Source organism: Schistocerca gregaria, chromosome 2, assembly GCF_023897955.1.
Source record: "Schistocerca gregaria isolate iqSchGreg1 chromosome 2, iqSchGreg1.2, whole genome shotgun sequence".
NCBI lineage: Eukaryota > Metazoa > Arthropoda > Insecta > Orthoptera > Acrididae > Schistocerca > Schistocerca gregaria.
The window spans coordinates 387,457,208-388,610,640 of NC_064921.1; the positions used below are offsets into that span (position 1 = coordinate 387,457,208).

General features: G+C 40.6%; 2 protein-coding genes and 1 non-coding gene across 5 annotated transcripts; 1 reads left to right on the forward strand and 2 right to left on the reverse strand.

Moving 5' to 3' along the window:
- The first annotated feature begins 38,367 nt into the window (after nucleotides 1–38,367).
- On the forward strand, nucleotides 38,368–94,062 carry LOC126320997 (transcription termination factor 3, mitochondrial). Of its 2 annotated transcripts, XM_049994138.1 has the most exons (6): nucleotides 38,374–38,901; nucleotides 39,078–39,132; nucleotides 60,510–60,692; nucleotides 60,791–60,914; nucleotides 89,423–89,513; nucleotides 93,715–94,062. In XM_049994138.1, the coding sequence occupies exons 1-6, from the start codon at nucleotides 38,436–38,438 to the stop codon at nucleotides 93,993–93,995; spliced, it is 1,200 nt and encodes a 399-aa protein (XP_049850095.1). In that variant the 5' UTR covers nucleotides 38,374–38,435; the 3' UTR covers nucleotides 93,996–94,062. The 2 variants fall into 2 exon arrangements, with proteins under 2 accessions (XP_049850096.1, XP_049850095.1); XM_049994139.1 differs by lacking the exon at nucleotides 39,078–39,132 and having other exon boundaries at nucleotides 38,368–38,914.
- A 27,067-nt stretch (nucleotides 94,063–121,129) lies between these two features.
- On the reverse strand, nucleotides 121,130–911,588 carry LOC126321023 (obscurin). Of its 2 annotated transcripts, XM_049994140.1 has the most exons (70): nucleotides 905,032–911,588; nucleotides 898,316–898,431; nucleotides 802,826–802,987; nucleotides 754,259–754,387; nucleotides 745,411–745,581; nucleotides 725,321–725,390; nucleotides 706,967–707,062; nucleotides 557,473–557,565; nucleotides 511,965–512,129; nucleotides 510,255–510,392; nucleotides 501,365–501,527; nucleotides 487,089–487,712; nucleotides 485,621–486,865; nucleotides 480,186–480,386; nucleotides 475,687–475,932; nucleotides 473,846–473,987; nucleotides 473,406–473,590; nucleotides 465,846–465,973; nucleotides 461,612–461,735; nucleotides 458,702–458,837; nucleotides 454,500–454,675; nucleotides 447,891–447,996; nucleotides 447,468–447,752; nucleotides 447,060–447,344; nucleotides 440,782–440,957; nucleotides 436,268–436,373; nucleotides 432,581–432,762; nucleotides 427,578–427,772; nucleotides 425,080–425,235; nucleotides 412,954–414,009; nucleotides 401,316–401,424; nucleotides 400,405–400,577; nucleotides 385,446–385,566; nucleotides 376,709–376,889; nucleotides 361,381–361,502; nucleotides 351,603–351,781; nucleotides 326,599–326,707; nucleotides 319,763–319,880; nucleotides 307,110–307,285; nucleotides 290,545–290,720; nucleotides 290,084–290,198; nucleotides 289,637–289,927; nucleotides 288,898–289,076; nucleotides 281,532–281,725; nucleotides 276,508–276,666; nucleotides 274,606–274,850; nucleotides 270,644–270,945; nucleotides 265,831–266,064; nucleotides 259,506–259,626; nucleotides 257,340–257,480; nucleotides 234,974–235,159; nucleotides 234,581–234,818; nucleotides 223,371–223,653; nucleotides 223,129–223,285; nucleotides 193,320–193,458; nucleotides 193,104–193,209; nucleotides 184,701–185,067; nucleotides 177,204–177,431; nucleotides 161,968–162,112; nucleotides 161,683–161,877; nucleotides 160,364–160,476; nucleotides 160,102–160,257; nucleotides 148,860–149,005; nucleotides 144,010–144,174; nucleotides 139,579–139,762; nucleotides 137,072–137,360; nucleotides 133,443–133,623; nucleotides 125,563–125,788; nucleotides 122,266–122,371; nucleotides 121,130–122,170 (listed from the first exon to the last, which is right to left on the reverse strand). In XM_049994140.1, exons 1-70 carry the CDS (start codon nucleotides 909,799–909,801, stop codon nucleotides 122,030–122,032), a joined length of 19,023 nt encoding a protein of 6,340 aa, XP_049850097.1. In that variant the 5' UTR covers nucleotides 909,802–911,588; the 3' UTR covers nucleotides 121,130–122,029. The 2 variants fall into 2 exon arrangements, with proteins under 2 accessions (XP_049850097.1, XP_049850098.1); XM_049994141.1 differs by lacking the exons at nucleotides 412,954–414,009; nucleotides 425,080–425,235; nucleotides 427,578–427,772.
- On the reverse strand, nucleotides 152,377–152,451 carry Trnat-ugu (transfer RNA threonine (anticodon UGU)). The gene has a single exon. It is a non-coding gene; the product is annotated as a tRNA-Thr (tRNA).
- Nucleotides 911,589–1,153,433: the final 241,845 nt, after the last annotated feature.

Sequence of the window (1,153,433 nt, forward strand, 5' to 3'; positions counted from 1 at the left end):
CAGCCCAGTTCAAAAGTAATAGCAGTGTGCATAGCTATAAGACCAGGAGAAAGGATGATCTTCACTATGCGGGGTTAAATCTGACTTTGGCACAGAAGGGGGTAAATTATGCTGCCACAAAAGTCTTTGGTCACCTACCAAACAGCATCAAAAGCCTGACAGATAGTCAACCAACATTTAAAAATAAATTAAAAGAATTTCTAGATGACAACTCCTTCTACTCATTGGCTGAATTTTTAGATATAAATTAAGGGAGGGAAAAAAACTAACTTAAGCATTAGTGTCATGCAATATTTTGTGTAATGTAATATCTTGTACAGACATCTTTCATTAACCTGACACATTCCACATCATTACGAAGTGTCGTATTCATGATCTATGGAAGTATTAATCTAATCTAATCTAATCTATGAAAAGCAGTAATATAGGGAGGCCAATGACACAATCAACAACACCCACTCGAGGATGAAGTTACACAGTCAACACCTAACCCGCACAATCGTGCTAGTACAAATTTAACGCACAATTACTGTGCAAAGATATGAAGTTACTAATAATTATCAATATCACAACGTTGTAAAAACTATTACAAATAACCAGATCCAGCAAATCGCCAAAACAATTCAATTTAACTTAATTATGAGCTACTAACCAGGCGCCGGCATAATGCTCACTTCTCGATCAACTTAAACAACATGTTAGTGGTGGGCAGAAAATCGCGTATCTGTTAGAAATCACAGTGATTGAGAAGTCACTGATATCACAATAACAACTTTACAAACTCTAACTGCGATTTCAGTCACAGTTAGCAGTCGCAAGTAGCATATCACATTCAACGCTGTGAGCCATCTGTTGGCCGAATTCTGTACTGCTTTCTGCGATTTCAGTGACAAGTCGCAACTAAGAGTCGCAAGTAGCAACTAAAAAGCGCAGTTAGCAGTGCCATCTGTTTAGCAAAGTTCATACTACGCTATTCGGTACCGAGTCAAACTGCGATTTCTGTGACAAATCGCAACTAAGAGTCGCAAGTAGCAACTGAAAAGCGCACTTAACATTCTTTTCCTAGTGCTATCTGTTGACTGACGTACGTACTTCGTTATGAGAGCCTTGTGCCTCACGAGATCGGTGTGCTGTGTGTGCTTATGAAGGGTACAATAGTGGTACAAGTCCATTTTTGATCATTTTGAGATACATAGTTGTAAAGCAAATGAGCGCTGAAAAATCTGCAGTTGAGATACCAGAAATATTCAGGCATTGGCTTCTTGCTAGAGATGAACCTTTATTTATGTTTGTTTGGATCATTAATTTCAGAAGCATTATAGACAGAAAAGTGGAGGTAATGGAGTTGTACCACTATTGAACCAAGCCCTTCGTATTATATGACAACATGAACATTCAGCATCACTTATGGTTGGTCAAACACAGCTGCGACTCTGAATGTATTATACTAATAAAAAGCAACATTGCCTCTTTCTCCTGAAAATATCAAGTAACGTAACAAATGTGTTTGAATCTGCTTCCAATATGACAGTTTTGCTTAACACTCCACATGCCTACAGGACTTTGCAATTTTAACACAGCAGAACTCAGACATCTGTATAAGTGTAGTGAAATGAAAACAGTATTATTGAGTCATACGAATGTCTCACTTTTGTTCCAACACATTTCAAGACTCAGGAGAAAAGCTTTACACCTGGTGTTCTACAGGGCAACTTCACACACAAGAACTTTTTGCCGACACAACTACCACTTACATAAGTAACCTTTTCCTGTGTTACTTTCAAGTAATGCACTTAAGCTATTCCTGATTTAACTGGAAGATCTGTACTTCCCACTTTCATATCAACAGCCTCAAAATGCATAATCTAGACTTCGAGATATGTTACAGGTCAGTCTCACACCAAGATTGTGGAGAAAAGGGGGGTGGCATGTCACTCTCCAACAAGTGTTTTCCAATAAATAAGTGGCGGAAAATTACGCGTATAGGATGGCTTAACATGTGGAAAATGAGATTTTCATTATTGACTCACTGTATTTAACATTTATTATTCCTATAAAATCGCACAACAACTTCAATAAAACACAGTTTAATTACTCATCTGCACACTTATTTCACAATTATGTCACTTTTCAACTTCAAATCCTCTAAGAGCTGTCTTGAATCTTCACGAGTCTCTCTCAACAGCCTTGATGTGGATAGATACGTACAGCAACCAGTATTCAGAGTCATAACTGTGTCTGCAAAATCAAAAGGATTATTAAACAATTTTTGCTGTCACTAATTACAAGCAATATAATTGACAGAGTACGTTGCTAATATTTGCTGTAATGAAAGCCACTCAATGGGGTATATTTCACATTTGCAAAAACGATCTCAATGAAGTTATTAACTCCATCGAAACACTTAGAAACTAACCTCTCGTCCGACGAAAACAGTCTAAAGAGCAGTGGCAATTTCTGCAGATCTGTTGACAATGATATTTTGAGTTATTACTTTACTGAGTGACTGAAATATAGTTCGGGTACCTGTTAACATAACAATATGTTAGAATTCATTTTCTAGACACGAACTATTACGGTACTGTATGGCTACTTACATATTAATTACACTATTAATATTTTCAGAGTTGTTTCTTTAATACATAATTAAAGCCAACGGAAGAACAAACGTAAAACATACTTACTAATGACAGGTTTGTTGAGATGCACTTTTCTGTGTGGACAGATGTAACTTTTTCATACGGTGATTAGTCATAGAAATCGCAGGAGTTACAGAAATCGCAGAAGTAGCAGAAATCGCAGAAGTCGCAGAACTAGCAGAAATCACGGAAGTAGCAGAAGTCGCAGAAATCGCGGAAGTAGCAGCAATCACTGAAGTAGCAGAAGTTGCAGAAATCGCGGAAGTAACAGAAATAACAGAAATAGCAGTGGCGGAGGGATACACGACCTAGGTTCTACATCTACATCTACATCTACATTTATACTCCGCAAGCCACCCTACGGTGTGTGGCGGAGGGCACTTTACGTGCCACTGTCATTACCTCTCTTTCTTGTTCCAGTCTCGTATGGTTCGCGGAGAGAACGACTGTCTGAAAGCCTCCGTGCGCGCTCTAATCTCTCTAATTTTACATTCGTGATCTCCTCGGGAGGTATAAGTAGGAGGAAGCAATATATTCGATACCTCATCCAGAAACGCACCCTCTCGAAACCTGGCGAGCAAGCAACACCGCGATGCAGAGCGCCTCTCTTGCAGAGTTTGCCACTTGAGTTTGTTAAACATCTCCGTAACGCTATCACGGTTACCAAATAACCCTGTGACGAAACGCGCCGCTCTTCTTTGGATCTTCTCTATCTCCTCTGTCAACTCGATCTGGTACGGATCCCATACTGATGAGCAATACTCAAGTATAGGTCTAACGAGTGTTTTGTAAGCCACCTCCTTTGTTGATGGACTACATTTTCTAAGGACTCTCCCAATGAAACTCAACCTGGTATCCGCCTTACCAACAATTAATTTTATATGATCATTCCACTTCAAATCGTTCCGCACGCATACTCCCAGATATTTTACAGAAGTAACTGCTACCAGTGTTTGTTCCGCTATCATATAATCATACAATAAAGGATCCTTCTTTCTATGTATTCGCAATACATTACATTTGTCTATGGTAAGGGTCAGTTGGCACTCCCTGTACCAAGTGCCTATCCGCTGCAGATCTTCCTGCATTTCGCTACAATTTTCTAATGCTGCAACTTCTCTGTATACTACAGCATCATCCGCGAAAAGCCGCATGGAACTTCCGACACTATCTACTAGGTTATTTATATATATTGTGAAAAGCAATGGTCCCATAACACTCCCCTGTGGCACACCAGAGGTTACTTTAACGTCTGTAGACGTCTCTCCATTGATAACAACATGTTGTGTTCTGTTTGCTAAAAACTCTTCAATCCAGCCACACAGCTGGTCTGATATTCCGTAGGCTCTTACTTTGTTTATCAGGCGACAGTGCGGAACTGTATCGAACGCCTTCCGGAAGTCAAGAAAAATAGCATCTACCTGGGAGCCTGTATCTAATATTTTCTGGGTCTCATGAACAAATAAGTCGAGTTGGGTCTTACACGATCGCTGTTTCCGGAATCCATGTTGATTCCTACAGAGTAGATTCTGGGTTTCCAAAAACGACATGATACTCGAGCAAAAAACATGTTCTAAAATTCTTCCTTAACTGCGACTCTTAACTGCGACAAATCACTGATATCGGGAAATCGCAGCTAAGCCCATCACTACAACATGTGCTGCAATTTGTAGGCGCCGAATGGCAACATAAAGATGAGAAAAGCGTAGCGCACAACCGGCACGATCGTTGCAGGTCGGTTGGAAGCATGGCAAGATATTCAGTTTGTCGTAAAAAAATAAAAACCGAAGTCGCACGATCGTGTGGGTTCGGGTGGAAACGGTTAAATGTATTATTTTATGGTATGATACATTCGTTTGTTTACGGGTATGATCCGTTCCATTCATAGATTGTCTATTGCAGGATGTTTGCCTCATTGGTCAAAGCCGACGGGTGGTATCGCACACTAGAATTTATTCGATGTGATATACACGTACAGACAAGCAAATGGTTACAATTTCAGAACAATTTGATGATTTATTCGAGAGGAAGAGCAATGGTAGACTTTGGCAAGCACAAAGACGAACAGTAGAATCTCTCACCGTGTGCAGACCAGTATTATATTGCTGAAATGCAAGCCCAGGATGGCTTGCCACAAGGGCAACGAAACAGGGCGTATAATAATGTCGACGTACCGCTGTGCTGTCAACCAAATGGGTCCTGCTATGAAAAAAAAAGGGCACTCCAGATCAGCAGCCCTGGTTGTCGGGCAGCACGGTGGGCGACAGTCAGTCGGCGTCCCACCGCTGTCCGAGGCGTCTTCAGACTCGTCTGCGCTGCTCATTGGAGCTCAGTTCGAGGGGAACGTTGAAGGCAATTCTGCTCCAGTCAATGAGACTTCAGGCCGAATGCGCTCGACACCACTGCAAACGGGCTTGTTGGTGCACGGTAGTGGGCGCAAGAGGCGCCGTGAGGTCAGCCCTCTCTCTGTGAGCCGCCTGTCGCTGGCCCTTGTGGTCACTGAAGCACCACTAGCACGTTATGTAACGTAGCACGTTGTTACGAGTTGTTGTAAGTAGGCTGTTTAGGTTTTTATTTTGGTAACGCCACGTAGCGCTCTGTATGAAAATCACTGGCTGTGCTGTGTGCAGTATGTGACTGGTTTGCATTGTTGGAATTTGCTATTGTGGTGTTGGGCAGTTGGCTGTTGACAGCGCGTAGCGTTGCGCAGTTGGAGGTGAGCCGTCAGCAGTTGTGGATGAGGGGAGAGAAATGGCGGAGTTTTGGAGCGGATGAGCTGGACGTGTGTCCATCAGAGACAGTAAATTTGTAAGACTGGATGTTAAGAACTGATATATACATATATACTATGACTTTTGAACACTATTAAGGTAAATACATTGTTTGTTCTTTATCAAAATCTTTTATTTGCTAACTATGCCTATCAGTAGTTAGTGACTTCAGTGGTTAGAATCTTTTATTTAGCTGGCAGTATTGGTGCCCGCTGTATTGCAGTTGTTCGAGTAATGAAGATTTTTGTGAGCTAAGTGATTCGTGAAAGGTATAGGTTATTGTTAGTCAGGGCCATATTTTTTTGTAGGGATTATTAAAAGTCAGATTGCGTTGCGCTAAAAATATTGTGTGTCAGTGTAGTGATCACCAGAATAAGTAAAGAGAGAAATGTATGAGTACGTTCAGTTGTGCTCAGCTGTTTGAAAATCAAAGAACGTAAGGGGTTTACCAGCACAGTAACTCATAAATTTTTCTAAGGGGACGTTTCACTGTCACCTGGCGTTCAAAACGTTGCTTGCCGTGGAGCCGGGACTACAGATGTTGGTTCTCACGTTCGCACTGCTGGCGCTGGCTACTGGCCCGAGCGACCTGTGTGCTTGACGAACGCTGCGTGCAATACGTTACACATACTCTCTGTGAATCTGAAGAAATACTATTAAATACTAATCGAACTTTTTCATATTTTGTATACCAAATTCTATGGATAACACAATAATGCTATTAAAATTTCTAATAAATAATTTCTATAGTTTTGGAGATATAAATTTTTATCCAAAACACATAATAACCGGGCTGGCATTGTAAAACCGAGTTAGGAATTGTAATGTATTCATCTACAGTGTCAATTGAAACTACTGCCAAGAGGATAGGTTCTTTCATGTAATCTAATTTTCTGGAATTTTCTTTAGTTTCACATCTATATATTCCTGACATACTTAACAGTACATTGGAAAATTATTATTTCATTGCGTTTTGGTTGTGTGTGTGTTTCGATGAGACTGATAGAGTGAATCGAGGACATACGTAGAGTGAGAATATGAGATTTTATTAAAACTATGTAAATGTAAGCACGAGAAAGTTGTTGTGTAACAGAGGAATTTGTGACGTATGACCTAGTGTGTTCGATTTTGTAAAAGGCAACCAGAAGGGCTTTGCTTATTAAATTTATTAATAATTTATTTTGTGGAAAGGAATCGAATTTTGTTTTCATTAAATTTTGTATAGTCTAATTGATTGCTCGACGTCAGAAATACCACGAGTACAGATGTGCTCGAGATGACCTGATTGGCTGCTTAACATACTAGCCAATAGGAAGTCAGAGACTGAGTACGGCTTTGTGCCTCAGCTCTATGAGTCGAGGTAGTCGCCCGGGAGCCATCTCCTGGTAGACACTTTTGTTAAATCGCGTTGATCAGATTTGTACCAAAAGGAAGAAATTCGCGCATTTGATCGGTTACTGTGTGGTTGATGAAAAGTGACTACAGTTTTGAATGTTTTGAGAAAGTTTGAAGTTGGTGAGTAGTTTATTTTAGGAGATTTCGCGTGTGAACATTTCAGATCGCAGATAAACTACACGTACTATGTTTCGTGCAAATTACGAGACTTTAGGGCGAGCACTTCTTCACAAGAAGGCTACTTAATGTGTTAACTCGCAAGTACTTGTGGATGAGTGACTGTTTAGGACGTTTAAAATATCGGGTCGGACTAAATATCTTCTGGCTGCTTTTGGGTGTGATCTTCAGAGACAGTCAGTAACATTGCGTAATTAGTATCGGAATATTAAATAAGAACTTGATAGCCATTTTCTGTGGTTTAAACACAATAAAGGAGCTTACAGGAAATTTTAGACACTTTTCAAACGAGTCATGCAAGAATCCCGAACGCCCGATAGTTTAACTAACTTTCAGATGCTGTTCAAGGAATGGTGTTATGTGGCCTTTGCGTGGTAGGTATTTAGTAGAATTTTTGTCAACGCCGCTTTTGTCGTCTAAACCAGTATCTACCATCGCAGAGTGAAGGTGGAGACCAACCTGAAGCCTATCCAAGTAGGTGGACAGATGGTTTAAAGGATAGTGAGAGAGAGACCCGACCCTCGCAGCCGGACCAATGATAATGATGAATCCGAGGCTGTGGGAATCACCCTGACGACTCACGTTCTGTCATCCTCTGGGTCGACCTCTTCCTTGTTGACGCTTTGTTCGGCCGTCCTTCATCCACTCCTTCCAATATCGTCGAATAGTGGCATCGCTCCTATTGAAATGCCGAATGATTCATCGATTTGTCCAACCGACTTCTTTGGGTCTAACTACACGTCCTGTCTCAAATGCTGACATCTGGATATATTGTTCACGCTTCTAGCTGCGAGGCATAGTTACTGTCCAACTAAGTACGCGAAATAAAATTTGCAAAGACTTTATGTCATGGTATCAACGTGTTCCCGTTTACCATCATTGCCAGCTGCGTGGTGAAATCGCGCTGCAGCGTCACACATTCATCCATGGGTCGTCAAAGTTTACAGTTTTGGCAATTCCAGTGGCAGACGAAGCTCCGAGTGCGTATAGTACTCGAATAATCAGTGAATATATTTCTTCCTCCGACGAATGTGTCGTGGAAAGATCATCAAGATACAGTAAGAGAGATTGGAGTCCAAGCGGAGGCATACCAGTAACTTTTCTTTTCGCGAACCATATGGACTGCATCAGGAAAAGGGAGGAAGTGACAGTGGTACCATAACGTGCACTTCACCACACACCGTCAGATGGATTCTGGACTGTAGATGTAGATGTAGATGTGGGTGTAAACTGGCACCGTCTCCAATGCACCAGTGTGCCGGCCGGAGTGGCCGAGCGGTTCTGGACGCTACAGTCTGGAACCGAGCGACCGCTACGGTCGCGGGTTCGAATCCTGCCTCGGGCATGGATGTGTGTGATGTCCTTAGGTTAGTTACGTTTAAGTAGTTCTAAGTTCTAGGGGGCTGATGACCTCAGTAGTCCCATAGTGCTCAGAGCCATTTGAACCAATACACCAGTGAGAGGACGGCATTGTCGGCTGCCACTGCGTGTCTGGTTCCGCTGTGCAGATTATTGCGTTGCCAGTTCTCAAGCAGGAAGCTTTACCGCAATCGAAAACTTTTCCCATTTCAAGAACAAAATAACTCCGGTCCTAATTAAGAGCAGTTTTTTTCATGATTATTTTCGTTACAGAGGTGTAGAGGGGAGAGAGTTATATCCGTGCAGCTGGAAAGGATAGTAAACAGGAGAAATGACAACGCCAGGGCACAAAGTGTTTCCGAATTTCATTTCGTTCACTCAGTTGGACAGTAACTACGCCTCGCAGACAGGCGCGTGAACAATATACGCATGTGTCAGCTTTTGAAAGAGGACGTGTAGGTGGGCTCAAGGAAGCCGGTTGAGGTAATCGGCGAATCGCTCGACTTTTGAATAGGAGCGATGCTACTATTTGACGACGTTGGCAGGAAAGTGTGAACCTTGGGTGAGCAGAGCTTCAAGAAGGCAGCGGTCGACCTATGGAGACAACAGAACATGTGGTTCGAGCAGTCAAGAACAACGAATTTACCATTATCATCGATCGAACATGCAGTGACTACGAGGTCCATAATATGCTTCTCACAGGAAGGAGGCTGAGCTCACGGCGTCCTTTGTGACGACTCCGATTGACTTCTGTCCATCATTTGCAGTGGTGTGTAGCACATTCGACCTGGAGTAGAATTGCTTCGGTGATGAGTACCACATAGACAGGGTCCCGACGACCAGCGAAAACGTGTCTGAAAACGCCTCAGACAATGGTGGGATCACAACCAGACTGTAGCCCGCCATACGGCCTGACAGCCAGGAATGATGGTCTGGGCCGCCATTTCATTTCATAGCAGGTCCCTTTCGTCGTCATTCGTGGCGTCCTTACAGCACATCCGTACGTACGTTTCAGCAAGATAATGCCCATCCGCACGCAATTACAGTTTCTACTGTCCGTCTTCATGCTTTCCAAAACCTACTATGACCAGCAAGGTCGCAAGATCTCTCCCCAACTGAGAGCGTTTGGAGCATTATGGGAAGGGCCCTGCATCCAGCTCGAGATTTCGACGATCGAACGCACCAGTTGGACAGAATTTGACACGATATCCCTCAGGAGGACCTCCAACAAATGTAGCAATTATTGCCGAGCCGAACAGCTGCATGCATAAGAGCCAGAGGTGGACCAAGGCGTCAATGACTTCCTCTGTATTTTGATAAATTATCCAATTTTTCTGAAATTTTAATCATTTGTACACGTAGAGCACATCTATCGATTTACGTCCATTTCGGGTAAGTCCTTCGTGATTCGTCGTTTTTTTATTTTTTATTACAGTGTAATTTCTTACTATACTGTTAAATGGTGATATTCAGTTTTCATGAGCTGCAGTCTTTTCCTGAACTTACAAAAATTACACCGGAGAATTAAAGCTTTTGCAAATGTGAAATGTTCCAAGGTAGACATGGTCCTGATGGTTATGTACCTGGAAACAAATATTCGATAGTAATTTTAAAGCGCTGCGATTGAGAAAATCTTCTCGATACTGTAGTTAAGTCTGTTTCTTACATTATTACTCTTCTACACACCAATAATCAGGAAGTAAAATCAATTTTTTTAAAAAAATTCGAAAACCACTTGAAAGTTAAATGCATTTTGAAACAGAACCTATTGAAGACTAACACATATCTCCATTTTCAAGACAGGCGAAATTGTTAGGACGTTGAAGAAACTCAGTTCATTTGCAAGCATCACGTCTTCCATGTTAAACCATTTTTTTGATTCAAGATAAGAGATGGTGCACAATCGATGAGCTACATGTCACACAAGCAGTTCTAAAATTATCTAGCATTATATATATATATATATATATATATATATATATATATATATATAAGCTGTATAGTATATTAAAGCTATTTAGAATATATTGTTAGTTCCACAGGTCCAGAATTTTATGGTGGATAAAATTATTATTTTATTTATTTTCGTATGAACATGTCAAGAGCTGTGAAGTTCCTTGATCATGACAGTTTTGAGCCAAACAAATTTATGTGGACTTCTATGAAGATGAACCAGATTATCACCAAAGAAGAATCATCAACAAGAATTCCTTGGGAGGAGTTTTCAATGATGATTCAAGCACTGATTCAAAATCTTTATCATGTGATGAAGACAATAATTCTTTAAGCATCACTCCTGCTCAACAGTTTGTGCCAGGTGTAGACTGATCAGATGTTTCAATTCATGATGTTAACGTCATTTCAAATGCAATAGAGGCCAATTCATTTGTGAACCATATCATCAAGAGTGATTTGAGGCTATATATGATGAAAACAGATCGATGGTGAAAAATGATACCTGACACATTGTAAACAGGTCAAGAAATGAAGGGGTAATTAACTGTATGACTGTTTTGAGGAATAAGTGCAGAATTGATGGTCTTGGTGAGCAGAAAAGCAAGAATAATTGCACGAACATTGACCTAACGACCTCGGCTTGCCTTTGTGGAAACATTCTCTCCAGTTGCAAATCATCCACATTACTCTTGGCTTTGTCAGTAAAATTTGACTTGCTTATCTCCCAACTGAAGATCACAAATGCATTGCTCAATGGTGAAATTGACACGGAACTACTCATGAAACAGTGGAAGAGCGAATTCTAATAAAAGACGAAAGGTGTGGGGAAAGTTAATTATATAGTCAAGAAAGATAGTGACATGCCCCAGACACTGAAATCCGGTGATAAATTGTTTAAACTTCGAAAAGTCAATTGTGGGATACGCCAATGTGTTCTACAGTGGTGCGCCAAGTTGAATACAATTCTAACATTAATTGGATTGCAATACACAAATCAGATGCATGTGTTTTTTTTAGACAGTGTAGGAAAACGCCCAGTCTTCCTACTCGTTTATGTAGATGACATTATAGTCGCTTCAGCAGACCAAGAAAGGACAAAACAAAACAAGATGATTATCTGCCAGATTTGATGTCGAGTATCTTTCTTGATGCCTTAAGCTTTTATCTGGGCATTGAGGTAAATCAGTCTGTTGACAAAATTAAATTATGTCAAACTGGTTATGCCAGAGTAATTTTACTTCGATTCAGAATAGATCACTGTAAATCAGCAAGGATCCCATTGGCATGAGTGGCAAGTTATATGCAACAGCTACGAATACCAGAAAATGGAACTCATTATCCAGTAAGAGATCTGAAGGAGCACTGATGTACATCACCATAGGTACTCAACCCGAGTGTGCTATGCAGTCATGAAACTAAATGGTTCAAATGGCTCTGAGCACTATGGGACTCAACTGCTGTGGTCATTAGTCCCCTAGAACTTAGAACTACTTAAACCTAACTAACCTAAGGACATCACACACATCCATGCCCGAGGCAGGATTCGAACCTGCGACCGTAGCAGTCGCATGGTTCCGGACTGCGCGCCTAGAACCGCGAGACCACCGCGGCCGGCATAAAACTAAGCCAGTACAATAACAGTCATAATTTGGTTCACTGGGAAGCTGCTAAACGAATCCTTAGCTATCTAAAAGGTGCCATAGACAAGAAACTGACCTACATCAAGGATAAGAGAGGAATCTTCAGTTCTGCCGATGCTTGATAGAAAAGTTTCGATGCTAATATTTATCTACAGGCTACAACTTCAGTTTATCCAAATCAGCAATTTCATGATGTTCACTCACATGAAGAGTCGTTGTTCTTTCATCAATTGAAAGAGCTTCACTGATGCAGTTGAGAACGTGATCCACCTGTCAACATTGATGTAGGAGCTGGATTTAGGAGAGCTGTCATATTTCACCTTATTTAGTGACAGTAATTCAGCTTGCAAAGGAAGCATATAACCATGTTTTTGACTCCAATGCTCCGAATATTCATATAAAATATCGCTTCATACATCAGACTCTACAAAAGTGTCTGCTGAAACTGGAATAATTGCCAGTAGAAGATATTATAACAGATGTTTTGACGAAGGCGCTCCCTGAACCAAAGCACGAGGAAAGTATTGAAGGTTGTGGACTTCAGTCCTAGAGCCAATACACGTTTTTTTTAATCTTTGCTGTCGATAGATAGCAGTATGCACATACAATTCGAGTCTATTGTTGTTAGCTTTGTCTCATTCTCCGCCAAGTGAGTTACAAATAAAGTTGTGCAGTAATTCCAAGTCGTGCCTGTATTTTCAAACCACATCTCAACAGTGTTAATAGATCCACTCAACATTTTGTTCAATGGAGATTCTTGGATAGTGAAAAAGTAAACATATTGCATTATTACATGCAAAATACAGCTTTCATGTTATCAGTATTATTATGGAAGCCAGTTTTTTCAGTTAATCATCTGAAAACTCATCCTCACACGATTAAATGTAGTACATCAAATGAGTTAGAAAATGAAGATAGAAAATACTCACAAAAATATGTTACCATACACTAACAATGTTACTTGTCCAAAAAATTATAAATTTCTATCACAGAAAAAACTGAATGGCTAAAAAATCTTGTTTTATATCGGTAAAAACAACCAGAAAAGCGTTCCATTGATTAATACTGCTTAAAGTATAAATCTCTTCCTCAATTTTGATGTGTTTAATATTGTGCTAGTTTACAAAGTTTCGCATTTGACTGTGTAACGGATGAACCCTTTATTTTCACATCTTCTATTTTTTTAAATACTGTCTGGGAGAAAGGATAGACCTATATTAAACATGGCACTAGGTAGGGAGCAGACGGTGGAAAATTTCTAGCACCTGGGAAGTATAACACAGTTTTGAAATAGTTCGCATCTGCTAGAAATCGCAGTGGCAGCAAGTAAGTGGCTTAGTTTCCAGTGAACAGTCTGGCATCCAAACAAACACAAGTTATATAAGTGATCGCTGCAACCACAATATTTATCGTCGCACTTCACTCTAAAGCAATAACCGCGGACCTGAAAGATTTCATAAACTGATTTCAGGCGAGTCTTGCATCTTGCGACAAACTATTTACATTGACAAGACATAAAAAAGAGATGCCAAATACGTCTGTGAAAAAGCAAATCGCATTCGACGAGGAGTTAGATGTATCTGTGAGATTTCTGGCGACAGGCAGGTCATACGAATGCTTGACATTTGCTACTGTAATATCAGCAAACACAATTAGCAGATTTGTTATTGGGACCTGTTGAAGTAATTATTTTTTCCTGCAAAGTTATATATGCAGACAATTAACTTTTTTTCCTTTTGTGATAATGCGGTGAGTCTGAAATGTATTTTTCACGCACGAAGTATGCTACAGGAAGTGTCACCAGCTCCCAACACTTCCCGCGCCAACGCCGAGCTGTCCACACGATGAATGCAGCGATTTAATATTACTTTGATGTTAAGTTTACGTTCAAGTTATTTCATTATTAAACTTAACAGCTTGCCGAAATGCTGACAGATAGGCGCAGGACCCATGAAAAGTCGGTTTTGTGTGTGCCTAGCATACAGCACTGAATGCTCCCGCGATGATGGAGAGCTTCATGGCAACATTACTTAACACCAACCTGATGGTTTCATGACCTGAGCGTGGAGCATACACTTCATGGAGCCCTTTAAATTATAGTGAATGAGTTAAGATCGAACTTCATTTTGTGAACTACAAGCAAGCCATTGCGGCGTCTCGTATGTGGCCGGTAGGGATTGAAATCCCCAAGTGCGTTAGATCAGCTTCACCTACAATATCTCAAGTTCTTTTATTTTTATTTTATATTTGCTGTAGCCACCATGCTAGATTAGCTTCACCTATGGTACCTCAAGTACGTTTCTTTGTATTTTATATTTATTTCAGTCATTGTACTAGTTTAGCTGCACTTACAATACCTCAAGTTTGTATATTTGTATATTGTATTTTGCTGTGATTACTGTGTTCGTTTATTTGTAATTGTATTTTGCTTTGGTCACTGTGTTAGATTAGATACACTCAGAGCACCTCCAAGTTCATTTATATTTATTTGCGTATTTTCTTGATCACTGTGGTAGATTAGCCTCATTTACCATACGACAAAGACATTAACGATGTTTCTCATGCTGTCTTAAAAAAGCTGTGTAAACTGATTCTCCACAAACAAACGATGGCCACCCCTAGAGTGTACTTGCAATGCCTTCATGAGAGCTGGGATTACCAGGCTGACTCGACTGAGAGTTTTTGTTCATTGACATTTTTATAGCAACTTGCCTTTGCGAATGCTTTATGCATTTAATTGTGCCTGTTAATGTTCCAATAAAGGAACTGTTTTGTATTTAGACATCTTTTTTGTACACCGTTTCCATGCTTTATCCATTCCTTTTACCCTCCAACTACGTTATCCACCTAATGCGTTCAGTGAGGAACACAGTACCCACAACTGCATATATACGATGTGCTTTTCGAAGTACAAGCCCTTTTCTACACTGTTTTGTAGTGCAAGAATCTAATAGGCCTCCTATGTTTTAAAATTAATAACGAACTCAGTGCCATAGTGAGTCCTCCTTTGGACACCCTAAAGTAGTAAACTCAACGACTACCCCCATATAGACCAATTAAAACTCTCTAACATTGAAAGATTACTTAGAAAATTGAATCAGAAGAATGATGAGCACAAAGAGGAATTGAAAACTAAACAGTGCATGCTGACACTGTGGTATCCCTGTCACGAAGATTACATTAGATTAATACTAGTTCCATGGATCATGAATATGATATTTCGTAATGATGTGGAATGAGTCAAATTTTCCAATACATGACATAATTAAGTTAATTTAACAACATACTTAAGTTAATATAACAACTTTTTTATTTTTTGTGTTTTATTTTATTTTTCTATAATTTTTTTCTTAATTTATATCTAAAAATTCCTCTATGGAGTAGGAGGAGTTGTCATTCAGAAATTCTTTTAATTTCTTCTTAAATACTTGTTGGTTATCTGCCACACTTTTGATACTATTTGGTAAGTGACCAAAGATTTTAGTGGCAGTATAATTCACCCCTTACTGTGGCAAAGTTAGATTTAATCTTGAATAGTGAAGATCATCCTTTCTCCTAGTATTGTAGTTATGCACACTGCTATTACTTTTGAATTAAGTTTGGTTGTTAATAACAAATTTCATAAGAGAGTATATATACTGAGAAGCTACTGTGAATATCCCTAGATCCTTAAATAAATGTCTTGAGGATGATCTTGGGTGGACTCCAGCTATTATTCTGATTACACGCTTTTGTGCAATAAACACTTTATTCCTCAGTGATGAATTACCCCAAAATATGATGCCATATGAAAGCAATGAGTGAAAATAGGCGTAGTAAGCTAATTTACTGAGATGTTTATCACCAAAATTTGCAATGACCCTTATTGCATAAGTAGCTGAACTCAAACGTTTCAGCAGATCATCAATGTGTTTCTTCCAATTTAATGTCTCATCAATGGACACACCTAAAAATTTGGAATATTCTACCTTAGCTATATGCTTCTGATTAGGTCTATATTTATTAATGGCGTCATACCATTCACTGTACAGAGCTGTATGTACTGTGTCTTATCAAAATTCAGTGAGAGTCCATTTACAAGGAACCACTTAGTAATCTTCTGAAAGACAGTATTGACAATTTCATCAGTTAATTCTTGTCAGGTGTGATTACTATACTTGTATCATCAGCAAAGAGAACTAACTTTGCCTCTTCATGAATATAGAATGGCAAGTCATTAATATATATTAAGAACAACAAAGGACCCAAGACTGACCCTTGTGGAACCCCATTCTTGACAGTTCCCCAGTTTGAGGAAAGTGCTGCTCTTTGCATATTATGAGAGCTGCTTATTTCAACTTTCTGGACTCGTCCAGTTAGGTACGAATTGAACCATTTGTGCACTGTACCACTCATGCCACAATATTTGAGCTTGTCTAGCAGAATTTCATGATTTACACAATCAAAAGCCTTTGAGAGATTACAAAAAATCCCAATGGGTGGTGTTCAGTTATTCAGATAATTCAAAATTTGATTGGTGAAAGCATATACGGCATTTTCTGTTGAAAAAACTTTCTGAAAACCAAACTGACGTTTTGTTGGTACTTCATTTTTACAGATATGTGAAGCTACTCTTGAATACATTACTTTCTCAAAATTTTTGGATAAAGCTGTAAGAAGGGAGATTGGACAGTAATTTTTGACATTAGATCTATCCCCCTTTTTATGCAAAGGCATAACAATAGCATATTTCAGTCCATCAGGGAAAATGCCCTGCTCCAGAGAGCTATTACACAGGTGGCTGAGAATCTTACTTATCTGTTGAGAACAAGCTTTTAGTATTTTGCTGGAAATGCCATCAATTCCATGTGAGTTTCTGCTTTTAAGTAAGTTCATTATTTTCCTAATTTCAGAGGGAGAAGTGGGTGAGATTTCAATTGTATCAAATTGCATAGGTACGGCCTCTTCCATTAACAGCCTAGCACCTTCTAATGGATCCTACTATATCCACAACATTTAGAAAATGATTATTAAAAATATTTTCAACTTCTGACTTTTTGTTCGTAAAGTTTTCATGCAATTTGATGGTAATACTGTCTTCCTGTGCACTTCGTTGACCTGTTTCTGTTTTAGTAATATTCCAAATTGTTTTAATTTTATTATCAGAGTTGCTGATTTCAGACATGATACACATACTTCTGGAATTTTTAATAACTTTTCTTAATATAACACAGTAGTTTTTATAATGTTTGATAGTTTCTGGGTCAGTGCTCTTTCTTGCTGTCAGATACATTTCCCTTTTCTGGTTACAAGATATTTTTATGCCCTTAGTAAGCCATGGTTTGTTACAAGGTTTCTTATGAGTATATTCAACTATTTTCTTGGGGAAGCAGTTTTCAAATACATTTACAAAAAGTCATGAAATAAACTATATTTTAAATTGGCATCAGTTCACGGTACACCTCATCCCCGTCTAACTGCTGTAGGCTTTCCCTGAAATTTGCAATTGTTAAATCGTTGACTAAACGTACTACTTTGGACGACTGTTTAGTTTTGCTGAATGGAGCTATGTCATATATTGTAACTAGCTGTGCACCATGATCAGAAAGACCATTCTCAACAGGCTGAGCATTTATCTGGTTAAACTTATCTTTGTCTATAAAGAAGTTATCTATCAGTGAGATGCTATCCTTTACCACCCAAGTAGGAAAATCAGTAACAAGTGTCAAATTGAAAAAACCGAGTAATACTTCAAGGTCATTTTTCCTATTACCCTCTTTCAGAGAATCTACATTGAAGCCCCCACAAATAATAATTTGCTTCCCCCTGTCTGACAGATAGCACAACAAGGAGTCCAAATTTTTCAGAAATAGATGAAAATTTCCTGATGGGGACCTATATTATTTACTTTAAGCTCACAGGCACATGCTTCTATATGTTTCTCTACACAAAACTTTTTTGTTTCTATACTTTTTGCACAATGATAACTTTTGCCATATATGGCAACCCCTCCTTTCTCCATATTTTCTCTCATTATATGTGCAGAGAGCTTATATCCACTTACATTTACCTTATCCTTATCAATAACAATGTGATGCTCAGACAGGCATAGTACACCTATTTCAACCTCAGCTTCTAAATCTTCTAACAAACCAGAAGCTCATCTACTTTATTCTTTAAACTCCCAATATTTTAATGAAATATACTTACATTATTTTTAATTATACTTTTTTGATAACCTTTTTTTATTCTAACATTTGCAGTACTCTCCTGTCTGAGTTTCTCATTGTGCTATACCAGTGGTCACATGGTGTTCAGAGAGGCAGATTATGTCAACTGGGTTGGGTGACTTTAATTCATCAATGCAATTACCTAGGACTGAGATACAGCTTGGTGGAGATAAAATTTCTGGTGATTGGTGAAAATTTATAATTGACAGCTGTGATTGGTGATCCAATGTGCTAGAATTGTGCTGTTTAATTTCTTTCCTAAACCGAAGATTTGTTTCAATCCTAACCCCTCGTAGAACTTGACATCTTTCTGTCTTACCCTAAAAAAGGTGCTGCTCCAACGCCTGTAACCACTGGTATTTTACCATTCATGGCAGTGCCTCCCCCCGTTAAATTTCCTGCTATTACCCCAGCCAGTTTCCCCTTCCCTTTCCTGTTGAGATGTAGGCCGTGCCTGGTATAGTCCCACCTACTGAGAGAATCAACAGGAACCACACCAATATGAGCCCCCGCACCTGACCCAAGCAGCCGTTCCAACTCCAAATCAACTCTCCCAACAGAAGAGTTCAAATGAGGCTGGTCATAGCGTCTCAGGACAGATACAAATTCAACATTGGTGTGTCTCGATGCTGACGCAATCTTTCCCAGGTCACACTCTATACCGCACCCAGGATCTCTGTCGATGCTGTTCCCTGTCCCTCCCACAATAACCACGGTGTCTTCTCTGGTGAATCTTTTACAGAGTGAACCTAAATCCTCTGTCACCTGATCCAGATTAGCACTTGGTTTGAAAAAAATTGTGACCTGGTTTTCTGGTCCTAATTCCTCCTGCAGAAGTTGGCCTACACCTCTGGCATGAGAACTGCCTAACAACGAAACTTTCTTCCTTTTTGATGACTTTCATACATTATTTTTCAATTTCCTATTGAAAGTTTGTTGTGCCCTTTCTACACCTACGTCTGCTTGAGGCTCATCAGTTTCTAACTGAAGCAACAGGTCAAACTTATTTTTGACATTGACCACAAAACTGTTAGACTTAGTTCTAGGCATGTTCCTTTTGTTACCTGTTGCCACTTCCCACCTCTCTTTGCCCTTCTTCCTCCTTAACCTGTCCAGATCTTCCCTAGCCTGATCTAGCTCAGCCTGAAGGGCAGCAATTTTCCCCTCCTGTTCCACTATCTTCCTATCTCTGCTGCAAATCCTACATAACCACTGATGAGCCTGATCCACTTCCCCAACACCCACACCACTGCAGTCCCCCCAGTGAAAAAAATACTGCATCCATCACACCAAATCCCGGAACTAACAATTCTACGGCAAGTCAGGCACTTCTCACTCATGGAAAAAATAATACTTTAGCTAGAATAAATCAGTTAAATTACCGAAAATCAAAAAAGACGTTACAAGAATTAAGCCTATTTACAAATGTATATAAGCAAGTTTCTGATTTAAAATTCCGCTGTTTTTCTGAGATCTGTATTAAAACAATGAAGGTATACGCTATTTATTATATATTTCACTCGATGGAATGAAAAAAGGACAAGTAAAGGAGATACTTTAAGTTTGATTCTCCAAAAACGTTACGAGAATTAGGCCTACAAACAAATGTATATAAGCAAGTTTCTGATATAAAGTTACGCTGTTTTTCTGAAATCTGTTTTAAAACAGTGAAGTTATACGCTATTTACGGTAGTTTACTTATTTGTTACCGAGAAACTAGTTAAATTACCGTGAAACAAGAAACAAACACCTTTACAAAATTTAAGCCTAAGCGCGACTTCGCGAAGTTACGATCTTTTCGTGTTTTCCGAAAAAAATACGCAAAGAAAATTCAAACTTTCAACGGCAAGACTAAACGACACACTAATGCACTTATTTAATTTGTTATCGGCTTTAAACTAAATTATATGTCTGTCTAAATCACTTAACTTTCTGGAAATAGTTTCTGGCGTCACTTACTCGGCAGCCATCTCTGTTGAGATCTGAATGGTCAGTGTTGTCAAACTGCAAATGCTCAGTACGTATTGACAAAATTGAGAATATTTTTAGGGCCAGTAACATTGCTAGTCAATATTTCTAGTACTGACACAACATCAATATGTGCCAACATATGGCCAATATATTGAAGGTTTGACAGTATTATTCAAAATGTGAGGACGTCTTATCACTTCTTCTTTTGACATAGTTAGATTTCAATTGACCACTGCTCTTACTAATAAATAATGCTTACACAGCTTTCTCTTCTTTCAAGACTAATTTTGAAATAAGTTTCCAGAGAAACTGGACTGGGACCATTCATGTAGGACCACTAAACATAATACCAGCATTACATCTGGCATTAAGATTTCCTGTAGGACTCTAAACAGTCTCAGTTCTCAAATAAAAAGTTCCGAAGATCTCCAGTTCATAGAATATGTAAAGACTTACAGGGGAGCGACATAAAGAGCAGGAAATTACACTTATAAGTGCTGATAACACTAATATTGGCAAAAAAGACCTGCCTTATTAAATAAATGATTCCCAAACACAAAATTTAAATCTCACCAATCAGGCTAAACTGAACTATCGTGCACTGCCATACAGCATGAGATTAGCTCCTATTAGTGAACATGGAGTACAAGGATAATCCCAAAAGTAAGGTCTTCTATTTTTTTATAAGTGCAGAACTTTGTTTGTGTGGCCGTTGGTCACACTGTTAAGGCCGGTTCGCACTAGGGCTACCGCGCGTCAAAACAGCGTGTCAGCGGCGTGGTTGCCATGGAAACGGCGTCAGCGGCACGGCGCGGCGGGCTATGCGTCGCGGTTTGACCATGTCGAACCGTTTCCGCTGCCGCGTGCATCGCTCCGGGTGCGCGCCGCCAATCACAGAACGCACTGAGCGTGACGTCAGGTATTGAACCCCGGGCCACACGAACTTTCGCCGAACCGCTGGCGCGGACGCGGCGGCAGAGCTATGAAATACTTATCATCCGATTCCAAGGAAACTATTTGGTAGAAAAATTTGTTTCTTGGGCATGTTACAGCCTGATCTCTTCTCTCGATAAAGGACCGAATTTATTTTCGTTATTCGTCGTGGTTACTTGCTGTATCGCATTTACGTAAACCTTTACACGAAATTTTAATGAGTGTGCAGAGGTAAAAACGCGTTGAGTGGACTTTGCGTACAGTTCATTTTAGGTAATACATTATTGCGTATGAAATTTAGTCAACATATCGAAATTGTTTTTAAAGCTGAGAGCAGATCGATAGCTATCACCGTTCTCGAGATATTGTATGATATATCGGCGGACGGGCTGTGCCGTGACCGCGCGCGGGTTGCTCGCGACGCGACCGATACTTTGTCCTGCTCGTCGTAAACAATATGGTTGTATCAACCGCAAATTTCGTAAACGGTTCAAGAAATCGAAACGTGTCTTTTGTAAACGATAACTTGTAAAAGTCATGTATTTCGTCGCATGATAAATATATAAAATGTGTTATCTACCGAGATATGAAAGAAACTACAGTTTTTGGAAGGGATAGATGAATTTTTTTAAACAGCATTTAATGGCATGTGGAATGAGAAGTTAAACTGAAACTAATCTGCTGGTATGTCATAAGATGTAATTTGGTAAGTATCTACAACTATTGATTATTTCATTTGGTAAGTAACAAACGTTTCTTTCTTTATCTAGTGTACTTTAGTGGTTCAAGACGCGTTTCGCCTTTTACTTTAAGGCATCTTCGGTGGAATCTAGAATGATTCAGTTTCGTTTTGATATGTGATACTTGCAGATTACAAAACCACATCTTTTTTTACGTGAATAACTGATTACTTACGGTTAATCGTGTTTTTGGCGGACATCTGCGTTTCCCCTCACCTGGTCACATGCTGGAGATTGAACTAAAACTTAGATTATGGAACATAAGCACATTTTCATGTTCGCTCTTTTTTCTTCTGTTACTAGCTGTAGACGATATACCGAAAAAACTGATTTGAAGTTGTAACTACAGTGTGTTCAACTCATGTCCCTTCCTAAAGAATTATATGCTGAAAACTAACGTTTGTTTATTTCTGTTCTCTTTATATCTGTATATGTGTGGGGGTAGCCAGTGATAGTTATAGAAAGTTGAAAGTGAATGCAGTAGTTGTCAGACAGTGGTTGAAAGGTATGATGTTCAGCTGATTTCAGATGTGGTTTAAATGTTTTATGGAGGAGTGCATGGAAGAGTAAATTCACTGCTTACATTAATAGACACAATAGTAGAATAGCATTTCAGCAGATGATTATTATCAGAAAATATCACCCAACCCCTTTGTCCTCACTCTTTGACACCTCATAATATGTCCAATCAACAAACCCCTCTTGTAGTCAAAGTTGTGCCGTAATTTCCTCTTCCTCCTACTATTAATTCCGTACCTCTTCTTTAGTTACATGATCTTCGTATCTAATCTTCAGCATTCTTATTGATCACCACGTTTTGAAAGTGTCCATTGTCTTCTTTACAGAACTGTTCATCATCCACATTTCACTTGCATACGAGGCTGCACTCCACACAAATATCTTCGTAAGATAGTACCCAACCATTAGAATTTATATTTGATGTGAAAAAATTTTCTTTTTCAGAACGCTTTTCTTGCAATTGACAGCCTTCATTTTATATCCTCTCTATTTCTGCCTTTTCAATTACTGCTTCCATTTCAAGTAATTAAAGTCTTAGAAATGCAGTTTAGTTTTTGTACAAGTTGTAGATAATCTTGTGTCCCTGTGTTTTATCGATGACATCTCCAGAGCTTCAAGGAATGTTTTAATTAAGATTGTCAAAACCTTTCTCTAAACATACAAATGCTATAAACACAGTTTCGCAGTTCTTCAGTCTGTCTACTTAGCTAAGTGGTAGGATCAGTATTGCCTTGTGTGTTCAGACATTTGGCAGGAATCTAACATTGTGCTTATGTTAGTTTGTAGAACCCCTCCCGTTCTCCTCTCTACATATTCCTTCCACTTTCCCTCTCTTATTTGCTTAGTTCTGGCTTGCCAAATGAGTTCTTGACAGTTGCTTCTCCTTTGAGCAAAGTTTCCTTTCTTCTTTCTCATTGCGATTTTGGACTTTCTGTCAACGTCATGTTTAGACATTTCTATCGCCCATGGCCTACTTTATTTGCTGCATTTTTATATTTTTCTCTCTTCTAAAATTTAATATAGCATGTTTTATCTAACGATTTCTACTGTACCTTTTTTCCATTTACATACTCTGCTCCATTCACCACTTCATATCAAAAAAAGATATCCATTCGTTTTCTAGCGGATTCCATCCTCTGTTTCAGTCAGTCGTTGCATTATGCTAACTTTAAGTTTATCAAAAAACTGTGGGTCTAGACTTATTCGAGTTCTATCTCCTTAATTTGCAACCATTTACTGTCTCTCTAGTTGTAAACTACAGCTCATAACCAATAAATTATTGTAGGTTTGTGTCTGCACCAGGAAATGTCTTATAATTTAAAATCTGATTTCGAAAACTCTGTTCCAAATATATATTATTCTTTCGTGATTCTTAAGCAAGGTGCTACCGATGATTACATTATGCTCTGTGGGAAATTCTATCAAGTGGACTCCACTTTCATCCCTTCCCCCTAGCCTTTGTGTTCTTACTGTTATCGTGTACCTGCTACTGTACCATATTTTAAATTTTTGTCTCGCTTAACTATCTGAATAATCTCTTTTATCGTACACTGTTTCAGTGTGTTAGGAGATAGTGAAAATCATGAATGATAGTCATGAAATCTGTTTATGGTGAAATGAGAAAACATGAATAATGAAATATGTGAAAGAGCAGATGTACAGAAAATGAAAAATTGGTATGTCTTCACCCAACTTTGTCTTTCCTTCATGTAGGTGTAAGATATAGTTAATCAAACGCACCGGCGTTTCAGTGGGTCGCACCCCGCACCTCAGTGGCTATCCGTCATTGGCTACCTGGCTACCGCTACTGCTAGCGTCTGCCGCTTCCAGGTGGGAACGCCAATTCCGCGAGCCGCCGCGTCAAAACGGAAAACGCTTGCTGCTGCCGTTGCCGCGCTCTAGTGGGAACCGACCTTTATGAAGAGTGCTTCACGCGTTGTGTGTAAACATGCGCACGCCGCCCCGAGGCGCTCAATCTTTGCTTGGTAGCCGTTGAGAATGGAGCTGCCGTTGGATGTTACCACCAAGTGCGAATTGCGCGCAGTTATTCGGTTTCTGAACGCAAAAGGGCACTGCGCCGATTGAAATCTATCTCCAATTGACGGAAGTGTGTGGTGAGTCATGCATGAATGTCAAAAATGCTCGTGAGTGGTGAGAGAGTTTGCACCTGGTCGGACCGAAATTCACGACGAGCAAAGGAGCGGGAGACGGTCAATTTCTGAGGAGACAGTGTTGAAGGTTGAGCAAAGCATGCGTGAAGATCGGCGGATCACCCTGGATGATATCTGCACGTCGGTTCCTGAGGTTTCCCCAAGCACCGTTCACAGCATTTTAACGGAAACATTGAACTACCGGAAGGTGTGCGCAAGATGGGTGCCATGCATGCTGGCTGAAGTCACATGCGACAACGAGTTGATGCTTCTCGCGCATTTCTTCACCGTCTTGCAGCCTAACAGGACAACTTTCTGGACTCAATTGTCACAGGTGACGAAAACTGGGCATACCACTTTACACCTGAGACCGAGCAACAAGTACGCCAGTGGCAGTATCCTTCTTCGCCAAAGCCATGGAAATTCAAACAAAAACGGTCTGCCGGTAAAGTCATGACAACCGTTTTTTGGGATCGGAAAGGGGTATTGTTGGTCGACTTTATGCCCACTCGGACCACTATTAACGCTGACAGACACTGTGAGACTCCGAAAAAAAAATTCAAACGGGCAATTCAGAATCAGAGAAGAAGAATGTTGAGCAAGGGCTTACACATTCTCCATGACAACGCTCGCCCACACATCGCTCGGCAAACCGTTGCTCTCCTGCAACAGTTTCAATAGAACATAATCACACACACACACCATAGTCCTGAGTTGGCGCCCAGTGACTATCACCTGTTCCCCAGGTTAAAAAAAAACATTTGGCCGGAAAGCGATTCAGCTCTGATGACGAGGTGAAAGAAGAGGTTCATAACTTTCTGAACAGCATGGCGGCAAGCTCGTATGACATGGGCACACAAAAACTGCCACATCATCTACAAAAATACATCGACAGAAATGGTGATTATGTCGAAAAATAGCTAAATGTACAAGTTGTAAACTGGTGTAAACCATTGTAGAAATAAACAGGGCTATGTACTTATAAAAAAAATAGGAGACCTTACTTTTGGGATTACCCTCGTAGTAAAGACGATAAAAGGCGTCAAATTCAAAATGTCGCCAGTTGTAGATGAAGTACCAGTGTCAATTATAATCTGTACTGTTACACAAATTGTAAAGCCCTTGGCACACACTGTCACTTTATCGTTAACTGATGGAGTGTTCTGTAACTGATTAAATATTTCAAAAGAGATATCTTTATTCAATAGTGGTAATAGGCATAAAATTGAATACTATCCACCCATATAACTTCTCTCAATACCCTTCAAAGAATCTTAGAGATTAATGATACAACAAATCACCAAGTATTTAAACAACCATGAGTTGCTGTATAGTAGTCATCTTTGTTTTCGAACAGGTAGAGTACAAAAACATTGATAATGGATTACACAGATGACAGATTTATAAATCTAGATAGCAGCAATAGCCCTGTAAGAGTTAATTTAAGTCTCCCTAAGGCTTTTGATTCTGTTAGCCATCAAGTTCTGTCAGTTAAGTTGTAAACAGTGGGGAGAAATGGGTTGTAAACAAGTAGTTTAAATCATATTTGCAAAATAGCTCATACGATGTGGAGCTTAGTTCAGCTCATTTTAATCACAACTCAGATTAGTATATGATGCAAAGAAAGTCGAAATAGGTATAATCCAGGGTAGGATGTTAAGTCACTTCTACTCCTTACTTATGTAAATGACACAAAGAACTCAGAAAATTCATCTCAGATCATATTGTTTGTAGACAGTACTAGTACAATAGTGTGTGACATTAAAGAACATCTGTGTGCAGCAACTAATCCAATCCTTGTCTATGGTTCACTGCCTGAATGCTGACTGTAATATGAAGAAAATAAATTAGATTCGATTTGGAAAAATGAATCAAAACCAAGATCTCCAACTGGTATTGAGTGGAAATGACTTAGAAAGGCGGAACGAACAAACATTTTAGGAATGTATGTTGGCCAAGACTTAAACTTGATGATCATATAACAAAATTGTCCCAGAGACACTATTCTACACGTTTTGCTCTGAGAATCATTTCTAAAGTTTTGTTCCTCAGAGGGTGCTAGAATGGTTACTTTCGTTACTACTTGTCCCTTGTAGCTTATAGAATAGTTTTCTTGGGTAAAACTAATAGCCATTTAAATGAAATTGTTACATTACAGAAAAGGGCTATTTGAATATTGTCACATAGCTTTTTAATGACTCACTGCAAGTTCATATTTAACAAGTTGTGTGTCATTAACTCATTACAGTATCGTCCTATACATATACAAATGAGTATTTATGACAAGAGATACCCTGGGGACCTGCAAACTAATAGTGGTTACTATAGCTATAATACATGCAGTTGTGGATCCCTCCATGTAGAGTGAGCAAAAACAACTCACTCCCAAGGACATGTGAAACACTTTGGTGTTTTTTGTATTGTGCATTGTCAATATACATAAAAAGGTAGGAGAAGGAAGCAGATTTTAGAGCAGAGTTAAAATGGTTTCTTGTTGAAGTGTTTTTACAGAAACACTAAGTTCCTGTGTATTTGAGTACTTTTTAATCTGTGTACAGATGTACTATCTCAGCTGTGTTTGTCTTTACACAAGAAAGCTTCCGCTCTTTGCTTGCTGTTTTCTCCTTTTCAAGTCTGATGTAATATGTCTCTTCAGGGAAGATTAGTTGTGATGGAAATGATGTTGGCAGATGTTCATGTGTTACACTTTTCAGCAGTGCTATGTAATGTGTTCATGTGTTTCCATTATTCAGAAGTGTATTATATCTGAGTTCATGTTATAGTTATAACAATGATTTGATATCTTGTGCATGTGGTAACTTTCCCATTCACTATGTATGAGGGGGGTTTGAAAAGTCCATGCAAAAATAAAAACTACTTACTTGTGTTGAGGTAAACCTTTTTTATTTTTCTACATAGTCTCGTTTTAGGCTTATACACTTCGTCCAATGCTGTTCTAATTTGTTGCTCCCTTCCGAATAATTGGAATTGTCCAAGTCTGCAAAATAGCTATTAGTTGCTGCAATCACTCTTCAAATTGAGGAACAAATGGTAGTCCAAGGGAACCAAGTCTGGAGAATAGGGGGGATGTGAAACGAGTTGGAATCCTATTTCCATTTATTTCGCGACCACAACTGCTGAGGTGTGTGCTGGTGCACTGTTGTGATGGCAAAAAACTTTTTTGTGGTCCAATCGCCGGCGTTTTTTCTTGCAGCTCGGTTTCCAAATGATCCGGTCACTATGAATAATAAGCGCCTGTAATAGTTTTACCTTTTCCAGTTAGTCGATGAGCATTATCCCTCATGAATCCCAAAAGACAGTCGCCATAGCCTTTACGGCCAAAGGGATGATCTTCACATTTTTGGTGCAGATTCTCCCTTGGTAACCCATTGTTTAGATTGTCTCAGGAGTATAGTAATGTATCCATGTTTCATCCACAGTGACAAAACGACGCTTAAAGTCTTGCGGACTCTTCCTGAACAGTTGCAAGCCATCTTTGCAACACTTCACACGATTCCGTTTTTGGTCAAGTGTGAGCAATCACGGAACCCACCTTTTGGATTGGTTTCTCATGTCCAAATGTTTATGCAAAATATTATGTACCAGTTCATTCGAGATGCATGTAGCACTAACAATATCACGCGCCTTAACTCTTCTGTCATCCAAACCATATTACGGATTTTATCAGTGATTTCTGGAGTCGTAATCTCCACAGGGCGTCCAGAATATTCAGCATCACTTGTGCCTATATGGCCATTCCAAAAATTTTGAAACCACTTATAAACTGCTCTAATTGAAGGTGCAGAGTCACTGTAATGTTTATCAAGCTTCTCTTTGGTCTCCTGAGGAGTTCTGCCTTTCATGAAGTAATGTTTAATCACCACACAAAATTCTTGTTCGTCCATTGTCTGACTCGACTTCCTTGATTCACACGAATGCCAAACGCAAAGAAATAGACCAATATCGCTGAAACTTGGTGTGCGTTCTTTACAAAGAAGCTACTAACTAAACATGACCTCGATCCACACTGGTGGTGCCATCTTTTGGACTTTAACGGACTTTTCAAACGCCCATCGTATTTCTGGTCTTCCTTCATATCGTGTACCAAGAGAGGAGGTTAAGCCAATGTTAGGGAACCGGACCTGCATTTGGGAGAATGAGGGTTTGTACATTGTCCAGACTTCCTATCCTACTTTTCATTCATTTACATATATACATACTATTTCTGTAATTTCTCTGACATTTTCTATATTGTTGTGCCAAATAGTCTAAGGGCGAACAAGTAACTAAAAATGATAAAATAAATGAACGTATAAAAACATAGTTGGTAAGTGTAACATTAAAGTTTCCATATTAGCGTAAAATGTAAGCAAACCATGTTTAATGAAGTAACATTACAATTCTGACTTCTGGTTTGATGTTGGTCCAAGGAGAGTTTGGCCTCCTTGTGTTGATCACATGCATAGCACAGAGCACTGGCAGTGTGCTTAACTTATTGTGTAGATCAGTAGAGATCCTTGGATAACGAAAAAAATGGAATTGTGTGCGAAAATTAGAAGATAGAAAAGAGAAGAGAAAATTACTTTTATCTTGATCTTTAAAGGACTGTAGTGGTTACTCTGTTAAGGATAGTGGCGACTACCCGAAAATCGTAAAACATTATCGACTGTTGGCAACATTGCACAAAAGGAGGTTAGAATAAAAGGAGATGGGGTGCACTTTCCTCACAACAGCTGAACATTTTAATTTTTATCGAATTATTAGCTGTAATAGTCAACAGTATACGGCACAAGATTATTCTGATAATTTCACTATCAGAATGTACAATTTTCGTAGTTTAAGCACTGACACAACGTTTATTAATCAGGGGAACATTACAATATTGTACAAAAATTATTGACTGAACTTAGGTTCAATTAAGCATTGCCACTAAAATTAAAAGCTTACACTTAATGTCAGGTAAAAATTATCTTTGCCTATTTCAGAAATTTTTCCTCCCTTCCAAGAATGTTTAGGTCATTCTACACACTGTCAGATTCGTTTGATATTTTTAAGCAATTGGGAAAATATATTTCAGTCATGGTTTTAACTTACTGTTGCAATCATTAGTGCACATATATTCTGTTATGACGTCTGTAAAAAGAAGTTTTACGACAAATGGGCTATGCTCATAGAAGAGCAATTTTTATTCAACAGAACAAAGGTTATTTTTTTATTCTACAAAACAATACTGCAGTGCTTGGTGAAATTACTTTTTTTCACTTTCACAGATAAAACAAACTTGCAGCTCATTAACCAGCGAATTTTATCAAAAATCTAGTTTACTGTCCTCCAAACGTAATTAGATTACTTTATTTGCATTCACTTTTATTTATGTAAAAATAAGACTTTCAGAATTCTCATTGTATGAGTCATATTAGAGGGTAATATCAAGTAAACATTGATGTCTCACATGAGCACTAAGTTCATAAATAAAGTGATGATATGATTCTGAAATCAACTTATAATGTAGACAATTCGGAGGAATCAATAATCAGCAAACTAACCTTGACCCATTAACATTAATTTTAATGAAGTTAGCAGACAATGAAGAATTAGAAAAACACAAATCCAAGGAAAGGGAAGAATGGAGGAAACCTAGAGAATGAGAGAAGGAAGAGGAGAGGACACAGAAAGATAAGAAAAGGGCGGAAGGAGATCAGAAAATCTTTGACAATCTATCATATGTAAACCAAAAGTTAGATAACATCAATAAAAAATATGAAAATCTGCCTAATCTAGTAAGTCATCCAACTATGTCAGTAGAAGAGATAACAATGAAACAATCTAGTCTAAGTAAGACTGTAGAGTCATTGACTGAAAGAATCGGTGACATAGGGTTTACTGATCAGAACCAGATTGAGGAACACATAACGAAACAAGCTCAAAAGTGGGAAGAAGAGGTTTCTGATTGGTTGGAGGCAAAGAGTGGCGCAATAAATGAAAGATTAGAATCTATAATTTCAAAATCAGTGAATGAAGTGTCCAGCGCTAAACCATCAGACAATGTCAATACATTTAAAGAGGAATTTTGTAAGATTAAAGACAAAGTAATTTCACAACTACCAAAGTGGCAGGAGGAAATTAATCAAAAATTAGACTCATTGGCAGACGAAACATCCATTAGAAGTGAAAGAGGCATTAGCTTTAAGAATAGAGAGAACAACATTAATGATTCAGTGGGGTCTTGTGAATCAGCTGAAGGGAAAAGTAATAGACATTATGTAGAAGAAAATGATTTGGTACATAGTTGTCCAGCATTATCTGTTCTAAAAATAGAACAAAGTGTTATTAAGAACCAACAGTTTCAAATGTTCTCTTCAGAAAAAAGATTTACCATACCCAGTAGTCTTTATTAAAAGCCTTATGAATATATTTACAAGAACATGGAACGAAAGTCACAAAATTCAGATTGTGATTTCTCATATTGTAGGAAAGATAGCTTTGTGGGCAAATGACACTGCTGTTTTCTGTATTTCTTGTCAGGAGTTTGAGTATAAATTCATTAATAAATTTAGGTCGTTTTACAAACAAGAGAAATTATGTAAAGAAGTTTGTAATCCAGAGCATTATGATTCTAAAAAGACTACTTTAAGGAAATGCTTTGGGAAATATGTTAATAAAACTAGATGTTGGGATGAATCCATTGCATCTAGAGAGTTCATTCGTATTTTAAAACCTAAATTACCTACTTGGTATCAGAGATAAGTTAATGTATATACCAGAGAGTGATTTGGAATACTTTCTGTCTGTAATAGATTCTATTGATCTTATACACGAAGATATAAATCAGTTTAGTTAAAAAAGGGAACGGGAATGATTCGAAATGGAATCAGTATGGAAATGGGTGTTATATTAATGGGAATGCCTATCATTGATTTAACGGTAACAACGCGAAAAGAATTGGAAATGGGAACGTTTATGGTACTGGGAATGGGAATGATAGTTATACCAACAAGCCAAATAATCCTGAAAACTTTGTTAATAGCATGAGAAACGATAATGGTCAATATCAACCTAATTATGTATCATATAACAATAATAGTAGTCATAAAAGAAAATATAATAATAACCATATGGATCTAATAATAATTCTCAAACTAATTGGCAATCCCAAAGTAACAAAAGAAATAACACAAATAATAGGCAGAATAATAACCAGGGTGCTTGACAGCCTTCTGCTGCAGTTATTAATAATGAACAGTATCCTCAGATGTCCAATCCCATTAATACTCAGTGTGATTCAATCAGGTATGACCAACCTATCATATCAAAGGCGTGGTCAGAACAAAATAATTCTATTAGGATAATAGATGTTACCAATGAACCACCTAATGGGACTAACAAATCAGAAAACTTAAAACGACCAAGCTTAGCCTTCTGACGCTGGATGCACAGCAGGAGAGAGACAATTCACAAAACATGTTGCTATGCTAAGATATAATGACAGCAAAAAGATTTAAGACGAATTAGGTAAAGATAATGTTGAGGATAAATCTGATAATAACATAATCCAAGCTGTAGTTAAAGCTCATATATATGATATAACTGTTCACATTACTGTTGATACTGGTGCTACTATATCATTGCTAGATTATGAACTATATAAGCAATCGAGTACGCTAAGAAAGATTCCAAAATTGCCTGATCAGAAATGTAATGTTACAGGTGCATTTCGAGAGCAGATTCAATTTACTAAGTTCCAGATGATGCTCTGCAATAAAGTCTAGAAGTATGACACACAGTGCAACTTCCTGGTCATGAATAAATTATCAGTACAATGTATGTGAAGATGGGAACTTTTATCTAAAAATGAAAGCTATTATAGACTTAGGTGTGGGTACTATTACATTAGCTAATTGTGGTAATGTGATTACATTAAATCTGGTGAGAAATGTGGATTGTCTTTTAAAGTATGCTAATGGTATAAATATAGGATATATTGTACCTAATATTGTAAATTGGTACAATGAAATGCATACTCAGTCCATAAGTACAATGGACATAGAGATTAGTGAATTTATGAAATGCATACTCAGTCCATAAATACAATGGACATAGAGATAAGTAAACTTATTAATGAAAAAATAGCTGAGTATACTTATCTTACGGACATCAACAGATCGAGTTAAAGCATTCATTACAGTGGTATATCAAGATTTTTGATAGTAAACCAGGCACAATAAGATGCTGTGTCTGTTATCTGGAAATATATCCTCATAAAACTTTTTATAGGTCATTATATTCGATACCTTGGTCTAAGAAAAGAGCCATATCTAAAAAAACTTCCTAAAGTATTGGAATGGAATATTATGGAACCTTCAAATCCCTAACTATAGCAGTCCTTTGTTAGCTGTTAGCAAACCAGACGGCACCATTAGACTCGTATTGGATGCTTGAGATATAAATAAAATTATTGTGCCTGTTACAGCCCAACCAGAGAACTCAGAAGAGTTGTTAAAAATTTTTTTTGATATAAAACATTTAACTTCCATAGACTTAGGACGTGGTTCTGGCAAATTAATTTTGATAAGGAATCCAGAAAATATAGAGCTTTTATATTTTCTAGAAGAAGCTACCAGTTTCTGGTAATGCCTTTTGGGCTAAATATAACTGGTGGAGTTTTTGTAGCAGCCTTGGGTACAATGCTAGGACCTGAGTTACTAGACAGAGTTATGTTATATGTAGATGATATTTTAGTCACTACAGAAACACGGGAAGAATATATCGAAATCATAGAAAAGGTATATAAGACGTTCAATGATTATAGTGTTACAGCAAATTTAAGATTAGATTAGATTAGAGATTAGATTAGATTAATACTTGTTCCATAGATCATGAATACGACACTTCGTAATGATGTGGAACGTGTCAGGTTAATAAAAGATGTCTGTACAAGAAATTACATTACACAAAATATTGCATGACACTAATGATTAAGTTTTTTTTTTTTTTTTTTACTTACTTTATATCTAAAAATTCAGCCAATGAGTAGAAGGAGTTGTCATCTAGAAATTCTTTTAATTTATTTTTAAATGTTAGTTGGCTATCTGTCAGGCTTTTGATGCTGTTTGATAGGTGCCCAAAGACTTTTGTGGCAGCATAATTTACCCCTTTCTGTGCCAAAGTCAGATTTAACCCTGCATAGTGAAGATCATCCTTTCTCCTGGTGTTATAGGTATGCACACTGCTATTACTTTTGAATTGGGTTGGATTATTATCAACAAATTTCATAAGGGAATATATATACTGTAAGGTTACTGTGAGGATCCCTAGATCCTTAAATAGATGTCTGCAGGATGACCGTGGGTGGGCTCCAGCAATTATTCTGATTACACGTTTTTGTGCAATGAATACTTTTCTACTCAACGATGAATTACCCCAGAATATGATGCCATACGAAAGCAGTGAATGAAAGTAGGCATAGTAAGCTAATTTACTGAGATTCTTATCACCAAAATTTGCAATAACCCTAATAGCATACGTAGCTGAACTCAGACGTTTCAGCAGACCATCAATGTGTTGCTTCCAGTTTAACCTCTCATCAATGGACACACCTAAAAATTTTGAAAATTCTACCTTAGCTACAGACTTCTGTTCAAATTCTATATTTATTACTGGAGTTTTGCCATTTACTGTACGGAACTGTATATACTGTGTTTTATCAAAATTTAAAGAGAGTCCGTTTGCTGAGAACCACTTAAAAAGTCTGAATTTGGCAAGAATCAAATTAAATGTTTAGGTCACATTATGTCAACTATGGGAATCATACCAGATGTGAATAAACTTGACACATTGAGAAATATGCCATATCCGACAAACAAATAGCAATTAAAATAGTTTCTAGGTTTTGCCTCAGTTTTTAGAAAATTCGTACCCAATCATCTATTAGATAACGATCATTTGTTAAATTTGATACGGAAAAATACTCCTTGGTAATGTCATTTATATGAATAATTTCACTGACTATGTTGCAGCCACCTCTCTGGCTTTCAGTGAGTAATCTGACCAGAAAACGTAATAATGACGAATACAAAGACTTGTGAATAAACAATTTACGACGATGTCAATCTGCATTACATCCGGTATTACAGTTTCAAGACATTTTAATGAAGTTTGTGATTCATCCCACCAGTTTTAAATAAAAATAAATGGAACACGAGCCTGGAAAGCGAAGACATCGTCACTCGCCAACTTAAGGAACTAAAATTTAGCACCCACGAAAGACTGCAAGAAGGAGGAGGATCCACACCACGTAACTTTGACGTTTTGCTTCACAGTCACAATGTCATATGCTCCACTTACATCAAGTAAGGCCACTGTTAGATATCCTTGTACTAAAAATGTGTGTTTGATGTCCAGTGTTACAACATGAGATTTTCCATGATTCATCTTCATTTCCATAAACCCTATCATGTCTGTAGTAAGTGGGCATATTTTTCTAGCCACCATTCCAAGAGAATGTTGATAATCCATTGAAATGTCTTCCAAGAGAGTGTTGATAATCCATTGAAATGTCTTACAGATACAAAATAACAAGGAAATCGATTGATGGAAAGAAACCATGTATGGATCCTTCCACAGTTTCAGGACAGGAATAACTAAAAGTGTGCTCCACCCCATAGGAAACGTAGCGGTACTCCACAATGCATTACAGATTTCGATAAGCAGTTTTTTAGCAGGTCTAAGGATCACTGAATATGTCAGGTGATCGATCCCTGGTGAGGTATTATTCCTTTGCTTAAATGTTTGTTTGACCTCTGCTGTAGTGAATGATGTTTCCAATATTTGTGCTGGTTGTCTGTGGGTATTAAATAACTGAAATGTAGGCATCCTATAGTCGGTCTTGTGAGTGCAAGTCCATCAATGAATTCCTCTCTACAATAGGTTAACAACGATGCTTATTTGATTTCTACTTCTTTGTTTGACTATAGACTGGATGTCAGACAAAGGAGTGTCTTTATTGATCTTCTCTGTGTAATCATGCCAACTACTTCTCTTTAGCTGCTAAAATGTGTGTTTCGCTTTAGTATGTCCTTGTTTATACCTCATGAAATATTCCCAAGTCAAAGTTGGTTAGAATATTTTAACAGCTACTTCCCATTTTCTAGGGACAAAGTGTCAGTCTTTATTCCACCTGGGTGCTGATGTTCCTCTTTGTACATGGGGTAGATTAATTGTAGGAACTGATGTAATCAATGCATCACTGATAATACTAAACAATTTATAATAACCTTCCACCAGTGAGGACAATGTTATTAGCATCTTAATTTGGTTCTCTATTAATTCTTGATATTTCACCCATTCTACTTTGTTAACCTTCCACATTTTTGAAGGACTATTGGGAGCTGACTGATACTCTTGAGGTGTGTGTGTTTCTGTAGCATACTTTTCTGGTCCCAAAGGATAGCTGATGATATAGCACTGGTAAAATGGAAATGAGCGTTTGGCGTCATTGGCCGAGAGGCCCCTTATGGGGCAGGTCCGGCTGCCTTGGTGCAGGTCTTATTACGTTCAATTCCACATTGGTTGACCTGTGAGCCGGATGGGGATGAAATGATGATGAAGGCAGCACAACACCCAGTCCCTGAGAGGAGAAAATCCCCGATCCAGCTGGGACTCGAACCCTGGCTCGTAGGACAGCAATCCGTCACACAGACTGCTCAGCTATTGGGGTAGACATATACCACTGGTGATCTGTAACGATATTTGAAGAGCACAGACCTGTGTCAATTGAAGACAGTCGTTTATCCAGTTTAAAAGTGAATGTTGGTGATCCACCATAATGACTAAACACTGCAACATAAAGACTAAACTCGTCTAAAATTACAGGTAAAGCTGCTCTGTAGTGGCATTCAAGGCTGGGGCATTGAATTGGCGGTTGTATCTGGCTCAATAGATTGAGACATTTCCTTTCTGAAACAACAGATCTCACTGTTAATACAATGATACCACTGATATTTTTTGTCGATTATTCTGGCCCTAACAGCAACCACCTGCAGACTATTAAGGCCATCACACCATCATTTCACAACATGTCAAAACTTTCTACAGTGGATTTCAAATGGCGCTATTCACACTGGCCATAATGTTCGATCACAGCACTGTCAAAGTTTCTCGCGAACAAAGTTTTTATGGGTGAATCATGGTCCATTGTTGATAATGTAATTCTCAAACACATTTCCACCCGATACACAACCAAGCTCTATCCTCCATACTTCAATGTTGCATTTATATTTCTTGGTTCATCCTTGCATAATCCTGACGCCATGTAATGTGGTAGCTATGTGACTTACGCTGGTTTTTAGAGTTGCTGACACTCTCACTCGCATCATTTGCCGGTTTCTACACTGTTGTTGCTCTGAGTGTTGTAGACTGTGCTGTATTTGCTGCTGCTCTTGCCATTGTTGTTGTGTTATTGGCTGGATTACGTGGCCAATAGATCTTGAGCTACTAGACTGCCATGCCAGTGATTTTAGTGATGGGAATTTCGTGTAACTGTTAAATGCAAACGGCTTATTTAAGATTTCAGCTTATGGGGTCTGGTTTAATGGATTTCTCACTACCTCTGCGATCTTAGCCTGGGCCACTTTGTGTTTTATGTCTTATTGGTGTTTGCAAGCTTGGAATCATTTGTTGGTGGTGTGATGTGGGATGCAGCAATATAAACGACACTGAGATTCTTCCATACAAAAATCCATTCAATATACCACATTTATTGTGCCTGACATGGAATCTCCACTGCTAGGTCGATGGTTATATTTTAACCAATTTCTGCATGGTATTACTGGAGTAATTTATGGTTCTACAGAGCATCTTGCGCCCAAGAATATTATGTGATGCGGTAATATTTGCGATCTACATGCGGTGTTGCCTACCAGTGTTGGGACACCCCTTTCTGGGTTTGTAACAACTTTTCGTGTGTATTGTTTGATACTAATATCTGGGTTTCATTCTGTATTTCTGTGTAGATTTCTTTATCTGTCAAAACTGTATCAACATCATCTATGATCCCGTATGTATGTAACGATAAATTGGTGCTGTACACATCTAGCTTTTTTTCTTTAAATATAGTTAATTCCAGTACACTGTCACTATGATTACTAACTTCAGTTTCTATTTTCACTCTCTTCCTGTCTAACTGACTTTTATTTATATCCTTTTTAAGGTGGACACTGTACAAATACATGAATTACCTGTAATAATGGGGTGTAACTTTCCGCTAGTTTTGTCTAGAGTTTTCAGAAAAACAAGGAAAGGACCCAGATCTGTCCTGCTATATCGGATACTACTTTTGCATTAATACATATTTTACACTGGGGAAGGTCGCCGATCCCTCACCCGGTTAGTGACTTCTTGAGTGGGTTCAGCGGAATGTGTATCAGTTATCTCCACTTGCCGTTTTTCTCCAGGTATTTTATTTGATATCCTTTTGTCGATTTAAAGTTTTATTTCAAAGTTTTCTATCATCTACTGTAAGTTTATAACACCTGTTTAATTCATTGGATTGGAAGAAGTCTTCTCGCGCTGTGATGGCCGATACTGTGTGCTTATCTGGTACAAGCTTTTTCGTCTATCTTTATGTTCCTTCATGTTAAAGGATACTGAGTTTCCATATTGAGGTTACCCTTGCAGAATCTGTACTACATTAGAAACAGTTGCTAATGTTTCAAGATTTTGTGATAAGTCACGTTGGTTTCCCTCACCGTAGACACCGCTATCCATAGTGAAGTGTCCGCTATAGACCATTAGAAGGCAAAACATAAGTAATTTCATCTTTTCTAGCTACTAAATTGCACCCACACTTCGATTTATCGGTTGCTAATCAAAGATGATACCTACCCTATGTTTGGTACTGTGTATTGTATTGTGTAGTGTTGAATATCTCTACGGTGCAAGGCACGTAGCAATCTGTGATGTAAATATTATTATGATACATGTTGAAAATGAAAGGCGTAACTAGTTTGTATAGGAAAGTATATAAATGTATAGTGGAACAAAGTCGGTGTTCAGTTTGCTGTTCACAAACTAATGACCAATGTTTACAAGTTACTAAGTACACTCTCCCATTTTTATCAAGGAAGTGCTTTTCTTCAGCCAAAGTCGAACAACATACAACTTACGATGTTTTGAATGTGTGTGATAGAAGAAATGGGGACACTGGCGCTGAAGATTCTCCATCGGAAGTAAATGGAGAAACTAGGTACCCACTTTCGAATTCGTGTACAGAAGATCTCTCAACCTACGCACCATATTTCAAGCCAGCGTTTAACTTCGCTGCTTATGTCAACAAATCGCCGACTTTGCAGCAGTTAGTCAAACTCGGTGTCGATTTACATCGTATTGAGAAAAGCAGAAACAGCCCGGAGTACATACTGCAACTGGATTTTGAGAGAGATATGAGTAAGCATATAAGGTACAATGTTGAAATTTTAGTATGCCTTCTCCCGTCAGTAAAAGTTACTTCTGTGGGTCTGTGTCCAAGATATTTCCTATGTTTTGATTCTGAGTAAATTGTCAGTGAATTTCGAGATCCGAGTGGCTATTTTTTATGAATGTATTTTCCTTAACAATACTAGGTGGGGTTATGGTGCTGAATCAGAAGCCTAACTATTGTCCTGGACAGCTGAAAATGTAAGATAACTCTGTAGGATCAGTTCTCCTGCATTTATTTAAGTGACCTGTATCATTTTCCAGCTAAGCAACAATTTGCTCCCTGAAGCTTCTGTAGTGAACTGAGATTTAGCTGCTGATCTGCCTCATTGTAATTATCTCATCAGTGTCTCAGTTCTATTGGCACTGACATTTACCGTAATGGAATGTGTGCTGTATGCGTGGATTGTTCGTTTAAGGGACAAATTTTCCAAATAGCATGTGACTCAAAGTATTGTTGGTTTAGTGTGATTAGGGTTTGTTGATTTTAAGCTGATTATTTCCCGGCACATGGGCAGAATGTTAGTCAATTTCATTAAGTAGTGTTAATTGAGATGTGTACAGCTCAGTTTTGACATGTTGAATTAGCGTAAAGGAAACGTCCGATTCCACCCGTCTGCTTTGACCAATGACGTCACCAATATGTCGGAAACGACCATTCACAACTACTCCATGTCGCGACTATGACGTCATAACGTAAACAGGGCAACAAACACAAAAATAGATCGAAAAACCAAGTACATATTCCTCCAAAAATATAATGAAACCAACGGGACAAACGAGTGAAATTGAGGGTAAAAATAAACACACACACCAGTAAACCAAACGAGAAAAACGATAAAATAAAACTACTACGACCTTCCTAGAATCAACTAAAAGCAATATCCACTGGAATCGAACACTTCCCTTGACCTATATAAGTCAACAGCGACTACTGATTCCACACTACCAGTCTCAAAACTTTCACGGCCACCACACTTAATCCTACCAAAAAAAAAAAAAAACAGCATAGAAAATCAAAATTAGAATTGAACACTTCCCTTGACCTGTTATCCTTACGTCATCTCCACACATTGCCGTCCCTGATCCGAGACGCCAGAACTTTAGTAAACCTCATTTCTTAATGACAAGCTGAACACTTCACAACTTCAGCCAACAGGCCGAATAGCTGAAGAAATTTTATTAGAGACAACAAACTGTCCCCCAACATCAGTGACAACTGAAAACTGTTGACCTTGTCAAGTCATATCCACACCTACCATAGACTTAAACAAAGAAATTTATCAAAATTCACACACAATGAACAGAAAAAAATAAACTAGAATAACAAAACCAAAATCGTTAACTCACTGAAAAATATTCCGCTCAAAGCACAGTAACAACCAATACCACACACATGCAATGCTACAACGCAAATGAACCCCATACACCACATAACATGCTAACCATAAACACACCACCAGAGAGAACCAGTGACCACAACAGTACACCACTTATAAACAAGCCACACACGCAAACTAAACCAACAACATCACCTAACACATAAACACACCACCAGAGAGCACCGCCAATCATATCAAAATGACAACCACAAACACGTCACTCTCGCACACTAAGCTCCGCACCATCGTGATGTCACACACCACAACAGTTTTATGTCATGGGACAAAACCGATAGTTGGAATCGGACCCAATTGCGTGGATGGGTCAAAGGAAATGTTCAAAACAAGTCGTCAGCTACACTGGCCTCACATTTTGATTCATATATTCCCAGCCTTGTAGTTAGATGGCTGTTGTTGTTATGGTCTTCAGTCCAGAGACTGGTTTGATGCAGCTCTCCATGGTACTCTATCCTGTGCAAACTACTTCTTCTCCCAGTACCTACTGCAACCTACATTGTTCTGAATCTGCTTGGTGTATTCATCTCTTGGTCTCTATACAATTTTTACCCTCCATGCTGCCCTCCAATATTAAATTGATGATCCCTTGATGCCTCAGAACATGTCCTACCAACCGATCCCTTCTTCTTGTCAAGTTGTGCCACAAACACCTCTTCTCCCCAATTCTATTCAATACCTCCTTATTAGTTATGTGATCTACCCATGTAATCTTCAGCATTTTTCTGTAGCACCACATTTCGAAAGCTTCTATTCTCTTCTTGTCCAAACTATTTATCGTCCATGTTTCACTTCCATACATGGCTACACTCCATACAAATACTTTCAGAAATGACTTCCTGACACTTAAATTTCTTTCCTTCAGAAATGCTTTCCTTTGTCATTGCCAGTCTACATTTTATGTCCTCTCTACTTCAACCATCATCAGTTATTTTGCTCCCCAAAAAGCAAAACTCGTTTACTACTTTAAGTCTCTCATTTCTTAATCTAATTCCCTGAGCATCACCCGACCTAATTCGACTACATTCCATTATCCTCGTTTTGCTTTTGTTGATGTTCATCTTACGTCCTCCTTTCAAGACACTGTCCATTCCATTCAGCACTCTTCCAGGTCCTTTGCTGTCTCTGACAGAATTACAAACCTCAGAGTTTTTATTTCTTCTCCTTGGATTTTAATTCCTTCTCTGAATTTTTCTTTTGTTTCCTTTTACTGCTTGCTCAATATACAGATTGAATAACATTGGGGAGAGGCTATAACCCTGCCTCACCCCATTCCCAACCACTGGTTCCCTTTCATTGAAATTATTATATTCTTCTTGAAGTCTGAGGGTATTTCGCCTGCCTCATACATCTTGCTCAACAGATGGTAGATTTTTGTCAGGACTGGCTCTTCCAAGGCCGTCAGTAGTTCTAATGGAATGTTGTCTACTCCTAGGGCCTTGTTTTGGCTTAGGTCTTTCAGTGCTCTGTCAAACTCTTCACCCAGTATCATATCTCCCATTTCATCTTCATCTACATCCTCTTCCATTTCCATAATATTGTCCTCAAGAACATCGCCCTTGTACAGACCCTCTATATACTCCTTCCACCTTTCTGCTTTCCCTTCTTTGCTTAGAACTGGGTTTCCATCTGAGCTCTTGATATTCATACAAGTGGTTCTCTTTTCTCCAAAGGTCTCTTTAATTTTCCTGTTGGCAGTATTATCTTATCCCTAGTGAGATTAGCTTCAACATCCTTACATTTGTCCTCTAGCCATCCCTGCTTAGCCATTTTGCACTTCCTGTCAATCTCATTTTTGAGACGTTTGTATTCCTTTTTGCCTGCTTCATTTACTGCATTTTTATATTTTCTCCTTTCATCAATTAAATTCAATATTTCTTCTGTTACCCAAGGATTTCTATTAGCCCTCGTCTTTTTACCTACTTGATCCTCTGCTGCCTTCACTACTTAATCCCTCAGATGTACCCATTCTTCTTCTACTGCATTTCTTTCCTCCATTCCTGTCAATTGTTCCCTCATGCTCTCCCTGAAACTCTGTACAACCTCTGGTTTAGTCAGTTTATCCAGGTCCCATCTCCTTAAATTCCCACCTTTTTGCAGTTTCTTCAGCTTTAATATACGGTTCATAACCAATAGATTGTGGTCAGAGTCCACATCTGCCCCTGGAAATGTCTTACAATTTATTACCTGGTTTCTAAATCTCTTTCTTTCCATTATATAATCTATCTGAAATCTGTCAGTATCTCCAGAATTCTTCCATGTATACAACCTTCTTTTATGATTCTTGAACTAAGTGTTAGCTATGATTAAGTTGTGCTCTGTGCAAAATTCTACCAGACGGCTTTCTCTTTCATTTCTTATCCCCAATCCATATTCACCTACTATGTTTCCTTCTCTCCCTTTTCCTACTCTCAAATTCCAGTCGCCTACGAGTATTAAATTTTCATCTCCCTACACTACCTGAATAATTTCTTTTATCTCAGCATACATTTCATCAATTAATTTATCATCTGCAGAGCTAGTTGGCATATAAACTTGTACTACTGTAGTAGGCGTGGGCTTTATGTCTATCTTGGTCACAATAATTCGTTCACTATGCTGTTTATAGTAGCTTACCCGCACTCCTATTTTTGTTATTCATTATTAAGCCTACTCCTGCATTACCCCTATTTGATTTTGTATTTATAACCCTGTATTCACCAGACCAAAAGTCTTGTTCCTCCTGCCACCGAACTTCACTAATTCCCACTATATCTAACTTTAATTTATCCATTTCCCTTTTTAAATTTTCTAACCTACGTGCCTGATTAAGGGATCTGACATTCCATGCTCCGATCTGTAGAACACCAGTTTTCTATCTTCTGATAACGACGTCCCCTTGTGTAGTCCCCGCCCGGAGATCTAAATCGGAGACTATTTTACCTCCGAAATATGGAAATACGGAAGTGTCCGATCCCACCTGTCTGCTTTGACCCATGACGTCACAAATATGGCGGAAACGACCATAAACGACAATTCCAATATGGCGGATATAAAATCGTTGCATACGTATCAGGAAGACGAAAATACATCGAAAAACACACATTTCACAAAAAGCCTAATGACTTTAATGGGACAAGCGTGGGAAATTGGGGGTTTTTGGGTGGGGAGAAACTAAATCCAAACAAATTTAGCCACCCACCCCCATACAAAACCACATAAAACAACAAAAAAATCGACATCACAAAACTCACCAAATACCACAAAACAATATTATCTGGAATCGAACACTTCCCTTGACCTATATGGATCTACAGCAGCTCCCGATCCCATCTCCCAATACAAAAATCAAAATGCACCGCCAAACATTACGAACAAAGACTTCCCTTGACCTACACAGATCTACAGCAGCTCCCGATCCCATAAATTAGGATCGACCACTACCCTTGACCTATGTAACTCAAAAACATCTCCCAATACCAATACCAACCTCCACAGCCACAAATTTCAATGAAACACTTCCCTATACCCCAATACACAACACATACACCAAAAACAAAAACAAAAATGAGAACTTACCACAAGAAAGTTCCAGCCCCACAAACTAGATTGGCCACCACAATCACACACACACACACACACACACACACACACACACACACACACACACACACACACACACACACACACGTGCAAACACGCAAACCAATGAAACAATACTAAACCAAAAGAAAAACTCAACCCACCCACACCTCAACCCCCTGCCCAACCCCTCTTCCTGACCCCAAAATAAGAAACTAAAACTAAAACCCAATGCAACATAAAAAAATCTCAGTCACACACTACAACTCAACAAAAACTTCAACAAAATAGATCCTCCACAACTAAAACAAAAAACAAACACACTCCCCCCCCCCCCCCCCCCACCTTAACGAATACTATACAACAAAATAAACCACCCACCCCACCTTGAGCCACAGCCCCCCACCCACCTACCCAGACCACCCTAACAAACAACTTTCGGCCTATACATTTTACCCACAGCCCTTAAGAAAACCCGAACAATACAATAGCCCTCTGGGACACACTTCTGCCAACAGTACTCATCTAAATGAGACTGAAGGTTGGAATAGCACCTCTTCCCCTTCCCAAGAACTGACTTAACTGCCCCCCACATCCCCTCTATTGTATTAGTACAAGCCCCTGTCTCAAAATTCTTAAACTCTAAACTATGGTTCATTATTAAATGATTAAATCCCCTCTCACCCAACCCCCTATAAGAAGAAAAAGCATCAGAAACTATTGTGAACCGCGGCTCTATATATTCCTCAATTAACCCCACTAATTCAGCCTTGGACCTCCCTTCCACAACCCTAAAAACACATTCGTAATCCCCACCCCCCGGAACAACAGCCCCCCACACCCAAAGACCAGCCACAGACTTCCCCCTCCCATACTTCCTCTTCCCAAACTGTGACTCGACCACCTCCACAACAACCCCATGCCCCCCCAACTTACCCCTGTACTTAATAAATTCCGAACACACTTCACGACAAAAGGAATACCAATCTAAAACGCTCCTCTCACTCACACTAGCCTCATGCGCGCAAAAACTCTGTGGGGATCTATAACAAAAATAATATGTAACAAGCACAATCTCGCGCATGCCCAACCTAGACTTCTCGAACCAAATACCGCGCCGTATAGAACGCCACATGTCGTCTTTGCGACAGCACCACATATAACCGTCCCTGGTCCGAGAGGCCGGAACTTTAACCAATTTCATTGGTTCATGGCACACACCGCACTTCACCACCCCGGCAATTAAGCCAAAAAGCTGTAGGAACTTAATCAGCTCTAAAGCTGTGTCCCCCATCATAGCACTCAACCGAGAACTATTGATTTTGTCTTTCATATCCATTTCTGAACAAAAAACCACAACCGATTAAACTTAATAACAAAACCACCCGATGTACAGCAATCATCACCACATTAACTTTCACACAAAACCATTAACTCACTGATGCAAATACCGCTTCAAAAATACGCAAGCAGCACTCGCCACAGAGCAACATCAAACTGAGCCCAATATACCAAACGAACGATAACCCTGAATGTACCACCAGAGGGCACAACAAACCACATCGCGACGACATCTACAAACACACCACACTCGCAAACCAAACTCCGCGCCGTCATGACGTCACACACCACAACACCCTTACGTCACGGGTCAAAGCCGACGCGTGAGATCGGACGCTTCTGTCGACCCCGAAATATTTTACCCAAGAGGATGCCATCAACATTTAGCCATACAGTAAAGCTACTTTCAGCCGTTCACAGTACCAGCACAGCAAGGCCGTTTTGGTTATTGTTACAAGACCAGATCAGTCAGTCATCCAGACTGTTGCCCCTGCAACTACTGAAAAGGCTTTGTTGCCTCACTTCAGGAACCACACATTTGTCTGGCCTCTCAACAGATACCCCTCCGTTGTGGTTGCATTTACGGTATGGCTGTATTGCTGAGGCACGCAAGCCTCCCCACCATCAGCAAAGTTCATGGTCAGATGGCTAAGGCATTGAATGTGGGGAAAAAAAACTGGTCATGGTCACAGACTGATCGGTAGGTTAGCCTGTGGTTTAGCTTGTTTGGAAGATGACAGTTTCTGTGGGGGTTGGCAAGGCCAACGAATGTGAATGTAAGAAAGTGTGGTTGTTATGACTGTGTGATTTGTAGCTTTGTCCATTTGAAAACATTGACGCTGACATCAGGTTATAGTAGCCATGTTGTTTATGGTTTGCCATGTTGTTTATGCTGCTTCTCACATTTCCTGTATTTATGTAGAATATTCCTCTGTAGCCGAGTGTTGTTGATGATGTAGTGTGAAGATGTAGTGTAGGTAATAATTCCTGAGTTCCCTTTAACCAGGATAGACATAGGGCCCATTTTGCAGTTGACTTAACTATGTGCATACAGGTACTGAGTGAGTTCATATATTGTGATCAAGATTTACTGACACAAGCTGCTGTTGATAGGAGGCAGCTCTGCAGGCATATAAGTTTCTCTCAGGATGAGGAAGTTTTGATGGAGGACCCTGAGTTGTGATTTGATAAGATGAATTTTGGATGCAGGATCAAAGAGATTGGGTGATGAGTGTTTGTAGTCATGAAGAAAGTGAGGTATAAATACTTTTATTAGGTAGTGTCTAATTGGGCAAAAGCTGTTCAGTATTATCCACCAACACAACAGTAATTTTAAAATATTGTGCAAGTGTCACTCCAATGTAGGTTTCTTTTATGGGTGAGAACAATAAAATTACATTTGAAGATGCTGTCGCAGGTGCTATCATGGACACCATAGAGAGCACTTGAACAGTCACTAAAAGATCACTACACTGCACATAACAGTCTGAATGCTTTTGGGAGAACATATTTCCAAAATGAAACAGATGTATCCATGTATTTTGTGAAGGCTGCTGCCACTGTTTGTAATCATACTGAATAAAATTGCTTTCACCGTCATCATTTCTTCCCTCATATATTGTAAACTGGTATTTCTAACAAAGATAGCTCACTGACATTTCTTTGCAGCCCAAGTTGTGTTGATTTTGTGACACGATTGTTCAACTTAACTTGCTACTGCCATGTTTTCATGATATTTATACTGTGGTCCTTTTACCGAATGAATATTGATTGAATACCCAGCCAGATTACAGCCATTGTTGCTATCAGTCATGGAATGTATGTGTGAAAAATTTGAGTAACGTAGGGCATTCAGTACCACCTGTTGGCTTTGATAAGTGACATTACCCAAAGCCTCAGACACAACATGAACATGATTTCATAAATGTAACCCTGATGCGAAAATATAAACATAAAACTACAGAATCATACAAATTCTTAGTAATAAATATTGGAGTTAATGGGACTATCTCTGGAAAGTGGGGTTTTGGATGGAGACAAACTAAAATATAGCTTAACAGCTCCAAAACCACTTTAACAAAACAATAGTTTTAAAAAACACAGTAAGGCAAATCAAAAACGTCTGTTGACCTATGTACCTCAACTTGAAATACTGATGCCACTACAGAAATATTAAAACAGATTGCACTACAAAAAACAAGATGTTGCGCATAACAAAAAATCTTGACAACTATGAAAGACAGATCAGCAAGATAAATTCACCTATATAGCTTAACATGAAAGACCGATGCTAATAGAAATATCGTACAATCTGTAACAGTACATAAAGCACATAGGCGAGACCAGCACACATAGCTGAAATTAAGAAAAAGGCAGCATTGAGATAGTTAACTTACCCACAGTACTACAAAACCTTACCATTGTAGGTAAAACGAGCTCCACAATACCTGCCAATCACAATTCTACATAATTACTAACAACACAAAGCAAAAATTCATAAATAAATTTCATTAACACCAGTTTTGATATATAAGAAAGGCTCAATTGTGCACATAAACCTGTAGGTTATGTACTACAGCAAAACAACATAATCATAAAAAAAACATGCTAACCAAACAAAGTTGGTGACACATAAATCTAGCAATCACAAGAATATGATGTCATCAATGCAATCTCGTGAATAACAAACCAGGAACTGGTCCAAACAGAATGCCATTTGTTGTCATGCCACCATCCTCTGGCTGGTCTGAGATGCAGCACCTTTGCTTAGTCTCGTATCTTCTACACAAATGCAACACTCACATTCTCAGCAATAAAAACAAATAACTGTTGGACTTTAATTGTGCTCAACGTGTTGTCACCTACAGCAGCATGCAGGTACCTGGGTGTAAACTTTTATGTCACATACATAACTAACAAAAAATGAAAGAAAGTTAAATATCTGACCATAAACAACACATCTCACTAATAATATCAAACCCAAAAACTAATCTCATTTCAAATACAACATACAACCATTATGTCTGACATCACACAACACAGTTATGTCATGGGTCATTGTGGCGTGTGATATCAAACACTGGACTTAACCTCAAAGTTCTGCATGCTTTAAATCCCTAAAAAACACAAATTTAATCATGTATTCTTTCTATTATACTGTGTAAGTACAATGACTAAAATTTCATTGCTATCATTGGTGCTGTTGCAGTTTTAACGACCGTTAGTGTATTAAAGAAAGCCCCAGCAAATTGACCTAGGTCATTCTCTGCTGCTCAGAGATTCTTTTTTTATGTCTGTTGTGAACTTTGCAGCAGATTGAGCAGTTTGTAATCCAGAAATAAGAACTAGAAAATGAAGTAAACATTGTGGCTCCCAGGGACTTGCACTACTTTGTAGAGGTCAGTTAATCAGGAGCACAGAGAGATTAATTGTCAGAATAGAGACCTCCAAACATTCTCTGTTATAGAAAGAATACACAATAAATACGTATATGATTTGAGGGTATATGGGGGTGAGCAATTTAGTACACAGGCCTGCCACCTCTTTTGTCATTCCGGTATCCAGTATTGTTGTTGGGTGCACCACTACAGCCATGTCAGTGGAAGCCCAACTATAGTTGCCATGCTAATGGTCTGTGATGCCCTAGACATTGTCCATGTGTATACTTGTCTTGCTGCGAACTAGTCAGTTTCCTGACTCGAGTTACATGACATCACTGTTCAATCCTCCACAGCTGAGTGAACAATGTCTATCCTCTCATGTGTTACTTATGCTGAGCTGATGAAATTGAGTGTGACCATGCTGAAACTATTGATTCCTTACTCCCATCACAGTTGTAAGATCCTGAACAGTGCTAGTAGTCATACTGAGAGGCCATGATCCTGCCGCATTTGAATCCAGACTGGTGCTGGTGAATGTTTCCCCTTCTTACATGAGGCATAACACAATCTTCTCTCACTATGCAATCTGTCTGTAAATATCAAAATGTGTGATACTGTGTGTCAGCTTTGATCTGTGAATACCACCATTACACACTTATACAGTATGGGGACCATAACAACACATTTTACAGATGCGAAGAAACAAAAATTCTACAAAATATAATCAAAATAATGTGAAAAAGAGCATGAATCTAATGGGGAAACCACAGTAATTAGTAGGTTCTGAGCAGAGACAAACAATGATGTTAAAAATACACCAAAACAAAAACTTATTAAAGAATCTAGCAAAGGAAATCCAAAAAACCACAATAAACATATATAAACGAAATGAATTTACAATACTAACAAAATAAACGTGCAAAGAACTGAGATCAGAAATTTCACTTGACTTGTACAGCTCAAATAATGTTCACAAACCACACATCATTCCAAAAGCTGGTATCAGAAATTTCAAATGAAGTCTACAATGCCAAGAAACCAAAACTCCTCATCCAGCTATCATTAAAAACCTAATCTGATTGAAATAGCTAGAACAAACTCCACAGTATCCTCCAGTCACAACAGTTGGTAGTAACTTCAACTAACAATACAACCCAAAGATTCATAAGGAATTACATTAACATCAGTTTTGAAATATAAGTAAAACACGATTATGCACATAAAAACACACACTATACAAAAAAGAACAAATAAAAACATACTCACCAAACAAACTCAGCCAATACACAAATCTGAGATGATTCAGAGAAAAACGCACAACAATCACCTCCAATACCTGTCCCCAACATAATATCCAAATAAATAGATAATTAACAAAAATAATTCGTTTCTTTGGGAGAGGGAGGAGCGGAAGCTATCCAAACAAAATAAACTAGTGCAATCCCCCTCCAAACCTTATCCACTCCCCACAGAAACAACATCTACATGACACCCCGAAAATTAAGCCTAAAAAAATAATGTGAACCGAATTAAACACTCTACTCTCCACACACAAATTCAGCTCACAACCTTTGGTCCATACGTGTTCCCAGTAATTTCTTTTTCTTCTTCTTCTTCTTCTTCTTCTTCTTGCATTACAGCTTCTGTAGGACCACGGGTAGCCCCTTCATGGACTGCATTTTCCTCTTCTTCTCCCAGAATCTCTTCATTCTTTCTCTTCTTCTCTCTCGCTTTTCTTCTGAGATCTTCTGTTTCTCCTGTCGGCTCCACTGGTGACACTCTAATCTTTTCCTGTATTCTTCTGTCATTGATCTCCGGCATATTGGTTGGTGTATATTTGTTCCTCCAATTTTCCTTTCCTTCGACCTTGATCCCCAATTCCAACCAGTCCTTCCGAAGTTCAACAACCCACTTGGTTCCTGTTTTTCCCCTTGTCCTCCCTGTTGTTTCTCACACTCTCTTCATCATTCTACCCATACTCGTCCTAACTACATGTCCAGCAAACCTTACCCTTTTGAGTCTGATTTCCCTGGGTATTGTTCTCATGTTCCGACACAATTCTTCCCTAGGTCTTCGCATCACCTCTCTCCACCTCTTTTTGGACTTAGTATTTTTCTCTCTTCTTTCTCCAGTTGTTCTGTCCCATTTCTTCCTAGTGTCGTCGTCTCAGCAGCATATAATACTGCATTACTCACCGTTGCCTTTTAGTGGCTTATCTTTGCCTCTGTGGATATATTCTTTTTATTGTGTATCTTTCTCATGACGCAGGAGGCTGACCTCATCTTCTTTATCCTCTCTGTTATTCCCTCCTTGCTCTTGTTCCTTCCTGTAATAAATTCTCCCAGGTATTTAAATTTGTCCACCGTTTGCACAGTGCCTTCCGGTGTTTCCCAGTCTGTAGTGGTATTTAATGTCTTTGTCTTGTTATAGGCGAACCTCAGTCCCACCTTTCTGGCTACCTTACTTAAGTTGTCGAGGTGTGTCTTTGCGCGTTCTCACTCACTATCACTATGTCATCTGCAGAGGCTAGGCAGTCCACTTGAGCCCTGTTGTCCTTTTTGTCCCCCACATGGGTCTTTGGTATTCCCATTTCCTCGTTTATTGCTCTCCACTGCCTGATCACTTCGTCCAGTGCTATATTGAACAACAATGGTGACAATCCATCTCCCTGTTTAACACCAGTCCATGAAGGTTATTACTGTCTTTTTGTTTTTAAGACCCTATGTTCTATCAGTTGCTTCAGGATAAATATCTGTTCTATACAACCTCTTCCCTTCCTGAATCCTGCTTGGTAGTCGCCAACTGTACTTTCTACCTGTTCTTCTAATCTCTTGAGCAATAGTTTTGACAACGCCTTGTATCCGACCTCTAGTAGCGATATTCCTCTGTAGTTGTTTGTATCTCCCTTCTTATGTATTGATACTACAATTGCTTTCTTCCATCCTTCTGGCAACTTCTTTGTTCTCCAGATCTGGTGAATTATGTTGGTCATGTTGTCTGTTGCCTTGTTGCCTCCCCACTTTATCATCTCGGCTTCTATACCATCTTCTCCAGTTGCCTTATAATTCTATAGATCGCTTATGACATGTGCAACTTCATCCATGGTTGGAGGGCGTGGCTCTCTCTCTTCTATGTCAATCCCCAGTTCCAGCTCTCCTTCAGGTGGTTCACAGTTCAGCAGGTTGTGAAAGTACTCTGCAAAAATCCGACAGTTCTCCTTCGCACTGACAGCCACCTCCCCTTTCTTATCTCTTGTAAATACATTCCTGGAAATGGAAAAAAGAACACATTGACACCGGTGTGTCAGACCCACCATACTTGCTCCGGACACTGCGAGAGGGCTGTACAAGCAATGATCACACGCACGGCGCAGCGGACACACCAGGAACCGCGGTGTTGGCCGTCGAATGGCGCTAGCTGCGCAGCATTTGTGCACCGCCGCCGTCAGTGTCAGCCAGTTTGTCATGGCATACGGAGCTCCATCGCAGTCTTTAAAACTGGTAGCATGCCGCGACAGCGTGGACGTGAACTGTATGTGCAGTTGACGGACTTTGAGCGAGGGCGTATAGTGGGCATACGGGAGGCCAGGTGGACGTACCGCCGAATTGCTCAACACGTGGGGCGTGAGGTCTCCACAGTACATCGATGTTGTCGCCATTGGTCGGCGGAAGGTGCACGTGCCCGTCGACCTGGGACCGGACCGCAGCGACGCACGGATGCACGCCAAGACGGTAGGATCCTACGCAGTGCCGTAGGGGACCGCACCGCCACTTCCCAGCAAATTAGGGACACTGTTGCTCCTGGGGTATCGGCGAGGACCATTCGCAACCGTCTCCATGAAGCTGGGCTACTGTCCCGCACACCGTTAGGTCGTCTTCCGCTCATGCCCCAACATCGTGCAGCCCGCCTCCAGTGGTGTCGCGACAGGCGTGAATGGAGGGACGAATGGAGACGTGTCGTCTTCAGCGATGAGAGTCGCTTCTGCCTTGGTGCCAATGATGGTCGTATGCGTGTTTGGCGCCGTGCAGGTGAGCGCCACAATCAGGACTGCATACGACCGAGGCTCACAGGGCCAACACCCGGCATCATGGTGTGGGGAGCGATCTCCTACACTGGCCGTACACCTCTGGTGATCGTCGAGGGGACACTGAATAGTGCACGGTACATCCAAACCGTCATCGAACCCATCGTTCTACCATTCCTAGACCGGCAAGGGAACTTGCTGTTCCAACAGGACAATGCACTTCCGCATGTATCCCGTGCCACCCACACTCAAATGCATAACTCTATGCAATGAACAGTTTAGGAGACACTATATGTGTTTAACATTAGCTTATAACAGGGAAAGCTCTGTAACTATGTGCACATTACAATACAGGTAGAGCATAACATGAAAAGTCAAAGAATAAACTGCCAGTGCTTGTGCTGCATACATCATCACTGATTGGTGCATAATTAAATCTGACAGCCACAACAACATACGTAGCATGTGATCTGACACTAAATCAGCCTCCTTGGTGAAACAGAATGTTGTTGAGAAAACACGCAAGGAAATTCATGTGATGTCTGTATCGAGTCATTGGGCAGTGGTTGCAGTTGTGTCTGTGGTGCTGATAGTGAGAGACGAGGACGCCGGTAGTGCATCCTGGAAGATGTACATTGGCTTGACGTGATTGAAATAAATGGTTGTGCTCTTGCCATTTGCTGCAGTGTCCGGCATCCATGCATCTCGTCTTAAAACATGGTATGGACCAGTATATGGAGGTTGTAATGAAGATTTCACATCATCCATGTGTAGCATTATGCAAGACAGTTGCCCAAATTGTGATGCACAAAACTGGGTGGTGTGCCACATCTGGAAGCCTTGCAAGGATAAATATGATCAATATTGTCCCCTAGATGAGGTATGAAGTATGGTTGCTCATGTAGAGAACTGGCATCAATAAAATCTCCTGGGAGATGTAATGCTTCATCATAAGCAAGTTCCACTGATAAGGAATCTGTCTCGCTTGTTCGTGTTCTGCAGACTAATTAGCGATCATCCAGTTGTATGTCATGACACATGAGTACAGCTTTAAGGGAATGGTGCCATCACTTGATCATGCCATTGCTCACCGGATGATGGCTGTTAGTCTTATGGTGCACATATCCATAGAACTTGGGGAGCTGGCAAAATCAAAGTCAAAGTCAGATTAGCAGCTGCAGTTGGTAGTAATGTGCAGTGGGCAATCAAAGCCAGATAACCATGCCAACACAAAAGTGAAGGCTATCTTCGACACCAGGCAAAGCATTGGATGGGGCCCAGTGTGCCACGAGTTATGTAGGGTATTGGAGGCTTGTCTATGAAATGCAGCTGGTATGAAAGGATGAGATGTTCCCTGAGAGACATTGGTGTACAGCTTGACATCTTCACCACAAATGTTGAAGAGCCTCAAGGTAATGCAGATGTAGTATCTTTAGGAAACTATGGAGCTCCTGGTTATCTTGTTGTGCCATGCGAGTTCTGTGAAAGGACTCGATACATTGTTTATGCATGAGAGCGATTTAGCAGTTACATTGTCAGTTCTGGAAATGTGCTTGATGTTGGTGCTAAATTGAGCTATAAGTTCTAGGTGATTATACTGACAAGGTGAGCAGTTGATGCTGTTCTACTTGATTTGTGTAGATGATAAATTCCTTTGCTTCTACCTGTGGCCAAAAGTTCTCAGCTGCTACGTACACAGTAAGAAGTTCACAGTCATAGATACTCCACTTCTGCTGTGACAGTAACAGTATGTGAGAAAAGTAAACAAGTGGTTACCATGAGACATCTGAAGATTGGTGTAACACGGCACCAATAGCAGTCTGACTTACACACAACACTAATGCTAAGGATGCGTCAAGCTTATGGTATGTGAGAAGTGCAGCATTCACCGTACTCTCTTTTGTGGCACCAAAAGCAGAGGACATCACAATAGTCCACTGTATTGGAGTATTGCCTCTAACCTTCAAGCCAGTAAGTGCTGCAGTGCTGTAGAGTTTAGCTGCAACATTTTTATTGATTTATTGCTCTAGTACCAGTTTCTCTTGAAAACAATTTATTTCAGAATTCTTGAGTGTAGCTCTTTAAGTTTGATATAAAAAGGCAGTTGAAATGCACAAAATACAGCTGACAAAAATTGTATATTTCTCAAGTCACACGACATCAGTGTGTTATTCCAACAGAAGATAGATGAAAGTTTAATACACATCTTGGCATAACTATTGCTATATGAAAGTGATTGATGCTATATTTTTTCAAGTAATCTGATCCATAGTCACACAGCTCAACCACCATTGACATGGACAAATATATTATTTATACACCAGTGGAAATGTGTTGGCATGAACTTAATAGGATCTACTGCCTTTGCCTCGGGATATTCCATGTACAGCATTGGATTAGACTGAGCAGTCCTGGTTTTTTTAGTTCTATCCAGGAGCTGAACACTGTTCGCGAACAGCTGAACGTGTTGATGGCCACAGTCAGCCGTCTTCAGGCTGCCTCGGAGTGTAGTGACAGTAGAGTCTGGTGCGTCGCATGGTACACCCCAGGTGTTACATGCTTCACCAACTGCCCCTGCTGTCGAGACATCTTCGCGGTTACCGGGCTCGGTTGGGCCACCCTCTCCCCAAGGGGAGTGGCGGGTTCAGTGGCGTTTGCGGCGCACGAGGCGGAGGGTCAATGTGGATGCTGGCCGTGTGTCATCGCCCGCTCTGCCTGTGAGTGGACATGTGCCCGTTCCTTCAGCAAGGTCCGAGCAGGCACACGGGGGGAGGGGTTTATTAGTTATTGGGAGCTCCAATGCTAGGCAGGTGATGGGGCCCTTTAGGGAAATAGCGGAAAGGTCAGGGAAAAAGGCCGGTGTTCACTCTGTCTGCTTGCTGGGGGGGGGGGGGTCTCATCCGAGATGTGGAGGAGGCCCTGCCGGCGGCGATAGATAGCACTGAGTGCACCCAACTACAAATTGTTGCTCATGTCAGCACCAATGACTCCTGCCGTCTGGGTTCAGAGGTCATCCTCAGTTTGTACAGGCAGTTGGCGGAATTGGTGAAGGCGGAAAGCCTCGCTCGTGGGGTGGAATCTGAGCTAACTATTTGTTGTATCATTCCCAGAACCGATCGCGGTCCTCTGGTTTGGAGCCAAGTAGAAGGCTTAAACCAGAGGCTCAGACGATTCTGCGGAGATCTGGGGTGCAAATTTCTCGACCTCCGCTGTCGGGTGGAGAAATGTAGGGTCCCCCTGAATAGGTCAGGCGTGCACTACACGCCAGAAGCGGCTACAAGGGTAGCGTAGTACGTGTGGAGTGCACATGTGGGTTTTTTAGGTTAGAGAATTCCCTCCCTAGGCCCAACAAGACGCCTCCTGAGACGCGGCAAGGTAGGAGTAGGCAAAATGCAACAGGAAATAACAATATTAACGTGCTAATAGTAAACTGCAGGAGCGTCTATAGAAAGGTCCCAGAACTGCTCTCATTAATGAACGGTCACAATGCCTATATAGTACTAGGGACAGAAAGTTGGCTGAAATCAGACGTAAACAGTAATGAAATTCTAAACTCAGATTGGAATGTATACCGCAGAGACAGGCTGGACAGTAAAGGGGGAGGCGTGTTTATAGCGATAAGAAGTGCAATAGTATCAAAGGAAATTGACGGAGATCCGAAATGTGAAATAATTTGGGTGAAGGTCACGGTTAAAGCAGGCTCAGACATGGTAATTGGATGTCCCTGTAGGCCCCCTGGCTCAGCAGCTGTTGTGGCTGAGCACCTGAAGGATAATTTGGAAAATATTTCGAGTAGATTTCCCCACCATGTTATAGTTCTGGGTGGAGATTTTAATTTGCCGGATATAGACTGGGAAACTCAAACGTTCATAACGGGTGGCAGGGACAAAGAATCCAGTGAAATTTTTTTAAGTGCTTTATCTGAAAACTACCTTGAGCAGTTAAACAGAGAACCGACTCGTGGCGATAGCATGTTAGACCTTCTGGTGACAAACAGACCCGAACTATTTGAAACAGTTAACGCAGAACAGGGAATCAGCAATCATAAAGTGGTTACTGCATTGATGATTTCAGCTGTAAATAGACATATTAAAAAAGGTAGGAAGATTTTTTCTGTTTAGCAAAAGTGACAAAAAGCAGATTACAGAGTACCTGACGCCTCAATGCAAAAGTTTTGTCTCAAGTACAGATAGTGTTGAGGATCAGTGGACAAAGTTCAGAACCATCGTACAATATGCGTTAGATGAGTGTGTGCCAAGCTAAATCGTAAGAGATGGAAAGAGCCACTGTGGTTCAACAACTGAGTTAGAAAACTGCTGCGGAAGCAAAGGGTACTTCAGAGCAAACATAAACATAGCCAAAGCCTTGAAGACAAACAAAAATTACGCAAAGTGAAATGTAGTGTGAAGAGGGCTATGCGAGAGGCGTTCAACGAATTCGAAAGTAAAGTTCTACGTACTGACTTGGCAGAAAATCCTAAGAAATTTTTGTCATATGTCGAAGCGTTAGGTGGATCAAAACAAAATGTCCAGACACTCTGTGACCAAAATGGGACTGAAACAGAGGATGACAGACTAAAGGCCAAAATACTAAACGTCTTTTTCCAAAGCTGTTTCACAGATGAAGACTGCACTGTAGTTCCTTCTTTAGATTGTCGCACAGATGACAAAATGGTAGATATCGAAATAGACAACAGAGGGATAGAGAAACAAGTAAAATCGCTCGAAAGAGGAAAGGCCGCTGGACCTGATGGGATACCAGTTCGATTTTACACAGAGTACGGGGAAGAACTTACCCCCTTCTTGCAGCGGTGTACCCTTAGTCTCTAGAAGAGCGTAGCATTCCAAAGGATTGGAAAAGGGCACAGGTCATCCCCGTTTTCAAGAAGGGACGTCGAACAGATGTGCAGAACTATAGACCTATATCTCTAACGTCGATCAGTTGTAGAATTTTGGAACACGTATTATGTTCGAGTATAATGACTTTTCTGGAGACTAGAAATCTACTCTGTAGGAATCAGCATGGGTTTCGAAAAAGACGGTCGTGTGAAACCCAGCTCGCTCTATTCGTCCACGAGACTCAGAGGGCCATAGACATGGGTTCACAGGTAGATGCCGTGTTTCTTAGCTTCCGCAACACATTCGACACAGTTCCTCACAGTCGTTTAATGAACAAAGTAAGAGCATATGGACAATAAGACCAATTGTGTGATTGGATTGAAGAGTTCCTAGATAACAAAATGCAGCATGCCATTCTCAATGGAGAGAAGTCTTCCGAAATAAGAGTAATTTCAGGAGTGCCGCTGGGGAGTGTCGTAGGACCGTTGCTATTCACAGTATACATAAATGACCTTGTGGATGACATAGGAAGTTCACTGAGGCTTTTTGCGGATGATGCTGAGGTATATCGAGAGGTTGTAACAATGGAAAATTGTACTGAAATGCAGGAGGAACTGCAGCGAATGGACACATGGTGCAGGGAATGGCAATTGAATCTCAATGTAGACAAGTGTAATGTGCTGTGAATACATAGAAAGATAGATCCCCTATCATTTAGTTACAAAATAGGTGGTCAGCAGCTGGAAACAGTTAATTCCATAATGTATCTGGGAGTATGCATTAGGAGTGATTTAAAATGGAATGATCATATAAAATTGATCGTTGGTAAAGCAGATGCCAGACTGAGATTCATTGGAAGAATCCTAAGGAAATGCAATCCAAAAACAAAGGAAGTAGGTTACAGTATGCTTGTTCGCCCACTGCTTGAATACTGCTCAGCAGTGTGGGATCTGTACCAGATAGGGTTGATAGAAGAGATAGAGAAGATCCAACGGAGATCAGTGCGCTTCGTTACAGGATCATTTAGTAATCGCGAAAGCGTTACGGAGATGATAGATAAACTCCAGTGGAAGAGTCTGCAGGAGAGATGCTCAGTATCTCGGTACAGGCTTTTGTTTAAGTTTCGAGAACATACCTTCACCGAAGAGTCAAGCAGTATATTGCTCCCTCCTATGTATATCTCGCGAAGAGACCATGAGGATAAAATCAGAGAGATTATAGCCCACACAGAAGCTTACCGACAATCCTTCTTTCCACAAACAATACGAGACTGGAATAGAAGGGAGAACCGATAGATTACTCAAGGTACCCTCCGCCACACACCGTCAGGTGGATTGTGGAGTATGGATGTAGATGTAGATGTAATGTCTGGAGTTGCAAAAATGTACAAGGTTTAAGAATTTTATGACTGGTGAGGATTTTTTAAAATTTCTGACTTGTATATTCAACTTCATGCTTTTAAACATTCTCTTTTGGCTGTGCCTGTCTCGGTTGACCTTGGAGCAAGTGACGATGTCAATGAGGAGGTATAGCTGCAGGTTTAATCATAACTTTCTACTTAGTCAGTTCACAACACAACAAGTGCATTTTGTTTACATTGTGTTTGTGTGTGAAGTAACTCATCTACATGTTTTTCATCATTTTATCTCTATTTCTTTCCTGTCTCACCATTCTGCAGTTGGCAAAAGAAAGTGTTTATGTGTATAAAATGTTAACTGGGAACAGGAATATAACTTTCTTGTTGTGAATTGTATGATGTAATTAAAGGAAACAAAGCATTTCTGAAGAGTGTCACGTCTAGTGAAAAGTACATCTCTTTAAATAAAGTTAATGTTTGAATAAACTGTTAAGACTTTTAAGTAATATCAAAAATATGCCCTGGGTTGGACCCAAACAAATATGGTAATATGTTCTGTGTTGTACGCAAAAAAAAAAAAAAAAAAAAAAAAAGTAAGCCTATCCATGTATAGGTTCTTGTAACTGGCGGTAACAGCCTGTTCATTACTTCTCCACTGATTTTTCATAAAATGTTCCATTAAACAGAAAATAAGCTTGTTTCGGACATTGTGTGAAGAGTTCAGTAAATATTTGTCTAATTTCCATCTTAGCTTAGAACTCAAAAAGTGGGACTCCCGACCATGTCAGAGCTGACCATAATATCCGCGCCATAGAAGCACAATTAATTGAAGCGGTGTACAAAGTCAGTGGAGTAGTGCATATCATGTTCCAACTTTCCCCACTTGTTGGCTCTGAGAATGCTCTTAATGTGACGCCAATTGTAAATACTGAAATTTACTATGAAGTGAAGCAATGCTGCATGTGAAAATTCCTAACTGTTCATAAGTGCTGTACCAACATTCTATTCTATTCTGCACTCAGTGTTAATGAAATTAAGAACTTGTCTCTTTTTATTCCTGTTTTACTTCTCTTTTTTATTTCACTTGCTTAGGTTTCATGCATTCTTTGATAGCAGCAGATAATCCTAAGCAATTCTAGCTCACTCTTGTTGCACTCATAAGGTAATCACCACAGGACTCAAAAGTTTGTAAGGGTTTTTCTAGTTGCAGTGTGCATTGATCACAGTCCTTTAGCTCCAGTGATTTCATTTGAATTTTGTTGTTGTAAAGGCCGTTTACTGTGCTATCTAACGGTAATATGTTAATGTTAATGTTCACATGATTGGAAACCTTTCCAAAACTGAAAACCAACAATAAATTAAATTTCTGAAGTGTGCTTGTGTAATGTGTAACTTGAGTGTCAGATGTTATCAGAGCAGCAGTGATTCTTTGGATGCAGTCCATCATAAAAATATCCATCTTTTCAACAAAGCCTGATGGTATGTTATTTTCTTTAGTAACAGGTTTTGCCTACAGAAATTAGTGCTGTCAATTACAGTTTGAAAACATGCATTATAGGTAGTACCACAAATAAAACAATAATTACTTTCCATAAGAACAGTGAAATTAATTTTTCTGAATTGCTATTAAGAATTCTTTTTTGTTTGTTATATCTTAGATAAAGCAGTTTCTTTCCACAGGTTTCTGCATGATGTGGGTGTGCCACCAGATGCACTTGGTGCATTCATAACAAAGAATCCATATATATTTAAAGAAAATCTTGATGATTTGTCAACAAGACTAAATTATCTGCAGTATAAAAAATTTACTGCTGATGGCATAGCCAGAATAGTAACTACAAATCCATATTGGCTTATTTTTAGGTAATTTATGAAGATAATTTACCTTCTTGACACACATTGTTCTGTATAAGTGTAACATTCCTACTGAAGCTGTTTGTAACATTGTTTTCTTTCCAAAGCACCAAAAGAATTGATCGTCGACTTGGCCACTTCCAGAAGACGTATAATTTGAGTGGACCAGAACTACGCATGCTTGCTCAGAAACAGCCAAAATTAATCACGTACAACTTGCACAAAGTGAAGGTAATATTTATGTTGTTTTCCCTGCATTTCAAGACTTTGTACATAATTATGTTAGTTTGAGTTGAACCTGGTATGTCTAATGGGTTCATTATTCAAATTTTTTACCAGTGTACTTCAGTATCGTGTCAGTAAACCAGCTGGCTGTCCTAAAATGTGACAGAAATCCACAGATATGAGTGATATAGGTGTTCCCCTGAGACAAGAGATGAGACTTGCACCAGTAACAGTGCATAGTTCACAGTGACAGCGATGTATGGAACTGCGTTGTTGATGCTAGGAGGCAACAAAGGACTGTGCACAGTACATCACATTGTGTAGAAGACATTAATGGTATGGGCATTATATCCTCACTGATACTCATTTAGTCTCGGGTCACAGGGGCAGCATTACATCATTTACATTTGTGGATTGATGTGGTGTATTAAGTGGCAAAAACAAATGGTAATATTGCCAGGAGCTTGGATTTTTATAACAATTTGATATGACAAGCTTGTCAAGAACATTCAGGACAAAAAATTCATTGTTATAGTTTCAAAAATAGGCACCTGATTTCATTGTGTTGAAAGGTATCATCTGAGTGCTATCTTGCCATGCTATTTTTGATGTAGAACATGTGTCTTATTCATATATACCTACTCCTCTGTTAACTTTATACTTACATGCAATGCATCGATGATATTTGGACGGGGCATCATGAATGAGTGAACCATACAGAAAACACATTACCTGTCATTTTGACTCTTCAAAGAGAAGTGAATATATTTGTGTCAGACCATTGCTAAGCTGTGGCACTAGCAGTAAGCAGGACTTGTGGGCTTACTATAAGCTCTCTACACAATAATGGCACTTCACTTATAAATTTCTCTTTTCCAGCTTTTCCAAAACAGGTACAGTCCAATTTTCACAGGGTAGTGGGAAAAAAATCATGGTATACAGTAATTCCTGACACATAGAAAGAAAATATCAGCATTTTTGATATTGTTCTGTTCATATTTGCTCTTGCAACCAAGTGAACAACAAGAAACACAGCACCAATCTTTTTTTTCTGACTGGTTTGATGCGGCCCACCACGGATTTGTCTCCTGTGCCAACCTCTTCATCTCAGAGTATTCCTTGCAACCTACATCCTCTCAAGTAGTCGCTGGATGTTTTCTAATCTCTCCTCTACAGTTTGTACCCTTTGCAGCACAGTATAATACCATGGAAGTCCTGTCCCTAATTCTTGTCAGTGTTTTCCATATACTCCTTTCCTCACCAATTCTCCAGAAAACCATCCCATTCATTACTTTCTCTGTCCACCTAATTTTCAACATTCTTCTGTAGTGCCAGTTTGCCCATAGTCCTTGTTTTACAACCATACAATGCTGTGCTTCAAACATACATTGTCCGAAATTTCTTTCTCAAATTCAGGCCTATGTTTGATACTAACAGACTTCTCTTGGCCAGGAATGCCCTTTTTGACAGTGCCAGACTGCTTTTTATGTTCTCCTTGCTCTGACAGTCATGAGTTATTTTGATGCCTGGGTAACAGAATTCCTTAGCTTCATGTACTTTGTGATCGCCAATCCTGATGCTAAGTTTCTTGCTGTTTTCATTTCTACTACTTCTCATTACTTTTGTTTTTCTTCAGTTTACAAGTCAGTCCATATTCTGTACTCATGAGACTATTCATTCCAATCAGTGAATGCTGTAATTCTTATTCACTTTCACTGAGGATAGCAATGTCGTCAGTGAATCTTATCATTGATATCCTTTCACTCTGAATTTTAATCCCCCTCCTGAACCTTTCTTTTATTTCTGTTATTGCTTCTTCAGTGTCTTGATTGATCAGAATGGCTGAAAGACAACATCACTGTCTTACAACCTTTTTTAATCCGAGTACTTCATTCTTGGTCTTTTAGTCTTCACGTACGTACCATATATTACACATCTTTCCCTATAACTTACCCCTATTACTCTCAAAATTTTGAATATCTTGCACCATTGTACATTGCTGAACACTTTCCAGGTTGATAAATCCTGTGAACATTTCTTGATTTTTCTGTGGTCTTGCTTCAATTATCAACCACAATGTCAGCACTTCCTTTCTGGTGCCTTTATCTTTCCTAAAACCAAACTGCTTGTCATCTAACACAGCCTCAATTTTATTTTCCATTCTTCTGTATATTATTCTTGTCAGCAACTTGGATGCATGAAGTGTTAAGCTGATTGTGCAATAATTCCTACACTTGTTGGCTCTTGCAATCTTCGAATGGTGTGGATGATGTTTTTCCAAAAGTCTGATGGTGTATCACCAGACTCATATTTTCTACATATCAGCTTGAATAGCCATTTTATTGCTAATTCCCCCAGTGATTTTAAAAATTCTGATGGAATGTTACTTAACCCTTCTTCATTATTCAGTTTTAAGTGTTCCAAAGCTTCTTTAAATTCTGATTCTAATACTGGATCCCCTATCTGTTCTCTATTGATTCCTGTTTCTTCTTCTGTCTCATCATCAGACAAGTCTTCCCCCTCATAGAGGCCTTCAGTGTACTCCTTCCATCTATCCACTCTCTCCTCTGCATGTAACAGTGAAGTTCTTGTTGCGCATTTAAGAGTTATCACTCTTGCTTTTAATATCACTGAAGGTCATTTTGACTTTTCTACATGCTGAATCAGTCCTTCCAACAGTCATTTCTTTTTTGATTTCTTCACATTTGTGCCAACAAGTACACCTTAGCTTCCCTGCACTTCCTATTTGTTTTGTTCTTAAGCGACTTGTATTTCTGTATTCCTGAATTTCCCTGGGCATTTTCCTACTTTCTTCTTTCATCATTCAACTGAAGTATTTCTTCTGTTATCTTTTTCTTACCTATGTTTTTGTTTCCAACTTCTGTGACTGCCGTTTTTTTGCAGATGTCCATTCCCATTCAATGGAACTGCCTACTGAACTGTTCCTTATCACACCATCTATAGCCTCAGAGAACTTAAAGCATATCTCTTCATTCCTCAGCACTTTTGTATCCCACTTCCCTGTGCATTGATTCTTTGTGACTAGTCTCTTAAATCTGAGCGTACTCTTTATCACCACTAAAATTGATCTGAGTCTATATCTGTTCTTGAGTACACTTTATAATCCAGTGTGTGATTTTGGAATCTCTGCCTGACCATGATGTAATCTACCTGGAATTTTTCTGTATCTTCCAGGCTTTTCCAAATATACCTCCTCCTCTTGAGTCTTGGACTGAATATTCACTATTACTAACTAAAATTTATTACAGAACTCAATTAGTCTTTCTTCTCCCTCATTCTTAGTACCAAGCCCATATCCTGATGTAAATCTTTCTCTTGCTCCTTTCCCTAAAGCTGAATTCCTGTCCCCCATGGCTGTTAGACTTTTGTCTCCCCTTATGTACTGAATTACCTGTTCAGTATTCTCATATCCTTTCTCTCTCCATTTGCAGCTTGCAACATCGCCATGTTTACCTGAACTATCATTGTTGGTGTTGGTTTTCTGTCAAACTTGATGAGAACAACCCTATCACTGAACTGTTCACAGCAATACGCTCTCTCTCCCCTACTTTATTATTCATAACAAATTCTACTATTGTTATACCATTTTCTGCTGCTGTTGATATATAATCTATACTCATCTGACCAGAAATCCTTTACTTTCAATTTCACTTCACTGACCCCCACTGTATCTAGATTGAGCCTTAGCATTTCCATTTCCAGAGTTTCTAACTTCCTTACCATGTTGAGATTTCTGACTTTCCATGCATTCAGCTGCCATTACTGATAATTTTTATTCAAAATTTAAGTAGTGACGGGATTTGAACTAGAGACCGAGCACATTTTCATTCTTAATCAAAATGCTACACCTGAACCATGGGTACAACAATTTTATATGAGTTATATGAAACTGGTTGACCAACAGCTGAAGAGTTTAAGTGCTTCTTGTCAACACATTGCAACTTATGGAATGAACAGCAATACTGGATTTATAGTCGTGCTTCTGCAGAGAGACTTTCCTGCAACTGCTGTCCCCTCAGATGCTGTCACAAACCAAAGCAGTTTACTATGTATGAAGTTCAGCAATTGAGGTGAACAGATACCTACAAAAAGGTAACTCATTAATAAATTTATGTGCTTCTGCAGAGAGACTTTCCTGTAACTGCTGTCCCCTCAGATGCTGTCACAAACCAAAGCAGTTTACTATGTATGAAGTTCAGCAATTGAGGTGAACAGATACCTACAAAAAGGTAACTCATTAATAAATTTATGTACAATACATACACTTTAAGACTGGGCTATATACAGTTTGATTTGCTGTGAGTTCTTCAGCAGTGTTGAGTTATATACAAGGAGAGCAATATTCTTGATGGAATCAAATAGTCTTGAATGCCGATAGAATCTAAGAAATAATTGACAAGTAATAATGCTTAGTAGTGTCATGCTACATTGATGTACTTTTTTACTGCATTCTTTACATTAAGGTAGATACAGGTCTGAAGATACATTGACTCTTCTGGCAAAACTCTGAGTGTGGCCGCTTAAAAAGACGTGCCAGCCAGTCAGAGCAGCGAGATAATTTGAATTCAGCAATGTGTATGCACATCGCTCCCATCAGAGATAGAATGAGGGAAGAGGGAACTCGCTGGCGGCATGTTGTTGGGAGGTTTAAATGTCTCATCTCCTACGTAGCTGTGTGCGGAGCATTGGGTGCAGTTGATATCCTGACTTTTTCTTGCAAACTGCTGGGAAAGTATCGTCAGGATGCAGAAAGCTGTATGACTGATGCATTCTCAATGTCCATTACTTCAGTTGTTGATGACAGTGGATATGCAGGCAGGCAGGTTTGAGCTCCCCAGCAGAGGAATTGGAAGACCCATGCACCAGGATATTAAGTGCCAGCAAGGGCTGCTGAGGGACAGCATGTTGGGTTGCAGGCAATGTGTCTGGAAGCAAAGTTGCTTATGATGCCGTCAATGGGTGCCTGACACACTACAATTGGTGTAACGAGCAAGACCAGATGTCTTGAATGACTACACCAGATTACCAGCTATCAGGCTTGTTGTAGACACAACCTCACCCCTCACGTGGAACTTTGTTGCAAAGTTAGCATCCGAAATAGAGTGGCAAAGGTGAAAGAGATGCAGCAAGTGCAATGTTGATGACCATGTAAGAGTTCTGCTGGTAAAATTGCATGTGCAGGCATTGTACGGAACATGCTCAGAAACTACAACGAAGCATTTCCCTTGCATGCAAAGCACTAAGTTTGGACATCTGAGCCGTAAAAGTGCGAATGGTACCATACGGATACATTGAATTCTGTTTTGTTGGCAAAATTGCTAAAACCCCAACAAAGAAAACTGAGGATCATTGTCCAAAACAATTGTTTATGGTAAAACTTCAAAGCAAACAACAAAAGCAAGTACTTTGGTAGTGGTAGCACTAGCAGTCAAATGCACTGAAATAACAAAAATATATTTGCTGCATGCACTGACAATAATGGGCCATCATGTTTCCAGGAAGGACCAGTCAAATCAGTATCAATATGTTACCAAGGACATCAGGTCGAGGCCATTTGCGAATTTCTTGGTCTGGTTATCTGCACAGGTCTGGCAGCAGATAGCCATTTCTTCTGTCTGTTTATCAAGCCCAAGCTACAAACAATGTTGGTGTACTAGCTGTTTAGTTTGAACGATTCCCCATTGTTCTCTTTGAAATAGTTTCAACACATGTTGTTGCAAAGATGTGGGAATCAGGACTCACACTTGTTCATTAGGGACATGCAATAAAATTATTCTCTTCTGAAGAGAAAGGCTGTCGCATTGTGCATGGTATTTAGGAACTGCTGCATTCGAGATTGATTTTGGATTATGAGGCCAACCCAAATGATTGTAGTACTTGAGCAATTATACTGATTGATCATGTGTTATCCACCAAAAATCAGTGGAAAAAGCTTGTAGTGTGTGCAAAGCAGAACGATCAGTTTGGAGGCAAGAAACTTCTGATGTGTCAAAATCCAGATCATTTCCCATAGGTAAGTGAGACAGAGTGTCTGATTTGCATGCTGTGTCATAGGATGATAAAGAGCTTAATTTTGATAATTGGAAAGAAGTAGTGATCAAAGTTGCTGCTTCTGTGCTGTATGATCAGGTATCTCTACTGTTGGATGAAAAAGAGCAGCCAGCAGCTCATTATCAGTCAAGGTGCGTGTTTTTGTTAGTTTCTTTCTTTTTCTTCCCCTCCCCCCCCCCCCTCCCGCGCACACACACACACACACACACACACACACACACACACACACACACACACACAGATATTCATGAAACCTGGCGACAGTATAAATTATGGCTTTTCCAGCTGACTGTAGTTGACATGGGCCTTGTTCAACGTTGCCAACCTTGTGAGATAAAACTGCCTCTGTTCCATGTGTGATGATGCACCAGCTGCAAGCAGTACCACTTTTTGTGGACGAAAATTGGTAAAATATGGGCGGCTAAATAGCTAAACAGTGTTTATTTTAATTTCTGAAAAGATTGTTTGCATTCTCTAGTCCATTTGGAAGGAACAGTTTTACTCCAGAAGCAATGTGAAGGAGCAGTTATTTGTGCTGCATTTGGAATAAATATTATGTAGTATGTCAGTTTCCTAAGAACAACTTGGAGTTCTCATACATTTGTAGGAGAACATAATCTCCGTATGGCCTCTTAATGCTTAGCCAAGGGATGAGCACAGTGGGCATCAATGACACTTCCTAAATATTCAATTTCAGTATTGAAAAACAAACAGTTCTCTAAACTACACTTGACCCTTGCATCAGGTGAATCTTGAAAAAGAGACTCCAAAGTTTTGTGGAGCTGTTGTAGTGTTTGTCCAGATACAGTGACATCATCTGAAATCATTTGAACAGGGCAGAACATCAGATATCACATGTTCAAGAAAGTGTTGAAATAATGCAGAAGCAGAGACACTTCCAAAGGGAAGGTGCTGGTGTTCATACAAGTTGATTTGCGTGTTAAACACCAAACATGTTTTTAGTTGCTCATCCAGGGAAAGCTGGTGATATACATTAACCAAATCAATTTTTGTAAAGAATCATTCACCTGCTAGGCAATCCATAAGTTTGTCAGTACTTGGAATCGGGAAAGAATCAGTCGCTGTTTGAGCATTAACTGTAGCACAAAGCCTGATCTTCCTGTTTGCTTTTCCTGTGATCATAAGGGGAGATGCCTATCGACTTGCAGAAACAGGCTGTAAAACTCCAATTTCTTCTAACCTGTTGAATGAAGAGGCTACTTCATTGTGATTGGTCTGGTGTACTGGATGGGTGTTGTTAAGCTTAGGTTTTGTTTGTTCTTGAGTAACATATGCGTGAAAATTTGCTGCTTGTCCCAGTGTGCTGCTCAACAAGTGTCCACATTTTTCACATGGCTGATGAATAGTGGAATGGAAAAGTTGCATATCAATGGCATGCACAGTGCTCTGAATATCTAAATCAAATAAATCAAAAGCATACATGCTAAAAACAATGGGACTACAACATGACTGACCTACTGTTAAAGGCACTCATGTAGTCGAATTTCTTTATTTTGCTTGCAGAGTGCATGTTCCAAGAACAGAGATATTTTCACTGTTGTAGGTTGTGAGGTGCAGGCATCATCTTTGTAGTTGAGGATGTTCCAATTGCTCATAAGTATTTTGCTTAATCAGTGCGACTGAAGCACCATTATCTGACTGAAAAGGTACATATTGATTGAAAATCTGCTGAGGGATGAACAGTTTGCTGTTCATCCTCAGAATGTATTGATTTGTTCTGACTTGTGATTGACAAAGTGTTTAGCTGTACATCTATTAGAGGAGAGCTGGTGAGGAGAAGGTAAGTTTTGGACTGGGTGATGTGTTGTGCGATTCTGTTGCTTTTGCTGGTGATTCCAGGGTGGATTGCCAGGGTGTATCTGAAATGAATCTAGAAAATGAGAGGGCTGGTAGAGTGGGTCATAACAAGCATATTTCATGTAGCAGCCAATGTCCGCATCCCTTAGCATATGGTGCTATGTGTCACTGAACAGTGTCACCTACCGCCAAGAGGGTAGACATACAAGACGCCATCTGAGCCATCATGGTAGCAGGTCTGCAGGGCAATGATTTCAATGTATTTGTGACATAAGGTAAAAAGAAACATAGGGTTGATGTTTTATGACCTTTATTTGCAAGTGCTGCTGTCAACAAAGTTGCAGATATTCCAGATGGAACAACACTTTGGGTTTTCTCCCTCTTACTGGGATATAAATGTATTGCTTTTGGCTGTGCAAATGCCTGTGTCATAGGTGTTGCATAGAGGGCAGCACCTGTCCACACTGCGGAGTCTAGTTTGCCCTTGTCAGTTTGTCTGCAAAAGGGAACACTATTGTGTTTGTGCGGATAGAAAATATACTGCTGTTCTTGGGGGGAGATGGGATACATGCACTGTAGAAGGCAGATGGAAATGCTGATGCTGCACAAAGTTTGTTCTTTCAGTGGTTTCCGAATCATTGAGTGCCAGTTCCATGCACATGTTAGGCGCGTAATGGGGCCCCTTAGGGATAGGGCGGCTAAGGAGGGGAAGAAATCCAGTGTGCACTCCGTGTGCATTCCGGGAGGAGTCATTCCTGATGTGGAAAGGGTCCTTCCGGATGCCATGAAGAGCACAGGGTGCAGCCAGCTGCAGGTGGTGGCACATGTCGGCACTAATGACGTGTGTCGCTTTGGATCTGAGGAAATTCTCTCTGGATTCCAGCGGCTATCTGATTTGGTGAAGGCTGCCGGTCTTGCTTACGAGATGAAGGCAGAGCTCACCATCTGCAGTATCGTTGACAGAACCGACTGCGGACCTTTGGTGCAGAGCCGGGTGGAGGGTCTGAATCAGAGGCTCAGACGGTTTTGCGACCGTATTGGCTGCAGATTCCTTGACTTGCGCCATAGGGTGGTGGGGTTTCGGGTTCCGCTGAATAGGTCAGGAGTTCACTACACTCAGCTGGCGGCTACACGGGTAGCGGAGGCTGTGTGGCGTGGACTGGGCGGTTTTTTAGGTTAGAAGGCCTCGGGAAAGTGCGGGATGGGCTGCAATGTCAAAGGGTGCTTGGCAATTACAGGACGTGCTTGGATCAAGGAACAGTCGGAATTATAGTTGTAAACTGTTGTAGTTGCGCTGGAAAAGTCCCTGAGCTTCAAGCGCTAATAGAAAGCACAGAAGCTGATATCGTTATAGGTACAGAAAGCTGGCTAAAGCCTGAAATAAGTTCTGCAGAAATTTTTACGAAGTCTCAGACGGTGTTCAGGAAAGATAGATTAGGCAGAATTGGTGGTGGAGTGTTGGTGTCTGTCAGTAGTGGTTTATCTTGTAGTGAAGTCGAAGTAGATACTCGTGCGAATTGGTGTGGGTGGAGGTTATACTTAACAGCCGAATTAAGTTAATAATTGGCTCCTTCTACCGACCCCCAGACTCCGATGATACAGTTGCGGAACAGTTCAGAGAAAGTTTGAGTCTCGTAACAAATAAATACCCCACTCATACGGTTATAGTTGGTGGGGACTTCAACCTACCCTCGGTATGTTGGCAAAAATACTCGTTCAAAACCGGTGGTAGGCACAAAACGTCTTCCGAGATTGTCCTAAATGCATTCTCCGAAAATTATTTAGAGCAGTTAGTCCACGAACCCACGCGAATTGTAAATGGTTGCGAAAACACACTTGACCTCTTGGCCACAAACAATCCAGAGCTGATAGAGAGCATCATGACTGATACAGGGATTAGTGATCACAAGGTCATTGTAGCTAGGCTCAATACCATTTCTTCCAAATCCATCAGAAACAAATGCAAAATAATTTTATTTAAAAAAGCGGATAAAGTGCCACTAGAAGCCTTCCTAAAAGACAATTTCCATTCCTTCCGAACTGACTATGCGAATGTAGACGAGATGTGGCTCAAATTCAAAGATATAGTAGCAACAGCAATTGAGATATTCATACCTCATAAATTGGTAAGAGATGGAACGGATCCCCCGTGGTACACAAAAAAGGTCCGAACGCTGTTGCAGAGGCAACGGAAAAAGCATGCGAAGTTCAGAAGAACGCGAAATCCTGAAGATGGGCTAAAATTTACAGACGCGCGAAATTTGGCACGTACTTCGATGCGAGATGCCTTTAATAGGTTCCACAACGAAACATTGTCTCGAAATTTGGTAGAAAATCCGAAGAAATTCTGGTCGTATGTAAAGTACACAAGCGGCAAGACGCAGTCAATACCTTCGCTGCGCAGTGCCGATGGTACTGTTATCGACGACTGCGCCGCTAAAGCGGAGTTATTGAACGCAGTTTTCCGAAATTCCTTCACCAGGGAAGACGAATGGAATATTCCAGAATTTGAAACACGAACATCTGCTAGCATGAGTTTCTTAGAAGTAGATACCTTAGGGGTTGCGAAGCAACTCAAATCGCTTGATATGGGCAAGTCTTCAGGTCCAGATTGTATACCGATTAGGTTCCTTTCAGATTGCGCTGATACTATAGCTCCCTACTTAGCACTCATATACAACCGCTCGCTCACCGATAGATCTGTACCTACAGATTGGAAAATTGCGCAGGTCGCACCAGTGTTCAAGAAGGGTAGTAGGAGTAATCCATTTAACTACAGACCTATATCATTGACGTTGGTTTGCAGTAGGGTTTTGGAGCATATACTGTATTCAAACATTATGAATCACCTCGAGGGGAACGATCTATTGACACGTAATCAGCATGGCTTCAGAAAACATCGCTCTTGTGCAACGCAGCTAGCTCTTTATTCGCACGAAGTAATGGCCGCTATCGACAGGGGATCTCAAGTTGATTCCGTATTTCTAGATTTCCGGAAAGCTTTTGACACCGTTCCTCACAAGCGACTTCTAATCAAGCTGCGGAGCTATGGGGTATCGTCTCAGTTGTGCGACTGGATTCGTGATTTCCTGTCAGGAAGGTCGCAGTTCGTAGTAATAGACGGCAAATCAGCGAGTAAAACTGAAGTGATATCAGGTGTTCCCCAGGGAAGCGTCCTGGGACCTCTACTGTTCCTGATCTATATAAATGACCTGGGTGACAATCTGAACAGTTCTCTTAGGTTGTTCGCAGATGATGCTGTAATTTACCGTCTAGTAAGGTCATCTGAAGACCAGTATCAGCTGCAAAGCGATTTAGAAAAGATTGCTGTATGGTGTGTCAGGTGGCAGTTGACGCTAAATAACGAAAAGTGTGAGATAATCCACATGAGTTCCAAAAGAAATCCGTTGGAATTCGATTACTCGATAAATAGTACAATTCTCAAGGCTGTCAATTCAACTAAGTACCTGGGTGTTAAAATTACAAACAACTTCAGTTGGAAGGACCACATAGATAATATTGTCGGGAAGGCGAGCCAAACTTTACGTTTCATTGGCAGGACACTTAGAAGATGCAACAAGTCCACTAAAGAGACAGCTTACACTACACTCGTTCGTCCTCTGTTAGAATATTGCTGCGCGGTGTGGGATCCTTACCAGGTGGGATTGACGGAGGACATCGAGAGGGTGCAAAGAAGGGCAGCTCGTTTTGTATTATCGCGTTATAGGGGAGAGAGTGTGGCAGATATGATACACGAGTTGGGATGGAAGTCATTACAGCATAGACGTTTTTCGTCGCGGCGAGACCTTTTTACGAAATTTCAGTCACCAACTTTCTCTTCCGAATGCGAAAATATTTTGTTGAGCCCAACCTACATAGGTAGGAATGATCATCAAAATAAAATAAGAGAAATCAGAGCTCGAACAGAAAGGTTTAGGTGTTCGTTTTTCCCGCTCGCTGTTCGGGAGTGGAATAGTAGAGAGATAGTATGATAATGGTTCGATGAACCCTCTGCCAAGCACTTAAATGTGAATTGCAGAGTAGTCATGTAGATGTAGATGTAGATTTACTACCATCCACAGGTCCCTATGAGGGACAGGTTCACTTGAGGTACATTTTCCACTGCAAATCTCTTGTAATGGAACATGAGCATTTGAGGCCTGGTGTATGCGTTTTGTGTTGCATGGAAGATAGATGTAAATTATTCCTCAATTTGGTGTGTGTGTGTGTGTGGGGGGGGGGGGGGGGGGGCAGGAAGGTGATTTGCATCCCTACCACCTTCAGAAGGTTCACGCCCTTAACCCAGATGATTTTCCACATCAAATTGGGTTCTGCCACTAGTTTTGGAAAAGGTGTGCCATTTTTACGGATGGGGCATCCTTTACATGAGAGGGTATGTTCAACAGTCACAATCAGTTCATATGGGCATTGGAAAATCTGCACGCTGCCTTTGTTCATGATCACCAAGATCGCTTCTCTGTCAACTTTTGGTCTGGCTTGGTAGGTGATAACCTGGTTGGTCCATACATGTTTCCACAGTGACTGAACACAAACCAGTACTTAATCTTTTTATGAGAAACTGTGCCAGAGTTGTTGGAACATGTTCCACTCAGTGTCTTTCGATGGTGAATGTGGCACCAACTCGATGGTGCACTTTGCACTTTGCACATGCAGTACATGAAGCCTTTGGTGGGAACTGACTAGGGCGCAGTGGGCCAGGTGGGGCCATATGAAATCTGTTGTCTATGAAGCACCCATTGAGAATGATAATGAGCTGATAGCGTGCATTATGGCAGCCTCCGCTGCAATTTCCAATTTGCCAGGAGCATTTGAAAGAATGCAACAGTCACTCCAACATCATTGCGCGGCATGCATACAAGTTGGAGGGTATAATTTTAAGCACTTTTTGTATCTGTTTTCAAATAAAGGTTACAAAACTTCATCCCACTTCCCATTTACTTTGATGCACAAATACATTGAAATGTTGCCATGCAGACTTGCTACCATGATGGCTCGGATGGCATGTTGTGCACCTGCCCTCCTGATGGCGAGTGACGCTATTCAATGACATTTAGTGCTTTATGCTAAGGGATGCAGACATGGTTTTAATGACATCTAGCCCGTATACTAAGGGATGCGGTGCGGACATGGGTTGCTACGTGAAATATGCTTGTTATGGCCCATTCTATCAGCCTCTCATTTTGTACATTCATTTCAGATACATATGATATCCATATGCATTTCTTTTGCATGCACACTTAATGTGTTTGTCCTGATTTATGGGGATATCGGCATTGCACATGGTGGAGAAAGCAGTTTTTGTAGTCAAGTGCTACATAACATTTCATACAAGACTTCATAAAGTTTGAACTAGCTGAGGAAGTGGGTGGAAGTGTTACGCTGTGTTTGTGCTGTTGCCTGTGGTTGCAGTTGTCTCAGGCCACATGAATCAGGGGCTACTCTCAGCTATTCATGGCCATTGTTGCAACAACAGCCATATTAAAATTAAGTTCAGTGAATACTTACTCTTCCTGAATTTCAGTCGCTTTAAGCATATCCTTGAGACCAGGTTTGTGATGCTTTAAAATGTTATCCCATATTCTGTTATCAGCAGGTGTGTGAATAACGGGATCACCAAACATTTCATCTTGAAATGAGGCTGCACAAGAGTAGTTAAATTTACAGTTTGTAGTCATGACATTGAGTTAAGCAATCTATTCCTTGTAAGACTGATTACTACGATGACTCATACAGAAAAATTGAAACAAGCAGCAGCTCTATGGATCTGAGCTTTGAAGAAATAACCCAATTTGCTAACAACATCTTCATATGACTGACACTCCTTCCTAAGAAATAAAGAAAGAGCATCATAAATCACCTGATATGTTGTATGCTGCTCAAGCTTGAGGTGGTAATCTGTCCATTCCTCTTGTTTTGTATCAAAACAATGGAAGGGAGGAGGTGGGACCTGGGTGCTGGCATTCTGTGCTTCTGTGATTCGTGTTTGCTGGATTTGTTGTGCGACCCTCAATCTCCAGTAGCTGTTATCAAGGAGTTAAATTGTAGGCTCTGAAACTAAACAACTGTAGTGAGTGAGTGCTCTTCAGAAATTACCATTGCATACACAAATTAAGAAGAAGTAAAATATATTCCACATAAAAATTATGAAAATTTAACATGTTTCCAAGTGCCACACTCAAAAAAGCACCAGATGTATCACCAATGTCTGATGTGTCAGTAATTGAGGTGCCCAAGAAAGGCAATCGGACATCTGCAAAGAAGTAACACATTAATAAGTTTATTTACAATAACTACAGTTAATAATTGAGATATACAAAACTTTGACTTGGTGAGTGTTTTTCGGTGGTGCTGAGGTATATAGGCTGTTTCGGAAGTGATAGTCAGTGTTCAGGGATATGACAGGAATCATCATTCGAAACAAAGTCAAGTGAACATCTGCTCTAAAATGCATATCTTACGAGCTGCGAGTACTTGTCCATTAGAAGAGTTGTGTTTCAAAGTAGCAAGTGCTTCAAAGTAGCAAAGGTGAACAAGCGCTCATAGCTCTTAAGGGAAGCATTTTAGAGCACATGTTTACCGGACCTTTTTTTTTTTCTTCGTTTGGTCCATACTGCCACTTCCCAAAATTTGGAAAGCAAAGAGCTTGCAGTAGAAGAGATTTGTTTCATAGTATAAAAGATCAAAAATTGCTAATAGCTCTTAAGGTATGCATTTTAGAGCCCATGTTTAGTTGACTTTTTTGTTTCGAGTGGTCATTCCTGTCCTATCCCTGAATACTGACCATCACTTCTGAAATACCCTGTACACAACGAGACTAACATTCTTGATAGAAACACGTAGTCTTGAATCATGATACAATTCAACAAGTCACCAGCAAGTAGTCATGCTTCTTTGAAGTATTTTCTCACTCCATCCTTCCAGGCTAATGTTGATACAAGTTTTGCAGGCAAAGCTCTGAACATGCCTGCTTAAAAAGATACGCTGACCAATTAGAGTCGCAGGCAGTGAGGTCATGTGAATTCAGCATCCTCTGTCTGGTGGTGTGTGTATATGAAGCCTCGCCTCGAACACCCCCCCCCCCCCCCCCCCTCCTGCCCCCCTGCACGAGAGATGTTCAAAAATCATTGAGGTTTGAGGTTTGTTCAATACATAAAGTCATACACACACAAAAGTTGTACCCATTTGTTGTATACGTCATTTTAATAAAACTCCCACTCATATAGGCCTCACAATTGAAATGCCATCATCACCACAAACATGGAAAATCCACTTTCAGAGGTAGGATATGATGATTCTGATGTGTGGTCTTGAAAGCCCCAGTACGCAGAGTTTGTAGAGGAGGCTCTCATGGCACACTAAGTCAAAGGCGTAGGTGACGTCAAGGAGTACTGCTCCAGCATACTCCTTATTCTCCAAGGCTCCCATTTGCATCCTCAACAACATGCAGTAGCTGGTGTTGTGTGCTGTGGTTGCACTGGGAACCGAATTGCTCTGGTGGTAGTAGACCCTCTCTGTCCCCATGCTCCACGACGATGCTCCTCCACGAGCGTGTGTGTGTGTGTGTGTGTGTGTGTGTGTGTGTGTGTGTGTGTGTGTGTGTGTGTGAGTGTGCGCGCGCGCGCGTTTGTGTGTAAGTCTTGCATCTTTTCCTTCTTCCAGGATATGTTTTCATGCGGAGGGGTAATTGCCAGTCCTCAAGACATGTCTAAAAATGTCTATAATGGGCAGTACTGCATCAGGTGGGAGTTGCTTCAGCATAAGAGCCTCCACCTGGTCGCAACCACTGGCCTTCCTGGCATTGAGAGAGCGAAGTTGGAGTCAACTTTTTCTTCTGTGATTGGTGTGATAACAGCTCCTGCATCATCCACAAAGAGGATGGACAACTTTTGTTGTACGGACAACTTTTGTTGTACCGTTTGCATGTGTTGTTCATCATTGTGATCTTCTGTCAGCATAAAGTTGGCTTCAAAACTGTCAGCCAGGTTCACTGATAGTCACTCCGCTGACTTGCAGAGGAGGGAAATTGTTGCCCTTTCCTCAGTAGACTTCTTGTGAGTTTCCGTGTGGAGCCATCTTCAACATGAAGCATGGTTTCCTTGCCTGCCTAGTCCTGATTCCGGTGGTTTTCCACTGCCACCTTTATTTCAAGGTGTAGCCGGTTTAGATGGCACTTGGTGGTAGGATGTCACATAATTTCCCACTCACGGAAAGTCCTATTTTTCTCAATGATGGCCTGTAAAATCTTCCTGTAGGCCTTTGTGCTCCCCTAGGAGTGGCAGCATCTACAGCTCATAGTGTTTCTGCTGTGAGCTGCCACAACGATTCATCTGTGCCGATGGCATTGGGAACTGGAGTAACAGCAAGAGTGTCTCGTAGACCGTCTCTTAACTGTTCCCAGTTCACCTCTCCTAACTGTCAACATCTTTTAGGTGGCTCCGCACCTTCAAAATCCATGTCAAAAAGACCAGTAGATTGTCAGATGAAATAGCCTCTCTACTCATTGCAGCAGTAGTGACTTGTATTCACTCCCATAATTACTATGATATTGAGCACATCAGGACAGCAGTGGACACATTAGGGTAATTTGTGAGGTCACACGGCCTCAGTAGGAACAGCTGAAACTCTCCGACTTAGGGGCATATGGTGTATACATTCCATGTGCATACTGTTAATCTGTGGGTTGCATTAGAAATGGCACATTGGTGTTGCCTTTTGGTAATTGGCCACACTGGCTGATGCAGTGCTGTCCCAAGCACATGCAGAAGATTTTGGAGCAATTCTCCGATGATTTCAGTAGAGGGCAGAGCTCATCTGTGAAATCATCTGCATTTGCACCAATTATTCGTTTACAGAGATGTTTGCAAGACAAGAGCGTTCTGTTGTTGGTCCGCTCCTGTGAATGTCTACTGCAGCTGGCTGGGCAGCAGGGCACTCTGTATTTAGCCGATACCCGATAATGACTTCCTGATTGACGGAGCATACTGGCCAATGTTGTTTATGTCAGCATGCGACCCGTGACTGCTAGCACACTTTTCCATGTACAGCTGTACCAGGTTAGTATGGGGGGCGGACACAGCAGCCCTTCCTCTCGCTACATTACTAAATCCAGACCAGGTGTTACAATTATGGCCAGAGTATTATTGGTATGCTGTTTAGTGTCAGCCTTTCAGAATACTTCACACCCATGATAGCTGGCAAAGTGTTTTTGCGTGCAGTTGCAGCATTTGGGCATATCTTCTTGTTTTGTGCTGTAAGTATGACTTCCATGCAGCCCTGCACATTTCATGCATTTGAGTGGCATGGTGCAAAATCTCATGAAATGGTTTAAGCCTAAGGTGTTACATGGACAGACCCATGTAATTTCATGTAAACTTTACGTCACAAAAACCACAGAAAGCACGAAAATGCGCACTCGTCTATTTATTTACTGTAAATAAATTTAGACCTGAATAACTTATGTAAATTAATTTTGTAGAATGTAATTATTATTTCCTAGATAATATTTAAAATATAGTGACAGTCAGCCTGTGACTGATTGCAATCCATTGTAATATGTTTTTTCTTTTTGGTTTTAGAAAGGAAGTGAAGAACATTCCTGGTCGGATCTCTCTCTCTCTCTTGTTGTTAGCCTCTATTGATAGGATGCACTATAGCTTCACTCCTTTCGTGTCATTAATTACTCTTTCTTTCGTGTAGACAAATGTGATGTAAGTGTCATGTATTAGTTTTAGAACCATTTGCAATTAAAGTAATTTACATTAATTAAAAATCTCGTCAGTTCTGATTTTAATAGTTCTCCTGGTAGGTATGTGATACATAAAATGTTTTAATGCTTTATTGTTATGACCATTGACTATTACAAGCTTAACGGATCATGACGTGGAGACACAATGGCCAAATACAATTAGTATTCTGCCATTCATTCATTCGCAACTTCCTACTGCACTCCTGAGATTAATTGCCAATCATCACAAATCATTTTGCAAGCTTCAATGCAACCGTAGGACCTTAAATGATCTGGCCACAGTCTCCTAGCTATGATTCCATTTCACCCATAAATAACAGATACTGGCCTTGCAAAACTGATGGCAGTATTTCTAAATCTTGTGGTATTATTCTGGAAGTCAATTTGGTTGCTAACAAAGGTACGTCCATCATGAACATTGGCCATCTGCTCCAGTTAATCTTAACAGTTTTCTTTCCAGCGATTAATTTACATTTAAAGTCAAATTACCACACATTTTTATAATCTTGTGTCAGCAGATGCATCAGGCCCTGGCACCAGAAACATTGTGCCTGTTGGCCCTTACTGCGAAACTTTTGTACTTGAATACTGGTAAAACTGACAATGCCTTTCAGCTGGATTATTTTCCTATTCTCCACATTATCCACTAGTATCACCATAAATAGTGGAGTTTGCTTGTTTTTGGGGCTTCTGCATATGAGAGAGTGCCATGAAGCCAAATCCCAGGCCCTCAAACTCTTTTTTGAAGTGACCTGGGTCCACTTGGAATGGTAGTTTTTCAGAGGACTGCCTTGAGTAATTTTAGTGGCTCAGATGAGTGTGTGTTGTATGGCAGACCGTGGTCACGTGCCACACCCATTGCTGCAACATATTCCTCTTTCAATTTTACTGCAGTCTCATAGGTGTCTTATCCAACTGTTTTAATTGAAACAGAAGACTTTGACTGTACCATACTATTTAAGAGTTTCTGGAAACTCTTTTAAAATCAGTTGACCAGTGCATGACAGTGAAAGTAGGTGTGGCCATCTCTAGTCTACTTAACTGTATTTTAGAGTAATGACGATGTAAATAAAACAGAAAGAAACTTCCACATGGGAAAAATATATTAAAAATAAAGATTCCAAGACTTACCAAGCGGGAAAGCGCCGGCAGACAGGCACATGAACAAAACACACAAACACACACACAGAATTACAAGCTTTCGCAACTGGCAGTTGCTTCGTCAGGAAGGAAGGAAGGAGAGGGAAAAATGAAAGGGTGTGGGTTTTAAGGGAGAGGGTAAGGAGTCATTCCAATCCCGGGAGCGGAAAGACTTCCCTTAGGGGAAAAAAAGGACAGGTGTACACTCGCACACACACACATACACATATCCATCCGCACATACACAGACACAAGCAGACATATTTCGCTTGTGTCTGTGTATGTGCGGATGGATATGTGTGTGTGTGTGTGTGCGAGTGTACACCTGTCCTTTTTTTCCCCTAAGGGAAGTCTTTCCGCTCCCGGGATTGGAATGACTCCTTACCCTCTCCCTTAAAACCCACACCCTTTCATTTTTCCCTCTCCTTCCTTCCTTCCTGACGAAGCAACTGCCAGTTGCGAAAGCTTGTAATTCTGTGTGTGTGTTTGTGTGTTTTGTTCATGTGCCTGTCTGCCGGCACTTTCCCGCTTGGTAAGTCTTGGAATCTTTATTTTTAATATAACTGTATTTTACTGTCATCTGGCAGCAAATCTGTGATGCTGATGAAGCTGTTGGCTGTCGGTTGCGACTAAGCCTGAGCAAGCGCAGTTGCCCTGATAGTGTGCTTCTTGTTAGGCACTAGGAAGCCATTCCCACTGGGCAGCTCACACACAAAGGCCTTCGTCTATGTGCACACCCTCAGTGCCTTGCCTGTTGAGGCAGCTGGTTTCTTGGTGGAAACCTCACTGTAAGACACCGCTGGATGCTTCCTAGAAGATGTATCCATGTCAGTTTGACCCCTCGCAGTCGCGCCTCTATTTCTGTCTGGTTCCCAGCCAGGATTAACCTCTTCAGGAAAACTGGACTTTCCTGACCACAACTGTGATCGTAGCTTCCTCAGAAACACCAGTGCAGCTAGTAACTGCGCCTTTCGCATGCAAAATAGGTGTTTTGCTGTGACGCAGCTTTTGCTCGCACTGGCGGCACAGGTGGCAGGTACCACTGGAAAACTGCAGGGTATGTCAGTGGCCTCCCCCCTACATCAAAAGCGCATGCTACAGTGTTTGGGAGCAAGCCCACGCCCACCACTCTCACTGAGTTAACGGTTCGTCATCGGATGTGCACAACTGAAGCTGTCATCCATAACTCACACTGTGTGTGTGTGTGTGTGTGTGTGTGTGTGTGTGTGTGTGTGTGTAGGTGGGGTGATATGCTTGTGAGAGACTCTTCTAACATGTACTTATATCCATTATTTACTATTCAATGGGGAATAACACGAAGAAACTGACAGTGTAGTTAAGGCGACCCTTTGTCATCCTCTACTCATGGAGCACACTGAGACAAGCTCCAAAATTGTTGGCATTGAAACCAGCTTTTCGCTACAAATAAAAAGGGTGAAAAGTGAGTCATCTAGTTTTAAATGTTCTCACCTTTTTCACCCTTCTTTTTTGCTCTTTTAAGAAGAAAATAAGTTATTTACTTTTGTTTCCAAGTTTCTTATTCATGAATTTTGCTCTAGGAACAAAACTGCAGCTGTGATATTCTGTTCTGTTTCAAAAATAAACTTTTTGAGATGGAAAAATGCAAATTCCGAAATGACTGGCGTGAAAAGAGAGTGAGTTTGAAAGGTAAAGTTTCTGCAAATGAGTGAAAGTGAACTATTTTGAAGTGTTTGTTCTTGCTCTGTTAGTTTTGAGACTAAAGGTTGTAGTTAATCAGTCACTTTCAACAAAATATCAGTACAATTTTGAAATTAAATGTGTGCCACATACGTTACAGTTAGAACTGTCAAATAAGACAAAACCTTCAAGCTTGGTGCCAGCAGTAAGAATGTTAATTACCAAAGATGGTTCAATAGTTCAATCACCACTGAATTGCCTGATTTTAGGGCCACAAGAAAGAATAAGGAGCAGAAGCTACAGTGACATATTAAAGATTTGCAAAAATTATGTTTTTTGATGTCTGGCAAGATCACTTATTAGACGAGTGGGAGGTTCTACAGTTTGAAAAAGATGATCCAGCTTTAGGTAACAAAGGTATTGACAATTACTGGCAACAGCACATCACAGAAAGAGACTCATCAGTTATATAACTGATGCACCCAAATGTTTCAAAACTTGTTAAAGCTTCCTGTACATTTCCTCGATGGAAATATGAAAATAGAGAGAAAGTATTCATTCCATTTTGAAGCACACATTAGGAGAAGACAAGGCAGCAATGACAAAAAGATTTTTAAACAGTGTTTTGACTGTGAGAGATGCTTTGGGAAAATACTCCCATTTTCTTTCTGTATCCATTGACTCACAGTGCTTAAGGTATGGACAGCAAACACATAAAATTTATACTGCTTATACAGAAGAATGTAAAAGGAAAAGAAAACTTGAATTAGAAGAAAAACAAACACATGAAACAAATGAAAGGCATCTTGAAGAGGAGATTAAAAGATGAATAACACAAAAAAAAATCAATTTACTATGAGACAACTGCTGTGAAAGAAAAGAAAAAGGAACAACCACCATCTAAGAAGGCACGAGGTGTTCTCTCTGCAGCTTCAACTAAAATTAGAGAAGCACTCAAAAATGATTTAAAGGCAGCAAATGTGGCCCGGGCATGCTTGAGGGTGCACAGATCATGAAAGAGTAAAAGAAAGGTAGGTGCAAGCCATTCAGAAAAATCTGTGTAAAGAAAATCCAGAAATGTAGTATGATTACTTTGTGTTTTGCTGAGACTCATAAGCAACAGTAATCCAAAACTATTTTGTGATCTTTTCCCAATATTGAAATTTAGAATGTCATTAGCTGCAAAAATGTGGATTATGATTACCAATACCGAATTATTGTTAGTGATGTTGGTTGAGTGGGGCCGCTGTGGTGTAGAGATGTGTGGAGTGGCGCATTGTGGAAGTGGTGGTGCTGGCCAGAGGTGGCTAGGAAAGCCCCGCTGCAAGACACAGTATATTTTATTTAATCTCGAGGTTCAATTTTGAAGTGCTGCGGTGGCCCTGCATACATGCCTACAGGCACATAGTCCACTGGCAAGGCCAATGATGTCAGAAGATCGCAGCGGCAGAATGGCTGTTTGATGTTCACGTCCTGCTTGGCTGACACTGTTTGCCCCACTCAGCAGCTTGTGCCTCAATTAGAAAAATTTAACCCTGAGGGAGCAGTGCCAACAATGTGTATGTCCACTGAATTCTTGTAGGCATCTCTTTCTACTATGTTAGAAACTTGCCCTGGTGTGGAAGGATGGTGGAGTACTATCCTGGCTGCAATTGAATGCCATCCAAGGCAGAAGTTTGGTGCTGCCATGGAGCCTGGGGAACAGCTCATCCATTGTGTCGTTTATTCTTAGTCCTTAGGTGTGGACTTAGAACAGTGAGCTGTTCTGGTGGAGCTTGCTACTCAGACCATTGTTGGCTGCTGGCTGGCCCGAAGCACGATGGAGACTCATCTTGACACACTGTCACAGAGGGTGCTGCCAGAGTACGTATAATTGTGGTAGAATCAGAGGTTATTTATAGTGCTTAATAGCGCACTTGTGTCGACACATTGCTTACAGACATGTTCGAATCAGCTCCCCTGTGTCTCCATGTTGTGGAAATACCCTGCAGATTGGCTCGTAGTTGCACAGCATTTCTGCAGTGTCACCACGATTGTGTGGCTTGGCTCATCTGCCTTGCAGTGTAAAACTAGACTTGTGTGTGAAATTTTATGTCTGTGCCTGCCTACTTGTCTTCACACATGGCTGCAATGCAGCTGCTTTTACGAGGGTTGCCCAGAAAGTAATGCACTGTATTTGTTTTCTTCAACAATTCTTTATTGAATATAATGGGAATTACACACGCAAAAGAACAGTGTTTTATCTATACACCTTGTTTTTCCACGTAATCTCCATCCCGTTCAGTGGCCTTTCTCCAGTGCGAAACGAGGGTCTGTGTGCCTGCCGGTACCAGTGCTTGTCGTGATGGTGCAGCCAGTGCTTCACTGTGTGAACTTCCTTTTGTGATTGACAGTTGCAGCACCAACAGCTCAGTTATCTGTCCTCACGAATGACAACAGCACCTTGCTGCAACACGTCAAGTGTGACAGCCGTGGGTGGTCTCCCCGACCACTGCAAATTGTGGAGCTCCGCTGAACCACCTTCTGATGTCCTCACTCTCCGTGCCCAGTGACTAACTGTACTTCTGTCAACAGCAGATGCTCCATAGACTTTGCACAAGTGTTTGTGAATATTCCCCACAGTTTCTCTCTCTGCAGTGAGAAATTCAATGACGGCACATTGCTTATAATGTACATTACCTACAGACGCCGGTTTGAATTGTCCTGCAGCTATGCTACCTGTCAGGAGTGACAGAAACTTGGTGCACTCACTCAGGAGACTTCAAATAATACATATGTAACGTTTCACATTCGTAGCATTGTTTTCGGCTGAGAAAAAAAATGCAGTGCCTTACTTTTTGGGCAACCCTTGTAATTAAGTAACACCCAAAATTTAGCAGTGGACCTACATAGCTGTCCTCTGAACACGTGATCAGTTTGCAGCAGATGATGTCACATACAGAGCTACGGAATAGATTATTCACAATTTTCCTTCAAAGTTAACCAAACATGGGGCACATACCCTCTACAATTCTCATTTGAGCGACCTCTTAACATTAACCCCTCAAAAACACTAGACAGCTGTTTGTATAAATATCCCTTCCTCGTGCCCTTACGGTGTCTCGTAGTGTCAGCAACAGTGCTCGTTTCAACACCGCTCGAGGTTCTTTCACATCACAATTAATTATATACTACGATACACTCTCTTATTACTATATCGAGTGTCTTGAACGCTTCGTACCTTCTCATGTATCAGATGTACTGGAGAATCACATTGATGAGTGGCCCTCCACTTAAGATAGACGAAGGCTGCGCAAAATGGAGTCAACACTGGCCTGGTGCTTATGATCTTAATCATGTGCTGCCTCTCCTCCCGGAATTTCTGTACATATGAAAGCATTTGCTCTACTAAAACATGTCCCTCTTGCATGTCTGTTAGCAGGTTTAAAGACAGGACTACATTAGGATCCAATGCTTCATTCAGGTAGGTCAGATTTCTCACTGGAAGGATTGATAGTGACTTCTCTGGCCAGTCCAACAGCGGTTGCAAAGTGTTCACTTATAGGAGAGGCTTATAGGTGAAAGGTCTGACCTGTTATGTCACAGTCTGCCACGTTAATAAATATTCCATTATCATGGAGTTCCAAACGTTTTGCTCCCGTGAGCTTCCTTGCTTGTAGCAGTTCACTACTGTACTATTAATAGAACAAACCCCTTACATCCATACTTTCTGAAAATATGATCACAGCTGCAGGACATTATGTGGTCAATCCTGGCCTGCTTTACCTAAATATAATTGCATTCGCATGGGCCAATACCTGTATGTTGTCCAGTATCCCTTGTTCTACACTGGTTAACTGTGTAGTGTGCCGTTCCATGATGTCTTTTTCCTCCTTGAACATCACTCCACTTGCTCTATCATACCATTCTGTTCCCAGATGTCACCAGCATATGCAGTCCCAAAAACTGTTTTTAGTAACCTACCCTCCTACATCCAACCAACCTCACGTCAATGACCATTCATGGCACTACTTCCACATTTGTCCTTGCAGTTGCTCGTATGATGGATTTGAACCCGTAAATGGGTAAAAGTTGGAACAATGCATGCTGTATCTCCTTCTGCTGCCAAGCTCTACATGGCGTGCCTTATGGGAGCAACTAGGTGCGTTCAAGTAAAGATATCATGACTAATCAAAACCATTTCCAAACTCTCTGTACTGTACATATGCAGTTTTGTGATCATTGTGACATCTGTGTCAAACCATATTTAGTGTATTTTGTTGTTTGGCCACTAGTAGAACTAGTGACACCTTCACTCACTTTGCACCACTCAAATGTTTTAGCTTTAAATACAGTGCAAATTACGTGGTTTTTTCATGCTGAGCAAAATGTATTTCAAGTATTTAGTCTCGTTCTGAAGAGCAGTATTTACATATGCACATTTGTACATTTTGTAATGTTTACAAACAATGTGCACAATAGTTTGTGTGTGTGTGTGAGGGAGGGGGGGGGGGAGGAGAAGGTTGGCCTGATGACCTCAAGAAGATGACTGCAGTGCAAGAAATGCAGAACTACACATATGCAAACACCACACAAAATACTTCTGTAAATATTTGCACTCGATAATGTGCAAAATTCTCTAAGCACGTTGTGCTAAACATGGAAAAATACGCAACTGGTGCAATGCATCATTACTTAAATAATGAATGAGAGCTGCAGGCTTTTGAAAAATATTAATTATGATGTATGAAATTGAGTCAAACGTTTCTATTTCCCAGACAGTTCCAGTTACATCAGCTGTTTTTATTAGATAATAACACTTCATTAGATAATAAACAATATATGAATTGTGAAAATGCATATGTAACTTTTACAGCTTAAAATGTTATTTCCCACATTGTACACCACTTTTTGAAGTCCCTTGAAAATTGTAAAAGTGAGGTTTCACCGTACGTAGCTTCTTGCAATGCAAAGTGACATTTTTCGATGCTTAGTGTTAAATTTGCTGCTTGTAATGTTCTGAAAGCATCTCATATGGTCTGTCACATTAAAAAATAATAATAAAAACTTGTTGTATCTAAATATACCATGCACAGGTGAAGTTTCAGTCTCCTCAACATTCCATCCAGTAAATGTTGAAATATTGCCATAGCATTCCAAACAGCAACCTGTAATACTGGAAATGGTCCCAGGTGACCAAGAAACCTGTTTTCAGATGGTCTTCCATGTATACCTTTATCCGCTGGTACCCTCTTCTCAGGTCTAAGGTAGAGAAATACTTACACTACTCCACATTGCCTTTGGTTTCAGTGATGTTTGGGATTGGATATGCATTGGTTATGGTTTTGTTGTTAAGATGCCTGTAGTCACAACAGAATCTACAGTGCTTTCCTCTGTTACCCCATCCCCCATCCACTAGCTGTTGATGAATGAGCTCTTCTAATACTGGTTGCAAATATTGTGGTATACAGTAAGGTCTAGAATATACCAGTGACATAGTTCCTGAAGGGATACAATACTGTATTATAGGTGTTGCTCGTAAAGGCCTTCATGTATAAAACTAAGTCTCAAACTCAAACAACAATTTCTCCATCCCCAATGTATCCGTACCTCTAAAATGCTCCAACTTCCTAGCTTTTTATCTAGCTCAGCAATCCATACTTCTGCCGAGTTCTCTTAGGCGGCTACTGCTACATGGCTAGAAGTTTGACCTGGTGTGGAAGAATGGTGACAGTATCGCTCTGGCTGTGAAATGCTGCCCTCCAAAGCAGAAGTTTGGTGCTGCCACAAAGCCTGGGCGATGGCTCATCCGTTGTGTCATTCTAAGTCCATGGGTGTGAGGCTGCTGGTAGACTGTGCATAACTGTGCTAGAATAGGAGGTTATTTATTGTAGTTAGTAACACATTAGTGCCAATACATTGCTGCCAGTCATGTTCAAATCAACTTTCCTGTGTTTCCATTTTGAGAAATATTCCACAGACCGACTTGTAGTTGCACAGCTTTTTTGCTGTGTCATTATGATTGTGCGGCTTGGCTCAGCCACCTTGCAGTGTACAAACAGGATTGCTTGTGAAATTAGATATCGGCACCTCTGTGCTTGCTACACACATGGTTGCAGTGGAGCTGCTTTTAATTTATTATCACCCAAAATTTATTGCCAATGTTACATACCATACCCCATCCAGGATCATAATAGAGAAATTTCTTTGGTCTTAACTGGCCATTTTGGTAGAGTATTATCAAAAATTAAAACAATTCATATTTTGATAGCTGTTTATTGAAATAATTTGTAGCATTTTAAAATACACCTTTTCAGAACACTTTATCACCTTTTTCGAATATTTTGTGACCTTTCTCACAATTTTAATTTTCCACCATGGCTCCTCAGCGTGCAAAGTGAAATGGAACCACATAAATTTTTTGGATCATCATTACTCTATACATTCTAAATCAGGTTCACTATGGAGTATGGTAAAGACAGTCAACTACCATTTCTGGACATTCTGGTCATACACTGATCCGGCAACGAAAAACCATGTACGTAGCATACATCATGCTCGTGCTCAGGACATATGTATGTCGTGACAAAAAAAAGTCTCTATCCAACATGAGTTGCAACATCTCAAAACTGTGTTCGAGAAAAACTGGTGTAGCAATCGCCAGATAAGAGGAACAGTCCTTTCTGGATCATGGTGCCAAAATAATGAGTCGCCACAGAATGAACCCATCACACCACATCCTTGCTACCATATGTCAGCCCTACATCACAAGAATATCAAATGTGTGGGTGCCCTCTGCTTCCTTTCAGACAATACTAATAGTAGCCTCAACCTTTTGAAAACGTGTCAGTTGTTAATAATTAAATACTCTCTGAAAAAAAGTGCACAAATATTCAGTCCTATTTTGATAAAATTTGAAACTTGTGCAGAGATTGGCAACCTGCTTTAAATATTCATAAATGCAAAATTTTGCATTGCTCTTAGCAGAAAAATTTTAGTATGATGTGACTACAATACGAATGAGCCACAATTGGAAACAGTAAATTTATTCAAATACATAGGTGTAACAATTTGTAGTGCTGTGGAATCTGTTGTGGGTAAAGCAGGTGAGAGACTTTGGTTCATGGGAAGAATACTATGTAAATGCAGTCAGTGTACAAAGTAGATTGCAGACAAAACACTCATGCAATACATCATAGAATATTGCTCAAGTGTGCAGGACCTATGTTAAATAGCACCATCAGGGGACGTTTTGTATGCTGAGAAGGGGAGTTAAAATGTTTACAGATTTGTTTAACCCATAGGAAAGTTTTATGGAGACACTGAAGAAATGAACTGGCAAATGCTTGAAGACAGAACATAAACTGTTCAGTGAAAACCTATTTCCAAAGTTTCAAGAACCAAATTTAAATGATAAACCTAATAATTTACTACAGCCTTCAACATATCAATCCCACATTGATTGCAAAGACAAAGCTTAGACTAATTACAGTGCACACAGGGATGTTTAGGCAGTCATTTCTCCCACACGCCATATGTGAATGAAACAGGAACAACGCTTGTAGACTGGTACAATGGGAATTATGCCCTGCCATGCATTTCACAGTAGTTTTCCATATTATGGATGTAGATCCAGGTGTGCTCCTTGCCACAGTTAAAGGTAATCTAAAACTCCTTGCAGACAGACAATAAGAATAGTGTAAGAGAGACTGGATGAAAACATGCGCCACAACGGGCTGCCCCTGTCCAATGGATGAGCTGTTTCCAAACACATACTCCCATTAAACACACCTTACAGTCCAATGATGAAAATTCAAGGTACGTGTGTTCTGCTATTATGTCAATGTCCTCAGGGAGGCTGTGGAATTTTGCCTTTCACAAAAACTAATGACCCTGGCCAATGGTGATCACTAGTAGCAATTTAACACTATTGTTGTCAACTTATAAACCCATACACTCCTGGTCCCCCCCCCCCCCCCCTCCTTTCCCAAAGCCATATGACAACACGTAAAGCATGTAGTCACATTGTTTTTATAATGCCTCTCATTTGTGGTACTTTCACTAACAATTTGTTTTCCAGGAGAGTACATTTGCGATTAAGGAAGAAATGGGGTTCAGTGATGAAGAAATAAAGAAAATGTTGCTTTCAACACCCAGGCTCTGGATTATAAGTAAGTTACTTGGCGTTCTCTTAACCCAGTTGTGTAATTATTAATATGCCTATTCAAGAAGTTATACAATTTTAATTTTAATGTAATTCTTCTTGTGTAATATTAAACACAAGAAATAGTTTTCCTCAGAGGTGTGCCAATAAGAAAAGGGTAGGTTCTCTGCAGAATCAGTGAAGAAAGGAACATACAGAAAACAGTGATAAGGAGGGGGGACAGGATGATAGGGCTTCTGTTAAGGCACCCGGGGATAACTTCCATGGTAGTGGAGGGCACTGCAGAGGGTAAAAACTGTAGGGAAAAGCAAAGATTGGAATATATCCAGCAAATAACTGAGGATGTAGGTTGCAAGTGCTACTCTGGGATAAAAAGGTTGGTACAAGAGAAGAGTTCATGGTGGGCCACATTCAGATCAGTCAGAAGGCTGATGATTAAAAAATAAGGAGGGGGGAGGAGTAGGAGGAGGAGGAGGAGGAGGAGAAGAAGTTGAAGAAGAAGAAATTGACCTCCAAGGAAGTTTCTAGAAAGATAAATATAATGTTTTACTTACAACGGGGCCACAGATTTGGGCACAAACGTCAGCTTTCATAATGGAATTAGTTACTCTGCAAACAAAAGGTAGGTTTGGAAGCAATTTAACTATTAGGGGATTAAATACTATGATCACATTTAACTCTGGCTCAAAAGTGGCAATGCAGGACAGAGTGAGAGAGAAGTCATCAGTCAAATGCTATTGTGGAAAACATGTTATTTGATAAAATGAGATGCTGAAAGTGACATTGAAGCCAGTTCACAAGTCAGAGAGATATAAAAAAGATTGAAAATAGAAGAATTAGTTAAAGAGATGGGGAACAGCGATGATAAAGGTAGAACAAAGTGAATGGTGTAAAAGCAGCAGCTGTGAAAAGAAAAGACAATGCAGCCTGTGTGTGTGTGTGTGTGTGTGTGTGTGTGTGTGTGTGTGTGTGTGTGTGTGTGTGTTTGTACTGCAAGTTTCAACTGATAGGGAGTTAAGTCAATATCTGTCTGCCTAAGGGCAACTTGGTTGCAGCTATTAAGTTGCAAAGTGTGAAACTTTTTCCATTTCATTCCAGAGTTGGTGCAGCAACCAGTATGTATGATATGAGGAAACAAGCAGTCTTGGTTGCAGTGTTGAATTTTTTTTATTTATTTACTAATTGGGATATAATAAATTTAACACTGCAACCAGTATTACTTGTTTCTTCACATTGCTGCAAAATGTGCTCTATGACAGGGTACTGTATGCTACTAGAAGAGCTGCCTCTCTGTTTCTGTTCATTGTCACTGATAGCCTTCGTTGAAAGTAGGTATTTGACATGAGTTGTGTTCCAGTCTCACCATGTGAAAAGTTTGTCCCATCTTAATTGGAGCAGTATGTTGTTGAAGGGTGAATAAAATAAATTTACTACTAGTGGATACCAATGGATTTTGCTGTTTTAGATGGTAGCTACCTTGAGAGTTTTTCAGTGTTGCATTTAGTTAATATTGTTGCGATTTTGCTCAACTGCACTTGTGTCATGTGACAAGATGGATTTATTGCAGCATGTGTAGTTGAAGGTATGGCTCAGTGGCAGACTACGGATACGTGTCTCAGGTTTGATTCTCGGCCCATTCTAGGATTTTTATTCACTGCTTATCACTTCTTTCCCCTCCGCCAGTATTAGCTAATATGAAAAATGCCGAGCCGTATCTTGGTTTAGATTCCAAGATAAACTGTAAGTCACCCTCTAGCTAACTGGGTAAGTCAATTCGAAGGAAGGCACGGGTGAACCACCACCAATTATAGCGATGTGTTGTTCAAACAGTTTTACCTTTTTACCTTATATGGCTGAGAGTAATTGTCAGAACTTTGGCTTGTGCAGCTTTAAATCCAAGATTACAAACCCATGTTAGTTCAGTATAAGAATACTTAAGTTTTCCTTCAAATGATGACAGAAGATCAATTACTAAATGAAGTAGTACAGTTAACATTGTGGGACTAGTAGAAAGATTTTGCAGTTCCTAATGCAACTGTTGCCTCTAGTGACAGTTCGAATGCATCTGAATAGTTAGTAATTTAAAATCCAACTGTTATCTGATGTAGTTTACAAGTTGATATGCCATTCTCAGTGATTCCAGTGTTGAGTGATGGTGACTAATGAAGTTGCTGACAAGGTAGATGTTCAGTAATGACTGAGGTGAGCTGCAGAATAGAGTGCTTTTTGATAGGTGGTAGGCAACTGGAACAGAATCTCATAATTGATGTTGAATGTATTATTTGGTTATGCTGTGTTGCACCTCTAGGATTTGCTGCACAGTGACACTAAATACATTTGGTTTGTGCAGCATAGCAGTGTGAGTCCAGAAAATATTAGTTGTGTTCTCTGTGTGAATGTTGCATTTCTCATCAGCAAGTCCCAAGTTGAATGGTTCAGGGACCTCTCTATTGTCGATATACAGCCTTCATCAATTCCACAATCACTGAAATTTCATGTAATTGCTTGCCTCTCAGTGGGGCAAATAGTCTTGAACTGAATGTGAACAACAAGGCCAAGCAGGACTTGCCAGAACATAATGTGGACAGTAATGGAACATTGAGCTGACCAACATCCTAGTCAGAAAGAAGTCTCATTGTCTTAATAGATTTATAGATACACTTGTACTGCATACAGTTTTTAAACACGTGTTTTATAGAAGTTTATATTGTTGGATCTAAACATGAATACATTGCTGCTCTGTTTTACTTCTTGAAAGTTATTTCAAGACACACTTACCTAGAGAACTTACAGTTTTTACACCAAATGACGAGATCTTTAGAAAAATGTAGTAGGTGAGATGCATATACCACACGACAACTCTCTCCACCGGTAGAGGCATGAAAAGGATGTGTCATTATGTTGGATACCATGACTTCTGAAAATCACCTCACTGTCCAGGCAGAGGCACATACATGTATGGAAAAGACATTGGCAGAGGTTGATTAACAAAAGCAGGCTAGGTGAAGCAAATGATTCCTCTATAGTGTTCATCTTACTGGCATCTGAGGTGACATAGTAATTCTTATTTGCCTGTGGACATACCACAGTTCTACAAGACATGTTCCTGCTGCTGCACCCATAGATTTTATTAGCATACAGTATATTTGTGATGTACAGTTATCTTTATACATTTTATATAATGACAAGTGCAGCAAGTAGATTACCAGCTGCTTTAACCTCTATTTTTGGTGATAAAAATATGGTATGGATTTTAGCATTTTGTTTTTGGTTTGGCTTTCTACCCAACTTATTAGGTAAAAGAGTGTAATGTGTTTTCTAAATTATTGCCTCATCCTTTTTTTTACCCAATGATCAGCTAACTAGCACGACTGCATGTTAGAGTTTTATGGAAGGGGATCAGACATCAAATAGGGATTTTATATCTTACTCTTGAGTATAAATTATCATATTATCATAACCATATTCATCTCAAAATATTTTAGTAAGGGTGCTTATATGCTATCGGCTTTAATTGTCTTAATCATAACATCATTGTACCTCTGCTGCCACATATTTGTGCTATACAAAACTAATGTGTGCCTGGTCAAGGCAAATATGGCATAGTATGGAAACACATCCAGTCTGCCTGAGAATCCAATGTATTATTTGAACAGTGGAATACCCAGGATGGAATAATAACAACATTATGAAAAGGGTAGACTGCTAAGCAGGTAAGCTTTTGGCCAAAAGGCCTCCTTCTTGCCCCCCTCCCACCTCCCCCCATCAAACACACATATACCCAGGCCAGAGTCTGGCCTCAGTATCCAGAGTCAATGTTTTACTTCAGAAGACAGAATAAGGCCTTTTGGCCAAAAGCTTACTTGTTTAGCAGTCTTTTTGTTGTGCCTGTCTGGGACTCAACATCTCAGCTATATGATAAATAGCAGTCTAATCTTTTCATTATAATGACAATGTATTATTTGGTTTAAATGAATTATCCACTGAGGACTATCACAGTAAAGTGGCCAGTAGTATTTATAGGATTCCATGGATTTGGGGAGGAGGGGTACATCTTTGCACTTATGGAATAACTCTTATTACAGGCTAATAAATATTTTATGTATAACACTTCAATAATATTCTGAAACAAGACAGTAATCAAACTAATATTTGTTGTAAATGTGAAACATCTGCTTGTGTAAACAGTAGCTTTTGTTTCATTTCAGGTCAAAAATCTTTACTTTCAAGATTCCATTTTGTACATAACGTGATGAAGGTTCCACATGAACAGATTGCTGCCTCTTCAAAAATACTGACATGTCGTGAATTTAGAGTACGGCAGAGGCACCTATTTTTAGTGGCTCTAAATCGGGCCCAATACAACCCTAAAAAAGAAAGTTACATTTCTTTGGAGAATCTAGTCTCAGGCACTGATACTGAATTCTGCGATACTATAGCAAAGGCATCTGTACAAACATATAATGAATTTTTGAAAACATTGTGTTAGCAGAATGTTTTGTAAGACACTTTTACTGTCTTTGTGAATAAAGTACATATCTTTGTTTTGTTGCAAATGTTATTTTACTTTTTAATGTGTGTAATACTGTTACTTATTTTGCATATAAAGCATGTTTAGATATTTTACAACGTAGAGGCAACTAGCCTTTAAAACATGTTTCATTTTTTAAAATTCAAAGCATAGAAAACTGGTACATAATTTTTGGCACTATCCGGGAAAAATGGTTTGGTACACAGAGATGAACCATGTCAATTTAATGTGCCAGAAGAAAATAAAAAAAATAACTTGTCTTCTTTGCCTTCAAAAAGTGAACTAAGATATTATAGGGACTGACTTCCATGTCACTCTTAATGTGCACCTATTTTACATTTGGGGGTAATGCTAACTGCATCCACAGTGTTCATGAAGTTACACAAGTCTCTTGGATCATAGAAAACTGGGAGCTCTTCAGGAAGTTCTGTCATTTTTGGCTGCATACTGGTTTGGTTCAGTGAGAACATGAGGAATTAATATTTGTAATTGTATGTGCCTGCAGAATGTTTGCCATGGTGATGCTGGCGTAATAGCATTATCATCCTTGGTATTTAACAAAAAAAGAAAGTTGTTACTCTTTTGTTGTAATTCAGTTTTCATTGTGTATGAGATAAATTATAAACAATTGAGAAGGTGCACATTAAATTGAGCCTTTAATGAACTTAGTGTTTAACAAATTGATGACCCATGATGTGACTGGCAAGACAACAACATTTGCAACGTAATTTGTGGTGAAATTTTAAACATAATTTTTATTTGATTTGAATGTTTCATGTACAGTGTTAAAAATACAAAGAGTGTCAACATAAAATGAACTGGAAGGGAATAATGAAAGGTTTAAACTGGAAATTGGTAAGGTAAGTGTTAATCTTCCATCATTTTGGATTGAAAAGTGAGACATATGATTTTGTCAAGCGAAAGTTCAGTTTACAGACACAGAGTTGACTACATTTAACTGTTTGCTTGCCCAGCTGGAGCCAAAATTTGTTGAGAATGTATGGAATTTAGTGATGAGAACAATAAATATTATTTTGCGTAAGGCCGTTTTTTTTAACTGTATTTAAAGAAAGTGAAGAGTGTCAAAAACATTTTAGTGGTTGAGAACTCGGTGATGTGAAACCTATCCAGTTAAAATGGCTTGACAAATTTCCTAGCAATATTCAAAGTATTTTAGTTCTATCTGATGAAACAGTGGACAAGATAGCTCAAATGGCAATGGTATAGTCGAAATGAACTCTGTTAAGGAGGTTCAAATTGCGTCGGTTCAGTCCATTCCATCAATATCATTGTCACTGTCAGTCTAAGATCTCCTAAGAATTGTAAAATGAGATTAAGATGCTTTGAAAACCAAGTAGGTGAAAGTAGAAGTAGAAGCAGAACAAAATTCGATAAAAATGGTAAATATTGCTATTATCATTTAAATTTTCTCACATGATGTAAGCCTGAAAAATGTGTTTAGCCTTGCTAATGGCAAAATAAAGAAATTTTCTCACATGATGTAAGCCTGAAAAATGTGTTTAGCCTTGCTAATGGCAAAATAAAGAAAAGTTGAAATGCCAGACAAATACAATTCTGAATGGCCAGTCATTGTAGTAGATGTATCAAAAGGCATATTGCAGGCTGATTACCTTCACCATTATGGTTTACTCATTGATCTCAAAAATATAAAGTTGTTAGACAACATCACCAAATTAAAAATGGCTTCAAATGGCTCTGAGCACTATGCGACTTAACTTCTGAGGTCATCAGTCACCTAGAACTTAGGACTAATTAAACCTAACTAACCTAAGGACATCACACATATCCATGCCCGAAGCAGGATTCGAACCTGCGACCTTAGCGGTCGCTCGACTCCAGACTGCAGCGCCTAGAACCGCACGGCCACTCCGGCCGGCAAATTAAAATTTTCAGCGGAAATAACCACTGTGAATGCCAAAGAGTCAGTCAGTGTGCTCTATGCAACAGGCCAGTTTTCCAGTCTCTTGGAGAATTCCTGAACTGACAAAACCATCCATGGTACCAAAAGTGTTGAAGCATAAAGTGCAGCATTGTATCACTATGTCTAGTGGTCCACCAATATATAGTAAGGCTCATAGAGTGGACCCAAAAAGTTTCTGGTAAATAATGTTATTATATGTCCATCACAATTGCAAGTTTGTGGAGATTATCACTGTCTGAATGACAGGAATCTCCCAGACTGGTATCCAGTTCCACAAGGTGATCTAAATTTCATGCTTCAAAATAAAAATATATCCTCAAAGACCTATCACCAAATTCCATTAGGCAAAGAAGGTAAACAAAAATCAGCTATTATTACATCTTTTGGACTTTATGAATTTAATTTATGCCCTTCAAGACTTCCCAGTGCACCTAGCACATTTCAGAGGTTTATAAAGAGAACTAGATTTATGTTCCCCATATTTAGATGGTATTTTAATAGCATTTGGATCTCCAGAGTAGCTTGTTGAGCATCTGAATTTACTCTTTGAACTGTTGAATAAGTATGGACTTATATTAAATGTTATAAAATCAGTATTTGGTCTACAACAGCTAACAGCCATAGGACATTTAATTAGACTTACAGGAACAAAGCTGCCAGATCCAGGAAGGGTTGCAGCAATAATGAATTACTAATGACCCAAAACAGTTTGTGAACTTGGAGCATTCTAAGGAATAGTCAGTTTTTATCATTGGCATTTGGAACATGCTTCTGAAATCCAAGCTTTGCTGATGATTGTTTAAAAGACACACTAAACATGACTGAAGACATACTAACAGGACAGAAGAAACAATCAATCAGTTCCAAAAATGCAAAAAAGGTATTGAAAATACCACGATTTTGACATTTCCTGGTTTGTACAGCCAGCTCACATTATTTCCGCTTGCACATTATTTTGCTGCAGATGCTGCATTGCAACAGCGGCAAGGTAAACAATGAAGACTGACTGACTGTATACTTTTTTCCAAAAAAAGTTCGCATTAGCACAGTGGTCGTATCCCATATAGGATAGAGAGATCTTAATTTATACATGGCTGTCAAATATTTCAGGTATCTGTTAGAAGGAAGAGACTTCATTATTTATACCATACATTCCCCCTCTAAAATACGCATTTAAGCACAAGATGAGAAAGCAAATTTGCAAGAAGAGCTCACGTACCTCAAGAGCATTTTTAAATTGAATGGATTTTCTCCGTAACAAATTCGTAGAGCGTTCAATGCAAAACCTAAAATGCAGGTATGTGATGGGGAAGAAGATAGTAATTTCTTCAGATCTAGTGTGCTTTTGCCCTATGTGGGTGCTCTTTCCTCGAATATAGGCCGTATTCTTGAGAAACTCTGTGTTAAGGTGATCTTCCCACCCCCCGCGAAGATTGCAGCTTTACTCGGCTCTGTGAAGGACGATTTACAGATTCATAAAGCGGGTGTGTATCAGATTCCTTGCGGAAATTGTGAGAAGTCATAGATAGGTCAAACAACATGCACCGCTTATGAGAGGTGTGTGGACCATCAAAGGTACACATTCTTATTACAAGCAGACAAGTCAGCTGTGGCTAAACATTGTATTGATGCAGGGCATTCCATGAATTACAGTGATGTGAAGATTTTAACATCCACGTCTTCTGTCTTCAAGGAAGTTATAGAGATTATGTTAGCTAATAATTTAATAAATAGAGATAATGGTTTTAATTTGGACAAAGCATGTAATCCGGCTCTTGGAGTAATTAAACTGCAGAGAAGTCATCATGGTGTCACTGCCACACCGATCATACATAGATAAGCGAATCGAATGTCTGTACGCCTTTGCCACAGGTGGCGCATGTGTAAACATATTTCTCTGCTGCCGACCAGCATCCGTAGCCCGCATGCGCAGTACCACCACGGTGGAGCATATAAGGCCGCACTCGGCACCTTGTCATCAGTCTTGTGACTCCCTCTGAGGATGGCCAGATGATACGTCGCCGAAATGTCATTGGAGGAAATTTTATTTGCTCAGCAGCATGCCTGAAATTTAATGGACTGTCCAGTCCTTTTTCTTCACCTCTCTTCCTTCCCTTTTAGCTCTTCTTCCAGAAGAAGGAGCCACTTGTGATGAAGCAAACTGGGATATATTTACTTCCCCTCTTGTTTTGCCATCTAACTCCTTAAAATTCATTTTTTCATGACTGATTAATTACCATTAATATACGTGAGGATAATCTGCATTTTCATAAAAGAGAAAGATTGGCCCTCAGTTTTAAAGAATATAGCACCAGACCTAATTTTATGCTTAGTTTTGTGTGTTTCAGCAATTTCCTAATTTATTTTGACTATTCCTAGTTAATACTTTTGTTAGAGGGTGAAATCCATAATCGTTTCGTAACAAATATAAGTTCTGTACTAATTATAAACATTTTGAAGAACAACTAATAGGATTCTTAAAGTATTTATTTGGCTCTATTTGAAAACATATTAGCAAAGACAGCTCTTCATTAATTCCAAATTAATTACCAGTTTTGTCAAAAGTATTTTTTGCATAACTATATCGGTTAATTTCATCATTTAAACAAATAATTGGACCTAACTCATGTAGTAGAAAAAACTGTTAAAAAGGCGCAATTTTTTTATGTATTCAGTTAATTTAATGAGTGAAATTTTAATTGTAGTTTCTGTAAATTAAACATCAAACAATGTGTAGTTTCAATGCCTATTATTGTGATGATATATAAGGGCCTCATTTTTGGTCCTGAGACAGTCAGTCCATGGCCGAGCTTCAGACAAGAAACCTGTGTTGGTTAGAACAACAACAATGCATCATCTTAACCATGAAATTAATGTAACAAAAATAGGCCGTATGTTAAAACAGTGACAGTGACTGTTAAATTTTTTTGAAAGACTGTGAACTGTGTGGTTTGGTTTTACTGCTCATAGATGTTCAACAGTAAACTATTGTAGTAGTATGTTGATGTCTGCTTGCAACCTATTAATGAGACTATTGAAAGTTAAACAATAGTGCACTGCTCATATAACTGTGTATTACTGGGGGGCTGTGAAGAGTGAAAGTAAAGAACTGTGAAACACAACTGTGTACTTGACGGCTGCATCATTTAATGTAGTCAGTGTTGAACTTCTATCCCCCCTATTTTTCAGCCAGTGTAGCAATGCAGTACATAGGCACTGAGGACAATCACTGAGGAAATAAAACAGCTGGATATCACAAGCTCACCCTTTTCTCACATGATACACTGCAAATTATGGATGAAGGGCAACAGGTACATTCCTAAGTTCTATATTTCTGAAATGCATTTCAGATGCCTGCTGCAGCCTTTTAACAAAGGTACAAGCATACATAATAGGTTCCCAGATATGTCAGCCTCTCGAAGCCTTCTTAAGTAATAAGACCTGGTACGTTCTCCTCAATGGCGTCTGTTCATCAGACTTTAATTTTACTTTTCCATGTCCAGAAACCAGGTCACAATCTTTCAGTCCAGTATAGGGCCACGTCTAAGGCTTGTTTCTTGTCCAGCCATAAATCATTGGGGTTGCACCTATAAGGACTGTTTGGGCAGGCGAGCAGATGCTCCATATCCTGCACAGTGCCACAGTCTCACTTATCATCCATGGCTCCAAGCCCCCACCTAATCATATTTGGCTCAGTGTCTTTCTCCATGCCTTCCAGTTTGTGCTGAATCCGCTGGGCACTTCCTGTACAGGTGAGCAATCACCTGGTGGTTCTTCTATTACCGTGGCTAAGAAACTTTTAAGGGATTTCAGTCACCTGGGTTACACTCACTGCCAAAGGGCGATGCCGATCATCAATAGTTTGGCTGAGCCTGTCTGTGAAGTCATGTGATGTTCTCTGAGAGTTGGGATTTGCAAATCTGGCAGCTCTGTATAGTTTTGATAGGGAAGTAGGTTTCCTGCATCCCATTGTTAATTGACATGTTTCATTAACACTTACGCCAACCTTCTTTGCAATGGTTGATCTGAAGCATACTGGGCAGGCATATTCGGCTGTAGAGAAGCATAAAGCTTGTGCGGTGGTTCTTAATATGGAATGCTTAGCACCCCATTTGCTGTTAGCTAGTTTCCACAGAATATTATTTCTGGCAGATACCTTTTGTTGCATCTTTTCGCAATGGTACCTGTATGTTAGAGATCTATTGAGCACCATACCCAGGTAAGTTGGTTTGTCAGTATGCTCCAGTATGGTATAATTCCAAGAGACATTAAGTTTATGGTTAGCTTGCCAGGATCGAAGGTGGAAGGCGCTGAGTTGTGTTTTGGACGGGTTTGGCTTAAGGAAGTTGTTTTTATAGTACTCTGACTTTTCCCTAAGAGCTTTCTCCAGCTTCTGTTCTACATCCTCAAAGGTCCTCCTCTGTGTTGTAATTGCCAGGGCATCTGCATACAGAAAATGTTTTGTATGCTTAGGCATCGGTTGGTCATTGGTGTACAGATTAAATAAGGGGGGCACCAAAATGCTTCCTTGAGCCAGACCACTTTTATGGTTTGTCCACCTGTTCTTTTTCCCAATGAGGACAACATAAAATTATCTATTTTGTAATAGGGACTTGATTATCAATAGTCTCTTAGTTCATTATACAGCTTCTGGAGCAGCAGCCTGTGGTTAATTTTATCACATGCAGAGCTAAGGTCAACCAGGGTTAGCCCTGTTATCTTTTTATTTTCGTATCCTTCCTCCTTGTGTTCTGTTAAGCACAGAATTTGGTTAGTACATGATTTTCCAGGTCTAAAACCAGCTTATTGAGGATTAAGTTTCATCTCAATAGATTCTGTCATACGATTTAAAGTTTGTCTCTTATACAGTTTGTAAAGATAACACAGAAGAGATATTGGGTGATAGTTCTTTGGCGAATCAGGTGCCTTCCCAGGTTTCAAGAGTGCCACTATCCTTGCCTTCCTCCACAACTTGGGGATGTTTCATGACATTGATTGAAAAGTTGCAGGATCCAGTTCTTTGTGCCTGGTCCTAAGCATTTGTTCTGCTCCCTGCACAGCATCCCCCCCCCCCAGCTGCTTTGCCGCTTTTTGTATTGCTGAGACACTTGTTGAATTCCTTCATTGTAAAGGGTGTTAAAAACCTATTAGTTTCTGACTCTAAAATTGTGTTGATTTTTACTTTCTGTTGTTTTGTATTAGTCTCTCCATTCAGGAGCAGTTGACGAGCCACTTGATTAGGTGTTACCTCAGCACACTGTTCATCAGAGACAAAGGTAACTATCAGGTGTGCCCCAGGGAAGATAGGACCACTATTATTTTCTATTTACATCAATGATCTGACAGACGGGATGGTCAGCAATCTGGGGTTGTTTGCTGATGATGCTGTGGCGTACAGGAGGGTGTCATTATTGAATGACTCTAGGAAGATGCAAGATGATTTAAATTTCTAGTTCATGTGATACATGGCAGCTAGCTCTAAATGTACAAAAAATTAATGTGGATGAATAGGAAAACAATCTTGTAGAGCATTAGGAATGTGCTGCTTGGTTGGGTATTGATTAAATATCTAAGCGTATCATTGCAAAGCAATACAAAATGGAGTGAGCACATCATGTTGGGAAGCTGAATGCATGTGTTTATTCTATTTGGAGAATTTTGGGAAAGTGTAGCTCACCTGTAAAGAACGTGGCATATAGACTGCTAGTGCGACCTATTCTTGTGTAGTGCTCAAGTGTTTGGAACCCTCACCATGTCGGATTGAAGGAAGACATTAAAGAACTTCAGAGGCTTGATGTTATATTTGTCACCAGTTGATTTGATCAGCATGCAAGTACCATGGAAATGCTTAATGAACTCAAATGGGAATGCCTAAAGGGAAGATGACGCTCTTTTTGTGAGGCACTATTGCAGAATTGTATCAAACCAGCATTTGAAAATGACTGCAGATGAATTCTACTGCCACCAATGTACATTTCACTTAATGACCAAAAAGATAAGATGAGAAAAATTAGGGCTCATATGGATGCACTGAAAATCAATGAAAGGAGACATTCTATGAGTTGGGGTGTGGAATTTCAGAAGTTTGAACTAGATATGAAATATAGAAAATATGAAAAGGGAAATGCAGAGGCTCAATCTAGATACAGTGAAGTTTGGACTAGATATGAAATATAGAAAATTTGAAAAGGGAAATGCAGAGACTCAATCTAGATATAGTGAAGTGAAATGGAAAGTTGGTTGGTTGGTTTGGGGGACGGGACGAAACAATGAGGTCATCAGTCCCATCAGATTAGGGAAGGATGGGTAAGGAAGTCGGCCATGCCCTTTCGAAGGAACCACTTCAGTGTTTGCCCGAAGTGATTTAGGGAAATCATAGAAGACCTAAATCAGGATGGCCAAATGCGGGTTTGAACCATTTTACTCCCATATGTGAGTCCTGTGTACTAACCACTGTGCCACCTTGCTTGGTGAAATGGAAAGAAGACAAGGATTTCTGGTCAGATGAGTACAGAGTAATGTCAACAGCAGCAGAAAATGGTGTAACAAGAGTAGGTTTCATTATGAATAGGAAGGTAGGTGCGGTACTACAGAAGAATTTTGAAAATTAGGTGGGCTGATAAGGTAAAGAATAAAGAGTTTCTCTGGAGAATTGGAAAGGAAAGGAACATGCGGAAAACACTACCAAGAAGAAGAGACAGGATGTTAGGACATCACAGAATAACTTCTATGGTACTAGAGGAGCTATAGAGGGTAAAAGCAGTACAGGAAAACAGAGATTGGAATACATCCAATAAATAACTGAGGACATAGGTTGCAAGTGGTACTCTGAGATGAAGAGGCTGACACAGGAGAGGGATTCATTAAAAAAGAAAAAAATAGTGAACTTTACCTCTCTCTATTTGCAAGTGGAACAAGGAAAGGAAACGACTAGCACTGCTACCCTATGCCATGCACATTACAGTGCTTGCAGGATAGGTAAATAAATAAAGATAATTACAGTTCTTACATGATATATCCAATTTAAATATCACGCTGCTAAAACACTGTAAGAATTTAGAATGTATTTTAACTGATGTTGATTCTGTTGACATAAATGAGGTATGATTAGTCAGGGAAATTTCAGCACTATCTACACTTTTTGCCCAAGTAGTGTATTGAGCTTAATTACAAAGTTATATTTTGCCCCAAATCTTACTACTGATTTAAGAATATTGCATATGATAATGTTAGCAAGTGGTAAAAGGAGTTTGTCAAAGTTAAAATTAATTAAGAACCTTTTGCATTCAACTACTAAACAAAATTGTTTAATGGTTGGCCATTTTTACAATTGAGCACCACATTGCTCACCAAGAACATTTAAAAGATGTAATAAAGAGTTTGCAAAACTGAAAGTAGGAAAAAAAGTATTTTATAGCAATGAAAACAACCAATTATTGACAAAATTATTTAACTGGATACATAAAAAATCTACTCACCAAGCAACAGCAGAACACACACATAAAAGACTGTTGTGATAGGTAAGCTTTCAGAGCCAGTGGCTCCTTCAGACAGAAGGGTTGAAGGGGAAGGATGAAGGAAAAGGACTAGAGAGGTCTAGGAAAAGGGGTAGATTTTGAGAAAGTCACTCAGAACCGCAGGTCAGGGGAGACTTACCGTATGGGATGAGAAGGAAAGACTGATTGTTGGGGAGTGCACTGCATGAGATTTGAAAACCTAAGAGCTTAAAGGTGGAAGACAGAGTAGTATGCAAGACAGAGATTTCTACTAAAATATGGTGCACGAGATAACAAATGTGAGAAGCAAAGTGCATTGTACGTAACAAGAGGTGGTAGGGGGCAGTGAAAAATAAATGAGAAAAACAGTGAAAGGTGTAGAAAACTAAAACAGAGTGAGGCAAAGAGTAGTAACAGTGAAGAAAAGCTGAGATGGAAGAAATTAACGTAAATTAAGGCCAGGTGGGTGGTGAGAATCAAGGACATGTTGTGCTAGTTCCCGCCTGCAGAGTTCTGAGAAACTTGTTTTGGGGAAGAATCCATATGGTGCATGTGGTGAAACAGGCGCTGAGGTCTCGAATGTCATGTTGTAAAGCATGCTCTACAACTTGATATTGCGAGTTGCCAGTATATACCCTCTGCCTGTGCCCATTCATCCTATTTATAATTTGGTGGTAGTCGTGTCGATATAGGAGGCTGAAAAGTGTTTACATAATAGCTGGTATATGATGTTTTGTTTCACAGGTGGCTCTCCCTTTGATAGCATATGTTTTGCCAGTTACAGGGCTGTTATAAGTGGTGGAGGGGGGGGGGGGGGGAGGTGCATAGGGCAAGTCTTACAGCGGCGATGGTCACAGGGATAGGAGTCATAGGGTAGTGAGATCGGTACAGGAGCAGCATAGGGTCTGACAAGAATATTGCAGAGATTGGGAGGGTGATGGAAAGCTATTATAGGTGTGGTGGGCAAAATTTCAGATAGAATGGATCTCCTTTTAGGGCATGATTTTAGGAAGTCATGGCCCTGATGGAGTAGCTGATTAACACATTCCAGACTAGGATAATACTGAGTCACCAAGTGTGTGCTCTGAAGCTGTTTCGTGGAGGGAACAGCAGTACCAGGATTGGATGGGATGGCCCGGGAAATCTGCTTTTTAACTAGGCTGGTAATTACGTACAGTGAAGTCTGATGTGATAATGTTGGTGTATTGCTGTAAAGAGTCTGCATCACAACAAATATATTTGCCTTGGATGCCAAGGCTGTATGGGAGGGAACGTTTGCCATGGAAAGGATGGCAACTGTTGTTTGTCTGTAGGTTTAATGTGGACAGAAGTGTGTAGCTGGCCTTTGGTGAGGATGAGATCAACATCAAGGAAAGTGGCATAGGATTCGGAATAGGACCATGTGAAATTTAACTGGGAGAAGGTATTCATAGATTCCAGAAACTTTAGCAGGCCAGCCTCACCATGAGTTCATATGGTAAAGATGTCATCAATGTATCTAAACCAAACCAGGGGCTGAAGACTTATGGATACCAGGAAAGTTCTTTCCAAGCGATCCATGAACAGGTTGGCATAGGAAGGAGCCATCCTCGTTCCCATGGCTGCACCCCTGATCTGTTTGTATATGTGCCCCTCAAAGGTGAAGTAGTTGTTGGTAAGTACGAAGTTGATTAAGATGTGTAGGAAGGATGTCATAGGTTTGGGTGGGGTGAGAAGTTCCATGGATTGAGGTGTTAGTCCTTGTGCGGCACCTGAGGTTTTAAGGAGGGACTGCAGGTCAGTTTGAATCACAGGGATGGGATCTTGATGACAGATGCTGTATGTAGAGGTGTCAGACAGCTGGCGTAGACCTTCACTAACATACTCCTTTCAGTCAAGTACTACAGTGGTAGATCCTGTGTCTGCTGGGAGGATAATGATGGAGTCATCAACTTTTAGGGAACATAGAACCTGGAGTTATCCAGAGGACAGGTTAGGATCATGTTGTAGGGACCTGAAAAAGGGTTGTGAGGCAATGCTGGATGTGAAGAATTCCTGGAAGGCTTGTAAGGGATGATTTTGAGGTAGTGGTGGTGGATCAAGTTGGGATCATGGTCGGAACTGTTTAAGGCAAGGTTCAATGTCAGGTTTGCTATTGGAAAGGTTTTGGGGTTGGGTTGCAAAATGATATTTACAATGGATATTATGTGCGAAGGAAAGAAGGCCCTTTACCAAAGCAGCATGATCAAATGCAGGTTTAGGACTGAAAGTGAGGCCCTTAGATAATATAGATAATGCCAGAGGGGAGAGTGCTTTAGATGAGAGGTTAAGGACACTGTGCTGTTGTGACTGGTTCATGGGATTATGGGTTGTTCTTGGTCTGGGAGGCAGTGGTGAAGGCTATGGGATGTTGACGAGAGTTGCCATGCTGAGTTTGTAGGAGAAGAGTGGTGGTTGATGGTGTGGCTGTTTGGGGAGCCGCAGAGGGGCAGGAAAGGAAATACCACTGTTAAGGTAGTTTAGGAGAAGGTGGGGTAGCTTTTTGAGGTGAAGTCTGGCATGTTGTTGCAGTTTGAGGTTGGCTTGGTGGACGATACCATTCAACGAACTGTAGGGTTTTGGGAAAGACGTTTGGTAGAGCGTAAATTTGCTGATGAGGCATATAGGTCATAGATTAGTCAGGTAAGAGCAAGAGATTGCTGTATTTGAAACTGTAAACGAGCCTGTTGTAGGATAGGTTTGAATCCAGAAATGGGGACTTTCAATGTTCAGCCTTTTGGAGTAACTCCAAGGGGCAAGCATGTTTCAATAAACAGAATGTGGGACCTTAGTTTTGATAGTGAAAAGTTTTTCGAAAGGAATGGATGTAATATGAGATGAGATTCATCATGGCAAGAGAGGACAATTCGGAGAGTTAAAAATCATGAGAGTGGCAAATAAATAAACATGCAGAGGGTGGAAAAGATAGAAAAACGGAAGAAAACGGAAAAAGTTGGAAAAATTAGAAAAATTCATACTGAATCATTAATAAGACGTAATGAATGGGCGATATATCCTGATACAAAAAAAAAAAAAAAAAAAAAAAAAAAAAAAAAAAAAAAAAAAAAAAAAAAGGAAAAAAGGATAAAATTGATCGGGAGAGTCATGAAAACAGACGAAATTTCAGAAAATGGGGTAAACGAAAAGCAAAGGTCATACTACTTAGCTTGGCAATTAAAGTGACGTAAGAGAATGCAAAAAAGTGGATCAGAGCGATTTGCCGAAAGGCAAAAGCACAAAACTTGAAAGAATTACGTATAAACAAGATCAGTGGATGGTGGAAAATAAAACAGCTGTCAAATCTGCGAATAAATCAGCGAAAGCTGATCGGAAGAAGGCCATACTGTGTAATGAACCGTAAATTGTTGTACGCAAATTCGTAAATAACAATGGAATTGTTGTATGCAAATAAAAATGAAAATGAACCTGTCTACTACGAGGGTAATCGCAAAGGTAAGGTCTCCTATCTTTTTTATGTGTACAGAACTCAGTTTGTGTGGCAATTGGTCAAACTGTTGTGAAGAGTGCTCCACGCGCTCTGTGTAAACATGCGCACGTCGCGCTGAAGCACTCAGACATGGCTTAGGAGCCGTTGAGAAAGGAGCCGCCATTGGATGTTAACCGACAAGTGCGAATTGTGCACAGTTATTCAGTTTCTGAACGCAAAGGGCACTGCACCAATTGAAATCCATCGCCAATTGACGGAAGTGTATGGTGAGTCATACACGGATGTCAAAAATGTTTGTAAGTGGTGTAGAGTGTTTGCAGCTGGTCAGACTGAAATTCACGACAAACAAAGGAACGGGAGACCATTAATTTCTGAGGAGACAGTGTTGAAGGTTGAGCAAAGCATGCGTGAAGATCGGTGGATTACGGTGGATGATTTCTGCACATTGGTTCCTGAGGTTTCCCGAAGAGCCGCTCACAGAATTTTAACGGAAACAGTGAACTACCAGAAGATTTGCGCAAGATGGGTGCCACACATGCTGAATGAGGAGCACATGCGGCAACTAGTTGATGCTTCTCGCGCATTTCTTCACCGCCTTGCAGCCGAACAGGAAAACTTTCTGGACTCAATTGTCACGGGTGACGAAACCTGGGAATACCGCTTTACACCTGAGTCTAAGCAACAGTCATACCAGTGGTGGCATCCTTCTTCGCCAAACCTGCGGAAATTCAAACAAACACAGTCTGCCGGTAAAGTCATGACAACCGTTTATTGGGATCGGAAAGGGGTATTGTTGGTCGACTTTATGCCAACTGGGACCACAATTAATGCTGACAAGTACTGTGAGACTCTGAAAAAACTCAAACGGACAATTCAGAACCAGAAAAGAGGAATGTTGAGCAAGGGCATACACATTCTCCGTGACAACGCTTGCCCACACATCGCTCAGCAAACTGTTGCTCTCCTGCAACAGTTTCCGTGGAACATAATCATCCACCCATCCTATTGTCCTGACTTGGCACCCAGTGACTATCATCTGTTCCCTAGGTTAAAAGAACATTTGGCTGGAAAGCGATTCAGCTCTGACAACGAGGTGAAGGAAGAGGCTCATAAGTTTCTGAACAGCATGGTGGCGAGCTGGTATGACATGGACATACAAAAACTGCCACAGCATCTACAAAAATGTATTGACAGAAATGGTGATTATGTCAAAAAATAGCTAAATGTTCAAGCTGTAAACTGATGTAAACCATTGTAGAAATAAACAGGTCTATGTACTTATAAAAAAGTAGGAGACCTTACTTTTGGGATTACCCTCATAGCATGGAAGTCGGTATTAGAAAGTATGTAGGGGTAAAGTGCTGATTAATCTTTGCGATATTGATAAATAAACGAATGGATTTGCACAGAAGGTAGAAAATAGATGACAATTTGAACAAGACAGGCGACTACAAAGACTGACAAGAGGGTTAATTAAGAAGGAATGATGACCTCATGGGCTAATATAACAACAAAAACAATCAGTTATTGATAGTGTCTGTGCATGTGCGGACGGATATGTGTGTGTGTGTGTGTGTGTGTGTGTGTGTGTGTGTGTGTGTGTGTGTGTGTGTGTGTGTGCGCGCGAGTGTACACCTGTCCTTTTTTCCCCCTAAGGTAAGTCTTTCCACTCCCGGGATTGGAATTACTCCTTACCCTCTCCCTTAAAACCCACATCCTTTTGTCTTTGCCTTTCCTTCCCTCTTTCCTGAAGAAGCAACTGTTGATTGCGAAAGCTTGAATTTTGTGTGTATGTTTGTGTTTGTTTGTGTGTCTATCAACCTGCCAGCGCTTTTTTTTTTGGTAAGTCACATCATCTTTGTTTTTAGATATAAATTACTTACTTGGATAGATAAAAAAGCTACTCACCAACTGGTGGCAGAACACACACATAAAAAAAAGACTGTTGTGATAGGCAAGCTTTCAGAGCCAGTGGCTCCTTCTTCAGGCAGAAGGGTTGAAGGAGATGGAAGAAAGGTGAAGCAAAATGACTGGAGAGGTCTAGGAAAATGGGTAGATTTTGGGAAAGTCTTTGTGATATTAGTTTAATTGATTTTAAGTTGTTTTCTTTTGAAAATAATGCCATTTAAAAATGTGAAAAATTATATAGTTAAAAATTTGTGGTTAATTATAGATATTTTTATTTAATTTCTACTATTTTGTGTTGCTTGATCATCAGTTTTATCTTATGTTTTATGTTTCTTTCTAAATATATGATTTTATTAAAGTTTAAATAAAATTATTTTAAATATTATTGAAAATAAAAAATATATATCCATGTATGTATGTGTTGTCTTGTTGGAAGATAACATCATAGACATCTTGAGAATAGGGCACAATCTCTTGTCTTACCAAGCCAGAAACATAACAGCTGCTGTCAAAATTACTGGCTATGTGAACCAGAGGTGAACGTATTGTGTACTCAATGGCACCACACACCATCACACTAGGCAGTCTCACAATTTTTGTTCTTCTTGGAGCCTCCACATATAATATGTCATAACCTGACATTAATCACGACATACATTAGAAGCTCACTCCCACATCAGAGGTGACATGGGATTTTGAGATCATTCATTCTTTAGTATAAAAACAGCTGTGTACAGAAGTGAATTGGGCATGGGGTCAGCTAGAGATTTTTCATGTCTCTGTGGTTGGAGACTGTACTAAAAGAATTGTACGTCAGGCTACAGGGGGTAGATATGGTGTCGATAATGGAATGTGACACTGGGTTGACTTACTGGTCTGCTTTTAATGCTTCTTTATGTGTTAGCAATCAACACGCAAAAGAGCACAGACATTGGTTTATGAAAAAACAGGCTTACTAGATTCTCCAAGCCCTTACCAGAACAAATGGCCACCCTGCCCAATAATTTTGTTAAGATTCTGGTATACACAATAATGTATGGTAATACAGACCATAAACCATGAAAGTGTCTCATTCTATTGTTCCTTAGACACAAGTACCCATCATAATGAAAGTGACACAAAGACCAGGTACAGGAAGACAAATATATGATGGAAACCAATAACCCCAGTCCAGAGGTATGTACAGGCAAGTTCTTTGCAAGTCTTTCCTAGTGCACAAAGTTGATTGATTATACTGCTTACTCACAGAGCAATGGCTATAGGCTCATTCATCTGAGGCTACTGTCGGATCTCTTCTGTTCACTGACCTCTGCTTGCTTAGCATACCAGGCCTCTATATATGGCATTTGATGCTGTTTGCTTATAGATGATACATAACTGGAATCACTTTTCACCTCCAATTTGCAGTCAGTGAGCATTATATCAGTGGTCTCTCAATGTTGGAGAGGGGGGGGGGTGACAAGGGGGGAGGCTACAGCCCCCCCCCCCCCCATGGAGTATCATATTACACTGGATAAAATGACTTCATAAATCAGCAAATATATTACTCCATCAGATTCAATCATTTTTTATAATTATGTAACAATACAGGTTGCAATGTATTTCAAACACATTTTAACAAAAGAATAAGAGCGGCAAATAGCTTACTACCTAAACCAATAAATATCATTTAACTTGAAATAGGTGTCTTATTATTTATTAATACACATCTTTTACCCTGAACTCCAAAACAGTTACCAAAAACTGCTGTAAGCAACACCAAATTTTACCAATTTGTTGGTAGAGGACCCCAACTCTCCTATTGTTAAGTGATATTCCATTCCCCCCCCCCCCCCCCCCTCCCCATTAGCACCCCCCCTCCCCTTGACCGACTTCTAGAATTGCCCCTATATGAAACTTGTTTTCCACACACACATTTTCATCTATCCTCAGTATTAATATCACGACTTTACTTGTCTCTATTACTTCATTAATGATCGTTTTAAGTTCTATTGTTTTGTTGCAGTTATTGCCCATCATAATCTTCAATGCTTATTCCTTTATTACATTCACTTGGGTGGCACTGTCTACAATGAAACTCATGATTCCCACACTTCCCTGCATGCATCTTATGTTTATAAAATTATTCCAGCTCTCACAGTCTACTGAATACAAATTTGCGATATGTGTCAACAACATAATCATGCCATTTCTTCAGTAACCAGTTTCTGAGTCTCCATATTTACTACTCTAACAACGGCATTACATTTTTGGGCTAAGTCTTCTGGTTCCTTACAAACGTAACATATCACAGATCTCACTTGGTCACATGACTTTGGATGCCATTGAAGATGTAATCCAAAGTCCATTTTGATTTATAGTTCTCCGGTAAAATTCCTTTCACATATGCCCAAGTGGTGAAATTGTGTACATGTAGTTTACTTTGAGCTGTACCCACAATCCTAGTTTTAACAAATTTTAATTGCACACAGTTGTGTATGAATTCTCTAAGATAATCTTTATTTCCATCAAAAGCTCTCAGGATTAACTGAAATTCATCAGATGAGACTATATTCTGAGAGGGGACCTCATTATCTTCCCGATTCATATTAGGTAATTATTTTCGTCCTTTTTCACAGCTGTAGACTTCGTTTCCATACTATGTTGTGATACCTGCCTCTGAGGCTAAGGTTGCTAATTCATTCTAGTGTGGTGGTGCTTGACCCAGGGGTAAGCAGGTTCAAATCCTGCTGGTGGAAAAAATCTGCACTGCCAGTATTTGGCCAGCAAGGGGAGGAGAGATGGTAGCGTAAAGTTCTTGATCACCAGACTCTTAAGCCAATGTCCTGGTTTAAATACCAACCAACACACACACACACACACACACACACACACACACACACACACACACACATTCAGCATGCTGTAAATAGATAAACAAAAACAGACTGTTGTAACCCATTTACCTCATTTCTCAATCAAGTAGTGGTGCTGTGTTGACATCTCATGTAGGTGTAAGGTTGTGCTGTCAGCACACACATAGGCTGATCAATGTGGTCTTGTAATTCTTTGACATGAGACAGGATTTGCTTCTTCTTTCTTGCTTCTCTCTACTGACCACTAAAGAGGACTGGTCTGCCTGTGCACCACACCTGATCTACCTTGAAAGATCAAGTGGGTCCATCCTAAGATGAGGCTTACAAGTTTTCCTAAGAGAAAATTCTATCTTCCGTACTCTAAGACACATTACCTCTTAATAAAGATACTCAGCCAGGAATTAAAGCCCGGACCTCACATCTGTCACCAGTTTTATAGGCTGTAACCTGATGATGATCGCAACATACTCACTTTAAAAGCTCACTTTCAGATTAGAGACGGCATTGGATTTTGAGGTCATTCATATCTTGCTGGATTAATAGCTGTGTGCATGAGTGAAATGGCAATGGGGTCAAACTGAGATTTTTCAGGTCTCTGCAGTTGGAGACAGTACAGAAAGACTTGGATATCAGTGCTAAAGGAAGTGGATATGGTGATGATAATGAAATGAGACTTAGGATTGTCTTACTGATCAGCTTTTTAATGCTTCTTCATGTGTTAGCAATGAACATGCAGAAGAGTGCAAACACTGATTTATAAAAACATAGTTCCTATGCTCTTCAGTCATTTTCCAGAGCATATGGCCTATAATTTTGTTAAGATTTGGATATACACAGTAATGTATGGTACTACAGATCATGAATTTTGGAAGTGACAGATTCTATTGCTCCAATCGAGTCCTTAGGCTCAAGTACTCACCACAATAAAAGTGAGACAGAGACACAGATCATGAAGACAAATATACGATGGAAAACAGTAACCGTAGTCCAGAGATATCTACAGGCAAGTTTTTTGCAGATCTCTCTTAGTGTTATTGTTGTTGTTGTCTTCAGTCCTGAGACTGGTTTGATGCAGCTCTCCATGCTACTCTATCCTGTGCAAGCTGCTTCATCTCCCAGTACCTACTGCAACCTACATCCTTCTGAATCTGCTTAGTGTACTCATCTCTCGGTCTCCCTCTATGATTTTTACCCTCCACACTGCCCTCCAATGCTAAATTTGTGATCCCTTGATGCCTCAAAACATGTCCTACCAACCGATCCCTTCTTCTAGTCAAGTTGTGCCACAAACTTCTCTTCTCCCCAATCCTATTCAATACCTCCTCATTAGTTACGTGATCTATCCACCTTATCTTCAGTATTCTTCTGTAGCACCACATTTCGAAAGCTTCTATTCTCTTCTTGTCCAAACTAGTTATCGTCCATGTTTCACTTCCATACATGGCTACACTCCAAACAAATATTTTCAGAAATGACTTCCTGACACTTAAATCTATATTCGATGTTAACAAATTTCTCTTCTTCAGAAACGCTTTCCTTGCCATTGCCAGTCTACATTTTATATCCTCTCTACTTCGACCATCATCAGTTATTTTACTTCCTAAATAGCAAAACTCTTTTACTACTTTAAGTGTCTCATTTCCTAATCTAATTCCCTCAGCATCACCCGATTTAATTTGACTACATTCCATTATCCTCGTTTTGCTTTTGTTGATGTTCATCTTATATCCTCCTTTCAAGACACTGTCCATTCTGTTCAACTGCTCTTCCAAGTCCTTTGCCGTCTCTGACAGAATTACAATGTCATCGGCGAACCTCAATGTTTTTACTTCTTCTCCATGAATTTTAATACCTACTCCGAATTTTTCTTTTGTTTCCTTTACAGCTTGCTCAATATACAGATTGAATAACATCGGGGAGAGGCTACAACCCTGTCTCACTCCTTTCCCAACCACTGCTTCCCTTTCATGCCCCTCGATTCTTATGACTGCCATCTGGTTTCTGTATAAATTGTAAATAGTCTTTCTCTCCCTGTATTTTACCCCTGCCACCTTTAGAATCTGAAAAAGAATATTCCAGTCAACATTGTCAAAAGCTTTCTCTAAGTCTACAAATGCTAGAAATGTAGGTTTGCCTTTTCTTAATCTTTCTTCTAAGATTAGTCGTAAGGTCAGTATTGCCTCACGTGTTCCAACATTTCTATGAAATCCAAACTGATCCTCCCCAAGGTCCGCATCTACCAGTTTTTCCATTCGTCTGTAAAGAATTCACGTTAGTATTTTGCAGTTGTGACTTATTAAACTGATAGTTCGGTAATTTTCACATCTGTGAGCACCTGCTTTCTTTGGGATTGGAATTACTATATTCTTCTTGAAGTCTGAGGGTATTTCGCCTGTCTCATACATCTTGCTCACCAGCTGGTAGAGTTTTGTCATGACTGGCTCTCCCAAGGCCGTCAGTAGTTCTAATGCAATGTTGTCTACTCCGGGGGCCTTGTTTCGACTCAGGTCTTTCAGTGCTCTGTCAAACTCTTCACGCAGTATCGTATCTCCCATTTCGTCTTCATCTACATCTACATCTACATCTACAGCCTCTTCCATTTCCATAATATTGTCCTCAAGTTAGAGTTGCTTGTAGATGATAATGACTACATCACTTTTACCTCCAATTTGCAGTCAGTGAGCATGAAATTAACTGTTTCTCAATGCGTATGACCTGTTAATGGGCTGACAAAAGTGGCGTACATTGCATGTCTATGTTACATGGCTTACAGCTAATATTCATACTTAGATGATTTTTCTCTTTTTTCTGTCAATATTTCATGATTTTGTCATTACAGAAATATAAAATGTGATGCTGTTTGCAGGAAAAGGCTTCTTTTAGAAAGATGCAATGGTACCACTCTTGTCTCCAGTGTTGTTGTTGCATGCACTACTGTTTGTGAGCCTTCCCCTATTGCTACATTATGGGAAGACACAAGAATGATTTTTGTGTCGATGCCCTGATGCTCCAGTGTTGCACTATCCGTGTGATACTTCTCTTGCTGCAAACAAGCCCATTTCCTGACTCAAGGTACATGACAGTACGTGTACACCATTGCATGGCCGAGCGAACAACAGGTCTGTCCTCTTGGGAGCTAGTCAGTTGGGGCCTTTGAGGTCTTGCACAATTTTGGGTAAGGCCCTCCTGAACCATATCAACATGAGTGTCATGGGATCCAAAATAAAGCAAGTAGTAATATCAAAGAACTATGACGGGTGGTCTCAATAGGTCATGATCCTGCTGCTGTAGAATTCCAACACATGCTTCCTACAGTGTGCATAATGAGATCTCAGAACCATCAATGCTCAAATGCAATTTCTGAATGAAATATCCATTAAGTAATCTTTCCTTACGTACAAAATGTAGATTGTGCTACTCCTACCTGCACTGTATGGTTAAGCTGCTATGCTAACCATTTGCATATTGAATCATGTAGTACACTTTATACCAATTTAACATTTCTTACATGCCACCACCTACATGGTGTCACAATTTTAATGACCAGCATGGCCTTAGGTCTAAATGAGTAAAGTGAATCGACATAGGAACTTCCTTGAACGCTACATAATTCAAGCAAAGTATCTGAATGAAAAACTTAATGAATTCTTGACTTATCCATAAACTACTAATGGAGTGCCCCTTGCCTATTATCCTCATTACTCGTGGCCTTTCGCCGATTCTCGTAAGAGTTCAAGTCTGATGGCCACCCGCACTGAAGAGGTTATTGGGTGTCCTTGCCTGAATTATGTATACGTGGTGTCTGTTCTTTTGGACATATCAAAGAGAACTCCTTTGTGTCTTAATTCATAGTGGCTGCTGGATAAAAATGGTGTCTGTTCTTTCGGACATGTTTGAAAGAACAAATACCACATATATCTAATTCAGGCCTGTACGGCCAGTGAACTTCTCAGTGCAGATGCACACTGGGCTCAAACTCTTACAGAAATTGGCAAAATTCCATGATAATGGGCAAGGGGCACTACGTTAGCAGTGTGTGTATAAGTTGAGAATTTGGGTCTGACAGGAGAAGGTCCAGGGTAGAACATGCAGTTGTGTCGACCACTGTGTCTGGATGGCTTAGTGGTCAGATCTTCTGCCTAGTATGCAGGAGATCCAAGTCTGAATCCCAATATGGCACAAATTATCAACTTTTCTGTCTGAAAGAGGAGGTGCCAGATATATATAATTCAGGTGAGGGCAGCCAATGATCTCTTCAGTACGGACATACACCAGGCTCGAACTCTTATGGCAATCGGTGAAATGCTGTGAATGGTGAGGATAATGGGCAAAATCAACTACATTGGTAGTATGTCGATAAACAGAGAACTTGGGTTTGATGACAGGCATGCTAGGGCAGTCCATGCAGGTGTGATGACCACTGAAACAGGACGAAAGATGTTGTACCTTAGTGTAATGGGTGGTAGCAGTTGTTCACCACAACAAAGTAGATTTCACTGCCTAGTTGAAAGTACAGCTAATAAATAAGTTATCTTTACCGAGGCAAAGTGCAAAGAAAAACATATATGAAATTCTGTGTTTGTGCAATATAAGGAGAACATTGACTAAGAAATAAGCATTTGGAAGAGGGAAGCAATGTTAGTCACATTGATTAGAATTTCTGGGAGAGATTAATGGACTGAAAGCGGATGATAACGGCTTACAAGGAAGTACGAGGTCGCAAATTCAGTCTTTAGCAAGGCTCATTTGAAAATTTTGTGTTACCAATTATTAAAGGAAAAATATAAGCTACTAATGACTCATCATGTGCATTAGGAAAGGGCAGAAGGTACAGAGATCAATCTCCTATGGGATACATGTATTACACTTCACAAAATGGACATTGTCAACATTCAAGAAATGTTCAAAACAAACCACTAACTTGCACCATGAACACTGAACACAAACTGTCACACCACAGTGATCAAAAGGTGCATACTATTAAGATTGAAAGTGAGCTCCTTGTAAGCTACAAACTGTGAAGGACTTCGGCTCGGTATCCACTCTTAAGGAATTCATATAGAATTATATTGGTGTAACAAGGTGATGAGAAATGATGTAATGTGATGACATGCACCCAAATGTGAAACAGCCTGTCATGGAGCTTATCATGAAACTGGCTATTTTTAAGGCATAGCTGCAAATAGTTGGATAGTATGTTTTATAGGCATGGGAAAAACTAAAACGCAGAGGCTGAATTTGTCCAGTGGTTCCAAGTGGTATGAAATGCAATGTCACACTTTTGAGGAGGGATATTTGATCTAAAGGAGTATGATTTTTATGCACAGTTTAGGAATCAAGCAGAAGCAAGTTATTTTGAACATACATTGGCTAAAAGCAGTACTTCTATCATAGTTGTAGTTCTCTTATGCCCATTTTCTCACTCTTGCTTGCTGCGACGTGAATATTCCCTGCTGTACATGCACACATGAGAAAGAACCACATGAGGTTGAGTTCCTCCAACTTCTCACAGCACAATGAATAATTTGCCAGCCAATTTACCATCAAGATTAGAGTTGGCATAATTGTATACAAATTTGTTGAGGCACTAATGTTAGTTGATTTTGATACAAATCTCTTGGAACCTCTAATTTCCAGGCATTCCTTCATATGCATTTCCTGTTCAAATCCTTGTTGGTCTGAGTTGAAAACAAATTCCTTACTGGATGACAAGATAAGTTTATACATATCATCTACAAATTTTTGAGCTGATTTCACAGTATTTTCAAGTTGACGCTTTGTTTGAAATTTTGTTATCTTAAGTCTTCCCATTCTGTAGCACTGTTTGAAGTTATGCATCCATCCACTGTTTCCCTTGAAATAACTGTAATCTGTGTCATGAAATTTAATGTGCATCACATAGTAGGTAGCTATTACGCAAATCCTGTAAACTGTACCAAGCATCCTTGAAATACATACACACCAGTTGTTGTAACAAGTGCGCCTTATCCCTCCTTGAATATCCATAGTTTTTCTTGTGCACTACATGATCATATTGCTGCAGACTTATTCGAAATCTGTTCATAAGTGTTTTTTTTTTTTTTTTTTTTTTTTTTTTTTTTTTTACTAAGTTGTGGTTGATCTTCCATGCACGTAATTATGTTTCAACCTGCTCATTGGACAATGATTGTCTTTCCCTACATTTCACTGGAGACAGGGTTTGTGGCTCCCTGTGTGACAAGGATGATGTACTACATGGCTTGACACCTGTTTCAATAGCACTTTCACTTGTTAAGCACGTATTGCCATCACAGTACTCTTCATGTACATTATCCACATAGCTGAGCTTATATGACACCACCCATTCTGCTGACTTATCTTGCAGAAATGCTTACATTTCACTTGCCAAGGGGTAGATGCTTGAAGTTTGAAATTGTGATGCCCTTTTGTAAGCCAATCATAGATCATGTCATGTGATCTCGCTAGCCTATGACAGCAGACATTCAGAACATAGGACAAGTGATGTAGTCATCCAATACCAACATCACTGTTAGCTAGCCGTGCAGGGTAGTCGTGCAGTCTGAGGCGTCTTGTCACAGTTCACACGGCTCCCCCCGTCGGAGGTTCGAGTCCACCTTCAGGCATGGGTGTGTGTTGTCCTTTGCATAAGTTAGTTTAAGTTAGATTAAGTAGTGCGTAAGCTTAGGGACTGATGACTTCTACAGTTTGGTCCCACAGTCCTTACCACAAATTTCCATTGTTAGGTAGTGCAAACACACGAACAGGCAAAGTTAATGGTTTAAATTAATACACACAGTGCAGCTACAAGAAAAGCTCAGCTTTCACAGATAATATTGACCTCAAAGATTAATAAGCTACAAGAGAAACTAAGGTTTCACATGTAATATTGGTTTTTTTATGTGTGTTACACTTTAAGATACATCACACAAATGTGCCAATTTAAAATAATGGCATAAATGTCTGGTCTTCTGGGCTCGAAATTAGTTTAAGCTCCTGGTTGTTGAGGTGTTAAGTTTTAAATGAGAGTGTGATTTAAGAAATTTGTCACACATTATCACATGTAACATAATTCATCTTGCTTAACAGGAAATTTACTTTGATAGTAATGCTTTTCAAACCACCATTCGCAATATTTTCCTGAGACCTGTTAGAAATAGGTTGGTTTCAACAGTTGCCAGACCACACCAGGAAACAGGTGTTAATAGTCATATACAATTGTGTAGGAAGCCCATATAAAGCAGCAAGAGATCGCATTTCATATGAGAAACATCAGAGGATAATCCAAGAGCACCGGAATTTCATAAACCATACTAAAATGCATAATTCAGCTTGAAGTACACATTCGTATGTTCAGATTCACAATGAAGTAGGCCCCTATCTGATATTAACCTTTTCAATGTGGTTTTCGGGGTGTAAATTTTCTTAGAGTACCAGTACTGTATTGTCTCAAGTTTGGTTCTTTATTAAGGCATAGTGCATACATGCCTGAATATGAAAACATGCACTTGAAATTCAATGAACAGTTGTGGAATGAAATGCTTTATTTCAAATAAACTGACTGCCCCAGCAGAAAAGATTAATAAATGCAAAATTTCTTTAGCAAACCGACAAAAACGACTTCAGTGTTCTGCAAGGCTATTAATACCTGACTGCCAAAAACGTGGAAATAAAATAAAAACAGTTAACTGGAACTAAAAATATATTTGAGCCTTCTGTAATTATGTGACTATTGTAATACACCTTATAGCTTCCGGCCACAGAAACTCGTTTTGTTTCTATTTGACGTAGGAGCTGTAAACGAAGAGGAAACAGCAAAATCACTAAACGTAAACACAGGTCATGTGGAGACTATCCCCCTACCCAGAATATAGCAGCTTGGGTGTACCAGAAAAAAATTTCTGGCTTCAGCTAGCCAGAAAGGGGAGAAGGTACTGCTCATATGCAACTGAACTGCACATGTGCATGAGCCTGCTGCTGGCAACTGCTCAAATGACATGAGGCTCATCAGAAGCAGTTTGTTGTTAGGAAGTATTGCATAGTCTACTCCCAAGGCCTTTGACCCATCTTGCTGTTGGCAGATGTATGTGTTAGCACAATGTTTTGTTGTTGTACAAGGCGCACTCAGTATCCCTTCAAAATGAAAAAGGGGCATCTAGAATAGAGTGAGAATGAGCAGACATGGTGGTACTTTCTTAGTGGTAGATGTAAGTAAAATCTTCTTGTCTTTCTAAATAAAATTCTCACATTTTTTTATTTGTAGAGGCCGCTGACAAATGCTCAAGAATTTTACCTGAAATGACACAGCTAGAAAACTGATAATATTTTATTCACAAACAAGTGCTATTCTTATCTGAAACGTAAACAGGATTGATGAAGTAAACAAAGAATGTGCACAGTCATTAACAAGCTAATAGGGCTGTTGCCCCAGTGTTAGGTGGAAGTAATGGGGCTTCCTTTTTCTTTCACAATTTTCACAGATGACTCGCTTCTACGTGATGATGACATACAGGCAATCTCTCATTTAGTTTCATCTCTAAGTGCTAGTGGGATTAAGAATTTGAATAAAATTATTGAGATGATTTGGATATATCTATGTTGACATGGATCAGCAATTAAAGTTTACCTACCAGTTTCTGTTCATTCACAATGTTATCTTCCTCACTTGCCACTGTCAAAAAGTCACAATAATTAATGTAAAATTCTGTTTTATGACTTAGTGCACAAATTCTCTAAAATATCCATACTCTCATCATCAGGAAGTTTATGCTGCTAATAGACTTACACATTTGAGTCATTCTGACACAAAAGAAAACACCGTAACACTCAGACATGCAGTGTAACTAATCACAACTATGTTGAATGAACAGTTTAATTTTCCATAATGAGCTTGATGTCTAAGACCAGTCTCAAAAGATGGCTTTGATTTCTCATGCAAATTTTATATCATTATTTAAAATGGAGCAGATTGTTTGGCACCATATTCAGTTGTGAGATGGATTTCTCCTTGTTATATTTCTATAGAGCTGTGGAATTCTCAAGCTATGATGGATTCTGTAATGAACTATATGGCCCTTGTAAAACCACAGTAAATGACTTTTGTCTGTGTATGGTTCCTAATTGCTGCCACTTCACTACAGGATTATCCAATGCAATTAACATTTTAGTTACTTACCATAAGATAATATTTTTTTGTGATTGTATTCAGAGAAGTGTCGACTGACACATTCTGCCATTACAAATTGCCACAGGTCATTGTAAGAAAGTCGAAGAATAAAGAAAATCCCTGTAAATCATTATATATAACTAAAGTGCTATAGCCATTACTGACAAAAAAATGTATTGTAGGATTCAGTATGATGTCTTCTGATGTTCTAGTATTGAGGTGGCACAAAATATTTTTGCGGAGAAAAATGAGAAAAAGAGACTGTTTTATTACACAAATATTTTATTTAAATAACTTTATACATGATTATGAAGCATTAGCGAATGCATTATCACAGTCATTTACCTAATTGCATCAGTAAACTATGAATATTGATTTACACTTTACATGTATAAAATTGTTCCTTCTATACAAATTTCTTTAGCTGTTACTTTTAATGTTCCCCTTGAAATACATATTTATGACAATATGTAGATAAGTAATAGATTTATTTGCCCTTTTCCACTCATCAGCATGGAGTGTAATGAACAAATCTTTGTGAATTGCTAGCATCATTTGATGTGTTTTATTATGTGATGGATTCTGTGAATGATCCAAGGAACGCACAATACAAATTGAACCAAAAATTCCCTACTGATGAGAGCAGTAGGAAACTTTGGCACTATGTCCTTATGTGCATGGTTAAACAAAAGGAAAATTTTGTGCACTTAAAACTAAGAGGGATGAAAATTAAATATTCAGTTTTCCCAGTACATGCTATCACAGACTTGCACTTATCAAGGATGTGCTGAGATAACCAGCACTAGTATCGAGGGTCACATTCCTGAATGGCACATTTGGCAAATGAATATGAATTAGTACATCCCAGCAAGTCAGATTTGATGATGTGGAATGTACAGATAAAACAGTAATGCACACGAGTCTCACACTGCCACTTCAGCTCACAGTGACTACTGATGAAGGCTGCTTCATGAAGCCTCTATTTGTGTCTTACAAATGATTTTCATTATAAAAATATGACTATATTTCCCACAAAATGTCAAATACAATTTGCACATTCTGTTTAATTATTGTATATCAAAGGCAGAATAAGGGATGGTCACTCAAGTGTCTATCCCACTTCTCCAGAAATATGTCCAAAAAACTGTAGCACTCAATGTATTTAAAAGGTGGTATACAATTCTTCTTGGATGCTGCTTGAACGAGTTAGGGCAGCTTTCCCACTGCCTCCAAATGCTCCTGTCAGGGAGTCTGACTTTATGGAGTCCTGAGTTTTCTTTGAATGATAAGCTTCCGAAAATTCCTGTGAAAAGTGCCAACGAAAATAATTATGGAAGTTTTTAAAAATGGATAAACAGACACATAACAAATAATAATTAAGCAAACATGGGAGATTACCTTCAATCTGTTTCCAAGAAACACAGCTCTCTCTCGCTTCTTGATTGTTATTTCGGAAGGTAAAAGCCAACGATGCTCATGACATTCCTCTGCTGTTGGTCGTTTGCTGCAGAGAGACAAGAGATTTTTTTTAAAATTTGAGTGATTACATTATTTGACTCCAAAGTATAAGGAAGAACCATGGACTAAAATTCTTTACATTGCATAAAATGAGAAATGCCTTTTTTTAAAAACAAGTGAATAATGTATGAGGACTACACTCCTGCAACCAGTGCTCAATAAATAAGGTCTACTGTATACCTTGGGAAGTACAGAGATGAAAAAAGTCTGAATGGATGCATAGAACCAGAAATTTACAAAGATGACCTACCTGTTGCATATTACCGATAGTATATAAGCTGTTACTAACCACTTCTAGTATAAAACCAATACTGTTGCCTTATATGGGGAATGTACCAAATGGTTTGAGCATAACAAAAAATAGTGTAAACATTGTGATGCTGCTTGCCTATCAGTCAGATGTAACTGTTACTGGATAGAGAATGGCTGTAGGGAACATTACAACAAATTCAAAGAGACTGCTGTAAGGTACAAGGCAAAAATCACAAAAAGTTCTGAGGAGAATCATGAGAAAATTAGAACTCACTTGAAATTGAAAGTGAACAAGATGATAACTGAGAGTACATACAAGAAAATTCAACAATGAAGTTAAAAGCAAGATTTAGGTATATAAAAATACATCACTCACTCACACAAGGATCAAGCTCTCGCATCCAGCGCTAGAAACTAATGTAATGTATGAAGAAAGTGGACATGGTATATGCAAGTAAAAGCACTCAGATATCTAACTTAATATATTATTTTGTGGAATGTCAACAACATACTATGATTCAGTTCTCACAACTCCAGTTACAAATAGGAAAAAAAGAGAAAATATCCTATCAATGTAAAACATTAATGGTCAAGAATTTGTTAACAGAAAAGTTCAGATAATTACAGTGGTTTCTGTGTTTTCAGGTTCAAGGATTTTGATTCATCAGATCATCAGGGAGGGGAGTACATGTAGGAAGATTTAGTGACATAAGAAATCTGTATTAAAGGGGATAAGTCATGAAACAGTAAACAAACGCAAGCAATGTAATGTAACAGACAACATTATAGATACACAATATTAATGCTAAACTGTAAATAAGATTTTTTACCACAAAATAAATACCAGTCATATAAATTGGGTATTCAGGTAAATATAAAGAAAATGATGTATAAAATAACTGAAGTCAAACTGACCAGAAAATGTGTATTGCTGGAAGAAAATAAATAAAATAAATAAAAGATAGGTAAGATATATGCTTTGGAGCTGGTGATGGCAGAAACTCTTGTGTACTGATCTCCAATGATATAAGCAGCAGTAATTTATCTGCTGTTGCGTTGATTGCCAGATTAGCAAGAGCATATTGAGTATGAATATCAAATATTATTTGTTTGTATCCATTCACTCTCAGAATTCTGTGATGGTTACCTGTAATAACAATGCTTGCCCTGGCACTGACTTGAAGATAAGGAATATTATTCCTACCATTATACAGGAAATTAGCAATCTGGCAGAAAGCTGGTACATAAACTTTACCACAGGATATTGGTGGATCTTGAAGAGAGTCTTCTTCTGACTTTTAGGTTATGATCTGTTCCAGTGATGTAGTGTCAAGATTATGCAAGAAATATAACCTCATCAGACAAAATATCAATCACCCATTAAAATAACATACATGTCACTTTGGAGCACTATAGATGGTGTGGAACTGGTACCAGGCATTCATATGACCATTCACCACTGACAAAAGGCAGGGCTGTGAAGTGGAGTAAACTGTATGTGCCAATTGGTTGTATGGAATCAGTGCAGTAATTTAGGTTGACATGAAAGTGTGACAGAATAGCAAAAATGAGGTGTTTTCTTTGAATGTACTCATGACCAGGGCATGAATGAAGTTGCCTGGCTTGCTGCCTACAAAGAATGGTGTACTACTTGCCACATAATACAGCCTAAAAACAATGCTTGTAAAAAGATCTTAACTGACAGGAACTGGAGGTGAGTGTCATCACACCTTTTCAACAACAATTGGTTTCAAATCTGATAAGAATTACTGCTCTCAGTGAATGCAGCTCAATCACAACCAGCTTCTGAGTGCACATTGAAAATGAAACTGAATACAATGGACATTTGCAGCACCTTGCAAAAGACCATTGATCACAGCGACACATAAAGCTGCTTGTGTTTTACTGGACCAAATGACACAGAAACATGACAGTAGCTGACTGGAGATGTGTATTATGGTCCTACAAGTCACAATTTTGCTTCTTTTCAAATAATGCAAGGCACTGAGTGCACTGATGTCTCAATGAGGCATTTAACTCACATTCTGTGGAGAGTATAGTTAACGCCAGAGGTGGTTGGATGATGGGTTTTTTGTACTATGACTTAAGCCTGTTCATACAGTTACCATGAACCTGAGTGAAGATGTTTATTTCCACATTCTCAGTCACAAGTGTTGCCTTTCTTCTACATTGCTACATTGTCATTACATGGACTCTCCCACCTTCCAAGGAGATTATGGCCACTTTCATTAGTGTGATGTCTCCTGAAGGTGACTATGTCTGGAATGCTCATGCACAGTACATTAATAATTACTAGAGAGTGAGTGCCATATCAACTGCAAGTGATTGCATAGCACATGCCAGAGGTACCGCAAGTCAACATTAGACATTACCTCTCCTATGCTATTCACACATGGAGCAAGATAAACATGACTGTGTGTGCCCTAACGTTGTTGCCATCTGAAGTAGTGCACAGTGTTTGTTTTACAAAAGCACTGATACTGACAAAGAATTGGGGCAAAGGTATTTACCTGGCAATGACAAAATAAACATTAAAGTTTCTGAGGTTGCTAATTTCTGCTAGCAAATAAGATATTTATGACCACCTTAAAATACTATTTGTCTGGGGCATTAAAGGTGTAAGTGCTGCAATAACTGGCAAAAACTACCACAAGACTATATAAATTAAAATAAGTAGATGTCTGAAATGCTACACAATGCATGATAGAAGCTAGATATTAATAACAATAGTACAAATGATAATAATAAACATTCCATACAAGATTTTGACAATGAAAAACTGAACAAATTATTTATTGTTTCCAGAAGATCACTAGAAATAATTTATGATGTGTAAAGTTGTTTCCTCTTATTAGGGGAGAAGGTAGTTAGTAACTATGTATGCTATACACTTTCAATTGTTACCTTGGTGTCCGTTTGAAGATAAGCATAAGAAACCTTGTGGCCTCTTGAGTAATTTCCTTATATAAGTGTTCAAATCGATATCGTACAAATGTGACATTTTGACGAGTCTCTTCAGCATCTTTGCCCACAAATGGTGACACTCCAGATAAAAGAATGTAAGTAATTACACCCACACTCCAGATGTCTGACTGTGGATATGCTGGTTCATCATTGAGTATTTCAGGAGCTAAAATGACAAAAAGAATCATTACAGGTACATTTCAGGTACCAATATCAATGTGCAAGGAAATACAGTAGAAATTAATAGTAGAGAAATTTGACATCACAGTTATGAATGAAATGCCTAAGATGTAAATGACAGCTGTTAATATTCATAGTTATACTTATATTTTCATTTGCATGTGCGCCTATGTTTTGCGTCCACTGTCTTGTACTGCTGAGATGCAACTGAGACATTCCTTAATTAATACCAAACAGCTTGATGTATTATCATAATACAGTTCATCAACCATAGTCTTGTGGAAATAGTCTTTACATGTGTATCAGATTTTGTACTTACTCTTTAGAGATGTCCATATAAAAATACAAAACAACATACACAAATATGAAAGCTTCAATGGCACACATGCTAACCAGGAAAGGGGCATCTTCAGGGCAGCGATGTACCTCATACTATGGTAGATTACCTATTGTACAAAAACCAGTCTGCACCTAGCTCATGACCTGGTCAGGCAGTAGTTCCAACCACTATTCTCTATATAAATTAAACTATCTACTGCCAAATATTATCCTAAACCTATTTGTACCCAAAGAGTGGTGACCTCAGTGTGAGAACAGAGACAAGACAGTAAACATGAAAGTACCAAAAATCTGCAAGACATGAGTACTGAAAACCCGCAATACACGAATACCAACAAGCTGTAAATCCACACGTTAAAAATACGAACACTCTACAAGATGTTAACATTGAGAACCCATGATACATGAAAGTAAATAGCCTGCCATCATCAAACACAAATTTGGAGCAGCTGAGGGCACAGTCACAACAGTTACATCAGTGCCAGAGCTACAAGTGCAGAAACAGCTACTGTACTAACAGCAAGAATTCTTCTGGGATAAAGTGCGTTTACGCTAACCAGAGGCTGCTGACTTATATATAAGAAATACCACAAATGGCAACAGATGTCACTATGACACAGTAAAATTTTTACAGTCCAGTAAACCTAGTTGCATCTAAGGAAACAATGCATTGTGATAATTGCAAGACTAGTCGATATAACAATTGTCCACTTGATTAAGCTGCTGCTTGCCTGCAACAGTAATGCCAGTCAACTTTTTGGGGCATACAGGTGCAGGAGTTTGCTGTGTAGTTTTCAAAGCATCACAGCTGTAAGATAACTGCCAAATAATTTCATTGCTGCTGAATAACATTTCTTTACATTAATACTTGTTGCATAGACCAAGAATACAACATTTCGTAGTTATGTGGTACATGTAATTTTAATATAAGGTAAGAAACAATAGGTATAATCACTCTGTGGGACTTTCAAGGCAGCTGAAACACCCTCAATGTGAGCGATGTGGTCCTGAAACCCATAGTGGCAGACTTATATGAATGTCTGAAAGAAGAGATCATTGGCAACTATCACTCAAACACAAGCAACAACCGCAGCAGCTGCTGTACCAGGAGGACCTGGGAGACAGAAAACCATCTCAATTCCTATGCTACCTTCACCTATTGATGAGTTACAACTTGCTGATGAATTTCTTAATTTCATATTGATGTTACACTAAATGGAAATACACCACACATTATTGAAAATGGCACAAAAACTGGAGCTGAACAAGATTTTAGAGAACACAGACACAAATTCAGAGGTTTTGTACCAACATTTGTTTACCAAGCACAGTGATTTCCCTGGCAAGTATGGGGTAGAGGGGGTTCTGATTGTTAAGTCCTGGTGCTGCCTGTCTATTCAATCTGCTGCCTCCATCACTTCCACATTAAAGTGTTCCTGATGAATTTTTGCCAGTGCCACATCCCAAGCAAAACTCAGTTGGAATCCACTGTCCCAGTTGACGAGATTGTCATACACTCTTATTTCCACTACCTCTTTGATGACTGAATCCCAGGACCCATTGTTGGAGTGCAGCACCTTCGTCTGTTCAAATGCGGAAGCAGAAACCAAGCACTTGAAATTTCTTCCTACATAGGACTGCCCACAGCCAATATTGCACAGATAATGGACAAATGCAACACAAAACCCTCTTCCATTCAATGATTAAAATAAAGCATATGGTTGGATCTGAGCATTCACCTCAGCCCAACTTACAAGTCTGCAGTGTCAGAGCATAGTATCAATGAAGGAGACATGCTTGTTTTTTTAATAGATAAGGTGCTATGACACACCAATAGGTTCTGGTATTTGATCATCAAAGAGGCTGTAGAAATAAGATTATATGACGATCTTGTGAACTAGGACAATGGTTTCAAACTGAGCTCTGCATGGGATGTGGTATTACCAAAAATGCATTAGGAAGACTGTGACATGAAAGCAGCAGAGGCAGTAGGTGGCATAGACAGAGAGCAACAGGACTCGAAACCTGGACTCCCCTCAAATGCGCTGGGTGGGGTGGGGTGGGGTGGGAAGGCATCACTGGCTCCAACATTTCTTCCAGAGGCATGTAACTGGCCTACCTGGTGGGCATTTAAGTACAGAAGTTTGTGGTCCAGTGGCTATATAGCAATGAAATGCTTATGAACCTAACACTTTGTCTGCAGATGATGAACAGGAAACTCATGGAAACATTGCCACAACATGATGCCATGGTTCAGCTGATAACCCTAGAAGATCTCATTAATATACAAAACATTTATCACTATGCAGTTTGACCTATTTGAAACCCACTAAATGTTGTATGAGCTGCACAACACTGAACACACTGTCCAAAGACTTATTGATGATGTGCTAAGTGGCCTAGACTTCTGATTCACCTACATTAATGATGTGCTGGTGGCATCTTCACAAGAAAAACATGAACGTCACCCACAAGAAGTTTTTCACCACTTTGCTGACTACAGATTACTACTGAAACATGGCAATTGTGTTATCAGCACAATGGAAGTAATATACATCAGATTCAAGATATCAGTGGCCAATGTCCACCTGCACAGAGAAGCTTGCCACCCTGAGAGAGTATCCAGTGCTGATAACAGTGCAAGAAATGTTTCGATAACTAGGCATGATAAACTTCTATTGCTGTTTTACACCTTCTGCTGAGGTCCAAGTGCCACTTCATGTATTCCTAGCTGGCCACACAGTGTGTGGTTCCACATTTCCCACACAGACTAATGACCTAAAGGAGGTGAGCCTCTTGCTTGTTGCACTGCTTGCACATCCTGTTGCTGAAGCCACTTCAATAATATTTTCAGATGGCTAAGTCCTAATCTGTGGGTGTGATTTTACACAACATGTCAATGGAGCCTGGGAAGCTTGGGATTGTTCTCCACAAATCTGACAGAAAAAACAATGCTCTTGGCCCCCAATCTATACAGAGCTTCTTGCTGCCTATACTTCAGATTTATGGTCAAAGGCCATGTCTTCAGCATATATACCAAGCAATGCTGCCAGTTGCTCACATTTTCACTTCTCTGGGGCAACTATATGCCACTTCACCTAAACCATCTGAAATTCACTGCCTAGTTCATGACTGACATATGGCACATCACTGGTGTCAAAACTGTCCAGAGTTGCAGCATATCACAAACAACAGATTTCAATGAGTTGGCAACAGATCAAAATAATGACAGACCTAAAGGACCACCTGCAAGGAACATCCACCCTCCAATTGTAGTGTTGTACGAGGGTGGTCCCATAAGTATTAGACCCCTCACCCTCTGCTACCCCAAAAAAAGTATTTATTTATCATCATAATCTTCTTTCAGATCTGTACACTTTTCCCAGCGATGTTCAATAAGTTCAATATCCTTTTTATAATAAGAACTGTCAAACTCCTCAAAATGGCCATTAACTGTCGACATCACGTCTCCATTTGTTGAAAATGTTTGACCACTGAGTCATTTTTTTCAAGTTTGGGAACAGAAAATAATCCGAGGGGATTAAGTCTGGTGAATAGGATGCATGAGGTAGCAATGGAAACTTTAATTCATTAAAATGCATTGTCCTGAAGAAACAACACATTCTTCTTGGCCAAATTTGGGAGTTTTTGCTTGATTTCTCCACCCAAACATTGCAATAGGTTCACATAATACTTGCCGTAGATAGTTTTTTCTTTTTCAAGGTACTCAATGAAAATTATCCCACGTGCATCCCACAAAATCAACACCATGACATTATTTGCAGATGAAACGATCTTCACCTTATTTGGAGTCGTTTCTATAATTTGTTTCCATTGTTTTGATTGTTCTTTTGTCTCAGGAGTGAAGTGGTGGACCCATGTTTCATCCTTGGTTATGAAATGGCACAAACAATCAGCTTTGTTGCTGCAAAACTTCGCTAAACTCTCAATTGAAACACCTTCATGACACTGGTTTTGCTTGAATGTGAGGAAACACAGCACAAACCTTGCACACAGTTTTCCCATGTCCAAATTTTCAGATAATATACAATGTACCACACTTTTTGAAATGGGTACTATGTCTTCTGGCGCTCTTTCAGTCGACTATTATACAGTACCGCTTTGTGGATTTTCTTCACCATTTCTGGAGGTATCACCTCATTTGGTTGACCACTGCGATGCTCGTCTTGGCAGCTTGTACAGCCTCATTTAAACTCAGCTACCCAATATTTTACTGTTGTCAATGAAGGACCATTTGCACAAGTTCACTACTGATGGCTGCCAAACAAAAACTAAACAATGTGTCGCCTTCAAACTTGAAACATATGATTCAGAGGTAATATACTTTCTAATCCAGTGATATATTTCAACAACAACTGCCACCTCTCTGTCAGGTCGGGTACTTGTGGGACCACCTTCATAAGGGTACAATGTTTCCCTTACATATGTTGATTTTATATCCATGTTGTGCAGCTTCAAATAAATGAACAAGCAGAACGAGTTGAGAGTTAGAATATTTCTTGCTAAGGAGATAACTATCTTTACTTTATTTTTTGAATTGTTTCATTTTTGTAGTCTGTGGTTGTTGTATTCTTGTCTGAAGTATTCCTTTTGAGCTACATGTAGCACCAAGAACAGTCGGGATGCCCGTGATGTCATCATTATTAGCAGCAAAGAGACCTCAGGCTGTGTGCAGCTCCCAAGGAATACTGAAGACCAGAATGTAGAGCTGACAAGAAAGTCAATGAAAAATTCAATTGTTTCTGGTTTGAGAACAAGACTGGTCAGTCTTGCTTGTCTGTATTTATCCACATTTGTGAAGAAATAATAAATTGTTATTCTGTATTTGAGGAATGGTGAAGTAATGTTATACAAAATAAAAAAGGATTTTGTCAAGAGTTAGGCAACATTGATCCACTAAAGATGCAAGACAGTTGAAGACCCTTGACTATGGCAATCATGACACGACTTTGTACCAGATGCCGTATCAAGATTACATATTGGCTCACAATCAAACCAGGATGTAAAGGACAGAGGAACATTTGCTGTATATTTCTTGACAATTAATAAATACGAAAAGATCCTGAAATGCTCTGTCATTAAATACACAGGTTTGAAGTATACAATAAAACAACTCAGATGAGGTTGAAAACTGGAAGATACATAAAGCAATTTTGTTTCATGAGAACAACAAAACAGGTAAATGGTTACTATGCATTCCTAAAAGACAGCACATAATTACTTATGCGGTATGTACACTTAGATCATGCACACTTTGGACCAAAGAAATTTATCATGCATATGAAACAGTACTACCACTTTAAAAACATGAATTGACAGCTAAAGAAAATATTATGCTCCTGTGAGATATGCCAAAAAGTAAAAATAAATACTTCAGGAGTAGATACTTGACTGTATCCAATTATTCCAGGAGAAATTTGGGAGTTAGTGGCATCGGATTTCTTTAGCTCAATGCCTAAAGCCCAGGGAGGAACTGGATACATCTTGGTCATTTTAGAATGTTAGTCAAAGTTGGTAAAGTTGTACCCTCTAAGAAAAGCTACAACCAATAGCATAGTAAATAAATTATGAGATCAATATTATGAAAAGGAAAGTTGCTGCTCACCATATAGCAGAGATGTTGAGTCACAGATAGGCACAACAAAAAGACTGTCACAAATAAGCTTTTGGATGCACTGAGTGTGGCTTCAGTTGCCAGTGACTGCCCATTTTTGACAAAGCCATATTGGCCAAAAGCTTATTTGTGACAGTCTCTTTGTTGTGTGACCCAGCATTTCTGCTATATGGCAAGTAACAACTTTCCTTTTCATAATATTGTTACATTCCATCCAGGGTTTTCTATTGTTTGAAATTATAAGGTCACTGTTTTAAACAGGTTGGTAAACCTAAGAACCAGTTAATGGATAGAGAGAGCCAATTTATATAACTTCGGAGTTTTTGGCATAACAGAATGTAAACTACACTTTAATTTTGTGGGTTAAGTGGCCAGAAGAAAATTCTGCCCTCCAGCCAACATCAACAAGGAATATTAAAGAAGAGATGACTAGGGAATCAGAAAAACAGAAAAAAAGATTTGGAAAAAGGCACCCCTATATTATACAGAGTGGGAGATGTAGTCTTGTTCAAAAGTCACAAGAGAAGTGACAAGTGTGGAAAGACAACAAGCAAGTTGTACCCACTGTATGAGAGGCCATTCATGATAACCAGGATTCCACATGCAAAGGCAATAATACTAACTGAGCCAACAACTGGCAAAGAAACGGGCATGTATAATACCCAGGATTCATTATCATCCATAGAAATTAAAGAGCGATTAAGTAACAGTCTTTTTTTCCAAAATTGTTGAGTGTAAGAAGCTTATTAGGCAGTTACTAACAAATTAAATAATTCAGAAACAGTTTGCAGTTAGTGCTCAGCATGACTGATGTAATGATGGTAACCCACCGTTTATAATATTGGGGGTATTCTAATAAAAATTCAGACTGACATTGGCTATGTATTTTTTAAGCAACAATGTACAAATTTTGTGTTAAAACTGATCGGGAAAAAGAAAATGCTGCGCCGTAAAAATGTGCTGTTTTTTTTCCCCCTTGCAATTGGGTTTCACAGGAAACATGAATGTTCTATTTATGGCTTCTCAGCATATGATTAGAATACAAGTACAGAATCTGAATTGACTGAAACTTTGTAATTCTACCTGTTCACAGATTAAAACTATATGAAATACTGTCACTAAGCTACTACCCTCACAGATCCAGCTGCAGGGGAGTTCTCTCACACCCTGCATACAAATGATCCCAACTGATTTACCTATTCATTTTAAGCTGCTTCAATTCCCAACTGAGGTTTTGTTGGCAATAACAAGGCTCAATCAAGATCAAAGTGATGAGTTGTGACAAATAGGCAGGGGGTGGGGACAAATGGACATACAGATGAGATAGATAGAGAGAGGGGGAAGAGGAGGTTGTGTGTGTGTGTGTGAGAGAGAGAGAGAGAGAGAGAGAGGAGGGAGGAGGATATGAACAAAGAGAGGGAGGGAGGAGGTGATGGACAGAGAGAGAGGGGAGGAGGAGATGGACAGCGAGAAGGGGGAGAAAGCGAGTAGAATGTATATCCAGTTCCTACACATATTTAACAACTGCAAACCATTGCCTGGTGCACTAGAACAATTAATAAATTTAATTCATATATTCCTTTTAACTGTAAAGTTAAGAACAGTTGGAAACAGATAATAGTACAAACAACTTTGTTAATACGTGGCACTGAATTTAAACATTTACCTGTGTATTCTGTCTCACCAACTCTTTGAATAACAGTTCCCAATTTACTGACTCTCTGAGCTGATCCAAGGTCAACCAGCTTCACCTGTACACTTCTTACAGAAGCCATGACTATATTGTCAGGCTGGAGGTCAAGATGACAGTATCCTCTCCAATGGAGATACTGAAGTCCATCCAACACCTGGTCACAAAAAAATTCAGCAGTGTTAAGACACTGGACAAATTACATAAAAATCATTATAATCAGTTTGCAAGTCCATGGAAGATCAGTCCTCTACCACGCGTAAAGTTAAAAACGTACAGTGTATACATAAATGACAGTACACACAAAAGTAGTATATTGGGTTCTACTCAAATACTGTCATTCAGACACTGCTGGTCTACCTTCCACATTTGAATGTGAGATGACCCTAATGAAATTATGTCTCATACATTACGTAAGAAGCAGTGCTGAACAGTTGTATAAATAATACTTTAATAAATATCATAATTAATAACATGGAAATTTAAATTTTTATGGCAAAGAAGTGACTATGAATGTCATTAAGGTAGTAATCAGATTAACTAATTTGTAAAGTGATCACAAGTTTGAAGCTGTTTCAAGGATTTGGGGGGTTTACTGGCACACAACTAACAGAACTATCTTGGGTTATTTGCTGTGAATGCTAAAGTATTTTGTATGGATGGGGATTTGAGTGGTATATTATAGAGCTCACTCATCTGCAATAAGATCCAGTGACAAATTCACTGATACTGAGTGAGGTGACACACTGGTTAGCACACTGGATTTGCATTTGAGAGGATGATGGTTCAAATCCCTGACTGGCCATCCAGATGTATGTTTTTCTTGATTTCCCTGAATTGTTCCAGGCAAATTCCAGGATGGTTCCTTTGACAAGGGCACAGCTAATTCCTTCCCCATCCTTTATCAATCTAGAGCCTGTGCTTCCTCTTTAATCACCACCCTGTCGATGAAAGATTACAATCCTGTCTCCCTTCAGTTTTAAATTGCTTAGAAGAAATAAATTTGCAAGTGAATCCCGAGAAGATGCTTAAGTTGATATAAAGATCAAAACATTATTACATACATCAGTTAAACATTATTTAAGGAACCTTGTCCTATATGTTGAGAAAGTTATCCGTAATTAAATGCAGAAATGCAGAATACATACCTGATGGCATTTATGGATATACTGTATAATACTTGAAAACACAAATTATTATTTACTTCAGTTGTTGTGTATTAAATGGTGATAACTATATAGTTTCATAATGAAACTAACTCATGTGGGTACTGAGGAAGTCAACATTTGGTATATGCAAATGTAAGTTTAGTTGAGATATCAATGGAAAAATTTTTTTCCTGTATCTTTCTACATCAGTTCATACTGTAACCATGATATTTTGGAAGGTGTATACTCTGATCCCACTTTCAGCTGAAGTACCAAAAGTCCATGGAAATTTTTAATATTTAGTGTGTTCTGGTTATGGGATATCCCATAAGAAGCACTACTGCTGCTGCAACACATTTTAAGGCAAATTATGAAAATAAATGATCATGAATGAAGTCAGTTCAGCCATGAATAAGAAAGTTCACGGTAAAATTATTAATTTTTAAGACTGAGAGGAAAGAAAGCATCCCTTTATTTTAACCTGTGAAACAGTGTTTCATGAAGATAACAACATTAATTGCTCAAGACATTACTCTGCATGAGGTGAAACATAATGTAACAATAGCGCCAAATAATGTACCGATTGGTGTCAGGTAAATAACAGCAAACAGAGGAGATTATATTTATTTTAAATACTGTCAAACATGACAGTAAATCAGTGAATCTCCTTAGGTACTATGTTGACCACTGACTTACACGGAATATTTATACAGATCAATGATGCACTAGATAATCTCTCATGTGATTGATTTATCCTACAAACTGAGGGCTCATTTTGAGGGAAATATTCATCCTGAATGGATAGTTTTCTTTCTTCAATTCCTTAATATATTGTGTAATTCTACTGCAGGGGAAGCTCCACTTGATCAAAAATTGTGTTTCAATGCACGAAAAGATAAAATAAAATAAAATAAAAAAGCTAAATGAAAGTAAGAGGATGGTAGGGGAAATGAAAGCATACCAGACTCACACCATGAGTGTGTTATATGCAAAACTCTAAGGAAATGAATATGGCAACAGTCTTTAGCTTTCAGGTTTATAATTGTCAATGCATTAAAGAAAATCTTAATAACTTTGAACTTGGGATGTACTACACCAGCAAAACACAAGAAATGGACATTCAATAAAAAACTGTATGCAAGGCCAGCAATGATGCACAGTAATTATAAATATCTTAGTTCCATGTATTATGGCAAACATCTAGCTTTGCATAACAAAATATTATTTATTAATATCATATTTTGACATTTGTTTTATAATGCATATACACATTGGTTGTCCTTACAATGAGCTATCAGGTCATTTTCTCTCATGTTTCAGCAGATATTTGTAATTTCAATTTTGCAATGCACAACTGCATTTAGCTCGAACAAATACTGCTCATCACATCTTTCATGTTTCCAGAATGAGATTTTCACTCTGCAGCGGAGTGCGCGCTGATATGAAACTTCCTGGCAGATTAAAACTGTGTGCCGGACCAGGACTCGAACTCGGGACCTTTGCCTTTCGCGGGCAATGAGCACTGAATTACGGTATTTCAAAACTAGATTATTGGCAAGGAGAATGCTGCCCCAAGAAATTTGTGATTAAAGCATATTACAGTGGTTTGGTGTAATGCTGAAGGTATTATTTAACAGAACAAGTATTTTAAGTACAGTAACACTGCAAGATGGAAGTAATCTCACAAATGTTACATTTTATTTAGAGTGAGAGTAAAGAGCAATTGGATATTTTGCATGCTGTTAGGACTGAATGCCTTTTTCATTTTATTTCACCTACAGTAAAAGAATAACAACAAATTGTGAACAAGGTAAAAACATGCAAATATTTTGTGGAAAAGAGAAATGTGTTGACAGCTTATATAATTTAATGTTAGGATTTTTTAAATGAAGATATCTGTTTCAAAAGTAGCCGTGTAAGTAAGTGAAATGTGGGTGATAAACAATACAAATGAGAACCGTTTGAAGTATGGTGCAATAGAAGAAAACTGAAGATTAGGTAGGGCAACTGATGAAGAGGCACTGCAATGAATGAGAGGAAAAATAAATTATGGCAGAAAGTGACTACAAGAAAGTATGGGTTGACAGGATGCATTCTGAGGGACCATGAATATTTAAGTAAATGTGGGAAGGAGATAAAAATTGTACACAAAGACCAAAGCTTGATAACAGAATGCACAATCAAATGGATGTGGGTTGCAATAGATAGGTAGCAATGAACTTCATCAGGATAGACTAACGTGGAGAGCTGCAAACAGGATGTTCATTTATGAGCTCCAGTACAGTACAAATCCAATAACTTTTATTCTCCTGGAGGTGCACATGTTCAATGTTTTACAAAATAGCACACTTCACAAGAAAGGTAATAAGTGACAAAAGTAATAACATTAGTATGTAATGCTACTATTAGTTTGATATCTAATCTATAACTGCAATTTCATGTCACTCTGAAACTTACTTGTGTTATTATTGTAGCAACTTGCTGCTCAGTATATTCATGTTTACTTGAGAGATATGTCAACACATCTGCTCCCTGAAGCTTTTCTTCAACAAGTGCAGCCACACCAGATCCTGAGATCTTGTATGCTGCTTCCAAACAAGCAATGCGTTCATGCCTCAATGATCTCAAAGCTTCAAATTCCCTGTTCACCTGCTCTTCTGTCTCAGGCTTTAATTCTAAAAGTTTTGCAACAACTACCCTGTCCGAACTTTTCTCAATTCCCTTGACAACAATGGAGAAGCGCCCCCTGTCAAATTTTAGAACACAAAAAATAGAAATTGTCCAACATTCTCTCTGTAATAAATCTTCAGATTCTAATCTGACTATAAATAAAATATCCATTAGTTAAAAACTCAAATTAGGTTTCAAGAAATGAAAGAAAGAACTTACCAGTCATAATACACAGTGTTGTCAAAAACAGCTTGAAAAGCTTTAAGGGTGCTACAAGATAAGTTGCGCTGAGAAATAATAGTTAAGAAAAAATTTCAATACACTGTGCCATTTCAAAGTTAATTAACACTGAAGTTAACAACCGGGCCACTGAGTACATAAATTCAAGGGGTCCAACACAGATGGTGTCACCAGATGTATTCTTCATTTGGCTTCCTCAAACTGAAGGAACAAACCCAAGCAAAAGGGTGAGCAGTGTTGTGTGGTAACATCTATGCTGTGAAAACCACTGACACTAAGCGTATTTGACAGGCTGTTTGAATTTGCGCATGCAACAGCCTGACTGACTAGCTACAGTGCTAATTAACTTGGAAATGGTGCAACTTACGGAATTTTTTTCTTAACATTTCTCAGAATAACCTTTCTTGCAACATCCTTATAAGCTTTTCAGGCTGTTTCTGATCACTGTGTATATCTACTCCACCATTATAAAAAAACTCAGCCATATGTATATTCTCATTAAAAAATTTACTTCACTACGAATAAAGTAGTACAGAATGAAACACTGTGATTCATTAACTTCTGCCCACATTAAATTTTTAGAATCATACACACTGCAGAGACAAGAAAATAACAAGACATATGACAAAGCATAGGCTGCAAATAAAGCAGCGAATTCTGAATGTAATAATAACAATGTTATGTATCACATGAGCTTCAAATTCTATGACACACTGGATACTCTTTCTTCTTACTCTTAAATACTTTAAAGGAAGCTCAAGTTTTAAAGCTCATGATTTGTTAACTTTGTCCTCTCTGTGATGTTTCATAATGCGAAATTCACCACATACCTGTCTTTATAAGTTAATTTAAATGCCTACTGTCAAGGGTATTTTATTTTTAAACAACAGAAAGTACAGGCTGGAACATCAAGAATGTTATGACAAGGATAGACAGCTAAAGTTGACATGGTGACTTGTAGACAGGCATGATGATGCTAAGAAGGCTGTTACAAATAAGCTTGCAGCCAAAGACATCTTTAGAAAAGAAAAATGCATACCCAATGACACAAACAAGCATGCCTCACACACAAAGGACTGATATCTCTGGCTGTTTCGGCTGTTGTTGTGTGTGAGATGTGCTTGCATGAATGCGTGTGCATTTTCCTTTTTTGAGAAGGATTTGGCCATAAGCTCAGTGTGTAATAGTCTTTTCATCATTCCTGTGCGCAACTCAGTGTGTTATTTTTATGCTGGGTAGCAATTTATCCTTTTCATAATATTAAGCAATGGATAACCCAGGATGGAACAATGACAATATTATGAAAAGGACAGATTGCTACTCACCGTGTAGTAGAGACTGAGTCACTGACAGGCACAACAAAAAGGCTGCTAAACAAGAAATAGAGAAAATACACACACACACACACACACACACACACACAAACACACACACACACACACACACACACACACACACACACACACACACACACACACACGCTCTGTGGTCATGTGTGTGTGTGTGTGTGTGTGTGTGTGTTTTAGAAGAAGGCCTTTCGGCTGAAAGCTTACTTGTTTAGCAGTCTTTTTGTTGTGCCTTTCTGCGACTCAATATCTCCACTATGTGGTGAGTAGCAATCTATCCTTTTCATAATATTGTTGATTTAATTATTTTTATTAATATGATATATATCTGGTTGGTAGAAGTAGCTTGAAAGTAAGCAAGAAAACAAAATATTTTTTGTTGACTGTGCTCCCTAGCTTTTATAATTTGTAGAAATGACATTATGTAGCACCTTAAGCCAGTTTTCAATTTATTCTTTATTGAGCTACTTAAAGAATAACAGAAGCTTATGGTGCTACATAATGTGATTTCTACAATAAGCAAAATAAGACTGTGTTTCATGTCATGACACATTGTGTGTACATAATACATTGCTCAAACTATAGAGAATGAAAACATGCCAGTACTCATCAAATCATTTAACAACCATCAATTTTCTTTCAGTTGTAATTTCATGCTCTGTTCACCACAGATGGGGGGGAAAAAAAGGCATGCCCTTGCTTTCTTACCGGGCAAGTTCTGAGACAAAACTGTATTTCTCAGTCAGTGATCCCTCAGTGGTCCATTCGACAGGAGTCTTTTCTATTGAGTAGTCAAGTTTTGGCTTAGAATCTTCAATTGTGATGGCCTGTCCTGATTCTGTGATTTGCTGAAGGTGCTTCATTGCACGTGTGACTTGAACCTTTGGTGACCCTGCAATGGATTAGGAAATTAACACTTGTTGTCAATATAAGTATTTATCACATTAGTAGTCACAGTAACATCCTTTTTTATTTCAAAATCCACATCATACCAACTTGATAAACTGGGAGATTGAGAGATACTAAGCTAATGGTTGAAGAATATAGAAATTTCTTTAATGTTTGGCTAGTGACAATAACTATCATTATTACAGAGCTCTTTTTTGATAAAGTCTGACAATTAATAGGTAAAATTAACTGATGCCTGGACAGATTATTAAAGCAGAAAGTTCAAATATACAGCTTTGCAATAACTATGTTACAGTGGCTCCCACATGGAAGCTTTGACAGTGCAGGTGTCGATCAACTTAACACCTCTGCACCTTTGAAATATATACATATGAAATTAGAATAATGTTCACACGCAACAGATCACTTTTATTGCCTCAAGTGTAGCATTAGTGTTTTCTTGCCCACTTTTTTCTCTGTGGCGAACATGAAGAAGCAAATGAGCTGCCTAGAAACCTACTGAATTACGTTACAATTTAACAAATACTAACTTAAATATTGTCATTTTGTATAAACATACCAAACAAAAATTTAGTCATCTGCAGGAGACATAACACTAATACCATGAGGCACCACCTCTGGCCTTTATACTGGCCGCAGTTTGGTGAGGAAAAAGAGTCCACAACTGTTTTTTACTTATGCCAAATCCAGCTGCACCCACCCATCAATGACTACTTCCAGCAGTGCTAAGTAGGGGATGTTTATGGCTAAATTTCACCTGATGGTCCAAATAGTTCCATGTATTTTCTATGGGATTAAATTCAGGTAAATTAGTGTGTCAGTCAAGTTGGAATATGTTGCCTGTGTGTTCATCAAATCAGGAATGTATGCATGCTGCCCTGTGGATATGACTGTTGTCATCTTAGAAGATGGGAGTTCCCACAGTATACCCCAAAAGAAGATTCAGAATAAAGGACAAAATCTGATTGCCAAAAATAGTTAAATATACTTCCTGGTTCATGTTCACGATAACATGAATGAATGGGCCTATGTCATGTTACAAAACTCATCTCCAAAACATACACAACTGATTCTAGCCAGAACTGCACTCTCCAAGTGCTGCAGTTTAAATACCCCACAGGGCCATCAGTTCACTGGATGCCTTGCTGTGTCATTTTAAAGGAAGATGTAACTGCACACTACATGCCTACAGTCAACTACTGCCCAGATCGTGTTGTTTGATGCACTGAAGATCTGCCACTTTATATGCCACTGTGAGTAAAGGCCTTTTGCAATGTTCCCAGATCCAAAAGTCTATTATAAGCAGTTCTCATCCACATGTTAGCTCGGAAGCTGGATGAGATGGGCCATCATTCACTGTCTGCAGCAATTCTTGTGTGGTTTGAAACTGACTGTTATTGGCACTCTATGACACTTGTCTCTGGTCCCTGTTGGTTAGGACCTTTACGCAAACATTGTTCTCCTGCCATGTTACATGGCTGCAAAAAGCACACCATTCCTTGTAGACCTGCTGTACAGTCAACACTGATACAGCAGCAAATTGTGACACTTCATTCAGATGAGTGTATTAGCTTATTATAAAAGTCAGATATGATTAACACTAAATGATGTCTAATTGTCTACCTCAATTCTGTTTTTGATGCCTAATTTCACACAAAACATATAGTAGCAAACAACATTTTTATCTTTGGTGCCTGAATTTTGCATGTCACATTGTTATTTGTTTCTCACTGTTGGGATTTACTACACTGCCAACACATAATTTTCCATTCCATACATATGCTGTTTTGTTTTGTCTTAGAATAATGTGTGTTTGTATTTTATTTATTTGAAACAAATTAATGCACGACACTATATAAACTGCAATATGCCTCAAATATCAATGTGATGAAGAGTACCTTTAACATTTCATTATGACCCAGTTGTAATTTAGAAATAATGAAGTTAAAAAACCTTTTCCATTATTAAGGTTTGTTGTCATAATGAATGGTGTCAGATATCAAGCAAAGTCAAGGCATGAGAAGTCTTGGACCAATAAATAAATGTGAAATACAGATTGCAATTTTGAAGATCATTGTGTGTCATAAGAAATAAGGGATTTCACGGCACAGGAAAGTCAAAACAAAAAATATTTTCAACTGACAGCTTTTCGATAAAAAAGTATCATCTATAACTATATTTAATAGAATACTTTAGTATTGAGCTGTGGCTTTGTTTCTCCTTTTTAACACACTCTTAAGCAACAGTACATATAGAACACTAATGATCATTTGTTCTAAGATCATCCTACACATCTTGCAAATACTAATGATTTTTAGATATTTAAACCATATTCTTTGTTCACACCTGTAATATATTTTAGTAAAAGTGATTTATGTTCCTCTTTCTTACACAGTATTACCTCTGTTTCTTATTTACATATTGTGCCAGAAGCAAACAACAACATGGATACAAAACACTGGTCAGCCCCACATTCACAATCTCTAGACAGAAATGCCTTCTCTGGAAATTAGTTCTGTTCCAGTGGCTCCAAAATTGAGTTGTTTGACTGACTTCCAAGCAATCCATTTTTCTTAAGATATAATTCATGTTTTCAGGTGTTGTGTTTCAGCATTCTACATTTGTAATCTCATTTCCTATGGTGATGCTACGAGTTTCCTCAGTTGTCTTGAGGAAACTGTTGCTCAGCTTCAGTTGTGAATGTGCTTGCTAGCAGCTAAACAGAAGATGAGCTTCTGAAATTGCTTATTCTTCTTTTACTGGCTACTATTTCTCTTCAAATATCAGAAAGTATGGGTCTAGAGTAACAATGAAGCTTTCCTGTAGGAGTGGACTGCAGACAACCTTTACTGTTGCAACATACCTGATTATTAGTCACTCCTACAATTTTGGTATGGTGGGATCTGTACCATACAGGGCATTTGTATTCACTTGTAGAGTAGAATAAAATTAGTGAAGAAGTCCTTACAGTTTCTGTTTGTGCTCTCCAGCTTGTTTCGATTGACTTGCACTCAACATTATTTTTAGCAGATACTTTAAAATTTGTATCTGGACAATGCTGCTTAAAACACAAGGCACAGTCCAGTGTAAACCCCAGGTATTTTGGAATTGCACAGTGTTCCTGTGTTATCTTCTAAGTAGATTTTTAAACTATTTTATGCCCTCCCAGGTCCTCAAATGAACACATTAGCTCGCACTTTAGTGGGTTCAGTTTGAATTGATTCTCGTCACAATACGTGTAGCAGGTGTAAAAGGTTCTACTGTTTCGAATTTCCTGCCTTGTGCAGTGACAAATTAGTATGGGTGCTAAACAAAAATGGTGCTAGCACACTTCCTTCATCTGCTTCTCTGGCCCTTGAATTCCATGTGGAAGATTCTATTCTTGGGGAGATTTGAGATAGTTCAGGTTCATAAATAAACTTTTGTGATGATGTAAACATTTACCAATAAAAACAATGGTTCACATGATTGTAAACTATTGTAAGCTTCTGTAGCAAATACAAATACACTACAATATTAAAGACACTCCCTGGCAGATTAAAACTGTTTGCCGGACCAAGACTCGAACTCAGGAACTTTTGCCTTTTGCCAGCAGGTGCTCTACCATCTGAGCTACCCAAACATGACTCACAACCAATCCTCACAACTTTACATCCACCAGTACCGCGTCTCCTACCTTTCAAACTTCAAAGAAGCTCTCCTGCAAAACCTGCAGAACTAGCACTCCTGGAAGAAAGAATATTATGGAGACATAGCTTTGCTGCAGCTTGGGGGATGTTTCTAGACTGAAATTGTGTGGAGTGTGCACAGATATGAAACTTCCTGGCAGATTAAAACTGTGCGCCAGACCGAGATGGTAGGGCACTTGCCTGTGAAAGACAAAAGGTCAATGTGACAAGATTAATTTTGGTGCACTATTATCTGCACAGTTTATTAGAGAGAGAGAGAGAGAGAGAGAGAGAGAGAGAGAGAGAGAGAGAGAGAGAACAAAAACCCTTTTATGTAAAGGCCACACCCAGTATAATATTCTGAACATCGCTGACATTTATTAACTACTGCAATAACATGTGCAGAAAGAATACATTCTCTTCTTTTTTAGGATAAACATTGCAGTTGTATTTATTAACCACGTGGCCTCTAAAAGAGAATTGTATTTTAACCACGCAGTGTCACATGTTTGTACGGCATTTGTTGCCTTAATTTTTCTAATACTGTTTACACTGCATTTACCTGATTCCTTTGTTTTAATTAGCTCTGTAGGAATGCCCTTTTCACTCCAACCAATGCGATTTCGAGCAGAGAGCCTAAATTGATAATTTGTTGTTGGTTTTAAGTCATGCACAAGGAAAAATTCATGATCAATGTTGTTTGCAACATCCAGCCACTCAACATTATCTGTAAAAGAATACACTTATGAAAACATATAAAACATCTTGTGTATAGAAGATAAAAAAAATGACAAAACATTTTCCATAAAATTCTTCTGATAGGTTGTCTGTGTCATATTGTAAAATTATGAACAGCTTTGGCCACTATTGTAAGTATACTACTGAGGCAAGTAACTCTCATATACTGTTGCCACTCTTGCCCATTTAAAAGAAGCACAAATAAAATTCATTTTTTGATTGAAAGATATAGGAAGTGATTGAGATAGTTAAGTGACCCTCAAACATGAACTGCAAAGATGGTTACAAGCTTTCTTCATCTTTGCTGCCAGTGGTAGCCACTATACCTTTAGCCACCATAAGGGCAGACTATATTCGTGAGAGTGCCCCAACAAATGTGGCTGTAAACACTTCTATGGAAGGCACACAACACATTGACACATCCTAATTGTAATCAAACTCCATGGCATCATCTACACATCATGAAAGCAATTGCTCTTGATGGGCCAATAAAAATCTTTCTCATCTTAGACACAATAAAACAATCAGCTTCCTTCATCTCCACTTGTGACATTCATTTATGTGATTACTCTTATCCACATTTCTTTTAAGAAATTAGATAGGGTTACAGGTGAAGATAGTACATTAGAGCTGAAAGTTTCATTTCTTTAGTAGTATTATATATCGTGATGAAGGCTAGTTGCAATAGTGGTAGAAAGATAGAGTCTCATTTTACATAATGTCACAGAATACAACCTACAAGAATTTTATGGAAACTGATTTCAGCCATGAAAAGCTATGAACATACATGAGAGAGCTTACAAGGAATAAAATGCTTTTGGGAACAAGGTAAGAATTGAATATACTATGTGAAGCAACACATGCCATAAACTTTTTGATATGAAACTATTTCCCATAAGCAACAGCATAAAAAATATTTTTAAAAAAATCTACTGTATGAAACATGTCAAACAGTCATGTCTCAATAACATACTGTGTGACCCAAAAGTTTGTTAACATTTGAAAATTTGATGCTTCATGGTATAATGTAAGCAGAGCGATAAAAATTGATATGGGGTTTTGTTGAAAGAAAAAAAAAAGTTAAAAAATGATCAACAGATGGCACTTCATATGATACAAAAGCTATAATTAGCCTAACAACTGATTTTTAGCAAAGATGATGTGGGACAGTGTTGTGAACAGCTCTGTGTAGCATATCAGTAGGTATGGTGAGAAATTGTCTTCTTATGTTGCCTTTTATCATACCTAATGATGTCAAATGATCATCGTATACTTGTGACTTCAGGGTAAGTCCACAATCAAATGGAGTGTGATCTGTGGATGTGGGAGGCCAAGCATGATGGAAGTGGCAGCTCAGCACATGATCCTCACCAAACATGTGCACAAGAGATCTTTCATATGTGTAGCAATATGGGGTGGAGTGCCATCCTGCATAAAATTTGTACCTTCCAGGAGATGCTCATCAGCCAGGTTAGGAATGATGCAATTCTGTATCTTGCCATGTATTTTGCTTCTGTCACACTGATATTTTGAAAAGGAGCACCCTACATTTCCTTAGAGAAAAAGTGTCCAATAATGAATGATGTGTTAAGTCCACACCACACCATGACTTTCTTGTCATGCAATGGTGGTTTCCATGAAGGTTCTAGGATTCTTGGTAGCCAAAATTCAGCAGTTGTGGCTGTTGACAGATCATAGGCATGTGAAATGGTCTTTATTGGTCCACATTATGTTAGTCAACCAATTGTTATTTTCCCCCATTTTTTGAAGTGCCCACACCCCAAATGTTGTGTATCATAAAATTGGTGACTACCAGTTACCTTATACTCTCCAAATGGTAGTGCCTGGAATGCTGGTGCAATGGGCATCTTCACTATATGGAGATGAACCTGATTATGTCTCCATTTCTATCCAAGCAGCAGGAGCACTTGTGTCTGATTACCCACTATGAGGCCAATTACGTTATCAAACCTTAACTTCAAATTTCATCATCATTTTCTTCACAGTGACACTTGTCACAGGACCTTTAGCCGTTAAAGTACCTTTCTTATGGTGATGGGATCCTAAAGCTGCACTAGTGGATTCTCTATTCTTATAGTAAAGCTTCACTGATAATGACTTTTGTGGTAAAGTCAACTTGTGATGATTTTGCTCGCACATTTGACTCTCACTACAGCTCATTTTATGCATAATTCTTATGTGGCATCACCAATGTGTTACTGTCCAGCACCATCTGTTGGCCAGTTTTTGCAGTCATTTTGATTTCAATAAAACTTCATGTCATTTCAGGCTTGTGTGTCAATTTTCACCTCTCTACTTACATTATTCCATGAATTAGTGCATTTTCAAATGTTAATAGTCTTTTGGGTCATCTTGTCTTCTTAAATATTTTATGAACTAAATGGACTCTTCTTATTTTTAGTCTACAATATTACATACAACTAACAAAAACAAACAAAACTGTTATTAAAAGGAAGCAATGTTATATTACTATTTCAGGAAATAACTAAAAATGCTTACACATGAACATTCACACTTCTGGGCCAATCTAGTGATGGCTTTTAAAACTGCAGTAAAGAGGTAGTTCAAAATTAAACAGAAAATTATATACTGTGAATGGTGAGCATCTCAGAGAATTTTTGTAGGTGTGGGATTTGAGTAGTGTATACTGGAATGTTCCCAGAATGATCTTTCAGTTAAAAACTGCAAGCACTATCTATTACACTCAAATGTGCTATACATTATTCCTTTCTAAGTGATTGTCATTTTCTCTGGTGTCTATTCTTCAATCTGTTTCTTGTTGTTGCCACACCTATCACTGTCAGAGAATGGAACAGTGTGTAGGTACTATGTTTTGCTCTAATATGGGAGAAGTGTTTTGGAAATGTTTGAAATGATGAAGAGGAAAATAGTGATGACTGTTTGTTGTGGTGTAAAAATAATTTTGTGAGGGACCACAGCTGTTCATATTGGCCTAAGGAGTGGTCATCAACCCACAAAGAACAAGAACACTTCTGAAATGTGCAGGATCTTACTTGGCAGGACTAAAATGTGGCATTTCACATAATAGGAAATCAGTACAACATTAAGAAAACCCTTGTTAACGCCATTTTTCTTGACGTCCTAGGGAAGCAAAGTATATATGTGAAAAATGTGAACAACATTTCCTCACCAATGAACAGAGACAGTTATGGATGAAGGTGTGTGCAAATTTTATTGAAATGTAAATATGATGAATCCACAAAATGTCAAACGAATAGCAAAGTTGAATGAATAAAAGTTTTTGAAGACTTACATCTGCATTTTATTCACCTATTCTAGAAAATTCCTGATCAGACTGTGTATGAACATGAAGATTGCTTTAATCATTTTTACTTCAGACTTTATGTTTTACTTCAGACTTTTGATCCAAAAGTGTGCTTGAAAAGACTTGGTAAGGAAGTGGGCTTTGCATTTGGGCAAAGGAGTTCACTTGCACTCTCTGAATGATTTATGAAAACAAAAGGAAATACATGAAAGCACAACATCAGATCCTCTCTGTGTGGCATATACTTTTATCATAGCAGAGCAAGATGGCAGTGTTTGAGGAAAGACAGAATATCTCAGTTCTAGAAATACTCACAGAAATTGCACGAAGGAAAGCAAAAATAAATTAGATTGCCCATGTCACACATAAAATAATATATATTTGGTTTTGTAAATCAATTTACAGAAGTCTTTTCAGTTCTGGGTTGTGTAAGATCCCTTTACTTGTCATTCTGACACAAATCTCTTTTCCCTCAATTGCTTATCAACTTATGGATAGAAATTTGATTAGTATAAAGATGAATCAAATATAAATGGGATCTTATTAAAAACGTATTGTAGAACAAAAGGCAGTTACAATTTATTTTTTGATGTAGTGCCTCATTTTAAAAACACATTTTCTCTATGAGAAGGAAGGTTTTCTATCACAGCATCATAGAATGAAGCTGGTTGCACCAAGAGCCAGCTGTGCAAGAATTCCTCAATGCCCTCATCATCTTCAAATCAGTGCCCTCCTAGAGCTTCTCTAAGTGAACCAAACAAATGGAAATCGCAGTGAGATAGGTCCAGGGTGTAAGGAGGATGATCAAGTTGAATCCATCTGGAACACATTTTAGGGAACTGCAGTTCATTTGTGATAATCACATGACAGCTTCCATAACTTGCACTGACATGTTCTGCAATGTCTGATCTTCTCACCCATTGATCACCTTCAAGAATATCTCGAACCACACCAATGTTTTTGTCTGTAATGCTAGTCTCAGTACGGTGATCGTACTGCTGATTTTCCACACATTCTCAGCCTTGACAATGTATGGTCACCGAACTGTGTAGGAAATCTCTGGAAAATTTCCATGGCTTCAACTCCTTCATGAGCAGGACATTTTATAATTATGCATTGCATAGTGGAGAGGTGCACCTGTTGCTCCAACATTGTGAGGGTTTCTGATGAAGCTGATGGACGTATGTAACAGCTGGTTCTCCCCACTTCTAACAGGCCCACCCAACAATACTAGAAGCAAATGTCGAGCCCTACCAACTGTTGATGCTCAGGAACAAAAATCCCATTTATATTTGTTTCACATTCGTATTTGATGATTTCCATCTTTTATACTTTTGTGATGAATTTGTGGAGTATGGTCCTCTCACCTGCTTCTTTGTACTGTAGGCTGTAACATAAAACAGCAGAATTTCCATCATCTTTTGGCTGTTTCCACCTCAGCAATACCTCTGTGTCAGATACTTCTGATGCTTCTGGAGAATCTGGAGAGGATGGTACGCTCGCCAGAACAATTCTGCAATAATAAATTAACAGTTTATATGAAAAATGTCATCATGATTGTATACATTGTTGGCTTTAGTAACATGTGCACTTAATTATACTATCTACTGCATTAAGTTGTATTTCTTTGTCTTTTACTCTTACATGCCTGCAATGCATGTGTGTTCCAGGTGAATCAAGCGTCTATGCTGGACAACGTGTCCAGCATTGCAATAATAAATTACATGCACAACCCTTCCTTGTGAATTTACATATTAGTGAAAAACGTATCAGAATCCCTACAGTAGTTTCTGAGGTTAGCCTGAATGTACAGACAAAAAAATGCCATGGGGAACTTTGTGGCACGATGGCCTGCAGCAAGTCTTTCAATGGAATGCCACATCAGCAACCTGCCCCAGTTATCCAACCAGGGAAGGGGGACCTACAGTTTAACAAGGAATAGGAACCATGTACTGCTTCTGGCAATCTTCACATCATTGAAAGATGAATGCAAGTTAAAAGACAGACTAAAAACCATGGTCCTAAAACTTTCAATTTCCAGGCATGTGCTTTTCTGATAGACCACCAGGCCTGACACATACTCATCAAGCTTCACTGCTCTCTGAATTTATGACAACTGTTTACTATTTTTCCTGACAGATACCATTTGTAGCTGACCAGCTCATAGCTCTCATCATTACCACAAGATGTCACTACAAGTGCCAATTACATATGGAAAATGTAACAATACCAATATTATATCCTCATCATTACTTAGCAATAAAAATTACACACACAAACTTTCATCGTGAATCAGTCTACCAACTAGAAAAAACTACATGAAAATCCCCACAGTAGTTCCTGAAATTAGCCTGAACATACAGACTGAAACTGTGGTAGATGGCTTTAATTTATGATACATAAAGATGCTTGTTTTCTTTACCACTGGGTTTCTGAGATGCGCTGTCTGTTACTAATTGTGGTGGACATGGGATGCAAGGAAATAGTTGTAGAGTAAAACAAAGAAGGATAGGAAGTAGCTGGTCATATGAAACAAATAAAAGAATTTTAGTTGAGGACAGAGCAATTTAATACAGTGTACTGTAAGTTCTTTACAGTAGGAAAGATGTGATAGAATGTAAATACTTTAAGAGTAAAGTAGACCACTTACCAAAAAGCACAAGTGCTGAATCACTGACAAGCAAACACAAAAAAGAAAGAAAACCTGCTAGTTGTTGGGATGAACCTTTTCTTGAGATAGAGTACAAATGTGGACTAGGGTAGGTTGGGATAAGGTGGATTTTATGGGGTGAGGTGTGTAGAGGTAGTGACAGGCAGGAGGAAAGAAGAGAGGTTGGGGGTGGGAAGCTAGCAGTTCAGAGAGAGATAGCTGATTTGCTGGATGCAAATGTAGAAGGGAGAGGTGGCAGGCGCACAGGCTAGGCATGTGATACATGGATGTCTGAGACAGTCAGGAGCAGAACATGATGAATGTAACATGGAGACATGAATTGGGAGGGGGTGCCAGGACAGAGGAAGGTGAAACTGTTATGTGGAGAGTGTGGCACAGTTGGTTAATGGAGACTGAGACCAGGAGGGTTGTGGGAGCAAAGAATGTGTTGCAGGGATAATTCCCATCTGTGTAGTTCAGAAAATATGGTGGTGAAGGGAAGGCACCAGATGGCCTAGGTTGTGAAAGAGACACTGAAATCAAGCATATTTGTGCTCAGCTGCATGTTATGCCACCAGGTGGTCTACTTATTCTTGTCCATAGTTTGGTGGTGACCTCTCATTCTGGTAGGCAGCATGTCAGTTATTATGCTGACATACAAAGCTGTGTAGTGATTGCAGCAGAGGGGATATATGACATGACTGCTTTCATAGGTGGCCCTGCCTCTCATGGAGTAGGATAAGCCTGTGACGGGACTGGAGTATGGAAGTGCTGTGTGGGTCGATTTGGCAGGCCTTGCACCTGAGTCTTTGACAAGGATATGTCTCCTGTGGCAATGGGTTGGGAGTAGGTGTGATTCAGGGATGGACTAGGATGTCGGGTAGTAAGTCCCTCATATCAGGGCATGATGATAGATAACCAAATCCCCAGCAAAGAATATGGTTCACTCATTTCAGTCCAGGATGATGAGGGGTTGCTCCTTTGTGGCTCACTCTTGGGGGTTGCATGAGGAATTGTGGGGTTATGCCTGTCTGTGAAGGCCCTCATAAAACCTTCAGCATACTGGGCAAGGGAATTTCTGTCACTGCAAATACGTCATCCAGAGGTGGCTAATCTGAATGGGGGGGATTTTTTTTTCAGCACTGAAGAGATTACAGTTTCATGATACAGGTACTGTTGTTAGTTAGTGGATTTAAATGTGGATAGATGTATGGATGGAACCATCAGAGAGCTGGAGGTCAATGTCCAGGAAGGTGACACATTGGGTTGAGGAAGACCATGTGAAGCGAATGAGAGAGAAGGTGTTGGGTTGTGAAGCAGTGCAGACAGATTGTCCATGAGTCAACATCATGAAGTTATCATTAATGAACCTCAACCAGACAAGGGGTTTTGGGTTTTGGTAGGCTAGGAAGGTTTTCTCTAAATGACCCCATTAAAAAGTTGGCATAGGAGGGTGCTATGTGGGTGCCCATGACTGCTCTGCAGATTCGCTTTAACAAGCGATGCTGATGCATCCAGTCTGCTTGATCCTAAGGGGAGAAGCCCAGAAAGTTGTGGCACTGGCTGTAGGGTGTGCCCACAATTCAAAACAAATCTTGTATTTGTATATGGAGTGCAAACAAATTTCTTACTGTTGCTTAATGCTTATGGTAATCTTATTGTTATACCAGATGGTCCCATTTTTTATTTTTCCTTACTGATTCATGTTTTCTTGTGTTATTAAAGAATCAGTTTGAATAATCAAAGGACTGGTTTTTTGTTCTAGTGGTTACATAATTCTTATATATATGCAACAGTTGTCACATTTTTTCAGCACCTCTGTTTAAATTGGAGTGTTGGTGCCAGTCTCTCATTAATCTATATTGAATTCATTTTAATAGTTTTCCAATGAGTTAATTGTTTGTATCAGATAGTTACCTTATATAAATGTGTATCTAAACCTGTGTGTCAATTTACATTCACGTGTCACTACAAGTACATATCACCAAGCATTTTCTGCATTTACTCAAGTATCCTTTTATATTACTCCTGTATCATGGACAGGTTTGCTTATGAAAATAAATGGATAACTGAAGTAAAAAGATGCTTAAAATAGTTTATTTTTCCGGCAGGTTCCTTTGATGACTTTCCAATCGCCGAAGTGAGATGATACTTTTTTCGAAAATAGAATTATATTAATACCATCAGCTGCGCATGGGCATTGATATAGATCAACAAGGACAGGTGAAAATGTGTGCCCTGACCGGGACTCGAACCCGGGATCTCCTGCTTACATGGCAGACGCTCTATCCATCTAAGCCACCGAGGGCACAGAGGATAGTGCGACTGCAGGAACTATCTCGCGCACACCTCCCGCGAGACTCACGTTCTCACCTTGTATGTCCACACACTACATTTTTAGTGTCACACCCCAACACACTCATTACTCATGGAAGACATTCTTCGAAGTCCTGTAAGAGTTTGGGGAATTTGTGTGCATCCGCACAGAAGAAGGTCATGGCCGGTATTGCCACAACTATATACTTATGTGATGACCTGCAGCCGTCTAGAACAAAATTAGAATTATATTAATACCATCAGCTGCGCACAAGCTTTGATATAGAACAACAGGACAGGTGAAAATGAGTGCCCCGACCGGGACTCGAACCCGGGATCTCCTGCTTAAATGGCAGATGCCCTATTCATCTGAGCCACGGAGGCACAGATCATAGTGCAACTGCAGGGACTATCTCATGCACGACTCCTGCGAGACTCACATTCTCACCTTGTATGTCCACACACTCATTACTCGTGGAAGACATTCTTCCAAGTCCCGTAAGAGTTCGGGGAATATGTGTGCATCCGCACAGAAGAAGAAGGTCATGCCCGGTATCACCAGAACTATATACTTATGTGGATATGGTGTCTGTTCTTCCTGACATGTCCGAAGGAACAGACACCATATCCACGAAAGCTACTTTTTTCATCTATTCCAGAAACAGAATTTGTCAAATTCTGCAAATACTCTCTGTTCTAGTGTCAGTTCCTTCTCCTATGAAGTAAATTTCTTTCCAGCAAGCATGACATACAGAATAACTGTGTATTATGAGAAGAAGGTGAATGATAGATCAAACTAAATTTCAGTGGATACGCTGTTACAATTATCAATGATGATGTGTTGTTTAGGATATCTTCTTCATGAAAGAAAGCTTTTCTTGTACTACTACTTGACATTTTGCACCCTACTTCCAAATAAAACTATTAATTATGGCCAGCAACACAGACCAGTTATCATTTTGTCCAAGTAATCTTTGAGGTTTATACCCAGAGTATCTGGCAAAACAGTGACCATGAGTTTCCAACAAATGAAACTGTTCTTTGGTGAACTCTCAAATCATCTTTGCCCATGATTTTGATTACTGTTTGTGTTTGAACTTTCGCGTGACATGATGGCACCCATCAAAATGGAAAACTAAATATGTGTGATGCAAATGATGTTTTACATAATAATAAGTGTAGGAATTGCAAAAAAAGATGATGAAAAGATTGAAGTGTTCACAGTGCAGCGTTTGGCTGCATGAAAAATGTGCAGGAGTCAACCTTAAATACCTGGAAGAAACAACAACCTGGCTATGTGCTTTGTGCACCATGGAAGTCACAATTGTGCAAACTAGACTTAGAATGGAGAAGTGAAATAATTAAAGACATTCAAATGCAGTTGCACCTTGAAAAACAAACACTTGATCAAACCAACGAGCACTTATTGAGTATTGGCATGAGTGATGATCTGCTGGTGTCATCAGATTTGAATGAAATGAATTCTCAAAATGACAAGTCTGATTTTGTGTTTCCTAAAAAAAAAAAAAAAAAAAAAAAAAAAAAAAAAAAAAAAAAAAAAAAAATATGGCAGAGTAAAATCCCAGGAACATCACAATATCTTACTTTCAAATAAATTTGAGGTGCTAGTCTTTGCTGAAAATGGCAAAAACAGCAAAAGTCTGTTCCAGGAAATGTGAGTTGTGGATAACAGACATACAAGTATACAATCTAAAAGTGGTAAGAATTGTGAACACAGGACTAGATGAGTGCAATGGCAGATGGTCATGGTTGTGGATTTACTCATCTTCTCAGTGAACAACCCACAGTAAATGCAAGTGCCTTCATAAAGCCTGGTGCATCTATGTCCGAAATATGTAAACACACATGGTTCACTGATGTAGTAAGTTCTTCCTCACAGGTTTATGTTGTGCTCTGTGGTGGATCAAATGATGTAAACAAAAACACAATGCAAAAAGCAAAACTGGAATTAAAAAAGTGCTTAGCACAGCTGACGCACACAAATGTTTCATGCTGAACATCGCACACCAATACAACTTACTAGCGTGGTCATGGTTAAACAAGGAAATTAATGCTGTCATGAACAAATATCAGCATTATGAAAATATTTCAAAAATGTAAAAATCCTGGATGTTAGCAACATCAGCTGCAGATTCCACACCGCACATGGGATACACCTTAATAGCCAAGGGAAAAAACTAATCATTAAAAATATAAATGATAATATCAACAACAGGAATCAAGTAAGCAAAAGCACAATTCTCTTAAGCTGGCACCCTCACAGCACAGCTGAGACAACACCAACATGTCCATTTTTACTACGAAGAAACCTCAGAATTTTTATGGTGAATCACACAAAGGATGTGCAGCATAAATCATCTGATGCATTTTACCGGGGCAGCTAGATGGCAGTAGTCAAGAATTGTGTGTCCAACCAGCCAGACATCAAAACAAAAAGTGTGTTTTTCTTGCATATTAAAATAGAGTCAATGAAAAATAAACTTGAAGAAATTGAATACTGGTTGGAAGAACTAAATTGTGATTTTTTGCTAGTAAATGAACACTGGGTAATTCATAGTGAACTTTAATTAAGTGTACCTTATTGATACCAATTAGCAACATATTACTGTAGAACAAATCTGAAGCATGGTGGTGTTTCAATCTTTATCCGAGAAACAAATAATTTGGAATCTGAAGTGATACATATAATTTTTCTATGTGTAGAATCAGTTTTTGAAATTTCATCAATACTGACAGCAAGTCAAGAACTAATAGCTGTATCAGTGTACCACTCCCCAAGTAATAATGAAGAATTATTCGTAGAAAATATTGAAAAACTGATAATAATGCTCTTAAAATATAATAATTGCAGAGTTCTGATATTTGGTGATATAAAATAGACATTAGGTAAAAGACCACAAGTATCTATTACACACATTAAGATCACTTAACTTCTGTTGTCTAAACGATACACCCATCAGGCTCAATGTACGCTTAGATAATATAATCTGCAACGTTCAGCTACATAAAACTGAATTTGGTACTATAAACTTCATATATCAGATCACACAGAACTGTGGCTTAGGCAGCCTCTAAGCAACAAACCAGACAGTTCTTCAGCTGAACTAGGAAGAGTAATAAGGCCACTCAATTAACATAAACTGAATCAGTTAAAAACAAATCTTAATCACATAAACTGGGATACAGTACCCAATTATGATGTGTCTGCTAATGAATCAATGAAGAAATTTCTAGAGTTGCTAGTAGAAAACCTTGACCCAGATTGTCCCAAATATAAAAAAATACATAAGGCAGCACCAGAGTAATAAACCTCAGAGTGCAACAAATCAAGCTGAGAAGAAGACTTACACAGCAGTGAGGAGATAGTATTGATCTGAAATTAGAGCAGCCAAGAGGTAACCCAATGACAGTTACATAACAAACTCGACAAAGAAGTGTAAAGCAGCACAGAAAGTTATCAAAGCAGAGATAAGCTTTGAAAATATGTACAACACCATTCCAATTCAACCAAACATCTTGAGTGCACACTTTACCAGTTCTGACTCAAATTACAAACTCACTGAAGATGCAAATAAAACTGAATTTTTGCTTCCAGCTCTAGATAGTAAGCAACATGACAACTTCTGCTGCTCTCATGTAACCTACAGACAAGTTAGTGAAGCAACTGCTAAACTTAGCAACCCAAAAGCAGAAGACTTCTATGAACTTTCAAGTTATGTAATAAAAAAATTTAAAGAAAGACATTATAGTGCCACTAACTAAAAACATCAACCAAATGCTACATGAAGAAATCTTCCCAAATTGCCTAAAATTACTATTGTAAAATCTATCCATAAGAAAGAAGATGAAACATCTCCTGATAACCACATCCCAGTTCACTCATACCAATCATATAAAAAATAATAGAATATTGTATGCACAAACAGATTAACCAGCTCTTTGAGAAAAATAATCTACGTAGCTCCTCACAATATGGTTTCAGACCTCATCTTTCCATTGTCAAAGCAGTTGAGACTCTCATCACAAAAGTATATGATTCTTTTGTGGCTAAGAAAACAACCTGTACAAATTTTCTAGATTTGAGGAAAGCTTTTGATATTGTCTCCCATAGTGTACTTATCAAAAAGCTGCAGTACTACGGAGTTGGAAAAAATCCCGTCACCTTATTGCATCATACCTAACCAACAGAAAGCAGATGGTATCTATATACAACCAAAGATCAGACTTCTTACCCATTACAAAGGCATTGCATAGGCTCAGTAGGAGATCCATTCCCATTAATTGTACCTATAAATGTCTTACCCTTGCCATGTCAGGTAGTATTATATGCAGATGAAACAACTCTAATCACACAAGTTGATGATCTAGAGGAGCTGCAACGTAATGTAAATGTAATAATGAACCAGTTCACTAACTGGTTCCAGGCAAATTATTTACAAACTAATAACAATAAAACTGAACACACTATTTTTGATTTAAGTGTTTCCAATGAAGATAAATTCCAAGATTCTCTTGGAGTAAGTGCTGCTGTACACTGATTAGCCAGAACATTATGACCACTGTCCTGCTATCAGTGTAAACCCATTCAGGTGATGGCAGCGTTATCTGGCAAGGAATGACTGCTAGTCAGACACAAACACGGTGCATGTAGTATCAATGAGTTTGATGTCCGTGTGTAGAATGGGAAAGGCATGTGATGTATGTGAGTCTGATCAAGGGTGAGACTTGGCATTTAGTGTTTCAGAAACTGCACAGCTTGTCAGGTGTTCCAGGAGTGCTGTGGTGAGTATCTTCGGCACGTGACAAAACCAAGATGGAACCACATCCAGACATTGTGGGGTCGGGTGCCCACCCATCATTACAGATGTTGGACATTGTAGGCTGGGCAGACTGGTTAAAGAGGACAGGCTGTGAACTGTGGCAGAATTAACAATAGACTTTAATGCTGGGTAATGATGGGCCTCCACAGCCAATGAGCCATGTGTGTGCCAATATTAACACTATGACATCAGCAACTATGACTGAAATGGGCACCTGACCATTGGCACTGGGCGTTGGTGCAGTGGTAGAGTGTTGCATTGTCTGATGAATAATCCTGATACCTTCTTCATCATGTCGATGGGAGGATGCGAATCCATCATCTTGCATGGGAACAGCTTCTTGACAACTGTGCTGTGGGATGGAGACAAGCTGGCAGCTGTTCCATTGTGCTATGGGGAACATTCTGATGGGTATCTATGGATACAGTGGAGCTCATGTAGTGTACCATGATGGCCAAGGAGGATACACTTGCTCCTACGAAGGCTTCTTTGCTTCTATGCCATGACATGTCACCACTGTTATCCATGCCAAAGGTGTACATACTGACTATTACGTAGGGGTCATAATGTTCTGGCTGATTAGTGTACATCTGATAGCCATTTTTTTGCCATTTCAATACAATGTTTGAGTTCCACAGGTAAGGTGGGAGTCAAAAAATGCAAAATGTGCATATACTAATAGGGCTTTGCTTACATTATTCCTAGGTTTGTACAGCAAATAAATCACTAAAGACAGTTTTGAGCACAAATCTTCTGTGTGACCCATCCAGCCCATTACACCAATAACATTTAAAACATTTGAATACGAATAAATTGCATTCTATTCTACTTTATTCTACTCAGGTTTCATTCACATTGACAAACTGCACAAAAAATCCTACAGACTCCACCTAAATATCTGTTTGTGAAAAGCCTGTAATTTCATTTCTCAGCATATACAAGTTTTTTTCATGTGCAATTTCTTCTTCTTCAAAAACAATCACATGATCAAACCAATGAGCACTTATCGAGTATTGGCATGAGTGATGATCTGCTGGAGACATCAGATTTGAATGAAATGAATTCTCAAAATGACAAGTCTGATTTTGTGTTTCCTAAAAAAAAATATGGCAGAGTCAAATCCCAGGAACATAGCAATATCTTACTTTCAAATAAATTTGTTTAAATGAAGTGAACTCATTCCACTGTGATGTCTACAATATCAGCACACTGCGTACATTCATCTTATGATCTTCTATTAGCACATCATGTTGATCTCTTAATGGTGTCATTAATAGCAGAACAGAGATTACATGAACTTGTGAGATAGTGCACCCATGTTTAAGATCATTAACTCAGAAGTACATATTTTGCAGTATCAGAGCAATGTTTGTATGAAATTGATTTAATTTGGTTTTGATTTGCACAGCTACTAAATTCTTCAAATGAAAATGTTTAATTACTACATGACACTCAATTTTCTCTGTTTTGTGTGTTATCAGTCACACTAAAAACTTCAGGTTCTTACCTCTTTAAACTTTCAATACAAGCATTACAAGAGATGACGTTACTAACTCTGAGATGCAGTTTAAGAAAATTTCCACATTTGCTTAGTAATTTACTTCATTTATCTATTTGTACTTGTACGCGAGTAAAAATGCTTACATGTTATAGTATACATGGTGATTATGAGCGAAAGTATAAGCAAATAAAATTGTTATGCAATTATAACATATAAACAGTAAAATAAACTTCAAGGGTTTGGACCAGAAAATCCCAATGAGATATTTCAGTGCAATGGGCTCCCCAAAATTAAAACCCTGTATGTAATATTCTGATGAAAAGTTAACTATTTGTTACTCTTCACTGAAGAAACAGTGAGCAGAATGATTCATTTAGGTATGTTACAATTGTGATTCCTAGCCCAAGCTGAACCAGAGAATATCATTTGTAACAAGATGGTGCATCTTCTTAATGACATAATTCTGTACATCACTCAGTACACGAAATGTTTTCCTGTTACTAGGTTGGCCATAATGAACAGAATGACAGGCTAATCTGTTGGCTCACAAAGATATAGTTGACTAAAACACGCGCAGTTATAGATAACCATTTGTATATGGAGCTACAATGCAAACGCTCATACCAAGGTACACTTTGTTATTGTGGGTAACTGTCTGTTTGTGATTAACTGGTTTCATCCAGCATGCAACATGTGAAATGCTCTTAGAGCTTCATCTGTTGTTAATAAAGGAGTCGGCACTTCTGTCTATCAAACACAAGATACATCTTGAGAATGACTGAGCACCCCATTTTGGACACCTCTTATTCCACAATTCTCTCCCAGTAGTTACAACGATATCTGCACCAAATACAGGACTCCCAGATTTCCTTCCACAGTGTGAGAATACTAGATGTAGTTGATATCTCCGATCAATGTCCATAAGTCCCTAGACTTCTACCACTTTCCTGGAAACTTTGTTCATCATTATCCCTTACACATTGCCTTCTTCTGTTTTGCAGGCACATGTTTCTACTGACGCCGATTCAGTTTTTTCACATGGTTATGAGTTTGTATCTCCTCATTCACTATCATTTTGGCCTTTTACCTGACTTCTTGTATGATGCCTTGATATTTATACATTCTGATTTTTATTTTTAGTATTTCTTAGTATGTTGGATACCAACACTCAAGCTATGAATATTTAAAACTGTGTAACATACAAGATTTTTTGACATTTTTTTAAAAGCCTGCAACAAGTACAGGAAGCAGTATTACGAACGTGTGCCAACAGCAGAGAAATATTATGATCTAATACCAACCGTGTCCTGCTGATAGCTTGTCCTACTCTGTTACGAGCAACAACTTTGTAGATTCCCACGTCAATATGTAATGCTGGTTCTAATCGCAAAAATGAACGCCCTTCTTCATCTTCTCTCACCTTAACACGGTTGCTCTCTAATACCACCTGATCATTCCTGGTAACAAAACATAAAAATCAAATTGTACAATGATTCTACAACTACTACTAAAATTTTTATAATATTTTCAATGAAAATAATTAATAACCAGCAGGTGACATACTTGAACCACTGAACAACTGGTTTTGGATCGCCAACTACAAGGCATGATAATTCAGCTGGCTGATCCTCAAGAATTGGCACAGGAGTCTGTGGTTTTTCTCGGAAGAATGGAGGCTGCAAGACATACCAAAATTACCATTACTTTAAAATACCTACTTAAGTTAGTAAGCGTTATACAGTAAAATTGTTCTGTGGCTATCGTAAATCTCTCACCAAATCCAGTAAAATATACATATGGCAATGGAAAGTCCTAGGTGGAACACAAATAATAGGAATGAAAATCACAACTTTCTGTATAGCTGAGGTGTTGAATGTTCGGTAGGTACACAAATAAGACTGAAATTCAGTTTTGTGCATGTGCTTATCAACCACTCAATGTCTCAGTTACATGGTACATTGTTACTTTTATTTCTTGCATTCGTTATATTTCACCACTACAATCTACTTCATTTTAAATAACCAGAGAATTATTTTTCTTACTCCTATGACTTCATAAAGACATTATCAATTGGTGAAATCAAACAATAGAAAGTGTAGGATCAAATATCAACAATATTAACAGGATAGATTGCTACTCACAAGAGATGTTGAGTTGCAGACAGGTACTACGAAAAGACTGTCTACTTGTCACGCTTGTCTGCAACTAAATGTGTCATCTTTATGGTAATAGTAATCTATCCTTTCAATAATGTTATTTACTGGTGAATTATTTCCAGGTGAAAATAAGGATATCATGAGGACTACTGGGCAAAAGTAGTAAGTAATGTTGGTATTTCAGTTGCTGTAACTTAGGGAAACTTGGGAGTCAGAAAAAGATGGAAAAACTTGAAGCGACATAAATGTTTCCTTAGTTACTTGGCATAATGAGAATGTTGTAAGAAAAATATATGAAGCTGAAAGATTCTACCTACAGCTCTAACTTGCACAAAGCAGTTAGTCGGTTAGGAGAAGGAATCAGGATGGAGGTAAAATGATCAAGAAAATTTTGCTAAATATAAACCTCGAGAACATACAAGCAAATCTTCTGTAGAAAAAGTATTTATTTATTTTTCAGGAAAGCAGTTCTTCAGAAAAGATAGGTAAAAAGTTCCTTTCACTTTCAAAATGAATCTGAAGCATTTGCCACCTGATGAAATGGTAAAAAAGGATTTTTATACAATTATGTGGAGTTTTAGAGAACAGACCACTTAGTGCAAGAGATAATGGCAAATATGTACACAATGAACAAGGAATATTTTTCTATCCCTTTTAAGCTAACAGTCACTAACATCTCTAATTATTAAGCAAAAACATGCTAAAGGTAGTACTTGTTTTAGCTACCTGTCCTTCTCTCTTGTATTCAATTATGGCCTCTGCTTCTGCATGCCCATCCAACCTAGTTCCAAGCTCATGTCTTAAACGCCGAAGTGAATACACTTCCCCTGAGCCATATTTATTTATGCGTTCTTTTCTTTCATCATCTATTTCTTCATCCATAACATCAGTGAAACGACGCCGTTCTCGTATTACAGGTGTCTGTGAACAAAGTTTATTTTTTTATTGTTAATAAATAATAATATAAAGGGACTCTTTTTCTTACACACCTATAAGGTTATAGACACTGACCCTCCAGTCATATGGAGCAGTTTCAGTCAAGTGTGCTGAATAACCAGGAGCCCTGTTTGCTGCAACTTTCATGTATTCTCGCAATCGCACGGGAAAGTCGACATCACGCAACTGAAGCAGATATGTATCAGGACCATACTGGTAGCTGTAACAGACAATGTACATAATCAGGAATGCAGAAAACCATGCAATTTATGTATGAGTATGAAAGTGAAGCAAAATGAAGGTACACATGACCCAGTAATATTCATATGTAGGTGTTCTTGGTGAGTTGTAACTTTAGATTTATTGACACATTACTTTTTGTACAAGAATGCACAAAAGCAATTCTTATTTGGAAATCTAATACAGAAACGAAACACTAAGCCATTTGCAAAATGTCCCGGTAGTCTGACTCTTTGCATTGCCATCTCAATCAGTAAACACCATGGAATATCAAAATTTACAATGACATGCTTAAAATGCCACAGGTATTGACGGTCAACATGAAGTGTGAGGCCTAAAGGATGTGGTTACTTTTTTTCAATGATGCTGCATATGGAGAGAATTCAAGCTTTTAAATGTGCACAAAATTCCATTCTCTTTGGTGTTAGTCACCCCCATGCGTATGTGCATTTGTCGTGCTTTACATTTCACATTGTTTTTGTGAGATACATTGAAGTTGCAGGGTTCAATTTTAGCATGGTAGTGCAATGAGAGATACAAAATTAGCTACATTGCAAAACCCGCACATTTATCACATTTATACTTATGTATATAAGGTGACTCCCAGCATTTCCTTTCTCATTGAGTAAAATCAAGTGCATCACATAAATTCATTTTGAAAACTTAGGTACAAAAACTTCACACAAAACTTAAACATGTTTTTCATGTTATGTGATAGATTGTATGGTATTGAATGGTCAGTTGTCAACATAGCCTGTGCTTTTCAGGAATGTGATAACTATATTGTGTACTGTAGTATTATGTCACAAATTGTAAACTTAACTGTGCTTTTCAGAAACTACAGCTGTAGTATTCTCATTTACAGCTAGCAGTTCCCAAATTTTGTAATATGTTTATCTGAGAAAGGTATATTTTTTAGAAGTTTCAGACACTTGCAAAAATGTTGGTAAGTTGTGTGTGTTTTGAATAACTCTTTTGTAGTAAATTTGTGTTTGTGATTTACAGTTACTGAAAATAAGTAACATCTCATGTCACACCAGTTCTCTTTTTTAATAGGAGAGTATATTGTCAGCATTTGATGTAAATTAATGCTACTGTTGAATTTTGTTAGTGAACATACTCTGAAAATCATTTCTGAGAAACAGTAAAATTTGTACTCATCTGGACCCACTGAGTTTATATCTCATATCAAAATACTATACCAAACTTTTTACCTTCCAGAGATAACCTGAAGATGGCAATCACACTGAAAGAGGTCTATTGTAATAAACAATATAATCAAACACATTAGTGTCTTGACCTCATAGCGTAATGGTAAAATTTGTACTAAGATATCTGTTGTCATAATTGATATCTTGGTTCTTGCCATGAATCAAAAAGCTACTGGTAATACTTGTAGCATATCAGACTCATAGATTAAGAGAGAGTCAGCAAATTTAGTATAAAGTGATTTGTTTACTATTCTATAAAATACTTGTTAACCGCCCTGTAAAATATTACACCAGGCATAATGCAGTCCCATTGTGTTTGCTGTTCTTGGGAAGGGGAGGAGTTGGTTTCTATTGGTAAGCAGCTGGAAATCACCCTGCCTACTGTCACACAATTAGAAGCAGCTGCAAATGGGTGTTTTGGGAGAGCTACCAGGAGCTGTGAACCAGAGATACCAAAAGTACCGCAATTACTATCCTCTATGTGGACACTGTATCTCCTGCAGAAAACACAAAACCCATCATTACTTGTCCTCTTGCCTATGAGCAGTGTGTCAATGGTGGGTCTAGGCCTCCTCTATAGTGGAGACAGAGATCAGGAAGAACTCAGGATCTTGCACCCACCCAACTAACCAATAGGTTCACAGTGCTGTCTTCCACTGAAACTGAAACTGGGCCAGCGAGACTCGCTGCACCTGTTAGGAACACTTGCTGTGTTCTGTGTCAAGGGGCAGTGAACATAAAGGAGTTTGGGTCTACTAATAGTTGGCAGTTAAAACGTTTGTTAAAAAATTGTACATCTTAGGGAAATGATAGCAAGGGATGGGAAAGAACACTGGCTGCACTTAGTGAGTGTGCCTGGGGGCCCCAGTCAGCATTTTGAAGAGGATATTTCAGCAGTCATTGAAAGAACAGGGTGCAACCAACTGCAGACTGTGTTGCATCTTGGAAAAAAAGATACCTGCTGTCTGGGCTCTGAGGTCACACTTAGATCATTCCAGCAACTAGCAGAGAAGGTTGAGAATACCAGTCTTCCTCATGGAGTTTCAATAAAGTTCACATTCTGTGGTATTGTCCCCAAAACAGACTGTGGCCCCTTGGTTCTGAGTGGAGGGGAATGCTTTAACCACGAACACCAAAAGTTCTGTGTCAAGCTAGGCTGTGACGTCTTAGACTTGTGCAACAAGGTTAAGAGTTGGAGAGCCCCCCTAACTAGTTCAGGCATGCAACACTCATCAGAGGCAACTACCTGGAGGGAGGAGGGGGGGTGCATACAAGACTTTTTTTTTTTAGATTAAGAGACTCTTCATCAAATCCAGATAAAAACAACTATAGGAAAACTTAGAAGTATTAGGGTAAGACCAAATGAAATGCCTCCCACAGATCGGAGTATCAAAATCGTAGTGCTTAACTGCCAAAGCATTTACGATGAAGTTGCAGAGTTTGAACTACTCATAAAAAGCATTGAAACTCATATAATACCAGGCACAGAAAGGTTCTTAAAACCTAAAGTTGACAGTAGTGAGATCTTTGAGGAAAATTTAAGCATACACTGAAGGAATGGGGAGATGGAGGTTATATTTGCTATAGTAAACAAGATATTGAAATACATGTTGTTGTTGTTGTTGTTATTGTCTTCAGTCCTGAGACTGGTTTGATGCAGCTCTCCATGCTACTCTGTCCTGTGCAAGCTTCTTCATCTCCCAGTACCTACTGCAACCTACATCCTTCTGAATCTGCTTAGTGTATTCATCTCTTGGTCTCCCTCTACGATTTTTACCCTCCACGCTGCCCTCCAACGCTAAATTTGTGATCCCTTGATGCCTCAGGACATGTCCTACCAACCGATCCCTTCTTCTAGTCAAGTTGTGCCACAAGCTTCTCTTCTCCCCAATCCTATTCAATACCTCCACATTAGTTACGTTATCTATTCACCTTATCTTCAGCATTCTTCTGTAGCACCACATTTCAAAAGCTTTTATTCTCTTCTTGTCCAAACTAGTTATTGTCCATATTTCCCTTCCATACATGGCTACTCTCCATACAAATACTTTCAGAAACGACTTCCTGATACATAAATCTATATTCGATGTTAACAAATTTCTCTTCTTCAGAAACACTTTCCTTGCCATTGCCAGTCTACATTTTATCTCCTCTCTACTTCAACCATCATCAGTTATTTTACTTCCTAAATAGCAAAGCTCCTTTACTACTTTAAGTGTCTCATTTCCTAATCTAATTCCCTCAGCATCACCCGATTTAATTTGACTACATTTCATTATCCTCGTTTTGCTTTTGTTGATGTTCATCTTATATCCTCCTTTCAAGACACTTTCTATTCCATTCAACTGCTCTTCCAGGTCCTTTGCTGTCTCTGACAGAATTACAATGTCATCGGCGAACCTCAAAGTTTTTACTTCTTCTCCATGAATTTTAATACCTACTCTGAATTTTTCTTTTGTTTCCTTTACTGCTTGCTCAATATACAGATCGAATAACATTGGGGAGAGGCTACAACCCTGTCTCACTCCTCTCCCAACCACTACTTCCCTTTCATGTCCCTCGACTCTTATGACTGCCATCTGGTTTCTGTACAAATTGTAAATAGTCTTTCGCTCCCTGTATTTTACCCCTGCCACCTTCAGAATTTGAAAGAGAGTATTCCAGTCAACATTGTCAAAAGCATTGTCTACAAATGCTAGAAATGTAGGTTTGCCTTTTCTTAATCTTTCTTCTAAGATAAGTCGTAAGGTCAGTATTGCCTCACGTGTTCCAACATTTCTACGGAATCCAAACTGATCCTCCCCAAGGTCCGCATCTACCAGTTTTTCCATTCGTCTGTAAAGAATACGCATTAGTATTTTGCAGCTGTGACTTATTAAACTGATAGTTCGGTAATTTTCACACCTGTCAGCACCTGCTTTCTTTGGGATTGGAATTATTATATTCTTCTTGAAGTCTGAGGGTATTTCGCCTGTCTCATACATCTTGCATCTTGCTCACCAGCCGGTAGAGTTTTGTCATGATTGGCTCTCCCAAGGTGGTCAGTAGTTCTAATGGAATGTTGTCTACTCCCGGGGCCTTGTTTCCACTCAGGTCTTTCAGTGCTCTGTCAAACTCTTCACGCAGTATCATATCTCCCATTTTGTCTTCATCTACATCCTCTTCCATTTCCGTAATATTGTGCTCAAGTACATCGCCCTTGTATAAACCCTCTATATACTCCTTCCACCTTTCTGCCTTCCCTTCTTTGCTTAGAACTGGGTTGCCATCTGAGCTCTTGATATTCATACAAGTGGTTCTCTTCTCTCCAAAGGTCTCTTTAATTTTCCTGTAGACAGTATCTATCTTACCCCTAGTGAGATAAGCTTCTACATCCTTACATTTGTCCTCTAGCCATCCCTGCTTAGCCATTTTGCACTTCCTGTCGATCTCATTTTTGAGACGTTTGTATTTCTTTTTGTCTACTTCATTTACTGCATTTTTATATTTTCTCCTTTCATCAATTAAATTCAATATTTCTTCTGTTACCCAAGGATTTCTAGCAGCCCTTGTCGTTTTACCTACTTTATCCTCTGCTGCCTTCACTACTTCATCCCTGAGAGCTACCCATTCTTCTTCTACTGTGTTTCTTTCCCCCATTCCTGTCAATTATTCCCTTATGCTCTCCTTGAAACTCTGTACAACCTCTGGTTCTTTCAGCTTATCCAGATCCCATGTTCTTAAATTCCCACCTTTTTGCAGTTTCTTCAGTTTTAATCTACAGATCATAACCAATAGATTGTGGTCAGAGTCCACATCTGCCCCTGGAAATGTCCTACAATTTAAAACCTGATTCCTAAATCTCTGTCTTACCATTATATAATCTATCTGATACATTTTAGTATCTCCAGGATTCTTCCATGTATACAACCTTGTTTTATGATTCTTGGACCAAGTGTTAGCTATGATTAAGTTATGCTCTGTGCAAAATTCTACCAGACAGCTTCCTCTTTCATTTCTTAGCCCCAATCCATATTCACCCACTATGTTTCCTTCTCTCCCTTTTCCTACTGACGAATTCCAGTCACCCATGATTGCATGTGACACGGTTGGGGCAAGCCTCGGCATCAAGAATGGACATACAATAATAACAGGATCCTTCTATTGACCACCAGACTCACCTCCTGATGTAAGCAAGAACTTCAGAAAAACCTCATTTTGTTTGAACATAAATTCCCTAATCATACTGTAATCTCTGGAAGGGACTTTAATCATCCAGTGATCAATTGGGATAATTATAGTTATGTTAAAAGTGGGTGTGACAAGACATCCTGCCATGCTCACCACATGTCACACCTGTCTACAAGAAGGTTACTAGAAGTGGTCCACAAAACCACCCTCTATTATCCTTGACATCCATTTCTTGTAGAATCTTAGACCATATTCTGAGCTCAAAAGTAATGAGGTTTCTTGAATAGAACAACCTCCTCCCTCGCAATCAGCATGGATCTTGAAAACACAGATCATGTGAAACCCAGCTCGCACTTTTCTCATGACATTCTGTACCCAAGGATCACAGCAGTCAGGTACATGTAGTATTTCTTGATTTCAGGGAAAAATTTGGCTCAGTACCATATATACACTTATTGTGTAAAGTACAATTGCATAGGGCATCAGGTGAAACTTGTGTCTGGATTGAAGATTTCTTGGTAGAGAGGACACAGAGCATTATCTTGGATGGAGAGTTATCGACAGATGTAGAAGTGACTTTGGGTGAACCCCCTGAAGGAAGTGCATTGGGTCCCTTGGTATTCATGTTGCATATTAATGACTTGCAGACAATAGTAACCTCAGCCTTTTTGCAGATGATGCAGTTATCCACAATGAAATACTATCTGAACGAAGCTGCACAAATATTCAGTTAGACTTTGATAAGATTTCAAATGGTGCAGTGTTTGGCAACTTGCTTTAATTGTTCAGAAATGTAAAATTCAGCAGTTCACAGAATGAAAAAAACATGGTATCCCATGAATACAAAATAAGTGAGTCACAGTTGGAGCCATTAAACTCTCCAAAGAGCTGGGTGTAACATTTGGTAGGAATGTGAAATGGAATGATCACATAGTCTCCACCATGGCTAAAGCAGGTAGCACACTTCGGTTGATCAGAAGAATATTTGGGAAATGAAATCAGCCTACAAAGGGGATTGCTTACACATCATTTGTGTGACCCATTCTATAATAATGATTAACTGTTTGGAGCGTGTTATCAGATAAAAGTGATGGGGGATACTGAACATATATAGGTAAGGGGAGCACAAATGGTAACAGGTTAAAATGTGATGTACTAAGAGTGCTTGTTGCACTACATGTAATATTTTCTCACAGGTCCCCTTTTTAGAATAGATATGTGTCTGTCAATGGACTGTCTGATACTTTTTTTTGCCACATCCTCTCCCAATGCTTAAGATTAGGGGGGCAGTGGAATAACATTTCAACATTTCAGGAAGGCCAGGAGAGATTGTGGGTAGGATTTTCCTCATTTCCATGCATGATGAAAAATGGGCAAAGCTCTGGCAAGGTATGAAACCAACTGTTCCACTCCTAGACTGGTAAAATTTAATCATGTTCTTGTGAGTCTTCTATTTATCATTGTACCCAGAAATGAGGAACATCCTACCCACAATTATTCCACCCTTCTTCAACTGGTATTCCATTGCTCAACTAATTTACACAATATCCTGGTCCCTTATTATGCCATACTCCATGCCAATCCCTTTCCACATGGATAATTTCCCTGTGGAAGAGCCCTGTCCAATTCACCCACCCAGCACACCCTACTCCATTCTCATTACAGGCTTATCCTATCCACTGTACTGTGCCATGCATTTTATGGTGGTTTGCACAGTACAGATGTAGATAGGTGAATTTGCATTACAGGGAATGAGAGATTACCAGTGCTGGCAAACTGGGAAAGCAGTCATGTCACGTATCAGCTATGCTACAATTTCTGCACTGCATTTTATGTAGTTTTGACCACCAAATAGCTGTTCACTTGAATGAAGGGTCACTGTCAAACTGTGGCCAAGAACACAGCTGCCCACCCAGTGATGGAACACTCTGATGGGTAGAATATGCTTGATTTCAATGGCTGCTTCACAAACCACGCCATCGGGATGCTTTCCAGAACACCTGGATCCTTTCCAGAACACCTGGTTATTTGAATTATGTAAATATGAGTTGCCCTTGCAACACATCCTTCGTTCCTATAACCCTTACAACGTCAATCTCCGCTGGCCCCCTCCTCACATTCAACTTTACCTTGCCCAAGGAAGCTAATTTCAATCATCCTGCACCCACATACATCTGTGTTTCCATACCAATTCACTCAGCCACATCATCATCATATTGTGTGCACTCGAAGGTGCTGGTGCTGGTATAGTAGTCCTATCCTGAAAACCTGCACCCTCTTCCTCCTGCATTCTTATCCTCTGAACCTGCTGCCCCCCTCCCAGGCATTAAACCCACCAGCTGTGCTTCTCCAGCCTTCCTTCCCACTCCCTGTCCCCTTTCTGGTCTCAACCATTCCACCCGACACAACGCCACACTCCAGTCACGCTACAGAATTGCAGTCACAAGACGAGTTCTGTAACACAGCAACAAATTATGGTGCAAGTCAGTGTACTGAGAGATAGCGTCTTCCTTAATTGGGAGCTGTGCAGCTGGTGCTATTCTGACCACATTACCATGTCTGTAATTTCAGCATAGACAGCAAGTTAGAACAAAAAATGAATGAGACATTTCATGTGAAACTGGGGAATCCCTCCATAGTGACACTTGATGTGATTCAACAAGTGTACAGAAATGGTGCAATTAGTTGTGTGAAGTGTTTTGAGAGGCATGCAAGCTTAAGAACAGAAGAACATCACTGAAAGAAATGAGAGGTCAGGATGAACTTCTCCAAGCAAAACAATTGAAAATGATGAAATCATTCAGCAACTTGTACATGAGGATCGTTTGAGGACAATCCACAACAGTGTTGTATTAACAGTTTCAAGCAATCCTCATGTGTGATTTCAACATGCAGCATGTTGCTGCCAAGTCCGTGCCCAGGCTGCTGACACAGGAACAGAAGTCTTCCACAGACTCTGTCAGCTTGCTTCAGATGACCTGTCTTTCATATCAAGGATCATTATGACTGATGAAATGTGGATGTACAGCTATGACACTGAGACAAAGTAACAGCTTCCACAGTCAAAGAGTTCATCATCTCCATGACCAAAAATAATGAGGCAAGACCACAATGCAACTAAGTGCACACTTATCATCCTTTCCAATATTTGTGGCATTCTGAATCACAAATTTGCCCCTATGGTTCAGATCACCAATAGCGAGTTCTACTCCAAGATTTTAAGGTGTATGAGGAAAACCATACAGTGAAAGCGGTCAGATTTGTGGTGCACGAAAAACTCACTACTCTGTGTCAACAACGTAGCCTGTCACAACATTTTATTCACATATGAATGTCACTCCAAAAACAAAATAATTGTACTTCAGCACCCAACTTATTTGCCAGAATTTGCTCCTCTGGGCTTTGCCAACTTCCTGAAGATGGAGATCCAGCTCAGAGATTGCCTTTTTGCCAACACTGCAGAGATCATGAGTGAATCATATAAGGTGCCCGACATTCTTCAAAAAGAAGACTTCCAGGGTGCATATCAACAGTGGAAGATATGCTGAAAGCACTGATTGCCTTACAAGGTGACTTCTTTGCATGTGATAAAATGTAAATGTAGGTGAGTAAATTCAGAACTTTCTTGTAAACACAGCTAGCCTCAACACTTTTTGATGCCTCCTTGTAGCTCAAAAAGGGTTTCATGCAATCCCAAGCCAAATTTTCAGTCTTGTTTATATGCCTGTTGGTGACTCTGTTCCCTTACTATTTAGTGACTTGTTACCTTTAGTCCTGCATTATTTACATTGATTACTTTAAATGCTTTCAGGAGTAAAAATAACAACTCACAAAACAGTTGTAGTCTGTGTTGTCATGCGGCAAATAAATAAGCCTGAAAGTTTTTCTAGCTTTTGGACAAATCCTTATTCAGAGCAAGGGGTATTTTCCACACCTCCATTAACAATTTTAATGCAACCAGCAGCTTTGGTTGGAGAAATAGATATTGTCTAGGCTTCTGATTTCTTGTAATGCCTCAAGAGATTGTAAGGTGACACAAGAATTAAATTACGTGAATGAAGAAAGTGAGTGTGAGACATGTTCAGTATAATTAAGTGGTCTGAATACTCTGTGCATATAAATCTACAGAATTCCTGTAAATACTGTAACAAAACTGTGCTTATGTAAGTTCCAATGTCTCATAGAAAATTCACATAGTTGGTAAGAAAATAAAATGATGTGATGGATCATACTTTGACTTGAATGTGTTAGCTGAAAGAAATGGATCTAAAAAGTCATGATTTAATTTGTAAATTGACTTTCATGCTAATTTTTCTGAATGTTCTAAAGAAAACAGCAGATTGGTGATCTGTGTTGGTAACATTATTAGAGACATCAAATGCAAATATCTATCTATGGCTTACACCACAGTATTTCTGCTGACTCAGCTTCCAAAAGTAGACAAACTCTCAAGAAAAGTACATAAAAAGAACTTTCAGAGAGAGTAAGTTGGACTTTTTCCACAGTTAACACTATAAGCTGGTCTCTAGACTACTACAGCTCAAGCAGCAGAAACTATAACTTATTAAATTGCTTTTCAGATACATTTAATGAATATTTTCCACCCAAAACTTGACAAAGAAAGTAAACAGTGAACTGAAATGAATTATACAAGCAATAAAAAATCTCTTGAGCTAGAAGACATGTTTCCTTAATGAGCTAAAATCTAACAAGAGCTCTGATATTATTATTTATGTATATAACATAGGGGAAAGTTACGTTGGTAGCTAAAAAATTTGGTAAATACAGTTGAACTCTAATTGCCTGGAACATTAGGGACCAGATATGACCCAGATAATCAAAACTCTGGACCATTTCAATGAAATCAACTGTGGGTCCTTGGTAGAACATTGTAAATTATCGAAACAAACACAGTTTTTTGCTTTGTTTCACAAATTTTATTACGATCACTGCACATCCTAGGTTTCTGGCTATAAACCCATTTTCAAGTATGTTACAGACTCCAAAGGTGATAAAGCAAAGATAGACATGATGATAAGGCTAAGATAAACATCTCAACTTCTTAATGTATTAATCCTTGACTTAATGTAAAATTACTTCAGTGACCGTTTTCTGACATGTTACATATGGAATTACACCATTCTTCAATTACACTAACGTAACTAACATACCAAGGAATAAAGTTTTTTTTTTAAATTTCTAGAATTTCTAACAGGCTGAGTTTTCCTAATCATCCTCTGTGTATAAGATTTCTACTCTTTAATGTATTTGTAGTTTTTGTTAAGGCAGTGTTCCACAAAGGGTGAATCAGGTTTCTTCAACCTCCAGCTACTACAATATTCTTTAAGCCTGGTGCAGATTGACCTCGCAATCTGTCCAATGTAGCAAGATAGATACTCTCGGCATATCATCCTATAAACTCTACTTTTTGTAAGGGCTGATAGTTTGTCTTTTGTATTGAACAGGCAACTACCTATTGTCTGAGGGACATAGAAAAGCACGGAGAATCCTTTGCCTTCAGAATGTTGCATATTCTGTTTGATATTTTCCCTATAAAAGGTAATCTGCACCATTTCTTTTCCAGTTTTTCTGTGTTGTTCATTGGGGACAGTAGAGACCTGGCTTGCTTCTCTGGCTTGTTACTTACAGTTTTGTCAATGATGTTGGGGTCAAATTCATTATTTGTGGCCATTCAAAGTCTTCGTGGGACACAGGGATAGAAACCAGATGGTTGATCATGTGGTGGAATGCTGCATGTTTATAGGCTATTGGCAAGAAGCTGGGACGAATGCGTCAGTGAAGTGTCTTTTTGATAAACTTTAAATTTATGGTCATTGTCTTCTATTTTTAAGGTAATGTCCAGGAAATTTATGATTGGTACCCCTAACTCCATGATGACCTCTATGTTAGTGTGCCACTGATTCATATTTAGGAGGTTTAAATGCATTTCAGTTTATTCCAAGCGTTTTTTTTTTTTTTTTTAATGAGCCTATCTTCACAAAATTTCATGCTTCTGCCAATCTGTAAGAGCAGTCTTTTAAATTTAACTTTTAATGAAGAGCCACAAATGCCCTTTTCATTTCCATCTTCTACCAAAAGCTTCCTCAACAATTGCCTTCTGTAATGTCACTTCATAGTGTCGATAAATGATTAGTCCATTGGCTGCAGGAAGAGTGTTTTGAAGTGTCCATTTTCTCCACAAAGAAGGATTTCTATGGAGTGTGTGAGTGTGTTGTCCAGAATTGACAAAACTTTACTGCTTTCTTCTCCTATGGCTTTATGGCACTTTTAATTTCAGGTATGAAACATGAATCATGCCATTTGAAAAGAGAAAAAGAAGAAGAAGAAGAAGAAAGAAAGTAGCTGTCACTAAGAACTTTGAGCCTATAAAAGATGGGAAGTTTTGTAATAGTTTTGAAAGCCTGAGGTTTTTTTGGTTTTCCTACCAACATAAGAGGGTTCCCTGTAGAGTTAGCACATTTAAGTAAGGTAACATGGTCTTTCCTAACCTTATGGGCAGAAGCACTAGTTTCCATTTCAGAAGCTAAAGTTGTTTCAGGTAAAAACTTCCAAAGAAAGCCTGTCTCTTTTGTGTTGGATAAAAATTCAGGTTCATAAGGCGATGCTTCAATTTTGAAATTCTCAATAAATTTTCTTCTGCTTTTGGGTGTGCTGACAGTTTCTTACCACTTAACTCCAGCTAAAGAATACTATGGCCTGGCTTGAAATTGTGTAGCTGGAGACTGCTTGGTTTAAATGAAGACAAACTTTCGATTTTCTTGGCTAAGTAATTTGCTTTTTCACAATAAATCAGTCCTGAAAGAGGGTTTCCCAATGCTTGCTGCTGCAAAAACCTCTTGAGTATGAGCTCTGCAAGCTCTTTGTTTCTTTTTTTTTTTGCCTGAAATTGTTGACATTCCCATTCCCATTCTAAACATCTAAACTAACTGCTTACACTCACTATAGCTATTGAACAAAACCAACATTTTTTGACATACAGTACAAATACCTTTTTTCTCCAAGCAATCCAGATAATTGCTGGTCCGGATAGTTGGAGTTTAGTTAACTGGAGTTCTACTTTTATACATTGTTCTCTTGTACAGTAAATGATTTGAAAGTTGTATTTTGCCTCATCATGAATGCCAATAAAATATAAGTACAATACCAGGATGTGACTCATTAAAATACACATAAACAACATTTTTCTGTATAGAACTTTATGCTGCTTAGGTGGTAGCTGATACATGTGAAACAACTGGCTATATGAATTAGAGTAGCATCTATGAATAAAAATTTCACTGGCACTGATCTGGAAGAGCAATAGGCCTAATATGAAAAATAGCTACACTTTGCACACAGTAGAAAATAAAAGAAGTGTAATTCAGCAGGAGAGGCACTATTAGTGTTGTGAGAAATGGCCTGGCATGTGCCAAACCACAAGACTTGCATTGAGTATCCTACTTCAGTAAAGAAAAACACAGCTTAATGGGTGTGTTCTGATTGTTATGACACTATATGGCTGTAACCAGTGGTATGTCATCTCACTGCTAGGCAACTGTTCCAATGCTCCACATATTCCAAATTTGGGGTCTGTATCAGTAACAGTCCACGAAGAGTTCTCCTTTAATTCTGTGAGTGTATCTGTGCTAGGAAGATGAGAACATATGCTGAGTTCAACACCGATTTCATTCATATTGTGGAGAAATACATCTGTATTTATGATAACAAGAATGCTGAATACAGCAATAGAAATGCTTCACGCAAAGAAGATGAGTGACTGCTGGTGCAATACCTGAGACAGATAATTTAATTTATTTGCACAAGAGAAAGAAAGATTAGAAATAAATGGAAATATTACACTGGAAGCTACAGAAAACAGACCCCACCTTCACGCAGCATCATTTGGAAATTACACACGATTATATAGTAGGCGCACAAATACAGAAATCTTGCTACAATGGGCAGAAACTGTCACCATTTGAAATACTGGATTTCATTAGGTGCTATAAAAACCATCCTGAAGAGATACTGAATGTACAAACAGACTATAGTTACTCTTCACTTACTGACACTGCTCTATCTAACTAATTACCAATTCAAATTTTCTTAAATTGTGCCCCTGTTTACCAATTATTTATTTATTTTAGCGTCCCGTAATTATGAAAGTATTATTTTGTATACATGGTATTAAAAATTAACTTCTTTTATTATTGCAAATTCCTTGCTGTTGATGTTTGTGCCGTTATGTGCAACAACATCTTTGTCAGCAGCACTAGACAATGGGCTAATAACCTAAAAACTTGATTTATTTTAAAGGGAAAGAAGGAAACAACAAGGTGGCAAAAAGTGTGGTTTTCCATATAATAGTGTTTCAAGAAGTACACGGAGTGAAATCAACAGAAATTATAATTAATGCTAGCCAGGAAACTCTCATTGTGTTATATAAAATAAAAATCTATTTTTTCTGTTAAACACTGTTGAAAAAAATGTTTACAGATTTCTGCGATATAATGCAATTTCAGATCATTTCAGTATGTAATTATACATTCAGTTAAGGTGGTTCTTCACTTCAACTCTGAAAAGAATTATATACCTGACTCCTTAACTTCACTGTCTCAGTTGGTTTCTTGGATTTTGATGTGAGTTCATAATAGGGTGCTTTACATGGGTCTACATCACTTGCATTCCAGGGATGTGCAAGAGAAAAGCAGAGTGAGAAACACAACAGAAATTATTGTCTCTCTATCTCATGTGTTTTTCACTTGTGTTTTGAGTAGGGCGCTGTAATCTTTAGAAGAAATATCACAGCTGGGACAGTAGCATACTGCATGTATTCACTAACATCTCAAATACCACAAGTGATAACATTAAGTAATAATTTATTACTTACACTTCTAAATGAAGTTCAAATGAAATTCATATTCTACACATTAGGGGGGCATATGAGTAGGGTTTCAAATGCCAATTATGAATATATTTACTATTTTAATTATGAAAATACAGAAAACACTGTAAGCTAACTTTTTCCCATGGTTCAAATAGCATCAAACTAAGGAGAATGCAGCACATATAATAAATAAATTAAGTCTCTTTTCCATTTACATGCTTTAATGTGACTAGAAGGGTACATAAATGGCTGTGATTGTATTTGATATGGATGGTGTATGTTTGGTGAGCATCACCAGTCACTTCTGTGACTGCCAACGAAGGTGCAGTGCTCTGCTGCAACTAGATACTTCGGGTCAGCTGCCACTGCCCAAAATGCAATGCCCCATAAAGATGACCCAGTAAGCTTACTTCAGCCAGGTGCTATCCGAATGCCACTAGTATACCATTCTTACTGTGACTATTGCCATGGAAGTGTTTACAAACTGGACATTGATTCTGGCTGGACATGCTCATTGAATCTGTTGATGACCTGGCTATTCTATGGATATTAGTGTTGGTATACTTTAACCAAAACCTTCAAATGAATTTTTTCTTGTGTTCAACAAATTGTGTTACACTGGCACCACTACAGCATAATTAACTGTTTTAAGAGAATGGATGGTGAACATAATTTGCCATATATCATCAAGGCAACTCATCATTTTGTGATACCAGGCCATTTAGATACTACAAAGCTCCACAAAGAGCATTAAAATCAATTCTGAAGAACAGACATAAAAATATTGTCGCCCTCATACTTACTGACTCTCTGACTTAGGCATTCCAATCTCATAATCAATTGGCTCTCTTGATGGTACATGGTCTTCCCACGTTCGGCGTTCCTTGGATTCTCTACGCTGTGGTTCTGGGGTTGGTTCTGGTGTGTATATGTGTCCTGGAGGATACACCATACGTGAAGGATGCGAGAAAGCACCAGCCAAAGGTTTGCGCCGGTACCAAGTACGGCAAGAAGCATTGTTGTACCAATCCCTGAAACACCAACCGTATTTTATAATACAATTGGACTGATAAAAAATCTACTCACCAAGTGGCAGTGGCAGAAAACACATACAAAAGTTAAGAAAACATGCAAGATTTCAGAGCTGGTGGCTCATTTTGTGACATAAGAATTGAAGGGGAAAGAAGAGGCATGAGGGGAAAGTACTGGTCAGGTTTAGGAAATGGAAAGGATCACGGAAAAAGTCAACCACAACTTCACATCAGGGGAGACTTACCAGGCAGGGTGAGAAGGAAAGTTTTGAAAATCCTAGAGACTTTGTCCACACACCTTGCAATAGAATTACAGAAAAAATTACTTTACATATAGACAATTTACTTAAAAATACAAACATTGCACTGATGAGTATAAGGGCAGTTTCTCTTTTACGAATACTGTGTCATTTATCATTATGAATTATCACAGAAGCAGAATTTTAGTGGGATAGAAAATAAAAATGAATGACAGATATACACAACAGAGGAGAAAACTGCATAAAAGCAATTCCTGGAATTATAACAAAGGTAAGTAGGCTAACAGAGATGAAAAGCAAAAATCAGGCAAGTGTGAGTAGGACTTGCGCTTTGTGTGCTCCCTAAAAACTTAAGTACATACACAGAAAATAATAATAATTTTATGTGGCCCAACCTACTCCAATTATCCAACTGGGGAAAATGGACCTAAAGTTTAGCATGGAATCTGAACCATGTGTTGTTTATGGCAGCTCCTCACATTGTTCAGAGGCGAAGGCAAGGTTACAACAAAGACTGAAAAATCCCCGTCCAACTGATGTTTGATCCTACAAGCTCTATGTTTCCAGGCATGTGCTTTATTGCTGGACCAAATGGGCCAACAGGTATAGAAGTACTTAATCTTGAGAAAAGGGAAGTTGCTACTCACCACATAGCGGAGTTGCTGAATCGCAGATAGACACAACAAAAAGACTGTCACAAATACAGCTTTCGGCCAGGATGGCCTTTGTGAAAATAAGCTGCCTGAGACTGCAACTATTTTTAAGCAAATGAACTATGTATAATGATGATATCAACAGACTGAACTTAATGTGAACACACATACCATGTTTTGAGAATGACAGCTTTTCTTATGATAGCTTTGCTGCTGACTTCCAACTACTCTTTTGATGCCACATACCCAGTTGGAGCCACAAAAGTTAAACAAACAAAAAATTTAAACATAAGCATCTGGATAAATAATGGGGTCACAGTATCACGGGAAAAATTAAAACTACACCTTATTACAGTGTTAATTAATAGAGAAAACTTCAAGCTAAAGAAGGCCTTCAAAATTTAGACTACTATCAAGATTTATTAATACAGATCAGGAGCAACTATGTTGCAAAAAGCTTCAGGCTTCACACAATGTTACAGCTGGTGTATGGGGAGTGATAAACAGTTTTAGAACAGGCAGAGACAAATTGTGTATGGACATTACTACTGGCATAGTGGGATGGTTGTAAAAGACCAACTTGTAGTTTCAAATATTTTCAATTAATATTTTTCCTCAGTAGGGGAAGCTATCAATGACAAACACAATAACATACATTATAATTTTAAAGGCAATCCATCTGGGCATAGCATGTATCCAGCCCAGACAAACTGCAAAGAAATAATAAACATCATTAGCTCTTTAAACTCTTCCAGTTCTGCAGGGCATGATGGCCTCAGTACTAAAGTTTTAAAGTGTGTAGACAAAATGTCCATGCACCTTTACCTGTAACAGTAAATAATATAATAGACTCAGGCACCTTTCCAGGTGGACTAAAAATAGCTCAGGTAATGTTGATCTTTAAAAGAGGTGACAAATACAAAATTAAAAACTACAGATCAAGCACTATAAATCCTGTCTTTTTCAAAATACTTGAAAAAGTCGTGTATAATAGAATTATAACATTTCTCAATAAGCACAATGTAATGTTTGAAAATCAAAATAGATTCATAAAATGTAACTCAACTAGCATAGCAGCTGCTCAGTTAATCGAAGAGATAATAAGTGGCATCAAGAACAAGCAACCTTGACCTCAAGAAAGCTTTTGACTGTGCAATTATATAAGCTATGACACATTGGCATAAGGAGCGCTGATCATGACCAAGTCTTACATGAGTAACCAAAGACAGGTTGCACTGCTTAAAACTGAAAATGGTTTTCACAAATCCAAAATAACTTATATAAAATACGGAGTACCCCAGGGCTTGGTATTGGGTGCTCTTTTCTCTTTGATTTCTGTAAATGATACAAAATGTTGCACTCAAAAGCTCCAAATTAGTTCTGTATGCAGATGTTACGTCCATTGTGTGTAAAATGGAATCATTTAATGAACTTGAGACCCAGTGTAATAATGTAACAAATGAAACTGTTCAATACTTTAATGGAAGCCAGTTAAATGTAAGCATCAGTAGAATATGTCTTATGGAGTTTAACAATAGTAGTTTTAATGATGAAGGTAAACTATACATTAGTAATGAATAAGCAAAAACAGAGTTTAGAGTAAAATTCCTAGGTTTAACAATTCAAAGCAATCTCAAATGAGACACACATGTTGACACTCTAGCACGTAGGAAAGTGATGAGAAAGGAAGACAACACTTTTAATTGCATGGAACTATGTAAGATAGAGCAACAAAGCAGAAAGGAGAGAGACCAAGTGGTAGAAGCATCACACTCAGCTTCCTCTACACAATTATGCAACGAATCAGCAACCTCAGTGGAATAAATAAAAGAGTCCGTTAATTTTTTTGTTACTTCATGTGATATGGGCAATGACTTGCCATGAAAGGAATGCAGTGATGCAGTATTCAGAACTGCTGAGAAGGAAATGCAAAAATAGGATACAGGAAACTAAGATGCCAAACGGTGGAAAGTACAGAATGGAATAATAACAATATGGAAATGAGAGACTGCTGCTCATCACTTAGAGGAAGCGTTCAGTCACATACAGGCATAATGAAAAATAATGACAGCATTCTTCTTCACTGGCTTGCCTGCGACTAAACGCCTCCTCTGTATGGCAAGTTGAAATTTATGCATTCTGTTCTTGTCATTTTTTTTTAAAAAAGCAGAGGTTTCATACTGTGTATTTCCTGTGCTTTCAGCAAAACTTTGAAAGAACTTTAAAGAGAACACAAACATAGTATATTGTAATTTTCAAAAGTTTGAAGTTATGTAAATGGTATATTGTAATAGTTTTTGTGTTGGAAATCAGAAAAACCTAAAACAAAGTATGGAAACATCTGTATATAGAATCATAGTTCAAAGAGATGATGTAATCCTTATAGATCAAACAGTGGAAAATCTAGTAAAGGCTTTGTTGGGTGGAAACTCACTTTCTGACAGTCTTTCGTTGTACCTACCTGCAACTCAGCATCTCCGCTATATGGTTGGTAGCAACTATCCTTTTCATAATAATCACTATAGATAATGTCTTCAGTATATGATAAATTACAAAATACTGTAATTTAATTCAATTGGTTAGATAAAAAGTCTACTCATCACTTAGCCACTTTTCTTATCTATCCACTTAAATTACTTTCTCAAAAATTGTTTACTTTTGTTCTTCTAAAATACTGTAATGGGGACGTATATGTGCGTGCATGATCCAAATGCCATGATTACTTGGGTGACAGTTTATTTTGACTGTCACAGGGGATTCTTTGCGATTTTTCTTAAAAATTTTCAGGAGTTGGGGATTTTTTCAAGGTTCTGTATAAGCAGGTATTGAGTGTGATGAGCCACTATCAGCAAATTTCAAAGTGGGTAAGTTGGCACATGACATGAGTTTGCATTCTACAGCTGTCTGAACTGGGGAAGATTATCTTAAGATTGTGAATCAAAAATTTCGACATTAAAACATAAAATGTGAATGAATAGTTTGGTTGAGATTGTTCAAGTTGCAAAAGGCAAAAACAAAATGTTCAATAAAAACTTAATTTCACCAGTTTTCCATTATGGTACTGTGTAAGAATGTTAGCCTAAACATGGTCTACCCAGAAGTGGAACTATCTTTTTGAAAATGTTTAATGTGTCCTTGGTTTTTGGTGTCACCATTACGGAATAAATTTTTATCAGCTGCTGTGCCATGGGGCTACACACATTCACTCCACTTGGGTTATTCCAGCCCTGTTACACAGCAATGCAGGTATGTGGAACTTGCAATTCACAGAAGAGGGACCACATGAACATCTTTTAATTGGTATCTTGGACCAAGACCAGCAGTAGTTAAATGGATGCCATATGGCAGTTAAACACAAGTTTCAATTCAACTGACATTGCCAGTTATGGACGGAACTATTAGTTATGTAAATTTATTTATGAATGTCTAATGTGAAGCAAAATCTACATACAACCTGAAAAATTCAGTAAATGAATGGTGGAACAATGGCTTGTGATTTTTGAAAGGAATGTTGGAACAGTGGAATATTCTTATCTGATTTTGAGAAAACCCTACTTTCATTTTTGAAAGGCAAGACATAACTCTTCTATTATTTTTGTTGAGGTACATTGCTTTTTGAGTAACTCACTGAGTTTATTAGAGCAGGCTTCTCATATTTAAAACTGAAAACAAAAGCCGTTTGATGTAATGCAAACACAGGTCAAATTAAGGAACTGAAGGCTTAAGTGAGCAAAGTTTTAAATATTCAAATGGATGAGTGCTTCAATCAAGTAAGTGGCTGGGTGGATAGGAACTGTTAACAGTTGCTTGAAAGGGGTTTTAGGCAAGTAGAACAACCAAATGACTGAATATATGTTACGGCAACAAGGTTCTTTAAGAGATACAGATGTTGCACAGGAATATGGAAACACGAACACAAATACATGCTCAAACATAAATGCAGATGCTAACCACGCCTGCAGGTGGCACTGTTGTATTTCCAACTCCGCCTTACTATTTGCTCCACCCAACCCCCCTCCCTGCCTCACTTCCCATACCTCCTCCTTACCAAAACCACCAAACTACTGCTCCTATTAGGCACAGTTATAGCTCAGGTGCTGTGATCAGAGACAGTAACTAAGTATGTGCATGTTGTGCATGTGTGAATGTGTGTGCATTTTCTACTTCAGAAGAAAGTGATAATATGTGTAGCATCTGTTCATTATAATTGTGTGCAGCTCAGTGTCTCTCTATACAATGAGTAGTAATCTATCCTTTTCTAATGCTGTTGATGTATTACTTTAACATTCTACAACAGGAAAATACAACTTCTTTTCAATTATTGTAATTTTCAAAATATTTGTTAATTTTAGGTAAGGTTCAGTCCCACATGAAGTTTGAGCAAAAGGGGCTGGAATTATGAGATATATCCAACTGTGATCTACAGAGGATAAGAGGGAAGAGGATGCAGTTGTTTGTGAGAAAATGTGGTGGTATTGTAGAGAAGGTTGATTTATGTGATGTAATAGGGAAGATGTATCTGCGAGAGCAAAAATCTGTTTTTTTATTATAAATGCTGTTTAGCTCTCAGAGAGTAATGTTATTAGTGGTGCAGAGCGAGAACAATTATTGAAATGACCCCAAAAAAAAAACTTGATGTTGAAAGTTAGCAGTATAATAAACTATGGACATATTTATAGAGAAGTAACTTTGAGTTAAGATTTGGCCACAGCATTGTAGGAGGGGTCAAGAGGGTGTGTGAAAACATGCTGTGCAAGGGGAATTTCCCAAATGCTACTCATGAGCACAGTGCATAAAATCCTATGAAACATCCTGCAATGCCATCCATACAAAATCACCAATGTCCAGGAGTTGTTCCTATTTATCTGCCAAGACAAACATTTTTTCTGGAATTTCTTGCTAGCATGGATGTGGACACTAATGTCCAAGGAACATTCTGTGGATACACGAAGCCCATTTCAGCCTCCACAGACATGTCAATATGCAGATTGCAGAATGTGATATACCAACTGGTACCACTTCATTCTTCAAACGTGACCATATGGTTTGAAATGATGGCATTATTTATCATAGAGCCATTTTTTTGAGGAGGTGAGCCCTGTTACCTGTAAATGCTATGAGAGTCTTTTATGCACCAATGTCATTCAAGTCCTTCAACAGTGTGGATGTGTGTGCAAGATCAGTTTAATGCTTCTCCACACATTACACAACCAGTGAAGCAGCTACTGCAGTGGCATTTTGGAAATGCCAGACTGATTAGCTGTCATGTCCCTGCAGCCTGGCTGTCCAGATCACCTGATCTTAATCCGTGTGGCTTCTGGATGTGGCATTATTGAGAGATGTTGTGTTTAGTGAATTGAACCAACACATTCTGAACGTGATCGCGAGGCACTCCAGTGTGTCATTGAACATGCTGTTTCTCAATTTCAACTTGCGCTAGAAAATGATGGACAGCACATTGAACATGTCTTGTACTAGAACCACGAAACTTATCTCATTTTACTTTTTATGTGGATTTTGGCCCCAGGACAATAAAAAACCAATTTCATTTTTTATGCAGTTTTTGGTTTCAGGACACTTGCTTTTTATGTTGTTTCCATCCTCAGGACAATTAAAAAATGATTTTTCCCATCAAGTGCCAAAATTGTTGACTTCCAAAATTGTGCAGTTATGCACATTGAATGGTACAGATGGTGTAATGTGCAACTCAAATCATAGTCACAGTATCGCAATTCAGCTGTCATTTGTGCCAAGCCCATTCATGTTACAACGCCATCTATTGGTAATTTTTTGTTTTACATGACATTTCCCACTGAGTCAATAACATGCTGTTCGATTCTGACATCATTCTGAGCAATGGTTCTCTTTCTACAGTGTTTTGTTACTGGATTTTAATTCTGAACACCCTATAAGAATCAGTCTTTATCATATGTGCAAATGGAGGGAGGTGGAAGGAGGACGAGGAGAAGGAGAGAGGTGGGGCAAGGTCTTAATCTATTATTATTTTGTCATTTCTTTGCAAGCATCCACCAAAATGCTGTTTTCAAATGTCTTTCTGATTCATATCCAGTCACTTTTTTGTTTTTTACTATCTGAAATTCATTATTATTACTGTGTTATGGGGAATTTGTATGTTACTTCAGTCCTAGTATATATAGGTTTTGTGTTCCTGACTGACTTTAATTCTTTTCACCAGTTATCCCCTTTATCTTTATGTTTTCCTCTCCTTCTATTTTGCATTTTGCTGTCTTTCCTTTTGTGTTTCTGCCCTACTCCAGATACTTCAGTTTTAACACTGATAGTTAGATTAGTAATTAGTTATCATTAAAAATTACAAAGTAGGTTATAGAGTCTACCTGTAGCTGTCATAATATATTTTGAGACGGTCTGTTGTTATCTGATATTCATCTGCTGGCATTTTATCAGCACGCAGAAGCCATGGATGCTTGAGAGCAGCTTTGACGTCCATTCTCCCATCAGCTTGATAAACTAGCAGCTTGCTGATGAAATCCCTAGCTTCCATGGACAACTTGGAAAACCACTCTTCAATAAATTCCCATTTTCCTTCTTTTATACGTGTCAGAGTCTCCCGATCATTAACACCTCTGAATGGAGATATTCCAGAGAGCAGAATGTATGTGATAATACCAACGGACCACATGTCAGCACTAGTACTGACACCATCACCATTCACAACCTCTGGTGCAACAAATTCTGGCATTCCTGGAATTGAAAGATACAGCTATTGCAGAAAAAAGAAACAAAACGTAGACCTTATATTTATTAGCTTTTCATATACTGGTGACATACACTGCGTAACATTTTGTATAATATTAAATTACTACAGCAGTATAACAGAATACTTATGTAACATAACTATAATAACCAGCTGTGTGAATCCCTGTTCAGCTTGCAAATGTCACAATAAACAGGGGCAATAGAACTTTTATATTTTGGTTCAAAAATAAATTGTGTGTGAATATTCAGCAATAATTACCAGTAATTATTTTATTATGATGTAACTGAAATTATAAAAATATTATCTCCAAAAGTTGGATGCTGCTCTCACAAATTATCAGACACACATAACTCAAGAAGTTAGAGATCATAAGAACAAAAGACAGTTTTCCACAAGTAAGGCCTTCGGCCTATAAGGCCTTTGTCAAAAAAAAGATGACACACACACACACATCACACATACATGACTGCAGACTCAGGCAACTGTAGCCACACTGTGAGCAGCAGCACCAGTGGATGATGGGAGAGGTGACTGGGAGGGGTTAAAGAGAGGCTGGGGCAGGGAACTGGAGGATAGTAGGGTAGGGGTGGTGGGCAGTGCAGTGCTGCTAGGGAGTGCACAGGGATGAGGTGGAGAGAGGGTAGGACAGCTATGTGCAGTTGGGAGGATAGACAGAGTGCAGGGGACAGATCTTATTTTTTTCTTTTTTTTTTTTTTTTTTGAGGGGTGGGGTTCAGAAAAGAAGAATAAAAACATTAGGTGCGATCGTAGAATGAGGACTGTATAGTGCTGGAATGGGAACAGGGAGGCTGGATGGGTGAGGGCAATGACTAATGAAGGTTGAGGCCAGGATGGTTATCGGAATGTGGGATATATTGCAGGGAAAGTTCCCGCCTTCACAGTTCGGAAAACCTGGTGCTGGCGGGAAGCATCCATATGGCATAGGCTATGAAGCAGTCATTGAAATGAAGGATGCCATATTTGGCAGTGTGCTCAGCAACCAGGTGGTCCACTTGATTCATGGCCACTGTTTTTTGGTGACCATTCATGCGGACAGACAGCTTGTTGATTGTCATCCCCACATAGAATGCAGCACAGTGGTTGCAGATTAGCTTGTAGATCACATGACTCATTTCAAAGGTAGCCTGCCTCTGTTGGGATAGGTAATTTTTGCAATTGGACTGGAGTAGGTGGTGGTGGAAGGATGTATGGGACAGTTCTTGCATCTACGTCTGTTGTGGGAGTATGAGCCATGAGGTAAGGGGATGGGAGCAGGGTATGTGTAGGGATGAATGAGTATATTGTGTAGGTTCAATGGACAGTGGAATACCACTGTGGGAGGGGTGGGAAGGATAGTGCGCAGGACACTTCTCTTGTTGTTGTGCCAATCTGCGACTCAGCATCTCTGCTACATGGTGAGTGGTAACTTTCCTTTTCATAATATTGTTACATTCCATCATGGATTTTTCATTGTTTGATTTCAAAAGACAGTTCTGAGAGATCCGTGAAGTATATCTCAGTGCAACATTAGTAGAGTTTCCTAGCTGAAGAGAGCATGTCCAATGAGCTGGGAAACATGTCAGCAACATGAGATAACCCTTCATCAGCAGGATATTACTGACTAGGATTGCAGAATTATTGTGAAGGAGAGCACTGCCGCCACAATTTGAAACAGATGCAACACGTGAAAATCATGGAGCTGTAATGGAATCACCCACAAGTAGTGAATGCCAATGGCGACAGATCATAAAATTTTCACATCGTCTATTGAATCTGATTACCAACCAATGATCAAGATTCTTTTAGTGCACTGCAAAGCATTTCTGCTGGAAGTTGGTTCTCCTTACCCTTGCAACCTGGAATCTGATTGATCTTTCCCTCATTTCAAACCTTCTCCAACCAATCCCTCTTTCATCTCTACAGAAGAAACATGTAAGTTCTGAAAGCAGTGTTTTTTCATTGTCAGTTCTTGGAATTTTGCCTCCTGAAGGCAAGAAATGGACAGCCACTCTATTTCCCTACAATTTATGGTATAGATTTCTCAACTGTATTTTATTTTCGTTACAAACTATTCTGCATGTGTGCTTACCCCTTAAGAAAATATTGTCAGTGAAGACAAACTATTGCAGGTAATGGAAATATTAATTTTTTTAGTGACCACAAAGAATCAAGAAATATGGCAAACAGTAAAACACAATATTCTACCAGCTTATTTCAGTCTCTGCTTTCCACATAAATCTGTGTAATAAATTATGCTTTTTGTTTCACTAGTGCATTTTCTTCAACTTATTCTGAATAATTCCTCAGTTCCACACGGCTCTGACTGTGGAACTCTTACTAATTTTTCTTTTATAGCTGTTCATGTCTGAAATCTTGTTCAATAGCAAACCAATTAGTTATTTATGTTTAATTCTTCCCACTATTACCCATCTCCTGTCACTTCTAAGAATAGTTCTCTAAATACCAGTCTACAAAAATGTGTTGGTATCCAAGACTATAAAGACAAAAGATGCACAAGTAACACAATGGTCATCAGATTACCCTCCTGTGACTGTAAATAATCCAGATAAACAACAAAATAAATGTAATAGTCATGATTTTCAATTTATGTAGCTATGTTACAGAAATATTCAGTGAGATGAAAGAGCAGATGATAAATGGTGATCAATACCTTGTAAAAAGCTGCTTACAAAATATTTAAATATTCAGTTGCTGATGAGGAAGCAATATTACATCAGTCTCAGTAATTATGATGAGAATGATGATTATAGAAAATTGTGAGGACAGAAACATGTTGTTTATAGTGCCTGTGCTATAACTGAAATAGGAAGCTTAGTATTCACTCAATAAGAACTATTTAATTCTGTGGTGCCCACAGTGAATTATGCAGCAGCAGTGCAGACAGATTCAGATATAAATATCAAACAGAATCATCTTTCTTTAAAGAAATCATCTCTGCAGGTAAATAAGTCATTAACTCAAAACACAAGAAAAAATAATTTCTTTCTGGCAATCACAATGGTGACAGCAACATATCAGAAGACAACACAAGTGTTTATGTCGTGTGAGCCAGATTTTGCATACAGATACATAACCCTAATTATGAGTGATATGGATAGTTCATCAGTGTATGTAGTCTTCATCATGTGTTTGTCAATGACTGCCTTGTTGAAGGAGCTTTTACCCCCTAAGTTATGTACCCATCAATGTGTGCTTAACTTTGCTGTTATCGTAATTTTTTGTAACGCTGAACCAGTCAAAAAATAAAGGCAAAGAAAATCTGATAAACTGTTAGAAGATGAACAACGTTACCAATCATGGTTTGTTTCAGTATTTTGTGTAAGTTTGGGTTATTGTGAGGCATGGGGACACAACTTCTATTAAAGTAATGGATCCTAAGGATAAGGTAATAGAGGAGTTTGAGTACCTCATCAGCATGTGATTGTTTTTGCCACTTATCAGTGTGCAACGAACTATATCAATCAGTGAAAAACACTGCTAAACACCACCAAAAATAACTGATTCATTGAAATAAAAATGAAGGTGATGCATACTAATCAGAAGTGCCAATTATGTCCAACTAATAGTTTGTATATTAAAAACAAAGATTCCAAACTTACCAAGTGGGAAAGAACCGGTAGACAGGCACAATAAAATAACACACAAACACACACACAAAATTATGAGCTTTCGCAACCGGTGGTTGCTTTGTCAGGAAAGAGGAAAGGAGAAGGAAAGATGAAAGGATGTGGGTTTTAAGGGAGAGGGTAAGGAGCCATTCCAATCCCGGAAGCAGAAAGACTTACCTCGGGGGGGAAAAAAGGAAAGGTGTATACTCACACACACACACACACACACACACACACACACACACACACACACACACACATCCATCCATACACATACAGACACAAGCAGACATATTTAAAGGCAAAGAGTTTGGGCAGAGATGTCAGTCGAGGCGGAAGTGCAGAGCCAAAGATGATGTTGAATGACAGGTGAGGTATGAGTGGCGGCAACTTGAAATTAGTGGAGATTGAGGTCTGGTGGATTACAAGAAGAGAGGATATATTGAAGGGCAAGTTCCCATCTCCAGAGTTCGGATAAGTTGGTGTTGGTGGGAAGTATCCAGATAACCCGCACGGTGTAACACTGTGCCAAGATGTGCTGCCCGTGCACCAAGGCATGTTTAGCCACAGGGTGATCCTCATTACCAACAAACACTGTCTGCCTGTGTCCATTCATGCGAATGGACAGTTTGTTGCTGGTAATTCCCACATAGAAAGCGTCACACTGTGTGGTTCATGGTGTGGGTTCCTGTAGTCATGTCCTAGTTCATGAACCATGGGCAACGTATGAGTGGACAAGTAAGTGGTCTCAACACTCGGGATACCAGTTACTTTGGAATAAGGCAGGGCATCTCGGACATATTCTGAGTCGTGGTCACCTTTGTGCTCATACGGCAAAGACTACCAAATCCACCGGTTAGTCCCTCAACCATTAGGGGTAATGCCCAATGGGACTCAGGGCAAGTAAGGCTAGCAACCTGCTTCATGGGACTTTAAATATGATGCTGGCAACAATCGGAGCAAAATGCCTTGGACCTTTGGAGGTGACGGAGTCCAACCTCTAACTGACATACCAGGGACTCCTAAGATACGACTTGGCAAACAAATGGTAATGAGATGGGGAGCTATTAATATCAACTGGGGATACTCTGGGAAGAAGGTAGAGCTGGCAGAGGCTGCAAGTAAGATGGGGCTGGACGTTTTAGTTGTTACTGACATTCGGGTAAGGGGTGAGAAAGAAGAGGAAGTGGGAGAATACAAGATCTAGCTGTCAGGAGTCAAAGCAGGGATAGCACAATGGGGTGTAGGGCTTTACATCAGGAAAGAAATGGAACCCAGCGTAGTTGCAGTAAGGTATGTAAACGAACGACTGATGTGGATAGATCTGACAGTGTCTAGCAAGAAAATAAGGATTGTGTCAGTATATTCACATTGTGAAGGGACAGATCAAGATAAGATGGATAGTTTTTATGAGGCACTCAGTGATGTAGTTATTAGAGTAAAGGACAAGGACAGTGTTCTGCTCATGGGTGATTTTAACGCCAGGATTGGAAATCGAACAGATGGGTATGAAAAAGTTATGGGTAAATTTGGAGAGGATATGGAGGCCAACAGGAACGAGAAACAACTCTTGGTTTTCTGTGCCAGTATCAGCTTAGTAATCACAAACTCCTTTTTTAAACATAAGAACATTCACCGGTATACTTGGGAAGGCAGGGGAACCAGATCTGTCATTGACTATATAATAACAGATCAGGAATTCAGGAAGGCTGTGAGGGACACACGTGTATTCAGGGGATTCTTTGATGACGCTGATCATTATTTAATCTGCTGTGAAATTGGGATTGTGAGGCCGAAAGTGCAGGTGGTCAGGTCCATATGTAGGAGGATAAGAGTGGAGAAACTTCAGGATAAGGAAATCAGGCACAAGTACATAACAGCGATCTCAGAAAGGTACCAGGTAGTTGAATGTAGTGAATTACAGTCATTGGAAAAGGAATGGACAAGGTACAGGGACACAGTACTAGAAGTGGCTAAAGAATGTCTTGGAACAGTAGTGAGTAAAAGCAGGAAGAAGCAAACAGCTTGGTGGAATGACACGGTCGAGGCAGCTTGTAAAAGAAAAAAGAAGGCGTATCAAAAATGGCTACATACTAGAACTCAGGTAGACAGAGAAAGTTATGTTGAAGAAAGAAACAAAGCCAAACAGATAATTGCAGCAGTCAAGAAGAAATCTTGGGAAGACTTTGGAAACAGGTTGGAGACTATGGGTCAAGCTGCTGGAAAACCATTCTGGAGTGTAATTAGCAGTCTTCAAAAGGGAGGTAAGAAGGAAATGACAAGTATTTTGGACAGATCAGGAAAACTGCTGGTGAATCCTGTGGATGCCTTGGGCAGGTGGAGGGAATATTTTGAAGAGTTGCTCAATGTAGGTGAAAATATGATCAGTAATGTTTCAGATTTCCAGGTAGAATGGGATAGGAATGATGACGAAAATAGGATCACATTTGAGGAAGTGGAGAAAATGGTCAATAGATTGCAGTGCAATAAAGCAGCTGGGGTGGATGAAATTAAGTCGGAACTCATCAAATACAGTGGAATGTCAGGTCTTAAATGGCTACACAGGATAATTGAAATGGCCTGGGAGTCGGGACAGGTTCCATCAGACTGTGCAAAAGCAGTAATCACACCAATCTTTAAACATGGCAACAGAAAAGATTGTAACAACTACAGAGGTATCTCTTTAATCAGTGTTGTGGGTAAAATCTTCTCAGGTATGGTTGAAAGGAAAGTGCGAGTATTAGTTGAGGACCAATTGGATGAAAATGACTGTGGGTTTAGGCCTCTTAGAGGTTGTCAGGACCGGATCTTTAGCTTACGGCAAATAATGGAGAAGTGTTATGAGTGGAACAGGGAATTATATCTATGCTTTATAGATCTAGAAAAGGCATATGACCAGGTTCCTAGGAGGAAGTTATTGTCTGTTCTACGAGATTATGGAATAGGAGGCAAACTTTTGCAAGCAATTAAAGGTCTTTACATGGATAGTCAGCAGCAGTTAGTGACGGTAAATTGAGTACATGGTTCATAGTAGTTTCAGGGGTAAGACAAAGCTGCAACCTGTCGTCACTGTTGTTCATATTATTTATGGATCATATGTTGAAAACAATAGACTGGCTGGGTGAGATCAAACTATGTGAACACAAAATAAGCAGTTTGCATATGCGGATGACTTAGTTGTGATGGCAGATTTGATTGAAAGTTTGCAAAGTAATATTTCAGAGCTACATCAGAAATGTAAGGAGTATGGTATGAAGATTAGCATCTCCAAAACGAAAGTAATGTCAGTGGGAAAGAAATATAAACGAATTGAGTGCCAAATAGGAGGAACAAAGTTAGAACAAGTGGACAGTTTCAAGTACTTAGGATGCATATTCTCACTGGATGGCAACATAGTAAAAGAACAGGAAGCGAGGTGTAGCAAAGCTAATGCAGTGAGTGCTCAGATACGATCTACTCTCTGCTGCAAGAAGGGAGTCAGTACCAAGACTAAGTTATCTGTGCACCGTTCAATCTTTCAACCAATTTTGTTGTATGGGAGCGAAAGCTGGGTGGATTCAGGTTACCTTATCAACAAGGTTGAGGTTACCGATATGAAATTAGCTAGGATGATTGTAGGTACTAGTAGATGGAAACAATGGCGGGAGGGTGTCCACAATGAGGAAATCAAAGAGAAACTGGGAATGAACTCTATAGATGTAGCAATCAGGGTGAACAGGTTTAGATGGTGGGGTCATGTTACACGCATGGGAGAAGCAAGGTTACCCAAGAGACTCATGGGTTCAGCAGTAGAGGGTAGGAGGAGTCGGGGCAGACCAAGGAGAAGGTACCTGGATTCGGTTAAGAATGATTTTGAAGTAATAGGTTTAACATCAGAAGAGGCACCAATGTTAGCACTGAATAGGGGATCATGGAGGAATTTTATAAGGGGGCTATGCTCCAGACTGAACACTGAAAGGCATAATCAGTCTTAAATGATGATGATAATGATGATGATAATAGTTTGAATACATAGGAGAAATAAACAAATAAAATTAATGTATATGATTGTGATGTTACACAGTAAGATAGAGATACAGTATCTTGGAATCATACCAAAGAGGTTGTAAATTTTCCCAAGTACATCAACAGTTGAAAATTAACATTGGTAGACGGTGATGTCACATAGGTGCCCAAATTTATCATATTCTATTTAATTCAGTTTTAAAAATCATTTGCATCATTCATAATAAGAATTAACAAAAGCATAGGCTGCTGCTCAATGCTATCTTTGTAACAAACGCAATTCTATTTCACACAATAGTAATTATTAGTGCAAGAAAAAAAGGAAATCTAGTACAAGTATTTAATATAATAAATATGGTGATTGATGTACCAACATTTCATCTTACCATAATCAAGAGATGCTAGTTTTCCAAAGTTTATTCTCCTGCTCAAACCAAAATCACAGATTTTTAAATCATCTCCACCTTGATGTGATATAAGGAGATCACCCACCTGAAAAATCAGAAATTTTCTACGTGATAAAATACATTGTAAAATTGTACATAAAGATATAAAAGAAGAATTTGAATTTTAAGATGTAGAAAGTACTATCCTGTGCTTACAGTTAGCCCAAGATGTGCAATGTTTTGGTCGTGCATATGTTCAAGCCCCCATAGCAACTGTCGAATGTAGCCAGCTATGTCTGATTCTGTTATATATCTTTCCTTTGTTAAGTTTGTCAGTAGTTCTCCTCCTCCTGCTCTGTGTATTTAGTTAAGGGAAGTACAAGAGGCATTTAATATTTACATTATATTATCAGCCACTTAAATAAAAGGTAAGACATTCAAAATTAATAATAATGTTGCTCAAAAGTACAGAAGTTGTTGACAGCACTGAGCTTGTTGTATTGAGTTTTTTTTAGTGGTTTCATTTTCAGTTTTCGTGGTGTGAGTGTGCCAGATATTTATGTTCATTCTGTGTGTGGCCATGTTCCATGACATTACAAAATTATATCTTTGTTTTCTGTTTTGTTGTTACAGTTATGGTGTAACTTTTGGTATTTTGCTCTGTGATTTTCTGCAGTTTCTCAGTTTATTGGACAATGCAAAAGCATAAATACGGTATCCGTTTCTGTTTTGTAAAATCATTGCTTTTGATCAGAGTTTTATTTATGTGAACCATGAGCTCAAGTTCTGGAACCATCACATTTTACTGGTCTATTGTGGAAAACCTTTGTTTTTGTTTTGAACTGAGTATTGTTAAGTCTGACTTACATTCAGCCTACACAAAGATGGATAAACTGAAAATGTATATTATCCACAAATTTGATGGTAAAAATTTCCAACTGTGGAAATATCAGTTGCAAATTATTTTTTTGCTGAAAATGTGCTCCATATAGTTGAGGGGAAACCAAGGCCAAATGAAGCTGGTGAGACTCAAACTGCTTGGAATGACTTAAATGCGAAGGCAATGCTCATTCTATCTACTGTGATGGAATTTAACAAACTGCAATTTGTTATGATGTGCACAAATGTTGCGGAAATGTGGGCCAGACTGAAGACTATTCATGAACAGTGATCTGTAGTTAATAAAATGGCCTTGAAGCAGAAATTTTTTGATCGCAGAATGTTGCTAACAGACACAATTGCACAGCACATCAGTCAAGTTGAGTCCTGGGTACAATCATTAGCTGATATTGGGGAACCTGTTGCAGAACTTGACAAAAGGGCTAAAATTTTGGGAAGTCTGCCAGCAAAGTTTGCAATTTTTTCAACTGCCTGGGACTCATGTCCTGAAGATCAAGAAACATTTGTTAATTTGACTTAAGGTTATTGAAAGAAGAACAAAAACTCTTACAATGTTATGAAAACTCAACAGCCTTCACAGCAATTAATGTAGATAAAACATGCAAGCTCAGTTCAAATACTGGTAAGAACAGTGCATCTAACATGATCAGTATAAAAGACATTGAATGTTATCACTGTCACAAAAAGGGACTTTTCAATCTGAGTGCAAGGAAACTTTTAGCAAAAATTAATACAAAAACTGATACATCTGAGCACCAAGCTTTGAGAGTGAAACATGCTTACGTTTTTGCTCCAGGTTGTGAAAACATTTGGTTAGTTGGCACTGCTGTGTCAAAACATGTGATGAACCACATAGAGTGATTTAACACATTTAAGCCAATTCAGTCGGATGACACATTTCTTCAAATTGGAGACAATTTGATCATCAAAGCAGAAGACATTGGATCAACTGAAGTACTGTCATAAGTTGAGGGCAAATGGCAACCTCAAACTTTGGAAAACATATTACATATTCCTAAGTTAAAGAAAAATTTATTTTGAGTGGGAGAAGTCACAAAAAGAGGAATGAAAGTTATTTTTAATGACAAGAGAATGGAAGTTCACAGTTCAGGTCTAATTGCAGCGCAAATTAAGATGGGCAATCAGTGTTATCAAATGTTTTTTAAATGTCCAGATGGACTAAAAGGCAAATCTTGCTTCCTTGAATTGCACCATGATCTGGCATGAGAGATTTTGGCATATTCATTTCAGTGGTTTCAAGAATATGGCTGATCTGAACTTAATACCTTGTTTCAATATGAAGAAAGTTGAAAATCTTCATTATGAACCATGTCAGTATGGAAAGATGAAAAGAAAAGCTTTTAATTCAAATTTGAAGATCAAAAATTCCTGGCAAATTTATACATGTAGATTTGAGTGGATGGATGAGAAAACCATCTCTTGAGGTGCACATTTGTACATAGTTTTCAAGGATGATTTCACCTCATACAGGTTCATGTCTTTTCCTAAAAGTAAGCATGATACTTTCTCCTTGTTTTTGGAATTTCAGGGACTGATTGAAAGACAGACTGGAAACAACATCAGAGTTCTGAGAAGTGATTATGGAACCGAATTCATAAATAAGCCATTTGAAGATGATTTCAAGCAAAGTGGTATAATAATGAGAAAACAAGTCCCTATACACCATAGCAGAATGGCTGAATTGAACAAGAAAATAGGTCAATAGCTGAGTGTGAATGCACTATGTTATTAAGTACTGACTTGTATCTCAAATTGTTGGCAGAGGCAGTAAATTGTGCTGCATATATCTTAAATCGCTGACCACATAAAGCAAATGACAATGTTATGCCACATGAAAAATGGTTTGGAAAACCTCCTTCTTCAGGACACATGAGGAAGTTTGGATCAGCAGAATATGTATTCCTGATAAGTTTAGATGAAAATAGGATAGTAAATCAAAGAAGTTGATATGGTTGGCTATGATGGGTATAGCACCAATTATTGCCTCTACAGTCCTGTCATCAAAGAAAATTACAATCTCCTGCAATGTCTGTTTCAATGAAGAACAAATCCATAGCTTAAACATAGAACAAAGATATACTGAATTTTACCTGGGAGACCATGCTGCAGAAGATGTTCAAGAGGAATCTGAAGAGGATAATACTGGTTAACAAATGAAATAAAATCAAAAACATGTTTGAGAGGAATCTCTAGAGGATGATACTGGTGAACAACAAATGAGAGAAAATAAAAGGATGAATCTGAGAGATAGGTCAAATCTGTGAGCACCTGCTCGTTTTTGGGACCAAGATATAGCTTTCTCTGCCATTATCTTTGAACCACAAACTTTTGAAGAAGCAATGGCATCGAGAGAGTCGTCAAAGTGGAAACAAGCAATGGAAGAGGAAATGACACCCTTGAAGAAGAACAAAACTTGGGATCTAATACCATTACCACATAACCATAAGTCAATTGGATGTAAGTGGGTGTATCATGTGAGGCAGAATTCTGAGGGAAAAATTGACCACTTTAAAACTAGATTTTGTGCAAAAGGTTATTCACAACAAGAAGGTGTTGATTTTGAAGAGACCTTCTCTCCTGTGGTCCAATATGATTCAATCAGAGTCTTAACAGCCATAGCAGCTTGCAGAGATATAGAAATTAGGCAGTTTGATGTTAAGACTGCATTTTGAAAGAAGAAGTTTATGTGGAGCAACCAAAAGGTTTTGTTGTAGAAGGCTCAAATAATGTTTGCAAACTGAAGAAGAGTCTCCATGGAGTCAAACAATCACCATGTTGTTGGAACCAAAAATTTGTTCAGTTTCTGACAATGTCTGGCTTCATGCAAATGGATGAAGAAAAATGTGTTTCCCATGCTTTAACAGATGACACTGATGTTTACCTGTCACTTTATGTGGATGATGGCTTGCTTATTTGTAAGTCTCCAAAAATACTGGAAAATGTTTTGACAACACTGGGATCAATGTTTGAAATTACTGTGGGCAATGGAAAATACTTCTGTGGATTGGAAATTGAACAAAGTCCTTCTACATTTGTTGTTGTTGTTGTGGTCTTCAGTCCTGAGACTGGTTTGATGCAGCTCTCCATGCTACTCTATCCTGTGCAAGCTGCTTCATCTCCCAGTATCTACTGCAGCCTACACCCTTCTGAATCTACATAGTGTATTCACCTCTTGGTCTCCCTCTATGATTTTTACCCTCCACACTGCCCTCCAGTACTAAATTGGTGATCCCTTGATGTCTCAGAACATGTCCTACCAACCGATCCCTTCTTCTGGTCAAATTGTGCCACATACTCGTCTTCTCCCCAATACTATTCAATATCTCCTCATTAGTTATGTTATCTACCCATCTAATCTTCAGCATTCTTCTGTAGCACCACATTTCGAAAGTTTCTATTCTCTTCTTGTCTAAACTATTTATCATCCATGTGTCACTTCCATACATAGCTACACTCCATACAAATACTTTCAGAAACGACTTCCTGACACTTAAATCTATACTCGATGTTAACAAATTTCTCTTCTTCAGAAACGCTTTCTTTGCCATTGCCAGTCTACATTTCTATCCTCTCTACTTCGACCATCATCAGTTATTTTGCTCCCCAAATAGCAAAACTCCTTTACTACTTTAAGTGTCTCATTTCCGAATCTAGTTTCCTCAGCATCACCTGACTTAATTCGACTACATTCCATTATCCCTACATTCCCTTCTACAAAATAATCTATATAGGCCAGTAAAGATACATCAGTTGTTTACTTCAGAAATTGAACATGGATGATTCAAAACTGAACTTCACTCCTATTAATGTTGGAACCATGTTGCACAGCAGGCAGTCTCCTGCAAACCAACATGAGGCAAAGGAGATGGAAAGCAAACTTTATTGGCAGGCAGTCAGCAGCTTAATGTTAGCAGCAATGGTCTCACAGCCAGACGTCATGTTCACTGTGAGCATGGTGAGTAGGTTTTTACAGAATCTGGGTCTTGATCCTGGCATTCTGTTAAAAGGATTATGAAGTATCGACAAGGGACCAGGGTCCTGACCATAACGTACAAAGCTGACTCTACTGGACTGGTGGTCTCCTCAGATGCCAACTTTGCTGGTGACTGTGACACTCTTCGGTCAACAACAGGCTATATGAGCTTGTTAGCAGGTGGGTCTGTGACATGGTGTTCACATCGGCAGTTAATTTGTAATCAGATCAACATTGGAGGCCAAATACATAGCAGCTTCAGATGCTGCTACTGAAGTTGTTTGGTAGTGTGGTTTCCTCAGTGAACTTGGTTTTCAGTTAGACAAACCAACAACACTCCATTTTGACAATCAAAGTGCTATTTGCCTGATTAAAAACAGAACATCACAAACACAAGCACATTGACATTAAATATCACTATATACATGAACATATTGAAAATAATGAGATAGAAATTTATTATGTTTATTCTGATAAACAGTTGGCACATTTATTCACAAAACCTTTAAGTAGAGACAAATTCATATCAAACAGGAAAGCTGTGTCAATGATCTAAAAGCTGAAGTATTGTTCTATGTATGTTAGCCATATCTGTAACTTTTCCTTTAGGAGTGGTTGGTTTCCTGACTGATTAAAGTACTCGGTGGTGAAGCCACTTTATAAAAAGGGAGACAGAGATAATGTTGACAATTATAGAACTATTTCTATGCCATCGGTGTGTGCTAAAGTTATCGAGAGGGTTGTATATACAATGTTACTGGAGCATTTAAATTCACATAATTTGCTGTCAAATGTACAGTTTGGTTTTAGAAATGGCTTAACAACTGAATATGCTATATTCTCTTTTCTCTGTGAGGTTTTGGATGGATTAAATAATAGGTTGTAAATGTTACGTGTTTTCTTTGATTTAACGAAGGCTTTTGACTGTGCTGACCACAAAATATTACTGCAGAAGTTGGACCATATGGAGTAAGGGGAGTAGCTTACAATTGGTTCGCCACTTACTTTAAGAACAGAAAGCAGAAGGCAATTCTCTGCAACATTGGGAGTGGTAGTGATGTTCAGTCCCAATGGGGCACTGTTAAGTGGGGCGTTCCCCAAGGGTCGGTGCTGGGGCCACTGCTGTTTCTAATTTATATAAATGATATGCATTCTAGTATTACAGGTGATTCAAAAATATTTCTGTTTGCTGATGACACCAGCTTAGTAGTGAAGGATCTTGTGTGTAATATTGAAACATTATCAAATAATGTAGTTCATGAAATAAGTTTGTGGCTTGTGCAAAATAATTTGATGCTAAATCACAGTAAGACTCAGTTTTACAGTTTCTAACTCACAATTCAACAAGAACTGATATTTTGATCAGACAGAATGGGCATATTATAAGGGAGACGGAACAGTTCAAGTTCCTAGGCGTTCGGATAGATAGTATGCTGTTATGGAAAGCCCATGTTCAGGATCTTGTTCAGAAACTAAATGCTGCTTTATTTACCATTAGAACAGTATTTGAAATAAGTGACATTTCAACACGAAAAGTAGTCTACTTCGCATATTTTCATACGCTTATGTCATATAGTATTATTTTTCGGGGTAATTGATCTGATTCAAAAAGGGTATTTTTGGCTCAAAAACAGGCGCTGTTCATGCTATGTGTGGTGTAAGTTCGAAAACCTCTTGTCGACACCTATTCTATAGTCTGGGATTTTGACATTGCCCTCACAGTATATATTTTCTTTAATGTCGTTTGTTGTTAGCAATATTAGCTTATTCCCAAGAGTTAGCAGCTTTCACTTAGTTCATACTAGGCAGAAATCAAATCTGCATGTGGAATGCACTTCCTTGACTCTTGTGCAGAAAGGAGTGCAGTATTCTGCTGCATCCATTTTCAATAAGCTACCACAAGAACTCAAAAATCTTAGCAGTAGCCCAAGCACTTTTAAGTCTAAACTGAAGAGTTTCCCCATGGCTCACTCCTTCTATTCTGCCGAGGAGCTCCTGGAAGAGCTAAAAAATAAAGCAAATTCCAGTGTTACATTGTTGATTTTCTTTATTTAAACTTACAACTTGTCACCTGAATATGTCTCTTATATTTCATTTTATCTGTTTCTACAATCGTGTTATAATTTCATGTATTGACTCGTTCCATGACCACGGAGACTTCTCCTTAATGTGGTCCCACAGAACAATAAATGAATAAATAAATAAAATAAACAAACTCAATAAAACAAGAGTGGAAGTGTTGACAGCAGTGAGCTTATTGTATTGAGTTTTTTTTAGTGTTTTCATTTTCAGTTTTCATGGTGTGAGTGTGCCGGACATTTATGTTCATTCTGTGTGTGGTTGTGTTCCATGACATTACAAAATTATATCTTTTTTTTTGATTTGTTGTTATGGCTATGGTGTAACTTTTGGTTGCAATAAAGAAAGGAGCAATAAGTTATTTTTAGTCAAATTTAGCATATTTCACTATCTGATTTTCTGCCAAACATAATTAAAGACATCAGAAGTACACCATGAATATGATGTTCTCAGAACTCAATGTTCAACTAGAAACAATGCCAGTTAATTACTACAAACTTTCAAACTCTAGGGTTAGAAAGCATTGTGGAAGGAAGGAAAGGAAGGAGACAGGCTCAAAGAGATGTTCATGTTTCAAATGACATCTTGCATTGCACATATCTAGAGTTGTCAATCACATTAAGAGCATGAAAATAAAAGTACATCTGTTACTAAAGTATTTTGATGGACATTTATCATATTAGCAGCAAATGACCATGACTGTTAAACAATTTATCTTGTCTAATGTATACAAGTCTGAACATTGAAATGAAACTGGGGGTTAATGCAATGACAATTTCAGAAGATGCAAAACACAATGACAAAGTATGGTTGAAATATTTAGTCCTAGGTTGATTAACCTTCAAGTTATCAGCTGACTCATTCTCAGATGATGACTTTTTTGGTAGTTAAAATGCGAATAATGTGCACTTTAATATAGAAGTTTAGTTGTTCCACAGATGTTCTATGCCATCATTACAATGATAATGATATTCTGCACATTGTTTACATTGTAATTTATGAAAGTCAGTATTTGCTGATGAGCCTGCTGAGGCTTAACAGCTAACAGGGGAACAAACATTTCAAGCAAAAATGTTAAATTCATTTAGTTCAATGGAAGACCAGGCAGTTAGCATTTTGATACAGAAATCTACCAAAAATGTAGATGTCACACAGAAAACAGAGAAAAATCTCATCTGCAAAATATATCCCTCTCATTGCCTTTGTATACTAGCTTTTTAGAAAAAGCAGATATCACTTATTCTTGTATTTCCTAATTAATCGGAAATTGTTTTTAATGACTTGACTTTTTCAACAATATCTGTATATAATACTGATATGATTGTAGTTGGTCCAGTGTTGGTCAACCTGTGATCTAAAAGCAGACTCACAATAATTCTTACAGGACATGAGAAGATAAAATGGTCAATGATTACTGACTACCGATTCATAAACTATGGTCCAGTATTACAATCCAAACATACCTACAAGGTCTTGCAAAGTAACTAAATGCAATATTATTAATGTTTTATCAACACACACACACACACACACACACACACACAGATATATATATATATATATATATATATATATATATATATATATATATATATATGACGATGTAAATAAAACAGAAAGAAACTTCCACATGGGAAAAATATATTAAAAATAAAGATTCCAAGACTTACCAAGCGGGAAAGCGCTGGCAGACAGGCACATGAACAAAACACACAAACACACACACAGAATTACAAGCTTTCGCAACTGGCAGTTGCTTCGTCAGGAAGGAAGGAAGGAGAGGGAAAAATGAAAGGGTGTGGGTTTTAAGGGAGAGGGTAAGGAGTCATTCCAATCCCGGGAGCGGAAAGACTTCCCTTAGGGGAAAAAAAGGACAGGTGTACACTCGCACACACACACACACATATCCATCCGCACATACACAGACACAAGCAGACATATTTAAAGGCAAAACATATATATATATATATATATATATATATATATATATATATATATATATATATATATATATATATATATATATAGTCAGCCACTGACTATTGTCTCCTGGTGCTGTGACTCGACTGCAACTATGTCTGAGGTGGCCAGTGATCTTTGCTGGGATGGCTAGTGGGGTACAGAAATGGCATGGGAGGGGGAGAGAGAGCAGTGTAGGGGTGGGGGAAGAACTAGCGCTGCCTGTGGGAGTATGCAAGATCAGTAGAAAAGCTGTTGCCGGTTTCCAGTGAGAAGAATCCAAATGGCACAGGTTGTGAGACAGTCATTGAAATGCAAGTGCATTGCACTGGGCAGCATGGTCAGCAAATGAGTGGTCCAACTGCCTCTTGGCAGTGGCCATTCATGTGGACAGACAGATTGTTAGTGGTCATATCTGCATAGCTATACTGAAAAACAGCCAACAATGGAGTGGAGTGGATAGTAAAATGTCCACATAGAATGTGGTACAGTGTCTGCAGCAAAGTTTGTTTATCATGTGGTCGTTTTCACAGGTCACCTCCGATTTGATGAGATAGGAGATACTAGTGACAAGACTGGAATAGGTGGTAAGGAGAGGACATATTGTTTCCTCTGTCTGGTACTGCTAAGTGAAGAACAAGTATTTAGTGAAAAGGCTTTACACTCTCCATTTTCACTAATTGCTTCATTTATATAGATTAAGCAGATTAAATGGTAGAAGTGGTTGACATGTGACAAGGCAGTATAGCCCCACTTGCTATAATCTGACCCCTTACATAATTAATTTTTTTGTTTTCTATTTTCTATTTATTACATAAAATGCACACTTAAAATATATGAAAGCTCTCAGTTCTCACATAAGCTGTATTTTTCAAAAATTTTATTATTCGGTATGTAGTTTAAAGTTTGCTGATAACAATAGCATAGATACTTCTGGTACAAACATTTTACTAAAATATATATTCTAAATTTCTGATTCACTAAAACCATGTGAAAGTCAAAATTTGTCCTTGTTTTGTGACTGATATGTCTTTCAAACATAAACTTTACTTTTCACAAAAACTTAATATTTCTAAACTTATTTCTATTCAAAATTATCATATTCTAGAATATTCAAATCTTCTAATATATACTTTCAAAAATTCATTGTTACTGGTACTGTTTTGTAGCCCTATTTGATTCCAAAGTTGTACAATTTTACTAAAACAACATTTTAGATAATGAAATATTTAAATCACAATTAATTAAACTCCCAGAAAATTCTTGTTGTGTTTTTGTAGATCCAAGAACATGCCAAAACTTATAGAACAATTATTTGTGTCAATTTAAATATATCTATACAATAGTTAAACTGAACAGTGTCTCTGCCTCACATGTTTAGGTAATATTTACTTTTTCTTGTCTTTTACACCAAAATCAGAAATGTAATAATGTTATATTTTAACATTTTGTAATACTGTTTTATTTATCTCTTTAAATAGATGTTGTGCGCAAAACCAGAAAGTCAGCAGCTAATACCGAAAGATGCAGTTACTATTTTAGTAATTTTGTTCATTGTTGGTCATGGTTGAGGGATCAAGAGGTATTTTCACTATGTTAGTCATTCCACGTAATTAACTTTTGTCTCCATTGCGTTATGACCTTATTCTCTTGCTCATGAGTCAGTCATCTGTGTAATTTTGAATGGCAATTTGTAAACATTTGCTGGACTACTAATAAACCTAAATAATTCATTGGAAGCAAACTAATCATCAAGATTGTTTAACAACAATAAATATGAATGAAGTAAAAACTAAAATCAACTGTGTAGGAAAATTATGGTAGAAAGAAAATAATTTAGGAGTAAAGGAGATCACCCAGCAAATAGTGAATGAGTTTGCCAAAAGGTGCATACAGACAAAGGGGTGAAGAGGTGGAGCTTTACATTGTACTGGTTGGGGAAATAACGGTGGGATTGGAATTCAGCAGGTACACTAGGATTAGGATGGAGTGTGGGCTGTGTCAGGTGGGGGGAGTAGAGGGAGAAATGTGGGAAGCAGGAAGAGGTGTTGAGGTTGGGTAGCTAGCAGCTTAAAGGGAGGCAGCAGGCTTGCTGGCTAAGAATGGAGGGGGGGCGGGGGGGGGGGCATTGGTGCACAGTCTAGGTATGTGATGTATGGATACCAGAGCCAATGGGATGCAGCATATGAGGAAAGTAATGTAGAGATGTGGATTGGGACAGGGTGGCAGGACAGCATGGGGGACATGGAAATTGTTGTTTGGAGGGTCAGACATGGATTTGTACTGTCATCCTTGCAAATGTGAGTCCAGTGTGCTAATCACTGTGGCACCCCGCTCAGTGGTCTTCCACAGGGATATGATTGTTGTGTCATATGGTTGGGGGTGAGAGTGGCATAGAGGTGGACTAGGATGCTGTGTAGGTTGGGTGGGCTGTGGAAAACCACTTTAGGAGGAGAGGAAGGATCTCGGGCAGGTTTTACCATTACACCCAACAGTCAGCTATGAGGGTGTGCCCCAATATCACCTTCCACTGGAACAGCTGAATCATTTTGTTTTGCAGGGATTTGATTAACTATCAGCATGACTGGAAACTAGGGACATTCTACCTAATATCCTCCCCACTGCTCCTAAAGTGGTATTCCATTGCCTACCAATCCTACACTACACCCTAGTCTACCAGACATATCATACATATATCATTTCTGCTGCAACCACTGCACAGCTTTTGACAACCGACCAGCTCTCCAACAGAATGAATGGCCACTGCAAAACTGTGGATAAAAGGCCACTGCAAAACTGTGGATAAAAGCAATGTAGATCATTCAATGGCACAACACTGGCAGATAGGAGTTATCCTTGCGTCCCATCCTTGACCCCTGCAATCCTCCTGACTTCAATCTCTTAAACCATAGTTCACCCTTCCTCTGTCCTGTTGCCTCCTCCCACTCCATATCGCCTCCACTTTGTGGCATATCCTACTGGCTCCAGTACCTCTTCATCAAAGTGCCTAGCCTGTGCACCTGTGACCCTCCCTCCCACATTCCTAGCCAGCAAACCTGCTGCTAAACTCAAAGCACCTAGATACCTACCCTCATCCCCTTTTCCTGTCTCCCACACTCCTAGCCAGCAAACCTGTTGCTTTCCTTGGAACTAGCTTCCTACCTCCAACCCCTCTTCCCGCCTCCCTCTCCTTCTACTCATCTCATTCAACACAACCCTCACTCAATGCTAGTCTACCAGCCAAAATGCAATCTCAGCACTGTGTGTCTAGCTGGCAAAATGTAGAAGCACAGGTGTGTCTATTTGTACTCTAGCACAAGGAAGGATTGATTCCGAAAGTTAGCAAGTTTTTTGTGTGAGCCTGCCAACAACTCTTAGCTTCTGCTATTCCATGAGTGGTCTCCTTTACTTCTAAATTATTTAAATTCAACTGTGTCAGATATAATTACTAGTGAAACCAGCAATTCCTCGCAATCACTAAATAATGAGGATAATTGATTATATGTCTTAATCTCCTTATGCTGATTCCCTCTGTCCATCTCCTAATTCTCCCTTTCTCTGCCTATCACCCCTTTCCCCCCCCCTCTTTTGATGCCCTCCTCCCCTACCCTCTGACAAGCTCATCCTTCCCCCTCTCTATATTTATCCCCCTCCCCTCCCCCCCCTCCCGCCCCCGACTACCTCCTCTTCCACCCTCCCTCTGATTTTGACCCTTGTTAATTATTATTGCAAATGAAATCTTGACTAGGAGTTGAAGTCACCTATAATGTGGTTGGTACCATTTGTATATGGTGTATGAGGGACCTCTCCAGCTCCTGGATCCGTGAAGGTAGTAGCTTCAATGACAGTATTTCACATAGTTTTAATCTGCAAATGACTAGGGCTGCAATCTGCAATACTGTGGATGATTCCAATTCTGTAGTAGTACAGTGATCATAAGCCAATAAGCCATAAGCACTACCTTCCTACTTTCTGTTAGAACTGACTGTGTGTAATAGAACAAAACAGTGCATTTCTATGTACACAATTTTTGTTTAAAATTATAAATACAGAGAGAAATAATTTGTCTAATAATTTAAATGCTCTGCTATCACAGTTAAAACAGATGGGGAAAGTTGACAAACTCACAGACTTTCACAGCACAGAACAACAAAACACTGCATTTTTTTCTTGCATTTAGTTTTAACAGAAAACCAGCACACTGTTGTTTAAAACATACATAGCCCATGTCTCTCTGAGTTTTTATTAGAGTATTTTGCATTTTTGATGAAAAGAATTGCCCTTTACAAGGCATGCGCATGCGTGCGTGCGTTCATATGTGTGTGTGTGTGTGTGTGTGTGTGTGTGTGTGTGTGTGTGTGTGTGTGTGTGTGTGTGCGCGCAAACAAACAAAGATATGTAGCCTACAGCCACCCTAATGTTTATTAGACTATTGTATATAAATTAGAAGTAAACTGGTCCAGAAATTTTCGAGATTTTTGTTAACAATATAAATAACGACTTGTATTTATAATGTAGTATAGATAGAGATTTAAAAATTATCTAAAGCAATGAATAACCATCAGAAGAAAATCTATAATACTTATGATGTGTAAAGCAGGTTGGTAGGCTTAAGTATGGTAAGCAGTTAGGCTGTCTGTGATAAAGAGTCCTAAACATTTAGTTTGCTTGCATGCTACATATTCATCATTTGAATTTGCAGCTCCTTGTGTTTACAGTTTTTGCAGTTAAAATTGTAAGATGTGAGGTCTGCCAGCTATGCAAAACACCATTTCTTCCAAGTACCCAAACATCTTTCAGCACCACTGTGCCATCAGTGGGTTTCTGATTTATTTAAACTGTAATGTGGACATTTTTACTAAATGATTACAAAAATTATGTGGATATTTAGTTCAAACAATAGTTTTTTTTGTTAATGCCTTTACATTTGGTGTGCATGATTTTTCAGGACCACTTGTGTATTATTTATTACAGGTAGCTTGTCATCTGCAACCACCTCCCAATGGCAACTCCCACCAAAATTTCTCATCAACATCATTTGGTTGCAGATGACAAGCTACCTGTAATAAATAATACACAAGTGGTCCTGAAAAATCATGCACTCCAAGTGTTAAGGTATTAACAAAAAGAAACAAACTACTGTTTGAACTAGATATCCAAATAATTTTGTAATAATTTAGTAAAAATGTTCACATTACAGATTAAATAAAATGTGAACCCACTGACGATGGCAGAGTGGTGCTGAAACATGTTTGGGTACTTGGAAAAAATAGTGTTTTGCATAACTGGCGGACCTCACATCCTACAATTTCGCATGCAACATTTTGGAGGATTAGTGAGTTGGCAGTGCAATGGATTTTGCACAAAGATCTTCATTATTAGATGTAAAAAATGCCTCCAGGCACAAGGATGAGCATACAAAAAATACAAAATTCAGGTACATCAATAACTTAGTCAAGGTTAATAGGAACAGTGTCATGTCTTTTGTGAAATCAAGCCTCAAACCGTGACCAATTATGAAAACATGGTCTTCTCATGAGTGCTGAATCCCATTTTTTTTAAATGGGTTCATTAACAAGTAAAACTATAGATACTGGCTCAATTAACATCCTCAGATGCTAAAAGAATCTCCTCAACACAGCGCAAAAGTAACTGTATGTTGAGAAAGGCATTACCAGCCTGTAATTTATTTTTTTTGGAAAACAACATTACTGTGACAGTTAATTCAGGGTGCTACATTACAATGCTCCAAATCATCTTCTTCCCAAAACTTTGATGTCACAGATAAACACTGAGGGGAGTATGGTTTCAATAAGATGGCACAACTGCACATGCACCTCATAATTCAATGTCTATCTTAGAGGATCAGTTTCCACATCACCTTATCTCTAGATATGGCAATCTTCATTGGTCTCCTCACTCCCCAGAACTACAATTATGTAACTTCGTTTCATGGGAATACCTCAAGTCCAGTGTGTATGTTAATAAATTAAACTGCCTTGAATATCTGACTAGAACAATATAGAAGGAAATCATTTGTTTTCACAACAGAAGTTAATTAACACTATTCATGATTTTTTGGGACCTGGTACAATCATGCATAAATATATAGAGCCAACATTCGAGAAATGTGACATTCAAAACATAAATGAAACAATGAACTTCCCAACATACACAATGTACCATCTTAAATAAGAATATTTTTTATACGGAAGTAATTAAATACACCTTATTTAAAAACCCATGACACCTGGGATGGGGCATGTACATGTGTATTCCATAACACCAGTGAAAAAGACTTATGGCCTTAAGATTACTGAGTGGCACTGAACTATATTGAAACAATTGCAGAAAAGGGTGGCAGCATATTAGACAGTAGTACTTCAACTATTTGTGGTGTTTATTAGTGAAGTAGCAAAAAATATGGTATTTGGAAGCAAAGTAGCCCACAAATAGGAAGTGTATCAAAACCAGCGCCAAGGTTAAAGCCAGCCAATGAGAAAGGATGACATGTCAACAGACATGTCTGAAGGGAAACAACCAATGAGCAGCCTCCAATAATCTGACAGCAGGTGAAAATCATGGAACAGAACATCAAACACTAGTTTCAATATGGACTCAGAATACACTGGAAAGGAACTATTTAATGTAAATATTAACAATGATTTGTTACTAAAAATATTTGGTGAAATGAGTAATGAAATCAGTTGCAACATTAGTAAAAAAAAGGTAAAAAAATTGTAATGACATAAATTAGGAAACTAATAAAAAAATTACAGTTCAGAAAAGATGATTAGTTCGATGAAAAGTTGTCTAGAGAATGAAGTGAAAAATGTAAACATGGGATTCTAATGATGATAAAAGTAATGAACTGATTTCTGAAACAGAGCTAACAGATACTGATGATGTAAGGAATGTAGAATTAGAGACCAAGGAATTCATTAATGAGAAAATTTGTGATATTATGACAGAAAGCCAGACAGAAAAGAAATGTATAATTTTGAATCATCAATAAGATGAATGAAGTGCAGTTAACTGAAAATAATATGAATACAGTTGATGCAAAGTGTACAAAGCCAAGTCACCAAAAATTTGATACAATGAATGCAACTGTGACAGCACCCCAATATTAAATGTAGTTAAATCATTTAATCCCATGTGGAGTTTGCTGGTCTCCCATCGGGCACCTCCCCAGGTGGCGGATATGGGAATACTCACCAGATATGGTGGGTACCAGGGAAATAAAATACCTGGGATGGACGAAAACTAGCAACTGCTACCTTGTAGTATGATATTGGCTTATCAAAGGCTAAAGGAAGAAAACCTTGAGTAAAAATTACCTGGTCCTCTGGGTTGGGGGTTGTGCAGTGGGCCAGCTCCTCACTCACATAAAAACATAAAAATGCTAAAAAAACCTAATAATATGCCTCGGAAAAATTGGAACTTTGGACAACGAACTGGCGATGAGAAACGGAAAATCAAGTTTGAATGCTGGAGTGTGCAAGGTATTTCCACTAAAATAAATTTACTACCAGCAGAACTTGACACGTTCAACATGGATGTGGTCGTACTCTCTGAAACAAAGAAGAAAGGACAAGGAGAAGAAGATCTGGATAATTATGTACATATCTGGAGTGGGGTATCAAAAGCAGTAAGAGCCAAAGCAGGAGTCTCCATTATGATAAAGAAATCATGGAAAGAAAGAATCACAAATTGGACATTCATCAACCAACATATTATAACTGTTGAAATGACATTATTTGCTAGGGAAGTTGTGATTATTGGCGTATATGCACCCACGAACGACACAAATTATAAGGAGAAGGATACATTTTGGGATACCCTCAGGGAGACTATTGAAAAAATCCCAAGAAGAAAGGAACTGATTATCATGGGAGATCTGAATGGAAGGGTAGGAATTAGAGAATCTTGTAGAATAGTAGGAAAACATGGAGAGGACGAATATAATGACAATGGGGAATGATTGATTACAATTTTGATCTAAAAATTACCAACACATTTTTCAAACATAAGGACATTCATAAATATACTTGGCAAAAGAACACCAAAGAACTTCGTTCTATAATAGATTATATTATCATTAGGCAAACAAGTAGTTTCAAAGCAGTAGACGTCAGATCTTATAGAGGAGCCCAGTGTGGATCAGACCACTATCTAGTTAAAATGAAGTCTTTCTGGCCATGGAAGAATGCAAGGAGTGGTACAAGTAACATAAATAAAACGAAACAGACTGAGAAAGATGAAAATTTGCCTTTTAATATTGACAGCCTACAAGATGAAAGTATCAGAACACTCTTTGTGGCTAGGATGGAAAGGAAACTGGTTGAATCATTTGAAGGAAGTACAGAGGAAATATATGACTATATAAAAGCTAATGTGAAAATCATAGCACTAAAGGTGTTGGATAAAAAAGATAGCAACCACGACCGTGCAGCAGAGTGGTGGTCATAGGAACTACAGGTCCTCGTTAGAGAAAAACAAAATGCGTTCCTTCAGTGGTCGGATGATAAATCAGAAGAAACAAGATCAACATACAAGGAAAAGAAGAATGAAGTGATGAAAAAATTAAGGATGGCAAAAAATGAAGCATGGGAAAGAACATGTGCCAAGGTGAATAGAAAATTAGGATTTGGGAGAGCAAAAGAAGCATGGTCAGTACTGAAAGGGCTTCGACAGGATACAAAAAGCAAAACTAATCTCCAACTGATAACACAAAAGGAATGGGAAGAGTATTTCCGAAAATTATTAAATGAGGACAGAGAAGAATATCTAGAAGAAGGGACAGGGGAAGATAAAGGACATGAAGATGATGAATCCAGATTTTAGAAAGTGAAGTACTTCAGGCGTTGAGAACAGGAAAGAATGGTGAATCACCGGGACCAGGCAATATCAGTCTGGAGTGTCTGAAATATGGTGGTAACAAAATTGTGAAACTGATAACACAGCTCTTCAACAAAGTGATACATGGAGAGTCAATACCCAACGATATGAAGCTAAGTTACATTAATACTATATTTAAGAAAGGGGATCGCAAAATTTGTTCAAACTATAAAGGAATTTGTGTTACAAACACATTAATGAGCATTTTTGCAAAAGTAATTAAAAACAAACTGGAAAAAAAATTTAGAAGCCAAGAAGAACAATGTGGATTCATGGCTGGGAGATCATGTGTAGACCATATTTTCAAATTACGACAGATTTTGGAGAAACATAGGGAAAAATCAAAAAATATAGGATTAATTTTCATAGATCTAGAAAAAGCGTATGATACTGTTCCAAGAAAATTACTTTGGAGAGCACTACATATGGCAAACATAAATCCTTCCTTGATTAAAATAATACAACAGATGTATAAAGATAACATTTTCCAAGTGAAAGTTGGTAATAAACTTTCACAGAAATTTAGAACAAGCAAAGGCCTTTTACAGGGCTGTCCCATGTAACCATCATTATTTAAAATCTATATAGATATTAGCCTTAGAACATGGTCTAAACTGTGTGTGGGTGGCAGTAACTAAAACAAAGGCAGTTTTCTTTATGGTGAGATCTATTTACAAAATTTCAATCACCAACTTTCTCTTCCGAATGCGAAAATATTTTGTTGACACCCGCCTATGTAGGGTGAAATGATCATCATAATAAAATAAGAGAAATCAGTATTCAAAGGAGAGGTGTTTCTTTTTCCCAAGTGCCATTCGAGAGTAAAATGGCAGAGAAGAGTATGAAAATGGTTCAATGAACCCTCTGCCAGGCACTTAAGTGTGAATTGCAGAGTTACCATATCGATGTAGGTGTAGATGTAGTTGCCAGTGATGCATGCTTTGTTCACTCCATGCATGTGCAGTGAATGTAAGATTTAAGTCTTTACTCTTTGACTGTAAGTTAAGTTTAATTTTCTTTTCCAAGTTTGAAAAATAAAGTGTTCTGAGCAAACCTGTATTTAATTTGTTACCTACATATTAATTAACTGCATTCATAAAATTATAACTAAAGTAATCAAAAAAAGTAAAGAGACAATGTCTTTGGCATAACAGATATAGTAAATGTCAAGATACTGTTGTGTCATTTGACACAACATTTGGTTTATTTATGTAAAAGACGACAGTCAACTTAAAATACCGTTCCGCTATTTTTCAAAGATGTAATGAATTTGTGAGTAACCTAAGAAAATCATTACAGGTAGAGTGTGAAATAATGCAGGTGTGTCAGTCAATAGAGCGATAATGAACTATGAAAATGTTTGTGGGGGTAATCAAACTGATTGGACAGAAAAATGAAAAGAAACTTGACACACATTAAAACAGATTTCAATAACTTTAAAGTATTAGGATTTTGAAAATTAATTAATTGCTCTGCTTTTGATGTTATCTGTGTGAGAATTGATAATCTATGTCTCACTAATGTAAATACCTTTTGCATTTCTACAAAAGCTTTATGTCTTTATTCCATGTACTGGACTATACAAGAGTCCTTGTAACAGTTTTTAACTTGTTAATACCATTCCAATGAGCTACCACCAGCAAATTAAGTCTGCTAACAGGTTACCAGGCCTAGGCAATATAATTTAGTGTAACATTCTAAAAAATACAAAAACAGTGCCTAATAGAAATTAGCAGCAGCACACACCAATTTGGGATGATGTAATAGCCAATATAATAGTTTCTTTAAATACCAATTCGGTGTTTCCAACTGAAACACTAATGAGATGAGAAAAGTATAGTCTGTGGCAGTTAATTATGCAAACATATCTAGAACATGAACAATTCTGGGATTGCATCAGTGGCTTATGGAGTTTGTGGCCCCTTCTGATGAATAGGTTTACTGAAGACATTACTGGCAACCAGACTATAAAACTGTTCATTAGTAGAAGAATACACACCAAATATAATTTTTGCTTTTAAGTTAAAGAAGAATGGATTGTGTGTATTTTACTTGCACAACAGCCAGATGAATATAAACCTATGGTATGAGTTAAGAAAATTCAAACTTGCCAGTCACAGGAGATGCAATAAAAAATAAATTATTGTAAGAAATAAATGACAATGCCTGTAGTAAACCATTGAGCAATGCCATTGCTCTGCAAAATGACAAGAAAAAGAATGAAATTACATTAAAAAGTGGTCTTAGCTGCTATAACTTCAACAAGTTTGAGTATCTGGCTAAAAACTCTTGCAGGAAGAGGAAAAACAACGGAAAAACTTTGGCAAAGACAGCAAGCAATCAGACGTTCTTTTCAAACACTTCTACAGATAATGATATGCGGACAGAATGATATGTAGACTCAAGCATGTTAATGCATGTATCTAAAAACCCACATGTTGAAAATAATGTTAAAACAGTGATAGGCTCCCAATTTGTAATGGAAAATAATGACAACCAATCTGTGAAAGCAATAGGATCTTCATTTGCAGTCATTATCATGGGTAACAAGAAAGGTAAAATTAAAGTTGAATGCCTCAACTAAGCACAAATCCACTACCTGTTAGCAAAATTGTAGATAATGGCCATTTGATTTTATTTCACAGGCAAGGCTGTTGTAATTATGAGACAACCAAAAATGTTGTTGCTGGTATGTCATTAGTAAATGGAATATACCGCACAGACTATAAACCAACAACATGATTGAAATTTTTAAGCAAAGTCAATATTACACTCAAATAGCACAGACTTGTGGCATAAAAGACTACATTATCTGCATTCTGAAGATAAACATGCACTTTGCAAAGGGCTGGCTTGTGGAATTTCATATGTAGGAGCAGTTAATACTGCATGTGCATTTTGCTCAGAAGCAAGCAAACAACACTTCATTTTTCAAGATATAGCTCAGTCACAGAAATTCTTCAGCAAGTTCAGTCAGATTTGTGTGAACCGATGCAAACTACGTCAACTGGAGGAGCCGAATACATTCCTACTTTACTTGATGATTAGAGGTAGGATTTTTTGAAACTTTCATCATACTGGACATAAATGTATATGTGCATATTTAGCTAATTTGTGAATGTTTATGTACATACATTATTCTTTCAGCAATGATTCTTGAAATTCAAAATTTCTCTAAAGTAGTTTAAGAAGAAGAGAAAGACCTGAGCAAATTTCTCTTTCATTGCTCTGTTTTTGTAGAATGGGTGTTATATACCACGTTTCTCAATCCATAAAAAAGCAAAAAATTGAAACATAGCCATAAACAATGAGCAGTTCCTGATACAATAGAAAAATATGCTCCTCAACAGCTTAATATAAACTAAATGGTGTTCAATAAAACTTGATATGTTTTGTTTTATGTTACAACAGAAGCTGTCTGCCACAATGATAATATTTCCAAGAATTAAAAAGTGCCATTTTCTGTTAACTTCGAAATTTTTAACTAGCTTGCTGTTTAGTTTGAGTAAAATGAGAGAGGATATTACAATACTGAAGGAGAAGAGCAGTAAAGTTTATTTGCTTCAGCAGTGGACTGATGGAAATCCTACTCTAACAACAGATGGAAATATAATACAAAGGTACTGTGCAAAGTGTGTGAAAAACATGTAAGTTTTATTTCTGTATTATTAGAACATATTAAAAATCAATGCAATTTTTGAGTTACTTATTGTTGCTTTCATTTAACTAAAATAAACTCACATTATTTTTATACCACTGTTAAAGGTGGCCTGCAACAAAAAATTCCATATTACACAACATTTATGGACAGCTACTCACAGAAATGTTGTTAACAAGAATGGCTCCACCAGCAGCATTTTCTGTGAGCAGACATGGAAATGATGGCAGCAATAATTGTTTGTAAGATATCTGCACAGCACTAGTATCAGACAGTGTCCTTTGATTGTACTAAATAACATAGAATTTCGAAATTTCCTGGGAAAATATTCCAAAAGAAAAGTTCCTGATGAAACAACAATGGGAAAAACTACCTTGGCAAAGTTTATGAAGAGGTAAATTCATCTACTTAATTAGTTTTGTGTCAACTAACCGCTAATATTTTGAATTTTATAAAACTTGTCATTTAATTAAAACTTTAAAACATATTATACAAAAATATGTTAAAATGAGAACACAAAATCATGTATGACCTGCAGAGCCACGACGTTTGATTTAGATCAAGAAACATGTTTTACATAAATTTTTTGAACTTGTTCCTCACTTAAGTGAGGCCTCAAAACAATTACACCACTGATCTTTACTAATTTTCAATAAAATAAATATTTTCAAGTAAACCAAGAAATAAGAGAAGACATCAGTGACTCAAACTTGTGGTTATTTGTGGTTCAAAAAACTGACCTGGGAGATTTATTGACAATGCCATCGTAGGAAAACTGATGGAATCCGAACAGGAAACACCCCATCTTTGTCTCCAGGGTACTAGAAAAAACTAACCATTCAATGATTGTTAGGATTGTTCCCGATGCATTATGTGTTTTGTGGCCTGCTAAACAAAAATGAGGAAAAACTCTTGGTGGTAGTTTACAGGTGCAACAACATAGATGATTAAGGGTGTTAAAGCTTTGCAGGTATTTTATCCTAATGCTGTTCAAATTAATTATTTAGAAAGTGGTCTTCACTGATTGGAGGAAATTTGAGTGAATTTTCCATAAGTGGGAGCCTTAATTTCCTCTGCAAAAAAAGTGTTTGCAAAGGCACCATCAAGAGTGAAATTACTTACTGATATGATGCAATATACTCGCCCCCCCCCCTCCAAGCTAATCTTCATGACGTAGCAAACACTGAAGAGATTCTATGTTACAGTAATCATATAGAAGATGTGAAAAAGGAACGAGAAGCATCTCCGGAGAAAATTAGCATTTATTAAGACTTATTTTTGTGAACTCTCAGGTGCAATCACACATTTGGTAGGAAAAGGGATACTTCTATTTTCTGTCCTGCAAGTATATGACACACCTGTTGCTGAAGACATTACAGGAAAAACAGGGAAGTATCTTCATCACAAAATTGAGAAAATAGAAGCAAGGAATACAGGTATAATGTTTCTTCAGGATATGAAAAGGTGCTACAAGGACACACTGAAAAACAACTTAATGATTACTCTGTAAGTCACACAGCCTCTTTTCAGTACTGTCCTGTGACTTTGTGTGATGTAGATCTCTCCCTTTTCTTAAAAAAAAGAAAGAAAGAAAAAATTTAAGTGGCAAAAGGAAATTGTTTCTTCCAGAAAGCTATGAAAAATATTTAACTGTTTGCTGCAATAAAAACAATGAATGATAAAACAGAGGGGGGTGGGGGGGGGGGAGGAGAGAGAGAGAGAGAGAGAGAGAGAGAGAGAGAGAGAGAGAGAGAGAGAGAGAGAGAGAGAGAGAGAGAGAGAGTAATGAATACTAATTTTGTTGATGACTTAATTAAAAATAAATTTACAATTAGCTTACTCCAACAAAATTAATAAATGTGAGAATGTTAAAACAATACATTTCATTTTTATGCATATCTGAAAGTTTTTAGAGCATATTTATCACATTATTTTATAGCATATTTTATGCATATTTTATAGTGTATATAAATTGAGCTCTACTGATGACTACTCCAGTAAAGTATTTATATGTTGTTGTTGTTGTTATCTTCAATCCAAACACTGGTTTGATGCAGCTCTCTATGCTACTCTATCCTGTGCAAGAATCTTCACCTGTGAATAGCTGCTGCAACTTACATTCTTCTGGACTTGCTTACTGTATTCATCTCTTGGTCTCTCTCTACAATTTTTACCCCCCCCCCCCTCCTCCCACCCCCCACCACACACACACACACACTTTCCTCCAATACTAAACTGACGAACCCTTGATGTCTCAGAATGAATCCCATTAACTGACCCCTTCATCTAGTCAGGTTGTGCTACGAATTTCTTTTCTTCCCAGTTCTGTTCCGTACCTCCTCGTCATTTAAATGGTTTACCCATCTAATCTTCAGCTTTCTTCTGTAGCACAACATTTCAAAAGCTACTACTCTCTTCTTGTCTCGTCTGTTATCCATTATTCACTTCCACAAATGGCCCCACTCCATACAAATAATTTCATAAAAGACTTCGCAACACTTAAATCTATATTTGATGTTAACAAATTTTATTTCTTAAACAATTTTCTTGCCATTGACTGACTACATTTTATATCCTCTCTACATTGGGCATCATCAGTTATTCTGTTGCTCAAATAACGAAACTCATCTACTACTGTAAGAGTCTCATCTCTTAATATAATTCCCTCTCAGAGATCATCTGATTTAATCTGACTACATTACATTAACTTTGTTTTGCTTTTGTTGATGTTCATCTTATATCCTTCTTTCAAGACACTGCCAATTCTCTTCAACTGCTCTTCCAAGTCCTTTCTTGTCTCTGACAAAATTGCATCACTGACAAACCTTGAAGTTTTTATTTCTTCTCTCTGAACTTTAGCATCTACTGCAAATTTTTCTTTTTTTTTCCTTTACTGCTTCCTCAATGTACAGATTGAATAACATTGGTGATAAGCTACAGGCCTGTCTCACTGCCTTCTCAATCACTGCTTCCCTTTCATGCCCCTTGACTCTTATAACTCAATATTGCCTCTCATGTTCCTACAACTCTCCAGAACCCAAACTGACCTTTCCCGAGGTCAGTTTCTACCAGTTATTCCATTCTTCTATACACAATTGGTGTCAGTGTTTTGCAACCATGACTTATTAAACTGACAGTTCGATTATATTCACACCTGTTAGCACCTACTTTCTTTGGAACTGGAATTATTACATTCTTTTTGAAGACTTATGGTATTTTGCCTGTCTCCTACATCTTGCACATGAGATGGAAGAGTTTTATCATAGCTGGCTCTCTCAAGGCTGTCAATGGTTCTGACAGAATGTCATCTACTCCTGGAGCCTTGCTTGGACTTCAGTGTTCTGTCAAATTCTTCTCGCAGTATCATATCTCCGATTTCATCTTCATTTATGTCCTCTTCCCTTCCTATAATATTACTTTCAGGTTCATCTCCCTTGTATGGACCCTCTATATACTTCACTTTCCAGCTTTTTCTTCTTTGCTTAGGGCTGGTTTTCATTTGAGCTCTTGATATTGATACAACTGCTTCTCTTTTCTGCAAAGGCCTCTTTAATTTGTGTATGCTCTCAAAAATAAAAAAAATCAAGTACTACAGCTGATTCAAGAATTTAAAAATCTAGGTGAAAGGATTGGAAAAAGGGTCTACACTCTAAGAACAGACAATGACACATAATATGTGAACGTATTCTAATAAGTTTTTTAGACAAGAAGGGATATGAAACACACTACAGTGCCTTATACACAAGAACAAAATGGAATAGCTGAGTGTTTTAACTGTACAATAGTAGAAAAAGCAAGATGCCTATTCTTCAAAGCAAATAAATCCTGGGGAGAAGCAATCTACTTCATCAAAAGCTCTCTAACTACAGCACTTAAAAGCAAGACTCCAGAAGCAGCTTGGACAAACGAGAAGCCAGATCTTCGACATCTTATAGTCAAGTGACTCTGAGACTTTGTCACTGGAATAGGCAATGATGTATGATAGTGCTGAAAACTGGTTGAAAGCAATACAAGAAGAGTTACACTCTCACAGAGAAGTTACACTCTCACACAGAAACATACAACCACACATGGGAGTCTACTGCTTTACCTTCAGTTGCGAAGGCAATAAATGTGAAATGGGAGTTTAAAATGAAGAAAGATTTGAAATGCTACACTGTACACTATAAAGCGTAGTTAGTAATGAAAGGTTGTGTTCAGAATCAAGGTCTGAATTCTGATTATTTATTGCCATGTCTGCAAAATGTGATCTTGACACTGTTCATCTAAATGTTGCCACAGCTTTATTACAAAGTCACTTACATGAAGCGATTGGTGTGAAAGTTCCAGAAGTAGAACCAGTGGCAAAGTTTAAAACAGGTATTAAAAGATGGAAACAGACAGTATATGGACTGAAGCAAGGTGGTTGCTGCTGGAACTTGAAATTAGACACTACACTGTTGAATCTAAATTTTAAATGGTCACCAGCTGACACAAATACAGGTACAGACAATTTAATGGTCGCTGTTTATCTGGATGATACATTAATTTTCAGTAAAATTTTATGAGAGAGAGATATTTTCACAAACAGACCAAGAGAAAAATTCAGTCCGAAAGATCTTGGTGAATCTACAAACTGTTTAGGTATCCATATTACTAGGAATTTCAAAGAAGGTTATTTGTGGGTGGACCAGACATACCATGTGAAACAAATTCTCTACAATTTAATATGAAAGAATGTACCCTTATATCTTTGCCACTGGACAATAACCAAGTGTGTACTTATGATATGAGTCCAAAAACAGAATAAGAGCGAAGAAGGTATGAAGAATATACCATGTTATGAAGCAAGACGAAGTTTAACGTATGTTTTAGAAAAAAGCTGGACTTAGCTAATCTGATAGGTATAGTCAGATGTTTTTGTAATTATCTGGGCATCCACCTCTGGCAAGCAGTCAAAAGGATCTTTAGATGTTTAAAAGGTACCAAGGACATGACGCTTCGTTTAGGCTTGAAAGCAGTATATATCTGCTCAGCTGCTGACTTGCTAGGCCTAACATAGGTGTGGATTTTCTTTCAGGATTTACTCCATTGACTTTTGAAGATCTCTCTTCTCCATAAGACAGTGGCTTTATCTTCTATTTATCCCAAGGGAGAACTGGTTGCCTCATTTGCCATTTTGAAGGTCTACTCTGCTGAAGATGCTGTTAAGGTCTTCACCCGTAACCCTGGGTATGGGTTACGCATTATCCCCAGTGAAGGAGCCTTCACCACTCTGTTCAAAAGGGGCAATTGATGAAAATTTGGAAATTATAAGAGTCATCATTCTGCTGTCACACACACTGAAGCTGTTAGCAAAGCTCATAGAAATGAGACTTAGAATGACAGTAGAACCTTTGCTTGAGGAAGAACAACATGAATTCAGGAAAGGCTGACATACTGTGGTTCTTATTTTTGCACTAAGAATGCGGACAGAAAAGTATTTGGAATATGGAATAAATCCTGTGATTGTATTTGTGGGCATTGAAAAAGCATATGACAGAGTTCCTCAAAACAAGATATTGGAATGTTTGGAAGACCTAAAGGTGCCAAGGTACTTAAATGATAAAGTCAAGATGCTATACCAAAAGTATTACAGCTGTGTCCAAATAGGCAATGCATGATCAGAATGGTTTAAAACCAAGAGGGGTGTCCAACAAACAAGAAAGTGCCCTTTCACCACTCCTGTTTGTGATAGTAATGGACAAGATCAGAAAATCTATCAATAACATAGACTGCAAACCAAATGTCCTGGTTTTTGCTGATGATTTGATACTATGGGGAAAGACAGGTTGTAGCCACATGACTAACGACATAAGGAGGTTTGGGTTTGGCCATGGGTAGTGCTCAGATAGCCTGATGGTAAGGCGACCACTTGTGATAAGTGGAAGATCTGGGTTTGAGTCCTGGTCTGGCACAAATTTTCATCATCATCAGTCCATTATACAGTTAATGGTTGTCCATATTTACAACTGTGAATACATTTCATGCATGTCCAGAGGAACATTGTATTGTAATTGGGAATCACAAGGGCACTGCAATACCATATTTACACATTGACACCGTACAAGTGACTTTCAAGTAAAATGTCTTGCCTGTATTGGAATATACATAATGGATGTATGAGTACAGGACGACATATGGAAGTATGGGACTGGCCATGAATCATGCTCAGATAGCCTAATGCTAAGGCGACTGCGCAATAAGTGGGAAATCTGGGTTATAGTGCCCCCTGTACAAATATTCACTCCATTATACAGTTGATGGTTGTCCATATTTGCAATTGAATATACATTTCATGTACTCAAAAATGGTTTGCACTACTGTTCTACAGGTATATGCACTCCCCTTTACAGATGAAACATACTTTCCTAAAATTCATCCAGTAAACAAAGTCGACCATTCGCCTTCCCCACTACAATCCTTATATGCTTGTTCTATTTCATATTGTTTTGCATCGTTACATCTAGAAATGTAATTGATGTCACTGTGTCAAGTAGCACATTACTAATGCTTTATTCAAACATTATGGGTTTGTTTTCCATACTGATCTGCATAACTTACATTTTTCTACATTTACAACTAGCTGTCATTCATCAGCCCAACCAGAAATTTTATAGCATATTTTGTGCATATTTTATAGTGTATATAAATCTGAGCTCTACTGATGACTTCTCCAGTAAAGTATATACATTTAACACTCAATGATGACACTTTCCAGTAAACCACAGTATCATCAGCAAACAATTGCAAGTTGCTGCCTACCCTGTCCATCAGATCATTTATGTATATAGGGAATAAGAGTCAGCCTATAACACTCCCCCGAGGCATTCCTGATGATACTCACGTCTCTGATGAACACTTGCCATCCAGGATAACATACTGGGTTCTATTACTTTGTAAGTCCTTGAGCCACTCAAGTATTGGCAAACCTATTCTGAATGCTCTCACCTCTTCTAACAGCCTTTAATGGGGTCTTTTAGGAAACCTACAAATATGGAATCTGCTTGTTGTCCTTCAGCCATGGTTTGCAGGATATTATGTGAAAAAAGGGAAAACTCAGTGTTGCACGAGCAGTGCTTTCTAAAACCATGTAGATTTGAGGACAGAAGATTTTCTGTCCCAAGGAAATTTACTATATTCAAATTGAGAATATGTTCAAGAATTCTGTTTAAATTTTAAGGAGCAGTGATATCCTGGCAGAGTGAGAAACACCGACAGTATCCTTATCCACAACTGAGGCAGAATTTATGGTCCTGTCCTCATGAGGCTCCATGGTTTCAAAGGTTTGGAAGTGAAATATCTCCAAACCCCAAGAAAGATTCTATCAGACTATTATGTGACTACGAAGCAGCAGTTGAATTGTCTAAGACTAGTGGTTACAAGAGTCAAACCAACCACATAGGCATAGACGTCATTTTGTAAGAGAAAAAATAGAGTCAGCCTAAGTTACTTCGGAGCATGTCCCTTCAGATCAAATGCTGACAGACATGAAGACAGACCTCAGGCAAAGTGTCTCCATCATCTGATACTACAAGTTATCGGACTGAAAATGTAGTTTTTTTGTGTATGTTTGTTTTTACATGTATAATTTAATGAGAGTGATGGAATTTAGAATCTATACTTTGCTTGTGTAAATAGCTTTTGCGTTGCCATGGTTGCTATATTTCTTTATTGTGAGCACTGAATTGTACAAGTGTTCATGTAACAGTTTTAACTTGTAAATCTGTATACTAAATCTTATTGTTCTAATCAGATACTGCCAGCAAATTACTGTGCTAACAATTGCTGTCTACAGCATAGTTTCCATTGGCTTAAATCAAATTTCATGGTTCAAATGGCTCTGAGTACTATGGCACTTAACATCTGAGGTCATCAGTCCCCTAGAACTTAGAACTACTTAATCCTAACTAACCTAAGGACAGCACACACATCCATGCCCGAGGCAGGATTCAAACCTGCGACCATAGCAGTCACATGGTTCCAGACTGAAGTGCCTAGAACCGCTCAGCCACAGCGGCCGGCCAAAATTCATGATTCTGAATTGTAAAATATACTGTAGACATTCATTACATATTGTTAGGTACACTCTTAATTAATGTACTTTCATCCTTTCATGAAAATATGCACGACTGTAATGTGAAAGTACCTGAGTAGCATTATAGTTGAAGTATGAGTATAGTTCGTACTGTAGATTTTTCTATTATATTTTCCTTGTGTGACAGAGAAAATAAACACTTGCATATGTTAATTCTGTTAAATATTTGCATAGCAAGTGCAAGAAACTAACAGAATATCAGTTCATTTTGTAAACCTTTGTCATCAACCATCTAAAAAACATTCAGTAAAACCGTAATCATTATAAGTGTTAAATATATCTATGAGTATGTGAGGTGGTTGAATTATGTTAACTAAAAACATACTTGGCTACAAGGCAACTTTCTAAACTGATTTTTCTTGATAAATAAAAAGATGAACTACAATAGCAAAAACAGCTTGTCTTAATGAAAGGATACAACTCTGTCACCAGAGTCAAGGAATTCCTTGTTTCATAAGCATCATGCAACCGAATTATCTTTGGATGATTTAACACATTCAGTATATCAAGCTCATTGTTCATAAATGGACGAAGGTCAGACTTTCCGTGCATTATTTTGGCAGCGTAATTTCGACCTGTGAAGTATATTCAAAAGATGCATTAGAACCACCAAAAGTAAGAGCTGTTATTAGAGTGCTGAATTAAGTAACTGATTATTACCTGTCAATCGCTCAACTGCATGATATGTAACACCTTGAGTGCCTCTTCCAAGCTCATTTCCAATGTCATACAGATCCTCAAATGGTTTTGCCTTTGGCTTGATGTTCCTACCTTTGCTATATGTGAGGTAACCATATTCTTGTTCACTTTCCTCTATGCGTATCATGGCAGAGCTTGACACACTTCCTGCTACATTACGAGCACTGATTGAATACAGCCCCTCATCTTTGTTGATGGCATCATTAATAACAAGTATGCATGTATCTGGCTCACGGAACTGTATCTGTTAGAATCAACAACATAAATTATAAGGTACATGAGATTGATGTCAATAAACAAATTTTCTATATATGCTTAACATGCTATATTACAGAGAAAAAAATACAACCATAAATTTAAGTTATTTAGTGTGAGCTCCTAACAGGAACATATTCAGTTGTAAACACTTGAAATGCATTCCATGTGAATTGCATTTTTATTTCTAGCCTTCAGTTTTAACTTTTTTGCAACAACCATCGAGTAGCAAATAAAAACTAATTTTTAATCATATACAACACCTGCATTTTCGGAATTACCTATTTTTAATACAAAAAATATGAGTTTTTGCATATCCTCAAAAAGAAACATTTCAGAATGCATGTTATTTGTCTTGGGTAGTTAGAATTGAATGCAAAGTATGCTGATAACCAAATATTTTTATCTAAAATATTTGGTTGATGGTTGTCAATAATTCTTTAATTATTTCAAAATGGCACAGGAAAGAACAACAGCAAACCTAGAATGAGTACCAATATCTAAAATTCCTTTTCTTTGGTATGTCAAAACATGCTCAATTTGCAGGTTGACTGTACAGAGACAGAATTCATCTGAAGACTGTGTAATTCAGGATGTAAATCTGGTTATGTAATGATACGCAGTACTTGAATGTCAAAACTAAGTTGATTTTTTTATATCTACATTGAACAGAATATTTTCATAACACTATATATTTTTTCTATAGCATAATATTGTAAGTTAGGCTCCTCATCTCTATGTAACATTACTGATCAACCAGAGCTCTCAACACAAACAACAAAAATTTCTTGTTAACCCAAAACTTTTATATTTAATATTTTTGCTTAATACTACTATATTTAATGTATTCTTTCACTGGAAGCAACAGTTGCTAATACACAGGAAATGTATCCATACATGGGAAACAAATTTGGCAAACTGTAACTACATTTTTAACACTTAAAAATAAATGCTGAAACCAGAAATGAATCTTATTCTTTATACACAATCACAAATCATGCAAAATTCTTTAGTTGGAGTATTATATGAAAAACATGTGAATATGACTGAAACACAAGGTGTCCATAAAGTGGTTCAAATTTCAAAAATGCTTTAGAAAGACACCATGAACAGAGTGATACAAAAGTTTAACAGCAGGGAGACACATCATGGAACAAAAAGCATTTAATGAAAATCTGACATAGAGATAGCACTGTAAGCATCAGAATATGCACACCAACAGATGTGCAGCATATAGCTGTTCCACAGTTTGCGTGTGAGATTGTCAACATGGCTGTCTCCATGAGGAATTGCCCCCTTCTGGTACAGTTTTTTTACAAAAATGGTGACAGTGTGCCAGTAGCCCTGCAGAAGTTCCATAAACTCAAGGATATGAAAGAAGGCACTGGTCTAATGTTTGCTATGGGTCTGGAGAAAATGATTACAAAATTTGAAGTGCAATATGGCAAAGGGAGGAAGCAATTGATCCAACATCTGTTGAAGATATGGCCATAACATTGCAGGAGAGGTAGAGTGGTGGTTTGCACACATGCAGTGCATGAGGAATTGCCTGAACGTTGGATGAGCCTGTGAACACAGTGTGTAAAATTCTACAAAACTTCCTGCATTGCTGTCTATACAAAATCACCCAAGTTCAGGACTTGCTTCCTTCTAACCTGCCAGCAAGACAAACATTTGCTCTATAATAGCTTTCTTGAATGGAAGTGGACAATGAATGGCCATGGAACATTCTGTTGACAGACAAAGCCCATTTCCATCTCCAAAGACATTCAATACACAGAACTGCAGAATACGAGCAATGGAAAATCCACACGCACATCAACTGGTACCACTTCATTCTGCAAAGGTGACTGTGGTGCAGATTATGGCATCGTTTATCATAGGGCCATATTTTTTTGAGGAGATGAGTCTTGCAGGTTCTGTTACCTGTATTGTCATTGGTAAATGCCCTGAGAGTCTTTTGCACACCAATGTCAATCCACCCCTTCAACATAGTGGATGAGAAGGTAGGATCATTTTTATGCAAGATGGCACTCCTCTGCACAGCCAGTGAAGTGTCTGCTTTAGCAGTATATTTGAAATGCTAACATTATCAGCCATCATTTCCCAACCGCCTGGAGGTTCACATCATCTGATTTTAAACTGTGAGGCTTCTGGATATGGGGTTATCTGAAAAATTCTGTGTTCAATGTTCCAACTATGAAACGAACTGAACTGAAGGCACACATTGTACAATGCTTTCTGAACATGATGCCTGAGACACTCTGGTCTGTTGTGAAACACACTATATCTCAATTTCAACTTCTGGCAGAAAATGGTGGACAATGTAAGGTAACAGGGGATAATATGGAACTCTTTCAAGTAATTTAAAATTTATAGCACAGCAGCAGAGATAATATGCTGGGCAAAATAGACCGGAAAATACTTGTTTTGTGTTTTGATGGGCGTTGTAGTTCCATTGCATAGTGTTTTGGTTTTCTTTTAATTACAACGAATTATATAAGTGTGGTGATAATTTGTAAAATTATATAATGTATTTAGAGAAGAGACAATTTTGATCAGATGAGAATAGGAATGCCAGATGCAAATGGACAGGGTAGGAAATCAAAAAACTAATTGATGCCTCACTTAAGGTCCGCAGGGGGGCTGGTAATTATGTGAACAGAGCCAGACAAGGACTTGATGGGATGAGTAATAAAGTCAGCAAGGAAAATAGGGAAATTGGGATATGTCATATGGATGCTGTCTTAGGAAATGAAAATCTATGGGGAGGGGGTTAACAATTACAGAAATACAGATAAAAGGTATAAGAGGAAAAAAGGGAACAAGGCTAATATCAGCAATGAACAGTGTGAGTTTTACATTGATGACATGTTTAAAAGGGAAGATAAATTACAGGCAGAGGAGGACAATATTGCTTTGTGTGCAGCAAAATTCATTGAAAGATTAGAGACAGAGGTAGTTTCATCAAAAAGGGGGAACAGAAGTGGATATGGAATTAAGGGGCAATGTTCACAGTAATAATGTGAGATGAATGGATAGAGATGTCTATTGGAAAGAGTATGGAGAATTGTGGAAAAGGAGAGGAGAGGGTTATTAGTGTGATGTAAAGGCTAATATGAGTGGTGTATTTGACAATGTGGAAAATGCTGGTAAATTACCTACTGATAATGTTACTGTGCTTGTGGGTGCAGGTGTTAACTGTGGTAGTGATAATGACTTCAATGTGGATATGGAAATTTGTAATGATATGGAGAATGTTGCTGCAGGTTGGCCAGAAGATAAAATTGAAACCTATGTTTTCTTAACTGATGATGCAAGCCTGAAAGATGTTAATTGTCGATGGTTAGGAAAGGAGGAGGCTGATTATGATTTGAGTGATTGGGTGTCCTATGCAAAATTATGTAAAGCTTTGATGCCTGAAGAATGGGGTTAAAATAAAATTTAACATTGCCAGAAAATTGGAAGAATTAAGTGAAGAGAATGTTGAGTTTGCTATTCAGGATCTGTTTGAGGGGGATACTGATATATGTTTTGGAGAAAGTCCTAAAGATGTTTGCATTATGCAAGAGTAATGCAGGAGTGAAGTAGAAAGAGATTTATTACAGGAATCAGGGCTGAACAGAGTAGACATAGAGGTGATACAGCCAATAATTGATATCAATGTGGGAGGAGTTACAGATATAGCATTATTAGACTCTGGCTCAAGTTTATCTGCCATCTCTGAATCTTTCTGGAAGCAAATTAAAGGTTTAGGATTAATAGAATTACCAGTTACAGAAGTCAAAATTAAGACAGCAACTGGGACATGTAGAAGCCCATCAGCAGAGAAGTATTACTGGACTTTAATAGTAATGAGTATTGTTTTGGTATTAGTTGCTTTGTAGTGAAGGGTTTGGCATTGAATGTAATTTTGGGTATGGACGTTTTGTACAAGTATGACTGTAGCATTATTTTGTAAAGGACAGAGTGGTGGAATTTGATGCTGGTGGAAACAGACGAAGAATAAAATTTAAAGGGGAATGAAAAGGAGGTGAGACAATGACTCATTTACAAAGGATAGATGAGGTAGGTGATGAAATGTGCACTGAACAGCAGATATATGACAAAGTAAATGGGACATTTAAATGAGGAACAAAAGGTGCAGCTTACATATATATTGTGTAAACATAAGCATGTGTTCTCTGACAAACCTGGAAAAGTCGTAGATTTCAATTATGTTTTGAGGGTATTGCCACATGAAGTGATAAGGGGCAAACCTTATCCTATAGCAATAGCTAATAGAGAGGCTGTAAGGGCAAGGATACAGATGATGTTGAAGTGGGGCATTCTGGAAATGGGGAGGAGTGAGTATTGTAAACCAATAGGAGTGGTGAAGAAGGGGTATGGTTCTATAAGAATAGTATTGGATGTAAGAAAGCTAAGTAAAATAATGGCCAAAGAAAATGATCAGCCAGAGAACATTGATGAGCTGTTGCAAAAATTTTATAATGTTAAAATTCTGTCAAGTGTTGATTTGACTTCAGGGTTCCGGCAGGTGCAATTGGCTGAAGAGAGCAGAAAGTACACTGCTTTCTTGTTTGAGGGCAGGACTTATATGTTTACAGTTGTGCCATTTGGTTTATCAATATCTTAACAGTTTTTGTAAGGGCTTTAAGTCATGTATGGGGTGATGAACTAATGAGAAAATTGACAGTGTATGTGGATGACATTTTGATTACGAGTAGCAATTGGCAAGAGCACTGTCAGCTGTTGGAGGATGTATTCAAGGCTATATCTAAAGGGGGGATGACCCTTAAGTTAAGTAAGTGTGAATTTTTTTCAAGCAACATTACTATTTCTCGGTCATCAGTTAACTACTGATGGCATTCTGCCCAATAAAGAGAAAATCAAGGCTATTGTTGACTGCAAGGTGCCAATGAACAGGAAACAATTGAAATCATTTATAGGACTATGTTCATTCTACAGGAAGTACATAGGTCATTATAGCCCGAATTCGCCTAACTTATGGAGGCTATTAAAGAAAAGAATAACCTGGTGCTGGACATCTGAGTGTGACAGGGAATTTAAAGCCATGAAGAATAGCTTAAAAAATAGCAAAATTTTGTTCTATCCAGATTTGTCTTTGCCTTCCGTATTGGGACAGACAGATCAGATTATGGGATAGAGGCAGTGCTGTTTCAGGAGAGGGTAGTAGATGGGAAGACCGAGCACAGGGCAATCGTTTTTGCAAGCAGAATGCTGTCCAAACATGAATTAATGTATGGTATCTCGGAGAAGGAACTTTTAGCCATAGTATTTGGATTTCAGAAGTTCGGGATATATGTGGAAGGTAGGAAAGTGATTGTTTACACAGACCATAAGGCTCTGAGCTATTTGCAAGAATGTAAGCTGTTAAATAATAGACTCATGAGATGGGCCATGTTTCTGCAGCAGTTTAACTATGAGATAAGATATGTTAAAGGCACAGACAACAATGTGGCTGAGCCTTATCAAGGTTACCTTTCATTGGAGAAGAACATGAAGGGAATGGAGACGAGAAAGAACTACAGATATTGTATATGAAAGGAGTGGGTGGAGAGAAGGAAATCAGATCCATCTGTAAGGACATGAGGAGACTTCAGAATGGGGACCAAACCTTGAAGTTTATCAAAACAAACTTTGAAAGTAAAGAACATGAAAAAATAGCTAAATATTGTAGAATTTATAAGCGTCTTTTGTTTAGACGAAGAAATTTGGACAAAGAGGAGTGGAAGGTATGTTTTCCAGATGAGCAAGTGGAAAAATTAATCAATTACATCCACCTAAGCCATGGGCATTATGAGGCTCAGAAATGTTTGGAAATATTGCAGGACTATGTTAGTTTTAACAACATGGCCAGGAGAGTAAAGAGACAGTTGGCTTCTTGTGGCAAATGTCAAAAAGTGAAGTATAATACTATTGAGTACAAGGAGAGATGCAGAATATTGTTCCTAAAAGAAATGGTGAACTGGTGGCTATTGATTTATTTGGGAGGCTGCCAACAGGTCGAGGGGGTGTAAAGTTCTTTTAGCTCTTGATGTATTCTCAAAGTTTGTAAGGCTGTATCCACTGAAAAAGGCCACTAGCCAGAATATAATTAACAAACTAGAGAAAGATTACTTTGTGAATGTTATAAAACCAGAGTGTGTTGTGTCTGATAATGGAGCACAATTTGTATCTAGTGTGTGGGGGAAGTTTATGCAGAGATCTGGAATAAAGCATATAAGGATTTCAGCGTATCACCCTGTGGGAAACCCGGCTGAGAGGTATATGAGGGAGCTGGGTATGCTATGTAGGACATATTGCAGTAAAAAGCATAGTACTTGGGCAGAATATATAAGTGTGTTTGAGGATCTCATGAACACAGTGAAGAGTTGTGCGACAGGATTCTCACCCTATGAGCTCATGAAAGATATCAAGCCAGACAATCTAATAGCAGAACACATAGATTTTCCTCCATCTCAAGGCTTGACAAGTCAAGAGAAGATGCAGATGGCCAGACAGCAAATGTTAAAGAAAGGACATAAGAGACAGAGGAGGCATGGAGAAAGGTATAAGATAACAAAGTTCAAGGAGGGAGATAAGGTGCTAGTGAGGATCAAGAAACAATCCAGTGACATTGATGGTGAAATCAAAAAATTATTTGAATTATACCATGGACCCTTTGAGATAATGGGTTGTCCACACCCTAATGCATATAGGTTGGTATATCCAGTGTCCAAAAAGCCATTTGGACTGAGAAATGTAACGGAGTTGAAAAAATATGTGGTAAAAGAATAAAGGTTTATGAAGTGAGAGTCCCATGTACACTATTGTTGAGTTAAAAAAAAATTATCGGGGGCTATGTATACGTCTATTTATAATTGGAGTATTATTTGTGTTACTGTGTATGTTATGATGCCATTGTTGGTGGTTAACAAACTTCATTACACTGTTTGTATTTGCAATAAGGGACTCTGTTGTCCAATGGATTTGCACAACTGGTGTGGGTGTGATAGAAGCTTTTTTGAAAGTCATATGGGAACTGAAACCTACTGTACATATGGTCTATTTCTGTATAAATGTGTGGAGAATGTAGGAAAGAGGAAATCTGCAAATAGTTTGTTAAAAAAAAGTTGATATTTTATTAAAATTTCTAATGTATCTGTGGCACCTGGAGTTGATACTGGTGCGTGGGGGTAGGATTGTTGCTGGGACAGTCATGTAGGGCAATCACTAAATATGCAAATTGTAGAGGCATATGGGAAATAATTAACTTGCTTATTATAAGATGTTCATGAGGAAAGTGAGGGAAAGAACACTAATGGCTAAGTGGATGATTGTAAAAGTTTATGACCTTGGTGAGTTTGTTTTCCATTTATGATTGAATCTAGATAGCCACGGAAATGTCATAAAAGAATGGGTTTCAAGATATTGGCAAATATTATGTGAAAAATTATATAGGAATTCATAAAAAATTGTGTGTATTTATGTACAGTGATATAGCTGTATGGATGCTTAAAAAAAATAAGAATCTGCATCTGGGAATAAATTATCTTGGTGCGGGGGGTAGAAATGTCGGAGCTCCTGATCTGGGAACATTTGAAGGGTGAAATAGAATATATTTAACTATGACATATTTGTGTTTGATTTGTGTGCATGTTTGTCATTTGTACAAACCTCAATAAGAACTGATCAGTGAAAACAGGATGTTCCAGGGAGGATTTGGATAGCCTGATTCCTGGGAAATGTGGGTCTGCATTTCTAGGCAAGATTTATGAGGATTTGATTCAATTTTGATAGGATGGCTTGGCTAATGAGAGGAAGCACAGTGCTACTGGCTGACAAGTTTGGAAAGACTGTATTCCAACGCATAAAACTGTGAACACAAGGATCTGGTTACTACAACGTCATGCAACTTACAGAAACAACTGTGTAAAAAGTGGAAGTGTTAATGTGCAGTGAATGTGCAACCTACATATAGACTAACATGGGCATTTATTTTGCCTGCCCAATCAGACTCAATAGGAGACTATCTAATTGTATATTTGAGTTGTATACATTGTTGGATTATGTATGTATGTTTTCTGATGATAGTACTTACACTGATTAACTCACCACTATAACACTGTTCTACATGTTTTTGTGCCATTATAGTTCTAACTAGAATGTTTAATATATAAAGTAATATGGGTTCACTCCATTTGGTGCTACTTCATGTTGCCATTACTAAGGTAATGTCTCCATGAAGTGGGAGTATGTAAGGTAACAGGGGATAATATGGAATTCTTTCAAGTAATTTAAAATTTAAAGCACAGCGGCAGAGATAATATGCTGGGCAAAATAGATCGGAAAATATTGTTTTGTGTTTTGTTGGGCGTTGTCATTCCATTGCATAGTGTTTTGGTTTTCTTTTAATTGCAACGAATTATATAAGTGTGGTGATAATTTGTAAAATTATATAAGGTATTCAGATTTAAGTATTTAAATATTATAAAATATTGTAAATGATTGTGGCCATGTTTAGCGATTATTTTGACTACTGTGGTGTCATGTGACCCGACTCAGTACTGTGGATATGAGCAGGAAAATGGGTGTCTTTTGTCGTTGGCCGTTGTGGTGGCGAGTTGGGAGCGGCAAAGTGCTGCGAGTGCAAGCATGGACTCGAGTGTATGCGAAGGAACAAAGTGAAAGTGTGTGGGTGTGAGACAAACAGTGTACGAATTGCACCGATTATTATTTGTGAACTTAAAAATGCATGTCCACAACATTAAATTGTTTCTTTTGAATAAATAAGTTTCAATCTGAACGTGTATATTTCGGTTCACTGCTGTTCAAAAGCCAGCCAATATCTGACTCAATAATAGGGGTGCAAATTCAACCGTTTACTACCAACCCCTTTGCAGATGAGCCATGAAAAAAAAAAAAAAAAAAAAAAAAAAAAAAAAAAAAAAAAAAAAAAAAAAAAAAAGAAGGGTAGTAAACGAGCACGAGTTCAGTTGCAACAGCACATTGAACATACCTTGTGCCAGTTTCACAACAATAACAAACCAATGTTAGTTCGCTTTTCATGTGATTTTTGGTCCCAGGACAATTAAAAATCAATTTAATTTTGTTTTGCTTGTGGCTTTTGGCCCCAGAACAATTAAAAACTACTGTCATATTGCTTTTTGTGTGCTTTTTGGCCTCAGGACAATTAAAACAAATTTTTTCCATCCAATGTGGTGTGATCTTGTCATTGTGGATGGGAATACACCTAACTGTTGACTACTGAACTTCTGCAATCAAGCACATTGAACATTAGAGATGGTATAATGTGTAACTCAAATCATAGAAGCAGTTCATCTGTTACTTGTAGCCAACCCATTTAGGTTAAGATGTATATGGCACTATCTACTTGTAATTTTTTAAACTATTAATTTTTTTTGTTCCATGATGTTTACCACTGCACCAATAAAAGCTCTTCAAATTTGACATAATTCTGAGCAGTAGTTCTCCTTCTACAGTGTTTTGAAACTGGAACTTTAACTATGGGCACCCTGTATTATGATATGGAAACTCCAGAGTGAAAACAATAACTTAATGTGAGGATAGTCCACCAATTACTTGGCAAAGAATCAAAGACAGAGAGAGAGAAGGGGGGAGAGAGATACAGGATGGTATTTTTTTTTTAAAGAAAGAAACCATAGTAACTGTCAAAACAAGGAAAAAATGTAATAAACATGGGCTCTAACATACATACTATAAGAGCTATGAGCACCTATTCATCTTTGATACTGTTGAGAAGAAGAAGAAGTGCAGTACACACTGGCTCTAAATTGCATACTTATTCAATAGAAAGGTGATGTTCCAAAACAGAAAAGCTGAACAAGTGCTCACAGCTCTTAAGGTACACAAAGCACGTGTTTACTGAACATTTTCCCCTGTTTTGGTCCATACTACCTCCTCCCAAAACATGGAAAGCAAAGAGCTTACAGTAGAATAGATGTGTTTCACAGTAATGAAGATGAACAAGTGCTCATAGCTCTTGGGTATACATTTTAGAGCCCATGTTTATTGATCTTTTTTTCTTGTTAGGTTCTTGCTAACACCAAAACTCAAAATATTTGCCACTTTTTAAAACATCCTGTATGTATACATTTCTGTAAAATAATGACTGTTTTTCTTTCATGCAGTTCCTATGTACTAAATGTAATTATTTAAGGATAACCACTTTGCACAGCCACTTAAAACAAGAAATGAAGATAAGGTTATGCTCTCATCATTTAAGTTATATACTCACATCCCCAAATAAATATCAATTAAAATCTATAACAAATTAAAATGTAAGAAAGAATATTCAAAGCTAGGTGCTTAGAAAAATGCTACATAACATCGCGCTTTAAAGATGCTACTACTCAATAAGAATTCGAGCATGATCTAGTTCATCATTATTTTCTGTTGCCGAGGTAACAAAAAAGTCACACTTATTAAAATACTGCTGCCTAACATTAGCTATAATTTTATACTAATGAACTTTGTTACACATTTAATGCATCTCCTGTACCCTGATCATATGATCAGTAAATTTACATTATGTGACAAATAAACAAATAATAAAATATCACTGCCTTGCCCCTTACCACTCATCTGTATTCACTTATTCACTATTGAGACATTTTGCTAATGTTGGTATCTAAATGATGTATCACCATCTTCATTCTTATCATATATTTGTGACACAATTTCAAAAAATTATGACTACATACCACAGTTATTTTTCATTCATAGCAATGAACATTTTTCTAGTAGTCTATGATACAGCTCTGTAAGTTTCACTGAGCAGAACTTCCATATGATGAACGAATATGCCTGGCATTCAAATATCTGTTTGGTATCAAACACAGAGACTTGTCACTTTTCTATCATCATTTTACCTTAATTCTGCTGGAAGCTGTGAGAGGTTGCCAATCTTTGTACCACTTTATTTCAGGATATGGTACTCCAGTGACCCTTGCTTCCAATCGACCACTTTTCCTTAACATAACAATTGTTTCCTCTGGACGTTTTATGAATGTAGGATATTCTGCAATATCAAGCCGAACTCGCTGTCTTGCTTCACCATGTTCATTTGTGGCTACAGCTTCATACATCCCTACATCACGATCTAACATCCTTCAATCAAAGAAATAAAATAATAATTGATGTTAAAAAATTTCAAGTGCAATCACTTGTAATTGTATTAATCTCATTACAATATTAACTGACATAATAACCTTTAATATGTAACAAAATTTGAGAGGAATAATTAAAAATACACTCTAACTTACCGATTAATGAAAAGTGTAGCTTGTCCATTCCGTGTGTAGCTGCTGTCGTACCGTCCCCCCATCTCTATTATTTCATCATTGAAGTAGTATGTCATTTTGGGCTTAGGATAACCATATACAAACCAAAATAAATTGCAGTTATGATTTTTGATACCATATTGGGTATCATGCTCCTGTCGAAGGAATCTGTAATTTTGAACAATAATCGTTAATTAATTTTCTATTTAAAATAAAATGAATGACTGCAATATTTGAACTATAATTGATTTCATGCTATCTGTAAATTGTAATTACATCACAATGAGAATTTTCAAGCACTACTAACAAAGTCATTGCTTAAAAGTAAAATAAATGTTGTCTTTTCTTTGGTACAGAAGATTGTATCTTTTGGTTAACATGAAAGGTGTGGTGCGTGGGATAAAGTAGATCAGAATTCAACAATCAAGATTTAATCACCAGAGTTAGGAAAGTCTTTCCAGAGAATAAATTCAGAAATTTCAGTGACATTTGTGAGCCAGAATAGTTAAGCCAAAAAACTGACAAAAATATTGCAGTACTGCGAAGACTATATTAACTCACTTGGACCAGTAATAATAAAAACATGTCTATCTCAGAAGGCTAAACAACGACAAAATTACTTGAATATATTGAAATTAATTAATACATCTGAAACTAGACAGCTGATAGTAGATATTAAATCAAAAACATCAAAAAACAAGAAAGAATAATTCTGGAAAATGAATTTCATTGGAGAAGAAATAAAAGCAAATCTATCAAGTTGTAGAAAATATCACAGTTACAATAATGAAGCAACAATTCCAGTTTTATGGTTTATGTAGAAAATATCACAGATACCATAATAAAGCAATGATTAAAATTTTATGATTGCTTAAATAGAAGGACTATACGAAGAGACTCACAAAGAAATTTAATTATAAAAAAAATCAGACTTATAAAAACATAAAAGTTATAAATTTAACAAATTTGTTGGAACCCCATCGACAAGCTAATGGTGAAAAAAAAATGGAGGATACGCGGTTAATGGATCAAGAAGTAGTGAGAGAGAGAGAGAGAGAGAGAGAGAGAGAGAGAGAGAGAGAGAGAGAGAGAGAGAGAGAGAGACAGAGAGTGAGTGTGTGTGTGTGTGTGTGTGTGTGTGTGTGCGTGTGTGTGTGTGTGAGAGAGAGAGAGAGAGAGAGAGAGAGAGAGAGAGAGAGAGAGAGAGAGTGAGTTCAAATGTGCTCCTGGGTTGGGCACAATGAATAAAAAAACAAAACAAAAAAAATCGCAAGGTGGACTGATGCAGATGCCAAAAATTGTACAAAACTGTCTTGGGCAGGTACATTTTCTAAATGTACTTACCTGGGCAACATAAATCAAAATAACAGTAAAACCTTTAGCGAATGGAGGGTTGGCGGAAAACTCAAGGTGAAATAATTAGGTCAAGGTCACTGACTGAATCTTACAATCCTCTGTTCACAAAGCCAGTATCAGTTATTAGCAAATAATGATGACAATGTTGTTTGTATAAGAATCCATGGCCACATAAGTAGGTCAAGGTCACTGACTGAATCTTTGGCATTTCCCAAATGGTCAGATATATACTGAGGAACAGTCCAAATATCTGGAGGCATGTAATGAAGATGTCATTATTGACATAAATAGCATGTTTATGTCAATAATTTGTTTGATATGATAGGAATTTATTTTTGAAGTGCTTCTGAACCTAGTGTCTTTCAAAGAAACTTTGTGAAAATCATTTTTCAGCTCAGAGGCAGTAATGATATCAACACATTAGATGAGTAGATTGTTGGCTTCCTAAATGATCATACCACACCAATAGAATGTTTAAGTTATATGCAGACAATTTTCAGTAATACATTTATGATATGTATGAATGCTGTAATGCTCATGCAAATATACAAACACGATTTTTCTCAAGCATATCTATCATCTAGATATGCTACCAAGTGAGAGGGAAAATTGCTCCAGCCTTAAACAAGGACGTGATGTGTCTTCGTCAAATTTGAGCAATTTTTCTACTGTCCTTGGCTACTCTGAAATCTGGAAATTAAATCCAGATAAAATTATTTAGCATGGGAAGACAGTTCCCTAAATCATCAAGAAGAATTATAATGAACTGAAATATGAATATATCTCAAAATCTGTATTCATAAGACTTTATAAATCAGTAACTGGTGGCTCTGATCACAATAACATTCAGTCAAACAATAAGATAATTATTTTTTCACAGAGTATTGGACCCAAATGAAAGACTCTGTTCTTTGTTGAATGCTCTCCCTAAGATGGGTTAGGCAGAGAGCTTTGTTCATTAAACCACAAACTTCTGCTGATTCCAGGAATGAATTTGTAACTTTTGCTGATTCCAAGGGTTATGATATAAATATCATACTGGTACACATAAGGAATACACTGCAAATGATCCAGTATTGCAAAAAGTTGGATGTTCTGGTATTCTTTGTAGTCTTATATTGAGAACATTGCCCCATTGCTTTTAAGTCTCAAAGATTCCGCAATTATCAGTCAGGAGGTTAGTTTGAGCAAGAGCGGTGCTCCTTAAAATTCTTTGCTCATGAACATTAACATGAGTACAGAACAGAAACTGATTTTATAGCTCAATTTTCTTAAATAGCTAGGGAAAAGATGTGAAATGGATATTTACAAAATTTTATTTATGAGGAAACTTAGGGACAGTTTTTGATTCATGGGAAAAAACTATGAACTAATTGTGGTTTATCTACAGGTGTCATCTCACTTTAGTACCATATCTTTTATATAACTGACTGAATGAGTGTAAGGTAGGAGAGCACCTTTCCTTAGATAACTCTCACTGACAGATTTTTCTATAATTTTATTCCATAACTATAAACATACATCCAAGAAAAGATTTAACTGAATCAGAAGTTTTGCCATGTCTGAATTTCATAAGTCACTATATGAATTTAGATGAGGTAACATGATTAAGTCTGGATGCAAAATCAGGCAACATTTGAAAATCAATGCTTAATCACAAATGATGTGATACGATCTGAAGTAGATTAAACAGTGCTTTAGGCTAAAGGTATGTCACATGCTCAGTTATGGGGCCACAGGATTCCATGATTGTGTGTTGACACTAGCAGCTAGTAGGCAAGAACATCTGTGAAGTTGACAAGTATTTGCTTTGTGAGTAAGAGCATATACATTACTTTCCCCACCAACTATCTCTGAATCCTGACAGTTAGTTGATTGGTTGATCTAAGCACTGTGGATGATGTAGTGAGTAACTGCTACATCAGGATATAAAATGCTGTAATAAATATACAGTTATCACAGGTCATCATCTTTAGTGGCCCTGTCCCTACATTGAACAAAGGATGCATCAGTGTCAATGCAAAAAGTCAGGTGTAGCCACTTAAGTATCTTCTGTGAATGTTAACTAAGACCTGCATGAAAGTATACATTTTGTTTCTGGTCTAATATGTATGCTATGTTAAATAAACTAAAATGTAATTGTGTCATGGATTAACAAATCCTGGAGGAGCATGTATTATGAAGATTAGAGACACCCTACAATATATGAGAACTTCAACACTTTAGCAGAAAAATGTAAATGACACGAGCCATACAAGAAGAAATTAACATCATGTATCACTACAAGTGTTTAATATCTTAAGAGAGCTGATACCAAATATCAATACTGAATTGCATCTATTGCCCATGTGATCAGGTCTGAACAAGAATTAATAATCATACTTCACGAATCAAACAGTGGAAACTCCAGGTTGGAATATCAACAAATATTAGCAAAAGTATAGGTTGCTACTCACCATAAAGATTGAGTTACAGACAGGCACAATGAATAGACTGTTACACATTATAACTCTCAGCCACAGTCTCCTTGAGCAAAGAAAACACACACATTTTCACACAAGTAAGCACACCTCACATGAACACATGGCCACTACAACCAGCAGTTAAATCAGAATCTGTTTGGAGGTTTCGGTGGTGGCAGCCATGTATGTGTGAGGTGTGCTTGGTTGTGTGACTGTGTGTGTGTTTTTATTAGGGAATTTTGGTTGCTGTGAAGCACAAGTATTCTCAACAATCACATTTCATGATGCAGTTGTAGAAACTAAATCAGTATGCTTTCTTCATGCTTGCATTCATGCTCTAACTGGATGGTGCTAATCTACATTTTGCAAGGGACACAATGTGCTGTTTGATTTTATGTGTTGATGTGTAGAGAGTGTATTTATCAGACAGTAGGAGAAAAGTGGTTGTATCCTGTTACAGTTGTCATGATTGCAAAGAAATAAGTAATGTCCAAGTATAATCAGATAACAGCATCACTTGTCTGTTGTGCTAGATGACATTTTCAGAAGAGATGAAGAGTTTCCATGCACATTCCGTGAAGAAGATTTATCACCATGCACTAACTCTGACAAAGCTCCGCACTTTTGTGTAGAATGGTGGATTTAATTCTTGAACAATGTTTGCAATTAAAAATAGATATTAATGTAGGATACTGTATAAAATCTGCACTTTTATCAAAATGTTAAAATATTTTCTATAGGAACTCCAGAGTCAAGTCTAATTTTCTGAATGGTGTTCTGTACCCTAGACAATCTTTTAAAACAGCTGTTTGCCATTAGATAAATATAAGAAAGGAAACTTGGTATGTTTGACATTGGAATGATAATATCCTATTAGAGCTTCCTTCTACCATTTGAATGTGTGAAATGCGTTTAATGAGTGTCCATAAGCAAGAACATTCATCCTTCGCTTCCTTTTGCTTCCTTACATATCAATGTGTGAAATACACTGATGAGCCAAAACATTAGGACTACTGCCCATTGTGAGACTGAATACCACCTGTTGGGATCACTGGCAGGTGATGCAGTAAGAAAAGTATAAGTGGAACTGAGGGAAGTGGGAAATCATTCTAGCAATGATATGGTTCACAAATGGGGAAATTCACTGTCATAATGGAGTTTGACAAAGGCCACTCCTGCTGTGCCCTGGAGTCTGTGAAAAACCATTTCAGAAATGGTGAAGCTGGCGAGATGCTTGCGTGCTACTCTCATGAGCATCTATGGAAAGTGGTTAAAGGACAATGAAACACAAGTAGGTGATGGGGTGTTGAACGTTCAAACCTTATCACAGAATGTGGATATCAGAGGCTTGCTTGCTCTGAAAAGCAGGCTACACAGGAATTTGGGTCAAATTTGATGGCAGAGTACAATGCTGATGCAGGTAAAAGGGTTTTGGAATGCGCTGTTGAACATGAGGCTCTGCAACAGACAACCCCTATGTTGACCCAATGACATTATCAATTATTACTGCAGTGGGCATGGGATCATTGATATTGGACCACAAATCAATGAAAACGTGTCAATTAGTCAAGCGAATCATGTTTCCTGTTACACCAAATCGATAGTTGTGTCCACATATCACACCATCCAGGTGAATGGTTGCTCAAAAATTCTCAACCAATGTACAACGAAAAACAAGTTCTGAATACATCAAAGTATAAGCTAAAGAATGCTAAAAAGTAAAACACACTAAGTTTTATTTCTGTTAAATACTGGATAATACACTAACAGTGTTGATTAAACTAAGTATCACTCATTTCAGTCAATTCTATACCTTTTATATGCTCTTTTATCCTGACCTTCCTCTCCCTATCTACTCCATCAAATAAATCTGGATTTTTTTTTGTGATTTCTGTTTTACTAGCTTTAGGCAGAAAAATTATGTAGTACTTACATTTTTTATTGTCTTACAGTAGGCTTGGTTATTTCAGTAAAAAATGGTACGTTCTCCAACAATAGCTTCCCGTTTACAATTACAATGCTGAATGAATAGTTCATGGGTGTACTGCTAGTTGAACACATAGAACCAACAGTACACCTGCAGAATGTTCAATCAACTAATAAATCGAGATAAAATGAAGAGCCGCAATTATCATTTTTATTTATATGGTTAAAACATGATTTTTTTTTACACTTGGTGTCACATTATATTTTGTTAATTTTTTCATGTGAATAATCCTAATTACTTTTCCTTGACCAATGAGTACAATTTACTTAATGTATAACAGCTATTCTGGAATCGCATCTGTGTACAATATTAGATTTATATGCTCCATTTGTAGTCTACAAAGGCTTTTTTCACATCATTTTGACTAAAATTGTGCAAGTAATCTATGGAACATGGGGTTAGCTGGTTTACTATAATATTCTGGCATGTCTTTGGATGTAATAAGTCCTTGGCTGACACTTCCACTCTGCCAGAGTGGTCTAGTGCACATCCAGTATACCAAAAATATGTTGGATTAGTGTCAAGTTCTAGATCCTTTATATTCTGTGAATGAAAGTTAAAGACAATACATCACACCAAGGGAATGAGAAAGTGCCTCTGCAAATATTGTGTCCAGACCAAAAGTGTTTAAATGGGGCAATTATTATCGCTCTTAACATTCATTAAATAGGCATTGAATCAAACCTGTATCTTCATGTTGAAGAGTAACATGAAAAACTGGCATAAATAAGTGTAACTTTGTAACAGACTCCTTGTGTAGCCATCGTAACTTCTCGAAGTTCCTGTTCATTCCTCACTATTGTGACAGAAGACACAGCATTTTTAGCATTATTGTCAATTTCTTTATTTGGGAGGAATTAATCAAGTACTGTTTCATGTTTTGTTGGGAATGTTTTTACTGCTAGTAGTAACAGTATTTTGCAATTATCTTAGCTCTCTGTTGACTGATAGCAACCACTCAGATCTAGTAAGGCAGTACCATGATAAGGCAAAGAACTTAAACTCAGGAGAACAGCAGATCAAATCCCTATCGAACCATCCAGATTTACGTTTTGCATGATTTGCCTAAACTGGTCAAACAAATAGTGGGATGGTTGTTATGAAAGACTTTTGCTGATTTCCTTCCTAATCCTTCCCTAATGCGAGTTTGTGATGGGTCTCTAATGGTGTCACCATCAACGGGATGTTAAACCCCAAATGTCCAATGTTAAGTCCCAATCTTCCTTTCTATTTACATATGATATTTTCAATCCTGAAAGTAAAGTCAGTTGAAATCTATACAGGAGCACCTACTTACCAACTGCTGAAACAGAAACAAGTGGTGAAGCAAGCCAGTCTTCAGGGTAACCTTCCCCATACTCCAGTACCAGTACATAGTTTATTCATTTTTACATTGTTTTTATTCAATTCTTAGATGAAGAAACTTCTTAAAAAGTTTTAAAACCTTGAGAGAGAGAGAAAAAAAAACAGTTTCTTCATGTGTGTAATCCCTAGCTATTGTCCGTCCAGTTGTTCTTGTTTTGGCATTGGATAAGTAGATGCTCTGTCCTAGTTCCATATAGAAAGTTAAATATCTAAAAATGTATGAGAAGCAAATTGATATGAATGTTAGTTACATCTACATAAAATTGCAGGTAAATATAATAAGTACAGCAACAGCCCAGTACTGTTGAGTTGCTGAAATCTGGCACTGGGCATCAGCAGTAGATTGACTGTCAAACAGTTTGTTTAAAATTAATTTGCAGTCAAAGAGAAACTCAGTTTTCCAGCATAAATCTGAACACTTGCACTGGAAATGCATGAGTGATAACCTTATCTGTGTGGTTCCATAAAGGGTGACTATCAAGATAAATTTGTTATGTGAGGGCTCTACTAGTTTAGTTCAGTCATTACCATTGTTAAGTATCTCAAACCCCCTGGGCAAACCTGATAATTTTCACTATAGTTAAGAATGCACCATTACAATGCAATTCAAGGTTTATATAAACTTTCAGACACCTCCATTGTTTAGTCTGCTCCTATTTCCATGAGAAAGTCTTATAGGAACAAATAACACCAAATACTTTAATGTTGATGAAGTCATATGTGTGTGTTTGGCGCTTATGGGCACTCAACGGTGAAGTTATCAGTATCCTCACACTCATTAAAACAAACAAATGTGGCTAAAATACTGAAAATAGTTCCACACTCATGCACTCAAATCGGCCACACAAGTACTCTATCTCTTATGCTCCAAAACAATGGAGAAAGAGTAAAAGTACCTGTGCATGAGATTAAAACACAAGTAAAACAACAAAGGAGGTAAAAGAAAAACACAGGCAAATGTCACTGGCTGACTACTTACAAAAAAAATATGAGCGAGCCAGTCACCCTGTTAACACATAAAAACCATCTCCCTGAAATCTTGGGAAAAATGTTGGACAATTCACAAAACTTTAAAACTCTAACAACATTCATTTGAAAGTTACTTATAATAGAGGACAGATCCACTGCTAAATTTGCCAGAACCCACTGGTCAGAAAATAAAACACAGTCGAATAAAATGTGATAAGCAGTGGTCTGAACACCACAAGCACAACACACTGGATGGTGCTCTTGATGGAGCAAGAAACATGCTTCCTAGGGCTGTGGTCTGTGGGAAGACAAGTAAGGAGGGCCTTGTCCCTTTAATGTGGCTGGAAAGAGGTACACAATGGCCATGCTGTGGGCTTTACTATATGGAGCTTACAGTCTTTTACTTCCAGCCATTCATACTCCCATCGATGCATGACTTTGGAGCCCAAAAGCGAGACTATAGCATGCAGTGGGATGACACACTGAAATATCGGCAGAGCACAACATGCCTCACTGGCTGCTAGATCTGCCCTTTTATCCCCTGCAATACCCATGTGTCCTGGTACACAGCAGAAAGACATCTCATTCCCCAGTCATTGTAGTTGGAGAAAGACATCCTGGGTATTTTGGACTACTTTATCTGCTGGGTACAATGGTTGTAGAGAGTGAAGGACACCCAGAGAATTGGAACAGACAAGAGATTTAGCACAGGGAAAATGCCTAGTCTGCTCCAGAGCATACAAGATTGCTTATAATTCTGCATCAAAGACAGTAAAGTCTTGAGGCAGTCGAACTTTAAGGACACAATCCGGGAAAACAAAAGAGCAGCCAACAGAGTCCCCTTATTCTATTCTTCTATTCTATTCTTCTATCACAAGATTTTTTTAAATTTATTCTGAGAGGCGCCTATTTGAAACTCCAGTAAATAGCTCCACTGAACATGACATCTACCATGTCGACCACTATAGATTAAATGTATAACAAAATTATCAGGAAGAAACAATGTGTAAAGAAGTAGGATACAGAAATATTGAGGGGTGGTGAAGTGCTTTTAAAACTCTCTGAGGCTGAAGACACTTTCATGATGAATACTACAGTAGGCAGTGCACCTGAAGGGAATGGACATTCTTAAAAAGGGTAATAGCTGAAGTTGGCCTGAGAAATACAAGTAAAAGTAAGCAGCTGCAAAGTAACATTGGGTAACAAAATAAATACTTCAATTGATAAAAAAGAATAAAACATAATTAAATGTTCAATAAAAGAAAGAAATACAGCAATATAAATATTTGAGAATGAAATAAATAGGAAGAGCAAAGATTATAAATTGAAATTACACATGCAAAATGTGCAGCAATCCAAAAGAAAGTGGTTATTGGTATGACAGCTGCAACTTAAAGAAAAGTCCAAATGATTTTTGATGGAACTAGAAGAAAAAACATCAACACTGAAAAAGGAACAGAGAGATAAAAAGAACATTAAAAGCTATTGCAAGGAGGAGAAACTGTCTGATGATGTGAGAAGAAATGACTGGCAGTTTTAGAGTAAAAGTTTGGCATAGGTTTGGAAGACTTCTAATGAAAAAAAGTAGAAGGAATAGATAACACTTCTTCAGAACTTCTAAAATTATTGGGGGAAGAGGTAAACAAATAATTATTCAAGTTAGTTTGTAGAATATTTGACACTGGAGACACAACATCGGACTTTTGGAAGCATGTGATCCACACAATCCTAAAAATAACAAACACAGATATACAGTAACTATCACAAAATCAACTAAAAGTTCTTACATCTCAGGTTCTGTCAAGAGTAATATGACAAATAGTGGAAAGGTAAAATGTGGATCAGTTTGGCTTGAATAAGGGTAAAGGTACCAGAGGCAGTGCGGCTGTTGTGCTTGATAACAGAGGCAAGATTCAGAGAAAATCAAGACACTTTCATAGAAACTGACAATGTGTAAAGGTGCAAGTTGTTCAAAATTCCCAGAAAAATAGGTGTGAATTATAAGAAATGATGGGTAGTATACAAAATTTTCAAGAACCAGGAGGGAATAATAATAAAAAAAGGCCAAAAGAGAAGATCTTGGATTATACTAGAAATTAGGTGGGACTCCAGTCTTTCTCCCACATTGTTAAACTTGCACATCAAAAGAAGCAATAGTGAAAATAAAGGAAGATTTAGGAACAGAATTAAAAATCAGGGTGAAAGGATACTGATGATAAGATTCACTTATGGCATTGGTACCCTCAGTGACAGTGAGGAGGAATTACAGGGCATGTTGAAGGGAATGGCACATTCCGAGCACAGAATATGATTCACAATAAACCAACAAAGGTTAAAGTAATGAAGAGTAGCAGAAATGATAATGACAATAAAGTTAACATCAAAACTGGAAACCTTGTGGTAGAAAAAATGAATGAATTATGCTACTTTGGAAGCAAAATAATGCATGATGGATGAAGCAAGGAGGATATAAGAAGCAGAATAGTGCAGGAAAAAAAGAGATTTCCTTAGTAAAAGACGTCTTCTAACATCAAACAAAGGCCCTTAACTCGAGGAAAGAATGTTAAAAATTAAATGGTCTGATACGTTACAACAAATCCATATAAGAGCAAGTAGGACTAATGCATCAAGAGTTCTGTAGACATTTAATTAAGTGTACAGATAGTGCATCCATCCTTAGAATTGAGTCTCAATGATTGTTGCCTATTATCGATATTTATACTGATCAGATATCAGTCTCAGGTATTCCAATACTTTAGAGAATGTTTTAATTTTTAAGTTTAAATTTTTTGTGTGATTTTGCATTTGCTATTGTAATTTTTCATAAGCTTTATTTATTTTGGAGTTGTGCAATCCTTCATCAGTTACCGGTATTATTCTGATTTGAAACATTACAAATGATGTATGTGCAGTAGATATAGACTGTCACAGTGGTAGTTGGGCTGCCTTTTGCATAACACAGCTAGATGGAAAAGGTATGGTTTTCACAGCAGTTGGGGATTTTGCTATATGATTTTACATACCAATGAAAACAAGATCACAATCCTTACAGTAGTGCCTGAGAATTTTGACAAGTTATGACTGCAATGTAAATTTTGAATAGCAAAAAAATATTTTTTATGTGATATAATTACAAATTAACTATTTTTTGTGTGAAAATGTAATCACACTCAGTTCTAGTATAATATATTTGTCCAATGAATACCCGTTTATCATCTGCATTTCTTCTTGGTGTAGCAATTTTAATGGTCAGTAGTGTATGCTCCTTATAATAGTATCGATTTCAAGTGGCTCAGTGGTATGGTGCATGTCCTACAACTGGATGCCACTTCAGCAGCTTGCTTGCCCCTAACATACCACAGTCGTCCCACTGAGAAAAGGGGACCTACAGTTTAACACTGATCTCAACCAGGTGTCGTTTCTGGTGAATCCACTCATCATCATTGCCAGCCGAAGTGGCCGTGTGGTTCTGGGCGCTGCAGTCTGGAACCGTGAGACCGCTACTGTCGCAGGTACGAATCCTGCCTCGGGCATGGATGTGTCTGATGTCCTTAGGTTAGTTAGGTTTAACTAGTTCTAAGTTCTAGGGGACTAATGACCTCATAAGTTGAGTCCCATAGTGCTCAGAGCCATTTGAAGCATCTGAGGTGAGTGCTAGGTTAAAAGCAAACTGAAAAATCCTTGGTATGACCAGAATTCCTTCCTGCAACCCTTCAGTTTCCAGGCATGTGCTTTACCACTAGATTACCATGCCCAACTATTAATGAACTTTGTCAATTTTTATTTAAACTATAATAAATTTTGCCCATTTTTATTCACACCATTTTAAATATTACATACCTATAATGCTGAGCATGTAGCAGAAGAGGAACAGATTTGTTTCATGGAATGCATAAACCAAATGGGCAGACTTACTGTACAGGGTTACTTAACATGACCTTTGACACAAGTTCCTAATGTCTGTCATCATCAACACCACCTCTGTCTGTGAGCTCTAACATGTTGTGCAAGATCTCATAAAGTGAAGCAATGGTATTTTTGTTGATGACTGTATTTTGAAGTTTTGCAGGATCTCAAAAAATGCAAATGGAAATCTCAAAAAGATATAGACACACACAGAGAGAGTGCTGTAATTTTAGCTTTGATATAGTCTTTACAAATGCCCATGCTTTTCATAGTGAATGGACAAAAGATGTAGAGAATGAAAACCGTCATGACATTAAGCTACTGACTGAGAGTGAAGGCAATAACAATGAATCACAATTCTATGTTCAAACCAGAAAGTACCCCATCACGTTATGTAGGTGGGGAAAGAAATTTGAAAACTAATAAATCTGTTGTCATGAGAAGATATAGATAAATACAAGTACATCTTCCAGTACACAGTCACTGCTAAGATATTGTAGATTACCAAGCCTGATCACAGAGCAGGAATTGGAAACCAGGAGTAGAACTTTCTAGGCTTACAATGATGATAAGAAGTGAGAATGTATAATTCTAAAAGGACAATGATGCCATGAATTATTCACACAAATGACAAAGACAAGACAGACTCACCAAGCAATGTTACTTGGAAGGTTTTCAAACACATCCAGCAAGTGAAATGTTGTCGAAAAGGGTTTAAAAATAGAGTCCTAAACTGGTTTCATAATATCTTAAATTCAATTACAAGTGATCATTTTTGTGTTGTGCACTATATTAAGAAAACCAATATATCCCATTTCATGATTTATTGCAACACTATGATTGCTAATATAGAAATTTCTGATACATGTAATATGTTGCAGCATGTAAAAGTAAGTACTAAAAAAATTGTGTAAGCAGAATTTTGCAGTGCCAAAACGAATTTTCACTCTGCAGTTGAGTGTGTGCCAATTTGATACTTCCTGACACACTAAAGCTCTGTGCAAGACTGAGATACCCAGACTGGGAATTAGAATTTAATACTTTCTTCAGCTATCCAGCAAAAGTCATACTTTATAATTGAATTCTGAAAAAAGCCTTTGACAAAGAGGAATTTATCACCACTCATTCTTCTTCAGTATGGCTCCTTTGCCAAATCACACAAATAAAATAACTAAACTTCTAGGTTTTGATTTAAGTTGATAAGATTATGTAATAAAAGCTCTTCACAGAGATTTTTTTTATTAGTGAGTTATTTGTAATAGTGAAAACTGGATTCTATGTTTCTCTCTGTTTGGGGAAGTTCTCTTTTTCAGTCAAATTTTTGTCTGAAAAGGCAAAAATATGTTTTTTAATTGCTTCTAAATTTTTTAGAATAACTGCTTTTCATTTTTTTCATGTTATTCCCCAAATGAAAAGCCCCAGCTTTCATGCTGAGAACCAGTTGCTTATATTTCTGTGATGCCTAATCATATAGTAGTGGCTTGATATTACAGAACAGTTTTTTGTATGAGGTTTAGTACACCCAAGCTCAAAATTATGGAAATTGCAAAAATTTGTAAAGTTAGCTGCAGCAAGAATGTGATGACAGTAGCAATTAATAAAAAATATGAGCAGAAGATAACTGAGGATTTAGAACAGTAACACTGAAGCAGGTAATTTGTATAACAACAACACACAGTCACAAAATAAGAATACAAAGAAAAAAATCATTAAATAGTAATTATTATTACTATTATTATTCCGAGGGCCAGTTTTAAAGTAAGATCCAATTTGTAATGGAGTAAGAGAAACTTTATATATGAACATAAGTTGTATCACAAACTACAATATGCAGATTTTTTCACTTTTCAACATAGTTGCCATGAATACTTAAACATTTATCAAGTCATGGTACCAGCTTTTGGATCCCAGCATCAAAGAAATCTACTGCCTGACCATCAAACCTGTTAGTAACAGTTTCTTTCAGCATGTCATCATTTTACAAGCACTTTCCACAAAGCAATTCCTTCAGTTTTGGAAACAGATGAAAGTCTAATGGATGAAGTCAGGGTTCTATGGTGGATGATCCAGTCACTCCCAATGAAACTTGCCCAGTTGCATCTTTTTTCTTGCCACAATGTGAGGCAGAGCATTATCATGAAGTACAATGATGCAGTTAGACAGCAGTTCTGTCAGCGATTTTGAATAGCACACCTAAGCTTTAATAATGTTTCACAGTACCTCTCAGTATTTGTTGTCATTCCACTTGGCAAAAATTCTAATAGAAGAATGCCTTTCTGATCCCAATAAAACATGGCTATGATTTTCCGTGCCGAAGGTTCTCGTTTGAATTTTTGTGGTTTTGTTTTGGGATTTTGAATTATGCTACTCACTGATTGATGTTTATTCTCTGGAGTGTACTGTGTAATCCATGTTTCATCATCAGTCACAATGCTACTCAAGAACTCATCACATCCTTGTGATAATGCTCCAAAAAGAATGTGCCATTCGCTTCGTTCATTGTTTGCCTGTCAACGTATGCAGCACCCATCTCACACACAATCATTTTGCTGTTGTTATTGTGAAGTTTGTGAGAAACAATGTGTAAAACCACTGATCTTGAAATTTTTGGAAATTACTCATTGAGCTCGTCAATAGTGAAGCGCCTGTTTTGGCGAATTGCGTCATCAACTTTTTGTGTAAAGTCTTCATTCATGATAGTAGGCTGCCTGGATAATTCTTCATAGTGAACATTTACCCTTCTTTTGTTAACAGCCTCTACCATTTATGCATATTTCCATCATTCATTACACCCGTACCATAAACTTCAACTGGCTGCCATTGAATTCAGCAGGACAAAATTGTTTTGCATTTAAGAATCGAGTAACCAAGTGGGCTTCACAATCAAAATGATTACTGATTAACATGGTGATAAACAAAGCAGTATAACCATAGAACCAACACTGGCAGAAGCATCAAACATAATGATGGTGAAGTGAGAGACTGACCAAGAGTGGGCGACCATGAATGGACGTCACGTGACAGGATGCACAGAAATGATGCGCTATCGATTCTTACTTTAAAAATGACCCTCATTTGTAAGTAAGGGATATTGCAAGCCTGAGGTACATTCACAGGTCAGATAGAAAATTATGTTAATAGCAGGCAGAACGTCTCAAAACATATTAATAGATAGAAAAAATCAGAGAGAGAATATACGCAACAGAATAAATACATGTAATAACATAATAGTAATAATTGAGGGAATATCTGTAATAAGTTGGTTGCACACTAGAAAGACTAAAGTGTTCAACAAAATGAAGGAGAATGTTTGAAGTTGGCCCTGAAATGAAAATAAGACAATTATCCTGAAAAGATTAAAAACCTAGAATTTTTGTAAGATTTAGTTGTTTGTTGTATAGAAGACTATAAAAATAAAAACAACACTGTCAAGAAATTTGAAAGGGTGGGATTGTGCAAAAAAGGTGAATTTTTTAAAATTAAGAAACCAAAACAAAGGTTGCAAATATTATAGAAAAAATTTTTCATTAATTCTGCATAACAACAGTATGGAAAGGACAGATTGCTACGCACCACATAGAGGATGCAATGAGTTGCTGATAAGCACCACGAAAAAAATGCTAGAAATATTCAGATTTTGGACAAAGTCCTTCTTCAGAAGTTCAAAATTCTCACACATTCACACAAGCACAGCTCATACACTCATGGCCACTGTCACCTCCGGTTACTAAGGCTTGACTGCAACAGCATCTGAGATGAACAGCAATCTAGTGAGGTGGGCAGTGAGGGAATGGTACAGGTATGGCACAGGGAAGGAAAGGGATAGCAGGTAGTGGTGGGGGAAGATGATGATGATGATGATGACGATGTTTGATTTGTGGGGCACTCAACTGTGTGGTTATCAGTGCCCATACAAATTCCCAATCTTTGCTCAGCCCAGTCTGTCTGCTTTCGTGAATGATGATGAAATGATAAGGACAACACAAACACCCAGTCATCTCGAGGCAGGTCAAAATCTCTGACCCCACTGAGAATCGAACGCAGGACCCTGTGTTCAGGAAGCGAGAACGTGACCACGAGCTGCAGATGTGGGGGAAGAGTTAATACTGCCTGTGGGAGTGTGCAAGCACATGGTGGGACATAATAGGGCTGCTAATAGGTGCAGCATCAATAGCAGTGATAGAGGGGGGGAGGGGGGGGGGGAGGAAAGAGGTAGAAAGGAAAGAGTAGACCAGTAGAGATAGGGGGGGGGGGGGGGGGATTAAGTAGATGCGTTGGCAAAATAGAAGGTTATGTGTAGTTCTGGAGTGGAAGCAGGGAAGTGTAGGCAGGTGGAGGTCAGGAGCTATCGAAGGCTGAAGCCAGGGGCATTAGGGAAACAAAGGATATGTTGCATGGAGATTTACCACCTGTATAATCCAGCACATAAAAATTGATCAGACCTTATAATCCTACCTGACAATAGAGGCTCCACTATTGTGCTAATGAACTATCCCAACCACTTGCCTCATGGCTCCCATCTCTTCAATAAACCTAGATGAAAGACCTGTCCCATACCATATACTCCTAGCACATTAAAGACAGCACCACCTGTGATACATCCCATGTGATCTACCAACTTAACTGCTACCACTATGCAGCATTTAACGTGGCCATGACAACTGACAAGTTGTCTATCTGCATGAATGGCCACTGCCTTTCCCACCAATTTTTCTGAAGTGCACAGGTGAGAGCTCTCCCTGCAACATATCCTTAATTTCCGTAACTCCATGGCCTTAAACTTCAACAGCTTCTGTCCTCCACCTGCCTACCACTTCCCTGCTCCAACTCCAGTACTACACATGCCTTCTATCCCACCAATGCATTTATACTTTCGCCTTCTCTACTTTTGTCCTCTCTTCTTTTCCCCAAAACCTTCCTCCTCCCTCCAGCACAGCGTCCAAATGCTGCACCTAGCAGCCCTATTGTGTCTTCAACATGCCGTTGCATGCTTCTACACGTAGCAGTAATTCTTCCCCCCACTTCCCTCCCCCCCCCCCCCCCCTACCTTGGTATCATTTACCTTCTCCACCCCAGGCCTTTTCTGTACTCAACCTACCCGTAACAGCAAGATTGTTAAAGAAGTTGTCTTGTGTGTGTGTGTAAATTGTGCTTGTGTGAATGTTTGTGTGTTTTCTACTTCAGATGAAGGACTTTGTGCAGAAGCTGAATATTTGTTACATCTTCTTCATCATGCCTGTCTGCCACTAATCTATCCTTTCCATATTGTTGTTACTCCAGCATGGACTACATTATGAAACAAGTGAATCAAATTAATTTTAGAAATAATGACTGGAAGAGGAGTACGTTAGAAACTGAAAATGGTATACGAGGGTCATCCAAAAAGTAAGTTCCACTTCTATTACTATCCATGGCAGTGCTACGATTGCAGTTCTGAGCATGTACAGCAGTTACTCTGACTGAAGAAGAAGATATGTATGCTATTTTCAGATCACTGCTTCAACGTTTGCTTTGTAGTGCTTCTTTATAATGTCAGCTGTAATTCAAAATGCCACCGTGTGTGAAATCAGATCTGTGATTCATTTCCTAAATGCAAAGAAAGTTAAACCAAAGGAAACTCATCAACAAATCTGCAAGGTTTATGGAAATAATGCTGAGTGATTCAATGGTTAGAAGATGGGTCACACTGTTCAATGAAGGACGTGATCAAGTGCATGATTAAGAACAAAGTGGACGCCCGTCTGTGGTTACTGATGAACTGGTTCACACAATTGAAGAGAAGATTAAACACAACCACATTTAGTGCCATTGATATGGAAGTTCTGCAACTCTCACGGTCACTAAGTCATGAAATTGTTACTGAAAAACTGAAATTTCAAAAGCTTTGCTCATGTTGGGTACCCAAAATTCTTACTGAACAATACAAAAAACAACGGATGGATGGTGCACTTCAGTTTTCGACATGCTGCAATGAATAAGGTGATGGTTTTCTTTCTCAGATAGTCACAGGGATGAAACCTGGGTATCCTATGACACCCCTGAAACAAAATGGCGATTGATGGAATGGAGGCACACTTTATCACCAACAAAGGTCAAGACTAAGCAAATCTTGACACCTTAAAAAGTCATGTGCACCATTTTTTGGGACAGAAAAGGCATTTTGCTGATTGATTTCTTACTGCGAGGCCAAACAACCAGTGCCCACAGTTACTGTGAGACCATTAAGAAATTGCCTCATGCAATACAGAACAAGCACCGAGGATTACTGTCAAAAGATGTTGTTTTTTTCCACGATAATGCGAGACCTGACACGGCGAATGTGACCAAACAACTCTTACAGGAATTTCAGTGGGACACATTTTATCATCCTCCGTACAGCCCGGACCTCTCTCCTAGTGACTTTCATCTCTTCTTACACCTAAAATCTGTCCTTGGTGGTCAACACTTCACCGATGATGACGAGCTGAAAGAACATTTTATTGCATGGTTGAATACACAGGCGGCAACCTTCTATGAAGAAGGCATACAAAAACATGTGCCACACTATGACAAACGCCTACAAAATTTTGGAAGCTATGTAGAAAAGTAGTTTAAAAGTTGTAGATTTTTGTACAATAAATATTTTTTCTGTAGCTGTACATGTTTGTTTTATATAACCAAATGGAACTTACTTTGTGGGCATACCTCATATATTACAAGAGGTTATGTAAAGAAAGACTGGAATTTTATACAACCATAGCCTTCAAAAAATTATCTAAATACTCTATATTTTTTCATAGGACTTAGCTTTTGCCAAGAATAATAAGTAATAGTTATCCTAACAATATTATAATGACCATAAACAAAGTGCATGGATACAAGTATCACAACTAACACCGGCAAGAGTTTTGAAAATAGGGGACAAAAGGACCAGTCTTTGGGGCTAGATTCAGTCTAAAATATGCAGATTTATATAACTTGTTTTCAGATCATTTATAATTACCCATCTACTTGGATTACTAACCAATAGAAATAATGAACCAGAGACTAAACTTTTCTGCTGTGGCATACATGTGGTATCACTATATAATAGAGAATGCATCAGACTAGATGCTAGAATAAAGTTCTATAGAACAATTATTCTCTTAACATACTTAACTCGATATACAGGGTATCCTACTTATCTTGACCAACCTAAATAACTGTTTCTCCAGATGCAAACTACAAAATGTTTCAAGCAAATGTTCTTTAGCTCTCAGGGGGACATCAATCGGCATGATTGCCTTCATTGTAGCTTTTACAAAGATATGAACAGCGGTATGACTTTTTTAAATGGCACCCTGTATTTTTCATTCAGTAATTCATTTTCTGTCCTAAATACCTATTCAAAAATGTATCACAGTGTACCATTCACTAAAAGTTATTCATTATATAACACAACTTTGATGTTGACATTCCCATGGCTTAGTGCATGTACTCGGGGTTATGGAACACATCCATGTGCTGGCGTTGACAGATGACAAATATAAACGTAAGTAGAATACACCCATCATTTTGTCAGCTATCGTCAGTTGAAGAGTTGCGTGAGTAGAATGTACACCAACGAAGAAAAGGTAAATGGAGAGTTAATGTCTGGTGTGCGAAGCTTGGCACTACAACTATTGGTCCTTATTTCATCAATGGTAGTCTAAATGGTACAGCGTATGCCAACATCTTTAGATAAATTCTTCCTCCTCTGTTGAATGAAGTGCTGCTAAGAACCAGAATGCTTATGTGGTATCAACATGGTGGATGTCCAGCACATAATGCCTTGTGTGCACGTCGTGTTCTGAACCAAAGCTATCCTGCCAGAGGAACTGGTCAAGCAGGAACAGTTACTTGGTCTGCTAGGTCTCCTGATTTAAATCCTCTGGACTTTTTTCTTTAGGGATGCATTAAAGATGTTGTCTATCACAATATTCCAACAACACCAGAGGACATCAGGAACGTATCATGCTTGCTTGTAATTCCCTTCAGCAGGCAACACTGGAAGCAGTAAATAATTCTTTCATTCAATGAGTGCACCCATGTATCAGTAACCAGGGTCCCCACTTTGAGCACCTTTAAATTTTCTATCCAGATGCAAATTTTGTAATTTTCATCCGAACAAACAGTTATTTATGGTGGTCAAGATAAATGGGGCACCCTATATAAGCTAGGAGGCAACAAGAGTGCTTTATGGTGAATACAGAGTGCAGATATTGATTATCTGAAAAGAAATAAGAATTATCTTACAATGTATCAAATGTGAAACACAAAAATGTGAAAAACTGGAAGATGAAGCTACTGAAATTACAATGGTTTGTATCATAAGCACTGCTATGAAAATACACAAAGGAGAAAATGTAGGCAATTTGAACCCTGTATCTCAACAGCAGAAACAGGATTTCAACTCTGAGATTTCAAATTGTTTCAACAAATATCAAGTGAAAAGTTAAGATTTGGTAGCCTAGCATAGCACACACATTTTAACCATTTTGTTTGTGAAGTTAAAGCAATATGAATATGGTACAACACTGTCACTGAATAAAGTTGAAGAATTAATGTATTAAAAGCAGTCTTTGTAAGAGGAAAAACTGCTACACTATAATGATAATTCATGAAATAAAAAGTTAATTCAAGCATCCAAGTTATCATTACATACATGCAAAGCTGGATTATGTAGGAACATGCTTTTGAGATTTCTGTGATTTAAAACACAATATTTGGAATGAAGTCTTTATGTTGTTATAAGAATGTGAGAACCAAGCACATATTATATTTTTACAATTCCCCTGGCCTAAACTTTTACAAATTGCAATTGTCACGTCCCCCTTTCCACACTCTTTCTACTCCATTATTCTGTCACTTCCACATTGCAAGGCCTTTTCCCTTGTATCTCTTTCTTTCATACTCAAGCTGCAAATCAGCAGATTTGTTATTGTTAATATAATTAATCCTAATTTTGCCACTGTCAATGACAGCCACTAGTACAACCATCTCCTGTCTCGCAGTATTTTCTATAATCCTTTCCTCTTCCATGTCACACACCCATCAGTCAGGGAAAAGAGTTATTGCCTTTTCTAATTTTGTTCAATGAAAATGTATATTAAATCAGACATAATTATTTTGCTGCAAGCAACAGAGTTAAAACTATTTTCCAAAACAATCACAGAGAAAATTAGTGTGAATGATTATTAAGAAAATTGGAATGGAGAATTTACAGACAGACTGATCACTAGTTCTCTTCAATGATGATGATCAAGCTGAATGTAGATACTCTAATAGCTCATCTGAGCATGTTTAGCTGATTTTTTTTACATCTAGTTACAAAAATGTTAATGTATGACAATAAAAAATGGACAAAAGAACTATAATCAAGGTAATACCATATGATTTGGTTCAGCATAGTAACACCGTATGTCCAATAGAAGGATAGGGAATTTTAAATATCAGACCAAGATTTCTGAAATAAAGGACTGCTGTTTACAATATTTTTTTAAAAAAATTAAATGCTGTGGAGTACTACAGACATTGGTCCAACTCTTTCATATCATGTCTGTCATATTAAATACATACGTGGGGAGATATTAAAGTTTATCTACAGCAGTATGTTACACTTCTTCAAAAAATCCTAGCTCTATATAAGTAGAGTGATATCATATATTTACTCCTGAAATAACCAGGGTATGTTATTGCATACAGCTGTTGATAAAGGCTGAAAGTGAACAAAAACACAAAACCAAAAGACAAAAATAAAAAAAGTAAATTCAAAATATGCACAAAAATCAAAATGATTGATAAATGCAAAAAATTTATGCATATTTACAACTACAAAAATCAAACATTAAGGAACAAATAATTAATTTTTTAGTCCCAACAATCAAGAGCACTATTAAATCTTTTCTGTGTTGCTGGAGCTCTCTAATAGAATAAATTTATTTATTGACTTATATGAGTCTGCAGATATCACATTCAATTTAATTTTCTTCATGTGGAAGAGTATAACCAAATAATAATACTGTTAAATCATTAGTGTTATATCAGAGCACGAAGAGACAAATCTACAATACTGAAATCTTTGCGAAATATTTCATATGTATGTTCTAGAGCTGTGTATATTTTCTTGATAGGACTTTTACCATGCAAGAGAACATTTAATAATTATTTGTTCCTCTTATTGCAATAATGTGTCTTGTGTGAGATCTTTTATATGAGATATGAGTGAAGAGCTATTGATTCTTTTACAAATGGTCACATTACGTGTCTACAGAAATGTGCTCTTTATTACAGGTTTTTTTCGCACCTTGGGGCTTGAGCATATCCATCATGCGGTGGCTTCTCAATGTCAAAGTCCTTTGGAAAGTAGGGGGACGTCTCAGGACGGAAGTCGATTCCCGGCTCCAAGTATGGGAAGAACTTCGGGGGTTCCGGTTCAAGACGTGCTCTGGGAAAAACAATCAGCAGTAAAAGTTTTCAAGTTTATTAGCTAATAAGTTTACATTCACCTGAACTTCAATTACATGTTGTAACACACCATACAGCTGCTTTGAGGCTATCTAACTTACAGTTTATGACTCTCCTTGGGATACATTTTTTAATCTACTTAAGAAACAATTTTATATATGTTGGCACATACAGATTACTAAAGGATTTTATAAACATGATAACTCCGTTTATAAAGCTATGTATAATCCTTTCCTTCACATGTAACACATTTGACAGCCACAAATACAACACAGTGACAGACAAAAACCATGACAGGTAACACATAACATCTTGAAACAAGACTTTTGGGGGAAAATACAGCAGTTGCCATGTGTGTTTCTGTACATAGAGCATTACTTATCTGTATGAATAATTTTCAACACATCATATTTGAAGACGTCATCTGACCATTCAGTCAGTTTTGTAATGTAGTAGAGATGACATACAAGTGTAAACTGAGGTCAAATTTACATTTTCGACAAATGATTTTCACTTTTCTTAACACAGAAGAGTTTACATAAGTTTTAGTTTCTCCCAAAACTCTCTCAAAATGATAGATGAAGTACAATATTTATCAATGACTATTGCCCCACAGTATATCTTAAATTTTGTCTTTCAAGGGAGCTTCTATGGAATGCTAGTCTTCATACACTTTAATTTATTTCACATACGGTATTTAAAAATACCACTTGGTTACTAAAAGAATCAATGATAACTTTGCAGTTACAGTGTTTCTTTCTGTAATTATGACATATTTAAAAAAACATAATAACAACTAAAAAATAAATACAACAGCATGAATTGCTTTCTCAATGACTGCTACAAGCAGCTTTTATCTACATACTAGCTGACAAAGCCAAAATGGTAGTTTGCAGTATTAATCTAGTTTTATCCATCTGCATACAGATCATTTTTTGTTGAAATGTACATTATGTATAATAACGTTAAATTTTTTTCACAAATGAAAGACATCACATAGAGTATACAGCAACTAGATAATTAACAGTTAAAGAAAGAAGCAATGTTACTGAGAAAAGAGCTAAATGCAGTGTCACACAGTAGATCTTTGAGTATCTTGAAGCAGTTACAACTCACGAATTAGCAGTATCTACAGATATAATAATATTCCATTAGGAATTTCCTGTGTTACAACAGATATACATAACAGAAATAATGCAAGAATACAACTCACAACAATATACAGCAAGTATATGTCTTTTGTGCTTCTACCATTGCTAACAATATATTGTTAAACTCTACTCCAAGCACACTACAGCAGAAATTTTTAAAAAAGATTACAACAGCAAAAAGTGCATGCTCCTTTGTAATTCTCAAATGTTCTATGTTTTGTGATTATTATTGCTAATAATTACATCTACAGCAGAAAATTACTGTACTTTAATTATATGTTTTCAATTTCATTTAGAAATTTTACACTGTGACATTTATATTTTGTTTCACACTCTTACACAAAAGTCTAAAAGTTGCTTGAATGATAACAAATCTACTATGCATCATTCTCCTTTAATAATTAAATCAATTAATAAAATGACACAACTAGGAAGAATATGCATGTAATGTATCCTATTAGTTATTCAGGATTTTGGTAGGCATGGAAACAGGCAAAGGAAATGAGAAAGCAAACATAAGCTATAGCCAAGGTTGGAGCAGCAGTGCTTTAAGTGTAACTTACCTCCTTTCATCGTTACACTCAAAAATAATTTAATATGAATATTGTGATCAAAACTGATACTATTTTTTTTTTTTATACTGTAAGCACATCTTTCAAATTTTAAGCATGTATCTTGATGTACACTACAATAAAAGAAACTTCAAGGTCATACGTGAATAACAATAACATTTATGTTTTTATTTGTAATAACTAAATGTAAAACATTAAAAACTTTAAAAATTCGCTTAGATGACCACTGAATTTTCTGTAGAGATTTTCAGCTTCTGTCACCTGCACAACTACTCATCATACCTGTAAGTTACAGCATATGGTGAAGGATCACTGATGCCATATCTGTTCTCCACCCGAATTCTGAATTTATAGTCTTGGAATGGTTGCAAATTGTGAATGTCACAAGCACACCCAAGAATACCTATAACAGATTGACAAACAAGTTTTAGTCTGCCATGTATGTTACCTGACAAATAAAATTTTTGAAATTATGCAACTCTATATTTACTGGTATATTGAAAACAAATACAGAAATTGTGTTCCAACAGCTAGTCATTCCAAGAAGTATGCATCTATTTAAGAGTCAACTGATAGTAATAATATCAGCAAGTACTGACTCTGTCAGTCATGCATTTTAAACTATATTGTATTTACTTGATCATCAGTTTCATTACTTCAGGACTTACAATATTTGTCTAACTGAAATATTCATACAATCTGAAGGCAGACGCTGTTGTAAACTGGCAACACAAACGAAACAACAGCTCAGATAACAGTATGGACCATGACTATTGAGAAACGAATTTTTGTATGTATCACAATTTACTTTGGTTCAGCTAAATCTCTTCATTTTGATGGCAAGGAATGTTACAGTAAAACACAGCTGTTTCAAAATATCATGATTCAGTATTACTCTAGTGTTTAACACATAATGATACTGGTTTAGATTGCACTGTGGTTTTGCCTTTTTTTCTTTACTCTGGAAATTTTTACCTTCACAGATAAAACATTTATTTAGGAAGCTGATGATAACCAGAAACTGAATTCTAGTCATCTTGTGATCATTCCAAAAATAAGACTTTAAGTGTATATTCTTTCAGGGGAAGTTAAGAGTCTTATACCCCTGTTAAAATATTATGATAGCAGAACATTTACAATTGTGACCATAAACAAAGATCACTCTGTAGCTCCCCTTTTAATTGGCACATGAATGACAAAATGACAGATATCAAAATAAGTGGCCAAGAAATAGAAAAGCAACTGAAATTGCCCAACAGAGGAAAGGCCACTGGATCTGATGGGATACCAGTTCAATACTACATCAGGTATGCAAAACAACTGTCTCTCTTCTAGTAGCAGATTACTGTAGACCTCTGGAGGAGTGAAGAATTCCAAATGATTGGAAAAAAGTATGGGTTATTCACATTTTCAAAAACAGTCATCAATCAGATGCATATACTATAGGCCTATACCTCTGACTTCGGTCTGTTGTAGAATTTTGGAACAAGTTTTATGCTAGCATACTATGACATGTTTGGAAGCCAAAAATCTTGTCTGAAAGCAACAAGTACTTGAAACTTAGCTTGCTCTCTTTGTTCATGAAAGCAGTAGATACAGGCACCCACGGAGATGTCATGCCCCTTGACTTCAAAAATGCATTCGATGCAGTTACGTACAGAGGATTTACTCTTGGTGCAGGGAGAGACAATTGAGGTCAACACAAACAAATGTAACATATTCACATTAGGAATACTCAGACCACACAACCCTTTATCGTATGGTTATATGATTGCAGAACGATCACTGGAGGCTGTTACTTCCATGAATTATCTAGGAGAATGTGTACAGAGCAATCTGGAGTCAAATGACCACATAGTCTAGGGTAAGGCAAGTGTGAGGCTGGTGTCACTGGAACAACCCACAGGAAATGTAGTCCATCAAAAATGGAAATAGATTACAAAACACTAATTCAACCAATACTTGAATATTGCTCATCACTCTGGGATCCATAGCAGAAGATCCAAAGAAGAGCAACACATTGCATTGCAACTTCATTTAGTGACCACAAAAGCTTCAAGGAGATGCTCAGCAGATTTAAGAGGCAGATGCTGCAAGAGAGGCATTCTGCATCATGCTGTAGTCTACTGTTAAAGTTCCGAGAGCATATGTTCCTAGAAGAGTCAACCAAATGTAACACTTCCTCCTCATGAAAAGACCCTGAAGATAAAATTAGAGAGATGCAAGCCCACACAGAGGCTTATGGGCAATTGTTCTTTCCCTGAACCATTTGTGACTTGAACAGGAAAACGGGGGAGTAACACTGGCATATGAAGTAGCCTCCTCCACATGCCGTAAGATGGCTTGCAGAGAATAGATGTACACGTAGGTGAAATTAAGAAAGGCTATGACTTCCACACAGCTGACTTATGAACACTGTACAGACACACCTAACACATCAGAATTTTCAGCTTTAGGAAAATTGCTGGCTATTCTCTTTTTTTGTCTGTCTACTGTTCAAAGTGATTTTAAAAGGTGGTAATGAAATTAAATTGTGTACACACATTCTTCTCTATAGATCTGACCACTCTTGGGACATTTGAACTATCCACGAGTGTTACACAGTTTTCACACATCAGTCAAGAGAATTAAAATATATTTCAGTCCCAAATCATTATGATGTAACACTGACAAAATTCAAATTACAATTCCCCCTCCCCATGTAAAAGATGTGTTCTTATAATTTTCTAAATTTTGTTTACTATGTATTAATTAAATTCTGACTGTAGTAATGTTTCAGTTCATTGTTCTTTATGCAGCTGCATGGTTCAAAGTAACTTCTTCTTATTTGTATCCTTACTGCTGTGCTAATAATAACAGTGTTTTTTTCCTTCCTTTCAACTGAATTTTAAATGACAAAAAGTGGCCTCTTACAAATTTCTGCTTTCTGGAAATGCTAAAAATTCAGGTATCCCTTTGCTGGCAGCAATCTTTAATTTTTGCTGACAGTATTTTTCATTCTTCAGATTCAAACTATTTAAATCTATTTATCATCTAATCTAGTAATTGCAATCAACTTGCTTCATTGTAAGTTTCTCCCTTGAAAGTATCTGCATTACATAAGTGGACAAATGCAATAAATCAAATTTATTTTTCTAGTTTAGTTCCTTCAATGTGGTCAATTACTACAAAAACTTTCATTGCACGAAATCAGTTTTTAACTTTTTGTATAGATGTGAATGTTTCTTTTCCTAATTGAGGAGCTTTTTTGAGCTTTTTTTTCAAAACTCAATGAAAGCAATAAACACAGTTTTTAATAAAATGAGTTTTTCTATTGTCACGTAGATAGATATGTTTCAGCATTTGAATTTTTACATGATTACTACACCTCACTGACATTAGTAAAGCATTTTACAGAAATGTATTAAAATTTAATTTTTGTAACAGTATATTAAGGTCTGATTACTTCAGACTTTTTCAGAAGTTGATAAATGCTTATATTTATTGCTGGTATCAGTTACCCTGGCTTCTTTAATTCTGTGTATTTTTTCCACAACTAATTTTCTTATGTGCTGTAGTGTTTATTACATGTCTCCATTGTTGCAAAATACACATATTTTTGCTTATATTATTATTCTACAGCATTTTTTAAATGGATCATTTTTGACTTTATTGAGAATAAAAAATAAAAATACAGTGACATAATATAATGATGATGATTTATGGAGGAGGGCACTTAACATTAAGGTCATCAGCACCCTATAATATAACAATAGCAATGATAGTATTATGAAAAGTATAGTTGCTACTTAAGATATAGTGGAGAGACTGAGTCGCAGATAGAGACAACAAGAGGACTGTCAAACGTAGCTTTCAACCAAAGAGGTTTTCATAAGAATAAACAATGGATTTTCCATTATTTGAATAGCAATGAGCTAACTATTTTAACACAATCATCGAACTTGTACTGTTATCAATACCAGGTGAAGTATGAAATGAATAATTCAAAAAGTATTGCAAGTTACAATCACACTGTTATTATCAAAGTTTTCCACTTACATTTATACATTATTTTTCTAGGACATCTTTGTAAAACTCCTTTGCGTCATCTGGAATTTCAAAATGCTTTAGCAAGGCAGACACATCTTTTTTTTTTTCTTTGATTGCCATATTTTGTTTTGCTAAAGGGGTGGCATAGTTTCTTTTGTCTAAGGATGTCAACTTGTACTCGATCTCCAGAGAATATATCATTTACTAACACACTAATAATTTTCTTTGCTTTGTTGTGATTGCTGGCTGTTCATTTTGAATGGTAGCTTGGATTTTAATACTTTCTGTGCACTATATTTTAGATTTTTAACAGTCCAGCCTGTGTTCAAAACTTTGAAAGTACCATGCTCTTCTAAAATATGATAATATTCTTTATGAGACAAGATGCTTTCTTTTTCTCTGTAAGACATCTCAATTCTACCACTTGGACTGGAGGCTTATAGCTATGGCCACGAACAGGGAAGAAGTGATGAATGTTATTGAATTTTGTACTCTTTTACAAGATCACTTTAAGCATAGCCATATTTTGGCTGCTGCAATAATCTGACAAGAGCTGTACAGTATTGTTGCAGTCATTTGGTTGTTTTTTTATGTGAGTCAGAAAGAAAGTCCTGCAAAGCTGTCTCCAACCAGGTGTAGAAAATGATGTTTTACTTTTTTTGCTCCTTAGCATGGATTATTATGCATGGACTGTATATCAATATTTGTCTAGCACAGAAAACCTTACTTATAGGCTTGGAATAAGCTGGTTCTGCTGCATGTCGAAGCAAATCTTAATGACAGTTGGATTACCTTCCTTCATTATATCAGTATGAGGTATCCCAGATGATAGATAGAATTGTTTCTAAAATATGTGCTTGTATCTTGATAAGGAGCATTGTTTCAGTCCTAAAAATTTTCTTTCTTCACAGAATCTCTTGAACATTTTAGTGACTGTGAGATCTGAAAGCTCTCATAGCTTGCCCCCTTCCATGGTGGCTTCCTCTCTGCATTTATATTTTTATATCATTCTTAATGAGAATAGTTACCTCCTTATGTTCCTTTCCTGTTCTGTTGCCTTCTCTCCTTTCCTTTGGCAAAGTTCCTTACTCATGGAGCCTGCTTGCTAAATAGAGTAACTTATCCTCTGACATGCCAGATACTCCTTGGAAACTGGCAGCGCAAACAGGCACTACTTCACTGTTCATTTTTCTGATAGTGTACTTCACTGTCACTGTTTTCTTCCTTTTTGCATTCTGAGTATCTAGTACTCTGCACTGGAGTGAAGAAATATTAGGAAATTAACAGAAACTTATCTCGATCCATTTTATTTGATAATGTCTCATGACGATGAAAGTGGGAAATATCTTTGTAGCACAGTTCAGCAGCTTTGAATTGTTTCACTCCTTTAGCTTCTGAAGCTGAAACCTCATATCCGTAATTACATTTAATGACAGGTTCCCTTTAACACTTTTTTGCTTTGCATTTCAGGTCAATGTAATGTCTTCTTGAATGAGGATTGTCTCCCACTGGAACATTCCTTGACCTGTATGCCATTGTCAGAATCACAAGAATCATCACCCATTCTGCTTCTGCTTGCAGCACTTCTTTGTAGATGCGAATGAGAGCATCACAAATAAATATTTGTCTAATAGTAAACTGCAAATATTTTGACAACAATGAAATCTGGTAGTAGTACTATTTCCACTACTAAGCATTATTACAACAATGATTAGCATCACTTAAAGCAACAGGTATACTCCTTTATTGTCAACTGCTTGCTGCAGAAAGAGAGCAGAGACACTAGAGGGTAATTATATTTCATTTGTCAACTTTTGCTGTAACTGTAAGAATGCATGTATCATGCTTTGCTGCAACATTGTGACATGGAGTATTCATACACACAGCAGCAGTTGACTTTTGCTAAAACTTGTTTCAGAAATTGTTGCAAAATGTCACCATTATCCATTTCTATTTCTGACTCAATTTTGAAATATTCTGCATATATCTAGTTTTGAAAAAAATGCTACTAAATTACTCTACTGATACTGTGTTAATTTCACTCTGTAGATCTTTTGTCTGTGAACTTTCATTTCATTTATTTTTTAAATACTAGTTGCATGGAGCTGTAGATGAGTTCTGATATATTCTTGTCAGTCTCTATACAAATAGATTTTGTTACACTGTTGACAATAGTTATCAGTAAAAACTGAGAAAAATATACTACATAGTACAGTAATGTGTTTTGAAAATAAGTCTTCCTACTACAACTCCTTTTCCTTCCCAAAATAAAAAATCTTTTTATTCTGAAAACGGCCTTCTCAAACCATTGTCACTATTATCCTTGATAAATGACAATAAATTAAAAGAAATAGGTTCAGATCTTCCAAAATACTCAGTATAATGTATTCTGAAGATGTTTGCTTTCAAAGATGCTTGTTAGTAAGAGAATTTTCTCTTTGATCTGCTTTGTTTTTATTGTAAATGCTATCTGCTTATTTTTCTGAATTTATTGGGATTTGAAGACTAGTTCACTTGTCTGAATAATCCCATTAATCTATAATATTAACAAAAGTATATGACATTAAATTTCACAGACCTGTTCTGGCAGTAAACCATTCTCCATCAGGATGTTCACTCATTTCAACACGATATGTGACTGGCAATGTCGGACCTATGGGTATCGATGGTCGCCATGACAGTGTCAGTCTCCTGTCACTCATTCTACAAATAATGGGTTTATCTGGCAATGGAAGAGGTGCTGCAGAACTTTGATATTTATCAAAGTCTGTGTACAAGTAGCCCAGTGGACGCTTTGGATGTGTATCCAGTGCTGGAACAATTGTACAGTTTATAACAAACGAAATAATTTAAATTTCGCTATACATTTAAAAATCTACAGTGTGTTACATAGAAAGGTTATGCTCAGAAGCCTTCAGTAGGAATGACCCCAGATGGACTTGAGTAACTACTGCAGATGTCACACTTCATTACATTATCAGAGATCTGAGAGGCCACTAATAGTTGAGTCACTATTATCAGCTATCCTAATAGCAGTCATCTGGAATTTTGCAAATGGGAATAATTCATTAAAAGGTATTCTAATTTCAGTGAGTCCTATTTCCATACTTACAGATTTTTCTTCCTTGATGCACACCTTCATTATCATTTACCTTCTTTTCATTAATTCACTTCCAAATACTTTCCACTGTGCTATAGCTGTTTTTCACCTTAGTGTTTCCCAAGTCTGACACCTTTCTACACCCTGTTATGTGCAGTTTTTATATTGGTTTCTAACAGTGAAATGGATAATAATAGCCATTCACAAGCTATTATGGCTCTTGATTATGGATAGGCATATTACAAGGACTGGAATATAGTAACAAATCTTAAAAATATTTGTTCTTTTCCTAAAACCCACTAATTACACACAATAAAGTAAGTTGTTTTGTTCTTAAGCTCAAACTGAGATGAGAACTTTTAGTGAGTGGAGGGAGTAAATAGAATAAGAAGTATTAGGAAAGAGAGAAGGAGGAGCAAGGGCTAAGAGAAGGAGGGGACAGTCAGGGAAAGGGCTAATAATACAGAATTAAAGGAAGCTCAGACTGGTGCAAATAGGGGCAGTAGAGTGAGGCACATAATAGTATAAGTGATAGGGCTGACAGACAAGTGGAAGACGATAGTGGAGGAGATTGGAAGGGTGTAAAGAACGATATTATTCATTTCAGGTGCAGATGAAAGGACTGTGAAGCCCATAGAGGATGTGATTCGGCTGTTTTCTTGAAGAATGATATTGTATCGTAAGGGGAGCACGGAGCAGGTCTTTGCGGTTGAGCAGTGTGTGGGTGGAGTATTAACAGTATGGTGGTTGATATACTTGTGAACAAAATTTTGGCATTACAGCCCACCTGTGAAAGTCTGTTCATTCAATTTTAATTCTTCATGCCTGGATTAATCATGAATTTGTAATTTAATGTCAAACTAGAGACTGGTCAGATTTGTCATGCTGAAACACATTTTGATTTTTTTACCTGTGCTAGTTATTTGTGAAAAAGGTCTGCACACAAACTTGTAGCTGCCGACATGCACTAAAAGTCACCTACATAAAATCACAAAAACGGCTGTTTTTCTTGCTTGATTCTTGCAGTGAAGGGTGACCACCCAAGGAAATCATGAATCACAAGCTATTGGTATGGTGAGCATTTCGTGCATGTTAGGGAAGTGGAGCCATCTTAGTGCAGCATTTGCTAAAGAGGAACATCATTGCAAGGTTTTGGTGAAAAAGGGAAGCTAATATTTATTTCTTTGGGATGCACGTTCTTTTAATTTCTGGTACATACTTAAAAAATTATCATCCTGACGCTAATTTGAGTTGTGAAAGATATTCTGCACATTTACATCTATACTCCAGAAGACACTTTTTGCTGAACATTCAGTCTGCCCTCACATATGATAGCAAACTCTGTAAACATTTTGCTGCTTGCTGTGGAGATATACAACAGATGCCAAATGAAGCTATAAACAAAAAACATGTGTAAAGACTATATGAAGTGTGAAATGATAGTTAAGCTTCTGGACAAGCATGTAAATAGTGCAGACATGTGGCTAGAAATTACTGAAACATTTTATATTTGCATGTTGCAAATCCACAGACAATGAAGAAATTGAAGAAAGTTGTATCTGTGAAGGCTCTTCAAGTGATACTGCCAACGTATAATTACCAATTATCTCTAAAATCAACACCAGGAACTGAAATTACCCTATCAGCCAAAGAAAAAGCAGTGATGTATTGGCTCAATGAAAGTGGTAAGAAATGCCTATGTGTCAACACTGCTCGAAATAAATATCACTTTCTCTGTTCTGAATGTGAATTGTATAGATGGAAAAAGGAAGTTGCTGGATGACACAAGAGATGACTGGATTTTGAGTTAAATGCTTGTTTAATGAGCTATTTATCAAAGCCTGACAAAAATCATTTAATGTCAGTGATATAACTTTATGTGACTGGCCATTAGATATTGCCATCACAATAGGTGCTGAAGAATTTACAACTTCTCAAAGTTTGATCAGTCACTTTATAAGCTCACATAAAATTGTGGCACAAAAAATAACAAAATTTGTATTGAGAAACAGATAAGTAAATGAAGTGATTCAAACAGATCAGTAAATGAAGTGATTCGAACAGATCTGTAAATGAAATGATTCAAACAAACATCATAGAAGCTTTTACTAAGAATGTGAAGCATAAGATCACTAGTTTTAGTGAATCTTACATTTACAGTGCATATCTGTATAGTTTTCAAAAAGAAATGTGTGCTAAGAGAAGACTGTAATTCAAAGGGGAAAAACATACAGAAGTGACTGCGCAGTCCACGACTGCACCCGCACACTCATATCAAAAAGAAATGTGTTCTAAGAGAAAACTGTCATTCAAAGGGGAGAAACATACAGAGGCGACTGCGCAGTCCATGACTGCACCAGCACGCTCATACACTAATGCCTGTAATTAGTCTGGATGGTTCACTGCTGCTTGAACTGTATATGTTTTCAAGGATCAATTGAACATTTTGGACCACTTGTCAAAAGAACAATGTTCTACACAGACAATCTTCTGGTAGATGCATCGAGCGCAGGAAAAATAGGAAATGAAAACATTATGGTTTCATGCATCGTACTTTCTTCTGATCTGTGGCAACAAGTCTCTTCTCCTTATATATTCATGGTCAGTTAACAAAAGTTCTGATTCATTGAAAGCTGTATTTTGAGCTCTCCCTGACAAAGAAGTAGAGATGCTTCAGATTACACCTGGCATAATGACTGTAATTGTACTGTTAGACAGAGAATTTTTATGTCAATGGAAAGGATTTTACAGAAAACTTAACAGAGAAAATTATTGTCTGCAGATCACTGCAGTTTCTGGTCTGCCACTGTGACAACATTCTCACACTGCAATAAGTAATATATTATCAGTTTTCCTGTACATGGTTTAAAAATTTGATTAAATATGTGTGACGATCCTTGAAATATACTTATAGTAGGCCTCACCCTGTTTTACCTTACGGTGTCTAATAATGTCTGTAGCTCGCAGGACTGTCATACGTTGTCATTACCTGTATGTTCTTGGTGCACAAAAATGTATGTTTATTGTTTCAATATTTTGCATTTTTGCATTGGTTACAACATATAAAATCAATTGTGACATGTTCTAAACCATGTATTTAATTGTGTCTATTTCATAGCAATTCAGAAAGAATTCTGTAGATAACATATCATTTGTACTTCTCAGTGATTTTAATTACCCTACAATTGCTGTGACTGGGTGAATCAGCTCTCTCATTATTGTGTCAAGCGAGCAGCACATAGATAACATCACCTTGTTCCAAGATGGCACTGGAATATCGTAACAAAAAAGAGGCCAAGGCTGTGCAATAGGCAGTTACAAGCACTGAAACCATGTGACAAATTTCTTACTTCATGAAGTTTTTGTAAAGACTTTCAGGTTATTCTCACAGCTATGATATTGTGTAAGGACTTTTTTTCAATATTAACTCACAGTGGTAGAAAAAGCAACACAGATTTCGACATGATAAATGTGATGATTCCTTTGTAAGCAAAAATTATGTTGGACTACTTGATGTATATATTTGAATTTTTATGCTAGGGACCTCAAGTTATTTCTCAACATGTGTAGAAGTTATGTGCCCTAGCATTATGTATATATTTATATCTTGATGTCTACAATTGCATAATAATTTTAACTCATATTGAAAGATGGGAGAGAACATGCATAAAATGTAATTATTTGTTTTCTCTAATATTATACATGGACCAATAAAATGCTAGCTAAACTTCACTGAAGACCAGCACTGCAAGAAGTAAGGTTCATATTTCTGACAGAACAGCCACTTACTACACTTTTCTACTATACATATACTCCAAGATTACATGTTTTATGTTACTGATTATGATCATTGATGATGTACATAAGCAAACTGATTCACTCTTTTCCATTTATACAGTTAATTCTGCAGGTCTAGTTTCAAAGGGTCAAGATTTCAAATTAGTATAGCATACATCGGCACAGCATTTTAATGAGACTTAATTTTCAGCTCAATTTTGTTAACACCTTCATTGTGCTATTACATAATACAATGTGTCTTCTACAACATCATCCCACTTAAGGCTTCTTATAGTATAAATATTCTTGGAGATGTTTAGAAAGATTACACTGACAATTTTAATAACAAATGGCTTTAAAAATTTAAACTGCATATCTTGCAAATAGAAAAATATTGTCTAGCTTTTTGAACTGACTGTAAATATTCTAAAATAAACTTCTGATAGAAAGCTACACCAAAACTCTTTCTGTTCCTTATAGATTGTCTTCATAATGACAGAAAAATACCACTTACAATCAAATGCAAGTTCCGCTTCACAGCTTGCTTCTCCATGGGGGTTGAAAATTTTAAGACGGTAGCGTCCTATGTCAACAGGATCAACAGAGTCTATAATAAGTCTCAGGAGTCCAGAACCTTCTCGCTCCATTCTAATGCGATCACTTGGAAATAGACGCTCATTGTTGCGATACCATTCAAAATCAGGTTCTGGAATGCCAGCAGCACATGCAGTAAACTTTGCTGTCATGCCTTTGTATACTTCAGTGTCACCTATTTTCTTCATGAAAGAAGGTGGTTCTGTTCTCTGTGTTTCTCCACTAGAATATAAAGTATTTTACAAAGTTAGTGATACACATATCATCATAGGTGAAGCAGTACCTGAAAATATCAACACAATCATCATGTACAAGATCACCTTAGGAGTGCAACTACTTAACTACCATAAAGGGAATTATCAGAAGAGGAGATGCTGAGCTGCACAACAAAAAAAGAATGTTAGCAAGTAAGCTTTTGGGCAAAAAGGCCTTCATTGGAAGTAGACATACACTCAGCAGTCAGAGACGGTGGTCTCGTGTGTGTGTGTGTGTGTGTGTGTGTGTGTGTGTGTGTGTGCGCGCGCGCACGCGCGTGTGTGTGCGCGCGTGTGCATGCGTGCATGTGTGTGTGCATTATTCCATCCAGGATTTTCCATTGTTTAAATATCAGAAGAGGAAAAACAGGTGGAAAAATAGTGAGGGAAACACTAACATTGGAAACCAACAAAATTATTGAGACTGTCATGGCCACTTGTTGACATATTGCCTGCTGACTTCTGTCTCAGGTTCTTCTGTTGGCATCTGTTTTGACAATTTTTCTGATGTTTTGCCAATATGATTTTCTGGCATTGTCAAAGGTTCACCCTTTACTGTTGGTAGCAGACTCTAGCCCATGCCAAATTTCTGAGGGCTTTTCCCCAGTCATTTCCACTGACTCGGAACGGTCATTTACCACAGTATGAGAAACCAATCCATTCAGCTTGTGGCTTTCCTTCTTCCTATTTAAGCTGTTGTCATGTTTGAGGATTTATGTGGCTTACTCAAATAAGCAATGGTGGTAGCTCTTCTCCACAGCATATCAGCAAATTTTATTTTGGCGATGTTATAATGCAACGCATGTTCCAATGTTCTGCCATGGGCAATTTGCCTGCCACAATCTGCAATGTCATTTATGTTCAATGACCCTGGTGTTAAAATGGATAATCCAGTCATTCCCAAATAGAATTTTCCACTTACACTAAGTATTCGGTATATTCCTGAATTGTAACTGGGTCCTTTTTGTCCTATGCTGATGTTTGACACTCTTTAATCTTCTTGGTTGGTCTGAAAATTGTCTTTACCCCAAGTATGTGCAATCACAACATAAACATGATTTACAAGTAAAATGGTACTGCAATGTGGGGCAGGTGGTGAAATCAGCCATGGAAGAGCACACAGTGTTTGTGACTGACCACACAGAAAATTTCCCCACACAGTATTTCTAGCTGTGGATAAGAACTACCACACCGACTTATTCAAGGAAGTCATAAAAAACTACAAACATAACAACAGCTTCAATAAGAAAGAAGAAAGTCTCAATGTGAATGGATCTCGGATTCTCATACTGCAGCAAAATACTGAAAAGGAAGTGAAATGTGAGCTGAAAAGTCTCTAGAGCACGCAATTTTCCCCTTACATAGCTTCAACACATAAAATGGATTTTATTCACCTATTTAAGCCTTCATTTCCTAACCTTATGCAGCAGTTATCCATCAGTATTGTCAGCTTGTATATGATCTTTCACAGTTATATATGATATTGCTCGTACCGATACTGCAGATATAAAGCTTTAACATAAGAGCATTTCAGCATTTCATACAGCATTTATCTGAGCATTCTGTTTATTACTGATGAAATTTTATTGCTATGTATTGTTGTAATTACTACTGCACAATTCTCAGGTAAATTTAGAGTAAAATGTAAGTTCATTTCTTTTATCAAGTATGATGATAATCATTACAAAAATTGTACAGATTACTAAAGATGATGCACTGACAAACGTGACCTATCATTATTAATGCAATACATATTACAATACACTGCATCAAAATGATGTGGACAAACTCTTCTCTACATTTCATTCCTGATTACTTAGCAGTAGTTTCCATACTGGTTAACTGAACTACTGAAACAAAACAAGTGTTGTCAACACTTATTTTGTTATCGTTCAGTTAACTCTAATTCACCATGGGATGATACTGTTTCCATGACATTTTAGTAGCACTGCAAAAACAAGTGTTGAAAATCACAAATGCAGATCTCCATAAGTTTAACATTGTTAACAACATTCACATAGGAGAGTTTTAAAACAAAGGTTTTTGAATGAGTACTAGTCCAAAAATTCAGCTCCTAGGTCTGTCATCTTGTATACATTCTCTACTGCTCAATGACTTGTTTATTCAGTGAGCAGTGGTTTATTTTCATGTAAATATTTATTTTTCATCCAGTTTTCCACTGTTTTTATATATATAGTGTTTCATTATAATCAGAGAGTAGATTATTGCATGTGGGGATATATGCAATGTGTCAAGCAAATGAAAGTCCAGGATAGAATAAATAACAACAATATGAAGAGGCTAGATTGCTATGCTAGAATAAATAACAATAATATCATGAAGAGGATAGATTGCCATGCACCACACAGGGAGGTGCTAAGTCACATACAGGCACACATGGCCGCTGTCTCCATTTCAGACCACACCAGCCAGACACAGTCGCCATTTTTGTGTGAATTGTGCTTATGTGAATGTGTGTTTATGTTTTCTACTTCTGGAGAAGGCTTTTTGTCTAGAAGCTTAAATGTTTAGCAGTCTTTTCATTGTGCCTGTCTGTGAATTAACACATCTTCTAAGTAGTCAGTAGCAATCCAACCTTTTCATAAAACCGTTGGGTGCAATATTTTAAAATCTATACTTTCAAGGGCTAATCATTTCTTATCAATGCACAAATTGCATATTTTACCAAATTTCTATCATTTTCATAGAGAACATGGAAACAGGCATTGTGTATGAAAGGAAACTGGCTACAAAATGCCCTTGATGTGGACGCAAGAGTGAACTACTGCCATCTTCAGTTATATGAAAAGAACCTGTTCAAAACTGGAAAAAGTTTTGGCAAATGGAAGGAAGTCATTTATTCCACAGAATTTGGACACATATTTAGAAGTATGTAGACACAGGCACAAATAATGACAGTCAGCAACAATAACTGTTGATGTTAGAAATTTCTAACTGTCTAGCTCTGTAAGGAGTTCCTATTTTGCCTTGGTTTGTTCCTTTTAGGTGTAAAACTGATGTAATTTTAGTGCATATTTCTGTAACTTCTAGTTCATAAATGCATGCACATTTTGATTGTTTTTAGTGCATATCAATCTAGCACATACTGATAGCCTACAATTTAAACACTTCCAGAGAACAATGTTACATTAACAAACAAATAACAAATAAAATAGTCATGAGCATTGTTATCTTACGAATCCACAAATAAATTTTTTCAGCTGAAAATTCAATTAAAAAAACTATTAAAACTACAAGCAGACAGAAAGATTCACCACTATTGATCTCCAGGAGATAATATTTCTGAAGTTAAATGCCTTTGTTTACTGTCACTCACAATAAATAGATCTCTCTCAACCCTTTTACAATTTTCCCCAATCAGTCCCTTCATCCTAGCTAATATATATATATATAAAAGGGGGGCAAATGTAGGCTCTGAAATTTAGACTTACTACATTCCAGCTCTGAAAACTAGAAAAAGTTTTTTCTATTTTAAATGATCCTATTATTTGTAGTAGGGATTTCACTTTGCGAAAGTAAGTATAGGGTTACCACTCTGCCACCTCTTAATGTTAATAGACTCTCCTATCAGGTAATTCATAAATTATAAATGTTGTTAAATGCTTACATCTTCTCGACTACATCCAAATTTGCTTCACATGAGTCTTCACCATCTCTGTTTATTGCCTTGCATTTGTATCGGCCAGAGTCAGTAGGCTGACAATCTTTCACAAACAGACAACACGTTTCACCATCCCTTTTAATTTTGTATTTATCTGATTCTTGGATTGGTTTATCATTAAAATACCATGTAATATCTGGTTTAGGAATACCTGTAACCCGTGCAGGAAATCTCGCATCAAACGTTGGTCTCTGTAATGTAAAAGTAAAACAATTTTAATTTTCAAAGGAATAGCATGCAAAAACATTATCAAGGTAATAAGTTCACGAATGGAAATTATGAACAGCCTCCCAGAACATCACTTACGATGAAATCACAGAAATACAATGCAGAAATGATCTATTTCTTACAACAGGACTTGTAAATTAAGAATCTAAATAATGAAATTTATCTGGGAGTGGAAACTGATATCAATAGTATAGTTAGTTCACTTTCTTTAAAGAAATATTCATGGTATACTGTGTATGCAAGTCACATGAATGTGAAATTTTCATTGAGCTAAATGATGTTTGTTTCAAAATTGGTTGTGTGTTTGATGCTGTGGTTTTCAGTCTGAAGACTGGTTTGATGCAACTCTCCATGCTACTCTATCCTGTGCTAGGCTCTTTATCTCTGAATAACTACTGAAACCCACATCCATTTTCCCATTTACTATATTCATCTCCTGGTCTCCCTCTACAATTTTCACTCCCTAAACTTCCCTCCAACAATAAACTGATGATTCCTTTATTTCTGAGAATGTGTTGTATCAACTGATCCCCTTTTCAATCAAGTAATGCCACAAAATTTATTTCTTCCCCAACTGCAGTCAGTGCTTTCTCATAAGTTACACATTCTATCCATTTAATCTTCAGCCCCTTTTTGCACCCCATTTCGAAGGCTTCCTGCTGCTTCCTTCTCAAAAATTTTCTATGGTTTTCTTTACTGCTTGCTCAGTGTACACACTGAATAACTTCAGAGATAAGCTAAAACACTGTCTCATTCCCTTCTCAACCACTACTTTTCATGCTCTTTGAGTGTTAAGACTGCCATCTGACTTCTGTACAGATTGTATATAACCTTTCATTCCTTGTGTTTTACCCCCACTACCTTCAGATTTCAAAGAGTATACTCCAGTCAACATTGTCAAAAGTCCACAGATGCTATAAATGTTAGTTTTACTCTCTGGGACCTATCTTTTAATGTAAGTTGTAGGGACAGTATTGCCTTGCATGTTCCTAAATTTCTCCAGAACCAAAACTGATCTTTCCCAACATAAGCTTCTACACTTCTTTGTAAGTTAAAAAAATAAAAATGGCACAATGCTTTTTAACCAATGCTAAAACAGTGGCATCATTATAAGGTCTTTCTTCTATGAAAACAGTGCTACTTTAAAATCTCCTCTTTTCTTGGTAGATGATATGACCTGTTGTCTTCTAATATCATATAAAAAACCTGTCTCTTTACATTTCAAGCAGAATTTTAAATTCTGGTTATCTTCTTGTGGTGTACTCTCAAAATAATGCAGCATCTGCTGTCGTGATATGAAATAATGGGACAAAATAACCAAACAAAATTTCCATGCAAGTTAATGAGTCAAATTTCACTATTTCTGCATCGCAGAAATGCCATCACTTACATTTCAGTGAAAACTGGTCAGTGGGCTGCTACATAACCAATGCAACTTTCTGAGATACACTCAAAGCTGCTTTGTTTCAAGTGCCAGGAGTAAATTAAAGTTCTTAAAATATAAGTAAAACTGTATAGTAGACTTTGAAACAATTTGACAGCTGCATTTTGTTGAACTGCATGAAGTATAACAGGTTATTAATAGTAATTACAACAATAAAAAATATATCTGATAATTACCTGTTGGAGATCTGTGAATCGCTGAGTGAAATTTGGCTTTTTATAGATTTTTCTAACGGTTGCAGTGCCTGTAGTTTCATCTTCACCCAAAGGATTTACTAGTTTGCAGGTATATTTACCACTATCATCAAGGGACGCTGGATTTATTTCCAAACCAACCTATGCAGATCAAAGAATGCACAAAATATGTGTATGTATTAGTCATCATCTATATTATAAAGGCTAATCAAAAAGTTTCCATTTGAGGGCATTGCTGCAGCACATATACAATGTGCCGCAATTCCAATACAGGTATATAAGCAATGACACTTAGCCAAGGGATAAGTGTGACGTCCGTGTCTTCCTGATGAGCATACACTTAATGCGGATATGTGAACAATGGCGACATTATAACCAAATTGGGTGAAACAGGACCTACAGGCTGTTCTCTTCACTTGGCTGAAGAAAGACAAATACTCTAAAACATCCATCAGAGAATGAAGAATGGGTATGGGGCAGAATGCTCAATCCAGTTTTGCCTAATTGGTATACAGATTCTGGACTGTATGGCCTTCAAATGAAAACTTCTTGAATGCACCTTATAAATGTACCACATAACAGTACATGAACAGTTATATTCTTGCTAAGGTGTCAGTTCTTTACATGCTCGTCACTCAAATGACCTTTTGTTAATTTTTATGAAGATAGCATATCAATATAAGATCTCTGCACTTAGAAAACTGGATTTACACATGAATATTATTAAATAATTATTTCTATATAATAGAGGGAAACATTCCATGTGGGAAATATAAATAATTATTTCGTATAACATAATGCTTCTGGTCGCTTACCTTACTACTAATGACAGCCACAACTTTGAGCAGCAACATATAATGTCTGAAGATTTATACAGATACTTTACATTACTTTGAAACTTAGGGCCCTATAATATCTAAAGTTTAATAGTGGTTTTTAATTACAGGTATTAATACTTGACACTAAAAATCAGTGGCAGCCAATAATTATCCCATTAGTATTATACAGTCCTACCTTTATTACAAAGTGTTCAGCACTCTATGTCACCATTAGTAGTCTCTCAATATATCAAAAGCAATTTATTCTGGGTGCATCGCTCCTGCAGTCTTCTGATTTCATATTTTGTCAGATTCATTTCATTTTATCTTATGTTGTAGCATCAGATTTCAAATGCACCTAACGTGACTTTTTTGAGTTCAATTTTCTCCATATTTCATTTCATACATTTTTCTTCCAGTTGCAGGGATTCACAACCTTGCTAACACTGTCTCCCTCCCACCCTGCCATCACAAACCCAGAACACTGTCTATCCTATGAAGCATCACTGCAGTCTACGGTGCCAGCGAACTTAAATTGAAAGTGATTTGTATTATCAGTAACAGTCCAATATTTTTGTTACTAGGTAGTTTTATAATGGAAAAAAATAAAAGGTATTTACATGACATGGGCTATAAATTGAAGGTAACAGCATATACAGAAGAACATGGAAAGAGAACAGCTGAGTGGTATTTCGGACCTCCACCAACAGAAAAAGCCATTAGCAATTGGTGGGTTAATAAAGAAGAATTGAAAAAAATGAGGATGACTAAATACGAAAATAGAGGACTGAATGCAAAATGGCCAAAACTAGAAGATGTACTGAAATGGATTCAAGGACACTGTCAAAATGGCTTTGAAATTAATACAAAAATGATTCAAATACATGCTCGTAAGCTAGTGCTACAGTGGAATTTAACAGACTAAGGTTGGAGTTGGTTGGTGCTACAGGTTTATGAAGCGTCACAGATTTAGTATGCCAACCAAAACCAAAATATATCAGAAAATGCCACAATAGTACGAAGAGAAAATATTATCTTTCCAGCAATTTAGTATTCAATACAGAAAGAAAACCAGTTTGGAACTAAGCCAAGTAGAGAATACGGACAAAAGTCCTCTGACATTTGATGGGCCGAGTAATAGAACTATTGCCATGAAAGGTGCTATAACTGAAAATATATATATAAAAAAAAAGTGGACATGAGAAAATGCACTACACAGCTGTCCTTTCATGTTGGGCCAGTTATCATTTTCAAGCACAAAAAAAACACCAAATCCTTCAGAAATACTGCCAGGTGATGTTGTTCATGTACATGATAAGGGTTGGATGGATGAGGCTGGAATGAAATTATGGATTAACAGAGTGTAGGGGAGAAGTAGAGGTGCTTTATTGAAGAAGAGTTCTCTAGTTGTGCTAGCTCAGTTTAATAGTTATATCAAAAATTCTGTGAAAGAGAAACTGAGACAGGGAAACATAGAGCTTGCTGTTAAAACTGAGACAGGGAAACATAAAGCTTGCTGTTATTCTGGGATGACTTACTACACACTTGCAAACTCTTGATGTCATGATAAATAAACCATTTAAAGTGTCTATGAGAGAGGAATGGAACAAATGGATGATGGGTGAAACCCGACATGAATTCACACTGAAGGGATCTTTAAAATGATCTGCCATCAAACAAGTGTGTCAGTGGATAACACAGTCATGATCTAGAGTGAGAAAAGAGATTATTGTTAAATCTTTCAGGAAGTGAGGCATAAGTATTGCTCTCAATGACCATTTTATAGATGAAGAGGAAAACAATGATGACAAAGAAGAAGAAGAAGAAAGTTCAGGGATTCCAAAGGTCAGTTCCGTTTTACATTAAAAAATAAATAAATAAATAAAAATAAAAATAAAATATGCGAGGATTTACAATCTAATAATAAAAACAGTAAAAATGTTATTTAAAAATGCTTAAAAATTAAGTTGCATCTTCAGAGTTGCTACTAGTTTCCCCAAATGAAATTTCTTGATATTTCTCTGATTTGCAGACAAGTTTTAGCACTTTTCCCTGACATGTTTGAGGTCTCAAGGGTGAATAAAGACTTTTGTAAACAAAAAATAGAGGGACTTTTGTATAAATGAAAGATGTAGAAAACTAAAATGGAGTGAAGAGGGGGATAACTACTGTGAAGAAATGCTGAGCTCAAAGAAATCAATGTAAATTAAGCCCAGATGGGTGCCGAGAAGCAAGGACATGCTGTAGCGCGAGTTCTGAGAAACTGGTGTCTGGTGGAAGAATCCTGATGGCATGTGTGGTGCAACAGGGACCAAGGTCATGACTGTCATGCTGTAGCACATCCTCTGCAACAGGATATTGTGTTGCCAGTTGCCCTCTGCCTACATCCGTTCATCCCAACTGATAATTTGGTGGTAATCATGCCGATGGCCATCAAATTTTCCCTTCACTAGTAAATCATAAGATTCTTTTCCTTCATCTTCCACATTAGAAAGCTGCTGTCACTATACTGCAACAGGGCATAAAATTTCCATGAAGATATTAGCAATAGTGCTACATTGCTCCTGCCCACACCTGTTTCTCTAATCAGCCAATTGCACATTTCTTCATTAGCATATTACAATATGCATAATTAATGCTTAACACAAAATTTATTGTTTATTGTTCAAATTGTTCCTTCTCATAAGATCAATTCAAGCCACACTTTGACTCAGTAAAATCCTGTATGCCCCAACATACAATGAATTTGAAACTTCCTGGTACATTAAAACTGTGAGCCGGACTGGGATTTAAATCTTTTATCTTTCACATGTAAAAGCTCTACCAACTGAGCTACCCAAGTGCGATTCATGACCCAAACTCACAGCTTCACTTCCATCAGTACCTTATCTCCTACCTCCCAAAATTCACAGAACTTCTCCTGCATGTCTTACACGACTAGCCCTCTTGTAAGAAAGGGTATTGTGAAGACATGGCTGATCCACAGCCTGGAGTATAGTTTACAGAGCGAATTCTCATTTTGCAGTGGAGTATGTGCCAATTTTTGAAACTTACTAGCAGATTAAAATTTTGTGCTGGGCCAGTAATTGAACGTGGGATCCTTGCTTTTCATGGGCAAATGCTCTGTAGATTGAATTACACAAGCATGACTCATGACAGATCCTCACAGCTTCACTTCTGCCAGTACCTCCATTCCTTGCTAGGTATTCTGGATACCTTCTGTTAAGTTTGGGAGGTATGAAATGAGGTACTGTCAAAGGAGAAGCTGTTAGGGTGAGTTGTGAGTCATTCTGGGGCACCTCAGTCGGTAGAGCACTTTCTGTGAAAGGCTAAGGTCCTACATTCAAGTCCAGGTCCAGCACACAGTTTTAATCTGCCAGAAAGATTTAAATCAGCACACACTTTGCTGCAGTATGAAAATTCATTCTGGGTATAATGAATTTCTTCACACTGAAACTTCAGGTATCTTATAAACATGGCACAAATGATTAAACATACCATAATCTCAAGACGGGTGCAATTTCATCCCTATTATATTTTCTTATCATCCGATCTGGTAAGTCTCCCCTGACTAGGGGTTCTGGATGACTTCTCCAAACTCTACCCCTTTTCCTTAACCTATCCAGTCATTTTCCTTCACCCCTCTCCCTTCCCCTTCAACTCTTCTGCTGGGAGAAGGAGCCACTGGCTCTGAAAACTTTATATGTGTCCTCCTGCTGCAACTTGGTGAGTAGATTTTTTATCTATCTGCTTATATCCTATTTTATTGAAACACATACATCACAGAATCTGCATCTCAGAGCACTGTTGACCAAATGGGTGTGTTAGCTTAACTAGCTGTTGGTGCATAACTATTAATACCCAGTATGGAGCCAAACTAAAAAAAAATACTAAATACAGTAAATAATATGATGTGTGAAAATACAGATCCTCACAAAGCCATGGTCTAATAAACCACATCTTACCTGGATTTAAAAGAATAATAAAAAATAAAAATACAAAATAAATAAATAAATAAATCTTGATTCTGCATCTTACAGCAATCGTTTCACATTAACACAATGATCATAAGTGAGAGAAGATGAAAATGTATGTTGTTTTCATGAACTGAGTTTAATGTACAGCATTTTATAATACACAGTTTTTCCCAGTGTGGGATGATATAGTTGGATCAAAAGTTCTAATTACCTTCCTTCCATCACATGTTAACAGAATGCGATCGGACGGTGAAAGAGACGTTCCATCTTTGCTCCACGCCACATCTGGTATTGGATTTCCAATAAATGGAGCAGTCAAAGTGAGACTGTCACCTTCCTCCACTGTAACATCTCTCAGACCATGTAGGAATGCTGGTTTTTCTTCAGGTGCATCTCTTGCTCTTGCTACAAATAATAAAGCCCAAAATTGGTTAATTCTTTGCATGACATGACTTCCAAAATGAAAAAGAGGATAAATATATATTCAATTGAATGTTAGATCATATTTGACTTTATCTATAGGTTTTTGAGGAACTGAATCTTCAAATTATTTTGTAATGAAGGTACATACATTATACTCACATCTATATTCTATTTTAAAGTGCTGAAAAAAGCATATGGATGTGCACACACACTGATGGAACATATGGCATTAATATTTCTGAGAGGTACCACATGCCTAGTAAGCTGCACATAAATACTTAATTTCTGCACCCGTTTTGATAAAGATATCTGAACTTGTTTGTAACTGCTTAGCTTCCTGAGTGTGGCATTTTTGTCAAATGACTAACCTATTACAGCATCATATTTTGTGAAACACAGTAAACAATTGTATTACAATATCAATAAACTGGATTACATACAAAATTGAAATTAATAATATCAATAAAGAAAACTGTATCCCTACTGACTGTGATACATCCAATGAATAATTTATAAATATTGCCAGGACTACCACTCCACTCAATAATTCTGCATTATAGGCTCAAGCCCTGTTAACTTATGCAAAACAAACAAGTGAGAAATTTACATAGACCCCAATCACTTTAAATGACATTCATAAATCGACGCATAAATTAAGCAATTCCAAAACAGAAGATTATTTTGGACGCAGTAATTTCATCATAAAGTGTATAGCAAAGGAAAACAAAATGCCACTTCTTTCACTGTCTAACGGAGTACTAGATGAAGGAATTTTCCCAGAATGTCTTAAGCTCACAGTTGTATTATCTGTAAATAAAAACGCTGATAAAAACTTCCCAAATAACTGTGGACCCATTTCAATAGTACCAATCACATTCAAGATACTAAAAAATTATATGCATAAATATCTATCAACCATAAAAGCAGTCAAAGCTTTGGTAAATAATATTTATGAAGTGTATGAAAAAAAAGCTATCTATATTTTGAGCACTTATTGATTTAAGCAAAACATTTGACTCAGTGTCACATGTCATAATCATCAGAACGTCTGAATATTATGGAACAGAAGGTAAATCATTCAATTTATTCTAATCTTATTTAGCTAATAGATTATAGATTGTATATGCAAGTAAGCAGAGGTCAGAAATACTCCCAATAAAAAGAGGAATACCCCAAGCCTCTGTTCTTGGGCCTTTCCTGTTTGTTGCCTACATTAATGACTTTTCAAATTATATACCATGTAAAAATGTACTATGTGCTGATGACATGACATTAATATTAAAAGGAAAGACTTCACTAAGTGTACTAGCTGAGAACACGAAACTGATGCAAATGACTAATCTCCGGTGCCATGCCAATCAGCTGCAGAAAAAAAAACCCCTCCCTCTCAGGCACACACACACAGAAGAAATAATTTTTAATTTAAACGTAACTGAAAATGAAAATAAAACAGTAAAACTACTAGGGCTGTTCGTGGACCAAAAATTCTCTTGGAAAGAACACACAGACTATCTGTGCAGCTAACTAGCTCATGTACTTTTTGATTCTCCATGAGCTAAATGCATTTTTAGATGGCAGAAGAACATAATCAGACATTTCATAGGATTACCACCCAGACAATCCTGCACAAACCATTTCAAATGTCTCAGCATAACGTCATTACCCTCCCACCACCACCTACTGCAGTCCTGTAACCCAGAAGGTGTACACGATCAAAGGCAGAGCCACATGTGAAAGCACCCACGTGATTTACCAACTGACCTGCCTACACTGTGAAGCTTTCTATGTGGGAATGACCAGCAACAAACTGTCCATTCACATGAATGGACACAGGCAGACAGTGTTTGTTGGTAATGAGGATCACCCTGTGGCTAAACATGCCTTGGTGCACGGCCAGCACATCTTGGCACAGTGTTACACCGTCCGGGTTATCTAGATACTTCCCACTAACACCAACCTGTCAGAATTCCGGAGATGGGAACTTGCCCTTCAGTATATCCTCTCTTCTCGTTATCCGCCAGGCCTCAACCTACGCTAATTTCAAGTTGCCGCTGCTCATACCTCACCTGTATTTGAACAACATCTTTACCTCTGTACTTCCGCCTCAACTGACATCTCTGCCCAAACTCTTTGCGTTTACAAATGTCTGCTCATGACTGTGTATGTGTGGATGGATATGTCTGTGTGTGCGAGTGTATACCTGTCTTTTTTTCCCCCTAAGGTAAGTCTCTCCGCTCTCGGGATTGGAATGACTCCTTACACTCTCCCATAAAACCCACATCCTTTTGTCTTTTCCTCTCCTTCCCTCTTTCCTGATGAAGCAACCGTTGGTTGTAAAAACTTGAATTTTGTGTGTATGTTTGTGTTTGTTTGTCTGTCTATCAAACTGCCAGCGCTTTCGTTTGGTAAGTCACATCATCTTTGTTTTTAGATATAACCCTACCACACACTCAGACATATCAATCCAGTATCAGTTTGAAGAAAGGCAGAACATGTAATGGATACTAATTAATGGCAAGTATATCCAGAGTCATTTGTCATGAAATCTCAAAACTGTTTCGTCTTTCAACATGAAACTAATGTGAGTGCCCCCCCCTCCCCCTTTCCCCTCCCCTACCTCTAGCTCATCTGGGGTATGCTCTTATTGTTAGGTATAGTACTTTTGATTTTAATCTTCATTTTTACTCTCACCCAGCATTACGCAATTAGATCAACAAAGGGAATTGTGAGCAAGCAAAAATGAAAGGGTCTCAAAAAGAATTGATCACCACACAATTTGTTGCCAAAGCTGTATGAGTTTGCCAATCTCCTGTCTACATTTGCACACCATAAGCTACCTTACAGGGTGTTATGAAGAGTACTTTGGATACCACTGACATTTCTCCTTTATTCTTCCATTGAATGAGTATTTCCAATTTCCATTGTATGATATTGAATTTTTCTGTTTTCCTGACATACTCAATTTGCTTGATGCATATAGCAAGACATAATACAACCACTCAAATGATACTGCTTAGTAGCAGATGCTAACTGTTGGGTTCCACAGCACAGTTGTGGAGAACTAGCAGTTAATGTAAGTGTAGGTACAGAAGAAGGCAGACATATATTGTTAATTAATGCTAGTTGCAGCAGTTGAATTTTGCTACAGTGCTCAAAAACTTTGGTTAGTTTTTGCTGTTTCACATTTCTCTTTGTGGAATGAGAGAACAGAGAGTAGAACAGTGTAATAAATTCAACATTACAACATGAACTTTCACTACAAATTGGAATTAATTTGTTTAACGTAACATTGCTTCTAAGACTGTTACATCCCAAGATGTATATTTTAATGCTGTAGGCTATTATGATTCAGGTCATAGGATAGAACTGAATATGTGCTGTTGTAAATGAAACATGCAGCAATAAGTCTTCTACAAGTACAAAGTGTGAATAAGGGTAAACTTCTTTGTACAAGGGTGAAGCAGAGGAAACGCATGTTTTTTGAACCGATAGTATGCAGCAATGAGAGGGGGTATTGACCTAGAATTAATGTTGGCAGACTACCCATACAATGAAGTTCAGTCACTGTGGAGCGTTGGAGCATAGAGTATCATGTGTTTGTTGTCGAGCAGTACTTTAGAAAGTAATGATTCCGTAGTCACAGTGCAACGTAGTTTCCGTCAAAATTTTAGAGTTGGATGTTGAAGTGTAGTGCTTGATCAAAATACTGTACTCTGATGGGTTGCACCATTTAGAACTACTGGATCTGTCATGAAAATAAACTACCTGGTCTTCCCCATTCAGTTCGTAGACCGAGTGAGAATGGCAGTTTTTGCTAGTCTTAAACGATCGGCTAGACGACAGGCTGTAGCGCTGAGTATGTCACGTCGTTCGCTTCACTGCATCTTATATGATGATCTTAAGTTTAACCCATACAAGATGACGATCATTCAGCAGCTTAGTGAAGGGGTTTTGTGCAGCGCATAGAGTTTTGTTGCGTAATGGACAAAATTTTTATGGAAGATGCAGATACTACAGTCTTCATGAGTGATGAAGCACATTTTTATGTAGACAGTTAGGTCAATGTTCAAAATTGTCGGTACTGGGTGCTGGAGAACCCACATGAATTACACCAAAGATCTCTCCACCATTTAAATATAACAATGTGGTGCTGCATTTCAAAGATGGGGATTGCTGGACCCTATTTTTTTGAAGAGGAAGGAACTGCAGTTACTGTGACATCAGCACACTATGTTAAAATGTTAAATAACTTTCTTTGTCCAGAACTTGAGAGGCGTCAAGTGAACATGAGAGAAATATGGTTTCAGCAGGATGGTGCCACAGCGCACATGGTGAGAGCATTTATGGAAGTGCTTCAACAAATGTTCCCAGGACATGTTATTTCGAGATATGGTGATGTTTACTGACCCCCTCACTCACCCGATTTGTCGATATGTGACTTCTTTTTGTGGGGATGTTTAAAATCAAAAGTCTACATGAACAAACCCCACACAATCAATGACCTGAAGAATTCCATTCGTTGGGAAAGTGAAGCCGTGGCAAATGAAACCAAGATATTATTTTACGAACCTAATTGAAGTATGTATGCTTCAAAACTGCATTAAAAATCTACCACTTAATGATTGTTTTTATTATTTTTATCAAATCAAGTCCCAGTCATTCAACAGTGAAAAACATGTGTTTCCTCTAGTCTACCCTGTACATAAAGACTAATGAGGCCTAATTTCCTTTGGATACAGGATGTGAGTAAAAGGGATGGCATAATGATTTTTTTAAAAAAAAATCTGGTATATGGACAATATTTGTGCCTTTGCTGAAGTTATTATATTGAAATATCACATAAGAAAATTCTGTAAAGCTACTAAAATGCCACACATATCAAACAGCACAGTTCATGAAATCATTCCATGTCCAAATATGTAAAAACCAACCTATATGATAATCATGAAACTCAGGATCACAGACTGCCATGAAAATCCCTTTCAAAGGACTCACCTTCAGTCCCTCACTCAAATTCTATCATGCTGTACTACTCAAGAATATACTCTCTCCCACATGTTCCCTACAGTGATAACACCACCTATCTCATTTCACATTTAGTATACTACCAGTATACCAAAGAATTGCTTTTATCTACCAGGGCCCAAAATATTGTTGAAGCATGTAACCTGTTTAAAATAAGTCAAAGTAACTATTTCTACAGAAATAGAACAGCATAATGTTTCCTTTTAAAGATTCACTATAAAACATGTACAGATAAAACAGAAATGTACACCTGAAAGACAACATAGAAAATATTGTGGGAAAAGTGAAACAAAGACTGCACTTAATTGGCAGAACTGTCAGAAGATGCAAAAAATCTACTAAAGAGACTGCCTACATTACACTTGTCCATCCTCCTACAGATTACTGCTGTGTGGTGTGAGATCCTTGGCAAACTGTATCAATAGGGACACTGAAAAAGAGCAAAGAAGAGCGACTTGTTCTGTGCTACCACAAAATAAGGAAGAGAGTGTCGCAGATATGACACACAAGTTGAGGTGGAAATCATGAAAACAAAGGCATTTCTCAAAATCTTGTACCTGGCTGCACGTTCAGAGACTGTGAATAGTTACAATTGAAAGAAAATCAGCCCTCGGTCACTATTTTGAACAAATTAACCTGGTTTCGACACTGCTAGTAGTGTCTTCCTCAGAATTTAAAACAAGGACTTGTCTATATTCTATACCATGGTCACAGAATCATGACTAAAAATGAATGATATGCCGAAAGGGCACTAATCACAAAGATATTTAAGATAAAGAAAACTGTGATGGTGAGCCACTAAGGGCTGCTCATTACTTGCGTGGTGCAGGTTACGAAATACTCTCATAGAGAATGAAATTTTCACTCTACAGCGGAGTGTGTGCTGATATGAAACTTCCTGGCATATTAAAACTGTGTGCCGGACCGAGACTCGAACTCGGGACCTTTGTTTTAATCGGTTAGGAAGTTTCAGATCAGCACATACTCCGCGGTAGAGTGAAAATTTCACTCTAGAAACATCCCCCAGGCTGTGGCTAAGCCATGCCTCTGCAATATCCTTTCTTCCAGGAGTGCTAGTTCTGCATGGTTTGCAGGAGAACTTCTTTGAAGTTTGGAAGGTAGGAAATGAGGTACTGGCAGAATTAAAGCTGTGAGGATGGGGCATGTGTCGTGATTGGGTAGCTCAGTCGGTAGAGCACTTGCCTGCGAAAGGCATAGGTCCCGAGTTCGAGTCTCGGTCCGGCACACAGTTTTAACCTGCCACGAAGTTTCATATCAGCACCCACTCCACTGTAGAGTGAAACTTTCATTCTAGAAACATCCCCCAGGCTGTGGCTAAGCCATGTCTCCGCAATATCCTTTCTTCCAGGAGTGCTGGTTCGCAGGAGAGCTTCTGTGAAGTTTGGAATGTAGGAGACGAGGTACTGGCAGAATTAAAGCTGTGAGGATGGGGCGTGGTTGGGTAGCTCAGTCAGAAGAGCACTTGCATGCAAAAGGCAAAGGTCCCGGTGGACTCTTAGAGCCCGTTTCACAACCTGCACCACGCAAGTAACGAGCAGCCCTTAGTGGCTTGCCATCACAGTTTTCTTTATTTTAAATATCTTTATGACTAATACATATTTATTATTTTATAAATGACGTACTCGTGTAAGTACTGCCAGTCTTTCAAAACAATTCCGTACTTATACTCTACCATACATTTTTAGTCATAATTCTGTGACCATGTTATAGAATATAGACCAGTCTTTGTTTTAAATTCTAAGGAGGACATTCCTAGCATTGTTGAAACCAGGTTAATTTGTTAAAAATAGTGACCGAGGGCTGATTTTCTTTCAATTGAAAGGCATTTCTTGTTGCGACAAGATCTTCCCACAAAGTTTTAGTCACCATGAAAATACTTTGTTGAGTCCCACTCACTTACAGAGAAAAGGCTATCATAATACAAAGTAAAAGAAAAGAAAACAAAGCTTGTATGGAGTGATTTAACCGTTTGTTTTTTCCACAAACCATTCAAGAATGGAATGAAGGGAAACAGTCTCCAAGCAGTAGAATGAACCCTCTGGCAAGTACGTATGTGTGAATTGCAGAGTAGTCATGTAGATGTAATACACACATGCTTCAGTACATACCAGTAACATCTAACTGAGCTTTTGATGGGACAGATCCTTTCTCATTCGTTGCTATTACTTCATATTCTCCAGCATCTTCTGGTTTAGCTTTGTCAATAATTAGAGCACTTGTTCCATCAGGCAGCTGCATTATTTTTGCATGTTGTCCATCAGGTACAAATTCCTTCCCATTGTGAGTCCTATAAAACATGCAAAAACAGTATTAAACTGTACCTCTTAAATAATACCTAATACACAGCTGAAGGTTATATGACAGACTAAGACCAAAATTTTGTGGAAAAAAAGATGTGCCCATCATGTTCCCATACAATGACTGACTATAATGCAATGATCAGAAAACCTGTCTAATATTTATAAAGCTTAGTACTAAATGGTCCAACCTTTTCTGAATTCAACATATGAATTATTGAAAGTGAATGCTGCCTCAGTTCTAAGGATGGTGAAAGAGTACAATAATTATAGTACACCAATGCCTGCAACAATATATATGAGCATTTGTGTAATGTATATCGTGTGTGTAGATCTCTAGTGTCACAAAACTGTCTGTTAGGAATCTAAATTTAGAGTCATTCCCAGAAATATGTATTAATAATTTTATACATTGATGAATAATGTGTTGTATTTAACAGTTGCTGTGTTTTAGAATTATATTCAACAGTTCCTAAATTAGTTGTTACTGTGTGAGTGTGAAATATAAATATATGGTGATATTCAAAGACGTTCACACTTCATTCCTTACCATTTCAATGTAGCAGGTGGATGTCCAACCACTTTAACTTCAAATCTAGCAGGAAAACCTTCAACAACAGTTGCTGGCAGCAGAGGTACTTGGAATGTTGGCTTTTTCTCACGCGGTTCAACTTCAACCTTTGCAGAGCCAGTTATATCACCAAGCCTATTACTTACACTGACAGTGTAAACACCAGCATCTTCAGGTTTTACAGAATCTATATGTAATCCAATTATACCACCAGGTTGGTTCACGAAATTAACTGCCTGAGATGGACGAACTGGCTGACCATCTTTGAACCTAAAAATTAAATATTTTCACATAAGACAGTCCCACTGCTTCTCATCCTGAATGTATCATTTCTGTGGTTCTAATCCACTATAAGTCTTACAAATGGAAACATATAAAAATTAATATCATATATGCAATTAATGAAGAAGTAAAATCCAGACTTACCATTTAACTTCAGGAGCTGGAAATGCTGCTACTTGAGCTTCCAGCTTCAGTGGCTCACCAACTACACATTTAGCACCTTCAAGTGGCTTTGAGAAACTAGGCTTGCGGTTATTTGCTGGAAAAAATAAACAAAGGGGTACTGCTAAGCCTCAAAACTTTCAGCTGAAAGAAATTAACATCTGAAATAAAGCATTGAAATATAATCCCAATCAAGATCTACGAGATGAGTAGTGCTGTTTGCACCCTACTGGATGTAATGTTCCACAAGAAAACATTAATTAATTTCATCTGTTGCATATCTGCCTTACTTTTTATTTATTTTAATATCAAAGAAGGGAAATGAAGCAAACTAAATAACCAAATAATAAATCAGATTTAAATTGTAGTAGTACATCTCACGAACTAAAAATGAATTTAGTGTTCATAGTGTCATTACATACAGAGGTGGGAGGGAGACTTACGTTTAACAGCAACAGCACATAATGCAGCATGTTCTCCATTCTTATTTTTGGCTACAAGTTTGTAAGCACCACAGTCAGTAGGCTTTACACCTTCAATGAGTAACCGCACAGTCCCATCAGGAAGAGCTGTCAATTTCACATGATCATCTGCATGTAGAGGCTGACCATCTTTGAACCTAGGTAAAGACAGAGTATGTTTTTATAGATTTATTGATGGAATAATGAAACATACATCAATAATAAGTGGAAGACTCTCATGGCAAATTCTCTTATGAAAATACAATATATGTAGCCAGAATATACAATAATTCAATTAGGCAACTATTTACATTCTACCTGCCTGAGGGCATTTTGGGTAAGACATTATAACACACAATAAATACACACATGAAGTATTTTTCAGCTGGTTGAGTATGTATCTTGGTACTTTGTGCAGATTACATACATTATTACTGCTGATTGAATACATGTAACAGAGCAAACAAACTTGGCAACAAACAGTAATGTGAAGTAAGTCAAAATTTGGAGAAATTTACTCCATAACAATGAAAAAGAAATCCTGACATTGTTGAACACCATGAGCCTTGCCCAAGTAAAGATTGCTGATGAAGACCACGGCAAGTTAGCTGGCTGGCTGGATGGTTGGTTTCCGTCATCTTCAGTAATCTTTTAAAGTTTGATTCCTCTTTATCTATTTTGTCTCAAATAAAATGTGATACATCTTATATTTAATCCATTAACTTAGATTAATTTTGTCAAGTTAATGTTCATACAACCAGTAAATAAGTAGGACAATGAGCCAACGATCACTTAAAATCGTGAAATTTGAGCTGAGAGAGGTTGGCTTGAACATTGGTGGTGGAATACTTTTCATCAATGGCAAAGGTCACAGAAGAGAAGGTGTTATTTGGCACAGTCCCCAAATATTATATTATCTACAAAATCTTTCAGTCACCCATGAAATCTTTTTGCAGTAGCAGGCAATGAGGGCATGAGAACTACTGTTTTCCAGTGAGAGGTGGTGTTAAGCCTAGTGATCCTCTGGCATTTCTGAACTGCCGTGACTATCCTTCTCTTCCCTCTTGTTTCTATATTCACAGACACTATACTAATTTCATATGTGCTTATGGCAGCCATCAAAACAGTCAACAACATAATATACGCAATCATTATGGCCGTCAAAAGACTGAAGTTATTACTTTTTTGCAATCAGGTTAGAGGAAGGTACTGACAAATCATTAAACTACCACTATGCCATGATAGTAGTATGCTACAATCAATAATGATCTTGCACAAATTAAGTAAATAATATAATACTGGTACTGCATAATTGTAATGGTAAGAGAAATATTTTCTAAAATCTACTGGACTGTGCAACAGATAATAAAAACAGGCAGAATAGAAAAAAAATCAGATTATTCAAATGTATAATTTTTGAAGAGTGAAAAGCTACTTTTTCAATTATGGCTCTCATTCTGGGAAAGTTATTTTCTCACACATATTTAGGACAGATATAAAGAAAAATTAAAATGTAGAAAATTTGATGCCAAGCCCACCTGGGTGGATGGAGGGAGGAAGTATTTTCCATATGCTTTTCATAAAGCTGTTAAATAGATTACTTTTCCTATCCTAGTGAGTCTGATGTAAAAACGTTAGTGCTCCACTTAATTGTGGTATGGAGTTCCCCAGCTCCACCTTGGCTACGAAATACTTTTAAAAATTGAATCACTAGTGTATTTTCTCCTCAATGCCATTTGTGTGTCACAAACCAAGTTATCTTTACCAGTTTAAGGGACTCTTTCTCAAAACAGCTGAAGCAATGAACATAATTTATATCAGAGTTCAGTAAAATATGACTAATGTTACAGGTGAGGAAAATTGCAGAAGTTTAAATGAATCAGCTAGTTGTGTGCACACATTGCATTCTGTAGCTGTGCACTAACAATTTGATGAGAACACCACTACTGCTGCCACCACCAACAACAATAGTAAGATTAATAATAATAAGTGTAAGTTGTTATCCAACATCAACAATGGCCATTTCAAAAGTTTTGCACACTGTAACATATAACTGAAGAAAATAATTTATTTTACGAAATACTTTACAGGCCTTCAATTTAATCTCAATTCTTGCTTGTGACAGCTTACCAATGCTTTGATAACTTCCGTATTCTAGACAACGTAACTCCATTGCTGAGTTGCCTGATTACTCACATCACCTCACTGGAAACTTCAACAATTGTATCAAAATGTTTTCCTTGGGGTTGTTCCTTTAATTTGGGAAATGAATCAAAGTCTGATGGTCTCATATCAGTACTGTATGCTGGGTGGAGAAGTATTTCCCATCCATATTTGTTGAGTGTTTCTCTCACTGGTAGGACAGTATGCATTCTTGCATTATCATGCAAAATGAGATCACTAGCTGTAAGCATGTCAAGCCATCTCTGATTAAATTTCAGGTACAAAACATTCTGCAGAAACAGCTTGTAATATGCACATGTTACGAATGTCCTCTGGGGCACTGTATTTGCAGCTATGACTCCATTTATGTCATACCAAAGACCATCATCAGTTTTACCTGTGATTGTTGGTGGTGGAATTTTTTCAGGCACAAAGAGTTGGAACTTTTAAATTGTGATGACTGAGACTTCAGTTCTGGTTCAAAATCTTGTATTGAGGTTTCCTCAAGTACAACAATCTTTTTCAGAAAATGTTTCCCTTCTGTTTGATAATATAGTGAAGAGCCAAAGAAACTGGTACACCTGCCTAATATTATGTAGGGCCCCTGTGAGCATGCAGAAGTGCCGCAACATGGTGTAGCATGGACTCAACTAATGTCTGAAGTAGTGCTGAAGGGAACTGACACCATGAATCCTGGAGGGCTGTCCATAAATCTGTAAGAATGTGAAGGGATGGAGATATCTTCTGAACCACACAATGAAAAGCATCCTAGATATGCTCAATAATGTCTGGGAAGTTTGGTGGCCAGCAGAACAGTTTAAAATCAGGAGAGGACTCCTGGAGTCACTCTGTAGCAATTCTGGATGTATGGAGTGTCGCATTGTTCTGCTGGAATTGCCAAGTCCATCAGAATGTGCAATGGACATGAATGGATGAAGGTGATCAGACAGGATGCCAACGTATGTGTCACCTGTCGGAGTTGTATCCAGACATATCAGGGGTCCTATACCACCTATACCACTCCAACAGCACACACCCTACACTATTGCAGAGCCTCCACCACCTCGAACAGTCATCTGCTGACATCCAGGGTCCATAGATTCATGAGGTTGCTTCCATACCCGTACATGTCCATCCACTCAATACAATTTGAAACAAGACTTGTCTGACCAGGCAACATGTTTCCAGTCATCAACAGTCCAATGTCGGTGTTGACGAGCCCGGCAAGGCATAAAGCTTTGTGTCATGCAATCATCAAGGGTACACGAGTGGACCTTCGGCTCCAAAAGCCCATATAAATTATGTTTTGTTGAATGGTTTGCACATTGAGACCAGCATTGAAATCCACAGCAATTTGCAGAAGGGTTGCACTTCTATCACACTGAACAATTTTCTTCAGCCATCGCTGGCTCTGTTCTTACAGTATCTTTCTCTGGCCACAGCGATGTCAGAGATTTGATGGTTTACTGAATTCCTGACATTCACAGTACACTCATGAAATGGTTGTATGGGGAAATGCCCATTTCATCACTACCTCGGAAATGCTGTGTCTCATTGCTTGTGCACAGACTATAACAACACATTTAAACTAATTTAAATCTTGATAACCTGCCACTGTAGCAGCAGTACCTGACCTAACAACTGTGCCAGACACTTGTTGTCTTATATAGGCACTGCTGAAATTTATTGTCAAGAACAGAGACATCTTGCAGACACAATTCAGGAATGAAGACCAGGAACACTTTGTGAAGTGACGCTACCTGATGATAATGTTTGCCGACAACCTGCTAGACTTACAGAAAACACTATACAGCAGTTGTGTTGGGATGTTATTCTGTACCCAGTTTATTCATCTGCTTTTGTACACTCAGATTTTCACACTTTCCAGTCTTTTTCAAACAACTTTCAAGGAACTTCGTTTCTGGATGAAAACTCACTCCAAAAAATAGGTCAACAAGTTCTTTCCCTCAAAACCACATTATTTCTATGGTTGTAAAATTGAAAGGTTACCCCAGCACTGGCAAACTGTTGTAGATACTGAAGGAGAATATATTATTGTTGACTACAGTTTCTGTTATGTGTATCTCTTGCATCCATTAAATCTATGGAAAAATGCTATGTACTTATGCACCAACCTAATTCATGGGGTTTCAATTCACTATAGAATCGGGTGTGAGTAAGTTACTGGTAATAATATAAGTGATGAAAACTCCTGTCTTATTGTACACATGTAATACGTAAACAGAGTTGACATGGGAGTAGTATCCTCTTAAAAGGATTGATGCATTGAATACATTAAAATGCACTGATACCCTCATTGGTAAACTTCTACAGCCATTTGAGTTAAATAAAGATTTCCAATAAATGGTATGATCATACATTCAGAGCAGCGTTAACAGTTGGACAATGCACTGTATTGTACAGCCAGCACATATGTACTGATCAAACCATTCTGGCACCAGACGAGTGTTACACACTGAACAGTTAAAAAGTTGTGTCCCATAATTGGCATGTACCTCCTAGCTGACAGCAACAACATCAGTAAAGAAGAGATCAGAAACTGAAATATAGTGAACTGAGTGCTGAGGTTATCTGAGGTCATCCTTGTCATAACTTTGACCTTGGGAACAGAATCCCATAACCACAAGTATTATCTGCCACAGCAACACTAGGAGAATAGTAGTATCTGGAACAGCTCAGAGTTACTAAAAAGAATTAATGAAATCGTCTCATGCACAGGACAAAAGCTGCAGTAGAACACAACTGAATTCAACAAATCAGAGTAATAATAATAATAATAATAATAATAATAATAATAATAATAATAAGGATGAATTAATATTAACAACAATAATCTGCATAGGTATCAAGAAAGATAAAAGCTCCAGTCAAGATAAGAAGTTATGGAACCAAGGATAAATGATGATAAGGTGTTTTACAGGGAAATTCGACAGCAAAATCATCATCTGTAGCTGCAACATTCATAAACCCATGAGACTCTGCATATTTAAACATGTTGAACTACTCGTAATTTTCATTGAGTCATCAATAGACACACACAAAAGGAGAACCTGCTAGCTTTAGGACATATCCTTTGACAAACTGGAGCACGTGTTCACACATGCGCCCCCTCCCCTCCCCCAAACGCGCAAGTGCACGTGCACACACACACATAGATGTGCCTATACCGCTACATTGTGCCTTTAAAACAACAATGATAACTGAAAGGTGCACAGTAGTATAGTGGTGCCAACACATGAGTGACAATTATCTTGTAGGTAAATAACATGTCCATATACACTCCTGGAAATTGAAATAAGAACACCGTGAATTCATTGTCCCAGGAAGGGGAACCTTATTGACACATTCCTGGGGTCAGATACATCACATGATCACACTGACAGAACCACAGGCACATAGACACAAGCAACAGAGCATGCACAATGTCGGCACTAGTACAGTGTATATCCACCTTTCGCAGCAATGCAGGCTGCTATTCTCCCATGGAGACGATCGTAGAGATGCTGGATGTAGTCCTGTGGAACGGCTTGCCATGCCATTTCCACCTGGCGCCTCAGTTGGACCAGCGTTCGTGCTGGACGTGCAGACTGCGTGAGACAACGCTTCATCCAGTGCCAAACATGCTCAATGGGGGACAGATCCGGAGATCTTGCTGGCCAGGGTAGTTGACTTACACCTTCTAGAGCACGTTGGGTGGCACGGGATACATGCGGACGTGCATTGTCCTGTTGGAACAGCAAGTTCCCTTGCTGGTCTAGGAATGGTAGAACGATGGGTTCGATGACGGTTTGGATGTACCGTGCACTATTCAGTGTCCCCTCGACGATCACCAGAGGTGTACAGCCAGTGTAGGAGATCGCTCCCCACACCATGATGCCAGGTGTTGGCCCTGTGTGCCTCGGTCATATGCAGTCCTGATTGTGGCGCTCACCTGCACGGCACCAAACACGCATACGACCATCATTGGCACCAAGGCAGAAGTGACTCTCATCGCTGAAGATGACACGTCTCCATTCGTCCCTCCATTCACGCCTGTCGCGACACCACTGGAGGCGGGCTGCACGATGTTGGGGCGTGAGCGGAAGACGGCCTAACGGTGTGCGGGACAGTAGCCCAGCTTCATGGAGACGGTTGCGAATGGTCCTCGCCGATACCCCAGGAGCAACAGTGTCCCTAATTTGCTGGGAAGTGGCGGTGCGGTCCCCTACGGCACTGCGTAGGATCCTACGGTCTCGGCGCGCATCCGTGCGTCGCTGCGGTCCGGTCCCAGGTCGACGGGCACGTGCACCTTCCGCCGACCACTGGCGACAACATCGATGTACTGTGGAGACCTCACGCCCCGCGTGTTGAGCAATTCGGCGGTACGTCCACCCGGCCTCCCGCATGCCCACTATACGCCCTCGCTCAAAGTCCGTCAACTGCACATACGGTTCACGTCCACGCTGTTGCGGCATGCTACCAGTGTTAAAGACTGCGATGGAGCTCCGTATGCCACGGCAAACTGGCTGACACTGACGGCGGCGGTGCACAAATGCTACGCAGCTAGCGCCATTCGACGGCCAACACCGCGGTTCCTGGTGTGTCCGCTGTGCCGTGCGTGTGATCATTGCTTGTACAGCCCTCTCGCAGTGTCCGGAGCAAGTATGGTGGGTCTGACACACCGGTGTCAATGTGTTCTTTTTTCCATTTCCAGGAGTGTATGATAGTTACTCAGACATGTCAACAAAGCCTAATTTTCTGAAATAAGTTTTACATGAGAACACCTATGTTGTATAAAGCACTCTGCATTTATTGTAGATCTGTGACTGAACTGGAAACAGTCTTACAAACAATATTTGAATGAGGACAAACATATGTTTGTCTAGTGCTAGGAGATGAATCCTGTTGATCGTACACAGTCTTACAAAGATCTAAAAATATGCCTGTGACACACCCACCTTTGTGAGGAGAATCAAGTACAGCTTTTGTTAATTCTACTGAACTAACTGAACTGACTAAATATTTCTACCACCTTGGAAACCATGCTGTGATCAGCTAAAAATTTGTTTTTATTCAAGTAATTCATTAATCTGTCTTTCATGGCCAATTCATTTAGTTTTGAGAATGGTTACAGCAGAGAAAATGACGTAATTTTCTGTCTTCTATATTACCTTGCTTTAGAAGGGGTACAACTCTTACCTGTTTCAAATACTCTGGAAATTTCTCTGACTTGAAGGATTCATTTTATTATGTTTGTTAAAGAAGCTTGTATACTATCTATGCATTGCTTCAGTATACACACTGGTACTTTATCTAAGCATTGTGACGTTTCATTTTTTTTTAATTTTCGTACAGTTTCACTGACTTTATGCTCTGTGGTTGATAGTAACACTGTTGTATTTAGTGCATAATAATTTACAGGTGTTGTATTTGTTTTTGGGAACTTTTGTTGTTGTAACTTATCTGCAGTACTTGAAACTGCTCACTCACAAAATTTGCTAGGTGGTGTGGATGATTTACTACTTTATCCCCCTTCCCATATGAGTATGTTATTATGCCTTTGTTTCTCTCCGCCCATTTTTATTTTTATGACATCTCTGACTGCTTTACTTTTATTCTCTGCATTGTTTATTAAATTTTCACTAAATGATTTTTTACAGCAATTAGGACCTTCCTATAAATCTTTTTGTACCTATGACAGAAATTAAGAACTCTGGCTCAATATGACTCTCTTTTATGGAACTGCAGTACTTGAAGGTACAGGAGGAATTCTTAATACCTTCTGTCATCCACTTGTGTTGGCGAGACATTGCTTCTGATATGAATACTTTTGGAAAAGTCTTTCAAAAGTTCAGTTTAAAGAATGTTAAGAATCTGAGATACTTAATGGTTCAGAAGGACTTATTGTCTGCTGTTATCCACATCTTTTGTGTGACATTGATACTGATGTGGTACTTACGGAAACATATTTTCAAAGCTCAATATTAACAAGGCAGAGAATTTAGAAAATTTCAAATTTACATCCACACACTTCATCCCAGCTGTGGTTTGGTAGCTCTTTTGAAAATTCTTCCATTTTGATTTCTGATAAATGTCTTTTATAGTCCTGCAGATTAGGGAAGTTTTCCATATGCAATTTTACTGTTATTATTTTCCAGAAATGATCTGACAGTCCAAGATCTTTCACAGTTACATCACACTTTTCGCTGTCTACAGATGTGGTCACATGGTCAATTACTGATGCAATAATTGTAGTAACACTTGTTGCACTATTGAGTATGCCAAACCTCTGAAGGATACTTACGAGTGTGCTATTATTTCATTTGTGATATTTATGTTTATGTCCATGTCTCCACACAAAATTATGTTGGTTTTTGTACTTGACACCTTATCTAGAACTTCTGTTAATTTATTGAAAAATGTGTCAACATTACCACTGGGAGACTGATACACACACAAACAGATTAATTTCTTAGTGATATCATGCCCTGTTAACTCAACAGTTAGTATTTCATAGCGTTTGTCTTCAGTTACTGAACTAAGGTCATGTCCTGATTTGAACTGCATTCCTTTTTCCTTTTCTGATATAAATGCATTTTCTCCCATCCTTTGAAGTAGTATGACAGTAAGAGTGTGCTGTTTCATATAGTGATAATACTACATGTTGTATTTCTATGTCTATACCCCAATGCTCAGTGACACAAACTACTGAGCAGTTCAAAGATTAGAGCTCAACTTTAAGTTGCTGTATTTTATTTTTTATTGATTGCATATTTTGATGACAGATTGCTAAGTCTTTCAAATGTCTCATGACACTTTTCTGATGGTTTCTTTTTCTATATGACATGTAGTGTATGTGTAACTTGGTATGTTAGAATTTATCTTATGGGTGATTGTTTCAGAAATTTTTAAACATCTGAAGATATCCTTTAGACAGGGGATCCCATTGTCTGGGTTTGTTCTATAAAAACCTACTTCTCCCACCCATGCCAACAGGTACTTGAACATGCCTGGCCCTAGATCCATCCCTGATACTTTCATGAATCAACTGTACCAATCCTCCTTTTCAGTCCTGTTTAGGTTTAAGCCTTGCCTAGAGAGACTCCACCTACTGACAGTCCCAACAGGTGGCACAGCAACATGTGCAAAGCCAGTTGCCATTAGTTCCATCTCTAACCCCATATCAGTCCACCTCACAATTCTATTAAGATGTGGCTGATCATGACTCTGAAACAGCTCATGAAAGTGCACAATGGTGCCATGAGTCAGGGAAGCTATCTTGTCCAGGTCACCTCCTATGTCATATGTCCCACCCCAATTCAAGCTGTCTCCTGCCCCACCCACTATATTACATGGTCCTGTTTTGAAAAATACACTACCGTAAGTCCTCTAACACTTGACTTAGTCCGGCATTTAACTTGAAAATACTGTTGACCTGGTACGCTGTACTTAAGCTTTCCTGTAATGGGAACCTACACCTCGCTCATGGCTACTACCTAGGAGAAGCACCTTCTTCTTCCAAATACTCTGCACATTCCTTGGCTTCCTGATCTCACTTGAAATGTGCTCCTCATTTCCTGTTCCTAGTCCTATGTGAGGCTTTTCTCCACTTAACCACTTAACTCTGGCAGTGGTATATACTTACTTTTAGTGTTGATAATAAAAATATCAGATCATGTTCTCTTTCTCCTTATCTTCCTATCAACTCCCAGGTTCCAACTTCCTCCTCCCTCTATCTCACTTGATCCTGATTAACTCCTTACTTGTTTCCTCCAGCTGCCCTGAATGACACCCCCCTTCCCCTGCCACCTCTCCCCCAGTGAAAATATTTCCTGCAAGACTGGCAACAAATCCCACTACACACTATCCTATAACAGCTCTCACATATCTCAATCATAGCTTTGAACTGAATAATAAGTTTAACATTACAGAATGTATCAAGTTTGTCAGAAATACAAGATTAGCCTAAGGTAAAAAAAATGACATAAAAGTGTTCTGTGCTGTTGCTGTTGTTTTGGTGCTGAATCAGAGTTACAGTGACAGAATAATGGATTGGTAGTCATTTTGTTTTCGGCAAATTTGTGTTACCAATATTGTCTGTTTACGTTTCTAACCATTTATAACTTGGAAAATTTAGACCTAGATCACAGCTATCTGACTAGTAAGCAATAAGAATCAGCTGCCTTCTTTCAATGAAATTTATGCTATTAAGGAAACTTAAACAAATTTTCAATGTTCATATCATGCAAAATTTCAAGCAAGAGTTTTATTTTGAGAAAAATCACAATACGAATGTTACACATTCAGTTGTGTAACAAGAACAGACACTACAGCAAGTATACAAAACAAAATAAACTTAAATTTAGCGCTATTTACTCTTAAATAAGTACTTTGTATGGAAGAAATATACCTGTGTACCTCACTTGGTGGCTATTTTGTATTGTGGAAAAGTTTTTGAGTCAGGAGTGGTATCAAAGCTAATTTCATGTTGCAATCTACTCACAGGATGACAGCTGCCTACCACCTACAGAAGGATGGCCTCACACAATGCTTTAATAAGACACTGGCAGCTATTCTCTCAATGTACACACATATCGAACAGAGAGACTGGGATGTAATACTGCCTGTTGTGACATTTTCATCCAACAGAGGGATGCAAGACTTATATACTTCACTCTCTTCTTCCAGTTCCATGGTCAAGGGGTTGAAATGAAAATGAATACACTACTGGTTTTTCAGACAGATGATACTCAGGATGACTTTGAAACACGTAATTACCAGAATCAAAGTAGCAAGACACCTGGCTCATATATGGATCCTGGAGCCCAAGAGCAAGACTGAGAGCACTATAGCACCAAGTGCCAGCCAGTGAGATACATTATGGGAGACTTGGTATGGATTTTTGCACCTGTGCAAAAACTGGGACTAATGGAAAAGTTACTAAAGTGCTCTGTGGGCCATATTGTACCCTTCAACATTTGTTGGACATCACTTAAGAAGTTAAGCATTCATCCATGTTCTTCCTATGAAGCCCTATTACAGATCTGAGGTGCAGATCGAAGATGTGGGCTGCTCAATTAACAAAACCGAAGACCAGTTCAATGACTGTGAATCTTTGATAAGAGAGGTCATCTTCACTGCAAACAATAGTGAAGAGGATGTGACAATATGATCAGACTGCGAAGATCCACTAGCACTGTCGTACAAATGACCACTGACAAGATCTAGATCCAGGATGCTGCAAGCAACTCCAATGAGAACTTATGAAAGAGCAGATCACTGTTTTCCAGAAGAAGGAGCAATTCCATGAGCTGTGGTGCATGCAGTATGGCAAACGGGTTAGTATCACTGGCTGGTGTGCTGTGTTTTGACAGTTCAGACCTGACCACCATCAATAATTTGTTAATTAGTATTTATAATTTCTGGAAGTTTCTTGAAATTTCTTATGTTTGAGATATTTTTGTACTCTAGAATACTTGATGTATGTATAAATAGCAGTACTCTCCATCCAGGAATCCAGTTCTGTTCTGGCTGTATGTTAGTCTTGGTAATAAACTTGCTTTCAGTGTTAAGTGTTTTTAAATTTATTTAAATGTGACTACAGCATTGTAAGAAGACAGAATAGTTAAGATATTTACATTATATCTCGGAAACTATGTTCACATTTCCATTATTATAACATATCTTTTGTTTCTTGGTGGTTTATCCAGATGTTCTTGTAAAACAGAAGAATTCATCTCTGTCATTATTTGGGGATATACTCAATGTTGAAAATATAATTCCTGTATAAGTACTTTTAAGTCTGCTTGTTGTGGCAAACTGTTCCATGCAACGTAAACATCATTTCAGCAGAAATACCATGACAACTTCCCCTTTCACACATTACATCAATTTTTATCCGATTACGTAATTTCTTATTTTGTATGTTTATTTTATGGTTATTTTCAACATTGCGATATTTTACATTGATTCTCTTATTTTAAAATGTTAAGAATATACAATACATTTTATAATCCTGTTTCCTGACACAGAGGTTGAAACAATAAATAAACAGATAAATGTGTCCCCTGGGAAAAATGCCAATGAAAGCCATGAACCTGTGTTCAATTTCTGGTTTGGTACAGATTTAATCAAATCTTTGGAGTGGAAAGTAAAAGGAAGATAGGGTTTAATGACAATGAGTTCATTATCATAAGCTCAGATTTTTGCAAGGATGGGGAAGGAAATTGGCCATGTTGTTTCAAAGGACTCTTCCTGCATTTGCCTGGAAAAATATGAAAAACCGAAACCAGTATGATTGGATGTGAATATGAATATAAATTCAGAGTGTTCAGCATTGATGTTTGCAGTGCTGACAACAATGATCAAAGGTTCTAAGCACAGTATACGGAGTATGTGACCGACATCCAACATCAAACAGAAACATGCATGTGATGCTGGTATGACACTGTTATAACATTTTGCACTATGACACGAACATTAATATTCCACATATTTACTCTGTTTTCACATATGTGCTTATTAGTAACAGCAATTGAGCTGAATTGTTGCTACTACTGATGCAATTTGAAATTTGTCAAATGAGGATAAGTTATTTATCATAAGTTAATATTGTGCCAAAAAGTTCTCAGTCCAGTTATCATACTAATATGAGCAACTTTATGTGCTGATTTATATTGAGACATGGTGTAATAAAGAGCTAAAACCATAAGGCTAACTTATGTGACCACATGGCCACAGATTTAAGAGACAAAAGGTAGACCAATTCTGCAGTGTGGGATTGTGTACCCGGCAATCTGTTGAACATATACACATTTTCAATAATTTTTACTGCAGGTAAAAATAACACGAGTCTGAACCTCCAGGTTATAGTGGTATCCAAACCCCTGTGCTTCTTTTAAAGCAGTCAGAATAGGGAAATGTAGTACTGGTGCCTATGGCACCGAGAAGGAATATATACCATTAACATTTTAGTTTCCCTATGACTGAAGGAAGACTAAAGATGTGAAAACACATAGAGAGTAAAAAAGGAGTAATTTGCTGAACACTGTAACTCCAAAGTTGATGTTTTCAGGACAAATAAAGATGGTGTTTAAAAATGCTGCTGCAGCATAACTGATAAAAACAGATGCACACTAATATGATAAAGTGTAGTGCAAACCTAAGAGTAACTGGCTCTCCCTTCCTTTCTTATGACAAAAAATAGTGACACATGTAAACTCTGACCTGGGACACTTGTCACAAGCAAGCAAAATGTTCTTGCATTTATCTCTTAAATGCAAAACACTTAGTCCATTACAAATATCAAATGTGAATTATTAAGATACCATTGACCCATAGGTACAAAATAGAAGATACTTCTGAGCAGGATCTGTCTGTACTAGTGATATACACTGATCAGCCAGAACATTATAATCACCTACCAATACCTGGTATGTCCACCTTCAGCATGGTTAACAGTGGCGATGCGTCATGGCATGGAAGCAGTGAGGCCTTGTTAGTTTGCTAGAGGAAGTTGCCACAACATCTGCACACACAGGACACCTTAATTCCCATAAATGCCAGGGAGTAGGGCAATGAGCTCTGATGCCACATTCAACCGCATCTCAGATGTGTTCGATCGGGTTCAGACCTCTGATTTGGGGGGGGGGGGGGGGGGGGGGGGGGGCAGCACATCAATCGTTGGAACTCACCAACGTGTTCCTCCTCAAACCACTCCATCACACTCCTGAGCTTGTGACATGGCAGATTATCTTGCTGAAAAATATCACTGCTGTTGGGAAACATGATCCTCACGAAGGGGTGTACATGGTCTGCAACCAATGTATGATACTCCTTAGCTGTCATGGTGCCATGGAAGCCCACGTAAATGGTCCCCACAGCATAATGGAGCTGCTGCTGGCCTGTCACTGTACTTCAGTGCCATCCATGAGTTTCTCCACAAGTGCAGTAGACCATTTTAATGAAAATTTATTATCCTTTATTTTTGACAATACTTGATTTTAACAGCCAAGTAACTACATACTTTGTGAATGTTGGATGTATGGAAAGCAGATGTAAGTCTTAAGTCTGTAAATAGTGGAAGTTTAATTTTAAATCTTGTTCATAATCTGACTGTTCTTAACTGAGGATCACTGAAATGAATAATTTACTTTAATTTTTGTCAATACTTGGTTGTAATAGTCAAGAAACTAGCAAATATCTGAATGATGGACTTAATGAAAGCAGATGTAAGTACCAAACCTGTAAATATTAGAAGTTTAAATTTAATTCATGTACATAATTTTACTGTTTATTGACTGAGGATCATTAAAATTAATGAAACTCAAGTTTTGCTAATTACATTTTTGTAATGTGTTTATCTGATATGTTCCACACCCAGGAGGATTCCCTCTTTTATGGGTCTATGGAATGAATAATTAATCTAATCTAATGGTCACAGGCCCATTTCAGTCATAGTTGCTGTTGTTGTGGTGTTAACATTGGTACATGCATGGGTCATCAGCTATGGAGGCCACCATTATGAGTGTTTAATGCACTGTGTGTTCAGACAAGTACTCTGCCAAACATTAAAGACTGACGTTAGTTCCACCACAGTTTCCCACCTGTCTTGTTTTACCAATCTGCCCAGCTTATGACATCTGACATCTGTAATGACGGATAGCCAGCCCACGATGTCTGGATATGGTTTCACTTTGGTTTCACCAAGTGTTGAAGATACTCCTCAAACACCTGACAAGTCATGCAGTTTCCAAAATGCTCATGCCAGGCCTTGGGGCCATCACAATCTGCCCTCAGTCACACTCAGATCGATACCTTCCCCATTCTACATATGGAAAGTATGCTCACTGATACCACATGCACCATGTGTGTATCTCATTAGGAATTATTCCTCACCAAGTGACACTGCTATCACCTGCACACATTTATATTGATAGCAGGTCAGTGGTCATAATGTTCTGACTAAGCAGTGAATTCACATTCAGAAACTGAAGAGCACTTACAGGCAATGCTTATGCCACACCCTGACCACATGAGTGTTGAGGTCAATGCACGTTAGTGAAAACAGTTCTTTTCCTGCAGAGCGGAATGCTCACTCCACATATATCCTTATGTATGGTACTAATTATTGTGTTTAAGTAATTCACTATGTAAATACTGAATGAGTAATAGTTGCAAATGAAACAAATAAGTGTTAGTATGATGTTTTGTCAAGAAGTTGTACTAGAGAAGTGTTGAGAGACAAGATAAGAGCAGAGTATTTAAAGGATTGTAACTACAACTGATTATTAAGCAGAGAGGTGCATTAGTACTTAAATATTTATTTTCTGAAGTATTACTATTAAGTGATAGAAGATATTAAATACATGGTCTTTTAGTAAAGCATCTTTGGCTGAATAGTAAACTGATTTCCTTCTCAGACTTAATCCTACAAGACAGTTCCGTGAACAGTGCTCAGTACTGAACCATGTGTTACAACTAACCACATTTGTTTAATGGAGCTAGACAAATCAGTGAAACACCTATATTTTAAAATAGTATTGCAAATCAACTACATAATGTAAATAAAATAGAAAGAAACTTCCACATGGGAAAAATATATTAAAAACAAAGATTCCAAGACTTACCAAGCGGGAAAGCGCCGGTAGATAGGCACAATAATAAAACACACAAACACACACACCACAGAATTTCAAGCTTTCGCAACCTGCGGCTGCTTGTGCCTATCTACCAGCACTTTCCCGCTTGGTACATAATGTAAATAGTTACTCCCATTATTAAAAATGTTGTTGTGACATATTTCAACAGTGGGTGAGAGCAGTAACTATTTTTTCATGTTGCAAGGAAGCTGTAACCTAGCTTCTCTTATTTTATCTGCTAAATTATCATAATTAAATGAACTATATCATATGGAAGAAAATAAGATCACAGACACAAGCTAAGTTTAAGATAATACATAGGACAGATAAATTTATAATGCATATGTCCTATAACAGTCCCTCTATTCCTTGTTCTTACTGATTAATTGCTAAATTCAATTTAGGGAAAGTAAGTATTATTGTACTGGACATATGTAGTCGCCAGCCACTGTGGCTGAGCAGTTCTAGGCACTTCAGTCCAGAACTGCGCTGCTGCTATGGTCGCAGGTTAGAATCCTGCCTTGGGCTTTGATGTGTGTGATGTCCTTAGGTTCGTTAGGTTTAAGTAAATCTACATCTATGGGACTGATGACCTCAGATGTTAAGTCCCATAGTGCTTAGAGCTATTTGAACCAATATGTAGTAATTACTAAATCAAAGTGTGTAAAGAGTTATTTAAATTCAAAATTCACATAGTTACTTTATACAGCAACCATTCTGTGTATAATTTATAATGATACTCACCACTGGACGGTTGGAATTGGACTACCATCAAGTTTGCACTTCAAGTCTAGAATGTCTCCCTCATCCACTTCAGCAGCTCTATCAAGAGGACGAGCAAATGATGGTGGTAGCTGAGTCATTGAAAGTTTGGAGCTGCTTTCTGCTTCTCCAACAAGGTTTGCAGCTTTTACTTTGTACTGAAAAATTAAGTATATGCTTTATATACAGAACAACATAACAGAAAACAATGTTTGAAACTGAACAGTTCTTTACATAACAATGAAATGTTTTAAAATTAGTGAGATGCACAGGCATGTGCATTTGGGAGTCTGTGCGGTTGTGTGTGTATATGTCAACTAAAGAAAGAACAAGAGCTCAAAAGCCAGTATAAATAGTGTTCTGTTGCATGTTTCTAATGCCACAGTCAGCTAGCAATTAGCGGTTACCGTTCCATTACTTCACATACTATTCCATCCAAGAATTCCACTGTTGTTAAACCATAGAGTAAGATACTCAAAAATAAACATTTCTTGTTAAAATTGGCGTAAGTATGTATTTGATTACATACTAAATCAATACTAAACAAATAAGACTACTCAAATTACTAAATATCTTTTTATTATGGTAGTGTAGCAACAAAGATATCAGTTACTGTCGGCAGCTGTGTTTATGCGAACTGTCAAAGAGATCATGCTCTGGCTGCCAGAGGTGCTGGATTTTGGTTTGTTCACTGTGAGTAGTATGAAGTTTCAAGAATGTTACAGAGGACAATAATTTTTTGGTGATTATAGACTGATTTTTCAAGCTCTTCTCTAGCACTAACCAGTCTCAAGTATTAGCAAGTATCTTTTCTGTGTTTATTAGCTGATAAATGTTATTTGTTCCTGGTACACTGGAGTTCATATTTCATACAATTGGCTCCTCCCCCAATTAACCATGGACGTTGCCGTTGGTGGGGAGGCTTGCGTGCCTCAGCGATACAGATAGCCGTTCCGTAGGTGCAACCACAACGGAGGGGTATCTGTTGAGAGTCCAGAAAAACGTGTGGTTCCTGAAGAGGGGCAGCAGCCTTTTCAGTAGTTGCAAGGGCAACAGTCTGGATGATTGACTGACCTGGCCTTCTAACAATAACCAAAACGGCCTTGCTGTGCTGGTACTGCGAAAGGCTGAAAGCAAGAGAAAACTACGACCGTAATTTTTGCCGAGGGCATGCAGCTTTACTGTATGATTAAATGATGATGGTGTCGTCTTGGGTAAAATATTCTGGAGGTAAAATAGTCCCCCATTCGGATCTCTGGGCAGGGACTACTCAAGAGGATGTCGTTATCAGGAGAAAGAAAACTGGCGTTCTATGGATCGGAGCATGGAATGTCAGATCACTCAATCGGGTAGGTAGGTTAGAAAATTTAAAAAGGGAAATGGATAGGTTAAAGTTAGATATAGTGGGAATTAGTGAAGTTCGGTGGCAGGAGGAACAAGAATTCTGGTCAGGTGACTACAAGGTTATAAACACAAAATCAAATACGGGAAACGCAGGAGTAGGTTTAATAATGAATAGGAAAATAGGAATGCGGGTAAGCTACTACAAACAGCATAGTGAACACATTATTGTGGCCAAGATAGATACGAAGCCCACACCTACTACAGTAATACAAGTTTATATGCCAACTAGCTCTGCAGATGACGAAGAAATTGAAGAAATGTATGATGAAATATAAGAAATTATTCAGATAGTGAAGGGTGACGAAAATTTAATAGTCATGGGTGACTGGAATTCGGTTGTAGGAAAAGGGAGAGAAGGAAACATAGTAGGTGAATATGGGTTGGGGGAGAGAAATGAAGGAGGAAGCCGCCTGGTACAATTTTGCACAGAGCACAACTTAATCATAGCTAACACTTGGTTTAAGAATCATGAAAGAAGGTTGTATACATGGAAGAACCCTGGAGATACTAAAAGGTATCAGATAGATTATATAATGGTAGACAGAGATTTAGGAACCAGGTTTTAAATAGTAAGACATTTCCAGGGGCAGATGTGGACTCTGACCACAATCTATTGGTTATGACCTGTAGATTAAAACTGAAGAAACTGCAAAAAGGTGGGAATTTAAGAAGATGGGACCTGGATAAACTGAAAGAACCAGAGGTTGTACAGTGTTTCAGGGAGAGCATAAGGGAACAATTGACAGGAATGGGGGAAATAAATACAGTAGAAGAAGAATGGGTAGCTTTGAGGAATGAAGTAGTGAAGGCAGCGGAGGATAAGGTAGGTAAAAAGATGAGGGCTAGTAGAAATCAGTGGGTAACAGAAGAAATATTAAATTTAATTGATGAAAGGAGAAAATATAAAAATGCAGTAAATGAAGCAGGCAAAAAGGAATACAAACGTCTCAAAAACGAGATCGACAGGAAGTGCAAAATGGCTAAGCAGGGATGGCTAGAGGACAAATGTAAGGATGTAGAGGCTTATCTCACTAGGGGTAAGATAGATACTGCCTACAGGAAAATTAAAGAGAGCTTTGGAGAAAAGAGAACCACTTGTATGAACATCAAGAGCTCAGATGGAAACCCAGTTCTAAGCAAAGAAGGGAAAGCAGAAAGGTGGAAGGAGTATATAGAGGGTCTATACAAGAGCGATGTACTTGAGGACAATACTATGGAAATAGAGGAGGATGTGGATGAGGATGACATGGGAGATGCGATACTGCGTGAAGAGTTTGATAGGGCATTGAAAGACCTGAGTCGAAACAAGGCCCCTGGAGTAGACAACATTCCATTGGAACTACTGACGGCCTTGGGAGAGCCAGTCCTGACAAAATTCTACCGTCTGGTGAGCAAGGTGTATGAAACAGGCTAAATACCCTCGGACTTCAAGAAGAACATCATAATTCTAATCCCAAAGAAAGCAAGTGTTGACAAATGTGAAAATTACCGAACAATCAGTCTAATAAGCCACAGCTGCAAAATACTAACACGAATTCTTTACAGACGAATGGAAAAACAAGTAGAAGCCAACCTCGGGGAAGATCAGTTTGGATTCTGTAGAAATACTGGAACATGTGAGGCAATACTGACCCTACGACTTATCTTAGAAGAAAGATTAAGGAAAGGCAAACCTACGTTTCTAGCATTTGTAGACTTAGAGAAAGCTTTTGACAATGTTGATTGGAATACTCTCTTTCAAATTCTAAAGGTGGCAGGGGTAAAATACAGGGAGCAAAAGGCTATTTATAATTTGTAAAGAAACCAGATGGCAGTTATAAGAGTCGTGGGACATGAAAGGGAAGCAGTTGTTGGGAAGGGAGTAAGACATGGTTGTAGCCTCTCCCCGATGTTATTCAATCTGTATATTGAGCTAGCAGTAATGGAAACAAAAGAAAAATTCAGAGTAGATATTAAAATCCAGGGAGAAGAAATAAAAACTTTGAGGTTTGCCGATGATATTGTAATTCTGTCAGAGACAGCAAAGGATTTGGAAGAGCAGTTGAACGGAATGGATAGTGTCTTGAAAGGACGGTATACGATGAACATCAACAGAAGCAAAACGAGGATAATGGAATGTAGTCAAATTAAGTTGGGTGATGCTGAGCGAAGTAGATTAGGAAATGAGACACTTAAAGTAGTAAAGGAGTTTTGCTATTTAGGAAGTAAAATAACTGATGATGGTCGAAGTAGAGAGGATATAAAATGTAGACTGGCAATGGCAAGGAAAGCGTTTCTGAAGAAGTGAAATTTGTTAACATCACATATAGATTTATGTATCAGGAAGTCATTTCTGAAAGTATTTGTATGGAGTGTAGCCATGTATGGAAGTGAAACATGGACAATAAATAGTTTGGACAAGAAGAGAATAGAAGCTTTCGAAATGTGGTGCTACAGAAGAATGCTGAAGATTAGATGGGTAGATCACATAACTAACGAGGAGGTATTGAATAGGATTGGGGAGAAGAGAAGTTGGTGGCACAACTTGACGAGAAGAAGGGATCGGTTGGTAGGACATGTTCTGAGGCATCAAGAGATCGCCAATTTAGTACTGGAGGGCAGTGTGGAGGGTAAAAATCGTAGAGGGAGACCAAGAGATGAATACACTAAGCAGATTCAGAAGGATGTAGGTTGCAGTAGGTACTGGGAGATGAAGATGCTTGCACAGGATAGAGTGGCATGGAGAGCTGCATCAAACCAGTCTCAGGACTGAAGACCACAACAACAACAACAACAATTGGCTCAGAATATCAAATGCACAGTTACAGTTGTTTGAGTTGCTAACACCTAATTGTGCTGACATTGGTGACCCAAACATGGTCTTAGCCTATGTGATCAGTCTACATAATCAGAAGAAGCAAGCCTAACTTTCAAGACTGAATTTGTAAGGGCTACTCTTTGCCTTTAAATATGTCTGCTTGTGTCTGTGTATGTGCGGATGGATATGTGTGTGTGTGTGCGAGTGTACACCTGTCCTTTTTTTCCCCTAAGGGAAGTCTTTCCGCTCCCGGGATTGGAATGACTCCTTACCCTCTCCCTTAAAACCCACATCCTTTCATTTTTCCCTCTCCTTCCCTCTTTCCTGACGAAGCAACTGCCAGTTGCGAAAGCTCGTAATTCTGTGTGTGTGTTTGTGTGTTTTGTTCATGTGCCTGTCTGCCGGCGCTTTCCCGCTTGGTAAGTCTTGGAATCTTTGTTTTTAATATATTTTTCCCATGTGGAAGTTTCTTTCTGATATATATATATATATATATATATATATATATATATATATATATATATATATATATATATATATACTTTAACCACATATTACCCTTTCCACCTTCTAATACCATGTCAACCTCACAACATCTCTACAACGACCCCATTAAATTTTATTTACATTCCCTCCGCAAACATGCCTTCACCCTAGCAAGTGTCTGTGTATGTGCGGATGGATATGTGTGTGTGTGTGTGCGAGTGTACACCTGTCCTTTTTTCCCCCTAAGGGAAGTCTTTCCGCTCCCGGGATTGGAATGACTCCTTACCCTCTCCCTTAAAACCCACATCCTTTCATTTTTCCCTCTCCTTCCCTCTTTCCTGACGAAGCAACTGTCAGTTGCGAAAGCTCGTAATTCTGTGTGTGTGTTTGTGTGTTTTGTTCATGTGCCTGTCTGCCGGCGCTTTCCCGCTTGGTAAGTCTTGGAATCTTTGTTTTTAATATATATATATATATATATAGCTGTACTTTCTCTTTTCGTTTGTACAAGAAGTTCCACTTTGTATTCATCTTCCATTTTTCCGTAATCTACCATACATTTTATCCTGCCTAATTATACTCAATAATACGTAATTTACTTCCAAACCATAACCTAAAATTTTCAACGCTTTCAACATAACCGCTGCTATAAAATCCATTGTTCCAAGTTTACAAACATTTCGTGTAAACTCGTGAATACTATTTCACAGCTTCAGTTCCTTTCACCCATTACACAACCATCTCAGTTTTTTTTCCAACAACTTTCGTTTTATTTCCATTCCCGTTTTTTCCCACAAAACCGATCATTTTCTAGCAGCTTCCCACAGGTTTACACGTTATTATTTCTTCATCAAACAATTGTTAGCCTCATTATCATAACCTGCCAGTACATAACCAGTCCTTTGAATACATTTACACACATATTCTTCGAGATTTTATTCAAAAATTTTTTTCGAATTTTACTTTTTCGCAAATTATTTTTTCGAAACTTTTTTCGAAAAAATTTTTTGTCGAAATTTTCTTGAATTTCTCGAAATTTTCTTGAATTTCCCCACCCTTTAACGTGATCTGGAGACAACATAACTACCCAACCTTTGCACCCATTGTTGTTCACCAACCTAAGTTCAGCACATGATCAACATAGCTCATCTCAAACCAACACTTTTTCGACTTTTTTCACACCTTTATCTCTCCCTATATAAATCTCTCTTTACTTTCACTTTAACCTCATATTACCCTTTCCACCTACCAATACCATGTCAACCTCACAACATCCCTACAACGACCCCATTAAATTTTATTTACATTCCCTCCGCAAACATGCCTTCACCCTAGCCCGATTACGCTCCCATATTTTATTTACTCAGGCTTGTCTGACATTTGGCATTACTCCCAAAGGCCTCACACTTAAAGTTCCCATCTCTGGCTGCAATCCTTCTTTCCATCAGTCCTTATACCAGTTCCAAACAGCACAATCCATAGCCCTCACCCGCCTAATCCTTCACCTATACATCGACTCGGCCAATGAACACACCATCTCTGGCTGCAATCCTTCTTTCCATCAGTCCTTATACCAGTTCCAAACAGCACAATCCATAGCCCTCACCCGCCTAATCCTTCACCTATACATCGACTCGGCCAATGAACACACCCGTCAACTCCTATCCCAAATCAAAGTCCTCAATCTTTCCTCTCCCGCATCCACACCGGCTGTACATAGCATCCTCCTACAGGCTAACCGCAAATTAGAACAACATGCCACCCTCCACCTCAAAAAACTATCCAATCTCCTGGTTTCCCACCTCCAGAAAGGCAACTCACTCACCCTCCACAACCTTTCCAACAAACCTCAACCTCCTCTCATTGCACACAGACCCAGTCTCTCCCATCTACTCAATCTCCCACTTCCAGCTCCACTCCCCCCAACACCTCAAAATTCTAGTCAACACAATCTGGAACCACAACACCCCAATTCAGTAGTTAACCTTTCCTCCAAACCCCTCTCCCAATCCGAAACCTCTGTCCTATCCAAAGGCCTCACCTTCAGCCCCACTCCCAGGTTCAACCAAACTGCCCTTGTCAAGGATTTACTGTCCTACACTCGTAGTCTCTGCTGGAAATATCACTTTGCCACGAAGAAAAACAATCCTGATCCCACTCCTAATGATCCAACTCCCCAAGACACTATCCAAATTGAACCCTGCCTGCAACAGTTCCGTCCTCCATCACAGCGGGACCCACCTCCTCTTCCTCAAAATCACCCTCTCCAAACCTTCCAGGAATTTCTCACTTCCAGCCTTGCCTCTCAATCTTTCTTGAAAAACCTTAATCCTACTCCCAACATCACCACAGCTGAATCCCAGGCTATCCGTGATCTGAAAGCTGACCGATCCATCATCATTCTTCCGGCTGACAAGGGTTCCACGACTGTGGTACTTGATCGTCGGGAGTATGTGGCTGAGGGACTGCGTCAGCTTTCAGACAACTCTACGTACAAAGTTTGCCGAAGTAATCCCATTCCTGATGTCCAGGCGGAGCTTCAAGGAATCCTCAGAACCTTAGGCCCCCTACAAAACCTTTCACCTGACTCCATCAAACTCCTCACCCCACCGTCACCTCGCACTCCTACCTTCTACCTACTTCCTAAAATTCACAAACCCAAACATCCTGGCCGCCCCATTGTAGCTGGTTACCAAGCCCCCACAGAACGTATCTCTGCCTACGTAGATCAACACCTTCAACCCATTACATGCAGTCTCCCATCCTTCATCAAAGACACCAACCACTTTCTCGAACGCCTGGAATCCGTACCCAGTCTGTTACCCCCAGAAACCATCCTGGTAACCATTGATGCCACTTCCCTATACACAAATATCCCGCACGTCCAGGGCCTCGCTGCAATGGAGCACTTCCTTTCACGCCGATCACCTGCCACCCTACCTAAAACCTCTTTCCTCGTCACCTTAGCCAGCTTCATCCTGACCCACAACTTCTTCACTTTTGAAGGCCAGACATACCAACAATTAAAGGGAACAGCCATGGGTACCAGGATGGCCCCCTCGTATGCCAACCTATTTATGGGTCGCTTAGAGGAAGCCTTCTTGGTTACCCAAGCCTGCCAACCCAAAGTTTGGTACAGATTTATTGATGACATCTTCATGATCTGGACTCACAGTGAAGAACAACTCCAGAATTTCCTCTCCAACCTCAACTCCTTTGGTTCCATCAGATTCACCTGGTCCTACTCCAAATCCCATGCCACTTTCCTAGATGTTGACCTCCATCTGTCCAATGGCCAGCTGCACACATCCGTCCACATCAAACCCACCAACAAGCAACAGTACCTCCATTATGACAGCTGCCACCCATTCCATATCAAACGGTCCCTTCCCTACAGCCTAGGCCTTCGTGGCAAACGAATCTGCTCCAGTCCTGAATCCCTCGACCATTACACCAACAACCTGAAAACAGCTTTCGCATCCCGCAACTACCCTCCCAACCTGGTACAGAAGCAGATAACCAGAGCCACTTCCTCATCCCCTCAAACCCAGAACCTCTCACAGAAGAACCCCAAAAGTGCCCCACTTGTAACAGAATACTTCCCGGGACTGGATCAGACCTTGAATGTGGCTCTCCAGCAGGGATACGACTTCCTAAAATCCTGCCCCGAAATGAGATCCATCCTTCATGAAATCCTCCCCACTCCACCAAGAGTGTCTTTCCGCCGTCCACCTAACCTTCGTAACCTCTTGGTTCATCCCTATGAAATCCCCAAACCACCTCCCCTACCCTCTGGCTCCTACCCTTGCAACCGCCCCCGGTGTAAAACCTGTCCTATGCACCCTCCCACCACCACCTACTCCAGTCCTGTAACCCGGAAGGTGTACACAATCAAAGGGAGAGCCACATGTGAAAGCACCCACGTGATTTACCAACTGACCTGCCTGCACTGTGATGCTTTCTATGTGGGAATGACCAGCAACAAACTGTCCATTCGCATGAATGGACACAGGCAGACAGTGTTTGTTGGTAATGAGGATCACCCTGTGGCTAAACATGCCTTGATGCACGGCCAGCACATCTTAGCACAGTGTTACACCGTCCGAGTTATCTGGATACTTCCCACCAACACCAACCTATCCGAACTCCGGAGATGGGAACTCGCCCTTCAGTATATCCTCTCTTCTCGATATCCGCCAGGCCTCAACCTCCGCTAATTTCAAGTTGCCGCCGCCCATACCTCACCTGTCTTTCAACAACTTCTTTGCCTCTGTACTTCCGCCTCGACTGACATCTCTGCCCTTAACTCTTTGCCTTTAAATATGTCTGCTTGTGTCTGTGTATGTGCGGATGGATATGTGTGTGTGTGTGCGAGTGTACACCTGTCCTTTTTTTTCCCCTAAGGGAAGTCTTTCCGCTCCCGGGATTGGAATGACTCCTTACCCTCTCCCTTAAAACCCACACCCTTTCATTTTTCCCTCTCCTTCCTTCCTTCCTGACGAAGCAACTGCCAGTTGCGAAAGCTCGTAATTTTGTGTGTGTGTTTGTGTGTTTTGTTCATGTGCCTGTCTGCCGGCGCTTTCCCGCTTGGTAAGTCTTGGAATCTTTATTATATATATATATATATATATATATATATATATATATATATATATATATATATATATATTCTTAAGTGTTCATTTACGTATGAGAGCTTTCTGCACATTACAATGCAGCCAAGTCCTATGTGTGACTATGTGACAGTATTTTGCAGAATGAATCAGTACCAAATGGCCAAGTTTTCTGCATGAAGGGATGTGATGTGATCATAAGTAACGAAAGATCAAAACATTATAAAAGATAAATACAACATGGAAATTTAAGTCAGATTTTGTGTGTATGTTATGAACTACAGAAATTTATGTACTTATAGTGCTTCTTTTTCTTCATGTACACTGTACTGACTGAATAATGTGAAAGACATTTTAAGTATGAATTTGTGAATATAAATTGTGATTTAAAGGCAAGAATGCTCTATTTGAGTGCTGCACTGTGTGTGCAAAAACAGACAAAAACTGTGTAATCACAGAAATCAAGTGACTGATTCAATTATCAGTGATTTCAATTATTCAGTTAAGTATTTAGTTGAGTAATGCTTCACCTCACATGCATGTATCCTTAGAATTGTTCATTATGAAAAAGCTACAGGCACTGTGTCACGTGAGTGGAAATGAAATGTGTTTACCCACGCGGCAGACAGTATCAGATAAAAATAATGCACCTGAATGCTGCAATGCCAGGTGCACTAACCATGAAAACTAAAAGCACTGCAACCCGACAAGCCTGTGACGAATACTCATCACAATGCCTACAGACGATGTGGGATGTTAGAAATGCTGTGCCACAATAAAAAATTGATGCTTTGTGTAGGTTCTTGAAAACAATGAGTGCCTACAACCAAAATATGTTCAAAAACTGGACTGACGTATAGCTTCATATTACGTACAAGAAAATTCACATACAAGGATGAATGTGGAATGAATGCAAACTAACAAAACTTCTTTACAGCTAAACTGCCATTACTGTAACATATTGATCCTGTATTTTGTGCTATTTCATGTACTCGTGGTAATCATCATGGTAACAAAGTGAGCATGCACAACCGGACCAGCTGACCGCCTGCAGGGCAGAGCCAGATGCAACAGCTGGTTGCCGAGGGAGGCGTGTACCTGACCTTGAGCCAACGCACTGCACCGACCAACCACATGTTGAACCATGGACTTCTGTTGCAGTGTACCACACCTACATTGCCACCACCAATGCAACTAATGAAGAATTAATTATGTATTCACAAACTAAGACTGTGAGAACTTTGTACTTCTGCAAACATTATCAGCATGAACTGTTTATCAAACCTCTTTTTGGCAAAGACTTTTGAATTAATTCATGTTTCCCATATACAAAAACAATCTTTCAAACGAATGTCGTAATGTCCTTTATGTAACAAATGTCAAAATTATTTAATTGGATGGATAAAACCTTCACCCCTCTTCCTTCCCCTCCAACCCTTCTGCCTGAACAAGGAGCCACTGGTCCCAAAAGGTTGACAATAACAACTGTCTTTTATGTGTGTGTTCTGCCGCCGCTTGGTGAACAGATTGTTTATCTATCCAATTAAATAAATACATTTTTGTGAATTTCATAATCATAACACAATAATTTTGATTTTTAACTACATTCTTCGTAAGTGGAGTAATGTAATCCGTAAAGGACTTGATAACAGTCTTAAGACTCTCGGCTTGGTTTTTAGGAGTATCTGGTTTTTCCCATTGCCTTTAACTGGAATGGAGGAGTTAGTCAATATCTTTCCAGGGAATGTAAATTTGCCAGACTGTTTTCAGTAATTGTAATGTACAAGTTGGCCAAAAGTCAAGAATATAGTGTCCATAATGTCATCTGATACCTAAAAACTTTTAACACTCGATTAATGTAATCATTCTTAATCAATCATGAGCGTTCTGAGAAGGAGCTGATACATATTGTAATCATGAACTCAAACTAACATAAAGTGTCTCTTTCACAAGTGTGAACAAGGTGGTCAATTGTGACAGTGCAGACCCAGTAATAGTGTAATTACTGTCCACAAAAACGATGTGCATTTGTGGGCCAATGATCCCTGGAGGCCATTGGACTGTTTGCCCTGGGGAGAACAATATATATTCATATACAATTATGAACAGAGCAATGAATTAAATCTTTTATGATTCTTGAAAGACATTGTAAAAATGTATAGGAAAAATATTTAAAATTCAACTTAACTGTATTTACAAAGGATATTGCTTTATTATGTATATTATTCTTTGTTGTATGTTAAAAATATTAATAACTGTGAAACAGTCAAATGATTTTATGCATTTACTTATTCTGGTCTTGATCTTGGATGAGGATAGACATGAGAGACATTGTAAATGTACTTATATTACACTTTGCTTAAATACATGTGTTTATTTGCTCTTAAAATGTTTATTCATGTATATTTAGCATCCCTCTATGTTACGAAACTAATGACTTATTTTTCCAGAGTATCAGAACATGCAATACTACATGAGGTTATAATTTATTGTTGTCAGTCATTTGCATGACCACAATATTTTATTTGAATATTGCCAATATTAAAGGGCACAGAGCTGCGAAAATAATTTACAAAGTTTGCATTTTAAATAGATTTACTAACTTCATCATCAGTTTAATTTATATGCAATGATGAGAAGCAGTTTCCATTAAATTCTTGTGGTTGCCGCATAGCAGCTCTTTTGTCTCAGTTACATGACTTCACAGAAATTAACTTAGCCTGAAATGATCAGTGATAAATGTACCACACAATAATATTTCTCTACGTGAACCCACATATTAGTTTCTATGAAACTGCAATGCAAAAAGAACCTGAGATATTTTGTTAACATATGTCTTATTATGGTGCTTCACACTGCTCTTTATGTGTTTCATATTACGAGCATCAAACCTTCGAATAATATTTCCATTAAAAAAAAAAAAAAAAAAAAAAAAAAAAAAAAACATCTGTATAGTATTGAGAGTGACATGAGAAAGACGTCCTCAGTAACAAGCAATACAAATGTTGAGCTTGTCCTCTCCTCAGGCATTATGATTGGCCCAAGTCTCCACTTTAAGTGAAGACAATGTCTGTTATGGAAGTTCCCCTGTAATGATTTAGTGTGAGGGCAGCAACTGTTTAGACAAACTTAGATTCCTTGTTACACATCATGTAATTCATTTTCCAGTTGTAGTAACAATATGCACTGTATAAAAATAATGTAACAGACATGCTCCAAATCAGTTTTCCAGAAACATTTTAAGTGTCGTAAGTTTCTGGAGTCACATGAAACATATGTAGAAATATGAAAAAAATGACCTGGTTCTAATGAAAAGATGCTGAAGCATATTAACTTACCACACCAACATCAGATTCCTGAAAATGCTGAATACTGAGACTGCTTACTACCAAAGCCTCTGAATCTGTTTCTATCACAATATGTTCACCACTTTGCAGTTCCTTTCCATCTTTGTACCTGGAACACAAGTAACTTATACATGAAAACACAGCTGTAAGAGAGAAGATTATGTATATAAAGTTTAACTTACAAGTGTAGGGCAATTATTGTTGTAACATGTGTAGCCAAAAAATCAGTATTTAGCATTTTTTTAAATCTTCAAAAGTTCTAACACAATCTAAAAGTAGACAAATTACTTTTAAATTCTGAAGGTTTAAAACCTTTTGTTTAAGTGTCTTTTTGGTTGCTCTGGTGTAACTATGAGCACTCGGTGTTTTTTTACTCTATGTTATAATTTGAAATAGAATTTTCATGTAATAGTTTTATCTTGTTAACATCTGAGCAATAAATGTCTGTTCCAATCAGATACCATCTGTAAAATTCTCTGCTAACAGATTATGGGCCCAGACTGTGCACTTCAGTATAATATTCCAAAATCCTATTAGCCACTGGAGGAAATTAGTGGCAGGATGTGGCACTTTGATGTAATGTAATTCCTAATAGAATGGTTTCTCTGAATACCAGTTCATTGCTTCCTCAGCAGAAGAACTATAGTACATGCCAGTTTGCTGTGGAATTGTGCCAATGGCAAAATAATGGATGTAACTAAAGTATGCACAGGAAGAGCCAGAAGTGTGATCTCCATGCATCTGTTGATATGTGCTTTATTTGCAAGATATCTCTATGGGACAATACACTGTGAATCATCAACTGATTAAAAATATTGCTATCTCAAGAAGTTTGAAAATATGCATCATAAAGAGATATGTTGCACAGGACTATTATAAGTGGCAATTTGAGTGTGGATTGATGGAATACTATTTTGAATTTGTTGGAGAATAAATGCCAGACATGTTGAAAGGGATATGTGGTTTCATTTTACAGAAAAAATTAGACAATGGATTTTAGAAGATTAGTTAGCGATAGTATAACAACTGAAAAAGCTGAAACTTGCTTTTTTATGACTGTTCGAGAGTACTTGCACAGAAAGGAGGGAATCTCTTGTTATGTTAGCATTTAACAAGAGTTGTCACATGCAAAAGAACAATATCTGAATAGGAGAAAGGGCTAACTATTTATTGCCTTTTTAAGAACTTTCCTATCATTCAAATGAAGCAGGTTCTGCAAATGATACAAAGTCTTAGCAGCATGTTCAACAAATCCAGAACGTGAATCGTTTAATATTGGTTTCGAACAACAAACAGGAATGCTCAATTATTAGTATTTTATAGCTTTCATTACAAAAATAGTTATTGGAAATATGCTGAGAGTCTCACAACTGCAACACTATACAGATAAATTACATGTATTCTGAAATATACATGAGAGGCCATCTGTTTTCTTAATTATGCTGAAAAGAAATACAACAAAATTTATGGAAGGTATTGCAAATCTCTTGTCCACCCAAAAGAAAACACTTTAATTCTTAGTTTAACACAGTAGCTGTTTCATTAAATAAAAAAATAATGAAGTCCCGAAGAAAGAAGTACGAAGGCTATGCATCAAAGTGTTAGGTAATGAGGATAATTAATTAGAAACAAAGACTGGCACAAGTTAGCTACCAGTGATCAAAAGTATGAAAATTATTAAGAGCATATTTTCATTGCAGAGGGAAAAGTAAATATATGTACAATAGTCTCACATAAACTCTTCTTTCTCATGAAGAGGTGAATATTTCAACTTGTATAATCTGTATCACTTCAGGCAGAGGGGTTGCCTTCATAGTCTTGGATCTTATTGAATTTAGCATATGTTAAAATTCGGGGGTAAGTAAGAAACACATATTTTTTGTTTTCTCTAAAAAAATTCCTGCCCCGAGATACAGGCCTCCAAAGATGACACAGCGAACACCATTTTGAAGATGTGAATTAAATGCTGTATCTCTGTAACAGTTCTATATATTTTGTTAGAGTTTTTTTTTATTTGAAAGATAACTGCTTTATCATTACAATAGTAGCCTCCACTTGGACATATCTTTCAAAGTTCTTTTACTGTCACCTTTTTTATTATTATTTACAGATTTTTTTTTCAAGAATGCCAATCCAGAAAAGTTAGATTATTATCTGTTAATTAATACCATGTAGTACTATATTCTCTGTAAAGAAGAGCTTCCAATTTTATGTTTTTTTCCCATTTTAAATTTTTTTTTTAACTTTCAGTGGTAACGTATGTTTTCAGTGAAGTTGTTTCTTACTCATTTCTTTGTTATAATGTTTATTTATATTGTCTTTGCTGCTATTATTTCTTATCACTTCCTTTGTTACAGTTATTTCTTTTCACTTTCACTGTTGCAGATATTTCTTACACTTTGTTGTAGTTTCTTGTCAGTTTCTTTGTCGTGGTTGTTCATCACAGGTTTTAATTTGTTTACTGAAGAGGCTTCTAAGAAATCTGAGAACACCGAGTGAGTTCTGTGTTCTTGTGAGGAATTTACCAGTTGACACAGTTGTAGTGTGTTATGTGAAAAGGACTGTTTGGAATGTCTTCTGACTGGGGCCACAGGAGAGTGAAGTGTGCTGACTATTTGCATGGCCATAAAAGAGTGATATATAAGACAAACAAAGAAAAACAGACTTTGTTCAGGTTGGGAATGACTGTTTTCATTTGAAGATGCTGTTTCAAAGTGAAAATGTTTCCAGTGATGAAATTTTGTGTTCTATATGTTTTGAGAGATTAACAACAATGATAGTACCTGAACAAGGTGAAGCCTTCCATGGAGCAGATGATGCAGATTTTGCGTCAATAGAGGAAGAATTAAATACCTTGAATCAGTCAACTACAGAGGTAGTCAGTAACCACAGTCAGTGAAGTTCAGCCATAAGCCCTATGCATCAAGAAAGTGCAGAGAAATTACTAAAGCTATGGATGAATAAACTACAGAAAAACTGACCACACTTTCAAAGGAGAAATTGCATCTTCAGAGGAAAATGAACCAAAGCATTCTCATACCTCTTGCCAGGAATTTATCACAAATATTAACTCAGCTGTTGAATACTGTGCAGTGAAAAGGTGCAAGATTTAACTATTATTCAAGAGAAATTTTCAAAGAAAACAATTTTGAACCATGCTCATCACTATAAAAGTACATAGTAGACAAATCAAGAAATGCGAGGTCTGTTAAAGAAGTCTTTGGAAGACCAGATCCCTATTATGGCAATCCTGTAGAAGCAGCTCAATTTCAAATATCACAGTCATTTCATCTGGAAGATAAATGGGACTGTTCTCACCAGAGTGTCAACAAAAAAGACACTATAACTGTAACAGCTGAAGGTGAAAAAGTTGTGAAACTGAAGAGGTACATGACTCGCAGCATTAAAGAAACTTTTGCAATTTGTAAGAGCAACTACGGTATACAAGTTCACATATTGGAAGATCAAAATTTTATGCACTACTACCTAAGTGGACAGTTCCACACCCACCTAGCGATGTCTCTTTATGTGTCTACTGCATGAATTTTGAACTTTGCATGGTAACTTTCAAGAACATACTGTAGCATGCAACATATGAAACCTCCACTGGTCGTGTGAAGTCATTAGTAGTCTGTGACAAAGCGAGAGACTTGTTTGTTTCAAGAATATGGTGACTGCCCTGGAAAGGGAGAACTGTCTTTGCAGACATTTGGCCTGGAAGATGAAGCAGATAACTCTGCAGAAATTACATACACGACATGGGAGGAAAATAAACTAATTATGAAAACTGTGAGCTTTGACAGTTTCATTGATGAACTTGGTAAATGGTCAGTGAAGGCAATAACACCAACAAATGAATAAATTGCAACAACAACACATTGCACAAGTGACAGGGTGTGTACAGACCGAAGAACTATGTTTAGTGCTTCACTGTGATTTTCTGAGAACTGGTCTGTAATTGTCCCACAAGAAGTACAAGGGCATCATTGGAGTAATGACTAGGTTTCAAATTTTACAAGAGTGACATAGTTTCAAAACAAGATCACAAGTGATGACACAGGACATGACTCAGCACATGCTTTGCTAGCAATGTGCAAAATTCTTCAACTGCAAACAGGGGCAGAGAAGATCGTCATTATTTCTGATGGTGCTCCTAGTCATTTTAAAAATTGTTACCAGATGTTTGAATTGAGTAAGACACTAGTGCCAACTGACTGGGTATACAGTGCTACTGGTCACGGGAAGGAGCCTTGTGATGGTGTAGGAGGCCTGCTGAAGCACCGTGCTACAAAACATAATCTTTCCAGACCAAATACAGCTGCGATTCAGAATGCTGGGGATTTTATGAGAGTCATGAAACTTACACATCCACAGCCCTCATTCTTTTGTCCAAAGAGAAAATAGAAGAATTCAGTGAGCAGAAAAGAGAAGAATGGTTCAAACAACTACTCTTGTGAGGGAATTCAGAAGACACATTTTTGGACTCAAAGTGATGGGCAAACTCATATTACATGCACTTTAAAGAGCAAGAAAGAAGAAATTTTGTTCGTTTGGCCAACACCTCAGAAACAGCAGGATAATATTCAGATTCACAACTTGAGAAGTGGGATGTTCATGGCATGCGTGTATGACTGACTAGTGGATTGCAGAGATTAAAGACACCAGTTACGAGTTAAATGAAATTGTAGTGAACTTTATGCTACCACAGGGACCAGGTGCTGGATATAGGTTTCCAGCTGAAGGACAGCAACAAAGCCATCAGTGGTCACTTCCTGTTCACAATGTTTTGAAGACTGTAAGTGCTCCAGTTCCTGTTGGTCAGCAGGAAGGCATCACTCTATATCAAAGGAAGATACTGAGGCAGTGGAACACATTTTCACTTCACTGAATGGTTAATTTCAGTACAAAACAGAATGCACAGAAATTGTGTAAATTGAAACCTCTAAGTCTTTGGACCTTTCACATACTTTTGGAACCATTTAAAATGCTTGAAAAATGGGTCTCTTACTCATCTTTCAAAACTAAAATGATTTTAAATAGGCTAGGTTTTGATTTTTACATGCCTGTTATGTGATAATGTGGTAATAAAACAGATTTTATATATGGCAAAAATTTCAATTGTTTATAAAACCTGTTAAACCTAAAAGTGAAAGCTTTCCTTTTCAGGGAATGTAGAACTATATGATATTAATCAACAGAAAAAAATCAAAATTTTATGGATTGGCATTTAAAAAAAAAATTTCCATAAATTATAAAAAAGTTAAGTGTGCTATAGTAAAAGAACTTTGACAGATAAGTCCAAATGGAGAATTTCTTTGTAATCATAAAGCAATTATCTTTTAAATAAAAAACAAAAAATATCTAGAACTGTTCTAAAGGTACGGGTATTTTAAATTTTTTTCCAAAATTCGCATCTTCAAAATGGTATGTACAGTGCAATCTTTGGAGGGCTGTATCTTGGAGTAGAATTTTTTTTGAGAAAACAAAAAAAGTACTTGTTCCTTACTTGGTCCTTCATTTTAACATATGCTAGATACAATATCATCCAAGCCTATGAAGGTAAGATTGTTTCCTAGCCTGTCTGAATTGATATGGACTGTGCCGACACAAGATGTCATTAAGGCATTAGTAACAACAAGAATACTGTAAGTACAAGTGTAGGTACACAACTAAGTGTACCACCAACTGGACACACAGTGACCACATTGCAACAAAATTCTTTTATTATATTTCTGAGCCTCAGATTACTCAAACTGTTCCATTATTGGTTTCACTTTGGTACCATGTCACCACTAGGTGAGCTATTTAAAAAGAAAGAAAAATCAGGATAGTAAATTACTAGGATATGATTTGTGTGAACCCAGACAATAAAAGAATTTATCCAGAACAAATAATGATACACAGAGAATCATTTTCTGTGTTTAAAACTCACAAGTTTTAATGTAACAGAAGATACAGAAAAGTTAATGCTAAAGGAATGAGTTGACTTACTGCAATAAAATTTTCTGTTCTATAACACCCTTTGATGTGTTTTACATAAATTATTTTTAAAAAATCAATATTATAGAAAAGAGTTTTAGAACATCCTTCATTTTCACTTTGAATACCCTAAAGTCTGTTAAACATAAAAATACCTAAATGTTTTCGAAATAGTGAGAAAAACCAAACCATCAGAATGTTAAATGGCTGCTTCCTAAGGACTGTTTGACATTATAACACAATATCATCATTATCAGCTCATTACATTTTGTCCAAGTAACTGTTAAGTTCTCAGCATATCCTTTTAACCATACAACTAACATTACTGAAATTAATGTCACACAGATAGTCAACATTAAATATATGGACAATACCATTATCTTTTGGGAAGAAGCTAAGTAACCTCACTGTTCTTATAGTAGAAAGATAAGTAACTTTACCATCAATAGAAAGTAATAAAACATGAGTGAATGTAAGTGAAAAGTTGGAATCATCAAAATGCATAGTTTAACAAATGTGTTGAATCTTCATCAGTCAGACTGAAGTTTACTTCTTCAGTAGCTACAGAGAAAACCAGGAAGTCATATCCCATGTCAAAAAGCACAATATGTAGAAAGCGAAACTACATTTATTTTCAACTGAAAGCAAAGAAGCTACAATCATTTTTAAGCAAATGCGAACAAAAATAGGAAAGCCAATTATGGTGGAGAACGTATTGCACACCTTTGTAACCTATCTTAGTAGTAAGATCAGTGCAACATTAATATTAATTTTTAGTACAAAACTTCTTATTACATAGTCCATCATTATTTTCTTAAGACTATAAACTTGATGTTGCAGATACTTACCATGTTATCTTTGGCTTTGGTACACCATTGACTCTGACTCTATATTCAACTTCTTCATAGTCTTTAACTGAACGATCTTCAAGATTTTTAACAAGGGATGGAGGCTCCGCTGCAGGAGAAACAAGACAAATGCAATCATGAAGAAATTGTAAAAAATGAAGAAATCATGGAATGCACTATAAATGGTGCTTTATACTGATGGTAATAGGTTTGTGTAATGTAATTCAGTTTTTTCATGTTCAAAGTTACTTTAACTCTATTTTAACCTACTCTAATGTTTTTGGAAATCCTCCAAAATGGTAGAAAACCAAACCATGATAGAACCATGGCTCCAATTTGCAATGTAATGCATGATACTAATATTTTTCTATCTTTCTGTACAATTTATTAAGACAGTTGACACACTTATCTGTCATTTGCTAGAGGGCCATCCTTTCGCAGTATTGCCTGCTCCCATCATAGACTAATACAGTTAAAATACTGAATTACGAGCAAGTTAAACAGAAGTGCCCTATGATGGTGACAGGTAACAGTGCTGCAACACACACACACACACACACACACACACACACACACACACACACACACACACACACACACACACACACACACACACATGCAGGTGCGCACGAACATGTGTGCATGTGCACTTCGGTAATACTGTGCAAATGACACACACTACCAACTGATTTGATACATTAACAACCTTGATTTTAATAGATCTGAAGAAGCTCTCCCAAAAGGTGCCATGAAATGATAAATAAATTTATTTTGGTAATCAAGAGAAGTGTATTACCATTTACCAGCTTCTTAACAGTTTTTGTCTAAAGTTGCAACAACCATGTTTCATTTAGGATGTTATTAAAATTTTACTGAATTTTGTTTTCATGACAAATGATTGTGCAAGGTGGTAATACATAAGCCAATCTTTGTTGTGGCTTTGGTGGGATGTCCAAGTGGTAGAATGCTTCACAGAGCCCACTTTTGGTGGAGGCAGTGAGTAGGGCAACTGGAAATTTGAATATTAAGCTTACAGGGAATAGAAAAAGGATTTGGAAGAATTGAACTAAAAAGTAAATTAAAAAGAGACTGTTAAATTATACAAATTATATGTGTAACATATGCCAAGTTTATTTAGATAGCATAGAACAACGTCTACTGAAAAGAAAGTTAGAAGCATGCCAGAGTCAGTGAAAGGAACAGCCAACAGCTGAAGGGCCTTGTGGCATGGCAGACAGCAGTTGAGACAAGGGATCTTGGGAGATGGTGATGGACCGCAATGAGTGTCAGAGGTGTTGCCTCACAAGGTAATGAAACAGCATCATGGCATAAACTTAATTAATTTTTCTGCCAATCAACGTGAGACTTGACACAAGTGTTGTAATTCACAAACATGATCACAACAAACTTTTGTAAACACTAGGAAAATAGCGAACAGCGGAAAATGTTCAACTAACGGTAAGTCGGGAATCTATGCACTGAAGTGGTGTGGCAAATGTTAGAAGAGTGACTAAATTCAGTAGCTTGTGACCGGGGATGTGAGTAATGAAATGTTACACTTTCGAAAGTGCAGAAGATTAATATTGACTTTGTGTATCAATGAAATAAGCTTAACAAGGATGGGTTTGAGTGGTATTACAATAGTCATGAATTTCCAGAATGAATTTTTCACCATACAGTGGGGCACAAACTGGTATGAAATGTCTGGGCAAATCAAAACTGGGATCTATGCCTTTTGCAGGCAAGCATTCTGCCAACTGAGCTACCTAAGAATGAATGACAATCCTCCTCACAGTTTTAATCCTATCACAACCTCTGCAAGAATAGGTTGTGAGTCATGCTTGGGTAGCTCAGTTGGCAGAACACTTATCCAGCAAAGGGAAAGTTCTCATTTTGAGCTGTGGTCTAATGTACAGTTTTCATTTATCAGGATGTTTCAATCATGAACTGTATCACAGCTGTAGTATGTGGCACACAACTGCATGAAGGCATTCAATGAAAACAATATGTAGCTTGCTTCATCTCACTGATCAATGAGATGATTCTGTATAAATGGTGAACTGTACAAGTGAAGCAATATGTTCAATTCAAGAACTGATTTTATTCTTTGCTTGCCACAAACATTGCTCTTTAGTCATCTGAGAACATACACTGTTTTTCTGTTTCCAAACTAGCTCAAAGCATCTTTTAGTAAGTAGGGGATGTGGAAGTCAAAAAGTAAGGATTAAAAAGTACACCACCCACTGTAGATGCTCACATTGAAAAGATGTCACATGTGAGATTATTTAGAAGTGATTAATCTACAAATAACAATCCAAAACCCAGTAAGCTCATACATAGTGCATCACATAATCAGGCAGGCATTTCAATAAAACTAATCAAATTTCTGTTCTAAAACACAAACTTTAACAGAATAATATTCCAAAAACAGAAAGTCAAATTCTATTCTAAACTATACCCTCAGCTTTTACTGTTGTTTTTGGAGCCTCACGACCACTGCAACAGTTTGTAATTTATTTTAGCATTGTAGCTATTGTAGTGTTGCGGAATAGTAAAGAGTTGGAAACGTGGAATCTTGTCAAAGTTTAGTTGCCTATGCCGAGAGCCAGAGGCAGTAAGTTAGCCAAGAGGTTAGAGGATTGCACATATACCGGAATGTGTCATCACACAGGGGCAATGGCCTGGTTACACACAACAGGCGAGAGAGAATTGCTTAGTACACGGGTTTGTGTTAGACGGACACTTTCGTAAAGTGCAAGACAGAGGTATAGCGTCAGCTGTACTGCATTTCACAACTTCACGTAAGCCTGCCGTAACAACAAGTAAGGCTGTCGCAAGAACACCTTAGGGGCGAGTACGACAGATGAATTAGCAGTATAAGTGGAACGAATGTGTTCATTACAAACGAGCATGATGTCAGGACATCACTTGTGCTTAGTTTAAATATGCCAGCTTTGATGGGAACAAGGCACTCGCACTCGCACACGCAGTTAGACTTGCAGTTAGATGTGTACTGGGTTGCTGTGTAGCGCTCAGCTCGGTGATCAACATGTTAATCTTTATTAAGGAGATGTCGCAGTAATGGCGGCCCATTCAGCAGCAGACAAGAGGGGACAGTACCAGCTCTGGTCCTCTCTGCTGCCGCTGTCAATCATGAACCCAGGATTAGCAGACATCCCGGCAGACTCACTCGCCGCCAATGCAGAACACATCAGTGAGCCGTCGTCGAGACCGTGCGGGGCCTAGGCCCTGTGCATCCGCTATCACACCTGGGTGAGTCGACGATGCTGGGGGACTGCAGCCCGTTCTGCCAGTCCACTGCGGATGAGCCACCAGGAGGAGCAGGGAAGAAGACAGGGTGGGATAAAGTACACTCCGCACTGTGAGGACGCCTCTCGTGCTGACAGCGTCGGGACTCCAACCCAGAGCCTCCACACGCAGCCGCTTGCTCTCCACAGTCGAGCCGGCGAGCCAGCCAGCCAGGCGCCGACAGACACGCGTGGCCGAAATAAGGGCATTCCTCCGCTATGTCACAGCACGCGGCGCTTCGCTAGCAAGTCGTGCAGCCCAGATCTGATGTCATCGCTACGAGTCAGCGAGGACTCGGGGAAGGTCGTTGATATCACCAAGCCACATTGTACTCGGCAGGAATAAAGATTTGAATTAATAATATTTCTTTGGCATTTCTGACGCTTCCATAGACATTTCCTAGCATCCTGACAACTGGAGAGGTCACCGTTCGGCCATCCAGTCCACCATAGGCGACCGGGACCATCGGGACTGCCTACACTATAGTACAAATGCATATATATGGGTCCACACTCTCCAAATTTGGAGTATATCTTTCAGTGCTGTTACCCCACAGGAGAACACAAGTCACCGTAAGAGCATGGTGACAGTACTACTCCACCTACACACATCAAAACAAGTTTTGCATCACCCCAGTTCCCAGAACAACTGAAGATAGATGTTGACTGTGGATATTGTCTCACAGACCCAATCCCTTTGACTGTTCAGAGATGTCACTAAATCCGACCAAAGATGTAGCCAACCAAGCATGAGCAGCACGTATTAGACGGAGGGGGCTCAATGGCCAATCAGTTCCAGTCATTCCACCAGGAAGGAGGTACACGGCTTGTGTTGTCTGTAGTTCAACCATGCCTAGATGGTCAATACTGTGGTTCAATCGTGTCTGCATTGTTACTTTGTGCCAGGTAGGGCTCTCAACAAGGGAAGTGTCCAGGCACCTCGGAGTGAACCAAAGTGATGTTGTTCGGACATGGAGGAGATACAGAGAGACAGGAAGTGTCAATGACATGGCTCGCTTAGGCTGCCCAGGGGCTACTACTGCAGTGAATGGCTGCTACCTACAGATTATGCCTCAGAGGAGCCCTGACAGCAACGCCACCATGTTGAATAATGTTTTTTGTGCAGCCACAGGCCTTCATGTTATGACTCACACTGTGCGCAATAGGCTGCATGATGTGGAACTTCACTCCTGGCGTCCATGGTGAGTTCCATCTTTGCAACCACAACACCATGCAGTTCAGAACAGATGGGGTCAACAACATGCCATATGGACCGTCAGGATTGGCATCACGTTCTCTTCACTGATGAGTGTCACATACACATTCACCCAGACAATCGTCAGAGACGTGTTTGGAGGTAACCCAGTCAGGCTGAATGTCTTAGACACACTGTCCAGCGAGTGCAGCAAGGTGGAAGTTCCCTGCTGTTTTGGGGTGGCATTATGTGGGATTGATGTACACCACTGGTGGTCATGGAAGGCACTATAATGGCTGTACGATACATGAATGCCATCCTCCGATCGATAGTGCAACGTTAGAGGCAGTACATTGGCGAGGCATTCATCTCCATGGATGACAATTCGTGCTCAGATCATGCACTTCTTGCGAATGACTTTCTTCAGAATCACAACATCACTCGACTAGAGTGGTCAGCATGTTATCCAGACATGAACTCTATCGAACATGCCTGGGATAGATTGAAAAGAGCTGTTTATGGATGATGTGACCCACCAACCACTCTGAAGGATCTACGCTGAATTTCCATTGAGGAGTGGGACAATCTGGACGAATAGTGCCTTGATGAACTTGTGGATAGTATGCCATGATGAATACAGGCATGCATCAATGCAAGAGGATGTGCTACTGGGTATTAGAGGTACCGGTGTTTACAGCAATCTGGACCACCACCTCTGAAGGTCTCGCTGAATGGTGGAACAATGTGCAATGTGTGTTTTTCATGAACAATAAAATGGGTGAAAATGATGTTTATGTTGATCTCTACTCCAATTTTCTGTACAGGTTCCAGAAATCTCGGAAGCAAGGTGATGCATAACTTTTTTTTGATGTGTGTAGTATGGGAGAGTATTAACTCTCAATAGTTAAATGCCTAAAGAGATAGCCATGCCTGCAGATCACATGGAGGTCACATTGCATGGATGAAAACATATGACGCAGACCAGTGGCAGTGGGATTATGCAGTAGCCCAGAGCAACAAAAGTAAAATGGCCAGTCATAAGCCACAACAGGGCCACATGCTGGCAAACAGAATAGCAAGGGGCTGGTCAGAAGCAACTGAACTGTTGGTTCACGAGGAGGCATATAATTATTCAAAAGAGAATTAACTAGTAAGTTAATCGATTACTTAACTAATATTGTTCACAATGTTTGCCACAGAGCAGCAGCAGCACTTGTGTGTTAAACTGTAATGTATGTGTGTATTTTACTGTGTAGACTTGAGGGTAGAATATTGATTGTAGTTTTTGTTGTTGCATTAGTCTTCTGAATATCCTTGTGTGGGGCAGCTTCCTAGTGCAAATTTTCCGTGTAGAGAAATTTATTTCTGTGTAATAGCTTGTGGTCTCAGAGTACAGTGAGAAATCTTCACACCAACTTTTAGTATTACTTTATTATCCTTTGATATATTTTCAAACTCAGTAGTGCCATTTGAGACATTATATCTATTTTATACACAGTATAATATGGCTACTAGGGACTGTGCTTGTTGGGAGCAGACACAAGGAGAGTTGGCTGCTGTCCGTAAACAGCTGGAAGCTGTGTTGGCTACTGTTGACAAGCTTCTAGCTAATGCTCAAAGTTGTGGTGACGTCAGGGCGCCAGTGCAAGCCCTGCAATAACACTGGTGCCACTGGAATTCCCTGGTGATCCGGACATCACTGCAGCTTCAGATATGCAACATCTGACCGGTCCGTCCTCACTCCAGAGTGGGTGGCAGACAGTGGTGGGTTCACGTGTCACTGGGCAGAAGGGAAAAGAGGCAGCAGGCCGTGTGGCTGGTTCCCTACATCTTAGCAACGGGTAGGAGGTGCTTCCCATTGTTGATGATAACTATGAGCCAGCATGGGATGCCTCTCCTGTTGGGCCAGCAGTCAATTTTCCTGCCCAGTCCACAAAAAAAAGAGTGCTAGTCACTGGGAGTTCCAATGTTAGGTGGGTGATGGCGCCCCTCAGGGAGACAGCAGGCAAGTCAGGAAACAATTCCAGGGTGCATTCAGTATGTTTGCTGGGAGGTCTCATCCATGATGTGGAGGAGGCCCTGCCAGTGGCTGTCGAGTGCACTGGGTTCAACCTGTTGCATGTAGTGGCACATGTTGGCATGAATGATGCCTGCTGCTTGGGTTCTGAGACAATCTTTGTCTCCTTCCAGTGGCTGGCTGATTTGGTGAAGGCAACTAGCAACTCACGTAGGGTGCAGGCTAAGCTGTCTATTTGTAGCATCGTACCCAGGATTGATCACGGTCCTCTGGTTTGAAGCATAGTCAAAGATCTAAACCAGAGGCTCAGACAGCTCTGTGAGAGTGTCACATGCAAATTTCTCTACCTCCACTATCGGGTGCAGAATTGTAGGTTTCTGTTTAACAGGTCAGGCATGCACTACATGCAGGATGCGGCTACTAGGGTAATGGAGCACTTGTGGTGTGCAGATGGGTCTTTCTTAGGTTAGAGGACCTCTCCCTTGGGAGCAAAGATGATTTGCCTGATCAATAAGCCACAGTGACCTCAGATGATCTTGGTCCTCACAGATTAGAGACAGAAAAGATTAATACGATTTAAGTAAACTGCAGGAGGATCCAAGGAAAGGTCCCAGATTATTATCACTTACTGCAGGTTATAATGCATAGATAGTATTGGGAATAGAAAGCTGGTTGAAGCCAGATATGAGTGACAACGAAACTGGAATGTCTGTAGTATGGATAGGTTAGTCACCAATGGTGGCAGCATGTTAATTGCAGTAAAAAATTCGATAAAATCTAGTGAGGTCATCACAGATTCTGAATGTGAATTAATCTGGGTGAATTTGAGTATCAAAGAGTGGTCAAAAATGGTGATCTCATGGTTTTATAGACCACCTGGGTCAGGATCTGTAGTTGTAGAGCACTTCAGACAGAACTTGCAGAATATTATTAGTAATTTTCCTGACAACACCGTTGTAATAGGGGGTGACACCAACTTGCCAGGTATAGATTGGGTGAGTTATACCATAAAAACTGTGGCATTGTTCTGGATGTCTTGTCCAAAAATTACCTTGAGCAGATAGAGAACCAACTTGTGAGGGTAAAGTCTTAGACTTCTTGGCAACAAACAGACCTGAACTTATCAACTCAGTTAATGTAGAAGAAGGTATCAGTGATCATGAGACTGTGACATCATTTATGATGATGGGTACTACAAGTAATGTTAAGAAAGGTTGGGAGATATATTTGCTCGGCAAGAGTGACAGGATACAAATTTCAGAATATCTCAGCAGTCAGCATCAAACATTTAGTGATAAGATGAAGATGAGGAGAACAAATGGAAAAAATTCAAAGGCATTGTTCAATATGCCCTACACAATTATGTTCCGAGTAAGGTTTTAAGGGATGGGAAAGATCCACCATGATTTAATAGTTGGGTTACAAAAGCACTAAGTAAACAAAGAGCACTTGATATCAGATTCAAGAGAAGTAAAAACCTAGCTGACAAACTAAAGATGAACGAAGCCAAAATGAGTATAAGAAGAGCAATGAGAGAAGCGTTCAATGACTTAGAAAGTAAGACGTTGTCAACCAACCTGAGTAAAATGGCAGATATTGACATAACCTATCATGGAATTGAAAAGCAGCTACAACTGCTTAGTAGTGGAAAGGCTTCAGGACAAAATGAGATACCTATAAGATTATGTTAAAGAACTTGCTGCCCTTCTAGCAACGAAAGGTACCTAACAACTGGAAAAAAAGTGCAGGTCATTCCCGTTTTTACGAAAGGCCATAAGACATATCCACACAATTAGAGACCTATATTGTTGACGTCAATGTGTTGTAGAATTATGGAACATGCTTTATGCTCAAGAATTATGACGTTCTTGGAAAATGAACATCTCCCCTATAAAAATCAACATTGATTCCGCAAACAGAGATCCCGCGAAAATTAGCTCACTCTGTTCCTCCATGATATACACAGCTCAATGGACAATGATATACAGGTTAATGCCATGTTCCATGATTTCAGTAAGGCATTTGACACTGTTCCACATTGCCATAAAAAAAAAATAGCTTATGGAGTATCAGAGCATACCTGCAATTGGATTCAAAACTTTCTTGCAGACAGGACACAACACGTTGCTCTTAACAGAACTAAATCGACAGATGTAAAGGTAATATCTGGAGTACCACAGTGAAGTGTGATAGGAACGTTGCTGTTTACAATATATATAAAAGATCTTGGAGCAAGCATGAGATGCTCTCTAAGACTATTCATAGATGATGCAGTTGTTTATACCAAAGTAGCAACGCCGGAAGGCAGTAAGAATTTGCAGAACAGCTTGCAGAGAATGTTGAATAGGACAGACTCTGGCAGCTGTCCCTGAAGGTAAATAAATGTAACATATTGCGCATACATAGATAAAGAAATCCACTACTTTACAGCTACACTATTGATGACAAACAGCAGGAAACAGTTGTTGTCATAAAATATCTAGGCGTAACTATCCAGAGCGACCTTAAGTGGAATGACCATATAAAACAGATAGTGGGACAAGCAGACACCAGACTCAGATTCATCAGAAGAATCTTAAGAAAATGTAGCTCATCCATGAAAGAAGTGGCTTATAAGGTGCTTGTTTGCCTGATTCTTGCGTATTGTTCATCTATCTGGGATCCCTATCAGGTAGGACTGATGGAGGAGATAGAGAAAATCCCCAATGAAGATCAGTGCATTTCATCACAGGATTGTTCAGCTGGTGAGAGAGCATTACAGAGATGCTAAACAACTGGCAGACGCCACAAGAGAGGCTTTGTGCATCATGTAGAGATTTACTATTGAAATTTCGGGACAGCACTCTTCAGGAGGAGTCAGACAACATATTACTTCCCCCCACATACATCATGTGTATTGACCATGAGGAGAAAATTCGAGAAATTAGAGCCAGTACAGAGGGTTAGCGACAATAATTCTTCCCACACACTTTTCGTGAGTGGAACAGGATTGGAGGGATCAGACTGTGCTACCGAAAGTACCCTCTGCCACACACCATTAGGTGGCTTGTGGAGTATGATGTAGGAGTTGATGTTTGTCAGATAATTTGCAATGTGACAGATTATGCTATATAAATGGAAAAATTGCTGGTCTCTTGGCTGATAATACTTTACCATAAATGAGATCTGACTAGCTAAAATAAATATGGATGGACTGAGGGGACCCCACAGACTGATGAGGTATTAAAACAATGTCAAAAAGTAACATGTCTCCAACTGAGTTGTAGAGAATTTCAGATGATATCCTATAAAATAAATGTCTATGACAGGACATAAATGGCTATAAAAATTAAACTCCACGAACGCATCAGAAATGTCTAATTGTCTTACTTTTTTCTGCAATTCTGAAGACTGATAAGCAATTACATAAGAATTTTTCCAACTGAAATTGCTTGTTGCTTTCATTATTATGTATAAATTGTGTAACCACCTTGAACACCTTGCGTACTTCACTACTGCTCCGAACACCTTGTCTCATGGCTCAGATCCCTGCAACAGACATAGATGCAATATATGTCCCCTACATCCTCCCGGCACCACCTTCTCCAGACTGGTCACATGCATTTCCTACCCCATAAAAAGCAGAGCTACCTATGAAAGCAGCCATGTAATCTACAAACAAAGCTGCAAACATTGTGCTGGAATCTGATATGTGCATATCAACTGGACCCTTCTGACAGCCATGTAGTTGTATTGATGTGTCTTAAGTCAGAGTCACACTTGTTCCGAGCATAGAAAAAGCCCTCTGTCCATGCCCTTGAACAGTGAGCTGTGAGCTGTCAACAGGAGACGTTCCTTGTGACAAAGTTTGACGGAATCGCATGAGGTTGACGTGACCGCACCTTGGCAGTCAGTATTTGGCAGCTGTTTTGATGTACTGGAGAGCAGTGGAAGGGGACAATGACATGTCTATGTCTGACTATGAGCACACCACAAGTGCTTGAGCTATTACTGTGTTCTACTTTGATCCATCACATTATATGCATGTCAAAAATTTTGTTTGCTCATGCTTTGAGAAGTGTGGTGGATGTTGTCTTTCATGCTCCAGTGTGGATTAACATTCCTTTCTGTTATCTCTTGCACAACTGGGAGCTTTACATGTAATCAACAAAATGTCCTGAATGTGATACTTGCTTAACATTATCAGCTGATGGCTTGTGCTTACCAACGGCTGGTTTTTATGCTGACAGCAAAACGGACTGTAAACTGACTGCAATGGAATGGGTAATATAATTTTGATTCCCTAGTGCTGAAAAGGTGACCATTGGCTCAAGGTATAGTAAATGATCATGTTTTCTTGTTTCATCATTTCCTAGAGTAAAGTTGTTGATTATTCTTTGGATGGCAAGTACATAAAGCTCAAACTTACATGGTTAAAATTTAAAAGGAAGAAACCGTTGTCAGTTGCTTCATTGTGTTGTTGAGCTCAAACTGTAAGATCATTCTCTTTAATCACAAATACTGAAATCACCAATTTAAGTGTTAAATTTTAAGGGAACCGACAATTGTCATGTTGCTCAATTGTGTTGATGATTTCAAACTTAAAGTATCTTTACTCTTGTTACATATGTAATAGCACTTAAGGAAAATTGGTCTATTAACCTGTAGCTCAAACTGGCCAGTGCCAGAGTTTGAATAACCACATTGTGCCATAGATCTGGGCTACTTTGGGTAAAATTTCAAAAAGGGCTAGAGCCTGAGGTTTAAGTCATTTACAGTTTGCATCTAAAACTGTGTGTTGTAATTTGTCCTGGTTCAGTATGGGTCATGTATCTTGTAATTTTAAAAGGGTTGGATCCCAAGTCATTTTGGAAAAACTTGCTAAATTTGAGATTTAAATTTTAGGTTGTTAATTTCCAAGGACTAGTGCCAATGTTCATGTAATTTTGGTGTACAAATTTTATTTGCCATAAGCAAATTGTCTCTTTGCTTTCTATGCTTTGTTGAAGGGGCTAGTGCCCTTGTTGTGTAGTCTACAGATTTTGCACAGTTAAATAATAAGTTTTAAAGGGGGTTAGTGTTTGGCATTGTGCAACCATTGTAACACATAATTATTATCTAGTTGCATGCACTCATGACTGTTGGTTTTGTCTTAAATTGAAGATAATACAGTGGGTGCCCACTTCATAAATCTAACTCTGTACCATTTGGCTTTAGTTCAAGATGCCATTGTATGTTGTTATTACCTCACTTATTTTACTTTTTTAAAAATATGTGTGATTAATGTCTCAAAGTAATTAAAGAAATCTTTCTAGTCTTGCTAAGAACCTCCTATGTGGCTTCGTACCACCTATCAGCAATGTTAACTGTTTTTTCCTTTCTTTTTTTGTTGAGTAAAACAAGTTATGATTTGGAATCACGATACAAGTAATCCTGTTGGATACTCTAATTTCCAATGTATGTTCAGTAAATGAAGTTAATAAATTTTATAAATCTATCATTAAGTGGCTTTACACTCAAGGATTACTGTATCCAAGCCATCCCACCTAAAGCTAATGATCGTTAGTTGTAGAGTAATTCCGTCGACCTTCACCAGTCTCAAACCACTCCTTTCCTACCAATCATAGGAGTTAGTATGGTTTTTGTTGAATGGCTGCATACCTTGGTACTGGCATTCAAAATCTGATTTTAATTAAATATTTATGCTACTGAAGTACTTGTATATTTTATGTATTATATACTGGTGTACAGTATGAGCTACACATACGCAGAGAGGTGGAGGGGGGCAGCAGGGCACTGTCATGACTCAACCTGTGGGAGAGGTGACTACCACTTTCACTGCAGGTACTGTGCTGCTTGGTGTAGAGACAGAGGGTGTTGAATTATTAGAAGGTACTTAGCCATCTCAGGCTCAGTTACTGCATCTGCACACAATGATGGACCATGTTGCCAGGGCGAAGTCATTTCTGTGCAAAGGCAATTAGCAGCCTTGAAGTGGCAGGAAGGAAGTGAAGGTGACGGAGAGGTAATACCTACAGAGCAAATATCACAAGCAGAGTAGATAATTAGTCAAGTCAGTTTAATATCCAAACCCTCTACTGGCTGTAATTCTAGGTATTAGTGTTATGTCAGTTAAAGACACTGTACATACTAAAGAAATGTTGTGGCTCGCCATTAGATTGTGAGAACCAGCCCATGTGTTGGAAGTATCATATGAGCTGACAGGCAATTGAGAAGGTTAATTATCGAAGTAATAGAGGGAGAAATGGCCTATTTTTTTTCTAAGAGACTGTATTTTAAGTGAATGTTTGGGTTAACTGAGGCAGAGATATTTAGTTGAGGAAGGCTTTTATAGGATGCAGAATGAACATGAAGTATTAGCCGATTATGTTGAGCAAGTAAGGATGGCTATGCTAGCTTTATGCATGGATATTTCTGAAAGGGGGAGGAGGGGGGGGGGGGGGGCAGTGGTTATCATGCTTGAAGGAATGCGCCTGCAAAACCAATCATGGGTCATGTTTATGGATAAGCCAAAGTCAATTGCTGATCTTTACCATTTGACAGTTAGTGTAGAAAACATTATGCAATGAAATGAATTAAGACACAGGGTTTGCTTGTGCACAAAGCTTAATCACAGCATGGTGACTAACCAGGCTGATCATTGTGGGAAGTGATGAGGCACCTGCTTTTGGTGTGGGAGTGAGCACTATTTTGTTACAAATTGTAAGGGAGCATTTGCAAATGGTACAGATAGCTGATGGCCAGGCCACTCGCAGGAACACAGGGCTCACTTGTCATCTCATGGCTGCTGAAATGTATGTGCAGTAAACACAGATCCACTGCAATTTGTATGCGCTGCCATAGGAACAGAACTGTGTGTGGATTGGTTGATTCTGGCAGTAGTGTGTCATTACTTGACTATGACTGGTATCATAAGCATAAGGGTATTGCCAGCCTGCTGCCGCTGCAAAATGTTAAAGAGGAGTGTCATTCTGTCACAGGTGATATGTTGGAGGCCAAAGGTCAGTCCAGGGCAAATTAAGGGTTGGAGAATACATTTGGCCATGGAAATTTTGGGTCGGTAAGAACCTCATGCTGTAATTGTTGCTGGGGTGTGATATTTTGGTTCACAGTCACTGTGTTTTACATTACTCTAAAGGATAACTGTGTTTTAAGTTTTCTCCTTGGGTCAAGGTAATAATCTGTTGCCACCTGGTTTTTCCCAGTGTTGGTCATGCTGAGAATTGTGATTGAGATTTGATGTTAAGCAGTTGTCAGTGGATAAGGCTAAGCCAATAATGAATTTGTTGCAACAATTTCCTGAGGTTCTGACTGAAAAGTGTGTAATGGACATCTCAGGGAGGTTTTGACTCAGCTAATCAAAGCAGGTCTCACTGTCAAGCATAGCAAGGTAACATTAACCAGGCAGGAAACATCCTTTTTAGGGCACTTAGTGTTTGAGCATGGAATAATAATCGACCAATCAAGGACTAGTGGTTTACCTAACTTTCCTGTATCTTGTAAGAAAAAGGCTCTGGCTCATTTTTTCAGTATGGCAATTTCTTTTTAGAAATTTATTTTTAGAAAATTTGTGCTGGATTAGCCTTGTCCCTTAACCAGCTGAGCTATAAAGGAGTGAAGTTCAAGTGGGGTGAGAGCCAACAGGCAACTTTTGACTTAATTAAAGAGACTTTTTGTAAGGCACCAGTGCTGGGAATTCACGATTTTAAGTCTCCCTTTGTTGTCCAGACTGATGTGTCAAACTTGGGCACAAGAACAACATAGGGAATGTAGATCTTTGGCCTATGTTTATAGGGCAATAGCAAGTCCTGAATTGAGGTAGTCTGTGTATGAAATGGAGGCATTGGCTGCGCTATTTTTATTAGAAAGGTTCAAATCCTATCTGGAACATTGACAGCTTTTGTTAGAAACTGATAATCAGGCACTTAGTTGGGTACTGAGGCCTTGTATAACTGGTAGAACAGCTTATTGGGTGGTATGTATATCAGCCTTTCAGTCTGACTTAAAATAGACTGGGGGTACATAGAACCAGGTGGCACATGAGTTAAACCGTATGTCCAAGTAAGGAGCAGAACAACCATCTCATGTCAATCTGGAGGCACTGGGAGCTATTGAGAAGGAGGAAGTTCTCCCTAGTTACGTGGCAGTGGCTGTCTTAGGCAAAATACCAGCATTATTTTCAGTCATTAAATAAGATCAGGAAAAGGATCATGATCTCTGGGACATCCTGAAGGAGTTGAAAGAAGAGTGACAGGTAAAGGTATATTTTATCAAAATAGGGGTACTGTGCTATCGAACCAGGTATGACGAAAGATTAAAATCTGTTTGCCTCACAGTATGGTGCTGGCAGATTTAAATATTTCCATCAATCACTGTGCAGAGATCTCCTGAGGGTGAAAAACAAATTGGCATGGAAGGGAATGGTTATGGAAATCAGGCAATGGTGGGCGAATGCCAGGAGTGTAAGTAGTATAAGCCCAACACAACCATGAAAAAGGAACTGTTGCATTCCATCGGGGAGTTTGGCCATTAAATAAGCTGTTCATTGATTTTATTGGCCTCCAACTGTGCATTAGAGAAGGCAGCTGATTTTATCTGGTGGGGGTGGTGGACACTTTCATGCATTTTAATTGGTTGATTATGTGTAAAGGAATAACTGCTGAAATAAGCAAATTGTTGTACTCATCAATATTCATGAGTTTTGGTCCCTCTCAGGAAATGAAATGTGATAACGGTCCAGGATTTACTTTCCGAGAAATTCTGCAGATTTTGTTTTAATTAGGGCATAAAACATGCGACCACTTCACCATACCATACAAAGCCGTCATTTGCTGAATGCGTTATTCATTATCTGAAGTTGGCTCTCATTAAATATCACTCCAGGGATCAGAGGAGGTGGGATCAATCCCACAGCGGAATGTCTTTAGCATTTAATATGGCCTTACATGAGGCTCATAAGGCAATGCCAGCTAAGTTCATGCTAGATTACCAAATTAATACCCCATCAAGCAATGCATGGTCCATGAATGATCTTTTGCCTGAGGGCTTAAATGTGGATGATCTCAAGTACAAGTGGAGGGCTGCACAAAAAATATCATCCATGCACCCATCAACGGGAAGCTCAGAGGTACTATGAAGAGAGATAGTTGGTGATATGGTGTATGTCCAGAATGTTTGGGGCCAGAGCAAGAAGTAACAAGGGGATGACAGAAAAATTACTGCCACGGTATGTAGGTCCATATGCTGTTGTCAGAGTTCTCTCCCGTGTCAACTTCTTGGTTTAGGACTTACAGTTGTAGCGGTGGATTAGACCTCATTTAAACCAGATTAAGCTTAATGGAAATGAAAAGGTGGGGGGCAGCAGGCGAGTAATGCCAGCGGTGATTCTTATACCTTCCCCGCCCCTTTCCAGGGCTTTGTTATTTAGGGTTGGGGGGGGGGGGGGGGGAAGAGGGGGGGGGCATATTGATACGTGCATATCAAATGGATCTGTCATTCATCATTCAGCCATGTAGTTGTACCAATCTGGCTAAAGTCAGAGGTCATACTTGTTCTGAGAATAGAAAAAGCCCTCTGCCCATGCGCTTGAACAGTGAACTGTATGCCATCAATATGAGATGTTCCTTGTAAGAAAGTCTGATGGAATCATGTGCAGTGGATGCAGCCACACATTGCCTGCTAGTTTTCAGCAGTTGCTTCAATGTATTGGAAGTGGAGGAAGTGATCTAATGAAGTGCCGGCATTAGATTGGGAGTGCACCAGAAGTGTTTGAGGTATTACTGTGCTCTACTTTGATCCACCACATTGACTGAAAGTTGAAAGTTTTGAATGCTCATGCTTTGGGAAGTGAGGCAGGTTCTATCTTTTATGCTCCAGGGTGGATTAATGTTTCTACCTGTTATCTGTTGTAGAAGCAAGAAGGTTTATATGTTGTTGTTGTTGTGGTCTTCAGTCCTGAGACTGGTTTGATGCAGCTCTCCATGCTACTCTATCCTGTGCAAGATTCTTCATCTCCCAGTACCTACTGCAGCCTACATCATTCTGAATCTGCTTAGTGTATTCATCTCTTGGTCTCCCTCTATGATTTTTACCCTCCACCCTGCCCTCCAGTACTAAATTGGTGCTCCCTTGATGCCTCAAAACATGTCCTACCAACCGATCCCTTCTTCTGGTCAAGTTGTGCCACAAACTCCTCTTCTCCCCAATTCCATTCAGTACCTACACATTAGTTATGTGATCTACCCATCTAATCTTCAGCATTCTTCTGTAGCACCACATTTCAAAAGCTTCTATTCTCTTCTTGTCTAAACTATTTATTGTCCATGTTTCACTTACATACATGGCTACACTCCATACAAATTCTTTCGAAACAATTTCCTGACACTTAAATCTATACTCGATGTTAACAAATTTCTCTTCTTCAGAAACACTTTCCTTGCCATTGCCAGTCTATATTTTATACTCTCTCTACTTCGACTATCATCAGTTATTTTGCTCCCCAAATAGCAAAACTCCTTTACTACTTTAAGTGTCTCATTTCCTAATCTACTTCGCTCAGAATCACCCAACTTAATTCGACTACATTCCATTATCCTAGTTTTGCTTTTGTTGATGTTCATCTTATATCCTCCTTTCAAGACACTGTCCATTCCATTCAACTGCTCTTCCAAGTCCATGGCTGTATCTGAAAGAATTACAATGTCATTGGCGAACCTCAAAGTTTTTATTTCTTCTACATAATTTTAATATCAAACTTTTCTTTTGTTTCTTTTACTGCTTGCTCAATATACAGATTGATTAGCATTGGGGAGAGGCTACAACCGAGTCTCACTCCCTTCCCACCCACTGCTTCCCTTTCATGCCCCTCGACTCTTATAACTGCCATCTGCTTTCTGCACAAATTGTAAATAGCCTTTCGCTCCCTGTATTTTACCCCTGTCACCTTCAGAATTTGAAAGAGAGTATTCCAGTCAACATTGTCAAAAGCTTTCTCTCAATCTACAAATGCTAGAAATGTAGGTTTGCCTTTCCTTAATCTTTCTTCTAAGATAAGTCATAGGGTCAGTGTTGCCTCATGTGTTCCAACATTTCTACAGAATCCAAACTTCTCTTCCCAAAGGTCGGCTTCTACCAGTTTTTCCATTCATTTGTAAAGAATTCGCGTTAGTATTTTGCAGCTGTGACTTATTAAACTGATAGTTTGGTAATTTTCACATGTGTCAGCACCTGCTTTCTTTGGGGTTGGAAATATTATATTCTTCTTGAAGTCTGAGGGAATTTCGCCTGTCTCATACATCTTGTCAGGACTGGCTCTCCCAAGGCTGTCAGTAGTTTTAATGGAATGGTGTCTACTCCCGGGGCCTTGTTTCGACTTAGGTCTTTCAGTGATCTGTCAAGCTCTTCACGCAGTATCATATCTCCCATTTCATCTTCATCTACATCCTCTTCCATTTCCATAATATTGTCCTCAAGAACATCACCCCTATATAGCCCATATATATACTTCTTCCACCTTTCTGCTTCCCCTTCTTTGCTTAGAACTGGTTTTCCATCTGAGCTCTTGATATTCATGCACGTGGTTCTCTTTTCTCCAGAGGTCTCTCTAATTTTCCTGTAGGTAGTATCTATCTTACCCCTCATGAGATAAGCCTCTACATCCTTACATTTGTCCTCTAGCCATCCCTGCTTAGCCATTTTGCACTTCCTGTCGATCTCATTTTTGAGATGTTTGTATTGCTTTTTGCCTGCTTCACTTACTGCATTTTTGTATTTCCTCCTTTCATCAGTTAAATTCTACAAGCCCTCATCTTTTTACCTACTTGATCCTCTGCTGCCTTCATTATTTCATTCCTCAAAGCTACCCATTCTTCTTCTACTGTATTTATTTTCCCCATTCCTGTCAATTGTTCCCTTATGCTCTCCCTGAAACTCTGTACCACCTCTGGGTTAGTGAGTTTATCCAGGTCCCATCTCCTTAAATTCCCATCTTTTTGCTGTTTCTTCAGTTTTAATCTACAGTTCATAACCAATAGATTGTGGTCAGAGTCCACATCTGCCCCTGGAAATGTCTTACAATTTAAAACCTGGTTCCTAAATCTCTGTCTTACCATTATATAATCTATCTGAAACCTTCTAGTATCTCCAGGGTTCTTCCATGTATACAACCTTCTTTCATGATTCTCGAACCAAGTGTTAGCTATGATTAAGTTATGCTCTGGGCAAAATTCTACCAGGCGGCTTCCTCTTGCATTTCTTAGCCCCAATCCATATTCACCTACTACGTTAACTTCTCTTCCTTTTTGTACTGTCGAATTCCAGTCACCCATGACTATTAAATTTTCATCTCCCTTCACTGCCTGAATAATTTCTTTTATCTCATCATACATTTCATCAATTTCTTCATCATCTGCAGAGCTAGTTGGCATATAAACTTGTACTACTGTAGTAGGCATGGGCTTCATGTCTATCTTGGCCACAATAATACATTCACTATGCTGTTTGTAGTAGCTTACCTGTACTCCTATTCTTTTTATTCATTATTAAACCTACTCCTTCATTACCCCTATTTGATTTTGTATTTATAACCCTGTATTCACCTGGCCAAAAGTCTTGTTCCTCCTGCCACCGAACTTAACTAGTTCCCACTATGTCTAACTTTAACCTATCCATTTCCCTTTTTAAATTTTCTAACCTACCTGCCCGATTAAGGGATCTGACATTCCATGCTCCGATCCGTAGAATGCCAGTTTTCTTTCTCCTGATAACGATGTCCTCCTGAGAAGTCCCAGCCCGGAGATCCGAATGGGGGACTATTTTACCTCCGGAATATTTTACCCAAGAGGACGCCATCATCATTTAACCATACAGTAAAGATGCATGCCCTCGGGAAAAATTATGGCCGTAGTTTCCCCTTGCTTTCAGTCGTTCACAGTACCAGCACAGCAAGGCTGATTTGGTTAGTGTTACAAGGCCAGATCAGTCAATCATCCAGACTGTTGCCCCTGCAACTACTGAAAAGGACGTTGTCCCTCTTCAGGAACCACTCGTTTGTCTTGCCTCTCAACAGATACACCCCCCCCCCCCCTCCCCCGTTGTGGTTGCACCTACGGTACGGCTATCTGTATCGTTGAGACATGCAAGCCTCCCCACCAACGGCAAGGTCTGTGGTTCATGTAAGCAACGAAATGTGCTAAGTGTGGTGCTTGCTTAACGTTATCAGCTGATGGCTTGTGTTTACCAACTCTCTAAGCGGTCTAGTGCCACCAATCAATAGCGTTAATTGTTCTTTTTTATTTGCGTAAAACATGTCATGATTTGAAATCACGATATAAATAATCTTGTTGAATGCTCAAAGTACCAATGTATGATCCTTAAAAGATTTGTAAATTTATCATCCAGTGGCTTCCCACACAAGGATCACTGTATTCAAGCTATCTGACTGTACAGGTTTTAAAAGGGGCGTTAGCTTCAAAGTAATTCCATCTACTTTCACCTATCCCCCAATCCCCGTCCTACTACTTTCTACAGGGACATGGTAGCTTACAGGTTATCTGTTCGCATGAATGGCCACTGACAAACTTTGGCCAAACGGTGCTTGAACTAGCCAGTTACTGAACATATTGCACAACTTGATGTACTTCACATCAGTATCTGCTTCACAGCCTGTGCTGCTTCACAGCCTGTGCCATCTTCCTACAATACAAGCATTTCTGAATTGCACAAGTGGGAACATTCCCTCCAATACAACTTATGTTCCCATAACCTTACTCGCCTCAACCTTTGCTAGTCCCTGTCCTCCACCTATTTATCCCCATCCCTGCTCCCATTCCAACACTATACAGTCTCCAATTCCACTAGTGAACTCACTAGTTTTTTCTCCCCTTCTCTACTTCTCTCTATTCCCACACCCCTACCCTGCTTCCCTTCCCCACCCAACCAAACCTCCTGACTGCACTTAGCAGCCCTATACTGACCACACAACTTGCCTGCACATTCCCACAAGAGCACCACATTTTCCTCCACCTCCTGACTGCACTTAGCAGCCCTATACTGACCACACAACTTGCCTGCACATTCCCACAAGAGCACCACATTTTCCTCCACCCTACACTGCTATCGCTTCCTCTTTTCTCTTTAAACCTCCTCCTTACCCCCAACACCCACAGCTGCAGTCCACAGGTCAATCAGAGCCAGTGATTATGCGTGAGTTATGCTTGTGTGAATGTGTGTATGTTTTCTATTTCAGAAGAAGGACTTTTGGCTGAAAGCTTAAATGTATAGCAGTCTTTCCTCTGTGCCCATCTGTGACTCAGTGTCTCATCTGTATGGTGAATGGCAATCTACCCTTTTCATAATATTACTGGAATTTCATCCTGGACTTATTGTCAACTTTGACTGATTTCTCACATGATGTGAATGTTCCTTGATTTTCTTAATAACTTTTCTTTGCAGTTTTGAGGAGTTTTTGCAGTGTGCAACTACTGTAGGATCTTTATTTGATTTTGTCAACAGATATATTTCCCTTTTCCTTTCACAAGATAGTTTTATCCTTCTTATGATCCATAGTTTTTTTACATGGGTGTTTAATTTCCTTTCTGATTAGTAAATCTGGTACACTCTACTTAAATGAAGATTTGAATTTATCATGGAATATATTAAATTTCACTTCAGCATTTGGTTCATTACAAGTTTCATCACAGGTCAACAGCCTTGCTGCTATTGAACACTTCTTTACCAATGCTTGACAGATTCCAGATCTACAACCTCTTTCCTGGTCACGATGAGAAACATTATACTCGCCCACAATTACTTCCCGTTTGGAGGCATCGCCTATAAACAAATCTGGGGTACGGCAATGGGCACTCACATGGTGCTGTCTTACGATATGCTTCTCATAGGTCACCAACAGGAATCCTTCCTAACTATCCAGAGTCTCATACCCCTCACCTGGTTCATATTCATTGGTGACATCTTCATGATCTGTATCGAGGGTGGTGACACCCTATCCACATTCCTCCAAAACCTCAACATCTTTTCCTCCATTCTCTTCACCTGGTCCTCCTCAACCCTACAAGATATCTTCCTTGATGTTGACCTCCACCTCGAAGATGGCTATCTCAGTACCTCCATCCATATCAAACTTAGCAACCACCAGCAATACCTCCACTTTGACAGCTGTGACCCATTTCAAACCAAAATGTCCCTTCTATGCAGCCTAGCCACCCATGGCTGTTGCTCTCTGTAGTGATGAATAGTCCCCCTCAGAATATATGAAGGGTCTCATTGAGGCCTTCACAGAGCGAAAGTAACCTCCCAACTTTGTAGAGAAACAGATCTTTCATGCCCTATCTTCCAGTCACCCAGCACCTACCGAAGTCCCATCGTCCAGCCACAGAGGGGTACTCCTCTCATTGCACCAGTCTGGAGCAACTGTCCACCAAGTTTTTTTGACTACCAGTTGTCATGTCCTGAAATGATGAATGTCCTACCCATTATCCTCCCCACCCTTTCTACAGTGGTACTCTGCCACCCACCGAACATGCACAATATTCTTGTCCATCCCTACTCAACTCCTGTCTCCACCCCCTTGCCTGACGGCTCATATCACTATAATACACCTACATGCAAGACCTGTCCCATGTATCCTCCCACCACTACTTACTCCAGTCTGGTAACAAGTATCACTGGTCCCATAATAGGCAAGGCTACCTATAAAAGCAGTCATGTGGTCTAGAAGCTAAGCTGCAACCACTGTGCAGAATTCTACATGGGCATGACAGGGGCAAGGCAACCAACACCCCAGATTGCTTCTCTCATCAAGCGCTTTTGCTCGCAGTAGCCAGGGTCAGTGGTCATGTGTGTGTGAGATGTGTTTGCATAAATGTGTGTGTTATGTTGTCTAATTCAGAAACAGGCCTTTCAGCTGAAAGTTTACTTGATTAGCTGTCTTTTTGTTGTGCTTATCTGCAACTCAACATCGCCACTATATGGCAAGTAGCATTCTCATAATATTGCCATTATTCCATCCCGGGTTTTCTGTTGTATGATTGTGTAATCTTAAAAATATTTGTCTTGAAGCTTCATTGAAGAAAACCTTGGTTAGGATCCTACTGTGTTTTTATATATAGGTGGGTTGGAGAGAGAGAGAGAGACTGACGGCAAAAAAAAAAAAAAAAAAAAAAAAAAAAAAAAAAAAAAAAAAAAAAATCAACAGAAGAATAAAAATGACATGGATTTCTTTCTTGTAAACTATATAAAGTTTTCAAAATGAAGCATCCAATGTGCCTGAAAAGGAAAATTTACAGTCAATGTGTATTACAAGCTTTTGACTTAGGGTAGTGACATAGGGACTGTTAATGCAAAAATCATTCAATGAGCAACAGTGAGATGTATGTTGGGAATTACTAAGACAGACACAAAAAGTCCATGAAAATGGGCAGTAAATGGCCTAAATGTGTTCTTTATTGGGTTCCAAGTGATAAGAAAAGATCCAGATGATGACCTAATGGGAGGCGGGTAGATGACATTTTGGGAACAAGTAAGAGCTACATCGATACACAGGATACACCTGAATACCAAATTTTCTGAAACGTTCTGCAGGACACCTTTGTCCAGCACTGGATGTCAAATTGCTGATGAACCCCACAAAATTACTTCTCCCAAAATGTGGACTGGAAACTACAGAAAATAATTTTACATGTAACTTCAAGTAAATGGGAACATATTGAAACACATTACCATATACACTCCTGGAAATGGAAAAAAGAACACATTGACACCGGTGTGTCAGACCCACCATACTTGCTCCAGACACTGCGAGAGGGCTGTACAAGCAATGATCACACGCACGGCACAGCGGACACACCAGGAACCGCGGTGTTGGCCGTCGAATGGCGCTAGCTGCGCAGCATTTGTGCACCGCCGCCGTCAGTGTCAGCCAGTTTGCTGTGGCATACGGAGCTCCATCGCAGTCTTTAACACTGGTAGCATGCCGCGACAGCGTGGACGTGAACCGTATGTGCAGTTGACGGACTTTGAGCGAGGGCGTATAGTGGGCATGCGGGAGGCCGGGTGGACGTACCGCCGAATTGCTCAACACGTGGGGCGTGAGGTCTCCACAGTACATTGATGTTGTCGCCAGTGGTCGGCGGAAGGTGCACGTGCCCGTCGACCTGGGACCGGACCGCAGTGACGCACGGATGCACGCCAAGACCGTAGGATCCTACGCAGTGCCGTAGCGGACCGCACCGCCACTTCCCAGCAAATTAGGGACACTGTTGCTCCTGGTGTATCGGCGAGGACCATTCGCAACCGTCTCCATGAAGCTGGGCTACGGTCCCGCACACTGTTAGGCCGTCTTCCGCTCACGCCCCAACATCGTGCAGCCCGCTTCCAGTCGTGTCGCGACAGGCGTGAATGGAGGGACGAATGGAGACGTGTCATCTTCAGCGATGAGAGTCGCTTCTGCCTTGGTGCCAATGATGGTCGTATGCATGTTTGGCGCCGTGCAGGTGAGCGCCACAATCAGGACTGCATACGACCGAGGCACACAGGGCCAACACCCGGCATCATGGTGTGGGGAGCGATCTCCTACACTGGCCATACACCTCTGGTGATCGTCGAGGGGACACTGAATAGTGCACGGTACATCCAAACCGTCATCGAACCCATCGTTCTACCATTCCTAGACCGGCAAGGGAACTTGCTGTTCTAACAGGACAATGCACGTCCGCATGTATCCCGTGCCACCCAAGGTGCTCTAGAAAGTGTAAGTCAACTACCCCAGCAAGATCTCCGGATCTGTCCCCCATTGAGCATGTTTGGGACTGGATGAAGCGTCGTCTCACGCGGTCTGCACGTCCAGCACGAACGCTGGTCCAACTGAGGCTCCAGGTGGAAATGGCATGGCAAGCCGTTCCACAGGACTACATCCAGCATCTCTACGATCGTCTCCATGGGAGAATAGCAGCCTGCATTGCTGCGAAAGGTGGATATACACTGTACTAGTGCCGACATTGTGCATGCTCTGTTGCCTGTGTCTATGTGCCTGTGGTTCTGTCAGTGTGATCATGTGATGTATCTGACCCCAGGAATGTGTCAATAAGGTTCCCCTTCCTGGGACAATGAATTCATGGTGTTCTTATTTCAATTTCCAGGAGTGTACATTATAATGTGACTGAAAGAAAATGATGAAGTTTCAGATGTGAATGGAGACATTTTTTTTACTGAGGACAAAACAGTGTATTTACAATTTCTATATAATTTCTTGTTTTTTTTATTTTTTATTTTTATTATTTATGTCTCTTTATATGCTGTACATTTAATGGGGGAGCAGAGTCTTTCATGCTGTAACTAAATGAACTTGTGTAGTCTACCAACTTGTACAACAAGATTTATCAATAACTCTATTAAGTTTCCATGAACATTCAAAATTATAAAAACTTCATAGAGTTTAATTATTTTATTTTATATAGCACATACTTACTGTGCACTGTCAGTTTTGCCTGCTGACTTCGTTCACCTTGGCTGTTACTTGCAGTAACCACATACACACCATCATCACCAAGGCCAATATTCTTGATTTCTAGTTTATAAACTTCTTTTTCCACATTCTCTGAAATAGTTGTGTGATCTGAACTGGATAGCTTTTCACCATTTCTTGTCCTAAAGAAAATACAAAATTTTAGATACACAGGTCTTAGCATAACCTGTTATAAATACCATACCAAACAATATCTTTGTTTTACTAGGCTAAAGGGCCTGGATGCTGATGTCTTACGTCATTATTGTGCAGTTCAAAACATGAAAACATGCAGAATAGTAAGACTACAATGCTCATGAGGTACAGCTGGAATCAGTCACCGTTTACAAATACCTGGCTTCAGCAGTGGGCAATTATTTGAAATGGAATGGTCACAAAGGCTCATTCAAAGGTAAAACATGTGGCAGACTTTGGTTCATTGGCAGAGTACTAGGGAAATGCCATCAGTCTACAAAGGAGATTGCTTATGAAACATTCATGCAACCCATCCTGGAATATTGTTCAAATGTATGAGAACAATACCAAACAGCACTAAGAGATCATACTGAATGTCTGCAAAGGAGGAGAGCATGAATGGCCACAGATTTGTTTCGCTATGGGAAAGGATAATTGAGCTGATGAAGAAATGAAATTGCTAGGCAGTTGAAGATAGATACAAACTATCCTGAGAAAGCTTACTTATATAGTTTCAAGAATCACCTTTAAGTGATGATTCTAGGCATATATTACAACCCTTATGATCAGTGCCATAAGCATCACAAGGACAAGATTAGACTAATTGCAGTGCACATATATACATTGAAGCAATAATCCTTTCCCCGATTCATGAAAAGAAAAGAGAAGAAGTACAAATAAGTGGTACAATGGATAATACCCTCCCCTACACATTTCACAGTGTTTGCATATTTGGATATACATGTACACATAGTCAACAATTATTGGATATAAAGCTTTTCATGTTAATCCATTTGTCATCTTTTGCCTTCCAAATATAATTATCAAGAAAAGTAAATCAGAAGAAATATTCAATACATCCAAATTACGTTTTTCTTTCTTATTTCAATCAGTCAGCATAATTTATCAGTTGCATGAAGGAAAGTACTGGGTGGTTATAATTAAACTTTCTCTATTTAACTCTTTATAATACAGAAACTAATTATTGTACAAGTACCAAATTTGGTAGCATTAATGTCTAGACTATAGCGTGCATGATTTGCATGCATCAAAGTGCCACCGTCCAGTTCCAACTAGGGCCACAGGTGCCATGGTCAGTCAATGTGATTGATAGAGTCATACACCTGACCAGTCACAGTGCACTTGTTGATGTGTCAAAATGAGCATGGACAAAAGGAGGACAGCATTACTGGTGAATCTCTATTATCAAAACAACACTAATGCTGCAATTGCAGTTCGAGAATATTGCTGACTGAAAGGATTATGGAAGAGTTCTCTTTCTCCACCTGCTGTGCCGAGCATGAACAAGTAGTTCGAGTCAACAGGAGAACTGGGTGTCACTCTGGGAAGAGGTCAATGACCAGTTACACCACCGGTGGTTGATGAAATGGCTGTTGCTATGGCAGACAATGCTGCACACAATTCCCGATCATCAGGTAGTGTGAGTACTATGTCCCGACAGTTGAACATCCCATGGCCATTGTATGGAAGATGATTCAAACAATTCTCATGTGATATCCATACAGAACGATGTGCTGACTTCGCTCTCCACTTTCTCGCAAGGACTGAAGTTGACGAAGGCAGTCCCTAAACCATCCTATGAAGCTCGGTTTACTGGACAAGTGAGGTGAACATACAGAACTGCCAAGTGTGGGGATCTTCGCCTCCAGTCACTGTGCATTAAGTTCCTCTGTATGCTGAATGTGATTCCGTATGGTGTGGCTTCACAGCTATGCTAATAATTGGCCCATTCTTTTTTGAAGAGGTCAGCACTCAATGCCCACAATGCCCAAAGATGTGCAACGTGACTGGTCAGTATTACTGTGATATGCTTTGCCAGCATGCCATACCCACACAACAGGAGAGAGATGCATTGAACTCAACAGTTTTAATGCAAGATGGGGCCCAACTGTACAACGCTCATGAAGTTCACCTGCTTCTCGGAAACACAATTGGAAATGATCTAATAATCAGCTGATCATTTCAAAATGCTTGGCTGGCATGATCACCTGACCTCACTCCCTGTGATTTCTGGTTGTGGGAGTACCTGAAGCACAGGGTGTATGAGGGGAACTTTCAGACATGTGAAGAGCGGTAGCCAGCATACCTACAGATATGATTCATTCTGCTGTGCAGAATGCAATCCAGCACGTTCAGACTCATCTGGACACTGGTCAATTCTCTACTGAGCCCCTTTTCTAGCAGTAATGGTACTGATAGGTAATTGTATGATGTGCTGTAGCAACTGAATCAATTCTGCATTATTTCTCTTCCCCATGTTCTTGACATTAATGCTACCAAGTTCGGTAATTAGTTTCCATGTTATAATGTGTTAAATAGGGAAAGTTCAATTATAACCACCTGGTATTTCTTCTGCAACAGTCACCATCCATTTTCTTGTCATCTTGTCTTAGGTTCAAATGATGTTTAGTCTCACAAATCTCTCTCTCTCTCTCTCTCTCTCTCTCTCTCTCTCTCTCTCTCTCTCTCTCATACACACACACACACACACACACACACACACACACACACACACACACACACACACCAATGGCAAAGGGAGGTCAGGCCTCCTAACTTTTCAGTAGTAGTGGTGGTGGTGGTGACAGTAATTATATTAGTAGTAGTAGTAGTAGTAATAATAATAATTATTTTTTAAATAAACCTTTATGCACCTTTGTCAGTGATCATGAAGGACATTAGCTTGTGTTACTTCCTCTAAACCTCCAGCAGTAGACAGTGGCAGGAAACATATGATGAGGAAGCCACCCACATACCTGACCACTTGTAAATATTCTGTTGCTGAGGTAACCATGACATCACTACTAGGAACAGAAATGGGGGTACAGGCTGTTGTAGCCATGTTTCCATGCACTTCCATGGCAAGGGAGACCAGTAGTTGTGGTGCCATCTCTCTAGGCTTCCTGACATTATTTGCCCAATGTGCAATGGATAAGGATGAAGCCCAGCCTTCTACCGATATTGATGAAACAATTTTGACTGAGGACATCATTACTCCCTTGCAGAAACTTTCATTTTCATAGAGATGTGAAACTGAACAACATTACATCTTGAAGAAAGGACATTAACTCCAGCACTACACTATGCATTCCTAAGTTTGTTGTATGAGCAGCACAGGTGTTCATGGGCTTATTCTGCAAAACGAGAATTTTTCTGCTGGACATGTTTGCTCTTAAGCACAAGATAATTTGTATAATCTGCTAACACTTTCAACAGTCTCAAGAATCTGTTAGAGGTGTAGCACAGCGTGCTTCTACTACAGATAATCTAAGTAGTTTTATTTTGTATAAAGAACTATTCAAATAATTGTTTAGTATTTCAGAGCTACTCAATGAACATTACAAACTGATGAAAATCAGAGACAATAATGAAGTGAAGCCTATCAAAGACATAATTAAAAATTTAAATGAGATCACAAATCTTTTATGCAAGCAGGAGGTCAAGATGAGACAGAATCCTGGAAATTTTAGAACCATTTTCAAACGTGTGCTGAACAAAGATGAAGATCTGAAAGTACGCTGGAAGAAAATGTGCTATTTTCAAGGATTCTCAAAAACTACACAGAATGAACTGATTGAATATATCAGTTAGGAGATTTGTGAATATATACCTTCAAATGTGGATAGAATCTCATTTTATGCCTGTAGTGTGGACAAAGCAACAGATATTTCAGACAATCACAATACACTAATGCTGTGAGACTAGTGGACTCCAGTGGCAACATTCAAGCATATTTTCTTGGTTTACATGATGTTGCTGCTATATTCACTGGGTTGGGTGGTGTGCTTTGAAATTATGATGTGAACAACAAACTAGTCGCCCAAAGCCTGTTCTGGCAGGAAAATTAAATGCCCTGCAGGGAAAGGTTCATGAAATTCTCTCCTCCTAAGTTTCTTTTACTCACTGTTTTGTTCATTGTTTGAATTTAATTTTGCAGCTGAGAAGTTCTTGCATAAAACTGTTACGGATTTTTTTTCCTCCACCCTTCAGGGCATTTCTATTTTCTTCCACGAATCTTCCAAATATGCAGCAGTTATTGACAGTATTTAGGGCTAACTGATGTTTTAAATGAAACAACTGACAGTGCAGACTCTAGTGCAACAACCAAAAGAAAGGCCTATGGTTTCAAATATACCCCCCTAGACTCTGACTTTGTTTTTCTCTCTCAATTTTCAATGCATACTTTTAAAGACTGAACTGCTTTTCAATGTTCTTCAGAAAAAAACCAATGATGTGCAGTTTTGCAACAATGTGTCTTAGAATGTATAGCTTCCATGAAAAACTTAAGAAATGAAGATAAAGTGATCGACTTTTTACGTTCTATGAAATGCTTGACTAACTTTTAAGCTCAAGCTTCCATGAATAGAGCTGAAATTATGGATGAATACATTGGCAATCCACTGATGGTAAAATACAAGCAGATGTAATTTGAGATACTGGATAATATTGTAAAACAACTGGAAACAATATTTTCACGTGGTGATAAACTGTTCTTCCTTAAATTAGGCAATACTACACAATCTGTGAATAAGGAAGTGGAGCAGACCAACAAGGAGTACAAAGCTATCTGTAAGCACTTTAAGAACATTTCCTTAATTAACACCGGTAGTTGTAGCAGAGAATGGGATAGCAAGCAGGGTCAGCATTTCAGTAATCTAGGTAAATGTGTTTTAAGTGATACAATTCTTGGAATAGTATTGGATAAGCTAGAGAAGGAAAAAAGAGCAGTAATGTGTTTGGATTATGTTTCAACTGAGATGACAAAAAACTTGTATGTATAGACCAGGGTGTTCTAGTAACATAAGGACACAATCTGCTCAACTTTCCTGTAGTAACATTAGGTCATGTCAACTAAGAGAATATGCAAATAAAGAAATGCCTAAAGTATGAGTTTAAAATATGCTACCTCAATATTCAGGGTATGGCAGATAAAAATTTAATAGTCAACGAATTTTCAAATGAAAACATCATAGATGTTCTATGTTTAAGCAAACATTGGTGTAAAGAGGATGAGGTTGGGTACAAAGTATTGGATGATTACACACTACTTGGTTGCTATTGCAGAAAACAGCACTTACATAGTGGGGTAGCAATATATGCAAAAACACCTCTTGCACCAAACTGTGGCAGGATGGATCTCAATACCCTCTGTGATGAAATGCATTTTGAAATATCAGGTCTAGTAATTGAGAACCTTAAGCTAATGATAGTAGTAGTGTACAGGATACCTAGTGGTGACCCCCATATCTTTCTGGAGAAACTTGAGGAACTCTTAATGTACATATGTACACTGAAATGGAAAAAAATACAATATTGTCATTGGCGGGGATATTAATTCAAGTTTTGAGTCCTAAAGGACAGAAAAACTGTGACAGAGCTCAAAAATGTGCTTCGACAATTTAACATGTACAATGTTAACTGCAAACCTACCAGAGGCTCATCCTGTCTAGACAATATATTTACAAATATTGAGAGAACTTGTATGTCCACTGATGTAATTAGTTTCCTTTACTCAGACCATGATGCAGTATATCTTAGTGTTAATAATGTAACTTCAGACTGTGCCAAACCAGAATCTAAAATTGTGATTACTAGACCTGTGAGCAGAGAGAGGATGGATAGTTTTAGACATGCCCTCACTTATTTCAGTTGGGACACACATTTTATTAGGCTTTGACACTGTTCACCAAGTTTTTCTCCATACTTTTAAATACATTTAAAAATAACATCCCCCTGAAAGAATGTACACTGAATATTAGTAGTAATTACAAGAAAAGGAAAACGAAGGAATGGTATACTCCATAGTTAGGGCAACTGAAAAATACTGTTATGCTGTATTCTAGTCTGTACAAAACCAGAAAATCAGAGCTGTATAAAGAACTGTATGCTCAAGCCAAATACAAGTATAGGAAGAAAATAAATGAAGCAAAGAAACTGCATAACATAGTAAACATTGAAAAATCTAACAATAAATGCAAAAAGGCCTGTAGTGTAATAAACTCCATTGTTCACACTAAACACAAACAGTAAATCGCCATTACCCCAGAAGAATTTAATAAATATTGCATAAGTCCATTGAAGAAATCAGTAGCTCAATACACAAACCCCCTGAAAATGCACTCAGTATTATCGACAGCTGCTTTGAAAAGTTTCCCCCAAGCATCTTCGTTTTCACAGAAGTGAGCCCAAATAATATCGTAAAAAAGTGAAAAATTTCAAACTTTCAGTTTGTGTTGATTATTATGATATATCGTGTAATTTGTTGAAAGATGTTATTGATTGGGTGATTTATCCCTTAACTTTTTGTATTAACAAATGCCTAGTTGAAAGTAAGTTCCCCGACATATTAAAAATTTCTAGGGTTGTGACCATACATAAAAAATGGGAAAAGAACTGTCCCATTAGTTACAGACCTATTTCCATAACCCAGTTTTTTCAAAAATTGTAGAAACAATTATCTATGAGCAAGTTAGTGTCTACTTGGGTAACCTAAATATAATTAGTGATAAACATTTTGGATTTAGGAAAGGTAAATCCACAACAGATGCAATGGACTCCCTCCTAAAATTAGTATTAGATGTGTTCAAGGCTAGGGACTACACCCAGGCTACATTTTGTGATCTTAGCAGAGCCTTTGACTGTGTAGGGCATGAAACTGTGCTGAATAAGCTAATGTACTATGGTTTTGATGATATAAATATGTTCAAGTATTTTATAGAGAACCATGAACAAGTTGTGTGCATTGGTAGGGAGAAATCAAATTTGGTTAATGTTAGGTATGGAGTGCCTCAAGGGTCAGTGCTTGGACCTTTGGTGTTTATACTAATGATTAATGACCTGCCCTTGTTCATAAATTCTCACACAACATTGTATGCTGATGACACAACTTTTATACATAAGAACTCTGATCGAGGTACACTGAAAACACTGACCAAAAATACCCTTGCTCAGACCTCATTATAGTTCAAAGCTAATAGCTTCTTACTAAATGAAAACAAACACCAGACACCTTACTTGAGCCTCAAAGAGATTCCTAATGACCAAAAACTAGAAACTGTCAATTTTTTAGGTGTTACTATTTAAAATAAATTGACATGGGAACCACACATTAAAAATATATTGGCTAGGCTTTCAAGAGTTATTTATCTAATTAGAAATTTAAAAAGACATGCTCCCAATGACTATGTGAGATCAGCATATTTTGCCTTTTTCCAAAGCATCATTTCTTATTGAATCTTAGTGTGGGGTAGTAGCTGTCATGTAAATGACATTTTACTTTTACAGGAGAAAGTAATAAGAATAATAACAGATTCTGATAAAATAGTACATTGTAAACCTCTGTTTATTAAACTGCAGTGTCTTACAGTAGTAAACTTATTCATCTACAATGTTTTATTGTACATTAGAAACAATGTCTCTAATTTTGTGTTGCGAAGTGATATTTATAGCCACAATACTAGAAGCAGAACATCTGTAGACGTGCCATATCATAGATTATCAAAATCGCAGAACTCCTACCTAGTTCTTGGACTAAGGATGTTTAATAGACAAAGTGCTGACTTTAAAGAACTGTCTGTAAATATGTTTAAAGCTAAATTATACAAGCTACTAGTGAACAATCCGTTTTACACCACTGATGATTTTTTTTAAGATGAAAATACTGCATTCTAATGTGTACCTATTTTATGTAAACCAATTTACATAAATATTGTAGTTTATGTAGAAATATATGCTCTTACTTTGTCTATTACTGTAATCAGCTGAATGACAATAAAATTTTATTATTATTATTAATACACCAATTATGGTCAGTATTTCCTTTAAGACAGTGTGCATCCTTCAGCCACTTGCACTTGGTTATAGAACTGGAGACCATATTTCCTCCCCAGCATAAAGAGACATTTCACTCTGTCAGTTTGAGTCATGTTATCAAAGAATGATTCAGAATGGAACAAACCAATTTCCTCCACAAGCTTTCAGACTATTTTGTCTAATTTTTACCATTCCTGCAACAAGGGCTTCATTTGAAAGGAGTTTTTCTTGTCTTAAATGCATTTTAGAAAAAGTATGCATGGATTGCTTTTCAGCTATTGCTTGCACCTCAACTGAGACACCAGTATGTAAACATTTGAAAGCCGAGGCACATGATGCCATCAAGAGATTGACGAAGAAGAAGGATCATTGAGTTAAACTTGTTTTACAAGTAACGACACTGAAATGACTATCTTCTAATTCGTTTGTAAATCAAAGTAAGTGTCTTTAATATTATGATTACTACCATTATTATTATTATTATTATTATTATTATTATTATTATTATTATTAGTAGTAGTAGTAGTAGTAGTAGTAGTAGTCTCCATCGTCGTTGTTAACATCATGTGAGTTGAAGGATTAGTGATGGTCATTAGGAACACTAGATATGTGTACATTAAAAGGGATTTTCCAATATGTTTCCTGGCATCTGCAGAATTTAGGCCCATGATCCACCACTGACATATGCACACATTGTGCATATGTCACTTGAAAATGGGTAAGCCTAAAATTGGCAAAGAGTCAAAAATGAAAGCAATGCATATACTGTGGGGACATGGAGATATCATTTTATTACTGACGACTGACTTAAATCAATGTCCCATATACTGTTAATGTTGCTGTTTCCAACATTGTGGTAACATTATGTAAGGCTGTGGATAAGACAATATTAGCAAAACAGAAAAATATAATAAAAAATAAATGCTACTCTAAAAACAAATATTTACTTGCAAAACTAAGGATAAAAATTTTCTGAAGATGTCTTACAAAACATGTTGATAACTTTTATATTTTTATTTCCTTGGATCATGCACATGTCACAGTAGAAATCAATTAGCAATATAATATAATGCAACTTAATCTTGAATAACACATCTAAAAATGCACTGCTGTTCCCCATACTTACTTTGCATAAGAAACTCAAGTGAATGCTAAATATGGAAGTTGTTTAGAAGAAGGTAAATGAAATATTTCTTAAAAACTGTCAATAAACAAAATGGGAAGAATACATGATCAAATGGACTTTAAACAAGGATTTTCAATACTTACATCAGATTAGGGAAGGATGGGGAAGGAAGTCGGCTGTGTCCTTTCAAAGGAACCATCCCAGAAATTGCCTGGAGCGATTTAGGGAAATCACGAAAAACCTAAATCAGGATGGCCAGACACAGTATTGAACCATCGTCTTCTCAAATGTGAGTCCAGTGTGCTAACCACTGCGCCACCACGCTCGGTTTTCCTAACTGACTCTGGCTGCAAAAGCCTACACTGTTATTTCATGTTTAACTTTTTTTTTTTTTTGAGCAGACATTCTAACACAATGGTAAATCTCACATAAATTATGACCTCTTACTTTCAAAAATATGGCCACTCTTACAGGAAACAGCCACTGACGCATATTATCTTCTAGGGAATGTGAATGCATTATGCGAAAAGTATACATTGATATTTGAGTGTGTTATTTCTTGATTTATATGGTACCAAAGTGGCTTACCAAGTTACTTTTGGCTTTGGATTTGCCAGTATTTGAACTTCAAAGACAGTGTCTTCATATGGAATCTTGGTAATATCACTCAAAGCATCAATCTCAGGAATCAGCAGAATATCCAAGCGAGCCTGAAAACAAATGAGTTGTGTGAATTAAATCACTAGTATAAGAAGGCATAAATTAGGAACTCAGTCAAAATCACATTCATTCTTTTATTTTATTTTTTTAAAAAAAAGGTAATCAATTGGGAACTCTGTTAAAATTACATTCACTGTTTTCCACATTTACTTCGAGTCACATGTACAATCATACTATCAGTCTGACTGTAAACATAGTCTCTTTTGCAAAAGCTGTTAAAGACCCAGGTAGGACAACAAAGACAAGGCTAAAACAAGAAAGATAAATGTATTTCAACAGAGGGCAATTCAATCTGGAATCTAATTTCTGCAATTTTCATCAAATATAAAGTACAGTCAATTTGTGTCCTGAGCTCTAGTAAAAGAACATATACTTAAAAGATGGGAGTTTTTACCATAATTTAAAATACTGAAAATTTTTGAAAAGAATATTCTTTGTAGTCTAAAGTGGAGGTAATAATTAGTTCTTTAATTAATACAAAATTTAATAAAGTGATTTATTATAACTGTGTTCTAGGTATGAGGGAAAAATTGGTCAAGGATTTATGTAATACTTCTGAATTTAATTTTATTTTTACAGGGAGAATTATCCAGTAATGAAGTGCACAGTAATCGTTTTGGAGAGCTTTGCCACACAATTTTCTGCTTTGTGTGATACATTTGAAGCACTTTAATTTTCACATTGCTACTGTGTTCACTGTATTGCTTGCTCATGTCTTTCTGCCACGCTTCTATAAACTCCTTATTGCCTCTATAAAAGAACACAATATATTTTTTTGTTTCTCTTTCAGCCCTGTTACTATCTCAGCAGCTTTCAGGTGAGATGGTTTCCAATCAATAACCTGAAGAGTTCAAATACAACAGTGATGGTTTGTGATATTTGATTTCTGCAAGATCTCCACAGATATTGCCACTAACTGAAAAGTATCTGGATATTTAACTGTTACCTTATTATAAAGTATGCTCTAGTATAGCAGTACTGGATAATTATTTGGAAAACCATCTTCCACCACTTCATAGTTTGCTGCTTCAGTGCACTGTAGGAAAGCTGCTCATCATGCAAAGCCAACACCCAGCTTTCATATACAAGGTCTCTCCCTACATAGTCTATATACCAGCCTCAATTGCCAGGAACGTTCACATTCACTGTGAGGATCTTGCTTCAATTTTACTAGTATCAATGCAGATGAAAGAGAATTCATACAATATAATGTTTTCTGTTTCTAGAAACATACTGCCACGTGTATATTCCTTCCTCAGTCAAAGACCAAAACTTTGTGAAGTCCTTAATATTCACATAATATAGTCACAAGTCACATTAAATTTGGTTTAATACAACTGGTTTTCATCATGTATGAGCATCATCAAATAATCATTACTCTGGTGACAATGTTCAGCCCATTAACAGTATTACCAAGTACCAGTGTCAAATAAAATACCATGAAACTGTACCTCGTCCATCCTGAAGACAGAGACAGCAACTGAGGGTCAAAGTTCATGCTCCAAAAGTGGATTTCTCCTTGCACTTTGCCAATGCATCTGCCACTAGCCTCTAAATGCCCAGTGTGAGGGCACAGATATATAATTATAAATACAACAGTTTTCTGCATAAATCACTTATTTATTTTGTCAGTATTCATTTTCATGTATCACACCATCATCTTCACATGGAGAATTGTTCAGTTACATAGTTGGTGTCAGTGAATACCACAGATGCCTTTCCACAAAAGCAGACCAAATGCACAACACATTATGCATCTTTTGAAAGAAAGTAGAGTAAAAAACTGGATGCATGCTGCTACTTGTTGCATGTGCTCTCCAATGTACATTATGTTTACATAAACATTACGTTATGTTTACCTAAACATCAATGTCAGGCTGGTTGTATTAAAAGTTTCATCTACATCTATATTCTGTACATCAATGTGAAGTGCATGACATAGGGCACTTCCCAGTGTACCATTGAGTCTCTATCTTTTCTATTCACATATAGAACACAAGTACAAGGGAAGGATGATTACTTAAAAGCTTCTCTACGTACTATAATTAGTCTAATGTTGTCTTTGTGTGCCCTACAAGAGATATACATAGGAGTTGTAGTCTATTCTTAGATTTATCACTTAATACTGGCTATTAATGGATGGCTGGTAACTCTCTTCAAGTAACTGCCAGTTCAGGTATGACAGCATCTCCTAGATGCTCACATATAAGTTAAACACACCTGTGACCATAAAAGCTGTCTTTCCTTGTATGGGTTCAATATTCCCTGTTGGTCGTAATTGGTATGGGTCCCAGTCAACTGAGGATTATTCTAGGATGAATAGTATGTTGTAAGCAATCACCTTTGCAGACTAACTGATAAACTATGAAAGTCTGCCACCTGTTTTATCTATGACTAAGACTATGTGATCGCTGCATTTTATGTTATATACCCACAAACTATAACACTCAAATACTTGTATGAGTTAACTGATTTCAAAAATGTCTCACTAATATTGTAGCCATAGGATACTAATTTTTTTCATTTTGTTAAGTGCACAGCTTTACATTTCTGAACATTTAAAGCAAGTTGCCAATCTTTTCACCACGTCTGAATATTTGTGTAGATTTTTACAAACATTACTTCATTAAAGATAACTGCATCATCTACAAAAATCTGAAGTTACTATCAATATTGTCTACCAGGTCATTAATATACAACATGAATGGTAAGGATCCCAACACACCTCCCCGGGAACATCTGACTTAATTTCTACTTCTACTAATTACTAACCACTTAAGATAACATGCTCTGTCTTCCCTAAAAAAATTCCTCGTCCTATCACAAATTTATTTTGATTTCCATATGCTCATAACTTCAGAAATATGTACTGATATGATACTGAATTAAAGGGCTTTTACAAATGAAGAAATTATGTATCTAATTGTCTTGATACATGGCTTTCAGCAAGTCACGTGACAAAAATTTAAGCTGGGATTTGCATAACCATTGTTTTCAGAATCCAAGGTGGTTGGTGTGCAGGAGGTCATTATGTTCATGATACTTCCTTACACTTCAGCTCAAGATATATTCCAGGATTCTATAACAAATGGTTGTCAAGGAAATCGGTTGGTAGTTTTCTGGATCACCTCCACTACCTTTCTTGTAGATAGGTGTAACATATGCTTTCTTCCATCTATTGGGCACTGTAATAGTACAAATACCTTCCCCCACGGCAGTAGGAATTAATTTGTTATAATTTTATTATTATTATTGGGAGAGTTAGTTTCATTCCGTGTATCATCTGTTTAATTTTAAAATCCCTGGCTTTCTCTGATGAAACAAATGATAGAATATCTGATTGCACATTTCTTCTTTATCTGTTGTTATGTGATGTAGAAGTGTCTTGTCATGTAAAAAAAAAAAAAAAAAAAAAAAAAAAAAAAAAAAAAAAAAAAAAAAAAAAAAAATGGGAAGCAATAATGATAAACCAATATTTATTAAAGAAAACTAATAATAAAAAAAGGATGTGTTCAAAAATGCTGTCTCGACAAAATTATGCGTCTATTTTATGTTTAAGCCACCACCCACCTAGTATTGGTAATGTAACACAATAGTAGGAGGAAGCTGTGATCCTATTAAAAAAAAAGAGTCATAGTTGTTTAAACCAGAAAGGAATAGAACAGCAATCCTGGAATGTGAAGTTATGTGCAAGTTATTTATACATATATACAATACTTGTAAGCATACTCTGATGGGGATGGAAAAAAACTGTGGAAGGCCACAAGGTAAAAGGAAGTAACCAAAAAACCAAATGCACTATAGAGAGTGGCACCACCAAAAAACACACAAGTGAAGATAACTTTAATTTCATAATATAGGCTTTCACAGGGCAGTACTTACAGGGTGTTTCAAAAATGACCGGTATATTTGAAACGGCAATACAAACTAAACGAGCAGCGATAGAAATACACCGTTTGTTGCAATATGCTTGGGACAACAGTACATTTTCAGGTGGACAAACTTTTGAAATTACAGTAGTTACAATTTTCAACAGCAGATGGCGCTGCAAGTGATGTGAAAGATATAGAAGACAACACAGTCTGTGGGTGCGCCATTCTGTATGTCGTTTTTCTTCTGTAAGCGTGTGGTGTTCACAACGCGCAAGTGTGCTGTGGACAACATGGTTTATTCCTTAGAACAGAGGATTTTTCTGGTGTTGGAATTCCACCGCCTAGAACACAGTGTTGTTGCAACAAGATGAAGTTTTCAACGGAGGTTTAATGTAACCAAAGGACCAAAAAGCGATACAATAAAGGATCTGTTTGAAAAATTTCAACGGACTGGGAACGTGACGGATGAACTTGCTGGAAAGGTAGGGCGACCACGTACGGCAACCACAGAGGGCAACGCGCAGCTAGTGCAGCAAGTGATCCAACAGCGGCTTCGGGTTTCCATTCGCCGTGTTGCAGCTGCGGTCCAAATGACGCCAACGTCCATGTATCGTCTCATGTGCCAGAGTTTACACCTCTATCCATACAAAATTCAAATGCGGCAACCCTTCATCGCCACTACCATTGCTGCACGAGAGACATTCGCTAACAGTATAGTGCACAGGATTGATAACAGCGATATGCATGTGGGCAGCATTTGGTTTACTGACGAAGCTTATTTTTACCTGGATGGCTTCGTCAATAAACAGAACTGAAGCATATGGGGAACCGAAAAGCCCCATGTTGCAGTCCCATCGTCCCTGCATCCTCAAAAAGTACTGGTCTGGGCCGCCATTTCTTCCAAAGGAATCATTGGCCCATTTTTCAGATCCGAAACGATTACTGCATCACGCTATCTGGACATTCTTCGTGAATTTCTGGTGGTACAAACTGCCTTAGACGACACTGCGAACACCTCGTGGTTTATGCAAGATGGTGCTCGGCCACATCGCACGGCCGACGTCTTTAATTTCCTGAATGAATATTTCGATGATCATGTGATTGCTTTGGGCTATCCGAAACATACAGGAGGCAGCGTGGATTGGCCTCCCTATTCGCCAGACATGAACCCCTGTGACTTCTTTCTGTGGGGACACTTGAAAGACCAGGTGTACTGCCAGAATCCAGAAACAATTGAACAGCTGAAGCAGTACATCTCATCTGCATGTGAAGCCATTCCGCCAGACACGTTGTCAAAGGTTTCGGGTAATTTCAATCAGAGACTACGCCATATTATTGCTACGCATGGTGGATATGTGGAAAATATCGTACTATAGAGTTTCCCAGACCGCAGCGCCATCTGTTGTTGACAATTGTAAGTACTGTAATTTCGAAAGTTTGTCTGCCTGAAAATGTACTGTTGTCCCAAGCATATTGCAACAAACGGTGTATTTCTATCGCTGCTCGTTTAGTTTGTATTGCCGTTTCAAATATACCGGTCATTTTTGAAACACCCTGTATTTGGTATTTTATTAGTAGTTTAGTTTTTTTCTTTTGATTTATCTCTGGAGTATGATTAATGCCTGGAAAGCACAACTTTATTTATTTATTTAAGTTTATGAAAATGCATATTGATGTACCTGTTATACTAGCAAGCATGTGTAGGAGAGCACTATTGGATTGTCTGTCATAGTATAGCATCGGACTGGTCAAGTGAGCACTTATGTGCAGTTGGTTGCTGCTAGACTAGCCAGTGTAGTATTGTTTCTATGCCCACAATTTGTTAACCAGGTAGTGTATATTTGGTTTATTAAGTATTATAGGTTTTTTTATATTGTAAACTTTTGGTGTGTCTGTAATAACGGTCCATAGCGGTTACCGAACACAATCTAACTAACTGGCCATCAAACCAAGCTGAAAAATAAAATCATAAATTTAAAGAACAAGGAGATAAGCTTTTGTTGATGAAAGATTAATTGTCAAGTTCTCAAACCTGGAGTTAATGAATGTTAATGTAATTAAAGTTGTAGCCGGTGAAGTATCTAAGGTTCAGTGCCAAGCACAAAGTGTGCTGCACACTACGCAAATTGACATTAACAAAATGAAATTACAATATGAAGATGTTGGAGGAGATAATACCCCCTTTGTCGGATCTGTAGTGAGAAATCTGCATACAGAATTCACTGATGTTTGTGCTCAAGGTGAATGAGCAAATTCCATGCATGCCAATATCATCACACCACTACAAATAAATAAGGGGTGGAGTTAGCTGGAGAGGTCCTTGTAGAAGATAGCGTCTTATGCCATCAGCAATTCCCTTTCTTCATGCCTAGGGGGAGGATAACCACCCAGCAGTTTTTGTCAAATCATTCCATTGTGTTCTGTCTACCCACTGAAGTGACGAGCAATGAATTCAGTCTCTGGAGGTCCATTCCAAAGCAACAACCCTCTGTGGGTGGCAGATGCTGCACAAAGAGTGGAAGATGCTGCACAAAGATACCAAGATTTTGCAACCTTTCAACAAGAATTATCAGCTAAATATTGGTTGGCAGGAATGGAGATGTGTCTCTGCAATCGAGTATTACATATAAAGAAATATAATAGTTGGATTGGTAGTTTTTGAAGGTACTTTGAGCAATATCTGAATAAAACGAAGTGCTGGGACCACGAGACATTTTTCAGAAAGTATGAAGCAAATTACCAATCGAATTTTGTAAGACATTGCTCACAGTACCAAACAATGACATTGAGAAATTTCTGGCTGTAGCAAACAAACTCAATTTGTTATTAGAGAACTGATAATTGGTGCAAAACATGCACCCACCTGACAAAAACAGTGACAACTGATGTAACTGAGGGTGTAGGACGCCTGTTCATGAATACAACAGAAATACCACAGAGGTGAATGACACTTTGCACTTTGGGTGCAATAACTGATGTAATGAGCAGTGGTGTAACAATTGATTTGATGTGACCCATCATGGCAAGAGGTGCGATGGACACTGCAGTAACTCTGATTGATTGAGAGCAAGAACTGAAAGTGCAGCTGACACAGATGGAGCACCAGCTAATCAAACAAATGAGATCCAGTCAAACTGACACAACAATTGGCCAGTGGTGAGAGAAGGGGTGGCTCCAAACAGATTTGATTCATGCAATACCAGCACAGGACTAATCTAAGTGAACAGCTAATTCATGAGACTGAATGAATAAATAATCTATCACCATACATATTGAAGGAATATCAATGGAAGCAGTAACTGACATGGGCACAGACCTTATGTTAAGTGTTATGTTGCCAGAATTGTGCAGTAAAGTAAAGGAGAGCCAAAAGATTTTAATGCTTTTCATAAGTGGTTTGAAGGTGTTAGGCACACTGGGTGTGCACAGCTAACTTGTGAAGGAACTGGTTCACCTAGAAATGGTTGTAGGCATAGCTAATGTGATGCATACTTTATTGTGGTCCCAGGGTTTGATAGCATATTCTGCTGTGTCCAGCTACTAGTGCCTGTGAATATGAATGCATCGAGTGTAATGTTGCCATACACGTGTACCGAAATCAACTGCTAATTGTATCAGCATGGGCCAGCCACTAGAGGCCACCTGTAGGAAGCGGGCACATGGCACAGTCTCTGCTGCATTGTACTCATGCCTATACATGTACAGAGCAATGCAGACTCACTCTTGCTATGTTTTTTACCTTGTACCACTCACATCAATTGTACTGCGTATTGTTTATGTTGTGCCTGCTGTACGATTCTTTGGTCTTGCTAAGTGCGGAGTCATGAGAGGCTTATTTCAGTTATTGTTCAGAGGTTTATGACGAAAGTCAAATTTGTGTTGTTTGGATCAGTTTCATGTATTACTTGGTTAGTACATGATTGGTGACAAGTTTGGACTGGTTTCAATGTGTCTTCTTTAAGTGTGGTTTTATCAGGTTTAGTCATTATGGATGCTGTGCTACCAGCCCTGATTGAACAGCTTACTTTGGCACTGACCACTTTGTCGGCTACCGTTAACAGAGAGGGTACTGTTCCACTGGTCTATCCATCCACTTTCTCCCATATAATGATTCAGCTGGAGATTGGGAAGCTCATGAAAAAAGACTCAGACAGAATTTTTTGGCTTTTGGTGTGACTGCATCGAATTTGTGCAAAGCCTTATTCTTCTCATGGATTTCACATAAGGTGTATCAACTACTGTGTCATTATACAAGAACTGGCAGCTCTTACTTTTGATCATATGTGCAGTTTATTATCCACCTCCCATTCCAAAGGAATGCATGTCTTGGAGGCACAAGTGGAATTTACTGATGCCGCAAGAAACCAAACCAATCATACAGGGCCTAGGCACCCGAATTTCATGGCTGTAGCCATAAGTGTCAGTTCATTACCAATGCTCATAATGACTCCTGGAGCATGACACAATTATCTTTTAAGCTCCGGACAAGAAGTGCACCAATAAGATTTACTCTGTGAAAACATCCCATTGGCAGAAGTTTTGCAAATAGCACAATATTCTGAAGTTTCTCTGTCAGCAGATGATAAAATTGCAACATGGAGAAATGTGGCAATAGTGTTACAAGATGTGCCCTCTAGGGCAACAGATAGCTTGCATGAGGAAGGGGCAGTGTTGGTGGAAAACAAGCAGTCCCAGAACCGAGGAGACCAAGGCTGGCCCTAGCAGTCATGACTGCTTCAGCACTAGTGTCAGCATTCTCTGTTTCTGCCTCGACTTTTTTTTTCCCCTCCGCTATTTGTAATGCTTGCCAGAAGAAAGACCACATCATCTCCATCTGTCATTCACCAAGGGTTGCTTAGGGTATGGTCATGGACACAAACTGTGTCATTCCAACATTTGTGACTTCTCCCAAGTTGTTTATTGAGTTAAATGTTCTTTGCCAAGAACTCCAGCTACAGTCAACACAGGTACTGCAGTCACATTCTCAAATCTATGTGAGTTTAGTCTCACAACCACTGCCACTGGTCATGCGGAAGCTGGTTAGTTGTAACAAACTGAACATTGTGCTGTTGGGACAATTTACAAGTCAGTGGTTCATTCCATTACATTACTGTTGGTTGCTGATGTTAGTGTTGAGAACTTGTTCTGGATAGATACATTTCAGGCATCTGGATTTTCTATCACCGACACAGTTCACCTTGTGTTTGAAATCCATGGCTTGGCCTTGTTTTTGTCCTGCACACCCTATTCCTGGCAACCTGACAGATCAAGTGAAAGCAGGATTGGACAGACTTCAATTTCTACATGGGATAATACCTGTTAGGCTAGTGAGTGGTCATTTCTGCTGGCTGTAGTTGGGAAGCCATTGGGTAAATTTTGCCTCTGTGGCACCTTCGGTACTACTGTCAATGAACAATCAATCTTGGTTAATTATCTCCTCCCATGCCAGGAGAAACCGTTGGCAAAAATATCTAAAACTGATTGTCTCAAGCATATCTGCAGGTTCCTGCAGATGAAGAGTCTCAGTGTGTTCTGGTTTAGAATACTCCCTCTGGTCTCTATCAATATTTGTGCCTTCCTTTTGGTGTGTCTAGTGCCGCTGCTATTTTCCAGCAATTTTTAAAGCTCCTGGCTATGCCTGTCCTGGGTTGCATTAATTATTTGGATGGTATTGCTCTCATGGGCTCCTCCACAGCTGATCACTTGAAAAATTTGTGCACTTTGTTTTTTGTTTCACAGTCCACAAGCTAACGGTGTAACATCACAAAATCTCAATTTTTTCAACCTTCTGTTGCTTATTTGGGATTTGAGGTCTTCCAGGACAAGGTTTACCCACTGCCAGACCACACCTCTGCTGTCACATCTGTGCCTGACTCCTCATCCACAAAGGAGCTTCAGGCATTTTAAGGGAAGATAACCAGTTATCAAAAATTCCTGCCAGGGTTGCCGCATTGGTCAGCCTGTCACTTGCCTGGTATACAAGAATGTACCTCTTTGCTGGAGCTCAGATTGCAAACGTGCTTTTGAAATAAAATCCAAACTACTCTTGGTCACTTGTTTAGTTACATTCTCTTCAGACCAGCACAGAGTTTTGGCAACTGACACCTCACAGTATGGCCTTGGTGCAGTCCTAGTCCACCGATATCCTGACAACTCTGAATGACCTGTTTCTTTCACCTCTCGGTCTCACAGTCTGGCCCAGCAGTGTTACTCTTAGGTAGCCTCATTGTCCATCAGGTGGTTCAGTTTGTTCAACAGGGATGGCCACATAAACCACTAGAGGCTCTTGCCACAGTCTATGCTCTCCAGAAATTTCATGTTTCTTTGTATGGCTCAAATTTTCACCTTATTGACCATAAACCCTGGGTCTCCTTGGTGAACCATCACACTTCCTTGCATGACAAAGCAGCACGCTGCCTCCAATGCTGACCACTGTTCTTGTCTTGATAGAACTACAAAATCCATTTTTGACATATGTCCAAATGTGCCAATGTGAACACCTTGTTCCACCTTCATGTGTGTCCTGATCTCAACTTTGATTGCCTTGCTTCCATCTTCATACTGAAACACAGGCCACAATTGAGGGTTTCACAATTATGAGCTCACACTTAGCGGCTGCCGTTACCACCAACCTGGTTCCCTGCCAGGTGGTTCAGTTTGTTAACAGGGCTGGCCAGATAAATCACTAGCTAAACTTTGGACTCCCTGTGCAAATATTTTTCCTTATGTATTGCCTCTCTATTTTTTGCAATATTTGTTACTGTCCATGGAAGACCTCTTCCCCAGAGTAGACATTCATCCAGCATTACAGCACGAGAGTCTATGCCTACTCCACCAGGGCCATTGGGGAGTTTCACGAACTCAACTGTTAGCTACGAACAGACTGAAGACTCATGAGCAGTATGGCCAACAACAGGCAGCTTCGCAGAGCATTTCTGTCCCCTTGGCCCATTCCACATCAATCATGAGAATGCATTCATGTTGCCTTGTACCTTAGTTTCCGATAATGGGACCAGTTCATTTCTGATATTTTTCAATTATTCTCTTCCCGTCATGGCGTTCATCATGTTATGGCTATCCCATTCCATCTTCAATCAAATGGCAGGGCAGAGTCACTAGTCCAAATGTTCCAGTCCCAAATGAAAAAGTTTGTTGTGGTTCTTTGCTGGATAATGGGTCTCTATTTTGTGAGTATCTATCACTTCACGCCAACAAGGAAGCAGAGCCTGACTGAATTGCTTCACAACCAGCAGGCACACATACACCTCCACCTTCTTCAACCTGTGTTGCACCTGCTGTGATCGGGTTCATCTGGCCATTTAACAATGGGGTTGTTGGTGTGGGCACAAGGATTTGGTTGCTGTCCCAAATGGATTATGACCACTTTTGTCTGCCACTGGGGTTGCCATCTTTGTGACATCCATACAGGCGACACGTTGGTGGCGCACCACTTTGATCAGTTGCACTCACCTTGCCGGCACAACGCTGCAACTGCAGCCCACCCTGCCCCCCTCCACATTGAGCCCATCATCGCCTGCTATGGCTGTCTCCTCCATTTGCAGCATCCTGGCGTTCCAGCACTCTGGTGCTGGTACTGAATCATCTCTGGTCCGTTGCTGCAACCTCCTGTTCCGGTTGAGCTGCCTCCACCAGTTCCCTCGCTATAATCACCTCAGCCATCATCACAGATGGGTCCAGTCCATCTCCTCCACCGTCGGACCAGTCTGCTGATGACGATGCAGAAATGGCGATAGCACCCTCCTCTTTGGTGTTGTCGTCGGGCACCACATCCAGCCCTATGCTGCAGTGCCACCCTAACACATCGTACCCCCTCTGTGGTCGGCACTGGCTGCCGCAGCTCTGGATCCAATGGATGTGTCTCTTGTTGGGCCACTGATGTCTCCTCCATTGCCTGAGCACCGTCTTTGTATGAGGGAGAAGTGTGCTATATCCTGAGACTAGAATGTGTTGTGAGAGTGAGTGCACTGAGTATAGTGTCACCACTTGTGTGTACTTACATTAATCACCAACTTTATTGGTGAAGGCCAGCCACTAGAGGTCACCTGTAGAAAGCATGCACATGGCACAGTCTCTGCTGCATTGTCCACCGGCAACTTGTGCCTATATACATATGTTCTTTTAGTTTGTATTGCTCACATCAGATGTTCTGTGTATCACTTATGTTGCACCTTCTGTATAATTCTTTGGTTTTGTTACATGTGAAGTCATGCAAGACTTATTTCTGTTGTTGTTCAGAGCTTTACGAATAAAGCTATATTTGTGTTACTTGGATCAGTTTCATGTATTACTTACTTATTGCAGATTGTATCTTTGATACTGATTTTGTGTGGGAGGTGGATGGAATAACCGACTTCCCCAGGTGTAGATTTTTGACGCAGGTAGAGGGCTATGAGGTCACAACAAAATTAATTAAGTCACCATTTAGGTACTATAAATTTTATTGACAATTAGAAGAATGTATGGAAGGTACCAAGTATGGGCTACCACAAGAGATAGGCAGCACATGTTCCATAAATTTGACGCAAGCAATTGTCAAAAAGATAGAGTAATATAGTAGCCCTCAGAACCACACAGAGTTGAGATTCTTATTGCTGCAGTATACTGATGTATTTGAAGAAAACTTGGAATCACGAAAAATTTTGTTTGCAAGTTGCAAGTGAAGTTTCATTGACCATTTTGTTTAAACCATAAAGCTTAGCACTGGATAAAAGCCCAGCAGTCGACAAGAAATAAAACAAAACCTCGACTCAGGTGTCAGTGAGCTGTCCACCATTGGTGAAAGACATTATGCAATACATATATACTTATTTTGGTAGATATAGGTATTTGTTTGACTGTTGGTCATATGTTTGAATTGTTGTAAAGGGAATTACGTTAACAAACAATCAGTAAAATGGGTAGTGTTTCAATAGTATGTAAAGTGCTAACTATTTGCGTAAATCACATTCACCATAAGCATGTTAAAAGAACAACAAACACATACAAGCACAAAGATGGAAAATATTAATATGGTAATGTCCTAGAAATTTACATTTTTTATCTGTAAAAATGGATAATTATTTCTGTTCAAGAATTCCTCTTTGGTACAAAAGAAGTTGTTAATGAGAAACATCTGTTTCTTAGATAAGTACGAAACTAGGTATGAGATGCACTATACATTCTATAAAAAATTACCTTCTCTAATAGAATATTATGACTGAAAAAATAAAATTTCTTTAATAACTCACACAGGCTCCCAACTGCTGATATCATTTAAAGATTTTATTACGTGCTCAGTAAATGTATAAATAAATAACTCAGTAGTGTGGCCATTCTGGAACCAAAATTGTGATTGGCTAACTATTTAATTACTAAGTGCGTGTATTATGATCTGGAGTACACTAACTTTTCAAAAAATTTTCAAAATTGTGTAAGGAGTGACGCTGGATGGTAGTTATTGACATCCGAAGAGTCATCCTTCTTATAGAGGAGCCTAACAACGCCCTACAAAAGTGATTAAGAACATGACATGTGACAGGGTCACAACTTTTTAGTATCACGTTAGCGATAGTGTCCACGTCCACCCAACTCTGTCACCCCACATGAATTTTTACTGTTTAGAGTAGCGGTAGTGAACCAGTTCCATAGTAATGGTGATTTATAATGTAGGGAAGTAAATTTACTTTATAAAATTTATACAGCAGGGTTAAAGCATGTAATAATATATCCTTACCAAATACTTCACATCAAAATTTTATGAAAACACAATGAAAATGTTTCAAAACACTTACCACCTATGGGCAGAAGGGACCATGTTGATTAACTCTGGTTGAGAATAATGAAAATCTCCCTTATTTCAAGTGGGGATGGGAGACTACTTGTTATTACACTGAATGTCCTCCATATGGCTTCTTCAGTGAATTGTTTTATTGTATTTTCTGAATTATATGCACAAAATTTTATCTACTTTTTAAAGTAGTAATTAGAAATATCTGCTACAGCATTTACAATGCTTCTATTTGGCTCGGAAGAAAGAATATCATTTTCTATAGCTTCTTTAACTGCCTCTCTTTTGACAATATTCCATATTGATTTTATTTTACTATCTGATATGTCAATTTCAGATGATTATGAGCAAACTTCTGTATTTTTTTTTTAACTTTTCTTAATATTTTACAGTATATACAGTTTATAATATAGAAGTATGTCTGGATTATTACTTGTTGTGGCTCTTTTGTACAAGTCCTTTTCTCATTGTGAAGGGATTCTAATAACTGTAGTGTTCACAAGTGTCTTTAATGACTTCCCATTAAGACAGATAATTATATTTTCAGGACAGTTACTTTCAAAAATGGATAGAAACTCTTCATAACACAGAGGGGATTTTAATTTATAATGTATATGGATGATTCCAACAAGGAGTTGCGTGTTTCACCACTAGATGACAATGGCATCATTTTCACAGCAGTGGGGGGACTTGAATTCATCATATTTCAGACAATTTGCACAAAATATTTTTATGTTATGCACAGAAACCTTTCTTGTGAATCAATCATTTCTATTTGTGGAAACCATATCACAATCCCTGCAGTGGTTCCTGAGATTAGCCAAATACACTGAGGTGACAAAAGTCAGGGCAAACCTCCTAATATCATTTCTAACTTCCTTTTGCCTGTTGTATGCAGCAACTCGATGTCGCACAGACTCAACAAGTCACTAGAAGCTCCTGCAGAAATAATGCGCCATGTTGTGTCTACAGTTGTCCATAATTGCAAAAGTACTGCTGGTTCAGGTTTCTGTGCACAAACTGACCTTGCTGTTGTGTCTCATAAATGTGCATTGGGATTCACGTCAGGCAATCTGACCAGGCCATGGTCATCTAGGGTCCAAACAATATGGGCACAAGCCTAGGAGAGGCACTGCAGGTGATGCTGTGCTGTTACCAAAGGCATTCATGCCAGTTGTCTGCTGTCATAGGCCATTACTACCAAATTTTACCACACTGTCCTAATTGATATTCACTGTATGCCCCACATTAATTCCTGTGGCAATATCAGGGAGTGTTGCTTGTCTGTTAGCACTGACAACTCTACAAAAACATGCTGCTCTAAGTTGTTAAGTGAGGGCCATCAGCCACTGTGTTATCCAAGGTGAGAGGTAATGCCTGAAATTTTGTATTCTTGACACCCTCTTGTCACTGTGGAGCTTGAAATATTGAATTCCCTAACAATATCCGAAATGTAATGTACATGCATCTAGCTCCAATGCCCATTCCCCAGTCAAAGTGCAGTGTATCTACATATTAACAAAACATTAATACTTACACTGCTTTCATCTTCTCCAAATTTGTTTGTAGCCTTGATTTTATATTGGCCTGTGTCACCATGTTGGCCAGATGGAATTTTAAGGGTAAATGTAGTCTCTTTTAATCCATCTCCAATGTCTTTTGTTGCAGCAGTAAATACGTGCCTCTCATCTTCTGTTACTTTTTCTCCATTATGGAACCTACAATAATGGAAAATTCAATTTAGAAAACCACTGTAACTTGAGTTTCCCAAGTCCCTACAATGATGTGTAACAAAGTATTTTTACTACCTCCATTTTATGTCCAGTGACTAATTTTTAAAACTTAAATTTTAATAATATTAACATTCCCATTATTAAACTGTAATGGAGACGCTGAGGTTCATCATGTGCTCATTCGATTGATATTTCTGTCAGTAGCTATTCCTTACAACTTAAACCTTATGTAATAAAGAAAAGGAGTTTTTTTTTAAATTGATATTATGGGTTATGACAAGGTACCTCATTCATAAATGGGAAAATAGAGAAAAATTATTACGTTGCACAGTGTACCGGTATCTGCCATATGCCACACTGCAGCTTGCAGAGTACAGACTTAGAGAGAGAGAGAGAGAGAGAGAGAGAGAGAGAGAGAGAGAGAGAGGATGTGATCATTTAAATATGTTCAGTGTATTAAGTAAATTCAGTTTTAGTTTAGCTGCACTGTTTTCATGTAGAGGTGAATACAGCCTGAAGCACAGAGAATCAATAATTTGTAAAGATTTAATAAACTATATTATCTCACTTTTCTGTGAAGGCACCTTATGTTTACATTGTGCACTACATTTACAGTAGTTACTTATTTTCTGCCTCAAGATAGATATATTTGGAAAGTATGTTCATAAAAAGATGAGTATTAATTTATCTGAAATAATAAAAACACTGAATATTCTTTTCCAGCTAAAAATTTGAAAAGGTTGTGTTGAATAGTAGGTTATACTGCCCAATATTATATGCATTCAATCTCTGATAATATGTGGTTTTATTTGGATAACCATGAATGGCCTGAAACTATTTTGTCGGCGACATCAAACTCCTGTTCTCCTTTGAACTAACTTGACGAGAAGGAGAAATTTACTTTTATTGTGTTAACTGGTTTTTGCGTTAAAGGCCATCTTCAGACATTGGTTAAGTAAAAAGGGGGAATTTATTTTCAACATAAACTCAGTTTTATAAAAATTATTTTATTCTATTTTTCCGTCTTTGGTCACACACATTATGTCATAGCTGGAGTTGACATCTTAACAAAACCATCATTAGATTGTCTCTTTCAAAATAATGAATTGTACAATATTAAGAAATTTACTTAATAATGCAAACTAACATCTGTATACACCTAATTGTAACTGAAACATGTAACTGAGTGTAGACATTAGTCTAGGCTGTATGCCTATGCCAGATACATTGAATGGCCTAAAGAGAGCACCGTGACTGTCTTGTGGGTAAAAGTCTTGTGTGTGTGTGTGTGAGTGTGTGTGTGTGTGTGTGAGTCAAATTAAATATGTTCAGTATATTAAGTAAACTCAGTTTTAGTTTAGTTACACTATTTTCATGTAGATATTGTGCTAAAGAATTGAATACAACTTGAAGCACAGAGAAAATATAAAAATGAATGAACATGGCAATTACTGAATCATTCACAAATGTTTACTACCTATTAACAATATCTTAATAAATACTCTCACTGAATTATTCTGTGAAATGCTATTAGTGAAACTGATATATATGTTTTAAAATCTCTACACTGTCGCACAGACACCAGTTTCTTCAAATGTACGGAAACTAAAATCTATGATCTTCAGTATGAAAATTTACTTAAATAATTCAACTTCAGGGATATTTAATTTTTCTTATCACAATTTTCCAAAGTTTACATCTTTTTTTTTCCAGTAGCACACACAACTGTAGCTTGTAGCAAGCTTGTAATATTCTGACCTATAATTAAACATAAAACACACTGGCCTGCAACTAGAATTATTCTATCAATTGATTTGGTGAATAATCAAATGTTGGTGGTGTTTCTCATTAATATAATAAATGTTTTACTAGTGTCTTCATTCTTCAAGGGTCTCCAAGTATTTAACTGTTTGGAAAGGTAAGAATCAAATGATTTTTGACAACATACTGTGCCACAATGATCAATGTGATAACACTCATTGACATACAATATGTGTCCACATATTTCCATAATGTGTATCAACCACAATGGTCATAAACCCATTATCAAGACCTGTTACTCAATTTCATTCTTCTATATTGCTAATTTTCAAGTCACGGGATGTGTTTACTGACTACATTACAAGCCTTCCAATACACATCTTGAGTAAATGATGACTGTCATTCACGATACACTGTTGGTAGCCCCTTGGTTCATCTGGGCCAATGGTTCACAATAGGTGGTCCGTGGACCTCCAGGGGTCTGCAAGCTATGCCAGAGGGGATCCGCAAGATGCTATTAGAATAAAAAATATATTTCATATGATAACATATTTTTTGTTTTGGCCGCTTTCTGCATGAGCAGAGATTTAGCGAATGCTAACTTCTGTGTCTAGCCTCTTCCTAGAGCCAACTGACACTAGCACACTCTAGTGGAAAACTAGAATTAGATACAGGCAAATAGTCCTGCTGTATGCTGTTAGACTACGCTTGCTGCCTCTTTGCAGCTGATTTTTCAATAATGAATATGTCAATGTTTCTTCTAAGTACCAGAAATAGAAAACGTATAAAAAGACTCTTTTTAGGACCTTGATTCTGTGATATGACCAGGTACCAATCATGTTCGATGAGGGGGTCCTCAAGAAAATTTTGTTGGGAACCCCTGATCTGGGAAGTCTGTTGTTCAACAGTTGCATGTACATTTGCCCGGATACAGCTTCGCAGCCATTGTTCACCCCTATCATCTACGGACCAACGTGCACCATACTCATCCCAGGACTAGCTTTGGATAGCACTATTTTGCCATGCACAATATACTTTAACTATGGCAGCACGCAAACAGTTTATGAACATGCCATTTTGGAAATGCTTCCACCCTTGACCCATAAGCCAACAATCATACCCTTTTGGATGTCAGATAAACTGATCTCTCTCTGCATTATGACAATTACTGCACTGTTTTCCATGTCCCCCAAACAAACTTCACTACCATCTGTGAGTGGTTATTGTGTGTTAAAGTCAAACACAGGTGGTGGTCACATTAATGAAACTGGACTGCACATCTCAGCTAGCATAGTCACTCATGTGTCTAGTGAGACTAACTTTATGTATTGTGTTCTTTTTCAGTTTTTTGTCAAATTATTTATTGTCTTGCATATGAGGAACACAAACTTCAAATGCCACTAATTCAAAAGTGATATTTCTCATATTACTTTATGTTTGTTGTTTTGTTCCCTCCATCAAGCATGCTTTTTAACCTGTTATTAAACTGTTCTATGATATCTTCTTTAATGTAAAGCTTTTTAAACTTATTTGAGTCAATAACTAGACTGAATGTAACTTAACACTGTGCATAAAGGACTGCCATTGCAACAGTTGGCACTTAAGTAATAAAATAAAGTAACAGATTATGTACTATACTGCCAATCACCAACAAATACAATGAAATTGATCTAATTATTAAAGCTATGTGAAACAATAAAAAAAGGAAATGAAATGATCATGTGGCATTATCAGCTGGGAGGTCCCACCCAGTGAAGTTTGGCCGCTGGGCTGCAAGTCTTATTTCAGGTGATGCCACATTGGGCAACTTGCATGTCAGTGATGATATGAAATTAAATGATCGTATGGCATTGTTGGCCTGGAGGCCCAATTTGGGGAAGTTTGGCTGCCATATTGCAAGTTGTTTTTAGTTGACACCATTTCGGCGAGTTGTGAGTCAATGATAATGCAAATGATGATGAAGGACACATAACACCCAGTCCCCTGCTGAGAATCGAACCCGGGCCCCCTGCGTTGTAGGTGGTAACGCTACTGCTACACTACGGTGGCGGACATTGGTGATGAAGAAATGAGGATAACACAACACCCAGCCCACAAGTGGAGAAAATCTCCAACCTGACTAGGAATTGAACCCAGGCCTGCTGCATGGCAGACAAACACTTTACCAATCAGTGAAGCAGGCAGACTTATGAAACAATAGTTTATTAAAATTAAGACCATTAAACTGGAAGATCTCCAAAATGGGTAATGATGAAATTAAACAGTTATCAAGACAACAAGGGGAGCAGCAAATACGTATTTGCAAATAATTAAAATTCTGGATTTTAAAATGGAGCTTGCTTCCTTCAGTCTCTTTCATACTTCTTTGGCATAGTTCACCAAGACTGAGTTAATAGGTCTTCCTCACCATCACACATCAGAAATTCTGTATGTTTTTAGATGAGATGGGTTACAAAAATTACAGAAATTCTAAGACATTCTGCAAAGACTCTGGTATACATGAGAGACAATACCACAATAAATATGTGTAAAGACGCAATGTACCTGGAGGGCTAGTGTCCAAAACACTACAAATTTTCCAAAAATTATACACAAACTTCATTTTATTTGACCATAAAATGAGAAAAAGACTGACTTCACGAAAGAAAAGCAGAAAATATGAACTTTGTAAGTGGGAAATCTATTGGCAACATAAGTTTGAAGGGTCACACCTATTCTCTATGAGCGTTGTAGGGTGAAAGGAAGAAAAAAATCCTGGATTTTTCGGGGATATCTTGGCTAAAAAATACACTTTTAAGTGACAGTAGATTTTCCCTTGGAACTGTAAAACATATCAATCCATTGAATGTTAACATTTCTCCACACTTCCACTTTAGGAAATGGGAGAAAAATGACAATCCAGAAAGACCTTTGATGTGCAGCAACATATACGCTGCATATTTTCGTATTACGAAAGTCAAAATTAGAATTCATCCAAACACAGCATGTTAGTTTCTGGAGTATTGAAATCAAGATTGCCCTTTTGTGAGCCAATCATACATCATGTCACATGATCTCCCCAGCCAGTGACAGCAGATATTCAGAGGATAGGACATGTGATGTAGTCAGCCAATAGCAAGATCACTGTTAAGTAGTGTGAATAAGCAAAGAGGAAAAGTTAAAGGTTTACATTGTTATGCACAGTGTAGCTACAGAAATCTAAGCTTTTACATATAGTATTGGTCTTGAAGGTTAGTAAGCTAAAAGGGAACCTAAGCTTTCACATGCAATATTGATCCTTTTCTTTTTGCATGTGTTGCACTTTAAGATACATCCCACAAATGTGCCAGTAAACTTTAAAATAATGACATAAATGTCTGGTCTTTGGGCTCGAAAGTCTTCTGAGCGGCTGGTCCTCACAGTGTGAAGTTCTAAACAAGAGTCAAATGCTCTGTGATTTAAGAAATTCATCCCACATTCTCACACGTAACATAATTCATCTCACATAAAATGAAATTTACTTTGAAAGTCACTCTTCTCGAACCACCATTCACAATATTTTCCTGAGACCTGTTAGAAATAGGACCATTTCAGCAGTTGCCAGAGAGCACCAGAAAACAGGCGTTATTGTGAATGCACAGCTGCAATGATGTAGGAAGCCTATATGTTCATATATATGTTACCGTGAATGACCGAAATTGGAGAATGTCGACTTTCACCGGTGAATGTCAACAGATATCAAATACGACGGTGAAAGAACGAATATTTCATTACATTGTTGTACATTTGGACCCTCTCCGGTGTGTGTCGACAATCACAGATATGCTCTGGTGGAGGTCCACAACAGAAGAGTCAAAAAACAAGCGACTGGCTCTCTCCTGCCAAATCCTTTGTTGTGCTTGAAGTCAATCAGCTTTGTCAGTCTTATGTAAGCTTTGATAAAGTGAGCAATGTTTTCTTAATTTTTTTTTCCGTTACCCTAATTTATACTAAATGGATACTGCAGTAAAGCGTGATCTTTTTCATGAAAAGTTAAATGCATTAATTGTGGGTAAACGAGGAGACAATTGTTTTTATTTTTCTCAAGAAAAGTATTCTAAAATACTTTCTGAAGAGGTTTCTGCTAAAATTAAATGCAACACATTGGATTACAGATGATTAAAACATTTTGATGTTTTAAAAATTAATGATGAAAAGAAGTTAATTGTACCATTAAAACCAGGGGAAACGAACATACAATATTATGTGCCCTTGAAGAATTGTACAGTATACTATATGAAACTCACATCAGAATAGGCCATGGAGGAAGAACACATATGCTTAAAGAGTAGCAAGTTAAACACAAAAATATTACATATTAAGTTGTAATGTTGTATTTCAATTTATGCAAAGAGTGTCAAATGAAACACAGTGCACCTAAGAAAGGTACTGTTGTGAAGCCAATGGTTAGTTCTGAATTAAACTTAAGATGTCAAGTTGATCTGATAGATCTGCAGTCAAACAGAGATGGCAAATATAAGTTCATAATGGTGTATCAAGATCATTTAACTAATTTTCTCCAGCTATGACCTTTGAAAACTAAAAGAGCTGAAGAAGTAGCACATCACATTCTTTTATGCACCAGCAATATTGCAGTCAGATAATGGTAGATAATAATATCCGAAATATGCGCTATGTGGAAAGATGTTAAAATAGTTCACGGAAAGCCTCATCACAGTCAAACACAAGTTTCAGTTGAAAGGGCCAATCAGGATATACAGAATATGCTAACTGCATGGATGAACGATATCGATGCAAATAAATGGTTAGATGGTTTATCCTTTGTTCAATTTGCCAAGAACACTACATACCACGGAGGAATATGCCAAAGTCCTTATGAAAACATGTTTGGCGTTAAAGCAAAAAGAGGCATAGCATCATCTTTTTTGCCTGGTGTACAAATTCCAAATATTGAAACTGAAGAACAACTCGAAGAAATTGCCAATACTTCTGAAACTGAAGAACAGCTTGAAGAAACTGTTAATGCTCATAAAAAAATTAGAGCAGTGGTCATACCAAAAACCATTTTCCAAAGAAAAACATTGAAGAGGACCTACAACCTACAATGCCTTCATGTCAAATTCTGTCTGAAAAACACGAGTTGATTTCTACAAAAAGAGTGGCCACAAAAGAAAATTTTCTACTGCAAGCAACAAAGATGTTACAAACCTCACAAAAACAACTTCCTTCTGCTCAAATTGGTGATAATGTAGGAATACAAGTCCCTCATGTCGAGCTTAGTCGTACAGATAGCCGAAATGTGTTAGTGGTTGTTGTTGAAATAGAAGACTATGACTTCTATAAACTGGCAAATAAAAATGGTACCTTCAAGCAGCTTTACACACCTAATTAATAAAAGCCAAATTCCTTTATCAAAGTGACAAAAATAATTTCATTGTTCTGCACGGTGATTAATGCCTAACTGCCAAAACTGTGGACATAAAATCACAAAACTGAAACTAATAATATATTTTTGCCTTCTGTAATTATGTGAATGTATTTTAATGCACTTGATAGCTCCCAGCCACAGAAATATGTTTTATTTTCATTTGATGTGGGAGCCATAAATGAAGAGGAAACAGCAAAATCACTAAACATAGACATGGGTCTATCCCTCTCCCCACTGCAACTCGAAAAACTCTGTCATGCAAGCATGAATCTGGCAGCTAGGGCATGCCAAAAAAGTTTTGCTCTTTAGCATCTGGCTGCTTGCTGCTACTACCGATACACCTAAGAGCCACACTTCAATTAGTTGGGAATAGGAGAAGATGCTGCTCATACACAAACCAACTGTGCATGTGCCTCAGCGCGCTGGCAACTGCTCAAATGAACCAAATGTAAACAGTTCTGATGTAACCATCATAGAAACCAGTTTATTGCTGCAAAGAAACCAGTTTATTGCTGCAAAGGATTGCGTAGTCTTCGTCCTAAGGCCTTTGACACATTTTGCTGTTGGCAGACTATAGTGGGTGCACCGTGTTTTGTTGTTGTAAATGGTGCATTGCCTTTACAACTGAAGTTTTATTTTGTGTTTTTTTTCTCTAGTTTATGTTTTATTGCTGCAGTAATATTCTGCAGTAGTGGGATACAGTAATATCCCTTGTTAGAGTATTAGTTTTTGCCAGTGAAAATTACAAAAATTTAACTGAAACCTACAATAATTAAAAATTAAATTTCCATTTCCTTTTTTTCTTTGCTTTCACCCGGATGAAAAAAATTTCCACGTTTTTCCCAGCTGTTCTGGGGCACATAAACCCTGTTGCAAACAGAAATTGAATATATGAAGTTACTAGCAGTGGGAAATTCTACACTGCCTTAAAGGGGAGATCGGAACAAAAATATATCAGGTATGCCAGAAAAGCTGGTTGCATCCGACAGAGGGTTAAGTGACTTTTAAATTGAATTGTAAATAATATAATATTGATTCTTCTGGTGCACCACTGGACCACATTTTGATCCATATTAAGAGTGTCTCATCCTAGTCTCTAGAAGCTATTCAAGTGTAATAAAGATTATTATATTTTTAATAGCTCAATCTTTTTATGCCTTGTAAGCAAATCACTCACTGAATGACAAACAAATGCTACCACTTAGTGGGTAACTCCTTTTAGAGAAATGATGGTCTGAAAAACTGAATTTCAGTTTAAATGAAAATGTTATCCATAGCAACTCTGCTTAACACTATTCCTTTCATCATTAAATACTGTACTTTGAAAAAAAAAATAGTTTCATACTTTTTCTAAGTGTAAAAATGTAAATTACCAAGTCACTGTTGGTACAGGATCACCTATAAATACACATGTTAGTTCAGAGTCTTCATTCTTGCACACTGCTACATCTTTGAGTGGAATCTTAATCTTTGGCTTTCGGAATTCATTCACAGCTGAAAAAATTAAGACACAGACAGTTTTAATTTATGTGACTACAAGTTTTATAAACCACATAAAAATAACCTCACTGAAAAATGAAAGGAATTAAAAGCATATTGACCTGTAATCTATTACACAAAGAAGTTTACAGGTATATCATAAAGTACTCAAATATCGAATAAAATGCTTTCTTAAAATCAAATAATGGTATGAATTTTAAAATGGGTAACATTCTATAAGCAATATCGTTTAACCAGATCATTGTTGTCTGATAAAGAAAAGATTTAGTTCATCTCATAACGGAAATATTCCAAAACTCAATACTTAAGATATAGAATAAACAAAGCCAGAAAGTGGTCGTGACATTATTAATGTATTAAGTAATGTATGGGTAAAGGAAACAACTTGTTGAGTAGCAGAAGCGAGAGGCATACACAAAACTTGCTAGTTTTTGGAATAAATTCCTTGCCATATATATAAAACCATGAACCTACATTGCGCTGGTTGGACACACAATGCTGATTTGCTTATTTGCTTTTCTGCTTTTCTAGGCTGGTGTGGGGCTTGTGTCATTTGGGGTTTGTAGAGGGATGATGACATAGACTGAGAATGTGTGACAGGACAGAGGCAACGACTTAGTAGAGGCAAACAGATTTCCACTGCAGTATCCTCTAACAAGCAATATTACCCCTAATGCTTGTACCACCTCCAAGAACCAACTACAAAGGAGCAGCATCACTCTCCTCCTTCATCATCTAATATCATATTGCACTGAAACAACTGATCTCTATTCTTTGCTAGGGCTTTGAATATCCATCATCATGGTCAGACATAAGGGACATCCTACCCAAGATCCTCCTCATCCCTTTTTAACTGTTATTCTGTTGTTCACCCAACCTGCACAACATCCTGATCCCACCACGATAAAATAAGGGAAATCAGAGCTTGTACAGAAATATATAGGTGTTCATTCCTTCCACGCACTATAAGAGATTGGAATAATAGATAATAATAGAGGTGGTTCAATGAAACCTCTGCCAGGCACTTACATGTAATTTGCAGAGTTTCCATTAGATGTAGATGTAGATGTAGAACCCCTTGGCACAGTGATCACATCCCTGTGGAAGATCCAGGTGCAATATCTGCCCAACCCACCCACACAACACATCCTACTCTAGTCTTGCCACAGGCTTGTACTCACCTGTCAGAAGCAGGGCCACCTGTAAAAGTAGCCATATCATATACCAACTCTGCTGCAATCACTGCACAGCTTTTTATGTCAGTATGTCTTCCAACCAGGTATCCACTAGAATGAATTAGCATCACCAAACTGTGACTAAGAACAAAGCTGACCACCCAGTGTCACAACATGCACAAGTGATTACAACATATTTGAGTTCAAGAGCTGCTCCACAACCCAGGCCACCTCGATCCTTCTCTCCAGAACCAGGTTTTGTGAACTACGCAGATGGGAGTTATCCTTACAACATACCCTTTGCTCCCGTAATCCTCCTGGGCTCAATATTCATCAACCCACCTTCCTCATGCCCTCTACACAACAGTTTTCCCTTCCTCTGTTCTGTCACCCTCTTCCAATCCATGCCACCATGTGACCTTGATTGTGCGCTGTACCTCATCAGCTGCGGTACCTGTGTATCATATGCCTAGCCCATGCAACTGCCAGCCCTCCCTCCTGCATTCCTAGGCAGCAAACCTGCTACCTCCCTCCAAGCCACTAACTGTTCATCTCAGCCACTCTTCCTGTCTCCTGCCTCTGCTCCCTCCCTTTCCAACACAACTTCTGCCCTGATCTAGTGCACCTGCGCCAAATGCATTCTGACACTGTATGTCCAGCTGGCACAGTGTAGAGACGTGTGTGTGTGTGTGTGTGTGTGTGTGTGTGTGTGTGTGTGTGTGTGTGTGTGTGTCTATTTTTGTACTAGTATGTATGTTTTGTACTCTAGCTTGACAAAGAATTTATTCTGAAAGCTAGCAAATTTTCTTTCTCTATAGTGTTTGCCTGTCAACAGCACAATACTTCTGCTATTTGGTGAGTGGTCTCCTCTATTATATCCTTATATATTACCTAATGAAGACATTTAAGGATGAATTGCACAAAACTTTGTTCCATGTACCAGGATTATGCAGGTGACTACACATCACCATCATCTTGAAGAGTTTCCAGCCCCAGCCTGCATCTGTTTGGAACGTAAGTCTTACCACCTAGTCCTTTTTCCCACACCATCTTTCTGTCTTCACTCTGGTACAGTTCTTGCCTCTTTTTTCTACACAATCCTCCAAACTTCTCAGCCATCTACCCCCTGGTCTTCCTCTTGGTTGTTTCCTTTGCATCTCCATTTTGTGTATCTTCTTGGGAATCCACTTGTTTTCTGTACTCTTTAAGTACCCATACCATCTTAGCCTTGATGTTTCTACTCTGCTCTGCCAGTGTTACTCTTTCAGTATTTCCTTTTATCTTTCATCGCTCATCCTATGTTTTCTTGTTACTCCAACCTGCTTCTGTGGAACTACATTTCACATGTCTGTAATTTTCTTACATATCTTTTCTTTATTAACCATGTTTTGGGTGCATAGGTGAATACTGGAATGTATAACTTCAATATATTACTTATTTGCTTAAATTCAGATGCCTCTGTTCCAAACCTAGCTTCTAACATTTCACAGGAGTGCTCCTGCCTGCCTGCCACATTCACTGATCTCTTTCTCATTTCTTCCATTTCCCTCTGCCACGGTTCTCAAGCACTTGATACTGTCCATCTTCTTCAACAGTTCACCTCCAATCCTTATTCCACTAGTTGGTCTATCTTTCTTCATAGGTACACTGGATGATTTCACATTTGTTGACATTTAAATTTCATTCCGTACTGTCTCACAGTTCCTTCCAAAGCATCCACCTGTTCCTGAATCTCGTCCTCCCTATTTTCCAAGATCATCAAGGAGGAGGAGAAGATTATTGTTTAACTTCCCACTGACAATGAGGTCATTAGAGATGGAGCACAAGCTCGGACTGGGGAAGGAAACTGGCAGTACCCTTTTAAAGTAACCATCGCAGCATTTACGTGAAGTGATTTAGGGAAATCATGGAAAAATTAAATCACAGTGGCTGGACACAGGTTTGAACTGTCATCCTCCTGAATGCAATTCCAGTGTGCTAACTATTGTGCCTCCTACCTCAGTCCAGATTGTCACCAAGTCATCCTCGAATGCTTTGCTTTTGTCTTATCTTCCTCAGTTTTTTCTGCGGCATTAGTCATCTGCCACCCAAGGCCATAATGAAAAAGAGAGGTGATAATGCACTGCCCAGTTGGAAACCACTTGTGTTTTGGCTTGAACCAACCCATCCTTTCATTTCCCACTTTCACACAGGTCATACTTGCACAGTATATCTCCTCCGGTCTGTTTATTGTCTCTTTTTCCACTCCCTTCTTTTCTAGGGCTTTTCAGACCTTTCTTCTACAGACACTATTAAATGCCTTCTCTGTATTGAGAATGGCCATCATAAGGTCTTCCACAAATCTGTAGTAGTACTGCAAATATGAGGTCAACAGTTAACCTCCTATGTCTGAAGCCACACAGTTAGTCTCTCAATTTGTTCTTGACCCTTGTCTGGATTCTGCTCATCAGGATCTTTTCATAAACTTTGGCACAGTATGGTATCAGTGTGACTCCCCTGTAGTTTCTACAATCCTACCTACTCCCTTTCTTGAATGTAGGGACAATATGTACCCTTGCAATCTTCTGGAGTCTTCTTCTCATTCCACACCACCCTCGTCACAGGATACAGCCACTGTTTCCCACGTCCCCTGCTGGCTTTGCCATTTCAACACTTACTTCATCCATACCTGGAACCTTTCCTCCTTTCATCTTGTCTAGCGCCATTTCCATTTCTTTCCATGTCCGGTGCTACCCCCACCCTCCTGAGATTACTTCTATTTCCTGTAGTCTGTTATCCACATCTCCAAGTCCATTTAGATTTAGCAAATGCTCAAAGTACTCCTTCCACATATCTTCAGGATCTCTTTGTTATTAACCTCATTACCGTTTCTATCCATCATGTTTGCTCTCACAAACCCCTCCTCTTACTTCTGACCATTCCACGTAGCACTTTCTTACTTCCTCTGCTATTTTCCTCCATCAAACTCTCTAATTCCACGATGGTATCTTCTTCCACTGTTTTTTGCCCCTTGTTCTTCCATATACAGCTACTGCAGCTTCTACCATAGCATTTTCAAATTGTCCACACTCTTCTTCTCCTTTCTTTGGTTCATCCTTTGTTAACCTTTCCCTTGTGATCTCCTAGTATTCTTCTTTGATTTCCTATTCCTTGAGTTTCCATATTCTAATTTTCTTCTACTGGTTTTCTGTTTTCTCCCATTTCTTTGTGGTTCTTGTACTCATCACCAGAGATTTCTGCACCAGATTCCTGCTAAGCCATCTTACTTTGTGGCTCTCTTTCTTTGAGTAACCTATCACTAAACCATTTTTCTTGAAGAATTACTAGCAGTCTCTTTCCTTCTTCATTTCTACTTCCCCATCCTCCATCTCCCAGTACATTTTCATACCACTGTCCTTCACTCACCACTTCTGCATTCAAGGCTACCACGTTTATTATCCTTCATTCATTTAATTGCTTTTGTAGTTCTTCCTCAAAGTCCTCCATCTCTTGAAATGTACAGCCCAATTTAGGAGCATACACCAGAACCACCTCTATATTTCTTCACATTGTCATTATTCTGACTTTCATCAGCCATCGCTTATCCTCTGTAACTCTTCTTTTAGACAATCCCACACAAATTATGGAATTGTTGAATAAATGAAGATGTGATTGGAGGAGTTGGTGGGTAAGGTGTGGGTGAGGGGGAGGGGTAGGAGGGGAAGAGAAAAAGAAAGAGACAGAGAGAGATGGAAAAGTAAGAGAAAATGGTGTCAATGATGAGTGTCATTAACTTTATTTACTTCAGTTGCACTCATAGCTGTGGCCTGTTATATAGCATGCATATTGCAGTGAGAACAAAGTGCAGTTATCACCTTGGATATCTTCAAATAAAAATCAATAGTACCAGAATGTACACAAGACAAAATATACCAATCCATCAAGATAATAAAATGAAAATTATAATCACCAACTAAAATTAACAAAAGGAATAATGACTATGTAAAAAAGAATGCTGACATTATAGCATTTTTATTTACACTGCAGTCTAGTATAATGAATTTCACAATTGTTTATATTTCCTGAGGCTATCAGAAATTAATATGACACTATGAACATATTTCACTCACCTAGGTCTCACATTATGTTCGACAAGCTAATACGTAAGGAATGGCAACAGACTACTTCATTTTTGTGGATGATGATGTGCGACTGTAACAAACAGAGCATGTGCAGGACCTCTTGGAATAAGAGGATATTCGGCAAATGGACTGGCCTGCTAGTTCTCTGAATTAAATCCCATCAAGTATGTGTGAGGTGCATTGGGGAGATGCACTGCAGCATGTCCACATGCACCAATGACAATCCAACAGTGTCAACTGCACTGGTGGATGGATGGACCACCCTACCACAAGGACACCATACCAGCTCTGTGGCCAGCTTGGGAGCACATTACAGAGCATGCACTGGCATTTGTAGTGATCACACAGCATGTTAAGAATGATCTACCACCATTTCTAATGTCCAGAAGACCACGATGAATTGCAGTGACTTCCGTGTAATTATTGTCTTTGAACAAAAGTGCCATGAGCTATGTTGTTTGGTAGTGCCACACCATGCAAAAGTTGATTTCATCCTTAAGTTGTATGTCTCTTTGTGTGTGTGTGTGTGTGTGTGTGTGTGTGTGTGTGTGTGTGTGTGTGTGTGTGTCTGTCTGTCTGCAGAAGACTTGTGACTGAAGCTTGTGACTAGATATGACAAGTGTTTAAAGAAGGTGGTGATTATGTGGAGAAGTGGAAAAAGCTTGACGTATGTAACTGAACTGTTTTTCCAATAAATACACTTTTTTTTCTTTATATAACTAAAAAGTCTTTATTTTCTGGATGAACCTCTTATATATGATTTATACCCCCACTTGAACTATGGATATTGCCAAGGTGGGGTGGCTTGTGTGCCTCAGTGGGACAGTCTGTTTTGTAGGTACAGTCATAACAGAGGGATGTCTATGGAGGGTCCAGACAAACATGTCACTCCTGAAAAGCAGTCACAGTCTTTTCAGTAGCTGCACTGGCAACAGTCTGGATGATGGATTGATCTGACCATGTAGCACTAGCCAACCTAGCATTGCTGTGCTGGTACTGCAGATGGCTGAAAGCAAGGGGAAACTACAGCCACAGTCTTTCCCAGGGCATGCTGATCTACGGTAGGATTGTATGATAAGGGTGTCCTCTTGGGTAAAATATTCTGGGGCTAAAATAGTTCCCTAATTCAGATCTCTGAGCAGGAACTACTCAGCAGCATATCATCACCATGAAAAACAAAACTGGCATTCTATGGGTTGATGCATGTAATGTTACGACCCCTAGTCAGGTAGCTAGGTGAGAAAGTTTAAAAAAAGGAAATGGATAGATTGAAGTTATATATGGTGAAATAGTTAAGGGGGATGGTAGGAAGAACAGAGCTTCTCGTCAGATGAGTACAGGGTTATCTACAAAAAATTTAATAGGGATATGCAGGAGTAGGTCTAATAATGAATAAGAAAATAGAAAATCTAGGTAATATGCAATGAACAGCACAGTGAACACATTGTTGGAGCCAAAATACACACAAAGTCAATACTGTAGTGATTTGATAATTTCTGTGTAAATTCTAGAACCACTCAATCTTCTACCACTTCAAACATATGATATTATGGATATGAGTGTGGGATGATAGAATCCTACATACTGCTCATCACATATTTGTGTGTGCAGGTTTAAAATCAATTGTGGGAAGAAAGCAGATACAGAGGTCAGACGGCACTGACAAGTACCTCGGGCAATCCATAGATGTTTTAGTGAGTGTATAAGGAAGAACCATGGAGTTTATATGCAGCTCTGTGCTTATTGTGTCATTGACTATTGTTATTAAAACAAGAACAGTTGAAAAAAAGTACTCTTGTAGACTCTTGATGCAACCTTGTTAGAGGAATGACTCATTTTATGATTCATGTTAAGAAAGGTCATGGTATCCAAACCAACTTTCTTTTAACTGTAACTCAATTTATTTCTAATATCCGACTGTACAAGATATGTGCAGGAAGTTACATATTCATGTGGAAAGTGAAATTTTTATTGTGTACGGAGGTCAAATACATCTTTAGTTGACAAAAAGTAAAGTTTGTATGTCTACTTATTTCATACGTAGAAAGAGTCTAAAAATTCCCGTACCTAGTGTTATTTGACGGAGAAGAAGTCAAGAGGGTTTCACAGCAGCTGGTTATTCAGTAATGAAGAGTGGCTGCAAATTCCAAGTAAATCATCTGGTAAAGAAGTGGAAGGTGGTTTGGAGGAATAAGCCGATAATACCCAGATCCACACTTGCACTTTAAGTCATCAGAACATTAGAATACCCACCACAATGCTACAAGTTTATATGCCAACAAGACGTAGATTGCGGAAGCAGATTTTGAACTGTAAGATGTTTTCAGGAGCAGATGTGGACTCTGATAATAATTTACTGCTTATTAACTGCAGGTTAAAACTGAAGAAATTGTGAAGATGTAGTAAATTGAGGAGACAAGATCTGGATATGTTGAAAGAATCTGACATTACTGACAGATCCTATATGTGCAATAGAAAACAATTTGTCTTGCTTAAAACAAAAAGTGGGTCTTTCAAATCTAAAATTACTGATATCGAATATGGAGTGCCTCAAGGTTCTGTCTTGGGACCCCTTCTTTTCTTAATTTATGTTAATGACATACAGTATTGTTCCCCTAACTGTAAAAAAATATTGTATGCAGATGATACATCAATTGTGTGTAGACACAAAGACTATGACAGTCTGGAGGTGCTGTGCAACAGTGTAACTAATGAAATAGTGATGATGTAAATAAAACAGAAAGAAACTTCCACATGGGAAAAATATATTAAAAACAAAGATTCCAAGACTTACCAAGCGGGAAAGCGCCGGCAGACAGGCACATGAACAAAACACACAAACACACACACAGAATTACGAGCTTTCGCAACTGGCAGTTGCTTCATCAGGAAAGAGGGAAGGAGAGGGAAAAATGAAAGGATGTGGGTTTTAAGGGAGAGGGTAAGGAGTCATTCCAATCCCGGGAGCGGAAAGACTTCTGTCTGTGTATGTGCGGATGGATATATGTGTGTGTGTGTGTGTGTGTGTGCGAGTGTACACCTGTCCTTTTTTTCCCCTAAAGGAAGTCTTTCCGCTCCCGGGATTGGAATGACTCCTTACCCTCTCCCTTAAAACCCACATCCTTTCATTTTTCCCTCTCCTTCCCTCTTTCCTGACGAAGCAACTGCCAGTTGCGAAAGCTCGTAATTCTGTGTGTGTGTTTGTGTGTTTTGTTCATGTGCCTGTCTGCCGGCGCTTTCCCGCTTGGTAAGTCTTGGAATCTTTGTTTTTAATATAATGAAATAGTGAAGTATTTTAATGAAAGCCATCTAAATGTAAGTGCTTCAAAGACTGCAATGATGGAATTTAACACAAGGAAACAAATAGAATTTGGTATGAAATTATCCATAGGAAATGACATTGTGAAAAAAGAAAAATGGACGAAGTTCTTGGGAATTACAATCCAGGACAGCCTCAAATGGGACATGCATATCGATTCCTTAGCCTGTAAGCTGTCGAAGAATGTATTTGCTATAAATATGATGAGCAAATATTGTAAGGATATGGGTGTACTAAAAACTGCTTATCATGCACTATTCTCATCAAATTTAAACTATGCTGTAGAAATATGGGGTGCAACAACTCAAGCCAACCTAAGCACATTATTAATACTACAGAAAAAAGTTATCAGAATTATTTGTGGTGCCAAACCCAGAGAATCATGTCGAAATCTGTTCCCAAAATTAGGAGTGCTTACCATTATAGGTTTATACATATTGAAAGTTATATTGCTCGTTAAAACAATAAATCCAAATTTCAACTGTGACCTGCACCAGTACGATACAAGGCAAAAGTTCAGATACCATGTAAATAGCCACAGAACAGCTTTATATGAAAAAAATGCACTTTATGCTGGGCTGAAGCTAGCTAATGCCCTACCAAAAAGTTTCACAACCCTTCCTAGTAACAAATTAAAAGATCAGCTAAAAAAAATTCTAATTGAAAACCCTTTTTATTCCTTAGACGAGTACTATATCTATATGAAAAGTGCTTCATAAGTATGTCAAGCTCATAGTTTAAAGTAACTTACAACTAATACGATGTTGATAACAACAATATTTGTAATATTGTGATTGTATACTACCAAATGTAAAATGCATCAAATGTAAAATTTATTAATACAAACAAACCATTAGTTTTTTAAATTTATAAACTGACGTATTCAGAAGAATAATCTATATGATGTCCTGAAACTGTATTATTTCTAGGGATTGTATTTGGTTATTCGATGTTGAATAAATATTATTATTATTATTATTATTATTATTATTATTAGTTTCAAAGGGAACTTTAGGCACCATTTGGGTGAAAAAGTTGAAAGGAAGACAATAAAGATGAATGGGTCATTTTGAGAGATGAAATAGTCAAGTAAACACAGGGTCAAATGTGTAAAAATATAAGAGCTAGTACACATCCTTGGAAATCATAGCATACTCTGAATTTAACTAACAAAAGGAGAAGAAATAAAAATGCAACAAATGTAGTAGGAACAATGAAATACAGGAATCTACAAAATTTGATTGACAGAAAGTGCAAAATGGTTAAGCAGTAATGGCTAGACGACAAATGCATGGCTGTAGGAAGCATGTATAACTAAGGAAAAGATAGACCACCTATAGGAAAATCAAAGATATCTTTGGAGAAAAGAGAAGCTGCATTACGAATATCTAGAGCTCAGATGTAAAGCAATAATAAGCATAGAAGGAAGACCTGAAAGGTGGAAGGAATATATAGAGGGACTATACAAGGGAAATTAACTTGAAAGTTATATTATAGAAAGAGAAGAATTCGACAGATCTTGAAGATTTGATTCAAAGTGAGGCATCTGGAGTACATAAAATTCCTGCAGAATTAATGACATCCTTGAGAGATCCAGCCATGACAAAATTATTCCACCTGGTGTGCAAGAAATACGAATGAGTGAGGTATTCTTAGACTTCAACAAGACCGTAACAGAATGTAATAATTCAAATGCCGAAAATGGCAAATTCTGACAGTTGCAAATGTTATCAAACTATCAATTTAATAAGTCATGGTTGCACCAATATTGAATTATTTACAGATAATGGACAAACTGACAGATGCCTGGCCTTGAAGAAGATCAATTCAATTTGGATTTTGAAGAAATGTAGTAACGTGAGAAAATACTGGTCCTACAAATTACCTGAGAAGATAGGTTAATGCCAGACAAACATATATTTATAATATTTGCATATTTACAGAATGCTTTGGACAATGCTGAATGGATACACCTTTTGAAATTCTGAAGATAACAGGAATAAAATACAAAGGGCAAAAAGTTGTTTACAATTTGTGTAGAAATGATATTTCAGTTACAGAGAGTTGAAAGACTTGAAAGGCAATAAATAGCTGAGCAGGGAGTGAGACCATGTTGCAGCCTATCCATGATGTTATTCAATCTGTACATTAGTAAATCAGAATTTGAACAGGGAATTAAAATTAAGGGACAAGAAATAAAAACTTTGTGGTTTGCCAATGGAGTTCTAATTATAAGAGCAGCTGACTGGAATTAATAGTGTTCTGAAAGGATATAATATGATGAACATCAAAAAAAGTAAAACAAGGGTTAATGGAAAGTGGTTATATTCAATTAGGTGTCACTGTGGGGATGGGATTAAGAAATGAGACACTAAAAGAAGTTGACAAGCTTTTTATTTGGACAGTAAAATAAATTTTTGGAAAAAAAACCAAGGTGGCTGTTCAAAAAATGAATCTTGAGGCTCATCAAACATCCTATCTTCTTAAACTCTGGGTAGAATGGAAATAAATAGAGTCCTTTCTGTTGCACAAGGACTTAGCAACAAAAGTCTTTGAACAGTATTCAAGGGTCTCTCTCATTTACAGTCATTTTTGATTCAGAGTTGGATTTGAACAAGGACAGATGAGGAAACATCTTACAGGAATACTCGGAACTTTCTTCATCTGTAGGTATGGTATTCTCAAACTGTTTCCTTGAACCCAATTTAATATGTAGAAGTGGTAACATAATTTTTTTTCTGATTCACAAGGTTTCTGGGAAAAAAGAAGAAAATTCAAAGATCTTGTCATAATATTTATGATGTATACTAACCAGTGAATCACTGCTGCCAAAATTTCAACTTTGTATTATTACTGATTGAAATAATGTATAAAACATGTTGCTGTGCTTTTCAGTCTGATGACTGATTTGATGCAGCACTCCATGCTAGTCAATGCTGCGCCAGCCCCTTCATCTCCATATCAGTACTGCAACCAACATCCATTTGATTCTGCTTACTATGTTCACCCCTTGGTCTCACTCTACAGGTTTTAGCCCCCCACTCCCATCACCCACTTCCCTCATATCAACTGATCTCTACTTTTTGTAAAATTTTGCCGTAAATTCCCTTTCTTCCCACTTTGATACGGCACCTCCTTATTAGTTATGTGATTTACCAATTTAATCTTGAGCATTCTTCCAAATAGAGAGGATATAAAATGTAGACTGGCACTTGAAAGAAGAGCATTTCTGAACAACTGGAATTTATTAAGACTAAACATAAATTAAAAAATTACAAAGTCTTTTCTGAAGGTATTTATCTGGAGTGTGACATTGTTTGGAAGTGAAATGTGGACAACAAGCAGTTCAGACAAGGAGAAACAAGAAGTATTTGCAATGTGGTACTATAGAAGAATGCTCAATGGCACAATTTGACCAAAAGTACAGATTGGTTGATAGGATACAGTTGGTATTGGAGGTAAGTGGGGGATGGGGCTGGTGGGCTAAAAATTATAGAGTGAGACCAAGGGATGAACACAATATGCAGATAAAAATGGATGTAGGTTTCAGTGCTTATACGGAGATTAAGGGGCTGGTGCAGCCTAGACTAGCATGGAGTGCTGCATCAAATCAGTCTTCAGACTGAAAAGCACAACAACATGTTTTATATAATATTTCAATCAATAATAATACAAAGTTGAAATTTTGGCAGCAGTGGTTCACTGGTTAGTATACATCACAAATATTATCACAAGATCTGTGAATTTTCATCTTTTTCCCCAAAAACCTTGTGAAACAGAAAAAATTATATTACTGCTTTTACATATAAAATTGGGTCAGTGAAACAGTTTGAAAATACCTTACCTAAAGATGAAGATAGTTCCAAGTATCCCTGTAAGATGTTTTGTCATCTGTCCTTGTTCAAATCCAACTCTGAAACAAAAATGACTGTAAATGAGAGAGACCCTTGAATACTATTCAAAGACTTTGTTGGAGAAACATCCTTGGGCAGCTAAAAGGACTCAATTTTATTTCCGTTTTATCCAAGATGCTGGAAAAGTTAAAGAAGATAGGATGCTTGATGAGCCACAAGATTCAATTTTTGAGCAACCACCTTGGCTTTTTTCCAAAAATTGGGAGCTGTCAGTGAAGAACACAGTAAATACATGGTGTTTCAAAATGAATATACCGGTTTCATTACTTTGTAGCAACTCAAACAGTTTTGTTTGTATATCTTTGCAGAAAGGAAAGAGTATGGAATAACTAAGAGTAACTGAAGAAAGCATTGCACAAGTGAGAGTCTTTGAAGCGGAGACACAACACAGCCCTTTGGAAGGCTACTCATGAATTAGCAATTCCAGTGAGTCTGTGTGGGAACTTTTAATGAGATGCTTAAACTACATCGTTACCATTTTCAGTTCTTACAAGTTCTAAAGCCTACAGATTATAGCTTACATGACAACTTTTCAAATGAAATGTTGCTGCATGATAATGAAGATCTTCTGGATTGTGTCGTCTTCAGTGATGAATCGACACTTCACCGAAGTTGAGTTGGAGAAACATACACAATGTGCACAACTGGATGAATTGCTAATTCATGACTAGCCTTCCAAAGGGGTTTCTTGAGTCTCCACATCAAAGACTCTCACTCGTTCAACACGTTCTTCAGTTACTCTTGGTTATTCCATATTCTTTCCTTGGTGCAAAGATATACAAACAAAACTGTTTGAGTTGCTCTTTCATTTGACGTACAATTTATAGTTGTAAGTTGAATATAATAAATGCTACAAAGTGGTGAAACACCCTGTGCTTTCATTAAGACATGAAACTGATGAAAATATCATGTTAGGGCTGTTTGAATACTGATATGGTTGGAAAGTAGCATTGGTATCCTCATAGATATGGACAACAAGCAATTACTTGGATAAAAAGCTACATAAGATGATGTAACGATATGAGTGAAAGGAATTAAAAGCAAATTGGCACATAAATCTTATGTAAAAGGAGGTGTTTTCATGTTTATACTTCAATAAAATCTTTGTTTATACCAAAATAATTAAATTACTTTTCATCTCAATTACATTTGCAGTGTTACTTTTCTACTTTATAGTGAAATCAAATTGAGCCAAAACTGTACATAATAGAAGAACAACTGAATTCAGATATGGATTCAGTGTTCAGAAATCACAAGATTAAGCTATTACTGAACAAAAAGTATTCAAAAATAATATTTGATTGGCCTGCATAATTTAGTTACACAGTTGCAGTATGTGCTGTACCTTCAGAAATGCAATTAGAGATTATTACACAACTACACTCTGCTGATATACCACAGTGGAACAATCTCGTTATTGTGATTTTGTGGCATACACGTAGAAGAGTATAAAAAGTACGTAGAAACATGGTCAAACTCATGTTTCAGTTAACTTTTAGTTCTGAACAACTTTTTCTGCCATGAAAAGCATAATAATCATAAAATGGTCCCAGATTCATAATCATACAATGGAGACCATCTAGAGTTTTGTGGCAACTTGGAATATAACACAAAATAGTTCATCACTTGCAAATAATAAGAAATTTTATGTTCCACAAATGCAATAAATGTTAGTATTTTTTACCTGTATCAAATGTTTCTTTCAAACACTTTCTCTTAAAATCAATTATGCTTAGTCATGGCCTGCTCACTAGTGCTGTTAGTGCAAGCACATTGCTACCTGACTGCATGTGCACCTGACATGGATAACATTGCTCCTGATGTGATTGACATAATTCTGAATCAATGTCAGTCTACACATATTTTGTGAAGTCCAGTTAATTTCACTGCTCTTCTTTCAGGTTCCCCTGTTGCATTCTCTAACATAATAATAATAATAATAATAATAATAATAATAATAATAATAATAAAATTCTGTGTGGCCAAATCTTTCAACTGGACATTACTTTGGCAACTAGTGTGCACTGAACCAACCACAGAAATCTTACCGGGGAAAGAGGATCTATAGTTCAATGTGGGATCCAAACTAAATGTTGTCCCTGGCATATCTACATTTCATTGAAAAGTGAATGCTATGTTAAATGCAGACTGAAAAATTGTGAGTTCTTCCTGGAATTCAACAACACAACCTTCTGATTTCCAGGCACACACTTTACCAGCAGAGAATCAGGCTCAACTAAGGTTCTAGAACATAATGAAACACTTGTTTTACAAGTGGACACTGATCTGGTTCTGTAACTCACGTTTCAAGCTTAGCTTAGCTTCTTGTGTTTTCTCTCCAAGCCTGTTTGTAACCTTCACTTTATAAACACCTGCATCACTTGTCTGTGCATCCTTTAACTCTAATTTGTATGTGTCTCCATCTTCAGAAATGGTTATTCTGTTTGATGACTTTAATTCTTCTCCATCTTTGTACCTGTGATAAAATCAGACAATTGTTTTTGAATAAAAATAGTCTTAATATGAATTCTTTTGTAAATTACACAGAAATGGTACAGCCTGTGCTAGCCATATAGAAGAGGGAAGTGCTATTACTGTAGCTTAGTGCTACAACTCATCAGTTAATATATAGAGAAAATAATTTGAAAGAAAACAAAAGGTAGAAATAAATTTTGTAAATGTGTCACCGTATAATAGAACAGTAAATCATCCATCACAAACAACAATTATATTTATTAAATGATTAGTTGTTGCAGAATATTAGCATATAACTCTAGAACTTGAAAACAGATGTACTTTAAATGTGGCTGTCAACCGCTCAACACATCCCCTATGTGACAAACTGCTATTCCATCCCAGACTTTCCTTCATACATGTCAAAACATTGAGAGAAGTGTAGTACGTCCTGAACCCCTGACACACACACACACACACACACACACACACACACACACACAGAGAGAGAGAGAGAGAGAGAGAGAGAGAGAGAGAGAGAGGGGGGGGGGGGGGACCAGGGTTGGGAGGTGAGAGAAAGAGAAGAAAAATTTAATATAATGAAGCAAAACATTTGTGCATGTGTATTGCAAACATAGTATGGATGTGTCATTGTTGGTGTGTGTGTGTGTGTGTGTGTTTGTTTGTTTTAATTATGAGTTAATACATTATTTGTAAATAAGATACTATCAATAATTTGCAAAGAAACTGAGCAACTCACCATTTCACATCTGGTTTCGGAATTCCACTTGCCTTTACTTCAAACACAGTTCCAAGTGACTCATATATTTCTCTGTCTTCCAAATTTGACGAATTTATCTCTGGTGGAGCTACAAGGAATAGCACAATTGTTATATGAATTACTTAAAAAATTGTAAAATATGGTAACTAACAATCAAAATTAGTCAAAAAATTAGTGACAATACATAACTGGATATGACTTATATTCAAATTATGTATTATGTAATTTTGTAAAAGGAAGTACATAGCTTTGGGACACTTTAGCACATTTTTTTCATTCTGTATTTCATAATGCACATTGAAGGTCAAATGTCTACATTTCATAAATCAAAGACGTTTAATACAGAAATTAGCTTAGAAATAAAAAAATGTTTCTGACTGTTTTCCACAAAAATATGTAATGAAACCTGATGAGATTTTGTATACCATATATTACCATATTGCTCATGGTTCACACTTAGCATTTTTCAACAGTGCTTGTCTTTATTATTTTCAAACATGTGTTTATGTAACTCTAATGAAAGGTTTATTCCTAAGTATTTGAAATTTTCTCGTTTTGTAGTTTCCACTTTATAAAGGAAGAATACATACAAATGTGGAACCAGATGACTGTGAATAGTATTTTATTATCTCAGATTTGTGTTATGTGCTGAATGTCTCACACAAGGATTGATTTGCTGTTCAAGGGCAAAAGAGTGGCTTTAATATGAGCTGATGTTTCACCTCACTGTTTAAAACACAAAGCAATACTTCTCAAAGTTTTCTAGATAATGTGAAAGGAGTCCCTGATAATTTCCAGATGAGCCATCAATACTGTCCATTTGGAAACAATAATTCAATGAGTACTAGATAAAAATATATATAAGCCATACAGCAAGGAAATCTCCATGTTGAATTAATGATCAACAATATCACATACTGGTAACTCTGGTGGTGATTTTTGTGTAGAACCTACAAAGTCTGGTCTGTTTGCCCATTTGTATCCTGCATGCCTGTAATCTGAAAAATATAACACAAGTATTATGTTACAGCACGCATGAGAAGAGATAGACAGAAATGGATGAACCCTGAACCTTCTACTTAACAGCCATTCAGAACTGTAAAACAATATTTATATTTTTACCTACTACTTGCAGGAAATAAAGACAGCCAGTTAAAAAGTCTTTCCTGCTTACTTTCAATGCATAGTATGGTCATTAGATTCTCTAAATAACACCCATTACAGAACTATAGGGGTACTTCCTACAGATTTCACCAGATACCCCTTTCTATTTAGGTAACTGTCCTAAGATAAATAACCTTTCAATCTCTGTGCCCCAAGATCTAAAAATTAACAGTCCTTCAGATTGCAGTAGATTTTCATCATACACACAATTGACTCTCATTTTGCAAATTTCTTTTAATGTGTTGTCTCAATTCTGAAAATTAACCAGACAGTTTGGAAAATTACCAATGACAGAAACATATTACATGGGAGATACAATTATCTTGAATTTACTGCTCATCAATAATTGAATGTTAGTAACAAGCATTCAGGCAATATTGAACTGATTGTTTCTCACTGAACCTTGTTTGTTTCTGTACACTAAATTTTCAGATATTAATAGCTGGCGATAATGCAATATAATTAACTTCAAATACAACATAAAACTGGTTGAAATTTCCTGTTTCTTTTGATACCAATCATTTTACAGAAACTTACATGATCACTTATCATTGTATGATTCAGATTTTCTTAAGCTTATGTTGTTAATATTAAATGAAAGTCACGACCAATTGATTCTAGGCACTTCCCACAATCATTACCTTGCAGCCAGTTTCTCACAAAAGAATTAATTGCACTTTGTTGAAATGGCATGTATCTGATTTCAGATTTATAATCCCAGATTATATGTTACTGATTACTATATGAAACAATACAATTCCATTACATTTTTATTTTGGTAATTTTTGTGGTAATTGTTTTTAGCACTTTCATCTTCATGTCAATGTTGTTCAATTGGTAATTATAAATATGATTTGTGGCATTCTATGAGAGGCTCTCATTTCAATTACAATACACATATACACACAGAAAACATTTTTTACAGTTTACATAAACTATATTTAGAATATATAATGAATAAGAGAGTTCTCATCATTATGACACATGGCTCCCTGAATGCTCTGACAATGACCTAATGAATCATTATGTTAAAAAAAGTCCCAGAGGTGAAGATGATCAGTTATGTGTCAGTCATGACTAGGCTGACATATAATGTGTGCCACATGTGCTACATCAGCACATTTGTTTGAGATAATTTTTTAGTGGCAACACAGATTTCAGATATCTTAATTTTCAGCCACTGTCCGTGTCATCATAGTTTTGATCTAGCACAGAGATCAGAAAGATATGTGTATCACTTTTCAACTCTTCTTGCTTACATTTATAAGAAGCCCTAATGCTTGCCAAATAAGTTTTAGGAACATCACAACTTATTGGAAATAAGCACACATGACCTCTTTGATGATGTTCATGCACAGAAGGTTCAGTAAAATGGACAGTGTTATCCATTTCTCACATGAGATAAAATCATTTCATTTAGGCAATATAGAGAGTTGCTTAAGTTTGCAGGAATGATCTATCACACACATATGAAGTACATAACTAGCTTAATGATTATAGATGAGAGAGAGCCTATGTCCCAACTCCCCTTGGCACACAAAGAATATCAAAAATAAAAATGAAGTAGAGGTGTTGGTGATCAAAATACATCCTTTCAAAAGTACATCTGGGCTGTGATACATATTATATAAAATGGAGTAGAACATAACAGAATAGAATAGAATATTGGAATTCAGAAGTAGCTGAAATCACTAAAACTCCAACATGGGAACATTGGAGTTCAGAAGTAGCTGAAATCACTAAAACTAAACATGGGTCCTTAGTCCAATGAAATTCTATCTACTTCTATATAGGAACTATAATAGATTTAGCTTCACTGTACACTCTTAATTTACTGAAGATCCCTTGAGCAGGTAAAAATAAATAAATAAAAAAAGGAATTAGAATTGTTTCACAGAGCAGACATCCTATAACACTCATATCTGCTTGTAACAAAAATCCTATAGCATAATCCAATTTTAAACATACCGAATAGCTTATCTGGTACAACATGTCTTCCATGGAAATTTTAAGAATAAATGGCCTACTTAGAACAAAATGACTTCCTTGGACATTTTAAACATAACAGTCTATTGAGAACAAAATTACTACCTAGAAAACCAGTATTCTGAGTGTCATGGATAAAGATAACTAAATTCTGTCAGTTCTTTCTAGACCTTCAATTTTGATCCACTACCATAATAACATATAGCAAAAAGTTTGTAATTGAGTGAAATCTTTCTTTGCAGTCAAAAAGGGCTATGTAATTCTCACTGGAGAAGCACAGGTTGAGACAGAAGTTTTAACTGCTACACCGTGGGAAGGAGTATAAGCACCACTATCACTCGTCTGGTATACTATTTGCTTGAGAGATAGTATTATCTGTATTTTCAGAATTTTTGCCAATGATCCAGTTATCAATATTAACAAATAATATCTCATAAAACTTTCATAAATATCCAATTATACTCATATATATAAAAAATGCTGCCTGGTGCAAAGACTAGCATTTAGTCTCAACAGAGAGAAATGTGTAGTACTACACTTGATGAAACGTAAAAGTTTGGTACTCTTTGAGAACAGGCTTAATGACTCATAACTAGCTCTAGTCTCATAAAAAATCTTCGGGAATTCCCATCTGTAAACACATGAATTGGAAGTCACATAGGCTCAACTGTACACGAAGCTAATAGCAAGCTTCAACTTATTGGTAGGATAGTGGGAAATTGGAGAGTCTCTACAGAAGAGATTGCGTAATATATATATATAAAACAGAAAGAAACTTCCACATGGGAAAAATATATTAAAAACAAAGATTCCAAGACTTACCAAGCGGGAAAGCGCCGGCAGACAGGCACATGAACAAAACACACAAACACACACACAGAATTACGAGCCCCGGGAGCGGAAAGACTTCCCTTAGGGGAAAAAAAGGACAGGTGTACACTCGCACACACACACACTCTTTGCCTTTAAATATGTCTGCTTGTGTCTGTGTATGTGTGGATGGATATGTGTGTGTGTGTGTATGTGCGAGTGTACACCTGTCCTTTTTTTCCCCTAAGGGAAGTCTTTCCGCTCCCGGGATTGGAATGACTCCTTACCCTCTCCCTTAAAACCCACATCCTTTCATTTTTCCCTCTCCTTCCTTCCTTCCTGACGAAGCAACTGCCAGTTGTGAAAGCTCGTAATTCTGTGTGTGTGTTTGTGTGTTTTGTTCATGTGCCTGTCTGCCGGCGCTTTCCCGCTTAGCATGTCAGTGTAAAATGATAACATGTTTCTTTGACTGGTGTGAGAGAGTTCACATGAAATTTTGAAAAATTTTAAATGCCAGATGCTTAAAGGATGACACTTCCTCTGAAGACCTGCTACAAAAATTAAAAGATCTGGTTCCTGCTCAGCAGACTTGTAGGTAAACCAAATAGCAGGCGGAGAGTTATTGGTATGGTATTGAGAAACTACTGTTTTGTCTACAAGACTGCTTGCAAAACATCTGTAAAGTTCTTATTGGAATTATTGCACTTGTTTGTTGGGTCCATATTAGATCTGATTACCACACTGATTGCAACGAGGCATCCAGCGGTTACAGCAGAGTTTCACACTTGATGCTGTGTACCTTCTGGCGGTTACATGCTCCGCTCTATTTAGTGAAATAGTTACTGCAATACCATGCGTTATTTTTTTTTTTTTTTTAATGAGCTAAGCCTGTGAACAGGAAATCAGGTAAAAAACCTCGTTCAACAACTTTAATTTTGTTTTTTTGCACATTACTTTCAACAGAGTTCTTATTACTAATTTTTACAAAATTTCAGCAATGTACTACATCCATATAAAGTAATTGTTAATTTATATTATGGAAAAAAAAGTGAGATTTTCTTTACCATACATCAGGTATAAGGAAATAAGAGTGAATTGAATGGTCAGACTTCTTTGATTGATAAGAAGACAAATTAGAAATGCACTCTAAGAAAGACCCTGCACACCTTGTGGAAAAACTAACTGGACCTAACCTGGAACTGGACATTGAGGCAGACACTACGCATAAATTCACTAGAGAATATGAAGGTACTAATGAGTCTGATAGGATTGTTGGCCAGGAGGCTAAATAAATAGTACTGCTGATAGACACATATAAAAGTGACACACAATCTAGCTTTCAGAAAATGTAGTTGCTTCATTGGGGAGGAGAAATACCTCGATGTTCACCTTTGTCTACCATCACTCTCACAACATACAAGTATCCCTCTGAGCAACCTGCCCTTCTTTTTTTCCCCTCTCTCTTCCTTGATGAAGGAATGATTATTTCTGAGACACAAGGCAGTGTGCCCCTTTTACTTTTACATGCATCCAATGGCAGTACTACGTATCTGGCCTCCTGAAAGTAGTGCTGGGAAACAATTCTGTCTCTTAATTAATCTGTTTTCTTTATTGAATTTGTCTTTGATACAACAGGCTCTCTTCTTTCATATTTAAACAAATTGCTCTTTTTTCTTACTGTTCTTTCATCTTTATAGGTTATTTGTTCTTTCATGTCTCTCTTCTCTCCTTGTCCTTTCTCTACATGGAGAACTGCCCTTATATTAATTTGCTACACATTTATATTCTTTGCTGCATTCCACCATATTCCTCATCCCTATTCTATTTGCCTTAAACCTCCACATTTCTATTCCCTCATTCGTATTAATGCACAAGATGTGGCCGTACATGCACATATTTGTGTTAAAATTCTTGCCCCTGAAAATAACAGAATTTCGAAAGGCAGAGAATATTAACAGCTCTAAATTTTAGGTACAGATTTACCATTAACCACTTCATTTTAATGAAAGCCGTGATCTATCTTCTAGAGCATTGCTTTTCAAGTTGTACATATTTTGAAATGAAACAAGTAAAATTTACGGTAAGGAGCTGACATGGCACTGTCGAGGCATCCCATTCACTGGCCAAAATTTTATGTTGTAACTATTAAGTGATCCACTTTCATTGCAATGATATTCATTTCTTACAGCTTTAGAATTATGATTATTAAACATGAGGTCTAATTATGTTCCATGGTGTTTCAAGTAAAATTTACTTCTGTTCCCTTTTGTATTATAGTTTACCAAATTACAGGTTACTAAAGTTAACATAAACTGATTAAAATTAATTTTCTAAACTATATTGACAGAACTTACCATGTATCATACCTGCTTCCAGAAAATATGCTTGTCTCCATCACTGAACAGTCAATAAAAATGAAAGGCAAACTGTTAGAACATGCACTCCAAATACACGAGTCTGTTAGTATCAAGCATTCAAGGAAATTAAAGGATGTCAAAAAAAAACATTCACTACACATTATGATAAACGATTTCATTCTTTTGCATTTTTGGATGGGAACATTACAAACACAAAAAATTTATGGCAATTTTATATTAAAAATTGATGATTCATTTCAAAATAAAAACTACAGAAAAAATACAAACACAAAAAATAGACTTTTCTTTCATTATGCATGGTAAACAAATTATCTTCTGATTTTAAGTGAAATATCCTATTTGTTTCATAAAGAATGGCAAACATACATTTTACCAGATCTTTTGATAGGTCAGACCTGAAGCATTATTATTAATGGCATTAAAAAGTCCATTTTTGATTACTTCAGTGCTCTATTGCAATAGAAGTACTGCATGAATACATTTAAAAACGTAAAAAACTGCTGAAAAACAGCTCTTGTTCTCCTGAAGTATCCCCTTTATTAGTAGAAATGAAGTGTAACATCACCCCATACACCAAAAAACTGAAACTGCAGAAAACTAAAAAGAGAAATATAGACATTAAAATCTGTTTGCTTAAAACAACAGAGATAATATTTATTTCACATAGCAAAAATAAAAACTGCTAAACCCTTACAAATATGTGTTAAATAATGCTGGTTAAATGTATAAATGAAATAAAAGCACAGCATAAAAAGCAAATAATAATAATAATAATGAAAAAAAGCACTTGCATTATTAGATCTTTACTAATTTTCTAAAATGTCTAATAATTCTGAGAACATGTTAGTGGATAGCACAGCTGGTAAATAAAACAGAATTATATTCATGAGTAACTCACTTTACAACTATTAATCAGTTATTTCAAATATTTTAAAGTATCTGAAGCAGGAAATATACTTGTATGAGAGTAAACTAAATTTGAAAGAGTATAATTAGACCACAAATCACATACAGCTCTTATATTATCTGATTCCAGCCTCTTCAAAGTCAGACTACTTGGATGCCGTAGTTAAACATATCAGCAGTTTTTGTATCAACTTACACATTTTGAAATATATGAGACAATACTTTATAATTAATCACCTTTTATAAATCAATCAGTCAATTAAAACCAGTACAGATTTCCTAGTAGTGCAACATTAAAAAAATAGACCTGTTTCATTACATGAAAACATAACATCTATTTATAAATGTAAAAAAAAACAGAAAGAAACTTCCACATGGGAAAAATATATTAAAAATAAAGATTCCAAGACTTACCAAGCGGGAAAGCGCCGGCAGACAGGCACATGAACAAAACACACAAACACACACACAGAATTAAGATTAAGAAATCTCGAATAACCCCTAGGAGGAGAAACGTTGACTCTTTTATGATACACAACTAGTGACATATCGCTTCTGGCAGGCTGGCAAGTACACAAAAAGTAGTAAACAGTGTGAGCAACTGGGAGGAAGAAGTATGGCACTATTAAGAAAGCCAATGTTTCGTCACGAGAGGTATTGAATCAGAGAATACGAGTAACCTATGGAGGGAGTAACGATGAATCTCTTAAGATGTAAAAAAATAGATGTCTTCTGCATGTTAGTATCGGTCGATCAAACACATGAGATTTTTTTCTCGTTTTCACTAGAGTTTCAAATCCTATTGATAACAAGTGTATTAAGAAGGAATTTGTAGTTCAGTTTCAGTAAGGAACAGGGAGTGAAGTGCTTCTAGTTTTGTTGAAGAGCTCAACTAATTATTTGTTTATATGACTGGAGCAAAGATATAAATCTGGATCTTTAACATATATCATCTTAATGTTTTAAGGACTCTACTAACTGATTTAGAAGTTTTCAGGAATGAACTATCAAACCTGAAATAATTCTTTCTCCAGAAGAAGCTGTTCCCTCGTTTGAGACAGATTTTCTGTTTACTTTTGCATTCTGTGTATTCTGCCTCACTTTCCTTCTGTACAAATTTTTCTTGAAATATGGACCATGTAAATAGATAAGTACACTTTAGTTTTCCTGAACACAGTGCCAATAATTCATCAGCATTCAAAATTTTTTTTTTAATTAGTTGCAAAAAATGGTGACTGTAAATTTGAAAACATAGAAGGGAACATGCATTTTCTTGTAGCTCCCAGTAGTATGATATATTTTCATATATGGTTGTGATTCACATTTAAATTATGATTTCACAGACGCAGATCATCAGAAGATATGACTTTAATGTTTTGGACATTTGCAATGGTGGTTTTCAAATCACCATGCCTTTTCATTCTTGAAGTTTTTACAAGAAAAATAACATTTTAAACAGAAACTATAAATGAAGCAGCACACATCCTATGCAAGTTTAAGGAAGGATTCTAGGTTATGATGGTAGTACAGATGAGAATTTTTGTGCTTTGGAAAACTACATCATATGCATTGTATGGGACAGAGAAGCAGAGCTTATTACAGCATTACTCAAGAGAAACTGATATAAATTAGTCTACTCTAGAAACTTGAAGCTACTGATCTTATTACATAAAACACTTACTTATTTAAATAGGTATCAACTTTTCATTATGACAGATCTCCTGTTTTAAGGCTATAGTGAAGGAGTACACAAAAGCATTAAATTAAGAATCCACACGGAAACTAACTGAAGACTCTACAGAGGGAGCTAACAGACAAACTGACAAAAAGTGTGAGAAATTATTAGAAGGAAGTAATGCAGATATAAAGTAAAAACATAAAGAATGAAGTGTATTTGCCATTTCTTGCTTTTAATGGTTATGGGAGAAAGAAATGAATTACTGTAGTTGTTGTTATAGACTTCAGTCTGATGAAAGGTTTGATGCACCTCTCCCCAATGATTTACCTATTTCAAGTCTTTCCATATATGCATGGAAACTGCAGCCTACTTCCATTAGAACTGGCTTACCATATTTAAATGTTGGTCTCTGTCCACAATTTTTATCCCCTGCACTTCTCTCCATTGCCACAGTAACTATTCCTTGATGCGTATCAACCTATCAAGCTTTTAGTCAAGTTGTCCCACAACATTTTTTATTTCTCTTAATTTTTGCAGTAATTCTTCACTTCTTATCTGATTTGCATATCAAATCTTCAGCATTCTTCAGTAACACCACATTACGAAAACTTCTATTCCAGTGCTCCTTGTGTTGTTTGTCAAACACATCTCACTTCCATTTAATGCTAACTCTCCACACAAATACTTTTTGTTGGCATAGAGTGGGAAGTATGGTATTCTTTAAAATGCTTTCATTGACAGCAACACTCATTTTGCCATCCCTACCATCTCATTTTACAACACTCTCAGCTAAATACTACTTGCTAGGGATCAAGCCCAAACATGACCATTTGAGTGACACATCATTACCGTGACTCATTTCTCCATAAAACTGCCTTTAATTCCTCTGTTGACTTATGATGGTATTGCTTGTACCACTACGAATCACAAAACATATTTGTATCTGTGACCAATGACTTCTGGGCAGCAAGATGATTCAGAATGTCAAGCTCTAACACCCATTAATGATTCATTGCGACTGATCTCTGTACATGAACAGCAATAGATTCTCTCTCTCTCTCTCTCTCTCTCTCTCTCTCTCTCTCTCTCTCTCTCTCTCTCTATCTATCTCTATCTTTCCAATAGTTGCCAAGGATATTGGACAATTAATTTCTACTGTATATAACAGAGTATGACACTTACTGTCAATACATTTCTTAGGTTACCCAGAGAGATGATTTGATTTAGTGTTTCCATGACACTTCCAACTGTGAGGGGTCCACATCTCTCCTCTTGACTTCACAAAAGATCACTAACAGTGGAGTGAAGCACATGTATCTGCTATGGAGTCTCTGTGACAGAATACTGAACTCATAAAAGTCAAGCCCTGTAGCAACTAAGTCAATAATATCAATTATTTCTGCACTAAGATATGTCTATGAAGATGACACATTGTGCCTGTACTTACACAACCTTGGCTAAGAAGTCTAACATCACAATGGGTACAGCCAGTGGCTTGTCTTGAGGCTTTTGATATCATAGTACACTATATATTACTTTAGGTACATTACCATATGAGAGAGAAGTATGGAGACAGTAGTGCAATGCACTGCGGTGAGACTGTCAAATGAATTTTCCACCTAATAATAAATGAAAATCAGCCAAAGACACTCATTCGTATACACTCAATGTAACCTCACGACTCTGTAGCAAGACAGTAAAACAATCCAAATTAGAAGCAGTCCAGTGAATTATCCAATCAGTGTGTCTTGCAAACTACATCAACCTCCCCAAAATTCTGCCAGTTTTGATATGCATGTCAATTTCTTGCTAAAAATGTAAAAGGCCTCTGCCTGCCTATCGTCAACATATATTTATGAAAACAGTTATTTTTCAAGTATAAACATACATCATTGATGTTTTGATGCTAGCCAATAATGAATATTTAAATATATCAATTATTAACATGGTGATGGGTACCAGTTCAGATGGTAGATCACATGCAACTATGGTAAATACTTCCAAGCCAATTACATAAGTTTGAATATCACTGTAAGGCATATGAGTTGAAATTAATGTTTGTTTTTAAATTATAATAATAATAAAAATGACAACTGAATTTAGATGGCTTTCAAAGCAGAAAAAATAAGAAATCAAGAAGAAAGAAAAAACAACATGGAGATAAGTGAAGGAGTTTTGGTAAAACAGGAAGCATGAAAAAAAAGATGATGTATTGAAGTTATGTGGTCTGAGCTGTCAATATCAAGATACAATAATAATAATAATAATAATAATAATAATAATAATAATGAGAGATGCTTCCACTAAACCTGTGCCAGAGAGTTAAAACAGAAACCACAAACAATGCTTGCTTTCAGTGATACACTCCAACCCAGCATTACATGTGTCTTGTATATTATATGACCTCTACTTTCACTTTTCTTTGGTCTAATTGTGCAAATAAAAGTAAACACTGCAACCACATGTAGTTACGTATTGAATCATAAAAGTGTAATTGTCAACAAGTCTTTCATTGTTGTGCCTGTCATAAAAATGCCTTTTAAAAGATTCAGAGATTTTGTGGGAACATGTGCAAAAAACAAGATTTAATTTTATATACAACACACACTTAAATATATATGAGATAGTAAAATTTATCTACCAACTTAGCCTGAGGAGTGCAAATCTATTTGCAATCCGAGCATTAATACTGTACCTTCAGTTTTTCGCTCTCCTTCTTTATCCAAGATTTCTTCCAAAACACTGCGCTGCTTTTGAATACGTTTCAGGAGTGCTTCTACTTCTGGATCATCCTCACACGTTGCTTTTTGAGCCTTTTCCTCTGACACAGTCCTATGTAACTGATTTTCTGGAACACCATTTACAATGTCTTCTTTGGTGCCTGAGATAATTTCTTTACCTGTCTGTGATTTTGGCATCTCATTTATCAGATGCGGCTCTGTCGCCTGCACTGAATATATACCATCTATTTTATCAGAATCCAAAAGCTGACCTTTCTTTAGAGCATTTTTTTCTGGTGTGTCTTCATTGTCTGTAACATCTTTTGGTTTGCTTTCAATTATACCTATATCTTGTTTTTCATACATTTTTCCTTTATCTTTCTCTGAACCAACATCAGAAATTAAAGTTTCCTGCTGAGAGTTAGGAACTTCAACTGCACCTTCTGTTTCCCACAGTTTTCCTTTCATAGTTTCGTTTGGAATATCCTTTACATCACCTTGAAACACGCTGCCAATTTCAATTCTGTGTACTTCCAAGGTTTCTTCACTGATAGCCCCCGGTGACAAACTAGCTCTGCTGGTAGCCTCGTCTTCAGAAAGTGACACAATGGACACACCTCTACTGACATCTATCTTCAATCGTTTCACGTGCTGTTCTTCACTCTCAGGTTCTTCAACTGTTGCTATTCCTCCCCTGTGACTAATATCGTGAATATCAGGTGTGTTTGGCGAGCTGTCTTCTATTTCCTCAAATGTAACACCTGACATTGGTCCTTCCCTTTTTAACTCTGTAGGATGGATCTTTTCTTTAGAAAATTCATATCTTTCAGCAGATTTCTCTTCCAACAGTTTCCCCTTGTCTGCATTTTTTGGTTGATCATTTACAAATGGTGACTGAGATCCTTGTATTTCTTCATGTGTAACACTATGCTTCTTAAGGAAAACACCTCTCTCACTTTCAGGGCCATCTGATTCTTCGCAGACAACTCTGGTGGATTTTGTTTCAGAAATAGAGTGTACTGCAAATGGACCTGTAAGAAAAATATGATTCATTGAAAAATATACTGTGTAATTAATAGATGAACTCAAGCAAGTTATTACAAAATTAAGAGAGGCATAGATTTAAAAAAAATTGCTTTGCCTATTTCGTCTTTCACGTGCAGTTATTATTATTATAAGGGTAAACATTCAGTTAAACACTTATAAGAACCAAAACACATTTGTGTAGAAGTTCTTATGATGACATTTTGGGACTAATACTGGTCATGATATACAGCGTGATTATAATTAATCTTTCAAAACGTTGGAGGAATACCACCACTGGTCAGAATGATGTCAAATTGCAATGGAATATCATCAGAGAAGGGGGAAAACATATGCCAGAAGAAAAAAAATATAGTGTGCAAATTGATCAATAGATGGTGCTGTATGTGTCAGAATATGTAAATGAAAACAACTGTCCTGCACAACCCATTGAAGTTGGTTTAAACATGCTGGATACAGGGCATTGCCCCCTTTCGCGTCTGCGATGTTCGCCATGACAGTCTCAAAGCAGGATCACGCTCTGCTTATATAAAGCTGTATTACAAGAATGATGACTGTGTCCACACTGCTCTGCAGAAGTTTCAGATACTGAAGGGTTTGAAAAAAGGTGTTGGGCTGACGACTGACATTGGTCTGGAGAAAATGATTCAGATATTTGAAAAGACCGGTTCTTTTGGTGTGCAACATGGTAGAGGGAGAAAACAAATTAATTCAACATCAGTGGAAACAGTGGCCATAGCAATGCAGGAGGTGGCAAGTGGAGGTGTGCAAATATGTAATACATGGGGAATTGCCTGAACATTTGACATATCCACGAGCACGATGCATAAAATTCTATGAAACATCCTTCTTTGCTATCCATTCAAAACTACCCATGTGCACGAATTGCTCCCTGTTGACCTGCCAGCAAGAGAGACCTTTGGTTTAGAATTTCTTGCTTGCATTAAGGTGGATAATGATTGGCTGTGGAAGATTTTGTGGACAGATGAAGGCCACTTCCATCTAACAGGATATGTCAACAAATAGAATTGTCGAATACGGGAAACAGAAAATCCACACGCAAATCAACCAGTACCATTTCATCCTGAAAAGGTCACTGTGTGGTGCAGGTTTATGACATCATTTATCATAGGGCCATATTTTTGGAAGAGAGAGGTGCTTCTGGTCCTCTTACCTGTACCATCACTGGTAAGCGCTGTGAGTGTCTTTTGAACTACCATGTCATTCCAGCTCTCCAACAATGTGGGTGTGTGGGTAGGGTCATTATTATGCAAGATGGTGTGCCTCCACACATTGCAAATCCAGTTAAGCAGCTGCTAAAGTGACATTCCAGAAATGCTGGAACTATCAGCCGCCATTTCCCTACAGCCTGGCTGTCCTAATCACCTGATCTTAATCCAAGTAACTTCTGGCTGTGGGGCTATCTGAAAGATGTTGCGTCCAGTGTTCCAATTGCAAACATAGCTGCACTGAAGGCATACAATGTGCAACACATTTTGAACATGACCCCAGAAACACTTCGTACAGTTGTGGAACATGCTGTTTCTCAATTTCAACTTGTTGCAGAGAATGGTGGACAGCATATTGAACATGTTTTGGGCCAGTCACACAGAAATTAGTAATCCGATTAGATTTTTATTGATGCTTTTTTGTGATTTTTGTCCTCAGGCTAATTAAAAACTGATGTGATTGATGCTTTTTATGTGGTTTTTGGCTTCATGACAAAAACTGATTTTTCCCATCTGATGTGATTGATGGGCTTACGTAACTAACACCCATACACAGTTAGTGCTACACTTTGTTTAATGTCAAACGTACATCTTAGGCATTGTTGAATGATTGATTTGTTGTCGACCACTATTAAATTATGATGCTTACAGCACCATCTATCGTTATATTTTGTAACTATTTATTTTTCTTCTGCCATACATTTTCCGACATCATTTTGACCAATGGTGTTATTTCAACAACGGTTTGGAAGTTTAAATTTAATTATAAACACCCCATACATTGATGACCTGCCAACATAGTTAGTCACAAAAAAGTCTTTATGCTGATTACAACAACAATGGAGTGACTAAAAAACAAGACAACAAGCAAATTAAGGAAGTTTACAATTTCTCTATATGTGATACAGCTAAATTTAACATAAAGAAAACAAATGCCATCAATTTCAATTCGAAGAGGGAAAGTGACACTTTTACATTTAATGTAGCTGTGTAATGAACATAACATCTCTAGGAATGAAAATTTATTCTCAGCTGAAGTGGTGTGAACAAACAAAGATACTCTGAACAGAATGACATCAGCATGTTATGTCCTTAGAGACATCTCAGTTTGCAATAGCCAATTGCTTTTAGTTTCATGCTATTTACGCATACATTTATTTCTTAGCTATAACTTTTTTCTGGGATGAATGCACGAAATATGTCACAGTTTTTGAGCTACAAAAATGGGCTGTAAGAATTATAACCAAATATAGTAGTTGAGCTCCTAGTAAAGTCTGCTGAAAATATTGAGGATTTACCAATCAAGAACATAAAAATACCCTCAAGAAGTGCAGCATGAACAGCTTTATCCATGACCATGGAATTAGATCTACAATGAATTAACTTTAGAAGAAGAAGTGAATGTAAAACTCGTAACAGCACTTCCTGCCAAGGAATAAAACTGTACAATCAACTGCCTAAAATGTTAAACAGATTTCTAAAACAAAATTATTTTAAAAAGCTTGTTAATCAACACATATTATATGGCATTCGTCCATTGTCGAAGGATGATGGTGTAGCATAGTTGGTTCAAGCTCTGCGACATCTGCTATGGCTGAAAAGCCCCACTCAAGAGTGTCAGTCTCTACTGCAGGTTGGGCACTTGAAATGTGAAGGACTTCCACCAGAGGCCATTCTCTCCTTCTATCTTGCCCTCTTCCTGATGTCTTCTCGCATTTGTTCATTCTCTGCAGGCTCAACCCCATTGCGCACAGCTTGTCACCACTTGACATGGTCACCAGCTGTATTTTCCCACTGACTTGGATCGATGCTGACCTTTGTTAGATCTCTCTTGCAGACATCCCTGAAGAGAAGGTGAGGTCTTCCTACTGACCTCACACCCTCCTGAAGTTCTCCATATAGCACTTTTTTCTGGATTCGCTCAGGATCCATGCATCTGACCATGCCCCAGCCACCTTATTGGTGGCTCAGGAGTGCATGAATGCTGGTTGTGCTTGTGAGCCATAATACTTTGGTGTTGAATACTCCTTCCAAGAGATCTGAAAGAGCCTCTGGAGACAATGAGGATGGAAGCAGTTCAGTTGGGATTCGTGTTTATCAAGGGCTGTTCACATTTCACAGCTATACAAAAGGGTGCTGATAACATAAGCGTTATATACTTGCAATTTAGTTTTTAATGTGAGTAGTAAATTTTTTAATACTCTGTTTTTCTATCTACAAATGACAGCCGATGTTTTTGCAATTCTGTTGGTATTATCAGAGTTCACAGAAAAGTTGTTACATATTATAGATCCCAAGTAGGTAAAGTCATCAACTACCTGTAGAGGACTGTCTTCAATGCTGATGGATAGAAGGTTGGTGGTTCCCTGCACCATGATCTTTTGGAGGGTGATGGTAAGACCAAACTTTGCACTTCATATAGTGACTGAGTTTACAACCAGAGCTGCATCATATGCATATAACAACTCATGAATAACAACTGTATTGGCTTTGGTCTTGGTCTTGAAATGGGCAATGTTGAAGAGATTTCCATCAGGCTTCATAGGTAAATACACTCCCTCCTCACAGTCTTCAAAAGCAAATCTCAGCAGAAGGGAAAAGAAAATGCCAGAGTAGGAGCTAACACACACCTCTGCTTTACACCACTATTTACAGGGAATGATTCCAATGTTTTGCCATTGAAACAGTTTGTTGCTTGCATTTTCTCACAGAAAGAGACAGTTATTCATGGCAGAACACATTTTATACAGCTGACAATTACTAACACAGTGTAGCTCCACCATGTTTTGAGATATTTAACAGAACATGCTCCATATTAAACTTCCTGGCAATTTAAAACTGTGTGCCGGACCAAGACTCAAACTTGGGACATTTGCCTTTCGCAGGCAAGTGCTCTACCACCTGAGCTACCCAAGCACGACTCACGCCCCGTCCTCACAGCTTTACTTCTGCCAGTACCTCGTCTCCTACCTTCCAAACTTTACAGAAGCTCTCCTGCAAACCAGGCATGAGTCGTGCTTGGGTAGCTAAGGTGGTAGAGCACTTGCATGCGAAAGGCAAAGATCCCAAGTTCGAGTCTTGGTCTGGCACACAGTTTTAATCTGCCAGGAAGTTTCATATCAGCGCACACTCCACTGCAGAGCGAAAATCTCATTCTGGGAACTATGCCCCACATTTTTGATCTACCACTCACAAATATATATTGTATTTATGTGACTGGTGCCATGTTGATCACTTGTGTGTATCTTAATAAGCAGGGTACCATAAACGCCAACTAGCAGATTGTGTCCATTAAGGGACTTATTTATTGTAATATGACCAACAACTGAGCAGACTCCATGTCATATGCTATATGGTGTTTGTGTTTCTATAAATTTGGCAAACTTAAGACCAGGGAGCATATTTGAATCAGTATCAATTTGCCACAAGCTCCTCTCACATGACCTTATCAGTTCAATGATCTTTATGTCCCCAGAGGTCACCATGTGTAAGTGGAACTTACTTTCACTCTGCAACACAGTACAGTTAAACATATGTAAAGTAGTCTAGAAGTAGATTACTTTATAGTTGACACTTCACACATTGGGGCTACCTTCCTCCAATCAGAGCACTCAACATCACACCAAACTGCTTGCCACTGGCGAACTTCCATATCAAATGCTCATTTCACTTTCATTGTATGGCTAGTGCTGTATAAGAAATGCGTGGATATCAGCAATGAAAGCCTTGGAAGGAAATTGTGACAACTTGTGTGCAATGTGTGGGAATTCTTTGATAGGGAGGCAGAAAATGGGAAACCTCTCGTAATGATTTACAAAGCAGTTGCGTGAACCGCAGATGTGGCTAAGGTTCATGTTGGTAAAGAAGAATATGAGAAGCAAAATACGAACTGAATCCTCTTGTCTTCATACACTGGGCAAGAACAGAAACATTCAAAAATGTGAAACAAATCTGACCTATTTTGCACAAGAAATAATTCCTTGTCACAGATACAATTAGTATCATAACAGAGATCAGTCTACATTAGATAAGCTTTGTATGAAATTCCACAAAGCCAAACTTTTTGAAGGAAGCAAATCACTGTTGTGAGTGGTTCTGAAGTACAAAAATATTTCAGGCCATGAAATGTTGATGAAACCAGAAGACACAGTGAATGGTCATGCAGTTTTTCATGTGTAATTAAAGACCTTAATTTCGAGAAGCTTGTTTGGTCCAATGAAATCTGGATGAATACAGGTTATCCTGTTACAAGAAACTAGAGTGATGACAAAGGAGAAGGAAAGGTGGCAGAATTATTCTTTTTGGATGCTGATGCTGGTACCTACCATAGCTTTATTGCTGACTGTCCACTGCTTTTCAGATGAAAGAAAGCGACAGAGTACCATTAGAATATAAATCACGAAAATTTTTTAATTAGTTTGAAAATACATTGTTATCAGGTTTAGAAAATTCAATAGTAATCACTCTTCACAATGCTCCATGCCATTCAGTTTTAGAGAATAAGACTCTAGCCCTGTCCTCTTGAAAGAAAGACATTATTCAGGTGTTGCAACACAAAGATAGTATGGATGACACACTGAAAAAAGTAGAATTATTAGAACTCACTTCATAAGCAACAATTTCCAACATATGTTGTTGATGAAGTAGTTTATAAATACAGACATAAAGTTGTAAGACCTTATCACTGCCACTTTAACACAATTGCACTTACTTGGGAGCAAGTGGAGTAATATGTTGCTCGCAACCATAAAAAGTGCACTTGGAATAACACTGAGAAACTGACTAATCAGGGCCTTAGAAATATCACTGAAATGGACTGGAGGGCTGTTGTAATAATTACAAAGTGAGTAATTGATGAAGCATGGAATAACAAAGGTCTTCTTGGAACTTATTGCTGCTTCCAGCTGTTCATTCACTTCTAAAAGTTCCAGTGACTCTAAAATGAGTGATATTTACCCTCTTCTGGACACTGTAGATGCCTGCAGCTAGCAGTCAGAGGAGGTATGTACAAAAAGAAAACTTTCTTATTTTTAAGCAGTATACTTTACTTCAATGTGCTGTGCATGTGTCGCTTATAACCTGTGACCTGTACTGTATCAGCTCCTGAAGCCAGTGTGAGAATAGTTTCATGTCACCAATGTCAAATTACAGTTTGCTATTAGGCCTGTTTTCTCAGACAATTGACACATCTTGAGATTGTGATTAAGTTAGCAGTTCCATCATTAGTAATTTCAAATAAGCTGTCAAGAAATCATCTCATGTTCCTGTCATATCTCACAGTGGCTGCTGTCTAAATTGCTCTGCAGTACACATAAGTAAAGGGGACCTTCATACATTCAATAATATTATTAATCTGGCAGTATATTCACTGCTTGTGGGCATGTGTTGATGTACTGTCAGTGCTAGAAATGTTTACAAGCAGCACTATTGGTCCCAAAAATAATACACATACTGTCGATATGTACTGTGTGAAGTTGAGCACTGATGGTTTGACAATATTCACCACTTAGAAGCTGGCAGAGATTTGTAAACCAGCCACACAATATTAGTGTGCACTGTTTATGCTTTCAGTTCTTCTTTGAGCAAAACATCTCCCAGATTGAATTTTTCAAGTAGTTCTTCAACACAAAACAGTTTTAATTTAACAATGCAGTAGCAGTTGTATTTATCACTTTATGGTGGTCAATGAAGGATTTACTATGGCACGGCTTTCTTTATTAATTTGGAAGCATGGAAGCCTCATCATACATATATACAATGACTGCAAAATATATGTCAGCCTCACCCCACTATAATAAAATGTTGAAAAAGCTAATTACCTGAGTAGATATAATTACTTCACAGAATCAAAAACATTTTTGCTAACTGTGTATGCTGATTTTAGAGCGCTAAACTTCCAGCCTGTTACCAGATTTCTCAGTTACATCTAATCTCTCACTAACTGTGGCTGCCTCTCCCATTAGCGAATTTTGCCTCTCAATTTTATGTTGTGTCAACTTTAATAATTTGTCATAAGGCGTAAGACTGCTCAGAAAATAGTTTATGACCTCTTTCATTTTGTGGTTATGAGTCTTGTCAGCAAATAAACATATGACAAGTTGTTTCTTTTTTTAGTCACTCTCAGACTTATTTCGTCTTTTCCACTGTTTTCAATTCTTTATGAGCTATAGCTACAATAACTATGACACATGCTTTCTTCAAGGCATTTGACATCTTCACTTTGTAAAACTGTGTTGCCAACTGACAATATTTTTGATGATGTGAAGGTAATTTCAACATACTGAAGGTATGGCAAACTAGTATGGTCAATAAGAATTAAATATGTGAAGGCCACTTAACAGCACTTGTGAAGCGACCATCTGTGTGTCACCTATACTCAAGCAGCAACCAATGGGGCAAAACTGTTGTGATAGACATCAACCACTAAATAATTTTAATCAGCCTGTATTCATGACTTATTGTTAGTATGCTTTACAGATGTTGCTACTAATAGCTACTTTTCCCTCTCAATGCATAACTTGACTTTTCCACATTGCTGAAGGCTCTCCTTCATGATGGGATTTACAGTGAATGAAAAGTGTGAGAATGAAACAATCAATCTGCTCTAAAGTCACATTGTTCTACTTTGGGCAAGATGAGACATGACACAGAGCTTATAAAAGAGCTTCTGTTGCACCCTAGTACTTCAAATGAAGGTGATAAGCAGGAGTCTTCTCAAAACAGTGGTTAAAATTCACACAAATTTTATGTAACAAGTTCTATACTTGGTGTGTGTAAATCCAATGTACAGGTAAATGAAAGTGTACGTGGAAAGTGTAAATAGGATTCTTGCTTCATTTTTTTTATAAATTTATGTACTTAGGAGTTTTATAAAATTTACCTTTAATGATTTTAAAAAGAGTGCCTATAATGTGGAGATGAAAAACTTAAAATCAATGGTAATCAAATTTGAAGTTTTAAACCTTAGCATCTAAAAATTTTATTCATTTTCTTATGCTCTTTGGCATCATTCACATTTTACTGTAATTGTTCAATTATATATTCCTAGTAAAATTTCAAAAGAACACTTCAGTTATTTAACATAATGGAATATTGCAACTGAATTAAATTTTCCCCATATTTACTTGTCTCCAAAAACAATATGGTGATCAAAATCTTGTGCGTCCACTAAAGGTCTTCGAGTACTTAGCGATAATACACAGTTACAGCTAAGGTGATTTACACATATAATTATACTGAATTTAATTGGCAGATGTGGAAAGTGCAATTGTTGTGACCACCATTAATGTAGATTAAGGTACCATGAATTGTGGAACGAGCACTGATTTTTACTGACAACAAAGACAAAAGAAGAACATATCACAAAGGTAGGCAAATTCACACAGAATGTTTGCTACAAATGTGTGGAAGTTATGTAACTAAGAGGACTACCTCTTGCAATGGCACATACTAGTACTAATGTGCATCAGAGCTTGTGCAGTCAGGTGACTGTGGAAGGTAAGTCTTGTATTCATGTAAAAATCCTCATTAAAAATGAACAGGCATATTCTGTACAGTGATGACAGAGAATGTTCTGGACACTTGTGTGTTTTCAGGACAACAGTATAAAACTGGATGTCAATGTGATTTTTTTCAGTGTTCATGATTCATTATTATGTATTTTGACTCTTGCTATTCTAATAATTTTTGTTATGAAATGCTAAGCTAGATGTGTTGGGAAACTGAAATACATACAATCTCTAGCCACCAGGTTGTGAAGAAAGTCACTGCTATTCAATTTACACCGCTCAGTTGCTGTTTTTATTTATTATTTTATACTATGTATTTATGCAACTTTACTGACCTCAGAGTCTATGTGGTGGAAAAGATAAAACTTATTTAATGTGAATAAAGTGTTAACTGGAACTTACATTGCAAATATTCTACTAAATTATTGAAGGTGTAGCTAATAAAATGTTCTTTTACTTTGTTCTGAATGTTTTGGGGTCTCCTATTTCTGGCCCAATGTCTACCAGCAACCTATTTAAGACTTCTGCTGCAGAATATAAACTTCATTTTGAACTCTAGACAGGAATGCATAGTCTAAATGAAAATTATTTTTACTCCTAGTATTACAGTAGTGAATTCCACAATTTGTCCTAAATTCGCTCTAATTATTATGTACATTTATGGAGTATATGTATTGGCATGTAAGTGTAAGAATCCCAAAATCCATGGAGACACTTCTGTATGATGCTCATTTATCAGTTTTCATAATGATCTTTATGGCAAGCTACTCTACAATAAATACAGTAGTGTCTTTGACTTCAACTGCACTGCCCCCAAATGGCAGTAACAAATGAAAATACATAAAGTAAGCTACAAATCCTGTCTGCAAGTTAACACAGTGAGAGAAATTTCCAGGTTTGTCAATTTAACGAAGTGCTGGTGCCACCTCAGTTTGTCAATCATACGCATACCTAGAAATGTTAACATAGTATTCGATTTGTTGAGTGGCCACTGATCTGTAGTTGTGGTACCCATAAGTCATTCTTATTTGTTTGGAATTGCACAATAGAAGTCTCCATTATAGCAAGGATTGAGCTGTTCACTGGGAACCAGTTGTGATACTTTTGTGAATCACATCACCATTTCTGAACAGTCCTCTAATGTCTCTGGTAGATCATTTATGTAGGCCATGCACTGAACCTTGTACAAAAACATATTTAATGTTTCCCTTCTTTAAATTCAGTTTTATTCCTGTGATACCATTTGTCGATGTGACCCCTTGCTTTCTGCTGTTAATATATGACTACATCCATGCAAAGGGAATATCTATAATGTCACAAAACTTTAGCTCCGGTAGTGTAGGTTTATGATCTACACATTTAAAAGGCCATGTAAAGATCACAAAAAATGCCAACAAGGAAATGTTTCTTGTTCCGTTCTATCAGGATGAAGTGTCCTATCCAGTCGCGATACATGTGTAGTGGAGGGATAAAACACTGACTCCTGGTGCAGCCGCTCCATACAGTCTGGTGCCTATGTCACTCTCAAATAGATGTGTTTCTGTTAAATCTGTGATGATGGAGTGTGAACTCATGAGGAAATTGAGGCCAGCTTGTGAAGCTCATCATTTACCTCCATTGCTACCAGCTCTTTTATCACAGAGTCCCTAAACACAATGACATAGCCCTTTGTCTGTTCAAAACAGAATATGTGTTCTTTGTTGATGCTATGTTCTGCCGGCCCAGATTTGCACTTCTAATGCACTCCATACATTGCTGTTTAATGACTTAATGTATTTGTTGTCAAACTTGTTACTAGGTATTAGTAATCCTAGTGAGTTTTTGACAGAGATCAGCATGTCTTAATCTTGTGTTTTGGATGGTCTACAGTTTCTAAATAATAGGCAATAAATACATGTCAACCTTTTGAATATTCATTTCAAGCATTTACTACCAGACAGTTAGTGAACATTTGTTTTCTGCAACTAACTCTAGTCATGTTGTTGTTCTTAATATCATAATTCTTGAATTTCCCAAACTTCATTTTAAAATCTGTGTTGCACAAGGTCCCTTGATAAACAAAGGTGTAAAATGTTCCCTTTCACCTTAACCTGACATCTAGCGTCATTGTTTGACTTGCATTGGAAGATCTTACGTAAGGAAACATACATGATAAAAGAATCATTGGGTTTAATTCTTCGATCTCCTAGTGACAATTTTATATCAGAACACCTTGAAACTGCTGTTCTCAATGATACACTACAACATTTCACATTCTACTTTATTACAGTATTTTAACTTCCCTTTTTAACATAATGTAAAGCGAGAGCAGTAGTCATACCTTCCAAGCCATTATCTGAAATTGTTGCTACTTCATGATGTGTTGTAGATGCTACAGATATTGTTACAGTATCCCCGTCGCCGCGAGAATATGTAATGCTCTGTCTCTCTAATGTCACCGATTTTCCACTGTCATCTGGAACACTGTCCCCTGCACCTGTACAGAGTAAAATTATTGTACCAAACAACTAATTATTTCTTAGTAGACAACAAATAGTAAAAGGAAGTTAATTACCCTACATTATATGAATCATTTGCACAATTTCTATCAAAACAATGTGGTTTGAGTCAGTTTATTAGCTATGTAGGTTCCTATATGTGATTTGTTAGTCTTTCTAGAGCAACAAATTGGCCATTTACAGATTACAAAATATTAAATTCACTAGCAACATCAGCTTTTCTGAATCATGCAGGTAGGCCTCTCCTTGCAAAATATCCTATGTTCCTGTAACAACTCTGGCATCAACCATCATTAGTCCTCGTGTTTTACCTACCTATCTCCTTTCCTGCTCCCGTTCCAGCACTACACTGCCTTCTTTTCCATGAATGCACCCACCAGCCTTTTCATCCTTCTCTACCCCCCTCCCCCCTTCAGAAAAAAAATTAAAATTAAAAAATTAAAAATAAAATGAAAGCTCCCTTCTGCACCTGGTGGCCATACCCTGTTCCTGTATGCCCCCACAAACAGCACTACATGTCCCTGTGTCTCTATCCTGCTATCCCTCCCCCTCTCCCTCTCCATCACAGCCTCCTCCTTAACCCCATCACCAGGTACATTAGATTGTTTCTCCCATGAGGCTCTGTTGCAGTCCACAGTTCAGCTTCTGAGGGCTAGGACAGTGGTCTCTTGTGTGTAAGTTGTGCTCTTGTAAATGTGTGTGTATTTCCTAATCAGAAGAAGTCTTTTTGGCCAAAAGCTTAACAGTATATCAGTCTTTTAGTTATGACAGTCTGTAACTCAACATCTTCTCTATATGATGAGCAGCAGCCTATCATTTTCATAACATAAGAAATTTGTCTACAGAATAGCGGTATCAAAAAAATAAAAAATTTTAAAAAATATATACTGGATTTAAAATTTACTGTGTACATTATTAAATATTTTTGTCACTCCATATTTCTGAGGCAGTGATTTAGTAATGGGTACTGAAGGCAATTTTTTTTTCACCTAATATTATAGCTGTGGACATAACGATGATTAGATAGCTTGGAAACAATGAGGGAAACAATTTTTCTCAGCGTGAAAATATTATGAATCAGAGTCTTACTATTGTGCTGAACATTACTTGGAAAACCCATTACTGAAGTTCTACTGTAACAGGTGAATAGCTGTTAAAACTAATTTTTTTCTGTTGAAAACTTTTTTATTTTATTTTATTTTATTTATTTTCTTAAACTGCATTGAAATGTCCACAGCCTATTAATGATTTCATTAACATCTATCTCTTCAGAACATCTATCTCTTCAGAATTGTGCAAATTATATGGACAGACAAGAATCACACCTGCTTGTTTTTCAATCCCTTTACATTTTGAAGGAATAAATTAACTTTACTTTTCTGAATACAGTTAGATATTTTGTGGTCCTCTTCTATTGTTATTTCTTTTAACACTGCCTGCCTGCAACATTAATCTAGGAGAAAGAGATAGAAAACATGTATAAAACAATGCTTGATCAGGAGATTCAACATATTAATTGGATCAGTGTATAATTTTAAAACAAAAAGGTTTTTGTTGTTTCTGGTGATGCACTAAGCTTACTAAGTCACCGACCTGTAAATCTGTGTGGCTTAATAAATTGTCACAAATGAGCATCTCGTAACTGTGAACCCAGGGAAAGAACAATGTATACAACCTAGCACAAGCCTGCACGCAATACATATGCTGTCAGCAGATAGTGTGAGTTCAAAAAATTCAATGATTTGTGTGTTTAACTAGGGATAGTATGTGAGTTCGTCCTAATATTGACAATTGTGAGCCAAAACAGGCAAACAATGAATTCTGTATGTCTCATCAGCACTTCTAGCTGGTTTGTATGGGGTGAGGGGAATAAATGAAATAAAAACAACAAATGGACAGCCATTGCACTGTGTTTCTGAAAAGTGACTGTAGGCCTAGGAAGATTTATATCAGGTATCCACAATATGGCCATACTAAAATGCCTGATTTCATGTGTATTGCTCACCCTACATTTAACTACCATGCTGTCAGCCACTAAGAGGTTTCAGCAAAACTCCCTGTCATGCAGTCTTGTGAAATGCTGAACTATTCTCTTTGCTGTGGTGACAGTAGCACTTTCTCTCCGGTACAACAACTAATTTTTATTCAGTTGCTCATGACTGTACACCATTAGGATTTCAAAGGGAACATTCACATTTAATATTTGCATTATAAGAATTTTTTCACTTCATTTTCAATGAAGATGTTATTCTCAAACATATTTCAGAAAGCAGTCTCAAATTTCACATTTAAATACACAAAATTTATTTTCTGCCATTACCTTTGCTGTGTACAGCATTCAATGGTGTTCCCCTTTCTTCAAAAATTTCTTTTGTTTTAATTGATTCTGGGGAGAAGTGTTCCTCTATTATTTCCTCTTCAATCTTCAGTTTGTATTTTTCCTCAAGAGTACCACCTTTAATTTCTTGAGTTTCTTCTTGAGACTTATCCTTGTAATATTCTTCTTCCTTTTTTTCTAAGTTAGAATTTTCATATATAATACAAGTTGAAACAAGTGCACTTGAATTGCAACTAAATAATGGACTAACACATGGCAAATTCATTATTATCTACATGATACTACTCCATACCTAGAAATTACATGGTGTTAAAACAGTAACACAAAGGGGAAAAAAACTGCCATTCACAGTCCACAAACTTCACGAATCAAAACCTTCCATTGGTTGCAGCAAGCAAAGTGCAATTTAACAGGCACATGTGAATGTAAAACATTTTGGTAAAGCCATGACAATTATTAACATCCTTTTCAAAATGTGAAGCATACAAACTACTTGAGGTCAAGTAAAGCTCTGTTCTTTGTCTCAGATATCAAAATGTTGAAATACAGATTCCACTTCACTGAAGAAACTACTGTTTATCATTAAAACTTTAAACAATTATTTTGACATATAAGATCTGGATGGTTTTCAGTATATAGCTTTACCAAAGAAAGTCATAATTCTCTGTTTAACAAATAAATGATGCAGTCGTGCCAGCAATAAAATTCCAGCAGATTCCATAACAAGGAAGATACTACATAACAATCAAGACACATAAAACAATGACAGGTAACTCTAAAAGGAAGAAACCAGTTCTTGTGGCTTTCATTATTTTGTAAGACATCTAGAAACGCAATATGCAGTTACTCCTGTGTTCTCCAGTTTACCAAATACACATCTACAGTGTAAAACATGAACAAAAATTTCAACTTATTAGACTAGGTCACATAAGTGTCTAATACCACAATTATTTCCTTTGTAAACAGTAATTAATATTTTGGAAAACACAGGAATAAGATAAGTATTTCCATGCTTAAGTGATCTCATTCCATAACATCTATAAAATGTTTCAGTCACTTTCAGCATTCATTGGTGTCTTTTAATCTGCCATTCATGACATCAGGACAACACTTAACATAGTCATTACAACAACATTACTTACTGAATGATTACTGAGGACAGAGCGTTGCCTGGTATACTTCTTACTATTTTCACACAAAAAAAATTAAATTATTAAATATGTTAAAGTAAGATTAAACTGATGTTAACACCTATGTTTTTAATTAAAAATTATTTGTTAATGTATTTATGTGGTAGCGATCCTCAAGTAATAAAGAGTACCACATCTGCCGGCAAGTCAAAAAAATGAATGCGTTATTACAGTACCAACTGTTCAACATGGTCTAAGTATGCCTGTCAAAGTACTCACAGGTGGTCCACTTTTAAATGCCAATATTATGAAAAAGATAGATTGCTACTCACCACATATAGTGGTGATGTTGAGTTGACAAGCACAACAAAAAGACTGCTAAACATGTAAGTATTTGGCCAGAAGGCCTTCTTTGATGTGTACACACACACACACACACACACATTCATGCAATCGCAGCTCACACACACATAACTACTGTCTCCAGCTTGCGTTGGCAGCCAGAGACAGTCATCATGTATGTGTAAGCTGTGTGTGTGTGTGTGTGTGTGTGTGTGTGTGTGTGTGTGTGTGTATCAGAAGAAGACCTGGCCAAAAGCTTACATGCTTAGTAGTCTTTTTTTTGTGCCTGTCTGTGGTTCAACATCTCCACTAGATGGTGATCAGTTGTCTATTCTTTTCATAACACTGCCATTATTCCATCTAAATGCATCAAAACATATTTCTTACTGATGTGTAACAAGAATGATATAATCATTCATATGATAAAATCCAAGAATTATCATCTAAATTAAAAATAACATTCTCCCTTATAAAATCAGAGAATTCAGATGTCTAATTTACCACTTTTGTGATCTCCATATTATATAACTGACAACTTCATGAATCATAATACTAACGTCCAGTAATTTCTCTTTCATTTGTCATAATCATGCTATTTTGATCAGTGGAACAATAGATCTTATTGCATGAATGGTATAGTTGCATTCTAACTCCATGGATGTGGTGCCAAAGATACATACTGATGTAATATAATTCAATGTCTAATATACTTCACTTTCTTGACTAGGTGTAGACACCTTGTTCTGTTGCTGGTATTTGTTTACCACATTTTTGACCTAAACAATCCCAAATGTCATAATATTGCATTTAAGTATTCTACAAGGAAGTTTTTTGAATTGACCAGAGCTGATGCAGATGTTTCATTTCACGGAAACCACTCAGACCTCAAATGTATAATACCTAGTTTCTGTCTTTGATACTAGAACAGAAGTACTCACATCCTTTCCTCCATTTGTTTTCTCTACACTGTATTTTCCTTTGTGCCTTTATGTCCTCTGTATCAAGTAATTTTTCTTTCTCCATGTGTTGCTTATTTGCAGCTCTTTATTCCCTCCTCCCCCAATCAGACCATACCCCCATCCATCGATCCTCTCTCTCTATCTCTCTCTCTCTCTCTCTCTCTCTCTCTCTCTCTCTCTCTCTCTCTCCTCAGAGATCAATACCCCCCCCCCCCCCCCCTGCCCATATCACTCCCTGTCTTATACACCTAATCTACTTCCACATAGGCGTGAGTGCCTTTCCTTTGGGGATGGGGTGTAGAGAACTAAAGCTGGCAATAGAATAAAAGCTTGTAAGCTACTGTAATATTTTAAATCTTTTTATTATGGTTATGTTACATACATGGTTTGTATGGTTGTCCTCTTCATGTTTTTGTTTGTTTCTTGTTTACATTCTTGAATGCCCATTATAAAAATACCCGTTTCCTGTCCACAAAACTAAAGAAGGGCAAACACAGCCACAGATTACCAGAGAGTGAGCTGTTGGTAACTGAAAGTTAAACTAAAAATAAATCACAGGCTGCCAATGGAAATAAATGGACTTGTGAATCCTGGGATACTTATGAATACCTTTCTGTATTTCATATGCCTTCTGATTGAAAACATGGAGCTATTTTCATTTACAAAACTGAACTGCTCTGTCTGTTTATTGATTTCTGATGTGTACTTATTTGCATTGAGTCATGGTAAACACAATTTCATTCATGATGACATCCACAATTTGCATAGCTTTCACTGATGTCCTGAATAAAATACAAATATCATTCCTGAGATGAATGTACATCACTCTTACAGAAATACGGAAACCAGTAAATCAGCTTATTATGGTTATTTTCATGCCATTATGGCATATGGAATCATATTCTGGGGAAATCAGCCACTTGCTAGGAAAGTGCTATCTGCACAGAAAAGAGCCATAAGAATCATGAGTGGAGCGCACCCAAGAGCCACATGCAGAAATCTTTTTAAAGAACTTCAAATCTTCACATCCATTGCACAATATATATTCTCCTTGATGTGTTTCATAAGGGAAAAAAAGCCCCTCTTCAAACCTAATAGTGTTTATCATAATCATGATACTAGAAGAAAAGATGATATCCACTATGAGCCTGCAAACCTGAGTAAGGTACAGAAGGGGGTCCACTTCAGTGGTTGTAAGATTTTTAATGCCCTCCCTTCACAAATTAAGTGTTTAGTAGATGATGAGTTCTTGTTTAAGAAAAGCTTAAGGCAGTTCCTATTGCAAGGGTCATTTTATACTATAGAAGAGTTCCTGAACCATGATGAATAGTACCCTAGTACCTGTACGGATAAGTCTCAGATACATTTCCCACTCTTCATTTGTGATCCTGTATATCTATTATTCGTAAACATCTTAAGTTTTCAGTAGTATATTTTCTGTATGTACGTGTATAGAGTCTGTAATACTTAACTTTGTAACATTTATTTTTTGGTGATTTTAATTTGTAATGTTAATCTAAGCCATATAATTTTAATATGAATAATAGCAATACTTACAAAATACCATAATAAGTTTGTAAAACTGACACGTTCCATATCCTGTGATGTATTCACAACATGGATCACCGGAATACGAAATACATAAATAAATAAATAAATAAATAAATAAATAAATAATAAATAATAAAAACTCATTTGTAATTTTGTGGTGTAGTTTCACTGATTGCCACTGAATTGATCTGGCCTTCTTCTTGGCAGTCTCACAAGGATCGTGTCCATAATCTTCCTACAAAATGGTCAAGGCTACAGGATACAAAGTGGGACATTATCTTTAACAAGCATATTTCATAACTGGGTGACAGCTGTAATTTTCAGCATTTTTACCAAATGAGGTTTTTATCTGTTCTGATGCACGAAAAATAAATCCTACAGTGTACAACTAAATACAAGACAATAATTGGTCAGATGAATTATGAACACTGTTCTGCTTATAAAAGATCTAGAAGACTTCACGAGAGGTTCTTGAGCAAATGCACAGAAACAAAAAAGGTCACTGGAGTGGACTCTGATTTTCCCCTTGAAGGTTCAATGCAAGGTTTCAGAAAGTTTTCAGATGTTTCTTAACAAATAATGATGCTCATGTAAAAACTAATTTCTCTTGAAAAACTCTGTGTTGTAATATATGATCGAGCTACACAAAAAGGACAAAAAGATTGAACTACTTTATGAGGGATGTTCTGATGTATGACAAAGATTATTTTGTGTGTATGAGGGATGCTAGGAACGTATGTGCTATCAGAAATAACTAACTTAATAATGAAAATGTTTGAAGGAATTGTTTCAAAATTGTAAGCAACTGGTGTCAACATACTCCATGGGATCATTCACTGCAAAAGCAGCTTGCAATAACTTTGAATGAATAGTTTTTGGTAATGTATGTTTCCTTGACATAAGTTCAGAATCAGAATTCCTTATATCATCTCTTGTGTGTCCCAAGTACAGTTTCATTTTCCTTAAGAGGCGAAAATACATAAATAACATGTTTTATACTTACTGCTCACTTTTACAGTACTCTTTGTTGAAGAAGTTCCCATTTTATTCTCTGCTCTGGCTTCATATTCTCCTGCATCTGAGCTTTTGACCAATGTGAAACTCATACTGTAACTTTCTTTTCTTGTGGAATCCCTTGTGATTTTTATTCGCGCATCAGCACTTACTTCATTGCCATCCTTATACCTGCAATACCAGTGTTTCTTATTATGTATTTAATGTATCTATGTAGGTCACACACATTTTTCTGTTAAACTATGTTTTCCTGAAACATGAATAACATTAGGTGATGTCTAGCACAACTGGTCCTATCAGTGCATCATGACTTGTATTCATATACAACACTATTAAGCCACAGAAATGCACTTAGATATCTACAGTCTGTGAATGTAACAACACACTTTGGTCTGTGAACACTGAGAAGTGCATCTGTAAAGTCATGGTGCAGTTATGAACGTTTGTTATGGCTAACAGAAATGAAAGAAAAGGTGGAAAATTGTGCTACAGTATTGCAAAGAGTTTCTGTAGTATGATGTTCAATGGCGTGAGTGCACAGGTGATGACACAACACAACAATTCGTGTAGCAGCAGCAGATTAGGCCATGTCAGTCAAGATGTGGATGGTACACAGGAAAGTTCATTGTGTTCTGTGGCTTGCTAAATTCAAATCCGTGACCAATGTTCAATGTGAATATAATCGTGTGTGCTTGGATCCACTGCGTAGAAATAACATTAATAAGTTGGATAAGCAGTTGCAGAATACTGGCAGTTTATTGGAAAAACCCAATTCTGGTAGGCCTTTGGTAAGTGATAAGCCTGTAGAAGCTATATGGAATAGCTTCCTAAGAAGACCCAAAAAAACAGTGAGCATATGTGCTCGAGGATTAGGTCTATAAAACACTGCATCTGATAAGGTTTTAAACAATGCCTCCATTTTTGAGATACAAACTGAGTTGTTGCATGCTATTAAAAGTGATTGATAGAATCAAGGAATGCACGTTTGTTAAAACTATGCTTAATGAGGTCAACTTTGATGAACGATTTAACAAGAAGATTGCATTTAGCAATGAAGCCACATTCCATGTCAGTGATAACGTTCATAATGTTCCGCCACACAACGTTGGGTGGCTTGCGGAGTACAGACATAGATGTAGAACGTCAGAATAAGGGCTTCTGAAAATCCTTGTGCCCATGTTGAGCATCCTTGTGAATCAGCCTTTGTCGTAAAAGAACTACCTTGACATGTTGCAACTGTATGAGGTGCCACAATTTCCAGGTGTCATGTTTCAACAGGATGACTCTTGAAGTCATTGTCTCTCCTTACATTTAAAGCAGGTGCATGCCTCTCAGCCTGGGGACTGACTGACTTGCTCTGTCTTTCCAACATTACCTACCTCCTCAGTCCTTATCCCTCAAGGAAGGAACTATCAGTTGCAAAAATGAGAAAATTTGTATGCAGTATTTAGAATTTTGTTCTCTGGAGATAAGAAGTTGATAAGAATTGTGTCTCCTTATAATTATACAGACAGAAGCCTTCTTGGTTACCCAGGCCTGCCAACTCAAAGTTTGGCACAGATTTATTGATGACATCTTCATGATCTGGACCCACAGTGAAGAAGAACTCCAGAATTTCCTCTCCAACCTCAACTCCTGTGGTTCAATCAGATTCACCTGGTCCTACTCCAAAACCCATGCCACTTTCCTTGATGTTGACCTCCATCTGTCCAATGGCCAGCTTCACACATCCGTCCACATCAAACCCACCAACAAACAACAGTACCTCCATTATGACAGCTGCCACCCATTCCACATCAAATGGTCCCTTCCCTACAGCCTAGGCCTTCGTGGCAAACGAATCTGCTCCAGTCTGCAATCCCTGAACCATTACACCAACAACCTAAAAACAGCTTTTGCATCCCGCAACTACCCTTCCAACCTGCTACAGAAGCAAATAACCAGAGCCATTTCCTCATCCCCTAAAACCCAGAACCTCCCACAGAAGAACCACAAAAGTGCCCCACTTGTGACAGGATACTTCCTGGGACTGGATCAGACTCTGAATGTGGCTCTCCAGCAGGGATACGACTTCCTAAAATCCTGCCCCGAAATGAGATCCATCCTTCATGAAATCCTCCCCACTCCACCAAGAGTGTCTTTCCGCCATCAACCTAACCTTTGTAACCTCTTGGTTCATCCCTATGAAATCCCCAAACCAACTTCCCTACTCTCTGGCTCCTACCCTTGTAAGCGCCCCTGGTGTAAAACCTGTACTATGCACCCTCCCACCACCACCTACTCCAGTCCTGTAACCCGGAAGGTGTACACGATCGAAGACAGAGCCACGTGTGAAAGCACCCACGTGATTTACCAACCGACCTGCCTATACTGTGACGCTTTCTATGTGGGAATGACCAGCAACAAACTGTCCATTCGCATGAATGGACACAGGCAGACAGTGTTTGTTGGTAATGAGGATCACCCTGTGGCTAAACATGCCTTGGTGCACGGCCAGCACATCTTGACACAGTGTTGCACCGTCCGGGTTATCTTGATGCTTCCCACTAACACCAACCTGTCTGAACTCCAGAGATGGGAACTTGCCCTTCAATATATCCTCTCTTCTCGTTATCCACCAGGCTTCAATCTCCGCTAATTTCTAATTTCAAGTTGCCGCCGCTGATACCTCACCTGTATTTGAACAACATCTTTGCCTTTGTACTTCCGCCTCAACTGACATCTTGCCCAAACTCTTTGCCTTCAAATGTGTCTGCTTATGTGTGTATATGTGTGGATGGATATGTGTGTGTGTGCGAGTGTATACCTATCCTTTTTTCCCTCTAAGGTAAGTCTTTCCGCTCCCGGGATTGGAATGACTCCTTACCCTCTCCCTTAAAACCCACATCCTTTCGTCTTTCCCTCTCCTCCCCTCTTTCCTGAAGAAGCAACCGTTGGTTGCGAAAGCTAGAAATTTTGTGTGTGTGTTTGTGTGTTATTTTATTGTGCCTGTCTACCGGTGCTTCCCTGCTCGGTAAGTCTTGGAATCTTTGTTTTTAATATATTTTTCCCATGTGGAAGTTTCTTTCTATTATATATATTTTGACAGTACATCAAATATACCTTAGTGGAAAAACAAAGCAACACCACAACAAAAACTCACTATTTTAAGATTCTCAGTTTCAAAAGAAGAAACTGTTCTTGAATTAATTTACTGTTGTTCAGATACCATCTGCTACCCAATGTGGGAAATGATATTCTTTGGTTTCAAGCTACCACTTCATGATATTCTGCTTAACCAATGTATCATATGAAACTACTGAAAACCTGATTTGTGCTTACATAAAGAGTGCCGTATCAGTTTCACACCATTTTACAAGTAACTGGATGCATCAAATGTGAAGCACTTATTACAAATCTGTCAGACTTTGGTATTGTTAAGAAATTAAATTACAGTTGGGAAGCTTTTAAGGTTGGCATAAAATACAACAGGAGATTACTACAATGTATTTTTCACATATTTTGCATATAAAGTTTTGTATTCTTGTGTCACTATTTGGTAAAATAATTTTGTATTCATCAATGAAAACACAAACTGTAAATGTTCTGCAATAGTCAAGAAGGTAATATAGAGGTAATATTAATTGCTCAAAACTTTGAGTTAAATAATTATATTATAGCTGTAGTTGTAACTCACCATTTCACATTTGGCTCAGGATAAGCATCACATTCTATTGTCAGAGTCAAGCTGTCTCCTTCATCTACTTCGACATCTTTCAGAGGTTTTTTAAATTTTGGCTTGACTGAAAGGAGGAGTCAGATGATTTATCAATTAACCCTTTCATATTATGGAAATAAGGAACATGTGCCTTATTTGAGTACTTAAAAAAATCACCATAAGACAATATAATGTTGTTGTGGATATTCTGCAGTGATTTATATATTCAAATTGTCTGAATGACACAGTCTAGATCACAATGTTATTTATTTTCAGTTATCAGAATCAGACAGTAAAAACCATCTTGAGATCTACAAATTAATATTCAAAATTAAAAATAGCAATATGCTACATAAGTACTATAAATATGTCACACATTAAACTAAATACAATATACTATAAATAAATCACAAGGTTACCTAAAAAATGATGAAGATGTATGTAGGATATACCTAATTTTAATTTTTAACATTAACTTGTAGACCTTAAGACAGCCTACAAAGTTTGTGTGGAAAGTTATGTACTGGTGCTAATCTCATGCTCCTATTGGTCAGAGAGAAATCTAACAAACCAGACTGGGTAATGTGTTGTTAGCTTCACAACACGACCACCCCCTGTTTCCTCCTAGCTCCCAGAGAGTCTGGACGTGTCTCTACGTAAAACCATGTTGTGTGGTCTGGTTGAAATTGCAATGCAGCATTCACTCTAACAATGGTATGCAACCAAATTGTGTGTGACTCTTGGAAAATCTACTGGAGAAATAACTGCAATGTTGAACGGCCATTTGGAAATGAATGGGGTCACAGTTGTCATACCCCACATTGCCAAATCTTGGAAACTCCACCAAGACAATGTGCTCAGCCTACATCACATTCTTGGTTAGCCAATATGTGGTAAAAAGAACAGAATACCAGTGCTGCCCTGGCCCATCTATGGTGTTGATCTCACTCCACTGCTTAATACACCCTTCAAAGGACATCATTTTGAGACCATCAACAACATGAAAATTGCTGTTATTTGAGCCCTAAAGAATATTCCAACTCTGGGTTCCAGGATGTCGAAAATGCTTAGGAATCTCGCTGGTATAAATGTATTGAAGCAGTAGGGTCACAATACAAAGAATTTTGATTTTTGTACCATTCTAATAAATAAATTAGTTTTTATGTACTTGGTGACATTGCTTCCAAGACAGTTTTTGAATACTGGCTGAAACTGGTAATAATAAATAAAATTGTGATAGGCAAATGGCAATTAAAAGAAATAATAATAAATAAATAAAATTGTGATCCAGATCAATTTTAAATAAAATTTTAACACCTTATCTACAGTTCATTCACTGCAATGTATAAGCTAAAATTAACTATATGTGAAGCTTACACAATGAATTTTTACCTCTGCAAACTCTTTAAAATTTCATATAATGTTTTACTTAATTTGATGCAGCACAGTAAGTATGACAGATAATTAAAACAAATTCAGTTCTTTATTGAGTGAAGATATCAGATTATAAGATGTACAAAAATACAATTTTTTCACCAGATAGCTTTTGAAAAATTGGATAAGTATTTCATATTAGCTGGAATGCCATCTCTCAGCACAGGTCCCAGCATTTGGCAAGCAGTCAGCCATAACAAAAGCCACCTCTGCCTAGAATGCAGAGAGTGCATCTGTAGCAGTGGAAGGATTAAGCAAGCTATGGATTAATAAATGAAGAAAAATTAAGAGGTGATGAATTCTTAAGTATGCTGCCTGATGTGCACTCCATCAGTGGGTGTGTATAAAAGAACAGCCACCAGAGAGTATTAGTGTTGTTTGTGTTTAGTGTTGTTACCAGGCCTGCTAAATGATACAAGATGCATGAAGAACTTCAGATTTTGAGTGGCCACTGTGAAGGAGACAGAGATGCTCTGCACTCATGTGATATAATGCAATCAAAACTTAAGAGAGAATGAAAGGGATCTCGCTGTGGGTTTCCGTTTGACCAGCTGGTCAAATCGTGCAATACCCAGATTTGAGGGGCACCTGAATGTGACTGTGGCCCAATGTTGGACTGCAAGTTCAAAAGTAATAGCAGTGTGCACAGCTATAACACCAGGAGAAAGGATGGTCTTCACTATTCAGGGTTAAATCTGAGGGTTAAATCTGACTTTGGCACAGAAAGGGGTAAATTATGCTGCCACAAAAGTCTTTGGTCACCTACCAAACAGCATCAAAAGTCTGACAGATAGCCAAGTATTTAAAAATAAATTAAAATAATTTCTAGATGATAACTCCTTCTACTCATTGGCTGAATTTTTAGATATAAATTAAGGGGAGGGGGGAAACAACTTAAACATTAGTGATATGCAATATTTTGTGTAATGCAATATCTTGTACAGACAGCTTTTATTAACCTGACACATTCCGCATCATTACGAAGTGTCGTACTCAGTATCTATGGAACAAGTATTAATCTAATCTAATCTAATCTAATCTAATCTATGAGGGCAGGCATATTTGTCATCAATATTCCACTCGACCATGTCTGACCACTACAAGGAAGGATCGCTATATTGTGCACCAAGCAGATTGTAATCATTTCCCATCTGTATCTGCCATTGGAGGACAAGTAATAGAAACCATCAACATACTGCATCATCCCACACCATTGGTCAAAGACTAGCAGCAAGCTGGACTAGGGAATTACCACTGCATGCACAGGTTGCCATTAACACCACAACACAGATGCATTTGGAGTGATGCCATGACCGGTAAGCATGTCTTGCTGATGAATGGCAACACATTGCATTCAGTGATGAATCGCAGTTCTGCATCCCACCACCCCATGACCATTATTGGCAATTATGGTGGTGACCTGGGGCAAGGTCCCATTCTCTCAATGTTTTGGCGATGCGCAATGGAGTTACTGTTGGCATTATGGTATGAGTTAGTTTGCTGCTGTTCAATGGATCATTTGTATGATAAATCACAATCAAGTGGAATGCGTCATGTTACATTCACATCACAAATTAATTTGTAAATATGATGGCAGCATGCTGCCCATTTATGAAGTTAGTTTTAAAAAATAAATTACTTAACAATATTATGAGATGGAAAGTTGCCACTCACCATATGGTGGAGATGCTGAGTCGCAGACAGGCACAACAAAAAGACTCTCACAATTAAAGCTTTCAGTCATTAAGATCTTCATCATCAACAACACACACACACACACACACACACACACACACACACACACGAATGCATTTGCCTGAGACTGCAGGTGTGTGTGTGAGTTGTGTTTGCATGAATGTGTTTGTATGTGTATGCATTTCTATATCTATTGCTGACGAAGGCCTTAATGGCCAAAAGCTTTAACTGTGAGAGTCTTTTCATTGTTACTATCTGTGACTCAGCATCTGTGCTATATGGTGAGTGGCCTTCTCATAATATTGTTACACTCCATCCTGGATTTTCCACTGTTTGATAAATAAATTAGGCAGATATGGGTTAGTAATGCCTATCCATCATTTCCCACACATTACAATAAGAGAAATTCTTCTACAGAATAGAAGGAGTTGTCAAAGAGAAACTTTATCAGTTCGTTTGCAAATTTTACTTTGCTGTCTGACACACAGTTTATATCACTGGCTAAGTTATCAAAAATTTTAGTTGCAGCATTGTGCATCCCTTTTTTTGCTAAAGACAATCTTAATGTAGTGTAATGAATGTCATTTTTGCTTCTGGTATTGTAATTATGTACATGTTTTTGTGAACTGCAGCAGAGGGTGAAAATGTTTATTAACAGTATCTTATAGCAACCATTAACTGACACATGTAAGAAGATCACCAGACCTAATCTTAGCACATGAAATCATGGAACATTTATACAGAAGCATCAAAATCGCCCAATGTACCCTGATAATTCATTGTGGATATAGTTTCTGCTGCATTTGAATCAAATCAGCCCTTTGAAACAGTTGGTAATATGTTTTAATTTCTCTGAGGTCAACTATGTGACACTAGGGACTGGTAATCAGCTCCCAGTTATGCTTTGTTTAGAAAGGTACATCAAATATTAAATTCCACTCCCTTCTCCATTCCACCTCCCCCTCTCTCTTTTGCTTCTCCTGTACAACCTATATACATCAGGAGCTAATGAGTGCTTCACCAACCAGTCAAGTGGCAGCCACTGTTTTGATATGTTGCACATAAGTAGGACACATCTACAAAAACTAATTCATAGGAACCATATAACTTAATGCATATTGATATGGCTAGCTAGTTAGTATCACTCAGTGTAAAGAAACAGGTGAGCTTCAGATTTACAAACCACTGCGGCAAGTATAGATCTGTTGGCACTGTCTTGTGGTTGTTATCCAATGAATTTGTGCAGTCTGTGTAATATAGTTTGACACAAATTATTGGTCTAAAAGTATGTATAAAATGAACTACTACCGTTCTTACTGAACAGCTAAAAATGCATTAAATGGTATTATAAAACAGTAACTTACAATTGACAGTTAAATTAGAACTTGATTCACTGGTGCCTAGGTCATTAACCACTTTACATGTGTACTTTCCGGACAACTCTGTTGTAACTTCCTTTATAACAAGTTTATAAGTGCCTTCCTCTTCAGTACAAGTGAACTCATTTTTCTTTTCTGTTATATCTATATCACCAAGAAACCTGAAAAAAATGTAAACAAGTCTTTTATACAGAAAAAAAAGATAATGCACAGAACAGAAACACTGCAAAAAAAATCGTGCAAGTCACATTCATACTACAAAGGATGTTGGAATGAACATTCCTACAAGATATTTAGTATGTGGCATTGCTGTGCAGGCTGCAAAGAACTGACCAGTAGTGCATCACATTTATAAGAAACAACATATGTGTCTATGGGCAGCAAATAGGTGGTTATACACTGAAGAACCAAAGAAACTGGTATAGGCATGTGTGTTCAAATACAGAGCTATGTAAACAGGCAGAAGATGGCGCTGCAGTTGGCAACACCTACTTAAGAGAAAAAGTGTCTGGCGCAACAGTTATATAGGTTACTGGTGCTACAATGGCAGGTTATTGAGATTTAAGTGAACTGAATGGAATGTTACAGTCAGCGGATGAGCGATGGAGGCAGCATCTCTGACGCAGCAGTGAAGTAGGTATCTTCCCATACAACCATTTAACCAGTGTATTGTGTTATCAGGAATCAGGTAAAACATCAAATCTCTGACATCACTGCAGCTGGAAAAGGATCCTGCAAGAACAGGACCAATAACAACTGTAGAGAATTGTTCAACATGACAAAAATGCAACCCTTCCACAAATTGCTGCAGATTTCAATGCTGGGCCATCAACAAGTGTCAGCATGCGAACCATTCCATGAATCGTCACTGATATGGGCTTTTGGAGCCAAAGTCCTGCTTGTGTACCCTTGATGAGTGCACAACACAAAGTTTTATGCTTTGCCTGGGCCCATCAACACCGACATTGGACTGTTGACAACAGGAAACATGTTACCTGGTCAGATGAGTCTTCTTTCAAATTGTATCGAGCACATGGATGTGAAGGGATATGGAGACAACCTCATAAATCCATGGACCCTGCAAGTCAGAAGGGGATTGTTCAAGCTGGTGGAGGCTCAGTAATGGTGTGAGACATGTGAAGTTGGAATAATAATGGATCCACAATACATCTAGATGTGACCCTGGCAGGTTACACATACGTAAGCATCCTGTCTGATCAGCTACATCCATTCATGTCCTTTGTGCATTCTGACAGACTTGGGCATTTCCAGCAGGACAATGTGACACCCCACACATCCAGAATTACCACAGAGTGGCTCCAGAAACAATCTTCTGAGATTAAACAGTTTTTCTGGCCACCAGACTCCCCAAACATGAACATTATTGAGCATATCAGGATGCTTTCCAACGAGCTGTTCAGAAGAGATCTCCACACCCTCATATTCTTATGGATGTATGGATAGCCCTGCAGTATTCATCGTGTCAATTCCCTCCAGCACTACTTCAGACAATAGTCGAGTCCAGACCATGTCATGCTGTGGCTCTTCTGCATGCTCACAGGGGCCTTACTCAATATTAGGCAGGTGTACCAGTTTCTTTCGCTCTTCAGTGTATTTCTTGTGTTGGGTCTATTATTTAATTATGCGTGCTGTCTGTTCACTTCAAACATTTGAATTATATATAAATGTTCTTTGCAGTCTACTATGAGATGTAATAAAGTACTGTATGTAGTATTAAGTAAATACTGTTTTCATATGATCAGGGAGATAACAGTTTTCATAAAAGGTTAGTCTGGCCTTTGCAAAGGGAAAGATCCAGTTCAGCTGTCAATAGCCTGAAAAACTGTGCAAAATTGAATATTTTAGCTTCATTTCACAATAATTTATTGATGATATGCTGCCAGAATGGATGTGCAGTAACATTTCTAAAAGACATGGTCCCAAGCAACCACTCCCTCCAAAATAGAAAACACATCACAATTTATATACAGCAGTGATCAGTATCTTCAGCATGTAGTGCTGACACGACAATGAAATGAGACAATTAAACATTTCAACTGGTACCAGGTCTCTTTGCTGGGCTCACTGGTACTACAGAGCAGCCCATATACATATATCACAGTAAAACCACTTATCAGATTGAATGCATAAAATATACAACGTATTAGCCATGGGAACTGAACAATGCTGTGAGACATCATAACTAAAACTGTTATTTTAAAAGGTATGCATAGGACCAACACCATAGGGAACTGGACTTCATATTACAATTATATGACAGCATTTGAAGCTATATGACTGAAAAATGATTAAAACTCACTATCGTGATAAAATCAAAGTTTCTGCAAAGTGAGTGACTGTTGCCAGAAAATTGTGCTATAAATCTGGCAAAACATGAATAAAGAAAATCTTGACCTAATTGGGTTAATTTGTCAAAGTGTGAAGGGTGTAGCTACACCTCTACAAATCTTTCAGAATTTGCTCTTCAGTTTATTTTATCAAAATATACATGATGGACAGTAACTACAGGCACATAAGGGATTTCAAAACTAATTCCAACAGCACTGGAGCCACTAAGTTCCCAGAAATAAGCTACAGCTGCAGAGGATGTAACAGGCATCAAGTGGGTGTTAATGTGTAAGTACATATACCTCATGATATCCGTTTTGGATTGTCAGAACCATTTGATGACACTGTAACAGCTGTCCACAGAAATAATACAAATGTGTAGTACACACCAGAGTACCTATGGCATCAATTAGTCATATTTGCAATGAAATAAGAGATTTCTATCTATTCCACTGCTAATTATACAGAGTGAAGTGAAATTCATTTTCTTGGGAGTTGCAGTGCGACTCCTCACATCCAGTGATAAAAATATGTTGCCCACAAAATTTCGTCTAGCAAGTACATCCAGCAGAAAAAAGGACGTAAAAGAGTGGCAATCTGGCAGCTTAGAAAGAAGCCCTTCCCACATCATGGGTATGAATTTATTCACACCATTGGTCTGCTTTGAAAGAAGCCCTTTCCTTGTTGTGGGCGTGAATTCATTCGTACCACATCATCTACTAGATGCAAAACCTGTTTTTCTTGTACCCTCCTCCAATGGTCCCATAGATTAGTAACAACTATTATTCTTGCCTCATTCAGGTCCACTACATTTCATTAGAGTCTTACGTTACCAGTAGGACTAGCAGACAGAAGAGCAATTAAGTAAATAAAATTCAACCACAGGAGAAGGGGAAAAAATAAAAGTGGGAGGAGGAGGTTGTTAACAGATGTTAAGATCAGGAAGGTGACAGGATGCAAGGCAATGTGGAAAAGCAACATCCAATTGCCACAGCCCCGGAAAATTGCCCATGAGGTGATATCTCAAATCATGCTGTACATCATGCTTAGCAACTGGAAACTGGTTATGTCAAGGTGGAGAGATCCTCTCACATATTGCTCTTCTTCCTATGATATAGGATTTTTGACTGGTGGAGCTGCACTAGGTTGTAGTAGGTTGGTGAATGGGGTAGGTTTTATAGCAGGCACAACTGCAGGGGGAAGGAGTCTTGGTATATGTATAATGGTCTGGGAATGTCATATAGTTTGACAAGCATATTACAGAGAATGGCAGAAGGTGACAGTTAATGATATAGGAAGGATATCAGGGAAACAATCTCATTACAGGGCTAGACTATTACTAGTCATAACACTGATGGAATAATGAACTGAGGCACTTGAAGTTTAGATGGTACGCACTGATAACAATGATGATGACTCCGAGTCTTTTGGAAGTGAGAGCTGTGTTCACTGAAAGATGAGAAGAGAAGAAGACTTTCAGAGATTTCTTTGTGGTTAAATTCTGTGGTGCAGTTGCAGAAGAAGAAAGACTGAGAGAGGCCTTTGATATACATGTCAAGGGATTTGGTGTTGCTGTCTTATGTAGGAGGAGAGGCTGTTTGTAGTAGGTCAGAGGTGCAGGTCTACCAAAACTGGCACACTTTTGATAGGAGTGTTCTTATCTGCTACAATGTAACAGGCATGCTGATCATTTTTCTGAATTTTGGAAAGTGATAGAAGATTGGGATGTGGGTCAGGTGGAGTAAGCAGTTCTACAGAAACACCAGTGAGACTTTTTGAGGGGTCTAGGGTTTTAAAAATTATCTACACCTCAGTCTGGATGGAAAGAAAGGGGTCTTTACGAACAGTTACTGTATGTATGTTGTGGCGTATGAAACTCAATGGCACATACTGTCCACAGTCATGTACCACAGTAGTGGAGCCTTTGTCTCCAGTGTGGATGGCAATACATCAATCTGCCACTAGATCACAGGTAACTTGGAACACACCTTGAATACATTTTTCAAGTTTTTCTGATATTCTTCAGGAATCTCTTTGGGATTTGTGCCTGAACTGTTCTAGGCAAAGATTGTTGCTCATTATATTGATTGTTGGGTGGAACTGAGGTTACGTGTGAATGAGAGAAGGTCTTTCACAAGGGCAGTTAGACTGAATTTGAGGTGTGACTGGCCATTGAGCTATTCAAAAGAGTAGTATAAGAGGCATCTGAATGAGAGATTTTGGACTAAATGTGGGCTGGGATTGTGAGGTGTGAAGAGTGAGATTATGGCTATAGTTGGGCTTCAATAGGAGATAAATAAAGATTCAGTGTTTCACTAAGAAGGCCAGGCTGACTAGTTGCCTAAGGGATGGGGAGGTGATGGCTTGTTGGATGCAGTGTTCCTCAGGCAGTGTGAGGTGTTTTGTTCCAAGTTTCTGGCAGGTTTATTCTAGGTGTGTTTTCAAACATAGGACCTAAAAGGTGAAGCATTTAAACCAGGAGCAGTACATGGCAATACAGACACTTTCCTGATGGTTTAGGTTATGCCATAAGAAATCAAAATTGATTGAAAAGTAGACGTTAATAACTAACTCAATCCCATATGAATCACATAGAATTCAACACAGGAGATATTTTGTAAAGAATACTCTTCCTCATTATGCAACAGAATTATTACATAGCCTGTAAATAACACAATGCACCATGTGGCTGAACAGCAGATAGCATCAAAACAAACAAACAATGATTTGTGTAAGGTCTGCCATTAAGAAATTATGTGAAAACAATGAGAAACAATTACAAAAATGTTAGTGAACCAGATGATGCAGGAAGGAATGTAAATATGAAATAGCAAGAAATGTTAACAATAAATAGAAACAGCATATCTTAAATTATTTATCTGGTGCAATATATTACACTGACTGTAAAATATGGGGACGTATAAAAGGTAATCCAGTGTTTTTTTTTTTTTTTTGTCTTGTCCAATATCGGTTTAAAAATACAGAACTTGTGGAACATTGTGGAATATTCCTGCTTCAGCCCCTACAGTTTCATGAAGTTCCAATTGGTGGTGCCACTATATGCAGCCCTCAAAGTGGCATCTGTAATAGAGGAGCATTCCCAGCAGTAAACAAAAGCACAGTGAGGTGTCTGTCATAATCGCAACAAGGCCGCGCAAACCTGTCTGATCTCAAAGTTGGCACACATATCTGTGACTCCTGCAATGTTGTTAAATGCAGATGACTCTTGCAATGTTGTTACAAGCAGGCATTCTCATTCAAGGTCATCAACAGTCACAATCAAACACATCACTGCACAACTAGACATTGTCATTGGTAGTGCAACAGTCATGTGCTGCCCTCAGGAGACTGAAGAAATTACTTCAGCATGTTCATCAACACAAAAATGCAAATGAACTTCTCCTTTTGCATGACAATGCAATGCCTCACACAAGTCTGTACAACCAAGAGGAACTCATAAAACTTCGTTGGACTGTTCTTCCTCATTCACCCTACAGCCCAGATCTCACACCTTCCGACTTCCATCCATTTGGTCCAATGAAGGTTGCACCTACAAGAAGCAATACATGGATGATGGGGATGTTATTGATACAGCAAGATGCTGGCTCTGATGTCAGCCAGTTTCTGGTACCATGTGGGTATACAGGCCCTCCCAATAAGCTGGCGTAAGGCCACAGCATTAAATGGAGATTATGTTGAAAAACAGGCTTTTGCAGGCACAAGAATGAGGAATAATATAGTGTATTGTAAAGCTGAATAAAACCAACATGATTTCAGAAAAACATATGATGCATTGCTTATTGTATGTCACTTGTATAAACATACCTCACATTTACATAGTATTCTGTCTTTTCCTTACAGCTAACACACACACACAACAACAATAATCTTACTGCTTTTATTACATAACTTACCATTTCACTTTAGGCTTGGGGTATGCATCAACCTTAACATTAAACTCAATATTTGTATCGCCTTCATTTGCTTGAAGGTCAGACAGATCTTTCTTGAACTCAGGAGCACAACGGACATTTAATACTCCTTCATCTTTTTTCCAGCCATGATCATTTATCACTTCACAACTGTAAGTTCCTGAATCATTTCTTGTAGTGCCTTTGATTATTAAAGTGTGTGTTGGGCCATCAACTTCAATTATAATGTGCTTGCCATCTGCTTTGAGCTCTTCCCCATTCTTAAGCCTGTAATATAAAAAAAAAATTAATAACAAAACATTCCATTAAACTGCACATGTTTGTGGAAGTAAACTAAAAATCTAGAACAGAAACAAGCAATTAAATTGCATAAATGAGCACAGTGGTTACCATTTCACATCTGGTTTAGGATCACCCTGAACCTTGACTTCAAATGTTATTGTATCATCTTCCCTTGCTTCCACTGACTTGTTCATTGTTTTAAGGAACTGTGGGCCAGAGTGGACAACAAATTTCCAAAATTCAGAAGTCTGGCTCATTTCATTGGTTGCCACAATTGAGTAGGACCCAGAATCCTCTAATTTTGTGCTTGTAATTGAGAGGGTGTATGTCTCTGAAGTTTCCTTGATTATTTTTATACGATCTGTCTGTACAATTTGTTGGCCATCTTTGTACCTGTTAACCAGAAGTAACATTGTATTTCATTTTTGGAACAGGGCAGGCAGAAATATAAATATAGTTCCTCTCTAAAGATTTTGCTACTGACAAATTTTTTTGAGGACTGAAATAGAATTGTCTTTCATTTTCCCGTACCATTTAATTTCAGGTTCTGGAACCCCTTCCACTTCAACAGTCATCTTAAATGGTTGATCTGTCATGCATGATGCATCCTGCATTTTGGTCTTAATTTTTGGTGGTGCTGGAATAAAAAATTCACACAATTTTTGTATGTGATTAGAAACCAATCCATATTAAAATAACTAGGCCCTACTTAGGAATGGACTTGATAATTATGAATACACAGTAACAATTAGGCCTATTTAATGTTTATAAATAGAAACTAGTATCAACTTGACAAGTTTATGTAAGATTAGCCAGCATCAATAAATTTTTGAAACATTAAATACTGATAAAAATCACTACATCGCACCACAGCCCACTGAGTTACTGCTCACTTGATAATAAAAGAGGAAAGCCACAAACAGCACCCAGTACATTCATTGTCAGTACGTCTGATGGAAAAGTGAAAAGAAAACAAATGGGTTGCTGCAACAGACAGCTGAGTGATTAAAAATTTCAGTTATTTCTGAATTTAAGATGAGATCAATGAAACACTTTCATTGTGCACAATACATGAGTCAAGTGTGAACATGATGTGTGAAATAGTTTTCTTTGTATAGCTACTTCCAATTGTGCATTTTGATGAAATAGATAAATGAGAATTTTGAGCCACCAGAAATGTCTATCATGAAATGTTTTTCTGCAGGAGAAATTCATCCAAAGTTGGAGAAGTTTTACAGAAAGCCAACTTTTTCATTTGAAACAGTTAAGAAATGAGTGACTGATACAAATATGATTCTACTTCTCTTGAAGATTATTCAAGTGAGGGGATGTTACAAAATTATATATAAATTTTAAATATAAAGAAATTGGACAATAAAAGGTACAGGTCGTAGTTTACACCAAAAGCAAATCACAAGAAAGAGTAAGGTGGTATATTTTACATTAAGAATTAATTTTGTGCAAAGATGGGTGCATTAGTGGATTTATTAACAAATAAATTTATGGAGGAAACCATGATGGGGTTTAAAACACTTATTTATGTCATATACTGGCCTGTGGTATTATTCAATATTTTTAGTTGATTGTAGTTTTCGCTATATTAATAACAAAACTGGAAAACCACCATACCTGTCTGTTTGAACATGCTAATCTCCGAAACTTCATGACAAAATTTCATGGGGTTTCCACAGGTAACTTGAGTGTAGCTTGGAGCTACATAGATGCTTTATTTCATCAAAATTGGAACAAACAGAATAAAATTATAATTTAAAGCTGTACCTAAATTTGTCTGCTCAGCTTAGTAGTATATTGACCAACAGACAGTCACAACAAAAAGTCTGCTACGCATTTGAGCTTTTGGACAAAAGGCTTTCTAATGTAGAAAACATGTGATCACACAAACACAACTACTCACACACACCAGACCAATGTCTCTGGTCACAGAGGCCAGACTGCATACAGTAACTGCACCTTATAGGAGAAGCAATATGTGGGTCCTGGGGCAGGGAGGGGGAGTGATAGCAGTGTAGGGATGGGGCAAGGTCTAGTGCTGCTTGGAGGAGCATGCAGCAACATTGTGGAAAAAGGGTAGAGCTACTAGGTGCAGTTACAAACTTTGGCAGGAGGGGGAAGAGGTCAGAGAAGGATTGAAGTTGAGGAGAGAAAAAAGATTAGTGGCCACATTGTGAAACTTAACAGGTTAGAGTGGAAAGCAACTTGAACAGATGGTTACCACAACTCTTAGTTCATTGAGGGCTAGCCACTATCCAGTTTCCAATACTGTAATGGACCAATTTTGTATAATTCCTTACTACACTATTTATATCATAAGCAACCATTCCAAATTAGACAAATAACAAGATAATGCCGGAAACATAAACAAAGTAGTAATCTCTACGTAGTAGGTAATGTAATATGTAAATGATGATAAAGTACTAATATACCAAACCCATAAAGTAAAATCAATTGGTACGAACATCTAAAACTGTTACATTCAGTTTTAATTAACATATAATGAAAACACGTTATACTAAGTTGCTCATTTTTGTTTATCGCTAGTCTTATTCCTTCATCCCTCTTCCTTTCCCTTCAAACCTTCTACCAGAAGGAGTCACTGGCTCTGAAAGATTAGGCATTTCCATATATTTTATATGCATTTGCTCCTGCTGCCACATGATGTGCAGATTTTTCACCTACATTTTCAAATACTGATTATTTTCACTGATGTAACTCAAAAGCTCTGAATGGCGTGATTTGTTGTCTTTCTTCCATTTATTATCTAGCCAGGTCTTTTTTAGAAACTCCTAAATATGAAATATGACAGTGAACACAGTTTGTGTTTCTGTCACCCTACTCTGTCCACTCTAATAGCAACTGGAAAACAAATTATGTTATACATCAATATCTGCTGAGCTGCTTTCTCCCCATGGATGAGATGAGCATTACTGGTAATCTTCTTGTTGATCACAAGGAACAGATGCAACTTATACACAGGCCAATGTTTGTAGATTTGAGAAATAGATTCCATAAATCAACAAGTTCAGACCTTAATAAACTACACAAAAATGGGAGAAATTAAATCATGAAAACCTGCTTAGACTAGAACCACATGTGGATTTTCACCACAGAAGCATCCACACTGAGGCAGAATCACAGGCCAAGTCATAGGAAATGATGATGATGATGATGATGATGATGACAGTAATAGAAATGGATGATGGCAATAGTCTTGTGTGGAAGACGCCTGAGATCCAGATCTATCATATTTAATACAGATTTTTTTATAGAATTGTGCCAGTATAAGGAGACACACAGAATAATGTGGACCAACTTTACTTCCTGATCCTCATTGTTACTGTAAAGATACTTTGCAAATTTAAGCACCTGGAATGTGAACAACTCAACATGTTTGCTGGCAACAAATGGAAGTGAGACATGACAGAGACCAGAGACACAGAAAACTGATTAATGCATTTCACACAAACAAAATCAAATTCAAAATAAGTTCAACATGCAAAAATTAGTCACACTGCAAATGATCACTGTAGGTGGTGCAGAACTGGACCAGGTGTAATGTGACCCTGCAGCACTGAAAGGAACTATTGCATTTGATGTGTAATGATGATCTTACTGTAAGTGAAGTTGCCCAATTTGTTGGTGTATCAATGCAGACTGTCCAATATGTCTACAAGCAATAGTGCACCACTCACAGCCATGGAACACAGCGTAAGAACAGTGGTGTCTAAATAAAAGGTGGTGAGCATCAATCAGGAGTGAATGAACTGGAGTAGTAAGTTACTAAGAGAGAAGAAAATCAGTGACTTCCAGTCAATAGCACTGAACTAAAGGAGTGAATTACTCCAGGAGTAAATTTTTCATTTACTTCCAAAGTAAATTCATTTCCTCCATTACTGGTGGAGAGAATCATTGAAGAGTATGCTACTATGTTAGCAGCATCAGTGGGAAACAAAGCCAAAATTTACTCCTAGGCAGTAGTAGGAGTAAAGTAAGATAGTAAGGTGCGAATTTTGAGTTCTGTGTTTTAAGTGCTGAATTCTATGGATTACCTGGACCACAAAGAATATGTGGAGATGGAGGAAGAGGTGAACATCCCAAGAATGAGGGTTGTACTGGAGAGAAGAGAATCTTTTGTAATGTTTAATGACAGTGATTTCAAAGAGCAGTTTGGATCTCGTAAGGAATATTTTGAGTTGCTGCTTGGTATGCTGAAGCCATTACTGCAGCATAATTCTGACTGGAACTGTGCTTTTCTCCAAGGCTGCAACTTCTTTATGGATGCAAATCTTTGGTACAGGTACTTATCAAATCATAGCAGGGGATCTCATTAATATCCATCGTACTACTGCTGGAAGAGCTTTCAACAGTGTGATAAACAGTTTAATTGCCTTAAAGCCACTGTGTGTGTCCATGCCAAGAGCCAAGAAAATATATCAAAGAACAAAAGGCAATTCCATGGAAATGGTAGATTCCCAAATGTCACAGGGGACATAGATTGTGTGCATATACCCATACTTTGTCCTTCTGGAGCACAAGCAGAACTATACAGAAAATGCAAGAATTTCTTTTCTATCAATACACAAATCATCTATGATGCCAATATGAAGATTCTGAACATGGTAAGCCATTGGCCGCATTCCATGCATGATGTACATATTTGGGACAATAGTAGAGTTGCTGCAGAGTTTGAAAATGGACAACATGATGGGTTGCTTGTGGATATTTTCTCTAAAACATCTTATCTTGCCTGTATTCTCAGCCCACACAGGAGCCAAACGGTGCTACAATACAGCCCATATTGCTACCAGATGTTTAACAGAGTGAGAATTCGGTGTTTTAAAGAAATGTTTCCAAATTCTCACTAAAACAATGTGATTTAAATCAAACAAGTGTGGGAATGTTATTTTGGATGCTGCAGTTCTACACAACATTTTTATTCAGTCACAAAAACCCACATTTCTTGAGCACATTGTCTGAAGAACTGGAACCTGAAGTTTGCTCCATTATGTTCTTCAACTTATTCATAATTTCCATTTAAGGTTAAGCTCTTCTTCCATGATTTTTCTTCATCTTTCTATTAATAACATGTTTACATTACATTCCTCTCATATTAAATGAAATTTTTAAGGAATGAAGCTTGTCTGCTTTTTTCAACAACTCTCAGCTCTTCACCACAACCACAGGTTGTCTCCCTCTTTTGCTGGGCGCATCTTCTGATAAGCTCCCACCAAAGAATGCAGGGCGAGGTTCATGAATATGGGATCAAGTTCCACCTACAGCAGTTTCGCTGCTACTTTCAGAGCAGTTATCATAGTCAAAGTTGCTTGAAAGTATCACATTATCTTCAGATGCGTCATTGTCGTGAACTCCTGCTATCCCTTCGAAAACCTGTGAGATCGTATCAACAACCGTTTGGCTTATATCATTGATCTTTGCCTCACCTATTCCACTGCCAGTTTGAAATTGTTCTCAATTAAATTTAGCTTTCATTTTCTTTGCTTTCATCTCCTTCCAAATTACTTTAAGCTGCTCCTGTGATTTTTGCATAAGAGCTTCTGTGTTGTATTCAACGTGTAATTGTTTTTTTCCTTTTTTCTTCCAAGCATTCTTTTTCCTTTTTAGCATGTTGATATCATGCTTTTTAGATTCAATAGCAGTTATGTACATTTTCATTACTTCAGCAATCTGTACTTTTTCATTTTTTGATATTTTTTTTGAAGGTTTCCTAGCTACCTCCATGTTGCTGCTAGCTCGTATCTCAAATTGGTGCATATGTTAATAAGTGTCACCAACCAACAATGGATGTTGGTAGCTTTACATGGTGGGGTTAACAACAGATTTGTCCATTAATAACACATTTCTTTTTCATAATACAGGGATCTTATCATTAATTAGTATGACAGGATTTATATTTTCCAATTTTAATAATTCAATTTAATAATCGCTTTTAGCTTCTACAATTATAGCGATGAACATAAATCATGCAATAAGTGATGCAATAATGTCTGCCAGCAATCAATATTTTCTGGGAGGGAATGTAATGCACGTGCCAGCAGTCTGCAGAAATGGCTTACTTCTTTAGTAAAAAGGCATTTACTACATTAGAAACAACTAAAGAACTAAATAGTAATCGGGCTCTCCAACAGTTACTAAAGGAGTATATTACTGCAGAAGTAGCTTAATAAAGTAGTCCAGACTAAAGAAGTAGAGTTACTACAAAAATAATTTATACTAGTTTGGTGCTTGCCACACAAAATTTTGTGATGGAAATAACTCTTCTTCCAAATTCTATAAAAGAGGGGAATTTGGCTCCCCTGACAGGCATTCCCATGATGAGCCAGTGACATCAACTGCACAAGGCAGTCACCTGGTTGGCAGAATCAGATTCTTGTTGCACTAGGTTCAGTGGCTGGATGTGGATATGCCAACATCCAGAAAACATTTGCTTAGAATGTGGCAGTGGGGGGAGTACTATGTTATGTGGATGTTCTCCTTGGTTTCCATGGGCCCTGAGGTAGTAATGAATATTATCATATTTGTTATAATGATAACAATAATGAATATTATTATAATGATAATTGACAACAGAAGATACAAAGTATAATATCCTATGGCATTATCTTGTGGGGTAACTGTAGTCATATACATGACATCCTATTATTGCAGAAGAAAGCCATTAGGATAATTACAAATTCTTCAGATAAGGCTCACTGCAAACGCTTACATATACACGCCTTACCACAGATTATCAAAATCAATAAATAGCTATGAAGTCACAGGGCACAAACTACTTAATAAGCTACCACATACTATACAGCATCTTCCTGAATATACATTCAAAGAAAGACTGCATGAATGGTTTATTGCCCACCCATTCTATGATATTAATGAATTCCTCAACTGTAAAATGCAGTAATCCAACAGATGACCCACCGCACATTTATTGTGATATAAGCTAAAATATTTCAGTAGTCAATACCTTATCACAATGTATTATAAACTGTATCTTCATTTGACGTTGTCAATTTCTGTAATTGCCGAAAGACAATAAAATCTATATTATTATTATCATTAATTATATGAAAACCATATGATTTGAAAATATGTGTAGTATAAACTAACCTTTGACCATCAGATCTACTTCAGCAGAATCTTCTCCCAGGTCATTCTTTGCTACTATCTTATATTTTCCAGCATCATCTGGTGTAACACCTTTAATAATAAGGGAGATACTTTCATCATCTTCATAAAGAAAACGAACCCTGCCCCCTGCTGTTACTTCCTTGTTGTCCTTGTACCTGGATATGACAAAGTGATCAAAATACATGTTTCTTACAGTATGACATTTGCCACAGAAACAAAAAATATTGTTTCATAAATTCATTTCGTCTATTAAGAATGTTAAATAAAACTAATGACGTCGAAAATGTGTGTTGTACAAGTCACTGATAAACATGCACTAGAACAGCACAGGAAATTAATGGTTGGTATTAGATAATTCTTTAATTTTGGATTTAATCAGAAAACTGCATTAGATAGACCTCCGACTGAATTATACATGGACAAAATAAATCTTTTATTATTATAGTTAAGCTTGTAGAATCAAAAGTAGTTGCTAGGCATTTAATAAAATTGATGTAAAATTTGACATCAGATGAAAATTATTACTAGGAGATGAAATGACTTCACAACAATTGTCATCTAGGACATGAGCTCCAAAGTGTGTGTGTGAGAGAGAGACAAACAACATTCTTCTGGAAATGCCCAGGTTTAGCCTTCATGTAACTAAGTTCTAACCATTTCTTCAACAGTTAGTAGCCCTCAGTATGGTGTAATAATATATACTGAATGGAAAAAGCACCTTCAAATTCTGAAAATATATGATTTTGTTGTACAAAAGTGGTATTGATTTGGCATTCAAAATTGGAACATTACTTGAACAAGCCCCTTCCCCGCCCTTATGAACAGGCTGATATTCACAAAAACAGACTGTGCTGCAAACAGCACATTATCTTATCATACTGCAAAAGATGTGGCAGTACTCTACAAGTATGTTTCATCAGGTATTTATTTTAATACAGTATTCTGTGTTTTAAAATGTGGACTTCTTTGTAACAAAATAATTTATGCTAAGTATAATTCACTGTATTTAACTGAGAAGATAATGTAAGTGTCTCAAGTCGTGGTTACTGGTATTTTCAGGGCTTTCATTATGAAGCACCACATAGAGCCACAAAATACTAACAGAAATATGTCACAATAAATGGGAAATCTGCATTCACGTCCTAGTCCAGCACAAATTTTTCTGTGCCACTAATATATTGTATATCTATAAGCCCCGCCTAGTAAAGCTGACATCAAATGAATTCAGAAGCTGTGATTAAGTTTCATATTCATGAAATACACTGACAGGAAAGAAAATTGCAACACCAAGAAAGAGTTTTGTGACATAAACGAAAGTTGATAGGTGTATTGCTGCAGCTGAAAGATTATATGTATCAAAATTGCGCACCAGTCACATAAGAGAGGCTCTAGTAGTGTCACTATGAGGATGCGAAGCAGGTTCACTCTAAATATGTGCGACAACGGTCTTGAACTTTAGTAACCTTTGAGATCGAACATGGTGAGTTGATGTTAGTCAAGAATGCCTTTAAGGTGACAAAGACATCATTATCAATATGTCACGGAGTTTGAGCGAGGTCATGTATTAGGGCAGTGAGAAGCTGGATGATCCTTCAGCGATGTTACAAAAAGACTTGGCAGGAATGTAGCCACTATACACAATTGCTAATAGTGGTGGTCACGGGAATGTATGGTCACATGAGGACTGGGTTCTAGATGACCATGTGGTACTATTCAAAGGGACAATTATAATGTTTAGCATATGGCTCTTGTTCATCATACTGCATTTGCAGCAGCAATCTGAGCAGCAGTTACCAGCACAGTGACACAACAACTTGTTAAAAATTAGTCACTTCAAGGACAACTCTGAGCCAGATACCCTGTATCGTGCATTCCACTGACCCCAAACCACCACCATCTGGTGTTAAATGAGAGCTCATTGGAAAGCAGGTTGGAAGTCTGTTGTGTTTTCTGATGAAGACTGGTTCTGGTTCAGTGCCACCAATGGCCGTGTGTTGGTTAGAAGGAGGACATTTGTGAGCCTGCAACCGACATGTCTGCATGCTCCATACAATGGATCTACACCTGGAGTTATGGTCTGGGCTGCAATTTTGTATGACAGCAGGAGCACTCTCTTGGTTATCCCATGCACCCAGACTGCAAACTGGTACATCAATCTCGTGTGCCAACATTTCTGAACATTATTCCAGGCGGTGTTTTGCAACAGGGTAACGCTTGCCCACATTCCACCGTCGGAATCCAATATGCTGTACAGGGTGTCGACATTTTGCCTTTGTCTGCTCAATCATCAGATCCGTCTTCAACCGAGCACATAAGACATATCATCGAAAGACAAATCCAATAACATCTACAAGCAATATTAACTGGTCATGTTTATTTATTTATTTATTTATTGTTCCGTGGGAGCAAATTAAGAAGAAGTCTCCATGGTCATGGAACGAGTCAATACATGAAATTATAACATGATAGTAGAAACAGATAAAATGAAACATAAAAAACACATTCAGGTGACAAGTCGTAAGTTTAAATAAAGAATATCAACAATATCACACTGGAATTTGCTTAATTTTTTAGTTCTTTCTGGAGCTCCTCGACAGAATAGAAGGAGTGAGCCATGAGGAAACACTTCACTTTAGACTTAAAAGCGTTTGGGCTACTGGTAAGATTTTTGAGTTCTTGTGGTAGCTTATTGAAAATGAATGCAGTAGAATACTGCACTTCTTTCTGCACAAGAGTCAAGGAAGTGCATTCCACATGCAGATTTGATTTCTGCCTAGTATTAACTGAGTGAAAGCTGCTAACTCTTGGGAATATTGTATTGACCGACCAACAGCAACAGGCACAGAATTCCATTCAACAAACTGATATCCAGCACTTGTACAACATTACGTATGCTTCTTTGCAAGCTTGCTTTCAACATTCTGATTTTATTTTTTATGTGGTGATTTTCTTTCCGCAAGTGTACTTTTGGTTTGATTTTTATTGAACCTAAAAATCGTGCTGTGTATTGTTACACTTGGATATGAGACAAATAACAACTGTGATATGTAGCTTATACTTAGAAAATCAACAGTTACAACACTGAAATTAAATAAATCAACTAAAAACGCATGGTATATAAGAAGCCATTTACTAATATTAAGAGAAGGAAAGTTGCTACTCACCATATAACGGAGATGTTGAGACACAGATACACACAACAAAAACACTCTCACAATTGCCACACACACACACACACACACACACACACACACACACACGACTGCAATCTCAGGCAACTGAAACCACACTGTGAGCAGCAGCACCAGTGCATCATGGGAGTGGCAACTGGGTTGGAGTAAGGAGGAGGTTGGAGGGAGGATAGTATAGTAGGGGTGCCGGACAGCAAAGTGCTGCATGTTAGACTGAGCCTCCTCCTTACTGCCCACCAGTTTCCACTCCAATCATTCCACTGGTGCTGCTGCTTGGAGTGTGGTTTCAGTTGCCTGAGACTGCAGTTGTGTGAGTGAGTTGCGTCTGCATGAGTGAGTGTGTGTGTGTGTGTGTGTGTGTGTGTGTGTGTGTATGTCTGCTATTGTTGACAAAGGCCTTAACAGCTGAAAGCTATAAGTGTGAGAGTCTTTTTGTTGTGTCTATCTGTGACTCATAATCTCTGTTATATGCTGAGTAGCAACTTTCCTTCTCATAATATTGTTACATTCCATCCTGGATTTTCCATTGTTTGATTTAAAACCATTTACTAGGTTATTTTAAACCAAAATAACAATAAAATAATAAGAAAACAACTAACATGGTTATTTCAGACAGTTATTTATGCAACAGTTACATCTGTACAATAAACTACAACTTGGTGTATAGAAGGAAACAATTAACTTGGCTATTTTAGACTGGTATTCACAAATTTTTGCTATTGTATAGAAGCAGTTTCTCTATAATAAAGTTTTCATTTCTGCTTTCAGTCTTTTAATGACTCAAAGCTTTAAGGTATCTTTAATGACAGTGCAAATACTGGGTGGTTTTAGAATAGTGTCAAGAGAATAAAAGAAAAGAGAAAGAGAATAAACTGATATAAGATTAGGAAAATTGTGAAAAAAAATTTAAAAAATGGGTACATGGGGTATACTTTCAACTATGGCTTTAGCCTGAAAGTACATCTGTTATGTTCTCAGATGCATGCTCACCATTTTACATCTGGTTTAGGGAAGCCATTTATTTTGAGTTCCAACATAGCTGATCCACCAACACTCACTTCTGTTGCTTTAGTTTCAGTTACAATTTTAGGGACTTCTGGTTCCTTCAGGAGCTGGTTTACAGAACCTAAAAACAATTAAAGCTTGCAAATATTATTTTCTTCATACATTTCAAATACATGTAAATGATAGCATGTACGAACATTACAAATGAAAATGAAAGTATCAGACATGAACACAGCTGTCATAGCAAATACTCATGACTATGCTCAGACTAAATGGAGAAGTTATGACTGAATGTTGAATCTGAATTGTTAGAAGAGAGAAACATATGAGGAGACAAATAAAAGGTAGGCTAAGGTGTTTAATATGCTATGCCAAGAAAGATATATCAAATGAGAGTCAGAAATGGAATGAAAGCAATGACAGTAATTATTAGCAAAACCAGATGTAATTATGAAGAGTGATGATTGTAATCAAACAGAGACTGTTTTTCCAAAAAAATGGGAAATGTTAATTCTTGAATATTATAATTTATACAGCGTATGGCATATACACTGTATAACAATGAGATAAAATCAATCTGTAAAAATAATATTTGCATCAGTGGACACTACAACCAATAAATGAAAATGCAAGCCTAGAATCCACAAACGTGCAAGGATCCGTTGTGATATTGATTTACACTGTAGTAGAATTTGCTTGGTTTATGATGTTCTGATTCATATCCATAACCATGTGAAGGACATTATTCATTTTTCAAATTAACATCCATCACTACTTCTCATCTGTTTATAGCAACTCATTTTGCATGGCTGTCATTGCAGTAGTTCTTGTTCGGGTTTAGGCTGCTCAAAGTAGTTCTGCACAGTGTACAATTATCAGTCTTGACAGTGCCTTGTATCAGGCAAAATTTACTTGTTGCTATTAAGCTGCACACGAATTTACAAAATGCAATGGTCATTTAATCACATCAGTACACAATGTTCAATTCTGCTGTAGAAAAAAAAAGACTAACAGCACTTCATTTCTGTATTGTGTCCCAAGTTGTACTGTATAGCTTGAAGGTAATATTTGTCATAAATATCTGTGCAGTTGTGCTCTGTAGTCATATTTTGAATAAAAGTAACATTAAGTGAATAAATATGAGTTGCACACACAACTTGTATGTCACTCAGATTTTTAAAAAAGTAATCAGATTTACTAGTGGTGGCAGATATCAGTCTCAAAGTTTGTAGTATGATTCTGATTTTTCACACCTTTGGTTGAAATTTTTCCTGTGTTAACCAGTGACTTAGGATTTGCAGTAACAGTCAAGTCATTACCTGAGATAAATATGTGTGATATTACTGGAGATACGATGCAGTGGTGGAACATCAAACTGAATATGATGTTCTCAACCAGCTGTAACATCTTCACATGCTGCACCCTTGTGTAATAAGAAGAAAAAAAGTTTATGTTTTGCCTAATTCACATCTTTTGATGTGTCAGATTTTATTTCAGAGCATTGAACAGAAATGTCTGCTTCACAGGGCTTTACAAAAATTTTGGAATATGTTATGAATTTAAATGTGGCTGCTGCTATATAACAGACAGCAGCATTCATACAATGCCTGCTTTTTATGCCTTTTGCACTTTTTTGTTCGCTCTGTTCCTTGATGTGATATTAGGACTTCATAAATATCAGAATTAAATTGAATTAACTTTGATTTCCCTAGAATATGCAGAAGCCATGTATATAACTATATTAGTCATTCTGTAATTATCTCTGAGGAGTTTTAACAGAGGACATAATTCATTAGACCCTTTCATGATATTTGCAAGTAGGATGTTTTGTGTTAACTGTGAATTTTGCTCTCTCTCTCTCTCTCTCTCTCTCTCTCTCTCTCTCTCTCTCTCTCTCTCTCTCTCTCTCTCAAAACAGTATATTTCGCAAGCATCCGTGAGAGCCATTTATATATTTGTCCATGAGATTTTGCCCAGCTCAATCTAGGGATGGGGGCTCTCAAGCAAATCTCCTATTTGAAGACTTCTAATAATGTCCATTGTTGACAAGTTTCAGAAGATTAATCTTCCATATTCAGGCCTTTGACTTTATAATTATGGCATAGGATGGGCTACCCACTAACTGGCCAAGTGTGGGCAGAGTTATTGTTTTTGCGAGGTCATACAGAATGTGGCACCACAAGCCTTGTGTATAATCTCATAACACTCTTATTGATGCCACACCCCATATTATTGGAGGTTGGTAATTCATTCTATACCTTTAAGTTATAGCTGTCCATGTTTAAATTCCTGAAAACAGAAAGTTAATAACCAAAACAATTGCCCTTAATATATGACACTGTGGCAGGGGTGAACTATATTTACAGTAAACAGAAGTTGCTGGGGACAGGAACAGTTATGTGAATAATTATTATGTGCTTTTCAGTAAATGGCTGAGTATAGTCCAAAAATGATAAGGAATTTGCTATGGACCTTTTCTGTATTCGGGTCTGAAGGAATTGCTAAATTTCAGTGTTATGTAATTCCAGGTAGAGTCTAGTTGTTTACATGGCCTGCAAGGTCAGTCTGTTAGTCCCATTCCAGTTGTTCCAACTGTAGCTGGTAAGCAGAGGTTTTTATTGGGTCTGAAAAATATTATTAACATTAACATTCTGTTTTATTTATCATTATCAGTCAGTAAACAGCAGCTCCAAACTGAACTAAATGTACTGAAAAGCCATGTACATTTCATAGTTCTCTCATCACCATCCCATAATAGCTACCATCTGTCTGCAAGACAACTGTTTGCTTTTCTCTCACTTGCTAGGTCAATATAAGCCACACCAAGCACCAAGTGAACAGTTTAAACAAAGCTGTGTGTTACTCACAAGATGGGCTATACTGTATGTTACATACCTTGAACAGTCAGCTCAGCACTGCAGGATATTTTTCCTGATGTAGTAGAGGCCACACATGTGTACAGACCTGCATCCTCTGGTTTCACATGTTGAAAAACAAGTGCCAGGGAATCCTCTTCATCCTTGAGAAAATGACAAGAATCACTGACATTAAGACAAGAATTCTAACAAAAATATCAATATAATATGCTTATAAATCTCTGCTGCATCATATACAGCATGCTGTTCCATCTTTTTCCCATATGGTTTGGGCTCTGTGAGTCATTGTCAGCTCGCCCATAGGCAAGCACAGCTTGTATAGGCTACCTGCCAGGCAGCCCTACTCCACTATATTCACAGTCTCTTCTGTCACACAGGTCACTTGCCCACTCTTGCCAGTAAGCACTTGGTCAAGCCAAACAGTTGTGCAGACTACGGCTTGCCTGCATCTGCTTGCATCTGCCCATAAGCACTTGGCTTTAGTTAGTACAACAAGTCATCACTTATTTTGTGTGTGCGTGTGTTTGTGATTGTGTGAGAGAGAGTTCTGTGAACTGTCTTCCTCTAGCATTTAAGTGAATGCTAAATAGTTTTGTCTTTTCACCTCATAAACAAGATGTCTAAGCAATAGAAAGAAAGGACTACACTAACAATCCATTGAAAACACTTTCAAAAGGAATAAAACAAATCAATAATTTAAAACAAAACCAAATAAATTCATCAAAAGACACAAAATTAAACATATCTACTTCTGGATGCACTGAACTCTCCTAACACTTCAGCCGTCTGAAATGTTTCTGGTACAGAATCTCTGAAATATTGTAGGTAAATCAGAACATCCTGATGAGAATGACATATTTTCAAATTTGAGTATTAAAAAAAACTAACAGCAACAAAACCTGAACTTTCAAATCACTACCCTTATTGAAAATTGAATTGAAATACCTCATATGAAATCAGTGTTTCTTTTCTGTCAAATAATAATGAGAAACAAGTGCAGCATAAAGAGTGAACTTGCCATTCATTACATATTCTGCAGCAGGAGCATTACTGGAGTGAACCTCACTTCCTAAATTTTTATTTTCTGATATGAATGCTTTGTCATCTCATAACCATATTTTCTATTGTATTTGAAAATTTTATATTCATTCTGTGATACTCAGTTTTTGTAACTAATGAACTATTCTCTTTATTCCATATATATTATTGTTAAATGTTTGATATTTATGGATCAAAACTTCATTTGTATAGTTTGTTTTCTTGGTACTAATACTCTATAATTGTGGTAACTCTGATCATATTCCTCATGTCTGTGATCTCCAATTCAATTTTTTTATATGTTCACCTAAATTTAATGGAGGCATGAATATTTCACTTATTTTCACTGTAAAGTTATAGCAGACACTGTACCCGGTGGTGACTGATGCATGCCACTGAGTACTTAGGCTATTCATTCTCACCAGCGATAGCTGCAGCACTGGATGTATGACAAGAAGGCATGCGAGGTCATGAGGATGGGGTTTTAAAGTGGAGATTGGTACACAATAGTGAGAGGAGAAGCGGACATGTCAGTACACCACATATGACACGCTGCAGTGGAGATGGGTTGCGGACTCATGGAGGGCATGAGCAAACCTAAATCGAGAGCAGCAGTGCATCGCACGGTGCTGTTTAGTGAGGATGAAACAAGCCACTGTGGCTGGCATCTCAAATATTTAGGAGTGCAGAGCAGGAACTACTACTCCTAGATTCATAATAACATCATCGTTAAGTACGTTCCTGGAGAGTTTATCACCTATTTTTCGTAAAACTCAAGTTTTTATATGCTGAAAAGCTTGGGCTGTGTGAAACCTTGTGTGGGTTTGGCTAGAAAGTGGCATTCTTGGGGGTATGCTCCAGAGTTGTGTCTTAGTGGGCAACTGTAAAGCATTGTGATTAAAATTAACAGGTGTTGTACATTTGGGTTATTACTTAATAGCCATTTCCTATGTACTTAAACTTATGTGTGCTTAAAAGCATCTAAAGTGCAGAGTGGCTAAAGGCCCTTAAACTGTCTGTTGTATGGCTCTAGTAGTAGCCCAGTGGTTGTTATATCTGATATTTTTCAAGTCAAACATTTAGGACCAACACAGGCTAGTGAACTATTTTACCAAAGGAAATTCTGCATATGAACTACTGGTTGATATGTGAATGGCTAGAACGCCCTAGTTCTAATATTCTCTGTTGCTATTATTCTTACTGCCATCTTTAACATGTTCTGGCTGTATTGCCATATGCATTGTTTTAGAGTAATTTGTGGTAATAAAATGGTTTATGTCTTGCCTCCAATTGCACCTTTATGTTTCTATTTTAAGTTGTCATCACAGAATAATTTTAAAACCTTCCACCTGTTATATTGCATGATTAGAGGGCTTATTCATTGACAAGTTGTAAACTTAAGTCTGATTAAGTATCAAGAGCTAGTGCCCACACGATTGTGTGCATTCTCAGCACTGAAGACACATGTTAATGCAAGTACTATTTTCATGTTCTGTGTTGATCGAGACCTATGTTTGAGAATGTCCTGTTAGACAATTAGCTTCATTAGTCCTTTAAATTGAAACTCACAAGTACCTGTCATTGGGCAGGAAAATTGTTAACCTGCTTAGTTTAGTGGCAGCTAGAGCTGTGAAGTTGTTTTTAAAAAAAAAATTTTGGTGTTATGTGAGGCCAAGAGCTGGATTCAAAAATTTTCTGGTGTATTCCTGAAGTTAAAACGACTAGTGCCAATTCAAATTGCTGAATTTATTCAAGAATTTAATGAAGGGTAAGTTCAAAGTCAAACTTCAAATGTAATTGGTTTGTGTAAGCTATTAAAATGGTTAGCACCATGGGCATTTCAATATTTAACTGTTTGTGTAGTCTGAAAATTAAAACAGCTAGTGCTGATTCAAACTGATTCATTCATTTGAGAATTTAAAGACAGTTAAGTGCAACTTAAACATAAAATTTAATCTGTTTGCGTGAGCTGCTCGTGTAGTTTCAAAACTTAAATTGCTAGTGCAAATTCAAATTGATTCAACCCATTTAAGAACTTAAAGACAGCAAAGTTAAACTTAAAATTTAATTTGTTTGAGTCAGCTGTTAAAACAGTTGTTCCTGCAGGTATTTCAATATTCAAAAGCTTGTTTAGTTTGAAAATTTAAATGACTAAGTGCCGAATCAAACTGTGAATTCAAAGCGGCCAAGCACCAAGTTAAACTCCATGTTTTGTGTGTCTGTGCAATCTTCAGACCATTGGTAAATTTATCTTATTTTATATTGTATATTCACAATTTAAGGGGCTACTGTCGTTTCAAGCAGGGGAGTTGAGATAAGTGTTTAAGAACACTGCATGCCAATTTAAATTTTAGTATTTTGAGTGCTGTGCAATCATATGTAGATGGTTAGAGCCAATGCTGATCTGAATGACTCTATGGCTTTATGGTTATTCTGATAGAGCACCTAGTGCCAACAGAAACCAAGATTCATAAATGATCTTTTAGGTGAAACTGTTAAGAACCACAAGGAATATTAAGTTCTTATAACAGTTTAGCAATGAAAGGGCTTTCGAATATGGGTTACATGTTAGCTTGTGTCATTTGTTTTAAAGGTAGGTTGGGCCAGTTGAAACTTAAGAATCTTAACTGGTTGGGCCTTGTTGAATTAAATTGAAAACTGGATGTGTTGTTATGTAATGAGGCCAATCCCAGTGGTATTTTGTTTTTCTTAATAAGTGTGTGTATTACATAATTGCTGAAGTACAATTTTGTCAAAACACAATAAGATTGATATCCATAAAAAGTAAATTTCATTTTCTGTGCCTAGTACCTTTTACTTCACGACCCTTTAGTCCTAGCTACCCCTGCTCCAAAGGGTATCCTCATTCCTTGTTTCCGTGGTAGGGCAAAGGCTGCGGGGAGATTTCAGTAATGACAACAGTTTCATTAGAAACTCAAATCTTAGATATACACTACATTAACAGGAAAAGAAATCACTGTGAAAGCAGAAGGTGTTTCACTAAAAGGATTATAATTATCTGTGACAATGGCTTACAAAGAAGACTACAGTTCATCCAGTAACACCACAAAAAATATGGTTATAATAAACACAGTGCCAGCAGTCATGACATGTATTTTCTGCAGCAAAAGTTGTTAAACAATGAAAGGAAGGAGAAAATTATTTAGTGAGGTATTTTGTGAACATTTAGCTACTAAATAAACTACATTCATTACCTTGAACAACACTTTAAATCGTTCTTCAGGATCAAATGGTTTTCCATCTCGTAACCATGTAAATTTTGGTTCTTCTCCAGGTTGTAAAAGGCCTGCTGATTCTAATCCAGCAAAAATTTTCTTCTCAGCTATTGGAAAAATTTTTTTTAATTAATTTCTCTTTTTTCCTTGAAAATGATAGAATTTTACTATGAAAAATTTAACAGCAGCATACATTAGTGCAAGTAGCTGTTGATTCTGTATCCATTGATCCTTACGTACATCTCTAGAATGTAGAGTTCAACAGGGTAGGATAAGTTCTTCAGATGGCGTAGTTCAATAATGCAACCAGGAAATGGCTTGACATAGGTACAGAATGTAACCTGATGAAATATACGTCCTTATTTACTTATTTCATTTTACTATGATTCACAATGTCGTAATGTCTTCCATAATGGTATCTGTCTAGAAGAATTTCTAAACAACACTCACTTCATTACTACTAATATAACTTATGTCACTGAAAAGAGAGTAGCCTATGACACAGTCCATGCTATTTACCTTATGAGACTGAACTAAAACCTGTTAACTCTTTTCTAGAGCATTCAGTGCTACCTTAGTAGCGACCTTAGTGACTGAACAATACTGTGTTAAGCATATAAGGAGGCAAATATGTTCCATAAAAATAATTTCCCAAGATTTACTAGTTTTTCCAGGTTGAAATTTCAGATTTCCCACAAACAATATTTGTTCTGTGAGAGCAAGTTTTACTTTAATAGTTTTGATAATTGAAAATAAATTTTCTTTTCGTTGCTAAATCACTTTTTAGTGGTTACTCCATGTTAAGCTATGATTTACAGATTTATCAACAATTCTAGTAGCAGTAGTAGTAGCTATATTTGTCCATAGATCTCTTTTTACAAGGATATAGGACATGTCAAAGTATTTACAAGTTTAGACCAATTTAAAATAAGGCAATTTGTATACATATACATTTACAAACAATCATTAGATTTACTCCTGGTATACAATACCTTTTTATGAATGACTTATTAAATAATGTAATGCCATACTGTTCACTCATATCTCACTATCAGTCACTGCACATACTACACACGTATTGTTTCATAACATTTCACTTGCTACACACACACACACACACACACACACACACACACACACACTGGTGATCTTTGGGCCATTTTCCATGCCGCAACTTCCCATTTGCTATCCTGAAAAACTGCCTAGGCATCCCTCTATAATGAGTGACATTATGAGCTCAGAGTATTGTGCTATGCGTCTCTTAGGGGTAAGTTTTACTAGAAAAGGAAAAAAGAAGGAAAAAACATAGTGTGAAGGTGTTATGTGGAATGTTGGATGTTTTATGATCATTGTTATTATTTATATGTATAACATTTTTTTACCAAACCCCTACTCTGTTTTATCTAAGTAATCCTTCAATGTCATACTACATAACAGGTACTGTTTAGCTGCCCTTTTAAATTAGTGTATTTTTACAATTTATTTAATTTCTTTTGGTAATTTATTGTAGAGTTTTATTCCTTGGTAGAAAATGCTGTTTTGAGTTTTATGTTTATTTTTTCTTGGTAAATGTAAGTTGAGTCTAGAGCTTGTTCCATGATCATGGACAGAGCTGTTTGTTATTTTTGATGTGTGCAACTGACTGGTAAATGTATTCACACAGAGCAGTTAAAATCCCCAGTGTTTTGAACAGATCTTTATAATGAGCTTGAGTACTATTTTTGGTTATTACTCTTATGGCTCTTTGCTGGAGTTTAAAAATTGTGTTTATATGTTGTGCATTTGTTCTCCAAAAAAGAATGCCATAGCTAAGAACTGAGGGTATATATGAATAATGTGTAACTAAAAGACACTGTAAGTTATAAGATCATGTTTCCCTGGACATTCCAGGGTTTTGCTATGGTCAATCTACAATCAAAACAGTGTAATATATTACATAGCCAGACTTACAGTTTTAACTGAATCAGCAAACACATGTCACACTGGTGCTACATCTTCATTATGGGTACTTTCCACTGTACAACATATTAGGGCTTTTTCTGTTTCATTCACATATTGAGCGTGGGAAGAATTATTGTTTAAATGCCTAGTGCGTGCTGTAATTAAACTAATCTTATCCTCAAGATCCCTGTGAGAGTGATATTTAGGGGGTTCTTGTATATTCCCAGAGTCATCATTTAAAGCTGGTTCTTGAAACTATGTTAGTAGACTTTCTCACAATAGTTTCCATCTATCTTCAAGTCTGCCTGTTCAGTTCTTTCAACAACTCTGTGACATTCTTCTGTGAGTCAAACAAATCTGTAACCTTTCAATGATCTTCTCTGTGTACATTCAATACTTCTTGTTAGTTCTATCTGATGTAGCCCCCCCCCCCCCCCATGCTTGCAGCATATTTTGGTAAGGGTTGCACAGCTGATTTGTAAGCAATCTCCTTCCATACTGGTTGAATTTCCTTTGTGTTCTACCAATAATCCAAGTCTGCTCCTGCTTTACCCAAGACGGAGACTATGCGATCATTCCATTGTCCCTACTAAGTGTTACATGTAGGTATCTGTTTGAGTTAACAAATTCCACCTGTGATTCAGTGGTATTATATCCACTGAATACCATGTGTTTTCATTCTGTGAGATCCATGGTTTTAAATTTCTGAACATATACAGCAAGATGACCATTTTTGCAATCTTAAATTAGTCTTTCCACACAAAATAATATATTATGTATTTTCATAGGTTCTATTGCTGCACAGCTAGATACCTCCAGGAGGCACTCAAGTTCTACTGTTGCAAAAACTTTTATAAGTAGGACAAATGGAAAATCCTTGTGAGAAATGTGTTACAATTGATTTGTGATAGGATACAATGATTGTTTTTTTTTTTTTTTTTTTTCAAGTGTCACTATGTGATGCACTCCTCTGCATGTAATAATAAAATTAAATGAAACCTAATGTACTACATTCCACTGCACAACAGAACAAAGGAAATATCGCATTAAACTTCCACACTACTGTTGCAATATGGCTAGGCACATACCTTGTAGCTGTACACATATATCTTATAACTCTGTCAAGTTAAGAAATATTGTAGTGAAAGCAATAATGTTGTTGTTGTTGTTGTCTTCAGTCCTGACACTGGTTTGATGCAGCTCTCCATGCTACTCTATCCTGTGCAAGATTCTTCATCTCCCAGTACCTACTGCAACCTACATCCTTCTGAATTCACCTCTTGGTCTCCCTCTACGATTTTTACCCTCCACACTGCCCTACAATGCTAAATTTGTGATCCCTTGATGCCTCAAAACATGTTGTACCAACGGATCCCTTCTTCTAGTCAAGTTGTGCCACAAACTTCTCTTCTCCCCAATCCTATTCAATACCTCCTCATTAGTTACGTGATCTATCCACCTTATCTTCAGCATTCTTCTGTAGCACCACATTTCGAAAGTTTCTATTCTCTTCTTGTCCAAACTAGTTATCGTCCATGTTTCACTTCCATACATGCCTACACTCCAAACAAATACTTTCAGAAACGACTTACTGATACATAAATCTATATTCAATGTTAACAAATTTCTCTCCTTCAGAAACGCTTTCTGTGCCATCGCCAGTCTACATTTTATATCCTCTCTACTTCGACCACCATCAGTTATTTTACTTCCTAAATAGCAAAACTCATTTACTACTTTAAGTGTCTCATTTCCTAATCTAATTCCCTCAGCATCACCCGATTTAATTTGACTACATTCCATTATCCTCGTTTTGCTTTTGTTGATGTTCATCTTATATCCACCTTTCAAGACACTGTCCATTCCGTTCAACTGCTCTTCCAAGTCCTTTGCCGTCTCTGACAGAATTACAATGTCATCGGCGAACCTCAAAGTTTTTACTTCTTCTCCATGAATTTTAATACATACTCCAATTTTTTCTTTTGTTTCCTTTACTGATTGCTCAATATACAGATTGAATAACATCGGGGAGAGGCTACAACCCTGTCTCACTCCTTTCCCAACCACTGCTTCCCTTTCATGCCCCTCGACTCTTATGACTGCCATCTGGTTTCTGTACAAATTGTAAATAGCCTTTCGCTCCCTGTATTTTACCCCTGCCACCTTTAGAATTTGAAAGAGAGTATTTCAGTCGACATTGTTAAAAGCTTTCTCTAAGTCTACAAATGCTAGAAATGTAGGTTTGCCTTTTCTTAATCTTTCTTGTAACATAAGTCGCAAGGTCAGTATTACCTCACGTGTTCCAACATTTCTAAGGAATCCAAACTGATCCTCCCCGAGGTCCACATCTACCAGTTTTTCCATTCGTCTGTAAAGAATTCGCGTTAGTATTTTGCAACTGTGACTTATTAAACTGATAGTTTGGTAATTTTCACATCTGTCAGCAACTGCTTTCTTTGGGATTGGAATTATTATATTCTTCTTGAAGTCTGAGGGTATTTCGCTGTCTTATACATTTTGCTCACCAGCTGGTAGAGTTTTGAAAAAATAATAAGCAATAATATAAAATAATAAGCAAAAACATGGCTATTGATTAAGACACAATGAATCCAGTTACGTTTGTCAAGTACTTCCTTTCCTTTGACCATGTCCTTGCTGGATAATTTTGGTATTTAGGAAAACTTCAGAATACCAGCCATGATTTATAGAATTTACAAAGAATAAAAAATCAGTGTCACTGGAATGGAATATGAAGTGACAGCTTCCCAAATTAAATACTAATTTTTTTTTCTTGGAACCTGAAGAATATTTTTATACAGGGCTAGTTACGGGCACCAGCTTCACATAGTTAGCACTAAGTATCTATGGCTGAACAACTTGTTTGGCATAGCAATAATAGATTACACACACAAACCCTCCTCATGAATCAGTCTATCTATGTTTTAAAAACATATCAAAATCCATACAATGTTCCTGAGATTAGCCTTCACATAGAGACAGAAAAACATGCTAGGAATTTAACTTCATCATAATTCATGCAATTTGCATGAAATATTTATATATTTTATACACAATCCTTTCTCGCCAATCAGACTATCTATTTTAGAAAATTGTATCAAAATACCTCAGTAGTTCCTGACATTAGCCTTCATATACAGACAGAAAAATGTGGCAGTGAACTGTAGTTTAGTAATATTCATGGATGTATCAGTAATACTTCTGTAAACTTTGGAGGCATATTTCTCACATCAAAATAAGAATGAAATTTCAAATTAATGTGCGCTTGAAAATTATTTTATACTTTATGAACATTTGACAACATTCTCAAGTCAGAAGCCAATAACAAATGTTTGGAATGTCCTTCCTTTGGCTCCACAGGTGTATACACCAGTTGGAGTATGCTCTCTCACACCCTTTCAAACCTATCCAGATAGTGATGCATGGTTCACAGGGTTCTGTCGCAGAGCGATGAAACATACCTGCATTAGGAATGTCTCCTGTATGACACTATTCCTTATGTAGTGCCCACAGATAATCATTCAAAGCACTGAGGCTGGCGAAATGTGCAAGCCACAGTACTGGTCGTCCTCTCCCTACCTTTAAGTCATGGTAGACAGTATCCACTGTATCACAAACAGTGTGACTGAAATGTGTTGGAGGCCCATCATGCATAAACCATTTGCTTCCTGTGGGAGCTCATCATTTAGCAACTATGGAAAAGTGTTCTGAATAAGGTACTCATAGGAAGCATCTGTGAATTGTGCTAGTCATAGGCAGCATCTATGAATTGTGCTAGTCATAGGCAGCATTTGTGAATGGTGCTAGCAAGACATATAGATCTATCAGGTGGTCACCTATTGTCACAGCTGAGAATAATGTGCACAACACGAATGCATCAGAAACCATTAAAATGTGTTCTATTATCACAATATAGTTCATTTTATTCATTTAAAACATTGCCAATGGTAGTGTTTTCTCACCTGTTTATTATTTGCAATGGGAATACCATGATATTTCACTAGAATTGTCCTCTTTGGCACTGGTGCAATACATACAAAAGAAAATAAACTGGGAGACCTTAAACAGTGAACAATGAAGTCTACTGGTATGGCAATATTGTGTCTTGAATGAATTTTAACATATATATTTTCATTCACACACACATTTTTTGAAGCACATGCATTTGCAGAGACATGCATTCTGAACATTGCAAACTTTGCAAAATGTTCTTTCATTAATAATTCAAAATCCAACACTTCTTCACACATATTTATAAGATATGTTTTACTTATTTTGTTGTTATGAATCGGCCTCAAAGCTAGTTACTTATTTATAAAATGCCCTACACAATCTTTATTTCACCAGCCCAACTCTAATTAACTTAAAGGACTTATTACTCTGCTGTTATGTCAGAACTGTGAAGGTTCTCCCTTGTGACTGGATCAGCAGAACACAATATATAAATGAAATAATGAATAGGAATAGCGACTCATCTGGATAGTTCCATCATTCACTACTGCTACACATCTGCTGTACAATAACAATGCAATAATGTTGAACCAATGTCCATAAGCAAAATTCAGTGACTGGTTTGTACAGGGGATAAGTGCTGCTGATTTTGTTTTCAATGTCATTAAGTTTTACAATGTCACACACACACACACACACACACACACACACACACACACACACACACACACACACATAACAGAAAGAAACTTCCACATGGGAAAAATATATTAAAAACAAAGATTCCAAGACTTACCAAGCGGGAAAGCGCCGGCAGACAGGCACATGAACAAAACACACAAACACACACACAGAATTACGAGCTTTCGCAACTGGCAGTTGCTTCGTCAGGAAAGAGGGAAGGAGAGGGAAAAATGAAAGGATGTGGGTTTTAAGGGAGAGGGTAAGGAGTCATTCCAATCCCGGGAGCGGAAAGACTTCCCTTAGGGGAAAAAAAGGACAGGTGTACACTCGCACACACACACACACATATCCATCCGCACATACATGCTGTGTATGTTTGTGTGTTTTGTTCATGTGCCTGTCTGCCGGCGCTTTCCCCTCTTTCCCGCTTGGTATATATATATATATATATGCTTGTGTCTGTGGATGTGCGGATGGATGTGTGTGTGTGTGTGTGTGTGTGTGTGTGTGTGTGTGTGTGCGAGTGTACACCTGTCCTTTTTTTCCCCTAAGGGAAGTCTTTCCGCTCCCGGGATTGGAATGACTCCTTACCCTCTCCCTTAAAACCCACATCCTTTCATTTTTCCCTCTCCTTCCCTCTTTCCTGACGAAGCAACTGCCAGTTGCGAAAGCTCGTAATTCTGTGTGTGTGTTTGTGTGTTTTGTTCATGTGCCTGTCTGCCGGCGCTTTCCCGCTTGGTAAGTCTTGGAATCTTTGTTTTTAATATATATATATATATATATATATATATATATATATATATATATATATATATATATATAGTCACAAGGATAATTTACAGCACTGAAATGGACATGCTGTTCCTCTGCGGTCTTTTATCTATGAATACTTATGGAAAGAAATGTTGTGAAGATATCATAACACAAAATACATCTCCAACTTACTTGTAACTGTTACAGTTGCTTCACTTGACACTTCTCCATATTTGTTTTTAGCAGTACATGAATATTTTCCTGCATCATTTTGGTGGACATCAGTAATAACAAGTTCATAATATCCAGACTCGGCTTTATCTCTTACAACTTGAATGTGGTCACTTCCTTTTTCTATAGGTTTCCCATCTTTATAGCTGAAATGTATGAAAATAATATTATCTTTAAAAGGTAAGTAGTGTGCATATATGCAGACATAAAGGTAGAGCAAGAGGGATACCTGAAACAAAGTCTACAATCTATTTGGTACTTGCTCAAAATATACTGTATCTGTGTTTAATTCCTAATAACTCATTAATTATAAAATATAAACACACATTTATACATTAGAAATTAAATTACTTTCATGTCTTCAGCATCTTTAATAAATATTCTATCAAAAATATACTTACAATGTTACTTCTGGGTTCGGTGTACCTTGAACTTTTACCATAAATCGCAAATATGTATTTTCTAGCAGTTCTGTGTCCTTAAGCCGAATTAAGAAACTCGGACTATTTGCTGCAGCACGTCGTGCCCTTTCTTCTTCACTAACTATGAAACAGAAATGAGTTTAATTTCAGATCAACTGTTTTCACAAAACTTAAAAAACCTATAGTTAAGAAGAGTTACTGCCAGTAACAATAGTTGCAAATTATTCTGAAAATTACTGTATAATTATTACATTTATGAAGAAAACATATTTTCATTGTAATTTTCCAGGTTATGTTTAAATGTATCTTGTATAATCTTAATTAAGTTAATGTATCCTCAGTTAAGTTAATTAAGTTATACAGCCTAAGCATTCATAAAATGTTCTCATTCATATACCTATCTATCTCTCTATATACCTATCTGTCTCATATCTATAAAACTTGAAAAGTACATAATAACTGTGACTAGGTTGAGATAGCACATATTTCTTTTGACATTAAGATTTTTCTCTGCAAGCTTGATGTATATTTTTGTTCTTTATGCATATTATCACCTGACTTAAGTTATTATCTCTGATATGTATAGTCTGCAATACTTGTTTGCATATTTTATAAGTGTAATCTGTTTTTATAATATTTGAAAGCACAGTTAGCAGCTGCCAATACAAGTCTAAGCTATCCCTGAATGGTGTCTACAACTTTTTATGTAACCATGGCTCCTGTTATGCAACATTTGCTTTTGGGCAACTGTGTGTTATTTTTTGTTTGTAATAATTTGTCTGTTCAAAATGGTTCAAATGGCTATGAGCACTATGGGACTTAACATCTTAGGTCATCAGTCCCCTAGAACTTAGAACTACTTAAACCTAACTAACCTAAGGACATCACACACATCCATGCCCGAGGCAGGATTCGAACCTGCGACCGCAGCAGTCCCGCGGTTCCGGACTGAAGCGCCTAGAACCGCACAGCCATCGCGGCCGGCAATTTATCTGTCATGAGCTAGTGGGCTGCATATACATCTCTGCAAATTATTGTGTTCACAAGCATACTATCAATGTCTTGCATAAAATTATTTTGCGTATTGAGCCACGTCATTGTTAACAACTAAAGCAACTAATTGCTCCAAGTTTATCAAATGATCAGTAATTTCCAAACAAATTTCAGACTTACAGCTAGTTTTCATTTAATTCATTGCACAATATTTTGACTGGGCACCTGCCAGTCACCTTCAGGTGAGCCATCGAAGGCTAACTGTTAGTATTCTACGACTCACATGGAAATGACTGGAAGGTGCCCAGTCAAAACATTGTGCAATGAATTAATTGATGACTGGTTGCAAACCCAAAATTTGTTTGAAAATTGAGTTCACTCGGAAAATTTTAAAAGTCACATGTCTGCAATTTGTTGCTGTAGTAGTTTGCAGTGACATGTCTCAATACTCAAAATTATTTTATTCAAAATGACACTGGCTATGGAAGCCTACAAACTTATATTGATATCTTTACCACTGAGAGCACAAGTTTCTATCAGATTTGATATTTGTACTACATTCTTGTTGGCAACATACCTATACATTACTTTCAAACTAAATTAATATGTGCAGTTTTCATTCAGTTTCAGAAATTTGATCTATGACTGAGAAGAAATGTGTCCTTTCACAAAATCTGAGCTCCAATCAACACATTGCTCTTAACATTACCATACGTCCTTCATGGAAAATGTTATTCTATATGAAACTCACAATATTTCTTTATGAGAGTTGCAAGTGGAAAAAGGTATTATTGAATATGCAAATAATAAGTTTTTTTTAAACTTACTGTCCTGAACAACTAGTTGTGCAGTACATGTGGAGCTTCCAACGACATTGGATGCTTTAGCTGTATAGATACCAGTGTCCGACTCACAACAGTGTTGAATTTCCAGTTTGAAACTGCTGCTATCTTTAGATTCTATTTTAACTCTGTCTGCTAGCTTATCATCCATTGGCCGATTATCTTTCAGCCATGTCATATTAGTTGGTGAATCAGAGGCAACTTTGCATTGAAATATAGCATTCTGCCCAGCTGAAACAGTTTAAACATCAATTATTATTTACACTGTATTTACCATAAACAATGATAAAAACATTAACCTTAGTTCCAAATTGCATTCAAGTGAAATAAATGTTTGTCCTGAGTGACATCTCCTGTAATATTAACTGAATACTCTTGCTGCAAATTCAACATTTAGTATGCTACAGTAGCTTCAAATCTGAGTACAAGCATTTTAATTTCTATAATAACATGACATTTTGTGTCACTCTTATTCATACAAAGAATAAACAGCTACAAAAAATTACAAATTACATTTAAGTTTTTGTCTGAATAAAATTTACCACCAAACCATCAGCAAAAAGAAATGCCATAAACATATCAAAATGACACCATGATATAAATGCAACTCAAAAACATTAAACTGGCGCAACTCAAAAAAACCTGCATTTCAACAATGAAATAATTGTGATAAATTACACTGATGGTGGAGCAAATGAGTATTTTTAGAGTTACTACAATTAATATAAAACCTATGTTGATTCAAGCATTTTAAACATATGACACTTGCAAATGTGAGATATTTCTATTTGAATTGAACTGTGCATGATTTAATTCAAATATTTTTCTCAAATATTTCTGCTCAATTTTTTGGTAATATACACATTAAGCCAAAATAGCCACCACATATCTACTACTGCTGGTCGCACAAATGCTGGTTCAGCAACAAAAAGAATGCCAAGCCCTATATTTCCTTTATAGGAACGTCCTTTGGGTTAGTCTTCACAAAAAGGGGAATAAGCTGGCAATAAAATTTGTTTCCATTTTTCCTGTAGCATAATCACGATGTGACCAACTGTTGTAATAAATATCACTCATTTGTGACAACAATGAGTAATATAACAGACCACGATCTGATATCGTAGCATCCAATACATGCAACTAATAAAGAATAAGATACACTTGTATATTTCACTTTCTGCAGTTAATCTTTGTAATATTCCTTTTATTTATACTCGTTATTCTGTAAACGAAGTCAAATAACAACAATAAGGATATATAAAAGGTTGTGAGACCTGACCAGATAGATGTGCAATGCTAGCACATCCCTTCCCAGATTTGGGGGCATATGTCAGCCCCAGATCGGATCCGCTTGGTGAGTTAACGGTGAAGGCCGGTATGCCAGCCAGCCTGGATGTGAACTTTAGGTGATTTCCACATCCGACTAAATGAAAATCAGGCTGGTATCCACATACAACCTCAGTTATATGATTTGCAAACACTTCAGAAACATTCTCATACTTTCCTGTGTGGCAACACTAAATGCACACAGATGGGGTGGTTACATAAATCCGGCCTGAAGGGCAAGGGGTGACAACAGGAAGGGCATCTGACCACCCTCAACCACTCACATTTTGAAATCCAAATTAACATGCTGACCCCCTGACAATATGGGATAAGGTCAGGAGAAAGAAAGGTACACAAAACAGTGAATTGGTAATAACAAGTAATTCCTGTAATTTCAAGATAGACACAAATTTTGAGGAGTTATATTTACTGGAAAGATGACCATATTAATTAATGTTCTAGTTCTTGTGGAAAAATGTTAAAGCCAAAAGTAAATAAGAAAAAATGTTAAAATAATGCAGATGTGGAAAGTCTGGTAATTGCATCACAAACAGCAAACAGTTGATACAAACAGTCACTGTAATTGTGCAAGTCTAAATTTCTGAGCAAATTTTAATGCCAATCTTCAAGTGAAATCATTTTGGTTATAAAACTGCAATTGTATTAAAGTTGTAACAAAGAATTAAACACTAGGCTCATTGTTAAAGGGCTATATAAGTGGAAGTGGCTGTGACTATGACTCAGTAAACAGTACAGATACATCTCAGTTTTGGCATAGTCATTAGCAATGTCTGCTCAAGAAATGTCTGCTGAAGAAATTTTAAATAAATTATGACTTTAAAAAAATTGGTTCTGAGAAAAATATTTCCAATTATGTAAGACAGCAGCATATTCCAAGAGAAATCACTCCAATGTTCATGGCAGCATATGAAAATGAACATGCTAGTAGGATCAACAATCATTGGCACATCCAAATCAGCAAGATAAGTATTTAAATCTTAATGGATCATTTTCTGCTCCAAAACCTTTTATCTTTTAGAAGAATCACTGTAAAATAATGGGAAGTTTCCATCTTAATTGGTAGTGGAAACATGCTACATCATCTCTCAACATGTTTGCAAAACTCTCTATTGGATGGCAGTTCTGTTGTTTCCACACCCAAGGAACTTAGTACTGTGTTTAGTGGTAACAATATGACAGTGGAGCATAAAGGGAGGAAATCACATCTAAATATTCATAATTTATACACCACTGAGAAGTGTGACTGTGGGTACCATAAGTTAGGATTTATTCTCATTCCAATTATGTATAGAGCATGAGAATAACAACTGATTAAAAAAAAAATCTTGCCTTCACAGTCACTATGGGAGTGGTATATGGGAGGCTTAGGCATATTTCTAGATCATTCACTTAAAGCTGCTTCTTGAAACTTTGTAAGTAGCCTTTTATGGTATAAATGATCTACATCTTGAAGCGTCGGCCAGTTCAGTTTTTTTCAGCATTTCCGTGATACTCTCCAGCGAGTGAAACAAACCTGTGACCATCTGTGGTGCCCTTCTTTAAATACATTCAATATCTTCTATTAGTCCTATTCTGAGAGGGTTCTGAACATTTGACCACTACTGACACATGTTTCTGTACATTTAAAATAAATGTCTGCCAAGTCATTAATAAACAACACGAGAAGAAAGGGTCCAATACACTTCCCTAGGACACAGAAGTCAAAGAGTACTGTAGCCACTAGATTGCCTTGATTAATGGCTTCAGGATGCCAGGTGAGAAAACCATAAGCTGAGTTTTACATGACCATTGTTTTCAGAATCCGTGCCACTTGGCTTGGAAACAAGATTAAAAGTAAAGGAGATCTGTGAGACCTAAAATGATGGAGGTTGAGAATATAGAAAACAGTACATGTCAGACTGAAAAGTTCTGAAGATCTAGTTCTGGAAAAGAACTGAGTTGAATTTTGCACTGTGTTGCATATTTTACAATAGAACACTCTTCATCAACTGCACGTGGTGTTTATGGTTTTCATTTTGAAATAAGCCTTGTTCACCTGCCACCCTAAACTATTTCCAACTGTAACAGCAAACAGTTTTTTTTTTTTTTTTTTTTTTTTTTTTTTTTTTTTTTTTTTTTTTTTTTTTTTTGGCATCACCTGTGACCAGCTTTGCGAAAGAAGTGGCGACACTTTTTGTGCAACCCACCCATTATTTTGCATGACAATGTGTGGGCACAAACAGTGCAAGCTGTGGCTGCTCTGTTCGGTCGATGGGACTGGAAAGAACTGTACCATCCACCATACTCCCCAGACTTAAGTCTTTGTGATTGATTTGATTCTGAAGATGAAGGAAACACTTTGTGGCATTTGCTTCAGAACTGTTCCAGAGATTCAACAGGCAGTAGACCGGTCCATTCACACCATCAACAGAACAGACTCTGCTAATGGTATAACGGTACACTATGCCTTCCACATCACTGGCAACGGTTTCTACACAATGCTGGTGATTACTATGAGGGACAGTAACAGGTGCAAATATGTAACTCTTTTGTATCTGTTGTGAATAAATAGTTGCCACTATTGAAGTTCCAACCCTCATATGTTACCATCTTCTTTGTTGATCTGCTTCATCTTCTTAATATGAACTGTGTATCTTTATAGACACAGTTATTGGCAGCACATCCTCCTGTAATTTTCTCACACATTCATGGTGCCAACTACTGAACAATAACAATGTTCTAAATCTTCTGAGATTATTTTTATCTTTATTGTCCAGATACTGGAGGTACTTCATTTAACAACTTAAAAGTAAGTAAACATAGAGAAAATAATCTGGGCTAAAACTTCTCAAATTGGATCAGATTGATAACAATAAAAAGAAGCAGCAAGTTTCATAGCATGTATTCTGGGAATTAGTCTAGAGAAAGTAATCAAGGCAATTTAAATGTAGAAGATACTGGAGAGACATTAAGAGAGTTACAAAATGCAGGAGAAAATTGAATTCGAACAACAAGATGCTTTAATTAAGATGTACTTACGTTTTTTGTTATTACAATGAAGTATTTCAAAATAATACTGGTGTAAAATTTGTTTCCTTTCAAAATCCATCTATCAAATTTCTTCTAACTTCTTTTTATGAAAAATTACATCAACTTACGTTCTACACTGCAGCCTTCAATAGTTTCAGTGAATACTGGGCGACCATCACTGGAAGTCAGAGCAAGTCTGACTACTGTATCACCACCACCAACAGATTGTGCTGTAGTTGATGCTACCCTCATGGACTCAGAAGATGATATATTGCTTGACTCCATGTAGATCTCCTCACTGAGATGACTACTTGACACTGAAGAATATTCTGAGGGACAGACACAACATATAACAGCAAAAAGGTAAAGTCTTACCAGAGAGATGCCACCCTTCGTGTTCTTGCCACAATGACTGTGAATAGATCAGCTGTCAGCATTATTAAAAGTATGTTTAGAGAAGAGCATTATTAAGATATGATTAATATTTCCATGTTACTGCATGTTTTAGAAAAATAAATAATTAAGTTAATTTAAGCAAAGCTCAGTAATATGTGAACTACTCTGGAAATTAGATACTATATTAACTTCAAATTACAGCACAGTTTATCGCATATGGTAGTCTGATACTAGTACTATTGTTTAATGCTATGCTACTGTTTAATGGAAGGAACAGAAACACAAAAGTTCATTTAGCTATGATTTTCATTTTTTGGAAGTTTTGGGTAATATGAGAGCTATCTCCTGAATTGTCATTGACAACATTTTATACATCTGCTTATGTTGTGACTTAAAGACTGAGTACTAAAACTAAAATAAATACTCAGACTTTATTTCAAATAAAATGAAGTAGTCAGAAAAGTGATACCGATATGCGATTCCTCACAGTAGCTTCTTGACGGATTAAAATGGTACACTGGACTGGGGCTCAAATTGAACCTTTGCTTTTTGTGGGCAATGTCCCTACTGACTGAGCTACCATGGGACAGTTTGCTGTCCACCTCACCATTTCAATGTGCCTATACTTCCCTTCTATGTCCAAACTTCAAAGAGATTTTTCTACAAGCCTTGTTTCACTAGCATTTAAGAAGAGCCACTGTTGAAAAGTAGGATGGAGGTACTGGCTAACAGAAATGATGCAGGTTGTAAGGAAAGTCTGGGTAATCCATAGGAGGACTGCCCATAACAGCTGAAGCTTAAAGTTTGAGTTCCGGTCTAGTACACTGTTTCAACAGTTCAGGAACTTTTGTAACAGCACCCCACTGTAGAATGAATTATTCATTCTGTATGTCTTACGGATTTGCCGTTATCTCCGGTAACCTATTTATATTCAACAAACAAAGAGTAGACAAAGGATTAAATTCAAATTAATGACACTGACAGTCAGACAAGTCAGTTTGCTGTGATGCATGTTTTATTCACCTTTGTCACATCACTCTTTTATTTCAGACAATATTTACCACATTCAATTGCAGACAAAGGTTGATTTCAGTAATCTAACTGTTGTAATTCATTTTCACTGTGTGGTTTGTTTCTCTGTATGGTTGGTTGGTTTTCGGGAAGGAGACCAGACAGCGAGGTCATCGGTCTCTTCTCTGTATGGAATGTTTATTGTTCATTACAGACTGTCAGAATAAAACAATGAAAGTGTGCAAAAATGATGAACCTAATACAGTCCTGAGAAATGAACTAAGTACTGCACTTCAACAGACAGTATGTGAATACATGGACCACCACAGCCATCGTTGTTACAATCAATCCACAGAGCAGACAAAGTTGCACATGAGTGTCAGCTACTTTGTTAATTTGATTCAGATATAGTGCTGACAATATAACATTGCAGTTGGCTGTGAACAAACAAGAACCCTGGACTACAGAGGGGCAGTAAAGCCAACGGAAGAGCAGATAGGAGCTGTAGGGGAACAAGCCCCACCTCCCTCTCACATGACTGGTGATCTACACTCATGATTTATGCTTTTGCGAAAGCAGAACTGACGCACTGTCATATGCATTGCAGGGCCCTCCTAGTGTTTCGAGAATCCTACTTGAGACTCAATATAGACCAGACTTAGCCTCCTAGAAAAGAATGAGGTATTTGCAACTCAAAGCAAAGCACACAACATGAACTATTTGGTAACAGCTACCATGCCTTTTCTTGCTTAGGTTGGCAGTGTTGTAAACATGGCAGTTCAGATGCAACCCGTACTGCTATCTTACCTAACCACAGTCCAAAATACCCCTCTCCTAAAACTGCCATGTTAAAGTGTCCATGTTATACACAGCTGTTGTTTGAGATCTCATGTATGCATTACTACTGTTTTTACTGTCAGTTTTCCATTTATCAGATGTTTGTAAAATTGTAAAATCTTATAGAGTGTTTTGCATCTGAATCATTAAGCATTAGGAGTCGAAATGTACCACATGAAGACTTTAGTCATAGTTTCTAGTGAATTTGCTTGAGCTCAAAAGCTTGGGTGGAAGCCGTACCCATCAGGTCTCTGTCACAATAACAATTCGAGTTCCCAGTATTGCCAACACAAACAGTGACTGAACATGAAACATAGGTTTCTAACATCATTCACTTTGTGAGGAAGGAAAAGTAGAAATATAGAGTTCTGAAACTAATAACATTAATGAAACTTCAGCATGAATGAACCGATCAGATGTAGCAGAAACAGTGTAGTAGTTATGTTCCTAGATGACAAAAAACAAGAATGCTGACCAAGATAGTCTCAGAGTGTATAAACATACATTATCATTGTGCAACAAGGAAATGCATACTCTGGACATGTGTCTGTATGTATGCATGTAAGTGAATAGTCACTCAAAAAGTGTGTGCCTACTCCTCTCTGCCAGTTTTATGCTTCGTAAATATACATCAAACAAGAAAAAACTACCTATGTGAGAACTACTACTTATCGAAGCAATCACAATTATATGCTTCTGAGGTGACAATTGAAAATTTTTGTTAACAGCAGTATTTAATCCTGGATTTCCTGCCTTTTATGAGCAATTGACTTAGCACTGTCCATCCAAGCATGTATCCTGGTCCAACCCAAATCTGCCTCAGCTTCCTTTCCTTTGTCATTTACTACCACTGGAGAAACCCTGTACCTGTATCCCATATACAGAAGGAAACATTGCTCATACAAAAAAATTGTGTCTGCTTGGAGGTGTGCTTGGATAGCCTAATGGGAAGGTGACTGCTTACAAAAAGCTGAAAATACAGGATGGTGTCTTAATCCTAGCAGGAATTTTCTGCAGTCACTTGTGGTGACTAATTAATCTCTTTATCATAAAACTAAAGTGTAAAAGAAATTAAATAATAGATTAATCACAAATTTAAAGTTATTTAAATTTTCATTTTATTCAGAGACTCAGAAAGACTGTTGTTTTCAGTAATTATTATTTATTTAATCATGAAATTAGAAAGTGCTCTTTTTACCAGTGCGTTGCACCAGACATAGTGATAATCCATAAATCATGTTTGTAAGACAAGATATGAGTAAATTAAACAAATAAATTAGACAATGAAGCTGAATACACTACTTTGATTTTAATTAAGGATGAAACTGGATACCATATTAAAGCCAAAATTGTCGTCATAGCTACAGGAACACAATTCTGTTCTTAGATTCCCCCTCCCTCTACCCCATCACTCAAACAGCAATGTAACAGCAGTATTTATAAACCTCTGAAGTAAGTTCAGAGATACAGCTACGCTGGAGATAAAGGGATTTGCATCATAAAAATACCAGAATTTACATGGGAAAAGCTCAGCAATAGCTCTGAACTTAAAAGAATATGTGAATGACAGTAAATACAAAGCACATATTTGGTTCTAACAATATCAGTGAAGACAACAATTGAAAATATTATTGTGTATAGAGGTATAGACAGTAAATTCTCAAATTTTACACGAAACTCAGTAAGTCACTGTGCAAGCATTTCAACATGCTTCCATTACATAGATTATTAATTGTGCATTCCAGGTAGATACTCAGAAGATACAAATGTGCTGAACTCATTACTATCTGTTAGTGAAATCAGGCTATGCTGGTAATGATTGAAAACTGCCAGTACAGTTTAAGCAATTTCAGAGATGCTAAGTTGCAGATAGACACAACAAAAAAAGGTCTCACAATTATAGTTTTCGGCCGTTAAGGCCTTCATCAACAATGACACACACACACACACACACACACACACACACACACACACACACACACACACACACAGGGGAGAGATCGGTGGGGGGGGGGTATTTCTCTCCTTTTCCACTCCCCCTCCCCAACTCACCCCTTCCCACTGTCTAACCTGCAGCACTTCACTGTCCACCAGCCCCACCATACTATCCCTCCCCACCCCCACTTATGCCTCCACTTTAACCCAACCAGTTGACACTGCCATTATGCACTGGTGCTGCTGCTCGCAGTGTAGGTTCAACTGCCTGAGACTGCAGTCGTGTGTGTGAGTTGCATTTGCTTTTGTGTGTGTGTGTGTGTGTGTGTGTGTGTGTGTGTGTGTGTGTGTGCATGCGCGCGCATTTGTCTATTGTTGACAAAGGCCTTAATGGCCAAAAGGTATAATGGTGAGAGTCTTTTTGTTGTGCATCTCCGCTGTATGGTGAGTAGCAACTTTCCTTCTCATAATATTGTTACATTGGATTTTCCATTATTTGATTAAGTAATTTCAGTTTATATCAATACAGCTAGAATCCCTCCAAATTAGACCACTGAATGCTTCAAGGAATAATGCCACATCAGAAGTGGGAGGGGGCGAGGGCACATCCTAAATATCCAAATCAAGGGCACAATTACTGTGTTATACAGGAAGAGTTTCACAAACAAATTCGGAAATAACAAAATGTGTATATGTACTCAGATTTGTTTTCATTTATAACAATCTATATTAACTTTTCACTTTTTCCTTGCCTTTATTCCGTAGCTTCTTTTAAGGTAGTAATTTTATTGGCTTAAACCAGAATTTATAAAGATGTTTTAAAACGATTTGTTAATAGCAGATGTAAAAGTTTTGTTCATGGAAAATTTAAAAGGAATTTTAATACATTGTAATTATTAAAACAATGTTTGGTTGAAGAAATGACCACTGATTATTTCGAATACACAGATGTGACTTGAACATAATTCAACAAAGAGTGGCACTACACTGTTTGTCATTAAAATGAGACATGATAGCACAACCACAGAACTTTGAAGTTGCAAGAAAAGACAAATTTACAATGACAAATACAACAAATACTCAAAAGACAATAGAAAGAAATACTATTAGTTAGCTATGTATGGAAATTTTTAAGAGGCTCAAGAAGAACAGCTACAAAAGTTAGACTGCTTACAGAGCACACAGCAAAATAAAACTGCAAAATCTTAAACTTCATACTACAGTGTTAATGTAACAGACCTTCAAGGTATTTTTATTCTATCAGTTTAACAGTAGTTCTGATACTAGCAAAATTTTGCAAACAGGTCCTATACAAAAGCTGAATGCTTTATGGATAAGTTTTTGAAGATAATCTCCATATTTTATGCATAATATATTTTCTTACCATGAACACTTCTTGAAGATGAGGAGATACGTTTTGATTCAAAACTCATATATTGATCCATGTCGTCTTCTTTGTTTTCAGGAGCCTCTTTCTTTAATTTTGATACTTCAGCTGTTACTAATGTCTTTTCTTCTTGTGAAGCAGGCTTTTTAATGGCAGATTCTGCAGAGACGGAGTCTTCTATATGTCTGGTTTCTGCAGTAAGATCAATGGGTTCTTTAGTTTTTTCTGAGGCAGGACTTGTAACACTTGGGTCAAAAGTTGTCCCTGATTTATTTGTAGACTGGACAACGGAATCTGTTGACTTTCTCTCTGTTTCTGGCTTCTTTTCTTCAGATTTCTCTAATGCAGTCCTTCCTGGTAAAACACTTACAGGAGCTACAGTAGATTGTTCCTCTTCCTTATTTGCAGAGTCTGTGACAAGTGTTGTGGGCTTGTCCTCTGTTTCTGCCTTCTTCTGTTCAGACTTCTCTATCACAGATGCTGCTGATGCACTGCCTTTGCTAACTGTTTCTGAGATTCCCTCTTTTCTCTCTGATTTATTTGTAGACTCGGCAAGGTAATCGGTTGATTTTCTTTCTGTTTCTGGCTTCTTTTCTTCAGACTTCTCTAATGCAGTCCTTCCTGATAAAGCACTTACAGGTGCTACAGTAAGCTGCTCCTCTTTCTTATTTGCAGAATCTGTGACAAGTGTTGTGGACTTGTCCTCTGTTTCTGACTTCTTCTGTTCAGACTGCTCTATCAGAGACCCCGCTGATGTACTGTCTTTCCTAACTGTATCTAAACTTTCCTCTTTTGTACCTAATTTATTTGTAGACTGGGTAAGAGAATCTGTTGATTTTCTTTCTGTTTCTGGCTTCTTTTCTGCACACTCCTCTAATGCAGCTCTTCCTGGTAAAGCACTTACAGGTAATGCAGTAGGTTGTTGTTCTTTCTTATTTGCAGATTCTGTGAGAACAGAAGTGGACTTGTCCTCTGTTTCAGCCTCCTTCTGTTCAGACTTCTCTATTGCAGACCCTGCTGATGTACTGCCTTTGCTAACTGCATCTGAGCTTCCCTCTTTTCTATTTGTGGGTTCTGTATGAGGAACTGTGGGTTTTTCTTCTGCCTCTACTTTATTTTTCTCGTCCTGTCTGTCCAATAAAGTATTTGGTGATGTTGTTTTATTAGTTTCTACTACCTGTTTCTCTGCCTTTTCTAACTCTTCTGCAGTCTTAAGTATGTTGTGGCTATTACTTCCTTTATCTGTAACAAAATATTCAAAGTTATTTTTTTTCTTTTCTATAATTAGAGAAATTTAACAAAACAATTGATTTAGAACAACAAATATTAGCAGAAAAAAATAAAATCCATTTGATTTTCACTTTCAAATATGAAATTGTTCTAACAAGAAAATAAGATTTAGAAGATTTGATAACTTATTCAAGAATAAAAATTAAATGAACTCTCAATGTTGTAAGTTTCTTACCTTTTGTGGAAACAGAGTTGGTAATATTATTTACTTTCTCTGAGCTTTTCACAATATCAATATCAGACTTAAATTCTGTTTTGCAGGCTTCTGTGTTTTCTGGCAACTGTTCCTGGTCTAGTTTGACTTGACTTATGTTATTTGCTTTATGAGAATCTGCTACTTTTTCTGTTTCAGATATTTTTTTGATCTCAGTTTCATGAAGCAGTTCTGGACCATTAGTCACTGGTCGTGAATCTTTCAATTTTTGTGTCACTTGTGATTCTTGTTTTGTTGGTTCTTCGCTCTCCTTTATTTCAAAAGACTGGTGTTGATGGTCTGTTTTGCTCTCCTCCGCTATAATATTTGTAGTTTTTTGCTTTTTTGGTGGCCCCCTGTTGTCTTGGTCTGCAGAATCTAATGGCTTCTTTACTGTTTCTTTTCCTTTCTTATCTGGTTCACTCTGATTTTCTTGTGGCAACTCTTTTGTGTGTTCCTTTATGATTCCATTCACTACTTTTGATTTTTCTGAAACAACTTCTGTTACAGATGTCTTTTTAACTGTTTGTTCTTGGCTTGTATCAACTGTATCTTCAGTATGACTCTTTAACTGCAGGTCATCAGCAGCATGCTCAGCAAGAGCAACTGTAAAGTAAAACAACAAAATAAATAAATAAAATTGAGTAAATTACCTGAAAAATAAGGAATAGTCAATATCAACTCATCATAAAAATAAGAACAATGACAATTAACATGGTGCATGTAATTTAATAATATTTTCATCCACTGTGTACTACATAACATTTTTCATTGTCATTCAAATAAAAGTAAAGTTTACCTTCATATTTTTAAATCAGCATAAGTATCATATAAAATAGAAAACTAGATGGATAAGGAGCATATGTAAGCACATAAATTTTCTGATTATTAAAACATATAGAAAATGTCAGAGGTTGATAGAAACTTATGTAAGATTACACAAGGCAATGAAATATTTATTTTGAATTTTTTTTTCTTTTGGTAGCTGATATTTATAGATTTTTATGAGATGAATCCAAATCTAGCCTTAGTTTTTGTATCAGCCACAGTTTTCAAGCAATATGTTTTTTACTATATAGTATAAAAATCCTATGCTTTACGGTAAATGGGGAAATTAATGAAACACTTTCCTACAACATAAGCTTGGTTTGTATTTTGTATTTACAGTAAGCTACTTAAAACAATGATATGTGTTAACAGAGGTTTCACTTGTCAGCTGGAATTGGTTTGTATTTTTTTTTTCTCTATTTTCTTTGTAGATTCTTGTGTAGCTTTTTCTACGATGTGTTGCTTGCTGAACTTCTTGGTGAAGTGACCAACAGTAGTCCCCCACCATGTTGGTGTTCCAGTGGCCTTGGTAGTGGTTTTCCATCACTTTAATGTCCTGGTGAGCATGCTCTCCTTGCTCCTCACTAACATCTCCCAAATTATCTGGGAAGTGACTGTTCAAAAAGTGTACTTTCTGGTTCATTACACATCCTAAAGTTTTAAACTTCGTTAACATTGTAGCTATAATAGAAACATATTCTGGGTCTTTTTCATGTCCTAAGAACTTTGTAACAACTTGCTCAAATCATCCATGCTTCTTTCTCATTTAAGGCCATTGTGGATTCAAAGTTAACATCAAACATCAATTTTCTAATGTCAGGTCTGCCAAAGACAACTTCTTTTAGTTTAGCTTCTGAAAGGTGTGGGAACTTTTGGCAGAGATACTTAAAATATGGTCTATCATTAGGCAAAGCCTTTACAAACTATTTCATTAGGCCTAACTTTATATGTAGAGGTGGTAGGAATGTGTTTTTTGGATCTACAAGGTTTTTGGGTAGAATGTTCTTCTCACCAGGTTTTAAAGATTCTCTCGCAGCCCTTCTTTCTGCACCAGTGTTGATCCCTAGCCCTACTGTCCCATGCACACAAGAAATATGGAAATTTGGTAAAGCCACCTTGCTGACCAAGGAGCATGCATGTTACTTTTAGATCACCACATATCATCCAACCATGAGCAGAATAGCCTATTTTATTTAGCACTAATTCTAGGTTTTCATAGCTTTCTTTCATATGTACAGAATGTCCAACAGGTACAGATGCACACATGTTACCATTGCATAATAAAACAGCCTTTCAACTAGTTTTGGATGAATCAATTAACAGCCTCCAGTCTTCCTTTTTGTATTCAATACCAAACTCATTCATCAGACCGGGAAAGTCTGAGTAGTACACTAAGTCACCTTCTTGTTGAAAAAACTTGGAAAATTGCTGCTCTCTTTCTATACATGTATATGCTGGTTCCAACTGCCAATAGCTTCTTTTCTTTTGATCTAGAGCCAAACAATTCAGCTTTTTGTTTTGTTAAGCCCAGATCCCTAAACAAATCATTAAGCTTGGTCTGAGTAAACTATCTGGGCTCTAGGTTTTCTGTATTACAATGGAATTCATCATCATCTGGTTCATCTAAATCAGACTGCACATCAGAAAATACTTCTGTTGGAATAGAATTTAAATCATCTGGTGGTTCAGGAACTGGAAAATCTACACCATGCCCTACTGGTCAGATGGCAGATGGAAGGTTAGGGTAGCTTATTACCTTCTTGTTTTTCAAATTATGACCAGTAATACCAACTCTGCAAAAGTAGCAATCATCGGAATGATTTCTTGGGTTCCTCCATATTGTAGAAACAGTAAATCTAAAGGGTTTTTCCTCCTTTTTGGATCATTTTCTCAGATCTTCAACACACACATAACATACGTTATGTGGCACCCAAGATTAATCTTGATCACCAAGTTTAGATCCAAAGTATGATAGATAAACCTTTTTCACAAAGTCTGTAATGTTTCTTTGGTGTTTTTTAATCACAAATTTATCACAAATATAGCAAAAACTATCAGCAGAGTTTTTACAACCATGATTAGACATTGTACTGAGCACATGTACAGGAAAGGGGAAAGTGAGGTTAGACTGACAGTAAACAAAACACCATTTGTTAACACAAAAATAGAATCGATCTTTTCTTTTTGCCAACAAATGTTTTTCAGTAGTGCTACTACTGTCATCTACATTCATCACATTTCCTTTTTAAATTGTTTTAACTATATAAAAGCTGTTAAATTCTTTTTTAAAAAATCACATAGTTTAATAAATTTAACTGTAAAATATGAAGAAATGGTGGGTGATACAATTTTTTAAGTATCATATTTGGATTTCCCACCCTAAAAACACAAGAATAAGGTACTTTCAGGAAAAAAGTTTTTCCATCATTGGTCTGTGTTATTAAAAGGAAGTCATAACATGGCAAATACAGCACTCAAAACTAATAAGAAGAAAGCACAACTAAAATGAAACAAAAGACGTAACATATACTTTATTCTCAGCCTAATTACTTAATGTAGATGGAGACAAGAGCTCAGATTGTGCGGTTAGGGTATTAAATAGATGCCAATAAACTGTTCAAGTGTAGATGAACCAAAGCAAATAAGTAATTAATTTTAGCTGCAAATGAGAAAAAATTGAATATTAAAGCACGTTATCTGTATCAATGTGGTACAGTAATAAATATGAAATACACTAAATGTATTCACAGTTGTGAATATAAACAACCTTCAGCTGTACAATGGAATGATGACTCTGTAGATTTGTGCCAGACTGGGACTCAAACCCAAATTTCCCACTTGTCACCAGTAGTTGCCTCAACTGTAATATCATATTTATCTGCCAACACTGGGAAAACAACTTTCAATTAACATGTCTCCTCTGTATGGGAATGTGGACAATTAATGTAGGATTCAAGTTGTAGACAAATGGATGACAATATATGAAAGTTTGGGTCTGGCCACAAAGCATGCTCAGGTAGCCAAAGTTGTTAAGGCAACTCTTGCAACAAATGGGAAAGGTGGCTTGCAGTCCTGTCTGGAAGAAATTTTCAATGTCATCACTCCATTATCCAGCTGAAGGTAGTTCACATTCTCAACTGTGAATACATTTTATGTACATCATAACACTAGAGGTTGAAAATACCGCTTCAGTTGTAAATTTGTTTTATTATCATATCGGTTTCAGGCACATATAAGCTGTTCTGAGCTCATAGGTAGCAAACTGCACCTAGTACACAACCACCTAAGCGCTCGGGGGCCACAGCACAGTTGCGAGACCTGAGGATAGGCTCATGAGAGCCCGAAACCAGTCATGATAATAAAACAAATTTACAACTGAAGCGGTATTTTCAACCTCTAGTATGATGATGAGTTGCGGATGTTCACACAACAGGGTTGTTTGTATATCATAACAGCTGCAGTTGCCACAGTGCATGTTCCTTTGGACATACATGTGCTGCAATATCATAAAAAATCATCTGGTAATATTACTTGCACATGCAGTTTTGATACAGGAATTTGCTTTCCTAGAACAATACTGTACATTCAATGCACATCTGAAAGTTCTTGCAACAAGTTCAACTCCATCTTGGATAACCTTTTATGAACTGTAAACAGTAGTGAAGTCCGTCATGAACACATCACAGGTGATTGTGTATTGTATTTAGAGGTGGCACCACCAACACTGATGCAGTGGATAGTTGTTTACTATTAAATACAAACAGATTAAAAATATGTGCCTCAGCAGCCTTGCTTACTCAAGGCCTTCATTTCTAATCACTGGTTCCTTCCAGATTGTATTTTCACTGTGAAGCAGAGTGTGTAGTTGTGGAACTTCCTGGCTGATTGAAACTGTGTGCCACACTGGGACTTGAACTGTGGACCTTTGTGTTTAGCAGGCAAGAGCTCTACCAACTGAGCTACCCAAATATGACTCATGATTTGTCCTCCCATCTAGTTCAGGCAGTATCTCATCCCTTACCTACCAAAGTTCACAGAAACTCTCCTGCAATATCCTTTCTTCCAGTGAAGCTAGTTACACAGGAAAACTTTGAAATTTGGAAGGTAGGAAATGAAGGAAGTAAAGCTGTGAAGATGGATCTTGGGTAATACTCAGGCACCTCAGCTAGTCGAGTACTTGCCCATATAAACGAAGGTCCTGATCCTGAGTTGCAATCCAGCACACAGTTTTAATTTGCCAGAAAGCTTCAGATCAGTGCACACTACATTGCAGAATGAAAATTCACTCAGTAAACAATCCTCCAGGCACTGGCTAAGCCACATCTCTACAAGATCATTTCTTCCAAGAGTTGTCTGTCTCAAAAGTTATGCAGGAGAACTTCTGTGAAGTTTTGAAGGTAGGAGATGTACTGGTAGAATTCAAGCTGTAAGAATGGGTCATGAGTCATGCTCATGTAGCTCAGTTGTAGAGCACTTAGCTGTGAAAGGCAAAAGTCCTGTGTTTGAGCCCTGGTCCGGTATGCAATTTAATCTGTGAGGAAGTTTCACTGGTTCCTTATGTCAAACACTCAGTTTATGATCTTCTACTGTCTACATAATTTTGACTTAGATGTTTTGAAACAAGGTTTATACACAGCCTGACAATAAAAATGTAGCACCCAGAATCAGAGGAGTAAATTAAATGAATCTTCGCAGGTTGAGAGGATATGTGATGTTATTGCATTTATTACTAAAGCAAGTCAAATTTACAAAGAACTTGGCAGTATGAGCCCATAGATGAATACGACTTTGCAACATCTCTGGTCCAATGCAGGCACAGATTTGGTTGGGAAGGGTTTCAGAAAGCCATTATATCCTCTCCTGAGGCAAGCTGTCCCATAACTGCTGCATCAGGTCCTTGGTACACGGGTACTGGCACTGGGACAGAGTCAACATCAATCTGATCCCATACATATTCGATTTGGATCAGACCAGAGATTTTGTTGGCCATGGGATCACCTCAGCATCAAGCAGACACATGCCATGTGTAGACAAGCAATATCTTGTTGAAAATGGCACCTTGATACTGTCATGCAAAAAGTAATGTGAGAATGCAAGATGTTTCTGATGCACTGCTGTGCCATCAGAGTTCCCTCAATCACAAGTGGATGTGAGCTGAAGACATACCTGATGGTTCTCCAAACCATGACACCAGGAGTAACACTGCTGTGCCTCTCCAAAACATTGGTAGAATGAGCCCTTTCTCCTGGTCACCACCATACTTACTGACAACAATCATCTGTGGTAGCGTACTACTATGACACATCACTGCACACAATGCAACGCCATTCATCAGCAGTCAATGCCTTCAGTTCATGCCGCCACTCCAAGTGTAGCCATTTGTGCTGTGTTGTTAACAGCAGCCTATGTGTGGTATGATAATTCCCTAATCCAATTGCTGCAAGTCTCCAACCTACTGTGGGGAATGACACAGAATATTGCAGGGAGTCAATAACTTGTCTTGCGATGGCAGGCATAGATGGGAAGGGGTTACAAAGTGCTTGGAGCACAAAATATGGAAATCCTATCTTGTGGTAAAGCACAGATGACAGGAAGCTTAACAGCAAGTCTGCCTGTCCTCATGTTCCCACATAGTCCAAGATCTGGCTGCTGTCATGTATAAATGCTCCAAAAATCTGGGTAGTATATGATTGGAACAACTGGCCAAATGGAGAACTCTTTACAAACTGTGATGTGCTCAGGTACTGTCTCAGATGAGTGAATGACATCTCCATATCCTTCGCAGTTACCACTTAGCATCTGACACTGTTCACGCCCTCAAATAATCATACCAGGCCTGGTAACAACACTAAATATGAACAACACTAATGCACTCTAGTGGCCATTCTATATGTCACAAAGAATTGCAGCTCTAATAATTTACATACCTGCCAATGATGTATATGTGTATAAAGCTTCACCATATCAAACCATGTCTTCTGCATTGCTTCACTTTTTTTGGTAGGCTGTGTATATGAAAACACATGCATTGTATAATAAGACAAGTGGAAGTATATAACAACTAGCATTTCAAAAGTGGGTGTGTAAATACCTAATTGTATGGGGAATAAAATATGTTCAGTAACATAGTAATCTCCATAGAACATTAAATCTGCCATATTCCTTGAACCAGAAATGATTTACTCTTCTGTTCAGTTTGGGTAACCATAATACTAATAAGATAGCAAACTCTGTAAGCATATCATGAAGGTGAGTCCACAGTGTTCCTTCAGAAAGTTCCATCCATAAATACAAAGTGCCACATTCATTGTTTACCAAACAATTGTGTATTTGTTTTGTCATTTTCAGCATTATTTGTTAAACCTTGCTGACAACAGAAAATGATATTGCTCCAGTTTTTTTACTTCTGCATATGTGTAAAGGTCACAGCTCTCCCATGTTCTGTGAATAGCTTAACATGTGTGAGTCTGCCTTACCCACAGTGCTGTAGACATACAGGATGAGTCAAAAAGGACTTTACAACTTTGGAGTGATATTAGATGTGTGATTTTGTAGCAAACAACCTCAAGTTTCACAAAAAAAATTTCAACTGTCATTTTGGTTCGATGTGACTTCCATTTCTGACGCAGCAGACATACCATTGGTAATCAATTTCTTCCCACACTCTTTGCAGCAAATCAGGTGAAACTTGTACAACGGCAGCGTAAATTCAATTTTTCAATTCAGCTAAATTGTTTGCTTGGGGGAGGAACATACACACGGTCTTTAATTAAACAGTTATTGGACAGTTCATTTCATGAAACCAAAACACACACAGAGCACACTCTGCATCAGAGAAAGTAGCCATTTTAACTGTGCACTATGCTGGCACTCCTGGTGATGGAATGGTGTACTAATGCACTACGAAAATCAAGCTTGAGGTTGTTTGTTACAAATTGACATCTACTGGGCTTTAAATTATCACTTAATCACAGAAGGTTAGTCTAGAAAGGAAAGCAAAGAAGTTCATCCCTTTTATAATGTTTCAAGTTCAGTTGGATAATACTCCCAAGAAAACTAAACAGAAACATTAAGAAGTATTTTTCCTTTGTGAATTTAAGAATATCTCTATCCTGACCTGGGTCAGAACATGAACAGAAAAATGGATACCACTGTGATCAAAACCACTGGGCGGCTCACTGCTGAATGTGGTTATGATGAGAACACCTGTCATTGTTCCCATCATGCATGTATAGACAATTTTGCTCCTAGGATTAACCCTGTAGCTCTCTCGTGAGATGACAGACAATTTGACATTTTGAAAGGTGAACAGTACAAATAACGACACAAAATACTGTCATATGCACTCAGTCTTCAACACCCATTTCCTGCTGAAACTTTCTTCTGAATTTCCACTTTGAAAATACAATATAAAAAAACAAATTCTTATCAAATGAGAAAGCCATTGCTACCATGAAGGAATACTTTTTAGGCTCTGACACTGTGCACATTACTTTGAGTTGGAACACAATCACACAATTCACATAGAACTTGATGAAGAGGGCACCTAACAAGAAGTTATATCTTTTAGATGGTTATATGTCTAATTTTCAATTTTCAAGCATATAAAAATACTTACACTGTGGAGAAGCAGACAATTATATCAGCAGATTTCTTAAAATATGCTAAAATGTACTTCATAGAAAATTATTCTGATATTCACACTTTTGTTTCTTTTTATCCTCCAATGATTCTACAGGTGATAATACATGTTTAATTTCAGTATCTAGTCCATTTCATTATTTTTTACAGATATGTGCTTATAAATCAATGACATAAATTTAATCCACTGAACTTTCCAAACGAGAAAAACTCTGATTGCGCTGACCAAGTACCAAGACAGAAATCCACAGACACATACAAAATACTGTAATTTTACAAAGAGGCAGCATTTCTTAATTGGGGACATCATCAATACATCTTCATATTTTAAGGAGAATAAAGCAAACTTGCAAGATATCAACACTGAAACTCAATCTTGTGCCAAAATATGGGCCATAATACCGAAATTTCAGTTACGACCATCTGAAAGTAAAGCTTTTAAACCTTCACATACGTTGGATGTTTGTCATTTGCTCTGCCCCACTGTAACTGATTAATGCCTATTTGTGAAGTAGTGCTCAGTGAAGAGACAACCAGAATCTTCATATTTCCAGTATGTCGATGAGGAGAGAAGAAGATGTGGGAGGTGGACACACCTGTCCAAGGTGTTTTCAAATCTTGTTTGAGAACACATTACTCTACAATTCATAAGTAATATGAGTACATAACACACAAACACAAAATTCCTAGCTTTCGCAACCCAAACTCGAAATTTTGTGTGTGTGTTTGTGTGTTTTTTTATTGTGCCTATCTACCAGCACTTTCCCATTGGTAAGTCATGGAATCTTTGTTTTTAATATATTTTTCCCATGTGGAATGTTTCTTTCAAATTTATATATATATAAAGATTCCAAGACTTACCAAGCGGGAAAGCGGCGGTAGACAAGCACAATAAAATACACACAAACACACACACAGGAAGTCGTATCCCTGCTGGAGAGCCACATTCAGAGTCTGCTCCAGTCCCAGGAAGTTCCTGTCACAAGTGGGGCACTTTTGTGGTTCTTCTGTGGGAGGTTCTGGGTTTGAGGGGATGAGGAAGTGGCTCTGGTTATTTGCTTCTGTAGCAGGTCGGGAGGGTACTTGCGCAATGCAAAAGTTGTTTTCAGGTTGTTGGTGTAATGGTTCAGGCATTGCGGACTGGAGTAGATTCATTTGCCACGAAGGCCTAGGCTGTAGGGAAGGGACCGTTTGCTTTGGAATGGGTGGCAGCTGTCATAATGGAGGTACTGTTGCTTGTTAGTGGGTTTGATGTGTGAAGCTGGCCATTGGACAGATGGAGGTCAACGTCAAGGAAAGTGGCATGGGATTTGGAGTAGGAGCAGGTGAATCTGATGGAAGCAAAGGAGTTGAGGTTGGAGAGGAAATTCTGGAGTTCTTCTTCACTGTGAGTCCAGATCATGAAGATGTCATCAATAAATCTGTACCAAACTTTGGGTTGGCAGGCTTGGGTAACCAAGAAGGCTTCCTCTAAGTGACCCATAAATAGGTTGGCATACGAGGGGGCCATCCTGGTACCCAAGGCTGTTCCCTTTAATTGTTGGTATGTCTGGCCTTCAAAAGTGAAGAAGTTGTGGGTCAGGATGAAGCTGGCTAGGTGATGAGGAAAGAGGTTTTAGGTAGGGTGGCAGGTGATCGGCGTGAAAGGAAGTGCCCCATTGCAGCAAGGCCCTGGACGTGCGGGATATTTGTGTATAGGAAAGTGGCATCAATGGTTACAAGGATGGTTTCCGGGGGTTACAGACTGGGTAAGGATTCCAGGCGTTCAAGAAAGTGGTTGGTGTCTTTGATGAAGGATGGGAGACTGCATGTAATGGGTTGAAGGTGTTGATCTACGTAGGCAGAGATACGTTCTGTGGGGGCTTGGTAACCAGCTACAATAGGGTGGCCGGGATGTTTGAATTTGTGAATTTTAGGAAGTAGGTAGAAGGTAGGAGTGCGAGGTGTCGGTGGGGTCAGGAGTTTGATGGAGTCAGGTGAAAGGTTTTGTAGGGGGCCTAAGGTTCTGAGGATTCCTTGAAGCTCCGCCTGGACATCAGGAATGGGACTGACATCTCTGCCCAAACTCTTTGCCTTTAAATATGTCTGCTTGTGTCTGTATATGTATGGTTGGATTTGTGTGTGTGTGTGTGTGTGTGTGTGTGTGTGTGTGTGTGTGTGTGTGTGTGTGTGTATGTGTGTGCGCGCGAGTATATACCTATCCTTATTTCCCCCTAAGGTAAGTCTTTTCGCTCCCAGGGTTGGAATGACTACTTACCCTTACCCTCTCCCTTAAAACCCACATCCTTTCATCTTTCCTTCTCCTTCCCTCTTTCCTGACAAAACATCCGCCGGTTGCGAAAGCTCGAAATTTTGTGTGTGTGTTTGTGTGTTATTTTATTGTGCCTGTCTACTGGCGCTTTCCCTCTTGGTAAGTCTTGGAATCTTTGTTTTTAATATATTTTTCCCATGTGGAAGTTTCTTTCTATATACACTCCTGGAAATGGAAAAAAGAACACATTGACACCGGTGTGTCAGACCCACCATACTTGCTCCGGACACTGCGAGAGGGCTGTACAAGCAATGATCACACGCACGGCACAGCGGACACACCAGGAACCGCGGTGTTGGCCGTCGAATGGCGCTAGCTGCGCAGCATTTGTGCACCGCCGCCGTCACTGTCAGCCAGTTTGCCATGGCATACGGAGCTCCATCGCAGTCTTTAACACTGGTAGCATGCTGCGACAGCGTGGACGTGAACCGTATGTGCAGTTGACGGACTTTGAGCAAGGGCGTATAGTGGGCATGTGGGAGGCCGGGTGGACGTACCGCCAAATTGCTCAACACATGGGGCGTGAGGTCTCCACAGTACATCGATGTTGTCGCCAGTGGTTGGCGGAAGGTGCACGTGCCCGTTGACCTGGGACCGGACCACAGCGACGCACGGATGCACGCCAAGACCGTAGGATCCTACGCAGTGCCGTAGGGGACCGCACCGCCACTTCCCAGCAAATTAGGGACACTGTTGCTCCTGGGGTATCAGCGAGGACCATTCGCAACCGTCTCCATGAAGCTGGGCTACAGTCCCGCACACCTTAGGCCGTCTTCCGCTCACGCCCCAACATCGTGCAGCCCACCTCCAGTGGTGTCGCGACAGGCGTGAATGGAGGGACGAATGGAGATGTGTCATCTTCAGCGATGAGAGTCGCTTCTGCCTTGGTGCCAATGATGGTTGTATGCGTGTTTGGCGCCGTACAGGTGAGCGCCACAGTCAGGACTGCATACGACCGAGGCACACAGGGCGAACACCCGGCATCATGGTGTGGGGAGCGATCTCCTACACTGGCCGTACATCTCTGGTGATCGTCGAGGGGACACTGAATAGTGCACGGTACATCCAAACCGTCATCGAACCCATCGTTGTATCATTCCTAGACCGGCAAGGGAACTTGCTGTTCCAACAGGACAATGCACGTCCGCATGTATCGCGTGCCACCCAACGTGCTCTAGAAGGTGTAAGTCAACTACCCTGGCCAGCAAGATCTCCGGATCTGTCCCCCATTGAGCATGTTTGGGACTGGATGAAGCGTCGTCTCACGCGGTCTGCACGTCCAGCATGAACGCTGGTCCAACTGAGGCGCCAGGTCAAAATGTAATGGCAATCCGTTTCACAGGACTACATCCAGCATCTCTACGATCGTCTCCATGGGAGAATAGCAGCCTGCATTGCTGCGAAAGGTGGATATACACTGTACTAGTGCCGACATTGGGCATGCTCTGTTGCCTGTGTCTATGTGCCTGTGGTTCTGTCAGTGTGATCATGTAATGTATTTGACCCCAGGAATGTGTCAATAAGGTTTCCCCTTCCTGGGACAATGAATTCACGGTGTTCTTATGTCAATTTCCAGGAGTGTACATTATAATGTGACTGAAAGAAAATGATGAAGTTTCACATGTGAATGGAGACATAAGTAATGTGCTCACTGAATATTTTTTTTACTGAGGACAAAACAGTGTATTTACAATTCCTATATAATTTCTTGTTTTTTTTTTTAATTTTTTTTTTTATTATTTATGTCTCTTTATATGCTGTACATTTAATGGGGGAGCAGAGTCTTTCATGCTGTAACTAAATGAACTTGTGTAGTCTACCAACTTGTACAACAAGATTTATCAATAACTCTATTAAGTTTCCATGAACATTCAAAATTATAAAAACTTCATAGAGTTTAATTATTTTATTTACGAGAAAAAGATGGACCCTGTGGCCAAATGGCAGCAGACAAGTACCTGCTGTATGGTGCACAGATTTTTGTGTACGGGTAGAGAAGAACGAGAAACATTTATGAAGTATTCTGTGCTCTTCAGTGTCTCTGTGTTGATTGTAAAAACACTAATGAACAGTTGAATATAGTTTTCTATGCACATTCACATATTGGACTCGCTTGAACTGAAGAATGTTAAAAGGTGATGTGAGCTGTTTGGACAATCTGTGTAGTAATCTTTTTTTGTTTGAGGATACCAAAGTCTTACAAGTCATGCATTTATTTTTTGTTTTCCTTGTGTATATTTTCCTCTGTGTTGAAATGAAGCACAATTCAAAACAGTGATAAAAAATACTGATAAATTTATTATATTTTCCATCTGTGTTTTTGCAGTTATAAATCTCTTTCCAGTTTTCTTTGCTCAAGTAATGGAGAAAGTGATTTATATTTTCATTGCTGTATTTTACAGGCGCTAGTTAGGTGGTGTTTAAATTGCAGCTCAGTTTTTGTACTCAGAGAGAGTTTTTGAGCTGTGTGATCCCCAAAGCCTGTGTTTGGGGTTTTGATTTTCTAGTTCATTTTTACATTTACAAATATCTGATCAGTGGTGGTAGATGAAGTCTTTGTGATATGGGTTGCTGCTTCTACAGTAGATTTCATCTTAAATGTTTGCAAGAGATTCAGTAATTCATACCTTTCTTTGGTGTCCTTTGCAAAGTCAATATTAAAATCACCACAGAGAATAATTCTTTTGTTTATTTGTGTTAGCCTGTTAAGTAAATATTCCAAACTTTTTAGGAAAGTTTTTATGCCACCAGTTGGAGCTCGGTATAAACAAATAATATCGGTTTAGTGTCCACTAACTCAACTCCTGATAGCTCTACATATTTTTTCTTCATTTTTTCAACAGGAACTATATTATGAAGAAATGGGCAGGAACACTCTACAACTGTAGTTTCAACTTATGGCTGTGAGATAAGGACTTTAAAAACAAGGAACACTCATCACCTGAGGGTTGATCAAAACTCAGTAGATATGAGAATCATGAGGATGGGAAAACAAATAGTGGAACAGAATGGGAAGAGACTAAAGAAGAAGGTATAAATATAACTGTAATAAAATGGAATGAAGGTGTCTGGTGCAGTTAGTCTAGTGCGTGGATCACACATGGATCATGTTCTCCACTGGATTCCACAAAATAAGATACAACAGAGACCACGACACAATGAAAAGTGGATAGATGTAATAACCAAATACGTAACAGCATGCGTACATATTGTTGAAGACATAACACTCAGGGAAGTCTAGGAGAGGCTAGTATCGAGCAACTGATGTGCAATGGTCGGTTCATAATCAAGCAAAGAAGGTGGTATTTCCTGTAGTTCACAAAGAAACAAATAAGTGAGCAGATTTATCTGTAAATGGATGAATGAAATAGTTATTTATGAAATTTCATTGAATGTCAGAATGTCTTTTCATAACTGAGGGTTTTCACAAATTTCTAAATACTTCTCTTTTGGTAATGTAAGAAAATGCTACACTTACATTTATCCGTAGAATATTGTCTTATTTCCTTTAACCAGATGTCCTTAACAGTGTCTGAATGTGCAGAAATAGTTAGTGGAAAATTTCCAAAACCACTGGATTTATGATGTAGTTCAAACACTCTTAAATTATCTTTATGGTCTTCAACTTCTACGTCAGGCAACTGCAAATAATAATATTCATATTAGTTCACATTTTTACAGCTAAATAAAATAATTTAACAATGATTGAACAAACAATAAAGCACTCTTCCTGATTAGAGGCCTACTCAGTTATAACTGATGTCATTTATGAAGACAAGTTATTAACTTATGCAGGTGTTTCTTCCATTTGGATTCGGGTTTAATGTCACATAAGTATTAAGATGATGCCAATGAGGGACTGGAACTTGTAGCTACACAACATTATTAAATAAAATGACAGCTGTTCATATCTATTTTCTTAAAGTTTTTGACCAGCTGGAGTCCCATTCCATCCACAAGATGAATTGCAGAAAATTGTTATAAAGAGTTTTCATATACAATTTCTGTATACACTTTATGCTCATGGTGGGACAATTTTTCCATAATTCATATATAGATGAGCTTGTGCTTGTTACCTCATCTCAGACAAGATTCAAACAATGTGTTGCATACAGAAAAGATTTTGTTGTTTCTGGGCAAACATTTGTTGTTGACATTTCCCATATGTAGACTCCTTATTTTGTGTGTGCAGATGACTGGCAGTGATGTTGTGCCCAAGCATTCAAAAAGAAATTCACTACAGATAACAACAGGGGCTAGTTTAATTATTTTCATTTCCAGTGGATGATATTTGTGACAACTCGCTAAGATGTGGAGTGTGTCAGCAGGTTCACAAATGTTATGCAGTTTCTTTGTGAAGAAACAGGTATATGTTCACCAATTACATAATTAGCTCTCATTATAATCTTAATGTATGAAACAACTTTAATAAACATAGCCCACTTATATACATATCTATTAATAACTTCACCTGTACAGTAGAAATTATTTCAATTTGTTCTTAAAACTGTCCTCATGTCTTGTCAGCATCTTTAATTCACAATAAAGGTAGTCACATATTTTTATGGCTGCACACTCTTTCCTTTTTAGTGCAAATGTCACAAAGTTTTTGACAGTGGAGGCCTTTTTTGTTCCTAGTGGTGCATTTATGAATTTTTATTTTTATCTTCAAATTGTGATTTGTTCTTCACAGCAAACTTCATACAAGATTAAATGTACTGTGAGGCTGTTTGAAACATGGCAAGGTGGAGCTGATTTACTTGCTGCAATTACCATCCTTAAATAAGTTTTTTTTCCCTTTTCCTTTTCAGTTTTTATTATACGTGTAATGCATATTACCACAAATACTAAAAACTGCATGTATAGTTTTCACACCTCTGAAATAACAGTATAATGAGTTATGAGTAGCCATATATTCATAATAAGATTTAATAGCAATCCAAGAAATATTTATTTTGTTATAAATTCAGCCATGAATCACAAAAATTTATTAACCAGGTAATTAATATGGGTCTTCACACCTAAATGAATCCAGTATATTATACAATCTGTGTCATTCGATATATAGATAGTACAGTCACATTAACCAGCCACACAAATTTCGTCACAAAATCTTTCAAGCCAGACATGTTTACATTATTAAGACATGAGGTATGTAATTTCCTGGTTAATAAATTTTTGTGATCCATGACCGTATTTAAAACAAAACAAGTATGATCAGATCTTGAGGAAAAGTTTTTTTTGTTTTTTTTGTTTTTTTTGTTTTCATGAAATAATCTAAACTTAGAATTCACTAAAACCATGAGCTTGTTAAGGAAAGCTCATTTAATTAGTCAGTTGGCATTTGGTAAGCACCAACTAATGTTCTATGTTAGATGTCATTAAACATTCAGAGAGTGAAGTTACAATGTTAGGTATCCAAGGCAAAATGAGTTGCTGATCTATGTTATACTATCTCTCAAAGGTACTAACTACAAGCTGATCATAACAGGTTTCAAACATTAAATATAAATGAATTAAACAAATAAACTCGACTCTGTTGAAGTGAATCATTATTAACTGTTTAAGTTACTCAATAATCACCAGAAGAAGACCAGTATATATGAACATCTGTGAGATTTAATAGGCATCCAAAACAAGGCAGTAACATTAAATGTTGTTAGTGTGACTATCCTTACAGAATGTTTCTGTACAATGAATACTTTCTTTCAGAGACGGAAATTGTCTCCGAAAATTATACCATGTGAGATGAATGAATGGTACTATGCAAAGTAGGCTAATTTTCTGATACTCTTTATCACCAAAACCAACAACCACAAATAAGAATGTCGCTGAATTCAATCAACTGTGACCTTAAAAAGTAATTTTCAATTCTAGTTTTGATCCATGTGCACTTACAGGAATTTTGAACACCAGAGAAGGGAAGTTGCTACTCACCATATAGCGGAGATGCTAAATCGCAATAGGCTCAATAAAAAGATACCAACTATTTCCTTGACCGACTCTCCACAGTTTCTTTCCCTTTACCACAGGGTGCCCTGCTTGTCACTATTGATGCCATATCCCTGTACACTAACATCCCTAATGCCCATGGCCTTACTGCTATCAAACAATACCTTTCCAGATGGCCTATGGATTCCAAACCAACAATCTCCTTCCTAGTCTCCATGACCAACTATATCCTCACCCACAATTTCTTCTCCTTTGAAGGTATTACCTACAAATAAATCCACGTTATGGTTATGAGCACCCACATGGCACCATCCTATGTTAACCTATTCATGGACCATCTAGAGGAATCCTTCCAAAATCCCAGACTCCTAAAACCTTTGCCTGGTTCAGATTCACTGATGACATCTTTGCTATCTGGATTGAAGGTGAGGACACCTTATTTACATTCCTCCAGAACCTCATCAACTTCTGCCCCATTTCCTTCACCTGGTCCTACTCAACCCAACAAGCCACCTTCCTAGATGTTGACCTCAACCTCAGAGATGCCTACATCAGTACCTCTGTCCATATCAAACCTACTAACCACCAGCAATACCTTCACTTTGACAGCTGCCATGCATGCCATACCAAGAAGTCCCTTCCATGCAGCCAAGCCACCCATGGTCATCGCATCTGCAGTGATGATCAGTCCCTCTCGAAATATGTTGAGGGTCTCACAGATGCCTTCAATGACTGTAAGTATCCTCCCATCCTTGTACAAAAACAAATGTCTCGTGCTTTACCTTTCCAGTCTCCCACCACTTCCAAAAGTCCCACAGTACAACCACAGAGGAGCATTCCCCTTGTAACTCAGTACCACCTGGGACTGGAACAGCTGAATTACATTCTCTCCCAAGGTTTTGATTACCTCTTGTTGTGCCCTGAAATGTGAAATGTCCTACCCACTATCCTTCCCACTCCTCCTACCATGGTATTCCGCAGTCCACCGAACCTACACAATATACTCATCCATCATTACACAACCCTTGCTCCCAATCCCTTACCTGATGGCTCATACCCCTGTAATAGACCTAGATGCAAGATCTGTCCCATACATCCTCCTACCACCACCTACTCCAGTCTGGTCACTAACATCACCTATCCCATCAAAGGCAGGGCTACCTGTGAAACCAGTCATGTAATCTGTTCGCATGAATGGCCACCGACAAACTGTGGACAAGAAACAAGTGGGCCACCCTGTTGCTGAACACACTGTCAAACAAGATATCCTGCATTTCAATGACTGCTTCACAGCCTGTGCTATGTGGATCCTTTCCATCAACCCCAGCTTTTCTAAATTACGCAGGTGGGAACTTTTCCTGCAAAATATCCTACATTCCCATAACCCTCCTGGCCCCAACCTTCGTTAGTCTATGTCCTCACCCACCCAGCCCCTTCCCTATTCCCATTCCAGCACTACACAGCCATCATTCTGCCATCACACCCAGTCTTTCTATTTCTCTCCTTTTCCACTACTCCCCCTCCCCCCCCCCCCCCCCCCTGGTACCCTGCCCAGCATCTAACCTGCAGCACTTCATTGTCCGCCAATCCCACCATACTATCCTTCCCCCTCCCTGCCCCAGCCTCCTCCTTACTCCTTAATCCTTACCTCCACCTAGTTGCCACTCCCATCATGCACTAGTGCTGCTGCTCACAGTGTGGTTTAAGTTGCCTGAGACTGCAGGTGTGTGTGTGTGTGTGTGTGTGTGTGTGTGTGTGTGTGTGTGTGTGTGTGTGTGTGTACAGACATATCATGAAATTAAATTACATATACATATCTACATATTGACACACAAAAAACTTAAGTTTGTCTTTACAACTGAATATCCATTCCTTCAATCCAGCACACTGCATCTGGAGTTGTTAGCAGGAAGTCCTCTTCGGTGCCGTGATAGGCTTGAATCCTGCATTCACTGACAATGTGGTGAACAGTCTGGCATGGAGCCCCACAGTCACAGGCTGGATCAGGCAGCTTCTTCCACTTAATGAGAGCATCCCTGCATCGGCCATGGCCAGTACGGATTCTGTTGAGAGTAGCCCAAGGTCTTTCATGGTAGATCGAATCCATTTGGAAGTTTAGCACAAGAGAAGATGTTTTGCAGGTGCAAATCTATCACTGCTTCTCACCAACCTTTCCATTCATCAAGAGGTTTGAAATCCTTAGCAACCCTGTCAGCTGCATCGCACAGAATTGGATGGCATGATTTCAGTCTCTTATGATTTAAAAATAGCAGGTCACTATGCATGGGTAGGTTAGAATTCCTGGAGATCTTGTGGAATTCTCTCATAAGGGCAGTACATCTGCATAGATCAGGAGACGTTATACCGGTTAACAGTGGAAGCCAATAAACTGGAGTAGACCTGATTGTGCCAGATATTATGCACATTGTCATATTCAGCTGGATATCAACAAGTCTTGTATGATGACTGTTCATCCAAACAGGTGATCAGTACTCACAACTTGAGAACACCAAGCCCAGAGCTGAATATCACAAAGTGGTTGTTGAAGATCCCCAGGTAGTTCCACATAGCTTATGGAGGATGTTGTTTCAAGTCCTCAACTTTTGAGCTAAGTTAAGAAGGTGTTGTTTGAAGCACAGTGTACGATCCGGGATTACACCATGATATTTTGCGTTCCAATTATGACGAAGAATCCTGCCTCTGAAACTTACTTCCAGTTTTACGTTCACCAACTGATTATTTAGGTGGAAGCAACACACTTCTGTTTTGGGTTGGAGTCTCCAGATTTTGAAGTAATTATCTAATGCAGATAGGCCATTGGTTAGAATCTCTTCTGTGTCTTCATTTCCTGGTGTTTTATGGCTAGAGCCAGGTCATTGGCATAGCACTATTTTCTTGACGAAGTGTCAGGTAGATCAGATAGATATAGGTTGAACAGTAGTGGTAAGAGGACTGATCCTTGAGGCAATCCATTGTTCAGCTTCCTCTCCTTACTTATGTTTCAGTGATTACCTGTAACTTCCGATCACTTAGGATGCTGTTAATCAGCCGAGCCATTGTTCTGCAGGGTATGATGTGGAGAAATTTGTAGATAAGGCCTTCCCTCCACACAGTGTTGCTCACATCCATAGGTTTAACCTTAAAATACCCTACACATGCCTCCTGGGTGGTGCTAATAGAGCAACAGTGATTACAGGCAGCCAACTATCCATAGGATCTCCTGGCAATGACATATCAACTAAATAGCAGAAACAGTTCTTTTCAGAGGCCATTAACAAGAAACAATGGACCAACTATCAGACTCCTTCAACTGAATATCGAAAGCACTAGCAGGGCAAAGTGTGACTACCTGACAAAATTTTTGCTGGACAACAATATCAATGTTGTCGCCATCCAGGAAACTCATGTTTCCAGCGAAGAAAATTCCGAAGCCGAGGTCTAATTCCTGGATATTCTGCACTTGGTGTAACTTGCCACAAGGTGTATGGAATTGCTATGTCTATAACAACATAAACGTAGTTTAACTGATTTCTGTAAGTGTGGAGGCAGATATACATACAGTTGTCATACAATTGCACGGTATTACTATTACAAATGTTTACAAACCACCCAAAACAATATAGCCCAATTTTGTCCTACACACAGCACAACATCCTGCAATTTACATAGGAGACTTCAATAGTCACCATGAACTTTGGAAGTACTCTCAAAATGATGAAAATGGAGCATGTTTGCAGAATGGATTGAAGAGAATAATTTCATCTAGTGTTCGATGCCAAAGATCAAGGCACTTTCAGGCCAGCTGCTTGGGACAAGGATTCAAATCCTGACTTATGCTTTGTTAGCTGCAATGAAAGTGGCTTTCCCATCAACGCCACAAGGAAAGTGATAGATGCCTTTCCTCACAGACAACACATACCTGTAATAATACAAATTGGCTGCATGGTTCCTGTCATATGATCAACCCCGCATGCTTGATGGAATTTCCAGAAAGCTGACTGGATGAAGTTTTCAACAGAACTGGATAAGACCATTCGCTGGATACCTCTGTCACATAAGAACTACCAACACTTCATTTGTGCAGTAACAGCAACAGCTAAAAAGTGTTTGCCAAGAGGATACCGAAAAGAATATGTTCCAGGATGGAATGATGAAAGTGAAACACTGTATCACCACTTACAGCAAAGTGGTGACCCAGAGATAGCTACAGAACTATTATCCAGCTTGGACATGTCTCAGAGGCAGAAATGGGCAGAAACAGTCGAAAATATGGACTTTACCCACTCGAGCAGGAATGCATGGAGTCTTCTGAGAAAACTAGGAGGAACTGCACCAGCATGCAGAGAAAATTACGAAGTAACACCAAAACAAATTGCTTCCCACATCATTACTACCTCAAGAGTGCCTCCTGACAAGAAACATACGAGACATATCAGACGACAGCTTCGTGACCTGGAAAAGAAGGCATCTCCCTTATCTGAGTATACCAATCCTTTCACAATTTCAGACATTGTCTCTGGACTGAAGGACCTCAAACCTCTTAATGCACCAGGATTCAATGGTATCCATCCAGAATTCCTGATCCATATGGGAGGAAAAGCTAAGAAATGGCTGGCAGAATTCTTCACTGACATCCTGCGACTGGTCAACTTCCATTGGAGTTTAAAAAGGCGAACATAATATTTGTTCTGAAACCTGGCAAACCCAGCAACATGGTAGAAAGCTATCGCCCCACTGCCCTACTTAGCTGCTGCTACAAGGTTTTTTGTTTAATTACATCAATAGTGGGACACCTAACATAAAGAAAAGTCTTTTGTCATTACATTGAAAGCTATTACATGTCATTGATTTGATGTTATCATCTACTGAACTGAGAATGAACACAACCTTGTTCACTGCCCTTTTGAGAAAAAGCAAAACCAATTTTTCCAAGCACACATTTGAAAGTAATCATCTTAATAGCTCTCAAGATCTATATTTCTTCTGATTCTTGTGTAAGGTATTTTATATCACATCCTCGAAAGCATGGTCCTCCATGTCAGCACATGCAATGAGAATTGTGGTTAAAAATATTCTGCTACTATTTTCCCATGACTATGCAGAATAAACTCAGACAAATGTGGAAGAACATGATAATTAACCTATGTAACATACTCTGATACCTTTGAGTATTCACATGAGAGTTTCCAAAGTTTTGACACAACGATCTTCCCTAGAGGTTAGTTTATCAGTTAAAAAAAAGGAATGATAAGAGTGAGATATCACCTAGTGGCATGATTGCCATATATTTCTGAACTGTCATACTGTGACGATTATGCTATATTTCTGTGTTCACTGAATGACTGTACATCATATATATCACTTGTCACCAATATTCTGTCATGTATTCTCCATTATTTAGATTTACAAATATGCAGTGTCTTTGTACAATAATGAATTGTAAGTTTTTGGTAATTAGTAAACTTTAAGCCACACAGTAGAAAAACAGTTAGTTTTGAACCTTACTAAGTATTTTTATATCTTTTGTAGTAATGCAACCCTGCTAAGTAGTTTCTTCTTGTTGTGATTGTAGATTTTGAATTTTTAATTAAAGTATACATATTGCAGTTCCTTCTATAGACCTTGGGTTGACCACAAACAAATGCTGAAATAAGGTCCATTGTTTTCCAGCACATTGAGGTTGAAAATCATTAAACAGCACACTTGCCAATGATTTCTACATGCATCATTTGTAATTTATATGGAATTCTGTTTCCATTTAACCATAGAATAAGGGTATAATTTAAGAATATCATAAGCTGGATGCCCAGTTACAGCCAGATGCTGTGGTCCTGAATATAAGTGTACTGGTTACCAGAAAGTGAAATATACTTTACTGGTAACATTAGTTCTATTTAGATAATTATTAAGACCATCTCAACCATTGAATTATAAAACAACAGAACAGCAAGCTAGCACTCACTTTCAGGAGGAAAAATGCTAGTACTGCCAACAAAAATATAAAAAAGTCAACAATCTATTCCTAGCTTTCAGGACTATTAGTTCCTTCCTCAGAGAGGGAACAAGGATAATGTGGGGAAGGCTAGAAAAAAATGAACAGAATGAGAGGAGACAGTCTTCACAACAGATGTCCCCCTCTCATCGTGGACTCTGAATGATTTGCCTCTTATTTTCTCCTATCTCTCTTCCATCCTGTAGCAAGGAACTAATAATTTCAAAAACTAGGAATATGTTTTTCACCTTTATATGCACCAGTTGGCAGTACTGGAATTATACCTATGATGGTAAATGCTGACAAGCTGATTGTCTCTCTGTAATTTTATTATTTTCTCAAATCACCTTTCGTTAATTACTGTTCATTTCAAATTTTCATTCCTAATCTTCTTTGTACAATACATATAACATATTTTACTTACTTTGACAATATCCTTCAGAACAAAAACAGACCGGTCTTCAGATATCCGCCGAACCTTACAGACCAAAATGCGCGCCTTGAACAAAAATAAGTACCTCTCTTTATGCTTTCCTTCTTTATCTCTTACTGTGAACCAGTCCTACAATGAAAACGTTATAATATGAATAACAATTAACAATTGTTTTGAAAAATTGATTCTCAAATTACTAAACTAATTAGCATATTTGGATTTTCACTAACTACTAATTAAACATGGAAAATCCAGAATGGAACGTAACAATATTATGAAAAGGTAAGTTGATACTCACCATATAACGGAGATGGTGATTCGAAGATAGGCACAACAAAAAGTCTGTCACAATTAAAGCTTTTGGCGATTAAGGCCTTCATCAACAATAAATGACACACACACACACACACACACACACACACACATACAAATGTAACTTCCACACACGATTGTAGTGTCAGACAACTGAAATCACACTGAGAGCAGCAGTACCAGTGCATGATGGGAGTGGTGACTGGGTGGGGATAAGGAGGAGGCTGGGATGGGGATGGGAGAGATAGCATTGAGGGTACCACACTGGCATGGAGCAATTGAATTACATTCTCTGCCAGGGTTTCGATTACCTCTCGTCCTGCCCTGAAATAGGAAATGTCCTGCCCACCCCTTCCACAGTGCTATTCCACCGTCCATCAACCTTACACAATATACTCATCCATCCTTACACAACCCCTGCTACGAATCCCTAACCTCATGTCTCATACTTTTGAACAGACCTAGTTGCAAGACCCCTCCCACACACCTCCCACCACCTCCTATTCCAGTCCAGTCACTAACATCACCTATCCCATCAAAGGCAGGGCTACCTGTGAAACATGTCGTGTTATCTACAAGGTAAGCTGCAACCACTGTGCTGCATTCTATATAGGCATGACAACCAACAAGCTGTATGTTTGCATGAATGGCCACCAACAAACTGTGGCCAAGAAACAAGTGGACCATATCTTGTTGTTGAACACACTGTCAAACACAATATCTTTCATTTCAATGACTGCTTCACAGCCTGTGGCATGTGGATCCTTTCCATCAACACCAGCTTTTCTGAATTACGCAGGTGGGAACTTTCCCTGCAATACAACCTATGTTCCAGTAACCCTCCTGACCTCAACCTTTGTTAGTCACTGTCCTCACCCATCTGGCCCCTTTCCTGTTGCCATTCCAGCACTACACAGCCATCATTCCACCATCACACCCAGTCTTTTTATTTCTCTTCTTTTTCACTACTCCTCCCATCTCTCCCCTACCCTCCATCAAACCTGCAGCAATTCACTGTCCGCCATCACCACCATACTATCCCTCCCCCTCCATGCCCCGGCCTCCTCCTTACCCCAACCAAGTCACCACTCTCATCATGAACTGGTGCTGCTGCTCACAGTGTGGTTTCAGCTGCCTGAGACTTTAGTTGTGTGTGTGTGTGTGTGTGTGTGTGTGTGTGTGTGTGTGTGTGTGTGTCATCTATTGTTGATGAAGGCCTTAATGGCTGAAAGCTTTAATTATGAGAGTCTTTTTGTTGTGCTTGTCTGCGACTCAGCATCTCTGCTATATGATGAGTAACAACTTTCCTTTTCATAATATAGCTACTAATTAATTCATTTGAATACATCTTGCAGGACTATGAATGAAAATTAATTTTGCTGTACTCACGTGTTTTAATAGCCTACCAAGCTTATGGATGTTACCGTGATACCCTTCAATGTTACTAATAAACTTGATGTCGTCTGCCCGATGGGGCACAGCTAGCATCAAATCAAGAGCTTTTTGGAGGTCGCTAGTGTCTTCGCCAAGTCGAGAAGAATACTTCACCAGCTCCTGCAATAAACAAAAAAAAAAAAAAACTGAGACTGCAAAGTGCAACAAAAGTAAATTGACATTAAAAGTACATAATTTTGCAATAATAAAACTGCTTCACTGTCATTTTAATTATCTGAGTATGTGGTTAAAACGGGTAAAGAACTGGATATGTACAGTACTGAAAGTTGTTGAACAAAGAAACTGTTTGAGATATGTACGTGACTGATGTTAAAGAAAATGAAAAGTTATTGACTGAAGATGAAAGAAATGGCAGAACACATGAAGAACTAGTGCAAAATTAATTTGAGGACAATGTCAGAATGAAGGGCCTCAGAAACAGAACAGTGGCGGGATTTGGGTGAAAGAGAGTTTATTGTTCAGAAAAGATGCCTACTGTAAGATATAACTGACTGGAGATACTCCCCAGAACAACTTGTGCAAAAGACCAGATATTGTGTAAAGGAGCTGTTTTTCATAAGCCAATTAGAAGAAACTGGTCAGTTTGTATTTCCTCAAATGATCAATAAGCAACATGTTATTAGCAGAGTACTGGAAACAACATGCATATATGGCTGGGAGTGAAATCATCTATTGAAGGTCTCCACTGTTTATTAGGAAAGTTAGGATTAAATATTTTTAAGTGTACCAAAAATGTGGACTCAGGAACAAGGAAGTTTCATATCGAGGTCTTCTGCAATTGAGTAAAAGAATGAACTTAAATATTTCTATGACTCTGTAGCCATTGCATATAATATACAGAGTGTCTCAGTAAGAGTGTGCAAAAATGTAACAGGGCATAGAGAATGGTGCACTGGAATTGTGAACTGTGTTTTATTCATCTCATGACGTACATTTGCAATCCACTTGGTATGCGTATGAGAGATGTCAAAAATTTATAAAACAGTTACAATGATTTTTACATTAATAAATAATGGCACTATAATAAATAATAACATTATAAGGATATTTCTTGGAATGTGTAACACATTGTATCCAGCTCAAATTCCCAGTTTGTCCCACATGAATTCATCCACTGAGTAATAACACTTCAGTGTGGGTACCTCATATAGTTTTCTTTTAATTGAACCTAAATTCATCTTCCCTTTTAATTTATTACAAATTTCCATTCCCATATATTGAGGTCACTGGGAATTTGAGGTAGGGAACTTGGGGATGGAGAAACCAGCTGAAGGAGATATGGAAATAAACTTGTCTATTGCTTTGTCTAACATTACTGTTTTCCAGCTTATTTACAACTAACATGCCTATAAGTTTGCATATCTTGTGCTGTTTATTTACATGTACATTCTTTATTTCCTGCAAGGAAACAAGGAGGATGAGTCTGAGTATTAGTAAGTCATGACTTCTCCATAAGGTGGTCTGTTATATCGTATTCACATTGTCGAATAACTGAATATGCTATGAATCAATGACAGGCCCATTCATTACTCAGTGCTAGGGAGTGACGTACAGTATAGTATGATGGAGCAGTACTGGTACAGTTTCACAGAACTCACTGACATGCATCTTGTGTGTGGGGAACTACACTGCACATGCTCTCGGTGCTGAAAGGCTGTACAGGGAACAATTCCCTAAGAGGCATCATCCATCACAATGAGTGTTTATTTCTTCCAATCGATTAATGCGGCAGACTGGTTCATTGGAAGATAGAAACAATGGACCTGGCAATATGAGGGCCACTCACACACCCCATCTCGAAGGAGAGGCCTGCGAGGTCACCTGACCTGAATCCCCTTGATTATTCCCTATGGGGTTATCTGAAGTCACTTGTGTATGAGACCCCACAGAATACAGACATGGAATTAGTTGCCAGAATTGTAGTTGCCTGTGATGTGATTCGAAACATGCCAGGGATATTTTTCAGTGTGTGTCAGAATCTTGTTTGCCAATGTCATGCTTGCATTGAGGTTAATGGCCACCAGTCAGCACATTTTGTGTGATACTCTAAAAATGGTATGTTCACTGTGTCATTGATGGTATTTGTGGTTAACTGTAACTAATGTGAATAAAAAAGTAGATAGTAATGTGATTTTATTTCAATTATTTCCAAGCTGTCTTCTCTGACCCCATGTTCCCTCCCTCAAATTGCTCAGTGGATCAGCCTCTATGTCATGTTAAATTTTTACATGTTCTTACAGAAACACCCAGTACATGACATCAAAATCTGGAAGAGCTTCCATAAAAGGTCAGTACTTAGTGGGCAGTATAAATTTTTATGACAGTCATGTTTTAGACCTTATTCACTGTGATTTCTCTGCCAAAATATGTACATTAGTAAAGCAAAGTTTGAAATATTGGGTGGACTGGGTGATACAGATGCCAATATTCATGTCCATACAGGTCTCCAGGAATTCTAAAAACCATGGCAAATGAAGCCACTGAACTGAGAGGATAAAAGTTTTCAAAAATGACAGCTAGCAGATGCCTTTCGTGATAACAGAATTTTATTTTCCCATTATTGGTTTCAGGTCACCTAGTGACTCATCATAAGTTGCTCAGGTATATACAAATATTTCACTAAAATACAACAATGATAAGTATGATAAGAAGGCAGTTGAAAATCTGGAGTCATATCCTATCAGCTCACTGATGTTCCATTTCCCTCTCACCAGTTTGTGTGACATATTATTTGTGTGCTTTATAATTTCACATATGATAAATCCTGGTGCACTCATTAACCTTAATCTTGCACTTCAACTTTCATAAACACCACATATCCTAATGACGGACTGTTTGCTCTGACTGTACAGTTTTGTAGAAAGCTCACATTTCAAGATATATTAACACTGTATATTGTATATTGTCTCCAACGATTTCTGTTAAATAACAGAAATAAAGCTAGAGAAGTAGATATAGCCAGAAATATAATAATCGAAAACATAACTGGAACACTCAAAAAAAGATTTCTGCTGAGAGCAGACTGATAAAGACATACCGGAGGTGAAGCACTGGCATTCTTTTGGAATTAGATGTCCCATCATATGGAAAGAGAGAGAGAGAGCAAGGTATTAGAATGTCATCTAAGATTTAAGGAGAGGTGAAACAGAGTTGAAATGCACAATTTGGAAACTGACATTTGAGGTGCATGATTTTCTTGTCTAACACTCCAAATATTCAGTAACCGATTGATATTTTTGTAAAGTATGTCTTTTCACATGCGTTTTGATGACATCTAAGGATAATGTCTTCCGCAAACATCTTCATGTTTACAAGGTAAGCATACCAAAATTAAATTGTTCATTGACGTGTGGCTGCAGAAAGTGTGTGGACCAAAACATTGCAAAATGCAGCAGTAACAATATTTATCTGCATTAACTTGTTCCCTTTTAATTTATTACAAATTTTCATTCCCATGTATTGATGTCCCTGGGCATACAGTCTGAGGCAGTGGGTGGGGAAAATAAAATTTTCTTTGTTTCTAGTACAATGTGAATGGAGGAAATGGTTGCCCTCAAATAATTCTAGTCTGGTGTACAAGAAGATAATAGTCTCATACATATATAAGGATGTCAGAGCTGATATTTTAAATTTTCTAAATAATGGATGATACGGTTCTTTATCGTTTGCAGTGCACATATTACAAATACTTTTTTTTTTTTTTTTTTTTTTTTTTTTTGCTCGCACTATGTTTGTCGAGTTACCAAAAAAAACAATACCATACCTAATAACAGATTCAAAGTAGCTTGTGTATGCTACTTTTCATGTGTCATGTTAGTTGTAGTTGATAATATCTGCATTGCAAATGTAAAGCTGCACAGTTTGTTTGCTAGGTATTCAATATTTGCCAGAGAGTTCAAATTTTTATCAACATTTAAACCTAAGAATTTGACTGAGTTAGCTTCTTCTTTATCTTGGTTATTGTGAACAGCCTTAATCTGGTCACATTTCGACTGTGTGGTTTTGAATTGCATCATGTGAGTCTTAGATATGTTTAGATTCAACCCATTTAGCTGATACCAAGTTTCTAAGGTACTGACAGTACCAGTCACAGATTTGGGAATTTTTTTCTGAATCTTGATTTTCAACTAAGACAGAAGTATCATCTGCTATCAGAACTGATGGGGAGCTGATATTTAATGGTACACCATTAACATAGAAGAGAAATATGACTAGGCCTAATAAAGAGCCTTGTGGGACACCCTGAGATATTTTTTTCCAGGCAGAAAAATAATTTGTGCCACTTAAAGAGATGCCAAATCTTTGCTTTCTGTTTGATAAGTTGGATTTAAGCCATTGTAAGGCACTGCCACTATATCCGTAATTTTCATGTCTGTAAATAAGCAATGCAACCTTATTCCTCTTGCCTAATGATGCACTTATTTTCTCAGTGAAACTGTTTACTGTATCTATGGTGCTTTTCCCCTACTGGAAACCAAAGTGACTGGTTAGAATAATTGAATATTTTGCAATGAAGTTTTGGATTTGGGCAACAGCAAATTTTTCAAATATTTTAGATGTTGTTGTTGGGGTCTTCAGTCCTGAGACTTGTTTGATGCAGCTCTCCATGCTACTCTATCCTGTGCAAGCTTCTTCATCTCCCAGTACGTACTTCAACCTACATCCTTCTGAATCTGCTTAGTGTAGTCATCTCTTGGTCTCCCTCTACAATTTTTACCCTCCACACTGCCCTCCAATACTAAATTGGTGATCCCTTGATGCCTCAGAACATGTCCTACCAACCGATCCCTTCTTCTGATCAAGTTGTGCCACAAACTTCTCTTCTCCCCAATCCTATTCAATACTTCCTCATTAGTTATGTGATCTACCCATCTAATCTTCAGCATTCTTCTGTAGCACCACATTTCAAAAACTTCTATTCTTGTCCAAACTAGTTACCATCCATGTTTCACTTCCATACATGGCTACACTCCATACAAATACTTTCAGAAACGACTTCCTGACACTTAAATCTATACTCGATGTTATCATATTGCTCTTCTTCAGAAACGCTTTCTTTGCCATTGCCAGTCTACATTTTATATCCTCTCTATTTTGACCATAATCAGGTATTTTGCTCCCCAAATAGCAAAACTGATTTACTACTTTAAGTGTCTCATTTCCTAATCTAATTCCCTCAGCATCACCCGACTTAATTTGACTACATTCCATTATCCTCGCTTTGCTTTTGTTGATGTTCATCTTATATCCTCCTTTCAAGATACTATCCATTCCATTCAACTGCTCTTCCAAGTCCTTTGCTGTCTCTGACAGAATTACGATATCATCGGCGAACCTCAAAGTTTTTATTTCTTCTCCATGGATTTTAATACCTACTCCAATTTTTTCTTTTGTTTCCTTTACTGCTTGCTCAATATACAGATTGAATAACATTGGGGAGAGACTACAACCCTGTCTCACTCCCTTCCCAACCACTGCTTCCATTTTATGTCCCTCGACTCTTATAACTGCCAAATGCTAGAAATGTAGGTTCGCCCTTCCTTAATCTAGCTTCTAAGATAAGTCGTAGGGTCAGTATTGCCTCACGTGTTCCAACATTTCTACAGAATCCAAACTGATCTTCCCCGAGGTCGGCTTCTACTAGTTTTTTCCATTTGTCTGTAAGGAATTCGTGTTAGTATTTTGCAGCTGTGACTTATTTTAGATATGACTGGGAAAATTGAGATAGGACAATAATTTCTCATGACCTCTCTTGATCTCTTCTTTAAGTGTGGTTTCCCTTCAGCACATTTCAGTACCTGTTGGAAACAGCCCTCTTCAAAACATTGATTTATTATCTGAGCTAGTGGGCTTGCAATTTTATTGTGTACCGCTTTAATAACTTTGGTGAGTATTCCTTCCCAACCTGCAGATTTTTTGTTTTTTAATGTTAGGATAGCATTTTCTATACCCTCCACAGAAACTTTAAAAAATTTTGTTAAGTTTTCAGATTTTTCATTTAGGCCAAAGGGATTTACTTTATTGTGGTTATCTGTTACATCCACAGCACACTTTGCTACATTTATAAAGAGTTTATTAATGTACTCCGGTATTTGAGTTAGATTGACAATAGTATTTTCTTCAGTGTGAATTTTTGATATTTCTTGACTGCAGGTTTTAACACCTAACTCAGATTTAATGACTGACCACACAGTCTTTGTCTAATTTTTTGTCTTAAAATTAGCCTGTTACATGCCCGTTGTTTTGTTGCCTTGACAACTCTTTTAAATGTGGTTTTATAGAGCCTAATATTTTCAATGAAATCAATATCTTCATTATACTTTCATTCTCTATGCAGTTGCCTTTTCCTTATACTGGAAATTTTTATCCCCTGGGTAGTTCACTTTAATTTGTCATTTAACTGCTGCCGAGTCTAGATGGAAATGTTTAATTAAAGACACCATGAAAACTATTTAAGAATTTCTCAAAGTTTTCATCACTTGTGTTACAATGATCAAAAGGCCATTTTTTCTCTTTTAGCCTCTTATTAAATATTAACAAATTTTCCTTGCTAAAGTTCCTTCTCATATGGGCTCTCATACATGATATGTTCCTGTCTGTCTGTGGCAGCTCAATGAACAATGCACAATGATCTAGACAAAATTTTATACTGATGTTCATACACATAATTAGTTAGAACATTGTCAATACATGTAGCTGATTGGCCGTTGTCTCTAAATTTGTGTGGCTTCCTGACTTCTCTGTCACTTTCAACTGTAAATTAAACAGAAACTCTTACACCGAAATATTGGAAAATACAGACATCTCAGCCTGCAGCTTTTGGGATAATGACATAAACAAACTGTTACATTTTTTATGTAAATGTTTTTTATGTGAGCTGACCATATGCCATACTCCTTTTAAGGAAAAAGTACCATTGATTGTCAAACAGAATATAAATACAAGGTGTACAACTTTGCTTCTGCTGTTTTTCCTCAACATTTGAGGCTTTAATGAAACAAATTGGTTACACATGTATTTTCCATTGCTGGCCACTACTTTTTCCCATCTTTTGGCCACTACTTTTTCCCATCTTTTGAAGTGATCCATGAATTGATACAATATGTGACTTCTTCATGAGAGCAGAAGTGTTGGTCAGCCATGTGCCATTGATCTAAACAGGTGATAGTCAGAGGGAGCAATATCTGAAGAATATGGCGGGTGGGGTAGGACTTCCCATTTCAACATTTCCAAGTGCGTTTTGACCTCTTTTGCAATATGGTGTCGAGTGTTGTCATGCTACAAAATCACTTTATTGTGCCTCTCACTGTATTGCGGCCATTTGTCTTTTAATGCTCTGCTCAAACACATTAATTGCATTCGATAACGAGCACCGGTGATTGTTTCACTTGGTTTTAACACCTCGTAGTACATGACACCGAGCTGTTACCACCAAATGCAGAGCATGATCTTGGAGCCATGAACATTCAGTTTGGCTAATGAAGTATGGCTGGGATAGCCCCATGATTTCTTGCATTTAGGGTTATCGTAATGAACCCATTTTTCGTCCCTGGTCTCAATGCGATGTAGAAATCCCTTCCTTTTTTGCCTCTGAAGCAACTGTTCACAGACACACAAATGTTGTTCAATGTCTCACACAGGACCCAGGTTCCTTCTTTCTGAATCATGCCCATAGCTTTGAGACGTTTTGAAATGGCTTGCTGTGTCACTCCCACTAATCGTGTCAATTTTTCCAGAGTTTGATGCAGGTCTTCACTCAGCAGTGTCTCCAATTCTGCATCTTCAAAAACCTGCTCTCTTCCACCACTATGCCAGTCAATGATGTTGAAAACACCATTCTTGAAGTGTTGAAACCACTCCCAGCATGTTCTTCCACTAATAGCATCCTTACCATATATACTTGAGAGCATTCAATTAGACTCAGCTGCTGTTTTCTTCATACTGAAACAAAACAGTAGCACCTCCTGCAAATGATGACAATTTGGCTCGTAAACAGATAATTTCAGTCAAGAATAACTTTATGGTGCAGTCACAAATCGACTAATGTATAAATGAGGTTATGTTGACTGAGGTCCAAGCTAACTGCCTGACATCTGCGATCTGTTTCTTTCAACTGCTACTTACCGTTGTCGCCACCTGTTGGCAAATGGTGGAAGCAAAGTTGTACACCTTGTACTTATCTATCCAGATCATGATACATTCAATGAAGTCAATGAGCCTCCTTGAGAAGCTTATTTTGTTATTTAAGTAATTCTTCATTGACAGATAATTGGTTCCAAAGGCACAAAATTATGCCCACAATGCTTTCTTTCACCTTTGAGAAATCAAATCAGGCCAAGCTTAACACTTTCAGGGATGTTACAGAAGTTTTTGATTCATGACTCCCCCAAAATGCTAGTGCTTTGATCCCTGTGTGATCAAGTATGTGTTATACCTTGAGCCATTCCTGAAAAAGCTAAGGAAGGCACACTAGATCAATATGGACACCAAATGGGATTGCACTAATATTTTCACTAACAGCAAAGAAGATGCAAATGATATTTTGGCCAGAATCCTTGCATTTAAATTGTGTTGGATTAAATATTGCAGAATATGCTGGTTGACGATTGCTGCTGTCAGTGTTGTCCAACTCTGATGCAGGTATGTAAGCACTGACAAGTGGGTATGGGATTAGGGTGGCATTCGTGTGTTTCAATTGTGTGTGTGGTGAATGCATCACAGGAACTATGGCAATGTTATTACCAAATCCACCCTAACAGGCCCAACAAGCTGCTATTCTTTTCTTGACTATTGAAGGAAAACCGTGGGTAGACATCCATTGGAGAATGAAAATTGTGTATGCGACAGCATATCTATTGAAAACCAGTGCTGTGGACTGGTGTGTCAAGTTCCATGCTGTGACTCACTTCACAAATGTCATAATACAGAAGGTACGGCAACTCAAGTGGGAGCCACTTGAGTAGCCCCCCCCCCCCCCCCCCCTCCCATTCCTGATCTCTCCCCATATGACTCATGCCTTAAGTCGCTTAAAAAAAGATCTTTAAGGGGCAACAACAGGACTTATTCATGCAGCAGCAGGGCACAGTTTTTTACCAAGCAGTATCTTCAATATAGTGCATCAGTGGGATGATTGTCAAAGTGCTCATGGTGATTTTGCCTGACTAGCACACTGATTCTGGACTGTATAGACTTCAAACAGAAACTCTTGGATCATCCCTTATATAGCATTTGCATAGTAATTAGATGGTGTGCTATCTATTGCCAGAAAATGTCTCTAATGTGAAAACTCCCCATCTCTGAAACATTCTGAGTTTGTGCTCTGCCTCTAATGATCTTGAGATCAACAGGACGCTTAACCCGAATCTTCTTTCCTTCCTTCCTTTTGGAATTTATTGAACAAATGACGGATCTTGGCTATGGAAAGAGAATAATGTGCAGACACCAAACTCTAGCATTCAATTCACTGATTCATTCTGAAAAATGCTGTGAAACTGTATATCTTCAAATGAAAAGCCCCCTACTTCAACTCCTTGACTGATAGTGTCTAAGTATTATGTGAAATGTGATGCTGGTTGTCCTGCCACTGCCTCCATTAGCCTCATTTAGTTGAAGTTTGCAATTACAAAAATTGTCAAATACTGCTGTGGTGTTGCTGTAAACATGGACATACTTACCCTCTTGTATATTAAAGATTGGCACTTTTTTTATCCCTTTAATTTCCTTTTCAGACAATGTGTGACATATCCAGTCATTAATTCCTGCTAACTTCCAATGTTCACAGTTACAATGACGCAGATTTTCTATTGCAATATGCTGTAAACCTATAAGGCTATACAAACAATTATTGCTGTTGGCTGATGCCTATTTTTCATTACATGTGAATGTTTTTCTCTGCTGGCGACATTATTCTGCGGTTTGTTGTTCTGCATCAATAAATGAGCAAAAGTAAAAATAATGGCATTAAAATCATTTGATTTATTGCTAATCATCATAATTAATTATTATCTTGATAATCTAATGGACGCAGCTAAATGACCTTTTACATTCAGTTTTTAAAAGGAATCTCCATCCCTGTTTAGGTGCAATGCACATTATAGCTGAAAACATTATATCTCATTAATTAACTCATTGTGTGACTATGAGCAGGCATATTCTGTGATGCATGGTGGTCTTTATCAGCAACTCTTCATTGCCCAAGTGTTACATTGCTATGTTTTTGACTACATGGTTTGTCTTCATAATCATGTCGTATGCTGCCAGTACTGATTAGGGCAGGTTGATGACACTAATGTCTTACTGGCTTAGTTTCCAACACACAATTCATGTTTGTTGAGTTTTTTTTTTTAATATATTCATTATACTTATGTACAAGAAGCCTCTACATAAATTTCAGAATAATAATCGGAAGCATTGTGTATAGGATATTTGTGAGTGACAGCTATGTACAGAGAATAAACAGTAATATTAAAGAACAGTGCAATAAACTAGGAGTTTTTTTCATTGATACCAACAAATTTCTAAGTGTCTTGCAAAAGATGGTCTCCATCCAAATATGTTGGGCTCAAAGATATTCAGTAAGATGTTTGCAGATACTTGCAAGGTCATAAGAAAGTAAGGGAAAGTGATAAGTAGTGATGGAAGTGAAAAATCTTGTGTAGAATTAAGAAAGACAAAATCAAACCATTATGCGGCAAGAAATGTGCTGAAGCCTGTAATTAATATTCTAAGTAGATATATTATCTATTGGAATATAAATAGTTTAAACACTGGTGCTTCAAACAATAAAAGATCAAAAATAAACGAATTGGAAATCATTTGGCCTGAATGTGCAAATATTAGAGCTGTTTGTTTAAATGAACACTGGTTTGCCAAGAACACAATTAAAATTTTAAACAAAATAGGGAACTTCAAGTTAGCAAGTAGCTTTTGCAGAAAAAACAAGTCATGTGGAGGCATCGTGTACACTTGTACAGAGGGATATAAATTAGGAGACCAGAAATTGTTTTAATTATTTAAATGAAGAATATGTGTGTAGAAATAGTGGACTCACTACCATAGTAGTAGTTATTATAATCTCAGGATACAGAAGCCCAGGGACATCAACAACAGAACTATTCTGATCTGAGCTTCAAATTATGCTAGAAGACCTTTATAGAGAAAAAAGAAAAAACTGTTATAGCTGCTGATTTTAATATTGATATCACATGTGATAGTAGCTGCACTTCAAGATTCACTGATCTTTTTGTTGATAAAAAACCTAAAACTTATAGAAATTTATCGTGAACTGTGTGCAGTGTGCGGAAACAACATAATGAGTGAATGTTCCATCCACAAATGGTAAATTCAGTTTAAAAATGGCCGAACAAATGTTCATGATGAAGAGAAGAGTGGATGCCCGAGCATTCTGACTGACGATCTTGTCGCTAAAATTGATGAAATGCTTCGTGACAACAGTCACTTCACAATAACGGAGCTTTCGCTTTCTTATCCACAAGTTTCATGGACTTTGTTGTTTGAAACTGTCACTCAAAAACTAGGTTATCACAAATTTTGTGCACGATGGCTGCCCAAAATGCTTACAGAGCACCATAAAGAACAACGAAGGGGGCAATGTTGACTTTTCTGGAGGCCTACCACAAACATGGTGATTCATTTCTGCATCGAATCATAACCGGTGATGAGACTTGGGTGAAACACATCAATTGCAAGACAAAATTACAGTTCATGGAGTGGAGGCACACAAGGTCCCCCCCCATAAACCAAGAAAATGTTTGCAAATCTCATCAGCAAGGAAGTTGATGGCGACAGTGTTTTGGGATAGGCAAGGTGTGCTTCTTATTGATTTTCTCGAATGTGGAGCAACCTTAAATTCTGCCGGTACTGTCAAACTTTACACAGCCTTATAAGAGCAGTTCAAAACAAATGCCAAGGAAAGCTGACATCAAAAATTTTGTTTTTGAATGACAATGCCAGACCTCATGAGGCAATCTGCACTAAGAACTCCTTAATTCATTCAAATGGGAAATTTTCCCTCATCCGACCTACAGCCCCGATCTTGCACTAAGATACTTCCACTTGTTTCCCCAAGATGAAGAACTGGCTTGCAAAGCAGCACATTGATGACGACGTGGAACTCCAGGTGGGCGTGACTCACTGGCTGACGTCTAAGGCGGCAGAATTTTACAACAAAGGTCTTTCAATGCTTGTCCACTGCTATGATAAGTGCCTCAATGTGTTTCGTGACCATGTGGAAAAGTAGTATGTCAGTCGCTCTTTCAGATGTATATAATAAAATGTATTTCTTGTATTTAGGTTTTTTTTTATGCCAAAACTTTCCCTCCTTTCCGAATAGCCCTTGTATGATCCAAAGGACAATAAAAATTAATCTTGGCAAAACTTAGTGCTGATTTCTGCTAGATAAAATACTAAACAGCTATATGGTCAGAAGCACAGGTTCTGTGGTGCAGTGGAAAGTGCATGTAGCTAGTATAAGAAGTATGTAGGTTTGAATCTTAAATGGGACAATTTTTTTTAAAAGTTTTACATTAAATATGAAAACAGAATGACTCTTTCAACCAGCTGTCAAATTGTCTGCCTTTACAAGCTTGGCACTGAGTACAATCCACCGTCATGTGACGTTCAGTCCAATGTCAGAGCATCCCCTCACAAGCAGACTAAGAGTGAAGGTGCTGACATGCATCAAGGACAAGACATGACAAAGTAAATGCACCCTAAGTTCACAGTGTAGAGTCTGGATGACTGACTGATCTGGTCTTGCAACATCAGTCAACACGGCTTTGGTATGTTGGTGCTGTGACATGGCTGAAATCAACAAGAAACTGTAGCCATTATATTCCCTGCATAATTTAGCTCTACCATGCAGTTTAATTATGATGGCATCCTCTTGGGTAAAATACTCCAAAGATGAAATACTCCACCAACAAGGTTTCTGGGTGGGAGCTACTTAGATGGATATAGTTAGAAGGAAAAACAATGTCATGAATCTGGAGGTTGGAGTGTGAAATGATAGACTGTTTGATTATGGATGTATATTAGAGACCTTGAAAAGAAATATGGGTTGGTTGATGTTAGATACAGTGGAAACTGATCAAGTTCAGTGGCAGGAAGAACAGGACTTTTGGAAAAGTGAGTACAGGGTTATCAACATAACACTGATAACGTCCACCAATATTAAACAAATAAGATTGGATGACACCCTGAGATCTAATGCTTTCTGAAAGCTTGCAAGTTATCACATGATTCTAAGTAAGAATGGGCTAACTATTAATTACAAGTAACAGTTTACAACATTCAAGTTCCTGACAGGTGAAAGGTTCCAGAAACCAGTTATTTATTAAACAGTTTCAATATAGGCCATGAAGTATACTGAAATCCTTCAAAAAGTTCATGTTACTCTAGCAATATCTTCTAAATGTTCTATGAAGTTGAGGAAATTTTAGTTATTACGATATGCAATCATACTTTGTTCATGAAACAAGAATTCAAATTTTTAAAAAATCTTGTCCTGATGAAATTAATTTCTTTCATTTCTTGTTGATCTCAAATCGGAAGCACTTCAAGTGGGATGCGGGTTGAGTTAAACACAAAGATATTTATAAAAAATCATTGTTTACATTATTGATCTTTGTTTCTAAGCCTTCTTTAAATATTTATAAAAGCAATCATCAGTACTACAAGTTTGTGTGTTGTAATTTGGAAAAACAGCAAAAATACTTAACCACAAAGAGTCACTTTAAGAACCATGCACAGAAGATTTTACAAGATAAGTGTTCAAAGTACTTCACCAAAAAATAAAGGTATTGGACATCTATAAAAGACAACAAATTAACTATAAATAAAGTAAATAATCTATTACAGCTGAATAATTTGTCATGGGGAATTATTTAGTTCTTTCTAAATATAAGTCCCCTCTTAATACATAAAACTCTTTTAATGAGTTTATGTACATATCTAACAAATATTCCTTTAATTTAGCACTAAACAGAGTCACTGTCTCTTAAAAATCTGATCTGTTCCTTGAGAAAATTGAAAATTTTGGCGCAGATCATTTGGCACCTCTTGGCATCGCTGTCAGGTTCTCAAGTTGATAAAACAGATTTTCTTTCCCTTTTGTTTATCAGCTATGATGGTTTCTATTACAGTCATATAGCGCAGGGCTCTTAACTACAAAACACACAAGTGAATATGTGCATTGGAATGCAGTGGTCATTATTTGAAGCTTTCTGAAATGGTTATGGCATGAAATCCTAGGGAGCACTCCCCATATAATTCTAATATTCTATTTTTGGGCCAAAAGCTGAATTCCCCCTGTAGATAATTCTATAACACATAATGGACCGAAAATACCCACAGTATGCGGACTTCATAGTACAGCTGAGCACAATCTCTTTAGTATTGATTGCATATGAGAGGACCACTTCATTTTACTTTCAATGCACTCTGAGGAATTGACACACTTCCAGTCTTTCTGTCTGTTGATTTCCACATGTCATAGTAAATTTAGTGGAAAACCATTTGCATTGAAACAATTAACCATTTCAGAGAGTACATTGTTTATGGATCCCCCAAAACTCTCATCTGATAGTCCACTCATGAAAATGGTGGTATCATCAGCGAATAGATTAAATTTACAGGGCTGCCTTGCACACAAATGTAGATCATTTATGATGATAAAAAAAATAGTGAACCTAGAATTGAGCTTTGAGGCATGCCACAATTGATGGGAGTCTGTTAAGATTATTGAGCAGAGGTATCTAATATCCACTTGAGCTGTTTAAAATTATCTTTTCTTTTCTGTCCTGGAGATATGATTGCAGCAATTTACCTGCAACATCCCTTATTCCAACTAACTTGGCTTTCTGTGTGAGAATAAGGTAACTGACAGAATCAAAAAGCTTTTGATAACTCACAAAAGACACCAACTGCATTCATTTCCTCATTTAGAGACTCAAGAACTTCCTTTGCATGTGCACAAACTGCATCATCATCTGTTGAACAGCCTCTTTAAAAGACAACCTGAATCTTGCTGATACCTCTGTTCTTCTTGAGGTGTTCAGTAATTCAAGCATGCATTAATTTTTCTAGAATTCTAGAGAAAATGATTAATAATGAAATAGGATAGTAGTTAATGAGCTCAGTTTTGACACTCTTCTTGTAGAGGGGCTTTGCAATGCATACTAGAGTCTTTAGGGCACAATGTCTTGATTAATTGAAGCATGAAAAATGGCACACAATATCACTTATCCATGCACCTAAATTATTTCAATAAATTATTAGTCAGATTTTCCACCCTTGCAGAATCATTACTTTTTTGAGACCAGGTAACTATTCAAATTTCTTCTACAGTGACGGGATCAAGGCACACTTTAGGGATTACGTTGGAGTATGTAGCTTGACATAAAGTCATGGCTTCATCAACAGAGAAATTACAGCCACTCTCCTGAGTAACTGACAGGAAGTGTTTGTTAATAATTTCAGCTAAACTTTTTGGAATGCAGGTGTACAAGCAACACCCTGACTGCACAGAGCTATCTGTCCCCCAATAAGGCAAACAAAAGAAATTATAGGATGGAATCTAACAATATTACCAAAAGCATAGCTGCTACTCACCATATACTGGAGATGCTCAATCACAGAAAAGCACAACAAAAAAGAATGTCTTAAACTTAGCTTTTGGACAACAAGGCCTTTGTTAAAAATAGACAACACACACACCTAAAAACACGCAAAAGCAAGCCACATACATACATGACCACTGTGTCTGGCAGCTGGAGCCAGACTGCGAGCAGCAGTGCATTATGGGAGTGTCAACCAGGTGGGGGTAGGGGGTTAAGAAGGAACATGGGGCAGGAAGGGGGAGAGGCAGCAGGGTAGGGATGGGGGACAGTAAAGTCATGCTGGGACTATGCCGGGATGAGGTAGAGAGTAGGGCAGCTAGGTGCAGTCAGAAGGTTAGACAAAAGGTGGAGGAGGGGGGGGGGGGGGGTTTAGCGGAAAAGGAGAGAAGTAAAAAGACTAGGTGCATTGGTGGAATACAGAGCTGTGAAGTGCTGGAATGGGAACATGGAAGGGGCTAGATGGGTAAGGACAATGACTAACAAAGGATGAGGCCAGGAGAGTTGTGGGAATGTAGGATATATTGCAGAGAGAGTTCTCAAATGTGCAGTTCAGAAAAGCTGGTGTAGGTGGGGAGGATCCATATGGCACAGGCTGTGAAGCAGTCATTGAAATGAAGAATGTCGTGCTGTGTGACATGCTCAGCAATAGGTTGGTCCAGTTGTTTCTGGGCCACAGTTTGTCACTGGACATCCGTGTGGGCAGAGAGCATGTTGGCTGTCATGCCCACGTAGCACAGTGGTTGCAGCTTAGCTTGTAGATCACATGACTTGTTTCACAGGTAGCCCTCCCTTTGACAGGATAGGTGAGGTTTGTGACTGGACTGGAGTAGGTGGTGGTGAGAGGCTATGTCTTGCATCGAGATCTGTTACAGGAATATGAGCCATAAGGCAAGGAGTTGGGAGCAGGGGTTGTTTTGGGATGGACGAGGTAATTGTCTAGGTTCAGTGGGCAGTGGAATACCACTGTAGGAAGGGTAGAAATAATAGTGGGTGGGACATTTCTTATTTCAGTGCACGTCGAGAGGTAGTAGAAACCCTGGTGGATAATGTAATTCACTTGCCCCAGTCCTGGGTGGTACTCAGTCATGAAAGGAATGCTCCACTGTGACCAGATGGTAGGGATTTGGGAGGTGTTGGATGAATGGAAAGATAAGGCACAGGAGATCTGTTTTTGTACAAGGTTGGGAGAGTAATTACAATCTGCAATGGCCTCAGTTCATTTCAAGAGGGACCTCTTGTCACAACAGATGTGACGGCCATGGGTGGCTAGGGTGTATGGAAGGGACTTCTTGGTATGGAATGGGTGGCATCTGTCAAAATGGAGGTATTGCTGGTGATTGGTAGGTTTGATATGGACAGAGGTACTGATGTAGCCATCGTTAAGGTGGAGGTCAACATCGAGGAAGGCGGCTTGATGGGTTGAGTAGACCCGGCTGAAGTGAATGGGGGAGAAGGTGTTGAGGTTCTGGAGGAATGTGGATAGGGTGTCTTCACCCTCAATCCAGATCATGAAGATGTCATCCATGAATCTGAACTATATGAGGTGTTTAAAAATCTGGGTGTTTAGGAAGGATTTTTCTAGATGGCCTATGAATAGGTTGGCATAGGATGGTGCCATGTGGGTACTGGTAGCAGTACAATGGATTTGTTTGTAGGTAGTGATTTCAAAGAAGAAGTAACTACGAGTAAGGCTATAGTTGGTCATGACAACTAGGAAGGAGGTGGTTGGTATGGAATCTGTCAGGCTCTGGGAAAGGTAGTGTTCAGTAGTACTAAGACATGGGCATTAGGGATGTTAGAGCAAAGGGAGGTGGCATCAATAGTGATGAGCAGGGCACAGTGTGTTGAAGGAGCAGGAACTGTGGAGAGTCAGTGGAGGAAATTAATGTTATCTTTTATATAGGAGGGCAGATTGCGCATAATAGGCTGAAGGTGTTGGTCTACGAGAGCAGAGATTCTCTCAGTGGCAGCATCGTAACTGGCCACAATGGACTCTGGGGAGAAGTTATGGGATGGGCCTAAGAATTTGAGGAGAGACTGGAGATCCTGCTTGATTTCTGGAATGAGGTCACTGTAGCAGGGTTTGTAGGTGTACGAATCTGACAGTTGGCAGAGTCCTTCTGCCAGGTAATCCTTATGGTTCAAAACAACAGTGGTGGAGCCTTTGTCTTCATGTGTTAAATTTTAAATGTGTTTTATTTATCTCATAACGTACAATATTTCAGAACATATGTCTGATGTACAGGAGACACGTCAAGGTTACAATTAGCTTATTTACAATTTTGTCATACTTACAGTAATACTTTGTGAAGAATTTACTTACTTAAAATTTGTCAAACTTATAGCATTTACATCTACTATAACTATCAGAAATTTTTATTCCAATTTTAGGGATCCAGCTCAAAGTATCACTTCATCCTTCATGAAATCTTCCACAGAGTAGTAGCATCGTTTAATTAGAAAATCATGTAACTTGCTTTTTAAAATATTTACCTTCATACTCATCATGCCACACCCTTTTATAGAGTTGTGAATTTTCATGGCTATATACTGAGGAGTCTGAGCACACAGTTTTAAGTGATGAGAGGTGAGCATAAAGTTTTCTTTATGTCTCGTGTCATACGAGTGTTCAAAATGATTTTTTTTTTAATAGATCAGATCTCCTGCGTAGGAAAAGAATCACCTCAAGGATGTATAGAGAGGGAACAGTTAATATTTTTAGATCTCTAAATAATGGTCTACATGATGCCCTCGGCTGTGCAGAGCACATGTTGCGAACGATTCTTTTTTGCAATTTTAAGATCCGTGTAACGTTTCCAGAGTTTCCCCAAAAAATTATGCCATGTCGAATAACTGATTCGAAGTAGCTATAATACGCTATTTTCCTGGTGGCCATATCAGTGGCACAGGCTAAAATTTCCATTGCAAAAGCAAGGCTGTTTAATTTATTTGCTAGATATTCTATATGAGAATTCCAGCTCAAAGTTTTGTTTAAGTTTATTCCCAGGAACCTGACTGAGTCAAGTTCTTTCATTTTTTGATTGTTGTGAGTGATACAGATTTCTTCAGTTTTTGACTTTTTGGATTTAAAACTCATCATGTGGGTTTTTGAAATGTTTAGCCTTAAGCCATTTAGACTGAACCATGTTTCCAGGTTTCTTAACGTATTCATGACACAATGTGGTACATTTTCAGAATTTTCATTTTCAATTAGGGCAGAAGTATCATCTGCAAACAAAGTTAAATGAGTATTTATATTGAGAGGCAAGTCATTTACATAGAACAAGAATAAAATGGGTCCAAGAATTGAGCCTTGAGGAACACCTTGTGTGACAGTTTTCCACTCTGAGAAGTAATCTGCTCCATTTGATGTGATTATTACCCTTTGCTTCCTCTCCGAGAGATATGATTCAAACCGTTTCAAAGCAATATCCCTTATTCCATACCTGTTGAGTTTGAAAAGCATGAGGGCATGGTTTACAGAGTCGAATGCTTTTGTAAGATCACAAAATATTCCTGCGACCTTAGCTTTCCTATCTAGTGATGAAGTAATTTTTTCAATAAACTCATTTATTGCATCTACTGTGTTTTTGCCTTGTTGGAAGCCAAATTGGTTTGGAGAAATGATATCATTCTGTGTGATGAAGCTTTGTATCTGTAAAGCAGCAATTTTTTCAAATATTTTTGATATGACAGGAAGTATAGAGATGGGGCGATAATTTCTCATATCATCTTTTGAACCTTTTTTATACAATGGTTTTACTTCCGCATATTTCAAGAGATCAGGGAAGTAACCATCTTCAAAGGATTTGTTTATTATGAGAGAGAGAGGATGAGCTATTACGTTGTAAACTTTTTTAATTATTTTGGTGGGTATCCCATCCCAGCCAGCCGAGTTTTTGTCTTTCAAGGAAAGTATGATATTTTCAACAAGTTTTGCTGAGACTGTGTTGAATTTTTTAAGACATTCAGTGGTATTGTCTTTTAACCCAAAACTATTTACTTTCTGCTCATAATTTACTACGTCTAAATCAGATTGTGCTACATTTATAAAGTATTCATTGAAGCACTCAGATATTTGAGCTGGATTTACAACCAATTTTTCCTTAAGTTTGATTTCTGAGATATCTTGTTTATGGTTTTGGACACCTAATTCAGACTTAACTACAGACCATACTGCCATTGTTTTATTTTTCTGCCCTAGAATGAATTTGTTATTTGCCATTTGTTTTGAAGCTTTCACAACTTTTTTGAAAATAGTTTTATAGTTTCTAACATATTTTACAAAATCAGGATCTTTGTTGTACTTCAGTTGATTGTGTAGCTTCCTTTTCCTCTCACTCGATATTTTTATTCCTGGTGTGATCCATTTTATCTTACTTGATGTTTTGTTGCAATATGATCTTGGCGGGAAAGTTTCATTAAATACTTCAATAAAACTGTTTAAGAATGTACTAAAGTTTTCATTTGTTGAATCACCATCCCTGAAACACCACTTAACTTTACTTAGTTTTTCATAGAATATTTCAATATTTGTTTTATTGAAACTCCTTTTGATATAAGTCTTTTTCATATTATGTTTGTCAGTTTTTGGTAGTGACACAAACAAGGCAGAGTGATCAGAAAGACCTAAGTCTAGACAGAATTTATTTACATTATCAAAGTTATAATTTGTTACAATGTTGTCGATGCATGTTGCTGAGTGAATATTTTCTCTGGTGGACTCCGAAAAATTTAGTTTAAAACCAGACTTTTTAATTGAATCAATAAATTTTGTTGATTCTTTATTGTCATTTGCAATGTTTATATTAAAATCTGCTGCTATTACAATTTTTTTTCTTCTTTTCTTTCTTTAGTTTGTTTAGCAAGCACTGGAATTTAGAGAGGAATGGTGTCACTAAAGCCCTGTCTGGAATCCTATAAATTGAAATAATTAACATATTAAGGTCTTTAAGTTCTATGCAACAACTTTCGAATATACAATCTTCATTTAAAAAATTAAAATCTGTTTTCGCTTCATAGCTTATAGAAGAGTCCAGGAGTATGCAGCAACCTCCGTGAGATTTTTTCTCCCTGCAATAGCTGCTTGCAACATTGAAATTTTCAATTTTATTTAAAATATTTATTGTATTAGAGCTAAGCCAATGCTCATTTAAACAAATAATTTTTATGTTTTTACATTCTGAGAGAAGGATTTGTAACTCATCGAGTTTGTAGCCTAGGCTACTGGAAGATTTAGAATTTAAGCCATTTATATTCCAGTGCATCAAATAAGGATTTTCGCTTGTTTTAATGGTATTAAGCATACATTTTCGAAGACATACTTCAGCAGTTTTCTTTTCAGCTAACACGCATTTTTCTTTTACATCCCCTCCAGTAAATATTAGTTTCCCTTAGTTTTAATGATTTTGCAAACATCCATAAACATTTTGCTTAGGGTCATCGATCCTAGTCTATTTAGATGCAGTCCATCCTTGGCTAGGCATTCCTTGCCCAAAAACTTATTTGAGTCTATAAATATAGCACCTAGTCTGTCACAGCACTCATTTATTCTGCAGTTGATTCGATTGATATAACTGTCACTCACCGACCTCCTGTTTACGATTCCGCTGACCACTATCCTGGTAGCGGGGTAAATTTTTCTGGCTGATCGGATTATATTTCTTGATTCGTTACAGTAATGATTTCCTCTTCGCTGTATCCTCGGAGGGAGTTTGTCCCAACATGGATGAAAACGGCTTTGTAATTTTTGTTCGCTTCTTTTTCGATGTTTTCTCTTGAATTTGTAATGTTTTTAAAATAGTTACTGAGCTGATGGGACCTAATTCCTGGGCGCACTTCAACTTCACAGGCTGGCACTACGACATTCTTCAATATGGAATCGCCAATTATGAGAAATTCCTTTTTAGCTACATTTTTATTATTATGACATCTTTTGTTCTCGAACTTTTCACTTGTCCATTTGTACGTAGTATTTATACCTACTGAGTCTGCACTTTGCTTTAATTTCCGTGACGTGAAGCGCTTGTCTTGCAGGGAACTCGTATTTGTATCCCTCCGCAAATGGCGTGCTTCATTGTTTGCGTCGATCATTTTTCGGGATTTGTTCGGATCGCAGTTTTCTTCACGAATAAGATCCACATATTCGTTTCTAAGCGTCGATACTTCTGGTTGCCCTTTTATTGTTTCACAGGGTGCCTTATTTACGTTTATTGAAACACAACTTGTATCACTCCGCATCCGCCGATTTTCATCGTTTCTGGCGATGTAGTCCCCGCAGTCACAGACTTTTTGGCGCAGAAGTTCGCTGTTTTCGTTTTGTAACGCTAACAAGTTGTCCTTGAGGGATTCAATTTCTTTCCGCAGCACTTGAATAACAGTTTCTTTTGCAGACATTTCACTTTGGAGATCAGCCTTTTCTTCACTTAAACAGGCCCGTAAACAATCCTGGCAGCACCACAAGAAATCATCATTTATGAATTTTAAGTTCAATTTTGCACACTTTTCATGTAGCCAGAAGCGACACTTTACGCACAGAATTCCTTTTACAACACGTTTTTTACATTCCTTGCACATTGCACTGCTAAACGATTGCTTTTTTGAGAGAGCTGCACTATTACACTGACCTATCGGCGCCATCTTTTAGGTCAGAATCAGTTTTTGTATGGTGGGCTGTAGTTCTTTCTGTGGATATAAGGTTAGGTTACATGTTGAGGAATCTGGGGAATGATAGTGAGGCAATGTTTGAGGTTAAAAAATTCTGGAAAGTTAACAGGGCAGTGTGGGTGGGTCACGGGTGAATGGAATAGCAAACTGAATCAGGCGGGGTTCAACATTGGTCTTTGGTTGAGTCTGATTGGTAGGGTTAGTGATGAAAAAGTGTTTCCACTATAAGGGCCAGGAGCAGGAGAGAAGCTCTTTAGCAAGTTCTGCATGACTGAATTTGGGAGTGGGGCAAAAGGTAAGGCCTTTGGAAAGGACTCATACTTCTGTGGGGTTAAGGCTTTTTGTGTGGGAGTTACATTTGCATGAGTGTGTGTGTGCCAGTATGTTGTCGATTTTTGGCAAAGGCCTTTTTGGCCAAAAGTTAACTTTCCAACAGTCTTTATGTTGTGCCTTTCTGCAACTCAGCATCTCCACTATATGATGAGAAGCAACTGTCCTTTTCATAATCTTGTTACATTTCATCGTGGATTTTTCCATTGTTTGCTTTTGCCTGACAGCTTTTCACCCATCTAACCCAGTGCTGTTTTCCTCTGTTAATATTTTCTGATTCACTACTATACTCAGTGATCATCCTTCTTTCTCTTCTTTCCTGTGTTTCTCTTGTCATCTTACAAACCGCACTGCATGCTCTACTTATGAGCCACAATGTATCAACTGTCTGGGCCATGCACAACAGATGGCTACAAGACCACACTGATTGTTGGTGAGTTCCTGCACCTTTCCTGTGCCACATGAACTTGTATTTCATCCTACCAATCCCTACCCACCCTCCATTCCTTCCACTATCTATTCCAGTTCGCACGTACTCATTTCATCTAATCAGTCATGACTGATGTCCCCTTCTTCACGTTTATCCACCTACAGTCCTGCAACCCACTTTACAGACATTTTTATTTTTTCTTTGATCTCATTGTGACTTCACACCAATTTCATTTTGTTTTTGCCTTTCACTATCTGCCTACACCCTCAGATTTCATATTGTTTCCCTTTAATTCATCCGTTTTATCCTTTTTCTGATTTTTCGCACTTGTTTGAGTGTGTTTTTGTGAATTGTTTTGGATGTAATTCAGCGTTATTAATGCATTTTTATGAGTTTTTTCCACTTACCAATCACCAGCAAAACCTCCATTTCGACAAAAGACACCCATTCCATACCAAGAAGCATAATACTATTGCCTAATAAGTTGTGAGCCTAATAACTTGCGAGACAGAAGTCAGAGGCTCCCTTTTACAGTGACAAGGCATGAATGGTACTGATTTGCTTAAAATTATTGAAATTGTAAGAGCAAAAAAAAAAAAAAAAAAAAAAAAAAAAAAAAAAAAAAAAATTTATCACAAAAACTAAATGTTTTCTCACTGCTGTCCCAAAACAAGTAAAACCATCAAAACATACTTTTTTTTGTTAATGAATGCTATCCCATTAAAAAAGTCATGTGTTCCAGCATGCATATATTTTGGTTAATATGTACAACTCAATTACAGCACTGTTTCAACAGTTAATCTGACTATTGCCCATCCCTATTTTAAGGTATCTACATCAGATTCATTATGATGATCAACGTGTCTTCTGCAAAGGCATTATGAGGAAAACAGAGGACTAAGTGCCTTTAACCTAGTTAGAGTTGATTCAGACAGTTGGTAAGCCAGACAGTGAGCAGTAAAAGTGAACTCCCCTTCAGCTAGCAAACACTTAGAGCTCAGCTATCGAGCTGCAGCAGTCCACCCTATGGATAATGTGAACAAAATAAATCACAATCCTGAAAGGAGACATTTCCAGTCCCTTATGAAATTTTTCCAAAGTCTATAATGTTAGTAGAATCAAGTGCATTTCAATGACATCTATATATTTTTCATTTGACTCAGATTGTTTCCAATTGCAAATTTCTTTAGATGCGGGAGTAGGTGGAAGTCAGAGGATGTCAAATGTGGTGATTGAAGTGAATGTACCAGCTCGTACTTCAACCCTTCATTAGTTGCACTGCTAATGCATGTTTGCAAGCTAGTGGATTGTCTTGATGAAAGATGAATTATTATTAGATTGGATTATATTAGATTAATACTTGTTCCATAGATCATGAATACGACACTTCGTAATGATGTGGAACGTGTCAGGTTAATGAAAGATGTCTGTACAATATATTACATTACACAAAATATTGCATGATACTAATGCTTAAGTTAGTTTTTTTCCCTCCCTTAATTTATATCTAAAAATTCAGCCAATGAGTAGAAGGAGTTGTCATCTAGAAATTCTTTTAATTTATTTTTAAATGTTGGTTGACTATCTGTCAGGCTTTTGATGCTGTTTGGTAGGTGACCAAAGACTTTTGTGGCAGCATAATTTACCCCCTTCTGTGCCAAAGTCAGATTACACCCTGCATAGTGAAGATCATCCTTTCTCCTGGTGTTATAGCTATGCACACTGCTGTTACTTTTGAACTGGGCTGGATTATTAACAACAAATTTCATAAGTGAATATATATACTGTGAGGTTACTGCGAGGATCCCTAGATCCTTAAATAGATGTCTGCAAGATGACCGTGGGTGGGCTCCAGCAATTATTCTGATTACACGTTTTTGAGCAATGAATACTTTTCTACTCAACGATGAATTACCCCAGAATATGTTACCATACGAAAGCAGTGAATGAAAGTAGGCATAGTAAGCTAATTTACTGAGATTCTTATCACCAAAATTTGCAATAACCCTAATAGCATACATAGCCGAACTCAGACGTTTCAGCAGACCATCAATGTGTTGCTTCCAGTTTAACCTCTCATCAATGGACACACCTAAAAATTTTGAAAATTCTACCTTAGCTACAGACTTCTGTTCAAAGTCTATATTTATTACTGGAGTTGTGCCATTTACTGTACGAAACTGTATATATTGTGTTTTATCAAAATTTAAAGAGAGTCTGTTTGCTGAGAACCACTTAATAATTTTGTGAAAAACATCATTTACAATTACATCACTTAGTTCTTGGTTTTTGGATGTTATTACTATACTTGTATCATCAGCAAAAAGAACTAACATTTTCAATCTGGGCCTCACCTCACACACTTTTCCAACATCTCTGGGGACTTCTTTAACATCTGATCAGTATTGTTTTTCTCTTTGAAAGGCAATCAATAACAATACTTTTTCTTAATGTAAAGAAAAGCTGGTCAAAACTCTGATTTCAAATAATCGACTTTGTCTTTTACTGTGCATGGCCACAGCAAGCTCCCACCCACTGCTTTCAATCACTGAAGTGCAGAAGGGTGGACTCATTCTAGACACTTCATCAACTGCAGCAAATAAAGCTACAAAATCAGTTTAATCCTTTTGGAAACAATTTAAATTTCTCTGAGAATATTTTCTTTTGGTCATCTTTCTATAAAGGCTTGTACCAAGCTTTCTTATGGTTAATTCTTAATGCAAAATGTGTCATACTTTTTTCTGATGTATTGTACCACACTCTTTGTTTCTGTATGTCTATAACATCATTTATTCCACATATATAAATGGTCGATCATCTGATACCATGTTGGTACTTTCCAGACATTTTCACTTGTGATTGGAGTTCTGCAATGTCCTTCAACTAGACCACCTTGAAAAGTTGTAGAGTTATGTTAGGAGGTGTTGGCTCATTTTTTTACGAATTGACAATAGAGCAGCAACTGCTTTATAAATCTTCACCAATGTAGGATAAATTTCCTTTGGCAATCCAAATTTTATACTAGCACAGTATTCCACATTATCCATTTGATCAAAAGACAGAATATGATAAGTCTGAAAACAAACCCTACATGCGGATCATGCACGACTCACTTTATTAATCAACATGTACCAACATAACAATACCAAAATTTAATTTATATTAATGTGATCTCTGTTTCAAGCTGAAAACTTTTTACTGTTCACCCAGAGGATTTTTGCATCCAGTTCATGGGTCAATGCCTACCAATGACCTTTGTAAATAATTTCTCATGGAATTTGATGCATATAATATGCAGCCTGCACCATAGGACACATCTGGTACATACACAGTTCTCTGGGAAAATACGCTCAGTTATTTAATAAGTAAATCTGTCCTCAAACTGAAGGTTGGTTTGAATGTCACAGTGCTTAACTAAACATAGTTTTACTGGATGTGGTATTCATCTGCAGACATCTAATCTATGAACTGACTAATCAAGCCAGTTATTGGAGGTTCCACCATTGAACGTGAAGTCCGAACCACAGTGCAACTTAACATTTTCAACATTTTCAGCTCATTGCCAGAGGTCAAAGCAGCAATAATTAACAGAGAAAATCTTGAGACTGATCAGGGACTGAACCTGTGTCTAAGGTTTTTCACTGGTGCCAGTAACAACACGCCACAAAACTGCAGTATTTACACACAGCTGGCCATTAAAATTGCAGGATCACAACAGATAGCAAATAACAACACTTTACTTATTGTGTGTTTACTTTATAGTAGGAAGAAGGCATGATTAAGTTTGTAGGTGAATTAGGGTACACAGACTGTGAAGTTGAGTACACAGATCTGCCACCTCTGGTAGCAATAACAGCTCTAACACAGTGGGGCAACAAGTCGAACTGAGCATGGAGGGCAGATCCAGATATGTCATTCCATGTTGCTTCAATTCTTTTCCAGATGTCATCAGTCATAGTTCATTGTGAGTGGTGGCTTGCCAGTCTTTCAACATCCTACGACCAGTTGTTTTCAGCAGGCGAGAGATCTGGTATAGGTGCTGGCCACAATAACAATAAAAAACCTGTTGTAATAATGCATGTAAGAACAGCATGAGCAACATCTGACCTTGCATTATCTGGTCTGGGCACAGCCATCGGCCTTAAAAAGTCAGAAATGTAATGCCTGCTGTGAAAATTATCAGCTATGTGATTCAGACGTGATCATGTTATATATTCAATAGCAACCATGACCATCACACACTGTGCTGGGCCTGTATTATGATAATGAAATCAATCTGGCAACATTCGTTTTCTTTCAGTATCTCCACACACAGTTACATCTGTCATGAAGCTGTATACAGAAAAGGCCTGAAAAGATGTCACAGCATCGAGTATCATTGGGCACATCATTGTTTGCATGCTTCTTTGCTGCCATGTCGAGGGAAGCTGCAACAATGATTGCTACGTTGACGAGGCCTCAGTCTGTGTGGATATTTGTGTCACTGCAGACAAACTGCAGGCAACCCCATTTCCTGACAAAGTACACTACTTGACTTTATGACCCTTCATGGCTGAATGAACAATATGGTTGTCCTCTTGCGCACTAGTCACACAGTGCTGCTGGGATCCTGCTTGGTATTGATCAAGGCCCTCCTGAACCTACTGACTGAATACTGATTGGCCACAATACCACAGCTGTCAAGTTCTGACGCAACCTGGTAGACACTTCTTGTTACATGAGGCATAACGTGATCTTGCCACAAATAACCAATATTCAAATGCAATTCTTGAATTAAAAATGTGATGCATAAATTTTCCTTAAATAGAGAATGTTACTCATCTGTTTTATGGGGTTGGGCTGAAATGCAAAATGTCTGCATATCCAAGCATTTAGTACACTTCAAGCCAATTTGACGTTTGTTTCTTGCCTTATTCATTGTGTTGCAGTTGTAATGGCCCATTACTGTCAACATATTGACGTTCTGATTTGGCCTAGGTCTATCACTGATGAGCAGCATTCACTGATGTTGTAATGCTTAAGCTTTAATTGTGAATGTTAATGAGTATTGTGCATTACTGTAGTTGTACCCTTCCGATACATGTGTCATTATGACAGGAAATCTGCTGCAAGACTCCAAGAAATTCTGAAACTGAATACAATGATTTTCTTAAAAAGAAAAATATTGTCTGCTAAAACTGGGAAAGACTAAGAAGCCTCACTTAGGTCAAACGCAACTTGTGTTTTCCACATACAATACCTGACACTTTTATGGGTGTAGGCTTGTATACAGACTATGCCTGAAAATCCATTCAAGATGGTCTGGGCATGACTCATTATCAAGGAAGGGCATAAGCGTATAATTTAATTTTTCAATCAACCACCTAACTCACCACCAGATGTAACCAAAAACTTTAGAGAAAACCCAAGTTCACTAGTACGTGTGGTACCCCAATTACACTGCCATCACTGGGAAGACTTAAGTCATCCAATAGTCAATTGAAAAATTATAGTTTTGTATTTGGCAGGCATGACAAGATGTCCTGCAAAACATTACTAAATGCGTTCTCTGAGAACTACCTATAACAGACTGTCTGGAAGTCCACTCATGATAGAGATATATTGGATCTAATAGCAACAAACATACCTGACTTCTTTGAGGATCTCCACACAGAAACTGATATCAGAGACCATGGGACTGTAGTAACAATGATTACCAAAGTACAAAGAGTAACTAAAACAAATAGAAGAATTTGTATTTTCAGAATACTTGATAAAGAGGCAGTAGTGTCTTGGTACAACAAAAAACTCAAAGCATTTAGCACTGGAGAGGGGCATGTAGAAAAACTGTGGCACAGGTTTAAAAAAAATAGTTGACCATGCACTTGATGGATATGACCTAGTAGAACAGTTCAGTTCATGATGAGAGAGACCCTCCATGCTACACATTCACTGTATAAGAAACTTCTAAAGAAACAGAGACTACTGCATAATATGTGTAAAACAAAACATAGAGCTACAGATAGGGAGATGCTGAAAGAAGCATGTTTGGTTGTCAAGAGAGCAAGGTATGAAGCCTTTAACAACTAACACAGCCGAATATTAATGAATGATCTCTCACAAAACTCAAAGAAATTTTGGTCATATATGAAGGCTGTTAATCGTACCAGAGCTAGTGTCCAGACGAGACAGGGATTGAAACTGAGTGATGCAGTGGAAACGTAGAAAAGCTGCACTCAGTTTTCAAACGTTCCTTTACAAAGGAAAATCTGGGGGTATTGCCCTAGTTTCATTCCTGCACCATTGCAAATATGAGTGATTACTGTCAATGGTGCTGAGAAACTGTTGAAATTGCTAAAACTGAACAAAGCTCCAGGGTCAAGACTGTCCCCAATAGTTGGAAGAAAGCACATGTCACACCAGTCTACAAGACGGTAGAAGTCATCCACAAAACTAAAGTCCAATATCCTTGACATTTATTTATTGTAGAATCGTACGACATATTTTGAGGTCAAACCTTACGGGGTATCTCGAACAGAATAACTTCCCTATGACAACCAGCACAATTCTGAAAACAATGACCACATGAAATGCAACATTGATCATGTGAAACACAAGTTGTAGTTTTCTCACATGACATACTGAAAGTCATGGAACAAGGCAGTCAAACAGACACAGCATTTCCAGATTTCTAGAAATCAGTTAACTCAGTACCCACATACGCTTGTTACCAAAGGCACGATGGAAAAGGGTACCAAGAGAAATTTGTAAATGGTTTGAGGTTTTCTTGGTGAGGAGGACGCAGCTTGTTAACTTGAATATAGATTCAGCGAAGTATGTAGAAGTAACTTAAGGATGTATCCCAAGGAACTATGTTGGAATCTTTGATGTTCATGTTGCATATTAAAGATCTTGCAGAAAATATCAATAGGAAACTTCGAATTTTCGCAGATGTAGTTTTTTATAATGAAGTACTGTCTGAAAAAAGCTGCACAAACATTCAATCGGTTCATGATAAGATTTCAAAGTTGTGCAAAGATTTGCAGTTTGCTTTAAATCGGGGATTAATTTTGGCTGGAATGCGCCGGAGCAGTTTTTCAACAACTTACAGGGATTTTTTTAACTCACTGGATTGAATCGACACCAGGTATTTAAAACTGGCATGTGTATTAATTGGTTATTTAGATTTAGTGTAGTTATAAATAATGACTACAATACAATACTCCTTTTCCCAAGATACAGAAGTTTAAAAAAATTAATTTCAGAACAGTGCTTTGCAGAAAATAATTTAGTTTTATCAAAAGTTTTAAAAAATTGAAACGTGTGTTGTTGTTTTTTTTTGGTTGCACGTGTGTGTGTGTGTGTGTTTGTGTGTGTGTGTGTGTATATAAAGGAAGGGGGTGTACTGTATGGTTGACGAGGTGTGTTCAGACACCTAAAATTTTAGAAGTTAAGCATTGATTTACATGTTCAGGAATGTAAAATTTTGCACTTAACACAATGGAAAACTGTGATATTCTATGACTACCAGATCGACGTGTTGTTTTGCAATCCACAGAAACATGTTTATCTCGTGACATGGCACAACAGGTTGTCCCACCTCGCCGGCCAGGGTGGCCAAGTGGTTCTAGGTGCTACAGTCTGGAACCGCGCGATCACTATCGAATCCTGCCTCGGGAATGAATGTGTGTGATGTCCTTAGGTTAGTTAGCTTTCAGTAGTTCTAAGTTCTAGGGGACTGATGACCTCAGTAGTTAAGTCCCGTAGTGCTCGGAGTCATTTTTCGTCCCACCTCGCTCGCTGATAGATGCAAAAGAGAAGCCTATAATCCGTGCAAAGCAGCCTGGACTCTAGTAAATGAACATAGAAAGAAGCCTACTTCCTTTTCTAATGCCTGCAGTCCTGATGACTTCAGTCACTAATTTATCAAAGTCATAGAAAACACTGATGCTAAAATACCTGACTCGGTTATAGATCCTGCTGTTTACTTACCAATTAAAACTCACAGCAAATTTGAAACATGGAAAAAAGTACATGCAAATGGCATAGTGAAAATAGGAAATCTTATAAAACTTTGGATTGTCAAGATATCTGCAGGATGCCCTGTACTGTCCTAAAGAAAATTATTGGAGAAATAGCACAGCCTTTAGCAACAGCTATAAACAACTGTCTATCTGCAGGAGTTTTCCCAGATTCCTTGAAATTTGCAAGAGCAGTACCAGTTTACAAAAAAGGAAACCCAGATAATGTGTCAAGTTTTAGGCCAATATCAATCATTCCTATGCTAGCAAAAGTGATTTAATCCATCATGAAAGATCAGATCCTAACTTATTTTGAAGAAAACAATCTCTTCAAGGATTCACAACACGGATTCCAGAAGTGAAAGTCCTGTATCACTGCAGCATTAGACTTATAAAGAAAAGTAATGCGGGCATTCGAGGAGAGAGAGTTTGTGGCACTCACACTGTGCGATCTAAGCAAAGCTTTCGACTGCATTGCCCACAAGATCTTGTTCAAACAACTAAAATGCTATGGTGTGGGAGGTATGGGCCTAGCTACACTTCACTTGGAAAACAGGAGGCAAATTGTTTCAATCCAAGGAGCAACACCCCAGGAACAGAAGGTAGAACATGGCTTGCCACAAGGTTTGGTCATAGCCCCACTCCTCTTCCTCATTTTTGTAAACGATCTAAGTGATGTTGGTGAGGCACTACAATTTGTGAACAACACCACTCCTACTGGCAAAGGAGAAAATTCTGCTCAAGCAGTCATGAAGTCTAGTGTACAGTTCGAAAACGCTAAAAAATGGTTCATCGCCAACAAGATGAAAGTAAAGAAAAAACCCAGCATATGGTATGCAGCCTTGGAAAAAAACACATACTCTGACCATACTGAATCTGTGAAACTGTTAGGCTTCACTATAGACCACACATTGGAATGGGATGTACACACTGTGCATGTATGCAAAAAAACTCTCTCGTGTAATATACCTCCTACTGACATTTAAAAAAGTGGTTACAGACCAGTTTCTGATAACTGTCTACTATGCTTTGTTCTATAGCCGCATTTTGTACGGATTCCAGCTATGGGGTCATTCCACAGGCTGCAAGGATGTGGTGCTATTGCAAAAGAATGCAATAAGAATTATTACATCGAGCAGTATCCAGGAACACTGCAGACCGTTATTCAGAACATTGGGAATAATGACTGTTTATAGCCACTATGTATTATTATGACTCATCCACATAACGGAAAACCTAGACACCTACAGCAACAGGCATAACATCCATAAACACAATACCCACAGCAAAGAAGACATAAATCTACCAACCTGCCGACTGTCCAAAACAAGAGACAGTTTTCCGGTGATCGGTGTGAGGATATTCAACAAACTACCTGTTGAATTGCAGACCCTGCCACTGGACAACTTCAAGAAACAAATTGCTGAATGCCTAAAACAATGCCCGCTATACTTGGTCCACAAATTCTTTGACTGTGAAGAAAGACAGTGAACATGACATAGTGTACATACATTCCCTGTATAAAGTTTGGATGTTATTCTGTAATTCATTATGTTACAAATCATTTGATTGTAACTTTGACGCAGTCTGTCCAACCATGGCTGGTGAATGACGTAGACCTGATAACAAACGGTATTACGCTAACTCGCTAATTTTCAATGCACAATTTTGCATTACAAAGTGAAGGCGAGTTCCATGTTCCGGCGGTGCGGTGGTTAATACCAGGCGACCGGTCTACCCGACGGGAGGCCCTAGCCACATATTTCGTTTCACCTCTGAACGATTGGCAATTAAGTGCTAAGCACTAGATGATTTGGGTGGCGATGGATTAAAAATATAGCGACTAGGGCCTTTCCAAGAACTCAAAGAGGCATTTGCATCTAGTGATTACATAAACCACCGCTAATAGCATTGCCAAACGGGGGTTCGAACCGAGTGCGAGGTCCTCTCGAGCAGAGGTCCAGCGTGCCGCCTGTGTTGCTCACAAGCTGCTATTTGTCTCGCAAATACGAGGCTGGTTTGAAAAGTTCTGGGAATCATCACGAGAGATCAGCGCTAGTGCAACGAGTTGCTCACGTGATATTAATTGGGCTGTTGCTTGTAAACAGCTTTGGCGGTGGCGTAGTTCTGTTGTTGTTCCCGCGTAGTGATTTGCGAAGATGGAAAAAAAATCTAGATTCGAGCAGTGATTAAACATTTCGTGAAGAAAGGTATGAAAGCAAAGGACATTCATTCCGATTTCCAAAATACACTGGGGAACTCTGCTCCTTCACATTCAACTGTTGCCAAGTGGACAAATGAATTTAAATTTGGTCGGGAGAGCTTAGATGATGATCCGCGCAGTGGTCGGTTAAGATCTGTCACTACTCCAGAAATCATTGCAAAAGTGCACAAAATGGACATGGGGGATAGTCGATTGAAAGTGCGTGAAATTACTTACACTGCCATATGCCATCTGAAAGGGTATATCACATTTTAACTGAAGAATTAGAAATATAAAAATTATATGGAAGATGGGTGCCGCGACTTTTGACGCTGGATCAAAAACATGTGCCGTCGCCGTGGCAAAATTACGCGAGCTAAGGAATAATTGTTGTCACATACGCCTTATTCACCTGATTTGGTTCCGTCACACTTCCATCTCTTTCCAAAGCAGAAAATTTTTCTTGGTGGACGAAGATTCACTCAAATGAAAGACTGATAGCCGGGGTTGATAATTATTTTGCAGGCCTGGAAGAAACTCACTTTCGAGATGGGATCAAGGCATTGGAACGTCATTGGACCAAGTGCATTAATCTACAAGGAGACTACATTGAAAAATTAAAAAAAGTTTCAGTGATGTAAGTACTTTTTTTCTATTCCGTTCCGCGAACTTTTCAAACCACCCCCGTACATCCCACCTTCATCGCCACTCGCTTCCGACTGCTATGTCAATAGGGTGAAGGACAAAATGAACGAGTATTATAATTAACAGTGAAGTAATAGAGATCAAACAACTTCAGATACACTCCTGGAAATGGAAAAAAACACATTGACACCGGTGTGTCAGACCTACCATACTTGCTCCGGACACGGCGAGAAGGCTGTACAAGCAATGATCACACGCACGGCACAGCGGACACACCAGGAACCGCGGTGTTGGCCGTCGAATGGCGCTAGCTGCGCAGCATTTGTGCACCGCCGCCGTCAGTGTCAGCCAGTTTGCCGTGGCATACGGAGCTCCATCGCAGTCTTTAACACTGGTAGCATGCCGCGACAGCGTGGACGTGAATCGTATATGCAGTTGACGGACTTTGAGCGAGGGCGTATAGAGGGCATGCGGGAGGCCGGCTGGACGTACCGCCGAATTGCTCAAGGACAAACACACACACCCATGCCCGGAGACCAGCCACACAGTTCATGACTGCAGTGCCCAGACCGCTTGGCTAATCCCGCGCGGCAAAAAAGTTGTCTCCATAGCCAACGGTTCATATAAACAGAGATGAAAATCAGATGAAGACAAGTCCGGGCTGTATGGTGAGTAATCAAACACTTCTCGTCGAAAAAGCTGCAGGGGCCTGCTCGTTGTCCCTTCAATGTGCTGCAGAGAATTGTCATGAAGAAGGAAATGCATGACAGGTACGTAACATGCAGTTGCATGAAATCAGGCGAAACCCTGCAGCGGGCACCCACACTTGGAAGAAAAACTATTTATTGTTCTAGGCATCTTCATGTGCTGTGTGTGCTCAGAAATGAAAGGAGCGACGTGACGCGATCGACAGACATAGAAAAGGCACTGGCTCACAAATATGTGCCAAGCTTCATCGGATTTTCACTGTCATTTACATTTCGCGACCTATCGGATCTTACTTTTCGAATAGCCCTCATAAAACATATTTAAGTGAGTTATAAAATGCCCTAGAGTAATGAAACACTTTATTGGGGGTTGGAACTGAAATTACAACAAGGATCATTAATGTAAAATCGCGATGTGTTCAAATGCTCATTGTCTGAATATGTACAGGCTGTTGTATAACTATCGTGAAGTTTGTATAACAAACAGAATGCAGAGGTTTTCGAAAGCGTCAAACGTATGTTGTCGGGCAATACCTGCTTATAGTTTTAAAATCTTGAAAGTCGACACACGAATGTTGATATTCGTCAATTTACGTTATGTTTGGTACAATATCAATATTTTTTGATTCAACATCCATATCTGTTAGAAGAATGGGACACGACAGTAATGACAGATGAACCATTAGTTTATTTACAACATGATCGAATGCACTCTTGAGCAACATTATTGCTTCTGTCCTAGAGATCTGGTTCTTCTCAATATTAAAAAGTGAATTGCTGTGTCATAAACGGAGATTAAACACGAACAAGTAAAAGATGAAGTTAAATCTTAAAAAGACATCATCATTTGCACACAGTGTGCTAACTACATAACGAAAAACGCAAAATTAAATTTACATTTATATAGCCAGAATATTCGCGATTTTAGTACTTGTGAAGAACGCGTGGCTCATACGAAAAGAAAGTTTGCTCCTGTGTGAGAAGGCACGGAACAAATTAGCAGCAACACGTCTCATGTGCAAATACCCACTCAAAATCCGCTGGAACGAGCTCCAACTGATTCCTGTCTCTGCTGAAATTTGGTCGATCGTTTGGCGACGATCCTCGCTGATCTTTTGGCGGACCTTTTTAATGTTCTCCTCATTTCGCGATGTTGAAGGGCGTCTAAGAATGTGCGGTTCATAGCGTCCTCCTGGAAAGCTTCCTGAAGCATTTGGTGTGTCTCCATTGTAGCTTTTTTAAGCAGGAAACAAAATTTCACACACACTCTTTGTTCTTTTAAAGTTGCCATAACGACTTCGCAGAGGTAACCCGCCATCAGTCAGAGAAACTCAGTACCACACTTGCACGTTCAGCTCTACAGTGACGCCGCCTGCACAGCTGTTCCATGAAGGTCTATATACTAACACCATCTAGCGTGAGAACCCTGCACTACGTCTACGAGTGGCAGCGCCCTCGGAGTCCGGTTTCTTTTGGGTCTCCCCTCGTACATGTCAGCAAACTCCGGGAATTACCAACAAGCTATAAAAAAATGAAATGACGCTGCCGATCGAATGAGTAACAAAACTACTACATGTGTACACTGTCCCATTACAAAGAATAGCGTTGGTGTGAGTTGACTCTCGGAAATGTTGCCTTTCTAGGAAGGGCTACCAAACATCGGGGCTTCACCGGATTTGCCCAGTATCGAGGGCGTCCTGTCTGGCGTAAATCAGATCTCTTATGCGCTTGGAGAAATTCGATTGACTGGATATAAAATGGTTCAAATGGCTATAAGCACTATGGGACTTAACATCTGAGGTCATCAGCCCCCTAGACTTAGAACTACTTAAACCTAACTAACCTAAAGACATCCCACACATCCATGCCTGGGTCAGGATTCCAACCTGCGATCGCAGCGCGGTTCCAGACCGAAGCTCCTACAACCGCTCGGCCACAACAGCCGGCTCGGGAAATAAATAGACTTAAACAGTTCTTTGTTAAAATTCGCTAAATAAGGTCTGGCGCGTAGGTACTTTAATTTCGTTTTATATTTAAAAAACCAGCGGCAATGACGGTTAGACGCTCTTCCAGGAACACAATTTCTGTACTTCTATATCAAGAACAATGAGACGCTGCCGTCACTCGACGATGGCAAGCATTGTGCCGCCGCCTTGATCGCCAGACAGTTGTCCATCAACTCAGTCTCAGTTATCCATCAACTCAGTCTCAAGCGAACTGCGCCAGTCTACGTTTCACTCCAGATGTCCGTGTACTATCTCGATATTACACCGTAAAGGTTTCTTAACTCATCATGGTTTTATTTGTATCCGCCAACTTATCATCGACAGCATGTACGTCGGACAAAAATACGGAAACATCACGTGAAATGCAAGATTAAACACAAATGCAGATTCTAGTCAAGCCTGAAGGTCCTACGTCACGACGAACGACACTTGTACAAAGTCCTGTATCTGTTGCAAGTGTCAGTGGTGGCCAGAACTGTGTTCCGTGTACTGTGTCAGGGCTAACTGAATTCAGATGTGGCAAATTGTTGTTGCTCGTCTGGTGGCTGCTGCCGTAACTATGGGAGTAGAAGTGTTTGGTGTTTCAAGAGGCACCGTATCGAAGATTTATACTGCATACAGGGAAAGCGGTGAAAAATCATCTGCTAGGTCACGACTCTGATGAAACTGTGCCGAGCGATCGCGATAGACGGTCGTTAAAGAGGATTGTGACAAAAAATAAGAGGACGACAGCTGCAAAAGTCACTGCAGAACTGAACGTCGCACTCGTGAAACCTGTCAGTTTCAAAACAACACAAATGCAACTTCATAAGCATGGAATTGCTGGGCGAGGTGGAATTACAATATCACTTATCAGTGATGCAAATACCGGAAACAGGAAGACGTGGTGAGCTCGGTGATGATTTGGGAAGCCATATTGTGGTATTGCAGGGGCCCCACGGTTACCCTGCAAGGTCATACTACTACGAAGGATTTCGTGATTAGTTTGGCTTATCAGGTCCAGTCCATCCCATAATACAATGTTTGTTCCCTGTTACAAGAAGACAGGACCCCTGTTCACGCAGCTGGCATCGTCCAGGACTGGTTTTGGAACGCGATGATGAACTGTCGCATCTCCTCTGGCCGCCACTGTCACCAGATCTCAATATTAATGAGTCTTTGTGGTCTACTTTGGAGAGAAACGTGCGTAATCCCCCTCCATCTTCATTATCTTTACTTGAACTTGCCAGTAATTTGCAGGAAGAATGGTAGAAGATTCCTCTGAAAACGATACAGGACTTGTATTTATCCATTCCGAGACGACTGGCATGGTAATGTGTTGCGTCTTTGGTGTTTCGATATTTCAGTTCAACACCTGTAAGTGTCTGGGAAGGTAACAGGATATGACCCAAATGTCCGGGAGTTTTCGAAGTATTCGTCCGGAGTTTTCGAAATCTATGCCCACGGTCGATTAACTAAAGAGATGGCACGCCTACTCCTAGGGAACGAAAAAGTCACTCTCCCGCTTCCCGCGACATTAGGTGAAGATATCTTCATAAACTTCAAATGGCTATTGCCAGTAGGCATTTACTTTAATATTGTACACCAGGGTACGGCGTTAACTATCCAGGCACTGATCGACATGACATGACAGTAAATAATTAGTTACTGATGATTATTGAAATAATGTACCTGCCAGGGTAGTCGAGCGCGCTAACGCGCTGCTTGCTGGACTCGGGTAGCGCGCCGGCCCCGGATCGATTCCGCCCGGCGGATTAACGACTAAGGCCGCTGTGCCGGCCAGCCTGGATGTGGTTTTCCACATCCCGCTAGGTGAATACCGGGCTGGTCCCCACGTTCCACCTGAGTGCCGCAGACATTTTAAACACGTCCGCACTGTTTCACGATTTACACTAGACGCAGACAGTTGGGGTACACTGATTTTGTCCTGGGGGGTACAGGGAGGGCATTCGGCCATCCCTCACACTAACACTGCCAAATCCGTTGTAATCACACAGACCCTGCGATCGCTGCGGGACTATGGCGTCAGCGAAAGAAAGAAAGAAACATTATTGAAATAATGTCGACTTGGATTTGACATTGAACTGAATGGTTTGCAGCCACCAGGGCCACCTCTGTTTCCAGGCTTCATTCCTGTCATACGCCCCGAATGTGCCAGTTTCGATCTTGGTTTCATGCCCCGTCGACATCATTACCGCCCGGTTTCGAGACGTATGACAGGGGAGATAACAAGTGGCTGCCTGTGCCTCCTGTCGCTGGAGAAATTATGGGATGACTGCTTCAGGGGAAATTAGCAACCCTGATGAAGTTCGAGGCATATAACGCTCCCCACATGGATGTGTTCTGTAGCACTTGCAGCTTCTTACTCTCGTTTGACGCAGCGTAGGCCCGCTAGGGAGAGGACAGACATACTCGAATACTACACAATGTAATTGTAGAACACTAATGTTAGATGCATTCAACGAAGCTTTCACTGCGTTGAAAATAAATTTGACCAACTTCACACAGTTGAATGTAATGACCTGTCTTTTTCCCAACTGTTAATTTAAACCCAATTGTTTTCACTGCACGATCAATGAGTGTAACGCAAATTAGACGTTAAAATTTGTTTCTACAAGAAAAAAAAGTAATGGCACTAAAACATTTTGCTGAGGAAATAGAGTCCAACACAAAGTATCTTGAAGGATGTTAAAACGAAAAATCTGGGAATGTAAAATAGGTTTAAAATGATTCAAATTGCTCTGGGCACTATGAGACTTAACATCTGAGGTCATATGTCCCCTAGAAGTTAGAACTACTTAAGCCTAACAACTAACCTAAGGACAACACACACATCCATGTCCGAGGCAAGATTCGATCCTGCGACTGTAGCAGTCGCGCGGTTCCGGACTGAAGCGCTTACAACCGCTCGGCCACCGCGGCCGGCTAAAAATAGGTTTATCTACATATGGTCCAGTCACATGAATTTGACCACCGTCTATGTTCGACGTTAACGTGCGATAACCACTCACAGAGGGCACGTGGCAGCACTAGCAGTGTCGATATACAAAGTCTGTAGGGCATACGAGAAAAACAGTGCAGTTATTATCGCGATGTTGAAACAGAGCGATTTATCTGACTTCCAAAGGGGATTATCATTGGCATTCGGGCCAAGGATGAAAGCATTTCCGAAACGGTTAAGCCTGAAAACAGTTCGCATGCCACTGTAGTTAAAGTATACCGTGCACGGTGAAACGGTGTTACCAAAAAGCAACGCACAGACCACTGTGGTTCACCACATGCCGCAGACGGCGGGGTGAACGGCGGCTACGTTTATGTGTAACGGACGAATGAACGTACAACTATTGAGTACGCAGCAATCGACCACCCATATGAACCAAGGGGATACCAACAGCGTCTCCTCAACGGCGGTTGAGCGAATGTTGCTGCCTGTTACATTCCGCGGCAGAGGCCTGGTTAATGCACCCATGCTGACTGCTGTTCATCAGCAACGAAGGCTGGAATTTGCACGCCAATACGGCAACTGGATGTCCACCGAGTAGTCAAAGGTGATCTTTTCATATGAATCACATTGTAGGCTCAAATGGACAAACTGCCATGTCGTGTTTGGCTCTGAAACAATCACTGTAAGGACCGAGGCCAGAGGAGGGAGCGTTATGGTCTGGGGAATGTTTTCGTGGCATGTTCTCGTCATTCTGGAAAGCACAATGGATCGACAGAAGTATGCATCTATCCTTGGGGACCATATCCACCCCCAGATGAAGTTTGATTTTCCAGCAGGACAATGCAACATGTCACACAGCTCACAGTGTACGTGTGTGGTTCGAAGACCATCAGCATTAAGTTTCCCACACTCTAACGACCAACAAACTCCCCGGATTTAAACCTAACCGACAGTGTGCGGGACTACCTGGATAGGGCTGTTCGCACCATGGATTCTCAACCGAGAAACCTTCACCAGATGGTCACGGTGCTAGAATTAGCATAGCTCCGCAACCTCATCAGTACCTTCCTGAACCTCAATGACTCTCATCCCACATGTTTGGGCTTTTGACAGGTGGTCACATTAATGTACGTGGAAAGTGAATACGTATGGTGTGACCCTCCTAAGAGTCGCCAGGAGATGATATCTGTTACTTCGCTTTCGCAATTGGTAGCTGCAGTCAGCCCAAAGAAATACTGCTTATCGTATCTCACATACGATGCCTAGTGTCGAGGGAAAACATCGGTTTGTTTCTCGTTACAAGCAAAATGACTTTTACAGAGGAAGTTCACATGTTCTTCCGATAGAGTGGTCGCATCTTAGTCTAGTGTGATATTAGTTTAACTTATGTATATTAACAGGGACAGTAAAACACGAAGAATAATCAGTAGGCTACTCCAGCAACGCTGACTGGTACTGCTATACAGCGGTGCTGCTCAGTTGCTGCTGGAGTGCTAATTATTCTGTATGTTTTACTGTCCCTGTTAATACAGACCGACAAAAAAATATCTCTGGAGACTAATTTTAGTCCGCTCTATAGAAGGAACATATAAAATCCCTATTAACAAGTCATTTGGGACCGCTCTTTCGAAAGGCTACGTAAAGTCATTTTGTTTGCAACGGAAACTCGAATCCATCTGAATGAAAAGCTGTTCGAAAGATTTAGAACTGCTCGTGAGAGGCTATGCACCGTACCGATCGAGCTTTACGAGACTGGGCCATCCGAATTGCATCTGACATGAACACTGCTAATTTCCACGCTTTATCGATCAGGCTACGCATGTTCAAGAAATCGTACAGGATAGGAAGTCACGTACACGTGTAGAGCAGCTGTCAGTGACAGACAGCTAACGTAAAAACGAAACTTGCTGTTATCCCTGCAACTGCTGTTTATAACGCTGATCAGTCACGTTCCGTGAAAGAAGTGCGTGCACACCGCACTTTATTATTTCGGGGTGAAAAAAGACAAGAGTCGGTTGCCCAATCAATGAATGTAATGACACATTCCTATACGATAATGCCAGTGATAAGTATGAGTGGTTTTCTGTTTCCGGAGCTGTATATCTATATTCAAGAAGCGCAAGACAAATTAGGAGCCGGCCAGAGTGGCCGAGCGGTCCTAGGCGCTTCAGTCTGGAACCGCGCGACCGCTACGGACGCAGGTTCGAATGCTGCCTCAGGCATGGATGTGTGTGCCGTCCTTAGGTTAGTTAGGTTTAAGTAGTTCTAAGTTCTATGGCACTGATGACCTCAGAAGTTAAGTCCCGTAGTGCTCAGAGCCACAAATTAGGACTGTTTAGTTGCAAAAATCTTGTAATCGACGTATGAAAATCTGGAAGAATGGGAAAGAATAACTTTCGACATTTCGTTCGAAACGTATTCCTACAAGCTGCAGAAAGTAATTCATTGCTTTTATTTTGGATTCATGGTCTGGACATAACGACGCCTCTGTTTTTGTGAAGGCGACGAAAAATCTGTAGATGTAATGTGGATTCCGCCTGGAAGTACTAGAGCGATTCACCCTCTCGATAAAGAATTTTTTTCGACAGTGGAAAGCATTTTACAAGAAATTATCAGTCAACATGATTTCAGATACCTCTCTCTTATTTCAGGTTTATCAGCGGAACACTATTCTTAAGCTCCAGTCATTTGTGCACTACAAGTTTTCTTCGGCACGCTTTACGAATTTGATAAAGTATGCCTGGTATGCAACGCAATATGCAGAACAACGGCCGGGACCATTTCTGACTCCATCCCAGCTCTGTCTAACAAAACTAGTGGTTACTGCGAAGTGACTGACTGCAACAATTTTTCCTTTGTCCGGAGTGCCTGATGCAAGAAAAATGTTTCTTCTTGTCATTCAACAGAAACTTCGCATTTTTGTGACGACTGCAGGGAATAAACAAAGAACTGTTTCACTGACAGTCAAATGTACAACATTTAAACATTATTAGAAGAAAAGATCTACAGGAATTGTTATAAAATTTCATTTCAACAAATTACAAGTCCTCACTGGGAAGTCGTCTGTGACATCAAACACTGCTATGATTTTATTTTCTCTGCTAACCACTGTTATCAGAATTAAATGTGCAGGAACTGAACTGTCGATATGAAGTCATTCAAAAAATGTTTGTATAGTTTAAACCAGGTTTTCACCGAAGCCAACAGGCTAAAATACACATGCAAAAGAGAATTCTGACTGTGTACCCAGTACGCCACTTGCACGTCTTTCAATTGAATGCCACAGCAGCTACTTACGTGTCCCTAACCTTCCCCAGTTACGTAATCGGAAAATGGAGACCGGCAGTTGTGAATCAGAACCACAAGTCTTTTGTGGCCATTCCAAGATCTGTGAGAAGTGAATGTTAAAAAAAAGAGAGAGAGAGAGAGAGAGAGAGAGCTAGCTGTATCACTTCTTGAGATGATGTCCGACGTCGGTAATTAGTGAATTAGTGTTCTGTTTATAAATTTCCCCTCAATCGCAATGAGAAACCAGGAAAAAATTGCAGTCGAGATACAAGAAAAATTTTGGACCAGTGCTAAGGAGAGACGGAGCTGCAAATCTGTGAAAAGTGCACGATCTCCACGCATGTCACCCTTCCATACAAATTGAGACACTTATATTCTTCCTTCCTTGCACCATTTTGCATACTCCGTCAAGAACAGTGCGCTCGCCCTGCAAAATAATTCTCACTGAATAGCAAAATTTCACACTGTGGCTCTAAGAAGATTTAGTTGTATCCTTTATGCCCGAATATTAACTACAAAAACTAAAACCTAATAACACAGTGTTCATAGGCAATGTTCGCTATCTCGTGTTCTCTTCCGTTCCCTCTAGTATAAACGATTCTACCCATATTCAAGCGAATGTTAGTGAATTTTCTGCAAATGCTCATTCCCATTTGTTCGCACCCATTTACTCCATTATAAATCAGGATTTAAGTGCTTAAAATTGGTGTTTGTGAACTCCGGATAATTTCGCTACGTATCGCTGCGTGAGTGAATCGGCGAGTCGCGCGCTAGGTGCACTGATATATGCTGTTCCACGCGCGGCAAAAATGTGTTACTTCAACTTTTTTTACAAAATACTTGCAATGCCTCTTAAGAGCTAAAATTTTGGCAGTGCATTTCTTTCGTTGTCTTCTTCCTGTGTAAAAAATTTCATTGTAGGTTTCGACATGTCTTAACATTTCCTCTTGGGAGAAGAGACACAGCTGACAGTTTTCTAATGCGCATGTTCGGACGTGAAGTCATCCCTTCCGGTACTATGGGTGCTACTTAGCTCAAAGCACCAGGTGAATATACGTCTCTGAAACTGCGTGCAGCGTATTGTGCAAGCGAGAGAATAGGGACTTTCTAAGAACCGTCGTCATGACGGCACTGTGGTGAGTGATCTAAAGTGCACACTGGTAGTTTGCAAACCCGTGTTTTTGTTCATGCTGATACCAACATTATTTGTTTTATTTTATTCCTCACGATTTTAAACTATTAATTATGAGATTTAAATATAATTAAACAGTTAAACTTACATTCATAAAATTAATATATTCAGCTTAGTTACGATTACTTCACTGTAAGTCAAAAGGCTACAGGTCAACACATTGCAGTACATTGGTATAATTTTGCATAAGCCACCACTGGCAGACTGATGAAATACATTCAGCTTTCCTAGTTAATATATATTTAGCGCAAGGAATGAAGTTTCTTTCGTATTTGGTACATCACCTTTTGACGACACATCTCTTCTGCTAGGAACTTCTCGTGGACAATAAAATTCAGTAAAACATGTTCACAGTTCTGGCGCAGATGACTTAACAAATAATTTCCTCTGCGGACCTAAAAACACAAATTGCCGTCTGTCTGACACATCATCTGAACAAGGCGAGCTTACACCTCGTAAGACCAGTCGTTTTTTGTGTGGATACATCTTTAAGTAAAATAAATTTGTTTTGACTATAAAGAATTAACCAGTCTTGTAGCCCAACACAAAATTGTGCAACATTAGCGGAAGCTCATTTTGCAAATATTTTGCTCTTGTGATTCTATGACACATTCAGGAAAGGCAGTCTTATGGAGAGTCATGACATTGCAGACAATAACTTTCATCTCCCTACATCTGGCACAATCACAGGGCGACTAATATCAGATTTAGCTACGGTCCGTAATAAGTATCTAGTCGCAAGTGAAATAATTCACTAAAGGTAATATATAAGTGGAAACGCTTTCGTTATGCCAAGAGCTGAATTGTCAGACAAATGTCACAGAGATACTTCCAATGAAAATTACAATCATGATGGTTAAAGAAGTTCTCAACCAAACTGAAAAAATTGTTGTTATGGCAGTTATATATACTGCCGAATGTTTTCGAGCAGTTTGTAAAGTGGTGGAAGTACATAAGGTGGAAAGGTTTGGAGGGGGAGGTTGAGGGAGGAATGGCGGAGTTGTGGGGAGGAGAACGAGAATGCGAAATACGGAGACTAGAGGGAAGGGCGTTTCAGTTTTGTAAGAGAGGCGATTCTGTAGAACATGTTTCAGTGCCATAGTTAATTGTATAGTGAGATAAGTATGGATAGTTGTTAGTACCCGCAATCTCACAACAGGTAAATAGACGTGTATGAGTGCTACATAATAGTAAAATCTTTAATGAGCTCACCGTCGATGGACAAAACCGAAATATTTATTCCTTCCTGCACAGTAGCAGCCACTTAATTCTTTAGGCTCTTCTTACAATATCCACTAGCGAAATAGGACCTTAATAATCTACTTCTTATGATATCATGACTCTTTTCGACGAGGTAAATAACAGAGATGACTATAGAAAATGATTTCCTTACCTTTAGTAGGAGTTGGTAGTCGTTAATTCGCTGGATTGGAAGCTTCAGATGCTCCGACAAGCTCTTGTCGTCACCAAGTTGCTGGCTAAGCTCCTGTAAGGACAATAATACACATCGTAAGGATAAGAATAAACAGTGCAGTGATAAGCTCTATAATTAGGTTTGTAATCGTCACCGTTATGGACCTTCTTGTCCCAATATCCCGACAAGACCCAATTTTGAACCGAATTTGCAAAATCCTGTAAGAGTTTGGCTCAAGTACAGAAGTAGTGCCATCTGTTAGCGCAACATGTAAATGCAGCTTCCGTTAGTTTTATTTATGTCAACAAGTTTATGTTGACACGGTCGTGTCTCATATCGCTTCGCATGTCGCGGATCCTGTATCGACGATGCAAGCACCTTCTACATCTAGCGCCATTTTTCGAGAAAACACCGTATTTCTCCAGAATAACGGGACTGGAACTATGAAGAGGCGCCACGAGGAAGAATCGGGCAGTTCCCATTTGAATAGTGATCTCATAAGACTTGCTGAAAAAGGTGCAATATTCCGAAAAATGTGGTGTACCAACTACTTCTGCCGCAACAAGTTCAATATACTTGTGTTCCAAATAACAAGTAATTATATTACGTAAATTTTTAATCCATTTCTACACCCCCTCCCCCTCTCAGAGTGGCCCGACGAGGTCCCAGCTACAATTAGTTAGTTAGTTACGTGTTCCATTGATCAATAGCACGGAAAAACCGTTATGATGTGGAACGTGTCAAATGCACAAGAAATGCGCACAGGAAACAAGTTTTGATTTTTGTTTGTTTACATTATAGTGTTATACCTAAATATTTCTATTATCTATCCCACTCCCTTAAATGGCACAAAATGCATATATTATATCTCCAGCTTTATTTACTCATATTCAAGAATCCATCTATGGTATAGAAGGAATTGTCAAGGAGGTATGATTTCTTTTTTTTTCTTTTTTTTTCTTTTTTTTTTTTTTTTTGAAACTATTACTGCTGTCTGTCAGACATTTTATTTCATCTGGTAATTTATCAAGAAGTTTTATGGCGTCATATTTGAACCCTTTCTGTGCCAAAGATAGGTTAAGTAAACGATAGTGTAGGTCTTTTTTTTCTGGTATTGTAATCATGAATGTCGCTGTCGATTTTAAATTGGTCCATGTTGGTGAGAAAAAATTTCATTACTGAATAAATGTACTGTGAAGCAGGTGTAAGAATTCCTAACCTTTTAAACAGATGCCTACAAGATGTGCGACTATGAACCCCGCACACTATTCTAACTACTTTCTTTTGAGCAGTGAATACCTTTTGACTAAGTGTTGAGCTGCCCCAGAGTATTATTCCGTATGACATGAGAGAGTGGAAGCATGCAAAGTATGTTAGCTTACTAATTTCTACATCCTCAAAATTGACATATGGCAAACTCTATCTATAATGGATTGTATTGGCTGAAGAGCGGTGGACTGTGCCCCTGCCACCCATATGGGGCTGGGGAATGAAATTACAATAAAGAATATATATAATTTCATTCCCCTGTCCCATATGGGCTGGCCGTTGTATTTGACTACAGCTAAATCTCAAATGAACACTACTGCTTGTGATTGCTTTTCAATTTATAGATCATTTCAGAAGACGCTACGTCAGTTCCCTTCTAAGTCGCAATTCATCTATATCTTATTCTTATCTTAACTGTCGAATTTATCTTCTTCTTAAATTACACTGTAAACGTAAATCATAGGCAAAATACGGTATATATTGCGATAACACGCATACATTGGTATCGACCGAAACTGGAGTTTCTTGGTTACAGCAAACTTTTAAAAAAATATATTTACTTCACTCACGTTTCGTACGTTAACCTGATGTTCTTCCCTTTATGCTCCAATCCAGATGAAAGAAGAATAATCATAAACTTTATAAATACGAAAACATCCCATGAAAAAAACATATATTCCTTCACGGGAGTGGGTGGGACGATTTTGTCCATACCCACAAATGGGTGGGTGAGGATCTCATGGTAAACGGAGGTAGGATCTGAAGAGGGTGTGTTTCCTGTTACATTCGTGAAAGAGCGGTAAAACATTAGACGGTAAAACATTAGACGATGATGTGCTGCTATCTGCGGAACAAAAAGGTACACTATTTTCGAGGATGAACTTGAATAGGAAGCAAAATATTTTGTATCTTACAGCCATCCTGATTTAATCTTTCCATATTTCCCCTAAATCACAGGAGATGTAAGTTTGCGCTATTCCTTCAATTAGCCACTACTGTCTATCAGAGTAAGAGCCCCATCTGCAATGGTTCTGCCGCCGATGGGAAAGAAAAAAAAGGTCCGGGAGAGAACTATCGACAAGGTTTTCCCGAAATATTCTAGATCTCTGCACATTGTGTGGTTGTCTCTCTGTCATTCATTCATTCATTCATTCATTCATTCATTCATTCATTCATTCCCTCTCTTTTTCAGCCGATGTACCCAAGTGGATTCTGGACTTGAACTGTCTCGACAGACTGTGAAATTTTGGTAAGTACACTATAGAATTCCACTAAGGGTTGGAAACAGAGTGGCTGGAGAGGCATCCGGAAAAGTATAATTAAAAGCGGAAAAAGATGCCCTGGTTAGCTAAATGGAAACCGGCAGCATTGAGTGACAGCTGGGTGCAACACAGCGGATGAAAGAATTTAATAGGGAAGCGCAATTAGGAAATGATGCTCTGTGAATGCCTTGCAGAAGAAATAGAAGGCAGCGGTGCATTTGGGAGAAAGAACGAATATGCTGACCAAATGAGTCATTTGTCACGAAAGATACTGAGCGCCTTACCTAACTGGAGATATAGTTCTGGGATTCCAACTGACATAATTTCTCGTGCTGGTTAGCGTGATTTTATTTTGAGTGTGCTCAGACCGAAGTGTATTATTTCTTCAGCACGAAATCAAATGCAAAGAACTGAGTAAATAATTGGTCACTCTGTGTAACCAACAGCTATCGTGTTGAGAAGAAAACTAAAAACAGGAATATTTCGTATTATGCATATCTGCAGTTTTTGTTACGTTCCTCAGCGCCTTGATAAGGAATTAGTCCCCCCACCGCCACCACCATTTAGCGTCTCAGCGCCGTGTTCTGCTGCTGCTCTCCCAAATCTCTTCCCGAAATTAGCATTTAAAACTGAACGTTTCCACGTCATTTATATGATAACTGATATTAGGCGAAAATCTACTAAATGAGCAAAATTATCTCTTATCATAATTCAACGCTTAGCAGCCTACGTGGTGCGGGACGATATCGGCAAACCATTTTTAGGCAAGCTTTTTTGACAATGTACAGCAAAAAATCTTTGTCGACAATACAATAATGCAAAGCCAACCAGAGTAGAACAGTTTTAAAAAATTCTTGTTCCTACTTGTAATACCCGAAATGTAGTTAACAGAGTAGAACTGCGACAAATATACTCTTGAAAATTTTGAAAATTCACGCAATTTTATCTCAGTTACCTATTACTTCTACTGCTTTAAAAATACCGTACTATTATGCTCACATAATAAGGTGGGTTAGACAGGAGAGGTGAACGAAGTGTGTACGGGGGATGAGGTGGATGACACGTGATGTTACTGAGGTGGTTCACGTGGTTGAGATGGACGGCGCGGATAAGATGTTGTTGTAGGATATGTGTCGTTTATTCCTCAATGCCAACATAGTTGTCATAAACAAGTCATAAACCGTTTGAAACAAGTTTATAATGTGCTGTGCTACAGGTGGTATATCCCAGAAACAACTACAGCAGGTACAGTTTATTTTACCTCCCTTCCTTCTGACAGATATACTCCTACGAAGAACGAATTCTTGTTGGATTAAAAGTGAAGAAGCAGGATGCTGAACGCACGTACAAGATGAAGCATCTCTATAGCTGGTATAATGTATCTTTAACAGAGCCTTAAATCCCACTCTTTCTTTTTATGCTTTATTGTTTTAAAATAAGAGTTTAGAGGAAGGTCACTTATTTCCTTCCTTCCGCAACAGCCGATGTTCCAATCAAATTAGTGTGAGCATTATGCAATGCGACAGCACCACCAAAGACTGTCTTAGGTGCTTCGAGGAGTTACCAACCCAGGGATAGTGTATAGTGGTTTCCGAAGGAAAATAAACAGCGTTGTTAATGTTAAACATGGATGTCTTGTGTTACAAAACAAGGTTTACTAGCGTGATCCAGTTTCTTCAATATGATCTGTATTCGCTGCTCGTGGTTTCCATTTCTGCAGTGTTGCCACATCTCCTACTTTACCGGAAGTATTCGTACGGCAGTGGATCGTGCACCATTTTGACTAATAGTATTTTTGTTTTAAAATAGAGTGCGCCATAGCAAGGTGAAGAACACAATGCCAGTCCTGAAGTCGTTCATGATAAACTGTGGTTAGAAAACTGTGACAGTTTATAACAATAAAAGATAACTCAAAACAATTATCTGTGTCAGTCATTTTTTATTTACTCCCAAGACGTGTTTCGGGACTTAGACCCTCGTCTTCAGATGTATAAGTGAATTAGATTACATTTTTATTTGCTGGATATAGCCAGTTGCCTGCTTTGAGTTGCATTTAGAATATGTTCCAGCAGAAAGAACTTTGAGGTTCGTTAAAAATATGCAGTCAAGATATTGAATTTTATGTTATTGGTTCATGTTTGAGTGACATCTAATGATGAAAACGTGTATTTATAACGAACCTCTCTGCTGGAACATATTCTGAATGAAACTCAAAACAGACAACTGGCTACAGCAAAAAGAAAAAAAAAGTAATGTAATCCAGCGATCCACCCGAAGATGAGGATATAAGTCCACGAAACGCATCATGGGAGTAAATAAAAAATAAATGATAAAGACAGTTCTTTTAAGTTATCTTATTATGATCGCTGTGTAGTTGTGTCTTCATTTTGAAGAACGATTCGTTGCAGCTCTACGCAACATTGTGCTCCGCACAATATTTCCTAAGTACTTCCAAGACTCAATTTTATATTGGGTGTAAATAAACTTCTCTTTTTCAAAAACACTTTAATAAATATTCCAATTCTATATTTTATTGCCTCTTCACTTTGGCCATCGTCAGTTATTTTGCCGCCCAAACTCGTGTAGTGTTTCATGTCAGTCTAATTCCCTCAGTATCCAAGAATTTAATTAGTATACACTTAATTTGGCTCGTTTCAGTTTTGCAGATTTTCATCTTATAACGTATTTTGAAAACGTTTTTCATTCCGTTAAACTTATCTTCCGAACAATTTTCCGTCGTCTAATGACAATGTCATCGGCAAAATACAGTTACTATTTCTTCTCTCTAAACTTTAATTCCCTCTCCGTACTTCTCTGTAGCTTCCTTTACCGCTTGCTCGGCGCACGGAATGAATAACCTGGGGAACAGACTCCAATCCTTTCTCACTGTCTTCTCAACTAATGGCGAACTTTCATAGTCTTAGCCTCTTGAAAGTGTAGTCTGGGTTATGTACAGGCTGTAGACGGCCTTTCACTCCTGTATTTTTTCCAGATGACTTCAGAATTCGGAGATAGCCGGAGGAGGAGTGGTGACGTTAAGTCTTCAATAAACTGACTGAGCCCATGTCCTCAGTTGAACCGCAAAACTTTCAGCAGTACCGCAGAACAAGTGAAGACATGTGACGTTGGTGATCGAACTCATTCTTCGGATGGGGACGTTAAGCTTAGTGGCCTTTTTGTGCCATTAGAGAAGAACGCTGGTACCCTCTTCGTACACTCTCATCGTCATATTGAACAACGCAAACAAGTCCCAAAAAATCTACCGCACTCATTACGTCATCTATGTTCAATACCAACATTGACAAACCGCTTTGTCTTTATAGGTCGTGGTACAGAGTTAAAAACAGTTGAGCTCCTGGGCATGCCTTCCACACATCAATTAGAGCACGTTTTTCATTGACAGTGAAATCTAGAAGACGACAACGGGTCTAGTGAGAAGTACTCGTATCGTGCGTATGTGCTGTCGGTGACAATTCACACCAACGTTGACCATGATGCAACGATGGCTTACGTAATGTCTACGACGTCTACAGGATGATGTGCTGTTGAAATATGTTGCAAAAAGAGCGCTGTGAACAAGTGGTTGGACAACGGCCTCTATAGCGTCTGCTCTCGAGGGTGTCAGAGAAAATTTTGGTCCTACGTAAAATCGCAAAACAGTTCGAAAGAAGACTTCTATACAATCGTTCGTTGACCAGCTGGTGCGACAATACAAAAGCAAAAGGAAAGATGAAGTTTTAAATTTCAGATTTAAAAAACCATTCATCCAGGAGGATGGTACGAACATAACATCATTCTCCTGTCGCACAGGTCCAGTACGGAGGGCATAGTAAAAGGCATCCCTGATGTAGAGAAGGAACTGAAAAGGTTCAAAACAAATAAATCGCCAGGTCCGGATAGAACCCCAATCCTCTTTCACGAAGAGTATTCTACAAATACGCCTAAATCTATATCTATAATCTTTGAATCACTGTGAAATGCATGGCAGAGTGTGTCCCATTGTACTACTTATTAAGACTGTTCCTCGTCCCATTCACGTACGGAGCTCCGGAAGAATGATTGTTTGAATGTCACTGGGTGTGCTGTAAATAACCTAAACTTGTCCTCATGATCCCTTTCGCAGAACATGCAGGAGTTTGCAGCAGATTCGTAGAAAGTCTCCATTTAAAGACAATTCTTAAAACTTTATAAGTAGGCTTTTTCGGGATAGTTTCCGTCTGTCTTCAAGTGCCTGACAGTTTAGTTTCTTCACCTCTATGTGCTCTCCTTCGAGGCAAACAAGCCTGACACCATTCGTGCTGCCATTCCCTGTACACATTCAATATCCCCTGTCAGTCTTTCTTTTTACGGGTCCACGGATACCACACGCTTGACCAATACTCCGGGATGAAGCGCGTGAGTGATTGGTGGGAGGTATCCTTTATAGAATGATTGCAATAATAGTATCCTACCAATAAACCGAAGTCTGCTACCTGCTCTACCCACGCCTGAGTCTATGTGATCGTTCCATTTCACGTCCCTACTAAGTGTGAAAATGTGGTATTTCTATGAGTTTAGTGATCTCAACTGTGACTCACTGGTACTATATCCATAGGATACCATGATCTCTCGTTTTGTGAAGTGCACAGTTTTACATTCCTCAGCATTTACCGCAAACTGCCAATCTTTGCACCACTCTGAAAAATCTTATCCAGGTCTGGCTCAATATTAGTGTAGCTGTGTTGAGACTGTAATTCAGTGCACAATATTATCCCTTACTTGGCTTGCGTTTATCGCGTATCACTTGCCCAGCGCGAGGTCCCGATCGACTGGCAAAGAATGCAGCTGACTTCTGTATACAAGGGGGTTACAAGGATGGACACGCAATATTATAGACCAATATCCTTAACACCGTTTCGCAGTAGAATAATTGAATACATTTCTTACTTCGTATATAATAAATTTCCTTGAGACGTGAAAGATTTTGCCCGCGAATCAGTATGGTTTTAGAAAGCATCGCTCGTGCGAAACTCAGTTGCACTTTTCTCACATGATAACCTGCGAACCATCGATGAAGGGCTACAGGGAGATTCCATATTCCTAGATTCCCGGAAATTGTTTGACAGTGTCCCACTGCAGACTGTTGACAAAGATACGAGGATACGGTATAGATTTCCAAATATGAGGGTGGCTCGAAGACTTCTTAAGTAATAGAGGTCAGTATGTTGTTCTCGAAGGCGAGAAATGTAATGGGGCCGCTGTTATTTTCAATATACATCAAAGATCTGGCGGATACGGTGGGCAGCAATCTGCGGTTCTTTTCTGATGATGCTGTCGTGTACAGTAAGGAGTCGAAGATGAGTGAGTGTAACAGGATACAAGAAGGCAGACAAAATTTCTAGTTGTGATGAATAGCATCTGGCTCTAACATGTAGAAATATGTAATTTAATGTGGATGAGTCGGAAAAACAAACCCATAATGTTCGGATACAGCATTCATGGTGTCGTGCTTGACACAGTCACGTCGTTTGAATTTCTGGGCGTAACACTGCAAAGCGATGTGAAATGGAACGAGCACGTCCGATTGGTAGTGGCATAAGCGAGTCGTCGAATCGGTTTATTGGGAGAATTTTAGAAGAGTTTGGCTCTTTTGTGAAGGAGACCGCGTATGAAACACAAGTGCCACCTACTATTGAGTGCTGCTCGAGTGCTTGGGATCCCCGATACATCGGACTGAAGAACAACATCGAAGCAATTCAGAGGCGGGGTACTACATTTGTCACCGGTATTACGGCTACCCTTCGCGAATTCAAATGGGAATCCCTAGAAGGAAGACGACGTCCTTTTTACGAAACACTATTGAGAATATTGGCGTTTTAAGTTGCCTTCAGAACGACTCTATAGCAGCCAAAGTACATTTCGCGTAAAGATCATGAAGATAAGAGAAATTAGAGCTTGTACGGAGGGTTATAAACAGTAATTTTTGTCTCGCTCTATTTGAAGGTGGAACAGGAAAGGAAATGACTACAATGTACCCGCCGCGCAAATGGCTCTGAGCAAAATGCGACTTAACTTCTGAGATCATCAGTCGCCTAGAACTTAGAACTAATTGAACCTAACGAACCTAAGGACATTACACACATCCATGCCCGAGGCAGGATTCGAACCTGCGACCGTAGCGGTCGCTCGGCTCCAGACTGTAGCGCCTAGAACCGCACAGCCACTCCGGCCGGCGTACCCACCGCCTCACACCGTACGGTGCCTTGCGGAATATGTATGTAGACGTAGGTGTGGTGCTCAATTACAGAAGGATCACTAGCTCGGCTGAAGATGGATGGTGCAGCGGAAGGAATTATGGCTTGGATTGATTACGCAAAACATATTAGATTGGTGCGTAGCGTCTTCGTTTTGCATGTTGGTACTCCGGTTGCTATGGGTTTATTTATCGACTGTCTTCTTTTATTTGTAGTTCACTGTTGGTCTTTGGAGATACTGGGCGGAGCTGCGGACCATAGAAAATAGAATGCCAACAGGATATATCGGAACACTTCCGACATATTCTTCTGTTTGAGTTCAATAGAGGGGTGAAGCAGCGGAGGCCGCCAGAAACAATTGCACCGTATATGAGGATAATGCCACTGGACGAAGCACGACAAGAAGATTGTTTTCTCGTTTTAAGAAGGATATTTTTGACATTAGTGAGCCGGCCGGGATGCCGAGCGGTTCTAGGCGCTACAGTCTGGAACCGTGCGACCGCTACGGTCGCAGGTTCGAATCCTGCCTCGGGCATGGATGTGTGTGATGCCCTTAGGTTAGTTAGGTTTAAGTACTTCTAAGTTCTAGGGGACTGATGACCACAACAGTTAAGTCTCATAGTGCTCAGAGCCACTTGAACCATTTTTTTTTTTTTGACATTAGTGGCTCTCCACGTTCAAAAAGACCTTCGGGGTTTGATGAAGATCGTTTAAATGCGTTAATTATTCAATTAATGATTCAAGTCAGTGTACTCGATGACTGGCGAATGCGATGAACTGTGGTCATTCTACATTCGTGCGACATTTGCATGCAATGGGGAAGGTTAAAAAAATCGAGTGTATGTGTACCGCAAGCTCTAAGCCAAAATCACAAAAATTAGTAGGTAGCATGATGTGCATCTCTGCTTGCTAGTAATCAAGCGGCTGGTCAACAACACCGACCATTCTTATCCTGTATCGTTACTGGTGACGATAAATGGTGCCTTAATGTTAACATAAGGAAAAGAAAGGAGTGGATAAGTCCAAACAAAGCAGAAACTCCCCGTACAAAGACATACGCGCATCCACGAAAGATAACGGTGTGCTTCTAGTGGAACAGCGACGGTGCGGTGTACTAGGAATTGCTTCCCCGAGGTGTAACCATCTATACCGGCATTTACTGTGGACAACTGAGTCGTCCTGCAGACGCAATTCACGAACAGTAACGACCAGGAAGACTGCGTTAAGTTATGCTCCCCCACGATAACGACAACCTGCATTCTGCTAGGCTGACAAAAGACGCTACGCGGGAGCTGCGTTGGGAAGCCATTCCGCACCCACCTTATTCAACTGATCTTGCGCCCTCTGAATGTCACCTTTCCTGCCATGCAGTGAAACCTTCAAAGAACTCCCTTTCCGGATGAAAATGCGCTCCGAACATGGCTCTACGAATTCTTCGCCTCAAGACCACGTGACTTCTACAGTCGCGGAATAGAAAAGTCACCCCAGCATTGGTAGGCAGAGAAGCAGAATAAATTATTTATGACTAAAGTCTCTGTTATGTGTATCTGTTCTGTTAATTAAACTTACAGAAAAACTCTTCGAACTTACGCACCAACACAATAATTTAACATCATCGGATGGTAACGGAAGAGACACACGCCCCTCTAACTTGATCTCAGTTTGCAACGATCTAGATAGTCAGTAATAGGCAATAGTGATTTACGTTACTTCGCCTGCGAAATGTACAAGGAAAGTTAGATCACAACACCCATAACGTTATAACCCCATATGCGAATGACTGGAGCTGCAAGAAACAGTGTGAGCAACAGTGAAGTGAAAAATGAAGTACGAAGTACATTCGACACAGTCACGATCCACTTTCAAACCTAGCCTGTGCTACTTAAGCCAGTCCATGGTGTGCCAGAGTATATTCCGCTAACTGTGAGACATTCCGTCTTTCCTATTGCATTCACAAACAATGTACTGTGCGTGGGACGAGATGCTGTCGGCGCTGCTTCGTACAGTACATTTGTCTATTCATCTTGAAACATCTGCTTTTCGAACTTCTAGACTGAAGACTTCTGTGATGCTCTTATCCTTCCTAAAGTTTTTTCAGCATTTATTTCGCACAACAAGGCAGTCACGGCCAGAGTAGTTCTTATCTGAATATCTTCTATCCCTTACTGAACTAGTGAAATGCTCCAGTCTGACGGACACAACTAAGAACTGGGTGGATGAGAGTTTTGTGAGCGACATCCGTCATGTGTAAATACACTTTCTTAGAAATATTTGGGTGAATCTCAGTCTACTGACAGCCTTCCTCACAAAGTTAAAAGGTTGTTCTACTTCAAAAAGGATTACAGAAGTGTTTCCATAGATATTTAATAGCTGTGACGCTTGCAGATGGTGGAATCAAGCAAAACCGGATTTGTTCGTGTTTTCCGTGCATTTCATTACTTTTCTTACACTGAGGGTGTTGTGTGCCAGGCTTAACGGTACACAATAAACACCAGGAGAGACCGCCGACTCACAGGCACAGTCATTCTCCTGGAAACTCTGAGCCTCCAGATGGAGCTCACAAATTCGGACTCGTTCCTGCTTCCGCACCACGTCCACCTGCGTATCTAACTTGTCCGCCGATAGTGTTGCCAGCCGCTAAATGGAGCGCTCTCAACCAGAGATGGAAATTCATCTGTCGACGGGCATAAAACACGACGCCCTGCAGAGTTACGCAACTGCTCTAAGAGTTCCACTGAGAAGACAATATTCCAAGATAGCAGTTACCATTTACTGAATAATAGGACAATCACGGCTGTCTGCATAAGTGCTTTTACGGTCAGTGACAGGGACGATATCATGGATTGCCAAGAGATAGCAAGGTTATTTGGATTTCTCTGTATCAGGTATAGGACCTCAAGTGCCACACATAAAACTGTGCCAAAGTTAATTACTATATTGTACCATAACTCTTAATCAATATTATCGGTTATTTCTAATTGTGTTGCCACATTTGTGTTCCAGTGCCGTCCAGTCAAGCAAGTGTTTAATTAGTACGCGTGCAATCTGCCACCTAATTTATTGGCTCATAGCAGGAATTAAGTTTTTTGCTAGTGGGGATGTTTGGGCTGACCTAATAGTAATATGCAGTTACAACATTCTCAACAGAGGCTCAGACGCCAGCCTCTGTAACAACCGTTACTCACCAGAAAGTCATCCTTCATTTCACAGACACAGTCTAATAACTCCAACTCCAGTCTTTGTCACACTATAGCCTATAAGCGTTGAGTTAGGTAAGTGACTGGAATATAGTTCTCTAGTAAGTATGTGGAATGTAGTTGGCTTTTTAAATGGGTAGCATTCTGGGGGGGGGGGGCGAAGTTTTGGCCAAGGTACTTGCAGGCATGATGCAGGTAGGCATTCTCTGACCTGCTTTGGCTGAGGGAGCTTGCGTACGTCTGAAGAGCGACGAGTTGGCAGTACCTAATCAAAACACTTTTTTTTTTAACAAGATTCAGTGCTAACGCAAGGTTAAAAAATGGTTCAAATGGCTCGAAGCACTATGGGACTTAACATCTGAGGTCATTAGTCTCCTAGACTTAGAACTACTTAAACCTAACTAACTTAAGGACATCACACACATCCATACCCGAGGCAGGATTCGAACCTGCGACCATAGCAGCAGCGCGGTTCCGGTTAGTAGTAGTTTATCCTTTAGTGAAGTAGAAGTGGATAGTTCCTGTGAATTATTATGGGTGGAAGCTACACTCAACAACCGAACTAGGTTAATAATTGGCTCATTTTACCGACCTCCCGACTCAGCAGCATTAGTGGCAGAACAACTGAGAGAAAATTTGGAATACATATCACATAAATTTTCTCAGCATGTTATAGTCTTAGGTGGAGATTTCAATTTACCAGATATAGACTGGGACACTCAGATGTTTAGGACGGGTGGTAGGGACAGAGGATCGAGTGACATTATACTGAGTGCACTATCCAAAAATTAACTCGAGCAATTAAACAAAGAACCGACTCGTGGAGATAACATCTTGGACCTACTGATAACAAACAGAACCGAACTTTTCGACTCTGTATGTGCAAAACAGGGAATCAGTGATCATAAGGCCGTTGCAGCATCCCTGAAAATGGAAGTAAATAGGAATATAAAAAAAGGGAGGAAGGTTTATCTGTTTAGCAAGAGTAATAGAAGGCAGATTTCAGACTACATCTACATCTACATCTACATCCATATTCCGCAAGCCACCTGACGGTGTGTGGCGGAGGGTACCCTGAGTACCTCTATCGGTTCTCCCTTCTATTCCAGTCTCGTATTGTACGTGGAAAGAAGGATTGTCGGTATGCTTCTGTGTGGGCTCTAATCTCTCTGATTTTATGCTCATGGTCTCTTCGCGAGATATACGTAGGAGGGAGCAATATACTGCTTGACTCTTCGGTGAAGGTATGTTCTCGAAACTTTAACAAAAGCCCGTACCGAGCTACTGAGCGTCTCTCCTGCAGAGTCTTCCACTGGAGTTTATCTATCATCTTCCTAACGCTTTCGCGATTACTAAATGATCCTGTAACGAAGCGCGCTGCTCTCCGTTGGATCTTCTCTATCTCTTCTATCAACCCTATCTGGTGCGGATCCCACACTGCTGAGCAGTATTCAAGCAGTGGGCGCACAAGCGTAGTGTAACCTACTTCCTTTGTTGTCGGATTGCATTTCCTTAGGATTCTTGCAATGAATCTCAGTCTGGCATCTGCTTTACCGACGATCAACTTTATATGTTGATTCCATTTCAAATCACTCCTAATGCGTACTCCCAGATAATTTATGGAATTAACTGCTTCCAGTTGCTGACCTGCTATTTTGTAGCTAAATGATAAGGGACCTATCTTTCTATGTATTCGCATCACATTACACTTGTCTACATTGAGATTCAATTGCCATTCCGTGCACCATGCGTCAATTCGCTGCAGATCCTCCTGCATTTCAGTACAATTTTCCATTGTTGCAACCTCTCGATACACCACAGCATCATCTGCAAAAAGCCTCAGTGAACTTCCGATGTCATCCACCAGGTCATTTATGTATATTATGAATAGCAACGGTCCTATGACACTCCCCTGCGGCACACCTGAAATCACTCTTACTTCGGAAGACTTCTCTCCATTGAGAATGACATGCTGCGTTCTGTTATCTAGGAATTCCTCAATCCAATCACACAATTGATCTGATAGTCCGTATGCTCTTACTTTGTTCATTAAACGACTGTGGGGAACTGTGTCAAACGCCTTGCGGAAGTCAAGAAACACGGCATCTACCTGTGAACCCGTGTCTAAGGCCCTCTGAGTCTCGTGGACGAATAGCGCGAGCTGGGTTTCACACGATCGTCTTTTTCGAAACCCATGCTGATTCCTACAGAGTAGATTTCTAGTCTCCAGAAAAGACATTATACTCGAACATAATACGTGTTCCAAAATTCTACAACTGATCGACGTTAGAGATATAGGTCTATAGTTCTGCACATCTGTTTGACGTCCCTTCTTGAAAACGGGGATGACCTGTGCCCTTTTCCAATCCTTTGGAACGCTTCGCTCTTCTAGAGACCTACGGTAGACCGCTGCAAGAAGGGGGGCAAGTTCCTTCGCGTACTCTGTGTAAAATCGAACTGGTATCCCATCAGGACCAGCGGCCTTTCCTCTTTTCCTAACAGATCAAAACGAAAATTTCTGTTCCGACACTGACAATGTTGAGTGTTTATGGAAAAAGTTCAAGGCAATCGTAAAATGCGTTTTAGACAGGTACGTGCCGAGTAAAACTGTGAGGGAGGGGAAAAACCCACCGTGGTACAACAACAAAGTTAGGAAACTACTGCGAAAGCAATAAGAGCTTCTCTCCAAGTTTAAACGCAGCCAAAACCTCTTAGACAAACAGAAGCTAAACGATGTCAAAGTTAGCGTAAGGAGGGCTATGCGTGAAGCGTTCAGTGAATTCGAAAGTAAAATTCTATGTACCGACTTGACAGAAAATCCTAGGAAGTTCTGGTCTTACGTTAAATCAGTAAGTGGCTAGAAACAGCATATCCAGACACTCCGGGATGATGATGGCATTGAAACAGAGGATGACACGCGTAAAGCTGAAATACTAAACACTTTTTTCCAAAGCTGTTTCACAGAGGAAGACCGCACTGCAGTTCCTTCTCTAAATCCTCGCACAAACGAAAAAATGCCTGACATCGAAATAAGTGTCCAAGGAATAGAAAAGCAACTGGAATCACTCAACAGAGGAAAGTCCACTGGACCTGACGGGATACCAATTCGATTCTACACAGAGTACGCGAAAGAACTTGCCCCCCTTCTAACAGCCGTGTACCGCAAGTCTCTAGAGGAACGGAAGGTTCCAAATGATTGGAAAAGAGCACAGGTAGTCCCAGTCTTCAAGAAGTGTCGTCGAGCAGATGCGCAAAACTATAGACCTATATCTCTGACGTCGACCTGTTGTAGAATTTTAGAACATGTTTTTTGCTCGAGTATCATGTCGTTTTTGGAAACCCAGAATCTACTCTGTAGGAATCAACATGGATTCCGGAAACAGCGATCGTGTGAGACCAAACTCGCTTTATTTGTTCATGAGACCCAGAAAATATTAGACACAGGCTCCCAGGTAGATGCTATTTTTCTTGACTCCCGGAAGGCGTTCGATACGGTTCCGCACTGTCGCCTGATAAACAAAGTAAGAGTATATGGAATATCAGACCATCTGTGTGGCTGGATTGAAGAGTTTTTAGCAAACAGAACACAGCATGTTGCTACCAATGGAGAGACGTCTACAGACGTTAAAGTAACCTCTGGTGTGCCGCAGGGGAGTGTTATGGGACCATTGCTTTTCACAATATATATAAATGACTTAGTAGATAGTATCGGAAGTTCCATGCGGCTTTTCGCGGATGATGCTGTAGTATACAGAGAAGTTGCAGCATTAGAAAATTGTATCGAAATGCAGGAAGATCTGCAGCGGATAGGCACTTGGTGCAGGGAGTGGCAACTGACCCTTAACATAGACAAATGTAATGTATTGCCAAAACATAGAAAGAAGGATCCTTTATTGTATGATTATATGATAGCGGAACAAACACTGGTAGCAGTTACTTCTGTAAAATATCTAGGAGTATGCGTGCGGAACGATTTGAAGTGGAATGATCATATAAAATTAATTGTTGGTAAGGCGGGTATCAGGTTGAGATTCATTGGGAGAGTCCTTAGAAAATGTAGTCCATCAACAAAGGAGGTGGCTTACAAAACACTCGTTCGACCTATTCTTGAGTATTGCTCATCAGTGTGGGATCCGTACCAGATCGGGTTGACGGAGGAGATAGAGATGATCCAAAGAAGAGCGGCGCGTTTCGTCACAGGGTTATTTGGTAACCGTGATAGCGTTACGGAGATATCTGGAAAACTCAAGTGGCAGACTCTGCAAGCGAGGCGCTCTGCATCGCGGCGTAGCTTGCTGTCCAGGTTTCGAGAGGGTGCGTTTCTGGATGAGGTATCGAATATATTGCTTCCCCCTACTTATACCTCCCGAGGAGATCACGAATGTAAAATTAGAGAGATTAGAGCGCACACGGAGGCTTTCAGACAGTCGATCTTCCCGCGAACCATACGAGACTGGAACAGGAAAGAGAGGTAATGACAGTGGCACGTTAAGTGCCCTCCGCCACACACCGTTGGGGGGCTTGCGGAGTATAAATGTAGATGTAGATATAGACTGAAGCGTCTAGAAGCTCTAGGCCACAGTAGCCCGCAGTTGAAGGTTCGTGTTGGTACGAGGCGTAGTCATAACGTTTTTATTATTACCTCGACAGAAAGAAGTTAAATAATTTTTTGTTTACTTGTAGATAGATCTCTGCAGTCCTGATTCACATTGAAAACCACACAATACAATATCGTGGTATGCCGCTAGAGCAGATAAAACAAAATGTCGCAGCTTATTTATAAAACATCATGCCCTACATATCGCGCTGTTTTCGGCAGCATCGGAAATGTTCATGGTGTTTTATGCCAATCCAAAAAGCTAAAAATGCAATCTCGATCGGCCTGAAACCGCTGCAACATTTCCACTGCTGCCGGATATGAATTGCAGCAACACAATTCGCTTAATCAACGGTCTGAGCCAGTTTGTTTTGGCTTCTCTAGCGGTGTGCAACAGTAAAGCTGTGCGATGATTTCAATGGGTACCAGGAGTACAGGAGTTTTACATCACGAACACTAGATACTCCAGTTTTTACGCTGAAGCGCCAAAGAAACTGGTATAGGCACGCGTATTCAGATACAGAGATATGTAAACAGGCGGAACACGGCGCTGCAGTCGGCAACGCCTATATAAGACAACAAGTGTCTGGCCCAGTTGTTACATCGGTTACTACTGTTACAATGGCAGGTTATCAAGATTTAAGTGAGTCTGAACGTGGTATTATAGTCGGTGCACGAGCGATGGGGCACATCATCTCCGAGGTAGGGATGAAGTGGGGGTTTCCCCGTGCGACCATTTCACGAGTGTACCGTGAATATAAAAAATCCGATGAAACATCAAATCTCGGACATCGCTGCGGCCGGAAAAAGATGCTACAAGAACGGATCCAACATAACTGAAGAGAACTGTTCAGCGTGACAGAGGTGCAACCCTTCCGCAAAGTGCTGCAGATTTCAATGCTGCGTCATCAAAAAGTGTCAGCGTGCGAACTATTCAACGAAACATCGACATGGGTTTTCGGATCTGAAGGCCCACTCGTCTACCCTTGATGACTGCACGATACAAAGCTTCACGCCTCGCCTGGGTCCATCAACAAAGACATTGGACTGTTGATGACTGGAACCATGTTACCTGGTCTGACGAGTCTCATTTCAAATTGTATCGAGCGGATGGACTTGTACGGGTATGGAATCAACCTCATGAATCCATGTATCTGCATGTGTGCAGGAGACTGTTCAAGCTGGTGGAGGATCTGCACTGGTGCGTGGCGTGTGCAGTTGGCGTGATGTGGGACCCTTGATACGTCTAGATACGACTCTGACAGGTGACACGTACGCAAGCATCCTGTCGGATCACCAGCATCCGACGGACTTGGGCAATAACAGCAGGACAGTGCGAAACCCCACATATCCAGAACTGCTACAAAGTGGATCCAAGAACAATCTTTTGAATTTAAACACTTCTGCTGAACATTATTAAGCATACCTGGATGGCTTGCAACGTTCTCTTCAGAAGAGATCCCCAAACCCTCGTATTCCTACGGATTTATGGACAGCCCTGCAGGATTCACGGAGTCAGTTCCCTCCAGCACTACTTCAGACATTAGTCGAGTCCATGACACGTCGTGTTGTGGCACTTCTGCTTGCTCGCGTGCTACTCGATATTAGGCAGCTTTACCAGTTTCTTTGACACTTCAGTGTATATCTACGTACAGAAACCAATTAATTATGTAAATTCCTTTAGTCGAGGTAATAACAAAAATTTTATGACTACCCCTCGTACTGTATAATGTCTGCACGAGTTTGAGCACTTTGGTCGATGTTACAACCATCGATAGATTAACATTACGCTGAGAGTGCAATAAACGATTGTCTAAGCTCACAAAATTGTGTTTGGCTACGTTAATTGGTAGCTGAGTCCGCCTGAAACAGTTTCATCTGCGCTATTTTGTAGACGAAGCATATGGTCGTGAGATTTTTGGACTCGTTGCGTGGAACCGTGTTAAACTCTAGGCGGCTGGTCCGTCTGCGAAAAGCCCTTCAAAGCTATCTACGAAGTCATTTACATATAAAGTGCCCAAAAAATCTTTCTCAACACTTTCATGGCTTACATGCTTCATATTTATTTACGTTTCATCGGAAACCTCTCCTTCAGTATTCTATTGACCATAGAAAATCACTATGTACAGTCACTTTCGTAAAGGGAGTAATAGTAAACATACGTTCTCAATTCAGTTCAGTTCAGTCATCAACATGACTCGATGGGTCTTTTTAAGATAAAATTTTAAGAGCATATTCACTTTACGGCAAAAAGAGTTGTCGGCACGGAATATTACCCAGAGCATTGACGTACACCACAGCGTCATCATTCTAACACCGTCTCCAGAATATCATATTGTCTTCTAAGAGACCATTGGTGAACGACAGTGCAACTTGCTCAATACTGGGGTGCGCGAAGTAGGTGTGATTAATGGCGTCGGATTCTCTGAAGCCTAAAGACCGCCGAAGAGTGTAGATGCGGTCTGGTATCAATGCTCATCTGAAGCATATATTCAGCAGGGAGATGTATCAGTCATATTTTCGGCCTGTAAATCGGAGTGAACTCACGCCATTGAGTTGATTTGAAAAATGTTTAACATCGGAATAGCCTATTGTCCGGCACTACAATCAGCATTTCGGCGATGGGTACATTCTTTAAAACTACAAACACCCATCTAGTGAACAGCTTCCTGTAAGGTTCAGGAATCAAGGGAATGCAATGGCGTGAGGTGCATGCTGACAAAAATCCGATCGAGTGTGCTTGGAGCCATTTGAAACTTGCAGAGTGTCGTAGCAGGAGTCGTCCTCAGACACTGGATGTCCTCACGAGGGTCGCTACCGAACAGAGGTACAAACTTTAGCAGCAATGTCTCGACCACTTTGTGGGTAGCGTGGCAAGGAGAGTCGAAAGGATCAACGCGTGTTATAGTGCAGGGGATAAACCAATGCAGCACTGAATGTTACTCAGCACTAGATTAGTATTTTACAGATACATAAATACGTGTACTTCGAAGACACTGCTTGTGTTTTGGTTATTGTCTGTTTTTATCTCACAGTACAGTCTTTCAATTCTGAGTTTAATGTGGCTTATTATTTCATTGCTTGCAGGCGGTGCAACATTTTTCGAACAGTTTATACGGAATATGTACCAACTGAGGTACACCCGACGCTACATTAGCTTCTGGCAACGTGTCACCTCTTTTTATACAATCTCTTTAACGTAATACCACATGCGAACTGACATTCCATAAAACATGTGTTTTGTTGAGAAAGTGGCAGTGAAGTGAAGACCTCCATCGAAACTTTCTGGAAGTCTACAAGCACAGCATCAACGAGGACACTGTGCTCCACACAAAATATGCACGCTGACAGACTACGTTTTTAGGTGAAAACTGTAGATGAAGCCCGATTTAGATTATTCTCTTTCCACTGCTTTCATCGTTTACTCAGTGAGTAGCTTCCATACCTGAAACACGATTCTGGATGGTCAACTGAAAACCGATCTACTGCTACTGTCAACGATTGTCATAACCTCATCACGAAGTTCAACCTGAAATTTCTTCAGATGTGTAAATAGGTGAAATCAGCAGCTGCCAAATTCGGTGCACCGGATGAATGTTTTAACGATTAGTACTTCAAATTCTGTGACGTTACTTGAACTTTTCTCGTGATGTTAAGAGGGATTTTTTAATCCAGTTGGCTCAAAAGATTTTAGGCGTATTCAACAGTTTTCAAGATAATCACAAAGAAAACTCCTTTTACTATCCTACAAAACACTGACCATAATGTATTTGGCAAATGAAACCTATTTCGCCCTTTTTTAGTGAGAGGAAACTGGCTTCTATCCACTGTTTTGGTTGCTGTTCACTTTCTGATGTGAAGTAGTGGACATACGTCTTGTGCACAGTAACAAACTGGCGCATAAATTCACTTGGACTGATTAGTAAAAAAATCAGTTTCCTTTTTATCTTCGCTTATCTGTTTGGCAGAAACAGACACCTGATGGCAACTTTAATAAGATGGATGAATAAAATTAATGCGCAGATCAAGTTGACACTTTCCGCTATTGCGTACCAACGACACGAATTTAATTCATTATCTGTACCAGGTTGGGGAATTTAGTCTTTCCCCTCATAAACGGAAACAGAACGTGCAACAGAGAACGCGCCATGACGCAAAACTACTGAGACGAGCGTCGCACTTCACTTACAGGAGAGCTCACTTCACTGCACTGTCGGTCGCGCTCGTAAGAGCGCAGTCCCCGCGCTGGTCTACTTGCTGGGAAGGCTGCGGTGTGCTTTCGGCTGGCAGTAGAACCGAAGACGCGCTACGGCCGGCACGAGAAGGATGCGGAAGACGGCACACGTAGCCGGGCAGTGGGCTGCGAGCGAGCGAGGCGAGACACTGGGAGTCGGCGGTTCGGACGGAGGCTGAGTGCTCTCCTGGCGACGGCGAGGTCTGAGCGCAACTGGCCGGCCCCTTCTCCAAAATTAGCCGCCACTGGCCCGGTCTTGTTCCCTCGGCGCAGGCGCACGCACCGAGGTCGGCCACAGGCGCCTATTACACCCCCAACAGGTGGCTGCCCAGTCGTCACAGCCGGTGCGCAACACTGGGTGTATGTCTGGAGTAATGAATCAGTGTGTGCGACACCACGAGAAATGAAACCTTCACATAAGTGCCATGTCTCATCATCACGAGCTTTTAGGATTTTGTGGGCTACACGCTGTAGAGAGACGTGTTCAAAGTAACTCACGCGGCTGCTGATACGTGTCCATTGGCATCTGGTGACGTCTGCAGTTCTTGCCACTATTGTTGAAAGTTGCGTCAGGCATAGTTCAAGAAATTTCATCCGACCGTTACAATTCACAATATGTACAAATGACTTGACCGAACAGCGTTTGTATCTTTCAGACTGTTCGTAGACGATGCCGTTACGTTAATGGAGGCAACGTCGTTAAAATACTGTTACGGTACGCAGAAATGCTTGCATATAATCGTTATTTGCTGTACAGGTTGGTGGTTCACCCTCAACACAATTAACATAAATGCAGTGCACAGATTGTTTACATGATCGGTGGCCAGTCTCTGGAATCGGGTACGACTGTCTAGTATCTAGCAGTATCTATACCGGATGATTTAAAACTCATTTATCACATATATCTAACTACCTATAACTGGGGGGGGGGGGGGGGGCATGTGGACGAAGATGGCAGGTATATTTGTTGGAACAACCCTGAGGAAGTGTAGTTCACTCACGAAGGCGGCTAGTTCGAAGAGTTTCTGAATATTGTTAGTGTGTATGTAACCCATACTAAGTTGTATCAGGGAAAGAAATAGAGCGTACTTGAAAAACAGCTGCAGAATTTGTCAATGATATATTTAGGCAGTACGGAGGCGCTAAGAAATGTCTAAAGACCTCCAATGGGAGCCTATAAAAGAAGTCGCTGAGAAAATCGATGTGTGTGTGAGGAATGTTTCCTGAAAGTTTGGCCGTACCTTTTCGCAACACCCTGAATAAGACAAGTGTCTGGCGTAGTTGCGAGATCGGTTACTATTGCTACAATGTCAGGTTATCACGATTTTGGTGAGTTTGAACATGGTGTTATAGTCGGCGCACGAGCGATGGGGCACAGCATGTCCGAGGTAGCGATGAAGTGGTGATTTCCCCGTAGGACCATTTCACGAGTGTACCGTGAATATCAAAAATATAGCTGTGGCCGGAAAAAGATGCTGCAAGAACGGGACCAACAATGACTGAAGAGAACTGTTCAGCGTGACAGAAGTGCAACCCTTCCGCAAATTGCTGCAGATTTCAGTGCTGGGCCATCAACAAGTGTCAGCGTGCTTACCATTCAACGAAACATAATCGAAATGCAGTTTCGGAGCTGAAGGCCCATTCGTCTATCCTTGATGACTGTACGACACAAAGCTTTACGCCTTACCTGGGCCCGTCAACACCGACATTGGACTGTTGATGACTGGAAACACGTTGCCTGGTCGGTCGAGTTTCGTTTCAAATTGTATCGAGCGGATGGAAGCGTACGGATATGGAAACAACCACATGAATCCCTGGACCCTGCATGTCAGCAGGTGACTATTCAAGCTGGTGGAGATTCTGTACTGGTGTGTGGCGTGTGCAGTTGGAGTGATATGGGGCCCCTGATACGTCTAGATACGACTCTGACAGGTGACACGTACGTAAGCATCCTATCTGATCACCAGCATCCATTCATGTCCATTATGCATTCCGACGGACTTGAGCAATTCCAGCAGGGCAGTGCGACACCCCACATGTTCAGAATTGCTACACTGTGGCTCTAGGAACACTCTTCTAAGTTTAAGCACTTTCCCTAAACATTATTGGGCATATCTGGGATGCCTTGCGACGTGCTGTTCAGAATAGATCTCCACCCCCTCGTACTCTTACGGATTTATGGACAGCTCTGCAGGATTCATGGTCTCAGTTCCCTCCAGCACTACTTCAGACATTATTCGAGTCCACGCCACGTCGTTTTGCGTCACTTCTGTGTGCTCGTGGGGGCCCTAAACGATATTAGGCAGGTGTACCAGTTTCTTTGTCCAAATCACTGGTCGCTGACATGAGGGCCATGGGAGTATCATACCGGAAGATTACACAGACAACTGACTGTAGTGCAATAATTGCGGAATAAATGGTAGCGAAGTGGACTCAGTACAATAGTGTGACAAGAAGCGTTGTCACCCACTCTTGCAGAAGGAATACATTACGAAAAGCGCTTAGGACTGTTTCACTGGCTTTGACGAACGGACAGTAGACGATATATGGGCAAAAATTACAGCCAGGAACTGATGGGAATCATTACTGGAAGCTACGCTGAGATCTCGAGTTCCCTTGCGCCGCTTATCGATGAAACCATACCATTGAAACAGAGACTTGCATGGTGTAGAGCCAGAGTCCAACTGTAACACTGATATTCTTTGGCGTCCAGCGATGAGTTTGCCTTCTGTAGTGGTCAGATCGGTGCCAATGTGTCCACAGACGCCCTGGTGAAAGGACACAGTAAGTAGCTATTTTCGAGACTCATACCTGTCCACAACGTGGAATCAGGGTGTGGGAAGCTACTGGATATGGCACCAGGACTGATTTAATAATTGTTGAAGGATGACTGAATGCTCACAGGAATGTACAGACAATCGTAAACACTCTCTATAACCAGAGTACCAAAGAGGCATATTTCAGCAGATTATATGCGAGAGCATATCGCAAACACTTTGAAGAATGTATGGATCCTACACGAGCCTCACCGATCCCCCGATTAGCCAATCAAAGCATGTCTAGGAAGTGATGATATGACGTGAACTTTTATATCAGCCTCCTGCCAGTAGTCTTCATAAACTGACACAGCATGCATTTCAGATAGGGCAAGAAATTACTCAGGACGAAAATTTGCTTCCATGCCATAACGAATACAAGACGGTGTTCGTGTCCGTGATGGACCATATCTCGTGTTCATGTTGATGATGAACATCAGTTCCGAACTGAAGGAAGGTAAAATCATCTAACACCCATTATGTGATGAACATTTTGAACATTTCCACAAAGCTGGATAGAAATAGAACTTCTGTTCCATGGAGTAGCTCTATCTGTCCATTTCCTTAATGTGTTTTTTTCGTCTTCAGTTTTGAAATGCGGCTTAGCTCAAGACGTTGGTCATGAGCAGTTATGCAAGAACTTAGCTCCTTGATCCAGACGCCGCTGACAAGTGTTGCGTGAGACGTTGCCAGATGCAGGCTTGGCCATCTGTGGTTGACTTTTGCCAACATCGCGTCGATGACGTATCGTGCCCGCTTTGTTGACGTGCGTTCTACGGCATCAGTCCCGCCCAGTGACGGTAGAAATGCACTAGTGCCCACAATTATAATGGTCTGACTTAGTCTCAATAATAATAATAATAATAATAATAATCACTATACGACATCTAGTTCAGGAGATATGTCGTCATGAACATGAGATGAGCGAAAACGAAACTGATGGCCGAAATTTGCTAGAGATACAGGTGAAATACATGTACAAATACATGTGAAATATGATAAATATACGTGAAATATTAGTAACGTGTGTCTACAGGGGCAAAGCCATGGGTAAAGAGTTCCTCATAAACCCCTAGATCGATTTCAACTAGGAGATAGAGCAGTGAGGAGGAGATAGAGGGAGGTAGGTGGTGGAGAAAGGGGCAAGGAGCAAATGGACTAAGGGGGGCAGCAGATGAACAGAGAGGCACAGGAGCAGATGGTTAGCGAGTGGGGGACGGGGGGATAGAGGAGGTGGAGAGAGAGAGGGAGGGGGGATGTGTAAGTGGGCAGAGAGAGGGGGAGGTGGAGATAGACAGATGGGTGGGGGGAGAGGGAGGGTACCAACAGCAAGAGGGGGAAGGAGACTGATAAACTAATAGAAGAAATGGATCTTGATACCCGGACAATTCTGAGAATTCACCTAGTGAAGTATAAAGGCCATCAACTTAACACTTTGCCGTCCGAACGCCTCGTACTTATGTGACCGGGAAGTCTGTCAACCGGATCATGATGAGACGTACGCGATATAGTGGCAACCCCCAAGTTTTTCTCAGAAGCAGGTACATGGTCTTTTATCCACGAATCAGACACTTTCAATAAAAAATCCTGAAATCGGAGACTCTTGTGGTCTGTATTGAAATATTGCCATGTACGTAACGCATTAAATAATGAGCAATTAAAGAGGTACAGACAAACCTTTTTTGACCATTTTACAGTTTTTATGTATATAGAGTAATAACTTAAATATTGGTCTGCCCGATCCACTCCTTTCATGTATTTGTTGTAGTCTAATACACCTTCAGGTTTTTTAATTGTATAATTGGTTTCTCTACATTTTGAGTTTCAGTCAAAGTGGCATTATGTATTGTAGAGACCATTCGTATAGTTTTAGTTTTCGAAGTTCTCCATACCTGTGCGAGTACTTCACATTTCCGTTGATGACCAGCTTCAAACACATTTAGTTTTGCGCGCTTTAATTTTTCCGGAAATCCTGTATTTTACCGTATCGTTCCACGAACTCAAATTTTCTTTTTCAAGTAACTTTTCTGCAAGTTCTTCACTGTTATAATAATTACCCATGTAGAGGTGATGCCACTTTCCATAAGAAGGGGTCAACAGCTCCAGCACTGTTTTGCTAAACGGTGTCTAGCACCGCTATATATTTTTAATAAGGAAATGTATCCCGTACTCGAATCTCACAGCATCCGAATGAGTATGCCATATTTCGTAATTTTCGACGGATTTTAAACTTTCAAATTTAACCGTCCACGGCACGGTATCATTCCTTCATCAATTGAGCTATTTTGACTTGGATTAAAGGTTTCTTTAAACTTTTTGGAAAAATAATCAATTATGAATTGAACTTTGAAAAGCTGGTCGGTATTATCCAGTTTATTGTTGTTGTCGGATAAATGTAAAAATGATAATATGTGTCTCAATCGGTTACGGGACATCGTTCTGCGAAATGGACGGCCGGCCGGTGTGGCCGTGCGGTTCTAAGCACTTCAGTCTGAAACCGCGTGACCGCTACGGTCGCAGGTTCGAATCCTGCCTCGGGCATGGATGTGTGTGATGTCCTTAGGTTAGGTACGTTTAAGTAGTTCTAAGTTTTAGGGGACTGATGACCATAGATGTTAAGTCCCATAGTGCTCAGAGCCATTTGAACCATTTTTTGAAATGGGGTGTGTCTATCAACGGATTCGTTGACCAAGAATCATGGATCCTTGCTTTTTTTACAATTCCCATAAGGATAGCAAGCCCAAACCATTTTCTAAGTTCGGGTCCCGTAACGTCCACAAATTTGGCATTTTTTGTACCCAGTTTGCTTCTATTGAAATTTTGACTGAATATATTCAAATAGATCGTTCCCAGTATAGAATTGTAAGATATCCTCGACGCTCTGCATATCTTTGGGTAATATGTCTGGACCGGGAGATCCTTCAAATTTATTATTGGTCCTTGCCAAATCAAAGTCTGACTAATGTGCACTGTCGTCTTCTTCTGATTCATCCGAATCAGTTGACAACCGTAGCGTTCGCCGAATTCTTCTTGGACGTATTTCACTATCTTCCGACGATTCTACTTCACTTTCATATTTTTGATATTCAATGTCTTCTTCCCACTCGGCCAAGTCGTTCGAAACGTCAGACAAGACGTCCGCGCATTCATCGTAAATAATCATATCGTCTCTTTCGTTTGCCATGATGAAAGGGCACGTACTTGTTGACGTGTGTAGCTTATTTTTAACTAAAGAAATCACTAACAGAATGCAAAAGATATTAAAATTCTGTCGCCGGCCACTGAGCGATATTATGCACACGACACTACCGTGGTGTCGCCGGCCGTTGACCGCGATTTCGCGCACGACACCACTGTGGTGTCGCCGGACGGCATAGTGTTAATAGAACATCGATTTATTTAAAAAAAGTTTCTTTACCTGTTGTTTTAGTAGAGTACCTGTGTTTCTTAAGTTTGAAATGAATAACAGAAGTAAAGTTTTAGATGTGACTCAAAATAAAAGTGCCACATTAAGTAATATCAAATATAGCCGGTACCTGTGTTCGATTTCTGGAGTGCAAGAGCTCATCCTTTAAAACATCAGTTGCACTCCTGATCACATATTTCGTGGTTAATTACTCATTACTAAATCTAAATATTTAATGTGTCACCTTCCTCACAACAAAGCCTGCCAGTGAGCTATATCGGGTAGTGTACACGACTTCGATTACTGCACAGTGGTATCACGTGCGTTGTTGCAGCGAGAAACTCAGCGTTGGCACACAGACGCTTACTCTCGAATAGCACTAACGGTGGTCATCGGCCTAGTCGGGTAACAGCTCACTATCAAAGGTGTCGCATGCTTTCACTGTACGAGATCCTGGACAGGTTTAGGGTTTAACACAAGCCATCAGTGTTCAGTATGGCAGTCGGGACGCATGGAACACCTATTACTCCCAGGCATGCCAATTTCTGGTGATGAAAATTTCTTCCACCGGCAAGATTCGAATGACTATCTCCCAGTTGAGTGCCACCACAATACCGTGCATTGGTGAGATGGCAGTTACAGTGGGAGCGGCTTGATCACTTGTTCTTGGAAGAATTAGTGTGGAGGTGAGATTTAAAAGGGTTCGTACACAGAGGACAAATTTCATTCACTGGTAGCTATGCTCCATAACAGTCTTGACACACCTGCAGTGGCATAACATTTTCTTTTTGCTTCATGGGCGTCGTTACTAAAGAGGTGTTTATTACTGATGCCAAAATGTTTAGCAATAAAACATGTTTCTTATTTGGATTCCTGCTAACACCAGGGGAAGTACATCATTCACAGATGATGACAACGTAAGGACCGCAGGTGGTGGACGTTTGCCATTGACTAAGCAAGTACCTTGTTAGCAAGTCAGTACCTTGCCGTCCACAGTAATTGACTCACGTGCCACAGTTCTGACCCACGTCATTTGGACCGTGAGGTCATCACTAAAATAGGATTGTGAGGCCTTAACCACATTCTTCAGTGCGTTTAGCACACACAGTAGTGACTGTAATAGCGTAAAGACATGATTGCGAGTGCCAAGTAGGTTCTGGATCCGTATCAAGAAATGTAAAATATGCCGTAGAGACCTATGACTCGATGCAGCACCTTCGTGAATATTTTATTTGTGGAACGACTTACTAACGAAGGAATGCAAAATGTTAAAGATTTCGTACATCACACATCAGCGACAGAGTTAATTCGGTAGTAGACAAAAAGAAATAAATTGAACAACACAAGTAGTAACATTGACAGTAAACCTTGACTAAGATAAGATTTCTGCAGATATGTGATCGGTTTTTCTTGATCAAGCAGGTGACCCTTGTACTAACGAAAAGAGTGGCTTTGTAGTAGTCACAAAAATAAGACGTGCTGCTAAGGAACAGTAATTATCCTCCCGTTAAGACTTTTTCCACAAGAAGAAATTGTGCAGTAAGGGTTCGCCACAATCGGAATCGACTACAGACGATAAAATTCGTTTATGGGAGGTCACAGTTTGGGATAAATAGATCGGCCCATTAATTCATGTTTCAGTGACTGCTCTTTACACTCATTTTCTCGCACCTCCAAGGACGCAGGATCAATATCTCCATCACGCACAGACTGCAATAGCCAGTTGCACTACTTTCACCAGCTGCAACATAGTCGCGTATATGAACAGTGATCCAATACTGTCAAATGTTTTTTATTCCAGTCTTTGATCACATCTATTCTGTTGACGATGACAGGTTTCAGTCAGTAATGACCATCCTCAGATCTTTTCCACACCAAGCCCTAAAGTGATAAGGCCTTAATGGCATCGTCAAAACATATAAATATGCTCAACACAGCATCGTCACATATATCTAAAATAAGGCGTAGAATAGGCCACCTCGTCCAAAGTCATTTTTGCAACTCAACTAGCTACTGGTAGTTTAGTAGCCAGTGTGCTGAGTATATTTATACGTTTTGACGAAGTCATTACGGCGTTATCACTTTAGGACATGGTGTAGAAAAGATCTGAGGATGGTCATTACTGACTGAAACCGGTCATCGTCAAAAGAACTGATATTGTGATCAAAGACTGGAGAAAAAAAAGTTGAGTTGCACTACTGATGTTGAGCAAATGGCGACTGGTCAGTTGAAGCATTAACATTACTTTGAATGGGTTCGGTTTGCTATGCTATGTGGTCAGATGCTAAATGGCGCAATGATTTTCTCAGATTTCTTTCCAAAGCTGCTCCTAAATTTGCCCAAATCGGTACAGCCAGTACGCCACAGGTTACAGTCCGAGGAACGTACTGGATCGTATGCGGCGATCAGAGCCTGCTTCGCCGGATCCCTTGCAAAGCCGGGCATAGTTCTGCATCATACGTGAAATAGGCTGCAAATCAGATTTGGAGCGACAACGCGTGCTGGGTGAGTCAACGGGGAGCGGGCCCGCAAATAACAGCCACCGGACAGCGAGAGCTACCCGACGGGGAAGGCAGCCGTGAGTTTCGGCCTTGCCTATTCAGCCAGTATTTATAACCGGCGCGCCGCAGCTTCCCAACGGAGTCCACTCCCGCCGTAAACAATGCTGGCTGGCATACCTGTCTCGCGTCCCAGAACCCACACATGAAGGTACAGCCTCTGCTCTGGGCTAGACTACGGCTTCCAAAGCGGCGGTCCTGAGTAAGGTACATTTCAGACGAAAGGAACATATAAATATTATTGTAGAGCGAAAGGCTTTCAGGCGTCCCCAATAGGTAACCAAACATTTATTTGTAATGGTGTAAAGTAGAATCGCGTGCAATGCTGAGCACGAGGCAGCGATTGGCGCAGCGTAAAGGGTACAAAATTGTAATTCGACGGTTGTGGGATCGAGACCCTACCTGGAAATTTATTATCTTCAGCTTTTACTTTACTTACATTGCACATCAAACGCTCAGTATATTGTAATCATTAATACTTTCATAATGGCATGGAAATGAATACTCAACTAAAAATCTGGAATTATGAACAAATTTCCAGAAAGAGATTGTAAAGAGCATACGAGAATTAATACATACAATATACTGAGCAATATTTCGGTTTATTTGTCGTGTAAGTAAGGTAAGGATTGACATTAAAAAAGTTGTCGCATAGGCAATCGATCCCACGACCCTCCGATTGCCGTTCCGTACTCTTTCCGCTGTGACAACCGCTGCCTGGAAACTACACTCACATAAAAGGCTTCACCTGACAACGACAAAAATTGATATTTTTCTCTACGCTTGCCCATGTGGAGGTTCCACTTCTATTACTTTCATTTCTGGCCAAGTCCTTCAATAGGCGCGGTCCTCTTGTTAGTGTAGCTGCGGTTGTTCCTTCGTTGTTTCCAGTGCAAAATCACATTACTAACAGTCGATCTGAACAGCTACAGAAGGGTTGAAATGTTCCTGGCGGATTTGTAACTCAGGGGACATCATATGCCGTGTCACTTAGCTCTCCTGACCGACACATTCTCTCGTTACTGCTTTTCTACTGACAGCACAAACGCCTCGCCTCGCCTCCTTTTACACTGGCGGATCCGCCACTCTTAACAACTAGTGGATAATTCCACATTACAAAGGAGTGTTCCGATACTTTTGATCCGATAGTGCCTTTGTCGACTGTGGTGTATACGTTGTTGTAGACGGTTTCCTCTCCGACGTCAATACTCGTGGTTAACCGCTTGTTGATGACTTAATGGGATTTCTCGGTTATAACGCAAGCGATTAAGTAGGAGTGCGTGTGTGTGTGTTTGTGTGTGTGTTTTGTTGCTCTGAGGCGTATTCTGTAGCTAAGTAAAGTAAAGTAAGCGAGGTAAAGTAAAGTAAACGAGCTCCTCGCCAGACTGTGATAACTCAAGGGATGTCTACCGGTCGTCGTGTCATCCTGTGCATTGCGGCGTCATGCGGATTCGGTATGGACGGACATGTGGTCAGCACGCCGCTCTTTCCAGTTCGTGGAGCCGCTACTAGTCGGTCAAGTGGCTCCTCAGTTGGAATCACGAGGCTGAGAGCACCCTGTACCAATCCTCCCACCAAGGCAATGTCCTTAGCAGTACCGGGAATCGAACCCGGGCCCCCCACATGGCAGTCATCTACGCTGACCACTCAGCTACAGCGGCGGACAGTAAAGTGTTATGCCGACGTATAATTAACTGCGGGAAAAGCGGTTGAGAACTCCAGTTCATTGACTGTATTCAGTCAGAGATCTAACTACTATTACCACGTACTAGCATTATTACACTACTGGCCATTCAAATTGCTACACCACGAAGATGACGCGCTACAGACGCGAAATTTAACCGACAGGAAGAAGATGCTGTGATACGCAAACGATTAGCTTTTCAGAGCATTCACACAAAGTTGACGCCGGTGGTGATACCTACAACGTGCTGATATGAGGAAAGTTTCCAACCGATTTCTCATACACCAGCAGCAGTTGACCGGCGTAGCCTGGTGAAACGTCGCTGTGATGCCTCGTGTAAGGAGGAGAAATGCGTATCATCACGTTTCCGACTTTGATAAAGGTCGGATTGTAGCCTATCGTTGCGGTTTATCGTATCGCGGCATTGCTGCTCACGTTGGTCGAGATCCAATGACTGTTAGCAGAATATGGAATCGGTGGGTTCAGGAGGGTAATACGGAACGCCGTGCTGGATCCCAACGGCCTCGTATCGCCAGCAGTAGAGATGACAGGTATCTTATCCGCATGATTGTAACGGATCGTGCAGCAACGTCTCGATCCCTCAGTCAACAGATGGGGACGTTTGCAAGACAACATCAATATGCACGAACAGTTCGACGACGTTTGCAGCAGCATGGACTATCAGCTCGGATACCATGGCTGCGGTTACCCTTGACGCTGCATCACAGACAGGAGCGCCTGCGATGGTGTACTCGACGACGAACCTGGGTGCACGAACGGCAAAACGTCATTTTTTCGGATTAATCCAGGTTCTGTTTACAGCATCACGATGGTCACATCCGTGTTTGGTGACATGGCGGTGAACGCACATTGGAAGCGTGTATTCGTCATCGCCATACTGGCGTATCAGCCGGCGTGATGGTATTGATGGTATGGGGTGCCATTGGTTACACGTCTCGGTCACCTCTTGTTCGCAATGACGGCACTTTGAACAGTGGACGTTACATTTCAGATGTGTTACGACCCGTGGCTCGACCCTTTCGATCTCTGCGAAACCCTACATGTCAGCAGGATAATGCACGACCGCATGTTGCAGGTCCTGTACGGACCTTTCTGGATACAGAAAATGTTCGACTGCTGCCCTGGCCAGCACATTCTCCAGATCTCTCACCAATTGAAAACGTCTGGTCAATGGTGGCCGAGCAACTGGCTCGTCACAATACGCCAGTCACTACTCTTGATGAACTGTGGTATCGTGTTGAAGCCGCATGGGCAGCTGTGCCTGAACAAGCCATCCAACTTCTGTTTGACTCAATGCCCAGGCGTATAAAGGCCGTTATTACGACCAGAGGTGGTTGTTGTGGGTACTGAATTCTCAGCATGCACCTAAATTGCGTGAAAATGTAATCACATGTCAGTTCTAGAATAATATATTTGTCCAATGAATACCCGTTTATCATCTGCATTTCTTCTTGGTGTAGCTATTTTAATGGCCAGTAGTGTATGTCGCTATAACTCTTAACTAATGATCCGAACTTCTCAAGCTATGAGTTTCATAATACGTTTTGCCATGTGTGATTGGAGGAATTCGAAGGTGCTCTGTAAGATATGAAACTGCTACGGATCCCTGTATGAGAGCGTTACACAGATTATTATTGCTCCCAGATGGGAAAGAACTTGAGACTACAGTCTTGGGAAAGCGTGTTGAGGATTTCCGTGAAGCATTATCTGACTGCGACTGTACAATAATATGAACCCCGATGCCTTCTGATTCATCGAGATATTTAGTTTCTAATGATTCTCTTCCTGGAGTGGAAACAAAAATCTTCTGATCTCCGTTGTAGTGAGTCCACTCCTGCTTTCGCCAAAGACTGGCTCGTAAATTGGTATGCGGATGTTAATAAAGAACAGCTGCGGTAGAAAGTTGTAGCATTTACTTTGAGAATTGATTTAGCGCTGAAATAGTCATATATTGTAAAAGACAAATTACTGTAAGTAGGCAAGAGGGCAGACTACTTAAAAATCGAACAGAGGTCTGCAGTGCGATAGGAACGCAAAGTGCTGCTCGGGGCCTGTTATAAGCTTGTACCTCGACAACCGAGCTTGTGCGTCACGTTCCTTAGTTCACGTCTCCGAAATAAAGTAGGAAGCGCGCGCACACGGCCGCGGCGACCACAGCGGCCGCCTGCCGAGAACTAATTTCGGTCCGCGTAAACGGATCTCTGTTGGTCCCTCTCTGCCGTTCCAGTGTATAGCCCCACATCCCTCGTTACGCAAAGCAGTAGACACACAAAGAACAAACTGCGCCTGTACTGCTTGACGGTCTATGAACAACTGCCTTGGCCAAGTGCAGATAATGCCCTCGTCCCCCCCCCCCCCCCCCCCCCTGCACTATAAACTTTGCCGTGGTGGGGCGGCCTGCATGCTTCAACCACATCGGAGTGGTATCCATACAGAGGCCAGACCAATATATGGTTCCTGAAGCAGTTTGGATAACTGAGTGATAGAACTATCGCAACAACAAAAAATCGGTTTTGGAAACGAAGAATTATTGCTTGTGATAAATTATTAATTTGGAAAGAAAATTAAGGCAGACCAAAACAAGATGAAGAGTATGAGATGACATAAAAAAAATCAAGCCGTCACTTTCTACTATTACGCGTACAAATGAAAGTGGAGAGGAGAAACAAATGAAACAAGCAAATAATCCTAATAAACATACCCCGGAAACGAATGATTTCCCCGATACGACGTATTACGAGAGTGTATATGAACGTCTTATAACAGAATACCCGAGGATCCAAACTGCAGATAAATGCACCAGAGGACAAACAAATTACAACATGTGTTCCATGGCCACCGTTGACGTGAATGCAGGCAATGTCACGTCGATGCCCGCATACGCTCACAAAATCGCTGACGGGTGCCGAATACAATGACATACGCAAAGTGTTTTCGTAGTTCATCAGCGCTATCAACAAGGTTAAATACAGCAAAGCTTTTAAATATACCCACAAGAAAAAAAATCCAACGGGTTCAGGGGGGGGGGGGGGGGGGGAGACCTGGGAAGCTATGGTACTGACAAGCCACCACCGATACATTTGTTGTCGAACATACGTGCTACGTCACTGGCGAGTATTCCCAAACCAGACAGATTAAAGAATGTCCGTGCACCATCAGACCACATACGCACCCATTCACTGTAAGGAACACCATCCAAACAATTTCTTTTATAAGGTGTCATTACTTAGTCATGATACCTGGTATCGGGGAAATGACATTGGTTTCTGAATCTATTATTATTTGCTTGTTTCGTTGCCCTTACTCGCCCCTTTCCTTTGTATCTTACTAGTCGAACATCCTGTATAAGATACGGTTCCAACATAAAATACGTACCACTCATTTAAAAACAAATACATTTCTGCAGTCGGATGCAACTGAGTCTGTACTTCACAAGCCTCTGTACAGTGTGTAGCAAAGGGGACTCCACATACAAACAGCAGAGTTTTTCTGTCTTATTCCATTCAAGGACTGAGCAATAGAAAGAAAGGCTATTGTATTTTGTAAGGTTGGCAACGTTGCCACTAGTTCGTCTTTGACCTATACTGTTTTGTAGTTATTCTGTTTCATTATTTTGGTATATGTTTAGATACTGTGTAAGAGTAATGAAGGAATAGTGGTGGAGTGTTGTGTGTGTGTGTGTGTGTGTGTGTGTGTGTGTGTGTGTGTGTGTGTGTGTGCTGAATAGGTGGGGGATGGAGAAGCAAAGAGGAGTGGAAGTAAGTGCATAGTAGTGTGATGAAGAGTTACAAGAAAAGGTGAGGAACAAGACGTGGCATAAAATGCGGTGGGCGGGAGGAGAGAAGAGAGGATGAAGGAGGGGAAAGGCTCTTTTCTTTTTCATGTGATTTTTTTTTCAATTATTTTATATAGTTTCGGGTTCCCCAATATTTATATGGTCGCAGAGTAACTACTTTATTTAACTGAAAAAATCGCATGAAAAAAGAGCCTTTTCCACCCTTCACCCTCTCCCACCCCCTAATTTCATTTCACATCTTGATCCTCGCCTTTTCCTCCATCTCACTCTCCATCACACTACTATGCATTTATATCTACTCATCTTTGCTTTGCCCTCCCCAACCTATCCACCCACCCACACACACACACACACACACACACACAATACCTCCATCACTATTCCTTGATTACTCTTTCACAGTATACAAATACATAGCAACATAACTGAATAGAATAACACACTTATAATTAACTGCAAAAAAGTATACGTCAATGACGAGCTATTGGCAACGGTGGCAAACCAACAAAACACAATAAACACTAAGAAGTATACAGATAAACAGTAAACAGTGGTGTACGAAAACGTGTGCTCTGTAAAACGTAAAACATGCATAGTTCTGTAAAGCAGAGGAAAATTAGACGACAAGAATCAGTGTCTAATGAAGAAAGAAACGAAAGACGTGCTAGCAGACGGTATTTCCTGCTGTAGGCGAGAAACCAATCAGAAATTACTTTAAGTAAAAACCTACAAATCGTTAACTGATTTTCGATCTTTAAAACAAGTCAAATTGTAAATACCTTTAATTACAGATCACTGATGAAGTGATGATGCTTTACCTCAATAAAGCGAAACGCGTCTGGTGAGGAAAAAAAACGCATTTTCTTGTACTTGTAATTACGGGACAAAAATAGCCTCAGGAAATGTAAAGCAACAACGGACAATATGGTAACATAAATGAAGAATTTAGACTCAGGAATTGTACCACGCGGACTCGGTTCTGTAAGACAGAGGTGTGACGAACGGAAACTAGACGCTTTTCACACCAAAATATTCGATTTTGAGCCCAATTCATTCTACATTATTGTAACAGGAGTTTCCTATTACAAATCTAATATGGAAGGATGCCCCAACAATAAATCTCCAATGGAGACAGTCTTTCACCCAATAGCAGCATCGTAATCGTACCTTACAAATCCCGATGGGTGTAGCGATTTCAAAGTGCAAAATTTCTTGGCCAGACCATGATGACTGCTTTTTATAGTTTCTTAAGTCAATGCATGCTGGCCATCGTTCTTCCGATGAGAAGCTCTCGTTCCTGAAGGGCTATTCCGGAAAGGCTGTAAACCATATATCTACAGTTGCAGTAAACGCTACAATGGACTCTGAACGTTTCGCCGTCAATAACTTTCATTATACGTGGGATTAGATGGCAGTCGGTGCCAAACCTAACAAATTGCGTGGACTTCTCTTGCGCTTTTGTTCTCGTCGCCTCTTTATTGAACTCGGTCCAAGAGGATTGCGTTTTGCAACGTAACTAATAAGGAAAATTTCTTTCACATGCCAGAAAACAGCGGCTTACACCTTCCGACAGATAAAATCGACTTCCGATTTTTCGTTATAGCGGGTAGTGGCTTCCACACATTACTTTGAGCACTGTTTCGCGTCTAGCGTGAAATGGTTGGCCCAAAATCCGTTGCCAGGAACAAAACGCCGCACAAAATCAGTTGGCTTAAGAAATGAAGTGTCCAAAATTACTTTTTAAAAAGTTTCATGTTTTCTTTTCTTATTATTCAAAAACTGCACCTCCCATCTTATATAAGGGACTCTTGTTTTTTATGTGCATGAAAACCACCATATTAAAATTAAATACGAGTGGCACCCACCATTTTTCTACACTTTTCGTGGTTAAGTGACACAACTCACTTCATGGGCCTGCACTAGAACAACTGCAACACGATTTGTGCAATTGAGTTTGCGCGTCGTAACTACATAATCGACGAGATATTTGCCTCTCCCTTTCACTCACAAAACTGTTCGTCTAAAGCCACATATTAAAAATAAATAGAATGAGGAAAAATAATACTGCTCACAAGAAGCAAGGAACGCTGAACAGCATTCGTACTCCGCAGGTTCTGAAAAGTGTTTAATTGTAGAGCGACGACGGGGGCCAAATGGAAACCGCAGGAACTTTGCTTCTTTGTGCCAAGTCTATTGTTCGGCGATCTACGTCTCATTTGCCTCCGTCTTTCACTCGCGGCTTCGGTGTAAACAAGGACACAGCGTAAACGATGGAGAACTAATCTCAATTTTTCAGTAGAACCTTCACTGCGCTCAATTTACTTGCTGATTGAAACAGAAAATCTACATTTTAAACTTTCAGACTTGCTTTCTTCGTTTACCAGGTCTTGACATAACGATTGTCGATATTTTGCGAATGACTATTCCGTTTTCGAACTACCATCTCGGTACTGCTTTCAATATGCTAATAGAAACCTCTCCTAATTGTCCACAAAGCTGCGCCTCCTTTCTTTATTTTGGAAACATTTAGTGGAAAGATGTAGAATGTGTCAAAATAATCTCGTTTTGTAGTCATGCATGTAGCACCATTAACATATACTGTATGTTATGCTTGCATATTTTTTCAGAGTGAACATTAGATGTTTACAAAATATTTTGAATTGGTTTTACCATTTTGTCGCGAGAAACAAAAGAATCTTACACGTTTCCGATATTGGCAGCACATCACTGATGTTATTGAGGCATAGTAAGTGACAGTTTCTAAGTTAACGATCCGTAAGAACGAAATGTTGCACTACTTTAATGGTCGTTTTAGAAATAGTACATGTTTCGTTTTGCGAAACAGTTCAATAAATCACAGGGAACATTCGAAATTATGGCCTATAGGAAGTACACGTCAGACTGCAAATAATTTCAGGATTGCAAATTTATTATATGCTGCAGCAAACATACGTTTACTTCTATAAACTGCAACCAATTCCAAAATATGTAACAGAAATTCCCTGTCAGTGAATTACATTGTCGCTGCACGCTTCACAGAACACAAAAAAGGAAGGAAGGTTACATCTTAACGTTTCGTCGGCCTTGAGGTCTGTAGTGATAGTGATAGTACCACTTGGGCAAAAAAAAAATGATAGAAAAAAGCGATAACGTTATCGCAGTAATTGCTGTTCGCAATGAAGTTTATGTACATGTGATGTACGTCAACATTGCGTGTACTATGTGAAGTATGAAGGAGTTCTAGGGGAATGGTATGTTGCCATGACGCCAGCTAACTGAATGTATTCTGTAGTTTTGTTACTGAGGAGAAGAACAAAAATGCTCTTGAGCTAAGAACAGCAGAGACGAGCAGAAGAGGCAGATTTCGTTGTATGCAGATTATGTTGCCTCGTACCAATAGGGGCAAAGAAAAGACAGCAGAAAGCCAGAACAAAATTGCTGTAACTAGAGTTCGCAGCTAAGTTTCTGTCGAATATTATGCGTCAGTAGATGCATCTCTGAAACAGCGAAATACAAAAATACGCTACTAAAAATATTTTGGGACTTGAGCGATATCTATTTCAACGTCAGTAGATAACTATTACAGTTACCTTATTCATACTCAGCCACGCGAGAACTGAACGGCGAACGGTTCAAATGGTCAAATATGTGTGAATTCCTATGGGACCAAACTGCTGAGGTCATCGATCCCTAGGCTTACACACTACTTAAACTAACTTATGCGAAGAACAACACACACACACACACACACACACATACACATACACACACACACACACATGCCCGAGGGAGGAATCGAACCTCCGGCGGGAGAACGACGAAAGGAGAGCGTGTAAACACAGGGGAGGGTGTAAATGTGTTGGCGCTGCAGACATCGCACGAGCTACCTGTCTCATTTATAAAATGGTTTAAAATGTGGCCTGTCACGTTTCTACATTTAGTAAATTTAACAGTAAAATACAGTGGAAATTTTTTTCCAAGTTTCTAAAATGTGACATGCACATTATGTTAACAAGGAGGGTTAACGCCTCTCAGCTACCTACCAACATTTATAATTTTTGGGTATAAAAACAGCAGGTGTTGCAAGATCCAATGGGATTAAACAGAAACCCTAATGGCGAGTTATGCACCTGCAGGGTGAGGCAGTTGAAAAAGGTGACTAAATATAGGAAAAACGTGATAAAATATTTTAAAATCGTGAATAAAATGTGACAAATTATTTCAGTAAAGACTTACGGCACAAATCAAGTATTTTTATTTTTGATAATACCACACCAAAAACGCCGGTTAAGACCATAATAAATTTCGTTATTATGTTCCTGTATGGACTATGGCCATTTTTTCCCTTCATACAAATTTATGAACATACGGAAGTACATTGGTTATTCGATATTGGCAGCGTACTCGTAATTCACAAACAAAATCTACATAAATTTTTACAACTAAAGGCAATCTACAGTTCAATATTGAAAAAAGATCAACTTTTTAAATTAATGTTTCTTGGGAATCTTAGTAAAAAATGAAGTAATCGAACCAGATTTTCTTTCCCCAAAATTTTTTTGAATAGTTTACACCTCTTTCTCTTTCGCTCTTTCTTGTAATTCCATGATTTGTGCAATCCCGAGCATACCCTGGGATCATTTTGCTGCCTTTAAATCACTTTTTAGCGTGTTTTCTTCAGTTTAATTGAAGCTTGGAGACAAGTTCTTAACGTGCCTCGTTAGACAGTTGCTGTTATTTTCTCCTTTCTTTCAGAGCAGCTGTCGCATCTCCTCTTAAAGATGTGTTTGTTTTTGATCCTCTTTTTGCTCTTCTTCTAAGTTTACTTTTTCTTTCACGTTCTTCTGTATAAGCAGCGCAATCGCTGTCCATACCTAACGGGTTGTGAGTCTATGGACACAGAAGGAGAATGAGGGTTTTGTTCTGAAGCATAGCTGACAATCAAAAAACTGTTTAAAAATCTTTCGATCACCGCTGCCTTATCTTCTCCTAATGAGTGCTTCGAAATGTCTCATGTCCACATTTCCATCGGACAATATAAGAGAAGCCTTAACAAGTTCTGAAAGATGTGGATTCTTTAACTTTATGGATAAAGAGTCTGTTTTTGAGAAGTCCTGCTGCCAGTAATTATCAATAACTTTGTTTTCTAAAGCTGGCTCCTCTTTTTCGAACTGTAGAACCTTACACTCTTCTAATAAGTGTTACTGGCGGATATCAAAAGGACTTCCTTATTTTCAACCTTTTAACATTTCACCGTAGCTTCTGCTCGTTAGTCTTTCATTGGCGTCTAAAAACCCAATACTTTTCGGTGGTGCACTTCATAAGCACGTCTTTACCATCACGTTTACAAACTGTGATGTACTGTTTTTGAGAATTCTTTAGAAACCACAACTTGTCACTTTCTTCGGTCACTTGTACACTAACAACTAGTTGTTCAGGAGGAAGAACATTATCAAAAGTAAAGAGTTCATTACGAAGAACTTCAGAAATACTTTCAACTTTTCTCAAAGCAGAAGTCTTCAAAACAAAAAATAAAATATTTGAAGTATTTCTCTTCTGTTTTCAACTTGTGGATCAAACGTGTTTGGCTTTGAGAACGTTGCGTGAACTTACTGAATGGTTTTGCAGATGAAATTATGAAATGACGTTCTAATTTCCTTGAAATTTTTTAAAAACTATTCACGACAGCACTATGCGTTTGGAGTGAACAGTAGCAGAATTTTTTAGAGGTACATGTCTAAGAAAGTAATACTGAATACCCTCTCAATGTTCCAAATCCTGTTGGCTGAAGGTCGTAAAGTAAGAGAACTTGTGACTGTATGCCTCAAAATTTATGATGTGGAATTTTAGACTGAATTCATTCAAATTTAGCCCAGCGAACAGATCTAGCGTCAAAATAATTGTAAATACTGACCAGAAATTCAGACTCTTCTCAACCTAAACGCTTCAAAACCTAAACATAAGTATTATGCAATGTTTGGATGTTGTAAGTTCTGATGTTTCTAAGTTGTCTGCCTCGGGTCTTCTCGACATCACTGTCTAAAAGACTAAACAATTTTTCTACGACGTTAAGTCCGTATGATCCCAGCATAAAGCGTTTATTTAGGGACAATTTGGCTTCAGAAAGTGCTTATCATAATATCTGATGTAACGTTTCAACTTCTGCTTTGCCGATAAATAAAATTCTTAGATGACGCGGTATTGCACAAAGCTTACTGTCTGACCAATAAGGTATGGTTTGTTCGTAATTCTTTTTTTTTATCTTAATCAATGGTAGCTTCACCGAAACTCAATGAGTAATATGTTGAACATGCTTCTTCTAGCATGTTGTTGTTGTTATGGTCTTCAGTCCAGAGACTGGTTTGATGCAGCCCTCGTATTTACTCCGGAAGCCACATTACAGTATGTGGTGGAGGGTACTTCTGTGGTCACTATCACTTTCCTCTTCCCTATTACCGAGCGAGGTAGCGCAGTGGTTAGCACACTGGGCTCGCATTCGGAGTTCAAACCCGCATCCAGTCATCCTAATTTAGTTTTGCGTGATTTTCCTAAGTAGCTTCAGGCAAATGCCGTGATGTTTCCTTTGAAAGGGCAAAGCCGATTTTCTTCCCCATCCTTCCCGAATTCGAACTTGTGCTCCGTCTCTAATGACCTCGTTATCGACTGGACCCTGAACACGGATTTCTTTCTCCTCCTTCCCAATTGCTTTCGCCAATTGCTAGTGGGATCCCTAATTTCGTTCATTTTCCCTGTTTTTCGTGGTAATTTCGAGAGACATTTACGGGAGGAAGTAATATGTTGTCCGACTCCTTATGGAACGTACGCTCGTGACATTTCAACAGCTAACTTCTCTGTAGAACACAACGCCTCACGCGCATCGTCTGCCATTGGAGTTTGTTGAGAATCTCCGTTACTAAATGGTCTCGGGACGAAACGTGGTATTCTTCGTTGGGGCTTTCTATCTTATTAATCCAACCTGGTATATAAGTCACAGACTGATGAGCAATACTGAACTATCGCCCTTACAAGTCTTTTGTCAGCCACTTCTCTCGTGGATGGCTTACATTTCCTTATTGTTCTTCCAATGACTCAACCTGGTATCTGCTTCATCTGCAATTACTTTCATGATTTACTGGACTTTAGGTCGCTGCGAACGGTTATTCCTAGATATCTTACTATTGTTACTGTTTCGAATAGTATATCGCCAACAGCATACTCGAACAGAACGGATAACTTCGCCTGTTTAGGCACAATACGTTACATTTAAGACCGATTAGAGCTACACGTAAGATAAGATATGGAAACGAAGTGGTACACAATGGTTCAAATGGCTCTGAGCACTATGGGACTTAACTGCAGTGGTTATCATTCCCCTAGAACTTAGAACTACGTAAACCTACCTAACCTAAGCACATCACACACATCCATGCCCGAGGCAGGATTCGACCTTGCGACCGTAGTGGTCGCGCGGCTCCAGATTGCAGCGCTTAGAACCGCTCGGCCACTCCGACCGGCGAAAGAAATTGGTATTTGGACATAGTGTCCCAATTACGGATATATGTGAGGGGATGACTAGTTTCGTCATTCGCATTACAACCGAGGGAAACTTGATCGGTATTAGTTGATTGCTGCTATTTTGAATTTATTTCTACGTCCCAAATGGAAGTATGGATGCCTTACGTACTAGGAGTGTTCAAATGAAAAGGTACGAAACTTCGCAACAACGAAGCAGTTGAAATTTGCACGGGCGCTTTGGAATAACGTTGTAAGACATTTAGTGACGCGAAGCATGCGTAGTCGTCTCCGACCCCCCCACCCCTCCAAAAAAATTCAAACATGTGGCACCAGCAGGCAAGGTGATACCCACCGTCTTCTTCGGCGTCCGAGATCCTATACTCACAGAATTCCTCGAGCACGGAGAAACCGTTAACCGTGACGTTTACAAGAGCAAGCGGCCTGGACTGCTCACGGAAGAAGCGATTCTGCTCCACGATAACGCGTTTGCCCAGCGAGTTTCATGTGTTTGGTCTGCTAAAAAGAAAGAGAGAGAGAGAGGGAGAGAGAGAGAGAGAGAGAGACGAAGTGAAGGACACAGTGGAGAAATTATGGAAACAGGGAGTCTTTCGGCTGGCGAAAAGTGAGACAGTTGTGGTCAGGACTCTGGTGATTAAAAGTAAATAAAGATTTGAGTTATATCTTTTCTTTTCAACGCCCCTCATACTGTGATGCACCTGTTACGTCTATTTGTGTGTATGTACAATGATTAACTCGATTACTTGCTCGGCATAATAATTGTATCTAAAGCCAATATGTAAATAACTTTTCTTTTCCTGTTTTTGTTACTTTTCGTTTACTACTTCATGGAGTGGCGGGCCATTTGATTTCCGGCCTGTTATAAGGAATCAGTCTTCTCGGCCAAAAACCGGGGGAGAATGCAGTGTGTGTGTGTGTGTGTGTGTGTGTGTGTGTGTGTGTGTGTGTGTGTGTGTGTGTGTAGCAGTTTACAGATGAAAGATTGATAGAACAACTGCGAGAAAACCCTTAAAGATATCCACAGCAGATGTGGAAGAAACATGAGGATGAAGTAATCGCTATGATCATTGCCAGTAAGTCTGGAAAGTATTTCCTGTTTAGACAAATAAACAAACCAATACTTACGCAAACACAGGAAGGCACTAAGCTTCAAGAGTCTTCAAAACCATTTAGCGGAAAAGTGAATTACGTTTGATAGAGGAACGGTGCCGCGGCGCACCCTAACGCCTCGTTTCTCAACTGCGCCTTGGCTCTGGCAGTGCCGCTGGCAGACAGCCGCACTCACTGTCACAACAAACCGCTGCTACAGTCATGGCGGATTTGCGAGAACGCGTTTACTGGACACCGCGACAGAAATACGTCGGCAGTTCTGAAAAGCAGCGCCGCTGTAATTGAGAAGTTGGACACAGAATTTTGCGCTCACCTGTGGCAACCTGCTAAGGTGAACAACATTATCGCCACGTTTCTACATGTTCATTGCTCAAGTAAATAAAGAGCCCAGAGTCAAAAATAGGTGCCGTCTTATTTGGTGGTGTTGGTGGTTGTTAGTGTTTAACGTCCCGTCGAAACGAGGTCATTAGAGACGGAGTGCAAGCTCGGGTGAGGGAAGGATTGGGAAGGAAATCGGCCGTGCCCTTTCAAAGGAACCATCCCGGCATTTGCCTGAAACGATTTAGGGAGATCACGGAAAACCTAAATCAGGATGGCTGGAGACGGGATTGAACCGTCGTCCTCCCGAATGCGAGTCCAGTGTGCTAACCACTGCGCCACCTCGCTAGGTCGTCTTATTTGGTCCTAAGAGAAATGTAAAGAAAGAAAAGAGGTATAGACCGGACCTCTTAAATCTTGCCAGACACATTGATGTCCGTAGAGTTGGAGCTATTTGATGTGGTACCGGATTAGTCTGTGGACGCAGGGCATCTGCAGAAATATTGAGGCATGTCGTTCCAGCGTATCCTACATTTGGTCGGAATTTGTATGTGGGTGGTCTTGATTCTATCCGGTTTCTCCTACACGCCCATAATTCTTGAAATGAGTTCGTATTGCAGGAAGGTTGAGGTTAATCCACTGTTTGGAATTTTTCAGAACGCTCAACAACTATGAATATTTGCTGTTCCATGCGCAGGGTATTTAATCTGCTAAGAAACGACGTTTTTTGGGGTTCTAACTGCGAGAATTTTTTGTCATCATTTGATAACCTCACCATCCCGCAAATGGATGATATTACAGTAAGTTTTTCAATAGGAACCAGAAAGAATTCAGAGGCAGAACACAGACTGCTAGGTCCTGAGAAATTCTTTTTTTAATTTAGTCACTTACTCTGCTCAAGTTAATTGAGAATCTGTCGTGAACTGGCTGGGAAAGAAAGCAAGTCTCTCCCATTTATAAGAATAATAACAGAATTGACGCACAGGTTAACACATTTATATCTGTAGCGACTCTTTGTTTCAGCACGCTAGAGCCTTACTCTAAGTTCGAATGTTACGGTACACTTAAAGGTAAAGCTGCTTCTCTCTAAATTTCGGGTGGGTCTTCCGAAAGACCACTCACGTGAAACACAACTCTCTCTTGTTATTTTCTGTACCTTGCCAATAGCAGACGCACGCGGATAGGTACATTCCATCTTCCTTGCTTTCTAAAAGGAGTCCTTCACTATGTCACACTACCCAGTGATAACGAAGAAACTATCATGCGGAGTATATTCATGCATATATGATTGGCTCGAAGAAATGTTGACCAACAGGACATTCTCCTTGACGACAAATGCTCAACATAAATGAATGAACATCTGGCGTGTCACAAGGACGCAAATTTATGACTATTAGCAGCAATCAAACCGTCCGCTAACTGTGCTGTAATCCACAAGGAAGTCTCATCGCCGAAAGATTATATGGAGATGCAAAACGACAGTTACTTCCTATGCTGTGTTCCTTAAATGTATATGGATACACGATAGTGCCAACACACAAGAGAGGGAACCTGACAGAACTGCTGGATTAAAGCATTAGTGGTAAAGAGCTGGAGCGTATTATATTGTCTAGATACCTGCTAGTAATACCATTTAACGATTTGCAACGAAAGGGCAAATGATATCACTAGGAGGCAATTCGGAGCCAACATTCAGATGTTTGGGGGGATTCCAGACTAGTGGCAGGAAACTGTCTAAGGATTTATGAAGTGGACATAACTGACTACGGCGAAGAAATTCAGAAGCGTGCTGTAAGATCATAACAAGTCGGCACAACCTGCATGTGGCGTTAACGGGGACTTTTGGGGGAATTGAATGAGAGCCGTCTGAGAAAAGATGACGTTCTTGCAAAGACTTTCCTTCACTTAAATGCAAGGAAGCAGAAATAGATAATTTACAATGATGATGATGAATGGATTGTGGTGCGCTCAACTGCGCGGTTATCAGCGCCCGAGATGATTAAGAGACTCACTCTTCTGTACTAATGAAAGAGTATAGGGTATCAAAAATGCACGCACAGCTCGAACAAGTGTGAGGCTCTCCTAAGACTAATGCCTTCTGCGTCATTTCAAAGGAGAGTCTTATTGGGCTGTTTGTCTTTCTAGAGCCTATGGTTAAAGAATAATTTTCTAGGATGAGTTGAAAACTTGGCTAATGTCACAACTGAATGTCTGCTTTGGGCACTGACGGCTCCCTGGCTCACTACCACAGACATGTAAGAGGATATCGCAATATCGATTTGTCACAGAACTTAACAGACCGCAGATGACAGGCAGCCGTCGCAGTGTGTAGTGGCCGCTCGTCCACCCCGCCGACTTAGCCCTTTGAATCTTCTTCCTCTGGGACTACGTGAGAGACGATGTCTTCGTGCCAAAGCTGTTCGCAATTTTGGAGACTCTTGCAACCGTGTCATTGCTTATACGACGTGTCTGTTTACAAATGATTTCCGTTGGGATGTAAAACCAAACATGTTAGAACACATTACGATTATTTCCTATTTACTTATGTCCATAGTAATTTCGTTATTAAATATGTTTATTCACAATCGCGACTTTGGCTGTCGTTCAAGTCTCAATTGACATCTCCCTATAAAGTGCACCAATACCCTTTTGCTTCCCTTGAGAGTATCAAGAATACGTCATATACGTAATAACGCAAGATTCTACATCGTTATTACGCAAAGTATAACTATGTCTTATTGTTCACATGAAACCTGTAAACACGGTTCACACGAGCACAATGTCCTCTTAAGAGAAATTATCAACAAATAATACCCATGTAACAAAAGTGTCGATTAGCAAGTGAAGTCATGAGGACGAGATGGAACAATGAGGGCCTGATTATCAGTAATATTATGAAAAATAAATAAAAAGGGATGTCCTGTCAACAAAAAAGTACTCATACATGGCTTAGTCATATCAATGTGACCGCCGCCTATGTTCGTCGTCCAAGTCCAATAACCGTTCGTAGACGGCAGGTGGTACTACTGGCACTGAAGGATTTCTAAAGCGTTTAGGGGGTTCGCGGAAAACAGTGCAGTCGTTGTCGCAATGCGGAAACGTGGAGATTTTCCTTACGTCCAAAATGGTGTGACCGCTGGCTTTCGAGCCAAGGGTAGAAGCATCTCCGAAAGGGCTAAGTTTGCAAGCTGTTCGCGTGCTGGCGCCACTAAAGTACACTGTGCATGGTAAAATGGCGCTATGCAAAACCAGCACCGACGTAACTTTGGTGGACCACAGGTCAAAGATGACAGGGGTGAACGACAGTTGTGGCGATGTGTACGGACGAATGGACGTGCAATTGTTTAGCAACTGACCGCCCAGATCACCCAAGTGTCTACCAACAGCGCCTCCTCAAGGACAGTTCGGCTGTGTATGGGCCTCCGCAGCAGACGCATGGTTCATGCATCCTTGCTGACTGCTGTTCATCGCCGACGAAGGCTGGAATTTACACGCCAGTGCCAGAACTGATCGTCCACTACGTGGCGACAATATCTTTTTCAGACGAATCACGTTTTATACTCCATCGGACGGATGGTTGTTTTGGCGTTCACAGCCTGAAATATCTGGGTCCAGGCCGATGGAGGGAGCGTTACGGCGTTCCCTGTGTGATCTCATCTTTCTTGAAGGCACATTAGATCAACACTAGTATGCATCTATCCTTGAGGACCACGTTCACACCCACATGAAGCTTGTTTTTCCTCTCCACTATGGCCTCTGCCAGCAGGACAATGCAGTGTGTAACTTGTACTGGACGCTGCACTACACTTCATAGTCACACAGATACATGGCACCGTATTTCAACAAAATCAAGGAAAGTCGAACACCCTACCTACCTATCGTTCAATTTTTCGACGATATAAATCCGCTCCTTGGTCACGGAGTCATTCGACAACCGATGTATGAATGTCGTCATCGCTGGAAAATATCCGATTGCTACGAGTTACTTCCTCAACTGCCTGGAGATTATCGTCTTTGGTCGATGTCTGGTTTCCCAATTATCTTCACTATGTAAACTGAACTTTTCAACTAGCACTGTTTCGCTATTTAACGAGTGACACATTGCAAGTTTAAGCGCAAGAACCACAGCATAAGGCAACAAAAACGAAAATTTAGAAAACCACATAACGCTGTAACTTCAGGGAAACGCATCTGGGTAAGGAGAAGTTGTGTTTTTCAAGGAGGATCCTATCCGAAAACAAATTTATGAAGAGTCTGATTTTGGACAGCTTTCATATGAGATAACCATTATCATCGCCGAATTAATGCCATTATAAAGGCGGTGTTAAGTGATGTAATAGTGATACCTGCTGAGGTGTCTACTACTTTGTCCAGTGTCCATATTTTTTCCTTGTGGACTTATTGTTTAATAGATAAAATTGATAATAGATCCTATCCCCTGGTACGGGCCAATGTTTTCGGGGAGCTTTCCTTGGTTGTACGGGAAAGCCCGTACCTGGATATTCCTAATGGTTCCATTTGGAAACTATTCCTGCTGCTCTACTATCAGTATTTTGCTGGGAAAGAGCTGGCCTCTGCAATGGTTCGGATCTCGAACAAACCGCAATACTCTTCCAAGTACAGAATGAACGTATTTAAAAAGAAAAAATGTGTCGTGTTAGTTCTGATGCAGAAGACGGGGAGTAGAAACCTCACCGCGTCTTTTTCCCGAGGAGGAATAGCGGCGCTGACCTGACTTTCCCAGAATGGATGGACGAGGATATAAACTCTCCCTTTTTCCAGAATGCGAGTTAATGGTGGTGCATTAAAATGGCACGCAACTTGAACAGGGAACCAAAAATTCGATGGGAGTGGAACTCGTTCTGACTTTGTCTTGATAAACTGATGTTGACACGGGAATTGATGCTAGTCACGTGGTCTGTCAGCCAAGATGTACCTCGGGATTTCATAGAGTAGGGTTATAATCTACGCGGCTGCGGAGGGTAGTGCGTTAGCTCCCCCCTCCCCTCTCTACCGCTTGTCCTCAGAGAAGTTATGACATCTCTACTAGTGGGAGACGACGCGACGACAGAATAAATACACAGGGGAGAAAGTCAGTGAAGCGCTCACTGCCACCAGCTTGTGGCTAGGTGGTCAGCTAGCGTGTGAAATGTGAGAAGTGTCCCAAGTTGGCAACGTTCAAGGTCGCGCCGGCCCGCTAAAAGCGGCGCTGTCTATTTGCGGCCGCAGCCACAGCCACGGCGACGACGCGGGCGCCACCGCCGCCATTCAGCGAACAGTCCCCGCGACGCGATAATTTCCTGAGACGGTCGGCGGTGCGGAGGGCTCCGCGAGCACTTCTGCGCAACCGCCACGTAAGATGCTTCTCCGATGATAAGTTGATAAATCACTGTAGTTTCAGAAGGAGCAAAATATTAGTTTTTCCCTCAAGAGACCACAATGGCTGCTTTAGAGTGCTGTAGACGATATACACAACCGACCATTAAAATTGCTACACCAAGAAGAAATGCACATGGTAAACTGGTATTCATTGGACAAATATATTATACTAGAACTGACCCGTGATTACATTTTCACGCAATTTGGATGCATAGATCCTGAGAAATCAGTACCCAGAACAACCACCTCTGGCCGTAATAACGGCCTTGATACGCCTGGTCATTGAGTCAAACACAGCTCGGATGGCGTGTACAGGTACAGCTGCCCCTGCAGCTTCAACACGATATCACAGTTCATCAAGAGTAGTGACTGGCGTATTGTGACGAGCCAGTAGCTCGGCCACCATTGACCAGACGTTTTCTATTGGTGAGAGATCTGGAGAATGTGCTGGCCAGGGCAGCAGTCAACATTTTCTGTATCCAGAAATGCCCGTACAGGACCTGCAACATGCGGTCGTGCATTATCCTGCTGAAATGTAGGGTTTCGCAGAGATCGAAAGGGTCGAGCCACGGGTCGTAACACATCTGAAATGTAACGTCCACTGTTCAAAGTGCCGTCATTGCGAACAAGAGGTGACCGAGACGTGTAACCAATGGCACCCCAATACCATTACGTCGGGTGATGCGCCTGTATGGCGATTACGAATACACGCTTCCAATGTGCGTTCACCGTTCAAACACGGATGTGACCATCGTGATGCTGTAAACAGAACCTGGATTCATCCGAAAAAATGACGTTTTGCCATTGGTGCACCCAGGTTCGTCGCTGAGTACACCATCGCAGGCGCTCCTGTATGTGATGCAGCGTCAAGGATAACCGCAGCCATGGTCTGCGAGCTGATACTCTATGCTGCTGCAAACGTCGTCGAACTGTTGGTGCAGATGGTTGTTGTCTTCCAAACGTACCCACCTGTCGGCTCAGGGATCGAGACGTGGCTGCAGGATCCGTTACAGCCATGCGGATAACATGCCTCTCATCTCGACTGCTAGTGATACGAGGCCGTTGGGATCCAGCACGGCGTTCCGTATTACCCTCCCGAACCCACCGATTGCATATTATGCTAACAGTCATTGTATCTCGACCAACGCGAGCAGCAATTTCGCGATACGATAAATCACAATCGTGATAGCCTACAATCCGACCTTTATCAAAGTCTGAAACGTGATGGTACGCATTTCTCCGCCTTACACGAGGCATCACAACAACGTCTCTTCAGGCAACGCCGGTCAGCTGCTGTTTGTGTATGAGAAATCGGTCGGAAACTTTCCTCATGTCAGCACGTTGTAGATGTCGTCATCGGCGCCAACCTTGTGTGAATGCTCTGAAAAGTTAATCATTCGCATATCGCAGCATCTTCTTCCTGTCGGTTAAATTGCGCGTCTGTAGCACGTCATCTTCGTGTTGTAGCAATTTGAGTGGCTAGTAGTGTAGAACTACCACCAGGCAGTCATGTGCCTCTCCACCGCTGACGTAATTCACGGCAGTGAAATGGTATATATGTGTCAGTCGGTTGTATTGAATCAGTCTAGTAAGATCGTTCGGCTCGTGGTGTTGCTTGGAGACGTGGCAAGATGACAGAAAGGACCTACCGCGTTTAGACGTGCCAATGCCCGCACCGTGAATAGTTGCCGAATTTGTTGATGTATAACGTGGACTCTCCATCGAGTCTACGAAGAATGATATACTACTTTATAAGAGCGAACGTAAAAGTATCCTAACCCACAGGGACCGGAAGGAAGTGTCACATCTTGCCAATGTTAATCGGTTTTAATGGAACCACTGCTGTCAAAGTACTCAGGTCCAGCTCAACCAGTTTTCGACAGAACATTGCCGACGGAACGGCATGTAATACACATCTCCGGTATGTTGCAAAAGGCCATTGCTGACAGTAGTACATAAAACAACGAGTTCTCGAAGGGCCGAGAAACACGACAGTAGCCTATTGGAGGCGTGTAGAGTGCTCCGACGAATCACGATTTTTCCCTCAAGTCATGCATGTCGTTTAGTGCCCTGACTGCCCAGTGCCCAATGAGGCGTTTAACCCGTGGTTCGTGGGAATTGTAGTTCAGGCCGAAGATGGATCTGCAGTGTCGACGGGAGTTTTTCCTTTCATTACTTTGGCCCCTTTCCGTCACACATAATGTCTCATTCGACGGCTGCATCAATAACTACAGCATCTCAGACTCTCATTCCCAATAAAGCGCGGAATGACTTGTGACTGAAATGCAAAACTCTAGTACAACAAAAGACAATTCGGAGTAGGTATTGAAATCCATGGAGAAGAAATAAAAACTTTGAGGTTCGCCGATGACATTGTAATTCTATCAGAGACGGCAAAGGACTTGGAAGAGCAGTTGAATGGAATGGACAGTGTCTCGAAAGGAGGATATAAGACGAACATCAACAAAAGAAAAAACGAGGATAATCGAATGTAATCGAATTAAGTCAGGTGATGCTGAGGGTGTTAGATTAGGAAATGAGACACTTAAAGTAGTAAACGAGTTTTGCTATTTGGGGAGCAAAATAACTGATGGTGGTCGAAGTAGAGAAGATATAAAATGTAGACTGGTAATGGCGAGGAAAGCGTTTCTGAAGAAGAGAAATTTGTTAACATCGAGTATAGATTTAAGTGTCAGGAAGTCGTTTCTGAAAGTATTTGTATGGAGTGTAGCGAGGTATGGAAGTGAAACATGGACGATAAATAGTTTGGACAAGAAGAGAATAGAAGCTTTCGAAATGTGGTGCTACAGGAGAATGCTGAAGATTAGACGGGTAGATCACATAACTAATGATGAAGTATTGAATATAACTGGGGAGAAGAGGAGTATGTGGCACAACATGACAAAAAGAATGGACCGGTTAGTACGACATGTTCTGAGGCATCAAGGGATCACAAATTTATTATTATTCGAGGGCAGCGTGGAGGGTAAAATTCGTGGAGGGAGACCAAGAGATGACTACACTACGCAGATTCAGAAGGATGTAGGTTGCAGTGGGTACTGGGAGATGAAGAGGCTTGCACATGATAGAGTAGCATGGAGAGCTGCATCAAACCAGTCTCAGGACTAAAGACCACAACAACAACAACACTTCAACATCTTCTACTTCCCGTCAGGTTGACACTTTCATCTAACGCGAGCTCTCTCAAAATGGTTCAAATGGCTCTAAGCACTATGGGACTTAACATCTGAGGTCATCAGTACCCTAGACTTAGAACTACTTAAACCTAACTAACCTAAGGACATCACACAGGAAGTGAAATCGGAGTACTGATGTGTAGCCAAACTTCACGCACAGTGTGCTTGCGTAGGGATGGTGGAGACCACAGTAGCGTTACCTGTTCCTATAATTTGCAACTGCCTGGGATGCGGAAAACAACGTGAAATCCACATGTCACGAAATTGCGTAAATATACTTCAATGTGTGAAGATACTTTTTTTGCTTAAATGTATCAGAACTAGGAGAATGCATCTTCATTCGACTGAAAGCACGGTGACAGCGTGAAAAGCGCACGGATCCCGTACACAACTGGTGCACTACTTAGGCGGGATTCTGACCTGCGACCGTAGCAGCACCGCGGTTCCGGACTGAATGCTACCGCGGTTCCAGACTGAAGCGCCTAGAGACGCTCTGCCACTGCGGCCGGCTGCGAGCACTCTGACACCAGTCTTAGCGTTCAACGCCACGACACTAACAAGCCTAAGCTACCGCAAGCAAGGAAAGAAAGATAAAGGTTTGACGTCCTGTCGACGACGATGACATTAGTGATATATGGGAAGATCGATATGGGAAAATAAATCGGCCATGCCCTTTTCAGTTGAACTATTCAGGCATTCGCATAAGCGATTTAGGATAATCACTGGAAACATAATTCTGTATCGTCGGACGGGGATATGAACCGACGTAAACCCAAATGTGAGTGCAGTGACTTAGCGATACGTCATCTCGCTTGATTCAACTAAGTAGCAGGATGCAAATAATTATTCGCAGGTTCATTATGAAATAAATAAATTAAAATAATTATTTGTAAGATTTCTGTAATATCTCTGGGACATTATCGACTTTGTTAGTGTACGTCCGGAAAGAAAACAAAAACGAACTGTTGTCCCTCTCAGTAATTTTGTGTCCGTAGTCAACGTAAAAGATATTATGTGTTAAGATCCCAGTTTTACCTGTGTTACGTTTCGGTTCTCAAACTAAAAGAAACCAGCGAAACATTAAACAAATATCTTTTGTTGTACTGGATTATGATGAGACAGCCGGCCGGTGTAGCCGTGCGGTTCTAGGCGCTACAGTATGGAACATCGCGATCGCTACAGTCGCAGGTTCGAATCCTGCCTCGTGCATGGATGTGTGTGATGTCCTTAGGTTAGTTAGGTTTAAGTAGTTCTAAGTTCTAGGGGACTGATGACCTCAGAAGTTAAGTCCCATAGTGCTCAGAGCCATTTGAACCATTTTTTTTTTTATGATGAGACACGGACAGTCATCTGCTGTCTAGATGTATATTTACTTAAACGAATTTTCTAGCAAAGAAACTTGATTTTATGTGGAATACGAGACCCTAGAGTCATTCGTACATGAAAATTCACCGCTGTGAGTGATGTTAGGTTTTGAATTGTGTTCGGGCAGTATCATAGTCCTATATTTTTTATAGGGCGAAGAAAGAAATGTTCTAATAGTGAATCAAACAGTTTTTCGTGCAACGATTTCTGCTGGTCTGTGAGCAAAGAAGTATCATTTGGTTAGGGAGAATTCCTAGTTTCTGCAAGAAGGTGCTATCATAGCAGTGGAGACATTAGCTTTTAACCAGGTTACGGTCTACGCGCAGCATATCTGTCTAGCTTGAACTCCAGATTCACACCTCGCAATCTTTATTTCTTTGACCGTACGTTAAATCGCAGGTACCTGGCAACATACCTCGTACACTGAGTAAACATGATCAGGATACTCGATAACTGATCACTGAAATCGCAGTATTGGTGTGTAGGCAAACGTCATGCACAGTGCGCTTGCATAGGGATGGCAGAGATCACAGCAGCATTACCTGTTCCTATAATTTGCAACTGCCTGAGATGCTGAAAACAACGTGAAAGCCATATGTTACGAAATCGTGTAAATATTCTTCAATGTGTGCAGATACTTTTTTTGTTTAAATGTGTCAGAGGTAGAAGTAGGAGGATGCATCTTCATTCGATTGAAAGCACGATGATTGAGTGTGAGAAGCGCACGGATCCCATACATAGCTCGTGCACTACTTAAGGAAAATGAAAGCGCCCTGAACATTAAGGAAATAGTCGTACTGCCTAGTACACTTACGAGCAATTGACGTGTTCGGTATGTTGTGCATAAATGACACTGTGATTCATGTAATCTTCCATCATGCTGTTTGGAAGTAACTTTATCGAAGCTTCGTGTTTTCTTATGTGTTTTGGACACCCTCAATCTCCAGAATGGTAGAGACTACACAGCATCTAAACAACCGCCAGACGATCCCAGCTTCTTGTATTTAACAAGAGTTCCCACATTTCTTCAAAGTAAATTGGTGCTTACTCCAGCACATTAATTTGAAAAAAAAAAAAATGAATTCACAGTGGATAACTCTAAACTACTTTTCTCTTTATATATTTCTAAAGTCGCTAAACAAATAAACACCATAGACATCTATTTCTGTAGATTCCTAAGGCACGAAATAGTGACTGGGAGGATGGCGTGTCACCATTTTTTTGAAAAAAAAAAATGGTCCAAATGGCTCTGAGCGCTATGGGACTTAACTTCTCAGATCATCAGTCCCCTAGAACTTAGAACTACTTAAACCTAACTAACCTAAGGACATCACACACATCCATGCCCGATGCAAGATTCGAACCTGCGATCGTAGCGGTCGCGCGGTTCCAGACTGTAGCGCCTAGAACTGCTCGGTCACTCTGGCCGGCCATTTGTTTTCACTAGGCCGTTTATCTTTCGGATAAGTAATCCATTAAGTTCTGGTAAACTAGAAGGAGCAGTTTATTTCCAGTGACCTGTAGCAGAGTAAGTAACTGACGTCTAATTCTTGCCTTGGGGGAGTTTGGCAAGCGTTTCGAGAACCATCTCATCCCACAAGTTTTCAGCTAAGTCGAACTGTTTTCCAGCTACACCATAGTGGCTTATGGGAGCGAGCAGGACCTCCTTACATCTAAATGATCAAGTAGACAGCCTCGAATGCTCTTAAGGCTGTTTGCAGATGAGGCGATGTCTGCAACAAAGTAGCAAAGCCAGAATATAATAATGATTCGCGGAATGAGCTCCAGAGAATTGATGAATGGTGCAGGTTCCGGCAGTTGACTCTGAACGTAAGTAAATGCAACATATTGCGCGGGCAGGGCTTTCACATCAGCGGAAACCGAACGGCTTCAGATCGGCAGGCCCGATCCATTGCAGATACACGCAGAAACGGCGTGCGGTTCTGGCCCGTTGCAGAAATAAACATGTGCCGCCAGCTGTTAACGAGCCACAGACAACATGTTGATGAAATGAGACCACGGCGATCAATCCATGCACCGGATAACTTGTTCAAATACTCTGAGAATCAATGATAATGAGGATACGTAGCAACTCACCGTAAAAGTAAATACAGTCGGAGACGGAAACGTAGAAAAGACAATGACACTCTCACAGTTTTCATCTATAGCTTTTGTCAGAAAACGAGAGCACAGATACATAGTCACAATCACTCAGACACGACTCACGCACACAAACCGCCGTCTCTGGCCGCTGCGTCTACATTCTCTGAGAATCAGATTCGAACAAATCACTCCTCATGCCTCCCGGCCTCTCGTCGGCAGCTGCTAGGCTAGCGGCAAGAAGTGGTGGCAGCACCGACTGCAAGCTGAGGGGAGTGGCAGGAGGGAGAGAAGCAGCAGTAATGAGGGACTAGGGAAGTGGCGCACGTACTCAGCTGCACCCAGCCAGTGACGATGCATGCCACCTCAGTAAACAAAGCATTTCATCTACTGAAACGAAACAGAGATTTTTCCAGTGTTTTTTTTTTCAAATTTCCCTGACGTGTTTGAAATTTCCTGATTTCCAGAATCTGTGACAACACTGGCTCAGTCAGAGGTACAAGAAGTACGCCTCAGTTAGAGGTCAAGAGGTACACTCCGCCACACACCATTACGTGGCTCGCGGAGTATGATGTAGATGTAAATGCACTGTACCCATCTTCATACCTTATGTCGCCCAACCAAGCTAGCGCAGTGGTACTCGGCGAGAAATTCACCCAGTTGGGATACAAAGAAAATAGTTCAACTCGGTAGAACATCTGTGGCACGATGTGGTTCGCGAGTTACTTGCAAAATCCACCAAGACAACGAATTACTCATTCTGCTAGTGAAATTTTTCACCTCTGGTCTTTAGCCTCCAATGAGAGGAGGAATAGTTGAACTACGTGACTATGTCTTGGATTATATCCTGAACTTCACACCACAGCGTCTCATAAAGTGAAGGTATGTGGCACTGTTGACGGTAGTTTGGCCGTCATACGGCACATTAAGCTCGGCGTCTCTCTTGCAGTCATTGGAGTAGTGCAGACTATCATCGTAGTCATCAACACGAAACTGTCAAATATACCTGCATAGATAATAGCATTTCAATCTTTTTGCCTGTGACGTATTGTCCTAGTATTAAAGCAACCTAGGTTAATTCCCACAAAAACGTAAAAAGAGCGGCAAGCTACTGTTAAAATGCTATCTGTTAAAAACCGATTGCATACCAACACGTTAATTTCCTCAGACGGCTGTTCACATTTCAACTGCATTATATTTTGCTCTACATACGATTTCGGTTCCTTTACGTTACAGCGAAAGTTCCTTAGGATGGGAGTGCCAGACAGCAAAAAATATGTAAGAAAAAGGACTACTTTACAGTGTACAGACCTGAAGTTAGAAACAAGTAAAGACTGGAGACGCACAAGCTTGTGAAGTATTATAACGTAAGAACAGACTACTGTCATCCACACGAAATCCACTGATGTGCCAAGACATTGTAACGACGTGCTTAATAGCGTGTTGGCCCACCTACGGAACGCAATACAACAGCGATTCTGCGTTGTCCGTATTGGACAAGTAGTTGGTAGATTTCCGAAGGTTTGTAGCACCAGAGGTCTAAGGCACGCTTCACACGATTACCGTAAATTAATGGCCGGCGGTTTTTGGGCGTAGTGTTGGCGACAGATAGCGTTCTATCGAGTTTATATCTGGCGAATCTGATAGCCAAAGAATCAACGAGGGTCAACTATTATGTTCCTCAAACCTAAGTAGCACGATTCTCGCTGTATGATAAGGACAATTAGCCTGCTGGAAAATGACATTTTCATTGGGAAAGACATAAAGCATGAAAGTATACTGGTGGTCCACAATAATATTCACGTAGTCCACAGCTATTATTGTGCCTCTGTTACTACCAAAGGTCCCATGGAAGCGCAGGTGAATATCCACAACTACTCTTAACATTATATATTGCACCCCCTACCGTTTCCCTGAATGAGACCGTTCCCTGACATGGTCATCGAGGGGGTGTAAAGCGAAACGTCATTCATCTGGTCATGTGACAAGTTTCCACTGTTCCACGGTCCAATCTCGAGGATCAGTGCACACTGCAATTCTAATTGACAATGTCATTGGGTCAACACCGGAACACGCAGGATTTGCTGCAGATCGTCTTGTTCAGCAATGTGCAATGAACGAGTTCACCGAAGCACTTGTACCTGCATCAGCATTGTACTCTGTCGGCATATTTTTTGCCACAGATCGCCACCCATCCTTATTTACAAAGTGGGCAAGCTTTCGGCGCCCACGTTCTGTGACAGAACGTTGTCGTCCAACACCTAGTCGCCTACTCGTAGTTCCACCGTCGTTTCACTACTTTCCACTGATGCTCACGACAGGAGCACACGAATAGCCGAGCAGCTTCACCGATTCCGAAATGATCGTTCCAAGGGGCCGCACCATAACAATCTGCCTTTTGCCTAAGTAACTTATGGCTTTATGCACTTTCCCTATCATTTCATAAGCGTGCGATGCCACAGTAGTCATCAGTGTCATCCTATTTGAATATTTCGCACTGGCTAACAAACACTTATGGAATCGTGTGAAATTATTCTAAAGACGTTATCCGAAAACTGCATTAATCAGAGAACCGACTCGTGAAGGTAACATCTTAAATCTCCTGGTTCCCTCAGGAGTGAAATTTGTGACTCAGTTGCCACAGAACAGTGTTTCAGTTATCATGAAGCCGTAGCAGCATCACTGAATACTGCATGCAAAGAAAGATAGAAAGATATTCCTGCTTAGCAAGTGCGACAAGAAATAAATTACCAGAACAATCAATATGAAAAAGTTACCTAAAAACTGAAACTGTTGAGCAAAAATAGACCAAACAGTATTGTGCAATATGCCTGAGACAGGTATGTGCCCAGTAAAATTATGAAAGATGAGAAAGACCAGCTGGGTTTCGATAGCCTATACCGGAAGCATAGAGAGCTTCATTGCCAAAGCCTCACAGACAAATAAAAACTGAATGAAGCGAAAATCAGCTATGCATGAAGCATTCAACGAATCTGTAAGTAAAATTCTACAGTTCCGACAGAAAAGCCTAAGTTTTGGTGCTACATTAAATCAGAAAACGTATCGAAGTCATCTCTCCATACACATTGAAAGTACAATGATACTTCAACAGAGGATGACAGAGAAAGATCGAAATACTAAACTACTTTCCCCAATGCACCTTTGCTCACGAAGATCGTACAGCAGCTCCTCCTTTATATCGTCGCACGAACGTCAAAATGATAAGATATCTAAGTGACCATGAGATAGAAATTAAACGAAATCGCTCAACAGAGGATAGGCCTCTGGACCTGATGTGATATCAGTATTATTCTACGTAAAGAATGCGACAGAAATTGCTCCTCTTCTAGCATCATACGTCGCTGGAGGAACGAAGGGTCCATTGTTGTTGTTGTGGTCTTCAGTCCTGAGATTGGTTTGATGAAGCTCTCCATGCTACTCTATCATGTGCAAGCCTCTTCATCTCCCAGTACCCACTGCAACCTACATCCTTCTGAATCTGCGTAGTGTAGTCATCTCTTGGTCTCCCTCCACGAATTTTACCCTCCACGCTGCCCTCGAATAATAATAAATTTGTGATCCCTTGATGCCTCAGAACATGTCCTATCAACCGATCCCTTCTTCTGGTCAAGTTGTGCCAGAAACTTCTCTTCTCCCCAATCCTATTCAATACTTCCTCATTAGTTATGTGATCTACCAATCTAATCTTCAGCATTCTTCTGTAGCACCACATTTCGAAAGCTTCTATTCTCTTCTTGTCCAAACTATTTATCGTCCATGTTTCACTTCCATACATGGCTACACTCCATACAAATACTTTCAGAAATGTCTTCCTGAAACTTAAATCTATACTCGACGTTAACAAATTTCTCTTCTTCAGAAACGCTTTCCTTGCCATTGCCAGTCTACATTTTATATCCTCTCTGCTTCGACCATCATCAGTTATTTTGCTCCACAAATAGCAAAACTCCTTTACTACTTTAAGTGTCTCATTTCCTAATCTAACACCCTCAACATCACCCGACTTAATTCGACTACATTCCATTATCCTCGTTTTGCTTTTGTTGATGTTCATCTTATATCCTCCTTTCAAGACACTATCCATTCCGTTCAACTGCTCTTCCAAGTCCTTTGCTGTCTCTGACCGAATTACAATGCCATCGGCGAATCACAAAGTTTTTATTTCTTCTCCATGGATTTTAATACCTACTTCGAACTTTTCTTTTGTTTCCTTCACTGCTTGCTCAATATACAGATTGAATAACATCGGGGAGAGGCTACAACCCTGTCTCACTCCCTTCCCAACCACTGCTTCCATTTCATGTCCATCGACTCTTATAACTGCCATCTGGTTTCCGTACAAATAGTAAATAGCCTTTCGCTCCCTGTATTTTACCCCTGTCACCTTCAGAATTTGAAAGAGAGTATTCCAGTCAACATTGTCAAAAACTTTCTCTAAGTCTACAAATGCTAGAAACGTAGGTTTGCCCTTCCTTAATCTACCATCTAAGATAAGTCGTAGGGTCAGTATTGCCTCACGTGTTCCAGTATTTCTACGGAATCCAAACTGATCTTCCCCAAGGCCGGTTTGTACTAGTTTTTCCATTCGTCTGTAAAGAATTCGCGTTAGTATTTTGCAGCTGTGACTTATTAAACTGATAGTTCGGTAATTTCCACATCTGTCAACACCTGCTTTCTTTGGGATTAGAATTATTATATTCTTCTTGAAGTCTGAGGGTATTTCACCTGTCTCATACATCTTGCTTACCAGATGGTAGAGTTTTGTCGGGACTGGCTCTCCCTAGGGCGTCAGTAGTTCCAATGGAATGTTGTCTACTCCGGGGGACTTGTTTCGACTTAGGTCTTTCAGTGCTCTGTCAAACTCTTCACACAGTATCGTATCTCCCATTTCATCATCATCTACATCCTCTTCCATTTACGAAGGGTCCATAGAGAGTGATTATTCCCGTTTACTATGGGCCCACATCGCTGATATCGGCCTGTTGTAGAATTATGGATTATGTTTTATAGTAGCGCTTTATGTCACTTTTGGATCCGACAATTTTTGTAGGGATCAATATCGATTCCAAAACTAATGATCATGTGAAAACCAGCTCACACTTTCGTTTACGAGGCGCTGAAAGCAGTAGATATCGACTCCCATGTTGATGCCGTGCTCCTTGACTTCCTGAAGGCATTAGATGCAATTTCTCACAACAGCTTACTGAGAAAAATACGAGCGTACGGAATATCACACCACTGTGTCATTGGATTGAAAAGTTCCTACCAAACAGAACAAAGGTTGTCATCTTTAACGGAGAGAAGTCGTCAGACGTCGGGCGTATGTCAAGGGAGTGTTGTAGGGTGATTACTTTTCACAATATACCGGGTGTCTCTCCTAAGAGATGTCAGGTGCATTTCCTCTGATGTTTCGGCAGATATTTGTAATGTCGTTATTGCAATATGTAGCTTCGTATGTCCCAAACAAATACTGGCTCATCATATGTTTCATGTGACGACAAGTGTCGTCGGAAATTGTTGGGATATTTCCCGTTACTAACAAAATAATTTTTAAAGCGGAATTTTTCGTACCCATTCTATAGAGCGATGTAAAATTAGTCTAATGGGATATTCGTTTTGTCGATATATATTGGCGGCGACATGAAAACATGAAGAATAACCAGTATTCCAGCAGTGACAGCATCGCAGTGGCCCTCTCTGAATGCTACCGCCATGCAGGAGCGCCGCTCGGTCGCTGTTACAATACTGGTTATTCTTCGTGTAGTTTCTCTCCCCGTTAATACATATCAACAAAACGAATATTGCATTAGACTAATTTTACATGGCTCTATAGAATGGGCACGAAAAATTCCGCTTTAAAAATCATTTTGTTTGTAGGGAGAAACAAACCGATGCTTTTTGTCAATGATTAGCGTCGCATCGAAGGCGTAACAGGCAATATTAGTTTGGATTGACTCTAGCTACATTTCTGAAAACCGTCGACAGTACCATGAGGTTTTTTTTTGTGGATGATCTGCTGTATACAGAGAAATCGCAACGCTAGAAAATGGAAGCAAAATAAAGGAAGACCTGCAGAAGACCGACACTTGTTGCTGGGATTAGCATTTGGTTCTCACATGAATGTAACGTATTGCGCGTAAATAGACTGGAGACCCATTACTGTACTGATTACATGACTGCAGAACCATCACTGAAAGCAGTTACAGCCATAAAATATCTAGGAGTATGCGCACGGAGCAATTTAAAGAGGAACGATCGCATAAAACTAACTACAGGTAGGCAGATGTCAGACTGAGATTCATTGGCAGAACCGCTTGGAAATGTAGACCAGTTTCAAAGAACGTAGCTTACAAAACCAACATTTGGACATGAATGTTGGTCAGTCTGGGATCCGAACCAGAGAAGGTCGAAAGATCAGCTCATTTCGCTACACGATCGCTTAGAAAGCGTCACGGAGATGCCGAGTGAAATCCAGTGGCAGACGATTCAAGAGACGTGTTGGGCATCACGGTATATTGTAAAATTCCGAGAGCATAAGACTTGGAAGAGTCAACCAATATATTGCTTTCGAGGCGGGAAGGCACGAACCCGTCCGGCGGATTCGTGTGGAGGTCCGGTGTGCTGGCCAGTCTGTGGATGGTTTTTAAGGCGGTTTTTCATCTGCCTCGGCGAATGCGAGCTGTTTCCTCTTATTCTGCCTCAGTTACACTATGTCGACGATTGCTGTGCAAACACTTTCTCCACGTACGCGTACACCACCCGGGAAGGGGGGAAGGGGGGGTTCACTGGGGCCCGAACCGTACAATAACCCTGGGTTAGTTGTGGGGCGGCGGTGGGGTGAGTGGACTGCTGTAGCCTGTTGTTGTGTACCACTGCAGTCAACGGAGGGGACGAAGCCTCTCCGTTGTTTCTACGCCCCAGTTCCATACAACACAACCAATATATTGCTTCCTCCTACGTATATCTCGCGGGAAGACTGTAAAGGTAAAATTGGAGACGTTGTAGCTCATAGGAGGTTTTACCAACAATTCCTCTTGCCGCATATCATTCGCAACTGGGACAGCAAAGGAACAAAGTGACAATAATACACAAAGTACTCTCCGCCATACATCACAACGTGGTTTGTGCAACGTAGATGTAGAAAATGCATGATTCTGAATATTGTGTAGGAGTAACTTACTCCTGCCCTCGAAATCACTACAAACGAAATAACATGTTACCCCTAACCCAAACTTAGACTGTATAAAAAAGTGCTTACTAGTAATTGTCCTATGGAATTCGTAAGCCACCCTATACTTCCGACCTAACGACCGGTTCACACAGCAGGCTGTCTGAGTTTATCAGCAGGTTGTCTAAATATTTAACGTTAACAGCGCACCCAAAGTTGGACTCAGCGTTTCATCACACACAATATTTTGCTGTCAGAGGTGGGATTGGAAAGAAAATGGTATGGGCAGCGAAGTCAGGAAAGCTACATACTTCTGGGAACCGAATAATCTGGTTGCTGATATAAAAAAAGTTTTGTTGTGGAGAAATGATTTTGCGTTGTGCTGTACTATGAATCTCTAAAAGCTTCTCCGGAAGTTACTATATTGTGATATCACATGTGTGTAGAAAATATGTAAGAAAGAACAAAAAAACTGCATAACTGCAACCATGTAGAACTCAGAGTCAAGAGGAGCGGGGAATGAAAGAATAAACTTTATGAAACAAAAATAACTTTACTCTGAAACAAATAAATAGACAAAATGGAGGCAGTCCGTTCAAAGGTGCACATATTTTCACACCTGTGAAATCGAAATCTGCTGCTAAATAACATCCAACATCATATTGCTCTGCCCTGTGCACTGTAACATGTTCGGATCCCCCTTTTCATGCCGTTCACAATGTGTACAAGACGTTGCTGTTCAAGTCGGCCACACTTTCGACCGTGGCGCTCCTGTTGTCATCCGCTGTGCGATGACGATTCCTACTATGTTGCTTTTCAATTTTCAACTGTCCTAAACATGCTCGATCGGGTTCATGTCAAGTAAACACTACAATCTATTTCGATCGGTCGATTGCTGCCTCCTAGAGGAAAGTGTTCACGAAGTGGGCACGATCTGCTTGCGTATTATTGCCTTAAAAGACGACTCTTTCGCTGAAATGTCGATTATAGGACCAGACAGCAGGATGGGGGATCCTGTCCCCACGCTGACAGTACTCAAATTACACTCGTTATCCGCGCGCGCGCGCGCGCACACACACACACACACACACACACACACACACACACACACACTATCTGATGAAAAGGTACACCACTATGTTATGCGGAACTGACCACTGTATGTCACGAGAGGCGGACTCACCAGAATAAAAGGAGGCGGAGTGTATCGCCCTGTCAGTAGACAAGCAGTAACAGCAAAATAGGTCCTCCAAAGAGCTCGGTGCCTTCGAACGTGGATTTGTAGTTGGATGTCGCCTGAGTAACAAATCGAGCAGCAGCATTTCGATCTTTCTAAAGCTGTCCAAGTCGACTGTTGGTGAAGTGACTGTGAAGTGGAAACGCGAAGGGGTAACCACAGCTACACCAACACGAGGAAAAGCACATGTACTGACGGACCGTCGAGGATTGCGCAGGGTCGTTGTAGAATTTGCAAGAAATTATTGGAAGGCAGGAGTGCAGCTAGCACAATGAGCGTGCAGATGGAATTAACATTTCTGTTGTCAATGATAAGCGACACTAGAAGCGAAGTAAAGAGTGGCACCACTCGACGATGGATGGCTGGTAGCGAGTGATCCAGAGTGGCGAATCACCCTATATCCTGCGGCAAGCAGATGGAAAGGTACGGAGGGGGTGGTGTTACGGTATGGAGGTGTTTTTCGTGATTATAATGTGGTCCCCTTATTGCGGTTAAGAAAAAGGTGTGTGCACAAGAATATGAACAAATTTTATAATATCGTGTACTACGTACCGTAGAGGAGCATTTTGAAGACGATGCTTGATTATATCAGGATGACAACGCACCCTTTCAGAAAACAGCATATATGAGTCTGTGGTTTGTGGACAATGACATTCCTGAAATGATTTGGGCTGCCCACAGTCTCGACCTGAATCTAACAGAACACCTTTCGTATGAGTTAGAAAGTATACTTCGCTCCATACCCCAACATCCGACATCACTACTTGTGTTGATTTCGGCTCTTGAGGAAGTATGGGCTGCCATTCCTATAGAAATAGACAACTCTTTGGAAGTGTCTCCAGTAAATTTCAAGCCTTCATAAAGGCGAGTGATGGGCACATCCCATATCACGTCTACTAATAGGTGTCCGGATACTATTGCTCAGGAAGTGTAACTGACCCAACTTCTGGCTGAACACGTGGAACTGCATGCATAACTCGCGCTCTGCTACTGAGCGTGTCCACACTCGTCTACGAAGGTGGTCAGACATACCACAAATCCTACATTCATCGATGAAGAGAACCCAAAGTCCCTGATTTCTATGACACTCCATGTGTTCCCTTGCATACCTTCATTGGGCACAACCGTGCTGAGGGATTTGCTTTGTTGATCGCAATGGATCCGTAGAAGCCAAACTGATGGTACAGAGAAGGTGACTGCCGTAACAATTGCCTCCGTTAAGGCTCGCCCAGTTGTGTTGCATTCCTCTCGGGTTACCTGCGAGCTATAATTTGTAGGTAGTGGTCATCAGTGTTTGTGCTGTACATCAATTCGGGGGCACCTTCCACTGCTGGTAACCCATTTTCCGTAACTTGACAATACGCGCTGGGCAAAATCTTTAAAAATTATCGCTTGGAGACATGCTGACAGAGTAAACATTTTGCGCAAGACGCACTGTTCTGTTACCGCTTCGAGATTGCGCGCTCTGCCGAACTGCACTGAGAACCCAGCTTTACTTTTGCGTCCGTTGAACAGTTGGCTGTAAACAGGGATTTCGCTTGGTCAAAAGTGTTGGGAAATAGAAATTCTATATAAAATATATATATATTATGCAAGTCGCGTGAGTGGTGCAAAACTTTTTATGAGCACTTTGTATTAGATGCGTACTGAACAACAAACGATGTAATTCACGATACAACGTACAGCGTACTTCCACGTGCTATTGCTGGATTTTATTCGATTCTCTCTAATGACACGAACCACATACCTAGTTTAAATTCTGGTATAAGTTAAAAATCTGCTGTTTGGCACAGAAGTGCAGCGATAATGTTACAGCAGAATCCGGTGCTCGAAGGGACTGCCAGCAACGATTTGCGTAACAGCAAGGAGATTTCATGGAACGTACGTAACCAAGTTGAGGTGGAATAAATATGCGTGCTCCGTCCACATTTAAACACCGGGCAAGCCCTGTGCTAAAATTAATCGGACGGAAAAATCTTTGGCGCCTGCGTATGGGCGGACGCCGGTTTCACCAACGAGGTCTCAGTGTTGTCAAAAATCTGTAGCTCCCGCATATAAGATTCAAAAATATCCAAATTTGCTCATACTAGCGAGGTTGTAACAGGTGTCATTCACTCACTCACAACTTCTTATAAGACTAGCAGCAGAAACTTACGCTGAACAAAGCAATTATCTCCAGAAGTTTGTCTTTACTACTGGATGGTAAAGAGATATGATTACATACTGAACGTTTTCTTAGTTGATGCCAATTTGGCTTACGGTCTGCATACAACGTTCAAAAACTTATTAAGTTAAGCAGGTCAGTTGCACCAGTATTACTTGTTATTTCACTCGTTCTACGTCGGACGAAAATTATGTTCTATTTCCCTCCCTTGTGCGGAGAAAATATTGCCAAGTATATGCGCACACCAAGGGAATCCTTTTTAGATATTAATAAATATAGCTCTCCAAGACATGTTTTATGTTCGGTTTCGAGACACGTTAGCTTGACAGACGAGTTCCATTTGCTAACTCTGTGTTGAGGAATAGTACTCCTATCTTTTGCTTCTTTCTCTGTCATAATCATGCTGCTATTACGCAGAAATATTAAAAGAAATTCTGATGGGTTTCTCCAATGCGCTCTCAAAATTCAGTAAGCAATCTGTCTTAAGCTTTTAGTGCATGCTGTGACTGTAAAACTATCAACATTTATCGTCCTTTCCCAACCTATCTTTCTTACCGTTTTTCTAATATTTTGAGTGTCTAATAATTTACTGGCTATTCATGCCATTTACTGCTTTGTGAAAAGACCTGTCTCTCAGCTAGGCAGAACAATATATGTTCTGTTATACGCTGTCTAGTCTGCATTGTTGTGTCCTAATGACAAGTGGGTTGACCGGTTTGTACTTACTTACTTCGCATATATCCGCACGCCTACGTGGCTCAGTGCCAGCAAAGAACTTTACTACGGGGACGTAACACCGAATCGCCATTTTGTCAGTTCGAGACAACGCCGCGTATTTATAAAAGACGTCACCATAACAGATGTTAAAACATTGAGAATGCCAAACCAAATAATTTTTCAACAACTTAAAAGACTATAACAAAAATGGAAATTAAAGATATGACTAGTAAGTCGAAGATTTCGGAGACAGATCGAGGAGGCAAGATGCAGTTGATCTCACAACGAAGTACTTCTATCCGTCTTACAAACATTTCAGCCTGTCAGTACAAACGAAGAGAGTTCTGGGCGCTGTGACAAAATATTATATTATTGCAGGACGAGACATTTGACTGAAGGGCTCGAAATTCGAAGGAAAAATGAAATTTCATTTTGTTAATATAGCCATAATAGCGATACAAGTTAACGTGCACTCATTGTAGCTTCGATGGCGATGTGTTGCAATAAATACATTTTATGTTGGACTGTTAATGGTAACTTCAGGATAACCTGAACTCAAATGTACATAAATGTCAAACGTAAACATGTCTTCATAGAAACCACATCGCCATCGGCGCTACAGTGACTGCACGAACAGAGTGGTTTGTACTAGCCATTATCACTCCATTATTTAACAAAATGGATATTAATTTTTGCGTGAATACTTTGAGCTCAAAAGACAAGTCTGAAAAATAGTCCGATATTCTCGCAGCCAAGCTCATGAAAGAATTTGTAGTACAACCTGAATCTAGCGGCAACCTGTCAATTCCTATCCCCCAGTATGGCGTCAGAACAACAGGAGGTACGAGCGGCTTCCTCACCATGTCAGTACTAGCTAAATGAGAAGCAGGTTCTGCGAGCTTTTGCAGCTCACTAAATGCTTTTGCTGAGATGGACATAAAATTTGCGAACAATGCTTCAGCTGCATTTTCACTATGAAATACTTGGTTAAAGAGTGACACTGAAATCGGTGACGTTAAGGTTGATTTCCGAGATCTGTGCGACTTAGGAGTGAAGTGAACCACTGAACTCGACTAAATTAAAGTGCCTCACTATTTCTAGTGGCACTACAGCAATAAGAAATGAATTTACGAAACTGAATATGGGTGACTAAGTACGTAATTAATTAGCCAATGCTATAAGACGTAACATTATGTGGATGTATTAAATCTACGAAATTACTTTCAGCTTTACAGTGCTAAAGCACGCAATTTGAAATTTCGGGCGTGTCACAATGTAACTCCTTTTCAAGTTAAGGAATGCCAACACTTTTGCTGTACCGAATTGTACAATTTTTATAATCGTGATATGCCCAGTTTTCCTAAGGTATCATTGAGCATATCGCTTTTAAATTCACTCGACTTATAATAATTTGACGTTGCTACACAACAACATAATGTACGATATAATTTTTTCTGTACTACACTGTACATATTAATATCGTATATAATATCGCGTCCTATTATCTAACATGTTTATATCTTCATATTAAGCATTAACAGTGGCAGGTTCAGACCCACTTAAAAATGACTTGGATGCGACAACTGAAAACCGGTTCTGGACTTAAATAAAGTATACATTAGCAACTGAAGCGGTCTTTCATTAACTGAATGTGCAGTTGCGGATCAACAGAAATCTCCGAGTATGGAGAAACTAAATAATAGGTACGTATAAAGGACTGCGCGCAAGCAAAAGTGAAGGTAGGTTAGGAGAGGCTCGTCATCAGTGTCAACAGTGTCCCAATAATCCCCTGGCCGAGCGAGTGCACAGAGGACGGTGTGGGTGGGGGGTAGTTTGAAGAGGGAGAAGCGTTCTCGCCGTCGCTTAACGCAACTGTTGCTCGTCAGTCGTAGGATGTGGAGCTGCATGCACTCTGCACTCTAGCCAGACTAGTAGCTGAATGGTCAAAGGGGCTGGCTTCTCCTTGGATCTTTACTGCACAAGAATCAAGCCAACGAACGTAGCACGTTTGTAGAAACACGTTGCACGGCAATGGGTATTACAGGCCCGTCTGTAAAGTTACGTTTACGTAGATCATAAAAACTGCATATTGCCAACTATAGAAGGTGGTCAGAAATAGACTGAAAAGCTTGTGAAAGTGTTGCAGGGCAGGTTGTGCTGAGAAATAACTCTTAAGGGAAAAGTCCGATAAGCTGCACCGGTTCCGAGTTAATTAGCACGGAAGTTAGCCAATCAGGCCGTTGCGCGCCAAATTCAAGCGTCCCACCAGAAATGGTGCACCCGCCAGAGACTCTGTGCCAAATGTGTTCTTCGTTTGGTTTCCTAAAACCGAACAAGAGAGCGATACAAAAACTAACTTCACTGCTAACTGATTCGGAAACGGGGCAAACAGTTATTTTGCAGCACAACCTACCTTGCAACATTCTACAAACTTCTTAGACTTCCTGACCACCCTGTATATCTCGACAACGTTGTTTGCCAACATTGTGGCCACTAATGCCCAGCAACGTTTGCCGTGATGCGTTTCTGGGCCAGTATTTTTACAAGAGGCCAAACTACTGCCACGTAATGGACGAAGGCGAGCTAGTGGAAGTAAGTGCAGCTCTACCGCTTTTACATCACACCAGAAATTGAGTTAGAAAGAACAAGATAAATCTAGCTTTGGGAATGCGTTCTTTTTTAATTAACCGGTATGCTTCAGAAAAATTTAAGTACTAAACTGTTGTCTGATACATATTCGTTCCAAAATTTTACCACAATGTCGGAATACGATTGCGAATACCTCGTACAAGCAACTGGAGAGAGTATATACCAGTTACAACCCGACTGGCGATCTTCCTTCGGTTTTTAGCTACTGATGATTCGAAAGGAAATTTCAAGTACCTTTTTGAAGTTCAGTATTTATCACTAAGCCTCATGGTATTAGAAATACGCAATGTTTTCGTAGAAGGACTGAAAGATATCATTCCGGGAATTGTGAAATAAGAATACAATTTTGATTTTATTTTTGTTCACAAACACACACAAATGTTTACACTATTAACTCCTGCTTCATGTATGTCCCGAGGTAACATGAAAATCACATCAAATCTAAATCATTTGGATGAAGAGGCACCAGCATTTCCACACTTACGATGCAACTTTTTTGGACCGGGTTTTTGCATAGGTTCAAATACTTTATTTTTTTCCGATTGCGTTCTTTATATGCATTAACGTCGACGTCCCATGGCTCTGGCCGTATATAAACTGCACTTATAAAATTCATAATTTTCTCGTTTGTCCCCTTTTCTACTGCCGTACACAACAAACATGTGGCTACACGTAAGTACGCAAACTTTCGAACAGAAGCGAAACAATATTGTTTTCGTCCAGACACGTGACTTCAGCGTTTTTGGTGAGAGAAGTAGGAAAAAAAGGTGAAAGGAAAAGGTAAGCATTTACAGAGAAGGACAGACAGAGATATTGTCCTGCAATACGAAATAGTTTCCACCCTTAGTGAAAACACTGCAAGACCTTCGGCAATATGTCGGCAACTACGCGCGTTGCAGCCTGCAATATCAGTCATACTTACCAGCCACACCACTAAATTGCCTTTTATTACAGCAATGTTGACGGCGGCCACTTTGCCACTAAATATAGCCCATCTAAACGCATGTTAATGATCTCGTTGTCAACACGGAGTTTAACTGTTCGTCCTTTTTCGAATCGCTTAGGGCAGGAAAGAAAAGCGACTGTTCCTTGCGGTAACACTATACGCATGGTAGCAGACCTTCAAGGCGCAGGCATGTTCCACTCAACACGTTAGCTCGATTCGGTACAAACGTTTTAGCCCGAGCGCACACACACACACACACACACACACACACACACACACACTAAATTTATTCCAGTGACACTACACAAGAGGACGATTACCTCACTTTATGGTCAATGTTCCTACCTTTTATTCCTCCTGAAATGTTGAAGTACCTACTGTTTGAAACAAGAAAGTATGTGCGTTCCTAATGGCATCTGAAACATCTTAAATAGAGCAATACTGTTGTAACACTGTTGCTACGGCACTACACTGAAGTCCTTAGCTAATATTAATAAATACATTTCAGTTAAATGCTCACGTAAATTCTTTAATGACTGAACAGTTTGTATTGAAGTATACTGGTACAGGGTTGGAGTCAGCGTTCCTTTCTGCTTAATTCGATCTTGGTGACATGGTGATAATTAGTATGTGATTAAATTAATTAAAAATACTATTTACGGAATATAAAAATGATAGTGGATGATATAGACAGATGTATTACGCCGAGTCCAGCTCCAGCGTCGGCGCAGAGTTCTGGCAGTTGATGTAATACCGTCCCCTGGTGTCAGAAATAGCAACGTAGTTGCACAACTTACTTCATCTCACAAGTAAGCTAGAGCTTCGTGTTTGCACTTCTTAAGGACAGTTACTTATTGCTGATAGCCGCTGGGTCGCGATTAAGTTGTCAGGAGAGACCGAGATATACAAAAATTTACTCCAAATGGATAGTGTAAAAGCGAGCGTGTCTGGAAAGGTGCGCACTCGGCATTATTTGGGTCAATTTGGCTCTCCCTACTTCAGTACCACGGCCTGCGGTAATTGGGGAAGTGCTTTGTTTTTTATGCACTATTTTTAGGAACCCAACACGCTTGTAAGTAAATTGCGTTTCATTTTAAATTATAAATCTGTTCTGACTGCCACACCGATAAAAGTCACTCCTTAACGAAGCAACTGGTTTTTCCTTATTGACAAATGTAATGGGGAGTATATTAGGCATGTTCGTTTTTGCAAACAACAAGAAGCAGGTATGTGTGTTGCAGAACTCTCGCCTCAAGCCAGTGGAGCGACACGCAATGTCAAAATAAGAACGTTTAAGAGGGGATTCACTGGCACACTATCTGGGCACAGGGAAAAAGGTCGGGTGTCTTAACCACTCGCCCTACCTCAAGGGACAAAGCACGCTACGATGCAGACTGACCAGTCCATACCAATAGCCCGTAAATAGTTCTTGGCCGCTGGCTGCGTCAGAGCATGCTAGAAGTCGACATTTCCATGAAGCTGTTATTAGAGAACTCGGCCGTCGGCCAAGAGGTATTTATGGACTATTGATATTGATTAGTCAGTCAATACCGGTTTAGACATTAAAGAATTTACGTTATCTTTTGACTGAAATAGAATTTACTGTCAAAACCAATAAGGTCGCTGAAACTCTGCCGATAACATGACAAACAGGAATATTCTTCGCTAGATCTAATGGCCACGACTGTCAACATAGCGCAATTTTGCTTGGTTTTCCACGTGAGAATCAGGTATTGGGCCGACATTTTGTTATATATAAACGTCGGAAGAACTGACTTTACAGCAAATTATTTGATCCTTTACGTATTACGATCATATTTCGATATATGGATCTCGAACTTCCTTTCATAGATTCAACTTAGCATTCTGATATCAGTGTGGATACATAAAAGACATTTAACTGTAATGTTATACGTATAAAATTCCTCGCTTTAAACGACATAATTTTAGGCAAAAATAAAGTAAAATTAGTTTTTTTGATAAAATCAATATTTCTTTCGTCAGCTTGGCATGGTTTACAAAGAGAACAATGTAAAGCTGTACCCAGCGGAAAAATTATAGGTTGAAACTTCCTGGCAGGTTAAAACTGTGCGCCGGACCAAGACTCGAACTCGGGACCTTTGCCTTTCGCGGGCAAGTGCTCTACCAACTGAGCTACCCAAGCACGACTCACGCCCCAAAAAATGGTTCAAATGGTTCTGAGCACTATGGAACTTAACATCTCAGATCATCAGTCACCGAGAACTTAGAACTACTTAAACCTAACTAACTTAAGGACATCACACACATCCATGCCCGAGGCAGGATTCGAACCTGCGACCGTAGCAGTCGCGCGGTTCCGGACTGAAGCGCCTTGAACCGCTCGGCCACCGCGGCCGGCTACTCACGCTCCGTACTCACAGCTTTACTTCTGCCAGTACTTCGTCTCCTACCTTCAAACTTTACAGAAGCTCTCCTGCGAACCTCGCAGGAGAGCTTCTGTAAAGCTCTGCAGTCACTTTAGCCGCCGTAGTTTTATGTTGTTTTGACACAATTCATTTTAGCGTAGGAAAATCCCTGTCATTTATTTTGATTTGCGCCCACTATTACGTTTGCGCAATGACTTCGTTCCATGTTTTGTGTACGCTGTCATGACTGTTGAAACAGTTGCTCTTGAAATACTCAATAAGTTGTCTGTCTCAGTTGCTGATGCTCCAGCCAATCAGGCCCCCACAATCCGCCCTCCTTGGAACTCTGTTAGGTCTTTCATTGCACGTGAACTTCGGCCTCTGAATGCAAATAAGAAGTGTGCATTACTCGTAAACAACATGCACGGATGCCTAGTCCATACTGAACACACACAGTCCAGCGCGACACATGCCTTACCCGCATTGTTGACCGTCAAACACAACCATCCCATTACTACTACTGTTCACATTATTTTGCCTATCCCCTGTACACACGTGCTACTTGTCTATGCACAAGCAGAGCTGACACATTGTCATAGGGATTGCCGAACCCATCATGTGTTGCGAGAGTCGAACTCCATTCCCATGACGGGCCAGAATTAGTCTCTTCACTCTTTTTGCCGGCCGCGGTGGTCTCGCGGTTCTAGGCGCGCAGTCCGGAACCGTGCGACTGCTACGGTCGCAGGTTCGAATCCTGCCTCGGGCATGGATGTGTGTGTTGTCCTTAGGTTAGTTAGGTTTAAGTAGTTCTAAGTTCTAGGGGACTAATGACCACAGCAGTTGAGTCCCATAGTGCTCAGAGCCATTTTTTTCTTCACTCTTTTTCACAATAAGAAAACAACGAGCAACAACAAACGCTTAACAAAACAGAGTGCACAAATCATTCGGTAATGGCTACTAGTAATTATTGCTCAAATTGTCAGTGTCGTAAACTAGGTAGACAAAACTTTTGCTTATAAATTCCTATCAAGTAGCAGCCAATCCGAGTTGAAGCGGTAATATGTTTCACTGACAATTCCATAGCGACGCTGTGGATTCTCGTCTAGGAGTTTAATTGAACCAGTCCTTTTAGAAAACAGAGTAAGTACGGTAGTCATATCTATGTGAACATATCAACAATCAGTACACACTATAAAAATACGGAATTTCACATTCTACATGATGGCGCGTCGCATTACCACCATGAATAACTTTCCCCGATATCAGTATTCCAAAGAACTGAAAAGGGCGAGAGGATGTGATTTATGTTCCTCCAGATTCAGTACGTTGAACTAGCAACCAACACAAAAAATCAGGTACTGGCAATCCTTAAGAAAAAAAATCGAAGGCGTGGGAAGTTATTTTGCAGTTCACACGCCAAAATTTGTTATTGATACAGTAGATCAAAAACAGATCTGTCTAGACTGCAATGGTAGTGACTATTAGCAATTATAATAACCGTAAAAAACAGAGAATAGGAATAGCTACGACTGTGCATGCCTCCAAAATCAAATAAGAACTGGCGGATGACTTCGATATAATGCTGTTTGTCTACATCTTGCTCTATGATCGAAACTTTAAAATTACACTTGTCTGCCCTGTTTTTACACAGGTATTTATTAGTAACAGCAATGATATACACATACAAATCGCAATATGTCAGAGGAAGGAACATTATTTTTCGTACGTACGTACTACAAAGGTCTAATTATCATTTAGCAAGGGGCGCTTGATCCTTTGAAACACAACGAGGCACGTGTAAAGAGTTAATAAAGTAGGGCTGATTTCTCTGACTGCATCGTCATGTATTTTTGAGACAAGTGTTAGATAAATTCGGTGCTATGGGAGCGTGCTGCCAGTCAGCCCGTAGAATGCACACACATTTCAATCAGTTTTCAATTACAGATAACATTTATATATGACAGCCTGAGTTTTTACCCCCTCTCTCCTCCCCAGAGTATAGAAATCACCAAATAATTTTGCTTATTTCAAAGTAATGAAAATAGGAAACTAGTGATTATCATTCTGACATGGAGAAGGAGTGTTACTGATTAATATTTCAATTTCCACAAGGATGGAAGACGATTAAGCAAATGACATCAGAAAGTAAAAACTGAGGAATTTCGTACCTAAAAGTATTTCAGAATGCGATAAATCGATAATTTTCTGCACGCCGCAGCTACAAATTCGATGTTTCACGAGACACTTTTACTCACAGGTTAATTTATTAATAGGTTACTGGTAAACCTGAGGACGAACCGTAGTCATGTGACCTTAGAGGCTCGTATGTTGGCGACAGTACTTCCGTTCTGCCATCTAAATGCTCACTACATAGATATTATTACTCTACCTGAAACAATGATTACTCTATCAAATTCGTACTACTGCATAGAATTTGCACAGCTTTTTAATATTCCTAACTTTCCGATAGTCACACGACATAGCGGGAACGGTACGTTGTGAAGCAGAGCCGATGTTGTCGCTAGAGCTTTAGCGTGCGCGCCCAGTGTCCCGGTTGGCGCAGCGAGTGTTGTGACTGGCGGCCCGCCCACCGTAGCCTGCAGCCGACATCATGTCGCAATGTTTACGTCGCACCCTGCCCCAGCCAGGCGCATGGCACATTCTGTGTCCCCTGTCCAACAGGCTGCGCATTCCTCTCGTAACGTGCTCTACAGAGCGACCGTCCCTAATGATCTCGTCGTCAAACCCCGGTTAGCTGCCAAAATGGAGTCTGATATGCTTTCTACTGCCCATTTACTGAAGCATACGACAGGTATGCTCTTCCTCAGGAAGCCTCCGTATATACAGCTATTGTTTTGGCAATAAGACTGTTATAAAATACCAAATGTAAAGCCGGCCGCGGTGGTCTCGCGGTTCTAGGCGCCCAGTTCGGAACCGTGCGACTGCTACGGTCGCAGGTTCGAATCCTGCCTCGGGGATGGATGTGTGTGATGTCATTAGGTTAGTTAGGTTTAAGTAGTTCTAAGTTCTAGGGGACTAATCACCACAGCAGTTGAGTCCCATTGTGCTCAGAGCCATTTGAACCAAATGTAAAGTTTTCGAAACTTCTACTGGAAAAATACTGTAAAGATGAGTTACAAAAACGAACATCGCAACAACTAGACAAAAAATAAATATTTAATAGATATTTTTAATGTCATCTGGACTGCCAAAGTCAAACACAGAGATGACAATTCAACATGAATTAAACCTCACTCTGGGACCAATCGCAAAGAAACAGTGGATGCTTTAGCGAAGCACGGTACTCCAAAAGGCAGATCCCAAAGCATTCTTCTACCACATATTGATTCATTCCTTACCCGTGAAACGTACTCAAGGAGAATGGTCCACGGCTGGATGTCTACACAGACAAATGGTTCAAATGGAATGTGTAATTTATGTTTTGAAGACCCCTTGTAATGGCTCTGAGCACTATAGGACTTAACATCTGAGGTCATCAGTTCCCTAGAACGTAGAACTACTTAAACCTAACTAACCTAAGGACACCACACACATCAATGCCCGAGGCAGGATTCGAACCTACGTCGGTAGCAGTCGCGCGGTTCCAGACTGAAACGCCTAGAACCGCTCGGCCACATCTGCTGGCGTCTACACAGACAGACATAGCAAGATTTTATACCCAGCCCAACTTATCCTAAGACAACCATGGTTCTTTTTAACTGAATCTCATACTACATTCATCATTTGCATGCGCCTAGGACATGCATGTTATCGGAACCATCTCAACAGCATAAAATTTATGGGCGATACATATTGTTACCAGGAACCTTTCAAATAGCATCATTCTGGAACGCAAAAAGTACAGGAAGAGTGAGAAGAGTAATAAAAGAACTCTGAAAACAAGGAGTGGTATCCTTCATTGTAGCATCTCCTTTATTGCATGGAAACAATGACATCATTTACAGAACTTTGGCTTCCTATTTATCTCAGGGAAATATTGTTTTATAAAATAATAAATACTCTATCATTACTCGAATATTAATCCCTGTCAAAATGAACGTAAAAAAACTGCAGTGATTACCGCTGCTAAAGTAACACTATGTTTCGACACTTCTCTGTACTACTGTACTTTGGTAAGTGTATTCCATTTAACCATTGCTGTAATTTTTGTATACTGCATCAAAAATTGTTAAAGACGCTGACTGTATACTTTTATTGACAGAGAAAACAAGTAAGCGGATAAACTCTACTTCTCCTTCCTTTTCGAAAGAGCGAGGCATCCTACCATCAGTAGCTACTTTCACTGCAGTGTTGACGCTCCAGCGTGCAAAATCAGCACGGTTTGCTGTTTCTCTCTTCATATGGGAGTGAGATTCTGTAAACGTCCACCAGAGATTGCATACTAAATAATTTGGTTTCATTTACGGTCTTTCTGTCCCACGAAAATTACCTCGACAAATTTGATTCTACCGTCATGTCAGTTGGGAACATCTATTATAACGCGCAGCCGTGAAGGATTGAGTAGAAATTTCAAATAAAAACGAGTCCTTAGTGACCCAAGAACATATTTTCGTGGAGCAGTATATACTGGTGATACGTGAACTATAAAAGTCAAACTGAACCAATCCTCACGTACAATATTTTATCAAATTTCAGTTGGGCATATATATATATATATATATATATATATATATATATATATATATATATATATATATATAACAGACTCCAATCCATTTTCATCGGGTCGACTTAGAATGCTGGTCTCGTCACTGTACGTAACAATCAGTTTAGGAACGCAGGAGACCGAACACCGTGTGCTGAAACGCACAACTCTGAGAGATCAAATCAACAGATTTGAGATGACACATCTGCGTAATTCCAAAGTGATACAATGTCGAACGTGGTACCTGAACCAGAAATTAAATGTTCACTACTCATTATGGGCTTGATTATATTCCAGATACTTACTTCTTAAGTTTCACGAGTTTACAGCGAATTATAATCACTATTTATGCACAAAACAAATGAATCTGCCCTTTAACAGGCTTGTAACGTCACAAGTTACACAAACAGAACTGTAGTCACAAGCCATGAATGCAACATGAATATTCTGTGGTGCCATGAAAATTCTTTTTACATCCAAGGCGTTTATCCGACTAGGAGATGGATTCGCTCGTTACGAATTTTTAATTTGTTTTTGTGGCCGTATCCCACGTCTGACGTCGAAATATTGCCTTATCGCAACCTACTGAAAATACTTACCTACAGCAGATGTCCATGAGTAGTAGAGATTTTTTTGTGCGTGTTTTCGTATTCAGCTAGTTGATCATTGTGTGCGTGAGTCTTAGATGGTAAACCGGAGGAATACTGGCCGAAAAGAAAGAGAACCCACACAGGAGGTCGATGAGCCACACCGCCAGCATTACAGCCATCGAAGTCTTATTTTTAATGACAAATACTTATAAACTATTCCCAGAACATTAAAATATATTTTAATGGCAATTACACTGGCAGTAGGCTTCGATTAATCGAAAACTTCTACTCTTCTCTTCCAATCTCTTCACAGTGGACGGCCGGTGTGGCCGTGCGGTTCTAGGCGCTACAGCCTGGAGCCGCGTGACCGCTACGGTCGCAAGTTGGAATCCTGCCTCGGGCATGGATGTGTGTGATGTCCTTAGGTTAGATAAGATTAAGTAGTTCTAAGTTCTAGGGGACTGATGACCACAGATGTTAAGTCCCATAGTGCTCAGAGCCATTATTTCTTCACAGTGAATCCACATGCTAAGTCCTCGTTAAATGTTCGACGAAATACTGGTAGAGCACTTCAGAACTTTTAAAAAGGGATCTGAGTGCTTTAAATGAATATTTGCTTCAACTAATACATTTCTTTCTAAACCTGCAACAAATTGCTCAGGATTTCAGGATGATACATGCTACACGAGAAGTCGCAACAGCTTGTAGGCATGACATGGCGCCGACGCTACAACTTAAAACTGCCAACACTGTTGGCTCATTAACACAGCTGATGTTTGCCGCTAGGATTTCGCTTCTCGTGTCCTCGTTCACTTTTGTCTTAAGCGCCCCTAGGCGTTCAATAACACTTTGCGATATTTCCTAATTAACAACAATACTGGTTGCATAGAGGTCAGGAGTTCACTACACTCAGCTGGCGGCTACACGGGTAGCGGAGGCTGTGTGGCGTGGACTGGGCGGTTTTTTAGGTTAGAAGGCCTCGGGAAAGTGCGGGATGGGCTGCAATGTCAAAGGGTGCTTGGCAATTACAGGACGTGCTTGGATCAAGGAACAGTCGGAATTATAGTTGTAAACTGTTGTAGTTGCGCTGGAAAAGTCCCTGAGCTTCAAGCGCTAATAGAAAGCACAGAAGCGGATATCGTTATAGGTACAGAAAGCTGGCTAAAGCCTGAAATAAGTTCTGCAGAAATTTTTACGAAGTCTCAGACGGTGTTCAGGAAAGATAGATTAGGCAGAATTGGTGGTGGAGTGTTGGTGTCTGTCAGTAGTGGTTTATCTTGTAGTGAAGTCGAAGTAGATACTCTGTGCGAATTGGTGTGGGTGGAGGTTATACTTAACAGCCGAATTAAGTTAATAATTGGCTCCTTCTACCGACCCCCAGACTCCGATGATACAGTTGCGGAACAGTTCAGAGAAAGTTTGAGTCTCGTAACAAATAAATACCCCACTCATACGGTTATAGTTGGTGGGGACTTCAACCTACCCTCGGTATGTTGGCAAAAATACTTGTTCAAAACCGGTGGTAGGCACAAAACGTCTTCCGAGATTGTCCTAAATGCATTCTCCGAAAATTATTTAGAGCAGTTAGTCCACGAACCCACGCGAATTGTAAATGGTTGCGAAAACACACTTGACCTCTTGGCCACAAACAATCCAGAGCTGATAGAGAGCATCATGACTGATACAGGGATTAGTGATCACAAGGTCATTGTAGCTAGGCTCAATACCATATCTTCCAAATCCATCAGAAACAAACGCAAAATAATTTTATTTAAAAAAGCGGATAAAGTACCACTAGAAGCCTTCCTAAAAGACAATTTCCATTCCTTCCGAACTGACTATGCGAATGTAGACGAGATGTGGCTCAAATTCAAAGATATAGTAGCAACAGCAATTGAGAGATTCATACCTCATAAATTGGTAAGAGATGGAACGGATCCCCCGTGGTACACAAAAAAGGTCCGAACGCTGTTGCAGAGGCAACGGAAAAAGCATGCGAAGTTCAGAAGAACGCGAAATCCTGAAGATGGGCTAAAATTTACAGACGCGCGAAATTTGGCACGTACTTCGATGCGAGATGCCTTTAATAGGTTCCACAACGAAACATTGTCTCGAAATTTGGTAGAAAATCCGAAGAAATTCTGGTCGTATGTAAAGTACACAAGCGGCAAGACGCAGTCAATACCTTCGCTGCGCAGTGCCGATGGTACTGTTATCGACGACTGCGCCGCTAAAGCGGAGTTATTGAACGCAGTTTTCCGAAATTCCTTCACCAGGGAAGACGAATGGAATATTCCAGAATTTGAAACACGAACATCTGCTAGCATGAGTTTCTTAGAAGTAGATACCTTAGGGGTTGCGAAGCAACTCAAATCGCTTGATACGGGCAAGTCTTCAGGTCCAGATTGTATACCGATTAGGTTCCTTTCAGATTGCGCTGATACTATAGCTCCCTACTTAGCACTCATATACAACCGCTCGCTCACCGATAGATCTGTACCTACAGATTGGAAAATTGCGCAGGTCGCACCAGTGTTCAAGAAGGGTAGTAGGAGTAATCCATTTAACTACAGACCTATATCATTGACGTCGGTTTGCTGTAGGGTTTTGGAGCATATACTGTATTCAAACATTATGAATCACCTCGAAGGGAACGATCTATTGACACGTAATCAGCATGGCTTCAGAAAACATCGCTCTTGTGCAACGCAGCTAGCTCTTTATTCGCACGAAGTAATGGCCGCTATCGACAGGGGATCTCAAGTTGATTCCGTATTTCTAGATTTCCAGAAAGCTTTTGACACCGTTCCTCACAAGCGACTTCTAATCAAGCTGCGGAGCTATGGGGTATCGTCTCAGTTGTGCGACTGGATTCGTGATTTCCTGTCAGGAAGGTCGCAGTTCGTAGTAATAGACGGCAAATCATCGAGTAAAACTGAAGTGATATCAGGTGTTCCCCAGGGAAGCGTCCTGGGACCTCTACTGTTCCTGATCTATATAAATGACCTGGGTGACAATCTGAGCAGTTCTCTTAGGTTGTTCGCAGATGATGCTGTAATTTACCGTCTAGTAAGGTCATCCGAAGACCTGTATCAGCTGCAAAGCGATTTAGAAAAGATTGCTGTATGGTGTGTCAGGTGGCAGTTGACGCTAAATAACGAAAAGTGTGAGATGATCCACATGAGTTCCAAAAGAAATCCGTTGGAATTCGATTACTCGATAAATAGTACAATTCTCAAGGCTGTCAATTCAACTAAGTACCTGGGTGTTAAAATTACAAACAACTTCAGTTGGAAGGACCACATAGATAATATTGTCGGGAAGGCGAGCCAAAGGTTGCGTTTCATTGGCAGGACACTTAGAAGATGCAACAAGTCCACTAAAGAGACAGCTTACACTACACTCGTTCGTCCTCTGTTAGAATATTGCTGCGCGGTGTGGGATCCTTACCAGGTGGGATTGACGGAGGACATCGAGAGGGTGCAAAGAAGGGCAGCTCGTTTTGTATTATCGCGTTATAGGGGAGAGAGTGTGGCAGATATGATACACGAGTTGGGATGGAAGTCATTACAGCATAGACGTTTTTCGTCGCGGCGAGACCTTTTTACGAAATTTCAGTCACCAACTTTCTCTTCCGAATGCGAAAATATTTTGTTGAGCCCAACCTACATAGGTAGGAATGATCATCAAAATAAAATAAGAGAAATCAGAGCTCGAACAGAAAGGTTTAGGTGTTCGTTTTTCCCGCTCGCTGTTCGGGAGTGGAATAGTAGAGAGATAGTATGATTGTGGTTCGATGAACCCTCTGCCAAGCACTTAAATGTGAATTGCAGAGTAGTCATGTAGATGTAGATGTAGATGTAGATAGAGGTGAGATTGAGAGGTTGCGCAATAATACTGATGTGCTGCCTGAAAATATTCTGCCGACTGAGGACCGTACTGAAAATGGTATCCTTGCCAGGTTCTCCCTTGCTAGAGACTGTTGACATCATTGTGTTCACTGTTTGTTTTGTCGTGGAGTTGAAAACGAGTTTAAAACAAGACGAAACCGTTGTCCTCCGACTGCAGCGGAATCTATAAATAATTGTCGGCAGCGCATACGAGTACAGAACACAGAAGTTAACAATGAATGGTATGATTTGTTGCTTAGAAAATACGATGAAATCCCACGAAGGACAATGTTTTAAGGAAATTAATTAATACAAAATTATGAATAATAGTACATATAGCTATTTACGTGTGTATACTTTACCTACCCTAATTTAATCGTTTACTGCATATATTATTGCACGACACGACACGATTCCATAACTACGTCTCAGATACTTAAGGAGAATATGCACTTATAAATTTAAAGTCTTGGAAAGAATTGACAGTAGCAAATCTTTGTAGCATAATAGTTAAACATTGACTCGGTGGAATACAAATTCTAGTATTTTCTTTTTTGGTGATACGAATATTGGCATCCGCAGAAATTTATCCCGGGGATAGGAGTGGTGCGCAAGACTCTAACATTGCCATTTTCGTTGTAAATGAGTTGGTCAGTATTGATGCCACAAGAACTAAATTTTATAGGTGATACAAAAAAAAATTGTCCCACAGAACTTATGGTTTTCGACTCAATATTACTTTGATACTTCGATAAACAACTATAAAGCAATTGCTAACGCCATAGCATTGTCCCAGTGCAATCAGCCACGTAGTGCTACGTTTGGCTAAAGGAGAGGCTTACCGGAATCACGGGAAACCACTTCTAGAAGTGTATAATAAACTTCTAATGTATAAAAACTCCAGATTCGAAGAAGGAAGGGGGGAGGGGAGGGGGGCGGGCGGCCGGCAAATGCCCAGGTATGATGCCTATGTATGTTGATAACTATCCACAAATGTATCAAATATTGGACCTTTACTATTCTCAGCCTCGTTTCTCTCAAGAAGTTTTCGTGAGTGATCTTGATCTTGATCCAATTTTTCATCCACCTTTTCTTCTGCTTGTGACAAAGTAAAGCAATTATCACAGCAGCGTCTTTATCGTCTACTTTCCGAATCACAATATTATTGACCGTCTAGGAGCCTCTTTACGGTGTACTTACAATTATGCTCTTTGCGGTTGCCTCACGCGCAAGAGCTGGTTCAAGTGACTCTGAGCGCTACGGGAGTTAAGAGGGTTGGGTTGTTTTGGGGGAAGAGACCGAACAGCGAGGTCATCGGTCTCATCGGATTAGGGAAGGAAGTCGGGCGTGCCCTTTGAAAGGAACCATCCCAACATTTGCCTGGGACGATTTAGGGAAATCACGGGAAACCTAAATCAGGATGCCCGGACGTGGGATTGAACCGTCGTCCTCCCGAATACGTGGGACTTAAGATCTGAGGTCATCAGTCCTCTAGACTTACAACTACTTAAACCTAACTAACCAAAGGACATCACACACATCCATGCCCGAGGCAGGGTTCGAACCTGCGAGTGTAGCAGCCGCGTGATTCCGGGCTGAAGCGCCTAGAACCGCTCGGCCATAACGACCAGCCCGCAAGAGCCGGTGCAGTATGTTGAGCAGGTGAGCATGCGTGGTTCCATACACATCTAGATGAAAGCAAGCACGCTATTCCAATTTGCTAGCAACAGCTGGCGCCGCAGCCTTCAACGACATCGTAGGAACTAATTGGGGGTACCACGGATCTTCAAAGAACTCTTCGGAAAAGCCAGATCTGCGGCAAGATTGTTCCAAGGTTCAAATGGCCCTGAGCACTATGGGACTTAACATCTGAGGTCATCAGTCCCGTAGACCCACTTAAATCTAACTAACCTAAGGATATCACACTCATCCATGTCCGAGGCAGGATTCGAACCTGTAACCGTAGCGGTCGCGCGGTTCCCGTTCCAAGGAAAAGTTATGAATTACTTGAGATCTGATAACCGACATGACGTATGGCAAGATAAATCTGAATAGCCTTGCCCATTCCAGTAATTTCTGCAGGTCATTACAATGTCTGATGTACCAGTTCTAAAAATTCTGCAACTCCTCGTGGAATTCAGTTGTTATAGATATTTATCTCGAAGGCGTCCGCAGCTCGGGGTCTAGTCGCTAGCGTTGCTACCCTCTGGATCACAGGGTCCCGGGTTCGATTCCCGACGGAGTTGGGGATTTTCTCTGTCCGGGGACTGGTTGTTTGTGTTGTCCTCATCATTTCATCATCACCCTCATCATTCGTGACAGTGGCTACATTGGACTGTGAAAAAAATTAGAGTGTGAAAAAAAACCGGGACTTGTACGGGCGCTGATTACCGTACAGTTGAGCGCCCTACAAAGAAAACAGCATCATCTCGAAGGCGAATTACAATGCAGACTGGTTTGTATCGGCATATGAGAGGCTATAATGTTTCACAGTAATATTCATTTTATATTTTGTTGTGAACCGGATCTCGGTTGAACTGACTACCAGAGTAACTTCGAATTGAACGGACAGTCCACACAAAATCAGTATGAGGTTCTAGCTGTATAATGACTATTATTTCGGAGAGTATATGACATTTGAAGATAATACATATATAGGAAAAACACAACGCTGAAACTTTTAAATAACTGTCTTTGCTAAATCAATATTGTACATACGTGTGAGCCACGCGAGGTAGCCTTGCGGAGTCGGGCGTCTTGTCATGGTTCGCGCGGCTTCACCCGTCGAAGGTTCGAGTCCTCCCTCACGTGTGTGTGTGTGTGTGTGTGTGTGTGGTTCAAATGGCTCTGAGCACTATGGGACTCAACTGCTGTGGTCATTAGTCCCCTAGAACTTAGAACTACTTAAACCTAACTAACCTAAGGACATCACACACATCCATGCCCGCGGCAGGATTCGAACCTGCGACCGTAGCAGTCGCACGGTTCCGGACTGCGCGCCTAGAACCGCGAGACCACCGCGGCCGGCTGTGTGTGTGTGTGTGTGTGTGTGTGTGTGTGTGCCATCCTTAGCGTAAGTTACTTTAAGTTAGATTAAGTAGTGCGTAAGCTTCAGGACCGATGACCTCAGCAGTTTGGTCCCATAGTCCTTACCACAAATTTCCTACATACGTGTGAGAAGCTGTAAACAGCCCTTTCGTTTCTTTGTCTTTATAGTAGAACTAACAATCACATCACAAACAAGGAAATGCATAATAATACACCACAAACTCCATGTGTTTCTCATCACACCAGTCAGCCAAAGTCCTAATGCAAAGTTAAATTTGTATGCCATCAAAAAACATAGTCCTTTAAGAGTGACAAGTAGTGAAACAAAGGAACAGAGCCGTGTATAGGGGCATGGCGGCCGCACGTTTCTGCCCGACTTGGAGACTCCTGAACTTGTATACGGGTGCATACACACAAACTAGATGCATGCGTGACTTCGCATCGGTGCGTGCGCCCCCCTGCCTCTTCGTGCAACAGTCGCATGAACTTAGTGTACTCGATAACTTGCGCAGGCTTCAATGTACCTCTGTCGAGCGCCTTGCAGACAAATAGTGGCGCGACTTATAATATTTATGCTTTGCATTTAACAATTAGTTAACTTCTGGTGAAAAAAACACGTACTTTGAAGTGATAAAAAAACGTGAAACTCGTGTAAAGTGGAAAATATCTTGGGACGTGGCTGTGGAGGGCAAGAGGCAGGTGGCCCCGGCTGGCTGTCGTATTCTTAGACGCCAGCGCAGCTCTCTGTCTGAGGAGTAACAGCCTTTCAGCATCAGGAATGGGATGGCACCTACCATCAGTGATACAGTTCTTAGAAGAAGTACCACTGTCAGTAATTCGACAGTTTATTCTTGGCACGCTATTTGAAACTCTCTCCTACAATGAAACAGCACAACCAGTAATTTCGAATGACATGTTGCAGAACTGGATGCCGATCTCGCAAAGAGTTACGTTATTGTCGACTTATATTTTTGCTACATTTTTCGCTTATGGAGTTACTTAAGAGTGGAAGGCATTCTGTGTAGTGTCAAGCAAAAATCTACGCATAGAAACTTATTTATCACTTGCAAACGGTTCTTTACGAGTAAGCTTTTTCATATTTACTCGTGAATCGATACAATGCGACGTGGGAGCCAGGTATTTCCTAGTTTCTTCGATCCCGGCTAATGATATTAGGGGACGAATTATTTCTTGTTGAGTTCTGTAATGACCTACCGCTCCCATACCACAAATGCTGGCGGAGATCACGTGACCAATGGATCGCTAAACAGGAGGCAATATCAATGGCACTTACTGCTATTAGTTTCAAAATTAGTAATTAAATGTCTGTTGTGCTCCACGTATTTTTTGTTATTTACAAATGAAGTATCAGCAATTCTCTCCTTTTTGTTGCAGTACCATTTAAAAACGTAGTGACTGACTGAGAAGGAGCGATGTCGGCAGGCTCTGCACCACTACGTGCGCTAATTGCGATGCCTCGTTTATACGTTACTTACGTATCACCTTCAGACTTTAGCATCGTTTAAATTCTGCATGGCAACGTCGCTTTACCCTGGTCCCCGGTACCAGTCTCGATATGGCTACTTGGTGGCTAGTTCTTACTGTTCGAGCCGCTCATGTTTCAATCACAAAGTTGTCTTAAGGAAACTATAACAAATTTTAGGTACGTGCTGCAATGATTATTGCACATCGTACCGAATTAGATTCACGTTCCTACCTGGAAAGATCCTGTTAGGCAGATTCACCAGATTTTTACATTTTTAAGAAAACGACAAATGCGGAAGGACAGAACACAGTTTACAGCATTTTGTACTGCGTACAGTAGATTGTTTCTATCAGCATGTCACCGCGTCCTGTCATAAAGCAGCATCTGTGGGACAATGGTTTATGGACAATAACAATCCAGAAATAGACTGAACTGCCCAGAGTCCCGACCTGAACCAGAAAGGAACACCTTTCGGAGAAGTTCGAACGTCGACTGAGCTCCGGACTTCAGCGTAAAGCATCACTACTTTCTCTGGTTTCGGCTGTTGAGGAAAAATAGTCTGCGATTTACCCATAGACATTCAGACATATCTGTCAAAGTGTACTCAATAAAGTTCAAGCCTTCATAAAAGCGAAGGGTACACACGTCCCATATTAAAGTCCACAAATAGGTGTCCGGATACTTTTGATCAGATAGTGTTCCTCGTTGTGCGGGTTGGAGAGTGGAACGTTAGATCCTTAACGGGTAGGTATGTTAGCGAATTTAAAAAGATAAATGGATAAGTAGAAGATGGATATAATGAGAATCAGTGAAATGAGGTGACAAGAAGAATAGGACTCATGATCAGCTGAGTTCACGGTTATAAATACAGACTCAAATATCGGCAATGCATGAGTACGTCTAATAATGAATAAGAAAATAGGAATACCTGTAGGTTACTACGAACAACACAGTGAAGGCATTATCGTAGACATGAAGCAAACACATACTACTATAGGAAAAATGTATATGCCTACTACCTCCGCAGATGAGGAAGAGACTGAAATAATGTATAATGAAAAGAAAAAAAACAAGTTATTCAGATAGTTAACGGAGGTAAAAATTTAACTGTGGCGGGAGACCTGAATTCGATAGCAGGAAAAGGAGGAGAAGGAAAAATAGTACGAATATGGACACAGGGAAAGGAATAAAAGTGGAAGTCGCTTGATATAATTTTGCACGGAGTGTGATTTAACCAATGGTAACACTTCGCTTAGGAATCATGAAATAAGGTCGTAAACGTGGAAGAGGCCTAGAGACACCGGAAGGTTTCAGATAGAGTATGTAACAGTTAAAACGGAGAGTTCTAAAACAGATTTTATATTGCGAGACATTTCCAGGGGCAGATGAATCTGACCGTAGCTCACTGATTATGAACTGCATATTACAATCAAAGAAATTGCAGAAATATACGAAAATAAGGAGATGGGAAAAGCACCAGGGGTTTTGAGAGTTTCAAACGAGGCGTTAGGAAACGAGCGGCTAAAACAAAACAAAGAAGTACAAGAAAAGATGAATGTGTTTGAGAAATGAAAAAGACATTGGAGGATCAAATAGGAAAAGATAAGGTCCGGTAGAAATCCTTGGCTAACACACGAGATACTGAGTTTAACTGATGACAGGAGAAAATAAAAAAGTTAAGCATCATGAAGCAGGCAGAAGGGAATACAGACTTCTAAAACATGAAACTGACAGACAGCGCAAAATAAGTACGCAGGTATAAGGCTGTAGAAGCATGCATCACTCGAGGAAACATAGACGCCGCCTACAGAAAAACTGAAGAGACCTTGGAGGAAACAGAAAAAGATGTACGAATACTGAAAGCTCAGTTGGCATGCCAATATTATGCATAGAAGAAAAAGTTGGAAGGTTGGAAGAATATATATTTATAGAAGGGCAGCATAAAGTAAAATGAACACAATGTTATAGAAAGGGAACTGGAAACAAATGAAGAGTAGACTCAGATGTGTCAAGATCCTTGGCAGTATATACAGTACCATGAAAAAATTATTCCAACTGGTACGCAAGCCATATGAGACTGGCGTAACAGCCTCAGATTCCAAGAAAGATGTAATAATTCCGATATAAAAAAAGAAGGTACCTGCTGACAGGTGCGAGTATTATCGAACTATCAGTTTAATAAGTCATGGTTGCGAAATACTGACACGAATGATTTATGAATGAATGGGAAAACTCGGGGAAGATCAGTTTGGGTTCAGGAGAAATGTAGGGACATAGGCAACACTGGTCCTAAGACTTATCTTAAAGATGGATTACAGTGTTTGCCGATTTAGAGAAGGGTTTTGACAATACTGACTAGACTGCACAATTTGGAATACTGAAGGTAACAGAGATAGAATAATATACAGAGAGCGAAAACTTTTTAAAAACTTGTACAGGAATTACGCTGCAGTTATAAGAGTCGAATAATATGAAAGGGAAATCTGTCTCCCTCGTTATTCAGTCTGCACATTGTGCAAGCAAAAAAGGAGGCCAAGGGAAAAGGAGCAAATTTGTCAATATCGAAAATAAATTTAAATATTAAGAAGTCTTTTTTCAAAGTATTTGACAGGCCTTGTACGGAAGTGTTCATGGGCGATAAACAATTCTCACAATAATAGAATGCAAGCTTATGAATTTTGGTGCTATAAAAGAATGCTGGAGATTAGATGGACAAATCGTATAAATAATGTGAAGGTACCGAATCGAATTGCGAAAAAAAGAGAGTTATGACACAACTCAACTAAACGAAAGGATCGGTGGACAGGACGTACCCTGAGCTAACAAGGAACTATGAATTTGGTATTAGAGGGAAGTGTGAGAGGTAAAAAATGTAGAGGAAAACAAAGGCTACAAACACAGTAAGCAGGTTAAAATGGACGTAAGTTCAGAGGATATACAGAGATGAACAGGCTTGCAAAGAGTAGACTAGCGTGCAGAGCCGCAACATACAAATCTCCCAACTATACATCAGTAACAACGTACACAGAAGAGAAAATCGCAACACCAGAAGTAATTAACGCAGAGTAATGAAATTTCGGGAATACATTTGTCGAAGTAACATTTTTAAATGATTAACATAGCAAGACCACAGGTTAATGTAAGCGAGAGATAAGCCATTGCAAATGCGAAATTTTGGGACATCAATAACCGGTGTAACCGCCAGAACGTTAGAATGCAAGCATGCAGACATACATGCATTGTGATGCACAGGTGCTGGATGTCAGTTTGCGGGATGGAATTTCATACCTGTTACACTTGGTCAGCAAATACAGAGACGGTTAATGCTGCTTGTGGATGACGCCGGAGTAGTCAGATAACGTCCCATATGTGCTCGACTGGAGACATCTCTGGTGATCGAGCAGGCCAAGGCAACACGTCGACACTCTGTACAGAATGTTGGGCTACAACAAGGTATGTGGGCGAGCGTTATCCTGCTGGCAAATACCCCTGCAATGCTGTTCATTAATGGCTGCGTAACAGGTCGAATCACCAGACTGACGGACAAATTTATAGTCAGAGTGCGTGGGATAACCGCGAGAGCACTCCTGCTATCATACGAAATAGCACACCAGACAATAACTCCAGTTGTAGGTCCAGTGGGTGTAACATGCAGAAAGGTTAGTTACAGGTCCTCAACTGGCCTTCTTCTAACCAACACACGGCCTTTATTGGCATCACAGCAGAACTAGCTTTCATCAGAAAACACAGCAGACCTCGACCCTGACCTCCAATGAGCTCTCGTTTGACATTAATGAAGTCGCAAAAGGTGATGGTTTGGACTCGGTGCGATATACCGTACAGACCTCCTGACTTGGAGTTGTCCTTGAAGTATCCGATTTGTTACAGTTGGTTTGTCATTGGGGTGCCAACTGCTGCTCAGATTGCTGTTGGAGATGTATTACCACGCGCCACTCATACGCTGAGCACGATGGTTTCCCCTCTGCGTAGTACCCATGAGGCAAACCGAAGGTCGATCTTCTTGCGACCGTATGTTCTCGTGACCACCGCTGCCAGCATTCGCATACAGTGCCTTAAAGGCATTCTTGACTAACCTCAACTCACTACACCCAATCTCAAAGATAATTAAGGCTCACAACCATTACAGCGTGTATTTAAAGCAAACCTAATATGCATCCTCATAGTGGTGCTAGCAGCACCACTTTTTGCGATTGGTAGGAAATTTGAATATACGTCTTTCAGATGAAGAAACACGCCTACCAACTTACATTTATGTTGCACACGTCCTCCTTCATGTTTAGATTTTCTTTCCGACAGTGTATAAGTATTATCACTATCATAATGTTAAACAAAGGATCTTTTTAAATGTGTAAGATATATTTTCTTCTATTACGTGGTCAGCTGGGGACCCATAACAATTTTCTCTACAAAAATGGTGAAGCTGCTGAAGAGTGTGCAAGACTAGATGTAACTGTGGCTTTCATTTTCACATTTTGCGCCCTCCTTTATAACTGCTCAGCCGTTGATACATGATGATGAGTATCTGATGACCAGGCTTTATCCTCGTAACTGTTTATGGTAAAAAAAGCTAATATACAGGCGCGGAAGGCTCATTTTTTGAAGTAAAACAAAGGCATTCTTGCAAGCTATTGTCACAGCATTTATTTCTTCTTCTTTCTCCACGATACTTCACCATTCCATTTCAGACTTGTGCTACAAAACCGTCTCTCATGAGTCCTAATCTGTGACCTCCAGAAGAAACTGACAAAAATGATCTCGGACCATCAGTATAAAATAATCGCTCTACGCCATCAGGAACCCCTTTTGCTGTTTCCCTTCGTAACACAGGTCAAAAAAAGAATATAATATGTATAGCAACAACTGCACCACTATTTTACGGGAAATGGTGGGGTTGCCGTGTCGCAAGAATCTACTTCCGTCGCAAGAATCTTCTGCTGGAATGATTAATTACCTGCTCCAGAACGGGTTGGAATTCTATATACCGTCAACACATGGAAATATAAGTAGTAATGTCAACACACACAAAGTAGAATCATTCAATGTTCTTTTTGAACTGCAAAAAATTAGAGCTGTTAAATTACTGACTGGATTAACTTTGTCAATAAGCCACAGAATGCACTTCGTTTAATACCGTAAGACTGGATTTACAGACTCCCAGTGATTTCGAAGAAAAGTGTGAGATCGACAACGTTCAAAAACGAGCATTCAATTGCGGACAGAATCGTAGAAATTTTGTGGGTACACACTACATACGTTTGAATCTCACAAATCTGTCTACTGAATCACTCTGTCACTTGAATTTACACTACCGCCCAAAAAGTTCCGAGACTGATTTTATTCCTGGCGTAGAAGCGATGCCAGCGCAGTAACTACGATGGCAGGTTTAACTACCAACTGCAAACAGATGTGCATTCGACCAGCCAGTTGCGATTAAGCAATGTTAAGTAGTGGACGTGTGACCGTAGGATGCCAACGATGTAGTATCGCAAATCGCAATGGAGCAACATCTCTATATCAAGTGTTCAAGACTTTCTCCAGAATGTTTTGAAGAAAAAAAAGTGTATGCAAAGGTTGTCTCGCATACGTTGACTCCAGAACAGAAACAACAACGCGTGGACATCTGCCGCGACTTTATTGAGACGCAAAACTCAGACAATTATTTTCTGGGAAAATAATCATCACGGGTGACAAGACTTATAAAAGTGTTATCAATACGAACCTACCATCAAACGGCAAAGTGCAGAAATTCACAGGAAGAGGCAAAGCTTTGACGGCATAACCGACATTCATGTGTAATGTTACTAAGACAGTGTGTTCTCTTTTACGTCTACAGTCCAGTGCTTTTACTCATCCATTAAGTCACCTTTCACTCAAGAGATCTATGAAGATGGAAAACTTACTCATCTCCACAAAGATTGATTCCGAAATGGCAGTGGTGTTGCTACAGATAATACCTCTTTATTTACCGAAACCGGCATTGGGCGATCAATGTAACTGTATCATTCGAAATTATGGTGATGGAAGGGAGGTTTGGAACATGACTTCTCTCAAAAGCTAGCCTATTGCTCGCACCACTTATAATCTGTCATGGTTATTGGCCAAGAGGCATAATTATCTTAAAAATGGACTTTCGCTGAAAAGTTATCCATTGAAATACATATTATAGTTCCAAAAACGTTCTTCCTATGCCAAGTATTTATTCACTGACAGCAGTTCTTTTCATAATTGAAGAATTTCCTGTATGAGGAGAATTAAACTGCTGAAAAAGGGTTTTGCGTAACCTGTATGCCCGTGAACGGGTGTGCCCTTAAATTTAGGGAGAGCAGCTAATGATAAAGAACGGGCCACCTGAAACTTTTAAAAAAAACTGGGAATTAAAGCCTTAACAACAACAAACATCAAGTCACTTTGTTCGAAAATGCACATCCATGCACATTTGCAAAATCAAAATTATCTTATGGTTAAGTTACAAGACTATGCAGCTCCGCCTCGTGAAGTGTAATATGCTTAGATCCTCCTTGATATGTTTTCCACGCAATAGATGAGACGTTGGTCCTAAGTATGTTCCACTCTTCGAAGGCGCCCCTCCTGAGTCCATACAGTATGTTATTTAGGTTCCTGCGACGACTCACTGAAAGTTTCAGTTCGTTTCAAACGTGCTCAACCGGGTTCATATCACCAGATACTGCAGGCCGTTCCATTCGATTATTCTGGCCCCAACTGGCAGCAGGTGTTCACGAGTTGGGCGCGACACTCTCGTGTATTATCGCTCTGAAAGACTATGTTATCTCCAATCGTGACAGCTGGGCTAATATGGGGTTGGAGGCTACAGATCTCAGATTACCCTTGACAGAATGAGAAGCGTCCATCGTCGGTAAGCGATACCAGTCCTCAATTCACTGCCTTACAAAAGTGTAAGACCCGGAAGACATGGTCGGAAGTCAGTATAGCTTCGTACACGGACGTATCATCAGCGGGTATGTAAATTGACGGAGTTGCAATTCTCTGTGACAGGCACAGAGGAAACCAGACTGCATTAGTGCAACATTGAGCAATCACTGTAAAGAACATGGAGATGTCCAGAAATTGTGTGAGGCAGCGTTATTAGCACCGGGCAGAGTTTGAAAAGGGCCTCATTGTTTGTCTCTATTTGACCAGCTGTCTGAATCGTTCAATATTCAGATTTATGGGCATTTGGTTGTGACAATGGGCACATGAGGGCAGGCGTACTTGTCGTCAAGATTCCTATCGACTACACCTTGTCATCACACGGAAGGATCGTCATACTGTGCACTAAGCATATCGTACCTCCTTCACATCTGCGCCTGACGTCCCTGTAACATTTTATGTCACCCAGCACCACTGGTCGGAGACTAGCAGCAGCTGCACTAAGGAATTACTGTCCCACACGCAGACCGTCGTTAACACTACAACCCAAACGGCTGCATTTGGTGTTGTGCAGTGACCGGGAAGCATGGACTGCTCATGAATGTCGTTCTACTGTTTTCAGCGACGAATCGCGGTTCTGCACTATCCAGAATGGCCATCGTCGGCGAAAATGGCGGCTACCTGGGGAGAGGTCCATCCTTCCAATGTTTTGCAGAGGAACAGTGGTGTTACCCCCCCCCCCCCCCCCATACCGACGTGGGAAGCCGGCGGGTATGACTTCCAGTCGAGGCTGGTAGTGACTAAGGCATGTCTGATGGCACAACGGTTAAGTCAATGTCTACGCCAGGGTCTTCTCCGTCTTTGAAATGTTACCTATCATGCAACGGCATAAAGGCGCCATATTTTAATAGAATATCGTTCGTCCACCTATAGCACGTGTCTACGAACTGTTAGCAATATTCCCAGATCTGTCTCCGACAGAACATGTATGAGACAAGCTTGGACGTCAACAGTCCCAGGGGGAGTATCCGCGATATCGAGGACCAGTTACAATAGCTGTGGGCCAACTTGCTTCAAGAGAGGGTACAACTGTTTTATTACCCGCTTTCCAACGGAATCCGCCATTCATCCAGGCCAGAGGTGGAGATAAGAGAACCTAATCCCAGTAAGTTCTTTGTAAGTTTGATACTATTCTTCAATCCCTAAAATATTACACACCCTCTCAACCGGAGAAGTTTCATTTCGTTTATTTCTCCAATTCTGGGTGCTTCACGTCACCCAGTGCATGACCTGCTGAATCCGAGGGACTAGCATTTCTAACAGACACCTGGACGCCTGCACACTCTTCTATGACGATCGTAAAGCGTCAAACACAACCTGCACTCGTCGGTTAAGATAAGCTGACGCCACTGATCCAAGTTTCTTTCTAAGTGTTCGCTTGCCACTAGAGAGTTTGCGCTATTGTTCGTGAAGGGACGCCTAGAGTCTAGACTGATCGTGTGGAGGAGGTTGCGTATTATCTGGCTTGACACATTACTCACAGCTGGCTCTACAAAAGTAGCACGCAGTGGTGTTGCGTTTTCTCGGAGTATCTGAGAGGCACAATTTGAACTTTGCAGTCCTCACTTGGTGGTGATGACAACAGGTGATAACTTCGAATCAGGTCTTCAGAAAAGCTTTTAAATGTCAGACTGACGGTTTTGTAATGTACACCAATTCGGGGGCAACTTCTGTTGCTGATAACCCTACTTGTAGTCACGCTTGCATTTGAAATAGTCACTGGTTTCGCATGCTGACAGACTGAACAGTGTATTTAAGAGGAGTATACTTGGTTGTAGGATACCACCCCTCTGCTTTGACCCGTGACGTAGTTGCGCTGTGCCGCGATGGAGTAGAAGTGAAATTCTGCTGTAGAGGGCGCGGTGAATGAAGAGGTGGCGTGCTCTAGCGGTTTAATTATGTGGTGACGATGTGTTTGTGAGGTATGTTGTTATCATATAGACGTCATGATGTGGAGTATATGAATTTACGTGGTGGCACAACGGAATGTATTGTGCAGAACGTTGCCATGTAAAACGGAATATGTCGTAAAATTTAGACTGTACTCTTATGTACCTGTGTAACCACTGAGTAAGTGGATCAATGTTTTTAATTAAATCGTGAGAGTAGGTAAGTGTATCAACGTTTATTAGTATATCGAACGTGCGACTCTATTGTTAATCAACATTGATCCACCTACCTTCTCCCATGATTTAATTAAAAACCCTGATCCAATTACGCAGTTTATCGAAAACTATTTTTTTCATGGATTCCGCCATCTTGTACTATACGACTCATCATTCACCGGGGACGCAGTTACCAACTGCAACACGCAACTGAAAAGCCGGTAACACCGTAAGTGCACTTTTTCTCTAGGATTGAGATGTGTAGGTGAACTGCAGATTGGGATACCGGCCTTTGCAGTTATAGAGGGGGTACTAGTATCCTGGTCTAGGGCTGGCCTCTCAAGAGTCTTCGGCCCGCTTACTATTGGAAACACGGTGCGCTCTGCTCAACTGCTCTGAGAACTCATGTCCACATCTAACTTTAGTACACTCGTCGATTTCACAGCGATTTTCTGTGGGCAAAAGAGTACTGAGAAAGAGCTTTGCTATAAAAGAAAACTATGCAAGTCAGGAAAACGGTTCAAAACTGTTTTTGAGGAGTTTATTTCACCGACACACACACACACACACACACACACACACACACACACACACACACACACACACACACACATTTTGATCTTATTATTATCGCTGGAGAATATGTTTCGCTACAACCTGATGCGGCATGGAATCAGATGTTATTAGTGCTCAGCCTTCATGCGATTGTGGCGAAAGACATGGAGGGAGCTCCCTGATGCTTCCGGTCTGGAATTAGAGCAGAGGTTTGCAGGTTGTGCTGCTGGACAGCCCGCCATTGTGTGAGTGACGGGAATACCGCTGGCAGGCGCGGGGCTCGCCTCTGGGCGGAATCCGGCCGGCTAAAGCGGGACCTGACTAAGCCGCGTGGGCGGCCGCAGTCCGTGGTTCGGGTGACCACCGTGTGTGAGGAAACGCAACGCTCGCAGCTTTCTCAACGCTCACCGCTTCCAACCGAGCTGCGGCGCAATCAGTGACGGCAGCCCCCGCCACTACGAATGGAATGACTGACTCACCGAGCGAAATGTGACACTGAAAACACGCTATTCACATGTTAGGGTTGTCCCGTTTGCGTATAGATGCAGCTCTTTAGATCTATAAAGAACAACGTGTCTAATTCCTCCTGATAACTGGCCCACTGAGGCTCGTGTGCGTTTGTAATTAGTTTTCTTGCATGCAGTATCAAAAGTACAGCCAATCGAATTGTTTGCTACGAAGCTCCTGAGCGGATGACGAATCAACAAACCGAGAGATAAATTTCTTTCTACAAGCAAACTGTGAATCTTGGCTTTGGTTTCTAAGTTGTTACTTACTACTGCGTGTAGAATATGTTGTCACATTTGTGGTATTACACCAATTAGTTACGATTTTTCCAGCAATCAAGGTACCATGGAAAGATCCAACATTAAGATTTAATGTCCGTGAGATATCACGTACAAAATATGACTGAACACGGGTGATACTGGAAACAGGCAGCGGCATGTTTAAGGAATCATCTAGGTATGCTCCCGAAATAATATAGGGTGGCGGCGAAAAGCTACGTCAGGATGACGGGGTAGAGATTAACTCAACTCCTTGCAACCGTGGAGGTGTTGATCAACGAACCAGTCCGTTCGGGGCTTCCTCCAGGTTGAATGTCACTAAGTTAGTATGTGTCACCGACCACGAGAGGCTGCAGTCTGTGTAGACTGGAAATTGGAAGTTTGTGGTAAGGTCTTATGGGACCAAACTGTTAAGGTCATCAGTCCCTAAGCCTACGCATTACTTACGCTAAGGACAACACACGCACACCCATGCCCGAAGGAGGACTCGAACTTCCGACGGAGGCAGATGCGAGGACCGTGACAAGACGCCCTAGACCACGCGGCTACCAAGCGCGGCTCTCTGTAGATTCCCTCTGGGTAGATTTGGTCCACGAAAATGAGATATTCGCAAAAGTAACAGCAGAGGAGGAGGAGGAGGAGGAGGAGGAGATCAGCGTTTGACGTCCCGTCGACAACATGGTCATTAGAGATGGAGCACAAGCTCAGATTACGGAATGATGTGGAAGTAAATCAGCTGCGCCCTTTCAAAGGAACCATCCCGGAATTTACCTGAAACGATTTACGGAAATCGCGGAAAACCTAAACTAAGGTGGCCGGACGCGCGTTTGAACCGTCGTATTCCCGTATGCGAGTCCAGTGTGCTAACTACGGCGCCACCTCGCTCGTTAGTAATAGCAGCCTAGCAGAAGCAAAATGTGTCTCGCTTCATTACAAAACAATAAAGGAACTTAACCATTTGAAGCCAGCGGTATAAATGACATTAAAAAGCTAGCAAGGAACTTTACCATTTGCAACCAGTGGTATAAATGAAAAATAAATTGTAAAACAGAACAGTCCGTAGCAAAAGTAGGACAAACAAAACAAGTTGCAAGAATCATTTCACAATCATTGTTTTTAGTATTGGTACTGTAGAAGACCAGACTGTGTTGGAGTAGTTCTTTTGATTTGGAATAACTGTGAGAAAATGACTTGTCTGGAATATTGCAGACATGCACCAGTGAAGTTCTAAACTACATCTGACTCAGGAAAACAACAAAAATGTAATCGTTCTGACGATCGATGGTACTGGACAAAATCCTGGCAGAAGCTGCAGGCAGTATGTCGTTACAAATACACCGTGGTCCAAAATTAAAGCAAGAAACGGAAATTTTGCAAGGTTGCGTTTATTTTGCCACAAAAACAGTATAAATAGGTGATAGTAAAGTAGAAACAAAGTAAAGAATACAGAAGTAGGCAACTGCAAGATGCATAACGGTAGACAAAAGTATTCTTCGTTTTTTCCAACTTAACGGATTTTCACACACATTCTGACAACTGGCTAATGTGCTCAGTTTGGGGTGTGACCACCTCTGGCAGCAATACAGGGCTGGCAAACGACGGAGCATGCTGTGAATGATGCCATCAGTCTCATGTTGAGGCAATAAATTTCATAACTCCTGCAGAGCTGCTCGCAGGTCTTGGAGAGTGGTTGATGGACGCTGACGCGATGCAACCAGTCTCCCCGTGCACCCCAAATATGCACTATGGGAGTGAAATCGGGAGAGCGAGAAGGCCATGCCATGGTTGCAATATCTTTCGTTTCCAAGAGAACATCAACCACTCGTGCTCTATGAGGTCGGGCATTATCGTTCAGCAGTACGAAATTTGGGCGCACAGCACCTTGCAACAACAGCACAAGAAGTTCCAAGATCTGGTAACGATACCTGGCAGCAGTTAAACCTTACCGATTCACCCTTACGATTGCGTGAACAGGTGTTCGTGTGGTTAACGTAATCGCTGCCCACACTATTAGGGATCCTCCTCGATATCGGTCTCTTTCCATAGTGTTTGCATCCCAAAATCGAGTTCCACGTTTCCTCCAGACGCGAATCCGTCGACAATAACAGTCCAAACCACACCGGGACTCACCTGTGAAAAGGACATTGGCCCACTGTTCGACCGTCCAGGTGGCATGCTGACGACCCCACTCTGGGCGTTCGCTTGTGTGAAGACGTGCCAGAGGTACACACACAGCAGGTCTTCGACAGTGAAGACCACTCTGCCAAAGCCTTCTGTACACCATTTGCGTCGTTATAACACGTCCAGTGGATGCTGCGGGGTCAGATGTCACGTGCCGTCATGCACTTACAGCCAAATAACCGTCCTCTCTTTTTGATGCCACAAATGGTCGGCCTTGCGCAGGTCTTCGGAATACAATTTCGGTCTCTATAAACTGTTGCCACATTCGAGAAGCAACAGAACGATTCACATTAGGCCATCGGGCCACATCATTTTGCGACTGTCGTCCTTCCATTCTTCTTATGGCTCTCTGCTGCAGAGTGTCCAGTAGGCGTCTTCTTTGTGCTGTACTGCATCGTCTATGACCGTGTACACATCAACTGTGGATGACAGACTACCCTGCAAACACTACCCCGTTTGATAGTGCCCTGGCGTCATCGTTGGCGAGGGTGGCCGCTGACCGGAATGCCACCTTCCGTGCAGAACACGACCGTACGGACATCTGCTGACAGTTTGTGTTAATACATCGTAAATTAGACACAGAACGGGGCAGTAGCGTTTTGTTGCTTTAATTTTGGACATCACTATAGTTGGGAAAAGTTTACTAGAATCTGCGTTAAGTTCTGGACTCGCCATGGGTTGTTTATTGTTTACACCAATCTCTTGCATACAGTAGCGCCAAGTCAAGTGGGACACCTAGTGGCGGCTGTGATGTCCAGTGTTCAGTCTCGCTTCTGTCTACGACGGTCAGGGCGACCTCAGTGAGTCCGTAGACGCCTTGGTGGAAGACCACAAGAGCAGCGATTCTGAAGATGCAGACCTCCAGTGGCCGTGCGGCTCTAGGCGCTTCAGTCTGGAACCGCGGGACCGCTACGGTCACAGGTTCGAATCCTGCCTCGGGCATGGATGTGTGTGTGTTGTCCTTAGGTTAGTTAGGTTGAAGTAGTTCTAAGTTCTAGGGGACTGATGACCACAGATGTTAAGTCCCATAGTGTTCAGAGCCATTATTTCTTCACAGTGAATCCACATGCTAAGTCCTCGTTAAATGTTCGACGAAATACTGGTAGAGCACTTCAGAACTTTTAAAAAAGGGTCTGAGTGCTTTAAATGAATATTTGCTTCAACTTTGCCATTTGAACCGTGTTTTTGCAGACCTCGTCAAATCGTTGACTCGTCATGAGGGGAGCTATTGGATATGACAACAGGACTAATTTGGTAATGGTTGAAGGGAGGATGATTGTATGGCAAGAATGGTGAACACACTTACTACAATTTAAATGGAAATTGCTACACCAAGAAGAAATGCAGATGATAAACGGGTATTCATTGGACAAATATATTATACTAGAACTGACATGTGACTACATTTTCACGCAATTTGGGTGCATAGATCCTGAGAAATCAGTACCCAGAACAATCACCTCCGTTAATAACGGCCTTGATATGCCTGGGCATTGAGTCAAACAGAACTTGGATGGCGTGTACAGGTGCAGCTGCCCATGGAGCTTCAACACGATACCACAGTTTATCAGGAGTAGTGACTGGCGTATTGTGACGAGTCAGCTGCTTGACCATAATAGACCGGACGTTTTCAATTGGTGAGAGATCTGGAGAATGTGCTGGCCAGGGCAACAGTCGAACATTTTCTGATCCAGAATGGCCCGTACAGGACCTGCAACATGCGGTCGTGCATTATCCTGCTGAAATGTAAGGTTTCGCATGGATGGAATGAGGGGTAGATCCACGGGTCGTAACACTTCTGAAATGTAACGTTCACTGTTCAAAGTGCCATCAATGAGAACAAGACGTGACCGAGACGTGTAAACAATGGTACCCATACCATCACGCCGGGTGATAGGCCAGTATGGCGATGACGAATACACGCTTTCATGCCGGCCGCGGTGGTCTCGCGGTTCTAGGCGCGCAGTCCGGAACCGTGCGACTGCTACGGTCGCAGGTTCGAATCCTGCCTCTGGCATGGATATGTGTGATGTCCTTAGGTTAGTTAGGTTTAAGTAGTTCTAAGTTCTAGGGGACTGATCACCACAGCTGTTAAGTCCCATAGTGCTCAGAGCCATTTGAACCATTTTTTGAACACGCTTTCAATGTGCGTTCACCGCGATGTCGCCAAACACGGATGCGACCATCATGATGCTTTAAACAGAACCTGGATGACGTTTTGCCATTCGTGCACCCAGGTTCGTCGTTGAGTACACCATCACAGGCGCTCCTGTCTGTGATGCAGCGTCAAGGGTAACCGCAGCCATGATCTCCGAGCTGGTAGTCGATGGTGCTGCAAACGTCGTCGAACTGTTCGTGCAAATGGTTGTTGTCTTGCATACGTCCCCATCTGTTGACTCAGGGATCCGGACGTGGCTGCACGATCCGTTACAGCTATGCGGATAAGATGCCTGTCATCTCGACTGCTAGTGATACGAGGCCGTTGGGACCCAGCACGGCGTTCCGTATTACCCTCCTGAACGCACCGATTCCATATTCTGCTAACAGTCATTGGATCTCGATCAACGCGAGCAGCAATGTCGCGATACGATAAACCGGAATCGCGATAGGCTACAATCCGACCTTTATCAATGTCGGAAACGTGATGTTAGGCATTTCTTTTCCTTACACGAGGCATCACAACAACGTTTCACCAGGCAACGCCGGTCAACTGCTGTTTGTGTTTGCGAAATCGGTTGGAAACTTTCCTCATGTCAGCACGTTGAAGGTGTCGCCACCGGCGCCAACCTTGTGTGAATGCTCTGAAAAGCTCATCATTTGCATATCACAGCACCTTCTTCCCGTCGGTTAAATTTCGCGTCTGTAGCACGTCATCATCGTGGTGTAGCAATTTTAATATCCAGTCATGTATATCGTTTGTAAACAGGGCAGCAAAAGATACATTCCAGCAAAAAACTGTAAGAGCCCATACATCAAATACCTCGAGTAATTTACTAATCCTAGAGTCACTGCCCAGACTTCTGATTCTTTATACCAGAACATGCCTGAGATGCCGTGGGAAGACGGATACTTTTATACCAATCTCCAGCCAGCAATCTTTATGAAATGATACGCCATGTGTGTCAGGCAAGAAAAAATTCCTGGATATAACATTTTGAGGATGTTTATTTCCATGCCACAATGAATACAAGAGTGTGTTCAAGCCCTTGGGTAATTTTCTAAATCTCGGACTGGTGCTTCGTGATGTAACATTTTCCATTTACGTCAGTGTAGGAAAAGAGAGAAGTGAGGCGCTGTAGGTGTTTTTGTTTGTTCCTCCACGGGTGGGAGTGAACGGACGAGCAGCGCTAAAAGAGAGAAGCGGCAGAGGAAGGCGAGCGTACCTGCGGGTTGCGGGGCGAGGCGCGGCGGTGCGTGCAAGCCTGGCGCGCGTGTCCAGCCGACTGGCTGGGGCCAGCCGGCCAGCCCGGGACGCCGCCTGCCCTCCCGAAAAAAACGCCGCCGGTCGCGACGCGACGACGCGCCAAACTGCCGGGCCGACGACCCCTCCCCGGGCACCGTATCCCGTCGGCTTTCCTACTCATTCAACTCACATCGTCCACTACATGGTACGTTTACACGGACCGTAAAAATTGCCTGTTGCCGATAATATCGTCTGGAAACATTGCGGCCACATGTAAGACATTACCGGCTACTCTTGCCCAGCAATATTTGCGGCCGTACATTCGGAGTCAGATGAGTTCACACGGGGCCCACTATTGTCACAACAAGGACGAATCTGAACTAATGGATGTGAGGGTGGCTCCAGACGGGAAATGAAGTTAGAAAGAACACGAGATTGCTGAAACCAATACAAATGAGCGTATATCAACTATAACTGGCAATCACTCCTCGGCTTTTTTGACTATTGCTGATTCGTAGTACAGAAGCTGAATGTATACCTAAGACGATTACTCATCAATAAGACCCTTGGTACAGGATGTATGCAATGCTTTGGCTAAAGACTGAAGGGCCGGTCGCTTTGGCCGAGCGGTTCTTGGCGCTTCGGTCCGGAACCGCGCTGCTGCTACGGTCGCAGGTTCGAATCCTGCCTTGGGCATGGATGTGTGTGATGTTCTTAGGTTAGTTAGGTTGAAGTAGCCCTAAGTCTAGGGGACTGATGACTTCAGATGTTACGTCCCATAGTGCTTAGAGCCATTTGAACCATTTTTGAAAGACTGAAGGGTTCATTAAGGTAAGTTTCAAATACGAGGGTGAGTCAAATAAAAACCTTAAATTTGTAATAACAAATCGAAATTTCGCGCCGTTATCCTGTAAGTTGGTACGCGTGCTACAAACATCGTGCAGAATGGCATGTAGGCAGTATCAGTATAAAGATGGCCGCCCGACTTGCTACTTGCACCAGGGAAGAACAGCGTTCTGTTACTCGGTTTTAGCGTAGTGAAGGTGTGAAACCTATTGAAATTCATCGACGAATGAAGGTTGAGTATGGTGATGCATGTTTGTCACAGCAGCAAGTCTACGAATGGAGTAGGAAGTTCGCAAATGGTGTAACTTCAGTGGAAGGTGCTCCTCGTCCAGGTCATGCACAACGAGTTGTGACTCCACAGAACATCGCAGCAGTTGAAGCCATCATCATCATCATTTAAGACTGATTATGCCTTTCAGCGTTCAGTCTGGAGCATAGTCCCCCTTATAAAATTCCTTCATGATCCCCTATTCAGTGCTAACATTGGTGTCTCTTCTGATGTTAAGCCTATTACTTCAAAATCATTCTTAACCGAATCCAGGTACCTTCTCCTTGGTCTACCCCGACTTCTACTCTCTACTGCTGAACCCATGAGTCTCTTGGGTAACCTTTCTTCTCCCATGCGTGTAACATTAACCCAGCATCTAAGCCTGTTCGCCCTGACTGCTACATCTATAGAGTTCATTCCCAGTTTTTCTTTGATTTCCTCATTGTGGACACTCTCATCCCACTGTTCCCATCTGCTAGTACCTGCAATCATCCTAGCTACTTTCATATCCGTAACCTCAATCTTATTGATACGGTAACCTGAATCCACCCAGCTTTCACTCCCATACAACGAAGTTGGTCGAAAGATTGAACGGTGAAGCCATAGTGAAGGAAAACCGCCGAGTGACACTGAATGACATTGCAGCATGTTTACAGATTAATCTTGGGTCAGCACACCACATTGTGCATGATGTGCTCCAGTTTTACAAAGTGTCTGCAAGATTGGTGCCAGGGCACGACGTGTTGATGCTTGTGAAGAACTTCTTCGGCGCTTCGAACAAGAAGGTGATGGCTTCCTTCCACGAATCGTTACTGGGGACGAAACCTGAGTTCACTTCCACCAACCGGAAACCATACTCAACAGACCTTGCCGCAAGTGATTTCCATATGTTTCGACCACTCAAAGACGCAATGGGAGGAAAGAAGTTACGTTCTGATGAAGAGGTACGCCACGCGGTGCATGAGTGGTGGCGCGAACTACCAAAATATTTTTTTATAAAGGAATTTACGCACTTTGTAAGCGCTGGAGGACTTGCATTGAGCGTGGGGGAGGTTATGTGATACAGCTTTGTACCACTTCTGCACAATAAATAATATTTACAAAAATATTTAAGGTTTTCATTTGACTCACCCTCGTAATAATACAATTTTTATATATGTTCTATTTTTGTTCACCAGTATACACCACTGTTTAAACGATCAACTCCCGCTTCAGGAACATCTCGAGATAGTATGATATTCATGGTATCAAATGCAAACCACGTCGATGAAGAACCATCTGCACTTCCACTCTTTCTGGCTCCTTCCACCGTTTTGCCTATACATTTGACACAGGCTCGAAGACTCTGCAATTTTTTGTATGCTTCATCAAGAATGACTGAGAGCTCATCGGCAACAATTTGCCAACTGCCCTCTTCCAGATAGCGATTTTCGATACATGACATTCCATCCTCGGGTCGTAGATGAACCGCATTTATAAAACCCATAGTTCTCTCATTTGTCCGCTTCTCCATCGCTGTGAACAACAAACGACTTTAACAAAAGAGGTGGCTATATATACGCCCACAAACTTTCGAACAAAAGCGAAAACGATACTGTTATCGCTCAGCACGTTACTGTAGAGGTGTCGGTGAGAGAAGTAGGAAACAAAGATGAGAATGAGAAAGTAGCTTCCACAGACAAGGACAGAGATAGACATTACCCTGCAATAAGAAACGTTCTCCATTCCTGGTGCAAAACCCCGGCAAACCCTCGGCATTACGTCGGAACTACCGCCAACATAAAAAAATGGCTCTGAGCACTATGGGACTTAACATCTATGGTCATCAGTCCCCTAGCACCCAGTCATCACGAGGCAGAGAAAATCCCTGAATCACCTGACAGCCCTGAATCGAACCCGGGAACCCGGGCGCGAGAAGCGAGAACGCTTCCGCACGACCACGAGCTGCGGACCCGCAACATCAGTAATACCTCCCGGCTATACATCAGAATACCCACGTATTGCAACCGCAATTCAGCAATGTTGCCGACAACGCAACTGAGGACAAATATTGCCGTAAATCATGGACCATGTAAACGCACTTTTTAAATGTAAGCCAGTTGAAAGTTTTCTATAGTTCTGTGCCACAGTCACGCAGTATTTTTTGAAAGACTACACCGCCATTTGAATTTATATTTTATTATATTTCCTGTGTACAATCTACATTTTGGCTTTCACGCCATTATCGAATACAATGTGTTTAGAACATTTATTTCATTTTGCTGTGTGCTGTGTAGGATGTCAAATACACAGTTCAACACATTTGCTTAACTTGACATAAATAGTGCAAAATTTACGCCTTGTATATTGTCTTAGAAGCACATCATATCTGCGAAAGGCAGCCCAAAGTAGGTAAGCACAAGACTAGCATATGCCTTTAAGACGTAACTATCACGTTACGTTGTGTTTACCTATCACTTTATGTCTTACAGGCATGTGCTAGTCTTCTGTTTATCACTTTACCTGCTTTGGGCTGACTTTCCCAGATATGGTGTGCTTGTACGATAAACGTGCTGCATCCCTATAAGACGTTACTATTGCACCGTTTATATCAAGTTAAGCAAATATGTTGACTTGTGTATTCGTCATCTTGCACAGTACACAGCAAAAAGGTGTAAATGTTCTAAGAACATTGTACTCGGTAATGGCGTGAAAGCTGAACTCCAGATTGCACACAGGAAATATAGTGAAATACACAGCCAAATGGCGGTGTATTATTTCAAAAAATAAGCCAGTAAAACTGCAACACAATAAAGGACAGCAAATAACGAAAGCCCATTTACTGTGCGTATAACTTTGTAAGAAGAATACATGATTAAATTGATAGATGATTTGGAAGTATACAAAGTTTGAAATTTAGTACACAGACCTGCCCTGCCACCTCTGACAACAACGGTGGCTATAAGCCGGCTGGGCAGTGAGTCGAACTGAACTTAAATGACAGATGAGGGTGGTACGTCATCCCATCCTGTTCCAACGCTACGTCAGAGTCCATCAGTCGCAGTGGCAGGCAAGTGGAGCTGTGCCAATGCCTCGGCATCCATTGGCCCGATGTTTTTCAGTGGTTTAGAGATCTGGAGAACGTGCTGGCCAGGGCAACAGTCCAACGCCCTCTGTATGGAGGTATGTCAGGAAAGCATGAGCAACGTGTATGTCAGGAAAGCATGAGCAACGTGCAGTCTTGCGTCACCTTGCTGAAGATAACGTCAAAGAGAGCTCGAAGGAAAGGCACAGCTACTGACATTAAGATCTTTGAAATGTAGCGGCTGCTGTCCAAATTACCGATCATGCGAGTCACAGGTGATCGTGTTGTATACCCAATGCCAAGCCACACCAACATACCAGATGTTGGACAATCGAAATTCAAATGCGATATCTGAATGAGAAACCCATTGCGTAATCTTTCCTTATACACTGAATGTCGATGGAATTACTCCTACTTGCTTTGTGCGATCGCACTGAAATGCTAATCTTTTGTGTGTCCAAACATGTAGACACCTCATGTCTAGTTGATTTTCAGTGTACGGTGGCTTCACCGTACTACAGTTGTAATAGCCAGCTACTTTATCTCTGGAGTATTGCGCCATCACGAGAACGGCAACATCACATGGTCAGTGTAGTAATGTTCAGCCACTAATTATGAACGTAAGAGGCATTAGATCTTGAGTTCCCTTATGGGTACAAAGAGCCGCACGGCGTAAATGTCAGGATGAGAGATTCAGACCCACTCTCAGTAATTTCCCGAATCCTCACTAAACTATAATCCACATCTGTGCTCCATAAGCCACTTTACGGTGAATTTCAGAAGGTACTTTGGGTACCACAGTCATTTCCCTCCTTTCGCGGTCCATTTCCTAGCAAAGCGCGAGAATAACGACTGTACGTAAGCCTTCTCATAAGCTCAAATATCTGCCAATGTACAGTCATTATTACACTACTGGCCATTAAAATTGCTACACAAAAAAGAAATACAGATGATAAACGGGTATTCATTGGAAAAATATATTATACTAGAATTGACATGTGATTACATTTTCACGCAATTTGGATGCATAGATCCTGAGAAATCAGTACCCAGAACTGCCACCTCTGGCCGTAATAACGGTCTTGATACGCCTAGGCATTGAGTCAGACAAAGCTTGGATGGCGTGTACAGGTACAGCTGCTCATGCAGCTTCAACACGATACCACAGTTCATCAAGAGTAGTGAATGGCGTATTGTGACGAGCCAGTTGCTCGGCCATCATTAACCAGACGTTTTGAATTGGTGAGACATCTGGAGAATGTGCTGGCCAGGGCAGCAGTCGAACATTTTTTGTATCCAGAAAGAACCTCACAGGACCTGCAACATCCGGTCGTGCATTATCCTGCTGAAATGTAGGGTTTCTCAGGGATCGAATGAAGGGTAGAGCCACGGGTCGGAACACATCTGAAATGTAACGTCCACTGTTCAAAATGCCGTCAATGCGAACAAGAGGTGACCGAGACATGTAACCAATGGCACCTCATACAATCTCGCCGGGTGATACGCCAGTATGGCGATGACGAATACACGCTTCCAATGTGCGTTCACCGCGATGTCGCCAAACACGGATGCGACCATCTTGATGCTGTAAACAGAACCTGGATTCATCCGAAAAAATGACGTTTTCCCATTCGTGTACCCAGGTTCGTCGTTGAGTACACCATCGCAGACGTTCATGTCTATGATGCAGCGTCATTGGTAACCGCAGCCATGGTCTCCATGCTGCTGCAAACGTCGTCGAACTGTTCGTGCAGATGGTTGTTGTCTTCCGAACGTCCCCATCTGTTGACTCAGGGATTGAGACGTGGCTGCACGATCCGTTACAGCCATGCGGATAAGATGCCTGTCATCTCGACTGCTAGTGGTACGAGGCCGTTGGGATACATCACGGCGTTGCGTATTACCCTCCTGAACCCACCGATTCCATATTCTGCTAACAGTCATTGGATCTCGATCAACGCGAGCAGCAATATCGCGATACGATAAACAGCAATCGCGATAGGCTACAATCCGACCTTTATCACAGTCGGAAACGTGATGGTACGCATTTCTCCTCCTTACACGAGGCATCATAACAACGTTTCATCAGGCAAAGCCAGTCAACTGCTGTTTTTGTATGAGAAATCGGTTGGAAACTTTCCTCATGTCAGCAAGTTGTAGATGTCACTACCGGCGCCAACCTTATGTGGATGTTCCGAAAAGCTAATCATATGCATATCACAGCATCTTCTTCCTGTGAGTTAAATTTCGCGTCTGTAGCACGTCATCTTCTTGGTGTAGCAATTTTAATGGCCAGTAGTAAACTTTGTGAGAAGAGTATGGGAGAAAGTAACACTCGCGTGTTGATTAAGTCTGGTTGGACAGAACGGTCTCCGAATTTTAGCAATAAACATTTCCATGATACGAAAGTTCTCTTCTACAGCGTATTTCACTGTAAATAAGGGCTCTTCACAATTCTTAAGAATCTCGTTTTGCAACCCACAGAGCACGCTATCCCACCTCTGCCCCATTGCGTGGAGGCCTGTAGGGTCCTCATCGTTCACACAGAGGATGTGCATGATCTCGAACGCTCATGCGTTATGAAACTGTGCTCATACTGTAACAGCCCAAAATCACTGTTGTCAACTATTCTCGTGCAAAGCTAAATGTCTCAACATGAAAGACATTATAGTCACAAATTCAAGGTCTAATAGATAAAGTCTGGTAACGCGAAGAAACAATATATCGAGAGTTCTATATCACGCACTTCCATTGTCAGTCGGTGCACCGGCGGAGGCATGTTCTAGACTGCCTGCCAAGAAATGTGGTTACGTCATAATGGTAAGAAAATGTACAGCGACAGGGTGCCAAATCAGCGCCAACACAACAGGTTTTTGTAAGACGAGGGGATATCATATGCTGAAATACCTTACCATAGAGCGAGAAGATGACCTATTAAACACCGAACTTCGCGACATAGTCTTTACTATTCGGGACACCGTCGCACTTTTTTTCGTTGTTTCACATGAGACGACAGAGTTTCGAGACAAAATTTCACGTCATGTGTAGTATACAATATAAAATTATTTAGTATTCTGTTCCTCATGAAAAGCAAAAGGAAGTAACTGATTAAAAACATACTCTACCACTGGCAGCGAGTAAAGCACTATAAATTTGCTACGATGATATCGTGATGAACCTGTGGAATAATTTCCCAGTCTACGCAGAAGTGTGATCGAAAGGATACATGTGGGTTAACATTTCTTGCCATGAAAGTAATAAAAATGCAGAGATACAAAGTCACTATCCAACACTGAAGAGAATTGTTTTTGCAGCTTTTCGTGATCTGATCGAAATATATTCTCATTTGGAAACAGATACGTGTCACGTTTCAGAAATGTATTTTAATAATTGTCTTTTCCACTTGTTTGAATTTTTGTTGAACACAGCATGTTGCCACATTTACTCTGTTGCTGTTCTGTTGCTGCTGTTGCTGTTGTTGTTGTGATAGTCCGAAGACTAGTTTGATGCAGCTCTCTATGTCACTCTATCCTGTGCAAGCCTCTTCGTCTCCGTATAAGTACTGCAATCTACATCCTTCTGCACCTGTTTACTGTATTCGTCTCTTGGTCTCCCTCTACGATTTTTATCCCGTGCACTTTCCTCCAGTAGTAAATTGGTGAAATCTGTCTCAGAATGAGTCCTATCAACCGGTCCTTTCTTTTAGTCAAGCTGTGCCACCAATTTCTTTTCTCCCCAGTTCCATTCAGTAGCTTCACGTTAGTTACATGATCCACTAATCTATCTGCAGCATTTTTCTGTAGCACAACATTTCAGACCCTTCCATTCTTTTCTTATCTGGGCTCCTTACCGTCCACGATTCACTACAGACAAATACCTTCAGAAACGACATCCCAACACTTAACTCTATGTTCGATGTCAACGAATTTCTCTTCTTCCGAAACGCTTTTCTTACGGTTGCCAGTCTACATTTTATATTCTACGTACTTCAGACATCACGACTTATTTTACTGCTCTACGGCTTTATGTGTCTCGTTTCCTAATATAATTCCCTCAGCATCGCCAAATTTAATTCTTCTACATTCCACCCTTTCTTTGCTTTTGTCGATGCTCTTCTTATATTCTCTTTTCAAGGCAATGACCATTCCGTCAACTGCTCTTCCAAGTCTTTTGCTGTCTCTAATGAAATTACGATTTCATCGGCAAACCTCAAAGTTTTTGTTTCTTCCCTGAACCTTAATTCCTTCGCCAAATTTTTCTTTGGTTTCCTGCACTGCTTGCTCAATTTACACGTTAAATAACATCGGGGGTAGGCTACAGCGCTGTCTCACTCCTTCCTCAATCTGTGCTTCCTTTTCATGCCCCTCGGCTTTTATAAAACGGCCATCTGGTTGTACAAAGCCCTTTGCTCCCTGTATTTATCCCTGTTACCTTCTTCAGAATTTCAAAGAGAGTACTTCAGTCAACACTGTCAAAGGTTTTCTCTGAATCCACAAATGCTATAAACGTAGGTTTGCTTTTCCTTAATCTATCTTCTAATATACGTCGTAGGATGAGTATTGTCTCACGTGTTCTAGCATTTCTCCGGAACCCAAACTGATCTTCCCCGCGGTCGGCTTCTACCAGTTTCTCCATCTTTTGTACAGTATTCGTGCTAGTATTTTGCAACATGACTCGGTAATACTCTCGTCCGCCAGCACCTGCTTTCTTTGGAACTGGCATTATTACATTCTTCTTGAAGCTGGGGGTATTTTCCCTGTCCCACACATCTTGAGCACCAGGTGGATTAATTCTAATGGATGACGTCTACTTTTCTTTAGCAACCGATATCTAGCCTACAGCTAGAATGTTCTCTTGTCACGTGTGGTCTGCTCATTATCTGCCCTCCTAGGACAGCCCTCCGGGGGCGGGGGGAGGGGGGGGGGTAGCGGTTACTTCCTTGCTTACGTTTTCAGATTTTAAGCACTGTGCAGAAAGTCTCACCAGAGAACAATGTTCTACGTACCTCGGCCATTGCCATTAATAACAGCGAGTCTACGTGATTTGATACGGTGGACACGTACCCTCCTAACGCTGATCCTCCCACTAGTTGTGTCTTAACACTACCCATAAATTACGGTAGTGCGTGTATGGAAGGGAGCTTCTGTGAAGTTTGGATGGTGGGAGAGAGGCACTAGTGGAAATAAAGCTGTGAGAGTGGGTCATATGTCGGTACGAAAATTGCCTGTAGAAAGAGAAGTTTCTGGGTTCGACTTCCGGTCCAGCATCAGATTTCATCAGCTACAAAGATTAAAATTCAGCGCACACCGTTTCAGGGTGAAAGATTCAGTCTGGACTAAATTTTATGTTTGTAGAACTAGTCACATAGGTTGAAATAAATCTATTTCACACAAACTGTTGCTGCAGTCAAACTTTGATACTAATCTAAAAGAAAGAAAATAAGAAACACCCCTATTACATTGTCGGATGGGAGGGGCCCAGGCATTGTTCAGTTACGTAACTGGAAATCCCTTCCCCTTGGGCTATAATTACATCCTTCTTTCATTACATGTGAGTGTCATCTCTTAAGCCTGCCTATTCACAGAAAGTAGATGGCGTTTTAATGATTGTACTGTCGATGAGGGAAATGATAAATTGAAAGTATACTAAGCACACCGTACACATTTCTAGAAAAACCATATGGCGTGCCGAGCTTCATATCCCCATCCCACAGACGGATCACAACTAACGTGCTCTCACTCCAAGTAACACTGTAATGAGATTTGTAATCAAATACAGATTACTACTGCACGGTGTAATGACCAGGACCATAAGCAACCACCAATTCTCTCTTTGTCGGCCAAATACCAAGACAATGAAAAGTTCTTGGATCACCTTGTTCCTAACCGGCCATATCCCGTCCCGAATGAGAGCCAGTGTATTATAGTGTGTTCGTAGTCTTATTGAGGAGGCACATTTACGAGGGTAGTCCCAAAAGTAAGGTCTCCTAATTTTTATAAGTACATATACCTGTTTATTTCTACAATGGCTTACACCAGTTTACAGCTTGAACATTTAGCTATTTTTCGACTTAATCATCATTTTTGTCGATGCATTTTTGTAGACGCTGTGGCTGTTTTTGTATGTCCAAGTCATACCAGCTCGCCGCCATGCTGTTCAGAAAGTTATGAACCTCTCCTTTCACATCGTCGTCGGAGCTGAATCGCTTTACGGCCAAATGTTCTTCTAACCTAGGGAACAGGTGATAGTCACTGGGCGCCAAGTCAGGACTATAGGGTAGGTGGGTGATTAAGCTCCAATGAAACTATTGCAGGACAGCAACGGTTTGCCGAGCGATGAGTGGGCGAGCGTTGTCATGGGGAATATGAAGCCCTTCCTCCGTTTCTCCTGTTCTGAATTGCCCGTTTCTTTCCAAGTCTCACAGTATTTGTCAGTGTTAATTGTGGTCCCAGTGGGCACAAAGTCGACCAACAATACCCCTTTCCGATCCCAAAAACGGCTGTCATGACTTTACCGGCAGACGGTGTTTGTTTGAATTTCCGCGACTTTGGCGAAGAAGGATGGGGCCACTGGCGTGATTGTTGCTTGGTCTCTGGTGTAAAATGGTATGCTCAGGTTTCGTCACCCGTGACAATTGAGACCAGAAAGTTGTCCTGTTCGGCTGCAAAGCGGTGAAGAAATGCGCCGGAAGCATCAACTCGTTGCCGCATGTGGTCCTCAGTCAGCATGCCTGGCACCCCTCCTGCGCACACCTTCCGGTAGTTCAATGTTTCCATTAAAATTCTGTGAGCACTGCTTCGGGAAACCTCAGGTAACAACGTGTAGAGATCATCCAGGGTGAGCCGCCGATCTTCACGCACGTTTTGCTCACCCTTCAACACTGTCTCCTCAGAAATTGACGGTCTCCCCCTCCTTTGTTCGTCGTGAATTTCGGCCCGACCAGCTGCAAACTCTCTACACCACTTACGAACATTTTTGAGATCCATGCACGACTCGCCACACTCTTCCGTCAATTGGCGATGGATTTCAATCCGCGCAGTGACCACTGCGTTCAAGAACCGAATAACTGCACTCAATTCGCACTTGGTGGTGAAATACAACGGGAGCTACATTCTCAACGGCTGCCAAGCCAAGACTGAGCGCCTCAGCGCGGTGTGCGCATATTTACAAAAAATGGTTCAAATGGCTCTGAGCACTATGGGACTTAACATCTGAGGTCATCAGTCCCCTAGAACTTAGAACTATTTAAACCTAACTACCCTAAGGACATCACACACATCCATGCCCGAGGCAGGATTCGAACCTGCAACCGTAGCAGTCTCGCGGTTCCGGACTAAAATGCATATTTACACACAGCACGTGAAGCACTCTTCATAACAGTGTGACCAACTGCCACACAAACAGAGTTCTGTACTTATAAAAAATAGGAGACCTTACTTTTGGGATTACCCTCGTATCTGCAGGTGGCTATGCACAGCAGTTCTGTTTTCGAAACCGGTCATAGTTTTCTATAACACAGCTCTTCTTGTTTTCTTGCTGTGGATTAAAAAAAAAAAGTCCTGGTAACTACCGTGGAGCTGTCGTCAAGCGTCCAACAAACTGACTACAATAATACACTCCTGGAAATTGAAATAAGAACACCGTGAATTCATTGTCCAAGGAAGGGGACCTTTATTGACACATTCCTGGGGTCAGATACATCACATGATCACACTGACAGAACCACAGGCACATAGACACAGGCAACGGAGCATGCACAATGTCGGCACTAGTACAGTGTATATCCACCTTTCGCAGCAATGCAGGCTGCTATTCTCCCATGGAGACGATCGTAGAGATGCTGGATGTAGTCCTGTGGAACGGCTTGCCATGCCATTTCCACCTGGCGCCTCAGTTGGACCAGCGTTCGTGCTGGACGTGCAGACCGCGTGAGACGACGCTTCATCCAGTCCCAAACATGCTCAATGGGGGACAGATCCGGAGATCTTGCTGGCCAGGGTAGTTGACTTACACCTTCTAGAGCACGTTGGGTGGCACGGGATACATGCGGACGTGCATTGTCCTGTTGGAACAGCAAGTTCCCTTGCCGGTCTAGGAATGGTAGAACGATGGGTTCGATGACGGTTTGGATGTACCGTGCACTATTCAGTGTCCCCTCGACGATCACCAGAGGTGTACGGCCAGTGTAGGAGATCGATCCCCGCACCATGATGCCGGGTGTTGGCCCTGTGTGCCTCGGTCGTATGCAGTCCTGATTGTGGCGCTCACCTGCACGGCGCCAAACACGCATACGACCATCATTGGCACCAAGGCAGAAGCGACTCTCATCGCTGAAGACGACACGTCTCCATTCGTCCCTCCATTCACGCCTGTCGCGACACCACTGGAGGCGGGCTGCACGCTGTTGGGGCGTGAGCGGAAGACGGCCTAACGGTGTGCGGGACCGTAGCCCAGCTTCATGGAGACGGTTGCGAATGGTCCTCGCCGATACCCCAGGAGCAACAGTGTCCCTAATTTGCTGGGAAGTGGCGGTGCCGTCCCCTACGGCACTGCGTAGGATCCTACGGTCTTGGCGTGCATCCGTGCGTCGCTGCGGTCCGGTCCCAGGTCGACGGGCACGTGCACCTTCCGCCGACCACTGGCGACAACATCGATGTACTGTGGAGACCTCACGCCCCACGTGTTGAGCAATTCGGCGGTACGTCCACCCGGCCTCCCGCATGCCCACTATACGCCCTCGCTCAAAGTCCGTCAACTGCACATACGGTTCACGTCCACGCTGTCGCGGCATGCTACCAGTGTTAAAGACTGCGATGGAGCTCCGTATGCCACGGCAAACTGGCTGACACTGACGGCGGCGGTGCACAAATGGTGCGCAGCTAGCGCCATTCGACGGCCAACACCGCGGTTCCTGGTGTGTCCGCTGCGCCGTGCGTGTGATCATTGCTTGTACAGCCCTCTCGCAGTGTCCGGAGCAATTATGGTGGGTCTGACACACCGGTGTCAATGTGTTCTTTTTTCCATTTCCAGGAGTGTAGAACCTAGAGAATCCCCTTGAAGTGGCGCGTTAATTGGAAATTAAAGATTTTTAAACGTTCTTTTTACGTATACAGACCTTCAAAGTGTTATGTAATATACGTGATAGTCTAACGAATGAAGGGTAAGAGAAAAGGGGCATCCGGTAAGAAAACGAACTGTAAAACTGAAACAACACGGGGTATTTCTCTCTCACACACAGTCCAACGCTTACATACGTATGCTTATAGAATATACCAAGCACGCTTCCACCGGTATGGGCGGTCAAACGCTTACAATATGGTATCAGATCTCTATTAAAAAAGCTAGATGAAGATTATTGTTACTGCACAGAGACTTTAAAATGATACATCCAATTAGTCGTTGCCCAGGAGACGGTTGCTTTGCTGTAGAATGACATTCGACCCCAGCATGTCAAAAGTTGTTTGGAAAGTAGAGATACTTGTCCAATAGAAATTGAAGAACATCAATTTTTCACGCTGATGGCACTGTTATTTCCCTTATTTGGGCACGAAGTGCTCTAATTCGCCGGACCTTCACGAAAACACTACTGAGGTCGAAAACTGAATTTAAAATTGCCATCTGAATTCCGAGACATTGGTAGAAAAAGGACAAGCAAAAATCTGAGTGAAAGCCAAATTCATCAATATTCTTGGCTTTTGCATAATGAAGTTGAGCATAGACAGCAGCCCACACAGGAAATATGCTCAAAACACAAGCGTTAAGACACCACGGTGAAGCGATTCTTGAAATAATGCAAATGTGATGCCAAGAAGTCGTTCTGTGCCTCGATGACGTGCGATGCTAATGTGAATGACATGGTGGAAAGTCAAGAAGTTAAGGAACAGAAAATACATGCACTAAATCTTCCCTCTGGCACTATACCATTGGCACATCTTCAGAATTACTCGACAGACAATTGGCAACTTAACTGGCCGGCAGTCTGCCGACTCACTCTGAAAATCGCTAAAATTTAATGAATCAGTCACTGCGCCGCCAAAATTGTGTCCTCAGTCACTGGTGATACAGTCTAAAGCTTGAAACACTATTTGGCAGACAGAATCGCCCCAACGTTTTTTAGCCCTCAAGCTTTTCGTTTGATCTCAACGTGAACGATCAGTTTCTGTGCACCCCCATTACAACGAGTTAACTTCAACTGGCAATCAAGCTAACTTCTAACACGGCTGCTCGCAGCGAGACATTCGTTAGCCGATAATCCCATATTCGTCACCAGAGGCATTAAAATATCTGCTACGACAACACACAAGCTCTCAGTATTACAATGCCCCAGAACATCGTGGTCATTGTGGTTTACATAGTGACTATGTGGCAGTCTATGTCTAACGGCAATAATAGGGGTGTGCTTCCATCACGGAAATTTCCCCCGACACTTCCACAGGATAGACGTTAGCGATGCACCAACTTGTTCGGGCGACTCAACACCAGACACATATTTGAAATATACACTCTTTTTTTATGATTAGAATGGCATACAACAAGTAATTTGTGCAAGAGATAGATACCCGAAGCACCACTTCCTCACTAATATCACCACTATCCTTGCATTGTAAAATGCAAAAGTTTACTAAATAATCACGGACCTTTAAGAAATTGTAGCGTAGGCATAGAATTATCGCCTACTACGTTCTCTGTATAGACTAACATACATTTGTTGTAATCATCAGATGTTCTAGCGTAATACGGTGTTGGCAGCACGGCACGTGCACATAACACAAAAAAAATTAATAAAATAATTCAAAATGGTTCAAATGGCTCTGAGCACTATGGGACTTAACTTCTGTGGTCATCAGTCCCCTAGAACTTAGAACTACTTAAACCTAACTAACCTAAGGACATCACACACATCCATGCCCGGGGTAGGATTCGAACCTGCGACCGTAGCGGTCCCGTGGTTCCAGACTGAAGCGCCTTTAACCGCACGGCCACACCGGCAGGCAGGAAAATAATTCACCGTGACAATACCTGATGGTACCCCTATTTGACAACAAAATAAGAGATTGGAAAACGTGTTAGCCCGTGGTCCTCCATCCATCATACAGCACTGATGTGACATCCTCAGAATGACACACTGAGACAATGAAGGACCTAGTGGCTCAATAAAGAAATTATTACCTCTTTTGCATTACTTTTTGTACAGGTGTAGTACTACGTCTCCCTGATGTTCGTAATCGGAGTAATAAAATATCATCGAGCTATAGTGAACCACTTTTTTCAAAGAATTGTAACTTCTTCTTTGAGAGAAATGGTCTCAAATTCCACCCCATTGACCATCAGGTAGCATTCAAGGTTCTAAAACGGCAAAGCTACGCTAGTGCGTTTTAGGGAAGTGCTCTTATTACTTCGTCCCACCCCTGTGCTTGGCGGGCGGTCAGAACGGCACTAGACCTGGTACAACCTAGACCGCTGGGGATGGGCCTGGTGGGCGCACAGTTGGCATACCGCTCAAGGCCGCCCTGCAGCCGCTTGTTTTCGCACCTGCAGCCGCGGCCGTAAATACACGCCGCCTCGGCGTCACCTTGCTGTTCCACGAGCGTACTTTCTAATTAGACTTGCCCCATTGGGACGTTTTCCAGAGCACACTTGCTCACCAGACCAGCGCCGCCCCTGCCATGTCTCGCGAAAGGAAGGGCAAAGCGACCCGAGCGGCGCCGGCTGCCTACATCTGTCACTGAACAAAAGTGAGAAACTAACGTCGCACACAGCTGCTGTCCACTCATTAAGAGTGCAGACAGAGCGTGGAAGACAGTTCCTCGGTCCATTTCCTTCAAATAAACGACAGTGATCTCTTGTCTGACTGGTCTGTGGTACGCAATAACACTTGGTAACTACCAGTAGTTACCAAACTACACAAGCAAAAGAGTCTTTCAAAGTGTTCATAAAATAAAAACAAATAGCTTAAATATAGAACAAGAATTAAAAGGGCTCGTAACGTATAGATCTTCTAACAGTATACGATGACTCAATGGATTCTGGGTACTGCGCCAATCCTTATGGCCACCTGGTGCCAGCAGATATACAAACGTTACGTCGGCCATGTCCGCTAGTGTCCTTCTACGTCAGAACGAACGGTATTTATCACAACTGTCGCTTCACTGCGGGGCGAATGTTCGTCTCCACACTTCCCAGATCTCTTAATTGTTATTAAGCGTGGATGGGATGGTCGTAGAACTGTAACAACTAAGCAAAATACCAAGTTTATGTATTTTTGAACAGCGTTGAAAAGGTACAAGTTGCCCACCTTGCCACCTAAAATAAAGTTACTTTAATGGTTTATGTACAGCATTTTGTCATTCCTCTTCAAAAAGCTCCTACATTAGAGAAATCAAGCTTTGAACTCTGCTGGTTGTATGACGACCGAAAAATATTTTTCGTCGAAACCACAACACAGAATTTACGAAAGTATTGTAATTTTTGTGCTCTTCTTCGATCTTGGAGCAAAAGGTTCGGCCTTATCTTCGCCGTTTTCTAGCATAATTTACATACATGAATGTAGGTAAAAAAAATGGTGCTCAATAGCGTTAGTCATAGTATACTTCGATATTTCAGGGGAACCCAGTAATAATTTCAAATACGTTAACTGTGCTTTCCGAGATAAGGAAGACTAGTGCCTTGTGACAAGATTACTTCAATTTTATGAATATATCATTATATGATATCGTTCCTAGAAAGGAAGACTAACATTAAAACGTTTGTAACTCGTTGGCTTAGTGCCAGCTTACAAATCCGAAAGTACAAAGTCCCCTCCTAAGTCAATCCTGCGATTTTTTTTCTGACACTTATAGTTTACTTCACCTCTGACAGTGGTTAGTCCATGTGAAAAAACGGTGCCAAGAGACACACTGGTTTGGAACCCACGTTAAACAATGTATCCTCCTATAACTTGCTCGGCTAAGTCAGTTCAAAGATGGAAGGCAACGGCATACCACCTCCAACAGTACAACGCCTAGTGAAGCACTGTGGTGTGCAAACAAAATAGCGGTTGATGACAGTTTTAACGTGCTTTCCCCCAAGCAGCCGAGGGGGAGTCTGTCACTCTCGATTAGAGTGCATATTCGTACGAGTACTTTAACGGTAGCTGTGGACCAACCTCGTACCAGTGAGTCAGTGGTTTCCACCTCGTAACTAACCAAAACAGGGAGCAACTACTAGGCCACGCGCCAATCAAAGGTTACACTTGTGTTCTATGGTTCAAATGGCTCTGAGCACTATGGGACTTAACATCTGAGGTCATCAGTCCCCTAGAACTTAGAACTACTTAAACATAAACAACCTAAGGACATAACACACATCCATGCCTGAGGTAGGATTCGAACGTGCGACTGTAGCGGCTGCGCGGTTCCAGACTGAAGCGCCTAGAACAACTCGGTCACTCCGGCCGGCACCCGTGTTTTACTAATGAGTAATGAGGCATTTGGTTAAGACGAACAACAATGCAAATCCTCATCCGACCAGTCAGATTTACTTTGCCTGTGGTTTTCCAAAATCGCTTAAGATAAAAGCCGGGATGTTTCCATTGAAAAGGGTATGACCATTTATTTCCGCAATGTCTCTAATGACCTCGTCGTCGACGGAACTTTAAACCCCAGTCTTCCTTCCCTCGTTCGTCCTTTTATCTTTCAAATCTATCACGTGCATGAAACTCGCACTACAGTAAGTGCAAAGGATTCAGTGTATGCGAAGAATCCCCAGACAAACCAAAGCAAACACAAATTTGGCACAACATTTCATCTTTGGATTTCATTTCGTTCAAATGTAAGCATTGTCTTCCGCGGCCGTTGTCACAGTCAATAAAATTCTGGGTATTTGACTGCATTATCAATGCGTAAAACTTCCGACGTTTCCGCCACTATTGCAAATCGTCTTCCTTACGGTGTTATCGCTAAATGCTGAATGAGAGTCTCTTCCGTCTGTAAACAAGAACCAAAACATTACTCATTCAGCAGTTAGCAAAAACACCATGAGGAAGGTCATTGGCAATAGTAGCCGAAACGTCTGAAATTTCACACATCGACAATGCGGTCACTTATTCAGAAGACTTTTATTGACTAAGTGTTCAAAGCTTGTTTGGCATAACTTCAAGAAATACGTGTTTGCATAATAATTGTAGGGCAAATTGTTGGGACTACCGGAAGTTCTTCCACAATTTTCTGTATAATTCGTATTTATGCACAAGCGCATATCTTAAATCGTCATATTTCATTTTTTATTGTTATGAAAATGAGTAAGAAAGATGCCACCATACACATTTTTCAAGTATCACAAACAGTATTGTACGATTACTAGCCATTGGTATATCTTTTTGTTTTCGCAACTTGGAGCAAAGCCGATTTACTAGAAGTTTACTGCTGTCTCCATATTTTTTCCCAAGCGACTTGGAAGAATTCGCCGATGGGATCTAATCAAATTTTCGAATGGTTTGACACACAGTAGCGATACCTTTTACAATGGCAGAGATCACGCTAAATTTGCTCTTTGTAAACAAAGCTAAACCTTTTAAGCACTCGCAAAAATTTTCTTTTGTAAGGTGGTCTGTCACATTAGTCAATTCTGACAGCTCGTATCGAAGCGAGCACAACTTATGGTTGTAACTGTCCCTTAAACGTGTAATATGGCGCAGATTCAATTCTATATGGTCTGTAGCACGTTAGTGTTATCGTTGTACTGTGTCTGTCTCAAGAACGAAGAAATCTCCTACTTATAGACAACATAGACACGATCAGACATTTTGATGATGAGCCATGCATGTTAAACGCCGTGTACGCAAGATGTGCTGTGAACAATGTACTGGGTAAAACTTTAGTAGCGGAATAAAATCGTCTCAGTATACAAATAATAGGAGGAAGTTGGTTTTCAGAAACTGTTACGCCACAGCTTCAAAAGCGAGCATACGGTACCAGACATATAGATAAGAAAGTCGTTTTGCTGAATCCATCCGGCCCTATCTCAGTTCGCAGTTACTGTAAGTATCTTAATTCAGCTAAGTCCATGTTTTTCGACAAGTAGCGAGTTCAGTCATATACGAGGGAAGATCAGAAAGTAATGCACAATAATTTTATTACCAAAAAATCACAAGTGATCTTACATCTTTTCCCTATTTATCTACATAGTCACCATCGTTCTCAACACATTTCTCCCGTCGTTTCAATATGCCCTGTTCGTTAGAAGTTCGTTTGGAGTATTGCCATATGCAGACGGCTGATTTCACTTTCATATCTGTTGCAAAGTGCTGGCCGCCCAGTAATTTCTTCAAGGAACCAAACAGATGAAAGCCCAATGGTGCAAGTTTCGGACTGAATGGTGGATGCTGGAGCACTTCCACCAAATTTGGCGATTTTCTCACGAACTGGAGCAGCAACGTGGGGGGCGAGCTTAGTCATGAAGATGTCTGACACCGTCAACAATGTTGTGGCGTTTGTGACGAAGAGCACGAGACAAATTAACCAAATTTTTAATGCAGGCTGCAACATTCGCAGTGGTCCCATCTTCTGCTAAGTCCACTAATAACACACCATGCATATCCCAGAACAATGTCACAAGCTCTTTCCTAGCAGACTGAGTCACTTTGAATTTTTTTCGTACTGGAGAGTCAGTGCGTTTCTACTCCATAGAGGCCTGTTCGTTTTCGGTTATGTAGTGGTACGCCTATGACTCATCGCCAGTCACTCATCAAAAAGTCACGCCCTTCTGTGGCATAACGCGTGAAGTGATCAAAGCTTGTCATCATTTGCTTGCCGTTGTCTGTCAGGTTCTTATGCACCCAGCCAGCACTATCTTTACGAAATTTCAACATGTCATGAATAATATCGTACATTGCACCATAGAAAATGTCACACTGCTGTGATAAGGTACCTAGTTGCATATGCCGGTCGTTCAGAATTGCTGCCTCAACGACTCCGACATTCTGCGGGCTTGCAGCTGTTACCGGCGGCCCCGAGAATGGCGATTCACTAAAGTTCCCACGACCTTCTTGAGAGAATGCGCACCACCCGGAGACATTGCTACAGTCCATACAGTCGACACCATACACGCGACGCATGGACCTGTGAATTTCATTCGTTGTATTTCCTTTGGCCCACAAATATCTAACTACATATCGCCGCTCTTCTTCACAAGTCGACAACAGTAATATGGGCGCCGTAGTTCAGGGTTCTCTCGCTAGGTTTGCACATGAAAACAAAATACCCTCAGCAGCGCAAACTTCAGACTACACCAGCGTGGAATATCAACATTACAACTGCAATACCAGGGAAGAGGAAAAATTATTGTGCGTTACTTCGCGTTCGGATACCAATTACAACATCATGTAGTAAATAGCTTGATTTTAATAACGTACAACGCAATTCCGTTCGGGTACCAATTAGATCATCATGTAATAGCTTGAAGTAATTCCGTTCGGATACCAATTACAGCATCATGTAATAAATAGCTTGAAGCAAATCGGTCTTCCCTCGTACTTGAAGCTGTATCCATACCACAAATATAAGAGAATTTCCTTCTACTTAAAACCACGACAGCCAAGTTATTCGTGGCTTACGGTACTGTGATGCCCGCGCACAGCCGGCTGACGCCTGAAAGTTCGCGAATATCGACAGCGCCGTGGCAGAGGCGCCAGAGAATTACACGGCCGGGCAGGGCGACGCATTAATGATGGAATGCAGCCAGCACCGGCCGATAGAAACGGGTCTAATCTTAGCGGCGAGCGCGAGGGCCCGCGCTGACGAAACTAGCCCACATTCTCGCAGCTGCAATAGCCCCACGCTGAAAACGCAGTATTTACAAAACCTCTGGGAATAGCAACCAGATGGCCTCTGCGTGACACAGTCTCCATCGAAACAGAAGTAATGCCGCCACGGCCGGGCCCGGCGTTCACATCCCCACCCAGACTTAAGTTTTGTGTGATTTTCTAAATCACTTCAGGAATACCGAAATATTTATTTAGAATAGGCCGAACTGTCACTTCATTCCTGGAGCAAGTGCTCTGTCTCCAACAACTTTGGCCTCAACGGGATGTTATACTCTAAACTTCCTTTCGCATGCGCATCCTTCCGTTCAAGTCTGCAAGTGTCTCTCGTGCTCTTGTATGGACGTACAAACAGCAGTCTTTTGCAAACGCCATGAATTATCTTCGAAATCCTTTTTCTTATTCCTTCTCTGTCCATAAGCTACTTTTATCACCTACACTGTTGGAAACTGGGTCGTTTCATACCTTGTCAAGTTAACATAATGTAAATGTCTATAGGAACACGTTTAAAAAGATGCTCTTGACGCAGTTGTTAATTTTCCTATATATGTAAGACAGTCAACAAGTGTAATGCCCTACGTTTCGAAAATTTCTATTAACTATCATCAGCATTCAGCAAAAGGAAGTTTCTTGCATCTGAAAACGTCCTTTCCCTTGTGCAAAGCCACTCATTCTTTCCACTCTTTCATTGCTTTATTTTGCGTGAAGACACTTACATGTTATTGTAACATTAATGACTGTGCTCTACTTTCACATTTCATTGGTTTTAATTCAATGATTTCCTCTAGTTTTTTCCTGTACTGTATTACAAAACGTTGTCTAATTCTCCTTCTTTAAGAGTTACCCTTTCTGATTTTATATAATCTTCATAAATTCCTCATTATCTTTATCACATAGTTACCGTGAACAAACTATTCTTTTAACGTTATAATCTCATCACCGAATTGAATCTCTAGCTCTTCCATATAACTTGTCATTATGGAGCCATACTGACATGTTGTCTCCTATGGTCACCTCAACATTTAGGTATGAATATGACTATGGGATTCATACTCTCACCCACTTTAACCCTAGAACAGGCATCGACTTTGTTTCTTAAAACACTATGCACAATGAAATGGTTATATGGAGTACAGAAACCACCTCCATGACTGGTCCTCTCTCTACCGTATCTGGTGGTACAACAAATGGAGTTCACATCTATTGCTGATGACACATAAACTGCAGCAGTGACTGTAATGTGGTAGTGTGTGTAAAAGGGGAAGTGATATGTCTTTTACTAATGAATACTTCCGCTTCTTCCTTCTTTCCTTCATCAGTTAAATAATTTTCAATTTTTTTCTTGTCTTTCATTAAAAAAACAATAACTAATCCATATTTCACAAAAAGCTATATTTATTGCATCATTTCCCAACCCTCAGTTCTGACCAAATAAGGTTTTTTCTGCTCTTGGAGCAGATAATTGCCTCTTACACTTCTTTCATGTCACAATTTACCTAAAATGCTTTGAGATGACCGAATTCTTGGTTCATCTTTGCTGGGCTCTGCATGATATTCACTCCCAGAGCTTGAAGTAGCCTTAGAAAGTAATGGACGTCATACATAGTAAATACAGAAAGGTGGCTAAAACCCAAAATTTACAAATGTAAGACTTTTGTAGTAAATTTCATTGAATGTCAAAAAGGATACGCTAATGGGAATTGTAGGTCTTATATTTGTCGCAGTAGACTAGAAACTCATATCCATCAAATTATAAATTGAAGCTCCATGCAATACTGTTTGAGCAAGACAAAATATCAAAGACGAGGATAAACTTGGATTTTTCTATTGACCACTAGATTTATCTGGGATGTAACGAAAAATATGAGAGAAAACCTCAGTTCACTAGTACAAATATTTCCCAATCATACTGTCATAATTGGAGAAGAAATTAACAATCCAACAAACTACTGGGAAAATTACAGTTTTTTTAAGTGGTGGGGGTGACAAGACATCTTGCAAAACATTACGAAATGCCTTTTAAGAAAACTGTTTGAAAACTGGAAAGGTATTAGATGTAGATTGCAACAAACAGGCCTGATGTCTTTGAGGATGTCCATATCAAAACTAGTATTGGTAACCATGATGCAGTTGTAACAACAACGATTACTAAAGTATTAATGACAACTAAAACAAGTAAGAAGATTTACACACATAATAAATTAGAGAAAGAGGCACCTGTGACGCACCACAGAGGATTCAATGTTTACCTCTGGGAAGAATCACGTAGAAGATATGTGCTCAGATATAAAACAATAACTGAACAAAGACTGGATAGATATGTTCCTAGCAGAACAGTTCATAATGGGATGAACACTCCACAGAATATGTTGTTGGAAAAGGTGCATAAAATCACCTGCAACTCGTTAAACTCTAATTTGCCACCAGAAATGGAGGGTGAACCTTTGACAGCGAGCCACTCCTGCTGACAAAATGACAGAAAAATCATTAAACAAACATCAGCTGAAGATCCTAGGACATAAACTAACAGGCAATATGTCAACAAGTGGTCATGAACACCTCAACAATTTTGTTATACTGTCATAGTAAAGAAACTTCTAAAGAAACAGTGACTTCTGCACAATACATATAAAAGAAAGTATAAAGCCATCGATAGATGCTCACTAAAACACATCTGACTGTCAAGAGGGCAACACACATAGCCTTGACTCACTACTATAGTAGAATCTTACTGAAAGATTTTGGTCATATGTAAAGTCACCATAGTTAGTGTTCAAACACTCATGGATGATATAGAAACAGAAACTGAGAACAGCAAAGCAAAAGCAGTAATACCTCACTCTGTTCTCTGTTGTTCTTTTACTAATGCAAATACAGAGGCACCTCCCCAATTAACTTCTCAGACCACTACAAAGATTAGCGATACTGGTACAGATGTTAGTGTCAGTAGGGGGGTTGCGAAACAGCTAAGCTCACTAAAACTAAAAATGACTCCAGAGCATGATGGGATCCCTCTCAGTTTCTACACAGAATCTGAAGCTGATTTAGTTCCCATTTTAACCAGAATATACCATAGATCACTTGAACAAAAACCTGTGCCCAGTCACTGGAAAAAAGTGCAGTTCACAGAAATAATCTGCAAAAATTAGAATCCAATCTCTCTGACATCCAGCTGTTGCAGAACGTTTTCTGGGCTCAAACATAATGATAATAATCTCAAATCCTTAACTTCTCTATAACAACTAGCATAAATTGTGGAAACATCAGTCATGTGAAACTCAACCTGCACTTTTCTCACATGATATCCTGAAAGCCATGGATCCAGGAATGAAGGTAGATGCAGTATACCTTGAATTCTGAACAGCATTTGATGCAGTACCACACCAATGTTTGTTAACAAAAGTACACTATATGGCAATACCAAGCAAAGTTTGTGGCTGGACTGAGGATTTCTTGGTTGGCAGATCGGAAAATGTTACCTTGTATTGAGAGACATCAACAGATGCAGAATTAACTTAAATCACGAACCAGCAAAATGTGTTTGAACCCATGTTGTTATATATTAAAAGTAACTTCACACTTTTTCCAGATGATACAGTTGTTGTTGTTGTGGTCTTCAGTCCTGAGACTGGTTTGATGCAGCTCTCCATGCTACTCTATCCTGTGCAAGCTTCTTCATCTCCCAGTACCTACTGCAACCTACAAACTTCAGAATCTGTTTAGTGTATTCATCTCTTTATTCCCTCTACAATTTTTACCCTCCACACTGCCCTCCAATACTAAACTGGTGAACCCTCAATGTCTCAGAACATGTCCTACCAACCGATCCCTTCTTCTAGTCAAGTTGTGCTACAAGCTCCTCTTCTCCCCAATTCTATTCATTACCTCCTTATTAGTTATGTGATCAACCCATCTAATCTTCAGCATTCTTCTGTAACACCACATTTCAAAAGTTTCTATTCTCTTCTTGTCTAAGCTATTTATCGTCCATGTTTCACTTCCATACATGGCTACACTCCATACAAATACTTTGAGAAATGACTTCCTGACACTTAACATCGGGGATAGGCTACAACCCTGTCTCACTCCCTTCCCAACCACTGCTTCCCTTTCATACCCCTCAACTCATATAACTGCCATCTGCTTTCTGTACAAATTGCAAATAGCCTTTCGCTTTCTGTATTTTAGCCCTGCCACCTTCAGAATTTGAAAGAGAGTATTCCAATCAACATTGTCAAAAGCTTTCTCTAAGTCTACAAATTCTACAAATGTAGGTTTGCCTTTCCTTAATCTTCCTTCTAAGATAAGTCATAGGGTCAGTATTGCCTCACGTGTTCCAACATTTCTATGGAATCCAAATTGATCTTCCCCGAGGTCGGGTTCTATCAGTTTTTCCATTCGTCTGTAAAGAATTCGTGTTAGTATTTTGCAACTGTGACTTATTAAACTGATAGTTTGGTAATTTTCACATCTGTCAACACCTGCTTTTTTTGGGATTGGGATTATTATTTTCTTTTGAAGTCTGAGGGTATTTTGCCTGTCTCATACATCTTGCTCACAATATGGTAGAGTTTTGTCAGGACTGGCTCTCCCAAGGTTGTCAGTAGTTCTAATGGAATGTTGTCTACTCCAGGGGCCTTGTTTTGACTCAGGTCTTTCAGTGCTCTGTCAAACTCTTCACGCAATATCATTTCTCCCATTTCATGCAGTAACCCCCTATAATGAAGTACTGTATTTATGGCCCTGCATAAATAGTCAATTAGATCTTGAGAAGCTTTCAAAGAAGTGCAAAGATTGGTAACTTGATTTTAAATGTACAGAAATGTAAAATTTTGCACTTAAGAAAATGGATAATAATAATAAAGGCATCTTATTATTATATAACTGCAGTATCATTGATTCATGATTGGAATCAGTCAACACATATAAATACCTGGGTGTAACAATTTGCAGGGTTATGAAATGGATTGATCATATAGTGTCAGTCTTAAGTAAGGCCAGTGGTAGACTGATTCATTTGCAGGATACTGAGAAAATGCAGAAGTCACCAAAGGAGACTACTGGTACTTACAAAACTCTTTTGCACCCCATCTCAGAATACTGCTTAAGTGTGTGGGATCCATACCAAAAAGGACTAAAAGAAAACATTGAGCAAATACAAAGAAGGGCGGTACAAATAGTAACAGGTTTATTTGATTCGCAGGGGAGTGTCACAATAAATGTTGGAAAACATGAATTGGCAGACCCTTGAAGGTATATGCCAAGTATCTTACAAAAACCTACTTACAAAATTTCAAGAAACAGTACTGAGTGGAGACTCTAGAGATATTCTTTGGGTCCCTATTGTCACTCCTATAGGGGCAATAAAGGTAAGATTAATCTAATTACAGCATGCACAGAGCCATTTAAGTAGCCATTCTTTCTGTGCTCCACATACAATGAGATCAGAAAGAAATCCTCATGGTATATACCTTCTTCCATTCAGTTTATAGTGGTTTCCAGAGTATGCATGTACAAAGGTTGGAACTTAAATAGTGACAATTTTTTATTGACAACCAATACAAAAGAGTTACATGTCTGTACCTGTTACTGTCTTTCAAAGTATTCACCAGAATTGTGTAGAACCTGTTCTCAGTGATGTGGAAGGTGTAGCATACTGTTAGCAGAGCTTGTTCTGTTTATGGTGCAAATGGAGCGGTCTGCTGCCTGTCGAATCTCTAGAACAGTTCTGAAGCGATTGCCATGAAGTGGTTCCTTCATCTTTGGAATCAAATCAAAGTCACTTTTTAAGATTCCAATTTTTTCCACTCGCTTCTGACAGACAAAGGAATAAAAATAAGGAATCAATTACCAAAATCAATTTATGGGAACTTCTATTTGGCAGGTAATTCTACTCTGATGAGTTTACTAATTTGAACTTATAATTTACTAATTTGAACTTATAAATTAAACAACTCTTATAAGCAATTGTGTGTTTTCACTATCACAATTAAGTAGTAATTATGTATGGTTATCATCAATTCTGATCACTGATGTGATTTGTATAGATACATACAACAACACTGACTTAACTAGCTCCGAAGTACTACTCTGCTTTAGTACATACATCGAAAGAAGTTTTTCATCATCTCCGTTCCCAGAACTCCTGAGGATAGATGTTGACTGTGGATATTGTATCACAGACACAGTCTCTCTGACTGTTCAGAGATGTTGCGAAACCCACCAAAAGATGCAAACAGCCATGCATGGGCAGCATCTATTAGACAGAAGAGGTCTGACAGCTGATCAGTTCCAGTCATTCCACCAGGAAGTAGGTACATGCTTCGTATTGTCTGTAGTTCAACCATGCGTAGATGGTGAATACTGTGGTTTGATCACATCTGTATTCTTACTTTATGTCAGGATGGGCTCTCAATAAGAGAAGTGTCTGGTCATCCCAGGGTGAAACAAAGCAATGTTGTTGGGACATGGAGGAGATACAGAGAGACAGGAACTGTCGATGACATGCCTCGCTCAGGCCACCCAAGGACTACTACTGCAGTGGATGACCACTACCTATGGATTATGACTTGGAGGACTCCTGACAACAATGACACCATGTTGAATAATACTTTTTGTGCAGCCACATGACGTGGGGGTTATGACTCAAACTGTGCGCAATAGGCTGCTTGATGTGCAACTTCACTCCCGACGCCCACAGTGAGGTCCATCTTTGCAATCATGACACCATGCAGCACAGTACAGATGAGCCCAACAACATGCCAAATGGACCACTCAGGATTGGCATAATGTTCTCTTCACTGGTGAGTGTCACATATGGTTTCAACCAGTCAATTGTCGAAGACATGTTTGGAGGCAACCTGGTCAGGCTGAATGCCTTAGACACACTGTCCAGCGAGTGCAGCAATGTGGAGGTTCCCTGCTGTTTTGGCATGACATTATGTGGGGCCGACGTATACCACTGGTGGTCATGGAAGGCGCCGTAACAGCTGTACAATACGTGAACACTATCCTGTGACCGATAGTGTAACCATATCGGCAGGATATTGCTGAGGCACTCATCTTCATGGACGAAAATTCACGCCCCCATCACGGACATCTTGTGAATGACTTCCTTCAGAATAACAACATCGCTCTGTTAGAGTGGTCAGCATGTTCTCAAGACATTGAAACCTATTGAACATGCCTGAGATAGATTGAAAAGGGCTGTTTAGGGACGATATGACCCACCAACCACTCTGAGGGATCTACGCTGAACTGCCATTGAGAAGTAGACAATCTGGACCAACACTGCCTTGATGAACTTGTGGATGTATGCCATGACGAATACAGGCATGCGTCAATGCAAGAGGACGTGCTACTGGGTATTAGAGGTACCGGTCTGTACAGCAATCTGGACCACCACCTCTGAAGGTCTTGCTATAAGGTGGTACAGCAAGCAATGTCTGGTTTTCATGCGCAATAAAAAGGGCAGAAATGATGCTTATTTTCTGTACAGGCTCCGGAACTCGTGAGGTGATGCAAACCTTTTTTTGATGTGTATACATGTACATACGCGAATACATGAAAACGAGTTACTGATCAAAGTTTGGTTATGACTCTGCTGGTGTCTGTGTGTGTGTGTGTGTGTGTGTGTGTGTGTGTGTGTGTGTGTGTGTGTGTTTTCTAATGTTCCATCCTGGAATTTGCATTCTGAAGTAAATTAATGAGCAACAAGTTTTTAAACAATCTTCAGGATTATTTCCCAGATGAGGCTTAGAAGACACATCAGTGTTCACAAATTTAAGGATATCATCTTAAAAGAAGTACAAAACTTAGGATGTGTGAAAATAAAAGTTTGGAGAAAGGGAGGACCAAAAGTATTACAGTGTAATCAACAAATATGTTGGATATGTGTTGATGTAATTTTTATGTTGTGACAACATCTGACCCTTTAACATAGGCTGTTTCAACACAGCCTTATCAAGCAAGGGTGCTCTCAGAGTCAAATCAGTTCACCCATGGGTAGGAACAGGTTGGATAGGCAACTTACCAGGCAGTCCTACTACACTGTGATTGTGAACTGCTCCTGCTGCGTGCAGATCTGACACTTGGCATCACATGATTTATTACTGCTTCAGATTTCTTAATGAACACAGCTACAACAATGACTTCTTGAAATAGCTCACTGCCATTTTCCACTTGTTGGGTAAATCAGCTCTAATTTGTTGGAAAAATAAATGCAAGGAAGCAACACATTGCCACACTGAAGGGCAAAATACAGCAACTGGTAATTTTGAGGCAGAAAAGAGTCATGACATAGACTGTTTCTGTGTTCTTCAAAGTCATCAGTTCCAATTATTACTAATTTTAGATCCCCAAAATGGAAGAACATTTGACTGATACTGTCTTACGAGCAATGTACAAACTGGCACATGTCATTGCAACAAGTGCTGGGCCATATTCAGTTGGGTCTCTGTTCAAACTGTGGCTGTCACAGAGGGTTTAACACAAAGAGATGTAAAGAAATATAAAGGAGTTTGAATTTCCAAGCAAACAGTTTCTCATCTTATCTGAGATGTGGGCACTGGTCTGGGAAACCAACTGAAAGAGATTATACATGTTTGACATTGTGTCAACTGCTCGGGGCAATCTGAATTGTTATATTATTCTGAAATATCAGATACACAATAATCACTTGTAAGACATTTTATTGATTACTGAGTTCAACAGATCTGTGCTGTCATCATCGGCTCTTATAGCACATTAGCAGAAGTTCACGATCTTTACCGACTTGCAGTTCACATAGTGATGCTGCGCTGCTTCACAATGAAAGGTAGCAAGGAATGCCAGCATGTCAAATGTAAACTACCACAAATGTAAAATACACATCATGTTGTGCTGATGTCCAGCACATCATTAACTTAACACCACAAGAGTTTTATATTTGTACAAACCATTGTAAAACTACAGTCCTGAACAATGCTTGCCTGCGATAGTGATGTTTGAAATTAGTTTTACTATCTTAATTCATTCAAATACATTTCTGTGTACCTTGTATGTCATGTCAGTCTTGAGCTTCACATAATTTTCCCTGGAAGAATATGCTTATGAACAAAATAGAATGGTTTCGAACACTACCAGTCTGCACTCATCAGAAATTCAGATAAATGTAAACCGAGTTTTAGCAAAGTTATTAGTACTAATACATACTCTGCAGCTCACTGCAAATACTACAAAATAATCAGTCAAAACATTTGTCTATTCCATTACAATAAATTTTACTTTTCTCTTTGCCATTGTTTTCTGCTGTCAACAGCTTGCTTCTGATATTAATTGATTAGTTTTCTTCCTCCCTGTCTTCTGTACATTGCACAGCCTCTCATAATTTTCCCTTAATTAATGATTCCAATTTTCTCTACGGTGATTTCAAATAGGTATCTGTTGTGCCCTCTGTTGTAGTGAGATTAGGATAAAACTTCATACCAAGAACACAACAGTTTTAGGAACAATGGAACAAGAAGTTGAGAAAGGACTTCACAAAATCCCTAGCAGATGTGTAAACACTTAGAACATAATTGGTGGAAATAGAAGCAGCTGTCAACTCTTGACTAATTACACAGGGTGACTTGGAAATACTGACATCAAGCCAGTTCTTAACTGGAGAGTAGCTAATTACGTTATCAACTGTTCGCCAACCCAGTATATTGAAGGATATTCAGAGAGAGACAAAGTTGAGAGAACATCTGTGAAATGACTTCATGAGGAGGTGGAAAAAAGAATACCTTCTGGAGCTCTGAAATTATCAGGAAAGCTAGTGTCCTAACAGGAAACCTGTCAAATGTAAGTGATATATTGCACTATTACAGGAAGAAACACTGTCCAAGCACTGCTGAAAGAGGGCTGTGGAGTAACAGAATACTGCTCAGTCGATTTGTGCAACTTATCACATCACTTGAGACTGAGCAAAGAGGTGAGGATGTTTAGGAGTGTAAAAAACTACTGTTTTTTCATCTCTGTATATAATATCTTTGACCACTGTACATAATATATTTGACCATAGAAGTAATAATAAATGTAATGAAATATGTGCTGCGTCTTGTGCATTACTCCATGACATATAACAATATGTACAAAAACAGCAAAAGTTACAATTACTGATAAACAACACAATAATACAGTCTTCTGAATACACCTTAGATTACAATCTGATAAGGCTTCCAGAAGTTGTTTGCTGCTTATTTATATCTTTTTTTCTCACAAACACTTCTTATTCTACATATGTTTATGAGAGTCCTCTAATGTGTAGGAATGATTTTGTAGAAGTAATCTCTTGAGCTGAAACTTAAGCTTTACTTTGGGAAGAGTCAAAACTATCCTGGGTAGAGCATATGCTAATTTGAATCCTGTGTACTGCAAGTTCTTTTCACAGAGTGATGTTCTGTGGCTGCTGATGAAAAATTTTTCTTAATATCTATTATGATACAGATTCAAATCAGAATGTGTGTTAGGATCAATCTTTTAACAAGCAACATATCTTTTACAATATACATGATTATTATGGTCAGCGCAACAGTATTTGAACACATGGCATGACATGAAACAATTCCTTATATTATCTCCACACAATTCATATAGGTTTTTTGAAAAATCAGTAGCTTGCTGAGATTTACTTTGGTTGTTACTCCCCAGATTTCTTACAATAGTTCAGGTGTGAGGAAAGTAAAGCATGGTATACAGTCTTTAGGGCAACAATATCTTCATAAAACTTAGTAATCACATTGACTGCAGATATAGTACATATTCTTATATAACCTACATGCTAAAAAGTCAAAATGCATGTCCCAGTTTCCTTGAATGGTTAAAACAACAAATTTTACACTAAAATCTTTTTTTACCATTTAACTACCTGTGAACACTTTAATTTCATCATTGTGTCTACTGTTGTTGCACTCCATGAGATATGTCTTATTGGAGCTTACATTTAGGTGGCTTTCATTAAATGATTGAGCAATTTCATTTTTCACATTATTGCAATGGGTCTCTACTTTATTAAATGACTCCTTTTAACATAATAAGGACATATCATCTGTATACAGAAATGCTTTGGAGCTTAGACAGCAATACTGAATGACATTCACACAACTCAGAGAGAGAGCTCTGTGGTCCTCCCTTGTTTTATATCAGCAATTTTAGATTTGTGAACACCACCTTCCATTTTAAGTAGCACAAACTCTTTCAGTTACTCATGGAATTGATTAGGTCATAAGGAGTGTCTCTTATACCAATGGGAAATTTTTTTTTCACTAATTCAAAAGCTTTCTAAGGCCTATGTAAATATCTGCAACATGTCCCTTGTTCTCAATGGCACTTATCAGCTCTTTACTTAGCTGCGCTGCTAGTTGATTTACATTTTAGAAATGCATTATGGTTTTCAAACATAAGATTGCATTTGTTGAGATATTTTATAACGTTATTATAAATGACTTTTTCAGAAGATAGGAAGTACTGAGATTGGTCCATAATTTTCAGTTTTGTACTTGTCACCTTTTTTAATGATAGATGTCACCATGGTTATTTTAATCTATTTGGAGGATGCCTTACTCTATTATATGATTTACTGCTTCAGAAAGTGGTAAGGAGACAATTTCTCTACATGCTTTTAGAATGGTAACATTGGAAGATTTTAGAGAGCCATTGATGTTTATTATTTCTTTGCAATTTGTAGGAAATAGGTATATGCTGAGCTTAGATGAAGTGTCTTTAAAATTATACTGTACATTTTTAAGTTTGTCACTGATGGCTTGCCCAACCTAAGAAAAGTATTCAGTGAAGATGTCTACAATTTCAAGTTTGTCTTTTATGTAAACCTCACTGTAGTTGATAATAAGTCCATACAGGACTTCTCTCTGCAATTTCTAAAATTGTTTATCTCTACCCTGACACTGGTAGTAACATCGTATGAAGCTTAAAGCTTGCTTGTCTACGTTAGCAAACCTTTGCAGTACTGTTGATGAAATCTTCTCATGCTATCATCCAAGTCATAGTATCAACTTGTCACAACATTTAGACTTGTTTCCTACTTCTCATTTACAGCTGAAGTGTCAGGTTCATGTCTTGTTCCTTCCTTTATGGCCTCTGGACCACAGACTACTCTGTCACGGGCTCAAAGGGTAAAACCAACTGCGTGTCTCGCCAAGAGATGTCTCAGCTAATGGTGGGATGACGTTCCTGGTAGGGTGGAGAGGCATCTGTACATCCAGTCCTGGTCCTGCCTGTCTATTCCACCAGCTGCCTCCACTGCTTTCACATCATCAGAGTGTTCCTGACGTATTTTTGCTAATGTGCCTGGAGTTCCTTCCGTATGCTAGGTGGTTCACATCCAAGGTTGCCATGATAATGAAGAGCCACAGCATAAAAATCATTTTTTTGCTCAAAGATAAAATCAAAAAACTGCTTGAGTCAGTCAACGATCAACTAGGACTACAGACACCTGGCATCAGTTGTGAGTGTGACACGCAGTACAGGCACTGCTCAGACCCGGTGAGTAGCATTCACCTCAGCCAAACAGACAAGTCTGCTATGACAGAACACAGCATCAACAAATGACATGTTTGTTTTGGGGGAAAAAATGGTGCTGTACCACACCAACAGGTTCTAGAATTAAGTCAGCAAAGAGGCAGAGGAAACAAGTATACACAACAAACTTGTCACTGGGACAGCAGTTCCCAACTAAGCTCCACAAAGGATTTGGCATTAATAAAAAAAAATCAGGAATGCTCTGATGTGAAAGTGGGTGGAATAGAAAGGTGGGACAAGAACTCAATGCCTCAACCCTTAACAGGGTGAGGGGATGAGAGGGGGAATGGCAATACTGGTCACAATGTCTCTTCTGTAGGCAAGCATATGGCCCACTCTTTGGATCCTCAACTAAGGAGTTATGGTACATCAGTTATAAAGGAACAAACTGGACATCTAAACCTAACACTTTGGCTGGATATGACATGCAGAAAATACATCAAAATATTCAACAAGACAACACCATAACTTGCTTGATGACATGAAATGCTTTCATTAATAAAATTTGGCAGGAAAGCCTGCATTCCCTTTATAGTAACCATGATACATTTTGAAGGCTTCATATAGCTTGAAACATCCATTACACAACAGAATAATTTTAATTTTTCACTTTGTTACTATTTATCCACATACTTTTTTATGTTAATTGCATGTTTAACTTTTGTGATTACAACTGGGCATATGGCATCAAAATAGAAATATAAGTCAGCAGAACAGCTATCACAAGAAAAGCTATCCCTTTAACATCAAAATATGTGTGCTAAAATGCATTTCACTCTATTGATTTTATCATCATTTCTTTTAATGACAAGGAGTGTCAATGGTTAGCTTTAAAATCAATACAGCTCCAAATGAGCTCAGCTGATACACGAATTACTAAGTGAAAACAAATAGCAGAGATGCTGAGTTGCAGATAGGCACAACAAAAAGATTTTTTTGTTGTGCCTATCTGTGACTCAGCATCTCCGATATATGGTGAATAGCAACTTTCCTTCTCATAATATTGTTACATTCCATCCTGGATTTTCTATTGTTTGATAAGTGAAAACAAATACTCTTTTGGATAAGAAAGCCATAGCACCCATTAGGGTAGTGGTGGAGGTAGGGAGAGGGTGTATTCATAGAGGATGGCAGTTTTAATCCCCATCTGGCTTTTCAAATTTAGGTTTCACACGATTTCTTAAATTGCTTGAGGTAAATGCTAGGATAGGTTCTTTGAGAGAGCATTGCTAATTTCTTTCCTCACCTTTCCCAAATCCAAGCATGTGCTCATTCTCTCTCAAATGACCTCATCATCTACAGGATGATATCCCTAATCTTCTTTTCTTCCTAGACGGTGATATGTATGACAGATGCTAATGTCAAATTCATAGTTGCTATGCTTACTGGTGACAGTTTTAATAACTGGTTCAAAAAGTTTGATCAGAAAGAATGATTAGAACAGTCTGTAATCTTTTAGATGACCTAAACGTGTGAGAAATTATTTTCTCATGAACTTATGTTTTAAGAAATTTGGATGAGTGGGTAATCAGTGACTCTTGTATAAGCCAGAAAATATAATGTAGCCGCTAGGTTTTATGGGTGGTAATTATTTCAATGGTTAGTCTACCAAGTACAAAAATAACTAACATATTTCTATCCACATTTCAAAGTCTCTTATAGAAATTGAGAAGAGGATAGCTGCAAATTTAAGTTATGTACCTTGATCCTATGTGGCATAAGAATCTATTAATTCTAACCAAGAAGATGGTTCCAAGCTAATTTGCACAGATGTCACTAGAAATGAAAAGGGAAATAGCTACCTGTATCAACAGCATTTCGATGAATTACAGACACAATAAAAGAAAATTCTGCTTTCATTTTGGAATATCTGACCATACTGTCATACTTCCTGCATCATCAAAAATAAATGAAATAGGCAGCAAACCAATGAGTATTGAAAGGCAGTTCTGCTATGTAGTAAAAGACAAAGTCTTTCAAATTTCTGTGTAATTTTCAACTGAAGATTTCCCTCTGCACTTTGCCATAAAAAATTACATGTAAACTGAGGTAGATAATTGCTGACATAAAAGTGTAAAATATTATAAAACAGCTAGACAGTGAACAGGAATATAAGAAAAATCTGGAATATTCATATCATGTTACATGACACAAAAACATATTTAGAAGATAGCATGGGTAGGAAAAGACATGGTAAAAAAATTTTCAGTCCTGATTCATAAGAACCAAAGACAGAAAGGTCAACTGTAGCCCTTGAAGTCAATATTTCAACTGGGACCACAAAAATTTTACAATCAAAATTGGTGAAAAATATTGTAAACCCTTCCAAAATATTAAAATATGCCCACAATTCCCTCATTACTACCGGATGTTAATATTAGTTGCCTCCAGGGAGTTTCAGTTAAAACAAACTACAAAATTTGGAAGAGTGACAGGAAACAGTGATGAAAAATAATATTATCACTGAACAATTAAAATTTTACTGGCTGGAATTAAAAAAAAAAGCACCTTATTTTAGAAATGCATTATGGTTTTCAAACATAAGATTGCATTTGTTGAGATATTTTATAACGTTATTATAAATGACTTTTTCAGAAGATAGGAAGTACTGAGATTGGTCCATAATTTTCAGTTTTGTACTTGTCACCTTTTTTAATGATAGATGTCACCATGGTTATTTTAATCTATTTGGAGGATGCCTTACTCTATTATATGATTTACTGCTTCAGAAAGTGGTAAGGAGACAATTTCTCTACATGCTTTTAGAATGGTAACATTGGAAGATTTTAGAGAGCCATTGATGTTTATTATTTCTTTGCAATTTGTAGGAAATAGGTATATGCTGAGCTTAGATGAAGTGTCTTTAAAATTATACTGTACATTTTTAAGTTTGTCACTGATGGCTTGCCCAACCTAAGAAAAGTATTCAGTGAAGATGTCTACAATTTCAAGTTTGTCTTTTATGTAAACCTCACTGTAGTTGATAATAAGTCCATACAGGACTTCTCTCTGCAATTTCTAAAATTGTTTATCTCTACCCTGACACTGGTAGTAACATCGTATGAAGCTTAAAGCTTGCTTGTCTACGTTAGCAAACCTTTGCAGTACTGTTGATGAAATCTTCTCATGCTATCATCCAAGTCATAGTATCAACTTGTCACAACATTTAGACTTGTTTCCTACTTCTCATTTACAGCTGAAGTGTCAGGTTCATGTCTTGTTCCTTCCTTTATGGCCTCTGGACCACAGACTACTCTGTCACGGGCTCAAAGGGTAAAACCAACTGCGTGTCTCGCCAAGAGATGTCTCAGCTAATGGTGGGATGACGTTCCTGGTAGGGTGGAGAGGCATCTGTACATCCAGTCCTGGTCCTGCCTGTCTATTCCACCAGCTGCCTCCACTGCTTTCACATCATCAGAGTGTTCCTGACGTATTTTTGCTAATGTGCCTGGAGTTCCTTCCGTATGCTAGGTGGTTCACATCCAAGGTTGCCATGATAATGAAGAGCCACAGCATAAAAATCATTTTTTGCTCAAAGATAAAATCAAAAAACTGCTTGAGTCAGTCAACGATCAACTAGGACTACAGACACCTGGCATCAGTTGTGAGTGTGACACGCAGTACAGGCACTGCTCAGACCCGGTGAGTAGCATTCACCTCAGCCAAACAGACAAGTCTGCTATGACAGAACACAGCATCAACAAATGACATGTTTGTTTTGGGGGAAAAAATGGTGCTGTACCACACCAACAGGTTCTAGAATTAAGTCAGCAAAGAGGCAGAGGAAACAAGTATACACAACAAACTTGTCACTGGGACAGCAGTTCCCAACTAAGCTCCACAAAGGATTTGGCATTAATAAAAAAAATCAGGAATGCTCTGATGTGAAAGTGGGTGGAATAGAAAGGTGGGACAAGAACTCAATGCCTCAACCCTTAACAGGGTGAGGGGATGAGAGGGGGAATGGCAATACTGGTCACAATGTCTCTTCTGTAGGCAAGCATATGGCCCACTCTTTGGATCCTCAACTAAGGAGTTATGGTACATCAGTTATAAAGGAACAAACTGGACATCTAAACCTAACACTTTGGCTGGATATGACATGCAGAAAATACATCAAAATATTCAACAAGACAACACCATAACTTGCTTGATGACATGAAATGCTTTCATTAATAAAATTTGGCAGGAAAGCCTGCATTCCCTTTATAGTAACCATGATACATTTTGAAGGCTTCATATAGCTTGAAACATCCATTACACAACAGAATAATTTTAATTTTTCACTTTGTTACTATTTATCCACATACTTTTTTATGTTAATTGCATGTTTAACTTTTGTGATTACAACTGGGCATATGGCATCAAAATAGAAATATAAGTCAGCAGAACAGCTATCACAAGAAAAGCTATCCCTTTAACATCAAAATATGTGTGCTAAAATGCATTTCACTCTATTGATTTTATCATCATTTCTTTTAATGACAAGGAGTGTCAATGGTTAGCTTTAAAATCAATACAGCTCCAAATGAGCTCAGCTGATACACGAATTACTAAGTGAAAACAAATAGCAGAGATGCTGAGTTGCAGATAGGCACAACAAAAAGATTTTTTTGTTGTGCCTATCTGTGACTCAGCATCTCCGATATATGGTGAATGGCAACTTTCCTTCTCATAATATTGTTACATTCCATCCTGGATTTTCTATTGTTTGATAAGTGAAAACAAATACTCTTTTGGATAAGAAAGCCATAGCACCCATTAGGGTAGTGGTGGAGGTAGGGAGAGGGTGTATTCATAGAGGATGGCAGTTTTAATCCCCATCTGGCTTTTCAAATTTAGGTTTCACACGATTTCTTAAATTGCTTGAGGTAAATGCTAGGATAGGTTCTTTGAGAGAGCATTGCTAATTTCTTTCCTCACCTTTCCCAAATCCAAGCATGTGCTCATTCTCTCTCAAATGACCTCATCATCTACAGGATGATATCCCTAATCTTCTTTTCTTCCTAGACGGTGATATGTATGACAGATGCTAATGTCAAATTCATAGTTGCTATGCTTACTGGTGACAGTTTTAATAACTGGTTCAAAAAGTTTGATCAGAAAGAATGATTAGAACAGTCTGTAATCTTTTAGATGACCTAAACGTGTGAGAAATTATTTTCTCATGAACTTATGTTTTAAGAAATTTGGATGAGTGGGTAATCAGTGACTCTTGTATAAGCCAGAAAATATAATGTAGCCGCTAGGTTTTATGGGTGGTAATTATTTCAATGGTTAGTCTACCAAGTACAAAAATAACTAACATATTTCTATCCACATTTCAAAGTCTCTTATAGAAATTGAGAAGAGGATAGCTGCAAATTTAAGTTATGTACCTTGATCCTATGTGGCATAAGAATCTATTAATTCTAACCAAGAAGATGGTTCCAAGCTAATTTGCACAGATGTCACTAGAAATGAAAAGGGAAACAGCTACCTGTATCAACAGCATTTCGATGAATTACAGACACAATAAAAGAAAATTCTGCTTTCATTTTGGAATATCTGACCATACTGTCATACTTCCTGCATCATCAAAAATAAATGAAATAGGCAGCAAACCAATGAGTATTGAAAGGCAGTTCTGCTATGTAGTAAAAGACAAAGTCTTTCAAATTTCTGTGTAATTTTCAACTGAAGATTTCCCTCTGCACTTTGCCATAAAAAATTACATGTAAACTGAGGTAGATAATTGCTGACATAAAAGTGTAAAATATTATAAAACAGCTAGACAGTGAACAGGAATATAAGAAAAATCTGGAATATTCATATCATGTTACATGACACAAAAACATATTTAGAAGATAGCATGGGTAGGAAAAGACATGGTAAAAAAATTTTCAGTCCTGATTCATAAGAACCAAAGACAGAAAGGTCAACTGTAGCCCTTGAAGTCAATATTTCAACTGGGACCACAAAAATTTTACAATCAAAATTGGTGAAAAATATTGTAAACCCTTCCAAAATATTAAAATATGCCCACAATTCCCTCATTACTACCGGATGTTAATATTAGTTGCCTCCAGGGAGTTTCAGTTAAAACAAACTACAAAATTTGGAAGAGTGACAGGAAACAGTGATGAAAAATAATATTATCACTGAACAATTAAAATTTTACTGGCTGGAATTAAAAAAAAAAGCACCTTATTTTAAGTAGGATTATTTTCCAGATTTCTGAATATATGCCGAGATAAAGATATTATTTAAAAAAGTCTCAAACGAAGTCTGGACAACAATCATTCTAGTATTCTTCTTGCAAGGTTTCCTGAGGTGTTTGAATTCAAATTATCATACAAAGATTTAATAGCATCACAGTTATCAGTTTGACTTCCAGAAATACAACCATTTAATGTCTGCCACTGATGAGTTTGCACAAAAACTTAGCTTCTCTTTAGCTGACTCAAAATGTCCCAGGAATCTGCTGTGACATTACAAATCTGTCTGATTGCATGAACTTTTCTAGCATTCTGTATGGGAAGATGCAGAAACTGAACAATGTTTCGGCATGGTTCATATCATATTTTTATTTATTTACTTAAGCTGACCATATCTGGATCCTTGGACTCTTCTCACACGACATCAAGATTTCATACACAGTGTTTTTGAACAAAGTTTCTTAAGAAATGACGAGAATTTTAATATGATAAATAGTAACAAAATGGTATTAACAGATTAGAAACGGTTTCGATGTTGGCAATGTGAATAACAATACTGACTTGTAAGAACTAATAATAACATAATGCTAACAGTACTGTTACTGTTGCTTCTGACATTAACAATAACAACAACAATGACAATAACAAAAATAATAATAAACAATCAACATCTACAGCTACACACATAACCCACAACCACTGTGATGTGCATGGCAGATGATACTTTGTATAGCACCACATTTTAGAGTTCCTTCCTGTTCCAACTGCATATGGTACACAGAAGAATGATTGCTTAAATTCCTCTTTACATGCTACAATTAGTCAAATTTTCTCTTCACAGGAATAAATGGTGATCTGAAGTACAAGGTGAGTGCAAGGTCTTGCCTTGATTATAACAATTTATTACAGAGTAACTGCTTGACACAATAATTTACATTTGATGCCACTACATAGGTTAGTGTTACTATTTTTTTTTAAGACCACTTATGTTAGTAAGCATCAACGTGTGCTCTCTTGATAGCTCGGAGAATGCTGAGGCGGTATTCCAGTTCCCGTCAGGTGTTTTGTAACATGTATTTTCTCACAGTACCCACAGCAGCTTGCATCATAGCCTTCAGTTCATCAACATCAGCAACTGGTGTGACAAAGACTGTCCTTGATATAGCCCCAGAAAAAAAAGTCCAGGGGTGTAATGTCTGGAGAGGGGAGTAATGTCCGAATTGGTGGACTGGAAGGAACGGTCCAACACCCTGGAAACCAATCTGGACATTACTCCCCTCTCCAGACATTACGTCCCTTAACTTTTTTTCTGGAGCTATATCAAGGACAGAAGGGCAGATTCTTCATCACACCAGTTGCTAGCAGTGACGAACTGAAGGCTAGGATACAAGCTGCTGTGGGTACTGTGACAGAACACATGTTATGAAACACCTGGCAGGAACTGGAATACCACCTCAGGGAGCACATGTTGAGGTTTACTAAGATAAGTGGTCTCTCTCTTTTTTTTTTTTTTTTTTTTTTTTTTTTTTTTTTTTTTTTTTTTTTTAAAAAAAAAGGACCTAGTAACACTAACCTATGTATCGGCATCAAACGTAACTTATTATGTCAAATGGTTATTCTGTTATAAATTTTTATAATCAGGGCTCACCCTGTATATCTCTGCAATCTTCTCTTAATACCAGATCTTGAAATTTGGTAACTAGGCTTTTATGGAATACTTTGCATCTATCTTCATAAGTCTGACTGTCTCCCATCAGTCAAACTAATCTTTGTCCATTCCTGCTCTCCTCCTCTGTATTCATTCAACATCTTGTTAGTACTAATTGTTGTAGGTTATTCGTATCTGAGCAATATTCTATGGTGAGATGCACTAGTGACTTGTAAGCATTCTAATTTTTAGACTGACTGCATTTTCCCAGTACCATCCATTGAACCAAAGTCTGCCGTCTGCCTTACCAAGAACAGAAATCTACATGATCGTTTCAATTCATATTCCAACAAACTGTTCCCCCCTCCCCAAATATTTGTGTAGCTGACTGATTCTAATTCTGAATCATTGCTGCTGTAGTCAGAGAATACTACTTTTTTTCATTTAGTGAACTGGATAATTTTACTTTTCTGAACATATCCTGGAAGTTTTCAATCTTTACAGCACTTTGAAATCTTACTGAGTTCTGAATGAATATTAATGCAGCATTTTTCCTAGAGTCTAGAGTACTTGATTACAAATGACTGCATGATCTGTGAAAATTCTGAAGGTGTTATTAATAACGTCTTGTCTTGTGGTTAATATATAATATGAATAACAAGGGTCCCAGCACACTTTCCTGGGACATATCACAAATTACTTCTACTTCTGTCAGTGACTCTTCATCCAAAATAATGTACTGTGGTTTACCTACCAATAAATCCTCACTGAAGTAACGAATTTTGTTTCATACCCCAAACTCATACTATTGTTAATAAACACTGGTGTGGTATTGAGTTAAATGCTTTTCAGAAATCAAGAAATACTACATTTACCTGACTGCCTTGATCCATAGCTTTCAGGATATGTGAGGAAAGCACAATTTGGATTTTGGAATAACCAATTTTTTCAGAATCTATGCTGTCCTACATGAAGGAAATCATTGTGTTCAAGATAACTCCTTAAGTCTAAGCTCAGGATATGTTCTAGGATCCTGCAATAGATGAATATAAATGAGATTGGATGACAGTTTTGTGGTTCACTTCTGTTATTCTTTATGTAGACAGGTAAATGCCATACAATCATTTCATTTTTTTATATTTTTTTATTTTTTCCGTATCACTTATTTTGCTGTGGTGAGAGAAGTAAACAATGGCACTACATCCATATGATATGAACATTGGAAGAGTGCAGTATCTCTGCTTTTGATTTGCTACCCTCAGTTTCAATTCCTGTGTCATCCATGAGTGTCTAGCCACTAATTTTAGTAACGCTGAGAGCCTTTGTACGTCTAGATATTGTTTAGGTTTTGTAAAAAGTCATTCAGTAATATTCTGGTATTGTCACTGAAGTCATTGACAGCTTCAAATATCACTCTCCTGACAGCCAAATGCATTTCACTTAGCAATAGGTGTTCAAAAGTATGTGTTTATAGCTGTACAAAAGTGATATTTCCTGAGTTATCGAGTGATAAGGCAAGAAATTTAGGCACACGGTTCTAGTTGAGAGGTTTGTGAAACAAGAAAAATCTGGATAAAAACAAGTATTCTTAATTTTAATGGGATAACAAGTGCATGTTGTTGTGGTCTTCAGTCCAAACACTGGTTTGATGCAGCTCTCCATGTTACTCTATCGTGTGCAAGCCTCTTCATCTCCAAGTAACTACTGCAACCCACATCCATCTGAATCTGTTTACTGTGTTCATCTCTTGATCACCCTCTACGATCTTTATCTCCAACACTTACCTCCCATACAAAATTGGTGATCCTTGATGCCTCAGAGTATGTCCTACCAACCAATCCCATCTTCTAGCCAGGATATGCCACAAACTTTTTCTCCCCCCCCCCCCCCCCCTGCCCCCCAATTGTATTCCGTAGCTCCTCATTAGTTACATGAGCTACCCATCTAATTCCAGCATTTTTCTGTGGCACCACATTTCAAAGCATCTATTCTCTTCTTGTCTAAACTGTTTATCATCCATGTTTCACTTCAACACATGGCTACACTCCATACAAATACTTTCTGAAAACACTTCCTGACCCTTAAATCTATATTCCATGTTAATAAATGTCTCTTCCTCAGAAACACTTTTCTTGCCATTGCCAGTCTACATTTCATATCCTCTCTACTTTGGCCATCATCAGTTATTTCGATGCCCAAAGAGCAAAACTCATCTACTTCTTTAAGTGTCCCGTTTCCTAATCTCATTCCCACAGCATCTTGTGGTTTAATTTGACTACATTCCATTATCCTTGTTTGCTTTTGTTAATGTTCATCTTATATCCTCCTTTCAAGACACTGTCCATTCCAATCAACTGCCCTTCCAAGTCCTTGTCTGTCTCTGACAGAATTACAATGTAACTGGCGTACACTGAAATTTTTATTTCTTCTCCATGGCTTTTAATTGCTACTCCAATTGTTTCTTCGGTTTCCTTTAGTGCTTGCTTGATATAAGGACTAAATAACATTGAGGATAGGCTAAAAACCTGTCTCGCTCCATTCCCAACCACTGCTTGCCTTTCATGTCCCTCGACTTTTATAACTGCCATCTGGTTTCTGTATAAATTGTAAATAGCCTTTCGCTCCCTGTACGTTAGCCTTTTCCACCTTTTAAATTTGAAAGAGAGTATCAGGAGTCAACACTGTTAAAAGCCTTCTCTAAGTCTACAAAAGGTCTAAATGTAGGTTTGCCTTTCCTTCAGCTACCTTCTATGAGAAGTCATCTTATGATCAGTATTGCCTAGTGTGTTTCCACATTTCTCAGGAATTCAAACTGATCTTCCATGATGTTGGCTTCTACCAGTTTTTCCAATCTTCTGTAAAGAATTCTTGTTAGTATTTTAAACTGTGACTTATTAAACTGATAGTTCAGTAATTTTTACACCTATCAACTCCTGCCTTCTTTGGAATTGGAATTATTATACTCTTCATGAAGTCCAAGGGTATTTCATCTGACTCATACGTCTAGCTCAGGAAAGAGTTTTGTCATGGCTGGCTCACCCAAGGCTATCAGTAGTTCTAATGGAATGTTGGTTACTCCTTGGGCCTTTTTTCGACCTAGGTCTTTCAGTTCTCTGTCAAATTCTTCATGCTGTTTTATAGCTCCCATCTCATCTTCATCTACGTCCTCTTCCATTTCCACCTTTCTACTGTCCCATCTTTGCTTATGACTGGTTGTTCATCTGATCTCTTGATACTCATACAGGTGGTCTTCTTTTCTTCAAACATCTGTTCAATTTTCCTGTAGGCAGCATTTGTCTTATGTCTCATGATATATGCTTCCACATCCTTATATTTGCCCTCTAGCCAAGTGCACACATGAAGAAATTTTTGCTGCTTTAGTAGATATGTCATTAACTAGTAGTTGATTAGCTGGTCATGGACTATTTATTCTAAGGCTTTGGAAAGTGCCAGAAGAATGCAAATAGGTTGGTAATCAGAGAGTGCTGTGGCATCATTCTTCTTTGGTAGTGGCTTCACAAGTCTCTGTTACCAGGCCTCAGGGAAAAACACTAGGGGTCAAGGAGAGATTGAAAGTATGAATTATTGTGAGCACTACAGAGCCAATAATGAGCTTCATTATCTGTACTTTGATGCCATCATCTGTAGTAGATGCTGATCTCTAAAATCATGTAGAGGACTAGATGAAAGCTTTCTAGGGTACCCCATGTTCTTCCAGGTCCAATCATGCTTTATTTCATAAAAATACTTTGTCCCCAAATATAATATCCACTTCATAGAACAATAATGGAAAAAAATTGAAAAAATTAACAAAACTGAGAAAAGGAAACAACTCATCTGTACGCAGATACACTTAACAGCACAGAGACAGAATAGTTACTCAATTTAATCTACCGTTATTTTCTAGTGTAGGCTCTCTTTTTCTCTTTCTTTAAGAATAATGTGGAAAATTTGTGATGGAGACTGTAAATAAGGGTAACCTACATATTTAAAGTTTATGTATTATGTCACATTAATGAGTGCTTCCATCACTCTTGGCAGAAAAATTTTGTTTTCATTTCAACCCTGAAACTTACCTTTAAAATACACTGTAACTTGATGAATCACTTCTGCTTTAAATCAGTTATCATCATTGAAATAGTAAAATACTGATTCTGTTTGCATTGTCCCACTTAAAACTTACTGAAATCCACATCGTCTTCAGTTTGTTCTACATACTCGGAAACTAACATTGTCCAGTTATGATTCAAGCAGAAACCACTTTAGTATCTTGTTTAAAAAAATAAGCAGTTAATTTAAACTTTTAAGGTAAACATTTTTTTACCCACGGATGATGAGGTTTAAAACCAAAAAAATGCATGAAATATGAGAAAAGTTTAAATCTGTAAAGGCTAAAGATCTTATGAAATGTTCCCTTCAGAATGATTGACAGATGCTTACATTAAGATCAAAAACCCATTGACTTATCAATTGCAACTAGTTTGGCATTTATGACTGTGTCAATATAATGATAATTTAGGCTAAGATCAGTAAGAAACAAAAAGGCACATGTTCGAGTAAAACAAACCTCGAATCACGTGATTGTTTAACTCATTATCATTCCATGACAATCCTCACTTAGTCTGCATACTACAACATTTATTAACATGTTTTCATGAGTTTCAGTTAAACATTTCACAGTTACTTCTATGACAGCACTAGGTATGCCATCATTTCACACGTAACAAGCAACAAGTAACAGAAAAGACCAGGGAAGAATGATACAACTACACAGGAAGCAAGGGAATATGCCATCACTTATTCTTTGTTCTAAAGTATTTTAAAATGAACTGTAATTTACTGCTCTCTGCTCAGTCAATTACTTTGTGCCAAGAGCTTATTAGAGACTCCAAAACACAGACATGCAATACAGAAGAGCACAGTTTACATAACTTTAGTTGTAAAAAAATTCTTTTCACATTATTAACAAGGGAACTAAAAGTATTGGAGCTGATGAATGATTCTGCTTCTTATTAAAGCAGAAAGTAATTACTTTTTATAGTGAGTACTTACATCGAAATAATCTCGGACTTCATCATTTTCTTGCAGCAGTTCTTGTGCAGCTGGTTCATCACGGCAGTAGGCAACATGCTTGTCAAAGTCACGTTCCTACAATAAAATTACAGAATGAACAGCTTTTATTTATTTATTTTTTGTTACTATTTGTGGAAGAAGGACTAAGTAAGAATTTAAACTATTATGTAAATAATATAAAGCTCTGTTTTTCACTCGACTGATGTCACTGAAATGTCATACCATTCTGATGAACATACTCAGTTGAAAACCTGAGAGCTTCATATTAGTTCAACTTTCTGAGAAAGACAATATGATCATTTTTTTAAATTTCAAGCGTGTTGCATTGCACCACTTCTGAATATTTCGTAACACTTATGGTTCGTGATGGGCTAAGTTTTTCTAAATAATTAAATACACTAAGAGAACATAAATTATCTTGAATAATATGGAGTCTAACTTTGGACAAGAGGACAATATTTCAATTTTAGATAATAGAAGTGCTTATCCTCTACTTTAATTTCTACAGCAAGCCCCTTAGATCAAAATTTCATGGTATTCAAAAATGGACAAAGGCTTTCCTGAAATGCTGAAAACTAACCAGTACTCTGTGATTGCCATTACATGGTTTTCTCTGTGATAAAAGGCAAACAGCAGACAGACTTCAGTTACTATTTTAAAGTTTATTTGTGTTAATATTTGCTGTAAAAATGAATTGTTAGTGCATTTTCACTAATCTCAGTCTTTCTTCCTGTGTTATTTACTCAAGTGGTCTGTTATTTGTGAGTGTGCTTACGTTGCTCATCTAAGCCTCATGCCTCAGTAATGTGTTTACATTTTGTGGCGTGCACTGCATCTTTAGTGGTTATAAAGCTAAGTACTGACAAACTTATTTGTGTACTGTTATACAGCTATTAAATTTAATAGTTTTCAGTGGCGTTTCATGCTGTTTGTGGCAAAATAACGATTTAATAAACTTTTGGAAATGTTTGCTTGCTGTGTTTTATAGAGTTTTCTGTGTGTTGAAGTCATTTAGCAAATTTTGTGCTTTGGTTTCCAGCTGATGTTTCTTATTGTTTCTAGTGAAATAATTCAGTCAAAGTTTCATTCAGTGTTTTAACTTGGTTGAGTGTTCCAGTGGCTGTTTGAATTTTTGGATTTACTTAATAGTTTTGTGAAGTTTTGTTCGTATTGGTATTAGCTATGGTGTAGTAGTATTAATGCAAGTTGTTGCTTTCTTAGTAGATAGAGAATTTTGAGACCACTATTGTTATTTCTATAAACAGTTCTACTGGTGTAACTGAACTTCGGTAACGTAGATGTATAGTTTTTTTCAGTAACTGTAAAAGTTTACCACGAGTGAGAAGTGTGGGCTCTGTCATAGTTTTGTCAGTAGTGGGTTATGGTGTGGGATTTGCTCAAAGTATTTTCATTGGTGGGGGAAAGTGCAGTGGTGAAGCCAGTGGGCATTCTAGGAAGACCTCTCCTGGGAATGCAGAATCTTTAGTAGAAATAAATTGATAGAGGAGCAGGAGTGTAAGATCTGTGCCCTTCAGGTGCAGTTACAACGCACAAAAGAGGAAATAGATAAGGTGAGGGTGGTGAAAGGTGGTGGGGAATGGGAACTGGCAGTTGGAAAGAAGACAGCTACAAAGAGGAGGTATTCAGACAGTTATGCTTTGTGTATATGCTATAGATTTGACTAACTGTCAGGGTTGAGTGGAGAGGAGCCTGGTGCAGCTGTAGATGTAGATGTAGGCAACACACAGCAGTCCTCACCAGGTAGGAGGCCTAGGTCAGCTACAAAGTCTAACAGAAAAAAGGTTCTGCTGATAGGTAGTTTACACAGTAGAGGAGTGGGCCAGCAGTTGCAGAAAGTGTTGAGGAGTGAGTACCAGGTCACCAGCATTGTGAAACCTAGTGCAGGGTTGGCTTAAGTGGCTGACAGTATAGGGGAGTTATGTCGAAATTTTATGGAGGAGGATCAGGTAGTGATAATGGGTGGAGCAGGGAACAGTCTTGATAGGGACAGGGAATATGATGTAGGTGGTGACCTGGTAAAGGTAGCTATTCAAACTGGTGGCACTAATGTTCATTTCGTGCAACTGTTTCAGCATCACGAACAGCCTCATCTTCACGCGGCTATTAGGCGCATTAACATGGGGCAGGAGAGGGTGCTGATGGCAGAAAGCGTGGGTGACATCTCAGTAGTGCCAGTTGGGTCTGTCAGTAGATTGGGATTCACTAGTCATGGTCTGCATCTCAATAGGTATGGGAAGGGGAGACTGGCAAAGTTTATAGGTGACAGTGTAGTGGGTGGTGGTGGTGGTGGTGGGATCATTCATGGAAATATTCCTAGTAGTTGGTGTTAGAGCTGCACCTTTTTTAGACTGAAGTCAGCTGAATGGTATACCTGCTTAAAGGATGTCCCTCTAACTAAGGGCTCACCTTCTGAGGATGTAATGTTTCCAAGTAGAGAATGAATTAGCATATTTCATCAAAATATAAGAGGTATTACAAATAAAGTTAGTGAAATGCTTATAGATGTTGCCTCAGAAATTATTGGTATATCAGAGCACCACTTAATAATTTGGCAATTGAGAGACTTCCAAGATACAGATGAGCTGGCTGTTTTTCGAGGAGTTCCTTGCGGGGTGGACGAGTGGCTATGTACGTAAAAAACAGTATTCATTTGAGTCTATAGGCATATCAAGGCACTGCACTGAACAGATATTTGAATGTTGTGCAGGGGCAGTTGAATTTAGTGAAACTAAACTTCTAATTGTTGTTGTTTATAGGTCCCCTAACTCTGACTTCAGAACATTTCTGCTCAAACTAGTGAGGGTTCCTGATTCACTTTGTAGGAAGTATCAGAAATTAGTCATATGTAGTGACTTCAATATAAATTTTCTATATGATGGTGCAAGAAACAGGATGTTGGTAGATCTCTTAAATTCATACGATCTGATGCAGACTGTTTTTTCCAACTAGGGTGCAGTGGAACAGTAGCACAGCCATAGACAATATTTTTATTCATTCTTCATTACTAGTTGGGCATTCTATAAGTAGAAGGGTGAATGGCCTTAGAACATTCTCAACAGGGTACTAGTAGTAATAGGCAGGCCGGGTGGCTGACTAGTGCGATAACGACATCTTGTAGAACAAAGTGGGAAGTATATCAAAATGTTAGAAGTAGTCACAATCAAGCTACAGTAGCCCATTACAAACAGTATTGTAAGGTTCTTAAAAATGTTATTAGGAAGGCAAAGAGCATGAGGTATGCAAATAGAATAGCTAATTTGACATGATAAAATTAAAACCATGTGGTCAGTTGTGAAGAAGTGTCTGGTCAGCAGCACAAGGTCAACAGTATAAAGTCAGTTCAAAGTAAAAATATTTCTGTTACTGATAAATCAGATATATGTGCAGTATTTAACAATCATTTTCTGGGTATTGCTGGTGAATTAAATAAAAATTTAGTTTCTACAGGGAAACATATAACTTTCTTGGCAAAAGCCTTTCTGAGACTGATGTTTGAAATACTCCTCTGTGATACAGGCAAGACGGAGGTTGAGTCAATAATTAAATCACTGAAGACTAAGAACTCTCATGGTTATGATGGAGTGCCTAGCAGAATATTAAAGTACTTTTCTGCACTTATTAGCTCTGTATTTAGCCATATTTGTAATTTTTCCTTGAGGAATGGTCAGTTTCCTGAATGATTAAAGTACTCAGTAGTAAAGCCGCTTTATAAAAGAGGAGAAAGGGATAATGTAGACAATTTTAGATCTATTTCTATGCCATCAGTGTTTGTAAAATTTATCAAAAAGGCTATGTATGTAGGGATAAGTGATCATTTTATATGACACAATTTGCTATCAAATGCCCAGTTCGGCTTCAGAAGTCATTTAACAACTAAAAATGCTATATTCTCTTCCCTCTGTGAGGTACTGGATGGGTTAAACAAAAGGTTTCAAACACTTGGCATATTTTCTTTATTTAACTAAAGCATTTGATCACAAAATATTGCTCCAGAAGTTGGACCATTACAGAATATATGGGGAGTAGCTCATGATTGGTTCACCTCGTGCTTTAGCAACAGACAGCAAAAGGTCATTATTCACAATGTTGAGAAGGCTGTGATGTGGGGTACGTTCAAATGGGTTGTGCCCCGTGGATCAGTGCTGGGGCCACTCCTGTTCCTTATTTATATAAATGATATGCCCTCTAGTATTACAGGTAACTCAAATATATTTTTGCTTGCTGAGGACACTAGCTTTGTAGTAAAGTATGTTGTGTGCTACAATGGATTGGTTTCAAATAGTGCAGTTCATGACCTAAGTTCATGACTTGTAGAAAATAAACTAACGCTAAATCACAGTAAAACTCATTTTTTACAGTTTCTAACACACAATTCAACAAAACCTGACGTTTTAGTTTCACAGAATGGGCCTATGATTAGTGAAACTGACCGATTCAAATTTCTAGGTTTTCAGAAGGCTAGTCTACTTTGCTTATTTTCATCGCTTATGTCATATGGCATTATATTTAGGGGTAACTTTTAGCTCAGAAGTAGTCGATTTGGGCAATTAGTAATGTAAGTTCACAAACCTCTTGTCGACCCCTGTTCATGAGTCTGGATATTTTGACATTGGCCTCTCAATGTACAAGGGTTGGAACTTAAATAGTGGCAACTTTTTGTCCACAACTGATACAAAAGAGGTACATGTTTGCACCTGTTACTGTCCTTAAGAGTAGTCACAAGCATAGTGTAGAACCCGTTGCCAGCCATGTGGAAGGCTTAGTATACCGTTAGCAGAGCCTATTCTGTTGATGGTGGAAATGGAGCGCTCTAAAGTTATGGTGATTCTCATGTATGGCTGTAATGGTGTTATCCTAATGCAATACGTTCCTCCACAGCAGACTGACAATGCGACCAGTTTTGGGAAAGAATCGGCTACACTTTCTGCGCAACCCACCCCTCATTTTGTACGAGAATGCACGGGCACATACAACGCAAGCTGTGGCTGCTCTATTCAGTCGATGGGACTGGGAAGTACTGTACCATCCACCATACTCCCCAGAATTAAGTACTTGTGACTTTGATTTGATTCCGAAGATGAAGGAACCACTTTGTGGCATTCGCTTCAGAACTGTTCCAGAGATTCCACAGGCAGTAGACTGCTCTATTCGCACTATCAGCAGAACAGACCTTGCTAATGGTATACTACACCTTCCACATCACTGGCAACGGGTTCTAAACAATTCTGGTGACTACTTAGAAGAACAGTAACAGGTGCAAACATGTAACTCTTTTGCATCAGTTGTGAATAAATAGTTGCCACTCTTTAAATTTCAACCTTCATATATATTCCTTAATGTCATTTCTTGTTATCAATATTAACTTACTCCCAAGAATAAGCAGCTTTCACTCAGTTGATACTCAGCAGAAATCAAACTTACATGTGGATCTGCCTTCCTAAAATCTTGTGCAGAAAGGTGTGCAGTCTACTGCTGCATCCATTTTCAGTAAGCTACCATGTGAATGCAAAAATCTTAGCAGTAATCCACGCGCTTTCAAATTGAAACTGAAGAGTTTCCTCATGGGTCACTCCTTCAATTCTGTCGAGGAGTTCCTTGAAAAATTAAACTGATTCTTGTTGTATTGTAGATTGCGTTTAGTTAAACTTATGGACTGAAGTTATTTGGGTTCATAAACATTTATTTTTATCTGTTATTACTTTTATGTTGTAATTTCATGTACTGACACACTCCATGACCATGGAGATTTGCTCCTCAATTTGGTCTTACGGAACTTGACGTATACATAAAAATAAAAATAAAACCATTCTGCCAGTACATGTAAAAAGAGGAATTTCCTATGACCCAATATTTTATGGGATTACTAGCTTAATTCTTGTCAAAGGTATCAGTCTATGAGAATTCCAACATACGTAATATTGTCAAGATGATTAACAAGTGCATGTAGATAATATTGTACCTTTGTGTTTGTGATGTCAGTGATGCATGGAGTGGATCAAATCTGGTAAAAATACATAAGATACAGCTAATTATACAAATTTATTCTTACAATTTGATAACTTTTATATGGGCCTATGGCATTGATTCTGACAAAAGTACTACTGTACACACAGAATGATATCTGCTATAAATACCTACTCTTATTTTTTGTGAAGAGTACCTTGAGAAGAAAACTGTATGCAGACAAAAATCCTTATTTCATCAAGGAATTTCCATTTTTTTAAAATGAATATATCATATATGTTAAGAGAAGCAACTCTTAAAACTTAATATGAATACTGTACTTACAACAAACAATTATTATCCTGTTACATACTACCTGTGCATACATTAGCTAAATGTAAGCTAGTAAATTTGTAAGACAGTCACTACTTTGAAAACTGCTGCTGCTTCCTCAGTTATATTAAATAGCAACTGTTTATTTCCTACTGGTAGTTTAATATTCATCATAGTATGAAGGTCCTATCAAAGTGAGAACCTACAGAGTTGTGGAATGAATCAGGTTGTTACCATAAAGACTTCTTCTCCTCAATTTGACTCTTTTCTTCTTCATTAATTACTTTGACAAGCCAGAATGTGCTTAAATTGCATAAATATGCATGCCTCAGCTGGAGGAAAATAATGTGCCTGAGGCACGTTTGAGGAACCATTTATGTAACACATGCTGTCATAAGACACTTAAAGCAGTAAAGGAGTTTTGCTATTTGGGGAGCAAAATAACTGATGATGGTCGAAGTAGAGAGGATATAAAATGTAGCCTGGCAATGGCAAAGAAAGCGTTTCTGAAGAAGAGAAATTTGTTAACATCGAGTATAGATTTAAGTGTCAGGAAGTCGTTTCTGAAAGTATACGTATGAAGTGTAGCCATGTATGGAAGTGAAACATGGATGGTAACTAGTTTGGACAAGAATAGAAGGTTTTGAAATGTGGTGCTACAGAAGAATGCTGAAGATTAGATGGGTAGATCACATAACTAAAGAGGAGGTACTGAATAGGATTGGGGAGAAGAAGAGTTTGTGGCACAACTTGACTAGAAGAAGGGATTGGTTGGTAGGACATGTCCTGAGGCATCAAGGGATCACCAATTTAGTATTGGAGGGCAGCATGGAGGGTAAAAATCGTAGAGGGAGACCAAGAGATGAATACACTAAGCAGATTCAGAGGGATGAGGCTGCAGTAGGTACTGGAAGATGAAGAAGCTTGCACAGGATAGAGTAGCATGGAGAGCTGCATCAAACCAGTCTCAGCACTGAAGACCATAACAACACAACAATGCTGCCATATTTACCCAAGTACAAGATGATATAAAATATAAGACAATGCCACACACCCCCTTCCCCCACCCCCTCCCCCCACTTGAGTTCTTAAAAATTTTTTAAATAGATCTGGCTAATCAAAATTACAAACTGTTCTTTTGATACAGTATAACGTACCTGCTTAAAAAAGTTAACATTTTACCTATTGTAAACTTATGCTCTTTACTCATTTTTCTACAGTCTGATAATACCAGAAGAAATAAAAAACAAAAAGAAATGGTTACATTAATTTCTATCTTCATTTCCTTTTTTGCTTACTATCTATCCCAGTCATATCTGTGATACCAATCTGTGGTACCACTGTTTTTAATTACCATCACCACCATCACCAACACCACTGGCATTACTAACTGTAATGATAGTTTCATTTATTCCAAGAGATGGGAGGGAAGAGACAATGTGTTTCTATAAACAAGCAGCAGCGCAAAGAATAATTTTGAATGTCACAAATACTTGCCTGTTCCTTCTGCATGTATCACAATTTCCAAAGTGGAGGTTAGGGTAGGACCTAATAGCACAGCTTGGAATGCTGTGAGTGAAATGGACATCAATAAAATTTTGAATCTTGGCTATCAAAAATATTTGGCTGTTTCTTCTAAATGTGTTGTGATTCCCAAGGTCATGGATACAGAGGGAACTGAGAACAGCTGATTTTCCTGAATACATAGAGGATTTCACATATATATTGATGCAAGAATGTGGCAAATTCCTTTACCTCTTGTTCCAAACATGCCATCCGCCTTCTGCTCTCTCTCATTGTGTGCATAGAAACAACAGCTGACACACCCCCTCTCATTCTCATCATACCTCATTTAGTGAGCTTTGACAACACTGGTGTGCATAACATGTAGACATGCCACTGGTGCAGATCTAGACTTTTACTGTCTCCTGCAGAAATAAATACTGATGTTGTGTACTTTCCCATTTTTAAAATCACTTCCAGTTTTGACTGCAAATGGATTCAAGCAAACTGCATTTTAAACATGGTAGATCTTTACAAAAAGCCAATGTACATGGTATCCATTCACTTCCGTGGTTGTCAGCACAACAACATTTGCTGTTGTCATTGTTCCCCCTTTAACCCCTCTGAATTCTGCAAAATAAATCTGCATGAGACCTCAGTTGTCAAAGTTTCACCAGTAAATGTGAGACACTGCCTATATTAATCTACTACAGAATGTAAAAATGTTGGCCTCAGCAGCAATACAACCCTGTATTTCTCAAGTGATGAATTTTGGAAAAATCTTGTCGTTTAACTGGGAAAATACAGTATACAAGCACATGCTGGGTAGACTGAATACCTGGTGGAATAGTGAAGAGCCACTGAATCAGACTGGGGACAAGAGAGCATTATGGCACAATTTGGCTGAAAAAAAAATAGTAGGCTGATAGGACACATCCTGAAGCACCTATGAGCAGTTAATTTGGTAATGAAGTGAAGTGAGGAGGATAGAAACTATAGAGGAACAGCAACACTTGAATACAATAATCTGATTCAAATGAATATAAGTTGCATAATTATGCAGATATGAAAAGACTTACACAAGATAAGTTTAGCACGGAGAGGCACAGCAAACCAGTGTAACATATTACAATGGTCTTTCTGACTTTAGGAAAAATTTTGTACTGTGGAAGAACAATGTACAAAAGTAAATGTAGCTGGAGGTTTAAAATACTACATGAAAACTTGATGTCCTATATGGCAGTTCAACAGAGTATTGCATGGACAAACTATTTGATACATTGAGGTGTCATAATACTACAAATATACAATGCTGTAGAGCATTGTACTGTATCCATTGAGAATTGCACAAATATGATAAAACATTATTGAAGATGTAGTTATGAACAGCACAAATTGACCAGGTAAGTATTAAAGCAGTTGGTTAAGGCAAAAAGATAGCATAATGAAGACAACTGGAGTGTCTCACACTCAGCTTTGATAAGACTACTCATGGCAGTTCCCAACAATAATTGAATTCTAAAGTTCAGGAGTACGTGACAATACATTTATAGATGCAATTACATTTAATAGTTAGATGTAAAACTGGTATTAAATGGTTTATATGCAATGGCAATAAAATATTTAAAATTAAATGTATTAATTAGTAAAGTTTAGATGGTAAAAAAGCATGAATTTATAATAAATAATAAGTGATGATTCAGTCAAAAAGCTTATAAGGTTTGACATACATTCCTGGAAATGGAAAAAAGAACACATTGACACCGGTGTGTCAGACCCACCATACTTGCTCCGGACACTGCGAGAGGGCTGTACAAGCAATGTTCACACGCACGGCACAGCGGACACACCAGGAACCGCGGTGTTGGCCGTCGAATGGCGCTAGCTCCGCAGCATTTGTGCACCGCCGCCGTCAGTGTTAGCCAGTTTGCCGTGGCATACGGAGCTCCATCGCAGTCTTTAACACTGGTAGCATGCCGCGACAGCGAGGACGTGAACCGTATGTGCAACTGATGGACTTTGAGCGAGGGCGAATAGTGGGCATGCGGGAGGCCGGGTGGACGTACCGCCGAATTGCTCAACACATGGGTCGTGAGGTCTCCACAGTACATCGATGTTGTCGCCAGTGGTCGGCGGAAGGTGCACGTGCCCGTCAACCTGGGACCGGACCGCAGCGACGCACGGATGCACGCCAAGACCGTAGGATCCTACGCAGTGCCGTAGGGGACCGCACCGCCACTTCCCAGCAAATTAGGGACACTGTTGCTCCTGGGGTATCGGCGAGGACCATTCGCAACCGTCTCCATGAAGCTGGGCTACGGTCCCGCACACCGTTAGGCCGTCTTCCGCTCACGCCCCAACATCGTGCAGCCCGCCTCCAGTGGTGTCGCGACAGGCGTGAATGGAGGGACGAATGGAGATGTGTCGTCTTCAGCGATGAGAGTCGCTTCTGCCTTGGTGCCAATGATGGTCGTATGCGTGTTTGGCGCCGTGCAGGTGAGCGCCACAATCAGGACTGCATACGACCAAGGCACACAGGGCCAACACCCGGCATCATGGTGTGGGGAGCGATCTCCTACACTGGCCGTACACCTCTGGTGATCGTCGAGGGGACACTGAATAGTGCACGATACATCCAAACCGTCATCGAACCCATCGTTGTACCATTCCTAGACCGGCAAGGGAACTTGCTGTTCCAACAGGACAATGCACGTCCGCATGTATCCCGTGTCACCCAACGTGCTCTAGAAGGTGTAAGTCAACTACCCTGGCCAGCAAGATCTCCGGATCTGTCCCCCATTGAGCATGTTTGGGACTGGATGAAGCGTCATCTCACGCGGTCTGCACGTCCAGCACGAACGCTGGTCCAACTGAGGCGCCAGGTGGAAATGGCATGGCAAGCCGTTCCACAGGAATACATCCAGCATCTCTACGATCGTCTCCATGGGAGAATAGCAGCCTGCATTGCTGCGAAAGGTGGATATACACTGTACTAGTGCCGACATTGTGCATGCTCTGTTGCCTGTGTCTATGTGCCTGTGGTTCTGTCAGTGTGATCATGTGATGTATCTGACCCCAGGAATGTGTCAATGAAGTTTCCCCTTCCTGGGACAATGAATTCACGGTGTTCTTATTTCAATTTCCAGGAGTGTATTTATGAAGTTAAAAATGTAGATGAGGTATTTAGCCCCCCCTTTTTTTAATAGCCAGAGCTCGAAACTGGTTAATACTGTGTCCTGTTCTCCTGTTACGTGCTTCTATGAGTGACACATCAGTCTGCTAAAGATGAGTGGTTGCCTTTTTTTTATTCTGCATATGAGTTTACTTATTATTTTATAAAGTGCCTCTAACATCTGTCATTATAATACAATCATGTAATATGACATTACATTGTGTGTGCATTAATCAAGAATATTTAGAAACAATAATATTACAGTGGGAACATGTTGAAGACTGGAAGCAAATTACAGCACCAGCTACAATTTTATTTTTGTTGTGCTGTTAAAAATTAAAATTACAGCCAGATGCTATAATCTGTTTCCAAGTAATTGCCTGATTAAGATACTGTGAATCCTCATAGTTAACACGCTGGAGGAAAAACGTCATTTATTGAAAATTTATTGGCTCTGGTAATAGCCTTGATATTTTCATACAAAAGCAATCTTCCATAAATTTTATTAGTTTTGGTGTGCTACAGTTAAACTTATATCAGAAACTTCTATTCTCTGCAAAACATCCTAAGAGAGAAATCTTCACATTTATGGAAATGTATAACTAGTATTGAGAGTGGACTTTAAAGGTCTTCAAAGTATTGCTTAAATCCATAGAACATGAAGAAGGTCATGCTTCTTGTGCAGAGATTTTTTGCCACTGTATGGATGCAGCTGGTTCTTTTAAATAAGAATAGGTTGTCAACAACAAATCTTATGAAGGGGTAGTTGTACTGGATCAGTGACAGAGTCTTCAGCTTGTACAATAGTAGCTTATAGGAAATATGCAAATTAGCACCATGTAATGATTGCAGGAGAAAAATATCCTTTGTGCATGAACTGAGCTGTCCCAGAATATTACTCCACAAGACATCTTGGAACAAAAGTAAATCAGCTTAAATGTATAACTAGTATTGAGAGTGGACTATTTTTTTTATTTTTTTTTATTTTGTCAAGACAGCTGTGTTTAACTATCTGAAGAAATTATAAATATCTGTCTACTGAAAGTGCTTCTCATCCACACAAACCTCCAGAACTCTTATGTCTTCTATTTCGCATGTTACTATTGCAAGACTGAGTGAGGTGGCACAGCTGCTAGCACACTGGACTCGCATTCTGGAGGATGACAGTTCAAACCCACATCCGGTCATCCTGATGTCGGCTTTATGAAAAGGAAAGTTGCCAGTCACAATATAGCGAAGATGTTGAGTCACAGATAGGCACAATAAAAAGACTGTCACAAATAAAGCTTTTGGCCAGTAAGGCCTTTGTCAAAAATAGATGACAGAAACAAACAAACACACACACAAAAACACACACACTCTCTCTCTCTCTCTCTCTCTCTCTCTCTCTCATCCAGTGTCTGTCAACTGAGAACTGCAGTGAAAACCTGATTTTTTTTTGAGGGGAAAGGGGGGGTGGGGGGGGAGATTCATGCAAAAACGATGGAGTAACCATTTTCATTACTTGCTCCTCCAGCTGTCAATTTTGTGGTTTTGATGTGTGGCTCAGCTGAAGGAAAGGAAGTGACTAAGGCATGTGTGAGGAACCATGCTGGAATGAATGTTTAGACTGAGGGTAACCACAGGAAAACAAAATCAGAATGTTCAGAAGAGAATCACTGTCCTTACAAATACAAGGCAAGTGTTTTGATCACCACACTACTTCTAGTATTACTGCAGTGTACTTGATTCTTTTGTAATCTGTATTTTATTCCATGTGTTAATTTGCTGGTTCGAAAAATTCCCTTCTGGTATTCTTAACTTTAGTTTCATAAAATTTACATTATTAAATTTACATGGCTTTCATTTGTTACTTTTACATGTATTTCACATTTTATAAAATTCTTTGAATTTTATCACCTGTACTTGCCTCACCTCTTACTATATTTTAATGTCATAAGTGACCTTTGAATTCAGTTAATATTGTCAACTTAATGGTTCATATTTCATTTTCACCCTTGGTTGCTACTTTACAGAGTTTATGACTGTTGCATTCTATGAGTAACTGCTCTCAAAACATGTTTAGGCAGTGAGGGAAAGGAAATATTACTATTTTCATGAAACATAAAAGATAGAAACAATAAAACAAACATGAACAAAAACACACAATATATTGTGACCATTATAGAAGATACACAAAGAAGACAATTTGAGACAATATGAAAACTGAAAAATATTATGAAAAGAACAGATTGCTACTCACTGTAGAGCAGAAATGCTGAGTCACAGATAGGCACAACAAAAAAGACTGTCGAACAAGCAAGCTTTTGGCTCAATAATGTCTTAATCGAAATGAAATTAGGTAACACCATCCCCCCCCCCCCCACACACACACAAAAATGAAGCTCACACATACACACACAACCAAAGTCTCTTGCAGATGAGGCAAGACTTCCTACTTTTTTTATTATTATTATTTTTATTTTTTTACACATATATAGTCTCCAGCTACCGAGGCCCGACTGCGAGCAGCAGTGCATGATGGGAGAAGCAGTCTGGCTGGTGGAAGTACGGAGGAGGCTGGAGCAGGGAGGGAGAGGAACAGCAGGGGAAGGGTTGGGAGACTGGCCTCAGCGGCCAGAGACTGTGGTCATGTGTGTGTAAGTTGCATTTGTGTGAGTGTGTGGGTGCATATTACCTAATTCCAATGAAGGCATTTTTGGGCTAAAAGCTTACTTGTTTGACATGTTTTTTGTTGTGCCTATCTGCAAGTTACCATCTTCATCTACATGGTGAGTAGCAATCTATCCTTTCATAATATCACCCTTATTCCATCCTGGATTTTCGATTGTTTGAAAACTGGGAGAAAGAGACAAAGCTTAACAGCACAAATACCTCAAGAACAACTCAAGAAATTTTCAATAATATATTTTAAACTCAGCCAAAGCCATTGCTCACAGCCTTAGCATTCCAATTCCCACTGGAATTAATGAGAGCCATATTACCAGCTGATAATGAAAGTGAAGCTATACAGTTCATTTTAATAACATTCTAACACAATTCAATAAAATTATTCCTCTATAGGTTTTCAGAAGTGAGCACTGTGTGTGCCACAAAGAAACAGAAGTGTTACAGAAATTTCCTACAATACACAACAGGTGTTACAAAAATGAATGTGTGTTTCCGGCAAATTCTTGTTTTTAATAACAATATAATAAAAAGGATAGTTTGTTACTCAACATGCCAAGACACAAATGGGCACAATGAGAAGACTGCTACACATTTTAGCTTTTGGCCAAAAGGTCATCTACACACACACACACATTTACACAAGCATAGCACATGCACATACACACACACACACACACACACACACACACACACACACACACACACACACACATGGCTGTCTCTGACTGCTGTGGCAAGAGACAATGGTCATGTATGCATACGATTTTTGTTTGTGTGAATGTGTGTGTTTTTTACTTCCAAAGAAGGCCTTCCAGTTGAAAGCTAAAATGTATAGCAGTAGGTTGCGTCAAATATTTCAACTTTTTTTTTAATGTAGAGGGGCATAATGTTGTGTTTTGGTTATTAATTTCCAATTATACTTACCAAAATGGCAATTGCATTCTTTTGCTTGGTAAAAAGCTACTTAAATTTTGTGATATTCAGAGTTCCATATAAAATTTGCAGCAAACTGTCTTCTTCCGAGAAGTGGCTTCTTATAATTATTTCTGTCTGTACTTCTGCTTCATAGTTAAGAATACACTATAAAATTAGTTAACTTTTTTATACCATTCATAAAAGCGTCTTTTGATTAATATCATACAAATAGCAACTTTTTCGTGGAATAAATAGTTTCTACCACTTGCAAAAGCAGAAAATTGGGAACCGTGGCTAGTAAAAGGAAGACAAGAATGACAACTACCACTCACATGAGTGACTTCAATGGAACTGATTGAGAAATACTGCATTCTGAACTCCCAGCTGTATATGGTGTTCTGAGATACGGGCTTCTGCTAAGAGACCAAGTGAGGTGGTGAAGTGGTAAGCACACTGGGGTTGCAATTGGGAGGATGATGGTTCAAACTTGCGTCTGACCATCCTGAGTTATCTGCTAAGAGAGCAGAGTGGAGAGATTGTCAGAAATTATCCAGCAGCCACTCTTGCAAAGGACATTCATCCAAAAGTTCTTCAAAAATAGGAGCTAGTAAAAAGTTGTTTTGTGGTGCCAGTTTCAAATTCGAGAGTCACTTCACTTTTGGAATTGATAGACAAGTCAGAAAAAGTAAATGAGCTGTCACTTACTTTTAAACCAAATACACTCCTGGAAATGGAAAAAAGAACACATTGAAACCGGTGTGTCAGACCCACCATACTTGCTCTGGACACTGCGAGAGGGCTGTACAAGCAATGATCACACGCCCGGCACAGCGGACACTCCAGGAACCGCGGTGTTGGCCGTCGAATGGCGCTAGCTGCGCAGCATTTGTGCACCGCCGCCGTCAGTGTCAGCCAGTTTGCCGTGGCATACGGAGCTCCATCGCAGTCTTTAACACTGGTAGCATGCCGCGACAGCGTGGACGTGAACCGTATGTGCAGTTGACGGACTTTGAGCGAGGACGTATAGTGGGCATGCGGGAGGCCGGGTGGACATACCGCCGAATTGCTCAACACGTGGGGCGTGAGGTCTCCACAGTACATCGATGTTGTCGCCAGTGGTCGGCGGAAGGTGCACGTGCCCGTCGACCTGGGACCGGACCGCAGCGACGCACGGATGCACGCCAAGACTGTAGGATCCTACGCAGTGCCGTAGGGGACCGCACCGGCACTTCCCAGCAAATTAGGGACAATGTTGCTCCTGGGGTATCGGCGAGGACCATTCGCAACCGTCTCCATGAAGCTGGGCTACGGTCCCGCACACCGTTAGGCCGTCTTCCGCTCACGCCCCAACATCGTGCATCCCGCCTCCAGTGGTGTCGCGACAGGCGTGAATAGAGGGACGAATGGAGACGTGTCGTCTTCAGCGATGAGAGTCGCTTCTGCCTTGGTGCCAATGGTGTTCGTATGCGTGTTTGGCGCCGTGCAGGTGAGCGCCACAATCAGGACTGCATACGACCAAGGCACACAGGGCCAACACCCGGCATCATGGTGTGGGGAGCGATCTCCTACACTGGCCGTACACCTCTGGTGATCGTCGAGGGGACACTGAATAGTGCGCGGGACATCCAAACCGTCATCGAACCCATCGTTGTACCATCCCTAGACCGGCAAGGGAACTTGCTGTTCCAACAGGACAATGCACGTCCGCATGTATCCCGTGCCACCCAATGTGCTCTAGAAGGTGTAAGTCAACTACCCTGGCCAGCAAGATCTCCGGATCTGTCCCCCATTGAGCATGTTTGGGACTGGATGAAGCGTCGCCTCACGCGGTCTGCACGTCCAGCACGAACGCTGGTCCAACTGAGGCACCAGGTGGAAATGGCATGGCAAGCCGTTCCACAGGACTACATCCAGCATCTCTACGATCGTCTCCATGGGAGAATAGCAGCCTGTATTGCTGCGAAAAGTGAATATACACTGTACTAGTGCCGACATTGTGCATGCTCTGTTGCCTGTGTCTATGTGCCTGTGGTTCTGTCAGTGTGATCATGTGATGTATCTGACCCCAGGAATGTGTTAATAAAGTTTCCCCTCCTTGGGACAATGAATTCACGGTGTTCTTATTTCAATTTCCAGGAGTGTATATCAGGAATAAGAAAGTTTGATTAAGAGCCAATGCAGATTCCAAAATGACCATGTGATGGACAGTCCACAGAGAGGGGTGTGAAACAAGTAACAGAGGCTTATGGCAAAGTGTATACTCAAGAGAAACAAGAAGGATACATTAGAGGCCAGGAAGCAAGCAGAAGAATGATGTCTAGGAATGAACTGAAATAAGATTTGATGAAAATTGTTGGCTGAAGCATTTTACATTTTTTATCAATTGTTTTCAGTGTTTCATAGTCAGAGAGAGGTTATAAAGGAAATTGTTTGAGTTTATTAAATCATTTTTTGAGATAATTTTGGTGGTGTTTATATTAATTTATGTACTTTTGTCAGAAATTTCAATATACATTATAATCAAGTGCAAATTTACCAAGCTAAATGCTTATCAACAAAGAAAAACCTTACAAATTAGGATATTACACATCAAAACACACATTTTCAGGCCCCCTCTCACAAAATTTTAGTTTTGTCCTCCAAAATTACACATTCTAGTATAGAAGTATTTCCACTGTGCCTGTCTGTGACTTAGCATTTTATCTATATGTTGAGTAGTAAACTATCTTTTTTATAATATTGTTGTTATTCCATCCTGGACTTCCCATTCTTTGATAAAGGCTTGTTCTTAAAATTTTGAGACTGTGCAATCCAACATAAGTAAAAAATATATAACTCAAATTTATCCATTTTGGAATTGGGTAAGGTAAGGGACTCTAATGTAAATACAATATATTGCTTACTACAAAGTCTCTGGAAGTATTATGATCATAAATTCAAAAATTCATCCTTACAAGTATATGGATTGGTGTTGTCTTCCCATGCAACACTGGTGGATAGAATATTTGTCTCCATGCAGTACCAATAGGTAGAATAATATCAGAGTGAAGATGAAACTGGTGCATTTTTTATCTGCCATCTAACCACAATAAAGTAGTTTTAAGTGTACAGGTAGCTTGGCTAGTCTAACTTACCCTTCTTAAATTATGTTATTCCAGTTATTTCAAAGCATGAAAACTTCTGGAAGTTTGGAAGGCAATTTGATCATGTGACTGGATTCAAGAATCGTACATCTGAGATTCCTATCTGGTAATTTACAACAGTGATAATGAAAAACCAGACAATGACGTGTAGGGTTCACACTCTGTGTATAAATAGTTCTCTTTAGTTTTAGATGAGCAAGTTTGCGAGTATCAAAATATGTGACATAAATGGTCACATCTTTTGATTGCACTGGCTTAGAGGCATAAATCTTTCACATCACCAAGGGACACTAGATCTTAGCATTTGACACTCATTTCAACTTGAAACATCTACTTGTTCCTGAGAAAAAAGGCATGTTAACAGAGGGACTAAGAGACACACAGGCAAGAAAGTGATCCTGTAAGAGTTTTATTTTTATTGGTTGAAGTACAGGTTCCAAAAGCCAGAAACAAACAATTTTAGAATTATTTCCACATCACAATTAGACTCTTCTGGCTGATGAATTAATATTAATCATCATAAAATTTATCTCAAGGGATCATCTGTTAATATGTTTTATTAATCAGACATATAATAGAGAAAATCAGACCAATCCAATACTAAATAAAAAGTGTTGTGTTTGTTGTACTTACTAATCTCAGGAATGTACGTCCCAACATTGTTGGCTCACTTGCATAGTACTTCACACCTTCAATGAGGATGCTGGAAAAGCAAAAGGAAGTTTTGAGTCCTTTGACAGTAACTACGAATACAATGTGAAATTAAATAACAACTACTTCTCAAATCACATGTCATCAAAATTTACATCAGAAATTTCTGTTTTTGCTAATGTCACAGTACATAAATAAAACCAGTGATAAGAAGCAATAAAGATGAAATCTATATCGTACATTAGTTGTTTTTGTATTAACTGGCTCAGGAAAACCATTCTATCTTAGATCAGGATAATGTTCGTTGTGTATGGCACAAGTTTAAAAATTTGTGGATGGTATGGAAAAAGGCCTGCTGAATTAAAGACTATGGCTATATCTGAGAGAGTGATCCTCTTACCACAGAGAATAGAATATCACATGCATCAATGGATGAAATTCTAAAGCATTCTACATTATGCTTTAAACATTTATTTTAGGAAGTCCCATATTTGTCAACTTCAAACTTGGTTATCAGTGAAGGTTAACCTGTGATGCATTCAATGTAAACATGTTCAAACATGATGCACATTCTGCATTCATACCTGATCTGCATGTTCTGTGAGTCAGTGTATTAAAGACTTTTAATCATGTTACATGTATCTGCAAATGGTAACAGCACACTGCCTTATATTATGTAGTGCCAAGGAAAGTACATTCATAGTGGAGGAAACTTCATAACAATGCAAAAAAAAAAAAAAAAAAAATTAAAAAAAATCTAACAATGTTTCCAGATGCGTTCAACAAGAATTTAGAAAGAACAGAATATTATATTTTACAAAAATGCACCATTTTTGTAATTTTAGTGTTCTGCTTGTTCAAACAGATACCACAATGACAATCTATGCCCAAAACCAGTCAAGCAAAATAAATACTCATACCTTTGTGATTAGTATCCGATGGTGATTTGCTTTTCCTGCCTAGCACAAGTATTGATAGGGAGAACATGTCAGAGATACTTTGGCTCCAGGTGATAATTATGGCTTGTGCCCGTGCAAGGTGCAGCAGCCGCAGTGAGTATATCAGGTGCAAGTGTTTACCATTAAATTCCACAGGCCAGCTATTACTAGCCAGTGTCTCATAGTCATTGAAGCCTTTAGTTACACACCATTGGACAGTAAAGTTTTGTTCTTGCCTGGTTTTCGTTTGTGGTTAGGATTGCTAGCTGGATTGCTTTATATGTTTAAGATGACTCTGCTATGCTCTGGACTTGTTTTGGTTATTTGTTCACTTTGTGATCTCCACTGTCATTTACCTCTGGAACCACCTGTTTCATTCCATCAGTCTCTATATCACCTAGTTATCATAAACTGTGTTCTACCTGTGCAGTGTAGGATAGAAGGGTGTCAGTGAGAACTTCCTTACCACGCAAGTGCTCCACTGTGATGTGGATCTCAAATTTCTCAAGTTGAAGCAGTAACAGCTACAACAACAAATGCAGCAACAATAACAGCTAGAAGAACAATGAGAATTCCACAAGCAACAGCAGACACAGCTGTTATAGTTTCTTTAAAACCAACAACAGTCAGCAGCTGCAATTTGCTTGCATACCCCTCTCCCATTCGCTTATTTTGACATGGCAAATGAGATCTGGGAGGTCCATTTACATTGTTTTATTCTTCACTGTAAGGAAAGTCAAATAACTCATCATGAATGTCAGAGAGTGCCACTGCTGTCTTCTAATAGTAAACTGTCAAAGTTCTGCAAAAATTACTTTCACACTTGGCGCCCATTTGTTTGACTTTTTCTTATGTTTGTTGCTTGCTAACTGACTTTTACAGTCATCAAACTCACGATGTTGCAGGTAGGCTAAAGTCTAATCAGTGTGTAAAGCAACATAAGCAATCCTACACAGCATGGACTGCCAACTTACAGGGCTTGGCACGCAAGTGTGATTTTTGCTGTAAACAGTGTGACACATTGTGGGTTGATTCATTTATCCGTGATGTTATTATCTGCCTTGTTCCTGATAAAGAAATTAATCCACAGACGTCAGAGGTGTCTGATCCCACCCTGAGTGCCACGTTAAAACTTACCAAAGCTTACGAAGTAACTGCATCAGCGCAAGATACGTTTCACAATTCCTCTGGTGTTGACATTGTGTTAGTCACAGATGTGCTCCACAAACAGCTGATGACTTCCACTGAACATAATCATCCAATTTCCTGAACACCTCTTCATTCAGTAGTCTGGCGACACGGGATTCAGTAGTTCGTGCAGTAGTTAGCGAACCCCCATGTGCACAAATGAAAGTGTTTTATTCGTTGTTAGCATTTCCAAATTGAAGACAAAGTCTCAAGAGCATTTTCTTTCCCAGCATTGTTGAAAGGCATTTTAAAATTTTTTCCAAAATTCACATCTCCAAAATAGTGTTCACAGTGCCATCTTTGGAGGCCTGTATCTTGGGGCAGGAATGTTTTTGGAGAAAACAAAAAAGTACATGTTTCCTACTTACTCCTGAATTTTAACATGTGCTAAATGCAATAACATCTGAGACTGTGAAGCTAGCCCCCCAGCCTGAGGCAATACTGATTATGCTAAACATATAATGAAATATTTCACTGGCACACTTGTTGAAGGAGGTTTAATAAACATGCATTACTGTGGCTTGATGTTTACATTCCACAGTAAGTTTTCATCAAGTACAATCAACACTCTTCCACTGGAGTTGCCTCACAGCACAAAAAGCAATATCAAATGTCACTTCTGGTAACAATAAATATGTCTCTGTACCTTATTCACAGAGTGCTGCATCTTATTTGTATGCCACTGTTGTCAAGAATTAACCCCACTGCCTATCTACAGATATATGCTTCCATCGTTTTTCTAGGCCTGTGCACTATAATTTTGTTACATGCTTCCTCTCTCATGAGATTCAGTTTCAAAGCAAGTGGTATCTCTAGGAAACTAGTATCATTGTGATTTATTCAAATTAATTCTGGAAATATTGCAGTTTTTCACAAGAACTGCAAAAACTGTATTCTCTTCACAGTAATCTATTACTCAGTTTCACTGTCATGCACGATAATCCCTTTTTCGATACATTTATTGATTTTTATTGTACAAGTCAGTGCACTTCACATCTGATATATTTACGAATGATAAATATTTGATAAAGCTGATGCTTTTTCTTTGCAGTGGAAATGAAAGTGTTCCATTTTTGCTATATAGTTCTCAGGTTCAGATTCACCACTGTCTCAACTGTTTAATTCATAACTTGGTCACATTCTGTATCTAATGCACATTGGCAGACTAACAATGAATGCAAGATTAGCAATAATTCCTTATTCTGTTTCATCTCCCATGTTACTTTAATAGTGACTAGGCAATTTTATAACACTTAAATGGTAAATAGTTCACAGGTACATTAACTACATATCATTGTGATCCAGCATTGTCATGTTGAAAAATTACATAATAGAAAATATTTGTCAAATGAAGAGCTCTGGGAACCAATTGCTGTTCATAATATTAAGCGCAAAATCAGTAAATCTCATGGTAATTGAAGTGTACATGCCAAGGCCTGTGAATTTGGCCATGAATTGGAGATCACTTATGAAAATCCAAGAGATTTCGTGTTTTTGAAAGTGAAAGATCTAGTCAATAATAATTGTGTTATAGGAGAGCAAATGGTAAATTATGTTGTGCAATTGTTTGGATTAGGGACAAGAAATGAATGAGACAAGACACATGTTAGCTTCTATAATCAAATTGTTTTGATACTGGTGAGTGCTTCATTCAATACATGCAAAATAAACTGTAATCATGGAAAAGTCCTGGGAATGTAATCACTTCCAATATGATTACATACAGTACCAATCAGAAGTTCAGGAACAGCAAATCTGATGGGGAAATACCACCAGCAACAGATAAATTAAACCACAGTCTCATAATGACAGAGGAATACACAATATTGGAATCAATCAACACACTGGGGTAAAAAAAAATGGAATTTGGAGAAACTAAGAAATAAGAATGAAGTTTAACAAATAGTGTAAAATGAAATCTAAGGAGATACACAGTACAAAAGATACTGGGAAATTTTTTTAGAGAAAATTAAGAGGCTCCTCTCTCATATGCTCAACAATAAGGTGCAGAAGTTACAAGCAATGCTTGATAAAGTTGAAGAAAGGAGATAGGACAACAAATGCGATCTTAAAGAATTTTGTCTAAATAATGAATTAAGAAGAGATATGGACAAAACCAGAACAAAACATATAAACAAGGTATGCAGAGAAATACCAAAACTTCAGAAACAAGAAAGGTATGACATGATATGCCAAGAAGCCAAAAAACCAGATGAGAAATTTGAAAGAAATAGGTGCAGTGGCATAAGAAATGAATAAGATCAGTTAATCACTGATGAGGCAATAACTTTAAAACTCAGGTAGAAATACATTTATCACAATCTATATGGCTGGACGATTTAATAGACAAAAAAAAAAAAAAAAAAAATAATTAAAAAAATGGAAACAGCCAAATAATTTCCCTTACGTGTAACAATGACCAACAACAGCAATGGCAAAATAATGTAGTAATTACACGAATATCAGTCTTATTTCACACAAAGGGAAAACTATTGCATACATAATTTCTAAAGGTTTGGAAAATAAAATAGAACAATTTGTGGAGGTAGACTGATTTAGAAAAGGTGCATTTTCACCACTTGGGGCGCAGGGACTCGCCTGCAGCAATGTGCCGCATTTATTCCTAGAAGAGCTGAGCAACTACTGATGTTTGAGACATTCTATTACTCTTATTAAAAACAATGCATGTGGTTTTGACAGTTAATAAATCTGTTGAAGTTCCATCTTGATTTGATTGAATGGAAGTTCAAGTACAGGATACTCTCATATAATCATACATCACATCAAGATGTTTGTTTTTAATGCAGTGGTAAAATATTTTCGATCAAGTCTATTGGATGAGACTCCAGAAAAAGTAAAGCAAACTGGAGTAGACAGGTGACCAATTCACAACATACTCTTGGAGCAAAACTCAAAAGTATGTCTGAAGGTTGGAGATATCGTCAGTTTTAAAAGTGGAAGTGAGGAAACAGTTGATCCTTGCATTCTGAAGTATTCACTATGTATGTAAAGAATGTGATGCAAGACTCATTGGAAATGTATGGTAGAAAGGCAAATTATTATTAACATGAAATATGCAGATGCATGAAGTGATAGATGGGGTATATGACATTTGGATAGAATATGTAATGGATATCGTAAATGTAAAAATAAAGGGCATGAGAAGACCTAACTAAGACACGGCCTTTAAAAGTAGTGGGATTTGCTGATCTGGATGTTGAAAAACTCGCTCGATGTGCAGGCGCTGTAGCTTACGTAGTTTTTGTAGGCCAATTTGAGGTAGTTTCCCTACTTGATAGACCACAAATGTCCCATATCAAACTGTTCACCTCTACTTGCTGCTTCAATATTCTACCTCAAATTGTCCTACAAAAACTACACAAACTATAGTGCATGCACGTCAAGTAAGTTTTTCAATATTCTCACACTCTCTTTGCACAAACCATTAGTTCTAGAAAAAAATTGAATAGGACATTTTTTGTAGGAAATTTAATATAGCTTAATTTTGTACTGCAACACATTTTTGTTGGAGGGTGTGGTTTTCAAATTATTTAAGAAAAATGTACAAAAGTGATATTACATGTGTTCTATCTTGGAAAACATTCAGAATAGGGTGTATGTTCATATGAAGTTTTTTATTCAGAATCACTAATACCATCATGCCTCAAAGCACGTACCTTTTCTTTTGACTCACCCTGTATCTGAAATGTATAAATGTTTATTACTGGAGATGTCAGAAGTGCACTGAGTGTGATACAAAAAATTAAATCATGAACACACTGATATTATAAGATAAGCTGAGTACATTAAAAGATGTTACACTGACAGTTACTTTCAGGTATCAAAAACTGGTTTGAAAACATCAAAAGCAGTAATAATAGTAATTAATATGATTTTATCACACCAATAAACTGAGAAAATCGCCAAATTTATGATAAAGATTGCAGTAACCCCACCAGATACTCAGATGGATTATACTGCGATATCAATATACATAACATTGCACCAATACAGTGAGGGCACCAGTTGCAATAACATGGATGATATCAATTGCACTTTCATAGCAAGCCAAATGTAAGTGGTCTCTGCAGTGCTGACTGTTTACTGGTGGTTTTATTGTGACGATTCATGAACTTGTGCTGTCCACCATCCCTTGTCTATAAGGAAGCTTTGATTGCAAAATGTGTGTTATCTGGCTAACTAATGCATGACTTAGACTTTACTCTTCTACCCTGGAACAATCTCTAAACAATTTCTACAGTGGCTCAGATGACTACTTTATCGAGAACTGTTTCTGCTTAGCTTATGGACTAACTGGTCATTTATAATGTTGCTACAGAAATGTCAACAAATTTTGTGGCTTGAAGTGAAGGATACTCCACTAGTGATGAGGAGGTTGCAATTTTGCTTGATGATGTGCTACCACGGATGCCAGATTTTTTTTAGTTTTGCCTGCAGGAACAACAGGAACAGAAGCAGCTAAAACTGCAGCATGACCAGCAGCAGTATCAACAGCACAGGAATTGTTCTATCACTTAACCAATTCAACACAACAGCACTCACAGGTGCTGCCAGCCAATCCACATTTCAGTGATTTAAAGAGGCTCAAGCAGACTGGAGAGTGGATCAAAACTGCACTGCACTAAATTTCCAAGCAAGTGATAACAGGGACATGACTCTTATTTCACATATATGGAAAACTATTGCATATATAATTTCTAATGGTTTGGAAAATGAAATAGAAGAGCCTATGGGAGTAGATTAATTTGATTTAGAAAAGTAACAAGAGAAACTTTTTGATTGCTGAGTGGGTGGAGGTTATTGTAAGTGAGATTAAATGTCCAGATTATAATGGGCCTTTTTGTTGTCTGTGAATCCTCTCAGTTATAGTCCTTGGTTCAAAAGTAAGCCTTGTTGTCTGATCCATCAGTTTTACCATTGTGTGAAATATTCTCTTTATTGCCTGAGGATTTTTCCAACAAAATGCATGTAATAATGATAAGAATGGAATTCTTACATCAACAACACATTATACACTTTGGACTGCAGAATTGCAAGGGTTGGGTGGAAAATGTAAATTTACATGTAAGTGTGGCAAATCATTCATAGAAGTAGGTGATTTGCTTAGCCACAGATAAGAAGATCTGAACACAAGCTTTAAAGTAATCTGACCCCTCTCTGCTTTGAGTGTTGCGAGTCATGCTTAGATATGTAATATCAAAAAAGTTGCAACAAAATTTTTAGACAGAGTTTGTCACTTTACACGTGATCAAGAGCTGTAGCAATACAGTACGGCAAGTTTCCATCAAAGACCCTAAAGTGTTAAGCAAGTCCTATTCAGTAACAGCTATCTGGTTGCAATCACCAAAATTGGTCTAGTACTAAATGTCATTCATGGTGATACATTTTGTCTCCCAATTATCCAGACAAGTTTTCCTTGAATCCTGCCCACATTATGAGGGCAAGTGTTTATGTAACATTTCCTCCACTGCAGAACAATGCCGTAGCATGGTGAGCACAAGGCAATTGCTTCACTCTATGCAAATAAATAAAATTTCACACAGTTATCAGGTTTTGGTGCTATTTAGGAGTAAAATCTTGTTGCATGCAACTTGGCAAAACATTACAGTGAATTTCCTTTCCAATACTGGCACATCACTCAAATATGTTAACCAGTCCAAGTACTCTAGTTTGGATGCTCCCTCCATCAGTGTAGAACAGGGGAGTCAATCTCTTTTACCTACCAGCCAATTTTGTGTCTTTGTTAGGAGTAAAATTTCCTTATTTCCACAATAATGATCACTTATAAAGTATGGAAATATCTTTACTTTATAAAATTTGTAAAGCAGAGCTACAATAAGTTAAAGCGTATAATAATAGTTACTTACAAAATTCTTTATGTCAAAATTTTATGAAAACATGATGAAAATGTTTTTACAACTCTTATGGCCTATCGCCCAACATAGCACAGCTCGAACGCCTGCTACTGGGCAGTAGGGACCAGGCGGATTGCCACTGGTGTAGAACAATCAAAGTTGTCAGTGTACAGCCACCACCATTTGTCACTTCTAGATCATATGCAACTGATGGCCACTTATAATCAGGTGTCTTGAATACTGTCACATCTGATTGAGGCAGAGCCATTGGTCCAGAGTATATTTGCTCTCAATGCATTTTCTGGTTCTGAATTTTCAGAGTATCATATAGTACCCCCTCTCAGCTTATCAGTACCAGTTGCTATCACTGACATGCTTCATAACCACTGTGCCACCATTTGAAAATGGTTTGGGAAAAGCAATGGACTTTCAGAACCACATTGTCTTCCTGACAGCAAGTCAAAGATTTTGCAAAGCCACCAAATTCCACTGGGCATTAACGATGAGGTTAAAATTGAGCTGAGTTGACGTGAACAGCAATAAGTTATGTTCCCCAACCCCTACAGTCAGTGGGCTTCACTGCTAGTGGCAGTCAGGATACATGGCAACTCTCTCTTCTGCTGTACAGAAACTTTAAGCCAACCCTAATACTCAGGCAGACATAGATCCTTATCCCTTGCCTTCTTTGGATGAAGCCTTTTACTATACTTCAAGGTGGTAAACTGGTCTCCAAAATCAACCTTTAAGAGGTGTATCTTGAGATTCCCATTGACAAAGACTCGAAGATTACACCATTTGGACTGCATCAATAAAACAGGTTTCCTTTTGACATCACTAGTGCCACTGCCATCTTCCAGGGACTCTTCAACAGACTATTGCCAGCCTTCCATATTGTGTAAATTGCCTTGATGAAGGTAGACTTAGCACAAACTGGTATTGTTGTTGTAAATTGTCATAACTGTGTTGGGAAAGAACAGAGCTCCAAGCACAAATAGAAAGCACTGAAGCTCAAATCGTTATAGCTGCAGAAAGCTGGCTAAAGCCAGAAATAAGTTGAGCCAAATTTTTTTACAAAAGACCTAACCACGTTCAGGAAGGATAGATTAAATACAGTTGGTTGTGGTGTTTATTAATGTCAAAAGCAGTTTACCTAGAAGTGAAAGTGAAGTAGATAGTTTCTATGAGTTGATATGGGTAAAGGATATAGTTGACAACTGGAATAAATTAATAATTGATTCATTTTACTAACCCACCGAAACAGATGATACAGTTGCTGAACAGTCCAAAGAAAGCTTGAGCCCTATTTAAATAGGTACGCCACTTATACAACTGTTGGTTGTGCTGACTACAATCTACTCTGCGTATATTGGTAAAAATACATGTTTCAAGTTACCAGTAGGCACAAAACACTGTCTCAATGTACTGAATGTTTTCTCAGAAAATTGTTTTGTCCAATTAGCTCAGCAGACCACTCAACAAAGAATGGTTGTGAAACCATATTTATCCTGTTAGCAACAAATAATCCTGAGAAAACAGGGAGCATCATGATGGATACAGAGATTAGTCACCATAAGACTGTTGTAGTGAGACTGAATACCAAATATCCAAACCTACCAAAAATAAATAAAAAAGCAGATAAAAATTAGCTTAACATTTTTCTAAGAGACAGTCTACTCCTTCTGATCTGACTATGGAAGCATAGACCAAATGTGATTTGAATTCAAAGAAATAGTATTGATGGCAACTGACAGACACCCCCTTTGTCTGAAAAGTTCCCCGATAGGCTTAATAAATAAATAAATAAATAAATAAAATTCAATTACCAAGTAATGATTTAAGCTCGTATTGAAGTAGTCCCCTTGGCTATCTATACACAGTTGTGAAAGTTCCTGGAGGTCTTGGAAACAAGCATTGAAATTTTCAACTTTGAAGCTTATAAGCTCATTTGACACAGCCTGTTGGATGTCTGTGATGTCTTGATGAAGCTTTTCTTTCAATTACCTTTCACTCACAGAAACAAGAAAAAATCTCAAGGTGAAAGATCAGGCAAGTTTGATGGATGTGGGATGGAAACAACAGAATGTCTGACCAGATACTCAGTAACAGATAAAGCACTATGGTTGGTTGGTTGTTTTTGGGGAAGGAGACCAGACAGCGAGGTCATCGGTCTCATCGAATTAGGGAAGGACGGGGAAGGAAGTCGGCCATGCCCTTTGAAAGGAACCATCCCGGCATTTGCCTGGAGCGATTTAGGGAAATCACGGAAAACCTAAATCAGGATGGCCGGACGCAGGATTGAACCGTCGTCCTCCTGAATGCGAGTCCAGTGTCTAACCACTGCGCCACCTCACTCGGTTAAAGCACTATGTGATTTTGCATTGTCATGCAGTAAGAACCAGTCCTGAGAATGCTACAAATCAGAAAGGTTATGTCGAATTGCTTGTCACAATTATTTCAAGACTTCGATGTAGAGACTCACTGTCTGACATGCAGGAACATACTCATGATGAACTATCCTTTACTAGAAAAGAATATGGTCAACATTGTCTTTGTTGTCGATGATTGTCATTTGACTTTTTATGAGGCTGGTGATCCAGGACTCCGGAATTCAGAACTTCGATGCCTCGTGTGAGGGTCATTCTTGTAGCACCATCTTTCATCCTCAGCAATAATTTTTGACAGAAAATTGGCATCATGTATGGCTCTATCCAGTTGTTTAACACAAATGTTTCATCTTTCCTCATTCTGTTCATCTGTTAGTGTGTGAGGGACAAGTTTTACATTAAAATTTCCATTTCCTTAAATGTTCATGTAAAATCTTATGACACGCATCATGAGTCAAATTAAGTTCTTCTGATATCGCATGCACAGGTACCTGACTGTCTTCTTGAAATAGCTTCCTTACATACATCAGTATGTGCTGAAGAAGGGCGACCAGCTCTGGGATCATCTTGCACTGAATCTCTGCCTTCACAAAACCTGTTGTGCCACTTGAAAACATTACTCCTTGAAAGCACCTGGCCTGCATATGCTTACTTAATCATGTCCACGCTTCACTAGGGGTTTTCTTCAGCTTAACACAAAAGCTAATGTTCATTCTTTGGTCATAATCAGCATCCATTGTTTCACCGTATCTAATGCATCAAGGACCTAAACAGTGTGTTGATAAGAACAGCTCTGCCACCTAGTGAGTTTGCACAAAAACACGTCCAAGGTCATTTCAAGGATCCACACATAACAGGTAACATGACAACATTTGTTCCTTTTTACTACAACGATCAAAAAAATAAAATAAAATAATGACCAGGAGCTTTTCTAACAAAGGGAGTACATACCACATAAATTAATAAGTGATAGCACTGATCCCCCATGGCACACAAAATGGGTCAGAACAATGTTGCAGAGGGAATTAGCCAAATTTAAAAGAACAAAAACTGACGAAGTTTTACAGAACTAAAAATTTAGCATGAACTTCAATGCAAGATGCTTTTATGTTTCCGTAACAAAACTCTGTCTTGCAATCCGGAATAAAATCCAAAGAGATTCTGGTCATATGTAAAGTATACCAGCAGCAAGAAGCTGTCAATTACTTCACTGTGTGATAAAAATGGTGATGTCACTGTTGACAGTGCCACAAAAAGCAGAGTTACTAAACACTGTTTTCTGAAATTCTTCACCAAAGATGACGAAGCAAATATTCCCGAATTCGAACCTAGAACAATTACCTACATAAGAAACTTACAAGTAGTCATCCTTGGTGTAGCTAAGCAGATTAAATCACTTAATAGGTGTAGCTAAGCAGATTAAATCACTTAATAAAGGCAAGGCCTCCAGTCCAGATTGTATGCCAGTGAGGTTTCTTTCAGAGTATGCAGATACAATAGCTCCATCAGGACTTATCAATCCCTTATTCCTGCTTCTGTTATGTTTCCTTTGGAGCAAATCGTGACCCAAAGCACTGTAGTAATATTTTATGAAAGAATTAAGTTTTCACCTAGAGAGTCTGCTTTACAAATCTTTTCTGAGCATTCTCCTCATAATTTCTCTACAAAAACAATAAGTCACTGCTAATGATTACAATGATCAGTATACTTTACTGATAACACATGACCACCATGGCCAGATAATCCACTGACTCCTGATTTTACATTTAGGGCACTAAAAATTGTTAGGTTTAAAAACAAATTGCCAATGGCTGCTGCACTATGTGCTTCTATACTCATAAGCAATTTTGCTATGGTGCATAGTCCACAGGTGGGCACCAACAACTGCCGGTGTCTTTGATCAGCAGTGTTGTGAGAGAAAACCAACATTAAAGTCCCCACAAAGATTTGCATAACCTTTCTAAACCTGTTACTAACAGCTTTATGAACTTAGGATATTTCCTGCTGGTAGCCCATAAACAGTCAGTAATGCAAGCTCATGTGATTCCTGATCCACTAACATGCCTAACATTCAAATAGCTGTTCAACAGAACATTAATTAATCTAAAGGGACCAGGATTTAATTTCATTTTTTTGCATAAATTGGTACTCACTCTTTCTTGTTACTGGTTCTACAGTGGTGTGACTTTAGATTGAATCCATGAAAATCATTATGTTGACATTTATTAATTTCCATTTGATGTTCAGATTTGCACAACACAATTGCACACATTCCATCAAGCCATCTATGAATATGAGATGGTTGGTTGGCTGGTGAGTGGGTGAGAGGGGTAAGGGATCAAATAGCGATGTCATCAGTCACTCGATCCAAGAGCATGGATATGAGATGTTCAACCATTTTATTAATGAAGCTTCAGATATTTTTATGGAAGATATTACATGTGTTTTCTTCATGATTTTCAAACTAGTATGAGAAGCATTCATCATACAGACTACCATCAGATCAGAAAATGAGGAGTTTTATGACAAGTGCAATAGTTTGAAACAGCCAGATCAGCTGCTTTGAAGGAATGACAAAATTTAATCATCAAACACCACACAAGGACACATGCAGAAATTCAAACAAAGCAAATCTGGTTAAACAAGATGGAAAGAAATTGTGCCTGAAATTGGAAGTTCTTTTACTAAGTAACAGTCATGGTAGATAGTCCACAAAGTTTCTGAATAATATTCTAGAAAAGAATTAAATCATAACTAAAATAAGGGAAAGGTAACCACTCACCCACAGTGGATCAATGCATGGAGCCCAGAAACACATAACAGAAGACAGGAGTCACACTAGCTTTTGAGTCATAAGGGAAAGGGCATTTGGGTGTCTGTGTTGTTGTCTTTGAGAATGTGCACTTTTGCTAGAAACAGAGCCAGTGCTAAAAGATAGTGAGAAAGCTGTTTTCTAGTATGTTTCTGTGCTCAATGCAACAATCTGTTATAGGTGAGTGGCTGCCTTCCCTAATTTTACATACTGTTCCATCCAGCAATTTCCATTATTATTCCAATGTAATGTCACTGCACATTATTCCAAAAGTAACACAAAATGTTAATGAAAAAAAATATTGCAGTAAAAATTAACAGCCTTATTGTGATTGCCAGAACAAATGACAGCCACAATGAAGAAAAATTGCACTTATTTTGAAAAGCTGTTTATCAAATAACACACCATACAGTTCTGACGAAATTAATGTTGTGTACCATCCCATGCAGATATGACATTCCAGCCAAAAACAAATACATTTATAGATTAAATAGCTAAATAATGATAGCAGCAGATGGGCAGGATCTCCTACAGTAGTGGACATAAACACCTTTCTCAGTAGAAATGATTTTAACAGGCATGGACTGCAACTGGTGTCTAAAGGAAAAACAGCTTTGTGTACAAATTGAAAGCAGAGTTGGTAAGTCAGACAGAAAAAATCATCTTTAAGAATAAAACATATCTTCAGAAACCAAAACAGTTACTCAAAATTTATCTGAGAATAATTAGCTGAATGAGATCTCCGGAGTAGCAATGACAAAATCAAATCAGAATCCAAAATCTGCTCCAGAAGAAGAACTAATACCACTGCAAATTAATCCAAAATGAAAAACCAGTGATGAAGACAGCAACCTATACTAGACCTAATAAGACTGAGCTGAGCTGTAATACCTCCACAACAGAAATGAAAAAAATAAACAAAAATCCAAAATCCACTGCAGAAGAAGAGCAACTGGAACTAAGCCCAATTAAGTGAATGAGCAGCACCAGGCAACAGTTGTACAGAAGAAAAAAAGAAAAACCAAATGGAATAATGCCTACTAGGACTTCAGAAAGGAAAAAGATAGCATGTCAACATCTGGCTGGTAATTTTTTTATGATATAGTCAAAGAAGGAAAAAACCTGGAAGTAAGTAGGGGTAAGAAAGTAGGGGTAAGAAATAAAAACATGATAATCAAATAGGGACTGAGAATTGTATCATAAATAAAAAGAAATTAAGCTCAGAATTCTGTATCAGAATGTGTAATACATGGGCAACAAAAAATTAGAAGCAGAAGACTTACAAATGAAACATGACCAGACATACTGTGTAAGTGAACATGGACTAAAAGACAATGAAATATGAATTTTTACCATAAAATGTTAAATTCTTGTAAACTATTTCTGCAGATCAGAATTTAACAGTGGAGGAGCAGCAATATTTGTTCAAACAGCTGAGAATTATGATAACATTATGAATGATACATACAAAAATGTACCCAAAAGTGAAGAAAAAGACTTTGAAATTACAGGTATTTTGTACAGTGATTTAAGAGTATTCAGTGTGTAAATGTCACCAAGTGGTAAAGTAAATACTTTGCTCAAAAAATACCAAATTTTCAGAAAAACAAACAAACTGAAAGACTATGTAATATATGGTTATTTTAATACTGGTATGGAAACAAAGACACAAAGAAAGCAAAACTTTGAAGAGCTGCTAATACTATATGAGAGCTACTGTACTGGAACCAAAATGAGTGACTTTGGAAACTGAGTCTGTTATTGATAATATTATACTAACATAGTTAGCAACACATTTACAACAAAGGTTTTACAAACAAGACTTTCTTATCACTTTGGGCAGCTATGTGAAAAATATAGAAGACTGAACTCAAAACAGAAGATAAAAATGAAGAAATCAATGAAACAACAATATATTTAAAGTTATGTTGAGAAAAGAGCAGTAGACATGCACTCTTCAAGCCCAGTGAACAAATGAAAAATGCAATGCTTTTCAAGAAACATTAATATATTGCTTTAACAAAGCATTTCCAAATAACAAGATGAAAAGAAAAATTCTTCAAAGCAAGCAGTGGATCATGAAAGCAATAATACAGAATAGAACTGAAGGCTACCTAATGAGTAATAAAACAGAGGTGAAGTACTGAAACCTATAAAAAGCACCAGAAGTAGTACAGACAATTGATAAGATAAGCAAATAGCAAGTCAATTAATGAACTTATTTCAAAATTATCAATAAAATAACAATAGCATGAGATATAATTAGCTCCGGGAGGGGCAACAAAAAATATGCACACAAAATAAATGAAACAGAAGAAGTATGAAAGTGAGTAACAAAATCGTGACAGGTAAAACAGAAATTGCCAACATCCTGAAGAATAAGTGCATAGATACAGTAAAAAACCTAAAACATGGATGTAATAACCAAGGAAATCACCAGGCCACAGTAACAGACCTTCTGCCCTATCCTCACCTAATCCTATCCTGCTTTATTTTTGTTTTATTTATATTCATTTTCTTTATATTATTTCTGTAATTTATCTGACATGTCCAACACTATTGTAGCAAATGGCCTATGTTCCTGAAATCATCATCTGAGGAGGAAGTGACAAGAGTTATAAAAAAGCTACAGGCAAAGAAGTCTGCTGGACATGATGAAAAGTGAAACTACTGAATCAAGCAGGTGGCAGCATAAATAATTACACCACTACTGGATATTGCCAATTGATCATTCCAAGAAGGAGTATTTCGCAATAAATTTGAATTAATTAAAGTTGGCCTGTGCGTAAATTACAATTACCTTTAGTATCAGACTTTTCAAAAAATAAACAAATAAATAAATAGAATAGAAATGCCCATAGTCAACAGAGCAACTGATTACCTGAAAAAGCACAATGTAATACCTCCTGCAGAGCCTGGATAACAGAAAGGGAAATCAACAGAAACAGCAACTGAATCATTAACGGAATTAATCGTAAAGGCCTCGGATAAAAGGACGGTAGTGTCTGGAGTTTCTTGAATTATCTGAGGTGTTCCGGATGATGGAGTTGGCCAACTGTGCATGAAGTGTGCTTGCTTGTATGCATTAATGGTGTGTGTTTCTCTTTTGCTAATGAAGGTTGTGACCAAAAACTAAGTAATGTTTTGTAATCGTGCCTGCAACTTAATGTGTCTTCTTTACAGTAAGCAGCAATCTGTCTTTTCCTATATTGTTCACATAGACTACAGATTTTTCAGAAAATGGCTAGACATTCTAGTATCAAGTTAACACATGCCTTGCCAAGAGAATTACAAAACTTCAAAATTGAGACTTCCCTGCAACCTTAAAAATATTTCTAACAGAAGAAGAATATAGTGTGCCTGAGAATATGAGTAGACAGTGTGCAAAAGTTCACGCTGTTAGCGACAAAATTTATGTATCATGTTAAGAGAAACTGACCTTAAGAATTAGAGTTAGAAAGTAACATAGAATTAGAATCACTCATTTATCATCAAAGATAATATTATGATACAAAACTGTATTTTTTTAAAAATCCTGGTGCTGTAAATCATTATGAATTGCACATCATTGTGTGTTATGTAACATTACTTATATACTGTGCTACCTGTTACATGTACTCACTTTGTCTGCTTTTATATGTATATACATAATGACATGTCCTCTTTTACAAGTACATAGCTGTATGAAAGGTAATTTACTTGATGAATAAAAATCACAATCACATCCTCAACAGAATGCTGGCTGATGCCTGCCGCCACTACTATTACTGCACAATCTTTTCCATGCTCATTCTCTGAAGAGCCTAAATCATAGATGACATCTCTTATTACTTTTCTACACACTTTTTGTGATCCTTGCTCTGCTATTGATGGAAGCCGTATGGTAGAGCAAGATCCCACATACCTGGAAGTTTTAGGCACTGTTTTGTATGAGGGCATATTGTTTTAAAAGTAATTCTACAACCAACCTCTGTGGTGAGGCATGTGAGCATTCAGTTTACATCTTGCACCAAGCAAGGTGGCGCAGTAGATAGCACACTGGACTCTCATTTGGGTGGAAATTGGGTCAAACCTGCATCCGCTGATGCCCATTTAGGTTTTCTGTGATTTCCCTAAATTGCTCCATGCAAATGCCGACATGGTTCCTTTGAAACCTTGTGCTCCATCTTTAATGACCTCAATGTCAGTGGGATATTCAACACAATCTTCCTTAAATACTGCAGTAAATCTTGACTGCATGCCACGCAAACAGTGTCCTGCTTGTTCCACAAGTGCCAAGCATTCCATATTGCTGCTGACCTTCCATGAGCAATGAGGTAGGTATTTATGATCCACACAAAAACTGACGTCACTCACACATTCATTGAAAGAAATGCACACTCATCTTCAAACAAAAGACATCACAGAACTATGTGCAGCAATTAACAAAATTAGGAAGATGGAACAGGATAATGACAAAACTAAACCAACCAGAAAAAAATGGGATATTCTCCTCAGTTAATTCGCATATTTCAATACAACAGGTGATGCGTAACTGCAACAAGGTAGCACACTTGTGAAATAGGAGCACTGTAAGTAATAAAATCATAGCAAAACATAGGGATTTGCTGCACAGTGCACTATTTTTAACATACAAATACAATATGCTGATTCAAACATTCTGAATATGTAAATGAAATATAGTACATTTCTGGAAATAATTGCAACTAACTTTTGATAATTTGAAATAATAAACAAAACATTCACATCGGGGAAATTTCTAGAGTATTTAGAACAGGCAAGAGTTGTATCTCTGCTAAAGGAAGGTAATGTGGAGGACAGATTACTACTGACCCATTTTCCTGCTGACACCATTCTCAAAAATAATAGAATCAGTTATGAAGACAGATTAGTAAATTACTTGATTAAATACAACCTTTTAAATGAATCACAATTTGGCTTCCAAAGTGGCAGAAGTAGGAATCAGCCATAGTAGAATTCACAAAAGTGGTACTTGATGCCATTGCCAATGATGAGTGTTTCACAGACATATTTGTAAACCTTTCTACGGCTATCAATGTCACTGACCATAAGATTCTACTAAATAAGCAAGGAGCATTAGCAATAAGAGGAGTAGCTAATAACTGATTCCCATCATACCTAGCAGATAAGGTACAAAGAGTAGAGATAACACATACCTGAAAGACGTCTAAACTTTTACTAAAACACTTACCAGAAGAAAAATGCATTAACATAGGAGTTCATCAAGGTAGAATATTAGGACCAACACTATTTCTAATACTCTCAATGACTTACCCAGTAGTGTTAGTAATGGGGAACAAATTGTTTTCAGTGATGACAGCAATGTTATAGTAACTGAGAAAACAAGAGAACTCATTGCAGAGAAAGAAAATGAAAGCATCAGCGAAGTTTATAATTGGTCAATAAGCAATAAAGTCACACTCAACATAAAAAACAAATGCTCTGTATTTCAGTTTGAAGAGGGAAAATGATGCTATTATATTTATAGACATTGTAACAAGTGCAAAAGTTCTGTGAATGAACATTGATTGTCAATTGAAATGGTGTGAATACAGAAAGACATGTGCAAACATATTGTCAACAGCATGTTATCCCCTTTGCATCCTATCATCAGTGTGTCAACAACCAGTCTCTTTTCAGTTACACACCATTCATGTGTACACTCATTTTTTAGCTATGACATTATTTTCTGGGGAACATATGCACAAAATATGAACCCAGTTTTCAAAAAACAGAAAAGGACCACAATAATAAAAACCAAAAATAGTAGCCGAGCTCTTTATAAAGAACTGTTCAAGAACTGGGGATTTTAACTGCACAGTGTGAATACAGCTACCAATTAGTTTTACACATCAAAGATGACACTGGTAATTACTGTAGAGACAGCAATATCCATGACTATGGAACAAGATCTAAACTGGATTTACATTTACCAAGAACGAATAAACATAAAACTCAAAACAGCATTTTCTATCAAGAAATAAAACTGTACAATAGATTACCAGTGGAGATTAAAGAACTTGCAAAACAAACTTAGTTAAAAAGCAACTCTTAACCCATACATTCAAGAGTTATTTAGACAACAAAGACTGTGGTTTGGTAAAATAATGTAATACAAATAATAATAACAATAATGAAACATCTAAATCTCCACCTGGCACATGCAAATCATATTTATTCTTCTTCTTTCTCCTTTTCTGAAAAAAATCCCCTAAATCTATGCAATGATTAACCCTAACACCTAATCCCCTTTCTGGGCTCAACACCTCATTCATTATAGAGGAATGCTGACTCAGTATTTCAGGCTAGCGAATGGGAAGTTACAGTGCATGACATGTTCCTGACATCAGCTGATGGTGTTGTAGTGTCATGAAACAATGTCTACAGTAACAAAGAGTGAGATATGAATTAATAGTTCAGCAGTGGCCTTTCTCATTATTAAAAAACTTATATGTAAAACAGTGTTGTACACTATAGGTAAATCGAATGAGGTAGTGCTGTTTTTAACAGAGTGGCCTTCTATTAGGGAAGTTGGAGGCTCCAATCTTCATCCAGGCATCCTGATTTAAGTTTTCTGTTGTTAATCTGAATTATTTTAGACACATGCTGGAATGGTCCCTACTACATGGCCACCGAAACCAACAATACAGGCTTTGATGCTTTTGACGTCTGTGTGTATCACAGAGGACTTCATAAAGGACGAACAAAGTCAATCTGGTGTACTGTGTTGCCAAATAACCACATACCAAAGGATAATTAGTATTTAAGGAAAATCTGGAGTGTTAATATGAGCATTTAGGGCTCTCACACAAGCTGTATTCACACTAAACATTAATGCAGCTGGACAACTTACGTGTTGTGGAAATCAGCAATTTGCTTGAGGTTGCTGAAGAGGACATCTTTGTTATCCCGCACAACTCGTGGCACAGCAGGGTTGTCGAGTGGCTGCATGTATCGTTCCACTACTTGTCTTAGGTCTCGGCCAAATTCCTCTTCTGTCTCCACTAACTCTCGAACAACTGCCCTGAAAGGAAATGTAGAATTGTTTATATGAGTTGTCTGTACAAACCTTTCCTAGACTCGAAGAAAAGCAAGGCTGCTACACTTGCAAAAATCAAATTAAGATGAGTTATTCATGGACAATTTTATAAAACTGTTTTGTTATTTCAGATTAAAATTTTCTTTTTCTTACTTATCCTTCTAAAACAAATTCAACATCATTGTTGCACATTAACTATATATAAAACTCACATTCATGCTCTTAGTTTACTTTTTTTGGTCATTATTCACACTATCAATTCAATTACCCAGTACAAATTTTGCGTACTTATATGGCAAATGGCAAAGTCAAAGAAATTACAAATTAACATAGCTGTGTATAGACAACTTGTCAAGTCAATCAGTGGAAACAATAGAAGTTGAAGTATCGCCAGAAGATGAGAAAACAACATAAAGTGAAATGTGTAGCAAAAAAAGGATAGAAAAACAGTGACTCCATCCCATGTGAAGGAGTTTTTAATGTCAAGCACAAAGAGGAGGAGACCATCATGATACAGGCAACTAAATGTTTAACAGAGTTCCTCATATGAACTTGCTTGTTTCTGCAGTAGACACTCCATGAAAGGTGAGTGTTCATGTGTTTATGTGAAAAGTGGTTTCATTTGAAGTCAGAAATTACATTATTACATTAAGTGTAGATAAATATTTTGAACTATTAGCTGCTAAAGTAGGAGAAAGTAAATAAGCAAAGCAGTCGTCAATCTGAAGATTGTTTTGAACACCACAGTGCTTTACTAAACATGGTCCTGTTGGAGTGGTATGCTGTTGCCTTTTTCTGACTTTTGGACTTCCTTACCTAGCCAGTTATAGGGGACCTACAGTTGAATGTGGACTCCATACCATGGTGCAAGTTGGCATTTTTCACATCAACGAACATTGCTAAAGATGAAAGAAGTGATGAATGACATATAAAAATCCTAGGATTGACTGGGGATCAAACTCAAGGTCTTTGGATTTGTAACCTGTCACTTCACCACTGAGAGACAGGAGAACATAGCTCATAGGCTAAAAAGTTAAATGTAGTCTTTGTGTACCGATCCTCCAGACCTGATACGCACATTTTTTTATCAAGTCTAAACCAGACTTTAGATAAGGTATTGTGTTAAAAAACAATCGTCTGTGGGGATTCAAATATCAATACAGTGAAGTCAGCAATGGTTACTTAAATATTCTGTACCATTATGGTGTGTCTTCACTTCTTAAGTTGTCCTAGTGGAGTAATCAGTCTTCAGCATTGATAGACCATGTATCAACAAATATAGAGAGGAAAAAATGCTGTACGAAGGCTAAAAATCTAGGCCTATCCGTTCATCTATCTCAGATATTGAAAGTAAATATTTGTGTAGAAAAGCCCTTAAATTAAATATTAACAAAGGGGTCTTCTCATTGCAGGAATTAATTTGAAGAATCGTTTGGCAAAACAATGCATTCTTTCAGAGATAAAAAAATCCTCTAAAACTCTTAGGCATCTCAATTCCACCAAAAATAGGCTGACACATTGTTTTTGCAATTTTATAAAAATTGTTAAAGAATTTACAGAAAGTACTGCTAACAGCTAAAACCATACAAACCATAAAATACTACTGAAAGCAGAAAATGAAAGCAAAGCAGTCTGGAATATAATCAAACAACAGACATCATACCGTACATTGCACAAAAACACTAAAATTCATAACTTAAAAACAAAGACAGTCAGATCATCCATCCAAAAGGAATGACAAACTTCCTGAATGTTTACTTTAACAACATTGTTAAGGAGTTACAACAGAAATTTCCAGACACACATCTTACTGAACCAACACCAGCCACTAAATTTAACTATACAGCATAACAGAGGGGCAGAGAGAGAGAGAGAGAGAGAGAGAGAGAGAGAGAGAGAGAGAGAGAGAGAGAGAGAGAGAGAGAGAGTAGGCACAAGTTATATGCCTATTTAAACATTGGCCAGTCTAGATGAAATACCAGTTTGTGTCCTTAATGCATGTGTAAAAACCACAACACCCCCACTGACAAAAATCATCAATGAATCGTCCAAATCTGGCTGTTCTCCAGAATACCTAATGTGAGTATACCTTAAAATGGTGATACAAAAAATGTGGGAAACTACAGACCAATCTCTTTACTGTCCACACTTCCAAAATTATTGAAATGCTAGTGAAAAATAGATTAAAAAAGTATTTAAATAAATTTAACCTTCTTTGCAATGAACCCAGACCCAGAAGAGATACAGAATCTTTTACAGCACTGTTTGCAAAAACCATACTTGAAACACTGGACAAAGGTGATCATGTGAATGGAATTTTTTTTTAAATGTGAAACCATTGACCACAAAATTTTATTGTATAAATTGGAGTTACTAGGAACAAAAGGTTAAAGTCATACCTAGCAAACTGGGTGCCGTGAGTTGAGATCTCACATACTTCAAAAGGATTTTTTGTGAATCAGACCCAAAATATATTACATAGGCATCCTACAACTGGTTATTGAAAAACAAAGTAAGCCTAAACGTAAAGAAAACTAACTTTATGTACTTCTGTTGAGATAAAACACACTATCAATCTAAATTAAAAATTAACACTGAGGGTATTAGAATGTGTAATGGACACCATCTTCTTGAAATTCAAGTAGACTGACAGCTGAAATGGACAGAACATGTACAGGGTTTATCAAAGAGACTATATACAGCATGTTATGATTTGCAAATCCTTGCATCAATGTGCAATATTTCATGCCTGATAGTGAACTTGTGATATAATCATGTTTGGGAGAAAAGTTATGTCACTGTACTGATTAATGCTTAAGCTAGAAATTCTGACTGTCCCATTGGAATGCATCTTCCAGATTATGTACACATGAAAAAGAAGTATACTACAAACAGTGCAATACATATCCACGAGACTAGATCCAGTCAATACTTACATACCTGAATGGGGGGGGGGGGGGGGGGGGGGAGAGAGGAGGGGGGGTACAAGTAAAACAAGAAAAAAAATAGTATGCCATAAATATATAAACTGTATAACAGGCTGCCCCACGAAATTATAAGAGTAAATGAACACCATACCTTTAGTCAAGGGCTAAAAACATAATTAGTACCGGTAAGTATAAGTTTTTAAAGTGCAAATGATTACCATATTTAAAATAACTATATATTGCCACTTAATACTCTTTGACACTTTACGTTTTAAACATTACAGTATAAGCGTTAACCGTTGCAGTATTACATAGTGTAATTATAAATATTGCAAGTCTAATGTCGTTACGCCGGAAAATCACGAAATAGTTTAAAACCTTAGTTTTACTAACAGTGAAACAGTTCCTTGTTTATTCACTGTAATCGTCATAAGAATGCGAAGTGTATATTGGATGGCGAAAACAAACATTTTCCTTAAACAAGGCACACCTTACAAAAGAAAACTTAATGCGTCCAGGCACTTGATGGTAATTACTAGTTTTATTTAGACAGAACTGATGTGGAGTAAGAAATGATAGTGTCAGTTGTTCTGCATATTGTGTAGCATTCTTGACCAAATCCATAAAACGTTATGATGCAAACTGACCCTCGCCGATTGGCATTATAATTCCCACAGACATGCCGTTACGGAATCGTGCATTTGCAATATCATTCAAGATGACACTTATCACTTAAGCCCTCAGAAGAACGTCTGTTATTTCAGAATTTTGAAAGTTACAGTTATAATACGCTATGACCTGAATTGCAGCATCTTATTGTTGGATAGTTAACAATCAGAAAAAGAAAGGATAGAAGATATATTTATTCATCCGCGGAACAATACAAACTGCATGGATGTTGTCAATTGTTGGTACATATTCCTTATTAAATAAACATCTCCAGAGAGTACTGTAGAATTGGGCACTTTGCAGCCAATCGCTTGCCTCTTTTTGCTACTTGAGAGGAATGGGATAAGAAGCGCTCGCACTTGCAGTGATGCCGACAGAGCACTGGAAGCCTGGAAATCACTTTTTGTTCTATATGAGCAGCATCTACCATTATAAATTGCTGTAATATAAATATCAATCACACAAAAGGAATAAATCAAAAATAAAAATGACCGGCGTTGATGCGTGGCTTCTTCTGAAATACTGTTTGTGCTAGTGATCCAGGCAAGGAATTTGGCCATTGTTGTCGAAATTTACAATTGAAGAATGCTCTGTCACATATATAAGAAAGTTTCAATAGCAAGCATCGCGTTATCTTTCTGGTCCAACCGGATATTACTCATATGATTTGGTTTCCTCTCGAAATTCATCCCTTATGGAAAATGTTCTTTCTTCTATGAAGTGTCAGTGTAATTGCTAAATAAAGAAAAGACCTTTTTTTACTTCAAACGAGTCCTTAACTCATATTACCAGAATAAACTGCCAGTCGGTAGGTAATTGAGCTTCATTTACCTTTAATACTAAACACATTCCTTTCTGGATACTGGTACTGGTATTAATATTTTCACATTGCGAACAATTATTGATAAGCATGAATTTTGTCAGGTCCTCTTCAAACAGGTCAAAGGAGAGAACTGAAGCTATGGGATGTTTTCCCAGAAAAGATTGTATGGTTACGCTATTTACACGTTTATTTCCGGCCCTGCTGATCTAATTCATCTTTTTGTTTGGCGCTTATAATACTTGCACTGTACATACATAAAAGCTTTATAAGCAAATTTTGTGTACACCGTACAATACGAAGCCATTCAGTATTCCTAAGCTAGGCAGTTAACATTGAGAATGTGATAACAGTCCAACGAAAATATCGCAAAATTACAGTTTTCTTCGGACAAGTAAGAGGTGTGAGGGAAGCGGGCACTGCGTACCGGTGTATCCTGGGTTGCTGCAGCACTGTATTCAGAAGTTGCTCCTGCTGCATTTGCAGGCAAGTACAAAAATTATATTTTATTATCGATACTTATTGTAACACAAATTCACAACTTGCTATGTGGTGGACGAGCGTACCACTTCTTAACATTTAATTATTTACAACTAGTACAGGATGATTCACGAATAACGGACGCATTTATGAAACACTAAGACAGTATTGTCCGTCTTGTTACATTTAAAACTGAATTACTAAGTTCTCTTGGATATATCTCTTAAGAGAAGATTGATTATTGAATTTCTTTGTTCCTGTTCATTTGTCATCACGAATCACATTATCTTGCTGATAAACACCGCGTGTGAAACAGTTTCATTATGCTGAATTGTAAAGAGTTTTGGTGACCCAAAAAGTTCGAGTCGTCTTTCAGGTTTGAACGCGAAACCGTGTCTCTTTATCATATTGCTTTCAGGCAACCTGGCTGTGTGTCTAACGAAAAAATACCTCGAGGACATCACTTGAAACATTGAACTGGTGAAGGCAACCTTGCAGTGAATTCTAAGTAAGTTCACTCGAAGGTTTTCATTATATCGCCATACAAATCTCAGAATATTAAGATCCACTGAGTGATTATGCTTGGTAATGATACATAGTGTGTAGGGTACGTCGGGAATGTGTAACAATTGGTTTCACTGGAATGAACGTAGCGGTGAAATAGCGTGGAATCTAGCGAAGCCCTCTCCCGGAGCTGTAGGACATGTAGGAATAGATTAATAGCGCAACGGGAAGGAACAGTTAACCAGCGCTGCTTGCGTCTAGTCGCCATGAGCCTGTACTTGCACTCCAAGCAAGAAAGGCACTCATATAGATGCGTGCCTCTTTCTCAGCATGTATACATGAGTGATTCCATTCACAATAGAGGCGCGCACGCTACTCCAGTGATGAAGTTGCAGGTTGATTGCCTCTCCGTGGCTGGTCAGCGGCCTGTGGGTTTGTGTATGTTGGCGATGTGAACCAGCGAGGCTGCAGCATAAACGTGCCCTCTAAAGACAGTCTGGGGACTAGCTACCATTAATTATAAAGCACATGCTAGATTGTTAACATTACAATGAATGAGGTCAAGAATATGCAAGTAAGTGTACTTTAACGTATGTTTTTGTATGGGGTCCGCCCTTAGCACAACACAATTTTGTTTTTTTGTCCCAGACACGTTTCACTGCAGTTGCATTATCATCAGTGGTTTTTTTTTATTATTATGGCTTTTCCTGCTGTATTATGTTTTTACAGTGTCTGTTTTTCTTTACAGTTTGTCAGTTGCAAGGTTTCATTTTTCGTCATCTTCATTGTCAAGTTCTGTGTATTGAGTTGTTAAATGTGACAGTCTCTGTTTACCAGCTGGTGGTTTTGCGGTAGCGTTCTCGCTTTCCGCGCACAGGCTCCCAGGGTCGCCTAGTACGGCGCCGCGGGTCTCCCGCATATGATAAAACGTTCCTTCTTCCTTGTGAAGAACATGCCGTTTTCCCATGTCAAGTGACCATAAAATTATCCTATGTGTCTTTTCGGGTCAAGCATGTTTTATCATATCAGATCATATCTATTTAACAACAGCCTTTAACATAAGAGGCGATAATTCTCTTTTGTAGCGCATAGTGAAATTGACCTCTGTCGGTCGATAAAGTATAAGCGCGATGAAAGGGCGTTGCACGCCCGTTTACGCAATTACCATATTTTTTACACGTAAAACATAATTTGACCTATGCTAGTCATTTGCTATTACATGGCGATGGAGTGGCGTTGTTCGTTCACTCACGCGTTAGTTTTAGTAATAAGATAAAAAATTAATCTTGATAATATTCTTCATCCAGTGCGTGTCAGCAATAAGAAGTATATCTACATCAACTGATAAAAACACCTACTAGACAGTCTGTGTACAGGTTAACCGAGATTATTGAATTATGACGTTTACATACTACAGTTTCGCTGTTTTATGTCCGATGTCATCTTTCATTAATAACGATGTGTGCGTTATGCAGCATTATTTGTGAAAGGGCCGATATATTCTAATAGTGTAAGTCGGGGTAGTGTGTTCGAACTTATATAAATCCATGCATAGTTTGTTACATTTTAGTCATAACCTCGTGGAGAGCCTTTGTGTTTAAGATTTTCAACCTTTCTATAAGTTGGTCTTTCATCTTTGACAGTCACGGTCTTAGTTAGACATGCGCAATGTTCCCCGCCATGTTGATTTGCAGCGCGTTATCTAATCCTACGTAGTTTCACGCGATCTCCCGAGGCTCATGCCAGGGTTCAAGTTAAGTCTTGATGTTGACTTAGTACTTATGTACCGCATTTTTAAAATGTGACTAAGCCTATTCAGGCCGTTTTAGTTTTATTTCTAGACCATGCCCTCTTAGACAAATTATAGATTCAGGAATACGTTCTGAAGAAGCTCAATTATTTGGGCTGAAACCTAGGTAAAGGTTGGTGCCATTACCGCAATCGAGGCTGATAGTTTCTTACGTATCTCAAATTATTATTAACTTTTCGCTTTACCATCTCTTTTGCAAGATGAACGTACGAGGCGTGTTTTTTAAGTAAGTACCGTTTTGAAATTAAAAAAAAGTCGTGCTAAGATATCTCAATAATTTTATTTTTACATGAAAGCCTGTACCTTAATCTACGCACTGACGCCATTACAGTCTGGTTCTTCCTTGTTTACGTTGTGTACTGAGTGTTTAAGATGCCTCCGATAATCGTGAATCCCGCCGACTGCGAAGTACGGGCTGTATAAGATTTCTTAGTACTAAAGACCTAAAAGCGATCGATATTCATCGTGAGATCTGTGCAGTTTACGGAGAAAACATTGAGTGATGGACTGGTAAGAAAGTGGGTGAGAGCACTTAAAGATGGCCGCACAAATGTGCATGATGAACAACGGAGTGGGCGTCCTTCGGTCATTAATGAAAGTTTGATGCAGGAAGTAGACAATAATGTGAGAGAAAACAGACGCTTTACGATTTCCTCCTTGCGGGATGACTTTCCTAATGTTTCTCGTAGTGTTTTGTATGGCACTGTGACCGAGCACTTGAATTACCGAAAATTGTGCGCACGTTGACGGATGTGAACAAAAGCAAACATTTAGACAGTGCATTGACTTTCCTTGAGCGGTACCACAACGACGGTGATGATTTCTTAAGCCTGATTGTTACGGGCGATGAAACATGGGTGGCCTACATCACACCAGAATCAAAGCAACAGCCCATGGAAGTTGAGCAAGGGCATCGTTTGCTGCACTTGAACAAACACAGGCAGTCGGCGTCTTCAAGACGATGACGAAGTCAAAACAGTGGAGATGCAGTGGTTAACAAGTCAGGCGGGAGACGTCTATGAGGAGGGTATTCAAAAACTGGTACAACGTTGTGACAAGTGCCTCAATATTGACGGAAATTATGTAAAAAAGTAGATTAAGGCACAGGCTTTCATGTAAAAATAAAATTGTTGAGATATCGTAGCACGTCTTTTTTTAATTTCAAAACGGCACTTACTTAAAAAATACGCCTCATATATCAGAGATTCGTATGCAGCGGTGTGAATATTATGAACAAAAATACCTAATTGTACTGAACTCAGATTAAAAAAGTTGCAGTTATTAATTCCTTTTTTCCCAAATTTGTAAATACGAAAACTGTGTAACTCTATTAAAGCATCACAGAACAACTGCTAGTATCAGAAAAGGTTTGGAGTGGCATAAGGGGAAAGTGGCTGTAATCGTGGTCTTAGGACGCGTAGTGGCCTTCCACCTGCTAGCTCGGCTACTCACTCCCTCCTCCGGCAGGCGACCTCGGCGCGCAGCTGGCTCTCTGGGCCGACGTCGTCCGTGGCGCGCACCAGGAACTTGGCGGCCACCCAGCCCTGCGTCGAAGGGTCGTCGCATCGTCGCACTAGCCACCTGCACAGGGCGCACAAATAGAGTTAATACCGGGGCCGTTCTCGGCCCGCAACACTGACCAATAGTAGAGATTTATTCAGAAATGTTTCCTTAAAATTTGTTTGGAATGTATTGTTTTGCGTCCATATAATACTTTAAGATAAAGATTGATATTTTTTCACTAATTTAATCTCTAACAAATGCTATGAATCTTGAATTTTTAAAGATTATCAATACAACACAATCAATATTAACCAGTACATTAAAACTATACCTCTCAGTTGACTCTATTTACCTTTGTGCATATAGCTAGGAAAAAACACCGTTTATGAGCAGTACGTCTCTCCGTCACACATTTGAAATAAAGTGTTTTGACCTACTTCGTTTCATTGTATACATGGCCTGAACAAATGAACAGGGCGCTCTTGCTCTTGTTTCCACTACGTAAGCACTACATATATAATGTGTAGTTGCATAAATAGGACTAAAAATAATAATGTGTTCATTAATGATAACACTAATCATGAATACATATCCTGTAAACTGACTCGTTCCTCATAATTTCAAATGATCCGGCCGCCCGCGGTGACCGAGCAGCTCTAGGCGCTACAGTCTGGAACCGCACGACCGCTACGGTCGCAGGTTCGAATCCTGCCTCGGGCATGGATGTATGTGATATCTTTAGGTTAGTTAGGTTGAAGTAGTTCTAAGTTCTAGGGAACTGATAACCTTAGAAGTTATGCCCCATAGTGCTCAGAGCCATTTGAACCATTTGATCAAATGATCTATGCAAAACGTAACTAACTAACTGACTCATATTTATACCATCGCTCGAATTACCGTTAACTGGGCGCGCAAAACTAATGACTCCAATGTAAACTGTATGTATTTCGTAATATCGAGCCATCTACCCGTTACAGAGTATTTCTTGCTTGTTTCATTCATTAATAAGAACTGGCAATACGCACGCCAAATACGGTTTCTTAGTTCAAATCTACATACTGACTTTTTTCCTTCATAAATAAATAGTCTCGTGCAAATTCCTACTTTGGGGAGACGCATCAAGGACAGCGCCTAATTTAACGACGGTTTCCGTTGCGTAAATACCCAGTACTTTCATCCAAAACATCTCCTTCTTTATATGCTGCATATGTTAATTGTTGAATCAAACAGGTACATTAAGACCTCTAACTTAAAAAAAATGATATTACAATTACTGTATAAACACTGTTGCAATTTACAAGTGGCAGAAAAGAAATAAGATTGAAAGTTAGGGACAATTTTTAGCTATATGATATGCGCACTTTAACCGGTATTACGCCAGATGCGCGCATCGTCAGAGCGAATTCACGGGAGTAAAGTGTAATAAAATGGGATACGTATTCGTGTCGCTACCAGCGTGGCCAGAGTCGGGCAAGAACAGCGTGCTTTGTGCCATCACTCTTTTTCACCTACTCGTCCCGCTGAGACGAAGTGGTGTTATACGAAAACTACTAATTCGAACCGATTCAGGCATGAAATGTGTGCGCGAAAGACCAAATGCGAATTAGCAAGAAACAAATCGGTATTTCTAGTCGCGCATATTATTTGTCACTCAGTAACGATTACTTGCAATTTGCATCCGGTCAACTGTCAAACAAAACTGATAGCTGCTCGCCGTTGTAGGCATTGACATCTGCAGACTGTTTCCAAATTTATTATAAAATAGTTCAGCTCACAATAAAAAGTGAAATGTGTCAAATTATAATCTTATATAGTTTACATCTCTGACCGAACAAAATTTCATGACTCGAAATATGGCACAGGTAAATCGCGACACTCCAGTTAGCAAAGTCTAAACTAAGTTATGCTTACCAATGAGAGCTGCGACATTACCAAGCGAGGTGGCGCAGTGGTTAACACACTGGATTCGCATTCGGCAGGACGACGGTTCAAACCCGCGTCCGTTCATCCTGATTTAGGTTTTCCGTGATTTACCCAAATCGCTTCAGGCAAATGTCGGGATGGTTCATGTGAAAGGGCACGACAAACTTCCTTTCCCATTCTTCCCTAATCGATGGGACCGATGACTTCGCTGTTTGGTCCCTTTTCCTAAATCAACCAACCAATCAGCTGGAGAGAATGAGCAAAATGGTGTATCTAGATGGGTTAAACGTTAAACCACGCGTGAAAACAAACATCTGATCAAACGCCGTAGACAAAAATACTACACAGACACAGTGTACCTCAACTAAAATTTAATGTAAAGAACGTTAAAAATAAATCACAGAACAGTTCAGAGTGAGATAAATTGTCACTAACCTTAATTAAAACGAATAGTTGTCAGACTTTGATCTTATTCTGGTTGTTCGACTGTTTCGCAGAGCGGCGCACGTCGTTTGGTGCAAGGGTACATCAACAAATGATTTGTTATCTTCGTACAACCATAGTTGAAATGGAGGACAGCGGGACGTCAGCTGGTATAAATTTATATTAAAACGAAGAAATTCCTCCAGCTGTATTTAAGGTGTCGATTTTATTTTGGCAACTAGTTTCAACGATTTAACAACGTCATCTTCAGGCCCATACACTTGTTGACGCCAGCTGCGTGCGGCTGATACTAGAAGTCAGTGGTGAGATACGGACGTGCACAGTAGAGAAGTGCGAAACAGAATATGTAATTCAAACTCCTGTGCCAATTTGTAATACGTAAAATGTTGTTAAATAAAATAGAGCCACGTCGAATCTATTTATCCAACATTCGATAATATACACTAATTCTATGTTACTGTTCAGTGCTTTGAAAAACTGTCTATCTTACGTCCACAATCGTAAGCAGTGTTAATACTTTCAGTTCAAAACTGCGGTTAATTGTCCCTCGAAAAATTGGACAGAGTGATGCGACGCCCTTGACAGAGCGTGGTACTCAGCGTGGATAAACCGCCTCCGGTTAAAACACGACTGTAGTGCCGATCTTGGGACAGGACTGTCATGTTTTGTGTTGACACTATTTTCGTTTTCAATAATTACGAAAGAGTGGTTCCTTTTTTATTGCACAATCATTAATAAATTCTCTTTAGAATTAATTAGCAACTCTAAAGAGTGAGTCGTAAATACACACACAAACTTCGAGGGTAGCTAAATTACATCGATAAAAACGAGAAACGTTTGTAGATACCCGTCCAGAAGTATAAGCTAGATGTGTAGTCGTGTCGCAACAACGGTACTACTGATGGGATATACATTGATATCCAAAATTGAAGCAACAAACCGAAATTTTGCAAGGCTGAGTTTATTTTGCCACAAAACAGTATAAACAGGTGATATAAAGTAGAAACAACATAAATAATACAGAACGTTAACAACTTCAACACTCATATCGGTAGACAAAAATGTTCTTTTTTTCCAACGTAAAAGATTTACACACACCTTCTGACAGCTGGTTAACACGCTCAGTATGGGGTGTAACCACCCCTGGCAGCAATACAGACCTTACAAACGACAGGACATGCTGTGAATGATGCCATCAATCTCATGTTGAGGCCATAACGTTCATTAATTCTGCAGCGCTGCTCGCAAGGCTTGGAGAGTGATTGGTGGATGCTGACGTAATGCAACCTGTTTCCCTGGTGCATCCCAGACGTGCTCTATGGGATTCAAATTAGCAGAGCGAGTAGGCCACGCCACGCATGCAATTACTTCCGTTTCAAGTAAACATCAACCACGCGTGCTCTATGAGGTCGAGCATTATCGTCTAGTATGTAAGTACGTAGTTTTGTGTCTGTATGTTGGCAGCCCTATGTAGCGCTCTGCATTAATAACTCCGACAACGATTTGCGCACTCTGTAAGAGACTCTATGGCTGGTCGGACTTGCCGTTGGAAGTTAACAGTCAGCGGTGATGGCAGTTGCAAGTGAACGGCCAGTAGTGATGGAGGTTGGAAGTGAGTAGTTAGCATTGATGGAGGTTAGAGGTTTGAAGTGTTAGCGAAGGCGGATGATCTGGACGTGTCCGACTTGGAGATTGAATATTAGGGCCTATTCATGATTACACAATATTTGGAACTGGATGTCCCGGACGATTATATATTTTTTTGAACTAATTGTCACGTTATTAAGGTAAATACATTGTTGGCTTTGCAACAAAATTTTTCCTTAGCGAACCACATGCCTATCAGTAGTTAGAGCCTTCAGTTGTTATAATCTTTTATTTAGCTGGCTGTATTGGCGCTTGCTGTATTGCAGTAGTTCGTGTAATGAAGATTTTTGTGAGGCAAGTGGCATATGAAATGTATATATTACTGTCAGGATTTCTTCTAATTCAGGGCCATACTTTCGATTTAATTTTAAAGCAGGCAGATCGCGTTATCCTTGAACATTGTGAGTAATTAATGAATAGGAGAAAAATAGTTCAAATGGCTCTCAGTACTATGGGTCTTAACTCCTGAGGTCATCAGTCCCCTAGAACTTAGAACTACTTAAACCTAACTAACCTAAGGACATCACACACATCCATGCCCGAGGCAGGATTCGAACCTGCGACCGTAGCGGTCGCGCGCTTCCAAACTGTATCACTTAGAACCGCTCGGCCACTCTGGCCGGCTAACAGGAGAACTTTGAGTTGTGATTGTCTGGGCTAATTCTGTACGTCAGTGTTTAAATGATTAAGACTCGCAAAGTGACACTTGCATTCAATTCCACTCAGCAGTATAAGCACAAAATTTATATAAAGAAGTTTCACCTTCCCAGTTATTTCAGCTTAAGTAAAAAAATCTTTATTAAGAAGTTTCAAGTAATACGCCGTCTGGACCCACAGAACCTCGCAACAACAGCACACGAGGTCACAAGATGCCGTCACGATATATGACAGCAGTTAAATCTTGCAGAATTAACCGCACAATTTCATCCTTCCCGACACCGCCAGAACTTTTCCTCGATATCGGTCTCTTTCCACAATTTTTGGGTTCCGAAATCGTGCTTCACGTTCCCTCCACATGCGAATCCGTCGAGAATCACTGCCCAGACCAAATCGGGATTCATCTGTGAAAAGAACATTGGCCCACTGTTCGACCATCCAGATGGCATGTTGACGGCTCCACCCCAGACGTTCCCTTCCGTGAAGATGCATCAAAGACGCACATACAACAGATCTCCGACAATAAACGCCACTCTGTCGAAGCTTTCTGTACACCGTCTGCCTCCACAGAACAGTGGATGCTGCGAGGCCAGTTGCCGTGCAATACTAAGACGGTACCGTTGTGCCCTTACAGCCAAATAACGGCCCTCTCTTTCTTATGTTACACCTAGTCGACCACGCACTGGTTTTCGGGATACAGTTTCGATCTCTATAAACTCTCGCCACATCCGAAAAACACACAGAACGATTCACATTAAGCCATCTGTCCCCATCAGTTTGCGACTGTCTGCTCCCATTCTTCCCATGGCCCTCCAACGCAGAGAGCCCGGTAGGCGTCTTCTCTGTGCCATACTGCACAGTCTGTGTACACTGCGACTGTAAACGTGGGACTCCCCGGCAAATACTATCCCGTTTGACAGGTGCTCTGACGTAATCGTTGGCGTGGATGTCTTTTGACCAGAAAGCCATCCTCCGTACAGGACATGATCGTACGGACATCTGTTGACAGTTTGTATTAATACATCGTGAATTAGACGGAGGGCGGGGAAATAGTGGTTTGTTGGTTTAACTTTGGACACCAGTCTATTTGTGGAAGACAATGACTGTTGAGATAGTCAGTCTCTTCAATTTCGGTGGCGAAATGCAACGAATGTTCAGAATGCCTTTCACCTGCTTCAAGGCATTTTCGGACACTGACGATGGATTGTCCCGTTCTTACAAATATTCCAGGCTCGTTGCGAATCGTTTTGCAGGCATTCATGTAATATTTTTGAAGTCTGTATTCATTTCCACCCCCTTTACACAAACAGAGCCTTTAATTTCATCGTAAATGAAAATCTATTAGGAAGTCTGTTGATCGTGCAGGCCATGAAAATGGTTCGCCTGAACCTGTGATGATAAATCACAGTTAACACAAATGAAGCATCAAGAAACAGTTTCGTTTGGAGAGGAGGAGGACAACAATGCAATTCAACCATGGCGGTCGGAATGAGCCGGAGCTCCATAATGCAAAAGCCACATCGAATAGAAAACCCAGAAGAAGATCCTATACAAATTACTGCAGGACTGCTTAGAATATATGGCCGTACAAAACAGTCACCAGCTGTGCCAAACCACACATTAACGACGAATCGTTGCTGATGTCTTGTTTAGATAGGTATTATGTGGCTTCTCATCTGCCCGCAGACATTAATGGTTTGTGATACCGTTTCTGCCCAACGTTGCCTAATCTGTAAAGAGCAGGGGATAAACAAATAGTGGGTCAGCAGCTTAGCAGCTTGTGGACGAAAGCATAGAAAAAAGCGATTAATAATTAGACATGAGACCCTGTACACATTGGAGGTACTATGAGTGGGGAGACGGTAATTTCCAAGAATGATTGCCTATCGAAGTCGCTGAGCTCAAACGATACATATCGAACGTGCGATTGTAAATCGATCATGCGACCCCGGTGGCGGGCGTTGTGGTCAATTATTTGTGATCATCATTTTTATCTGTATTACGTCGTTCACTTACTTGCTTTAAAATACATACCTCCGCTAATTATTAGTGAGTTGCTAGGGAAACCCAGAAGATTTACTGAGTGGTATGTCTGGTGTTCTTGACCTTTCTTCGGCGGATTCTCTCACATGGAAGAATCTAATTCCATGTTTATGCAGCGTAGAAAATTGTTCGACTTTTTGTAGCAAATATGGAACACTACCAGACAAGGAAAGAAGGGACTGTGTAGACTGTGGTGGTCCCAAGTGTGTAAAAATCCGTAAGAACAGTTTCGATGCTGAAATAACGTTACAATTTCATTGGGGACAGTGCGGAAAACGAACGAGTATCAGGAAGATTACATGGTTCGACTTTTCCAAATTATCCATCCAGATCACCGTAATGGACTTTCAGATAGCGAGAACATCGATGTCGAGTAAGGTAAGGCGCCTCCTTTGCAATTGAAAGTATTTTTGTAACTCTCTTTTTATGTCGTTGCTGTAGGGACCTACTTAAACGTACTCAAAACGCCCGCCAGAGTAGCATGATCGATTTACGATCGCACGTTCGATATGTATCATTTGGACCCAATGACTTCGATAGGCAATCATTCTTGGAAATTACCGGGGAGACGGTCCACCGCATGTCCTCAATGCGGTATTTTGACTGACAGGAAGTTCTGCAGCTAATGTTCTTTTATTGCACCCTGGGTCGTTGGCAACACATTACAAAATCTACTCCAGGTTCAGTATTCGGATGATTTTTGTTGTCCCTTCCCACAAGTCGCCTGTAAACGGCAGCGGATGCAGGTTCGGGTGTAGTTGGTCTAAGAAGGCCCTTCGGCACAGCTGCGCTGCCAGCGTTCAGTGCCACCAGCATTTAACGCCCGCCCACTCGCGAACGTGAAACCCATCACGGTCCGACACTCCAGTGTCGTTGCACTCGAGCCCTGCACATGTTGCTCGTTCACAAGAAACTAAACATGTCGAGAATAAAGCGGATGCACACATCGGTACACGGAATACCATCGTTGTCTTTGAGCAAACGTCTTTGCCTGTAGCCGGTGGACCAGACAATTCCGTATGTATGTGTATATGTGTGAAAGGTAAAGTTTCTCATTTTCCTGATGTGAGCAGATATGCACAAAGTTTGCTCACGTATTTCAGATTCAGCCTATGAAATTCAACTTACTGTAGTTATCCATTCCGTAACAGGTGCACTGCGTATCTACATATTTGTATCAATTCTGGACGTGAATAGGTATGACAGCAGTCGTAAATGTAGTCTATAGCCGAAATTGTAGAATCATCTTCATTTCTAGTGGCACGCGTAGATGAAAATTTGAAGTGAAAGAGACACATTCCGAAACTTATTAAACAGCTAGGTTCTACAACGTTTGCATTAACCGACCAAAGGAAGTTCAGAGACAAATAAATCGAGAAGCAGTTGCCATGTGGCTCCCAGCGTGTTCCAGATTTTCCGACCTGATTTCGCTTCGGCGGCTTGCGCATTTTTGCGTTACTTGTATACATAAACAGCTCCTTATTTACCATTGTGTAGCCGCGTGTAACTTGTTCAAGACCTATGCGGGACAGAAAAATCCGATAAATAATGACTTTTTTCCCGCAACTAATTAAGGCACACAGTAACTGCGTTGCAGCAACCAGCCACTTTTCGTATGATCAAGTTTATTTTATTACAATTTTGACAATATGAATAGTGACTGTTGGCTGAATTTCTTCATCAGTACGAGGCCCATTCAATAATGAAACATAAAAAAATGGCTGATTAAATCAGTATACATTTTGTTTATTTTTCCACGAAATTCCTAACAACTTCTACGAAACGAATCGTCTTATCCTCTCAACAAAGAATACTTTAACTAGATCGAAACAAGATTTGTGCTTTTTTTAAACTTTTTGTTGCTGTTGAATTTGATGGCATGCAGATCTTTCATCAGATCTAACAGATAAAAATCCGAAGGGGTAACGTCAGGGCTGTAAGAAGGATGAGGTAGGAGCTCGCAGTATGAGGTCGAGATTCGTCTTGAAAAAACACGCCTGCCACTCCAATCCAGGGTATTTCCTTTTCATGCGCGCTCGATAACATTCTCTATAATGCACGAGTAGTATATGCTGTTAACAGTGCGTGGCTTTTCCAAAATATCACACATAATCGGACCACGGACAAGCCAAATGATGGCTGACATGACTTTTTTTACCATCTGATAGCTGCGTTTTGAATTTCTTACGGACAACCGATTCAGGGTGTCCACACTGCATGCTTTGGTTCTTGGACTCCGGCTCAAAATGATGTAGCTAAGTTTCATCACAGGTTAAAATTCTATCCTAAAATATGTTACCTTCGCTAGTGAAACCATTTTTGAGGTCGGTGCAAATGCAAAATTTCTGTTCGTTTTCATAAACGGTAAGCTCTGTCGGAACTACTTTAAACAAGTCTTGTCGTAGTTCAATTTATTTCGAATGATGTAAAGTGTTGTGCCAACGTCATCGGTCTTCTTGAATAAGTGAATCAATACAACCTTGCAACGCCGGGGTCGATTTCTGATGCCGGACTCCCCGTGAAACCTCGCACATTTCATGCAACTGCTACCGCATTGTTAGCTTATGCAAGAGAAAATCTCTGATGATTGATGGTACACTTTCCGGAAGTAAAACTTGTATAACAGAATGCTATTCTTCAAAAGTTACACTCGCCATCGTAACGAAGAGTTTAGACGTTAAGTTAAATTCATCGAATTCACTAACACTCTTCGCAAAGTTATCAAGTAACCAAAACTTTCAGCTTCCTGTTTTGGGCGCTGCCTTCCCTGTTTACTTATTAACTCTACCTAGTAAATATGACTGTTTAGTTAGCATTTAGTGATAGGTAATCAGCCAAAATAGCAGTCTTATAAATTGCTGATTATATTGCCATATTCGGTATGTTTTCTTCAGGGACGAGGCTCTAATGGTCCAAATGGATCTGAAGCTAGTGTAAAAGTTTGCATTTTCTGTTTCCAACTACTTTGTAGTGTGCGGGTTGCATTTTTAAAATTATATACGTGCAAGTGTATTCAACTGGCCGGTCTACTTCCTTCATTCTCCCAGAATCTTCTCATTTCCTAGTCGGACTTTTTTCAAGTTATTCGGCCCAGAGTTCGCAGCTCGTGGTCGTCCGGTAGCGTTCTCGCTTCCCGCGCCCGGGTTCCCGGGTTCGATTCCCGGCGGGGTCAGGGATTTTCTCTGCCTCGTGATGATAGGGTGTTTTGGGCTGTCCTTAGGTTAGTTAGGTTTAAGTTGTTCTAAGTTCTAGGGGACTGATGACCGTGGATGTTAGGTCCCATAGGACTCAGAGCCATTTGAATTTTTATTCGGCCCAGATTTTATATTCAGTTTTTCGTAACTTTTAGCGAGAGGAAGAGTATACAGCTGTCTAGATTTGTTCACTCAAATAACGTGGACATCAAATTCCAGTCGTCCTGAGTGACACAAATTTTCTCAAAAATTTGATTTAATGCTTGCCGTTTTCTCTTCTTCAGCTTCCCTCAAGGCAGACTGGGACTATTTTTTTTCTTTTTTTGCTTTTCTGTACCATGATTAATGACCTATCTGTAGTAGTGCTCCAGGCTTAATGCTGTAATGCTTTAACTGTGCATCACACAACAGTTTTTATCGTACTTGTTCCAAATGATTTGTTTTTTGTAATTTAGATGTTCTCTCTCCATTTGCTAGGTACTTGAAGCTAAATACTTGAAGTATCTTTCTAAATTCGGTTAATACAAGTTACCTACTGTGACGTAGTGAGGATACATCTGTGTTTTGAGCGTTGAGGTGTGGAGCTTTCTTTTAATTTGATGCTGCTATCAGGGGACCGTATCGTGTCTTTTGTGTTGTCGAAATGTTTGCCAAATCATCCGCGAAGGCCAAGCAGTGCGAATGACTTTTAATTTCCGGAAGTCTCTCAATGACAATTCCTTTTACCTGTTTTTCTAGTAAAAGATTAAACAACACGGGAAACGCCTGTCTCCCCGTCGTTCTCCGTTGTGCGTTTATGACAGCAAACTTCACGAGACCTCGCTAGAAAATTATAACTAATGCTATATTCCAGAATCCAGAGCTGCAGTGGGTGCGATATACAAGACGTTCATGTATATCTCTTAGTAATTCAAATTTTGGAATGGTGTTGGTTAATGTTTGTTTAATCATTTCTCTTGATATTGAATTATTCTAATATACTAGAAACTGTCTGCCCTATTGAATCGTGTGCTTTGTTAAGGTGAATGAATGTGCTCAGTATGTATATGCCTTTAGGAATTGAAAGCATGCTCTTAGTACTTAGGATCTGCTGCGCACATGATATGAAAAAAAGTGGTTCAAATGGCTCTGAGCACTATGGGACTTTACATCTGAGGTCATCAGTCCCTTAGAACTACTTAAACCAAAGTAACCTAAGGACATCACACACATCCATGCCTAAAGCAGGATTCGAACCTGCGACCGTAGCGGTCGCGCGGTTCCAGACTGAAGCGCCTAGTACCGCTCGGCCACACCGACCGGCACACATGATATCGATTCACATGTTATTTGCCTGATAATTTTCAGTTGGTTGATCTGACTGTACTTAATATCTGTTGAGTAATAGCTCCAAAGAATTTTACAAAAATACTGCTATCAGACATGCTTGTATTCATACGGGGTGGTCAGAACAGTTTGAAAAGCTTGTAAGTATGTTGCAGGGTAGGATGAGCTGAGCAAAAACTTTAAGAAAAAACGCTATACGTTGCGCTTTTTCCCATTTTATTAATAGGGAAGTTAGCCAATCAGGCCGTTGCGCGCGCAAATTCAAACGGCCCGCCAGAGACGGTGTTGCCAAAAATTGGACATGGGGCTGTAGTAAAGAACGAATCCAAGCCAAAGTTTGAGCAGTCTCGTGCGCTATCATCTACGCCTACGAGAGCAACTGACACAAACTGTATCTGGCTGGCCACTTGAATTTGCGCGCACGACGGCTTGACTGGCTAACTTCAACGTTAATTAACTCGGAAACGACTAATTTATCGAATTGTTTTCATCTCAATTGTTTATCAGCACAATGAACCCTGCGACATCTTTACAAGCTTTTCAGACAGTTTCTGACCACCCTGTATATCAGTTCTATCCTATTTTTACGTCGTGATGAATTGTAGCAAGTTGTCAGTCTTCAGGATCTTTTTCATTCCATTCTAAATGGCAGTGAATAAGCAAAATACGCTATTGTACGTTGTGTAATCCTTCTTTGGCAATAAGACTTGAACATATGTACCGTAAAACACTTATTATATGGAGTTTTTTTTATTTGCGTCAGGATATGTCTCTGAGATAGAAAAAAGGTACAACAACCGGAAGAATTCGACTTTTGACTTGAGTGTTAATGAGAAATGTCTCAACAGTTCTATGTTCATTTATGACTCCAATAACCTGCTTGAAACATATACTAAGGGCTATTTTCCTGAATTCAGCGTCGGAACGGTCCACGGTATAAATTAATGGGATTCGCTGTAGATGCAAAATTGACTGTATCAGAGCACCACTTTAGTGCGAGGCGCTATATTTATTAGCAGGGCTACATTCGCTTGCGGAAGACCCTAAGCATTCATAAAACTGCAGCCACCACTTCACTATTTCCATCAGAATTTGCAAATTGTAGGTGATATTTTTGGAACGATAAAATTAATTTTGACGTTTTGACGATCTTTTCGTGATAGAGGTGTCACCTGGATGTATCGATGGAAACAGGATTAAACGAAATAAGTAACACTTTTCCTAAAGCTTTTACAAACGATTCTGTCAACTGTTGCTTATTTATATTAGGCGACTAGTTTCGAGCCTTACAGGTTCATTTTCAAACTCGACACATCGAGGCTGCAGTGACAGTGCCTTATCCTATTAACTAACATCAAAGTGGCAACACATGCTTTATAAACGTTTGCAGAATGAACGCCGCAACCTTAGGTTCCTCTTATCAAGTTAGTTGAGTTTGATTTTGACTTGGTAAAAGGAACAAGTGTATTCTGGCACTCATTTTTCAAACATTTACAAAGCATGTGTTGCCACTTTGATGTTTGTTATTGAGATCAGGCACTGTCAGTGCAGCCTCAATAGGCCAGACTTCAAAATTAGTCGTCTAATATAAATAATGCATCTGTTGACAGAATCGTTAATAAACGCTTTAAGAAATTTAATAAAGTTGCTCGTTCCCTGTGAGCAAAATGTTGAAACTGAAAAAAATAATGTTTTATCCTGACATATGGTAACCCCGCGTGCTGAAGTTCAAGACGATCCTTAAGTTACTCAGTTCAAATAGCAGTCTAATTGCTGGTTTCGTGCTAGAGCGTGGTAACTTGAACCATATTCTTGAGAACAGAGTTTACCCATTTGATTTGCAAAGAAGAGCTTCATTCGCATCATTTAGCTGGTTGCTTAATTATTTGTCGTCCCAGGTACATATAACAAAGAATTGCTCCCTCTTAGGGGTTTTAGGAATTAAAAAATCATACGTTTGCTATGTACAGGAACGAGCTATTCACATTACAGGTCATACAACACGTCTGCCTATATATATACGCGTCTTCGTGCTCCATCCTTACTGTGTATGGGCAGTTCTATGCAACGTGCACCCCGTACGTCGCAAGAGGCGCACGCTGTGCTAGCATTTCGATGGGTGACCATCCGGTCTTCCGAGCACTGTTAGCAAGCGGAGTGCACTCAGCTCTTGTAAGGCAAAATGAGGAGCTACTTCATTGAGAAGTAGCGGATCCCGTCTCGTAAACCGACATACGATCGGGAGAGCGGTGAGTTGACCACATGCCCCTCCATATTCGCATCCAGTGACGCCTGTAGGCTGAGGATTACACGGTCGCCGGTCATCATAGTTAGGTCTTCATGGCCTGTTCGGACGGAGTTTAATTTAGTTATTAGGTTCCAATGGCTTCTTAACACTATGGGACTTAACTGCTGAGGTCATCAGTCCCCTAGAACTTAGAACTACTTTAACCTAAATAACCTAAGGACATCAAACACATCCATGCCCGAGGCAGGATTCGAACCCGCGACCGTAGCGACTGTAGCACCCAGAACCGCTCGGCCACCCCGGCCGGCCTTAGTTATTAGGATCTCTCACAACTGGCACGAAGTACCGATACATGGCAACAGAGCTTGCCACGTGAGAAAAGAACAGTGACAGGTGAAGGTCATTAGATTATCCCTGCGTCCCACCTCCAGAAAGAGAGAGAATACGTATTCTGGCCTGCCACGTTGGTCTGCAGCGCGTGTGGCGCGAAGAAGCCACACAGAATTCCTCCGCCGCCCTTCGCCACTGACGCCATTGGCGGAGGGGGAGGGGGCTGTCTGTATGTACGAAGCGAGAGGCGTGGGAGCGGCCTCCCTTTGCCTCCAGGAATAGCCGCGTGGGCGCAGACAGAGCGCCTGCGCCTGCGATAATAATAACCCCGTGATTCAGGAGCGGACCGCCTCTTCTTTCACGTTCCTTCCCATTCCTCATACCGCGGCGATCCCGGAAGGTACAAGCGTGTCATAAGGCCACCTGTCAGTCATGCTGGGTGTTTCAACCCTACCGTGCCATTCCCTTTCCTCTTAAAGAGTGCTTTCCATTTTTTCCTGAAAAAAATGCCTCTTATGGAAAAGAAAACGAGGATTTATTAGGTGACGATCAGTTTTGCCTTAGAAAAGGTAAAAGCACCAGAGACGCAGTTCTGACGCTGCTATTGACAATGGAAGCAAGAAAAATCGAGACACGTCCATGGGGTTTGTCGAACTGAAGAAAGCGTTCGACAATGTAAAGTGCTGGAAGATGTTCGAAATTCTGAGAAAAATAGGAGTAAGCTATAGGGAAAGACGGGCAATATGCATCATGTACAAGAGCCAACAGGGAACAGTAAGAGTGGAAGAGGGAACCAAGAACGAAATACCCTGATTAAAAAGGGTGTAAGACAGCGATGTAGTATTTAACTTCTGCTGTTCCATCAGTACCTCAAAGAAGCAATGTCGGAAACAAAAGAAAGGTTCAAGAGTGTTATTAAAATTCAAAGTGAAAGGATATCTATGATAAGATCCGCTGATGACATTGCCATCCTCAGTGAGAGTGAAGAAGAACTACAGGATCTGTTGAATGGAATGAACAGTCTAATGAGTATAGATTATGGATTGAGAGTTAATCGAAGAAAGATGAAAGTAATGAGAAGTGGCAGAAATGAGAACAACGAGAAACTTAACATTAGGTTGATGGTCACGAAGTAGATGAAGTTAAGGAATTCTGCTACCTAGGGAGCAAAATGGCAGAGGGAGCAAGGAGAACATCAAAAACACACTAGAACTGTGAAAATGGGCATTCCTGGCCAAGAGAAGTCTACTAGTATCAAACATCGGCCTTAATTTGAGGAAGAAATTTCTGAGAATGTATGTTTGGAGCAAAGCACTGTATGGTAGTGAATCATGGACTGTGTGAGAACAGGCCAAGAAGAGAACCGAAGCATTTGAGATATTGTGCTGCAGAATAATGTTGAAAGTTAGGTGGACTGATAAGGTAAGGAATGAGGAGGTTCTCTGGAGAATAGAAGAGGAAAGGAATATATGGAAAACACTGACAAGAGTAAAGAACAGGATGACAGGGCACCTGTTAAGACACCAGGGAATAACTTCCATGGTACTGGAAGGAGCTGTAGAGTGTAAAAGCTGTAGAAGAAGACAGAGATGGAAATACTTCCAGCAAATAATTGTGGACGTAGGTTGGAAGTGCTAGTCGAAGATGGAGAGGTTGGCACAGGAGAGGAATTCGTGGCGAGCCACATCATACCATTAAGAAGATTGATGAAAATGTAAATCCTTAAGGACAGATTGAACTGTGAAAGTTACATTACTTCGAGACTGGAGAACACGAGGTCAGCATCAGAATTTCGAATGGAAATATGGACAAAGCCACACACTTGATTGAAATTCGAATATGTCACCAAAATAATATTCTTAATCTGACGTGTTGAGTAATGCCGAAGGAAAATAACATGAGCTATGTAGGATAAAGAAGGTTTCATCTTTGCGTAATCGAAGATCACTGCTTGCGAAGTCCGAACTAGTGTTGGTTGATGTCTACTTCGACGTGTGTAAATGTCTGACCACTCTACTGGCCTCTCGGTTCATCGTGATAATTTATCAATACCGGTGGTTTCAAAACAACGCCGCTGTCGCTCCAGGCAATACACCTCTAGAGAGCCTGCATGAATGGAGGGAGAAAGACCAACGGCAATACTGGCGCTGATTGGTCGAGAGCTCAGGACGCCCTTTTCTACTTATCTTTAGTTTACTGTGACTGGAGTAGTCGAGTGCGCGGTGCTATTTCTAAGTTTCAAAGACCGATTCCATGGTAAATTATTTGCAGGTAGAATCATAGTTAATCTTTCACAGATCTTCTGTCAGGTCATTTTACGTAATTTCACATCGATAAGAGAACCAGGAAAGTCGAAGATGAGCCGGTATTGTTCAGCTTACATTTTCACATCGATTTTCGTAGACTAAATTTTAATTGATGGCGATTTACTGTGTGTGACTAATATGGCTTACGTAATTATACAGGACGGTCAGGAGCAAGGTCATGTTGTTCGTCTATCGACTGTAAAAGTTGTAGCTAAGACAGCTTGATGTCATTAATACTTCCAAAAAATGAAATCAGACGCAAATAATGGGCAGTGAAAGACCGACGGGACAGCAACCACACAGGGGACTTTTGGAAACAGACAAAATATTGGTTCAAATGGCTCTGAGCACTGTGCGACTTAACTTCTGAGGTAATCAGTCCCCTAGAACTTAGAACTAATTAAACCTAACTAACCTAAAGACATCACACACATACATGCTCGAGGCAGGATTCGACCCTGCGGCGTAGCGGTAGCTCGGTTCCAGACAGTAGCGCCTAGAACCGGCCGGCGGCAAAATTTTCCTTCTGTACAAAGTGTGTTTTTATGTTATGGTATGTCATTATTATATTAGTAGTGTCTAACATTTCGTTGTATCCACAGTTGTTTAATGGCTTGGCTGTGTTGCAGCGCACAATTTCTATATTGCTAGCACTAGATGAAAAAAAAGGAACATTTTTATTACCAAACAATTATCATTCTATGATTTCAGTTGTAGGATTACACTCATCATTAACAATTATTCATTTGGTGCATCACACACTGCACCTCATGAGTAACTAATGCTGTATTTTACAATGTGCATTAGTGGCTAAGTGGCCGTATGCTAGATTACCGATCTAAATATCACGGGTTTATTTCACAGTCAAGTTCACTTTTTTCTTTAGTTGTTGCTACCTTCACTTCTGCTGATAATTTCTTTGTGTGAAACAACTGACTTTCGACTTGTGAGATACGTCCGTTGAAATACACTCAATTTAGAGGACCGACATTTTTATTGATATAAAATGGTTTAAAGGGCTCTGAGCTCTATGGGACTTAAGTTCTGAGGTCATCAGTCCCCTAGAACTTAGAACTACTTAAACCTAACTAACTTAAGAACATCACACACATCTAGGATTCGAACCTGCGACCGTAGCGGTCGCGCGGTTCCAGAGTGTAGCGCCTAGAACCGCTTGACCACTCCGGCTGGCTTATTTATATACATTTCTTAAACTGCTGTCTATCGACATTCACAGGGCAAGCTGTTAGTTACAGAAAATGAGGTACAAGGGACATAAATCTGCTAGTACTGATAATCATTTAGCTGCTATGCAATACTGTTACTTTACCAGATAGAAACTATAGGTGTTTCGTTTTCGAAAATCCGCTACTATGAAATCGTTTGTCTAATTTGTTACGTCTTAGTCTTTCTAAAATTGAGTACAGCAATTAAGTTTTTTGGATTTCCCCAACATAAGAGAAACGCATTAAATTCACAATGACTCATCGAAAGTGTATTATGCACGGAATAAGAAAGACTTTCAATGCTTATAGTTCAGTAATTTCAGTGTTGAAATGCCCAGCAGAAAAAAAAAGAAATTGTACAACAAATGAAACTTTCTCCTGATCGGTTCTTATTATCTCCAGGGCGCCAAGGAAATTGTTAGAAATGGCTAATATTTCGTAGACCTACGTTCATCGGACGTATACACTACTCAACAGCGGACTGTTCGGTTCACATCACATTAAATATATAGACATACAGGAATGATATTTGTTTCAGCCACATACCAAATAACAAGTTAGAAGCGCTGCTTTGGTGGTACTTGTCAGATAGATGTCTTGTTGTTGTCGTCAATACGTGAATGCATTTTCCCTTGCGAAGCTACCAAATTGTAAGCCCTCATGATTGTTTACGCCCTCCACTCATAGCTGGTTACTGCAACCGAGCTATCTTTTCTTTATCCTCCCATCTATTCCCTTTGTCGCTCATACCGTGACGTCGAATTTGTCTGTGGTACGTTAATATTAATAAGAGTCTAGACTGCGTCCAAGGTAGTGTTTTAGAATACATGGGAGCGACAAGTTTCCGTGTCTGTGCACATGCCCTCTACAAAAAACCAAAAGAGTGCGAAAGGCGAGTTTTTGTTTTCCATTCAGATGGGGAACGTCACTTCCTATTCTGTACCCGTGTGACCATCAGGTGGTTTTCCGCACTTATTCGGACTGACAATGGGCTTGTTTCCAACTTTCCTGTCATCTAAAGTTACGAGGGTCACTCCAAAAGATATGCACACTATTTTTGTAAAAATACAGTTTTCATTCTGCATGTGTGAAAGTTTTACAGTGTGTAGATACATCCTTTGCGCTTGTTTTCAAACTTAGCTCAACATGTACCCGTGGGTGGCGCCGTCACAGCATGTCTCAAAAGTGGCTGCTACACTTGACGTTCGTCAGAAACAACGTGCTGTCATAGAATTCCTTTCCTGTGAAAACGATACAGTGGGAAACATCTACAAGAGACTGAAAAAGGTGTATGGAGATGCTGCTGTCGATCGCAGTACAGTTAGTCGGTGGGCAAGCAGGTTACGTGATGAAAGCGGGCACGGCAATATTGAGGATTGTACTCGCAGCGGCAGGCCTCGTACTGCACACACTCCAGACAATGTGCAGAGATTCAACTAATTGGTGACTGCTGACAGACGCGTCAGAGTGAACAAATTGTCACGCTACGTTGGGATAGAGGAAGGAAGTTTTTGCAGAATACTGGAAGTGTTGGCGTTAAAAAAGGTTTGTGCCTGGTGGATTCGCAGGATGATGACAGTGGCTCACAAAGAAACAAGAAAAACGGCATGCACCGAACTTTTGGAACAGTACGAGAATGGTGGAGATGAATTTCTTGGAAGAATTGTGACAGGTGATGAAACATGGCTCCATCATTTTTCACCAGAGACGAAGAGGCAATCAATGAAGTAGCATCATGCAAATTCACCCAAGAAAAAAATTCAAAACCACACCTTCTGCTGGAAAAGTTATGGCTATAGTGTTTTTCGATTCCGAAGGAATCTTGCTTGTGGACGTCATGCCAAGTGGAACCACTATAAATTCTGATGTATATGTGACGACACTGAAGAAACTTCAAGCTCGACTGAGTCGTGTTCGACCACATCGGTAAAAGCAGGATGTTTTGCTGTTGCACAACATGTTAGTCAAAAAACCATAGAAGCGATCAGAAAACTCGGATGGACAACACTGAAACACCCACCTTACAGTCCTGACCTGGCTCCATGTGACTATCATCTCTTTCGGAAACTGAAAGACTCTCTTCGTGGAACAGGGTTTGAAGATGATGACTCCCTTGTGTACGCTGCCAAACAGTGGCTCCAACAGGTTGGTCCAGAATTTTACCGTGCGGGCATACAGGTTCTGGTTCCAAAATGGCGTAAGGCAGTTGAGAGGAATGGAAATTATGAGAAGAAATGAAAGTATTGTTCCTAAAGGATGTGTCTACACGCTGTAAAGCTTTCAAACACGTAGAATAAAATATGGATTTTAAAAAAATAGTGTGCATTTCTTTTGGAGTGAGCCTCGTATTAAAAAATCTTTACTCAAGCGGTCACATATTTACCATCTTTAGAAACTTGTATTATTTTTTCATCGGTCTCCTAGACTTATTATAAATACGACAACAGTGAACCTTTGCGAGCTTATGAAATTTCCTGCCCTCTCAGGAGGGTATAATTCGCTTCGTTCTGTTTCTCGGCACTAGTTATATTCTAATCCTCACGATGTTTGCTTAAACTCCAGGATGTGCTTTATTTGGAAAGTGATTTTGCGCTGTCAACCTTAGGCAGTGGCCGCGCGTGGTAGCCACGCGATCTTAGGCATCTTGTGACGGTCTGTGCGGCTCCCCCAGTCGGAGGTTCGAGTCCTCCCTCGGGCATGGGCGTGCGTGTCGTCCTTAGCGTAAGTTAGTTCAAGTCAGATTAAGTAGTGTGATGGCCTCAGCAATTTGGTCCCATAAGACCTTACCACAAATTTACAAATTTCCTTATGCAGTGTCAACGTCTACTTAAGTTTTTCGGAAATTTTTGACCACGACGAAAAATTTCTTACAATTACAGTGTGACCTGTAGCGAATTTTTTCTGTGTCCACGCGCAGTAGTAAACGCGGTAGACGTAATTAGTATGGGATCGGCCCACCTCGAATTCATAGTCAGATAGTCGATATCCATGGAGAAATGATTATAAGAATTGGCATCGGCGAAACTCAAGGTTTTCCAAGTTTCCGAATAGATGTACGTATAGGCAATCGTTATTAGAATATTAATATCTTTTTTTTGTTTTTATATTTTATTATAGTTTTGTTCCAAATGCTGTAGTGGTGCATGCAGTTCATGTTTTTTGTGTGCTTCATCTGTGAACCGGATGCAGCCAACATCAAATCCTCCATTTAATATGTGGCGCGCAAAGCCAGCTCTCTGTCCCACAGTCAGCATGGTGACGTAGGCTCTGTCTCTGTATTTTTTGCGTGCTGGAAGCTTCAATACAATTGCAGCGGTGAGGTACAACAACTACACGTCAAGCTTCCCAGACAGCAATGTCCACTATGCAACAATAATGAAATATATAGCCTGCCGGAGTAGCCGAGCGGTTCTAGGCGCTTCAGTCTGGAGCACTCTTCAGATAACGTGTACAACTGGGTAAGAGTGAATGTGGGAACTTAGTACTCAGTCACTCATGAAGAGTGTTTAGCTGATCAGATGGCATAACATACTGGATATTTGGAATTTTGGTTAATTTTTAATTTGCATACCTATTATTACTCTAAAGATTACAGTACAATTGCAGCTCTGACGGACAACTACGACACGCCATAGCTTCCCAGACAGCAATGTCCACTATGCAACAGTAATGAAAACTACAGCCGGCCGAAGTAGCCGAGCGGTTCTAGGCGCTTCAGTCTGGAACCCCGCGACCGCTACGGTCGCAGGTTCGAAACCTGCTTCGGGCATGGCTGTGTGTGCTGTTCTTAGGTTAGTTAGGTTTAAGTAGTTCTAAGTTCTATTTGTGTTTGTTTGCCATTTACTTCGTTTTTTCTGCTTTACGTGTTGGCGATACAGTTTTTAGCGAATATTACTCAAATCGTGAGCAAATACGGCAGACAAGAAATATAATTAACCGTATTCGAGAGTAGGAGTCGAGCATATCTCGTCCAGCGAGGTGGGATGCTTCAGATAGACAGCGTCTTTCAATGTGCCCCACAAGAAGTAGTCACAAGGAATCAAATCGGGCGAATTTTGAGGCCAATCCAGCTCTGTACTAATAAATTTGCAATAATGCAACGCAATGGTTTTACTTCCCGAAGTATTAATCTAGAAAGCGAAACACCTGTTCAGTGCGATGTTGTCTGTTCCCAGATTTCATGAATCATTCGATGCCCGGTCTTTTCTCCAACGATAGCTGTGTGACGACTAGTTATTCCAAAATTCGCTAGTGGTCGTTGCTCTCATGAACAAAGAGCCAATAGTGCCTCTTCGGTATACCACAGCCCAAACAGTAACTTAGAAAGAATACTGTGGCATCGCTTTGCACACAAGGTGATTTTCGGAAACTGAAAATCGCCAGGTTTGTTTATTCGCGATTCCATTCAGGTTGAAGTGTGCTTCATCCGTGAACCGGACGCAGCCAACATCAAATCCTCCATTTAATATGTGGCGCGCAAAGCCAGTTCTCTGTCCCACAGTCAGCATGGTGACGTAGGCTCTGTCTCTGTTCTTTTGCGTGCTGGAACGCTTCAAACCAGTCTCTGCTGCAATTGTTCCTTGAATTTTGCAAAATAATTCGAGAAACCACTGTGACATTTTCGGGAGTGACTGTAATTTCCCTGGGACCAACATTCCCCACTAGATTATCAGCCACGCTGCCTGTGCGTTGGAATTTTGCGAAGAGCTAGCGAATGCTTTTCTTACAGTGACCTTTGCTACATTAAATCTTATTTGAAAACCGCGCCTTTTTGCCGTAGTACTGTGTTCTAACCTTCGGTGTTCCGTTGACATAAAAAAATTCTTCAATGGAATACATGATTTCAATCTATTCCTTCGGTACACTAGCCTCCTTTCATGTTTCATCGATGGAACTGATCGCTGTGAGCTGCGACACACTATTTATAGGCACTAAGTATTGCGATTACAGCGCCATCTGTTAGCAGCTTTTCGGAATATTTCGAAACTTCTACATAAAATTCTTACAGCTTTCAGAATAAACTTATGGTTTGTTACACTTGTCTGTCTATCTTAGTTTACGAGATATTTAATTCTGAAATCAGGCACTCCTTCGCTGGACACTCTGTATGAGAGACGTTGGATGATAAACGGTAAAACGGTGTTTATTTGTACATCCTTTTTTATGGAAGTTATAGTATAATTAATAGCAGAAGTTGCAACGATATACGATTCCAGAAGCAAAAACGATCAAGTAAACCTCTATATCGAAATAGGTGTGTTATATTGGAGTCAGTAGTGGCTCGTAGTACTGATGGCAGTTATCGCTGAAACAACAATTTTTCCGATATATTGTCTCTTTCCCACGCGAGTTTAACCTGTTAAAAACATTCAAAATAACCGGTTCCTGAAATAAACTATTTTCAGCTTTTTTATTGAAATGGCTCTCAGCACTATGGGACTTAACATCTGAGGTCATCAGTCCCCTAGACTTAGAACTACTTAAACCTAACTAACCTAAGGACATCACAAACATACATGCCCGAGGCAGGATTCGAACCTGCGGCCGCAGCAGCAGCGCGGCTCCGGACTGAAGCGTCTAGAACCGCTCAGTCACAGAGGCCGGCCTGTTTTATTCCCATTATTTCCTGTAATAAACATAGAATCGGAACAAAAATTGAAAAATGTTGACTGTTTCAGTTTCAAAATAAATTGAATCAAAATATTAAACTAAATAGGTAAATAAAGAAAATTTGGTCCGTCCACTGTTCGCTGCTTTTCTCGAAAAGTGATAAGTTGTGGAATACGGACTACGGACTTCTAATGACTCAAATTTTTTGAAACTCTGCTCAAAAATCGTGCTGCAAACGGGGATCATACAGCTGTTTGGGTACCACAATTAGTCAGTATTAAAGGGTGAAAACTGAGGCTGAAGACTTTTCTCATGTTAATTTGTCCGTTTTCAAGGTCTACAACGAGATAAAGGTGTATTATGTAGACACAGGCAGCAGATCAGTTATTTTCTGTTTTTACTGTATGTTATGAGTGAATTGTTATTGAGTTTTTAGTTTATTACTGTTACCATTATTTCCTGTATCTTTTATTATTTCGTAGAAATGGCATACAAGTCTTTAATCTTAGGAAGCAAATGAAGTGTTGTACTTTATTGCTACGTCTCTTCGTAAAAATATTTCCAGACTAGGGTTGGTTCTATTTTGCAATATAATGGATGTCTGGCGACGACGGCGAGAAACTGCCATGTATACCAGGCGGGGACAATTGTACACTGCGCGTAGACTCATAGCTTAAGCCAAGACAGACGACAACAGGGTCATTATTGTGTCAGCAATGTTGTCCTAAGTCTTATGCCATGTCTTTGTTGCTCGTTTCTCTCGGCATTGTTATTAAAATACCACTGATCGCTTTCCTCATTTTCTATAATAACACAATGTTTCAAACCAATGCAAATTTTGCGAATAAAAACTACTACTTTCATAAAATAGGTTTATTTAAAAATGAAAAATTTTAGCCCTGATACAATGGCTAATTGGTTCAAATGGCTCTGAGCACTATGGGACTTAACTTCTGAGGTCATCAGTCCCCTAGAACTTAGATCTAATTAAGCCTAACTAACCTAAGGACACCACACACATCCATGCCCGAGGCAGGATTCGAACCTGCGACCGTAGCGGTCGCGCGGTTCCAGAGTGTGGCATGTAGAACCGCTCGGCCACCCTGGCCGGCTATGGCTAAATGATATTTCGTTTTTTTTATTCGCGTATTAGTAAAAAAAATAAAAAAAACGCCTGTTATAACCGAGACCAAATTACGAAAAATACTTGTTATTCATAACTAAAATACCGGTATCAGTTTTAACCGGTCGGTTTTTCCCATCTCTAGCTCGTAGACACATGTTCGCAGTTATCTCGCAAACGCCTTATTTGCCGACTCATGTTTACTGGTAAGACCTTACTTAGACCTTACTTACATTTTCGAATACTTCCATTTGTCTCAGTTTTATTTATTACTTATGATACACCTTGTATACTGACACAAGCATAACGCTCGCTTTTGTCACATTAAAATGAAACACATATTCGCCAAGAAAGTTACTCTCTGAAATAATTTTTTCGTTATGGTGAGGTACGTTTTATCCAAATGCTCCGTTGACATGTCCATTTTTCAGCTCTGTCCCGGAAGCTTTTGTTATTGAGCAAATTTCTACATCCCCGTAACTCCATATGCAGTTTTACGACAGAGCCTGCGTGTGGAGGTACTCCTGTAGCCGCTTTCTCTATTTATGGTTCCAGGCAGCTATGATTTTCTTACCGAGCGAAGTGGCGCAGTGGTTAGCACACTGGACTCGCATTCGGGAGGACGACGGTTCAATCTCGTCTCCGGCCATCCTGATTTAGGTTTTCCGTGATTTCCCTAAATCGTTTCAGGCAAATGCCGGGATGGTTCCTTTGAAAGGGCACGGCCGATTTCCTTCCCAATCCTTCCCTAAGCCGAGCTTCTGCTCCGTCTCTAATGACCTCGTTGTCGACGGGACGTTAAACACTAACCACCACCACCACCACCACTATGATTTTCTTCAGTCTCGGGGCCAATACATTTCACACATTACATTACATATCCCAGTATTTATTTTATCAAAATATCTTGTAATGGAAGTTAAAAATATTTTTTTCAGTCTTGAGGTGGGAGAATGGAAATCTCGCACTTCTTGATTATATCTTTGTGAAAAAACTCTCTTACCGACAAGTCATTGAAATGTTATTACGTTTGGCTATATATCGCAGGGGTGATTGTGATGCAGCTTATGCGGCGTAGAGTTGTGTTCGTGATGTGATAGACATGAAATGAATGTGTGTGTGTGGAATGAAAGAAAGAGGGAGGGTGAAAGTCAGTGTCAGAAAATATTCTCTTGAATAACAACCTGAGAGGAACCTGCGTTATTTTCTTATCGATTGACATACAGCATAAACATGTCCATGAGACTGCCGACAGGTCTGCGGTGTAACCTGTGATACTGGTGCTGATACTCAGGAATCATAAGCCATCACCCCTCTGCCCGTCCAAAATTTACTGAAAAAAATATCTTACGCCACCAAAATTTGAATCGTCGTACTCCCGTCACTGTGCATTAGCGGCGTCGAAGGAGAAACTAAATGCAAGTGTTTCGAAACAATATACGTTCTGCATTTCCTGATTATCGGTCAGGAACCGCAGCCCTCGATTAACATTAAATACGAACGAAAGACTAGAAGTGGTATAAATGCCGTGATTGCGACGCTGACTATGCGTACTTTCACTAGGATATGAAAGACAAGTAACACATTTGTAGACTCATTCGTTCATAAACTACGAAATTCAGTAAATCGTGTTAAAGGATTATCCATGACTTACTGTGAAAGTTTTTTCTACAATTAAAATAGAAAGAAATGGCTAGATGAAGTCCTCAGTTCGATACATTTAAGCTGCTTAGGAAGCCTACGATCATTGTATGAATACTGAAAACGTCATTATCACCGCTTTTTGTCCGGCATTAACAAGAGTCTTTCTCTAAAAAGGTGTTGCCTAGGACAGGCTCGGTTCATACACTATGTGATCAGAAGTATCTGGACACCTGGCTGAATATGACTTACAAGTTCATGGCTCTCTCCATTGGTAATGCTAGAATTCAGTATGATGTTGGCCCACCCTTAGCCTTGATGACAGCTTCCACTCTCGCAGGCATACATTCGGTCAGGCACTGAAGGTTTCTTGGGGAACGGCAGCCCATTCATCACGGAGTGCTGCACTGAGGAGAGGTATCGATGTCGGTCGATGAGACCTGGCACGAAGTCGGTGTTCCAAAACATCCCAAAGGTGTTCTAGAGGATTCAGGCCAGGACTCTGAGCAGGCCAGTCCATTACAGGGAAGTTATTGTCGTGTAACGACTCCGCCACAGGCCGTGCATTATGAACAGGTGATCGATCGTGTTGAAAGATGCAATCGCCATCCCCGAATTGCTCTTCAACAGTTAGAAGCAAGAAGGTGCTTAAAACATCAATGCAGGCCTGTGCTGTGATAGTGCCACGCAGAACAACAAGGAGTACAAGCCCCCTCCATGAAAAACACGAACACACCATAACACCACCACCTCCGAAATTTACTGTTGGCTCTACACACGCTGGCAGATGACATTCCCCGGGAATTCGCCATACCCACACCCTGCCATCGGACCATCACATTGTGTACCGTGATTCGTCAATCCACAACGTTTTACCTCTGTTCAGTCTTCCAATGTTTACGCTCCTTAAGGCCAAGCGAGGCGTTGTTTGGCATTTACCGGCGTGATGTGTGGCTTATGAGCTGCCGCTCGACCATGAAATCCAAGCTTTCGCACCTCCCGCTTAACTGTCATAGTACTTGCAGTGGATCGTGATACAGTTTGGAATTTCTGTGTGATGGTCTGGATAGATGTCTGCCTATTACACATTATGATCCTCTTGAACTGTCGGCGGTCTCTGTAAGTCAACAGACGAGGTTTGCCTGTACGCTTTTGTGCTGTACATGTCCCTTCACGTTCCACTTCACTATCGCATCGGAAACAGTGGGCCTAGGGATGTTCAGGAGTGTGGAAATCTCGCGTATAGACGTATGACACAAGTGACACCCAATCACCTGACCACATTCGAAGCCTGTGAGTTCCACGGAGCGCCCAATTCTGCTCTCTCACTATGTCTAATGACTCCTGAGGTCGCTGGCATGGAGTACGTGGCAGTAGGTGGTAGCTTAATGCATCTAAAATGAAAAACGTATGTTTTTGGGGTCTCCGGACACTTCTGATCACATAATGTAGGCCCATAGAGTTATATTTTGAGCCGTAACTTCATTACGTTTAGCTATAACAAAGTGCTATGTTCCTACGAACTTCTTTTATTTCCAATAGCTTTTACTGTGACGTTAAAATGTGAATCAGAATGAGCTATTTTAAGTCTATGAGACATACCACGATTTTTTTAGTGCGTGTGTTATTTGGCACAACCCACAATCTCTAGCGAGCGGGCAGTGGTTATTTATTATGCAAACATCAAAGCCGAGCGATTAGGGATAACAGATAGCGCGGGAACCGGCAGGCAGCCAACAGCAACGGTTACAAAGAGCAATTGCGGCTAGCAACTGGCCGCACAATGATGAATTAGACGGAACCCCATGCGAGAGTTAATGAATAGTATAAAATATTCACCTGAAGTAATTGGTTTCAACAATTAAACCGCCGTTAACATATTTTCTGCGGTTAAGTGCCTAATTCGTTAGGTCTAAGTCGTTATCATTTCATCTCTGCTTCACTTATACTATCATCAAGTCTTCCTTAATGTAAAAATAAATTACGATAGTTCATTGAAAAGTTTTAATACGTAACCGTTATAAACTGCCTAATCCACTTCACCAAACAAACCTAGTACAGCTGATAGCAGTTACTTTTTCTGTAGGTCACTTGCACGTGATAAAGTAAGGACGTGAAATGAGACAGTTTAAAAGCTATTAACATTATTTATTTTTAAATGTGGTTGTATAGTGGCCATTTGCAGATGAGATGACACAGTAGAAAAGAAGATTTAGTATAGTAACAGAAATAATAATGTAATACGTTTGTACTAAATAAGCTGCAAGTTTCGAAATAATAATTTCTATGGAACAAGAGTTGCCCAGAAGCAGTTTTTTAGCTTTCTTTCAAATATAGCATTGTAATGAATGTCACTATTTCTAGTAAATTGAAGCGGATTGTTTGAAACAGTTTAATGAGAAGAAATATGTACTGCGATGGCAGTGTTAATATTTCTAATTCTTTTAATCAATTATTTTCAAGACCTCTGCACGAGCACACTATTCAAGATGCTCAAAATCCTTAGTTTCACAATTATACACATGGAAGAGAACCGTAAACTAAGTACTTTGATATCTAGAGCTAATTGTCATAAACTGATATTTAGTTTCTTATTCAAATAACCCACTCACAACTTGTGGCAAATACTTTGAGCTGGTAGCAGCTGTTGGAAGCGACAATTCCGTCTCAAAGCATATGTCAAAACGCCGCATAAAATTTTGCCTCTCCCTCTAAAATATCATCGATGTTTGTTGTAGAATGAGACAGGTAGTTAAAACAATACCAGCAAAGCCTCCTTCAGTTTTAATGGAGCTTTATACACCTGCGACTTGATGTAACTCCATGAGTGTCCGAGAGGTGCAGAGATCAACCTTCTATAGGATAAAAGTATTACACTTCACAAAATGGACATTACCGACATTCAAAAAAATGTTCAAAACAAACCATTAACTTGCACCATGAACACCAACCAAAAAACGGCACCCCACTGTGATCACAAAGTTAACACCACCAAGATTGAAGGCAAACTTCTTGGGAGGTAAAAACCATGCAGGACCTTCAGCTAGATATCCACTGCCGGCCGGAGTAGCCGAGCGGTTCTACATCTACATCTACATTCATACTCCGCAAGCCACCCAACGGTGTGTGGCGGAGGGAACTTTACGTGCCACTGTCATTACCTCCCTTTTCTGTTCCAGTCGCGTATGGTTCGCGGGAAGAACGACTGTCTGAAAGCCTCTGTACACGCTCGAATCTCTCTAATTTTACATTCGTGATCTCCACGGGAGGTATAACTAGGGGGAAGCAGTATATTCGATACCTCATCCAGAAACGCACCCTCTCGAAACCTGGCGAGCAAGCTACACCGCGATGCAGAGCGCCTCTCTTGCAGAATCTGTCACTTGAGTTTGCTAAACATCTCCGTAACGCTATCAAGGTTACCAAATAACCCTGTGACGAAACGCGCCGCTCTTCTCTGCATCTTCTCTATCTCCTCCGTCAACCCGATCTGGTACGGATCCCACACTGATGAGCAATACTCAAGTATAGGTCGAACGAGTGTTTTGTAAGCCACCTTCTTTGTTGATGGACTCTCCTCTTCTAAGGACTCTCCCAATGAATCTCAACCAGGTACCCGCCTTACCAACAATTAATTTTATATGACCATTCCATTTCAAATCGTTCCGCACGCATACTCCCAGATATTTAACAGAAGTAACTGCTACCAGTGTTTGTTCCGCTATCGTATAATCATACAATAAAGGATCCTTCTTTCTATGTATTCGCAATACATTACATTTGTGCCAGTTGCCACTCCCTACAGCAAGTGCCTATCCGCTGCAGATCTTCCTGCATTTCGCTACAATTTTCTAATGCTGCAACTTCTCTGTAGACTACAGCATCATCTGCGAAAAGCCGCATGGAACTTCCGACACTATCTACTAGGTCATTTATATATATTGTGAAAAGCAATGGTCCCATAACACTCCCCTGTGGCACGCCAGAGGTTTCTTTAACGTCTGTCGACATCTCTCCATTGAGAATAACATGCTGTGTTCTGTCTGCTATAAACTCTTCAATCCAGCCACACAGCTAGTCTGATATTCCGTAGGCTCTTACTTTGTTTATCAGGAGACAGTGCGGAACTTTATCGAACGCCTTCCGGAAGTTAAGGATAATGGCAGCTACCAGGGAGCCTATATCTAATATTTTCTGGGACTCATGAACAAATAAAGCGAGTAGGATCTCACAGGATCGCTGTTTCCGGAATCCATGTTGATTCCTACAAAGTAGATTCTGGGTTTCCAAAAACGACATGATACTCGAGCAAAAAACATGTTCTAAACTTCTACAACAGATCGACGTCAGAGATAGAGGTCTATAGTTTTGCGCATCTGCTCGACGACCCTTTTTGAAGACTGGGACTACCTGTGCTCTTTTCCAATCATTTGGAACCTTCCGTTCCTCTAGAGACTTGCGGTACACGGCTGTTAGAAGGAGGGCAAGTTCTTTCGCGTACTCTGTGTAGAATCGAATTGGTATTCCGTCAGGTCCAGTGGACTTTCCTTCTAGGCGCTACAGTTTGGAACCGCGCGACCGTTACGGTCGCATGTTCAAATCCTGCCTCGGGCATGGATGTGTGTGATGTCCTTAGGTTAGTTTGGTTTAAGTAGTTCTAAGTTTTAGGGGACTGATGACCTCAGAAGTTAAGTCCCATAGCGTTCAGAGCCATTTGAACCATTAGGTATCCACTCTTAAAGGATACTTATTGGCGTAACGGGGTGATGAGAACTGATGGAATGTGACGGTATGCAGCCGAATGCGCAACAGTCTGTCGTGGAGCTTATCGCGAAAGGCGTATATGCAGATACTGCGATGATACGTTTATAGGTGCGGCGAAAAAAAAAAAAAAAAGGAGAGACATCATGAGGTTGAATTTGTCCAGTGGTTCCAGGTGGTAGAATTGCAATGTCCCACATTTTTCAGGATGAATAGCTTGCTGTAAAGAAGTATGTTTTTTATACACAGGACAGGTATCAAGCAAAAGCAAGTTGTTTTTACCATATACTGGCTAAAATCAGCGTTCATACCACAGTTGTAGATCTCTTACGCCCGTTTTCCCACTCTTGCTTGCTGTAATTTAACCCTAATCTCCTACTGATGTTGACAGAAACATAGTTACTATGGAGGGTGTTCTCAGACCACGTTTCTATTTTTTACATATAAAACTACTGTTTTGGTGAACATATGTTTTCGTGACTTCGTTTTCGTTACACTTCTTGGGAACAGACTTTTAGGGAATTTGAATTTTTTAAACAATCCAATTCTGAAAACTAAAACATAGCAAAATTTTCAGTTTATTTTTATTTTATATACTACTAAAATAACAGCATATGGTTACTTTCTTACTCACCCACAGATTCTCATCAGGGAGATAGTATTACAGATTTTCTACATAACTGTATGGAATGATTATGACAAATTGTATTTGGATGCAGCTTTGAGTTTACTACTCCTCATTTCAGCCTTAGAGCGATTATTCCACCCCATGATTCTATAAAGGGAGAAATTTTGCCAAATTTTTATGTTACAAATAAAGAAGGAGGTAATTACTTTAGATATTCTTCTGAGGCCCTGGATCAAATTTTAATTGCTTTCAGCATGGATGCATTTCTCGCAGACACTCCTGCAATTATCTAGCCAAATCGGAGCAGCACGCTGTTAACACGGGTATCTTGTTTCCCACTTGAAACAATGAGAAAAAAAGGCTGAAGTTTTTCGTTTCTTAAAACATTATTTCTGTAATCGAAACTCATATCTCCAAAACAGTAAGTTTTCTCTGAGACTTTCCAGAATCTGTTGCAGTCCAGGCAGTTGAAAGACAGTATTTGAGTTGCCTTACTTTTACCTTAGTTAGCGGCTTCTGTTTTCTCCAGCTTCTGTTTTCTGCATCGAAAACATCTTTCTGTTGTTACTGAAGAAGTATGCTTCTCCACCGTCACCACCTGTCGCATCTTCATCACGTTCAGCTTCCTTCTCTGTATTAGTATGCTTCTCCACAGTCACCACCTGTCACATCTTCATCACGTTCAGCTTCCTTCTCTGTATTAGTATTGTGATCACTAAATGCTCGAAATCAGGATAGTTATCACTGTCATCGAAGTTTCCATCTGAGAATTCACTGAGGCATTCTTGAACATCCACATCCCTATCGTATACGAAACGTTGCAGAGAAGGTCTAGCTTTCCTCACCACGGAGAAACAGAAATGTTCAACAAAAACACGACATGAAAACGCTATGGAACACCTGTGAGACCTTCCATGGCAGAAAAATAAGAAATAAATTGCAGCAACAATGCCAGATTCCTGCAGGTGTGGCTTGCCATCCGATAGGAAGGTACACAGAAGAGTCAACTTCTCCTGACTGGGGCGTGTGAAATATCATAAGACAAAAAGCTGTGGCGGTCTGAGAGACCGTCCGTAGTAGTTCAGGGTTAAATATTCGCTACTCCCCTTGCTGGATCTGCACGCGAGAAAGAATCGTAGGGGGGCAGAACACCTCCAACTTCTGCCAGCACAATAAATAACTTTCCAGCCAATTTAATATCCAGATCAACTGTTGGCGTAAGTGTATATGAATGCCTTATGGCACTGATGTTAGTTGGTCTTGATACAACTCTCATGATGCCTCTAATTTTCGGTGTTCCTTTCACATTCATTTCCTCTTCAAATCCCGATTGGTCGGAGTTAAAAAAAACTCGTTACTGAACGATGGGATACATTTGTTTACAATTTTTCAGGCCGATTCCGCAGATTGCCGTGGATCGTTTAGTTGATTTTGTGTTTGAAATTTCGTTATCTTACGTCTTATAATTATGTACCACTGTTTGAAGTTATGCAACCATCCAGTGCTTTCCTTGTAATCAGTGTAATCCATTTCTCGCGCATTCTGATGTGCATAATGTTGTGGATCACTATCATGCACATCCTGCAAATTGTATCGATCATCCTTGAAACGCTTTTGTAACAAGTGCGTCTTGTCCTCCTTGAATATCTGTAATTTTTCATATGCATCATATTGCTGCGAACTCATTCGAAATCTGTTCATATTCGTTTTTCCACTATACTGCGGATGATGAAGCACGTACGTAATTATGTTTAATACCCGATCCTTGGACAATACTTGTTCTTTACTACGATGCACTGGAGACGGGATTTGTGGCTCCCTGTCCGACAAGGATGGTGAACTACATGGTTCTATACCTGTTTCAGTATCACTTTCACTTGTCAAGCACTTATCGTCATTATTGTTGTCCTCTTACACATTGTCCGCACAGCCGAGCGTCTACGACACCACACATTCCACTGACTCATCCGCCACTTCTTTCTTACTCTGCAAAATTCCTTGTGTTCCTTACTGCCATGTTGCAGGTATTTATCATATACAGTGTCACACTGTAGTAACTGTATTATAACTTGTAGATCACATTAATGTCGCATGTTCATAGACTTTTGCGGCCGTACCCTGATGATGGCCACTTTCGAAAGCGGCCGAAACATTGGTTCACCATTTTACTATATGCCACAGTCTACAAACGAAGGGAATTTTACGGAATGAGATAGTATTCTCGTACATGGCACTCCCTCTTCAGGTGTACAAACAGCTAGTGGCGAAGATGGATTAGATGGTGGTAGGTCGATTATTGTTGGTCGGGAAACATCGTCTCGCGAGTGGGACACACTTAGTATCACTTCCTTCGCATGCGTCTCCTTCCTACAGCGTCTCTCTCCCCTGTTCAGAATTGGCGGCGGCCAGACAGAAAGGGAACAATGGCGGCGACGTTGAGTAAGAGCAGCTGGACGTGTTTGTGGAGCGTGCCAGAGGCTGGCAAGCGGCCGCGCATCGGGGTATGCGGCGACGCCCCGGCTGGCAAGCGTCATAACGAGGCACGGAGGCCAGGCCGCTCCTTACGCGGCCCGGCCCAGTTGGCAAACACGGGGCACCGGGAGCACAGATCTTAGTCACGGCCGTCGTACCTCCACTTATATTACAGCAATGCCAGCCTTCAGTGGAGCCCAACTTTCTCTCTTCTAGAAATTTCGCACATTTGTGCACGTGCACAGACCACATCAGTGGCAACAATCCCGAGATAAGCACAAGGAATCTGTTTTTAAAGAATCACGAGAGTAATTAATTAAGGTATTTTTTGTAACATTCTCGATAATATCGTCACTAGTCTAACAGCTATGTAATATTCTTGAATTAATCCAAGCGATCTGGTGCAACGGTTAAGACACTCTACACACAAAGTGTCTGGAATTGTGTGAGCTGAGATATCCATTGGGCAATTTTTATTTAGGTTATCCCTGACAATTACCCTAAATAACTGAAGGTGAATTCTGACATATCTTCTTAAAAGAACCTGGCCCTGGTCCTCATTCTCCACTAAAAGACCTGTTTCGAGAGTAAAGACAGCGAAATGGACAGGGCATTAGACTCTATATTTCGTGTCTTAGCATATTTCGTGGATCTTAACTGGGACCTCTCATACGGAAGGCGTCAGTTTTACAATTAGTGGACACATCCTCAGTGAAAAATGGCAACATGCTGACCATTTACATGATTACCTTAAACTGTGCCTTTTTCATTCAGAGGTTTCTGGTTAACTACTCCTCTCTCTCACTCTCTCTGAATACACATGTACGCACACAAATATTGCTACACTTTCACGAATTCTTCTGTGCCTCAGGAATATTTCTCATACAGATATTATTGCAGTTTTCTTTGTCTATTAAATTCTTAGTCGTTGACAAATTATTCTTTCTTCCGAGGAAGATGTTTTGGGAGTTTCGCGTAGTGTGTTGGGATTTTAAATAACCTATCTCTTATTGAACCGTCGTGCGCATTCCATATCTACTATGAGGACATTACATCCTCTCACAAACAAAGAACATTCAGTTATGACTTATGAATGAGAAACACGCCGCGTGATCTTTCCATTCATACAGAATATGGATGGTTTTACCTACTTTGCGGATTTTGCTGAAAAAGGATTTCTTTGGGATTTGTGAAAGGTCTTTCGATAAGATTCCCTTCCACTAGTAGTTATAGTCTCCATGCATTGCCCCCTTTTGACGCCCAAAAGTTTTTTATTTAGCATCTCTCTATCTCAAGTCTATGGTTTCTTTGGGATTTGTGAAAGGTCTTTCGATAAGATCCCCTTCCACTAGTAGTTATAGTCTCCATGCATTGCCCCCTTTTGACGCCCAAAAGTTTTTCATTTAGCATCTCTCTATCTCAAGTCTATGGTTTCTTTGGGATTTGTGAAAGGTCTTTCGATAAGATCCCCTTCCACTAGTAGTTATAGTCTCCATGCATTGCCCCCTTTTGACGCCCAAAAGTTTTTCATTTAGCATCTCTCTATCTGAAGTTTATGGTTTCTTTGCGGTGCGTTCGGCGGCTACCCCTACCGGACAGCATCTTTGTGTTCCGGGTTGCATGAACTGCAGGCGAGGCCGTGAGCAGCACAAGCCTCGGCGGCTGTACACAGAGGTCACCTGCAACCGATAGGGCTACTTTGCGTGCACAGCATGGATGCTAAGTAAGCATTAGAAAACGTTGGACTGAAACAGGGGACAGGAGTACAATAGAAGACGAATCTGTAGCTCTGGAAGATGAAGTAGTGAAAGCAGCAAAGGACTGCATACATAAAAAGAAAGGCCTAGCGGAAATCATTGGATAACACAGGAAATACTGAACTTAAATAACGAAACGAGAAAATATAGAAATTCAGCACATGAAGCAGGCGAAGGGGAATTATAGACGTCCAAAAAAATTAGAGCGACAGAAAATGGAAAACGGTTAAACAAGATTAGTAAGAGGATAAGTTTAAGGCTGTAGAAACATGCCTGAATAGGGGCAAAATGAAGAGACCTTTGGTGAAGAGAGAAGTACTTGTATGAATATCAAGAGCTTAGATGGTAAACTAGTATTAAGCGAGGAGAGGAAGGCTGAAAGATGGAGGACTATATCGAAGGACTCTACAAAGAGAACAAAATGAAGATGAAAACAGAAGAGAAAGTAAATGAAGATGAGGTGATGCTGCGAGAAGAATTTGACAGAGCCTTAAGAGACTAATGACGATACAAGGCACTTACTTTAGACGACGTTCCTTCAGAATTATTAAGATATTGTGCAGAATCAACTATGACAAAATTATTCCATCTTCTATGGGCACAGGCGAAATACCCTCAGACTTCAAGAAGAATGTCATAATTCAAATTCCAAATAAGGCAGGTGCGAATATGTGTGAACATTACACAACCAACAGTTTACTAATTCCATGTTGCAAAATACTAACAGGGATTATTTGTAGAAGAATGGAAAAAACTGGAAGAGGTCGAAACGTAGGAATGCACAAGTCAATACTGACCCTTGGACTTATCTTAAAAGATAGACTGAAGTTCTGCCCAACATTTACAGCATTTATAGATTTAGAGAAATCTTTTTACAGTGTTGTCTGGAATGCAATCTTTGTTGTGAAGTAGCAAAGATAAAATACAGGAACCGAAAGGTTATGTACAATTTTTCTTGAAATCCGAAGTGAAGCAAGGAATTACCCGAAGGAGAAACGGTAGTAGAGCAGGGATTGACGGAGAAATTATTTAATCTGAACATTGATAAAGAGTTAAAGGGAACTAGGGATAAATTTGGAAAATGGATTTAAATTTTAGGAAGAAGAAATTAAAATTTTAAGGTCTGCCGATGACACTGAAATTCCCCCAGAGATTAAAGGTCCTTTAGAGATCATTTGAATAGAAAGGATAATGTCTTGAAAAGAGGATAGAACATGAACATCAACATTAATAGAACCAAGGGAATGGAATTTAATTTAACCATAGCAGACTATGTTGAGAGGATTAGATTGGGAAAGGAGAGACTAAAAGTAGTAAATGGCTTTTGTGATATTTCGGACCAAAATATATGACAGTGGCTACGTAGAGAGGTTATAAAATGCAGACGTGCAGTAACAATAACATTATTTCTGAAACAATACATATTCGATAACTTAGAGTATAAATTTTAAGTGTTAGGAAATATATTCTGAAGTACTGTGTATTGACTACAGCCTTATGCGGAAATGAAATATATGCTATGAAAAGTACAAAAAAGACATGAATAGAAGGTTTTGCAGTGTGTTACTACATAAAAATTCTTTGTTTTAGATGACTAGATCAGATAACTAATGAAAGGGCACTGAATCAAATTGGAGAGACAAAGAATTTATGGCACAGCTTGGCTATAAGAAAGGACTGATTGATATCAGACGTTTTGAGGCATCAAGAAATCATCAGTATGGAAATGAAGGGAAATGTAGGGAGTCAAAATTGTAGACTGAGATCAAGGTTTCTGTACAGACGTTGCATATAACAATGTTGTTATGCAGAGATGAAGAGTCCTGCACAGGCCAGACCAACTTGGAGAGCTGCATCAAACCAGTCTTTGGACTGAAGACCACAACAACAACATCAACAAGTTTCAATACTGGTGCAGGTCTAGGGCGTTGCAAGCTACCTCGTCATAGAACTATTAAAGCCTTTGGTACAAATCTTCCAGTTGACTCATAAATAGGGGCAGGGGCAGTCTGGGGACAGTGCTGCAGACTGTGGCAGTATCGTTGGCTACAACATGCGCCATAGTCTACAGCTGTTTTCTCGCTATTCCCTCGATGGTTGCGGAACCAGCTTTTTCAGTACTTTGAATTAGGTCCTCAAGCATAAACAATGAGTACACGCCATGATCCTTCTTATCCTTTGCGCTTGTTTCCTGATGAGGAAATTAGAAAAAGACAAGGAGAGTTATTGTCGTAGTGACATCGTCGTAATGGAGTTCGGCCATCTAACAACATGTGTACAGGAGACAAACTTCTGTAGCTTGTAAAATGTTTTAACAGACGAAAGAATGGTATTTACCCCAGAGAACTTGGGAAAATAATAATAGGGGTTGCTAATGAGTCTTTGTGCCTGTAAGGATGTCACATTTTGTATTGGTTAGCTCTTTTAGTGTGGTGATATATATTTACACTGCATATTTGATATCAAATGGCATTAATAAGTGGAAATATATAGAATATGTTAAGATTTTGCGTAAAATGTCAGCACCAGTTGCATTTTTATTTTTATTTTAGAAACGACTTGTTTTGTGTTCCTTCCGGACGCCTGACATACCATTGGGAAAATGGCCTGAGAGGCCGAAACCGCTCGTGGTTTTTAAAATAAAAGGGCAACTGGTGCTGGTATTTTATTCAGAATCAATACTACAGTTGTGGAACCTGCATAAAGAAGCTTCATATGCTGGACAAGAAATTATGTTGACTACCTTTTTCAGAAACTAGCAGTTATGCAAGAAGCACAAGCTTATGCAAGAAGCACTTAACTATTTGAGAATCTCAAAATATGTTTCTTATGGTTCAAATTTTTATCATTGTGTGCGAAAGAAGGCACCTATCCACTCAGATTACTAGCTAGGTCACGCAGTAATTCCAATTGATAATTATTTTAACGTGGTGTCGCACGATAGTGCTACATTTGATTAACAATATGCAATAGCTAATTAATGTGTCTACAGAAGAATGCTGAAGATTAGACGGGTAGATCATATAACTAATGAGGAGGTATTGCATAGGATTGGGGGGAAGAGAAATTTGTGGCACAACTTGACTAGAAGAAGGGATCGGTTGGTAGGACATGTTCTGAGGCATCAAGGGATCACCGATTTAGTATTGCAGGACAGCGTGGAGGATAAAAATCGTAAAGGGAGACCAAGAGATGAATACACTAAACAGATTCAGGAGGATGTAGGTTGCAGTAGGTACTGGGAGATGAAGAAGCTTGCACAGGATAGAGTAGCATCGAGAGCTGGATCAAACCAGTCTCAGGACAGAAGACCACAACAACAATTAACGTGTGATATTTTTTGGTAAACCCTAATGGAGATTTCAGATCTGAAACAGATACTATAACAGCTATTTCCTCTTCTTACCTGGTACAGCCTTAAACGTAATGTCGACGAAGTTTCAGGAAACTGCTCAAGCGTTAACTAGAAGCGTTTCGGTGCAGTGCATCTATCTTCTTTCATTTGTTTTTAATGGGTCGTAGAAGGCAGCAGTCGTCGACCGTAGTTACGAGCAAGGTTGTGAAGGATAGCCATTACAGTGCACGCGTACACGTGTTGCCGGAAACGAACTTGTCTTTGGGTTCTAGGAGCAGCTGTGACGTCTAACGAACCGAGACTGGAGATTAGCCGACAGAAGCCCCTAAACCCATCAGCGGGTTACAGCTTGCTTTGAAGTAAAGCGATAAAGCTTTTTACGTTCTAAGCTCTCAAGATTCGAAATAACTTTAGTGCTTCAGTCTGCCAGCATCCAAAGGAAATATGTGCTTGTCAGATTCAGCGGTAAGTGCGTAAGCTCGCAACACACGCGCAGATGGAGATCGTAAGTAATTACTCCTTCAGAGACCTAGACAGTACAGCTGATTCGAATCAGTTTACGAACGACGATGAAAATGAGGCATCGTAACCCACGTGTCTGACAAGGTCCAGCAGAAAGAAGGGGTGGAGATAATGAATGACCGATTCATTTAATTGGCAGTCTTAAATTTAGGTTCTCCAGGATGTTCGTATATCATTATGGTGGAGTCCTGTATTCTGGACAGTGAAATCCTGTTGTTCCTCCTCTGCTGTGGATTGTGACATTAAGAAACGTTCTAGCATGTCTCTATGAAAGTTCTCCAGGCAAATAACAATAGAGCAAGCACATTTCATTTCGATCCAGTACAAAACACTTGTGTGCGTTTTTATGATTGATTTTGGTAACGACGCAGGGTTCTACCGATTCTCCGAGATTTGCTTCACTGACCATGCGTCGTGACACACCCTCATCACAATTGGTGATAGTTATAAAATTAGAACAATCTCTTCTCTGTACGGTGTCATTAGGGTGCAGATTGTGTACTGCTTGGAATATGAATGATATCCGTATAACTGCTGGCTGCCCTTCAGTAATATACAGTATACCGTCACCACAATCCTCGTTAAATTCCAACTAACACTGTTCAAACTGGAGGTATAATAACGCATGCTACTTTAGGAAATTTACAGTTCTGACCACCAATTTCATTGCGTGCTCCTTGCCTGCAAATTTATCACAAAGTAAATTTTAATGTACATCTTCTGTTAATCTTTGTAATTCTCTGATCTTTCATCGCCAAACAAACCTTTAAATTCTTTGCCCATGGTGTTGCAATGCCGCTCTGTATCATATACGCAATGTCCGTCGATTATGCGACTGCGTAACAGATACTGAGAATTCTTATCCTTCTCTCCGAAAAAGAACTATGATTCTGATTCATTTGAAAGGCTTGTGATGACAGTTCGCTAGGCAGCCTCCTTTTGTGCAAAAAGCCGCTGGGCTTTTGAACATCAAGTAAAGAGCGAGGGAAAACAGCGTTGTCACTACAATACTGCGGAACGGAAGAAATTCGCACCGACAGAAATATTATATACCAAATGACGGAAAACACAGTGTCGCATTGCACTGTTAAGTGAAATGTTGCACTGTACTGAGCAATACCGAGGAGGTCCGAGCCCTGGACCACAGGCGTGCAGCACACTGTGGACGCCTGACGCTTTGCACGGCGTGCCCGAGTCTGGCTTCTACGGATTAGAGAAAGACCAAGCCATCAGAGCATGAACTTGTGGCGCGACTGAGAATGGCAAGTTACGTCACATTTAATGTGCTGTCCACATACAGAAAGTAATTTTCTTTGTTGCTGAAGTCTGCCTCAACAGCTGGGTGGTGTATAAAAATAACTGATTGCTAACACGCTTGATTTTGTCCTAATTCGTTTCCCGTCACATCATTGGTAGCCGATGGGGGTTGAGGACGTTGCGGCCAGGCCTCGGGTTGTGATCCCTGCCCGCTTCGCCCTCTTGCCCTCCCCGAAACTACTCTTTTTTGTGGTCAGATAAAGAAAAGAGTGGCCAGCGCCGCAGAATGCCATGCTAGGGGCCTGGGTTCGATTCCCAGTTGGGGACTAGATTTTATGCTGCCTTCACCATCACCTCATCCTCATCGACAAGCAAGTCGCCGAAGTGGTGTGAATTAAAAAGACTTGCAACAGTTGACCAAGTTACCCGATGGGAGGCCCGAGCCACACGCACATTTCATTTCATATTGCTTCTCATTCCTAATTGCTTAGTTTAAGTTAGTTGCTGTTAGTCGGTGCTAGATAAAACACTGATTTTCGCTGCTGATCCCAGACGCTCGTCGTTACTCCACTTGGTCACTGCACGGAACATCACAGCTTTTTCAACTTCCGATACGATGCTCGCTGTCCTGCTAATTACCTAAGAAAGCTAGTTGCCTTCTCCGTTTATCAGGAATATTTATATGACGACGAACTAATGTTAATAATTGTTCCTTTATTAGTATAAGAAATAAAAATATTTTACTGTTACGACTGACTTCATATTTTTATAAGTTTCCTTTAATTTACGTCTATGGTCACAAACTTATTGTTAACAGATTACAGGTTTCGGTCCATAACGACCATCAACAGATCTGCAGCAACAAATGGGAAAAAATCATAAATATACTCGCAGATTGTCTATAGCTTAAAAACAATAAATATACCATATCCACGAGTCATGTTGTCAGTAGCTCTACTGTTCAAAACAAGCTTCCGTACAGTAGCCACAAGATGTTTGTGTTGTAAGTTCACCAGATGTCGCTAATGTAGGCATACACTAGTTTCCAATGACTAATTAAGCAAGGGGGGATACAATAGTTCACGTCTGTAATGAGATTATAACGTATAAAAGGCAATACAGTAATAAAAAGCGATGAAATAGAGTACGACAAAAGTCATTGTTAAAAAGAGAAAGAGTTAATACACAGTATTTGGCACATGCTCGAGTGCCAATATTCTAGATAATGACATAAGTAATAAGCACCTTTGATTATGCACGGAATAATATTAAAAAACTATAAAACAAATCGCTAAATAAACAATGAAAGAAAACACAGTGCTGCACATAATCAGCGCCCTCTGTTAGCGCTAACGCCAGAATTACGCATAGGCGAGAATTGGTTGGTGGAACGTGACCGCCAGAGGGCTTCTCCTACCCTGTGGAACTCCGCTGCAAGCAAAGAATGATAAAATTCAGTAACAGTGCATGACCAACATATCTAGTTAATGCAGTATATGAAATGAACAGAGAAGGAACAAGGAATATGTCATCTATCCGCAAACTTCATGGGTAAAGCGCATACGTTATAACACGAAGGGGTCTCTACGCAGATTACGCACTGAAAGAGAAAAAAGTATCTAAAGCAGCAACTCACTGTTGCGTTAAATCCTATACTACATACACACAGAACAAGGGGAACGATCGAAAAGAAGTTTGTGTCACTCTGACGTCTGCGAGGCTGCAAACCTTCTGTCGAGTAGTAGTTCTGAATCCTACACCGCAGACTTAAGCTTTCTGATTTGTCTGACACTACACAGAACTTCGTAGATTACACTGGTTTTTGGGAATAATAGTGTGTGTAACGTCGAGGGAAGTCATTCTCCTACGTAGAACTTTTTTTTAATAATAGTGTGTGTAAGGTCGAGGGAAGTCATTCTCCTACGTAGGACTTTTTTAATAACTTTATTTCATACTGTAGCTATTAGATAATTTCGTTCTCTTAGGTATTTTCGATCTACCTCTGTTAGTTGGTTTGTAAATCCTCGTCGCTACTGCTGTGAAGGCTGTGTTGTCACTGTTGTTACAGTTTGTGAGTTCGTGAAACGGCTTTTGGTGTAGTCCACCGCTAAGACAATTTCTCCCTGCCATTATTACACAGCTATGCCCCAGGGTCGGACAACAGTATAGGAGAACGAAGAATATAACACAAAGAAGGCCCTCAATGGCTAAGTGTAAATAATCGTAGGTAAACTTCACAATATATAGCAAATGCAGTTTACGACAACTGTCTGTTCACTTCTAAGAGTTCACTAAACGACGTACCCTGTTTAAGTCGGCCCTGGACTATGATCTATAACCAAGGGGACAAGAGCTGCTTTTCCGTCTTCCGAGTAGGCTTCTGTCCGTTGTCGTCCGGTCATTGGCGGATTTTACTCGGCCGGCAACTGGCCGAGGCGAAGTCGATATCTTCATCCTCAGCGCCGTCCTGCCGCTGGCGCAACTCGCGCAAATGGCGAGTCTCTGGTGTACTGGCACCAGCTCGCATCTTTGCGTCTGTGGAGCTTTTGCCCTGGCTGTGTATCGTTTGGACGACACAGCAAATTGCGTCACAGGGAAAATTTGTAATCGTATAACGTCTTGTATTTCACACACCTCTGTGCAGCAAGCTACATCTGACGACGTCTTTAATAAAGATGTCTTCGATCAAGGTAGTTACGAGTACCGTTATCTCAAGCGTGAATTCAAAGTCCAAAAGCAGAAAAATATGATACTTATGAGGGTGTTCTCAAAGTGCCATCGTACAACACATTAAAAAACGTTAGTATCACATCTGGAACGCTGCTTTTTAGCCACAACCGGCACCTGGTCCGCTACCGTCTAAGTTCTGTTTGGAAGACATCATGTATTAAAAATGTTCCTGTTAAATTATCATTCTAAGACTCCGCGCCTGGCGCGACACTAAGGATTCCATACCACAACTGCACAGGCAGATCTGTAGCCAGAACCCCAGAACGGCCAGCCCTTAACACCATTAAGAGGTAGAGTGGTTACAGAAGATTACAAATTAGCCAGCAACGCAAAGGATCGGGTTCTTATCTAGCAGTTAGACTTCACCAGCATAGAAAATTTGTAAGAATTTCTACCTAATAAAGGAAGTTAATAACTTCATGATTCCTCTTTTTATTTCAGTCCACATAAAATCATTTCGTTCACGTTAACTAACTTTAAAAAAGTAAGTAGCATCCTGACAACCCAATCACGATTCAGTTGTAGTAGAGCGTTTACCTGGATGGAAGATCGACTGTGTGAGCTGAAATCCATTATCTAAAGCCGGGATATGATCGCTGTTATTTTCTATATGCCGTACATAAATGATCTGGCGGACAGGTGGCAGCAATCTGGGGTCGTTTGCTGATGATGCTGTGATGTACGGCAACTTACCGAAAATGAGTGACTTTAGGACGATACAGGATGAGTTAGGCAAACTTTCTAGTTTGTGTGGTGAATGACAACTAGCTCTAAAATGTAGACAAATGAAAGTTAATGGGGATGAGTAAGAAAAACAAACCGGTAATGTTCGGATGCAAGGTTATCAGTGTTCTGCTTGACGCAATCACGTTTTTTAAATGGCTCTAAGCACTATGGGACTTAACATCTGAGGTCATCAGTCCTCTAGACGTTGAACTACTTAAACCTAACCAATCTAAGGACATCACACACATCCATGCCCGAGGCAGGATTCGAACCTGCGACCGTAGCAGGCGCGTGATTCCAGACTGAAGGGCCTAGAACCACTCGGCCACAGTGGCCGGCCGTTGTTTAAATATCTGGGCATAACGTTGCATAGCGATATGAAATAGAATGAGCATGTGGGGATTGTGTTACGGATTGGGACAATTTTGGGAAAGTGTGATTTGTCGGTAAAGGAGACCACATAAAGGACGCCGGCGTGACCTGTTCTTGAGTACTGCTTAGATGTTTGGGATCCGCATCGGCTCGGATTAAAGGAAGACATCGAAGCAATTCAGAGGCGGGCTACTAGATTTATTACTGATAAGTACGAACAGTACGCTAGTGTTACTGAGATGATTTGGGAACTCAAATGGGAATCCTTGGAGGGAAGGCGACGTTCTTTTCGAGGAACTATAAAGGAAATTTAGAGAAACGGCATTTGAAGCTGACTGCAGAACGATCCTACTGCCGACGGCACAAATTTCGAGGGAAGACCATGAAGATGAGATATGAGAAATTATGGCTCATACGGAGGCATATTCGCAGTCGTTTTTCCTTCGCTCTATCTGGGAGGGAATAGTGATGGAAACGACTATAGTGGCACTGGCTACTGTCGGCCACGCGACGTACGGGGGCTTGCGGAGTATATATGTAGATGTAATTGTACTTCCAGAACCGATATTGTGTTGTTTGTATTCAGAAGCAGCATAGGAAATGGTTTTTTTTTCTTTTTTAAAAAATTCTTTATTCATAACAGTGTTCACCATACAAAACAAACCCATCACCTAAATAATTAGCGAGTCCTTCAGTTTACTACAATTTCACATGCGTCTTGATACACAGTAGTGTGTCTTATTTCTAATGGTGTTCCGAAAGGATAGGCTAAACACGGTTGGCGGTGGCTTGTTTGTTGCTGTCAGAAGTAGTTTATCTTGTCGCCAAATCGAAGTAGAAACTTCCTGTGAGTTAGTATGGGCAGGATTCGAATCTGCGATCGTAGCGGTCGCGCGGTTCCAGACTGAAGCGCCTAGAACCGCTTGGCCACACCGGCCGGCTCGGTAAAAGGATTCAGTTATTATTTTATTCCGGTTGCCAACAATGACCATTGTTGGCAACCGGAATAAAATAATAATCCTGCCTCGGGAATGGATGTGTGTGATGTCCTTAGGTTAGTTAGGTTTAAGTGGTTCTAAGTTCTAGGGAACTGGTGACCTCAAATCCCATAGTGCTCAGAGCTATTTGAACCTTTTACCGACCTCCCAATTCAGATGATACATTTGCTGAAAGGTTCAAAGAACACTTGTGTTTGATTTCAAACACATATACCCGACTCATACGATAATAGTTGGTGGTGGCTTTAATTTACCCTCCATATGTTGGCGAAAATACATGTTCAATTCCGGAGGTACGGATGAAATATCATCCGAAATTGTGCTAAACGCATTCTCTGAAAATTATTTCGAACAGTTAGTTCATGAGCCCACGCCAATAGTACACGGTTGTGAAAACACACCTGACCTCTTAGCAACAAATAATCCCAAGTTATTAACGAGCATCAAAACCGATTCAGGGGTTAGTGAACATAGAGTTGTCGCAACGAAATTGAACATTGCAATCCCCAAATCCTGAAAAAATAAGCGAAAAATATACCTGTTCAAAAAGCAGATAAAAATTCACTCGAAGCCTTCCTAAGAGACAATCTTCACTCATTTCAAATTAATAATACAAGTGTAGACCAGATGTGGCTTCAATTCAAAGAAATAGTATTGATTGGCGACTCCATGGAGTGGTGTGTGCACAACGACCATATACGTTAAATTAAAAGGAAGGTCAGCGTTGGCCGTAATATTGATGTTTCATTGATAGCAGAATCGATTTTCGATCACACAGTGATCATCTTCAGTGCTGTACAAATTAAGCACACACTCGTATCAAGTTATCAATAACCAAAACTGACAAGCGATCAGTGGTTCAGTTATTGTGATCACTTCTCAGTTTTTGATATTGATAACTTGATACCAGTGTCTCAGTTTAATTTGTACAGCACTGAAGATAATCACTATGTGATCTAAAATCGATTCTGCTATCAATAAAACATCAATATTACGGCCAACGCTGACCTTACTTTTAATTTTAGTTCAAAGAAACAGTATCGGCAGCAATTGAGAGATTTATACCAAATAAATTAAGAAACAACGGAGCTGATCCTCCTTGGTACAGAAAACGGGTTAGAATACTGTTGCAGAAACAACGGAACAAACATGCCAAATTTAAACAGACGCAAAATCCCCAAGATTAGCGATCTATTATAGAAGCTCGAAATTTAGCACGGACTTCAATGCGAGATACCTATAACAGTTTCCACCACGAAACTTTGTCTCGAAACCTGGCAGACAATCCATAGAGATTCTGGTCATATGTGAAGTATGTTAGCGGCAAGAAACAATCAATGCCTTCTCTGCGTGATAGCAATGGAGATACTATCGAAGACAGTGCTACCAAAGCAGAGTTACTAAACACAGCCTTCCGAAATGCCTTCACAAAAGAAGGCGAAGTAAATATTCCAGAACTCGAATCGAGAACAGCTACCAACGTGAGTAACGTAGAAGTAAATATCCTTGGAGTAGTGAAGCAACTTAAATCACTTAATAAAAGCAAGTATTCTGGTCCAGACTGTATACCAATTAGGTTCCTTTCGGAGTATGCTGATGCAGTAGCCCCATACTTAACGGTCACATACAACCGTTCGCTCGCCGAAAGAACCGTATCCAAAGACTGGAAAGTTGCACAGGTCACACCAATATTCAAGAAAGGTAGTAGGAGTAATCCACTAAATTACATGCCCATATCGTTAAAGTCGATATTCAGCTGGATTCTAGAAGATATATTGTGTTCGAACATAATGAATTACCTCGAAGAAAATGGTCTATTGACACACCGTCAACATGGGTTTAGAAAGCATCGTTCCTGTGAAACATAGCTAGTTTTTTTAATCACATGAAGTGTTGAGTGCTATTGACAAGGGATTTCAGATCGATTCCGTATTTCTGGATTTCCAGAAGGCTTTTGACACTGTACAAGCGGCTTGTAGTGAAATTGCGTGCTTATGGAATATCGTCTCAGTTATGTGACTGGATTTGTGATTTCCTGTCATAGAGGTCACAGTTCGTAGTAATTGACGGAAAGTCATCGAATAAAATAGGAGTGATTTCTGGCGTTCCCCAAAGTAATGTTACAGGCCCTTTGCTGTTCCTTATCTATATAAACGATTTTGGAGACAATCTGAGCAGCCGTCTTCGGTTGTTTGCAGATAACGCTGTCGTTTATCGACTAATAAAATCATCAGAAGAGCAAAACAAACTGCAAAACGATTTAGAAAACATATCTGAATGGTGAGAAAAGTGGCAGTTGACCCTAAATAACGAAATGTGTGAGGTCATCCACATGAGTGCTAAAAGGAATTCGTTAAACTTCGGTTGCACGATAAACCAGTCTAATCTATAAGGTGTCAATTCAAATAAATACCTAGGTATTACAATTACGAACAACTTAAACTGGAAGGAACAGACAGAAAATGTTGTGGGGAAGGCTAACCAAAGACTTCGTTTTATTGGCAGGACACTTAGAAAATGTAACAGACCTACTAAGGATACTGCCTACACTACGCTTGTCCGTGCTCTTTTAGAATACTGCTGCGCAGTGTGGGATTCTTACCAGGTAGGACTGACGGAGTACGTCAAAAAAGTTCAAAGAAAGGCAGCACGTTTCGTATTATCGCGAAATATGGGAAAAATGTCACAGAAATGATACAGGATTTGGGCAGGAAATCATTAAAAGAAAGGCGTTTTTCGTTGCGACGGAATCTACTCACGAAATTCCAATCACCAACGTTCTCCTCCGAATGCGAAAATATTTTGTTGACACCGACCTACATCACGATAAAATAAGGGAAATCAGAGATTGTACAGAAAGATATAGGTGTTCATTCTTTTCACGCTCTATACGAGATTGGAATAATAGAGAATTGTGAAGGTGATTCGATGAACCCTCTGCCAGGCACTTGAGTGTGATTTGCAGTGTATCCATGTAGATGTAGATGTACGTTAGTGTTCTACCGGAAACTACAAGTTATTTCTCTTATTCTACTGTACTACACACTACTGCAGCATTAAAGGTGTGCCACCACAAGTATAAACCTACTTTTCTGGCCGCGCCCACAAAGTTAACCCCAATGGGCACGCCTCTGGCACTGGGCTAGTCCTCGAAACCGTGGCAAAACGGTTTGTGGAAAACGAAGTTTTGGAGTCAATCTGAAGGTAGCGGCGTGCTTACCTGGCCTCCGGGTCGGTGGGTGAGGTGGGCTCGTCGCGGTCCCTCTGGCGGGGGTCGGCGTGCTTCCTGCGCGGCCGCACCGACAGCTTGTGCCGCGCCGCAGAGCTGTCCAGCAGCGCGCCCGTCTCGCCCACCGACAGCTCGGGGTCCAGCCGCGGCCGTCTGCAGCAAACCACGCACACCATCACACTGCCAGGCGCGTGTATACTACAAGACACTGCCTGACATGTAAACAGTCGATAAACCTTTGGGACAGCAAATACGCGATGCTCTGTCCTGCATATTGCACAATAATCGCCAATCTTGACTTGAGGAGGGCATTCGATACTGTCGTCTAATGAACAATATACCAATCTACGGAACAGTACACCCAATTTGTGGATGATATTGAAATCACCTTCTCAACCATTTATGTGCATTGTAGTGAAGTCGAAGTAGATACTCTGTGCGAATTGGTGTGGGTGGAGGTTATACTTAACAGCCGAATTAAGTTAATAATTGGCTCCTTCTACCGACTCCCAGACTCCGATGATACAGTTGCGGAACAGTTCAGAGAAAGTTTGAGTCTCGTAACAAATAAATACCCCACTCATACGGTTATAGTTGGTGGGGACTTCAACCTACCCTCGGTATGTTGGCAAAAATACTTGTTCAAAACCGGTGGTAGGCACAAAACGTCTTCCGAGATTGTCCTAAATGCATTCTCCGAAAATTATTTAGAGCAGTTAGTCCACGAACCCACGCGAATTGTAAATGGTTGCGAAAACACACTTGACCTCTTGGCCACAAACAATCCAGAGCTGATAGAGAGCATCATGACTGATCCAGGGATTAGTGATCACAAGGTCATTGTAGCTAGGCTCAATACCATTTCTTCCAAATCCATCAGAAACAAACGCAAAATAATTTTATTTAAAAAAGCGGATAAAGTGCCACTAGAAGCCTTCCTAAAAGACAATTTCCATTCCTTCCGAACTGACTATGCGAATGTAGACGAGATGTGGCTCAAATTCAAAGATATAGTATCAACAGCAATTGAGATATTCATACCTCATAAATTGGTAAGAGATGGAACGGATCCCCCGTGGTACACAAAAAAGGTCCGAACGCTGTTGCAGAGGCAACGGAAAAAGCATGCGAAGTTCAGAAGAACGCGAAATCCTGAAGATGGGCTAAAATTTACAGACGCGCGAAATTTGGCACGTACTTCGATGCGAGATGCCTTTAATAGGTTCCACAACGAAACATTGTCTCGAAATTTGGTAGAAAATCCGAAGAAATTCTGGTCGTATGTAAAGTACACAAGCGGCAAGAGGCAGTCAATACCTTCGCTGCGCAGTGCCGATGGTACTGTTATCGACGACTGCGCCGCTAAAGCGGAGTTATTGAACGCAGTTTTCCGAAATTCCTTCACCAGGGAAGACGAATGGAATATTCCAGAATTTGAAACACGAACATCTGCTAGCATGAGTTTCTTAGAAGTAGATACCTTAGGGGTTGCGAAGCAACTCAAATCGCTTGATACGGGCAAGTCTTCAGGTCCAGATTGTATACCGATTAGGTTCCTTTCAGATTACGCTGATACTATAGCTCCCTACTTAGCACTCATATACACCGCTCGCTCACCGATAGATCTGTACCTACAGATTGGAAAATTGCGCAGGTCGCACCAGTGTTCAAGAAGGGAAGTAGGAGTAATCCATTTAACTACAGACCTATATCATTGACGTCGGTTTGCAGTAGGGTTTTGGAGCATATACTGTATTCAAACATTATGAATCACCTCGAAGGGAACGATCTATTGACACGTAATCAGCATGGCTTCAGAAAACATCGCTCTTGTGCAACGCAGCTAGCTCTTTATTCGCACGAAGTAATGGCCGCTATCGACAGGGGATCTCAAGTTGATTCCGTATTTCTAGATTTCCGGAAAGCTTTTGACACCGTTCCTCACAAGCGACTTCTAATCAAGCTGTGGAGCTATGGGGTATCGTCTCAGTTGTGCGACTGGATTCGTGATTGCCTGTCAGGAAGGTCGCAGTTCGTAGTAATAGACGGCAAATCATCGAGTGAAGTGATATCAGGTGTTCCCCAGGGAAGCGTCCTGGGACCTCTACTGTTCCTGATCTATATAAATGACCTGGGTGACAATCTGAGCAGTTCTCTTAGACTGTTCGCAGATGATGCTGTAATTTACCGTCTAGTAAGGTCATCCGAAGACCAGTATCAGCTGCAAAGCGATTTAGAAAAGATTGCTGTATGGTGTGTCAGGTGGCAGTTGACGCTAAATAACGAAAAGTGTGAGATGATCCACATGAGTTCCAAAAGAAATCCGTTGGAATTCGATTACTCGATAAATAGTACAATTCTCAAGGCTGTCAATTCAACTAAGTACCTGGGTGTTAAAATTACAAACAACTTCAGTTGGAAGGACCACATAGATAATATTGTCGGGAAGGCGAGCCAAAGGTTGCGTTTCATTGGCAGGACACTTAGAAGATGCAACAAGTCCACTAAAGAGACAGCTTACACTACACTCGTTCGTCCTCTGTTAGAATATTGCTGCGCGGTGTGGGATCCTTACCAGGTGGGATTGACGGAGGACATCGAGAGGGTGCAAAGAAGGGCAGCTCGTTTTGTATTATCGCGTTATAGGGGAGAGAGTGTGGCAGATATGATACACGAGTTGGGATGGAAGTCATTACAGCATAGACGTTTTTCGTCGCGGCGAGACCTTTTTACGAAATTTCAGTCACCAACTTTCTCTTCCGAATGCGAAAATATTTTGTTGAGCCCAACCTACATAGGTAGGAATGATCATCAAAATAAAATAAGAGAAATCAGAGCTCGAACAGAAAGGTTTAGGTGTTCGTTTTTCCCGCTCGCTGTTCGGGAGTGGAATAGTAGAGAGGTAGTATGATTGTGGTTCGATGAACCCTCTGCCAAGCACTTAAATGTGAATTGCAGAGTAGTCATGTAGATGTAGATGTAGATGTAGATGTAGAATCAGATTTTCACTCTGCAGCGGAGTGTGCGCTGATGTGAAACTTCCTGGCTGATTAAAACTGTGTGCAGGACCGAGACTCTAACTCGAGACCTTTGCCTTTCGCGGGCAAGTGCTCTACCAACTGAGCTACCCAAGCAAGACTCACGCCCCGTCCTCACAGCTTCACTTCTGCCAATACCTCGTCTCCTACCTTCCAAACTTTACAGAAGCTCTCCTGCGAGCCTTGCAGAACTAGCACTCCTGAAAGAAAGGATATTGCGGAGACATGGCTTAGCCACAGCCCAGGGGATGTTTCCAGAATGAGATTTTCACTCTGCGGAGTGTGCGCTGATATGAAACTTCCTGGCAGATTAAATCACAGTTTTAATCTGCCAGGAAATTTAATTTATGTACATTACAGAAAAATTTATTATCTTTAAAACAAATATAATTGCTAAATGCTTATGCTTGCAAAAGAATCGTGTTGTTCGCAGCCAAAATATCAGTTTTTACGAAACCCTTCATATTATCTACATATTGGCACTGCATTTTACCAGAAGGAAACGTTGCGTAAGAGTTCACACCTTTTTAACAAATTCCCTCGTGCCACAAAAGCACTCAAGGAATTAACCGGCTTTAAAAAATTATTACTACCATGGCAGCAGTACCATCACTTCACTGAATACGTGGATATATAAGTAATGTATTGATACACAACCTGCACTAGCTGATCAAAAGTATCCGACACCCCCATGTATAGCAGCATTGACCAACAAAGGCGTCCGCCAGTAGAAAAGCAGGCGGTCAATACTGTGTTGCCAATAAGGAAGCAGTAATAGTTCAAAATGGTTCAAATGGCTCTAAGCACTATGGGGCTCAACATCCGTCATCAGTCCCCTATGCTTGGAACTACTTAAACCTAACTAACCTAAGGACACATCCATGCCCGAGGCAGGATTCGAACCTGCAACCGTAGCAGACGCATGGTTCCGGACTGAAGCGCCTAGAACCGTTCGGCCACATCAGTAATAGTAGAATGGGTCAACAGAAGAACCCTGCGACTTCCATTGGATGTCATTTGAATAACAGGTGAGTTCGGAACATTTCAGCTCTACTAAAGCTGGCCAAGTAGAGTGGTGGAGATGTGATCGTCAAGTGGTGATGCGAAGGAAGAGGCACAGGTAAACCAAGACCAGCAGACCTTACTCACTGAATGGTACGAACCGTCGAGCATAATGGAGGATGGTTGCAAAAAATCTTGTGAAATCAACGGGAAGAGTCACCATTGAGTTTCAATGTGCTATCAGCAGTCCGGCTAGCACAATGGTTGTGAATACTGAGTTAATAAGAATAGAGTGCAAAGGTCGTTCATCTCCTCGTAAGCCACACGTCAGTGCTACCGGCGTTTAAAATGGTGTGAAGACCGACGCCAGTGAGCGGTGGGTGACTGGAAAAAGTGATTTGGAATGATGAATCTCGCCATACCCTGTGGCAGTCCGATGGAATGGACGTACGATGTTGGTATATCTTTCGAAGTTAAGAAGGGAATCACTTATTGCGTTTAAGAAAACGCTAAATGGGGAAGGATATGAAAACATTTTACAGCATGTGTACTGCGTACAGTAGAACAGTTACGACACAATGCTCTACTGTACCAGCATTGAAAAGGCATCCTGTCATAAAAGCATCTGGAGGGACATGATTTGAGGACAATAACGTTCTTGAAATGGACAGGCCTGGCCGGAGACCCAACCTCAGACTATTGGAACACGTTTGGGATGAGTTACAACATCTACTTTGCTCCAAACCCCAGCGTCCAAAATAGCTACCACCTCCTCAGACATTCAGACACGTCAGTGAAAGTCTACCCACACTGGGTTCAAGATATCATAAAGCCGAAGTGCGGACACACCACCAGCAGATGTCCGGATACTTTTCATTACATGGTGCATTTTTCTCTATCACTGATTTAGACTCAAGTTTTAAATTACATTTAGAATTTCATAGGAAGTTTTGTTGACACAGTTATTTAAGGAATTATTTAAGTAAACCAAGTATGTAATTTTAATATACTGAGTTGTTCAGTCTCAATGGCAAACTAGATAAGTAAGTGCAATGCAATGTCGTAGAATGATATCACTGAACTCTACTCAGAAATACTGAAACTACAATTTAATGATGTATCGTGACACTTGCAGATGTGTGCTAGGCAAGGATTCGAGCTAGAGTCCCCTGTTTGTCACTAGAAACCTATACCAAAAAGTGTGTTTACATAATCCGTGTGCTACGCACCTAGCAATACCAACATTTCAAGCTATTATATACACTCCTGGAAATGCAAAAAAGAACACATTGACACCGGTGTGTCAGACCCACCATACTTACCCCGGACACTGCGAGAGGGCTGTACAAGCAACGATCACACGCACGGCACAGCGGACACACCAGGAACCGCGGTGTTGGCCGTCGAATGGCGCTAGCTGCGCAGCATTTGTGCACCGCCGCCGTCAGTGTCAGCTAGTTTGCCGTGGCATACGGAGCTCCATCGTAGTCTTTAACACTGGTAGCATGCCGCGACAGCGTGGACGTGAACCATATGTGCAGTTGACGGACTTTAAGCGAGGGCGTATAGTGGGCATGCGGGAGGCCGGGTGGACGTACCGCCGAATTGCTCAACACGTGGGGCGTGAGGTCTCCACAGTACATCGATGTTGTCGCCAGCGGTCGGCGGAAGGTGCACGTGCCCTTCGACCTGGGATCGGACCGCAGCGACGCACGGATGCACGCCAAGACCGTAGGATCCTACGCAGTGCCGTAGGGGACCGCACCGCCACTTCCCAGCAAATTAGGGACACTGTTGCTCCTGGGGTATCGGCGAGGACCATTCGCAACCGTCTCCATGAAGCTGGGCTACGGTCCCGCACACCGTTAGGCCGTCTTCCGCTCACGCCACAACATCGTGCAGCCCGCCTCCAGTGGTGTCGCGACAGGCGTCAATGGAGGGACGAATGGAGACGTGTCGTCTTCAGCGATGAGAGTCGCTTCTGCCTTGGTGCCAATGATGGTCGTATGCGTGTTTGGCGCCGTGCAGGTGAGCGCCATAATCAGGACTGAATACGACCGAGGCACACAGGGCCAACACCCGGCATCATGGTGTGGGGAGCGATCTCCTACACTGGCCGTACACCTCTGGTGATCGTCGAGGGGACACTGAATAGTGCACGGTACACCCAAACCGTCATCGAACCCATCGTTCTACCATTCCTAGACCGGCAAGGGAACTTGCTGTTCCAACAGGACAATGCACGTCCGCATGTATCCCGTGCCACCCAACATGCTCTAGAAGGTGTAAGTCAACTACCCTGGCCAGCAAGATCTCCAGATCTGTCCCCCATTGAGCTTGTTTGGGACTGGATGAAGCGTCGTCTCACGCGGTCTGCACGTCCAGCACGAACGCTGGTCCAACTGAGGCGCCAGGTGGAAATGGCATGGCAAGCCGCTCCAGAGGACTACATCCAGCATCTCTACAATCGTCTCCATAGGAGAATAGCAGCCTGCATTGCTGCGAAAGGTGGATATACACTGTACTAGTGCCGACATTGTGCATGCTCTGTTGCCTGTGTGTATGTGCCTGTGGTTCTGTCAGTGTGATCATGTGATGTATCTGACCCCAGGAATGTGTCAATAAAGTTTCCCCTTCCTGGGACAATGAATTCATGGTGTTCTTATTTCAATTTCCAGGAGTGTAGTTGCATTGTTAGCTACTTCCTACAGAAGATGTACTTTGTTTTGCTCCCCGTTTTTTTTTTTTTTTTTTTTTTGTTTTAGATGGACTAAACGGTAGCTGTACTGCACATATCTGGCACGCTGTGTAAAAGGTGACAAGTAAGCAACCTAGTGAGAACTGTGCATTTCGCCCGTTCATTTGTATACATAGTATTTTCATTGTGTACGTCAGATCACGTGTATCAAACAAATTCCCTTTCAAAACCTAGATCGAAAAGTTTTACTTAAAATGTAAAAGTACTTTACATGTTGATTTTATAAAATTACGTGCGTTTGTACTGCCATAGTCGTGATGGAAAGGGACTCTCCACGTATACAGTCTCTGAAAAAGCAACGTCATAAGAGAAACAATGAATGCCGCACGAAAGTATATATAAAAACTGGATGGGGGTATGGGTATGGAAACGCTAAATGAAAGGCATCACTTGAAACTTTCGACTGCTCTAGCATAATCTTGTCGAAAGACCACACGAAAAACCCAGACAAATAACTCTGTCGCATGTGAATGCTGTCAGTGGCAGCAAAGCTGGTTTCAATTGTTCCTTTGCAAGGGAAAGGAATTCTGCCTCAGTTTAAGTGTCGCATTATCGCAAAGATGGTTGCTGTAGATATTAGTATCAACGGCGTTGAAAAAAAAAAAAAAAAAAAAAAAGCTGCCGGCCGCAGTGGTCTCGCGGTTCTAGGCGCGCAGTCCGGAACCGTGCGACTGCTACGGTCGCAGGTTCGAATCCTGCCTCGGGCATGGATGTGTGTGATGTCCTTAGGTTAGTTAGGTTTAAGTAGTTCTAAGTTCTAGGGGACTGATGACCACAGCAGTTGAGTCCCATAGTGCTCAGAGCCATTTGAGCCATTTTTGAAAAAAAGCAAAAATCCCTGAAACTGAATAAATCACCAAGCCCCATTGAATTATTGTCAGATTCTATAAATAATTGTCATTTGTATTTGACAATATTTTAACCATAATATACTGTAGATTTCTCAAACAAAAGTTTGTCCAGTAGTTGGAGTTCTGATGTTTTTGCGTATACTAGTAGAGGATAGCGTTATGTGCATAGTTTTTATGATTTATAATAACAGCAGAGTATTACGAAGATTCTAATCCCACTTCATTGGCAGACACTGCAAGAGATGCGGTGTTCATTCAAGTGTGGTTTGCTCTGTAAATTCTGAGCATACATTCTTAGGGCAATCAAAATATTCCTCACTTCTACATATATCTCAAGAAAAGGCCAGAAAGGGAAAAATACACTGATTCGATCTCTCCGTAGTGCGCGGAAAAATGTCTCAGACTTTTTCTGTAGGTTTAACATGGGGTGATTTAGCGGGCCAGCACAGAGTGCCTGAGTGTTCGTCAAACCACGAACATGTGTGTGGAGCCCTGTGAACAATGCTGTGGTCACCTGGGAAATCGGGATTGCACACTCCTTGCTTACCACGAAGATGCAGAAACAGGGCTACACTTGGCCACCCGTAACGTTATAAAAAAAAATGTCGTTATTCGAGTTTGCGTTAACGTGAATGAGTGGGCCCAAGTCAAGGAACGAAAAACATCCCCAGAACATCAAAGAACCACCTTCGACCTGAAGTACATACTGCGGTCTGAAACCGTTGGTGCTCTCGACGCATTACACTACACTACATTACGCTTCACGCCTCCCGTCAGCTGCTGTCAGTTATTGTGTGTTTGACCCACTGAAGCCTATGTAACTAACGGCCTTTTTCCTAGGTAACCGAGACCATATCTGCAATAAATTTCCTTCTCAGCATTCGATCGGAACTGACTGAGATTCACCTACATTCACTGGCATTAGCAATTCCTGTCGGGTATGAAACAAATTCTCATTGACAAAACGTGACATTTGTCTCCGCTCTCTGTCGGACAGTGTATTTTTGGAAATTTTGGAAATTGGCGGTAAGGACAGTGGGACCAAACTGCTGAGGTCATCGGTCCCTCGGCTTACGCACTACTTAATCTAACTTAAAGTAACTTACGCTAAGGACAACACAAACGCCCACGCTTAAGGGAGGACTCGAACCTCCGACGGGGGTAGCCGCGCGAACTGTGACAAGACGCCCTAGACCGCACAGCTGTCCCGGGCGGCCACTGAGTAAGGTTAACAGCGCGGCAGTGAATTTTTACGGCCACTGTTCTTAGGCCGTGGTATATGGCTGAGAGTAGTATACTGTTCCTTGGGGGCGCCTTTGGCCGTCCGCGTTTATACACGTAGAAAGCGGGCTACTTCATTCACGGTGTGGTCATCGCCACGTCCAAACACGACAGTTCTTTTCTGTCACGTATCCACATCGACCCATCTTGCCGAAGTGAATTCAAGCGACCGACTAGCACATACAGACCATTTCAGTGCCACGATTTACGTCAGAAGTTCAAAAATGGTTCAAATGGCTCTGAGCACTATGGGACTTAACATCTCAGATCATCAGTCCCCTACACTTAGAACTACTTAAACTTAACTAACGTAAGGACATCATAGACATCCATGCCCGAGGCAGGATTAGGATTCGAACCTGCGACCGTAGCAGTCGGGCGGTTGCGGACTGAAGCGGCTAGAACCTCTCGGCCTGTACGTCAGCAGTGGACGGCCACATGACCACTTGGTACCAGGTGACATTTGCGCGCCGGCCCCGCACTATTAGCAGCGGCGCTCGCCCTGGCAGGCATTCCCCGCGGCCGCGCGGATGCCGCCGCCCTGAATCAGCCGCAGCCGGCCGTGCCGCGGCCCGGCCCGCTGCGTCACCGCCTATACTCTGCGCGCCGCCGAGCACAGCTGGGCGACACCTACCTGTACGTCACCATCGTGTCGCAAGTGTCGATGGAGAAATCGTCCGACGGAGAGTGGGCGAGTTTCGTGTCGATAATGGAGAGACGTTAAAGTAACCTCTGGCGTGCCACAGAGGAGTGTTATAGGACCATTGCTTTTCACAATATGTATAAGTGGCCTAGTAGATACTGTCGGAAGTTCCGTGCGGCTTTTCGCGGATGATGCTGTAGTATACAGAGAAGATGCAGGATTAGAAAATTGCAGCGATTTGCAGGAAGATCTGCAGCGGATAGGCACTTGGTGCAGGGAGTGGCAACTGACCCTTAACGTAGACAAAAGTAGTGTATTGCGCATACATAGAAAGAAGGATCCTTTATTGTATGATTATATGATAGCGGAACAAACACTGGTAGCAGTTACTTCTGTAAAATATCTGGAAGTATGCGTGCGGAGCGATTTGAAGTGGAATGATCAAATAAAATTAATTGTTGGTAAGGCGGGTGCCAGGTTGATATTCATTGGGAGAGTTCTTAGAAAATGTAGTCCATCAACAAAGGTGACTAACAAAACACTCGTTCGACCTATACTTGAGTATTGCTCATCAGTGTGGGATCCGTACCAGGTCGGGTTGACGGAGGAGATAGAGAAGATCCAAACAAGAGCGGCGCGTTTCGTCACAAGGTTAATTGGTAACCGTGATAGCGTTACGAAGATGTTTAGAAAACTCAAGGGCAGACTCTGCAAGAGAGGCGCTCTGCATCGCGGTGTAGCTTGCTGTTCAGGTTTCGAGGGGGTGCGTTTCTGGATGTGGTATCGAATATATTGCTTCCCACTACTTATACCTCCTGAGGACATCACGAATGTAAAATTAGAGAGATTCGAGCGCGCACGGAGGGTTTCCGGCAGTCGTTCTTCCCGCGAACCATACGCGACTGAAATAGGAAAGGGAGGCAATGGCTGTGGCACGTAAAGTGCCCTCCGCCACACACTGTTGGGTGGCTTGAAGATGTAGATAAGTGATACTTCTCTGTTTGGCACGCCAGGATTACCGTTTGCTAGATCTTCACCCTTTATTGCAGTCATGAACGCTGTGTGTGCTCTTCTGTTACACCGATTGTCGATAAGTAAAACGTTTACGAGGATACGCACTGTAGTGTGCACACGATATAACAGCTGTAAGATGCACCTCCCTGAACATCGATACTGCATGGTCTAACGGGAGCTGATGTGTGTTCAGACTGACCACACAGGCACCTGGTGCACATTGTCTTCTGTAGCTCTAGTGTTCACAGGAGGAACCTGACAAATGGCTGACAAAAAAGGACACGGAGTTTTGTAGTATCGGCTAGGAACCTGACAAATGGCTGACAAAAAAGAGCACGGAGTTTCGTAGTATCGGCTAGGAACCTGACGTGGCTGACGAAAGAGGACACGGATTTTTGTAATATTGGCTAACTTAAGATTGCTCAAGATTATACAGGTATACTATTACAAGGAACATTTTTGTGTGACTTGCTTTTAGTTCAGGAAAAAGAGGAAATTACGCAGCAACAACAAAAATTTCTAACTAATAATTCAGTTGGCGAGATGAAGAATCCGAGTTGTTTCCTGTAGCTGACAACGGTTTTCATTTCATTTGCGCCGCATCTAGGTACGACTTTATAACTATGATTAACGTGAAATAAATTCAGACCGTGCAGGTAAACAGTGAACTCCACCACTACAATAACAGTCGGTGTCTAGAATGTTGCGGAATATTGTGAGCGTACCTTCAACCCCCACCCCCCTCCCTCGTCCCCTCTTCTCCCTAGATCGCGCCGTCACCAAACAAAAGCGTACTCATAAGTAAACTTGTGTCATTTTACTCAAGAGCTACAAATGTGCTCCTGGTCATTCCAAACACTAAATCTCGCTTGGTAATGGAACCAAGACTTGAGAAAAATCGAGACACGTTCATAGGATTTGTCAACGTAGAGGAAGTATTCGACAGTGTAAGGTGGTGATAAGTTCGAAAAATAGGTTTAAGATCTAGGGAAAGGCAGGTAATATATTGCATGTACATAAACTAAGACGGAATAATAAGACCGTAAGACAAAGAACGAAGTGATCGAATAAAAAAAAAAGTGCCCCTAATGTGCAAACGAAGAAACAATGACGGAAATAAAACAAAACTTCAGGAGTGAGATCAAAATTCAGGGCGAAAGGATATCAGTGATAAAATTCGCTGTCGATTTTGCTACCCTCAGTAAGAGTGAGGAAGAATGACCAGTCTAATGAGCACATACTACAGCGTAGGCGTAAACCGCAGAAAGACGGAAGTAATGATGAGTAGCAGAAATGAGATTAGCGACAAACTTAACATCAAAACTGGGGCCTTCGAAGTAGATGGAATGGAAATGCCGTGTGGCTAGGACCTCCCGTCGGGTAGACCGTTCGCCTTGTGGAAGTCTTTCGAGTTGACGCCACTTGGCGACTCACGTATCGATGGGGATGAAATGATGATGATTAGCACAAAGCGACACCAGTCGCTGAGCGGAGAAAATCTCCGACGCAGCTGTGAATCGAACCCGGGCCGTTAGTTATAACATTTTGTCGCGCTAACCACTCAGCTACCAGGGGTTTCGAAGTAGATGAAGTGATGATATTCTACTACCTTGGGAAAAAAAATCAAATGATGGACGAAGGAAGGACGACACAAGAAGCAGAATGGCACAGGCAAATAGGACGTTCCAGGCCAAAATAAGTCTACTAGTATGTGGCTTGGCCTTCATTTGCGGAATAAATATTTAAGACTGCACTTTTGGAGCATAGTTTGTATAGAAGTGGATCATGGATTGTGTGGACAACCGGAAAAGAAGATAAATTAATTATTTTACATGTGGAGCTGCAGAAGGATGTTTGAAATTAGGTGAAGTTATAAGGTACCAAATGAATGAGTTCTCAGCACTCGTCTAGGAAACGAACATTACAGAACACAAGTTGTGCATAGCCACGAAAAAGTTTCCAGCGATTCACTCTTGGATCTGGTTGTTAGTTTCGGTAAGCAATGACCATCTTCAGACATGCGTAAAAACGTGTTGCATTACGTGTTACATGAGATAGTGTAATGCAACACTTTTTTACTCATGTCTGAAGATGGTCATTCCGAGCGAAATTAACCTGAATACAAATAAACATTGTGGTCCAAGGCTGCAGTTATGAGAAACAAATATAAGTAACACTTCGAAGAAGGACAGGATGCTAGATCATATGTTAAGACATGTAGGAATAACTTCCATCGTACTGGAGAAAGCTGTAGAGCGTAAAACCTTTACGAGAAGACTGGAATCTATGCAACAAACCTATGCCGAAAATGATTTCATGAACTGACTTGACTGCTTGCTTTTCATTTATTTATGTCGCTAGCAATCAAAATAACAAAGAGATCCTGTCAATCGGAAAGCTAATTTGATATCCTTTTAAGCGCTGTCAGTTGACTGTGTGTTAATATGCAGTGAAGGAAACGTTGCAATGAAGAATGAAATAGAAATTTGTATAGATATTTGTACTCCAGAGTAGAAGAAGGAAGTTTTTTCAGTGCTGTAGAGACGATTTTCATAAATGTGAAACGAGACGATGGCTTCTTCGAAACTCTTTATGCACAAGGAAATATCGACTGGTAGAAAATTCCGACCACGAACTAGGCTGTTGAAAGAGAAAATAAATAAACAGAAAACTTATTTTGTATATAGCTTTCCCTTTTTAAAGGTTCCAGGTTAAACGAATGGCCTAGTACTAACAGAACGAGATAATAACAAAACACAATGTTTACCAAAAAAGAAGTGGAAGCATTGGAATCAAAAGACCCGTGAGCGTTGAGATGTAAAATTGACTCACGCCACACGGTGAACCAGTGCTGGCAAAGCGACAGCCGTTAATGACATTGCAACACAGTGACAGCCATAGTTTTAGTTGTAATGCTTTTTTCCGGAAAAAATCCTTATTGCTCTCCGGAAATGCTCTGCTCGGTAGATCTTCAGAGCAGTTAAATAATGTTAGAGATAAAGCTCAAGATAAGTTCTACAAACTCTTGCGTTAATAATGTGAAAGAGAGCGATTACATTTCATAAGTACAACTTTGCTAAAGATAGTTTCATCTCTCTGTACACTCAAGTGCCAAAGAAACTGGTATAGGCAGGCGTATTCAAATACAGAGATGTGCAAACAGGCAGAATACGGCGCTGCGGTCGGCAACGCCTATATACGACAACAAGTGTCTGGCGCAGTTGTTAGATCGGATACTGCTGCTGCAATGGTAGTTTATCAAGATTTAAGTGAGTTTGAACGTGTTGTTACAGCGCACGAGCGATGGTATACAGCATCTCCGAGGTAGCGATGAAGTGGGGATTTTCCCGTACGACCATTCAACGAGTGTACCGTGAATATGAGGAATCCGCTAAAACATCAAATCTCCGACGTCGCTGTGAGCGGAAAAAGATCTTGCAAGAACGGGACCGACGACGACTGAAGACAATCGTTCAACGTGACAAAAGTGCAACCGACCGCAAATTTGTGCAGATTTCAATGCTGCCGAGCGGAGTGGCCGCGCGGTTTGAGGCGCTATGTCACCGGTTACACGGCCCTTCCTGCAGGAGGTTCGAGTCCTCCTTCGGGCATGGGAGCATGTGTTGTTCTTAGCATAATTTAGTTTAAGTAGTGTGTAAGTCTAGCGACCGATGACCTCAGCACTTTGATCCCTTAGGAATTCACACACGCCGGCCGCGGTGGTCTCGCGGTTCTAGGCGTTTCAGTCCGGAACCGCGCGACTGCTACGGTCGCAGGTTCGAATCCTGCCTGGGGCATGGATGTGTGTGATGTCCTTAGGTTAGTTAGGTTTAAGTAGTTCTAAATTCTAGGGGACTAATGACCACAGCAGTTGAGTCTCATAGTGCTCAGAGCCATTTGAACCATTTGAACCAATTCACACACACATTTGAACATTTCAATGCTGGGCCATCAACAGAGTCTCAGCGTGCGAACCATTCAACGAAATGTCATCGAAATGGGCTTTCGGACTCCGAAGGTCCATTCGTGTACCTTTGATGACTGCACAACACAAAGCTTTACGCCTCGCCTGGGCCCGTCAACAGCGACATTGGACTGTTGATGACTAGAAACATGTTGCGCTGTGGGACGAATCTCCTTTCAAGTTGTATCGAGCGGATGGACGTGTACGGGTATGGAGACAACCTCATGAATCCATGGACCTTGCACCATGTGCAGCAGGAGACTGTTCAAGCTGGTGGAGGCTGTGTGATAGTGTGGGGCGTCTGCAGTTGGAGTGATATGGGACCCCTAATATGTCTAGATACGACTCTGACGGGTGACACGTACGCAAGCATCCTGTCTGACAACCTGCATCCATTAATGTCCATTGTGCTTTCGGACGGATTTGGGCAATTCTAGCAGGACAATGCGACACCCTACACGCCCAGAATTTCTACAGAGTGTCTCCAGGAACACTCTACTGAGTTTAAACACTTCTACCGGCCACCAAACTCCCCAAACATGAACGTTATTGAGCACATACGGGATGCCTTGCAAAGTGCTGTTCAGAAGAGATTTCCACCCCCTCGTACTCTCAGGGATTTATGGACAGCCTTGCAGGACTGATGGTGTCAATTCCCTCCAATATTACTTCAGACATTAGTTGAGTCAATGTCACGTAGTGTTGCGGCACTTCTGCGTGCTCGCGAGGGACCTACACGATATTAGGCAGGTGTGCCAGTTTCTTCGGCACTTCAGTGTATAAAAGGAAGTGTTCTCACTGGTCGCTGACTCATCACCGCCCAACCCCCAACCGCTAAGGACAGGAACTCGAAATTTGCAGAGGTTGTTGATCTTAGGCTTTACGCATCGTTTAAAAAGGAATATTTCAAAATTTTGCACAAAAGAGGGTGAAATAGGGCATGAAAGGTTTTATGAAAATATGTTGCTATTAAGACAATTTTGAATCTAGAACCACGAAAAACTGTACTTGATTTCTCAGTCAGAAATTAAAAAGATATGTGGTTCTGCATTTTTGAAGTCGGAAATGGGTGGCCGAGCGGTTCTAGGCGCTACAGTCTGGAACCGCGCGACCGCTACGGTCGCAGGTTCGAATCCTGCCTCGGTCATGACTGTGTGTGATGTCCTTAGGTTAGTTCGGTTTAAGTAGTTCTAAGTTCTAGGGGACTTAAGTCCCATAGTGCTCAGAGCCATTTGAACCATTTTTTTAAAATAGTAGCAGCGCAGTACAGCAGAGGTAGCAGCGGCGTCAGGAGAGTCAACGGGTACGCGTCGGGTGTGCCTGCTGTTATCGTGTGGAAGCTGTCTCCAGATTTATATTTCGTAAATCTAATCGCTGCGGAGGTGAAGCAGCGACTCCTGTTAGCGTTGGGACAGCCTGTACCGCTTTCCCCAAAACAAACGACAAAAACATCCAATTCATTGTCGACACATTTCTAGATTTCCGGAAAGCATTTGACGCGGCGCCCTACTGCAGACTGTTAACGAAGATACGAGAATATGGAATAGCTTCCTAAATATGAATAGTTCAAAGACTTCTTAAGTAACAGAACCCAGTATGTTGTCTTCGACGGCGAGTGTTCATCAGAGGTAAGGATAACGTCATGTGTGCCCAGTGGAAGTACGATAGGACCGCTATTATTTTCAATGATTTTCAGTGATCTGACTGATACGCTGGGCAGCAATCTGCGGTTGTTTGCTGATGGTGACTTACACAAAAATTCTGGTTGGTGTGATGAATGACATCTAGAACTAAAATATTTAAAAAAATGTAAGTTAGTGCGGATGAGTACGAAAAACTAACCCGTAATGTTCGGTTACAGCACTAGTAGTGTCCTGCCTGGCACAATCACGTCGTTTAAATATCTGGGCGTAACGATGCACGGCGTTATGAAAAGGAACCAGGATGTGAGGAGTGTGGTAGGGAAGACGAATGGTCGACTACGGTTTATTGGGAGAATTTTAGGAAAGAGTGGTTCACCCGTAAAGGAGGCAGCATACGGGAAGCAAGTGCGACCTGTTCTTGAGTACTGCTGAAGTATTTGGGATCCGTACCAAGTCGGACTACAGGAAGACAACGAAGCAATTCAGAGGCAGCCTGCTAGATTTGTTACCGGTAGCTTCGAACAACGCGCACGTGCTGCGGAGAAGCTTCGGAAATTCAAATTAGGAATCCTTGGAGGAAACACTACTGAAAAACTTTAGAGGACCGGCATTTGCTGACTGCAGAGCGACTTTACTGCCGCCAACATACATTTCGCGGAAGGACCACGAAGATAAGACACGAGAAATTAGGGCTCATACGGAGGCATATAGATAGTCGTTTTTCCCTCGCTGTATTTCCGAATGTAACAGGAAAGTAAATGTCTAAGGTACCCTCCGCCACGCACCGTACGGTAGCTTGCGGGGTATGTATGTAGATGTACTATTCGTCATTCCAGTTTTTCCACTTTGTCAATTGGAAATCCACAGTGCCACTTTTTAAGTCTGAATTATTTAGTAACTGCTAATAATTGTAACTTTACAACTAGCTCGCAGCATGAACGGTCACTGCGCAATAAAATCGTTAATAGTGGTTATTTGCTGCGAAAATATGGAATATTTGTGACTCATAACTTTTAGTCGTGTTTAATAAATTTTCTATTGATCACATTATCTTCTTGTTGTATGGGATTGTCGTATGAAACTGCTGAGACTGATATACTTGTAAATGTGATTCAGACTCAGCTTTTGCATGTCTTGTTCACGGATGTCGTTATAGCAATTAGCGTTTCAAGCTTTTATTATAGAAATAATTATTAAGAAACTAAGTTTTTAACGTACTACTTCTTTAAATCGGATTAAAAATTATATAATAATTTCTCTTATTTCGAAACAAATTCCTGTTTCCATATACATATTCCTGAAATTTTATGATTGTGACCTTTTAGTAGCTATAAAAATATGTGTTAGATTTAAAACGAAAAATGTGAGGCGCTTGCAATAGATGATAGTAATGAAGTGAGCTATTCATGCGTCAGTTATGTATTGCATGCGCCCCACATTTTTAGTATTGAATTGTATAAGTATTATCACACCTATTAAAAATTCACAGCCACAAATTTTCAGGACTATCTGTGTCTGGTTAAAAATATGTATTTGGCTTGGAGAAACTTTTTGTACTTTTCGTTCAATTTAAAAACATGTATATGAAACATTGATTTTTGTTTAAATGATTATTTTCTGTTTTTATTCTTGAGTGTGTGAAATTTCCCATCGAACAGTTTCAGGTTTATTTCAGTTTCTCCTCACATAAGTCACCCAGTATATTGCTTCCACCTCCGTAGATCTCCCAGAAAGACCGTGGAGATAAAAATTTGAGGGAGTCGAGAGTACAGGGAGATTACCAGCAGTCGTTCTTCCTGCGAATTATTCGCGACTGAAACAGGAAAAGGGGGAAATGGCACGCTCCGCCACACGCCTGACCAGAAGGCGAAGTAATAGTGCATCGCCTTTTAGTATTGAGTTACGCTGAAAATTTTAACTCTCTAGTCATCACGAAATGACAACGATAAACGAAGCACCTGCCGCCACCCATTAAACAAGCCATTTAGTTAATACTGCATTGTCATCCGGTCCTAAGTTATGCTGAAGGTTTCAGATCTCTAACTCATCGGGAGGTTATTTTAAAACCAGTTGCAAAGTATGTGCCGAACAGGCAGACATAAAGAGAAGAAAGCGACTTCAGAAAAACTTGTTTAAGAGAACAAAGAGACAATACTTAGTGAATTTATGCATAGTAATTCTAATGGGTAATCAAACTTAGTATTATAGTTTAGTTTTAGTATATCTTTTTATATATATGATCACAGTTCGAAGAGTATTTGGCAAAGAATCATACTCATGACATTAATGCCTCAACCAAAAACGAACACCGGTGATGGCAGAGAAGAGATTTAGCTGCTTTAATGCGATGCCTATATTCATGAAAGAATTTGTCTACTTATAACCCAAGTAGACTCCAGTTTTTCATGATGTAGCTCGATCGGCCTACTACAGATAAGTGAATTAATATCAACACCAGTTTAGGTCCCATACGTTATATTAATATCGGAACCATTATGAACATTGTTCAAGAATAGATTGCAGAAGAGTCTTGTTCTCCGTTTTAACGAATGCCTGCACTAGTGCAGCATTCTACCAGTAAATGAAAGAAGGACGATAGATTAGGATTTAACGTCCCATCTACGACGCAGTCATTAGAGATGGAGCAGCATCTAGGATTGGGCAAGAATGGGGGAGAAAAATAAGCCGTGTCCCCTTTAAAGGAACCATCCGGCGTTTGCCTTATGAACGCAGGGAAACTATGGAAAATCGAGGTCGTTTTATATGTTTGTTTCTCTTCTCGGCGTTAAGTCTAAACATTTAATTATTTTAACCGTGTTCAGCAGCACATCAGTAATCCCGTTTTCAAAAGCAGGAATATTTTTTTTTCTCCTGTTCTACGTCTACTCTGTAAACCACTGTGAAGTGCATGGCAGAGGCTGCTCCACATTACACGACATATTGGATCTTTTTCCTCCTTCCATCCGCTTTTGAAAAGCGGGTATAATGATTGCTTAAATACCCCTGTGCGCACTATAATTAATCTAATATTGTTTTCGTGGTCACTAAGAGAGCGATACATGGAGAGCTGTGGTACAGTCCTAGATTTCGCAAGTAATATTGGGTCTTTAAAACTATATACGAAGGATTTCGCGGTATAGTTGAGGCCTATATTCAATCTTCGTTCAGTTCTGATTTTTGTGTTCCCACAATCCTCTTTTGAGAGTAAAAATGTGCGTTCCATTCAGGCTGCTCTTCTGTGTATAAATTCAGTATACTCTGTCAAATGTACTTGACAAGGGTTACACACACTCCACTATTATTCCAGGTAGGACCTCCCGGTCAACGATGCCATACGCTCAATGTTGTACGAGTGTTTTGTAAGCAATATTCTCTGTTTTCTGAATACACCCTTGAAAATCTCCTCGTTACGGATTGTGGGAAAAAGCAATACCTAATTTAAAAGTGCATTTTTCCGGTTTCTTACCGCCAAAATCTGCCACCTGCTTTCCCCACGAACAGCCTATGAGATCATACCACCTCACATCCGCACAAACTGTTACACGCAGGTATTTGGACGAGTTAACTTATTCCAGTTGTGACCCACCGATGGTGTCGCCGTAGCATACTATGTTATCGCATTTTGTGAAGTGCACAGCTATGAATATTTAAAGCAAATCACAAGCCTTTACACAACTTTTTAATCTTTTCAAGATCTGACTGAACAGCTGGTTTCATATAGCACATCATTACAGATAACCAGTTGTCTGCAAAAAGTCTGATTGATTGCCATGGTAATAGTATAAACATGAACAGCAAGGTTCCCAACTTACTTTCTTGGCCACCTTTGAAGTTGCTTCTAGACCTTCGAACACTCTCCATCCAAGATACTATGATACGTCTTCTACTCCACGAAATCCTCAATCTATTCAGAAATTTCATTTGATACCTCGTAAGATCGTACTCTCGTTAACAAGCGTAGGTGTGATACTGAGGTGAATGTTTTCCGAAAGTCAAGAAATACTGTAGCAACCTGACTGTGTTGGTCAGCGGTCTTCGGGATGTCACGTGGGTTTCGGATGATCGATGTTTCCTGTTCGAGGTACCTCATTACGTTTGAGCTCAGAAATCTTATAAGATTCTACGACTAATGGATGTTAGTGGAGTCAGGGATTTTCTCTGCCTCGTGATGACTGGGTGTTGTGTGATGTCCTTCGGTTAGTTAGGTTTATGTAGTTCTAAGTTCTAGGGGACTGATGACCATAGCTGTTAAGTCCCATAGTGCTCAGAGCCATTTGAACCATTTGATGTTAGTGGTATTGGACGGCAGTTTTGTGAATCATTTCTGACACCTTTCTTGTAGACACGTGTTACCTGTGCTTTTTTCCAAACACTGGGCGTTCTTTTTGTTTACAGGTTTACGTTGTATCACGGCTCAGAGGAACTAACTCAGCCGCAAATTCTGCATAGAATATGACATGGATTGTAATGGGTCCTGAAGCCTTATTCAGTTTTAGCGTATTTCTCCTCAAAACCGGTAGACATTAATATTTGTGTGTCATTTTTGTAGTAATGTGAGGATTAATCGGGGGGGGGGGGGGGGGGGGGGGGGGGAGAACGCCTAGGTCTTTCTTTGTAAAGGAACGTTTGAAAACTGGAGTTCAGCATTTCTGTTTTTGCTTTACTGCACTCAAGTTTCTGTGTTATCTGTAAAAGTCGGAGCACTAACTTTGGTACCTCTGACAGCCTTAACAACTGATTTGTATCTCTCTAAGTTTTGTGAGAACTTTTTCAATAAGATTCTATTGCAGAAATATATGAAGGCTTCACACATTGACCCTTTTATAGCGAAACTCGTTTCATTTAGCATCTCGCTAGGTATAGCCCCATGTTTCATTTTGCATCCATTGTAATTTTCAGATAAAGTACTCAGGATTGTTAGGCAGGCTGTCTTGTCATTCCAGCCATTTAGATAACTGTAGTTTTCCCAATCGATTGTGGCATTCGCAAACTCTTCTCCAGTGATGGCGATGTGATAGGGGAATATATGAAAGAGCGACCTAATGTATTCTCTAAAACGTTTCTATTATAGTTGAAGCTGAGTCTGGTGGTCGATAGAAGGACTTGACTATAAGTTTATGAACCCCCCCCCCCCCCTCTTCCCCACTTGCCCACCCCTCCTCTTTCGACGAAGGTTTACCGATCGGGCTAGGACGCTACTTAAATTACTATCTCGGCGGCTTCGGGTTTCTTGTCTATTGTGGCGCATACACCATCTCTATTTCCCATTAAACTATCCTTTCGATATACATGTAGATTTACGCGAAAAATATCACTGGTATCAATTTCAGATTTTATTTAGTTTCTGTACATAGTATTCTGTCATGTAAACTATTTTTAAGTGTAATTTACACTCTAATACTTAGTTAAAAATGAATCGACAGTGGTCTACAAAAATTTTAATAATCTCGTCTTTGTGCTTGGGAAGGCGCATTTCTTTGCGTCTTACGATTATTTACCGAGATATCTCACAGGTATCGTGATGTGGGCTGGATGGAAAATCGCCTGATCCAGCAAAAACTCCTTGTGTGCTCATCATACATAGTCATCTATCTGGCTGCAACCGTTGATGTGTATTGCTCCTCCTAAACTTTTAGTGTGGATTTGAATTACCTCGTACCTATCCACAATGAACGGAAGCTTTCGTTTTAATTCATCCACCGTTTTCCGTCTAAATCTGTTTGATTTCCGTGCAAATGGCTCTGTGTTGTCCATAACTGCGTTTTAAGTAAATAATGTAAGAACGACGAACATACTACCTGTCCTCTGGTTTAATTACAACCTGCTCTGATTAACTGGAATACAGCTAATTCTTCGCAGATAGCTGATAACATCGAAACAATGTGCCCAGCAAATGAAAATATGCAAATTTGTAAGTGGTTTTCCGTATAGTAGAAGTTCTTCTGTCTATTGGGATACTGAAGCAACTACGGTTTTCTGAAGTATACTTGTTACAGCGCCATTCTACAGCTCGTGAAAGAGGTTACAGTAAAATAACATATCCTAAGTTTTGTAATGGAACTTTACGCCAGAATCTAAGAGACAATTTCACTGCGGATCTTTATCGTAATGACAACCGCTATGGTAAGGTACGTCTCGAATGTACGTTTCTAAAATATGTGAAACACAAAGTAGGTAGAATGAAAATGATCTGGGAAAACGAGCTGAAAGGTGTAGCTTTCCTCACTGGCGCCATTTGCCTTAAAAGATTTTTACTCTAAGGATCTTATAATTTCGAGGAATAAGTAATGTATTTACTTTTATTACATGAACATTTATTATTATTTATTTATCCTTGTATGGATTGTATCAGTACGTTTGACACACAGGGAAGGAATTGATATACCTTGATTACAGGTTCGTTAATGATTGCCGTCTGAGGCATAACATTAGTTTTTTGTGTTCAGGTCGTGCATTATCTGTCGTTACTGTAAAGTTAATTTTAGATACGGCAAGCGGAAATTAAAAATACATGCAGAATAGAAGGTGGTGATTTTCTGTAAAGCAGCATTTATCACTCTACAAAGAGAAGAAGTAGGCAGCATGAAAGTGCAACTTTCCATCTGCTAGACGTTTAAACGTCCAAACAATTGGCGAAATTGCTCGTTCGGACTCTCCCAAACGCCATAGAAACCAGAGACCACCGTGAATTCTGTTAATGTGGCGGCATACCACGCTGTGTGCCAAGATTCAGCAAGTCGGGCTGGCTCTTTTCACCACCTCTGTTGATGGCGAATGGAATCGAGATTTGTTTGTGAAACTCGTCGAGAGACATCGTTAACACCGACGACGAGGAACTGCCTACAGCCAGATGTGTCTGTGGTATTGTCGGTAGCGGAAAAAGCGAATCCAAGCGCATCAACAAATCTGCCGAGTCTTGATTTATCTATTGTCAATTGTGTAGCTGGGATATCCATCATTTACATTGCCTTATACTTCCTTCTTTGTACAAGTTTCGAAAATGAGATAAGCTATTGTCAACAAGACTTAACTACATTTACGTGGGAAAAACATCTAAGGTAAAACGGAAATCAACTTACAAGACTCCAAGACTATTTTTCGGTATAATATAAGAATATTTTTCAGTTTAGTTCTTATCTGTAGGTAAAATGAGGATAACAATAGCTCGAATAAGGACATGTAATTTCATTTTGCTCCCGAACTCCATCCGTCAACAGAGCTGGACGGAGTCTTAATATACGGCGAAACAGAAAGTACTCTCTGGTACTCACTTTGTGCTGATTACAGAGTGTAGATGGAGATGTAATTGTGGTACTAAGTTTAGCCGTACAAATGTCTGCAATTTTGCACATTACTGAGAGTAACAATAAAAATAATTGTTACGTTGCCGGTTCTAGGAGCTTCAGTCTGGAACCGCGCGACCGCTATTGTCGCAGGCACGAATCCTGCCTCGGGCATGAATCCTGCCTCGAGCATGTGATGTCCTTAGGTTAGTTAGGTTTAAGTAGTTCTAAGTTCTAGGGGACTTATGACCTCAGCTGTTAAGTCCCGTAGTGCTCAGAGCCATTTGAACCATTTGGTTACCTTGACTATATAAAGTGCGAATGTACAGAAACGTATGGATATTTTAGCATGCAGTCAATGATCTGAGACCAACATTCCACTCAACAGACGAGATAATGATACATTTGTACTCCTGCTCTGATTTTAAAAATGCGGTTTTGTAAATGGTTAGTAAATTTTTCACATATTTCCCTGAGTCAGCTATAGATTTGTGCCTCTTCATTCAGTGTTATTCCATACGATTAATCTATCTAAAGTGAAAGCAGCTGACGTAAATCAGTCGTGAGCCACGAACTCAAGTAACATCCACATACTGTAGAATGTAACGACATCAATTGTGCGACGCCGGCCGCTGTGGTCGAGCGGTTCTAGGCGCTTCAGTCCGGAACCACGAGGCTGCTACGCTCGCAGGTTCGAACCCTGCCTCGGGCATTGATGTGTGTGATGTCCTTAGGTTAGTAATGTTTAACTAGTTCTAAATCTAGGAGACTTATCACCTCAGATGTTAAGTCCCATAGTGCTTAGAGCCATTTGCACCATTTTCAACTGTGCGACGGATACCATTCTTAGTCGTGGATGAATTCGAATAGAACTGCGTTTACTGAAGAGGCCCAGTTCTTTGATTGTAATATCTGAAATGAACATCTTAAATGAACGGCAGTATTGATTGATGGCTGATGGATCTAATAAGGAAGGCGACCAAGACTGGTCTTTACTTTTCAAGGACACTGAGCCCTAGGACGCGTATTCGTGCAACGAAATTCACAGCTCCCCAGTTACTTTAAGTGGCCATCAAGCTATCCATCGAACTTACCCCTCAAAGAAATAAATACAATTTACACACTGTTTCACATTCTCAGTCTATAAATTATAGAAAAAGAGATATCACAGTTCTGAGTACGGACGCGTGGAGATAAGGGATGTGAATTAGTAGATGCGCCAATTATTTCGGTGTAACGTCCTATTGTCTAAGTAAATAGAGACGAAGTACAACCTCAAACTGAGTCGGATGGGAAAGGAGACTGGTGCTGTCATTTTCAAAGTCACAATCTAGCATTTACTTTAAGAAATTTACGGGAGCCACGAAAGATGACATGAGGTGGTTTTGAACCCCCACTATTGCCTATTCCGAGTGTACTACACTACTCCCCCGTCTTCGCTGTTCAGTCTCAGGTTCATATTTGAAGTCACAGGGGTTAACAAAAACATGGAAACACAGCGACAGATGCGTGCTTCAGTATAAATGCAGATGTTAGCCAAGTCTGCAGGTTGCGCTGTTGTATTTGACCACGAACGGCACCTAAACAATGTTCTCGATACGTTGCAAACGTCAGTCTTTGTCAGAACAGTGTTCTGCGTGGTTGTGAGTGCGTTATGCCGGAGTTAAGTGAATTTGAACATGGGCACCGAGCGAGGATGCGCAGTGGTTAGTACAATGCACTCGAATTAGGGAAGACCACGACTCAAACTCGCGTCCGGCCATCCTGATTTACGATTTCCTGTGATTGCCTTAAATCGCTTCACACAAATGCTGGGATGGTTCCTTTGAAAGAACACGGCCCATTTCCTTCCACACGCTTCTCTAATCCGAGCTTGTGCTCCGTCTCCAATGACCTCTTCGACGTGACGTTAAACACCAATCTCATGGTCTTCCTCTTCTGCGAACATGGGCAAAGTGTTGGTTCTCATTTGGTGAGTGCTTACGTAACAATCAGTGACGCAAATGTCCGTAACAGGAAAACGTGATGCCGAACCCATAAAACCTGAATTGTGGAGCAATGAAAGAAAGTCACTTGGTCGGCTGAGTCTTGTTTCACACTGTCCCCAGGTTCTGGCCGAGTTTACGATCAAAGAGTGAAGCACGGTGGAGGTCCGGTGATGAATCTGGGTGGCCACATCGTGGTATGCCGCTTTACTGCCAAGGATGATGTGACCATGCTGGGTGATAAAGTACATCCCACGGTACGACGTTTGTTTCCCAGTGGTGGTGATGTGCTCGAAGATGACAGGGTCCTGTTCAAACAGCTTGCAACGTCCTGGATTGGTTTGGTGAGGAAGAGGATCAACTGTCGCATATCCCGTTGTTACAACGATCACCAGATCTAAATATTTTTGAGTCTTTGTGGTCTGCTTTGCAGAGAATGGTACGTGATCACTTCCATCATTGTTGCCTTGAAATGTCACCATTTTTCACGAAAAATGGTATAAGATTCCCTTGAAAACCATACAGGACCTGTATTTATCCAATCTGAGACGACTGGAAGCTGTTTTGAGAGCCAACGATTTTCCCACATCATATTAGGCATGGTTGTGTTCTGTTGTGCTTCCATATGTTCGTCAATCTCTTGTATAAATAAACGTCACGCCAGCTGCTGTTAAAAAACACTTTAACTTTCAGTGGTGACTTTATTCACTGGACATTTTCGGGCGAAAAGTGCCTTGGCCCTTCCGGAGTGCTTGTCATGTGTTAAAAAAGACGGTCCTAGGCACCTATATCCTGAAACTGTTCAATGAACCTAAGTAGCAGAGAAAATTAAAACGTTTCTTAACAGCAGCTGAGGTATTGTTTTACGTATGTCTTAAATTACCGACGTCTGCGGTAGCACATTGCAGAGATACATAAAATTATTACATGTCAATGTGCCAATGGAATGAGAGTTAGTGTAAGCGAGAGGCAACGGCTGCCACTGGTGAAGCCAGCTATCCTGTTAGGAGGCACCTACTTCTAGTTACTTAGCTGAAATTCAGTGTTGTTAACAAGTGTGCAAATAGAGCCACCGAACGAGGTTCCTCAATTGTAACACGATTCGAACACGTGAGGATGGCGGTTTAAATCTCCGTCCGGACAAGCAGATTTAGGGTTTCGCTTGCTTCCGTCAATTTTTTAGGCATATGCTATAGCTATTACGTCGGAAAGTTACTGCCGAACTTCCTCATTTTTCCCTAATCCGGCCTTGTGCCTCGTTTATAATAATGCCGTCGTCAACGGAATATTAAACCGTGATCTTCGTTTCTTACATCTAATTAGAGCCACGATCTTTAACACATTGGCTCCATCCCAACTACTAGAAGGCGTAACTTGTGGTATATGCACATTAATATGAGACACTTTCCGGAGTATGTTTACTGGTCGAGGACCTATGTGGGAACTTCGCAACAGATCGAAACTTTGTACCAGATTGAGACCCCATGTAGAATGCATGAAGAATATAGTGCTGCGCTTGTCTTGATGTTCACGACGGCGTCGAGTAAAAATGTAGCGCAACGTAATATAGTCTCTCGAATAGCAGCAAATGTGTTCCCGAGAGGGTTCTCTTCCGACAGACATACTGACAAACCCTCTCTCCATGAGGCACTGCAATGAGTGGAATTTAACCCAAGAAATCTGCTCACGTTCCGGTGATCAGAAGGTGAAGCCGCCATGCTCCTCCACTTCCTGGGTTAATAACGGCAACGGAAATTCCATTCATAACCAGGATTCGAGCCTGCTAGCTCTGCGTCGAACGGTGTGCAGTTATCGTGAATTAGTAACTGCACTGGTGGCCGAGCGGTTCTAGGCGCTTCAGTCTGGAACCGCGCGACCGATACGGTCGCAGGTTCGAATCATACCTCGGGCATGGATGTGTGTGATGTCTTTAGGTTAGTTAGGTTTAAGTAGTTCTAAGTTCTAGAGTACTGATGACCTCAGATGTTAAGACCCATAGTGCTCAGAGCCATTTTAACCATTTTACTAACTGCAGTTACCATGCTCACCAGTTTTCATGTACATTTTTCCTGCTCCAGTAAAGCAAGATATCAGTGTTGTCTACGCAGTATCGAGAAGCGTTCCTAATTCCACTTATCACGATTATAAATGTGAACACCTTGCAATCGGCATCCTATAAGAGAAGTCAACAATCGAGATGTTTACCCCGGTAGGTACTGCCCTACTATCGAAGTCAGCAGTCGTTAACTTTGTATTTCAACAAAGGCAAATTAGGCGGTTACACGTCGTTTGGGTTCGAACAAAGTACACGCAGATTCGCGTCCGGCACACGCTGTTATATATTGAATCTTTCATCCACGTGTAAGATCCTAAAAAACACACCTTTCTTATAATTCATTTTTTATTTTTTAACCGACCTTTATTCTTGTTGATGGAAGGAACATCACAAATCCCTTTATATTGCACGTTTCGTGTGTTTGACACTAGAAGACAAAGTTTTGTCGTAGTGGTGGGAGCCCTGGGACGGCGGCGCTGATTGGCTTGTCTTTAATTAGCCGGCCGTACCTACCGCCAGCGGAATGTGATAGGCTGTCGGTGGCCCGCGGCGCGCCAGCGCCGGCAAAAATAACAGCGCTTCCACCACACCACAGCTCACCGCGCTGCATCACCTGGGCGCCTAACACCTCAGCCGCGGTAAAAGGGACACCGACAGTTTCCCTACTCAGGTGTTTTTCAACTGACAGAAATCTGTCGTAGCTTCAAAACGTAGGCAACAGTTCGATATGGGGTGATTCCAACTTCGCATTCACTCCGACAAATGCCTTTTCAAAACTTTCCGTATCTTAGGGAAAGTGCTCCCGTCAGGTGTGCTTCTCCCACGCTGTTCTCGACCCCATAACTTTGAGGCTTCCACGTTAATTTTGCAAGAAGAATGGAGTTGACTTCTACGACAGAGATATAATTATTAAAAGCGTTGTTCATCGTGTACAATGCTGTAAGCGACATTGTGCGCTACATTACGTGTGCTACGCTAAACGACAGTGATTTCGTATTATACGACCGAAGTCTTTCGCGACGGCACTTATATGTAAAACATTCTCGGTTTTCTTGCCGCGTCAATTCGGGATAAAATCTCGAGCTTTCGACGATAGCCTCCATCGTCATCGTCTGGAGCATCTGACTGTCTTCACTGCTCCTGTGGTGGCCTTATAAAGCCCGTGGACGGTTTCTGATTGGTCGGCTTGTGATTGGTCGGCGATTACGTTCTGCTGTCGCAGACGGTGTCAGTGTGTTCCGCTGGCAGTTAAGACAGTCAGTTGCTCCTGACGATGACGATGGAGGCTAACGTCGAAAGCTGGAGAGTTTATCCCGAATTGACTCGGCAAGAAAACTGAGAATATTTTACATCTAGTGATTTCGTATGTTAACATTTAATAAGTCCCGTTATCACTACGCTCTCTAGCGCTGATTTGTTCAACTACTGGAAAGCTGACAATTTCTCGATTCCAACGCTGTCTCGAGGACTGCAGCCGGCCGAGGTGGCCCAGCGGTTCTAGGTGCTACAGTCTGGAACCGCGCGACCTCTACGATCGCAAGTTCGAATCCTGCCTCGGGCATGGATGTGTGTGATGTCCTTAGGTTAGTTAGGTTTAAGTAGTTCTAATTTCTAGGGGACTGATGACCTCAGATGTTAAGTCCCATAGTGTTCAGAGCCATTTGAAGCATTTGAATCATCCATGCAACCGGCTATAGGTACTCGGCCCTAGGATGTCTATTTAGCGTTCCAGAAACCATAATGTGGTATTTAATGACGATTTTCACCTTGCTGCGAAGTTGCAGTTAATGAAAACAGTTCGGTGTGAAACAGAATAATGAGGAGATGGTAGTGATGTGGGACTCATAACTAGAGTGGGAATGTGTATGCGGTCATTCTACACTAATGAAATGTAAAAACATTAACATCTCTAAAGAAAGATAAACAAGATATTTTCATTCGGTGCTAGAGGAAGTCAATAAAGGAAATGATCCGTAGTATACAAGCATGTGTATTTTCAGTAATTATGTAATTGTTATTTAGATTAATTGTATATTTGTCGTTGGGAGTTATAAACAGTTGATGTTCTCCATCCTGTCATAAGACAGTTCATTTGCTAACGATGCTTATCACAAGACTGCCACAAGCGATAGTGAAGTCGAGTCGAGCTTTGCATTGGCCTCTGTCTTGATTCTAGGGTACAGAGGTACTGATTATGATTAATAACGTGTTGTAAGTTACTTTGGTGGAAGAAGGAGTGCAGCCATTTGTGGTGAACAGGGAGAGTGATTATTTACGTTCGTATGTTTGCAACGTACTATCGAAGGAAGTAAACCCCCTCTAAAACGTGTTATCCTTCTCTCCCTCTGTAGCAGTTCTCAACAGAGGCAAAAACTGCTGCATTTAGATCTACTTGTATTCGTGCTAAATGTTATTGTATTATATTTGTCTATTGGTGGCCTGCCCCGAAACAAAAGATCTGAACATGTCAACAAATAATTTTTATTCATAGAGATTTCTGAAAAAAATCTGTTGATGAATTCAGTCAGTTCCTTGTATACTACGATCATCAGCCTGGCCAACTGCTGGTCATTTGTGGGATGTAATGGGATGGAATCTGACTATGCAGACTTTTACTTGACCAGTTGCGACAGCAGGTGAAACCTGAGCGTTATAATATTTCCGCATTGTTTATGATCACCACCGTGGTTCTTATTCCATTGCATCTGAGTGTTCATTTTTTCTTCTCCACTAGCGTAATTATGAAAGGATGTCAACAATACACTCCATGCGCAACTATTACAATTGTCTACACCAAACAGATGCAATGTAGATGCAACAGAGAGTCGTCGCGAAGCAAAGGTGTATTTTTCTTGGATTCGTTTTATCATTGGACAATGCTGTTACTTCAACACAATTTTTCTCATAAAGGGATACTTTTATAGACGGGAACAGAATATAATTAAAATTTATGGATATCTGAAATGATAATTACATTGGGGGTATTCCGGAGAGCCTTTTAATCGGGAAGATGGGTAGAGAAATAGTAATGTAAACAACCCACTTCCCTTCAACCGTCCATTATCGGAATGATGAGTCATATGTACACAGCCGTAGACTGCATCGCCATGAGAGTGTAGAAAGCCACCGTAGCATGGGCTGGGTGGGCTATTTATAATGACGGCACTCAGGCAGATATAGGTCGCAGCGGTTTCGAGATTTTGATGGACGCCAGCAGATTAAGAGTGTGTGTCGATGTTGTTACGAGTCGCAGGCGCTCTACTGTAGCAGCTAACGAAAAAAGCGGGAAGCAGCACAAGATTTAATTCTTCATAGGCACCAGTACGGACGTATGCGCATACCGACGCCGCCGGATTCTTCCCTATATAATGAACACAAAACACTTCTTGCTTCTTAGCGCCAAAGTCCGCAGCTTGTGGTTGTGCGGTAGCGTTCTCGCTTCCCACGCCCGGGTTCCCGGGTTCGATTCCCAGCGGGGTCAGGGGTTTTCTCTGCCTCGTGATGACTGAGTGTTGTGTGATGCCCTTCGGTTAGTTAGGTTTAAGTAGTTCTAAGTTCTAGGGGACTGATGACCACAGACGTTCAGTTCCATAGTGCTCAGAGCCATCTTAGCGACAAGCTGTTGTGGTAATAACTACAACCGTGCTCAATTACGGTATATCAATAAATTAATGTGGACGCCATCCGAATAGCGTTGCAAATACGGTAACATATATGAGACTGAGAGTATAAGAGTAGCTTTTGTTGCCGCTGTAAAAGAGCACTTAGAAGATGCAACAAGTCCACTAAAGAGACAGCTTACACTACACTCGTCCGTCCTCTGTTAGAATATTGCTGCGCGGTGTGGGATCCTTACCAGGTGGGATTGACGGAGGACATCGAAAGGGTGTAAAAAAGGGCAGCTCGTTTTGTATTATCACCTTATAGGGGAGAGAGTGTGGCAAATATGATACACGAGTTGGGATGGAAGTCATTACAGCATAGACGTTTTTCGTCGCGGCGAGACCTTTTTACGAAATTTCAGTCACCAACTTTCTCTTCCGAATGCGAAAATATTTTGTTGAGCCCAACCTACATAGGTAGGAATGATCACCAAAATAAAATGAGAGAAATCAGAGCTCGAACAGAAAGGTTTAGGTGTTCGTTTTTCCCGCTCGCTGTTCGGGAGTGGAATAGTAGAGAGATAGTATGATTGTGGTTCGATGAACCCTCTGCCAAGCACTTAAATGTGAATTGCAGAGTAGTCATGTAGATGTAGATGTAGAAGCCATTGGGGTTCGAGTATCGAAAATAAACTTTGTAGGTTAATGTAGATCAACGTCGGAGTTACTATCCAGGAAACACTTACATAACTAGAGAATTAGAGGGAAGGAATTAGTCATTTCAGGCGCTGCAGTCATGGACTGTGCGGCTGGTCCCGACGGAGGTTCGAGTCCTCCCTCGGGCATGAGTGTGTGTGTTCGTCCTTAGGATAATTTAGGTTAAATAGTGTGTAAGCTTAGGGACTGATGACCTTAGCAGTTAAGTCCCATAAAATTTCACACGCAAACATTTAGTCATTTGTAGGGACAGCTACAGTCCTTTCTATAGTGGACAGAACTGCGTGAGGTACCATTACCTGACAATCTTTCTACTTAAAATGAGAATTTGCAGCAATTGCTAAGTGTTCATAGGGCCTTAATTAATGATTTTGGAGATCCTGCTCACCTATAGTAGTGATATGCAATGTCTTCTCTTCTGTTAACGGTACGTCTTTGCAATCGGAGATCAAATTCTTTACATAATTAATCGGCTATGTTCATCAGTGAGCCGATAAATTTAGTACAGTTGTGGCATCCATAGTTGTCGTATCTAAATTCTGTTGTCGGAGCCACGCAAGTGCAAGTTCTGTATCAGTATGAACGAAACAACCTGAAAATAAGTGGAAACGACTGGGCGACTGTCGATAAATGGTCGCTAACAGAAGGAAGGAATTGACAGTTGATTATAAAGCAAAATCACGATTCTGAGCGCCACATAAAAGTTCTTTTTTACTGGAAGCATAATGCATTTTTCAGGTACCGAAACTGGTAATAACTTCAGTAAACACGCTCTTTTAGCGAAATTTATATTGATTTTTTTGAACTAGTGAACAAGGGGCCCCACCAAAAGAATTTGTCCAGTTCGAAGAAAAACGCGAATGTGGAATGCTGTCTCCGAGTGAATTTTGTTTTTCCTTTTCACTCTTAATTTACTGCCTAGCAATATCGGGGGGTCATAAACTATTCACGCATGCACCATATGAGTCAGTCAACCCTGTAACATCAGTAATGAAGGAAACAATTTGTCACCCATTCTACAGCTGTTGAAATTTTATAAAGTATTGATTATGTGGTATGTCCATAATGACTATTAGTGTAACATTTTTTTCCCTTACAACCGTTGGCCGTCTGGAAACTTTACATCATTTGGAGTAAAGTGTAAGACGCTGCCTGTCTCTCGCAGACGAGCGGCGTGAAGGACGGCGATGGTAGAGGAACCACGAGGAAGTCAAAATGAAAGACCACGCTTCTGCAACGCGGCTGGTCAGGCAGCGCTGCATTGCGCCTAATTGCAGGCTGGCTGCCGCTATTTCGGCGCCGTCTGCATTCGAACACCGGTCACCGACCTCGTCTCGCTAACCGTATCTCCAGATACCGCCGCCTGTTGCAGCCAAGCCGTCTGTAACAACTAACTGCGGCTCTACAGTGTTACCCTACAAAATTAATAGCATTTCTCGTTGTTTTGTTGGGCAGAAGCTGATAACCATCACTAAAAGGAACGATACTTTTCATTTATTTTCTACTAATATTTCTTTTTTCATATATCAGCTCTCCGTTTCAGATCATCGTAAGGTGAAAAATAACTTCGTACCGTAGATGGCGGAGGTAATACGGTACCAGAAATTATGAAGCATTGAAAACAGTATTAGTTAACATCGCTGCAAATGGTTTTCAGTTTAATAAACATGGAAATAAGTGTTTAATGAAAAGCAAATGAGTAACGGGACTATCTAAAAGTAGCAGAGAAAGCGAAAAATAAGTAAACCAGAACATATTACCTGCAGCCCGATGTGTGTGTGACAGGGATGCACAGTCACTGGATTTTTCTTTTAATAATGAACGGTATGTTATTACCTGAATCGTTCTCTTTTTCGTCGGCAGATGCGCCGTAATGTTGAAAGAAGTGTGATAGTACGAATGGAAAATTAATACGGACTGGCTCTAAGTGAACTGTGAGTGGGCCAGGTGTATTTTTCATTTACCAATGAAAACTTGAACTTTTCTGGGAAAAGATTATTTTCCGTTATTAAAAAGAGCTCTATATATTTCTGTATATTTTTGCAGAATCTACATCAATCTAGTGACAACACTACTTGTCCAGTCTTTCTGTTTCTATTGGATGAAGCGGCGTTATGTGCAACAGCCTAAGATGTTTTTTGAATAACCAGGATGTAACAAGATCATCTATAAACCTATGCTGGGCACATCACAATGATGTAATTAATTTCGTGAAAAGCAAGAAAATAATGAATGTTCTTTTTTAGGTCATAAGTTTAAACAAACTAGTACTTTCACTTTAAGAGCATAGATTGTCAATTCACCGCTGGCCGGTCGCGGTGGCCGAGCGGTTCTAGGCGCTTCAGTCCAGAACCGCGCGACTGCTACGGTTGCAGGTTCGAAACCTGCCTCGGGCATGGATGTGTGTGATGTCCTTAGCTTAGTTAGGTTTAACTAGTTCTAAGTTCTAGGGGACTGCTGACCTCAGATGTTAAGTCCCATCGTGCTCAGAACCAGCCAATTCGCCGCTGCTTCATGCTCTTTCAAAGACAGTCCTGCTGAAGAGGCATGTGGTGACCACCCTGTTCCGTGTTCTTTAACCCAAACACTGCGGTAAGGAGACTTTCGGTCACATTCTGCAGTTGGGTTATTGATTCGGGGGAGGGGACTAAATAGCAAGGTCAGCGGTCCATCGGATTGGGAAAGGATGGGGAAGGAAGTCGGCCGTGCCCTTTCAAAGGAACCATCCCGACATTTTGCCTGAAGCGATTTAGGGAAACCACGGAAAAACTAAATCAGCACGGCTGGGCGCGGGATTCAACCGTCGTCCTCTCGAAAGCGAGTCCAGTGCGCTAACCACTGAGCCACCTCTCTCTGTTTCTGCAGTTGTTATTAGTATTCCTTACTTACGGCGGGGAGGTCTGTGTCGTCCATAAATTTAATCTTTGCATTACGAATTATTTGTCTTACAATGTTAGTCCTGTTTTAAACTTAGTTTTACTTCATTCACTGAGTCGTCGACATGCAGGTTAAACAAAAGTGGCGATTAACTGGAATGATCCGCACTGGACGTAAAAACTATTTATTAAAAGTCACGACCGGTTTCGCGTTAATCGAAGATGCATCCTCAGGTGATCTGAACAAAATTAATAAAGAAAATTTTTTGTACAGAGACAACTTAAAAAGGGTCTGAAGAATAGAGTGGTACTACGAAGTAGTATTATGTAGGAATACTTGAAGAGTGCCCAACTTCCTGCTCGTTGCACTGTACTGCAGTGTCCATCATTTTAACTGTGGACTACAGCTTTTAGCGAGCTATTTATTTATAACCTGACGTGAACGATGGGGAGTGGCCCTAAGGCAGTTAACTTTCCGCTGTGAGCTATTAAAAAGAATCTGTGAGTACTTGTCAAATGTTATAACGTAATAGGCCTACTAGCTTTTAGTATTACTCTATTATTGAGACTATTGTTAAGTATTCTTGGTGAAATAATTTCTCTTTCGCAAGTTGCAAGTCACCTGAGAATGCGTCTTCAGTTGACGAGAGACCAGTCGCGATTTTTAATAAAAAGTATTTTATAGCCAGCGCGGTTACTCGCACTTTAAAATAACGTGATTATGTGGAACCCTGCCTTAAACACCACTTGACGCTAATTTGATTATCATTTTTGACTGTTTTACATTTTAATATTCCGGAAACCTCTTCTGAGAGGGAGATCGGAACCGTCCAAGCATTCGCACATTTGCTCCGATGCGGGTGAAGAGCGGTGTAGCAATGCGTCCACCGTCCAGCCATTCCGCTGGCAGGCGTGCCAGACTCGGTGATTTAGAACTGTGGGCTCTGGCTCACTTCCTTGCGTGCACAATCAACTAATTGATGCAGTCGGCCAGAAAACTCATGCGTCAGTGACCTTTCTGGTCTTTCTAAAAAATTCATTACAAGTATATACTTCATTAGTGCTTTCACAGCAACACTGTACCTCAATGAGTTTCCTAGTTATATATGCATAAACATACACGCCGTCGAACAACTGGAATTTATCTGCGTGCGCACCGTATTGTATAGAAGAAGAGAGTGTCTACAATGAAATGAACGGTGTGTCCAAATTACTGTAGCAATGCGTGATCGCAGTGGAGTTTCTAGAAGTGCAGGCTGACATGTATCTCACTGGACAATGTAAACGAACTAACGACAGCAACAACGGCGAATATCGCTGGAGGAGTTCTGCGTCCCGCACATTCCTGCTCCGTCGTCAATTAAAATTGTACTGGCTGTGTTATAGTAGCGAAAACTGAGCGTCCCGAACATTCCCGCTCCGTCGTCAATTAAAATTGTACTGGCTGTGTTATAGTAGCGAAAACTGACACCAGTAGAAGTGTACTATAACACATGGTCCTGTCATTAATGTGAGCACCGCATACGTTCGACGTCAACGTCCAATAACCATAGACGGCAGGTGGCAGCACGAGCGGTTCAGGGTGCATAAAGGGTGTCGGGTGGGGGGGGGGGGGGGGAGGGGGGGGGGACGCAGAAAACGGTTCAGTCATTATCGAAATGTAGAAACGGAGCCACTTATCTGACGATTAAAAGGTCATAATCACTGGATTTCCAGTGAAGCCTAGAAGCATATCTGAACCGGCTAAACTATTCGCTTGTTGCCGTGGTTGAAGTACACAGAGGTGACCTCCTTTTGCCCGTTGTAGTGCAGCAACGCGACGTGCCATACACTCAACAAATTGTTGGAAGTCCCCTGCAGAAATATTGAGCCACGCTGCATCTATAAACGTCCATAAATGCGGGAGTGTTGCCGTTGGTGCAGAATTTTGTGCACGAACTGACCTCTCCATTATGTCCTATAAATGTTGGATGGGATTCATGTCGGGCGATCTGTGTAGCCAAATGATTGTCTCGAGTTACCCATTATGTTCTTCAAACCAAACGCGAACATGATGGCTCAGTGACTTGACGCACTCTCAAAATTCCATCGCTGTTTGGAAGTCTATGAATGGCTGCAGATGGTCTCCTCGTAGCCGGTCATAACCATTTACAGTCAATGATCGCTTCAGTTGGACCATAAGACCCTACCTATTCCTTGTAAACACAGCCCGCACCAGTATGAATCCAACATCAGCTTGAACAGTGCCTTGTTGACGACTTGGGTCCATGGCTCCGTGGGGTCTGCGCCACGCTCGAACCCTTCCATCAGCTCTTATCAACTAAGACTCTGACCAGCCACGGTTTTCCCGTCGTCTAGAGTGCAACCGACATGGGAACGAGCCCGGGAAAGGCGTGGCAGCCAATGTGCTGTTAGCAAAGGCACTCACGTCGGTTGTCTGCTGCCATAGCCCATTAACGCCAAATTTTACAGCATTGCGGTAGCGGATGCGTTCGTCATAGTTCCACGTTGATTTCTGCGGTTATTTCACGCAGTGTTACTTGTCTGTTAGCACTGACAGCTCTACCCAAACACCGCTGCTCTCAGTAGTTAAGTAAAGGCCGTCGCACACTGCGTTGTCCGTGGTGAGAGGTAATGACTGAAATGTGGTATTCTGGGCACACTCTGACACTGTGGGTCTCGTAATATTGAATTTTCTAACGTCTTCCGAAATAGAAGAGTCCCATGCGTCTAGCTCCAACTACCATTCCAGTTCGTAGTCTGTTGATTCCTCTCGTGCAACTATAATCACGTCGGACACCTTTCTACATGAATCATCAGAGTACAAATGAGAGCTCTGCCTTTTATACCATGTATACGCGGTACTACCGCCCTCTGTATATGTGCATGTCGCTATCCAATTAGTTTTGTCACCTCAGCGTATACCGTGCATGGCAAATTGGCATGGCAAAATGGCGTCGAGATAACTGGTGCAACACGGGCCAAAGGCGACAACGATCGCTTCGGAAATGTCTACTACAGAACAGACGTGCAACTGTTGAGCAGCTGACTGTCCAGATGAGTCAAGGGGCTGCGACCAATGTCTTCTCAAACATCTTCAGCGAACGTTGGTGCGTATGGGCCTCCACGGCAGGCACCTGGTACATGCACCCATGCTGACTACTGATCATCGGCAACTGAGGCTGGATTTTGCACTCTAGTATCACAACTGGACATCCTCTGCGTGCGACAGATAGTCTTTACAGAAGCATAACGTTTTATGCTCCATCGGACAGGTCACCATTATCGTGTGTGGTCCTGCAACAATCGTCGTAAGCTCCAAACCCGGAGGAGGGATCGTTATGGTTAGGGAAATGTTTTCGTTGCATTTCCTGGGTGATCTCGTCATTCTGGAAGGCACAATGGATCAACACAAGTATGCATTTGTCCTTGGGGACCATGTCCACTCCTACATGGAGTTTGCTTTTTTCCTCAGCACGGTGGTTCAAATGGCTCTGAGCACTATGGGACTTAACATCTGAGGTCATCAGTGCCCTAGAACTTAGAACTACTTAAACCTAACTAACCTAAGGACGTCACGCACATCAATGCCCGAGGCAGGATTCGAACCTGCGACCGTAGGAGCAGTGCGGTTCCGGACTGAAGCACCTAGAACCGCTCGTGCGTCCCTTAAAAAAGGCCTTGAAGGATCGACGGTTCCTGTCGGACGAGGATGTGCAGCAGGCAGTAAGGGACTTCTTCACACAAAAGCACACGTTGGTTTACCAAACGAGAATATTCAACCTGTTGCGTCGGCGGCATGATTGGTTCAGTGATCACGGCGATTTTGCCCGACTGACATATTGATTCTGGACTGTAAGGCCTTTGAACGGAAACTTTTGATCGCCCCTTATAGACTGCGACTTATCGAAGAATTACGTTTTAGATACCTTTGTACTAACCAGGACGATATTTTAAGCTGAAGTGAATGGCGGCTCGTAGCCACACATTAGCAATTATCTCGTAAACAGTTCGTTTGTGGACCAATATTTAATGTAACGCTCGTGCCTGTATTACCCTTTATATTCATTGGTGTAAGTTTCTAGTATTAATTATGAAGCACGATTTGTAACTCTATTACTAAACATCTTCTACCGTGCACTGTTGTTATCGTGTCTCCGATCCTTTGCGTTAGTCAAGGATCTACATAGATAGTAATATACGATTAGCTGTAGTAATTAAGAATGTGCAAACAGAATGGGAAGCCAAAAAATAAATTTTCAACGCGTGATGCGGTGTTAACATGAGATGGATGCAATTTTGTATTGCGGCAGTGGATGATCCGCTGAGCGAGGGGCAGACTATGGGTTTCAAATACGATTTATTGCTATGCCCTCAAAAGCACGGACTTTTTTCAACTGCACCCACAGTGATATGCATAGGTCATGTAAGAGCTGAAAACAGTTATCGATCACAAAATATTTTCTTTTAATTTGTGATCGGTTCCGTTCCACACGATCATTGTCAGTTCAAAAATGGTTCAAATGGCTCTGAGCACTATGGGACTCAACTGCTGTGGTCATTAGTCCCCTAGAACTTAGAACTACTTAAACCTAACTAACCTAAGGACATCACACACATCCATGCCCGAGGCAGGATTCGAACCTGCGACCGTAGCAGTCGCACGGTTCCGGACTGCGCGCCTAGAACCGCGAGACCACCGCGGCCGGCATCATTGTCAGTCATGTATAGAAAACACAAAAAGAATGTACAGATTTATCAGTGAAAATATAAATGGTTTGCCTTTGTCTTTTCTTGACATGCCGGATGATGATAACAGCTACGGACTGAAATAGGTCATACAATAAAAAAACTTTGCGATCGAAGATTGTTTTCACTTATACAAATTCTAAACAACAGATTGCTGTGTTCTTCAATGTGACTATGTCGCACTTCGTTCATAGATCATTTTGCTCTTCAACCTCATGACGAAGGAACGGCCTGACATCTCCGCTCACTTCGTTCAGATTCATGCCAAGATAACAAAACCGAGAGACGCAGAGTTTCGGTAAAAGAATGTGTAGCCACTCACTGATTGCTCGTTTACAGAAACTAATCTACGCCAACGATAGAACGTGCTCGAACCACTTGCTGCTACGCTCCAACTCGTGAGGTTTTGGCAAACGGAAGCGTGAGCTGGCAGGGCGCCGGGAGCCACAGACGGAGGCGTGATTGAGGTAGTGACACAGTGCTGCAAGCAGCAACCAGGAGACTACCATGAACAGTACATAAAATTTTACACCAGGTATTAGCGTCATACTGGTGATTCTGTTGATATCTTGAAGTATTAAAAATGGTTTTCTCACAAATAAAGTAAAATATTGCTGCCACTCGTTTGACTGACCGTGGAATTTCACAACAGATGCATCATAGATATGCACACCCATCTACGTTGGCAAGATCAGCGGAAACGGTCTCCCGAGTGTACGATGGAGACATCTCATCAGCAGAATTTGACCTTCAAACGGAGACCAACCTACAGTTCCCATACCACTATCAAAGAATAATAGTCAATACATCGACATAAAGTTGAATCCTCTCCCTTTCTTCATTTCCATCATCAGTCGTGAATACATTTATGCTGAGAAGACAAAAGTCATGGTATAGCGAAATGCACATATACAAATGGCGGTAGTAACGCTTACACATGGTATAAAAGGGCAGCGCACTGGCGAAGCTGTCATTTGTACTCAGGCAACACACGTGAAAGGGTTTACGACGTGGTCATGGCCACAAGACGGGAATTAACAGACGTTGAAAGCGGAATGGAAATTAGAGCTAGACGTATAGGACACTCCATTTCCGAAGTTGTTAGGAAATTCAGTATTCCGAATCCACAGTGTCAAGAGTGTACCGAGAATAGCAACTTCCTAGTATTACCTCTCATCACGGACAACACAGTGGCGGATGGCCTTCACTTAATGACCAAGAACGGCGGCATTTGAGTAGAGTTGTCAGGGCTAACAGACAAGCAACACTGCGTGAAATAACCGCAGTAATCAATGTGGGACGTACGACGAATGTATCCGTTAATGCGGCGAAATTTGACGTTAATGGGCTGTGGTGGCAGACAACCAACGCGGGTGTCTTTACTAACAGCACGTCATCGGCTGCAGCGCCTTTCCCCAGGAAAAACCGTGATCGGGTTAGATGAATCCCGATTTCAGCTGGTAAGGGCTGATGGTAATGTTCGAATGTGGAGGAGACACCACGAAGCCATGGATCCAAATTCTCAACAAGGCACTGTGCAAGCTGGTGGTGGCTCCACAATAGTGTGGGCTGTATTTAAATGGAATAGATTAGGCCTTATGGCCCAACTGAATCGATCATTGACTGTAAATTGGTATATTCAGCTACAAGAAGACCATTTGCAGCCATTCGTGGCCTTCATGTACCCAAAGAACGATGGAATTTTAATGGATGACAATGCACCATGTCACCTGGCCACAATTGCTCGGATTGATTCGAAGAACATTGTGGACAGTTCGGGCGAATGATTTGGTCACCCAGATGACCCGACACGAATCCCATCGAACATTTATGGGACTAATGGAGAGGTCAGTTCATGCATAACATCCTGCACCGGCAATTATGGACGGCTAAAGAGGCAGCATGGCTCAATATTCTTGCATGGGTCTTCCAGTCACTTGTTGAATCCATGCCACGTCAAGCTGCTTCACTACGCCGCGCAAAAGAAGATCCGACACGGTATTAGAAGGTATCCCAAGACTTTTGTCACCTTGGTCTACAGCACTTCATTGTGCTAACACGAATCACGTTCATCCATATGATACAATACACCCTTTGCTGTATAAAACAGGAGGAAAACAATAACAAACCATCACCTCTAGGTCGTTACCCTGGACAGCATTGTGAGAGTTCTGCAGCGTATGTACCTCTCACTCATGAGTGAAAAAGACCGACTGAAACAATGCCGGAAATTATTTCTATCCTTGGAAAAGAAAAGCATTCTGATTACGATATCAATAAACTTGTTACTTTGCCAAGATTATGGTATCCCGTAATTTTTTCGCCTCTTGCGTCCCAGGTTCTTTATTTGGCACGGCTGTCTTAACGAAAATACGTCACTGCTGGTTTGATGCAAGAAGCGTCAGGCGTGCAGGATAGAAGGAGGCTGACAAGGCGTCCTTGTAAAAGGGATTATATGGGGACTACGCTGACATCGCAGGAATCGCCGCCCATGCCTCGTGCTAGGAGAAGCTGCCACACCTTCAAGCCCCAACGATGCAGTCAGAGCCGTAATACCGCCGACACAGAGAAAAGACGGAAGCCATAGTGGTGATGCTGCCCTGATTGCCACACGACAAAGCCCAGCACTGCGGCTCTGTTTTTGGCTCACTTGATAAAAAAAGACGCCCTTTCGAAACAGTGACGTTCCAAGGCTACATCAGTACTGCCCTAGGGGCTACGCAGTATCAGCCAGCTACCTGGAGTACATTATGCCAGTGATCGTCTTGAAATGGGTCATCTAGCTGCTGGTGTCCTTTAAGATGTGTTCTTTAAGATGCGGAACTGCCTGCTGTGCCCAAGTCCAGATGCTGCTGGGAGCTGAATTGGTGCCTTCCAGTCATAAGGCCACCTGCTGGCTGATCTCCATCGAAAGCAGATCGCCTGTTTGGCGGTCTTCGGTTCACGCGCGAACTTGACTAAGTTGCCGTGTTCAGGCACACTCCATCGCTGCCCGTTTGCCTTGTGTGGGCACACAAAGCGGGGTTCCACGGTTTTTGGTGTGTCCCGCACTGAGCTGTCTAGCGCTACCGTCTCCTCCAAAGGCCGCCACAGCTGCGTGCCGCTCTAGCCGGAGTCTAGACTCTGCGTTTTCTTGCCACCGTAAAGCTCACGACGGAACGCTCCCCGCTACAGGCTGCTTATGCCGTGATCTGGCCATGCCGGCATGGATTACGTGCTGATTTCAGCTCCCTCTTCGCATTCCAGAGCCCATGCCCGATCCTGGCTGCTAAGTGCCACAACAACCGCTATATTTGAGGGAATAAATGGCCGTCATGTAAACACACTTGATTTGTCAGCGGCATCCCACTTGGTTCTTACCCACCTTCTCACTATAACACGCGAAAAGGTGGAGAGCTGAACACCGTCCTCACAACTAGAAGAACGTTTCTTCCATCCATCGCAGAGGTCAAAACACTGCCCACCTCCACTATTGCCGGAGTGTCTTAGCCTTAGGAGTATAAGACATGAGTGTTGTATTTGCCTATGAAGGACCACTGTATAGACCTGCACGATTACTGTGAAATCAAAGACAACAATATAAGCACACTGAACAAAAAGTTAGCACACTGAACTAATACACCATCAGATCAAAAATAGCCAGGTACCTATAGGCGGACGTTAATAAGAGATGTGTGTCGACCTCTGGCCTTTATGAAGGGTAGGACTTCGATGTGGACAATGTCTATGGGTTGACTGAAAGTGTCTGGAAAAATGGCAGCCAAATCTTTCTCAAGAGCCGAAACCAAAGAACGTAGTGATGTTCGACGCTGAGGCCTCGTGAGAAGTCAACATTCAAATTCATCCCAAAGGTGTTTCATTGGGCTGAGGTCGGAACTCTGGCCACGCCAGTCTATGTCAGGAATGTTATTGCCCTCAAACTATTTCCTCACAGCTGTTGCTTTATGACAGGGTGAATTGTCATGCTGATACAACAATAATCATCTCCGAACTATTCCACTGTAGGCCTACACAAAGCTGTAAAATGCGTCCATATACTTCCGCATGTACAATTTTCTTAATCACAATGAAAGGACCACACCATAGCCACGAAATCCGCCCCCCCCCCCTCACAAAAAGCTATCCCCTTCATACTTCACTGTTGGCAGTGCACATGTTGCCAAGTAACATTCTCCAGGCATTGGCGAAACCAAAACAACTTTCGGATTACCACACGTTATAGCGTGATCATCACTCCAAATGAAAATCACTCGTTTCGATTCATCCACTGTGCAATAGCGTCGCTATCTACTCCACAACATGCGTCGCTTAGCATTGTCTACAGAAATGTGTAGGTTATGATAAGGTGCTCGACCTTTGTACCCTATTCTTTTTAACTCCATACGAAATCCAATAACGGAATGAAACGCCTTGTTTACCTAAAAACCACGTTATTTTAACAGTCGTGGGATTGAAAAGTTACCCCTGTGTTGGCAGTCTGTTGTAAACAGTGAATGAGAATATATCACTGATGACTAAAGTGTCTATGTATCTGTTGTGGCCGGCCGCGGTGGTCTCGTGGTTCTAGGCGCGCAGTCCGGAACCGTGCGACTGTTACGGTCGCAGGATCGAATCCTGCCTCGGGAATGGATGTGTGTGATGTCCTTAGGTTACTTAGGTTTAAGTAGTTCTAAGTTCTAGGGGACTGATGACCACAGCAGTTGAGTCCCATAGTGCTCAGAGCCATTTGAACCATTTTTTTTATCTGTTGTGTTTACTAAACTTATGCAGAAACACTACGAACTTATGCGCCAACCCAACAGATTACTACGCTGTTTCAAATAGTCACAGACTATTTATTTAATTTATGGAAAAACGCTACGAACTTATGCTTCAACCCAATAGGTTACTACGTTATTTCGAATAGCCCCAGACATTTTATATGATATCAAGATAGGATGATTTAATGCGTTATTCGAAGCACGATAGGGCACCCGAGTCCTTTTCAAACCAGGAACAGATGCTTGTAGCTCTGCGAACAGAACTGTTCTTATCGACAAAGATGAGTGTGTCTGTAGCATATTCGTATGAAAATGTAGAAAAAAAACGTAACACTTTATCACTGAGAATGTTGAAAGAAATTTTGTGGTTCATCTTCACGGTAACCTGAATGTTGGAATAAACTTCTTGCTTCATCTTTGTGGTAACTTGAACGAGCGATCCCAAATTATAAGACGAAATACACCCACAAACTGTGCGGCTGGTCCCGGCGGAGGTTCGAGTCCTCCCTCGGGCATGTGAGTGTGTGTGTGTGTGTGTGTGTGTGTGTGTTTGTCCTTAGGATAATTTACGTTAAATAGTGTGTAAGTTTAGAAACTGATGACCCTAGCAGTTAAGTCCCATAAGATTTCACACACATCTGAACATTTTTTGAACACCCACAATACATGACAGAACATCATCCGGCATAAACGACACCCCCACACACTGTCGGTTATACGTCTCATTGGACCGTCGGTTCACACGACAGTTTGTACCGTTGAAAAGAGGCAAAATAACGACTTGGCGGATCACAATGCAGCACTCGAGTCACCTACTGTCCAATTTGTGTACTGTTTGTCGCACTGAAGACATACAGCTTCTCCTGCCGCTATGAACAATGGCTGTTCCTTCCGTTGTTGTAGCTGTGGACATTACTATTCAGCAAAAATCAGGCAGGGTTAGATTTTTGTACTTAAATGTTTATTCCGGCTCAGATTTTCGGTATTAAATTCATAAATTTGGTATATTTATGCCTGTCTTCTGTTTACGCGTTAAATTAATTTTCAGTTACTGGAAAAACATCATAAACAATTTCTTCTGTTGCTGAGAATATACAGTATGAATTATGATCCTTCTGTCATTTACAAAATATGCTTACTGTGCCTGATGTATGTTAAGTGGTGGAAGGTAATTTACATAATTATGAAGAATAGGAATGAGCCAAAAATTTAACCTTACAGCGCTCCTTTGTGATTGCTAATTAGCGGACAGCAAAATCCCAAAATATACCAACAGAAATATACGCTGTGAGAAAAATTAACGTCAAATTGTGACAGAGAACTGAACTGCACAAGATCGTTACGTGAAGCCAATGTCCCGCGAACGTCACGTCAGAACATTCTTCCCAAAAATCGTTGACACCACGTGCGGCTGACGTTCTACTCGTATGTCGTTCCACTGGCGATAGGACCAAATTCCGCCACTTGTAAGATGAAGAAAGTTTTGGCTTTGATATGTTACTTGTAACTATTTAATCACATGTTATGTGTCATAATGTCATTCGTGATAGTGCTACAAGTTATTTTTTACACGAAATATATTTTATCACCTGACTAAAACCGACACATGGGTGGCCGGATGTGCCAAGTTAAAGGGGTGCTACCATCAGCCGATGGTGTCTTGCTTCAGTTTTTCTCTATCTGCTGGATGTATCGAGTGTTCAATTACACTACTGACCATTAAAACTGCTACACCACAAAGATGACGTGCTACAGACGTGAAATTTAACCGACCAGAAGAAAATGCTGTGATATGCAAATGATTAACTTTTCAGAGCATTCACACAAGGTTGGCGCTGGTGGCGATACCTACAACGTGCTGACATGAGGAAAGTTTCCAACCGATTTCTCATACACAAACAGCAGTTGACCGGCGAAGCCTGGTTAAACGTTGTTATAATGCCTCGTGCAAGGAGGAGTAATACAAACCATCACGTTTCCGACTTTGATAAAGGTCGGATTGTAGCCTATCGCGATTGCGGTTTATCGTATCGCGACGTTGCTGCTCGCGTTGGTTGAGATCCAATGACTGTCAGCAGAATATGGAATCGGTGGGTTCATGAGGGTAATACGGAACGCTGTGCTGGATCCCAACGGCCTCGTATCACTAGCAGTCGAGATGACAAGCATCTTATCCGCATGGCTGTAACGGATCGTGCAGCCACATCTCGATCCTTGAGTCAACAGATGGGGACGTTTGCAAGACAACAACCATCTGCACGAACAGTTCGACGACGTTTGCAACAACATGGACTATCAGCTCGGAGACCATGGCTGCGGTTACCCTTGACGCTGCGTCACAGACAGGAGCGCCTGCGATGGTGTACTCAACGACGAAGCTGGGTGCACGAATGGCAAAACATCATTTTTTCGGATGAATCCAGATTCTGTTTACAGCTTCATGATGGTCGCATCCGTGTTTGGCGACATCGCGGTGAACGGACATTGGAAGTGTGTATTCGCCAGCGCCATACTGGCCTATCACCCGGCGTGATGGTATGTGGTGCCATTGGTTACACGTCTCGGTCACCTCTTGTTCGCATTGACGGCACTTTGAACAATGGACGTTACATTTCAGATGCGTTACGACCCGTGGCTCTACCCTTCATTCGATCCCTGCGAAACCCTACATTTCAGCAGGATACTGCACGACCGCATGTTGCAGGTCCTGTACGGGTCTTCCTGGATATAGAAAATGTTCGACTGCTGCTCTGGCCAGCACATTCTCCAGATCTCTCTCCAACTGAAAACGTCTGGTCAATGGTGACCGAGCAACTGGCTAGTCTCAATACGGCAGTCACTACTCTTGATGAACTGTGGTATCGTGTTTAAGCTGCATGGGCAGCTGTACCTGTACACGCCATCCAAGCTCTGTTTGACTCAATGCCCAGGCGTATTTCTGCCGTTACTACGGCCAGATGTGGTTGTTCTGTGTACTGATTTCTCAGGATCTGTGCACCCGAACTGCATGAAAATGTAATCACATGTCAGTTCTAGTATAATATATTTGTCCAATCAATACCCATTTATCATCTGCATTTCTTCTTGGTGTAGCAATTTTAATGGCAAGTAGTGTATGTAAGTTCGTATAATGTCATCGTCATAAGAAATCACATTGTGATCGATCGACTGAAAAATCGTTCATGCGCCATAGGTTTAGGGTACACGTTTTGCGTATCTGGGCTACTTCCTGGAATGACAAGATTAACCGAGGAGATGGCACCGGGTCCTAAGCGACTGCCTCCTCGTGTCCAGGAAGAAGCTGTCGCTTGACACACTTGGCTCAACACGGACGGCGTTAACGCGGTGACGGAAGTGTCGTGCGCTGCCAACGACCTGTGACGTTGTCGCGGAAGCGCGCTGTAAGTTCAGCGACACGAACGGCGATAGGGCCGAAATGAGCGATGGCCGGGCTGCCGGTCTGCCAGCTGGCTGGCAGGCGAGACGCGACGGGGGCGGGTTGACGTGCGGAGAGGAACGACCGCGCCAGCGCCACATGGGTAAACACGGCCTCCGCGGCTGCCACTGTGCGGCCAGAAAGACCTCTCTGTTCCCGCAGGGCAGGCGGGGCTGCAGCTGGCATTTATTTGCATAGCTCGAGCAACTGTACACGTCGTTCTTGTGCTTATACATAGTTTTCAGATTTTTCTGCGGCTCCTGTTATGGGCCTTGTGGCCTGTTTGTCAGTACTTGAGTTGTGCTACATTGTGATGAAAAGTATCATGCTACCCCTCTATAATGCGGAGTTGACCACTAGATGTCACGAGAAGCGGGCGAACCACCGCTATAAAAGGAGGTGGGCGAGGGGGGAGGGGGAGGATATTTTATGTTATGTTATGGTTTTAGGGCGCAAAATTGCTACGGGCGTTAGCGCCCGGCCTGTGACTTAGGAAAAGGTAAAAAAACCAAACTGGAAACCAGCAGCTGGCCGGTGTGGCCGTGCGGTTCTAGGCGCTTCAGTCCGGAGCCGCGTGACCGCTACGGTCGCAGGTTTGAATCCTGCCTCGGAAATAGATGTGTGTGATGTCCTTAGGTTAGTTAGGTTTAAGTAGTTCTAAGTTCTAAGGGACTGATGACCTCAGATGTTAAGTCCCATAGTGCTCAGAGCCATTTGAACCATTCTGAACCAGCAGCAATGGGAGCGAAACTCAAAAAAAGTGGGGAAACTAAAAACAGAAGGAAAGCTTAAAAACCACTGTAGAAGGAGGAGTTGTTTGTCCCCAAAAAGAGCTTCAAATGACTGAGGTCACCTCACTGACACTAATAAACTCGAGAACGCGATCGGCTGAGCGCGTGTCATCTGCTAAAATGGAAGATATATCAGGCGACAGTTTTAGACGTGCGCGTAACGGAGTGAAATAGGGGCACTCAAGTAAAAGGTGTCTCACCGTCCACAGTTAAGAGCAGTGGGGACAAAGCGTGGGAGGATCACCACTTGAAAGATGTCGAGGGCTAAAAAGACAGTGCCCTATCCGGAGTCTAGTTAAAATTACCTCCTCCCGACGACGCGTTCGAAGGAACAGGTCCAAGCACAATGAAGAGCTTTCACGTCCCAAAATTTATTATTGGGAAGTGTCGACCAATGTGCGTGCCATAAAAGAGCAACACGACGACATAAAACACTCCGTAGATCGGCGAAGGGAACCATGCGAACAGCAGGCTGAAGGAGAGAGACTGCGGCCTTGGCCGCCTCGTTTCCACAGATACCAACCTGTCCTGGGATGCAGAGGAACGCCCCCCCCCCCCCCCCAAGTGGAGCAAGTGGAGGCAGTCCTGAATCCGGTGGATCAGAGGGTGGACAGGGTAGAGAGCTTGGAAACTGAGGAGAGAGCTGAACGAATACGAGCATATAATATACTGTATAGTGACGTATGTATTGGACAGCCTCGAGAACAGCGTAAAGCTCCGCAGTAAAAACCTAACACTGGTAAGGAAGCCGAAATCGATTTGGTGTGTTGCCAACAATATAGGCACTCCCAACACCAAATGATGTTTTTGAGCCATCAGTGTAAATAAATGTGGCACCTTTCATTTGTGCGCATAGAGCATAAATGCCCGACGATAAACAATAGAAGAGGTACCATCCTTAGGAAACTGACAAAGATCAAGGAGCAGGCAGGTCCGGGACCGGAGCCAAGGCGGTGCTGTACCCCAAGTTGTCGAGGGGGAGGCGGAAGAGTTGTCAGTAGACAAGCAGTAACCTCAGAATGGGTCGGTTGACTAGTCGCTGGATGTCACCTGAGTGACAGATCCGTCAGGGACTTTCAACCCTTCTCAAACTGCTCAAGTCCACTGTTGGTGATGTGATTCTGAAGCAGAAGCACTAAGGAACAGTCCCATTTAGAGTAAGACCAAGCCGCCCTCGTATAAGTTACTGGCGGATTGAGACCGTCGAGCATTGCGAAGGGCGGTTGTAAAAAATCTCATGAAATTGGCGGAAGAAATCGCTTGTGAGCTCCAAACTGCTTTTAGCAGTCCTGTTAGCGCAATGAGTGAGCGAGGGGAGTTAAAAAGAACGGGGTACATCGGTGGAGCAGCTCCTCGTAAGCCACACATTTCCGTCGTCAGTGCTAAGCGACTCTAGAAGTGGTGTAAATGACGACGCCACAAGAACAGTGGATGCCTCGAAACAATTTATTTGGAGTGATGAATCACGCTACACCCTGTGACAGTCCAATGGAAGGGGCTGGTTTTGGGGCATGCGTGTAAAACGTTATATGCCGTCACCTGCAGGGCCAACAGTGAAGTATGAAAGAGGTGGTGTTGGTGTGGGGATGTTTTTGGTTGTTATGATTTGATTCCATTATGGCGCTAAGAAAACACTAAATGCGGAAACATATGAAGACATTTTACAGCACGATGTGGTGCATACAGTAGAGGACAGTCTGGAGGCGTACTAGGATGACAATGCAAAGTGTCATAAAGCAGCATCTGTGTAACAATGGTTTGTGGTCAACAGCATTTCTAGCAGCTCTGTGCTACGGGCATCTGCAGCTCTGGCAGTACATCTTGCAAAAAGAACACCGCATACAGCTTTATGGTAATCCTTAATGGTACACGACCGGTTTCGTAGCCTGTGGCCACATCTTCAGGTGTTCATGTAAATATAAAGAATCTGAGTGACTACGCATATGGTCAAGCAGACCAACGTCATAGTATTAGAAATCTTTAAACTCTACTAATAACAATCACGCTGTACTCACAAGTACAGTGAATAATGACATCGATGTAGGAAAGAAGTGAGACACAGCCTTTACTGGGCAAATGGCATTACACGAAAATTGCAGGTAGTCATTTAGGTAAGGGGTAGAATGGTGCATACATCATCGTCTATATAAGCGAGGAAGAACCTACAACCAGTTATGATAATAACGTGTAATAGAGGGACCTAGACAAAAGCACGTACCAGACGAATAATCCGAATACTTCAAGATTGTTCAGTAGATTCTGATGGCATCCCCCGCGAACACCAAGAACACACCAGCCACACTAAGCAGGCAGCAAAGTATTGGTACACAAAGTGTAGGCCTTGCTTCGCTGGGAGCTCCACCGCGAATGGGATGAGCAGTACATTAACCATATCCAGTGTGCTTGTACGCAACCATGAAAGGTTGGGGCCCTCCGTTACAGGCAAGCAATAAACATTAACAACCAAAGTATATATCGTTACATATCACATAATAAAGCATACGTGGCCCCAGACGCAAAATGTGTATACTTTTCTGGGCTTCGTTTTATCTCTTGCGTCTGGGACTGTGCATGCTTTGTTGTGTGACATGCAATGTTTTCTGTTGTTGCAACGGGAGGCCTTAACCTTTCCAGGTCGCGTATAAGCACGCGAGATGTTAATCTACTGATCTACTGCTCGTCTCACCTCCCGAGTGTGTCTCAGCTAAGCAAGCTCTACACTTTGAGTACCAACGCTTTCCTTCGCGCTTAGCGTGGCTAGTGTGTTGTTGTTGGCTGTTTGTGGGGGATGCCACTAGGAGGTGCTGGACAATCTACCAGTACTCATACAATTTGGTTGTAGATTTTTCCTCTCTTTTATAGAGGATGAGGTATGCACCATTCGACCTCTTTTCTAAATGGATAACTGCATTTGGCAGGCAATGCTGTTTCATCAGCGAATGTTGAGTCTCCCTTCCTTCCTACATCGGTGTCTTTAATGGCTTAAAGCCTTGTGAGTATGTTTAGTGATTGTTATAATTAAGGTTTTGACATGGGTCCGCTGGAGCTGGACCACATTGATAGTTATTCAGATTCTTTGTATTCAAATGTACACCTGAGGATGTGGCTATAGCCACGGAACTGGTCGTGTCTCATTAAAGATAATCATACAGCTGTGTTCTTTTTGCAAGAATAACATTTGTGTAATGAACCAGACTACCAAGAATCACAACCTGAACCCAATGGAACATCTTTTGGATGAGTCAAAATGTCGACTTCGCTCCAGACCCCATCGTCCAACATTACTATGTTATCTCGTTTCGGCTCTTGAGCAAGAGTGGGCTGCTCTTCCTCTACACCTCACAGAATGTGTCCCCAGCACAGTTCAAGTAGTCATAAAAGCGAAGAGCGGACACGCCCCATATTAATGTCCTTTAATAGGTACTTTTCATTAGTTAGTGTAAACTGCTTGGCATTAAAATTGCAACAACAACAAGAGTTGAAAATAACGAACTTTTAACTTAACGCGCGTATACTGCATAATAGGAAGAATTTAAGATTTGGGGTTGCACAGGGTTCGAAATTTAGTGTACATAGCCGCCACCTCTGGCAGCCAAAGTGGCACTATCTCGACTGGACACTGAGTCAGCATGAGGTTGGATAACAGCTTCGGGCCGGCCGCTGTGACCGAGCGGTTCTAGGCGCTTCAGTCCAGAACCGCGCAGCTGCTACGGCCGCAGGTTCGAATCCTGCTTCGGGCGTGGATGTGTGTGATGTCCTTACGTAAGCTGGGTTTAAGTAGTCCTAAGTCTAGGGGACTAATGACCTCAGATGTCAAGTCTCATAGTGCTCAGAATCATTTGAACCATTTGAACAGATTCGCTTCGTCATTCCATGCTGCTTCAAGTCTATACCGGACTTCACTAGTTTTAGTGCCCGGCGAGTGATGGCGTATCAGTCCATCATTAACCTAAGGCCAGGTGTTTTCACTGGGTGAGAGGTCTAGCCCGGGGAAAACTCCCAACACCCTCTGTATCGAGGTAGGGCAGAGTCCAGGTAACGTGCACTCTTGTGGTATCTACACTGATAAGCCAAAACATTATGACCAGTGCCCAACGCGATTCTGGATGCCGCCTGGTGGCCTTGCGGACACATGAAGTGGTATCACAAGTATGTAATTGTAGCAGACACGGGTAGGGGATCACCCTAGCGAAGATATGGGCTGCAAATGCGGAAATCCGTTGAGAGAAGCGACTTTAACAAAGGGAAGATTATTATTACGCAGAGCCTGTGAACAAGCATCTCGAAAACGGCGAGGCAGGTCGAATGTTCACGTGCTACTGTCGTGAGGATCTACGGAAAGAAGTAGGACACTGAAATTACCGCTAGGCTCTCAATGGTTAGACGTTCACGGTTCTTCACAGAACACGAGGCTCGGAGGCTTGTCTGCTCTGTCAAGTAGGATAGATGATGAATTGTGACATCTCTGCCAAAAGAGCACAATGCTGGAGCACGCACAAGTGTTTCCGAGGACACCGTTCACCGTACATAGTTGAACATGGAGCTCCGCAGCAGACCATCCCTACGTGTTCTCATGCTGACCCAACGATATCGTCAATTACTATTGCAGTAGGCACGGGACCATCGAGATCCGACTGTCGATCGGTGGAAGTTTATCGGTTCTTCAGGTGAATCACATTTTTGCTACATTAGGTCGCTGGTCGACTCCACAAACGCCATCATCGATGTGAAAGGCGGCTCGAAACGTGCAGCGCGACGGACGCAGGCTGATGGGAGCAGTATTATGCTATGGGAAGTCTTCTCCTGCGCTTGCATGAGATCTGCGGTAGTAATTGAAGACAAGCTAAAAGCTGCGAACCACATGCATCCCTTCACGCTTGAAATCTTCCCCGACGGCGATGTCGTATGCTACAATGGCTTGATGTGCATTACATTGAACTCATGTTGATGTTTTGCCGACGAAATTCGTCTGACGTAAATCCTATGGAACCCAGCTTGGTCGTCGTCGGGCGCCATCACCGGGTAGGAAAATCAGCGGCCCTTTATTTAGGCGAAATACATGACTTCTGCGTAAACACCTAACGCCACTTACCTCGAGGTATTTACCAACGAACTGTTGGAACCCTGATACACTGTATCAGTGATGTATTTCGCTCCGAAGACGGACAAACAAGGTATTATTTTTATTATGTTTTGGCTCATCAGTGTAATTCCAAGATAATGTCAATGAGACATCGAAGATAGCTCAAAGTTACCGGTCTAACACGTCAGAAATCATATGTCTATAGTCCACATTACCAGCTGTGCGAACCATGGATAGTCGTGTTGTGTAGCCAGTGGTACCCCATACCATAGCGCCGGTTTTTGGGCCCTTATGGCAGTGATGAACGCAATCTGGCAATGCTCGTTTTCCTCGGAGCCTTCACACATGGATGCGCCCATTACGATACTATATGAAGAATCGGAGCTCGTCTGAAGATGCACGTAATGCCACTCAGAATCGTTGGCGCACCACTGTCGGCGCTCCTCTCTCTTGTGCTGCATCAAACAAAGATACAACAGCGGTGGCCGAGCTGATGACAAACCTTGGTGCCAGAGACGCAGCCGTACAGTCCATGTGCACACTTGCCTTGCTGCAAACAAGCAAGAGTGACATGGCAGTATGATCCTGCACGGCCGACCAAACAGTAGGTCTGGCATCTCGAGCTCTAGCTGCATGGGGCCATGGAGAGCGTGAAAGACGTTAATGAGGCTCTCGCGAACACATCGGTTCCCTTCGCAACACAGTCGTGGGATCCCGGCTAACGCGAGCAGCAGTATCACTTAGCGATAAACCGCAGTTCCGATAAGCAACTGTCTGCCGCTGTGGGGTTTCAGGAGCGTGGTAGACTTCGCTCCTTGTTATACGGGGCTTAACACGATGTTTCCACAAAAAAACAACAGTCAAAGGCGATTTATGAAATCCTTCCTTATGTACAGAATGCAGACGGCGTTACTCCTACTTTGTGCGGTTGCACTGAAATCATACACTATGTGATCAAAAGTATCCGGACACCTGGCTGAAAATGACTTAAAAGTTCGTGGGGCCGTCCGTCGGTAATGCTCAAATTCAATATGGTGTTGGCCTTGATGACAGCTTCCACTCTCGCAGGCATACATTCAATCAGGTGCTGGAAGGTTTCTAGGAGAATGGCAGCCCATCCTTCACGGAGTGCTGCACTGAGGACAGGTATCGATGTCGGTCGATGAGGCCTGGCACGAAGTCGGCGTTCCAAAACATACCAAAGGTATTCTATAGGATTCAGGCCAGGACTCAGTGCAGGACAGTCCTTTACAGGGGTGTTATTGTCGTCCAACCATTCCGCCACAAGCCAAGCATTATGGACAGGTGCTCGATCGTGTACAAATATGTAATCGCCATCCCTGAATTGCACTTCAACAGTGGGCAGCAAGAAGTTTCTTCAGACATCAATTTAGACCTGTGCTGTGATAGTGGCAGGCAAAACAAAGGGTGCAAGCCCCCTCCATGAAAAAAAGACCACACCATGACACCGCCGCCTCCGAATTTTACTGTTGGCGCCATACACGCTGGCCGGGCATTCGCCATACCCACACCTTGCCATCGGATCGCCACATTGTGTAGCGTGATTCATCATTTCACACAATGTTTTTCCACTGTTCGATTGTCCAACGTTTACGCTCCCTACATCAAGCGAGGCGTCGTTTGGCAATTACCGACGTGATATGTGGCTTCTGAGCAGCCGCTCGACCATGAAATCCAAGTTGTCTCACCTCCCGCCTAACTGTCATAGTACTTGAAGTGGATACTGATGCAGTTTGGAATTACTATATCATGGTCTGGATAGATGTCTACCTACACTCCTGGAAATTGAAATAAGAACACCGTGAATTCATTGTCCCAGGAAGGGGAAACTTTATTGACACATTGCTGGGGTCAGATACATCACATGATCACACTGACAGAACCACAGGCACATAGACACAGGCAACAAAGCATGCACAATGTTGGCACTAGTACAGTGTATATCCACCTTTCGCAGCAATGCAGGCTGCTATTCTCCCATGGAGACGATCGTAGAGATGCTGGATGTAGTCCTGTGGAACGGCTTGCCACGCCATTTCCACCTGGCGCCTCAGTTGGACCAGCGTTCGTGCTGGACGTGCAGACCGCGTGAGACGACGCTTCATCCAGTCCCAAACATGCTCAATGGGGGACAGATCCGGAGATCTTGCTGGCCAGGGTAGTTGACTTACACCTTCTAGAGCACGTTGGGTGGCACGGGATACATGCGGACGTGCATTGTCCTGTTGGAACAGCAAGTTCCCTTGCCGGTCTAGGAATGGTAGAACGATGGGTTCGATGACGGTTTGGATGTACCGTGCATTATTCAGTGTCCCCTCGACGATCACCAGAGGTGTACGGCCAGTGTAGGAGATCGCTCCCCACACCATAATGCCGGGTGTTGGCCCTGTGTGCCTCGGTCATATGTAGTCCTGATTGTGGCGCTCATTTGCACGGCGCCAAACACGCATACGACCATCATTGGCACCAAGGCAGAAGCGACTCTCATCGCTGAAGACGACACGTCTCCACTCGTCCCTCCATTCACGCCTGTCGCGACACCACTGGAGGCGGGCTGCACGATGTTGGGACGTGAGCGGAAGACGGCCTAACGGTGTGCGGGACCGTAGCCCAGCTTCAAGGTGACGGTTGCGAATGGTCCCCGCCGATACCCCAGGAGCAACAGTGTCCCTAATTTGCTGGGAAGTGGCGGTGCGGTCCCCTACGGCACTGCGTAGGATCCTACGGTCTTGGCGTGCATCCGTGCGTCGCTGCGGTCCGGTCCCAGGTCGACGGGCACGTGCACCTTCCGCCGACCACTGGCGACAACATCGATGTACTGTGGAGACCTCACTCCCCACGTGTTGAGCAATTCGGCGGTACGTCCACCCGGCCTCCCGCATGCCCACTATACGCCCTCGCTCAAAGTCCGTCAACTGCACATACGGTTCACGACCACGCTGTCGCGGCAGGCTACCAGTGTTAAAGACTGCGATGGAGCTCCGTATGCCACGGCAAACTGGCTGACACTGACGGCGGCGGTGCACAAATGCTGCGCAGCTAGCGCCATTCGACGGCCAACACCGCGGTTCCTGGTGTGTCCGCTGTGCCGTGCGTGTGATCATTGCTTGCACAGCCCTCTCGCAGTGTCCAGAGCAAGTATGGTGGGTCTGACACACCGGTGTCAATGTGTTCTTTTTTCCATTTCCAGGAGTGTATTAAACTTTACCACCCTCTTGAACTGTGGGCGGTCTCTGTCAGTCAGCAGACGAGATCGGCCTGTATGCTTTTGTGCTGTACGTGTCTCTTCACGTTTCCACTACACTATCACATCGGAAACAGTGGACCTAGGGATGTTAAGGAGTGTGGAAATGTCGCGTACAGACGTATGACACAAGCGACACGAAATCACCTGACCACGTTCGAAGTCCGTCCGTTCCGCGGAGCGCCCCATTCTGCTCTTTTACAATGTCTAATGACTACAGAGGTCGCTGCTATGGAGTACCTGACAATAGGTGGCAGCACAATGCTCCTAACAAAAATACGTATGTTTTGGGGGTGTCCGGATACTTTTGATGACATAGTGTATATCCAAGCATGTAGTACAGTTCATATGGCCAGCAACGTAATTGTGTCCACCATATTTTCACGTTATCGGCCGTTGAAACGTTACTAGACAACTGACGAGCATACGAAGTAGTCCAGGATGTTCGGTGAACTGTATCAGAACAGTGAGGGACAGAGCCTTACAACTAATCTTTCGCATTTGTCACTAACAACGCCGGTCTCTGGAGTAAGCTTTTTACTGAAACTCAGTCCCACGAAGTCAGTAAATGTTCCTGTACATACAAATTATCACTTAAAAGAGAAAATGCCGCCGTAACCTCTAAGCAGACAACTATCGAAGACAGCAGTCCCACAGTCTCGCAGAGTCTCTTAGCATAAAGATGTGATCACCATAAACTACTTCCACCCAACTATTAAGGATACCGTAATCAATAAGTAACGATTCAAAGAAAACATATAATAAATCTTCAGACAGAAGGATAGTGGAATAGTCCGACACGCGTGATAGTTTAACAGGCGACAGTGGAATGGATGTCATTACCTAACAGGACCAACCAAACCTCTCACAAATAGATTCCCAACGTCGCAGCTACTTCACGTTTGACGGACTATGTAGGTACGTCTGTATAATATGTAACCATCTACAAGACTACTCTGCAAAATCTCACTTCAGTGCCGAGCAGAGGGTCCATCGAACCACCTTCACGTTAATTCTCTACAATTTCACTCTTGAACAGGGCGCCGAAAAAACGAACAGCTATATCTTTCTGTGCGAGCTCTCTTTCCCTCATTTTATTGTGACGATCATTTCTCCCTATTTAGGTCTGTGTCGACAAAATATTGTCGCATTCGGAGGAGAAAGTTGGTGATTGAAATTTCGTGAGAAGAGCCCGCCGTAACGAGAAACGTCTTTGTTTTAATTATGTCCACCAAAAATGCAGTATCATGTCCATTCACACTTTCATCTATTTCTCGATAATACAAAACGTGCTGCCCTTCTTTGAACTTCCTCGATTTACTTCGTTAATCGTGTCTGCTAAGGACCCCACACCACGCAGCAGTATTCTAAAAGGGAACGGACAAGGGTAACGCAGGCATTCTCTTTAGTAGACTGTTGCATCTTCTAAGTGTTCTGCCAGTAAAACACAGTCTTTGGTTCGCTTTCCCCACAACATTTTATTTGTGTTCTTTCTAAATTTTCCATAATTGTAATTTCTAGGTATTTTGTTGAATTTACAGCCTTTAGATTTGACTGTTTTATCGTATAACCGAAGTTTAACGGATTCCTTTTAGAAGTAATGTGGATGACCTCACACTTTCCATTATTTGGGGTCAATTGCCAATTTTCGTACCATGCAAATATCTAAGTCGTTTTGCAATTGGTTTTGATCTCTGATGACTTTAGTAGACGATAAAGGACAGTATCCTCTACAGACAACGTAATACGATTGCTCAGATAGTCTCCTAAATCATTGATACAGATAACGAATAGCAGAGGGTATATTGCATTGCCTTGGGGATCGCGCGAAATTACTTCTGTTTTACTCGCTGACTTTCCTTCAGTTATTACGAATTGTGACCTCTCTGAAAGGAAATCACGAATCCAGTTGCATAACTAAGACGATATTCCATAAGCACGCAATTCGATTACAAGCTGCTTGTGAGGTATGGTGTCAAAAACCTTCTTGAAATCTAGAAATAGGGAATAAATTTTAAATCCCTTGTGGATAGCACTCAGCACTTCGTGTGAGTAAAGAGCTAGTTGTGTTTCACAAGAACGTGTTTTTTAAATCCGTGTTGACTGTGTGTCAATACACCGATTTTCTCGAGGTAATTCATAATGTTTGAACGCAATATATGTTCCAAAATCCTACTGCATATCGACGTTAATGATACGGGCCAGCAATTGATTATTTTTACTATCTTTCTTGAATATTGGTGTGACATGTGCAACTTTCCTGTCTTTGGGTACGGATCTTTAGTCAAGCGAGCGGTTGTATATGATTGTTAAGTTTGGAGGTATTGCATCAGCATACTCTGAAAGGAACCTAATTGGTATACAGTCTGGACTTTGATTAAGTGATCTGAGTTACTTCACTACTCCGAGCACATCAACTTCTATGTTGCTTATATTGGCAACCGTCCTTCATTCAAATCCTGAAATATTTATTTCGTCTCTTTGACGAAGGAATTTTGGAAGGGTGTGTTCAGTAACTCTGCTTTAGCAGCACTGTCATTGATAGTATTTCCATTTCTATCGTGCATAGAAGACATTATTTGTGTCTTTCCGCTAGCATAGTTTACATACGACCAGCACCCGGATTTTCTGACAGGTTTCGAGACAAAGCTTCGTTGTGGGAACTATTATAAGCATTCCGCATTGAAGTTCGCGCTAAATTTAGAGCTTCTGTAAAAGTTCGTCAATCTTGGGATAATGTGTTCGTTTAAATTTGGCCTGCTTTCTTCGTTGTTCCTACAAAAGTTCTCTGACCTGTTTTGTGTACCATGGGAAATCAGCGCCGTCGTTTTTTTTTAAATTTATTTGGTATAAGTTTCTCAATTGTTATCCATGCTATTTCTCTAAATTGGAGCCACATCTGGTATACACCTACATTGTTAGTTAGGGAAGAGTGGAGATTGTCTCTCAGAAACCAGTCAAGCGAATTTTCATCTGCTTTTTTTAAATAGATATATTTTTCATTTTGCAGTGGCTCGATAAATATTTAATGGTACAATAAGTCTCATCAAATACGAACAACTGGTTGTGTATTATATCTCCAGTAGCTGCCAATCTAAAACCACAGCTGCAGTTGTTATGCCCAGTTGATATAATGGATTTATTTTAATTTTGTAAAAGTAAATTAGGTATAATGCTACGAGTTTTAATTATCAGGTGGCTCTCATTTTACTTTAGAACGTGAGTGGATTCAGGGGTCATGACTGAAGCATTACTGTTTGCATATGCGTTCAAGGAACATATTTAAATCTTGTGTGCCCATATTAATGGACTACAGTCTCCACATAAAGAACGAGCATACAATGAAAAAAGATGAGGGAGGTGTGGCGACGGTCGTCAGACATCTCCCATCGCAGAGTTACAAGCAATTGCCGTGACAACATTTGTCAAAAGAGTGCTAACGGTATGTTCCAGTTATCTTCCACTAGGAGGGATATGTACGCGGAGGCTCTTAAATATCTCCTTGGCAAATTCCTGCAGTCATTAATGCTTTTTGGAGATTTAAACGCACTTACTTTACTGATGTATTCCGTTACTACGCACCCTTACGTCCAAGTCGTGCAAACTGCCATTCAGTTGTAATTATAGTGGTTTTTCCATAATGGATGCGGGCACATTTCATCAGTGCTTCAGGATTGTTGACTGTTATTATCCTATTAATCTGTACCCCGCCTCCAATCGCAGCTACAGTTCAGAGGGAAGCTGTTGAGGACTCCACTGGAGTCACTATTTCCCCACCAGCGCCCATCCAACAGACAGAGGAGCCGGCGCAAGGAATCTCTCAAAATGGTTGCTCAATAAGATGAACTACCCGGTGGTCAGCATAATAGGCAGCTTGTCCTTTGATGGATTGACGAGTGTCCCTCAGCAATTAGGGATCACCCAACAATGCGAATGTTCATGTGTCAATCAATAGTACGAGGCTCACTCCAAAAGAAATGCACACTATCTTTTAAATCCATATTTTATTCTACATGTTTTAAAGCTTTACAGTGTGTAGATACATCCTTTAGGAACAATATTTTCGTTTCCCCACATAATTTTCACCCCTCTCAACTGCCTTACGCCGTCTTGGAACCAGCGTCTGTATACCCGCACGATAAAATTCTGGACCAACCTGTTGGAGCCACTGTTTGGCAGCGTGCACAAGGGAGTCATCATCTTCAAACCTTGTTCCACGAAGAGAGTCTTTCAGTTTCCCAAAGAGATGATAGTCACATGGAGCCAGGTCAGGACTGTAAGGTGGGTGTTCCAGTGTTGTCCATCCGAGTTTTGTGATCGCTTCCATGGTTTTTGACTGACATGTGGCCGTGCATTGTCGTGTAACAGCATAACATCCTGCTTTTGCTGATGTGGTCGAACACGACTCAGTCGAGCTTGAAGTTTCTTCAGTGTCGTCACACATGCATCAGAATTTATGGTGGTTCCACTTGGCATGATGTCCACAAGCAAGAGTCCTTCGGAATAGCAAAACACTGTAGCCATAACTTTTCCATCAGAAAGTGTGGTTTTGAATTATTTTTTCTTGGGTGAATTTGCAAGATGCCACTCCACTGATTGCCTCTTCGTCTCTGGTGAAAAATGATGGAGCCATGTTTCATCATGTGTCCCAATTCTTCCAAGAAATTAATCTCCACCATTCTTGTACTGTTACAAAAGATCGCTGCATATCGTTTTTCTTGTTTCTTTGTGAGCCACTGTCAACATCCTGGGAACCCACTTGGCACAAACCTTTTTTAACGCCAACACTTTCAGTATTCTGCAAACACTTCCTTCCCCTATCTCAATGTAGCGTGACAATTCGTTCACTGTGATGCTTTTTCAACCTCTTGTGGATGTTTCCCAGTGTCTCGTTTTCACAGCACATGAATACTATGACACCACGTTGCTTCTGACGAACGTCTAGTGTAGCAGCCATCTTGAAGACATGCTGTGACGGCGCCACTCACGGGAATAGGTTGAACTAAGTTTGAAAACAAGTGGGAAGGATGTATCTACACACTGTAAAACTTTCACACATGCAGAATGAAAACTGATTTTTACAAAAATAGTCTGCATTTCTTTTGGAGTGACCATCGTAGAGAGCTCTCAGCTTACACAATAATGCTAAAACATGTATATATTTTTTAATTTTAATTTTTTTTTAAACTGTACTTAAATACTTCACAAATGCACTCAGCTGAAGAGAGACATGTATCGCAAGCAATCCGCCTTCCCCCTTTCAAGCGAGGGAATAAAGGGTAATACCATGCCCCGCTATGAACCGAACGTTCTCGGTTTGATATATCCATTTCGCAGAGACCGGTTATTCTTCGTCCTTACAAGAAACATATGTGATGGTATTATGTTGTTTAACGGCGACGTGGCATTCAAACATTTGTTTTAAAGTTTCCGCTTCAGCTGATTTCCTTTCATTGACTAAGGTTGGCGTGACAACGAACTTTCTGTGACATACGAGAGGGGACTCCTGGGTCCACGTGTCCGCCATCTCTGTGCCATTTCGATAACTTATCATAAATACAATACTTTTTACAGCCTGCAGATTACTTCTACGTCACTACGTCGCAGTAATTGACAGAAAGTCATCGAGTTAAACAGAAGTGATTTCAGGCATTCCCCAAGGTAGTCTTACAGGCCCTTTGGTGTTCCTTATCTATATAAATGATTTGGGAGACAATCTGAGCAGCCGTCTTCGGTTGTTTGCAGATGACGCTGTCGTTTACCGACTAATAAAATCATCAGAAGATCAAAACAAACTGCAAAACGATCTAGAAAAAAAGTATGTGAATGGTGCGAAAATTGGCAGTTGACCCTAAATAACGAAATGTGTGAGGTCATCCACATGAGTAATAAAAGGAACTCGTTAAACTTCGATTACACGATAAATCAGTTTAATCTAAAAGCCGTAAATTCAACTAAATACCTAGGTATGACAATTACGAACAACTTAAATTGGAAAGGAAACATAGAAAATGTTGCGGGGAAGATTAACCAAAGGCTGCGTTAAATTGACAGGACACCTAGAAAATGTAACAGAACTACTAAGGAGATTGCCTACACTACACTTGTCCGTTCTTTTTCAGAATACTGCTGCGCGGTGTGGGATCCTTACCAGACTGGACTGACGGAGTAGGTCGAAAAAGTTCAAAGAAAGGCAGCACTTTTTGTATAATCGCGAAATATGGGAGAGAGTGTCACAGAAATGAGAAATGATACAGGATTTGGGCTGGAAATCATTAAAAGAAAGGCGTTTTTCGTTGCGACGGATCTCCTCACGAAATTCCTATCACCAACTTTCTCCTCCGAATGCGAAAATATTTTGTTGACACCGACCTACATAGGGCGGAACGATCACCAGATAAAATAAGGGAAATCACAGCTCGTACGGAAAGAGATAGGTGTCCATTCTTTCCGCGTGTTGTACGAGATTGGAATAAGAGAATTGTGAAGGTGGTTCGATGGACCTTGCGCCAGGCACTTAAATGTGATTTGCAGAGTCTCCATGTAGATGTAGATGTACTCTTCAAGTCAAGTACGGTGTGTGGTGGAGGGTACATCTGGTACCACTAACTGATCTCCCTTCCCTGTTCCACACGCGAATTGCATGTGGGAAGAATGATTGTCGAAAATCCTTTGTATTAGCTTTAATTTCTCGAATTTACTCGTTGCAGTCATTTCACGAGATGTAGGGGGAAGTAATATGTTGTCCGACTCTTCCGGGAAAGTACTCTCTCGGGGAAGTTCGGTCGCCAAGTGCGAGTCTTATTTCATTTGACGCCAGTTTGGGCGACTTGCACGCCGCTGATGAGGATAACACAACACCCACTCCCGGAGCGGAGAAAATCTCCAACCCGGCCGGTAATCGAAACCGGGCCGGCTTGCATGGGAGGCGAGTACGTTACCACCTTTTTTCTCATTTTGTTCGATATTGTTCGTTGCATTTGTTCCATGCGGATGTCCCATGACACCGGTTCAAGTTAAGTGTTGAACCGTTGACTCGGTTTTTTTATTGCAGAGGGCAGCTAAACCTCTGAACGAACACGCTGAGCTACCGTGCTGGCACACCCAGCTAAGCAGGTGGATGTTTTCTCGAAATTTCAACAGTAAACTTCTCCGTGATGCACAACGCCTCTCTCGTAGCGTATGACACTGGAGTTTGGTGAGTATCTCTGTAACTCTGTCGTGCGAGCCAAACGACCCCGTGTCTTCTATCAGTCCGACCGACGGAACAAACGCTGGTAGCAGCTACTTCTGTAGAATATCTGGGAGTATGAGTACGGAACGATTTGGGGTGGAATGATCATATAAAATTAATTGTTGGTAAGGTGGGTGCCAGGTTGACATTCAATGGGAGAGTCCATAGAAAATGTAGTCCATCAACAAAGGAGGTGGCTAACAAAACACTCGTTCCACCTATACTTGAGTATTGCTCATCAGTGTGGGATCCGTACCAGGACGGGTTGACAGAGGAGATAGAGAAGATCCAAAGAAGAGCGGCGCGTTTCGTCACAGGGTTATTTGGTAGGCGTGATAGCGTTACGGAGCTGTTTAGCAAACTAAAGTGGCAGATTCTACAAGAGAGGCGCTCTGCATCGCGGTGTAGATTGTTGTCCAGGTTTCGAGAGGGTGTGTTTCTGGATGATTGCTTCCCCCTACTTATACCTCCCGAGGAGATCACGAATGTAAAATCAGAGAGATTCGAGCGCGCGCGGAGGCTTTCCGGCAGTCGTTCTTCCCGCGAACCATACGCAACTGGAACAGCAAAGAGACAGTGGCACGTAAAGTGCCCTCCGCCACACACTGCTGGGTGGCTTACGGAGTATAAATGTAGATGTAAGTGTCGCAAATTGGATAACAACATTTATTTACACCTTTTCTTTTTGCATGTTCCTATCATCGCGTTCTTGTCTATTTGAGGACGAATAACTTCATGTAATTTCCCTTTGCAACAAGATAAACGTAGTTTCCGACGGATACCCAGAACGCGTCGTAAGCAGTTCTTTAAGGAGCTTCTGTCAGGCGGCAGACGAGGTGCGAACAGACAGTGGGAGGCCTAGTGGGACTGTTCCAGAAATATGCCACAACTTGACGTCTGGAGGCCACCAGTAAGCTAGCGAGTCGATGGGCCCGTTTACGTCTCCTGCAACGCGCGGAGTCTCCCACGCTTAACGTGAGGAAGCAGATCTGCAAACAAACAGAAGTACAGGCGGCTTGTGGCTATCCCGGCGCCCCTCCTAGGAACACAGTGTTTGTTTCTGTGAGCACCACCTGGGCGGCTCATCAGCTGCTGGCAAGCACAGCCGCTAAATGTGACCGCCGAATCGCTGCCACTGGCCGGAGACGTTATCGCGACGGCATGCTTCTCTGGCGTAGAAAAGAAGCCATCACACACATGCAAAGAAACTTGCAAAACCGATAATAGCCTCGCTAAAGCATGAAACTACCTTAACGTGGCGTAAGCGTACACAAACCGCCTTACGTGAAGCATTTGCTTGTAGATCGAATTTTTAGCGGACTCGAAATTAAGAGTATCCTTTGCTGCTGTTGCTTCTGCACATTATTGTATTACTGCGACGTATTTCAGAGTTTAAATTTCCATCAATTGGAATGCCATTTAATTTATTTAGTGCAAACAGCTAGAATTCTACAGCGTCACACTAGCTTCAGGGGCGCGCGCTATTTTTTCATACGCTAACAAGATGCAGCAACTTTTGAATTGACTGTCTTGCTGTCTCACTTTTGTAGATGCCATTTTTAAGTGGATGAAAGAGAAAGCTCTCAGAACTACGTACTGCAAACCGAATGTTTTGAAAATCCTGTCTATGTAAATTATATCCAACCAGTCTCGTAAAAAACGAAGTAATTTGCGATTGGGGGCAAAGATTGAGTTGAGTTTAGCACCAGGAAAATAAGAGGCAGAAATTATGTGTCTGTACAAGCATAATGATGTTAATGATGACGACCTTGATATGATGGAATTTGATCATTACAATTCACTTTCCTTGTGCAACTTGTAATAAAATATTTTTTCGAATAAAAGCTAAAATAACTTCACTGCTTAACCGTCGCTAGAAGAATCGGAAGAGTTAACTTTAAAATCTACTCTCTAACACTTCAGGGGCTAAAACCAGAATTTTAAATACGTTCTGCGCGGGTTCAGTTGTCTTCTATGAAAGACGAGAGATTTCCATATAATCTGAGGATTGTTTACAAATAAAACGCAAATGTTCGAAATTCGCTGTACGGAAAGTGGTATTGCACGAGCTTTATATCTGAGTTTCAGCATCGACAATGAACCGGAGGCCGAGCGGTCAGGACTTGTGAGCGGGCATCCAGGGCTGCCGTTAAATGACGGAACAGAAAATTAGGTAAAATAAAAGGAAGGTATTTCGGGTTACGGAATACAAGGGAACCGCTTGGAATGTAGGCCAGTCTAGGAGGACGAACAACTAAATATGTGAGCAATGGAAGGGTTCATGTTCATTTATGCTGGTGGCCGGTCTTGGCCCTAAGAAAGACGTCTCTGCTGCTCGAGATCTGGATCAGAATACGGTCAGGCGAGTGTGTTCCGCACTGCAGAGTCCTCCAGTGTTCACACAGATGACCCGTATGCCACGCAAGCAGCAGCTACAACAGGAGAGAACTGCCTCGTTTCTGAAAGGAAGGCAACATGTGTCACGTAGGAACAGCGGAACTGTAGCGCTGTAACGTTACGCGCACGTAGGCGAGCGATTTGACAGCCTGGAAATAGTATGAGGGAAGGTGAAATTGTTGTATGGCTGAACGATAGCGGGGCCAGGGCTCAGGGCACGCCGTAGCAGGTCCGGCTAGGCGACCTGTGCAGGCGAATCCAGGTACAAAGATGAGCAACGTCGCATTAAATGCGTAAATCCCAAAGCTGGGAATTTTGACGGCTTTAGCACGCATGTCTTTTGTGCGGGAGATGTACCAAAAATGGCGGATATCAGAGAAGCTGAAAGATGACTTCGAACAGGTCTTTGAGACTCTGTAATAATTCACAGTCAAATATTAGAGCAAATCTGAATACAGCTGTGATCTCATAAAAATGAGACCTACCTAATGACACACCAATATTTCAATATGTTTATGACTACAGAAGTTAATATTTCGCAGCGAGTAAATTTTTCAGAATGAACCTCTGAATTAACGGCTATTAAACACCTTCATGCAATTCTAACATAGAACATGCCAGATAATAGCGTTGCACTATGGCTATCATCCCTGAAAGCCACTCATCTGTATGAAATTTATGTATTGACTTAGGACGTCTTTTATATCTTTTTTATTATTCAAATGTTTGTCAGAACATCATATCCTCCACAATTACACAGAAATAACCTCACATTTTGTCGTACTTTTGTATTTATTTAATGAACAGTTTACTATTTTGCCAGTAATTTTATTTAAGTATTAATTACAAGTGGTTATGTAAAATCGTTGTAGTTTAAGAAGTGGTCAGTCGCTTGTGTTAGCTGACACCACCTTTGTAAAATTGCGCCAAAAGATGCTTCTGACAAGCAACCGTCAATAAGTGTTTAAAGAATATTTGACAATATGTTGTCATTTATAACGTGTGCTGTTGTGCAAGAATACTGTCTCATTTATTTATCTATAACCCTGCATTTATATTTACTGTGAATAGTCTGAGTGTGACCGAACGTTTATACCATTTCTTTATTTAAATGTTGTTGTAATATATAAGCTTAGTCCAGGAAGTGGTCATATTGAGGAATACCGTGTCTGTAGAGCGTAATAACGATGATTCGATCGTGGAGATGTTTGATTCTGGGCAGTAAACGGCCGATACCTCTTTTGAAAGGACTTTATATTTCGAGAGGTCTGAATGTGCTTCAGAGTAAGACTCTTAATTTTTTCCGCTTGTATTACGGAACTAAGGATAGAAAGCATATGAGTTACGATTCTTTGTATTGTGTGTGATAAATTGTAAATCATCATGTTGAACTCTGAACTGATTTGAGCTGATGATTATTTCATATATTGTGATTATGGAATGTACTTAGTTTTTGTGTGACGACTATGTAGTCTGGGGATTTTGCTGCCATTCTCGTAACGCTCTCAATGTAATTTTACTGAATTTGATAAGCATACTTTCTGTTTGTATTTTAATTTAGTGCAGTAGGATCACTTCCCTTTTGTTTGACATGTTCTTTGAATAAAAGTTATTCAAAATAATTCCCTATCGTCTTCTTCAATTACAGACGTTGTAATAGAACATTTGTTATTAAATTATTTAACTTTTATGTTTCTTGGTACTTTATTCACTCACAATTCTACCCAATGCATAGACTATTTGACTTTAGGATCACAGCTACAGATTGTTACCAGCGAGTTAGTTGCGGGGCATGAAAGCAGATGTGCTCGGCTCGACCTTGTGACTACATCGAGCTGTTCTTTTTAATCAGAGACGTGCACAGCCCAGGCACCTAAAGTACGAGTAGCTACAGGGGAGCCGGCCAGAGTGGCCGTGCGGTTCTAGGCGCTACAGTCTGGAACCGCGCGACCGCTACGGTCGCAGGTTCGAATCCTGCCTCGGGCATGGATGTGTGTGATGTCCTTAGGTTACTTAGGTTTAAGTAGTTCTAAGTTCTAGGGGACTGATGACCTTAGAAGTTAAGTCCAAAAGTGCTCAGAGCCATTTTTAGCTGCAGGCGAGGACTCTACATGTTTACTCGCAGGGGATGACGTTTGGAAGAGCAACTACACAAGCAGTAACTGTTAGGTATCGTCGTAGCACGATATACACAATTTTGACTAAGTAACAAGACATACAAAATTTCTGATAGATTTGTGCCGCGTAGCCCAGAAAAGATAACTTCCACTAAATTGCAGATTTACAGTACTACGTCACCATTCATTAGTTTAATAGCCAGTTTATGGCAGTAAACATATTTTCCAAAGACTCTGCTGAAAGAAACAGCAACAGCAGATAAATAGCATATTCTAAGTCCACTTAACCTCATCTTTTCCACAGTATCGGAAGCCACTAAGAAAAACGAAATAACGCAAATATGAGGCGGCACTTTGTGGAATCATCTCTTTTAGAAGTGTCCGTAGGACCGCCCACTGTAATACGGAGACGCTTGCATCATTAACCGTATAAAATATACTAGTGAAATGCAAATTCCTTTTTGCCAACCGAGAAGTAATACTACGAGACTTCACCACCGTCGTCTACTCATTAAGAAGCCGATCGCTCATATGTCTAAGATTTAATTATGCCCCAATTTTTTCTGTCATGAAATTATGTCTGTTTGGTTTTAAATTTATTAAAAGACGGAAGAGCGGTGGAGTGATCAATCCCAATTCGCTTCCGAGGAATGCAATGTAAATGACCGCATCAAAATGAAGCTAAATAGGAAAAAAGCGCTCGCCCCACCTTGAAAAAGACTGGACCGTTACCCGGATAGTCAAAACCATGTGCGTTTTATTTCTCTACATGTGATACTCGTGAGATGACAGTGAAGAACCAGCTCGACATTTGCTTAAACGGGTGCTGGAAACTACCCGACAACCTCTCGGCCGCTAGCTGACAGTTGTCAATCGTAGGCACGGATTCAGTCCTGGTCTGGTTCGTCTTTATATCAACTGCTGTACCTAAGGTAGGCCACATGGCACGCGTTCCTCTATCATGTCACAGAAACTCAGAGTGAAGTCTCAGCAGATATTAATTCCATGTTGCTTCAGGTTCGCCATGTGTGCTACCATCTTGCTCTATTGTTGAAATCAATCTGTGCGATATTCAATAATGATGGAAATGTGAACGGTTGTCCACAGAAAGCACACCTTGATAAAAACTAGTAAACTGTAGTCTTGAAAGTGCCGCCGAGCAATAAGTTCAACGCGGGTCAGTGTGGCCGAGCGGTTCTAGGCGCTTCAGTCTGGAACCGCGCGACCGCCACGGTCGCAGGTTCGAATCCTGCCTCGGGCATGGATGTGTGTGCTGTCCTTAGGTTAGTTAAGTTTAAGTAGTTCTAAGTTTAAGGGGACTGATGACCTCAGATGTTAAGTCCCATAGTGCTCAGATCCATTTGAACCAATAAATTCAAACGGTAAATGAGAAGTAACTTTCACTTTTAGTGAATTAATCTTGGTATCGGATTTTGGCACTCGGTTTTCTAACAATTTCGTACAGAATGGTGCTCAGCATCGGAACATTCTGTGCTTTGCTGAAGATAGTGGAACAAGCATAGGATCGAGAGGTAACGGCTGCAGCGAAGGTAGGACGACTGTGCAGCAACGAAATGGCGGACAGTTTGGTGTGCGACCGGAGTTGTTGACGAGATTTAAACTGCGTGAGACGGCTCGCACGTGGCCACGCGGCTGGCCGCTCATTACTCACAGCCAGCCAGCCGCAGCTGCGCCGCACACCACGCTCGCTGCTTCCTAATTGCGGTATCGCAGAAGCTAGTTCCTAGTACGTGGAGACGTCCCGTTGCCGACACGTGCTACGTGTAATTTTCAAATAATCCCCCAGTCGGATCTCAGGGCGGTAAATACTCAGGAAAAACAGATCTGGTATTCTACGGATCGGAGCGTGGAATGTTACATCGCTTATTCGAGCAGATACGTTAGAAAATTTAACAAGTGAAATTCATACGTTGAAGTTGGATACAGTGCTGAATAGTTAAGTTCTGTGGCAGGACGAACAGAACTTCTTGTCAGAGAGTAGGTTTAATAATGAATAAGGAAATGGGAATGCGGGTAAGCTACTATGAGCAGCATAGTGAACACATTATCGTAGTCGAGATACACTGACAAGGGGAGGCCACGACGTTTGGAACGCGGATTTACTGCAAACTTCGTACACTCGTAGTACTCCACTAGGACAACAAAATGTGTGAGCAGTAGCGCGTAGGTCTCAAGCTTCATTGAGAAAATCGCAAGATCATTTCGATCGTCATATATATACACCTCTGCGTGGCCGTTTTAACCAGAAACCGCCGGCAGGCGAGTGGTTAACCCACAGCCATTTTCTTTAATATCTATATTACAGTTGATTTAATGGGAAAATTACGGGTAATCGGATAAACTTTTATTAAATTTACAATGTTATTTGGCAGTGTACAAATTTTTATTATCACGAATAATATAATATTCATAACTACCGACTAGTAAATGGCCAAACACATAAAGTGATACTGAAAATGTATGGTTGTCCGTGATTTGAGAAATCCCTTATACCTGGAAGGAGACCGAAACGACTTGTTACCTACAAGTTTTGACCGGCACAGACGGCTTTCGAAAGATGGACAATTAATCGTCGCTTTCGACATAACGATTACAAGTTGCGGGATGGTATTTTTCGTAAAAACATGAAAAACAAAGTTAAACGGCACCAGCTGCATTGAATAAATGCTATGTTTCCGCACACGCAAGGTCTTTTGAGGTTTTCCGTGGAAAAACAAACCTCGTTAACATTTTCAAAAACCTCTCTTTCAGCCGATAATTTGGAAGCAAACCATACATAACGCAGCATTTCCTTAAATATCGGCGCTCATCGTTGGTCCTGCAGTATCGAGTGTATTTTAATAGCGTCTTCGCGAGAAGCAATTTTTCTTTCTCTTTCGGTTGAATACGAACAATTTTGAAGACACATACCTCGTGGCGTCCCCTTGTGAGTTGAAAAAAGTAGCGGGATAGTGACATGCATATATACAGATGGCATTACTATCGCGTGCACAACGTATAAAAAAGCAGAGCATTGGTAGAACTTTCATTTGCACTTAGATGATTCATGTGAAAAAATTTCCGACGTGATAATGTCCGCACGACGGAAATGAAGAGACACTGAACGCGGAATGGTAGTTGGAGCTAGACGCATGGGACATTCTGTTTCGGAAATCGTTAGGGAATTCAATATTCCGAGATCCACAGTGTCAAGAGTGTGCCGAGGATACCAAATTTCACACATTACGTCTCACCACGGGTAACGCAGTGGCCGTCGGCCCTTACTTAACGACCTATAGCAGCTGCGTTTGCGTAGAGTTCTCGGTGCTAACAGAGAACCAATACTGCGTGAAATAACCGCAGAAGTCAATGTGGGACTTACAGCGAAACTATCTGTTAGGACAGTGCGGTGGAATTTGGCGTTAATGGGCTATGTCAGCAGTCGACTGGTGCGAGTGTCTTTGCTAACAGCACGACATCGCCTGCAGCGCCTCTCCTGGGCTCGTCACCGTATCGGTTCGAACCTAGACGACTGGAAAACTGTGGCCTAATCAGATGAGACCCGACTTCAGGTGGTAAGAGCTGATGGAAGGGTTAGAATGTGGCGAAGACTCCGCCAAACCGTGGCCCCAAGTTGTCAGCCAGGCACTGTGCAAGCTGGTGGTGGCTCGATAATCCTGTGGGCTGTGTTCAGATGGAATGGACTGGGTCCTCTAGATGTTCGGCTACTTGGAAATCGTTTGCGGCCTTTCATGGGCTTCATTTCCAAACAAACATGCAATTTTTATGGATGACGGTGAGCCATGTCACCGGGACTCAGTTGCTCGCGATTGGTTTTAACAACATTCTAGACGATTCGAGCAAATGACTTGGCCACCCACATCGCCCTAGCTGGATCCCATCGAGTTGCTGCACTACACCCAGCAAAATGAGGTCCGACACGATATTAGGAGGTGTCCCATGACTTTTGTCACCTGAGTATATTTTTCCGAGATGCAATAGGCTTATCCTGAGCGCCTATGTAAACAAGTTATTATTATTGTCATTTCAATTTCTTACGTATTTTGTTGTTCTTATTAAAATCCTAGGCGGTTGTTATACATTAAAAGTGGAGCGACTGCAAGTTCTATTTGGGTTAGAAGGAAATTAAAGCAGTAAACTGTAACATCCCCCCCCTCCCCCCCCCCCCCATTCACTTCCTGCCGGTATCACACCATGAATCCGCATATGAAATGACAGTGATCAACGAAGGAAGGGAGGGAGGAAGATCGGGGCTTAACGTCTCCTCGTCAATGAGGTCGCTATAGACTGAGCAGAAGCTCTGAATGAGGAAGGAAATCGAACTTGCCCTTTGAAAGGAACAATCCCGGCATTTGCCCACAACAATTTAGAGTAATCACGGAAAACTTAAATCAGTGTGGCCGGATGCAGGTTTTAACGGCCGTCCCCATGAATGCGAGTCCAGTGTGCCAGCCACTGTGCCACACCGATCGGTTCAGTACGCCAAATATTCTACTTTCGTCGTACTCACTGCATCGGTCATCTTCCCCTCTCTCTGCCACCATTATCTCCATTGCTGCCAGCGTCACCACTTTTGGAAGCAGGGATGACAAATAGAACACATCCGCAGGACACGGGACGTTAGCACTTAGTGACTTAATGGCGAGGTGTAACTTGCCAAGCGAGGTAATACCTTCTAGAAATAACTTGTTTCGTGGTTGTGTTAGACGTTCTACCACGAGAATTTTGGCCTGTAGGCGACACTTAAGAATGTTATTGAAAAAATGATCTGATTGTCCAGAAAAATATATGAGCTGTCCAATCGGGTGGATGGTCAAGCACATGGAGATATCTGCAGAAAGCTAGGTGAGAAATCTTCGTGATGTAGGGGACTTAGCTTAGAGACACTAACCGGCGTGACTCGACAGTAGACATTTCACTGTAAGACGCCAGAACAGGGATGTCGGTGTTGGCCTTGATGAGACCTGGCTTCTGAGAGCATCAGTGCCGCTGGCGCCCTACATCCAGCTCTGGCCGCAGCTGAAACGCCCGCTTTATCCTCGCTGCCACCGGGAGACACCAGAGCGCATTCAGCTGTGCCGCCAGCAGCCCACCCGGTAAATGAGTTGCACTACACCTTTCATCAAACTCCGTCTGCGAGTTACGTTTGTCTCTTAGCAAACACGAGTGAACCTGACAGTTTTTTGTTGATAAGGTGCACATTATTCTTTTATTTGCAGTTAAGTGCTTTGGATCACGCTACAAAAACTTTGCGAATCACTATTACAAACAACTTGACTTAGGCCAAGTAATAGTGATTTGCAAAGTTTTTGTAGCGTGATCCAAAGCACTTCTATTTCTCAGAATAAATGTAACTGACAGTCTAATTATGTTCTTTCGGCTGGTCTTCACAATCTACATCTACATCTACATTTATACTCCGCAAGCCACCTGACGGTGTGTAGCGGAGGGCAGTTTACGTGCCACTGTCCTTACCTCCCTTTCCTGTTCCAGTCGCGTATGGTTCGCGAGAAGAACGACTGCCGGAAAGCCTCTAATTTTACATTCGTGATCTCCTCGGGAGATATAAGTAGGGGGAAGCAATATATTCGATACCTCATCCAGAAAGGCACCCCCTCGAAACCTGGACAGCAAGCTACGCCGCGATGCACAGCGCCTCTCTTGCAGAGTCTGTCACTTGAGTTTTCCAAATATCTCCGTAACGCTATCACGCTTACCAAATAACCCTGTGACGAAACGCGCCGCTCTTCTTTGGATCTTCTCTATCTCCTCCGTCAACCCGATCTGGTATGGATCCCACACTGATGAGCAATACTCAAGTATAGCTCGAACGCGTGTTTTGCAAGCCACCTCCTTTGTTGATGGAGTACATTTTCTAAGGACTCTCCCAATGAATCTCAACCTGGCACCCGCCTTACCAACAATTAATTTTATATGATCCTTCCACTTCAAATCGATCCGTACGCATACTCCCAGATATTTTACAGAAGTAACTGCTACCAGTGTTTGTTCCGCTCTCATATAATCACACAATAAAGGACCCTTCTTTCTATGTATTCGCAATACATTACATTTGTCTGTGTTAAGGGTCAGTTTCCACTCCCTGCACCAAGTGCCTATCCGCTGCAGATATACCTGCATTTCGCTGTAATTTTCTCTGTATACTACAGTATCATCCGCGAAAAGCTGCATGGAACTTCCGATACTATCTACTAGGTCATTTATATATATTGTGAAAAGCAATGGTCCCATAACACTCCCCTGTGGCACGCCAGAGGTTACTTTAACGTCTGTAGATTTCTCTCCATTGAAAACAACACGCTGTGTTCTGTTTACTAAAAACTCTTCATTCCAGCCACACAGCTGGTTTGATATTCCGTAGGCTCTTAATTTGTTTAGCCGGCCGCGGTGGTCTCGCGGTTCTAGGCGCGCAGGACGGAACCGTGCGACTGCTACGGTCGCAGGTTCGAATCGTGCCTCGGGCATGGATGTGTGTGATGTCCATACGTTAGTTAGATTTCAGTAGTTCTAAGTTCTAGGGGACTAATGACCACAGCAGTTGAGTCCCATAGTGCTCAGAGCCATTTGAACCATTTTTTAATTTGTTTATCAGGCGGCAGTGCGGAACTGTATCGAACGCCTCCCGGAAGTCAAGGAAAATGGCATCTACGTGGGAGCCTGTATCTAATATTTTCTGGGTCTCATGAAGAAATAAAGCGAGTTGGGTGTCACACGATCGCTGTTTCCGGAAGCCATGTTGACTCCTACAGAGTAGATTCTGAGTTTCCAGAAATAACATGATACGCGAGCAAAAAACATGTTCTAAAATTCTGCAACAGATCGATGTCAGATATACAGGCCTATAGTTTTGCGCATCTGCTCGACGACCCTTCTTGAAAACTTCCTCTAGAGACTACTTATCGCGCAAAATGTCCCACTCAGGTGCAAATAGAAATATGATTATTAAGAAATGCTAAAACAAAAAAGTCAAGTAATTACAATGAAAAAGAGTCTTTTTGTTTGACGCAGCCTCTTATGGCGAGAGGGAATGCAACCAAGTACATGTCAAAGATAATCGTTTTAGTTGTGCGTGTGTTATGGTGTGGGGAGGCGTAATGTTGCGTACGTCTTTGAACACGGTACACTCACTAATCGACGGTACGGTGACACTGTGGAACTTTTCAGCTCATTTTTATGGATGACAATGCGCGACCGCATCGAACAGTGTAGGCGGAGTAGCTCTTGGAACGAGAGAATGTTCTGCGAATGTACTGTCTTGCCAGTTTCCCCAACTTAAATCCCATCGTGTGTGTGTGTGTGTGTGTGTGTGTGAGTGTGTGTGTGTGATATGCGTGGGAGGGACATATCGCAGCACGCCCACATGCACCAACGATCATCCAGCAATCGTCAACTGCCATGATGGAGGAACTGAATGCCCTACCACAAGAATTCCATATCAACGTTGTGTTCTGCATGGGAGCACTTTGCAGGGCATACATTGACGCCCACGGTGATCACAAACTCTATTAAGAACATCCCATCTTTTGTAAGTCGCAGTGACTTCAGTGGAATAAAAGTGTCTTTTGTGTTGTCTCATTGCATATTTCTGTCAGTTACCTTCTTTTCTATACTGTAGAAGTTCCTCCTAAGTGTGGTCTAGGTTTCATCGAGCTGTGTCACTTGGCAGCAATACATCACGCCAAAGTTACTTTCATCCTTGAATTTTGCGTGGTCAGAAATAGTCTGAACAGCTTGTAAGGATGGTGCAGAACAGGTTAGTGCTGAGAAAAAGCTGTTAAGAAAACAATTCGATAGACTGCACCGTTGCCGATTTAATTAGCTTTGAAGTTAGCTAATCAGGTTGCTGCGCGCGCAAATTCAAGCAGCCTGGAGGAGAAAGTTCCACCACACGTGTTCTTCTTTTGACTTCCTAACTTAAATTTATCGGTACCGAAAAAGGCGCATTTTAGCAGGTAATGAGCGTTTAAATGGGTGGTAATTCACGGAGCCACAGACGCCGTTGCATTACAGCATTTTAGTACGTGCAAGTGCTTTCTCAATAATTATTTCTGTGTACAACCTCCCGTGCAACAGACTTACAAGCTTTTCAAAGTGTTTCTGACCAACATGTATACAAAGAAGCAACCACAAATGACCAAGAAGTCATACTCATGGAGACTGTCTACAATAGTGCTCGAAACGTTTTATTGTATCAGGACGAGGTCACACTCCCAGATGTCTCTTGCCGGGATGGATTGTGGGCGCAAAGACTCCCCCGCTCATAAATTTTCGCCACAACCACAAAAATATACGACCTTAATTAGGTAGCAGAGTCTTATTAAAAATAAAGGAACATGCAATCAGAGCAATACTAACTAATCGTTCGCTGTACTGCATTAGAAAAATGTGAGATCTGCGTGGGAGCGACAAACTGTGAATCAAATTTTCAGAGTGCATTTAACTGAAACGTGTACCTTCGCAAAAAGCATGGATTGGGAGACAGGCGAGGGAGCAACGTTGAGGGTAGGGTCTGGTGCCCAGAATGTTTTAGTGCAGTGACTAAACTGGTTGCAGTGGATCGTGTTGCAACGATGTTGCGGAAGAACTGACATGTTAATGTCACAGCCTTGCTTAGCTCCGAAACGTAGCGAGTATATTAGTGCGGGTGGCCACAGGGCAGGAGTGAGTTATAGTAAATCTGAGGTTGACGGACGACAACTGGGTCTTGCCAGCGCTCTATAAGTAGCACCTGCTTAATGCGAATGAAATATTTACCCACTCTGTGGTTGGCAGATGTGAGGAACGAAGAGGAGGCTACGAAAAATAGAGGTGACATACCTGGCAGACGGCAGCCATAATCTTGACCGGGAGTAGAGTGATTAAATTTATTTTGTATATTACTACACACAGTGGTGCAAATGTCGCAATTGGTACATAATGGGACCAAAACGCATTTTCACTCGTTACTGCAATTGGCGGAAAGAGTAAAGTTGCATATTGGACACAGCTCATCTATGATTTTAAAAAAGGGTGTCACGGCTGAAGCAGATGTATTTATGAATAGCAGACAGTAAAAGTGGGAAAGTACCTGTATCAGGTATTACTCATGTCAGTGGGCGTAGGCTATGAGTAGATGGAAATGAGCAGACAAGTAGAGGTGGACGAATTCACTGAAATATGTACTGTATAGTGTGTTCAAAAACTGTGGAATAATTTAAGAGTTGGTAACACTGATCTAAACAAGAAAAACAAGTCCAATAGTCATGGGTACGGAAATCCATACTTCCTGAGATATGAATCCTATATCTAAGGAGGGACTCAACGTGGCGTGCATTCACGTTACTTGTTCGTAGGTTCAACAAATCTGAAGTTGTACATGCTGGCATGCAGTGATGAAGCGATCACACAGGGTGTCCCGAGAGCAATGATCAGTCAGCATTTAGGGATGTGACGGGAACGATCATTCGAAGTAAACAAGTCTATTCAGTATGTGCTCTGAAATGCGTACCTTAAGAGGTATGCTCACTTCTTCATCTTCGATACTGTGGAACAAATCTCTTCTACAGCAAGCTCTTTGTTTTTCATATTTTAAGAGATAGTAGTATGGACCAAAATAAGAAAAAAATATCCAGTAAACGTGGACTCTAAAATGCTTACCTTCAGAACTATGAGAGCTTATTCAGTAGAATAAATGTGTTTCACAGTACCGAAGATGAACAGTGCCCATAATTCTTCAGCAATGTATTTTAGAGCTTTGCTTCAAATGATCATTCCTATCACATCTGGGACAAACTGTATATTGTATCCACATCGCTAATGGATTGGCTTCGTTCAATTCCTTCATGCTCTCTCCAAAGCCGAAAGTCTAGAGGTTTTAGGTCTGGAAAACAAAAAGACCAAAATACATGACGCCCACAATCCAGTGTCCTGAAACGTCAGCGTTCGCGCACAGTTCTGCGAAGATATGTTATTACGCCATCATGTATGAAACACATCCGTAGTCTTCGCTGAGAAGGTCTATCCCCTAACAGGGTAGGAAATTCGTACATTAAAAAGTCCTGCTGAGCAGCCTCATTTAATCTCTGTAGCAGTATATATAGCCCTATTAATCTGTTCCCAAGAACATCGATCCTTACCTTGAATGAGATACGGTGCTGATGCCTTCTTTTGGAATTGGGAATAATCGGGCCACATAATTATGCTGATCATGAAAATTCACAGTACCATCTCATGTGAACCGCTCCTCACGAGTAAATAAGATATTACTTGTAAAGAGTTGATGTGACCAAAATTTCGCCGGAGCCATTGACAGAACTACCAACTGCCACGTTGGTCTCATGACCTGAGCGCGCTGAATTGTTCACGAAGTACTCCCGAGACGAGAGGATAATTCACGCTTTCCGCCGCCGCTAAGCATAGCCAACTGGTTCGGAGATTTTCGTCCTGTAACTGTAGCATGCGGTCCTCCATCTTAAGTGTGAGGACACAGTGATACCTCGTAATGTTTACTTTTCGCCGTGTTAATAAATGTGTGTCCATGAAACACTGGAAACATCAGCCGAAGAGCTTCTCGTATGGTTCTCCGGGACATGGATATTTTTGAGTGCAGAGGCATTGTCCCGCAGACTACTTCCGTTTGAAGAAGTACAACACCACAGCATAATCAAAGTAAACACAAAATTGAAGCTATCTTTGTAAGTAAATGAGAAAGGACCGCTATCTCGAGTAATACACAGCTCGAATCACAAATGCTACCTAATTTTGGACTAATAAGCAAAAGATATCAAAAACATCTGTTGATAATGATGACGCAGCTTCATTTTAACTTCTGTGCTCACATTCGCGACCAAATGTCTTTCAGCTCCGTCAATGAGCAAGTATCATGGCCTCAGAAAATATGCGTTTCCGGACCTTTTTACTGGAATATATTTCTTGTACGAGCACTTCCCTAAACATTCGACAATTTTTTGACACCCTGTAGGGTGTAGAACTACCAGACGTGGTCGTAAAACGAAGTTTAAACAAATCGTGCGGTATGTTTTCCGAAGCTAGGGCGTAGTCACTATACGTTTGTGGTTAGGTCTTTACTTTTCATCGTAAGACCGGAACTCGATCATCAATGGAAAGAAAAACATCTGGTTTATGGAGTTCCTTTTCAAGTTTCGTCGATTGTGTGGGCAGCGAGCTCCCTGCAGCTATCGCTTAATGAATGCAAGGTTCGGTTACCAAGACAGAGTAACCGAAGCATTTATTGCACTTAGACGTAGGAAGCAAACTGGCGACGTTGCAGCGTGCTCTCTTTCTCTCTCTTTCTTTCTTTCCCTCCCTCCCTGTTCGTCCCTCTTGCCCCCTCTTTTCTGTGCAGAACGCATCAGCCATGCGCCTTTGAAGATTCACAGAAACCCAGTACGGGTGCAGATATAATCTGTCTTCACTAGAGTTTGGTATTCGAAGGAGAAGGGCATGGGTTTAGCTAAACTGTCACGAGTCTGTGCGCACCCTGGCTTATATGGACGGCAGTTGTAGCATACGAGTACGTCCCTTTACCTTCTTACATCGTTGCAGCTGGCCTTCGTCTTCTACATGAATGGGATGTGGAGCTTTTTAAATTCTACATCTACATCTACATACATACTCCGCAATCCACCATACGGTGCGTGGCGGAGGGTACCTCGTACCACAACTAGCATCTTCTCTCGCTGTTCCACTCCCAAACAGAATGAGGGAAAAATGACTGCCTATGTGCCTCTGTACGAGACCTAATCTCTCTTATCTTATCTTTGTAGTCTTTCCCCGAAATGTAAGTTGGCGGCAGTAAAATTGTTCTGCAGTCAGCCTAAAATGCTGGTTCACAAAATTTCCGCAGTAGCGATTCACGAGAAGAACGCCTCCTTTCCTCTAGAGACTCCTACCCGAGTTCCTGAAGCATTTCCGCAACACTCGCGTGGTGATCAAACCTACCAGTAACAAATCTAGCAGCCCGCCTCTGAATTGCTTGTATGTTCTCCCTCAAACCGACTTCTTAGGGATCCCAAACGCTCGAGCAGTACTCAAGAATAGGACGTATTAGTGTTTTATAAGCGGTCTCCTTCACAGATGAACCACATCTTCCCAAAATTCTACCAATGAACCGAAGACGACTATCCGCCTTCCCCACAACTGCAAAGTTACGCCCAAATATTTAATAGAAGTGACTGTGTCAAGTGCTACACTACTAATACAGTATTCAAACATTACGGGATTCTTTTTCCTATTCATCTGCATTAATTTACATTTATCTATATTTAGAGTTAGCTTCCATTCTTTACATCCATCACAAATCCTGTCCAAGTCACCTTGTATCCTCCTACAGTCACTCAACGACGACGCCTTCCCGTACACCACAACATCATCAGCAAACAGCCGCACATTGCTATCCAACCTATCCAAAAGATCATTTATGTAGAGAGAAAACAACAGCGGACCTACCACACTTCCCTGGGGCACTCCAGATGATACCCTCATCTACGATGAACACTCACCATCGAGGGCAACGCACTGGGTTCTATTACTTAAGAAGTCTTCGAGCCACTCACATATTTGGGAACCAATCCCATATGTTCTCCGCCACACCCTTCACAGCAGGTCTGGGAAGCACTGCAGACTAGCTACTATGTCCGCAGCAAATGGCGGTTATTGCATATAGTTGCAAGTGATAATAATGAAATTTGCAGTGAAAACACGAATGATACACAGGCAGCCTACCAGTTCGTGTAGCAAATCAGTAATTTCGTTTCCTTTCCAACCACTGGGCCATGATTTTTGAGAAGCCGTATATTTTAACATCAACAAACAGCCTGGACAAACAGTCTTCACTCGGGTCGTAAACTGAAGACAGGCGGTCGTAAATCAGGAAGCGCCTTGTGTGGGACAATGGCGTGGGCAGGTATGCGGGGTGTATTTGCGGCGGCGGCGGCTCAACGCCGGTGGGGTTGAGCGGAGCGAGGTACGCGGCCGACGCTCCTGCCGCGCTTCCAGAAATAACTGAAGCGCAACGCCACCCTGGCGGCTGCCCAGCCCAGCTGCACCTGAGCGCCGAGCCCTCTGGAGCACCAGGTGGGCTCTGTCTGCTGCCTCCCTTCTTGTCGGCTACTTGCTCCAAACGTATGGAGCAGCGGAACCCCGATTTATGGCACAAAGAGAATAAGCACCTCGAGGGACTATACAACGAGGGAGCAGCGGCTCCACGTAAATGTTGTACAGGTTTGTACACTAAATGGTCATAAGCACAAGATCATACATTTTAATCAGATTAATTTGTTAACTCCCTTTTCTAAAAAAAAACAACGTTTTTCTTTTTGTTATTGTTGCCTTATACATGGTTCGAAACGTATGTGTCACTTTCTGTGGATCTCGAGTTTATTTTTGTCATAATTTCATACAGACTTCCGTTTGTTTTTCTATTTTAGACCTAAAACTACAGTATGCGCGGTTACTCTGTAGTGATTGATCACCTGAAGCTCTATTATTTAATGCATGAGTTATTCAAGGTGGCCAGCTTTTATGCATTTTATTACTTAATAGCGTATGATCTATGACGACGTCGGAAAAAGTAATTGTTTTTTCCCCGATAGTAACAATCGTGATGTTCTGTATTCAAGGCTTTTTTACCACAAAATACAGAACATCTACTACTATTAGTCTGGGAAAAAATTATCCAGAAATAAGTTTTTTGACTAAAGTAATATAGTTTTACGCGAAAACTTGGTAGATGATATGCTGTTAAGTTATAAAATGTGCAACAGCTGGCCAATCCTGTAAAGCTTTAAAGCAGCTTTAAGTGACCAGTCACAACGAAACAGATGATCACGCTGTATTTTTCGGCCTGAAATAGATAACAAATCAAACGTTTGCAAAATAGTTGCAGAAATAAAAACGAGACTGACTCTTAAAAGCCAAATTTAATTCACAAACACGGAACAAATGACTGCAGGAACTTGTAACGTCAGCAATTTGATGAGATAATTTCAGACAAAACTTTAATTGCTGTGTGTAGCCTCCTACAGGTATACTGCGGTCCTACAATATTGCACGTAGATACGACCAAGGTATGGAATGTAATATTGAGACATAGTGTTCTGTAATACTTCTAACAGTTGAGCAATTCAGACGTCAGAGGGTATTTTAGGTGATACATACCACACCACGTCTGTCCCATCATGTCCCACGTATGCTCAATCGACGACAGGACCTGTGATTTGCCTGGCGAGAATGTTGGCGAACTTTTTGGAGAGCGTGTGTGACATGTGCAGTGATGTATATGCATTAATCTATGGGAAGAGTACTTTTCCCTCTTTCTGTAGTAACGACAACAACTGGTCAGGGTGATGATCTCGATTCCGGTATTATTCTCGGTTCCCAAACGAATACCAGACACATACACTCATTACAGACTATGGCTCTGAACACCATTTCCTCAGAGTTGCTCCTGTATGTCGCTGCCGACGTACCACTAGCAACCAATCATTACAGAACACAAAGAATCTAGTCTCTTCACTCCATAAAACTTTGCAACATTTAGCCCCCCACCTGCATCTCTCTTTGTACCACAGGAAGTTGGCATCATGTTGACGACTTACGAGAGGGTATTTCTGCTGACCAGCTTCCAAAAAATAGTTCTTGATGGTTCTAATTGGCGCTTTGGACCATGTGACGAATCGAGCAGTTCTCATACTTCTCCCACTGCATGTAATTGACTCTCCTAGCCGTTGGCTTCGGTTTGACACTAACAGCGAACAGGAACGGTAGTTTATTGCTCATTTGGGTGGGTTTAAAATACGACGGCGTGCTGAAAATTAATGCCTCCGAATTTTGTTTTATTCTGTTTTCAATATCGGTCGACTTTACCGCTTCGCTGACGCAAGTTACAACCCTCTGCCGCTAGAGGAATCCGAATTGTTCGGTGTAACATGACAGTTACTAACGTGACGATGTCGGTGCCAGAGAAACAACGTGCTGTAATCGAATTTCGAGCTCCCTCTATTGCCAGGCCACACACAAGCAGTGCGACTTCTGCAGCAATCCGGCGCCATGTGTTCTCTGCCATCGATCATCCTCCACACAGTGCAGACTTGTCCCCACCCGATTTTCATCTGTTTCCCAAACGTAAAGAACACTTCTACGGCTTCACTTTGATACTGATGAAGCGGTGCAAGCAGAGGTGAGGTTGTGGCTCCGTCAATAATGTGAAACATTCTACAGTCACGGTATCAACTAACTGATCGCTCATTGGGAAAAATTTGTTCGTCGGCAGGGTGACTATGTTGACAAATATATATGTGGGAATGAAGAATAAAGATGTAGAATATTAACAAAGTTTTTTATTTTAGGAAGTTTTTAGAGTTTTCACATTAAAAACAAGTAAGAATTACTTTCAGCATATCCTCGTATATAACATAATGAACGAACCTGTAAAGTGCGAGGTTCGTAGCTGAATACAAAAGAAGTCCGTCCTATCGAATTTTACAGATACGAACAACGAAATGAAAGAGGACGTTAATGAACAATAAAGTAATTGGCGGCAACTGAATATGCAGAAGGTGTAGGGAACCTTCTGGATAGCTTCGAGAAATGTTTAAATTCGAACACCGACTACGTAGAAAAATATCTATGAAACCGAAGTCCAATCAAGGGGTGAGGTGGGGGAGTGGGAGGGGGGGAGGGGGTATGAACGACACGCCGCAATGGAATTATCCAAATGGAAGGGAAGTCTATAAATGTGTTGTACACGTTCGGCCAAGCAAATGATTAAAATTTCAGAAATTTTGGACTATTTATTCAACATAAAGGGCTTCTCAGATTGCGAATGTCTGTATCGCGTTAGTCCACCTCTGCTCTTTTCGCTGGCAGTCATTCAGCTTGGCATTGACTGACAGAGTTGTTAGACGTCCTCCTGAGAGATATCATGTCAAACTGTATCCCATTGGCGCATTAGATCGTCAAAACACCGAGATGGTTGGAGAGTCTTGCCCATAATTCTCTAAACTTTCTCAATTGGGAAGACAGTCTGGGACTTTGCTGGCCAAGGTAAGTCTCGACAAAACACGAAGACAAGCTGTAGAAACCCGGGCATTGTCTTGCTGAAATGTAAGCCCAGGATGGCTTACCATGAATGGCAACAAAATGGGGAGTAGAATATCGTCGTCCTACCGCTGTGCTGCATGGATGCTGCAGATGACAAGCAAAGGGGTCCTGTTACGAATAGAAATGGCACCCCAGACTACCACATGTGGTTGTCGGGCAGTATGGCGGGTGACTGACAGGTTGGTATTCCACCGCTGTCCGGGGCATCTCCAGACGCATCTTTGACCTGGAATCTCATTGACTGGAGTACAATTGTCTTGAGTGACGAGTCCCGCTTCGAACTGAGCTCGGATGACCAGCAAAGACGTGTCTGGAAACGTCCTGGACAGTGGAGGGATACCAAACTGACTGTCGCCCGTCATAAGGCCCGACAACGAGGAGTAATGGTCTGGGATGCCATTTCATTTCATAGTTGGCCTCCTTTGGTTGCTGAACGGTCTAAGGCGCTGCAGTCATGGACTGGTGCCGGCGAAGGTTCGAGTCCTCCCTCGGCCATGGGTGTGTGTGTTTGTCGTTAGGATAATTTAGGTTAAGTAATGTGTAGGGACTGATGACCTTAGCAGTTGTCCGATAAGATTTCACACACATTTGAACATTTTCCTTTGGCTGTCATCCGCGGCACCCTTACTGCACAGCGGTACGTGGACAATATTTTCCACCGCCTTTTGTTACCCTTCATGAAAAGCCATACTGGGCTTACATTTTTAAGCAAGATAAAACCCGCCCGCACACGGCGAGGGTTTCTGCCGTTTGTCTTTGTGTTTGCCAAAATGGCCAGCAAGGTCGCCCGATGTCTCCCTAGCTGAGAGCGTTTGGAGCATTATGGGCAGGAATCTCCAACCACCTCAAGATTCTGACGATCTAACGCGCCATTTGGACAGGTTTTGGCATGTATCCCGAAGGACATCCAACATCTCTATCAATGAATGCCAAGCCGAATAACTGCTTGGGAAGAGCCAGAGGTGAACCAACGTATTACTCACTTGCTCAATTTCTGAACCTCTTTCTTCAGGCAATTTTTCTGAAATTGTAATAATTTGTTTCTCTGAACGTGTACATAAAATACAATTTCCGTCAAATTCGGATAATTCCTTCGTGGTGCATCGTTAGTTTCGTCTTAGAGTTATGTTGTAAAAATAGATTTACTTTTATTATCTTGTGTAGAAATTGCTGGAGAATCAGACGTTCTTTATTGTATAATTACTCTCGTAAAAGTTAATACAGCAGAGAGAGTAGTATGATAATAATAGTATGGTCGGTTACGGAAAGCGGGTAAAAGCAAGACAGATACATCAGGGTTACTTCTCCTCATTTAGTGTTCGAGAAGCAGTGCTAGTTTTTGAGCTATATACAGAACGATATCGGTATTAGCTTTCCTAAAGAAATCCTCCTGGAATTTGCTGAAGTACTAAATAGAAATGACGGAAGACGTCTCTCGAAATGGCTAAGCAGCATACTTCGAGTTCTGAACCCTCAAATTAGCGACGTCTCTGCCACACGGTCTCGTGAGCCACCGATATGCAGTATGAAGGGTACTTCACTAACCGGAATGCAGAAAATCAGGCTTCACATCTTATGCACTTAAAAAAATATGTAAGTCATATATAATTAGGATAAAAGCAACGTTTTTTGCGGAAGTTGAAGACAAAAACTTCAACAGGAGACTCAAAGCAGCAGATAAGAGAGTCCTTGTGAGACACTGTTGAGAATATTACTGCGAAAACTAGTTGTATACGCAACAGGGCCATACTTGAAGATGAAAACTACATGACACTGGCTGTTATTCTAAAGTTTACTTCGGCCTCGTAATGATTGATGGGAGATTTTTGCTTCATACCGCAGAGAGAACTTTTTTACCTATCAGTTAGAAATACAGCATGAGCTATTTCACCTAAACTCCGAATGGCTCTGTAGCACGGGGACGACTTTTAAGCAACAGCAATTTCCTTTTCTCTTTCTTTGACCCTACATTAAGTACATAGACTGCCAACTGCAATAAAATGCAACCAAAGTCTTGTTCTATAACACTTCAGGGCATTTCGTGGTTTGTATACCATTCTCATCCCTTAACCAAACGAAAGTGCTGAATTAATATCAGTACTTCACGAGCATGTACGGTTTCATGCTCCATTTTACAAGAGCCAGAGCTGCAGATATCATGCGTTAGATGAAAGAGAATGAAAAGACACGTTTAGGAGTTTACATAAATTAGTGGGTGACACGATACAAAAGTACGTCGAATTTCCGTGAAGACACACACACACACACACACACACACACACACACATTGACGGAGATAAGTGCTATGCTAATGCAAATGCAAATGCAGGCAATCGATCTTTGTCAAACATAATGAAAGGCAGCCTCAATTGACAGGAAAGGCACCATCAGTTGGCAAGTAAAGTTCCTGAGGCTGATAGCAGAGGACTTGAGGAGTAGCAAGGACTGGGTTAACGACATCATTCACAGAGATATTGATAAGTAGAAGATATGCTCCCGAATTTTTGCTGCACTAATTAGCTGAAGAGCAGAAGACGATAAAATGAGACCTGATGCTAAAGTTAGATTTGGAATATCACGGTAGGCGTGCAAAGATGTCTGTACGACGTTTCCGTGTACATCTAAAGACGTGTAAAATATCGAATCTATTAATTCCTGTAGAAGCTTTGCCAACAATTGTGCAGTGTCTTTCTAAAAGTGTTCAAAAGTGTATTTTGACCAATGAACAATATTTTCCTGCTAAAGCAAAAATGTTTTAAAGGAATACTTCGTTCCAACAAGCTGTATTTTAAAATAATATTTTATTAAGCACTTCTATTTTCGAGCGTTGCTCATTTTCAAGTGCATCTACAATAGGTGTGGAAATATCATCCTCGTCCAATAGAAATCGGGTGGCAATCGCAGCTGTGGAGTCCACGGTCGTCGTTGTGCACGATCTCATTACGCATAGCCTCAAAGCACACCTACGCACACCTACGCACACCTGCTTACGGTACCGCCACGAGTGTACAAATGTGCGCGAGAAAATTATAACTTTGCTACTGCCTAAAACCGCGTACCTATGTACGACACCAGACGTAATTTCTTTAGGAACTGTTGTTGCTGTGGTTAGCTGCATCTTTACCGATAACGATAACAGATATGATGTGCCTATAATTATGTAATGTCGAATTTCCAACATCAGCTGAAATTGCTAATATTCAGTCGACAGAGAGCAACAAACTCTTCAGTAGGTTAATTTAAAGCATGAATTATTTCATAATCAATATCTATGTTCTATGTCAAATGCATTAGATCGTGGATCAAAGCCCGAAACGCGCAGTAGGGTTTATATAACGTAAACTTATAAATTGAAGAGTGTGTGACTGAGTGCTAACATATCGATACATCTACAATTTCTTTATAGTCACGAACAATTAAAAATTAATATGGCACACTGTGTTTCAAAAGTGTCATATAAGAAGCAGTCATAACGCTAAGTGTACGAGTGTCTTTTTTGTTTTTGTTTTTTATTAAAAAAAAGATCGATAACTACTGCTCCATCATACCGGCGTTGTTTATTCGTTTTGACATTTTGTTCATTGTGGGTTACGCCATTGCCTTACAGATAAATTTATATGTTTGTGTGGAATGCAACATGGAGAAGATCGGGAGGGGATTTGGAGAGCTGAAGGAAAACTGAAATAAGGATGGTGAGACTAGGTGGTTGTTATAAGATGCAACTTTATAAGACTCTCCCCCCCCCCCCCCCCTCCTCTTCGGTTTCGTTTTTAAGAGGCTATTTCTTTCCCCCACTGCAACATGTGCTTTTTCTGGCATCTATCCGACTCTAATAGGCATTGAAATATAGCACATGAGTGTATTTTGTGTTTCAACCTCTATTTATAAGTTTTTGGGATAGACATGTTTGAAAACTTTGTGTCACACGTGGAAAAATTGATAATTTGTTTTGTATTTTGTGGTTTCATTAGCATCAGTCAAAATTAGATTACATTCACAAAATGCAGATGTTAACATTTCACTTTTAAAATTGTTACACTGAAATATAACTTTGTAATGTTACACATATTACGAAGTAGCTGCAGTTTTATTTAGAAATTTCTCATGTCACTGTCATAACATTCAGAAGAAATAAAAATGCTTTCTTTCCATTTTGTGATTAGTTTCACTTTAAAATCCATTATTATATGTAAAATGTTAGATTCAATTTGTTGCAGAATGTGTACCGTAATAAGCATTTGTGAAACGTCAGGCTGTGTGCAGTATTAGGTCTTGCCTGGGAGCCTGAGAGCCGGACCTACCTGTTCCAGTTGTGTGATTAGATACAGACTCTATTTGAAGGTGTGGATGCGTTGACCGTACCTCTCTGTTCAATACTTACATTTCATTTCGTTATCGAGGAATCTTTTTCATTTTTTTTAATCTGACATCCAGTAGTGCTAAGTAAGTTCTTTTTCCACTGCAGTGGTGGAAAAATAATTTTAAGTGTTAATTTGATTCAGATATGTCTCAGTGTATCCTTCTAGTCGGCGTTGGAAAAATTAATTCGTACAGATTCAAATTTACTTTGTCGTATTATGAAATTGTAGTAAAACAGAAACACCCTATCGATTAGCTTGTTATAGTCGATGATATGCAATTGGTGGAATTTAATTAAGATTTCCATAGCACTTGAACGAAATGTTTATGCTGTTTTCCTGGAGACCTGCTATGTTGGAACTGTTTCGCCGTACAGTAGCTACTGGCTGCACCAAGAATCACCTGTTGGAAAATAAGTGCACCAGATTTATTCTTTATAAATAAACCTATTTAATTCTGCGCAAGCTGAATTTCATGGTATTCGTGTCATCTGTGGGAGCGTAATGAAACATGTCTGTTTCAAATTCTAGCAGTTATTTTGATTTCACTGCGTTTCTTTATTTCGGATAGTCACAAAAAATCTTCCTATTACAGTTTCCGTTGGATCCGAAAAGTTAAATTAAAATATTGTATATTACTGGCATTTGGTGACACTAAAATATCATGTTTCGCCACAGATAAATTCCTTTTACTTATTGAAAGTTCTAGAGTACGTGTTTTGGCTGAAAAGGTAACAGATCAATGCAAAAAATCGTGAGTATTATAGGTAAAAGGAGAGAAGGTCAAATATTCTTGCATTTTTGAAAATAAAAATAATAAGTATGTCAAACAAGTTTGTTGCCTTTACCGAGCAGAATTCCGTCGATTGATAGCATTTGAACGTGTAACTTTAATTTATCGTGCCAATATTTTCCTCAAGTAATGTAGTTTTTTCAGGGCTAGATCTCTAAATATTTTTAATTATAATTTTCGAAATTGGTAGTAAATGATAGATCCATACTTAATATAAAACATATGACACATCATTTAGTGGAAACTTAAAAATACTCGTGTAGTGTCTTAAATTTTTGACTGCTGTGATTGTTTAATTATGACAGGTTCAGATTTAGTTAAGTATTACTAGAAACCTGAAGAGATAGTTAATAAGTATTATATGAATCCAATTTGTTATTAGCTATACTCGTTGAGGACAACAGCTGATATGAAATTTTCTTCATGTTTACCTCCTGAACCGTTTTCACGTAATCAGTCATATTCAGTAGCATTTCGACGAATGAATAACAATTACTTTAGCTCTCTTACCTCAATAAATTGTAGCGTTGGCACACAGTTCTTCATTTTTGCACTAATATTTAGTTGAAAAAGACTGAGATTTGTTATTTTGTGATGTACACCAGAAGGATCATGCAGTACATTATATTTCGTGCTGTTAGACAATGAAGGAGCTTTGACGTAAATATATTTTTCTATTCCAGTACTGTAGTCGTTTATATTTAACATTTCAGCTTAATGTTTGTGTAACAGCGCTTTTCGGAGAAATGATGAGACTCGAAGCCAGTTGGTGTATTTCCAAGGAAAGTACTGATTAATTCTGGGGAACCTGAGGATACTTTCCCACGCGGGGTAGCCGAGTTGTCTAGGGCGCCTTGCCACGGTCTGCATGGTTCCGCCTGTCGGAGGTTCGGTTCCACCCGCGGGCATTGGTGTGTGTGTGTGTGTGTGTGTGTGTGTGTGTGTGTGTGTGTGTGTGCGTGCGTGCGTGTGTTGTCCTTAACGTAAGTAAGTTTAAGTTAAATTAACTAGTGTATAAGCCTAGGGACCGATGACCTCAGCAGTTTGGTCCCATAGAAACTTACCACATATTTCCTGAGGGTATTTTATCGCAGAAGCTATGGCAATAGGTTCTACAATTCTACAGGAAACACTGTTGCTCACAAGAATCTGAAGCGTTTGTCGACACCTCGCCAGTCCCTCGTCTCCCCTTATTAGTAGTAGGTCATTCGCCTGAATACCAGCGTTCAATGTTAATACGGCGTCTCTAAACATTGCTAGAAGTATCGGGTACATGTCGACACGCTCTTATCCTTGTAACGACCACACGCCTCATATGACGGCTAGAATTAGGAGTACACTTGCGAGAGGGCCTTGCCAAAAAGCCGGTCGGAGTGGCCGTGCGGTTCTGGGCGCTACAGTCTAGGGCCGAGCGACCGCTACGGTCGCATGTTCGAATCCTGCCTCGGGCATGGATGTGTGTGATGTCCTTAGGTTAGTTAGGTTTAATTAGTTCTAAGTTCTAGGCGACTGATGACCTCAGCAGTTAAGTCGCATAGTGCTCAGAGCCATTTGAACCTTGCCAAAAGAAACTATCAGAAAATAGAACATACGATACTTTTTGGGGGATGAATGAGGCTAAATTGGGGAGACTTTTGTATTGATGCTAAGCGCTGGCGATAGCAGTATAATTAGAAATTAAGCAGAGAAGTGATTATGCGAACGCAGCTCAGAGATTTTCGATCGGGATTAGAAAAAAAGTAGTTTCCCTGCACAGTTTCGGGCGTTTGCTGGCCTTGATGCTTAATAGGCCTCTGCTAATTCTTTCTCCGACCATTCCCTATCCAGTTGGAGTTCCGTTGCCTGCAAATTAAGTCGCGAAAGAATGAAATGGTATCACGGACAAAGAAATTTGCAGATGATAATGCGCATGACAAGATAACCGACAATAAGCTATCTAAAACCCTACGCGAGCCGTTTAGTCTTTAGCTTTCGATAACTCAGGTGGTAAAAATAATTGGATGCGGATCGAAATGTGCACTCCAGATGCGCGAAACTTAACAAGCAAACTGAGACGTTATACGTCAAACGAAATGACCTACACGTTCTGTGCGAATGGATTACATTTACCTTTTACTGAGCAAAGCATGAAATGCTAACGTTCACCTTCCGTATTGTATTGGTTATCACTTGTACAGAATGTGGCATATATCTCCTTGAAAATTTTGTATAGGTGATAGCGGAGATCCAATATTAAAATCAGATACTATTAGTATTCATGAGATGCATCTACAGGCAGCGTGATTAAGAAAAACTGCAGAATGAGAGCAGGCACGATACGGCAATTAGTTACCGCTCCACAATGACTGAAGATCACTCGGCCGAAAGCTTTCGGATTTATAACCCCTTTTGCGGCTGAAAACACGAGAAAATTTCGTTGTGTTGTGTCGCTACTAGATCGCGCATTCTCTTGGCTTTGGGTTGGTTGCGCTACTAACGTCAAAAACCGAAATTCATAAATACCAATAGAGTATGAAACATATATCTGAAACTTAAATATCATTTTAGCACCAAGAAACCGGAAGAGCTGTGTCGTGACTAACCAAGTGGATCCAGAAATGAATCCAGTCGGCTTGTATCAGTAAATGAAGCGAAACGTAGTTGCTAAGAATAATGTGAGACTGAGTAAGACTCATAAATAAAAGTCGACTATTTATGGCGGACGGCCGAGGATAAATTGCTGTGACAGACGAGCATTTCTGACCCAAATGCACGCCAAGCGGATGTGTGCAGGGGCAACCCCTTGGCATGCTGCAACCACCGCTACTCAAATAGAGAGCAAGTTGTCCTCAGTAGGCGCAGGCCTGCACTCGCCTCGGTGAGCCGATAGGGCACTGTCATAGTGATACAGGCTACATAGCCACACTTTTTACAGGTATATCTGGTACCTCATTTGAGAGGCGTGCCATGATATTCGTCCAAAGTTATGCTAATTCTGTAAGAGGTTCCACGGAGGGCTTAGCGTTTTAATTGGAGAGACAATAGGTAATAAATGTGTCATTGACCAAGTACAAGAATGTGGAAATACAAAGGATAGCCAAGGAGAAATTAAAGCTGTGAAGCAACCGACGAGACGAGCTCATATGGATCCACTCATCAGCACATTGTCAACGAAAGGCAGGCATAGGGTTCTAGAACCGTTCTGGTAAATTGGTTCAACTTATCACCTTTAATCACCGCTGCCTATAATGGTCAAAGAATAATCTCGGTGTTTAATATACAATTGGCACCATTTTGAATTGTCTGCCGCCGAGACATCCGTCCTCTGATGCAACAGCAGACGATTCAAGTTGGATGTTACTTATTATTCAGGCACATAACGAATGACAAATAAACAGTAAAATGTATAGTGCTGACAGCGATTCAAATATACTGTGATGGATATTATTTATTTACTGTTAATTTATGTATTTAAATCTGTAATTTGTTGGATTATCTGTGCGCCTGTAGTTGATTGTTATCTCAGTGTCGCAGGTTCTAGTGCAGCTGAAAACATTGGGAATGAGTGTTGACTTGTATTTGATGTTGTGTGTTGTCTTCTGTCGTTGGTTATACGCAGTGCTGACCGCACTGCAATAGAGAGCAGCTGTTACGTAAGTAGTTAATGTGGTCTACTAAGGCATTGATCAGCCTCGCTGCGGAACTGCAGGAGGCTGTAAAAGTGGGGTTTAATTAAAACACTGGAGTAATGTAAAATTAAGCATTAGTTACATACTTTTTAAAGTATTATGATTTGGGAAAAAATTCTTTATTTATTTCTTTGATATTTTAGGTTACAAGTAATAGGCATACGTTACACACATATTTTTAAATTGGTTGTACATTTTGTTTGTGAATGTTTTGTTAGGGACTGAGGGGAAATATATTTATCGATGCTGGTTCAGAAATAATATACAATATACGGGGAAGTTACAGTCTTATAAGTCTAAGCCTCAACATTACCACAGAATGAACTTTCTCCCTTGTCAGTTACCGACGTCTGTCTGTTTACTTGGAATGGACACTATAATGTATGATCGCAATCTATAAAATAAATATTGGTTTAAATACTTCGCTAAAAATGTTACAACATAACAGAATGCACAGTCCGTTGTTATACACAAGATAGCAGGATTTATAAAATACAACGCCATTTCTCTGTCTGTAGAGAACATCTGCTGCAGCAGCTAAAGACGTATCTGCAGTGAAATGGTGCGGTCTGGAGAATTTCTTCGTTATTCGAGAAGGTTATTCAGACTATAGCTGACAATACCATGTTACCTTGGGTGGTCACTGCAACTCAAGTTCATTAGTTTCTGCCTTTACATCTTTCTGAAGAGGAAGTTCTATGACAATGAGGTGAGTGCTTATGCTTGAAGAATTTCCTCGGAAATAATACATCTATTTGTCACTTTCGTCTGAATATATTATGTATAAAAAGAATGCAGCAAATGTCTCAACATCGATTTTTAAGGACATGTACGAAATGTATCACTGATCTCTTTGTATCAGATATGCATTCAGCCTGCTATCAATGTATTTAATTTCCTTTCATTCCTATCATACGACACGTTTCGTGCCTACGTCTGTAAAGCAGACTGCTCGACATCAATTTTGCCAGAAACATAAGTACTGTTACCTCCCCGGATACAGCAGATTTTCCTGAATCATGCTGGTTATACAAGGATACGCTTATACCCCTGGCTTCAAACAATTTGATTTGAAACATATGCCGACAACACTATTATAGGGCGTCAAGGGACGTATAAAAATTAATACTGAGTACGAAAACTTTTTTCAAGAAATGTTTTAGTGAGAATTTGTAACAATCACATACGCCGAGGTAAGTCAGAGTTGGAGCAAACTTTTACAGGGCGACAAATAACATTTACCACGTGCACAACTGAATCACTAATTTAGTTTACTTCATGAAACTACTGTAAGTAAGCACAGTGTCAGAGTTTCTCCACATCGAAACATAAAGAGGTTTGTTTAGAGGTGCACTGGTTCAGTGACACCCCAAGAGATACCATGCTACTGTGTCTTTCCACTATTTCTGGAACACTGTGTTTCAGATCTCTTGGCAGTTAAGAATATTCTAGAAGCTTTTTCGACTAATACAAAATATATATTACTATCACTAGCACTAGTACTACTACTGATGCTATTATCTCTACTACTATTACTATTGCTATTCTATGATCAGACCAAAAATCACTTTCGGTAGATACGTGCCACTTTTTAGATAGGAGTAAGTATCACACAAGTTTTTAGGACTGGAGACAGTCATATACACCCGCCATAATACTGTTCTGAAAGTTTAAGGAAAGAGATAATAGCTGTAATATGTAGTGAGAAACAGGGAAGCGCTCCTCACTTCTTCCGGGTTCCATAAACAACCTGGAACAACGCTATAGTTATCTTTCGAAAGGAACATGCGTTTATCGGGATCGATGGAGGAAGGAGAGAAGGTGCTCCCTCCTTGTTAGGAGTGAGAGCTCCTTTAACTCAGGACACCACACACACATCTTCTCACAGGAGCGGCTCGTGCGTGTGGCCTCCGCGACGCCTCAGGCCAGTTGAGTTCTGAAACGTGGCGAGCATTCTGCTGGGTGGGTACTCACTTGGCCGACTCCCGGTCACCGCTGTCGATTATTTCGACGATGTCCCCCTTCTTCAGCGACAGACCGTCCGCCTCCTCGGCTGTGAAGTCCTGCGTCGCGACGTACAGGTCCGACAGCTGCAGGCAGAAAGTAATCTGTTCAGTCGTCAAACATCAAGGTGCACACACGGAAAAACATTATACGCACACATCTTGGCTGCATATATGCATTCTCCATCTTCTAAAAATTAATTAGGAGTATCCCAAATAGTAGCTCTTCGTGAAGAAAGAAAGAAAATGCCACCCAGTAGAATTTCAAGCGTAGTCCTCTGTCTTTCCTAAAATTAAAATGGAAAGCCAGTCATAAATGTGAGATCGCTGTAAAAATGTGAAAAAAGCTAAGACGTTAGTTCAGCTACAGTAAGAATTTTAAAATAGCTATGACAGGGAATGAGTAGTGCGTTATCTTCCAAATTTTTCTTTCTTTAGCTGTTGGCACAATAAAAGTTATGCTTGTCCAAAAGATATATTTAACGGCAACATACTTCTGGTTATATAGCTGCTCCGACCCTCACTTTCCTGAAATAGGACAGACATTTTTATATTTGAAGTGATTTCAAAGGTGAGGAAAGCTTGGTCATCATCAGTCCTGTAAATGCAACTCTAAAATGAAATTATTCAAGTCGCTGTTAGCGGTGGATTATTGTATATTATTTTTGTGTATCAGTAAGTGTTTGGATACCAATGAGACACAACAACACAACAACTGAACGCCGTGACGTATAAATTACAATTCTATTGATCTCTGATAGACAAAGAGGTGAACAGCTGCTGATTCTTCACAAATATAAAATGATTATCTGTACTTCAGATTTGTGTTTGGCACCTCCAATATATAAGGCTGATTCTAAGTTGAACAAAACAGCTATACTTGGCACAATCTGAACTGACACAAAATTGAAAGAGAACATAGAAATATTTCAATGGTTGCTGTCTCGTAGGCCACGGCCATTAGCATAAAAGCACAAACCAGTTTTATCTATCCACTTTTGTCGTATAAGTTTTCAGTTTCCATGAGACTGTAATTGCGATACATTGAATGGAATGTTATGACAGAAGTATTCTGAAGGACGCTGACAAAATTTTAAGCGATATACTAATGTTTTTAATTTGTGAAAAAAGTCATTATTCAGATGATTCGTCGTGAAAATAAGAAGTTCCTTATGTGAGAAAAAATAAATCGGCTCCTGTAACATCGCAGTTGCACAAAAAAAAAGCGTAACATAGAAAAGCGATTCTGGCCGTCCGCTGTCGCTGTAAGAGGGAACTGTTCTCAAATATATACAACTATTACACAGGCGACGGTGTGGTAGTTTTGAAACCTGCTTATCTATGTAGTTTGTTGTAGCGATGGTCTGTTAACGGGAAAGGTAAAATCTGCATCCGCTATATACACTAAGAACACAAAACATCCTCCCCTCCCTTTATCCTCCTCCGACTACTGTCGCTACTAAGGCAGCCGCAGTCACAAACAACCGACTGCTTCAAAAATGAGCTTCTCGAGGCATCGTCCCATTTCTCTTCGTTTTTGTACTATTTTATACCGCATGTTCTACTCCGGTTGCTGTGCTCCTTAGGAACTAATTTAACATGTCAGTTTACAATTTAATGACATCTTAGTGAATCATCATTGACACCCCAGTAGCTGAGTGGTCAGCGTGACGGAATGTCAATCCTAAGGTTCCGGGTTCGATTCCCGGCTGGGTCGGAGATTTTCTCCGCTCAGGGACTGGGTGTTGTGTTGTCCTATTCATCATCATTTCATCCCCATTGTCGCGCAGGTCGCCGAAGTGGAGTCAAATCGAAAGACCTGCACCAGGCGAACAGTCTACCCGACGGGACGCCTTAGCCACACGACATTTCATTTCATCATTGGCACATATCGTATGATTCATTATATATCTCGGAGGGTAGAGAGTGTTCTGACGAGTCGCACGTGATGTGCCACGATCAGTATATGCCATGTCGTGTAGCACAGAGTTTCTAATGTAAAGCGTTACCGAATCGGCGACAAAAATGTTTAAAGAAGAGGTGAGATTGGTTGGAACTTTCTTTAGCCATGATGGGACAGTAACCTATGGAAACATTCAATGTCAGTGGGAGACATCGGGAGGCGAAAACTGTAAGGTCACCCTTATAAAATTACCAGAAGCTGGGTTTGTAGTCCAATTTATAAAATAAGACTTGCCATATGTGCTACGGAAGCATAAAACTGATAACATCGATTAAATTATCGCGCATGCAGCTTATCTCGATTTCTTCTTCCGTGAAAATAAGCGGAGGGAGTGGGGAGGGGGGGGGGGGAGTGAATCCATATGAAGATGTGCCGCATATGACGCTCGAATGTTGCAGCTAGATGTGGCGTATGGCGCGACTACAAACACGATATCTGAGGAGCTTGCTACAGTGAGGTGGGCAGTGAACATGGCAGCACGGCGCGAGTTAACCGACTCGGAACGTGAGAGGATAACAGGTGCAAGACGCATGGATCATAACACATCAGAGGTTACACAGTAAATTGGGTTTCCGAGGACAACTCTGACTAGGGTGGAACTTAAGTATCGCACAGACAATGCTCCCCATGCGTTACTTACCGGACAAGATTACAAGATTTTGAGGAGCTCGTAACGTTCCTGCAAGAATTCTTAACAGTGCCAGCAGGTGAACGCTTATATAAGGATATCGGATACACTCCATTTTTACTTCAATATAGGCAGTGTTGGTATTAGAGACTGGGTACGGTTTTGACACTGTACAGATATCAATATTCAAACCACAAGTTTTTGGAGGATCTACGCTAACTCCCGTATAAAAAAAAAAAAGGCATGAGGCTCATTGCAGCGTTCTCAACTATACACTATTAAAATATAATATTTGGACTACACATGACTGATGAGAGAAATAACTAATCGAAGTTTTAATCTAATTTAACTGTTTTGTTGCTAATTTAACGACAACTTTCACTGCATTGAAAACATTACACTTTGTGCGCATTTGTCATTTGTTTTTGAGCTATTACTCACCACACTCTTTCTTTCTTTTGGCCTTCAGTGGCTGATGTCTAGTGACAGTCCACTTGTGACGTATTTCCGCCTGTTTACGATTAATAAGGTGCCGTTACTGACAAACCGTGGTCTGACGGAATTTGAACCTCCTCCTTTCCGGGTGTCGGATTCGGTCTTTCAGCCAATGCTCTGCTTCTTCTAGTATTTAAGGAAAGAAAACGGCTTTATTCACAAAAGGCGAAATATATCAGTTGCTATTTGGAAAACACCTAACTGGCCTTAGCCGAAATTGCATGTAGTGTGAAAGATAGATGCACACCGTAACATCTGCCGCTTGCCTAAAATAACGTTCTGTACTGAAAACACAAAAATAATAATTTTGACGAAAAATAACTTTCTACTTGTTGCCCTTTAGTAAGCCTCTGAGTGTATTTGTGTGCATATTTTCTGAGGAAAGGCGTCCGTGCTCATATTCAGCTTTTAGCATGTACTCGACAAAAAAGCAGGGGTTGTAAATATGCTTCGCGGTTAATACTCTACAAGACCAGAGTCGCTTTTACGGGCAAAGCTCTTGCTAACTGAAGCTTCTAAGCACGATTCAGAGCTTCGACCTCATGGTAGGTTGAGACTCACTGGAAAAAATAAAAGAAATGTTATCCATCAGCCAAACAACTGTCTTACTAAACAGTTGTTCTTCCGCCCGATCTTGCGTGCCGGCCGGTGTGGCCGAGCGGTTCTAGGAGCTTCAGTCTGGAACCACGCGACCGCTGCGGTCGAAGGTTCGAATCCTGCCTCGGGCATGGATGTTTGTGACGTCCTTAGGTTAGTTATGTTTAAGTAGTTCTAAGTTCTAGGGGACCGATGACCTCAGGTGTTAAGTCCCATAGTGCTCAGAGCCATTTGAACCATTTTTTGATCTTGCGTATTTCTCGTCCATGTGGAACCATTACCAGGTTGCATTGACAGAAAAAATAGAGAATATCCAACTCAGAGTGGCACGTTTCGTCACACTTTCATTTAGTTAGCACGAGAGCATACCTCAGTGGCAGACGCTACAAGAGCGCCGTTATGTACCACATACTGGTTTACTGTAGCCGTGCCGAGAGCGTTCTTTCCAAGAAGAGTTGTTCAACACGTTACTTTCTCCCAAAAATGTCACACCAAATGACCACTACAAGATACGAGCAGGAGGAAGCAGTATATTGGTTGACTCTTGTAGGAATGTAAGCTCTCGGAATTTTAAAAGCAAATCACATCGTGATGCACAACGCCGCTCTTGTATTAGATGAGTTAGCTGAACATCTCAACGACGCTTTCGCACTCACTAAACAAACTTGTAATGAAATGCGCCGCTCTTCTTCTGATCTTCTATATTTTGTCTATGAACCAAATCTTCAAATCAAATGGCTCTGAGCCGCGCGAGATTAGCCGAGCGGTCTGGGGGCAGCAGTCATGGACTGTGCGGCTGGTCCCGGCGGAGGTTCGAGTCCTTCCTGGGGAATGAGTGTGTGTGTTTGTTCTTAGGATAATTTAGGTTAAGTAGCGTGTAAGCTTAGGGACTGATGACCTTTGCAGTTAAGTCCCATAAGATTTCACACACACTCAAATGGCTCTGAGCACTATAGGACTTAACATCTTGAGGTCATCAGTCGCCTAGAACATAGAACTACTTAAACCTAACTAACCTAAGGACATCACACATACCCATGCCCGAGGAGGATTCGAACCCACGACCTTAGCTGTTGCGCGGTTCCAGACTGAAGCACCTAGAACGACTCGGCAACAACGGCTAGCGAACCAAATCTGATATGCGTCCCACACGGATGAGAAATATTAAATTTTTGAGCGAACGAGGTTTTTCTAAAATACGCCAGCAGTCTTTCCAAGAATTTCTGTCTGTCTCGTTTTCCTTTCCTTTTATGTGGTGGTTCCACTTTCAATCGTTTCGTAAGCATAGTTCCACATATTTAATGGATGTGACTGCTTCCAGTTATAGTATATAAATCGTGTAACGGTAGAGGAGCGATGATTTGCATCTATCTGTGAGCCACGCGCTACATTTGTTTATATTGAGGATCAACTGCCCAGCCTCTGCAGGTCATCCTACAATTTGCCATAATTTTGTAGCATTGTAAGCTACATACGAGAGCACCCGCATGGAGCTTCCAATAACAGGGTGACTGACACCTAGCTATTTACAGAACACGTACCACAGAAACGTCTAATCAGACAACAAACTTGATCACACAATCTCTTATGTTCAGGTTTGCCATAGTACTCAGCTACTACAGATGCGGGTTACAGAGTAGTTGCAGGCGGTACCTAAGGTCGGTAACCCAGTTATTGTGATTCGTTTTCATTGTTTCACTGTGCGGCAGGAGAATGTCTGACACTGTCTACGACGCTGGTGCATAGACAAGGGGAAATTCATGAGAGCCATGACCGCATTTCACTTACCCATAAAACCAGAAGCACCAGTGATGTAAACAAATTTTTGCATATATGTTGAAATATTTTATATTATTTTTATTATTATTCTCGACCCTTCCCAAAACCAAACACATGAACTGCACCTGATACGACAATATACAGGAAAATGATAAATCTATTATGATCTTGCAAAGGGGACTCGGTAGTTTACTTTAGCAGATGATCGTGTCAATGCATTTCGTGCTAAATACGCAACTGCTGCTGCAGCTATCATATCGTATGCCTGTATAACGGCGGAATGAGAAGATCGAACTTTCCTACGTTCATCTGTCCTCCACTGCCATTCATTTAATATTTTGATACAATTATAGGTCATTTGAAAAAAGTTATTGTCCGACATAATCACAATTACTTCAAACGAAATGACTCGTTTCGGGTGGCATCGGTGTTCCCAGATCACGAAATACGTGCTGTGGTTGAAACCCACCACTGATCTGGAACCGCGCGACCGCTACGGTCGCAGGTTCGAATCCTGTCTCGGGCATGGATGTGTGTGATGTCCTTAGGTTAGTTAGGTTTAAGTAGTTCTAAGTTATAGGGGACTGATGACCTGAGATGTTAAGTCGCATAGTGCTCAGAGCCATTTGAACCATTTTTTGAACCCACAACTGAAGAAACTACACTGCCCGGCTGAAACGGGAAATTTCGTATAAAATTATTGCTAGGTTGCCGGACAATAAGTTATTTTCGAAACGATATAACACTGTAGTCTCCAGCTCGACTAAAATGCTGATCATTCCGAAATTTATTAATTTTATCGACAGTAAAGAAACTATGAAACTCCACCGGGGGTATGCGTGAAGATTCTTCAACATGTGAAGAATTCTCTCTCGGTTCGCGGCTCGTGGTCTTGCGGTAGCGTTCTCGTTCCCCGCGCACGGGGTCCCGGGTTCGATTCCCGGCGGAGTCGGGGATTTTCTCTGCCTCGAGATGACTGGGTGTTGTGTGTCTTTCATCATCATTTCATCCTTATTCACTCGCAAGTCGCCGTAGTGGCGTTAAAGAACTTGTGGAGCGGCGGCCGAACCGTCCCGCGAGGGGTCTCCTGGACACCAATGCCGTACACTCATTATTATCATTATTAAACCTCGCTGTCGAGAATGGGAACTTATCAAGATGTGGCAGGAGAGTATTGAGAGTGGAAGGTGAGACTGAAGGGGGGGGGGGGGCGAGTTCGGCAGACCTCTGTCATCTGCGTGTCGACGCTCCAGATGCTGTCGCCGCAGGAGCCGCGGCGGACGTCCTCGCTGGCGGTGTAGAAGGGCCGGCTGGTGGAGGTGACGGTGTCGCTGGAGGCCAGGCTGCGCCACGGCACGCCCGCCTGCCCCTGCGCGTGCGGCACGTCGTCCGTCGAGCTGGCGGCCGTCAGCGTCGCCGCCTCCTCCTCCTCGGCGGGGGCGGGCAGCTGCAGCGTGGCGGCCGAGTACATGGAGAAGCGGTGGGCGGCGGCGCGCGCCGGCATCCGCAGCGCCGAGAACACGTTGAGCGGCTCGAAGTGGCTGACGCCCGTCTCGTCCAGCAGCGTGTAGGCCACCTCGCCCGTGAGCACGGCGCGCGCCGCCTCGCGCGGCACCACGGCCTGCAGGCCCTGCTTGATGATGAGGATGGGCGCTCCCGGCCTCGACCACGGCCGCCGCGACACGAAGTCCTCTATGGCGAGCCAGTTGCCGGCCAGCAGCAGCGCGGCCGGCACGTCGTGCGAGGACTGCAGCGGCGGCGCCGCCCTGTCGTCTGTGAGGGCTGCGCTCTGGCGCACCAGCTCGCGCAGGTACGGGTCGCAGCGTGCCGAATCCTCGTCCGCGTCGGCCGAAGACTCCTCGCCGGCGCCCGGCGCCGTCGGCTGCAGGCGGGAAAGGGCGCGCGCGAAGCTCGGCCTGCGCTGGGCCAGCTGCCGCATCACGGTGAGGCGGCGGAGCACGTCCAGCGCCAGGACGTCTCCGGCCAGAGCCTGCGTGATGCGCGGGTCCGACAGGACGGCCGCGAGGGCGGCGGCCGCGTCGTGCATGTCCAGCGCGCGCGCCAGCCCGATCGCCTGCGTCACGAGCGCGCGCAGCTCTCTGTCGTCGCCGGTGTCGGCGTCTCGGATCTGCTGCTGCAGCTGTTGCTCGCTGCTCTCCCGCACCGCCTTCACTATAGCCTTCTGCAACGTCGCCGTCGCTTCCTGCAACTCGGCCGGGTCCTTCTGCGCCAGACTCTCGGAAACCTTGTCCAGCACTTGGCCGACGAGTTCCGGATTGCCTTGCGATATCTGCTTGAACGCGTCGCCTACGATCTGCTGCCGGCTAGTCCCGTCTACCGACTTCAACACTGCGGCGACCTTCTCGACGACTGCGTCCATATTCCGTTCTCGCAGTAGCTCCTCCAAGACGGCGACGTTCGAGTACGCTTCGGCGCCCAGCATTCTGGCGGCGCTCTCTCGGACGCTTCTCACGTTGCTCGGCGAAACTAGGTAGTGGTGCAGCGACTCCACGAACGCTTCGGCTGCTTTATGTCTGTTGTCGGGTTCCAGATCGTAGACGTCCTTGAGTAGCTCGTCGAATACTGGGCCAATTGCCGCTATTATAGCGTCTCTCGAACTCTCTCCGGAACTTTCCGATTTTTGGGACGCCGTGACGACGACCGCCGAGACGACAGAGCGGATGAACTCCTTCACAGTCTCGCTGCCGACGGTTACGGCCCCGGAACTGGCGAGCCTCATGCTTTCGAGCACCTTCTCCGAGAGACTGGCGGCGTCCAGCGGCGCGCCCTTGGCGCTCTCTAGCACGTCCCCGCTGAGTTTGGCGACGCTGGCCAGCACGTCGGCCATTCGGACAGCGGCGGCGCCGGAGAGCGCCAGCTTGTTGGTGATGTGGTGCACGACTTGGGCGCCCGCACTGTCCTCGCGCACGGCCACCTCTGGCAGCTCTGCGGGCACCTGCCTACCCACGGCCATCCCGGCGTCCGACAGCTGCCGCAGCATGCGCGCGTCCACTGCCGCCTCGCCGCCCGACACGTGCACGGCGGGCGGCCGCAGCAGCCGCAGCTCCTCCGGCGTCACCTCGAAGCCCTGCACCGAGAACTCGAAGCCGCCCTCCGGGGAATGCTGCAGGTCGGGCGCCACGAAGCGTGGGCCGTCCTTCGTCTCCACCACCTGGCCCGGGATGAAGGCCACGTGCTCGTCCGTCTCGACCACTCGGCCTGGCACGAACCTAGGACCATCTGCCGTGTCCACCACCTGGCCGGGTACGAAGCGCGAACCTTCCTCCGGAGTCGAGATGACCTGGCCGGGAATGAAAGTCGGTCCCGCTTTCGTCTCCACTATCTGACCGGGGACGAATCGCGGTCCCTCCGGAGTCTCCACGGTCTGCCCGGGGACGAACTTTGGCCCAGTTCTCGTCTCCACCACCTGTCCGGGCACGAATTTTGGACCGTCCCTCGTCTCGACAACTTGACCCGGCACAAACTGTTCGCCCTTCTCTGTCAGAACCACCTGACCTGGAACAAACTTTCCTTCTTCTTTCACAAAAATTCCTGGGACAAACCTGACCTCACCATTATCTCCGTGTACAAGTTTTCCAGGCACCACTTTTCCTGCTGGTAGTCCACTGGCATTTCCCGGGAAAAATTCGACTCCACTAGTCGTCTGCACCATGTGTCCATAAACAGATTCTTTCTCTTTCATTGTCAGTGCACCGATAGTACTAGCACTAACTGGCAAACCTTCGAGTATTTTTTCTGAAAGAATCACGTCCTCGACACTCTTCGCCACAGCAAATTGTCGTACGGTCACTCCATCTTCAGAGACATCTGTCTTTCCCGGAACAAATGTTAACCCTTTTGTTGTCTGCAAAATTTGGCCTTCGACGAACTTTGGTCCTTCTGCGGTATCTATTGTTTTGCCTGGCAGAAAAGACAGGGTTCCATCCTCATTCTTCACGCTTATTCCGGGCACAAACTGTAGTGGAGTGTCGTCGGTGCCTCCGACAGTTCTTCCAGGAATGAATTTCGGCCCAGTCGGCGTTATTAATGTCTGGCCAGCAACAAACTTTCTCTCTCCTTCAGCCGTTTTTACCGTCTGCCCTGGTACGAACTCCCACTCATTTTCCATTTGAACGCTCTGACCTGGAATAAAGAGTGTCTCGCCTTCTGAAGTAGAGACCGTTTGCCCCGGAACGAACTGTGGTCCCTCTGGCGTCATTACAGTCTGTCCAGCGACGAATTTTGCTCCAACCGTTCCATCTGGTTGCTTTTCGTGGACCACTTGTCCTGGGACGAATTTGGGTCCGTCAGGAGTGAAAACGGTCTGGCCAGGTACGAAGCGTGGGCCCTCAGGTGTGTTCATGACTTGTCCTTGTACAAATTTCTCTCCCTCCCTGGTAGCTAAAGTTTGGCCAGCTACAAACACAGGAGTAAGACTGCCGTCTTCCTCTCTGACGTCAACCTTCTGCCCTGGAACCAGAGCGGGCCCCTCAGGCGTCATGACAGTGAACCCGGGGACGAAGCAACGACCAGCTGGCGTCTGCAGCGTCTGACCTGGCACGAAAACTGGCCCACTCGGAGTGTCCACCTTTTGACCTGCCACGAAACGCTGCGCCGCTGCAATGTCTAACATGAGGCCCTGCACGCGACGGCCACCTTTGTCATCGCAGATGACGGCTTCTACGCCAGAATCGAGACTGGCGACTAGGCCCGGAATTTCCTGCACGCCAGGTAACAGGTTGGACCTCTCGCCGCCCTCGAATATTTCTTTGATACCGTCAGTGGAGTCCAGCTGTACTGGATCCAGTGCACGGATGGCGTCCTGCAGTTCTGTGGGCGGCTGTTCCAGAAGTGGCCGGAGGGGTGCGACGGCAGCCGTGGGCTCCAGAGGAGCCACGTCTGTGGGGGAGAGTGCCGTGTGTGGCGGCACGATGCCCGGCAGCGACTGACTCAGATCGACCAGCTCCGCGTCGTGCGGTACTGGCTTGGGCAGTGCCACCGTCACTGGAGTGGCACCTTCGGCTGCGGCTTCCTTCAGCGCCGTTTCCATGTCACCGTCGGCTGCCAGGAGTCCCATCGTCTCCCGGCCCTTGCCGGCAGCCAGGTACAGGTGCGCGTCTGTGGGGAACTGCTTCTCGTCGAAACGTCTCCAGCTGAGTTCCTCTGCACCCACCACCGGTCCGGGAGCTTTGCCAGGGGCGAGGCTGGTCATCTTCAATTCGACCATTTTGGCCTTCTTCATCTCGAACTGCGCCATCTTCTCTTCGGCGACCTCTGCTTCGCGCTCCCTCTCCTCGAAGAGTCGCGTGACGGAGGAGAGGTTGCCAGTGCGCTTCCTCTTCTTCTTCGCGGTGGCGGAGCCCTTCTCGTCGTCCTCCTTTTCTCTCTGGCGGATGACGTCCTCCGTCGGACCCTCGCCCTCGAACCATTCCGCCTTCTCCGGGTCGACGTCGCGCACCTCCACGGTGACGTTCTTGCCGTGGCGCATGCGGAAGAGCACGGTGTCGGAGTCCTTGGCCAGCATGACGTCGCGGACGTCGCCGTCGCGGACGGCGGCTTCGAGGCGCGCGGGGAAGACGAGTCCGCAGCTGCGCTCGGCCACGGTGTACACGTAGCGCGCGTCCGTCTGGGAAGCCGTCTTAGTTGCCAGGACGGCGGTGAGCGGCCGCTGCTGCTCGTCGCCGTCGTCCAGCACGGGGAAGACGTAGCGGTAGTCGGCGATGACGACGTGCCGCCGGGTGGCCGCTGCCGCGCCCTGCTTCTCCAGGTAGTGGTGGTGCTCGTTGCCCTCGGAGCTGGCGGTGATGTGGCAGTGCTGGCGGCGGCCGGACCTCACCGTCACCACGGGGATGTAGTGGTGGCTGGGCAGCCCGTACGACTTGCCCGTGATGCGGCAGAAGCGGCGCGCGTCCGCGGGCGAGATGGGCGGCAGCAGCGGGAAGTAGTTGGGCTTGGGCAGCCCGCGCGCCCGGCCCGTGATGCGGCAGAACGACATCTTCAGTCGCTCTCACTCGCCTCTGGTCTCAGCAACACTATACTCTTCTTCTTGTTGCCACCACTCGTGGAGAGAGTACTCACCAGGTGGGATCTTATCTAAGTCTTGTACCGGCAGCTTTGTGCTATCACCAGTTGGCTGTGATTCGAGGATATCAGGAACACGATATCAAGAATTATATCTGCTGCGATGACGGATCAGGAAAGAAGGCTGTATATACCTTTCGAACTTTTCAGCATCACTATCCTTCCCTTAAAAGATATGTGTAGCGCAAATTCGCAGACTCACTTATCAGTGGTTTTATCCATTCTCACAATTTATGCTTTCATTCTCAAATGCGACGAACAGAACTGCTCAAATTACTCCAACTGCCAACACAGAAAACTCGAGATAAGGCGCTCTGGGAGACGGAGAGATAGAGAACGTTGTTAATCCATTCTAATAAGATTTTTCAATTTTTGATGTCTGTTTCACAACCGATATTTGCATAAAAGTAACTTTTTCCTTATCTCTATCATGCACCAGCAGCTCTACTATGTGGCACAGTGCACTATCACCAGATGCGTCAGATTCAATGATGTCAACAACAAGATTAGATTGGTCTTTATATATGCTGCGATGAATGGCCTGGACAGAGGGCTATAGACTATAGACACCACTGCTACTTTCCAAAGTCGCTGCAGTCCCTTCAAAATTATTTCCAGTAGCAATTCAATAAACAGTTAATTTTATCAGTTCACCCAATTTCTGCTTTCATTCTATAGTACAACTAATTAATCTGCACAGGTTATGCCACAGTCGAGATAAAGAAATGGGGAAAGGAGCTTGAAGAGAGAATTTCGTTAATCCAAACTTGTACGATTTTGCGATGTATGCTTCATCTCATTCACACGCGATATTTTCATAAAAGTAGGTTTTTTCTGTCATACACTGGTGCTATCCTTACTTAGTCTGGAGAAAGTGTCGTAGCATGAAGTCTGGCTAGCGTTCGTTCTGTTCACCTCGTTTGCGCGACAGCGACCTCCAAATTCACAAACCGTAGGTAACTGTCTTTGTGTACACATGAAAATCGTAATTTTATTTACAGAGATCAGTGCGTAAAGTTTACTACATTAGTAAAAAGTGATGCACTTCGGTAAACACCTGTAGCCGCAAATTTAGAAGGTTCCACAAACTTTTTGAATTTAGAAAGGCATCTCACGAGCACACGAATTCAGAATTAATACCGAAGTAAACAAAAGTATTTCTAAAACACTTCACTGGTCTAGAGATGATTAAAGCACGATTGACACAACTGCAAGGTAGACACGAGGAAGCAGCTGATGGTGTGTTACAACATAACTTTCACTTGTGTCAGGTCATAAAAGTTATTAGTTTATTACTCATCGGTACTGTAAGACATAAGCGAAGATAAGCATCTGGAAACGGAATGACGGGTGATGTTGCGAACGAAAGCGGTTTCACAAAAGCGGTAAACGCCGGCACGAAGTTGTTACGGAGCTATCCCGCGTTAAACGTTTGCGCCGTCTCGAATCCATCGTCCACTACGAAATCTGAACAGGTAAAGCGTTGCAAAAGTCCGGTATGGCGAACAAGAAGCGTTGACTGCCTTGGCGGGAGTGTAGTCGCGTTGTCACTGGCGAGACGGTTGCTCGGGAGGTGGTGAGTGTCGCCGACAGAGCCACAGGCGGAGCGCTGGGAGCAGGGCGCGGGGGAAGCGTGTCTGGCGTCGCGGCAGAGGCGGAGGCTGTGGCGGCGTCGGCGTCGCGGTCGGCGTCTGCGGGCAGACTGGCAGCCCGGCACCAGCGCCCAGCCGGCAGCGCAGGTAGCCGCCGGCAGCGCCAGCGCCCCCTGCAAGGTCAATGGCGGTGGCGCGCGGCCAGCGCCCGTATTTCTGTGGACGCCCGCCCGCCTTTGTCGGGCCACGTACCTCCGCACGTGCGCGAGCCCGCTTCTCCGCGCTACATTGTAGCTGCACATCGTCAGACGCCGATCCGGAGCTCGTTTCTAGCGGCCAGGGGGAGGGGGGGGGGATTGTTACTAGACCACCCCAGCATTCTGCTGTCGCATTTACACTACTGCCCATTAAAATTGCTACACCACGAAGATTACGTGCTAGAGGCGCGAAATTTAACCGACAGGAAGAAGATGCAGTGATTTGAAAATATGCTTTTCAGAGCATTCACACAAGGCTGGCGCCGGTGGCGACACTTAAAACGTGCTGACATGAGGAAAGTTTCCAACCGATTTCTCATACACAAACAGCAGTTGACCGGCGTTGCCTGGTGAAACGTTGTTGGGATGTCTCGTGTTAGGAGGAGAAATGCGTACCATCACGTTTCCGACTTTGATAATGGTCGGATTGTAATCTATCGCGACTGCGGTTTATCGTATCGCGACATTGATGCTCGCGTTGGTCGTGATACAATGACTGTTAGCAGAATATGGAATCCGTCGGTTCAGGAGGGTAATACGGAACGCCGTGCTGGATCCCAACGGCCTCGCATCACTAGCAGTCGAGATGACAGCTATCTTATCCGCATGACTCTAACGGATCGTGCAGCCATGTCTCGATCCCTGAGTCAACAGATGGGGACGTTTGCAAGACAACAGCCATCAGCACGAACAGTTCGACGACGTTTGCAACAGCATGGACTATCAGCTCGGAGACGGTGGCTGCGATTACCCTTGACGCTGCATCACGCTGTACTCAATGACGAACCTGGGTGCACGAATGGCAAATGTCATTTTTTCGGATGAATCCACGTTCTGTTTACAGTGACATGATGGTCGCATCCGTGTTTGGCGACATCGCGGTGAATGCACATTGGAAGCGGGTACTCGTCACCGCCATACTGTCGTATCACCCAGCGTCATGGTATGGGGTGCCATTGGTTACACGTCTCGGTCTCCTCTTGTTTGCACTGACGGCACTTTGAACAGTGGACGTTACATCTGAGTTGTGTTACGACCAGTGGCTCTACCCTTCATTTCATCCCTGCGAAACCATACATTTCAGCAGGATAATGCACCACGATCGCATGTTGCAGGCCCTCTACGGGCCTTTCTGGATACAGAAAATGTTCGACTGCTGCCCGGGCCAGCATATTCTCCACATCTCTCACCAATTGAAAACGTCTGGTCAATGGTGGCCGAGCAACTGGCTCGTCACAATAGCGCGAAAGCGAAAGTCAGTGTCAGTAACGCATTGTGGACGGTAATGGCACGAGGGCTCTACTTAAACAGCCTATCGGTCTTCGCAAAACGGGTGCGTCATAGCGCAATATTTCGACTCGTATTTCGTCTGTTATCTCAAAACCGATACGGAGAGGAGAACCGTACGCAGCCAATAGCAGCTACTGAGCTATGAAATGCGACAGCGCAGAGCGACTATCATTCAGTACCCGCGGCCTTTACGTATGCAGGAGCTTTGTCCAATGTTTTGGCTCGACATTGAGGCCTCACGACGAATCTGAACGTTTTTACTTCAACAATTCGATTCCACATACAGCGAGCTCAGTTGGTGGCATTCGTGCTACTGTGCCTGGTCCTACTATCCAGAAGCAAACGTTACAGCCCGTAGTGGACACGTGAAAGTCGCTGACATGATGAGTGGCGGAGACTCAGCTTGGGCTACTCAGCATCGTAGCGGCCATCGCCGAGTGAGGTGGTTTGGAGCGCCGTTGGATACAACTTGCGATCTCAACAGGTACATGGTGACGGCTATCTGAACAGAATCCGAACCCTCAGGGTGGCTTCGGAACCCAAACTACTGCCCCTCCTTCAGTCAACTCTAAAGGCCAAATTTGAGTAGAACAATATGGAGCCAACAGTTACAAATGCCGAGCTAGTATCTTCAAAGCAAACTTCCTTGTGCTGCATGTTCGACTCATAATTCGTCCATCGTATATGCGTATAATACGAGTGATCGACAAACTGGTTATCAGTCATGGAAGTTGACTTTACTTTGAATACGCTGCGGAATTAGCTCATTTGCTATCTCATATTTATCGACAATGTGTTGCACAGCGAAGAGTTCCGCGTGGCTGGGAAACATCTCAACTCACTCCTATTTACAAAAAGGGTAGAAGGCAGTAAGCATAGAACGACACACGAGTATCTCTGACGTCCGTCTGATCCAGAATGCTGGAGGAACTCAAGCTTCTTTCAAAGAATCAGAACGGATACAGGACAATGTAGTAATGTGAAACGCAGCGTGCTTTATTCGCCTACAATATGTTGAAACAATTAGTGCAGGTGAACAGATGGATTATTTTCTTGAACTTCCGAAAAGTGCTGTACGCAGTAATGCAACGTCGAGTAATAGCAGAGGTACGTTGATATAGAGTATCTTCGTAAATGTGCGACAGGCTTGATGAATATTTGAGTAACAGAATGCAGTTCATTATACTGGTCGGTGAACGTTCTACTGAGACGAAAGTAAGCGTAATAGAATATCTCATATTCTTATTACACGAAAACTGTTAATCAGTCGGGATCAGCAGCATAATAAGATTCTTCAGAGACGATTCTGTTGTCTACAACGAAATATCATCGTTAAACGATCGTATGGAAATGCAGAGAAGCTTAGATAAAATTTCCACTTGGTGTAATTGATGAAACTGTCATTAAATATGGAGAAATACAGAAAAGTGCCTATCACACAAACGAAGAATTCGATAGCATCCGATTACAAGATTATTCGTGAATATGCTGAATTAGTCACATCGCATAAGTATTGAAGATAATACTGAGAAGAGATATGAAATGAGGCGACTACGTAAAATCAGTATCAGGGAAACCAAATGAAAAGTTAGATATTTTGGAACGATCCTGGGAAATGAAATGCACCTGTAAAGGAAAACGCATACATAGCACTAGTGCGACCAATTCTAGGGTCTTGTTCCAATGTTTGGGGCCCTAATGGCGTAGGCATGGCAAAAGTCATCTAACGAACTCGCAGGCGCGTTGCTAGTGTTCTAACAGATCGGTATAGTCTACACGAAAGTGTAACAGCAATATTTGGGGAACTTAAATAGGATTCCCAGACAGAAAGACAAATAGTAGGAGAAGCAGATGCCAGACTAAGATTCACAGGAAGAACCTTACGGGAATGTAACGCATCCAGAACTGTACATCGATCTGGGATCCTTACCAGACAGGACTGGTAAAAGAGATACAGAATAGCCAACGAAGAGTTGCGGGGATCGTTTAGCTCGCGCGTGAGCGTTGCAGAGAAGCTCAATAAACTTCAGTGGCGCACACTGCAAGAGGGGCGTTGTGCATCGCGGACAGATTTACTATTAAAATTTCGAGAGAGCACTTTTCGAGAAGAGTCGGACAGCATCTTACTTCCTCCCACATATATCTCGCGAAATTACGATGAGAAAATTCTAGAAATTAGAGCTAATACAGACGCTTACCGACAATTATTCTTCCTAAGCGCCATTCGCGAGTGGAACAGGTAAGGGTGTATTAGTTTATGGTACTATAAGTACCCTCCGCCGCACATTGTTAGGTGGCTTGCGGAGTATGATGTAGATGTAGAAATACGGCGTGGTTCTCGAGAGACACTGTTCTGTAAATTCAGATAACCGGTGTAGGAAGAAGATTGTACGCCCATTTTGTTGCCATAATCGTATATCTTGCGCAGGGATCATGCCTGTAGAGTGTGATTGACAATTCCATTCTTCGACTTTCGACCAAGCTGTGTTCGTCATATACTGAGGGCGATTGTAGTACACGTCGGAGGCATATGGACTCTAACCTTATTGCAGCTGACGTAGACAATTAGCTCACTTGTCGAAATCCTGTGTAAGAAAATTTAATCGTTAACCCAACTGCACAACCGAAAAGCGTATTAATCATTGTGTTTTATATTTGTGTATGATCTCTATTGGCTAAATAGAAAAAGCGTCAGGAATTTATGGAGGCGAAACTTGGAGTCATTGGTCAAAGCAGAATTAGATGGACGAATATTCTAAAGCGACTTGGAAGATGCTCAGCTGTTTGTGCAACACTTTTGCATTTTGTAGTCGAGGCAGTCGACGAGACAAATTGCTTGCACCGCTTGACCCTCCATGCTTTAACTGCGTAATCTCCTTTGTCAAGACGAATGAGCTGACAAGATGCCTGGACGCGGAATGTAGGGCGACCGGTGTGAATGCGGCAGACATTAGGGATTTCCGAACCCTGTGACGCAACGTTCACCTCTGGCAGGACTTCATCTGTGAGCGCGAGCCACCCTGGGCGTTAAGCTTGGCGTGGGATGGAATAATTATGCAGCGAGGGTCCTAGCGGCTTGCGCCAGGCATCACAGCGAGGGAATGGAAAGGCCACGCGGTTCGGTCTTAGCCGTGTCTCCTCGGCGATCTTCCGCGACAATGAAACTATTTTTCAAAATACACAGTGATTTGTGCCACGCTGTTCCTGTATTTTCTTAGAAATGAATAAGATTCTGAACAATCTAGTAGAAAACAGATTGCCTGTAGGCCTAGTGATCATTCACTGTAACCATATAAGAAAGAAAAGAATACACTCTACATCACTTTTATATCTCCGTATTTGTGTAGAGGAGAAGGTATTGAATAGAATTGGAGAGAAGAGAAATTTGTGGCACACCTTGGCTAGAAGAAGGGATCAGCTGGTTGGGCGTATTCTAAGGCATCAAGGGATCACCAATTTAGTAATGGAGGGCAGCGTGGAGGGTAAAAATCGTAGAGGGAGACCAAGATATGAATACACTAAGCAGATTCAGAATGATGAAGGTTGCAGTAAGTACTGGGAGACGAACCAGCTTGCACAGGATAGAGTAGCATGGAGAGCTGCATCAAACCAGTCTCCGAACGGAAGACCACAACAAAAACAACATTTATGTAGAACGAAGAATAATTTCAGTTGTACTTTGGTTCCACGTTAGCCGTCATGTACGCTGTCAGTGTAGCTTTCAAGAGATCCCAGCCAGGGTGAAACAGAGAAACGTTGAGATGGTAGATTTAATATTCCAGGTGCTCTACGTAGTCTCCCCTCACTTGAGTACAACTCACAGAATGTTCATACGACCACGTGAAACTGTCAGAAAAGTGTTGATTATGTCGCAAAGGGTTGACGATTTATGTGAATTTTTGCACTTTGTGACGTTGTGGCAAGTTCTTGGTGTAACACTAAGTCTCGTCATTCGTGACTATTTTTTCCAGAAAAGAACTGACCGCGTTTTGCCTTTCCATCAAGTCAGGTGACCAAGCGTCGTTATTTTTGTTCGGTAATAAAGGCATGCGGGACAAGTATTACGTACACATTTTTCTCTCCTTCAAAACGATCCGTAGATAGTCTTGAACATGTGATTTAGAAATGCTGCTCCATTGTGATCTGTGACACAGCAATGTTGACGCACTACAGTCGCACGTACACTGCTTAACCCTGCCCGCTCACAACTGTCTGCTCAAATGTGCATCTGTTGTTTGCAGTTTTTTGTTTAAGTTCCCACCGTAGCTTCTGCATCGACGTCGCTTTTACATCAGGGCTAAAACCAGTCTCGAAACTTTTTGGACGGACGGTGCATTCTACTGAGAAAACTAATTCTTATCATTACTGTAGACAGAACATACTTTAAGCAAGCTACTGCTGCAGGAGCTTTCCGTTCGCTTAAAATAGCAGAGATGCAACACTAGTTCAGTTAAGGAATGCAGGAGGACACAAAATTCTGCTGACATCATGTTTAAGGAATCATCCCAGAATTCGTCTGACGTGATTTAATGAAAGCAGTTAAAATATAAATGACTCCTCTGCAACATGTGTTTAAAAAAGACTCACTGAAATTGTTGAGCTGGGACAGTCGTTCGGATACTTGTATTTGGGAAGAACGGCTATAAAACCAATTTTGGTATCCTGATTCAGTGTTTCCGTGGTTTTCCTTAAATTAAATCTAGCGACGTACTTTCAACGTAGCTGCGGCCGATTGTCTCTCCCAGCCTCGTCGAACCTCCAGCTAACGTTCCGTCTCCAGTAAACTTTACGTTTACGAGAACTAGAACTCTGATTTTCCACCATTATTTGTTAGAACTCACTGAAAATTTTCTTTCAAATTACGTAACCTACTGAAAAGGGAACGCCAGGTTATCGACTGAAATTGAAGAGAACTTCTGATTTGAATACCTCTCGTCATATGATGGTACGTAATGCATCCATAACGTTGTCGAACATGGCTGTTTTAGCGGTCCAGATGTTAAGGTGTGGGCAGGCATAAAGTTTCATGAGCGTACTGATCTCCAAATGTTTGAACACGGTACACTCAATGGTCAGAGCTATTGTGACAATGACTCCTTCTCCATGTGCTTCTTTTCAGAGATACACTATGTGATCGAAAGTATCCGGACTTCCCAAAAAACATACGTTTTCCACATTACGTGCATTGTGCTGCCACCTACTGCCAGGTACTCAGGTACTCCATATCACGACCTCAGTAGTCATTAGACGTCAAGAGAGAGCAGAATGGGGCTTTCCGCGGAACTCACGGAATTCGAACATGGACAGCTGATTTCGTGTCACTTGTCTTATACGTCTGAATGCGAGATTTCCCCACTTCTAAACATCCCTAGGTTCACTGTTTCCGATGTGATAGTAGAAACGTAAAGGGATACGTACAGCAAAAATGCGTACAGGTCGACCTCTTCTGTTGACTGACAGAGACCGATGACAGATGAAGAGGCTCGTAATGTGTAATACGCAGACATCTATCCAGACCATCACACAGGAATTCCAAACTGCATCTGGATCCACTGCAGATACTATGGCAATTAGGCGGGATTTCATGGTCAAGAGGCTGCTCATAAGGCGGTAAATGCCAAACGACACCTCGCTTGGTGTAAGGAGCGAAATTATTGGACGACTGAACAGTTGAAAAACGTTTTGTGGAGTGATGAATCACGGTACACAATGTGGTGCTCCGATGGCAGGGTGTGGGTATGGCGAATGCCCGGAGAATATCATCTGCCAGCGTGCGTAAAGCCAACAGTACAATTCGGAGGCGGTGGTGTTATGGTGTGTTCGTATTTTTCATGGAGGGGGCTTGTACTCCTTGTTGTTTTGCGTGGTACTATCACAGCACAGGCCTACGTTGATGTTTTAAGCACGTTCTTGCTTTCCAATGTTTAAGAGAACTGGGGGTGGCGATTGCATCTTTCAAAACGGTCGAGCACCAGTTCATAATGCACGGCCTGTGGCGGATTCGTTACACGACAGTAACATCCCTGTAATGGACTGGCCTCGACAGAGTCCTGACCTGCATCCTATACAACACCTTTGAGAGGTGCTGTAACGCCGGCTATGTGCCAGACCTCACCGACCGACACCGACACCTCTCCTCAGTGCAGCATTCCGTGAAGAATGGGGTGCCATTCCCCAAGAAACCTTCCAGCCTCTGATTGAACGTATGCCTGCGAAAGTGGAAGCTGTCATCAAGGCTAAGAATGGGCCAACACCATATTGAATTCCAGTATTACCGATTGAGGTCGCCACGAACTTGTTAGTCATTTTCAGCCAGCTGTCCGGATACTTTTATCACATTGTGTAAGTTTGGCCCTGACTTCAGCTTTATTGATGAGAATGCTCTTCCGCATCGAACAGCGCAAGAGGATCAACTATTGGAATGAGAGTATAATTCGACGAATGGACTAGCCTGTCCGTTCCCCCGACTTAAATCCCATCGAGCACGTGTTGGATAGACGTCCATATGCAGCAACGACCGCTCGGTACATGTCAACCGCGTTGGTGGAGTAATGGAACGCCCTATAACAAGAACACTGTTAACAACTTTATGGGCAGTATGGAAAGGTGTTGCCGGCCTCTGTGACCGAGCGGTTCTAGGCGCTTCAGTCTGGAATCTCGCTGCTGCTACGGTCGCAGGTTCGAATCCCACCTCGGGCGGGGATGTGTGTGATGTCCTTAGGTTAGTTGGGTTTAAGTAGTTCTAAGTTCTAGGGGACTGATGACCTCAGATGTTAAGTCCTATAGTGCTCGAAGTCATTTGAATCATTTTTTGGAAGGCGTTGCAGAGCATACGTTGCCATCAGTGGTGACCACATACCCTATTAAGAAAGATGTCCCGTCTTTTCTAATGTCCAGGAGACCAGTATGAATTGCGTTGACCTTAGTTAATTATTATCTTTGAATAAAATTGTCATTTCTGTTCATATCATTACGTATTTCTTTCAGTTTTCTTCTGTACAATACCGTATCGGTTCTTTCTGTGTATTGTCCAAGTTTCATCGAACTATGTTACTTGGCAGTGACACTTCATGTGAGAGTTACTTTCACCCTTAACTTTTGCCAATCAGTGTTTGTAGGCTCTCTTTGGTTCCACGCCTTAATACCTACAGATCGACCGTAGCTCGTGGAGTTTCAAACTGCGTAGAACTTTCAAATTTCTGATCGGATGTAGTAATGTGAATGTAGTTATTAACGGATTACCATGTACATAGACAAATTTAAATAGAGTTATTAACGGATTGTCATGTACATAGACAAATGTGCTTTCCGGCAGTCGTTCTTCCCGCGAACCATACGCGACTGGCACAGGAAAGGGACAGTGGCACGTAAAGTGCCCTCCGCCACACACCGTTGGGTGGCTTGCGGAGTATAAATGTAGATGTAGATGTACTTGTATGTATGTACGTATGTATTGAACTGGGAACCTAGAAACGACGAAGAGGTTTCGTCCCCGCCGTAGCCCTCAGTGGTACACAACCCCATCAACAGTCTACAGTAGTCCGCTCATCCTACCGGCGCCCCACACCGAACCCAGGGTTATTGTGCGGTTCGGCCCCCAGTGGACCCTCAGGGATCGTCTCACACCAGACGAGTGTAACACCTATGTTTGCGTGGTACAGTAATTATGGTGTACGCGTAGGTGGAGACAGTGTTTGCGCAGCAATCGCCGACATAGTGCAGCTGTGGCGGAATATGGGGAACCAGCCAGCATTCGCCAAGACAGATGGAAACCCGCCTTAAAAACCATCCACAGGCTGGCCGCCACACCGTACCTCGACTCTAATCTGCCCGGGACCATGTATTTAATCTGCGTTATAAAACTGATTTCGGTCTCGTGTCTCCTTGTCGGCATTTAGATTTTCCCAGGCGTTCAAGTGTAGCGAAATGTTTTTGTTTTGGCAGTTCCAGAAACAAATAGCTATCAGTAATAAGCGAATGATGCCCTCATTTCCTATGTCCATATAAAGCATCAACTGAAGTTCATATAGATCGGCCAGCCCGTAGAGAGCCGTAGTTTCAAATAGTTTTAGAAGTGGGGCCCTACCTCCACTACTCTCAACTGTGTACTCGGTCCACGCGTTCTGCTAGAACTAGAAGGCCTCTGAACCCTGTGCATTCGCGTCACGTTTCTATTCTGGGAGTTTATGCAGAAATATTTCTCTCTGCATTCATTATGCATCTCTTGGACAGCTTAGCTAACTGGACTGCCAAGAACGCTAACATTTCGTGAGCATGCGTACACTATAACATATCTGTCCTGCAACGGATTAAGTCGGACCGACATTCTTTTTGACGTCCGACAACTTTGAAGTTTTAAACGTGTTTGTGCTCGTCTGTATTTAATATGAATCGCTGAGCATTTCCTGTGTTGTCAGAAACTTGAAATCTGCTCAGCGTTCACACTCTGAGTCACGCAGAAATTTTTAATGCTATCAACAAATGGTTCAAATGGCTCTGAGCACTATGGGACTTTATATCTGAGGTCATCATTCCCATATCTAGCCTAAGGAAATCACACACATCCATGCCCGAGGCAGGATTCGAACCTGCGACCGTAGCGGTAGCGTGGTTGCAGAGTGAAGCGCCTAGAACCGCTCGGCGCTATCACAAAAGTTGCTCTTCTGATCGGGAAGGTAAATTTCGGTTTAGACAACGTATTGTTTATACTGAGAAATAACGTAACTTTCTCCTTTATCACTGGGTATCGCATGAAACCTCGACAAGTGGTTTTTTGGGTGGGATGCGTGTGGAAGGCGTTGGGGAGACTATTGCACACGTCCACATGCGCTAACGACCATCCAGCAATTGTCAAAGCGTGGTGGAGGAATGGAACGCCTTACCCCAAGAACTTACCAACCTCTTGGTGACCAAGGGAGCGCGTTGCAGAGCATGCACTGCCGCACTTCTTTATCCCACAGGTAATAAGAATTATGTTCTATTTTTTGTAATGTCCAGAGGACCATCATAAATCGCAGTGACTTATTGCCTTCGAATAAAATTGTCATTTCTGTTCTTCTCTTTTCCTATTTCTTTCAGTTACCTTTTGTACTGTGCTGTGGCAGTTCTTTCTATAGGTGGTCCAAGTTTCATCGAACTATTTTACTTGGCAATGACACATCATGCGAAAGTTACTTTCGACCTTAAGTTTTGCACACTACCTTCCTGCAGGTAGCTCTCTGAGAAAGTTAATTATTTTAATTACACTACTGGCTATTAAAATTGCTACACCAAGAATAAATGCAGATGATACACGGATATTTATTGGACAAATATATTATACTAGAACTGACATGTGATTACATTTTCATGCAATGTGGATGCATAGATCCTGAGAAATAAGTATCCAGAACGACCTCCTCTGCCCGTATGAACAACCTTGATACACCTGGCCATTGAGTCAAACAGAACTTGGATGGTGTGTACAAGTACAGGTCCCATGCAGCTTCAACACGATACCACAGTTCATCAAGAGTAGCGACTGACGTATTGTGACGCGCCAGTTGCTCGGCCACCATTCACCAGACGTTTTCAATTGGTGAGAGACCTGGAGAATGTGCAGGCCAGGGCAACAGTCGAACATTTTCTGTATCCAGAAAGGCCCGTACAGGACCTGTAACATGCCGTCGTGCATTATCCGGCTGAAATCTAGGGCTTCGTAGGGATCGAATGAAGGGTGGAGCCATGGATGGTAACATAGCTGAAATGTAACGTCCACTGTTCAAAGTGCAGTCAATGCAAACAAGAGGTGACCGAGACGTGTAACCAATGGCACCACATACCATCACGCCGGATGATACGCCAGTATGGCGATGACGAATACACGCTTCCAATGTGCGTTCACCGCGATGTCGCCAAACACGGATGCGACCATCATTATGCTGTAAACAGAACCTGGATTCATCCGAAAAAATGACGTTTTGCCGTTCGTGCACCCTGGTTTGTCGTTGTGTACACCATCGCTGGCGCTCCTGTCTGTGATGCACCATCAAGGGGAACCGTAGCCATGGTCTCCGAGCTGATAGTCCATGCTGTTGTAAACGTCGTCGAACTGTTCGTGCTGATGGCTTTTGTCTTGCAAACGTCCCCATCTGTTGACTCAGGGATCGAGACATGGCTGCACGATCCGTTAGAGCCATGCGGATAAGATAGCTGTCATCTCGACTGCTAGTGATGCGAGGCCGTTGGGATCCAGCACGGCGTTCCGTATTACCCTCCTGAACCCACCGATTCCATATTCTGTCATCTTCGTGGTGTAACAATTTTAATGGTGAGTTGTGTAGTTTCTATTGATACTGTTTAGGCTTAAAGCCCAAAGAAGGTCAGTCTCATGCATTTCCCCTGTCAGTATGAAAATAAATTAAATAGAAACGAATAAATACGAGGTTGCGCATAAAATTAATGTCTCTGAATTTTTATGTGAATTTTTTTTAATTGTTTCAAATAAAATAAACTTTATTAACATGCCATATCTTTATCCTCCATGTCTGCATATTTGCAGCCGTCTACCACTAAAGGACTCCGAATTGTAGAATGTAACATGGCGGTGTGTAGTGTAACTATGTCGGTGCTTGAAAAATTGCGTGCTGTAATCGAGTTTCGAATTCGGAGAGTTCGTCCACACATGGAGCATGACAATGCCAGGCCACAAAAAAAAAAAAAGGTTCAAATGACTCTGAGCACTATGCGACTTAACATCTGTGGTCATCAGTCGCCTAGAACTTAGAACTAATTAAACCTAACTAACCTAAGGACATCACACACATCCATGCCCGAGGCAGGATTCGAACCTGCGACCGTAGCAGTCACGCGGTTCCGGACTGAGCGCCTAGAACCGCGAGACCACCGCGGCCGGCTGCCAGGCCACAGACGAGCGCTTGGACGTCTGTAACATTCCGACGCCTTGGGTTCACACCGTCCTCACTGGGCCGCATCTGCATCCCATTTTCACCTGTTAAAGAATAGCTTCAAGGACTTCACTCCGATATTGATGAAGCTGTGCAAGCACAGGTGAGGTTGCTGCTCGATTAACAAAGTCACACATTCTATAATGACGGTATCAACAAACTCGTGCCTTGTTGGGAGAAATGTGTATTTCGCCAGGGTGACTATGATGAGAAATAAATATGTAGATATTATGCATAAAGAGGAAGACTCTTAATAACATTTGTTTTAAAAAGCGTTAAGAGTTTCCAAATTAAAAAATCGGAGGCATTACTTTTCAGCATGCCCTCGTAAAAATGTTCTTCACATATATATAACCCCTTCGTTACTTTTCACCCACCTGTATATCTTACATTCTGAGAAATGAGCAGGCGAATCAACTTTTCTTACAATATTTGATGGGGGGAGGACAAACTGGACCATACCTTCGTTTGTGATGAACGCCCACGATTCAGAATTTCGTATTTAGCACTAATCCTCAGGAACACGTCATGCCGGTTGTAGATTTGAGAGTATACTACAAATTATTTTATTTCTGTTACACATCGAAAATTATTAGATGACAACGTTATATTGACTGTATATTGATAGAGTTGCACTCCTAATTCAGAACTATGTACACATTCTCTGTTCGGTTAACAACTCTCGACAGCGGTGCTCAGGCGAAGCAAATGGCAGTAACGCTGCTTATTGTATAAAATAAATGGTTGAAAAGTATTACAACATCGACTATTGCTTTCGAGCAAAGATTTAACCTGGCTGGGGAACTACTACTTACTGATTAAACTGCAGTTGATGTTACGAAATCGTTGCACTCTGAAGACCCCACTTGAGTCCAGAAATAGCGCGCAGGACATCGACTACGTCATCTCCTTCACAGTTATGGTGACTGTCACTATTTGTAAGCAGAGTAAGTGTGCCCCCTATCTTTTTGCAGGCAGTGGTTTCATTATACTTCCAAGAACTGCTGCAGTTTGTAACGCCCCAGTCTCAGTGGAACATACGCGGTATTAAGAGGAAAGTGGGAATAGCAGCTGTTCCATGTCAGGATCGCTCGTCGTTCCTCCGACGGGCTGCCTACGCAAAATGACTGCTGAAACCTGACTTACATCATCACCTAGAACGTTCTTGTCGCACACATTACAGCTAAAGCATTCGTTTCACAATTTTTTTAAGTGTGACTGCATCTAGATGATATCGGGTGACACGCTTGGACCAGTCTTTAGTAGACTATGAGCCGACAACAAAAACGATATTCTAGACGTGTCTGACTTGACACATAAACACTGCCAGTTTGGTGCAGGGAATTTCCTACTGTAACTGTGTCGAGCAAACATACGGTTCTCTTAGAAAACAGCGAACACCTACAGTATATCATCATCGATGTGGTGAATTTCACCTACCCAGCAGATTCGTTTCTAATGAGAAAACATGGTTATTGTATTCTAGTAATCAGCTGAAGCAGTCGTCAATGTAGTTAGTGAAAATGAAAAAAAAAGATCAAGTACATCCAACCTAAAAGGAATATTGCTGTAACAAGTGTATACTGAATTAAAAGTAACGTATTTTTCATTATTACATGAAACCTGGAGAAACCAAGATGTTCCTGGTATCTTGTAAATAATTTTTCACAACAGAGACATACAAAGGCGACTGCGAATGCTGTAGGTCACGAATCGATCTCCTTAACGATAGCATCGATCGCACAGTGTTGCACGCACATTGGAAACAATTAAAATTTCATTCCATCATAGAATTGTTTCAAGTGCCTCAAGTATTACATCGTAACAAATCTATTTAATAATGTCATTCAAAATCATCTTGCGGCCTATTGTTCTTTCAGGAAAGAGGAGTGGGGGGGGGGGGGGAGGGGGAAAGGAGGTAGTGGTATTAAAGTATTTCGTTAGATATCATAGAGCACCTGTACTACAATCTTGAAAATTAATATTTTAATCTTGGTGGCATTTTTAGAAAACTGTAGTTAGTATAGTCTTCTACTTCCTTAAAGTAACACTCCGTTCCAAGCGGGACCCAAACATCTGATCGGACCTTAGACTCCTCGATGTGACAGCCCGTATCTAATTTTGCATACAATAATGATCGCTGGTATAACGCAGTTCGGACACTGTTCGAAATTATGTAATCCTATAGTAGTTCTAGTTCCACTATTTTAGAATGACTAGTAAGTGAATGAAAATTTGCGCCACGAACCTAACCTTTCATAATTTTTCACTATCCACCTTACCTTCTTTTACACAGATAGATAAGTCCTCTGAAAGCCCTATTTCTTCTGCTCGTTGTTTTGTGGTATTGCTATCAGCTACATATCGGACAGTGCACGGTACCAATCTGTTCCAGAAAGCAGCGCCCGAAAATGCGATTCTTCAATTGATCATTTCTCGTGTTTTATTGACCACGTAAATAACATGCCAAGTGTTTTGTATAGCCCTCGGCCTAGGGACCAATTTTATACCTACTGGAAGAGCGGGCACACTGCACCTATCCTATAGTACACGGTCAATTTAATCATTACGCCGCGCGGGATTAGCCGAGGGGTCTTGGGCCCTGTAGTCATGGACAGTGCGGCTGGTACCGGCAGAGGTTCGAGTCCTCCCTTGGGCATGGGTGTGTGTGTTTGTCCTTAGGATAATTTAGGTTAAGTAGTGTGTAAGCTGAGGGACTGATGACCTTAGCAGTTAAGTCCCACAAGATTTCACACACATTTGAACACATTTTTTTAAAAACATTACACACTTCCTCCAGCTCGAGCAAGTTGAGTAAATCCGTTGCTTCTTTTTCATTACGAGTGTTCTATGGTGGCCTTTAGGCAGCTTATAAAAGCGCCATTTGTTCGTTGGTGGTTCCCGAGAGAACCTCGGAAAACCATAATTTTTGGGTACCAAAAGTTCAAATTGTGGGGATGGCAACTTCTGTAATTTATATTCATGCCAAATCGTCAAAATTTTTACCATATGTCCTTAAGATGATGTTCTCTGTGAACTTTGAAACTTTTCTCGATTTCAGTACCCGTCACCGAGAGCCAGGAATTCAAAGTTTTTGTGCTTATGCGCTTAATATCTGGTCTGAGGCAAAAATGTAGCTTTAACTGAAGCAGTCAGTACGTGGCAATGGTTCTGAGGTCATCGCAAGGGTTCCGAGGTCACCAAACTATATGCTTAGTTGCCATTATTTCACCAATAAACCTTGATGAAGTGGTCTCTCTGTATAACGGGCAGTTCATGCCTATACAGGCAGTCTAGACCTGCGAAATGTTCGATGCTGCCACCTGGCGAAGTAAGCAACTTAGAAAACATCATTTTGTCATACGAAGTTCTGTGTAATTGCAAATCGAACACCACATTTTTTGGCATACTGTGGGTGTAGCCTAAAAATGTTGTGCATTTTTATGTGAAGTAGTGTAAAGTGAACCTGTGTGGGATAGGACATGATCTTGTGTCAACCTTATATTATGCTCGTTTATTTGTTATTTACATGTGTCAAAGTGTGTAAATACGTCAATCCATATAAACAAATTGTCAAAACTTTAGTGAGCTATAGAGTTTGTTTTATATAAGCAGCACACCCTGCTCTGACAGGGTACAGAAGGAAACCAGCTGAAAAGAACTCCTGTCTTTTTCCTCAACCACAATTGTCTGCTGTCAATACATGTCCTTGGGGATGGTTTGCGAGTATGTTCCTCTTTTAAAGACTTTGACAGAAAAGTGGGGAACCAACTGCCGTAATCCTCATACCGCCTTCCTTACTCAAAAATTTGGCTTGCAAACATATTCGCTCTTTTTGTGCTGAAAGATGCTATTATAGAGATAGGACGATTGAAAAGACAGGAGAAAGTGCCAGTAGTAGAGAGAGAGAGAGAGAGAGAGAGAGAGAGAGAGAGAGAGAGAGAGAGAGAGAGAGAGGAGATTGTGACGGTGGGAGAAAGAAAGTGCCAGTGAAAGAGAAAAAAGAGATGGACGAAGACAATAGCAGTGGAAACCAAAAAGTGAGAAGATGGTGGTTGTCAGTAAAAGACAGTAACAATAAAACAGAAAGAGAGATGGATGGAGGTAGTAGGAGTGAGAGCAAAAGAGAGAGAAAGGAGACAACAGAAATGAAAAAGAGAGACAAGTAGAGATCCTACGTAGGCCTTGTGGTGTGTAGGCGTCGTCGTCGTCCTCGTCCAGCTGGTGAACTTTAACACGAAAAATTTTACCCACTTTCCCTTATGCCCTATACCCACGTATTAAAGGTCCCCAATCTCGGGCTCGAAACACCGACCAAGCCATCCTCAAGGACAAGTATTGATAGAAGACAATGGTGGTTGAAGAGAAAGACAGCAGCCTGTAAACGAGAAAGAAAGAGACAGTGGAAACGGGGAAAAAATGGGACAAACACAGTGGGAGTGAGACAGAGAGACAGCGAAGCAAGAGCGAGGGAAAGGGATGAAGACAGTGACAGTAGCAAAGTCAGGAGAATATGCTAATGGGAGAAAAAGAAGACAGTGGCAGAGAGACATACTGACAGAAGCAGTGAGGGGGAGACGCTGTGTATGAAGGCTTCCCTACAAAATGACACAAGGGGAAAAGGATTTAGTATGTACTGTGTTAAAAGAGCGCGAGTATGTTCGCATGCAAACATTTTTAGTGAGGAATCCAACTGAATAACCACTTTTCTGTCAAAATATTTTAAAAAGGAGCATAATTATTCGCCTTTTTTTTAGATCCGGCAGAAGCATTTTTCAGATGGTGTATAAATACACTCCTGGAAATGGAAAAAAGAACACATTGACACCGGTGTGTCAGACCCACCATACTTGCTCCGGACACTGCGAGAGGGCTGTACAAGCAATGATCACACGCACGGCACAGCGGACACATCAGGAACCGCGGTGTTGGCCGTCGAATGGCGCTAGCTGCGCAGCATTTGTGCACCGCCGCCGTCAGTGTCAGCCAGTTTGCCCCCGCATACGGAGATCCATCGCAGTCTTCAACACTGGTAGCATGCCGCGACAGCGTGTACATGAACCGTATGTGCAGTTGACGGACTTTGAGCGAGGGCGTATAGTGGGCATGCGGGAGGCCGGGGTGACGTACCGCCGAATTGCTCAACACGTGGGGCGTGAGGTCTCCACAGTACATCGATGTTGTCGCCAGTGGTCGGCGGAAGGTGCACGTGCCCGTCGACCTGGGACCGGACCGCAGCGACGCACGGATGCACGCCAAGACCGTAGGATACTACGCAGTGCCGTAGGGGACCGCACCGCCACTTCCCAGCAAATTAGGGACACTGTTGCTCCTGGGGTATCGGCGAGGACCATTCGCAACCGTCTCCATGAAGCTGGGCTACGGTCCCGCACACCGTTAGGCCGTCTTCTGCTCACGCCCCAACATCGTGCAGCCCGCCTCCAGTGGTGTCGCGACAGGCGCGAATGGAGGGACGAATGGAGACGTGTCGTCTTCAGCGATGAGAGTCGCTTCTGCCTTGGTGCCAATGATGGTCGTATGCGTGTTTGGCGCCGTGCAGGTGAGCGCCACAATCAGGACTGCATACGACCGAGGCACACAGGGCCAACACCCGGTACCATGGTGTGGGGAGCGATCTCCTACACTGGCCGTACACCTCTGGTGATCGTCGAGGGGACACTGAATAGTGCACGGTACATCCAAACCGTCATCGAACCCATCGTTCTACCATTCCTAGACCGGCAAGGGAACTTGCTGTTCCAACAGGACAATGCACGTCCGCATGTATCCCGTGCCACCCAACGTGCTCTAGAAGGTGTAAGTCAACTACCCTGGCCAGCAAGATCTCCGGATCTGTCCCCCATTGAGCATGTTTGGGACTGGATGAAGCGTCGTCTCACGCGGTCTGCACGTCCAGCACGAACGCTGGTCCAACTGAGGCGCCAGGTGGAAATGGCATGGCAAGCCGTTCCACAGGACTACATCCAGCATCTCTACGATCGTCTCCATGGGAGAATAGCAGCCTGCATTGCTGCGAAAGGTGGATATACACTGTACTAGTGGCGACATTGTGCATGCTCTGTTGCCTGTGTCTATGTGCCTGTGGTTCTGTCAGTGTGATCATGTGATGTATCTGACCCCAGGAATGTGTCAATAAAGTTTCCCCTTCCTGGGACAATGAATTCACGGTGTTCTTATTTCAATTTCCAGGGGTGTAGTTAAATTTATCTCGTATTGCAAATACTCAAATGCGCTAAATGGTTTCGTTAAATTATTTCTTTTCGTTGTTTACTGTGTGCAAATACGTGTGCGATATTATTACATTTCCGAAGATGATATCTTACACACTCTCCTTAGTAGGAGTATTGTAAGCATCATCGGTAGTGCAAAAAGGCGTACTCAGATCATTTTGGAACCCCCGAAATTGACGATCTTAGGTGAAACATGACCGTCCAGCACATTATCTGCTATGAATTCCGCTGCCGCTTGTCCATCGTCGGTGGGTAATAGTAGTTCTAGCACGTGAGCACCCATCAAAGCTCACCTCTGTTGTCACACTCGTCCTTAGCCGCCAGATTATCAGCACAAGTCACTTGCAACAGCACCTTTTCACATTGATTGCAAACGGAATCAATCGTATACGGAAGCTTTCTATAATTTTGGTTGTTTATACCTCGCATGGGCACTCTGCGATCGTCGCTATAGTAAATGAGAACGACTTGCAGCTCACCATTAGCTTTCACTGTTTTCCTTCCACGTTATTGTTGTGGAAATCGCTCCCAAGACACTTGAAACACGATGGTTTCCCGAGTTCCCACGAAACCATTCAAGAAACATCAGTTTTTAGCAAGAATATACTTATTATTGGTTTGCTAGTAGACTGGATGCACTGGGAGCTCTTGGTTCTTACTGGCTGCAATGATGCTTCACCACGGAAAACTCAGAACTGAAACAGATATCCATGTTTTGTCACTAGTCAGGATCTAGAAGAAATCGATTTTCTTCTCCAATAACGGTCCAAGAAAGGTTGCAGAGATGGCAGTGAGTAGTTTCTGAAAAAGTCTTGAACCGAAGTTAGTGACAGTTGTTGATACCTGCTCCTAGCGATAACGTTTCTAAACCATGCAGCCTATGAAAGTTCTACAAGATTTACGGCATCAGTAATCGAAACTGTCTATATTACCTCAGTTTCTTAGTCTTAGGACTACTGTCTTACGTTGCTCTTCATCGTCCTCTGCAGTAGTCGTTCACAATTTTATAATGTCTTCGCCTCAAGTTTTCTTCAAGTATTGCGTTAGAACATAGTGTTAAACTCATCTGACGTTGAATTTCAGATCATTACAACCCCTTACACAGAGAGAGACTGGGGCACTTGTTTTTACGTAATTTATAATTCACTCTTACAAATGATGACAGTAGAGCAGTAACAAAATGCCCTACGCATTAATTCACTTCTTTACCTTTTCGCCTTGGCAACAACCCTTTGAAGAAGACCAAAACCTGGGGATCGGTCGCACGAGTGTTGCGTAAGTTACTTTTCATATACACTAAATACAGAGTGTTTCAAAAAGAATGTAAGTATTTCGAATGCTCATATTTATTAAATTGAATGACATACAACTATGAAACTTGGTGCACATATTTACGAATCTCTCAAGTTTAAGTTACTGATGTTCAATGCGTCCTTCACCAACGACACGAACAATATCACCTCGGTACTTGAATTCTTCCCGTACTCAGGTAAGTATGTCCATCGTCACAAACGTTATGGCAATACGGAACCGATTCTTCAGCTCTTCTGGGTTCTGTGGTAGTGAGGGTGCATAAAGATGTTCCTAATGAAACCACACAGGAAGAAGTCACAGGGTGGAGGCCAGGTCAGAAGTGCTAAGTCGCCGGCTGTTTGGCGTCCAATCCAACGGCTCATTAGAGTGTCATTTAGATATACACGCATTTGGCGACTCCAGTGAAGGGGTGACCCCGTCTTGTTGGAAAATGTAGTTCTCCTTCAGCCTCGTAAACAACTAGTTTTGTATCATAACAAGATACTGCTGACCATTAACCGTGTTTCCATCAAAGAATAGTGGGCCGTAAACAGATGAGTGAGATATCACACAAAATGGCTCTGAGCACTATGCGACTTAACTTCTGAGGTCATCAGTCGCCTAGAACTTAGAACTAATTAAACCTAACTAACCTAAGGACATCACACACATCCATGCCCGAGGCAGGATTCGAACCTGCGACCGTAGCGATATGACACAAACACATTGACTTTGGGTGAATCTCTTACATGTTCAGTGCGTGCATGTTGATTCTGTAGGCCCCAAATTGGATCACTGTGTTTTTTTACTTTCCCACTAAGGTTGAAAGTTGCTTCACCACCGAACACCACATGCTGTGTGAAAGTGTTATCATTGTCAATGGCATTCTGAAGCTCGTCTGAAAACGCAACACATTTGCGTTTGTCGTCATGACGCTGAGCTTGTAAGAACTGTAGCTTGTACTGCTTCATATCCAACCGACGTCTCAAAACACGGCAAACAGGCAGTTGTCTCCCAACTGGCACGACAAGTTGATTTTGTAGGACTGAGTTTGGAAAGTGGGCTGAATTCATGCCACATTTTCGCCAGAAACACAAGTGTAACCAGAACTCTTTCCTTTACATCCTACGTCCACAAACTGTCGATACCGTGTGCGAATGTGCCATCCATTCGGAGAACCAATTTCTTACCTCAATCTGAAACTCTTTGCGTTGTAATAACTGAAATACACTTCGAAGACTCGAGATCACAAAATGATTTCTGCTGCGCTGTAGCTATTTTGCAACATGTGACGCGAGCAAACAAACAGGAGATAACCGACGAGCAAATAAACAGGAGATAACCGACATCTAGTAGCAATGAATATAAAATAGAAAATGTATTCGTTCCTACAATAAGCGAGCCTTGGCACAGCGATCGATGGTTTTGATAACCTAATACTGTGCTTTGTAATACGTATGTTCTTTTGAAACGCCCAATATTTGGATGTAACTGTAATCTGTCGTGTCGTTTATTGTTTAGTTACACGGTGCCTACCGTCTCCAATATCTTGAGTGCAATAAAGAAATATTTAAATGAAGACAATATCGGCCTTGGAACTATCGGGATACGCGTTTAAAAAGTATTCGATATTATTCGGCAGCACAGCAATTAAAACAAATTCAGCTGTTCCTTTTTGAACTGCAGTTTGTATTTCAGCTGTTTTACAAACTAATTGGGAGCAATGTTGCGATATTTTTTGTTCATTGCCTAGATAAATGTCTTTATAAACGGTGCGCTGGAGGAGAACAATGGCGGGACGATCGATCATGGTATTCTCGAAGGAACCGTTATGGTATTTACGTGAAGTTCCTTAGGAAAGCACTGATTAGAATGGCACAAAGGAGACTTTCGCTACTCCCAACAAAAATTAGACCGATAACAGCAACGCACTGGCATATAAGCAGTCATTCTTACTACGCTTCATCCGAGAGAGGAAAGAGAGGATATTTGAGTTCACAGGCATTTGGACAGTGTAAAATGCAATGCCGTTGTTGAAAAACTGTTTACGCAATTGAAAGCACTGTTTTTAAATATGATATCGCACACGATGAAAGAGAAATATTTGTGTGTTATTCGAAACTGCATAAATATTAGACACCCTAAAACATCGTTGATGCCCTTATTTAGAGGCAGTTGTCCGAATACCTGACATATAATGGCAAAAGTGACGAGTTTAACGATACAGCAACTAAATTTTCATTTGTATATGGTGTCTTATCATTTAAATCGTCGTACGTGTAGATGAACAGTGTTCTATGCGGTGTTACCGCTTGTAAAATGTTTCAGCTTTGGAGAAATGTTTGCGCTCTCTTCACGTCAGCAGAACTGCATTGAAAGAGACATTTACGCTTTACTTGCTACGTATTGTTTTGAGTGAACGGGTCATGCAAAGTTCCATACACTGGCAGCTGGTACATGTCGACTGAGTGCGTGTGGAACACGGAGGGCGCTGTGTAAGGAGGACACGGCTTGACGGACAGCCCCGAGGAAGGAGACGTTGCTCAACCTCTTGGAAGACGACTACAACGGACGTTAAGGTAGGGAGCATCGGTGTTGGGCTAAATGTAGCGCAGGCCGCATTTAGCTCCCTCGGTGGACTAGAACGACGGAGAGACCCGCGTCCACCCTCCGTCTCAGTGTTCCGAGGCCTGCTACCACTCCCGAGGGGGAAGGGGGGGGGGGGGCGGCGTCGGCCGTGAGGAGGCAGGGGCGGCGACCCTGCTGGAGAAACTTTGCGACAGGACTCCGCGAATTATCCACGGGGAGCGTACGCCGTCACTACAGTGAAGGCCCCAGCCGTTTTTGCTTTTAACTGGCTAATCGAGCATTTACCAGTACGCGCCGTGGTACTGTTTAAAGCATCGAACTACGCTTCGAGTTGAAACGGGACAGAAAGAATGACTGCATAAATATAGATAATGAAATACATTTTTACGTATTTCAGTCCAGATCATAAGAATACGATTTTATTAAAACACTAGAGTTGTAGTAAAACAAAACTGATGCATGCAATTAAATGACATAACCAACCATCAATCAAACCCCTGTGACATAAGGAATTACATCAACTTCTGTTTAAAATATTTTTGTATGCCTGCGATTGACGCGAGTATCCGGGAGCCAGTTTCCCTGATGAATGCTGTTCTGGAATATCTGCAGAAATCCGTCTACAGCTGTCTTAATCTTCTCATTGGGTTCAAAACGTTTTTCAGCCTCAAGTTTCTTGGGATGTGAGAACAAATGTAAGATCTGGGGAACACAGCGGGTTGTCCAACAATTTCTAAAGCACTTGGGTGAGAAGCTTCATTGTTCCGGGTGACAGACGTTCGACTGCAGTGGACATTTGATTGCAGTGACTCTAATGGACCCTTAAGAATTGCTCGGTAGCTCGGTTTGGTGCTACAGGCACGTCGAACAGGACACCCGGTCGGACGTACGAAAGTTTGTATTCTGTTGCAGAAGATGAATATTTAATTACTCCAGGTAGGATTCCATGACAGCAGGACTATCAATATTCTGTACCTAGAAGCTTGAAACTGTTGACAATTCGAATCTGGAACTTCTGGTTTAAGCTGCAGCGGCATGGCCTGGGAGCGCGGAGATAACTTCGAAGTATACTGGTGTCCAGGACCGCTACTTCTCCGTCTTGTGTCTAATTCACGGAATAATCATTCAAACTGCGAAAAGATATCGGTACGATCGCCTTCAACACGGTAGATAGCATCCAAGTCGGCGCCAACGATTATGACAGGGCACCTATCAAATGGTGTGTACACTGTCACATACGGCGCAGTAAGGCACAGAGAAGACGCCTACCAGATTCTCTGCGGTGGACGCCCGTAGGAGGATTGGATGCAAGACAGTCACAAGCTGAAGTGACCCGATGGCTTAATGAGAATCGTTGTGTTGTTTCTTGGATATGGCGACAGTTTATAGAGACCCTGAAGACCAGTACAGGGCCAAACACATGTGACAGCACAAAGAGAGGACCGTTATTTGTAAGGGAACGACAGTACCGCCTATTACTGCACGGAACCTGGCATCTGACCTTGCAGTATCCACTGTATGTGTTGTGTCGAGACAATCAATGTTCAGAAGGCTTCGGCAGAGTGGTCTTTATTGTCAGAGACCTGCTGAATGCCTACATCTGAAGCGTTTTCACAAAAGGGTGTCATCTACTTTTACTGCTAGCTGATGCAGCGTTGAGTCCACTGTTGGATTCAGCGGATTCCTGTCCGGGTTTTGTAGTTACTACCCGTCGTAGAAGACATGGCAACGACTTGTATTCTGATTAACAAACGGATTAATCTTGAATACCGTTTTATTGAGTCTATCGACGCCGCACAGGTCCTCGGTTTGCATCCTGAGGAAACAATTGGGGTTTCAAACCCGGCAGTGAGCGAACCCTAAAGCTCTTTCCATTTGTTCCTGTACTTCAGCATTTCTTTATTCGGATTAAATATGTTGTATTGTTTCTTGACATGTTTATTTATCGAACTGTCAAGCAATGCATAAGTGTTAACTCCAAGTGACAACTTTGGTATTGCAACAGCTTCATATGATATTAGCAATATATCTTTCCTGCTATTTCGAAAATGGCGTTTGATTGTGCCACATAGATAATGGAATTTCTCTTGCTTTGTACTCATACTGTAACTCAGAGGCCTCTCTGAGACTTTAAAACTTGTGGAAAACCCCATCAGCTGTACAGTCCAATACCCTTACGAAGAAAGTGAGTTTAATTAAATTAAAATCATGTTCCCAATCGCTGTTTCGTGTTGATGACGTAATCACGAGTTTACAGTACTCGTGGATATATACAGCAATTAATTAAAAAGTCGATAAAATTTAGTTAGTGAAGGCATTAAAATCAATTTTCCCCGGCAAGCTAAAACGGCTGATGGCTCGCGTGAATAGAGGACCACCATATGTAGAGGTGGAGCAGATTTCATGTTCGCCCATAAATTAATTCAGGAAATCCACAGGATGGCGAAAATGTGTAGAAGTTAGAGATCATTACTTTCAAATTCAAGCGGAATGACATCTTTTTCATTTCATTTATTATATATTTAGAGACCTGTTGCCTAGTATTTTAAAATAGGTTGTACATTTTCCTGTTTTTCATGTCATAACATAAATTGTTCGTTATTCCTAACAAATACTGTTTTCAGCAATAAAAAATGTCGACATAGTAATAATGAATTCCAAAGAAAATTTAAATTAGTTAACGGCAACCGAGGGTATTAAAACAGAATGTTAGTGATTTGTTGAAACTGAAGAAAGTTTAAGAAGGTAAAAATGATAGGAAAGACTAGAGATGAGTTTTAGATTGCCACCCAAAGTACATCGAGGGCAATGGGGGAGGGGGCGCGGAAAGGGAGGGGGCGGGCATATCTCGGAAAGGCATCGAGCTAAGCTTCAGCCTCAGCGACACGTAGCAGGGACACAGTTCCACCTGCAGTCTGAGAACTGGCGAGGCGACACAACTGGTTCCTCAGCCAGGATACCGAGCTGTCCCACCGGCCAAAAGCAGCACAAACTCCATGCACTGGCACCTCCGATTAAAATGGCTACAGGAGCATTTTTCTGTCAGAGATTCTCTTTTTGCCCTATTTCCATCGCAGTTCCTGGTCATTCTCACAGCGTTATTAGTAGTAGCGCGGGAGTTGGCGCCATTTTATTGTACATTCGCATCGTGAGCAACAAGCAAGCTATGTCGTGTTGCCCTGTCTCTGTGTTGGTATGACGTGTCTCTTCGTGGCTAACAACTGTCTTTAGTGATTGCCAGAATTCGTCTGTTTCCCGAAAATCAGTCTCCCTAGGGACTGCGTGAGTTATCGTTTGTGTGTGCGTGTGTGTGTGTGAATTCCTAAGGGACCAAAATGCTGAGGTCATCGGTCCCTAGACTTTACACACTACTGAAACTTACTGAAACTAACTTATGCCAAGAACAACACACACACCCATGGCCGAGGGAGGCCTCGAACTTCCGATGGGAAGGGCCACGCAGTCCGTGACATGGCGCCTCCAACCGCGCGGCCACTCCGCGCGGCAGTTATCATTTGCTTTTCACTGTTCTTGCATGTATTTTTCTTGTCCTAAAGCAAAACGGCAGCTTCAGAGTAACTCAGAATTGTGGGTTGACTAAGTTTCAGTTAATGTGACAAGACTACCTTGGCTTTATCTTATTTTTATCGTCAGTACACAGTATTTGAATTATCTTCAGTTCGCTCTGTGTTACTGGTCTGCAGTTTTCTCCCTGTCCCTTTTATTAATTACATTATTAACCCAGGCAATAGAAACACCAGCTCCATGTGAAGGGGGTAAATGTCTCCACGGCCAGAGGACAGAAGATTGGCAGGTGAAAGTATTTTTATCTGCTAATAGGGAAACAGTGACAGGCAGAAAATCTCATTTCAATCCAATAAAGATACCATATACATGAGGTCGGTTCGAGTAAATTTTTCAAGACAAGCGACTTATTATTTGGCACCCCTCCCCTTCCCCCCATTTCACTCGTAGATTTTCACCTGCCTCAGTTTTCGCTGCTAAATATGATATGCACTGTATACGGATACTGCAATCGGGCACCTGTGGTGTCCCTCTCAGCTTGGCGCCCCAAGGGGCAGCTTATGTTGCTCTTGCCTTAAACCAGCCTTGCATCATCATCTGGTGTACAACTAATATTGCACTAATGTACGGAACTTCGTTATCTTGCTCTTTTGCTTCGACATTAATGACTGGTTTGGGCCTTACTTTTTCACATCCTCTAAATGCTACCACTTCTGTTTCTGACTGATATATTTGAATTGTACCCATCTGATACTTTCACAAGCAAGTCCAGAGGACATTAAAGATTACCTTCCTAACTTCTAAAATCATTCAATCGTCTGCAAAGACAATTGCATGAAGACTGAATTATTAATTTGATGTGTCTCAGTAATAATTGTTATCGTGTATTTATGATATAGTCAAAATTAAGTTGAAGACAATAGATTATGATAGAGATTGCCGTCACGTACTAAATACTTGATCATTGGATCTAATTAAATAGTCGTCTTGAAATTTCCTGTCAAAATAAAACTATGTGATGAACTGGGACTCAAATTCGGATCCCTGGCTTTCGTGGGCAGCGCTCTTACCGACTGAGGTACCCATACACGAATCACGACCCACCAACATAACTTCACTTCTTATTTGGAATGGTTTATTTTGTGAACGACTCACCACTCTCCCCTCTCTGACTGAAGGGTCTCGTATAATACAAACTACCTGTGACAAATTCATTGGAGTCATTATAGAAAAGCTGCAGCGCAAGAGAAGTGTCTTGCGTGAGCTGAGCGCTGATGGGTGTGGGCAAATGACTGACTATTCACTCACTCAAGGGGCATGTCTTCAGTTTACAAGCCGAGAACATCCTACCTCGGACATAACAGAACATGTTCATGGTGATGACTTTGCATGGGGTACAGCCACGGTATGCAGTGGATTATGCTAGTTAAATTCATATAAAGAAATATGAATGTGAATGGTTCTGTTGTAAACTGTATTTTCTAAGGGACCATCGATATTTTTGCTATATCTGAACAACTAATAAATTGATAAAACCTAAACATTATCATCTCGTTTCAGAGATTCTCTTATCACCATCTCCATAACGCAGTGTATTATGTCCACCCCTGATACAAACGCGTAATCAGTAAACAAATCCAAGTTAGTCGTGAACTGAACACAAAAGGAATGCCAATAATGGTAACCAGAAATTCAAAGTTCAGAGCCAGATCGGTATACAGATAGCAGCTAGGCGAGTTTTTTAAGAGAACACGCGGGGTACTGGACCGTGGCTGCTGGCCTAGCCCACGTGACCCGTCGCTCACGCCATTGGTGGTGCCTATCAGTTGCTACCTGTAACACCTCCGAATCGCTATCGATCTCGTCTGCTGGCGGGGTCGTAGTCAAGTTTGTGCCCACCTGTCGTCAATGAGGTGCAAAGCAGCAGGTAGGAAGACATTGTTGCTTGTTGTTGTGGTCTTCACTCCTGAGACTGGTTTGATGCAGCTCTCCATGCTACTCTATCCTCTGCAAGCTTCTTCATCTCCCAGTACTTTCTGCAACCTACATCCTTCTGAATCTGCTTAGTGTATTCATCTCTTGGTCTTCCTCTACGATTTTTACCCTCCACGCTGCCCTCCAATGCTAAATTTGTGATCCCTTGATGCCTCAAAACATGTCCTACCAACCGGTCCCTTCTTTTTGTCAAGTTGTGCCACAAACTCCTCTTCTCCCCAATTCTATTCAATACCTCCTCATTAGTTATGTGATCTACCCATCTAATCTTCAGCATTCTTCTGTAGCACCACATTCCGAAAGCTTCTATTCTCTTCTTGTCCAAACTAGTTATTGTCCACGTTTCACTTCCATACATGGCTACACTCCATACAAATACTTTCAGAAACGACTTCCTGACACTTAAATCTATACTCGATGTTAACAAATTTCTCTTCTTCAGAAACGCTTTCCTTGCCATTGCCAGTCTACATTTTATATCCTCTCTACTTCGACCATCATCAGTTATTTTACTCCCTAAATAGCAAAACTCCTTTACTACCTTAAGTGTCTCATTTCCTAATCTAATTCCCTCGGCATCACCCGATTTAATTTGACTACATTCCATTATCCTCGTTTTGCTTTTGTTGATGTTCATCTTATATCCTCCTTTTAAGACACTGTCCATTCCGTTCAACTGCTCTTCCAAGTCCTTTGCTGTCTCTGACAGAATTACAATGTCATCGGCGAACCTCAAAGTTTTTATTTCTTCTCCGTGAATTTTAATACCTACTCCAAATTTTTCTTTTGTTTCCTTTATTGCTTGCTCAATATACAGATTGAATAACATCGGGGAGAGACTACAACCCTGTCTCACTCCCTTCCCAACCACTGCTTCCCTTTCATGCCCCTCGACTCTTATAACTGCCATCTGGTTTCTGTACAAATTGTAAATAGCCTTACGCTCCCTGTATTTTACCCCTGCCACCTTCAGAATTTGAAAGAGAGTATTCCAGTCAACATTGTCAAAAGCTTTCTCTAAGTCTACAAATGCTAGAAACGTAGGTTTGCCTTTTCTTAATCTTTCTTCTAAGATAAGTCGTAAGGTTAGTATTGCCTCACGTGTTCCAACATTTCTGCGGAATCCAAACTGATCTTCCGCAAGGTCCGCTTCTACCAGTTTCTCCATTCGTCTGTAAAGAATTCGTGTTAGTATTTTGCAGCTGTGACTTATTAAACTGATAGTTCGGTAATTTTCACATCTGTCAACACCTGCTTTCTTTGGGATTGGAATTATTATATTCTTCTTGAAGTCTGAGGGTATTTCGCCTGTCTCATACATCTTGCTCACCAGATGGTAAAGTTTTGTCTTGATTGGCTCTCCCAAGGCCGTCAGTAGTTCTAATGGAATGTTGTCTACTCCCGGGGCCTTGTTTCGACTCAGGTCTTTCAGTGCTCTGTCAAACTCTTCCCGCAGTATTGTATCTCCCATTTCATCTTCATCTACATCCTCTTCTATTTCCAGTACATCGCCCTTGTATAACCCTTCTATATACTCCTTCCACCTTTCCGCCTTCCCTTCTTTGCTTAGAACTGGGTTTCCATCTGAGCTCTTGATATTCATACAAGTGGCTCTCTTTTCTCCAAAGGTCTCTTTAATTTTCCTGTAGGCAGTATCTATCTTACCCCTAGTGAGATAGGCCTCTACATCCTTACATTTGTCCTCTAGCCATCCCTGCTTAGCCATTTTGCACTTCCTGTCGATCTCATTTTTTAGGCGTTTGTATTCCTTTTTGTCTGCTTCATTTACTGCATTTTTATATTTTCTCCTTTCATCAATTAAATTCAATATTTCTTCTGTTACCCACGGATTTCTATTAGCCCTCGTCTTTTTACCTACTTTATCTTCTGCTGCCTTCACCACTTCATCCCTCAGAGCTACACATTCTTCTTCTACTGTATTTCTTTCCTCCATTCCTGTCAATTGGTCCCTTATGCTCTCCCTGAAACACTCTACAACCTCTGGTTCTTTCAGTTTATCCAGGTCCCATCTCCTTAAATTAGCACCTTTTTGTAGTTTCTTCAGTTTTAATCTACAGTTCATAACCAATAGATTGTGGTCAGAGTCCACATCTGCCCCTGGAAATGTCTTACAATTTAAAACTTGATTCCTAAATCTCTGTCTTACCATTATATAATCTATCTGATACCTTTTAGTATCTCCAGGATTCTTCCATGTATACAACCTTTTTTTATGATTCTTAAACCAAGTATTAGCTATGATTAAGTTATGCTCTGTGCAAAATTCTACCAGACGGCTTCCTCTTTCATTTCTTCCCCCCAATCCATGTTCACTTACTATGTTTCCTTCTCTCCCTTTTCCTACTGACGAATTCCAGTCACCCATGACTATTAAATTTTCGTCTCCCTTCACTACCTGAATAATTTCTTTTATCTCATCATACATTTCCTCAATTTCTTCATCATCTGCAGAGCTAGTTGGCATATAAACTTGTACTACTGTAGTAGGCGTGGGCTTTGTGTCTATCTTGGCCACAATAATGCGTTCACTATGCTGTTTGTAGTAGCTTACCCGCACTCCTATTTTTTTATTCATTATTAAACCTACTCCTGCATTACCCATATTTGACTTTGTATTTATAACCCTGTATTCACCTGACCAAAAGTCTTGTTCCTCCTGCCACCGAACTTCACTAATTCTCACTATATCTAACTTTAACCTATCCATTTCCCTTTTTAAATTTTCTAACCTACCTGCCCGATTAAGGGATCTGACATTCCACGCTCCGATCCGTAGAACGCCAGTTTTCTTTCTCCTGATAACGACGTCCTCTTGAGTAGTCCCCGCCCGGAGATCCGAATGGGGGGACATTGTTGCTTACGAATCCGAAATGGCAGTGGCAGTATCCTGGATGTCAACTACACTGCAACACAGATAAGACTGATGGATTGCCGCATCAATAGGGGTCAACTGCCAAAATAATAGCTCTGGCCGCCGTACAGCACCTGTAAATAAGAACACCTGCCGGAGTCCACAACCGGTAAACAACATATTCACCAGTTACACTACTGCAGCGATACAGTCGTGGACTGTCTTCTCTAAGCTGGTCACATGCCTGTTGGAGGACAGAATGATCACCATTCCTCTCAGCCAGCTGCCACCTAGTCACCCAGTTAGGGCTGCAGTACCCTTCAAGACAACTCAGTGAGCAGCCATGACTCTACAAGAGTGTCGCCATTGCCCTCATCAGTGACCATTGCCTCGTTGGAATCTGCCACTGATGGACAGTAAATTACAAATACGGCTTAGCCCCTCAGGGAGGAACTTCATAGTTGGACGTAGACTCAGTGTTTAACTCCCTAATGGACGTAGTTTATTAGTGACAAACTATTATTCAGACTTGAGATTTAAAGTGAATTCTATATTTTTTCTTAAACTCAGAATGAAAAGCTTAATTTCTTCAGTGAAACAGTTTTTTATTTGCATGGACTTGGCGTCAGATCTAACAACTGTGTCGTTATTAACTATAGGTAGTGAATAACACTTTAATAGAAGTACATGATTTGAGAAATTCATGAACTACAACAGGTGTTTAAATATAGGTGTTAAAGCCAATAAAATATAAAATAGAATCAAAAGTCCAATACTACGCTGTAGTTGTATTTATTTGAGCCGCTGAGAGCCCAGACGGCAGCCGCTGCACACGCTCTGACAACACAGTGAACGCCTCGTAGCTTGTGTTGTCAACTGCTACGGTTGCTATTGTGTTGGTGACAATTCACACAAGCGTGTCGGGCATCGAATACAATACTTTCCAAGATAACATTTATGAAGGACGTCGTTTGTTGCTTGACATAGGCACACAGGAACATATTTCAATCGGTGAAGCGACGACAGCTCGTGAATTTTACACAGACTGGACATTCATTATTCATGGTGCTTTTTACAATTGAGGAAGGCTGAGAACTCTACCAGCCAAGACAACTGTCACTCCGCAACATTTTATAACAACTCCCTATATCATGTAAAGTAGCATTTACATGCACCACAAGATGCAACTTAAAAATTGCGAAACCGATTTTATGGATCTCTCCTCGACTTCAATAATACAGCTACAGCGGAATATCGAATTTTTCACTCATTTTTATACTTTAATAGTTTTAAAACCTGTATTTAAACACCTGTCGTACTGCACGAAATGGTCAATCAATGATGTATTACTGTTTCAGCTATGGCTGCCCAAGATTTAAAATTATCTTTAACAGAAATGTTTGTTTTGTACTCAGTGCCTGGGACTATCGTCTCGTGTTGCTTCGCTTCCTGCCACAAAAGTGATCTCTATTGCTGTTCAGCCGGTTTTTTTTTCTTTTTTTTTGCGCACTTAGATCAGAGACTTACCTTAAATATAGAAACGGGGATGTTGCATTACATTTACAAAAACGAATGAATGTTGACACACCTAGCAGACTTACTTAGAGACGAAATGGGACACAACTTCAATAGCTAACAGTAAAAATATGTCCGCATGTGACCGAGTGTGACTGCTCACGATAAATACAGCAACATGGCTGTATTCCACCTGGGTGGTGTATTATCGACATTCATCAGGCAGCAGCCGACTGTGCAGTGGCTTCAGTTCGAGTCGGACTATCCTTTGCTGGACACTGACCTTTTAAAGAGTGCTCGTCTGCACAAGGAGCTATCTCTGTCGCGCGACGCACGTTCCCCAAGTTAAAATCACACTAAAAGAGCAACAATTGATAACGATATAATCACATATAATGCATGTATATACAAACGTAGATAGCCTTTCTCGCCTGATAAAATTATTATTCATGAGACAAGCGTCGCATAAAGTAGCTTCGATAATAATAACGTAGATAAACAAAGCGACGTAATCGCGTCTAAGTGTCAAAATTTGATTCGGAAACTATAAGATTTTCCTCTATCTCTCTTACGCCTCCTACCCATCCACAAACCTTACAGTTCAGTCGTTGGTGTGGCCAATATCACATTGGGCGAAGTACGAAATTTAATAAACTGGAAGGTCACCAAGAATTAGCGTCCAAGGTGCCTATCATACAAAATCGCTGCTACATTAAGTTCCACGACTACTGGACTGAAAAACGTGTGAACCGTACAATATCAGGAGATAACTCGTAATTCTCTCAACAATAATCGAATTTCTTTCTTAGGATGATAAAGAATGGGAATGACTAATTTGAGGATTATTTAAGAAGATTACAGCTGTATTTTGGATGTGAATAGGGAAGAAAAATTGGAACATTCCTGTTTATGTCACGAGGAGACTTCAAAAAGTAAGTTAAACGTTATTATTGCAGGCCAAGTAACTTTTACTGGACGCTGCACTGCACTTCAGAGTGACACAGATACGTGACAGTATTTTTCAACAGTCACCACGTCTCTGTAAATAATGGTCGGAACGTTATACCAAACAGCAATTCCTCGACGACAGAAATACGCTCCTTGGCCACGGAACCATTACAGGACGTCCTCATAGCTCGAGAATCTCTTCTGCACGAATGTTACATCAGCTAGCCGAAGAGATGAAAATCGCGTGGTGCAAGATCCGGACTGTACGACGGATACTTCCAAACCACTCGCCGAAAACGTCGAAACAAAGCTTGCGTTATGTACGCCGTGTGTAATATTGCACTGTCGTGCACAAGAACAATAGTTTTGCTTAATTTTCCACGTGTCTTATTCTTTGCGTTTTACCCTCAAGAACTGTACTGTCTCTGGTACTTAAACACTGGAGTACGTTTCCAAATGCAGTACTATTTCACTCGCACCATGTGAAGCAACTGTTATCAGTGTCTGCAGAATATTCAGGACATGTGCTCTCTTCTGATCAATTGAACAACGCGGCTCTCTTGTTGCGCAATGGTCTTAGTGTGGGACGACATGTGTGAATTACTTTCTGACGTCACTACCTAAATTTAGATGGCGGACAGCATTAGTAGCATTTATGACTTTGTGCAGATGGTGTCGCTAGCTATGAAACAGTGGGATCCTATGAACAGTGCAGGAACATCCAGCTACATCTTGTTAAAATATCAGCTTGTTAGATAGATTGGCACCTAGCTCTTGATGAAGCAGAATGTAAAATTGCAGCCATCACGATACGTAAAAACATAATAGCATTTGACTTCAAGGTTAATCAAGTTTGTGAAATCCATAACCGAGTGGACCAACAGAAAACAGCGAGTGTATGCAAAGAACAGTGCGTACTCTCAAAAGCTTGTTTCGCAGGCGAGAAAATGCAACAGAAATACTGAAAATTCTCAAATGTAATCGAATTACGATGCAAAATATGACAAAAACCCATTTAGAAAATGCCAAGAATGATTCTCAGGTAGGGAACGGTCATCAGACTCATATGCACCGTTTTAGCAGCGACAGTGAAAATAAAATTAGATGAATAACAGCTGCACGCTGACTTATAAATAATGAGAGAAAAGAAATTTTAATTAACGATATAATTAAAACCATTTCCTGGCACATACGTTATTCTGATAATAGGCGTATATGTAGATGCTGCAGGTATTCTTCAGAAAATGAAAATGACATAGCGAAAACTGAAAGGTATTCTGAGTGTGGGTATATATTTTCGTGGCATCAGCTTCCGTGGTGATACAAGCTCTCCTACGTCTAAAATAAGCCTCTTCCGTTTGTTGACAAGCTACAGTTGGATATTTACTGCCTCATGCGTAAAAATATCCAACTCACTGGAGTGGCCACACAGCCGCGCTGCACCCATATTTCAACACGACTGCATTTAACTATACGCTGCCTTAGTAACGGCCAATTGATTTTTCGGAAGCGGTCTTTGAATCATACAAACACACCGTCCCGTCCATATACCCCATCACATAGCGCACACAGACGTCATCGGAAACAGAGAGAAGCGGGAAGAGTCGCAGTAATTGAGACTATGCACTCCATTTCAGTTGTATAGGTTTCAGATTACAGTTCGGCGATCTTGAATAAAATTTTCCATCATTTCCCCGAAATAATTTATTCCGAATGCCGATATAGTCCTTCAAGAAGACCACGGCAGAAGCACTTCCTTTCCTTGTTCATGTGAGCACTGTTCGGTCGCTAATGAAGTTGTTGTTGAGCAGAAGTTAAACTGTCACCGTCCTTTCTTCTGCAGTGAGGAGAAACTAAGTAAATTACCTGAACGTTTGTCGTAGGCTAATATACACCGTCCGCACTTTCAAAAAATTAAGGACTTGCGTCACTCATAAATAATCAAGGTCTCCTCAAGTGAGCGCAGTATTTTATTGTCATCGGGTCTTAAATGAAAAATGGTTCAAATGGCTCTGAGCACTATGGGACTTAACACCTGAGGTCATTGGTCCCCTAGAACTTAGAACTACTTAAACCTAACTAACCTAAGGACATCACAACATCCTTGACCGAGGCAGGATTCGAACCTGCGATCGTAGCGGTCGCGCGGTTCCAGACTGCAGCGCCTAGAACCGCTCGGCCACTCCGGCCGACGATTTTAAATTGCTGCCAGATTTCGCTAATACTTTTTCAGTTTTCTCTAATACTTTTTTCAGCGTTTAGTGAATAACGAAGACTGTTATAGCATCTATCTCTGATCAACTACTCTATACTGTTTATTAATTAGTCTTCCTTAGTACTCTTTCAGTGGGTGTTAGTATGGTATTGCCGGTCCTGAGCTAGATTTACATGCTTTCTGCGCTAGAACACTCTCGATAGATATTTGACAGTTGTATATGATTACAGCTATTACCTACGCTAATGACATAATATTAATTCTTGTCTCGTATTTAGACGAGCCTTTGTTCCGCACACGGGTCGTCTGCAGACGATAATTTCTTAATAATGTGGTCTCCCTGTCATCTTGCGGAGACTGAAATCTACTGAAATTACGTATCATGAGACCTATTCACGTATGGTGTATATTAATTATGATATTACATTTCCTTCTGATCGTCCTGACGTCACGTGTCATTTTGAAGATGTCTTATTGACAACGACATACTGAGTCCTGTTTGGCAAGAAATCTTCAACCAAATCACACTTGGCAACAGCACACCAAATACGATGACCTCTGCACTTTTTCCTCGTTTGGACAGTTTCTCCGTGAAACGTTACGAATGTAACAATGTAGATCTTCTGTCCAAGAATATTTAGCGCGAAACTACACTCCTGGAAATGGAAAAAAGAACACATTGACACCGGTGTGTCAGACCCACCATACTAGCTCCGGACACTGCGAGAGGGCTGTACAAGCAATGATCACACGCACGGCACAGCGGACACACCAGGAACCGCGGTGTTGACCGTCAAATGGCGCAAGCTGCGCAGCATTTGTGCACCGCCGCCGTCAGTGTCAGCCAGTTTGCCGTGGCATACGGAGCTCCATCGCAGTCTTTAACACTGGTAGCATGCCACGACAGCGTGGACGTGAACCGTATGTGCAGTTGACGGACTTTGAGCGAGGGCGTATAGTGGGCATGCGGGAGGCCAGGTGGACGTACCGCCGAATTGCTCAACACGTGGGGCGTGAGGTCTCCACAGTACATCGATGTTGTCGCCAGTGGTCGGCGGAAGGTGCACGTGTCCGTCGACCTGGGACCGGACCGCAGCGACGCACGGATGCACGCCAAGACCGTAGGATCCTACGCAGTGCCGTAGGGGACCGCACCGCCACTTCCCAGCAAATTAGGGACACTGTTGCTCCTGGGGTATCGGCGAGGACCATTCGCAACCGTCTCCATGAAGCTGGGCTACGGTCCCGCACACCGTTAGGCCGTCTTCCGCTCACGCCCCAACATCGTGCAGCCTGCCTCCAGTGGTGTCGCGACAGGCGTGAATGGAGGGACGAATGGAGACGTGTCGTCTTCAGCGATGAGAGTCGCTTCTGCCTTGGTGCCAATGATGGTCGTATGCGTGTTTGGCGCCGTGCAGGTGAGCGCCACAATCAGGACTGCATACGACCGAGGCACACAGGGCCAACACCCGGTACCATGGTGTGGGGAGCGATCTCCTACACTGGTCGTACACCTCTGGTGATCGTCGAGGGGACACTGAATAGTGCACGGTACATCCAAACCGTCATCGAACCCATCGTTCTACCATTCCTAGACCGGAAAGGGAACTTGCTGCTCCAACAGGACAATGCACGTCCGCATGTATCCCGTGCCACCCAACGTGCTCTAGAAGGTGTAAGTCAACTACCCTGGCCAGCAAGATCTCCGGATCTGTCCCCCATTGAGCATGTTTGGGACTGGATGAAGCGTCGTCTCACGCGGTCTGCACGTCCAGCACGAACGCTGGTCCAACTGAGGCGCCAGGTGGAAATGGCATGGCAAGCCGTTCCACAGGACTACATCCAGCATCTCTACGATCGTCTCCATGGGAGAATAGCAGCCTGCATTGCTGCGAAAGGTGGATATACACTGTACTAGTGGCGACATTGTGCATGCTCTGTTGCCTGTGTCTATGTGCCTGTGGTTCTGTCAGTGTGATTATGTGATGTATCTGACCCCAGGAATGTGTCAATAAAGTTTCCCCTTCCTGAGACAATGAATTCACGGTGTTCTTATTTCAATTTCCAGGAGTGTATTTTGGCACGAATGACTGTAGACTGCACCCTGAGCATATGATCAACATGCATCAATTTGCAGCAGAAGTCAAGGCGAAAAGTATTCGTAACCCATCTTCGCGAAAGAACTTTCAGGAATGTCAGCTCATGAGCTTTTGCTATTTCATAGCAACCTGTCAAAGTCGATTGATGTGGATATGGTGACAGGTAAAGCCGGTGTGCGTCGAATGTAATTGTCAAGCCACAGATGTATATTAAGAAGCAATATGACCCGCCCGGTTAGTCGTGCGGTCTAACGCACGGCTTTCCGGATTTTGAAGGAGCGTCTGGTCCCCGGCACGAATCCGCCCGGCGGACTTGTGTCGAGGTCCGGTGAACCGAACAGTCTGTGGATGTTTTTTAGGCGGTTTTCCATCTGCCTCGGGGAATGCGGGTTGGTTCCCCTTATTCCGCTCTAGCTACACTATGTCGGCGATTGCTGTACAAACACGTTCTCCACATAGGCGTGCACCATAATTACTTTACCACACAAACATAGGGGTTACACTCGTCTGGTGTGAGACGTTCCCTTGGGGGGGAGGGGGGGGGGTGTTCACCGGGAGCCGAACCGCATAATAACCCTGAGAGAGTGGTTCGGTGTCTGGCGGCGGAGGGGTGAAGTGGACTGCGGCAGTCGTCGTGGGGTGTGCACCACCGTGGCTGCGGCGGGGACGGAGCCTCTCCGTCGTTTCTAGGTCCCCGGTTAACATGCAATACAATACCAGAAGCAATATGGTTTACCAACACTGACCCTACCGGCTCTTCTCTTTATAGTCTTCTACGAAACTATGCAACAAAGTGCTAGAGACATTTCTAAGCATTTTGTGCTTGTCAGGGGCTCACTGGACGAAAAATTAGTCTCTTCAGAATGCATCACGCTAATACGTAACATCCGCTGTACCCTCGATAATGGCGTCAGTTTCATGAGAGAGTACGCAAGTTTCTTCAGGTATGCTATATCCAGCCGAAAACAATCATTAGTGAATCGATCCCACATAATAATAATTAAAAAAATACGGGGATGCTGTTTACTGCGTTTCATCAGCTGTTCCAAGAAGCCCAGGCATTCCGTTTAGAATTAAGACCGCATGATTTAGCGGGCTAGTCGAGGTGTGATAGGGTTCATATTGTTTGCGAAACAAGGAACATAAGCTGCGGCCCTATGAACACGGCTGTTTTCATCTTCGAAGACGTACAGCGTACTCATGAATATGTATAAAAAAAGAGCAACACTTCATCACCGAGATTTATGAAATAAACGAATAAACAACCTGGTTCATCTTCATGGTAACTTGAATGAGAGGGTTCTAGTCGTGCTACAAATAACGCTCCAAAATACCGCAGTATCACCTCCGGCCTGAACTACTCTCTTCACGCACTACGGTTTAAACGCGTCATGGGGCCGTCGGTGCATTCGCCGAGGGGTTGGGTTGTTTGGGGGAAGAGACCAAACAGCGAGGTCATCGGTCTCATCGGATTAGAGAAGGATGGGGGTCGGCCGTGCCCTTTCAAAGGAACCATCCCGGGATTTGCCTGGAGCGATTTAGGGAAATCACGGAAAACTTAAATCAAGATGGCCGGACGCGGGATTGAACCGTCGTCCTCCCGAATGCGAGTCCTGTGTGCTATGCATTCGCCGACTTCCGTCTTTTGGAAAGCAGCAAAATTGATACTCGTCGAACCACACCATATATGTCTACAGTCGGCTACGGCACAGTTTCTTCTGACGAAGATAATAGCAGCGTCACTTATCGAAGCATAGCACAATTTCGACTAACTAACTCTTCTGCAAACCCGAAGGATTTATACACCACCCAGTGAAATTAATGTGACCATTTGTCAAAATCCTGAAAAACCACCTTTTGCAGCGCAGGCTGCTGCGAGACGTGTAGGAAGAGTGTCAGTGAGGTTCTGGATGTAGATGTAGATGTACCGACATGGATGTGGAGCCATACCGACTCCAGCGACATGTCCAGTTTGGTGTCCGTGACAGTAAATTCATCCTGGTGCTCTCCGAACAGCGCACGTACACTGCCAGCTGTGTGACTCATTCAGTTGTCCTGCTGGTAGATGCCATCGTGCCACCAAGGAAACACAAACTGTGCTTAGGGGTCGACACAGTCCCCAAGGATACATACATTCTTGTGTTGAGCCATAATGCCGTCCAGAACAACAGAATTAGCCAGCGAATGCCACCAAAACGTTCCCCAGACCATAACGCTCCTTTCTCGTTTACTTCGAGACGTTTCACGTCGTACATGCCAACTGCCATCTGTCCGATGGAGCATAAAACGTGATCCATCTGGAAAGGCCACCTGTCGCCGATGAGTGGACGGCCAGTTGCGATATTGGCGTGCAAACTCCAGGCTTCGTTACCACTGAACAGCATTTAGCACGGGTGCTTGAACCAGGCGCCTGCTGCGAAAGCTCATGCGCAGCAACGTTCGCTCAACGGTCGAGTGAGAAGACGCTGTTGGTAGCCTCTTGGTCAATCTGGGCGGTCAGTTGCTCAACATTTGCCCGTCTGTTCGCCCAAGCACATCTCCGCAGCCGTCGTTCCCTCCGGTCATGTATGGCCTGTGGTGAACCACAGCAGCCTCGACGCCGGTTTTGCAGTGTCATTTGGCGTGCACGGTGCACTTTAACCACGTCGGCTCGCATACAGTTTACAAACTTAGCTGTTTCGGAAATACTTCCACCCTTGACCCGAAAGCCAATGGTCATGAAATTTTTGACTTCAAACAAATTGCTCCGCTTCCGCATTACAACTACAACTGCACTGTTTTCCGCCGCTTCCCCCGACACGTTTTACACTACTGGCCATTAAAATTTCTACGCCACGACGATGACTTGCTACAGACGCGAAATTTAACCGATAGGAAGAAGATGCTGTGATATGCAAATGATTAGTTTCTCAGAGCATTCACACAAGCTTGGCGCCGGTGGCGACACCTACAACGTGCTGACATGAGGAAAGTTTCCAACCGAATTCTCATACACAAACAGCAGTTGACCGGCGTTGCCTGGTGAAACGTTGTTGTGATGCGTCGTGTAAGGAGGAGAAATGCGTACCATCACGTTTCCGACAATGATAAAGGTCGGATTGCAGCCTATCGCGATTGCGGTTTATCGTATCGCGACATTGCTGCTCCGTTGGTCGAGATCCAATGACTGTTAGCAGAATATGGAACCGGTGGGGGGGGGGGGGGGAGGGGGGGGAAGGGTAATACGGAACGCCGTGCTGGATCCCAACTGCCTCGTATCGCTAGCAGTCGAGCATCTTATCCGCATGTCTGTAACGGATCGTGCAGCCACGTCTCGATCCCTTAGTCAACAGATGAGGACGTTTGCAAGACAACAACCATCTGCACGAACAGTTCGACGACGTTTGCAGCAGCATGGACTTTCAGCTCGGAGACCGTGGCTGCGGTTACCCTTGACGCTGCATCACAGACAGGAGCGACTGCGATGGTGTACTCAACGACGAACCTGGGTGCACCAATGGCAAAGCGTCATTTTTTCGGATCAATCCATGTTCTGTTTACAGCATCATGATGGTCGCATCCGTCTTTGGCAACATCGCGGTGAACGCACATTGGAAGCGTGTATTCGTCTTCGCCATACTGGCGTATCGCCCGGCGTGATGGTATGGGGTTCCATTGGTTACGCGTGTCGATCACCTCTTGTTCGCATGGACGGCACTTTGAACAGTGGACGTTACATATCAGATGTGTTACGACCCGTGGCTCTACCCTTCATTCGATCCATGCGAAACCCTTCATTTCAGCATGTTGCAGGTCCTGTACGGGCGTTTCTGGAAACAGGAAATGTTCGATTGCTGCCCCTGCCAGCACATTCTCCAGATCTCTCACCAATTGAAAACGTTTGGTCAATGGTGGCCGAGCAACTGGCTCGTCACAATACGACAGTCACTACTCTTGATGAACTTTGGTATCGTGTTGAAGCTGCTTGGGCAGCTGTACCTCTACACGTCATCCAAGCTCTGTTTGACTTAATGCTCAGGCGTATCAAGGCCATTATTACGGCCAGAGGTGGTTGTTCTGGGTACTGATTTCTCAGGATCTATGCACCCAAATTGCGTGAAAATGTAATAACATGTCAGTTCTAGTATAATATATTTGTCCAATGAATACTAGTTTGTCATCAGCATTTCTTCTTGGTGTAGCCATTTTAATGATAAGCAGTGTAGATGCCGCACGGGATTAGCACAACAGTCTGAGACGCTGTAGTCATGGACTGTTCGGCTGGTCCCGGCGGAGGTTCTAGTCCTCCCTCGGGCATGGGTGTGCGTTTTTGTCCTTAGGATAATTTAGGTTACGTATTGTGTAGCTTAGGGACTGATGACGTTAGCAGTTAAGTCCCATTTGAACATTTTTGAACGTTTTAGATACCCTCCACTGCTAGCACTGCCGCCTGCTGTCTGAGTGGTTATTGCACGTTGACGTCGAACATAAGCCGTGGTCACATTAATGTGACTGGCCCGTGTACCAGTTCAGCTTGTTGAGAAAGAAAACGAGATCTTACCAGGGTGAGCACGGTTATGGGAATAACGTCAGACGGTTTACAGACTTTCAACAAAGAATCTAACTCTTTCATTTACACCAGTACAGTGTGGGTGATATCGATTTCGTCTGATCTACGGCAGTGGCATTATCTGTGAATGCATAATTGCTCGAAAAACTGAATGTGATGAGGATAAATAGTGTGCTGTTTTGATTATGAGGAAAAAAAAATTCAAATGTGTGTGAAATCTTACGGGACATAACTGCTAAGGTCATCAGTCCCTAAGCTTACACACTATTTAACCTAAATTATCCTAAGGACACACACAAACACACACACACACACACACACACACACACACACACACACACACACACGCCAGAGAGAGGACTCGAACCTCCACCAGGACCAGCTGCACAGTCCATGACTGCAGCGCCTCAGACCGCACTGTTAATTATGAAGAAAGCATATTAATACAAAATCAAGAAAATGGAACATATGACCGAAGCATTAATCTAAAATCTTTCTTCTGTCGTTTTCCAGCAATTCACCTCACCCCAGAACTTTTTTAATTCTTTTCTTACACAAACAGGCGTTGTGCGAAATTGAATATGGCAAAACATGTCAGTAATACACATTTATGTATTAAAGTTCTGTCCGTTATGAAATTCTTTGCCTAATACTGGCTCTGCAGCTGCTTCTGGCTCTCGCCATTCCTTTTGTCATTGCCTAACTGTTTTGCATTTTCAACGTCAGGTTAAGTTTGCTTCCTCCTCTTTTTCTGTGGATTGTCGCTTCAGATGCGCTACCGAGAAGCATTCTCTTCTTAGAAAGTGTCCTAACCACTTTTTCCCCTTAAAAACTTATTTTTATTAACAATCCCTTAATAATATTTTTTCTTTCTTAACTCTTCCTGCCCAGCTTATCTTTTACTTTCTCCGCACCAACCCCATCTCAAAGGCCTACAATATTTCGTCATGTTCTTTCCTCAAAGTCCACGATTTTGTGCCGTACAAAACAACGCTACACGCAAAGCATTTAACCAGCTTTTTTCAGTTCTCGCTTCGATTTTTCACATAGTAGCTTCTTTGTGTTGGACACTTCCTTAGACACTGCAATCGAAGGGCTTCGTGGAAGAAACATGTAGCTCCATTTTTGGATCGAGATGAATTACACATTGATGCTGACAGAAAATAACCCTCGTTCATTCTGTGTAAGAAACATGTTGGTCCAAAGAAATACCACGCTGATGGAAACTAAAAGGAGCTTCCTCTTTCACGTGTTTGGTGGAAGAAAGGGATAGCTCCTGGGGCTGCCTAGTTGTTTCACTAAAGAGTTCGTGTATTTCTCCATAGGTGACAGTTCGTGAAGGCTAGTAGTATACCGAGACCCAGCGCTAGCAGCAAACATACACGTCAGTCACTTGTCGTCAATATGGCGAGTATAAATGATGTGAGTGATGTTTCTGTTTCAGAAAGTGAATGTGTACCTTCTGAAGACTGAGTTCGAAAGCCATGATGCTGTGGAGGCAAGACAAAAATGCGCAACCCAAGGAAGTGCGCAAGAAATGTACAAAGCTTGAAGAGAAACAAAGGCTTTGCTTATGTTACTAAGGCATGCAAATCCGCTCCCGCCTGTACGAGAACGCCACCGTGTGAGTGTCGAAAGCAGTGCTTCATGACTTTACCTGATGGCGTGGAGCAGAAATGTCTACTTTCATTTAACGTTCTGGGCCATAAAGAACAACAAGATGAGTATTTGTATGGACTGATAACAGTACGTAACATAGTTCGAAGACGTCACAAAAGGGGTGGAAGAATTCCTCATGGGACACATTTACCTATACAAGATAAGAAAGCAAATAGTAACAGTAAGAAAAAATATTTTCCATTGTAAAACCTGTGTAATAATGAACTTTTTAGGTTATAAAATGGTAACGGTGAGAAAGAGCTATGGAACGCGTGGTATGCAAAACAGCGATCTGCAGATTACATGGGATTTACAAAAGCAGAATTGAAAGTCTCGCGAACGCTTAACGCAGAATATTATAAGCCCACATGACTTGGGAGGAAAGCATGGAAATCGGCCACACTTTCTTAAACCCGCAAGGCTCAAGTAGATAAGCATATCAGAAGTTTCCCCAGGAGGCGGTTTCATTACAGTTGCACAAGTAACGTAAAGAAGTACTGTTTGACAGCAGATCTGAATGTGAAGATGTATTTCTTGTATTTGCAAAAGCATTAGCCAGAGGAATATTTGAATTTGCAATCAGGAATGGCGGTGAAACGTACAATACAGATATTTTGACTCATATTTTAACGTGACGTTTGGGACACCACTTACGAATACCTGTCTAACATGTGACCAGACAATATTTTAATGATTGCAGAGGCTGAAGAGGAAAAAAGAAGGCTCAAACCAGAAAAACAGCTGCATCTCCGATAAGCTGATGTATCTTACAACATATTGAAAGAAAAGTCACACCTAGCAAAAGAGAATGAGTGTTCTGGGTCAATATGTTTTGACTACCAACAAAATCTTGAACTTCCAAAAGTTCCTGCAAGCGTTGTCTTTTATAGTCGTCAACTGTGATAATACAGTTTCTGCATTAGTGTTGCTATTTCTCAAAAAAGCTACCTTTATTTGTCTGATAAAAGTATTGAAGGAAAAGGTCAGGAAGAGACTATGAATTTCATCCATCATTTCGTAAACAATATACATGACAATAATGTCACTGATCTAACATTTTCTGACAACTGCTGTGCTTAGAAAAAAAACATACGCTCAGGTAGTACTGTTTGACCAAGTACAACAGGGGAAATTAAGGAAGATATAGCATTATTACATCCAACGAGGACGTAGGTTTCTGTCATGTGACCGCTCTTTGGACTGGTCGAAATACTGAAAGGAAACATGAGGTAGTGTATGTGCCAAGTGACTACTGTACAAGCAATCTCCAAGAAATTTATTGTGATTCCAGTTAGTCAGGAGATGGTTTTAGATTTTATTTTTAGGTGCATGTCGGATCCGCGTTTAGTAAGGTGGGTACGTATTTGAGAATTTTCATTTTCGGTTGTGTCCTATTCTCATTTTATAGTTGTCTGTGTTTCCTTTGTACCACTGACTGTACTTTCATTTCTGTTCATACTAAATCTCATTCCACACTCTTGGCTTACAGCACTCAGAGCTTTTACCAGTTTTTCATTACCAGTTCGACTTCAACCAAAAACATCATGTCATCAATGAATTTCCTGTACTTTATCTTTTTCCCATCTTCAAAACATTGGAAATGGTTTCAGAATGAGATATTCACTCTGCAGCGGATTGTGTGCTGATATGAAACTTCCTGGCAGATTAAAACTGTGTGTCGGACCAAGACTCTAGCTCGGGACCTTTGCCTTTCGCGGGCAAGTGCTCTACCATCTGAGCTACCCAAGCACGACTCACGCCCCGTCCTCACAGCTTTATTTCTAACAGTACCTCGTCTCCTACCTTCCAAACTTTAGAGAAGCTCTCCTGCGAACCTTGCAAAACTAGCACTCCTGATAGAAAGATACTGCGAAGACATGCCTTAGCCATGGCAGGCGTAAAGCTGTGAGGAAAGGACGTGAGTCGTGCTTGGGTAGCTCAGGTGGTAGAGCACTTGCTCCCGAAAGCCAAAGGTCTATAGTTCCAGTCTCGGTCCGGCACAAAGTTTTAATCTGCCAGGAAGCTTCATTGGAAATGGTGACCATGGTTAGTAAAAGTAGGGCAGTTGTGCTAATACTTGCATAAATAGTTTCCTAAAAGGAAAAGGGATTGACTGCAGTCACTGTATAATGTATTAGTTTTAATATTTGTAACATGTATTAACAGTATACAATGGAAATACGGTCATTATAATTATGGTCAGCTAGGAATCATACCAACAGGATGTCTTAGTTACCTTGGGGAAGGCTATAAATGTGAATGACGAAATAAAAAACACCTAAGCTGTATTTTCAGTTAATATTCCTTTGTTGATAACGTTGACGACTAGTGCCATTTCTTATTATTTTTGATCACTTCTTATCTTTTCCATAGCACCGTACGGTAGCCATTAAAAAGGTAGAAGGAAGACTAGAGTTTAAGGTTGGACATAGGGAACTAGCTCGTAAGGGAACAGGACGAGGAATAGACTGCAACCTTTTTTGAAAGGGTGATTGCTGACAGATAATTTACGGAAAAGTGCAAGAAACATGGCTCGCTGTGAATGGCAGGCACTCCTCCTGTTTCAACGGACTGTGATACGACGCTGGCTGTCGTCTGCGGTTACAGTTACCCATCGACTGCACAGCGAGGGGGCGCTGTAATTACGACACTGGCTAGCATTAGGTGGGATCGTGTCATCCTGTCGTTCATATCGTTGTTTAACTATTTTTCCTGAATCGACTAAGGTGAGTGCTAGAATGGTTCCTTTGTGAAGGACGCGGGTATTTTACACCTGTCGTTGTCATATCCCAGCTTGTGGCACGACTCTAATGTTCTCAACGGGACATCTCTCGCTAATGTTCAACCTTCTTTTTACTCAGTTCTCAACGGGACATCTCTCGCTAATGTTCAACCTTCTTTTCACTAAGATCGGCTTAGGATCCTTTTGTTTTCGTAGAAACCCGAGGCTGTAATCGTGAAATAATTTGTTGGAAAATTCCATAAGCATCTGCTACGCCACACTTTGTAATAATCGTGTGTTGTTACTACCAGTATTTTAATATCAGGACAGTTGGCATCTCATGTTTATCTGTCTGTGAGTACTTGCACTTTTCCAAGGAGCTTACTGTAGGTGGCAGAGGGTACTTCCGATAAAGCTATTCCCCCTCGCTGTTCCATTGAAAATGGTGCGCAGGTAGAAATATTTTCGGTAAACCTTCTTATGATCTCCAAACACTCATTTCCTTGTCGTAGTCATATCGCAAGACACGTGTGGAAGGAAATCAGTCGTTATCTGACGTCTTGCAACTTACGGTCTATGAATGTCACCAGTAAACCTCTCCGTGTTGCTCAACCTTGTTTTGCAGCGTCTTTCACTACACTGCTTCTTAACATTCTCGCACTTAATAAGCGACCCAATAACGAAACGCGCCGTTATTCGTTGGCTCTTCTCTATCTCTCCTATTAGTCCATCTCGTAAAGTTACAACGCTGATGAACGATACTCAAGAATGGTCGCACAATCGAAGTTGGTGACTTCCACCATGGAAAAATTAAATTTTCTTTCGAATCTCAGATCGCATTGATAATGGCCAGCTTCTATCCTACAAATACAGTTATACAGAGTATTTGATGTAGCACATCAACAAGAATCAGCAAACAAAATAGAAATTTTTGGGTGCACATAATTGATGAAAACTTGCATTGGAAGAAACATATTACTGAGTTGCTCAAACGACTAACTTCAGTTACTTTCGCTATTCCTATAATTGATAGTCTTGGAAACCTACCTAAAATATTTTGAATACTTACAGCTAAAATAGTTTCACGGAATTATGTTCTGGGCTAACTCGAGACTTGTAAAGAAAGTGTTTATTGCACATAAGTGAGAAGTAAGAGTAATGTATGGTGTTTAATCGCAGTCATCTTATTAGCACGTTCTCAATAAGGCTTAACGGCACCGTCAGAATAAATAAACCCGCTAATGAAATACGTCATAAATAGTCCATCACAATTCGAGAAGAATAGCGATGCCAACATCTAAAACACTAGAAGAAAAACTAGCCTTTGTTACTCATTATTAAAGCTGTCAGTGTCTCAGAAAGGAGTTAAGTACACATTCACAAATTTTTTTGATCGTTTTCTCTATAATACAAAATGGCTGACATCCAGTAAAGCAGGTTTTTAAATCTAACACAAACTAATTTTGTCTGGACAAGTCCTTCCATTCCACAGACCAATTTTTATTTAAAAATTGGTGACCAGCTTTTAGTGTGTGAGAATGGAACGTCTCGCGGCTGTGATACTGAATAAGAAGTTATCGGGTTTGCACCCGCATAAATAGACTAAAATTACACGAGCTTTCGGCCAAGCGCTCCTTGGCCATTGTGTCTGTCAGCTGGCTGCTGGTACGCCCTTATATACACTAGCGGTCGGCTGTGGCGTTCACTGGTGCTCGCGGCATTGCCAAACTAGGGCTTACGTTGACTCGGCGTTCGCTGTGCGCTGTGCGCGATAGTCGGATCCCACACCCGCGGAGCTGAAGGCCTCCGTCACTATTAAGGGTATTATCGGTGAGTTTTATCCAGAGGCTTCTTTAATTACACAGTCCCAGAAGCTGTCTTTAGTGTAGTTGCATGAGTAGGACTTAATAATGACATGTTCATTGATGGTAAATTTAGGCCAGTTTACCATTTAGGAACCTATAAATGGTCTGCAAGTAGTCCTCCACTGAAACTAATCATGTATACGTATGCTGTAAATTGACTCGTTCCATATTGTTGCGATAAATCAGTGGTTCAAACTTCTCATTTTGGTTAATCAGACAGCTGAGGAATAGCATCAACCTAACATGTATCTGAATGGATAGAACGACGCCGCAGAAATTCCGAAACAGCAGCACTTGTAGTGTTACGTCGAAAGCAGCAACGACACAATACAACGTACGTAAAAGAAATACACTACTAGCCATTAAAATTGCTACACCACGACGATGACGTGCTACAGACGCGAAATATGACCGATAGGAAGAAGATGCTGTGATGTGCAAATGATTAGCTTTCAGAGCATTCACACAAGCTTGGCGCCGGTGGCGACATTCCACAACGTGCTGACACGAGGAAAGTTTCCAACCGATTTCTCATACACAAACAGCAGTTGACCGGCGTTGCCTGGTGAAACGTTGTTGTGATGCCTCGTGTAAGGAGGAGAAATGCGTACCATCACGTTTCCGACTTTGATAAAGGTCGGATTATAGCCTATAGCGATTGCGGCATATCGTATCGCGACATTGCTGCTCGCGTTGGTCGAGATGCGATGACTGTTAGCAGAATATTGAGTCGGTGGGTTCAGGACGGTAATACGGAACGCCGTGCTGGATCCCAACGGCCTTGTATCACTAGCAGTCGAGATGACAGGCATCTTATCCGCATGGCTGTAACGAATTGTGCAGCCACGTCTCGATCCCTGAGTCAAAAGATGGGGACATTTGCAAGACAAGAAACATCTGCGTGAACGGTTCGACGACGTTTGCAGCAGCATGGACTATCAGCTCGGAGACCGTGGCTGCGGTTACCCTTGACGCTGCATCAGAGACAGGAGCGCCAGCGATGGTGTACTCAACGACGAACCTGGGTGCAAAACGTCATTTTTCGGATGAACCCAGGTTCTACTTACAGCATCATGATGGTCGCATCCGTGTTTGGCGACATCGCGGTGAACGCACATTGGAAGCGTGTATTCGTCATCGCCATACTGGCGTATCACCTGGCGTGGTGGTATGGGGTGCCATTGGTTACACGTCTCGGTGACCTCTTTTTCGCATTGACGGCACTTTGAACAGTGGACGTTACATTTCAGCTATGTTACCATCCATGGCTCCACCCTTCATTCGATCCCTACGAAGCCCTACATTTCTGCAGGATAATGCACGACCGCATGTTGCAGGTCCTGTACGGGCCTTTCTGGATACAGAAAATGTTCGACTGCTGCGCTGGCCAGCACATTCTCCAGATCTCTCACCAATTGAAAACGTTTGGTCAATGATGGCCGAGCAACTGGCTCGTCACAATACGCCAGTCACTACTTTTGATGAACTGTGGTATCGTGTTTAAGCTGCATGGGCAGCTGTAGCTGTACACGCCATCCAGTCTCTGTTTGACTCAATGCCCAGGCGTATCAAGGCCGTTATTACGACCAGTGTTGGTTGTTCTGGGTACTGATTCCTCGGGATCTATGCACCCAAACTGCATGAAAAGGTAATCACATATCAATACTAGTATAATATATTTGTCCAATGAATACCCGTTTATCATCTGCATTTCTTCATGGTGTCGCACTTTTAATGGCCAGTAGTGTAAATTGTAGGTAACACAGGTTACTACGGCATCATGTGAGTTAGGGAATCTGCTCAGTCACTTTGCCGACATTACTCGTCTAAAACGGCACAGAGACTGCCGCAGGGGCCAGGGACAGCGCGTACGCTAACACAGTTGCGGCTCGAGGAAGCGGCGCAGCGCTAGCCCGGGGCGTGGGCGTGCCAGATCAGCTGTGATAGGCGTGCCGTGGGCGGAGCCGCGCGGCTATTTGCGGCCGCATCTGATGGCCCCGTCGCGGCCGCAGAATGTACATTTTCCGTGAACTGCTCTCGCGGCGGAGAAGCGAGGACAAGTATAGATCCTCGGATCAAAGCAGCGGCTAAATGTGGAACACCAATATGACAGTGGCTCACTTTCGCGTCAGTGTAGCCAAATATAAATGTTGACTTTTTTACACCATATTTATCAAACAGTGGATGTTTAGCACACTTAAATGCGACACGATATTCACGACGTCAAAGACATTGTTGAACACGGAATAGGGTTTCCACGGAATGGAAATAAACTACTGTGGATTCAGCAAACGAAAAGCATGTAACTTTAGTTTTTCTAGTTTCATTTTTACAGCTACAGGTATTTTCTAAATACTCATTTTAAAAACCTGGAATGTGAAGAGTGCCGCGGGTAGATAATGATACGAGTAGGAAAACATATACAGAGTTGAACCATGTCCGTGCTGTAGGAACAGACATGCAACATCTTCTGTTCCAATCTCCACGAAAACTGGGTTCAATAACGATAGTAATTACTGTGGCTCTGGTATTCACAACACCTGTAACTAATTGACAAACGTGGAAACACGGAGGGCTGCGCAGCAGTTACCATACTCCTTTGTTCCACATTAGTTACTTGTTCACAAATATAATAATCACCAGAGATTACTATCGCTGTTGAACCCAGCAGACACGATAAAGTTGGCCACATTGTCTTAAATGTTTGTTCATATAGCATGGGCGTGGTTAATATCTAGGTAACAGGAACTCGTGAAGGGAAAATGAAAACTTCCACCATATCAGCATTGTTAAAGAAGAATTATATTCCTCTAACCCAAAGAAGATAGGAACATCTGAAACAATTAAAAAAAATGATATACTTTCAAGAACGCCGCAGATTGAAAAGGTTTTCGTTACTTATTTGCCTGGAAGATGATGGATGTAATACCAATGCTGATTGATGCTGACCGCGAAGAATGATCTCATCCAGAGGCTACAAAGCTAGGCAGTGCAACGGCCGTTTCGTGCCCTATCCTAATTCAACCGAAACAGTCTCCTTAGCCGAGCGGCCTAAGGCGCTGCAGTCACGGACTGTGCGGCTGGTCCCGGCGGAGGTTCGAGTCCTCCCTCGGGCATGGGTGTGTGTGTTTGTCCTTAGGATAATTTAGGTTAAGTAGTGTGTCAGCTTAGGGACTAATGACCTTAGCAGTTAAGTGCCATAGGATTTCACACACACACACAAACCAGTCTCCATCTCAAATGACGTCGCTGTTGAGACATCGTTTCCCTCGTTATTAAAGTAACAGCTATCTATTTGTTTCTATCCCTTTTGTTGTTCGTCACGTGAACAAATGGTGAACTGTTTGGAATGGTAAATCAAATTATTTCGTTTTACATTCTTCGTTATTGTTTTTGACAAGGTTTATTACACATTTAACACATGAATCCAGTGATTGAGTATCTTGTTAGCACGAGTTACACAGTCTGACAAAAAAAGTGAAGAACCCACAAAGCACTGTCGGATATCAGTGTAACATCGTTCATGTATACGTCATTGGCTAATATGTAAATTATCAGAGTTCCACTTCACTCTGGCAGAGAGAACGATCACAATTCCTGTTTATTTTTCTCAGAAGATCTTCCAGGGCATATACAGGGCATGAACAGCGTGAGATGTTGAGTGATCACTTTGAAGAATACGAAAATACCCCGTATTCGCCTGAGACAGAATTATTAACACCTGGCATAGACTAAAAGGGGCCTCATTATGTATCCCCATTTGGCCGGCTGGTCGAATGTCCTCAGATGTGAAATGGCCCCACGTCGTACTGCATGGGAACGTGAGGGCAGCCATACTCATCGTCAAAGTTCCAGTCGGCCCATCTGAACACCACAAGGGACAATCACCGTATTGTACCAAGCGCTTCAGTGTGGAACCGCGCGACCACTATGGTCGCAGGCTCGAATCCTGCCTCGGCATGGATGTGTGTGATGTCCTTAGGTTAGTCAGGTTTACGTAGTTCTAAGTTCCAGGGGACTGATAACCTCACAAGTTAAGTCTCATAGTGCTCAGAGCCATTTGAACCATTTTTGAACCACCTCTCGTCCTGGAAGCAACTAAGGTGGATCCAACAATAAGAGCAGTTGAACGGAATGGACTGTGTCTTGAAAGGAGGGTATAAGATGAACATCAACAAAAGAAAAACGAGGATAATGGAATGTAGTCGAATTAAATCGGGTGATGCTGAGGGAATTCGATTAGGAAATGACACTTAAAGTAGTAAAGGAGTTTGCTATTTGGGGAGCAAAATAACTGATGGTGGTCGAAGTAGAGAGGATATCAAATGTAGACTGGCAATGTCAAGGAAAGCGGTTCTGAAGAAAAGAAATTTGTTAACATCGAGTATAGATTTAAGTGTCAGGAAGGCGTTTCTGAAAGTATTTGTATGGAGTTTAGCCATGTATGGAAGTGAAACATGGACGATAAATACACTCCTAGAAATGGAAGAAAGAACACATTGACACCGGTGTGTCAGACCCACCATACTTGCTCCGGACACTGCGAGAGGGCTGTACAAGCAATGATCACACGCACGGCACAGCGGACACACCAGGAACCGCGGTGTTGGCCGTCGAATGGCGCTAGCTGCGCAGCATTTGTGCACCGCCGCCGTCAGTGTCAGCCAGTTTGCCGTGGCATACGGAGCTCCATCGCAGTTTTTAACACTGGTAGCATGCCGCGACAGCGTGGACGTGAACCGTATGTGCAGTTGACGGACTTTGAGCGAGGGCGTATAGTGGGCATGCGGGAGGCCGGGTGGAAGTACCGCCGAATTGCTCAACACGTGGGGCGTGGGGTCTCCACAGTACATCGATGTTGTCGCCAGAGGTCGGTGGAAGGTGCACGTGCCCGTCGACCTGGGACCGGACCGCAGCGACGCACGGATGCACGCCAAGACCGTAGGATCCTACGCAGTGCCGTAGGGGACCGCACCGCCACTTCCCAGAAAATTATGGACATTGTTGCTCCTGGGGTATCGGCGAGGACCATTCGCAACCGTCTCCATGAAGCTGGGCTACGGTCCCGCACACCTTAGGCCGTCTTCCGCTCACGCCCCAACATCGTGCAGCCTGCCTCCAGAGGTGTCGCGACAGGCGTGAATGGAGGGACGAATGGAGACGTGTCGTCTTCAGCGATGAGAGTCGCTTCTGCCTGGTGCCAATGATGGTCGTATGCGTGTTTGGCGCCGTGCAGGTGAGCGCCACAATCAGGACTGCATACGACCGAGGCACACAGGGCCAACACCCGGCATTATGGTGTGGGGAGCGATCTCCTACACTGGCCGTACACCTCTGTTGATCGTCGAGGGGACACTGAATAGTGCACGGTACATCCAAACCGTCATCGAACCCATCGTTCTACCATTCCTAGACCGGCAAGGGAACTTGCTGTTCCAACAGGACAATGCACGTCCGCATGTATCCCGTGCCACCCAACGAGCTCTAGAAGGTGTAAGTCAACTACCGTGGCCAGCAAGATCTCCGGATCTGTCCCCCATTGAGCATGTTTGGGACTGGATGAAGCGTCGTCTCACGCGGTGTGCACGTCCAGCACGAACTCTGGTCCAACTGAGGCGCCAGTTGGAAATGGCATGGCAAGCCGTTCCACAGGACTACATCGAGCATCTCTACGATCTTCTCCATGGGAGAATAGCAGCCTGCATTGCTGCGAAAGGTGGATATACACTGTACTAGTGCCGACATTGTGCGTGCTCTGTTGCCTGTGTCTATGTGCCTGTGGTTCTGTCAGTGTGATCATGTGATGTATCTGACCCCAGGAATGAGTCAATCAAGTTTCCCCTTCCTGGGACAATGAATTCACGGTGTTCTTATTTCAATTTCTAGGAGTGTAGTTTGGAGAAGAAGAGAATAGAAGCTTTTGAAATGTGGTGCTACAAAAGGATGAGAATAACATAGCGGTCGGGCGGTACTGTTGGGTCTTCGTGGCCTGTACGGGCGGAATTTGGTTTTTTAAAGAATCTACATGCTGAAGATTAGATGGGAAGATCATATAACTAATGAGGAGGTATTGAATAAAATTTGGGAGAAGAGGAGCGTTTGGCACAAATTGGCTAGAAGAAGGGATCGGTTGGTAGGACATGTTCTGATGCATCAAGGGATCACATATTTAGCATTGGAGGGCAGCGTGGAGGGTAAAAATCGCAGAGGGAGACCAAGAGATGAATACACTAAACAGATTCAGAAAGATGTAGGTTGCAGTAAATACTGGGAGATGAAGAAGCTTGCACAGGATAGAGTAGCATGCAGAACTGCATCAAACCGGTCTCAGGACTGAAGACCACAACAACAACAACAACGGTGTAAATTCACGAGGATGACACTGTTAAATTCAGTGGACGTGAGTGTTATGTATGTGTACTTTTATAATACAAGAGAGCAGTGCTTGTGTTGGAGAACTATGAAAGATGACATCGGCTCGCTGCAGCGGGCCGAATAAGATGCCGGAGTGGGCGGCAGCAAAGATGCGCTCGTGGTGTGACGCAGTGGCTGCACTTCCGGAAAACTCGACACCGGGAATGACAGCCGCATCTGCTCGCGAGCATTAGCGGCCACCTGTTTACACGAGCGTGTCGCCGACCAGGAATAGCACTGGCCAGAGGAATGCGACGGCAGCTCTCCACCACTCCAGGGCACTGCGCTCCGCCCTCGCCTCCGCTCGGAAGTGCTGTAGGTTTCACTCTGGTGTACCGGAATAGCGGACGTTCCAGTACGCTGACGAAAATGCGAACAGATAACTAACGTATGATCAAATTCATTTTTTCTCAAGGGGGCTCGAATACTTCTTAAGTAATAGAATCCAGTACGTTGTCCTCGATGGTGAGTGTTCATCGGAGGTGAGGGTATCATCTGGAGTGCCCCAGGGAAGTGTGGTAGGTCCGCTGTTGTTTTCTCTCTACGTAAATGATCTTTTGGATAGGTTGGATAGCAATGTGAGGCTGTTTGCTGATGATGCTGTGGTGTACGGGAAGTGTCGTCGTTGAGTAACTGTAGGAGGATACAAGATGACTTGGACAGGATTTGTAATTGGTGTAAAGAATGGCAGCTAACTCTAAATATAGATAAATGTAAATTAATGCAGATGAATAGGGAAAAGAATCCCGTAATGTTTGAATACTCCATTAGTTGTTGACACAGTCATGTCGATTAAATATTTGGGCGTAACATTGCAGAGCGATATGAAGTGGGACAAGAATGTAATGGCAGTATTGGGGAAGGTGGATAGTCGTCTTCGGTTCATTGGTAGAAATTTGGAAAAATGGGGTTCATCTGTAAAGGAGACCGCTTATAAAACACTAATACGACCTATTATTGAGTACTGCTCGAGCGTTTGAGATCCCGATCAGGTCGGATTCAGGGAGGACATAGAAGCAATTCAGAGGCGGGCTGCTAGATTTGTTACTGGTAGGTTTGATCATCACGCGAGTGTTACGGAAATGCTTCAGGAACTCGGGTGGGAGTCTCTACGGGGAAAGGAGGCGTTCTCTTCGTGAATCGCTACTGAAGAAATTTAGAGAACTAGCACATGAGGCTGACTGCAGTACAATTTTACTGCCGCGAACTTACGTTTCGCGGGAAGACCACAAGGATAAGATAATAGAGATTAGGGCTCGTACAGAGGCATATAGGCAGTCATCTTTCCCTCGTTCTGTTTGGAAGTGGAACAGGGAGATATGCTAGTTGTGGTACAAGGTACCCTCCGCCACGCACCGTATGGTGGATTGCGGAGTACGTATGTAGATGTAGGATACTAGGGAGAAAGGAAAGAAGGAAGGAAGGCAGGAAGGAAGTAAAAAAGGGAAGGAAGGAAAGACATTTGAAAGTGGACAGTTTTGATCAGAACTTGAGAATGCTTTTGAGAAGGAAATTAATCTTACTAACAGCAGAAAGTCCGCTTCCACAGCTATGGTGACAGTGTATCTGTTTGCCATGCGGAGAGCCCAGTTTCATTTCCTGGTACTTTCCGGGATTCTTACTTGCAGTTATGCCCGGAAGAGCCACATCTTTGTGTGTTTATTAGGTTGTATTAGTATTTCATTACATTTTATAGGTGCTTGCATTTTTTTCCCTGCATTATCTTTTGTGTGAGCTGACTTTTCAGTGAAAAGTAACTGTTTATATACCTTTCAGTAGTGTGACGCATTTTTGCTTCTAAGAGTTTGCGGTTTTTTCGACCTTAGTGTAGCGTGAGAACTTGTATGTTTGCCGGGAGATCTCGTCCGAGATGTGGAGGAGGTCTCTAGTTTAGAGCAGAGAGGAAGGCGTAAACCAACGACTCGGACGATTCTGAGACTGTATCGGATGCGAATTTCTCGACCTCCGCAATCGGATGGAGAATTATAGTGCACCCTCCCTCAAAAATTCAGGCGTACACTACACGCAGGAAGTGGTGCTAGCATAGCGGAGTATGTGTGCTTTGCAGATGGAGGACTTTTACGTTACAAGAGAAGTGTCTGCTGAAATCGAAAATAGATAAGCGATACTGTTCTCAAAGAATATTCGCCCCCGAGATCGGAAAGAGAAAAGGTTATTACGTCTCAGTAAACTGCAGTTGCATGTATTCTAAGCTCTATGGTAATCTCCCAGAATTACTGTTGCTCAGCAAATATAATAACGCCCACATAGAATTTAGCAACATAAAGATGGTTGAAATCGGAAGTGAATAGCAAGAAAATTCAAAATAAAGACAGGAATATGTATCGAAAGGATAGGTTCAAATGGCTCTGAGCACTATGGGACTTAACATCTATGGTCATCAGTCCCCTAGAACTTAGAAGTACTCAAACCAAACTAACCTAAGGACATCACACAACACCCAGCCATCACGAGGCAGAGAAAATCCCTGACCCCGCCGGAAAGGATAGGTTAGACGCTAGTGATGCTAGCGTAATTATTGCAGTAAAGAATTCTATAGTAACTAGTGAGGTTATTACGAACACTGAGTGGGAAATAATCTGCGTTGAGTTAAGCATCGAAGCTGAGTCGTACATTGTAAACAGAGTTTTAGTGGCAGTGCGCTTCAGAGAGAACTTGCAGAATATCGTGGATAAGTTTCCTGATCACGCTATTATAATAGAGGGAGGCTTCAGATTGCCAGCTATAAAATGGGAGAGTCATGTGATATTATTCTGAATCTTTTGTCCCAAAATTACTTCGTGCAGATAGCTAGAGAACCAACTCGTGAAGGTAACAGACTTCGCAGCAACAAACGTACCTAAAGGTTTCGAATTACTTATCTGGAAGAGAGCATCAATTATGATAAGGCTGTAATAGCAACAAGGACAACGAATATTGAAAAGTGTTAGAAAGGTAGAAAATCAGTATCTTTGCTTAGCAAGGGTAACAAGATACAAAATGCTGAATAGTTCCGAGGACGAAGATGTGGAACACAAATGGACCGTTCAATGCGCCTTAGACAAGTATGTTCTGAAGAAATTTTAAGGGACGGGAAAGACCCGCTGGGGTTTAATAGCCGTGTTCGGAAGCTGCTGCGGAAGCAAAGAGAGCTTCATTAAAGATTCGAGCGAAATGAAAACATATTGTACAAATAAAAGTTGAACGAAGCGAAAATGAGCGTAATCGGAGCAACAAGAGAAACGTTCAATGAATTTGAAAGTGAAATTTTGCTAACCGACCAGACTAAAAATCCTAAAATTATGGTCTTACGTAAAAGGAGTCAGCACATCGAAAAATCTGTTCAGTAGCTCAGTGACCATATTAACACCGAAATGGAAGATGACAGGGAGTAAGCGAAATACTTATTTCGCTCTTCCGGTACTGTTTCACTGTCGAAGATCTTACGGTCCTTCCTTCCAATCGTCGTACGAACGTCGGTATGATGGGTACTGAGATAACCGATCGCGAAATGGAAAAGCAACTACAATCGGGTAGTAGTGGAAAAGCGTCAGGACCAGATGCGATCCCTGTAATATTCTACAAAACTTACCCGAAAGGGCCGGGTCCCCTTTTAGCAGCACTTTATCGTAGTTCACTTGAACAACAAAGAGTACCAAGCAACTGGAAAATAGTGCAAGTCATTCCCGTTTTCATACAATGGAAATGGCTAGGGCCTCCCGTCGGGTAGACCGTTCGCCTGGCGCAAGTCCTTCGAGCTGACGCCACTTCGGCGACCTGCGTGTCGATGGGGACGGAATGATGATGATAAGGAGAACACAACACCCAGTCCCTGAACGGAGAAAATCTCCAACCCAGCCGGGAATCGAACCCGGGCCGTTAGGGATGACATTCCGTCGCGCTGACCACTCAGCTACCAGGGGCGGACTTCATACTATTATACTACTATATGGTTGACGTCAGTCTATTGTAGAATTATGGAATATGTTTTATGTTTAAGAACTTTTGGAGAACGAAAGTCTCCTGTACAAAAAACGACATGCATTCCGCAAACAGAGATGTTGCGAAACTCAATTCGCTCTGTTCCACCTTGACATCCATAACGCTGTAGACAACGGCGCTCATGTTGATGCCGTGATGCTTGACTTTAGGAAAGCATCTGACACCGCCACGCGCTGGCGTTTAGTGAAAAAATACGTGCTTATCGAGTGTTTGGCAAGACTGGATCCGAAGCTTCATACAGACTGAACTCAATATGCCTCTCTTAACTGAAGAAGATCGAGAGATGTAGTGGTAATTTCCAGAGTACCCCAGACTATTACCGCTAAAAGTATACATAAATGACCTAGTAGAAAGCGTCAGAAGCTCTTTAAGATTGATCGCAGATGATGTAGTTGCCTATAAGAAGGTAGCAACGCCAGATGACAATACTAGACATTACTAGCTACGGCATAACCACCTATGGCAAGCTAACAAACACCAACAAGCGACAAACGTCGGCAATCGCCTGCATAACAGCAATGTTGGCTGGATATTACCAGCTGCTCTTAGAGCCGACCAACAGGCCACAGTAGGGAAACCGACGATCTCGCTCACTGACGCACAAAAAATTCGCCAACATCACTCTACACTGCGCATCCGATATATGACCTATCGGACACAAAAACGATGATAAACCTGACTGTTGCTGACGCTGATCGAGAGTTCAACACCGGCACCCAGCGGCAGCCACCGAGCAATAGCACCGCACAACGTCAAAGGTATCGACATGCATGATACCCAATTCACAATCACATCACCTATCGCAGGCAGCAAGACATCCGCTACTGCTCTTACCACCCGACCTAACTATCGCAGAGGTTTTTTTTCTCTTGGCTCTTGCCTTGGCACTTATTTTCCTCCGCCCTTCAAACCGCTACCCTTCGTTCGACTTCGACCCAATCTATCTCCAGATGAGCGCGTATTAATGGTTAACCTTAACCAGACGTACGCAAACATCGCAGTACCCACATCCTGACACCTCACTTATGCAGAGACGGCAGTAGACCTTTTGAGGTGGCCATCATGCCGGTGTGGGCGTGGAGGGGCTCCACCTCTATTTTTTTAAAAAAAGAAGACAGCATCGATTTGCAGAATGACATGCACAGGGTTGGTGATTGGTGCAGGCAGGATAACTGACCCAGAACACAAATAAATGTAACATATTGCACATACGTAAGAGAAGAAATTGACTACTGTACAACTACACTAATGATAACAAATTGCTGGAAAGAGTACCTATCGTGAAATATCTAGGAGTAACTATCCAGACAACACAAAACAAAATTGTAGGAAAAGCAGATGCCAGACAGATTCATAGGGAGAATCTTCAGGAAATGCAGCTCATCCACGAAGGAAATGGCTTATAAGGTGCACTGATCGACCTATTCTGGAGTATTTTGCATTAATATGGGTGTTCTTACTATATAGGACTGATAGAAGGGATGGAGAAAATGTAACGAGGAGCGGCGGATTTCGTCACAAAATCGTTTAGTCTGCGCGAGAGCGTTACAGAGATGCTTCACAAATTCCAGTGGCGTTGTTCATCACTGTGAGATTTACTATTAAAATTCCGAGAGCATACGTTTCAGGAAGAATCGTGTAACATTCAGTATCTGATCAAAATTGACCGAACACCTATCAGTGGCCATTAAGTCTGTGGTGTGTCCACCCTTCGCCTTGATGACGGCTGGAACCCTACCGAGGACACTATCAGTAAGGTGTGTGAATGTCTGTGGAGGAATGGCAGCTCATTTTTCCTCAAGAGCCGAAACTAGAGAAAGCAGAGACATTGTACGCTGGAATCTGCAGCGAAGTCGACGTTCTAACTTATCCGAAAGTGTTCCTTTGTGTACAGGTCGGGACTTTTGGCAGCCTAGTCTAGGTTGTTGCATACGTTTGTAGTGTTTTTGTTTTGCATTTTGGTATTCCGGATGCCATGGGTTTATTTATCGATTATCATTTTCTATTTGTGTTTACTGTTGCTATTTGAATTTACATGTTGTCATTTTGTAATATATTGAAAAATCCGCCTCAGTTGCGAATATTTTCTGGTCTTTACCCAGGTTCCGACTAGAATAATCTAGCCTTCTTCAGAAGCATAAAATTACTATAACTTGCCAGAGTAAGGCACAGTCAACATTAAAACCTATAGTACCGTGGTACCATGTCGAATTAAAACTACTTAACTGAAGTCCAGTGCCAGCATCACTTCACCACGTTGGCACTCAGTGTTGCTGCTGCCATCTGGCCGCGTGGTGAACTGATACCGGGACTTCAGTTAAGTAGTTTTAATTCGACATGGTACCACGGTACTATAGGTTTTAATGTTGACTGTGCCTTACTCTGGCATGTTATTGTAATTTTATGCTTTTGAAGGAGGCGAGATTATTCTAGCCGAAACCTGGGTAAAGAACAGATAATTTTCGCAATTGCGACGGATTTTTCAATATATTAGTCTATCACAGTTTCTGACGGGGCTGCATATACTAAAAATTCTGAGATTGTCATTTAGTCATTTGGAGATAGTGAGTGAAACTGTGGACGCTAGAAAATGGAGTACCAAGTGGAGAAATCAGAACATTCTACATCTACATAGACACTCCACAAGCCACCGTACGGTGCATGGCGGAGGGTACTCTGTACCACTATTAGTCGTTTCCTCTCCCGTTCCAATCAGAATAGAGCGAAGGAGAGTGGACTGTCTATATCCCTCGGTATGAACCCTAAGTTATCGTATCGTATCCTCGTGGTCCTTACGTGCAATGTATGTTGGCGACAGTAGAATCGTTCCGTAGTCAGTTTCAAATGCCGGTTCTCTAAATGTTCTCAATAGTGTATCTCGAAAAGAACGTCGCCTTATCTCCAGGGCTTCCCATTTGAGTTCCCGTAGCCTCCCAGTTACACTAGCGTATTGTTCGAACCTGCCGGTAACAAATCTAGCATTCCACCTCTGAATTGCTTCGGTGTCTTTCTTTAATCCGACCTGGTACGGATCCCAAACACTCGGGCAGTACTGAGTAATAAGTCGCACCAGCGTCTATATGCGGCCTCCTTTACGTGTGAACCACTGTCTCCTAAAATTCTCCCAATAAACCGAAGTCGGCCATTCGCCTTCCCTACCACAGTTATCACATGCTCTTTCCATCTCATATAGCTTTGCATCGTTACGCCCAAATATTTAAACGACTTGACTGTATCAATCAGGGCACTAGCAAAACTGTATCCGAACATTACACGTTTGATCTTCCTTCTCATCCGCATTAAAGTTCATTTTGCCACATTTAGGGCTAGCTGCCATTCATCACATTAACTGGAAATTTTGTCTAGGTCGTCACTCAACTTCGACACTTAACAGTACACCACAGCATCACCAGCAAACAACCGCAGATTGCTGCCCACACTGTACGCCAAATCCTTTATGTATACAGAGAACAACAGCAGTCCTATAACACCTCTCTGCGGAATTCCTAACGGTAACCTTATCTCTGATGAACACTAGCCGTCGAGGACAATATATTGGGCTCTATTATTTAAGAAGTATTCTAGCCACTCACGTATCTGTGAACTTATTCCATATGCTCGTACCTTCGTTGACAGCCTGCAATGGATCACCGTGACAAATGCTTTTAGGAAATCTAGAAATATGAAATCATCGTCATGCTGATACAATCAAACATCGTCTCCGAATCTTCCTATACCGTACATAGTACGCATTGTAGTAAAGTGTGTTCATATTCTTCCGTATTTAGCATTTTGTTAAGCGCACTGAGGAGACCACACGGTAACCACGAAAAACATCTCGCCGCGCGGGATTAGCCGAGCGGTCTTAAGGCGCTGCAGTCATGGACTGTGCGGCTGGTCCCGGCGGAGGTTCGAGTCCTCCCACGGGCAAGGGTGTGTGTGTTTGTCCTTAGGATAATTTAGGTTAAGTAGTGTGTAAGCTTAGGGACTGATGACCTTAGCAGTTAAGTCCCATAAGATTTCAGACACATTTGGACATTTTGAAAACACCTCAATGACGTAACACCATCTCCTGCGTACTTTATTGATGGTACCACATGTGATGGTCGGTAGCGTACTCTAGAAATTCGCCAAACGCAATCCCTTCGCAATGCTCGACTGCTCTATCCGTCAGTACATCGGGTCTGCCTGTTCTTACCGTAACTGTGGTTCTCCCTTCGTGTTTCCACTTCACAATCACATCACCAACAGTCGACTTGGGCACCTTTAGAACGGTTGAAATGTCGACGACGGATTTGCATGTGACGTCCAGTGACTAATCCAGGTTCAAAGTGAGTGGGCTCACCTGAGACAACCTAATACTGTCCGCCTCCCGTGACATCTAGTGGTGAATTAGGTATTACGTACTGAATGCTCAAATGGTTCAAATGGCTCTGAGCACTATGGGACATAACTTCTGAGGTCATGAGTCCCCTAGAACTTAGAACTACTTAAACCTAACTAACCTAAGGACATCACACACATCCATGCATGAAGCAGGATTCGAACCTGCGTCCGTAGTGGTCGCGCGGTTCCAGACTGAAACACCTAGAACCGCTCGGCCACAACGGCAGGCCGTACTGGATGCTTCTGACTCTACAGCGCATTACTTTCTACCACGTAAGTCTCGCGAAATGACGATAACGAGGAAATCTGAGAATTTAGAGCTAATATGGGCGTTTACCAACAATAATTCTTCCCACGTTACATTTGCGAATGGAACAAAGAAAGGAGACTCAGACAGAGGTACCAGGAACACCCTCTGCCACTGACCGTATCGTTGTTTGCGGAGAACAGATGCGGATGTAGATGTTCTGGAAAAAACAAATGTTGCTATTTAATGTCCATCAGCGACGACGTCCCTAGAGACAGAGTACAAGGTTGGATTGATGATGGATGGGGAATGAAATATGCTATATCACGTGCAAAGAAACATTTATGTTTCTAAATTTAGGGAAACAATTCGAAACCTAAATCGGGATGACCGAACTGGGCTGTGAATCCCCAATGCGAATCCAATGTTTTTAACTTTTGGGACACTTCTTTCGGTCACGGTATTGGAGGCATGCCAAAATTTGAGCAATAAAACATTAACCCATTATTTAAAAAAAAAACACATTTCCACAGACCGTCAAGAGGCGGAATTTTGTTTTAAATTCCTAAGTAATGTTTTTAGTGTTACGTACAAAAAGCACTAGCACCATTGAGGAGCTGATGCAGAGACTGCAGAGACAGTGAGAATGTTTATTCCCAGATAAATGTTCTTGAAGAGACAAACAAATTAATAGCATTGCTGTCCCGCAAGATGAATTACCGGCAACAGTGTTTTGGGAGGGTTGTCATCAGGGGAATGTGCATTCCGAAGTATAACGGTGGTTTGTAAACTGGTGGTGCATGAGATACGTGCAGTTCACTCTTGGCACTGAAAACAGCTCTCTGAGACAATGGCGAAACTAAAACAGAACGCTGTGCCAGATACGCTGTACTAACTAGCTGTGACTAACTGTGACCAACAACGCGAACTAGCTACCCTTTTACTGCCACCGTCTGTGTGAAATAGATTCCAAAACACACTTGATTAAAGTCGCTTCTGAACGGTATCACCCATTACTTCCTGCGACACTTTTATTATGTAGCTTTGAAGAAAAGCTTCGATATTCATAAGATCTACCAATAAAGTAGATGTCACTGTGACTGTAACCTGATTTACATTGTTTAGCACTTTACGTTTATGGGTCAAAGTTCCGTTCCTCACGGTGATGGAAAATCACTCTAAAAGCGCTGCAAGAAAGACGTTCTGCGTCACTGTATCGTTTACTGTTCCAGTTCCGAGAGCGTACTTTTCTGCAAGAGTCAATATATTGCTTCCTCCTACGTATATCTCGCGAAATAACCTCGAAAGTAAAATTAGAGTGATTCGTGCTGACACACAGGCGTACCAGAAATCGTTCCTTCCACGAACTATTCGCGGTTGCAACAGGAAAAGGGGCAAGTGGCGGTGGTGCTCAAAGTAGCGATTTAACATAAGGTGGCTTGCGGAGTACAGATATATCACCTACAAAAACTGCACAAAATCTGAAATTCAAGTGTGTGTCGATCTCTGTAGCTTCTTCAAGCACGTCGGAAATCTGCTGTTAATTGCAATTAGGGCCAGAGATCTGCTACTTTCGAATCTGGAAAGACAGCTTCAGTCGTCGAGCAGCCGCACGTGCAACAGCATCCAGACGGATTAGTTATGCCGCGTTATTTTAGGGGGAGTAGGCGTTCGCGTTTTAAAGTTTTTAAAGCAATAGACAGCATTTCCATTACTACCAACAAAAAAAAGGCTGTGAGCACTATGGGACTCAACATCTGAGGTCATCAGTCCCCTAGAACTTAGAACTTCTTAAACCTAACCAACCTAAGGACATCGCACACATCCATGCCCGAGGCAGGATTCGAACCTGCGTCCGTAGCGGTCGCGCGGTTCCAGACTGAAGCGCCTAGAACCGCTCGGCTACAATGGCCGGCTATTATTAACAATAATTATGTAGGCGCCCAAGTCATCTTGCATGACCCATCGGTGTTTTGCGGTGGAGTTTTGAACTTCACTCTCGTTGACAAGGATACGAATGAACACGGTAACGGTTGCGTCACCGTGGACCAAAAGTCGATAAGGTAAAAGGACTAGATAATTTCAATTCACGTGATGCCACCGCTTATCGGACATTTCATATTTGTGAAGTTTACAGCAGAGATAAGGGTTCATCGAATTACATGTCGACTATGCCTTTGGTTCTAAGGACCAGGAATCGCCGTAAAAGAAATGACTCGGAATCTGTCTCAGTGTGGGTGAAAGGTGTTGACAACTGTAAAAATATCGCACTCGTTGGTGATCTGACTCATTATTATAGAAATTAAATAAAATTGCCTTCATTATCATTAATCTTTATCTATTCAAAAAAGTACACATTGATCTTGCCAAAAGCCTAGAAGCGACTCTTCTTGGTGTTGTAACTATCTGGGGCACCATGGGATGCTTTTTGGGGCACCCTGTGATACTAAATGCTCATTAATATTTGTTCACATGGGCGAAAATCTCGTCTCGAAAGTTTAGCTTGGAGTTCTATCACGTCATGCCTCGAAATTATTGAACTTGCTGAATTCCTTCTTTTTTCTTTAACTGCTAAAATATCTCGCTCGATAACAGATCTTTTCATACGAAATAGCAGTGCCTTAGTTGTTCAGAAGGACAATGCAGTGTTCATTCGGACGTGTATGCATATCCGAAGCAACATTGAATCGTACTTCTTAATAACACAGGCACTGATATTTCGTATTTATTTGCCAGTAGCAGATCCTCAGCTCCCAATAAGTATGACCTTACCGGACGGGAGTATACATAACGTATGAGTGCAGACTGTGACACACGGACAACGGCATATGGAAATATGTACATCCATCCTCGTGATTGATATTCAGCTGTACTTCGGCCGTTCAGTTACATAATAAAGTGAAACATCTGCAGCCGTTGTTTTAACGTTACTTTATTATATTGCAACCAGTTTTTGTGACTTGATACACTATCTTCAGTTTATACGATATTGCAGTGCCTGAAGTCATATACAGAGGGGTCCAAAAACAATGTATCCACTGTTCAAAAGTCCATAAGTTGCTAACTAATTGACAGGGTTGTCTCGTTTTTGTGAAAGTGTAGCTTCAAGTCCAACCTAAAGATATCACTGTAGGTGTTCGAAATGGTCACCATTAACATCCACACACAAACGATGCCGCCGAACTGCAGCACGAACTACTGACTGCACCGTGTTCAGTTGGATATTTGCACATGAATGTACGACTAATTCTCGAAGTTCATCCAATGTGCGTGGCTTTTGTCGATAAACGACGTCTTTTAGTGTTCCCCACAGGTAAAAGTCCAGAGGAGTTAGGACTGGGGAACGTGGTGGATACTCCACAGCATCTCTACGGCCTATCCATCTTCCTGATAGATTTTCGTCGTGATACGCCCTAACACGATTTTGGTAGTCGACTGTGGCACCATCTTGTTAAAAGTAAACTCTTCCGTTTCCATACAAGTCTCGGGTGGCAGGTAAAATGGATTGCTGACGCTTGTGAAGGTACACTTCACCGGTAACGGTGCCGTCAAAGAAGAATGGCCCAATCAAGCCCGGGTAAGACAACCCACACCACACATCTCCTCCTGGAAAATTCGCGGCTTTGTCTACATGGACGTTCGGATTTTCGGCGGCCCAGTAGATGCAATCGTGGCGATTTACTGTACCACTGAGTTTGAACTCTGTCTCATCAGACTACACAATCATCTCTGCAAACTCTTCATCGTTGCGCACCATGTTAGTAAACTACTCGCAGTACTCCATTCTACGATCTGGGTGGTCCTCGTTCATTGCGTGTAGCAATTGTAGGATGTAGCACTTCCACTTTGCTGTCTTCAACATTCGCCGAACACTTGAGCGACTCACTCCAGTTTCGCGGCCACACTGTCTCACAGACTTCTGTGGTGAGCGAGTGAATTGTTGTTACACACAAAGAATGTTTGCTGGACGTCTTACTGTTACAGTCATCCAGATCGTTGTTTGTGTACATCTTTTAAACAGCCTTCGGTTTCAAATTTGTCTGTAATGCGCACGAATCGTTAAACGTATCGGTGGCTCTGTTTGATACTCATTTCGCCATTGCCGTTGAACCTCATTAATGTTTTCGTACTTAAAATACCACTTCAAAATTGACTTCCTTTCATCGATTGTAAGCTTTGCGCCAGCCATGTTTACTCGAATAACTAAGGACAAAACACTGACTATCTGGCGACTGTCATCTGACAAAACAAAACAACTCAATACAACGCTTGTATGGCGATTGCCGTAACTACAAACTATTACACTACCACAGATGAGACAATTCCATCAATTAGTTTGGACTTTTAAACAGTGGATACATTTTTTGGACCCCTCTGTAGATCAGCCGACACTGGGCAAGCGACTTACAAGTACAACGTCTTACCTGTATGGGAATATACATAAAGGATGTACGAGTGGAGGTCGTAGTCGTACGGTTGACGGCGTATGGAGGTTTGGGTCTGGCCACGAGTCGGGCACGGATAGTCAAATGGTAAGGCGACCTCTCACGTAAGGAGGAAAATCCGGGTTCGAATCTCGATCCGGCACAAATTTTCACTGTCGTCATTCCATACTACAGCTGATGGTAGCTCTTATTCGCAATTGCGAATTCATTTGATGTCTTCAGATTATGGTTACAGACGTAACATCGCTTTTACAGTATTTTACGGAAACCAGTACATAGATATTGTTCATTGATTGGGTCGTGTATACCATTGGAGTTCACCATCTGAACGTCAGTTAATGCTTGAATATGGTGTACTCAATCACCGCAACTCGTTACCATATAATAAAATAACACCGAAACGATGGCTGCAGGTGTTTCATTTTATTACGTATATGGAAGTTTTGCTATTTGGGGAGCAAAATAACTGATGATGGTCAAAGTAGAGAGGATATAAAATGTATACTGACAATGGCAAGGAAAGCATTTCTGAAATTTGTTAACAGTAGGGAATAACAGTAGCGCGTGCCGTTTCCACAGGGTGTTTCAAAAATGACCGGTATATTTGAAACGGCAATACAAACTAAACGACCAGCGATAGAAATACACCGTTTGTTGCAATATGCTTGGGACAACAGTACATTTTCAGGCGAACAAAATTACAGTAGTTACAATTTTCAACAACAGATGGCGCTGCAAGTGATGTGAAAGATATAGAAGACAACGCAGTCTGTGGGTGCGCCATTCTGTACATCGTCTTTCTGCTGTAAGCGTGTGCTGTTCACAACGTGCAAGTGTGCTGTGGACAACATCGTTTATTCTATAGAACAGAGGATTTTTCTGGTGTTGGAATTCCACCGCCTAGAACACAGTGTTGTTGCAACAAGACGAAGTTTTCAACGGAGGTTTAATGTAACCAAAGGACCGAAAAGCGATACAATAAAGGATCCGTTTGAAAAATTTCAATGGACTGGGATGGTGACGGATGAACATGCTGGAAAGGTAGGGCGACTGTGTACGGCAACCACAGAGGGCAACGCGCAGCTAGTGCAGCAGGTGATCCAACAGCGGCCTCGGGTTTCCGTTCGCCGTGTTGCAGCTGCGGTCCAAATGACGCCAACGTCCACGTATCGTCTCATGCGCCAGAGTTTACACCTCTGTCCATACAAAATTCAAAGGCGGCAACCCCTCAGCGCCGCTACCGTTACTGCACGAGAGACATTCCCTAACGATATAGTGCACAGGATTGATGACGGCGATATGCATGTGGGCAGCATTTGGTTTACTGACGAAGCTTATTTTTACCTGGACAGCTTCATCAATAAACAGAACTGGCGCATATGGGGAACCGAAAAGCCCCATGTTGCAGTCCCATCGTCCCTGCATCCTCAAAAAGTACTGGTCTGGGCCGCCATTTCTTCCAAAGGAATCATTGGCCCATTTTTCAGATCCGAAACGATTACTGCATCACGCTATCTGGACATTCTTCGTGAATTTGTGGCGGTACAAACTGCCTTAGACGACACTGCGAACAACTCGTGGTTTATGCAAGATGGTGCCCGGCCACATCGCACGGCCGACGTCTTTAATTTCCTGAATGAATATTTCGATGATCGTGTGATTGCTTTGGGCTATCCGAAACATACAGGAGGCGGCGTGGATTTGCCTCCCTATTCGCCAGACATGAACCCTTGTGACTTCTTTCTGTGGAGACACTTGAAAGACCAGGTGTACCGCCAGAATCCAGAAACAATTGAACAGCTGAAGCAGGACATTTCATCTGCATGTGAAGCCATTCCGCCAGACACGTTGCCAAAGGTTTCGGGTAATTTCATTCAGAGACTACGCCATATTATTGCTACGCATGGTGGATATGTGGACAATATCGTACTATAGAGTTTCCCAGACCGCAGCGCCATCTGTTGTTGACAATTGTAACTACTGTAATTTCGAAAGTTTGTCTGCCTGAAAATGTACTATTGTCCCAAGCATATTGCAACAAACGGTGTATTTCTATCGTTGCTCGTTTAGTTTGTATTGCCGTTTCAAAGATACCGGTCATTTTTGAAACACCCTGTTGAAACGGCACGCGCTACTGTTATTCCCTTTCTGTTTTTTCTGCTAAAAATTACTTTTAACTTGTATGATGTACCATCATCCGTTTGTATTTTAACTTTTTCCATTCAGAAGTACGTTATCAGAATTCCCTAATTACAAAGTTTTTTCAACAAGTCATTTGTCACGCGAAGGGGAAGTGTACGCTGAAAGCCAGAATCAAACATTAATAAGAAAAAGATTGAAAAATGACAGAACGTCTGCGATTTCATGTCTTCATTCTTATACAGTAGGAGCATGATACAACGCGATCAGATTCGGATACAACGCAGTATAAAAGCATGTCTCACAAAGTACAATATCATTTATGAATAATTTTTGCCCTCCACTCTCAGTATATTTTGTAAACTTGAAAATATCTTATTACAGTCTGCATGTAGGCCTTCTGCGGTGTAATTTACTGCTGCGACATCCAAGCTCTCTGAACAATAACCAAAACAGTTGGACGTAATGAAACTCAACCTTTGGTTTGTCTTAGCAACATGTCAGGATTGTTGCTGGACAGAAGATTTGAATACACATATCGCGGTTAGTACTACGACGCAGTCAACAAAATGACTATGGATCAGTGCTTGGCAATAACCGAAATGAGAACAACTATCAAGTGGATCATAAATTATTTATTCATTGCCTAGATTTCTGTGTGCTTGTTAGGATGTCACAAAAACCGAAAGCGCATTCTAAGTGATAAATCAAACATTATTGATCGTGTGAAGAATCATGAAACTAAAAGTTTATCACGCTAGAACTGTCTTCACGGCTACATAACACAGAGTCAAGCCACGTTCCACTCACAGCTGTTTTAACTTTTAAGTAGTATTGCAATTTTAACATTCAGTTCATCCTCAGACACAATCAATTTGTGTCACTGCATGATGCAAATTCACGTGATAAACGATGAGAACATTCTTATACCAATCCGCAATCGGAACAGATTGCTCGTGCATGAGATTGGAATAAATGTTCAAATTGCAGTTGCACTTAACAAAGAAATACGCCTCAATAGGTACATGAGGTCCTTTAAATTATGAACTTGAAATTTGACAACTAAATCCGCGCCTTTACTTTGTCGCACGCCCAGTAACTTTTTTCCATCCACGTATGCATAGAGACATGTCGTTTCCCACGTAGGCACAGACAGCTTTACTAGCCAGGGAAAGATTTTTTGGAGCACAGCGGTTACTGGCTAGCAGTTTTGGGAACGCCGATGCCATCGAACACGCGCCCCTCGTGTGATACAAATGCTGCAGGAGCGACGCTAGCGCAACCTATGGATCGGAACACGAACTACGTCGCAGCGGTTGCCAATGCTGTCGGCAGATAGCGATAGAAGCGCTGCTACACAGACGGTGTGTGCAACTGTCCTTTTCGCACAAAACTAATTCCCATTGCTTTCAGTAGTTACCACTATAATAGAAAACCTTAAAGATCATGGAAAAAGTCAGAGATAGTTACTGCTCTGCCATACGATACATATCAACACTTCGTGTATTATTGCCATACATTGGCGCAGCCGGGGGCATAGATCATTTTTATTCCTTCTGTGGTGGTGGTGGGGGTTTTAAGTTCTGTTCAAGTACGAGATGGTCATTCAGATTACGATCTCAAAATATGAGCAGCTAACTGTCAGATCCTGTTACAAAGTTTAGAATTGGAACACGAGTTCTAACTCCTCAAATCTGATACAAGCGAATGGAAATGAAAGATCTGTAGTAGAAAATAGCTACCTCAGCACTGTTAGCCATATACTGCTTCATACTAGACTTGGCCACTGTTTCTATGTTTCGATACAGTGTATCGATACGTGGAATTGTTTCAGTGTTTCGGAACGGCTACGGTTCACTGTTTCGAAACAGTGGTGTTTCATTCCACATCTGTCTCGGATAACTGGACCAGATTTGGTCTCGAGACAGAAACTGTATCATTGTTTCAAAATATGGCTGTTTCAGTCCACCAGTGCTTGGAACGTACTAATTGTATCGACACAGTGATGTTTCATTTCCCTTTTTGTCGGACGAGATTCGGGCTCGGCACAGGTACTGAAACACATTTAACATACCACTTCATGAAACACTTTCAAGAACGTCAAAATCTTTTTGACAAGCAATAGCATGAAGCTTAAGATATCCGAAAATAAAGCTTCGTTTCTAGCTGACTGTCATATTCCGAAATGGCGTAACATCTGCTTTATAAACACTAACCAAGCAATAAAACAATGCATACTATTCACATTCAAAATAATAAATATATGAAAATCATTCAGTTAAATTGCACTTTTTGAAAACATACGTTTCTCTGTTCATGTACAGTAATCATATTAAGAAACGCAAATAAGCCTACTACATTTTGAATTAAAAAAAGGCGTAGAGTGACAGTTATTAGACATATACTTAAATTTGATGTAGGTACAATTGCAAACAATCTGTTTGACATATCACTGACAGTGTAATAGTGAACGGGAAAGACTAGGAAGCATGGTGAATTTATAGTAACGGTTCGAAACACCTTGAAAGACAAAATTTTTTCTGTTATATTTTGTTGTTTATTCGAATTATTTGGCGTTATTTGTGAGTCTATAGTCACTGTGCCTATTATCCTCAATGATTCCCTTTGTGTGCATGGAAATTAGCAGGATGGGTATATTATCCATAGCAACGGAATGTGGGAATGCCAGTAGCATATCCGTTGTCTCTGCAGTTTGCTCCCACCTCCAGTTCCGTTCGTGGTGGCTCTTCTGTCTTCAGCTATGGCTGTCCTCACCCAATTGAAAAGTATGCAAGTCACACGACACGAAAGCAGCGCATTTGCTGCAGAAATACGAAACTGTCAAGACACCTAAGTGATAATTTCATACTTTCTGCGATATGATCAGCGCTCTCGCACCTCATTTGTGTTTATGTGGACATACTTATATAGTAGACAGTCAAGATGATAAAATGTGTAGGTTTATTAGATTACAAAACACAAACTGTTTCACTGTTTCGTAACAGCGTATCGAAACATTACATTGTACTGTTTCATTTGTTTCGAAACAGTTACGTGTTTCAGTTTGCCCATCTCTACTTCATACACTACGGAAGCGAAATCGCAACACCAAGGAGGAGTCGAGCGACAGGAAGTTGGTAGGCATGTTTGTACGAGGGTGAGTTAACTATTCTGCGCAATTTAGTTATAATTTTGTTTATTTTAGTAGTACTGTCGTTTTACGTTGATGACGCATGCTTTGTTTATTTGTTGTTATATCTTTGCGATTTTCAAGTTGCTAGGTTAGTTTCGTTATCGGTGCCGTGTTGTTAATCATGGCTGCTCCTCTGTCTATTTGCACCAAAGAAGAGCAACGATCAGTGATCCGTTTTTTGTCGTCCGAAGGAGTATCAGGGATCGAAACTCATCGACGATTTTCAGTACAATACGGGAATAGTGTTTTGCCACAGCGAAGTGTCTACGAATGGATTGAAAAATTCCGAAATGGTCGCACAAGTGTTAGACACGATGAAGGAGCTGGGCGATCGTTTACTGCCACAAATGAGGTAACCATCGAGCGTTCACGTGAAATGATTCTCTTAGACAGACGATTAAGTATTGACGAATTGGCACATCGTCTGTAAATTAGTCACGGTTCTGCCGACGAAATGATCCACAACAGACGGGTTTCATAATGTTTGTGTACGATGGGTCCCAAAACAGCTCACACAGATGCATAAACAAACACGTTTGCACATCTGCAAAAAGCATTTGGATCGCTATGTTAACGAAGGGGACAACTTCTTAGACATGATCATTACTGGCAACGAAACATGGATCCATTATGACGAGACGGAGAGTAAACGGCAGAGTATGGAAGGGAAACATCCAAATTCGCCGTGCAAGAAAAAATTCAAGAACCAACCGTCCGCAGGAAAACTGATGCTTACGGTTTTTTGAGACCCACAAGGTTCAGTACTTGGATATTAAGGGGAAAGGGGCACAACAACAAACAGTGAGATGATTACTTTGTCTCGAAACCTGGCAGAAAATCCAAAGAGATTCTGGTCGTATGTGAAGTATGTTAGCGGCAAGATGATGATGATGATGATGATGAAGATGGCGTGTCGGGTAGACCGCTCGCCTGGTAAGAAACAATCAATGCCTTCTCTGCGCGATAACAATGAAGATACTATCGGAGACAATGCTGCCAAAGCAGATTTACTAAACGCAGCCTTCCGAAATACCTTCACGAAAGAAGGCGAAATAAATATTCTAGAATTCAAGTCGAGAACAGCTGCCAACATGAGTAACGTAGAAGTAAATATCCTCGGAGCAGTGAAGCAATTCAAATCACTTAATAAAAGCAAGTCTTCTGGTCCAGACTGTATACCAGTTAGGTTCCTTTCGGAGAATGCTGATGCATTAGCTCCATACTTAACAATCATATACAACCGTTCGCTCGACGAAAGATCCGCACCAAAAGACTGGAAAGTTGCACAGGTCACACCAATATTCAAGAAAGGTAGTAGGAGTAATCCCCTAAATTACAGGCCCACATCGTTAACGTCGAAATGCAGCAGGATTTTAGAACATATGTTGTGTTCGAACATTATGAATTACGTCGAAGCAAACGGTCTATTGACACAGAATCAACATGGGTTTAGAAAACATAATTCCTGTGAAACACAACTAGCTCTTTATTCACATAAAGTGCTGAGTGCTGTTGACAAGGGACTTCAGATCGATTCCGTATTCCTGGATTTCCGGGAGGCTTTTGACACTGTACCACACAAGCGGCTCGTAGTAAAATTGCGTGCTTGTAGAATATCGTCTCAGTTATGTGACTGGATTTGCGATTTCCTGCCAGAGAGGTCACAGTTCGTAGTAATTGACGGAAAGTCATCGAATAAAGCAGAAGTGATTTCAGGCGTTCCCCAAGGTAGTGTTATAGGCCTTTTGCTGTCCATTACCTATATAAACGATTTGGGAGACAATCTGAGCAGCCGTCTTCGGTTGTTCCCAGATGACGCTGTCGTTTATCGACTAATAAAGCCATCAGAAAACCAAAACAAACTGCAAAAATATCTGAATGGTGCGAAAAGTGGCAGTTGACCCTAAATAACGAGAAGTGTGAGGTCATCCACATGAGTACTAAACAGAATTCGTTAAACTTTGTTTACAAGATTAATCACTCTAATCTAAAAGCCGTAAATTCAACTAAATACCTAGGTATTACAATTACGAACAACTTAAATTGGAAAGAACACAAAGAAAATGTTGTGGGGAGGCTAACCAAAGGCTGCGTTTTATTGGCAGAACACTTAGAAAATGTAACAGACCTCCTAAGGAGACTGCCTACACTACGCTTATCCGTCCTCTTTTTAGAATACTGCTGCGCGGTGTGGGATCCTTACCAGGTAAGACTGACAGAGTACATCGAAAACGTTCAAAGAAAGGCAGCACGTTTTGTATTATTGCGAAATATGGGAGAGAGTGTCACAGAAATGATACAGGATTTGGGCTGGAAATCATTAAAAGAAAGGCGTTTTTCGTTGCAAGGGAAATTTCTCACGAAATTCCAATCACCAACTTTCTCCTCCGAATGCGAAAATATTTTGTTGACACCGACCTACATTGGGCGGAACGATCACCACGATAAAATAAGGAAAACCAGAGCCCGTACGGAAAGATATATGTGTTCATTCTTTCCGTGTGCTATACGAGATTGGAATAATAGAGAAATATGAAGGTGGTTCGATGAACCCTCTGCCAGGCGCTTAAATGTGATTTGCAGAGTATCGATGTAGATGTAGATGTGCCGCAGCTCCGCTCCGTAGACATCGATGGAAGTTGCTTTAAATTGTCAGTGTTAAGTTGAGATTCGACCTCAGTACAGCGTAACGTGCGGAGAGAGCAGGAACTTTGTCCTGATGTTGAGGAAGGACGTAAGAGGGGAACGTTATCTGTCTGCTATACTATGACGCCACGTCAGGGATGCACGTGCACTGATAATCATCAACTATGGTATAAATTACACATGAAAAAAGAAGGTTGACTGAAAGCATGTCAGAGTTGTTCATGCTCAGACGCTCTCGTTATAATGTTTATTTTTCAGTCGACGCACACAACACGAGTTGCCGCACTACGGTAGTGTTAGATCGCTGGACGTGGCGGCAGTCGTAAACATAAGATAGTCGATATGAAGTGTACCGACATCTGCCGATAACAAGCAGAGAGCCAAAGGTGAAATTGGTGTCGCAACTTATTGACCTCGGGCCACTTCTCGCTGCTGCCAGAGTTTGCAATCTAACAGTCATTGTAAGTTTTCAACAGGCTAAATTTAATCTCATATTCGTTACAGCTAATAACTGGCGTATTTTAGAGTGAGTGACTTTAAAGTCACTAAAGAAAATTACTCCTTCATAGGTCTGGAAGTTGGGGGTGGGTGTTTGCCCTCTTCGCCTTCGTCCCGTATATACTCTCTTGTCGCAGATGTCCAACAAGTCACCGAGTTTACCGCTCTCTCTCTCTCTGTCTCTCTCTCTAGGCTTATTATTGATTGGGATAGTGTACATCCAGCATCAAAATAATCAAGTTTTCCCAATTCTGATTGCAAAACCTCTCCCAAATATTTACAGTTCGGAACACAACAACCACCCTCCGGCAGCCTCATCCTCGTTAAGTGCCCCTCATACAGTCCTCTGGGATTTGACTAAAAAGGACTCTACTTATAAGATAGGCAGTGGTCTAAAACAACCCGACCTTCTCATCTGAACAGGGAATGAAATCGACGTCATTATCATGAGACATGGTTCACTGTTGCAACTCAGCTGGACAAAGATATGGGACCAAACAATCCCAGCATTTGAAAAAAGCGATTTAGTGAACACACGAGATACGTAAATCAGGAAGACAGGATCGGAATTTTTACTAAGCTTCCCAGATAAGATTACTGCTGTACCTTGTGCTGTTGTATAGGCAATGTCCACTTGTCATAAGACTTCCTTCTAATTATACTAAATGTGAAAGAAATAGCCAAAGTGTATCAATTTTTGCTTAAAATACGAGCTACGTTTGATCACTCAAGCTCCAAATATCCATACTCCTCCAAATGGAAGGAACCGCACTATTGTGTTCTCAGCTCTCCTGAATCCTGGAGGGGATCTGTCGCGCCGTTTCACCGACCTAATTGATATTATTATATGTGAGAGGAAGTTTTGCACATCGTGGAATGTTTATCGATATCAGTTTTGTCCAAGCGTCATGCGGAACGTTATTTCATATTTCACAGAGTGCCACAATTGGTACAAATACTAAGTCTGTCCCAGCAGAACACTGCTTTATTTCGTAATTGTGCATGAGTTCCTAACTCAGCAGAAGATAAGAGGATAAGATGGACAGAGAAAGGGGGGAAGGAGGTGATGGACAGTGAGAGAGGGAGAGAAAGGGGGCGGAGGAGACGGCCAGAGAGAGGGAGAGCAGATGGACAGAGAAATGGGGGGGGGGGGGGGGGAAGAAGCGTTTCTGAAGAACAGAATTTTTTGTTAACATCGAATATACATTTAAGTGTTAAGAAGTCTTTTCTTAAGGTATTTGTGTGGAGAGTAGATTTATATGGAAGTGAAACGTGAACGATAAGCAGTTCGAACAGTAAGAAAAGAGAAGCTTTTGAAATGTGGTGCTACAGAAGAGTGATGAAGACTAGAAGGACAGATCATGTAACCAACGAAGATGTACTGAATAGAATTGGGGAGAAACGATTAACATAATTAAAAGTAAAAATCGGCTGATAGGACGCCTTCTGAGACATTAAGGGATCACCAGTTGAGTAATGGAGGGAAGTGTGTGTGTGGAGGGGAAAAATTATAGAAACGAAAGATGAATGCAGTAAGCAGACTCAAGAGGATATACAGGGTGACAAAGAACTGTATGAAATAAAATTGTCACGACTACTGAACGGTTTGGTTAGGACATCCAAACTGCGCGATTGGCCGCGGGGCATGATGGGAATTAGTATGGACATTCATGGTTCGGTTTAGCGGCGAAGCCCACTTTCATTTGGATGGGTTCGTTAATAAGCAAAATTGGCACATTTGGAAGACTGAGAATCCGCATTTCGCGATCGAGAATTCTATTCACCCTCAACGAGTGACTGTATGGTGCGTAATATCCAGCCACGGAATAATCGGTACAATATTCCTTGATGGCGCAGTGACTACCGAACGGTATGTGAAGCTTTTGGAAGATGATTTCATCCCCATTATCCAAAGTGAGCCTGATTTCGACAAAGTATGGATGATGCAAAGCGAAGCTCGACCCCGTCGAAGCAGGAGAGTGCTTGATGTCCAGGAGGAGCACTGGGGACCGCATTCTGGCTCTGGAGTACCCAGAGGCCAGTGGCATGGGCCTCGATTGGCCGCCATATTCTCCTCATCTGAACACGTGAGACTCCTTTTTGTGGGACTGTATTAAGACCAGGTGTAATAACCTCAAACCCAATGCTGAGCTGAGGCATGCACGGGGTCATCGACAACATCGATGTTCCGACACTTCAGCGGGTCGTTCAGAATTTAGCTATTCGTCTGCACCACATCATCGCCAAAGGTAACATGCATATCGAACATGTCATAACCTGAATCCGAATATCTGTAGTGACGTTTACGTGTTGAATAAAGTGTGTGCACGCCATAGTTCGTAACTAATTTACGCTTTTTTCATATAGTTCAATAATTGTCACCCTGTAGGTTGCCGTAGTTATTCAGAGATGAAGAGCTTTGCACAGGATAGAGCAGCGTTGGAAGCTGCATCAAACCAGTCTTCGAAATGAAGACCGCAAGAACTACTGGAGTTGTGTCACGGGCGTTGAACAGCTTCTCTAGTGGAGGCCACATGGCTCGATACTTACTTCTAAGGGCTTTCCCACTCTTCAGCAGTGGATCTGCAATCCCATTCGACAGCTTTCACGATCACGGCAGTCTTCTTCTTTCAGGTCCCTATTCGTCATCATTTCAGTTACTCCCGCGCTCCATGCTAATCTCGGCCGAGCACGATTCATCCTTCCTGCCGGCGATCATTTCATTATTGCTTATTTCCACCGTCCTTCCTCCATTCGCCGTGCATTTCCATATCATTAAAGATCTCTATTCAGAGCTCTTTTCACGACTGGTGGCTCGATATCCATTCTGGCTCTTATTTCCTCATTTCTTCTCCGTTCTGTCCTGCATATCCTGGCTGCCCTCCTTATTCCATCCGTATCTACTGCCCGCACTCTGCTAACCTGCCACTCCCCCAGGGTCCATCCGTCTGCACCGTATATTTCCCATACTGTCTGCACAATCCTCTTGTTTGTTTAATTTGATGTTTCCCGGCTTCACAGAACTGCATTTAGCATTTTAAGTGCTCCTCTTACCTGCTGGCTCCTGCGTTCCACAGCTTCACAGCTTTCCGAGGAATGGATAATCAATCCCAAGTATTTAAACTCCTTTACCGATTTAATACGATCTTGCGACAGTACTACATTCCTTCTATCTCCCCCCAATGCTAGACATTATGTTTTTCTCGTATATTATTCTAAGCCTGCCTCGTTCAAGTGCTTCCATTAACTACTTGATCAGGTATTTGGCATCCCGTCTACTTAATGCTATAAGCACCTGATCATCGCCAAATAATAAGAGGTAGATATTGCCATGCTAGAAAGGAAATACCCTATTTCTGCATTACCGATTTGTATTTTAAAGAGGGTCAGCGACAAACTGCAGCCTTGTCTAAGTCCTTTCGATGTTCGGCATGTCTCACTCAACTTTCTCCCAGCTTTAACTGCTGCGTACGATTGGTGGTATATTCTTTGAATATGGCATCTCTGTTGTGCTTCTATATCTACACTCGTACTCATAAATTAAAGATAACGCTGGTACATGGTGAAACAACGCTCTGGTGGGCGGTTTGGGGGTTTAAATCACCTCGGGGTATGACCATACGGTGCATCTGACCTGCGGTTGTGGCACGGTGGCGCTGGCAGCAGTCCACATACGCAGAGGTGTGTTGGTGCATGTCAGAGTACGGTGCAGCGAGTAAGTGTGCAGACGTTTTCAGACATGCTAATGGTGACTGTACGTTGACAATGGCTCAGAGGACACACATTGATGACTTTATGAGGGGTAGAATACAAGGAGGACTGGAGGCTGGTGAAACACAGCAGGTCGTAGCACGGGCCCTCCGTGTGCCATAAAGTGTAATCTCAAGGTTATGGCAACGATTCCAGCAGACAGGAAACGTGTCCAGGCGCGACAGTACGGAACGTCCACAGTGTACAACACCACAAGAAGACCGATATCTCACCATCAGTGCCTGCAGACGGCCACGGAATACTGCAGGTAGCCCTGGTCGGGACCTTACCGCAGTCACTGGAACAGTTGTCTCCAGACATACAGTCTACAGACGACTGAACAGACATGGTTTATTCGTCCGGAGACCTGTAAGGTGCATTCCACTGACCCCTGATCACAGGAGAGCCCGTAAAGCCTGGCGTCAAGAACACAGTACATCGCCAATGGAACAGTGGTCCCAGGCTATGTTCACAGACGAGTCCAGGTATAGCCTGAACAGTAATTCTCGCCGGGCTTTCATCTGGCGTGAATCGGTAACCAGATATCAACCCCTTAATGTCCTTGAAAGCGACCTCTTGATGTGGCTCAAATGGCTCTGAGCACTATGGGACTTAACTTCTAAGGTCATCAGTCCCCCAGAACTTAGAACTACTTAAACCTAACTAACCTAAGGACGTCACACACATCCATGCCCGAGGCAGGGTTCGAACATGCGACCTTAGCGGTCGCGCGGTTCCAGGTGCCTAGATCCGCTCGGCTACCCCGGCCGGCAAAGGGACCTGTATCGAGGTCGTGGTTTGAAGGTGTGGAGTTGGGTTGTGATTGGTGCATGTACACCTCTGTGTGTCTTTGACAGAGGAACTGTAATAGGTCAGGTGTATTGGGACGTCATTTTGCACCAGAATGTCCGCCTTTTCAGGCGTGCACTGGGTCCCACCTTCCTCCTGATGGATGATAACACACGGCCCAACCGAGTTGCCATCGTGGAGGAGTACCTTGAAACAGAAGATACCAGGCGAATGGAGTGGCCTGCCTATTCTCCAGACCTAAACCCCTTCGATCACGTCTGGGATGCTCTCGGTCGACGTACCGCTGCACGTCTTTAAACCCCTACGACACTTCTGGAGCTCCGACGGGTACTGGTGCAAGAATGGGAGGCTATACCCCAGCAGCTGCTCGACCACCTGATCCAGAGTATGCCAACCCGTTGTGCGGTCTGTGTACTTGTGCATGGTGATCATATCCCAGATCGATGTCGGGGTACATGCGCAGGAAACAGTGGCGTTTTGTAGCACATGTGTTTCGGGACGTTTTTCTCGTCTTATCAGCAATACCGTGGACTTAAAGATTTGTGTCGTGTGTGTTCTCTATGTGCCTATGCCATTGGCGCCAGTTTTGTGTAGTGCCACGTTGTGTGGCACCACATTCTGCAATTATCCTCAATTTATGAGCATGAGAGTATATACTCCATCGCTTCCCATTCTTAGATAACCCGGTTGCCAGTGAGGACGCGCCACAAGAACCATTAATTTCTGACAGGTTTTAGTGACGTATCCTGACAGTGTTAACGGTGTGTTCGGCAACTTGAGAAACGTTCTGCCGAGGCTGAGCGATGTGTGCATCGCGTTACGTAAAGTGGTGATCAGGGCTGAGGATGAGAATAGGCTGTGCGGCGCACGCCCCATTGGCGGCCGCGTCGCCCGGGCGCCGACGTCGACAATGAGTTATCCGCGGGGATGCGCGACCCCGGCTGACCCCGCACGCCACGGCGCGCTGCCAGCCATTCGCGCCGTTCCAAACGAACGGCCGGCCCTTTCCGCGACACCTTTGGCAGTTCGTAAGAGTGTCAACAGGCCCCACACGAGGACGGCGCCGTGATGCGCAATATTTTCGGCTCACTCGCCAGCCAAGTCACTGGCCAGTCCTCTCGGAGAGAAGCGCGGAAACGGCAAGTGGATAAACAGCAGATTAAGAAGGGTCGTCGAGCAGATGCGCAAAACTATAGACCTACATCTCTGACGTCGATCTGTTGTAGAATTTTAGAACATGTTTTTTGCTCGCGAATCTACTCTGTACGAATCAACATTGATTCCGGAAACAGCGATCGTGTGAGACCCAACTCGCTTTATTTGTTCATGAGACCCAGAAAATTTTAGATACAGGCTCCCCGGTAGATGCTATTTTCCTTGACTTCCGTAAGGTGTTCGGTAGAGTTCCGCACTGTTGCCTAATAAACAAAGTAAGAACCTACGGAATATCAGAGCAGCTGTGTGGATGGATTGAATAGTTTTTAGCAAACAGAACACAGCATATTTTTCTCAATGGAGAGGCGTCTAATGACGTTAAAGTAACCTCTGGCATACCACAAAGGACTATTATGGGACCATTGCTTTTTACAATATTTATAAATGACCTAGTAGATAGTGTCGAAAGTTCCATGCGGCTTTTCGAGGATGATGCTGTAGTATACAGAGAAGTTGCAGCATTAGAAAATTGCAGCGAAATGCAGGAAGATCTGCAGCGGATAGGCACTTCCTACAGGGAGTGGTAACTGACCCTTAACACAGACAAATGTAATGTATTGCGAATACATAGAAAGAATGATCCTTTATTGTATGATTATATGATAGCGGAACAAACACTTCTGTAAATATCTGGGAGTATGCGAGCGGAACGATTTGAAGTGGAATGATCATATAAAATTAATTGTTGGTAAGGCGGGTACCAGATTGAGATTCATTGCGAGAGTACTTAGAAAATGTAGTCCATCAACAAAGGAGGTGGCTTACAAAACACTCGTTTCACCTATACTTGAGTATTGCTCATCAGTGTGGGATCCGTAGCAGGTAGGGTTGACGGAGGAGATAGAGAAGATCCAAAGAAGAGGGGCGCGTTTCGTCACAGGGTTATTTGGTAACCGTGATAGCGTTACGGAGATGTTTAGCAAACTCAAGTGGCAGATTCTGCAAGAGAGGCGCTCTGCATCGCGGTGTAGCTTGCTCGCCAGGTTTCGAGAGGGTGCGTTACTGGATGAGGTATCGAATATACTGCTTCCCCCTACTTATACCTCCCGAGAAGATCACGAATGTAAAATTAGAGAGATTCGAACGCGCACGGAGGCTTTCCGGCAGTCGTTCTTCCCACGAACCATACGCGACTGGAACAGGAAAGGGAGGTAAAGTGCCCTCCGCCACATACCGTTGGGTGGCTTGCGTAGTATAAATGTAGATGATGTAGATTTCTATAGTAAAACGATTCTCACAATTAACACAACACTGTAGCCATATCACGATATCTTTCAACTGCAGAATTTACAGTAACATCTACTGAAATATACTAAAAAAATGGTTCAAATGGCTCTGAGCACTATGGGACTCAACATCTTAGGTCATAAGTCCCCTAGAACTTAGAACTACTTAAACCTAACTAACCGAAGGACATCACACACATCCATGCCCGAGACAGGATTCGAACCTGCGACCATAGCAGTCGCGCGGTTCCGGACTGAGCGCCTAGAACCGCGAGACCATCGCGGCCGGCCCCTGTACAGTTATTAGCCCTTCCCACCACATATATACACACTTCAACAATTTCTTGCTCTGCCAGGAGGTGTCCTGTCAACCTATTCGTTCTGCAAGTTGTGCCACAAAAGTCTTTTCCCCCTTATTCGGCTCACAAGGAAACGGTCCAATCCGACATGTCGAAACCTACTCTGAAATTTTTCACACAGGAATTATACAGCGAAAGAAACGCACTGTCAAAATTTTAGCTGCTAAGGCACACTGCAAGTATTTTTTGAAGATATGTTGAAGCTATTCATTATTGCCACCCGAAAACCGCTTACAACCCCGGTTTGTTCATCTCTTCCTGCCCAGCGTGCGAAGTGGCGTACAAGCTGACGCAGTTGTAGCACGAGAACATAGCACGAAGTCTAAAGAACACATAAACGAATTTTAAGCACTTAAACCATATCAAAAATGTCTTAAATAACTATTTTTATTAACTTTCGGCAGCACACACCTGATCACGTCTTCTGGGAATGTGCCCTAGACAAGTTGTTACAGACCAGGACAGGTACGTATTTGATAATGTGACAGTCTCTAATATAATAAGGAATGAGGATGTGTGGTCTCAACTGAACTCGTTGACAGCGAAAATATCAGTTTATGGACTGCAAGGCGCCGCGCGGGATTAACCGAGCGGTCTCAGGCGCTGCAGTCACGGACTGTGTGGCTGATCCCGGCGGAGGTTCGAGTCCTCCCTTGGGCATGGGTGTGTGTGTGTTTGTCCTTAGGATAATTTAGGTTAAGTAGTGTGTAAGCTTAGGGACTGATGACATTAGCAGTTAAGTCCCATAAGATTTCACACACATGTGATCATTTTTTGAACTGCAAGCCTACATGACTGAGAGACAACCAAGAGGCGGCCTTATATCATGATAGCGAGAAACGACCCACCTACAACAACAACCTTGTGGAAGCACTGAGGAGATGAGCCTCGAATAGAAGCAGGAAGTATTTCCTGAGACCCTGACAGCCATCTCGCAATCTCTACATCTTGGGGGGGGCACAGCAGCGAGGCCTCTGTGAATCCTGAGTCGCACCTGAGCGCGCTGGGGGCTAACCTTCCAGAAAAATGAGAAATCCAGCTTGGTTCTTATACCAAGTGCAGTATTGTAGTGCTGTGTACCGTAATGTTGTAAACTAGTGTAGTCCGGAATTATAAATTACAAAATTTGTGATTACTAATGCTGTATTGTGTAACAGACCAGCAGCCTGTGCCTTCTGGATTCTGGGTGAACAGATATCTGTGCTCCAGGTGGCCAATTGGTAGTAAGCAGACTTTTGTTTGGTTATTATTATTATTTTTCTTTTAAGCAGATATTCTATGTAAATTTTTCCTCTTAAACGGCACAGTGCTAAGTTATTACCAACACATTTGAAATTAAATTAATGTATAATGTGCTATGTCCGTGGCTATTCATGTACAATATTCGGTCTGTTCTTGTATACAGATAACAGACTAAAAAGAAAAAAAAAAAAGATAATGAAGTTCCTTTCAACAGATATAATTATTACACAAGTAACTAGCAGGGGAGAGAAAATTAAGGCAGTGTATGATGTTACATTACAGGCGATGTCCATCAATAGGGACTTTAATTTGTTGACATCAAATATTTTATAACAATTGCTGTAGCACATTTCTTATGATTTTTTGAATAATGTGTATTTTACTAACAATGGAACACTTGCTTGTTTATTCACTGTAATCGTCACAAAAATACGATGAGTGGATTTGATGACGAAAGCAAACATTTTCCTTGGATAGGCGCACCTGACAAAAGAAAAATTAATGCATTCACGCACTTTACAGTAACTACTGGTTTTATTTAGACAGAACTGAGATTGTGTAAGAAATGGTCGCGCCAATTGTTTTGCATACTGTGCTGCATACCAGGCATACTTGATCAAATTCGGAAAATTTGGTGATGAAATGACAAATGTTTAACAATACTGTTCTACTGAAGAACCTGAAAAGCCAAGAATTAACGGACATTTTATTGTCCATCAATTTCCTGAAAAATAATGTTCTTTTTAATCAAGAGGCTGAATCACTATTAGTTGGGAATAGAGTCTCAATTAAATTAACAGTGTTTTCATCGTCCTCCTAAAGACAGAGATGTCGTTATATCCAGACCAAGAATCCAACAAAAGCAATTTATTGATTTCTGCTAATAGTTAGAAGATGTTTCGGGTGCAACACTGCAAATTATTCTCTTCCGTTTTTCCAGATTTTGCTACTTCGATTACTAGGTTTTTGCAGTAAATAGACTTTTTTTAAATTGTTGGTCGTAATTTGGCTTGATGCTCCTGAAGACGGATATAAAGCTGCGGAAACAATAGTTCACTGATTGTCACTGGCACTGTTGCATACAAATGTGTCACAGCATTCATCAACGGCAGATACTACTTAGTCTTTTTTTCGCTCGGAATGATAAAGTGCAGTCTGCACGCAGTTCGTGCACGAAACCTAACTGACTGGCTTTATACACATCATTTTGTGAGATAACAAGAAGCTCCGTCTTCACATCATCTACGAATTTCTCTTTAGTATTACCTATTAATGGCATCTCCTCTAACGTTTACTAGAGATAAGCTTCATAGTTTTGCGCCTTTCTTTTCTGTATAATTTCCTGAATCAGTTTAACGAGATCGAAGAAGACTACAAATCGGTAATGGTCATATCACTTGCAATTCAGAGCGCCCTGTCCCACAGATCTCCCTCGGTAACACTGCACAGACTCTCACGAGCAGTTCTGAATCTTCCGAATACTGTTCGTTTCACATTTTTGCGAGTTCCATTTTGGCCCATATTTTTTACTTTGTTTAAATCTTTCTTCCATTTATATAACTGATGTTCAGATTTTACGAAACGAAACCGGCTTCGCACACTGCTGAAGTTCAAACATTTTCTCCTTCCTTCGTTTACCAAAACTTCACAGCATTTTTATGTCACTGAAAGCTATTTCTGTACATGAGCTTTGAAAGTATATTATTCTGGACTTCATTAGCACAACAGTCATCGTTAGACCCATAATTCAAGAAATCGGCCGTATTATTTCCTATTTCTTCTACTATATACGCTATTTCTGACGAAGTGCCGAGATCATTGGAATGAATGAGTTGTGGAGGTCTTCAGGAGAAGTAGGTGACGTCGGCTGTATATCACGTTCTTCATATTTTATCATTGCAAGGTTTAAAATATTAACTGGATACCACATTACTATGAAACTCTGGAACCCGCATACATACAGGGGCTATTAGCAAGTGTATACGAAGAAATCATGAAGAAAATTAATTCAGTTTTATCTCCATTGTTAATAGTTAGCGATAACTCAAAAGCAACTGCTAATTATTATGGATAATTAATGAGCTGCCAATTCGAGCAGATGGTAACAGTGGACAATTATGTCAGGGAAACTATCAGCCACAACAGAAATTCGGTTTAAAAATTACAATCGTGTTGTACCGTGTCATCCGTTTACCAATGTCCCATTAATCAAAGCTAGGCGCCTGCTATGTTGTGCGTTCGTATTTATCCAGCTTCCTGTTGAGCTACGAATTTGGCAATTTTCAACATTTATTAAAAAATGCTTACCATGTGACTCAGCAGCATAAATCTTGACATCGTGTTTGTTTCAGTGCCTTCTTCCTACACAAACAAATTCAGGGCACGTTTCGACATGTTTCACTGGGTAGTTACATTATCAGTACCTCTTCATTACTTAACCGATTTACCCATCTAATGTTCAGAAGTCTTTTGCATGACCGTATTTAGAAAGCCTGTACTTTCTTTATGGTTTGTACTGTTTGCCAGTGACCTTTCACTTCCTTGGAAGACTTCATTCTAGAGAAGTACACTGACAAAAAAAAAAAAAAAAATCGCAACACCAAGAAGCAGTTGCGCGTCTTAAACGAAAGTTGGTAGTCATGTTCCTACATCTGAAAGATGATGTCGATTCAAATTTCGCGCCACTATGAAGATGCAAAACAAATACAAGCTTTAAATACAAGCTGTAACTGTTGTGAGTTAGTTATCTTTGAGACTGGACGATGTGAATTGATACCATCCAAGAATACCTTTATATCACAAAGAAGCCATTATCAGAACCTCACTGAGTTTGAACGAGGTCTAGGACTACGAGAAGCTGGATGTTCCTTCTACGAAGCTGCAGAAAGACTTGGTAGAAAAGTAGCCACTGTACATGACTGCTGGCAGCGGTTGTCACAAGAATGTACGGTCGCTGGAAGACCTGTCTCCCGACGATCATGTGGCACTACCGAGGGGAGAGACCATCGTGTTTGGAGTTTGGGTGTGGCGTATCGTACTGCATCTACAGCAGTAGTTGGCATCACAGAGACACGAGGAACTGTTATAAATTGGGTACTTCAAGGAGAGATCCGAGGCAGACGCCCTAAAACTTGCATTCCACTGACCCTAAACCACCACCATTTTCGACTTCAGTGGCGTCAAGCAAGAGCTCATTGGAGGGCAGGGTGAATGTCTGTTCTGTTTTATGGTGAAAGCTGGTTCTGCCTCTGTGCCAGTGATGGCCGTGTGTTGGTTAGCTGGAAGCTAGTTGAGGGCCTGCAACAAATGTAGTGTTTCTGCGTGCTAGGCACACTAGACGTGCACTTGGAGTTATGGTCACGGTGCGATTTCGTATGACATCAGGAGCACTCTCGTGGTTATCCCAGGCACCCTAACAGCGAATTTGTACGTCAGTCTGGTGATGTGACCTGTTGTGCTGCCATTCATGAACAGCATTTTAGGGGATGTTTTCCAACAGGATAACGATCGCCCACATACACTCGCTGTTGTAACCCAGCATTCTCTACAGAGTGTGGACATGTTGCGTCAGATCTGTCTCTAATCGAGCACATACGGGACATCATCGGACGATAACTCCAGCGTCATCCAAAAAAATGGCTCTGAGCACTATGGGACTTAACTTCTGCGGTCAGCAGTCACCTATAGCTTAGAACTACTTAAACCTAACTAACCTAAGGACATCACACACATCCATGCCCGAGGCAGGATTCGAACCTGCGACCGTAGCGGTCACGCGGTTCCAGACTGTAGCGCCTAGAACCGCTCGGCCACTACGGCCGGCCCAGCGTCATCCAGAAGCAACATTAACCGTCCTTGTTTTGCCCGACCAGATTCAACAGACATGGAGCTGCACCCTCCAAACTGACATCCGGCACCTGTATGACACAGTGCAAGTACGTGTGCGTGCTTGTATGCAACATTCTTGCGTTTACACCGTTGATTACACTGCACATTTGCAGTGGCTTGTCTCGGGCTTACATTAACCTGTGAGCTTGCAATGGTACTCACTTAAATACGTTACCTAGGCAAATTTCATTACTCTACATTAATATTTTTTGGTGTTGCGATTATTTCCGTAAGTCTACTTTAAAGAAAGACTTCCTAACATTTATATTTATGAAACTTCCTGGCAAATTAAAACTGCGTTTCGTACCAAGTCTTGAACTCGGGACTTTTGCCTTTTGTGACCAATTGTTCTGCCGACTGAGCTACCCAAGGTAGACTCACGACCCGTCCTCACAGTTTTACTTCCGCCTTTACACCGTCTCCTCCCTTCCAAACTTCACAGAACCCCTCCTTTCTTCCAGGAGTGCTAGTCTTGCAAATTTCGCAGGAGAGCTTTCGTGAAGTTTGGAAAGTAAAAGACGAGGTACTGGCGGAAGTACAGCTGTTAGGAGAGGTGCTGAGTTGTGCTTGGGTAGCTCAGCTGCCGGCACGGTAGCTCAGCGTGTTCGGTCAGAGGGTTACGTGCCCTCTGTAATAAAAAAACTGAGTCAATCGATCAACAACGAACACAAATGGATGTCTAACGACGTCCGCCCCAAGCAGAAGCAACGAACAAAAGCGAACAAAATGAGATTAAAAAAAAAAAAAAGAAGTCGGTAGAGCACTTGGCCACAAAAGGCAAAGGTCCCGAGTTCGAGTCTTGCTACGGCACACAGTTTTTAATCTACCATGAAGTTTCATATTAGCACACCCTCCGATTTACAGTGAGAATTTCATTCTATACTTAAATTTATATTTTATTTGGGGGGCAATAGTAAAATATTCTTTCCTGACGGGGAAAAATATGTTCTGATTCACGAAAGCTTTCCTTTAATGTTGCCATTCCACATTTTATACCCTTATTTTCGTGCCATAGGGGGTTATTCTGTCATCAAAACGGCACAACTCGCGCATGCTTTCATTTCCTAATCTATGTTACTCAATGCCATCTGACTTGATGCGACTGCTCTCTTATACTATTGTTTCACATTTGTTTATTTCCATCATATGAACTCCTTTCAAAACACTCCCACTTGCCTTTAGCATGACTTAAAACCAGTTCCATTCTCCGTATTCACAGATATGTAAATCATAACCTATTACTGTTGTACCTTAAGTACCACATACCTTTCGTACTGTTGATGCATCAAATCAACCTGGCAACTCCCCACTGCATGTAACGTTCGCTTCATTACAATAGTGCTTCAAAGTATTCATCCTTTTCAACGTCCACAAACACTAAAGGAGATGATGATAGCAACCACATCTTCAATACAACTTACTTGCAAGTCCACTGCACTTCAGCCACTTCAACGCCCTAGTATGAATGTAACAATTCTAGTTAAATATACACATTTTTTTCCTTCCTCAGCTTAAGCATCAAGTCGAAGTTTCACTTTTTCGTAAGTTCAGCCCATTACGGACTTAAACTTCACGCTGCGCAGAATCTACAAAGTTTAGTTAGAGGCCCTTAGCAACGTAAGCAGCTCGTGGTCAAAGGTAGCCGGCACGGTAGCTCAGCGTGTTCGGTCAGAGGGTTCGCTGCCATCAGTAATAAAAAAAAACTGAGTTAATGGATCAACGACGAAATTAAACGGGTGTCTTACGACGTCGGCCCCGAGTAGGTGCAACGAACTAAAAACGAAGTGCCCCCGGGTTCGATTACCGACTGGGTCGGATATTTTCTTCGCTCTGGGCCTGGGCATTTGCGTTGTCCTAATAATTTCATCTCATCCTCATCGACGTTCCAGTTGCCGAAGTGGCATCACATATAAACGCTTGCAGCAAGCGGCTGACCAACCCCAGACGTGATCTCCTGACCTATAATTCCTAATAATCATTTTTATTGTTACTAACATACGTGTAGTTGAAGACGGAAAACTGGTTGACACTAGCGCCCCCCTGCCCCCCCCCCCCCCCCCCTTGTAGAGGGGAGTTAAAATGAGCAGCAAGGAAATGGAAACACGGGCCTCGGACTCTAACGCAGTATCGACAGGGATAGATGGGGTGCGCATGCGCGGTTGCGTTGTGTTAGGGATGGGCGTTATCGCTTAAACAACCGGTTTTTTTCGGTTATATCGATATTTTTCATCTCCAATTTAACCTGACTACTAAAACCGCTCAAAATAACAGGTATTTGGAATAACCGATTACAGCTTTTTTCTTGCTTTTATTTCCAGTAATAAACGTAGTCATCCAACGAAGACTGAAAAATTCTAAGATTCCCCCATACTTTGGCATTATACGTTTCAAGATAATACGTTGAAGTAAAGTATCAAATAAAATACTTATAAAAAACTTCGTCCATGTACCGTTAGCTGCTTTTCTCGAAGTGGTTGAATGCCACAAAAACACCCGTATTCTGCTATTGATTGCAATTTTTTGAAGTCCTGCACAAAATCATATTACAACCGAGAATAATACAATTATTATGAATTACGAATAGTCGGTGCTAAAGGGTGAACATTGAAGTTGGAGAACTCTATTTTTGTGTTAAGTTGTCTTGATCCTAAGGACTACAAACCGCTAAAGGCATATTATGCAAACACAGGTAACAGATCAACTACTTTCTATTTTTATTATAAACTGAGAACAATCGTTAAGTTTTTTATTTATTATTGTTACCTTCATTCCTTTCTCTTTCATTGCTTCATAGAAATGATCGTCAGATATAAAGCTTTTGTGTAAAGATCGTAGCGCTCGTTTTCTTTAATTATTGCGAATGAAAAAACCGTTTCATTTTCAGCAATGAATTCATCCAGTGACCAATATTTATCGTCCCGTTTTTTTCATAAATACTCATCCTATAATGTGATGATCTGTAAGTCGACTCCTTTCATTAGGAACCATATTATTCAAAGGTGGCACCAACCTTTCAGAACTTCCTAAAAACGGTAAATATTGTGGAGCTACAAATGACAAGCCTGACATATATCTTTTACTCTGCGCCCGTAGAACGTATTTGTCACTGTTTTTGTGTGGAGTAAAGGAAAACAGGTACAGTATTGTCTTAGCAATACTATACCTATTCTTATGTCGTGTGTATTGTTCGTCTTTAACTGTCGGACCGTTATTAACATAATACTGATTGGTTTTTCCATTTTGTATAATAACCCAATATTTTAAGCACTGGAAATTTTGCGAATTAGCATTACTCGTTGTAAGAATAGTTTTGTTTAAAAACCAAAAATCTTAGCACCGCTGCTACGAAATATTGATATCCCGGTTTCTTACTCGGCTGTTAGTAAAAACTAAACGCCGGTTATATCCGAGACTAAACAAATGCCGAGAAACACCGGTTCTTCCGAATTGAAATGCCGGTATAGGTTTTAACCGGTCGGTTTTTCCCACCCCTACGTTGCGTCGCGGTGAGCCGTGACCGACAGCGCGGCTCATTTATAGCGAGGTGTCCTGTCCTGTGTTGGGCTGGGCTGCGGCTATGTGCGCTATGCGGGCCAGTAAACAAGTTGGCCAAGGCGCTGGCGCGAGCCCAGAGCGGCCGCCACTAGCATGTCTCCCGTCCCGCTGTCACCGGGGACCGCTGCTGGAAGTGTGCGTCCCCGCCATTCACGCGTAGGAGGCACTCAAAGCGGAACCAGGTACGCAAAAGGCACACCGGGTGACCTAATCTAAATTCCTCGATGAAGTTTTTCAGCATCTGCACATCTGTGAACACGTTACCTAGAAACCTAGTTTTATGTTGCATGAATCATTTGTTCGATTAATCGTAAACGTGTGGAACGCCTCATTTTACATTCATCTAAATATTCATATGTAAATATGGCTACATGCTGACCATTTATGAACTGCTTTTTTACATTTTTTTTAAACAATGATGTTAGTTAGAAATCCCTAGCTGCCACCCTTTACGTGCTACACTACAGAAATTCTTCCAAGGAACAGAAGCTGTAGCCAGCAAGAAAACGTTTCGAGTTCTAACTATGCTTTCTGTCAATGAGGCTTGATAGTATAGTATAAGGTGGGAGCTTGGAAAACGCAGGTAGCGGGATTAAATTCCGGTCCGACCGCGGAAATTTTCTGCCTGCCTTTAATCTAGCCACCGCCTTTCAACGATGTGAGGAGTCTCCAGGAACGACACGTTAAGCTATAGGTACCGTTTCACCGGTTGGATAACTGGGGTGGATTACGGACACGCCGGATGCCGAAGTGGTGGCCAGTCGAAAGACTTACATCCCGCCTGTGAGCCACGCGAGATTGTTATTGTCTGTCGGACATTTCATATCGTTTGGTAAGAGATCAAGAATTTTGGTGGCAACATTGTGTATCTATTTTTGTGATGAACACGATTTTAACAGACATTTTTTTCTCCTGTTATTGTAACTGTATTCATGATTGTTACTTTCAATCGCAGTTGGTTATTTACAACATAGGGAGGGAATAAATACACAGTGAGACAGAAGTCAAAACGCCTAACTCCTTAAACAAATGTATACAATACGGTCTTGGGTGAGCAAACCATAAAAATAATTTCGTGGAGAAGTAAAAAGAAGACAATCAGAATAAACAATTTGTTCGAAATTGCACATCTTCGCACATCTCTGAAATGAAGATCAGCTGCTGGGTAACATTTCATTGTATAAGTAGCTATGTTGCTGTATCTTGCGCACTGCTATTCTCTCGGACCCAGCTTGGCAACGCTGTCCACCAGGTGGACGCTGTTTGCTGTTCGAACCTATCCCACTCTTCAATGGCGGTGCTCTTCATGTTAACCGTGCTAAGAAAGGTTCACGCGACGACGCGCTGCAAGTCCAAAATGGCCAAAGGCCTACTCAGTGCGATTCGCCTCGGCAGCTACATCATGCCCTACAACCATTCGGTTGATTCCTGCCTCACGGAGGAAGGTGTGCACGAGGTGAGTACGATCTGTTCGTACACTGTCGTCTTGAAAGACGAACCCATCGACGCAATGATAACTATAGAGCTAGACAGTAGTAGCATGTAGGATCCTTTCGCGATACAGCACAACCCTCAAATTACCCCCTCCCCCTCCAGTAGCGATGTAATCCAGTTCCTTTAGATGATACCAGCCGAAACATGACTGACTCAGCTACCTGCTGAACCGTTTGACTGGATCTACATCTGTATCTACATATATACCACTGTATGGTGGTTGGCCGATGGTTGCTTCTACCACTTGTGGTCGTTACCTTTCCCGTTCCACTCGCAAGCAGAGCAAGGGAAAAACGACTGCCTATATGTTTCCCTCATTTCTCTTATCTTCATGATTCTTATGTGAAATGTACGTTGGCCGCAGTAGAATCGCTCTTCAGTCAGTTTCAAATTCGAGGTCATTAAATGCTCTGGGTAGCATTCTGCGAATAACGCCGACTTCCTTCCAGGGCTTCCCATTTTAGTCCCCGAAGCATCTCCGTAATACGTTCGTGTCGACCAAGCTTACTCGTGACACATCTAGCAGCCAATCTCTGAAATTATTCCATGCCTTCCTTCAATCCGACCTAGTGTGGATCCCAAACACTCGAACAGTACTTAAGAATGGGTCGTATTAGTGCTCTAAACGCAGTCTCCTTTACAGATGACCCATGCTTTCCTAAAATTCTTCCAATAAACCGAAGTCGACCACTCGCTTCTCTGCTATCGCCCTTACGTATTCGTTCCATTTCATATCACTTTGAAACGACACAACTAGATATTTAATCGATGTGGCATTACACTATTAATGTTGTGTTCTAATATTACCGGGTTGATTTTACTTCTCATCTGCATTAACTAAAACTTTTCAACTTTAAATATAGCCTCCATTCACCACACCAAGTAGAAATTTTGTCTATAGCACTTTCCATCCTCCTATAGTCACTCAACGACGACACCTTCGCATACACCACAGCGTCATCAGCAAACAACCTTAAATTGCTACTCACCATGTGCTTCAGTATAGAAAACAAGAGCGGTTCTATCACGCTTATCGCGGGTCAGCAGGATTGAGCAAAATTTTTAAATTCACAATGTTTTCAGTGCGGCACTGCCATCCTAACTGTATACAATCGGCGACGTTTCTTAAAACTGTCATGAGCGGGGAAATTTCTGTCAGTTTCGCAGTGAGGACGTCGTCTGGCAAATGAAGAACATGCGATAATCTTTATCCACGCAGTCAGTGACCTGGTGCCCACCTCCTTAGGCGGAGCCGCTAACTCGCGCCAGTGCAGTGGCGTTCCATCTGAATAGGGAGCAGATTTTATTTATTTTTCCCGGATCTTCACAATAGTATATGCAATTTACGGTGGTGTCCTACAACAGATCTCTTGTTTTCAGGATTTACGACAATTCTAGAACATAGTACGCGCATGTGCAGTTGTCTCACATTTATTGAAGCCTGCTTTATTGTTCTGTCCGGAATGTTAACTTTTAATGTAATACCTCAGGAAACAGAGCGACATGTGATCTCTCAGGTGGGTGTTATATATAATCTACGTTAAATTTTGCCAGACATTCATTGCTTTAATTCAAAAACTTATTTCATATATTTTCTTATGATGAGATCACGTTCTTCATCTTCGAAGTACCGTTATTTTCTATGCTCTGTGTTTTCTTTTTTTTATCTTTTTGTACGCTCTAGTAATGGTAGCGTTACGGTAAAATTCATGCTACGATATTATTTCCCTGTAATGCAATTACGTAATCAACACCATCTTTCGTACGAATGGAACTTCCATCCTTTTCAATTTAGGAGCTTGGCGATTTACGCATTCCGTTGACTTATCGTGGACTGCGGCAAACATGGTGCAGTTATCAATCTTCACATGCAATAGCTGATGCGAGAGAAGTATTTCCTTTCTTAAGAACAGGGCATAGCAAATAGTAGCGCGTCCCAGGTAGCTCAGCCAAACATCCGAGACTCAGCACACGTGGCACCTAGCGGATACGAAAGTGTCTTCATCTGGAGATGACCATGCACTTAGAGCTGTGAAGACTGCACTGCGAAGTTCGCGCTGTTCACTTACGTAATTTATCAAAATGGTTCAAATGGCTCTGAGCACTATGGGACTTAACGTATGTGGTCATCAGTCCCCTAGAACTTAGAACTACTTAAACCTAACTAACCTAACGACATCACACACATCCATGCCCGAGGCAGGATTCGAACCTGCGGCCGTAGCAGTCGCACGGTTCCGGACTGCGCGCCTAGAACCGCTAGACCACCGCGGCCGGCCGTAATTTATCAGAAAGTATTTTCCAGCAGTAGTGTCGCCCATGTTGTTGACAGCTGTGACATCAGACACTGATGCATGAGGTCTCGCTCGCTTAACATAAAAGCCCTGTTCTTTAAAGTTGCTGAACTATGTAAATATCGTACCATTAGCTTGTCAGCCTTCAGCATAACACGGAACATTTCTTTCAGCCCAAACTCACGACCATGCCTCTCCCTATGCATATTATCAATTTAATATTTTCAAATAAGCAAAGCACAGACTCGTATCTGTGAAGGAATCTGTAGTGGGAAATGAGTCTCAGTGTTTCTTTATCTCGTAGAAATACCGTAAATATCTACACCTATAAGGTGTACCTACAGTTACAGATATGTACCTAAAGCATATTTTATTACGAAGGTAAATAAATACTTGGTGATCTCAAGTATATTGATTAACTGCACAAGATCTGAAACACAGCTCGCTCTGCTCGTCCACGAGACTCAGATGGGAGTAAATACCGGTGTCCACATTGGTACCGTGTTCCTTCACTTACAGAAGACATTCGACGCAGTCCCGCACTGCCGCCTACTGAACAAAATACGATTATTCGGAATATCAGACCAGCTGTGTGGCTGAATTGAATTCTCAAGCAAACAGAAAAGAATGGAGAGAAGTCATCAGATGTTAAAGTGACTTCGGGCATACCGAAAAGAAATTCTATAAGATCATTACTTCCACATTATATATAAATGACCTAGTGGATAACGTGGATGTTCCGTGAGGCTTTTCGCGGATATATACTGGAGAAACTGCAGCGAAATGCGGGAAGAACTACAGATGATCCACCTAAGTGCAGAGAGTGGCTGTTGATCCTCAACATTTGACCTATTGTGCATAAATAGGAAGGCCCATTATTGTATGACTCCACGATATCACGATAATCACTAGGTGCAATCACATTCACAAAATATCTAGGAGTAAGCTTTCGGAGCGATCTAAAGTGGGAAGAACAAATAAAATTAATAGCGGTGATTAAGATGCCAGACTGACATTCATTGGAAGAATCCTTACGATTAATACTTGAATATTGCTCGTCAATCTGGGACCAGTACGAGGCAGAATTGATAGAGGACATAAATATATCCTAAGAAGAGCGCTATGTTAATTACTGGTTCACATAGTAAGGAAGAAATCCCCACGAAGCAACTCAGTCAGCGCCAGTGGCAGTTCCGAGAGCCTACGTTCCTAGAAGAGTCAGCCAAGTTTTTGCTTCTTCCTTTGAATATCTCTCGAAGAGCCCACGAAGGTAAAATTAAATTAGAGACACACGGAGGCTTATCAATAATCGTTATTCTCGCGAAACATTACTGGTACAGGAAAATGGGGATGTGACAGTTGTACACGAAGTACACAAAGTACTCTCGTCATACACCGTAAGTGACTTGCGGAGTATAAATGCGGTTGTAATACTTGTATCTGTCACTGTAATTTTGAACTGATTTTGTACTTCAGTATGTCGGATGCTAGAGTAAGAAAAAATACTGAAAATTTGGACATAGCAGTTTTTCAATATCTGAATTGGGAAATAAAATTTCTTAAGCCGTGTTGTGGCAGAGGACGATGCCTAAATTCAGCATAACACTCACAAAACAAGATGTTTCATATTCATTAGCCAGAAACAATGTTCTTTGACAGTGTTGGGCATAATGATCACAGTTTTACTGGAAAGGTTATTTTCTGTGAATATTGTTCACAATGCAGAATGCATTGGAGGGAATGTCTTAAACTTATGTCACAGTGTAAACACAGCAGCAATTTAGTACAGATTTTCCATATTCAACATAACTCGCCGCAGCTACCCCTAAACTAAAAAGCGGAATAAGAAAGTTCACTGTGATTAAACTATAATGGACACCGGAGGTAGGGGGTTGGTTACACGAGCAAGACTAAACGTATTACCTCGCTGGAGCCAATAGCGCAACATGTCACGAGAAAGGAGAGGGGGTCTCTGACAGTTTACTTTTCGTGATATCACTTTTGTTAACAGAGAGGTATAGACACTTTTGTATGCGCCTCCTGTAGAAGAGCGGTGGAAGTGCGGAATTAACTGCACCACGTGATAGAATTCAGGAGGACAGAGCATGAAACAGTTCTCCTCACGGATAAAAATTGTGTAACGAACAGTTCACGGGAAATTCACTAAACTTCTCGTCGAATGTGCTGTGAAACTGCGAAACCCAACATGTGCAATAAATATTTAATGATTTTCCATTTCTCCAGTGTGACTCTGAGATGTTGTTTCGATAAGGCTTTTCCGGATTATACTACCCTAGAGTTACCATCATAGAGTATGATATAAACAGTTAATGTCAGATTTTACGAGTTTCCGTTTTAAGGCCACCGCGAGCAGACAGTGACGCCTAAAATAGCGCAGCAGACGACCCGCATTACAGCTATGATGCACGGGGAAGCGGGCCACTGCCCATGTGCGACTTCGCGCATGACGTATCCTTTCCCATAAAATAACGAGTACACTTCTCTGAAAAGCAGGTGGTGTTTCACTGCTGACAGGGACATATATGATCGCTTTTAAATTATCTCACTCATATGCGCAGTAAGGAATACAACACATCGCCTAATAATTTCTTTTACAAGTGTTGTAAATGTACCGGAGATGAAAGAATGAGTTCAGGTAATTGTTACATCTGCTTTAATACAGCACGTTTTTCTCGAACCTAAAATTTGGTGGAACGGGTGCGACGCAAAAAAAAAAAAAAAAAAAAAAAAAAAAAAAAAAAAAAAAAAAATGGGAAATATGCTGAATCACGAGACAATAGGGCAACAACTTAGTATTTTTCATGAGCTGTGAGAAGTAATGGCTACCCGCAACTTTATTCAATCTGTTACATACGAGAACGAAACATGTAGCACAAACTCATAAATGCGTTGAAGAAAAAACTACGAAATCTACAAATGCATCTTTATCTTAAACGTAACACAATGAAATAAGACCGACTTCATTCCTTACACATGTTAAACTTAGGAACACATTAATGCTTAGCTAAATTGATCATACAGGAATAATGGTTACAAATTAACATGAATTTCACAGTGCAAATAAATGCGAGAGTAAAGCTTCATACTCACGAACCAACGTTAATTACAAAACTACTGTTTAATGACCCCACAAAATAGAATAGGAAATATTCTGAGCGACTCTCTGAAGACTGAAATGCTAAACTACAAACTGTGGTAGTGCCTTATCCTTCCACTTCTTATCTGTATACCGCCACCTATTTCTCAGGCAATACGAAGAAGAAACCTGTGTGAAATCAGTTCCGGATAACTCATTAAGATTCTGGAATGTATCATAGGTCCTCTCTGACCACGTGCCGCCTCCGTTTTTACCACGGAGCGCTTTGACAGCTGCTGTTCAGAGTGTCACACACGTGCGAGTGCGGCTCGGAGAGCGTATTTCTTACGGCAAGGAGGTACAAAAATTGTAACTTTCTCTCAGAATAAGAGAATTGCGCATAGAACGTCTCACTAACCATATATTTTATAAAAACAAACTCAACTGCAGTGATAGGAATTATAACTGCACAGTAGCAGCAATAACAAATGTGATAAACGTTAGTGAACTTCAAAAAAGTCGGAATCATTACGAAATATTTAAGAAGAATATGTTTATAAAGAAACTTACTCGCACTGAAACACAGATTGTGATGCATTACTGACAGAATCTGTCGTTAAAAAAAAATTAAAAGCGGCAAACGAGTGCAAATCGGAATATAAAAACTTCCTGATTCCTTTCTCATGGAGAGACAATTTACATCTCTTACTTTTCTTTATAAAATTGGTCTACGAAAAGCTTCCACCTTATTTTTCTGTTGTTGAATTTTGTCCTTACACTGTGTGTGAATGAGTGGAGCAGGGTGCTGCAGAGAGAATACGTAAACGCACACTCAGTAGCAACAAGGAAGTCTCACCACACATACAAAAATTAGGCACTGCGACGTAGCTACCAACTAGAAGCTCTGTATGTTAGCGAAATAATCATACATAAAATTTCACTTGGCAACAATCTAAAAGAGGACCACAAAATTATGAGAATGATTCTCGATCTAAACAGAACAGAAGAAGGATACGGACTAAAGTCCCAGTAAACGACAGAAATTTTATCCACTCTCGCGGCAGACATCCGGAAACGTAAATTGTTCCAGGAACAATGGGTTTCTGTAGTTGTAGTGAATTAACGCACTCACCGCCGCTACGCGCTGTCTGATACACGCACGGTCGTTGAGTGTGCTGGCGCTGTCACGGTCCATACAGCTTGCCACCCAGCAATCCGCAGCTGGCGCCCTGTTCACAGTTATCGACGGTCGAGTGGGGACGGAGAGAAGAGACACTTCAAAGCCAGTTTATTCTCGGCCCGCCCTCGGACTTTCCCGCTGACAAACACATTCTCAACTTCTGCAACCGCATCTTGCTTGATTGAGAACAATAGTACCATCCGACTTTATCATGCGTAAAATAATTTCCGCGTCTGGCTCTGCTTCATTTCTGAAAATGTTTGAGAGCTGTATTTCGCTCCTTGTTATTTCCCTTAGACATAACTACAGAACATGATACTATCATTGCGGGTTCGCTCATACATTGGCCATATTGGCTAAACATTAGTCACAGCGAACAAAAGGTCACGAGATTCATTGTCATACTCACGTCAGCCAATGTGATCCCTCATGTCTTTGACGGTTTTTTTGTGAAAACCCGCGAATAACGTATGGATTCTGACGTTGTCCAATGTTTGGACGAAACTGGTAACGATCTTAATCATGTTCTATGGTTTGTCTAAACGAAATTAGAAATTTTTAATATAAAACTCTCTCCACGGACAGAATGTGTTGTTTTCTCGGTAACAGTGCTTCGTTTTGACAGTTTTCGTTGCCGCACGCAATTACTACAAACTCAGATTGCAGTCCAGCATATCGACCTCTACCTTGTGTCTGACGCAAATCCCCAAAAGAAGTCTCCTACATGTCGCGGAGTTTCAACTACGCACTACATTTCTAAGGAACGTAACGAACCCACCACAGTGTTTTTTGAGCGCGATTGCCGATCACGGCAGACCAAAAGAATACTGGATTGATAGCGCGACGTAGGTGTATACTACTTTGGTTCGGTTAATTTTGCCACGGCATTTAGCCAAAAACAGGAGGCGGTGACACACCGTTCCTGATCAGCAGGCGTTGTATCTACTTCCAAACTCTATTTGTTGTGTTTCGCAGAGAGAGGGCCTATGCCATGGCTGATGGCGATATTTTCTCCGAACGGCAGTGCTAAACTCGGCGGTGCACTTTATGCTACTCGAAAGGACAGGCCAACAGAATTCATTACCTTCCTTACCTTCATTTTGCCAATTATCGTATCAACACAGACAACAGTACACTGTTCAAACACGTGTTCCAGTCATTCTTACGACACAGATATGCACAATTAGAAAATAAGGACTGTTCCTCGTTGTGTCATAATGTCCCACGAAATCTCGTAACAATGGGCCACGTAGTCCTGCGTAGAGCCTACAACTCCAGCTCGTCCAAGTCCTCCGCTCGGTCATCACCGGCGGCCAGTCCAGCTACTGCTCACCTGTGGTCGAGTGGGAGGCCGCCCCGGGACGTAGCAGTCGGCGAAACACTTCTCAGGCGCCTCCCCGGTTTGTCTGACAAACAGGTTCCAGGTGCTGTCTGTGGCTGACACTGTCACTCAGCCAAATGCTGTAGCCTGTCCTGCTTGAGAGGAAATCTCTCAGCCTGCAAAATCCGGACAATCACAGAGGGTGGAATTATTGACAGCTGGGAGCTCCAACGTCAGGGGCGTCATGGGGCCCCTTAGGAAATGGCTGCCAAGAAGGGAAAGAAAACCAATGTGCACTCCATGTGAATACGGCGGGAATCATTCCAGATGTGGAACGGGTCCTCCCAGATGCCATGAAGCGCACAGGGAGCACCCATCTCCAGGTGGTGGCTCACGTACCAATGGTGTGTATCACTTTGGATCAGAAGAGATTCTCTCTGGTTTCGAGCGAGCGGCTAACAGAAGTGGTAAAGGCTGCCAGTCTTGCTTGAAAGATGAAATCAGAGCTGACCATTTGTAGCATAGTCGACAGGACCGATTGCGGACCTCTGGTACAGAGCCGAGTGGAGGGTCTGAATCAGAGGCTCGGACGGTTTTGCGACCGTGTAGGCCGCAGATTACTTGATTGCGCCAAAGGGTAGCTGGCTTTCGGGTTCCGCTGATTAGGTCAGGTGTCCACTATACGCAGGAGGCGGCTACACGGGTAGCAGGAGCTGTGTGGCGTGGAATGGGCGTTTTTTTTGGTTAGAGGGTCTCGGGAAAACACAAGAAGGGCTTCAGTCACAACGGGTGTAGGCCGAACACAGGAAGAACGTGGGTACAGGAACCATCAGTGTAACAGTTGTAAATTGTCGTAGCTGTGTTGGGAAAATACCAGAGCTCCAAGAGCAAATACAAAGCACTGATGCTCAAATCGTTATAGGCACTGAAAGCTGGCTAAAGCCGGAGATAAACTGAGCTGAAATTTTTCCGAAGAACATAGCGGTGTTCCGAAAGGGTAGGCTAAACAAGGTTGGCGGTGGCGTGTTTGTTGCTGTTAGAAGTAGTTTATCTTGTCACGAAATTGAAATGGATAGTTCCTGTGAGTTAGTATGGCCAGATGTCATTGTTGGTAACCGGAATAAAATAATAATCGGACCCTTTTACCGACCTCCCAGTTCAGATGAAGCAGTTGCTGAAAGGTTCAAAGAAAACTTGAATTTGATTTCAAACACATACCCGACTCATACGAATATAGTTGATGGTGACTTTAATTTACCCTCGATATGTTGGCGAAAATACATGTTTAATTCCGGAGGGACGCATAAAATATCATCTGAAATTGTGCTAGACGCATTCTCTGAAAATTATTTCAAGCAGTTAGTTCATGAGCCCATGCGAATAGTAAACGATTGTAAAAACATATTTGACCACTTAGCAACAAATAATCCTGAGTTAATGACGAGCTTCAAAACGGATACAGGGACTAGTGAACACAGGGTTGTCGTAGCGAGACTGAATATTGTAACCCCCCAAAATCTTCAAAAAATAAAAGAAAAATATACCTATTCAAAAAAGCAGATAAAAATTCACTTGACACCTTCCTAAGAGACAACCTCCACTCATTCCAAAGTAATAATATAAGTCTAGACCAGATGTGGCTTGAATTCAGAGAAATAGTATCGGCAGCAATTGAGGGATTTATACCAAATAAATTAACAAACGACGGAGCTAAATCCTCCTCACTACACAAAACAGGTGAGAATACTGTTGCAGAAACAAAGAAACGAGCATGCCAAATTTAAACAGACGCAAAATCCCAAGATTGGCGATCTTGTACAGAAGCTCGTAATCGAAACCTGGCAGAAAATCCAAAGAGATTCTGGTCGTATGTGAAATATGTTAGCGGCAAAAAACAATCAATGCCTTCTCTGCGTGATAGCAATGAAGATACTATCGAAGACAGTGTTGCCAAAGCAGAGTCACTAAACACAGCCTTCCGAAATGCCTTCACAAAAGAAGACGAAGTAAATATTCCACAATTCGAATGAAGGACAGCTGCCAACATGAGTAACGTAGAAGTAAATATCCTCGGAGTTGTGAAGCAACTGAAATCACTTAATAAAAGCAAGTCTTCTAGTCCAACCTGTATGCTAATTAGGTTCCTTTTAGAGTACGGTGATGCATTAGCTCCCTACTTAACAATCATATACAACCATTCGCTTGACGAAAGATCCGTACCCAAAGACTTGAAAGTTGGACAGGTTACACCAATATTCAAGAAAGGTAGTAGGAATTATTCACTTAATTACACGCCCATATCATTAATTTCAAAATGTAGCAGGATCCTGGAACATATATTGTATTCGATCATTATGAAATACCTCGAAGAAAACGTTCTAGTTGCATACAGTCAATATGGGTTTAGAAAACATCGTTCTTGTGAACTAGCTCTTTATTCACATAAAGAGTTGAGCGCCATTGATAAGGGATTTGAAATCTATTCCGTATTTCGGGATTTCCGGAAGGCTTTTGACACTGTAGGACACAAGCGGCTTGTAGTGAAATTGCGTGCTTATGGAATGTCGTCTCAGTTATGTGACTGGATTTGCGATTTCCTATCAGAGAGGTCACAGTTCGTGGTAACCGACGGAAAGTCATCGAGCAAAACAGAAGTGATTTCTGGCGTTCCCCAAGGTCGTGTTATAGGCCCTTTGCTGTTCTTTATCTATATAAACGATTTGGGAGACAATCTGAGCATCCGTCTTAGGTTGTTTGCACATGACGCTGTCGTTTGTCAACTAATAAAGGCAGAAGATGATCAAAACAAATTTTTAAAAATTTAGAAAAGATATCTGAATGGTGTGAAAATTGGCAGTTGACCCTAAATAACGAGAAGTGTGAGGTCATGCACATGAGTGGTAAAAGAAATTCGTTAAACTTCCGTTACGCGATAAATCAGTCAAATCTAAAGGCCGTAAATTCAACTAAATGCCTTACGAACAACTTAAGTTGGAAGGAACACATAGACAATATTGTGGGGAAGGCTAACCAAAGACTGCATTTAATTGGCAGGACACTTAGAAAATGTAACAGACCTACTAAGGAGACTGCCTACACTACGCTTCTCCGCCCTCTTTTAGAATAGTGCTGCGCGGTGTGGGATCCTTACCAGACAGGAAGTTCAAAGAAGGGCAGCACGTTTTGTAATATCGCGAAATTTGGGAGAGAGTGTCACTGAAGTGATACAGGTTTTGGGTTGGACACTATTAAAAGAATGGCGTTTTTCGGTCCGACGGAATCTTCTCACAGAATTCCAGTCACCAACTTTCTCATCCGAATGTGAAAATATTTTGTTGACACCGACGTACACAGGGAGAAACGATCACCACGATAAAATATGGAAATCAGAGCTCGTACGGAAATATATAGGTGTTTGTTCTCTCCGCGCGCTATACGAGATTGCAATAACAGAAAACTGTGAAGGTGGTTCGATGAACCCTCTGCCAGGCACTTTAATGTGATTTGCAGAGTATCCATGTAGATGGACAACTGGTTGCAACTATTAGACGTCGAATACTGCTTCGAAGATGCCAAAACTAATAATCAAGAATATTCAACGCCCAGATTAAAATAGCTAAACCTAAACTGGGTTTGAAAACAACTTTAGTTCATAAAGCTTTTATTAACGAATCTGTCAACCGTTGCAATACATATGTTTTGCGACTAGTTTCGAACCAACTGGTTAATTTTCATTCCTGGCTCACTGAGGCTGCACTCAAAATTTCTGGTCTTAATAATAAATATAAAATGACACTACATGCTTTATAAATTTGATTTTGCCTTGCTATGAGGTTGGTGTGGATTGTGAGTCATTATGCGAACATTTTATAAAGCATCTAATGAAAATAAAGCAGCAGGTTCGAAACTAGTCGCCAAACATACGTACAGCAACTGTTGACAGATTAGATAATAAACGCTTCCTGTAATATTAAAGAAGTTGCTGGTTCCCTGTCATCAAAATGTTGAAACTGGAAAAAAAGAAAACTTTGCTTCAGTCTAATAATTTCACTGTAGCTGACATGCAAAATGTCAAAGCTCGTAGGATATGACAAGCGTGCCATATCTCAGTGGGATTTCACAATATCATTCATTCTTGCGAGTGCAGTAATGAGGCAGCACTTTGAAAGAAGAAAGGTTCTTCATTCTTGTTAGAAATGAATAAAATTTTCACTATGGCGAATGTCAGTTAATTCAGTAATCCCCCTGACCTGCAATACACTCTTTGAATGATGAACGGGGCATTCCGAGTTCTGTGAATTCATTTTAACATACTGCGCCGAGTCCTGACACACTTTCATATAAGCTATTAACCATGTCTACGCTTCTTAACCAAAGATTCGGAAGTCATTACAATTGTTAAACAAGATTAAAACGTTTTAAAATATTTCAGCGGAGGCCTATAGCCACAAGTACAGCCACCGTGTATACACACATTTCCATTTAAAAGCGCAACATTCAAAATTGTCACTCGTTTCATGACTGACAGCAACAGAAAACAAGTCATAAAATGTAAAATATAAGTTACTTCAAAGGCTGTCTACTTCGAAGATGATTCTGTTATGTTGCTGAAAAGAAGTTTCAAGTTGATGAATATTTCTCGTGTTTCCTGTTGTTCAGTAATACCCCTATAATTACTAAAGCGTTGTGACAGAAAATTATAAGTTTTCCTTAAGGATGTCCTCAAAAGGTTTAAATGTGTTTCAAATTTGTTTAAGGAATTTGATTCTTCCTCTTGATGGGAGTGAAGTCGGCTTTTATTTACGAGGGAAATGAAATATGTGGCGCACTAGTTTCGTAGTAAAGACGGAAATTCAGTAAAATGCCATGCGTGCTGTAATATGGCTGTTGACAACTAGTGGAAGATACATATCGCGATCACAACTAACGCAAACACTTGAGTGAGAACTTGCGCGACGACAGGGTTTGCGGCTTCGAGCAGAAAGCGACAAAGGCGTCGCACAGTGGCGTACCCGTGAACTAGCTGAAACTGTTGGCTACCAGTCAGACTAGTGGCACCATCTGCTGGCTACTTCACATAAATGCTGGCGGGAAAGTGAATTGGTAACGTGTCGTAATCGTAAATAATTTGGAGTGAAAGGTGGACGATAAAGAGCACATACAAGAGGAGTTTAGCTTTTTCTGTAAATCGTATGACCAATAGGGCCGTATTGCATCAAACTGGGAAGAAAGGGGTTTTAGGCACAACTTGACTAAACTTTGTTTACACGACGACACTGGCTTGCGCCACTCGTGGCGTGAGACGAGTTGGACGCAATAGTGTCGTATATGTTTGCATACACAGTGTGCTTCAGTTTCGGCGTTTTGTGAGCGCCGTAGTCGTGTGTATAATGAAAGCTTTGGCAGCTCTGCGAGTGGTGGAAGATTTAATGCTTGTTTGCATGAAATCGCTCCAAAAGACAAAAGATAAAATAATGGTAAACATATTTTGGGTCGTGACTGGATAAAGACTTCACTTCCGTTACTGAGCGACCTTACTGAAAGAAATTATACTGAAGGACCCTGGAAGTTATTTTAATCATTCGTACTACAACTTGTGAGTGGGAAACTCTGCTGTGACGTTTTAAGTGAATTAATATTGAATAAAGAATTCGGCTTTCCACATTCCTGTAGCCTTTTCTCCTGTCAACGATTTTCCTTAAAAAAAGAATCGGCAAACTCGAACTACGGGATTTTAGTCTTGTAGACGTGGGATGTTCTGTAGTCAGACCTTTGCTTGTTTGTATATTTCTTAATTCATTTGTATAAGTGCTCCTAATTGAATGAATTTTGCTCTGCAGCTCAGATATTGTGTACGAATCCATGTTCAGATCGTGTATGATAACCTCAAGCACAGCAACATGTCGCTGCTTGTTTTTGTAGTCAGCGTCATTAAAATCCCACACAATTCCCAAAAAGCGAACAATTTCATCCATTCCGCACTTCATATTTCAGTTTTATTACACTCTAACGACACGCATAACTTCAATACTCATGCAACGAGTGTCGCCAAAAGTTGGAAGAAGCCGAAAATGTTTAGTTTCGCCAACGAGTTGCGCAACTGTGCGCGTCGCATGCGCAGTGACCGGTAGCGCAGTTGCTTGGAACCTGGTGTCGTCCTGTGAAGAGATAGTGTGATAAGAAAAGTTCTGAAGGATCAAAAAATAGTTAGGTTGGTAACTGAGGGAAGTGAGGGTAAATATTGTAGAGTGAGACCAAAGCTTGACTATAGCGAAAGTGTTCAACTGGTGTAGGTTGCAGCAGCTACGTAGAAAAGCAGAGCCAGGCAGAGAATAGATTAGCGTGGAGCATTGCTTCAGACCAGTCTTCCGTCTTACTGCCAAAGCTACAATGGAGCGAGAGAGGTGGCGCAGTGCTAACAACTGGACTTGCACTGCATGTAATTGCTATTTGGGTGTTGTGTTTTGGCAACAGATTTGGAAACTTAGAACACAGCGATTCTCGCGGTAAAGAATCACCTAACAGGTTATACTTTAAATTTCAGCAAGCAGTTATAGAGAATACATTAAGACTTAGTAGAAACAACTGGAAATCAATGTACTGTGTACGGTCATTTCAATACTGAGTTCATCTCGGACAGTACTGGTCGAGGACACCTAGAGTAACTATGGCCAACTTTGGTTCGTTTCCCGAAGCAACATACCTAAGTAGAATGGAATTATATAGCGCAACAGCGATCGCTAAGCTATTTCTAAATTCAAGTGAAATATCAGTGAGTCCCATAATATTTATGAAAACAAAAACAAGCAATTAACCTCTAATTGTAGATTTCCCTCTCTCCATCGTACGTTCTCAAAACTTTATGGGAATGTAGCTTATGAAATAATATGAAACAATTTTCCGATAATAACCTGTCAACAAGTGCTAAGTTTCACTTCCGCAAAAAAAATATCTTCGGAAGACCCAATATATGATGTCAAACACTCTGTTGTGTTGAGAATTAGCAGGAAAAATTACATTACATTTTTGTGTAATGGTAATGCACGGATGGAGTCACATTTTAACAACAGTAAAAAGAGGGCCACATTAACAGATGTCCATAACAGTAAATTTATAATCAGGAAACATATAATATGGAGTCCCACAAAGTTCCTTACTTGTTCCATTCTTGCGATCATGAGAGCAGTGGAAAAGGATTGTAACTGGTACACTGTAAGTAGCTTATCTTTTATCTTCATATTATACACTTCCACGCAAATAAAAACTACTTACAGTTACCAGAAGCAGCTACTTCTGTCTGTTATTGTACAACTTCACTTGGTCCACCTCACGAAAGGTTAACCATTTTTGCGGCATTTACGGATTACGATGTGCAAATGAGTGAATTCTGTCGGCATGATCGTTATTACAGACGATCAGAATACAAAACCAGAGAGTAAAGCTGTTGATGTCAATAATATTACAGGCCAGTGTTTGTAACTAAATTGATGAATTTGTGCTACCGATGAGCGAGCGCTTTGAGATGTTTCTTGACGTAGAGACGACGCTCTATTGACGTAACAGGACTGCAAATTAGTTGAGTTTTTAGATACTGGCTTAAAAACAGTATACGCATCGCAAGCTTTTAAACTACTAGCACCAATGCACTAATTACGAAACTGCTACATTCATTCAGTGAGCACTAGGGGCAGAAATACTATATACTAGGATCATAGTTCCTTAAACATTATACAGAAAGTTTTGCGTTATTCAGAAGGTTGCATTTTCAATAGCGTTTGTAGTGGAACTGATCAGTGCTCCTACACTGAAGCGCGAAAGAACTGGCACAGGCATGCGTATTCAAATACAGAGATATGCAAATAGGCAGAACACGGCGCTGTTGTTGACAACGCTAATATAAGACAAGTATCTGGCGTAGTTGATAGATCGGTTACTGCTGCTACAATGGCAAGTTAGAAGATTTAAGTCAGTTTGAACGTAGTGTTAAAGTCGGCGGACGAGCGATGGGACACAGCATTTCCGAGGTAGCGATGAAGACAGGATTTTCCCGTACGACGATTTCACGAGTGCACCGTGCATATCAGGAATCCGGTAAAATAGCAAATCTCTGACATCGCTACGGTCGGAAAAAGATCTGCAAGGACGGGACCAACGACGACTGACGAGAATCGTTGAACTTTACAGAAGTGGAACCCTTCCTCAAATTGTCGCAGATTTCAGTTCTGGGCCATCAACAAGTGTCAGTTTTTAATGAAGCATCATCGACGTGGGCTTTTGGAGCCAAAGGCCCACCCGTGTACCCTTGATGTCTGCACGACAGACACTATGCTCTACGCTTCGCCTGGGCCGCTCAACACCGACATTGGATGTTGATGACTGGAAACATGTTGTAAAGCGGATGGATGTGTACGGTTATGGAGACGACCTCATGAATCCATGGACCCTGCCTGTCAGTGGGGAGCCGGCCGGTGAGGCCGAGCGGTTCTAGGCGCTACAGTCTGGAGCCGCGCGACCGCTACGGTCGCAGGTTCGAATCCTGCCTCGGGCATGGATGTGTGTGATGTTCTTAGGTTACTTAGGTTTAAGTAGTTCTAAGTTCTATGGGACTGATGACCTTAGATGTTGAGTCCCGTAGTGCTCAGAGCCTTTTGTCAGTGGGGGACTGTTCTAGCTAGTGGAGGCTCTGTAATAGTGTGTGGCATGTGCAGTTGGAGTGATATGGGACCTCTGATACGTCTGTATACGACTCTAACAGGTGACACGTACATAAGTATCCTGTCTGATCACCTGCATCCATTCATGTCCATTGTGCATTCCGTCGGATTTGGGGAATTCCAGCAGAACAATGTGACACTCCACATGTCCGGAATTGCTACAGAATGACTCCAGGAACAGTCTTCTGTGTTTAAACACTTCCGCTGGCCACCAAACTCCCCAGACATGAACATTATTGAGCATATCTGCGAATCCTTCCAAAGTGCTGTTCAGGAGAAATCTAGACCCCTCTTACTCTTACGGATTTATGGACAGCCCTGCAGGATTCATGGTGTCAATTCCATTCAGCACTGCTTCAAATATTAGCCGAGTTCATGCCAAGTCGTGTTGCGGCACTTTTGTGTTCTCGCAGGGGCCTTACACGATATTCGGCCGGTGTACCAATTTCTTTGGCTCTTCAGTGTATCTCTGACACATATATAATACTCGCATTAAATGACACGAGCCAACAGAATGAGAATCATTAATCTGGTAACATAATTAATTCTTATCGTTTTTTATAAACAGAAATTATATACACTCCTGGAAATGGAAAAAAGAACACATTGACACCGGTGTGTCAGACCCACCATACTAGCTCCGGACACTGCGAGAGGGCTGTACAAGCAATGATCACACGCACGGCACAGCGGACACACCAGGAACCGCGGTGTTGGCCGTCGAATGGCGCTAGCTGCGCAGCATTTGTGCATCGCCGCCGTCAGTGTCAGCCAGTTTGCCGTGGCATACGGAGCTCCATCGCAGTCTTTAACACTGGTAGCATGCCGCGACAGCGTGGACGTGAACCGTATGTGCAGTTGACGGACTTTGAGCGAGGGCGTATAGTGGGCATGCGGGAGGCCGGGTGGACGTACCGCCGAATTGCTCAAAACGTGGGGCGTGAGGTCTCCACAGTACATCGATGTTGTCGCTAGTGGTCGGCGGAAGGTGCACGTGCCCGTCGACCTGGGACCGGACCGCAGCGACGCACGGATGCACGCCAACACCGTAGGATCCTAAGCAGTGCCGTAGGGGACCGCACCGCCACTTCCCAGCAAATTAGGGACACTGTTGCTCCTGGGGTATCGGCGAGGACCATTCGCAACCGTCTCCATGAAGCTGGGCTACGGTCCCGCACACCGTTAGGCCGTCTTCCGCTCACGCCCCAACACCGTGCAGCCCGCCTCCAGTGGTGTCGCGACAGGCGTGGATAGAGGGACGAATGGAGACGTGTCGTCCTCGGCGATGAGAGTCGCTTCTGCCTTGGTGCCAATGATGGTCGTATGCGTGTTTGGCGCCGTGCAGGTGAGCGCCACAATCAGGACTGCATACGACCGAGGCACACAGGGCCAACACCCGGCATCATGGTGTGGGGAGCGATCTCCTACACTGGCCGTACACCTCTGGTGATCGTCGAGGGGACACTGAATAGTGCACGGTACATCCAAACCGTCATCGATCCCATCGTTCTACCATTCCTAGACCGGCAAGGGAACTTGCTGTTCCAACAGGACAATGCACGTCCGCATGTATCCCGTGCCACCCAACGTGCTCTAGAAGGTGTAAGTCAACTACCCTGGCCAGCAAGATCTCCGGATCTGTCCCCCATTGAGCATGTTTGGGACTGGATGAAGCGTCGTCTCACGCGGTCTGCACGTCCAGCACGAACGCTGGTCCAACTGAGGCGCCAGGTGGAAATGGCATGGCAAGCCGTTCCACAGGACTACATCCAGCATCTCTACGATCGTCTCCATGGGAGAATAGCAGCCTGCATTGCTGCGAAAGGTGGATATACACTGTACTAGTGCCGACATTGTGCATGCTCTGTTGCCTGTGTCTATGTGCCTGTGGTTCTGTCAGTGTGATAATGTGATGTATCTGACCCGAGGAATGTGTCAATAAAGTTTCCCCTTCCTGGGACAATGAATTCACGGTGTTCTTATTTCAATTTCCAGGAGTGTATAAAACTGACACAAGATTTATTTGTACGAGTAATTTAATTTGAAATTTTAACTATGCAAAGGGCATTCAATAAGCAATGAACACATTCTTTCAGAAATCAAGTTTGGTTTTATTCATGATTCCAGTACAGCTTCTTATTCCCCACTCTTTTGGCTACAAAACCCTGTTTTTAAACAAATCTCCGTTCAATGATACGGGCTTAGGCTGCCTTGCTGGGAGGGCCTGTATGCCCTCGTGACACCGCTCTGCTGGTCGACGTCGGAGCAAAAATGTTGCTGCTTCAGTTACCTGCCCATCATCCACGTTCTGCTTCCTGTCAAGTGCATCCTTCTTTGGGCCAAATAGACGGAAGTCGGAAGGTGCGAGGTACTGGCTGTAGGATAGATGAGGGAGATTATTTCGAATGTGCTGGCTTGTGTGAGGCCTTACGTTGTCATGGAAAAGAAAACGTTCGTTTCCATTTTTATGGTGACGAACACGTTGAAATAGTTTCTTCACTTTCCTGAGGGTGGCACAACACACTTCTGAGTTCATCATTGCACAATGAGGGAGGACATTACATAGAATAATGCCTTCAGAGTTCCACAAGACCGCGTCCATGGCTTTGCCAGCTGCGGTTGCGGTTTTGGACTTTTTATTTGGAGGGGAGGTGGTGTGGCGTCGCTCCATGGATTGCTGTTTGGTCCGTCGCTTCTCTTTATAAACTTCTTTTAGGCGGCGAGAAACACTGCGGGCACACACCTATGAGTACCCCAGTTGGTGGATGAGTTTGTAGGCAATACCAAGAGAGACGTCCAGTTGTGCAGCGAGGTGTTTGTGATCCATCGATCACCTCGAATGAAAATGTCCGCAAGGTCCAACAACGGAGGAGTCACAGCTGCGCGCGTCGGCCGGCGTGCAGGAGATGCGACCTTGTTGCGATAATGACAGACTCCTCGCCCACCGACCCATTGTGCTTTTATTTTCTGCCAGGTCTCCATAGACATTCTACAAGTGCCTTTGAGTACCTGCGATTTTCTGGTTTTCCGCCAAAAGAAACTGAATGACAGCTCTCTGCTTGCAATTCAACTAGTTCATAAAACTATAGGGGCTGAAGCGGGACTATTCCACTACGTGCCACAACAAATTCCGCATTTTTCAACCGAAACTGGCCGAAAAAATTTGCATTACTTATTAAAAGCCACTCTTAATTTAAAATTGTTGTCATTATCAATATTTTGAACAAGGCAGAGCTTCAGCAACTGTGCATGCAAGAACTTAAATGCAGTAGCAGCCAAACAGCTGCAAAATACAGATTTATTTATTTATTAATCAACCAGTTGCAATATACAGGTTCATTTATTTAATAAACCTGAATTTTGCAACTGGTTGGCTGTTACTTCTAATTCATTGTTGTCATTATTTTTATTTGTATAATTTGTTCTGACAATATTTCTAAAAGAAGTGTTCAATTGTAGATATGAAATTCTTGGGATGAAAATGATCAATGTAATTTAAAATCGCTGCATTGCGACTTCCTTTATCTTTACTCTTGTTTATTAGTGTAACAAGTAGTTGGTTGACGTAGGTTGTTATGAAGTGGCTGTCACGAATTTGTTATGAAATTACTATGCTGAAATGAGAGGATTGTACTAGAATGGAATCCAGATTTGTAACATTTTACTGAAATATGAAATGAATAAAGTAAAAGAAATGAAGAAGAAACTTAATCATGCAATATCTAAATTGTCAAAAAGTACCCGACCGTGTTCCTAGACATTACAATGATATTTCAGCGAGCCATGTTTTGAACAAGCCATACTTTCGACGAAAATCCACGAGAACCAGATGAGTACATTTTAGTTTTAATTATTACTTCGATTTTCCTCCTCGTTTAAGAAAATTACTTCCACTGAGAGACATTTTCCTAAAAAGCTGAACATGAATAATTGATGATTTTTATTAGTAAGAGAGGAGGAGTATACCTTACAACATAAATGAAAAATCTGAGGGATAAACTAGAACTATTCCAGTCCAAGTTGAAAGGTTTCATATTTTGTACAGGAGTTGCTCTTTGTAGTTGAGAACACATGTCTCTGATGTATTATTTATTTCCGTACATTTTATTCATGTTTCCTTACTTGTTTAATGCATCTTTTATAAATTGTCTAATCAGCCTTCTGTGAACTGTATACTGACTCATTGTATGACCAAGAACTTTGGCTCGCAATGTCCCACGGAATTTGAAAAATAAATAAATACATTTATGCATCAAATAAAATACTACAAATAATATTAAACTCTGTAATGGGTTATTGATAGCAATGCTGGTAGGCCACTGTGTGTTTTGCAGACTGCATCTGGCATACGCGGCATGTGACTGCTTTTAATTCAATCAGGTCTTCCATTTTTAGTAATTGTCATTCAAGTTTGATCGTGGAACCTACCAAGAAAATAAAACTAACTTCAGAATTAAGACTTCGTTGTAAAACTGTAAAGCCTGATCCACTGCTATCGAAGTTAATGTAGAATTCCCGAACTCCAATCGTAATTTAAGTAAAAGGAGGTTTTAAAAAAGAGAAATAGAAGACGTTCTGAATTTACGGAAAAGCACAACTTGTCGAAATGAATATCCATAACAATTGAAAAGTTGTACAATTTCTCACAATGACTCGAAAAACCTCGTAAGTCCGAGATGTAAAGACACACTATTGTCACAAAGGAGCTGTCAAATTCAAATATTATGCTAGGTTTCAACGTTCCACCAATCACAAAACTCTGCTGCGCTCTGATTGATCGAAGACGGACGCTGGAATGAGCGCATATCTCATTCGCATGCAACATTGCGATATACGAAATTTGAAATAAATACATGGGAATACACCAGTGTCTCTGTGTGGATGATATGAGAGTGAGTTCCGATACCTGAAACGGTCATCAGTTAAATAAAAACAACTGAATTTCGTAACTTTGGCTGTTTACTACGTCAAACTGGTTAACCCAAGTTGCTGTCCTGTTATTAACCCGTTATGCTGGAAATCTAAATATAGTATGGCGTTTGATGACACCAAACACTAGTGTATGGAGACGCGAGCTCTAAAGACGGAGAAACGCGCTGAATTGTTTACGTCCCCGTGGGACCTGTGGCGCGACCAGCCTGGACAAGGACACAATCTTTGGCAGCATGACGTAATGGTCTACGTGCGTCGACCAGTTGCATGCCGTCTACGAGCCACAAATGGTCACCACAGCAGCAACCATGTCAGTCAGTTGTCTCTAACCAAGACGACGGAGGATTTCGTCGAAACCTCGAGATTTTACCCAAATCTGACGTGACTAGTAAACCGAGGAATGTCGTCGCCAGAAAATTCGATCCATTATTATTGTTTTCCTAAACATGTTTCACCAAATCGAATTAGTCATCTTCAGTGTTTTTTTCGCAGTTTTGTATGGAAATCGACTCTTGTGTAAGCACTAGATGAACACAATAGTAACGCGTTCTGAATCAACAACAACTCAGTTTCTCATTTCAATGAACAGAAACATGCTGTCTACTGTATGTGCTGCACTTTACTTTGATGTTCGGTTACATTGTGTTCATGTGACGCTCGCTCAAAAGCTAATGGGCACACAAAACAATAGGAGACATAAAAAAAAACGCTATAGTTGCCTCAAACAATTTGGTAAGACATGAAACTTCATGCACATCAAAACAGTGCGCTGAACCTGCCATGTCCTATCAAATCAGCGTAAACTCCGCTGCTGAATGAAAATTTATTCTGGGTAAAACAAGGAGCAACTGAGGAAGAATGGTTCCAAATATTGACTATATAGTCAAACCATGAATGACTTTTCATCTATTTACGTGCATTACATTATGTTTAGACGTGTTGGCTTCAATTGACAGTCTTTGCAGCACGTAAGTAAAAGTATAAAAGTAAAGCTGCATGGTATGAATGGCTGGGGGACCCCAAAGGGCAGGTTCAACCGTCAAACTGGTAATGTTTTTCCTCTTCTTCTATCGGGCAGGAAACTTTCGTCCACGAAGTATAGCAACTGTGCGCGTATCAGTGAAGAGTGAATCAGTAAAGCGTAGGTGATTGTATTGTGTGTGCGCGCGTGTGTGTAGTGTCAGGCTCGTGTTGGAGGTAATGAGAGAAGGGAGAGGGCGAAATCCGGTGTCAGCACATTTTTCTCTCAAATAGCACTACGTGGTTCGCCGAGCTTAACGTCCCCATTTGACGGACGGATCACCATCACCAGAGTCGTATGCCCTCGCTTTATGAGAGAACGCGGAGAGGTTTGGTATTTAATCCAGGACATTGGCGCAAAGACTGGCTGTCAGCGACTTCACGCCACCACCTCTCCTGTACACTACCGTGGGGTACAGGGAAAATTGTCAAGAGGAGGCGGCGTACCCGGACGGTCACCCATCCTAGCACTGGCAACGGCGGCAGTGCTTAAATACGGTGATCTGACGGGAATCGGTTTGCACCACGTACTGATCATCTTGGGTCTTCCGCATTTCGTGACAGTTTTCTAAAGGCATAAGCACATTGTGAACGAGTCCGTCGACCGTGAGAAACTTCAGATAGCCAAATAAGTTATTTAACAACTCCTTTATATATTTGTATTCCGAGCAGTAACGATTCTTCCTCTGTACCATCTGTTATGCCAAACGTTTTTTCGCTTATGTCTCCCAAGTAAGAACAATGTACTGAGTACTTTGAGATGACGCCGGTACAAATGCCCAATCTATTCGCGATCCAGTATCGTCAATTCCCAGAATGACGATGAAATGATGATGAAAACAGAAACACCCAGTTCCCGGGAAAAGAAAAAACCCAATCCGGCCGGGAATCGAACCCAGGACCCCGCGATCCAGAGGCGGCAACGCTGACCACTAAACCACGAGCTACGAACGTCAGTCCTTTGTGACATGAATGCTCAATCCAATCTAAAACCAAAACGCCAACATGTAATAGACTGTGAGGAATAGATAGTGACAGTGTTAGAACTTAAAAAGGCTCAGCGTTTGAACGCTTTGTTGACTGCCTAAGTACTCCTCGCAGAGCTCATTCTTGATTTCTAAATATTCTATTACGTTCTCATCGACGAGTATTTTTGTGTTAAAAAGTCTGGTAATCAGACGATAGTGAGCGCAAAACGGCCTAGCGCCAAGAAAGAACTGGAAAAATCATTTGGGACAAAGTAAAATTTGGCGAGCTCAGTGTATGGTACAGGATGTGTTACTTAGGTAAGAACAATGAAATTTCATGTAGTGACGAGATTATGATTTAAAAAAATGGTCAAATGGCTCTGAACACTCTGGGACTTAACATTTGAGGTCATCAGTCCCCTAGAACTTAGAACTACTTAAACCTAACTGACCTAAGGACATCACACACATCCATGCCCCAGGCAGGATTCGAACCTGCGACCGTAGCGGTCACGCGGTTCCAGACTGAAGCGCCTAGAACCGCACGACCACACCAACCGGCTTTATGATTAAAGACGGTTATATGGTTGTTTAAAACAGTGTTTACTGAAAATCATTAAAATTCTAGATGTAAAGTTGACATTCAGGTTCCACCAAGTTAATGCCCTGAACAAAGGGCTCACCTAGTGCGCCTCCGGTTGCTTTACAGTGCTCCATAGTTGCGGAAACACCTTCACTATGCGAAAATCTCAATCCTATTGATAATTTATGTAAAATCATTTACACAGGAGAATGAAACAGCTGCGGAATGGCATTCACAGAGCATGTAAATGTTGAATCTTATGACTTCAGTGTCAGTGAGCCACAACTGCAGTCAGTTAACTCAAACTAATGTCTGCATGTAACAGTTAATGGTGATATGAAATTAAATGATAATATAGGCTCATTCAAAGGGAAAGTGCATAGCGAACTTCTTTGATAGGCTACCAGGGAAATTCAGTCAGCCTGAAAAGGCGGTTGCTTACAAAGCTCTCGTGCAACGAACCCCAGAATCAATCAAGTGTCTGGGACACATAAACAGGACAAATAGGGGAGATCTGAATCCAACAAAGAAGAGTAGCACGAGTGGTCATGGCCGAGCGGTTCTAGGCGCTACAGTCTGGAACCGCGCTACCGCTACCGTCGCAAGTTCGAATCCTGCCTCGGGCATGGATGAGTGTGATGTCCTTAGGTTAGTTAGGTTTAAGTAGTTCTAAGTTCTAGGGGACTGATGACCTCAGATGTTAAGTACCATAATGCTCAGAGCCATTTGAATCATTTGAACGAATGGTCACATGTTTGTCTTACTCGTAAAAGAGCTTTATGGAAATGCCGAAAAACTGGCTGACGCATATGCGAAACTTTACCTAAAATGTTTCAAGACATATTACTAATTGAGAAATCTAGTTACATCCCTCTATGTATTACAACCGTAAGGACCACGAAGATGGGATTAGACTAATTGCAGCGTGCAAAGACACATTTCAACAGTTATTCTTTCCGCACTCCATGGAACGGAAGAAGAAAAACAGCAAAATGTGAATGATTTTCGTCAAGAACGGAACCACTCATTTCGAACACACCGTACATATTACTGAAAACAAACAAGACAGCTGAAAATACGTACTAAGAAGAAGATGATACCAAATAAACTGTTGAGGCTTTTCATCGTTATTTGTTCGTAGCAAGGTGGCGGAATAATAAAATAGCATCGACAGATGTCGTCTTCCCTACAATGTGTTTGTAACTTTAATAATTATGTAATAATTGTGAATTTTATTTTTTACGTGCAAGCGTGCGATGAATTGTCGCGCAGTTCGTCCACAAAACACAGAAGGCGGTAACCGTCGGCGCTCTGGTTTGTGCTGTGTTCATTGACTTCCGGAAGGCTTGCGGCACAGCTCCACTCTGTCGCCTATTGGACAAAATACGAGCGAAGGAATATCTATCTGCTCTGTGAGTGCATTGATGGGTTCCAATCAAATAGAACGTAGTATGTAATTCTCATCTGAGAGAAATTTGCAGAACCAAAAGTGACTTCGGATGTTCATCCTGGGATTGTTATAGAATCATTATTGTCAGCGCCGGCTTTAGGGTGGGGCGACCCGGGCGCCGGGGCCCAAGGGGCACCACGTACTAAACGGATGTTAAAAAAAAAGTTCTGGACGGTCCTTCTGAATGCAGAAAAGTCAAAATGCTAAAAAATTGTAATGAAACTCAAGAATATGTGCAGAGAATCGGCGTTCGGTGCAGGTATTAGTAACTGATCTTCAACATAAAGAAATGTAGCATATAGCGCAAAATAGGCAGAAAGACGCGTTCTTGTGCAATTGCGTCATTGTCAAACGATTACTGCTAACATCTGTGAACATTAATATCTGCGAGTGTGCGTATATAGCGGTTTAAAGTAGAACTACCAAATAAAACTAAAAACACACGACAGACAGAGATTCATTGGAGGAATCCTGAAGGTGTGCTGCCCACGTACGAAGTAGGTAAATCAAGAAACTCTAGTTCGACTGATACGAAGTGGAAAATCTTCTAAGTACCAAATCTGGCATCTGGCAGTAGGTAGCAAAAAGAGTGTATCTCTGTTTGAACATTGATTTGTCTCCAGAGAGCTGAGAAGGTAGTTTCACACAGAATTATGCTGTTCATCACATCGCCACAAAAAATAATGAGACAAATCCTTCTAAATAAAAATGTAAATGTTCGTTCACACCAAGTCTTAAATTAACGAAAGTTCTTCACCGATTGCTTCCAAATTTTTAAACTACGTGCCATTCGAATAGGCTTCGAAATTTTGAAAGTACTTTGCATTCAAATACTCATGTAATTTTACGTACCTACCTGAACGGCATCTTATAATATACAAATTATATAATTTTAATAAACGCTAATTTTCACGTAAGCTCTAGTTTTTAAACAATAATATACAGGTTTTCTATTAAAACAGAATGCGAGAAAAAATGCTTTAAATGCTGTGCTTGGCTCTGCTGTGAATGTGTGCTCTTTTATTTTCTTTCTCGCAGTCACTTTCAACTACATTAGTAAGGCTTTTAAATCATTAGAAAAGTTGTTTCTCCTACACATATTCTTCCTCGTTACATATATCTGTAAACAAAAATTGTGTACACCACTATGAACTGTTTTGTTTTCTTCCTTGCAGACGGTTTTCACAGAAAACAGAAACGTTGTATTTATGGCTTATCAGCTTATGATTAGAATACTATAACAAGATCTGAATTTGCAAAAACAATAAACAAAGCTCAAGAGCAGAAGAGGAGGCGGAGTAGATGAACAGATAAAGGGGAGGGGGGAGGAAATGGATATAGAGAGGGGGAAGGAAGAGACTGACAGAGAAACGAGCTGGAGGATATGGAAAGAGAAGGAAGAGATGGGCAGAGAGAGGGGTATGAGAAGTAGATTAGGACATATATCCAATTTTCATGCATGTTAAGAAATTGCGAAGCATTGCTCTGTTTGTTAGCTAGAAAGTAAATGCTCTCTTAAGACTGTTCGAAGTGCCATAGCAGAAAACTGGTTCTCAGTATCAGTAAGAAAGTTTTCACGAGTTGATTCTTGCAAGGAAGAAAACAGCAACCAGCCATAGTTGATAACACTATTTAGCTGCAAAAATGGCACTCTTACCGGTTTCGAATCGATGGGTACATCTTCAGACAGCTGTTCACGTTTATATCAGATTTTTTGCTGTTTATATTAGTTATTGTCTCCATTAGTTATTGTTTCCATCAGCTACTGGGATTTTTCAATAAATAATGCTAACAGCAATAAGTATAACAAATGCTTACATCAGATTTGTTGTTTTTTGCGTAAGTTATTGTTTACATTCGTTATTGGCTGTTTTCTGTACAAAAAATAATGTAAATAGCAACAAACGTAATAAACGAGAACAGCTGTCGGAAGATAAACCTGTCGACTCAAAGCCTGTTACGGCTCTATTTGTAAATAAACAGCATTATTAACTGTGGCTCATTGCTGCTTTGCTCTTTACAATTTTGTACACAGATGCGGTCCCAGAAATGTCAGTTTTCGATCAAATAGCAGGTAGAAAGTTTTTGTTCTAAATGCCATTAATTATGTTGTATTTGTAATAATCCAAGTACGATAATACAAATACAGAAACTGAGCATTATATTTTGAAGTAGTAGAACTGAAATCAGGAAAAATTCACTTCTCATATCTTTTAAATTTTGGAAATCTAGAGAGAAGCAGATCGTGGCATACAGGATATACCTCATACATTAACGCGTGATTGAAAGACCTAATTCAAGTCTAAGGACATGCAACTGAGCACCACTATTCACTGAAGTCCCCACTCAGCTGAGCTGCTGCTTCGCTACTGCAGTTCATTCTGCTCCGATTCTCTGTTACTATACCATGATCACTCTGGAAGAGTTAATGACGACTGTGATCCTAGTTCATTGTGGCACGCAATATTTCGTTTCAATTATTTTTTTCTAAGTGCTATTACAAGCGACACATTGACTTGATCGCTTGTAAGAGAGCGCGCTGAATGTAATGCCTGCAGATCTTTTATGTGGAAGTTATTATAGCTTTATAAATAAAACAAACGTTATTAACGTTCTGCGTCACTATTCTTCATGTTGACTTACTTGCAGGGCCCTGCCGATAAAGGGCCCCGAATTGGAAAGTGTAACTTAGCGGTGTGTAACGTAACTACATCGGTGCGTAAGAAAAATGCTTCAAATGGCTCTAAGCACTATGGGACTTAACATCTCAGGTCATCAGTCCCCTAGAACTTAGAACGACTTAAACATAATTAACCTAAGGACGTCACACACATCCATGCCCGAGGCAGGATTCGAACCTGCGACCGTAGCAGCAGCGCGGTTCCGGACTGAAGTGCTTAGAACAGCTAGACCACCGCGGCCGGCTGTAGTCGCACATAAAATTGGAAAGAGGTAGAAACGGACCTTGCAGGGCCACTACGGCCGTCGGTACGTAAGAAACAAGGTGCTGTAAGCGTGTGTCTAATTCTGAGAGCTCGTCCACACATGGAGTATCCTCTCCTCCAGTACGAAAGTGCCAGACCGGACACGAGTGCTGCGACGCCTTAGGTTTACTGTCATGGATCATCCTCCATACAGCCCCGACTTGGCCCCATCCCGTTTTGATTTGTTTATAAAACTTGAACACTTCGAATACTTTAGTTTGATAGTGATTAAGCTGTGAAAACATAGGTGAGGTTGTGACTCCATCAAAAACTGAATAATTCCACAGTGATGGTATCAACAAACTGATCAGGAGAAACGTGTTCGTCGCCGAGGTGACTATGTTGAGAAATACATATGTAAACATGAAGAATAAAGTAGTATATTAATAAGCTTTGTTTTATTCAAAAAGCTTTAAGAGTGTGAAGGTATTATTTTTAGCATTCCCTCGTACGTGTTTTATGTTTCTACATCTACACCTACATACATACTCCGCAATCCACAATACGGTGCGTGGCGGAGGGTACTTCGTACCACAACTAGCATATTCTCTCCCTGTTCCACTCCCAAACAGAACGAGGGAAAAATGACTGCCTATAGGCCTCTGTACGAGCCCTAATCTCTCTTATCTTATCTTTGTGGTCTTTCCGCGAAATTTAAGTTGGCGGCAACAAAATTGTACTGCAATTAGCCTCAAATGCTGGTTCTCTAAATTTCCTCAGTAGCGATTCACGAAAAGAACGCCTCCTTTCCTCTAGAGACTCCCACCCGAGTTCCTGAAGCAATTCCGTAACACTCGCGTGATGATCAAACCTACCAGTAACAAATCTAGCAGTCCGCCTCTGAATTGCTTCTGTGTCCTCCCTCAATCCGACTTGATAGGGATCCCAAAAGCTTGAGCAGTACTCAAGAATAGGTCGTATTAGTGCTTTATAAGCGGTCTCCTTTACAGACGAACCACATCTTCCCAAAATTCTACCAATTAACCGAAGACGACTGTCCGCCTTTCCTACAACTGCCATTACATGCTTGTCCCACTTCATATCGCTCTGCAATGTTACGCCGCAATATTTAATCAACGTGACTGTGTCAAGCGCTACACTACTAATGGAGTATTCAAACATTACGGGATTTTTTTCCCTGTTCATCTGCATTAATTTACATTTATCTATATTTAGAGTTAGCTGCCATTCTTTACACCAATCACAAATCCTGTCCAAGTCATCTTGTATCCTCCTACAGTCACTCAACGAAGACACCTTTCCGCACACCACAGCATCATCAGCAAACATCCACACATTGCTATCCACCCTATCCAAAAGATCATTTATGTAGAGAGAAAACAACAACGGACCTACCACACTTCCCTGGAGCACTCCAGATGATACCCTCACTTCCGATGAACACTCATCATCGAGGACAACGTATTGGGTTTTATTACTTAAGAAGTCTTCGAGCCACTCACATACTTGGGAACCAATCCCATATGCTCGTACCTTATTTAGGAAGGACTACAGACTGCAACCTAGATAGCCTGCGGCTCTGGGTGTAGAAGAAGATTTTAAGGAACTGTCCGCATAGCAGCGGTGGCCGGCTGTCAGTGTGAGAGAGTAGATAAAGGGCAAGTGCAGCGTTTTGAGGCGGCGAGAGAGCGAACGCGCGGAGGGTCTGCGGTGGCGGCATAGCCTGCGGCTGCGGCGACCGTCTATTTATACGGACGGGACGCGGGAGACGGGCAGCTGTCGGGACCGGACGCGCTGCCGCAGCACACACTCCAACTTCCCTCTCGGCGCGCGGCGCGCGGCGAGGCCCAGCCGCTCCACTGCCCAGCGGTCTCCGCTCCAAGACGACACAAAAATCTTCGCTCGTTTGCAGACATTTTAAGTGATGCCGCAGCGTCAGACCGTCTCGAATACTGGTAGGGGGAGTATTTACGTTACCACAAATTTATCGGCAGCGTATGGACAACTGTTGACGTAACAGTCGTGATTGCTCGCTCACTTGCCAATATGCGGAGCTAAATTACGAACCGTTTTCGTCTATGTTTGAGATGAGATCACGGAGCGCCTGTATGTCACGTTCTTAAGGAGAAAACAGTGCTTTTGGAAATACTTGCAGTCTCTTGCATCCTTGAAGTATTTGTTCTGGCCTGTTCTGTTTTACTTCACTGTAGTTTTACCCCTAAGATGTGACACGTAACGTTCACTTTTCGCTCCATCCAAGCACAACCTTATTTTGCACCGAAAAAGAACAAGAGACAAATTACAGTGTTTAACGTAAATTGTAACTTTTCGTCAGCTGGGTCAATTCATGCTTCCTGGTATTTTTTATAGTACACATAACTCAGAGTGTTTGTTTGCCATTGTTGTGGAAACCACGGCTTCATTGCATGGTCAGTACTTGTTGAGCTTGCTCACTATGGATCTGGCCGTATTTCTGTGGCCGGATATCAACCATGGATCGCGAAACTCCTTCCCCCAGAAAGCGAAAGCACTGCTCCAACCAATGATGTAAGCAAATTATTTTGTTTATATTAAAGCATTTTATGTATTTTATTATTATTATTTTTATTATTATTAAAATACTAGGATTTGTGGCACGTTAGATGTGTAGGTGACGGCAAATTACGTTTGAGGAGCGAGAGGGTACAGGGGAAGGACAGCCTTTGAAGAAGTATGACGCTCTCCAAAACCGACGCCTACAACGGCGCCTGCCGAATGCCACTGATGACGACATATTGCTATCTTAATGTAATAGGAGCAATTTCCCGTGAGCCATCAATCGGCGAATCTCGTCAAACAGATTTCTTCGTGATTTCGTGTTTTAGGTTACTGTGATCTGAGGCAGAGATCTAGTGGTATCCCAGTATATTCTAGGCGGCAGCAAGAAACTGCCTAAAACTACATCCAATATGGTTTATTTACAATATCAACTGTCATAACCTGTTCCACAAATTAGATACGACACCCTTTCACAAACTAGCACTCTTTGAATTGCAACATGTATCCATCGCGAAGCAAAATAACGGAAGGGGTTGGCACTCTTTCAAGTATGGGGTCATTCACTACTTTACAGGGACAAGTCTGTGGAAACTGAATTAACATCTACAACGACCGTACATTCTGAAAAATCACTAATATTCATGCGGTGGGTTCTTTCCGTCTTATTAATTTATCTCTGATGAACTATTCACTACATGATACAGGGCAGGCGATTTTTGATATCTCTTTCAACAAGCTTACGTCAGAAATACGTAGCGCGCTGCATGAAATCTGTAGTTTCCACGCTGAAAACTGGGTTTTCAAGTCTCGCAACTAAGTTTTCGGTCATGCACTTTAATTTTATCCAGTATTGGCCAGGTCACATCTTTTGACGTCGCGAGCAGTGTAAGCATCTGAGCATGTCTGGTCTCCCTGTCGACATACGTTAGGCATATCTCGTTAGACACACCTGACACCCTCACACTTGTGTAACCTTCCAGAACAGGCCATACAAATACTATCGAATTAGTGTTTTCAGTACAGTACCAACTGAGTGGTGCCCACACTTTAAATGTCCACACTCGGCACTGATTACGATGAAATCACATCATTTCGTGGGTGCCGCAGACGTGTTCATATTTTACTTTTGGTCATAAAGTAGTCACATATTTCCTTGCAGTGCCAATGTACGATGGCCCAGGTAATAGAAAGCAAGACTTTCAACTGTATTTCAACTTCAATGAAAGGACCTCCACAAAGAATCAATATTTTTTTCTAGAGATGTTAGTGTACATGTTATGTTAAAATTTTCACCGTGACGTAACCAATTTTATTGTGTTTGGCGAACTTACGATTTCAAATCACAGTGAGATAATAGGGAAGATACATCAGTGACGTGAGAAAAAAGCTAACCTGGGTATAAATAGATTATGTTGCGTTATGTTGCTAGAGGGACAGTTTTCGTCTCCATGGGTGCTCAAAATATTGAAAAATGCGAACCAAAATTTGAGTTGGGTTATGTTATTTTTATTTTCACTCTCTTCGAAGTAAGTCACGCAAATTTAAGGGTGCTGGAACTAAACAGAGTCAGGGTATTTTTGCTCTTCTTTCAGAGTCTCCTATTGGACGCTTGGCGCACCATTCACGACCAAAATCCTATCGAAGTCGTGAAACGTCCTTGGTGACAGACTACTCCATAAAACGGTATGTCTGTCTTCTCTTCCTAAGAAAGAGTGCATTCTGTAAACAAACTATACATTGTGGATACGCCATTCTATGGCGTTACGTTTCTACTACGCATAGATAACTTCGGTAACATGACAACAATCTTTCCCTAGGTTACTGGATGTAAATACAACAAACAACATCTTTGCCAGCCACTTCCATGGGGCATCATAGAATGGCCCATCTGCTCATACGACAGAGTATCAGAGTGTGACTTAAATCACTTACTCTTCTCTGTAATTAATGCCGCAAGTCAGCAAATCAATTTTTTGTAACAAATTGAAACGCTAAAACATCAGTTTGCCACAAAGTGCACCACTTTACAGAATAAAAGTGAAATTTTTCTTCGAGTATGAGTTCATATATGTGATAAGTATTTCTACTGAGCGAAGTTTGACGTATTTATAGGATTATTATATGGCATGGAGATTCCATGTCGGTGTTACAGTTGTTCTTTTGTCTTATGTAAGCTTTATTAAGTCTAGAAAACTTATTTAAGACTTTAGTGTTCTAATTTTCGTGTTGATATCTTACTTACCTTACGCGTGTTTAGTGGCGTATATTTGTTTACGTAACATCTTCGAAAAGGTACACATTTGCTGCCGCCTATTGTGTTATGTATTCTAAGCACAGATTGCTGTACAAATGTCGATTCTTGTACTAATGAATTGAAAATACGAGAAAAGCCAGTTTGTTAATTATGTTAGTTCAGAACCCAAATACCAACTAGGTTAAAGAAGATGATTGCACGATATGTACAACTGAAATTCATTATGATGAAAAAGCTTTTAACAATCAAATGGCTAACGACAGAGGGCTTAGAACAGTTTTTTAATTTTCAGCATTTCACAAGCGAAGAAACCGAAAGAGGTTCTGTATTTGTCCATTTTCCCAAACAATGTCAGTCTTACAAATCCTCTCTAGTTCGAAAGGTGCACAAAGTCACGAAGAGAAAGAACAGTGATGAAACCCCGTAGTGCTGAACCACTGTATTGCAATTCTGCCAAGTACGCCTTCTGAAGCCGATGACATTGTGATATTATATAGAATAACATATGCATATGCGACATTTAAGAGAACCAGTAGAATGAGTGGAAAAAATTGGAACTGAACACAAATAGTAATTTACATAAAAACAAAATTTTAAGATAACACTTTTTAAATTGGACAGCGTATAAAATAACGTCTACCGCTATACAGATAGTTCTGAGAATCTCTGCTTGTGAATTCTTAACAGCTATGAAAATACTTGTAAGATCTATGACGAAAACCGTGGATGCATGCAATACATAAGTGATGCATGAAGAGCTCACCTAACTATTCTCTACTGCATGTACCTCAAGTTATTCGTTATAAATGTTACGAATACGAGTATTATCATTTTGTATTTGTAGCGATCCACAGGCTCGAGATGTTTAATAAACGTAAACATGGCCTGTAGTAGGCTGTAATGTGATGTATATTTAATCATGCCATTAGGTAATTTCGACTACTTGTGGTTGTCAAGCACCCGTAAACCCATATGGAAAGGCACTACATTGTCGGCATACATAGCCGTGAATAAATAACACTTTACACACCTCACGTTAAGACAAGACACTACTGCACAAATTTCTTACAACCACATGGTGACTGACAGCAGCTGCTGATTTGTTGTCCCAGATTCATATTCATCTAAAGACTTCAAGGCTCTCGATAGCACATATCATAGGCATGTTACATACATTGCTGGCGTAGCAAGACATTTCATGTCATGTATAAAAACAGTCAGCGACCAATGAACACATTAAGGATATACAAATGAACATAAAATATTGTACAAAGTACGTGACATGTCACCGGGGATTCTACATTATTTTAAACATCATATTAACAAAAATATACATGAGATCTGTGCAAAGTTCCACAAGTAATAGAAACAGAATGCTCCATCAACTTCTGGCGTGCCAGCTATAACGGCTGCCTTATATCGTAAGCCATCAGTGTCTCAAAGCTATTTCTAGACACCAAAAGGCATACTCTAATACTGAGTAAACACGCGTATATGATAGTGAGAATAACTTTTGGCATCGTTACATATGCAATAACGTATAATGTAGTAATGTTGATTATGTATCGTCACAAACTGCTCTGCTTTAGAACTATGGTTCATATCGCAGTGCTGTGTTCATTTTTACGTGGCCTCATAACCTTTCTAGTTCTGACAATTTCTTATTTTTGCCGTTGTTTTCCGACATCATTTTGCAGTGCGATGTATTTTTATTGAACTGACCAAAACGTTTTTATAGGTATTTTATAGTTTTTAACGGAATTTATATCATGACGACATTATACACATTATATTGTGTACCCAGTGGCGGCTCCCACACTTCTTATCGCAAGTATTAAGTGTCTGATGCCCCTCCCTACACTTAACAATTGCTGACACTTATTATTCTGAACACGCAATGTGTATAAGTTCATTTGTTTACTTGACACAAGTCATACAGCAAAATATACCTTTTCCCGTCTTAATTCTGCTATTGGTTAGTGTATATCGTTTCTCAAAGAATGTGATGTTTTAACAAGTATTTGCTCAATTTAGAGGCATGTATATAACTGTGAGAACGTAGTTTTGGAAAAACCTACATTTCCAATCATGTTTGATGCAGTGATTGTTGAGTAACAAACTGCTCTTCCATTAGGAGTATGATATTGATTTTTACACATTATATATTTTTATGTTATGCTTACTTCATGTGACCACCTAACCCTTCCTGTTTTGAGGCTTCTCCTCTCCTTATTTGCAGTTATTTCTCATGTTATTTCTCTTTATATTGAACTGATCACGCGGTTTTTTAATGTATTTTATATTATGATACTATAATACACTGTTAACTCATGCAGTACTTGATGTTTGTAATACTGATTGATACATTTTATAACGCAGGTGACTCTTGGTTACCGCTTTTACGCACTGCGTATTGGTTGTCACTTTTTAAAAAATCTGTTGGTTAACCTTCAGCGCTAACAGTCAGGTCTGGCTTCTGTATGTTTAGAAATGGCTGTCAGACACTGATGACTTACGAAATACGGCAGTCGTTAAACCTGGGACGCCAGAAGTTGATGGAGTATTCTATTTGCAGTACTTGTGGAATTTTGTACGTACGTGATGTATATTTTTATTAATATGATGTTTAAAATAATGTAGAGTCTCAATGTACTGTATATAATACTTTATGTCCATTTCTATGCCCTTAATATTTTCTTTGGTCGCTGACTGTTTTTATACATGGCGTCAACTAAGTCTAGCACGGCAATGTATGAAATGTGCATATGACAGGTGCTGTCGAGAGTCTTGGCACGGCACGGCACAACAGCAACTTCGTAAACGATTCGGTACACAGCCAGTGTTGGCTGCGGCCGGATGCAAAACACTCGTGGACCGAAGTAGACAGACTGCTACCGGCTTCAGCCGATCCTGAACTCGGGAGATCTCGTTCAGGACGTCGTGCGCAAACTACAGGAAGGTAGGCGAGCGCAGCTGTCGCGACAGCTTGGAAGCGCAGCGGGCACTGACCTCTGAGATGTCGATCTCGGCGCCCTCCAGGATGGAGATCTGCTGCTGCAGGGTCTCTACGTAGACGGCGCGCCGCGACAGAGCCGCACCCAGCTCCTCCTGGAAGGCTTCCACTGGAACACACACACCGGTGACGTTAGAAAACAAACTTCATATACATTTAGATAAACTCAATGAACAGAACATGAAAGAGCAGACTGGTCGCTCTACAGTTGTAGGTGGTGTAGAACTGGTATTAGATAGTCATGTGGCCCACCACTTCTGACATATCGTGGCACTGATGTAGTCTGTATGGCCAGTCGGTTGTATGGAATCAGCTTAGTAAGAAGGGTCGACGTGGAGACGTTACAGAATGCCAGAGAGCAGTTAACGTGTTTGGACGTGGTCGTGGCCACACCTTGAATGAAGTTACCCAATTTGTTGCTGTATCCAGCATGTCAAAAAGGAATAATGTACCACTCGCAGCCATGCAACATTACATAAGAACAGTGACGGAAAAAACACAGGGACCAGAGATGAGAATCACACCTTCTCAATGACAATCGGTTTCAAACCTACAGGAATTGCTACTTTCGTTGAATGCAGATTCATTTCAATCAGACGTAAACATTGCGAAGGAAACTGCATGTAAATATCATTTGGAGTCGGGTACCTCGCAAAAAGCATTGCTGATAGCGGCACTTGACGTTGCACGTCTTCGGGGACAAAATAATGACTAGACAGTCCCTAACTGGAGGCGTGTAGTGTGGCCCGACGAGTAGGGAATTTACATCTTTTCAAATGATACAATGCGTCGAGTGCACCGACAGCCATATGAATTTATAACTCGGGGTGTGCTGCAGGGTGTAGTTCGGGTGGTTGTGTGTTGTTTTGGTGGTGGTTTTTGTACCACGGCTTGGAGACATTCATTCAGTTTATTGTGAACATGAAACAGGATGTTCATTTGAACATTCTCTGTGACCACGTGTGGGCCCTTCTTCTAATTTTTATGATGAGTATGCTGTCTTCCAAGGCAGTAACAGTCGTTTTCATGAGGTTCTACGCATGCGTTCAGGTCTAACGAGCACTTAGGCCCCCTACTGTTCCTTGGCTGGGCCACTAAATCAAACTTTTATTGTCGAGGACTATTTGGAACATCGGCTTAAAGTTAGCTACTAACATCCCCGCAGTCTGGTAGATCTGTGCGATTCAATGATCAACGTGTTGCTTCAGCTTGATATGGTTCGCCTGAAGAAACTCAGTGTCTCCATTCCTCGCCGAGCTGAGGCCATTATCATGCCTAGAGACGAATTTACACGGTATTAGCGTGACGTCTTTTGGGTGTGATTAATTTTTTGTCCTGTATGCTTAAATATACAACTTGTTCTGTTCGACTTGTAATATTACTTGCCTGTCGCCCCGTACGGCTGTAAGAATATGAATAATTTCAAGATGTAAACAAACTGCGTACCGTAAGAAGGCGTCTGGGTCGGTCTTACTATCAAGATTATATTCACATAATTTGTACGCACATGGTTTCTGGGGCAGTGCAGCTTCGGAAGGGGTAGAACAACATTACAAGCTGATAATCGATTTGCAGAGACACCAAGGTTTCATTTCCCACATGGTATTTTTCATGGTCAAGTATTGGTTTTAGTATTAGTATACACTTCTTCCTCTGGGCAGACCGTCTTTAAAATTTGATTAAATTATTCAGGTTCTATTATTTCCAATTGCATTATCAATCTGACGATATCAACTATTTCAATTTTGCGTGGCACTCGTTAATAGCTAAGCTTCGATCATCTTATGCGTGATATTAGTTAGAGGCAAATCCCAGTTGTCTAAACATTTCGCACTGGCGTCTTACGAAATGAAAGCCTTTCCTCCAATGATGTCAGAGCTCTTGGAACATTTCCGTAAAACTGCTGTACTACTCTAATTAGCCAGTAACAAATCTAGCAGCACACAACTAAATTGTTTCTAGATCTTCTCTTAGTCCGATCTACGAGGTGCATTCAAGTTCTAAGGCCTCCGATATTTTTTCTCCGGACTGGAAAGAGATAGAAACATGTGCATTGTTTTAAAATGAGGCCGCGTTCATTGTCAATACGTCCCAGAGATGGCAGCACTGTACGGCAGATGAAATTTTACCGCCAGCGGTAAGAATGAGAATTGTTTTAAATACTTAAAACGATGACGTTTTCCTTACTTGAACAGCGTGCAATCATTCGTTTCTGAATTTTCGTGGTGTGAAACCAATTGAAATTCATCGATAGTTGAAGGAGACATGTTATGATGAAGTTGTGAATGTGTCGAAAGTGCGTTCGTGGGTGCGGCAGTTTAATGAAGCCAGAACATCGTGTGACAACAAACCGACACAACCTCGGGCTCGCACAAGCCGGTCTGACGACACAAGCGAGAAAGTGGAGAGAATTGTTTTGGGGAATCGCCGAATGACTGTTGAACAGATCGCCTCCAGAGTTGGCATTTCTGTGGGTTCTGTGCACACAATCCTGCATGACGACCTGAAAAAGCGAAAAGTGTCATCCAAGTGGGTGCCACGAATGCTGACGGACGACCACATGGCTGCCCGTGTGGCATGTTGCCAAGCAATGTTGACGCGCAATGACAGAATGAATGGGACTCTCCTGTCGTCGGTTGTGACAATGGATGAGACGTGGATGCCATTTTTCAATCCAGAAACAAAGCACCAGTCAGCTCAGTAGAAGCACACAGATTCACTGCAACCAAAAAAAATTTCGGTTAACCGCCAGTGCTGAAAAAATGATGGTGTCCATGTTCTGGGACAGCGAGGGCATAATCTTTACCCATTGCGTTCCAAAGGGCACTACGGTAACAGGTGCATCCTACGAAAATGTTTTGAAGAACAAATTCCTTCCTGCACTGCAACAAAAACGTCCGGGAAGGGCTGCGCGTGTGCTGTTTCACCCGCACATCGAGCTAACGTTACGCAAAAGTTTCTTCGTGATAACAACTTTGAAGTGATTCCTCATGCTCCCTACTCACCTGACCTGGCTCCTAGTGACTTTTGGTTTTTTCCAACAATGTAGGACACTCTCTGTGGCCGTACATTCAACAGCCGTGCTGCTATTGCCTCAGCGATTTTCCATTTGTCAAAAAAGACTCCTAAAGAAGCCTTCTCCGCTGCCATGGAATCATGGCGTCAGTGTTGTGAAAAATGTGTACGTCTGCAGGGTGATTATGTCGAGAAGTAACGCCAGTTTCATCGATTTTGGGTGAGTAGTTAATTAGAAAAAAAATCAGAGAACTTGAACGCACCTCGTAGTATCGGTCCAAAAAACTGTAACAGTACTGTAGAAAAAAACTGTAACAGTACTGTAGAAATGGTCGTACAAGATTTCTGCATCCGGTTTTCTTTACAGGTGCAATCTTCTTTCCCCATAGTTCCCCAAGTAGGACTGACCTGTCGCACTCGTTCCATTTCGTAAAGTCCCTGAACGCCACGCCTAGGTATATGATCGATACAAACTCTGTTAAAACATTTTCCATTTCCCTATAGTCGTTCAACACCGACCTCTAATTCCCGCTCACCCTACGTGACAGACCGTTTAAGAGTACGAAAATCTATTGCAAGATAAAATTACCTCAGTCTTAATTTTTCAAAACTGCATACTGGAGACAGAGTAACATTTTATTGCCTTTCACAATGTCGGGGCGGTGTTCTGTACGATGCTTGATGTAAAGTCTCAGATGTTACCTGTTTTGGCGCGAGAGGTCCGGTAGCTCTTATATGACATTTATATTTATCTGTATTGATGGTCCGTCGGCCGGTGTGGCCGTGCGGTACTAGGTGCTTCAGTCTGGAACCGCGTGACCGTTAAGGTCGCAGGTTCGAATCCTGCCTCGGGCATGGATATGTGTGATGTCCTTAGGTTACTTAGGTTTAAGTGGTTCTAAGTTCTAGGGGACTGAGGACCTCAGATGTTAAGTCCCATAGTGCTCCTCAACCCTAGAATAACTATACCATAGAACCCAACAGACACCAATGGGGAAGAGGACCCAGACAACAACACTACCCCACCAAATATAGAAGATATGAAAACTGAAATGAAGAAATTGAAAAACAACAAGGCTGCAGGGACAGATGGTATTCCAGCAGAACTGTTTAAGCAAGGAGGCAGAGAGCTGGAACAAAGCCTTCTGAAAATAGTCACCAGAATATGGGAAGAGGAGAAAATGCCCCAACAATGGAAAGAGGATATCATATGTCCCATATATAAGAAAGGAGATAAGATGAAATGTGGAAATTACAGAGAGGTCACACTACTTAATTTGGGATACAAAATACTCTCTAATATACAATTCGACAGAATACTCCCAACCATACAGAAGAAGACGGGGCCGTACCAATGCGGATCCCTTCCTGGGAAGTTCAAAATGGTTCAAATGGCTCTGAGCACTATGGGACTCAACTGCTGTGGTCATCAGTCCCCTAGAACTTAGAACTACTTAAACCTAACTAACCTAAGGACATAACACACATCCATGCCCGAGGCAGGATAAAAACCTGCGACCGTAGCAGTCGCACGGATCCGGACTGCGCGCCTAGAACCGCGAGACCACCGCGGCCGGCCCTGGGAAGTCAACCATAGATCAAATATTCACCTTAAGACAAATCCTGGAAAAAACAAACGAATTTGGAGTTGGCACGCTTCACCTCTTTATAGATTTCAAAGCAGCTTATGATAGCATAAATAGATAGAAGTTATATCAAGCTCTAGATGAACTGGGAATCTCTATAAAGTTGGTAAGGCTGGTGAGAATGACAATGAGCGAAACACAAGGTAGTGTAAGAATAGGAGGAATGATGTCCAACACATTGAGCATCAAAAATGAAGTGCGACAAGGGGATGCATTGGCATGCCTACTCTTTAATGCCGCCCTGGAGAAGGTGATGAGAAACGCAAACCTTCTGAACAGAGGAACGACCTTCTATAAATCGGTGCAGATACTGGACTACGCAGATGACATATATGTAATATCAAGAACCCAAAAAGCAATGGAAGAGGCATTTATAGCTCTTGAACAAGCCAGTAGGAACATATAACAATGGGCAATTATACATTTGAGAGAGTTGAACATTTCAAGTATCTGGGCTCGACGGTTACACATCTAAATGATACCTCCTTTGAAATTAAGCAGAGATTAATACTGGCCAAAAGAGACTATTTTGCCCTAACAAGACTTCTGTCCTCAAGGCTCCTTACTCGCACCACGAAATTAACAATGTATAAATCACTTATATGATCAGTGCTTACATATGCCTCTGAAGCCTGGACATTAACAACTAAATATATTGAAACACTGGATGCATTTGAAAGAATGGTACTTCGACAAATTATCGGCCCAATCTGTGAAAGAGGAAGATGGAGGAGGAGATACAACGATGAGTTGTATACAATATACAAAGACCAACCCATCAGAAGGATAGTGAAATCATCCAGACTGAGGTGGGCGGGACATGTGGCTCGCATGAATGATACACAAGCACCAAAAAGAATATTACAAGGAAAGCCAGGAGGGCAGAGAGGACGTGGTCGACTAAGAGCCAGATGGGAAGATGGAGTAATCGAAGATCTTAGGAAGATGGCCTATAGAAACTGGAGAGAATTGGCAGGAAATTGTAGAGGAGGCCAAGGCTCATCATGAGCTGTACAGCCAAGAAAGAAGAAGAAGAAGGATACTGGAGAGAGAGAGTAACATTTTATTGCCTTTCACAATGTCTGGGCGATGTTCTGTACGATGCTTAATGTGAAGTCTCAGATGTTACCTGTTCTGGCGCAAGAGTTCCGGTGGCTCTTATATGACATTTATATTTATCTGTATTGATGGTCCGTTGGCCGGTGTGATCGTGCGGTTCTAGGTGCTTCAGTCTGGAACCGCGTGACCGCTACGGTCGCAGGTTCGAATCGTGCCTCGGGTATGGATGTGTGTGATGTCCTTAGGTTAGTTAGGTTTAAGTGGTTCTAAGTTCTAGGGGACTGATGACCTCAGATGTTAAGTCCCATGGTGCTCAGAGCCATCTGAACCATTTGTATTGATGGTCCATCACCTAGCTACCTAAAGGGAACGCTTATTGTATTACATACTTTTTACAAGTTGTAGAGATGACGTTTTTGTTGTATCCTAATATGTACTTACGTTTTTACAATTAAATAAACACTTGAAAACAAACATAATGTTAGACTGAGAAATTTGAATAATTTGATATTATTTGATTGAGAAGGGGAAAAAAGAAAATAGGATAGAATATGAAAGATGCCACCACCAGTGCCATTCCAAATGCGAGGACCTAAGTAGTAAACTTCGAGCCACTTGCCTATGCGAGTCACAGTGATTTCTAATCCTAGTGATTGACTGACTGTAGGGAAACATCTCCGAATGAACCTGCAGTCGCTGCCTTACGTCTTTCTTCTGTGCTATTCTATTCTAATTACTAATCTACTTTGATCTAAATCCTTGTGTATTTCATTTATCGTACAGTCTAGTGATCTACTGGTACTACTTCTACACTATAGCTGTCACAAGTTTAACGTGTCTATTAGAGCACACAGTGACTCAGTTATACCTAGTTATAGTTTATAAATCTTTCATCTTGGTGTCTCTTGATGTGGGAGCTGTTAGCCATCAATCTTTCAGCGTTCACTGCACCATTTTGCTTCCACTGCATTTCTCAGTACTTATAAACTGTCACGGTTAGCGTCAGTGTTGTCGTTCTCCTAGTGTCGGATGCTTCAAATGGGTCAGTTACATCTCGGGTAATAATCTGCCTGGTTTGTCCTTACGATCTTGTTTGTTTGAATTCGGCATTTCTATGTACATGTTACATAGTATCAGCAGCTCTGTTCCGGTTTTGCCATTTGCTGGGTCTCTTATGAATTCGTAGATGTCGTCAAGTGTGAAATTTATTTGTCGTTTCCACATGTGTGGTGTGCAATGAAGGAGTGTATGCTCAGCGATTCCTGGTTACCCACACGAACATTGTATTTGCTGAGCGAAATGCAGTCGATGAAGGTGCGTTGAATACTGGCCGTGTCCTGTAAAAAGTACACGCTGGACTGGGTCTGCGTGGGGCTTTTTCCACCAATCCCGGATGTCGGGGTAAAAGGAGTTAAGTCTACGGCCTTTAACGCTGATTGTACTCTCACACTGCCACGCATTTACTTGTCATTGTTTTAGTTGGCTTCTCATGTGATTTCCATTACTTTTCTAGTTGCCCCCTCTTGAGCCAGTATGGCGTAGCTCGCTGACAGACTGTTAGGTCAATTGGGTATTTTACGTGTCTTATATACACTGCTTCCACTAACGTGGAGTTGAAAGCCGCTAATAGTCTCAACAAAACCCTTCTTGAACTTCGCCTAACAACAGTTCTTATCGTTGAGATGGTTCAAATGGCTCTAAGCATTATGGAACTTAGAACTACTTACACCTAACTAACCGAAGGACATCACACACATCCATGCCCGAGGCAGGATTCGAACCTGCGACCGTAGCAGCAGCGCGTTTCCGGACTGAAGCGCCTAGAACCGCTCGGTCACAGCAGCCGGCTTATCGTTGAGAGACAGAGTCTATGTGCCTATGTTCTCACCGCGATACACACTATTGACTCACACAAGTCACTTTCATATATAGCTTGTAGTGTAACTCTGTAAGTAATTGTGCTGATGGGCGCGAGTTTGTGTACAAGTTTTTTCTGTTTTATCAGTTACCTGTTTTATGTGTTGCTTAAGCATCAGTTGTTCGTTCTCCTGTACCCGTAGGTGTCAATATTTCCACTGATCAGTTTTGTAATCGTGCCCCTCTGTAGTTTGTCCGGAGAGACAGTGAGCGATTTTTTTAAATTTTTGTTTTTTTGTTTTAGGCCACTGGCTTTGCTTTTCAGTCCCGATTTTGATTCTTGAGTTGGCTGACACCACAACCAACAGATCATCGGTGTATGCGACACTCCTGCCAGTCTGCGTGACCCCATCCATTTCTATTTGAAGGGGCTCAGTAGAAAGATACCAAAAGATGGGCCCACAGACTGAACTCTGCGGGCACAGCTTTTTGATTCTGTTGATCACTTTCATCTTACTCTCCCTCCCCGCCATTCAACTACTATATTATAACAGTAGTCTATCAGACTATAGTGTTTCTGTTACCTGCAGTGCCAGTATTCATGCGAACATCGTGGGCCGACTAGAGACTATCAAACGACCCGACCATGTCTACGAGCATGGGCAGTACGTTCTTGCGGATGTCATTGTGTGCTATTTCAACTACACGGTTAATTGTATCGTCAATCGATTTATGTTCAAGGAACCTGTATTGGAGCGGTGTGAGCCCCGGTAGCCGATCGTGTAATCAGTTACACAGAAATCGCTCCTGGACCTTAGCCAATTTGTTGATCAAACTAAGTGGCTTATAAGATTTCTTAGTCGCCGGGTATTTGTCTACCGATTTCTTGATGATTAGCATATTTCCTAATTCCAGCTACGGGCATTCTTCCAAGCCTTAGGGCTTCATTTATTAACGAGCTCCCCGCCAGAACGTGAAGGTCCAATGGATGGCTACCGACCGCCGTGTTATCCTCTACCTTGCGGCGCTTTGGGGATGCGTTATGGAGGCGCATGTCTACATCTACATCTACATCCATACTCCGCAAGCCACCTGACGGTGTGTGGCGGAGGGTACCTTGAGTACCTCTATCGGTTCTCCCTTCTATTCCAGTCTCGCACTGTTCGTGGAAAGGAGGATTGTCGGTATGCTTCTGTGTGGGTTCTAATCTCTCTGATTTTATCCTCATGGTCTCTTCGCGAGATATACGTAGGAGGGAGCAATATACTGCTTGACTCTTTGGTGAAGGTATGTTCTCGAAACTTTAACAAATGCCCGTACCGAGCTACTGAACGTCTCTCCTGCAGAGTCTTCCACTGCAGTTTATCTATCATCTCCGTAACGCTTTCGCGATTACTAAATGATCCTGTAACGAAGCGCGCTGCTCTCCGTTGGATCTTCTCTATCTCTTCTATCAACCCTATCTGGTACGGATCTCACACTGCTTAGCAGTATTCAAGCAGTGGGCGAACAAGCGTACTGTAACCTACTTTCTTTGTTTTCGGATTGCATTTCCTTAGGATTCTTCCAATCTGGCATCTGCTTTACCGACGATCAACTTTATATGTTCATTCCATTTTAAATCACTCCTAATGCGTACTCCCAGATAATTTATGGAATTAACTGCTTCCAGTTGCTAACCTGCTATTTTGTAGCTAAATGACAAGGGATCTATCTTTCTATGTATTCGCAGCACATCACACTTCTCTACATTGAGATTCAATTGCCATTCCCTTGCACCATGCGTCAATTCGCTGCAGATCCTCCTGAATTTCAGTACAATTTTCCATTGTTACAACCTCTCGATACACCACAGCATGATCTGCAAAAAGCCTCAGTGAACTTCCGATGTCATCCACAAGGTCATTTATGTATATTGTGAATAGCGACGGTCCTATGACACTCCCCTGCGGCACACCCTAAATCACTCTCACTTCGGAAGACTTCTCTCCATTGTGAATGACATGCTGCGTTCTCTTATGTAGGAACTCTTCAATCCAATCACACAATTGGTCTGATAGTCCATTGTTCATTAAACCACTGTGGGGAACTGCATCGAACGCCTTGCGGAAGTCAAGAAACACGGCATCTACCTGTGAACGCGTGTCTATGGCCCTCTGAGTCTCGTGGACGAATAGCGGGAGCTTGATTTCACACGACCGTCTTTTTCGAAACCCATGCTGATTCCTGCAGAGCAGATTTATAGTCTCCAGAAAAAGTCATTATACTCGAACATAATACGTGTTCCAAAATTCTACAACTGATCGACGTTAGAGATATAGGTCTATAGTTTTGCACATCTGCTCGACGTCCCTTCTTGAAAACCGGGATGACCTGTGCCCTTTTCCAATCCTTTGGAACGCTTCGCTCTTCTAGAGACCTACGGTACACCGCTGCAAGAAGGAGGGCAAGTTCCTTTGCGTACTCTGTGTACAGTCGAACTGATATCCCACCAGGTCCAGCGGCCTTTCTTCTTTTGAGCGATTTTAATTGTTTCTCTATTCCTCTGTCGTCTATTTCGATATCTACCATTTTGTCATCTGTACGACAATCTAGAGAAGGAACTACAGTGCAGTCTTCTCTGTGAAACAGCTTTGGAAAAAGACATTTAGTATTTCGGTCTTCAGTCTGTCATCCTCTGTTTCAGTACCATTTTGGTCACAGAGTGTCTGGACACTTTGTTTTGATCCACCTACCGCTTTGACATAAGACCAAAATTTCTTAGGATTTTCTGCCAAGTCAGTACATAGGACTACTTTCGAATTCATTGAACGCCTCTCGCATAGCCCTCCTCACACTACATTTCGCTTCGCGTGATTTTTGTTCGTCTGCAAGGATTTGGCTATGTTTATGTTTGCTGTGAAGTTCCCTTTGCTTCCGCAACAGTTTTCTAACTCGGTTGTTGTACTACGGTGGCTCTTTCCTATCTCTTACGATCTTGCTTGGCACATACTCATCTAACGCATATTGTACGATGGTTTTGAACTTTGTACTCTGATCCTCAACACTATCTGTACTTGAGACAAAACTTTTGTGTTTTGCCGTCAGGTACTCTGTAATCTGCTTTTGCTAAACAGAAAAATCTTCCTACCTTTTTTTAATATTTCTATTTACGGCTGAAATCACCGATGCTGTAACCGCTTTATGATCGCCGATTCCCTGTTCTGCGTTAACTGTTTCAAATAGTTCGGGTCTGTTTGTCACCAGAAGGTCTAATATGTTATTGCCACGAATCGGTTCCCTGCTTAACTGCTCAAGTTAGTTTTCAGATAAAGCACTTAAAAAAATGTCACTGGATTCTTTGTCCCTGCCACCCGTTATGAACGTTTGAGTCTCCCAGTCTATATCCGGCAAATTAAAATCTCCACCCAGAACTATAACATGGTGAGGAAATCTACTCGAAATATTTTTCAAATTATCTTTCAGGTGCTCAGCCACAACAGCTGCTGAGCCCGGAGGGCCTATAGAGACATCCAATTACCATGTCTGAGTCTGCTTTAACCGTGACCTTCACCCAAATTGTTTCACATTTCGGATCTCCGTCAATTTCCTTCGATACTATTGCACTTCTTATCGCTATAAACACGACTCCCCCTTCACTGTCCAGCCTGTCTCTGCGGTATACATTCCAATCTGAGATTAGGATTTCATTACTGTTTACGTATGATTTCAGCCAACTTTCTGTCCCTAGTACTATATGGACATTGTGACCGTTTATTAATGAGGGCAGTTCTGGGACCTTTCCGTAGACGCTCCTGCAGTTCACTATTAGCACATTAATATTGTTATTCCCTGTTGCATTTTGCCTACTCCTACCTTGCCGCGTCTCAGGAGGCGTCTTGACGGACCTAGGGAGGGAATTCTCTAACCTAAAAAAACCACATGTGCACTCCACACGTACTCTGCTACCCTTGTAGGCGTTTCCAGCGTGTAGTGCACTCCTGACCTATTCAGGGGGACCCTACATTTCTCCACCCGATAGCGGAGGTCGAGAAATTTTCACCCCAGATCTCTTCAGAATCGTCTGAGCCTCTGGTTTCAGCCTTCTACTCGGCTCCAAACCAGAGGACCGCGATCGATTCTGGGAACGATACTACAGATAGTTGGCTCAGATTCCACCCAGCGAGCGAGACTTTCCGCCTTCACCAATTCCGCCAACTGCCTGTACGAACTGAGGATGACCTCTGAACCCAGACGGCAGGAGTCATTGGTGCCGACATGAGTAACAATTGGTCAGCACTCCGATCTTCCAGCCGTTTAGAAGACTTTCCAGACCGTGGATGTGGAGCTGCTATTGTTCGGCCAAGTAACTGGTCAACTGGTATCAAGAGGCTATGTGCACCCCGTACAATTCCTTCCAGTAATGAAAAATCGTTGGTACTCTCATAAAGGAAAAATCCCGGGCACTCTGCAAGGCAGACATTACGCTGACCACTCAGCTGCGGAGGCGGACCTTCATTTATTACCTCAGTCAAAAGTGGGCTGATCTGTGGTGCTGCTCGTTTGTGGGTCTCGGGGTGACTGTCGTGAGAGCCTGGAGCTTTTTTAACTTTTGAGTGTGTTGGGGCTAGCGCCACCTATTCCTGTGCGAAGTGGCAGGTGGCGGTTTTCGTCGTGTCTTCTGTCTGTATTAGAACTCTTAAATTGTTGTCGTGCTGTGGTTGTCATCGGGGAGAATGTTGTAAAGCAGAACTTGCGCTTACTTCTTCACCTCTGTGTCATTGCACCGTCACAGCGCCCAAGTGTGACCATCACAAATGGTGTTTTTACTCTCTCTGTCATCAGTTTTACAGTGCTTCCTATATATTGTTGTTTAATTTTTTAATTGCATTTTAACATGCGCGTCCCGATGGCGCCTCTATGTTAGGAATAGTAGGTACTTGTATTGTCGCTTCGCCTCCTTGAATTGTTCCAATCGCATTTATCTCTCTCTCTAGCAGTTACTGCCCTTTGGTAGTATCTGTGTTTGGCTTTCGAATCCCTTTTGAATCTGGTAAGTCCTTTCGACAAAGGTATTTTCCCTTTACTCTTATCTGTTGCTGTTGGGATGTCTTTAAATTTGTTTCTATTACAATATATCCATCAGTTTATGTATCTTACAGTCAATGCTGTCTTCGATCCGTGAAAGCTCATGCGTCGAAACAAAGTCTTGTAAATTATGCCAGTATGTTTTACCATCAGAAACCGCTTGTTGTGCGTTTCTTATGCCGTGTGTTTGGCAATGTTTGTGATTATGACATTATGATCGCTGTGTAGCCCCTACGCGTACCTCCCATAATGTAATCAGCCCGAGAAATATTACATTTGATACTCTGATGTCAAGGTTTGATTTTGTTCCCGCGCTGTTGGCGTTTGTGAGGGGCTAACAATACCTGGTAACTACCAGGGGCATTTCGTTAAAAGTGCACACAGTATTTTTACTTACACGTTTTTTTCAAGATCTCTTTACAGTGCTTCATTGTAGCCTCCCTTGTTCTTTGTGATTGAATCCCATATTTTGAAAACTCTGTTATTCCATCCAGGGCACCACTTCTATTCATCCGTCAAATGGCTTGCGTAACGGTGGTAGAAAGCTCTTCCACAGAAATATAACAACTTCCACGCGCAAGTTTTTTCAACTCAGGCAACAAGTCGAAGTCTGGTGTATTCATGTTTGGGCTGTAGGGAGGATGTGGCAACACTTTCCATCAGTATTCGCCCAGTTTTTGAGCCTATAATCGGGCTAGCATCGTCGTGGAGAATGAGTGGCCCAGCTTCGAGCAACTGAGGACGGTTCTTGTGCATTTGTCTGGGCAGATTTTGCATGAAGTTACGATAATACACTGCTGTCACACTTGTTCCACATGAGTCTATCTGTTATTATGATCCCTTGGTTGATGATCATAACCAGAAATCAACATTTGCTTGAGTTTGGATTGAGGGCGTAAGAATGTTTTTGGACATGACGAATCTGAAGCTGTCCACTCACTGGAATGTGATTTCAACTCCGGTTCAAAGTCTCTAATCCATGCTTCATCAATAGCTACAAGAATCCTTGATCTTCACGGTCGAATCGATGTTTGAGCAAGGTTGGAATTTCCAGGCGTCTCTGCTTCTCTTCATCAGTCAAGCGGTGCGGGGGGCGGGATCAATCTCGCAGAAATTTCTCTCTTTTCAAATCATTTGTCGAAATACGGAATACTGGTGTAGGGGGAATGCCTGTGGCTTCAGAGAATTCCTCACAGGTGGCGCTGCGATCTTCTTTAAGAGCATCTGCCGTAAGTTTCACACTTCGTTCATCTGTTGAAGTTCTAGGCCTTCCGGGAGTGGATTATCGTCTATGCTCATACGAGCCCCACGAAAACGAATAGCCCATCCCGAAACTGTATTACGGTCCACTGTAAACTCACCACATACCTCATTTAACGCACTTTGGGTTTCTGTATGGTTGTTTCGATCTTGGTGAACGACCTCTTGTCTTCAGCAGTCACAGTATGCGAGATCCCTGCAAAGTCCGTTTCTACCTCTTGCCAATTTTATGTTCCACTACAGCCGGCCGCGGTAGTCCAGCGGTACTAGGCGCTCAGTCCTGAACAGCGCGGCCGCTACGGTCGCAGGTTCGAATCCTACGTCGGGCATGGATGTGTGTGATTTCCTTAGGTTAGTTAGGTTTAAGTAGTTCTAGGGGACAGAAGTTAAGTCCCATAGTGCTCAGAGTCATTTGAACCATTTGTTCGACTACACAGCGAGAAAACAAAGACACGTGCTTCTTCCTCAAGCTCCCAACTACATCTGACGTAATTTTCATTGTTGTTGCATCAAAAAATCCATAGTAAACAAACCTATGCATTATTTATGAAATGTCCCTCTTTTGTATATTGTTGTTCGCGTGTATCCTGTTATTACCTCTGTGTCCCCGTGTATGTGTTCCTGGTGAGTGCCATAGTGATGAATATGCGTTAACATCTACGGTGTTGATTAACTTTTTATATCATGCATACTGTGCATGTTCCCTCTATCCATTCTCTGTAGGGATGGATCTCATTAGAAAACTGCGCATAAGTAGACGAAATTACATCATTCCCTTTACATATTTCTGCCGTAACCTCGCGGCCAGAAACTAGTTGTGAAATTTTCGTCACAGTCCACTGCCTGTTATCTAATATTATCGGAGCTTTCCATGCCCACTGCGGTCACTGATGTGTTGTCTACTAACCCAGTCCGTCGCCCGTTCCTCGTGTGCTGCTCTTTCAGACACACCACGTCCGCGCACCCTTCGTCCACGACCTTTTCCAGCTCGCCATACACTATAGTAAACAGCACAGCTTCACGGATGTTTGGCGTAAAAAAAGCATTTCGTGCTCGTTCTGGACGTACTGAAGGCTACGGGCCGTGCGCCCCACAAAATCTCTCTACACTTGGTCCAGGGCGAGTCCCCCTATCTCCGCGCACACGCTCCCTTTATGATTTCGAGCAGTACGGGGGTACAAGTCGGGAGATTTTCAAGCTCATTCGGTTTTCAAGGTCATTCGGTCTTTGTTCGCTAGACGGAAAGCATATTTTGTTCACTTTCGTGTGCATTTTGCGTGCTATGAAATGCTAAGCGGTATGAAAGATATCTCTCTGTTCCAATTTGCTAATGCACAAGGTCTCCTCTATGTTCCCGTAGTCACAGAAGAAGTTTTGTTGGATTTAGTCACTGTCTCCTTGTTCTGTTGCCGCGTTTTGTCCTTTCTTATCAGTCTCTTTTTTTGTTTCTGTTTCGTACATGATTGGTTTTGTGAGTTGCGTCGTTTGCGGTTTCCTGCATTTAGACTGGTGCATCTGTTTGCGTGATTTCGTCATTGTCAAGTTGTCGCATACCACATCTTTTGTTGATTGCTGCCGGCCGAAGTGGCCGAGCGGTTCTAGGCGCTACAGTCTTGAACCCCGCGACCGCTACGGTCGCAGGTTCCAATCCTGCCTCGGGCATGGATGTGTGTGATGTCCTTAGGTTAGTTAGGTTTAAGTAGTTCTAAGTTCTAGGGGACTGATGACCTCAGTAGCTAAGTCCCATAGTGCTCAGAGCCATTTGAACCATTTTTGATGGACAATTTAGCTGGGCAATTTGCGTGAAGTGTAAGGGGAGCCACAAGCACAGAAAATTCCTGTCATTACTGGAGTCTGGGCAGGTTTTTTAGGTTAGAGTCAGTTTATTGACGGACGTCGTGAAAAAAATTACAACGGAAGAGGGCCATAATACAATGGTGTCCAAAATCAAAGCAACAAACCGTTATTTTCTCGTTCTGTGTCTAATTCACGATATAATCATACAAACTGTCAAGCAGATGTCAGCACGATCTTGTTCTGCACAGAAAATGGCATTCCGGTCAACGGACGACCACGCCAACGAAGACGTCAGGGCAGCTACGAAACGACATACTGTTTTCCGGATCGTCCCACATCTACAATCGCTATGTACACAGTAACAGACGAAGCAGTATAGCACAGAGAAGATGCCTACCAGACTCTCTGCGGTGGAGGGCCAGAGAAACAACAGAAGTAGGACAGTCGCAAACTGATATGGCCCGATGGTTTAGTGTGAATCGCTGTGTTGTTTCTTGAATGTGAGGACAGTTCATAGAGACCGAAAATGTATCCCGAAGACCAGGCCGAGGCGACCACGTGTGACTTCGGAAGAGAGGACCGTGATTTGGCTGTGAGGGCACGACAGTACGACCTTAATACTGCACGGAAACAGGCGTGTTGTATCGAGGCAAACGGTTTACAGAAGGCTTCGGCAGAATGGCCTTTACTGTCAGAGACCTGCTGTATGTCTACCTCTGACGCGTCTTCACAGAAGGGAACGTACAGAGTGGAGTCATCAACATTCCACCTGGGCCATCGAACAATGAGCCAATGCTGTTTTCACAGGTGAGTCCCGATTTAGTCTGGAGAGTGACTGTCGATGGATTTGCATCAGGAGGGAACGTGCAACACGATTTCGGGACCCAAATATTGTGGAAAGAGTCCGATATCGAGGACGATCCCTAATGGTATGGGCAGGGATTGTGTTTACTACTCGAACCCCTTTTCATGAAATTGCACGAGTGAATCGGCAAGGTTTAACTGCTGTCAGGTACCGTGACAAAATATCTGGAGCTCATCTGCAGGTGTTACGAGGTGCTGTGGGCCCAGACTTCGTGTTGATGAACTAGAAAGCTCGACCCTAAAAAATTTATCCAGGAGTCCGATTTTTAAAAAAGGAAAGTAAGCTGTGGATAACCAATTGAAATAAATTCTCATAACAAGAAGAGGGAAATTTATACATAGGGCAGAAGTAATGATCTAACATTATTTGAGTACTACAATAAATACTGTAATATGTTAAGGAAATTCATTGAAATGTCAAGAAGTATGTACATCGTGACAGACATTAGTAATTCAGATAAGAAGAGTGAAACTATACGGAATTTTGTCAAATGGGAGCAGGACAGCCAGTCAGGTAACATAACAATTAAACTAAAAGACAATGTTGTAACTGATAATTCACAAGTTGCAAGAACTTCCAACAATCACTTTCCAAGTGTAGCAGCAAAAGTAGGATTAAATGGTTCAGTCGAAGAAGCAGGAGAATATATTACAAATATAATTTCACAAAACTTTAATCAACTAGAAGTAGCACCAACATTCTTCACTGAAATTTAAAAAAAAGCTCATTTGGTGTTGCTGGAATTTCAAACAGAATTCTGAAAAAATTAATATATATTGTCGATAGTAACGTATCTAATGCGTCATTGACAAAGAGAATTTTTCCAGGCAGGTTAAAATATGCAATTGTTAAGCCTATTTATAAGAAAGGTGAGAGGAAAGACTTCAATAATTATCATCCAACTTCCTTACTGGCATCTTCACCAAAGTATTCGAAATAGTAATGAACTCGAGAGCAGTTTCACATTTAAGTGGAAACAATGTACTAAGCATATCACAGCTTGCGTCCAGAAGGGTTGTTCAGCTGAGAAGGCTGTTTATTCGTTCACTCATCAAATATTACAAGCCTTAAATAACAAAACATCGCCAGCTGGTATTTCTTGTGGTCTTCCAAGCCGTTTGGTTGTTTAGATCATGCTACACTACATCTACATCTACATGACTACTCTGCAATTCACATTTAAGTGCTTGGCAGGGGGTTCATCGAACCACAATCATACTATCTCTCTACCATTCCACTCCCAAGTAGCGCGTGGGAAAAACGAACACCTAAACCTTTCAGTTCGAGCTCTGATTTCTCTCATTTTATTTTGGTGATCATTCCTACCTATGTAGGTTGGGCTCAACAAAATATTTTCACATCCGGAAGAGAAAGTTGGTGACTGAAATTCCGTAAATACATCTCGCCGCGACGAAAAACGTCTTTGCTTTAATGACTTCCATCCCAATTCGCGTATCACATCTACCACACTCTCTACCCTATTACGTGATAATACAAAACGAGCTGCCCTTTTTTGCACCCTTTCGATGTCCTCCGTTAATCCCACCTGGTAAGGATCCCACACCGCGCAGCAATATACTAACAGAGGACCAACGAGTGTAGTGTAAGCTGTCTCTTTAGTGGACTTGTTGCATCTTCTAAGCGTCCTGTCAATGCAACGCAACCTCTGGCTCGCCTTCCCCACAATAATATCTATGTGGTCTTTCCAACTGAAGTTGTTCGTAATTTTTAGACCCAGGTACTTAGTTGAATTCAAAGCCTTGAGAATTGTACTATTTGTCGAGTAATCGAATTCCAACGGATTTCTTTTGGAACTCATGTGGATCACCTCACACTTTTCGTTATTTAGCGTCAACTGCCACCTGCCACACCATACAGCGATCTTTTCTAAATCGCTTTGCAACTGATACTGGTCTTCGGATGACCTTACTAGACGGCAAATTACAGAATCATCTGCGAACAACCTAAGAGAATTGGTCAGATTGTCACCCAGGTCATTTATATAGATCAGGAACAGCAGAGGTCCCAGGACGCTTCCCTGGGGAACACCTGATATCACTTCAGTTTTACTCGATAATTTGCCGTCTATTACTACGAACTGCGACCTTCCTGACATGAAATCACGAATCCAGTCGCACAACTGAGACGATACCCCATAGGCCCGCATCTAGATTAGAAGTCGCTTGTGAGGAACGGTGTCAAAAGCTTTCCGGAAATCTAGAAATACGGAATCAACTTGAGATCCCCTGTAGATAGCGGCCATTACTTCGTGCGAATAAAGAGCTATCTGCGTTGCACAAGAATGATGTTTTCTGGAACCATCATGATTACGTATCAATATATCGTTCCCTTCGAGGTGATTCATAATGTTTGAATACTCCTGCTACCCTTCTTAAACACTGGTGCGACCTGCGCAATTTTCTGATCTGTAGGTACCGATATATCGGTGAGCGAGCGGGTGTATATGATTTGCCAAGTAGGGAGCCATTGTATCAGCGTAATCTGAAAGGAACCTAATCGGTATACAATCTGGAGCTGAAGATTGCCCGTGTCAAGCGATTTGAGTTGCTTCGCAACCACTAAGGTATCTACTTCTAAGAATCTCATGCTAGCAGCTGTTCGTGTTTCAAATTTTGGAATATTCCATTCGTCTTCCCTGGTGAAGGAACTTCGGAAAACTGCGTTCAATAACTCCGCTTTAGCGGCACAGTCATCGGTAACAATGCCATCGGCACTGCGCAGCGAAGGTATTGACTGCGTCTTGCCGCTTGTGTACTTTACATACGACCAGAATTTTTTCGGATTTTCTACCAAATTTCGAGACAATGTTTCGTCGTGGAACCTATTAAAGGCATCTCGCATTGAAGTCTGTGCCCAATTTCGCGCGTCTGTAAATTTTAGCCAATCTTCGGGATTTCGCGTTCTTCTTTTGTGCACCACGGGGGATCAGTTCCATCTCAAACCAGTTTATGAGGTATGAATCTCTCAATTGATGTTGCTACTATATCTTTGAATTTGAGCCACATCTCGTCTACGTTTGCATAGTCAGTTCGGAAGGAATGGAGATTGTGCTCCCTGCCGCCGTTGGATAAGCAGCCGCAGCAGCAAGTCGTATACCCCTAGCTTACTTATTTGTTACATATTTTAATTCTTAATTTCTGTGCGTGTTTCTGGGTACTTGCATTGCTTAATTCTTAAATTTATTGCGTATTATATTATTTGAGAGTTGTAGTATCGCGCTTTAGTGTTTACTTCGTAGATTCTTATTTAAATTGCGTGTGAGTTTCGTATAGGGGGTGTAATTTCGAGTTTTAGTTACTGTAATCGTAAATTCAGGCAAATTGTAGCGCAGTCGTTAGGCATTTGTACAGGTTAGTTAATACATTCTTTGCGTGTTTCCCTTGCGTTATCTAGGCACGGACTCGTTTATCAGTAACTGTTGTTCAACATCGATTAGAATGGGTAGGGACTGTGATTGCTGTGTTCGGATTATGGTTGAGTTGGCATCCCTTCGCTCACAGCTGCAAGCGGCGCTGACTTCGGTCGCGCAGCTTGAGGCTGTTGCCAATGGGCACCACTGTGGGGAGCCGGACTTGGGTATCACGGGGATGTCAACCTCGTCCCGTCTGTCTCCAGATCGGTCTGCCGCTGTGGTTGCCCCGGTTGCTGCCCGCAGTGGGGCTGAGCCCTCGCCTGTGGTTGATTGGGAAGTCGTTCCAATGCGTGGCAGGCAGCGAAAGACGTCCCCGGAGGCTGATCAGAAAGCCTCCCCGGTGCGTCTGACAAACAGGTTCCAGGCACTGTCTCTGGCTGAGCCAGATGCAGCCACCTGCCCTGTTTCAGAGGATGATTCTCAGCCTTCAAGGTTTTGGGAAAGTGTGGCTTGTCTGAAAAGGAGACGACGTATAGAAGGCTAGGACAACCCATTCGTGAGCCCGTTCGAGTATTTGGGATCCCCACCAGGTCGAATTAAAGGAAGACGTCGAGAAATTCAGAGGTGTGCTGCTCGATTACTTACCTATAGGTTCGTCAGCACAGAAGTTCTACCACGACACTCTTTTCGCAAGGATCTGTCGTGGAAATTATGAGAACCATCATTTGAAGCTCTCTGCAGAACGATTCTACTGCCGCCAACCTACATTCCGCGTAAGAACTATGAAGACGCAAGAAAATAAAGCTTCTACTGAGGCTTTTAGAGAGCTGTTTTTTCCTTCTCTCTATTTGCGAGTGGAAAAGAAAAGGGAATAAGTATTTTTGGTACAAGGTACTCTCCGTCATGCACTGTACGGTGGTTTGGGGAGTATCGATGTAGATGTAAATGTACTTACACTCTTTACTGTTTACATCTACATCCAAACTCTGCTAACGACTCTGAAGTACAGGGCTTAGGGTACAGTCCATTGTACCTCGTATTAAGGCTTCTTTTCTTTCGATTCCCATATGGAGCGCTGTAAGAAAGATTTCTTAAATGACTCTGTGCAAGCAGTAATCAGTTTAACTTTCCTCCGCTGTGCTTACGAAAGTGGTATGAGATGGTTGTGGCACATAAAGCTCGATCAAAAACTGCTTGTGTCGCAGTCATGTGTTATTCGACACTTTCTTTGAGTTGTCAAGGCTGTACGCCTGGTTGGTTAGGAAGGAGCTGAAGTTTATGATGTCTGAAGATGAGTGTAATCCCGAAACGAGGAACATGTTCTAATAAGAGTCAATGGAACATCTCATGACTTTATTGCGATTGTAGAGCATTGGTTGCCAATAATTAATCGATCGAAAACTTTCTGTTCGACAATCGTACAGTCCAGAACCAATATGCCAATCAGGCAAAATGACTGTGAGCGCTGAGGCAATCATTCCACCAACGCACCAGGTTGAAGATACTCGTTTGGTAAAAGAGCGTGTCCTGCTGCGTGAAGAAGTCCGACAGGAATCGTCGACCGCTCAAGGCCTCTTTTGGGGGATCGAAGGCGTGATAGTCGCGTGAGGAGAGACCAGAAGGGTGGGTGCTCGAGTGCCTCCCGCTTAAGTTGGTGTAGCTTCTGCTGTGCTCCCAGATCGACCACCGTCTTGTCTCGAATGCGACCAACACTGAACTTGTTGCACCATTCCATAACGGTTGCTTTCGGGAGGTAAGCTGCCCCACACACATGCTTGATTCTCCAGTGGATGACTACCGGTGTTTGTCCTTTGGCCGCCAAGAAAAGAATAACCAGCACTTTGTTCCTGTTTGGATGCATTTAGTAATGAAGCTGCCGTGATTCACGTTTTCGTACTTACCGCATGCACTTCGGGAAGACACGAGTATCACACCAATCCCTTGTCTACATATCGACACTTACTTACTCTCATCGGAGACATGTCCCTTATATGATTACAGCCCTGACTTCACTATTTTTATTGATACTTGTACATAGTAACAGCAGATGAACTTATGTTTGAACAGAGACCAAACAAGGAATCATATGAAAAGTTTTAAAAGAAAAAAGAAGATGGCTTTCTATGGACACATTAAAAGCATGCCATCAGAAAGGGTTGCAAATAAAGTATTGGCTTTCCAGGAGAACTAAAAGACAAGCCCTATGGGTGAAAGAAGCGCATCAAGATCTAGGGAAGTGTGGAATCAGTACAGAACAGAAAGGACGCAAAGAGGTTGAGACATCAAGAGTACCCTCGCAAGAAGTGCGAGCAAACATGAGTCGGAGAAAGAAGAATCACCGGCGGAAGAAAAAAGAACTCAAGAAATGAAGGCAATTGTGTAAAACTAGTTTTCAGGCAGCTCAAACGATCAAATGAATCAAACAAAATAATTCTGCTGTGTATCACGGTTGGAGGTATAATTTGACAATTGGAAACTGGCACATACATACCGACACCATGAAATTTTGCTGAGCGATGTGGAAACGGATTCCAGTAAGAAATAGCAAAATCATTTGTTTACAGATTCGTGGCAGGATCTGACTTACTCTGCTCGAAATGTCACACATGACACGAAGGCTTATTTAATCCGCAATGCACCAACGGGCATGATCCAATTTCAGATGGCCTGCCTTTGATTTTCTCCGACTTTTGCAATTACTTACGCAGCCAGTTATAGGGAGGCCTGCACTTTAAACTGGACTGGGAAACACGGTGCAGTTTGTCATTCCTCACGTTGGGTGAACATTTCCAGAGGCGAAATAAGTTCAAAAATTCATTCTCGCCGTTTAAGTCTACAGTACAAAAATTATACAAGCTGTTGCCTCAGAAACAAGTGTGTACAAATTTTCTTTTCTGAGACGAGATTAAAGTCGGGGAACCATACTAAATCTCTGAGAACCAGATTGAGAGCTTGCACTCGTTCTAGAACCGCCTAGGTGTGAAGGTGGAAAGATGCGGCTTGTTGTTGGTGGGACGTCTTTGTCCGTCAGCGGAACGCTGCCAGCAGCGGTCCTGCCCTGCCAACATACCTTGCGCGATATCCAGGGAATTTATAACCAGGGCTTGCTCACTACAGCAGAACAGAGACGTCCACACGGAGCGCTGTTAGCACACAGAGATGCTGGGACTTAACTTTATGAACGTAATAATAGGTCAGCTTTACAGAGGCAGGAACACAGCACCTGTGGTTGGCATTGCTGGGGCAAGCATTGGAATGACGCCGTAGATGTTTTGAAACAGGAAAATTAGCTCACTGGGACTCTTCAAGGGCAACTAACTACATGCACCATTGTAAATTTGTTGTGGAGGAACACCTGCAGATTGTGAAATGTTGACAGATGACCCCTAATATAAACAAATAAAAAGGCGTGTGCAGTCCATAAGGTTTCGATACTGTATTAATAAGAAATAGAAGACCGTTAAGATGGTGATTTTAATGCTGCAGGTGTTCTATGTAGTCTCCTGCCATTTGAGTGCAACGTACAGAATGTTTATAGAACCAAGTGAAACTGTCAGAAAAGTCCTTTTCGAAGGTTGCTCAACTCGCTCGTTTCATTGGTTTGAATGTCGGTTCCGTCGTCCAAGCTTGACCCTTCAAGTGAATTACTGCACTTTGTCGTTTTTTGCTGTAGGTTCGTATTGATAACAACAAGTCTTGTCATCCAAGATGATTTTTTCCGGAAAAGAATCGTCCGTGTTTTGCTTGTCAATCAAGTCGCAGCAGATGTCCATGCGACTCGTTGTTTTTGTTCGGGGATGTTTGGGACAAACTTTGCACACGCTTTTCGCATCTTCAGAACATTCTGAGAAATGTGTTCAACACTTGGTTTTGAGATGTTGCTCCACTGTTATTTATGATAACACCGTAGACATATTGCTTAAACTGACCACTCAAAACTCACAGGTCGAATGCACCACTGTTGTTAACAGCAGTTAGCTCATGTTACTACCGTAGTTACTGCACTGACGTTGCTTATCCGCCAGGGATAAAATCAATCTCGGCACTTTTTGGTTGGACGGTCTAGGTGGAAAGACAGCATCGTCTGACCGCACTATCAAGGCAAATCTCCGATATCAGTCACTAGTCTAAAAATTTAAGGATATAAATTCGAAGCTGACTGAGACCAGCGGTAGAACACAAGTGCAATTCTTACAGAAAGGTGGTCTCTTATAAAATGTGATTCTTGTGTTTCTCCCGGCGTATTTGATATTCAAAATATCCACGTGTGTACTGCCGGTCTATAGTGTCCGTGGATATTTTGATTATCAAGTACGGCGGGAGAAACTCAAGAATCACATCATACACCTTTATGGGGAGGAGATTTACCGCAGCATGAAGAAGTGCCCGTTGGACACTGTAGACCGGATATTTTGATTATCTTATAAAATGGTTCAAATGGCTCTAAGCACTACGGGACTTAACATCTGAGGTCATCAGTCGCCTAGACTTAGAAATACTTAAACCTAACTAACCTAAGGACATCACACACATCCATGTCCGAGGCAGAATTCGAACCTGCGACCGCAGCAACCGCGTGGTTCCAGACTGAGGCGCCCAGAACCGCTCGGCCACTGCTGCCGGCGGTCTCTTATAGAACACTGCTCCAACAATTTATTTTGTAAGAGATTAAGAGGATTTGAAGAAGAGCTGTGCATACTGTCAAGGTGTTTGGAGCGTCACAATAGTGAAACAATTTTCAGAAAATATGCTGTGTGTTTCATAAAGGATTAGTATCAAAATTCCGAGAGCTTGCACTCCCCAACATACATATCATATAATGGAAATAATAACAAAACTAAGAAGATACAGGGAAGCAGACAGTATTTGTTCTCTCACAATATCAGCGGCAGCAAACACCGTGTGGAGGCTTCCGTAGTACCGATGTCAAGAGCAACATCAGTAACTTGTTTGATGAAGCCACTCTTAATTGGCTCTAGATGTAGAAACTATTGGTGACAATTCGGAATATGGCTGATGTTCAGCAATCGTATTTTCATTTTAATCAAGGATGAAAAACAGCCAACTGCTTATACAAATTTTATTACATTGAGCAAGTTTCGATGCCAACTAAGGGTATCTTCATCAGAATATGTTACAGTTACCGATGAAAAATTATTAATCTACATATAGGACTAACAACCGCATCGAAAAAATAAGCAACACTACAATTATTAAAAACAGAAACAGTATTACTTATATAGAATAACATTGCATGGAGAGATAATGAAAACATAAGTGATAAGGTGCTCAATTCAAATAAGAACAAGTTATTTTATTTTAGGATAGGAATCCGCTAGGATTCACATCAATCTGAAAGGTTTGTCAACTGGTTAGCGCCGGCCATTGTGGCCGAGCGGTTCTAGGAGCTTCAGCCCGGAATCGCGCTACTGCTACGGTCGCAGGTTCGAATCCCGTCTCGGGAATGGATGTGTGTGTTGTCCTTAGGTTAGTTAGGTTTAAGTAGTTCTAAGTCTAGGGGACAGATGACCTCAAATGTTAAGTCCCGTATTGCTCAGAGCCATTTGAACCATCAACTGATTAGCCGCTACGTGGAAACAGCACAGTGCCGAAGAGCGTAGAGCGGCACAAAACAAGAAAACAGTTATATTATAAATTAAAATAGTTACAACAAGAAACAGAGATCAATAACAGAAGTGTAAAGATAGATAATAAATGAAATATACAGGAAATGCTGTAAAATGAAACAGCAATTAACGCGCCATCTGTCCAGCGCAGATAGCATTTAAGTGCAGATTGCATTAAAGTGCTTAAAATGGACAGAATTCACATAGTAGGAATAAAAGCTACGAAATACCATAGAAACAATTAAATGAGGAGGAAAACGATGTTTGAGAACAATGTGTAAAGACCTCCAGCCAAAGAACGGACAGTGTGTCAAATAGTTGTCAATAAAGGTTTAAATCCGTTAAAGACATTTTCACTTCGCAGTCGTAGCTGCTCATTGAGTATGAGATCATCATTAACAGACATATGCTTATAAATTTTCAGTTGTACAAGAATTTCAAGCCATTATCCTTTCTTTCCCTTAAGGAGGATAGTAACTTCGACTCCTTTCAGTTTTTGGCTAGTAATTAGCAAATGGTCCGCAAAGAACGAATTATACACATTAGTATCTTTCCTTCCTAATAATGCTCTTTATATATGATACTACTGGTTCTTCTGGTCTGTTCTATGTAACAAACTGGCCTAGTGTCACCAGTGATTTTATAAACCCGTGAATTACGCAAAGGAGTAGGTATTAGTGGAAAAGCCAACTTAGCATCCGTGTCATTTTTCTAGCAGACAACGAATTCTATAGCAAATGGATCGAGAATTTTTATTTTTTATTTTTTTGCTTTCGTCTCTGTCGTTATTATCTATACAACCTAAAGTAGTGACTATCAGCTGCAGCTTTGAAAACATTTTAGATTAAGGAAGTTTCATAACTATTACTAAATGCTATATTATTTATGAAATTCATTTCAACTTAAAGTTCTTCGGGCGATACAGGCGTTGAAACAGCCCGACGAACGTTCATTCCATGGCTGTTATTCCTACTGTATTAATTGTGTACATTTTAAGCACTTTAATGCTATAACTGTTGTTCCATTTTACAGCATGTCCTGTGTATTTCATTTATTACTTATCTTTACACTTATGCTATTAATCTCGGTTTCTTGTTACAATTACTTCATTAATAACTGTTTTCTTAATTTGTGCCGCTCTACGATATTCGCTCCCCTACACGTGGCGCGCAATGCGCTGTTTCCACGTAGCAGCGAAATCATTTAACAAACTTTTCAGTCTGGCCCTTTTTCATCCTGTACTCGTGGTTTTTTATTTTGGCTTCACAAGATAGCTTTTGCTTATTTGACTTCAGCATTTTAGCTCCTATGTTTTCATTATTTGTTCATGCAACGAAAATCTATGTAAGTAATACTTTTCCCGCTTTTAATACTTCTAGTGCTGCTTAAGGTTTTTGACATGGTTGTTGTTCGCCTGTGTTGTCTAAAAGCTTATTCTGATGAAGACATACTTGGCCGGTATCAATACCTAGGTCAATGCAATAAACATTGTGAACTTGGCACTATAACGATCAGTAGGGCCAAACAAACACTGTAAATTAAGAACAGATTCGAGAGAATGTTGCCTACAGGAGTTGTACAGATATGAAAAAATTATCACAAAATAAGAACAGCTGACGGAGAGCATGACAGCCATAGAACGAGTGAAAACAGAAATAAACCGACAGCAGAAAATCGTCAAAAACTTTGGAGGCTTACAAAGAGATTTCATGAGTTAAGAAATGGGAGGCTGACTTCAGAAGTTGTCGCCTATCTGTGAAAGCTTATTCATCTGTTAGTCGTTTTAGAATAGCAGATGGTTCAAATGGCTCTGAGCACTATGCGACTTAACTTCTGAGGTCATCAGTCGCCTATAACTTAGAACTAATTAAACCTAACCAACCTAAGGACATCACACACATCTATGCCCGAGGCAGGATTCGAACCTGCCACCGTAGCGGTCGCTCGGTTCCAGACTGTAGCCACTCCGGCCGGCTCAGAATAACAGCCACAGATAAAAACATCGACGAAGTGCACAATATAGAACTGGTCGATCGAAGATTATTGGCACATAAAATAGTTGATCCTACAGGAATATAATAAGAAATAGTACGAGGACTAGTAATAAAGTTTTCAGTATCACCTCGAAAAAATAAAGTTATGTAATTAATTTTTTGTTTGATTGCAGGCACAGTGCATAATTTTAGTCCACATACACACTGAAATCCGTGCCCCAAAGTACCGTAGCACTCAGATGGAGGAGCCAAAAGCAAATGGCGCAACCTGTTGATAAAGTGAAGTATAGCGTAGTAATCCGTTTTCGGAAGCAGTGGAAACTTTGCCGCAGTATCAGACCACACGGCTAAAGAAGTCACGAAAGAGCAATCAAATCAATGGGTTGAACTTGCTCTCCCCGAGACGAATAAGGTGAAATTAATTATATTTTCCCAGAAAGCTTGTCACAAGTGTTATCTTGGATGCAATATGGATTCGTTTTATTGCTTACCTTACTTGCAAGAGACATCTGTCACCTCTCAGTAAGACAGTGTCCTCGCCTACAAAGACGTTTTGTAAATAGGACAAGTGAGAGGTCTAGAACACATACGTGTTTGCCAGATTTCGCACGAGCTACCACGATTTGCACCAATACGTCTAAATAACCGAAGACTGCGTTTCATTGGCAGGACACTTAAGAAATGTAACAGACCTACTAAGGAGACTGCCTACACTACGCTTGTCCGTCCTCTACTAGAATACTATTGCGCGGTGTGGGATCCTTACCAGATAGGACTGACTGAGTACATCGAAAAAGTTCAAAGAAAGGCAGCACGTTTTGTATTATCGCGAAATATGAGAGAGAGTGCCACAGAAATGATACAGGATTTGGGATGGACATCGTTAAAAGAAAGGCGTTTTTCATTGCGACGGAATCTTCTCACGAAATTCCAATGACCAACTTTCTCCTCCGAATGCGAAAATATTTTGTTGACACCGACCTACATAGATACGAACGATCACGAAGATAAAATAAGGGAATTCAGAGCTCGTATGGAAAGGTATAGGTGTTCATTCTTTCCGCGCGCTATACGAGATTGGAATAATATAGAATTGTGAAGGTGGTCAGATGAACCCTCTTCCAGGCACTTAAATGTGATTTACAGAGTATCCATGTTGATGTAGGTGGTAGGAAAAATTTTAACACATTGAAGAGGTTACGGTAGTCGTCGTTTTGACAATCGCATTTTAGAGTTGAAATAAACTCAGTACTATAACGCTGGACAAGATACAGGGTACATTCACCCAAAGGAGGAGTACGTTGGTAGCTACATACACTGCAGTCTTTCATGGCCAGGCCAGGAAATTTTCACGTTGAACCAGTATCGATAATCAACCAGTTGCTTCTGCGTATGGGATTCCAAAGAAGGTCAGTTTTTTGGTTACTGGGAATCGTAGCTACTGCGTGCGCGCGGTTATGTGTATGTGTGTGTGTGTGTGTATGTGTGTGTGTGTGTGTGTGTGTCACTTTGATTTATCTATCTCGAGATGTATCCTGATCACACAGAAACGTCAGTTACGAGCAAAACAGCTGTCGTTAGAGTATTTGACATATATGGTTTGTTCTGCTTTTGTTCTGGTGCATATGATGCTTTACCTTTTTCCTCCTGATCAATCGTACCTTCCGACGGTTAGGCGAATAGTTTGTACCGTGCCTGGTGTGTAAATATATCAGCGAAGGGAGGACGAGCTGGTTGCTGGTAGAACGAGAGAGGAGCGCGATTATACCAAAAGAACTGGAGAAGAGCCAACATTCTTCTGGTCTTGTAGAAAAGTGGCTGTGGCAGCCAACTAAACACGCGTCCTGCAAACACGTCACTGACAACATAAACAAAAAAGCACTTGTCTAGTGAAGACATCCAGCACCTCACAAGTAGAACAGTCAATTCCTTGTATCGTCATGACAGGTAAAAGCGTACCTAATTAATGAGAGACGCCATTCTACTCGGAATTCCAAATTACATGAGCCGACGGTGCCAAGAACTCGCTGGTAGAACCAGAGTAGGAGTACAACGAAAACTATCTGCAAAACAAACAAGTCCTAACTTTATTATCCATAGCATCCGGAAAGTCTGAAGTGTGACTTCTTAAATCAGGAAGAGAATGCAGCAGTGTTTGAAAGTTTGTGTAATTTTAACTGGTTGTTGCAGCTGGTCCTATGAAGATCAGGTGTCCGATAAGAGAAAGTGATGTTTTGTGAGGAAGCTCACAGAGGCAACTGGCCAACACGTCAAGTTGTAGGCGCGACGTGCTGTGGCAGCCACCTAGTTCAAGAACAGCTTTACCACTGCGTCACACGCGTGGCATTACACAGTAGCAGAGTATATATTGTTTTACGTAGTCAAAGACTTCGTATGTGGCAGTGAAAACACTGGGCGATTAAAGATAAGAAATTATAAGCGAAGTACGAGGTTGGAATTTTAATAGTGGCAACTATTTATTTACAGCTCGTACAAAATAGATACGTGATCCAAAGTTTTACTGACCTTCAAAGTAGTCACCAGCATTGTGTATAACCCGTTACCAGCGATGTAGAAGTCGTAGGATACCGTACTCTTAGCAGTGCATTTGCGTTGACAGTTCGAGCGGCGCAGTCAATTACCCGACTAATTTGTAGCAGTTCTGAAGCGAATGCTGTGACGCGTACCCTTCAGTTTAGAAATCGAGTTGAACTCACGAGGGCTTAAGTAAGGGGAGTGCAGTAGGTGGTGTTGCACTTAGCAGCCCCATCAGTCAAACAAATGAGTAACAGTTTGCACTGCATTGTCCTGCAAAATGAGGGTTAGGTCCTGCAGAAAGTGTCATTACTTCTTTCTCTATGCTGTTCAGTTTTGGAACGCAACCTACGACCAGCTTAGAGACAGAAGTGATGACACTTTCTGCAGAAGATGACCATCATTTTGTAGGACAATGTTCAAGCACGTACAGTGCAAGCTGTTACTGATTTGTTTGACTGATGGGGCTGGTAAGTGCTATACCACCTATTTCACTCCCCTGACTTAAGCCCTCGTGAGTTCAACTCGATTTCTAAACTGAAGGGTACACGTCACGACATTCGCTTCAGAACTGCTACAAATTAGTCGGGTAATTGACTGCGCCGCTCGAACTGTCAACGCAAATGCACTGCTAAGAGTACGGTATCCTACGACTTCTACATCGCTGGTAACGGGTTATACACAATGCTGGTGACTACTTTGAAGGTTAGTAAAACTTTGGATCACGTATCTATTTTGTACGAGCTGTAAATAAATAGTTGCCACTATTAAAGTTCCAACCGTCGTATATTACTTGGGAAACTAAAAAACAAGATTAGAGTGTAACATCCTGTAGATCGGGAGGTAGTTAGAGGCGTTGCATTATCTGAGGAGGAGGATATTGGTGTTTAACGTCCCGTCGACAACGAGGTCATTAGAGGCGGAGCACAAGCTCGGGTTAGGGAAGGATGGGGAAGGAAATCGGCCGTGCCCTTTCAAAGGAACCATCCCGGCATTTGCCTGGAGTGATCTAGGGCAATCACGGAAAACCTAAATCAGGATGGCCGGACGCGGGATTGAACCGCCATCCTCCAGAATGCGAGTCCAGTGTGCTGTAGCATTATCTGAGACTGGAGCCGGGAAAGGAAACCGGTCGCGTCTTTATTTAAGAAGTCTTCCAGGCATGCGCTTGGACGTTGCAGGAAAATCTAAGATGGAATGACCGCTTGTGTATCGGAAGCCCGATCCTTCAGAAAAAGAGTCCAGTATCTAAATAATTGCACGATTTGCTCGCTCGAAGGAGACGTTAACAACAGAAATTTAAAAGAGGTTTCGGAAAAGAAATATTTTTATTTGATGTAGTTAAAAAGTTTTCTAATTTTTTCTTTACTTGCACTGTGAAACCTTGTTTCTTGTCAAATTTTATGTTCCTGTGTGAACAGGAAGTATCCTACAGGTTTTAATAAGTGACTTGGCGAGTATCAAAATACGTCACGTAACTGGCCGTATCTTTTGCTTGCACTGACTTAGAAGCTTGATATTTTTACATCACTAAGGGACCATAGACCTCAGTAAGCGGCATAAATTTCGACTTGATACGTCATACAGTTCCTGAGATAAAATAGTCTTACGGACACACAGATAGACAGGCAGACACACAGAAAGTCACGTAACATACGACCAGAAAATTTTCTTTTCGTTTGATGTAATTACAAGTTAACAACTTTCGGATTTTTTCCTTTACTTTTACTGTGAAAGCTTCCTGCTTGTCAAGTTTCATGATTGTGTCAACGCAGAAGTACCGTGAGCTTCCAAGTATCAAAATATGTCGTATTGACTAACAAACTTCAATTTTTACGCCGCCAGGGGACCGTAGATCTTAGAATATAGCATAAATTTCAGCCTGAGACATCTTCTCGTTCCTGACAAGAGGAAAAAAGAGTTTTAACTGTCGTAGAGACAAACAGACAGACAGCGAGCAGACGGGCAACAAAGTGATCCTGTAAGGATTCCATATAAACCGAGAGAGGTACTGAATCCTATAATTACGGAGATCTGGCCGGATTCAGACATAAATGAAAGGAATAACGCAGGAGACGTACAGAGATCGAAATACAGCGAGGAAAATAAATAAAGAAAGAAAAAAATAAAATTTTGAAAATGGGAAGTGCGACACCACGGAACGTCTTGACCGCATGCCTCCAAACTGATTCACCAGTACTTCCTTGCCTGTGGGATATGCCGATTAAATCCTTTTCCTTTTGTGAGCTTATTTTCAGTAGTTGCAATTCAGAATAATTCGTTACTAGAGATAAAGAATAGTGTGTGTGCATGATAGCTGTTCAGTGTTTTTAATGTTACTCGAATGTACCAGGTGACAGACTTGCTTGGTGAAGAACCAGATCCAACTAAGATAATGAATACTGTTCCTTGGTGTTTAGCGATGAATCTCGTTTCTGTCTGTGGCGGTCAGATTGGTGACACGTTGAAAAGTCACAGAGAGCAGCGATCCTAGAGGCCCATATCTCTCAAAATATTGAAATCATGGTATGGGGAGTTGTTGGTTATGACAACAGAACTGATTTGGTGATTGTCGAATGGAGGCTGAACTCTCTCCAGTATAAAGCAAGAATAGGAAACCTTGTTGACATATCCATCACAGCCAGGGTATCAAACGGCATATTCCAGCAGGATAGTACATGTCCCTATACTGGAATTCACACTACAAACGCCTTGAGGATTGTGTGGATGCTTGATTCGCCTCCCGAGCCTCTGCATTTGTCACCTGTAGAGCGTGTCTGTAGTGCGGCGGGAATACTTAAGTTTGCACACCAGCCTCCAACCAGCAGTCTCCATCAACTGACAGAATTTGTTTCAGGCAGGGTAAGAAATTCCCCAAGATGAAATTCCGGAGGTGTTTGCGTATACGACACAACGTAAACAAGAATATTTTCGCGCTGTGTTAGGCACACTTCATACCGATGTTAATCAGGGGTACCAGTTCCGCATTGAATGAAAGTTTGATCATTTTTGATAAATATCATTCTTGTGCTTCATGGAGTAACACTTTCAAATCTGTAAAAAGAAACAATTAAGTAAAAATTTGTACTTCATTAAGTTTAAGAATGGACATTCTGTGTAATGTGTATCTGAATAATCTGGTTCATAATTACTCTGATGGAAATGGGAAATTTTACACAATGAAGTACGAGCTCAATAGTTATCAAACACTTTCTGCAGATTTTCAGCCCATGAAGTGTATTACAAGATTAAACTTTCATTCAGTTCGGAACTAATGCATGATTAAAATCGTATGACTTGTGATTCTCACAGCACGAAAAGTTATTAAATATGTGGCTTGTAAGTACACATGCTTCAGGTACCGAGGAAACAGGATTCATCTGTGCCTAATTCTACAGGTCGCTGTGATACGCATGAAGCCGGCCGCTGTGGGCGAGCGGATCTAGGCGCTTCAGTCCGGAACCGAGCGACTGCTACGGTCGCAGGTTCGAATCCTGCCTCGGGCATGGATGTGTGATGTCTTTAGGTTAGTTAGGTTTAAGTACATCTACATCTACATCCATACTCCGCAAGCCACCTGACGGTGTGTGGCGGAGGGTACCCTGAGTACCTCTATCGGTTCTCCTTTCTATTCCAGTCTCGTATTGTTCGTGGAAGTACTATGTTCTAGGGGACAGATGACCTCAGATGTTAAGTCCCATAGTGCTCAGAGCCAGTTGAACCGTTTGATTCGCGTGGAAGTGGTGCAAAGATTCAACAACATAATTTACCTGAAACATGCCGTTGCGTCTTCTTTAGAAGAGAAGTTGGTAAGCCACTCCATTCCAACGAATACAAGAAAACTTACAACTTCGTGTGTTTTTATTTTCAATGTGCTGGAAGTGCTTGAGCTAAATCAGAGCAAAAAGATCCACAGCTAGAAACAGTCTTACTCTTAGCCTGTCGACTTGGTGACATAAGGTCGCTTTCCTATGGTGAGTTTTACAAGACAGGCAGTAAACCCATGCAACAGTTTAGTGACATCATCCCTAAATTTTGGGCGCTATAGTTTAAGGCTATTTACATAAAGAATGCCGACAACGCCAAATACACAGTGTTTGGACATGATGATGACATCAAACGATGATGGTGTCAAGCATTTAAGAAATTTGGACATTTGCTGAAGCACAAAATTTTCTTTGTACACGAAAATGGTTAAACAATAGAAATTATAATAGTAGATTTTATAAATAAATGGCATTAACTGTCAAAGGCGACGGCGGTTTCTTTCGGAAAGTTTTACAAGAAATGTTGAATGGAGGAATATTATCACTAGGCCACACAGAATGGAGGCGTGGTTGGTTTTCTGACAAGTCGTGTTTTAGCGTCCAGTCTGAGAACCAGCGCGTTTTCATAATGGAAGAACATGAAACACGAAACAAAATTCGCAATACTATCATGGTGGAAATATAGTTTGGGAATAAATCAGAAATGAGGAGGTATGGACCTGCTCCACCCTATATGGTCCTTTATGTGTGGAAGAGATAGGAACGAAATGGTTTGATCTATTTTTCTGCCATATTGTTGTGCTATTTATAATTCCTTTCCCAATATGTACCACAATTTTGTGTAGCCTTATATGGTGCTGAGACATTGTCATTGCATAAACACGAAGTTGCCGTGTACGTGTGAGGTTGGAGGAAGATAGGAATAAACATAAAAGACAAAGTAAGTAATGAATAGTTCTTTAAAAAGGTAGACGAGGAAAGACATTTACTAAGAGCCGTATAGAGTAGGTCTTAAATGGCTGGGGCACAGGAACAGTGAATAGTTGAAAGAGGAAGGAAAATAAATTATCACCTAACAGACGGCATTAGGATAAATTCGTCATATTGCGAAACCATCAGGTAAAGAGAAAAGAATGGAGAACGCTAGCGTCAAACCTCCCCCTAGGACAGTGAATCGGATAGCAGTTGTGGTAAAGATGGTAGCAGGGAAATTTCACAGATATCGCAGGGGTTTCCAAAGTAATTTTCAGTCATTACTCTGAAAGAAGGTAAGCAAGAAATCAAAATCTTGTGATTTGCAGTGTCCTTTAATGCACTGCGCAGTAAACTTGTGTTGACGTTACGCTGAATCTCAGACTCGTGCTTGTGCTGGCCTCTCATACATCCGCGTAATACTTAGTAGATACACTGGCGGAAAAAATCCAAACGAAGGAGTTGCGCGAGATAAACGAAATATGATAGGCATGTTTCGACAGTGTGTTTCAAAAATGACCGGTATATTTGAAACGGCAATACAAACTAAACGAGCAGCGATAGAAATACACCGTTTGTTGCAATATGCTTGGGACAACAGTACATTTTCAGGCGGACAAACTTTCGAAATTACAGTAGTTACAATTGTCAACAACAAATGGCGCTGCGGTCTGGGAAACTCTATAGTACGATATTTTCCACATATCCACCATGGGTAGCAATAATATGGCGTAGTCTCTGAATGAAATTACCCGAAACCTTTGACAACGTGTCTGGCGGAATGGCTTCACTTGCAGATGAGATGTACTGCTTCAGCTGTTCAATTGTTTCTGGATTCTGTCGGTACACCTGGTCTTTCAAGTGTCCCCACAGAAAGAAGTCACAGGGGTTCATGTCTGGCGAATAGGGAGGCCAATCCATGCCGCCTCCTATATGTTTCGGATAGTCCAAAGCAATCACACGATCATCGAAATATTCATTCAGGAAATTAAAGACGTCGGCCGTGCGATGTGGCCGGGCACCATCTTGCATAAACCACGAGGTGTTCGCAGTGTCGTCTAAGGCAGTTTGTACCGCCACAAATTCACGAAGAATGTCCAGATAGCGTGATGCACTAATCGTTTCGGATCTAAAAAATGGGCCAATGATTCCTTTGGAAGAAATGGCGGCCCAGACCAGTACTTCTTGAGGATGCAGGGACGATGGGACTGCAACATGGGACTTTTCGGTTCCCCATTTGCGCCAGTTCTGTTTATTGACGAAGCCGTCCAGGTAAAAATAAGCTTCGTCAGTAAACCAAATGCTGCCCACATGCATATCGCCGTCATCAATCCTGTGCACTATATCGTTAGCGAATGTCTCTCGTGCAGCAATGGTAGCGGCGCTGAGGGGTTGCCGCCTTTGAATTTTGTATGGATAGAGGTGTAAACTCTGGCGCATGAGACGATACGTGGACGTTGGCGTCATTTGGACCGCAGCTGCAACACGGCGAACGGAAACCCGAGGCCGCTGTTGGATCACCTGCTGCACTAGCTGCGCGTTGCCCTCTGTGGTTGCCGTATGCGGTCGCCCTACCTTTCCAACACGTTCATCCGTCACGTTCCCAGTCCGTTGAAATTTTTCAAACAGATCCTTTATTGTATCGCTTTTCGGTCCTTTGGTTACATTAAACCTCCGTTGAAAACTTCGTCTTGTTGCAACAACACTGTGTTCTAGGCGGTGGAATTCCAACACCAGAAAAATCCTCTGTTCTATAGAATAAACGATGTTGTCCACAGCACACTTGCACGTTGTGAACAGCACACGCTTACAGCAGAAAGACGACGTACAGAATGGCGCACCCACAGACTGCGTTGTCTTCTATATCTTTCACATCACTTGCAGCGCCATCTGTTGTTGAAAATTGTAACTACTGTAATTTCGAAAGTTTGTCCGCCTGAAAATGTACTGTTGTCCCAAGCATATTGCAACAAACGGTAGATTTCTATCGCTGCTCGTTTAGTTTTTATTGCCGTTTCAAATATACCGGTCATTTTTGAAACACCCTTTACATCTAAAAGATGATGTCTATTCAGGATTCACGCCAGTAGCATAGGAATGGCGCTAGTATCGCCACTATGAGAGCAAATATGGTTTGCTTTAAATACACGCTGTAACGGACGGGAGCGTTAGTTACCTTTGACACTAGACGTGGTGAATTGGTGCTAGTCAAGGATGCCCTTAAGGCAACAAGGACGTCGTTATCAACACGTGATTGAGTTTCAATGAGGTCGTTTAATAGGGCTACGAGAAGCTGGATGTTCTTTCTGCGATACTGGGTTCGCTGGCCCGAAGAGGGAAGTACAAAGTTTGGGGATTGGCGGCAGCGTCGCGACGAGACACGGTCACGAGGTCAGAGCGGCCGAAGCCACGAGCTGCCCAAGGAGGGCCTGCACGGAGTAGATACCGGAGGACTGCGAAGGGGTCAGCGTCGACTACAAGCAGACCAGCTTTCCGTCGCTTGGTTGGCAACATTCGTGTCGGACGACCGCTCGTGGCCTGGCTGCCCCCTTCTACCTGGCAGTCATCGGCACCACTGTGTACACGCCGCGACGCACCGTGGACCAATGGAGCTGCTTGCTGATAAAGGGGAGTAAGGTTCTGCAATCCTCGTGGTGATTGGTGTCATTGTCTACCCGACCTCCTAATTATTTTCTGGTTTGTGCCCGCCCCTCAGAGATTTACTCGGGCCGCTATTTGGTCGTAAATAAAGACCGTAGTGTCGTATTAGATACTAGTTGTCGTTTGAAAATTTGTTCTGATATTATATTGCCCTTCCTTTCTAGTTTATACCCAATCATTAATGTTTTAATGAATCAGCTCCTGGTCGGAAATACTGTCGGAACAATTGGACCAAGGCACGGGTTGCCGTTACACAAACAGGGTCTTGTTGTTAGATTTAGATGTTAACCGGTTCAATTTCTTGATTATAATTGTATTTGAAATAATCTAAATTAAATTGTGCGTTCCTATCTTTGAAAGACGGGGTTGCTATTGGTGTATTATTAACTGGATTTTGTGGTTCCGCCGAGTGAGTTCTCTTGTAATAAGTGCTCATACGTTATGTTTTAAAACGTTCCTTCAGAGCGGCCTTCATAACCGAGAAATAATGTAATTTTTGACATGTTAAAAGCTGTCACCAGGACTTTAGTCAGGATACGATAGTCAAAAGGGACGGGTTGGTATCCAATCGCACCATGGTTGCTGATTGGAATGATGCAAAGGTTCCTCGCTTTGAAGCCTTATCTTTGTCATAATTGTTTCCTAATTCATCTAACCTTTAAGCATAGACGCGCATCTTGAAATGGTTCTAATCGCACTGAGCACTATAGGACTTAACATCAAAGGTCATCAGTCCCCTAGACTGAGGCAGGATTCGAACCTGTGACCGTAGCAGCAGCGCGGTTCCAGACTGAAGCGACTAGAACCTCTCGGCCACAGCGGCCGGCGGTGCGCTTCTTAACCCCGAACCTTTCGACATACAGTTTCCAATTTAAAACAATTACGGCATCTGTTTGAGTAATTGAAACACTCTTGTCATCAATAATTCTTATATGTTTTCATGTGCTACAGAAGGGCATTTAATAATAGAAACTGTGTGCAGCGGCTGGCCGCGGTGGCCGAGCGGTTCTAGGAGCTCCCGTCGGGAACCACGCGACTGCTACTGCGACTGTTCGAATCCTGCCTCGGGCGTGGATGTGTGTGATGTCCTTAGGTTAGTTAAGTCTAAGTAGTTCTAAGTTCTAGGGGACTGATGACCTCAGATGTTAAGTCCCATAGTGCTCAGAGCCATTTGAACCATTTTTTGTGTGCAGCGCGGCATTAAACACCGCTGTTTCACCCGATAACGGGCTGGCTGCAGGTCGGGGTCGTTTTCATTATTGTCATGTTGTTCTTGTTTCGATTTCTCTTGTAAAAGCTTATTGCTTTCATAAATTTGCAAATAAAACAAATTTATGATTATATATTGTTAAATAAGCAGGTTGTGTAAAAATAAAGTTACGTTGGTCGATCCTCCCTTCCACGTATTGCTTAATACCAGTAAATGCCACGTCTCACTTATCCCCCATAAAATACTTCTGGGTGGGCTGACGCGTCATCTTGTAAAAGATGTAGTCGACATTGGGAAAGCCGGAAAGGCCGCTGGCACCCGCATAGGAGAGCATGAATGCTATGTTAGAATGGAGCAGCACAGCATATCGCCACCAGTGGAGAAGCATCGCAGTGGTAGGCAGCGGTTTAAGTTTCAAAAAGCACTAGTGCCTGCTTGGCAGCCGGGGACGCTCACACAAAATAAGGAACGGACTGAAATCCTGAAGCAGCCTGCTAGCACCAGTAGAAGGGACGGGTACAGGCTGACGGGCTCCTGGCTGCCAGCACGTCCCTTTATGACGGCGGGCTCACCGGTCTCTGCCGCGAGCGTCCAAACAAACAGCCCATACAGAACTGGCGACGTTTCTCAACAACCATGAGCAGGAAAATACGGCCGTCAGAAGCTTGTCGCCGATTCGTAGCGAGCTCACAATTGACAGCAACCAGTGTAACACCCGTATAGTCTGCCGTTATCCCTAAGAACTGGTAGTATTTCGTGCCCAAACCTCACCCCACGATGCTGTACCGACTTCACCTACGTGCACAGCGGACTACCCGTCGAGGGACACCACAACTGTACCAACGAGTTCCTGGGCTTATGACATCGAGGTTGAAACTGTGCTACCGCCTGCTGTCGCGGAAAGGCAGAGCCCGATGGAGATGCCGGGATAGCTACGACTATGACACAGTGACTCAAAACGCGTTGGTGTTGCGGCTGGTCCGCTTCTGGCAGCCGCCGGCGGAGCGGACGCCACCTTCGGAGCGGACGTGGAGACCCAACAGCACCGACTGGTGACGCTCAAAGTCAATAACATCCGTGCCCGTCATAAACTGAAGATGTTGCGAGATACGCTGAATGTGTAGGATATAGACATCGCCCTCCTCTAGGAGGCCTATGTCGAGAATATAGTCGGCCCTTTCATATATACTGCTCGCGTCTCCCAAGCGTCTACCACTGACAGTGGCACGGAAATCCTTCTCCGTGATAGCCTCATTGGCGAAGACGTCGCTTTCCTTCCTGACGCGAGAGGAATGGCGCTCACTCTCCATGACGTCAGAATCGTTGATATCTGTGCGCCCTTCGGAACGGGACGACGTCGTGAACGGTCCGCTTTCTGCACAGATGCGATCGCGCCACTCTTTATGGGACGCCAGGATGCCTTAATCTTCGGTGGGGATTTTAACTCCACCCAGGCGCTGAAGGACCGACTGCCACATACGCTCCATGTCCGGCGCTCTCCACCATTATAACTAATCTTCAACTCGTTGACACATGCAATTATGTACATGGCGATAGGGCCGATATTATGCACTATACCCGCCACTCGTCCAGCCGTATAGACCGCGTCTATCTCTCACGCTCCGTTTTTAAGTGCATACGAGCCGCTGAAATATGGCCCATTCCTTTTTCCGACCATGAGGTCTATATATGCACAGTCACCTTACGCCGCCAGATAGTATGGTATGGGCAAGGTCCCTGGAAATTAAATGTGACGCATCTACATTCACTCGAATGCCGACAGGTCGTAGAGGCAATGTGGACGTCATGCGCTCGTCGGCGAGGGGATTACCCGACCGCAATCTCTTGCTGGCTGCTATGCACCAAGTCGGCTCTTAGGGAAGCGTTGACTGGTTGCAGCAGCACTCACTAGATTTTTACTATGACATTCTGCGTGATTATTCTACAAAGCCGCACTCACATGCCCGTCAGCAAGCAGTGAACCGCTCAAAAGCGCCGATCACCGTCCTCAAGAGGCAGCACCTCGAAGAAATGATTGTTCGTCTGTGTACTATGGATAGAATGGACCACGAAGGGCCGTCGATGTATCATCATTGAGGAACGCCGGCATCGGCGACGGGCCCTGATCCACGCTGTAACTTTAGCCGCTAGTCACTGTGTCACAACACAACGTGCGATCGGAAATGTTCTCCAAGCTCACTATAGTCAACTGTCTGCAAATCATCATCATCCCCCAGGCGCGACTGAGGAAATCTCTCGTCTTATGTATGGCACATTACCGCGAGACACGCAGATGGCATTACTTGAGGACGCAGGAGAGGAGGAGGTCACCACAGCTATACTGGCCGACGCGCCTCGCCATTAAGTCGCCAGGACTCGACGGCCTCCCATTAAGAGTTTTACAGGACCTACTGCCAATACTGACGCCTGCCTGGACGGACATACGCTGCGACCTAGGAAGGCTATTGCCATGGCTTAGGACAGACATATGCCGCGACTTGATGTCCAGAGAAGTATATCTTTCTGGTGTCCTCCTCGAAGGATTGCTCGTTACTGTCCATAAACCAAAAAGTGTAACCTCTGTCAGTGACTATCGCTCACTAACACTCCTGAAGTGTGATATGTAGGTCTTTACCCGGCTTTCGGCAGTACGTCTCAAGAGGGTTGCCCGATACGTAGTGTCCCACGATCAGGCTTCTTTAGGGGGCGATCACAAAATCCAGACTGCCTGATGTCGGCACCGTGACATGATAGCGCTTGCACGGACGCGGTGCATAACAGAGGTCCTGGTCTCCTTTCATTTCAGTTAGGCCGTCGATGGGTTGATCACTCGTATCTGACGGCGTTTGACGCGGAATATGAGATTTCCAGACAGCTTTGTGGAGGTCATAATGCGTCTACTCTGGAGCACGACTTCTAGGATGCTGTACAATGGTCGTCTCACGTCGTCCATCCTGGTATAACGATCGGTGCGGGAAAGAGGTCCTCTTACTGATGAGAGCCCTTACCCCGACCTCACTCATTGCTCCGGCGCCGCTCCTTGAGCTATTTCTTCCATGAATGTAACTACATCAGAACTATGCTGCAATCGCGGCTTCTATCGAATGTGATTGAAGGAAAACATCCCCTCGTCCTGTGGAATGCCGTGTGGTGGCAGTGCACGCCCCTACTCTTGCGTCGGGCGTCCAATCCACCTGGTATGTGATGGTTAATGGGAAGCAGGTCTGCCAGTCACGTCTCCACCGGGTCTACCGGGCGCCATCATCACTATGTACCATGTGTGTCGTGCAAGACGACGGTAGTCATCGACTTGTGTGCTCCGAGTCGAGTAGTATTTGGCTCGTGGTCCGCCAGATGCTGGAGTTCATTGTCAACAACCCAAAGTACAACAAATATTTCTCGAACTTTCTCCGAAGCGCTTTCGACAACATCCATCGCAGCTGGATCATCCATACAAGGAGTAGCTTACATATTTTACAGATTCGACCCTCTCAGCGGTTAATCACAGACACTTCCCAGAAGACGTGCATCGATGATCTACGGGATCTACTGGTGTCTCGCCACCACGCGGGATTTTCTTTCCCGCTTAATCACAGACACTTCCCAGAAGACGTGCATCTATGATCTACGGGATCTACTGGTGTGTTGCCACCACGCGGTATTTTCTTTCTCGCTTAATCACAGACACTTCCCAGAAGACGTGCATCGATGATCTACGGGATTTACTGGTGTGTCGCCACCACGCGGGATTTTCTTTCCCGCTTAATCACAGACACTTCCCAGAAGACGTGCATCGATGATCTACGGGATCTACTGGTGTCTCGCCACCACGCGGGATTTTCTTTCCCGCTTAATCACAGACACTTCCCAGAAGACGTGCATCGATGATCTACGGGATCTACTGGTGTGTCGCCACCACGCGGGATTTTCTTTCCCGCTTAATCACAGACACTTCCCAGAAGACGTGCATCGATGATCTACGGGATCTACTGGTGTGTCGCCACCACGCGGGATTTTCTTTCCCGCTTAATCACAGACACTTCCCAGAAGACGAGCATCGATGATCTACGGGATTTACTGGTGTGTCGCCACCACGCGGGATTTTCTTTCCCGCTTAATCACAGACACTTCCCAGAAGACGTGCATCGATGATCTACGGGATCTACTGGTGTGTCGCCACCACGCGGGATTTTCTTTCCCGCTTAATCACAGACACTTCCCAGAAGACGTGCATCTATGATCTACGGGATCTACTGGTGTGTTGCCACCACGGGGGATTTTCTTTCCCGCTTAATCACAGACACTTCCCAGAAGACGTGCATCGATGATCTACGGGATCTACTGGTGTGTCGCCACCACGCGGGAATTTCTTTCCCGCTTAATCACAGACACTTCCCAGAAGACGTGCATCTATGATCTACGGGATCTACTGGTGTGTCGCCACCACGCGGGATTTTCTTTCCCGCTTAATCACAGACACTTCCCAGAAGACGTGCATCTATGATCTACGGGATCTACTGGTGTGTTGCCACCACGCGGTATTTTCTTTCCCGCTTAATCACAGACACTTCCCAGAAGACGTGCATCGATGATCCACGGGATTTACTGGTGTGTCGCCACCACGCGGGATTTTCTTTCCCGCTTAATCACAGACACTTCCCAGAAGACGTGCATCGATGATCTACGGGATCTACTGGTGTCTCGCCACCACGCGGGATTTTCTTTCCCGCTTAATCACAGACACTTCCCAGAAGACGTGCATCTATGATCTACGGGATCTACTGGTGTGTTGCCACCACGCGGGATTTTCTTTCCCGCTTAATCACAGACACTTCCCAGAAGACGTGCATCGATGATCTACGGGATCTACTGGTGTCTCGCCACCATGCGGGATTTTCTTTCCCGCTTAATCACAGACACTTCCCAGAAGACGTGCATCTATGATCTACGGGATCTACTGGTGTGTCGCCACCACGCGGGATTTTCTTTCTCGCTTAATCACAGACACTTCCCAGAAGACGTGCATCTATGATCTACGGGATCTACTGGTGTGTCGCCACCACGCGGGGTTTTCTTTCCCGCTGATGTCTACGTCGATCGCCAGTCTTTGCAAGGCCGTGCTTGGGCGACGGTGATGGACTCGTTTATGATAAAATAAAGTAAATAAATAAAAATTAAAAATTTCGTTCCTTCTATCCTCCCTTCCTGTTTTATTTTCCTTTTTTTGGTGGAAGTTATTGGAGTCTTTCGTGATAGGGGCCAACGCCTGAAGTGGTGGAGCTTTTCTTTTGTGGATTGTTCTTAAAAGGGCAAAAGTGGCGATGACACTAGCTATCATTTTTTTGTAGTTTTAGGTACTTTCAGGAATGAGGGAATAAAAGAAGGTCGCGGACGAAAGCACTTGTGTAGTGGCACTCAACCCAGGGTTAACCCGGTTCGAATACTGGTGCTGGAAATAAATTTCACTCCCAGTATTTGGCCAGCAAGGGAGGAGAGGTGGTGGCGTAAAGTTAGTGATCAGCACACTTTGCGCCAATACCCTGGTTTAAATACCAAATATCTCCATAGTTTTCATGATGTGAGAGCATGTGACAGTGTTGATGGTGATCGTCCGTCAGATGGGGACGTTGCGCTTGGCGGCCCCTTGCTTTCGCATGGAGTAGGATATGCGTCGGCATCGGGTCTCACCCTCTCCCTTCTGTCGTCATCATCACCATCGCTATACTTCACACACACACACACACACACACACACACACACACACACACACACACACACACACACGCGCGCGCGCGCCCGCACACGTGTAATATTAGAAATACTGTAATAAAGCCTGTTGCAAATAAATAAACAAAATTATAGCAGGAAGAATATATTAAGTTTGCAGGTGATTTGGAGACATACTTCACTGATCAGCTAGAACATTTGACCACCTACCTAATAGCCGGTATGTCCACCTGTGGCACTGATAACAGTGGTGGCACGTCGTGTCGCGGAAGCAGTTAGGCCTTGGTATGTCACTGAAGGGAGGTGGCACCGTATCTGCACACACAAGTCACCTAATTCTCATAAATTCTGGTGAGGGAGGGGGGGCAGCCATGAGCTCTGACGTAACATTCAATCACATCCCAGATATGTTAGATCGGATTCAGAACTGGCGAGTTGAGGGACCAGCACATCAACTGGAACAGGAGCTCCACTGGAGGCTTGGACGCCCACGTGAATGTTCACCACAGCGTAATGGAGCTGCCGCCAGCTTGTCTCCGTTCCGCAGTACAGATGTCAAGGAGCGGATTCGCGCCCTCCCATCGGTGTCATGGGATTCATCAGACCATGCAACGCTTTTCCACTGCGCCAACGTCCAATGCCGATGGTCACGTGCCCATTTCAGTTGTAATTTCCAGTGTCATGGTGTTAACATTGGCACATGCATGAGTCGTCGGCTGCGGAGGCCCATAGTTTAGAGTGTTCGGTGCACTGTGTGTTCAGACACACTCGTACTCTGTCCAGTATTAAAGTCTGATGTTAGTTCCGTCACAGTTCGCCACCTGTCCTATTTTACCAGTCTGCCTAGCCTACGACGTCAAACATCTGTAATGAGGTGTGGCCATCCAACCCCACAACGTCTGAATGTAGTTTCACGTTGGTTTCGCCATATATTGAAGACACTCAGCACAGCTCTCCTTGAACATTCGACAGTCTCTGAAATGCTAGTGCCGAGTCTCCGGGCCATCGCAATCTGCCCTCGGTCAAACTCAGATAGATCGCGCGCCTTCCCCATTCTGTACACGGACAGCACGCTCACTGATGGGTTTATATCGATATTAGGTCAGTGGTCATAATAATCTGGCTGATCAGTGTCTATAGAGCTCGAAATTTAACACACAGAGCCGCAACCTCTAGCAACTACAGTGGCTGTAGCCAACGGAGCATCGGGCCGAATTGAGCTTGCATGAAGGATACGGGTACGGCGTTCCGCGTTGCTTCAGTTTCATCATTGTTAATGGCTGGTGAGTGGCAGCATGCCAGTATCTCAGCAACCAACGACCAGAGGTTTTCAGTGCGCGACAAACATAGAGAAAGTGCTGGTCCTGGCATCAATCGGGCACCGTCTGCATCGAGGTAAGTCAGGGCAGCATGGGCAACATGCGGACTCTGAATAACTTGTTGAAAGAAAACGTGACGGAGACCTTTAAGATAATCTGGCCCATCCACTTTAACACTTCGGAAACGTTACAGCTGCTATTCCCGTTATCGGCTATTAAAACCAGAAGTCATCGGTTGTGTGTCCAGCGGCACTCCTTACCCTCATACCAGGTGCAGGGCCCATATGATACTTACAAACGCAATCTGGCAATCGAAGCCACAACGCAGGGAGACATTCGTCGTGATGCTTTATGAAGAAATGGGACTGTCCGAAAAGACGACGTACCTCCATTGTTGTTCAGTATTCTTGTTCAGCATTCCGCGTGGCGTTAAGTGCGGTCCTCTTCAACTCGTCTATTCTGTATCCACATGGCAGTCTTGGGATCGCGAAGAACGCGAGCAGCAATATAGCGGAACTATAAACTGAAACTAAACCTCCCGAACAGCCCATGAAGGCCCAACGGTACCGAGCGACCGTCTTCTAATCCCCAGCCCATATGCATCACTAGATGCGGATATGGAGGGGCGTGTGGTCAGCACACCGCTCTCCTAGCCGTATGTCAGTTTCCGAGACTGGAGCCGCTAGTTTTCAAGCAAGTAGCACCTCTGTTTGCCTCGCAAGTGCCGTGTGCACACCACTTGGTGGTAAACGTATCTCCCTCTTACCCGAGGCGTAACGCCATCTTTTCACCAAAACTGAAATGAAAAATGATTTCTGAATGAGAAACCCGCTTTATAGCATTTCATTAAATAAAGAATGTAGGTGGATGGAGGACAGCACTAGGAGAGAGATAGATACCGTTTGTAGGGAACTTAAAAGAGGCCCTTGGAGCTAAAAGAAGCAGCTGTGTGAGTATCAAGAGTTCAAATGAAAAACTAGTACCAAGCAAAGAAGGGAAAGCTGAAGGTGGAAGAAGTATCCAGAATTGGGTCTATACAAGGGAGATGAAATTGAAGGCAAAACAGAACAAAGGGAAGAGGACGTACATGAAGATAAGATGGGAGATATGACACTGCGAGAAGAATTTGACAGAGCGCTGAAAGAACTAAGTCGTAACAAAGACCCTGGAGTAGACAATGTCCCTTCAGAACTATTAAGAGACTATTCCATCTGGTGTGCAAGATGAATGAGTCACCTTAAATAGCCTCAGGCGTCAAGTAGAATGTAATAATTTCAATTCCAAAGAAAGCAGTTGCTGAGATGTGTGAATATTACCGAACTATTAGTTTCATAAGCCATGGTTGAAAAACACTTAACAAGAATTCTTTACAGAAGAATGGAAAATATGGTAGAAGCCGACCTTGGGGAAGATCAGTCTTGATTCCGGAGAAATGTAGGAACACGAGAATCAATACTAACCGTACGACTTCTCTTAGAAGACAGGTTAAGGAAAGACAGACCTATGTTTATAGTATTTGTAGATCTAGAGAGACTTTTGACATTATAGCTGCAATACCATCTTCGAAATTTTGAAGTTATCAGGGGTAAATTACAGGGATCGAGAGACTATTCACAACTTGTACAGAAACCAGGTGGCTGTTATAATAGTGGAGGGGCATGAAAGGGTAGACGTGATTGACAAAGGAGTTAGACAGTGTTGTAGCTTATCCCCGATGGTAATCTGTACACTGAACATGTAGTAAAGTAAACCAAAGAAAATTTTGGAGTACGAGTTAAAGCTGAAGGAGAAGAAATAGAAACTTTGAGGTTTGCCGATGACATCGCAATTGTCAGAGAGCATAGGACATAAGAGTGCAGTAGAATGGAATGGATAGTTTCTTGATAGGAGGATATACGACGAATATTTAAATAAGCAAACCAAGGATAATAGTATACAGTCGAATTAAGTAGGGTGATGCTAACGGAATCAGATTAGGAAACGATACGCTAAAAACAGTAGATTAGTTCTACTGTTTGGGCAGTAAGCAGAGAGGATATAAAATGTAGACTGGGAATGGCAAGAAAAGCATATTTGGCGAAGAGAAATATAGATTTAAGTATCAGGAAGTCTTTTCTGACGGTATTTGTCTGTAGTATAGCCACGTATGGAAGTGAAACATGAACGATAAACAGTTTAGACAAGAAGAGAATAGAAGCTTTTGAATTGTGGTGCTTCAGAAGAATGCTGAAGATTAGATGGGTAGGCAACGTAACTAATGAGGAGGTACTGAATAGAACTGGGGAGACAAGAAATTTCTTTCACAACCTGACTAGAAGAAGTGATCGCTTGATACAACACATTCGGAGACATCAGGTATCACCAGTTATTACTGAAGAGAAGTGTGGTGGATAAAAATCGTTATGTCAGACCAAGAGATGAATACAGTAAGCAGATTCAGAAGGATGTAGGTTGCAGTAGTTACTCGGAGAGGAAGAGGTTTGCTTGGAGAGCTAAATCAAACCAGTCTTCGGAACAAATACCACAACAACATAAGGCGTTACTCCAACCGACTTCCTTCCGTTACGTTGAAATGCTAATCATTCACATATCGAAGCACCCAGTACGCTTCACAGCAGTTTGACATTTGTTGTATGCCGTCTTCATAGCATTGCAATTTACACGGCGAGTATTGCAGGTAGTGCTGGAAGTAAGGCTGCCTCGAGAGAGGTTTGGCTGAGTGCAGCCGCGCAGCCCAGAAGCAGACGTCGCCGGTGCAGTTGTGGACGTCCGTCGGCCCCTTCTCTGCCCCTCACACGCCGCCGCTGTGTTTCCTTGGACAGACGCCAGCGGCTGGCTGTGTTTACGCGCCGCGGGCGGAAGTGAATGGTTTGACGGACGGCACCAATATGTTCCCCGCGCTCCTAGCACGCCACAAGCGGCGACTAAACGAGCCGAGCACCAATCTCTGTCTCGCCCGCTAACAAATACCGCGCTTAATGGAACCGGCGACCCACACACCCGACGTGAAAAGATGAGATCCTGGCCGGTACTTCTCCTTGACGTACAGCAACTCGTTCGCTCTTTTCACGTCAGGCAGGCAACTATATAGCACCGTGTGGTTTGAGAGGCGGCTGTTATTAACAACGACGCAAAGAACCTCGTAAAAACGGAAAGCTGCAATGCTAGCTGATTACAGCATGACAGCACGCATTCAGAGAGGAGGACAAAACTTTACGAACGTTCTTCCATGCTCAACTCCGAAGCGTATGTAGGTAACGTTAATCGCGAGCCATCATGGGGCGTTATGGTGGTAGAACGTAATTTGTGTAGCCTATGACGTAACTATATATTTTCGCGTTGGTGGATTGGATTGGATTGTTTGGGGGAGAAGACCAGACAGCGAGGTCATCGGTCTCATCGGATTAGGGAGAGACAGGGAAGGAAGTCGGCCGTGCAGGAACCATCCCGGCATTTGCCTGGAGCGATTTAGGGAAATCATGGAAAACCTAAATCAGGATGGCCGGACGCGGGATTGAACCGTCGTCCTCCCGAACGCGAGTCCAGTGTGCTAGCCACTGCGCCACCTCGCTCGGTTTCGCGTTGGTCGCAGAAGAATTAAGTATTTGGTATATTAACAACCGTAACATACTAGTTGCTAGATTGCGATCAGACTGAAGTTTCTGAGAAAAACACTTCGTTGCAGGGGCACATATACACGAACATGTAAGAAATAAAACTGTGGTTCCATTTTCTAGTTCCGCCATATCTTGACGTTTTTGTTATCTATCAGGGTGAGGCAGCTAAGTCATAACACCCCTTGTATCTCTCCAACCGTAATAGATACAATGATGTTGTTTGGACAGTGAATTGCACGGATAGGGGCTACTTGAATACATCACATTTCATGTTTTTGCTATTTTTATTAAAGAGATATGAGGCCATCTTTGGTTTCTTTAAATGGAACCCAATGTTAAATTTTATCGTAACATGGTGGGCTTAGAAAAACAGTTTCAAATATGCACATATCACATTTAGTTTTTGAGACACAGACATGTTCCCGTATCATATTCGTCCTTCGAAGCGGCGTTGTCCAATGCGACCTTTCCTGTTAACCACTGAGGAACTTAACAGGGAAGGCGTTGTGCCGGCCAGTGTGGCCGAGCGGTTCTAGGCGCTTCAGTCTGGAACCGCGTGACCGCTACGGTCGCAGGTTCGAAACCTGCCTCGGGCATGGATGTGTGTGATGTCCTTAGCTTAGTTAGGTTTAAGTAGTTCTAAGTTCTAGGTGACTGATGACTTCAGATGTTAAGTCCCATAGTGCTCAGAGCCATTTGAACCATTTTTGAAGGCGTTGTTTTCCTGCTTCCCGATAATGCTACAAGGTGACACACGAGGCAGCTGGAGAGAGGGTATAAATGTGCTGCTGGGGTCATGAGACATCGTGTTTCCGTCATAGCGTCTTGGAACAGACATGTACACCAACGAAGAAAAGTTAGATATGCTTTTAGTGTATGGTGAAACAGAAGAAATGCTGTTAGAGCAATAAAGCGATATGTAGAGCTTATCCTGATCGTGACCATCCTACGCGCCAGCTTCTTGAAGTATTTGCAAGAACTACTTGACTGGGATCATGGAACAAAGCAGAAAACTGCAACTGGCGAGGTACATGAAGAGGGCGTTCTAGCGTTGGCGCATCACGACCCTACTGTTTCGTCACGACGTGTCGCCTCGGGATGTGGTATAAGTCAGAGAAGTGTTCTACGCATATTGCACCGGCATAGATTTCACCCGTTTCACCTCTCATTACATCAAGCACTCTCCGGTGTGGACTTCGAATGGCGCAGGAATTTTGCCGGTTTGCTCTGCAGCGCCTAAAAAATGATCCAACGTTTTTTCAACGGGTGCTTTTTACTGATGAAACGACTTTCGCCAATCACGGTAATGTGAATTTGCATAATATGCATTACTGGTCAATAGAGAACCCTGATTGGCTTCGACAGGTACAGCATCAGCAACCGTGGAGTGTTAACGTGTGGTGCGTCATCGTCGGAAATGTCATTGTAGGGCCGTACTTCATTCCATTTTGCTGGAAGAGGTACCACTAACTACGAGTCAGTGCATGTGGTTCCAACATGACGGCTGTCCTGGTCATTCTTCCCGGTGGCTACAGAGCTGATGAAGTTCCCGGATTGTTGGATAGGAAGACGTGCTGAAGTGGCCAGCCCGGTCTCCTGATTTCACTCCTCTTGATTTTTTTTCTGTGGGAAGCATTCAAACAAAGTGTATTCTCAAATACCAACTACGCAAGACGATATGGAGCAACGTATCATCGAAGCGTGCGCTGATATCTCATGTGACACCCTCGCAGCCGTTCGCAGATCATTCGAACGGCGACTACAAATGTGCATTACAGCTGAGGGGAGGCATTTTGAGCACATGCTTCAGTAAAATTTTGTACATGGCTGCACGTTCAGAGACCGTGAATAGTTACAATTGAGAGAAAACAGCCCTCGGTCACTATTTTTAACGAATTAACCGGGTTTCAACAGTGCTACGAGTGTCTTCCTCAGAATTTAAATCAACGAATGGTCTATAACATGGTCACAGAATTATGACAAAGAATGTATGATAGATTATAAGTACGGAATCATCGTGAAAGACTGGCAGTACTTATATGTCATTTATAAAGTAATAAATATGCCAAAAGGGCATTAGTCACAAAGATATTTAAAGATAAAGATGATTCCGTAATTATACTCTAACATACGTTTTTAGTCATAATTCTGTGACCATGTTATAGACCATTCTTTGATTTAAATTCTGAGGAAGACACTCCTAGTAGTGTTGAAACCCGGATAATTCGTTAAAAATAGTGACCGAGGGCTGTTTTCTCTCAGTTGTGCTTGAGTAAAGTTTGGTATCATGTACAGTATGTATCTTGCTCTTTGTGTGTATTTGCTTCATATTGTGATCAATAGTAAATATTTTCAAATAAAAAACAAATACGTACGAAGTAATTGTGACCAATAAGGGCCTCCTCCTTTACATTTGTATTTCTGTAACTTAAAATGTATTAACATCTTGTAGTATTTTAATACGGCATCTTTTTATGTATTACGGTTGGGGAGATACAAGGGGTGTTACGACTCAGCTGCCCCACCCTGTATACCGTGTCTCTCGTATGGGTCGTCTGGCGCACTTCCTCGGTATTTCAGCAGATATTTGCGATTTCCTTCTTGCACTGTGCAGCAGAAGTCAGTCCATGCAAGTACTTCTCATTGTGTCTCTCATGAGACGCCCAGTTTCGACGAAAAGCGTCGGTTTCTTTCCTGTTACAAACAAAATGATTTTCCAATCGGAATTTTACATGGCCGCTTGACAGAGTGGTCTCATATTAGTCTAGCGCAATATTCGTTTTATTTACATGTATTATGAAAGACAGTAAAACATGGAGAATAACCAGTACTGCAGCAATGACTGAGTAGCTGCGGTATCTCGCGACAGCAGTCTGCGCGAGTCAGGGTAGCGCTGTCGCTGCTGCACTACTCGTTATCCTCTTCCTGTTAAAACATATAAATAAAACTAGACTAATTTGGGACCACTCTATCGAACGGGCACTTTAAACTCAGATTTACGTTACAGATCAGTCGAGAACCAAAACCCGTATTTCATTTTCACATTTGTTGACTTTCTCAACTCACAAGTAATCTGTCACAACCCGTCATAGCTTATCTCTCGAGCTGTGCTATAGAACAGTCAGCAGGTTCCACATGTTACATTTGCGACGGAATAATTAATAATATTTCAACATACACTATATGGTCAAAACTATATGGACACCTATTAAATGACATTAATATGAGACGTATCCATCCATCACCTTTATGACAGCATGAACTATGCTGGTGACACTTTCAATAAGGCGTCTAAGTCTTCGGAGGAATGGCATAGATTCTCCCCAAGACCCGAAAAATGATAAGGTAGTGAGTTTCGGCGGTGGGGTCTCGGGCGAAGTCGACGTTCGAACGCATACTAAAGATGCATTTACAGCTGTGCGCCTTGCAGCCATGCGGCTGCGCTTACCCCACACGCAGGTAGAGGCACGTGCGTTCCTGTCTGGTATGGGGTGACTCCTGCGGCCCCGGTGCACACAGTTCAGCTGCACTCACGATTTTACACCTCTGCAGGCCAATCCATGTCAAGAATACTGTTGCCCACAGACCACTGCCCTGCAAATGCTGCCTTATGACAGGCTGCATTGCCATGCTGATACAAACAATCACCGTCTCCGAGCTGTTCCTCTACTGTACGCAGTACCTAATGCTGTAAAATGTGTTCATATCCTTCCACATTTAGCTTTTCCTTAAGCGCAATAAAGGGACCACACTCTGATGACGGAAAGCACCCCCACACTGTAACACCACGTGCTCCGTACTCCACTGTTGGCACTACATATGATGACAGGTAACGTCCTCCTACTCCTACCACCACATTGCTGCAGGGTAGATATAATTCTAGATCTCTCGTTTCCAGTTATCTACGTTCCAGTAGGGTTGCTCTTTATAGCATCCTAAGTGTCGCTTAGCATTAGCTACAGAAATGTGTTGCTCTTTAATCCCAGCGCTCATTCATTGTGGTAGGTGGACTGCTGGTAGCACTTCTGAACTCACGACTGATTCGTTTCGCTGATTTTGACAATCACACTTTGCAATGCTCGGCGCTTCCTGTCCGTCATTACATGAGGTCTGCCTGGTCTCAGTTTACCTGTCGTTGTTCCTTCGACTTTCCACTTCGCAGTCACATCACCGACAGGTGAGTTGGGCGGATTTAGAAAGGTTCAATCTACCTGACGGATTTCTTACTTTTATGACATTTAATAACTAGTCCAGATTCGAAGCAACTGATTTCTCCTCACTGACCGTTCCGCTGTTACTGCACCTTTACTAAGAACACAATATTCCCTGCCTATTTTCATACTGTCGGGTCCCCCTCTCGTGACGTCTGTACATCAATTCCGCGTTACATAGGGATGTCGGTATATTTTTGATCACACGATGTATAACGGGAGACCAAAAGATTTCCGTTGGAAGGCTGTACAGTCCAGAATCGGTACGCTAATCGCCGTGAGCACTGAGGCAATCATCCCACTGACGCACCAGATTGAAGATACCCATTGTACCGTACACTGCTGCATGAACAAGTCCTTAACTGCTTGCTGCACATCCTCAACCGACAGGAGTTGTCGTGCATTCAAAGCCTTTTTTAGAGGACTGAAGGCGTCATAACCGCATGGGCAGAGGAGGACTATAGCACGGGTGCTCGAGTGTCTCCTCCACTTGCCGCACGGTTTGAGGCGCCATGTCACGCACTGCGCGGCCCCTTACCGCCCCAGGTTCGAGTCCTCCCCAGGATATGGGTGTGTGTGTTCTTCTTAGCGTAAGTTAGTTTCAGTACTGTGTAGCTGGCCGTTGTGGCCGAGCGGTTCTAGGCGCTTCAGTTCGGAACCGCGCTACTGCTAAGGTCGCAGGTTCGAATCCTGCCTCGGCCATGGGTGTGTGTGATGTCCTTAGGTTAGTTAGCTTTAAGTAGTTTCTAAGTCTAGGGGACTGATGACCTTAGATGTTAAGTCCCATAGTGCTTAGAGCCATTTGAACCAGTAGTGTGTAAGTATAGGGACCAGTGACCTGAGCAGTTTGACCCCTTAGAAAAAGAAACGTTTGCCCTGTTTGGATTTCGTAATAATGTCGCCTTAGTTCACGTTTCCGCATTTATCGCACTAACGTTGCAAAGACACGAATGCCACACCAACAGCTTGCCTACTGTTAAGAAAGAAATTAGATGCATTGCTCCGCTTCCGAGTTAATTAGCATTGCGCGCAAATTCAAGCTGCCCGCCATATACAATTCGTGTCAGTTGTTCGCATAGCGTAGATGACAGCGCACAAGAGTGCTCAGCCTTTGGTTCGGGTTCGATCCTTACTACCGCCCCATGCCCAGTTTTTGTATCTCTCTCTTGTACGGTATTAGGAAACCAAACGAAGAACACGTTTGGCGACACCGTCTCTGACGGACCACTTGAATTTTCCTGCGTAACGGCCTCATTTTCTAACATCAGTACTGATTAACTTGGAAACGGCGCCACGTGCCGAACCTTTTTCTAAAGAACTATTTTTCTGTATAACGTATCCTGCAACACCCTTACAAGCTTTTCAGACTGTTTCTGACCACCCTGTACACCCTCATCGCAGTCGCGCTACGTTGCATATAAGTTGTAGCAACGCCCCCAAATGGAAACTTTTTGATCGCCCTTTACAGATAGGTAAAACTGGTGTATATACCAATAACAGAATCGCCTATAAGCGACAAAAGCAGAAAATGAATAACAAGCCATCCACTCAATGAGAATAACTCGTATGGGTGGGTCGCTGTTAACACAGTTCAGTATTTGATACGAATTAATCATAATGATGTACAGGCGACTGAGAAACCGAGGGTTTTCCTGCTGTTCATTAAAGATGTAATTCACCGAGTAGAAAAGATCTTGACGGAATGGAGTATCGCTTTAATATACACTGAAGAGCCAAAGAAACTGGTACACCTGCCTAATGCCGTGTAGAACTCCCGCGAGCACGCATAAGTGCCGCAACACGACGTGGATGGACTCGACTGATGTCTGAAGTAGTGCTGGAGGATACTGACACCATGAATCCAGCAGGACTGTCCATAAATCCGTAAGAGTACGAGGGAGTGGAGATCTCTTCTGAACAGCACTTTGGAAGGCTCTGCAGATATGCTCAATAATGTTCATGTCTGGGGAGTTTGGTGGCAAGCGGAAGTGTTTAAACACAGAAGACTGTTCCTGGGACCACTCTGTAGCAATTCTGCACATGGGGGGTGATGCATTGTCCTGTTGGAATTGCCGAAGTCCGTCGGAATGCACAATGGACATGAATGGATGTAGGTGATCAGACAGGATGCTTACGTACGTGTCACCTGTCGTAGTTGTATCTAGACGTATCAGGGTTCCCATATCACTCCAACTGCACACGGCCTACACCATTACAGAGCCTCCACCAGCTTGAACAGTCTTCTGCTGACACGCAGGGACCATGGAGTCATGAGGTTGTCTCCATACTGGTACACCTCCGTCCGCTCGATACAGTCTGAAACGGGACTTGTCTGATCAGGCATCATGTTTCTAGTCATCAACAGTCCAACGTCGGTGTTGACGGGTCCAGGCGAGGCGTAAAGTTGTGTGTCGCGCAATCATCGAGAGTATTAGAGTGTGCCTTCGTCTCCGAAAGCCAAAGTCGATGTTGTTTCGTTGTATGTTTCGCACGCTGACACTTGTTGTCGGCCCGGCATTGAAATCTGCAGCAATCAGCGAAATGGTTGCACTTCTGTCACTTTGGACGATTCTCTTCAGTTGTTGTTGGTCCCGTTCTTGCAGGATCTTTTTCCGGCCGGAGCGACGTCGGAGATTTGAGGTTTTACCAGAGTTCTGATATCCACGGTACACTCGTTCAATTATTGAACGGGAAAATACCCACTCTGCCTCGGAGATGCTGTGACCCATTGCTCGTGAGCAGACTATAACACCACGTTCAAACTCACTTAAATCTCTACAACCTGCCATTGTACCAGCAGTAACCGACCTAACAACTGAGCAAGACATTTGTTGTCTTATACAGACGTTGTCGACAGCACCGCCGTATTCCACCTGTTTACGAATTTGAATACGCATGACTATACCAATTTTTCTGGCGCTTCAGTGTACGAAGCAACCGGTAAGATAAAGGAGCACCTAAAATTCACCAAGGAAGCTCGCAAAATGGAGGGAAAAGCAAGAATTTACAGGATATCGCGTAGTCGTGGAAACGTGTTTGCGTGGATGCTACTAAAAGAAGGATTGAGAAACTCTAAAGAAGGGAGGGAACAGACGGACCAGATGTTACTGATTTGTTTGGACCCAGGAGACCATCGGATTCGATCTGATGAGATTTGGGGACTAGCAACCATAAGCGGATACTATGAAAGGCCATACAGAGTCCATAGAGATCAATAAACACACAGAAAATTTTAACTGTAGGGAGAAGGGCCTGAAACTAAATAGTATCTGGATTCTGGATGTGCGGACGACAGCAACCGACAAGGGGCAATTGCGCTCCAGCATTCAAAACATGTGACGTCACTCCTCAGCGCGGGAGCGGAATTTTACCTCAATCAATAGTCAACCAAGATGTGCGTCGAACTTCGAGAAAACTACAACTCCCATTGAAGATATACTCTGCAGACGGGGACGAAACGTTGGGTTTCTACAAGAAATTCAGCTGACCACAGGATGATAGCCTGGAATATTTTAATAAGTGTGACAGGTTTACCATGTCAAGCATTTTATTGTAAAATGGCTTCCTTCTGTTGTGGCTAACACTCTAATATCGGCACTGTACATAATATGTCTGTCAGTCAAGTTATTCCCAAATAACAGGAATATCATGATTTATTCCATACGTTTATACAGTAGAGGTCACTTTTCTCTTCGATATGATCCAAAATATTTTTTGCTTACTTTTGTACTGTTTTTTGTGACTTTCTAACCCTATTTTGTATTTACTACAATCATTACTTTTCTTGTAATTCTCCTTTGTTGTGTATGTAGTGCAGTCACCTTACAGCTCACTGTTAAGCGTCCGTATGAATTTAATTATTCTGATCTGACTGTAGTAGGGTACTTTATAACATTTTATTTCTGGAGATTGATTTCTCAAATATTCTTACTAGATGAACCAAATGCTCTTCCCATTCTGCTTATCCTTGTTTCTATTGCCAGTGTTCCTAATCCATTTACTCGTCTGATTACGTAACAATATTTATACTTTCTTATCTTCTAGACAATTTGTATATGTTGACACGCTTAGGGCATTTATTATACAGGGTGAGTCACTAATTATTGACAACACGAATAACTCCAAAATTATGATAGGAGCTAGAAAGTTTGTGGGACAAAACTTGCACGGAACAACGGGGGCAATAATATGACGTTGGTTTTTTGTTGCCAGGTGGGGTCGCTTCAGAGATATGTAGCTCAAGTTTTTTCTTCTTTTTTTTCCAAATGGGATGCTATTGTTTGGTACTTGCGTAGGCTAGAGCAAACCCCTCTCCATGAAGGCACCGACCTCCTTGTATTACAGTGGGATACACGTATTAGCAGTTATTACCATTACTTTTGAAATAGTAAACAGTTTGCTTACTTTTTCCCCTCGATCTCGTTTTGATTTCACTGCACCTTATATAATTTCCCTGACAGCGCCTGTTTTAGATTCAACAATATTTTGATTGGAAATACGTCATTAAATTTGTTTCTTACCTTCCTTTCGTTTCATGGATACAGAGTGACTCTTGCTGCTGTAAGAAGTCATTTCGGAATTCGTTGACACCGTTCACACTGCCATTAGATCCGGAGCCACCAACTGAAACAAGAATAAGGTACACTGTAATGTACACTAGTGTTTGTGAAGATTCCAACTCGAAGAAGGAGACAACTGGCTGCAAAAAAATTTATTCCAGCGATTGCGGACATGACGGTACACAAATGACTAGACTTACAGAACGGTACAGGCACTTTGACCGTGATAAATTAGTACGGAGTGGAACCGCCCCTTGCTGCAAGAAAAGCCTCCAGACGCCTTGGCACTTAATCAGAGACGCCCTGGATATGCTTCTGTGGAACAAACTGCCTCGCGGTTTGTAATCACGTCCACAAACCATCGACAGTGGCAGCAGGAGGACCAGAACTAAGAAGTTGCCGATAGGCCATATCCCAGACATATTCGATAGGCGACATGTCGGGCAAACTTCAGGTCAGAGAAGCATTGGTTCCCGTCGTTCACGTGCCCACAGCAGCCTGAGGCATTGTTGTCATTAGTCAATGGATGCTGACGCAATGGCATGTCTGCCACCAATCCAGCCCTCAGCAGATGGCGTCGATCTGTCGACGCAGATATGTCCACAATTCCACACCCGTCGCGGTGCTCCAATTTCATGCCGACTCTGTGGACTAAGTTGTTCTGCCGGTTATTGCCAGGGGGACAAGTCGGTGGTCATCTCCCTCTGTGGCCATATTCTGTGGACCAGCACCCACTCCTCGCTGTGTACGACCCTTTTCCACCCACTGGTTCCACACATGCGTCTCAGCCATTGCACAGTTTCCTGTATGAACCGCAGTGTCACGGTACCTCAAATCAGTTTTCCAAAATCCAGTGATTCTGTCCCGTTCGAACTTATTCACATGCTGACATTACGCTCTTTGATGTCGACAAGCCATACTGACACTTGGCTTGCTCGTTTCTACTTCGTATGAGAATTACGCACCAATTGAGCGCATCGTAACGCCGACCTGTTGGGCCTATGTGCACGCCCCCTCTCTGTAACTTCATTCAGTTATCATAGTTCTGCTGTTGTAGACATCTTCAGAATTTGGAGTGATTCAGACCGCTACTTCTGGTTGTCGCAATTTTCACAAACAATAGCTTATTTAAAATGTGTCTGGCGCTGTACCTAGGAGAATAGTCAAAGAAGAATGTCCTTTGTCGATTAGCTGTTACTCAGGATCGACAATGAATTAAAAACAAAAAATATCGCCGTTAGCAGTGAGAACCATGGACTGGTGGCTGTCGAGGTCCAAGCCGAGATTGCTCCGCCCGTAGCATAGCTACAGTATAAACATTCATTTCCAAGAATTGTGTTTGTATTCTAAATTTACTTTTCAAATCCTTGCTTTGAGCCAAACAAACCCTCGTGCCGAGGGCAAGGCTTGTCGCAGGCACTAGACAGAAACCTATGGAGCAGGAGAACCCATGTATGTCTCCCGCTTAATTCTTAAATTCTCTCTTGTTTTTCCCGGGTCATTTTTCACGCAGTCGCTAAAATTCTCATAAATATCCTTAAAGACATTTCAATGTTTGAATAAGCATCTCGTTACCCATACTTTGAAAACAAAAAAAGCCTTTTAAATTGTACAAATGAATTCAGTTCTTTCTACTGAAATTTGAAAATCGCGATTTCGCTAACTAGCTCAATTATGTTCAAATAGATTTCGGGCTTGCAGCCGGTCGTCGTAAACTTCTTCGCACCATATTTCGGCTGGACAACTGCCAGCCATCTTCAGGTGAGCCGAACGAGGACTGACGAAGACGTTCTCCGTTCCGTCTTATATAGTGCACTGATAGTACTGCCGCGCATGCGTTGCAGTCGCGGAGACAGAAGAACCACACCGCCCAGCAACAGCGCCCTCGCTGGTGGAACTGCGAAACTCAGGTGCCGTCGGTATTGTCACTGGCCGCAGGTATCGATGTCTTCTGGCGTCTTCGTCTCGAGAAAATTCTGTGATGACGGGATTCCATGCATTATTTAATTGGAAACCACTGTCCCGGTTCATTAAATTTCCAGCACTGCGTATTTCAACGGATTCTTTAATAATGGAGTCCCAAAAAGTTGTTGCTGTGGCCAAAATCGAAGTTTTGTCGTACTCCATTGAATGTCCGTTAGAAATACAATGTTCCGCAACTGCAGATTTACTAGGTTGCAGTAGACGGGTGCAACGTTGATGTTCTGTACAACGCTCTTCCACAGTACGTGTTGTCTGTCCTATATAGGCCATACCGCACTGAAAGGGTATTTTGTAAATTCCCGCCTTCCGCAGCAACAGATCATCCTTCACCGAACCCAGCAAATCTGAAATCTTAGAAGGCGGACGAAAAACAACTTTCACATGAAAAGTATTTAGAATCCTTGCTATTTTAAAAGAGATATTACCAACGAAGGGAAGAAAAGCTAGGGACTTGGCTGGCGCACTCTCTTCTTTATCCACTTCCCGGTTCCTGGCTCTAGTTGCGAAGGCCCTGTTAATTTGCCGGGTCGAGTAACCATTGTCTCTGAACACCGTCCTTAAATGTGCAAGTTCCTTAGGCAAATTTTCTGCATCCGACACCGTGTGTACCCTGTGCACAAGGGGTTTAAGTACACTCATGGTTTCGGATGGGTGATGGCAACTGGAAGAATGCAGGTACAAATCAGTGTGACTCGGCTTTCGGTAAACAGAGTGTCCCAACGAACCGTCACTCTTCCGTTTAACCAGAACATCCAGGAATGGAAGGACACCATCTTTCTCTAGTTCCATGGTAAATCGAATATTCTGATGGATGGAGTTAAGATGATGAAAAAACTCCATTAACTTTTCTTCTCCGTGGGACCAGACTATGAAAGTATCATCGACGTACCTCCAGAAAATAGTAGGTTTACAAACCGCTGATTCAAGTGCTCTCTTTTCAAAATCCTCCATGAAAAGGTTAGCCACCAGAGGGGACAGAGGGCTGCCCATGGCGACATCGTCAGACTGTTCAAAAAATTCCTGGTTAAACATAAAATAAGTTGAGGAAAGAGCATGTCGAAACAAAGCAGTGATGTCCGATTCAAACTGTTGATCAATTAGAAACAAGGAATCCCCAAGAGGTACTTTTGTGAAAAGGGAAGCTACATCAAAACTCACTAGAAGATCCGAACTACTTAAGTGGAGAGACCCCAGTCTATCGATAAAATCAGCAGAGTTCCGTATATGATGTGAACATTTGCCCACAAATGGTCTCAGCAAGGAAGCTAGATGTTTGGCTAAATCATACGTGAGTCCATCAATATTACTCACTATAGGTCGTAAAGGCAGACCTTCTTTATGCACTTTAGGAAGACCATACTGTCTCGGTGGTACGCTGCCATGTGGTCTTAACCGCTTGATGGTCTCTGGAGCTAACGACGAAGAGTTTAAAAGTGCACACGTCTTCCGTTGCACACGAGCTGTTGGGTCGTGACCAATCTTCCTGTACATGGTATCACTCAGAAGTTTACGACGACCGGCTGCAAGCCCGAAATCTATTTGAACAATTGATTCGCCGGGAAAATTTCAAATTTTACATAGCTCAATTATATCGATATTTCTGCTGTATTTAGCACCAAAATCTGGTGCATATTTTTCAAAACAATGGAGCTTAGCTCTCATTTAAGGCGTTACTTGCAGGAAATTAAAGTGAGATGAAATAGTGTGTTATGTGTGAGATATGTTTTCCACTTCACTTAGTGTTCTATCAAATTGTGGCTTACACAGTTTCACTCCAATCCTCAGTTGGCACAAATCGACAAAAATTGGAAGCCTTCGGTTAAACAGCACATTTACTTCAACACCAGCTGGCCAACTTTTGAGATCCTATTATACCGTATAGACGTAGCGGCAAATAATTCTTTGTTGAATGTGAGCTAGCAGTGTAGGCGGCAGCTGTGGGAATTAAGCGCACTGTTGACACACACAATCCATGTGACGCCTATTTGGTACTAGATATTCCTTGATGGTACTTTAACGAAACGACACTGTGACAACAGTGTGCAAGTGTGCATTTACAATCTCCTGCCGAGGGTAAGTGTCTTGTTGGCTTCACGCAGGCACAAGATAGGAATCTGTGGTGCGAGAGAACTCACGTACCCTATACTTCTTAACTCTTAAACCGTCTTTCTTGGCTCCCCCCCCCCCCCCCCCCCCCACTCCCGGGTCAGTTTTTGTGCACTTTCCTGCCATGGTCTCGGCACAGTCCGCTCCGAAAAACTATCCCGACGTCATCCATCTACAATGTTTTCACTTCGAGTTCACTATACTGTAGCAAATGAAAGAGGAACGTTTTTCATTTAGGATTAATAAGAATTAACCAGTGCTCCCCAGACAGGAGTAGATGTTTCTTCAAAAGAAGCAATTTCAAGCAGCTCTTTCGAAACCATTATCGAAATAGTAATGAGAGTTACGTTATTTTTATCTACAGTAAAAAACATAGCAACCGGTCGTTTCATGTAGATATTACGTAACACAGGCATCACTCATAATTAAAACCGAAAATCAGTCACTGTAGCCCATGTGACACCCGGGCCAACCGGTAAGCCTAGGAAAATCCTAGGAATTTTTTCATCCAGGAAAAATCCGGAAACTATTTAGAATTCCAGAAACTTTTATTGTTTCAGTTTTAAGTCTAATTTATGTTATTTTGATTGGTAACAACTGATACGTGTACGAGAGCAAAACACCAAAATAAAACTTTAGTTACAAAGAAAATACGTCATTTACAACGAAACACACTGCACACACAAGCGTCTGCCGATAGCAAAATGTGTCAGAGGCTTCAGTAGGAAGACGATGCAATACTTTGTAACAAAAAACTGGTTTCGATGAGTGTGACGTCACAACAATTTACATACCTAACAGATCCCGGAAAAATATTGCGATGGCAGTTTGAGAAGCGTTACTTTGAAAGTAAATTTCCTTTTACGCAAGATGAATTACGTTACGTTTGAGAATGTGCGATGTAATTCTTGAATCAGGGAGCATTTCACTCTCATTCAAAACTTAACACTTCGAGGATAAGCCACTTAGAAAAGTTTCACGTCCAAAACACCAGCAATTTATGCCATAATAAAAAATTTTACTGGTGTTTGATATATCTTGATGGGTAACACACCCTATAAAGGACCAAGCTTCCAGGTTACTTTTTCGTGTTTATTTTAGTTCTTTCATAGGTTACAAATTTTGCAACGACGGTGGCAAAAAGTATAATTATTCTTAAAGTGCAAGGTGAGTTCTTGAACAATTTCATACGTAATTAACTTTAGTATGGAAAAGTTGATGTGCTCGACGGAACATGTATTCAGCCATGTAACCCACGAAATGTTCGATATTACACTGTGTGCCAGAAATGTCAGTTGCTGCAATTCAAGCTGTTCTCTTAAGATCATGCCAAACCACACCCTCGAAAAAAACAACAGCAACAAAGTTTTGACGGCCAATGTTAAATGTGAAAGCAGCTTCTCTTATAGCTATACTGTACGTATATTAATTTAAACCATTAACTTTTCGGATTTATGTACTCGTGCTACTTAACAGTGATTGGCTGATCACACCACGTGTACTATGCTCTGAATATCTGCTGTCACTAGCTGGCGAGATCGCGTGACATGAGCTACAATTGGCTGACAAAAGCGCTTCGCCGTCTCGATTTGAGTAATTTGGGAGGAATCTTGCTGCATTTGGTGGAATACGTACTTATACTTTCGTAATACGAAATATGCAATGTACATGTTGCCGCATATCAAAGAAGTTTCCAAAACGCGTTTTATTTCTTTTTTTTTTTTTTGGTTTCGTTCCCTAAAGTGCGGAGAAGAATTCAAAGAACTGGTAAATTTTACAGTTCCGATGGAAAATATATTGTCACTTAATACGGAAAATATATACTTCGCCCTGGGTTTAGTGTCTTTTTCATCCAGGAGAAAGTGTATTGTTAACTGGGAAATCCGGAAAATTTTTTCCTTGTTCACCTATACACTCTGGGCTAAACATCTCACACATAAACATTCTGGTCATATCATATTAGATTCTCCGAGCGCATGATTCCAGAGAGATAATATGATTGCGCTGTGAAAGCAAGAGGAACCAAATATTTTCTGACAAACGGTACTCTATCGTACCGAAAACTTATGCTGAAGATTGTTGTAATAAGCCTCGTTATCGGTGCTAGGTGCGAAACTTGCAACCGTAACAAATTTTTTTCTTTTTAGTTCTTGAACTGAATAAAGTGAAATGTGAATACATGAATCTTTGCTTGTTACGGTTAAGGTAACTAGCTGCAATACACAGAACAATAGAAATTGCTAATTATTGTTGACATGATTGATTGTGGAGATGTAATTATTTAACAGTTGAAATCAATTAGATTCAATACTATAGCTATGATAATTATATATTTTGTCTTGCTGACTGCGGAGAGAAGTGACTTTGGAAACTGTATTCTGACTACAATGAGGTATTCAAGTCGAAAGGCCTGTAACACAGTAATTACTCCACAAATTATTAGTTCGCCTTGGATATGATGCTAATAACTAAATCAACTTACGACAGTGCATCTATTCTGTGCGTTTTATCCTAACATCCCTATGTAATACTCAATTTGAGGTCTGTTACCATGAGGCACAAGATTGAGCGACTGCACTTATTTACGCACAATGTTTAATGACTGCGAGAAGCTAAACCATTATAACACTTGCCCACGTAAAAGAGTTATTTTACTCTTCGAAAATTAATTAACTTTGTATTAATTGTTTGGAATACACGATGCTTAAAAACATTCTGCTTTACTTAATTAGTGTTTTTCATTGAAAACTGCTAAACGCCAGCGCCCTAGTGCTGACTGTGTCGGAATTCAAAACAAAAGTAAATGTTTCGTCTACTACTTTGCCACTACTCTGAATTAATACACTCTACTCTAAAAAAGAAAAAAAATTCAGTTCCGGAATTTGCACAAACTGGCCCGTGTTTTCACTACAATACAAACATTAATAAAATCTCAGCTCAGTAAACATCTGGTAATTCTTTATTAGCAGAAAAGTAAATACTTTTTGGTAACCCTGATCAGAAACTGCCTATGTAAAGGAAATGCCACATTACATCTGACCAGAAGACCATAAAGTCTAATTTAAGTTGTTCCCCACAGCTTTTATAAAAGATATTTTGATGTACAATCACCGAAAAACTGGTAAAATCTTTATTTTGCAGTTAGCTTCGATAATGTGTTACCATCTAGAAATTCTAAAGTCGATCACATACGTTACGAAACTAGTAACAGCAGAGTTGCTTCGGTGAGGTTCTACATATCAGCGTAAAACAAGGACGTCTGCTTCTCAGAGGCTCTAAATGGGAAACTCGTACAAACTAGAAACGCTTTTCGCTAAATTACAGCAATACTCTTACAACCTCCCCCCCCCCCCCCCAAATGAACCATGGACCTTGCCGTTGGTGGGGAGGCTTGCGTGCCTCAGCGTGCAACGGGTATCTGTTGAGAGGCCAGACAAACGAGTGCTTCCTGAAGAGGGGCAGCAGCCTTTTCAGTAGTTGCAGGGGCAACAGTCTGGATGATTGACTGATCTGGCCTTGCAACATTAACCAAAACGGCCTTGCTGTGCTGGTACCGCGAAGACTGAAAGCAAGGGGAAACTACGGCCGTAATTTTTTCCCGAGGGCATGCAGCTTTACTGTATCGTTAAATGATGATGGCGTCCTCTTGGGTAAAATATTCCAGAAGTAAAATAGTCCCCCATTCGGAGAAAGAAAACTGGCGTTCTACGGATCGGAGCGTGGAATGTCAGATCTCTTAATCGGGCAGGTAGGTTAGAAAATTTAAAAAGGGAAATGGATAGGTTAAAGTTAGATATAGTGGGAATTAGTGAAGTTCGGTGGAAGGAGGAACAAGACTTCTGGTCAGGTGACTACAGGGTTGTAAACACAAAATCAAATAGGGGTAATGCAGGAGTAGGTTTAATAATGAATAAAAAAAATAGTAATGCGGGTAAGCTACTACAAACAGCATAGTGAACGTATTATTGTGGCCAAAATAGACACGAAGCCCACGTCTACTACAGTAGGACAAGTTTATGAGCGAACTAGCTCTGCAGATGACGAAGAAATTGAAGAAATGTATGATGAAATAAAAGAAATTATTCAGATAGTGAAGGGTGACGAAAATTTAATAGTCATGGATGACTGGAATTCGATAGTGGGAAAAGGGAAAGAAGGAAACGTAGTAGGTGAATATGGATTGGGGCTAAGAAATGAAAGAGGAAGCCGCCTGGTAGAATTTTGCACAGAGCACAACTTAATCATAGCTAACACTTGGTTCAAGAATCATGAAAGAAGGTTGTACACATGGAAGAAGCCTGGAGATACTGAAAGGTATCAGGTAGATGATATAATTATATTTAGGAATCAGGTTTTAAATTTTAAGACATTTCCAGGGGCAGATGTGGACTCTGGCCACAATCTGTTGGTTATGAACTGTAGATTAAAACTGAAGAAATTGCAAAAAGGCGGGGATTTAAGGAGATGGGACCTGGATAAACTGAGAGAACCAGAGGTTGTACAGAGTTTCAGGCAGAGCATAAGGGAACAATTGACAGGAATGGGGGAAAGAAATGCCGTAGAAGAAGAATGGGTAGCTCTGAGGGATGAAGTAGTGAAGGCAGCAGAGGATCAAGTAGGTAAAAAGACGAGGGCTAGTAGAAATCATTGGGTAACAGAAGAAATATTGAATTTAATTGATGAAAGGAAAAAAATATAAAAACGCAGTAAATGAAGCAGCCAAAAGGGAATACAAACGTCTCAAAAATGAGATCGACAGGAAGTGCGAAATGGCTAAGCAGGCATGGCTAGAGGACAAATGTAAGGATGCAGAGGCTTATCTCACTAGGGGTAAGATAGATACAGCCTACAGGAAAATTAAAGAGACCTTCAGAGAAAAGAGAACCACTTGCATGAATATCAAAAGCTCAGATGGAAACCCAGTTCTAAGCAAAGAAGGGAAAGCAGAAAGGTGGAAGGAGTGTATAGAGGATCTCTACAACGGCGATGTACTTGAGGACAATATTATGGAAATGGAAGAGGATATAGATGAAGATGAAATGGGAGATATAATACTGCGTGAAGAGTTTTACAGAGCACTGAAAGACCTGAGTCGAAACAAGGCCCCGGGAGAAGACAACATTCCATTAGAACTACTGACAGCCTTGGGGGAGCCAGTCCTGACAAAACTCTACCATCTGGTGAGCAAGATGTATGAAACAGGCGAAATACCCTCAGGCTTCAAGAAGAATATAATAATTCCAATCCCAAAGATAGCAGGTGTTGACAAATTACCGAACTATCAGTTCAATAAGTCACAGCTGCAAAATACTAACGCGCATTCTTTACAGACGAATGGAAAAACTAGTAGCAGCCAACCTCGAGGAAGATCAGTTTGGATTCCGCAGAAATACTGGAACACGTGAGGCAATACTGACCTTACGACTTATCTTAGAAGAAAGATTAAGAAAAGGCAAACCTACGTTTCTAGCATTTGTAGACTTAGAGAAAGCTTTTGACAATGTTGACTGGAATACTCTCTTTCAAATTCTGAAGGTGGAAGGGGTAAAATACAGGGAGTGAAAGGCTATTTACAATTTGTACAGAAACCAGATGGCAGTTATAAGAGTCGAGGGGCATGAAAGGGAAGCAGTGGGTGGGAAGGGAGTGAGACAGGGTTGTAGCCTCTCCCCGATGTTATTCAATCTGTATATTGAGCAAGCAGTAAAGGAAACAAAAGAAAAATTCGGAGTAGGTATTAAAATCCATGGAGAAGTAATAAAACTGAGGTTCGCCGATGACATTGTAATTCTGTCAGAGACAGCAAAGGACTTGGAAGAGCAGTTGAATGGAATGGATAGTGTCTTGAAAGGAGGGTATAAGATGAACATCAACAAAAGCAAAACAAGCATAATGGAATGTAGTCGAATTAAGTCGGGTGATGCTGAGGGAATTAGATTAGGAAATGAGACACTTAAAGTAGTAAAGGAATTTTGCTATTTGGGGAGCAAAATAACTGATTATGGTCGAAGTAGAGAGAATATAAAATGTAGACTGGCAATGGCAAGGAAAGCGTTTCTGAAGAAGAGAAATTTGTTAACATCGAGTATAGATTTAAGTGTCAGGAAGTCATTGCTGAAGGTATTTGTATGGAGTGTAGCCATGCATGGAAGTGAAACATGGACGATAAATAGTTTGGACAAGAAGAGAATAGGAGCTTTTGAACTGTGGTGCTACAGAAGAATGCTGAAGATTAGATGGATAGATTACATAACTAATGAGAAAGTATTGAATAGGATTGGGGAGAAGAGACGTTTGTGGCACAACTTGACTAGAAGAAGGGATCCGTTGGTAGGAAATGTTCTGAGGCATCAAGGGATCGCCAGTTTAATACTGGAGGGCAGCGTGGAGGATAAAAATCGTAGAGGGAGACCAAGAGATGAATACACTAAGCAGATTCAGAAGAATGTAGGTTGCAGTAGGTACTGGGAGATGAAGAAGCTTGCACAGGATGTAGTAGCATGGAGAGCTGCATCAAACCAGTCTCAGGACTGAAGACCACAACAACAACAACAACTCGTACAAAGCTGTCTTCTGCTGGAATTGTTGCTCGAAATAATACCGCAGTATTCTGGGTACCGTTTATTTTTAACTGTACAGCTTTCGATATTGTAGTCATTGTTTTACAGTGTATCTCACAACAATTTATATGATCATACGGCGATGAGCCAAAACACTAGGATCTCTACCCATGCGAGCCTGAAATAACGCCTCGTATCTTTGAGAGGCCGCGCGTGGTAGCCTAGGCTTCCCCCGTCGAAGATTCGAGTCCTCCCTCGTGCATGGGTGTGTGTGTTGTCCTTAGCGTAAGTTAGTTAAGTTAGATTAAGTAGTGTGTAAGCTTAGGGACCGATAATCCCGGCATTTTGGTCCTATAAGGTCTTACCAAAAATTTCCAAAAATTTACCGTTGCGAGCACGTGACGCAATAAGGAAAGTATACGAGCGAAGAGGAGACGGATGTGGAACAATTCCAGCGACGATACGGGTTTTAGTTCGTCCTTTACTAGCTTAATCACCCAGCGACTCATTATTAGACGAAGAAAATGGTTCAAGTGACTCTGAGCACTATGGGACTCAACATGTGAGGTCTTCAGTTCCTTAGAGCTAGGAACTACTTAAACCTAACTAACCTACGGACATCACACACATCCATGCCCGAGGCAGGATTCGAACCTGCGACCGTAGCGGCCACACGGTTCTAGTCTGAAGCGCCTAGAACCGTTAGACCACATCGGCCGACATTATTAGACGGTTTATAGTTCTTAATATTTGTCCTTATCACTGTCGGGAAGCGATGTGTGGCCGTGGCAAGGCAGAAAAAAATTGAAACAAGTGAGCACTGAGTGTGGCAAAGTGTTTGCAATTATTTACACCATAATGTCGTCTCGATGGTATTACTTGCAGTTATTTGCATCTATTGGGCTTATCTTGGTGTACAAATCACTTTGGGCACTATACGAACTATGCTACACTTCACAGCTTCCACGTGCTTTACACTGAGGTGCCAAAAGTCAAGGGATACCGATATGCATATATACAGACGCCAGTGGTATCGCGTACATAGGGTATAAAAGGGCATTTGTACTCAGGTGATTAATGTGAAAGGATTTCCGACGTGATTATGGCCCCACGACGGGAATTAACAGACTTTGAACGCGGAGTGGTAGTTGGAGCTAGACGCGTGAAGACGTTCAATTTCGTAAATCGTTAGGGAATTCAATATTCAAAGATCCACAGTGTCAGAAGTGTACCGCGAATACCACATTTCAGGGATTACCTCTCACCGCGGACAACGCAGTGGCCGACGGACTCCACTTAACGACCGAGAGCAGCGCCTTTCGTGTAGAGTTGTCAGTACTAACAGACAAGCAACACTGAGCGAAATAAGCTTACGTATTCGTTAGGACAGTATGGCGAAATCTGCCGTTAATGTGCTATGGCAACACAGGACGCGAGTGCCTTTGCTAACAGCGCGACATCGTCTGTAGCACACGTCCTTGGCTCGTTACCGTATCGGCTGGACCCTAGACAACTGAGAACCCGTGGCCTGGTCAGATGAGTCCCGATTTCAGTTGGTAAGAGCTGATGGTGGGGTTCGAGTGTGTTGAAGACTCCACGAAGCCATGAACCCATGTTGTTGACATAGCACTGTGCAAGATGTTTGTGACTCCTTAATGGTGTGTGCTGAGTTTACATGGCATGGGCTGAGTCCTCTGGTCTAACCGAACCGACCACTGACTGAAAATAGTTACGTTCCGCTGCCTGGAGACCATTTGTACCCATTCATTGACATCATGTTCCGAAACAACGACGGAATTTTTACGGTTGGCAATGCGCCATGTCGTACGGTCACAACTGTTCGCGACTGGTTTGAAGAACATCTGGACAATTTCAGCGAATGCCTGGCCATCCAATTCCCCCAGTGTGAATCCCATCGATCGTTTATGGGATATAATCGAGAGGTCAATTCGTGCATGAAATCCTGCACCGACAACACTTTCGCAGTTATGGGCGTCCATAGATGCAGCACGGCTCAATGTTTCTACAGGGGACTTCCAGCGACTTGACGAGTCCATGCCACGTCGAGTTGCTGCATTACGTCGGGCAAAAGGGGGCACATCTCGGTATTAGCACCTCAGTGTACAGAGAGGAAACAAATCAAAAAGAGTGATTAGGTGTATACAATATTTTTTTGTGTGATTAGGCTTGGATGGATTGGTGAATGGTATGTATAGGATATAAGTAAAAAGATCACATCGGCTATTGTGGTGTATCGAGCACCTCGTAGCAAATAATGACAGTCGGGGAGGATTATAAATGTTTGTTACCATTACGTTTTCCATACATTTAATTTATTTTGATGAAATTTCGCCATATCTGTGTATATGGATGAGATGTGAAGATTTATCTTTGTGATTCCTATAGTATATGCTTGTTAAATGGTGTGAAACTAATTTTAAAATATTTCAATATATCGCCGGTTAACACGATGGCGCCACCTGACGTCTGCAGTGCAAGTCACAAGGTGTCTGCGGCGCCTGTGTTTAGTCCACGTGAGGTGGTCGACATGGCGTGTAGTTTTAACTCTGTTGGTGCTATGGATTTTGTACTTTTACTTTTTATTCTATTTTATAAAAAGCAAACCAGTTGGAGTTTTTAAATGTATTTACACTTTGTTCTCAAAATGTCGACGACATATGCATGTGAACTCAGGCTGTATGCAAAGGCATGTAAAAGTTTTCGTAAAATTTAGGTCATCCCAAAAAATGGTTGTATCTCGTGCAGAATGCCAATTACCTATTTTCTTTTCATACAGTGTAATGCCCACTGAAGATGATAGCACGATTCGTTTGAAACTAGTAATTGGAATAAATGTATTAAAATCAAGCGAAGAGAGAGAGAGAGAGAGAGAGAGAGAGAGAGAGAGAGAGATCCAACAACATGTGTAAATTATATGATCTTGAGTGAAAACATATATGGATTTGAATTACATTTATTATTTCAAAAATAACACGTGCTGTTTACGAAGTCTCTAAAGCCAGGATTCAAAAACACAGTTTTGAAGGTTTTGTGTGTGTGTGTGTGTGTGTGTGTGAGAGAGAGAGAGAGAGAGAGAGAGAGAGAGAGAGAGTTGGTGAGTACTGGTTGCAATCATTTCTGATAACGTTTATTCGTTACAGTCGCAATGTTGCACATCCATAACAGATAAAACTCTACGGAAAGTTTTTGTAGGACAGTGACACCACGATATGTGATAAGTTGTTGAAAGTCCACACATCTCACAGTGTGGAGGTCCAATGTTTACGCACTCTGCGAAGCATGGTAGGTGGCAATCCGTGGCAGATCCGACGACAGAGTGTAGTGCTTGTAGAGGCACAAGTGTTTCGGAGCACGCCGTTTTGCACACAGTTTTGTTCAACACGGGGACGACCCCTACGTTTTCGAATTAAGGTTTGCGCATCGGTTATGATTGGAATGAGCACGGGATCATCAAGATTTAGACTGCGGATCAGTGGAAACGTGTCGCCTGGTCAAATGAAAAAGTTTCTTGTTACACCAGGTCGATAGCCGTATCTGGATACACCGTTATCCATCCGAAAGACATTCGAAACATGCACCGTGCCACGGACAGTGGAAGATGTATTATACTAGGTGGACATTCACCTTGGCTTCGGTGAGACGGCCGGCTGGTGGGAATGGAACCCTCCAAGTGGGGTAACTGTTCATATCACAAGGCAAGAATCGTGCTGCAGTGATTCGAGGAGCACGATAGTCAACTCAGTCTGATGTCTTGGCCACGAAACTCGTCTGATCTGGATCAGATGGATCTCATGCGGGATACTCTGACCCACAAACCCTGGCCCGTGTTTTACGCGAAGTGCATGACCTATGAGTAGACGTCTGTTGCTTCGTACCTCTCAAAACCTACCAAGGACTTGTCTAACCCACGCCATGCACAATCGCTGCTGCATTGCATTCCAAAGATGGACCAGCACACAATAAAGCAGGTGGCCACAATGCTTTGTCACATGAGTGTATGTCACTGAACGAAGTCTCAAGTATGAAATTAAAGTATATCAATCTGCAGGTGGTGCACAACCATTATCCTTGTTACTATGTGTGTCACAGTTAAGTCGGACCCAAATACTTGTGTTTTAATAGATTTATTAAAATGTACCTGTACAAACCCCCTTCAATAAGTTTCCGCATGATTTAATGCATAGGGATGGATGGGAGTTGCCATGAGTTGCGTGCCTAGAAGGAAAACAAACACGTTAGGATAGGCTGTGAGTATTCAGAGAATTCGGCAGTTCCCGGTGGCCATGGTGCTGTGGTACAAAGTGGACATTCGAGCCGACAAGACGAGGCCGAGCACTCAGCGAGTGCGGCCGTAACTCCTAGCTACGCAGTATTTTCCGGCTAACATCTTTACTGCCCTCTCCGCGGCCCAATAGGCACCGCGCCAGGTAAACGAGTTCCGTGCAAAACGCGGCTCTGCTGCGCCGCCAAGCTACCAAAGCGGCAGGTCGCCGCTGCCAACAGCAGGTGGAGCCAGCTCAGCGCCTCGCCTCGCCATATCTACTCCCGAGTCACGTTATGTCCTGTCGAAATTGGAACTTGTTACATCTTGAACACCTTGATCGAACCTAATAAACGGGTACTCCAGAATATCCAACCCTGCGCGAAATTGCGATTAAAATTTCGTCCTTTGGCAGGGTTATTTTGGTTCAAATGGTTCAAATGGCTCTGAGCACCATGGGACTTAACATCTGAAGTCATCAGTCCCCTAGAACGTAGAACAAACCTAGGTAACATAAGGACATCACACACATCCATCCCCGAAGCAGCATTCGAACCTGCGACCGTATCGGTGGCGCGGTTCCAGACCGAAGCACCTAGAACCGCTCGGCCACAACGGCCGGCCCAAGGCTATTTTCAGAACAGCAAAAAGCCATTCGTACAGGCGAAGACTTACGTGAGTAAATGATGGCTACTGGATGTATCTAACGTTACTGGACCTCAATATGGCATACCTAGCAGGCGTGCACGTGCAGCTCATCGCCATCTTTCGGACTTTGAAAATGGTGGGATCACTGACATGAGGGACAAGACAAACTTATAGTACGCAGTGTGGCAGGAAAGATACGCATGTTTCCCTACAGAAGGACTAGACCACTGGAATATCCTAGAATTACTCCGCTGGCTGACAGACGGATCACACCAGCTGAAATCCGGCCATAGTTAACAGGCTGAGTGTCTCTGCAAACTGCCGGGAACGGCTTACTGGAAGCTTGGTTGAAATCTCGAGCTGGCAAGCGTCGCCTACCACTCAATCATACCACACACAACAGGGACTTAGAGAACCATAGCCAGCTGAGACACTGTGTGGCATTACGTGATGTTCAGGGATCAGTCTCGCTTCTGTTTGTGGCGGTCAGGTAGACGTCATCGCGTCAGTAGAGGATCAAGTGAAATGTTAAGGACGCAGGGATTCTTGAGACGAATACCTCCACGAACTCCAGAAACCATGATTTGGCGAGCTATTCGATCTAACAACAGGACTCATTTGGCAACTGCTAGATGGAAGCTGACTTCTCGCCACTATGTGGCAGAAATGGTAAATTCTGTTGCCATACGCTTCTTGACCAGGATACGAAACGATATAGTCCAGTGGGTTAATGCAAAATTCTACAGAGCAGTTCGAACTACTAGGTAGGTTAACAAGTTCGTAGCGTTTTTCCATGAGCACACATAACAGAAACTTTAATCAGCAATAATATATTCTCTTTCATTATGTAAAACGATCTGCACACGCTTGTGTAACTTTTCGATTCTGCGACTGTAGAAATCATGTAGTTTTGAGGCGAGGAACTCGTCGATCCATGTTCTGAGCGCATTTTCACCCGGAATGTAAGTTCGAGGTTATTTGATAGAGCGGAGAGGGTGAAAATCTGAAGGCGCGAGATCAGCTGAATAAGTTGGGTGCGGAATGACCTCTCAACCCAGCTCCTGAGTAGTGTTTTTTGTCAAGCTAGCACAATGCGGGCTGGCGTTATCGTGTAGAAGCATCACTTCACGCAGTCTTCCTGGTCGCTGTTTCTGGACTTCATCTATAAGACGCCTCAGTTGTTGACAATAAGTGCCAGCAGTGATGCCTACACCTCGGCGAAGTAATTTGTAGAACACGACACCGGCGCTGTTTCACCATTATCTTCATTGGATGCGCGCGGGTCTTTGTACGGGCAGCTGCTGCCTTCTTCGGGCCAATCATTCCTTTGTTTTCATTATGTTAGCAGAGAGACACTATTTTTCGTCACCAGTGACGACGCAGAATAGGAATGGTCGGTGTCGTTCACGAGTCAGTTAATGACGAGCAGGCAGGGATACACATATGGCCACCCACTAATTTTTGTGATTTTGGCTTAGAGCATGCGGTACCCGTACACCTGATTTATTAACCATCGCCACTGCATGCAAATGTCGCACGATGGTGGAATGATTACGGTTAATCACATTTGGGAGCTCTCGAGTGCATGATGTGGACCGTTGTGGATTAATGCGTTTAAAAGGCTTTCATCAAAACCTAATGTCAAAACGATCCTCAGAACGAGAAAACCATTTTCTTGCCGTTCCCTCTCCAATGGTATTATTCTCGTCACGGCGCAAATGTTTCTGGATGTCTCCGCTGCTGTCACCTGTCTATTGAACTCAAACAGAAGAATATGTCGCAAATGTTCCGATTTCTCCCCTGGGCACTTCATTTTCTAGCATACACATTTCCGCTCATTATCTGCAGATGACAAAATGATAATATGTAAACTCAAATAGCAACAGTGACCTACAAATAAAAAATTACAATCGATAATTAAACCCACAGCAACCGAAATACCAACATGCGAAACCAAAACGCTACGAACTTATGCGTCAGACCTCGTACTGATGATTATGATGATGATGATGATGACGATAATTGACATTTCCGTACAGAAGGAATGTCTAATGATTTAATACTCATTATTCTCCAATAAGTTTGAAAAAGGACGGACTGGAGCTTCATAATGTAACTATTTCCATTTACGACAGTGTGTCAACGCCTACTAGGTATGACTTTCGCAGTTCCTAACTCATGGGTGAAGTACGCAGCTTGATGCGCACTGGCGAAAGAGGTATGTGGACAGTATCACTTTGCTCTTGTAACGTAAGGGTATCGTGTTTGGAATTGTGGTACCATTGTCGGAAATGTGCAGTTCCATGTTGACATAGTAATAGATACTAGTCATGTTGACGATCCGAATGATTGGAAAAGAGGGCCGTCAAACGGACGCACACAACTACAGTCACAGATCTTTGACGTCAGTCTGTTGCACATTTCTCGAACACATTTTATACTTGCGTATTATGAGCTTTTTGGTGTCCTAAAATTTATTCTGTAGGGACCAAAATGGATTCTGGAAATAACTAGGAGGAAGTTGGGACCCACTGCACGCCTGAAAAGAAGGACATACTGGTGCAAAATGACGTCCCGATACACCTGACCTGTTACAGTTCCTCTGTCAAAGACATGCAGTGGCGTACGTGCACAAATCGTAATCCCACCCCACACCATCAAACCACGACCTCCATACAGGTCTCTTTCAAGGACATTAAGGGGTTGCTATCTGGTTCCTGGTTCACGCCAGATGAAAACCCGGCGAGAATCACTGTTCAGACTATACGTGGATTTGTCCGTGAACATAACCTGGAACCACTGTTCCAATGACCATGTAGGGCTACTGTGTTCTTGACACCTGGCTTTACGGGCTGTTCTGTGACCAGGGGTCAGTGGAATGTAGCTTGCAGGTCTCTGGGCGAATAAACCATGTCTTTTCAGTCATCTGTAGACTGTGTGTCTGGAGACAACTGTTCTAGTGGCTGCGGTGAGATACCCAGTAAGGCTACCTGCAGTACTCCGTGGCCGTCTGCGGGCACTGATGGTGAGATACCGGTCTTCTTGTGGTGTTGTACACTGTGGACGTCCCGCACTGTAGCGCCTGGACACGTTTCCTGTCTGCTGGAATCGTTGCCATAATCTCGAGATCACACTTTGTGGCACACGGAGGGCCCGTGCCACGACCTGCTGTGTTTGACCAACCTCCAGTCGCCCTAGTATTCTGCACCTCATAACGTCATCAATATGTGTTCTTTGAGCCATTTTCAACACACAGTCACCATTAGCACGTCTGAAAACGTCTGCACACTTACTCGCTGCACCGTACTCTGACATGCACCAACACACCTCTGCGTATGTGGACTGCTGCCAGCGCCACCGTGCGACGACCGCACGTCAAATGCACCACATGGTCATACCCCGAGGTGATTTAAATGGCTCTGAGCACTATGGGACTTAACGTCTGTAGTCATCAGTCCCTTAGAACTCAGAACTACTTAAACCTAACCAACCTAAGGACATCACAAACATTCATGCCCGAGGCAGGATTCGAACCTGCGACCGAAGCAGTCGCGCGGTTCCGGACTGAGCGCCTAGAACCGCTAGACCACCGCTGCCGGCAGGTGATTTAAGCTCGCAAATCGCCCACTAGAGCGTTGTTTCACCATGTATCAGCATTGTCCTTAAATTATGAGCATGAGTGTAAAAGGGAGTGGGTACCAACGCCCAGGCAGTCATCGTTTTCCCTGACGACCGGAAGGCGTTTAATAGCGTTCTGAACTATCACCTGTTGAATAAAACACTAGCCTACGGGATAACTGATCAGTGTCGTGGTTGCATTGAGGAGTTCCGAGCGAATAGAATACAGCAAATAATTAATAGCAGGGGAGAAATCTTCAGACTTTAAAAGTAACTTCGGGACTACGCCGAGGGAGTGTTACAGGACCATTACAGCTCACAGTATACGGTACAGAAATAACATTGTGGATAACGTCAGAAATTCCGCGAGGATGTACGTGAATGGCTCTGTTGTATAAAGAAAATTCGAGACGACAGAAAACTGTAGCGAAATGCAGGAAGGTCAGCAGAGGATCGACGTATACGGCCGAGTCTGACAGTTGACTCCGAACAAAATGTAATTTAATGCAGTGCGCATAAATAAGCATTGTATAAATAGGCGATTGCAAAACAATCTGTGGATGTAGTCAGATCCATTAAATGTCTGGGAGTAGGTGTACTAAGCGTTACAAAATCATAGAACATTATCTGGGCTCAAACATAATGATCTACATTCAACGAAATTATCTTCAGTGTGGAAATCAAAGGGGTTCCGAAAAAATCTATTGCACGAATGTCTTCACACTTATACACACACACGTTGTCTTTAGGGCTGCGGATATAGCAAACTAGGGTGATTCGATGTATCAAGACTTTCGAAAAGTTTGTGACTTATCATTGAGTATCGCATCGAGGCCTTCTAAATAAAATAGGCTCTTGCGAGATATCTTAACAGGTTTACAAATGATGGTTCCAAAACTTCTTGGCAGGTACAATGTGTTGCGACCAGGTGAAACTACTTTCGTGCGGCCACAACTGTGAGTTCTTTGATTACTCTGTGAGAAGGTTCATCACACTAGAACACATAAAATATTAGTTGGTTCTACTATATAAATGAATAAAAGATTTTCAAAAGATGTACTTAACTCTGATACACTTCTTTGCTACAGGATTGCTTGATAAGTTACAAGTGTTATTGACCATTAAAGCATTACTTGCTGCGTAGATCAACACACTGTTCTCTCGCAGTACAATGTTCCACATTTAAATGAACAAGTCCATCAGAAATTTTAACTATCGCGTTGGTCGGTTACTATGATGTTGACTCCATCAGATTGCTGCGAAGTCTCGCTAACGCCTGGGGTATCGAATCGCATTGCGAATACCACAAAACGCAATACGTATTTGTAGAAGGAGATTCATCTTAAAGACACTCAAATAATATCCTCTATGCCTCAGGGAAGTGTAATAAGACCGTTACCTTCCGCACTATACATTAATGAATAAACGAATAGCATTAGTTGTAATCTCGGCTTTAAGCAGATGATGCCGTTACCTATGACGGAATTTTATCCATTAAACGTTGTAGTAATATACAATTACATGAGTACAAAATACGTAGAGAAATGAAAACTTGTTCACTTCACAAAAAGGAAAAGTGTGCTGTACTTTGATGATAAGATTAATGAGCCACAATTAGGGCCAGTCATTGCTCACAAATGTTTGGGAATAATAATGCACAGAACAAGTTTTCAGGTATGTGAGTCGATCGAAGACTTCATAAGTAATAAAACCCTCTTCGTTTTTCTGGACGGCGAGTGTTAATCAGAGACAAGGCTACTGTCAGGAGTGCGACAGGGCCGCTCTTGCACTCTTTACACATAAACAATTTCATTGTACTTACGCAAAGGGCAACACACACACGCCAACGCCCGAAAGAGGACTCGAACCTCCCACGGTGGGGAGCCGCGCGAAGCGTGACGAGACGCCCGAGACGGCGCACCTGAGTTCCTTATTTCTTTGTACAAGATTCATGGCAAATTCTAGCACAAACAAAATTCATAAATTCCCATAAAACTGTGCTAAGTGACCGTGGAGAGCTTGAAATGCAAGGCACCTGGCACTGTGATAAAGTAACATTGCAAATTATATGTACTCAGATAAATATTCGGAGGCAATTATATCGTTTTCTCTCAGAAGAGAGGGTGTGATTGATGGAACTGCTGCCGTGTAAAGTTGTTACACTTTATTTGAATGGTTCAGATTACTTTCCATTAATAAAAGAGCTGGAAGTGCGTGACACTCGTTCTCATTCAAATAGAGTAACTATATTACGTAAGTTAGACATAAATTTTCTCACGCCTAATTTGTTTCATGAGTTATGTGGTGTTCATTTGTAATTGCAGGCGAATAAATCTAAAATTCAATTCTAGTATAACGAACACTTTCTAAAATCTTAAACATGGCTGCAAATTTAGTAACTGTGCGACACCAAACTTGAGGAGATTGAAAAAAAAAAAAAAAATCAGCCAACCAGTTGCAAATAAATGTTTTTTTGCACCCCTGACATAATTTTACACCTTTTTAAAATTGTGTTTTTCAGAAGATGTAATGGACCTTGTTACATCACTTACTAATCAAGCACACTGAAAAAAGCGAACGGCTCTTGTCATATGAGACATTCATCTTAAAACACATACAAAATCACAAGCCATATCTTAAGACTGCAGCAGCTTGATATTTCAGGTGTGAAGGCCGTACGCCAAGTGTAGTGGCCCATTCACATATGCTTTTGTGACTTATGTACAATAAAACACAATAATGTCATCTGCCTTGTGCTATTTGCATATGCATACTGTGTCATCATCAGGTCCATTACACATTGTGAAGAAAACAATTTTAAAATTGTCGTACCTAGGTCAAGGGTTCCAATAAACATTTATTTGCAACTGGTTGGCCAATTTTTTTCAACCTTTCCAAGCATAAAATTTTCTTTTCATTTTTGTCACGATTTTTGCTCTAGAACCGTTTTGTGATGGCATGGTTGCAGAAATTAATCCAAGCTGAAGCTAGACATCAGCTTTGCTCAAATAAAATTCCGAGCGAGTCTTCATCTGCAGCAGTGTGACGCCTAGCAATACACGCTCATGTGCTACGGTCAGATAACCTTTCCGCCCCTGGCAAGACTTGCGAATCAATTATTCACTTCTGACAATATAGTAAAAATTTGTTCCACACTAAACCGTATCGTGCAATAACACATGATAACCAAATTCTGTTTCCGGGCTATTAGCACAAGTTTCATTGCCGCCACCACTCAGATCTTGTACAGTGCCCGTTCTGTGTATAGACGATTAACATACACCCTGTCGTTTAATAACTGACATTATTTTTACGTTCCGTGATACTCAAACCTGTCGCTACTGAATCCACGTAGCGGACATTGCTAGTGTAAAAATGAGACTCAACGCTGTACATGATGTATATGGCATATTTAGTGAACAAATGAGGCACTCAAAAGAGATTTCCGAACACTTACCATGTGAAAAAGGTTTTCTATCTCTTTCACATGAATTTTCACTGACGTAACAACATTTTACAAATGGTTTTTTGGGTTGAAAAGTACTACAAAATAGTAAACTCGTATGGCTTGGTTAATTATGCGACTTATATTATTTGCCTTAATTGTGTAGAACCATAGCACTGAGGGAATGTCTGGATCCATTTGCCTGTAATATTCCCGTTTATTGCGTATCGATGACAGATATTTGTTTTCCCAATGGCGTCTTCCTCCTCCATGTAAGGTAATCTTTAGATCTGACGCCGGAAATAAAATGTTTTGAAATTTGTAGTTTTGAGCGGCGCTCTTACTAAAGTAGTCGACTATTTCGTTAATCAAGTGTTACCGTGGCTCTTGAAAAATATAAATTTTACCTTCTACCAGAGATTATCTGTTTCGTTGGTGCCTTCCATAATGCCCTTTTTTTCACTGTGAGATTATGTAAGTAAAGTAACCCTACAAGTATAGGCGTAGCTTCTGCTAAAAAACAAGAAGCTTCAGTGTGAAGCAATATGAACTCGAAGTATCGTATGCTTCGCCACAACAACGTGGAACCCACTGCGTCATTACTAATGGTTTTGGAGGAGTCAGTATACATCTCGAAACACCGCTGGGAGTTATCAGCAGTGCAGGTGCTTACCAGATACTCTGCTCCGGTGAATGTTTTTGTGGGAAAGTAGAAAACTTCGGCTGCAGAAGTTATTTAATTATGCTGGTAATCTGAATTAGGATGCGTTCGGCTTCTTCGAAGATCAGGTAAGATTTCCTTTAAATCTATGGAGCTTGTACATAATTCTGGTTTTTGGACACACTATTCTCTGTCCATTCACTTCTCCATAAGACAACCTTTCGCGTTTTTGTATTAATGGGAGGTGGATACAAATTCTCCGCGCGTTGTGAGCTGCGATCGACCCGGAAAGAGTGCGTACCTGTTTCCACTTTGGTGGTCAAACTGCGTGAATGTGTCTTATGAGAAGAAGATTGGTATGCTCCCATCATTTAAGGTTCACCTGGCAAAAGACAAGTTGCCATAACGTGTAGTTGAATATCTCCATATCGCAGTAGGTGCTACATAAGCGATCGCAGAGGTTTTTCAAGAAGTCTTACCCAAGAACCTGTCATATAATCTACAAAGGAAATAAAATGAATTAAAATGAATATGTGCCACGCATCAAACTTGTTGAGAATGATCTCTCACAGTCTACATATCAGCCAGACTTCAAAACGTAAGAGAACGAAAATTACTTGCATCATGGGTTCGCACTATTAAAAAGGGCCTTAACATAATGCAAATACGTAAGTAAATACGTAAAAGAACTTGAAAGGCGATACGTCTCACAAGTACAATGTACGCTGCAAAACAAAAAGAGTCCGTCAGTAGACATTTTTCCACTGGTCCAATCCCTCACAGTCAGAAAATGCAGACACTAGTATTGCGAACACCATCGACAAATCAACCAGTTTACGAGGTTGCTTCAGAAAGAAAGTTACACTTTATTACGACAGCACAAGTAATTTTTATTAACCGCTGCACTACACGTCAAAATGGTATACGTACATGACACTATTTTTCAACGTAGTCTCTGTAACTAGGAGTGGAATGCTCTACCAATAGAAATGCACTACTTGGTGACGGAGCTATTCGAGAACCTCTGTGTGAACTACCTCATCAGTGGAAAATATGTCTCCCCCCTTCCCCCCAATGTTATTTCAGCTTACCGAAAAGACGGAAATCGCATGATCCAAGATGTGGACTTCCCGATCAGCATCAGCTATGACTGTGCCGCCTTGGTCACATTGCTGGCACCATTTCTCTACGACTAGATTAGAGATTCCATTTAAGGGAAATCCGAAACACATAAATCTGTATGATCTGAATCTGGAAAGAGTGTCCAGCTTGGCAACCACTCGTTTGGTGCTCAGCTCCACTCTTAGGAACCTAGCGAAAGTGGAGTTGTGGTCTGGACTCGCATTCGGGAGAACGACGATTCAAATCCCCGTTCGGTAATCCGAATTTAGGTTTTCCGTAATTTCCCTAAATCGCTCCTGGCAAATGCCGGAGATGTTCTTTTAAAAAGGGACGGCCGGCGTACTTCCCCGTCCTTTCGTACTCTGAGCCAGTGCTCCGTCTCTACTGAGTTCGCTGTCGACGGGACGTTATACTCCTCTCTCCTCCGCTATGAGGATACCTGACTGCCTCCTGCGTCGAATCAAAGTGAACACAGTTGTAAAGTAAAACGTCTGCGTTCTCGGTGAAAATTTACTGTAGAATAGTTTGTATTTGTGGGAACGTACCGAGATACTGTGCAAATTCGCTGCCGCACTGAAACTCCGAATTCATCACGTCCAAAGCGGAGACCTTAAGTGTATGGAAAGTAAAGATAGGAAAGAGTATATGCGTTAGTAGTACATGCCTTTCTCAGTAGTCCATTGAGGGCGTGTTTCTTTACTCCTTTTTTCTGTATACTGGTGGGGCACTGCATAAGAAGATTAGGAAACTGTGAATTTGTTTTCGTGTTACTTACATTCAATGGTAATCTAACCATGATTTCAATGCATAAAAGCCTCTGACACGATACATTCTGAGACCACTCGATATGTTAGACGCTTCTGTTTACTGACCGAAGACGACACTAATAGCTGTTATTCAGGGTCCTTATTGTAGACGTGACAGTAATGCTTAATGAGGAAAGGGAGGGAGGGGGAGGGAGGGAGTATTGGCTTATACAGGCGGATCACAGGCGATCACAGGTTTATAGCCCGTTATTACATTGCCGGCTGTAAGACGGGCCGGGCAATGACATACATACCATTGAAAAGCTGAGAAATCTGTCTATTTAGTGGTGTATAATACACCCGATTTCTTTCGGTTTTTCGAGTTACAAGCAACTGTTTTCAGGTTTTGTTAGGTTTATCCCGCGCAGTCCTATCAAAAAACACACTCCAGAAATTATGTAGTGTGCAAAGCAAGGAAGAAGAAAAGTGATACACATCATGAGTGTGAGAAATGTCTAGTGGCGTTGCAGAAGCCTGTATTTTTTCGGGTATACCACACCAACAAAACACTTCTGAAGTTGTATTCTCCTGACTCCTCATCACTTCAGTAAATAGTAAGGATAGCTTTTAAAAAAATTCCATGAAAAAAGTTATATAATTTTGAGAAAAGTGTTTAAGACAGAATATGCTGATTTTCGTAAGTTTAAACAGTAAATGTGCGGTCGATTATGCGGAAAATATTAGTAAGTCAGTAGGTTTAAACTGGGGCTTATGGGAGGGCATAACTCCTGACAAGAAGGATATCGTTGTTTTGCTTGATTGACATTTCTCTACTATCAACCAGAGAAATCCACTGTGTGTGGTAACGTTTTCCTTACGAAAGGACCGATGACCGTAGCAGTCTGGTCCCTTTAATCCCTCCCCCCCCCCCCCACCTTACGAAAGTAACTAAATTTAGTTGTGAATTAGATCGAGATACATCACATATCAATCGGAATTTCCAGCAGGTCTCAGAATAAACGACAAAAAGTTGGAAATGTGTAGGTAAATTAAGCCCTATTAAATTCTTTTGCCGGCCGTGGTGGCCGAGCGGTTCTAGGCACTTCAGTCCGGAACCGCGCCACTGCTACGCTCGCAGGTTCGAATCCTGCCTCGGGCGTGGATGTATGTGATGTCCTTAGGTTAGTTAGGTTTAAGTAGTTCTAAGTTCTAGGGGACTGATGACCTCCGTTGTTAAGTCCCATAGTGCTCAGAGCCATTTTTTTTATTCTTTTGTGGGCTGGGCCCACCCTGACAGCTGACAAATTAATTGCCTTTGTTTCCGCTATCCACGTGTCGCTGTAACTCCTTGTTTTGTTCGACGCGAGGGGACCCGCGGGGAAGACAGAACGGCTGGGGACGGGGGAGCGGAGGAGCATACCAGAGGGCAAACACGCAGCGGTGACAACGGCGGCTGGCGCGCCTTGCGAATGTCGCGAGGCGCGTCCGGAGCTGGCGGCTGCCTCGCCACCGTCGGGCGGCTAAAAGGGAGCGCCGGAGCCGGCCGTCCGCCGATACACGGCTACTCTGCCCGTGCCAGTGTTTCTGCAGTACTACGGCCACACGCCCTGCAAGTGAACTGACATCTTCCACACCTACTCCTGGCACAAGACGAGCCAGCATCCCTCTTCTAAGCGGCCAGGCGAAGTGGTGCGCTTCTAAGACACTCCACTCCCTTCGCCATTAAAATCACTGTCCGGCCTGCGAGATAAATGTTTTCGACAGTTTTCCTGAGTCGCGTCCTTAAAAAGGACACTGCCGGTTTCTCTTGCGATTTCATTGTTGACGGGACGTTAGAGCATAATCATCATTCTTTACTTCGTCTACTTGATATACACGTTCCCTAACATTTAGTAAAAAATTTCAGGCACAAATTAATTAAGTGGCACGATGATCAAATGTTTCAAATGGCTCTGAGCACTATGGGACTTAAATTCTAAGGTCATCAGTCCCCTAGAACTTAGAAATACTTAAACCTAACTAACCTAAGGACATCACACACATCCATACCCGAGGCAGGACTCGAACCTGCGACCGTAACGGTCGCGCGGTTTCAGACTGTAGCGCCTAGAACCGCTCGGCCACCCCGGCCTGCGGCACGATGATCCTTCTGCAACATATGCATTGGGGATCACCAGACCTTGTGTCAGAGTGCTGGGTTAAATCTCAAACTGCCTCACTGAGTCTCTTCGACAGATGATACTCGTATGTTCTGAGACACCCCTTTTTTCTAATTTAATTGGAACAACCGACCGCTCCACAGGTGGAACGACGCAGCATAGTATAACATTTATGTAAAAGTAATCTCTAACTCTTCAAATGTGAATTAATCCCTGTTGAAACAAATGATTCTAGCTTCTTTAGCGAGGGATCATGTCTCACGCACTGTCTTCTGTCTTAGCTTCCGATGTACAAGCAAGCTTTGATAGGAGGTACCGTAATTTTTAATCTCTACATATTTTTTAAGACTATATCAGTTAAGCTATTAAAAGTTCTTATTTAAAATAACCAATTGTAACTACCTTGCCGCGCGGCATTAGCCGAGCGGTCTGAGGCGCTGCAGTCACGGACTGTGCGGCTGATCCCGGCGGAGGTTCGAGTCCTCCCTCGGCCATGGGTGCGTGTGTTTGTCCTTAGGATAATTTAGGTTAAGTAGTGTGCAAGCTCAGGGACTGATGACTTTAGCAGTTAAGTCCCATAAGATTTCGCACACATTTTTTTTAACTACCTTGTCCTAAGCCGTATTTATCTGTCTCAGTGTCAGTTTGACACAATGCAACGTGGAAGTATTGATAAGGTGATGCAACTGACTGGCCGCCATAGTAGCAGCCTATATGAAAATTTGCATGATCATAGAACCTACCTTCATTATCTTTCCATGATTTACGAAGTCCGATTACAACTTGTTGTACGAATTTATATGCACGCCAGGATTGGCCATTGATACTTTCATTGCCGACACGTTCTACTATCACCCTATTGATGACTGACCACGAAAACCAGCTACGCCGACTTTTTTAAACATTCATTTTGTTTAGCAGAACGTCTCGTCTTCCTTATAATATTGTTGCTCTCATCAACTCCATTAGTAAAATTTTTAAATTCAAAATTAACAGACTCAGTTGCGGAGTTACCTATATTTACCTAGGTTTCAATTGGGATAACCCAACCTTCTTCAGAATTACACTTGCTAATGTTTGCCCATAATGGACATTGTCAAACTAAAAATACAAATACACCAAGTGTCGTCATATTTTAAAAACTTAACTGAAGCTCCCTCAGCCCCACTTCCCGACAGCGATGCGGCAGCCACGAGTGTTGTACTGGAACTCCAGTACTCCAGTACAACACTCGTGGCTGCCGCATCGCGGTCGGGAAGTGGGGCTGAGGCAGCTTCAGTTAAGTTTTTAAAATATGACGACACTTGGTGTATTTGTATTTTTAGTTTGACAATGTCCACTATGGGCAAACATTAGTAAGTGTAATTCTGAAGAAGGTTGGGTTATCCCAATTGAAACCTAGGTAAATCTAGGTAACTCCGCAACTGAGGCTGTTAATTTTGAATTTAATATTTATACAGTTGCTGACAGGGCCGCGAAATGCTGAAAGTATTGGAGTAAAATTTTTAATGATTGACTCTGACCCAGAGCAGAAATATTATAGTAGCACTTTTGATAGTGATCACTCTATTGGACAGGTTGATGTGTTGTTTCATCTGTAAGCCCCCCCTTTCATTTTCAGCGTCGTACATAGCAATATAATCACAGAAGTCCAGTGGCCAAGCCCTCATTGCACACGACAGAGATACCTACTTGCTGTATTGACCGTTCCTCATAAACCACGACAAGAGCTGAAATGTTTCAAATTGTTTTGTTTCAGATAGTTAAGATATTTATGTATTTAACTTGGCAAGATTAGGAGAGTCAAGGCTTCTCCCACATCCCATCGGTCCCAAAAGCTCCGAATCTAGATTAATGATAGTAGATAAAAGTTAAGATGGCGTTCTTCATGCTTCAGGTATTCCAGAGTCTTTCTCCACTCCAGTTCAACGCACAGAACGTTAATACAACAACGTGAAACACTCAGAAATGTTCTTCTTTGGGATGTTGTTCAACTCGCTCGTCATGCTGGCTTGAGTGTCGGTTTTGTCGTCAAAGTGTCAACCTTTCCTGTGATTTTCTGCACTTTGTAGTAGGTTCGTATGGATAACGTTGAAGTCTGTCACCGATGATGATTTTCTTCCAGAAAAGAATTTCCGCGGTTTGCATTTCAATCAAGTTGCGGAAGGCGTCCGCTCGTCGTTTTCGTTTGGGAGTTGTGTCCGGGAAAAGCTTTCTGCACACTTTTCTCTTCTTCAAAACATTCTGGAGAATGTCCTGAACACTTGATTTAGAGATTTAGCTCCATTGTCATTTGTGACAAAACAACGTTGACACTCTACGGCCGCTGCTCACAACTGATGGATCCAATACACATCTACTGTTCACAGCTATTAGTTCAAACCGCCACCATAGTCACTGCGCAAACGTCTCCAGGAATGAAATCAGTCTCGGAACTTTTTTGATAGATGGTTTACTATAAGCATGATATTTTTAATCGGCAGCACAACTTAGTTTGCACCTTTCTTTTGTGACACCGTTCGCGCTGCTGTTATATCGTTGTCCACTTATATGATATTATGTCGACTGAACGCTTTCTGAACCTAAAATTTATACGTTATTTCATACAAACACAAAACGGCAATTAGCTTTTTCCGTGTTCGGTCCATGCAGTGTTTTCCCGAGCATAGTATTGTGATACGGAGAGAGACAGCGGTACAATCTGTACTATGACGACGTCATAAATAGCTTAAAGGCTGCCATGGTGCTCCCTCAAACTCTAAACCATAGTATGACGTTCGAGAAATGTTCATAAAGTGCACGAAATTATATGTCATTAGATAATGAGCACTAGTTCGAATGTGCAACAGTAGCTGCCATGAATAGATCGTGGCCTGCTAAGGGATACATCCCAGCATCGGGCATACGAGCAATGTTATTTCGCACAGCTCTTACGTATGGCTGACATCTGAGCAGAACGCTTTGTAGCTGGCCGTCGGTTTTCTTTCCAAAAACAAATTTTTGGCATCTTTGTAAACAATGTTTAAATAAGGGGTACAAATGGTATTAAGATGTCAGTATCTCAAAGTAAATTCTAGTAGTAATGTGCTTGCGTAATCTGTTGAAAGCAATATCTCATAAGCATTAGATGGGACTCTGTGAACAGTAAAAATGTTCCCATAGAGTAAACTCTTTTAAATCGTGTATCAACATGCGAGAAACAAGAATGTAACTAATGATGTAGTATCTGTTTCGATTCTTTAAAAACAAATAAACGTACAGCAATAATAGCACACATGTTTTTCATATATAAAAATATAGATTAAAATAATTCAAACCACGTCGGTGTTGTCAGCAAAACTCATGTGTTACCAGAATGAGTCATTCGCCTGCAGCGGAGTGTGCGCTGCTTTGAAGCTTCAATGACAGCTCAGTCACTAATAGCCAACATTCTCGGTTCTTGTCCCAGTTAAGCACACAGTTGTGACCTGCCAGAACATTTCATCATTCGGTGATACTCCTACAGCAGTATAGTTGAGCGGATATTGCAGTGTAAGTGTGGGAGAATCAGGTTAGTGAGCCAATCTTGAAATGCACTTTATCAAAATTAACATAAAACTCAAAATATTTGAGTGCAGCAGGACGTAAGATTATATACCCGTAGCTGAGCTCCACACGAATTGGTATTTAAGCTCGAAAGACAATCAGTAAATGCTGTTAAACTGGTGACTGGCGCCATTACACACGGTTAACTCACGAAACAACTCAGAGTGTGAAGTAACAATCATGACAGCAATTTCAATCACACTGGGTTCTTTGTTGCAAGTCTTTTAACACTTTCGGGATGTTCCAACGTTTGGCGTGCGGCGCCTCTATAGTAAGAGTGCCAACGCACACAAAACTACCTGAGCAGCACAACTCGATGGCATTGAAGACAGAACTACCCTCTCAGTGACGCCGCGTACCAAAACTGGATCCCATACCTGTAAGAATCACCACCCAGCAGCCCGATCAGTGAGCACGAACACACTGTTGCCACGGAGCGAAGCGTTTGACAGTTTTCCGATGCAATCTCTCGCAAGCAAAACAAGCAACTGCTATTCAGTGGGCGCGCGCCGCGAATAATCGCCGCCAAGGGCGCCGGCGACGGCAGCGCCACGCGCGGCTGCCGGAGTAAGCGTTGGCCCAGAGACCGAGTAGGGAAGATGCCACGGCTGCTTCGCGGGGTGAGGGGGCCAGGGTCGCCCGTGCTTATCCTCACGCACCGTACACCGGGTCCCGCTGTAGTGGCTAGTGCAGCCCTCATCTGTCGCAGTGTCGCACACAAATTACCTCTCTCCACTCTTAAAGGTAAATCTATAAGGAATACGCATTTCTTAATAACGACAAATTGAAATACAGGTTCAAGACAAACGGTTGATGCGTCGCCATCTGTGATCCGGAGCGATATACGTACACTGCACATGTCGAACAAATAATCAACTTTGCTCTTCATACATGTACCGAAGTATCCTAATAACTTACACATATTATACATTTTATATTTTTATCTGCGACATACTGGATATTGTTTGATCAGAGTGGCATGCAGTAATTGAAGTGTAAAAACACTACCGATTCGTGATCTTCTTGTTTCCACAGGCTGACGAACAGGGAGAGAAGAGCTCAAGTTTCCACTTTGCTCATGGCAAGAACGATGAACTCTGGCATTTAGGGCTCCATTAAACCCAACCATGAAATCGACAATCATGCTGTTCAACTAAACATGCAATGAATACAAGTATTACGTCCATTTTTATAACTGCTGATCTTTTAGTTGCTCTGAGCTGTGCAACATCTCAAGTAGTTAACGATCGGAGAAGCTATTTTTGAGGAGGCAACAATGTAAAGGGTGGTCAGAAACATTCTGTAAAGCTTGTAAAGGTGTTGTAGGGGCGGTTGTGCTGATAAATAATTGTTAAGAAAAAATTCGACACGTTGCGCTATTTCACAGTCATTTGCCACTGAAGTTAGCAACCATATCGTTGCGCGCACAAATATAAGCAGCCTCCCTAAGACACTGTCACCAAATGTGGTCTTCACTTGGTTTCCTATCTTAAACTTATCACTTCCGAAAAAGGCATATTTTAACGGAGTATTTGAAGAAGTGATGACTCATTGACCCACAGATGTCCGAGCATTGTCGCATTTTAGCGCCTGCTATGACCTTTTAAACTGTCTCTGTCCCCTCTGTATATCTAGAAATCACAATAATTCTCAACAGCTGTAATAAAGATAGTTAGAAGTAATGAGTATGTATTTTGTTTCTCATTCGTCACCTTTGGTATTGTGACATTTCAAGGTTTGTTGCACCAAGTAATTCACTTTTATTTCCCCTTGACGTTTACCGTAACAATAATGTAAGCAGAATTATTGCTGTAGATGTAAACAGACGAACATATTCCAATTGGCTAAGTAATCGCTGATCACTCACTAAATCAGTTGTATCCATCAAGTATCTGGACACATCTGTTCGAAGCTATTTAAGCAGACATGAACTTATTTATACCATACACATCGCTGCGAGGAAGACAAATATCAGAGTCCGAGTTACCAGAATATGCCTAAGAAAGTCTATGCACTCACGAAGAACGCCGCTTATAGAACTATCGTTTCACAAATTTGTGTGTAATCATCGTCACAATACCGACCTTATCAAGCTGGTGAAACGGAACAGTTGGAAAAGACTCAAAGGGAGACGATTCAAAGGAGATAGGTGCAATTGGCTACATATTTGTTTAGTCATCACGAGAGCGCACATACTTGCACAACAGATTCTAATGAGAGAGGTTATAAGGCAGGTGTAGAGCTCGTGAAAAGTTTGTTACACGTAATCCCGAGAGCCGTGGTGCTAAACGAGTCAAGAAACATATTACTCCAAATTATATCTGGCCTAGTGCTCACCTGATACTCGGACTTGAACAGATGTGTACCAATAGTTGTTCCTAAAGAGAGTTGCTTTTCATATCGACCCATTTCATAAGCACAAAAAATGGTTCAAATGGCTCTGAGCACTTTGGGACTTAACATCTGAGGTCATCAGTCCCCTAGAACTTAGAACTACTTAAACCTAACTAACCTAAGGACATCACACACATCCATGCCCGAGGGATGATTCGAAACTGCGACCGTAGCAGCAGCGCGGTTCTGGACTGAAGCGTCTAGAACCGCTCGGCCACACACTACTCGGCATTTAACTATTTGCCAAAGAAGAAGAAATTTTGTCGATGCGCTACCATGAACTGAGTGCTTGTGGCATCTGTTATGCGATGCGCGTAACATGTTGAGTGGGTCAGGGACTTCGGCTGAACCGAGACAATCAGGCGTGTAATCGCGAAATTTCGATTGTATAAAAGCGTGATCATCCGGAAGCTACATTCTGGCTCTCCCTTCTACTTCGCTCGCCCGTACCCGGAGCCGATTTCCATTCTGTGACGTGGTGGACCTAAACTGCAGTTTTAACCATGCGGAAATGTGTTTTTTCGATGAGATCGCACCCTGCTCATAGTTTACGCAACGTTTCACGTTTATAAGACTGCAGTCATGTAGAGCACGTTTGTTTTTCGAGTCACGATTATTCAGAGTACATTGTCGCGCCGTGTGCCATTACAAATTAAAATGGAACCTAGTTTTCCATTGTGGTCAGTTCAGTACCGTGTGTCCACATGGAAGACGATAATCAATTATACTTCATTCATCCGCGAATATTCGGGGCATTGTCTTTCGCTAATACAACTATGTGTGAGGAAAATGTGTTGGCAAGACTATTTTATGAAAATTGTAACGGCGGTCCAGTGATATTAATACACTACTGGCCATTGAAATTGCTACACCACGAAGATGACGTGCTACAGACGCAAAATTTAACCGACAGGAACAAGATGCTGTGATATTCAAATGATTAGCTTTTCAGAGCATTCACACACGGTTGGCGCCGGTAGCGACACCTACAACGTGCTGACATGAAGAAAGTTTCTCATACACAAACAGAAGTTGACAGGAGTTGCCTCGTGAAACGTTGTTGTGATGCCTCGTGAAAGGAGGAGAAATGCGTACCATCACGTTTCCGACTTTGATAAAGGTCCGATTGTAGCCTATCGCAAATGCGGTTTATCGTATCGCGACATTGCTGCTCGCGTTGGTCGAGATCCAATGACTGTTAGCAGAATATGGAATCGGTGGGTTCAGGAGGGTAATACGGAACGCCGTGCTGGATCCCAAAGGCCTCGTATCAATAGCAGTCGAGATGACAGGCGTCTTATCCACATGGCTCTAACGGATCGTGCAGCCACGTCTCGATCTGAGTCAACAGATGGGGACGTTTGCAAGACGACAACCATCTGCACGAACAGTTCGACGACGTTTGCAGCAGCATGGACTATTAGATCGGGGACCATGGCTGCGGTTACCCTTGACGCTGCATCACAGACAGGAGCGCCTGCGATGGTGTACTCAACGACGAACCTGGGTGCACGTAAGGCAAAACGTCATTTATTAGGATGAATCCAAGTTTTGTTTACAGCATCATGATGGTCGCATCCGTGTTTGGCGACATCGCGGTGAACGCACATTGGAAGCGTGTATTCGTCATCGCCATACTGACGTATCACCCGGCGCCAAGGTATGGGGTGCCATTGGTTACACGTCTGTCACCTCTGTTTCGCATTGACGGCACTGTGAACAGTGGACGTTACATTTCAGATGTGTTGTGACCCGTGGCTCTACCCTTCATTCGATCCCTGCGAAATCCTACATTTCAGCAGGACAATGAACGACCGCAAGTCGCAGGTCCTGTACGGGCCTTTCTGGATACAGAAAATGTTCGACCCCTGCCCTGGCCAGCACATTCTCCAGATCTCTCACCAACTGAAAACATCTGGTAGCCGAGTAACTGGCTGGTCACAATACGCCAGTCACTACTCTTGATGAATTGTGGTATCGTGTTGAAGCTGCATGAGCAGCTGAGCTGTACCTGTACACGCCATCCAAGCTCTGTCAACTCAATGCCCAGACGTATCAAGGCCGTTATTATGGCCAGAGATGGTTGTTCTGGGTACGTGTTTCTCAGGATCTATTTACCCAAATTGCGTGAAAATGTAATCACATGTCAGTTCTAGTATAATATATTTGTCCAATGAATACCAGTTTATCATCTGCATTTCTTCTTGGTGTAGCAAATTTTAATGGGCAGTAGTGTATTACCACCACCTATGTTCGACGTCGACGTGCAATAACGACTCACGTGGTAGCCCTAGCAGTGGATGGTATATAAAGTGTGCCAGGGGGGACGCGGAAAACAATGGAGCCTTGTTGCAAATCGGAATCGCAGCGATTTATATGGCGTCCAAAGGACATGACCGTTGGCTTTCGGGCCAAGGGTGGAAGCATTTCCGAAACTATTCAAGCCGGCGTTGAGACAACTGTGGTGCACCACAGGCCATAGATGACAGGTGTGAACGGCGCCTGTTGAGATGTGTACGGACGAATAAACGAGCAACTGTTGAGCAGCCGACCGTCCAGATGAACCAAGGGGCTACCAACAGGGGCTCAACGATCGTTCAGCGAACGTTGTTGCGTATGAGACTCCGCAGTAGGCACCTGGGTGACGTACCCATGCTGACTGCCGTTCATCGGCAACTAAGGCTGGAATTTGTGCGCCAGTATCGCAACCGGGCGTCCACTGAGTGGCGACAGCTGGCCTTTTCAGACGAATGACGGCTTAAGCCCCTGTGACACGAAGCGCCCAAACCGTACACATGTGTACCAGCGCCCCAAGCGTGCATATCTATAACTACAGTCTGGTTCAAGTCAACCTATTACACCACCCAAACGGGATACACCTGGCGCTCATGCGCAGTGGACGGTCACAACGCGCGAAACGCAAACAGAGCTGTCTGATCTCTTGAAAAGCCGTTCCTTATAGCGCGCCAAACACAACGGCGAACGTGTGATATATTGCAACGTCATTAGCTCGAATTATTTCCGTGAGCTAAATATTCCTACCTCATAAGAAATTGTTTTTATCATTATCTATTAAGTAATTGTTATTCTCATATGTAGGTTACTTCTGTTCTGACTTACAGACTAAGCAGTTAGTTTCATATTATGACGCGTGGTTACACAGGTATACGTATATCTACATTTATACAGCATTTTGCACTTGGAAGACCTACTTGTTTTTCGAGCTATTGCCTTTGCAGCGACAGTAAATCTTCCGACTGGGACAGAACGATGACGAAAACGAAAAGCCAGAAGTTTTTGGGTTCGACCAAGGCTGAAAAGAAGGAACGAAGGCATGGGAGGACACTCACTGCTTATAAAAGAATGAGGCAGGAAGATCCGCAAGAATTTCGTTTCGAGGAGCTGCTGTCTATGATAAAAATTGGAATCAGCAAGTGTGACACAGTCATGAGGTGGGCTATCTCACTTTCTCGAAAGTAAGAACTAAATCAAATGTTTTGTGATCATACTGGCCTAGATCACTGATAAAATCCCAGTAGAGACCCTGTTACGTTGCAGGTAGTTGTAGCTTTACATCTCCTGGCGACTGGGGAATCTTTTGAGAGTCTGACTTTTAGCCACAGTAAGCGCACAAGCCACCATTTCAAAAGTTGGTGCGGATGTACGCACTTCAGTACTTAAAGGTGCACTTGGGTTATTTTTCCGTGTTTGGAATATATGTGTGCTAGTCAGAGTTTTGCAGCTCTCGTCTGTGTCACCGCACCGGGTGAAACTGCAGTCTCTCGCCTTCACTGCCAGTTTCTCTTTCCTGCCGTGCTGAAATAAAGCAAGAGATGCCATCAAATCAAACGTTCGTAAGCTAAGACATTATGATACGAATCGAAAATCACCGTGTAACGTTACATGCATATTGCTCAGAAATAAACGATTGCCGACGTACCGTATTATGATACAGCAGGGCGTGTAGGTGATACATACACCTATTCCCGCTGTATGCCTGAATTAAGACGCTCAACGTCTCTTTGCTCCATTTCTTTTACGAAGTAATCAATAGAAAAAATGCTTTCACAAACAGTTAGTATAAAAGAAAGCCAATCGACCACAAAAAAATCTGCATTTATAAAAACCTACTTACTGAAAAAAGTGCAGAAAATCCTCAACACGACAATCTGATATTAGCAACTAGCCACCTAACAATAACCAAATAACAAGCAGAAAATACTACGGCACACCATTCTGCTGCCTAGTGCACATGCGCGGATTGACGGCAGTTTAAAAGTGCTCTCTATTCTAGTGTGTGGATAATGTGTCTGGTTATTTTCGTAGTTTCACCCACCCTACCGCTAGATGACTGTCGCGCTAGACCAGTATCGTTCGCGGCGGATCGTCGTGTAATACCCCTTTTACGCTCCGTCGAACTGAAGGCCGCTGGAGTGTGTGTGAACTCCTAAGGTACCTAACTGCGCGAAGGTGTGAAACTGGGGGAATATTTTCGTGGCATTCCCTGCGTGATATTTTCATTTTGTCACGCAAAATGGATTAACAAAAGTAAGAATCTATCCGGGCCATCATGTCCACCCCTATAGGCAGTTTGTTTTTCCTTGCTACGATGGCATCTACCAGTAGGACAATGCAACGTGTCACACAGCTCGCAGAGTACGTAAATTGTCGTAGAGCAGCGTATTCTCGTGGCCAACATACTCCCCGGATTTAAACTCGATCGAGAATCTGTGGGACCTCCTCGATCGGACTGTTTGTGATATTCCTCCTCAATCTGGAAACATAGTTCAGCTGGGCGAGGCACTAGAGTCAGCATGGTACCACGTACATGTCGGTATCTCTGACTCTCCTTCGGGACGCTGAAAAAGGTGGTTAGTCAGGTTTTCGACAGGTGGTGATGTTAATGTGACTGGACAGTGTATATTGTGCCCCTCTGTGCGATACCTGAGACTGCTTGCCGCCAGTGTAAAGTTGCGTATTATGTATGTCAAATAGTGAACATTAGACTGAATTTGGAATAGTATCTGCATTCGTTTGCTAACAATGGAACCACATCGTTAGCCTGTTTACGACGAACACTGTTCTGACTTCTTTTCCTATTTAACCGCTCAGTTTAAGCTATCAATGCACTCGCTTCGTTTCGCAGTCACACATTATTCGTTTGTTGCACGTAATACACTGGTGCAAAACTAGAGGACGCATCTTTCGCATCATGTGTACTGTCAAGTAGCATAGCTCGATGTAAGTTGGACCTTGCATAGAAAGTACTGCCACAGTATAGTACAGAAGAAAAACGCAGTGAGACTACACTGAAATCACGACGATTCATGGTGGTGTCCATAACATTACAAGGAGGGTGGGGGGGATGGGGGAGGGGGGCACTTGCTTCTCAATAGAGTGTGTCATTACCACGGACGACAATGCACGCCGTGCAATGTGATCCCATGCTGGCTGCAACGTCGGTAACAAATTACTCTGAGAAGACGCAGCTGGGGAGGACGAACAGTGTCACAGTAACATCCACCGGTCAGTGCACCGGGTGCAAAGAACTGAAAATCAGTACGCCCACGCAAAATTGTCTCCCCACACCATAAATGGACCATCAAAAACAGTTATGTTCGGCACTGTTGGAAGCACCCTCATATACTGGTAGGTGAGAATACATAATGCACACAGGAATGTTGTCGAACGTGGTTGTTTTTGTAGTCGAGATGTTATGGTGTTGCGTGGACCTACTGCATGGACCTACTGACCTCCAAATCTTTGATCTCGGTATACTAAATGGACAACGTAACTGTGACGCTGTACTTCTTTGCTAAACGCGCCTTTTCAGGGATGCACTCGTCCCTGACTTACGTTTTATGCATGACAACGCACGACAGCACAGATGGAGGAGCTCGTGGGACGAGAGGGTCTTCTGTAAATGGATTGGCCTGCCCGTTTCCCCCAGTTAAATCCATCGAGCACATGTCGGATGCATTGAGAAGACATACTGTAGCACGTCCACATGCACCAACAACATTCCAGCAGTTGTCACCCGCGCGGGTGGAGGAAAAGAACGGCCTACCGCAAGAACCTCTTACTAACCTTGTGACCAGCTTGGGAGCGCGTTGCAGCGCTTGCATTGACACCGTGCTTAGGACCATCACGAATTGCTGTAACCTCAGCGTAATTTTTGTCTTTGAAAAAGCGATTTCCATTTGTCTCATCGCATATCTCTTTCAGTTAGCTTCTGTACTATCCTGTAGCAGTTCTTTCTATATGTCGTCCAACTTTCATCGAGCAATGTTACTTGGCAGACACATCGTGCGAATGTACGAATGCATGCTTACGCGCCAATATCCGTTAATAAAACATTGTCGGGTTTTAAGCCGCGTGAGGTGGTTTACTGCCCATGAGCTTTCAGCACAGATCTCCTCAGCCATTGTCAAGTGGATAACTGTCGTGGGGTTGTCATTGCCGTGCTTGTGTAACCGCGCCGTCGCTCGTGACGTATATATATATATATATATATATATATATATATATATATATATATACGCCTATACGAGAGTTGTTCGGAAAGTAAGGAACGATCGGTCGCGAAATGGAAACCACAGTGAAAATCAAAACTGTTTTCTTTGCACATTTAGCTACACCTTCCAGGTACTTCTCTACATAGTTGCCGCTGCGACTTAGACATTTTTCGGCGCGTTATGCCAAATTTCCAACACCATCGTCATAGAAGACAGCCGCCTGTGCTTTCCGATAATTCTCTATGCTGGTTTATAGCGTGTAGCCTGCGCCCTTGTGTTTTCTTCGTATCCAGCGTTTCACGTGTACAGAGATGATACTCAGGACGAGCGAATTAGGGCTGTGTTGTGGGTGATCGAACACTTCCCATCGAAAAGGCAGCAGGAGCGTCTTCACTGCCCCTGCAGAGTGCGGCTAAGAATTGCCATGAAGAAGGAAGTGCGTGGCAGTTGCGTTTGGTGGGTTGTATTCATTAAGGCGAAGCCTCTCAGAGGGCCCCCCCTACTTGGCAGGAGACATTGTTGTTCTAGGCACCTTTACTCCCTCACAGTGCGCTCACATCTCAAAACAGGGTCCTGATGCCAACGACAGACATACTAGAGATACTGCGCAAAACGTCAGTGAAAAGCCTCGTCGGATTTTCACAGTGGTTTCCATTTCGCGACCGATCGCTCCTCACTTTCCCAATAGCCGTATATATACATATATATGGACCAAATATCTCACGAGATAAGCATGAAACGAAAAAACTGCAAAGAATGAAACTCGTCTAGCTTGAAGGGGGAAGCGGATAGCGCTATGGTTGTCCCGCCAGATGGCGCTACCATAGGTCAAACGGTAATCAACTGCGTTTTTTTTAATAGGAACCCCCATTTTATATCACATATTCGTGTAGTACGTAAAGAAATATGAATGTTTTAGTTGGACCAATTTTTCGCTTTGTGATAGATGGCGCTGTAATAGTCACAAACGTGTAAGTACGTGGTATCACGTAACATTCCGCCAGTGCGGACGGTATTTCCTTCGTGATACATTACCCGTGTTAAAATGGACCGTTTACCAATTGCGGAAAAGGTCGTGTTGATGTATGGCTATTGTGATCAAAATGCCCAACAGGCGTATGCTACGTATGCTGCTCGGTATCCTGGACGACATCATCCAAGTGACAGGACCGTTCGCCGTATAGATACGTTATTTAAGGAAACAGGAAGTGTTTTGCCACATGTGAAACGTCAATCACGACCTGCAACAAATGATGATGCCGAAGTAGGTGTTTTAGATGCTGTCGCGGCTAATCCGCACGTTAGTAGCAGACAAATTGCGCGAGAATCGGGAATCTCAAAAACGTCAGTGTTGAGAACGCTACATCAACATCTATTGCACCCATACCATATTCCTATACACCAGGAATTGCATGACGACGGCTTTGAACGTCGTGTACAGTTCTGCCACTGGGCACAAGAGAAATTACGGGACGATGACAGATTTTTTGCACGCGTTCTATTTAGCGACGAAGCGTCATTCACCAATAGCGGTAACGTAAACCGGCATAATATGCACTATTGGGCAACGGAAAATCCACGATGCTGCGACAAGTGGAACATCACCGACCTTGGCGGGTTAATGTATGGTGCGGCATTATGGGGGAAAGGATAATTGGCCCCAATTTTATCGATGGCAATCTTAATGGTGCAATATTTGCTAATTTCCTACGTAATGTTCTACCGATGTTACTACAAGATGTTTCACTACACGACAGAATGGCTATGTACTTTCAACATGATGAATATCCTGCACGTAACTCGCGTGCGGTTGAAGCGGTATTGAATAGCATATTTCATGACAGGTGGATTGCTCGTCAAAGCATGGCCCGCACGTTCACCGGATCTGACGTCCCCGGATTTCTTTCTGTGAGGAAAGTTGAAGGATATTTGCTATCGCGATCCACCGACAACTCCTGACAACATGCGTCAGCGCATTGTCAATGCATGTGCGAATATTACGGAAGGCGAACTACTCGCTGTTGAGAGGAGTGTCGTTACACGTATTGCCAAATGCGTTAAGGTTGACGGACATCATTTTGAGCATTTATTGCATTAATGTGGTATTTACAGGCAATCACGCTGTAACACCATGCGTTCTCAGAAATGATAAGTTCACAGAGGTACATGTATCACATTGGAACAACCGTAATAAAATGTTCAAACGTACCTACGTTCTGTATTTTAATTTAAAAAACCTACCTGTTAGCAACTGTTCGTATAAAATTGTGAGCCATATGTTTGTGACTATTACAGCGCCACTTATCACAAAGAGAAAAAAAGTGGCCCAACTAAAATATTCGTATTTCTTTAAGTACTACACGAATATGTGATAAAAATGTGGGTTCCTATTTTTAAAAAAAGACAGTTGATATCCGTTTGACCTATGGCAGCGACATCTAGCAGGCCAACCATAGCGCCATCTGGTTTCCCCCTTCAAGCTAGACAAGTTTTGTTCTTTGTAGTTTTTTCGTTTGACGCTTATTTCGTGAGATATTTGGCCCGGTCACGATCGAAGCGTGTGTGTTTGTATGTGTTTCACTAGTGTATAGAACGAACATTTTTACACAAACAATGTATTAGCTTTGCAGATCTCCTTTGCTAATAATTAATTTCTTTCCTTCTGAAACACAATAACAACGTTTACGTTGCCTTTGCGAAAGTTTAATCGTTGTCACTGACCATTTTAAGACGGATTACCGTATCACTTGTGCTTGCCTTAGAACTGGCTAAAAATCAGTTAAAGCATGTTTAAGAACAGTTTGTTACATTCAAGTTAAAGTTTCAAGATAATGGTTAGCATTCAAATGCTCTAAAGTAGTTATGAACTTGGATAGGAACAAGCAATACTGTTGCGACATATACTGCCTGCCACATATTATGCGATTTGTTGTAGACGGAAAGAAAAGCAGTGTAGGACGTTGCGTCCCGTTTTCAACGAGCTAATTACGGACGGAGCACAATCTAGGAGTGAAACAGTATTGTAAAGGAAATCAGCTATGTCCTTTTAAAAAGAATCATCCCGACATCCAGATTTAGGAAAACAACGGAAAACTGAACGTGCGCAGAAGAATTTGAGCACTGCTTCTCACGGATGAGTGCACTGGCTTAATCTGAATATGCCTTGCAGAGTACAAGTGAAGACGATGATGCAGATTTGCCTGTATAAGTATGCTTTACAGTTTAAATTTGAAACGAATTCCATTTCATGAAGCAGTACTCGACAACTCTGTCATTACATCATGTTTCAGCCGCGTTGTTTGAGGCGCCATGTGCGGATTGTGTGGCCCCTCCCGCTGAAGGTTCGAGTCCTCCCTCGGGCATCGCTGCGTGTGTTGTTCTTAGCATAAGTTAGTTAGTTTAAGTAGTGTATTAGGCTAGGGACCGATGACCTCGGCAGTTTGGTCCCTTAGGAATTGACAAATATTTGAAAATTTTTGAACATGTTTCATACACCGCCGCTGTAATTTGTTGCTCTGAAATGAGACCAAGCGAGTCGTCTCATCGCTGCGGGGTATTCTGCAAAAACAAAAACGTGAGTACTCAACTGCTTTCGACTAACTAAATGTTATTCTTGTAGTTGTCTTCAGTCGTATTATTGGCTGGCCCTGAGCACTATGGGACTCAACTGCTGTGGTCATCAGTCCCCTAGAACTTAGAACTACTGAAACGTAACTAACCTAAGGACATCACACACATCCATGCCCGAGGCAGGATTCCAACCTGCGACCGTAGCAGTCGCACGGTTCCGGACTGGCTGCCTAGAACCGCGAGACTACCGCGGCCGGCTCGTATTATTGGTTCAGTGCAGCTCTTCACACTAGTCTATCCTATTCAAGCCTCTTCATCTCTGTATAACTACTGCAACCATCCATTTGAACCTGCTTACGGTATCCATACTGTGGTATCCTTTTACAATTTTTACCGCTCCCCTCCCTCCCCTCACACACACACACACACACACACACACACACACACACACACACTTTACCGCTCCCCTCCCTCCCCTCACACACACACACACACACACACACACACACACACACACACACACACACACACATTTTCGTCATTTAGCAAAGGGACGATCGCTTCGTGCCTCAGGATGTGTAGTATGAAGCAATCCCATCTTTCACTCAATCTTCTCCATAAATTTCTTTTTTCCCCTGTTCGATTCGGTACCTTATTAGTTACTCGATATACCGATATAATGTTCAGCATTCTTCTGTAGCGCAACTTTTCAAAAGCTTCTATTGTCTTCTTGTCTAAACTGCTTAGCTTTCACGTTTCACATTGGTATAAGACTACATTCTAGACAAGAACCTTCAGAGAAGACTATCTAACAAATTTATTTTGTATGTTAATAAATTCCTTTTTTTTTACAGAAACGCTGTTCTTCCTATAGCCAGTTTGCATGTTATAACCTATGTAGTTCGGCCATCATGAGTTATTGCGCTGCCCAAGTAGGGAAACTCAACTACTACTTTTAGTGACTCGTTACCTAATCTAATTCCTTCAACAACGCCTAGTTTAATTCCACTACATTCCATTACCCTTCTTTTACTTTTGCTGATGTTCACGTTATAACCTCTTTTCGAGGTACCACCCATTCTATTCAGAACTTTTCTTGTCATCAGCTCGTGGTCTAATGGTTAGCGCTGCTGACTCTCAGCCACGGGGTTCCGGGTTCGATTACCGGCTGTATGGGGCTTTTTCTCTGCTCGATATTGAATGTGTGGGTTGTCGTGATCATCAGTTGACCAACGCGCTAGTCGTATAAGTGGCGTCAAATAAAAAGACTTTCACCGGGCCGCCGAACTTTCCAGAGGTGGACTCCCATCTTCTAATTATACGGCCTCATAGACCCACTTCAGTTAATCATTTTCTGGTTATCTTCTTTAGCAGTTTTATTTTCCGAATTGCCCAGTATCTTTTCATACTTTCTGATGTTTTTTGTTGGTCCTCATCTGTAAATAGGCTTTTTAGTGTTTGTCGTTTGTCTATTTTTGGTTTAAACATTATTTTCATATTTTTAGGCTTCTTTAAGTTTTCAGTTTTGTTTTGCAAATCGCTCGAGATTAAGTGTAGCACTTTTATCCTCCCTGATTTCCTTTAGCCTTCCTACTTGTTAATCCATGCTCCGAAGTTTATTTGTAATTTTTCTTGTTAATCTGATTTCTTGTGTCCTCATAATGTGACCAAAAACACAGATCCATTTTGTTCTTACAGTATGTGTAATGGGCTCCTGTCCGCTGTACATCACTTCATTTGTCATTATCAGCCATTGCACATCTTTTTGATATTTCTTATTTATGCGTTTTCTAGTTATTCTTCTCTCTACTTGTAGGATTTTCTCGATTCTTTTTTTCTGGGTGACTTTGAGAAGAGTTTCACTTCCATATGTCACCTTTGGTTGAACCATCGTCTTGTAATATTTTAATTTAGTTTTGATTGATATGCATTTTTTGATTGTATGTAGACCATGTTAATTTTTGAGCTTTTATCATTTTGTTAGTTATTACTTTCCATGCAGGTTTCTCGTCCAAGTTGTACGTTAGAGTTTCTACTAGGTATTTAAATTGTTTCACTATTTTTACCTTTCTGTTATTTACTGTTATGTGGCTGAGTACTAGTGGATCTGCTACCATCGTCTCAGTCTCTTGTCTGGAGTTCTACTTTTTGTGCTATATTTTGTAGGCTTGTTATTTGATTTTTGCCTTCTTGAATCTTAGTTAGTAACCCTAAGTCACATGTGAATCCCAACGAATATAAGTTTATCTGATCTTTCTTGTTTCGAATTCTTACGTTTTTTCGGATTTTCCTTGTATTATTCTCTGATCACACAAAGTTGAAAAGTAGCTGCGATAAATCATCTGCCTGGTGTTTGCTTTTGTGAATAAGTTACGAGATTTAATTCTCTAGATTTATCCAGCCACGGCTCTGCAACACCGGGTGCGGCAGCTGCGCAGTTGTGTGTGGCAACGGAGATGCGGCGGACATAGACGTGGCCGTCAGGCCGTTCGGAGCTATTTAGGATGCGCCCTGGCAGGCCCGCCGTGGCCCTGTTATTTGTGCCGCCAGATTGATCTGCTCCGCCTGCCTCGCCATCACGTGGCTTTTAATTAGTCCACAATGAGACGCGAGGCGGACTTCAAATGGAACAGGGCACAATGTGACCAGTGTCCGGCCGACACCAGCGAGACCCCACGCACACAACAGCACTACTGCTGTGGAACACTGCGTCGTCATACGTCACGCCCTTCGTGGGGGCCTGTTTGTGACGAATCACAAGGTGTGCGTGGGCGCCAAATTCCGTACAGTGTAGCGTACGACTCGTGCTCATTGAAGGGGCCTGTAGCGTTTTTGCTCTGACTGCAGCATCGCGCGCTGACTGCGGATGTCTCTTTCACCAAGTGGTACTTAGGAAATATTGCGGCAAAGAAATATATAAGAGACGGTTTACAACTAAGGATCGACCAGAAAAGAAGGGCATCAACCACCTATCGACAGATTTACGCATATACGCCTTCTCTAAGCATATACGTTAAAGTGAAACAAGATTCTGAACACAATTAGGCAGCATGGGACATCAGGCAATTTAGAAATGCTACACGACATCCAATAGGTTGAGAAACGACCTGTTCTATAAGATAGAGGAAGAGTGTGAATGCGACATTGGAACTGTACGGGAAGAAGGGAGAGAGGGGGAGATGTTCGACTCGATAGCTTTGGCCATGTTTCGTGTGTACAGAGCAGACGGCAGTACATGTGGTGAGTTGTAGTGAATCCAGCCAATTATATAAGGGCGAATCAAAAAGATTCCTTTTAAATGACGTATAGTGCAGGATCGGTGTGCCAATCAGGGAAAATCGCTCTGAGCATCGCGGCACTCATCCAAACGACGCACCAGGCTGAAGATACCCGTTTCGTAGAACACTTGTGTCCTGCTGTATCAAGAAGTCCATAACTGCCTGCTGCACATTCTCGTCCGACAGGAATCGTCGACCCTTCAGAGCTTTCTTTTAAGGGACCGAAGGCGTCATAGTCGCATGGGGAGAGATCAGAACTATTGGGCGTGTGTTCGAGTGTCTCCGTAATGCGTGGGGCTGGCCTCCCATGAAGAACAGCGTCTTGTGTCGCGTCGCGACCAACAGGGAACGTGTTGAACCATCCCCCAACGGTGGTTTTCGACATACATGCTGCCCCATACACATTCTTTATTCGCCGATGGATGTCTGTCGGTGTTTGTCCTTCGGCAGCCAGGAAAACAATAACAGCACGTTGGTTCCGTTTCGGCGCATTTGGTAATAGCGTCGCCTTAGCCAATGTTTCCGCATTTACCGTAAGTACGCCGGAAAGACAGGAAAGCCACACTAATTCCTTGCCTACGTCTTGATGGTTACATTCCAATATCGGAGTGGCGCTACATTACATATACGCCACGGCAACGCCCTCAAACGGAAACTTCTTGTTGCCTCTTTTAGATCCCAGGTATATGAGCCGCCAGTTATGAAAGGCACAATTCTTTTGACCACCACTTGATGATAGATGTAAATATTAGAGATGCGCGCAGCTTCAAAAATTCACTGCATCCCCAACATTGTTGTCATTTATTTATGTAGATGTTATTTCACTTTGCGTTTTTCTGAATTTCAGAAAATATAATTTTCTGATGAATAGATAGCTGTTTTAGACCGCAAATCGACGTAACAAATCGTTTGTTTTCCTCAATCTCAATCGTAGTAAGTAATTTCTTTATGTCCAAACGGTCGTGGTGTTGAGGAATCGAGAGGAATATAAATGACGCAAAATTTTAGACAAAGTCATTTCACAAAATATTAGTCTTCCCTAAAACAGCACACTAATGGCTATGCAACGCTGTATATGACGTAGTACTGGTTCCAGATGTTCATCTGACCCTCCACCGGTGACGTAAGCTATGGCGTTCAGAGGATGTGCGTGCGCCAGTCTGTTGTATAGTACCAGCGCAGTAAGATCGATCGACATGGAGATGTGGCACAAGGGTGCAACACAGGTGCTATGTTTCGTCGTGCTCTTGAAGACGCCGTGGAGTTGCCCAGATTTTTGGTGTATCAGCGAGAACTATTTAATGTGCCCACAAGGAATGTGGTACTACTCGCAACTACGTAACGCAGGAAGCCAAAGTGACGCTTTATGTCAGAAGCACCTCCTGACGAGAGAAAACTCACATGACCCACTCCTCTAGGTTACCGTGAACGTGAACCTGGAGGTTCATTTAAACATGCTTGGCGACCAAGAGCTGCCCTTTCTTCTATGTCTTCGTGATAAGTTTGCTGTGGGTACTCCCATCTGTCAAGACGACAGCAGAATGTACACAGATCTCCAGGCAAACGTTCCTGGCTTGGAGAACACTAAGGAACCGTATTGCATATTGACTGGTCTGGTAAATCAGCAGATTTTACTCCCATAGAAAATGTGTGAGACTATTTGGAACAGAGGATTGAATCTTCAAAACATGGTAGGTCTGTGGGACCTAATAGTCAATGAAAGATTCAGATGGGTACGGCACACCTGAATAAACTTTTGAACACTTTTTCTCTCCTAATTGGGGTGATTATCATGGCTGGAGCCCGTGTTACACGGTATTAGCTGATGTCTCCTGTGCGTGGTGTCCGATGCGCTTACCAGAGTACGTTGTCGCGAATCAAGATAACTCTAGATCTCAGTTTTACATGTGAATGAAAGACGCATGTTTTTGAACGGTATTTGATAGTAGGGTTACTGTTTCACTGACACTCTTCCACTGTGTCCCAGATACAGTTCCCAAGATTCTTTGTAAGAGCTACGTCAGACTGAAGTTTAGTTTTCGTGAATGTACAAAGGGAAGACAAAAATATGGAAACACCAAAAACACATTACCGCGCCCATTACGATGAAGGAAAGACTTTAGCACTCAAATCAGCATCCAGTCGTCTCGGAATGGTTAATACAGGTCCTGTGTTGGTTTCATGAAAATCTTTTACCATCATTTCCGCAAAATGGTGGCAAATTTAATTAAGGATGACGGAGGTGTGGATAACCATCACTCACCATTTTGTTCCAAAGTAGATCAGAAAGGCTCACCAATTTTGAGACCTGGTCATTGTGGTGGCCAGGGGAGACGCAACAGTCCATCCTGGTGCTCACAAAACCAGTCCTGAAGAATGCGACCTGTGTGAACAGGGGCCCCCTCGTCTTGAAACACTCCATCATCACTGGGGAACAGACATTGTACACCGGGATGAACATGATCAGCCAAGAGGGTCACATAATGCTTGGCGGTAATGCGATCTTTTAGTTTTCAAAGAGATAGTATCAACAGCAATTGAGAGATATATATCACATAAATTAACAAAAAAATGGTTCAAATGGCTCTGAGCACTATGGGACTTAACATCTGTGGTCGTCAGTCTCCTAGAACTTAGAACTACTTATACCTATCTAACCTAAGGACATCACACACATCCATGCCCGAGGCAGGATTCGAACCTGCGACCGTAGCAGTCGCATGAATTAACAAGTGATGGTACTGATCTCCCATGGTACACAAAACGGGTCAGATCGTTGTTGCAGAAGCAACGAAAAAATCATGCCAAATTTAAAAGAACGCAAAACCCCCAAGATTGGCAAAGTTTTACAGAAGTTCGAAATATAGCGCGTACTTCAATGCGAGATGCTTTTAATAACTTCCACAACGAAATGCTGTCTTGAAACCTGGCAGAAAACCCAAAGAGATTCTGGTCATATATAAAGCAAACAAGTGGCAAGACGCAATCAATACCTTCACTGCGCGGTAACAACGATGAAGTCACTGATGACAGTGCCACTAAAGCACAGTTATTAAACACGGTTTTCCGAAACTCCTTCACCAAAGAAGACGAAGTAAATATTCCTGAATTCCAATCAAGATCAACTGCCGAGATGAGAAACATAGAAGTAGATATCCTCGGTGTAACAAAGCAGCTTAAATCAATTAATAAAGGCAAGTCCTCTCTTCCAGATTGTATACTAGTCAAGTTCTTCTCAGAGAATGCTGATAAAATAGCTCCATATTTAGCAATTATATACAACCACTCGCTCACCTAAAGACTGGAAAATTGCTCAAGTCACACCAATTCCCAAAAAGGGAAGTAGGAGTAATCCGCTGAATTACAGGCCCATATCACTAACGTCGATTTGCAGTAGGGTTTTGGAACATACACCGTTTTCGAACATTATGAACTACCTCGAAGAAAACGATTTATTGACATATAGTCAGCACGGATTCAGGAAACATCGTTCTTGCGAAACAAAACTAGCCCTTTATACTCATGAGGTAATGAGTGCTATCGACAGGGGATGTCAAATTGATTCCATATTTTTAGATTTCCAGAAGGCTTTCGACACCGTTCCTCACAAGCGTCTTCCAATCAAACTGCGTGCCCACGGAGTATCGCCGCATTTGTGCGGCTGGATTCATGATTTCCTGTCAGAAAGGTCACAGATCGTAGTAATAGACGGAAAGTCATCGTGTAAAACAGAAGTAATATCCGGCGTTTCCCAAGGAAGTGTTATAGGCCCTCTATTGTTCCTGATGTATATGAACGACATAGGAGAAAATCTGAGTAGCCGTCTTAGATTGTTTGCAAATGATGCTGTCATTTACCACCTTGTAAAGTCATCAGATGACCAAAACGACTTGTAAAATGATTTAGATAAAATATCTGCATGGTGCGAAAAGTGGCATTTGACCCTGAATAAAGAGAAGTGTGAAGATATTCACATGAGTACTGAAAGAAATCAGCTAAACTTTCGTTACGCGATAAGTCACACAAATCTGAGGGCTGTAAATTCTACTAAATACTTAGGGATTGCAATTACAAACAACTTAAATTGGAACGATCACATAGTTAATATTGTGGGCAGAGCAAACCAAAGACTGCGATTCATTGGCAGATCACTTACAAGGTGCAACAGGTCTACCAAAGAGACTGCATACACTACGCTTGTCCGCCCTATTCTGGAGTATTGCTGTGCTTTGTGGGATCCGCATCAGGTGGGACTGACGGATGACATCGAAAAAGTACAAAGAAGGGCAGCTCGATTTGTATTATCGTGAAATCGGGGAAATAGTGTCACAGACATGATACGTGAATTGGAGTGGCAATCATTAAAACAAAGGCGATTTTCGTTGCGACGGGATCTTCTCATGAAATTTCAATCACCAGTTTCTCCTCCGATTGCGAAAACATTCTGTTGGCACCCACCTACATAGGGAGAAATGATCGTCCCCTTAAAATAAGAGAAATCAGGGCAAGTTTTTCGCGCGTGCCGTTAGAGAGTGGAACGGTAGAGAGATAGCATGAAGGTGGTTCACTGAACCCTCTGCCTGGAACTTTATTGTGAATAGCAGAGTAATCACGTAGATGTAGATGAAGCAATGGCCCACGGAATACCACGATATGGCTGCCCAAAACATCACCTACCCCACCATCTTCCACTCTTGGGACGTGAACTCGGCCGTAAGTTGGAGATAGTGTGAAACAAGACTCAGCCGACCAGATGAGTTTCCTCCGTTGCTCCATAGTCCAAGTTTTATGGCTTCGTCGCCACGTCTTCCTGTTATGGGCATTTGCAACACTGATTAGTAGTTTTAGAATTCCAGGTCGTCCTACGATTCCATGCTTATGAAGTTCCCTTCGTGTTTTGATACTGACTGGTTTCACGAGTGCGACATTCAATTCTTAAGTAACTGTCGTCCTCTTATTTTTCGTCACAGCCATCTTCAACGGCCGTCTGTCACGATCGCTTAACACACGCTTTCGTCCTCATTGTGGCTTAGCGGATGTCGTTGTTCCACTTTCCCTGTATCCAGTATAAACCTTTAGGATTCACGGGCGCTCGGGTTCTTAGCTTCATATTTCGATACGGTGTCTCTTGAAACACCACAGGCTTCAGCTCCCTTGCTTACGGAAGCGCAAACACCATATGAGCACCAACAATTTGCCTACGTTCGAATTCGGTTAGCTCCGGCATAACTATACAAAGCACTTCTGAAGACAACTGACACTTGCAACATATTAACGGCATTGCGCAGGTCCCATTCAAGATCAAATACAACAGCGTCACCTTTAGGCTTTGCTGGGATCTGCATTTATATACCAGAAAGCATTTCTCGCTCTATTTCCATATTTTTACCAAACCCCTGAATATGTCGCTAATGACGGATAGCTGTTTTAGACAACCAAATCGACGCACCAAATACTTTTTCATCCACAGTAAGAATGTAAGAAAATAATTACCCTTCGCCCATTCATCAGCGGCAGCAAACAAGTAACTTACTGTCTCACAGTTACGGAGCAACGACAGTGCGTGCCAGTTTGGCCAGCTGTGCACTGCACAACTCAGCATGGAGTTGCGCAATCTGATACCTGCCGAGGATCACATTATTCAATTAGTCGGCCTGTACTTTTTTTATACACTTTGTATACTATGCAACGATATCTTCCACACCAAAGCTTGTTAATGAACCTTTGCGTCTATATTTCAGTATTAAAATATTTTTGTGAAGACGAATTGCGATAGTAAATCATACATAACTGAACACATATTAATACTAAGCGGATAACGATGACCTGCTCGTTTAGCTAAATGTGTTAATCATCCATAGTATTTTGTATCTTAACAAGAATTGTGTATAGAAAAGGAGATTTCAGCACAACTTTTTGACACGTCCATCGACCATATTAACATTTTCGCAATAATTTCAGTTTGTGTTCTCTGAAGAAGTCGGTTACCATGTTTAGGTGAAGTAATGTTTTATTTCCTGTTTAAATACAATTAAAGCTACAAGATAATTCTTAGAGGGAAATTTTATTTACTCAGTTTTATGGCAACAGATCTAACGTCAGTGAATGGGAAATGGTAGGGCTAAAAGTCGTACGCCAACGAAGACCGCAAGCACAGGGACGGAGTGAAAACGGAGGATGGACGTCCTTAAAGAAAGTAACCGCGCAACGTGCTAGCCTGCCCGATTGGGAGGTAAACCATACGTAGATCGAATCTGCGCTGCAACGTGCTAGCCTGCCCGATTGGGAGGTAAACCATACGTAGATCGAATCTGCGCTGCAACGTGCTAGCCTGCCCGATTGAGAGGTAAACCATACGTAGATCGAATCTGCGCTGCAACGTGCTAGCCTGCCCGATTGGGAGGTAAACCATACGTAGATCGAATCTGCGCTGCAACGTGCTAGCCTGCCCGATTGAGAGGTAAACCATACGTAGATCGAATCTGCGCTGCAACGTGCTAGCCTGCCCGATTGGGAGGTAAACCATACGTAGATCGAATCTGCGCTGCAACGTGCTAGCCTGCCCGATTGAGAGGTAAACCATACGTAGATCGAATCTGCGCTGCAACGTGCTAGCCTGCCCGATTGGAAGGTAAACCATACGTAGATCGAATCTGCGCTGCAACGTGCTAGCCTGCCCGATTGAGAGGTAAACCATACGTAGATCGAATCTGCGCTGCAACGTGCTAGCCTGCCC

Bases quoted from the DNA above. Each gene is read 5' to 3' on its own strand.
- LOC126320997 (XM_049994138.1), top strand. From the start codon at position 38,436: ATGTTGAAAATGAAAGGCGTAACTAGTTTGTATAGGAAAGTATATAAA. The intron at 38,902-39,077 runs GTAAGCATATAA...TAACAATACTAG, and splicing joins GGATTTTGAGAGAGATATGA to GTGGGGTTATGGTGCTGAAT. The intron at 60,915-89,422 runs GTAATATTTATG...TTTGTTTTCCAG, and splicing joins ACAACTTGCACAAAGTGAAG to GAGAGTACATTTGCGATTAA.
- LOC126321023 (XM_049994140.1), bottom strand. From the start codon at position 909,801: ATGTCGTTCTGCCGCATCACGGGCCGGGCGCGCGGGCTGCCCAAGCCC. The intron at 281,726-288,897 runs GTATGTACTGAA...TATTATTTGTAG, and splicing joins AGCTCAGTTAGATGTTACTG to CAAGAGCAAGAGATGCACCT. The intron at 223,286-223,370 runs GTAATAATCAGT...TATACTTCACAG, and splicing joins TGCAGTTGAGCGATTGACAG to GTCGAAATTACGCTGCCAAA.